Source organism: Rhinopithecus roxellana, chromosome 6 (genome assembly GCF_007565055.1).
Source record: "Rhinopithecus roxellana isolate Shanxi Qingling chromosome 6, ASM756505v1, whole genome shotgun sequence".
Lineage (NCBI taxonomy): Eukaryota > Metazoa > Chordata > Mammalia > Primates > Cercopithecidae > Rhinopithecus > Rhinopithecus roxellana.
Window position 1 is genome coordinate 14,895,571 of NC_044554.1, and position 956,128 is coordinate 15,851,698.

The following is a 956,128-nucleotide window of genomic DNA, read 5'->3' on the forward strand; positions in this document are numbered from 1 at the left end:
GACTTCCTCCCATTAGGAATGAGAGGCCTTCCACATTTGGTTTCAAGCTTGCACGAAAAATAGTTAACTCCAAGCTGTGCATTAAACCCCATTACACCCTGTTTTGTACTCAATGCCACTAATTTCCCACAACGACGTCAGGGGAAAAAAAACAAACCATCTTTTGACAACATTAGTCTTCTAAGTCCGCCTTCCACGTCCCTCTAAGGAACGCAGCTCCCGGTCGGTCTTCTTAGGCACTCAAGGTGTCTAAACTTGGGGCTTCCAGCCGGGAAAACTAAAGGTACGGGGTCCACGGGTCATTGGAGGCCCAAAGGACCCCCTTAACCCCTTCCACCCCTTCCCTATTCGCGCATCTCCAGGTTGTCTTCTTGGCCTTTGAGTGGAAAATGCCGCAGCCCGAAATCCTCACCAAGCAGTAGACTCCGCAAAGCCCCGGAGGGCACAAGACCAGCGAGAAGACGATGGTTCCGGCCGTGAGACTAGAGCGGCGGCGACGCTCGGCGTACGCGCTGTCGTCACTCCGCAGCGAGGCAGCACCGGCTCCTCCCACAACGCTGCGGGTCCGGTTTCCGGCGGGAGAGCGGGCCTTCAGACCCGGGAAAGGCTCCCGCTTGTGCTAGGGCTCTGTGGGTGGGCTGCACTGGCCACTGCGGGGTGACCGCCAGAATGCCCCACTTGGAAAACGTGGTGCTTTGTCGCGAGTCTCAAGTGTCCACCTTGCAGTCCTTGTTTGGAGAGGTATTGTAGTTAAACTGTCTTCCAGATCCTGGAGGCAGACGTTTCGGTAGTCTTGCGACCTATTCCTATATATATATATATATATATATTTTCGTGTTTGGATTGAGGACCAAAAGGCCGTTTTTACGTTAAATAGGGGTGTTGTGGTTCTGTACTGCACCTTCACCCACAATCTCTTCCGATTATTGAAGAGGAAACTGTCTAAGAAGGACCGGCCTGCACTACAGAACGTTGCCTAAGACGTGTTTGACACACGCCACACTTTTGAGAAGTTTGCCCACATTAGCTCCTAGAAGTTGCTTATCTTACCCCAGCCCAATGACATTTATGTAACAGATGTGTTTGCAGAGTGTTGTTTATTCAAATATAAGTTCACACGTTTCTGTGCGGTAGTTGGAGTGAGTCAAGTGTAGAGAGGTGGTTGCTTCCAAGGCCACTAAGGGGCAAAGCAGTTCTTCAGGTTTAAAAATTCACTGGCTTTTCCAGAATTGTAACAGTCCCGAAGAGGTCTACTGTAAACTTTTCTCCTTAACTGATAGTTCACAGGATGCCCTAGAGAGGAGTTTGTCTTCTCTGGATGAACATAGTTACATAGGGAGTCCTTTCAATAGACAGAAGGTAGCATTCACCAATTCAAAATTTAACCTGTGTTTGACTATTTTCTGGTGGTCTTTGATGTACTTTTTGATTCAGACTCATTAATCAGAATTGGAATTAATCAAACTTGGATCTTACCTGTGAAGAAAGTGAATGAGAATATAGGGTCATACTGTATATCCCCATCTTCTGGTTTGCTTTTCTAACTACAGTCATGCATTGCTGTCACTTAATGAGGGGGATATGTCCTGAGAAATGCATCGTTAGGCAATTTAATCCCTGTGAATATCATAAAGTGTATTTACACGAACCTAGATGGTGTAGCCTGCTATACACCTAGGCTGTATGGTGTATTCCTCCTAGGCTATAAACCTCTACAGCGGTGCAACTCTACTGAATACCGTAGGCAGTTGTAACACAGTGATAAGTCTGCATCTAAACGTATCTAAACATAGAAAAGGTACAGCAAAAATAGGGTATTATAATCTTATGAGACCACTGTTGTATATGTGGTCCATCTTTGAACACGTGACAGTACTTTCATCCAACTAGAAATACTGCATGGTAGTTTGAGGTGGCCTGTGAAGCATTAGTGGAAAAGTACTCCCCTTGTCTAAAGGGGCGCATTATTTAGGGAAGTTAGAGGTCAACAACTGCATCTTCAATTAATTTTCTATTTATAATGCTTTCAATGATAGTTATATTATTACTGGAGCATTTTCTTGATTATGTTCTCTGCATTTCATCTCTGGAACGCAGATCACTCCAACCAGAAATGCTCCTGCTGAAAAAGAACATTGGCAAATAGGGATGAGTAGTATTGACTTAGTGGTGGATCACAGAAGGGTTTTTGACCTTTGCTCTTAATGAAAATTATGTTTAACAATATTATCAGTTTTCTGCAAGGTGCTGTGCATGTGGGAAATACAAAGAACTAATAGGAAAGAAATATAAAAAATTGTTTCGTGTTTCTAAGAAGGCTCATTTATTTGTTCAATAAATATTTACTGAGCACCTTTTCTGTGGCAGGCACTAGCTTATTGCAGTTTACGTTAGCGAGATTTATAAAGGTGAAAGGTTAAATAACAGTGGAACAGTTCAATATAATTCTAGGTCACAATAGGAAAGATGTTATAAGGTATTATTAGTCAACAACATGTAATGGATAGCAGAGATACTCAGCAACATGCATTTAATTCTTGAGACAGAATTTTTTGCTTTTGTTTTTTGAGACAGAGTTTGGTTCTCTTTCCCAGGCTGGAGTGCAGTGGCATGATCTTGGCTCACTGCAGCCTCTGCCTCCCAGGCTCAAGCAATCCTCCCACCTCAGCCTCCGAATAGCTGGAACCACAGGTGTGTGCCACCAAGCCTGGCTATTTTTGTATTTTTCATAGAGATGGGGTTTCACTGTTTCACAGGCGGACTCCTAAACTCAAGTGATCTGCCTGCCTTGCCCTCCCAAAGTGTTGGGATCACAGGCGTGAGCCACCGCACCCTGCTGAGACAGAATTTTTGAGCCAGTTAATTTGTGTGATTGTTACATATAAACTTTAGAAAAGGGTTCATGTATTACATTACCTATTCATTTCCAGTAAATTTTTAGTTTATTTTTAGCAGTTGAGCTGCTTTTGCCATAGCTGTATGCCATTTAGAGTCTTTTTCCTGTGTAAATCTGACTTCCTGATTTGTCTTATAAAAGGAAATGTTTAACTTAGTGACTAGAATGTAATAAATGTTTGTGACTGTTGCTGTAATCGATGATAATTGAGACTCAACTTCCTCATGGAAATTGCATAATCCCATTTTCTTGTAATTATTTTTTTTTTTTTTAAAGTATTATTGAAAAATAGGCCGGGCGCAGTGGCTCACACCTGTAATCCCAGCACTTTGGGAGGCCGAGGCAGGTGGATCACAAGGTCAGGAGTTCGAGACCAGCCTGACCAAAATGGTGAAACCCCGTCGTAACTAAAAATACAAAAATTAGCTGGGCCCGGTGGCACGCGCCTGTAATCCCAGCTGCTCGGGAGGCTGAGGCAGGAGAATCACTTGAACCCAGGAGGCAGAGACTGAAGTGAGCCGAGATCGCACCATTGCACTCCAGCCTGGATGACAGAGTGAGACTCCATCTCAAAAAAAAAAAATAGTATTATTAAAAAACATCCAGTTTTCCTGTAATTATTTTAAAAATGTAATCCAGTTTTCCTATAATTATTTTAAAAATGTGATCCAATTCTCCTATAATTATTTTTAAAATATAGACTGTAATTTCCTCCAAAGTAGATAATGTCTTTTACTGATATTTGTACTTTTCAGTACTGCTTGGTTTTCAGCATTTAGTAGGTATCTAATGAAAGTGTTCATTTAAGTAATGAAGTATAAGTATTTGTAGTATTAACTAGACCAGAGAGACCATTGACAATGTTTACTTTTATCTAGCTGCTAACTTAATGTACTGCAGAAAGATCTTGTATGTATTTTAAAATAAATGCTATGCAGATTTTATTAGTGTTTTATGTGATCTGATGTATGCATTTATGCCAGCATTAGTGAGTGTGCGTAGTTCAGAAGTAGTCTGTAAGTTTTCCTAAGAATGAGGACCCTTGAAATCCCTTTTAATCTTTTGATTATATGTACTTAATTTCATAGCATTAAAATGTACAGTGAAGTTGTGGCATCCCAGGAGATAAGAGTCTTCAAGAAGGAGTAATATAAAAATGGAGTATGGACAAAATTATCCTTGAAAAATCTCTTAAATGTCCTGTAAAGTTGAAAATACAAGTTCGTATATGTAAACCTGTACAATAATAAAAAATATAAATATATAGTACATAATAAAGTATGCCAAATATGTTACAGAAATTTTAATTTCATAACAAAGTGCTTAGAGTTGAATTCAGGTAAGTTCAAAGTGTGTTGATGCATCCACAATATGCTTACTGTTAGGAATTTGGATCGAATATTTTACTTTTCCACATACAACTTTCTCACAAGTTGATAAGTGTTTATTTTCTATTTTGTGTGTGCAGCCTCATATTTGTCTTTGTTTTTTCTCCCCTTAGAGACATCATTTTAGCTTTCCATCCATTTTTATTTATGGACATACTGCCAGTGGAAAGACCTATGTAACACAAACGTTGTTGAAAACTTTAGAGGTAAGAATAAAAATATTAAGTATTTCTTTGCCATTCTTTAATGTATAATATTGGTACTGAAGATTGTGAATCTCCACAAATACAAAATTGAACATACCACCTTTACATTGCTCTTTTTCCCATATTATCTTTCCCATGAGTGATCTACTGTAATTGACACAGTTGTCCAAACTTGCACTTTCTTAACTGTTTCCTCATCTTCCCTCATTTAGTAAATCACATCAATAAACTTGATCTGTTGCTTCACATTCTTAAAATCATTTCTCCATCTACCTTTAATCCTAGCCACTGCTGCTAGGATTTACATTTACCATTGTTTTTTTCCACGTATTTCTGTAAGCCTCTTATTTGCAGTCTTCAACCAGCAGCCAGGCCTTGCAAATCTTAAGATCTTCAGGACAGTGTTCAAGTAATTTGCCCAATGTATAAGACCTTTCATGAGCTGAATTTATCTTTCATAACACAGTGGTTAAGTGGGCTGTAGAGTCTGGCAGACTCATGTTCCTTTTTGGATTCACCAGTTAGTGCTTTCTCCATCTGCAAAGTTGGCTCATAGTGACAACATCTGGGATTAAAAGAATTAAATGTTAGTACATGGAAAGTGCTTTCTGCAGTACATAGTGCGTAGTAAGCACTTAATAAAGGTTAGCTGCTATTATTGATGAGTATTGCCATACTCCCTTTCATATCCTAAACCAGAGATGGGCAGTCTTTTTCTTAAGGGGCAGATAAGTAACATTTTGTACTTGTGGACCATGTAGTTTCTGTCTCACCTACTTGACTCTGCTGTATTGTGAAAGCACCTATGGGCATTCTCTGTGTGAATGGGCATGACTGTGTTTCAGAGCAACAGTATGTACAAAAACAGGTGGCTAGCCCACAGGCTTTGGCTTACTAACCTCTAGCTCTAAGGATGTGTGTTTAGGATGGCATACTGAACTGTGTATAGTTCCTGCTCTCTTACTTTCAAGCCATGGCACATGCTGCTCCCCTACTTGAAATGGGTTTCCTGTACTCGCTCTTCCTGTTACTTGGCAGATGCTTATTTATTTTGCCAGGTTTTCTTCTACTTATATTCTGCAAGGTCTTTCCTGATCCTCTAGGCTGTATCAGATGCTCCCCTGTTTTGCAGCCTTAGCACCCTGTGCTTAATTCTGTCATAATATTTAGCCCTCTCAGCTATGATTTTTTGTTTGTTTCCCTGGCTTTAGATTATGAGTTTCTTGAAATTATCCCCAGCACCAAGCACACTACTTGGCACATACTAACTTGTGGATTTCAGCTTATTAACTTGTGGATTTCAGCTTTTTATCCCAAAGATCAGTCATGCATTTTAAAAACACATATGCCTGGGCTGTATACTAGACTTCAGAATATGAGTGTACAAGGTCTTGGTCCAGGCATTTGCATTTCAGAACCCGTTGAATGAAGTGCCCCCAAAATATGTGTTGAATAAAAGCAATAAAACCCAATAAGGAAGTTTTATATTTAAGAGCTGCATTCCATTTTTTTTTATCACATTGTAGTTTCTGCTGCTACTTAATCAGTGTAATATATGATTATTGTTACTACTTCTGATACAGGGACTCAGACAGGCACTTAGAATATGCTACCTTTAAAGGTCATGGATAGCACAAATGCCATAAGCGAGACACTATTCATAACAGAGATGTTGTGGACTCTTGTTCGTAAAGAAGTGAGAGTAAAGTGAGTTAGCAAATGCTGGTGAAACTGTCCCCAAGTAAGTTTAATGTGGCTTTAGTGACACTGTTATTCAGAGAAAGAAAAGCCTCCTTATTGGATAAAGTTTATAAAATCACTAAAAATAGTTACAAATTCCATTATTTCTGCCAAATGCCACAAGTTATCTTCCTCAGAATGAATCTGCTTTTGTGATCTTATTTTGAGGATAGACTGTATTTGTGAGCAAGTCTCGTTTGTGTCCTTATTATTTCTGGAGTTACCTCATTTTGATATTTTGATAGTTTTTTTAAATGAAGTGCTAGTTGTTTTTTTTTTGAAATGGAGTCTTGCTCTGTTGCCCAGATTGGAGTACAGTGGTATGATCACAGCTCATTGCAGCCGTGAATTCCTGGGCTCAAGTGATACTCCCACCTCAGCCTCCCAAGTAGCTGGGACTTACAGACGTACTCCAGCAGGCCTGTCTAATTTTTTTTATTTTTTAAAGACGGAGTCTCACTGTGTTTTCCAGGCTGATCTTGAACTCCTGGGGTCAAGTGATCCTCCCACCCCTCCTAAAGCACTGAGATTACAGGCAGGAGCAATATGCCTAGTAAAGAGCTAGTGCTTACAGTCCTCATAGGAGGATTGCTATGGTTTCTAACTCTTAAAATTCTTTTTTTTTTTTTGACTTAAGTTTATTCAAGGATATTATATTAAAGTTATAAGTGTGAAATTCCTATTAAGAATTTTAACATTCAAATATACTTAGATTTCTTTTTTTTTAAACGAAGACAGAGTCTCGCTATATTGCCCAGGCTAGTCTTGAACTCTTGACCTCAAAGCCTTGGGATTACAGACAGGAGCCACCATTCCTGGCTGATTTCTTTATAAGAATTCTTTATAGGAAAATACAAGTTTGCTTTGAATTTCCATAAGAAAGAAATGGCAAGCTGAAAGAAATAATTGAAGAGAGTTAATGAAGGGACAGTTTTATAAAGGTTGAGGACATTTTATGGGAATCACTAAGGGATGATGGTACACCAGGGCCTTTACCACCTCCAGGCCTGAAGGGACCATAGAAAGGAGCTGTTACTAGAACCCTACAAGAGGTGTAACCTTAGAAAAGGGGCTGTCCAACTTGATCTTTGGTAGAAGAGTATACACTGCCAAGCTGGGGCCGCTGAGGGGTCATGGTGGGAGTCAAGGAAATCAATATCCAAACTTCTCTCCCACCATTCTCCCTTAGTCTCCTGCTGGTTCTTTCCATTGGCGTCTCTATCCACAGCCAGAAAGTAAGAGAGTCTGGGTGATGTAATTCTGTAGCTGTCAGGCTCTTAGGGCATGGGGTGGGTTTGGTGGGATGTAGATTTAGAAAGGCAAATGGGCCGGGCGCGGTGGCTCAAGCCTGTAATCCCAGTACTTTGGGAGGCCGAGATGGGCGGATCACGAGGTCAGGAGATCAAGACCATCCTGGCTAACATGGTGAAACCCCGTCTCTACTAAAAATACAAAAAACTAGCCGGGCCACCTGGCGGGCGCCTGTAGTCCCAGCTACTCGGGAGGCTGAGGCAGGAGAATGGCGTGAACCCAGGAGGCGGAGCTTGCAGTGAGCTGAGATCTGGCTACTGCACTCCAGCCTGGGCGACAGAGCAAGACTCCGTCTCAAAAAAAAAAAAAAAAAAAAAGAAAGGCAAATGGAGAATATCAGCAGAGCCATTATTGTGTCTGTGTGTTTTCTTCTTTACTTATACGGTTTTGGTTTTCGTTTTCAGCTCCCACATGTCTTTGTGAATTGCGTTGAATGCTTTACCTTGAGGCTGCTTTTGGAACAAATTTTAAATAAATTGAATCATCTTAGTTCTTCAGAGGATGGATGTTCTACTGAAATAACCTGTGAAACTTTTAATGATTTTGTTCGCTTGTTCAAACAAGTAACCGCAGCTGAAAATCTCAAGGATCAGACTGTATATATTGTAAGTAATTTCATTTGATTAGATCATCTCTTATGTTGAAAACCAATAATTTATTAGATCAATTTTCATGTATTTGTTTTGAGTTTCATTATGTACAGTGCTCTGTGCCAGATGCTTTTGTATACAGAAATGTGTTAAACATATTCCTTATCCAAGGGAAGCTTCATTTAATAGAAAAGGTATGACACATACATGTGACTACATGTAGAATGTGATAAGTGATTGTCACCAGATGCAAAGTATTGACTGTGTATATCCAATACAGCTTCATGAGGTATTAGCATTTGAGACAGACCTAAATGAATCAGAGTATTCTAGGAAGAAATTGAAGTAGATGAATTTCAGATAGAATTATATAAGTAAACGCATGCAGCTAAAAATGGAGACCAGAGAATACCAAATAGTCTAGTTTTAGTGGGTTATAAAGTATGAAGAGAGAAAAAGAAGACTGGAAGATAGGTTGGGGCAAATCATGGAAGGTCTAGAAAACTATACTAAAGCACTTTATTTAATTTCTTAGGGAGTGGATAGGAGGTAGTGAAGACTTTAGAGCAACAAATATGCCTGATTACTCTGAAGACATGTTAAAATTATCATCTTTGGAATTGGATAAGAACTAACCAAGACTGGATAGTTCATAAAGGAAAGAGGTTAATTGGCTTACAGTTCAGCATGGCTGGGGAGGCCTCAGGAAACTTATAATCGACAGAAAGCAAAGGGGAAGCAAGGCATCTGCTTCACAAAGTGGGAGGAAGGAGAAGCTCCTTATAAAATCGTCAGATCTCATGATAACTCACTATCACAAGAACAGTATGGGGGAACCACCCCCATGATTCATTTACCTCCACCTGGTCTCTCCCTTGACACATGGGGATTATGGAGATTACAATTTAAGATGAGATTTGGATGGGGACACAAAGCCTGACCACACCATTCCACCCTTGGCCCCTCCCAAATCTCATGTCGGTTTCACATTTCAAAGCCAATTGTGCTGGGTAATTTATAAAGAAAAGACATTTATTTCTCACAGTTCTGGAGGTTAGGAAGTCAAAGGTTGAGGTCCCCGCATCTGGCAAGGTCCTTCTTGCTGCCTCCTCACATGGTGAAAGGTAGAAGTCCAAGAGAGGACGAGGGTGAGAGTAAGAGGTGGCAGAAGTCCCTTTTATAACAAAGCCATTCTTTCAATAACCCATTCCCTTGATAACAATATTAATTCATTGATGAGGACAGAGCCCTCGTGACTTAATCGTCTTTTATGGAGCTCCACTTCCCAATACTGCCGCACTGGGGATTAAGTTCCAACACATGAACTTTGGGGGACACAATCAAATCATGTCATTTTGTAAAGGCTTTGTAAATGCATTTCTTCTTCTTTTTTTTTAAAGGTTCTAGATAAAGCAGAGTATCTAAGAGATATGGAAGCAAATCTTTTGCCTGGATTTCTTAGATTACAAGAATTGGTACGTAATGTGAGAGAGTGCTTTTTCCCCACAACTTAATCAATGGATTGTGTTGTAAAATTTTTTCATTTTGCTATTTGATAGGTGAGAATTAGTATTTTAATATAATTGTAGTTTGCATTTCTCTTATCGGTAAAGCTCAGTATTTTTTTCATAGTAAAATCAGTTGGTGATTTCATAGCATTTATTCTTCAATTATTTTAGCTTTTCCTCTCTAATTATGAAGTTATTGCTTTCTATTAAAAGTTTTTAGATGTTTCTAGAATAAATGGCAGAGGGCCAGACTTTAAAATCTCAAAGATTTTAAAATTTTCTTTGCATTTCAAAATAAGGATAATCTAAAATAAGAATAGCATGGCTATTCTGGCTCATCTGGATTTCTATCTTATAACCTCAGTGTCAGAGTTTACTTTTGTATGTCAGTTTACTCTTGTGTTGGCTTCACAAAGTACAGTAAGTCCTCACTTAACATCTCAGTAGATTCTTGGAAACTGCAACTTTAAGTGAAACAGCCTACAGCAGGTTCTTCCTTACCTTCAGCATCATTTCATTATAACATTGTTGAGGAAAAAAACTGGTTTCATTATATGTTGCGCTTAACGTCAGTTTCCCAGAATCTATCAACAACATTAAGCGAAGGGTTACTAATTAATACTACTGTGATTGTCATGGCCCAATAAGAAAAGAACAGGGGCGGACTTACTAGGCATTTGCATCAGGTGAAAGCCAAATAATATCACAGATAAAACAGGGTTTTCTAATAGTTTGAATAAGGAAAATTGGTGAGAGAAATAGCTGTGGTTGTTTCCAGGTAGAACCATATTCACTGTACTCACAAAGGGAATAAAGATTTAGTTTGAGTGAAAGAATACTGTTCAATATATTCAGTTAATATTAATTTAAATTTTATTGGTTTTATGGTTTGTATTTATAAATTTATTTTGGTTTTATAATTTTATAAGTGCTTTGAGCATAAGCAGTTTATACCTACCTAATTTTATGTTTGTATGTGTTAAAGTATTAAGTAATATTATAATAAAGTAAATACTTGGGGAGAAGTGCTTAAAGCATATCTGCCTTTCAAAGTTAAATACATTATTCAAATTTGAGAATCTGCTAGAAGTTTAGAGAGGCCACTGAAATCATTGTGTGCCCAAGGCCGACTCCTGAAGTTTACTTTTAGTAATAGTTGAGGGAGGGGAGGTATAGAGAGGACAGGATGATAAGCGTAGCTATTGGTGGCCTATTCTGGAAGTTAACCTCACACAGTCTTGCTTTTCTTGGTTTCATTAACTCTTGACATTTTATTACTGAAACTCAAAACCTGTCTTCTTTGAGTAGATGTCTCCTATTTCCTTTCCTTTTATTTGTTTGTTTCATTTGTATTTGCGGGTTTTTGCATATGCATCCACTATTTCCTATTGCTTTGCTCTAGAACTCACCATCTGGTATCCAGAGTGCATTATTGTCTTCTTGCCTTTACAGTATAGATCACCCTATTTTTTCCTCCTTATGCCTAGTAATGGTAGTCATACATCCCTTCACAACAATTAGGACTTTTGACAATTTTTTAGTTTCAATTACAGAAATTGTTTGAAGAAAATTAAAAGATTTAGAGTAATCTCAGCTGAACTGGGAAAGAGAATTGTTTTGACATTTCTGGAACCATGCTTGATTTTTTAAAATGTATTTCATTTAAGAGAAATCTGGCAAAAGCATTTCTCTTTTTTTTATATTAAGTATTTAAGTAAAAGGAAGTTTAAAATATGATGAATATCATATATACTGAAAGTACTTATCAGATGAATAGATAAGAACATTACCAATTTAAAATCTTTCAGCTCTATAAATCCTCTTTTTAGCCTCTCAATGTATTTAAACTGATTTTATAAAATGCTTTTAGGTAATCATATTTTTATAGCAAAAACAATTCAGTAATTTGTTAGCAGGATTGTGATTAGGGTATGTTATTTTACCGCTATAGAAATAAATTCAGAGATTCTTAAAAAAATCAGACCCAATGTGATGGCTAATGCCTGTAATTTCAGCACTTTGAGAGGCTGAGGCAGGAAGATCACTTGAGTCCAGGAGTTCAAGACCAGCCTGGGTAACTTACAGAGACCCTGTCTTTACAAAAGATACAGAATTTAGTCAGGTATGGTGGCACATGTCCCAGCTACTTGAGAGGTATTGGAGGATCACTTATGCCTGGGAGGTTTAGGCCACAGTGAGCTGTGATTATGCCACTGCACTCCAGCTTGGGTGTGTGACAGTTTGCAAATGGATGAGCTCCTTGATTAGGTTTTCTAAATAAGGTTTATTAATGTGCAAATAATTTGTTATAGGTTAGAACTTTGGGGGATTTATTTGAAAGAAAAATCCAAATGGAAATACTGCTCTGATTAAGATTTTTAAATGCAAAGTTACTTTTATTTCTTTCTTTTACAGGCTGACAGAAATGTGACTGTTCTCTTTCTCAGTGAAATTGTTTGGGAAAAATTTCGTCCAAATACTGGATGCTTTGAGCCATTTGTCTTATATTTCCCTGATTACAGCATAGGTAAACCTTAAAACATTGTTTTGGCAAATGTTATGCAGGAGAATAGTTTTTGTTGTTTGAAAGATTAAACTAGCATATTCAAATGGGAATACTTTGATATTCAAAGTATTTTGATATTCAAAGTATTTGAATATCAAATGGGAATATCAAAGTATTACACTGTTAAGGTTTGCTGCCAATCTCAAATAAGATGTTTGTATTTCTGCACTTATAAAATTTACTTTGGAACTGTGAGAGATTATTGTATAATTACTAATTTTTTTTGGATGAGCAACTCTCATATTTGTGCTAATGTATCTTCATTTTTTTAGTCAATACATTAAGATGTATATGTAGTGTGATTATGACATCTGTACGAATAATCAGACTAGACTTGTAAAGCATATTAAGAGTGTGTTGAAATCTTCATTTACTGTATACTTGGGTTAGGTACCATGTTGCGCTTACATCTTTTGATTTTATAAATCTCATTTTCTTTACTGTAACTCATACGGTGCCAATTACTAGCCCTTGTGTTTCTTATTTTCTTGGGGACTGCATTTAATCTTAAATTTCATAGATCCTGATGCTTTTGGTCTTTGGAAGAACACAGTAGTTTTTTGTGTTGCTGAATAGCTTTGTGGATTAATACTGGGCTGTCATACAGAGATGATACTTGGGATTCAGAGATTATAACTATGAAGTATAAGATGATTAGCAGTCTATAAAAAAATAGCATTCCATGACCTTGGCCTCATTAACACTATCCCTCTGAACTAATCAGCTGTAAACATACATTAAGATTAACACATTTTTGTCTGTTTTCACCAGAACAGCAGTCAAATAACACCTTCCGTCTTAGCTAATTAGCTGAATTTTTTTTTTAAACAGCAACCCAAAATAGATGGAGTCCTTATTGTCATTGATTTCTCATCCATAAAAATCCCAAAATAAAGGGTAGGAGGAAAAGTGATAAAGGATTTTATTTAAAAAAAAAAAAAATTCTGTACCTATGTCAGCACTGTTCTTCATAGTTCAGTTTTTTTATGACCCATTTTAAGTGCTGAAAAACTATTTAGAATTTGAGAAAATTACTAAAAAAGTTGATTTTATACATTTCAGTCAAGTTGAATTAATAATGTAAGTCATTATAGAATTAAATTTTAAAAATTCTATAAATTTATAGATTTAAAAATTTACAAAGATACAAAGCAGCATAGATAGAGAGTTTGAGGACAAAAGTAAATAAAATGGTCTTAGTAATTTTAGTGAGTATAGGATAATAGACTTTTGCAAAGTATATAAAATGGAGCCAAGTTAAATTCTGATTATTAAATTTTAGGGCCTTTTTCCTATTCAGTTTTTTTTTTTTTTAAAGCAGAAACACTGTAGTCAGACAAAAAGCCATTCAGAAGGGGAACGTTAATAGATAAGTTGAAATTATGGTTAAGTGTGGAACCAGGGCAAAGAGATTATCTAAGTGGTTAGTGTTATCCTGTCATAATAACTTGAAACATATCATTTTCAGGAATATGGTGTCTGATTTTAAGGACAGCTGTCCTCTTAGCAGTTACGGCTAGGCGCCCAGTTTGGAAGTCTTGTTTTCTGGTCTTTACCTCGTGCAGACTACTCATCTTTTGGTGATGGATATTTTTTCTTTAGAGAGATTATAATGTACTTGATTAGGTTTTTGGTTTAGTTATTGTGTCAGTTTGGACAGATTAAGTTATGTTCTAATAACAATCTGAAATTTCAGTGATTACAGTTTCCTACTTAAGAACATTTGTACTGCTGTTGTCTTACATTTTACTTCTATATTTATTATAAAGCATGTAATACTATATTATAAACCTCAACTATTATTATAAACCTCATGTTAAATATTATTATTTTGGCTTTAAAAAACAGGACAAGAAAGAAAATAACTTTTATTGTTTATCCTGCTGGGGATTTGTTGAATTCTTAAGTTGTGGGTGTATAGTTTCATCAGCTTTGGAAAAATTTCAGACAGTATTTCTTCAAATATTTTGTCTGCCCCATCACCTTTACTTCTCTATCTTTTTTGTGTGGGATTGCATTATAGGTATGTTAGAGCACTTTATATTGTTTTACTGAAAGTCTGTTTATTTAAATTTTAAATCTTTGTGTGTGTGTGTGTTTTATTTGGGTTTTTTTTGTTTGTATGTTTGTATGTCTTTCAGTTCACTGGCTTTTTTTTTTTTTTTTACAAGTGTCTAGTGGGCAGCCAGTCTCATCCTGTAGAATTTTCATTACTGATCTCATTATGCTTTTGTTTTCTTTTATATCCTTGAGCATATGAGCATATTTATAACAGTTGTTTTAATTTTCTTGTTTACTAATTCAATTACCTCTTTTGTTTTGGGTTTGTTCCCTCTGACTAATTTTTCTCCATCTTGGGTATCCGTTATGCTTCTTCATGTGTCTAGTAATTTTTTATTGAATTATAGATATTGTGTTTTTTATTGTGTTTTGGACTTTTTTCTCATTAGCATATTTAATTACTTACAGATACAGTTGACTCTTTTAAGGCTGTTTTTAAACTTTTTTTGGAGAGATAATCCAGAGTAGCCATTATACCAGGGCTAATTTTAGCTCTACTTCTAAGACATAGTTTTTCTGGAATCTCTACTGAATGCCCTGTGTGTTTAGCATGGTCTCTGCCTTCTGACTAGTGGCAGCATGAAAAATTCACAGCCCTGTGTGAATTCTGGGAATTGACATATAGCTCTCCAATGATTGTTTTTTCCCTAAAAATTGTTCTTGCATGGCTTTATAGGGTTTTATCCTGTGCATACACAGATTGGTATTAAGCTAAGACTTGAGGGGAACCCCTGTACAGATTTCTGGAGCTCTTTTTTGGCACAGCTTCCTCCCCTCAGATACGCTGCCCTGCAAATTATAGCTATCTCAGCTCCCTCGGCTCTGGTCTCTCTCCTCAACTCAGTAGGATAAATGAACTCCTTTTGGAACTCTCCTTGCACCACAGTCTTAAAATTACCTCTTGTTAGAAAGCTTGGCTGATGGTAGGACTCACCTTATTTGTTTACCTTTTCTCAGGTATTACGGTCCGTTACTGCCATTTGTTTGATATTTGAAAATAGTTGTTTTCTATAGTGTGTCCAGTTTTTAATTGATTATTAGAGGAGGGTATTTCTGGATGCTCCTACTCCCTCACAACTGGAAGCAGAAGTCTCTCTGCAAGTTAGGAATGGCTTTTCTTTGCACATTAGCATATACTTGGACAGTGAAATTTTAAGACCCAAGGAGACCAACCAGTGGGTTTCTCCTACCCTTTATTTACTACCCGATGATACGCTGTTTTCAGCTTTCTGATATAGATGGGATTTTTTTTTTTCCATGAATTTGAATAGTCCTAGACTGTTAGAGCTGGCATGACTTGCTTATTATAGAATTATACTCAGAGAGTTTTGTCTGTAGTCTATAAACAAGTTGCTAGGTTACTTTTACAGCAACACAGTGAGGATTCCGATTCTTATAAGACTTTCATCAGGGCTGAAATGGGCCAGTGATAACGTCTAATCAACTTTCTTATGGGATACAGAGGGCTACCTGTGAGGAATACCCAGATAGAGATGTTCAGGGGGTACTTAGAAGTGCAATCTGAGCTGGAGACTCAAGTGTTTTCCAAATTTTCTTACCCATTCATTTATAGAAGTTTTTTCTTATTGGTTTTTTTTTTTTTTTTTTTGCTTGTTCATCTCTGTGATATTTATCTCTTCCCTCCATCTCTCTTTTCTTACATCCATCCAGTTATTTGGTAGGTTTTGTAGGTAGATATCTTTGTTTCTAAGTTTTTTGGTACCTTTTAGAAATTTTCAATATATTAGCTATTTCCCCATGCCTAGTTAAAAAATCTTAGTGACGTTGTATTTAAAGTTTGCTGTTAGAATGTAAAAGTACATAGACTCCAAAGGGAAGTTTTGGCTTTTATTTTTATTTTTTCAGCAGTTTTGAAATAAAGCAAATTCAGTAACAGTGTCTCATCTAGTATCCATTCAGGATAATATTCTAAGTATAAAACTAGACTTAGAAGTTTTTTTTTTTGTCAACTTCTGTGTTTAAATATTCCTTAATAGAGCTATTTCTAAACTTATGTTTATAAATTTTCAGATAGTTTATATTTTTTTTTTATCTTGTACCTGTGTCTAATTGATTCGCAGTCACAAAAGTGATTAAAATCAATGGTAAATGACCTTACTAAAAATACTAACTTACTGGGAACCTTAAACAAAAGGAAATTGACATGATTAGAATATCCTGGAAGAGTTTTTACCTGTAATTTTTGCAAAAAACTTGAGCCCTCTGAACTAGGTTTAAAGTTCTAGTCATATGCAAAGAGCTCTTAACTAAGAAGTCTAAGGAGACCATTGCACCAAGAAGTCAAAGGATCTTACGATAAGGAATGAATGTCTAATTGATTCCGGTATTATGACTGGGAAATTTTGAATAATATATAGTTGTTTCCCTTTAAATTTTACTGTGTTTCTAAAATATGATTATTTCCCGCAGGGTAAAGTATAAGGTTAGGACTCTTAACATGATATTTTATAAAGAGCCTGAGATATAACAGAAGTAGAGTAAAGATATCAAAGTTGTAGGGAGAAAACATGTTTTATAAAAGGGGGAATAACAAAGTAAGGACTAAGATCAGGTGATGATTATTGTAAAAAAATTAATTATTTTCATTTTACAAAACATGAGCATTTTCTAGTTTGTTGGCAGTTTATGTACTATCCCCTTTTTTTTTCCTAGTTGATTTACTTAATAGGAAGAAAAACTAGAATCTACAGTATTTTTTCCCTTATTACTGATTTTGCCGGTCATAAGGTTCTTGAGATTTTCTTCAGCTGTCATTGTTTTCTATTTGTCTTAATATTTAATAATTTTTTTTACCATCAGTTTCAAAATTTCGATTACATTTTCAGAATTATTTTTACTCAAAACACTTCTGACACCAAATGTGTGGGGTATTTTTGTTCACCCAACAGCAAATTCTTCAGTTCTCTAGATATCAAGTGGGTGTCCTAAAATTCAATTCACTTCTGACACTAACTACCAGAAGTTAGTGCAGACCTCACAAGTTAAGGACTTAGTCCTACAAGAATATTAGCACTTCAGACACCAGTCTAAGTCCCAGGTTTCTACCTGTACTCCTGAAGACTGGTTATAAATTGGGGTTTCACGTGACCCCCTCCTCAGGTTTGATAATTTGCTAGAATGGCTCACTGAACTCAAGAAAACAACTTTACTTATTCCGTTTATTATAAAGGGTACAAATGAACAGCCAGATGAGCAGGTACACAGGACAAGGACCAGTGGGGTCCCAAGCCTAGGAGCTTCTGTCCATGTGAGGCTGGGGTGTGCTACCCTCTCAGCATGTGGATATATTTACTATCCTGGAAACTCAGAACCTCATCATTTAGGATTTTTTATGGAGGTGCCATTATATAGTCATGATTTGATTAAATCGTTGGTCATTGGTCGTGGATTCGATCTTTAGCCCTTCTCCTTTTCCCAAGGACAGGAGGTGGGGCCTTGATATGGTTTGGCTTTGTGTCCCCACCCAGATCTCATCTTGAATTATAATCCCATAATCCCCACATGTCATGGAGGGACCTGGTGGAAGGTAATTGAATCATGGGGGCGGTTCCTCCATGCTGTTCTTAAGACACTGAGTTCTCATGAGAGCTGTTGGTTGTATAAGTGTCTGGCATTTCCCCTGCTGGCACTCATTCTCTCTCCTGCTGCACTGTTAAGAGTGCCTTCCACCATGATTATAAGTTTCCTGAGGCCTCCCCAGCCATGCAGAACTGTGAGTCAATTAAACCTCTTTTCTTTATAAATTACCCAGTCATGGATATTTCCTCATAGCAGTGTATGTGAGAATACAGGCCTCTAATCACTTGGTTGGTTCCTCTGACAACCAGTCCCCATCCTGAAGCTATCTAGGGGCCCACTGTATTAGTCCATTCTCACACTGCTATAAACATACCTGAGACTGGGTGATTTATAAATTTATAAAGAAAAGAGGTTTAATAGACTCACAGTCTGTGGGCTGTACAGGCTTCTGCTTCTGGGGAGGCCTCAGGAAACTTGCAGTCATGTTGGAAGGTGAAAGGGAAGCTAACACATCTTCATAAGATCAGCAGGAGAGAGAGCGTGAAGGGGGAATTGCTGCACACTTTGAGACAACCAGATCTCATGAGAACTCTTATCACAAGAACAGCGAGGGGGAAGTGGCTCCATGAGTCAGTCACCTCCTACCAGGCCCCTCCTCCAACACTGAAAATTTCAAATGAGATATGGGTGGGGACACAGAGCCAAACCATATCACCCATCAAGAAACACCTCATTAGTATAAATTGAGGTATGTTTTAAAAGGGCTTATTAGGAGTAACAAAAGATACTCCTCTTATCCTTCTCATTCAGGAAATTATGAGGGCTTTTAGAAGCTCTGTGCCAGGAACCGGGGTGAAGATCAAATACATATTTTTTATATCACAAATCACACTTTTCTATTCTAATATTGTAATAGTTTTATTATTCCTTAATTATGGCTGGGTTTGGTTTTTTTTTTAAATACCTTTGTTATAAAATGCTTGAAGATATGATTAGGGTACTGTGTTAATTAAGTTATTTTGTGTCCTGTGAACAGGGAACCTTCAAAAGATCCTGTCCCATGATCATCCTCCAGAGTATTCAGCTGATTTCTATGCTGCCTACATTAACATTCTTCTTGGAGTTTTCTACACTGTTTGTCGAGATTTGAAAGAGCTCAGACATCTGGTAAATGAATGTTTTGCTTGTATATATATGTGTGTGTGTGTGTGTGTGTATAAATATATGTGTATATATATCTTTTAATATTTTCCTTGTAGAAATGGTGTGAGATAGGTTAGAAACTGAAATTTTATTCTGGGAATTTGCATATGGCCTCTTGAGGCTAACATACCATAAGAAGGTAGATGTTTGTGGGTTAGTACAAACTTTGCTTGTTCTGATCAGAAAAATGTCATTCTCAGATCTTCTCACTCTTCCTTGTTTTTTCTCTAATTGCAGAAAATGCAGAACTCCATTAAAATCAAAATGAGGAATAACAGAAAACAGATGTAAAAATTTGAGTAGTTTTACAACTCTGTTAATATTTTGTAACAGATTTTGTTCAAGTTTTATGTATGCAATGATTGAGGTCTAGAATCTAGATGGATTTGAGTATGGTTGGAAGCTTTCATTGCAGGTCTTTCATTAACCAGTGACCCTGAGCTGGTGATCTTTGTATAGATGGTTCTTTTTAATTTTTTTTTAAACAATTAGAATAGCTGTTTATATATCATAGACAGTTTGAAAAATGCTGATGTTGAATTTTTCTTTGACCTTTTTTGTTTAATTGTGGGGATGGGAAAGGAAGGAGACAAGAATTTCTAGTTTCCCTTTTAGAAATCCTTAATTAATAATTAAGATCTTAGCTCCATTTAACAGAAAATAGTAATATATCTGAGGCTGGAAAACAGTCACTTTCAAAGTAACAGATTCTATGTCTGTTAACACATTTTCTTCACTTTGTTCTTTTTCTCTTTCTGCCCTGAGAAGTGTTACTTAGATTCAGTGTGTGTTTGAGACAGAACATAGAAGACAACTATTTAAAATTATACTCACATTTAGTATGTTCTTGAAAGTTTCAGATTTCAGGGTTCCTCTGATTTGCATGTAGATTTCAGATGTCTTCTCAGGAAAAAACAAAACGGTTTTTCCAGTTCCAGTTTATCACTAACATTCTTCTAGAAGTTGGATGTCTTGGGATCCCTGGCTTCTGAGGGAAATGATAACACAAGAGACAGAGAGGAGAGGGTCAGGAAAACGTACCTGGGTGAGATGAACTTAGGAGCAAATTATCCTCCTCTGTCTTCACTGGAAAGTAACTTGCAGTTACCACTGTTTAGCACTCAAATCCTGTGGGAATCTGTGCTGGCAGCTATTTCAAAGTAGATTATAAAATATAAGAAGAAAAAATTTAGGGAAAATATTTATGGGAAAATAAAATGTAAAGAGAGAAATATTTATTTAAATATAGTATTTTTAAAAGTTCTTTGGGTTTCACTGAGGAATGACTTTATTTAGGGTAAGGTTACAGCTTTCTTAAAAATCATATTCATAAATGTGAAGTATGGTTTAAGTCTTATACTACTATCGGTAATAATAAATACAGAAAAGGATCCTTAAACATTAGAGAAAAATAGCACAGTGTTCTTAAGTTTTCTCTATATATAGAACATAGAAAAATAAAGATACTCATTTTCCTTTTTTCTTCAGATGTATAGTGTTGTTTGTGTTTGTCTCAAAGTTTGTAAGTGGCATGTTTCTTGAAAGTTTATTAAATCACCTGAAAAATATTCTTTTCAGGGATCTTTTCTGGAAAGATGCTTTATGAACTGATATTTCTGTATTTCTTAGAGGCTAGTTCTATAGGTAGCTTAAGATAGGAGAAAATAAAGTACTACTTTGATATTCATTTAGGTTTGTTTTCTCTAACAAACCTTATGATACTGCCTTTTTAACTGTTATTCATAAATTCTTAAACATATTTTAGTGTTTCAACCAAAAAGAAAATCAATACAATTGCCCCTTAGTATACTTGGGGGATTGGTTCCAGGACCAGTCCCATGTATATCAAAATCTGAGCACACTCAAACCCTGCAATCAACTCTGCAGAACCTGAGTGTACAAAAGTTAGCCCTCCATATACATAGGTTTTGCATTCCCTGAATACTATGTTTTTGATCTGTGTTTGTGATCTGCATTTGGTTGAAAAAAAAAATCTGTGGACAAGTGGACCTTCATAGTTCAAACCTATGTTGTTCAAGGGTCAATTGTTTATTTTGATAAGCCAAATTGTGTACCAGTAGCTGTTAACATTATGACACTGTAGTGTTATTAAACTATGCTTAGATCTGAAAATCTAAAATCACAGTAAGGAAGTTTGGCTGAAGCGAATAATGTCTTCTTGATTCTTCTTCTCTACACTTAATATTAGCCAAATTTGGAAGATTTTTCTACTTTAAATAATTGTTTTTTATGAAGTAGAATAGGAAGAAATTAATGATTTGGTTCTTAGTTTTCTGTTACCTACTTACATGTTACATAGTTACACATTTATATATATCTTTTTTCTATGCCTCATTGAATAATTTGATATGAAATACTTGGGAACAAACATATATATATATATACACACACACACATATATATATTTTTTTAATAAATGGAAGCAGTATGTTTTTAACCAGTTTGCTTAAACGACTGTTCAGTAGAATTCCAATGCTGATTCATAGAAAACTAATAAGTAGTTATAATTAGTTAATTAGTACTCCTCAAACTTTAGAATACATAGAATTTCTAGAGAGATCGTTAGACATAGATTCCTGGGTCTCATCCTCAGAGATTCTGATTTGGTATGCCTGAGATGATGCCAAGAACTTGGATTTATAACAGTCTCAGGTAGTGCTGCCAATCCAAATATTTTGAGTCATACGAAACTCGATGATGTTTAATTGATGAGAATGTTCAGACATTAGAAAATAACAGTTAATTATTTGGGCTTGAGGTTTTTCATTATATGTTTTATGGTTCTGTATGACATAAATATAACCTAAAAGTACAAATTATGCTTTGTTACTGTAGGGAAATTCATATTTTTACCCTGCAGTTTTGGTAATTTGAATCTATAAAACAAACTAATAATAGATTCATGGGAAAAAAAGGCATACAAATTTATTTTTTAATTTTAATTTAATTTTATATTGAGTTCCAGGATACATGTGCAGGACGTGCATGTTTGTTACATAGGTAAAATGTGTGCCATGGTGGTTTGCTGCACCTATCAACCCCTCACCTAGGTATGAAGTCCTGCATACATTAGTTATTGCATACAAATTTATTAATATGCATATGGGCACAGGAGCCTTACACAAAATATAAGACTCAAAAGGTGGGGGGCAGAAATGGGGGCCAGCTGATTCAAATTTTTATACCATCCTGAGGCTACAGAAAGAAAATGGGCTTGGAGCATGGCATAACAGGTTATTGGAGGGAGAGGAGGAAAGACGTGGTTAGGGAAGGCACTCTTGTTGTGCAAATGAAACCTCATAGGTAGCAACTTCCAGAAAGAATAGATGGTAGCCTGTGCTAAGTTTCTCTGTCAGACCTTCAAAGGTGTCAGACCCTCAAATCTCTTTCTTGAGAGTTAGTCTTTCCTAGATCCAAGGTGGGGGATGATCAGAGAAAGCCTGCTTGTATCTGCTGTTTCCTTATTTCCTCTACAGATGCAATTCTCCCTCACAAAAAGGAGCTTTTCAGGGCTATTCTTGTGCTTGCAACCCTTCTGATTAGCCATATCAAAATATACCAAAGAAGTGTATTTTTGGTGAGACACTCCATTCTCCTAATTTTGTATACAGAGGCTAATGTATTAGGCAGAATTTAGCCAATTAAAGAATATTTTGTGTTGTGCTGTCATTATTGGTATTTTTGCTGTTTTGTTGTAGTAATAAGCTACAATTACATTTTTTTTAAAGAAAGAATCAGAGTCTTGCCATGTCCTCCAGGCTGGAGTGCAATGGCTGTTTACAGGCGCAGTCACAGCACACACTACAGTCTTGATCTCCTGGGCTCAAGTGATCCCCCTGCCTCAGCCTGAGTAGCTGGGATTACAGGCACATGCCACTGTGTATAATTACATTTGACTTGAGCAAATGTGTTTAAGTAAAATTTCCTGAATATTAATACAGATTTTACTTGAAAAATAAATGTCTAATTGTGATCAATCAGTGCTTTTTTCTTCCCTTTTTTTCTTTACTTACAGGCAGTACTTAATTTTCCTAAATATTGTGAACCTGTGGTTAAAGGAGAAGGTAACTGTGTAATTTTACTTATTAATATTTATTTTGAGAAAGGTTTTTACAAGATACAAATTACTGAAATTTTCTTCCCTTTGGGGTAGCAAGTGAACGTGATACTCGCAAACTGTGGAGAAATATTGAACCTCATTTGAAGAAAGCCATGCAGACTGTTTATCTCAGGGAAATATCAAGGTAATTTTCTATTTAGTATGCATACTATTTTTTATGTCTTTACTCAGGATATATACTCTCTCAACTGAAATAACAGACAGAGGGACTCTAAAAGAAAACGATACCTGTTTGAGAATTGGCATTGCGATGGGAAAGCACATGCTGTAGTAAACTCTGCATCTTCAGGGAGGTAAAGGAAGACAAGGTTTTTAAAGGAAGAATGAAGTGAATTACATAATTGTTTTGAGATAATTATTCTTCACTACAAGGATCTGTTACGGTTCAGAGCTGGACAGGCAGTTGCTGGGCAGATGTCCTCATGGAGGTATTTTTTTGTGTAAGATTGCATTAGCCTTTATACAAGGTTATGTTTTTTTTCTGTCTTTTGTAATAGTTCGTTTTATCAGGCATTATGGATGAGAAGCCTTCGTGGCCTTTCTTGGCTCTGTTTGTCAGGATTTTTAACGCGTGACTCCATTTTGATTCTGACAACTTTTACTTTTTCCCCTTTTAATCAAGATTTTTCTCCAAAAGCATTGCTGATCAGTCATCCTGTATTTAGGTTTTTATTGTCCCTTGGTGACAGAACGGACCTGTCCTGGGTTGTTGTCTGGTCACCCGTTGAAGGGAGTGAGTGGTAGCTAGGAGTCAGTGTCAGAACCCTTTTAGCCACAAGGGAGGTTTGAAGGGAGTGGCTAAGTCTACCTAGAGTCTGTTGTTAAGTTTAATTTTGTCTGTTCCGTAGGTGTTGGCTATCATTGCAAAGTGCTTGGGCCAGCATTGTTCTGTTAGGAGTTGTACTTCTGTAGAAATTGTTTTTTGAGACAGAGTTTCACTCTGTCGCCTAGGCTGGAGTGCAATGGCACAATCTTGGCTTACTGCAACCCCTGCCTCCCGGGTTCAAGCAAGTCTCCTGTCTCAGCCTCTTGAGTAGCTGGGATTACAGGCGTGTGCCACCATGCCTTACTAATTTTTGTTGTTTAGTAGAGACGGGGTTTCACCATGTTGGCCAGGCTGATCTCAAATTCCTGACCTCAGGTGATCCGCCTGCCTCGGCCTCCCAAAGTGCTGGCGTTACAGACATGAGCCACCGCACTTGGCCACTGCAGAAATTTGACAGGCAACAAGTACAAAGTTTACAAAAGAAAATACAAAGTAAAATGTATAGTAATAGGACAATCCTAGTTTGTATAGTGCTTTTGAACTGTGAACCTCGGCTTAAAGGGAACCTACTGAGTAAATCAGATGACCACAGGGAGTTAGTGAGACTTCTAACCATGTGGCCTCTTTTCTTATTTGGGTTATGTAGGTCTCAACTTTCCCAGAGGAATTTATTCAAGTACAGCTTGTGGTATTAGCAGTAACACAGACATTTTCTTTTTTTTTTTTTTTTTTTTTTTTTTGAGACGGAGTCTTGCTCTGTCGCCCGGGCTGGAGTGCAGTGGCCGGATCTCAGCTCACTGCAAGCTCCGCCTCCCGGGTTCACGCCATTCTCCTGCCTCAGCCTCCCGAGTAGCTGGGACTACAGGCGCCCGCCAGGTCGCCCGGCTAGTTTTTTGTATTTTTAGTAGAGACGGGGTTTCACCATGTTAGCCAGGATGGTCTTGATCTCCTGACCTCGTGATCCACCCGTCTCGGCCTCCCAAAGTGCTGGGATTACAGGCTTGAGCCACCGCGCCCGGCAACACAGACATTTTCTTATGTAACCAATAGATACAGATCAATTTTATCATCTAGTATCACATGACTGAGTTGAAATAAAGCAGAGTGAGCTACAATTGTATGAGGGTTATTGCCCAAGTTGCCCACTAGATGGACTAAAGAATCTTTTAGGTCAGGTTCTATTAACTTACCAGCAGTAGCTACTGATTGTGAAATTTCAGTTATACCATTATCCTATCAAATGAAAATGGTAGGCATTAAGAGAAGTAAGAGTCTCATTATGATGTGGAGTCTTGTTCTAATATCTTCGAAAAAACTGTTTCCACCATGAAACTGTCGACTTCTTATTCTGCTTTGTAGTTCGACTGTCTCTGGTTATGGCATTTAGTGGTTTTTTGACCCTTCTGTGTGGTCCACACATCAGGTACAAGGTTTGTTCCTTAAAATTCATCTAGCTTCAATGTATAAGGCTTCAGGAACAGAGTAGTTCCCCTTTTTGGCAATTTTATAGAAGAAAGTTGGATTGGGGGATCCTAGAAGAATTTAGAATCTAGTCTAGGCTACAGGTTGATTATAAAAACTCAAATACGATGCGTAAAGCTACAAACTAATAACAGGTGCATTATAGGTTTTTTTTTTTAAGAAACATAACCTTTTCTCTCTATATTGATCACATAGGTATCTCAGATTTTAAAACCTTTTGAGTCTAGGAAGTCAAACTAAGGTCAACTTAAGATTTTATTTAATATCTACAATCTTCAGGTTCTTGGGCCTGCCAGGAAGTGGCATTTTTTACTCACTCACTGTAAGACTGGGAATCCTTGAAACCAGGCAATTCTGTGCACATTTTCTAATGTGATATGACAGTCAAAGTCTTGGTAATATAACCAGTGTTTCCAGTTACATCGTGTTATAAAGAGAGAGCAAATTCTTATTGAACTTAGTAAATAAACTTATTTTCAAGGAGAAAAAAAATCCCCATGAATAGTTTTTGAATTTTAGAAGGATGAAATAGGGAGAAAAAGCAGATGCTTCACCTTGGTTCACAAAATATACTTTACTAAATTGCTAATTAGCAGTTTCCTAAAACTATACAGGTAGCTTAAGAGAGAAAATTTTCTCAAATCTAGAAAACAAAAACAAGCAAAAAACTGATAATGTTTCAAATAAAAATCATAAAAACATCCTCTTCAGTTATTCAGTCTCATGTAATTAATTTTTGTTCTGTTTGATCTTGATTAGCAGTTTCATGAACCCATCATTTCTTCATTAGAGTTCCGATAGATTTTTATTTAGTCCATTGATCTTTAAGTTACTAGAAACTTGTATTTAAGAGTACTTGTTAGAATCTTTTTTTATGAATCTGATTGCAAATGGTTTTAGATAAAAATCAGAACAATAACTGTAGGATGACAGAGACTTAAAATAGCCATGGTTAAAAATTTGATGAAAGTTTACCATAATCAGAAATTGACAGAGAAATTTGATTGTTTTTTGCAGCATACATATAATCACCACAATTATGACTTGATGGTATATTAGATCTCTAAGTTTTATATAATTTTAGAACAATGATATTCATCACATACCTATAAATATAACTAAAAGAAGATCCAGTATTATCATTTGGCAATGCTTCTTACACAATTTACAAAACAAATTTAATCATTTAATATCTTTACAATGTGAGAAATATGTCCTTTGAGGCTTTCCAGGGGCCTAGCTAGAAAATCCAAAAGTTAGTTCTAGGTCAAACATGTTTAATTTAGAATTTTGATATTGGGGAGGTCTATCAGATGCGAAAAGGTTTAAAACACCTGGTCAAAACAGGATCACAGGTCACTGTAAAATAATAGTCATTCATTTAACCAGAATGATAATCAAAGGACTTCAAAAGCAATATAGAAAGTTACTTGGATTTAAAAAATGTTAACCCTTTCAAAACTATTTTCCTAAGTAATAAAACATAAAAAGCTAGTAAGAACACAGAAAGTTATCTTGATAAAATGCAAAATATTTGTTTCTTGGGCCAGTTACCAAAAAAGTAGAGAAAAACCTCTTGCAGTGTGATTGTTTCTCCTTATGGGAAGCCCATTTAGATAACCTGGAAGTTGAACCCAGCAAAAACAGTATTTGATTTTAATCAGACCCAGGAAGAATGTGTGGTCAAGGTTGTGAGAACACACCATGAGTGTAAACAAGAAAACTAGTACCTTGAGCAGGGAAATACATGGCTTTTAGTAACAGCATGGGAACTTTCCTGGTTACATGGAATAATTCAGACACATTCAGAAAAACCAAGTGTACAGAATCAAGTTATACTGGAGGAAAACATTGCTTTTGTAGGCCATCAAGACAAACATTTTAGAATTAAGACTATAACAGCAGAGTTATAATCAGAGGAAAAAAGTTACAAGAGCTGATGAAAAAGTTAAAGGAGAGAGTTATCACCTCAGTCAAGATTAAAGGTGTACTTTTTCAAGGGGAGAAAGAGTTGAAAGCAGTGATATATGCAGTAAGATGCAGCAAACATTAAACTTCTGAGATATAAATCTGAGGAGCTTTAAGAGGAAAACTCTACCTTAAGAAATGAAATTACCATCCTAAGTGAAGAAGACAGCTTTACAAATGTGAAACTAGAAAATTAAATGAAGACTGTGAAACAGGAAAAAAAAAATTTTTTTTTCTAATGTAGTGGACCAAATTTTTAGTTTTGTATTGAGGATTGAGGGATATATTTATCTCAAACTTTAATCTTTGGAAAGACTTACAAATAATTCCCTTCTAATTACAGCCAACTTGATCATACACAAATTTAATAAATCTACCCTTCACAAACGTTATAATGATTTACATAAACTGTCCATGACATGCTTAGATCTTTAGTTATTTTCTTATACTTTTAAATAACTACATTTAGGACAAAATATTTACCACACAAAATTATTTCTCAAATTTACCCTTTTTTTTGACTGGGTGTGATGCTTCACACGTGTAATTCCAGCACTTTGGGAGGCCAAGGCAGGAGAATTGCTTGAGCACGGGAGTTCAAGACCAGCCTGGACAACATGGTGAGACCCTGTCTCTTAAAAAAAAAAAAAAAAAAAATTCACTTTAACCTTCTTTTACCTAAAATACATATTTATACCCTTAACTTTACACATCTGTGTCTCCTACTTACTGGTGCCTTTCTATCCTGTTTCTGTTTTCTTAAATTTACTTTTTAAAATAACCTTAAATAACCTTCAGAATTTAGACAAAATTATTCTTTTTTCTCAATAAAGAACACTTTTTTTTTGGCTTTTTAAGAATTCTCATTACAAACACATCTTACGTTTTGGGGTACACTTTGTGTACAGAATTATATATGTTAATTAGAATTGTTAAGGTAACTTTTAGTAACCTTATTAATAAATGGTGCTAGGAAATCTGGCTAGCTATATGCAGAAAAACAGAAACTAGACCCCTTCATTCACCTTATACAAAAATTAAGATGAAGTAAAGACTTAAATGTAGAACTCAAAACCATAGGCAATACCATTCAGACATAGGCGTTGGCAAAAGAAGAAAACCTAGGCAACACCATTCAGGACATAGATGTTGGCAGAGACTTCATGACTAAAACACCAAAACCAATTGCAACAAAAGCCAAAATTGACAAATGGATCTAATCAAACTAAAGAGCTTCTACATAGCAAGAGAAACTGTCATCAGAATGAACAAGCAACCTACGGAATGGGAGAAAATGTTTGCAAGCTACCCATCTCTCCAAGGTCTAATATCCAGAATCCACAAGGAACTTTAACAAACTTACAAGAAAAAAACAACCACATCAAAAAGTGGGTGAAGGATATGAACAGACACTTCTCAAAAGATGACATTTATGTGGCTAACATATGAAAAAAGCCCATGGCACATGTGTACCTGTGTAACAAACCTGCACGTTCTGCACATTTATCCTAGAACATAAAGTAAAATTTAAAAAAATAATTCTCATTAAAAACATATCTTATTTTGGGGGGTATACTTTGTGTACAGAATTATATATGTTAATTAGAATTGTTAAGGTTACTTTTAGTAACCTCAATTTCTAGTAAAAACCTAGGAAGCAAGAAACTGTCATATATCAGTTTTTTATAGATGAGAGCAATTTTATAATTTTATAAATATGTGTCTCTATAACCTTTTATGTGTAGTGATAGTCCCAAATATAGTCCTTTTATAGACATTAAGAAGCCAAGAGCAAACTTATGTTTAGTAATTTATATTTCAGTATTTTATCTTATTTGGAAGTGATTCAGACATTTAATGAGTGTTATTTAATTCAACTATTTATAAATGTTTGTGCCACCTACATTCATCTAATTTATTTATTTTTAACAATTGTAAGTAGATTTCTTATGAAAACTGAGGCATTAGGCAAGGCTAGTCATTAGTTCAGGCCATTTCCATGTTAATCATTTTTATAGCCTATGAATATCAGGTATTCACCTAAGTGAGAACCTTAAAGTTAAAGTTGTGGGTATTTTGCTGATTACTTTGGAGATACAGCTGTTTTTATTAAACCAACAATATTAAATTAGTCTTATTTATCAAAGAGTTACACAAACAAAGATTGTTCTGTTTTTAGGCTGAGTTTATAGTTTTGTACTTTTGTGTCAAACCCTTATACCTTATTAAAACCTCTTGTCTAGCGGAGACAAATATAAAACTACCTTGCCCATAAATTCCGGCAAAAATTTATGCTGACAGTTCTGAACACATTTCTATTTTTGTTTTATCAACAAGCTTAAAACCAGCTTGCTTATTTATTTTTATATTTTAAAAAGTATTGAACTACTGTACATAAAAAATAAAATCCTAAGCTCCCTAACCAACTAGATGGACTCCTGGGCGAAGGGGACCCCACAGAAACCTGAAAAACTCTATTCCTGGCCTTGAGGGAAAGGGAGGCTAGACACATCCATTATAGCCCCTCCCTTTTGGAGCTTAGGCACAACTGACCATCATTAACATTAAAGCAGAGAGATCATAAGAGTGACAAAACAGACTCTTTGTGTAAATAAGAAACTAAAGTCCAACTGGACTCTGATATAGAATCACATGACAAATAGCAGACAATAAAGGAAATCAAAGTATTTTACCCCAAAATATTTCTTTGACTTGTTTTGAAATGGCCCTGTAAAGCCTTCTTTAATGCAGCCAGGCTTTCCCTTTCTACGCCTTTCCTAGATAACTAGCTTATTTATTAAAGGTTCATTTAAGTCACATGTCATTTGGTTTAATTACTGTATATTTTAACAGTTTTCATTATTATTTAAGCCAATCTGAATAGAATTCCCTAAGGGATTTCTGGACAACTGTGCCAGATTTTACCATGTAGACACAACATACAACACAACACGTGTATATATGTATAAACACAAACACATATACACACCAGTTTGTAAAAAGATAGTTGGATCCAAACTGTATTTCTGATAAAATTGGGAATGACTAAACTTTATTTGTCCCAGTAGGCAATCTTATGAAGACTGTACCAACATTTTGGATAAAGCGGTTTCCATAGCAGTTTGATTTTTAAAAACACTTCTTTTTATCTTTTTTTCAGTTTCAGATGAGTTTAGTGTTACACATTCCAATGTTTTTATTTTTTAGATAGGACTAACTGAATTATATAAGAAAAAAATCTCCAAGTATCCTAGAATTAGTAACAAATCTATCTTTTGTTTATTGGTCTCATTTGCTTGACTAGTCGGTGCAGATGGGGAAGTGTTTTAGCGGGGTGTTTTGGTTGGTTTGTTTCAGCTTTTTCTAGTCGCTACATGGCAGACAAAGCCATTTTTATGCCAGACAGAGAAATGTTGTATTATTGCTCTGAGCTCAAGATTTTGACCTCTTTGATCTGAGAGCCTAACTCTTGTAAACATTTATCTCTTTTCTTTTAGAACTATCAACTCTTTAATTAACTGTTCCATCACTCAAAGCAATTGTTAGTAAGGCAAACCTGAATTTACATTTCCAGAAAATGTCTAGGTTGTCAGTTGCCATGGAGCTGATGTAATTTGTAAAACAATAATTTGAAAGCACTCTAAAACTTTTTCCCCCTTTGTTTCTATCTTGGCTTGAATGCCATAGCAGCAAGTTTGTCTGAATACCAGCAGAAAAAGTTATTAGATTCAAAGTAGACAGGAAAAAAACAGAAAGGTAGAGAAATTAGAATACTCTACATATTTTAATTCTTTCGTTGGTTGCAGTTTTTTAAATAAGTTTCAATAGTTCAAATAGTGGCTATTGTGCTCCAAATTTTCCTTGATGTCGTGGCAAATCCGTTTGGGCCTGCAGCAGCCTCAATTCTTTTCTTCCCAGAAGAAAGAATTCTACCAAGAAACATAAGGCAGAAGGAGAGACTGAGGCAAGTTTTAGAGCAGGAGTGCAAGTTTATTGTATAGCTTTAGAGCAGGAACAAAAGGAAGTACTCTTGTAAGAAAGCCAAGCAGGCGACTTGAAAGATAAGTGCCCCGTTGACCTTTAACTTAGAGTTTTATATGTTGGCTTACTTCTGGGTTCCTGCAACCCTTCTCTAATTCCTCCCTTGTGATGGGCTGTCCATGTGCACAGTGGCCTGCTAGCCCTTGGGAGGTGAGCATGTGCAGTGTGTTTACTGGCCTTGTACACATGCTCACTGGAGGTGTTCTTCCCTTACCAGTGGAATGTCCCTGGAAGGTCATATAGTAGTTAAACGCCTCTATTTTGCCTCGTACTGCACATACCTGAGCTTACCTACACAGCTCCTGAGATCTTACTGGAAAGCCGCTGATCACCAGTCTCAGGTGTTTCTATCTATTGGGAGACTGCCTTTGCATGGTACCAGCTGTGACCAATTATTAGAGATACAGTGTGACAATAGCCTGCCCATCACCCTAAGGTCGCCTGACATTCCTGATGGGGTAGGGGGAGCCTTCTCCTGTCCTGCTTATGCCTGACTAGCTACCCTCTGTAACAATTTGCCCATCAGTTAAAAAATATGCCCAAGAATAGTCCGTAATATAGCTGGCTGGAATCCCCAAAGGAAGATTGTTTTGGCATGCCTTTAGAATTTGAGGATCCCATTTTCTTTCTTACTAATCACTCAAAAACAAAGAAAATCCTATAAATCTTGTCAGGGAATATTAGGCATTTGGACCAGTGTTTGATGGTGGTGACCATCGTGGTGGCTTTTAATTAGCCATCTTGTGCCTACCATTTAGAATGTTTATTTTTGTGTCTTGTAGATTCTTAGAAGTAAGCAAGGGAAAAGAGCTAAATTATGTACAGATGTATGTTACCAAACCAAAATGAAACCAAGATAAGAGTAGTCACAAAAATTTTAAACCCAGGTATGCAGATTAAACAAAATACTAAATTAGGCATGCAGAACCAGAAGTGAATTCACCAGAAAAGACATACCTCACGAACACAAATTTTGTAGTAACCAGAGTATTCAAACCAGAAGGACACTTGTCCTTATTCCAGAAAGGGATTGCCAGAAAAAGCAAAAAGTTGTTATTATCCCAAGAGGATTGTAAGGCCCTTTATTAAGGTGGCCTTAATCAGATCCTGAATGAATTCAGGAGCTTCCATCAAAAAGCAGGAGGCTCACTAGGGCAGAAAAGGTGAGCCGCGGAAGCAGAAAGCTCAGAGGGCTCAAGTGAGTACTATTTACCAGTTCTAAGAATTGCTGAGTCCTTCTGAAGGTGATCTTGCTGCAGGTCCCACTTCTGACTCCAGAATATGTCAACCTAAATAACAGAGAGGGACTCTAAAAGAAAATGATTTATCTGTTTGAGAATGGGCATTGCAGTGGGAATGCACATGTTGTAGTAAACTCTGCATATTCAGGGAGGTAAAGGGAGACAAAGGTTTTTAAAGGAAGAATGAGAAGAATTACGTAATTGTTTTGAGATAATTATTCTTGGCTACAAGGATCAATAACAAAGGTGGTACCAGTTCAGAGTTTGACAGGCAGTTGCTGGGCAAACATCCTCACAGGATTTTTGTATAAGGTTATGATGGCCTTTGTGCAAGATTATGGTTTTTTTCAGTTTTTTGCAATAGTTGTTTTATTAAGCATTATCCATGAGAACCCTTTCTTCGTGGCCTTCCCCGGCTCTAGTTGTTGGGGGTTTTAGCACACGTGACTCCATTATGTTACACAATTTGTAAAAAACTTTTTTTTTTAAACCTGGAAAGCTATAGGAAAGTCAGTACTAGCTTTGCCATATTTATGCTAGATATTTGAATGATATAATGAAAATTTGATTATAAAATAAATAGATGAACCATTATAAATCAACATATTTCTGTTATTAAAATTTCTTAGTAGAGAAACAGCTCAGGGAGAGACATGGTGGCACATAGTGTGTGAGAAGAACGTGATTTTGACTTCCAGCTCAGCCATTGTCTGCCATATATGATCTTAACAAGTCCTAAGACCTCTAGGCCTTGGCTTCCTCCTGTAACAGTCCTTACAAGATTTAGATAATATATCTGAAAATTATTGTGAATATTAAAGTGTCTTATTAGATATTAGATTAAGCCTAGATTACAAATTAATATAGGAAACCTAAAAACATCAACACTATCTGCTTTTCTTTCTAGTCAATTTTTTTTTTACAGTTTTTCTCTCATGAATGCCTTATTCTATCACTAAATACTTTTCCTTAATAATTTTATTTGATTTCAGTTTAATTAGCTGATTAGCCTATAATTCAGGTAAAAATTTAATAGTTTCTTTCTTAATTAGCAGAATTACTACAAAGATACTATTATTCCTTTTCCCTTTTCAATAACAAAAATTCATTTAACGAGAGTTTTTGGAAATCATAGAATGGAAAAGCTTGTGATCTTCTAAATGTAGGAAAACTTGTTTGCTTGTTAAAATGATTCTTACATAATAATGAAAGGACTTCTAGTCCCATAGGATAATTGTGGACACTTTATTTCTGTCCACAATATCAATAAAGAGAGCCAACAGAACCACCCGTAACTCTTGCCTGCTGTATTAATAGGAGTTAGAGATTGCTGTATATATCAGTAGTGAAGTGATCAACTGAAACCAGCAGGGCCGGCTCTGGAGCTCATGCTGAAGTGAAAAGTCAAACAAAGACTGAAAAGAAAAGAGAAGATTGTTGGGACAGGGGATGGGTTGACTAGTAGGGGTGAAATAAAAATGAAATCGCTTGAAGAAAGAGAGTTCAACCCTGAGTTAGAAAGTATTGAACAGTTCTGAGGCTGGAAGGATTAGAGCACTGGCTACTGGAGAATCAAAGTGACATTTTTTTGTTTTTTGTTTTTTTGAGACAGGATTCCACTCTCTCGCCCAGACTGGAGTGCGGTGGCAAGATCACGGCTCATTGCAGCCTCAACCTCTCTAGGTCCAGGTGATCCTACCACCTCAGCCTCCTGAGTAGCTGGGACTATAGGCATGCGCTACCACACCTGTGTAATTTTTTGAATTTTTTTTTGTTTTAAGAGTATGTGGGACCAGAGTTAGCATGATAGTCTTGGGAAAGTACTGTTTTGAGGAGAGACAAGTAGTTGATTCAGAAGAGTGTGATACTCCTTTGAGAGATGGTAATGAAGGAAAAGAATGGAAAGAAAGGATAGAAATTAAAGATTCCTCTTGTCCCCCAAATAAAAAAGAAATTACAAAATCAGAAGCTAATCCCTCCTTTTCATAATAGCACCATATATTAAAGAAACTTGACTTCATTATTTTTCCAGATGGGAGCACTTTGGAATTAAGTAATCTTGCCACCCCACAGCCTTACCCCTGCATTCATAAAATCACCTGTTATTACCGACCAAGCCAAACATTAGGCATTTCAAAATGAAGAAAAGGACAACATGGAAAAGCCATGTAAAGGTGTTTAGGAAGAAACAGAAAACGTGAATAAAACAGTTTAGTGGATGAAAATTTTCCCGTTAACACCCAAAACAAAGCAGAGGAAGACTGCAATACGACACCTTGACTTGGTTTAGGTTTATTTAAAAAGCATTTTCAGGTATGGAAAGCACACTTTAATTTTGAAATTCAGTAACTTAGAATAAATGGACAAAGAACAGGGGGATGTGAAAGAAAAGTTGATCAAACTCAGGAGCAAAGTTCAGGCAATAGTAGTTATCTCAGAAATGAAAATGAAAAAATAAGATATCCAAAGGAAACTACATTCAACTGAGAATATAATAAGGGACATTGAGGAGAAGACTGAAAATAACCAAGAGAACAAAACTAAAAAAAGGAGGTCAAAATAATCAGGTAGGATGTGACAAATATGATAGACAAATAAAATTTAACATATACTTAATTGGAGTTCCTGAAGACAGAAAACAACGATGGATTGGAATTAAGATCTAAAATTGTAATCCAAGAAAACATTCCAGAAATAGAAGACCTAACTTTACACATCAAAACAGTTCATTTTCCCAATTAATCCAGAATGATCAATTCTGAAACTGTACTGGTATATTGTACTGTAATAAATTATCAGAAATTTAGTGATTTAAGACAACTTACTGTCTTACAGTTTTGTATATCAGAAATCTAAAAAGGGTCCACAGGGCTTTCCTTCTGGAGGCTCTCAAGGAGAATCTGTTTCTTTGCCTTTTCTAACTTCTAGAGGCTGCCTTCATTCCCTGGCTTGTGGTTCCATTCTCCATCTTCTAAGCTAGCAGCGTAGCATTTTCTCTTCTGTCTGACTTGTCTTCCTCTTAGAAGGATCCTTGTGACTATATTGGGCCTATCTGGATAATGCAGTGTAATGTCTATCTGAAGATCCTTAACTCAGTCACATCTGCTAAGTCCCTTTTACCCCATAAGAACGTATTCACACATTCTAGGGATTTGGACTTCGATATCTTTGGAGGCAGGGCCATTATTCAGCCTACTATAGAGACTTCTTGGAAAGCATTTAGACTTTAAAAATAACAGAAAAAAAATCTCTGAGCTTTCAGGAGAAAAAATATAAGTCACTTACAAAGGAAAGTCAGTCAGTGAAAAAGCAAGACAACGAATACATCAACAGTTTCAAGAAACTCAAGGAGAAAGGAAGTGTAAGCCCAATAATTTCATGTTCAGTCAACCTGTCATTCAACTATCAAGGCTAGAGAAAAACAAATATGGAAGAACTCAGAGAATACTACTCATAAGGCATTTCTTAGGACAACCTTGATGTGAAAGAGATGACTGGAGAAACAAAAGGATTGATAATGAACATTGAATTTAATTAAGTTTAGCTCCAAACTAAAATTAAGGTGGAAATAAGAGTAGAAGAATAGTATGTAAATATTATGTATTCTGACAAGGTAGGATTATTACAACTTTAAAAAAATGGGAAAAGAAGGAAAAGAGAAAGGGGAAAATAAAATAAACTTGTTGATTGCTATACCCGTAAGAGATGGGTATCAAAGAATACTTTTCAAAAGCTAAAACTACTGTTTTTAAAGTATACTCAAAGAAGGCCCACACTCATCCTTATCTCTTCCAACCTGTTCTTCATGCAGATTTTGGATATTTAATTGTTCAAATCTGGCATTATTTTTAAATTAGTCCTGTAAATTAGCTCATTTTTGAGAGTTCCGTGAGAGTTTTAGAGTTGGTGAGCACCTTTGCATCAAACTGCCTTATTTTTTTTATGAGTAAACAATTCATTTTTTTGAAGTCATGCAGTTGTAACTGTCCTAGGGCATTCTTTATTCATTATACTATAGTGTGTTGCCTTATAAAAATTTATCATGTCGTAATCACTTCATATTCTTAATAGTGTTTTGGTTGTTTAGCAGTTTTAATTGCAAGTAAGGCCAGGATGGGGCAATTAAAATACCTTGAACTCTGCAAGCATCCTACAAGGATTCGACTCGTAGCTCCAGTATTGACTGGCTAAATGTCCTTGGGTGACTTAACCTTTGAGCCTCAGTTTTCTGGTGTGATACCTGCTTTGAGGGATTCCTATAGAGTTTAGAAATAGTATATGACAATTGTATCTAATATGGTAACTAGAACATTGGGAGTTTTACTGAATGGTAGGTGGTAGTATTTATTGGTTTGTTGTTTGTTTGTTTGTTTGTTTGTTTGTTTGTTTTAAAGTCAGAGGCTCACGCTCACCCAGGCTGGAGTGCAGTGGCACAATCTCAGCTCACTGCAATGTCCACCTCCCAGGTTCAAGTGATTCTCGTGCCTCAGCCACCCAAGTAGCTGGGAATACAGGCATGCACCACCATATCCAGCTAATTTTTGTATTTTTAGTAGAGATGAGGTTTCAGCATGTTGCCTAGGCTGGACTTCAACTCCTGGCCTCATGTGATGCTCCTGCCTTGGACTTCCAAAGTGCTGGGATTACAGGCATGAACCACCACACCCGGCTTGGGTGAAGTTTTTTGATAGCTACAACAATGATCATAGTAAAAGAGATTATTAAATAGTTAATATCTAGATAATTGCTTTATAAATTTGTGCCGTTCTAATATATACATTAAATTATTTTGTATAGGTACAAACATGTTTATTGCATGTAAATATTTTTCTTTTCTATTTTGTTAATAAATAAAAACATTTAGTTTTTTAGGGCTCTGTTTTAAGTACAGCATATTGATTTTATATATTTTTAATTCATTTTTGCTCTTCAATTTTTTTTCAGTTCCCAATGGGAAAAGCTACAGAAAGATGACACAGATCCGGGGCAACTGAAAGGTATCAAAGGAAGTATTGAGACAGTTACTAGAGATACTTCTTTAGCGAATTATCAGGAGACTAAGTTAATACTAAAGAACATTTAGTCAGGAAACAATGTTATAAAAGAGAATTTACTTTTCAAGCTATAATGCTATTTTGATTAATGAATTTTCTTTAACTGAAATTCTAATTTAATGGGAGGAAATAAAGTTTGAATACCAGCTTTCTATTTTCTAAATATTGGATTATATCATGAAAATCAAGCAGTTTCTGTTGCTTTAAATGCTTTTATTAAAGCAATCTTATTATATGACGGTTTTATCTCATGTTTATATTTCATGAGTTTTGTGAAATAAAATGTAACTTTATGTTAATCGGTTTAGGGTATGCACTTTGGTGGTTATGTTTTGAAAGCTTTGTGCTTTTGTTTTCTTTAAGAAAACTGCTACTTTGGATTCATCCCAAATATTAAATAGAACTAATTTTATTTAAAAAATAAGCAAATATTGAAAATGTTATTTTTTTAAAAATGTCAGTGGCTGATGGTTAAAGAAAATGGTATGAAATAGTGATGTTAAGATGTTGCTTTGTGTTTTTTTGGTTGTTATATGCTCCAGATGCTTTACAAGTGACTTCTAGTTGTATGTTTTTAGGAAAAGGGATAGATACCAGAGTTAGAACAAATCTGTAGTCACTGATTTGCACTACTTTCTATCTGTTTGACCTTGAACCCAGCTCAGTTTTTCATTTGTAAAATGGGAAGAATATTTAGCATTGTTACTGCAAAGATTCAAAGTGATGCTTAGGTAAAGCACTTAACACAGTGTCTGACACATAGTAGATTTTCAGTAAATATCCGATTTCTTCCCTTCCCTTAAGAATCAGTGCTACTTGACTGACCTTACTGTTTTATTTATCCATTCATCAGTTATTTCCTAGGTGCAAGGCAGTATAGGAATACAAAAAGCATTAGACATAGCTCCTTCAACACATAGTTTTGTTTACTAAGGGGTATGATTTATGTACAGGTTAAGCATTCTGAATCCAAAACTTCCAAATAGAAAATGCTCCAAAAGTTTCTGAGTGCTGACGAGCTCAAAGGAAATGCTCGTTTTCTTTGATTTTTTAGAATTTAGGGATGTTCAACTGGTATATACAAGTATTCTAACATCTGAAAAAATCCAAAACACTTCTGGTCCCAGGCATTTCGGATAAAGTATACTCAACCTGTACAGTTAACTGTTAACATAAGGCATCACGTTATGTGGGAATACTCAGAGTAGGAATTCATAGTTAGAAATACGTTTTTCTATTGGTGTGGTAGGGGGACATCAGGGGTTTAAGGGAGAACGTGGCCTTGAAGGGAAGAACAAGTAGGATTTAGACTTCAGAATGAGAAGAATCAAGCAAAAATAATAGATTGAGTAAAGCCTGTCATTAATAATAATGTTAATCACCACCACGACCATCATTATCATGACACTTTTTAAGATAAGGAAATAGGTCATTTTGACTAGAGAATACCATATGGAAATCAAAAGTTAAGTGAGAAGAGATACTTAAAACCCAATGGTAGCCTGATAAGTACTTCATCAAAGTGTTTTGTTATATAGGCCTCTCAGCGCATACTCATGTGGAACTTCCATATTACTCTAAGTTCATTCTAATTGCTGCATACCTTGCTTCATACAATCCAGCAAGAACTGACAAGAGGTTTTTTCTTAAGGTAATAATAACATACTTCTTTTCACTTTATTTTTTAAGATCCCAGGAATATTTTGAAATTTCTTAACACCTGTAAATTTCTAAGGGGAAGAGATTAGAATAAGATTGCCAAATACATATTTAGGACTCATTCTTTAAAGGCTTTACATTAATGTCACAACCTGAAATTTGAGAAAAGGTAGGCAGTTTCATGGAAAAGAGAAAATCAGGTATACTTTAGGTAATAATTCAGATTTTAAAAATACATAGGGTTTTGTTTAAAGTATGGAGGATGTTCTAAAACTCTCACTATGGTGAATTATTATCCAGCACACTGAAGGAGCCTCTCCTGTACATTCATTAGTTAGAGAAATCCCAGTTTAGAGTTGTTGTTTTTTTTTTCTTCTTCACCCACTATGTTCTTGTCACTCTAGCCTTCTTCTTTCCTCAAAACATTCTAATCTCTTTCCTACCTTAAGGTCTTTGTCTGTATGTTCTGTCTTTCTGGAAAGCTTCTTCTCTACTCCTTATTCTTCAGGCTTCAGTTTAAATGTTGCCTTCTCAAAGCAGTTCTCCCTGTACAACCTATCTTAAAGTAGGTCCTCTTTATTGTTTCCTATGTTTGCTTTCTTCTTTGGGCTTACAACAATTTTTATTTATTTATTTATTTATTTATTTATTTATTTATTTATTTATTTGTCATGTCTTGTGCTACTCTTCAGAACTTTTATTTTTTATTTTTTCGAGACAGAGTCTCACTGTGTCACCTAGGCCTGAGTGCAGTGATGTGATCTCGGCTCACTACAGCCTCCGCCTCCCGGCTCAAGTGATTCTCGTGCCTCACCCTCCCAAGTAGCTGAGATTACAGGTGTGCGCCACCACACCTGGCTAAGTTTTATGTTTTTGGTAGAGACAGGGTTTTGCCATGTTGGCCAGGCAGGTCCCAAATTTCTGGCCTCAAGTCATCCTCCCACCCTGGCCTCCCAAAGTGCTAGGATTACAGGCGTGCGCCACTGTACCTGGCCCTCTTTAGTTTCTAGAGGGCAAGGACCACATCTGTTGTTTTCCCCCACTATTGAATCCTGAGTGCCTTACTAAAATGCTCTCTCCATCAGTGTTTATTATGTGAATTGTGCCTTACTAAAATGCTCTCTGTCAGCGTTTATTATGTGAATTGCCAGACTTGTTTATGGGATGAATAAAAATCCATATCTCTTTGGAAATTTCACTTTTATAGCAATGTATATGCTGTACTAAATCAATATAATAAGTTCTTTTAGGAAATGTCATTATTTTATTTTAGAAATTCTTTTTTTACATGCAAAAGTAATCTTACATCCAATCCAAGTCTAAATGAAATTGGCCTAAAATATGTTGAAGTCTAATATATATACAAGGTGATAAGAAGAATAAATATTTAAAAACCTAAGATATATAGATTAGTATTATGTATGCCATGTTTTGAATAAATAATGTTTCTGGTTTTGTGGAATACTATCTTTTCAACTTAAAATTTATTTTCCTTAATTGCAGCATCATGGAAAAATTAAGAAAACCAGCTTTCTAAAAAAACACGAAAAGGTATTTACATTTTAATTTCTCTAATGGAAGAAACTTAAGAAATGAAGATAATATAGAGAATAGATACATCTATAATTGTATTTGTCATTTGAATATAGGAACTTATTTGTGTTGATATGGTACCATTATACTGTAATGGTACAGTATATGTACTGGTTTTGTACATATACTGTACAAAACAGTATATGTACTGTTATGTTATGTTGAATACAGTGATTGAAGGCACATTTAAGTGAGCTGGTGCTGGAGATTAAAACTGAGTTGACAAAGTTTTTTTAGTGTCTTAGTAGATGAAGCAGTTTACCCTGGATTATTTAGTTAAATACAGCCAATTGAATACAGGCATTTTCCTCTTTTCTTTCCCCTTTGAAGCACCCACGACAATGACATTGAAGAAATAAAAAAGGTAAACTCATAAATACTAAGCAGATGAGAGATCCCCGGAAATTGGAATTGCATGGTAGGTAGATATTGAGGTGACCAAGCAGATTAGAGAAAACGCTAAAACCTAAGCCTCAAACTTAGCTGATTTGGCCTTAGGAATCTGGAAAAAGCTTAGGGATTAGAAGCACTAAGTACTTTTGAAGGTGGGGTCAGGTAAGGTTGAAACTGGTGAAAGCAACATTTAGACCATTCAGATCATTTCTTCCACTTTGTATATCCAAACCACTGTTGCTTCTCTTGTTGGAAGATGGAGAATTTTGAACTATAAACTCTGCACTATAGAAACTGCAAGTTTTGTTTCCCTTATTCCCCAAACCACTGTTGCTTCTCTTGTCGGAAGATGGAGAATTTTGAACTATAAACTCTGCAGTATAGAAACTGCAAATTTTGTTTCCCTTATTCTTAAAGGCAGTTTTGCTCAATTCCAGGACTTCCTGACTCCAGAGCCTATGATGATGTTTACCACTGTTCTTGAACTCCTACAACAGACAAATGGTTAACGTTTAGAATTTTTATTATTTATCTGTTTTTGAGACAGGGTCTCACTTTGTCACCCATGCTGCAGTGCAGTGGCATGATCATGGCTCACTGTAGCCTCAACCTCCTGGGCTTAAGTGATCCTCCTATCTCAGCCTCCCTAGTAGCTGGGACTACAGGCACACACCACCATGCCTGTAGAGAGAGGGTTTCATCCAAGACTCATCTAAGCCCAGGAGTTCGAGGCTGGTCTCAAATGATCCACTCCTCTCAGCCTTCCAAACTGCTGGGATTACAGGCATGAGCTACCATGTCTGACCTAATGTCTCGAATTTTTAAAGACTCATTACAAACCAATAAGAAAAAGACAAAAATTCAATAGCAACATGGATAAATGATACAATAAGGAACCTGAATGTCTAATAATCATGACATGATTATCAGCCTTATTCACTAATGAGAGAAAAAGTTAAAACAACAGTGAGATATTTCATTCTCTTGGTTTGACAAAACTAAAAATGTCTGTGATTTCAAGTGCTGGTGATAATGTAGAAGAGTGAGAGTCTGCCTATTCTGCAGGTTGACAATATCTACTGAAGTTAATATGTTAATATTAGGATAGACTGGTTATGCTTGTAGTAAAAGGCAAACCTCGGCCAGGCGCGGTGGCTCATGCCTGTATTCCCATCACTTTGGGAGGCCAAGGCGGGTGGATCATGAGATCAGGAGATCGAGACCATCCTGGCTAACATGGTGAAACCCCGTCCCTACTAAAAATACAAAAACAAAAATTAGCCGGGCATAATGGCGGGCGCCTGTAGTCCCAGCAGCTCGGGAGGCTGAGGTGGGAGAATGGCATGAACCTGTGAGGCGTAGCTTGCAGTGAGCTGAGATCACGCCACTGCACTCCAGCCTGGGCGACAGAGCGAGCCTCTGTCTCAAACAAACAAACAAAACCCCCAAACCCATGGTGGCTTTACACAACGGAAGTTTTTATGTTGCTTACAGCATAACTGAATGTGAATTGAGTGGCCCTCTTTCATCTTACAGTGATATGAAGTGAAACATTTTGGCTTCTGAAGTTGCCACTAAAGGGAAGGAAGGTGCAAGACCAGGCTTGGAAGTAGCTTACATCACTTCTATTCATATTTCATTGCCCCAGCAGAACCCAGTTACACGACCTCTATCTAACTGCATGAGAGACTGAGAAATGTAGTCTTCTTGTGTGTCAGAGAAGAAACATTGTTGGCAAACACTGACTCTGCCTCGTACTTTAATCCAGCAGTCATACTTAGAGAAACACACATGTGCACAAGGAGAAATGTACAAGATTATCAGTCACAGGATTATTTGTAATAATAATGAATCTTTTTAAGTAGTCGTAAAATGGAATTCTGTAAGGTAATTTAAAAATGAACTAGAGCTACATGTATCTATATGGATAAATCTCAGAAAGCAATTGGTAGAGAGGTATGTTCAAAATGATATCATTTATATAAAATTTTAAACCATGCAAACAATGCTGTGTATTGTTTGTGGATACATATGCAGTAGTATAAAACTTTCATGAGAATACATCAAATTCTAGATAGTGGAATTTTTCTAGAGAAGGATAGGGAGAATAGGATGGGAGAGGGTTCAAGGAAGCTTCAGCTTATTTGTAATGTGATCTAATGTTTTATTTCTCTGCATGTATTGCACAGTATATTTGATAAAATTGAGTGGTGAGTCCATTGGTATTCATTATATTCACTTCTGTACACTTTTATATATTTGAAGTATTTAATAACAAAAGCATACAAAATTTAAGACCTGGAAAATAATTTCTAACTGAGGTTAAAAACTTCATTGTATAATTCTGAGTAGGTATTCTTCTTTACATTCATTCTTCTTTTAAATAAATATTTACTCCCATGCATGTAAATGTCATTTCCAATTTTATTTGCCATTGCTAATATAAAGTACTTATTTGTGGCTGGGTGCACAGGCGCCCGCCTGTAATTCAAGCACTTTGGGAGGCCAAGGTGTGCGGATTACTTCAGGTCAGGAGTTCGAGACTAGCCTGTCCTACATGGCAAAACTAAAAATACAAAAGTTAGCCATGTGTGGTAGTGCATGCCTATAATCCCAGCTACTTGGGTGGCTGAGGTACGAGAATCACTTGAATCTGGGAGGTGGAGTTTGCAGTGAGCCAAGATCATGTCACTGTACTCTAGCCTGGGTGACAGAGTGAGGCTCTGTCTCAAAAAAGGAAATAAATATTTATTGGCTATTAAAATTATCTGCTAATAGAATGGAACTTGAGCATTGTCTCATTTCTGATAACATGAATTATACTATATGAGTTCATATACAAGTATGAACATTTTACAATCTTGAAAAATTTTTTTTAATTCTATATTGTTTTAGGCTAATAGCTCATTTGCTTTAAAAAGTATTTTATTAGTTTTCTAAGTTAAGCTACGACTTACTGTAATTGATCCTTTTAGAGCTACTAATGTTGAACAAATAAATTTTCCTGGCAGTGGTACAAAGAGGGATTGTGAGAAATAAGTAGTAAGCTCTAGTCTACGATTTAGGAATCTGGTTTGGTTATTATCTTGGATTTGGCGAAATCACTCAACACCTGGTTGGTTATAACAGCAAAATAAGAGGCATATTTAGGACTAGACTGGATGACTGTGAGTTCTTTAATTAATATTTGTTGATACTAAGTCAGAAATCTTGAGGAATATGTTAAAAGATAAATCATGGCTGAGTATGGTGGCTCAGGCCTGTAATTCTAGCACTTTGGGAGGCAAACGTGGGGAGGATTGCTTGAGGCCAGGAGTTTAAGACCAGTCTGGGCAACATAGTGAGACCCTGTCTTTACAAAATAATTTGTAAAAATGCCCAAACATTGTGGTGTGTGCCTAGAGTCCTAGCTACTCAAGAGGAGAGTCTAAGGTGGGAGGATGGCTTGAGCCCAGGAATTCAAGGCTGTAGTGAGCCATGATTGCGCTGCCACTGCTTTCCAGCCTGGGTGACAGTGGACCTTGTCTCTAAACAAAACAAACTTAAAAAAAGGATAAATCATGATCATATCAGGTAAACTTTTAACTTACAGATTGCAGGTTAGATTTGTTAGCATTTTTAGGGGAACTATAAAAAACATAAATACATTGTTACTGCCAGTTTTGTAGTATAGAAAGTGAGTGCTGTGGTATAAGAAGAAAATCCATGTTTTTGTTTTGTTTTTTATAGACGAGCAATCATCTCCTTGGACCAAAACCATTTCCACTAGACAGATTATTAGCAATATTATACAGTATCGTGGACAGCAGAGTTGCTCCAACAGCAAATATTTTTTCCCAGGTAAGCTTAATCATAGATTATTATCTGTCATCTTTGTGGGATTCTTCAGAAAGTAGAGTCGATAGAATTCCAGGTGTTCACAGTTTTGTTCCATGTATGTTATTGTTTTAACTATATAATGAACCATGTTTTTGGTAAGTAATTGAAAATTACGTCCATAGAATCTTTGGGGGTATCACTGTCACTAAATTTGCATATGTTTACAAGTATAACCTCATGGCAAATAATTTAATTTGGCTCTTTTTCAATAAAGGAATTTTTAAAATTAAATGATCATAATTATCTTGCTAGTTAAACAAGTGGCTTGATGACTAAGTTGATGAATTGTAATTTAATGAAAACAAAATTTAAAAAAATTTTTGTAAGAGAGTCATCTACAATGTCCTTCTTATTCCTCATCTATGTACTTTGCAGATAGATGTGCTTTTATTAAAAAATGCAATTTTCCAGAATAATTAAGTTCTCAGACTTTCACTAGGTGGCAGCAAAAGCATAAAAATAGAAAATATGACTTTTAAAAAAAACAAGTAGTTACGGTTTGTTTTTTAGTTGACATTTTAAGAAAAAACAATTTATTAAAATTATAATAGATTTCTTAAATGGTCCAGAAAAACAATGCTTAGCACATGGTACAAGTGGATAGAAGAAAAAGCAAAATGATGTAACTAGTATTTATTTAAAAGCAAAGTCATGTCAGATATTACAGTGAGCATTTTGTTTTCTCTATGCATTTTTAGGTTGAGAAATATGTAAATAATATTTACATTTTAATTCACTGAATAAATCTGGCACTAGAATAGCTGTCAGACTTTGTAATCTAATGTGTGCTGGTAACTTTTAATTTTTCATTTAGAGAAGAGTTTGAGTAACAAATATAGTCTCAATTTTCTTAACATTGAATTTAGATAGTTTTTATAAATGTCTGCATGTATAGAAAATTGTATCTGCATTTATTGTGTTCTTGAAGAAACTCAGTTCACTCAGTTACTAGGCTGCATAAATAGCTAGCTAGATAGGTTGATAGCTAGCTAGATAGGTAGGTAGATCACTAAAGCTGATAACTTTTTTAAAAAGTTACGGGGATTTTTCCCATATATATTTTTAAAAAGCTTGGTCTGAAATTGGTTTTTAATCAAACTTTACATTTTATTAATAGCTTTTTACATACAACATAGGAATTTTTTGTTTTGCGTTTACTGGTGCAGTAACTCCAGATTAGCAGGTATTTTGAATTATCAGGTCTTTATTATAAGCAATTGAGCCTTACATTAGGTCGGAGAGATTAAACAACTTTTGCAATATGATGCAATGAGTAAACCTTTGAGATGTAAAGCTTAGGGAAGTGAGACAGACAGTGCTTTTGAACAGAGCAGAAACATGTTTGCATCACATGTGATTGTACTTCTCAGGTGCCCACAAATTACCTGTGTGAGGGGCACAATGAAGGATAGTACATGTTTTTTCTTTCAATGAGCTTATAATTTATTCTAGGGCATTAAAATGTACACATAAAAATACTTTCTTAAGGCTGTAAATGAATGCTAGATAGTGCTCCTGAGGAGTTTAGAGCAGAAAGAGATCACTTCTAGATTGGGCAGGATGAAAGAATTCACAGAAGATGAAAAATGAGGCTTGGCTGTGGAGAATGAGTAGGAGTTTTTGTTTTTTAAATATTTCTAATTTACATTAGTGATACATGTTTATTACACAGAAATGTGTAAATGGGTAAATAGAGAAATAGTAGGTTATAATCAACTGATACCTTATTTCCAAAGGATAGAGTTTAGGTTAGAGATTCAGAAAGAAAGGTTAATATGATCCGAAGAAAGGTATCCGAAGAAAAGTACTTGAACTTATGAACTGTCACCCTGGTTTGGTTGGAATTCAATGGTGTTATATTGTAGTAGTAGTAATCATTGTAGTTGTGATTTTAGCAGTAGCAGTCATGGTAACACTACTGCCACCACATGTCACACCTTACTATTGGTACCTTACATATTGTACTTTACATTCATAGAGCATTTTCTGTTTTTAGAAATAAACTCTTCAGCAATTTTATCCTCTGGGGAAAAAATATAGCAATTAAAAACAATGGGAAGCTTCTGGTTTAGAGATTTACTAGCTGCTGTGAGCCTTTGACTGTGATGAACAATGTCAGCAGTCTTCGTGGTTATAGCAGTGTGAGTAATATTACGTAGTTAAGAAAACAACTTGGCCCAAAATGCATCTTTGTCTGTTAATGAAGTTAAATTTTTTTCAAACTTGACAATTGTAGTTGCTGTTTTTTTATTCTTTATCTCTTCTAATTAACATTTTGTAATCAAAACGATAAATTTGTATATTTAAAGTATTGTTATACATGAATTTAGGTTAATTTAATAGCAAGTCATTTAGGAACACGATCTTAGTTATTCTCATTGGGTATACAAAGAGTCCGGGAGTATGTAGGGATAGATGCAGCTAGTTCTAAGGAGTTGATCTTTACTTTTGCTTGGTCAGTAAAGTATCCAAGAAAATCTAATAACATAGGTATTGTGTTCAAGAACAAAATGTGGCAGGACTTTCATCCAAAGAGTATTTCTCCCACATGCCTTGTATTTTCTTCTTCCCATTGACTTCCAGTGACCTTTTCTATTTTTCTTCTTTCTCCTTTTATTCTTCTATCAAAATTATACTCTTAACCATGGGAATGGCAGTTTGTATTTAACCTACATACGCTTAATTTTTTAAGTGAAAAACGGAAACACATTTGTTTTGAAAGTGCTTATTTGGTACGAACACTAGATGGCAGTGTTTTGGCATTCTAGCTTTAAGATGAGCCAGGCAAACAGACCTTTTACCTGTTAATACTGTCTCTGACATCTAGAGAAATTTATTAACACACTGAGTCATTTGAATGGAAATAAAATTGCTGAAAAATGTAATTATAAACACGTATGTGTGTATTTACACTTTTATGAAAATGTAAATAAAATTGGCAGTGAATTATATTTTGTACCTGGAAGTAAATTGCTTTTTATTAGTTATAATGTGTCTATATGAGATGATCATGTATTATTTTTGTATTCACCTGTTTTAAGAATTTATTTTATAGTGATATGTTATTTTTATATCTGGATTTACTGCTTAAATAATAGTTTAAACTTCTTTCGTGTATAAATGGATCATGTATGATATAGACATTCAGAATTCTCCTGAAGCAAAAGTTTATTTCCATTGTATTTCATTTAAATCTAATCTATTCTAAAATAAAGTTATAAAAGTAGTAACTCAAGGACTCTTTAAAGTTTATTAAAATTCTGGTTGAGAATAATAAATTTATAATAGTACTAGCAGCAATATTGTAGTTGACATTATTCTGAATTTTTTTATTCTCTATTGAATTTTAAATAAAATTCTATTCATTAACACTTTAGTCTCCCAAGTAAAGAGAATGGTAGCACATTTAACATTTTATGTTAATGTTCAGATTTATTGAACTTAAATATGACTTAGAACTTTTTTTCAGATTATTATTTTAATCTTACCTGGTTTTTACCTTTAGTACAACTTTGCAGTCATTATCTTGGGTCATTTTTAAAATTTTCATTCCAATAAGATAAATGTAGCCTTTCTATATATGCCTGAACTTCATGGGTGACGAAGCATTAATTCTGGTATTTATTCTTTTCTCCTTTCCTTTCTGCTCTCATCATAAGATAGAATGGAATACATGCAGTAAGTGGGTAAAGTTTTTAGGTATTCTTTCTAAATTTTTAATTTGATCAGATACGGTTTTGAAGACCATTTGTCAGCTTTTAAAGAAATACTGTTGTCTTTTTTTCCAGAAATATATTAAAGCCAGGTTATGCTTTTTAATTTTATCTTTTTTTCTTAAAAGAAAAAACTATGGGAATTTCTGAATTATCTATTTCATTCTTTTTATAGTTCTATATCTTTTCTTACTCATTCTTACCTCCCCCACCCCAGTACTGTTGAGTTAGGTAAGAGCAATAGGAGTACAGTTCTTTAAGATTGTCAGAGATATCATTTATACCAAGAAACAGCTGAAAGATAAGAAAATGAGCATAGTTCTTTTTAAAAAACAGTTCTGTGTACCATATTGACAAGTTGCATTTTTCCATAATTAATACCTAATTTCTGAGTGGTTTCATACTTAGTTGTACATAATAAAAAATTTAGAGTTTTTTCAAATTTATTTTCATGTATAAGAACATAAACATTTCATAGCATAGTTTAATATACAAATATATATTTTTTCTGTTTGTACCTTCTCTGCTTATGAACTCATGTCATGATACTATGGATACACTTGGAGTTATTTGTTACATCAATTTAACTTTTTGGTCATGAATCAACAATCGTTTCTTACAGAGGTTTTATTTATTGTAATAGCATTTAGACAACCTTACTACTCATTTAGATGTTGTTTTATAAGATATATAGGATATGTCCAAACCAGTTGTTTTTCCCAAATGAATTTATCATCAATCAGAAAGCAGAATGATAATTTAGTTGTTTTATCTATGAAAATTTTTTTTGCAAATACTTCATCTGTAATTCACCACAACTGTAGGAAGATGTTTTTGCTATACTGTACTTGTTAAGGTAGCTAACGTTTTATTATGCCAAGAGTAGATTTTGGCATATTTCTTCAGATACAGGTAGATATGTGGTAAATTCATATAGTTTTCAGTTTTCTAAAGAGGAGATGTTGTTAATTTTTAATTCTAAAACATTTATAAATAAAAATATTTTAATCTAATTCACATTTGAAGTTCCAAGTCAGTATTTATTTTTTTTCCATGGTTGGCATTAAATGTATCTTTCTCTGCTTAAAATTTCATTTAACAAATATTTACTAAGTGTCTACTATGTTTCAGACATTGTCTTGGATAAAGAGAATACAGAAATGAAGATGTGTCTGTGGATTCCACAGCCCTTCATTTGTACTGGTACACCCACCAGATTCTATTTTATACGTTTAGAGTTAATGGTGTATATATGTATTTACTGTAAGGACATATATATGCTAGAGGAACTAATACTTAAATACTTAAAGTGAATGCTAATAAGTACTTAAAGTGAATAGTTTTTACTTAAGTAGTTCTTAATATTTGATAACTTAGATATTTAAGTGTCTTCTACTGAGTCATAACAAACCTGTTTGTTGAATATTTCTTTCTGACATGCCTTGAACTTAGTGTTTGAAGCAATGATTGTTTGATATTTATAACTAAATTTTGTTAATACCCAATTAAATTTAGTTATGACATTGGTGTCAGACAATCTCAAGACTTGGAACTTAAGTTATGGACAAGTAATCAATATATTGTATATGGTCTAGTATATACAGTCTGAGTAGCTTTTCTTAAAAAGTTACATGGCTATATTTGAAATATTCATAATGGAAAATTGTACTCATGTCCTTTTTTAATATACATTATTTCAAACTACTTTTATAGATTTTTAACCAAAAGCACTTTAAATAAATTTTATGAAGACTTTATCATTGTAAAATGTCTTTACCTTGAAAGTTAATTTGCATATTATATAACATTTTATTTATATTTCTACAAAAAGTAGCTATATTCATGAAACGCTAGTCAGATAACACTAGAAATCTAGTAGATAAAAATATCTAATCTATTTAGTAATCAGATGACAATTTGAATCTTATAAACATAAAGAGTAACATCCTAAAATCTAGCTGTAAGATATTTATATAAATTGATTTCAGTGTCGGCATTATCTTTATAGACATTAAATTTGGTGACTAAAAGTGACAGTTTTCCTTAAAATTCCATGGATACTTAAGTATGAGAAATGTGAAGAGCTCTTCCTTTGCAATTTCTCTGCGTTTCGTTTGTCCTGTACGAGCATTCCAGTTTCTGTAATATTTGACTGTAATACTTGATGTTATTAAGGTAAATTATGTAAATCATAGAAAATAGCTTGAATGCTAACATTTCCTAATAATCTTACTGTGTTTTTTTCTTAACAACAACTGAGATTGTGAAGCATTCCATTCCAAGGATGGTAAAGGAGCCTTACTTAATGCCTACTTCGCTGATGAATAGGTCAGCAGGGATGCTGTTTGATAGAGGCCGGCTCTTTTCTAGATGCTAAGAGCGTCACCGCCATGATGCTCAGTCTCCACTGGTGCGGTAAATGAGATTCTCAAACACTACTACCCCTGGTGTGGACATATTACTGTTCTGCCGTCAGACCACTCTGCATAGATGCCTACTTCGGGAGATTTTTTAAAAAACTGTTTTGGGATGTTTCATGTTTGCAAAGAGTAAAGTTAACCTATGATTTCTACTAGCTGTACTACTGTTGTAAGGAATACCAATATTAATTATTACCAAGGATACTAAAAAGCACAGCATATTTTATTTTACTGCCCAAGGATGAAAAGATTGTTTTTCTTGTTCTCATATGTAAAAGAACAGTGTTTTCCCCTGCTATTTTCTTATCTTCTCTAAATCTGCTGTTAAATTTCTTAGTGTAATCTCTTTGCCTTTGTGAAAGTATCAGTCCAGCAGTAGGCATTTTTACTGAACTCTAGAGAAATGAAACCAGTGCCTAAGGGTGACATGTAAAAAACTGCCTAAGGGGTTTAAAAATTTGCATAAATTATGCTTTCTACTTTTGTATAAAATAATACATTGGTACTTTATTTTTGTGGGTAATATTTTATAATTACCTTTCTCAAAGCTTAGTGTTACTTCCAATAAGTTTACTAAATGTATATCCTTTATTCACATTTTTGGGGGAAATATATTAAACCCCAATAAATTTTATTTAACTTGGCAGATTTTTAGCTGACAACACACAAAAAAGTTTGTATGGATATGTGTTTGCAAATGCATGTTTAAGACATTCCGTACTACTAATATATAGTGGCTGTATAGGCAAATTTGTGCATTAGATAGAACTTAACGACTAGATTGTTTAAATGAGAAGAGTTTTAATAGGAACAGATTAGGAGATAAATGATTTAGAAAAAAATCTTCATTATGGAAATGTGTGCTACTTTTAAAAATACTTCTGGCAGCACAATGGCTCATGCCTATAATCCTAGCACTTTGAGAGACTGGGGTAGGAGGATCATTTGCACCCAGGAGTTGGAGACCTTCCTGGGCAACATAGTGAGACCCTGTATCTACAATAAATAAATTAGCTGCGTGTGGTGGTGCGCGATTGTAATCCCAGCCACTCTAAAGGCTGAGGTGGGAGGATCACTTGAGTCAGGAGGTCAAGACTGCAGTGGGCTGATTGCACCACTGCACTCCAGCCTGGGTGATAGAGCAAGACTCCACCCCCCAAAAAAACAAAATCTATAGAAGATGATTAAAAGACATGTTGGGCCGGGCGCGGTGGCTCAAGCCTGTAATCCCAGCACTTTGGGAGGCCGAGACGGGTGGATCACGAGGTCAGGAGATCGAGACCATCCTGGCTAACACAGTGAAACCCCGTCTCTACTAAAAAATACAAAAAACTAGCCGGGCGAGGTGGCGGGCGCCTGTAGTCCCAGCTACTCGGGAGGCTGAGGCAGGAGAATGGTGTAAACCCGGGAGGCGGAGCTTGCAGTGAGCTGAGATCCGGCCACTGCACTCCAGCCTGGGCGGCAGAGCGAGACTCCATCTCAAAAAAAAAAAAAAAAAAAAAAAGACATGTTGGTGCTTAAAGAAGATTTCCAGTAAGAAATTGTCTTGATTCCTTGTCAGCACACAATGAATTGGAGATTTTGAAGCAGACTGGCCACACCTGCCCATCTGTAGACATACTGCAGTAGCTGGTGCTGCAGAGAAGTCTTTATCTTTTCTCCTTGAAAAATTAGGGTTCTTAGGCCCAGGTAGCCTTTAGAACCTGAGTGCTCCCTCACCTTTGGCCACTATGAATGGTGGTGGTTAATTGAATTCTTAGAATCAAAAGTAGTCATGCCTCCATAGTTAACAAGAAAGGGAACTAGGTTTACCCAGAGCTGTCTTATCTACTCCCTTGGGGTTAAATGCTGTGTGTATGTTGGTGGCTTTTGAAATACATATTTCTAGTGCTTATTCTCTGGTTCTCCATCCAAATTGCCAGCTGAACCTGAACTGTACCTGGATGACCCATATATGTCACACACTGGTGTGCCCCAAACCAAATCATTCCCTAAATCTTTCCCTGGGTTTTCAGCCTCACCTAGATTTCAAAACTAACCATTTATTAATTCATCCATTACTAAGCACCTACCATGTAGTATACACATTATTAGGTGCTAGAAAAACCAAGATAATACACAGTTTCTAGTTTTTAGTTTAGCTAAATGGAGAAATTGTCCATGAACCGTCTCGTTTTCTCCCCTTCATTTACTTGGTCAAGTCCAGTCTATTTTTCCTCCTAAATACAAATGTCTCTTAAATATATTCCTTTTCTTCCACCCTCACTGACATTACCTTAAATTGGTAGCTTCCTTATTAGGCAGTTGCACCAGCTTTCTATATGGTCTCCTTGTCACTAGGCACTTGCTGGTTCATCATCCATACAGTCATCAGCATAAATCTTGAAAAATAAATGTGGTCTTTCTTTTCTGGTTACACTTTTTGATGAGTTACATTATCTACAGAACCAAGTCTACATTCAGTAGTATTTATTGCAAGGTCCTTCATAATTTGGCCCCGATTTCTACCCCTTCCTTCATTCACCATATATACCATTCACAATAAGCTGTTTCCTCCCTGAAAACACACTCACTTTAAATTATATTGTTGCATATACTCTCCCCTTACAACTATCAAGCTCTCTTTTTACGCATCATGGTCCATCTCCCAAATGTCATTTCTCAATGAAGCTGCACTTTGCCTCCCTCCCTTTTAGTTCATTTTCTTCTCTATAATCAGATAATTATGTTTATGCATATTATAATACTAACATAGCAGTCATTTTATGTCATTTCCATTTGATGTGTTTGTCTCCAACTACCCTGATATTTGAGGGCATAGACGATGTCTGTTCATTTTTGTATCTCTTGCACAATGCCATCCATGAACATGAGAGTCATTCATTGAATAACCTCCCATTCTCCTTACATGTAGTTATGGTCTTTGTGGTTGCTAAAGATTTGCAGTCAGTTTGCATGCTAAAAAGTTCCAGAGATTAGAGGCTTTATCTTCAGTTGCTCTATGTATAAACATACATGCTACTTTTTGTTTATCTGAGCCTATTTGAAGACTAGCAAACCATTCTCCTTTTTTTTTGTTTTTTTTTTTGAAATGAAAAATCATGGTGGTGATTTAAAGTTGAACTGCTTTGATGATATTTGCCTATTTCTGCCCTGTGCTGCATTTACCACCTCTGCTTTGTGTGTGTAAAAATGTCAGTTGAGCTCTCTTGATATATGCCATGAACTGTCAAGTCTCCTGAATTCAGATCAAATGTGGTGCTTGTTGGGTTGTGTGGAACTCATACACTGACATTTCATGTGTTAAGTTCATTTATTTAAATAATTTAGTATGTTTCAGATTGTTAAGCTCCTCCAGGACAAGCAGGATAGGATATTTCATAAGTCAGTGGACATATAACAACCTGTGAACGTATAAAAATAATGAGCATGTTAAAAATTAATTACAATTGTAAATTGATTTTCTTTTGTTGGCAGAAAGAACAGTTTATTAGCCCAAGAACAGGTTCACACTGTTTTTACATCAAGCATTTCCAGCTGAAGCTTGTTAGTGGCTGCCTCTCAGATTAAGGAAAAAAAAATCCTCACTGTGGTACATGAACTCCTATTGTTATGACATAAATAATCAGCTCATCCCCTACACAGATGAGAACAAAGGACAAAATAGTACACAGAGCAAAGATTAAACAAATATCATATAACCCCATTTAAGATGTAAATCTACAAATATTGTACACAAAAAGAGATTTTCATTTTTCATTTTTCTTTGTGAATGCCTCAGTCACAACGTAAGACCTAGTCAAAGGAAAAGGAATATATACTGTGGCTTTTGAGTCAGATAGATTGATTATTTTAAGCTAAGGTGAAATAACATACGTTAAGCAGTGTCAGAATGCTGCTAATGTGTGAAAGCTAGGGAAGTACTATTCTCTTTGATAACAGGATGCTTCAGATTTTTAGGGGATTTGTTTAAACTGAGGAGGACAAAATAACAATTTTTATTTTGAGGAAAAACATCAGTGGAAAACATGACTAAAAACTTAGTAGTAAAACCACTGACTTTTAATACAATTTTTTAAAACCAAAAACAAAACTTTGTTCTGTATTTTCTAACATGAAATCTAAATCCTGACTTTGAAAAAGAGAACCCACTCCCTAAGCTCCTTTTTTATTCATTTGAGTTTTATTCATTTGACTTTGAGTTTGACAAAATGGACAAGAAAAGCAGCTGTGGAAAGCAGTATATAATCCCCTAAAATCTGAACATTACTGACAATAGAATATATCTTCATAGGGTGTAGAAACCCAGAAAGGGAGTTATAATTTTCCCACAAAATTTAAATTTACCTAAATAATTAAGATGACTTTGCTTGAAAATGATTCTAGGGTTTCAGAAAAGGACCTTTTCATTACCCTTGCTTTTAATGTATTTTAGTATTTTATGAGTTGTAGTTGTGAATGTTTTTGTAAAGAAACTGCTTTGGGATACCATCTTCAATGTAATCTAAAAATTTCTGAATTTAAGAGATCATGCTTTCCCCCAACCTTAAATTTACTTTTTTTTTTTTTTTTTTTTTGAGACAGAGTCTTACTCTGTTGCCCAGGTGGGAGTGCAGTGGCACAATCTGCTCACTACAACCTCTGTCTCCCAGGTTCAAGCGATTCTCCTGCTTCAGCCTCCCAAGTAGCTGGGACTACAGGCATGCACCACCACACCCAGCTAATTTTTGTATTTTTAATAGACCTGGGGTTTCACCATGTTGGCCAGGCTGGTCTTGAACTCCTGACCTCAAGTGATCCGCCTGCCTCGGCCTCCCCAAGTGCTAAGGTTACAGTTGTGAGCCACCGTCCTTGGGCAATATTTACTTTTTAAAAGTTAAACCTTAAAAACAGCAATTTAATGTTTAATGTAATGTATAATCTGACTTATGAAAAATTAACCTGTCGTTAGGTTAAATCAATTCCACATTAATGTTTCACTTTTGTGACATCAAACTTACACATCTAACAATTTTGTTCACAGTGTTGTTAATTGTTACTTCTCAAGGTTATTCTATATCCCTCTGGCAGGAAGTTTGCCTATACTGTATTGAGATACTTCTTTGTCCTTATTGCTACAATTTCATTTAAAGCTTTTTCTCTGTTTTACTTGCGTTGCCTGCTCTCCTGGGTTTCCTTCTTCTCCAGCATACTAATAGGTATCGCCTTCACTATAGAATGCAAGCTGGAGTTGTCATTTCCTTCTTCCATAAAGCTTTCCTAATCTCTTCCAACAAAATTATCTCTTTGTATTCTACAGCTCCTTGTTTGGGGTAGTATAAGGAATATGGGCTTTGGATTCAGATAGTATTCAAACCCAGTGCTGTTCTTAACCATTGTTAGCTTCGTGACCTTGAGCAATTTACTAACCTCTCTGAGGTGGTATCCTCATCTGGAAAAGAGAGATTTATTTATAGTAATCATGGGAGGATTTTTGTGAGAACTGAGGATGCACAATGTCTGTCATAGAGCCTGGATACAATAATAAATTCCAGTCCATATACCACTAATTACCATGGTCATTAATAGTACTAATTAGTTCCTATAGCTGTCTTTCCCTGACCCCTGCCCCTCAAGTTTTGTCCATATCCTCTGCTAGAACCTGAAGGAAGGAGTGAATGCCAAAATACATAGGTGTCGTTCTCAGGAATTTTGAAAAACAGCAGAAGAAAAGATAAAAGCACATAGACTCATACTGGGGTTCTTTATTCACAGTAGCAGTAGTCTTGGCAAACCATTTTCTTTTCTTTTTATTTATTTATTTATTTATTTATTTATTTATTTATTTTTTATACTTTAAGTTCTAGGGTACATGTGCATAACGTGCAGGTTTGTTACATATGTATACTTGCGCCATGTTGGTGTGCTGCACCCATCAACTCGTCAGCACCCATCAATTCATCATTTATATCATGTATAACTCCCAATGCAATCCCTCCCCCCTCCCCTCTCCCCATGATAGGCCCCAGTGTGTGATGTTCCCCTTCCCGAGTCCAAGTGATGTCATTGTTCAGTTCCCACCTATGAGTGAGAACATGCGGTGTTTGGTTTTCTCTTCTTGTGATAGTTTGCTAAGAATGATGGTTTCCAGCTGCATCCATGTCCCTACAAAGGACGCAAACTCATCCTTTTTTATGGCTGCATAATATTCCATGGTGTATATGTGCCACATTTTCTTAATCCAGTCTGTCACAGATGGACATTTGGGTTGATTCCAAGTCTTTGCTATTGTGAATAGTGCCGCAATAAACATACGTGTGCATGTGTCTTTATAGCAGCATGATTTATAATCCTTTGGGTATATACCCAGTAGTGGGATGGCTGGGTCATATGGTACATCTAGTTCTAGATCCTTGAGGAATCGCCATACTGTTTTCCATAATGGTTGAACTAGTTTACAATCCCACCAACAGTGTAAAAGTGTTCCTATTTCTCCACATCCTCTCCAGCACCTGTTGTTTCCTGACTTTTTAATGATTGCCATTCTAACTGGTGTGAGATGGTATCTCATTGTGGTTTTGATTTGCATTTCTCTGATGGCGAGTGATGATGAGCATTTTTTCACGTGTCTGTTGGCTGTATGAATGTCTTCTTTTGAGAAATGTCTGTTCATATCCTTTGCCCACTTTTTGATGGGGTTGTTTTTTTCTTGTATATTTGTTTGAGTTCTTTGTAGATTCTGGATATTAGCCCTTTGTCAGATGAGCAGATTGCAAAAATTTTCTCCCATTCTGTAGGTTGCCTGTTCACTCTGATGGTAGTTTCTTTTGCTGTGCAAAAGCTCATCGATGCAAAAATCCTCAATAAAATACTGGCAAACCGGATTCAGCAGCACATCAAAAAGCTTATCCACCATGATCAAGTGGGCTTCATCCCTGGGATGCAAGGCTGGTTCAACATTCGCAAATCAATAAACGTAATCCAGCATATAAACAGAACCAAAAACAAGAACCACATGATTATCTCGATAGATGCAGAAAAGGCTTTTGACAAAATTCAACAGCCTTTCATGCTAAAAACGCTCAGTAAATTCGGTATTGATGGAACGTACCTCAAAATAATAAGAGCTATTTATGACAAACCCACAGCTAATATCATACTGAATGGGCAAAAACTGGAAAAATTCCCTTTGAAAACTGGCACAAGACAGGGATGCCCTCTCTCACCACTCCTATTCAACATAGTGTTGGAAGTTCTGGCTAGGGCAATCAGGCAAGAGAAAGAAATCAAGGGTATTCAGTTAGGAAAAGAAGAAGTCAAATTGTCCCTGTTTGCAGATGACATGATTGTATATTTAGAAAATCCCATTGTCTCAGCCCAAAATCTCCTTAAGCTGATAAGCAACTTCAGCAAAGTCTCAGGATACAAAATTAATGTGCAAAAATCACAAGCATTCTTATACACCAGTAACAAACAGAGAGCCAAATCATGAATGAACTTCCCTTCACAATTGCTTCAAGGAGAATCAAATACCTAGGAATCCAACTTACAAGGGATGTAAAGGACCTCTTCAAGGAGAACTACAAACCACTGCTCAGTGAAATCAAAGAGGACACAAACAAATGGAAGAACATACCATGCTCATGGATAGGAAGAATATCGTGAAAATGGCCATACTGCCCAAGGTTATTTATAGATTCAATGCCATCCCCATCAAGCTACCAATGAGTTTCTTCACAGAATTGGAAAAAACTGCTTTAAAGTTCATATGGAACCAAAAAAGAGCCCGCATTGCCAAGACAATCCTAAGTCAAGAGGACAAAGCTGGAGGCGTCATGCTACCTGACTTCAAACTATACTACAAGGCTACAGTAACCAAAACAGCATGGTACTGGCACCAAAACAGAGCTATAGACCAATGGAACAGAACAGAGTCCTCAGAAATAATACCACACATCTACAGCTATCTGATCTTTGACAAACCTGAGAGAAACAAGAAATGGGGAAAGGATTCCCTATTTAATAAATGGTGCTGGGAAAATTGGCTAGCCATAAGTAGAAAGCTGAAACTGGATCCTTTCCTTACTCCTTATATGAAGATTAATTCAAGATGGATTAAAGACTTAAATGTTAGACCTAATACCATAAAAACCCTAGAAGAAAACCTAGGTAGTACCATTCAGGACATAGGCATGGGCAAGGACTTCATGTCTAAAACACCAAAAGCAACGGCAGCAAAAGCCAAAATTGACAAATGGGATCTAATTAAACTAAAGAGGCAAACCATTTTCTAATCATCAGCACCCAATGTGAAGTATTATTTTGGCTAAATGTTTTTAATATGTTAAGTATTCTTAAAACGAGTGCTTAATTTAAAATTTGTTGTTACAGCTCTAAAATGTTTTCTAGTAAACCTTTAGCACAACATGTGTGTTGTATTAATTTTCATTGGGACTTGTGGATTAAATATTTGGGAACATTCATTTGTGTGGGTGACTGACTAGGGACTGATAATGCCAATTGTCCTTTTATGATGTCTCTTTCCTCATCTGTTAAGTGAGGTATTGATCTCCAAAGTTTCAAGTCCTGATGGGCAAGCTCAGAATTTTATTGTGCAATTATTTTTATGTTGAAAATTTTATTTTTAATACATTTGAAGTGCAGTTGGCTTTTATAGCCCCAAAACAAATAAAAACAACTTTTATCATCAAAAAATATATAAAGTAAGAATTTGGAAAAATAGAACACTCAGGTTGGGATTTGTATAGTAATACTTTTGCTATAATCTTCCTTTGCTGTAGAGGAAGTAGTAAGTTTTACTAGTCACAGGTTGTGGCAACTTTGTAAGGACCCTTATGGACTCACAGCATGAAACCAGTAGCTACAAATCTTCCTTGAGTCTGAGCCCCAAGTCATAACTAATCATCTGCCTTTAAGTAGGAAAGATTTAAAAATCCTTACAAATAAGGGTTAAAAAGTGTTTTTATTTTTATAAGTAGATTTTTGTAGCTTCATAGCTACTTAAAACATTTTGAGATAAAATGTATTCTGACAGTTTACAAGGTATTTCTCAAAGTCGTCTATATTTTGAGTACGTTATTAGTGTTTTATTTTTTAACTAAGCTTTTTTGAGATAATTATGGATTCACACACAGTTGTAAAACATAATATATACTCTCTCTTCCTTTGTGTCCTTTACTGGTTCCCCACAATGGTAACATCTGGCAAAGCTATAGTAAAATATCACAACCAGGAAATTAACATTAATGCAATCTATGGAGCTCATTCAGATTTCCCTACTTCTATATGTATTCTTTTGTATCCATCTATATATATTTGGTTATAGGAAATTTTATCCTGTGTATAGTTTTGTTAATTCACCACCACAGTCAAGACTGGTTCCATTATCACAAGGATTCTCCGTGTTACTCATTGATGACCATACCTTCCTCTCTCCCTCGCCTTCCCCAGTTCCTGTTAACTGCTAATTGCTATCTCTAGAATTTTGTCATTTCAAGAATTTGTTTAAGCATAATCATATAGTATCTAATACTTGGGAATTAACTTTTTTGAGTCAGGATAATTCCTGAGATTCATCCCAATTTTTGCATGTATTAATAGTTCATTCCTTTTAATTACTGAGGAGTATTCTATGGTGTGGATGTACCACAGTTTGTTTAACCATTCACCTGTTGAAGGACATCTGGGTTCTTTCCCGTTTTTTGGCTACTACAATTAAAGCTGTTAGGAACATTTATGTACTGGTTTTTATGTGAACATGCAGTTCTCTGGGATAAATGCATAAATGCAATTGCAGGGTAATACGGTAATTGCCTGCTTAGTTTTATGTAGCATATGTGTTTTACCACTTGAAGTGAGGTATGGAAACCATACTACCATTCCTTTTACTTTCCACTTTTTCAGATACTGTCTTGCGTATCAGAAGGTGTTAAAATGTTTAATCAAATGTGATTTAGAAAACTCATGAGGAGATATTCTCTTGTATTTATCCAGAAATCTGCTGTTTCCACTGTTCGTTCTTTCACTTTTATTATTTTCTTTTGTTTAAAGAACTTCCTTTTGCTCTTCTTTGAAGATCAACTGCTAGTGACAAATTCTCTAGTTTTACCTAGTTCGAGCATGTCTTTATTTCCACTTTATTCATGAAGGATAGTTTTGCTAGATATAGAATTGCCAGTTCTTTCGTCAGGATTCCTCTTTAATCCAGGGGAGGAATGAGCCTACCTGGGTAGCCTTTTGTTGCTCAGTTATGAATTGGGAAGTGCTGGGCTTGGTTCACCTTTCGCTCTTGGGTGGGGAATTCTAAGACTCCCGCCCTCTATATTGTTTCTGTAGCCCTGGGGTCCGTAAGCAGTCCACCTACTTCTTTCTACCTTTCAGAGTCCTCTTTTGGTCGCCTCTTATATTATTTCCAGGATTTATAGTTGTACTTAGCAGGAAAGAATAACAAATATGAATCTATGCATCATCCTCTCTGGGTGGGAAATTCTTCTGTATTTATCTTTTTTCTAATCCTCTGTCTAGGCTGTTTGTTCATGTTTGTTCTTGAAATGTGTTCCATGGTAATTCAAAGCTCAATTGAACAAGAAGCCTTCTGTAAATTAGTGCTGAAGAAAGATTACAGAATGTTTTACCATTATTATTTACAGAGCTTATTTTCCAACAGAGATTAAATCCTTCTAAATCATTAATTTATTTACTGCAAAGTATTTTAATTCATTATTCCATGCTGGAACTAGAGACTTTGTGTAAATCACTCCCTGCATTCGGGGACCTAACAACAGGAATGACTGTTGTGTATCTCTTTTCTCTAAGTCACAGATGTGTCACTGAATAAAAAGGGTCAAAGTTAATATACATAGCCATAGAAGACTATGTTAACTCTTTTCTGCGTATCTTCCCATTCATTAAAATTGTCAGGCGTACTCTCATTATGGATTTCTACAAGTTTCCAAACTAAGAAGGCTATTTGTCTTATCTTGGCTTTCAGCAATATTTACTCTCCCCCAAAGACCCCTGTATCCCTTGGTTGCCCATCCTGTTCTGTGTCTTTTTCGTTTATAGTACAGGTCTCAGGCAGTTAGATGGGAAAGGGTCTGCCCCACCTCTCCCTTATTTATACATGTGCATTCATACACATGAAACTGAGACACCACGATGAATCTGAGTACTCACTGTCTAGAGACTTTTTGTCAGGTCCACGCTGACCATATCAGACTATGTAGGTATTAATACTAGCCTGGAGATTTGAGTTCATCATATTGTAATGAACATTTAAAGTGGAGCAAGGAAGTAAATAAATATTTTTTCTGCTCCTATTCATTATTTATTTATGAGACAGAGTCTCGTTCTGTTGCCCAGGGTGGAGTACAGTGGCATGATCTTGGCTCACTGCAACCTCCACCTCCCAAGTTCAAGCGATTCTCCTGCCTCAACCTCCTGAATAGCCGGGATTACAGGTACATGCCACCACGACCGGCTAATTTTTTGTATTTTTAGTAAACACAGGATTTTGCCCTGTTGGCCAGGCTGGTCTCGAACTCCTGAGCTCAGATAATCTGCCTGCCTCAGCCTCCCAGTGTGCTGGGATTACAGGTGTGAGCCACTGCGCCCAGCCTTATTTTTAAATGCACAGTACCTAGAGTAAGTCCTTAAGAGTTTCATGGATATGTGGTTGGAAATAAAAATGAGCTAATTTAAGGATTGGATAATAGAGAGGAAGGTGAATATTCTGCTATTTATGCGTGTATAGAAATAATTTTTAAAGTTTTATATGTATTTTTCCATAAGTTTTCATTTAGTAAGTTAATAAACTAATACGTTTGAGATTCAAAATGTTGACTCCACTAATTAATCTTTGTGCTTGATTTTGTTTTCAATTTTACTCTAGCAAAATTTTAATAAACTGGGAAAGTACCTTTAAATATTTGGTACATTTGTTCACTCCTTTTTATTATGATTATTATTATTTTTTTTTTTTTTTTGAGGCGGAGTCTCGCTCTGTCGCCCAGACTGGAGTGCAGTGGCCGGATCTCGGCTCACTGCAAGCTCCGCCTCCCGGGTTCACGCCATTCTCCTGCCTCAGCCTCCCGAGTAGCTGGGACTACAGGCGCCCGCCACCTCGCCCGGCTAGTTTTTTGTATTTCTTAGTAGAGACGGGGTTTCACCGTGTTAGCCAGGATGGTCTCGATCTCCTGACCTCGTGATCCGCCCGCCTCCGCCTCCCAAAGTGCTGGGATTACAGGCTTGAGCCACCGCGCCCGGCCTATTATTATTTTTTTACTTTTATTTTTGAGACAGAGTCTTGCTCTGTCACCCATGCTGGAGTGCAGTGGTGCTATTTCAGCTCACTGCAACCTCCACTCCCTGGGTTCAAGCAGTTCTTATGCCTCAACCTCCCAAGTAGCTGGGATTACAAGTGTGTGCCGCCATGCCTGGATAATTTTTGTATTTTTAGTAGAGATGGGGTTTCACCATGTTGACCAGGCTGATCTAAAACTCCTGGCCTCAAGTGATCGACCTGTCTCTGCCTCCACTTCCCAAAGTGCTGGGATTACAGGTGTGAGCCACTATGCCTGGCCTGTTCACTGCTTTATGTAATAGATATTCTCCTGAATATCTATTATTTGTATATTTGTATACAATTTATGTATATGAATATTTTTATGTTGAGTTTTTCAGTGATTTTCATATAATAAAGTCAACAAAAGACTGAAATGAGTTTTTTTAATGTGAAAAATCACATTCTAATTTAATTGCTTTTTTTAGGTTTAGTTCTTTTAATGTATTAGCTTTTCCTAAATTAGCCCTACCCATAAAAAAACTGATCAGTCATCTTATTAATATTGTGGAAGTGCCTTTTAGCTGCTACATCTTCAGCTGAAGTGATATTATATCCTTTGCACAATTTACATGATTAATTTAGCCATGGAATCCTGGTAGAACTGAAAGTGACTTCAAGGACCTGTTTGTTCCAACTTTCTGCCTTTAGACATTTGTTATAACTAATGTGCTAAAAGTAACAAACTGTAAGGCATCTGAAAATATTCTTAAGACCCTAACTTAACTATATTAAAGACAGATTTTTTGTTTTTCTTTGAAAAAATTGTGGAAAAAGTAATTTAGCATACAGTTTCAATTAAAGAATCTAAATATGTGAGTGTTTGAATTAACAAGAAAGTATCAGTTATGAGAAATATTATAAGGAAATGTCAGTGGCAAAGTACAAGGTAATTAATGTTTTCTTCTGTATTAAAAAAAGTACTAAGGAGAACTGCCTTTAATAATAGAGTTCAATGCATGATTTTTCAAATAGCTGTTACTAACCTAATTTAGCAAATGAATCCCTCACAGAAAAATAGAAAGGGTTGAAGTTAATATACTTAGCAATAGAAGACTGTGTTCACTCTTTACTACATATCTTCCTATTCATTAAAATTTCAGGTCTACTGTCTATTATAGATTTCTACCTGTTTCCAAACTGGGAAGGCTATGGAATTTGTCTTGTCTTGGGTTTTAGCAATACTTACTCTCCCCAGAAGACTTCTGGATCCCTTGGCTGTCCATCCTGTTCTGTGTCTCTTCTCTTCATAATAAAGGTCTCAAGCAGTTAATCTTGTAAGAGATATGAGCTCAGGGCCTGCATTTTATCAGTATTAAGTGAACCTTTCTTTAAACCTCATTTCATGTCTGTTTTGTCTGGTGTTTAACATATTTTCATCATTGTTCTTTTTATTAGAATTTGTGTGACATATCTCAGTTTTGTCCTTGACCTTTAACTTTCACATATGCTTCCATTTTATATGTGTCTTTTTTAAACAAAATGCAGTTTGATTTTTTCAGTCTTTTTATTTGAAGCATTTCGTTTACTTTTAATACAATTGCTAATATAATTTTGTTTCTGTTATCTTGTTTATGCCATTTGATGTACCTTATTTTTTTTTCTCCCATTCTGTAGATTGCCTTGTCATTTTATTGGTTGTTTCCTTTGCTGTGAAGAAGCTGTTAAGTTTGATGTAGTCTCATTTGTTTATTTTTGCTTTTGTTTCCTGTGCTTTTGGCAGCCTATCCAAAAAATCATTGCCAAGACTAATGTCAGGAAATTTTTTTCTCTATGTTTACTTTTAGGAATTTTATTGTTTCATGTCTTACATTTAAGTGTTTAGTCCATTTGAATTAATTTTTGTGTATGGTGTAAGATAAGAGTTCATTTTTATTTTTTGTGCCTGTGGATATCCAATATTTCCAATACCATTTATTGAAGAGACTATCCTTTTCCCATAGTATATTTTTGGTACCCTTGTTAAAGATTAATTGACCTTATATGTGTGGTTTTATTTCTGGACTTTCTGTTCTGTGGATCTGTGTGTCTGTTTTTATGCCATTGCCATACTGTTTTGATTACTCTAGTTTTATATTAATAATATACTTTGAAATCAGGAATTGTGATACCTCCAGCTGTGAAAAATGCCACTGGAATTTTGATGGGGATTGCATTGAATCTGTAGATTGCATTGGGTAGTATGGATATTTTAATAATAATAATTCTTCCAGTCCTTGAACACAGGTATCTTTTCACTTATTTGTGTCTTCTTGAATTTCTTTCATCAATTTTTTTAGTTTTTAGTGTATAAATAATTCACCTTCTTGATTAAATTTATTCTTACATATTTTATTCTTTTTGATGCTGTTGTAAATTAGATTTTTAAAAATTTTCTTTTTTGATAGTTCATTGTAAGTGTATAGACATGTTTGTTGATTTTTGTATTCTGCAATTTTACTGAAAGCATTTATTCTAACAGTTCTTGGTGCTCATTCATAGTTATAAATATTTAGAACATCCCTGTGTGGCTGAAAGATTATTATGATGATTTTTAGTTTTGAAAATTGAGGTCCACATTGTTTAACTGACCAGTCTGAAGTCTACTGCTAGCAAGTGGCAAAGATAGATCTTACTAACTTTGAATGTTTTTTTTCTCTGAAACTATGTTCTCTCTCTTCCGAAATTAGAAGATTAAGTATGGAATCCAAATGGGCCCAGTGGTGAGAGTGGGAGTGAGATAATTGGATGATCTTAATACCTTAAGTGACAGCCAGACAGCTTCACCTCTACAGTGGATGCAAACTTGTAGCATATACCAGATTTCTAAGTTAATGGGCAAAGAGTCTTGCATCTTAGTACTAGAGGCATACTATTGGGTTTATTCTATTGAATTCTCCCTCTATGACTATTTTGCAGATCATCCTAATTCTTATAGAACACACTCTTTTCAGGCAAGAGTATAATACATCTGTTAGATGTACACTCTCTTAGCTGTGATCACAGCTTAGGCATGTTTTTAAAAAGTTTTGGAGTTGGAGTTAGGAGATTTAAGTTCTAGTCAAGTGAGTTTCTGGCACCATCCAGTAATTATCACTTTGAGCAAGTTACTAAACATCTTAGTTTTAATGTTGGTTAAATTAACAATGTGAATCTAGCAGTCTTCTAATGCAGAGGTCAGCAAACCTTTTCAGTAAAGGAATACATAGTAAATATTTTAGACTTTGCAGGCTAAGAGGCAAAATGTAGGATATTATGTAGATACCTTAATAAGTAAGAGAAAAAACTCTTGTTACCCCACACCTCATTTGCCTGGGGTAAGTCATCCCACATGTTGGGCATGCTCTGTGCTCTGTCATCATCAACTGGAGACATTCTTGGAATAAAGCAAGAAGGGGCCTGGTGGGCATAACAGACAGGGTGGCCACCATGATCCTTTTCAGTCTATCACAGTGACACCCAGGTTCCTATGCACCCTTCTTTCCTCCCAGAGAACCTAGCTGCCTCAACAAATTTCAGAGGATTGCTAGTATGCAGATCACCTTCTGTGATCCCCCAAAAACAAAACAAAAAACTGGAAAAACTCTGTAAGTTGGAAATAAAGGAGGACTTCCAAACTAGCAGAAGAGCCAAAAAAGAAATCAAAATGGACATTCGAATTAAAAGGACTATAGAACTACTTACAAGGTAGTAAAAGTAAAAAGAGATAAGAAAATATAATTACAACAAAAGGTAAGAAAGGAATGAGAAAAAGGAAAGGAAGGACAAATAGGTCAATATAAAGGTAGAAAAAAAAGTTTAGAAAATCGTTAGCTATATTAAAAACAAATGGAGTCTGTGGTCCTAATGAAAGGTAAAAGTTGTCAGAGTGACTATAAAAACAAAATCCCACTATATGTTATTTACATGAGAACTGTTTTAAATTGAGAAAACATGAACCTTGAAAGCAGAATCATGAAAAGTAATGTAAGAAAAAGGCAGAGCACATAAAGGAATGCTAATATAGCTATATTAAGATTAGAAAAAAATACATCGTAAGCTAAGACATTACTGGAGAAAAAAAGGGTTATTATATTGAAAAGGTTTGTCAACAAAACGTAATTTTAAATCTGTATGTACGTTACCTAGTAACGTAGCTTAAAAAATACAAAGCAAAAAAAGATTCTGTGATAACGGAAGAATTTTAATACCTCTGTCAGTTTTGATCAGGCAGATTTTAAAAATGGTGTATGTAAGATTTAACCATACAAATAATGTCTATTACATATGTGTCTTGTGTAATAGACATATATGTAACAAAGCAATAGACATGTAACAAAGCACATAACAGTTGCAAAATACATATTCTTTTCAACACACACACAGAATATTTATAAAAGATATTTCAAGATGTAACCTAATTATTGATACTGAATTAGAAATTAAAGTCTTAGCCTTTTGAATTCAGAGCTTTGTATTTTGATGTATTAATATAAATTGCTTTTCCAGTTGAAATAATGTTTCATATTTACTGAATATAGGATTTTCTCTACATAAGATACTCTATATGAGATATTTATTATCTGTTCACCCTTGGATTTGTTAGTAAAGTAATCGCAGACTGAATCTGCATGACAATTTTCCCTTCAAAATGGTAATGGGAAATGTAGTATAGTAAGATGATCATGGATTCCTGAATTCTTGCTAAGCCAGTAGATCTGGAATATGGGGAAAGTTACTTAAGATCTCTAAAGCTCATCTATAAAAAAAAAAAAAAAGTATAATAATGTCCACCTTGTGGACATGAGGGTAATGAGGAATAACATGAGATAGTGTGTATAGAGTACTTAGTACCAAGCAAATTATTACTGCTATTAGTGTTTTTATTATTCATAGGATGTTTACTTAGCATCTGTAAAGTATTAGTCCCAAATTAAGTGACCATTTTAATTCCTAAGACTTATGATTAGGTATTACAGATAGCGTAACCTAAAACTCTTATTCATATTGCCACTGAACAGTTACAGGTAACTAAGTCTCCAAATGTTATCTTACTGCCATTGCTGGCTCTTTTTCCTGCTGGCCTATGGGAGATAAAAATAAGAAATTAGGAGAAGACAATGGGCGCTGAAAGAATTTCAGTTCTTGGATCAGCTTCCTTTCTTAGATTTCAGAGAACTTAATATTTTAGTTGGCCTTATGAATGTTAAGTGATTTTGTACTTTAATTTTGACCTATCAAAATGCACTTTTGCTTTCACTAATAATCCTTCTGATGTTTTCCTGAGTACATGATCAGCAGTAAGTTTTAAAGCAATGGTTGGGTGCAGTGGCTCACGTCTGTAATCTCAACACTTTGGAGGCTAGGTAGGTGCATCAGTTGAGCCCAGGAGCTCAAGAGCAGCCTGGGCAACATGGCAAAACCCCATGTCTACAAGTACAAAAAATTAGCTGGGTGTGGTGGCATGTGCCTATACTACCAGCTACTCAGGAGCCTGCTGTGGGAGGATCACTTGAGTCTGGGGAGGTTGAGGCTGCAGTGAGCCATGATTGTGCCACTGCAATCCAGCATGGATAATGGAGTGAGACCTTGCCTCAGAAAAAAAAAAAAAGAAAGAAAGAAAGAAAGTTTTAAACCAAGACTAAGCCCAGTTCTGAAGGATGTATTTCTTATCTTTTATCTAACCAGCTACCCAACTCTTAAAAAGGCCTAAATCCATATTATAATTGTTTTATTCCCAAAGGAGTATAGATTTTGTATTCTGAGTTATTTAGATAGAAATTCTGTAAAATGTTGAGAGAAGGAATGTGCTTTATTTGCAACTTTTAAAGGTTTGGCGGTCATGTGTCTGAGTCACTAATGAAACAAAGCTGTCTCTAGTAGAATTCTTAAGGACTGATTGTTTGAATCAGTTGTTAAACTAGGACTCTTGGTTGGGCTGAGTGCAGTGACTCACACCAGTAATCCCAGTGAAACAGGAAAAGTTCCCTTGTCTCCCTCACAGGGGTAGTGGCTCACCTCTTCAGTGTCCTGCTGCTCAAACCTCTAATGGGAGCATGCTCACGGACAGGTTGTGGAGCTCCGACCCCACGGCAGCATCTAGGGATGAATGCTTACAGCTCCTGAAGCCCCAGTAGGCGTGTGTTACAGTGTGCTTTTTTAGTTTTGCCATCTGTAGGTGGCTTGTGTTAGCTCAATTAGACCCTCTGCCGTATCGGAAGGAGAGAGGGCTTTCTGTATCCCGAGTTCTTGCCTTGGTGTACCGAAAAATCAGATCAAATGTGGGCTTGGAGAATGAGTGTGAGGTTTTATTGAATAGTGGAAGTAGCTCTCAGCAGATGGATGGGGAGACCGAAGCGGGATAGAGTGGGAAGGTGGTTTTCCCCTGAAGTCTAGCCGTTCTTGGCCAAACTCTGTGTCGTCTCACCGTAGATGGCCTGCTGGCATCTGCAGATGTCTGCCGGATATGTTCCTCTCGCTGTCCAGCCGCTTGTGTGTTCTTCCACTGGTGTATTCCTCTTAATGTCCAGCCGTGGCCAGGGTGGTCTTGGAAAATGTAACATTTAGGCACCAAAACTGAAATGCCAGTCCTTACCTAGGTCTGTGGGCACAGACTTGGGGGTGGAGCACTAGCCAGGGACCACGCCCTTCTCTACCCAGCACTTCCCTGCCTTCCCCTCCTGTATCACCGACCCTTTGGGAGGCCAAGGCAGGAGAATCACAAAGCCAGGAGTTCAAGACCAGCCAGGACAACACAGTGAGACCCTGTCTCTACAAAACAATAAAAAAATTAGGTGTGGTGGGCATGTGCCTGTAGTCCCAGCCACTTGGGAAGGCTGAGTTGAGAGGACCACTTGAGCCCAGGAATTTGAAACTCCAATGAACTGTGATCAAGCCATGGCACTGTAGCCTGGGTAACAGAGCGAGACCATATCTCTAAAAAAAACGAGGACTCTGACAACTAGTCCTAGTTGTCAGACTAGTAAACATGTACAAATTTGTGTTTACAGATTGCAAAGTAGTCATTTTCTTTGCAGATGTTTTTTGTGATTCAGTTATGTATCTTTATCAGACTGTAAGATGTTTCAGAAACAAAAGTATTACATAATCTTATTAAAACAGTTTCTTATAAAAATGTTCTCTTTTAGATTACCTCTCTAGTGACCCTTCAGCTGTTAACCCTGGTTGGCCATGACGATCAGCTTGATGGACCAAAATATAAATGCACAGTGTCTCTAGACTTCATCAGAGCTATTGCAAGGTAAAATGTCTTCAATTATGTAAATGAGATACTAAATATAAAAATTAGTGCTTTCCTAATGTAATGTCATTAGTCATGACATTTAAACATGAAAAAATCATGTATTTAAGTGCCAAGAATGAATAACTGCTACTATAGAATGAACTTTCTCAAATTTACAAATGACATATAATTGGGAGAAATAGCTAATATGTTAGAGAACAAACATCAAGATTCTGAAAGACCTTAATAGGCTGGAATAAATGATCCCATAGTAGCAAGGTAAGATTTAATGGACAGTTGGCTACAGAAAACTCTCTTGTATTGAAATAAGATGGGAGAAAGCTGACTTAAGTCCTAAATTTTTTAGCTGACTACAAGGCTTTAAAAATCCTGACTTAGGTAACACTGATAGAAATATAGTGTCTAGGTCAGGGGACATAATCATTCTATTGTGTGTTGTCACAGGCAGATCAAATCTGGTGTGCTGTGCTGTGTTTAGAGTTTTCAGAGAGACAAATGGATACATGCTGAAGGGGCACGAGGAGAGTGGTAGAATGAGGAATTGTGTCACGTCCCTGACTGAAGGACAGAGTGTGAGAGAAAAGCCTTAGGAAGGACATGTGAACTGTCTTAAGTATTTCAGGGGTCTGTCATGTGCAAAATGGATGAAACTAATTCTGAGTAATTCTAGAGTGTTAGAAATTCTGGGGAAGAAAGTATATTTGTCAAAATGAAAGCTGTCTAAAAATACAAGTTTCCTTACAAAGAGGTGTACTTAGTGTTATGGAAAATGTTCAAACCATTTATATGAATAAGTGACTTCATCATACAGTTGCAGCTGGATAACAATCTGTCAGGACTGTAATGGAAGAGGTGATGAGTGTGTAGACTGGCAGGTTGAACAGGGCATTCCATAGACAGTGTGTTCCTAATCTTTTTGAATATGAAGATTCCATTTTAGCATCCTTTAAAAATTAGTCATGAAAGTATTTACATATATTTCAAAATTAACAGTATATAGGCATGAGACATTATTTTTTTCAGCCTAAAACAGTGCTTGATAACAGTATAGATTTGCAGATCTCCTCTGATGATTAATTTTTTTTTTTTTTTTTTTTAACAAAAGTTTATTCTTAAATGTACAACAGCTCCAAGACAACACTTAATTCCAGCTTTAGGTGGCAAAAGATGTTATGGCAGGGAATATAGACGTTTAAATAAGGATGAAATAAAGGGTCACCATCTCCTCAGGTACAAGGAACAGCTTACTTTTTGCCAGATTTCTTAATTCCACCTGTGGCCAAGGGCCCCTTCCCTGCGGCCTTCGCTTTTAGCTCCTCGAGTTTCTTCTGCTCCTCTTTTTGTTTCTGCTTGAAAGCCTTATCTTCCTCGTCCATCTCCTTGGCCTGCTTCTTAGGCTGTTTCAGTGGCTTCTTCTTGCCACCTTCGCGGCCGGACATGGTGCCTGCCGCCCCTTCCCCAGACCCTGCCACCGGAAACGGCGCATCTTTCCCCCTCTGATGATTAATTTTACAGCTTCTTGAGATTCTGAAGTCCATAGGTTGGCAGCTTCTCCCTGAAGCCTCTTCTGAATTAAAAGTGCTCTGAAAAATAAATAAATAATAAATTAGTGAATGAATGGCCAGGTGTGGTGGCTCACACGTGTATTCCCAACAGTTTGGGAGGCTGAGGTGGGAGGATTGCTTGAGGCCGGAAGTTCAAGACGAGCCACAACGTAGTGAGACCCCCATCTACAAAAAAATGTTTTTGAGTTCTGTGATAATATGATGCAGGTATTTACCACATTTTTGTGGCATATAGGCTCTAAAACATGAAGTCAAGGGTTTTAATGTTTCATTTTAATAAAACCAGGCAAACTTTTACACAGAAAATTGAGCAGAAACTTATTTTTTAGTGTGTTAAGTATGATCACAAAGCAATTACTTCCTTTTAAAAAGCCATTATATTGGAACTTCTGTATCTAAGAGCCTCTATCCAAGGCATAAATTTGGAGGGAAGCCTATTTATTTCAAGGATTTTATTATTACTCTGAATGTGTTAGGTTGTGCCCCAACATAATCATATGCAAAACAGAAGTTTGTGGGTTCCTAATATAGTGAATCTCCATTGAATCAGACCTAATTTGATGTTCCTTTAGTGCAGAGCATCACAGTGATGGATGCTAAACACATCCAGAGACATGCACTTTCATTTACCACCTTGCAAGCAAGAACTTTAGACCTGGAATCTTGGCATGGAACTTGGGGACTCTGTAACTTTCTTTTGTTTTCTTTACTGTTCCCTACTTCCCATGGGCAATATCCGTAGAATGAGCACCCGCTCCTCCCCACACCTGCCCTCTTCCATTCTCTCATCCCTGTGTTTTGTACTTCTTTTCTGCTGACTTTACCTTTCATTCTTTCCCTCCCTCCCATGTGCCCCATTCTTCTAATAGTCTTCCTCATTGCCTTAGGTAAAACCTGATTCCTTCTTTGGGATGCTGCTTCCCCTGGACTTATCTCTAGTTGTAGCAATGTATTTTCTCAAACCCTAATCCCTCAGGGTTGGAGGTCATTTCAGTGCCATCCTTTCTGTTGCCACTTCCAGACTGTTACTGCCCCCAACTTCTTATAAAAATGTGGACTTCCTTGAGACCCATGCAACCTGGCTCTATTTCCCTATTCTCCTTAAGACTGATTTTTGTCTCCCCAGCCATTCCACTTCATGTGTTGAAATAATAGGGCACCTGGTATCCAGACTTCTTTTCTACCTGAATTTTTTTTTTTTTTCTTTTTTTAGATGGAGTTTCTGGCTCTGTCACCCAGGCTGGAGTACAGTGGTGCGATCTTGGCTCACTGCAACCTCTGCCTCCCAGGTTCAAGCGATTCTCCTGCTTCAGCCTCCCATGTGGCTGGGATCACAGGCACACACTACCATTCCTGGCTAATTTTTAGCAGAGACAGAGTTTCACCATGTTGGCCAGGCTGGTCTTGAACTCCTGACCTCAAGTTGATCTGCCTGCATCAGCTTCCCAAAATGCTGGGATTACAGGCATAAGCCACTGTGCCCAACCTCCACCTAAATTCTTGACTCTGTTTAAACCACAAATTCTAATGTCTGTGTTCATTCTGTTCAGTCTTCACTCTGTTTCACAGAACAAGGTTGAAACCATCAATTGAGAATTGAGCTACCTGTGCTGGTGGCCATCTTCTCTTACTTTCCTTTTTCAGCAGGATGGGTTTCCTCTTCCTAAGGTGGATTCTTCTACCTATGCTCTGAATTCCATCTCCTCCACTATCCGGGAACCTCTGTTAGTCTCGGCTGTTTGTCCTCTCAGTGGCACCTAACACTGTTGGCTACTCTGTCTTTCTTAAAACTCTCTTCTATTAGACATGATTCCACAGTATTCTGGTGTTCCTCTTTATTCTTTGGTTGTTTTTACTAACAAAGGTTATCTTTACCACCTGACCTTTAAATATAGCTGTTCCTTGAGGCTTGGCCCTAGGCTCTTTTCTCATATTACATTTTTTTCCCTAGGCAACTTGAGCCACACCCATGACTTCGACAATCATCTGTGTATTAATAATGTCCCTATTTTTAAAGACCAGATCTATTTTTTATAATATTCTTGACCTTTATTATTGTTTCCCAGCTATATTAATACATTTCCAAAACCGAACTTAGGAATTCTAACCTCTGCTTCAACCCGCCAACAAAAAGTGAAACATCTGGCTTTCCTCCAGTGTTTCTTATTTCAGTGATAAGCACTGCAGTCCGCTCTGTTGCCCAGGCCTGAAATTTGAGAGTCCTCCTTGACATCTTTCTCTCCCCAACTCGTAATATTCAACCATTTGGCCTATTGAGCTTACAAAGCCCCTCTTATTTGTCTCAATTTCATTCACTTGTTATCATGATACTTTTATCACTCTAGATCAAGCCACCATCATCTCTTCTCTAGCAGTCTAATTGATCTTCTGTCTACTCTTATCCTCTTATAATTTGTTATCCATGCTGTAGCCAGAATGATTTTATAAAAATTTAATGTCACCCTGCTCCTTAAAAAAATTTAGTAGTTTCCCATAGCTCTTGAGATAAATAACAGAATCTTTTAAGTAACTTACAAGGCCCAAATGATCTGGCTCCTACCTGTGCCTAGCCCCATCTAGCACATACACCTTCTTTCCTCAGTATCTGCACTTTAACCACTGTGGCTTTTTTCCATTTTTTATATTCACCATTCTGCTTCCCATCCTTGTATATACAGCATTTTCCAGTTTCTCTTCTCCTTCACCTAGCTAACTGCTACATAACCTTTAGATTTCAGTTTAAATGTCTGCTCCTTAAAGACACCTTCTCACAAATACCACAGCCACCATCATCATCCCCACCCCATACACCCCCCCCAACACACACACAATTTGGAAGTTCTCATTTTGTTCTTCATTATACTTAACAAGTTTTACTTAAATAATTGAATAATTAGAGTTCATCTTTCTTTCTAGAATATAAGCTCATAAGCTCAAAGCAGACTGTGTTTATGTCTATCACTGCCTTATCCTCAAACCTAGCACAGTGCTTTAAACTTAGTATGTACTAAATAAATATTGCATGTTTTCCTACAGTGATTAGCAGTAAAAATTCAGATGAAGGGAAACCATATGAATTTGTTTTGGGGGACAGCAAGAAGGAAGCTCAGAGACAGTCTCATTCCAAATCAAGGCTTGATGGGAGAGGAAGTCCTAAGGATAGTTACCAAAAAAAAGGAAGGTTGGCCTCATTCCAAACACCTGTGGCCCAAACAAATGAGATAAATGAGATAATAAGGATCACAGGATATAACCTAAATGTCTAAAATGGCAGTCAATCAATAGCATCATGTATTTTTATACAGTTACTGAAAATCACACTTTTGAAGGATAGTAACATGAGAAAATAACTCATGATGTGAGCTTCAGTGCATATAACAGTTCATATAAAGTTGTATATAAAGGAAAACTAGGAAACTATAAGGGAAGGGAGTAATGGTCAAAAGTCAATTGTCACCAAGAAATCAAGCAGAATTCTCTGATTTACTGATAAAGCAGTCATTTGTAGCTTTATCCAGAACACTTTCAGTAGTATGATGAAGTAGAAGTCATATTGTAGTACTTATGAGAAAGTAGATGTAGCAAAGAGAGAGAATGTTTTTCATTCATTTAACATTTGTTGTGTTGCCCATTATAAACAAAACACTGTGGTAGGCTTTGGGGAGATACAGCAACAAATATAACATAGCTATATCCTATTTTTTTTTTTTTTTTTTTTTTTTTGAGACGGAGTCTCGCTCTAGCCCGGGCTGGAGTGCAGTGGCCGGATCTCAGCTCACTGCAAGCTCCGCCTCCCGGGTTTACACCATTCTCCTGCCTCAGCCTCCGGAGTAGCTGGGACTACAGGCGCCCGCCACCTCGCCCGGCTAGTTTTTTGTATTTTTTAGTAGAGACGGGGTTTCACCGTGTTAGCCAGGATGGTCTCGATCTCCTGACCTCGTGATCCGCCCGTCTCGGCCTCCCAAAGTGCTGGGATTACAGGCTTGAGCCACCGCGCCCGGCCTATATCCTATTTTTATTAGCCTATATTCTAGGATGGATTTATTTATTTATTTATTTATTTATTTATTTGCTATAAAGGAGAGAGAGGATTTTTTTTTTTCCTTTTTTTTTTTTTTTTTTTTGAGACAGAATCTCACTCTGTCACCCAGGCTGGAGTGCAGTGGCATGATCTCCGCTCACTGCAACCTCTGCCTCCAAGGTTCAAGTGATTCTCCTGCCTCAGCCTCCTGAGTAGCTGGGATTACAGTTGCGTGCCACAACGCCCGGATAATTTTTGTATTTTTAGTAGAGATGGGGTTTTGCCATGTTGGCCAGGCTTGTCTCAAACCCCTGACCTCAGGTGATCCACCGGCTTCAGCCTTCCAAAGTGCTAGGTTTACAGACATCAGCCACTGTGTCTGGCCAAGAGAGAGGATTATAACTGCTAAAGGGGTTGTATGGTTGAGAGAGGGTTATTATTTATTTTTTAAAGATTTGAGCATATTTAAATGCTGACAGGAAAGAACAGATAGAGAAGGAGAGTTAATGATACAAAAGCAAGAAAGATTAATTTAAAGCACGCAATTACTGAAATGTTATATAAGCATGGGATTTAGAATTTGAGTTGCAAGAGCCCTGGATGAGAGAGCAGATCTTGCATTATAACAAGAGAAAAAGATGGATTCTGATGGAGCTGAATTTGGAGGTTTAGTGGCAAAAAGTTGAGGGAGTTCTGATCTGATGACTTCTATTTTCTCTGAGAAGGAGGAGACAAAATTGAGACTAAGGGGAGAAGTAATAGCAGTTTAGAGAAATCTGAAACATTTGAAATAGCTGCCATGGGGAATGGAAGAAACTGTTGAAAGGAAAGCAGTTTGTTGGGAGTGTTGAGGTTCTTGACCTTGAATTTACAATGGCACCAATCTGTGAGACTTGTGTTCTCCAACACCAATCCATATGCTAGAGACTGGGACAGCTAATAATTATAATTGAAATCACATCGTATTGGGGTTTTGCCAGGTAAGTTCAGTGGATTCCAGCAAGTAACCACGTGACCTGATGAATTATGGAGTTTAAGCTAGGAAGGCCAGGAAGGAAGTAAAGCCAGTCAGGGGCTAGTAGTTCAGTGCCTAGCACATAGATACTCAGTTAATGTTTGTAGATCAGGAAAAAATGAAAGCATTTGTGAACTGATTGTCCCAACATGTTCCAGATAGCAAAAAAGGAAGAAATTGGGGATCATAAGGTAGAATGTCTGAATTTATTTCTTTAGAAGTAGAGCATTTCTGAGTGTGATTATGAGAGTAGAAAAGGTTATTGGAGGTAAGAAATATATAGTGAAGTCACTAGGCTGACGCAGGACTTGGGTTGGAAAGGAAGACTGAACTGTATGCTAAATTACTCAGTGGCTAAGGGATAGCGACAGAGAGGGTGGGGATGGTGAGCAGAATGGTCTTAATCTCAGAGTAGCAGAGCTTTTTGCACAGGACACCAGCCCCACCTGACAGAACTGTCTGAGGGTACAGTAGAGAGTTAAACATTCATTGGAAGGAGCTGAAGAAAAGACTATGTCCTTTGCGGGGAGCCCAGTTTCAGTTAAGCCTGGAAGGGGAAAATTAACCATTCCTTGAAGAGATAGAGGATATAGAGACTACAGCGGAAAGGTTTAGACAGAGAAGCTGTAGGAAGCTGATTCTAGAAAGGGAACATAGAATTTGGAGATAGAGTATGAGAGACGGCAGATAACAGATGACTGAGAAGCTTACTAAATATTGTTCTTGGATTGTTCTTAATGTGAATGGTAGTTACACATTTTCAATTGTTTTTCTTCCACAGTCAGTGGGAAGGCACTATAAGATAAATTGAGGTTACAACTTAAAGTTTTATGGTCGCAAGTTGTCAGAAAAAAAAATGTAAAAAAAACTCAAACTCAAACTGCCCACAACAGTAAAAGGAAACAAAATAGTATCCTAAAAGAAAATATTTTAATGAATCAACAAAATGAAATAGAGGGATAAAGGCAAAATTAAATCCTTAAATATATGCCATATAATTAACTTGTATTAACGTATTCTAAATTCTGATTTAAGAATTACTCCTAGGGGCCGGGCGCGGTGGCTCAAGCCTGTAATCCCAGCACTTTGGGAGGCCGAGACAGGTGGATCACGAGGTCAGGAGATCAGCCATCCTGGCTAACACGGTGAAACCCCGTCTCTACTAAAAAATACACAAAATTAGCCGGGCGAAGTGGCGGGTGCCTGTAGTCCCAGCTACTCGGGAGGTTGAGGCAGGAGAATGGCATGAACCCGGGAGGCGGAGCTTGCAGTGAGCTGAGATCCGGCCACTGCACTCCAGCCTGGGCGACAGAGCGAGACTCCGTCTCAAAAAAAAAAAAAGAATTACTCCTAGGAAAATTGCCACCACACTATTTGTGTTTACTATATTTCTTTCCAGCTGGTTACTTGAGCAAATAATTCATTTATGTTCTGTGGAAGAATCTCCCATAGTATATTGAAAGTTATCCAAAGTTTAAAATTGTACTTACATGACTCTAATATACATCTGTGGCGATGGAAAGCCAGGGAACATCCATGCAAATCACGCAGTTCTCTTGTAAGTTATACCTTTCTTTAAAGAGGATTGTCTGTCTTCAAGTACTTTAAAGCACAAAGTTATCTTTGGGATGTGTGGCATATTTTTTTATGTTGCCCCTGTGCTTATTCTAACAAATTCTGCCATGTCTTAAAATAATATATGTGAGATCAAATGGCAAGTTACATATTTATATTGGGGGTGAAGGAATGGTAGAGGTAGTGACACATCTTGGGAAGTAAATGTTTCTTAAAGGAGTGATCTTATATTCAATTCCTGATTTATTTATTTTTTTAATCTAAAACTCTTACTATATGATTCAGTTTGCATGAATACTTACCACCGACAAGCACAGAAAGGGAATATAGTGAAAGTTTTATGAACATTTAAGTTGCTTAGTGTTTTTAAGTCACTCCATTCATTCTGTTAAATCTGTTCTATTATTACTTTTATTGTACAAACTATGCTAATGCTATAGTAACACAAATAGATTTCTCAAAAAATAGAGAAGTCCTGCAAACATCACAATATTTTCATTTGTTTGTGCTCTCTTCTAGTACTAGTCCATTAGACAAACATTTCTCTGCAGCCTTTACAACTTATTTGCAATTCTTTCTTCTCCCTTTCTCCCTTAATATTGCTGGTATATCTTCATATTGATCATTTTGTATGGCTGTATAATATTTCATCAAATAATGTATTGTAATTTATGGATTCTCCTAGTATTGGCATTTAAGTTGTTTTAATCTTACCTGCTTCAAAAATTTCATTTTCACCCAAGTCCAGGCAAAAAAAAAAAAAAAACAGCAACACAACATTAAGTCCATTTTACTGTATCAGTTTATGTTTATAACCTAAGACTCAAAGTCATTGTGGAGAAATGTGCCTGGAGAGATGTACAAATACCACTTGCCTTTTTTGTCCGTGGTTAAAAGTAGTCTATTCATTTCCTTTCTATGGTCCTCTAAATAAGATCTTTTCAATCAGTATCATGATTTTTTAAAAATCATGGGTTGGCCGGGCGCGGTGGCTCATGCTTGTAATCCCAGCACTTTGGGAGGCCAAGGCGCGGGCAGCACCTGAGGTCAGGAGTTCGAGACCAGCCTGGCCAACATGGTGAAACTCCATCTCTACTAAAACTACAAAAATTAGCCAGGCAGGTTGGCACATGCCTGTAGTTCCAGATACTTGGGAGGCTGAGGCAGGAGAATTGCTTGAACCAGGGAGGCGGAGGTTGCAGTGAGCCGAGATCACGCTACTGCACTCCAGCCTGGGCGACAGAGCAAGACTCCATCTCAAAAACAAACAAAAAAAAATCATGTGTCAAAAGTCCTTTGGTGCCCATAAATTTGGGTGTTTCTAGAGTTGAATGAAAGAAAAACATATAAAATAACATTATGATTTAATAACCACACTTTTTGCATCTTTATGCATAAGATTTTTTTTTAACTATTTTTAGTTCTACAGGATTGTTTGGCAGTATTTTTATACCATTTGGAAAGGCTTAGTATTCTTCAGAGAGACACTATTACAATGAAGCAAGGTATTCTTCAGTCCAATATTAGGTACCACAATAGCCATAGCATCTCTTTTTAGCTATTTTTAAATGTGTTTTCATAAGCAGTATCTATAGTTCCCCATTCCACATTTTGAAAAATATTTGGTATGTCAGTCATTTGCTTAGAAACTTTTTTAGAAAGTATATTGCAAAATGATAGACAAAAACATTAATTGATGATGGTTTAATAAATAAGAGCATGCAATTAGTGAATCTCTAAAAGGCTGTTCTCACATGGATGATTATTTTTGCAGAATTGAATACTTAAGGCTTTAATTTTATACTTATTGCTAGATCATTATATCCAATTATTTTGACCATTTATTCAAATAATAAACCTCCAAGTCTGAATATTTATAGTGAAGAATGAGTTTGGTGAAAGGAGAATAATTATATGTCTCTCTCTCTGCTATTTTATTCTGCCTGCCATGAGAGTACAAAAATATACATTCACATCGTCTGTTTGTTGTATCGTGTTCTTGGATCATACAGATTTAGTTACAATACACACACAGGTCAGCCAGCGTTAAAAGACTGAAAAGAATGAAAACTACAAATGAGGACAGATGAGCTATGCATTATGTAATGATAAAACAGGTGTCTCGGAAGATAAACAATGTTCAGAAGCAAAGAAGATTTAAATACTTTTGAATCTCTAATTACTTTATTCTGGATATTAGACAAAAAGCAAATAGCTTTCAAATGAAGTCTAAACTTTCTGTAGTACAATTGAAGTACAGAATGTTGAATAGCTCTAGCTTCGTTTACTTTTTTTTTGAGAAAGGCAAACTTTGTGCATGGCAAAAAACTTTAAAAAATTGTGTTCGTAATAACATTTTAAAGAATTAAGGTCAGTCCTACCAGGGTGCATTTAATAGTACTATAGGATTTTTAGCATTAGTCGTGAATTATTTTGCATGTGCTTTCCAGAATCATACAAAGCTGAGCAATCTAGGGGTGAGAATGCTAACATATTATCTGTTTTTGTTTTTAGGACGGTGAACTTTGACATAATAAAATACTTGTATGATTTCTTGTGAAAACAAGCTTCAAAGCCATATGGACACTGTGACAATGACTAAGCCAAGCTGTGTTCATCCAACTACTTAACTGGCCAAGGAGAGGAGTTCTTTGGCTCTACTGGATTTGTCCAAACAGGTGCTGGCCCAGCATGGAATCTGATGAAAATATTCTGATTGGTCTGGGTGGATGTGAGCAGAAGACTATTTACCAGGGACCCTGGAGTATTTGGAAGCAACGTGTTAATTATAAACAGCAGGGTTTGAGCACAATCTGTTCTACTCTTAATGATGTTATCTTAACACTGAAATTGCCTGAAACCCATTTACTTAGGACTACATTTTGCTCTGTGAACTATCCCCTGCGCTTTGAACGTGCCAGCAGCCCTTGTTTATATGCCCATTCTTTTCACTTCCTCTCCACAGGAGCCTCTGCAGTCGCTTGCCAAAGCAGATTTTCCTAAGGCCACTGTTTTAAAAGATCATAGTTGCAAAATATAATAAATACAAGCTTTTTAAAATCCAAGCTTGTATGTACTTATCTTTTCACTTGCTTTTCTCAAAAGGCAAGGTACTTTGATCAGAAACAGACCAACTTTCCCTCTTTCAGCCTACTTGATAACTGTGGTATGCTTGTATAAGGTTTATCTGGTCACTTTCTTAAAATTAGCTACCCAACCCAGTTTTTTTTTTTTTTTTTTTTTTTTTTAATCAGTATCATGATTTTATTTTCTTTCTTTCTCTTTTTTAAAATCACTGACCTTTAAGAGTTCCACAATATATTTCTTTCCTGTTGTATCACTTGTGAACTTTGGTTTTGATTTTCTTGTCCATATTTTTGAAGAAGTTTTCTTTTACCGTTTGAATACTTGAAAATTATTTTAAGCAGACTTAAAGTTCTTAATTATAAAGCCTAGTGTAAATTTCAGTGGCATTTTATTTCTTTTTTTGAAGAAAAATTCTCACAATAGGCACTTTTAGTGTAACTATCTGGTTCAAAGAAAGCAAATAGTTATCTACTATTTAGAGGTAATGAGTTAGGGAGAAAAGGAATGCAATTCCTTTCACCTTCCTACATAAATAAGACAGACTTTCTTGCCCAAAGATTGACATCCACAGCAAGTGATAGAGCATCCTCACTGTAAGTCTCTTGTCCCACAGAAAATGAAGTTTGTGTTTCACAAGATGTTTGGAGATGCCAGGATCAGGGAAAAGCCATGTGTAGTGTGGATTCTGGCTTAGTTTCCTGCATGTAGAAATCCATGTTACCAAGGTGTAGAAAACAATTTGGGTAGCTGATTGAAGGAAGAGCAACACGGCCTAGGATAGCTTTCAGCCCCTCATATTTTGTATCACAGATGCATGTCTGCTGTTCAGCCTGTCACAGGTAGAACAAGTCTGTATTTTAAGGGAAGAACTCTGGGATATCAGAGGAGGGGAGAAGTTATCAAATAGGAAACTAGGGAGAAGGATAGAAAGGAGGTGAAGTTTCCTGTAAGTGACTATGCATCCATCCTCACAGCTGGTCACCTGTCTCCTGCCCAGTGCATTTCCTCTCCTGTACTGCCCCAGCTTGTTACCAGCCCCAGATGTGGTTTCCCTGCATAACACCTGTAACCAGATTTTCCCTGCCCCTGACAGGGTCATCAGAACTTTCCTGTTTTGTAATTTACTTTCTAATGGCTTGCTAAATGACTCACTAGCTAATTTGATTAATTGATTTAAATGAATACTAACAGAGCTTAATATGGATGCTGGCATTTTAACAAGGGTCATCTGCAAGTAGAATTCTCTAATTGGAAGATATGAATCTCCAATTACAAGAGGGAATCCAATAATGAGAATTATGCTGGCCGGTAGGCCAGAAATTTCTGTTGAGAGGAGGCACTTAAATTATACTCAGCATCTACTCTACCTAGGTCTAAAAGTAATTTAGGTGGTAGCAGAAGAAAGTTACTAAGCTGTAGGTTTTTAGATTATACATGGGTGGTCCTCCATTTTATAAATGTCTTCTTTCAATTTCGGTGAGCCAGGTATACATAGGTGGAGATGTTACTCCCTCTTCCTTCTTTCTTTCAAGTCATTTTCTTTATTTATTTATTTATTTTTTTTTTTTTGAGAGGGAGTCTCGAGCTGTCGCCCAGGCTGGAGTGCGGTGGCGCGATCTCCGCTCACTTCAAGCTCTGCCTCCCAGGTTCACGCCATTCTCCTCCCTCAGCCTCCCTAGTAGCTGGGACTACAGGCGCCCGCCACCACGCCCGGCTAATTTTTTCTTTTTTTTGTATTTTTAGTAGAGACGGGGTTTCACCATGTTTGCCAGGATGGTCTTGATCTCCTGACCTCGTGATCCGCCTGCCTCAGCCTCCCAAAGTGCTGGCATTACAGGCGTGAGCCACCGCGCCCGGCCTTTTTTTTTTTTGAGACGGGGTCTCACTCTGTCGCCCAGGCTGGAGTGCGGTGGCGCGATCTCCGCTCACTGCAAGCTCTGCCTCCCTGGGTTCACGCCATTCTGCCTCAGCCTCACGAGTAGCTGGGACTACAGGCGCCCGCCACCTCACCCGGCTAATTTTTTGTATTTTTAGTAGAGACGGGGTTTCACTGTGTTAGCCAGGATGGTCTCGATCTCCTGTCAAGTCATTTTCAAGCCCATTTCAAGCTTTCATTAATGCAGCAATTCCTTTCAACAACTCTGGAAGGGATGCTGATCTACCAAGCCTCATTTCATTAGTCATAAAGTGGTCAAAGTCTGGATACCAAGATAGCAGTTGAGACTCCAGGCTCTGGAATCCTTGGATCAAATACCAGCTGTATTGCTACTGGGTGTCTGGCCTTAGGCAAGTTATTTAACCTATCTATGTGACTGTTCTCACCTGTACAATGGAAAGTAGAATTTACCTCATAGCATTTTTACAGGATTAAATAAATTAATATATCTAAGGCAGTAGTTTTCAACTAGGGAAATTTTGCCCACCAGCAAACATTTAGTAATTTCTGGAGACATTTTTGGTTGTCACAATTGGGTGTAGGGTGGGGAAGGGTAAAGGCCAGGGATGCTGCTAAATACAGTAGTCCCTGCTTATCCATGGTTTTGCTTTCCCTGAGTTTAGTTACCCTCTGTCATCCTCAGACTATGGTCTGAAAATATTAAATGGAAAATACCAGAAATAAACAGCTCATAAGTTTTAAACTGCATGCTTTTCTGAGTAGTGTGACAAACTCTCATGCTGTCCTGCCTAGGATGTGAATCATCCCTTTGCCCAGCCTGTCCATGCTGTCTATACCACCTGCCAGTGAGTTGCTCAGTAGTTGTCTAGGTTATCAGATTGACTCTTGCAGAGTACCTCAGTGCTTGCATTCAAGTAACTCTTATTTTACTTAATAATGGCCCCAAAGTGCAAGAGTAGTAATGCTGGCAATCTGGATATGTCAAAGAGAAGCTGTGAAGTGCTTCCTTTAAGTGAAAAAGTGTAAGTTCTCAATAAGGAAAGAAAAACATCATATGCTGAAGTTGCTAAGAATGTGGTAAGAATGAATCTCCGATCTGTGAAATTGTAAAGAAGAAAACAAAATCATGCTAGTTTTGCTGTTGTATCTCAAACTGCAAGAGTTGTGGCCACAGTGCATGATAAGTGCTTAGTCAAGATGGAAAAGGCAGATGTGAAGCAAAATGTGTTCAAATTATGGTAATCAGGTTCAGTGCTGTTAGAGGTTTTAGCCATCCACTGGAGGTCTTGGAACTTACTGCTCCTGTGGATAAAGGGGGACCACATCCCATAACAGAATAATCTGACCCTCAAATGTCGCTTGTGCAGAGGTTGAGAAACCCTGATCTAAGTAAGGTATCTGGCACAGAGTAATTGTTCAATAAAGCTATTATTATCCTGAAATGTGTATTTGTGACCTAGAAAGGAGGTAAACGAGGGAATGTGACATTCTTACTAGAAAGAGGCACATCCCCTTTTTACTGTAATCTTACCTCATACCTAGAAAAATTATTTCTTGTTTAAATTTTGGAGTTACTCAAATGGACACAGTACCTTGAATTTTAATTTTTAGAACTGAAGTGTTATCTACTGGGTTCTAATCTGTACACAGATTTCATTACTTACTTTTCAATATCCTGTGGGATAGGTCAAAGGTATAGCTGAGAATAATCAAGTAAGAGAGCAGGTGACTGAGGACTTAACATTTTTTGCCCTCAAGGTGTACTGGCTGAACAATTAGTGGTATACCTCCAATGGATATAGTTAACCAACAACTGATTAATGTAATTAAGATGGTCTGGAGCATGAAAAACTCAGACTGTAAAAAGCCTACTCAGTCTCTCCAAAGTATGCATCACTCTGCTTGCACATTCCAAAGAAAAGTCAGGGGCTAAGTCCAGGAATAACGCATCTCCTATCACATTAAGTACTCAATAAGTATCAAACATAGCAGATGAAATTCAGAAACTGTCTCATGTGTAATCAGAGCTGTAATAGTGTCCTCCATTGCTACCTGAAGTCTCACACTATTGTGTACCATAATTGTTTGCATTTTATGCCTTCAGCCATAGGCAGAGGCTTGGAGTTAATTTGACCAGAGGTTGATATTATTCAGCTTCATCTCCTACATTTAGAAAGCTTCATCTACTACAAAGTATGACTGCCTATCATGTGAATAGTTTAGATAATTTTGCATATAATTTCACTCTGCTGACACACGTTGCTTTCAGAAATGCTTAGTAGAGCTCAACAAAATCTTTCCTATAAAGACAACATTTCACTCAAGTTTGTCATTAAATGCCCTGAATACACAGTTAATGTTCATTTTCCAGCAGTGGCACACATTCATGAGACACAGTGTGAGAAGTAGAAATTTGGTAGAGCAGAGGAAATTATAATCAATTCATTCATAACTGCATGTTGATGCACAGTAATGATGGGAATTTTAGAAAGCATTCAACTGTTCAAGTAAATAGTCGTAGCTTTGGCATGATGGAAAGAGCATGGGTTTTAGAGGCATTGGAGATTTGCTTGGGTGTTAGATAAACCGTAATCCATTTCATTTTTCTTTCAAGGAGTTGAGGGTTTGATTTAATGGCAGTTTCCCTAAAAGTATTTAATTCAACAGATTCTAAATACTAGTTATGTGCCAGGCATTGTGTTAGGTGAATGGGATACATGACTTATACAGAATGAGAGATTTCTGGCCTGGATTATAGGTACTATCAGCATTGGTAGGGTCATTCTCTGAAACAGAAAATCTTGGGGGAGGGACTAGGTCTGTAGGGGTGGAGAAGATTATGAGTTCAGTTGCCATTAAAGTGGTTGTGAGAAATCCAAGTGGAAATGTGAAACAGGTAGTTGGATCTAGATTGGAGATAAGAGTTGCTGCAAGTGTAAATGTAGACATCACGAGGATAGAGATGGTTATTTGGTGATTTAGAGGTCTTAGTCCTTAAAGTGGTATCCATCACTTGGTGAGGGAGAAACCATGTTGAAGTGAGTTTAGGAAAATATATAGAAAGTGATCGTCACCATTGTTCTTCAAGAACTACAAGTTGTATTTTTTTTTTTTTTCAAATAACAGTTCTCCACTATTCATATAACCCTGATTCTCTTCAGCATGTGAAGTGGCAGTAGGAGACATGGCTAAATCTTATTTAGTATCTAGCTCAGGAAAGAAAAATCAAATCCTTTTACAGTCTTAGTTCTATGGAGAATGTTAGATTACATGGGCTTTCTATGTGCTCTCTCCACTTCCTCATGTCATGGTGACTAGGTTCTGAGGCCAGCATCCCAAGAGAAACAGCAGATGCTGCATGGCCTTTTCGAACCTAGCCTTTGAAGTCACAGAGCATCACTTTTGCACCATTCTGTTTGTTGAGGCAGTGATAAAGGCCTGCCTATACTTAAAAGGAAGAGAATTAGACCCACCTGATGTTAAAGAACTTGGAGACATGCTTTAAATCACCACACAGAACATAGAAGGCTGAAAACAATACTATGGGATGCAGATCTCAAAATCTGAATTAGTATGGCAGAGACTGCTGATTGTCCATGCCTATCCTTCCCCCAAGTATCTTACCTATCTGCTTCCAAAACACAGGAATTCTGACTGCAAGAAGGCCAATGTGATCAGAACACAGGAAACAAGGGTAATTGTGGTAGTAGATGGGATCAGAAGTGATGGGGGACCAGGTTGTGTGTGGCAGGTCATTGAAAGACTTTGGTTCTTATTCTGTGTGAGTTGAGAAGCACTGGAGATATTTAAGCAGAGGGGGTCAAATCATCTGCCTTAGATTTTGAAAAGGATTACTGAATACTATATTGAGAATAGGCTATAGGGAGTCAAAGGAGAAAGCAGGAAGATCAGCTAGAAGGCTATTAAAATAATACAGGTGAGAAATAATGGCACAGATAAGGGTATTAGCCGTGCAGGTGGTGAGAAGTTGTCAGATTCTGGATATAATTTGAAAGAAACTTATATAGGATCTGCTAATTAATTGAATATCAGTTGTGAAAGAAGAAAGTCAAGGATGACTTTGGGGTTTTTAACCTGATCATCTGGAAGGGTGGGGTTGACCCTAGGTGAGAGGAAGACTGGATGAAGACTGGGGTAAGAGGGATAGAATCAGGGCTTTGGGTATGGACAGAGCAAGTTGGAGATATCTATTAGGTATCTGCTATGGTTTGAATGTTTGTGTCCTTCAAAAATTCATATGTTGAAACTTAATCACCAATATAATAGTATTACATGAAGGTGGGGCCTTTCGGGGGTTATTAGGTCATGAAGGCTCTGCCCTCATGAGTGGATTAGTGACCTTGTAAAAGAAGTGTGAGGGAGCTCTTCACTCCTTTTTGCCCTTCCATTTCCTGTGCCATGTAAGGACACAACATTCATCCCTTTTGCTGCTTTGCCCTTCTGACCTTCTGCCATGTGAGGAAATAGTGTTCCTCCCCTGCAGTGGACACAGCAAGGCATCATCTTGGAAGCAGAGAGCAGCCCTCACCAGGCATTAGATCTGCTGGTGCCCTGATCTTGGACTTCCAAGCCTCCAGAACTGTGAGAAATAAATTTTTATTATTTATAAATTATCCAGTCTCAGGTATTTTGTTATAGCACCATGAATGCACTAACACTGTATCTAAATGGAGATACTCAAGGAGGCAGTTAGATAAGTCGAGTTCAAGATATAAACTTGAGGATTGTCAGTACCTAAATGGAACTATATAAGGGAGATCTGTGTGTGTGTGTGTGTGTGTGTGTGTGTGTGTGTGTGGCTAGCTCCTCTGGGTTACAAAACTCCACCTATTCACTGGAAAAAGCTGAGCTCCTGCACAAGTGCACTCAGCTCCTCTAGAAAGTGTACCTCCGTCCCTGGGGAGTCACTTCTAAACTGTTAGGACTCTGTGTTAGTCTTTTCTATGAAGAAGTAGGATTTATGATACAATTGAAGTTTTTTTTTAATACTAAAATTTCAAAAACCAAGTTACTAACTTGTATTACTAAAATTTCAAATGAGAGCCGGGCGCAGTGGCTCACACCTGTAATCCCAGCACTTTGGGAGGCCGAGGCGGGGGCAAATCACCTGAGGTCAGGAGTTCGAGACCAGCCTGGTCAACCTGGCAAAACCCCATCTCTACTAAAAATACAAAAAAATGAGCTGGGTGTGGTGGCGTGCACCTGTAATCCTAGCTACTTGGGAGTCTGAGGCAGGAGAATCACTTGAACCGCAGAGGTTGCAGTGAGCTAAGATTGCACCACTGTACTCCAACTTGACAGAGTCTCACTCTGTCACCCAAATAAATAAATAAAAATAATAAATGAAATTTCAAATGGCCCTTGCAATATTAAGATAAAGGAAAATGGCAGGAGAGAAGTGGGTGGGTCACAGATTTAGTTATATCAATATATACATGGCCAGCCCAGACAAAATTACTTCATAATACTTCACTTACAGATTAAATGTGCTAATTAAATTCCAAAAGCTTATTGTTTTAAAGTGTTTCTTATTACCAAGCATTGACTTTATCATTTCTGAAGTATAAAAAATATGCTGAGTTTATCCATTAAGTATAAAGATTCCCTCTAAGTAGATGTAAGTAGAGAATATTTGGTTATTAGTTCTTAACATTTTTTTTCCTGAAAATATCTGTATTTTGTGAGATTTTGCCATAATCATGATAAATTCATCATAGATCACACTCAGCAGAGTATGTGCTTCAAGTTATGGTTCCAGATTTTGGATTGATTTGCACTGATTCTCTTTCTTCATGTCCATTGTGGTCAGTGACATTCAGGAGGCTGAACAGAGTGAGACTGACAGGCCTATCTAATAATTAATACAATAAAAACCATAAGGCAAGATGGATGACTGGAAATCAAAGAAAGATAGCATATGAGCATTTACTTACCTGGGGCAGCACTAGGTGTTATATAGGCTGGTAAGAATTTAGCTAAAAAATGTTTGGTAGATTTGGTAACTACCAAATATTTGAGAATTAGACAATATGCTTCTAAATAGCCCATTGGCCAAAGAGGTTGCCTCAAGAAAAATTTAAAAGTACTTTGAACTAAATGAAAATGAGAATGGAACATATTAAAGTTTGTGAGAAGCTGCTAAACCAATGCTTAGTGGGAAATTTATAATATTAAATGCAAATATTAAGAAAAGAGAAAAATCTAAACTCAAGTTTCTCCCTTAAGAAACCAGAGAAAGAAGAGCAAATTAAATTTAAAACAAGTGGGAAGAAGGAAATAATATTCAAGTAGAAATTAATGAAATTAAAACAAAAACAGAGAAAATCAATAAAACCAAAAGCTGGTTATTCAAAAAGATCAATAAAATAGATAAATCTCTAGTCAGGCTAACCAAGAAAAAAGACACAAATTACCAATATTAGGAATGATAGAAAGGGCATAACCACTGACCCCACAGACATTAAAAGGATAAAAGGGAAGATTATAGACAATTCTATGATCATAAATTTCATAATTTAAGTCAAAAGAACCAATTCCTTATCAGGCACAAAAAGCACAAACCATATAAAAAACTGATAAGTTGTTCTTCATCAAAATTAGAATTTTTTTCTTCTTCAAAAGATACTGTTAAAAGACAAGCCACAGACTGGAAGAACATGTTGACAAAATACATAGGTCTGGTATCCACAATACGTAAAGAACTCACACAATTCAATAATAACCCATTACATTTTTGAGAAAATATTTCTAAAGATACCTTATCAAAGAAGATATAAAGATGGCAGATAAACACATGAAAAATATTCAACATCATTAATCAATATGAAAATGCAAATTAAAACCACAGTGAGATACCATTGCACACCTATTAGGATGGCTAAAGAAAGCAAACAAACAACAAACTGACACTATCAAGTTCTGACAAGGATGCAGAGCAACCAGAACTCTCTGAATGTTGATGTCAGCAGGGATGCCAAACGGCGCAGCCATTTTAGAAAAGAGTTGACCAGTTTCTTAAAAAGTTGAACATACAACTTACCATACAACTCAGCAGTTCTACTTTAAGGTTTATTTAAGAGAGATCAAAACAAAACAAAAAATGCACTTGAATGTTTATAGTGTTTTTTAACCGTAATAGCAAAAATCTGGAAATGACCCATCAGCTGGTAAACAGAAACTGGTACATTCATACAATGGAATATTACTAAGCAAAAAAAGAACAAACTACCAATACATGGATAAAACTAAAATGCATTATGCTAAGTGTAAAAAAGTCAGATTCGTGCTGTATTATTCCATTTTCTGACACTTTGGAAAAGGCAAAGCTATAGGGATAGAACACAGATCAGTTGTTGCCAAGTCCTAAGGATGGAAGATTGGATGGCAGAGTCACTAGGGAACTTTTTTGTGGGGATTGAGATGTTCTGTGTCTTGACTGTGGTGGAAATAAGTGACTGTGCATTTATCAAAATTCAGAGAACTGTGCATAAAAGCAGATGAATTGTATGTAAATTTTATCTCATACAACTAGATTTTTAAAGAAAGAGAGAATATGATACACTGATTCCAAGGAACACCATTTAAATATAAAGGCACAGATAAGCAGAAAGTGAAATGTTGGAAAGATATATCATGGAAACACTAACCAAATAAAAAGATAGGCTGGCTTTACTAATATCAAAGTAGATTTGCTTTAAGCCAAGCAATGAAAAAGGGACATTTCATAATGAATAAGGAAGGTAATTCTAAATCTACAATAATTGTTTGAGTTTGTAGTATCCTCTCAGCAACTCATAAAACAAGCGCACACACACACACATACACACACACACTCACACAAATCAGTAAATACAGAAGATTTAAACAACACATAACCTGACCTAACTGAAGTTTATAGGACATTATATTCAACAGTTGCAGAATGCACACTCCTTTCAAGTGCACCAGGAATATTGACTGAAATAGAACACAGTAAGTCTCACAAATTCTAAAGTATTGTGTGATGTATATTCTCTACCTGCTGCAGGATTAAACTAGGAAGCAATAATAGATAACTAGCAACCCCCAATTGTTTAATCAAAACCTTCTAAGTAACCTGTAGGTCAAAAAAAGAAATCACAATGGAAATTAGAAAATACTTTAAACTTTAATTAAAATACAACATAAAATTCAAGGGATTTGGCTAAAGTAGTGCTTAGAGAAAAATTGAGATCTTTAAATATATACAATTAAAAAGAAGATTTTAAATCAGTGATCTAAACTTTCATCTCAAGAAGCTGGCAAAGAACAGTGATTTAAGCCAAATAAGTAGAAAGACAAAATAAAAAGTAGAAATAAATAGAAAACAAATGGGAAATAGAGAAAAATCAACAGAAGACAAAGGGAGTCTTTGAAAATATTAAGAAAATTGATAAATGTCTAGCAAAGTAATAAAAAGAAGAAACACAAATCAGTAATATTAGAAATGAAAATGGGACAATACTATAGACTCCACATACCTCAAAAATAAAAGAAGAGCATATCATTAAAAATGCCAAGAAATTTGGCAACTTAAATGAGCTGAAGAAACTCTTTAAAAATCACTTTCCAAAACTGGCACAAGAATAACCAATATCTGTCGATCAAATCAATTTCTTTCTTTCTTTTTTTTTTTTTTACTACTGGTATTTATTGGTTTTTTTTTTATTATTATTATACTTTAAGTTCTAGGGTACATGTGCATAACGTGCAGGTTTGTTACATATACTTGTGCCATGTTGGTGTGCTGCACCCATCAACTCGTCAGCACCCATCAATTCGTCATTTATATCAGGTATAACTCCCAATGCAATCCCTCCCCTCCCCCCTCCCCATGATAGGCCCCGATGTGTGATGTTCCCCTTCCCGAGTCCAAGTGATGTCATTGTTCAGTTCCCACCTATGAGTGAGAACATGCGGTGTTTCGTTTTCTGTTCTTGTGATAGTTTGCTAAGAATGATGGTTTCCAGCTGCATCCATGTCCCTACAAAGGACGCAAACTCATCCTTTTTTATGGCTGCATAATATTCCATGGTGTATATGTGCCACATTTTCTTAATCCAGTCTGTCACAGATGGACATTTGGGTTGATTCCAAGTCTTTGCTATTGTGAATAGTGCCGCAATAAACATACGTGTGCATGTGTCTTTATAGCAGCATGATTTATAATCCTTTGGGTATGCAAATCAAAACCACAATGAGATACCATCTCACACCAGTTAGAATGGCAATCATTAAAGAGTCAGGAAACAACAGGTGCTGGAGAGGATGTGGAGAAATAGGAACACTTTTACACTGTTGGTGGGATTGTAAACTAGTTCAACCATTATGGAAAACAGTATGGCGATTCCTCAAGGATCTAGAACTAGATGTACCATATGACCCAGCCATCCCACTACTGGGTAGATCAAATCAATTTCATAAATAGTTCCTCCAACAAAGTACATTCCAAGATTAGACAGCTTCACTAGCATAGTCTACTAAACACTTAAGGAAAAAGTAATACCGACATTTCACAATAAGGCAAGAAAAATAAATGAAAGGCAGAAATATTAGAAATGAGGAGTAAAGTTATCTTTGTGTATGTAGAAAATCCAAAAGAATATACAAACAAAATATAAGAACCAATATTGTGTTTCCATATAGTAGCAACAAACCATTGGAAATTAAAAGTATTTATTTATTGGATCATAAAAATAAATAGAGGTACTTAAAGATATGCAATACCTTTACACTGTAAAAAAAATTACAAAATATTTCTGACAGATATTTTTAAATACTTAAATGAATGTTCATGGATTAGAAGACTCAATATTGTTATGTTAACTATTACCAGACTGATTTATCTTGTCAATGCCATCCCACTCAGAATCCCAGTAGGTTTTTTGTGGAAATCGACAAGCTGATTTGATAATTTGTGTGGAAAGTAAAGGAACTAAAATTGACAAAACAATTTTGAAAAAGGAAAACTAAATTGGAAGACTGACACTGCCTAATTTCAGAGCTTATTATAAAGCTATAGTAATCCAGATGGTGTAGTACTAATGTAAGAGTAAACATATAGATTAATGGAATGAAATAGTGTCCAGTAATAAGTCTACACATTTACAACCACCGGATTGATTACATAGGCACTAAAGCAATTTAATGGGGAAAGAATTATCTTTCAGTAAAGAACTCGAGCAAATCTTGACACCTCTCTCATACCATACACAAAAAAATAATTTTAGATTATTTTAGAGCTAAACAAGGAGGTAAATATTCTAGGGGAAGAAATGAGAGAAAGTATCTTTATAATCGATGTAGATAAAATTTTCTTTAAACAAGTACTAACTATAAAGGAAAGGAGTGATAAATTGGACAAAATTAAACTTAGGAAGTGCTATTTATCCAAGATATTAAGAGTGAAAAAGCAAGCCATAGACTGGGAGATAATTTTGCATTACATATATCTGACGAAGACCTACTATCCAGAATACTTAATGCCTATAATTAATAACAAAAAGTCAGCCCAATTTTTAAAATGGCCAAGAACTTTAAGAGACACATCATACAAAAGAATTTCTGAATGGATAATTAACATATGAAAAGATGCCCAACATTATTATTCATCAAGAAAAGGCAAATCAAAACCACAATGAGATAACACTACACACTCTCCAGAATAGCAAAAATTAAAATGCCAAATTGAGTGCAGCAATTGCAAGTCCTATACGTTGCTGATGGGAATGTAGTAAGCTATTTTAGGAAACTGGCAGTTTCCTTGAAAGATCAACTTATGCCTACCTCCTGATCCAGCAATTTCAGTCCTGGGTTATCCTTAAAAGTTACGAGTGTTTTTGCCCACCAAAAGATGTGTGCAAGAATGCTTCACAGTGGCACAAACTGGAATAAAGCAAATATTGATCAATAGAATAAAAATTGTGTGTTATAATGAAAACCAATACAACAATGTGTATAAATCTCACAGACATTATGTTGAGCGAAGTAGGCCAGAAACAGGAGAAACTAATCAATCCATGGTTATCCTAATAGTGGTTACCTCAAAGTGTGGTGGTAGTGGTGGCATTGCTAACTGAAAGGGGATATGATAGAGCTCTTTGGAGTGATGAAAATATTGTATATCTTGATCTGAGTGGTGGTTACACTGGTGTATATGAAAATTCAGTTGAGCTGTACACTTCAGATTTATGCAATTTATGCATTCCATTACATGGATTTTTTTTTTCATTTTTTTATTATACTTTAAGTTCTAGGGTACATGTGCATAATGTGCAGGTTTGTTACATATGTATATTTGTGCCATGTTGGTGTGCTGCACCCATCAACTCGTCAGCACCCATCAATTCATCATTTATATCATGTATAACTCCCCAATGCAATCCCTCCCCCCTCCCCTCTCCCCATGATAGGCCCCAGTGTGTGATGTTCCCCTTCCCGAGTCCAAGTGATGTCATTGTTCAGTTCCCACCTATGAGTGAGAACATGCGGTGTTTGGTTTTCTGTTCTTGTGATAGTTTGCTAAGAATGATGGTTTCCAGCTGCATCCATGTCCCTACAAAGGACGCAAACTCATCCTTTTTTATGGCTGCATAATATTCCATGGTGTATATGTGCCACATTTTCTTCACAGATGGACATTTGGGTTGATTCCAAGTCTTTGCTATTGTGAATAGTGCTGCAATAAACATACGTGTGCATGTGTCTTTGTAGTAGAATAATTTATAATCCTTTGGGTATATACCCAGTAGTGGGATGGCTGGGTCATATGGTACATCTAGTTCTAGATCCTTGAGGAATTGCCATACTGTTTTCCATAATGGTTGAACTAGTTTACAATCCCACCAACAGTGTAAAAGTGTTCCTATTTCTCCACATCCTCTCCAACAACTGTTGTTTCCTGATTTTTTAATGATTGCCATTCTAACTGGTGTGAGATGGTATCTCATTGTGGTTTTGATTTGCATTTCTCTGATGGCGAGTGATGATGAGCATTTTTTCACGTGTCTGTTGGCTGTATGAATGTCTTCTTTTGAGAAATGTCTGTTCATATCCTTTGCCCACTTTTTGATGGGGTTGTTTGTTTTTTTCTTGTATATTTGTTTGAGTTCTTTGTAGATTCTGGATATTAGCCCTTTGTCAGATGAGTAGATTGCAAAAATTTTCTCCCATTCTGTAGGTTGCCTGTTCACTCTGATGGTAGTTTCTTTTGCTGTGCAGAAGCTCTTTAGTTTAATTAGATCCCATTTGTCAATTTTGGCTTTTGCTGCCGTTGCTTTTGGTGTTTTAGACATGAAGTCCTTACCCATGCCTATGTCCTGAATGGTACTACCTAGATTTTCTTCTAGGGTTTTTATGGTATTAGGTCTAACATTTAAGTCTCTAATATCATCTCAGCCCAAAATCTCCTTAAGCTGATAAGCAACTTCAGCAAAGTCTCAGGATACAAAATTAATGTGCAAAAATCACAAGCATTCTTATACACCAGTAACAGACAACCAGAGAGCCAATTCAGGAATGAACTTCCATTCACAATTGCTTCAAAGAGAATAAAATACCTAGGAATCCAACTTACAAGGGATGTAAAGGACCTCTTCAAGGAGAACTACAAACCACTGCTCAGTGAAATCAAAGAGGACACAAACAAATGGAAGAACATACCATGCTCATGGATAGGAAGAATCAATATCGTGAAAATGGCCATACTGCCCAAGGTTATTTATAGATTCAATGCCATCCCCATCAAGCTACCAATGAGTTTCTTCACAGAATTGGAAAAAACTGCTTTAAAGTTCATATGGAACCAAAAAAGAGCCCACATTGCCAAGACAATCCTAAGTCAAGAGGACAAAGCTGGAGGCGTCACGCTACCTGACTTCAAACTATACTACAAGGCTACAGTAACCAAAACAGCATGGTACTGGTACCAAAACAGAGATATAGACCAATGGAACAGAACAGAGTCCTCAGAAATAATACCACACATCTACAGCCATCTGATCTTTGACAAACCTGAGAGAAACAAGAAATGGGGAAAGGATTCCCTATTTAATAAATGGTGCTGGGAAAATTGGCTAGCCATAAGTAGAAAGCTGAAACTGGATCCTTTCCTTACATGGATGTTTTTATACCTCAGAAACAAACCCTTCAAACGTAGCAGTGATTCTGTGCTCTAGATCCTATGTAACCTCCTCCATGAGTCAGTATCACTGGCTTAGCAGTAAAGGAAAAAATAATAATAATTTTCTTTTTTGAGACAGAATTCTGCTCTGTCACCCACGCTAGAGTACAGTGGTGCAATCTCAGCTCACTGCAACCTTTGCTCCTGGGTTCAAGTGATTTTCCTGCCTCAGCCTTCTGAGTAGCTGGGACTACAGGCACGTGCCACCATGACCGACTTTTTAAAAAAAATTATTATTATTATTATTATTATTATTATTATTTTATTTTTAGTAGAGACGGGGTTTCACCATGTTAGCCAGGATGGTCTCAATCTCCTGACATCATGATCCATCTGTCTAATAAATTGTTTTTAATGTAAAACAAAGGCAGAAACGGGGTAAAGGACACCCTAAATTTAAATTTTTCACTTTGAAAAATTCTGCTACATTTTCAACCGCCCTGCAAAGGATATACTATGCTTCCTTTTAATGAATGAGGAAATTGAAGTCTGGTAGGGTCTAAGGCTTAGCTAAGTAAGATGTGGAGCCAGGATTCGAAACCAAACCCTACTTTACCCCATTATATCACAAGTACAGTTTTGGTAAGGCCAGGTTAATCAGTGTATTGTCAATACTGTGTTCCTTAGAAACAACAGACATTCTAAGTTGAATCCAATATATATATATATATATATTTTTTTTTTTTTTTTTTTTTTTTTTTTTTTTTTGTAGAGACGGGGACTCACTTTGTCTGCACAGGCTGGTGTCAGACTCCTGGCCTCAAGTGATCCTCTTACCTCAGCCTTCCAGCTGGGATTACAGATATGAGCTGTTGAATCCTTGAGAGAAACTTTAGAATCCTAGTTAGTGGCAACGTAAACATCATGGACATAAACTCATTGTCTACCTTTGCCAAATGCATAGTCAGCATATTTGCATTATACATTAATCTAAGGGGCCCCAAGATGTTTGTCATAAGCAGCTGGTCTGCTTCTCATTTGAAGCCTTGCCCTTGATTAGTTCAGAGAGGGAGTACCATAAGGAATTTCATGTATGGAGAAGAGGCAAGCAGTACTGACAGGTTTAACCCAGGCCTGTGTCTTCTTTCCCACTGGAAATGTTCTTGGATTATGGTGAGGGGCCTTAGCTGAAGCTTGAAACCCGGCAACCAATCTCAGCTGGATTTTTAGTCTTCTAGTAAGTCATGAGCAGCCAGTGGGGACCCTGTGGGGTTCAGCTGTCATGGGAATCTGACTATTTCAAATGCTAACAGTGAGAGGAATAAAATGCATTGAGCATAACACACTACTTTAAAATCTATGACTTGTGATGCTGACAAAATGTAAGGACTTATTAAGAACACAGCAGGGTTTGAAAATTACTTCTGAAATATCATAACCTTATATCTGTAGATTCACAAACCTAAGGAACAAGAAAAATCACTAGATATCTATATTAAAAATTATCTGAAAAAGCCTCTCCCAAACTAATTCTTATAAATTATATAAGAAAAACTATATTGATTAACATATTAAACCCATAAAAGGCAGTTCAATAACAACACACTAAATGGTGAGGGAGAGCTCAGAGGAGGCTGAGGTTTAGGTTAGTACTCTCACATGACCTAGGTTTGTAAATACGCTTCATGGGATAAACAGTGCATTAATGACATTTAATCATTATCCTGGCTGCAAATCAAGCATCAGCACTAGTAATATTAAATTATAAATGGATATTATATGTATATATACATACATAATTAAGACAAAAAATATATAAAAATATTCAAGACAAAATTAAATTATAAATGGATAGAACAGAATATATATATGTAAATGTATACATAATCAAGACAAATGACAACCAAGATGAGCATTAAAAATCTAAAAAACGAAAACAAAGAAACAAACAGACAATGCTACTATCACAGAGTGTGTCTCTATCTGAGAGAGTGACTTACTTTAAGGATCATCCAGACAACTCCTTGATGAATTCAAGGATGTTGCTTATAGACAGTATCTTTATAACCAAGTTCTGTTGAATATTTATTTGTTGAATATAATATAAGAAGCCCCCACAAGACTGTAATTCCAAAATATCTGCTGGGTGATGGGGAACAGGTAATTGGCCTTACCATCCTACAGTGGCATGGTAGCTGTCTAAGAGGGTTATGCTTAGGGCAGGAGTCTGGGATTTTACGTCAAGGACATGTAATTGTTCCAGCTGATTCTATTCCTTCAGAATTTTCCTCCATCTATTCTCACATCAGGTGAAGAGGTGACTACATTTCTGGCTCGTTGTTTGATGAAGGATTTTTGAAATGAGAATGCTTACTTATAGTTGTCATTTATACCCACAGAAGCCAAAACAAGATACAGAATTTAAGCAATCAATTTCAGTGGAAAGTTAATGACTATTTGGAAAAATCAGTGTTATCTCCATCCTTGTTAGGTGACAAGGCCAGAAAACCATTTAACTTTATCAAACGAGTTCAGGCCTCATGATTTATTATTTTGTGTTGTTCAAGATTATGCCACCTAAGTTGGGCTTATGCCTATCACTGTCAATCATCTTTAAGATGATGGGTATCTCTGGAGCAATTCTGAACTAGAGACAAATTTGAGAGTCATCAGTTTATGGGTGGCATCTGAAGCCCTGACCATAGGTGAGATTCTACAAAAAGCAATGGTGAAAAGAGAGGAAGGCCAAGGTAGACACCAGGGATGTTTGGGTCATCAATGCCAAATAAGACAGTTTCAACTTCAGCAAAGTCTCAAGGTACAAAATCAATATACAAAAATCACTAGCATTCCTATACACCAACAGTCAAGCCCGACAGCCAAATCAGGAGTGCAATCCCATTCACAATTGCCACAAAAAGAATAAAATACCTAGGAATACAGCTAACCAGGGAGGTAAACGATCTCTACAAGGAAGACTACAAAACACTGCTCAGAGAAATTAGAGATGACACAAACAAATGGAGAAACATTCCATGTTCTTGGATAGGAATAATTAATGTTGTTAAAATGGCCACTGCCTAAAGCAATTAATAGATTCAATGCTATTCTTATTAAACTACCAGTGACATTCTTCACAGAACTATTATTAGAAAAAAAAAAAAAAACTATCTTAAAATTCATACAGACCCAAAAAAGAACCCTAACAGCCAAGGCAATCCTAAGCAAAAAGAACAAAGCCCAGAGGCATCACACTACCTGACTTCAAACTATACTATAGGGCTATTGTAACCAAAACATCATGGTAGTGGTACAAAAACAGACACAAAGACCAATGGAATAGAAGAGAGAGCCAAGAAATAAGGTCACACACCTACAACTATCTGATATTTGACAAAGCTGACAAAAACAAGCAATGGGCAAAGGACTCCCTATTCAATAAATGGTGCTGGGATAACTGGCTAGCCATGTGCAGAAGATGAACAGAAACTGGACCCCTTCCTTACATCATATACAAAAATCAACCCAAGATGGATTAAACTCTTAAATGCAAAACCCAAAACTATAAAAACCCTGGAAGTCAACCTAGACAATACCATTCTAGACATAGGACTTGGCAAAGATTTCATGACAAAGATGACAAAAGCAATCACAACAAAAGCAAAAATTGATCTAATTAAACTAAAGAGCTTCTGCACAGCAAAAGAAACTCTCAACAGAGTAAACAGACAACCCACAGAATGGGAGAAAAATTTTGTGAACAATGCATCTCACAGAGGTCTAATATCCAGCATTATAAGGAACTTAAACAAATTGACAAGAAAAAAACAACCCCATTAAGGTGGGCCAAGGACATGAACAGACACTTTTCAAAAGAAGATGTACATGGGGCCAACGAGCATATGAGAAAGCTCAATATCACTGATAATTAGATAAATGCAAATCAAAATCATGATGAGATGCCATCTCACACCAGTCAGAATGGCTATTATTAAAAGTCAGAAAATAATAGGCTGGGCACAGTGGCTCAAGCCTATAATCCCAGCACTTTGGGGGCCTGAGGCAGGAAGATCTCTTGAGCTCAGGAGTTTGAGACCAGCCTGGGTAACATGGTGAAACTCTGTCTCTACCAAAAATACAAAAAAATAAATAAATTTAGTCAGGCTTGGTGGTGTGCGCCTGTAGTCCCAGCTATTCAAGAGGCTGAGGTGGGAGGATTGCTTGAGCCTGAGAGGTAGAAGTTTCAGTGAGCCGAGATGCGAGCCGAGATGGGGCCACTGCACTCCGGCCTGGGCAACAAAGTGAGACCCTGTCTCAAACAAATAACAACAAAAAGTCAAAAAAATAACAGATGCTGGCAAGGTTGCAGAGAAAAAGGAATGCTTACACACTGTTAATGGGAGTGTAAATTAATTCAGCTATTGTGAAAAACAGTGTGGCAATTCCTTAAAGACCTGAAAACAGAAATACCATTTGACCCAGCAATCCCATTACTGGGTATATACCCAAAGGAATATAAATCATTCTATCATAAAGACATACGCATGTATGTTCACTGCAGCACTATTCACAATAGTAAAGACATGGAATCAACCTAAATGCCCATCAGTGGTAGACTGGATAAAGAAAATGTGGTACACATACACCAAGAGAAACTATGCAGCCATAAAAAAGAACAAGATCATGTCCTTTGCAGGGACATGGACGGAACTGCAGGCCATTATCCTTAGCAAACTAACACAGGGACAGAAAACCAAATACCGCGTATTATCACTTATAAGTGGTAGCTAAATGAGAACACATGGACACATAGAGGGAAGTAATACACACTGGGGCCTATTAGAGGGTGGGAGGAGATAGAGTATCAGGAAAAATAACTAGAAGGCACTAGGCTTAATACCTGGGTGACAAAATAATCTGTACAACAAACTCCCATGGCACAAGTTTACCTATATAACAAACCCGCACATGTACCTCTGAACTTGAAATAAAAACAACAAACAAGAGAGTTTCACTGGAAAGAGTATCAACTCTTTTAAATCACAATATTAATAAAGTAGATAAGGATACAAATGTTATCTATGGTACTTGACAATTAGCATAAGTGACTTGATTAAAAGCATTCCCATTGGAGTTTCAGTTAGGTAAAAGACAGACTGCAATGACTTGAAGGGTGAATCTCGGGTAAGAGAATAGGCAGTCAATGTTGGTTTCACTTTCCAGAATCTTGACTCAGAGAAGATCATTGTTATGGGTTGAATTGTGTCCCCCAAAAAGTCATATGTTGAAGTCCTAACACCCAGCACCTCAGAATGTGATCTTATTTTGAAATGGGGTCATTGCAGATATAATTAGTTAAGATGAGGTCATTAGGGTAGGCCCTAATCCAACATGACTTGCATCCTTATAAAAAGGGAAATTGAGATACTGATGTGCATTCAGGGAGAACACCACATGAACGTGAAGATGGCCATCTACAAGCCAAAGGGAGAGGACTGGAACAAGCTCTGCCTCAAACCCACAGAAAGAACTCACCCTGCTGACACCTGGATTTTGGACTTCCAGCCTCCAGAACTGTATGACAATAAATCTCTGTTGTTTAGGCCACCCAGTTTGTGGCACATTGTTATGGCATCCTTGGGAAACTAATACAGTAGTGTAGATGCTATATAGAAAAAATGCAGGGTTGAGGAAAGCTATTCTCTTCAAAGTGAGGGAAAATTGAAAGTGTTTTTATGCTTAAGAGAAAAGAACATAGAGGACAGATAAAGGACAATAGATGGGGCAAGATATGAAGGAGATGGGCTTTAGCAAGACATTTTGCAAACTCTTAGCAACCTGTGGTAAGAAATGCATTTTACAGCATGACTCAGTATACACGTGCATGCACATAATTCAAATAAAACTTCCCTTATCCTTACTACTTATAAGTAACAATAAAGTAAAAATGTGAACTAAATACCAAATATTATTTATTACTATTTAAATACTACTTAGAAAAATAACCTAATATAGACCATACAAAATCAAAACGAAAGATGAAAATGTTGGTTGTAATAAATTAGAGTTGTCAACAATGTTTTAACAGACAGTCCCAGAGGACAAGGCAGAGATGAGGTTTGGGCAGAAGAAAGGACCTTGTGTTTCACTGAAGAAGGCATTGAGGAAGGATGCCTGTGGGTGAAGCTAGGTTTATATGATGTAAAAAGCTGAGTGTTACCAGCTGCTGGGCATGTTCTCTGGATGAGGAGAGAAGGCCATCTGCTGGAAAGTGAGTGGAGAAGACAAGAGTAGACAAAAAAGTCTGAGAGGAGAATATGACAAAAATGTGTCATAGCTGTGGCTGGGAATAATAAAGGGAGCAAAAAACAAACAAACAAAAAAAGATACATGTCAACAAGTATGTGTTCTGGTTTCTCAGGAACTGTTGGCCAGAGAACTGTCATCCTATTGGGAAGAATCAGACCAGCCTTATGATTGCGGCCCTTGTCCGGTCTCTGGCCTCTTTCTGTTTTCCTCAGTCACAAATCCTTGGTTCCAAGCACTCTTGGCTTGACCCTACCTGCTCTAGGTTGTACCAGGCATAAATATGGGATTATGTCTCACTTTCCTTTTATGCCCCCATATAGCTAGAAAGTTGCTAGACGTCAAAACATACACGCTATCTGATTATCTTCCCCTAGAACCTATTTACTCAAAGTGAGGTTTATCACAGCATCAGCATCACCTGGGAGCTTGGGGTAAATGGAAAGCTCAGGGCCCACTCCAAACCTTCTGAATCAAAATCTGCATTTAACAAGATACACACCTGATTCAAAACATTAAAATTTAGGAAGCCCTGTCCTAGATCACTGGTTCTCAACCTTGACCACATATCAGAATTATCTGAAAATTTACAAGAAAATGATGTCCAGACTGAGTTAGAAGCTCTTGGAGTGGAGCTCAAGACTTGGAGTTCTACTGCGCAGCCTGAGCTGAATGCCTGTGCCCTACAATCTTGTTGCTCATAGTCGATTTAGTTATAAATGGTTGGCATAAATGTCCTCCAAGGTCTCTTATAACTAAATCGGTTATAGGATTTAGTTATGAGACCTTGATTGAGCTATCCAATGGGTGAATCTACACTCAGTCTGCTCAGGAGTTGACTAGGCATGGTCTGACTGCCTCATTCATAGTCACCCACCTACCTATATAATCCATTTCCCCTCTGGCCAGATCTATTACAAATTACATCTTCTATTGAACCACATGTTTTTCTCCCTTTAACCTGCACATGCTGATTCATATTCTATCCATATGGGATCATGCAAAAGTAATCTCTGCAACTGGGGTATTAATTTTGGAAATGCTCCTGATAGTTTTCCTCTCTTTCCTGGGACAGAGGAGGAAGATAACACTCAGAAAGTGGAAGATTATGATGTAGAGGAGTTTCTTGACTTCCTCTCCTATTATAAAAAGAGAATACATGGGGGTGGGGCAGGTGAGTTAATAGGGGGTGAGAATGGGTGCCATGGGGTTAGGTGGTGGTTGAGAAGGACAGAGGGGAAGTAAAAGGCAAGAAATCCAAGGTGGGTTTCTTAGTCCTTCCTCTCATCCTCTCAATTTCATGAAGGAAATCTTCAGGGGATGGTGGGGTATGAGTGAGAAACACATGGGGACTTTTCGGAAAATCCTAGAGTGGGAGGAGGGATTTCCTTCCTTTCTTCCTCCTCTCAGTCCTTCTCTTTCTCCCCCCCCACCCCTTCCTTTCTTTCACCAAAGCATAGCTTTATGTTTTGAAGAATTTCCAAGGACATAGCAAAGTGGTCAACACCTGTGAAAGAGCTGATCCACATGGGCTTCCTATAGGTAGGTTCAAAATGACAAGAAAACTGTCTGAGGGAGTGGGCACAAGTGTAGCCTTGCAGACTGTGCTCTCATTCCAGGATGTTATGGAGACAGCAGATGAGAGATGCACAGCTCCAAGGAGACCCAGCAATCTGTGGCAAATAGAGTGGCTGTTGAGCCTGGGGGCTTCAAGACTGAGAATGTAACAGGCACCACAAACTTCACAGGATATGAATGTCCGGTGAACAAAGACAAAGGTCATCTTTAGAGGACAGGGAGGACCCAGAGGACAGCAGAGGGACCAGAAAGGATATCAGACCTCCCCTCCTGGATGCCAGATTTACCTGTGAGCCCTCCCACTCAAATTTGCTAACTCCTGGCAGAAGGGCGAAGGGAGGTGTAAGGAAAATGGCTTCACTTTAGTCAGGAGTAGGCCAAGGCTGCCTTCCGGTGCTACATGATTCAGTGGGTTTGGGGTTTGGAGTTCAGGCGCACAACCCCTCATGTTACGTAATCACGCCATGTGAGGCCCATTAGATGATCACCCACGTGGGCTCGTGCTTGGCTTGAGCCACTATTGTCTGTAAAAGGTATAATTACCCTGCTAACACTATACATGTGGCTCACTTATGCCCAGGGAGAGTAAAGCCATGTCAAAACTGTGTACGATTCCTCAAGTGTCTTTCCAGCCACCCTCCACTCGCCCACCGACTCCCCTCGGACCTCAGTTAGAACCCTGACAGGAGGGAGATCATGCAAATTTGACCGAGGCTCAATTCTGAAACGGTTTTCCTCTCCCTAACCTTCAGCCAGAGTGAATCTTTCTAGCAAGGAGAATATTATTGCTATCATTTAAATGAAGAAGCCGACCCTCACAGCCAGGTGTGGTGGAGCTGGGTTTGTAACATAGCCATCTAAAGCTCATAGTCATAATATTTTACCTAGACTGGTGACCAAAGCAGTGGCACAGACACCAGGGACTAAGGTTGTGAGGGGTGGAAGAGCTCCAAGTTGCTGGTGGTGAATACAGATCTGCAGCAACCTCAATTCTTGCCTCCTCAGAAGAAAGAATTCGACTGAGGGGCGTAAGACAGAAGAAGAGATCGAGGTAAGTTTCAGAGCAGGAGTGGAAATTTATTAAAATATCTTGGAACAGTAAGAAAAGGAAGGGAAGGAAAGCAAAGAAAGTACAACTTGTAAGAGGGCAATGCAAGCAACTTTAAAAAACCAAGTGCGCAGCCTGACCTCTTGACTTGGGGTTTTATATGTTGGCATACTTCCGCGATCTTATTGGGAATCTGTGATCCAATTTCAGGCGTTTTCTTCTCATGTGGAGCCTGCCTTCCCCTGGTGCCGGCTGTGACCAATTATTACTTTTGAGAAGCAGTTAACAACCGCCTAACCATCACGTGATGGTCGCCCAACACTCCTCTCCTGCCCTGCTCATACCTGACTAGCTACCTACTGTAATGAGGCCAGTCAGAGAACAATTTGCTGAGCTGGAGGGCAGGCAAATGGGTAGCCATTACTCTGAGGTAGAGTCCCGAAATCCCTCCTACCTTTCCCAGTGGAACCAGGTATTTAAGCCCATGGGTCTTTGTAGTCAGATTGTCTACGTCCAAATCTCAACTCTACTGCTTACCATCTATGAGCAAAGTTACCTTTCTTATCAATTTCCCCTCTATTAAAAAAGAATAGGCTAGGTGTGGTGGCTCACACCTGTAATCCCAACACTTTGGAAGGCCGAGGCAGGAGGATTGCTTGAGCCCAGGAGTTTAAGACCAGCCTGGGCAACATGGTGAAATTCCATCTCTACAAGACATAAAAATATTATCCAGACATGATAGTGCACACTTGTAGTCCCAGCTACTTAGGAGGCTGAGGTGGGAGGATTGCTTGAGCCAGAAAGGTTGAGCCTGCAGTGAGCTGTGATCATGCCATTGCACACCCCCTGGGTGACAGAGTGAGACACTGTCTGAAAGAAACAAAGGAATAATAGCAGCCACCTTATGGAACTGCTTGAGGATTGAGTTATTACTCACAAAGTGCTTAGAATAGTGCATAGCAATAGTAAATAAATAACAAATGGTATCTATTTTCATTATCTAAGAACAGGAGGCTCAGATGAGTTTGAGGTTCTAGGTGATAAAAACAAAATGACAACAAAAACTTTCCTCAGTGCAAGGGAAGTTGATGCAGAGCGATGTTTTTCAACTTTGGCTTCATATTAGACTTACTTGGGAAACTTAAAAAAAACCCAAGCCCAAACTATACCCGGTCGAATTAAATGAGAATCTCTGAGACAGCAATATTTTAAAGCTTTCCAGGCAATTCCAACATACTGCCAATACTGAGAACCCCTGTGCAAAGGCTGACAGCCAGGCACCGGAGTGAGGGACCCAACCGGTGCACCTACTTTCCTAAGCTGCCCGTGGGCTTTAGTTTCGAATAGTTCTTTCCTTCTAGGCAATGCACCTGGTAGTGGCTTCATTCATTCCATATAGGTGTCCAGCGCCCACTGTGAGCAAAGCCCTGTGCTGAGCCTGGAGATACAGCACCAAATCAGACTCAGAACGTGTGCCCACAAGGCGCACACTCCAGCAGGAAAGAGGGCCACTGGACAGGCAGTAACGATCAATGGTGATGGGACTCAGGGAATGCCGGGAGCACGCTGAGTCTGTGAGAGCTGCCTTGACAGAGAGATAGTGCTGAGGGGGTGCCCAGCTCCTCTGCAGAAAACTGCTTGCTCCCTGGCACCTCCACAGGCTGCCCTAGGAAGGTTCCACCTCTGCCCAGACTCAGGATACACAGTGTAAAAACATTTCTGGGTTTATCAATGTATTAAATAAAAACAATTCATTATCAAATACAGGCTTTCCTTAAGTGGTACTTTTCTCCCTTGAGGAAACCCCTGGTCCCTATGATGGTAGGGTGAGAAGTGGCCTCTGCTTCTGTGGAGTTATTTGTTTATTTATTTATTTATTATTTGAAACAGGGTCTTGCTCTATTGCCCAGGCTGGAGTGCAATGGCATGATCTTGGCTCACTGCAACCTCTGCCTCCTGGGTTCAAGCGATTCTCTTACCTCAGCCTGCGTCCTGAGTAGCTGGGATTATAGGCACCCACCACCATGCCCAGCTAATTGTTTTTGTATTTTTTGTAAAGATGGAGTTTCATCATGTTGGTCAGGTTGGTCTCGAACTCCTGACCTCAAAGCAATCCACCCACCTCGACCTCCCAAAGTGCACGAGCCACCTTGCACAGCCTGTGGACACATTTAGAAAGGCGTAGAACATCCTCATTGTTTAAAGGGCAATCATGGACTTCAAAGTAGTGCTCCTTGAGGCTGCCCTAGGGCTCAAGTGGCCCAAAGAGAGAGGCCTCTGGCAGCTGAAGGGCAGTCAGGGAATATTACTCCACTACTGCTGCTGTAACAAATCACAACGCTAGTGGCTTAAAGCGATACACAGCTGTGATATTACAGCTCTGGAGGTAAGAAGTCTGGAATGGGTTTCACTGAGCTGAAGATCGATGTGTTGGTAGGCCTGAGTTCCTTCTGGAGGCTCTAGGGGAGATGGTTTCCTTGACTTTTCCAGCTTCTAGGAGCTGTCTGCATTCCCTGCTTTAGCCCCTTCCTTCATCTACAAACACAGGAGCATAGCGTCTTCAAATCCCTGTCTCTGGCCCCACTTCTGTTGTCTTCTGCCTCTTCTGCCTCTTCCTTTCCTTGTAAGAACCCTGTAATTACGTTGGGCCCACCAGGATAATCTCCCTATTTCAAAATACTTAATCACATCTGCAAAGTCGCTCTTGCCGTTCGTGGCAACACATTCACAGGTTTGGGAGAATAGGAGGTGGATGTTTTTGGGGGGGCTATTGTTATGCCTAACATGCAGACTCTCTTCTTTGTTAAGGAGAAAAGTAACTAGATTCTAATACATCCAAGTTCATCAGGCACCCACCTTGGCCAGGCTCTGTGCAGGGGATACATAAATGCATGAGACCCCATCCTTGGCTGTAGGTGCTTCCTCTAGTGAAGGAGATGGACCAGGATGCACACAGCCATGTTGTGTCGTGACCAAGGAAGTGCTGAGGGGGTTCAGGAAAGGAGAAGGCCATCCCCACTAGAGGTTCTGGGGAGGCTTGACTGCAGCTGGTTGGGATGAGTGCTGTGATAGAGGCACACAGGGTGGAGGAGTGGGAAGGCCTAGAAGAAACATGGTGACTTGTGATCTAGGCACTGAAGAACTGGTACGATTTAAAGGGAAAATGGTATGCAAAAACTGGAGGGGGCAAGAAACGCTTTCTTCTTCAGGAAGAGTGAGGGTCAGGTCTGGTTGGCAGAGGAGCCTCAGCTAACTGGGATTCCACTATTCATGTAGCAAGATAACTTTGTCCCCTGGTTTCGATCCTACTGTACTGTTAAAGGCTTCCCTCACTCGGCTCCAGGTTAAACTGTACTCATGGATCATTCCTGAATCCTCTCTTGGCTCCTTTTACTTTTGCATTAGTCTGTTCTCACGCTGCTAATAAATACATACCCGAGACTGGGGAATTTATAAAGGAAAAGGTTTAATAAACTCACGGTTCCCCATGGCTAGGGGAGGCCTCACAATGATGGCAGAGGGAGAAGGAGGAACAAAGGCACATCTTATGTGGCGGCAGGCAAGAGAGCATGTGCAGGGGACTGCCCTTTATAAAAGCATCAGATCTCATGAGACTTATTCACTATTACCAGAACAGCACGGGAAAAATCTCCCCCCATGAGTCAATTACCTCCCTAGAGGTCCCTCCCATGACACATGGGGATTCTGGGGGCTACAGTTCAAGATGAGGTTTGGGTGGGGACACAGCCCAACCATATCAACTCTCTTTTAATTTTCCCTGTTATTTCTTCTCTCATCTCCGCCCTCACTGTGCTGGAACTTGGTCTTGTAAAGCTCAAGTTGCTGGGATACTTCAGTCCCCATCTGTAGGTGAGAAGCACTTCTGCATTCAGGCATTCTGTTTTCTGGGTAACTGCCCCAGTCACTGTTAGCCCAGTATTTGGTAGAGACACTGGGTATTAACAAGTGAAAGGGGCTTATTCCCAGCTGTAACCAGACATAAGGAATTCAGGTAAGCCACCATTATATATTTATTAGCCCTTAAGTAAGTGTTGGTGCAGTGCTCCAGGTCCAACATTTCCAAGGAGTTGGCTTTTCAAATCAGCAGAATCAAAAAGAAATGGCCATGAAAGTAAAAAGGGGTGGCAAAGGAGCAAGAGAAAAAACCGGTTGTTAGGGATCTATATTTATAGTTTGTAGCAGTGTTGTCCAACATGGCAGCCACTAGCCACATGGATATTTAAACTTAAATAAATTGAAATTAAATTAAATTAAATTAGAAATTTAGTTCCTCAGTCTTGCCACAATTCAAGTCCTTGTGCAACCTGTGGCTAGCAGCTACCTGTTGGAGGGGTAATTTTAGTACATTTTCATCCTTGCATAGAGTTCTATGGAACAGCACTGATCGATAGCAATGCTCTAAACTCACCAATACCGTCTCATAAAACCCAGATTCCATCACAGCCAATCACCATGGCTTTCAAGAAGATGATGTCTGCTGAGGGTTTATGGGAGACCTGTGGAGGTGCTCCTGGCCTTTAACAGGTGGGGTCAGGAACTCTAGCTGTTACACAATGCTCAGAAGTCTCACACAATGAAAAATTGTCCTAGGTTCAGCAAGATGTTTGAAAGTCCTGTTAATTATGATCTGAGCCTAGATCCTAACTCCATTTTACACATAAACACAAATTTTTATAAGGTTTTACCACAAACTGAATTATCCCAGAATACAACATTTGAGTTGTTTCTATCATTTAATTATTACAAATGAAACTTCTATAAGCATCTCTATAAATAAATAAATAAAAGGGCCATTGGGAAATATTAGTTATCTAAAGGGGGCCTTGGTTTCATAGAGTTGGGAACCCTCATGAGGTCCTGCAAAGATGGGCTCTTGGCTCCTCCCTCACTTCCCTTCCTGCCACCTTCCACCTGCTCCCTGTGCTCCATCACACTGGTCTGCTCTTTCTCAAGCTCAGCAAACAGGCGTGGGCTTTGGTCCTTTGCCCTAGCTCTCTCCTGGTCTGGAACACTTTTCCTGGTGGCCCATTCCCTCCTTTCACTAAGATCTCAGTCCAAACATCAGAGAGGCCTTCCCTGATTCCCCTGACTGCAATGACATTGCTCTCTAGTCCTAAGTGTTTTATTTTTCCCCAGTCTTTCTCATTGTCCACCTATTCTGTATCTGACGAGTTGCTTATCTGTCCCCCTGGCTCACTCAGTGGCAGCTGGGACTTTGTCTTGTTCACCACTGTACCCAGTACAGCCATGGGGCTCAATAAATCACCCTTGCAGGAAGGAAGTAATATTGAATTTCTCAAAGCACTCAGGGCATTGTGAACACACACAGCTTGGGTAGGTTTAGGTTTTTTTTTTCTTTTTGAGACAGAGTCTCGGTCTGTTGTCCAGGCTGGAGTGCAGTGGCGCAATCTCGGCTCACACCACTGGGTTAATGCCATTCTCCTGCCTCAGCCTCCCGAGTAGCTGGGACTACAGGCTCCCGCCCCCATGCCCGGCTAATTTTTTTGTACTTTTAGTGGAGACGGGGTTTCACCATGTTAGCCAGGCTGGTCTTGATCTCCTGACCTTGTGATCTGCCCGCCTCGGCCTCCCAAAGTGCTGGGATTACAGGCGTGAGCTACCGCGCCTGGCCAGGATTTTTTTTTTTTTTTCTAAATTTGGGAAACCATTTTCTATATATTCAGAATGCATTCTAAAAATATGATTCCTACCACTATCAACTTTCCTTTTGTTAGACTAAACAACCCAATTTTTTGAGTTACTTGTTCTCCTTGGAATTTATCTCCAGTGAAGCTGCTAAAAAAGCTTTGAGTTTCCATACGTTGGGTCCCAATAACAGTTTGACAGTCTCCTTACTGCTTATAACTTGCAGTTCCCTACAGAGGCCTCCTCTTCACCACAGTCTCTGCCAAGTGGTTGTCATAGCATTAATTAAACTGGAAGAATAAAGGCATTGCATGTCATTTTCTATATTGGATGCCTTCATGTTACGGACATGTCTCCATGGAGAATCCTGTACATAAACTGAAAACAAATGCTTGGTAACATCACACATCCTCAGTCAGGATATTTTTCAGAGGAGAAATTATAACATGCTAAAATGTGAACTCTTTTTGCATGTATCATATTTTTAAAATATCTAGAGAAATATGAGTTTACTACTTTCTTATTTCCAAATTCTATTTCAACTTCCTCCCCCAAAACATTAAATGGTCACATCTTTTTTATGGATACAATTCTTCTTATTACTGTATCCAGGCAATAGACTCAACTGCTATGAGACAAGAGAAATACATTGTTCACTTCATTCATACATATTAATAAAATTCTAGATTTATTTTTAGATGTCCCCAGGTATTATACATACAAGCTGTATTAAGCTTGCTACATTTTAATAAATATGTTTCTTAGTAAGAGTGAATATAATAACATATAAAATAAAGAGAAGAAATAAGCAACTTTGGAAAGCTAAGGCTTTATCCTTACATTTCGAAGGTCAACTCACTGGGCTTCTGAAATACTAGAATTTGCAAGAATTCCAAAGGAAGGCTCTCGAGGTCTCCTCCAGAAAGACACTGTGGACAGCACAATTAGCAAAGTGCATAGGACAACCCTGTTAAATTGAGGGCATGAGAGGGCGGTATTGGCAGTCTGGTAAAGGGCACGATTGAAGCGTGAGCTCCAAAGTCAAGACTGGACATGCTCCTCAATGTGTTTCTCCAACTGTCATTACTCGCCCACCATGCCATATGAAAAGAAATTGAAAGTGTTCCAAATTTGTATAGCAGTTTGACAGAGTAGTTATATTACTACTGAACCTAATACACATACATTATATATTATCATTAATTATTTTTGTATGTGTATTTTTAAATTTTGGTTTTCTAGAAATTCATCATTATTGTAACATATAAAAGGCTTGCTTCATGGCAGATTGAATTTTTAAAATTTCTTCACCACAGATAATTTTATGAGTACTGGTCGAAATTGAGTTGAACTTTGTAAATAAATCAATTGCCGAGGAGCCCATTCTTTGCATACCTGAATTTAGAGCACATGAGTATAGATTGTCCTTGGTTTGTATATTAGACGCATCCTGAAAAATCTGAGGTATCAAGTTGGAGATCAGATTATTTTGAAGGTGTCTTTCTATCCTGGTTATGTGATTAATTTATTCATTTAATAAATATGTGTTGTTAAATGTTTCCAGTGATTAGAATAGACTAGTGAATAAAATAACAAAAATGGAGTTTACATTCTAGTGGAAGGGAACAAAGAACCAACAATAACCATAATGGAAAGTAAATCACACAAATGTACAGCAGTAAGTCAATGATGGAAATATAAAAGTTAGGAATATCAGAGTACCAGAGTTGGGGTGGTGTGTGTGTGTTGGGGGGGGGTTTGATGATTTAAAATACTGTGATAAAGGTAAGCCTCATTGCGACAGTTGAATAAAAGTTTAAAGATCAAGAGACATTAGTCACGTGGCTTTATGGAGGAAGGATGGTCCACGCTAAGAGGAGAACTGGTGCAAATGTCCTGGGGTAGTGTAGCTGAGAGGATGGGGGATCTGAGAGCAGTAAGGAGGTCAGTGGAGTAAAACAGAGTGGTCAAGGAGAGGTGAGAGATGAGGCCAGAGAGGGAATATGAGCTCAGATCTCATATTGTGAGGACTTAGATTTTTACTCTGAGTGAGCATAGGGCCTTGAATGCAGGAGTGGTGCTATTTAAAAGAATCACTGGACTGTTGTGTCTAGAATAGAGTATAGTGGGGGGCCTAGTTAGGAGGCTATTCCCAGTGAGAGATGATGATGGCAAGGTCTTGAGTGGTAGCAGGAGAGGTAGTGAGAAGTAGATGGAGTCCAGTCATATTTTCAAGGTAGAGCTAAGAGGATTTCCTTATGTAGCATATAAGAAAAAAAAAAAAGGAAATCAATTGTTTTGGCCTCACATCTTATTTTCTACTATAACTTCAAAGATGTTCTTCCTTGAAGAAACTTTTCCATCACATGTGAAAACTGCACTGAGGAGCCTGGATTTCAAATACTAGATTGTGGCCGCCTTTGGAATAGGCACTGTGTGTTTTCCCATGTCTAACTACAACACAAGGCATGGCTCCAGGTATAAATAAATACTTTATGGCATAAGGATATTGCACTTTCATTCACACACAAGATACACATGTAATTCTCTCATATATCCTTTAAGACACTAATCAGCAAATAACCTCAGCACCCTATCATCACTTACCCTCTATTAAATATCTCTATCAATATCTATAGGGTATTGATTTTTTTTTTTTTTTTTTTTTTTTTTGAGATGGAGTCTCACTCTGCTGGAGTGCAGTGGTGCGATCTCGGCTCACTGCAACCTCTGCCTCCCAGGTACAAGCCATTTTCCTGCCTTAGCCTCCTGAGTAGCTGGGATTACAGGTGTGCACCACCATGTCTGGCTAATTTTTGTATTTTTAGTAGAGATGGGGTTTCACCACGTTGGTTGGACTGGTCTCAAACTCCCAACCTCAGGTGATCCACCCGCCTCAGCCTCCCAAAGTGCTGGGATTACAAGGGTGAACCACCGCGACTGGCCAGGGTATTGCTTCTTATTCAATGGTTTTTACCTTAGAATGGGACTTGGATATTTGAGCTGCCATATTGGTTAAGTTGTTTTTTCTAATTTTATTGGAATTCTCAACTCAAAGAAGCACAAAGAACCTCTTTAGGAAGTTCCAGACATCATAAATCAAGCTTTCCTTGTATTTAACAATAAGCACCTTAGGTCTCTAAATGAACTTGCAGCCAGTCTATTATCCAGGACTTGGATACTGAGGTAGGATCATTGATCCTCACACAGAATCTACATGTTGAAGAGTTGATGGGATCAGTAGGCCTTTGATCTGGCACTCCATAAGATGTATTCATTCACATGCAAATTGGAGATTTAAACTTTTAGTTTCAACCATGCTTCTTGTGAAATCTGACCTCCAAAATGCTTTTTATCACAGAGCACTGACATTGGCAAACCCTGGCATTTTACACCAGAGGATCCTCTGGTTTTAAAATAGAATCATCTCCAAGAGCTATAAAGACACAACTTATGGAGAGAGCTGTGCCAAGCACCTGGATCTCACTGATTCCAGCTCACCACCTTTGAGGCCTGCGCTACCACCCCAAATGACAGACAGAATAGGCTTCAAGGTCCCCCAGCCAGTTGATGCAGCCAGGATTTAAACTCAGATTGTTTGATGCAAAGCTCTTGGATGTTCCCCATCTCACTACTCTGCCTCTTAATATTACATAACACTTGCCAAATGATGGTCACTTTCTGTCCCTTGAAACTCCAACATCCCCTTATGGAAAAATCCCATGAAAAGAGGTACTAGGGCTATGTCTTCCAATTTCTATAGTTTAGCCACCCTGGGCATTCATCTTGTCTGGATTGAACTTCAGCCAATGTATTTTCAGCCAAGTCTCCAATTTAGGCAGCCAATGGGTAAGATACAAAAACCACCCTGTCGGAATCAGATGAAAAAGAAATACAGGCTGGGGATTCTTGGCATAAGGATGAAACAAGATCCCTTGCTGGTGTTTTAAATGGTCTCCTGTTGACACTGAACAGAGAGCATCCCTCTGGCAGGGGACACAAGAGCAGCGTCTTCTCAGTGGACAGGAATCACCACAAACCACCTTTTGGGTTCTCAAAGAGAAAGATGGATTTGCTGGAGCCAAAGCAAAACAACAGAGCAAAACCACATCCACTCCACCTTGACATTTGAAATTGGATAGTACTTGGTAGTGGTACAAGGAGTACAAAAAATATTAAATCGGCGAAACTCAATTCTATTGACTGAAGGACTCAAAGTGGAACACCAAAAAGAATTGTTTGAAATGGTTTTGCTCGTCCTCTCTCTCCATCCTCCACCCACATCTATCCTTCCTTTTATCTGTTCTTTCCATCTGCTCAACCCTCGGCTGCCAGAAGTGCCATGGGCCCACTACTCATAAGAAAACTCAGTGGGTAGGCAAGTAGGTAGAGCCTGTGGGCAGCACAGGTGTAGAGGCTTAGAGCTCCTGTCTCTTCTCACCCTGGAAGCAAGGACTGGTCAGAAAGAAAGATCCAGGGCAGTTGTGGGAGGAGGATCTCCAGATTCTGATAGGAGGGAGACCAAGGAAGAGGGGAGAGGGAGGAAAATTGAGAGAAGAGAAAGGGACAGTAGAGAAGGTCAAGGGTGTGGAAAAACTAAAAAAGGAAGAATGAAAATGACCCAGAAAAAAGGAGGAAAAAAGAGGATCCCAGCAACAACCCAGGAAGGCCCTCCAGAATGATTTCGTCCAACCAATTCCATATCTTCCTATCCTTTATTCAAGTCCTTAGAGAACTTCAAGGCATATAATAGGTATCAGGGTGGGTGTCTCGGTAGTCTTTTCTATCCACCTTGTGAGCCCCTGTGGGACTGAGCCCTGTCTCCTCGAGCCCCACTGTCTTCCTTCGCAGAACCGCTAACACTTACCTGTCCCCATCTGTGTATATGTCGGGCATCCTGCTGGACTGAAACATTATCAAGGGTGGGGACCATATGTGTTAACTCTTTGTAGTCCCTTCCCTTAATATCATTCCTGCCTCATGGCAGATACTTAATAGATAATAAATTTTAAAACCTAAGGACCATAAAATACAAATCACTGGCCAGACACAAAAGAATACACCCTGTGTGACTGTGTGTACACAAAGTTCCAAAACAGGCAAAACTGTTCTGGGGACAGGAGTCAGAATTACTTTTGAGCAAGAGTAGTAAATGGGAGTGGCATGAGGGGGCCTCTGAGGAACTGTGATGTTCTTTTGCTTAGTATCTGGGAGGCCCTTTTCTTTGTATTTTCTTTGTGAAAATTATTGAGCAGTATGATTATGAATTGTGCTCTTTTCTGTATGTATACTATGTATGCTTTAACAAAAAGCTTACTGAAGAAAAATCAAATAATTAGCTACTTCAGACAGATAACCTATCAAAAGAAATTAAGGTAGATAAGAGATTCTAATTACACAGGGAGCTGCTGCTTCTTTGTTTCTTTTGCTGAGTATGAATAAAAATAGCTTGTAGGCCAGGTGCGGTGGCTGACGCCTGTAATCCCAGCACTTTGGGAGGCCAAGGCAGGCAGATCACAAGGTCAAGAGATTGAGACCATCCTGGCCAACGTGGTGAAACCCCATCTCTACTAAAAATACAAAAATTAGCTGGACGTGGTGGCACGTGCCTGTAGTCCCAGATATTTGGGGGGCTGAGGCAGGAGAATCGCTTGAACCCAGGAGGCAGAGGTTGCAGTGAGCAGATATCATGCCGTTGCACTCCAGCCTGGTGACAGGGTGAGACTCCATCTCAAAAAAAATAGCTTGTAAATTATGTGATAAGTCTTACTAGCTCTTTCTAAACATCATTACTCAGTAGTTGGCTGGGTGCAGTGGCTCATGCATGTAATCCCAGCACTTTGGGAGGCTAAGGCAGGAGGATGGCTTGAGCCTGGGAAATCAAGGCTGCATTGAGCTATGACTGTACCATTGCACTCCAGCCTAAGCAACAGAATGAGACCCTGTCTCAAACAAAACAAAACAAAACAAAACAACAAAAAACTCATTAGCATATCTTTTTTCACTGCTGGTCAATTGTTGATCCTTAACAGGTCAATGCATTTGTACATATGTACAAATCTAATTAAAGAAATCTGTAGAACTATATTCTAGATCACTGATTCCAAAAAATATGCCTACACTGGAGATAAGCAAAAAGACTTCTGCATCAGTAAGTGTTCGGGATGTCAGATGCTGAAAAGTGAATTGTGTCTCTGATTAATTGACTTTAATAATAATAATTTTATTCATATAGAGACCTTGCCAAGGCATTCAGGGAGCTGTAAAGCAAGCCATAATCCATGATTAAAGCATTATACAAGCAATATATAACAAGCCTCCCTCCTAAAGTAAAACAAAGGGAAGAAGAGATGGATGGGGCTGAGATACGAGGGTGCAGGAGAGGGCATGGGTTGTAGATTCAGTGTGGAGATGGTGATAAATGCTTCATTAGGGAAAGACGGGAGTTTCCTGGGATTGGCGAAGGAGTGTAATTTAATAGAGTTGCATTGAAATAGTGGTCTATGGGGAGGCGGTCCTAGCCCTGCAGAGACGTGTGCATTTCCTCCTCTCTGCGCCTGATGGTGGGAACACAGATAATAATCACATCTTTCCTGCCAGCTGCATCCTATCTATGAGAGAGATTTTTCATAACGATCCAAACAGCAGAAGTTAAGGAAATACTTCTAAATTATTCCTCACTTCTTGACATTGGCAAAAGACCTAGGTTGTTTGTTTGTTTGTTTTAATCAGCCCTTACGAAGTCCTGGAAAATATAAACATATATTTGAAAGTGACTATGAAAGTGTACCCAAGTATGAAAGTTTTGAACAAACAACAACAGAAGCTGAGGATTAGGTATCATTAGTCAGAACTTCTTTCCTCTGTAGACCCCTCCCCACCCTACCTGCACTCCTTCCCCCTTCCCCAGCACCCTACCTCCCCTACCATCCATCTGCTCTGCCAGCAAAATGACCTCTCTCCTTGCCATGGTTCCTTGGCTAGTCTTTTTATATTTTTATTTTCATTTACTATGACTTACAACCAATGTATGGACATTACCAAAAATCTAAAAAGCAGAGAAAAATGTAAAGAAGTGGAGAAAAATTATTTCTAATCACTCAATGGCAACTACTTTTGAGATTTCCTAAAATATTGCATTAATATGTGTGAGACATATATATATACACACACATATATATGTATATATATAAAATGTCTCCCTGACTATATACCAAAGTGTTTTCAGTGGTTATGTCTAGGGGGCAAAATATTAGTTGATTTTCACTTTTATTTTTATACCACTATATAATGTTAGAAAAAATATATATGGATATCTATTAATTAAAATCATGGGAAAAACAATAAAGCAAAAAGACCAAATAGGTTAATTCTCTTTTTGAGCTTTGTCCACCTGATATTAAAGTTATCTGGCCAATATTTTTAGGTGGAATCATATAATTAAGTATGGATTCCAAAAAGATAATATGGCAAATGCTGAAACAACATGTTTTGAACAGGAAGCTGATGATATACTTCTACTCCACTCTGAGTTACAGGTTTTTTATTTAGTTTGGGTGTCTGAGTAACAATAAAAGAAAGATTCATTGTAGAAAAAGGAAAAGCAATTAACAAAATTCACAAGTGGTGAGATGGAAGATTAAAAATAACGCAGCCTCACTAGCAAGGTCCGTATATGTACAGTCACACAGAAAGGCCATAACTACTAAAGGGACTTTTCCTCCAGCGAGAGCAGGGGCAGGGAATTCCCTATTGCTCAATTAATTTCACCTAATCCCTGGGTAAACCAAATAAAATCTTTATCTTATGCTGAGTTGATACAGTGGATAATATCTACCCAATAGAATTCTATGTTGTCTGCAATGAAATAAACTTAAAAAAAAAAAAAAAACCCTTCCTTTGTTTTGTGTTGTTCTTGTCTGTGTTGGCTATGTAATCATGTGCCTTTGTTTGATGAAAGCTGAAAAGATGTTCTGGCAGGGGAGGAAGGGGAGCCAGAGTTTACTGGGAATCCTTGGGCGATGAGTGATTGATTAGTGGGTGAGGAGTCAAGTGAGAGCTAGTGCCCAGGACTGAATAAAAGAGCTTCCATTATTCAGAGAGTGCTAGACAAGAATGGGGAGAGACTCCATGGAAGGCTGCCATGAGTCTAACAGAAAAGCAACTTTCTGGGAAAGAAAGCAGACATTAGGGTAAAGAAGGCAACTGTATTCTACCCACTGGGCAAAAAAAAAAAAAAAAAAAAAAAAAAAAAAAATTGGCATTAGGGAGGACGGAGGATAAAAAGACTGGAGAGAGAGAGACTGTAAACTGTTATATGCTATTTGTGTTTTGCTTTTGTGGGACTCTTTCTTTTTCAGTATTTGCCCTTCTCTTGATTGCTGATTACATAACCACCAATTTTATAGAATGTTATGTTGCAGAGGAGGATTTTTTTTAAAAAGCCTGTGACTGATACTACTATAGGATTGCTGTCTTATCTCTTTGCATAGTTGTATTTACCTGTGGTAGGTGGCATGTGAGATTATTACAGAAGAAGGAAAATAGAAAGGAATGCAAGGCTTAGAGGTTACTCAAAATGGGGTAGCATCTCATTCAAAGCTAGGGTTATCAGGGGACAAACTGAGATCCTATTCTTGCATTACTCTGGTGTGATAAGACTGTCTTTTCTCTGAACAATGTTGATCAAACTGCAGGTTGGGAACCATTATTGAGCTGTGACATCAGCAGCTAGGTAGATTACCCAGCATCTTTACAAAAGGAAAGAAATAGAATAGAAAATATCAGCATGCATGCATGTGGTAAGGGTGAATACTGTTTCATAAAACTTTTGTTGTTTGACATACCACACACACAAATACACACCTGTGTGTGTGTGTAGTGAGTTGCAAGGTAAAATGTATTTTTTATGTGGGCCATAATCAAAAACAGTTTCAAAGCTATTGTTTTGGAGTGCGTTCTTTAATAATACCAAATTACAAACTAAAAAAAACATAGAAGCCTTAAAATACCAATTATTTGCGAAAGTATACTATTGTAATAAAATTTCCACAAGGGTTTTGTGGCAAGGAGAGTCCAAGGAGAGGTTTGAGCTTTTTCAAATCAGACTAAACAAGGATATTCTCAGAAACACACCTAACTAGCAGATTAAATCTTTCAGTAACACCAATGATGGTGAATGTATCTGTGGGTAAATGGGTATTTAACTGAACGTGTTACTGTTTTTTTTTTTTTTTTTTTTTTTTTGAGACAGAGTCTCACTCTGTCGCCCAGGCTGGAGTGCAGTGGTGCAATCTCGGCTCACTGCAAACTCCGCCTCCCGGGTTCACGCCATTCTCCTGCCTCAGCCTCCTGAGTAGCTGGGACTACAGGTGCCCGCCACCACGCCCGGCCATTATTTTGTATTTTTAGTAGAGACGGGGTTTCACCGTGTTAGCCAGGATGGTCTCGATCTCCTGACCTCGTGATCCGCCTGCCTCGGCCTCCCAAAGTGCTGGGATTACAGGTGTGAGCCACAGCACCCAGCCAAATGTGTTACCTTTTAAAGAAAGCCCAAACATGTTAAATCTCCATGTGTTAAACTTTTGGTAATTTAGGATAATACATAGGAGGCTAGTGGGTCAGAGAATTCAAAATAATAGATAAGAAAAAAACATCACATATTCGTTTTGGAAAATGCTACTATTTTTTTTAGATTTATTCCGCTACTTATATTTCATATACAGTTATATTAAAAGGACTTTTCTTCCTGGACATAGATGCTCTGATGGTGTAGGAAGGTGGCTGATTCAGAAGAGAACCAAGTGCGCCAAAGTTGCCACCATGGAATTAAAATTTTCCTCATATAATCCATGAAGTGGCCATCTGATAAGACATTTTACAGCTGGCAAAATTCACATTTATGACGCATATATTTAAGTGTTATTTCCTTTATAGAATAGTGTTTGTCATAGAGAAAAATTTGTCTCTTCAATCTTGAGTCCTATTGAAGAAAAATTTGTCTTAGAAGTACCAAAACATTTTGTTAGGAAATGTTACACCTAAATCTGTCTTGTTGGAGAGTCAGTGGACAGATAGCATCATGTTTTGACATACATCATCAGCATGCTCATCCAAACTGATCCCCATATTCCCCAGCCAGGACCCTGGATGTATAATCAGTTGGCAGTGATCTTGATGTAGAAAAAATTATGTAAGTAACAATGTATTTTCACTATACTTTAACATACTTTTTATTTAATTTTTTATTTAATTATTTATTTGTTTATTTTTTGAGACGTCTTATTCTGTCGCTCAGGGTGGAGTGCAATGGGATCATGGCTCACTGCAACTTCTGCCTCCTGGGTTCAGGTGATTCTCCTGCCTCAGCCTCTGGAGTAGCTGGGATTACAGGCATGCACCACCACGCCCGGCTAATTTCTGTATTTTTAGTGGAGTCGGGGTTTCGCCATGTTGGCCAGGCTGGTCTTGAACTCCTGACCTCAAGTGGTCCCCCTGCCTCAAGCTCCCAAAGTGCTGGGATTACAGGCATGAGACACCACGAACAGCCTAAAATACTTTTTAAAATCTAAACATGAAATTCCAAAAAAAGAAAAAAGTGAGGCCTCAAGGAAGAGGAATTGGAGGTAAGCGATAAAGAGGCATTGAGGAGAAGAAAGAGCAGTAGGGGAAAAAAAAATCACTTGCAAGGGTTAGGCATGCAAACTCATAAGAGGAAGCACTGTGAGATATTTTTCTTTGACAGTATTACTAACTGAAATCCCAGGCAATCAGACTTCCATAAAGGGGCATTTGAAGAGCCTACCCCAACAGATTGAAGTGTGGTTGTTGCTTTTTGAATTCTCATTCACTGAAAATTCATCTTTCAATCTGTTCCTCACTTTCTTAGTGCTTAGAGCTATGTAGTACTCTTTTTAATAATTAGCAATCAGATTTCTGTAAAAGCAAAAAAACTCTTGCAAAATTATCTTTAGAAAAAGTTGCTGATTAGAGAGCACTGGTTCTTGCTAAGAGTGCTGTGGATTACTCTGCAGCATGCATCTTTATTCATGAACACCCTTTGAAATTCAGTTTTGCATGTATTTAATGTAATTTTTCTTCAAAATGAATGAAGTTATTTAAAAATGATAATAAATACCCCATATTTAGTCGTTTGGAACAATTAAAATAGTTAAAAGTGACTGTCCTTGAAAAACTCCTTCACTTAGAAAAGCTTATTGACTATTACCTAAAAGCCACTCTTTGTAAGTTAAAAAAAATATTAAACACAATCCCTATCAAAGTCTTAGCTATCTGTTTTGCAGGAATTGATAAGCTGATCTTAATATTCATATGGAAATACATGGAACACAGAATAGCAAAAACAATCTTAAAAAGAAGAGCAAAGTTGGAGAACACATACTTACCGATTTCAAAACTTACTGCAAAGCTACAGTAATTAAGACCAACATAAATATGGCATAAGTATAGACATATGGATCAGTGGAATAGAAATGAGATCCCAGAAATAAACCCATAGGTATATGGTCAGCTGATTCTGACAAGGGTGTCAAGACAATTCAATGGAGAAAGAATAATCTTTTCAGTAAGTGGTACTGGGATAACTGGGTATTTATGTGGAAAAAAATTAAGTTGGATCCCTACTTTACACCTTACACAAAAATTAATTCAAAGTTGACTATAGACCTAAATGTAACCGTTAAAACTGTAAAACTCTTAGAAGAAAACAGGAGTAAATTTCATGACCTTGGATTAGACAATTATTTTTTAGGCAATGACACCAAAAGAACAAATCACAAAAGAAAAAACAGGACTGAACTTCATCAAAATGTAAAACTTTTATGTTGTGTGTGTGTGTGCATGTGCCATATTTTCTTTCTTTTTTTAAATTATACTTTAAGTTTTGGGATACATGTGTGGAACGTGCAGGTTTGTAAAATAGGTATACACTTGCCATGGTGGTTTGCTGCACCCATCAACCCCTCATCTACATTAGGTATTTGTCCTAATGCTATCCCTCCCCTAGCCCCCCACGCCAACAGGCCCTGGTGTGTGATGTCCCCCTCCCTGTGTCCATGTGTTCTCACTGTTCAACTCCCACTTCTGAGTGAGAACGTGTGGTGTTTGGTTTTCTGTTCCTGTGTTAGTTTGCTGAGAATGATGGTTTCCAGCTGCATCCACATCCCTGCAAATGACATGAACTCATTCTTTTTTATGGCTGCACAGTATTCCATGATGTGTATGTGTCACATTTTCTTTATCCAGTCTATCATTGATGGGCATTTGGGTTGGTTTCAAGTCTTTGCTATTGTGAATAGTGCTGCAATAAACATATGTGTGCATGTGTCTTTATAGTAGAATGATTTATAATCCTTTGGGTATATACCCAGTAATGGGATTGCTGGGTCAAATGGTATTTCTAGCTCTAGATCCTTGAGGAATCACCACACTGTCTTCCACAATGGTTGAACTAATTTACACTCCTACCAACAGTGTAAAAGCATTCCCATTTCTCCACATCCTCTCCAGCATCTGTTGTTTCCTAACTGTTTAATGATCGCCATTCTAACTGGCATGAGATGGTATCTCATTGTGGTTTTTATCTGCATTTCTCTAATGACCAGTGATGATGAGCATTTTTTCATGTTTTTTGGCTGCATATACATCTTCTATTGAGAAATGTCTGTTCATATCCTTTGCCCACTTTTTGATGGGGTGTCTTTTTTCTCATAAATTTGTTTAAGTTCCTTGTAGATTCTGTATATTAGCCCTTTGTCAGATGGATAGATTGCAAATTTTTTTTCCCATTCTTCAGGTTGGCTGTTCACTCTGATGATAGTTTCTTTTGCTGTGCAGAAGCTCTTTAGTTTAATTAGATCCCATTTGTCAATTTTGACTTTTGTTGCCATTGCTTTTGCTGTTTTAGTCATGCAGGCTTTGCCCATGTCTATGTCTAGACGGCTTCAATAAAGTAAAAATACAACTCACAGAATGGGAGAAAATATTTGCAAATCATATATCCAATAAGGGTTTGATATCCAGAATATATAAAGAACCTTTATAACTCAACAATAAAAGACAACCTAATTTTATTTTATTATTATTTTTTAATATTGTGAAGTTCTTTTCAACTTTTAATTTCTTGGGCAGATGTGCAGGATGCACAGGTTTGTTACATAGGTAAACATGTGCCATAATGGTTTACTACACAGATCAACCCATCCCCTTGGTATTAAGCCCAGCATCCACCAGCTATTCTTCCTGATGCTCTCCCTCCTCCCATCCTTCCCCCTGACAAGCTCCCATGTGTGTTGTTCCCCCAATGTGTGCATGTGGTTTCATCATTCAGCTCCCACATGGAGTGTTTGGTTTGCTAAGGATAACAGCTTCCTGCTCCATCCATGTCCCTGAAAAGGACACGATCTCATTCCTTTTTATGGCTGCATAGTATTCCATAGTGTATATTTCTTTATCCAGTCTATCCTCGATGGGCATTTGGGTTGATTCCATTTCTTTGCTATTGTAAATCATGCGTTAATGAACATACACATGCATGTATCTTTATAATAGAATCATTTATATTCCTTTGGGCATATAGCCATTAATGGGATTGCTAAGTCAAATGGTATTTCTGCCTCTAGATCTTTGAGGAATCATTACACTATCTTCCACAATAGTTAAACTAATTTACACTCTCATCAACAGTGTAAAAGCATTCCTTTTTCTCCACAACCTTGCCAGCATCTGTTGTTTCTGGACTTTTTAATAATCACCATTCTGACTGTCATGAGATGCTGTCTCATTGTGGTTTTGATTTTCATTTCTCAGTTGATCAGTGATGTTGAGCTTTTTTTCACATATTTGTGGCTGCATGAATGTCTTCTTTTGAGAAGTGTCTCTTTATGTTCTTTGCCCACTTTTTAATGGGGTTATTTTTTTCTTGTACATTTTTTTAAGTTCCTTGTTGACTGTGGATATTAGGCCTTCATCAAATGAACAGATTGCAAAAATTTTCTCTCATTCATCTCATTGTCTGTTCACTCTGATGATAGTTTCTTTTTCTGTGCAGAAGCTCTTTCATTGAATTAGATCCCATTTGTCAATTTTTGCTTTTGATGTTTACATCATAAAATCTTTGCCCATGCCTATGTCCTGAATGTTATTATCTAGATTTTCTCCTAGGGATTTTACAGTTTTGGGTTTTACATTTAAGTCTTTAATTCATCTTGAGTTATTGTATAAGGTGTAAGAAAGTGGTCCAGTTTCAATTTTCTGCATATGGCTAGCAAGTTCTCCCAGCACCATTTATTAAATAGGAATTCCTTCCCCCTTTCTTGTTTTTGTCAGGTTTGTTGAAGATCAGATGGTTTTAGGTGTGCAGTCTTATTTCTGAGTCCTCTATTCTGTTCCATTCATCTATGTGTCAGTTTTTGTACCAGTACCATGCTGTTTTGTTTTCTGTAGCCTTATAGTATAGTTTGAAGCCAGGTAATATGACACCTCCAGCTTTGTTCTTTTTGCTTAGGATTGTCTTGGCTATTCGGGCTCTTTTTTGGAATTTTAAAATTGTTTCTTCTAATTCTGTGAAGAATGTCAGTGGTAGTTTAATGGGAATAGCATTGAACCTATAAATTACTTTGGGCAGTATGGCCATTTTCATGATATTGTTATCTATGAGTATGGAATGTTTTTCCATTTATGTCCTCTCTGATTTCACTTCCCTTGTTAGCTGTATTCCTAGGTATTTTATTCCTTTTGTAGTAATTGTAAATGTGAGTTCATTTATGACTTGGCTCTCTGCTTGCCTGTTGTTGGTGTAGAGGAATGCTAATGATTTTGTGTCTTGAGACTTTGCTAAAGTTGCTTAACAGCTTAAGAAGTTTTGGGGCTGAGATGATGGGATTTTCTAAGTCTAAAATCAAGGCAATCTCATTTTAAAATGAGCAAAGGATTTGAATAGACTTTCTCTAAAGAAACTATATAAATGGTCAATGAGTACATGAAACAATTCTCAGCTTCATTCATCATTAGGAAAATGCATGTCAAAACTATAATGAGATATTACTTTACACCATTATGATGGCAATAATAAAAAAGATACCATAACATGTGTTCATGAAGATATGAAGAAACTGTAACCCTCTCTTTTTTATGATTTCATTTGATTTTTATTTATTTTTAAAAATATTTCCATAGGTTTTTGGGAAAGAAGTGGTATTTGATTATATGAGTAAGTTCTTTAGTTGTTATTTGTGAGATTTTGGTGCACCCATAACCCGAGCAGTATACACTGAACCCAGATAAATTGGAACTGTCATACATTGCTGGTGGGTGTGTAAAATGATGCAGCCATTTGAAAAACCCTTTGCACTTCATTAAAATATTAAACATGGAGTTACCATATGTCCCAGAAATTTCACTTCTAGATATATGTATATTCAAGGTTGAAAACATGTGTCCACACAAAAATTTGTACATGAATGTTCATAGCAGTGGGATCAATTCAAATTTTCTGCCAACTAATGAATGGATAAAGAAAATTTGGCATAGCCATTAAATGGAATCTTATTCGGCCATAACAGAAATGGAGTGCTATTAGGTTGGTGCAAAAGTATTTGCACTTTTTGCCATTACCTTTAGTGGCAAAATACATTCTACAATATGGATGAACCTTGGAAACATTATGTTCAGTGACAGAAGCCAGACATAAAGGACATATTTGTATGGTTCCATTTATATGAAATGTACAGAATAAGCAAGTCCACAGAGATGGAAAGTAAATTAGTAATTGGCAGGGGCTGAGGGGAGGAGGGAATGAAGAGTGACTGCTAGTGAGTGGGTAAAGATGTCCTTGGGTGATGAAAATGTTCTGGAATTAGATAGTGGCCGTGGAGTATACTAACTCCAGTAAATTTTATACTTTGAAAGGGTGTCCATTACAGTATGTGAATTGTGTCTCAATTTAAACCAAAAAAAAAAAAGACCGTTGGAAGACAACTGAAGCAATTTAGATATGGATTAAATATTAGATGATGTTAGGGAATAAGCGCCAATTTTCTCATGGTAAAAATGAAATTATCAATATAGAAAAGTCATTTTTTTAATTGATGCATTCTGAAACATTTAGGGATAACATTTATGATATTTGCAACTTAATTACAAATGGTTCAGCAAAAAAGAAATATTTTAATAAATGTACAGGTAAAGCAAAGTTAGCAAAATATTGGCAAGAGTTCAGTTTAGGTGATAGGTACCTGGGTGTCTAATGTTCTTTTCTTTCAATTTTACTGCATTTGAAATTTTTCATTAAAAAAATTGGAGAAAAATATACAAACTATCACAAGAAGAGAAAACCAAACACCGCATGTTCTCACTCATAGGTGGGAACTGAACAATGAGGTCACTTGGACTCGGGAAGGGGAACATCACACACTGGGGTCTATCATGGGGAGGGGGGAGGGGGCAGGAGGGAGGGATTGCATTGGGGAGTTATACATGATATAAATGATGAATTGATGGGTGCTGACGAGTTGATGGGTGCAGCACACCAACATGGCATAAGTATACATATGTAACAAACCTGCACGTTATGCACATGTACCCTAGAACTTAAAGTATAATAAAAAAAAAAAAAAAAAAAAAAGAAAAGAAAAATCTAAAGTTTCATTATTTGTCTCATAGTGAATTCCTTCCTTATTTCCCTTATGGGTTGGTTGTGAGACTTAATTTGTAAAATGCTATACAGATGTTAATGATTACTATTTTAAAATTCTGCATTTCTAGGACTTGAAGCATCTCTCCCCAATACATTGTGAGAAATGCAAAACCATTATTTTAGGATGAATCAAATTTCTACCCTCATTCTTTTATTTTATAAATTTAAGACATGCTTTACTGCCCAATCTGAATCTTTTTAGAAAAATTTCAGGGCCACTTAGGATTAGATGATGAATTGTTGAGACCTATTATTTTGATAGCTAGCTTTGTTTTCCAAGCTTCTGGTGAAAAAATGCATCACAGCAGTCTTCGGAGATTAAGAAGAGAAACATCAGACTTAGCTAGAAATTCAGACCACGGGATTCTTGAGAGGAACAGCATGTAAGTATTAGACATCTTGTAAATAGGATTGATGGGCTTACTGAATCAGGAACTAGTGAGAATAGAGAGTTTATGTGAAGTATTGTATAGACAAACCTCCTTACCACTGATGAAGGGGCTCTCTCAGTGCTTTAGGCTGGTGGACTGTTTACCTGAACTCTGTCATCCTGCCAGTCCATCTATCCCTGGTAGCCTCCTTCTGGCTCATCCAACCACAAAGCTTTCTCCTGGAGGATGAAGCTTTGTGTCTCTGTGGAACGCTTATCAGTATGACAAAGAGAAGTTTTCAACAAAGGCGTTTTATCCCTTTCAAGGAGTAAAAAGGGCCTTATAGACTTTGTGATGTCCTGACAGCATCTGCAGTATCTGAAAACACAAACACACATCCATTCAGTGCTTCACCCATTTACCTATGCACTGACTGGTATTGCACATAAGCTGCGTGAGGACAAGAGTCCCATCTATCTTGTTCACCACTCTATCCTACCTGGCATCTTGCAGGTGCTCAATAAATACTGATGATTATTATTGAGTGCTACCTATGTATCATACCCTGTGTCAGGTATTGGGGTTACTAGGATGAATAAGACATGATCCCAGCATTTCAGGAACTTCCAAACTCTTGGGGAAAATAGCCATAAACAAATCATAATCCTTTAGTGCAAACTAAAGGATGTGTACTGGGTATTATGAGATCACAGATGAAGGGAGATTTAGGAAAACTTTTCACAGCCACAGTCCACAGCTATATTAGTACTTTCAGTGACAGCGAGAACAGTTTGTTTCATTGAAGAATTGCACTTCTCTAACAGGGTAATTGAGGCCCATATAACCAATGTCTACCCTCATGTGTACATGTTAGGTAGTTTTTTTTTTGTTTTTTGTTTTTTTTTTAAATTCCTGGAAGCCAGGAGTGGTGGCTCACGCCTGTAATCCCAACTGTTTGGGAGGCCAAGACAGGAGAATTGCTTGAGGCCAGGAGTTCAAGACGAGCCTGGGCAACACAGCAAGACTTCTTCTTTACCAAAAAGAAAAAAAAAAATCCTGGGAATGGCTTCTCCTTTGTGTCTGACATTAGCTTCTGATGGGGCTCTGATATCTTCTGAAGGAAGTCTTCTGTAATCAATCCTGCTCAGATTCAACTTTCACTTATATACACTGCCTCTATTTTATTCATTTGTACCATCAGACACATTGCTTTGTATTACTGTTGTTTTCTATGTTACAGGATTTTTCTTACTGTATTATCAAAGGACAAGGACAACTAGTTTTATTTCTATTTCATTTTGGTCTTCTTCCTTCACCACCTTCAAATAGAACATTGCCCCAAATAGTTACTCCATTATAGTTGATCAAATATGTTGGCTTATGACCTAACTAGGTGTTACCAACCTGTGGGGGAGAAAGGGGCTGTGATTTCCTCTTAACCACAAAATTCTTCCCAATTCCTCCTGTGGAATAGTTGAGGGCTTTCTGGTTCCCTTTGGGATTGGGTGACTGCGTAGTCCAGCAAAAGGCTGATGAGTCAGAGCCAGCACTGCAAAGCAGGATTTGGGACAACTTGGGTTTGTTCTAAGCTCCTGCCCTTGTCTCTCTTCCTGAGTTCTCTAATTCTGTTCTAATTCTCTCCATTTCTAAAATTTACTCGCGGGATAGGATCTGAAACTCATTCACAATAAGATACAAGAAACTGATAAGATTTAAGATGTCTTCCTTCCTTAGATTACTTGCAATTTAATAACCTAGGAAAGTCTTAAACTAAGGAGTGAAACCCACACCATGGAATTGCAGATACTATCCAGCACAAGCAGGAGCTATTTTCTGGCTAGCTTGGTTTCCTCACCCATCCCAGCACCCAATTTAATTTATGTCTAAACCCAGCATGCTCCCTGGAAGTCACCAGTTCACATCTGAAGTTGGCACTGGTTCTTGCCTTCTTGGTGACTGCTTGATATTTATGTGAAATGAAGTGGTAATTTCATTTCTGTTTCTTGCACCAAGATGCCCAATGCACAGACTTCATCTAACAAGTTTCTACTGATAATTAGCACTCTGTAGGAAATGAGACACAGGGGATTGAACAGCCCAGAGGAAGAAACCTCTCTCCCCTAAGTGTTTATTTATTTATTTTTTTAACAGAAAGTTGATACTTATTGTTCCTTTAGCAAGGAGGGCTGAGAGGAAAGACAGGAAAGACTTAATGTACAACTTTCCAACCTCTGCTGGAGATAAATTGGGTAAGCATTGGATTCCCCAGAATCTGATTTTCTGATTATCTCAAGAAAGCAGTTTATGAGTTTAACTTTAATTTAGAGATACCTTGCAAGGAGAACCAGGCAGCACAAGTGTCTTTCTGATTTACAGCTGCAATAGCCGAACCTACACGCATTTCGGATGATGGGATCATACACTGTCAACGTCTCTAGTATGAACTCTGTGTAGATCATTTACTGACTTTCCTGATAATAAAAACATCAGAATATGAATATATCTTTCTTTAGAAGCATAACAGAGACACACTTTTTTTTGCAGCTCTGTGGCTATGTAAGCCAAAATACTGTTTAACAGTCATTCATGATAACTGAGGCCACTATATGGGTTAATTTGGGTTCAGGTAATAAATGGAAATATTTAAAGGCAGAAAATGTAAAATATAGGTTAAAAGTACCCAATGCCATGGGAATAGTTCTTCAAAGTTTCTTTATGAGATATTAGTGTGTAAAGAAAATCCACATCTCAGAAGTTATTCAGTCATAATAACATGGCAACTTCCTTTGTTAATTTCTTCCAAATAATAGTAATAATTTACATACATATAGTATTGAGAGGTGACAACGTGTTAGCAGCCCTCGCGCTCGGTGCCTCCTCAGCCTTGGCGTCCACTCTGGTGGTGCTTGGGGAGCTCTTCAGCCCACCCCTGCACTGTGGGAGCCCCTCTCTGGGCTCGCCGAGTACGGAGCCAGTTCCCTCTGCTTGTGCGGAGGTGTGGAGGGAGAGGTGCGGGCTGGAACCAGGGCTGCGGGCAGCGCTCATGAGCCAGTGCGAATGCCAGGTTGGCCAGGCTCGGCAGGCCCCACACTCAGAGCAGCCAGCCAGCGGCCCCAGGCAGTGAGGGGCTTAGCACCCGGGTCAGCAGCTATGGAGGGTGTATCAGGTCCCCCAGCACTGCCGGCCTTCCCGCACGGCACTCGAATTCTCGCCAAGACTCATCCGCCTCCCGGCGGGCAGGCGTGGGGAACTGTAGCCCACCTTGCCTGAGGTTCCTCACTCAGGAACCTCCCTCTGTAGGTTTTTAAGAACAATTTTGGTCTTATGTACTTGGGATAGATTTGAGGAAGGCTAGGAGGATATGTGGTGTATATGAGAGGTTAGGGAACAAAAGGAAGGAGTGGAAGATGTTTGTGAGCTTACTATCAAGGCAGAGTTGGTTTGTTTCAGCTCTGCCATTGCTTGGAACCCCAGTTTCTTGTGAACTGGAGTCCTCACCTTGCCATGCAATCTCCATATAACTGGTTCCCTGCACATCTATTACCTGTATCAGTGGTGAATGCCGGTGTCCTACCATGTGAATAAATCAGTACTCCTAGACTCTTGCTGGGAATACCTCATCTCTGACATAAGAGCATCTTTTTTGTTAGGATCCCATCCTAGCAGTCTCATTTTAACTCACTCACCTCTTTAAAGACCTTGTTATAAAATATAGCTATTTCTTCTTGATAATTTTGGTTCTTTGTGTCTTCAGACATTAATCCCTTGTTGGTTTAAGGTCTTGCAAAAAACCTTTTCCAGTCTGTCGCCTCCTCTGTGGGAACTTGATTTATACCGTCCTTCATTAAACAGAAATATTTACTTCTGTTGTAATAAAATCTATCCATTTTCCTCTTACGGTTTTGGTTTCTTATGTTTCATTTCTGAAATTCAACCCCTAGTATTACAAAGATATTTTCATAAATTTTACAAGTGTCTTCTACATTTATTTTCTTAGCTTTATATTATTTAATTGGCTGTATGATTGTACCTCTCGTATTTAGATCTTTAACCAATTTGGAGCTTATAACCTCAGTTTTTAGATTAACATATTACTGCCCATAATAAAGACTCATTTCCTGGACTCTCTTACAGCTAGGTGAGGCCATTTTACTTAATTGTCATTTATTTGATATAAACAAAAGTATGCATAAAACCCTTGGGAAGATTCTTTTTTTTTGAAAGAAGCATAATCACAGCTTTATTCATGTGAATCTGGGGGATAAGGGAAAAGAAAATGCAATACAATACAAGTATAATTGTGCCACTCACAAGCTGAAGTTCTTTTCTGCTGGTTTTCCATTCCCATTGCTCAAGGATATGGCAGAGAAGGCCCCAGTGTGCATCTTGAACTTGGACACATGCACATTACCCTAGCTACATTGAACTTCTCAACATCCCCTAAATACTCCACACTTTTCTAATGACCACACCAGTGAATGTGCTGTTTCTTCCAACTAGCAGTTAATTTTTCTCTTTGTAGGTGAACTCTTACTCATACTTGAAGACAGAGCCTAACTATGACCTCCTGTATAGAGCCTTCCCTAACACACAGTGTCCTTTTCTGTGCCTACATCACCTACCAGACATTTACTACACTGAATTGTAATTACTGTTTGTGCCTGCATTCTTAACAACAACAATAATAGCTAACATTTCTGTGGCCAGGAAGTGGACCAAGAACTTTATTGTATTCATACTTCACAGCAACTCTCTGAAATATGTACTATGGTTATTCCTGGGAAGATTCTTTAAAATGGAGAATATAAGTTCCTCCTTCTCTCTCCTTGATTCTTTTTACTACCAACCTAGACTGCTGAAATAATGTCTGGAGTATCAGCAACCATCTTGGGCCATGGAAGGACCTTGAGGATGGGTGTTATATGCTGAGTGTGGCTGAGCAGAAAGATGGGAAGGATTTGATGACACTACAGAGTTACAATTCCAGCCCTAAATCCTACCTCTGTATTTCTCTTACAGGAGAGAGAAATAAGCTTCTCCCTTGTTTAAGCCATCACCACTTTTTTTTGTTAAATGTATATAAACCCAATTCTAATTAATATAGTTCAACATAGAGAGCATCCTTGTTTTTCTCTATGTAGTGAAATAACATCTACTAAATTATTCTTAAGCCATCACTTATTTTTCTGTATATATTCCAACTCCATCTACTAAATGATTCTTGCTTTTTTACTACTTATAATGGTATCACCATTGTGTATAGAGTTTTTATATATTCGTGGATTGATTGCTAGAATCTCTGTTCTGTTTTATTTGTGTTGCTCCTGCATCAGAAAATATAGGTAAAGTTTATCAAATGATTTTCCCCATTTATTAAAATTATCTCTTTTTTTCTCATTTAACCGTATCTGAAGTCAACTTATTTTTCTTCTTTTTGTGTGTGTATCAGTGGAAACTGAATCTGAGGTTAATTTAAACTGATTTGTTGGCAGAGCATGGTGGTTCACATCTATAATCCCAGCACTTTGGAAGGCTGAGACAGGGGGATCACCTGTGGCCAGGAGTTTGAGACCAGCCTGGCCAACATGGTGAAACCCTGCCTCTACTAAAAATACAGAAATTAGCCAGGCATGGTGGCCCATGCCTGTAGTTCCAGCTACTCAGGAGGCTGAGGCAGGAGAATCACTTGAACCTGGGAGGTGGAGGTTGCAGTGAGCCAAGATCAATCTACTGTACTCCAGCCTGGGTGACAGAGTGAGACTACATCTCATAAATAAATAAATAAATGTGTCTGTTGTAAACAATTTATTACTGGATTTTACCCCTAAATCCAATCTAAAAATCTGCAATTAATTTGCTCCATTTACATAGATTTCTGATTTACAAAAATTCTTTGTTGTTTCTTGTCTTCTATTGGATAGATTACAATTGTCTTCTTGTGTTTGAACATTAAAAATCTATTACTATTCTTGAATGATGGCTACTAGAGGCCAGAAAAGGTAATGGGGAGGTTAAAGAGGGGATGATAAGTGGGTACAAAAATACAGTTAGCTAGAAAAAATAAGATCTAGCATGCAGAAGCACAATAGGTAACTATAGTTAACAATAACTTACTGTATATTTCAAATTAGCTTTAAAAAGTAGAATTGGAATATTCTTAACACAAAGAAATAAATTCTTAAGGTGATGGATATCCAAATTCCTCTGATTTTATTATTGATATGGTTTGGCTGTGTCCCTACTCAAATCTCAACTTGAATTGTATCTCCCAGAATTCCCCCGTGTCACGGGAGGGACCCTGGGAGAGGTAATTGAATCATGGGGGCCGGTCTTTCCTGTGCTATTCTTGTGATAGTGAATAAGTCTCACGAGATCTGATGGGTTTTTCAGGGGCTTCTGCTTTTGCTTACTCCTAATTTTCTCTTGCTGCTGCCATGTAATAAGTGCCTTTCACCTCCTGCCGTGATTCTGAGGCCTCCCCAGCCATGTGGAATGGTAAATCCAATTAAACCTCTATTTCTTCTCAGTATCAGGTATGTCTTTATCAGCAGCATGAAAATGGAGTAATACAATTATTATACATTGTGTGTAGCAAAGTATCACATATACTCTATAAATATGTACAACTAAAATGTAGCCATGATTAAAAAATAAAAGACAATTACTATTCTCAAGATAGTTAATGCTAATTTATTAAATTCTCTTTTATGCTTATCTTTTATCCATCGATATCAAAGATAGTCAGAAACTATGGTTCCTCCCAAGGAAGTCAGGAAATTTAGCATATTGTCATCGCCTTCTCTTTGATACTTTCCCATGCACATCCCCACCATATGAGTGTCAGCTACCATTTTACTTCTGGATAATTATGGATATGGTTTTTTTGTTTGTCTTGGCCAAGGCAATCTAAACAAAATAAATCTTACTATATCTTTATTTATCCTTTCCATATTTTGTTGCCTCCTTTTGTACTAATTTCTCTTGTTGCTAGAATACATACTCAAAGTGTTTTGTGAAAGACAGTGTTGGTGTAGTAAACTTTCTGAGACATGTATACCTGATAATATTTTTATCTCATTACTTTTAAGTAATAGATTAGCTGATTATAAAATTCAAGGTTGAAAGTTGTTTTCTTTTGGTACTTTAAAAAGATTATATACGTGTCTTCTGTTCAGTTTTGCAGTTGAGAAATCTGATTTATTTTTTCTTTAATGTTTTACAATTTCACTTTAATGCATTTAGGGTGGGTTTTTTTTTTTCTCTGCTCTTTTTAGCACTGCGAATGCTGACTTTCTAGAGTTTGTGAGGTTTATTCAATTCTGGGAGACTCTTGATTATTATATCTTAAAATGTATTTTGTTTCTTTAGTTGTAATCTGCATCTGGGGCTTCCACCAGATAGATACTAACTTTTCTCCAATATTTCATTCTCTTCATCTTGTTATACTTTCCCAGCACCTTCTGGAGGAGTTCCTTGGCCTAATCTAGTTCATTAATTTGTTCTTTGACTGTATCTATTCTGCTGTTAAATCCATTTGTCGTGTTAATTTCCATGCCAAACGTCCTATTGGCTATTTTTCATCATTGCTTTTTTTCCACCTTGTGTTTCTGATATTCCTCCTTATCCCTAAATTTTCTGATTTATTTAAGTTTTTGTCTGTTTCTTTCATTTTGCTTATTTTTGGTGCAAGTTTTTCATTATTTGCTTTAATTTTATAGTGCTTGTGCTCATAAGACATCTAATTATTTGTTCCTTGATCATCAGCTAACTTGGTGTTCTGGAGATCTTCTGTTTACCCCTCCACATCCCCTCTCCATTCTTCCTACCCTGCTCAGTGCTCCTGGAGGCTGACCTGTACAAACAACATCAATAAACTCCCTTGCTCTCTGCCTTCCCATTGGATTCAGCCACTGGGGAGCCCCAGGAGGAGAATATTGGGAGAGAGGAATGTGAAGTCAAGGGTATTTATTCTCTCACTTCTCTCCTTATGCTGTCAGCTGTGTCCATGGTTAAAGATCAGAATTCCATCAACACAGACCTCTCCAAATGACTTCTTTCTTGTGATTCTGATAGTACTTACTTCCCTGTCCCCTTTCAGGCCTGTTACTAGCTTTAGATACTGTGATATGCTGATTGCCTAACTGTAAATAGTATTACTATTAAAATGGTCCCATGGTCTCCCCGGGATGATGACTAGTATGTTCAGTTAGTAATGTCTACCTGAAGAGAGGAACAAAAACTTCTTAGACCCTAGCTACTGCTTCTCCAAGTTAGTTAGGAGACACGGAGTGCTATACCAAGTGATTCGGGGGGACTGCCTTATGGTGGAGAGGCCCCTGTGTTAGAACACAAGATTAAGCTACCCCTGCATGCATTTTCTCTACCTTCAGAGTTTAGTCCCTCTTCCCAGGAATAGCTTGTATCCAACAATATTATCATTGCTCAAACTATAGGATAGTTTGAGGAGGAGCAAAATGCTCAGGTACCTGCTAGCCCATCTACACTTTCATTATTTGTTACTTACCTCTGCAGCTTTTGACACTCCTAGGATATTATCCTTCTGATCCTGTGATTATAGCAGAGAAGGTAGTAATCCTCCCAGGGCAATGCTGGGGAGACAAAATAACACAACTAAAAAATTATCTGCCAGCCTATCCTTATTTGTTGCTTTAGAGAGCTTCTCATTATCTACCCTACCCCAGAATCAACTACCTTCCATTTCTCAAAGAGTTTATCACAGTTTCTTAACTTTTAACATTTTCAGTGCCAGCTCTGAGATTTTCTTCAGCTTCTCTTAGGTTTGGTTTGGGGAAGAGAACCATAAATGGGATTCCTTGAACCTGTAATTGAACATGTTACTCAAATAGATACCTATCTTTTGGTTCACATTGATGTTAGTATTTACTAGAAACATAATTGCTTGCCAAGGGAAGCCTCCCACCTGCCATTGATTTCTGGGCTGATAATAAACAAGGTCAACCTACAGAGGTCATCCAATCTATTCCCCTAGAAAAGTCTGCACTGACACTGTCACAAAGGGACATATAGAAAATCTCTGCCTAAGGTGAGAAAGTATCCTATGCTTATTATATCTACTACTAATTTAATATTATAATGGAAGTTTTGATGCACCAACCAGGTCCCCCTTTAGGAGTGAAGGATTTACCTGTTGGGAGTGCTGCCAGCAGAGATCCTTCAGCTGTCAGCCCTTTTGGGAAATTGCCTTAGCTAAAGAGATATGAGAGGGTATTATTAATATTATTACTATTAATAAAAGGGCGGAACAAAGGAGGAAGAAAGGAGGAAATTAAACATAGTTTCTACTTTGGGGTAGCTTGAAGTCTTGTTAGGAAGACAATTCATAAATAAAAAGAAGTATAATTGAGAATACAAGACAATGTGTATTAAATCACAAGGATGGGCCAGGCAGCAGTTATGGTATTTTTGAGAATTTGGAGAAATATGCATGATATCTTTTTGGTCAAGATTAGTCATGGAAGATTCTACATGAAGGAAGTATTTGTAAAGGATCTTGAGGTTGGATGGAATTAGCCAGGATATATTGAAAATATGATTAATCTGGAGGTTTCTTAACTCTACCAGATGTCATCTATCCTATTGCAAATAAAATGGATATGTATTTGGGAGAATTCATCCATGCAACAACCAGTGGGAACAGTCAAATAATAGCTGAATACTATGTTTTTTTGTCTGTTTGTTTTTAGGATGGAGTTTCACTCTTGTTGCCTAGGCTGGAGTGCAATGGCGCGATCTTGGCTCACTGCAACCTCTGCCTCCCAGGTTTAAGCAATTCTCCTGCCTCAGCCTCCCAAGTAGCTGGGATTACATACATGCACCACCACACCCAGCTAATTTTTGTATTTTTTAAGTAGAGACAGGGTTTCACCATGTTGATCAAGCTGGTCTCGAACTCCTGACCTCAGGTGATCCACCCATCTTGGCCTCCCAAAGTGCTGGAATTACAGACATGAGCCACTGCACCCAGCCCTGAATACTATTTTTTAAATGCCTACTGATCTTTACCTATACTATGAGATAGATATTATTATTCCCAGCTTCCATATAAGAAAGGGAGGCACAGAATGGTTAAGTGACTTGCCCAAAATTACACAGCCAGTAGGTTCTTGTATTGGGTTCTAAAGCTGGGAAGTTGATCTAAAACCAGGGGCCAGAGCCTGTTCTGTTTCCAAGCAGGTACTGCTTTCCTCTGGGACACCAAGGGATGAAAATTGGGTTGAATTTGTTTATGAAACAATAGCTATGGATAGGCTACTATACTATGCCTCTGGGAAGAGGAGCTTATTTATCATTTCTCATATTTTTTACAAATGCAGTTTTTATAGCAGCTTGAGTTATATCCTGAGTAAAAGAAACAGGTGCTCATTAGACCTCCAGGCTGGTGTCTAACTTTTACTTTGCAGTTGCTGCAAGGGGTAGAGAAGATGAACAGCTCTAAGTGTTTGCTATGGAAACCTGGACATTATTTATATTCATGTAGAGTCCATTAATGCAAGTTTCTTTAACTTTGTGTTTATGAAATAGGCAAATGCTTCTGGGTGTAGAAGGGCAAAAGAGAAGAAAGTAGTATATCTTTAAAACAAAAAACAAAACCCAGAAGCAATAGAAAAACATCTCCTGCTCTTTCTTTTTATGGTAGTCTTTGAAGCACATGTGCACAGATTGCCTTAGCATCTTTAGTGAAAGTTAATAAAAGACATTTATTTTGGAGATGGGACAATATGTTAGCTGATGGCTGAACTATCTTGAGTTCTACCTTTGTGACTTTAATACACAGAGAATGTGTGGTATTGTGAGACTGAACAGAACTCATCCAGTTTGCACAGAGATAAATGAACTTTTACAAACACGGGGGCAGCTGTGTATTGATCCAAGGGATCCCTGAAGTCCCTGATTCGTTTTAATGACTTTTCTTTCGTTATGTGTCTACTACCATTCACTTGAGGGTAAACATGGGATCAAAGTTCTGACTCTCCCAGGATTAATAATTTCTTCTTTATCTGCATCAAATTCTTTGATACACCAAAACTTTCTTTTTCAGTTGAACTTTATGCTTAGATTTCAATCAATCATAGTAAATATTGACTTGAAAGGTCATTGCTTACCTGAGAGAAAAAGGTTATCATTAGAAAAAATCCAATTTGCCAAGTTTTCACTCTACTTCTTTCCATAAAAAAGGCTTATTTAAGAATATTATTAATTTGAGGGAAAAATGGCCAAAATTCTTTCATTGTTTTACTTTCTTATTTCAAAATATTTAGAAATAAGTATTTCCTGATTCTACATGTGTTTTTTAGTACAGTTGTTGTGAACATAGATTTTGGAGTCATGAAGACCTGAGCTGATTTGTGTCTCTGACACCTTTTCATTACCCAATCATTATTGTATATATTATTGTATATGCCTAAGGATTCATTGCCTTAACCATTTTATGCCTCCCTCCCTTATCTGGAAGTTGTCAATAATAATAATACCTGTCTCACGAGTTGTAAGGATGAGGAGGCATGAGTAGAAGCTGGCAAGATACCAATCTCTATGAAAGGAGATAATGACCTACCTTTTATGGTGGTTTGAGTTTCAAAAGATATAATCAATATGAACAATTTAGTTCAGTGCCTGGCACATAAGTGCTCAATAAACATTAGCTATGCTGTTGTAATATTCAAAAACCTATGCATGTATGCAAATTATGGTGTGTGTTTGCATAATCTAAAAACTCTGCTACAGATCACAGAATCCAGATGTGAGTAGGGTCAGCAGTTTTCTTAAAAGATCAGTGTATCTTTAAAATCCTTGGAGATGTCATTTGTATAGGGATATCAAACATTTTTTAAAAATTAAGCATGCTCAGGCCGGGTGTGGTGGCTCACGCCTGTAATCCCAGCACTTTGGCAGGCGGATCACAAGGTCAGGAGATTGAGACCATCCTGGCTAACACGGTGAAACCCTGTCTCTACTAAAAATACAAACATAAATGAGCCGGGCATGGTGGCAGGCACCTGTAGTCCCAGCTACTTGGAAGGCTGAGGCAGGAGAATGGTGTGAACCTGGCATGAGCCGAGTTTGCGCCACTGCACTCCAGTCTGGGCGACAGAACGAGACTCCATCTCAAAAAAGAAAAATTAAGCATGCTCACCAAGTCAGCTTGACTTTGTACTTTAAAATGTTGAATATATCTTCACTTTAAAATGTATATTCATAGTTTGTAATGCTCAATGTAATTAAAAATCATGTGTAAAAATAAGTAATAATTGAAATAATATATGCTAAATGAACATGCACGTGTGGGTGCATGTGTGCATATAAATGTGACCATCAGTACTGCAAATAGGGGATCAGAAGCTGTCAAGTAGTAGTGATGGCCTCTTTTTAGTTACAGGCAACTGGGAAAGTGCATTGCAGAATCACCTTTATACGTTTTTTGAAAATTCTGATGCCTGGGCCCCATCTAGGACTTGGTGAATCCAGATTTCCAGGAATGCAAATGGGATTCAGATAAAATATTTGTACTTTTTTGGAGACAGGATCTCACTCTGCTGCCCACACTGGAGTGCAGTGACCTGATCTGGCCTCACTGCAACCTCTGCCTCCCAGGCTCAAGTGATCCTCCCACTTCTGCCTCCTGAGTATCTGGGACTATAGGCACATGCCACCACACCTAGCTGATTTTTGTGTTTTTGGTGGAGAGAGGATTTCACCATGTTGACTAGGCTGGTCATAAACTCCTGAGCTCAAACGATCCGCCTGCCTTGGCCTCCCAAAGTGCTTCAAGCATGAGCCACTGCACCCGGCCAACAGACCCTGGTGTGTGATGTCCCCCTCCCTGTGTCCATGTGTTCTCACTGTTCAACTCCCACTTCTGAATGAGAACATGCAGTGTTTGGTTTTCTGTCCTTGTAATAGTTTGCTCAGAACGATGGTTTCCAGTTTCATCCATGTCCTTGCAAAGGACGTGAATTCATCCTTTTCTGTGGCTGCATAGTATTCTATGGTATATATGTGCCACATTTTCTTAATCCAATCTATCATTGATGGACATTTGGGTTGGTTCCAAGTCTTTGCTATTGTGAATAGTGCTGCAATAAACATACATGTGCATGTGTCTTTATAGTAGCATGATTTGTAATCCTTTGGGTATATACCCAGTAATAGAATTGCTAGGTCAAATGGTATTTCTAGTTCTAGATACTTGAGGAATGGACACACTGTCTTCCACAATGGTTAAACTAATTTACACCCATACCAACAGTGTAAAAGTGTTCCTATTTCTCCACATCCTCTCCAGCATCTGTTGTTTCCTGACTTTTTAGTGATCGCCATTCTAACTGGTGTGAGATGGTATCTCATTGTGGTTTTGATTAGCAATTCTCTGATGACCAGTGATGATGAGCTTCTTTTCATATGTTTGTTGGTCACATAAATCTCTTCTTTTGAGAATTGTCTGTTCATAACCTTGCCCACTTTTTGATAAGGTTGTTTGTTTTTTTCTTGTAACTTTAAGTTCTTTGTAGATTCCGGATATTAGCCCTTTGTCAGATGGGTAGATTGCAAAGATTTTCTTTCATTCTCTATGTTGCCTGTTTGCTCTGATGATAGTTTCTTTTGCTGTGCAGAAACTCTTTAGTTTAATTAGATCCCATTAGTCTATTTTGGCTTTTATTGCCATTGCTCTTGATATTTTAGTCATGAAGTCTTTGCCCATGCATATGTCCTGAATGGTATTGCCTAGGTTTTCTTCTAGGGTTTTTATGGTGTTAAGTCTTACATTTAAGTCTTCAATCCATCTTGAGTTAATTTTTGTATGAGGTGTAAGGAAGGGATCCAGTTTCAACTTTCTACATATGGCTGGCCAGTTTTCCCAACACCATTTATTAAATAGGGAATCCTTTCCCCATTGCTTGTTTTTGTCAGGTTTGTCAAAGATCAGTTGGTTGTAGATGTGTGGTGTTATTTCTGAGGCCTGCATTCTGTTCCATTGGTCTATAAATCTGTTTTGCTACCAGTACCAGGCTGTTTTGGTTACTGTAGCCTTGTAATACGGTTTGAAGTCAGGTAGTGTGATATCTCCAGCTTTGTTCTTTTTGCTTAGGAGTGTCTTGGCTATATGGGCTCTTTTTTGGTTCCATATGAACTTTAAAGTAGTTTATTTCCAATTCCATGAAAAAAGTCAGTGGTAGCTTGATGGGAATAGCATTGAATCTATAAATTACCTTGGGCAGTGTGGCCATTTTCACAATATTGATTCTTCCTATCCATGAGCATGGAATGTTCTTCCATTTGTTTGTGTCCTCTTTCATTTCATTGAGCAGTGGTTTGTAGTTCTCCTTGAAGAGGTTGTTCACATCTCTTATAAGTTGGATTCCTAGGTATTTTATTCTCTTTGTAGTAATTGTGAATAGGAGTTCACTCATGATTTGGCTCTATGTTTGTCTGTTATTGGTGTATAGGAATGCTTGTGACTTTTGCACATTGATTTTGTATCCTGAGGCTTTGCTGAAGTTGCTCATCAGCTTAAGGAGATTTTGGGCTGAGAAGATGGGGTTTTCTAAATATACAATCATGTCTTCTGCAAACAGAGACAATTCGACTTCCTCTTTTCCTAACTGAATACTCTTTATTTCCTCCTCTTGCCTGATTGCCCTGGCCAGATCTTCCAACTCTGTGTTGAATAGGAGTGGTGAGAGAGGGCATCCCTGTCTTGTGCTGGTTTTCAAAGGGAATGCTTTCAGGTTTGCCCACTCAGTATGATATTGGCTATGGGTTTGCCATAAATAGCTCTTATTATTTTGAGATACGTTCCATCAGTACCTACTTTATTGAGAGTTTTTAGCATGAAGGGCTGCTGAATTTTTTTGAAGGCCTTTTCTGCATCTATTGAGATAATCATGTGGTTTTTGTCATTGGTTCTGTTTATGCAATGGATTATGTTTATTGATTTACGTACGTTAAACCAGCCTTGCATCTGATGAAGCTGACTTGATTGTGGTGGATAAGCTTTTTGATGTGCTGCTGGATTCGTTTTGCCAGTATTTTATTGAGGATTTTTGCATCGATGTTCATCAGGGATATTGGCCTAAAAATCTCTTTTTATTGTGTCTTTACCAGGCTCTGGTATCAGGATAATGCTGTCCTCATAGTTAGGGAGGATTCCCTCTTTTTCTATTGATTGGAATAGTTTCAGAAGGAGAGGTACCTCTTTGTACCTCTGGTAGAATTCGGCTGTGAATCCATCTGGTCTTGGACTTTTTTTGGTTGGTAGGCTATTAATTATTGCCTCAATTTCAGAACCTGTTATTGGTCTATTCAGAGATTCAACTTCTTCCTGGTTTAGTCTTGGGAGGGTGTATGTGTCCAGGAATTTATCCATTTCTTCTAGATTTTTCAGTTGATTTGTGAGGGAGTGTTTGTAGTATTCTTTGATGGTAGTTTGTATTTCTGTGGGATTGGTGGTGATATCTCGTTTATCTTTTTTTATTGTGTCTATTTGATTCTTCTCTCTTTTCTTCTTTATTAGTCTTGCTAGTATTCTATCAATTTTGTTGATCTTTTTGAAAAAACAGCTCCTGGATTCACTGATTTTTTGAAGAGTGTTTTGTGTCTCTATTTCCTTCAGTTCTGCTCTGATTTTAGTTATTTCTTGCCTTCTGCTAGCTTTTGAATTTGTTTGTTCTTGCTTCTCTAGTTCTTTTAATTGTGATGTTAGGGTATCGATTTTAGATGTTTTCTGCTTTCTCTTGTGTGCATTTAGTGCTTCAAATTTCCTTCTACACACTGCTTTAAATGTGTCCCAAAGATTCTGGTATGTTGTGTTTTTGTTCTCATTGATTTCAAAGAACATGTTTATTTCTGCCTTCAATTCATTATTTACCCAGTAGTCACTCAGGAGCAGGTTGTTCAGTTTCCACGTAGTCGTGTGGTTTTGAGTGACTTTGTAATCCTGAGTTCTAATTTGATTACACTGTGCTCTGAGAGACAATTTGTTGTGATTTCTGTTCCTTTACTTTGCTGAGGAGTGTTTTACTTCCAATTATGTGGTCAATTTTAGAATAAGTGTGATGTGGTGCTGAGAAGAATGTATATTCTGTTGATTTGGTGTGTAGAGTTCTGTAGATGTCTGTTAGGTTCACTTGGTCCAGAGCTGAGTTCAAGTCCTGGATATCCTTGTTAACATTCAGTCTCGTTGATCTGTCTAATATTGACAATGGGGAATTAAAGTCTCCCATTAATAATATTGTGTGGGCGTGTAAGTCTCTTTGTAGGTCTCTAAGGACTTGCTTTATGAATCTAGGTGCTCCTGTATTGGGTGCATATCTATTTAGGATAATTAGCTCTTCTTAATGAATTGATCCCTTTACCATTACGTCGTAGCCTTTGTCTCTTTTGATCTTTGTTGGTTTAAAGTCTGTTTTTATCAGAGACTAGGATTGCAACCCAAGCTTTTTTTTGCTTTCCATTTGCTTGGTAGATCTTCCTGCATTCCTTTATTTTGAGCCTATGTGCATCTTTGCACTTGAGATGGGTCCTTGAATACAGCACACCGATGGGTCTTGACTATTCATCCAATTTGCCAGTTTGTGTCTTTTAATTGGAGCATTTAGCCCATTTACATTTAAGGTTAATATTGTTATGTGTGAATTTGATCCTGTCATTATGGTGTTCACTGGTTATTTTGCCCATTAATTGATGCAGCTTCTTTATAGCATCAATGGTCTTTATTATTTGGCATGTTTTTGCAGTGTCTGGTATCGGTTGTTCCTGTCTTTGTTTAGTGCTTCCTTCAGGAGCTCTTGTAAAGCAGGCCTGGTGGTGACAAAATCTCTCAGCATTTGCTTCTCTGTAAAGGATTTTATTTCTCCTTCACTTGTGAAGCTTAGTTTGACTGGATATGATATTCTGGGTTGAAAATTCTTTTCTTTAAGAATCTTGAGTATTGGCCCCCACTCTCTTCTGGCTTGTAAGGTTTCTGTTGAGAGATCCACTGTTCATCTGATGGGCTTCCCTTTGTGGGTAATCTGACCTTTCTCTCTGGCTGCCCTTAACATTTTTTCCTTCATTTCAAAGAATCTGACAATTATGTGTCTTGGGGTTGCTGTTCTCAAGGAGTATCTTTGTGGTGTTCTCTGTATTTCCTGATTTTGAATGTTGGCCTGCCTTGCTAGGTTAGGGAAGTTCTCCTGGATAATATCCTGAAGAGTGTTTTCTAACTTCGTTCCATTCTTCCTGTCACTTTCTGGTACACCAATCAAACGTATATTTGGTCTTTTCACATAGTCCCATATTTCTTGGAAACTTTATTCATTTCTTTTCATGCTTTTTTCTCTAATCTTGTCTTCTCACTTTATTTCATTAATTTGATCTTCAATCACGATATCTTTTCTTCCAGTTGATTGAATTGGCTATTGAAGCTTGTGCATGCCTCACAAAGTTCTCATGCCGTAGTTTTCAGCTCCATCAGGTTATTTAAGGGCTTCTCTACAGTGTTCATTCTAGTTAGCCATTTATCTAACCTTTTTTCAATGTTTTTGGCTTTCTTGTGATGAGTTAGAATATGCTTCTTTAGCTCGGCGAAGTTTGTTATTACCAACCTTCTGAAGCCTACTTCTGTCAACTCGTCAAACTCATTCTCCATCCAGTTTTGTTCCCTTGCTAGCGAGGAGCTGCGATCCTTTGGAGGAGAAGAGGCACTCTGTTTTTCGGAATTTTCAGCTTTTCTCCTCTGGCTTCTCCCCATCTTTGTGGTTTTATCTACCTTTGGTCTTTGATGACGGTGACCTACAGATAGGGTTTTGGTGTGGATGTCCTTTTTGTTGATGTTGATGCTATTCCTTTCTGTTTGTTAGTTTTCCTTCTAACAGTCAGGACCCTCAACTGCAGGTCTGTTGGAGTTTGCTGGAGGTCAACTCCAGACCCTGTTTGCCTGGGTATCACCAGCAGAGGCTGCAGAACAGCAAATATTGCTGCCCGATCCTTCATCTGGAAACTTCATCCCAGAGGGGCATCTGCCTGTTTGGGGTGTCTCCCAGTCAGGCTACATGGGGGTCAGGGACCTGCTTGAGGAGGCACTTCATTCTCAGAGCTTGAATTCCATGCTGAGAGAACCACTGCTGTCTTTAGGGCTGTCAGATATGGATGTTTAAGTCTGCAGAAACTGTCTGCTGCCTTTTTTTCTGCTATGCCCTGCCCCCAGAGGTGGAATCTAGAGAGGCAGTAGTCCTTGCTGAACTGCGGTGGGCTCAGCACAGTTCAAGCTTCCAGGCTGCTTTGTTTACACTGTGAGCTACTCAAGCTTCAGCAATGGCAGATGCCCCTCCCCGCATCAAGCTGCAGCAATGCATCTCAGACTGCTGCGCTAGCAGTGAGCAAGGTTCTGTGGGCGTGGGACCCACCGAGCCAGGCAGAGGAGGGTATCTCCTGGCTTGCTGGTTGGTAAGACTGTGGGAAAAGTGCAGTATTTGGTCAGACGTGTACCGTTTCTCCAGGTACAGTCTGTCACAGCTTCTATTGGCTAGGAAAGGGAAATCCCCCGACCCCTTGCATTTCCCAGGTGAGGTGATGCCCCGCCCTGCTTCAGCTCGCCTTCTGTGGGCTGCACCCATTGTCCAACCAGTCCCAGTGAGATGGAGCAGGTACCTCAGTTGGAAATGCAGAAATCACCCGTCTTCTGCGTTGATCTCACTGGGAGCTGCAGACCAGAGCTGTTCCTATTCGGCCATCTTGGAAGTAACTGCTCAGTTTTCCATTTCATATGGATATCCAAGTGACCAAGCACCATTTATTGCAAGACCATCTTCTCCCTTCTCTGCTATGCCACCCTTCACATGAATCAAATGTCTACATGTGTGTAGGTCTTTTGCTGGATCCTATTCTTTTCCATTTCTCTAGTAGTCTATCCTTGTGCCAATACCATCATCTTGATTATAATAGCTTTATAACACATACTGATATTCAGTAGTGTGACTCCTCTAAGTCTACTACTCTTTTTCTTCAAGATTATCTTAGGTCTTACTAGTCCTTTCTATTTCCATATAAACTTTAAAATCAGTTGGTCAACTGCTACCTTTTGGTGTCAGTTGCAATGAGTATGTTCTGGGAATTTTTTCATATTTCTTAAAATTTTTAATCTCTTATCATAATTCTAATATCCTCATATTATCCTTTTACTTATCAGAAGGACCTGTGGTAGTATCCCTTTTTCATTTCTATTTTTGGTTATTTGGGCCTTTTCTCTTTTGTTCAGTCATCAGTTATCCCAGAGTTTTATCAAGTTTACCAGTTTTGTTTTGTTTTGTTTTGTTTTGTTTTGCTTCTGAGACAGTCTTCTTTTGTCACCCAGGCTGGAGTGCAGTGGTGCCATCACAGTTCACTGTAGCCTTGACCTCACGGGCTCAAGCAATCTTCCCATCTCAGCCTCCTGAGTAGCTGGGACTACAGACATCTGCCACCTTGCTGGCTGCTTTACTTTTTGTAGAGAAGAGGTCTCATCATTTTGCACAGGTTGATCTCAAACTCCTGGGTTCAGGTGATCCTCCTGCTTCAGCCTCCCAAAGTGCTGGGATTACTGGTATGAGCCACTGTGCCTGGCGAATTTTAGTAGTCTTTTCAAAGAATCAACTTTGCCTTTGTTAATTCTCTTTTATGTTTCTTTTGAAAAACATGCTTCCCACTCTTACAGTTATTATTTCTCTGTTTCTAATTACTTTGGATTTCATTTGATTTTATTTTTGCAACTTTTTGAGGTAGATACTTAGATAATTGATTTCAAGCCCCTTTATTTTCTAATATATATGTTAAAGTCTATTTCTCTCTAAGCACTGCTTTAGTTTCATCACACAAGATGTATTATGTACTATTTTCATTATTAGTTCAAGCATATTCTATTTTCCATCATCATTTCTTCTGGGTCACATGAGTTATTTAGAAGTGTGTTGCTTCATTTCCAAATGTGAATTTTCTATTTTTTTATAGCTGTTGTTATTGATATTTAGCTCAATTCTACTGTAGTCAGAGAATATACTCTGTAATTTTAATCTTATGAAGTTTGTTAGAGTAACTTATGGATAGCATATGTTCAGTTTTGATAAATGGTGGTGCAGTTGTTAAGTGTTTGGCATATGACAATTAGGTCAAATGTGTTAATCACTGACTACTTCATGTCAGTTATTATTAATATTAGGATTTACCAGCTAGCATATCTGTGTCATTCTTTCAAAATTTCTATTTCTCTGCTGAAATTCTCTATTTTATTCTTTGAACATATTATTTTAAAGTTCATGTCTGTTACCTATCAAACAAAGTAACAAACATCTATCATATATTTTGTCACTTCGGTTTGTAGTTAAGTTATATTTTCTCGAATACCCAAATGTTTTTGATGGGATACCATGCACTGGATATGAAAAATGGAGAGGAAATTGAAGCTCTGGATAATCTTATCTTCTTTCAGAGAGAATTTTCTTTTACTTCTGGAAGTCAGCCTTGAGTTAAGACCTCCAGATTACCTTACAATTAGGAATTAAAATGATTTGAAATTGGATTTCAGTATCTGGGGAGGTTGGCATATTTTCAGTATACTCCCACTGTATATCCCTCTGGAATTCCAACTTCCCTTTAGACCTAGATTCCTCCTCTTTGCTAAGCCTTGAACTTTAGTTGTTGCCCGTAGATCTGTGTCTGCTAAAAATTCTGCTCTGCTTCTCATCTACTGCTTGTAAGAATGCCGTCTGTCTTCAAAGGATAGTGGCGACAAATGCTTGACTTGCCTTTGGGCTTTCATCTTCTCCCTAAGATATTTTCCCCACACATCCTAACTGCCTTGGTGTGAGTATGTGTTTGTCTTCCAGCTTTTCTAGTTCTCAGTGGGGAGTTTGCTCCAAACAACTAATTTTCCATGGCTAAAAAGCAGAACTCCTAGTCTTGAGATTTTTAACCTTACAGGGCAATTTCATCTTCTTATCAGAGTAATTGGTTCAATAGACACAGACCTATGCCTGAATTTTGACAATTTTGTGAACTAAAAAATGATTGTTGTTGTTTTACATCACCAAGTTTTAGAGTCGCTTGCTACACAGCTGTGTATAATTGATGCAGATTTTAGTGCTTGTGCCTGCTTTTGGTACTGCTGCCATAAGAAAAACCTAAGGCCGGACGTGGTGGCTCACGCCTGTAATCCCAGCACTTTGAGAAGCTGAGGCTGGCAGATCTCTTGAGCTCAGGTGTTTGAGACCAGCCTGGATAACATGGTAAAACCTCAGCTCTACAAAAAATACAAAATTAGCCAAGTGTGGTGCTATACACCTGTAGTTCCAGCTACTTGGGAGGCTGAGGTAGGACGATCACTTGAGCCCGGGAGATCGAGGCTGCAGTGAGCTCAGGTCATGCCACTGTATTCTAGCCTCTGGGTGGCAGAGTGAGACCTTGTCTTAAACACACACACACACACACACACACACACACACACACTACCACCACCACCACCATCATCAGCAACAACAACAACAAACCTAAAATGTATCATTGGCTTTGGGACCTAATGATTGGTGGAAGCTGGAAGAATACTAGTGAAAACCTAAAGAGCCTTGCAAATAATGTTAGTGGAAGCCTAAGAGGTCCCAAGGAAGGTATAAGTGCCTTAAGGAAAATGTTATTGAAAGCTGCAGGAAAAGGAACCCTTGTAGAGTAGCAGAATGTAAAAAATAGAAAGATATAATAAACTAATGATCTAGCTAAGGAAGTTTTCATGTAGAACATTGATGGTGCTACCTGGGATATTTTAGCTGCCTGTAGTAAAGTGGGAGAAGAGATGAACCAAAATCTTGTTGTAGGCAGAATTCTAAGATGGCCTCCACCATCTTAACCCCCTGGTATTGCACTCATCAATAGGTTATATGGAAAAAAAGAATTTTGCATGTAATTAGAATATAAAACATAATTAAAGCCACCTATCATTAACTTTGATTTAATCAAAAGGAGATTATCCTGGGGGGGCACTTTTCCCAATCAGGTGAACCCTTAAAAGGGACTGGTCCCATTTTGTGAAAAGATTTGAAGGGCCAGAGGGTCTATGAAGAGGATTGCATGACAAAGACCTGAGAGTGTCCTGTAAAAGCTGAAAGCAGCAAGAAATAGGAATCTTAGTTACACAGTCCAAAGAAATCATTTCTACCATCAACCTGAATGAGGGAGCTTGGAAGCAGATTTTTCCCCAGTTGAGCCTCCAGATGAGGCTGCAGCTGGCTGACACCTTGCTTTCAGCCTTATGAGATCCTGAACAGAAGATCCAGCTAAAGCATACTGGACTCCTGATCCATAGAAACTATGAGATAATACATTTATATTGCTTTAGGCTGTTAAATTTATGGTAATTGGTTACACAGAAATAGAAAGCTAACAAAGTAACTAATTTTCAAGCAAAAGTTATAGGAATTATAAAGAAGTGAGGTATGAGAATAAAACTATGTCTTGTCTCAATGTCTTAAAATTGGCAAAATATTCTTAAATTAAGAAATGGTTTTCAGACAAAGGTTAAATCCAGGATGGGCCTGTAAAATATTATGTTAAGACCTCAGAATAATTTAAGATGAGACCCCATAGATTCTTTTAAATAGACAAAAGTCCTTCTAAGGATCTTAAAGGTGTGCCTCACAACTTTTCTGTTAAGCAATGGGGCTTCTTAGAATTTTAAGGGATTATCACACAGCAGCTTCATAAGGACTCCAATGTTGAAGAGAGCTTATCTTAAAAGATTTGAAGTTGTAGCTTTCTTAAAAGTTCTTTTCTTGCCAGGCCTGGTGGCTCGTGTCTGTAATGCTAGCACTTTAGGAGGCCAATGCAGTAGGATTGCTTGATGTCAGGAGTTCAAGACCAGCCTGGGCAACATAGTGAGCCCCTGTCTCTACAAAACAATTTTTTAAAATTAGCTAGTCATAGTGAAGCAAGCCTGCAGTCCTAGCTACTTGGGAGGCTGAGGTAGGAGGATCATTTGAGTCTAGGAGTTCAAATTACAATGAGCCAGGATTGCACCACTGCACTCAAGCCTTGGTGATGGAATGAGATTGTGTCTCAAAAGAAATTCTTTTTTAGAAGGATTGAACCTTTATATGATTCACTGAGAATCCACAGAGTATTTAAGAGACTTATTTTGGTGGAAGCACTGTTAACTCAAACAAAGAACCATGAAGAGCAGAGCATCATTCCCAAGGAACAGCATTGGGCATTTATTAAGAAATTAATGATAGGTTCCTGGCTGTTTATCAGAATTGCTATGGACCAATGAATGCTGTGTGGCACCCTGCAAGTTTTCCCTCTTTTTTTAGCTTCAGCATTTGAGTCAACTTCCTGACTTCTGTTTCTTTCTCTCCCCTAGGATGACCAGTGACAAAACTAAGTCAAAACAGTTTATGTCTTTTTTTTTTTTTTTTTTTTTTTTTTTTTTTTTTTGAGACGGAGTCTCGCTCTGTCGCCCAGACTGGAGTGCAGTGGCCGGATCTCGGTTCACTGCAAGCTCCGCCTCCCGGGTTTATGCCATTCTCCTGCCTCAGCCTCCCGAGTAGCTGCGACTACAGGCGCCCGCCACCTTGCCCGGCTAGTTTTTTGTATTTTTAGTAGAGATGGGGTTTCACCGTGTTAGCCAGGATGGTCTCGATCTCCTGACCTCGTGATCCGCCCGTCTCGGCCTCCCAAAGTGCTGGGATTACAGGCTTGAGCCACCGCGCCCGGCCCAGTTTATGTCTTATATCAAAGCCCATTGGTCTCTGAAGGATTCATGTTGCTGTGGGGGTAAGAAATTTTTGACACAAGCATTTGTACTTTTGATCAGTTTCGTAACTTACGTGCCCTTGGGCTTCCATAGACGTCTCCAAATGCGAGGCGAGTGAGGAGGATGAGGAGGAGAAGAAGAGACTAACCAGCTGACTTTTTTTTTTTAACTTTAGTGTTCCCCATTCTCATCTCTGAGCACATGTATGTGAGAATGAGTATTTGCATGCATGCGTGTGCGTGCGTGTGTGTTTATTTGGATATTTTTCCCAGAGGGCATTGAAATAACTCTCTCCTACCCTCTCTTCCCCAAACTTATATGTCCTTCTCTCCACTAGAGCTTGGGCCCTTTGTGATCAAATCTACTTCTCTTGTTTAAAAGGACACAAAACAATATCAGAGAACTATTTTGTAAGGCACAGAGGCGTAGAAAGAGGGGAGGTGTTCCTATATCAATCATTACATGGACATATTTTACTAGTTCCGCCCTCAGCATGGCATCTCCATGGGCCAGCCACTTAGTATTAACCCTCAGACATTCTATATGTAGGCACTAAACTCACAGGATGTCCTCATTAGCGTAGGCCCAACCTCTGCGCAGATGCAGAGGAAAGGCGAGAAAAAGAAATCTGTTATTCAGCTACATTTCTCTCAGAGATAGTTCGTAGAGGAAAATGTGGGCTGGCTGACCAAAATGCATAGTTCCCTCTTCCAATTACCCCATCAATAGGTGTGCAATTTCTTGAAAGAATCAAAGAAGAGAGTTGTCTAAGATGTGCTGCATGAGTTTTTTTCCTTTCCTGAGGGAAAAACTGTTTGACTTCGGGTTTCACCACTTATAAATTATCAAGTCATTTCTCACTTATGGCATAAGTATCAGTCTGGTTGGTATATGCACCCACACATCAGCTGAGACTGAAGAAAGCTAAATTTACAAAACATTAAATCAAGAAGCATGTGTGAATGGGTAAACAGCGTGATGTCCCTTAACTTAATAAGGCCACAGCATTACTGTTTTGCAACTTTTGAAGTTTTTTCCCTCTAATTTTGTAGTGTTGCTGGAATCAAAATGAGTGAAAGTCCTTCTATCAGAAGAATAGAACAATGTACCTCAAAATAGAAAATGAGAAATTATTCCAGGGAGATAAAGCCATGATAATATCCAAAGTGCTGCAATCATTGCAAGATGCTATATTTACAGGAAAGAAAGAATAACTGCAGCTCATTTTCCTTGTTGGTTCTATTAATGAGAATCCATGGAATGGAACAGACAGGGCTGCCAGATGTCTCTCATGAAAATACCAGTCCTCCAGATGGGGAGTGGGGGAATATGTAGGAACAAAATAATAAAAATAGCATTTTCTCTCCCTTCCCATCCTAGGGCTCCCCAAAATTATGTCTCCAAACCTACGATGACAGATTGACAATTTTCTTTCATTAAGATATTTCCTTCTGTAGAGAAGTACCTGTCCCAATGCAGGATATCCTTTTAAAGTACTAAACAAATGTCATAAAAGGGTAGTCTGGAGTACTTGAACTAGATTACTCTCCAATGTCCAGCAGTTTTTTAAGGACAATGTACTAGAGGGAACCACGAACAGATGAGAGATGCTAACAAGTACTATGAATAGGAGGAAGCTATAGTCCTGAATAGTCCTGTATAAATGCAAAGAAGGATGATAGTGTCGAGACAGCCAGGCTGCTAGACAAAATGCAGAGGGCCTCTGGACTTGGAGTGGACAGGATTAGAATGTGGGAGAAAGAAGATGGAAAACACGACATTAATTGGAAGTGGAAGACATAAAACAAACTGCCGGAAGAGGATTAGGGCTGCTAGGTGGGTTCTGGCCTCTCTATTCATTCATCTGCCCAGCGTGTAGACCAACTCTCCATCACTTATTTATTTATTTTTTTATTTATTTATGAGAGAGAGAGAGAGAGAGAGAGAGAGAGAGAGAGAGAAGTCTTGCTCTGTCACCCAGGCTGGAGTGCAGTGGCGTGATCTCAGCTCACTGCAACCTCCGCCTCCCTGGTTCAAGCAGTTCTCTTGCCTCAACCTCCTGAGTAGCTGGGATTACAGGCACATGCCGCTACACCCAGCTAAATTTTTGTATTTTAGTAGACAGGGTTTCACCGTGTTACCCAGGCTAGTCTTGAACTTCTGAGCTCTGGCAATCTGCCTGCCTCAGCCTCTCAAAGTGCTGGGATTATAGGTGTGAGCCACCGTGCCCAGCCCCACTTATTCTTAAATAAATACTGTATGTCAACTCCCTCCATTTTTTCTACCATCATTACTACACATAAACATGCACCTTCCAGGTAGCTTTCTACACAAGGGTAAGAAGAAGTAAGAAAACATACTAACATATGCAATAGGAGAAAAATCAACATCTAATGCCTTAAAAAGGTAATCTACTCCACTTTAATATTTATTTATTTATTTATTTTTGAGACAGGATCTCACTCTGTTACCCTGTGTGTGATTGCAGTGGTACAATCACAGCTCACTGCAGCCTCAATCTCCTGGGCTCAGGTGATCCTCCCACCTCAGCCTCCAGAGTAGCTGAGACTACAGGCACATGCTACCATGCCCAGATAATTTTTTGTATTTTTTTTTTTTTTTTTTTTGGTAGAGATAGGGGTTTGTCATGTTGCCCAGCTGGTCTCAAACTTCGAGACTCAAGAGTCCACCCACATCATCCTCCCAAATTGCTGGGATTACAGGCATGAACCACCGCACCTGGGCTACTCCATTTTTACATGGAAATGGACAACAAATCAAATAGATAAAACCAGACTTATAAAATGGAAAGTCTAAAATGAAGAAAATAGCTGGTCTCCAATCAATATGAGATAATTTAGGAAAGACAAGAGAATGAGAATAAGAAAAGCAAAACTGGAATGTATGTATGTATGTATGTATGTTTTTAAATGCATGCAAATATCTCTGGAAGGATATGTAAGAAAATAATAAGATTGTCTCTAGGGCTATAAATTTGAGAGAGCTTACTTGTCACAATATACTTTTTAACCTGTTAAGTTTTGTCCCGGGGGTATATGTTACTATTTAAATTAATAAATATAATATATGTATAACTTAAGAACAGGGTACTATGAAAAAGGAACAGTCAGAGAACAAATAGCTCTTGGAAATTAAAAATATTATTGATGAAATAATAGAATGGTTGGTATAACAGAAAATATGCAAAGACAGAAAATCTCACTAGTTGAACTTCATTAAAAAAAAAGCAGAATAAAAGGATATTTTCAATGAAACAATAGAAGAAAATGCCCCAGTACTAAAGAGAGACCTAAGTCTTTAAATTAAAATTACTTTTCATTAACTCTTTTCTTCTCCTGTGTTAAAAGCTAACTGCATAAAACAATGTTGACCGGCTTATAACATGTAAAGATGTAATTTTTATGACAATAATAACAGCACAACGGAGGAAAGGATATGTATTGGGGAAAAGTTTCTATGTAATGTTGAAATCAAATTAGTATTAATTTGAACTAGATTTTAAATTAAGAATAAATTTGTTCACTAAATTTTGAGCAAAATCTATTTTAAAAATCCACGAATAGACATATCATTGCTAATTTCAGAATTCTAAGGATAGAGAAAAGATCCTAAATATTTTCATGGAAGAAAAAGACATCACCTTATAAAGGAATTAGAATTAAACTAGCATGAAGCAATGCTGTCAAAATTCCAAGGAACATAATTTTCAAGCTAGAATTCTATGCTCAGCTAAGTTATCAACCAACATTGATGGTAACATAAAGTCTCAGAAAAGTTACATGTAAAATATTCCTTCTGAGGACTTTTCTTCTAACAAAATAAGATAAAAAATAATACAGGAGAGTTGTAGGCTGCAATAAATGATGGTACTAACTCAGGTGCACACTATGAAGAAATTCCAAGAGGAGAATTCTCTAGTAAGCCTGGAAAAAGCAATTGGCTCAGATTAGGAAAGCAAGCCAGGGGGCTCCTATAAGAATGTATTTAAGAATTGGTTCCATGCAATAGACAAATAAGAAGATAAGAACAAATTATAAGCAATATAGTGAAAAAAATCATGGTTCTTTTCTTGGCCAAAAAAAAGGCAAAGAAAAACAAAAAACTCTGTAAGCAACTAATGAACTAAACCAACTACAATGTAGGAGTGATCATTAATAAATCTTTGACTCCCTTCACACCATTGATTTCACCACATTTTAACTCTCCATCACTCACCTCATATATCTCACTTTCTTCCAGTGTGCACTTCATAATCCATCACTCTCATAACTCCCTGTTCTATAACACCAACAGTTTCCTCCTCTGATTTACTAACGTGACCAAAAAATAAATAAAAAACAAGAACAACAACAAAAAAACAGGTTAAACTCAACTGTCTGCTTAGGTTCTGTTTGACATCACCAGCTATTCATGACTGAGGAAGTATCTGCAGCTTCAACTATGGGGCTCACTCTAAATATAGGACTACAAGTCCTATATTTGCTGAGTCCTATATATTACCTATATATGCTGAGGTACCCTCAGCACAGATTACCTATCCTATTTTACTTAATTTCTAGTCTCTCTCTCTCATCTAATTATTTTAAACTATTTAGTCCCCAAACCTCATGCAGTAATTTCTTATTCCTTACTCTTAGAGGATAACTGGCGCTATTGATCTATTGATACAGTAGATGCATTGCTCTACATATGAATCTCCCCATCATTACCACACTTGATTGAATCAGTATGAATCCCACTGCCATCTCTGACAAAACTTGCTGTGGTCTGGAGAAGCAGAGAAAGCTGGTCTGCAGAGAAAGAGAAGAATGAAAAAAGTGCACAAAGATGTCAAGACAAGAGGTGGAAAGAATCCAGCCAGTCTCATATTTCCTAGTTCCAGTTCTCTTCTAGGGTCCAATAGCTTTTTTGCTCTGAGTTTAATGAGACATTACTGCATCTTCATATGAAGTTCTTCTCATTTAGTTGCAGTCAACTAATACAGAGAATTTGAATACTTCCATTTTGGGACTTCCAAACTCTCTGCTAGGAAATTTCCTATAGTTAGGATGATGGATTTCTGGCCTAGGTTGGTCCACCCTCCAACCCATACCACATTCTGCACCGGGAGATAAAGGAGTCAAGCAAATGAAAATAAAAATATCAGCGTTATTGCTGATTAATGTTAAATTTGAGGGAGTAACTTAGGTGTGTGATAAGAGATAATTTCCTGATGCTGAATACCAGAATTTGACCAGCTTAACCACCCACCACAACAGGTAGCAGGGGAAAACTGTGACCTCCCCCTGCAGGAACATAACCTTTACCACTAAACTTACCTTGAGACTGAGAGCAGACCAAAGCACATGCAACCAGGCAAATGTCAAAGAGAAAAGAGCGGGAGGAGGGACTAGGCTATGTGGTCAAAGTCCCCGCTCCTAACGTCACTCACCAGATCAAAGAATCTTTTCCTGGGGATGAAGATGAAATGTAAGAGTCCAGGAGTGTTGTGCTAACGGCCTCTACAAGGACCAATATCTATGGAGAGAGAAATACTTAGTACCCTGCAGTTCCCTTAGAGCCTGCTGATTCCCTATTCATTGTTGTGTCCACCATGCCCATAGAGGCAGGAATCTCCTTTGGTCTTCCCTAATGCAGCAATAAACCTGACATTAGGGGAAAAAGGAAGACACACAGACATTTTGTTAATAATGGAAAAATATTTTGAGACATATTTTAAAATAGAGAATTCTTGCCTAGAGTTGGTATAGAAAGTTGACATATATTTCTGACCAAAACTTCTTGGTCATGTGTTGCTGAAGACAATTTCTTTTAATGAACTACAGGCAGTATTCTTAAATATACCACAGTCTTTTACAATCTTTACAATCCTGTAATCAATTCTGGGTCACCAAATGTAGCTTATGGCCAAGGACCTCTTACAAGCGATTGCTTCATTGTGCTTCACCTATTGTGGCTAAGATAATGTGACAGATGCCTCCTGGAATAACAATGAGATTTCCCCATAAAAGTCATTCTTCATGGACAGATCGCTCATGATAGAATCTTGTTAAAAGCTTGGGTTCTTCTGCCATTCTCTCATGGTCCTTCCATAGTGCATTTGATCCTAGGCAATTAATAATGCACTCTACCTGAAAAATGGATCAAGAAAGTATTTGACATTGAAGCTCTTGCAGGAGGGGTGGCTTGCCGTAGTCTGGGGATTCATTAGAACAAGTGGTCTGGGGTGTTGGAATTAGATGTTGTTATTCTAACCTAATATTAAGGCTAAAATAACCATAACTGAGCAGAAATCTTTATTTTATACATCCATCAACATGATTAAGGTGTAGTCTGATCTTTAGAAAAAAGCACCCAAGGAAACTTGTGACCAACATCACTTTTAATGTCAATGTAATAGTGTGAGTTAAAGAATTATTTTCCTTCTTTGATAAGAGAAAAACTTCTTTCCTGACGAGTCCAATTTGATAGTGAAAATGAGATTTGTTCTTAGTGGTGAGAAATCTCAGCACCATCTGATATTTGTGGCTGCATTATTCAGAGTAATTAATTGCAACAGACAACTCTGAAATCTCAGGGGCTTAACACAATAAAAGTTTATTTCTCACTCTCATCACAGCCCAATAGTGGCCAGGCAGACCTCCATCTTCTATGACATCTGGAACGCATGCTCTCCAAGGTTGCCCACACTGGGGAAGAGAGTGCTGGAGAAAATGTACCAGCTCCTACTTGCCTCATCCTGGAAGGGATGCATAAGAGACCATGGCCAAATCTAGTTATATGTTTCTAACCTAACTGAGAGGGGAATGGGACATACATAATGAAGGTGTAGGCTGATCTTTAGAAAATAAGTACCAAAAGAATGCTGTACTCAGCATAAATTTTAAAGGCACTACCATAGGGAGGGCACATGGGTATTTGGTAAGCACAGTCTGTCATCGTAGCTAAGCATAGCTCTCAGACCACACTTTAAATAGTGTTTATTTTAGTCAGGCAGCCTTAATGCATTCAGAATCCACATTTTGTATTCTTAAGTCTACAAACAGAGTAGGTGTTCGCACATCTAATTTAATATTCAGATATTGTGGAGTATACAATTTTTGCCTTTTGCTATAACTGTTATTAAAAGCTTATTTTCATGGATTGGATATTAATTTGTAATGAGTCCTTTAATTTCTGATAGTGACTGACTAGCACTATCAATTTTGCTTTAGTCAAAAGAGGTTGGAAGGCCATTGATAATGCTTCTTAAAAGATGATCCTGCAACATTATGTAAGAAATCTTTAATATTTCTGAGTTGAGACAAATGGTGTAGTTCAGCAGGAAAATAATCAGTGTGCATCAGACTGTTGATCTAATATGTGAATCATAAATCTCCAGACAATGAATGATGGTGCTTGTGAACATTTTCCCACAAGCTCATCAGATGTGTTTGTCATGGTACTGGAGAACCAAGTGGCAATTGGAGAACCTATTATGGCAATTGTGTATTACACAGGCACTGGAACCACAATACACACTATTAAATTGCTTTAGGATAGAAGCAAGCTTCTCAGCATAGGAACATCAAGAAGTGGCCTGTCATCAGACTGTTCCATTTGTTTTAGTCCTAAGGTTTGATGCTTGAGGTTGTACTCATTTTCTTACTAGTAGTACGTGAAGGTAGGATTTGTACTGAGTGTTGGTTCCTGATATTTTTAGGAAAGTCTCACTACTCTGTTATAAAAGACTTTGAGTTTGTTAAAAGAAAAAAGTAATGATAGATGAGCAGACCTTCAGCAAGACCGTTATTTTATTTAGTCTTTGGATTCTTTTAGACATATTCTAGCTGCTTCCATTTTATTTTCTAAGAAACCCAAAGACAACAAAACAACTAAAAGTGTTTTTCTACATTTAACCCTCCATATCCATGGATTCTGCATTCCTGGATTCAACCAACTTTAGATTGAAAATATTTGAGAAAATATTCCACAAAATTCTAAAAAACAAAACTAGGATTTGTTGCACGCTGAGTACCGCATTGAATACACACAAATGAAGTGACGTGTAGTTACTGTATTAGGTGTTATAAGTAATCTGAGAAATTTAAAGTATATAAGAGGATATGTGTATGTTATATGCAAGTACCATGCCATTTTATAGAAGGGACTTGAGCATCTACAGATTTCGGTATTCACTGGGTGGGGGGCAACAGGTTCCTGGAACCATTCTCCATAGATACCAAGGGATGATTGTATATATATTCAGAAAATAGAAACACATAGTTTAAACTTTTACTCCATTTTACACATGTTGTAGGTAATTAAAAGTATTTTGAATGTGAATTTCATACTGTGGCAGTTGAAAGGTTAGGGTACCATTAAACTTATATAAATTATCTGCAGGTCCAGGAGCTACTAATATGTTTGAGCTATGCCCACTGCTTCCAATTTTACCCTAGTTCATCACAAGTTGTAGCACAATATGTCTTCTCAGGAAGTCTATGAAAATGCTGCTACCTCTGAGGATGGGTACAGGATATGTGACTATTTAAGAAGAAGGAGTTTTAGAAAAAGACGGATGTTTTGACTTGGTTTTCCTCTCAGTGAATTCTCTTAAATTAACCAGTTTATAGATTTATGGATACAAATTTAATTTTTAATAAATTACACGTGCAAATTTTATTAATGAGAAAGTGAGGTGATTGAGGGAGGCGAGGTTAGCCACATGTAATGGACAAAGCAAGGACTTTTCATGTATATAATCTGTTTCTTAGGGAAGCAGAATATAGTGGTTAAACATGTTGATTTAGAATCAAATTTCCTGGGTTCAAATTCCATCTTAGCTACCTGCTAGCTATGTAACTTTATGTCTCTGAGCTTCAGTTTCCTTATCTATAAAGAGAATAAAATAATATCATGTTTGTGAGCATCAGCATTAGGCAAAACAATTAAAAATATATTATGTACCTCACAGAGTCATTGTGATGGATAATGAGATTGTGTCTATAAAGTATTTAGCCCATTTTCAAAATTAAGGTCATTTGCATGTGCTAACATGAGCTTAACCAGGTGCTGTCCGAGGTCCTGAGGTGAGCTCTGAGTCCTAGACCATATGACACAATCCAAGAAACCCAAACAGCTTGTACTGAGCGCTGTACAGGACACAGTCTAGCAAGCAGATAGTTTTCCATTCATTCAGCATATACATAGCCATTATTTTAACTAAATTAAATTTAGACCACTGACAAACTGCCTTACAAATGTTTTATGTTGGTATTAGCTACCACCAAAACAATTAACCACTTACATGGACAACTACTTTGACTTAGTTTGTACCCCCTCCCTCCATGAATTTTCTTAATTGACTAAACAATATCTTTTTGGATACGCCCAAATTTTAAAAACAAAATACATATGAGAATTTCATCATTAATGAGTTTGTCCTCTAATGATATAACTTTATTGAAGAACCAAATCGCCAACTGATCCATTACCTTTATTCCTATTTACCATTGGTATAGATCACTAGCATAGCTGTTAGGTACAAGACACACACAAACAGAACCTTTATTATTATAAAATACACAAAAGCACTTTAGAATTTCAAGATATAGCTGCCATAAGTTTCTTTTGGTGGTGTGGGAATTAGGGCAAAAATATAAAATCTAACAACACTGTGTAAAATTATTTACACCATCATCTTATGCTAATAAGTTTTATCTGCTACATTAAAAGTTAGGAAGATACAAAGTCAAGAGTTGAGCAGATCATGCTGAGGTCAGTAAACCAGAAAAAGGGATCCAAATAAGTCCTCAAATTAGGTAGTAGTGACTGAGGAATATGTAGCCAAAGTGTTGAGTTTAAGAATAAAATCTGGGGCCAGGCGCGGTGGCTCACTACTGTGATCCTAGCACTTTGGGAGGCTGAGGCAGGCAGATCATGAGGTCAGGAGATCCAGACCATCCTGGCTAACACGGTGAAACCCCGTCTCTACTAAAAATACAAAAAAATTAGCCGGGCGTGGTGGCGGGTGCCTATAGTCCCAGCTACTCAGGAGGCTGAGGCAGGAGGATGGCGTGAACCTGGGGGGCAGAGCCTGCAGTGAGCCAAGATCGCGCTACTACACTGCAGCCTGGGCAACAGAGTGAGACTCTATCTCAATTAAAAAAATAAATAAATAAAAAAGAAAATCTGGGCAATAGAGACACAGAAAGAATAATAAAAATGAAAAGCATAAAAGCCAGGGAATGGGCAAAAGAAGGGCACTCAGGGAGAACAGAAGAGAAGGAAGCTTACTCCTGGGTTTTTAAGCTCCCTTTGATGGAGCACACAAATAAGATGACTCCATATAAGGAGCCAAGGGTGAAACACGCTGAGTAACCTGCCAATCATTTAATCTCTCTGAACATGAGTTGTTCTCACATGCCTATAAGAATAATAAAGTGCAACTCATGTTAATACTAGAACCGTGAAATAACACATAAAGCACCTCATATTGTTTAGGACATAGTAGGTACTTGATACTCAACACTGGCTTCACATTTGAATCACAAAGGAATTCTTAGAACAAATGTTCTCTTTTAGGTTCGGGGTACATGTGCAGGTGTGTTACATAAGTAAATTGTGTGTCACGGGGGTTCGGTGTACAAATGATTTTACCATCCAGGTAATAAGCATAGTACCCAATAGGTAGTTTTTCGATCTTCACCCTCTTCCTTCCCTCCAACCTCAAGTAGGCCATGGTGTCTGTTGTTCCCTTCTTTGTGTCCATGTGTACTCAGTGTTTATCTCCTACTTATAAACGAGAACGTGTGGTATTTCACTTTCTCTTCCTGTGTTAGCTCACTTGGGATAATGGCCTTCAGCTCCATCCACATTGCTGCAAAGGGTATGATCTCATTCTCTTTTACGGCTGTGTAGTATTCCATGGTGTATATGTACCATATTTTGTTTAACTGGTCTGCTGTTGATGGGCATTTAGGCTGATTTCATGTCTTTGCCATTGTGAGTAGTGCTGTGATGAACATGTGTGTGCATGTGTCTCTATGGCAGAATGATTTATATTCCTTTGGCTATATACCTAATAAAGGCACTGCTGGGTCAAATGATAATTCTGCTTTGAGTTATGTGAGAAATCACCAAACTGCTTTCCACAATGGCTGAACTAATTTACATTCCCACCAGCAGTGTGTAAGCATTCTCTATAAGCATTCCCTTTTTTCCACAACCTCACCAGCATCTTTTATTTTTTGACTTTTTAATAACAGCATTCTGACTTGTGTGAGATGGTATCTCATCGTGGTTTTTATTCGCACTTCTGTAATGATTAGTGATATTGAGCATTTTTTTCATATGCTTGTTGGCCATGTGTATGCCTTCTTTTGAAGTGTCTGTTCATGTCTTTTGCTCCTTTTAATGGGGTTGTTTTTTGCCTGTTGATTCAAGTTCCTTATAGATTCTGGATGTTAGACCTTTGTTGGATGCATAGTTGACAAATATTTTCTCCCATTCTCTAGGTTGTCAAAACATATTTTTGCTGGGCTTCACATAGACCCAATTAAATAAAAACTTCTAGGAGGAATTCAGGAGTTGAATATAGTAAAATCTCTCCTGATACACATAATGTGCAGCCAGTGTTAAAACCCACTAAATTAGATCAATATCTAATGCCTTGTCTCCCTTTCCACTTCCCAAAATTAGAATCTGTTTAATCTCATCTGCACATGTACCCTGAACCTAATCTGTTTAATAGGCATCCCAACCATGTTATATTCATGTATTAACTTGAATTATGATTGGAATATGATTTCCAACAGATTGATATGCTGTCATCTGTTAAACTATGCTTAATAATTAAAATCTTCCTGATATATTATGTAGTATATAACATTTTTTACTCCTTGTCTACCTTTCTTATGTGAATATAAACTCCATAGGGTGAGGTATTGTCTCTTGCTCACCCCTTATTCCCAGAGCCTGGAACTGTGCATGGCATATACAAGACATTCAATACGTTTGTTGAATGAACAAACAAATGAACAACTTTGTAACCGAGAAGATGGCCACTTTCATATTGTAATTTTAAATGCTCTCTGCTTAAAATAATGTTGCCCCAATAAATCAATGTCTGCATCAAGTAAAATATGAATGATACAGAAACAGCTGGATTGGTTAAAGAAAACAAAATGTAAAAAGAAAAAGTATGAATGGAATTCATAATTGTATGCCAGCATATTAAATAATTTAAGTGAAACAGACAAATTCCTAGAAAAACACAAATTATCAAAAGTGACTCAAGAAGAATAAGAAAATCTGAAGAAGCATATAACAAGACATTGAATTAATAATTTTAAAACTTCCCACAAAGAAAATCCAAGGCCTAGATGGCTTCCCAGATCAATTCTACCAAACCTTTAAAAAAGAATTAACATCAACCTTTCACAAACTCTTCCACAAAGTAGGACAAGGCAATGTCCTAACTTATTCTATGAAGCCAGTATTATCCTAATAGCAAAACCAGACCATAAATTATGAAAAGAAAACTAAAGACCAGTAACTCTTAGAAATATAGATCTAAGAATCCTTAACAATTACTGGGAAATCAAATCCATGTAAAGATATTATACAATATGACCAAGTGGGATGCATCCCAGGAATACAAGCTAATTGTATTAGTCCATTCTCACACTGCTATAAAGATATTACCTCAGTCTACGTAATTTATAAAGGAAAGAGGTTTGACTCACAGTTCCACATGGCTGAGGAGGCCTCAGGAAACTTAACAATCATGGTGGAAGGCAAAGGGGAAGCAAAGCCATTTTTCACATGGTGGCAGGAGAGAGAAGTGCAAGCAGGGGAAATGCCAGACGCTTATAGAACCATCAAATCTTGTGAAAACTAACTGACTATCATGAGAATAGCTTGGGGGAACCGTCCCCATGATCCAATCACCCCCCAACCTGGTCCATCCCTCAACATGTGTGGATTATGGGGATTACAATTCAAGATGAGATTTGGGTGGGAACACATAGCCAAACCATATCACTGGTTAAATCTATAAAAATCAATTAATATAGTATACTATATTATAGACTAAAGAAGAAAAAGCGCATGATCATCCTAATGGATACAGAAACAGCATTTGACAAATTCCAGCACCTTTTCATGAAACATACACACGCATGCACACACACACACACACACCACATACACACATAACATTTCCACATACTAGGGGTTCAGTTGTACCAGCTGCTTTATGAGGCATTCCTTGCTTATACCGGTAAATAAATACATTCAGGGTGAAGATGAGCATGATACCAAATTGGAGGAATGGAAAGGAATGGATTCAGCGTTAATATCTTTACTGATAGAAAAACAAAAAATATTCAATAATTTTACAAATATGCCTAAATGCCAGCACTCTTTGATACACATCCCAGGGAAACCTAAAATGCTAAGGGTTCATGAGTCTGGCATGATTTGCTGCTCCAAATAGAATAAATCTCCTGAAATTTGCTACAGCCATCTAGTGGGAATTGTGCAACAATAAGACCTACAATCACTGAAACCTAAATTCCTCCCTGAAGAAAAGAAAGAAGGAAGGAAGAAAGGGAGGAAAAAAAGGAAGAAGTGCCCTCAGACTTCAGAATTTGCACAATTGCTCGTTCCCAAACTATTCAGACATTCCAAAGATTCAAGTATGTTGAAGAACCAAACTCATATCTAGTTTTATGTGAAAAAAAGGAACGCTTTATGGGGTAAAATGACTCCAGTGCTAAAACAATTTAGCATTAGAAAAGAGTAGGGTTTTTCACTGTTATTATTTTAATGCCCAGAAATATGCTTTGTTTGGAGTATATTGCAGGACAAATACGTCTTTCGAGTGTTAGATTTCCAGTGTCTGCATCTTTTCCCAGTCCCTTACCTGTGATTATATGAAACTTTTATGACTACTCGCAGAGAAAAACCAGAAACACAAAGTTGCAGGGGATGGCGGGGGGAAGCTCAGTAAATAACAAATCAGCAATTTAAGCTCAGCTGAGGAATTCAGCTCTCAGACCCCAGACTGCTGAAGAGGCTGGATTCAAGTGTCATTGACACTGGTGAGTCAGAAAGATGAGCGTTAAGCTCCCTCATGTCTTACCACTAGTGGCGCTAATCCTTCTTCAATGACTAACCAAATTATAGACTCTCACATCAATCGTTTAATGTATTTGACTGTTTCGTTACCTGCAAATTAATCTAACATTGCACCCCCTTTAAATACAATATTGCTAATAAAAATTATTAGAAAAGCAAATGACAGGTATAAATTGTGAGTTAAATTGCCTGTAATAAAGATGGCATATGGAGGATTGCTTTGATCTCCGTGTAACAACAATAACCGACATTTGTGGAGGGTTTTACTGTGTACCAGGAGTTGTTTCAAATACCTTTCTTTCTTAACCACTTATTTAATCCTTTTAGAAACCCCATGAGTTCAGTATTTCATCTATAAAATGCAGAGAATAATAATTCTACATCACAGAATTGGAACAATCCAGGCGTAGAGGAAGTATTCAATAATTGTTAGCTTTTATTATTCAGTTTACAATCTCCTACTTTTTGCTCCTTTAAAATTAAAGCAGTTGCTTTTCTTTGGTTTCCTGGCTCCTTGTTCCTTCTCCATAATGTCACAGATGTCACATATAGTCATATATACAGATTCTTCCCTTGCTTTAGAATATGATTTTTAAAACCTAGAAGTTTGAATGCATGTAGAACAACAAAGTGCATCCTTACTTGCTGTCTTCTCTCCTCTCCTATCTTTATATTCCCATTTTGCTGAGGTTTATGTTATGTTTACCTAAATAATAGTCCTGATATTTGAATTGTACATTTAAATTTACAAAGTATTTTACATGTGCTCTCTCTTTATAGCAGAGTGGTTGTTAGAGTTGAGCGTTAGAGTGAGTCGAGCTTTGGAGTGGTCTTTAGGCTTGAGTCTTGGCTCAGCGTTTTCTGGTTGTGAATTTGAAGTGATTTGCTGACCTCAGGCTAAGTTTTCTTATGTGTAACATGAAATTAATAAAAACATTTATCTTCTGGATTTATTTTTAGATGATGTAATACACAGAAAGGGTTTAGCATAGTCTCTAGCACAATGGAAAGTAAACATAGTAAGTGTTGGTGGAGATCGCCATTTGCAGTGATGGTAGTGGTTGACTTTCCAACACCTATTCCAGCCTGTAGAGTAAGTCCAAGCTAGTCACAGTTACACACTTCCCCTTATGGTAGCTAATTAAGGATTAGCAATGTTGCTCAGTTCTAGACAGTATGGCAGGAAGAGAAGTATTCTGGGGAGTTTCTCAGAAATGTTTTCTTACTCCTAAAACAGAGGTTTAAGAAAGGGCTGGTCCCTCTTCTTCCTTTGGACATTGCCATACCTGGATGTGATAGTGGAAACAGCTGAAGCTGCCTTGCTGCCAGGCTGTGGATAAAGCTGATACACAAAGGACCAAGGGGAGCTGGAACCCTGACCTGAGCTGCTGAGTTTGGAGCCACTCTACCTCTGGGCTCCCAGTTATATTTTCTTACTGTTTAAGCCACTCTAAATTGGAGTTTTCTCTCACTTGCAGCCAAAACACACTCTGATACAAAAGGTTGATAATTATAACAATCAGTACAGAATATAAGAAAGACTGACAGGGTTTTATATTTCTCTACAAATGAATTATTTAATACAAGTATTCACAAAGGAGATAATCAAGTCCACATAACCCATTTAAAACTGCCACATTCTAAGTTTTATGTGTGGCAAGTTGATTTCAGAATCTCTTGGGCTTCATATTTCAGCTAAATATGCTACAGAGAGAGGTGGGAAAAATATTATGATCCATGAGGCCTGGCTTGTATCTACTCTTGCCATATTCTGATAAAGCTGGGGTTGTCTTATAGGACTGTAGAAAGTGATGATCAACTAATGATTTTCAAGCACCCCTTTGACCTTTTTTATTATCATTCCCTTCTAGCGTTCTCATAAACATTTGCTTTGATCGCAGATGATCAAATACCCAACGTATTTTCAGGCAAGCAATCTGTCTCTGGTCCAAGAATATTTTATCAACATGATTTGTGTTTGATCTTACATTTAAGTTGATGTTTTAAAATAAAATGACCACTATTCATTAGACCAGATGATCTTTCTTTTGCTTTTCACAACCAGTACTGAAGATCTGTGCAAAACTTTTATGACCTTCCTTTTCTTAAGACAGTAGTCCTCAAATTTAGGGTGTGACACAATTTCCCATATAACTTGTTAAAACATAGATTGTTGGAAAACTTTCAGTTTGGAGTGATACCTTTAGAAATCTTGCATTTCTCAGATTTTCTGGTGATGTTCATGTTCTTTTTCCAAGGACCAGTGTCATAACACAACTTTCCAATCACCCTAATTTAACTGTAATACTTTGAGTGTTTAGAAGTGAATAAAGCCCACAATATGAAATATTCTCAGATTTTTCTTTTCTCATAAGTCAGCATGAAATTTATAATGACTTAGGTAGTAATTCACTTATTAAAAATACATATTATGTATATTTGAGACTTGTAAACTGATGTTAGGGTATGCTTATGGATAGTAAAATGAATACAATAGTGAAGCAAATTAATGTATCTATCATCTCACATAGTTTTGTGACAAGAGCAGACAAAATTTACTTATTTAACACAAATCCCTGATACAATTTTATTAACTATAATCCTCATATTGTACCTTAGCTCTCTTGGTTTGTTCAGTCTACATATCTTCTGCTTTGTATACTTTGACCTACATCTCCCATTTCCTCTCTCTCACCCTGCCCCTGGTAACTACTGTTTTATTCTTTACCTCTTTATATTTGACCACTTTCTTTTTAGATTGCACATATACGTGAGATACAATTTTTTAATTCTGTGTCTGGCTTATTTCATTTAGCATAACATCCTTCAGGTCCATCTATGTTGTGGCAAATGACAGGATCTCATGCTTTTATAAGACTTAATAATATTCCTGTGTGTGTGTGTGTGTGTGCGTGCGCGCGCACACGCGTGTGTCTTTTGTAAATCCTTAAAAATTTTGAGACAGGCTCTCAACTCTGTCACCCAAGCTGGAGTGCAGTAGTGTGATCACGGCTCACTGCAGCCTCAACCTCTTAGGTTCAAGTGATTCTCCCACCTCAGCCTTCTCAAGTAGCAGGAACTACAGATGCATGCCATCATGCCTGGCTAATTTTTTTAGTTTTTGTAGCAACAGGGTCTTGTTATATTGCCCAGGTTGGTCTCAAACCCTTGGGCTCAAGTGATCTTTCTGCCTTGGCCTCCCAAACTGCTGGGATTACAGGCCTGAGCCACCATACCAGGCCATATTTTAAATTTATTTAGGAACGTCTATACTGTTTTCTATAATGCCTGCACCAGTCTACATTGTCACCAACAGTATACTAGGGTTCCCTTTTCTCCACACACTTGCCAACATTTATCTCTTGTCTTTTTGATCACTGATTGTTGATTTGATTCTGGTTTTGTTTGTTTTTTTTCTTTTTTGAGGTGGAGTCTCCCTCTATTGCCCAGGATGGAGTACAGTGGCGCAATCTCAGCTCGCTGCAACCTCTGCCTCCTGAGTTCAAGCAATTCTCCTGCCTCAGCCTCCTGATTAGCTGGGACTACAGGCGTGCGCCACCATGCCTGGCTAGTGTTTTTGTATTTTTAGTAGAGATGGAGTTTCACCATATTGGCCAGGCTGACCTTGAGCTCCGGACCTCATGATCAGCCCACCTCAGCCTTCCAAAGTGCTGGGATTATAGGTGTGAGCCACCGTGCCAGGCCTTTGATGCTGTTTTTTATCTACAGCTAAGAAAAGCCTCTGACTTTAATATGGTTGTTCAAGGTTCTTTTTCTGCTCTTTTTTTTTTTTTTTTCTCTCTTATTGGTAATCTCACCAATGTTCACCATTTCCACTATGGCCTCTGCAAGGCTATCTCTGATATTCACGTTTCTATCCCTGACCTCCCTCCTAACCTCCATTCAGGCCACCTTTCTCCATAAGCAGGCCCTGCAGGAATCCTCAAACTTAGGATGTCAAAATACAATTCAGACTTCGCTCCCACTGTACCTATTGTTCTTGTGTACTTCTCTATTTTTCAAGTTCCCCTGCACCTTCACACTTTTTGGGCCTTCACTCAAAACACTCTCTCTGCCCTGAGAACCTCATGTTAGACTTTCCTTGCCTTCAAGGTCAGAACAGGTCTTTCCTCCTCAAGAAACATTCCAGTCAGGTGCAGTGGCTCACACCCAACACTGTGGGAGGCCAAAGTGGGAGTACTACTTAAGCCCAGGGGTTTGAGCCCAGGGGTTGCCCAAAGTGGGAAATATAGTGAGATCCCATCTCTACAAATTTTTTTTTTAATTAGCCAGGCATGGTGGCAAATGCCTGGGGTCCTAGTTATTCAGGAGGCTGAGATAGAAGGGTCCAGGAGATTGAGGCTGTAGTGAGCCATGATTACACCACTGCACCCCAGCCTGGACAACAGAGCAGGATCCCATCTCAAAAAAAAAAAAAAAAAAAAATACAACATTCCCAGTGGAAGGTATTTCCCGTCCTTCCATTCCTTTCTTATAGACCTTTTCGTGGTGTGTCATGATTGACATTATTTTTGTTTATATGTGTCTCTTCCTTCTGAACCCAAGAATGCACAAATGCACTGCAGGAGTTTCTAAACCATTTGAAACTATGCAAAATGTTGCCAGTATTTAAGTGCAGATTTCTAGACTACTGACTTCAACATCACCTGAGGAATTATATATGCATATTTAGAGCTAAAAATGCATATCCCTCGTGAGGCAGAGGCAGGAGAATCACTTGAACCCAGGAGGTGGAGGTTGCAGTGAGCTGAGATTGCGCCACTGCACTCCAACCTGGCAACAGAGCGAGACTCCATCTCGAAAAACAAAACAAAACAAAAAACCACCACCAACAAAAAACAAAATGCATATCCCAGGGCCCTATCACAGGCAACTGAATTCAAGTCTCTGGAGGAGGTGTGAAAGTTGTAGATAATAAGATGAAATTGCCTTTGACAGACCTAGACAACATAAGGCCAGAAACACATGAAGGGGAGTGGAGGCTCATGCTTTTACGTCCAAAATAAGAACTGTTTCCAAGGACTTTCAAAAACCTCCCCAAGAAACCCTTTTGCATCCTTCACATATCTCCTGCCTATGACAAGGTTTATCACTAGACATTCTTTAGGACTGCAGTAATTCAGATAAGATGCTTTCGAAAGAACACTTACCCAGTGACATTTTCACCAATGAACTGACAATGATTGTGGCTTTGAGCCTCTGGAACAAATGAACTCTGTTGTTTGCTGTCTCTTGGTTCTAATCCCACCTCTTAACACAAGCTATCAAGGACACAAGTATCAAATGTATATTTGAGAGCAATAACTGATATTGATTGAAACTAAAGCCCAGAATTAAAGTCTTTGTTCAGAGCCCAGAAAGAATGACAGACAGGTGAAAGATAATGTTTATTGAGTAATTATTCTGTGCTAGGCACACTTCTAAGCACTTTACAAATATTAACTCATTTAATCCTCACAACAACTCAATGACCAAAATGCTATTATTGGCAACATTTTAGGATAAGGAACCTGAGGCACACAGAAGTTGAGCAACTTCCCCAGTGTCACACAGCTGGCAGGTGGCGGGCTGGTATTGAAGTCTAAGTTGTACATTTCCAGCCCTTACATTTCACCTCTGCATTTTATACGTATCTAGGTTATTCTAATGCAGGCTAACCTCTGAGAACCACTGCCTTAGACTGTTAAGTAAAATAGGAGTGCAAATACCTGAGATCTAATCATCCTACTGTTATAGAACCAACAGGTTTATGTGTCCACTGTGCAGTAACAGACCAATGCACTGAGACAACAGGGATGCAACTGAGAAAGAGTTTAATGATTGCCAGGCACTAAGCCAGGGGATGGGAGGAGACCCTCGAATCTATTTCTGTGAGGAGTTCTGGGATAGGGTTTTTAAGGGGATCATGGAAGGTGAGGGGCTGGAAAATTGGGATTGTTGATTGGTCAAGGCAAAGGGGATGAAATCATCAAGATATGGAAACTGCTTTCTTTGGTGAATTGGCTCTCATGGAGTTCTTCAGACTAGCTGACTCAGTAGTTTCATCAGTGTACAGGACCTGAAGGTCCTAAAGAAATATCTCAAAGGGAAAACAACATTTCATAATGTTCAAGTTATCTATAGAGCAGTTAAGGGGAACTCTAATCTTGTAATAGGATCTACATGATTGTGAGGTAATAGGCACCAAACGACTATGAGGAAGTAGTCAGAGAGCAAGCTCACCTCATGATTAATGCTGAATGTGCTGCAAACTTGGTTTATTGCCATTTCTCCCTCTCTTCTTCCCTGATTAATTTTATAAAGTTTATAGGGATCATTTTAATACTGTGTGACCATGGGAAATCAATGAACCTGTATGGGCCTCAGTATACTTATCTGTAAGTTGGAGTTGGGATTCACACTTTTAATGGCTTGACTATAACCATAACTATTGACTTATTGGTTGTTGTGATGTCAGGCCTTTTTCCAAGCTTCCATCAACAATGCAAGTCAGGCTGGGTGTGGTGCCTCATGCCTGTAATCCCAGAAATTTGAGAGGCTGAAATGGGAGGATAACTTGAGCCCAGGAGTTTGAGACCAGCCTGGGCAACAAAGTGAGTCTCCATCTCTCAAATAAAGAAATAACACTGAAATAACAGGGAGCTTCCATGCTTATCCTTAAGCCTGTTCTTACTTCCTTGGAAGAGCTGAATGTTAAATATCCAGGACTTTTACAAACTGGCTATAAACCTTGGTAGCTTGATTCATAGAAAGGATGAAAAGGACCCTGACAAGCACTCTTGACAGGTTTCCAATAACTTTAGGATCCCATTATTTGGATTGAGTAAAAATTCCCAAAATTCTAATAAAGAGACTGACTGGCTTATAAAACTGCTAACCCAAGTGGGACAAGAATTAATTGAATACCAAGAAAATACTTTGCCAGATTTTCATGCTAAATCAGCTAGTACTAAAATTGTTTAGATGTGCATTTTTTTTTAATAAACTCCATGGTTCAAGTCAAATTACCTGTGATAACCCATCTAATGAGCAATGCTACGTACCTTAATTGGAGAACAAAGTTGGTATTTAACAGGATATAAGTCCATTGCTAAACATGGACCTATAAAGGGCCTGGACAGCCACCTGGTCCTTCCTAAGTCCTTAAGGCTTCCACTATTTAAAGTTCTGCATTCCATGACTCATCATGGAAGAGATAAAATAATCCTAAATAAATAAATATGTCGTGACTTTTCTAAATTTCTAAAATGTTTTATGAACAATGTTTGAATGGTTTGCCAAACCTATAATCCTGGGAAGATTATCAAAACTTCAGGTACATTTCTGTTACCTAATGGGCCATGTAAATATTTATAGAGGGATTTCATTCGATTGTCCTTTTCAGTGTATGCTTTCTGGTTGTATAAAAGCTTTCCCATGAAAGAGAGCTGTCATTATAAGGATAGCTAAAAGGTTGTTAGAAAACGTGTTTTTCTCATGGGACATTTTTGGAGAAATCCCTAATAATAGAGGTACTTGTCTCACTAGACAAGTTGTAAAATAGTTAAATAAGGTATTACAGATACAGTACCATTAGGTAAAGCTAACTTAATTGACTGGATTGTCTTATAACAATCAGATCTACTTCCAGTAGAAAACTGTGGAAGCAGTTCACCTCAACATGTTGGCTTCTATTAACCCCAGTTCTGGAGAGGTCTCTGAGATTTCCAGTTTACCTATTGTTCCTTGTGTGAGAGTAGGTACTTACTGTAAATCTTGCCCTTACTGTAAATCTGTAAAGATTTCTAGTTTAACTATTGTTCCTTGTGTAAGAGCAGGTACTTACTGTAAATCTTACTGTAAATGTTGCCCTGTAACAACCTTGATGTTATCTTACTTCAATTGTTCTACACATTTCTTCTGAATCACCCTTTCCCTATGGTATATAAGCCCTAGGTCTGGGGGGTAATGGCACAGGGATCCACCACCCTATCTCACCACTACCTGAGACACGATGTGGCTTCTGTTTGTAAGTGTCTATTAAATGTTTCTTTTTGAGAAACTGGATATGTCATCCTCTTTCTTTAGCCTCTCAGTTTCCTCAAACTTTGGGGAAGATTTGCATAAAACTGCCCACGATGAAACAAAAACATAACTTGACCCCTTGTGAAATAGTTCCTGGAAGGCCTATGCACCTAAAAATAGAGCCTCATGTATTTTCTGCTACTAAATTCTGATATGACTAAAGGCTTTAATGCACTATGCCAAATATGTTATTATGAAATATGCCAAGCTATATTTCCACCAGGCAAATAAAGCTTTTCATGGTCCACTGATTGAGAACAATCAAACCCTTCACAATTTAGAAGTTGGAGATTCTGAGAACATGAGAGAAAGACCACCCTTGCCACTCATACTTCAGCAAAACTATGGCCCCTTGGACCTTGGGTTCATAATCTCACAACTCAGAAGGGCCCCTCCAGACTCTTAGAACTGTATAGCCATTGGAGATGGTAAGGTAAAGCTAATCAGGGACATTTATCTCCAGAAGCAGACAGCATCCCAGACATAGACAGCTTTTTTTTCCAAGATCAGGGGTCAAGACCTCTGCTATCATGAGCCTCTTATCTCTCCATTTTTCCCCTGCTTATGCCTCTATGAAAAGTAGAAGTGAAAAAGAGTCTGTTATGTGCATTCATGAGGTATATTTTTACTTGTGAAGGATTCTGCAGCCAGATTTACACATGGACAATCTTATGCTTTGATAGATGGAAGATGAAGGGCAAATGTGAGGTATATTGTTGCTTCGTAATCAGTCATAAACAGAACATTGGTCTACTTCTCTTAACGTAGATCATAGGTTAAAGAGAATATTTCCAGGAGGCATTCACTATTCTGGAAGGGCATAATTTGTTAGGTCTCGTTCTTTCATGATTTGGAGTAAATGAGGCAATGATTAGAAATTTCTCTCTCATAGTAGGCTCTGTAGCAGATTCTACTGTAAAGGCTGTGGTTACACAACAGACTAAATTATCTTGCTAATGTGCTACATAATAGAATTGCTCTAGATTACCAACTGGCCAAACAGAGAAATATCTGTAGTTGTTGACACTTCTTGTACATGGAGGAATACAATGGATATTACAGAGATTCCATTGTAGGGGATTAATAAACAGGCTGCTTGGTTGAAATGAAGACTCTTCCTCTAGCTCATTATCTGATCTATTTGGTTTTAATTCATTTCATTCATGGGGACTCTAAGGAGGACACTCTAAACTCTTGGTATTATCCTCCTGATAGTCGTAATAGTGGTCTCCCTGGTGCGCTGAATTCTCTCAAAAGTTTTAAATGTTTACATGCAGCCATATCTAGACTGTTAAATGGTCTCTCTTCAACTGGACTGACAAAAACTCAAAGAAATGTATGAATGTGAAGATACTATAACCTATGAATGACATGCTGAGACTGGAAATCCAAAATGATGGTAACTGTGAGTTGTGCTAAGGCCCTAAGTTTTATTTACATTCTCACTGTATCAGTCCATTCTCATGCTGCTAATAAAGACATACCTAAGACTGGTAATTTATGAAGGAAAGAGGTTTAATTGACTCACAGTTCAGCATGGCTGGGGAGGCCTCAGGAAACTTACAATCATGGCAGAAGGCAAAGGGGAAGCAAACATGTCCTTCTTCACATGGTGGCAGGAAGGAGAAGTGCCAAGCAAAGGGGGAAAAGGCCCTTATAAAACCATCAGATCTCATGAGAACTCATTCACTATCATGAAAACAGCATGGGGGGAATCACCTCTATGATTCAATTACCTCAGACCAGGTCCTTTTCACAACACATGAGAATTTGGGAAACTACAATTTAAGATGAGATTTGGGTGGTGACACAGCCAAACCATATCACTCACCTAAGTGAGACTCTGATCAAAGTGTAAATTTTAAACAAAATTGTGAGAAGCCATTGTTTTGGACTGAGCTCAAACCCCAGGTCCCAACAGACCAGACCAAACAAAAATGGAGTAACTCAGGCTAAATGCAACATAAACAAACTGTAACTTTAAGGAAACAGATCCTAAAACAGACCAGGTTTTGTCTTTCTCCTGAGATTCCAGCAGAGAAAGGTCCCCCCTACTCTATCAGTTAAAAAATAATAGTAACCTGAAATCTTTGTCTCAATTGAGAGGTTGACCAATAGTGGAGAATTGTTAAGTTTAGCCTAAACCTGCCTGTTTACATATTTTACAGGTTTCTGTGTACACAGTGGACTGTAACCTAACTGGATGTGTAAACAGACTGTAACTCACTCTGCCAACCACTGAGTTTCAGTCAATCAAAGGCAGCTGACTGTTCAAAAAACTCAAACTGAGTTTAAATAAGGCAAATGTAGACCTGTAACCAGTCCCACTGTTTCTGCACCTCAGTTCCATTTTCTGTACATCACTTTCCTTTTCTGGCCCATAAATCTTCTTCCCTCATGTGGCAAGTGGGCAGGCCAGTGGGAGTGCAGACGCTTACCTCCACAAGGAAGCTGTAGGTCTTTTGTAGTCATTGTGTATTTCTTAAATATTTCGCCATTTTTAGTAGGTGTCTATCTTTTAAAAAAAACCACTTTTTTTAGTATCATACTCCAACCCCATTTCCCCATAAGACCTGTGTTTTATTGCACAGAGTAACTTTGCACAGAGCAGTGATTTTGGGGGACCAATATATCATGTTATAGCAAAACTTACTAATATCATTAAATGTCTCCCTCATAAGGCTAATGATTGAGTTCACATACACAAAAGACAGGATGAAACTTGGATGTAGTAAGTAATTAGTAGTGGCTATTTTTGTTCTAACTGAGGGAATTGAATTAGATAACAATTCTCCAAATATCTTCCAACTGCAGGATTTTGTGTATTCTCAAATCTAGGCCCCCTCATTATACATATGAGATGAGAGACTGGAGTCCTGCTAAAGGTCATACAACTAGTTAATGAGGAAATGAGAAAACACTGGCACCCAGGGCTCTTACTGTCTCTCCAAACCAGTGCCCATCAAACTAAAGGCAATAACCGAAAACTAATTGTAAAGTCATTCAATGTCTCTCAATTTCTAAAGTATACATTAAAGTTTCCTAGTTATGGTAAATTGTGTCAGATGGAAGGGACTCTAAGGCTCTTAGCTGCTTTGGCTGTATAGAAAGTTATAGCCAGAAGGCAGATGTCTAGCCTATTCAAATTTTACTCTGAGTTCCAAGCATCATTCCATCTTCGTGCCTGAAGGGAGAAAGGCATACAAAGGTAACATCCAATCGTTGGCAGATGAATGCCTAAGGGGCAAAGAGAAATTCATTTTTACTTCCCCCATGCCATTGTTATCTTTTCAATAGCAATTCCCTCAGCCCCCAACATTCATAACACTATGTCCATGGTTGGGTGGAGGGTTTTCTTTTCTTTCTGTGTTGCTAATGGTATACAAAGTATGCCTAGCTAAGGAATATGTTTTCCTTTGTGATGAGCGAGCCCCAAGAGCCACCGTCAACTAAACTGCTCCTAAACACTTTTAAAATCCTGATGTTTGTATTGGGCCAAGAATAAAATGATAAGTTATGGATTCTCCAAACATTGTAATTATTTTACACTTGGGCTATCATCCACTCTGTAAATGGTGCTGTAAATGGTGATGAGTTCTTATCTCATATTGCATACTTCCCAGCTTGCTAAGCTCTACAAAGACAACGAATTTTTTTAAGATGGTTTGAAAGGAATGATGGGTTAATTAATTCTACTCATTTGTGTCCCTTCTCTAGGGGAGGATAAGCCAATAACAATGAGGACATCCTGCTAAATTTGTGTTTTTGTTTTCCAGTCTGAATTATATTAAAATCATAGCAAGCTGGGTTTTTTTTTTTTTTGCAGCAGTGTTTTTCAAAGTGTGGTCCACAGACTCTGGGAGTCCTGAAGACCTTTCCAGAAGACCTGCAAGATCAAAACTGGATTATAAAAACATTAGGACATTATTTGCCTTTGTCTCAGTGTTGACATTTGCCTTGTAAGGGCAAAAGCAAACTGCTGGCCCCTTAGCACAAATTAAGGCAGTGGCACCAAATTGCACTAGTAGTCATTGTATTCCTCACCATCATGCATTTGCAGTTAAGCAAACAAACAAACAAAACCTAGTTTCACTTAAGAGTGTCCTTGGTAAAGCAATAACAATGATTAACTCTATGAAATCTCCACCTTTGAGAACATGTCATTACAATCTGTATGAGAAATGGGAAGTGCTCAGAAAGCACCAGAGGCCAGTGGTTGTTGCCTCAAGGTCAAGCAATAGTGCAAGTGTTTGAGTTGCAGGCTAAACTAGCTGCTTTTTTTTTTTTTTTTTTTTTTTTTAATGGAACACTTTTAATTTGAAAGAACAATGGACATATAAAATATGCCTTTTCAAACTTTCCAAACTTAACCAAGTAAGCCTGTCATAAGAAAAAAAACCCAACTATTAAATATTTGTTGCCAATGATAAAGTTCGAGCTTTCGAGTGAAAATCAGAATTTTTGAAAGTTTATATTTGTCACTATTAGCTTGACAACTTCTCAATATTTGATGCCTTTTTCAGGTAATAGTAAGGAGTATGAGTTTTAAAACATTGTATAGTGAAATATGCTAAAATGTGGAAGATCTGCTTACTTCAATGAAACATTATTTTCCAAATGACTAACATACAATGTTACAAAATCAAGAATAGGAAAAGATTATTAAAAATGGAAGCAAACCAATGAATTTTAATGTGACAGAATATGAAAAGTTAATCCACATGGTTTCAGATTCTACATTGTAATGAATCTTTAAGAAACTTGAATTTTGATGTAATATCAAAAAAGAATACTTCTTTTCCAACTATCTGTGTGAGGCCAGATTTCTTCATACACATTAGCCCAAACCAACAGATTACAACAGACTGAATGCAGAAGAAGATATGAGAATCCAGCTGCCTTCTAGTAAGCCAGACATTAAAGAGATTTGGAAAAATCTAAAATTATACCACTACATATTTTTTATCTTAGAAAATATTGTTATTTTATAACTAATGTGTTATTATATTAATGTGTAATAGGTTTCTTATTTTTATAAGTGTATAAATAAATTTTTTTATTTTTATTTTTTTTGAGATGGAGTCACTCTTGTCGCCCAGGCTGGAGTGCAGTGGCATGATCTCAGCTCACTGAAACCTCTGCCTCCCAGGTTCAAGCGATTCTCCTGTCTCAGCCTCCCGAGTAGCTGGGATCACAAGCACCTGCCACCACACCTGGCTAATTTTTTGTATTTTTAGTAGAGACGTGGTTTCCCCATGTTCGTTAGGCTGGTCTCAAACTCCTGACCTTGTGATCCACCTGCCTTGGCCTCCCAAAGTGCTGGGATTATATGCATGAGCCACCACGCCCAGCCATAAATATTTTTTAAACATCTCATTTAAAATTTTTATTACACTACCTATTGATAGACATGACCTACAAAAACAAAAACTTTTTCAGATCCTAGATAATTTTTTTAAAGTTTAACTGGTTCCTATAACCAAAAAGTTTGGGACTCACTGTCTTAGGGCTCTGAATTGGATTTGAAGATGTGGTTTTCAAAGTGTGATTCAGGGACAACCAGACTAAGGATTATTAAATGCAATATGTATAAAAAGGAATATTCCTGAATACCTTCCCACATTCCTGAAATGGACTCTAGCAGGTAAGGATAGGAAAACCTTCAATTCTGAAAAGCTTCTAAGTCATTCTGATGAACATACAGGATCCTGCCCTGGTCAAGGGTCCTGAACTCTATGTCCGGATTGGCTACAATTTACTAAAGACCTTGGGTGATTCTGTTAAGCCTCTTGGAACCTCAGTTTTCTACATAATACATTGGACAGGTGGGTTCACCCCAAAAAACTAATTCAGAGAGCCTCAGATAAAAGGCTTTAAAAACATCCCCCATGTTGCCATTTCTTAAATTACATGTGTTAAATGACTAAAGTCTATATTGTAAAGTGGTATCCTTAACTTTTAAAAATAGTTTTAAAAATAATATTTTAAAAGAGTTTTAAAAGTAATCTACTGATCTGTTATCCATCCATTTCAAAACCTCGCAGTGGTCATTTCTGTCATTAGTGCATATTAGCTGGGTTCTGAACCCAAAGTGCATTCCCTAAAAAACATTATTTGAAAAGAGAGACCAAAACAAACAAACAAACAAACAAACAAAAAACCATAAAGAAGATAAATGTGGACCACCAAGAAATTTATCAATAACAGCTATAAACTCAGATATAAAATGAATCTGAGGTGCCAAGGGCCCCTGAAAAACGAAAGCTTTTTAAAAGGAGCAATGATCTTCCCTGCCTGGGAGCTACGTGAGGAAAGAGATGTACAACCCTTTTAATGTTCTACTAAGCCCCAAAGTCCAAAGTTCCATTCCCTCACACCCTCTGAAGGCAAGGGCTGGCTCAGAGTTCCTAAAGCTCACTTGGAAGTGGGCCTTCAAGAGCTTTAAAAGTTAAAAGCAAAAACGTTAAACCTGAAACTTAATCTGTTGTTCACGCAAATATCCATTCAAACAAGGACAGCTATGGGCAGACTGCATCCTTTCTGCCCTTCCTGGGTAATGGTGGGGCTGTCACTTTCTATATTCACTTCCAATAACAGATCTAAGCTGTCCAGTATTAACTCTTACTAGGAGTCCACAGTACATCTTTCCTTTGAGCCCAAGATGCTGGTGTACCATTTTAAGACATTTTTTTCCCTAAGCTAGCAGCCCCTTAATTTCCTACTCTGTTAACAAGGAATGTGTTTCATGTGCATGGGTCACATTTACTGAATCTTTGTCAAATATTGAGCTCAGCAACACTCTCAATAACTCTATGAGGCAGGTATTATTTTGTATATTTAGGATGGGGAAACTGAGGCACAGAGGTTGAGTAATTTCCTGAGGACCACCCAGCTAGTAGGCAGTTGCACTTGGATTCAATCCTATGACTGTATGATTCCAGGACTCGAACTCTTAACAGCTACTCTATTCTTTTTCCTTTCCCAAAGAACTGACAGAATAACCATCCTGGGAGTGGAGGACGAAAAGAGAGGGAGCGCTTCAGTGAAGCCTTTAAAGCTCAATAATACTTCAGAGAGCCATTCTAATATTTAATCTCTAGATTCCATTTATATTTTAAACTTGATTTTTTTTTTGAAAAAAAAAATTTTTTTTCTTAAAGACAGAGTGTCACTAAGTTTCCCAGACTGGCTTTGAACTCCTGGGCTCAAGGGATCCTCCCACTTCAGCCTCCTGAGTAGCGGGGCCTGATTTGTTGCCCACTTTATTTGTGAATGACAGAAAAGCTAGCAATTTCAGGACGATGGCAATCAAAGGTTTCAGATTCATCCTCCTATCTTTTTTTTCTTTTCTGCTGTGTCCATTGGTCAGAATTCAGGGCAAGGTCATGGCTAGAGATTTTGTAGTATGGCCTAGAGCTATATAAAAACAACATTGACCTTTGAGCTGATTCTGGATTTGCTTTTTGTTCTACAGCACCATAGTAGCTCTTATAGACAATATCTAAAAATACTTTTTTTTGCATTGCACCTGAGAGGAGTGGAGGTTTGAAAAAGCATCTGTGTCTAAGGGAATCACATTTTTAGAACCATGGTAGAAACTATTGATGGATGTTCCAAACGTATGGCCTTTCTGATTCTTTTTATTCCCTCCTACCATCAAAATTCCAAGCCGAGACTGGAATTTTTTATTCCCTCCTACCACCAAAATTCCAAGCTAACTGTAGCTGTTGGCTACCCTCATCATTCTTTTCTGTGTGTGCTCTCCGGTTTTTTCCCCAATGGAGTCCTCTCCGATATCTTACACACTTAACGGCAGTATTTCTTTTTAGTCAAAAACTTACTTAAGACATTTGAGAGTTGTTATACGATCACTGATTTGAGTTGTACAGAGTGGATGTGCTGCAAAAATCTAAAGGTTGTTCGCTTGCATCAGATACTTATATTAAAGGATAAAGGTTTGCCTTTGTGCTGTGGCAAACGTGCTCAACAGCTTCTAGCTAAACTATTTCACAGTTGTAACTTAATTTTGTTTGTTTGATTGTTTGCTTATTTCCTTCCCTCCCTCCCTCCCTCCCTCCCTCCCTCCCTCCCTCCCTCTCTCTCTCTCTCTCTCTCTCTCTCTCTCTCTCTCTCTCTCTCTCTTTCTTTCTTTCTTTCTTTCTTTCTTTCTTTCTTTCTTTCTTTCTTTCTTTCTTTCTTTCTTTCTTTCTTTCTTTTTGACAGGGTCTTGCTCTGTCACCCAGGCTAGAGTGCAGTGGCGCAAACAGCTCACTGCAGCCTTGACCTCCCAGGCTCAAGTGATCCTCCAATTTCAGGCCCTAGGTAGCTACAGGCACACGCCACCACGCCTGGCTAATTTAAATATTTTTTTTTGTTGAAATTAGGTTTCCCCATGTTGACCAGGTTGGTCTCAAACTCCTGAGTTCAAGCGAGCCATCTGCCTCGGCTTCACAAAGTCCTGGGATTACAGGTGTGAGCCACCATGTTTGGCCTACTTAATTTTCTTACTAAAAATACTTATATGGTGATTTTGCATTTACTGCTATGTTTGATCTTCACAGCAATGCTGTTAGGTAAGCATTACTGACAACCCTTAGGATGTTAAAAAACTTTCTTGAAGTTATGCAGCAAATAAGCAGAGAAGCCAGGAGCTCTTTCCTTTCCAAAAGACTAATGTAAAATGTCAAATTTGCACTTAAGAAACATGCTGCTGTTATGGGATCTTTGGAGTGTCAATTTTCTGGCCAGAAACCTCTGTGGCTGGTGGTGCCTTTGCCCAAGTTTTGCTTGGGCCTGTGGGGTTTGTGTTTTGCCCACTTGGCCTGGCAGGCTGTGCTCGGCTCATGCTACTGGCCTGGGTCCCACGCCTGCCAAGGGCAAGTCAGACATGGAATGGTGAGGGGTGTGTGAGTGACCATGGAGTCTGGCCACTGTGCAGTCAGACATGCCACCTGCTGCAGCGGGGCAAGCAGCTCCAGGAGCCAGCACAAGTGCTGGCTCTCCACAAGGCTGTGGCTGAACCACATGCACTACAAGCAGCTTCCACAGCTGACACCAGGAAACATGGTGGCTCCTGGAAGCTTGGAGATGCCAGGAACTGCAGGACTCCAAAGAGGGAGGATTTGTAGCCCTGGCTCAGGGAGCACCCAGGTCTGGGATCCCCAAAGGGCCACAACTCTTCTTTCCCTCTCTTTGCCCGCAACATGGAGAGCAAGGGGCATGTCTCAGCCCTGTTTGTGTTAAAGCTATTTTAGCCTCACCATTCGGTGGGTCCCAAGTTCTTGTCCTACAACCAGGAAGAATAAGGTATGCAGACAAGTGGAGGGTGAGCAAGATGAAGAGAAGCTTTACAATAGCAATGCTATTGTAATAGAGAAGCAATGCAATAGCTCAGAGGAAACCCACAGAGGGCAGCTCCTTTCTGCAGCCAGGATGTCCTAATGAGGGCAGCTCCTCTCTGCAGGACAAGTTGTCCTAACAAGTGTTCAGCTATCAGCAGAGAGGAAGCCCTTGAGTGAGTGGCTCCTCTCTGCAGGCAGGTCATCCTGTCATCTCCCCATTGTCTCTCCGTCACCTCTGCAGCCCTCAGCAGAGATGAGTCCCTAGAGTGAGTTGCTCCTCTCTGCAGGTAGGTCATCCTGTCGTCTGCATTCCCAGCAGAGAAGAGGACTTAGAGTTGATTGGTCCTCCCTACAGCTGGCCATCCTGATACCGGCTCAGCTGTGGCTGAGCCCAGGGCTTTTATGGGCCCTGGAGGGGAAAAAGTGTACACTGATTGGTCTGTGGGTGGCCATGGATAGGCCCAGAAAAGGCACCACAAGTTCCCATTCAGGTCCGCAGGTCTGGCAGCCTGGCCCCCAGCCTTCAGGCCTTCCCTGGCCTGAAGGTGGGGCCTCACCAGGGACCAGCCCCCTTCTGCCTAGGAACCTGTCTGCCTCCTGCTGCCATTCATGGTGCCCAAACTGTAGGTGCCAAGGTTCACCTACAGGCCAGCACCAAGCTGCCCTCAGCCCCACCTCAGCTTCTCTCCTATGCCTGTCAGCACCCAAAGTCTGGAGGGGCCTGAGGCTGCAAGGGGCTGGCAGGTCAGCACTGCCCCAAGTATGTGCACACCTGGCCAGGCTGCAAGAGTACCCAGGCTCTACCCTGACTTTGCTCTGAGATCAGAGCAGGCATTGACAGCAGGGAGAAGCTAGGCAGTTGAAGCAGGCATTTCCAAACCTAGAAGGGCAGGGGGGCCTTCCTGGGTCCCCAAGAGGGCAGAGATGCCTGGGTCTACAGTTGTGGTTTGGGTGGCTGCAGCTGTGCCCAGGGGAGGGTGGGGCTCCTGCCTGCTCCATACAGCTGGAGGCCTGGGACTGTAGCCACAGTTTGGGCAGCTGCAGCTATGCCCAGGAGGGCAGGGCTCCCACCTGCTTCTAGGCCCTGAGAGCCCAGGGATGCCTGAATTTGCAGCCATGGGCTGGACAGCTGCAGTGGCACCCAGGAAGCTCCTGCCCCAACTCGGAAGGGGTGGGGTTCCCTCTTGTCCCCAGCTCCTGCTGGCTCCATGCAGCATACAGCCCCTGGTGTGCCTCCCTGCTGCAGCTGGCATGGTGGCAGTGGCCGCTCCGGATGGCCCATCACTGCCATTCAACAAACATTTACCATGCACCTCTTAAGTCCCAGATGAAGTTCTTAGCTCTGAAATCCCGTACTGAGACCTATAAATAAACTTTGATTATAACATATCCAATCAAAAGAAAATGAGACTTTAGAATATGTACTGAATATGTGTTTAAAGTTATCTAGAAAAACTTGCTATTTCATGAAGTGCTATTATAAATTATATATGTATATGGATAGTCACTGTCTATTTTTTTGGTCAATTGACCTTAAGCAATGCTGGTTTGTTTAGATGCTAAACTTTAGAGTATGATATGGATTTTAAAATATATTTCTTATGTCATTAATATATAAAAGAAAAAGGAACATTTAACTTTTCAAAATTAGAACCCAAGTGAGTTGAATCCTAAGTATACCTTATGAAAATCTGAAATATGGCTGTTCTGAAATGAGAGGCCTGTAGAATATTATCCACACATCTACATATAAAAATACCTTTCCAATATTTCTTGGTTGAATTACTATCCTTGGTCCAAGGACGATCAAGTTCTGATGTTTTATCTTCTGTATTTTGGTTGGAAGCAGAGCCATTTCACCAATTAACCTAGCAAAGACTCTGGAGTTACTGTAGAATTCTTTGCTTCCCATAGTTAATTGATTATAACTATACATTATCCCATCTACATCTCCATAATCAAGTATTTCGTACACACTTTGTCTGCCACCGCCCTCCCCCACCCACCTTGCTTTTAGATGACTGCAGTACCCTTTCTCAGGTCCTCCTACAGACTGTGGTCAATTCTGAATGCTAAGATTCTTATTAGAGCATTCTCTTCTCCAACAAGAGACAATACCAGGCCATGGGAAAAGATCAAGATCTGGAGTAAACAGACTTGGATTAAAATTCTTCTGCCCATCACTAGTTGTGTGATCATTGACAATTTACTTCTTTGATCCTCACCCATAGAAAGAAAATGATAATGATCATACTTACTTTGCTAGATTCTTGTGAAGATTAAATAAGATAAATATATAGGGCAGGCACAGTGGCTCATGCCTGTAATCTCAGAACTTTGGGAGGCTGAGGCGGGCGGATCACTTAAAGTCAGGAGTTCAAGCCCAGTCTGGCTAATATGGTGAAACCCTGTCTCTACTCAAAATATAAAAAAATTATCAGGGTGTGGTGGCGGGCACCTGTAGTCTCAGCTACTAGGGAAGCTGAGGCAAAAGAATTGTTTGAACTTGGGAGGTAGAGGTTGCAGTGAGCTGAGATCATGCCACTGCAGTACAGCCTGGGCAAGAGTTAGTCTAAATGAGTGAATGAATGAATGAATGAATGAAACATACAACATAGCATCTAGTACAGACATCCAACAAATGTTCATTTTATTCCTATATCTTTCATTAGGTTTCTTCTTCTCTGCTAATTCAGATTCCAACCTAAGTTATTGGTGAATTAGTCCCATGGTCTTCTGTTCAATCCTCCTATCCACCACTCTTCCCAGAGAGTCACCACTCTGCCTTCTTCCTTTGTCCACAGGAGCCTGCTTGTCTGGAATACCTTCCCTCACTCTCTTGCTCTTTCATTCAAATCCAGCTCAGGGTCTAACTCATCCAAGAATCTTACTGATTAACATGTTTACATGTTTATTAGCTTATCTTTCTACTGGGTTTAATGTTAACCATGCTGCTTTCTATGGAATGAATTCATAGAATGTGAAATACATACATAGAAATGACTGTTGCCTGTGTACCCATTCTATAGCCCCTAGCTGGCAATTGGTTGTTAAGGAAGATATGGTCATCAAATAAATAAACCGTTCTTGCTAACTCAAATCATCCCGTCACTAAAGTAATGGAACAGAAAGGCCCTATACTGAGATATTAATTAAACGAACAAATTATTATTTCTATGTGGCTGACACCAAGCAGCTGTGGTTTTAATTGATAAAAATACTTATTAGGATATATGGACAATAAATGATGTTTGACCCTTAAAGAAATAAACATCACCACAGAGAAGTGACCCCCACTACAACATGCAACATGCAAGCATTTCAGCCCATACAAGAAATCAGGGCACAGTTCAAAATGTTTTCTTGTAACATTCTTAGGAAAAGCTTTTATTGCTGGAAGATTTGTTGATAGCCTACTCAGTGTCCTATCCCCACTTTCCCCTCCAGACTGGAACTCTAATTTTATGCAGGAATCCACAAAGTGCAGCTCAATTGACTTAGGGGAAGGTGACGCCAGCTGCAGTTTCTGGGTTGGGCTCTGACTAGTCTACAGCAATCATTGTAATCTCATGTCTCTTGCTTGGATTGGTTAGGTAACATGGTTTAAACAATTAGCTCATGGAATTTTGTTGGCAATGGGGCCAATGATTAGCCAATCAGACTAAAGGAGTTTTATTGTATAATTGGTGGAGAAACTCATTTGTTGTCTGCTGGATATGAATGAGGAATAATGTACTTTCTCACTACTAGTAGTGATACTCCTAACTTCTGGGGAAAACTTGCAGGGAAAATGTCCACACTGTGGAAGGAAAGCAATGAGACAGAAAGATATGGGTCCTGGACTTCCTTGAGCTGCTAAATCAGCCACCCTGGAAGCTACACCAACATTGGACTTTTTATTATATGAGATAACACATTTTATGATGCTTAAGTCAGTTTTGAAACATTCTAATGGGTAACAGTACTGAAAATGGAAACAAATGAAAATCATAATGAATCTTTAAGATCTTGTTGATTTCCAAGCTTAAAGATATTATACAAGTAAACATTCTTGGATGCACACTTCCAAAGAATATTCTTCTCTCAGCCTGTGAGTGAAAGGGAACATGTCTATTCAGGTTCAAATTCCTATTTGGCTCTTTAGGTTTATATAGAAGACCTTCTTGTTATTGAAGGCCATGTGGAAGCCAAGATGTAATAGCTGAAATGAGGTATTTGACATCTTTGAGTTTATTGCCACAAACTTCTTTCCCCAATGCTTTGTTTCCCCTGCTTCAAAATACCCCCAAATAAAACCAGATCATCAGGGTTACTCTTACTGAGTTGATTGTTGGGGTGATGTCATCATTATATTTTCAGATACTTTTCTTTTTTCATAGGATGGTTGCCAAAGCCATCATTAATTTAATTAATTTGACACTGTCCTCCTTATATTCCTTTGCCCCGTGAGAAATAACTGTCTTCTAGTATGAAGATTAGTAATACTTGAGCAGTTTATTTTTAAAAATGAAGAACATTATAAAGTATGTTTCTCCATAAAGTATTTCCCCAAAAAGGAGACTAGAGTTATTCTCAAGAATACATAAATTTTGTGTTTTTATTTAAGTGATATTCTAGAAAACTAATATAAGCATATTTTTGATCATTTGCATTGTATAATTAAAACTGGTCCACAGTTTCACTAACTGAGTTCATGTTTGTGCTTCCAATAGAATTGATATCAAGTGATACTTCTTGATTTGTTGCCAGGTAAAAAGAAAAGAACACTGGTGGGCTTGATACATTGAGGATGTCTTCTCACCAAAGGAAGGCCAAACGGTATCTCAACAGGCCATGTGAACTAGGTGTCTCAGTAGTATAATTAGTGAAAAATGGAGGGAGAATTGAGTCCATCAAATTGTAGCATGCCAAACTTGAATGAACTTTCACCTTAGCACTCAATTCTATACTCAGTGCAAGCAGGACTTAGTTTCAAACAACACCATTTATTGTGTAAAATTAAGGTTGTTATCTTGCCTTGTTTTTGTAGTTTTGCTTATATGCAATCAAATTTATTTCATATAGGTGAATACATAAAAGCTATAAACCACCTAGAGTTTATATGTTGCTTAGCTAAGGACGCATTGAATAACATCTTATATGTTGATGCATGATCTTGGGCAAGTTATATAACTCTTTGTTTCTTGTCTTTCTAATCTACAAAAAGGACATAATAGAATTATCTACTTAATTAGATTTTGTGAAGATTAAATGATTTGGTGTGTGTAATGTATTGGGAAAAGTACCTGGAATTCGGCCGGGCGCGGTGGCTCAAGCCTGTAATCCCAGCACTTTGGGAGGCGAGGCGGGTGGATCACGAGGTCAGGAGATCGAGACCCTCCTGGCTAACACGGTGAAACCCCGTCTCTACTAAAAAAATACAAAAAACTAGCCGGGTGCGGTGGCGGGCGCTTGTAGTCCCAGCTACTCGGAGGCTGAGGCGGGAGAATGGCGTAAACCCGGGAGGCGGAGCTTGCAGTGAGCTGAGATCCGGACACTGCACTCCAGCCTGGGCGACAGAGCGAGACTCCGTCTCAAAAAAAAAAAAAAAAAAAGTACCTGGAATTCTAGTAAGCACTCTATTAGAGCTCTAATAATTACTTTATACTTTTACTTCTATAAAAAACAGAATAATTTAAGCCACCACTCAAGGTTCATCAGGGTTTTTTCCGATTCCAAAAATATGCTGGAGTTTGATGACTTCCTTTTCTCTGTCACTGCTAGAAAGCTTAGCATCAAATTCTGTGGCTCACCAAGAGCAAGAGCATGGCTATTATGTCTTCTTTGGCCTCCATTTATGTTTCTATCCATGTTTTTTCATCTATGCTCAAACTTAATTTATGAGGTTCTATTGCACTTTATGTGTCTCTTTAAGCTATCTTAAGTCCATTGCAGAACAGAAGGTGTGGTACATAAAAATCAATAAAAACACATATCCACTGTGTGAAAATAGGGAGTTTAATAGACAATAAGGCTCCCTGGGACATATTACCACATACAGGAAGGATCTCAGAACTCATTTCCTGGACTGTGCGATATTTTCTCAGGAGTAGGAGTGTAATATAATTGACCACTATTATCTTCTGTCTGTTCTATGAATGTTGCAAGTGTTTATTCCATTTCTGTAAAAAACCCTGATGTAGTATATTTTTTTCATTTTTTTAATAAAAACTTTCTCACAATGAGTTCATTTAGGAGACTCAATGTTTGTCTATTTTTTATTTATATTTCTAAGTTTTTGATGTTTTCTTTATTTTTCTTGAGAAGGAAATAAAATTTCTAGTACAAATGCTATGATTCAGGTCCAGAAGAACAGAATATTACTCATGATGACAGTTATATGATTTCCATTTCCTGATCTTTCTGCTCCATTTTCTGGGTCAGATTTCAACCTCAAACATTTTGTACTGAGATAAACGAATACCTCGTAGGAGATTTTTTGCTAACTATTATAGTTTGTTAGTTGAGATGAGAAATAACATGATTCATCAAGTGTTAAAATTTGCTACTTACAGTCTCTGGGGAAAAGTACCTATCAATGTATCCAGAACCATTTTGCTTTTAAAGTAATTATCACTTCATTTTAGGAGTTGAGATGGGAGAGAAAAAGGAAGTGATAACTCCACCTCTAAGTGTCATCTGTATCTGTAAGGACGATTATTCTCCAGTTAAAATTCTCTACTCAACCTGGCATTCAATTCTCATTTCACTGAATTTTTTCTTTCAACTGTTTTATTTGATGTGTGATTTATTAAGATAATGCAAAGAGAAAAACTGTATTTCAGGACCTCTAAATAATAACTTTTAAATATTTCTTTGTGCTCCCCCATATCCAGCCAGTTCTGATATTATAACATTGACTTATGCAAGTGATTTCTTCTTTCATTAATTATTGTAATTTCCACCTGCTGAAGTTGCCTATAGGCATTAGCAGCAGAATATTTATTTCTTAATATTACCATCTGTTGCTTTATGTGATCAATATCTACCTTCTACTGGTAACTTAAAGTCAGATAGCTATAAATGGCTCTTCATAGTATCTATCCTGGTGAAATACAATCTCCAACTTTAAGTGTCCTTGAGACTGATACACAACAAATAGGTTTGACAACAAAACCACAAATAGAGATTTGTAGTTCTTTCTGATCTGTGAATCAGCCTGATATAAAAAACGACCTGGAGAGAGGTGATATGAATAGTGTTAACAGACATATACAATACATTTACCAATCTCCACATTTCATTGATTATCATCCCAATATTAAATATGCCCTTCCCAGTTTCCATGAAATCCTGAGAGCAGAAGCTTTTAAGAACTGAAGTTCTGTATGTTTGACAAGAAATATTTGAAAACAATGTGAGTAGGCAGACCAACTTAGTAGGTCCCTATGGTGTGTTTTGAGGAGTTCCTCTCTAAATGGCCCTAATGATCTACTAGTAATAGACTGATTCTTCAGAGTTCAGAGTTGTTCATTAAAATTTAAATATTCCTTGAAAGGTGACATTAAGCTACTTTCAACCATTAGAATTAGTTTGCCAGATTTTAAACAATGAATAAATGTTCCCTGTGCAAAAAACAAATTCAAACAAGACAAAACAAAGGGGTATTAAGAGAAGTTTCATTCCCTTACTCATTCTCTAATTCCACTCCATTCTTGTGTATATTCCAGAAATTTTATTTGCATATCAAAGCACATTCTTGTATATTTTCCAGGAATTTTCTTTGCATATCAAAGCATTAAATTTCAGATTTTTTTTTTTCAAGTAGGACAATCTCTCTCTCTCTCTCTCTCTCTCTCTCTCTCTCTCTCTCTCTCTCTCTCTGTCTCTCTCTCCACTGCTTCCTCTCCACCTCTTGTCCATTTATCTGGAAAAGGACAATAGTCTCTACATTCTCCTCTATTTCACTCCCAAGGGAAACCAATATGAATGAAATTAATAGCCTTCCTCAGTGCTCCAATAAAAGCAAATAATATCTTTGATTTCTCTAAATGGGAAGATATTTTACACATTATTTGGTAATTGTCTTTTTGCTAAACAATATATGGACTCCTCCCAAAATAATATATATAAATCTTTATTTTTTAAGAGACAAGGTTTCGCTTTCTCATTCAGGCTGCAATGCAATGGTGCAATCATGGCTCACTCCAGCCTCCATCTCCTGGGCTCAAGCAGTCCTCCTACCTTAGCCTGCCGAGTAGCTAGTACTATAGACGTGCACAATCATGGCCAGCTAATTTTTAATTTTTTTGTAGAGACAGTGTCTCACTATGTCTCACTATCTTGCCCAGGCTGGTCTTGAACTCTTGGGCTCAGATGATCCTTCCACCTCAACTTCCCAAAGTGTTGTGATTACAGATGTTGACCCACTGTGCCCAGCCCTTCCTTTTTTCTTTTTAACAGCTATATAATATTCCTTAAAATTGACGCTGTAACAATGTAATACTTATTACAATGCTGTAATAAATATTCTTACATTGTAGTCTTACATTCTTGTGTTTTTACTTGGATAAGATAGATAGTCAAAAGTGAGATTGCTGAGTGAGAGAGTATATATACATACTGCATTTTCAGCCATATGGCCAGATTTTAAAAGTGTGACAATTCATCCTCATATTTCCACCAGCAACACCTGAATGTGATTGTTTCCTCACATCCTTGATAGCACTGGATTTTGTCATTCTTCATAATTTGCCTACTGCTTTTATTTGCATTTGCCCAGTAGCGTGAATTTTTTATGATTACTGGCCACTTGAATTTCCTGTTTTGTGAATTAATCATTCATCTCCTTCATCAGTGTTTCTATTGGTTGCTTGTCTTTCATTATTATTATTATTGTTATTATTATTATTATTAATTTATAGAATTTATTGTGTATTTGTGGTATAATTGGTGGTCTTATATATTGCAAATATATTTTCCAAGTCAATGAATGATGTGAGTGGCATCTTAGTGTAGTGCCCAGTTTCTACAGCCAGAATGTCTAGGTTCAGATTTTAGGTTTGTTATTTACTGGTGTGTGACCTGAGGCTGTAGATTTATCTTCTGAAATATGGAAATGAAAATCTTGCTTAGTTCATAGAATGGAATGAGGATTAAATGAATCAAATACGAAACATGTAGTATAGCGTTTGGTACAGAGTAGGTCAATATTTTTTGTTTACTAGTATTATTTGTATAATATATTTTGCTCTAAAAGCCTTTTAAATTGTCATATAGAATCTACATTTATTAGTTTATTTAATGGCTCCTGAGTTTCCTGTCTTGAGCATGAAGATTTCCTCTGCTCTAAAGTTACGCAAACCAAGAACATTTTTCTCCATGACTAGACATGTATTTGCTGTATTTGCATGATGTATTTTCTAATCTATTCCTTTATTTTTCTTTTTGAGATCGATTCTCACTATGTTCCCCAGGCTGGTCTTGAACTCCTAGGTTCAAGCAATCCTTCCACCTCAGCCTCAGTAGCTGGGATTATAGGCATGCATGCACCACCATGCCCATCTTGCATCACATATTAAACAAAACCTGCTTTCCTCTGTCATTTATCAGGATCCCATATAAACATAGTTTTTCTTTTACTCTCTATTTAATTCCACATTTTATTGTCTATTCCTTTTATTACAGTACATTGAAGTAGGTTTAATATCTAATAAGGCTAGCCCCATATAAAAATATTTTTTGAGTCTTCTTGGTTATTCTCAGATGCTTTCAGTTGACCTTTGAAATGTTACTCAACTCCAAAATATGTATATTTGAATTGAATAAAATTTACATGTTAATTTTGAAAGGGTAACATTTTATGATGTTAAAACTCCTCATTCACGATCAGGGTATACATTCAATTCACTCAAGTCTTGATTTATGTCTTTAGTATAATTTTATATTTCTGTCATGTATATTTTGTCATAATTATTGCTACTGTGAATATTTCTAATATGCTATGTTATTCTATTCTATTGGTTATTGCTAGTATAAAGAGAAACTAAATATTTTTGTACCTTACCTTAAATCCATTCTTTTTTTAGTATTGTTAATTTATTAAATTAGTCTCTTTGGATTTCTAAGTCTACACTCACATTCTGCAAAATAGAATAACTTTTTCATTTTTGAATATTTTCCAATATTTGTATGCATTATTTCATTTTTTTCTTTAGTGCATTAGCTCTAAAATGATGTTGAATGAGAATGTTGATGTTGACTTTCTGCCTTGTTCCTGATTTTAATAGAAATGACATTAGCATTTTACTGTTTATCTTGATGCTGGCTCTTTGGTGTGTGGCAAATAGTCTATTGTATTTTCTTTCTACTTCTATTTTATTTAGAGGTTTTAAAAACGATATATGGTGAATTTTTATAAATCCAATTTTGTATACTATTGTTATAGTCATAACAATATGCATTTTCACACTCAATTTGTTGGTGTAATGAATTATCTGAAAAGAATGTTTAACATTGTACTATCCTTGAATATCTAGAATAAACTCAAATTGTTGCTCTTTTCATTTATTGTTGGATTAGATTGGCAATATTTTATTTAAACTTTTCATCTATGTTGATAATGAAACCATTTATAAGTTTCTGGTTTGTACTATTGGGTTTTGTTAATCAGGTATTTCTAATTGTATAAAATGGAGATTAATGTATTTTCTATAAGTTAATGTACATTAAATAACATGAGTTATCAGTTTTTAAAGACTAGATATATCTGTAACACCACCTGGGCCTGTATCTTTTCTTCAAAGCATGACTTTAGTTATCTTCTATGATTATTGGCTTGTTTAGGTTTTATTCTGTTCTTAGGCTAATTTTGGTAATTTATATTTTGTTGGAAATTTACCACTTTCCTCTAGATTTTCAATTTTATATCCATAGAGTTGCATATACTTTTCAACAGAAATGTATTATCTCCTATATCTGTGGTTAAATCTCTCATTTTAAACATGTATATTTTTCTTCCTTTTCTTAATCAAGTTTTCTGAAAGAATCTGCTTTTGTTTCAGATTGCTTTTCAAATAGGAGTGAGTTGAAGCGGAAAAGGTGAGACACAGTCATACAGGGAACAAGTACAGAGAAAGACCCTGTGGTGACACGGGGATAGCTGCCTCTCAGCACTATCTCACAGTTTGCCTATAATTAGTATTTCAGGAGTTGATAAAGTCATTGCTTTCTAGCCATTAGATTGTCAAAAGTAGCTTGGCACAGTGCTGGGAGGCAAAGAGTTGTCAACTAATGTGACAAACTTAATAGATTGGAAGCTGCTGCCTGCTTCTTAGTGTTCTTTGAAACAATGTTTTTGACAGTAGATTTAGTTATCCAAACCGAGTTCAGGTTCTGGCCATTTACTACACATCCCTGGCACATTGTAGGCACTCAACTAATAACTATTTGAATGAACAAATTTCTACTGAGTGCTCTGAAACACCCAGTAACTATTTGAAAGAATGAATATCTATTGCATGCTCTTAAACTCACTGAGTGTCACTACATTAGTCTGTTCTCACATTGCTATAAAGAAACATCTGAGACTGGGTAATTTATAAGGAAAAGAGGTTTAATTGGCTCACGGTTCTGCAGGTGGTACAGGAAGCTTAGTGGCTTCTGCTTTTGCGGAGGCCTCAGGAAGCTTTAACTCCTGGCAGAGGCAAAGTGGGAGCAGGTGTCTTACATGGCAGGAGCAAGGGGTAGGGGGAGATGCTGCACACTTTTAAACAACTCATGAGAACTCACTATCAAAACAGCACCAAGGGGATGGTGCTAAACCATTTATGAGAAACCACCTTCATGATCTGATCACCTCCCTACCATGCCCTACATCCAACACTGGGGATTATAATTTGACATGAAATTTGAGCAAGGACATGGATCCAAACAGTATCTTCACCATCTGCATCTATAGAATGAAATGGTAACACCAACCACAGGAATTTATCATGAGGTTTAAATAAAAAGAGTGCTTGTATATGCAAATACTTTCTTAGTTATAAAACATTATGAAAATGTAAAACTTTTGGCCTGAAACTGTACTAGAATTAAATTCTTGGTCTGATAAGTCATCTACTTATATGTCACTTACTGTGTTTTTGTTTTCTTGACCCCTGCTTAATAGTTTATCATTCAATAATAACCAATTTACCAAATAGATTTCAACAGCAATGGATTGCTCATTGGGATATGGGGCAGCATATATGGTTTGCCTGGTTCATGGTAAAATGTGACCTCAGGGCTTTCTCAGGCCCTGAACTCCAACTTTGTGTATTTTTTTAAAAAATTAGTAATTAAACAAGATATCTGACCACAAAAACCATGCATTTGACCTACTTTAACATATTCTACTCTCATTTGAGCTCTGAAAATTTCATCTGCTGGGATAATAAGGAAAATTATTCCATTATCAAATATTTGAAATGTGATTTATTCCCTAAGTTCAGATTTCCCTGTTTGTATCTAATTTGGCCAAGAAAAAAAAATTACTATGGTTTCAAGCTATCCAAAAATTACTAGCAGTTGGATGTTTGAAATGACTGTAACAAAATAAATATCTCCAAGTCAACAAATCATGCCCTGTCATATCAATAGTAAGCATTGGATGATGTAATCACTAAGCCAGGACCTTCAAAATCTTGGAGGATTTCTATGTGATTTTCTCTCTTAGCTGTCCCAATCAAAATTAGCCATTTGTATCAAATATTAGCAAATGTCAAAATATGGCAGTTAAAAGAAACCCCATCTTACTTTTAAGATGTTAGACCTTAGCCTAGGTTCAGTTTATCCTTGAGCAGAAGCACTATTGTATTGAAGGTCATTTGGAGGTCAGCATTATTTTTCACCAGAAACACTCTTCACAGGCCTCTCTTAAGTTGGTAGTTGTCATTTTTCTCTCTTTTTTCTTTTCCTTTGACCTGGAAATCACAGGGCAGGCCATTGATGCCGAACCTTTATCAGGCTGCCTTAAAGCCATGACTCATTCTTAAATTTGGAGAAAGAGAGCTTAATGATTAACAGAATCAGGGAGAAGGACTATGGCAGAAGCCCATAGCTGAGTTCCCAGGAAGCGCTGTTTATTGACTTCTAAAGTTTGGGGTTTTGGAGTCAGCAAGCAAAGCTCCTGACCTCACATCACTCACCATCCTCTGTCACCCCTGGGTAAGGATCAGCCTGGCCACCCGGGTCAGAGAGCATGGATCCCTTAGACAGAGGGGTGTGTCGTACCCACTGTGGGATGCCCTGGCCCTGGGTTCTCTGACTGGGAAGCATTTCTCACCTCAACTCATGGGGAGCCTTCAGATTTCCCTATTCTTGGGGAAAATCCTCACTCAAGCACTTTAAATGACTCTTGGAAGAATAATGGGTCACCCACTGCAGGGGCTGGATTGTGTTTTCATGAAAGGGGAGTTAGGAAATCAACTCTTATATATATTGCATTTGATGGGCAATCTCAATTGCATGGATATTTAACTCAGAGTATTTCAGTGCAATATGTAAGAGTCATACACTATAGTATAAAATATAGGCACTTTGCCAGCTTTCTCAGCCTATGACCCCCAAAGGTGTCAAATCATGCCGAATAGTGAACACAATTATGAATACCTTTGACTGGAATTCTTTTACTGAAAAGGCAGTTAGTTGTTTACATTATTTCATGTACCTTAAAATAAGTATAAATTGTTATAAAATGAAAGGAGATTTTTGTGATCATCAATGTTTCAAAAAGGCTATTCAGAATAAACATGTACAAGTAAAACTTAAAAGTTGTAAACTAAACTGACCTTGCAGGTAGTAGTTCTGTGAACTAAACTAGCAGTTTTGCATGGAAGGAAGAACAATGTCATCGATAATTTTGTGGGTCTTATTTAAAAGAATTTATTTTTTTTAAAAAAGCCATTAACAAAATCTGCTTTATGCATGAGAAATCTAACCCTTTAAAACTTATAAAACTTGTGAGTGTTAAGATTTGTTTGCTCTCATTTGCTGCTTATGCTGCAAGTATTAGGGTAAAGTAATAGTAATGGTGATAATTGTAAGGGCTTCAATTTAGTCAAACTATCATTTGTATCATTTATATAATTCATAAAATTATATTTTAAAAATAATTATTATTATAATTCTTTAAAAGTGAGCATATAACCTATAGTTATTAGACTTATAAATTGGATCAGAACTATATTATTTGATTCTAGGCTTGTGGGTTATCATGAAACAAAACTCATAAGCCCTTTAGAATAATCAGAACCACTGAGGGTTAGCAGTGCATGCAAAGGACTGTGAATTTTGTTAGAGACACTTGATTACAATCCAGAAATCTAATGCTACAATCATACTGTTTGTACCACTCGATTATTTACAAAACTGGATGGATTTGAACACTTTTTAGTCATGGGTTCAAATTCATTTACATACCTTAATACTAAAGTTATAGTATTCACCTTGTTATAAACACCTTCTCTAGCATTTAAATGTAAAACTTGTGATATTTATCACTTATTGTATGAATTATATAAATGATAGAAAATTTGACTAAGTTGAGGCTTTAAAAATTATTATTACTTTTTGCATTAGTACCTGTAGCATTAGCACAAATGGGTGCAACCACGTCTTAACAGTGACCAGTTTTATAACTTTCAATGTGTTAGATTTTTCCATTACAAGTCAAATGTTGTCAATGGCCTTTTTCTTATGAAATCCTTTACTATTCATGAGCAAGGAAATTTTCATTAAATGATTAGGAAGAAAAGGCATATTATATTGAACTGGGTAATGCTGAAAAGTTTATGTCTTTAGCAGAATTGTTAGACCTGTTCCTGGCTTTGAGCAATATCCACATTATCGTCATTAACTGAAAAATAAAGACAAAACTATGCCATTGTGTCCACTATGTGAAAAATAAAATCTCGTAATATCATAGGCATGGAAGTTGCTTATCATTTCACATTTAGTGCTTTGTTTGAAACTGACCCATGACCCATTTGAGACCAAAGTTCATGCAATTGGCAAGTAATGGTTGCATTATTGTGTGGTTCCAACATGGGAAGTGCACAAAAAAGGGATTCATAGAGATAAAGTGTGTGGAATGAACAGATTCCCTCTGAGCTTTATAGACTTTCTAAAATTCAAATATGGAAAAGGAATGAGAGAAATACATTATTAAAGGTAGCCAGTTTTATTCTCCCCCAACTCCACCCCAAAATAAAAGTCCTGGGATTCCCAGTTCTTGAATATTTTCATGCCTCTCAGAGTGAGTTTCATGATCCAGGACCTGTGCATTTATTAAACATGACAGAACGTTTAGCAGTGGGATAGTGCTGTATTTCAGCTATGTAACGTGTTAAATAGGTCTTTATGTCTAGACTTCAACCCTAAATATGATCTACCATATTTGGAGGCCGGAGGAAAAGAAATTCAGATTTGGAGTGTTTCCTGGCACTTGCACATAGCCAAAACTACTTCCCTGCACACTTGTGTGCCACGCACAGGCCAGGCAGATGAGGAGAAAAGTCCAATGCTTGACAATGTAAAGTTGAAAGGGAGGCTTACCCTAGGAACAAGAACCACTTAGCGGTTCAGAATTTCTACCTCCTGCTTCAATGAATCAAGCAGGGTTTGCCTTCTTTCTTCAGCATCATTTTTCAAAGGGAAGAAAAGCTTCTTATAAGGCTTCTCAGGGAAAAAATGAGGGAGAAGGGCTGCCCAGAAAGATATTCAAAGTTAGGAGTTTGTCATTGGGGTCAGCATGGCTAGGAAGGGGCTCTATTTTAGGAAGTCAAAGCCTTTGGTTTAATTCACAGCTCTCCTACTTAGTAGAGACCTTGGGGAAGTCTCCTGTTTTCTTAATTCATGTTAAATTGGACCACAGCCACACCCATTTGCTTACATGTTGCTTCTGGCTGCTTTCATGATACAACTGTTGAGTAGTTGCAACGAAAACTGTGTGGCTTGTGCTATGGTTTGAATGTGTTTGACTCCTCTAAGTTTGTGTGTTGAAAGTCAAATCCCTGGTGCAACAGCGTTGGGAGATGGGGTCTAATGGGAAATGTTTAGGTTAGAATAATGCCATCATAAAAAAGGCTTGCAGGAGAAGTTTTGCTCTTTTCTGCTCTTCTGCCATGTCCAGAGGATGCAGCATTCAACGTGCCGTCTTGGAAGGAGCAACCAGACCCTCACCAGACACCAGATACTGGTGTCTTGGTTTTGAAATTCCCAGCCTCCAGAACTGTGAGAAATAAATTTCTGTTCTTTATAAGTTACTCAGTCTCAAGTGTTATGTTATAGCAGTGCAGAATGAACTCAGTCAGCTTGCGAAAGAAAAAATATTTATAATCTAATCTTTTATATAAAAAAGTTTGCCAACCCTAATCTAGACCAAATTTTAGGGTAGCAAACTGATTAAACTATTTGACACTATGATGTGGATGACTAATCTCTCCCATCTCCAAGAAGATTAACTTAGTAAAATGCTCTCAAGGCAAAATAAATTACAATTACATAAATAAAATCTCGGTGGGTGAGCAGATAGTTTTTAGCAGCTATCTTTCTCTAGGCCTACCAGAAAGTGCCTACCTTTTCAGGTACATACATACTCCATTTAAGCCTATTTTTAGTTAGCTCAACACACTGTGCTTACTTATGTCTCTGTTCACTCTGCTTGGGTTGTCCTTTCCATTCCTGCACCACTCCCATATACCTGGATAATTCCTACCTGTTCTTACAACTTAGCACAAATCTCATGTAAGCTATTCCCCAGTGAAGGCTTTTCAACACCTCTTCCAATCCATCCCAACATTTTTTCTTGCTTAATCTCAATTCTAAATACCATAATGTGTATTATTTATTTTACCAAAGTATTTATCACAATTTATTATAATTATCCATCTGTGTGTTTCCTCCATTAAATTATAAACTCTGAGAGCATGGACCATCTCTCTTTACTCTTACATTCCCTAGCACTGTGCTTGGCATATGGTAGGTTAATAGTATGCAGCGAACCAATATTTATTCATATCCCTGAGTCTAACCCCTAATAAGTAAAATTCTGGCTACCTATTTCAATGGCAGGAATGCCCATAAGCAGAGCATTTTCTCAGAAAATTTCCTTGAATACTGTGAAAATGGGTAGACATCCGTAATTGTGTCCTTATCTGTCATAGCAAACTGACTTTCAGAGCACTGCTAATAGGTATTGAATTTCCAGAAAATTTTTTGTGTTGAGAAAAGTCTTGAACAAGGTCATGTGCTCAGAAAGTATGAATTGTAGCTTTTGTAAGCTCAGGTGTGCCAAAGCATTGATAATATGGGCAGTATTTTCCCAAGACTGAAATATTTGTGAATAATTTTCCCATTATGTCAGTACTCAGCATTGAATCCAACAATATTAAACAAATCCTTCTTCTTTATTTAACTTTACTGGAAAGCTTTACAGAATTATACATTATTCATGTAGGACTTTATCATGGAAGTAACAAGCTGAGGACCCAAATAGGAAACACCATTAATACTATCAAGTTTTATAAAATGTGGGAGTCCTGGCCTCTATTTTACAATGTCCCAGACTTGGCTTGAAGTTAAAATCAACTTACCATGAATGTTACTTCTGAAAACAGCCTTGATCGGCACTCATTATTAAACATGAGAATGCATTCAGACGTATTGTCAGACGTCCTGCCGCTACCGGAGAACAATATGGCACAGGAGGGAACCTCCACTGCTAGGCAATAGAAGGACTTTTGAGTCTTCATCAGATGCAGTGGAAATTTGTTGTTTGTTCTGCTTAACATTCACTTTCTTTTCTTTTGGTATATTTTCTTTTGGTGACCCACCGCTTCCTCCCTCCACAGTCCACGTGGTTTTGGTGGGCCTGACTCTACACTTACTCACTCTAGGCGTTAGGAGACATGCTCCAGACTGGGCCCATCTGCATTTCCATCCTAGTGTCTGGTTCAAGGATAGCATATGACTCTTGGCCAGTTCTTTCATAATAAACTATACCTGGAATTGCCAAGGGCTCCCAAGTCGACAGGTCCTGCCTGAGAGTGATGTCTCTACAGGAAAGAGTGGAGCTAAGAGATGGAGGGAGTCCTAGCAGCATCATCTGAGTTATGCCAAATGGCTGAAAATTCCTTTGGACTTTTCAGTTATCTTAATAAATAAATACATTTTTAAAATTAATTTAATTTGAGTTAGGATCTTTATTGGTTACAACCAAACAGTTCTTTCAGCTCTAATCTATAAATAATACTGTAATGAAATTAAAAAATTAACTGGAAAAGATATCTAAGAAAAGTCCAAAGAGTTCAAATAATAGAAAAGTAAAATAAAATATAAAGAGAATTAGCATTAAATATCTCTAAAACTCTACTGAAGGTAGCTTCAAAAATTACACAAACTGCCTTGGGAATAATTCAACTCAACTTGGAACAATACATAACATAAAGTTATTGTATTTTTGCTTTTTAGTTTTTAATCATAATTTTGAGTATAACATTTTAGTCATTTTGGGCATTAATAATTTGAATGTTATAATTAATATTATATAAAGGTAATGCTTTTTATTAATTACATATTTTTAAAAGGATTAGTTCATTCTTTAAAAATATATTATGAAATATTTAATATAAATGAAACTATAATGGAAACATAAAATATACAAATCTAAAATAATATAACAAACACTTGCAAACTTATTGGTCTGTATAATAAATATATTATTGTAAGTAAAATTCCTAAATTCCTCCCTGGATAAATCCCTCTCTTTCCCTCCTAGAAGTAATCACTACCCTGAATTTGTGTTTATTATTCCCATGCATTTCTTCATACTTCACTATATATGTCTGAAAGCCTGAACAACAGTTAGTGTTATTTAGTGTGTTTCTAAGCTTTATGTAAGTGATATGAGTGTATATTTTCTTCTTCAACTTGCTTTTTAAGTCAAACATTACGTTTGCAAAATTCATTCATGTTGAAATTCATTTCATTCATTCATTTTTACAACATTTCAAGTTTTAACAGTTTGAGAACCTGGTTGGGGGTAAGGAAAAATCTATGAAATAGGATTTTCACTAAAATTTCACTAAAATTTAGCATTTTCTTCAATTATAAAATAAGCAACCAACTATAGTAATATGTGACTTTGTCACCAGTCGAAATTACAGACATTTCCGTGTTACATTATGGTTGATACAGAGATCTCAAAATACAGACTAAACTCATTATTACTTTGAGATTGTTTGTTGCTAATCTTGCTACTGCATTTTACTATTTAATGAGTTAATACAACACCATAGTACCATAATTATTTCAGTATGCTGACAATAATCATGCTAATCAACGTAATTTGTTTCTTTGTAATCCTATATATTTTATATAAAAGCATAAAAATTTTTTTTTTTTTTTTGAGACGGAGTCTCGCTCTGTCACCCAGGCTGGAGTGCAGTGGTGCGATCTCGGCTCACTGCAAGCTCCGCCTCCCGGGTTCTCGCCATTCTCCTGCTTTAGCCTCCTGAGTAACTGGGACTACAGGCGCCCGCCACCACGCCCGGCTAATCTTTTGTATTTTCAGTAGAGACGGGGTTTCACTGTGTTAGTGAGGATGATCTCGATCTCCTGACCTCGTGATCCGCCTGCCTCAGCCTCCTAAAGTGCTGGGATTACAGGTGTGAGCCACCGCGCTCAGCCTAGGCATCAAACATTTTTAAACATTATCCTGAGAAGAGCTTCATATACTTCATCAGACTGCCAGAGAGGTTCTTCACACAAACAAGGTTAAGCATGTTTGCTCCTATGCAATTCCACTAAAACTCCTAAGTATCTGCCCAAGATATATAAAAATGTATGCTCCTACAAAGACCTGCATGTGAATGTTCATGGCAGTATTATTTGTAATAGCCAGAAGTCTAGCTATACATGGAAATATCACTTTAGCAATAAAAAGGAACTATCTATTGATATATGCCTCAACACAGATGAACTTCAAAACATTATGCTAACGAAAGAAGCCAGATACAAAAGACCACAAATTTTATTCCATTTATAGGAAATGTCTAGAAAAGACAAATCCATAGAGACAGATAGTGAATTAGTGGTTTCTTGGTGATGGGAGTGGAGAAGATGGGATTAACTGAAAATTGACATGAGGGATCTCAAGTTTATTATCTCATGTAATATTGCACAATTTTGTACATTAATTAAATAATAAATTTGATAAACATAACACATTTTTGGTAATGAAAATGCTCTAAAATTGGGTTGTGGTAATATTGCACAACTTTATAAATTTATTAAAAATCACTGAATTCTACACTTCAAATAGCCAAAATTTATGATATTTAAATTAAACCATAATGCAGCTACTAAAAAACCAAGAATTTTTGTTCCATTGTATAACCAGATCATTTATTTATTTTCTGATGGATATTTATTAATAGCAATGTCACTATGAGTATTCTTGTGCATCGCCTTTTGCTCTCAACAGGCATGTCTTCGTGTTGTATAGCTAGAAGCAGAATCACTATCTTGCTTCTACTTCACTAAATATTGAAAAATTGTTTTCCACATGTTTGCAACAACTTATCTTCCACCAGCCATTTGTAAGAATTTTTGTTAATTCATAGCCTCACTAATACTTGGTAAGGTCAGACTTTTAACTTTTGACAATCTAATAGGTATGAAATGATACCTTGTTTTAATTTGCTTTGCAACATTTTTTCAACTGATATGAGACACTGGTGTTTCCCCTTCTGTGAATCAAGGCAAGACAGTGTAGTGCTGAGGTGCTGGTGGACTTCTGACTAGGTTTGAATTATGGCTTTACCACTTTCTAGAGGTTATGTAACATGGGAAAAGTATTAATTTTTTAATATATAACTTCATATATTTGCTTAAATTTATTCCTAAAGGCCATATTTTTGTTCTTGTGTTGCTTCTTTTAATTATTTTATATTTTTTCCTGTTTTCCATGTAGGTTATCATATCACTTGTAACATATACAGAGAAACTATGAGGGTGAATATGTGATTTACAAAAGCTAGTTGGATTTTTATTCACCAGAAAAAAATATCAGTTAAACTGAAGAACATCAAAGTCAAAGAGAAATTCTTTAAAGATCCAGAAAAAAGAATGATCCAGATTGCCTTCAAATGAGCAGCAGTTTAAATGAGGACTGACTTCTCAACAGCAACGATGAAAACCAATGTAACTATATCTTCAATAAACTGAAAGAAACAACTGCCAACTAAGAATTTAGTTTGTTCTTTTTCAACCTTTACATATTTTGTTTTTTTCTGTTCTTATTTTACTGTTTAGAATCAGGATATTAAATATAACACAATATTAAATAAAACTGGTGATAGAGGACATCCTTGCCTCATTCAAAATCTTAAAGGGAATGCTTTTAATGTTTTGCCAACAAGAATAATGTTTCTTCTGGAGCTTTTGTAAATATCCTTTATCAGATTAAAGTATCTCCTTTCAATTTTCATTTTTCTATGAGTTTATTATAAAAGGGTGCTGAATTCCAGTATCTGTTGAAATGATTAAAATTGTTTTTTCCTTTGTTAACACAGCAAATCATAGTAATAACTTTTCTAATGTTAAATTACTCTTTTAGTCATGAAATGAACCTAAAACTGCTATCCTGTATTACCGTTTTTACATTTTGCCGGATTTAGTTTACCAATAGGTTTGTTTAGGATTTGCAAATCTTTGTAAATGAGTGATTGAGTTTGGCCCATAATTTTCCATTCTTATATTACCCTGTCTGGGATTGGCAAGTGGAACACAGGATGATTTCATCTGTCACTCCTGGCCCTCAGTGAGCACCCTTCTGCAGTGCAAAACCCTAGATTCAATCTTTAGTAATAAGAGTTAAGTTAAACATCAGGTTCACTGCGTATGTCCATTTACGAGTGGACATGATGTTTAACTTAACTCTTATTACTAAAGATTGAAGCTAGTCAGAATGTTCCTCCCGAACACTCTAAGTCTGACTACACCATCCTCAATTTAAGAGCTTTGTTCTGGACTATGTTTTGTTCTGCGTTTTCATATATATTTCAGATATGTTTGTGGAATAGATCTGAAACATATATGCAACCACATATGAAATATATTCCACAACTTATCTTTTTATTCTGATATATATATAACATTTATTCATTACTATTACTACTCATTTTTATTACCATTATATTGCTCACAGTTTCTTCTTGTGTCTCAGACCTTTCTTCAATGTATATAAAATACTACATAATAAAAATTAAAAATAAGGCCAAGTACAGTGGCTCACGCCTGTAATTCCAGCGGTTTGGGAGGCCGAGGCAGGCAGACCACTTAAGCTCAGGAGTTTGAAACCAGGCTGGGCAACATGGTGAAACCCTGTCTCTACAAAAAATACAAAAATTAGCTGGGCTTGGTGTCCTGTGTCTGTAGTCCCAGCTACTCGGGAGGCTGAGGTAGGAGGATTGCTTGAGCCTGGGAGACGAAGGCTGCAGTGATCTGAGACTGTGCCACTGCACTCCAGCCTAAGAGACAGAGCAAGACCCTATCTCAAAAAAAATAAATAAAAACCCAACGGACAGGTTAAAATGGCAGCTTAGACACACTGGAAGGAAAGAATTAAAGAACTGAAAGGCAAATCTGAAGAAATTATCTCAAATGTGGCACAGAGAAATGAATAGATGGAAAATAAAACAGAGCAGTTAAAATATATGGAAAAGTGAGTGAGAAAGTATAGTTTACATCTAAGGAGAGTTCCAGAAGGTGAGACTAGACAGAATGTAGACAGGCAAATTTAAGAGTAATGCTTCACTCAACCACTCTAATCCTAGCAATCACTTCCTCCCTTTGATCTATTCACCAGGTCCTTCTATTCACCAAACTCGCCCAGAAAAGAGGCCACAGGCACCCTGGTAAAGCCATCTGCACAGATCAGCATCTTGGGCATAGTTCAGGGAGGAGAAGGATGGAGACTGGATCTGGGGAGGAGAGGGAAATGAAAGGTATTTGGTACACTATTTTCTTCTAAAAGTTTTGAAGCTTTGCTTTTCCCATTTAAAACTTTATTCTAACAATTGACTTTTGTCTGTAGTATAAGTAGAGTTTAATATTCAGAATACATAAACACCGATACGGTGTGGTCACAATCAATTGGGAACATTAGTCATGCCACTAGTCATAACTGATGCTGCTTATCAGTATCAGGTAAGATCAAACCTGGGCACACTGGCTGAATATTACATCTCAGAAGAGGTGGATGCAGGCTTTGTGGGACATGAGACTTAGATACAATCTAGAGGTCCTCTTTAAGAAAAATAATACATTATGTATAAAGGGGATTTTTTTAAGAGATAGAAAAATCACGACGAAGTAAAACATTTTAAAATCAAAGTAAAATATCACAAAATCCAGATAAATAGCATAATACTTTTATTAACTGCCTAATCCACTTATATAATATTTCTTTAGCTACATTTTTTTAGGTGCATATTCTTCAATAAACTGCTTCAGATGTCATAAACTTCTTGTGCTTTAAGGAGTCAACATAAATTTTGGGGGCTCTTAATAAATTCCTCCAGTCTGATTTGATATGAGCAAACTTGTCTGATGTCTTGTTAAAAGAGATTAAAAACAAAACAGTAAAAACATCCTCTACTCTTGCAATAGTCCAGAAAGGATTTGATAGTGGTTTGACCATTTAAAAAGCTGTTTTTCAAAATATCTTTCTGGGAAGCTCTTTTGTCCATTGCATGATTTCTTTGATTCTCTATAAATCTTAGTGGGCTCAATCACAATTTTGGAACTTTAAAAATAAACTCCTTAAATGATGTTGAGTGAAATTATCTATCCGAACAGGAAAAAATTGAAAGAGCATGGTGCGTCTCCAAGCCAACAAATTTATCAAACTGAAGCTGTTTAGACATTCATGCACGTTCTATTGATCAAATATATTATGTTTTTCTTCATCTTCATTTTCATCTTTATTTCTTGTTTAGAAGGGAACTGATTCACATAATTTTCTTTATTTTTTCTATTGTCATTTTTATCATCTATATTTTCTTGCCTATTTTAATTAGTTCCTTGTCTTCATGATATTGACCACAGGAGTTTTTGATTCCCATTGTTCTAGATGAGGTTGTTTTTGACATTTCAAAACTTTCCCCCGTATTATTTATTTAGATTTACATATTTTTCATTCCTTAGACTAATTATTCCTCATATTTGAAAATTGGTATAATCAGCAATTATGAAAAACCATAAAATTTTCTGAATTTAAGGCATCTCTAAAGCAGTGAAATGCGTATCATCAAATTACCCATACTAATATTCTATACATAGTTCTACTGAAGAATATACGGAGAGATTTATCACTGAAACACTTGTTTATTTAGGCCATTTCACTGCATTGGTAACAATTTTGTGTGCTGTTTTGTCTGGAGCCATCATATCATCAAAGCAAGTAAAATGCATTAGATACACTAAATATGTGATTCATTATATTTTATTACATAATCATTTAAAAATATAATTGTAAACACTGTGTTATTTCATCATTTATAACAGCAGAGATCTTATGTTTTGAAACATTAGAATTAGAAGAATTAGGATTAGAAGAATGTGTTCACAGATTAGCTTTCGGCTTCATACATTTCACACCTTGTTACCTCTCTACTGTCTACATATTTTTGGAGCCAGGTGTCCATAGGACACGTTCTAAGATACAACTATTCTGTACCTACATGTCATGATTCGAGGTAGGTCAGCATAGTACCAGTAGAAATATTCCTGGAAGTCATTCTTTGAATAACTCTGCAATCACAGAGTGACGGTAAACCACATAAAAATATCCAACTAAACTCAATTGCAGTGAATCTCCAACTTTTCTTTAGCCATATCTAAAAAAAAAAAATGCTCACAGTGACTCCAGTGACAGTCTACACAAAGAAAAGTGTGGTAGTGGAGGACTAGTTAGAATAGAAAAAGAAGATGATCTTAACGAATGTGTTGAAATATCTTACTTTTCAAATTTTAAAAAATATGGGCCAGGCATGGTGGCTCACACCTGTAATCCCAGCACTTTGGGAGGAAGAGGCAGGCAGATCACGAGGTCAGGAGTTCAAGACCATCCTGACCAACACGGTGAAATCCCATTGGTACTAAAAATGCAAAATTAACCGGATGTGGTGGCACACATCCCTGTAATCCCAGCTACTCAGGAGGCTGAGGCAGGAGAATCACTTGAACTCAGGAGGCAGAGGCTGCAGTGAGCCGAGATCACACCACTGCATTCCAGCCTGGATGACAGAGTGAGACGCCATCTCAACAAAAAACAAAAAACAAAACAAAAACAAAAACAAAAACATGTGAACCCAAGGCTTCTCTCAAGGCCTTAGAAAAGACTCATGAAACTGAAAGGCCCTATATTTCAGCCTACGGCCTTCATGGGAAGTGGAGGTCCAATTGGATTATTTTTCCTATGAAAAACCAATTGTCTCAGCACATTTATTGGGAAGTCAACTTTTTCTTCTTTTGATTTGCAGTGACAGCTGCCATATATTGCATTTCCATATAATTGGGAACCCATATTCATATGTATGCACTGCACATACTCACTACTCTGGCTTTCCCTTATAGCTGGTCCCTTTAAAAAATTTCCTGGTCTTTTTTTTTTAATTGATGTCCTTGAGCCATAAAACTTCCTGGTTTTTTAGCGATTTCCGTTTCTTTCTACAAGCCTGATGACACAAGAAGATTATGTTTTATGCTGAATCTAGTTGTTTCACGAGAAGAAGGCCTTCCAGAATATCTAATATACTATACTGTCAGATGCACATACTTCTTTCCTTGGAGTTTTAAATTTTAGGTATTATATTTCTTACTTTGAGAATGGCTGGTCATTTTTGATGGTCTGTTATTTTTAGTTCTATTTTTGGAATATTATGTTACTTTTCTAAATGTATTAAACATACATATCTTAGATAATAGAGTTATTTCAACATCTAAAGTCTTTGTGAGTCTGACTGTGGTTACCTCCTGTTTCTACCGACCCACTGTTTTCTGCTTTCTCACAGTATTAGTGATTTTTGATGGTAAACACAGTGTTCTGCAAATCTTCACCTGTTGTAGTTCTTTGAAACCTGATTTAAAGAAATCGTTTTTGTTTTGTTTTTATGGTCCATCCTAGAGGTGATTTGAATTTGGTTTTGCCAGGTGCCTGGGAACACTTTCAACCCAGAACCACTTTAAAATTAATTATTAGCTTGAGGTTTTTCAAATCAAACAGAAATGTGAATTTGTGTCACAACCTCCTGACAGGCAGACTGTGGTTTCAAATTTTAGTGAGAGAATTTCTGACCTTTTTTCTAGTTCACCTTTCATTGAGGGCAGAGCTATTTGGGGATGGATAATAGCTTTACGTATGGATTTCCTGGGACAGTACTTTGCATACTAACTCATAATCCATCATGGACAGATACTTTTGTAAAACTAAGGTCAGTATGAATTACTAGGGAAATGGAATGCTGCTTGGATACTACTGCTTATACAATAACTATGAAAGTTTTTAAACACTCTCCATTTCTGTACCTATCTTAACATGTACGGGCAACAGATAGTTTGGAGACCGATCTGCAAACCACACTTTGAGTAGCACCACCCTATCATTCTTCCCACCTTGAGCAGGCCCTGAGCTTTATCTCTGTTCCCAACCCCACATGTCCATCACAATGGAAATTCAAGTGTTACTGAAGTGGGCACATGTCTCAGAGTCCTGGGTGGATTACGTACTCCATTCTTTATCTCTGGATTCCTGCTGTCATTTCATTTTTTACCTCTAAGGATTTATCTTTATTTCTCATTAATTCATCAATGTGTTAAACGAGTTTCCACCATGATCCAACACTCCCTCTCTTAATTGAAATGTACACACGTTCACCAAATGCAAGAATGTATTTAACTGCATATTCATAGTTCCCTCAAACTGAAAATAGCCAAAATTTCCACTAACAAATAAGAAAGTTGTGATTTCCCCCCATATACTCTACAAGATACAAATGAACAAACTTTTGCTACCTATAGCAACTTGAATAATTTTTACAACCATGATTTGAGCCAAAGAAACCAGATATAAAGTCACATATATTGTATGATTCCACTTACATAAAGTTTGAAAACAGGCAAAAATAACCATCCTGAAGACATGTCATGTTTCGCTTGAAACTTTCTCCATGCCTTGAGGAATACAATGGCTCACTCAAAGTGGTCATAGAGACTTCTGTCTATATTCTTTGGACACTGCTTACATGAGGTGTTCCATTTTTGACAATGCATTGCACACCACACTTATGATTTGTTTATGGTTTTGTGCCTATTACTATACTTCATTAAAAAGTTTATTTAATACAAAATACTTTTTATCTACTAATTTATCTAACAGTAACAATTACCAAGCTGCAAAATCCTGAAAGTTGTGCGCCCTCTTCAACACATTTCTCTCCCTTTATCCCTATGCCCAGTCAGTCACTCTATCTATTACTCAGTCCTGTAGTACTGGCTCCTGAATACATCTCAGTTCCACTCTCTTCTCTCCATCTCCTTTGAAGACCATCACCTCTCACCTGAGCTACTTGCACTATGTCCTAATTCTCTCCCTGCATCTACTTTTCATTGCTCTCCAATCCACTCTCCCCCTTATAACCAAGATGATCTTCCAAATGTACAAATAGGACCATGGTATGTCTCTGCTTAAAATCCCTTCCATGCTTCACCATGTTTTCAGGAATAAGAAAAAACGACAAGAAATCTTCACTGTGGTAGACAACACCCTGTCCAGTCTGGCCACTGTTCATGCTAGTGCCTACTGATTGTACTTAGTGCACTGTAATACTGTGTATAGCCAATAACATTAAAATATTGTGTTGGATATTATTTAAACCCTGGAGAAAAAGTATTAGAAAATTTTTCCCCAACTTATTTTTGCTTTCTTCAACACTCTTTCCTTTACTCATTCAGATGTTACTTCCTGACCCAAGTCTCCCCATCACATTAATGTGATCTAGTCTCTGCCTGCTTCTCTGATCTCATCTCATACCCATACCACTCTTTCCCTTTCTTTCATTTTACTTATTTTATGATGATGATAATTTTTTAGAGACAGGGTCTCACTCTGTCGCCTAGGCTGGAGTACAGTCATGCAATCATAGTTCACTGCAGCCTTGAACTCCTGGGCTTAGGCAATCCTCCCACTTCAGCCTCCCAAGTAGCTGGGACTACAGGCATGCACCCCCATGCCTGGCTAATTTTAAAATCTTTTGTAGAAATAGGGTCTCGCTGTTTCTCAGGCCAGACTCAGACTCCTGGCCTCAAGTGATCCTCCTGCCTCAGTCTCCCAAAGGGCTGGGATTATAGGCATGAGCCACTGTGCCCAGCCTCACTCTTCCCTTTTCTTGCTACCTTTCCTAAGCCTTGAACATCTCAAGCATAGTCCTGCTTCAGGGCCTTTATATTATCTGATCTGTCCAGCTGGACTGCTCTTTCCCCCACAGGTTAACATGATGGACTCTTCCATATTAATGAAGTGTTAGCTCCAATTTCACTCTTTCAGAGAAGCTTTCCTTGACTCCCCAATCTACAGTAGCCTCCCTGCCCTAGACACTCTCTACCACATCAGCCGGTTTTATGTCTTCATAGCATTTACCAGTGTCAGAAATAATCTTGTTTATTGTATGAGTTTACTGGCTGTCCCCAACACTAGATTGTAGATGCCAAACGGGTGGGCACTCTATTAGCTTTATTCACTGAGTCCACTGCATTCAGCACTTTGGAACATAGGAGGTGTCTGATAAACATTGAATGAATGTGTTGGTGACTGGGCATTCATTCATCTGTTCAATGTAGAATGGTGCTGTCTAATAGGACTTTCTGCAGTAATGGGATAATCTGTAACTCTGTACTGTCCAGTACAGACAGTGCAGACTTACAGATTATCCCACTACTAGCCACATGTAGCTACTGGATACTGGAAATGTGGTTAATGTGACTGAAGAATTTATTTTTAAATTTAATTTAATTTAAATTTAAATAGCTACCTGGGGGCTAGGACTACCATTTCATTGAATAGTGCTGCTCTAGAGGACATAATTTAGGATGAGGGATCAGGAAAGGTCTCTCAGATGCAAAAATGTGTGAGAAAAGACTTGGAGCATGCGTTGCTATAGACAAGTAAGAAGTGAGGTGAGGGAGAGGAGGGTGGGAGATGTGTGGTTAGGCCACAGGAAACAGGAAGGGCATTCCAGACAGAAGCAGGGGCAGGGCAAATCCCAGGAAGTGGAGAAGCTTAAAAAAAGGAATTTTTAGTGTTGAGGAATCAGACTCTGTTTCAAAAATCTTACAATATAATGACTTTGTGTTGTCCCATAGTTTATCTCATCATGGCATTTTAATTTGGGGTGGCAATAAGTAACATGTTCTGGCAGGACATACGTAACAGAGCCAACCCTCTGATATCCCACCTTTCTCAGTGAAATTTCATTTGCAAAAGGCTTACTAATCTTTAGGGTCTGACTTTTTGTTTGTTTGGTTTTTGTTTTCTGCTTAGGAGCCTCAATTTTATCATACGGTACCGTGTCTTATGAGTAATAGATTTTATAAGTTTATTAGCTGCTAGAGGGTTTGCTCTTATGTGGCCTTTTATTACCATTTTAGAGTCTAACAAGTCAACTGATTTCAGTTTGTTCACCCTCTTCATATTTATATTTACATATTTTGATTTATAAACTTTGATTTTTACATAAGAATAGTAATTCACTTTCCCACATATACCAAAATGTTTAATGCTTCATCTCAAAAAATATCAATGCAAGGCAGACAGCGAGTGAATTCTTGCAACCATAAAATATAATTTAATGTTTTCTTTGTATTTCATTTGGATGAATCATCTCCCAATCATTTAAAAGCTACATATTTGATATATGTGTATATGTGTATATAGAGAGATATATAGCAGATATATATACACACACACAGCAAATATATGTATGAATTTAATTCCCATTGTGTTATGATTATTCAAATACTAGGCAATAATTTCCACTTATCAAGAAGTGGATTTACCTTTTTTTTTTTTTTTTTTTTTTTTTTTTTGAGGCAGAGTCTCACTCTGTCGCCGGGGCTGGAGTGCAGTGGCCGGATCTCAGCTCACTGCAAGCTCCGCCTCCCGGGTTTACTCCATTCTCCTGCCTCAGCCTCCGAGTAGCTGGGACTACAGGCGCCTGCCACTTCGCCCGGCTAGTTTTTGTATTTTTAGTAGAGACGGGGTTTCACCGTGTTAGCCAGGATGGTCTCGATCTCCCGACCTCGTGATCCGCCCGTCTCGGCCTCCCAAAGTGCTGGGATTACAGGCTTGAGCCACCGCGCCCGGCCAATTTACCTTTTAAGAATACTTAGTTTAATTCTTTTGGTAGACTACTTACTATTTCAAAGCTCTTTTAATTAAAAATAAATCTAGGCCGGGCGCGGTGGCTCAAGCCTGTAATCCCAGCACTTTGGGAGGCCGAGACGGGCGGATCACAAGGTCAGGAGATCGTAGACCATCCTGGCGAACACAGTGAAACCCCGTCTCTACTAAAAATACAAAAACTAGCTGGGCGAGGTGGCGGGAGGCTGAGGCAGGAGAATGGCGGGAACCCGGGAGGCGGAGCTTGCAGTGAGCTGAGATCCGGCCACTGCACTCCAGCCTGGGCGACAGAGCAAGACTCCGCCTCAAAAAAAAAAAAATAAATAAATAAAATAAAAAATAAAAAATAAATAAATAAATAAATAAATAAATCTCATTTTAAACTCCCTTTCCCACAAGCCGATTCATTTTCACCTGACATCACCTTTCGCTTTTTGCAGATGTTTTTGATGTAAACCATTTTTTCTGGAAAAGCACTTCTTTATTTTTCTATTAGTTCAGAAGGTTTTTGGATTTTGCAAACCAAATATTCTTGGAAATACTTATTGTGGCTCACTAAATACAAATGAGGTATAAAGGTTAGCACACAAATTGGGAAGCAGGAAGTTTTGCTATCTAACCTGGGTTTCCACTTTATTGTGTGATTTCAAGTAAGTTGCTCACTAAGAAGATGCTACTCTCAGTTCAATGGATTTTATATATGACTTAAGTATTTTTCTGATTTTCCAAAGGTTATTTAAAAGTTTTTAATGATGACTAGCTGAACTCGCCTAACCAAAAACAGTTTCAGAGATGAAACCAATATGAACTTGAGCCTCTATAAGGTATTCATGTTAGTCCTAAGGACTGCAGACTGGAGTGTACCAACGTCTTCTCCCCTCTTGACCAGCTCAACACCACTCAGGACATTATTTAAACAGTCTTGGTGCCTGTTATTGAACAACTGCAGGGCTGTAGCCAAGAATATGAGCTTGCTTCATGGCTAAGAGTATAAAAGTTATTCAAATGTAATAGCAAAGCAAAGTGGTAAAAATTAAGGAAGCACAATAAAGGGGAAGATTGAAAAATAAACTTGGTCACATAAATTGAATGTTAAGAAAGCCATGTCGAGAGATATGAGAAAGAATATTTCTTTGACAGTCACTACACAATAGAAAGAAGGGGACCTCCTGGGAACTGAGGACCTTATACGAATTAAGTTCCAATCATGTCCTGGACCAAGTATCAGCGCTTACTAAAGACAGTTTATTTAAGCAGCGACCTTGGCATCAAACATGGCTAGACTTGATTCCAAGCTTCTTTAACTTCTATGAATCTCAACTTTCTTCTCTTTAAAAATGAAGATAATTATACCTACTTTGCAGGCTAACATAAGGATTAAATGAGGTATTCTGACACTGGATAAAGAATAATTATCTTCCCATCCTTCTAACAACACCAACATGCATTCTTTTTTTTTTTTTTTTTTTTTTTTTTGAGACGGAGTGTTGCTCTGTCGCCCAGGCTGGAGTGCTGTAGCCGGATCTCAGCCTACTGCAAGCTCTGCCTCCCGGGTTTTAGGCCATTCTCCTGCCTCAGCCTCCCGAGTAGCTGGGACTACAGGCGCCCGCCACCTCGCCCGGCTAGTTTTTTTGTATTTTTTAGTAGAGACGGGGTTTCACCCTGTTAGCCAGGATGGTCTCGATCTCCAGACCTTGTGATCCGCCCGTCTCGGCCTCCCAAAGTGCTGGGATTACAGGCTTGAGCCACCGCGCCCGGCCTCCAACATGCATTCTTTAGAGGCGATTTGCAGTGGTTAAAGTGTCAGAATCAGATTGCCTGGGTTCAAGTTACAGCTCTTACTTACTAGCTGTGTGACCTTGGACAAGTTACTTAACCTCCCTGTGCTGTTTCATCATAGCAAAATGAAGCTATTAATGGTACTTTTCCCATAGTATTGTTATGAGGAATAAGGGAGTCAGTATGTATAGTACTTAGGACGGTGCTCAGTGCATAGTAACTAAACATTTTAAAAGTGTAAGCCAAAAGCATTAAATAGTTTTGGATTCTTTCTACAAGTGATTAATTTTGTCTTTGGCTATATTCACATGACTGGACAGGAAGGCAGTAACAGTCTTGTTAGCCGTGGGCGAGTATCTCCTAATTCTGTTTGGGGCAACACCACCTGCTCCAGCTAGGGCTGTCGACTGTGGCAGGGCAGTGCAGTACGAGAGCCTTTGAGGCCAGCCAGTCTTCCCTGCATCCAGCCTTTGTCACTGACTTTGGGCAAGTTATCAACATTTCTGAGTGCCTTCTCCGTTGTGAAGTAGGGATATTTTTTGCCTCTCCAGTTGGTGTTAGGATTAAAAAGGTAAAGTACCTCTAGCCCCACAGCCTGCACCCTGCAGAGCTACAGTGTAGCAATTGTTACATCATATACATACACAAACATATATGTATACATTGTATATTATTTATATGGCAGTTAAGCCTCTGGGGATTTTGAAGTAGGGAAATAAGAAGCCAGCTAGAAATGGGCCCTTTTTACCTGTCATTCGGTCTCGGTAAGAGGAAGAAAAACAATTTCTTCCTATTGCAACGAAGTGATTACAGAGGTCTCCCCTTACACCCTGATTTTCACCGCCCCTCGCCTCACAAACGCAGGCAAAGGCACCATCCCTTCCAATTTTATAATCTACTCATTTCTGTATGTGCGGGTTTATCTGGCTTGGTGGCAGGCCAAGGGTGGGTGGGGAGAGGCATTAAAACCTGGCAACCCCGCTCCCCCATCTCCGGATGCCGCAGGGCTCCTGCCAGCCGTCCTCGGTTAAAAACGTGCTTATGGATTATTTCACTTCCCTGCAGTTCATGTGCAGCCGCTCATTACCACCCGCTTCAATCGCCGCTGCCAGCATCTCCGTTTTTCCCTCCCCCGATTTCAGGGCCATTGGTCATAATCGACATTTAAAGGAAATAAACACTGATTTAAAAAATTACGACACCCATCTCCGCCTGAAGAGCCCAGTAGCAATGAACAACATAACAGTCCGGCGAAGAGCGCCTGTCGGATCTTAGCTCCGCCAGCCCTTCCTGCCTCACAATTCCCCGCAACCGAGCAGCACAAATCACCATTTCCAGGCACCACTCGAGGCTGCCAATTCCACTTTTTCTTAATCTCATTTTAAAATCCGCTACAGATGAGGCTCTGTCGCTGCCGCAAGGGGCCGGGAGGGGGCGGCGGGAGGGACAGGAGGCCTGGGTGGGAAGGGAGCGCGAGGGCCCCTAGCGGTTCGCGGCCTCGGGCGGATTCCCAGAACGAGTGCGGGCCGCCCGGACCGCCAGGCTGCGAGCCCCGAGGGGCGCGGGACGCAGCCGGCGCAGACAAAGAAGCCAGCGCCAACGGCCGTCTCCGCCGCCCCTCTCCTTCCCTCACGCATCCTCCCAGGAAAAACAGGGCACACTGACAGCCAAAGAGGTTGGCCTTCCCCTTCAGACAGCTGGGCGGGAGGTGCCCTCTCCGAGGCTTTGACGTCCCTCGCAGAAGAGTCGCGGGCTCAGCGGTCCTCGACAGCGTACCCCGTCCCGCTCCCCGGGGCGCGCCTCTCCCTGCCCTCCCGGGTGCGAAACGGGCGCTGGCCGGGGACTCCGGGGACGCGTGCGCCCCTCGCCGCGCGAGGTGCGGCCGAGCCAGCCCGAGAGGGCGGGGGGCGGGCGGGGCGGCGCGCGGGGGCGGGGGAGCGGCCGGGACACGTGTGGCGGCGGCGGGAGGGACGCGGCGCCCGGGGCTTTAAGAAGGTGTGGAGCGGGGCGGTCGCTTTCCCAGGCCTGGCCGAGGGGCGTCGCGCAGAGGCGGCGGCGGCGCACGGAGGCTGCGGACAACGCGCTCTCGGCTCCCGCAGCCCCGGCCCCGCGCTCCCGCGGCCCAAAGTAACTTTGGGAGCCGCCGTCCCCCGCGGAACTTCTCGGCGGGGGCCAGCTCCCAGGTGCCCTCCCGAGCCAGCTCCGCTCCCGTCCGCCTCCTTTTCGCCTTCTCTCCGCGTGGCTTCTCCGTCCCAGCGTCTCCAAAACTGAATGAGCGAGCGGCGCGTAGAGCGCGCGGCGGCGGCGGCGGCGGCATGGAGCGCAGTGGCTGGGCCTGGCGGACTTTCCTCCTAGCGCTGTTGCTGGGGGCGACGCAGAGGGCGCGCGCGGCGGCGGGCTATTACCCCCGCTTTTCGCCCTTCTTTTTCCTGTGCACCCACCACGGGGAGCTGGAAGGGGATGGGGAGCAGGGCGAGGTGCTCATTTCCCTGCACATTGCGGGCAACCCCACCTACTACGTTCCGGGACAAGAATACCATGGTAGGTACTGCAGCACCTCCGCGCTCGCCGCCGCCGGGTGCGCCCGCCAGCGCACCTTTATCATCCCTTTCCTTCTTCCAAGGGGCCCTGGAAACAAGAACCACGACAAACCTGGCCCCAGCGTTGCGCTCGGTCCAGGGAGCGAGAGTAAAGTTAGTGGAGAATGGAGTCGCGAGTTGGGATTCATTCTCCATGTCCCCACTCCCCGAACGTATTTCCTGGTAATGAGCTGGTGCTTGTGATAAACGCCTGAGAATTCTTGGGGTTCGGTGTCCTTCCCCCTCACTCCCCGTACTTACGCAGGTACTTTAAATGGAACCTGCGCATTTTGTTTCTTTAATCCTAGGACTTGAATTTCAGACCTTTGTCCTGCTCCCGGTCCCGCCAGATGGGTCCCCGGGGTGCTTTGGGGTTGTCGCTGGGCTTTGCGGGCAGGCTGGTGACAGACTGAAGCGCCCAGGTCCGTGACTGCCCCGCGCCGCTCGCCCCGAAAGTTCCCGTTGCTCACCAGCCAGGAGTCCCTGGCATTTCATTCAGTGTCAAACAGCCCTCCTGAAAGGAAGCGGCTGCTTCCAGCTCCCTATTATTTTGAAAGTGTGATTTAATATGTCAGTAACTGATGATTTTTCTGATTCCTGCCTTACTTCTACATGGTGCTTTTTGTTAGAATTATCTTTGTGATGTTTATTAATGACTTTGTTTTTTATCTGCACAGCTTTAATTTACAGGTACAGGCTGGAATCCCTTATAATTTAGAGGTATCTTTAAAAAAAAAAAAAAGAATCATTATGCAGCCCTGCATCAAAAATAAACATTATAGAAGAAATAAAATTCAGGTCCAATAAATATAGTATTATGTAGTGCATGTATTTTAAGCTGGTACATCGAGTATGTGGAAAAATAAAAGTCTCTTTTCTGTGTTTCTTCTGGGACTTCTGAACATTTCACTTCTATGGAGCTTTTAAGCAGCGACAGGCACTATTTAATTAGAATTTCAACCCCAAAATATTTATACCCAACCTAATAGAAACCATTGTCCAGTAGGCTCCTGTTAATAGTTTGTATCTGTAATAGGCTAACAATTATTGGCATGGCGGGAGATAATCTGTGGGGTGCTGGCACTAAAGATAGACAAGCATTTAAAAATTTTAAGAATCCTTAAGAGTTTCTGTTTTAAAAAAACCTTGATATCTATTCTAAAATATTTAGCCTAAATAAACGTCTCCTAGAGGTTTTAAACAGTGTTTTTACAACTTCCTTGTGGCATGGTGGCAGCCTTGTCTGTAAAGCAGGAGTTTAATTTGGTGGAATTTTAGAAATAATTTTGGAAAATTAATGTTCTGTAACTAGTCCCTTTTTAAATAAAAGTGCTTACTACCCCCTCTTCCCAAGAACAATCTTGTGCTTTTCTGAGGTAATGGGAATCTTTAAGTGGAAGGAGCAGCTACTGTGATGGCAACCAGACCTAACCCAAAGCCTAATTGACTGAGCCTGCTGCTCTGTGCGTCTCTTAGCAAAAGTTCTTGCCCAGTATTATCTCTCGGTGAGAACGGTGGGTAAGTGAGCGAGGCTGGTCTCAAAGGCGTAACTGTCAGGTTATGATGGAAGACCATGTGATGATACAAAGCTTTATTATTTTTTTCTGTTTTCCACATACTTTGGAAGGTCTTGATACCGAAAACTTAACTAAAAACACCAAAATATCGTACTCTCTTTGGTCTTGCTCCCTCGGTTACCAAATGCAAGTCACCTTAAGATTCATCATAATCACATATCTAAGTCTGAAAAGGAATGGATAATGTAGAGTAAGAATAAAGTGTAAATACTTCAAGTTGGATATTGCGGGGGAGAATCTCAATTTCCACCTCTTTTCCACCACCAGAAAAGGTAGAGAAATTGTATTAAGTTATGAAAGGTCAAAATATTGTAAGCTTTGAGAATTGTGTCAATTTTAAATTTCTGTTATCTATTTTATTAAACATTTAGATTTTGGAACTAGCTGTAGCTATAGGACTTAAAGTAAGAGGTTTTTTTTTGTAAAATGTTCTACAGGTAGAAGACATGTTTAGAAATGAAGTGGTGCTTATGTATGTCTCTTTTCCTTATAGGCTTTTGAAAATTAATTTTAAAAATTCAGACACACACACACACACACACACACACACACACCTTCTGTAAGAATTGAACTGCCAATAGGAAAACTTAATCTCATGTACTTTGTGGTTGGCCCATTTTGATATGTGACCAAAATGAAAGGTCTTTTGGCCAAGAAGTCTTCTTAAACTTATAAGAAATCTGTAAAATGTTAGTTTCAGACTGTATTTCTAACCTTCTAGATCCTTAAAGTGTAACAGTTATATCAGGACAAAATCAGTTACATTTATGATATACGTTGAAGTCACCATTTGAATGAACTGTGTTTGGGTGTAGAGCTGATAGTTGTGACTTTTTTTTTTTTTTACCTAAAAGAATGCATTGAGATAGAGGTGGTGTGCAGGTGTGCACAGTAGCACCTAACATAGAACATTTCTGTAGATCAGTCAGCTGCTCTCTGACACCGGGGTATGTGGTAGAGCTCAGAATGTAAAATGGGGTGGCAATCGCCAGTCTAGAATAAAAGTGGTTCACAATTATAGGTCCCTGTATGTGTCGTATTTAAATATATCTATGGAATATCTTTAACAAAAATAAAAAATATATAGTACTAAAAATCTGGAGCTTTCGAGTCTAACAGAATTGTCACAGATTTTTACATTAAGTAGTATATCCATCTATTTTCAGTACTGGCAACTCTATAAATAGTGCATGGTTACATCTGGTGTGTTCTCATCTCTCAATTAAATGTCATTTGGTATCTCTCTCATCTTCCTATATCTTTTAAATTCTGTTGTCTATGACTCTTTTGAAAGGGCATTATTAGTCACAGTGAACTGTGAGTATACCACAATGTAAAAGCTCAGCAAAAGGAGGTCTCATATACATCATGTTGAATTAGAAAGGTCCCAGCGTCAGAACATTTTTTTTTTTCTAGAATTTTCTTTTGCACAAATCCCAAGACATGGTCAGTTTCCCCAGTGTGTGTTTCAGGCACCAAACCTGGATTTTTTGTGTGTGTGTGTATGTGTGTAGAAAGTTGCAAATGATGGGGAAATAGGAAACAAGAATCTACATGGTTTAGTCAGGTAGCCATTTCTCTTTTCCAGCCATGCCCCATGATTCAGCACACCTTCTCCTAGGGACAAAGGCAGTATTGTGAAAAATGTGATGGTTGGATTGAAGTCTGCACCTTTCCTCACCTATGATCATTCTTATTCCTCACCCCCAACCTTCAGGTAGCTACCATCCGTTTTTGTTTGCCACTCTTCCCCTTGCCCCCCAATCAATTTATGGTGAATGTGACTTGTCAGTATTAAACTTTCCCACATTTTTGCTTATAGTTGTAGAAAGATGTCTTTCCCCTCTTTGCTTAAAGTAAGTTTAGCATCACTGAGCAACCAGATAATAGATTTGGGGATAGAAAGACTTGGATGCCCCTGTAATCATGTCAGTAAGGAACTGCCCCTCACAAGGTTGGCTTTACTCAGTCACCATCAAAAAGGAGAGGTCAGCCATTAGAAAACACTGTACATGAAAGCCAAGCATAAGTGAGTGAGTCTGCCCAAAATACTTGAGCTTTGGTGAGACAATGTACCTGAATTTCCAAATGGACTAGAATTTCTGTTATTATGGTAGCATAAGATGGGGGAAGTGTTCCATTAACAATGAGAAGTATGCTCTAAAATATCAACTGAGAGAAAAAAATTTGGCCTTCAGTAGAACTGAATTGGTGATGTGGCATGATGTTTTAAAAGGGGGATTTTGTTGTATTTTGTAAGTCTGGCATCACTACTGGTAATTTTTTCATGCTGTATATCCACTCCATGTTTTAAAAAAATTATATTGTGAGACAGACAGGAAAATCAATGTTCTATTCCTAAAACTAAACATTTACTTTAAGGAAAGGTATAATCAGGATAGAGTATTGAGGGCACTTTATTTTAACAATTTCCAGTATTACTGTTCAGGACACATATGTTCTGAAATTAACTGGTTGCTGTTTAGAAATTATTGTTCAAAGGAAGTGCAATTTAATGACCTTTCAAATACCAGATGATATTTATGTCAGACATAACTTTTGGAAATATATTCCAGATTTTCTTCCTTTCAAAGAAGTGATTTTATTATTTGAAGTAAATTGATTTGCTATTACTAAAGTAACTGCATTGCTGATGAGGTGATCGGTTATTTATCATTCATATGTCTCAGATTCTATAATCAGTGTATTTAAACTTTCAAAATCATTTGTCAAATGCAATTTATAAGTGAACTGAAGCTGTGTCCTGCTTATATAGGAATATGAAAATTGGGCATTTTTTAAGCATTTTGCTCTACTTGTCACATATTTATCTTACTCTCTACAATTTATTTCATACATGTTTTACTGATGTGGTTCAGACTGTTTCTTAAATCATAAATCTTGCTTCCTGTAATTTATATTCACTGTGAGTTTCAATTCCAATTTTAAACTAAAAATCAAGTCTTTAGAATTATAGTTCAAAATATTTCATTTTGCCAGAAATTCATACTTCATTCATTCTTACATTACTAGGAGTTATTTAATTATATTTCCTTCCAATTTGTGTGAATCTTTGTTTTAAACTATTAATTTTATTTGCATTGAAAATGTTAATGAATAAAATGGTAATGTTGTGTCATTGTAATAATATGAATATAGTTTTTACAGAACTGTCTTGGTCCAATAAATTTGACTTTTCATCTTTAAAAAGAGTGATATTTTACCAAGATTTTAAAGTCAGCGTTTTTGACTTTCAAATTTTCATAGATTGGTTTTATTCAAAAGAAAATATCTAAAAATCTATCTTTGATTTTTTTTTATCGCCTGGGAATTGGTCAACTTTATAGAATAAACTAGAAGCCTTACTCCATCAATTATTTAAAATTGGTTGCATAATAAGCCATAATTGTTTTTCTGATCATTTCAAGTGCTAGTTTGAAACTTATTATGTCTTTAATCTTCATATATAGTTGCTGATGCAATGACCCCTTTATTTCAAATAACCTTTACGTTTGAAAAACATAAATAAATTCAGTGACCAGTACTTTTTGAACATTTACATTTTAAAAGACACACACACACACACACACACACACACACACACACACACACACACAAATATGAAGTTCTTTGTGTCACATAGAAATAGAAAAACTGGATAGCCCTACACTCAGGAAAAAAAGGAAGGTGGAGTGCATCAGGTTGGAATGGGCAGGTTCACTATGGACAGAGAGAGGTGGTTTAGGCAATGCCTGAGTAATGACTTAATATATGTTAAAAGGGAAATTGACTTATCTAAATATTTTCATTTCAAAAACATTGGGGTGATTAATCTACCCCCTTTACCTGATTTTAGAGTCATTTAAAAAATAACTGCACTATATAGCATTTCAGTCTCAACAACTTTAAGCAAAAGCGTTTTAAAAGCACTATTTCAGATATTCGAATTGAATTTTCAGATATGAATATCTCATAATGACTGTTCAAACACAGGAATTGCATAGCTTTAAAAAATTATTGGCTCTCAGGACGTTCTGCATGAGATGATATGATCTCACTTTGGTGTCAATTGTGTGGCTCAGAGAGTAATTTTCACCACAGTCACCTGCCATGCACATCTCATTGAAGGCAGAGCTTCTGAAGGGTTGAATGCTGTGCCTATAGGTTAACCAATTATTTTAAAAATGTCTGCTTCTCTGAATCTATACCTATTTTTTTCTTTTTTATTCTATCCTCTCTAAGAACCAATTATAGCAAATGTATTTGAGTATGTGTGTGTGGTAAGGGGATCAGTACAAATGTAGAAATGTTGATTTGTGGTATAAGGCAGCCCTAAATCACTCAAAATAAAAAACAAAGCTAAGATAATTAGATAGCATTGAATCCCACTAAGAAATAGCTGTAGGGGTTCTGAGTTTTCAAAGTAAATGTTTAAAATGCAGGTTATCCTTTAATGCTGAATTTGCTTTCCTTAAAAACACACACACACACACACACACACACTTTATGTTGAAAACAAAATTAAATTTTATTACAGCTAGGCACAGTGGCACATGCTTGTGATCCTAGCTACTTTGGAGACTGAGGCAGGAGGATCACTTGAGCCCAGGATTTCAAGACCAGCCTGAGCAATAGAGTGAGACCCCGTTTAAAAAGAAAATTATTGATTAAAATATTCTTACATGATAGGAAGGGTGACATGTTACAGATAGCACCAATTATTGATGTCCATTGGTGCCCACAAAAAAAGTGACCTGAAAAGGAGTGACAGTAGACCTGTAAGTGCTATGGTCACCTGAGTCATCTGTCTCTGCCTTTCCCCTCTCCTTCCTGCTCTATCTCATCTTGTCTTCTTCCCTGTAAATTTTCTGTCTTTCCTCCTTTGCTTCCTTTGAAGCATGGTCCTTGCTTTCCCTCTCCTGTTCCTTTCTCCTTTCTGCTTCACAACTTTGTTCCTTTTCTTTTTAAATTCTTTCACTTTCTTCCCTTCAGGTTTCCCCCATTGCCATCTCTACACCTTTTTTCTCTTCTTACTGATAATAATATGAAGAAAATCAGTACATTTATTATCAACTGTTTAGGTCAGTCATAATTCTTGTATCAAGCTCTGAATTGCTGTGGTCCTCCCATAGAATTGCTTCATACTGCTGAATTACTTGGAGCTGCAAGGGAGCCATGGACGTGAGTATTTTTAACTGGATGCTGAAGATAGAACCGTGTTCATATCTTGCTCTGCCATTTATTAGCGGTATAATTCAGCAATATGAAGTGAAAATCTATTGATTAGGGTCTTTGGGAAGATTCTTTTTATTATTATTATTGAGACAGAGTCTCAGTGTTGCCCAGGCTGGAGTGCAGTGGCACCATTTCAGCTCACTGTAACCTCCACCTCCTGGGTTCAAGTGATTCTCATGCCTCAGCCTTCTGAATAGCTGAGACTACAGGTGGGCACCACTAGACCAGGTAATTTTTGTGTTTTTACTAGAGAGACTGTTTTGCCATATTGGCCAGGCTGGTCTTGAACTGCTGACCTCAGGTGGTCCACCCGCCTTGGCCTCCCAAAATGCTAGGATAACAGGCATGAGCCACTGCACCCAGTCAGAGTCTTTGGGAAGACTCTTGATAAAACTGATAAAGAATATTTTATAAAAGACTCAGCAGGCACTTACTTTTTGTCCTAACCTTGCCTATTCTAGCTCGGATACAACCAACTTGTGACCTTGAGGATAATGGCCACATGCCAGTGATGGTGGAACAGAACTTTAGAGGGAGCTGGGCCCTCATTTATATCCTCAGGCAGCTATGCCAGCCTTGAAATAATTACTGGAATTCTTGTATTGTGAGAAAAATTAAGTTGTTTCTGTTGCTTGTAGCTGAATGCAATCCTAATTAATATGTATTTCATCTAAACACACAGATGTCCTAGTTAACATTCGCTTTTAGATCAGTCATAATTCCTGTATCAAGCTCTGAATTGCTCTGGATCCTCTCATAGAGTTGCTTTTGGTAACCTTGATAAAACTGAGGTGTTTCCTAGGAAATTTTTGACAATGTATTTTCAAACTATCCCTTAGGGTATGCTACTTTTACAGGTGGCAACGATAGTGCATTTTATGTTAGCTCCTCTAATTATGCTTTGAGAAGGTAACCTGTGCCTGACCTCAATTTCTGGAGCTTCTTATATGCTGATAATTTATGCTTGTTAGTTTCCTTCACCTAACTTTATTTCCTGACACTCCTATCTCTCTAAAATGCAGTGTCACCATATGTAAATCCTGTTGACATTTAAAATATCTAGATGTGTGACATGGTTGTGAATGTGAGCTCTGCCCCAACCTTCACCTTGTTTGTCATATCTGGCTCAGCCTCTAGGACCATATCCAAGTTTGTCATTTCTTTTGCTTATTACATATTGACATAGGAAACAGACATCTGAGTCTTACCTTCAGGAACATGTAATCTCTTTGTTTAGGCCACCTTTGTTGTGAATGTTGAGATATGTTATGATCATAGTTCCAGTTCTTTTCACATTTCCTTTTCTTTCATAAACACTTCCTGTATTCTCATCCTGCAAATAGTGTTATATGCCCAGTGTGTGTGATGGAGGAATATGAGGAAATTAGTTGGTTCTAAGACCTTAGAAAAAGTGGATTTGCACTCCAATTTCAAGCACTAATATTACCTGAAAAAAAAGGCAACTTAAAGACTCCTGAATGAATGAATTATGACAGTAACAAATAGCAAACCCTAAAGTAGTACTTAATATGTGCCAGGTACTGAGGTAAATGCTTTACACATATTAATTCATGTAATTCTCACAAAATCCTCATGAGGAAGGTATTGCTATTCTTATTTTATGGATGCATAAACTGAGTCACAGAGAGGTTAGTGTTTTGTCCAAGATGGCAGAGCTGCTGCATAGTTCTCCAGAATCCATCCTTTTAGATAGTAGGCATTTATTTTTCAAAATGGTGGTTATTTCAGAAAAGGAAAAGGAAAATAGTGATAAATAATAAAAGTAATCTCAAAAATGAGAAAACAAAGAAAAGTAAAAGCTACTTTTATTATTTAAAATAAAGATTACAAAATCAAACCAGAAAGCTGATATCTATGCTAAACAAAGTTGGAATTTCGTTGTCGTAAGTCCATAATTCTTTGACCAGACATTGTCTCCCAGGTAAAGCACAAAGCAATCATCTAGTATACTGTTGGCCTGAAAGAGTTAACATGCCTTCAAAGTATAATGACACATAAAAATACAAAAGAAAGCAATTTACGACCTTTTAAATTTTATTTTTAATATTTTGATAATATAATTTTTATTAAGAAAAGAAAAATTTTTTGAGACAGAGTTTCTCTCTTGTTGCCCAGGCTGGAGTGCAATGGCGTGATCTTGCCTCAACGAAACCTCTGCCTCCCGATTCAAGCAAGTCTCCTTCCTCAGTCTCCTGAGTAGCTAGGATTATAGGCATGTGCCAACACGCCCAGCTAATTTTGTATTTTTAGTAGAAACGGGATTTCTCCATGTTGGCCAGGCTGGTCTCGAACTCCTGACCTCAAATGATCCACCCACCTCAGCTTCCCAAAGTGCTGGGATTACAGGCGTGAGCCCCCACGCCCAGCACTGCCAGGGATTTTATACTTAACCACCTGTAAGGGAATATGAAAGCCTCTTGGGCTCAAGTGATTCTCCCAACCTCAGCCTCCTAAGTAGCTGAGATTATAGGCACATGCCACTACACCCCACTAATTTTTGTATTTTTTATAGAGATGGGGTCTTACTGTGTTGCCCAGGCTGGTTTTGAACTCCTGGACTCAATCGATTTGCCACCTTGACCTCCTGAAGTGCTGGGACTACAGTGGTGAGCCACCATGCCCAGGCCAGGAGGTCGACCATTCTAATGCTTTCAGTGCTACCTTCATGCTGGTGACTCCCTAATGACTCCCTGACTGTCTTAGGCCCTCTGTGTCTTACTGCCCACCCAGTATCTCCTCTTAGATAGCTACTGGAGCTTCTTGTTTCCCCTCTCCCGACTCTCCTAAAGCATCTTCTTCTCTTGTCTCTCCAGCTGTGTTAAGGCCAACTCCGTTCCTACAATGGTTTAATCTCAAAATCTTTTTTCTCTAATGCTCCACATCAGTTCCATTCCTAAGTCCCGCTGGCTTTGCATTTGAAAACACCCAGAATTTGCCATTGCCACAGCCACTTCTCACCTGGATATTACAACAGGCTCCTACAACTTTCTTTGCGTTAGTGCTTGCTCACTCTCATGCTAGTCTGAAAACAGCAGCCTGGGTGCTCTGCTAAAAGCCAAGACAATGCCACTCCTCTGGTCTACACCTAAGATATCATATATTTCCCTCATTTGCCTGTAACAGCCCTGGTCTTTCTCTGTTTTCCCAGTATCCATCCACTTTAGCATTTTACCAACAGAAATAACAAAATCTGAATAGTAAATTATATAGCCATTCTGTCTATACCTTTAGTTGCTCCCAGTCTGTCTTTGAGAAAAAGATAAAATATTCAGCATGGCCTATAAAACCCTGTGGCACCTGCCTCTTTGGTTACTTTTCTGACGTAGCATTTTACCTCCTTCCTTTTATTCCTCCACTGAAACCATAGGACCTCTTTTTTGCTCTTCGAACACAGTAGGAGCTCAGACCTACCTCAGGACCGTTGCAGTGCTATTCCCTTGTCTAGCATGCCTTTCCCTAGATGGCCTCGTATGCCTGTCCTTTTCTGATTCAGATCCATACTGAAATGCCACCTTCTCCATGAGGTGTTCCCTGACCACACCATTTAAAACTGCTCCATTCTTCCCAGGACCCATATCCCCTTGACTGCTACATTTTTCTTCATTGCTGTTATCATCCCATCTGTATTCTGTTGTTTTACCTTGTTCCTTTTCTGTGCTCTATCAGTATAAATACCTTAAAACCTCATTAAAGCAGGTTTTGCTTGCTCCTGTATTGCCTGTTTTGCTTCTATTCCTAGTGCCTAGAACAGTGCCTGGCACACAACAGGTGCATAAACATTTTTATTTAATTTAATCAATCAGTGAGCAAAATTAGCATTTGGGATCCCTGTCTGATATGAGTTATAATTAAAATTGTTGTCTGAAAGTGGCAATGGCAAGATAATTAATCCAGAGGATCATCTATAAAGATGGGTTTTGAGTACAATTTCTAAATTTTGGCTTTGAACCTATGATAACAATGTTTGAAAAGAAAGTCTGAAAACCATGTTTCTACTTTCCCACCCTCCAAACTTACAAAATTCTCATATCTTTTGTGAGAATATGCAAAGCTATTCATAGCAGTCTGTTGGAATGAGTTTACTTTATGTTAGCATATCCAAAATAGTTCTCATAGCAATTAGTAACTACATTAATAGAAACTATAATAGATTTAAAGTTGTTATTCCCAGAAGTTTCTCTATGCTGTGCCATAAATAAATTTGAAACAATCTTGATGAATGGGTAGCTAGTTTGTATTTAAAATTTCCTTTGAATAGGAATAAATAGTGGGAAGGACAGAAACCAAAATCGTTTGGCTCCATACTCAACATATATGTAATAACCTTATAGAAAACACACAAAAATGGAAACTCAACAAATCTCCCCAAGGATTTTGTCTTCTAAGAGGAATTTACTTGGACAGTGATGAACATACAAAGGGAACAGCAGCTGAGAATTTTGCATCTTCATTAAGTTGCATATATTGATATCCTATAAGTTGAGAAGATCAGAGGCTCCAGACTTATGGAAATTACTATGAGTGTTTCCAGGACTTGTTAGTGAGAATCGCTCAAATCTTATAGGTAAGATGGAAATAAAATTCCACTCTATCCATAACATATTTAGATATTGTAATTTATGAGCCTTTGAAATCAGAGATGACTTAACTCTGAGGGATTTGTGGTAGTGGCTAGCACACAGGCTCAGGAAATGGGCTGGCTGAGTTCATTTCCAAGCTTTACACTTTTTAGTCATGTGATCTTGGACAAGTGATCTCACTTTTCTATGTCTCGGTTTCCTCTTCTGAAAAATAGTGATGATAGTACTCGTCACACAGGGTCGTTTTGAATCTTCAGTGAGTTATTGCATATGAAGAACAACATGATGCCTGTCACAGAGAATGTTAAGTACTATTTATTTGTTTATTTATTTATTTATTGGGATGGAGTCTCGCTCTGTTGCCCAGGCTGGAGTGCAGTGGCACCGTCGCGGCTCACCTCAACCTCCACCTTTTGGGTTCAAGCGATTATTGTGCCTCAGCCTCCCGAGTAGCTGGGATTACAGGCACCCACCACCGTACCTGGCTAATTTTTGTATTTTTAGTAGAGATAGGGTTTCACCATGTTGGCCAGGCTGGTCTCGAACTCCTAATCTCAGGTGATCTGCCCGCCTTGGCCTCCCAAAGTGCTGGGATTATAGGTGTGAGCCACCACACCTGGCTGAGTATTATTATTATTATGACATACTTTCTGTTATTTTTTCCTGTGATTAAAAAGGAATATATTTATTTAATCTATTTACAGTCTTAGGAATTGTCATCTTTTTAATCTTAACATGTGCTCTTTATATCGACATTTTTCAAAAACATAATTTTCATGGTCCACAATATTTTACTGTATGCTGTAGCATAACTTAAAAATCTATAAATATTTCACATTTTAGGTGTTTTCCTTTTGTTTTCAATGTTATAAACATTATGATGAATATTTTTGTACGTCTTTTAAATTTTGGCAAAATTCTTTCCCCCAAGTTGTGGTTTTATTTTTACTTTTTTCATGAATTTTTATATGCACGTTGTTTTAATACATTTATGAAAACAGATACATTTTTGTTTCTTTGTTTTCTTATATTACTTTTGTGCTGAGAGCATCTTTTCCTAATCATAGACAAGGTAAATATTTACATAAATATTTTTCTTATCTTATATTTTAAATTGTGGATTATAATAACTTGCATGCATTGTTAGTGGGCTGATCTCATTTGTTTATGTTTCTTTTCCTGTAGAGCAAAGGGTTCCCCTAGAACCACACAGACACTCTCTTATTACAGTAACTTCTGCCATTAACTGCCTTGTTCCAGCCACTGTTAGAAATGCTCTTGAAAAAGCTGTCCCATGCACCATATGGGTTGGATTATCACTACTGGCTGTGACAGTTGAGTGCAAATGCCAGATGCCTTTATTTAAACCTTCAAGGCACCTTTGCTCATTCAAAAAAATTCTGGAATTTTGCACAGAATTCTTTTTGGGATTATAATATTCTCTATTATGAAACAACTGGATCACAGTAACTGCTGACATCATGAATACACTCTTCCTGATGGTCCCTCTTTTTTGGTGTCAGTCATAACGTTTTTCTATCTAGTAGCGCACGCACGCACACACACATAATCATATATCCACATACATTAGCAGAGTGTGAAGCACCTATCTCTTTATGAAAGAAAATATTAATAAGCCAGAAGAGGAACACATATGAAATGCAAACTGTGTAGGTTTCTTGTTCTTTCTGATTTAGCTTTAAAGCTATTCCTGCTGCTCTCAGTTCTCGTCTCATCCTTTCTTGTAAGCCTCTGCCTGACAGTGATGCTGCATCTCATCATGGCATTCTATTTTCCTAAATCTAGTAATGTCAAACTTTAGGAGTCTTTGATGGATGATGGCCCCTGTATTCCAAACAGAAGTCAGATGGCCAGCGTCAGTCATTGTGATGGGGATCTGCCCATACTTCACGTGCACTCCATTCCTGTCAGTGCTTCTCAGTGGGACAGTGCCATCCACACCTATTTACTCTGTAATTCTAAGAAATACCATAGAATTTCTTGGGAAGATTCAGAATATTTAGTTATGAGATCCAGTGAAATCCTCTTTGATGTGGTTCTCAGGACCAAGCTCTTCCAGTGCAAGGGAGGAAACTAGTTTCTAAATCCAATCTCTTACTTGTAAGCAATCTGTGTTTTAATTTGCATACGTACATGCAGACATGAATGGAATCAAACTATACCTACCACAGTCAGCTTTTCTCACTCAGCTATATGTGTTCAACATCTTTCCATGCCAATAAGTACAGAGCTACACCTTTGTTTATTATTACAGTGTATGGATGCATGCAAACATACTCAGTTCCCTCTAATATTCAAGTTTTAGATTTTTTGATTTTTTTATTTGTGTCTATTTATTTATTTTTGACAGGGAGTCTCGGTCTGTTCCCCAGGCTGGAGTACAGAGGTGTGATCTGGGCTCACTGCAACCTCCACCTCCTGAGTTCGAGTGACTCTCCTGCCTCAGCCTCCCGAGTAGCTGAGATTACAGGGGCAGGCCACCATGCCCGGCTAATTTTTGTATTTTAGTAGAGATGGCGGTTTCACCATGTTTGTCAGGCTGGTCTCAAACTCCTGACCTCAAGTGATCCTCCCGCCTCAGCCTCCCAAAGTGCTGGGATTACAGGCGTCAGCATGCCCAGCCAAGATTTTTTTTGAAGTTTATGTTTATTGTTTATTCAGTGATGCTCAAATGTTTTCACAGTATCCATTCCTAGAACTGAAAGTTCCAGTTCAAAATTTATTATTAACACTACAGCTGTTGATACCTACTGTCAGATTGTCCTCCAAAAAGATAATATCGCTTTTCATTTTGTCAGGTAGCCTGTCTGCATACACACACTAAATGCTGGGTGATATAATTCTTTTTAATCTTTGATATATCTATAGGTTTAAAAACAGTATTTTATAATTGTTTTATTTTTACTTCTTTGATTACTAGAAAGGTTGAATAATTTTCTATCTCATTACTAATTTTGTGTATATCTGTGTATGAATTAGCTGTTAAATCCTTTACTTATTTTTAAAGTTTTCTCTTTTTCGTATTGATTTGAAAAACTGCTAATGTTAATAATTCCTTATAATATATATGACAGGTATTCCTCCTCCCACCCCCCCAGTTTGTCTTTTGTCTTTTAATTTTTGGGTAGTCAAATCTATCAGTTTTTTCCTTTGTATGGAATGAGCATGACAGGGTGTAATAGTACGATCTCTGGAATCCGAGATGCCTGGATTCTAATCCTGATTTGACTATCTTTCTTTTTTCTTTTTCTTTTTTTTTGAGATGGAGTCTCGCTTGTCGCCCAGGCTGGAGTACAGTGGCGCAATCTCTGCTCACTGCATCCTCCGCCTCCCAGGTTGCAGCGATTCTCTTGCTCAGCCTCCTGAGTAACTGGGATTACGGGCGTCCGCGACCACACCCGGCTAATTTTTGAACTTTTACCAGAGACAGGTTTTGCCATGTTGGACAGGCTGGTCTCAAACTCCTGACCTCAGGTGAGCCACCCACCTCAACTTCCCAAAGTGCTGGGATTACAGGCGTGAGCCACCACGCCTGTCTTGACTACTTTTTAAAACAAGAGTTGATTCACATTATCTGTAGTAGTAATATTCAGTGAAGACTGTGAACACTGAATTAGTGACTACAGAACCACTATTCCTGGAGGAAATATAGAGTTAGGTTCCTGTCACATTTTCATCAGTCCATCAGTACATAACTTTGTTTTATGTATGAGTCTGTTTAAAGACACCTTATTAACTATATATGTTTGGTTCATTAATGTTGAACTCATGACCAAAGGCAATGTAACTTATGCCTGAATGGATTGTCTTTGTAAGGCAAGTCACAATCTTCTTTTACTTAGGAACACTAGACAACCCTTCAGCACTATCCTTGGGAGCCATTTTAAACAGTGAAATCACCAAGGTGAGGTGCAAAAATAAAATAAATAAACAAATACATAAATAAATAAAAAGAAAAAGCACTAAATAAATAATGAGAGGCCAGGAGTGGTGGCTCATGCCTGTAATCCCAGCACTTTGGGAGGCCCAGGCAGATGGATTCACTTGAAGTCAGGAGTTTGAGACCAGCTTGGCCAACATGGTGAAACCCCGTCACTATTAAAAACACAAAAAGTAGCCCAGCATAGTGTTACGTGCCTGTAATCCCAACTACTCAGGAGGCTGAGGCAGGAGAAGCTCGTGAACCCTGGAGGTAGGGTTGCCATGAGCCAAGATCACACCACTGCACTTCAGGCTGGGTGACTGAGCCGGACTCCATCTCTAAAAAAAAAAAAAAAAGAAAAGAAAAAAGAAAAGAAAAAAAAAGAAATGGACAATACAGTATGAGATCTGAAAGAAGATGGCAGCCTTGTTTGACTTCAGCTATGGGGGTGCATATCCAATGACTCAAATTTTTTGCCACTCTGTGTGTACATGTTTTCAAATGACAGTGAGTATTGATATTGGACTTACAGATAAATTTGTAAATAAGGGATCTGTGAATAATGAGGATAGACTATATACACTGACATTAAAGTTACTTATCTGAGTCTTCTTTCTTTAAACGTACTCAACTTCGTTAAGTCCCTTATATGTAAAATGAAGAATTGCATGTCACATAGTAACACGATAATAAATGAGATATATGTTCAGTGCATAGTAAGCTGGTGAATGTTGGCTACTATTGTTGTGTAGTTTCTGCCTTCAGTATTATGCATGGAGAAACTTCCTGAATCCTCAGATTACAAAAACATTCTCGTATCCATTCTCCTACTACTTTAATAATGTTTGGTTTTTGCATTTAACTTTCGAATTCATTTGAAATGTATGGCTAAGAAAAGTGATACCTATTTAATTTATTTCCTAGATTTTCTGCCAGTTTTCCCAGTATAGTTTATTAACAGAAAATTTTCTCCTACTAATTCCTAAGTATTTTACACAGTGATCTTTTAAATTACATCTTCTAATTGGCCATTTCTGGCATATATGAATGTAATTGATTGCTGTATATTTTGTACCTAGACATATTATTGAACTCTCTAAATGTTTTTAAAAACAATGATTGGGGTTGATTTTCTTCCATTTTTAGGAAATATTTTTAAGGTATTTAAAATGAATAGGGCAGTACGGAGAAAAAGGCAGATTGTATACAAAACCAGAATGAGCCACAGAATTTAATTTTGCATCTTGCTGAATAAAATTTGTTTTCAGCAGTTCATAGGACATGAACTTTGCCATACTTATTGGAGGAGTTAAAAACCCCAGTTTATTAATCTTAAATGCTTTTTTTTTTTTTTGCAAATGCAAACCTCTCTGTTTTATGAGTGGGAAAACAAGGATAGTAGGAATACTCACACCAGATGCGGGCCTTTCTCTAAACCTTTGGGGAATTAACTCACTTATTATTAGGAGAGGCTTATGAGGTAGGTACTAGTATTATTCCTATTTTACATTTGAGATAATGAAGGCACAGAGAGGTAGTGAAACCTACAAAATGTCAAGTTAAATAGGTCATTTCTTTTTCATGATTCTGAAGTTTTAATTAAATCTGGTACTTACTGGCTTGTTATATTTCCATAAAACCATGACAATTCATATGCAATTCTTTTAAATGTCATGAAGTTTTATCCATAATTGTTTTTGTTGTTGTTAGGCAGAATGTCAATGGTAAATTTGACATCCTTTAGCATTTTTGGATGATCATTTAAAAATACATCTTCTCATGGGTTCTATTTTCATCTTTTCTAACTGGTTTAATAATCTAATGCCTCTTTTCTTTAGTTGCAAATGTGTTACAGAAATAGCTTCGTGAAAAGAATTTCTAGATGGTTGACTAGATTTGAATAAGGAAGTAGTAATATCCTTTGTCTTGTTGGAGCTCTCATTGAGGCTATCTAATTTCTTCGTTTTTACATTTACTTACCTTTTATAATTTCTTTCATCCTTTTAATTTCTTTTTTTCCTGTCCCCTTATTTCTCATAGGCCACCAGTTAGTCCTCAGTAGCAACGCATGGTGCCTGCAGACCTGATGTCAAACCAACTGATGAAAGGGCACTTGGTATTCCAGGCAGCATCTCTGAGATAATCTAATGTACTCTTCTTTAGTTCTCTTACTTCTGAGTTCACATTAAGCAGAATTTTAAGACATTCCTCTTACCTTCAGCCATGTTTGACAAGCCATGTGTGTGAAGATTGTATATATCATAAAGTAATGTTTAGCCTCCCATTGTATTTTTCTTGTTTGAGGGGAAGTTATTTATTTTCCTTTAAAATCAATACACATTTGTTGAGGGCCTACTTTGTAGAAAGTATTCTGTTTGATCAATGAAATAAAAGTTGAGGTTTTCCTGTCATCAAGTTTGAGAAATATATACATTGAGAAATATATAGTTTGAGAAATAGATACACTATATATTTAATATATATATTATATAAATAAACTATGAATGTATAGTTTGAGAAATATATACTTGAAAATCAAACCCAAAGGAAATTGTAAATACGAAATAATAAATGGTGTGACAGGAAAGTGGCCTGGGCCACATGAGTTAGTAGAGTGTAGACACAAGAGAAGCTTCAGATCTAGAGGAATCACAGATGGTTCCGGTATGGACCTTGAAGCTTGAAATTTTGACAGGAAAGGAGAGGGAAATGGTAGTTTAGGCCTGAGGGTGGCATAAGCTAAGGTGTACCTGTAGAGACTTGTGGGAAAAGTTGAGTGAACAGTGAGCAGAACAGCTCTGCTGGAGCTGAAGAACTGGTCTGGAGAATGGCAGGGGAGAAGGCTGATTTCAGGCAGGTTCTGTCTGACGGTGGAGCCTTGCTCACATGATAGAGGCATTCTCCTTTTGTCTGTGGGCAGCAGGGAGCCACTGAACATTTTCAGCTGGGGAACTGTGTCTTGAAAGCCTGTTTGCGGTTTCAAGCTGGGAAGCTGCCTGGAACCTAATTAAAGAAAAGGCCCGCTCCATCTGAGGATGACTGGTAGGTTCACTGCTCTAGGCTTGTCCTGGAAAGTGCAGACAACCACCTAAATCACTGCACTTCATCTTGGAAAGCCCCACAAGAAACTAAAACACTTTCAACATCAGGAGCCCCTTGATATTGAATGTGTTTTGGTTTCTTGTAGGGCTTTGTAAAATGGACTGGAGTTGTAGAGGCCTGAGGAAGGAGGATCCAATACAGGGTACTAGTGATGGGAGCGGAAGCAGGCTGGTAGAGTGGTTAAGAGCATAGACTTTGGAGTTGGTCTCCGTGGGTGAGAATCCTGCCTCTGCTACCACTAGCCCTTAGTTTTCTCGTCTGTAGCATAACCACACCCATATCTTAGTGCCTGTAACGGGCCTATTCTGTTAGTGGGCATATAGTAAATGCTCAATAAATGTCAGCTATTAATAGAACATTGGCAATGAGGACAGCCGCAAAGGACACAGGGAAGTTACACAGGAAGGAAGGGCAGAGCTTTGATTAGGTATAGGGGTGGAACAGAAAACGGTAGACTCATCAGTGACCCCAGCATCTGAATTGTTGAAGAAATGGTGGAAGCATTGGCAGTTTGGAGAAGTTTTGGGAAGATGTGTACGTTCCCGTGTGAAGTTGAGGATTCATTCAGTGTATAATTTTCCTTCAGGGGAAAGATGTATGAGTCACTCCAAGATATAACTAGTGTTCTAAAATGGGCAGCTTGCTTGGTTTGTTCATTCAATATCTGTTATTGGAAAATAAAGGAAGTTTGATAGCCTAGCTTCTGGTACATTTGTAGCTTCCAGTATTTGCTTCTGGTACATTTATGTCTAATCTGAACCAGTTAGCTCTACATTGTTAAACTGAATCACAATAGATTATTTTTCATATTTTATATCCTTATTATATGTTGTATGCAAAACATTCCATTACAGCTAGTCCTTGAATGATGTCATTTCTTCTAATGTCCTTTCGTTATAACGTTGATGAGAAAAGAAATCAATTCTGTACCTGGACCACCTCTGTGTGGAGTTTACATGTTCTTGGCATGTCTTCCGGGGTTTCCTCTGGGTATTCTGGTTTCTTCCCACATCTCAAAGATGTGCACATTAGGTTCATCCATGTATCTAATTGTTTCAGTCTGGGTGAGCGTGGTGTGTTTGAGTGAGCCCTGTGATGGGCTGACACCCTGTCCAGGGCTGGGTCCCACCTTGTACCCTGAGCTGCTGGAAACACTCTGGCCACCTGAGACCCAGACCTGGAAAAAGCGAGTAATTTTCTCACTTGTTTTTATTAATCTTTCTTAAATATATCTGTAATTCACATTTTGGTGTTTAATATTATAAGCATTTTTTCTTTATTGAGAAGTTTGGTGACTTTTTGTGACCAGAAATATGCCATAGGAACTTAAGTCTTGTTTTTATCAATTAGCCTGTAATAAAATTGGCTTTGTTATATTCATTCTGTTTAAAGACTCAGTTTCCAAGAATCTATCAATAATGTGAAGACTTACTATATTTAATTTTTCTTAATAAATTCTAAATCTGAGATTTTGATGTGGTAAACATATATATATAGTTATGAATAATTCAAGTGTTAGGAATAGGAAAAGAGCAAAGAATATTGGTTTAAATAAATTTTTACTTAATGAAATAAATGTTTACATAGTTTTAAATTTTAATTTTGGAGTATAAAGTCTTTTCCAAATGTTGACTACTATTCACACAAGTACTCTAGACTTTTATATGAAACAAAGGACTTCGCAGGGCTGGCAAAAAGAGAAAAGATCTGGGAGTTGGATTGATCCAACCAGGTAATCAGGGAAATATGCAAATAAATGTATTATTATTGCCTCTAGTGTCAAGGTTAACTTTCTATGCCCAAATGGATTATTTAGAATAGCGTCCAAGCCTTGAAGATACCAGGAGATGAACAACCAAAACATGTGACAGAGTCCTTAAAAAATATATAAAAATGATGGTTTCATTATATTGTTTCTATTCAAAGACATGATTTTATGAGTATAATGCTATAATATTCCATTTTATTTATTTAAACCGTCATTTTAAAAGGCCACTCTATAATGTGTTTTCTACCAAGTATGTTGATAAAATTGCTTAGGGCAACCATTTTCTTCTCGTGGACAAAGGCACTTCATTGGTTGTGACTTCTGAGTTACTTTCAGCATTTATTGTGATATATTAATTTATTACATTTATTTGATGCACTTTGTGCTAGGCAGCCTATGAATATATTTACAAGAGCTGTTTTAAAAATTTCTCTCATTTTGATTTAAAAATAGACGTTATAAGGCAGCAAGTTTGAAAAATCTTGGCCTCAAGGTCTATGCAAGAAATAAATGTTCTCTGACCACTAGTTTAAAAGGTACAGTTGGGTTTACATGAAAATGTGTCTTTAAAAACATTGCTATACATATTAAATTTTACCTTTTTATAGTGTTTTGCAGTTTTCAACATTGCTTCATATAAATGATTTATTCCTCACAATGATTCTGCGAGGTAGCATTATTATCCTTATTTTAGAGATCACAAAACAGAAGTTCAGAAAGAGTGGGTAACTTGTCCTAAGTTATACTCACTTCTAACTGGGGGAGCTGACATGCATGCACAGAACTCTGGCTTCAAGTCCCTGACTGTATTTGTGTGGGCACAGACATATCCAAGTGGTCTCACTCCGCAGTACTCTGCCAGTGGTCCCATTTTAGAGGACTTAATGAACTAAAGTATTTGACAATGTCTTGGGGACCGTAAAGTGATGACTACGCATAAACATGAGTGAACGACGAAGTTCAGTGCTTCATGTCAGTAACTTTATTTTTTTACTTTAAATTTTGGATTTGGAAGGAAATAAAAGTTTCTCATGCCTTTACCCAGGCCACAATTTAGGTGCAATTCTGTAAATAATTTATTTAGTGGACTCCCAAGAGTGACAGTTGTGGTCATTGTAGGTTGTGCCCTACCTGAGCCATCTGGACAGGTGGGATATTATTGCTCTAAGTGACATCATCCACTGGTGGTGGTTGGTGCTAGCTGGAAGACATCATTAAAATTCTATTCCTACAACATCCGGTCTAGAAGAGAGACGCTGCTTGATCCTCCAATTGTGTGTGATTCATCTTGTCCGGTCATTTTCAGACCACTATTAGGAAATTAATCATTTATATATTTAGATTGACATTGATCACAAAAGGAATGACTCACTCCAATTTCTTTTGCTTCTCTTTTGAGTAATATAATAAGGAAATCTACTAAAATACCCAGAACTAAGGAATTTATATCTAGATCTTAGTTATTATTACTATTATTATTATTTCTTTAGAGACAGGGTCTTGCTCTGTCACCCAGGCTGGAGTGCAATGTCGCAGTCATATCTCACTGCAGCCTCAACCTCCCCTGCTCAAGCAGTCCTCCTGCCTTAGCCTCTCACGTGACTAGGACTACAGGTGTGTGCCACCATGCCTAGCTGATTTTTTTTATTTTTGTAGAAATGGGGTCTCTCTGTGTTGTCCCGGCTGCCAAAGTCCTGGCCTCAAGCTGTCCTCTCGCCTCAACTTTCCAAAGTGTTGGGATTACAGACATGAGGCACCTAGCCCAGCCCTTTGTTATTAATAGTCAGAGTCCTCTATCTACAACTTGTGATATTAGTGTAACTTTGCATGGCAAATCACTTAACTATCTGCACTCTACTTTTCCTCATCTGAAAAGGGAGATACTGATATCCCCTTAACAAGGCTATTTTTTTCTTGTCTTTCTGATGAAGTATTTCAAACATAGAGAAAACAAAATGATTTAACACCTGTGCATTGCTATGCAGATATAACAAATATTAATATTTATCATAGTTTCTCAGATTTTTTAAAGAAATTTTTAAAAAAGATATAGTTAAAAACTTCTTTGTTACCCAACCCAGTGCTATTCTGACTACAGTCCCCCCCGTTAGATCTGCCTAGGTATGGGTGAAATCCTCAACCTAGCTCATATCCACAAGAATTATTTTGATAAATAACATAGATAATGTCTATGAAGACTCGTACCTAGAACATCTGAAGTGAACTTCATTAAACCTTTGTTTATCTTCTTATACATACATTGACAATTAAAATATTTTGTTTACTTACCTCAGAGAGTGACATGAGATCATGGATGTGAAAATACTTTGTAGTCAAGTGATACAGAAAATATACAGTAATATAGGATAATATCATGTAGGTTTAAGGTTTGTCTTATGATTGCAAGTGGTTGTCTAGAAAAGGCTTGTGTAGGAAGAAAGGACAAAGCGAAGACAGAGGAATGAGGAGGAGGAAGAGAAGAGAGACAGTAGTAAGCACCAATGAGAAAAAAAAAAAAAAAAAAAAGAAGGGGAAAGAGGAGAGAGAGAGAATCCTGTCTAAGGCTGCCTGGTTTCGAGGCTTTTCAGATTGTCTTATTGTTGCCATCACTGGCTTACATCTGTCTCCTATTCTTGATGTTTCCGTCTCTGGCACATCTAGCAAAGCCAGCTTTCTCAACCTTTCTCCAGTGTTTTCTCTGGCTTGGGGAACCATGTCCTTAGAGAGTGTAAGTAAAATTTTATATTACCTTATTTTTACCCTGTTTTCTCAGGCATATTCAAAATATTTCCTATCAGCTAAACTCATAATAGTTTTCTTAATTATGAAGCCATAAGTTTTTACTTTAACTTTTTTTAACCTTTCTGGTTAGATTGTCAGTTCAAAATGTGTTCTATAACATTCAGAAGAATTCTTTCTTGTCACGCTATGTTTTGGTAATGGCAGACTCCTGAATTCATTAGTCCATAATACACACACACACACACACACACACACACACACACACACACCCCTTTTGAATGGAAAATTCAACAGGTCCTCTCTAAAATGCCTTTCATCTTTGGGAGGTGTCCTCTGCTTTGTGTTTCTGTGCGCTGAAATCTACAGGTGAAGTGCCTTAGTGCAGCGACCTCGTGACAGACCACCTGTGTGTGGCACCTATTTCTGTCGGTGGAGTCGCCTCACTCATTCCTCTTGGTGGTAATTAGAAAGGCAATCAAAGAGCACAAAGAGCAAAGAGAGGGAAGGCCACAGGGAAAGATGGCAGTGATGCTGTGAAAAGAGAAAGGGAAGAGTGCAGCATTTCTGACGTGTTGCATGTATGGGGTTGAGAGGAATGTGTTCCAAGGAGAGAGTTCAAGGAATGCTGTCAGTGGTGAGGAGTGGAGGGAGTGGCTGTGCTGCTTAGTAGTTTAGGTAAAGGATGGCAGTGAGCAGGGAAGCGGATGAGTTCAGCACGGGGAACAGGGAAGTGTGTTTTGTTACAGGTGTTGAATATCGCTTTCTATCACCAGCTGTAGGTTGTTGACAGTACTAGGGGTTTAATAAAATGATCCAGAAGTGAAAAAGTGTGACCAAAAAAAAAAAAAAAAAGGAAAAGAAAAAGAAATACGGTCTTTCAGAAAGAAGAAGAGAACTTTGAGAAGACTTCTCCACCCCTCACCCCTAACACTTTTAAAACAAGAGCTTATTTTTATTTTGTGTTGGTGACGAGACACAAAGACCTTCCAATGGTGTTTGGGAAACTGAATTTAAAAGCTACTCTTACTAAAAGACAGCTAATACTTCATGCTTTCTACTCCCAGACAGCCTACTAAATATTTTATAGACATTATGTCAGGGAATTCTCACACCTGTTTGGAATGATACGCTTATACACTATTACAGGTGGAGAGAATGAAACGTGAAAAGAACTAAGTGACTTTCCCAAGGCCTTAGAGGTAATAAGAGGCAGAGCAGAATTCATACCCGCGAGGATGATTTCTAAAGCCTAGACTCACAATCCCAAGTTACCTGTGATGTCCTTGTCTTCTAAAGCAAAGCAAAATAACAACAGTGACAACAGCAGCAGGACGTTATGTTTGTATATGCTTTGCTCTTGAGCTTTCAAGAATACGCCATTTCTCCATTGTGCACGAGAAGATTACCTGGTGAGTGAATTACTCAATTCGTTTTTTTTAGTATTGTCTTGCCCATTTTCTTGTTTATTAGTGGCCAAAAAATATAAATGATTCAAAAATGGGGGGAAAAAACTAAATTCATCAGTCTTTTGATTTCTGAGCTTCATTTTACTTACTCTATAGGTAAAACAAAAATGGATCAAAATGTTTCTCAGATAGTCGACCATAACTTATAAAGTTCAGTCATGAATTCTTTAAAATTTAAAGTATACAAAAAACATGCAGTTTTTTGGGGAAAAAAGATGGGTTTTTCATTAGGACCTAGAAAAACGGGTGGAGAGTATCTTCTTAAAAATGTTTTCTCTCACAGTTGTCCTGGTTTACCTTAGTGAAGAATACAGGTACCTATAACAGGCATGTCGCCTGTTCTGTTTCTTGCACAAGCAACATTTTATACCTCTCTGTTCATTAGCACTTCGCTGACCAAACATATAGTCTGTAGTCATGTTTAAAGAAATTCATCTGCCCTAACAATTTATATATCCCTCTTGTGTGCACACATACCTTCAAAAAAACACCAGCTATCCATAAAAGTTTGCCCGAGCTTGTTAGTGATTTCCGAAGAGTAAAATTAGCTTTTATATGAGGAAAACACCTTAAAGCAGCATTCTTTATTGATTACGTTGGCTTTGCCATTTCTAGTTTATGCAGTATTTTTTTCTGTATATAAGGAAGGATTGGGAGGCAGGTCTGAGCGGAGAATTTGGTTATTCACAGGCATCCTCACAGCAACTAAACCCATGTACATACACAGGCGGGCACATATGTGCAAATCAATAAAATGTGTAAGTGTCTTTAATATAAACAATTTTTTTTCTTAGCATTTGCTCTAATCCTGCTTTGGGAACCATTCTGATTTAAAGAGAATTCTATCCATTCACTGATTTACTCATTTACTTGTCAAATATGCCAGATATTTTCTATTCTTCTGTTATAACCAAGATGAGGACAGTCAGAAAATAATAAGATAAAGAAAATACATAGTATGTTAGATGAGATAAATAAAATGAAGGAGGAAAAAAGCAGGGAAGGAGGATAGGGAATGTCAGAGATAGGGAGGTGGGAAGGAGACCCCCACGCCAAAGGTAACATGTGAATAAAGATTTGAGAGAGAGGAGAGAGTGAGCTTGCAGCTCACTGGAGCAAGAGTTTTGCAGCCAGAAGCAACCATAAACGTATAGGAAACTGCCTCTGTATTTCGGTCCCAGCAAGGATGGACAGTATGTCTGGAGGGGGACAGTATAGGAAGGTGAGAAAAGTAGGGGAAGGACAGAGCCGATAATGTAGAGTCTCATGAGCTTTTGAAAGGACTTGAGTGAAAGGGAACATTTTGAAGGGTTTTGAGCCAAGGGACGACATCATCTGATTTCTTCTTTTCAAAAAGATCATTCTGGCTACTGAATTGAGAATGAACTGCTGGAGAAATGGAGGGTAGTGGGGGCAGAGGGCAAGAATGGAAGCAGAAAGACCAGTTAGGAGGCTTTTGTAACACTATGGTTGGCAACTGTTGATGAGTTAGACTATGGTGATGTCAGATTTGAATTTGTTGACGGTGAGATGTGGTAAGATTTGGAGGGTCAGTGGGTGCAATGGCTCATGCCTGTATTCTCAACACTTTGGGAGGCTGAGGCAGGAGGATTGCTTGAGCCTAGGAGTTGGGAAACATAGTGGGACCCCATCACCGCAAAAATTGTTAAAAATTAGCCAAGTATGGTGGCACGTGCTGTAGTCCCAGCTACTGGGGAAACTGAGGCAGGAGGCTCCCTTGAGCTAGGGAGTTTTAAGCTGCAGTGAGCCGTGATCACACCACTGCGCTCCATCCTGAATGATGGAGTGAGACCCTGTCTCAAAGAGAGAGAGAGGAGTCAGGCTGGCTTTAAGAGTTCTGACTGGAGCAACTTGGGGAATGGAGTTGTCATTTACTTCAGTGGGAAAATCTGCACGGAGAGAAGTTTGGGGGGAATGTCAGAGATAGGAGCTGAGTTTCAAACATGTTAAGTTTGAGAGAACTGTTGGACACGTGATGATTTCTGGTAGGCAGGTGTTGAAAAGTCTGGAATTCTTGGGAAGGGTTAGGCTGGGATATAAATAGGGACATCACCTGCATGTAAATGGTTCAAAAGGGAATGAATGCTGCTAGAAGAAAGAGGAAGTCCATGCGAATTCATTAACTGATGGAGGAGGGAAAGGAGCAGTGTATGATTATGAAGAAATCAACCAGGCATGATGGCTCAAGCCCGTAATCTCAGCACTTTGGGAGGCTGAGGTGGGCGGATCACTTGAGGTCAGGAATTCGAGACCAGCCTGGCCAACATGGCAAAGCCCCATCTCTACTAAAAATACAAAAATTAGCCAGGTGTGGTGGCAGGTGCCTGTAATCCCAACTACTCAGGAGGCTGAGGCAGGAGAATTGCCTTGAACCTGGAAGGCAGAGGTTTCAGTGAAACGAGATCATGCGACTGCACTCCAGTCTGGGCAACAGAGTGAGACTGTCTCAGAAAACAAGAGGAAAAATTATTGGCCTGGGTGTTTGGAGGTTTGTGTGACTGAACAAATCTCTATCTTCAAACTTATTTTTCTTGTCTATAAAGTGGGAAAGGAAATAGCCACAGACCTCACTTTGTTGGCCTAGATGATCCCTATGGCTCTGGCTGTTTCTAAGATATAAAGTCTGATGTTTCTGAATTTTTTTTTTGCAGATTTTAGTTTGACAGTGAAGAAGCCAAAATACTTTAATCTCAATTCAGTAAGATTATTTCTGAGAGCCATTGCAGAATGAGTCACTTGTGTGTGGCTAATGACAGATACTGTTTCTCCCCTCTCCTTGCCCTTGTTCAAATGTAAGGTCAGACCAAAAGTATATCCACCCACTCCTACACACACACACACACACACACACACACACACACACACACACAGATATTCACTGAAATCAGAAACACACTGAGAGCTTCACAACAGAGATTTTGCCCTATGTGTTCTTTGGTGGGAGTGGGAGATGGTTGAGTGGCTAAGAGGACAGTGAGTCGTAGAAAACTACCTATGAAGCTGCTTCATTCGTGTTGGGTCAGAAGCACATGCCAGTACACTTGGATTCTCTTTAGACTTGAAGGAAATCAGTCACAAATCAGACCTTAACTCCTGTTTCAGGAATATCAGCCCATGGATCTTACTATCTTTCCTTACATAGGAAGCCATGTACCAAACTTACACAAGACTTAGTTTCAGAATGATGACTGTCACTGGGTCTTTTTTGTGACGGAAGAATGAATGCACTCCGTACATTGCCAGGGAAGGGCAATTTATTCTCAGGGGAGGGGATTATTCATTAAGTACTTAATCCATGTAGACACTTCTGGGTACTTCATGTGCATGATCCTGCTTTAGTTAATCCTTGTATGAACACAATGAGGTAGATACTATTCTGCCCATTGTATAGTTCAGGACTGAGGTGCAGGTAGTGTAAAGAGAGCCACATTTGAGAGAGGTGGGATCTGCCAAAGGGAGCCTGAAGGGGTCTGAGTCTGAAGCTGCACATTATCTCTGGTGTGTGCTGTTCTAGTGTTTCCAGTGCTTGTGAGACAACTGGGTAATATGTTATTATCCTTCAGACTATTACTAATGCTTTTGTAAATCTGCTATTAAGGTACATATTTTGCCTTCATGAGGATTTTTTGCAGATTTAATGTTCCCTCTCTGCCCCGCAGATGGGCGAGCATCGCTTAGCCAACAATCCAGGAATGACTCTGAAATCTAAAAAGCCTTATCTGAAAGTATGCCAATACATGTAAAATGAATACAGGTACGTTAAAAGAAAGGGGAGTGCAGAGGGCTTGGGCCACAAGGAGGATGAGTAGGCATCACCAGGTCCTGCTGTTGACTGTGAGTGAGTGCGTGTGAGCATTTGTGTGCATTTATGAGCATGTGTGTGTGTGACCAGGACAAGTCACTTCACCCTGTGCCTCAATTCACAAAAAAGCAAACCAGTCATCTCTGGTTTCTCTATATTACGAGATTGCCACGAAAGTGAAATTAGGCATGTGGCAGTGTTTTATGAAGTGTTATGCACATGTTAAAGGACTGTTGTTATGACTGAGTCAACTCCCTTAGAATTAGATAACTTTTTATTACAGTTCAGGGCTCTTACCTTTTCGGTTTTGAATCCCTGAGGTAATTACTGCAACTCCACTCATTTTCATTCAACAAACTGTATATAAAAAGAATAATTCGTTTTCCTTCATTTATTTTCTTCTGGAGTGTTGAGACAAGTTGAAAAAGTCTTCTTTTCACTTGAGACAAATTTTAGTGTAGCACTCTATCCTTTTTTCAACTCAAGGGAAATGAGTTCCATAAATATTTCCAATGAGAATGGCTTGATGGAGCGAAGGCAAATACCCCGGTGTCCCTCCAATTTTATCTGTGCAGCATGAGCCATTTCTCCTTCCCTGCACGCTGCCAGTTTTCTTTTCTGTGTTAGGGTAAAATTCTTAGTCGCCTGTTACCTGTGTCTGTGCTTCCAGTTCCATATATGAAGTGTTAATCTTCTCTTTGGCTTAGAGAATCCCAAGACACCAAAAATACCCATTTATCCCCTGCCTGCTTTTTTCTCTTTCATGGACCTCTTTGACGGTCCTTTCTAAGCACAACTTGTAAAGTTGCCAGGATAGTTCTCTTTTAACACTCCAGTGATTCCATTCTTTATTTTTGGTCCAGGACTACACTGCTTGCCATCTACAGCTTCATCCTTAGCATATCCACCTCCTTTTCAAGTCTACATTGAAATTTCAGCACTTCTAAGCCTTCTTAAATCCTTGCTAATAACCCCTTTTGGGAGAAGATGTAAACAAGATTTTTTAGTCTAATACACTTTTACATCTTCTCCTTTTAACCCAGGCTTCTATCCAAAGATTATAGTATATCAGTATGATTCCTAATTAAAAAGTTTTGAAAACTAGCCCACAGGAGAGATTTTCTCATTTTTTTTATTTTTCTCATTATTTTTTATTATATTCAGAAGTCATGCTATAAGGATATACTCTTCTGTTGTGCTGATTAGAACTCTCATTTCATGTCTGTTTCTAAAAATTTTGTTTGGGTTTATCCTGGTCTTTTCTTTACAGGAGATTGCTTCAGCAGTGTTGTTACTTTGTTTCTTTATTGAACACTTAACATTAAAATCAATTTTACTGTGGTTGCACATCTTTCAGGAAAGCTATTCATTTCAGGTAGTGGCTTTTCTAGAAGGAAGAGGGACTCTCTTGACTACCATCAGCATAGCGAGTAGAGCTCACCTTGCAACTGAACCTTTGAATATGCCGTAGTGACCACCTGGGGTTAGCACTTTATGGTCTATGAGCAATGTAGATAAAGCAGTAGCCAGGAGGGGAACTAACATGGGAAAACCCTGATACCTTTGAACACACATTAGATGCTGGATAAAATATGACAGAAATTTTCTAAGAAGTGCATAGTTGAGCTAAAACAAAATTACAGGAAATCTTTAGGTGCCAGGAAAGAGGATGAACCCAAAGAGATAGTGTTTACAAAGAATAGAAGCTACAGTGGCCCACAAGGCTATCCAGATCTGGTACATGCCTTAGGAGCTGAGAGTTTTAATGTCTGAATCAAGGCTTCAGGACCCCTAAACACAAAAGAACGATGGATCTGAGCTCTCAGGACAAGGTCTGTAGCTGGGATGGGCTTTTCCTGTCCCTGCATAATTACCAGAAAATCTCCGCCCCTCAGACTTGCTATTTGACATGGAAGTTTCTTGGAGAGAAATAGAAGCCAAAGTGTTTTACATGTAGATAGGGGCCTTACAGTGCATAGCTCACTGTCAGAATCCTGAGCCAGGAAAGTAAAACAACACTGTCCTGCATCTAATAGGAGTTTCAGGGTGCAGCAAAGAAGCCAAATATAATATTCAAAGGGATACTAGCAGATGATTTTCTAGAATTGGAGAAGGTTGTAAGTCCTGGTATTGAAAATACACACTGAACGTCATTGATAGGATTAATTTGGATGGTGTAGAATGACAAGGAATTGCCAGTTCATAACCATTTCTGAGCTGCTGGAGAAAATAACCTTAAGGTCTACTAGGACAATATTTTATTTTTACTCATTTTAATTTCTAGAGAAAGGAATTCAGTTACTGTTCATGGAAATACATTAAAACATCTCATAGGAATGCCATAGGGCCATAAGAGATTTTGAGCTGAGAAACATTTTGTATGTCATTGAATGGATTTTAGTTTATTAAATTGGGGTCCAGAAAAGCAGATTATTACTCAAGGTCTCATAGATAGGCATAGATGAGACTGGAACCCTGGCTTCTTGCCTTACAGTTATTTGTTTAAGGTTGATCTAAATATGCTATTGGAAAAATATAAGTAGTTCATTTCTGTTGGATCTACCTTTGAGATCTGAACACCAGACCTAAGCTGGTATCCTTTTCAGCTTTCAATGAACAAATGATCTGGCATGAGCTAAAACCAGTTTTAAAGCTAAGGATGGCCCTTGGCTTTCTCTTTAGCTAAAAAGGCTTTTATTTTATTTTTTAAAGTCTTGCTAATTGTATTTTCTGAGGCTTTAAAAATTACTAGTTTTTAAAAAAATTAGCATAAAAGATACATGGAAACTTTTACTTCTGTCATTGTGCTTTGAAATACAGAAGTTTAGTCTGTATCTAGATTAATAACTCATGATTTTTGTGTTGGCTTATCAGAATACAAAAATCAGTTCTTGCCTATCCAGATTTAAGCATTTTGATAACCTAATTATAATATCTCTTTATGACATATTAATTTTATGTCTAAATGTACTTATTGTAGATTCCATGCCAGAACTTGGTCTCGAGAGTATTTGGTAATTCTAATATCTCATGTGTATTTTGTTCTGTACCAGCATTGCTAAGACTTTAATTCAGACTTTAACTGGGAAATGATTGTCAGTGAATGTCCAGAAAGGATGAATTGAAGTCTTTTTTCCCAATAAAGGAAAATGGGAGTAAATAACTTATGTATATGTGTGTGCTCACACACACACACGCTCACACATACATCCTCATTTACACACACACACGCCCTCACAAACTCATGCCATTCTCTTCCAAAGTGTTTGGTTAGGTGTCTGTCACCATAGCATACTTGGCAACTGTACTTAGCAACTAGAAAAGACAGAAGCAGGATATGAATTACATGAAGCTGGTAAGTTTGTTTGTTTGTTTGTTTGTTTGTTTGTTTGTTTGTTTGTTTTGAAACAGAGTTTCACTCTGTTGCCCAGGATGGAGTGCAGTGGAGCGATCTCGGCTGGCTGCAGCCTCCGCCTCCCAGACTCATGTGATTCTGCTGCCCCAGCCTCTTGAGTAGCTGGGATTACAGACGCCTGCCACCATGGCCGGCTAATTTTTTTTGTATTTTTAGTAGAGACGGGGTTTTGCTTTGTTGGCCAGACTGGTCTCAAACTCTTGACCTTAAGTTATCCACCCACCTCTGCCTCCCAAAGTGGTAGGATTACAGGCATGAGCCTCCGTGCCTGGCATGTTTTTATTGTTGTTGTTGTTGTTTTTGAGATGGAGTCTTGCTCTGCTGCCCAGCCTGGAATGCAGTGGCGCTGTCTTGACTCATTGCGGCCTCTGCCTCCTGGATTCGGGGGATTCTTCTGCCTCAGTCTCCTAAGTAGTTGGGACTACAGGCGTGTGCCACCACGCCCAGCTAATTTTCTATTTTTGGTAGAGAAGGGGTTTCATCATGTTGGCAAGACTGGTCTCAAACTCCTAACCTCAGGTGATCCATCCGCCTCAGCCTCCCAAAGTGCTGGGATTACAGGTGTGAGCCACCACACCCAGTGGAGGCTGGTAAGTTTTGGTCATTTATTTTTACTGAAACAATTTTACTACAACTACTAGTTGAGATTACATTCCCATTTGGTATTTAAATTGGCATATTTAACATTCTTTATATAAAATTCTGTGTGTGTGTATGTCCCCCAACCAGTGCCCTAAAAATATCAGCACTGCCAAAATGTGATTTGTCAAGAGCACATTAGAACTGCTTTCAATGAAGCTACAAAGAAAACTGAATGTTGCAACTGATTGAATCACATTATCTGAGTTGTCCTGAGTCGTCTTGATGTTCTGTGGCAGAGAGTGCAGTAAGCTATGGATGGGGATCCAAAATCAAACAATAAAACAATAACCCTTCCACTTGTTATTGTGAGTTTCAGGTAGGGCAGTATTTTAACTTTTTCAGTCAACTGTTGGAAATAAATATGAGTTGAGGACACTTTCAAGGGTTTGTCTTCTGTGGGAAGACTTTTCTTGCCCTGATTTTTCCCCTGTGTTGCTGATCTTGGAGCAAATATCTCTTTAAAGTGAGCAGGAATCTTGGTGCTTGAATCTGCATGTGGGATGAGGAAGAGAACGAGAGAAACCAGACGCTGGTGGTTAGTCTCCACCATAAGGCACATTGGGAGGCGAATGCAGTAGTGGCTGTGAGATTATAGAGGAGTATAGCATCTAATGAGTGCATAGTGGGGAGAGGGGGAAACACCTTTTAATGAGGTCAGAGACTATTTCCATGTTAAAATACCATTTTCCTGGTTAGTAAAGATGGAATTAAAAACAGAAAGCAAAAGACATTTTATCAAAATATTTTTCATCCTCTGTGAGTGTTAGAGAGATGTATTTTTCAGCATCCTTTTGCTTAAACAATTTTAAATGTAATTTCCTGACCTTTTGAATATAAACAGCTAGTTTGGTGTTTTGAGTGCACATCTCCATAATGCAAAGACATGGGAAAGATACTACTTCTTCACGTCTCCATTTACTTCATACGGATTTATACATTTAAGGTCATTTGCAGTGACATATGTCAAGACCCCAGAGATTTTCTTTTAGTGTCAAGTTTACATCCAGGAAGAAAGAGAGAGAGAGACTGACTGACTGACTGTGTATGTGTGTGTGTGTGTTTAAGGTTTAAAGCAGGGTTTATAAAAATGCATCAGGAGACATAAATATTTCAGTTGGAAACTGGAAATGAAAGTTGTTAGCTCATAAGTAAATACCTAAAATACAGCATATTAGGATAAATTTAAGTAAAATTATTTAAAAAGTAATATTGCATAGTGTATCTACAATGTCAGGAATCATAGGGAGTTGTATGGAGCTAACATTCTGTCATTTTCCCATTTCCTGACTTGGTAGACTGAAGGATGACACAAAGAATCAGACTGAAGGTTCTCACTGATCCTTGGGCTCACCCATTTCCTGCCTTAAAGTTCACCAGATAATTAACAAAATCAAAACAAAATGGAATGACAGCAAAACCACTGGATACGTAAGCCCTAAAAAGCAATAAATATCAATAGCACCCAGACTAAATTATTTTATTGAGGACTAACTTGACAATGAAAAGATGTTTGACTACCCAAAATAAGAACTGATAACTGAATGTCTGAATATCAGTTCATCAGACTTTTTGATTTAAGGACTCAAAAGCCAAAGATGGTCCAGAGGGTCAGGTGCAGTGACTCACGCCTGTAATCCCAGCACTTTGGGAGGCCAAGATGGGTGGATCACCTGAGGTCAGGAGTTCGAGACCAGGCTGACCAACATGGCAAAACCCTGTGTCTACTAAAAATACAAAAATTAGCCAGGCATTGTGGTATGTGCCTGTAATCCCAACTTCTTGGGAGGTTGAGGCACAAGAATTGCTTGAACCTGGGAGGTGGAGATTGCAATGAGCCTAGATTGTGCCACTGCACTCCAGCCTGGGTGAAAGAATGAGACACCGTATTATAAAAACAAACAAACAAAAAAGGCTAGAAATGTGAGAGCTAAATCATATCAGCACAAAAGACATAATGAAAATGTTTTCATGGCAATGGGTGTTGGAAGATTTGGTTTAAAAAGTTCAGGCTAACTCAGCTGCACTGAGGGGTGGCATACTAGGGTGAAAGGAAGGTCTTAAAGCAGGATTCTGTAGAAAAAAGTAGAGATGAACATTCCTCCCACCCAGTCAAGTGTGCCTTGTTAGGATTATGATTTGGTGATATGTGCAATATCCAAACTAGTCATTCCATAATAATAAGACAATCATAGGATTTAAATTAAAGTAGTATTTATTTCCCTTCCAAAATATTGTATCTCTAGAATATTATTCCTTCCTATTTTGTTTCGATATAATTCAAAGACAGTATCTTGATATATATGTGATTTGTTTATGAATTTGTAAATGTATTCAACTATTAGCAGTTGGAAAACTGATAAAGCAGTTGGTGCAAGTGGTGTCAGATTTCTAGTGGATCTGATGGCTGGTAGATTTGAGAGGACTGGGGGACCCACTCATTTAAAAAACATGGTGAAACCCTGTCTCTACTAAAAATACAAAAAATTAGCTGGGTGTGGTGGCAGGCACCTGTAATCCCAATTACTCGGGAGGCTGAGATAGGGGAATCGCTTGAACCAGGGAGGCAGAGGTTGCAGTGAGCCGATGCTGTGCCACTGTGCCACTGCACTCCAGCCTGGGCGACAGAGCGAGACTTCGTCTCAAAAAACAAACAACAACGACATCGAAAAACAGCTGCAGTCATAGTGACAAAGCACTGGAGATTCTTTCTTTGCTGAACAACATTTCAATATTATTTATACAAATTTTATTTTCAGTAATGTTTCAGTAGTATCTTAACAAGGAAAAAGGAATAGATCATGGTATTATCCAACATTGGAAAGGAAATGTCTTCATCACAACTGTTCCTTAAAAGTCAAAATTGTTTATAAAATGTCTTTCAGTAAAAAAATTAAATTTAAAAGATTTAGAATTTTCTTCTGGTAGTAGAAGGCTAGAAAATACATGTAGATAACTCGATAAAATGATGTTAAAATCACCTAGTCATATTTGATTGATGCTTGAAATATTTGGTATTTATCTTAAGTTTCTATATTTGCATAAATGTGGGCACATGCTGAGGAACTACTTTAAACATATCTAGGTTTAGTGTTTTATATGCCTTTTTGGATAACTAAATTCATATTGCTGATTTTTTTTCATAATCTTAGTGTATCATGAATCAGTTTAGTAGTAGTTTTATATTTATACATTTCTTGAAATTTTATTTTAGAATATACAATCTCATTAAATTATAGTGTGTTAATTATTATAACTGTGACTATGTCTGTAGAAACTGTGCTGTGGTGTGAATGTTTATGTCCTCTCCAAATTCATGTGTTAAAATCCTGATCCCCAAAGTGATGGTACTAGGAGGTAGGGCCTTTGAGTCATGATTAGGTCATGAGTGTGGAACCTTCATGAAAGGATTAGTGCCTTTATAAAAGATACCCCAGAGAGCTAGCTAGCCCTTCCATCATGTGAGGACACAGCGAGAAGGCCCCATCTATAAACCAGGAAATAGGCCTTCACCAGGCACCAAAACTCTGGAACTTCCCAGCCCCCGGAACTGTGAAAAAGAAATTTATGTTGTTTGTAAGTTGCCCTGTTTGTGGCGTTTTATTATGGCAACCTGACAAAACTAAACAGACAACATGGTTTCCTTTAAGATATATGTGCTATAAGCTTGATATAAATTGCTTTCTTTGGCATTTTGACACAAATATAAATTCAGTCCACTGAACTTCTAGGCACAAACTATGCATCTTGTAATTAAATGTTGAGTATAGAGTATGTGAGAGGTGTAGAGTAGGAAGGAAACTGTTCTTTTTGAGTTTCCATTCTTGAGAAACCATACCAGTTAATTTTCTACCAATTATGAAAGGAAGGGTTGTAATCTAGGATATCATTATCTCTCTTCCTCACATTTGAACAGGCATCTTAGTTCCTGCTGCTATAATAAATTACTGTAGACTAGATGGCTTAAACAAAAATGTATTTCTCACAGTTCTGGAAACCGGGAAGCCCAAGATCAAGGTGCTGGCAGCTCTGGTGTCTGGTAGCTCTGGTGTCTGGTGACAGGGATTGGGGAGGTGTGGGGAAGAGAGAGAGAAAAAGGAAGCTCTCTTGTGTCCTCTTCCTATAAGAGCACTAATCTCATTTGTGAGAGCTCCTCCTTTATGACCTAATTACCTCCCAAAGTCCCCACCTCTAAATACCATCATGTTGGGGATTAGGGCTTTTTTTTTTTTTTTTTTTTTTTTTTTTTTTTTTTAAGTTCAAAGTTTTAATCCTAATTTGGATGGGGACTAGGATTTTAACATACAAATTTGGAGGTAGAGGCACAAACATTTAGTCCATAGCCACAGGCTGATCCAGATTTGGCTTTTGAACTTGATATGATCTTGGGGAAATTACTTTTCTCTCGGTAGAGATTTGTTATTGTAAATAATACTCTCCATTCTAGATTTTTCACACATACGTTTTTGAGAATTAAAACTTTTTAAACTAACTAAAAATGAGATGTGTGTGTGTATACACATATGTGTGTGTGTGTATGTATATATTTATGTATATGAGTTTTTTTTTGGGGGGGGACAATGTCTCATTCTGTCACCCAAGCTGGAATGCAGTGGTGCAATCAAGGGTCAAGGCTCATTGCAGTATTGTCTGCCCAGGCTCAGTTGATCCTCCAACCTTAGTCTCCCGAGTAGCTGGGACTACAGGCATGCACTACCACGCCTGGCTCATTTTTTGTGTTTTTGGTAGAGATGGGATTTTACCATATTGCCCAGGCTGGTCTCAAATTCCTGGGCGTAAGTGATCTGCCCACCCAGGCCTCACAGAATGCCAGGATTACAGACGTCAACCACATTGCCTGGCTTGAATTGTATATTTTAATTTATATAATTAAGCCTGATGTGAAATCCCCAAATCATTATTGTTGTTTGAGATGGAGTCTCACCCTGTTGCCAGGCTGGAGTGCAGTGGCACCATCTCAGCTCACTGCAACCTCCGCCTCACGGGTTCAAGCGATTCTCATGCCTCAGCTTCCCAAGTAGCTGGGACTACAGGTGTGCACCACCACGCCCAGCTAATTTTTGTATTTTTAGTAGAGACAGGGTTTCACCATGTTGGCCGGGATGGTCTCCATCTGTTGACCTCAGGTGATCCACCCAAAGTGCTGGGATTGCAGGTGTGAGTCACCACACTCGGCCTCAAATTATTTTTAAAAGATGAATTGAGATAGGATGAAAAATAGACATACGTAAGTATACTGGTTATATAATGAAAGAAGTATATGTGTGTGTGCATGTGTGTGTGTGTTCACCAGCACCTAGAATGTGATTCTGGTTATGAAAATGTAGCACAAGGCATCTAAACAAAATACAAGTAGGTATTAAATGTTTACAGATGTTTCACGTGTTGTATTGAATATTCTTATTGCATTAATGATTACAATGGTTATAGGCACTAACAGTACTCGACATCAATGTATTTGTAAATATGCTTGTTTGTGCCTTTGTTTATCTGTTCTGAATTTTCATTACTGAAACAAAAGTAGTGTTATTCATCTCATGAAAATGATTATGTTTTATACCTTTTTCTTTGTTATAGTTTTGCTATATATATAGACAGAAATGGGCTTATTTTAAAGAAGGCAAAACATCATTTCATACTAAAAATCTGTATCAGTGTGAAAAAGTTAGACATTTCAGAGGAACAAATGCCATTGCAGCTATAATTCTCCTAAGCATGATTGACATTGTAAGGGGTAATGTTTAATAATATAAGATAATTTCTCATATATGCACTAGAGTCAGATTGCAGCTGTATTGGGAAATATAATTTTTATGTTTTATGAATGGAATATTTCTGTTGTAACACACAACATTTTACTATATCACTGTATTCACTTGCTGGGACTGCTGTAACAAAGTACTACAAACTGGGTGGCTTAAATAACAGAAATTTATTGGTTCACAGCTCTAGAGGATAGAAGTCCGAAATCCCCAGAGGGATTTCTTCTAGAGCTGTGAGACAATAAATGAGGGAGTAATCTATTCCAGGCCTTTTTCCTTGGCTTGTAGATGGCTATCTTTTCCATATGTTTCTTCATATTGCATTCCTTTTATGCATGTCTGTCATTAGATCTAACATTTGTCTTTTTCTAGGGATATCAGTCTTACTGAATTAGGATCCACCCTAATGACCTCACTTTAATGTATTTACCTCTGTAAAGATCCTATCTCCAAATAACATCACATTCTGAGTATTGAGGATTAGGACTTAAGCATATGATTGCTTTGAAGGGAACCACAATTCAACCTGTAACAGTCACCACTGTTTTGTATCTGGTGCACAAAGGTACTTCCCTGCTAGGGTTAAAATAACTGAATATAATGTAAGGCATAATGAGTCACAGTTAATTTCCTTGAGACTTTTGAATGATGAGATATATGTAAGAATAAAGCATTATGGCTGTTGTTGAATTTTTAAATGCCAACATTAGTTTTAAGATGCCTGAAAGGACTCGGAATGGGTGAATTCATTTGGGGGGATATTATCCTGTTATTTCCACAGCTAGTGTTTAGAAGATTTACTAGACTAACATTCCAACACTAATACTTTGTACTGCCTAAAATGCCTTTAGCATACCACTTACATTTGTCTAGGGGAGTTCATGAAAACCAGATTTTTAGTAAGCTGCTACAAATCATTCATCATGGATGAAAGGCAATCACATTGCAAAAACACTTACTTCTGCTTATCATGAGTGTTTTTTATTATCTTTTTGCATCTGAGACAAATGTGTTGAGAATTTCATCAAAAGCTTAATGCATTACAATCATGTTCTTCTCCAACATACAGATCACTGTGGATTCCATAACCAGAATTCTAAGAAAGTATGTAGCAACTCTATTGTTATTCAGTTGTAAGAGACATAGTAAAGTGTAATAATTCCAAGAGACTGTAGAAGCACTAGCATTAAATATTAAACATTTAAATGAGGAAGTGCTGATTAATTCATAATATTCTGAGCAGTTCATGAATGTTTAATACTTATATCTTGCCTTGATTGGATATTATTTAACTGAAGCCATGGTCACTATAGAACTACTTAGTTACCATTTTAAATTGCAGACCCAGTTTACAAAATGATTCATTTTACTTTAGGTAAATACTAAATTGAACTTCTCACCTTTTTTTGGTTCAATGTTTCATAAACTATAGCAGAATGAAAAATTAAAGATTTATCTGTTAAACATTTTAAGCCATAATTATCTTAAAAAGTAGTAGTTGTTTGCATAGTTTTAATAAGTTTTAATAAGTAAAAGTACCTTACGATAACTTTACATTGATTTCAATATTTAGGTGTTCCACTATCATTAAGTAGATATTATTGAACACCTGTTATGTGCTCAGCACTGGGAGAACAGTAACAGTGAACAAGGAAAACACAGTCAATGCCTCATGAAGCTTTTTTGAGAGACTTTGAGAGATTTAGAGATTGAACAAATAATCACAGCCACGCATTGCTTAACAATGGGGATACATTCTGAGAAATGTGTCATTAGCAATTTTGTCATTTTGTGAACATCAGAGTGTACTGCACTTACAGACTTAGATGGTGTAGCCTACAAGACACCTAGGCTGTATAGTCTAGCCTTGTTGCTCCTAAGCCACAAACCTGCACAGAATATTACTGACTGAATACCAGAGGCAATGGTAACATAATGGTAAATATTTGTGTATCTAAACATATCTGAATGTAGGAAAGGTACAGTAAACATATTATCTTAGGGGATCATTGCCATATGTGATGTTCATCACTGGCCAAAATGTCTTTATATGGCTCATGATTATACTCAAATAATTATTTGATTACAACCTGGTAGGTGCTAAGCAGGAGGAGTGTCAGGTTTTGAGGAAATATATATATATATATATATATATATATATATATATATATATATATTTTTTTTTTTTTTTTTTTTTTTTTTTTTTTGAGACGGCGTCTCGCTCTGTCACCCAGGCTGGAGTGCAGTGGCCGGATCTCAGCTCATTGCAAGCTCCGCCTCCCGGGTTTACGCCATTCTCCTGCCTCAGCCTCCCGAGTAGCTGGGACTACAGGCGCCCGCCACCTCGCCCGGCTAGTTTTTTGTATTTTTTTAGTAGAGACGAGGTTTCACCGTGTTAGCCAGGATGGTCTCGATCTCCTGACCTCGTGATCCGCCCGTCTCGGCCTCCCAAAGTGCTGGGATTACAGGCTTGAGCCACCGCGCTCGGCCTTGAGGAAATATTTAATGGAGTTTGTAACCTGGTTGAGGGGATTAGGAAAACTGAGGAAAAGCAAGTATGATGTGGCTTGTTGGCCAGAGGAACAGCTAGAAGGAAGAGCATTCTCTGCAGGGGGGAACCATACGTGAAGGCCTGGAGGTTCATCTGTCTCTTTGGGAGGGGGTAAACTGAATCAGATTTGAAGGTCAAAATAATATTACAGTTGAGAACTTGTTTTCTTTACAGATTAGGATCAGCTGTTGGAAAGTGTCTGCGAGGTCTAGAGAATCAGGAGTGTAATCTCTGTAATAATGGATTATGAGTGTTCATGGTCAAGACTGATCCTAGGTAAGGGAATAAAATGACAGGATTTCTTTGACAGGGGTTGGGTTAGGTGAAGGTGTTTCTCACATTGGTCGATTTTGTCCTGCTGTTCTTTCCCCTTGTCAGTCTTTTGAGAGCTCCCTCTGAGAGCTCCCAGTATTTGCCATGTAATTCAGAGATTCTTGTTATTTGTAGCTTGTTTTCTCTTTCTGTGAGTTGTTTAACTCTTGTCGCAGTTTGTCTTGTAATTGTATTTTGCAAGTGGACTGGAGGCACTGCCAGGTAGAACTACAAGGAAGTCCATAGGTGTTTTTGTTGTTGTTGTTTTTAATAACATACCTGGAGACTGGGATTTTTTACTTCTCAGAGAGCAAGCATGACAGACTGTCCCTCCAAGGGCTTTGGTAAAGGGATTATGGGGTCGGGAAGGTACTGGTTAGCTCTGTCATCCCAAACCAAAACAGCCTGGAGCCATATCAAACACCCAAAGCTTAGCCAGTGTCAGAGTCTTCGGTGGATTCTTTACTCACATCCCAGTCTGCAAAACACCAGGGGTGAGTGGCTGAAGATCCCCATTTTTGGCTCCGCTTGCCACATTGGAAGCCAACCCAGCCATGACCTGGCAACCTACTGCTGTGCACCTGCTAGAATTTTGTCAGTCAGGGATTCATTTTCAAGAGACAGAGGCATAGCTATAGTACAGCTGGCTTCCTAAGTCCTTACTTACAAGATGGGCATCCTCTCCTTTTTCTTCTCAGCCCAGAATAACACCATCAAAGGAAGAAGTCAGAGGGCTCCTTAATGGTCCTGACGTAATCCAATGTAGTGTGTCCATTCCTGACTTATATCACCCTTCCTTGAACTGGACTTGGCTTCTCTGTCCCTTGGCAAAGGACCAAAGACAGTATGTCTTCCAAGGAGAACACAGTGTCAGAGTGTTCTTCCTCCTCTGGGCTTAGTAAAGTTAGAAATTTGGCCTGGGAGTCCCAGTCACTGTTCACCGACTGTCCTCCACACACCTAGTACTTCTCTGTAGAAAAAAAACCATAGTTTTTTCTTATGGTTTATTCTTATTCTTATGGTTTATTAATTAATTTATTGATCAATAAGAATTACTGCTACCACTACTATAGGGCCACTGGCCTAGTTTGCCACAGGTTTTTCTCCATTCCCCTGCAGTAAGGGTTTCTCAAGTTTCTGGAGACAGTAGGTTCATCTAGGAGTTCCAGCTGCTGTTTGATCTCCAGTCCTACTGTAGCCATCAAATCCCTAGAGGTCTGGCTTGGCTAGTGTGTGGTGCTGAAGCCTTAAACCAGTCCGACCAGGTTCATCATTATCTTGGCATCCATAAAGGACTCCAAATTTCAAAGGAACAGTTATCTATGGATGTTATGGGGAAACTAGTAATTTCCAATATATATATATATTTTTTGGGACAGAGTCTTGCTCCATTCCCCAAGCAGGAGTGCAGAGTGGCATAATCTCAGCTCACAGCAACCTCTGCCTCCTGGGTTCAAGTGATTCTCCTGCCTCAGCCTCCCAAGTAACTGGGATTACAGGCACCTGCCACCATACCCAGCTAATTTTTGTGTCTTTAGTAGAGACAGGGTTTCACCATGTTGGCCAGGCTGGTCTCAAAGTCCTGACCTCAAGTGATCCACCCACCTCTGCCTCCCAAAATGCTGGGATTATAGGCGGGACCCACCGCGCCCATGCTCATTACTTCTAAGTGGAGCTTTTTAGATTCAAGTTTTGAGAACTCACATAACACTTCTCTGGAGGGTATAGTTAGTCCTCAGGAGTCTATTCTCCCCAAATTTGCACATCAAATTTGAGTACAGCCTCAAGAAGGTCTCATTAAATTTCAGTGTTATGCCACTAAACATCATGGTTTCCCCTTCATTAAATCTCCTGCACAAAGCTTTACATGGTTATTCTAACAGGTTGGTGTCAGGATGTAAATGTGTTTCTGGGTCAGGGCAGCTGTCACAATTTTAATACCAGTGGTGTCCCATCTTATCTCCAACTCCAACACCCCTCTTATATCCACTATGCCCAAGGCTAAACTTGCCTTCTTTCTAGCAAGGGAGCAGCTTTTCTATTTTGAGAGAGAAAACTAGGTTTGCAATGATATGATTCTTATCACATCACATTATTTATTGTATTCAATTTAGAAGAAAGTCGTTGTCTTCAATAAATCCTTTCAATGTGCACTTATTTCTGGCCATGTCTGTACAGTGACACCAAAAAGTATAAATGATTCTTTGAGTTTTGATTCTTGAGACAATCCTGGTTGGTGTTTGTTTACTAAGAAACAAAGCAGTGGTTCTCCAACTTTAGCACCTTTAAGAATTTTTTTTTTTTTTTTTTTTTTTTGAGATGGAGTCTTCTCTGTTGCCCAGGCTGCAGTGTAGTGGTGCAATCTCGGCTCACTGCAACCTCCACCTCCTGGGTTCAAGCGATTCTCCTGCCTCAGCCCTCCTGAGTAGCGGGGATGACAGGCGCACACCACCACACCCAGCTACTTTTTGTGTTTTTAGTAGAGATGGGGTTTCATCATGTTGGCCAGGATGGTCTCAATCTCTTGACCTTGTGATCCTCCCGCCTCGGCCTCCCAAAGTGCTGGGATTACAGGAGTGACACCACACCCAGCCAAGAGTTCTTTGAATGCCTGTTAAACATGCAGATTCCCTGGGTCTTCTCTCTGCCACTCCCACATTCTGCCTGGAATTCTGCTTCTTAGATTTTTGGTAAGGGTTGAAAATGTGCATTACTAAGAAGTTCCCTAAGTGATTTCTTTAAAAGTGTTCTGTAGACCACACTTTGAGAATCACTGAGCTAGGAAATGTGTCTCTCATTATGCTAAGTAAATGAGCCAGACACAGAAAGACAAATACTCTATGATCTCATGTATATATGTACCCTAAAATATTCAAACTCATAGAAGCAGAGAATAGAATGGGGGTTGCCAAGGGATTGTCGGGGAGAGTGGAAGATGTTGGTTAATGGGTACAAAGTTCCAGTTAGACAGGATAAATGAATTCTGGAGATCTACTATACAGCATGGTGACTGTAACTAATAGTTATTGTATCCTTGAAAATTGCTGTTAGCAGATTTTAAATGTTCTCACCACAAAATTATAAGTATGCAAGGTGATTGATGTTAAAATACAAAAAACTAGCTGGGTGAGGTGGCGGGCGCCTGTAGTCCCAGCTACTAGGGAGGCTGAGACAGGAGAATGGCGTGAACCCGGGAGGCGGAGCTTGCAGTGAGCTGAGATCCGGCCACTGCACTCCAGCCTGGGCGACAGAGCAAGACTCCGTCTCAAAAAAAAAAAAAAAAAGTGTCTCTTAATAAGTGTTATAGGCATAAATTTAGTTTTTGCTTTATGAAAATGTATGGAGTGTGTAAAATACAGTAAATCAAATTGTATTTTAAGTCTTAAAACTATACTAATACTTAATATATTAGTAATTACATATAATTTATTATATAGTAAATATAATGATAATATAGTGTTTTGACATCATGATGTACATGTCAGCTTTATTTAAAGAGATACAGATGTCTTGCAAGTTCTCTCTGTTTGTCACAGTGGCCTAGTGTTCTGCAGATCCCTGAAACAGTCTGATGATGTTACCAGTTTACTCATAGCCTCATTTGTAACTTTTTAGTTTCAAAAAGTCACCAGCTCTTTGATTACCAGGGAAGTAGGGAACAAATGTTCATTGTTAAATGTTATGAGTTTATATATGCGTTTGGACTAGAATGTTGACACCAGTGATTTCTGGATGATGTTTCAAATAGTTTTATCTTTTTTCTAGAATGTTTAAAAATGTTTTCAAAATTTTAGAATGAGTAGACATTAAATTTATGATTAGAAAACATTTAACTTTATTTTAATACATGAAAAATAATTTTCATTTGACTAGGTATGTTGAAGATAGAGACTAATAAAATAAAATAGATATTCCGAATAAGAAATCAATTAGCTCTGGATGGGGGTTTTACTTGTGAGTTTGACCGAAGCGGGAGAAAGCCAGTCTGCTTTAAGAGGAAAGAAATGGTTTGTATTCTTCCAGGCCCTTCAAACAATCTTGACAACTGATACTTATCTTAATAAGTTCACTTATCTAAAAATGTTTTACCTACCACTTAAAGGAAACACAGGAGGATTTGGGATTTATGGTCAGAGTAAGTCTAGTAGAAACTTCAACACATCTTTCTCTTTTTCCAGCTGCATTAAAACCCTCCCAAGGTGACAGTTATGGAAGTCTGAGCTCTTCTGAGGGGATAGTATGTCTTAGAGAAATTGTACCAGTCTCGTGTCAACCTGATGGTGAGGGAGCAGGAGGGGAAGGTGAGGTGACCCCGGGGTAATAACATCCAGGGAGGAAGATCTGGGCCTTGAACATTTATTGAATAGAAGCTAACCTCAATTCATTCTCGACCTTTAGAATTAGAGGTTACTATTAATTTAGCAATGAAGTTTCCAGGCTTGGATGGAATCCAAAATGTCCTTCAAAATGTTAGAAAGTAGGCAAAAGCATAACAAAGTAAGGAAATAGTACTCACGGCTGATATCTCATAAGATTATTTCATTAACAAAATAACTGTGGAAACTTTTGGTTTCAGTTATCTCTTCTCTGAATCCATTGTCCAATCAATCACCCAGCCAGTCCACCACAAAGGGAAGCAATTTTATTGAATCTGGAAGCAAATTAAGGCAATTTGGTTCCTTTCAGGTTTCAGATGTGGTTATTTTATCAGGGATATGAGAGGTTTATGCCTCCAGGTGCTCCCAGGCCAGCCCTGGACTCTACTGGGTGCTGTAGGGAAAGGGCTTGGGGAGTCCACATAAGGGAGGGGTTATGGAAAGGATAGCAGCTGCTGCACAGCAGAGATCGTTGCAGGACAGGAGGTTGATGCTGTAGTACAGTATACTTTGTGTTTTCAGTGATTGCTTTTAGTAACCACATTCTTGACAAGAACTTAAGGCCCATTGTATGGTAGTTCTAAGGTTGTAATAACAAATCTGATAGTTTGAACACATAACTGTTGCATGTATTCAATTACTCGTAATAATGGACCAGACAGCCTTCTAAAAAAATTTGTATAAATCATTTAATTCCTGAATCACAGTAACCCGCTTTTACAGATAAGGAGAATGAAACTCAAAGAGGTCATGTAGCCCTAGGCAACCCGGCCAATAAGTAGTGAAGCTTGGTCTTGGAGCCCTTTTGCTTTCCACATGAGCCTTCCTCCAACTCCAGTAAATTACCAAGGCAAATACTGGGAAGAGTAAAATGATTTTCTGTTCATATTTCTTCCCATTTTTTTGGACTGGGTATATGTATAAAACATAAATCAACCATTAACAAATGGCTTCTTAATGTATATCATGGATATAGAAAAATAATAGATAACATACACGTACATATTGTTGAGTTTTTACGAACTAAACAGACCCATGTAACCTTCATCTAGTTCAACAAGCAGCACATGTATAAATATACTTTTAAACAAAATTGGATCCTACTATTACATAGAATTTGGTCTCCTACTTTTTCCACTTAACATTTTATTGTCAAATATTTACCACATTAGTACGTATCTCTCACAAACAAGCTTTTTAATGGCTACATGATAGATCCTCAGGTGATTGTACAATAATTTATATAACCATCCTTTGGACATTGAACATTTAGGCTGTTCCAGTTTTTCATTATTGTAAATGGCATTGTGGTATATAGTATTGAACATAAATCTCTGGCTGTGTGTTTTATTATTTCCTTGGGATATATATGTAGAAGTATAATTCCTAGATCAAGGAGCGTGAATATTTTAAAGGTCTTGATGTATATTGACAAAGTACACACAGAATGGTTATACCAATCCACCACTGTTCATGAATGCTCATATTCTAATGCTGGTTCATTTCATCATATGTGCATGGTGTGCATGTGTATATATGTGTGTGTGTTTGTGTCTGCCTGTATTTATCTTAGCCTTTTTAATAGGCAAAAATTTTTATCTGACTACTGTTTTGGATTTGCTTTCATTGTTAATGAGGTTAGTATATTTTTATATGTTCATTGGACATGTTGCTTTATTTTTCTATTTATTTTCTATCGAATCTCTACAAAGTTATTCCTTACTTATTTTCTTTAATTTGTTTGGAAGATAAAAGCTTATAAAACTTTATGGCCGGGCGCAGTGGCTTACACCTGTAATGCCAGAACTTTGGGAGGCTGAGGTGGACTGATCACCTGAGGTCAGGAGTTCAAGACCAGCCTGGCCAACATGGTGAAACCCTGTCTCTACTAAAAATACAGAAAAAATTAGCCAGGCATGGTGGCGGGTGCCTGTAATCCAAGCTACTTGGGAGGCTGAGGCACAAGAATCACTTGAACCCAAGAGGTGGAGGTTGCAGTGAGCCGAGACCACGGCATTGGACTGCAGCCTGGGCAACAAGAATGAAATTCTGTTTCAGAGAGAGAAAAAAAATAGCTTGTGAAACTTTAGGAGAATGTCTTTTTTAGCTCATAAAAATTTGTAAAGTAATGAAATAAGTTTTCCCTTCATGACCACCTTTTTCAAAGCATCTGTATAACTGTTTTGGAGAAAAATCATCTCCCAAAAGCTGCTCTAGATAGATCCAGGTGAAATTTGAGTCTTAATTGACATGTCTAATTGGCACACTGTTTCCTCACAGATGACTGTGGTCTTAATGTGGTGACTCATTTATTCAAGAGGGTCAGACCTCTATTCCTGTATCTGGAAAATAAATGATGATGTTGGAAGATACTATGTATTTGAATCAGTGAAACACAATATAATTAGATAATTCAGTTATTAGTAGAAATTTGCACATCCGTATTTATAATATTTCCTATTGGAGAATAGGATTGGACAAGGTTTTAGATCACTTTTTCACTTTTTGAGAAATACAATGTGAAATTTAAGGATTATAAGTAAAATAAAAATTATATCAAAGGTTTTATAGTTGGCTATTCAGTATATGAAAAAATTTTGATATTAAGGTTGTTTCTCAGTCTTTAGAGGTATATTATATTTTTAAAAATCTGTCTGGGAGACAAAATATAGGAAGCCTTAATAATTTCAGGAAGTAGGGTTTTTCTTTTTTCTTTTTTCTTTTTTTTGAGATGGAGTGCAATGGCACAATCTCGGCTCACTGCAACCCCTGCCTCCTGGGTTCAAGCGATTCTCCTTCCTTCCTCAGCCTCCTCAGTAGCTGGGATCACAGGCATGTGCCACCACACCTGGCTAATTTTTGTATTTTTAGTAGAGACAGGGTTTTACCTTGTTGGCCAGGCTGGTCTCGAACTCCTGACCTCAAGTGATCCGACCACCTTGGCCTCCCAAAGTGCTGGGATTACAGGCGTGAGCCACCGCACCCAGCCAGGAAACTAGGGTTTTTCTAAAGTGGCTTTTCCATGAAGGCAGTGGACTTTTAATAAAATAAAATTCATTCACAAAAGTGAAGGTTAGTGGGGATGGGGTGAAAGATCTGTGTTTCATTGTCAGATATATCTCCATTTGCCTCTGGTGTTTATCCTGAGCCTGGTTAGTGAGCAGAGGCTGCCAGGACTGGCAGATTGTGCTGTGTCTTGTGTTACACGAACAACTAACCTGCAGTTCTGAGCTTATTATGATGAGACCGTTTTAACATGTTTGTTTTAATTTCTATGTCAGAATTCTGATCTCCAAATGTCATAAACATTAAACTATTCTTTCCTCTTTTGTAAATAAATTTTCCAGAATATTCTCTGTTGTTGAGAGTACCTGGACATTAACTGAGTTTTACCTGTTATTCTTTGCTTTGCATTTTGATGTTAGCTAAATCCAGTTTTTCCCCATCATTTCATACATTTTTCTCACACAATAAAGACATACATGGTTTTCACAGTTAGACCTTCAAGATCATATCATCCTTTAGATCCTCAAATCCAAATGCCTTCCAAGGCCAACGATATCCATATAACCTTATCGGGGTAATACAATAGGAAGTGATAGTGACTACACAAACTAGAAAGTGTAAACCCAGCCTAAAGGCATCAGGTTTTAAAGTTTATTCAAACACTGTGCTGTCCCAACAAAACATGTCTGTGGGACACATTAGCTTGTAGGCTTCCAAACTGCAGTCTCTAGTCTTCTTATTTTAAAGATAAATTGATCTTTCTAGTGAAGTTAGTGTGAGAGGTGATTTGAGACCAAGTTTTCTTTCTTCTAATGAATTGATTAATTAAACATCTATTGTGTGCCCACTTCCGTCAGATATTTTCATATATTTATTTTATTTCTATATGCCTTCACTTACAAAAGCAAATTTAAGGCTAAGGACAATAAACACTAACAAATCCATAAGGAGGGTAAAATAAAGATGAAAAAGATATTTAAAACCACAGGGGAAAAAGAGCTTAAAATTTTCGAAGAAGCTCAAGGTGAACGTGGTAGCCAATCTTTTTTTAAAAGAACAAATAAAAGATTATCTAGAAGTATCTTATGCTGACTTTTGATAACATTCATTGGTTAACAGATATCCTTGGAAATAGTTCAAAGCAAATAATATAGTTGTAAACTGAATGAACACATAGAAAGTTGGGGAAGTCTTACCTGCTGTGACTACATAAGAAATAGAATTCTACCAGGAAGGTGTGCATACGTGTGTGTGTGTGTGTAGGAATTTCCCAGTAAAAGAAACAGCAGATAGATAGGTCCTATGTTGGGGTAGAGAAAAGGTAAATGTGGATAGAACAACGAGGGCATATATTGTTGAAGATGAGGCTGAACAGTAAGCAAGGATTGGTAGGCCATTGCTGAGGATTTTGTCTTATATCCAAGGAATAAATAGAAGGGAATGAGAGATTTTAACCTGGGGGTATGAATGAGGAAGAAGAGTCCCATGATCAAATTTACCTTTTGAAAAGACCACTGTGGCTGCTGTGTGAAGAGGCACACTAGAGTGAACACTGAATTGTTCACTAGAGTGAAATTGAAACACCAGTTAGAAGCCAGGCTGGGCACAGTGGCTCACTCCTGTAATCCCATCACTTTGGGAGGCTGAGACAGGCAGATCACTTGAGGTCAGGAGTTCAAGACCAGCCTGGCCAACATGGGGAAATGCCATCTCTACTAAAAATACATTAATTAGCTAGGCATAGTGGCGCACACCTGTTATCCCAGCTACTTGGGTGGCTGAGGCACGAGAATTGCTTGCACCCAGGAGGTAAAGGTTTCAGTGAGCTGAGATTTTGCACTACACTCCAGCCTGGGTGACAGAGTGAGACTCTATCTAAAAAAAAAAAAAAAAAAAAAAAAAAAAACGGCCATTGAAGCAAGTCATGCAAGATGAATAGGGAGGGAATAGAGGAGATAAACAGACTTGAGACTTGGACCAGTGTCAGATGTATTTAAGAGATAAAATTGGCAGTATTAGGATGGATATGGCTGAGGGTGGGAAGAGTGAGAGAGAGACTTGTTAAAGGTGATTGCAGAAGTTGGATTTTGCACCTGCTTGAACAGCTGTGCCCCACAGGGAGGTGAGGAATACTGGGAAAGGATCAAATTGGGAGTGGGGGAATAGAGGGTGTTTTTATGCCCCGTAAGGTCGGGGTACAGTCTTATTCACTGATGTCTCTGAACTCCAGAACAGTGCCTGGCACACAGTAGGTACTCAGTAAGTATGTTACGTAAATGAATTATGTATTCAGGTTTAGGCAAGTTGAATTTGAATGTCATTGAGACATCCAAGTGGTGATGTCAAGTACACGTCTGGTCTTACTGGTCTTACAGGGAGCTAAGCTGGAGCTTAAAGGAAGGAGATTTGGGATCCGTTGGCATGTAGATGGTATGTAAGATGCTGTAACTGCCTGGAAGTAGGAATATAATAGAAGTGGTAGAGGGCCTAGGACAGAGTCTTAAATAATACTGGCCTTTAGAGTTGGGAGGTATCAACCAATAAAAGACAAGAAGGAATTTCCAGTTATGCAGGAAAAAAAAAAAAATGAGGCTCATGGAAGCGAAGGGAAGAGAGTAGACTGGGACAGAGGAGTCAAGTAAGATGAGAACGAAAATGTCATTGAATTTAGTACCATGGAGGTCATTAGTGACCTTAGTGAGAGCTGTTCTAGTGGACCGTTTGAGATGGAAGCTTACTTTGGAATTGACTGAAAAATGAATGGGGGTTGAGGGAAGAAATGCAGCAGTATTTAGGCAAAACATATGCACATTTGATCACTTGTAAAACATGATTACAGACCAACTAAAACCCAGGAGATTCCAGAAACTGGAATGTACTTCAGCACAAATACTTGGGATACAGAAATTTCATTCACTTATTCACCAAACATTTACGGAGCACTTGGTTCCAGGTCTTGTGCTAAAGAAACATGTTAGTCTGATGGCTTTTCTTGTGTAGCCACAGTGATTGGAGATGTCTGTGGCTCTGTACTTAAGCTGCTAGTTGTTCTGTTTAAACGTCTAGGTAAGTATATAGGTTAAAGTGCTCTCCTGAGTGGGAGCCTTCCTAGTATGGTTCTGTCTTCAAAGACTGTGATTCTCACCTAGAGCAGATGAGGTGAACATTCTTCTCATACCATTCTGGAATCCCTTTTGCCTTTAGATTAATGGGAATCCTGCATCAGTGAAGTGCCCTTTGCTGCTGCTGCCAGCCATTCTGACTCCACAGCCAGTGAATAGGTGCTGCTTCCACCACCAGGTGGAATAACAGGAGCATATGCTGCCAATCAGCATGGTTGCCTAGCAACAGGAGGAGATGCTATTCATTGTCTATCAGTGTGGGGGCACAGTATGTTTTAGTTTAAGGTGCTTGATGAACACAATGATTACGTGGACCCTCCATATCAGCCTTGGAAGTTGTGATTCTGAGGCTGGGAAGCTGGACTATCTTTGAAAGCTAAATTTGGAAGTGAAAGGGGGATATAGGATATGATCATCTGGTTACATAGATAAGTACTGAAAAATAGGATTTGGGTTTCTGGCTATGGCTTAAGCTATAAGAATAATGGGCTCCTGGCAAAGGATAAAGTATATCTCATGAAACAAGAAATAATGTGTCTGGCAGGCATGCGATTCTCATTGAATATGAGGAAGTGGGAGACAAATGCCTCGATAATCTGAAAAAACAAAAAAGATTTTACAGAGGACACCAGGTATAAAGTAGAAAGAACCACAGTGGGAAAGATACCCAGAGTAAATATCAAATTTTTATACAAGACAGTACTCCTAGATATTATTGAGATTTGGAAGTGTCATGCAACATGGGTCACTTTGTGATCAACTGTCCTAAAAAGATTTGGGACAAATTCCACAGTGTCATGGTATGGATGTACAAATAGGCACTATTGAGAACACTTAAAGAACAAGAAGCAACAAAAACAAGGTATTTGGCTGCTTATCATCATCTCATGGAAAGGTGAGCAGGGATCAGGGTGCCACAGAACCCTTGGTGTGTGTCTGTGTTTTAGCGAAGGAACCCTCCCTTCCCCTATGGTTCTGTCTGTTTATTGAGAAAGTGGAAAACAACAACAACAAAAACAAAACAGTTTTGTCAGTGGGGAAATAGTCCGCATGGGGCCATGTGGTCAGAAACCTGAGTTGTCTGGAAAGTTAGCCCGTCCAGCCTCTGGAAACCTTGGGGCCCAGAGAGTGTTGCAAGCCCCACTGAGGGAGGAAGACCCCCATTCTTTGGGAGGCCGAACTTGAGTACATCATCTTCTGTTGCAAAATTGTGGACCCATCTCTAACTAGCTCTTAGGCAACCTGGGCTTGTCGACGGTTCTGCTTGTTGCCTCACAGGTAGGATAGAAGGCATGGTTGGAATACAGCATAGAAAGGCCTTCTTTCTTGACTGCCTGCCTGCCTTGCCTCCCTTTCCTCCCTCCCTTCCCTTCCCCACCCTCCCTTCTCTTCCCCTCCCTCCCTTCTCTTCCCCTCCCTCCCTCCCTCCCTCCCTCCCTCCCTTCCTTCCTTCCTTCCTTCGTTCCTTCGTTCCTTCGTTCCTTCGTTCCTTCCTCCCTCCCTTCCTTTCTCCTGGGCTCAAGTGATCCTCCTGCCTTGGCTTTCCAAAGTGCTGGCATTACAGGCATGAGTGACTATGCCAGGCCACAAGGGTACATTTTCAAAAAGAACACCTATTTTAGTGCCCTCTCATATTTGATTAGCTCATGAATGCCATTGGTTAAATTTTCAGGAATTTTGCAAGCCAGTCGTTAAATGGTAATTAGTAAACATTAAATTATACAATATTATAATTAAATTATCTCAAAAACAAAGGTAATGCATACTCAAAACTCATCACTTCCTAATTGTCTTACTTTTACTATTGTTTATGTGTCCTGTGTCTGTATGGGGAAAATACTCTGTGTGGGCTAACAGTATGCTGTTGTGTTGTCCTTCCCAGTTCAGTGTCCGGTGAGCTAGTCGGAAGCTTAGAATCCACCGTGGTGGGATTTGGTAGTATTTATAAAACACCATAAACCAGAGTGTCTTGCCCCAGAGGGGCAGTTGTTACACATTTGCCAGCATGCTCTCGCCCATAGCCCTTGAATCTTGCCATTTCATTGTGCTCCAGCCCAGCAGGTCTAGCATGTGTCTGTCTGCCAATGTCTGCATCCGTGTGCCAGAGGGCTTTCTGTGGAAGGTAACTTTCCTCTTGCCCATGTGCACTGCTACATAGGAATTAACTGTCCCCAGAAGCTGCCATCACCTTGACCTTTGAGTAAGATAGTTTTGAAGCAATGGTTTTGCACCATTTCCGAAAGTTTTACCTGAAGAAGCTTGCTTTTGCATCTAGATTAATGGGAATCCTACGTCAGTGAAGTGCCCTTTGCTGCTGCTTCCAGCCATTCTGACTCCAGAGCCAATGAGTAGGTGCTGCTTCCACCGCCAGGTGGAATAACAGGGGCATGTGCTGCCAATCAGCATGGTTGCCTAGCAACCTTTTTAAAAAACTTTTAAGTTCAGGGGTACACGTGCAGGTTTGTTATATAGGTAAACTTGTGTCATGGAGGTTTGTTGTACAGATTATTTCGTCACCCAGGTGCTAAGCCCAGTACTCAGTAGTTGTTTTTTTCTGTTCCTCTCCTTCGTCCCACCCACCACCCTCAAGTAGACCCCAGTGTCTGTTGTTCCCATCTTTGTGTTCATGTGATCTCATCACTTAGTTCCCGCTTATAAGTGAAAACACACAGTATTTGGTTTTCTGTTCCTGTATTAGTTTGCTAAGGATAATAGCCTCCAGTTCCATTCATGTTCCTGCAAAGGACCTGATCTCATTCTTTTTTATGACTGTGTAGTATTTCATGGTGTATATGTACCATATTTTCTTTATCCACTATACCATTGATGGACATTTAGGTTAACTCCATGTCTTTGCTATTGTGAATAGTGCTTCAGTGAACATATGTGTGCAGGTGTCTTTATGGTAGAATGATTTATATTCCTTTGGGTATATACTCAGTAGTGGGATTGCTGGGTTGAATGGTAGTTCTGTTTTTAGCTCTTTGAGGAATTGACACATTGCTTTCTACAATGGTTGAACTAATTTATGCTCCCACCAACAGTGTATTGTGTCCTTTTTATTGACTGCCCTTTCTGGCCTGTTTCACTTCTTTTGCTTCTGTTCTGGTGTTCCCTCCACCTCCAGGTCTACTTCTGAGTGAGTTGTATACAAAGGGAGGAGTACAATGCTGCCTGGGCAGTGGAAGCATATTGGAGAACATTTGGGTAGGACTAAGGGAAGAGGCAGAAATATGACATCCTGTGCGAATTGACATTAAATCAGCCAGATGGCAGATGTGGATGGTGATTTTCTAATAGCTATCACAAAATTGGCAGGAAAGCAAGATAGAAGAGTCATAAGGGATTTCAACTGTATTTACCTAATTTAAATTCAAATTCTAATAGCAGTGCATATCTGCTTTAAAAACACTTGCTAATAACCTATTTAGGGACTATGCTCAGTGGTGTGAGGATGCAATGAGGAATCACACAGCCCTAGGTTCCAAGGCACTTACAACTTACCAAGGGATATCAGATGTGTACACAACTATTTTGAGGTAGAATGTGGTAAGCTTCACAGAGCTGAGAGTGGTTGTCACTCTTGAGAGGGAGAATGAAGTCTCAAATGCAGGGGGAGCTTCGTAGAGGGGCTGACATTTAGACAAAGCGTTGGTAAGTTGGGAGGATTTCAACCGGAAGAGATGGAGAGGAAGAGGATTCTAGGTGGAAAGGATGGTGAGAACAAAGGCCTGAAACTGGGATAACAATCCTTGTATTCACATATTGGACACATAGGGGTGTTCTAGAGCGTGGGGTCAGAGGAAAGCCTAGAATGGCAGGTGAGGGGCACGATGGGGAGGCTTGGATGGAATTCTGGGGGATTCTTGGCACCTGCCTAATAAAATTTAAGGATGCCCTGAAACTATATGAGGGATCTGATCCCCTGGCCAGAGGTTCCAAAAGGGAATTTTATAAAACTCAGGAAGGACAGCAGTCTCTGAAAAGTCAATCCTAATTATATATCGTAACTTGTTATAATGAGGAGTAAAGGGGAGAAAGTCCTGATCGGCTTGGATTTCAAAAGTCATTTTAAAAGAACAGAAGGAGACACACACACACACACACACACACACACACACACACACACACACCCCCAAGAAGCATAACTTGAAGAATGCTTTTGAGAAGTCCAAGCCTTCAAGGAAATGAAACATGAAGAAAAGCGATGAATAGAGATGTGTTATGGGACTGGGCATGGTGGCTCATGCCTGTAATCCCAGTACTTTGGGGAGGCCAAGATAGGAGGATTTCTTGAGCCCAGGAGTTAGAGACCAGCCTGGGCAACATGTCAATACCTTATCTATACTGAAAAATTTTAAAAATTAGTTGGTCATGGTGGTGTGCACCTGTAGTCCCAGCGACTCAAGAGGATGAGGAGGGAAGATCACTTGGCCCAGGAATTTGAGGCTGTGGTGATCCTTGATCGTGCCACTACCCTCCAGTCCAGGCAACAGAGTGAGACCCTGTCAAAAAATAAAGAAATGCATTATAGGCTGAACTGTCCGACCCCGCCTTCCCCCTCCCCCGGCCCCGCCCCGCCCTGCCCCGCCACAACCCCCCGCCATTCATATATTGAAGTCCTAATCCCTGGTAACTCATAATATGATTATATTTGGAGATAAAATTTATTAAGAGCTAATTAAATTAAAATGAGGTCATTGGGATGGCCCTAATCCAATATGACTGGTGTCATTAGAAGAAATGTGGGTACAGACATGCGCAGATAGAGGAAAGGCCATGCGGGGTCACAGTGAGAAGGTGGCCGTCTGCTAAGCGATGAGGGAGGCTTCAGGAAAAGCAAACCTGTGAACACGTTGCTCTCAGATATCCAGCCTCCAGAACTGTGGAAAAATAAATGTCTGTTGTTTACACCACCCCGTCTGTGGTATTTTGTTATGGCAACCCTAGCAAACTAGTAGACTTGCCATGAGGTGAGCAATATATGAGGCCTCTGTCTTAGGGCAAATAAGACAGATAATGATCCTCATTATTTGCAAGTTCCTTCTTTGTGATTTCATCTATTGACTAAAATTTATTTGTGACCTCAAAATCAACACTTGTGGCACTTTGACAGTCATTTGCAGACACGTGCAGAGCAGTGAAAACTTGAGTTGCCAGACGTGCTGAAGTCAAATGCTCTGCCTTCTTGCCTCAGCTCTCCTACTGTAAACAAGTGCTCTTTCATAGGCTGGAGTGCATCTTTCAAATTTTTGTTGGTGATTTCACTGTTTAAAATGGCCCCGAGGAGGGGAGGTACCAAAGTGCTGAAGGTAGTGATGTGCCTTATAGAGAAAATATGGGTGTTAGATAGCTTGCTTCAGGCATGAGTTATGTTACTGTTGGCCATGAGTTCACTGTTATAATGAATAAATATATGTTAAATAAGGTTGTCTTGAAACAGAAACACACATAAACCAAAACTATGTATGATCAGTTGATGAAAATGTGACCAAAGCCTCACAGGACCCTAACTCTGTATGTCTCCTAGGAGAAATGGTTCAGTATTTGCTACTTCGGTGTTTGCCGTGACTTTGGTGGTGGGAAAGTCTAGCTATTCAAATTCTGTTTTGACCTTCTTCACCAAGAAGGGTATTGCAAATGAAAAATTTAGAAGACAAGTGCTTTTTAGATAAGAGTTGAAGCTCAAGGTGGGTGAAGTAGTAATGAGATGACCTAGACACTGGCAGTGAGCTCAGTGCTTCAGCCATTATGCTGAAAAAGTTATACAAGATCACTGACCACTATTTCTGCTTCATGGGTCAGATAAGTACTACAGTGAAGACTCCAGCAGCAACCAGACGCCATTTAACTTGATGTTGGTTCATTGGTAAATTCAAGAAATTCTGATGACCTAAAGGCAGTCAGAATAGAGCAGGTTGCAACAAGATATGCTGACCTAACCTCATCTCTTCACCTCCAATTATTTTTTGGATTGAATTATTATAATATATGTAATGTTGGCTAACTGTTCTTTCAACATATACCTGCCAAATTCAGAAAATATTTAGTTACTTTTCTTTGTTATCAGTTCAGCCAGAATATATAGTGGCCTTGTTTGCCAAGAACATCACCACAGGGCTGTGACATTGCTCTTTAGTGCTCACCCAAAATCCCCTACAATGTTGGCTCATCATCCTCCTGCTGGATTGGTTTCAGTCCTTGTCAGTTAGAGAAAATTCTCTGGCATACATGAGGTCTCTAAGAACAGGTGTCCCATTACATCCTCATCTTGTTAAACATCATTTACACTAGGAGGAAACTGCAGTATAATAAAAGGCAAAATGGCTTCTTACTGTAGTGGAATTCATAATGTAGCCTCAATTCAATTCAATTATAATTTTTCATCCATGGATAGCCTTCGTTGGAAATTCTGTTTCTCAAGAGCTGTGGATTTGCAGCTTTTTATATCACTGTAGTTGGTCTACCCCAGGACCACTCACACAAAATGCACCTAGATGGACATTGTTAAATACACTGATTCCTGGGCTTTATCCCAATAATACAGAAACAGAATCCCTTTGGGAACTGGGAGTCTGAATTTTATAAAGCTTCTCAGGTGATTGAAAGTTTTGGTTATAAAAGTAAAATGACCTTTGGGGGAATTTCATTGGCTAATAGTTCTAACAAATATTTGTTATTTGACTAAAAAGTAATAATTGTATTGATCAAATTGGCACTTACAGAATTTGAGCCCAGCACACCATCGGTGTTTAATAGGTATTTTAATTGATATTGGAAATTGTTTAGAACTTATATCTTAAGCATTTCTGTATACGGATAATTGTGAGCAAGATAAATGTTTATATAAATATATCTATATTTTAGTTTGCTTTTCATCCAACTATGGTTTTCTATGCCATGTCACCAAGTTAAGAATTTAGATCAGTTTTCTAAAATAAAAAAAATCAACAAATCCAAACTAAGTATGTGCTAAGCGTAGATTAAGATTTAGTTAGAAATTGTATACCAGAACATGAGGAATATTAAAGCCAGCAAAGCATACTTAGTCCTTTGCAAAGTCCTTTCATTTAAACACTCTTTAGATAACTAATCACTTAACTTTTTCCTAAACTCCTAGGCCTCAAGACATCTCCTGATAATTATTCACACCTGGAGTTTTTCTCCATCCTTATCCTTGGAAAAATTGTCTTATAACTATATTGAAAACACAAGTTTATACTTAACCACAAAGATACTTTGTTATTTTAAGAAATTTTAAGACTCATTGTACTAAGTGCCATCCCGTAAAATAAAAAGCATTTTCCGTTTTACCCATAGGAGAAATATTATTTATAATTACAATTTAATGTTACATAAATTAGTTGTGCATTTATTTCTTCTTTTATACTTTCCCAAATAACTATCAGATGCCATCTATCAATGTAAATGTCATTTACATGATATCCTTATTTGGTAATTATTTTAATCTGAAAATCTTAGAATTCAGTTGTAGCATATTAGAGCATCTATCTGTGCTAGTACCTGAATGTCATTTATTTAACATTATTTTGTGAATTTAGCATTTATTTTGTGAATTTCAGTGTCAGCAATAATAATTTTAGATATTATGAATTGGATTTTGAAATGTGGAATAGAGATTCTTCTAAAAGGAACAGGAACAATAAAAATGTTATTTTTATAAACATACAGATGGTTCATCATTATGTTCTCAGTATCAAGAGTGGCACTTTATAAATATTTGCTTAATAGATGAATAAAGGGAGCAATACACACATAGTCTCACACCCATAGGGTCTGATTATAAAATAAGTGATAGTTTTAAAATTTGTCTTATATAAATTAGTAGTAGAATTTTATAGTTAGTTTAATCATGTGTATGTCATGTGTAATATACTCAGCATATATTTAAATGAATATTTTAGGACACTTGCTTATGATTACTTTTAGTATATTGAAATGAACATATGGAAGTACTAAAAGAGAATACTGTGGAAAAACTTGTTTAAAAAACTTAGGCCCGGTGCGGTGGCTCACGCCTGTAATCCCAGCACTTTAGGAGGCCGAGGCAGGTGGATCATGAGGTCAGGAGATTGAAATCATCCTGGCTAACACAGTGAAAACCCGTCTCTATTGAAAATACAAAAAAATTAGCCAGATGTGGTAGCTCATGCCTGTAATCCCAGCTACTCGGGAAACTGAAGCAGGAGAATGGCTTGAACCTGGGAGGGGGAGCTTGCAGTGAGCTGAGATCGCGCCATTGCACTCCAGCCTGGGCGACAGAGAGAGACTCTGTCTCAAAAAAAAAAAAAAAAAAAAAAAAAAAAAGATATTTTAGAGCTGCATTTGGTTTAACTATGTGTATTAGGAATTCTATCAATTATTAATGTTGATCTAGATATTTTACTAACATAACATATATGACATACACACGAGTATCATCAAAGTCACTCTTGGCATGTTCTTGCACAAGCACAATGTTGTTGCAAACATGAAAATATTTAAGAATTTTGTAATGGCATATTTTCAATATGTTGAACTACAATCAAAAGCTGCCCGGGTGCGGTGACTCACGCCTGTAATCCTAGCACTTTTGGGAGGCTGAAGTGGGTGGATCACAAGGTCAAGAGATCAAGACCATCCTGGTCAACATGGTGAAACCCCGTCTCTACTGAAAATACAAAAATTGGCTTGGTGGCACGCGCCTGTAGTCCTAGCTGCTTGGGAGGCTGAGGCAGGAGAATTCGCTTGAACCTGGGAGGCAGAGGTTGCAGTCGAGATTGTGCCACTGCACTCCAACCTGGAGACAGAGTGAGACTCCGTCTCAAAAAAAAGAGGGGGGCATATATTTTATGTTTTAAACTATTTGGGGCACTATTAGGAGTTACTTCATTATTTGTTACATGAGTTCAAATTTTCTTTAGTTACCTTTGGTCAAAACAACATAAAAAAAAAAAAACATAATAGAAACAGAAAATTTAGAAACCCTTTTTATTGTATAAAAGCTTACACACCTGATGATTTTGGGGGAGAAAAATCACACATGTATTTGTTCTCTAGGCATCTGTGTATTTTATTGTAATGTATTCGCCTGTGTATGTGCTTATAAGAATTACTAGGCTTGTTTTTCTCAACCTAGAGAATTATCCATGCCTCAAAAGAAAAACATTATTAAAACTTCTTGTAGAGATTTGGAGTAATAAATCTCCCAAAATGATTTCTTCTAAGATTAATCTTTGCTTAAATTTTACAAAGATATGTTGAGTTATAGACAAGATAGTTTTTCCTTTAAAAAAGCAAGAACAAAAGGATAAAAATTGCTGAAAACCTGAACACCACATTCCTATTCACATCCCTTTAATAATTTATTGAGTGCAGGGCCAACAATATGAAATTTTCATGGATGAGTATTATCCAGCCTCATATAGAGGTAACGTGAAAAATAAGGTCAGAGATAAATGACAAATACCAGTTCCTCTTGTCTATGGTTCTCTAAATTGTAATAAAGTGTCATTTATAAAGAAAAAAATTTAGGGTTCTGTAATAGAAACTAATTATCATTATTTGTAGAATTTTTTAAAAATTCAGAATTAAATTATAAAAGCCAAAAGTGGATGATAAAATGAAATTATTCCTACTTTAGGTGCGGTTGGGGCTAAAAATTGGTAGAGAATTGTAAAATTATATTTTTATTCTTTATCGTTAATATTACTATTTAGGAATTTTTATTTAGGCTAGATTGGACAGTCTTCGGAGATTTCAAAAATACTCTTCAGGACCTCATTCCAGGTGCTTTATTCTGACATATGTCTCCAAGTCTAGGGAAGGGATCATCTGAATAAGATGTGAGATTTTTACTCCAAGGTTAATATTTTTAGAAATTCTGAGTGAGCGCGTGTGTGTGTATGTGTGTGTGCATGTATGTCAGAGAGTGCTTGTAGGGTGGGTTGGGGTTTGGAACATAAAGAAGAGGAAAGGCAATGTAGAGGGATGGAGTAGGAGAGATTTATATTCACCAAGTGCGCTCATTTAAACTTACTTCCAAAGCGCTTAATTTTAAAATGATAAATTCACAAACACATTTGACTGCACCCGTTTTATCTCCCAAGAACTTGAAGAAAAAAAAATCTGAGTGGATCTCCTTTTATTACTGGTGGTGCCGGAAGATAAGACTTAGGCTATGTGTGGTTCATCTGAATCTCTGAATTGGTAATAAGTATATCATAATAGCGTTCCACAGAGATGCTGTACCCCTCCTTTAGCCAGCAAAGAGCATTTTTCAGACACTGGAAGGTATTTTCATCTGTCATTAAGTTTTGCATGTGATGGGTCTCCTGCACCTGCTAGAATTCCTGGATCATGCTCAGTTTTTCCTCTCCTTGCAGGTGGAGACAAAGGTGGAGAGCATTTGCAGGGCATTCTCTGCTTGCTTTCAGAGGTGGGCTGATCCAGGGCTCTTTGACCTTATTATTTTGATCTTAAGCTTAGTCCTTTATCACACTGCGGTTAGTCCTCCCTGGAGGCCACTCCTCCTCCTTCCTTTTCCCCCCAAGGAACAGCACAGATCCATATAAAATGAAAAAGAGGAGTAATAATAATGGTAACAAATGACTGTAATAATAATTGGTACAGCAGACATCAGGTTAAGTACATTCCACAGAACAGCCTGCTGGGGATACGCCAGGAGACTATACCCGTGTACCCAGAGCATGGAAGCACTGCCTTCCAGGAAAAGATCAAGCTCCTGCCATCCTCTTGGGCATAACACAAGAGAGATAGAGGCTGCTCTACTTACTGCAGTCCATTCAGGTTGGGGAACATGACCTCCATGTCCATGTAACTAGCACCTTTCATATGCTAGTTAAGGCACATGACTTAGCCCTCTCCCCTCTTTGTTTCAGCTTTAATGGGTAAAAGGGGTACAATTATAGTAATTATCACATAGGATATTGAAAAGATTAAATAATACCTATAAAAGATTTAGAACAGTACCTGGCATGTAGTGCTCAAATATTGTTTAGCTGTTATTGTTAAGGAGGTATCTATTAAATCTGAGGGTGAAGAGCTCTTAGAGATGATCTAGTCAGCTATCTAAGCCTTATGGAAGTAGGGAAGGGTGGCTGTGGTACATTTAGCAATGTTCCCCTAGAGATGGACAGAAGACTATACTGGGTGGGCAGCCAGCTCCTTCCTCATCGTGCTCCTTATCATTAGTTGTTGGAATAGATAGGTAAGGTAGGAACAATCTCCCTCTACCTCACAAAGGGCTGACTGGAGTCCATTTGTTCCTGGAATAAACTGAGTTTGTTATCCTGATCTAATTAGTTAAGATCCATTTTCATTTCTATGGATTGATGTCCTCACTCAGTGAATCTTGACTTCCAGTCATTTCTTTTGCATATTTATTGGGATGATTTTTTTCTTTGCTATTGTTAGTTTGGGAATGCTATTATTGAAATACCTGACTTAATTTTTGAAATCCACACAAAACCATGTCAAAATGGAGTTAATATATGTAATGAGAAGTAGTGCAAGTGTCATGTTCTTCTGGAGGTTTGGAATGGAAATTATAATGTATTTTTTTATGGTCTCTATTTGGTGCCCAGAGCTAGTGGCACTTTAAGGAAGAATCAGTAGTTGAACATACAGTGTTGATGAAATTTTGCAGCAAATATGCTGTTTATTTCATTTTCAGAGAAAGATATTTGTTCCTTAGACTATTTAATTTGTTCTGTATTCAAAAAGCAAACAAATTTCTCTTCATAAGGCAAAATGCGATGATGTTTTATATTGACAATATTAGATTCTGCTGGCATTTTTCATCTTCAGAATATACAAAATCAAGAAATGGAAACTTTGCAATCGGTGCATCATCACTAATGCTTATGTACCTAATTTCAATTTTTTTGCAATTTGCTATCCTCTGATGCTTGTCGTTCTGAAAAAAAAAAAATATGGGAACATCATTTTGAGTATTACTTAATATATTTCTTTTCTGCACATATTAAAGATCTTTTGTATAAAGTGGTAATGGAATATCCTGGAAATGATCAAAATTTAATGGACCGTAGAGCTTTTGTAGACCAGAAGCTTTAGAATGAAATGCAAACAGCATTAAATGTCTAAATTTATTTTCTTTTAGACTTTCATTTACAGTGATTTTCTGCAAGAATGGTATTAGGGTCTTGTGGGGAATGTTTAATAGAAGCTATAATAGATAATAACTGACTCTGTAATTACTCATTTCAAGACAGAGGTACTCTTTGAGACACTGATAAGAATTGAATTGTGTCACTACATCATGTTTTCATTCTGCTGTCACACCCCAGCAATCCATATTCATGGTCTCCCGGTGCTAAGCTCATTGCCAATTTAACACAGATGTGGAAGAGATATTTGTAACCTGCTCAGCCTTTTGATCCCTTACATTTTATTTGAGGAAATGGCAGAGTAACTTAAGAGTGAGGATAATAGTGTAAAGTCTTAGTGACAAAAATTATCAGATTAATTTGGTATGTACATTTATATGTATCTATATATTCACATACAAAATACAGATATGCAGAAGAAAAGCTATTATGGTTAAATGTAAAATCCAACTAAAATTTTCCTAGACCTACCCGGTTTTTGAGTACTATAATTGAATACTGCATTATTTTTTACTTTTTGTTTACTTTTCAGAGGAAACTTATTTTTCATGTATCTCTAAGAATAACAATGGTCCAGTTTTTACTGCTGAAGTTAGATTTTATGATTTTGGTTACACTGGCTACATTATACTCTCAATTTTATTTTATTCTTATATGTTATTTTATGTTATAATAAATGTTTCTATGTGGTTGAATTCAACAAAAGTTGAGCTTCTCCCTTGAGCCAAACTCTGGGGAAAGTAGTGTGTGAATGAGCTCTGGGGTCACTGAGGAGGGAGAGGTGACTTTCCTCAGGAGGTCAGAACAGACTGCATGAGAGAGATGGCACTGAATACCTTAACAAAAGGTAACCTGGCGAGGGGTCATTCTAGGTGAGAGCAGAGGCCAGGAGGCAGAGAAGTACATAACATGTTCTGGTTTAACTGTTTAATCCAGTTAACATCTTTTAATCAGATGTTTTCAGCTGAAATGGAGAAATTTGACTGGTGGGACTGGTTATGGCCACAACCCAAAGGCCTTTGAAACCACATTGAAGATTTAGGGTTTTAATCTACAGACGTTAGGAAGCTAGAGATGTTTATTGAACAAGGGAATTATGTGATCTAAGATGCATTTGCTTTCTAATTCTGGGTAATAATATATATGCTTTATTTCCCCCTTAAAATGGACTGGCAAGTTCAGAATTCTATTTGAAATCTATAATATTGATATTTTCCTCTGTAATAAAGTAGCCGGTTCTATTGACACTTTAATGCAAAACTATGAAAGACATAAAAATTGACTCCAAGAGGGAAAAAGTCCCTTGGGAAAGAATTTTACAAATTTGACTATAAAAGTTTGTAAAGCCATGAATGGAGACTGATTATATAGGAGAATGGATTGTTTAAATAGGTGTTTACCTATTTAAGCTCATTAGATTATTATTTAATGATTTTATGTAAACCTTTGGTGTCTGATATGGATAACTTGTGGGTCCTATCCCATAGTGGTGATCTATTTTAATTTGTATAAAATAGCTAGAATTGACAGGATGTCAGATGGAGTTTATAAACATTTTTGTCAAGGGAGAACTATTTCTAAATATCTCTGCCTGTCCAGTTAATAAAACCCAAATTACAGTGCTAACACAAGTCTTGGCTCATAGAAGTTATTTAGTTTTTTGTCTCAATCAGTCATACACCTTGCTTCAATCTTTAAGTATGAATGCATTACGTACCTTCTAGTACATTTTACTGTTTGGCTTAATTTGCTCATTGGAAGTGCATTTACCACAAATTTCTTCTCCTCCCCACCAACTTTTTAATATAAATATTTTCTAAAATGAAAGTTAAAAGACTAGTACAACAGGTGGGCATGGTGGCTCATGCCTGTAATCCCAGCATTTTGGGAGGCTGAGGCAGGTGGATCACTTGAGGCCAGGAGTTCAAGACCAGCCTGGTCAACATGGTAAAACCCCATCTCTACTAAAAATACATTAATTAGCCACGCATAGTGGCACACCCCTATAGTCACAGATACCCAGGAGGCTGAGGCACAAGAATGGCTTGAACCCAGGAGGTAGAGGTTGCAGTGAGCTGAGATTGTGCCACTGCACTCCAGCCTGGGCAAGAGAGCGAGACTCTGTCTCAAACAAAAAAACCAAAGGCTAGTACAACAAACATCTGTATACCCACTACCTAGACTTGGTAATTGTTCATAGTACATAATAAACTAATTTGAAAGTGAATTAACATGGAAAATATTTGTTCCCCATTTTAACATCAATTAGAGCATTTGACTGATAATCTTGGAAAGGGCATGAAGGATTTGCTTTTTAACATGTCTGAGTTACATATCAAACACATGTAGCCCAATAGTTATTTTTCTTAAAAGCAGTTCGAATATAAAAAATTTGTCCAATTATCCCCATCCTAATATACCCAAATTTATATCTCTTAACTACAACTTCTACTTATGCAAGTGTATTTTATCAATACTTTTAAAGGAAACATTTTAAGGTGACAGTCGCTATGGAACATTTTAAACTGTGCAGCTTGGAACCATAACATTCTGAATCGGAGTATCAGAAAATTGCAAAAATATCTGTAGTGGGAATTAGTGTGTTTTACGTTCTTCAAATGAATATATCTAGATCTACACACATGGATAATCCTATGATTCATGGAGAGCTTGTTAATTTTAAATAGTAGCAGTTTTATCTCTGTCTTTAATCAGCTTCATCAATGGGCCAAATTGTTGACCATGAAAGTTGTAAGTTTCCTTCTAGTTCATATACATATTAAAATAATTTTACATTCACAAGTGTAAACCTCAGTTTTCAAAATCATGTACCATATTATTTCTGTGCATGGTAAATTTTCCCTTTAACTTACCATAAATCATTTTTCTGCTTTCAAGAACCATTCCAGTTGCCTGGATGGCATCAGGTTGTGGATGTAAGTTATGAGTTAAGACTAGAGAAGCTAAAATAGTGCTTGAAAAGTGAGTCCAGTGAAATTAGAGGAAACAAAGTCAAGTCAGGGCACAGAGGAAAGATTAGAGCTGGTGCACGTACGGAGTCACATAGCTTGATAGAAAGGAATCAGGAAGACACCAAAGGGAGAAGTTGGGGGGGAGAGGGCCTCGTGACAACCGAAAACTGCAGGGGCCGGTGTCACAGGAAACTGGAAGATTAACCCAGGGCTGCAAGTAGAGATAAGTGGAAGCATTTCGGTGAAAGGGAAAGAAAGGGAGTGGAGAGAAGGGTGTTCCTGACATAGTTTCAAAGTCGAAGTTCCTTGGTGTGAAGTTTTCAGTATGCTCCTTTATACTGCTCATGGGTTCACTACCAGTGTTGCAGTCAGTGAAAACGTGGGCTGCAGACATTCTGAAATGGTCTGCATGCTAACAGAGAATCTACACTGTGTCCAGTGGTCTTCACATACAGAGATTGGACCCATTATCTTCCTGAATAAGTGGAAGCCTGGTGACCAGAAAGATATGCCTTAAATCCCATAAGAGTCTGGGCAACATTTCCTCCTCTTTCTTAAAAAAAAGACCGATTACCAGTTCACGTATGGATTATGCATCACATCTGCTTAAACGAGGAAAAGGAATGCTTATTCTGCTGTCAAAAGAGTAGCATTTTTCCAAAGGCAAATATCATTTTTTCCTTAAAAAATTCTGAACTCTAGCAAGCAGATTATAAGCAATTCATTTCAAACAAGTATTTTTTTTCTTTAGATGATTTGTGTAAGCATACAGCATCTGATAAAATTTATGCATAGTTATGCCTTTTAAAAAATGTCTTTGGCTGGTCTTTTAGTCAGTTTCTCTCTGCATTGATCTGTCTTGCACTCTGGAAAGCATTTTACTTATTTAAATAGCCAGGTTTTCTCTGTCTTCTTTTTTTCCATGTGGCTTTTCCAAGTGGGGCTCATCTGATTCATAACATACTTTTCCTCTGGAAACAAGCTAAAGATAAAATAAGCTTATACTACTTATATGAATTTATATGAATAAATTATTCATTAATAATTCACTAAATATTGAGCACTGAAGAGTACCATAAATTATTCTAGAGACTTGAGATAGATCAGTGAATGAAATACTTGAGATGCCTGCCTTAATGGAGTTTGACCATGGTTACTTTGCCACTTTGGGATCTGAGGGGAGCAAAGAAGAAACAGGAAATGTCCACATAGACAGCATCAAAACATTTTAGATGGTATCACATGGTCCTGAGCCAGGTTCTTAATGGCTCTGTTGTACACATTCTTCTTTTGTATGCTGGAAATAATAATAGTACCCCTCTTATAGGTATGTTTTGACAATTAAATGGGATAATATATGTAAACTACTTACCTGAGTGCCCAGCTGAGTGATTGACTTGCCAGCACTAAAAAATATTAGCTATTATTTCTTATTAAAGGATGAGATGGTGATTTATTCCAATCCCCCATACCATTATGGTAGTAGCATGATGTCAGGCTATTCTATTGATATGTGTCTTGTTTTACACTTTATAATGTGGATGTTTCAGACCATTTAGCTCTGTTCACCAGATTTTCTGGAGTTTAATTTAAACATGCTTATTAAAGTTAATGTGACTCTGGTCATTCTCCTTATTGCCACCAAGAATGATGACAACCTTGTACTGTGCAGTACCTAAATAATGTTATTACCTTCCCTTGGCTGCTTCCTACAAATGGCATCATCTCAATCTTAAAAAACCTATGCAGGAGAAAATGTTATGTCAAGCAGGAAATTATGATGAGTTTTTAGGGTGGTGAGCAAGATACAATTTGAAGAAGCCAAGCCTGAATAGCATACATATACATTTAATTTGATCCTTTTCTTCCCAGCAATGTCCTGATTTTATGGTTATGAAACCACTCCTCTTCCAGACTTTGTTCTAAAACTTAAAGCATGCAGTGATCTTCCTTTCTTTTTCACAAGAGGAAAAAGTCTGGCTGTCTTCATGCAAATTAGTCTGCTTTTGTTGGAAAACTTCAGGGAACTCATCTATGAAATGTGGACTCACAATAAGAAATGTGGTTCATCTTACTGTTCTTCTTTCAGCCGATGTACAGTTGTTTCCCACAGTATGAAATACTTGGAAAAAAAAAAAAAAGCATTTTATCATAATGCCAGAACTCCAGCAATGCCTTTGACTCTTTCACCGCCTTCAGGCGTGGTAGTGGAGGTGGGGAAACCATCTATTCAATATTACATTATTTTCAGATGATTGTTCACATAGGAAATGTGTAAATGAATGCAGAAAGGTAGGACTGATGTTCTAAATTTAGGACCAGCAATTGTAGACACTGGAGTTCCGAGCTTCTTTACACTCTGCTGTAATTTCTCATACAAAAAATACCAACTAGGAATAGTATAAAAACAATTGGTTAATGAGTAAAGATTGTTTTGACAGTGTCTAACACTTCAGAAATATATTGTGTTATTCTGACTGTATTGAGTTTTTTTTCTTTCTTACATTTCAGTGACAATTTCAACAAGCACCTTCTTTGATGGCTTGCTGGTGACAGGACTGTACACATCTACAAGTGTCCAGGCATCACAGAGCATTGGAGGTTCCAGTGCTTTTGGATTTGGTAAGCTATTCTGACAAAAAAAAAAAACCCAGAAAATTGGGGGTATTTTATACAGTCATAGGTCTTATGTTTTAAAGTGTCTGTTTTTAACAGTGTTAGACCTTTATTACTTCCAAGAAAATAATCTGAAGTGTTTTGTTTTTGCATGTGTTTGCCTGAAGTTGGGTGAATTGAAATAAGTCATGTAAATGTGCAGCTAACCTTGATCTTGGTGTGATGAACTTTCTATCATTCTCACCCTCCACTGCCACAATTGTACTTGGTCCTCTGGGGTTCATGTAAATTTCCATATTCTATTACATAGGTTGCTGGAATTTGCTCTGATGCCCATGCAGTCATTCAGTAATCTGTTCTCATAAACAGTTCTTAAAATATTGTGGTTAGTGCAAAGTGTCATGTTAAATCTGACAAGCGAACGTTGTATAAAGCAGAAGATAGCAATATTTGATAAAATTATTGAGTTTTATGAGTATTCATAGAAGAATCCTGTTTAATATTTAAAATATTTGAATGTCCTTAAATCAGAGACCTGGCAGGTTACTTATGTAGAGAAACAGAAGATCATGTGATGTCCATTAATCTCAGAGGAGTCTCAATTTAGGAATCTCTAGTTTACCCATAATGCTGTTAAACATACCAGGCTGGGATTAAGTAGATCCTTCACAGCATCAAAAATTCAAACTTAATGTATCAGTTTATGTAGGTTATGAAATCACTGATCTTACTCCGAAATTGGAAGACTACACAGAACTTTGTCCATAGATGTGAGAAGGATAGAATTGCATTGTCAGACGCAAAGTTATGTGTTCAACATTTTATTTTTTTCTGTGATGTTTATCAAACAAATAATTTTCTACCTCCTTCTGATATATGAAGTGTCGAGTCCCAGCAGTAGCCCTGCCCAGGTGACTCATCGGCTGATGTCAGAGCAACAATGTTGATGCTGCATTGTCACTGCTTGCCCAAGATGAGGTCCACAGCCCACAGCTTAAGGAAACCGCGAAGTCATTCCGTCATCATTTTAAATGATTTCACATTGAGAATTTGCTCTATTTTAAAAAGATCCCAGGTTAGATTTCACAGTCTGTTGGTAACTACTTCTAAGGTCCAAACCTCAGGGGAAAAATGTCCTCTTAGGTCTACAAATTCCACTTAATTAGTCCCATCCTTTTTCTGCTCTGCAGAGAGAAGGGTCAGGTCATAGTCTCATATATATATGTAATATATATAATATCTGTAATGTACATAATATATATGTACTATATCTGTAATGCATATAATATATGTAATATGTATATAATATATGTAACATATATCATATATAACATATAACACATATAACATGTTACATATATAACATATAACATATATGTTATATAAAGTATAAGTGCATAAGTATATACTATATTATGTGTATTTTATATATTATATATAAAATATAAGTGCATAAGTATATACTATCTGTTTTGTTACAGCAGGACTCATAAGTAGAGTTGTCAGATTAAGTAAGTAAAAATACCAGACACTTTGTTAAAATTGAATTTTAGGTAAACAAATACTTTTTTAGTATAAGTATGCAATATTTGGAATAAGACCTTCTGGGCTGCAGCCTAGCCCAATTAAATCAAAACCTCTGGGGGTGAGGGCGTGGGCACTGGTAAATTTTAAAGCTCTCCTGGTGATTCTAATGTTTATCCAGGATTGAGAAGTACTGTACTGGATCAGTGCCCAGTCCAGCCATCAGCATCACCTGGAAAGTAGTAACTGCAGGGTTCTAGACCTCACTTCAGACACAGTGAAACAGAAACTCCAGAGGTGGGATCCTGTGATCATTTTTTGAAATAAACACTCTAGGTGATGTCGACCCTTGTTAAAGTGTGAGGACTTCTATTCTAGTGGAAAGACAGATGTTGATTAAATGATTGTGTAAATATGCCATAGCAAACCTTGCTAGGGGCTGACAAAGAAGTATACTGAGTGCTGGGAAAGGGTATGACAGAGAAACTAGATCCAGTCTTGAGTAAAGTGTGGTGTAATTTGGAAAGGTGTTCCTGAGGAAATGGTATTTGAGTGGAGTATGAAGCAGTAGAGATTATTGACTGAAGGTCTGTGGATGGTGGGGCACAGCATACCCAAAGGAAGGAACAGCAGGTGCAAAGGCCACAGGTGGGAAGAGGCTGGTTATGTTCTAGGAACTGAAAGAAAACCTTGGAGTGGCTGGACCTGGAATCAAGAGGAAAGGGGATACAGCTAGGTAGGAGACCAGAGCCAGACCATTCAGGATATTGTAAATTTGGGACCTTTATCCTAAGTGAAAGGAAAGGTGTTGAGGGTTTTAGGCTGAGGAGTTACTCCACCAACCTTTCATTTTAAAGAGATCACTCTGAGGTCATTATGGAGAACAAACTGTAGAGCCCAGTAGTGGGTTCAGAAAGATTGTTCTGTGGTTAAAGATTCTGATAGGGCAAGGCGTGTAAGGTGTCCAAGGTACGGGCTGGGATGGGCAACAAGAAGGAGTCAGATGTAGGGGGATAAGAGTTGAGGCTTTGAATCACATTGGCCTGCTTGTAGATCCAGTATTCATCTCTTATTAGTTGTTTGCCTCAGCCAAGTCGTTTAACCTCTCTAAGCTTAATTTTCTCATATATGAAATGATAATAAGGTTACCTTCTTCATAAGATGGTGGATAGCCCTGATAATTAAAGGAGGAAGTGATTTATGTAAAGCCATTAGCACATAAAAAACACTCAATAAAATTAGCTTTTCCAAATTATAATCTTGGCAACTGAAGCAGACACTTTCCTTAGTCCAGGGCTTATAAACACGTCCTGTGGGGGGCAAAAAAAACCCAAAAAAACAAAAAACAGTTCTGAAATGTAATTAATCTGGGATATGTAGGTTGAGATGATTTGAGGACACTTGGCTGAATTAAGGAACTATCATTTGTCAGTGTGGGAGCTTTACATAAGGAAAATCATTAAATATCATTCATAAGTGTGTTGTAAGCACATTTTGAAAGAACATGTAAAATGCATATATCATATTGCCTCAGATTTTAGCTAGTAAGGCAAACGAACTAAGAATAAAATTGTTACAAATTATTTAAGAAACTTGGTCTTCAAGACATTTCCTGTGGTAACTTTGAAAGCTGTAAAAAGTCAGTTTGTACTTGACATTAAAATGTATTTTGATGAGCCTAAATTGCACCTTGCCTTCCTCTCACAGCCAACCGTGTATCATTGGCTTAATGGTCCAAAGAAGCGTCTGAGCTTGGGCAGAGCCCATCGGTGACTTCCATAGCTCAGGTCTTACACTAGATCCTTTGCATTTTTGTAGGATATGTGTTTTATATAGATGTATAGATAGGTGAGATCTTTTATTAAGTTCTGATAATATCCAAATAATTTTATGTGTGTTTATGTGACAGTAGTAAATAACTTTACAAATAAAATTTAATAATATGCCTGGATATTATATAACAAAGTTAATTTTCATGAATAATGTTTAGAATGGAAAGCAGGAGTTAAAATGTCTTTTTAAATAAAATGGTCACTTTTGAAAAAAAGCACTTAATTTTTTGGATATTTGATCTAAGTTTAACATATTCTTTGCAAGTTGAAAACAAAATTAAAGATTTGATCTGATTAGGGTGCAGGTAGGAAAGTAGAGGACACTTATAGAAGGTATAATTTCTAAATATTGCTGCTTTTTGGTAGTTAGTAGTTATGGTAGTATCAGGCTAAAGTAATGTGGCATTTTTTGACCTAGAACAAAAGAGTTATTGAATACATAATCTATCATTAGTCTCTGACTTTTTTGATGGAATGTTAAGCAAATGTGGTTAATTTGGCATTTCCCCAACATATCATAGGATTAATGTGCAATATGTTTAACTAGCTGTGACAAATAAGGCAAAGTAAAGCATTTAGTTGAGTCTAAATAGGTACTGTTGAAAGTTTTTTTTTTCCTATTTGTAGTAGTTATTTTAATTGTACTAATTACACTAAAGTTACAGCTACTCTTCTTTGAATATAAAATGTGTGTGTGACTAGCCAAAATGTCCATAATTATACTTAAGATATTGCTGTAGAAATGTAATTCCACTAACATTCCATACAGCTTTTTATGCAAAGCCAGAATTCTTTAGCATGCATGCCTCACTGACCAAAAATAGACAAATGCCTAATAGCCAGAAATACGTTAAGACAATAGCTATGCAAAAGATGACTGTAAGCCAGCAATGCCTGATTTGAAATACCTCATTTTACTTGTCAATATAAGAAAACATGCTGCCCTTGGGAAGTGTGATGTTTAATTATGGATATCTCTTTGTGCATCCCAGAAAAAAAAAATGCTTCTCTCTTGTCTTTGGCTTTGAATTCCAGCTCAATCATGTAAATCTTCAGGGCTCATTGTGGTCGCTCAATGAAGGGTTATTTGAATATCCTTTCATACAAAATTGTTCCTTTTCCAGGGCTGAAATGCATTTACTCAAGATTTAGAATTCTGGTTCTAAAAGCTAGAGATTTCACCCAATTTTTGATATTCTGGCTCTGAAACCTGAGAATCAGATTTACAAGTCTGATGAATGCAGCCAAATTTCAAATTGTTAGACCTTCCATAAATTAAGGTCTTTATACTTCCTAGATAATCTTGCTTAGCTAATACATCAGCCATTACAGCACTTTTTTACTTAAACTCTTGTAATTTTCTATGTGTTTCATTTATTTATTCTGTAGTAATTAGGAAACCTAGATCTAATCATTTAAGTTAAAAAATGCTTAAAAGCCTGGGCGCGGTGGCTCATGCCTGTAATCCCAGCACTTTGGGAGGCCGAGGGAGGGGTGGATCGTAAGGTCAGGAATTCGAGACCAGCCTGGCCAACATAGTGAAACCCCATTTCTACTAAAAATACAAAAAATTAGCCAGGAATGGTGGCAGGCACCTGTAATCCCAGCTACTTGGGAGGCTGAGTCAGGAGAACTGCTTGAACCTGGCAGGTGGAGGTTGCAGTGAGCCAAGATTACGCCATTGCACTCCAGCCTGTGCAACAGTGCAAGACTCTGTCTCAAAAAAAAAAAAAAAAAAAAAAAGAAAAAAACTTTAAAATGACAAAATTTGATTAAATCCAAGTTGTGGGGGAATGTAGTGAACAGGTATAGGAATTTTTTTCTTTGTAATTTTTTTCTCTTAAACATTCAGTTATTCATGTCATATTTTTAATGGAGATTAAACAATTAACATAAAACTAGTATTTTCAACACTATCTTTCAAACACAGTATTAGAAATTTTTAACTTCATTATCTGATTATTTTCAATGTGATTTGACACCTTAGGTAGATAGGAGTATAATTATAAAATAAATTATTTAAATATATATTATATATAATAGATATGTGTGTGTGTGTGTGTGTGTATATATATATATATATATAGTTTGTTTGTTTGTTTGTTTTTGAGACAAAGTCTTGCTTTGTTACCCAGACTGGAGTGCAGTAGTGCAATCTCAGCTCACTATAACCTCCACCTCCCAGGTTCAAACAATTCTCCTGCCTCAGCCTCCCGAGTGAATTATTTACATATTTTAAGAAAAACTTCAAACTTTAGCAAATCTTATATTAGTCACTAGTTAATAAAAATTACACTTCATTAGTAATTTTAGATTTTATGTTAATGTTTCATTGCCAGGATGAAGTTTTTACTATTTTGTTTTATTTTCCACTGAAAATAGAAATGCAGGGTCTATATATGATAACTTTTCATTATCCTTCATGTTAAGACTAAGTAGAACCTATTACAAATTTACTAATTATCATCAAGATCTTTACTCCCCAGGGCATTAGCAGCAGTTGAATCTTAGGTGTCTTGTCTGTGTGACTATGAGACATATATTATGAATGCATGAACTTATTTAGGGCTTAATATTCATGAAGAGGGACAGCCATTCACAATTTCATTAAATAGAGTATTGTATAAGTAGTGGTACTTATTTACTAGCCTAAATTAAGCTAATATTTTACTTAGAATAACCTGGCTAAATTTATTTTGTCTGCCTCTTTACAAAGAAACACAGAAGTAAATGCAATTTAAGCATACTTGAGGAATTCAAAGGCACAGTCTTTTATTGGGTATGGTAAATGATCTGTAATTAACAAGAAGACTTCAGATTAATTAAACAAATTACTCTAGCTAATGGTACAAAGAGCAGAGCTGACAAGAGATGAAATTGCCATTAATTTGTCCTTTTAATAAGATATTAACTTAAATTTGGTCTTTATTCATTCCATTTGAGTATTCCATTCTTACCTTCATTAAGAAATAGTTTTATCTAGTTTATATTTGACATATGATAAATAATTCAGGGATATTTCCCAACTTCCAAATAGCTAACTTGAAAAGAATCACTTATTAAAATAGTGAGCATGACAAATATAAAGCTATTGAATTAATTAACCAATAAATTGTTAAAGCAGATGTTCAAGGGCATGAGACTTGAGCCAAGGTGGAGGAATTAGTAGAGAAAGTCAGTTCAACGCAGTGGTTCAGTACATGAATTCTAGAGTTAGGCAGCTCAGGTTCCATGCCTGGCCCTGCTTCTTGCTAACTTGGGCAACATACTTACCTCCGTGTCTGCATTTGTAAACCAAGAATAACCATGGTGCCCAGTTCATAAAGTTGTTGGATGCATTAAATGAGATTATCAGTTCAAATACCTAGTATATATTATCTGCTCTAAAAATAGGTATTTAAAGACTCAGAATGAAGTAAGAATCCTTTCTCTGAGAAAGGCAATAGAATGAGAAGATTGTTGCAGTGGCAGGGGTTTGAGAAGTTCACTTTAATTTTGGGGAGCTGCACTCAGTTTCTTACCCACAGAATTTAGAGCTGGAATGGACCTCCCCTAGAGCCTGGCTCAGCGCCCATCCCCAGTGTATATTTAAGGAAGCAATGCTTGGGAAGGTCAGTGATGATTATTGCAGGAGATAGTGTAAGTGTGAGGATAAAACCAGGTGTTCACCTCATGTTCTCACTCATAAGTGGGAGTTGAACAATGAGAACACATGGACACAGGGAGAGGAACATCACACACTGGGGCTTGTTGCGGGGGTAAGGGGGCAAGGTGAAGGAGAGCATTAGTACAATACCTAATGCATGCGTGGTTTAAAACCTAAATGACGGGTTGATAGGTGCAGCAAACCACCATGGCACACGTATACCTATGTAACAAATCTGCATGTTCTGTATTCCAGAACTTAAAATTTAAAAATAAAATAAAAATTTTTTATAAAAAGAATAAAACCAGGCTTTCTGGCATCTTATCCAGTTCTCAGATATTCTTTTATATTTTTTAGTAGAGACGGGGTTTCACCGTGTTAGCCAAGATGGTCTTGATCTCCTGACCTTGTGATCCACCTGTCTCGGCTTCCCAAAGTGCTGGGATTACAGGCTTGAGCCACCGCACCCAGCCCAGATATTCTTTTAAAGCTATAATTTATATACTATAAAATTTACCATTTTAAAGACTGTATTTCAGTGATTTGCAGTATATTCACAAGATTGTACAACTAACATCACTAATTCCAGAAAGTTATTATCACCTCCAAAAGAAGCCCTGTACCCATTAGCAGTCACTCTCTTCTCCCCTCAGCCCCTAGGCGACCACCAGTCTGGGTGCTTAGGGGTTTGGATTACAGGCATGAGCCACTGCACCTGGCTGTGCCTGGCTTTTTTTTACTTAACATGTTTTCAAGGTTTATCCTGGCATAACATGTATCACTGCTTCATTTCTTTTTATAGATGAATAATTTTCCATTGTATGGATATGTCTTATTTTGTTTAGTGGATGAATATTCAGCAGTTACCAGATTCTTAAAAAGAATTAGGGCTGTGTAAATAGGAAAAAAAAGTTTAAGGAGGATACAAAGCAGTAGGATCACCACATTCCTTAGATATTCATCCGTGGCTCAAAACCTCTAAAGATTAAAATTGCTTAGCCTGTTCTGTGGTTCAGATGTGAAAATAGTTATGCTGAGAAATCAAGACAGATTTCTCCTTTGCCCTCCTTTTCTGCCGCTCAGGAGAGATAGGCCGCTGTATCATGTTTTTACCCTAACCTTTTGGCCTTAGTTTAAACCATAAGATATAAAAGCCAAGCTTAAGTCAAATATACTAGCACAGGAGTTAGGAACTGAGACATGTCAATTCTAGTCTAACTCTATGAGCGGAATCCAAGGAACATGTAAACATTCAGATGCTATGGGCAGCCATGCTCCATCATGGCTCAGAGGAATCATGAGCAGAGAGAGCAGAGAGAGAGTCAGAATGCTGCCTGAGGTACCAGAGCTTTCCAGGCTCTTCTTTTAGGCTTGCTTTTCATCAGGCTCAGGTATTTGGGGGTTCTAAGAAACAATAAACATAGCTAACGTTATCAAGCACTGGCTATCTGCCAGGTGTGTTGCAGATATTAACTCTTTTGATCCTAAAAACATATTCTACAATTCTCCTTATTTTATGGCTAAGGAACCCAAGGCACAAAGAGTGTAAGTAACTTGCTCCAGGTTATGCTTGCTTAGGGAGTTGCAGAGCTGTAATTCAGACTGAGCCCTGTAGCCTCTCATTAAACTCCCCTTGCAGCCCAAGCCAGCTTGACTTGATTTTTATTATCACCTAAAGACCCTTGACTGAGAAAAGGCCCTCTCTGCTCTAACCCTGCTGTCCTTTCTCACACCTCTTGTCAGCCTCTTTTCCAGACACCTACTCCCACCACATAAGCACATATACCCCCTTGCACCAATTAAAATAACCCCCACACAGCTTCAAAATTCCAGCTGTTTTAAACCGCTACTGCCCTTGCTTGTGGCCCTTGGAATTCTTTCTGGCTCTGTCTCCGGGGCAAACCCTCTACCATCTTTTAGGGCCCTCTTCCCTACTCACCTCCTCTATTAAAACTTTAGAACCCTTCCCCTCTGCTCCTCCCTTCCCCTAACTCCGTGGAACTCTCCACTCCCTCCTCTGTGCTTCTCTGTCTTCTCGGACCTCCATCAGTCACCTCTAACAAGCTACCAAATTTGCTTGTTTAAAAACCTTTAAACCTCTTTGAAGACAGAGATAACCTGGTCATCTTCACTCCCATGGCACATTACAAGTGCTCAATAAATATTTACTGGATGAATAAACCAATAACAATCTTCGAGGATTCTAAGGTATTTGAGCTGCTCTTAGTAAATGCATGTGTCTACACAAGTGTTTGGGTATAGACTGGGCCAAGTGGGGTGGCGGATTGGGAGGGGAATATTACTGTCTTTAAGTTGAGGATATTTCTAAATCTATATATGTCCATATATGTGTACACATCTGTACATGCATTTAAAACTCTACAAATATATGTTAATCTTATGAAAAGAGATCATGGGGAAATTGATCATCCTGGCTACCGCTTTGTCCATTTCTGTCCTGGAGGTGGCAGACAGCAATATTTGCAGGTAGGACAGTGATTAAGTATCTTCTGTAGAATTAAGAAAATAGAGGGCAGGAAGCAGTGGCTCATGCCTGTAATCCCAGCACTTTGGGAGGGTGAGGTGGGTGGAACACTTGTGGTCAGGAGTTCGAGACTAGCCTGGCCAATATGGCGAAACCCTGTCTCTACTAAAAATATAAAAATTAACCAGGTGTGGTGGCACATGTCTGTAGTCCCAGCTACTCAGGAGGCTGAGACAGGAGAATCAACTGAACCAGGGAGGCGTAGGTTGCAGTGAGCAGAGATTGCACCACTGCACTCCAGTCTGGGTGACAAAGCAAGACTCTCTCTCAAAAAAAAAAAAAAAAAAGAAAAGAAAGAAAGAACTTCAAGGGATTGCCCAGTCCAACCTCATATCTTACAGCATATTGGTGTCTTAATGATACATTATTAAGTTCTTATTTCATCTCTTTCCAGTTTTTATTTCATCTTCTTTCCAGAAATGTCTATAATTTCTTGGTAATATATTCTAATGTTATGTCAATTGAAATGATTAAGGAAGATTCCCTTGTATGAAGGTGCAATCCCTTGCTTTAACTTCAGCACCTTTCTCATATAATTTCTCATAAAATTGAAAAGGATAAGTGTTTGTTAAAAAGTGATTAAGTCACTTGTTTTCTTTCCTTTAGGCAAACAAAAACACATATTCCACATGAGACTCATCCGTTTCCTAACTCCTTAATAAAATTTTCATGTCAGTTTTCTCTGGACACTTCACAGATCATAGAAAGAGGAATTTAGTCCTGATAAGATATGTAAAGTCAAGAAACAGTAGATGCTGCTGAGGCTGTGGAGAAATAGGAACGCTTTTACACTGTTGGTGGGAAAGTAAATTGGTTCAACCATTGTGGAAGACAGTGTGGCAATTCCTCAAGGATCTAGAACCAGAAATACCTTTTGACCCAACAATCCCATTACTGGATATATACCCAAAGGGATATAAATCATTCTATGAAGACACATGCACACGTATGTTTATTGCAGCACTATGTACGATAGCAAAGTCATGGAACCAGCCCAAAAGCCCATCAATGATAGACTAGGTAAAGAAAATGTGGTACATACACACCATGGAATACTGTGCAGCCATAAAAAGGAATGAGATCATGTCCTTTGCAGGGACATGGATGAAGCTGGAAGCCATTATCCTCAGCAAACTAACACAGGAATAGAAAACCAAACACTGCATGTTCTCACTGATAAGTGGGAGTTGAACAAATGAGAACACATGAACACAGGGAGGGGAACAACACACATCTGGGGCCTGTTGGGGGTGGGGAGTGAAGGTAGGGAGAGCATTAGGACAAATAGCTAATGTACGTGGAGCTTAAAACCTAGATGACAGGTTGATAGGTGCAGCAAACCACTGTGGCACATATATACCTATGTAACAAACCTGCACATTCTGCACGTGTATCCCGGAACTTTAAAAAAAAAAAAAAAGATATGTACCCAGAAACCATTGTAGATACTTTAAAAACGTATCCCTAAGTACGAGCAGTTCTTCTAGTTCCTTTCTCTTATATCTGTTCAAATGAATATGCTCAGAATCATACAGAAAATTGAGATGTATGTAAATCATATATAGGAAACATGTATAATCGTATCAAAAACAAAAAGGAAATGTACACTTTTGAGCAGATTCTGATAGAAGTTGCCACTAAGCTTTATAAGTTATGATTTTTGAAAATATTGTTGTAATTTTGCCTGTTAGTGTTAAAAATGTATTTGTGAAATGTTTCTTCTGTCTTGGCAAAGTGTAACCTTATTTCTCTTATTAAAGCAGACATTTGCCCTGATGACTGAGAGAGAACAAACAGGAACACAGCAGGAGGTGATTACATGGGATACGTTCTCATGTGCCAAAGTTTAAGAATTCTGAAACATAAGTTTCTGTAAATGAAGCCTTATCCCTCACCAGATAAAAACAGAATCAGGAATACTTTTCTCTTTCTTAAATACGAACTGAAAAAACAACAACAAAAACCGCTTAGGAATCATGGGTCTTTGCTGATAAGAAATGTTGTTTTCTAGGAGACTGGCGTTTTTCTGAGTATGCCAGACTGTTCATTTTAACAGGAGACAGGATCGAAGTATATGCTTCAGGGAATAAACTTCAAAGGTTGCCTCTGACCTCGCAGTCATTTTATTTGTAGTGTGGTTTACTCTTGAGGTTTGAGGTTTTCCAGCCCTTTTTTGGGGTTTCCAGATAATGATGAATGAGTTCCATGTTGACACTCATTGACTTATAGATACTCTTGGATAAAGTTGACTTTTCCTGGCAGTTAAATCCAAGGAAAACTTAAAATAATTTTATAATGTTATTACTTCCCAGACATGATTCTGATAATTATTATCATTGAGATATTTTTTAAAGTAGTAAAAGTGAATTCTTGGCATGTCCTAGAAAATAGTTATTGATACAACATATGAATTTGAAAGTAGATGTAGGAGTCCAATAAAGACACTTCACCAAATGCAAGCTCTGTTTCCACTTCTGTCTTCTGTTTTGTAGTTTGTTTTCAACCCTCCGATGCTGAGTTTTGCATTTAGCATAATAGGCGTGTAGGCTGTTCTCTGAGGCAAGCACACAACTAAATTACTGTTTTCAGGACTCTGAATGTCTGAATGGAAAGATGCTTGTTAGCGTAGGAGTTGCCATTTTGGAAAACAGAATAGCAAAAATTGTTAATATTTTGGTGAAAATTCAGATTGAGCTCTTCTGCTTTTCTTCCTACATGTTTTCCTACATCAGAACCACGTTGTTGTTATTATAAAGTTAATTATGTTATTTCTGGTTCTCTTTCTGAAAAGTTCCTCTCCACTTGAACTCTTGTAAATAGCAAATTAAAAGTAAAATATAGCTATTAAAAATCATATTCTGGAAAGATGTTTTGCTTATGGTTTAATAGTTTTCTTTTAAAGATAATTATTTGATTATGAGAAGATTCTTTTTTAACCTTTTAACTTATATGATTTGATAGCATTTCAATAATAACAAAAACAGAGAAATCTGTTACTAATAAGAGAAGAACTCAACTGGGATTTGGATTTCTTTTTCTGGAGAGTAGGACAAACGACTAGCTCTAGAGTAATTATGAGGCTGATGAAGTTTGTCCCTAGCCTCTCTGTTTCTTCTTCTTATCCCTTTTTCAGCAAGGAGCTGATGTCAGCCATGTCTTAGAATGAATTTTAAAATATTGTGTTAATAGCCAGCTTTCCCCACACTGTGCTGTTACAAACGTAACTGCTGTGTGATATATTAATAAGTCTCACATGGAAAAAGAGTATTGCAATATAAAAAAGCTTGGAATGTTCTGGTTAAACAAAGTTAAAAAGTAGTGTGTTTTTCTTTTGAGACACAAATCACATACGAAAAATTTAGCATTTTGTATACAATTCAGTGGTTCTTAGTATATTCACTATGTTATGCAACCATCACCACTAATTTGAAAAGATTTTTACCACTACAGAAAAAAAATCCTGTATCTATTAGCAATCAGTCCCAAATTCCCCCACCTCTCATCCCCAGGCGACCACTGATCTTTCTGTCTCTGGACTTGCCTATTCTGGACATTTCATATAAATGGAAACATATAACATGTGACCTTTTGTGACTAGCTTCTTTCGCTTACGTGTTTTCAAAGTTTATCCATATTGAAGCACGTGTTAGTACTTTATTCTTTTTTTTTTTTTTTTTTTTTTTGAGACGGAGTCTCACTCTGTCACCCAGGCTGGAGTGCAGTGGGCGGATCTCAGCTCACTGCAAGCTCCGCCTCCCGGGTTTATGCCATTCTCCTGCCTCAGCCTGCTGGGTAGCTGGGACTACAGGCACCCGCCACCTCGCCTGGCTAGTTTTTTTTTGTATTTTTTAGTAGAGACGGGGTTTCACCATGTTAGCCAGGATGGTCTCGATCTCCTGACCTCGTGATCCGCCCGTCTCGGCCTCCCACAGTGCTGGGATTACAGGCTTGAGCCACCGCACCCGGCCAGTACTTTATTCTTATTGTGAACAAATAATATTCCATAGTATGGATATTCCATATTTTATATCCATTCAATCTATTGATGGAAATTTGGATTGTTTCCACTTTTGTCTATTATAAATAATGTTGCCATGAATCTTTGTGTCACATTTTTGTGTGAATATTTGAAATTTTCTTGAGTATATACCTGGGTGTAGAATTGCTAGGTCTTTTAATTTTTTGAGGAACTGCCAAACTGCTTCATGTAGCAACTGTACCATTTTACATTCTCACTAGCAATGTATGAGAGGTTCAGTTTCTTCACATCCTTCCCAACACTTGCTTTTTTGTTTTGTTTTGTTTTGTTTATTTATAGCCAACTTCATAGACGTGAAGTGGTATCTCATTGTGGTTTCATTTTCAATTCCCTAATAATTAATGACACTGAGCGTATTTTCATGTGCTTATTGGCCATTGTGTATCTTCTTTGGAGAAATGTCCATTCAAGTCTTTTTCCAATTTTTAAATTAGGTTATCAGTCTTTTTGTTGTTGAGTTGTAACAGTATACACAGTGTGAATTTTTAAGAATACCATATGATAAGCATTCTTTCAAAAATCTATGTTAACATGGAGTTCTTTTCTCCCCCCAAAGAACATCTATTTACATCTTTGCCCATGCCCACATCCTGAATGGTATTGCCCAAGTTTTCTTCTAGGATTTTTATGGTCCTCAGTCTTACATTTAAGTTTTTGATCCATCTTGAGTTGATTTTTGTATAAGGTGTAAGGAAGGGGTCCAGTTTCAGTTTTCTGCATATGGCTAGCCAGTTTTCCCAACAACATTTATTAAACAGGAAATCTTTTCCCCAGCTTTCTTCTTCTTAACCAGGATTGTCTTGGCTATGCGGGGTCTGTTTTTCTTCCATATGAACTTTAAAGTAGTTTATTTCCAATTCTTTGAAGAAAGTCAATGGTAGCTTGATGGGGATAACATTGAATCTATAAATTACTTTGTGCAGTATGGTCATTTTCATGATACTGATTCTTCCTATCCATGAACATGGAGTGTTATTCCATTGTTTGTGTCCTCTCTTATTTCATTGAGCAGAGGTTGTAGTTCTCCTTGAAGAGGTCCTTCACATCCCTTCTAAGTTGTATTTCTAGATATTTTATTCTCTTAGTAGCAATCGTGAATGGGAGTTCACTCATGATTTGGCTCTCTGTCTGTTATTGATGTATAGGAATGCTTCTGGTGTTTGCACATTGATTTTGTATCCTGAGACTTTGCTGAAGTTGCTAATCAGCTTAAGGAGATTTTGGGCTAAAACAATGGGGTTTTCTAAATATACAATCATGTCATCTGCAAACAGAGACAATTTGACTTCCTTTCTTCCTATTTGAATACCTTTTCTTTCTTTTGCCTGATTGCCCTGGCCAGAACTTCCAATACTGTGTTGAATAGGAGTGGTGAAAGAGGCATCCTTGTCTTGTGCCTGTTTTCAAAGGGAATGCTTCCAGCTTTTGCCCATTCAGTATGATATTGGCTGTGGGTCCGTCATAAATAGCTCTTATTATTTGGAGATATGTTCCGTCAATGCCTAGTTTATTGAGAGTTTTTAGCATGAAGGGGTGTTGAATTTTGTTGAAGGCCTTTTCTGCATCTATTGAGATAATCATGTGGTTTTTGCCATTGATTCTGTTTATGTGATGGATTACGTTTATTAATTTGCGTATGTTGAACCAGCCTTGGATCCCAGGAATGAAGCCAACTTGATCATGGTGGATAATCTTTTTGATGTGCTGCTGGATTTGGTTTGCCAGTATTTTATTGAGGATTTTTGCATTGATGTTCATCAGGGATATTGGGCTGAAATTTTCTTTTTTTGTTGTGTCTCTGCCAGATTTTGGTATTAGGATGATGCTGGCCTCATAAAATGAGTTGGGGAGGAGTCCTTCTTTTTCTATTGTTTGTAATAGTTTCAGAAGGAATGGTATCAGCTCCTCTTTGTACCTCTGGTAGAATTCATCTGTGAATGCTTCTGGTCCTGTACTTTTTTTCATTGGTAGACTATTACTGCCTCAATTTCAGAACTTGTTTTTGGTTTATTCAGCAATTCTACTTCTTCCTGGTTTAGACTTGGGAGGGTGTATATGTCCAGGAAATTTATCCATTTCTTCCAGATTTTCCAGTTGACTTGAGTACAGGTGTTTATAGTATTCTCTGATGGTAGTTTGTATTTCTGTGGGATCAGTGGTGATATCCCCTTTATCATTTTTTTATTGTGTTTATTCAATTCTTCTCTCTTTTCTTCTTTATTAGTCTGGCTAGTGGTCTATCTATTTTAGAACTAGTTTTGTATGGGACAGTTCGGGAAGCACCGTTTTAAAGAATAATCCATCGTAACTAAGTTGATTTATTTAAATATCTGGACTATAAGGATGGCTTAATTTTAAAACATCTAATACTTTTCTCCTCTACTTTCTAATTTTCTGACAGTGAAGAAGAGCTGCTTGTGTAATTTAAAAATGCTAATTTTTAAAAATTAAAAGGATGAACAAACATTTTGCTCTATCTGTAAAGGGGCCTTTAGCTTTTAAACAACCAATTTCCTAGTAGAAAAGTCTCAAAAACCCAGATCATTTACAAAGAAATATAAATGTTCAATATATGTGAGCAAAATATTCAACTTACTACTAATAAAAAATGCTTAATTACAACAGTATGAGACACTGTTAACTTTGGCAAAGATGTTTAAAATTATGCACACTCAATCCTGGCACCAGTGCTTAAAATAGATATTTATTGTTGATTTTAGTGTATATTGGTTTAGTTGTCTAGAAAGCAATTTGATACTATATAAACAGAGCCATTAAAAATGTTAATATAAGTTATTTTGCTCTGGGGAATCTTTTATAAATTTTTATAAATGGAAAAACAAAGAGTTTGATGTATGTCATTGTTCATCAAAACACTATGACAGGAAAATTTTGAAAAATTTCTAAATGCCCAGTAATAGGGAAATGATTAAATAAGTTATATTAAGAGGAAGGACTAGTATACTGTCATTAAAATAATATTTTTAAATAATATTTAATGGTAGGGCAAAATGATTACTGCAAAATTGAAATAAAGATAGAGAGTTTAGAAACTTACCTTCCTTCCTCAAATACCTACACACCCATATCGACACTCACTTACTTAAGAAACTGTTATTTGACATGGTCAGTACTAGCATTGAGTCAGCTCAAATAAATTGGTTAGACATGCTCATTGTTTGTTTTCTATGAATAATTAACTAAACTCTAGTTTTAATTAGTTTGTTAAAAAGCGATCAATCCAATGGGGAGGAAGTAGGCTAGGGAGAGAGTGACTGGAAGTACTTATGTGGGTCTTATGTGGGTACTTATGTGGGTAGGCTAGGGAGAGAGTGACTGGAAGTACTTATTAAATAGGATGACTGGGTCATAAATTTGTCAGTTTTCAGATGTCAGCTGAGAATTGTTCTTTAAATATGGACCCACAGATTGGAGTTTCACTAGGATTCTGTTACACAAGCCGTGTTTCTGGTTCTGGTTTCTTTAAAGTGGAGCAAGAAAAAGAACCAGACTTGTGAAGGAGTCTGTGTGCAGAATTCTAGATTCTTATGGCTTTTATTTTGCAATCTTTAACAGGTGCCTTTTCCACCATAATTTAAAAATAAGATTTCTTTAGCTTATTTTTGTCAAGTCTTTCCAAACCATTCCAGCTAGCTTTGTATATAAACAACTCTCTCTCTTAGGAATATTCATTTTTCATCGGTTTAACTAATGTTTAATGAAGTAATATTAGGAGAATAACAGGTTCAAATGTAATAAACAAATATAGGGGCACACACCACATAAATACACATGTGAGCACACACCAGGTAAGCACACTGGTAGAAGCACAGAAGACAAACTCCCAAGCAGCAGCACCTGCTCTCCTATGTTCAAAGCTGATGTCACCAAGTAAATTGGTGAAAGGAATGCTGTCAACTTTGGTGAAAGAAATTGCTGTTTCAGCAGTTATATTTACATGGTTTTATATTGCTTGTCGACACTCAGCTAATGAACTGATTATATTTTTAAAAGTAATTGATATAGTTTGGCTCTATGTCTCCACCCATATCTCACTTTGAATTGTAGTAATCCCCATGTGTTGTGGGAGGGACCCAGTGGGAGGTAGTTTAATTATGGGGGTGGGTTTTTTCTATGCTGTTCTTGTGATAGTGAATAAATCTCATGAGATCTGATGGTTTTATAAAGGGGAGTTCCCCTACACAATCTTTCTTGCCTGCTGCCGTGTAAGACATGCCTTTGCTCCTCCTTCACCTTCTGCCATGATTGTGAGGCCTCCCCAGCCACATGGAACTATGAGTCCTTAAACCTCTTTATAAATTACCCAGTCTCAGGTGTGTCTTTATTAGCAGCATGAGAACAGACTAATACAGTAATTTAATATGTATTTAATTGAAGTCGTATCAGTCTATTGTTCAACATTTTATTATGAAAAATTTCAAACGTACATCAAAGTTGAAAGAATTTTACAGCAAATGCCGTGTTTGTAAAGTTTGTATACAATGATATGCATACATCGTAAGGATACATGAGATGAGATTTAATAAATGTACACACCTGTGTAACCCAAGCCCTTCCCTATCGTTACCCTAACCTCAGAAGTGCCCTCGTGTCTCTCCTCTGTCACCTCTCAGCCCACCACCCAGAGGCAATCTCTGTTTTGATTTTGTTCAACCATAGATTAGTTTTGCCTTTTCTAGAACTTTATGTAAATGCAGCCCTTCAGTATGGACTTTTTTGGCCAATTTCTTTCACTCAGTAGTTTGTTCTGTTTTATTGTTGAGTAGTATGTTTATGTTTGTTCTTCCATTCTCCTGTTGTTGGACACCTCAGTTGTTAGTAGTTTTGGGTTATGATGCATACAGCTGCTATGAACATTCCTGTACAAGTCTCTTTGTGAATATGTGTTTTCACTTTTATCGGGCAAATACCTAGTAGTGGCATTGCTGGGTTTTGTTTTGTAAGAAACTACCAGACTTTTTTTCCAAAATAGTGTGCCTTTTAACACTCTAACCAACACAGTATGAGAGTTGCAATTGCTCTGTGTCTTCAGCATTCGGTGATGTCAGTGTTTCTAATTTTAGCCATGTTGGTAGGTGTGTAGTGTTATCTCACTGTGGTTTTAATTTGCATTTCCCAGGTGACTGTTGATATTGAGCATTTTTCCTGTACTTAATGGCCACTTTGTCAAGGGTCTGTTCAAATCTTACAGCCATTTTAAAAAATTGAGTTGTCTTTTTATTACTGAGTAATAATAGTTTTTAATAGATCCTGTGTATCAGTCCTCTATCAGATATATGTTTTGTGAATATATTTTCCCATTCATGGCGTGCCTATTCTTTTTTCTCCATGTTGCCTTAAGATGAATAGTTTATTTTGATAAATTCTAATTTATCATTTTTTTCTTTTATGGTAATTGCTTTCTGTATGCTGTCTAGCAAGCCATTGCCTGCCTCAATACAATTTTTTCAATGTATGCTCCAGGTGATAGAGCCCAGCTATTAAAAAGTAGTTATTTTTCAATCTCACAACCTTTGGGTGAGTTCCAAAGTAGATACTAGAGTTGATGTACAATGTTTCTAAAAGTTTCTTTTTAAGCAGTGCCTGCCTGTTTAAAAAAAAAAAAAAAAATCAGGACCATTTTCATGATGTAGCATCATCTTTACACTTAAAAGTTTTTTATTCTGCATGTATAAGTTTCTGACTTCAATGTACCACTTTATAAATGACTGAAATTGCTTCAGACCCCTGGATTATACTGTGATAAGCCAAATGGGCTTCCGGACACTCCCTTCTCACCAGAGCCACATGCGAGAAACCAAACAGATGGTAAACTAGGCAGAAATGACCCTCGGCATTCTCATTAGAGCAGTTGGGGAAATTTTAATGGGCCCCCATTTTCCTCGTGTGGTATCTAATACCCTTTGAACTACCACTTTTTTTCCTGTTACAAGTCAACAACTGCCATGTATATTTTAATAAGGATTATCAAACACAATTTGCCCAGAAGATGTACAGCCCTCTAATGCTAATTAGCCAAGTTTAAATAATCACTGAGTTCTGGGATAATTGGAAAGAAACACTGTTTTTCTTGCCAGTGCATAATTACTAATTAACAGGAAGATAAAATATCCGTGTAACAGTCATATCTAAAAGAATCTGTTAACAGTTAATTAACTGACGAGTTGGTGCCAAGTTGATTTTAGTCAAGAAAGTTTACAGATGAAGTTCTCCTGTCAAATAAAAAAATAAATATACACATTATGTGTAAAGATGACATGGCTGAGCCAGAGCAGAACATGAGCAGGGTAAGTATATATGATTTTGGCTCTGCATTAGAGTGCTTAAGGCAGAGGTCAGGTCATTACATTAAAGACATAGTGTTACTTTGACTTTCCGTATTAAGCGCACCAACTGCGGGTTGCTTCTCTGCTGCTTACATACAAAATTTGAGGCTTCAGAATTTGCTTTTCTCTTGATCCTAATAATTGCATGGGCTTTCTCAGCCTTAATATTTCCTCATGAAATTGGGCCACAGCTGCCTCTGCGTTTTTCTACATATTAGAGTTAGGACTTGAGTGCTTGAAATGGGTAACTAGAGATCCACAAACAAGAAAATAAAAACTTGACTTCCCATTTTCTTTGTTTTTGTTAATGCAGGAATTACCGTTATGTCATTCTTTGAAACTATTTGAAAACACATACATTAAACCATTTTTAAAAGTTAACAGTTTTAGTAAAAAATAGCGTGCTTTTAAATCTGTTTTGAATTTTTTTATTTAAACTAATGAGGGAGTGGGTACTGTCAAGCATTTAATACGCACTGCTTGAGGTTTAAGTGTTTTGAAATTGCATTTGTTTGGGTAGTCTTTTAGTCACTGGGCAAAGCCTAAAACTTCAATTATTTATGATGCATACTGTTTATTAAAACTATTTCTGCAAAATCTTTACTGCAATGAAGAGTATACTATAGGTCAAAGATCTTGTAGAACTTAGAAAAGTTTTATAAATAACAAAATGCTGAATTATTCGAAAGATAGGGAGGTGGTAGAACGTGGTAAAACTATGGTTTCATAGATTGGTGGATATGAAGAATGGTGTTGCTAGTTTCTCTTGAAATAAAAGAAAATGCATGAGGAAGACTTTGTAGCAGTAACATTTTAATAGTTGTACATGCATATTAAACACACTGAAAATTTTGGAAGTTATTGGAGCAGGAATTTTAATAAGTTATAATTTATTCTCTTATATTCAATGTTCAGCTATGCCTGAGAGTAGTTTCTCTTCAAGGAATACAGGAAGGAGAATCAGTGCTGTGTGATTGTTTTGCTTATGTATTAGTCTGCTCTTATGATGGGGAATCACTTAACCAAGATACTGATTCATTATACATATTATCTTAATGATCCTCAACCTTTGGGAGCTATGTGCTATTCTGCAGTTAATGTTTAAACATGTCATGACAAACGTAAGTATTGTTTCTTGAATTTTTTTTGGTATGTGAGGGTGTACTTGTATGTCTTTGGTTGCAAAGAAAATGTCTATTCTTTGCTCTGGACTATGGTATTAAAAGAAGTTTGAAAAGCACTCATTGCTTTAAGAGGTCTCTCCAACACTATGTGGTTGCTTAAGTGTGTTTGGATTTATGTTCGGATATCTATATATGCATTAGATCTTTGGCATGTAAAATTTACATTTGTACTTTCAGTGACTAGTAAGCCTCCTAAGGGAAGGTCATGCATTACCTTATTTGGCTAAGGCAACATTGGAAAGATACACATTTTAAGACTTAATGAGGCCGGGCGTGGTGGCTCACACCTGTAATCCCAGCACTTTGGGAGGCCGAGGCGGGCAGATCACGAGGTCAGGAGATTGAGGCTAACATTGTGGAAACCCCATGTCTACTAAAAAATACAAAAAATTTAGCTGGGCGGGATGGCGGGCGCCTGTAGTCCCAGCTACTCAGGAGGCTGAGGCAGGAGAATGGTGTGAACTGGGGAGGTGGAGTTTGCAGCGAGCTGAGATCGTGCCACTGCGCTCCAGCCTGGGTGACAGAGCAAGACTCCGTCTCAAAAAAAAAAAAAAACAGACTTACTGAACTCTCAATATTCATATTCAAATGCAGTTTTGTGTTTTTCTAATAGTTCTCATGCAATAAGGAAGTGACAAGAACTTTATTTCCTTGTGAAAATTACCGTAAAAAGGAGATCAAGAGCTGGAGACAGACATGGAGGGAAAGAGACAAGTCCTAGCCTGGATACACACATTCTTGGGCTTTTAACTTCATGAGTCCCACCTGAGAGTTCTGCATCCTGTATAGGAATTTCTCGGGGGTCTGGCTCTCCCTAGCTGAGTGCTGGCATCCCTATGTTCCATCTTCATGTGGAGTCACCTGTGAACACAGCTTTTGGGAGCAGAAAAAAGAAACTAATTTCTTTCTCTTCTCTCTGTGCAGTATCTTTTTCTCCTCTACCCATGAACTTGGGCTGTACAGAGAATTCCTTTTGGTCTCCCTTCAAGACCCTTTCTACATGATCAGTCACAGAAGCCTGTCAGACCCCTCCCTTCTCTTTCACAATTTCTGTGTGGGGCTCAGAACTAAAGACCCCTTTGACTAAGCCATCCGTTTTCCTGTTAAATATGTGAATAGAGATTAGTGAGTGATCACAGGTATATTCTGAATGATGTTACTTCCTATATGCATACAGGAATTTTTTACAGTGATCCTCGTTTCACAGTGATAGTATGAGTCTCTACTGGAAATTTTATTTTAAAGTATACCACAAAAGTATATCTTAGGCCAGGCGCGGTGGCTCACACCTGTAATCCCAGCACTTTGGGAGACCGAGGCGGGCAGATCATGAGGTCAGGAGATTGAGATCATCCTGGCTAACATGGTGAAACCCTGTCTCTACTAAAAATACAAAAAAACTAGCCGGGCGAGGTGGCCGACGCCTGTGGTTTCAGCTACTTGGGAGGCTGAGGCAGGAGAATGGCGTGAACCCGGGAGGCAGAGCTTGCAGTGAGCTGAGATCAAGCCACTGCACTCCAGCCTGGGTGACAGAGCGAGATTCCATCTCAAAAAAATAAAAATAAAAATAAAAAAATAAAATCAAAAGTCTATTTTAAAGTATTTTTTGAATTATTGAATAAGGGTTTTACGCTCCCTATTCATAACTGTTCTTTCAAATATTTGGGAAATATCATGAGTTCCAGAGTATTAAATACTACAAATGTGTTAGCTCCATATAAAATCTCTGAAGACTCCAAAATAAATCTGAACAGAAATTGGTTGTGACCTTATAAAAAGTTACCCATATTCCCTAATGCACATCCAGAAAATGGATCTATTTCCCCATGACTGTGGTAAGAATTGTATAAAATCACAGAGGAAAAAAGTACTAACGTGAAACACGTGCTCTTCATAAATGTTTTTAATATTCCCTTTCACCCTTTAAATGTGTTAGGAAATTAGTAGGTGCTGTCACATATGCGTGTAAAATTTCAATGGTGTAAACAGTAGAATTCTGTCCTCACTTGTGTATGAGCCCATCATGGGTGCTTTTGGTCAGCATGGAAGGCTTCTCTCCACATAGTCATTCAGTTCCTGAATGACAGAGGCTCTTCTGTCTCCATAATGCTTCCAAGGTCACCTTGTATATCAATTTCCAGCTGATTAAAGAAGGAAAGCAGAGAAAAGAAGGTATGACTGCTTCTTGACTGTCTTGGCTCAGAATAATACATCATTTGGAAGATGATTTAAAAATAGTTCTATGGCTTTGTCTGAATACATTGAAGTAGGGGAAGGATATGCTGAAAAACACAGTGCTAGATGGGACAGTTGCTTCCCAGCAATAATTCCGTTCTGTGCCTCTGACACATTCTTTGTCTTACCCTACATACGATGTTCTTCCTTCCTCTTGTTCATTCTGTTCTTGGAGGTTGAAGAAAGGGTGTCTAGAGTGCATTGGACATGAACTGGTTAGAAAAAAAAACTGAGGCTTGAGGGTATTAGGAATGGAATTTAAGAGAAGTAAATAAATCAGAGAGGTCAATGTGGTCATATAGGTGATACGATTTTTATTGAAAAAAAATGAATAATGAATAGATAGTAACATGGGATAAAGTGGTAAGAACTGGAAGAAGAGGAGCATGTGGGGAGATCCAGGATGTGGGAAGTTGAAACTTCACAGGTGCAACAATTCCAAGTGAGGAAAAGGCCCAGCATGTCCTTTGAAGTGTTGCTGAGGTGGAGTGGAGGAGAAGGGAACTAGCACAAATTTGCCAAAAAGCTGGTAGTAAAAGCTGCAGCAGGAGTCACCCATTTAAGCATTGAACATGCTCACTATTATAGTAGGGGTTATGCTAGACAGGAGAATACTGAGCCTGATATACAGTCATTGTGCACTCATTGGAGATGGGCCTCCTGCTTCACAGGAGACATTAATTACCATAGCCAGCACAATAAGATGAGAATCACCATCCTGACCAGAACATTTGTATGATATGCTGTAATTTACAAACCAATTTCATGCATATAATCCCAGTTAATATAAGCCCTGAAGTGTCTAATTTGAACAGTGTTGTTTTTAAGATAGAAGAGTTTATTCTAGCTCAAGCAGAACGGATGAGGAAGACATTTTAGAGAAAATGATGACCCAGCTAGATGTCAGTTGTTAAGGTCTTATCTAGCAAATAAACACTTTGATGGAATTCTGCTTTCTTTTTGTTTTTGTTTTGTTTTGTTTTGTTGAGACAGAGTCTTGCTCTGTTGCCCAGGCTGGAGTGTAGTGGTGTGATCTCTGCTCACTGCAACCTCTGCCTCCCGGATTCAAGCAATTCTCCTCCCTCAACCTCCTGAGGGATTACAGCATGGTGAACAACCATGCCCAGCTAATTTTTGTATTTTTAGTAGAGACGGGGTTTCACCATGTTGGCCAGGCTGGTCTCGAACTCCTGACCTCATGATCCACCCCCCGCTCCCCCCCCGGCCTCCCAAAGTGCTGGGATTCCAGGCGTGAGTCACCGCGCCTGGCCAATGGAATTCCACTTTCAATTGCTGCTACCCACTTTGTGATTCAGAGACAGGACAGGACTCGAGTCATATCATGTCCTGGTGCTTATATAGGAGGCTTGACTGCTTAAATGCTATAAGGCCCTGATGTCCTCCTTAATTGAGTATCATAGTGCAGCAGTCCCCAGCCTTTTTGGCACTAGGGATTGGTTTCTTGGAAGACGATTTTTCCGCAGACATTGGGGGTGGGGATGGTTTGGGGATGAATCAAGCACATTACATATTGTTCGATTCTCATAAGGAGGATGCAGCCTAGATCCCTTGCATGCGCAGTTCACAGTAGGGTTTGTGCTTCTGTGAGAATCTAATGCTGCTGCTGATCTGACAGGAGGCAGAGCTCAGGCTGCTCACCTTACCTCCTGCTGTGTGGCCTGGTTCCTAGTGGGCCAGGGACCACTACCCCTCCGTGGCCCTGCGGTTAGGGATCCCTGTTATAGTGTGAATCCCAACGACAATCTTCTACAGTCTGATGGACACATTGTGCCAGAGCTGCAATGAGAAGAATTGACAGTCTTGCTTAACTGGAAAGAAAAACCTTTAAAAAGAAGTTCAGAGTGCCTATGCACATCCAAGACATAGGTATAACTGCAGTATCAATGGTGAAGACCCATAAGACCTAGAAGAAGAAAACCAGAGACGTAGTGATGAGCAGACTGCAAAAGTGTTTGCCATAGGTGCCGTGGACGGGCTAGAGTGAAGTCAAAGAAATGTGAGAGAGGAGGAGTGCATTAGCAAAAAGGTCACGGAACTGAAAAAAGAATTCATTTGGCGGTAACTATTTGGCCAGAGTTCAGAAAACTCCACACTTAAAGTGGCAGCTAAATCAGAATTGGAAAGGTCTCATTTTTAGCTGGCTTAAAGTCTGTGTTGTGCTACCTGCTTGGAGGAGGTTGGGAAAATGTTTCTAGTGCCTGGTTTTATGCTAGGATTTTAGGGTTGGTGCTTTTAATAGTGTCTTATTTTCCTCTAACAAGGGAGTGTTTGAGTCTTTGTAGATGACTGTAGAAAACTTATTGTTTGATAGAACCTTCCTCAATATTTACAGTGTCAAACCCCTTTGTAGTTTCAGTGTCTCTGCCTGCCTGCCCCGCCCCCCTTTCTCAATCTGTCAGGTGGAAAGAATAAGATAATGCTGGAAAATATGTAGTATCTCTGGGGAGGGGGTGCCTCTGACTCCATCTAAGCCGTTTCTATCTACAGTGACTGAAAAGTGAAAAGGTTTCCCTCCGGTAGCCTTACACTAGGCTCACTAAACACTCTTGACTCTCAGAAGTATAAAATTGTACATGGCTTTTCACACTTTCCATGAGTTATGCACTTAAACTCATAAGTTACACATTAAGTTCTTGGTAGCATTCCCAAAAGAGAAACAAGGGTGGCCGACCTTTTGTCCTCTGTTGTCAGAGCTCCTAATGGGTAGAATTGGCTAACTTCTTGCCATGAACATTCCCATGTAGCTCAGGAGCGGACCGCAAAGCTGATCACCTCCTAAAGGTGTGTTATCAGAAAAGCAAGAGTGTTTTAGTTACATGACATGAAGTATAGATTGTTTTCATATTCTAAAGCAGTCTGGGATCTTAGGGTTTAGGATAGTTAAAAGATGGTGTAAATGGTCTCTCTGCTCCTGACACCATCACCCTTGATAAGTATAAGTTTCTGTAATTGGCTATTTTGGCCTCTGCATTTCCTCTTGTCAGAAACAGAGCTGGTTGACAAGGGTCAGAACAAGGAGCTGCAGTGCTTGAGTCCTCAGCATGTTGAGGTCATGAGTTGGGGTCAGTGATCAGCAGGCCAAGTGAGAATGTCAGAACCCTCCTGGGATCTGAGAACCAGAAAGCCAGGATGATAAGGGTGGGTCAGCAGGAGTCATCCGGAGATGTAGTGCATGTGGTTGGGATCAGGAAACGGAGTGCTGCCTTGCAGTGTTGTGTAGTTTTTGCTTTAAGCCTCCTGGCAAGTGGGGCTGAAATCTGGCTCATATTGTGCTTGCCAAGTCTCGTGCTTTGGTGCAGACCTGTGTCTGTTAGGAGAATACACTCATGGATTACCAAGCTGTGGCATCATGGGGCTTCCTTGATAGAGAGAGGGGTATCTTTATACTTTCTACGAAGACCAAGGACAGGCAAGTAGTGGCTCTGCCAGGGAGTCTTCTTTACTAGATTTTGAGGCCATCTCTTTAGCAAAGTGCTAAATAAATGGTCCTTAGAAACCTTGTTAAATGATTAGATGGGATTAGGTGGTGCCAAAAGTTGTTTATAAGCGTACTATCATCTGGGAAATATAAACTCTAAAGTAGTTTCTGATTCAGCTTTTGGAATTTCCTGTGGCTCTCAGTGGCCAATCTCAGGTTCTTGGTCCAAGCCCCATCTGTGGGAAGAGGCTAACAAAGATGTCTGGTGAGGTGGGGAGAGCAACAGCAGCTTCTTGTGATTCCTCTCTAGGTATCTCTATACCTTCACTTCATAAATACTTTTGATTTCAGGTTCTCGAGTGATATTTTTTTTCTTACAAGAGCTGGTATAAAAGAGCTCAGGTCCAGATGTCAATTTGGGAGACCAGGATATTTTATTTAGGGGAAAGAGCATTTGTGTAAATTTTTTAGACCAACTGGAGGATGAGTTAGAACTCTCATGTTGTCCAGGGATATCTGGAAGCAATAGAGAACCCCTACAGGGCAGGGTAAGGCAGTGAAAATGCTGGCAGTCTGAGGCTAGTTACTGTTTTTTCACTAACTTCTATCACAAAAGGAGCACAGTTGATCCATGTCACAGACAGTTTTTCCCTGAAACTCTCTGGGTTAGTTCTATCCTAGTTATTTTGCCGTTTTATGACTGTATGTAATGAGAGAAGAACATATTCTTCCTAGAACTCTTCTGAAAATGTCAAAGGTAAGGAAATGGAAGAACTTTCCCAGTTCTGGTGCTTCTTCATTAAATCCAACTACCCATCTTCCTTTCCACTGAGACACCCATGTACACACCAAAACACTTTAACTAGGGGAAAGACAGAGCACCTCCTCCCCATCTGACATTTCTTGTATTCTCTTCTTGTCTAGACTGTGTTGATCTCATGTCTGACCACAGAAATATCTTACTCATATAACATCCAGTTCCTAGTTCTCTCATCCAATCTGCCATAGCCAGAGTGGACTGCAAGTCATGATCATGCTACACCCCCAACTCATTTTCTTTTGAATTTTTATTGCACAGGAGACCCAATCCTCAGTTTGCACTTTGGATGTCCCTTATATAATTTCCCTTTCAGTTGCCAATATTTGAGTTAGTATCCTCCCATCCATGCAAACCTCCCTCTCTTCTGCAACTCATCTTTTGGTTTGGTCTTGTGTGTTGTATGAGGAGCAGACACCTCCATTCTGCATCCTTTCAGGTGTAATGACTAGGGTCTGTTAACCAAGACCCTCCCAAGACCTATCATTAGGTAGATAACTAATCCTCACTTCCATGTAACTGTTAATCAGCCAACACCAAGATTGGTGTAAATTGTGAGGCTGTCTGGGGTGTCAAATATTGGAGTTGAAGAGGAAGTAGTTTCTAAATCCCCCCAAACTCTATTTCAGCTCTTTAGCAGCCACCTTGTGTTAGGCGGATATGCTTCTTCCTTGGCAATTAAATTGCCAAAATTGTCCAAGGATGAGAACAAGCAGAGTCTTTGGAGTAACTATTCTGTTAATTAATAAAGACCTCGCAATAGTAATCTGGATATAAACATTTGCATGAAACAGGAAATCACCTTGTGCTGGTTTTTATATTGTCTTTTTTATAGTTTTATTTGTATATTATCCTGCTACATGTATTTATCTGTTCCTCTTCTTAGTTTCATCTTGGCCACTTTATATCTTCACTAGGTTGCTAGCAAGTGAGTTCAAGGGTAGTGGCTGCCTAAAAGTATACACTCCGTAGCACCTATTATGAAGACAGATACAGTGTGAATATAGAATTATCATTGGCAATGAGATACATTCTTACAATCGCTGGAAAATATGACATTTCATTAGGGATTGATAAATTTAGGTGACCTTAATTGTTATCACAATTGTTAGTTCACAAACAGTTATCTTTATCTCATATCTGTTTTTTAGATAAGTTTATAACATTATGGGATATACTTAATTAGAATTACTTTTTTTTCTGTTCTGAATATCAAGATGACTTTCATGTTCACATAAAGCAAATAATTCACCATTGCTTAAAATCAAGATGTGCATTAATTTGTACATGAAAGATAATCCCTTGATTGAAAAAGGCTAATTGGGGTTACCTTTTGTTAGTACAGAATCACAAAATAGCTTTGATAGATTTTAGCATATGGATAAATCCCTTCTCCAAACTTCCCATGATGAAGAATATCTTTCAGTTGGATATCCTTTAAAGAATTTGATGCACAAAGAAAAAAAATCTTATCGGGCATAAAATGTTTGTCCATTTCCTTTTGATATGAATAATGAGTTCTCTATCCTATTAACAAAGGTTAAACTTATGTATACCAAAGAGATGGGGTTCCAATGTAGCTTTTTTTCCCTTTCCTTTTTGCCTATTTCATTTTGGCTTTAAGAATAACAAAAACAAGTTTAAATTGCTTCCTCAGTGGAGTCATGATCTATCACCTACTCTAATGGCACTGTTCATAAACACAACTCATAAAATAATAGTCTCTAATATTTAGTCACTTCACGTAGTTTTTAAGATTTATTTACTTTCACCCTTACAAATAATATAGCTTCTTTTTGAAAGAGAAAAATGGTCATTAATCACCATTTCTTCTTTTTCTTTTTTTAAAAAGCATACTTAGCCTGACATTAAATGTTTAAGTTATAAAAGCACTTTAGGTTGGACACTTCATTACTTGGAAATGTAAGTATCTCAATGCAGCATTTTAATTGTTAGACATTTAAAACTTGTAAGGCATTTAGAAAGCTATTAGAGTAATGGGGTAATGAGGGTATGAACTACGATGGAGCAGGAGGATTTCTTTTTTTAAATACTTTAAGTTCTGGGATACATGTGCAGAATGTGTAAGTTTGTTACATAGGTATACATGTGCCATGGTGGTTTACTGCAGTCATCAACCCGTCATCTATATTAGGTATTTCTCCTAATGCTATCCCTCTCCCAGCCCTCCACCCCACAACAGGCCCTGGTGTGTGATGTTTCCTTCCCTGTGTCCATGTGTTCTCATTGTTCAACTCCCACTTATGAGTGAGAATATGCGGTGTTTGGTTTTCTGTTCTTGTGTTAGTTTGCTGAGAATGATGGTTTCCAGCTTCATCCATGCCCCTGCAAAGGACATGAACTCATCCTTTTTTATGGCTGCATAGTATTCCATGGTGTATATGTGCCACATTTTCTTTATCCAGTCTGTCATTGATGGGCATTTGGGTTGGTTCCAAGTCTTTGCTATTGTGAACAATGCTGCAATAAACATATGTGTGCATGTGTCTTTATAGTAGAATGATTTATAATCCTTTGTGTATATACCAAATGATGGGATTGGTGGATTAAATGGTTTTTCTGGTTCTAGATCCCTGAGGAATCATCACACTGTCTTCCACAATGGTTGAACTAATTTACACTCCCACCAACAGTGTAAAAGTGTTCTTATTCCTCCACATCCTCTCCAATATCTGTTGTTTCCTGACTTTTTTTTTTTTTTTTTTTTTTTTTGAGGCGGAGTCTTGCTCTGTCGCCCGGACTGGAGTGCAGTGGCCAGATCTCAGCTCACTGCAAGCTCCGCCTCCCGAGTTTACGCCATTCTCCTGCCTCAGCCTCCCGAGTAGCTGGGACTACAGGCGCCCGCCACTTCGCCCGGCTAGTTTTTTTTTGTATTTTTAGTAGAGACGGGGTTTCACCGTGTTAGCCAGGATGGTCTCGATCTCCTGACCTCGTGATCCGCCCGTCTCGGCCTCCCAAATTTCCTGACTTTTTAATGATCCCCATTCTAACTGGTGTGAGATGGCATCTCATTGTGGTTTTGATTTGCATTTTTCTAATGACCAGTGATGATGAGCTTTTTTCATGTTTCATAAATGTCTTCTTTTGAGAAGTGTCTGTTCATATCCTTTGCCCACTTTTTGATGAGGTTGTTTGTTTTTTTCTTGTAAATTTGTTTAAGTTCTTTGTAGATTCTGGATATTAGCCCTTTGTCAGATGGATAGATTGCAAAAATTTTCTCCCATTCTGTAGGTTGCCTGTTCGCTCTGATGATAGTTTCTTTTGGTGTACAGAAGCTCTTTCGTTTAATTAGAACCCATTTGTCAGTTTTGCCTTTTGTTGCCATTGCTTTTGGTGTTTTAGTCATGAGGTCTTTGCCCAAGCCTATGTCCTTAATGGTATTGCCTAAGTTTTCTTCTACGGGTTTTATGGTTTTAGGTCTTGCATTTAAATCTTTAATCCATCTTGAGCTAATTTTTGTATAAGGTGTAAGGAAGGGGTCCAGTTTCAGTTTTTTGCACATAGCTGGCCAGTTTTTCCAACGACATTTATTAAATAGTGAATCCTTTCCCCATTTCTTGTTTTTGTCAGGTTTGTCAAAGATCAGATGGTTGTAGATGTGTGGCGTTATTTCTGAGGCCTCTGTTAAGTTCCATTGGTCTGTATATCTGTTTTGGTATTAGTACCATGCTGTTTTTGTTACTGTAGCCTTGTAATGTGGTTTGAAGTCAGGCAGTATCATACCTCCAGCATCGTTCTTTTTCCTTAGGATTGTCTTGGCTATATGGGTTCTTTTTTGTTCCATATGAAATTTAAAATAGTTTTTCCTAATTCTGTGAAGAAAGTCAATGGCAGCTTGTTGGGAATAGCATTGGATCTATAAATTACTTTGGCAGTATGATCATTTTCATGATATTGATTCTTCATATCCAATAATATGGAGTGTTAATCCACTTGTTTGTGTCCTCTTTTATTTCCTTGAGCAGTGGTTTATAGTTCTCCTTGAAAAGGTCCTTCACATCCCTTGTAAGTTGTATTCCTAGGTATTTTATTCTCTTTGTAGCAATTGTGAATGGGAGTTCACTCATGATTTTACTCTCTGTTTGTCTGTTATTGGTGTATAGGAATGCTTGTGATTTTTGCACACTGATTTTGTTTGCTGAGACTTCGCTGAAGTTGCTAATCAGCTTAAGGAGATTTTGGGCTGAGTCAATGGAGTTTTCTAAATATACAATCAGGTCATCTGCAAACAGACAATTTGACTTCATCTTTTCCTATTTGAATACCCTTTATTTCTTTCTCTTGCCCAATTGCCCTAGCCAGAACTTCCAATACTATGCTGAATAGGAGTGGTGAGAGAGGGCATCCTTGTCTTGTGCCAGTTTTCAAAGGGAATGCTTCTAGCTTTTGCCCATTCAGTATGATATTGGCTGTGGGTTTGTCATAAATAGCTCTTATTATTTTGAGATATGTTCCATCAGTACCTAGTTTATTTAGTGTTTTTAGAATAAAGGGTGTTAAATTTTATCACAGACCTTTTCTGCATCTATTGAGATAATCATGTGGTTTTTGTCATTGGTTCTGTTTATGTGATGGATTACGTTTATTGACTGGGATATGTTGAACCAGCCTTACATCACAGGGATGAAGCCGACTTGATCATGGTGGATAATCTTTTTGATGTGCTGCTGGATTTGGTTTGCCAATATTTTATTGAGGATTTTCACATCAATGTTCATCAGGGATATTGGCCTGAAATTTTCTTTTTTTGTTATGTCTCTGCCAGGTTTTGGTATCAGGATGAAGCTGGCCTCATACAGGGAGTTAGGGAGGAGTCCCTGTTTTTCATCTGTTTGGAATAGTTTTGGAAGGAGTGGTACCAGCTCCTCATTGTACCTCTGGTAGAATTCGGCTGTGAATCCGTCTGGTCCTGGGCTTTTTTTGGTTGGTAGGCTAATTAATTACTGCCTCAATTTCAGAACCTGTTTTTGGTCTATTCAGGAATTTGACTTCTCCCTGGTTTAGTCTTGGGAGGGTGTATGTGTCCAGGAATTTATCCATTTCTTCTAGATGTTCTAGTTTATTTGTGTAGAGGTGTTCATAGTTTTCTCTGATTTGTATTTCTGTGGGATCAGTGGTTGATCTCTCCTTTATCATTTTTTATTGTGTCTATTTGATTCTTTTATCTTTATTATTCTGGTTAACAGTTTATCTATTTTGATAATCTTTTCAAAAAACCAGCAGGTAGGAATATTTTTAAAGGACAGGTTAAAAACAAAAAAAGAAAAAGTTACCGACCCAAATTGGTGGGAGCGAGAGCCTGGATATATTGATAGGGAGATAAATAATTATCTCAGTCAAAGATAACTGAGATTTAGAGAATGAAGAGTAATAGTAATATAGCCAGAATGATCAAATAGGCCCTGGTTTGAGGATTTGTAAAAGTTGAATTTTGAGGTTAAGGAACAGGGACACACTTAAGAACAAATATGTATAGGAAACAGAAGTGAGACTGTAGTTATAATAGAGATCACAGCTAGAGATTTAGATTGGAAAGTTGCTCCAGAAACAGCAGCTTACATAGCATTAGTTATTTTAATTATTTCTCCTTTTCTCTCATTTTATTGGCTTCCCTGTGCTTTGGTTCGGAGAATCATTTAATTAAAATAAGGTAAAAAGAATACATTTAGGGAACTTTGGTTGATGGACTGGCTTGTTCATTGGTTAGTTGATTCATTGGTTGGTTGACTGACTGATTGATTGATTCATTCATTCATTGGCACTTCATGAACCAGGAGATGCATTGGTTTTAATACAATATTCAATGAAACATGATTCTGCCTTTTAGGAGCTTAAAATCCAGTGGGCTTGGGGGTGTTTTGTATATCCATTGCTGCCTGGTAAACCACCCAAAACCTTGTTGCTTAAAACAATAACATTTATTCATCCATGATGTTTTAATTTGGTCAGGGCTTCATGAGTTAGCTTGTCTCTGTTCCATGAGGCATCTGCTGAGGGTGGAACATCCAAGATGACGTTACTTTTTCACTTGCAAATCTGGTGTCTCTGCTGGAATGGCTGGAGCATAAGGTGATGCTTGAGCTGAGTTTTGAAGGACAAATACAGAGGACAAGTGAAGGGAGGATAAAGAACTTAACAAAAAGAAGTATCATCTGGAAGGCTGACAAACAGGATACAACATGATGCATTCAGGGAACTGGAAGTAGGTCAATGACATAAAGGGGCAGGGAGAAGGGGGACAGAAATAAAAATACGTTATTAATTATAGGAACTGAGTCTACAGAACCAAGCAGGGGTCAGATCACAAAGAGCTAAAGCTCTTTCTGTCTCTGATGATGACGCCAACAGTTAAGAATGTGGAGGAAGAGGAATTTATAGGAAATCAGAAGTGGCAGGCATAGTAAGGTAGGAAAGAAAATCAGGAGAGAGGGTTATCACTGAAATCAAAGGAAGAGTTTTCTAAGAAGGATAACGTGACCAATGGGGTCAAATGCTCTAATGACATAAAGAAAGATGAGGAATGGAAAGTGTTCATTGTATTTAGCAAAAAGAAGTGGTGCTCAGTAGCCTTGTTAAGATCAGATTTTGTAGAAGCAGAAGCCAGATTACAATGGATTGATCACTTAATAGGTAGTAGGGAATTGAAAGAAAGGGAAAAGAGAGCAGTAGTTAGAGTAAGATGAAGGTGGAGAGAGTTGGTTTGTTTGCTTCAGATAAAAGAGTCCTTGGCATGCTTTAATATTATGTTGATAGTAACTGATAAATGGTAAGAAATAGTCTGGATGTGGTGGCTTCCACCTATAACTCCAGCACTTGGAGGCTGAGGTGGGTGAATTGTTTGAGCTCAGGAGTTCAAGACCAGCCTGGACAACATGGTAAAACCCCATCTCTACAAAAACTAGAAAAAATTAGCTGTGCATAGTGGCACATGCCTGTAGTCCCAGCTACTTGGGAAGCTGAGGTGGGAGGATTGCTTGAGCCCAGAAAGTTGAGGCGGCAGTGAGCTGTGATTGTGCCACGGCCGCTGCACTCCAGCCTGAGTGACAGAGGTAGACTCTGTCTAAATAGAAGAAATACATTATTAAGTGCTTATTAGGCCTTTGGATGAGGAAACTGAAACTCAGAGAAGTTAAGCATCTTGTTCCAGGCTGTGCAGCTAAGAAGAAAAGGAGCAGGAATTTGAACCTTGGTCCCCCTTGTCAGAGCTCGTGCTCTTAACCACTATACACAATGATGACGATGATGACAAAGGAGGGACTCTTCCACTGAATTTAGACAAATGAACTGGACATTGAATTTATACAACCTATAATTATTGGTGCCTTAGTTTTCTCACATTTGAAATAGCAGCTTTATAATGGTAATGACTCATGATCTACGTCACAGATGAGCTAAAAATAAAATAATAGCAAAAATAGCTTTAAAAAGATGTGAAGTTTTTGCATTTATAAAATTCTATTCTATGTTTTAAACCTTTTTTCAAGTTATAAATAAAAGCTACTAATAAATTACACCAAGAATGTGTAAGCTTTTTAGTCATGCTTTGCCACCTTTCTGCTTGTGGTGGTGGATGTTAACATCACCTGCTTCTTAAATCAGCCATCTGTTTTAGTCTGGAAGTAACAGAGATGAAGAACAAGTGGGCTACTGTTGGGAAGAATGATGGTGTTTTTGTACTTTTTCATTCCAGAAAAGGGGGAATGTCTTATTTAACCACACATTAAGCCTAGCTTGTGGAAAATGCTTATAAGCAGTTTTTGTGATATTTTAATAAACATTGCAATGATATGTAGGTGAGAAAAATGGCTCAAGGGAAAGGAAATTAATGATGGCTGGGAAGAAGCCAGCTGCATGATTATACATGTGCAAGATCAATTTTTAGAAAAATGTTTTTATTTTTCCTACCGGTACTTTAGTTGTCACATATTAAAAAATTAAAATATATCCAAAAGAAAATTGGCCTGTGGGAAAGATAGCAGTCAAGGTTATCCAGACATTAGAAAATACTGAGTTATCCCACCCACTCCCAGCACCTGTGAGAAACTGCAAAATGATGAAAATGCGTATGTTGCAGACTGGGCCATCTGTTCTAGCTACCACTGGCCTGGTCAGTGTTTGGAATGGAGACACCTGTCAGATCTATTCACATGTTGCAGGAAGCCTAGTTGTTGGTGTTTTGGCAGGTTGTTCTCTCCTCTGAATAAATGTGAAACAAATGTTTTGGCATTAGGAAGACTGAATATTCCCTCCAGTGGAATATGAAAGTGTGGTTTGGTTCCCTCACTGTGGTAGGCAGTCCCATAGCACTCCATTCCAACACCAGAACATTAAAAACAGAGATGTTCTTTCTACCCTTGATAACTCCAGTTATCTCTGCCTGACTTGTAAAACATAAGAGGAAGGAACAGTAGCAGTATGATTAAGGTAGCTAATACGTGTTTCAGGTATTGTGTTAAGCACTTTGTGTGTATTCGCTCAATTATTCTATTAAAAATACTTTGAAAGAGATATAATCTGTGTAAAAATTAAAGCTAGGAGAGTTTGAGTTACCTACCCAAAATCATACAGGTGATTAACTGAGATTAGAATCTGGACCTCTCCAACTGCACAGCTCAGCCTCTTAACCATAAAGTTATACTCCTTTTCATGTCTGAAGAGGATGTAGTTAACAATAGTTAACACATAGCTTGAAATTCAAGATAGCTTAGACATGTCTGTTACCCTTTGCATTGATAAGCATTAGGGTCCAGCCTGAGATTCACTTTGTTAGTAAAAGCCTGAGTTATGACTTCACTCTAAGTCTAGTGTTTGAAGATTGACCACGATTAGAACCAAACTCTGATTATCTGCCTGCTTGTCAGGAAATAGGTAAATAATAGAAAATCAATGTGGGTTAGGTCTGTAGTCAGAAACATATATTCTGTTGGAGGCAAACATTTGGACAGATATTTTTAAAAGGACTTTGGGAATCTACCTTACTTGAAGACAGGGAAAGAAATTAGACATGATTTCTTTACTGAATTCTAGTGTTTTGATATTCTGCCCCCCATCCTGGGTACAAATGATTGTGTAATTTTTGATCTATCTGTTGGAGCTAACTTTTTTGAGGAAGGAATTTTTGTCATCCGTTCACTCCCATCGATGTGCCAGAACCTGCACTGCTGAAGCCCCATTTGCATAGCTGTAGTCAGCGCCCCAGGTGAGGTCTCTAGTGAACACCTACTCTTGCTTCTAGAGCAGGCAGTGACTCCTCCATCACATTACTGGATGAGCCACTTCTCAGGAACAGTTCTGAGATATGTATACCTAGAAGTTGGGAGAAGGAGATAAACACCAATAATTGATAAGTATCCCACAATTTGATAAGTATTTATCAAAGTAGACACCAAAGATACAATGTTGACTAAATCACAATGGTAACTTGAGAGTAAAGTGGCTGTGCAAAGGTCAGGGTAAGAACAAATCCTACATTAGGAGGATAGAAGAGGGGCAGAGTTTCTTCTCAGCTAAGCCATAAAGGATGCTTAATTGTGGGTGTGAAATTGATGGATCAGGTAAGAGAGTGGTGTTTTAGAAAGAGGGACCAGGCGGAGTACAGTGGCTCACGCCTGTAATCCCAGCACTTTGGGAGGCCAAGGCGGGCGGATCACCTGAGATCAGGAGTTCGAGACCAGCCAGGCCAACATGGCAAAACCCTATCTCTACTAAAAATAGAAAATATTACCTGGCCATGTTGGTGCATGCCTGTAATCCCAGCTATTTGGGAGGCTGAGGCAGGAAAATTCCTTGAGCTCAGGAGGCAGAGGTTGCAGTGAGCCGAGATTGTACCACTTCACTCCAGTTGGGGTACAGAGCAAGACCCTGTCAAAAAAAAAAAAAAAAGAGAGAGAGAAGGAAGAAGAAGGAGGAAGGAATAAGGAAGGGCCTGGAGGCAGGAGAGAGTACTGCAGTTTGAATAACTGGAAGGAGTTTAGGATGGCTGGAGAAGAGATGGAAGATGGAATCCTGATAAAAAAGCTAGAGTCAGACTTTGAAGGGTCTTATGGGTTATACTAGGGAGTTGGACTTGATATTTTAGCAGGGAATTCGTATGATGAATTTGCACTTTAAAAAAATCACTCTGGGCTTTGGAGAATTGAGTCGAGAAGGTCAGGAATGGAGAAGGGAGACTCAGCAGTAATCCAGGAAAGCAATAAGAGCTGAGCCAAGGTGGTGGCAGAGGGAATGGAGAGACGTGTGTATACTTAAGAAATATTAGAGAAGTAAAATCTGCAATTTTGGAAGCTGGAGTTGAATGAAAGTAAAGGGTCAAAAGTAACGCTCAGATTTCTGACTTGAGTATAAAGTGATGATCTTCACTCTGGCAGGGAGCACATCATAAGCAAATAAATTGAGGCAAACATCTTGGGATATTCAAATGGAAGTGTCCAATATGCAACTGTAAGGAGCTCAGAGGAGGTTTGTGGCTTGAGATATAAACTTGGAAATGAATTGTTTTTCACAGATGACAAGTGAAGCCATAGGAGTAGATGAGATCACCCTGTAGGGGAAAAGGAGAAGAGAGGTGTGTGTTAAATTCTGAGGTGTACCAATATTTATGGGAGAGGCAGAACAGGAATTTGCAAACAGCCCTACGAGACAAGTAAGAGGTAGAAGACACTGGGTGAGGGCATAGAGGAATATCCCAGAGGCTGGGGAAGAGAGCATTTCCAGAAGGAGTGAGGGAGTGAGGAGGTCAAAGCTATGGAGAAATCAAGTGAAGTAAAGCCTGAAAAATGTCCATAGGGCTTAGCAACATAGAGGCTGTTAGTGACCTTGAGTTAGATGTTCTCTACTGAGAAAGCAATAAATGAAAGTAACTGACTTAAAGAAATTTAAGCCTGAAGTAGTGCTTTTTAACCAAGGGTTTTTCTTTCTTTCTTTTTTTTTTTAAAGCAGACGTTTTATCATGTGATCTGATAGTATTTTTATATTTTGAATCAGAATTTTTAAGTTAGCATTAAGCATCACGTAGCATATTTCTGAAAAGAGCTCTCATTATCAAACTTTTCAGATGGAGATTGGTAAGTCACATGTTCACACAGTGCAAATAAAATCAACCATGCATCAGGCTTTACCCTATTAATGCTCAGTGTAATTATAATATAAAGTATTACTAATGTCAATAGAAGAAACAAGAGCAATAAAAGCTTAATGATAGTAATAACTTACATTTGATAGTATTTTGTGCTTTATATATTTAAGCATGAACAAAAGTGCATAGACCAATAAATACTTTTGGAGGGACAGGAGGTAACTGTGATTGAGGAAAATAGTGATTTATATTTGTGTGTGTGTTCAGAGCTTTCAATGATATGATAAACCCCCAAATTAATGCTCCATATCTTTATCTTGTGTGAGCCTCCCCTTGTGTATGGCCTTTCACAGATACGTGTGTTTAGAGGATGAAGCTAATGTGTTTACACGTGTAAAAAAGATACATTCTAATATTTCATCTTAATTGAATCCCTTAATGCCTTTCTTTTCATCTTTCTGTACAAGTTAATCCTTAAAAAAGTATCAGTAATGACCAACTGTTAGAGAAAGTGAAATACAGAAACTAGAATTCGTAGCCCCTTAGGAGTACATAATCAAACAAAGAAATCTCCACCCTGCAACAAGAGCATAGTGGTTACTTGGGAATTCCTGTTGTTATGTTGTCTTTAGAATGCTTTCTCAAGAATGCTTGCAGGGAAGTGGCTTTTATGTGATGTTGCATTGACTCTTGGGGGTTGTCTCTCACATGTGCTTAAAATATGAATTATGCCCTAAGCCTCTTGAATCTCTTCAGAATCATCTTACTGCAAGGAAATTTCGTTCTCTTGAATCGTTTCAGAATCATCTTTCTCCAAGGAAATTTCATTTAGCAGGTCCCAAGGTGATTTCCATTCATCAGTTATGAAAGAGAGATTCAGGGTTTTGAGTTTTAACTGGTTGCGATCTTTGACACTTCCAGACTATGCCTGAAAAAAATTCCCTAAGTCTTATGTATATTTTCTTTTGCCGTGGTCATTTAAGAAGTAAGTCATAGGTTCATATCCACTTAGTAGTTTTAAAAAGGCATTTTAAGTTTGCTTAGATTACAGTTGATATTTAGCATCTTTGTGGTATAACACATTAAATATCTGATAAGTATAGTGCCAACCTATATATAATGTTTGACAAGTATTTCAAAAATGTAAGATGTTTGGAATTTGGAATTTGTTAGTCAAAAATATATTCATATACTATAGATAGAATGTAAGTAATAAGTGATCATGTGAATAATTAGCATTATATCTCATTGGTTTACTTTGCCTAATAGTAAAATGAATGGAGTATTTCTAATATAGACCCTAGTATTTAAAATCTCTGGCAGGTCTCCAGAAATAAAGAAATCTTGAAATATACCAGTGAGCAAAGCAGGATTGCCCTCTCTTCCAAAGATGAACTGATACCATGATAGTGAAATAGTGATTGCCAAAATGTTGTTTTGCTCTTCCATTCTCCTCCTCTGTCTCATACTAGTCTCTTCATACTTTGTATCTGAGGCCTAAAATAAAAATATATCCTCCCAAGAGTTCTCTGTGACCCTTTACTGTTGTCAGCATTTAATGGACTAGCTTGCTCACTGCTGCTTCTCCACTCCTGCCCTCCATGGTCTGCAGTGGGCCAGTAAACAAGCAAGTCACTGAGGCAAAGTGGTCATGCTTCCTCTGAAGCTACATACCTAAAATTCCATGACTGTCCTATTATTAATATGGCAAACGTAGCCTCTTGCTTTGTTCTTGGTAGTTAAATATTTTGTGATCCACGTGTCACTTTAGTGTTTATATCACTGAAAACAGTATGATAAGTAGTAAAATATAAATTTGGTTGCTATTATTTATTTGCAATCTGTCACTCCCCACTTATGAACAACTACTTACAATATAAAAATAATTACAAAAGGTAGTTCTTAAAGAATGAAAAGTGATATAACACCATAATCAGTCTTAAAACTGGACCAAATAGTTTGGGTTTTTCCTTACTGGACAACAGGCAGTGTAACAGGAAAGGCGAGTTTCATAATCACCCCTGTTTTCTGCCTGAGACAGTTTCCTAACTGCAGAGCAGTGAGCAGGAGTCCAGAAAAAGCACAGTGGTCCTGCTGAGGTGAAGAGGCAGAGATCACAATTCAAGGCAGGTGAATTGTCAGGAATCTGTGGAGCTAGGCACCCAGGAGGGAGCTGCTCAGCAAGAGGACTGCAGAAGTCTTTGTGGATGGATATTGCTCATGAGTTCTTGGTTCAGGGCAAAGCTGCACACATGTAGGAAGAGACCACGTGATGCTTTCCAGGCAATGGCTGCTACAGGATTGAGAACAAAATAGAGAGACTAGGGGGTGAGTAGGAGTGGAGGATGTTGAAGGTCTAGCCTTGCCAAAGTGAAGAGATTATATTAATACTTTGAAAACACTCTGGGCATCTAGCTGAGATACCAGAAGGCCAGAAGGGTCATGCTCTGGCAATAAGGACATGACTAAGAGTAAGACCTCCTCTAGAATTACCAGTACTTGATAGAGATCCTCAAGGATGATTGAGCTTGGATGCTGAATCTTGCCACGTTAGAGGGACCTAGGAAATTCACTGGGCATTCTAGAGATCCATCCTAGCAAAGATTTTATAAAGCAGAGCTCACACAAGTTTAAGCTGAGTAGCCAGTAGTTGAACTGCCTGCTAGTAAGTAATCCAAACTCTTCAGAAAAAAAAAACAACCCAAAACCAGATTCTCTACATTGTATCATTAGTAATATGTATGTGAAAATAAACAGGAAAGCGGGACCCATCAGCAAGAAAAAAGCATTCAATAGAAACCAGTCCTGAGATGGCCCAGATGTTGAATGTAACAAAGACTTTAAAGATGTTGTTGTACACAGGTACAAAGAACTAAATCAATCTATGTTCAAAGCACACAAAAAAAATCATGGTCTGAGTTTAGCATATATAGAGAATCTTAGGAGAAAAATAAACCATAATAAAAAACCAAACTGAAATTCTAGACCGGCATGAATGAAGAGTTCATTGGATGATCTTAAAAGCATGTAAGGATGGCAGAAGAAAGAATCAGTGTACTTGACAGGTCAATAGGAATTACTCAATCTACAGACTAAATGGGACAGAGTTTGAAGAAAGACTTCAGGGATCTGTGGGAAAATATGAAATGGTCCAAAATATGAAGAACAGGACTTCTAGAAACAGAGAATGAAAGTTGGACATACAGATATTTGAAAAAATAATGGTTAAAAATGTCTCAAATTGTTGAGAAACATTAATTTGCAAATTCAAGAAGCTCAGCAAATGCCATGCAGTGTTTTTTCACAAAGAAATTCATAATTCGGCACACTGTAGCCAATTAGAAATCAAAGCTAAAGATAAAATATTTAAAGCAGCAAGAGGAAGAAAGATAACTTACACATAAATAAAAGTGCTTATTTCTTATCAGAAACAATGGAATCCAGGACACTTAGTGACACTATGAAATTGCTAAAGGAAAATAAAACTGTTAGTCCAGAACACTATATGCATCATAAATATCCTAATATCCTAAAAATAAAAATTACAAAGATATTTTTGAATAAGCGAAAGCTGAAATAATTCCTTGTCATTAGATTTGTACAATAGGGGATTCTAAACATTATTTCAGATAAAGGGACATAATAGGTAAAATCCTAGATCTATATGAAGTAAAAAAAAGTATAAAGAAGAGCACTGGAAATGGTATAAAAGTGGGTGAATATTAAATGTAGTGGGTTTTTAATCCTTATAATTTCCTAAAAGGAAGAAAAACAACATTAAAATGTGGGGCTTAATATGCCTGTTTATTGTATCACTTCACACTTGACCCTGTAGACATCGTTCTTCACACTTTCAAATTCTTACTTTATAGCTTGAAACTCCCCATCCTACACTTCACAAAATTTGTAAGATTGCCACTTGTCCCAACTGTTTCTGCACAGAGGGGACAAATAAGCAACGAACTTAAACCTAACCATATTGATAATTACACTAAATATAGATAAACACTTCAATTAAAAGTCATGTATTTTTAAACTGGATATAAAAACCAAGATTCACGTGTATCTTGTCACAAGAAGTACATTTTAATTAGAAAAAAAAAACAAATACATTGAAAGCGAAAATATATACTGTGCAAACATTATGTATAAAACCTTTATTTGGCTATATTAATATGAAACAAAATGTCAAGACAAAGGTTATTACAAAAGATAAAGAGGAACGTTTCATGAATATAAAAGGCATGATTCAGTAAAAAGTGATCCTAAATAACATATATATGTACTGTTTAACAGTCTCAGAATTCATAAAGTGAAGTGTTTGAAAGACCTAAGAGAGAAGTAGCCAAAGCCAAGATCATAGCTGGAGATTTTAAATTAACTCTGAGTTCCATAGCATACCAGGCAGAAAAAAAGGAAAGATTACTATTGTTGTTTAGTCCTGTCTGATTAGTGGAGGGTGATCTGGATGGACAGACTTTCCCTAGCACTAAATTCTGGGAGAGACTTATGGCACAAAGAATTAAACTAAGGACAATTTCTTAGTAGATGAAGATTCTGAAATGATGTAGAAACAATTTTCATGTGGAGTTTCTCATTTTACATTTTCTATACAATAAAATTTAACAAAATATGTTCATTTCTATATGGAGGTAGGTTTAAAAAACACTATTTTGCCTTTTAAATTGACTTATCTTAACACAGTCATAGAGTTTGGGAAGCCTAAAAATATTAACGTGACCCTGGGAAGCTTTCCTTGGATATCAGATGGTTCAACCAGATGTTTAGCTTGCTGGGTTTGAGGCAGAATTTCCAAATTGGTTCCCAGTATCCTATTTTACTGATTAAGAAGAGATCCACGTGTTTTAGGTTGCAGAGATGCAGGTGGCACTTCATTGTGAAAATCCAGGAGCTCTCTGTATTTGTGTCCATATGGAGTACCATCCACTTATGCATGGAGGTGGCCTTAGGGGTGCCTTTGGGAAGGGCCAAATTTCCTCTCAAAATAGAGCTTTGAATTTTGTCAAGCACTTGGACAGAGCAGGAGGGCACTTGGCGCCAGGAGGAAAAAAGACTTTGAAAAGGGAGGTGGGAGGACACAGTGGATGGATTTGGCTGACTTCATAGCGTTGCCTGGGGTCTGCTCTGGTTTGGAATATGAATTAGGCAGTTTGTGATTGGTACACATTGTTTTACCACAGAAAAAATCAGCCTTTTTTTTTCTCTCTTACTATTCTGTAAAATGAAATAAAGAGTATATCCATTTGTATGATTACTAAACATCATAGCCTCCTGCAGTCAAGGAGAGATTAAATTTCAGGATGGCACAGAGGAAAATGTGCTAAATCAGGAACAACACCAAGATTTTTTAAATGGCATATTTAAAGGTAAGAATTCTAACTCCCAAATTGATTTGGCTTTATTTCAATGGAAGGAATACTGATTTTTCTTCTAGGAAATATTTTTAGATTTTCCCACTTAAATTTTTATTCTTTTCTTATATAAGTTTAATAGTTGCATAGGAAACTCCACAGTTTTGATCCAGTACATTGAAAATGGTTTGTAATGTATATTCCAAAACAAAAAGTAGCACGAGTCTTCTATGACTTCATATTTTTGTGCCCCAAGGGCAGATAACCTGTATTTTTTTTTATTTTTATTTTTTAGTAAGGCAGTATAATGAACTAATCTTTCTCTTAGGGATTGACATTTTGGGGAACTATTATCAAATTGGGAAATATAAATGGTCTGGTTTATTGAGTTTCTCTTTTTAAATGAAGGTACTGCTTCATGGTTTGACTGCACACTGCACAGGGATAACAGCACATAAATAATATTTATTTTGTAACAAGATCCACACAGAAATGTTTAGTTAAATTGCTTCAGGTAAATATTAACTGTCGCTTATTCAGCTGTTGCAGAACTCATGTAACATCTATTCAGTGATGATTGTGAGATAGAAGTAATCTAATTTCAGTCTTAACAGTTCCCATTTTTGGTCAGTGTTACTTAATTTTAAACAATACAACTACATTTTACATATCTCCTGGTGTTTAATCCATGAAATGTATTGATCTGTTAGGGCAGTAAATAGGATAGCTAATGATTCCTTGTCTAATTACTTAATAAACAAAGCACTGTCTAATTCTGTGTCTCTACAGTGTGTATGTCGGGGTAGGAGCAGGCTATGTAGCCATAATAGAGAGCAGACAGGATGATCCACTGGATGATGTAAAGAAAACATTAGAACTTCTACCTATGTATTATTTATTATTTCATCCTTTGAGGATTTCTAATTTGGGGTATGTTTATAATGCACATAACGGTACAGTAATTAGTGCATTATTTTGTAAAATAAAGACATACATCTTGGGATACATGTCATAAAAATATTTCTGATAGGGATGCCTATCAGAAATATAGGCGTTCTAATTATAACACCTATTCTTTTGATTTAAATTACAAAAATAAGAAAAATAACCATTTAGTTATTTATTTTGATTACCTAAATTATTTACTGGGGTCCAAATGATGTCAGGAGTACAATCACAATTATCTAGTTTTCAGAAGATGTAATTAACTATACAGTTAAAAAATTGGGTTACCAAAGCTATATCCATCCTTAAAGAGAAGCCAGCTCATGCTTGCTGTCAAACATACCCCAAATCAAGTCCTAAAACTGCACCTTAGCTTGGTTTGGGGGAACCAGAAAGGCAAAGCAAATCTGTTTTGATATGTTTTTTTCAACTTTAACCTGGGTTTTTGTTGTTGTATTAAAGCTGTAGTGCTCTTTTATATATGGTGAAATCATCTTCATTCCTTGCTTAGTAATAGACTGGGAAGTTTCCAGGACTAGTTCAAAGACATAAACTGATATTTTAAAATAATAATTCTTGCTTTTGTTATGGCTGTCAGTTTACAAAATATTTTAACTGGCATTATCCCATTTGATCCATGTAACATACTGTCAATAAAATATTAGTAATGATCTCATTTTGCAGATAAACTGAAATCAAGTGGTTGGGTACGTTGATCAAGCTTCCATGGCTTTCAAATGTCAGATTTAGGTGTATATCAAAGTACCTTAACTCTAAGTTCATGGTTTCCCACACTCTGCCTTTCACAATAAACTGTTTCCGTACTGTGTTGAATAGAAGTAGTGACAGTGGGCATCCTTACCTTTTTCCTGATCTTAGAGCAAAAGCTTTCTGGTTTTCACCATTGAGTATGATGTTAGTTGTGGGCTTTTTATATATTGCCTGTATTGTATTGAGGTAAATTCCTTCTGTACATAGTTTTTTGAGAGTTTTTATCATGAAAGAATTTTGAATTTTGTCGTGCTTTTTCTGCATCTATTGTGATGATTATGTGATTTTCATCATTCATTCAGTTAATGTGGTATATCACATCAGTTGATTTGTGTTTGTTGGAACTATCCTTGCCACCCCAAAATAAATCCCACTTGATCATGGTATATGATCCTATATGAGCTGTTGAATTTTGTTTCTTAGCATTTTGTTTCAGCATCTTGTTTTAGGATTGTTGCATTTATGTTCATTAGGGATATTGGCCTGTAGTTTTCTTTTAGTGTAATACTTTTTCGTCTGGCTTTGGTATCGAGGTAATGCTGGCCTCATAAAATGAGTTTGGAAATATCCCTTCTTCTTCAATTTGTTGCAAGAATTTAAGAAAGATTGATATTACTTCTTTTTTAAGTGTTTGGTAGAATTCACCAGTGAATCCATCTGGTCCTGTGATTTTCTTTGTTGTGAAATTTTTTTATGACTCCCTGAACTTTCTTTTCATTATTGATCTGTTCAAATTTCCCATTTTTTCATGATTCAATCATGGTAGCTTGTATGTTTCTAAGTATTTCTTTTTCTTTTCTTTTCTTTTCTTTTTTTTTTTTTTTTTTTTTTTTTTTGAGGCAGAGTTTCCTCTTGTTGGCCAGTTAGGAGTGCAATGGTGTGACCTCGGCTCATTGCCACCTCTGCCTCCCAGGTTCAACAAACAATTCTTCTGCCTCAGCCTCCCCAGTAGCTGGGATTACAGGCGCCTGCCACCATGCCTGGCTAATTTTTGTATTTTTATTAGAGACGGGATTTCACAGAATTTCTTTCTTTTGGGTTACTCAGTTTGTTGGTGTATAATTGTTCATAATAGTCTCTTACTCGTTTCATTTCTGTGGCATCAATTGTAGTGACTCCTTTTTCATTTCCAGTTTTTTTTTTTTTTTTTTTTTGGTCTTCTCTTTTTCTTAGTCTGGCTAAGGGTTTGTTCATTTTACTTAGTTTTAAAAGCCAAACTCAGTTTTGTGGATTTTTTTTCTATTGTTTTTCTATTCTCTATTTCTGCTCCAATCTTTATTTTCTACATTCTGCTAACTTTAGGCTTAGTTTGCCCTTTTTCTAGTTCCTTAAAGTATAAAGTTAGGTTGCTTATTTAAGGAAATCCTGTCATTTGTGACAACACAGATGAACCTGGAGGACATCATGCAAAGTGAGATGAACCAGTCACAGAAGGACAAATACTGCATGAATTCACTTCCATGTGGGATCTAAAAATGTCAGACTCACAGAAGCAGAGAATAGAATGGTGGTTGCCAGGGGCTAGGAGGAGGGGGAAATAGGGGTTGCTGTTCAACAGGTATAAAGTTTTAGTTATATAAGGTGAGTAAGTTCTAGAGGTCTGCTGCATAGCATTGTACAACCTATAGTTAAAAGAACTGCACTGGGCACTTACAATTTTGTTAAAGAGGGTGGATCTCATGTTAAATGTTCTTACTGCAATAAAAAACACACTTTTTATTAACTTTCTTATGATACCACATACGTATGGGTCTGAGATGACCCTAGCCTTGTGAACTTGGGCTAGTCACTTAAAGTTGCATTATAGATGTGTTTAAGTTATGAGATTTCAGTTACGGTTGAGAGAGACAGAAGAGCAAAAAGTAAATGATGTGAGTGATCCTACCCACCTGCTCATCTAGAGAGCACACATTTCTGAGTGAAGTTGAAAAGCAAGATGTGAATCCACTGTTCCTTCAGTCTGTCTGAGTTCTCGCATGGCTCCAGTAGTGTGAGCATCCCCAGGCTGGGTGTAACTGTATTGTTTAAAGTTTATTGTTTAAAGTCCATTTGTTTTGTGCAGCATGTCATCTTCCTGAAAGCCTGCTACCTAAGTTGGTGCTCAGCCAACAAAACAGTGATTTCTTCCAGTGTTGTAAAACTTAGAGGATTTTTTTCTAAAAAAAAAAAAAAAAAAAAAGATTACAAAGGATTTATCTCATGTGAAATTTAAGATGTGATTCCATCATACGGTCTTGGAGTGAAACTTCCTCATCTGTAGAATGGGGCTAATAATGTCCATTTTACTAATCTCAGAGGAGATTCAGGTTAGGAAATGTCCTGAATGCACCTGGGGTCCTTTGAATGCCCTCTCTTTAAGCCCCATTCCAAAGCTTTTTATAAAACTCTTCCTCAAAGCTCCAAGGGTTAGTGTCTTATGAAGATGTGGTTAAGAAAACTGATGTGAGCTGTTTAAAAAAACTACTCCCATCGCAGGGATATAGGATTTTTGGAATAGCAGCCTGGGCCTTGGAGACCTGCATTCCAGTTCCTGCTCTCTCACTAATGACCTCTGTGTCCTTGGACAGATCACTTCACGTTTCTGGGCCTTAATTTCCTTACCTGTAAAAGGTGGAAATTAGGTCAGATGCTTCCAGGGCCCTTTCCAGCTCTAACATTCTATGATTCTTTCATATGGAGCACGTGTCAAAATTGTCTTTTAGTTAGATACTATAATGATTATAATTATTCCTCTTGCTGTTATGCTTCATGTCTTTCTTAGATTCGTAAGCATCTTGACACTTTCACTCAAAATGATCCACCTCTTTTTTTCAGAATTGCCAAGCTGATCATTGCTGGTGGCCCACATTGCTGCTTATTCTTTTCAGTCTCTCTTGCTGAGCTTTATTGTCTTAGTAGCAGATGACTGAGTTCTTAAAGCTTTTCTTCCGTTTACCCTCTTGGTGTTTGGCCTGTTTCAGCACTCTAGCTGCCTAGCCTGTTGGACATTCTGACCCACAGTAGCTGTTGAGATGAACTTGAATAGATGGTCACTCTTCAGTATGTGGCTCTCCCTAAGTAATCCTTACATTCTTCTACTGGGAGAAGAGCCATGTCCATTCTCTGATTTCCTGCCTATTTTGCAACAAATCAAATGTTTTTTCCACCTTTAGACCATCTACTCCTATCACCCAACTGCTGAAAGACAGTGTCCTGGCTGCCAATGGATATCCAAGGCTTAAATTTCTGTTCTTTCTCAGCTTTATATTTCAATATGTTTGACTTTAGAGGAGGAGTTTGTGGCATGAAATATTTTTTTTTATTTCAGTAGAAATGTAATGAAGGCCCATCATGTGACATGCACTGGAGATACGAGTGGGAACCATCAATTAGGGAATCTGAAAGGTGAAAACACTAGAAGGGAAATGGGGAAAAAATAAGACAAAGAGGCATGAGAGTGAAGGGAACAGAGAGACAGTGGTGGGAAAAGCATGAGGTGAGAGGGAGCCAGAGAGGGAGAAAGATTGAGAAGATGCGTGGATAGATGGATGGATGGATGGATGGATGGATGGATGGATGGATGGATGGATAGATGGATAGAAGATAAGATAGATAGATAAACAAAAGCATAAATGGAGGAGACCAGTTCCATAGACTAGGCCATCCATAGGATGGCCAATACCAAAATTACAAATTAATTTCCAGCTACAACTGCCTTTTATCCACCTGAAGACTATGAACATCTATCGACTGCAATCACATACTAATACTCTGACAATGCTGCAATATTTCAAATTTACTGGCAGCCATGCACTTTCAGATCCATATACTGAAATGTCAGCCTTTCTGTACTACCTGATAATCTTAGCTTTTTCCTTCTTTAATTAGAAAATTTTTACTTGTTTTATTTCACTCTCCTCAGATTTCCTACATCTTGACCTTATCCAAGAGAGTTTGGAGTTATGACCACAGTGAACTGTAGCTGATGGGCAGCCACCAAATTCATTCATAAGCCCTCCACTGGCAAAGCTTCACCTTATTTTTGCATACTTCCATGTTTTTATTTTTAATTTCTTCCTCTCTTGTGCTTATTTTTAGCTTACATCCTCAAGAGACCAAAACGAAAAAATAAACCCTGTAGTTGATCTTACATTGCCTTAAAATTATCATCATGCCTCCCAGCTTTCCTTCATCACCAAACTTTACGTAAAAATACTGAGTAATTTCACTTCCTCTTCTTCTTCACTACTTCATACCTTCTTATAAAGCTTTCTTTTGTCCATCATACTATTGATTTTACTTGCATAAAAGTCAACAGTGACATTCTTTGAGCCAAATCCAATGACCTGTTTTTAATTTCTCACCTTTCTGGGTCTCTTAGCAATATGTGACACTGTTGACAACTTCCTGTATGTGGAACATCTCTTTTTGCTTTGGAATGTAAATGGGTTTTTCCTGTTGATGAGCAGGGGTTTCCCTGATTCAAAATGGCCGGCCTTACTGCAGCAACTATATATTACCTAGCATATAGTCAGGCAGCATGCCACTCTCTAAAATACACCTATTACTGAGACATCTAAAACTTACCTATTTCCAAATACTGTGTTTCGTAGCATAGGCTCTGCCAACCTTTAGGCTTGTTAAAGTCCCACCTCTTCCATTCCCATCCCTGGACTGATAATAATGCAATAATTTGTAGTATGTTGCATTCTTTCCTAGTTTTGAACCCCAAGAGCCTATTAGTATACCAGGGATTTGAGACAATTATTTTTTTAAAAATACTTGAATAATATTTGTAGCTGCTTGAGATAAGATTTCCCAGAGAATTGAAAGTGTAGTTTAACACCAACTTCTAGGAATCTTAGTACCTTTAATCATAATAACTGTGTATATCAGAAAAAAGAAACTATTATTTTAAAAGTCCCTCCTCACTTTACGCATGGAGAAGAGAATACATCCTACTCTGTCATTACTTTAGCATTGATTAATTAGCATTTATCTTCTGTCTTGTGCTTTAATATTGTTTGTCCTCAACTAGGATATTAGATGTTTGTTATTGTTTGTTATTTTTGTTATATTTGTTGTTTTTGCATTTTATATACATATTCCTGTTATTAAATTTTATAATGCTAAAAACATGGTAGAGGTATCCTCAAGGTGTCATGAACTTTTCATAGCAAAGGTATGTTAATTTCTTGGAGGAAGTTAACCAGAAGTTAACAAGTCATTTATCTTTTTAATAATGATGATGATGATAATACATTGCTGTTTTAGTTTTTATAGAACTCTTTATAATATTTTTGTTTGGTTTAGAATTATATTGGGGCCAGGTGTGGTGGCTCATGCCTGTAATCCCAGTACTTTGAGAGGCCAAGACAGGTGGATCTTGGGAAGAGATTGTGTACAATCAGCTTTCTCTAGCCAGTATAAGCCAGGTCTGCCATACTGCCGCTGCTATTTCACAGAGTTGCAATGAGGATTTTTTAAAAATCCAAGTTGTATACTAAGCATCAATAAATGTAGTTCTAATTTTATTCTTATTTTTAGCCTAATGAAACTAACTCCTCACTTGAGAGAGTTCTTCAACAAGTCCTCATTACACATTTTTCTGCATCTAAACATTCAGGTTTCAGTACTATCAAAGGACCAATAAAGCAGTGTGATCTCATTTACTGCCTTATTCCATATAATAATTGGCTTGCTATGTATTATAATTAAAACAAAAACTGAATACCTTAATCCCTTAGGGAATATAGTAGTGTTAACATATTTGCCTTACAGAATTCATGATATGATGAATATTAAGTGTTTTGAGAGTTGAATATAAAGTTATTTTGGATTTTTGTTTTGTTTTGTCATCATTAATTACTAACTTCTATTGACAGAAACATCTGGGAATATTAAGAATTTCCACTGATAGTTGTGATATAATGAACAATGTATGACTGATTTAATTTATTGTGGCTAAGCTTGCGTGTTTAACGCCAATAAAAGAAGTAATTGTACTACACGCCTTTAGAGGATGGAGCTTAGCGGTTTACTTACATAGGGTTGATATTTTGTTTATGGGGACTTGAAGATTGTTAATTGTCATTGTGAACAGTTTTTTAATGAAGTCATCTTGCTGTCTTATGTTGGATATCTTCTTTTATCTGTGTAATCTCAGTGATGGCCAAACAAATGTTGAAACCTTTCTTACTATGTTCTATGCTCCACTTACATTTTTTAAAACTTGCTAAAGATTTGATATAAAAACACAGTTAGGCTTGGAACTCTAGATTTTGTGAAGAAAAGTTCAAGTGCCATAAAGTTGTTTCACCATGGGGAATGCAATGAAATTGGATATAGTGTGTGCCATGTTTTTAAAAAGCCAATTAATATTCTATTTATATTATCTTTAATCAAATCTTCATAAAATTAATTATGAAGCATTTGGCCGGGCATAGTGGCTCACGCCTGTAATCCTAGCACTTTGGGAGGTCAAGGTGGGCGGATCATGAGGTCAGGAGATTGAGACCATCCTGGCTAACATGGTGAAACCCTGTCTCTACTAAAAATACAAAAAATTAGCCGGGCGTGGTGGCGGGCACCTGTAGTCCCAGCTACTCAGGAGACTGAGGCAGGATAATCACTTGAACCTGGGAGGCGGAGGTTGCAGTGAGATGAGATCGCACCACTGCACTCCAGCCTGGGTGACAGAGCAAGACTCTGTCCCAAAATAATATATATATATATATATATATATATATATATATATATATATATATATATGAAACCTTTGAAGACTCCAAATATGCCAGGTATTATGGTGACACTGAAGTGTCCATTCTTTGACTAGTATTAATATTAGAATTCTGCACACACTTGAGAAATTCCCAAAACATACCTATTTTTCTCATTAAAGCTAATCTGATAATTTATGTATTATTCTCTACTTATTTCTCCCCACTCACCTGACCCGTTTATTTTCACCACTTCAGTTTTAAAGTGAAAAGAAGCATGTATTTTCTACATTCACCAATGACTGTTCACAGTCATGAAGAGCTGAAAATATGGAATTGAGGTCTTTTACCTCCAGTCTTCTTCATTCTCTGTTCTCTAGGCAAGCCTGTGCTTGCATCTTCATGAAGTGTAGTAAAATGTACAGGAGTTTTTTGTTGTTGTTGTTCCTTTAGGCTAGTATTCATTTCTAAGGCCAGCTAGATATAAAAGACTAACTCACTGGTAAATAAAATTTGTATCACATTGTCCACATTTGCTGTAATGAAAAATGAAAGCTGTTAGAGCACCACTACTACACCAGGAAAGTGTCTTTGCATTTCGTGTGTTCAAGCCTGAGTAATCAAGGTGATGAAATAGGGATGTACAGTAAAGGATACGCTAATGACAGTGTTGGTGCAGGTCAGAAAGGAAAGGCTCATGTAAATAGGCTAAATATTATATACTATATTGTTTTAATGATGTTTAGGATTCATAATTATATCTTCCAACTGCAAAAAAACAAAGCCTCTAGTAGTTCCATGAAAATTATCTTATTTCTAAATGTTTCTAACTCCTAGCCCCCATTGCAATCCATCAGAGTGTTTGGCTTGATTACCCAAATGTTATAATATTGTATTTGTTAATAATACAACTACCATGTCAAAGGTGAACAGACAGTATATTGAATTATAGTAGCTAACATTTACTGAGCACTTACTATGTGCCAGGTACTATACTAAGAATTTTGCTTATACTGACTTATTTAACACTCCCAGTGATTCTAAAAACCAGGTATTGTTATGATCCCATTTTGTAGATGAGGAAACAGAAGCCTAGAGAGTTTAAGAAACCTGACCAAGGCCACACAGCTAGAAAGTGGTAGAGGCAGGATTTGAGCACAGGCTGCCAAGTGCCAGCCCTGTTGTACTTAACCATTACACTACACTGCGTCCTGTAGAGATTATTGAAGAACAGACTAGACACTATATACATATATACATTTTTTCAGATGCCATAGTTAACTTCTGGTGACATAGAAGTGGATTTGAAGATTAAAAAAAAAATCACGGAAGAGGGTAGTTTTATAAAACATTGCTATGTTGTAAATAGGATTAAAAAAAAAAAAGCAGTGAAGTTACAGCTAGAGAGAAATGTAGAAAATTAACTAAAACCCTCTACAAAGCCTTAAAGATGTGGCTTTTTCCCCCCAATTCCTTCCCTGCTGACTTATTTTCCTGGAGTAGAACAACTGATTAGCGTGTTTTATTTCTGTTGTTCATGCCAAGCTTGTTTACCCCGACTGGATTTGCCTGATTGGTGGTGTTTAGTGCAGTGCTTGGCGGTCCTCTAAGGAGCACTTAGATGTCGGCTGTAAATCATCTGCTCAGCCTCCCTGACTGTGAGCTCCATACCTCCCACCTGGTGCACTGGGCACAAGCATCCACACTCTCACCATATGCAGGCAGATTCATGCTCAGCCTCTGGGGGCAACACTGCAAATTAGAAGGTGAATTCGCAGCTCTCTGGGCAGGCCCTTACGTGTGCAAATCCTGTTCCTTGTAATTGGAATTGTGTTTGCAAATCCCTCTACACCCAGGTGAGGTTGTATTACATCCCTGGATGTTGGATGGAGAAGAAAACACAATCTGCTTAAAAGAGGGCAATTCAACTCCCTCCAAAAACTGTACAGTATGGTGAGCTTTTTGCAACCACAGCCTTTCAAGGAATGTGATTGCAATCACAATACTGCAATGGTGCTCTCCTCGTTTCTTAAAAACATTCATAAAATTTATATTCAATGATAGCTTAGAGGTCTTTCCTAGCTATGCAGTGAGTCTTCAGAAAGAGATCTTGATGTTGCCTCTAGTGACATATTTCTAAGAAACTACATTGTTACAATACAAACTAATCTCTGCTTGGCATGTGAGTAGATGATATAAGCAGACAATAACATACGTTGCAAGAGAGGGGTAATGTAGTTAATTGAGTTGGCAAGTAACCAACTAGGATAGTTTTTACTAATAACTTTTGCTAGGTACAGTTACTTCCTCCTATTTGAAAGCCTTTAAATGACACATTTAATGATCATTATATTGTAAATGTTTATATGTTCTTTCAGAGTTTACCTTAGCCAGTGATTTTCAATATTTATTTTTTAAAGTATGGGTGATGATAGGTTAGAACAGGAAAATATTCAAATTAAAAGTACCTAAATAGACAAATATATAATTATGCATGCATGATAAAAAAACATTTGCTAATAGAAGAATCTAGTAAAAAATATTTGGCCGCCAAATACAAAGTTCCAGCTAAATGGGAGGAGGAGTAAGTGTCCTGCAGCACAGTTGAGTGAATATGGTTAACCATAATTTAGTGTATATTTTCAAAAAGCTAGAAGAAGGGATTTTCAATGTTTTGCAATGTGTTTGCAACACAAATAAATGATAAATGTTTAAGGTGATGGATATGTGAATTACCCCGATTAGGTCACTACACATTGTATATATGTATCGAAATATCACTCTGTATCCCATAAATATACACAATTATTATGTGTCACTAAAATAAAGGAAAAATTCATTATTTTTGAAAGTTAATGCTTATGTAGATTCACCAACCTGTTTGCTATTATCGATTCATCTGTTGTAGTCCTTGCTGAAGCACATATTTTAGAGGTTGTTTCAGTCTTGGTGAGAAAATGACTTTAGTCACCATTACTCATAAATGATTGTTTGGTTAGGTAAAACACTGAGATGATGTTTATCTTCCCTGGTACTTTAAAGTCACGATTGAATTATATTCTGAACTTTTTTTGTTTCTGACCAAATGTAGGCTGCTAATCTAGCTGTCGTCTCTTTGCTGGCAGTCTTTCTTCTTTTTTCTGATTGCTTTTTTAAAGTATTTTTATTGAGGTATAACATGCATATAATAAAGTGCATAAAATCTTGAAAAAATTGGCTACAATTGCTTTAGAAACTTCATCAGGTCAGGGATGAGTTAAATGTGAGTTATTTGTGTTGCAAACACATTTCAAAACATTGAAAATCCCTTCTTCTAGCTTTTTGAAAATATACACTAAATTATGGTTAACCATATTCACTCAACTGTGCTACAGGACACTTATTCCTCCCACTTAGCTGTAACTTTGGATATGGTAGTCATTTTTTACTGGGTTCCTCTATTAGTAAACTTTTTTTTTATCATGCATGTATAATTACATCTTTGTCTATTTACTGGGATTACAGGCATCCCATATATAATTTATGAATTATATAATAAACTCATGTTCAGACATTTTGTATATTATGAGATATAAATTTGACATTAAAATTTAAAAATTCTCATTTTATTTGCAACTATAGATAGAGGTATATAAATGAATTTTTAAAAAAGTTATTTGCGATTGTTTGCTGAGAATGATGTTCTTTTCAGTTAGAAACTGTAGGTGAAATAATTCCAAATTTAAAAATAAATTTGTTTCTCTTGAATAATACAAACTGGAAATGATGTCAGGTTTGCCAATAATATAAGAAGCAATGTATGATTACAAATTCACATTAAAGATAATATCTTCTACATAAAGCCTAAAAGAAGCCATATGGTAGAAATATAATCATTCAGATTGATGCTTGGAATGATAGAATTTGAATGAAAAAGCAATATCGAAGGGTTCACAACATCACCTGTGATTTATTATAAATAAATGAAAGCTACAGGGGAGAAACAAAATTAAATTTACCTTTTAACAAATAACCCGAATTTTTAAGAATCTTTTCTTTGTGATCTTTCAAGTGAATGTGTATTGAAATAATCTCAATATCATTTTTTAGTCAATCCAATGTGCTCTAATTTCAAGTTAATAGATTATAGCAATTTTTAGAGAGCTACAGTTTGTCTGTTTTCCCCCCAATCTATTTTAAATATGAGGGAACTTCAGAATTCCTGAGACTACATTTATAACCATTTAGCCTCAAGGGGTATGAAACAATCAGTTTTCTGATCCAAATTACTCAAAAATTATTGCCTCAGTGGAGTGTGAATTTTAATAAAACTTAAATGAAAGTAGTAGTATACATCATGTGAAAAGTAATTCTTCCTGTGATTTGTCTTTTTAAAAAGTATTGTTATTTCTCTTGTCTAGGTGCTATTGGAATTAGAAAAACTGCAAACATGATGAAATATATTTTATCATCAGAATTAATTAACTGTTGATGTTTTCTTATGGTATATAATCTGCTACGAATATATAATAAAGTTCTTGAAATAATTGTAATGTGATACACATTTGAACTCTTTTTGGTATTATATGTGATTTAATGTTATTTAATGTATTCCATTTAAAAACAAACAAAAAAAAACAAAGGTGAGTTACTGAATGAAGTTTCTTTGCCAGAAAAAAAAGTCATTGATTTTGTCAGTCATTAAGGACATAGATAGAAATTTAGGGCTCCTAAAACGTTTTAGCCATATAGTAATAGTCAACATTTACATAGTACTTTCTATGTGCTAGCCACTTTACATACATTGATTATGTAACCCAGTGAAGTGTTGTCTTCTATATTTCACATGTGAGAAAAGGGAAGCATAGAGAGTTTACATATAATTTACCAAGGACATAGCTAGTATGTGACAGAAATGGATGTGAACACAGGTAATTTGGCTCCACGATCTTTGTTCTTGACTACTACTATACACCTTGTATTCATTACAGTTTTTCTCTGACTGTTGGGAAAAAAATAGTTTGTTCTGTTTGAGGGTATGAAATATGGAGAAGAGAAAAACAGACTTAGAAGTCTATTCATTTGTTTAGCAATTGGGTGATGATCTTCAGAATCACTAAGACCAAAACACTTCTCCAAAAACTTATAATTTAGTAAAGTAAGTAGAAGTAAATGGACTGTGATAAGTGTTATATTCAAAGGGTGTATTACTCAGGTAAGTCCTGTCTTGCTGTGGTAGCAAATTAACTCCCAAACCTCAGTTTAACTCAGCAATCTTACATAGTTGTCCTTTATACAGGGACTCAGCAGCCTAACTATTTCCTTGTTGTAGCTGTGCCATCTCAGCATGTGGCCTCTATTATCATCAAGACAAAGGAATAAAGAACACGGAGGGCTCGTGTTTTCTATTCCATGTTTCAACTAGGGAATAGTGTACTTCATTTCTGCTAATATCCGATTGATTAATGCCTACTTGAACTGCAAAGGAGCTGGATAATGTGTAGGAGCATACAGCTAATTGGTGAGCAATAAATGCCGTGACCAAGAGGTATGTATGTCGCCTGGAAAAGAATGCAGGTTGGGCAATAATTAGTTAGGACCCTACAGGAAGTTGACTGAAGAGTGGCAGAAAAAGCATTGATAGGGGCTGGTGAAGGTAATTGAGGAACTGCAAACAGTAAGTTTCTGGGCACCCCACAAGAAGAAGCTGTAGCAAAGACTTCAGTACCACGGAGAGCTCCTTCCATTTACTTTGCTTCCTTGCATATAACGTAAATTGTTTTTCTGTTTTGGGGGGATTTATTTTTCCATAAATTATTGGGGTACAGGTGGTATTTTGTTACATGAGTAAGTTCTTTAGTGGTGATTTGTGAGATTTTGGTGCACCCATCACCTGGCAGTATACATTGCATCATATTTGTAGTCTTTTATCCCTTACCCCCCCAATTCTTCCCCCCAAGGCCCCAAAGTCCATTGCATCATTCTTTTGCCTTTGCATCCTCATAGTTTAGCTCCCGTATATCAGTGAAAACATACGATGTTTGGTTTTTCCATTCCTGAGTTATTTCATTTAGAATAATAGTCTCCAACCTCACCCAGGTCACTGCAAATGCTGTTGGTTCATTCTTTATTATGGCTGTGTAGTACTCCATCATATATACATGTACATCACCGTTGCTTTATCCACTTGTTGATGGGCATTTGGGTTGGTTTCACGATTTTGCAATTATGAATTGTTCTGCAATAAATATGCCTGTGCAAGTATCTTTTTTGAATAATGACTTCTTTTCCTCTGGTAGATTGGGATTGCTGGATCAAATGGCAGTTCTGCTTTTAGTTCCTTAAGGAATCTCTGTACTGTTTTCCATAGTGGCTGTACTAGTTTACATTCCCACCAGCAGTGTAGAAGTGTTCCCTGTACACTGCATCCATGACCCCATCTACTGTGTTTTGATTTTTTATGGCCATTCTTGCAGGAGTAAGGTGGTATCACATTGTGGTTTTGATTTGCTTTTCCGTGATCATTAGTGATGTTGAGCATTTTTTCATGTTTGCTGGCCATTTGTATATCTTCTTTTGAGAAATGCCTCCCAGCTGCGAAAGAAAGGGGCGTTGGTTCTTCCCCCATCTATGAAGTCTGCATGCCTGATTCATGCCCTCCCCTGAGTTCTGGCCAGGAGGCTTCTCGCCCCATTCAAATTGTTACAAAGTTCAGCTAGAGAATTCCTTCTCCCTGTGGAATTTGACCTTCTGCTCCTCTGGCCACCCTCTTGATGGATCCCTGTGGTGCCAGGCAGAAATGGGCCACCTGGCAACCCAGCAAGCTCCTAGGGCTTTTCTGCTACTTCCCCTACCCCTGTATTTCACTCAGCTTGGCATTTTAACTTGACTCAGCTCTAGGCAAAGTTGGAAACTTCTCCCGCAAACAGACTTTCAGCTTCTCCATTGGGGGCATATGTTAGGGAGTGGAGGGTCTCCCTTTCCCACTTCCACAGTTGGGTCACTCACAGTATTTGGGGTTTCTCCTGGGTCGTGCAGGAGCAGTCTGCTTCCTTCAGAGTGTCTGTGGGTCCTGTATATAAATTGTAATGTCTTTTCAACAACAGTTTATTCCATTGACATTTGTTATGAACCTATAATGTATTTTGTGGATAGAAAAAGTCATAACACATAACCATCATTGGGAAGATAAAACTCTCTCTAATGCAGTTGATATGTTCAATGATAGAACCATTCACTTGGTATTATGAGATTATGCAGATGTTCCTAACATTAATCTTGGGTACAGAAAGGAGTTGCATAGGAAAATTTCTTGAAAGAGATGATTTATGATTTCATACATTTTATTAAGTGATAAGTAGGAGTTTTGCCAAAACAGAGAGAAAGAAGATAGTTTTGGTCAGGAGTTGAAAAACTTTTTCTGTAAATGGCCAGATAGTAAATATTTTAGGCTTTTCAGGTTATATGTGGTAGGTCTCTGTTGCATATTCTTTGTGTTTTACAAATTTTTAAGATATAAAACCATCTTCACCTCAAGGGTTGTAAAATATAGGTTGTGGCCCAGGTTTGATGTGTGGTCCATAGTTTGCTGACCCCAGTTCTATGCAGAGAGAGCAGTAGCAAAAAGAGAGATGTGTACTTACAACTATATAAAGTCTCGTCTTGACAGAGTATGAAGTTTGAAGAAAGGTATGATAGATAAGCCCAGAGATGTAGGTAGGGAATACTCAGGGTGTCACATTGAGGAAATTTAGACCTACATCTATAAATATGAGTATCAGTAGAATGGTAAAATCGTATTTGCATTTTAGAAAGATAGCTGCATTGGGAGTTTCCCTGAGGAAACAAAACTGAATTCAGAGACCAATTAGGAAGCTGTTGGCAGTGGTCAAAAAGGAGGTAATGAAAGCCTGAATTAACGCAATGGTGAGAAGGATAGGCAAGAGAAGACTCTGTTGAAAAAAATCTTAAGATATCATAAGAAAGACTTGGTAATTGGTTGACTGGAGTGGGGAAAGGAATCAATAATGACTCCTTGTTGATTGATTGAGTGGGAAAAGTAGTCAATAATTACTCCCAGACATGATAGCATTGCTTTGACTGAGATTATAAATATTATGCAAACTCATTAATGTTCATTATTTAGCAGGAACTGTGATTGTTAGAAGAATCTGACATTTAGTCCATAATCCTGTCATCTGGGGTCAGACAGCACTGTCACATCTTCTGACATGATGTGACCCTGTCACACCTGGCAGTCTGTGGGAAGTCTGTTAGGCTGTCCCAGGTAGGGTATGGGGAACTTCTGCTGCTGTTCATCAAGTAGATTGACTGTGATAAATAATATCTTTCCCATTGCGGAATGCTCATTCAAGGTAAGAGGTAAGGTATGCAAAGTATAGGTTCATGGAAATAGTCCTAAAGACAATAATTTTTTAAAACTATCAGTTATTTTAGCTACTTTTGGATCAAGAAGTCCAAAATTTTGTAGATTTTGAACTTGCCCCCTATAGGCATGTACCATCCATGATTGCCCAACATTTTTATATAGTTTCCCACATTGTGAATATAGTCTTCCCAAAATACAATTCCCATAGTTCCTTCCTTTCTGGGGTGAAAGCGTGTCACCTAGTTTACACCTATCAGACTCAGCCTCATGAGACTGGATATCGAAGAGTGCCTGGGGACCAAGAATGCCAGTGTGACCTGGGGACCCAGTATGGCGAGATCAGTATTCTATCAAGTGAAGATTCTTATTTTGGAGGAATAGCTGAGGTGACAGCTCTGTTGATTTGGGGGGAAGAAGCTGTTGTATTTATGTTGGACCTGTCCCATGGTGGGGTGGACATGACCCTTTGCTGGGCAATGCCCAAGTTTACTTCTCCAGGCCTCCCAGAAAAGCTATATATCTTAAAATCCCTTCAATTAGGTTATATTCTATGCTTTCCAACTGAAAATGTCAATAGCCGTACCCTGGGCTTCGATTCATTAAATGTTGAAGTTTTATTTGTAGAATTAAAAAATATATCTCAGTCCTCTGTTTCTCCTGCACTCGAACAAAATCTCCATTTAAATAGGTAAATGATCTGGAGATCACCCACGCTGAGCATGAAACCCCAGTAGAAATGATGAACAAGAGGCATGGTAGTCCTTGTCTAACTCCAGAAAGCCTCTGTATGTAGAAACAGGATCTGATTATTTTAACTGTACCTCCAGATTGGCTGACCTAAAAGAATTATACCTAGCAATGTTATATCTAAATAACCTGTGACTGCTGCAATATACAGACAGCTCCAGGTAGAAATGTTTTATCAAATATTTTATTTATTTTTATTTTTATTTTTTTTGGCTAAATGAAACTAACGGCAACATGCTAGCTGCCTGTCCAGAACCATATTCTGCCTTAACACCTGGTTCCTGCTCCTGTGACCTGCTCTCCTGTGTGTTTAATTCACAACCCAACTTCCAGTTTAGGAGTCAGATTTTACACAAATGCAGGCCACAGAAACTCAAAGAAGAGGAGGCTTTAGAGATACAAATACATGCCATATAGGAGACTAAAAAGAGCCTCAACAAGGCTTTCTTTAACACAAAACAAAAATAAACTATCACCAGGTCCTAAAAACTACCTCCAAAATTCTCAAGCCTGTCTCTTCTCTCTCCTCTCTGCCAAAGAAATGCCCAATTTGACCTATCGGTCAGTTACATGATACATCTTTTTTTGTTATTATACTTTAAGTTATGGGGTACATGTGCAGAATGTGCAGATTTGTTACATAGGTGTACACATGCATTGGTGGTTTGCTGCACCCATCAACCCATCATCTACATTAGGTATTTCTCCTAATGCTATCCCTCCCCTAGCCTCCCACCCCCGGCAGGCCCTGGTGTGTGATGTTCCCCTCCCTGTGTCTGTGTGTTCTCATTGTTCAACTCTCACTTATGAGTGAGAACATGCAGTGCTTAGTTTTCTGTTCTTGTGTTAGTTTGCTCAGAATGATGGTTTCCAGCTTCATCCATATCCCTGCAAAGGACATGAACTCATCCTTTTATGGCTGCATAGTATTCCAGGTATATATGTGCCACATTTTCTTTATCCAGTCTATCATTGATGGGCATTTGGGTTGGTTCCAAGTGTTTGCTATTGTGAACAGTGCCACAATAAACATACGTGTGCGTGTGTCTTTATAGTAGAATGATTTATAATCCTTTGGGTATATACCCAGTGATGGGATTGCTGAGTCAAATGGTATTTCTGGTTCTAGATCTTTGAGGAATTGCCACACTGTCTTCCACAATGTTTGAACTAATTTACACTCCCACCAACGGTGTAAAAGCATTCCTATTTCTCCACATCCTCTCCAGATTCTATTGTTTCCTCCCTCTTTAATGATCGCCATTCTAACTGGCATGAGATGGCGTCGCACTGTGGCTTTGATATGCATTTCTCTAATGACCAGTGATGATGAGCTTTTATTCGTATGTTTGTTGGCCACATAAATGTCTTCTTTTGAGAAGTGTCTGTTCATACTCTTTGTCCACTTGTTGATGGGGTTGTATTTTTCTTGTAAATTTAAGTTCCTTGTAGATTCTATGTATTAGCCCTTTGTCAGATGGATAGATTGCAAACATTTTCTCCCATTCTGTGGGTTGTCTGTTCACTCTAATGATAGTTTCTTTTGCTGTGCAGAAGCTCTTTAGTTTGATTAGATCCCATTTGTCAATTTTGGCTGTTGTTGCCATTGCTTTTGGTGTTTTAGTCTTGTAGTCCTTGCCCATGCCTATGTCCTGAATGGTATTGCCTAAGTTTTCTTCTAGAATTCTTATGGTTTTAGGTCTTATGTTTAAGTCTTTAATCCATCTTGAGTTAATTTTTGTATAAAGTGTAAAGAAGGGGTCCAGTTTCAGTTTTCTGTGTATGGCTAGCCAGTTTTCCCAACACCATTTATTAAGTAGGGAATCACTTCCCCATTGCTTGTTTTTGTCATGTTTGTCAAAGATCAGATGGTTGTAGATGTGTGGCATTATTTCTGAGGCCTCTGTTCTGTTCCATTGGTCTGTATGTTTGTTTTGGTACTAGTACCATGCTGTTTTGGTTACTGTAGCCTTGTAGTATAGTTTGAAGTCAGGTAGTGTGATGCCTCCAGCTTCGTTCTTTTTGCTTAGGATTGTCTTAGCTATACAGGGTCTTTTTTGGTTCCATATGAAATTTAAAGTAGTTTTTTTCTAATTCTGTGAAGAAAGTCAATGGTAGCTTAATGGGAATAGCTTTGAATCTATAAATTACTTCAGGCAGTTTGGCCATTTTCATGATATTGATTCTTTTGTATACATGAGCATGGAATGTTTGGGCAGTATGGCTATTTTCACGATACTGATTCTTTCTATCCATGAGCATAGAATGTTTTTCCATTTTTTTGTGTCCTCTCTTATTTTGTTGAGCAATCGTTTGTAGTTCTCCTTGAAGAGGTCCTTCACATCCCTTGTAAGTTGTATTCCTAGGTATTTTATTCTCTTTGTAGCAATTGTGAATGAGAGTTAACTCACGATTTGGCTGTTAGTCTATTACTGGTGTATAGGAATGCTTGTGATTTTTACACATTTGTTTTGTATCCTGAGACTTTAATGATATTATATCATTAAAAAAATTACATGGGAAAAATTAGGAGAATGTCTAAAAAGGCTTTTTAGATGGATGATGTTGAAAAACAGATTGAGAACACTGTCATCAACTAAATGGGTGACAGATCACTTTGCAGATATGACAGCAGCCAGTATGGGCTACAGTGGTCAACCACAATGTTGAGAGTGAGCCGGGTGCCGTGGCTTATGCCTGTAATCCGAGCACTTTGGGAGGCCGAGGTGGGTGAATCACTTGAGGTTAGGAGTTCGAGACCCACCTGGCCAATATGGCGAAATGCTGTCTTTTCTAAAAATACAAAAACTAGCCAGGCGTGGTGACGCATGCCTGTAATTCAGTTGACTGAGGCCTGAGAATCACTTGAAACCAGGAGGCAGAGGTTACAGTGAGCCAAGATCATACCACTGCACTCCAGCCTGGGTGACTCCACCTCAAAAAAATAAAAAATAAAAAATAAAAAATAAATAAATAAATAAATAAATAAATAAAACAGTTCTACCCGGAGCTGTTTCTGTATGGCAGCAGTCACAGGTTATTTAGACAAAACATTGCTATGGATAATTCTTTTAGGTTAGCCAGTCTGGATGTAGAGTTAAAATAATCAGATCCTGTTTCTACATGCAGAGGGTTTTCTGGAGTTAGACAAGGGTTACCATGCCTCTTGTTCATTCCTTTGGCTGGGGTTTCATGCTCAGCATGAGTGATCTTCAGCTCCTTTACCTATTTAAATGAACATTTTGTCTGAGTGCAGTAGAAACAGAGAAGGACTGAGATACATTCTTTAATTCTGCAAATAAAATTTCAACATTTAATGAATATTATCCTAATTACTTTATATGTAATTTAGCATTTAATCCTCACAATATGAATTATTTTACTTAATCATTCCCACAGTTCTATTGAGTAGATCTTATTATCTATATATAACAAAATAATGATCCTGGGACTTAGAGAGTTTAAGTAACTTGTTCAAGATCACACCACTAAAAATTGACAGGGCTGAATCCCTTGTGACTATTAGTCACTGAAGTCACTAGTGACATGGACAACTTAACTCCTTTAAGCTTCTATAAAACAAGAATAAGAATAACACTTCTCAGGGTTTTTCATGAAAAAATTTGTTAATATTTGTAAAACACTCAGAACTTTGCCTGCATCATTAAATGCTTAGCAAATGTTAGCTGTTATTAGTTTGTCCAGAATCTTCTCTCTTTCTCTGTTTTTTGAGTATTAGGGTAGGCAGAAATCTGAACCATGGTGCTAAGTAGTAATTTTGGTATTGTAGTACACTTCCTAGATAGGTCAACTGGGCATTTCTTTGGCATGATGAGAGAGAAGAGACAGGCTTGAGAATTTTGGAGGTAGCTTTTAGGACCTGGTGATAGTTCATTTTTGTTTTGTTTTAAAGAAAACCTTGTTGAGGCTCTTGTTAGTCTCCTCTGTGGCTTGGATTTGTATCTCTAAAGCCTCCTCTTCTTTGAGTTTCTGTGGCCTGCATATGTGTAAAATCTGACTCCTAAACTGGAAGTTGGGTTGTGAATTAAACACACAGGAGAGCAGGTCACAGGAGCAGGCACCAGGTGGTGAGGCAGAATATAGTTCTGGACAGGTAGCCAGCATGTTGCCATTACTTTGAGGAGAGGCTGGGGGCAGGCAGTGGGAAGTGATTATCTACCACCATGCAGCTGTTAAGCAGGGAGGGAGAGTATTCAGTGTTAGAAGAGAAGACAGCAGAGATAAGCTTTGGACCAGCAGATCAGAGAGCTTCCATTACAGATAGGCAGGGCAGAGTCTCCACAGCTCTTTGAAAAGGATGCTATATTGTCAAACTCACTGGTCACACAGACCCAAGTATAACTTTGGAGAACAGCGTTTGACTTAGAAATGTCTCACTCATTTCTATATCTAACTCAGAGATGTGTCTGAAGACAAAGGGTAAATAATAAGTGATGAAAAATTTAGGCATTTGGAGAAAAAGACAGAGAGCCTAAGCTTGTGTCTTATAGGAAGGGGTTTCTTCCTGTTCATTCTCAGATGGTTTGCATTCTATAATTGGATTTGGACAGGGTTTCTAATGGATCAGGAATGTGTCTTCCCAGAACTAAGGTACTACTATTTAGTAATGTGGGGAGGAAGCCAGCAGACAGCGTAGTGGAACCTGTGTGCAGATGCCACTCACTAGTCCTATTATCCTTGGGAAGTCACTTAAATCTGCTGAGTCTTACGGGCATAGTGATGTGTGCCTGTAATTCCAGCTACTCAGGAGGCTGAGGTGGGAGCATTGTTTGAGCCTGGAAAGTGAGGCTGCTGTGAGCTGTGATCATACCAGTGCATCCCAGCCTAGGTGACAGAGCAAGACCCTGTCTCTTAAAAAAAATTTCCTGAGTCTTGGTTCCTTTATCTTTAAAATGGGAATAATAATAATAGCCAACATGTACAACACTGTGTGCCATAGACTCATTTACTCTTCACAGCTACTCTATTATTGTCATCCTCGTTTTCCTGGAAAGGAAACTGAGGAACAGAATGATAGAGTAACCTGCCCAAGATTCCACAACTCCTTGGCAGTGAGCAAGGATCTAAACATAGGCAGACAAGGTATCTATGCTCTCAACTTTTCCCCTCGCCTGCCTCTCTAAACCTGGCACAGAGAGGCATTCAGTAAATGGTACTTCTGGGAGAGGAATGGGGAGGCAACTTCAAGACCTCTCATCTTTTAAGTGCACTGAGCAAGGAAAGAATCAAGTTGACTTAGAATTGGCTCTATTTATAGAGCTAACTAGAGGTGTGAAAATCGCGTAGGTTCTCTTCCATTTCTAACTTGTGTCCATAGATACACAATTCCAGAATGACTTTTAAAAGATTTTAGTGCTTTTTGGCTTCTTAAACTTAAATCTGAAAACAAATACCTTCAAATCAGCAGACAGCAGAAGGTATTTTGAAATACCTTCAAAAAGCAGACTTGCTTTGAAAAGTAAACATACACAGTGTATATGTGTGAGTGTGTGTGCACGTACTATTCAATATCTTGTAGCATTACTCTACTTCAGAGCTATTGTTTTCATACCTATTTTCATCAGGCTGGTACTTCACAGATAAGCTGCAATAAGGGTTTTTTTAAGAGAATTCTATGATTACTTTTCAGCATATGAAATCGTGTTTGGCTTTGTGGAAATGTCTGGGTACACTGATCTAGCAAAGAAAGCAAATAATAGATAAGCCAAATTTTGTAAGTAGACAGTTATTCATATTTGAATTAACAGATTAAAGAATGATAAAAAAGAATTCTATAATTCATTTTTTCTTTTTCATTTACAATATAACACTAACTTTCCAAACTAGAGTTTCAGAACAGTCTGTGTGTGTGTGTTTTTTTTTTTTTTTATTAACTGATGGAAGCCTCTAGATATCCCTTTTAAAGAAAGAGCAAATGATGAAAAGGAAAGGAAGTGAAAATCATCTTAAATATTTGTGCCATTCTTAGCTTACACTTCTTATGTAGACATAAAGTAATAACTTTGCTAAACTTCCTGATGAAACATTGTACCAAGTTTTCTGAAAGTGTTTGAAATAATGAAACATTTATTTTACAATTGTATCATTTTTATGTATGAGGTTATATTTTTCACATAAAAAATCATAATTTTAATGTACTTGCCCTTTGTTTGGTGATACCCTATCCACAGATGTCTTCATTCTTGAAACCCATGAAAAATAGACCAGGACTTGTTATACCCACTTTAACACTAACCATGGCAAATTATACACTAAAGAGATTTGAGTAATCCACATCTTTCATCTCTGAAATATAGAATTGACCCAACATGAATGTGTAATTTTATCAATAGGTTGCTTACTTTTGGTAATAAAATATTCAGTGTGTTTCTTGGAAGCAAGTAGCCTACACTTTTATGAACATACGTACATTTTATTGTAGAGATGGGGGATCATAGAACTTCTAGTTATGGTTTTGAAGACCCAAAGTATGCACATTTAAAGCACAGAGAAGTATTCCTGGGGGAAAATGGGGTTCACACAAGGTTTAGTCACAAACTTAAAATAACTGAAGACTTGTCAAAGAAAATGACATCCCGGAAGGCACAGAAATATATGTCACTGTCTTAAAAGAGAGTGTGGGGGCAACTTTAAAATAATTAAAGACATTGTGAGTCAAATCTTGCTGAAATATAATGTGGATAAAGGATACTCTGCTATTGATTCCTATCCTTCAACCACAACTTTGATAAAGAAGACAAATATTTGATATTTGTTATCTAGATACCCATGGTTTGTAGGACAATGAATTTAAAACCCCATACTTCGTTAAAGGAATCATGGCTTTACAGAGTGGTATTGGTTGTTGGTACAGAGATTACAGCAAAATTATGATTCTATTTTTAACATATTTGTACACAATATGCAAAAGAAAAACGTTTTGTAACAATAGATGCTTTAAAGTCTTACTGAAAATAAAAAAGTTGTCAATTTTGTAGAACTCCAGAGTTTGAAGGATAAACTCCACTTTCTTTGCCCAAAGCTACATCAGGAGAGCCACGTTTGACTTGTTTACTTTCTCTCAATTCTCTTGAAAAAGTATAGCCTCTTTCTCTGGGGCAGAAGTTTCATATGAACATTTTTTGCATAAGTTTACATATAATCAAAGCAATGAAAATAAAATCATTATTATAAGTACACTATACACACATATACATTATATGTACATATCTCTTTGATAAAAAGTGTAGTTAAATTATTGTGTTATAGATCCTGTTTTCCCTTTTCCAAATAATAATAAAAATTCAATATAGATCCTATTATTCAGCATGCAGCAGGGAAAGCTGCATGTAAATTTAAATTTATTATCAAATTCAAAATTTTAGTTGTCCCAAGAATGGTTTCCAACTTACATATATTATTTAGGTGGTATATGTCTGTCATGGTACAAAAGGCATTAAAAAGATCACCATGGTGGATGCAGTAAATTGTGTTTCATAGAACATGAGAAGCTGATTCTGAGTTCTCTCATTCTCCTAGTTCTCAATTTATATATGCACCCTTGCTCACTATCTCTGCCTTTGTGTAATGTTCTCCCATTTTTCTTGTATTCATTTAAATTGTACTCAGATTACAATGAGGACCCCTAAATGAAAGGGATCTTAGTGATAATGACCAGCATTTTAGAGATGTCAGAATGAAGCTTGAGAGGGGGTGCCCTGAGAGAGATCATATAGTAGTGTGTGACAGAACTGAGGTAACCACCTCTGGATTATACTCTGCTGCTTTGTGTAAATAAAAACAAATATGGGAAATCTTAGCTTTTTCTTTAAGACTCAGTTCCAATCTCACACTCCAATAGGAGCCATATCTGACTAAGGGCACTGACTGGAATCCAGGCTACTTTGTACACTTGCTAAACGAACATAAACAGATTCTTTTATCTCCATGTATTGGTCCATTCTGATACTGCTGTAAAAAAAACCACCTGAGACTGGGTAATTTATAAAGAAAATAGGTTTAATTGGCTCACGGTTCTATAAACTGTGCAGGCTTCTCCTGGGGAGGCCTTGGGAAACTTACAATCATGGTGGACGGTGAAGGGGAAACAAGTACATCATCATATGGCCAGCAGGAGAGAGAGAGGGAGAAGTGTTACACACTTTGAAACAACCAGATCTCGTGAGAACTCAAGATCACAAGAACAGCAAGGGGGAAATCCACCTCCATGATACAGTCACCTCCCACCAGGTTTGTCCCCCAACACTGGGAATTATAATTAAACATGACATTACAGTACCAAACCATATCACCCCATTTTATCAGTGTCTTAATTAGTAAAATGGAGAATATAACACTCCTACCTCATAGGGTATGAAGGGCCTTAAGTAAGTTAATATTTTTGAAGCACTTAGAGTAGTGCCAGGTCATAGTAAGTGCCTAATAAGCATTAGTTGTCATTGTTATAATTGTCCTTATTAATAACTTTTCACTCTTATTTTGTGTTTTTATCAATACCACCCAAGTAGCACTTGCTTCTTTTCTAGCTGCTTTATTTAAGATGTTAATTTATTCCAGTTTTCTCATCCCAGCTCAAGTCATATCAGGGCAAGGACTATGTTCTCTATTTCTTTTATATACCTCCATAGAACCTAACACAATGTTTGATGCAAAGTAGGAATTCTGTAAATAATTTCTGTCCTGCTGCTTGATTTTAGATAAATCGACTTCTAATAGTTGCAACTCTGGCCGATGTTTACATGTTCTCAAAGAAAGTGCCAATTACAATGTGTTGCAATATAATATGCCAGTGTTCTATGTTTAAAAAAAAAAATGCAAAGACCATTGTACAGTCATAGTGTTTGAAGTTGCATAGAAAGGTCCAGAGAATACATGTGTGGGATGGTTTTAGGATTAGTGAGTGAGAGGATAGGTTATTTTGTGTTACTACCAGAGACATTATGTAAGATATTGTTGGCTGTTTTCAAACTGCACATTGATACCATCATGATATGAATAGTCCTGAATTCTACACATTTTACTAAGGCACACTTTTAACACAAATTATTGGCTAGACATCAGAATTGCTTGGTGAGCTTTAAAAAAATCTCAATACCCACACCATACTTCAAAACAGTTAACTCAGAATCTCTGGGTAACAGTATTTATTAAATCTCTTCTCCTGGTGCCACTGGGCAGCCAACTGGGAGAACTATGCTAGAATGTTAGATTGCAAGAATATCCTTCTATGGCATATTCACCCAAGGTAGGGCATTAAGGTAGCAACTTATAAAATTGTCAAGCAATATGTGGCCTAGACATTGACTCATTTTCAAAGAGGGGTTTTGAGAAATCAGGAGGCATTTGAGCATAAGTCCTGTTACTAAGGCTCTATAATGCTGAAACCTTATTTTGTTTGATTTGTTTCCCTTCCCACAGGACTGTGGCTAGGACTTTGTTTTCCTTTTTGGCCAGGCAGACTCCTGTAGACTTGTCATTTTCCATACACTGGATCCCTGCTTTATGCCTGACCGGAGGGGAGTGGCCGCTCCTGAGTCACATTATTGAGTCTCCTTGGGCACTCTGTGATTTTCCTGGGACTCTCCTATTCTCCCGAACGTTGTGATTTCTCTGGCTTGATGATTTTTGCCTCAGGATTCAGCTTAAAAACGTAGTCTTGCATGGGAAAAAGAACATTTGGATACGTCAAAACATAGATTTGTTTTTCTGTATTTTAGACCAGTTATGACCTATGCTGAACAACTTTATATATTCTATTGCATTTAGTTAATGTGAAATGTGTGTTATAATTTCTATCGTCTTTTTTTCAGTCCTGCTCCTGAATAAATAATTCGTATTATAAGTTGTATTTATTCCTAAATTACTTCTTCTTTTCTTTGTTACAGTCTTTACCCTTTCTGTGTATTCAGAAAATATTTCTTGAGAATCTGTGGTATGTCAGACACTGTGGCAGGCACTTGGGATATAAAGATTAAAGGCAGTATCCCTCATGGACAACTTGGGGAGATGGTCAAGGGCTGTGATAAAGGGATGTATGAACTGCTTTGATGCCACAGAGGGAGGAAACCTATCCAAACATGGGGCAGGGGCAGTGAGTGGGCAGCAAGTGCGCAGTGAGAGAGGGAGGGGCAGTGAGGAAAGTCTTTGAGGAGTGGGCCATGTCAGATTGTATCATTAGGCCTAGCATAGTAAGTGACTCCTCTCAATGTTTGGTGTTAAAGGCTACATTGAGCCTTGCCTTGAACAGCACATAGAAGTTAGCCTAGTAGAGAAGAAGGATGGGTGGAAGGAGAGCAAAAGTCTGGGGCCTGTTGTGTTGAAAGCAGAGCATGTTCTTAGAGGTATGAGCAAGGGTGGCTCAGCCACTAGTGCTTGAGAGTGATGGCATTGCTGGTTCACAAAGGATAGCAAGTGTGTACAGGCAGAGCAAGTGGGGGTCAGATTGTCCCACACCTTCTAACTGATGCTAGGAAGTTAGTATTTCTCTAGAATCTGATGGGAACCATTTAAGGAGATGTCACGGGGATTGACATGGTCATGTATGTCTTTCAGAGAAATCATTTTAGTGGAACATGGGAGTGAGACAGGACAGAGAAACCTGTGAAGAGCGACATGATATGCCAGGGGAAGAATGGTGGGAACCTAGGACCATTTAGGGAAAAGTCAAATCCTTGCTTTGTACCACACAACAAAATAACATTCAGAAACATTAAAGATGTCAATATGAAAATAAAATAGTAGAAAGAAAACATAGGAGAATATTTTTTAAATCTTGGGGGTTGAGGAATCCTTTCAAAGGAATGCAAGAGACCAAAGGCCAGAATATAACAAAAATGAATGTTTGACTATGTGTAAGGTACTAGATGCTAGAGGAGTGTGGATTAGTAGACCTGCTTTGTGCTTTTAAGGGGCTTACGAAGTAAACAAAGTTAGAAAACAGAACATTCCAAATGCCTTGGGCTAAGTGCTGTGTTGGAGTTAAGTAAAAGATTCAGTGGGGATCTATAAGAGCAGTTACCTGGGTTTGCTTGGAAGTGGACAGGAGAGGCTTGAAAAAGCAGAAAGTGAGCCACATCTTCATGTAGGATCTGTCAGGTGTTTGAGAGCAGTTAAGGAAAGAGAGCATTTTAGGTAGAGGGTACAGCTTGTACGAAGATAGAGGAGGGTTCATTTGGTATTTTGGGTGTGCAAAGTGCGAGAGGACGACGGGGAAGACATGGGGGTGGGAAGTGCTGAAGCTGAGGCTGGAGAAGGCAGTGAGAGGCAAATTCAGAGTCTTAATTATTCAGAGTCTTACTGATGGCCAGTGCCATTGATAGAGCTTTCTGTGATGATGGGCATGTTCTATTCTGTGCTGTCCAGTGTGGCAGCCATGAACCACATGTGCTATTGAGCATGTGGAATGTGGCTAGTGCAATTGAAGAACTGACTTTTTAATTGTATCAAATTTTAATTAATTTAAATAATCACTGTGGCTAGCAGCTACCATATAAGACAGTGCAGCTATAAACAATACGGAGTTGGCCAGGCGCAGTGGCTAACGCCTGTAATCCTAACATTTTGGGAGACCAGGGTGGGTGGATCACTTGAAGTCAGGAGTTCAAAACCAGCCTGGTCAACATGGTGAAACCCCGTCTCTACTAAAAATACAAAAAGAATTAGCCGGCTGTGGCAGCAGGCGCCTGTAATCCCAGCTACTCGGGAGGCTGAAGCAGGAGAATCGCTTGAACCCGGGAGGCGGAGATTGCAGGTTGCAGTGAGCCAAGGTCACACACACCATTGCACTCTAGCCTGGGTGACAGAGGGAGACTCCGTTGTTTAAAAAAAAAAAAAAAAAAAAAAAAAAAAAAAAAAAAAAAAAGGGTCGTTGAGAGTTTTTTAAAGGGAATATTAACAGTGTGAACAAGTTTATATTTTAGAAAGATCACTCTGGTAGGCAGGAAGAAAATCAACATTTGTGAGAGCCCACTGCTTCCAGATAGGATACTAGGTGCTGTCATACGTATTGGGTCATTTACTACTTACAGCAACTTTAAGGTATGGAAGGCATGGTATTTCCATTTTACAGACAAGAAAACTGGGTCTCAAAGATTTGTCCAAGGTCACAAAGCCAGTAAATGAAAGAAATTTAAAATTTAACTTCCCATTTCTGGCAAAGCTTTTAGTAATTTTTTTAAATAATAAACTTATTTTTTAGAGAAGCTTTAGGTTCACAGCAAAATTGAATAAAAAGCACAGAGTTGCCATACACCCACTATCCCTGCACACAAAAAAATCTGCCCTACTGTCAACATCCTGCCTCAGAATGTGGTACTTTTGGTACAATCAATGAACCTACATCGTCACGTCATTATTGCTCAAAGTCCATAGTTTACAGTAGGGTTCACTCTTGGTGTGTACATTCTATGCATTTGGACACATTTATAATGACACATATCCACCATTACAGTATCATACAGAGTCGTTTTGTTCCCTTAAGAATCCTCTGTGCCCTTTCTGTTCATCCTGCCTACCTCCCTCTTCAACTCCTGGCAACCCCTGATCTTTTTACTGTTTCCATAGTTTTACCTTTTCCATAATGTCATACAGTTGGAATTACACACTATGTAGCCTTTTCAGATTGGATTCTTTCACTTGGGTAATAAGCATAGTAAATTTCCTTTATGTTTTTGCATGGCTTCATAGATCATTTCTTTTTAGTGCTGAATAACATTCCATTGTCTAGATGTACCACATTATCCATTCACCAACTGAAGGACATCTTGGTTGCTTCCAACTTTTGGCAATTATGAATAAAGCTGCTATAAACATCCGTGTACAGGTTTTTGTCAGACATATGTTTTCAGTTCACTTGGATAAGTACCAACAAGTACAACTGCTACATCATATGGTAAAAATATGTCTAGTTTTGTAAAAATACTGTCAAACTGTCTTCCAAAGGGGCTGTACCATTTTGCATTCCCACCAGCAATGAATGAGACTTTCTGTTGCTCTGCATCCTCACCAGTATTTGGTATTGTCAGTATTCCGTATTTGGGACATTCTAATATGAGTGTAGTGGTATCTCATTATTGTCTTATTTGCAGTTCTGTAATGACATATGATCCTGAATATCTTTTCATATGATTATTTGTCATCTGTGTATCATTTTTGGTGGGGTGACTGTTTAGGTCTTTTGGCCATTTTTTAATTTGGTTGTTTGTTTTTTAATTGTTGAGTTATTTATTACTATTTTATATCTGAGATACACCTAAGATAATCACCTTATTAAAAAAAGAAAAGCATCCCCTGATAGCTCAGCTTGGAGCTGACCTGCTCACAGCTAGGCCACGATGTTCTCATTTTGAACATGAACAATTCACAGAACATCAACATTACACAAGACCACTTTACAACTGTGATGTTACAAGGCAAAATCAAGACCACCCTGTAACATACCTGAACACAGACAAGACTAAGAACGTGAAGCAAACCACAAAAGTGACCAACATCCCCCTCCATGCACATAGGACTGCTGTTGCTTTTCTGCTAGTCACAGATTTAGCCTCACCCCATTCCTCATGCCTCTGAGATTAAAACAACAACAACACACTAAGATACTCGGTGAAAAGATTGCCTCTACTTTGTGATAGCCCCAAATCCAGAGGCAAAGGACCTTTTCTTGAAACCTCCCAAATAGGACTAGGGAGTTTTCCAGGCAAACCTGATCAACCTGCCCTCTGAAATAACCTAACACAAGCCTAAATATTTTAACAAGCCTCTCCTGACATCCTTTTACTGAGATGCCTCCCACCTCCCTATGCCATTTGGTCTCTCTTGCTGCAGACAGTTCCAATAAACCTAACCTTGTTCAACTGCAGGTTGGTCCTGTTGGTTTTTGGTGATAGGCAAAGACCAATCAACAAAATCAAAGCAAAGCAAATACTATAGCAATGATTCCAGCAGGTCACTCCTTTAACAATAATATTTTAAATGATGAATTTCCCTGTAGCAATAAAAAGTGAAAAATTACATAACTTATTAGCAAGCCAAATAGCATAGAACCTTAACATGAAAGAAAAATATTCAGAAAATACTGTGATGCCGTGATAGGCAGATCTTTGTTTTGTTGTCTTTGTAACAACTCTCCTTCCTTTCTCTCAGGGATCATGTCTGACCACCAGTTTGGTAACCAGTTCATGTGCAGTGTGGTGGCCTCTCACGTGAGTCACCTGCCCACAACCAACCTCAGCTTCATCTGGATTGCTCCACCTGCGGGCACAGGCTGTGTTAATTTCATGTGAGTACCCAAAGTGTCTGCAATACATACAGGAGGCAAATACTTAGGACTTCTCATGGGATTACATATAGAGTAACTATTTAAGTGTTTTATTTTGACAGATTTAACCTTAATTAAAATCACTAATTTTGTCAAAAAAGGTAAAAACTTTTTTAAAAAGTAAATTTAGCAGTTTATTTTTGCATATTTATGTGTACCTCCAAAAGTCTAAATTGGATTTTAGCTGACAAAAGTACGCAATAAAGTAAAAGTAAGTGAATTGGTGGGACGGGAGGTTAGGGGACATGGGGAACAGGGAGAAATTGTTCAAAGGGTACCAAGTTTCAGTTAGGAGAAGTAAATTTGGAGATCTGCACAGCATGGTGACTATAGTTAATGTATTGCATATCTCAAAATTGCTAAAAGAGATTTTAAACATTCACATCACAAAAAAATGATATGTGAGGTAATGGATATGTTAATTTGCTTGATTTAATCATCACAAATGTAAACATATATGAAAACATCACATTGTGCTCCGTAAATATATGCAATAAATATTATCAATTTTTAAAAGACAAAAATAATCAAATAAATCAGGGCAATTGGAAAATGAATGTTCAGAAAATATGGTGAAAATGGGTTACAAAATGCTATAAGGCCTCACCTACCTTTTGGAAAAAGACCACAAATTTAGCTTTGAGCTTTCTGGCCACTAGTGCCAAGAGGAAAATGGGATCATTTAGGGAATTCGTAGTGGCCAGAAGTCAGGTACTCTATAGGAACCTAACAGCTCTCCCAGGTGCTTTCATTTAGAGGAAACTAGAGGAGGTTTTGAGCAGTGTTCTCAAGAGAATCCTTAGGTAAACACTATACTATGGTTCCAAGGCTGTGACTGTGACATCTCTTGATATAGACTATACTCCTAACCCCTATCCCTACCCCACAGTCACCATGCCTCATCCTTCTTATTCGGGGTTCCTTTTTCCCCCCATAGCATTTTTAAACTTCTAATACATGATATCCTTCACTTATTTAGTTACTAACATTGTTTCTCATTTGTCACTTCCTACTAAAATGCAATCCCGTTGAAGGCAAGAATTTTTTGTCTGTTTTTTGTTTTTTTGTTGTTGTTGTTTTCTTCACTGATTTGTCCCAACTGTCTAGAACAGTCCCTGGCACATAGTCAGCCCTCACTAAATATTTGTCAAATAGATGAGTAAGCCAATGGTGTAAAGTCAAAGGCAGTTCAGAAACAGCTGTTCTATGGGCAGTCAAGCAAAGTAGAGCTAGAAGGCATCTTGAATGGTTTTCTGTTCAGGCTTTCTGCTCAGACAAAATCCCGTAAAACCTGTGTACTCTAAAATTTACCACTGTCTTTTCTTTCCTCTTGATGACGAACAGTTCAGTGTCTGGGGTTTCTATGGGTCAGACATCACTGAAATACATACTCTTTCTGCCTATCCTCTGAGTTACCCAAGCTGCCAACATCAGACTCATCTCACATAACTGGTTGATATTTAAACCCATCATTTTCTCCCTCAGAAAGTTTTTTATAAGTGAACCTTTTCCTTCCAGTACATTTTGCTAAGATGATTGCAGTAGCTTCGTAACTTGTCTGCCTGCTCACCTCTAGCCCATTTTTCCTTCAGTATATCCTGCATATTGTTGTCCAGTTAATCTTCTGAAAGTACAGCCTTGATTACTCAAAATTTGGCTAAGTCTAAAACTCCTTTCTGAAGACCAAACCTTTGGCATAGGTTTGAAGGCTCTTCCAATGTCTTTGTTTATTATCTTCTCTCTTATCTCCCTTGACACAAACCTCCTGGTGGAGCCCGAACTGGCAGGCCTTCCTACAGTTCCCTACAGATTCTATAACTTTCTTTCTCCATGCCTTTTCCTTGGCCTGGAATGCTTTTCAGTCTCAACCTCAATTGTTAAAATCTTACCTATTCTTAAAGACCCGTGTTAAATTCCAACTCTTCTGTAAAACTTGCCAAGGTATCAACAACAACATTGATGTGTATAGTCACATTTTGCTTATAACTCTATTGTAGTGCCAATTATATTTTACTATATAGTTGTTTGAATTAAGTTATTGTCTTATGTTAGATTGGACAGGGACAAATTCGTATTTCTTTTTGATTCTCCATTAGTTGCTACAGTGTCTTTTATATAAGTTGTCAAGGAAAATTCCCCTTGAATTATATGATGGTCAATGTTGTCATTACCTTTAACTTAATAGTGATCACTGACTCTTTTGGTATGCTTTCTCGTACGCATATTGGCACTTGCAAGGATGAATTGAATTCTTGCCATGCATAACTTCTTAATGTAAAATAAAAGTTGCTGTTTTGAAAGACAAAACACAAAGTGTATCTATATCAGCAATAAAGAACTGCCTACTTCCAAACAGATATGTTTTTAATTGAATCTGTTTAAGATTGATATTTGTTAGCTTATGATCTCACTACTTTTGAGATATAAAACTCTATTTTCTTCTGAGAAATAATTTAGATATTTTAAGTCTTAAATTCAAACAATGTTTTCTTAGCAGTTAGTTGGAAAAATACAGTTTAGTCAGAGTTTTTACTGACTAAAAAAGTTTACACATCCTCACCCATATCTCTCAGTATAATTTTGATGATACAGTTTGCACTTTTTAACATTCTTGACAAATGGTTAAGTCCTTTTTATCATAAGCCATGATAATGTTGAAAGCTACATGGAGTAGCTGCTTCCTTTGTGGGCAAGATGATTTTGTTGATCTCTTCCTACTCAGTTTGTGAGAGAGTACAGGAGAAGTTAAAATTGAACATGGGCCACTGAAGCAATTTATTTGAAATTTTCTGAACTAAATTTTTGTAATTTTTTACCTTTATTCTTTACCATAATATTTATTACATATTCAGTAGAGCTATATATAAGAGTTAGTATCTGTAATTAGCAAGTGCCCAGGAATCCTTGAAGAGGACTGCTAATATTCAATGTTAATTTTAAATATTAAACTGAAAAAAAACACACAAAGCCTCTGGCATTTGAAGGTAAATATACCATGATTCTCTTTTCTGATTAACCTCAAAAATTAAGGCTTTTACTTTTTAAGATAAGAAAGATTGTTTCTTAGAAATTAAACTTTAGCCATGCTTATATGATTTTGTAGTATGTTCTGTATGACTTTTTGATGTTATTAGTTAACTCATACCATTATTTAATTTTCCACACGCTTGTTTTCTTTTACTAACTGAAGTTTAAGATCAGGGACTGTGTGTAATATTTTTATATACCTAATAGTTTCTAGTGCTGAACTATAGACCAATAGAATGCTCTTAATAAATATTTGTTAGTAGCTAATAATGATATTGTATTTCATTGATTATAAGATACAATATTGTATTTCATTGATTATAAGATACATTTTGGCATCTCTGAAGTAGGGTTGTATTTTACATTTGATGGCATCCTACAATTATAATTGGCAGTGTTTATTTTTTAACGTCGTACAATTCATGGTGCGTTGTACTGGAAGAAACCCAGAAATGAACATTTATCATTTACCATTTACATGGTCTTTCTAATGCTGGCAGTTGAATTGACACTACAGTCAATTCTGCAATCTCATTTTAGTACAGCCAATGTATGATGCAAACTCTGTGATTTTTGAAACCCTAGTTACCTATTTAAAATCCTTTTTTTAAAATCCCATAGTAAGAATTAGGAAGCTTTTGAACTGAAATTCAAGATGATTATATAATGTGCTGTGTGTGCCTTTCCCAGTGAAGAGTAAGAGGCGTGTTGTCTGAATAAACTGTGTTTTACTGGTAAACCACTTAGCCACATAGTCATTTGGGCTGTCTGTTTATGGCCTTTCTTGTTAAAAATAATCAAGTGAGAGACACAGAGGAGTGGATGATTTCAGGATAAAGTGATGGCTATACTGGTACAAATGTAGAAAAATGACCAAAATTATTTTATCATTACTTTTATGACACCTGTTGATAAAATTTATATTTGAAGTATTAATTTTAATTCAAGATTTGCTGGGTATTCAGATCCTGTAGCAGTATAATTTGTTTTCACTTTTATATCTGATTATAGTCTTTAGTGACTAGTAAGTCTCAAGTTAAAAGAGGCAGTTAATCATCCAGACTTCTTGGATATCAGTCCCCTATCCCCAAGTCCCAAGGGGTTTGGGGAAGGGAAAGAAGAAGAAGGAGGAGGAAGAGGGGAGAGGAGGAAAGAGAGAAGGAAAAAAAGAAGAAAGAAAGTCAATCTCCAAACTATCTAACCCTAAAAATTAGCAAGAAACTACCAGGGAAAGGGGGTTGTAAAATAACAACTATAACATTAATAATATTTTTGAAAATTTACAGTGTGCCAGCCACTATTCTATTTACCTCTTTTAATCCATTTAATTCTCAGTGATTCTGTAAAGTCAGTACTATTATTATCTCAGTCTGCAGATGAGGAAACTGAAGGACAGAGATGTTAAATCACTGGCCTAAGGTAACTCACCTAGTGAGTGACACAGCCTGGATTCAAAGGCAGTCTGGTTTCAAAGCAGGTGATTTTGCTACTTCACTCCATTTGCCTTTATAATGATCACTTGTCTATTTTATCATGGTAAAATACAATAGTCATACAATGAAAATTAAATAAGAGTTTACAGTATGGTATCGGAATCTCTCTAAGTTTTCCAGGTGACCCACATGTGTTTCCTATCTACTTTTGAAATCTATCTCTGTGTGAATATAGGAATATTATTGAATTCATTCAAATAATGAGAGGTGCCACTTTAAAATTCTGAAATATGAAGAACATGGGTTTGATATTGTTATGTATGATATGTGGATATTGATCATATCCTATCCTTCATCGCAAGGGGATTTCATATGGGGAATGTGTGAATTACACGCAAAATTCATCACAATTAGGTTTAGGTTTAACTGTCTAGACAGAGATACTAGCATAATATTAGGATTAAAATGGAACATAAAAGAAGATCAGATTTGTGCCTAAATTAGTGATGATTTAATCTTATGTGAACTTTCTCAAAACTGAAAACAGAATAAACCAAGCAGTATTCTATTTAAGATACTGAGCATGGACAAATAATGAACTTAGGTCAGCAAAGAGGAATATTAAGAAGATCATATTTGAACATTTGATATGTTAAAGGAAGTATCTCCTAGAGGGATGGTTTTCTTAAAATATGCTAAACAAGAAGGCAAAAAAAAATCATTTAAAAAATTGAAGACACTAGCACTTTCTGAACACCTGCCAGGCTCAAAATAATAATACAGATGCAGAGATTCGAAGTGCTGCCTTGAGTGTATCTCAGATGCCTTTAATTTTTGATGAGAGCCATTCAAGACTGTCTGGAGAATTCTTGAGAAAATATAGTGTGGTTGCCCATTTATTTCCATTCATCAGACGGACACATCACAGATGTATTTGCCTTGTTACTTAAACATTTGAAATAAGATCAGGGATTCCCCCATGGGTGTGTTTATTGGAAGTGTATTCATACCTATGGATAAAGATGCCAACAATGGATGCATACAAATGTTCTTTTACTTTCTAGATTATACATAGCTTACTGCATGTGTACATAGCTTACTGCAAAAATCAATTACCTCCCATTTAAGTCTGAAATGATTGTACCTATGCACTGAGATAAAACTGGATATGCTGTTTTCTAAAGGGGAAATTTCATCTTTCTTTTAAATCATGTCTTTTTTTTTTTTTTTTTTTTCCTGACGCTCTGGTTTTCTGTTTTTAAGAGGACATCTCCCAACTTGAGACAATTTCAGTGCTGCTCAAAAATATACCTCTATATGACAAGATAAAAAAATATTGTCTAGCCTTAAAGGTAAATAACTAGGATCCTAACTGATAGTTCTTACTTCCTCATAGGCCCCTGTTTTTCATCACATTTAAATAGCCAGTTAGGCATGAACATGGAGAAAGTCTAAGTTCAGGGACTAATGTGTGTTCTTATGTGTCAACACTTTGGCAAATGGTCAAATGCTTGAGGTCAGAATGCTTCCTAGGGATTTAGTTTTTAATTTTAGGAAGTATGGTTGAGATAAAATATGTCAATACATCTCCAAGAGGGCTTGAAAAAATTATTTTTGTTATATTAATTGTACAACATATCTATTTTAAGACATTCAGTGAGCAAAGCTATTCCCTTCATTTTCCCCCCTCTTTTCTCCTTTCCTGTCTCCTCCTCCTTCCAAGAAGTCATGGTATAAACAGCACAGGTTATATTAGGGGAATCTTCTGGCATCTCCGCAGGATGCTGCTTTGCATCAAAATCATAAGACCATCAGAGAAATGGAACTGCTTTACCGTGGGAAAATCTTCTATTCCAGTAATAAAATATTTTTTAACGAGGGTCCAAAGATGTACCTGTTTCTATGGAATTTTATGCTGCAGCAAATAGTTGTGTTAGCAGATTTGCTATTCTTCCTTTTTTAATCTCTGCTTTTTTATTTTTTAGAGAAAAATGTTAGTTTTTTCCTGATGTTGAGCCCAGAAGCAAAAGAAATAAAAATAAAAAGCTATAGCAAAACAACCTGTTCCTTTCTTTTCCTCTCATGTAATGTAATGGTGTGAGAACTTATGGAGATCACTCAAGTAAATGGGCTGAACTTGGTATCCGCAAGATGTTCCTTATTACAAGGCTTTGTGGTTAAGGTGGGATTACTATTGTACTTGGCACTTCTTACTTGAAACCACATAGGACATTTGTGAAAGCAAAAAGACCAAAGTCAGTAAATCTAAAATTTTTATCTGTTATAATTATTAAACATTCTCTAAATCTAGTAGAAATTTTTAAAATGAGGTGTGGGCAGAGATTTGGGTTATTTCCCTATTATTAGAATTGATTAAACCAGTTTTAGAAATGTGAAATTTCATTTTTCCAGACTGCCTACACAGTCAAAAACATTGATGACAAAGACGTCTGAGAAACAGGTGAATACATTTTTCCCATGGCAGCAAGAACGCTGTGGTTTGCCAGTATAGTTATTTGGATACTAGCAACAGCATATTATTAAACTCTATTTTTAGTAAAGTCTCTGTATACTAAGGCCTTATTACAAATGTGAAATAAAACTGATTGCTTCTTTCAGATAAGAAATTTTTAAAGAACTTTTGTCCTCTGTGACCTATTTAGATATATAGATATGTATGTGTGTATACACACGCGCGCGCGCACACACACACACACACACACACACACACACATTGTTTTAGTCTGTTTTGTGCTTCTGTAACAGAATACCTGAGACAGGATCATTTATGAACAATAGAAGATTTTTGGCTCTTGGTTCTGGAGACTAGGAAGTTCCAGATTAAGGGGCTGCATCTGGTGAGGGACTTCTTCCTGTGTCATAACGTGGTGGAAGGCATCACATGGCAGAAACTGAACATGCCTGAAAGAAGAAAGGGGCCCATCTCATCCTTTTATCAGGAGCCCACTCCTGAGGTACCTACTCTACTCCTGCAATAATGGCATTAATCCATTCATGATGGCAGAGCTGTCATGACCTAATCACTTCTTAAAGGTCCTGCCTCTCAACACTGTTGCATTGGGGATTACGTTTCCAACACACGAACTTTGAGGTACACATTTAAACCATAGCACACACATAAGCACACACACATACACACATTCTAAAATTTGTTTAGCACCATACTTTCTAACGTGATAGCTATAAGCCACGTGTGGCTATTTAAGTTTGATTTCATTAAAATTAAATTAAAAATTCAGTTCCTCAGTTGTACCAGCCATATTTTGAGTTCTCAGTAGCCACATATGGCTAGTGACTATTTTATTGGACAGCACAAATATAGAACATTTCCATTATTACAGAAAGTTCTGTTGTATCGCATAAGATTAGATAATCTGTTGAGTTATCTTTTCCACAAATATTACCGTGACATTTACGGAAATTAACCATGCAATTCAAAGGACACATAGAAGGAAGAAAGCAAAACTAAGTTTTTTGCCATTGTTATGTGAACTTGAACCATCATAACTTATAAACTCACCAAGTAAGATGGCAAGGGCTGTTTACCTAATTGTTCATTTTAGTTTTATTTGCCAGTGCAACAGTTTCTATGGTTTTTTATTTTATGGGCAATGGTAGCCAAATATGACAAGTGAGTTATCATCCCTTACAGTGCCCAGGACTTAGTGCTGCTCTTTAGCTGTCTTGGGCTAATGCATTTCCTCTGCCTGCCCCTGTGCCTGGATCTCAGTCACTGCTTTCCCCTTGCTGATCTTCCACTTCCCTGCTACAAGGTTTTAGATTCTGCATCTTTTCAAATGTGCCCTTATGCATGAAAACTTACTGTCATGTACCTAATATTAAAAAATAGCTAGTCTGGAAGACTAATTATTAATATGAAAATGAACATTAATGGAATTTGAAACTCTATTTTATGATAATGATGGTAATAATAGTAATAATAATAAAAAAAGAAACTTTAATTATTGAGTACTGGTATACCAGGCAGCCTACTAAGTTCCTTTACTCTCCTAGAACCACCTGTTATTGAAGGAAGAGCTTCAAGAACTCACAAAGACAGGTGTGTTTTGATCTAAAACGTGTTCTTTAAACCGCCATCCTATACTACCACTTTGTATTGCTTTTAAAAATTAGTATTTATGAAGATAGTATAGCAATGAGAGATGCTTAGAATATCAAGTGACATAAACAAAATATTTGTTTCTGTGGTACAATTTCAAACACATAAAAATATATTCATAGAGGATTTCTGGCATCATGGAAGATTGAATTGGCATAGCAGAAATGCTTCCCACTGAAATAAAATAGCAACTGTAGCTAAAATGAAGCAAATACACACACACACACACACACACACACACACACACAGTGTTTTGAAAGAAAGTGAAAACACTGGTTTCAAGAAGAAAGGAGAGATATCAAAGCTGGGTCAAGAAATAGGAACTGACATTGTGGTGGCCTACACATCTCTTAAACCTGATTTAGGTCCTAGATCTGGAGTTTTAACCTAGGTGCGGCCTGGAGCTATTGTCAGGAGCCTCTTAAAAGACAGCAGGAGATAAGAAAGGAGAGGGAGCTGGAACTGGGCCCACTGATTGAAGCCTGACTGGGAAAACAGCAAAGAATTTTGTCATCTGAGTGGAGCCTTTGGTCAAGATAAGGTACTTATAAGAAGATAAAACCCTCAACATGTGGAATCTAGCTTTACATTAGTAATCTGTGCAGAACTCTAAGTGAAGAAATTAACAACTAATGGAAGTTTTAGAAGGAGAGAATAAAAATAGTAAGACACATTTGAAGAGATAATGGCAGAAAATTTTCTAGAACTAAGGAAGATGTGTGTGTTTTCTATGTAAGCCAGATAAAATAAATTAGTACTGATACAGGTCATGATAAGCCTTCAGTATATCAAAGACAGAAAACATCAAAGGTGACAAAATAGAAAAGACAGATTACCTATAAATTTAATCTGACAGTGGTCTCATCAGCAACAAGAGATGCCAGAAGACAATGGAACAATATCATCAAAGTGAATTGTCCTCCTAGAATTCTGTACCTAGGTAAAGTATCAGTTAGGTGTGAAAACAAAACACGATATCAAACTGTACAAAAAAGTACACTTTGATATTTTTACCGCACATAGCCCATGTTAAAGCAAATTTTTAAAGGATGTCCTTCAGTAAAAACAAACCCAGAAGGAAAGTGTGGGATATAAGAAATTGTAGTGTGATACAATAATTAATAGTGAGTAAAGAAATTAGTAAGAACATTAGAAACTCTCAGCATTTTACATGCAAATAAATTTATGTATAACATATATACCAATAATTATTTTAGGATAGAATTTAAAGGCAACATATAACTAAAATATATGAAGCAACATTAATGTATACTTTGGAGGAAAAAGGAAATCAGTATTAAAGTTTTCTAATGTCATCAAATTATTTTGCAGGAAGGTTATGGGCTCAGTTGGTTGTTAAAAATATAAATGTAAAGAACAGAAATAAAATTGTAACTTCAAAAATAGGGAGATGAAGGGCAAAGGATTAAAGAACAGTTAGTTAAAACATCAGAATAAAGGAAAAGGGCAAATTAAAAAATCATAGACGTATAAAGCATAATATAACAAATAATTTTAAGTAAATTATCAATTACAATAAATATAAACAGATTAAATTCACCAGGCAAAACACTGTGACTTTCAGAATACAATTACAAAAATACAGCAATATGCTGTTTCTGAAAGATGAAACTAAACACAATGGCACAAAAGCACTGAAAGTACAGAGATGGAAAAAAACATACCAGGCCAGTGCTAACCAAAGGTAGGCTAGTGTTACTATAGTAATAACAGACAAAATAAGTAAAAAATTATTAGGGATAAAAGGGCAATTACCTAAGAACGAAATAACCCGCGTGTGGACTAAGCTGAAGGAAACATACAAAATTGAAACCTGTCTTTCAGGTGGCAGAATACTCAGTACGTATCTCTAGTATTTCAATTGCAGGTAGTATTATGAAAATATTTGGGCAAAGTAATTCCTTAAACATTAGTTGTTGAATGGATGAGTGAATACATGCTTACGTGAGTGGAAAAATGCACGAATATGCCAGAAGATTATGTTATAGAATTAGAGTTTATACTCTGCCATTTCTACCTTTAGGCATGCACTGGTGACAGCTAGCTTTATATTACAGTATCTGAGGTGCTCTGAAAATACCAATTTGGTAATTTAACAGAATTTTATCAATAATTTGAATTTTTGATTTGCAGTTGATTTTCTTTACTAATTTAAATGACATTGCATACATTCCTCTTCTAAATATTATGAAGGTTTAAACGTGCTAGAGTATAAATATTATTAAATTAGATTTTTATGGTTTGTGAATGCTATTTAGACTAATATAAAATTTAAAAGGTTAATATTAATAATATTTTTAAATTGATGGCATGAATTCATGTAAAACTTTGTTTACACGAATCACAAAGTTAAAAGAAAAACAATTCGAGGAAATAAAAAAATGCAAGCCACGTCTTTTCTGGAATTATAAGATAACCTATTTAAAATTAAATCAGTGCATATTGATGTTTTATTTAGCACTGAGAAATATTAAATAAAATTATTATTTCCATCTGTATTTTAGCACCTCACAATATTAAAGTGAGGTTTTGGTTATCCACATTGACGAGTTCAAAGCTGGAAACAAAAATGTGTTAGTCAAATCTCCTGCATGTATTTCCACTATTAGTATTTATAGAAGGGATTACGAATAGCATGAGCATATTCGTTATCCGGGCTGACATATATTTCAAAGAGCAATGTCCTAAATTTTACAGGAAAGATAAACAGCGAAAAGCCGTCTAATTAAAAATGTACACTGTAGTTGCAAAGGAGCAAAGATGGTAGGTCCCTTAATCAACCCCTGGTTTTAACCTAAGTAAATATATTGAAAGTGTGGCTGTAAAGCTAAGCCATATAAGCCTTTCTTCTAAATCTGCCTGCAGGCATTAATGCTCAGATTTGAGATGGCATCCTTATTTGCTAAGTGCAAAGATGGTTACAAAAGAGCTTTTCTCACTTTGAGGATAAAAGCTAAAGTATTCTTTAATTTTGGTTACCGCCTGGCTCATCTCAGCACCATAATAGTTATTGGCTCAAAACCAAAAAGTAGCAATACAGTACTTACATGTCTGTGGATCAAAATTAGATGAAAAATTGCTGTTTCTCATCTCCAAAGCTATTTGCTGCACATTTTATAACCCTCAAGATGCCTTTTGTAATATGTGATAGCAGAGCCAACTGCAGCATCTGCCTGGAAAGAGATTACTTTAATTATGGACTCAACGTCCTATTTTCTGCAAGTGATCCCCAGAGACAGGCTTCCTGCCGAAGGAGAGGTGCAAGGATACACATTAAAGCCTACACATCAACCACGAAGAGGTGGATAAAGTCAGACAAGGACACCCATAAACCTCCTTCATTTTCCTAGTCTGTAATGTGATGGAAGAGTCTATAGTGATAGGTTTTTAATTATTGTAGCATCTGTTGTTATGGACTTTTGATGGTAAGGGCAAGATGAGCTTGTAAAATAGCAAAACCTTAGACAAATCTACAGAGAAAATGTTATATTTTAAAAGTTCGGTATTGTTTAAATTACTCTTGATATGACTTTTTTTTTTTTTACAAATAAGTAAAACACTAAAAAATAAATGAATAAAAATTTTTTTAGAGGTTTGATAAACATGCTTTAAAGTTTTCCTTTCAAAATTAAATGTGTGTGTGTGTGTGCGTGCGCGCTTTTTTCAGTTACTTGCTATAATATTATTAGAAAATGAAGCTAAGTGGTTTTCTTGTCAACCTCAGTTCTGAATAACACATCAAGTGCCTCATTATTAAGAATACATTTGCCATTCAGTATAATAGAGCTGCTCATAATGAATTTCATTTAGAATCAAGGTGGATGTCTTGTATATTTCCATGGAAATTCTTTATAATTTAACACTGATTTAACATTATGAATGGACACTTAAAGCAAATTGTTACCTTGTTCTTATTAATTACAGAAGCAGACTCCTTGATTAATAGGTTATTTTTTTCTTAAGAATGAGTGTTTTTCTTTTTAAAAGCATAGCACATACTCACATAGGATATTTGGGATGTCATCTAATTTCTCAGAAATTATAAACATATTTTGCATTTTTAGAAGATGGAGGATTATTGAAAAGTAATCATGGGAATTAATTTTAAACTTCAAAAGAGGAATTTAAGGGATTTGACATGGAATGAATTTGTGTGTGGGAAGGAAAGATGGAACAGAAAAATGTACCTTACAATCACGTTAGGTGAAAACATCAGGTCTTTTAAGTATCATGCCAACTATGGCATTGATTATTTTCTGGTGTTAAAATGAAATGCTATTACTACTTTTATAATTTTATAAATAAATCCAGATAAATTTATCTGAGGGAATTTTAAATGGTATTATTTAGCCCTAAGATATTAAATGAAATATCTGATATTTTTCAGACTTCCTTATTTATAATAAATGCCACATTGGATAAATTTTTAAAGATATGCTGAAATGGATAGTTTTATAGAGATTTTTATATTGCATATTTTGTAAATGAACAATTAAATCTATATTCATACATCACCAGAACTTATAAATAGGAGCAAGGGTTTAGTGTTCATTTCTGTTTAAAGATCTTGGATATTAAGAATTAAAGCAGTAATTGTGGACTTAGGGAAAATAGAAACTTATTAAAAGAAACTGAAAGCATGAATAACTGCTCTAAGGCATCAGTGAAAGGATTTCTGATTTTTATTCTGATCAGTGATTTTTAATTCTGATCAGTGAAAATAATTCCTGATTTTTAAATACTATATTTTGCTTTTCAAATATTTCATTATTTCATTTGAATATTTCAAATATTTCAAATATTTCATTATTTGAAAAGCAAAATAAATATTTCATTCTATGTATTTCAGATTTGTTCTACAATCAGATATCTCATACAAATATATAGTAAGGGAGGATTTTTAAATGGCTCATTTGGAGCATGAGGAGATGACCTCTCCAAAGATCAAAGGGAATCAGAGACTTCTCTTGAAGAGTATTTATTCTGTAACTTCAATTCCATATTGTACTTCGGTAACTCCCAACCAAGCTTTTCTTTAAAAAGTTAAGTTGTTTAATCCAAGGGTTGTGATATCTGGAATATATACTTACCCCACTACCAACTGTTTCAGACATTGTATCTTTCTGAGTTTTGTTTTTGTTGTTTTTTGTGTAAAAGTATTGAGTTAATTTTTTTTTGTCTTTCTGTATTTCACATTTGGGTTAGAAAGCAAAATGTCTTAGTTTAGACTTATAATTTAAAAGAATTTCAGTAAATAAATATATGTCATAAACAGAGTTGATTTTAATATTTAAACTTGACAGTACAACTTATTTTAAAATGAGTTTTAATTTTACCTTCTGATTATGAAAGCAATGCCTATATATATAAAATACAGCTAAGCAAATATTTATGTATGTATAGAGATGCACAGTTACACTGACACCTGCACATATGCACACACATATGCATATCTCCACTATCCCAGAAATAAGAACAATATGTATCTTGGGGTATATTTCTCTAGATATGTGTGTGTGTTGAATTTTAGTTTTTACAAGCTTGAGCTTCTCTTATACATTTTATTCTCTAACCTAGCTTTAAAAAAAATAACATTATATTATGTATGTTTCCCAATAAATAAATAAGTGTGTTTTCAATTTTAGTTTTTACAAACTTGGTGTTCTATTATACATTCTATTTTCTAACCTAGCTTGAAAAAAACCCTAACATTACATTACATTATGAGTGTTTCCCCAATAAATATGCATCTACAACATCATCTGGCTCAACTTCTAGGTGGATGTATTATAATATATTTATGATCATTCTCTTATTTCTGGACATTTTGCTTGTTTCCAATATTCACTATTGTACAGCTTTGTGAAGAACAACCTTGTAACTAATGCTCTTTTCATTATGAAAGTATGTTATTTTTATGTTAAGGTTAACTATGAAGTCACCCTGATAAAATGGAAAAGCTCAGACGTATGCATAAAACTGTATATGATTTTTGTATCAAGGCCAGTATCACAAAGACTAATAGTAGTTAACTTTTCAACTTTTAACAGTAAGAGTGTTGTATAATAATGTTTCATAATTACTCGTAAGTTAAGATAATGCCAGGTTCCTATCACTATTCTAATTACTCAGTCATCACATTAATTAAGAAAACATTGTCTCTCATTTTGCAATATTTTCTGTTTCATTGTTGAATTTCAATAAATGCCTTTTAAATGTTTATTTTGTAAGGCACACTAATTCAATCGAAAAGCAACACATTTTGTCTCTTTTCCAAAGTTCCCTGGAATGCATAGCCTTGCAACTAACTAGTGTTAATTAATAATGAGTAAACCTCTTAGTCTGATCCTTTTATTTTAAAAAAATCTTTTGTTATTTTTAACTGTATACTTTGAATATAAAATTCCCACTTTTTCTTTTGTAAGGTAACATAAGAGAACATAAGTTAGTGGAATCACTAGTGTGATTGATAGGTGATTGTGCCTGCATATTGATCTTTTTTTAAAAAGTGAGACTTGGCTTTGTTGTATTATGTAAATTCACTTTTTTTTTTCTTTATTTTTGAGATGGAGTCTTACTCTGTCACCCAGGCTGGAGTACAGTGGTGCGATCTCAGCTCACTGCAACCTCTGCCTCCCAGTTTAAGCAATTCTCCTGCCTCAGCCTCCCAAAAAGCTGGGACTACAGGCACACACCACCACACCTCGTTAGTTTTTGTATTTTTAGTAGAAACGCGGTTTCATCTTGTTGGCCAGGCTGGCCTCAGACTCCTGACCTCAGGTGATCTGCCCGCCTCAGCCTCCTAAAGTGCTGGGATTACAGGCGTGAGCCACCGCACCTTTTATTCTATAGTCTATTTAGTCTTCACTGAGAAAGTAAAATTTTAAAATAAATATAAGCATTTCACAAAGGAAATCCTACAGATGTCTTCTTTGGCATCATGGTTTCTTGTACAAACATAAATGTGAGCATGATTAATATTAACAATTTTTACCATTTAGGAGAGCCTTTAAAGTCCTTTTCACCTGAGTAAAAGTCTTTTCACCTCCATCTCTGCTTTTGCTAAATTAAAAGCGAGCATTATCTCAAATAGAGAGGTCCTGGCCACATATTTAGATCCTTGTCCTCCTCTTTTGGGTATCTGCCTGTCCTTGGTCTCAATTCATGGATTATAAATCACCTAGAAGTGAGGATTTACAGTGAAATATTCAAGTTTATGGGGGACACAAAACTGTTCCAGAGAGTGAAATGCTGACTTGATGTGAATAAATTGTGATCCTGTATACATGAGTAAGCAGAAGAGTGGAAAACAGAATCAATATGTGGACAAACATAAAGAAATATAAGCAAGGGGCTGAGTGTGGTGGGTCATGCTTGTAATCTCAGCACTTTGGGAGGCCGAAGCGGGCAGATCACTTGAGGTGAGGAGTTCAAGACCAGTCTGGCCAGTATGGTGAAATCCCGTCTCTACTAAAAACACAAAAATCAGTCAGGCATGGTGGTGCATGCTTGTAGTCCCAGCTTTTTGGGAGGCTGCGGCAGGAGAATCGCTTGAACCTGGGAGGTGGAGGTTGCAGTGAGCCAAGATCGCATCATTGCACTCCAGCCTGGGCATCACAACAAGACTCCGTCTCAAGGAAAAAAAAGAAATATTAAGCAAGGAAAAATAATCTGAGCTGTTTTACAAAATGGTGGTCTGTGAGTTAGCAGTTCTATTCCAAGAGGAAGACTCAAGGAGCAATTATGGGATGTATCTTCAAGAAATCAGTGTCATTGTAGCTTACATGATCCCCAAGTTTGGAGAAGCCTCTCAAGGCCCACTGAAAGGAGAATAGAGAATGTTGGTCTTACAGATCCCTGGAATTATGGTTGCAATGTTAGATAAAATTATTTTCATGTAGAACCTATGTTATATCAATCCTGTAGGAAGGCGTTAGTTATGTGTGTGTGTGTGTGTGTGTGTGTTTCTGGAGAAAGATGGTTCTGGATAACCACTGTAAATCTCATTGTTTTCTTTTGGGAGATACTGTGTGCATATTGATCTTTTTGTATTTTTATGAAAAATAAAATATTTACATTAAAATTTTTTTAATGTAATGAAACATCCTTTTTTTTTGAGATGGAGTCTAACTGTGTTGCTCAGACTGGAGTGCAGTGGCACGATCTCGGCTCACTGCAGCCTCTGCCTCCTTGGTTCAAGGGATTCTCCTGCTCCAGCCTCCTGAGTAGGTGGGATTACAGGTGCGTGCCGGCATGCCCAGCCAATTTTTGTGTGTTTAGTAGGGCTGGGGTTTCACCATGTTGGCCAGGCTGGCCTTGAACTCCTGACCTCAAATGATCCACCCACCTTGGCCTAGGATGATAGACGTGAGCCACGGCACCCAGCCAGTGAAACCTATCTTGAAAGCTATATTCCTCTTTTGCTAATTTGACATTAAGAAAATGAAGATAAAACTCTAAAGCAATTGGAAGTGCCTTTTTTTTTTTTTTCTATTTTAGAGGACTTGACATATGACAGTTTAACTTACTAGATATCTTACATGATTGAACCTAAAAAATAAGTGTTTTAATGAAAGATGTAGTCAGGGATTTAAGTATCAAAAACCCTTGAAATACATTTTTGTTGATTCAAATCCATTTACGCAGAGCTTTTCAGCACAGCAATGCTGGGTGGGAATGGACACAGTCTTGGACAATTCATGTCTACAAGAAATGTTGCATTCTCATGGAGATTTTCAGAGTAACATACCTCAGTGTGTCAATTTTAAAAAGTCTTTAGGGGATAGACATTTGTCTTAAAAAGGGTCTACCAAAACTGTTATTACAGCACTTTAGTACACCTCTGCCAGATCACAAGAATTACTTTCCACAGCTCATAATGCTAATCTGTAAGTAGAAGTTCTATTTTTAAATATAAAATTGTCAAAATGTCCAATAACAGTATTTGATGGAGAAGTATGAATCACTGGCAAATCAAGTGTTGAAATTAATAAAATTGCAGGAAACATAATGATACTCATCTTTTTAAATTTTCATAGATAATTCTGTTTCTTGTATCAAGTCACACGGTTTTAAATCTGAGGAAGATTACATCCTAAAGATGTCCACCGACCTACTTGTCTTAGAAGCCTCATCAATGAGCAAAGATTTATTTTATTTGCCTGGAAAGTATAAAATGTTGATTCATTATGTGTTAAACCTTACAAGTTTAAATTTTAAACAGCATGTGACTATATGGCTGATAGCCGAATGTCTCAAATGTTTAAAGATGGAAAAAAATTCCATAGCAAAATTGACTCAAGAAATAGCTCTATGATAGCTTATTACAATACTTGTCTGCATTTCTACAAATTCAATCACTTCCATGAACAAATATTTTCAGTATATAAAGTTGCTTGAATGACAGTTGAACAGCTGAAAGCTGACAATGGAAAATTATACAGCAAAGACTCAACATATTTTTGTATTGTCTTAAGATTGCCCATGTTTCTGTACCTTCTTCCATCCCTAATTGACTTTGCAACTGTCCCTTCCTCTGGACAAAGATGCATAAATTAGCTTGGATAATACTATCTTTTTAGAAGCATTGCTAAATAGACGTATTGACAAGAGCAAAGTTTTCTTGGCCTAGCACAATTTCAAGTTCTAATGGTAGCTAGATAGGCCTAAACTCTCACTTTAAAAATGAGGAAACTGAGGCCCAGAGAGGGGTGAGCTCTATGTCACAGAGCTACATGGTGACAGCCCACAGTAGAACCCAAGGTTTCTACTTCCCTGTTCATCACACCATGATGAACCTTCACTCCATGATTCTCTGGGCCCTCAGACGGCATTGCAGGCTGAGCTTGACCCTTCTGCTCTCCATCTGTTCCATCATATATTAATAATGTGGCCAAGGAAGCGAAGCATAGCACTTGAAGAGCACAACACTGATCCTTGAATACTGATGAAGATGGGGAGGTTTCATTTGGATTTATTGATGTATATGAACCGTGACCTTATATTCTTGGTTTTCTGGAACAGGCTTACTTGCAGATAACTATATTCTTTCCAATAAAGACATTTGTTAAGTATATAGCACTAACTAGAATTCAATCTTTAATCATAAGTGAATCAGAATAAACTTCCAAATCAGAAAAAATCTGTCAGGTGATCCATCTTTCGTCTTTCGTTTTCTTTAAACATATGTGACTCTCTAAATGTCTTCTCTGTGTTGCCATCCACTCTGTTAGGCTCATTGCCTCATTCTTCTAGTTTAGTCTTCACAACAGTGTTAAGAATAAGCAGTGTTATTATGCCCATTTTGCAGTTGGGAAATCAGAGGTGCTTGACATGTTTAAATAGTTTTCTCCTGACACAGATAGTTGATAGAGTAATAAGTGCAGGATTCCAGCTCAGGCTTATCCTGAGTTGATTCAGGCCCTTAACCAATGCTCTTCCTATGACCACACAAAGTTGATTACCACTATATGTAAAGGTAAAGAAAGAAAATGAGAAAAGAAACTCTGAAAAATACTGTCATCTGGGGTCCATGTATATGGAAATAGGTTAATAAATTAATTAATATGTACTGAGTTGAGTTTTTAGGAAAACTTCTGGGGGAAAAAGAAAAGAAAAACTTTAAATAAGAGAAAGAAGATATGGTCTTGTGATTCATTTAAGGAGTCAGAATGGCATGTTACACTAGAACAGTAGAGAAAAAGAAGACAAAAAAAAAAAAAACAGAAAAGTCTTCAAGCTTTCCTCTTTTTCTTGTAGATCTTCCTGATGCAATATTACTTGTGCTCCATGTTTAAGATTTTCTTGCTGTGCTCATGGCATAAAATTCAGTTTTCTGGATTCATCTGGAAATTTTCCTTATGTAGAAAGTTCAGTCGTTCGGTTATGTCCAAATAAGCATTATTGTATGTACATATATATGTATGTACAAAAATTATAAATATTCTAAAATTATATTCTCTCCTTAAGTATAAGACGAAAGTAGTCAGATTGACTCATTAAAGTTCTTTTTTTTTTTTTTTTTTTTTTTTTTTTTTTTTTTTTTTTTTTTTTTTTTTTTGAGACAGAGTCTCGCTCTGTCGCCCGGGCTGGAGTACAGTGGCCGGATCTCAGCTCACTGCAAGCTCCGCCTCCCAGGTTTACGCCATTCTCCTGCCTCAGCCTCCCTAGACTCATTAAAGTTCTGACGTGATTGGCTTCTCTGCTTCAGCTTCTCCATCTGAAGATAAAGTTACTCTTATTTAGCATTTTCCTAATTTATTTCAGAGAAAAGTTCATGAAGAATTGCTTAAGTGTATGCCACCTTGATACTCCTGGGTGTTAGGAACTATAAGTACACAAAGCACCGTCACTTGGCAATAACTTTTCTCATTTCCCATGCAGTGTTACTGAGAAACTTCAAATTGACAAGGATGTGGGTGTTACCACATAATGGAGGTGGGAGAGAGACTAGCCAGAGGATCATAAAAGGCAATTGGCCAAGTATTGATATGTGGAAAGAGAAAGGGTTTCCAGTGACCTTCTAGGGAAACAAATGTAGTATCTACATTGACATCCTCATCATTGACCTAAAACAGAGGGAAAAGAGCAAGCTAATGAAGTTCTCAGATGATACTAAATGGAGAGATGTTTGTTGCAAAACACCAATGAAGAATAAGACAAAATTTAAAAGGTGTCTGGAGATTGTTAGAGACAGGAAATAACTAGGAAAAAATTGAGCTTAAACATTCAAGCAAATGTATCTAGAGAGGGAGCAATTTTAAACACTGATATAAGATAAGCAAGAATTAGAATGCAGTAATGACAAAAGAGGCCTAAGGTGATATTAGGCAGAAAATTAGATATAAGCTTGAAATGGAATATAGTTAAAACGCTACTGTATTTAGTCTTCTTGTATTGACATTCTGCATAGTGGATCAGATAAACACTCTTTGCTGGTGAGAGCTCATTTGGAGTTACTTGATTACAGATTAATTCAGGGAAGACTTAAATCTGAAAGTAGTAAGAAAAAGAAAAGATTGGCCTTTGTCATATGTGTGCAAATATACTACAGACCAGGGAAATCCAGTGCTAGCCAGCTATAAACTGCAATAGAAGACTCTTCTTCCCTCAAAATATCTCCCTTACCTGTCTGAACAAGTACATGAGGTTCTTATCTTTAGAGTCACCACTTTCATTTAACTTGCTATTCTAACATTTCCATTCAATTGCCCACTGATCGCCTGGGAAGAATAACTCTGGAAATGAATTTGTTTGAAAAACTTCAGCAGCAATGTGGCAGAAAGCAGGATTCTGAGTTGAGGGGGCAGGACAGCTCAATGTGTGACATACACTCTGTGCACAAGGTCAGAAGGGCAAGAAGGGGCCAGATAATGAAGTCCTGGACAGTTTTAGGGACTCAGTTTCTGAGGGTCTGGGGAGAATGGACGCTTAGGGGAGTGCTGACTAGAAGGTGGATGACTGGGGAAGTCACCCTAAGGAGTGAAAGTAAAAGTCACCTAGCAGGTTAGTGAAAGTCATCTGGGTTAGTGAAAGTCACCTGAAAGCAAATGTTTTCTCATCCACATAAGAAAACAGTGACTCTGGCCACATCTCTCTGTTTTTACAGATCCTATGGATGCAACAAGGCAAAGCCATTTGAATAACTAGCATCATTCTCACCAGCTTATTCTTTACAGAAATGCTATTAGCTTATCCAAGGGCTTTATGCCAATACCATTATATCATTCATTTGATAGATTCATAATTTGGGCTCTGAAAAAAGCTGGTTTGGATTTAATACCTGACATGTATTTACTTCCGGATGAAAGGAAGTTTTGGGGGTTGATTTTAAAAATCAGTGTTGGTGTATGTTTGCCAAGGGAAATCCGTAAGGAATTAATTGTGCTCAATGAATTTTTGCCCTTCTAAAATTGTTTTAACACCAAACATTGCCTGTTTCTAACATTGTACCAGAGGCATTTCTTTACAATCTGGTACATATGTAGTTTGAGCTTCTTAGCATAACTTATGATGAATTAATGACTTGTTATTTATTGCTTAGCCACTCTGCAGAAGTGATTTATGGGCCCGTGCTATGCACTGGTGGTTACTTTGCAGTCTCTGTGCAGGCTATCTCATCAATATCATTAAATGAATTCACAGTGACACAGCTCTGCAACTGTAGTTTTTGATATGAGGGATAACTGAACATAAATCAGGACTTATGTTTAATTCATAAGATGTACCAATCTCTCATGTGGGTGTGAGTTAGGTTACAGATGTCACAAATGTGTTTTACAGTACCTCTTGTGATTAAACCCAGGCTCTTCCACATGACTTTATGCACCAGGTAAAAATAATAGGTTGTTCTACACTATGCCATTTTTCAGATACAGGGAATTTATTTTTATTTAGGCAGATTGGCTTCTATTGTTGCCCCACAAGCAGCATATATTTTAGAAAGTAACACTGAGAGAGGTATAATGAACAAACAGCTACTTCATTTGTAATTTTCATATATGATTTAACTAGTTAAATATGAATCAATAATTATTTTTAAAAATACCTTTTGCATAAAGTTTTTTAAAATAAATACCATTAATGCCAAATCAAAATAGTTTTTATTTTAAGCCTTAACATTTATTTTCAGTAGTAACTTTCAAAGTGCTTAAGTAACTATGGGAGAATGGACCTGATTATCTTTCCTTGTTATTCCAATCCAAGCAAAAACATAGTACAGCTTAATATGCAGCAAGGAAAGTCAGTTCCTTTCTTGTTTGGAAGCAAGCAACTATACAGAAAAAGAGAAATCAAGATATAATTATATGCTAATTTCTTTGAAAAGGAAGAGAAAGTTAACTCTCCTAGTGTCAGTAGAATTTTTCTGGCATTGTTATCATTGCTACAATGACCGGTATTTATTCTTTGAACAAACACTGTGCACATGCACTGTAATCCATGCAGAAGAGGCAAGTTTTTTTTTTTTTTTTTTTTTTTTCTTTTTCCTGGAGGGAAGGGTAATCTGCCTCCAGCAGTGCTGCAATCATAAGTGCTAAGATAATAGCGAGATTGCCAGGTTGGCGCGCCTTGTCACTGGCCGGCTGTGTAGTCCTGTGATCGGCTCTGCTGACTGTCACGAAGAAAGAATGTGACATATTTCTGCCAAAGAAAATAATTTCAACATATGCAAGAAACTGACACAAATGTCTTCTCCTCCTTCCTCTGGTTCCAGTTGATTAGACCTAGCTTTAGGTCGTGATGATTGTTAAGACCTAGTTATTTGGGCCTTGCACTGAAAAGAAGATGGATGACCTATTGCTTTCAAGGCCCGAGTGACAAAAGGATGAGAGGAAATGACATTACTTAGTAGCTTAATAAGTAATTGATTTCATAACGCTTGGGGCAAGGGGCAGAGTAAATGCACGCATGAGAGCAGAGGACGCCCCGGGCATGTCAGCAGAAGGGAAAGAAAGTAAATGTACAAGTATTAGTGAGTGGGTGCCTTGGAGGGGAAAAATTACTATAGAAGGGCAATGGTGCCGGGCGCGGTGGCTCAAGCCTGTAATCCCAGCACTTTGGGAGGCCGAGACGGGCGGATCACGAGGTCAGGAGATCGAGACCATCCTGGCTAACACTGTGAAACCCCGTCTCTACTAAAACATACAAAAAAAAACTAGCCGGGCGAGGTGGCGGGCGCCTGTAGTCCCAGCTACTCGGGAGGCTGAGGCAGGAGAATGGCGTAAACCCGGGAGGCAGAGCTTGCAGTGAGCTGAGATCCGGCCACTGCACTCCAGCCCTGGCGACAGAGTGAGACTCCGTCTCAAAAAAAAAAAAAAAAAAAGAAGGGCAATGGTAACAGTAAGATAATTGAAGTAGTTCCTTTGGTTTGAATTGGGAGATTAATTAAAAGTGGGGAATTTATTAAAAGTAGAGATTTTCTGTAAACAGTATCAGCCAGGAAGTCTACTTTCTGGAATTTGTATAACTTAGGAATAGGTTCCACTGTACACAAGAGAAAACCTGAGTTTTAGTGGCTTAAAAAATATAAGTCTCACCCAAGAAGTCATAAAAGTCACACTTCCCCTGTTATGTGTGTCTCTGATGGTCACAGCAGGGATCCTCTTTTTAGCTGATTGTTTCTAAATTTTCCTCAGTATATCTAAATAACATGCTTGTTTTGCCAATTCTTGTTTTTTCTAGTTTAGACATTGTCTGTTAACTTTCTACAAATGACAATTCGATTGTCATGTTAATGATCTACAATGCCAATTATGTAAGTACCATTCACAGCCCAGCCGGGTCATATACTGCACTGTCATTTCTTTTCCTTTCCAAACCCAAGTTTTTTATTTTCCTAGAATTGGTAATTGCCTTGCTTTTCACTTGCTTTGTTTTCTAAGCATTTATACCTCCCCTAATTGTATAAAACTTCTCTCAACACATTCAAACCCACTACAGTTTCCATCAGTTTAAACCTCTTGAATAACTCTCCTGGAGGTGGCTGGCTGCTCTCGAGGCCTGTAGCACAGGTGGTACCCTGGGGGTTTCCCTCTGTCTCTCCCGCTGCTTTGGACCTCCAGTTGCCTTTGTTTTATATCTTTCTCTTTTTTCTACTACCTGCACCCTCACCCCACTTTTGTTACCACTGTCGTTATTTGGAGAAAATCCTCTAGTACCTTGCTGAGTTGACAGAAACATTTTTTGAGACTTTGTTGGTCTGAATATGTTTTAGTTCTACCCTCTTGAATGATAGGTTGATTGTGTATAGAACTTTAAGTTGGAAATGTGTCCCTTAGAATTGGAAGGCAATGCTCCTCAGAATTATAATGCACTGCCTTCTAACTTTCAGTGTGGCTTGAGAAGCCCAAGGCCATTCTCATTCTTCACCCTTTCTAGGGAAGAAACTTTTGTTTCTTTAGGCTTGTTTGGGGTATTCCTTTTGATCTCAGAAACCTGGAAATTCTTGATGATGTACATTTTATGATTCTGTTTTTACCATTGGGCTGGAAACTCAGTGGGCCTTTCCATCTGCAAACTCATGTTTTTGAGGACCAGGAAATTTTATTGCTTTATATCATTGAAGATTTACCCTGTTTCTGTTTCAGTTTTCTCTTTTCTCTATTTTTTTCTGGAATGCCTCCAACATAACATTAAACATTCTGGACAGATCTTCCAATTTTCTTTTTTTTTTTTTTCTCCTATTTCTACCTCTTTTTCCTTGTACTTTCTGAGTAATTTCTTCAGTTATATTTTCCAAATCTTCAATTGGTCTTTCAGCTCTGCCATAATATTTCAAATTTCCAAGATACTTTTTTCCTTGTGAATATTTCTATTTTTATAGAAATATTTTAACTTCTATAAAATATTTTTCTTTGTATCACTGTATATTCTCTATTTTCTTTAATTTGTATTTTTTTCCTTGCTGTTTGTATTGATCTCTTTCATAATACAGATTTTCCTAAAACTAGCGATTCTTGGCCTGTAAGTTCTGTGCCAGGGAGAGCGGGAGTAGAAGAAAGGTTTTTGATGGTTATCTTTATTGTTGGTTGATCTGACTTGGCTGATTACCTGGAGAGTCTCATGTTTTAGTATCTTCAGATTTTTCTCTTAGGCCAAAATTTTTAAAACAGACTTTCCAATCTCTTGAAGAAGGATGTATACCTAATTTCCAGCCTTATGAAATCCAAGAGGAGGAAGAAAGCTGGGGATCTCATTCACATCTAAACTTTTACTTATCTCTGTTCTCAGAAGCGTGTCCCACCCTCAGTTGTGCCTAGTGTCTCTGGAGAATAAACTTCCAGTCTTCTGCTGGTGGGATGAGGGCCTGTTATGGGGCTGCATAGAATTGCAGAGAGGAGCTCTTTGGTTCAACTGGATAAAGAAAATGTGGTACATATACACTATGAAATAGTACGTAGCCATAAAAAAGTATGAAATCATGCCCTTCACAGCAACATGGATGCAGCTGGAGCTCCTTATCCTAAGCAAACTAATGCAGAACAGAAAACTAAACACCACATGTTCTCACTTACAAGTGGGAGCTAAATACCGAATACACATAGGCACAAAGACGGGAGCAGTAGACACTGGGGACTTCTTGAGAGGGGAGGGTGGAAGGGGAGCCTGAGTTGGCAGGCTACCTATCAGGAACTATGCTCACTACCTTGGTGATGGGATCATTGGTACACCAAGCCTCAGTGATATGCAATTTACCCATCTGACAAACCTGCACATGTATACCCTGAACCTAAACTAAAAGTTGAAAAATAATAAAATACCAACAAAAAGCTTCACGAATAGACTCAGCAAATTGTCTCTGTTTTCATCCTAACTTCAAAAAGTATCCAGTGCCACTAATTTCTGAGCCTCTTTCCAGTTACTCTGCTGCTGGTTTAGGATTCAGTGTTTTAGTGTGTGTTAGGTTAGTTGCAACTCATCTATTGGCTTTCCAGTTTCTCACATTTTGTTATTGTTGTCATCTCTCTTGTCTTCTTGGCTCTTTGGGTGTATGCTTTTAAAAACTTTACTGTATTCTAGCAGGTTTCAGGAAGAAATGGAAACTAGTGTTGTATTCAATCCACATCTTTAAAACCTGGCATACTCTCAGTTGCCATTTAAAACTCAGCTCCAGTACCTTCTCTCAGTCTCCCCATTCAGATTAGGATCTTCCTGGGCAGCCATTGCACTTACCACGTTCCACTGTAATTGTCATTTCATGTGTCTCTCTACCTTAGTCTGTAAAGCCATTGACTTGAAGAAGTATATTATTCCTCTTCCTAGTTCCAGTGCTTGCGTGGAGCGTGTAACACTAGGTGTCAGGAAGAACTTGTTGAATGATTAAGTGTGGATATTAGGATAGGAAGGAAGAGGCTCTTTTCCTGGCTTCATCTATCTTGAAAGGATTATACTGACTCTAATGGATTTAGTTGTAGTAGTACTTGATTTTTAAGGCCAAGAGGAAGATAAATTGATTTTTTAAAAAGAGATAATAATTAACTTTTCAGATTCTCTTGACTCAAGTCACTGTTTTTCTTCTTTCTTAGAATGTAGGAGAGATAAATCATATTTTTCCATAAGAAAGTGCTTATGGCCAGGCACAGTGGCTCACGCCTGTAATCCCAGCACTTTGGGAAGCCGAGGCGGGTGGATCACTTGATGCCAGGAGATCAAGACCAGCCTGGCCAACATGGAAAAACCCTTTGTCTACTAAAAATACAAAAATTAACCCGGTGTGGTGGCAGGCGCCTGTAATCTCAGCTACTTTGGAGGCTGAGGCAGAAGAATTGCTTGAACCCAGGAGGTGGAGGTTGCAGTGAGCTGAGATCATGCCATTGCACTCCAGTCTGGGTGACAGAGTGAGACTCTGTCTTAAAAAAGAAAAAAAAAAAAAAAAAAAAAAAGAAAGAAAGAAAAGAAAAGAAAGAAAGTGCTTGCAGGGAGTTCTATTCCCCCTCAGTAGCAAGGATAATGATTATTTTCACAACTGGACTAAGCTGAAGTCCCTCTACCCAATAATTATAGATAGGTATTACAGTTATCTGATGTTTAACTCAGATGTTAGTGAAATGTTTGGCTCTTTTTCGCTTCTTGAATACATATGGTAGTATTATGCCCTTGTCACCTGAAAAATTAAGCATGACTATTTTAGATTTCTCTAAAAATGCATACTATATTTTCCTTACCAACACATAGAGCATTTTTTCCAAGGTGGGTAAAAACTCCTTGCAGTTGTAAAACCTCGACTTGCCTTACTTATCCACTCAAAATTCAGGTTTTCTTCCACATATTTTCTCTTTTGTGTGAAAAAAAAAATTCCATGGACCGTGGTGAGTCAGTGCTCCTTCCCCATGGAATAACTGTTAAGAAAGGCTCTTGGGATGGCAATCACTGTCTTCTCTAGCCCCTCCTTGTTATTCAGCATTCTTCTAGACTCCTCTGTGTCTGTATTCTGCATGTCCCTTAAGTAAAAGCCAACAATTTGGCTTATACTTCATTTTAAAAATGACGAAGGGACCAGTTATAGCACATTTTGATAAGTTAAAAGAGCCTGTGACTCAGCAAAATGTGAACAATCTTGCACATCTCCAAGATTAAGTGAGCACCAGGCCAAGGCTAAGAGAAGAATCTTCAGATTATAATCCAGTCAGAAGGAAATTGGCTGGAGGATTCAGGAGAATTTGGGAGGGGGTGGACCCACTCATGTCTCTGATGCACACTTTGGCATGTTGTTTTAAATATTTAGACCAGAGGACTAGAACATCGAAAATAGAGTTCAAATTTTAATGACAATTTTACAAATCTGAAAGTTGGCAACACATATAGTTGTCAGTTACATGATTTTATGCATGGATGTACCACACATATGTACTCATTTGACGTGCACGTTCATATATCTAAAGTTGGTTAGAAAGACTTTTAGGAAGTTAGATTTTAATTCTTTACATGTATTGAGTCTTTTACTGTTTACAAAGCACTTTCACATCTGTTGCCTTATTTGGTACTCACAGTAGCAACCTGTGAGATAGGCAAGCCAACTATCATTCCCATTTCACAGATGAAGAATCTGGTGCTTAGACAGGTTATACTATTCACCCAAGTTCACTCAGCCAGATTGTTAGTGGCAAAATCAAGAGCAGAATCTAGTTTTCTTTTGAACTGCTTCTCAGCACTGAGTTCTTTTTTTTTTCTGTTCAACCTGAGGAATATATATTATATATCTGATTATATATAATTCATATTTAATAGATATTAGATACCCGATTAGGTATTAAATTATTTCGTGAAAGGCAAGTCCCTGCTAGACCTCCTGATGAGCAACAATTGCAAGTTACTCATCCATGATAATTTGTTTACTTCCTCACATTAAAACTATGTTGGCTGGATGTGATATCTAGCAAAAGAAAAATGGAGAGAAAATTCATCACAAAAAGCCACTCCTCACTGAATAATGTGGGCAAGCTGTTGTCTAACCTATTTTTGCAACTAATATTTAAGATTCAGGAGTTTGATTTGTTACAAGAAGCAACCTATTACCATTTTCTACATTATTTCTTAGTGATAACATGCATTAGTTTATTAGCTATGTCTAAAAGATCTTGTTTCTTTTTCCTTATAAATAATTTGTGGATACCCAGCCACTGCAGAATCAGATTTGGTGTTACTACGCATTATTTATGACCATATTTCTTTAAACATATTCTAACCTGGAAGCTGTGTGTAGATTTTACATTTACATAGCTAATATATGCATTGTCGCTGCCACACAGTGAGAAATGCTTACCTGACAGGCTGTGACCTGCATAGTATAACAGGCATTATTCCTAATTTGTCAGACATTCAGAGCATAAATGATGGGTTTCTTTTCATGCCACTATTTAGTGCCATTTTATTTAAAATAGAAAAAATTTCCAGCAACTTCAGACAAAATTTGGGATTTATCCTCATTAATACTTTGGCTTTGTTATCAATCATGCAGGTATGTTAGACATAATTTAGAATAATTCTTATATGTACTTCAAATAACCTTATTTTTAACCCCAAACTGAATCAACTTTTATAAAATTTTCAATAAACAAATATAAGACAGAAAGATTAAAATATGAATAATTTTAAAATATTGCAATGGTAGGAATTTTTTTCCCTCTGCAAGATGAGGAAATGCATGGATGTGATAAAGACTCTGTCTCTCTGAGCAGTACTGAAGGTGAAGCTAATTACATGATGGAGATTTTCTTTCCAGTGACATGTCATTTGAAGATCTTAAATACAGAACTCAAAGATTCTTAGTGGTTTTTATGGCCTTGAGATATTTTTAGGTGCATTTTCCACCCTTTATAAAAATTTCCACCTTTAAAAATATCTAGTGAACCCCAATTTCTAAAGCATTTCCTGCATCTGTTGCTAGGAGAGGAGCAGAGGAAAAATGACAGGCTCCTAAGATCTGTAACCTTGCCAGTTGCTGTTATCCTGGAAATGTAGTAGTCAAGGTTGTCATCAAGTCTTACAATGATCTTCACCCATTATAATTTGCAGAGTGCCTGAAAAACTGTATAAGCCTCTAAGTTCCTTCTACCTTTAGAAACTGAATATCTAACTTCAATCTCTAAGAAATTTGATAACAAGGTTTACTGGGTATTTATCCCCCATAGAGTATAGCATAAAGTCTTAGAAAGTGCCAAAGAGTATTTATTTAATCAACCATTGCACGACTAGGTAGTTGTGGAGTTAGTGTCATAATTTGTGATTATCACTCCAGCCAGGTGTCTTTTATTGAATGTTGTGTTAATTGTCCAATCTCTGACTTCTTAAAGTTTATTATATAAGGAAACAACGCTGAGTATATTCAAGATATCTAGCATATGAATAAACATTAAGCAAAGTCAATGAATTAAGAGTTAAGATGTACTTAAAATCACTAGATATATAAAGGTGTTTTAATCATCACTGTGAGTACATTAGTGTGAACAAAAGATTAATGTCTTTAGTGAAATGGCAGGTGAAAAAGCAGCAATTGTAAATGCGTTTATAAAGTAAGTTTGAGTAGGAATAAAGATGGTGTATTTTAGTGTTGCAATCATTAAACTGGACAGGGTTTTAGGGGAAAAAAGGAGCTTATTCTTGGCCCACAAAACAGACTCAACACTCTGGTTTTCATGTATCTATGTGAGTGATTCTATTTTGACCCAAATTTAAATTCACTTTGAAATAGGGCCTAGGAATGTTCATCCTACATACTGATTGGAGAAATGAAAATAATATTATGGTGTTATATTACTTTGTAAAACAAATGCTATTGATTTACTTCATGTTAAAAAGTTGCCGGCATTCTTAAAGCAGTTTTATGTTGTGGTGGTGATTAGGAGGTTTTGTTTTTTTGTTTCAGCCAGTAATACAAACATTGCAGGAATTCTTATATCTACATTTTATGTGAAAGGTACACTTTTTAAATCCCTTCTTGGATATTTCAGATGTAGTTTATATATCTATCCCGAAAGCCAATCTGTGCCTTTAAATGAAGCCCATACTCTGATTTCATAAGGAGACTTGCAATTATATTGGTACTTTGAAGTCTAGTTTATTTTCTTAGGGATTTAATGCACAGTGTTAATATTATCTTTTGCTACTAAACAAGATGCTTCTCAAAATTTCACATTTGGGTATCTTGAATTTGTGTGACTTCTACAGCAATTTTGTATTTAAATTACTTTAAATTCTGGTGAATCTTGGTCTAAAAGTAAATCTAACATATAAAAACCCAAGTCCACCAAAAAAGGCCAATTAGGGCATTGTGATTTGTTTTACAGTACTAGTCCTTTTAACTGTGTACTTAATATTTAAATGTCCTACTACAGCTTTTCAGTAACATACGTATCACATCGTATGAAGCAAGTATCAGTTGACTTTGATTTATTTAGTCATGTTTTAATTCTACTTTGGCATTGAAAATGATAAACTTCAGCACTTGATCATTTTTCTTTTTCCCTCCAAAAAGTTTGGCAAGACCCTGTGACTAAATTTTGAGGACTATAAGATTGTTTCCCTTATTTTCTCCTGAATTTGTGAAACTTAGTGATCTTTCATCTTGCTCTTACTTTAGTTCTCTTATTTTCATGTGCAAACAACTTTATGACCAAGAGGAAAGCTGGTCATTAATTGTTTCTCATTAATTCAGCAATTCAAGAAATATATACTGACACTTAACTATCTGCCACAAATTATGCCAAGCCCCAGAAATATGTAAATACGTACCAGTGCATTAGTAAACAAGTAGCAGTGGTCCCTGCCCTCACAGAACTTATATTACTACTACTGCTACTGCTAGTACTACTAATTACTACTATATTAAGTCAAAATTAATATTGTGGCTAACACATACTGAGAACATATTATACGCCAGGATATGTGTTTTGTGTGGATAAATTCTTTAAACCTTCACCATTAACCTATGAGGTGGGTACTATCATTAATGGAACACAGAGAGGTTAAGTCACTTATTCTTTTTTTTTATATATACTTTAAGTTCTAGGATACATGCGCACAACGTGCAGGCTTGTTACATAGGTATATATGTGCCCTGCTGGCCAGCTGCATCCACCAACCCGTCATTTACATTAGGTATTTCTCCCAATGCTATCCCTTCCCCCATCCCCCACCCCATGACAGGCCCTGGTGCATAATGTTCCCCACCCTGTGTCCAAGTGTTCTCATTGTTCAATTCCCACCTATGAGTGAGAATATGCATTGTTTAGTTTTCTGTCCTTGTGATAGTTTGCTGAGAATGATGGTTTCCATTTTCATCCACGTCCCTGGAAAGGACATGAACTCATCCTTTTTTATGGCTGCATAGTATTCCATGGTATATATGTGCCACATTTTCTTAATCCAGTCTATCATTGATGGACATTTGGTTGGTTCCAAGTCTTTGCTATTGTGAATAGTGCCACAATAAACATACGTGTGCATGTGTCTTTATAGTAGCATGATTTATATTACTTCAGGTGTATACTCAGTAATAGGATGGCTGGGTCAAATAGTATTTCTAGCTCTAGATCCTTGAGGAATCGTCACACTGTCTTCCACAATGGTTGAACTAGTTTACACTCCCACCAAGAGTGTAATAGCATTCCTATTTCTCTACATCCTCTCCAGCATCTGTTGTTTCCTGACTTTTTAATGATCGCTATTCTAACTGGTATAAGATGGTATCTCATTGTGGTTTTGATTTGCATTTCTCTGATGACCAGTGTTGATGAGCATTTTTTCATGTGTCTGTTGGCTGCATAAATGTCTTCTTTTGAGAAGTGTCTGTTCATATCCTTTGCCCACTTTTTGATGGGTTGTTTTTTTCTTGTAAATTTGTTTAAGTTCTTTGTAGATTCTGGATATTAGCCCTTTGTCAAATGGGTAGATTGCAAAAATTTTCTCCCATTCTGTAGGTTGTGTGTTCACTCTGATGGTAGTTTCTTTTGCTGTGCAGAAGCTCTTTAGTTTAATTAGATCCCATTTGTCTATTTTGGCTGTTGTTGCCATTGTTTTTGGCGTTTTAGTCATGAAGTCCTTGCCCATGCCTATGTCCTGAATGGTATCGCCTAGGTTTACTTCTAGGGTTTTTATGGTTTTAGGTCTTACATTTAAGTCTTTAATCCATCTTGAATTAATTTTTGTATAAGATGTAAGGAAGGGATCCAGTTTCAGCTTTCTGCATATGACTAGCCGGTTTTCCCAGCACCATTGATTAAATAGGTAATCCTTTCCCCATTTCTTGTTTTTGTCAGATTTGTCAAAGATCAGATGGTTGTAGATGTGTGGTGTTACTTCTGAGGTATTTTATTCTCTTTGTAGCAATTGTGAATGGGAGTTTACTCGTGATTTGGCTCTCTGTTGTTGGTATGTAGGAATGCTTGTGATTTTTGCACATTTGTATCCTGAGACTTTGCTGACATTGCTTATCAGCTTAAGGAGTTTTTGGGCTGAGACACTGGGGTTTTCTAAACATACAACCATGTCATCTGCAAACAGGGACAATTTTACTTCCTCTCTTCCTATTTGAATACCCTTTATTTCTTTCTCTTGCCTGATTGCCCTGGCCAGAGCTTCCAACACTATGTTGAATAGGAGTGGTAAGAGAGAGCATCCCTGTCTTATGCCAGTTTTCAAAGGGAATGCTTCCAGTTTTTGCCCATTCAGTATGATTTTGGCTGTGGGTTTGTCATAAATAGCTCTTATTATTTGAGATACGTTCCATCAGTACCTAGTTTATTGAGAGTTTTTAGCATGAATGGCTATTGAATTTTGTCAAAGCCCTTTTCTGCAACTATTGAGATAATCATGTGGTTTTTGTCGATTCTTTAAACCTTCACCATTACCCTTTGAGGTGGGTACTATCATTAGTGGGGCACAGAGAGGTTAAGTCACTTATTAATGTGCTTTGCCTCAGTAAGTGCTGAAATCAGATTCAGACTCAGATTCTAGGGCCTATGCTCTTCACTGCTTTGCTATACACAGATGGAACACTTAATTATAACTGTGGCAAATGACATGAAGGAAGAGTCAAAGTTACAGTGAGCAGCTGGAATAAGAAATTTGATTTAGTTGGGGGATTTAGTTTACTTTGGGAAAGGTCTGTCTGAGGAAGACATTTAAGATGAGACCACATCTTGGGATGACTAAGGGATGACTAGGAATTGGCCAGGAAAGAGAATTCCCCCAAACATAATTGGACAGCACATGCACATGTTCTGAGGTAGGAGATGGTTAGGTTAGAGGAACTTAAAGCATGCACTGGGCTGTGAGTGTGAGAAGGACAAAGGAATACTGATAAGAGAGTAACGTGGGTTACAGAAGCCCTGGTCTCTTCCCACAGGGGCACAATTTGTTGAGCAGTGCAACTTTGCCATGGTTCTCATTGTAGTAGCATCCTATATAACTAGACCTAGTCATATAAAAATGCAGACTAGGGTTAGATAATGCATTATTTGATACCATCTTTATCATAGCTATGTGATTTCCTGTGTGTTTCCTACTCAAGATTGAGGATGCCTGGAAGTACAAAGTATTGGAATGTCTAAATTAGTTACTTAATATAATTTTGGCACCATTTCAATTCAATATTACTAGTAAGATTGTAAGTCCATGAATATTCTTATTGCAAATTGCAGTTTTGTCACTAGGTGTGGCTCTCATGGCAACCCATGACATGTGAGAAGCAAAAAGAAAAGAGGGGGTAGGTCTGAAACCAGTGCTTCAGAAACTGATGCTACATGAGGGAATGGCTATAGGCCCTGGGCAAAGACCACGGGACACTGATACTTGGGTTTCCCTTGGTTGGAGCCCAGTGACAGAAAATTTTGGTAGCTGACACAGAAGCAGGAGGAAGGCTGGTTTGGAGCTAAAGCTCTAGCTGTGGGTGACCATGGTGTAAACTTGAGAACACAAAAACATTTGTTCATTGCTTTCTCTCCTGTACCCAAACTAGAGCCTGGCATTATAACCTACTTCTAAGGAAGTATGCACCTAGATAGAAGCCTTAAGCACTGAGATAGCATGGAAGCGGGCAAAGGAGTGCCCTAGAGATGTCTTCGTGGGAAAAGGGTCCTAGGTCTGCCTGGCAGAGGAGATTTATAGAGAACAACATGGGTGCTGAGGAATGATGACTGGCCCCTAAGATCCTATATCTGAGAAGTCAGGTAAATTCCAAACCTTACTGGATAACAGGTCAAACCATTATATTCTTCTTCCTGCCTTTATAACTGGTTTAGCTTCACCTTTTGAGTGGCAGGCATGATTACCTGCCAAGCAGATATTCATGGGGATTAGCTCATTGAGTCTTCCCAACGATAACAAGTAGGCCTCATTATTGCCTGTGTTTTACAGATGAATAAATGGAGGCCTAGAGATATTACTTAATTTGCCAAAGATCTTAATACTATGGAGTGTTGTAGCTAAGATTTGAACTTAGATTTGACTGCAGAGTTCTTGTTCTTAATCACAATACCTTTCTCCTTCTTAAAATATATATTTGTCTTCAAGTTGCTATCAGAAGAAGAGTGTAGCTAGTAAGGGCTCACAATGAAGTATATGCAGTAACAGAACTGCTCCACAATTTATTCTGCAAAGGCAGTGAGTAGTGCTGTCCAGGGCTGGGCAGTCGGAAATGTCTTCACATGGAACTAACTCCCAAGAGTGCAGAGCAGGGAAAGCCTGAAGAAGCAAAATGTTGGCTGACCAAAGGCACAAATCACAGTGCATGCAGAATCCACTACAAAGATTTTAATCCATGACTTATTACCATAATTAATGATTTGTTGTTTTCTCTCAAATGAAAATGAGTTTGTCAGATGTAGTGATTGAGGAAACTAATTACACATAGCTGCACAGGGCCAGCCCCAGGCAAAATTGAATGTCTTTTGGCTTTGATTTGTTACCTCCTTTCTTGGCAGCATTTCTTTCCCTTCACAATCCCTTTATATACACCACATGCCCCGGATTTTCACGCTGCCCTTATCTCTCCTTCCAGAAGAAAATTGATGTAATAAACGAGTTCATAATAGGGTTGCTTGGTAATTTAATAAATTACACTGCCTGGAAATTTTTGTATTTACAAAAGGGATCTCACTAACTGTGATATGGTATCTCGGATTGAATATTGGAGGGATAAAGGATGTTATCAGAAAAAAAAAAAAAAAAAAAAAAAAAAAAAACCTGGTAAAATCCGAATGTTAATTTCTTAAGGACAAATGAACCATGGTTATGTAAGAAGTTAACAGTAGGGAAAGTTAGGTGAAAGGTATTTGTGAACTCTCTTGTTCCATCTTGGCATTGTTCTATCTTAGCAACTTTTCCATCAGTCTAAAATGATTCCTGGTCAGTCACAGTGGCTCACACCTGTAATCCCAGCACTTTGGGAGGCCTTGCCAGGTGGATCACCTGAGTTCGGGAGTTCGAGACCAGCCTGGCCAACATGGTGAAACCCCGTCTCTACTAAAAAAAGTACAAATATCAGCTGGGCATGGTGGTGGGCACCTGTAATCCCAGCTACTCAGGAGGCTGAGGCAGGAGAATCACTTGAACCCAGGAGGCAGAGGTTGCAGTGAGCCAAGATAGCACCATTGCACTCCAGCCTGGGTGACAACAGCGACACTATCTCAGAAAAATAAAATAATTATAATGATTCCCAAATAAAACATTTAAAGGAGTAAAAGAAACTTACGGAGAGATCAATTAATATTCTAAAAAACAAATCTCTAAGTAAGAAATTTTAGGCAGGCAGGTCTTACCACAGAAGTATATAAGGATGCTTCCATAGTTATGTATCCTTACTTTCTTTTTTTTTTTTTTTTTTTTTTTTTGGTGAGACGGAGTCTAGCTCTGTTGCCTGGGGGGGCTGGAGTGCAGCGGGGCAATCTTGGTTCACTGCAACCTCCGCCTCCCAGGTTCAAGCGATTCTTCTGCCTCAACCCCCCAAGTAGCTAGGATTATGGCCCTTTGCCTGCCTAATTTTTGTATTTTTAGTTGAGACAGGTTTTTGGCATGTTGGCCAGGCTGGTCTCAAACTCCTGGCCTCAAGTGATCTGCCTGTCATGGCCTCTCAAAGTACTGCGATTATAGTCATTAGCCACCACGCCCAGCCTGTATCCATTTACTTTCTACAGACTCTAAGTTTCTTGAATATTTCTCTCTTTGCTTAATTTTGGATGCTATGAGTTGTATCCAGGGACAGAAGACTATACCTATTCTTCTCACTACAATAAATGATACTGAAAGACAAAATCCAAACCACAAATTCAAACTGCAAAACAAGAAGTACAGACATTTTTCCTCTCTGGGAAGGATGATAGATTCCAGAAATTTGAATTAGGCAAACATTAATTGATGTGCTAGGAGATGAGTAATTAAGAACAACTAAGGTCACAAAATTACTATTGTTTTAAAGTATCAGAAAAATAACAAAATCATTTGAGTTTTCAAATATTCACATAATGTTTCTTCTTTGTGTAATGGTAATATGGAAATCAGTATTCTGTATGACCTAATTTAAAGGAATAAGTGCTTGAGTACATACACTCAGTTCAGTGTTCCAAAATAATTTACTGCATATAACTTCAGGGATATTTAAATTATATAAAGTGTTTAAAAACATGATTTCCCTGTTGAAATAGGTAGACCGACTAGTTGGCACTGTGTCAGATGAGAGACAATAGAAGCTTGTTTATTATTTATACAAATTGACTGGTTTGGCAGTTGCCACAGCAATGAGCTGTAGTTCATTTTCTGAACTACAGAAAAATGAAAATGTGATTTCTTTAGCACTATACAAAAATGGAGTATTTACAGAAAGGCAGAGAATGACATTACAAGAGCCCCAGCTGTGTCAAAATGGTCTTCCTTGTTGCTACATTATCCAGAATGTAATCCAAATAGTGTGTGTTTACTGGGGCAAAATTGTAATGATGGGCCATTATTTTCCTGCTGTTAGTAAGGGGACTGTGCTTTGTAATTCCAAAGGAATTTAAAATGTTCATTTTCCATGATTTACTTTTCACTTTTGACTATACCTTTAACCTGCCTTTGTTTGCAATAACAAAGTAGTGAAGTTCCTGAAATTAGATGGTTTGTTCATGTCTTCCCAGCAAATGGAAAAATAAACTCATAAAGCATAGGACTCCACTCTAAAATACCTAATTTTTTGGTTAGTTGATTCAGTCTCTTTTGCTCTGTTAGGAAGTTGTTGGCTTTTCTGTTACGGTTTTGGCTTTGAACTTTCATGTTTATACCTTATATTTTTGTCCACTCCCGATTATCCACACTGGTTTTCCTGTAACAATGTTTTGTTCACTTCCAGCAAAGACCTTTTAAACAAAAACACTATACATTTTAACTTTCCCAAGCCTAAGGGCTGTGTTAGTCAAACAGTAAATTCACAGAAAATGTGAGTCAGATGAGACAACTTTCTAAAGCCAATACTTAGCTTGAGCCTGTGAGGATCATTTATATAGATATCTACTGCAGAGTGTATGTTTGTCAGATCTTTCTTTTCTCTTTTGCCCAAAGCAATGCAGGAAGCTGGTTATGATTGTTCCATACAAATGGACTTCAATAGATAATACTAGTTGGCATTAGGGGATATTATACATAATTAAACTCCTAGACTTCAATAGAAAATACCAGTTGGCATTAAGGGATATCATAGAAAGTTAAACTCCTAGACATGAGCCAAATTTGAAATATTTATCATAGTGTAAGTGTCAAAATGCATATGATATTCAGTATGGTAAACATGATGTTTTGTGTAAATAGTGAAATTTTGATATGGACTGAGTTCTTACAAACCTATACACCAGGGGTTCTGAACTAGCTGTGATTTTACCCATGCTCCCAAGGGACATTTGATAATGTCTGGAGACATTTTTTGTTGTCATACCTAGCATCTAGTGGTGCTAGGGGCACTGCTAAATAATCTACAATGCATAGGAAAGCCCCCCTACAGCAAAGAATGATCCAATATAAATAAATGTCCAGTAGTGCTGAGGTTGAGAAACTCTGCCTGTTCACCAGTTTGTAAATGACTTTACCAGAGACAACTCCAAAAATGCATCATTTCATGTGGTGTCCTTTTTGACTCGTGGGAGAATCCTACTTCACTGAAAAATTACTATTTCTGCCTGTTGTTGTTGTTGTTGTTGTTGTTGTTGTTGTTGTTGCAACTTAGATATGCACGTGATATGCATCTACCAAGGAAAGTGAAAAATCAAAGGGGACTGGAAGATAATCCACTGCCAGGCCAAGAGGATAAATTTTAATCCTTACCAAAGGGTCTTTGGTTGGGGAAAGAAGGAATAAAACAACTTGCTGATAGTGATGGTTGTGACAGGAATGGAAGATGTTACTTCGAGGAAGCATGAAATATGTCCGACTCATAGGGGGATGTTTAACAGTTTGTCTGTTCAGACTAGTAGTTTTCGAGCCTGGCTACAGTTGGAATCATGTGTGCCTGAACCCTGAGCCCAGAGATTCTAAATTAAGTGGTCAAGGTTGGAGCCTGGCAATGTGTATATTTTTAAATTTGTCTGTTTCTAGAATCTCTAGTCTAGATAGTTTAGTATCAGTATTTTAAATACCCTTAAAAAAATTATCTACAAAATTAAAGACTATTACTTCTATTTATGGCCAGGCACTGTGACTCATGCTTGTAATCCCAGCACTTTGGGAAGCTGAGGCAGGTGGATCACTGGAGGCCAGAAGTTCAAGACTAGCCTGGCCAACATGGTGAAACCCCATCTCTACTAAAAGTACAAAAATTAGCCAGGCATATGGGTGTGCACCTGTAGTTCCAGCTACTCTGGAGGCTGAGGCACGAGAATCACTTGTACCTGAGAGGCAGAGGCTGCAGTGAGCCGAGATTGTGCCATTGCACTTTAGCCTGGATGACAAAGCGAGACTCTGCCTCAAATAAAGAAACAGCATTCTGTTTAGCAAAATGTTCACTTGTCCTACCCATGACAACCACTGTCACTCTGACTGTCCTTTCCCATCTCTTGTTCCATTTGCTTTCCTTGAAAATGCACCTGCTAGGGTCACTGTCTGTTTTTCACTAGCTTTTAAAGTTTCTTATTAGACTTGTGCTGGAACTTTTACTATTCTAAAATTGGATTTACTAGTGACAGAGCTGGTGATGATCACCAGGAATATCACCTGGATGCTTAGCAACATGGCAATGCTGGAATTTTCATGAAACACTGAGGAGAGTCAGTCTAATTAGGGTTCTATGTAGACTTAAGGGAGTATATTTCTAGGTGAGGAGGGCACAGAATAAAATCAGCTGTAATCCAGACAACATTTGCAGCATTCATTTTGATTACTTCAATTCTTTAATTTATCAAAACGTACACATGACTGCTTTGGAATATACTTGTAAGAGTTGTAGATTTGCCTGAGTGGGGCCAAAGGGCTTTGCTATAAATATGCTAGATAATTTAAAGGGACTTTCAATTAATCATTACATCAATAATTTAATGTGTTTTCTTTCATCTAAATGTGTCCTGAGGCAGGTAAAAGAAGAACTACTTATACATTGCAAAAGAAAAATTATTCTCTCCCTGGGCTCAAAGTTGCATGCAATATATAGAAATTCAACTTTGATTTAATTGAAATTTGGTTGCAATTTGAGGCTTTATAGTTTCATTGGGCCACCTATTGCATTCTTTTTAATGAAGCATTAAAGGATAGCAGTCTTTAAAAAATACTAATTTAGTTTTGTTCTTTGCATGTTTCAACCAACAAAAACATCTTTTGTCCATTATAATATCAGTCTCAAAAAACAGTTGACCCTAAAACACACCAGACTGTCCCCAGTATTATTATGCTTCCATCTCCTATTAGCTTACCTACAGCCTTCCAGAATATACTTCCATTTTATTTTTTAATAACAGTTTTATTGCGATATAATTCACTTACCATAAAATTTATTCCTTTTAAGTATACAATTAGGTGACTTTTAGTATATCCGCAGTTTCACAATTATAAAAAAAATTTATAACATTTTTATTACCCCCAAAAGACACCCTGCACCCATTAGCTGTCAGTTTACATTTCCCCATCTCCCCATCCCCCGGAAACCACTGATCTATGTTCTGTCTTTGGAATTGCCTGTTCTGGACATTTCATGCAAATGGAATCATATAATATATAGGCTTCTCGGACTAGATATTTTTCACTTTGCATATTTTCAAGGTTTATTGATACTGTAGCATGAATCATACTTCATTTCCATTTATGGTTGAATAATATTCCGTTGTATGGATATATACCACATTTTATTTAGCCAATCATCTGTGGACAGACATTTAGGTTGTTTCCACTTTTGCCTATTACTAATAATGCTTCTGAGAACATTTGTGTATACATTTTTTTTCTCTGTGAACATGTGTTCACGTGTTTCTTGTGTATACAACTGCAAGTGGAATTGCTGGGTCACACAGTAACTCAATGTTTAACATTCTGAGGCATTGCCAAACTGTTTTCCAAAGTGGCTGTACCATTTTTATTCCCACTAGCAATATTTGAGGATTACAATTTCTCCACTTCCTTGCCAACACTTATTATTGTCTGTCTTTTTTTATTCTACCTTGTGGGAGTAGAATCGTATTTCATTTCATTGCATTTCCCTAATACTAATGATGTTGAGTATCTTTTCATGTGCTTATTGACTATTTGTATTTTTTTCTTTGGATAAATGTCTATTCAAATTCTTTGCCCATTTTTAAATTGAGTTACTCATTTTTTATTGAGTTGTAAAGAGTTCTTCACATATACTGGATACTATTTCTTTATCAGATATATGATTTGCAAACATTTTCTCCCATTCTGTGGGTCTTTTTTTTTTTTTTTTAACTTTTTAAATGGTATCCTTTGTGGCACAAAGGTTTTAATTTTGATAAAGTTCTGTTCATCTCTTTTTTCTTTGGCCTTTTTTTGCATTCACCAAATGAATGCTGAGGATTTAAGAAACTATTGCCAAGTATCAGGTCATGAAGATTTATCCCTATGTTTTCTTTCAAGAGTTTTACAGTATTCGTTATATTACACTTAAATCTATGATTCATTTTGTTAATTTTTGTATATAGTGTGAGGTAGGGTTCCAACCTCATTCTTTTGCATGTGGATATCCAGTTGACTGAACATTATTTGTTTTAAAGACTTCTTTCTTCATGGAATTATCCTGACTGTCAAAAATTAACCATAAATGTAAAAGTTTACTACTGGACTCTCAATTCTGTTCTTTTGATCTATACATCTGTTTTTATGGCAGTATCACATTGTCTTGATTATGGTAACTTTGTAGTAAATTATGAAATGAGGAAGTGCAAGTCCTCCAGCTTTCTTCTTTTTCATGATTATTTTGACTCTTCTGAGCCCCTTGCATTTACATTTTAGAATTAGCTATCAATTTCTGGAAAATACCCAGCTGAGATTTTGAGAGGTATCACACTGAATCTATAGATCCATTTGGGTAGTATTGCCATCTTAATAATTCATCTTCTAAGTCATGAACATAAGATGTTTTCCATTTATTTAGATCTTTTTTTCAACGGTGTTTAGTAGTTATGTACAAGTCTTACACTTTTTTGGCAAATTTATGACTAAGTGCCTTATTCTTTTCGATGAGTTTATAAATGGAATTGTTTTCTTTCTGTCTTTTTTTGTTTTTGTTTTTGAGACAGAGCCTTGCTCTGTTGCCCAGGCTAAAGTGCAGTGGCACGATCTCAGCTCACTGTAACCTCCACCTCCCAGATGCAAGCAATTCTTCTGCCTCAACCTCACGAGTAGCTGGGACTTCAGGCACACACCACCATGCCTGGCTGATTTTTGTATTTTTAGTAGAGACAGAGTTTCACCATATTGGCCAGGCTGGTCTCAAACTCCTGACCTCGTGATCCACCCACTTCGGCCTCCCAAAGTCCTGGCATTGCAGGCATGAGCCACTGCGCCTGGCCTATTTTCTTCTTAAAAGGACACCAGTCCTGTGACCAGGGCACTACCCTCATGATCTCATCAGCCTCCCAAAGACCCCGTCTCCAAACTCTATCACCTTGGGAGTTAAGGTATTGACATATGAATTTGGAGGGGGGAGGGTGGGACACAAACATGAAGTTCATAAGAAAAGCATTAAGTGCTTACGCCCATATTTTGACTACCCCAGACCTGGAAATACATCTTAAAATGCAAGAGATATGGTGAAAGGTTTATACACTTCATTATTTAAAATTATAGAGAAGTAAACTTTCAATAACAATAGAATAAAGAAACTGATACAGCTATCCAGTGGAATTTTTTTATTATTATTATGATTTAAGTTCTGGGATACATGTGCAGAATGTGCAGGTTTGTTACATAGGTATACTTGTGCCATGGTGGTTTGCTGCACTCATCAACCCATCATCTACATTAGGTATTTCTCCTAATGTTATCCCTCCCCTTGTCCCCACCCCCCAACAGGTTTTCTTACGTTTAAATCTTTAATTCATCTTCAGTGAACTTTTGTATAAGGTGTAAGGAAGGGGTCCAGTTTCAGTTTTCTGCATATGGCTAGGCAGTTTTCCCAGCACCATTTTTGAAATAGAGAATCCTTTCCCCATTGCTTGTTTTTGTCAGGTTTGTCAAAGAAAAGATGGTTGTATTTGTGTGGTGTTACTTCTGAGGCCTCTGTTCTGTTCCATTGGTCTGTATATCTGTTTTGGTACCAGTACCCTGCGGTTTTGGTTACCATAGCCTTGTAGTATAGTTTGAAGTCAGGTAGCGTAACCCTTCCAGCTTTGTTATTTTTACTTAGGATTGTCTTGGCTATACTGGCTCTTTTTTAGTTCCATATGAAATTTAAGGTAGTTTTTTCTTCTAATTCTATGAAGAAAGTCAATAGTAACTTCATGGGGATAGCATTGAATCTATAAATTACTTTGTGCAATATGACTATTTTCATGATATTGATTCTTCATATCCATAAGCATGGAATGATTTTCCATTTGTTTGTGTCCTCTCTTATTTCCTTGAGCAGTAGTTTGTAGTTCTCCTTGAAGAGGTCCTTCACATCTCTTTTAAGTTGTATTCCTAGGTATGTTATTCTATTTGTAGCAATTGTGAATGGGGGTTTGCTCATGATTTGGCTCTCTGTTTGTCTATTATTGGTTTATAGGAATGCTTGTGATTTCTGCACATTGACTTTGTATCCTGAGGCTTTCCTGGAGTTACTTATCAGCTTAAAGAGATTTTGGGCTAAGACAATGGGGTTTTCTAAATGTACAATCATGCCATCTGCAAACAGAGACAATTTGACTTCCTCTCTTCCTATTTGAATACTTTATTTCTTTCTCTTGCCTGATTGCCCTGGCCAGAACTTCCAATACTGTGTTGAATAGGAGTGGTGAGAGAAGGCATCCTTGTCTTGTGCCTGTTTTCAAAGGGAATACTTCCAGTTGTTGCCCATTCAGTATGATACTGACTGTGGGTTTGTTATAAATAGCTCTTATTATTTTGAGATATGTTCCATCAATACCTAGTTTATTGAGTGTTTTTAGCATGAAGCAGTGTTAAATTTTGTCAAAGGCCTTTTCTGCATCTATTGAGATAACCATGTGGTTTTTGTCATTGGTTCTGTTTATGTGATGGATTATGTTTATTGATTGGCATATGTTGAACCAGCCTTGCATCCCAGGGATGAAGCCAACTTGATCATGGTGGATAAGCTTTTTTGATGTGCAGCTGGATTCAGTTTGCCAGTATTTTATTGAGTATTTTCACATCAGTGTTCATCAGGGATATTGGCCTGAAATTTTCTTTTTTGTTGTGTCTCAGCCAGGTTTTGGTATTAGGATAATGCTGGCCTCATAAAAAGAGTTGGGAGGATTCCCTCTTTTTCTATTGTTTGGAATAGTTTCAGAAGGAATAGTACCAGCTCCTCTTTGTACCTCCGGTAGAATTCAGCTGTGAATCCATCTGGTCCTGGACTTTTTTTGGTTGGTAGGCTATTATTTACTGCCTCAATTTCAGAACTTGTTATTGGTTTATTCGGGGATTTGACTTGTTCTTGGTTTAGACTTGGGATGCTGTATATGTCTAGGAATTCATCCATTTCTTCTAGATTTTCTTCTAGAAAATCTAGATGGTAGTTGATCTTTCTGTGGGATCAGTGGTGATATCCCCTGTGTCATTTTTATTGTGTCTATTTAATTCTTCTCTTTTTTTTTCTTTTTCTTATTAGTCTGTCTAGTGGTCTATCTATTTTGTTAATCTTTTCAGAAAGCCAATTCCTGGATTCATTAATTTTTTTGAAGGGTTTTTCATGTCTCTATCTCCTTCAGTTCTGCTCTGATCTTAGTTATTTCTTGTCTTCTGCTAGCTTTTGATTTTGTTTGCTCTTGCTTTACTAGTTCTTTTAATTGTGATGTTAGGGTGCTGATTTTAGATCTTTCTTACTTTCTCCTGTGGGCATTTAGTGCTATGAATTTCCTTCTAAACACTGCTTTTGCTGTGTCCCAGAGATTCTGATATGTTGTATCTTTGTTCTCATTGGTTTCAAAGAACTTATTTGTGCCTTAATTTCATTATTTGCCCGGTAGTCATTCAGGAGCAGGTTGTTCAGTTTCCATGTAGTTGTGAGGTTTTGAGTGAGTTTCTTAATCCTGAGTTCTACTTTGATTGTACTGTGGTCTGAGAGACTGTTTGTTGTGATTTCTGTTCTTTTGCATTTGCTGAGGAGTGTTTTACTTCCAATTATATGGTAACTTTTAGAATAAGTGCTATGTGGTGCTGAGAAGAATGTATATTCTGTCGATTTGGGGTGGAGAGTTCTGTAGATGTCTATTAGGTCTGCTTAGTTCAGAATTGGGTTCAAGTCCTGCATGTCCTTGTAAATTTTCTGTCTTGTTGATCTGTCTAATGTTGACAGTGGGGTGTTAAAGTCTCCCACTATTATTGTGTGGGAGTCTAAGTCTCTTTGTAGATCTCTAAGAACTTGCCTTATGAATCTGGGTGCTCCTGTATTGGGTGCATATATATTTAGGATACTTAGCTCTTCTTGTTGCATTGATCCCTTTACCACTATATAATGCCCTTCTTTGTCTTTTTTGATCTCTGTTGGTTTAAAGTTTTTGTCTTGTTTCAGCAGAGACTAGGATAGCAACCCTTGCTTTTTTTGATTTCCATTTTTTTGTGTAAATCTTTCTCCATCCCTTTATTTTGAGCCTACGTGTGTCTAATACAGCACACTGATGGGTTCACCTTTAAAAATCTTGTCTGAAAAGTATTTAATGACATGGCAACTATTTATAATAAATATTAAATATAAACAAATAGAAAACAGCTGTTTAAGGAAGCAGTTTTCTAAACAACTTTATATTAATATTAAAAACTACAGGGTATATGATTTACTAAAATATGAATAGTGATTATCTCTCCTTAGCATGAATATGAGTAATTTTATTTTCTCATTAATACTTTTATGTATGTAAAATTTTTCATCGTACAAGTTACCTTTATAATGGAAAAAAGTTTTGTAATATTGTATGCCCTAGTAGAGGCTTGCTTTACAACTTATTTCCTTCAAAGCAACACTTGTATATACTTTGGCAGGATTTCTTTGCAGGAGTACACCATTATTGTCCTAATTTGTTATGATTAATTAACTAGGATTTCTAACCTAGTTTCTAACTAGGAGCTTTCATTGACTTCGTAATAGTCAAAAAAAATTTTGGAGTTTACAGTCTTGCCTTTTTTTCCTTTTAAGATCAAAAACAGCTTTTGATCTTAAATCCTATAGAACATGCTCCTTTAATTCCCTTTCAGTTTTTTGCTCTATTCTGAAGTGACCAGCCAGACATCATCATCATAATTCCTTATATTTTCCACAGTATTTTCACAGCGTTGATCTCATTTGGTTTTCCTCACAGTCCTGCAAATAAATAGCACATTTCTGGTCCTATCTCAGAGAATTACCACTCATATGAGATCATCATAAATCATTGAGCTGTGGTGCAAACCCACATCCTCTGATTCCAGATCTGCTGTTTGAACCTTAAAATTATTCAGTCCATTCAGTTTATTTTATAAATTAAGAAAGTAAGACACACAGAAGTTAAGTGACACGGTATAAATCATGGAGGTAATGAATGCCCATCCTAGAACAAAACGCCCCTTCTTCTATTGTGGAAACTAGTACTCTTTCTTTGAGTCCAATTAAAGGTGATACCTGAATACTTTGCATACATCTTTCAGCAAATTTACAGACTCTAATTCATATCTAATTAAGCAGAAAAGATTATTTCGTACTAGGATTTTCTTTGGAATTAACATGGCATTTTTTCAGTTTTATTCTTGCCTTGCCTAAGAATGCCTCTGATACAAGTGACCATAGGCTTACTTAATTAAAAGGTGTTTAAAACAGCAGAGTCTCTCAAATAATTTTAATGATTTTAAAAGGTGGTATGGAAAGCGTTTTTATTTTAGCGTTTTAGAAGGCATTTCTGGAATACAGTTGGTTTAAGGAAACTCTGGAATATGTTAAATGATGAAATGTGTTGTGATAATAAAGCAAATACATCAGCTTATTTACTTTTACTGTTCTTGCTGTTAACTGATTTCCAAGATAAATCTTACAACAATGTTTGTCTTGACTATTATTATCATCTAATCATCTTTTTCATAGTGTTTCTTATGCAATAACTTGCTGGTTACTTTTTAAAGCATTTAACATTCTGTATCAAGTATAACATACATTAATCATTCACCCATTTCACAAATATTTACTGCATGGGTGCTTTATGTCAATTATCAAGTAAAATATTAAAAAAGAAATAGACCAAAATCCCTGTGCCTAGGGTACACATAACATAACAAAGAAAAGAATATTTGCTGAGTTTATATCATTTGCCAACAGGACCAAGGTAAGAAATGTGAGCACCTAAAGCAGGCTGACAATTAACACCCCGTCAGATTCATAATTCATAATGGTTTGTTGAATGATTATTAGCAGAGGCAGAGAGAACATCATCTTTTTATTAAGAAAACTTGTGTATCCTTTTTGCTGTTGTTCATAATCAAGGATCCATTAGTTGTGAACCAGGAAAAATCAGGAAATTCCTGATAAAACCCAAATAAAGCCATTTTAAATTTAAACAATAAAAAGTCACTCACTCTTGGTAGACAGCACTGCTGCATTCAGTTTTAGTAATGTAGATTGCTTCACATGCTTACACCAGATCACTGTTAGCTGGGCTGCTCTGAGGATTTCACCCATTACTGATGTAGGTGAGGGCTGTTGAGGAATTTTTCAATCTGCATTTCTCATTTGGCTTAACTCATAAAGTTATTTTCTCCTGAAATAAATTACATATTCCTGGAAATTAAAGTTAATCCTAAATGTGAGTTGGGAACTTTTGACACATTTGACACCTTATTGGTGATCCTTCTTGATACATAAATCAGTCCAATCAACTTCCCCTTACTTTAAAACTTTGTGATAATCCTGAGAAATTTGTCACTTCTTATTTTTACTAGACGAGCCATTCTTCTGCATAGGCACAAAATAAAATGTGGTTTAATCTGCTATCTTCCCTCCCCAGATTCACTTCGTTGGTGATTTACAAGAGATATATAACTCTGCCAATGATAAATGTCTGCTTCTCTTTGGTATTACATATCCTGCAACTACCAAGTGTTTTTCACCAAAATTATTACTCTTTATTTCAATGCAAAATCATTTAGTGATGTTACTAAAAACACTTTAAGTAAAAGAATTCACACTACATGTGACTGAATACATACAATACCATGGACGAACAAATATTGTCAGATGAACGTAAACCCTTCATCCATCTCCATTTCAGGAGTTTGCTGAGTCACTTTGGAAGAAAGCTAAGTTACTATTAACCATTCATTGATTTGCCATACTTAAAAGATTTCATCTGTATGTTCCTTCTCTTGCTAATAAAAAGTATACTTTGATCACAAATCAAGGTTAAACCATCTATTTGGTAGCCTTCAAGGACACATAGACTTTGTGATTACTGGATAATGAACATTAATACTGAAATTTGTTGTTTTCAAGGAGATAAAGTATTTATACATTTGACAGAAAAAAAAATTCTGTGGCTTAGGAATAAAAGATGTAACTGTAAAAACAATTAGGGCAGTAAAGCTTTGAATAGCAAAAGCATTGTGAAAACATACACCATCCTTTGCTTATTTTGCAATGACTTTGCCATAGTTGAAGTTGAGAGTTTAACAAAAATAATTACTCCTTGAAGTTATTCATTTCTCTTTTTTATGGGTTTTGAAGCATTTGAGTTTTTTTCTTATTTTTGATAAACATCAATATATATCCCCAAATTAGAATGCACTGTAAGTTTTATGCTTTTTAATCCCACCACTTTGAGAGGGCAAGGTGGGAGGATTGTTTGAACCCAGGAGTTGAAGATTAACCCGGGCAACATAGCGAGACCTTGTCTCAAAAAAAAAGAAAAAAAAAAGAGAGAAAAGAAAGTACTGTAATTTGCTGATATAAAGGGGTAAGAATTTTAAAGGGAAAATTGATTCCTTTGAAGATCAAATTTACCAAACTCAGATCAACTCTTTTTCCCTCATATTCCACATATTTAGTTACCTTTCCTGAAGGGTGGCTTGGCACAGGCATACTGAATTACACAAGACTAACTTCAGATTGCTGATTAACGAATGCTCTTCCAGCTGTAAAATTGACAAGTCACTAACATACCAGACCTCATTGACAAAGCAGTAGAAAATGGTGGAAAAAGTAGCCCACCCCTGGAGGTAAAGTGCATTGTCGTAGGTTTAAAAATGAACCAAATGGTATGATTCTTTATGTTAATCTATGAGCAAATTGATTCATGAAATCAAGAAATAGTAATATACTTGGGAATTTAGGCATTATAGCAACTATATTAAAATACTTTTGTATTCCTTCTTTGTAAACTGGATGTCAATACATGGTAAGCAAATTATGGATTGAAAAATATAAATCAAATATAAATATAAATCAAAAATATAAATAGCTCTGATTCCTTCATATATTCAAATCATTATGTTCGATGCCTTATGAGGGATAATTTCTTTTTAGCTACTGATTCCTATTCCAGAAGCTTGAAATCTGTTTAGGTTGAGAGACTTTAAGTATCTTAAGAGTGAATATCAATTTATTGAAGTAATAGGTATTATTTCAAGTTATCCCTGTCCTCAGATAGGGAGTCTGTTGCCTAGAGTGATTAAAGAAGTTGCCCCAAGTCATTAAGCTCATAAGTGGCACCTGTGTTCTGTCACTGGTCTTTCTCCTTGCAGAGACTATACCTTAGCACTGCACGGCAGCACAATGCACGCTTAATTCTTTTATTTTTATTTTTTTTGTTTGTTTGTTTGTTTTTGTTTTTGAGACGGAGTCTCGCTCTGTCGCCCAGGCTGGAGTGCAGTGGCCGGATCTCGGCTCACTGCAAGCTCCGCCTCCCGGGTTCACGCCATTCTCCTGCCTCAGCCTCCCGAGTAGCTGGGACTACAGGCGCCCGCCACCTCGCCTGGCTAGTTTTTTGTATTTCTTAGTAGAGACGGGGTTTCACCGTGTTAGCCAGGATGGTCTCGATTTCCTGACCTCGTGATCCGCCCACCTCGGCCTCCCCAGAGTGCTGAGATTACAGGCATGAGCCACCGCCCCCGGCCCGCACGGTTAATTCTTAAATGCTTTGGGTATGTCCTGGCGCAGTGGCGCACGCCTGTAATCCCAGCACTTTTGGAGGCCGAGGCGGGCGGATCACGAGGTCAGGAGATCTAGACCATCCTGGCTAACACGATGAAATCCTGTCTCTACTAAAAAAAATACAAAATATTACTAAAAAAAAATACAAAAAATTAGCCGGACGTGTTGGCGGGCGCCCGTACTCCCAACTACTCAGGAGGCTGAGTCTCAGGAGAATGGCGACAACCCGGGAGGCTGAGCTTGCAGTCAGCCGAGATCGCGCCACTGCACCCCAGTCTGGGCGACAGAGCAAGACTCCGTCACAAAAAAAAAAAAAAAACAAACAAACAAAAAAACAAAAACAAAAAAAAAAAAACCTTTGAGCATACAGTTAGTTACTCTGTTGTTTAGTTAAGATGAAAATATCACAGGCTTTTTAAAAATCATAACAAATGCTTTTTCAAGCACTGAATATGATGATCATAATGAACTTTCTTCATTTTGGAGAATCTATAGAGCTTTTAAAATGATAAGTAATAACAGTCCAAAGGGATTTTAAAATTACTTAGTTAATAGGGGCTCTTGTTGGCAAGTTAGCCTTAGAGATCTATGCGTCTCCCAAGAAGAAGAAAAGTGCTTATTAGAAACGTGTTTAAGAAACTTGGTGTACTTTCCAAAACAGTGAACAATGAGGATATTTTCTGAACTCTTATGAAAAAATATTTCTAGTTATGTAAAATTAAGTGCAAATAGTACCAACATAGTTAATAACACCATCGGTGTGATGGACCTTCCCCCAGAGAGAGCTGTAAATTACATAAAATAACAATTCTGGAAATGAATCAGGCTCGTCACCATATACCATAGCTCTCTGTATTCTTATTTAAAAATATATTGTGTGTGACAAATTGGAGGACCTGGTGGAATCTAAAAAAGTTGGTCTTATAGCAGTAGAGAGTAGAGAGTAGAATGGGGATTACCAGGGGCTGGGTGGTTTGGGGAGTGGTTGAGGAGATGTTGGTCAAAAGATACAAAATTTCAGTTAGACAGGAGGGATAAGTTCAAGATAACTCTTACACAAGATGGTGACTATAGTATTGAACTCTTGAAAGTGCTAAGAGAGTGGATGTGGATCTCACCACCAAAAGGATAACTATAGGAGGTAACACATATGTTAATTAGCTAGATTTAATACACAGCTTTACATACAGTTTTATCTGTCAATGTAATTTTAAAAATTGGAGGACGTGACCTCTAGAGACTTAATTCTGAGTTACTGTGCTTTTAGCAATTTTGGAATATATAATATATATTTATATAGTAGAATATATATATTTCCATAGAAGATTTGAAATAAATGCTGTGATTCTGGGTAAACCACCATGAATTATTTGACAGCTCTAAATATGTTCAAATAGGCTTCCCATATTGACATTAATCACACCCTGAGGAGAGCAGTGTAGACAGCTCATGGGATAAAGCAAGGGAGACTTTGTTACTGCTGGTCACTTGGGCTTCTGCTCTTTCTTTTCCCCAAGATAAGATGCCAATATGCAGACCTTTAAAAATACTAACCATGCATCTCCTATAGGGTAGGATCGTTTTAGATTAAAATGATATCTGAGAGTTCTAAGGGTTTGGAAAGAAAATGGTGCAAATGATGTTTATCTGTCAGCACACATGTGTGTGTTGGGTATCCACGTATGTTCCAGGGTTTGGGCAGCAGCATGGCTGAGAACATCATCCAGTAATCTTATGGCTGTAGCATACAGGAAGATGCAAGCGGTCTTCATTAGAAGAAATATGACAAAGAGTAGAAAGGGGACTACAGTAAGCTGATAGAAGTCTAGGGGCTCCATCAATGGTACACTGGATAAAGAAAACGTGGTACATATATACCATGGAATACTATGCAGCCATAAAAAAGAATGAGATCAGGTCCTTTGCAGGGATATGGATGGAGCTGGAGGCCATTATCCTTAGCAAACTAACCCAGGAACAGAAAATCAAATACCAAATGTTCTCACGGATAGGTGGGAGCTAAATGATGAGAACACATGGGCACATAGAGAGGAACAACACACACTGGGGCCTATTGGAGGGTGGAGGGTGGGAGTAGGGAGAAGATCAGGAAAAATAACTAATGGGTACTAGGCTTAATACCTGGGTGATGAAGTAATCTGTACAACAAACCCCAATGACACAAGTTTACCTGTGTAACAAACCTGCACATGTACTCCTGAACTTAAAATAAATGTTAAAACATTTTTTTAAAAAAGATTAATTGAAACCTATAAAATGGAAGGAAGTTTAAAATTGAACAAATACTATACTAGGTGAAGAATGAATACATATGCAAATAAACATTTAATGTATCTTGTCTTAGATTTTATATTAAATAATAAAAAGTTGAAAAGAATTTGAGGGGCTCACAAAACACTGCAGGAGAAGGGGTCGAGAGAGAGAAATGGTATTTTCAAAGACAAATTGCAAGGAGTTGCTGGCCAAGAGGCCAGAGTTCCAATGGAAATGACAAGAAGTTTGTCCAAAAGGAGGTTAACTAAAACAGCTTTCGTCTGAAGGGTTGGAGTAGAGATCACAAGTCAGAGAAGACAATTTTTTAAAGATCAGGCCCTGGGCTGGGCGTGGTCACTCACACCTGTAATCCCAGCACTTTGGGAAGCTGAGGCGGGCAGATCTCAATCAAGAGATCGAGACCATCCTGGTCAACATGGTGAAATCCCGTTTCTACTAAAAATACAAAAATTAGCTGGGCATGGTGGCATGCACCTGTAGTCCCAGCTACTCAGGAGGCTGAGGCAGGAGAATCGTTTGAACCCAGGAGGCGGAGGTTGCAGTGAGCCAGGATCGCAACATTGCACTCTAGCTTGGTGACGGAGAAAGACTCCATCTCAACAGAAAGAAAGAAAGAAACAAGAAAATTGGGCCCTGAAAACAGGCTCTTCCTCTGAAAAGAGACTGAAAACTACCATCATATTTTTGAACCAGGTTAATGAAATATTGCTGTAATGCTTAAAAGCAAAGACTCTACACTCAAACTGCCTGGGTTTTAATCCTGGCTTTACCACCAGTTGTGTGACATTTGTAAATCATGCAATAGTTCTGTGTCCCAGAAAAATGGATAAGAATATCTACTTTGTAGGGCCGTTGACAGGAATAATTGAGTTAATTTATGTAAAGCCCTACAACAGTGCCTAGGGGTAAATTTCAATTCATAATAGTTGTTAGAATAACAGTAGGTATATATACCAGCCACTGTTATTATTACTACTTCTACTTTTCCCAAGCAGGGTACCTCAGATAATGGCATTGAGCACATGGTATGCTGTGCTTCTCAAGCCAGCTTTTATTTGCTGAGCCCTTTCTTTAAACAAAATTAAATAATTAGAACATATAAAGCCTAGACAGTTTGGTTGAATTGGCTGGTGCCTGGAACACTGGCTGTTGCCCCTCCTTCTCTTGACTGTCATGGAGACCCCTAAGACATCACTGTGGAACACATCTGGAAAACTGCTGATGCAAGGAAAAGGATCCAAGGCCTCGAATCAAAGACCTGAAATCAGATCTTATCTGCCATTAATGGGCTGTGTAACCTCCAGTAGGTTAATATCCTCCCTGGCCTCATATTCCTGATCCATATACTGTAAGAATTACACCAGTTTAGTGGTTTTCAAACTCTGCTCCCTTAAACCCTAAGAGTTCCAGAGAAGCACAACAGCAAGATTTGGGAAACAGGTAGTGTGGAGCCCCACAACTTCAAAAGCTGGGGCTCCTCTGTTTTAGTCATTCGAATTCTGTATTTCTTTGAAGAATGAGTACCACTGCTAAAGACGTTTTGACTAGCTGATCTTCAAGGTTCCTGCAGGTTCAGTTACTCTATCATTATTCTTTAGAAATTTATGAGATGTATTTATTGAACCAAAGTAGCAGAAGTAAGAATATTAATGAAGGCAACAAATAATAAATCTGAGGAAACTGAGTAATGGGGAAAACAGTGTGGACTCCTCATGAGATGCTGTAAAGTGACTAAGAGATGTTGGTATATCTGATATTTAGAGAAAAGGTGAAACCTCTGTTACCTGAATCTTATTTTGATAATTTGGCTGATCGTGATCATGGGAGCATAGGCTGGCACAATGACAACTAGGCTTGTGGACCAAGAAGAAATATTATGATAGGAATATTATATACTTACAACCAGAAGACAACTAAAACAAACAATTATTTAAACACTGCATGTCGTAGGACTTTTCTTGCTGGTTAGTGATTTCAGAAAACGTGTCCCTTCCAAAGCAAATGTCACACTAAAATTCTACGTTGGTGATCACTGTGTTATTAGAAGTGTATGTAAACTCAGACACTTTTGGCTTGATGGGTTTGAACAGTGTATTCAAGTAAAAAAGTTACGGTGTTCCCTCTGGTCATAAAATCTGTACTGATTAGTGAGCCTCTAGGCCATGTTTATGGCTTGGATTGGCCCTATGTTTAGTTCTCCTCATTTTCAGCTTACTGAAAGCAAAGGAAAACCTATAAACATATGTGAATATATAAAAAGAATGGTAGCATCTGTTTATGTGTAATTTTGATAATGATTAATATGCAACAACAAGGGCTGATACCCCTTATAGGCTTCACATATGGTGTGAGTTGAAGGCCACCCAATGATTTTTCTCTCCAATTATATCTCCCTTCCACCATTCAAAACACTCACTATTGTGCCATTGTATGTGTGTGTGTGCACATGCACGTGTGCGTGTGTGTGTGTGAAGGTATAATACTTTCACTGCTGAAATATGTTAGCTTGAAGTGATATCACCCATTAACACTTCAACATGGATTAATTTATCAGATTACTTTCAGAGAGTTGGTTCCAGGGGTATTGACACTGGGGTCTACTTACAATTCAGTCAGGATGGAATTCAGAAAGGTCTGCAGAAGGGAGGGGAAATATGCATCCACACATGGGCCAGAGTGAGGAATGTTGGGAGCCAGGAAGCCCTACTGGGCCCAGCAAACGACAAGATGTTGACCAAAGGAAGGGTGCACATATCAAGGGGGAATACATAGCCTAAACTTGGTCCTGTCGTGAGCTAGTACAGTGCCTTGTACATAATCCATCTTCAGCAGATGATAGTTAAATTATTTTTGCCCTAGGATGCTTTTGGCTAAAACTAAAGTTAAGATTTCATGTTAATTATTTTGTTATTTAAAAAGGTTTTGTATATGGCTTATTTTCTAAAATCAAGTTTCTTAAAGAGACATGATTTTCTGTTTTAAATTTAACACATTTTGCGCCAGCAAGATTCTTTTTAAGGGAAAACCCTTCATATATAAAGCATAATTATTCCTTCAATAGGACATTTTTTTATTATAGCCATTGAATAACACATCTGCTGCAAGGATGTTATTTTTTTTTCATCAATCCATGTGCACAGCTCTGATTAGAAGAGGTAAAAGATACACATTGCCTTCAAATAGTGAATCTCCTTCATATGGTTTTATTTTGTTATGACAGATTTTATTATGAAAGCTTTGAATAGCCCTCTTTTTAAGAAAATACTTTTTAAAAATGTAATTCTCTGTCTCTATATGTTACAGTGACTATTGATTTCAGAAAAAAAGTACCTTAAGAGCATCTTTCTCCAGTATTAATATCAGTATTGCTCCACAAAACATTTTATATCAAGGTCTCCTAAAGAAGAAATTTTAATAAGCCTCCTCTCCATCCTTTTTATTCTATAGGCTTTATTCACATCCGCTGATTTCAGAACAAGCTCACAACTGTTACAATATCTTTATATAGTAAAACCTGAAGACAGTCCTCAACCCAGGTGTCTTGGTTTAAGCTTTCACGCCATTGTTATTTATATCACTGTTCTGATGTACTCATTAAAAATATCACATCCACACAATAAAGTTTAAGAATAAGCTTTTTAAAAAAGTTTTAAAAATACATTTTCACCAGACATATTCCAAGATTTGAATTAACCCTTTCCTGTTTGTTTCCAGGGCTACAGCAACACACCGGGGCCAGGTTATTTTCAAAGATGCTTTAGCCCAGCAGTTGTGTGAACAAGGAGGTAAGAGTCGTATTTGATTTGTTTGTGTTACGTCCAAACTATTCATGATAGGTCCTATGTTCCATACCAAGTAAGCATTTCATTATGATGACTTAATCATAATGCTTTAAAAATTTAAGTATTGACCCTTCATATCACTAATACTTATTTATTTAGTAATTACTAACAAAGATCTATAGACTTCTGAAGATACTAAGTGTGAGCAAAAGAAAATTTATTTTCAGAATTTTTTTCTAATGAATTACCTTTAGTTATTCTGGAAGTACAAATCTTAGTCGTAATTGTTAAATTCCACAGAATGTGCTTGCTTAATTTACCACTTAAATGTCTTGTCAGCTTTGTTGAAAATGTTTCTGATTATTGCTTTTAACATTTGATCATATTATACATGATTTTGTGTACAGTATCTATGGGTCTGTTTCAACTGTGTGCACTATTAATTTCAGACTTGTGTGGCTAGACATTGTATCAATTTAGATTAAATTTTACATACTGTCAGATGTGTATGACCGGGATGCACACACATGCACACACAAACACAACACAATGAAAAAGTTAAAGCCAGGATCCACCCTCCAATGCTCATTTGTTCCCCCTGTCCCTTGAGTTTCCACCCTACCTTATGTTTCCATTATAGCATTTACCACTTCATAGAGAATTTTTCTCTGAAAAGGGGTGGGTGTTGCCCTAGACAGACTGAGCTTCTCAGGTATGGGGACAATGCCTTAAGGGGCTTTGGTTCCCCAGATGCTGACGTAGAGCTTACCATTTAAGTCATTCTAAAAATCTTCATAGATTGAATACAAGTTTGTCTCAGCCGTACATACATTCCTTGATTTCAGCATCTTGATAATGAAAACATTTGATGTCGGTCTTGGTAAATGTCATGCCATTTTCATTGTTTATTGTAAGTATAGTATTAATTTTTGTTTAAAATGACATTTGGGGGGAATTTGTTAACTTTTAGAATTATATTAATGAATTTAAAGGAAATTTTTATTAATTATCTCTCTGCTAAAGAATATCTGATGGGCTTTGGAGAGAAATGAGGAAAAATTATGTTGGTTTTTGAGATACCTAAGAAAATACCATATATTATTATATATATCACAATATGACTTTATCTAAGTAACATGTTGCTTAATGATTATTAATGGCAAAATCCTGATTGTTTACACACATAGTCCTTGAATTATAAAACTTCATTCTAGTTATAGTTTCAAACATACTATCAGTATTCCTGGGTTTCACAGATTTTTATCCTGTGACTTTTGAGAATACAGATACTAAATTGTGCCTTTGTAGGTAGGCTCGAGAATTCGATCATAATACAAATCTTCTTCCAGACTATGAAATTGCTCACATTATTGAAAACATAGAATACCACATAGCAGTGAGCATTAATATCCTGGAAAATTTATAGTGTCAGAAAAAGAAATGTCTAATTTTATTAACACTTACCATTGTCTACAAACTAATTTCTTTTAAGCCTTAAATTTTTTAGTCTTTTCTATTATAAATGAATTATTGGGGTTGGGAGGAGGCAAATTATTCTTTTCATTTAAAATGAAAAGAAAAAGCCAAGAAAAACCAATGGGAAAACCCTCTAAACCAGTGAGGAAAAGAAAAATGCCTTCTATAATAGTATTACACATGGGCATGATTTAAGCGATGGTAGATGTGCATGTTATTAAAAATGCTGTACAGCCCAGGACCAGAAGAAAAACACTGAGCTTTTCAATAGCATCTAACTCATTGAAATTATATCAATCTATCCAAGATAAAGTGAAAAATAATGCTAACAAGAGTGCAAGAGTGATGGCTTTCTACTGTCAGGAAATAATAAGGAAAATAATTAGTGCTATAAACTATATATTTATTCTGGCCTTATCTATTTTTAATTAAAACATTAATTGTCTCCTCAAATAAAGTAACATTTTATCATGTAATCATTTTTATATATTGGATATGGAATATCTAATATATTTATTAGAGGAAAAACAATTGCAGTCACCATACATCACAGCACCATGCCTTTCCATTTTAACATGCTCAGTATATTTGTTGATTTTAATTAAACAATTCAAGCAAAGTGAACTTTTTCCTGTGGATCCTGAGGATATCTGTTATTACAAGACTGTACTGCTTGCTAAACATATTGAAAAAGTAAAAGGATTAGAAAATGTACTCGTTATGTCTTAGAGAGTCTGTAATCTTAATCCCTTTTCTTATAAAACATTAGTTGAAACTCTTTTTTACTTTTTCTTTTTCTTTTTTTTTTTTTTTTTTATTTTTGAGACAAAGTCTCGCTCTGTCACCCAGGCTGGAGTGCAGCAATGCAATCTTGGCTAACCACAACCTCCGCCTCCCGGGTTCAAGCAATTCTCCTGCCTCAGCCTCCTGAGGAGCTGGGATTACAGGTGCATGCCACTGCACCTGGCTAATTTTTGTATTTTTAGTAGAGACAGGGTTTCACAATGTTGGCCAGGCTAGTCTGGAACTCCTGACCTCAGGTAATCCGCCAGCCTCAGCCTCCCAAAGTGCTAGAATTACAAACATGAGCCACCACGCCCGGCTAAAAGTCATTATTCTGCAAAAGTGTATACAACACCCGCAAGACCTCTGTCCTACCTAACAGTGCTAAATATGGAATGAAAGTGAAAACGACCCATTTCTTGTTCTTGAGGAACTCACAGGCTAAGATAAAAATGACAGATCTATAGATCACAGAGGTAGCTAAGTTTGCTTGAAGGTGTTAGGAAAGGCATCCCAGGAAGTCAGACCTGAATGGCCAGTGATGTTTAAGAATAAAGGAGAGGAGGCCAGGCGCAGTGGCTCATGCCTGTAATCCCAGCACTTTGGGAGGCTGAGGCAGGCAGATCACTTGAAGTCAGGAGTTTGAGACCAGTCTGGCCAACATGGTGAAACCCTGTCTCTACTAAAAATACAAAAATTAGCTGGGCGTGGTGGCACAGGCCTGTAATCCCAGCTACTTGGGAGGCTGAGGTAGGAGAATGGCTTGAACCTGGGAGGCGGAGGTTGCAGTGAGCCAATATTGTACCACTATACTCCAGCCTGAGTGACAGTGAGACTCTGTCTCAAAAAAAAAAAAAAAAAAAAAAAGGAGAGGAGAACCATCTATCTCCTCCTTCCCATTCTCACTGACCCACTTTATATCAGGGCCCAGCAGTGCCTCCTTTGGAAACTGCCAAATATCCTCCTTCATGATTTTTCTGCTCTTATTTTCATGGTGCCTTTACAGAGCTGCTATAATGAGCTTTCTAAAATGGAAATATGCTTCTTTCATTTGCCTGCTTAAAACCCTTCACTCTCTCAATTGGAAGCAATAGTTTATCTTCATAGTAAAATTCCTACTGCTTATCACACATGGAAGGAAAATCCCTTACAGTCTGGCTTCAGTTTGTCTCTCCTACCTCATTTCTTGTCATCCTCTCATTTTTACCTTAAAACTCCCTGAATGCACCTCACTGTATCATCCTGGTGCTATCTGCACCCTATACTCTCCCAGTTTTCTTTGCCTGGGCTATCCTTTTACGTTCTTTTGTTCTGTCTAACTCGGGCTGTCAGACCCTGCTTACGGTATTACTCCCTCCCTCTGGAGAAAATATCTCTGATTCCCTCCCTCTTCCCCTCAAGCTGGTCTAGACAGCCCTCATATATAACTCTCTACAGAATTCTCAAGGCACGTTAAATAGGAACACTGTCAACACTGTTATGTGCAGACACCACTCCAAGCACTCTACAAACTCATGTAATCTTCACTGCAACCCTCTGAAAAAGAAACTATTATTATCTACACTTTGAAGATGAGGAAACAAAGGCACAGGGAGAGCAACTACTTGTGCATGCATTCATTCATTTGACAACTGTTTATTGCATGTTGTCATAAGAACATCATCACAATGCCTTGTCTGCCACGAGATACATGCTCCTTGAGGGTAAGGGCTGTGCTTTTTTCGTATGGAATCGCTAAAGCTTCTCACAATATCTGATGCACAGTATGTACCTCATAAAGGTTTGTCAAATGAATGAGCAAACAATTAAACTACAATAGTCTGATAGATAAGAAAGAGGAGGCTAGCCAGTAATTCATTACAGCTAAACCATGAGACCTGGAAAGGTAAGTGGAAAAGATCATGCAGGGCCTTCTGTTAATGCTCAGGGACTTAGGCATTCTGCAGGCTATGGGAAGGAAGCAGGAGAATGATAGAACAAGTAAAGAAAACCTAATGGGGGTTGGGGGTGGAATGTGTTGCAGAGTTGTTGACAGATTAAAGGCAGATGATGGACAGCAGACAAGGGAAGACAGATTATTGTGAAACGAGAACTAAATGCTGGGCAGTTTAAAGTTGAGGCTTTGAAAAAACATGATCATTATACATTATATGTATTACTGTGATTAGATCTTGGAGGCCAGAAAGAAGGGGGTATGTTAGAGAGACCTAGAGAAGGTATGGGGGTATGGGTGAGGACGGGGAGGAAATCTGGGGCTACTCTGTCACTTCTGGCCTTGGTGACTGGGTGGACATTGATGCCAGGAACAGAGAAGAAATGAAGAAAATGTTAGAGGTGTTTGGAAGAAAAGATAATCAATTGCACTTCCACATGTTGGCTGTGAGGGAGTTGCAGAGTTCTCCAGCAGCCTGCTGAGAAGGGGGCCTGTCACTGGCTGGAGCAGCCAGGGAGATTTGAAAGCCATCAGCCTATTGATGCTGGGGAGGCAATGCATTCATTAGGGAGATGATTGGAGCAGGGAGAAAGCAGCCAAGTGAGGAAGACCAGTGACTGAGCAGGGGTGGGAAGAAGAGGGAATTCTGGAGAAGAGGCAAGCCTTTGAGGTGAGGGGAACTGAGGGAACAAATCTGAACATGGTAGAGATACCTAACAAGGACAAACAGAGGATGGAGGATAGAAAAGGACATTCAGATTTTACAATCAGAAGGTGACTGGCAATTTGGGCTGGACATGGTGGCTCACACCTGTAATCCCAGCACTTTGGGAGGCCGAGGCGGGCAGATCACCTGCGGTCAGGAGTTTGAGACCAACCTGGCCAACATAGTGAAACCTTACCTCTACTAAAAATACAAAAAAAAAAAAAAAAAAAAAAAAGCCAGCTGTGGTGGCAAGGGCCTGTAGTCCCAGCTACTCAAGAGGCTGAACACAAGAGAATCGCTTGAACCTGGGAGGCGGAGCTTGCAGTGAGCCTAGATTGCACCACTACACTCCAGCCTGGGCAACACAGCAAGACTCCACCTCAAAAAAAAAACAAAAAAAAAGTAGGCGATTGGCAATTTGGCTGAAAATGAGGGTGGTTTTAGGTGAGGTGAGACCACCTGAGGCAGCTTTGTAGCACAGAAAGCTTCTTGCTCAATCTTTGAAGTCAAGCGGTCAAGGGAAGATAGATTACTGTGACATGAGAAATAAATCCTGGGCAGTTTAAAATTGAGGCTTTGAAAAAATACCACTTTACATTGTGTATGTGTGTGTGTATATATATATATATATATATATAGATAGAGAGAGAGAGAGAGAGAGAGAGAGAGCGCGAGCGAGCTGTGGATCCAAGGAATATGTACCATTATTATTTGTCCATTAAAAAAATTTTTTTTAAATGAGGAAGGAGAGAGGTAGGCACCCAGAGAGGAAAGGAATATAGATTTTCTCTCTCTCCAGATCACAGTGTGTTTATTATAGGCTTCCAGTGCCTTGCAGCCAAACACCACCAAGAACACACCTAGTTGAAGTTGAATAGGTTAAACAGGTTGGTTTAGTGCTTGTTGCAGTGTGGGAGAAGGCAAACCATGGGGGAACCATGGGGCATCTCAAGAAGAGGATGTTACAAAAGGAATTGTTATTATAGGATTTGGGTTGGGCAGGGCACGGTGGCTCATGCCTGTAATACCAACACTTTGGAAGGCCAAGGCAGGTGGATCACAAGGTCAGGAGATTAAGACCATCCTGGCTAACACAGTGAAACCCCATCTCTACTAAAAATACAAAAAAATTAGCTGGACGTGATGGCACACGCCTATAGTCCCAGCTACTCAGGAGGCTGAGGCGGGAGAATCACTTGAACCCAGGAGGTGGAGATAGCAGTGAGCTGAAATCATGTCACTGCATTCCGGCCTAGGTGACGGAGTGAGATTCTGTCTAAAAAATAAAAATAAAAAAATTAAATTAAAAAGATTTGGGCTATCTTTGGTGATTAAGGTAGGGTTTAAGAAAGTGGAGCTTTGCTCTGGATTCGATGCTGTCTGGAAGTGGGAACAATTCTGTGGTTAGGTATCTCAATAAATCTACCATAAGGGCAGACTAGAGCACGGCTACTGCTATAATTGATAAAGAAGCAGCAGTCGCTCCTACCAGCCAGGAGAGAGGGTACTTGGCACCTTTGTGACTTGGACAGTGCTAAAGTTGTGTCTGTTGAGACAAGATTAAGAAATAAATGTGTCTCTATCTTGATTCATCATGGTCACAGAGTAGCCTTGTCTGAAGCTGATGTTCTGTGAAATAGTTTATGTTCAATAGGAGGACACCAGGGCCCACCAGGGATTGCCAGACCAGGTTCTGGATGTCAGAGGCTACTTTTTTCTTAATTGAGGCTGAGGAGAGAATGCTAGTGGGCATGATTTACTTTTGGATTTTAGCCTTTACGAGGGCTTTGAAATCATAGAGAAGTGGATTGTCTTATTTGCGCTGCTATAACAGAGTGCCACAGACTCGGTAATTGATCAGGAAAAGAAATTTATTTTATCACAGTTCCAAAGGCTGGGAAGTTCAAAATCAAGGTGCTGGCAGGTTTGGTTGTCTGGTGAAGGCGGCTTTAAGCTTCTAAGATGGTGCTTTGATGATGTATCCTCCTAAGAGGAGGAATGCCGTGTCCTCACGTGGTGGAAGGCAAAGGGGCAAGCCAGTTGGGCGTGAAGCCTTCTTTATAACGACCTTAATCCCATTCACATGGGGAGTAACCCTTATGACCTAATCACAGCTTAAAGGCCCACCTCTTACTACTGTCACGTAGGCAACACCTGAATTTTGGAGGGGACACATTCAAATCACAGCGTGGATTCAGGCTTTACTTGTATGACTTTACTTTCCAGAGTCCCTGGCGCAAAGCACAGATTCAGTACGTCATAAAGGGAAGGGATTTTGCTGAAGCAAAATTTTATTCAAGGTTGGTTTGTATGAAATAAAAAGCATAAGTAGATCCGTGGGGTAAAATTATGAATGTTTAATTTTTAAAAAATGTATCTCTATTTTGTAATTTGTTTACAGTGAACTTACATTATTTGTATTATAAAGAAATAGCACACATTTCCTCCAAAAAGTGTACATACGGGGTTAGACTTAGGAAGGAGGAGGGACGAGTCTGCGTGGCAAGGGGAATAAATCCCTTCTCAAGAATCGAAGGAAAATTCTGAATTACAACTCCCATGTCTCCTCCTATATGATGACTTGCCTGACTCCCTTAACATGCTCTGTTTCTGTTGTGTCATAATTATTTGTTTAAACACTCATTTCCCCCAACTGAGAGCTTTTTGAGGGCAGGAACCGTGATTTAACTTTTTGTTTTTTTTAATGTTTGATCATGCTTGGCGTGAAACATAGACTCAATAAATGTTTGCTGAATGATGAACTTAAACATTTTACAATTGAAAAATCACTGTCCTTACTGAAAAATCTTTAACCCTGAGTGTTTGCTATGGACCATGATGAGGCAGTGTGGCTGCTGCTAGCAATGTTCCTCACACTGATGTCTGGTTGTAAAATACATGTACCAGCATATTAAAAATTATTGAAAATTGTTCATGGATTTTCATGTAAGCTGTAAGGAGTCCCCTTAATGTTCTTGGAACATAGAACAGGTTTAGAGATTTTTTAAATATATCTCTGAGGTTCCAAGTAATCGTAAACACATCCCCATCTGAGTTCTGCTGTCATGTCATGGTGCAGACAAGGAGCTAGAGTTTTTCCATCTTTAGTCTGGGGTGCAGGGTTGGCTGGGCTGTATACCCTCAGTTGTTTTGAAAGTAAAAGATGCTTAGGTTAATTCACTAGCTATAAAACAAAAAAAACCTGAAATTATTCAATACTTAGTACTAAACAAAAATTACTTAATGCTTACCATGTGCCAGACTCTGTTCTAGGCTAGGTCTTGGAATATGCCAATAAACAGAGCAAAGATCTCTGCTGCCATGAAGCCTACATTGCAGTGAAGAGGAGACAGACAGTAAATGTGAGACATAAGAAATGACTAAATGTGGTACCATGTTAGAAGGTGGCAGGTGTTGTAGGGGGAAGTAGACCACTGAAATATAGCAGGTAAAGAGCGTACAGTTGGGTGGAGGGGAAAGAGGCTGATTGCAATTTGGCAGGTAAGGCAGGTAGACTCACTGAGAAGGAGACATTAGAGCAAAGATCAAGAAGGGGATAAAGGAGTTAGCCAAGTGACTATCTGGGGAATTGTCTGAAATGTCAGTAAGTGATTTTAAAGATAAACATCGTGGTGTTTTTTGAAGTACTGTTAGAGAGGACCAAAACAAAGAATAGAGACAATATCAGAATAGACCAAAAACTTGAAAGGAACTAGGAGAAATCAGTTTCTTTGCAGAAATTATCGCTGAACTACCTAAAAAGAGCTGCAGACCTAATATGTCTCTCTCTGAACCACATGAGTACTATTGAAAATGTTAATGTGAGTGTGGTATATATAGACTTAGGATGAGGACTAGTATTTGAATTTATGCTGTGATCATGTAACTATAGGTTCCTTATCTGTGGATTAGTGATGTAGCTAAGCAAGTTAACTTGACAAAATATACAGTACTTATGAGTGGCAGGCCTAGAATTCCAGTCTCTGGACTCACAGCCTAATGTTGGTTTGATTATGCCAAGCAGATTCTTAAAGTTAAAAAAAAAATTAAACATTAAAAACCCTCAGGAACCACATCCCTAATAAACAAGATTGTTGCTACTGCCTAAATTCCCTGAAAACCTTGGAAAGAACACATATACTCTTTGGTGCCCTAAATCTACACAGTTAAGGAAAAAGTGATGTGAGCGCATCAGTATTACTGCCACTGGTCCAGCAGCATGCACACATCACATTGAAGATGGAGCAGGGAAAATAATCGTGTGTGTGTATATTCATTGGCCTGTGGGCTTCTTGGCATACCCTCTTCAAACACACACATTGATTATTTAGCAAGACCAGATGGCAGGCTTAGTGGCCTGACAGCAGTCATGCCCTGTAGTGCCCCCAAAGGGCGCGTGCCATTTATAAACCACCCTGGAATTCTCTGTTGTTGTGTTGATGGAAGTGGCTATAAAGGCAAACGTTTTATGTCAGGAGGAAAGAGGTCAGGCTTACAGCTGGCGCAGAAAACCTTGACTGCTTTCTGCCAGGCTCAGCAGTTTTTCAGCTGTTCATCACTCTCAGAACAGTGAGTGGTAGAAAGTGTGGCTATGCTCTCTAAGGGCCCTTGGATCATGGTGGTAGGCAGCATATATGCTTCATCCCAAATGCAAACTCTTTGCAATTTTTAAATCATTTGTATTAAGGATTGGTGAAAGTTTAAACTGTGAGATGGAGAGGGGAAGAGGAGAGTTTAACAAGCAAGTCCATAAAGTGAATGGGGTGTTTAACCTCCTTTGATATTTTTTAGCACTTTAAGTATAACTTTGTACCCAAATATTGTAAAAATTGTAGATCAGATCTACCAAAATCTTCTCTTGGCTATCCTTGGTTATTCAACAGTTTATATTACTAAATATTTTTCCAATACCCTGAAATGCAAAGTCTTTATTAATTCAGACTTGTTTCTCTCTCATTGTTAGAATTGGGTTTTAACATATGTACTTTAATTGCTGAAAAGAAAAATAAATACTGATGTATTTCACTTGAATGTGCCCAGTGTTAAGCATTTGCTAGTCGAAGACATCTGTGCTCCCCTTGGCTATTTTGTAGCTTATATTTCATTTTAGTGGTTACGGCTCCTGTTCATGACATCCCTAGGCTTTGTGATTTATAAACAAAGAGAACTGAATTAACAGGATCAGGGAAAACCATCCAGAAACCCCCGATCTTGCTTCAAGGTCTTACAAACTACCCAACAAAGCGAGAAACTAAAGCCCTCCTGGGGCTATGGCAGGCAGAAAGTATCCCTAAGTGATCTGAAGACAAGCATATTAAGGGGAATGACAAAGAGCTGATTCACATGACCATAGTAAAATTTCTTGCTAGTGACTCTGGGGGTGGGTCTGATTATTCTTTTGATTTCCTAAAGAATGGTGTTTTGGACTGGTGCTGTTTATCCCAAGGTGATTGAACATAGATTTAAACAGCCTTCTTTTCAGTTCTGAGGGCTATATACATTTCCACTTGACAGCTTTATCTAGTCCAAAGTCAAAATTCCTAGATTTATGCCCAAGAAGAATTTTGCATTGAGTTATTTTGGGTGCCCATGGAAGAATTCTTTCTACACATGCTGCTGTATAACCTGCTTGATTCCTCCATATTTTGAAGGACAAAGACCAAATTTGGATCTATACAATCACTTGGGGAGGGAGAGCAAAGCTGTTACAAACATACATAACTCATAATTTTGTTTGGCTTGTGAAATATTATTTTATGCAATTTATTAATCCAACGTTATTTTTAATGTACATGTGAAAATTCAGTTGTTTCATGTAAAAATTAATGTAGAATTTTTTATAATCAAGTTTTTAAGAGTTGGAGTTCATTGGTATTAATAGATATTGTGCTGTATCCCCAGTGGGCATATGTGAAACACTGTACTAGACCCAAGGGGAGGTGTGTGGCAACATAAGGCAGTCTCCCATTCCATTGCTAAGAAGCTTATAGTACAGATTTACTAATGCAAACCCAGAAGAGAAGGACCAAAACTCATTTGCAGAAAAATATAAACTTAGTGGAATGGTGTTCCTCTCATCTCCTTTGAGGCCTTGCTCCAATAATTGTGCTTTCTCTTTCTCATAGCTTCAGTGTCTTCCTCTTCAGTGGCCACCTCCTCCTCTGTGCTTAAATATGCTGAAGCCACTGCTACTTTCACAAATATTTCATCCTGAATTTCCACTACCCCCAGCCCTGTTTCCTTCTTACACTCCAGCTTCTTGAAAGAGCAGTGATGTCGCCAGGCTTTCCTCCTAACCCTGCCGTCTGGCCTCTACCGCCAGCACTCCCTGGAAACCATCATCCTCAAGGTCACCGATAACCCACTAGGGTGCCAACTAATCCAGAGGACTCGGATCCTCACCCTACCTGACTTCTCTTTTCTTTCTCAGTTTCCATAATGAGTTGTTCTTCTTCCCACATCACACATTCTGGGGTTGGGCTTCTTTTTGCAATTTTTTTTTTTTTTTTTTTTTTTTTTTTTTTGAGAGGATTCTCACTCTGTCGCCAGGCTGGAGTGCAGTGGTGTGATCTCGGCTCACTGCAAACTCTGCCTCCCAGGTTCAAGCAACTTTCCTGCCTCAGCCTCCCGGGTAGTTGGGACTACAGGCGCCCACCTACACACCCAGCAGATTTTTGTATTTTTAGTAGAGATGGGGTTTCACCATGTTGGCCAGGATGGTCTCAATCTCTTGACCTTGTGATCCACTCGCCTCAGCCTCCCAAAGTGCTGGGATTACAGGCCTGAGCCACCACGCTCAGCCTTCTTTTTGTGCTTTTATATTGTCCCTGTTGAACTTACTCACACCTATAATTTTCATCTCCCTAACTCTCCACTTGCTTGATGCTTATACAAAGAGTCAAGAAGGTAAAATGATGGCGAGCATAAAATTTGCAGTCACCTGCATACTCTTGAGTTCGAATTTCTGCTCTGGCACTTTCTAGCCATGTAATCATTCTGAGTCTCAATTCTCTCATCTGTAGAAAAGAGAAAGGGATAGTATCAAATTTTTTGACCATTTCATACCATTCCTAAGAACTGGTACAATATTCTGTGCCCAGAAGGAACACCATAAGATTGTGAGGATTATGTCGTGATGAAGTGCATAGCATAGTGGCTAGCACATACTCTGTAGATATTAGCTCCCACTACTATTACTGGACACTACATTTGGGTGTCATTTAGGTACCGTGAACTGAATATATTCTAAACTGAACTTTCCTTCCCCCCAAATCTGTACCCCTCTGTTGCAGTTCTGTTTAGCATCTTCATAATCACCCCAGTCACTAAACAGAGCTCTAGGTAACACATTTCTTTGCTCATTCCTTTTTGTCATCCATGCCTATACCTGGTGTGTCTAAGGCCAATTTACATAATATCTCTTCAACCAACACTTTTCTTTCCATGCCTACTGCCATTTTTTTTTATTCAGGCCTTTCACACATTGATCAAAATGCTCCTGGCCTCAAACCCTATAACTGCCCTCTATTTCCCCCCAGTTTAGCCTGGCTTTCAGGACTTCCCTGATCTGTCCCACCTCTCTCTCTCTCCAACCTCATCTCCACATCCATCACCCTCACCTGACACCAGCCCCTCTATTTCAGTTGGAATAAGTACTTCCTTCATCAGAGATGCCATCCTGACCCTATCACTGTAGCTCATGTATGCCAACTCCTTTCCCCAGTGTACCTTCCTCAATACCTCCTCTGCTGTCTAACTGATGAAGTTGTGCTCATCCTTAAAGATCCAGCTCAAGTCTCTCCTCCTGTATCATCTTTATTTAGGTATTGTACACTCTTTTTCACTGATGAACTTTACTAGGAGTAGCTTAACAAAACTCAGAGTTGGATAGATGGTATTTGAGATGATGTTTGCTTTATTGCTCAGGGTCCTCTATGAGAAACTACAGAAGAAACTTCTATACAGTCTGTGTACCTGCAATAACTGTCCTTCTCCTGAACAATATGTGTTCTTTAAAGTTATGAACTCTTCTGTTTCTGTAACTTTATGGCTTGAGAACCAAATTGAAGTCCTGAGGGGCATGTATCTTGCATACATATCTCAACACGACATGTATTATTTTTCTTTGATTTCCCCCCCTTTATTGTCTTGTTCAGCTGTCTGCCTTTTTTGTAAGCTCCCTTAAATCTATCTTAGAGCAAGACAGATTGTACGGTTCATCCTTAGATATGTAAAGGAAAGTGAAAAGAAATATGAAGAAAAGTAAAGGAAGAAGATGACATATGTACAAGCAATAAGGAAGAAAAGGAACAGAGGAGATGATTAAAATTTTCTAACAACAATGGTTTTAGTAATATTGCTTGCTGATCTTATCAGAACCCATTCAACTAGCATTTTTGGAACTGCCATGTATGAGACATTGTGCTCAGCACTGGGAATGCAGAGATATTCAAGATAGAGTCTCTCTACTCACAGGAATTTGCAGTTTGATCAACTCTAATAGCTACTATCGCCCTTAGGATTATGACTGAGATAAAGAGAAGAAACTTTTCCCCAAAAGGGACCCTTTCCTCACCCATGGGAAATTAACTATTGTAGTTAAGAGTATCAACTAAGCTTCTATGTACTTGAGGTACTAAGCAAAGTACTTCAACATGTGGGTGGGTTAAATGACTAGAAGTTTATTTCTTAGTCATAAACCAGTTTGAGGATGGGTGGTCTAGGGCTGGCAGAGTGGTTCTGCTGTGTACAGCATGTAGCTTCCATATCTAGGAGCCAAGCTGGCTGCTCCAGCACTCACCACCTCCTACAGCAAGGAGGGGAAAGGGCCAAGGAAGCATCCCCATTCCTTTAGGGCATCACCCAGCCCTGAAAGTGACCTTAGTCACTTCTGCTCACCCCATATGGGCAGAACTTAATTCCTTTGTCACAGGAAGCTATAGGGGAGGCTGAGAAATAAAGAAGTAAAAGAAGAATAGACATTGGTAAATCTCTAGCAATTTCTGCTGATGTTAGCAACAAGGTTTCTTCCTTCTCCTCCACTTCTTCCTCCTCCTTCTTCCTGTTTTGAGCCTTATGATTTTCTTTCCAACCTCTAAATGTTACTTAAAAGCCATACATTCTCAGGGTTTGGGTCAATTTATACCTGCAATTTCTCACATCTGCTCCATCTATGAACTTCATCTCTTCAAGTTCTCAAAGGTCTAGGATTTTTTTAAAAGTTGCTACACAGCAACAATTTTTTAAAAATTAAAGTTTGGCCAGGCATGGTGGCTCACGCCTGTAATCCCAGCACTTTGGGAGGTGAGGTGGGTGGATTGCTTGAGTCCAAGAGTTCAAGACCAGCCTGGGCAATGTGGTAAGATCTTATCTCTACCCCAAAAAAAATTTACTGGTCTTGGTGCTGCATGCCTGTAGTCCCAGCTTCTTGGGAGGCTGAGGCGGGAGGATCGTTTAAACCCAGGAGGTCGAGATTGCAGTGAGCCACGATGTGCCACTACACTCTAGCCTGGCCAACAGAGCAAGACACTCTCTCAAAATATAAATAAATATAAAAATAAAAATGTACCAACAATTCAAATGATACTGTTTTGCATTCTGATTTTTCACTTAAAACTTTTATTTATATCATAAGCAAATTTTTGAAAAATGTATGGATATCTCCCCAGAAAAGGTGGGGACATGAGCATGGTAAGACAATGAGCCATAATTTTTAATGTTTAAGGCCCCGTTATTTACAACTCCTATTGGAATCTTATCTGAAAGAGTTCTGTATCTCCCAGTTGCAGGTTATAAAGATACATTTTCATTTTGCTCCTATTTCATTTATTTTAGAATATGGAAGATGATAAATTGTTATGAGACACAAGTTGAGGTGGAAAATCAGAAAGAGAAGGAAGAGAAAAATAATCCCTAATATTGCTGGTTCTGTGTATAATTTAGCTGTCTCTGAATATTAAGTAATCTTTTATATTGATCATAAGTATGTTCCTGAACACAGGGAGAACTGTTTTCACTCTAAATTTATAACATTTTTGGAAGCTTAATTATCATACTTGAAGGTCAAATGGTGCTATATTGCAATAAAATACAAAAAGTAATAAAGAAATTATTCCTGGGGAGATGAAAGTCTAGGTTCATAGCTCATTAAATGCTGACTTCAGAGCCCATGTCTAATTTGTCATATTTAGCTTTGGAAGTTTAATACATTTGAATTTCAAATTAGGTGAGGAGATACCTGAGGCAAAACTACCTAGGGCCTTTGAATTCTAAAATGATTCAGGAGATATAGTCCCCGTAACATAATACCTGTATTTGGAAGAATTGCTTGCCATCTATATATAATGCTTGTCTGACCCAAAGGCTTTTTTTTTTTTTTTTAAGTAATCAATAATATTACCTCAAAGCTCATTTACCACCTCCTCAATTCATTTTTAGGCATCTTTTCATTTTTCTGCTCCACATATTTACATCTCCATTCTTTGCACTGAGTAATTTGTTCAACAAGTTGGCTGAAATTTATTAGTACTACTATAATTTGGAGTCAGATGATTACTTTAAAATTTCCATTCAAAATAAGTCAGTTGAAAGAAAAAAAAACACATCTGTCAAGAAAATAACCTTTGGGGGAATTAAACACAACCTCATTCTTTCTAATATGCCTACTTTAGGCTGCTGTGATCTATGAGATTCTGGCAGGTTCAACTTTTGAAAGAGCATATGCACAGAAATGCTTCTTAAGAAATGAAGCTTTTTTTTTTTTTTAACTTTTAGTGTGTATTTTGTCTCCTGGACAAATTGAATTGATGACGGGAGGAATTTAGGCTTCAATTTAATATTGAGATACCATCTAAGGATCCACGTTTATAATATTTATTTTGAAAGGCCCAATAGTTTAAGCTATTAAAATGTTATTAAGAAAAGTATGACTGTGAGCACCAATAACCAAATGTAGTCACAGAAGCTAATGTGGAGATATTTGCTGCCTGCTTTAGTTTACAGAAATGTTCTAACTTTCATTTCTGTCTGCAAAGCTTAGCTGATGCTAATGCAAGAGAAACTGTCATAAAGATAAGCCACTCATTATAATCTGTGAGATGCGCTAAATAATTGGAGGTAATTTTGGAGACAAAAATATATTTAGTAAATTAAAGTAATGTTCACAAAGTAAGTCTGTCTAATGACAAGCAATACATTAGTTGCACTTTAAATTTTAAAAAGTGAGTAAAAAGTGGTTCTTCTCATACTTCGATGAAGGCCAGATTAATTCACACTGAATGAAAATAGTGAGTTTTTAAAAATAATTTTTCACCTTTCCCAAAGATATTCCTTGGGAAAAGACCTACAACTCTTCTGACTAGAACTGTCTCCAACACAGAGACATGTTAACATATATGAACTAAGAGTTTTCCATCATTTATTCAAAAAAGTATCTGCATGCACTTTTTCTGCTTTCATTTTAAGTGAAAAAATAACCTTGTTTAAAGAGACCAAGAAGCATGTTATTCCTTTGAAACTTTTGGTACTGAATTTACTTGCTTTCATGTTAGGCTCAATCAAGCCTTGTGATGTGAATTGCTTATCTTATGAACTGGGTCTTTCCATGGCTGTTCCATGTAATAATCGTTCACCCTCACTATTTTTTGAATAATTATCTTTGTCAAATCTGCACTAGTACAGAGTTATTGTGTTCATTCAAGACAGTTCCAGTCTTTTTCTTTTGCTAACTTATGGTGATAAATCATTTCAAGAACAGTACAGTTGAATTTTTAAGAAAAGAAGTTCTATAAGCAATCTATTTTTTTCAAACTTTGAAGTACCTTCCAAAAACAATGATTGTTTACTTTTATTCTTAACATGTTTAAACTTATTAATTTTAAAAATCTATTTTTGTCTTCTTTGCATAGTCTGTGAAATCTTAGTAAAATACATATGTAATCTTCAGGTCACTTAATAGTACTCAAGCATCTAGGAAAATGCTCGGCTAAGGAAAGACTTAGAATGTTGCTGAAGCATATCATTGATGATCTAAATCTTTGTATTTTTCCAAAACATCATCTGGATAGGCCCCACTGGAGAGAGAATTTGGAGGACAAATAACTTTTAAATGGCACTATCACAAACATCAAAAAGAATCTGGAAAAGAAATCATAAGTACACATTTATGAGTGGTTTTGACCTCATAAGAACATTTATTTACTTATCTAGTATGAAAAAATTGTATTATGCTGAAAACTTTAAAGTTTCATTTTTTCCTCATTTAACTGCTCTGCTCTCAAGAGGGATTTGACTTATGAAATTAAGTAGATTCTCATTTATCAATACTTTCCTAGTAAAAATTGCTACCAATTTGTATTGATAGTTTTAAAGAAGTTTGGCTTTTTCAACTAAAAACAAGTCAAAGTAGGCTAGGCTTTCATTCTGAATCCCTCGCTGGAAAAAAAGCTTTTAGAAAACCTGGTGATTTTAATGAGATTCTATTGTAATTCCTCCATTCTGTTGGCTTGCTTTTACTTGTTTTTTAGGCAAAGTAGAACCTTCATTTTAACTTACCTGTGTAACATTTTATATTTTATCTGTGGTTTTAAGTAAGTTAATTCAGTCCAAGGACATTTGGCTTACTCTTTAAGTTATCATGATATATCTAAAGTCAATTTTAAACTGAATTTCCAATTCAGTCTAGTTACCTGAACTTGATCAAGCTTTACAAAGGATATAGTTTCTGTAATGTTTGTGAATTTCAATGGCATTGTATTTCTGGATAAAGATTACAGAGATGTATGGTTATTCTGAATGAGATTTAAAGTTCGTTGAAACACAAATACATTCACATGCAATTTATAACAGGGAAGTCTTAACAGAATTAGATATTCCTAGATTCATCCCAGCTGAATGTTCATTCCTAGTTGAGCATCCTACCTTATAGAAAAAATATTCACTTCTGAAAAAATGTAGGAATTCAGTTTGATTTATACAAACACTTGATTCCTTATTAAATCATTTATCTTTCCATAAGTTCCTTCCAGCCTCTACATACAGTTTCATGGGTCTCACCAATGAAACTAAAATAAGACCATATTATGAAGCTTCCCCACAGTGATCTCTCTGGGTACAGAACAACTCCAGCCTATGTTCCTCTCTCTTCAATTCAGTGTCCTCTGACAAATAGCACCATCCCTAGTGCATCTTCCTCTGTGCATACCTTTGGTCGTCTGACCTGATCTTCTTATCACTACCACAGAAATACCTGGAAGAAACTGCGATATCTTTTATACTTCTGTTAAAGGTGTATTCCATCCTATTCTTTCTCTAAAACCAAAACCTACTTCTTTAAGAACATTTCTGTTGTCTCTCATCCTCAGAAACCAAAACTCCCTAGTTTAAGCCATTTGACAATTTTATGTCATTGCTAGATTTTAATCATGCAATTTTAGATTCAAAGGAGCTGAGAAACTGGACAAGATGCAAGGTGGGGTAGGGCATTCTAGGGTCCTGAGAGAGGCAGAAAATCAGTAACAGACCAATAAAATGTTGAGATAAAAACATACGAGTGATCTAGAAAAATTCAATGATTCAATCTAGAGTTAGTTCAATGGCAGAGGAACAGGAAAGGTAGGCTTGGAGATTGCCATTGGGTAAGCACTTGGACAGTTGACAAATGAGGACCTGTCTAGCAAGCACGCATTTTACATTTAATAAAGGAAAGAGTAAAGGCCTTTATGCCAAGTTCACATAATATAAGAACTTAATAATTCACTCATAGTCACTGGTATGAAGCAAGGCAGGTACTATCCAAATGGGAGTATACTAAATAATGTTGAACTATATCATTCTTCCTCAGGCTACTTTAATTTTTCTGTGGTGCATTTACCTCAGTAAAAGTAAAAAGATGGTGAACTTCCTACAGGCTTAGAAAATTTGTTTAGACTACGTAAAACTAGATTGATATGGTCACTTATTGAGAAATGATTAAAATAAACTTCCAGGCGCAGTACTTCACTAGCTTTGGCCCATTTTTAAACTACATATGTGTGAATCTTTCTCAAGAAAATTTGTACTTTTCCTTCATTAAGTTTTGCATACTAAACATGTTTCTGTTTTTGAGGAAATAATGTTTAGTTATCTCAGAGAGTGGACATTTTTGTTAAAATATATTAAAACAAATCTTTCTAACTAGTGATTTACAATATGATGTAAATTTGTTGAGTTAAATTAAATCCAGGTAAATACTGACTGGGTGTTGAAGCTCCCAGACCACTTATAATAAAGGCTTTTGGACAATGTTATGTGTCTCTTCTGTCATTTTTTAAAGGTTTGGATCTTCAATTATTTTCTGAAATGTCATAAAATATATTACAACTAAGAAGTAGCTTTCAAATCAATTTATTATTTATTGAGACACTATTACCAGCTTTGGCTGATATCTTGGGTGGACATATTTTCTGCCTTTGAGGAGCCTATTTCTTCTTCAGAGCAAAGATAAGTACTTAACACAGAGAACAGTTCAGCATGCTATAAAAATAAGCAGTGGATTGTGTTGTTTAAACCAGTGAATTTTAAATCTGGCTTTCCATCAGAATCAGTCAAGGAGGTTTTAAAAAATACAACTTCCGAGCCTCCACCCTCAGAGATTCTGACTCAGTGGGTCTTTCTAAAATGTGATGTAGGTGTTTCAGTAAAAGCTCCCACGTGCCCAAATAATTTAGCAAAGGTAGATGTCCATTTGAATAAACAATTTAAAGTAAAGCATTTTATAACTTATTCCCTTTATTGGGTTGAGGCCTTAATCACTAAAGTCATTTAATGTAAAGCAGGCAACAGTATGTCTGCAGATATTTTGTTATATATATCTAACCACTGTATTGCATGGTAAATATTTCTAATTAATAATTGTCATAACTTTCCTACATTTAATTTAACCAATTTATTTCAAAACCTGTGAAATAATTTGAAGTTCCATATTGTGTAGACAGGTGTTTTTCCTTTCTTCTTAACACTTTATAACATGAATACAGAGAATCCCTTTTGCAATATAGCTAACATTAGGCATGGTAAACTATCATATCTTAAGAAACAAAACAAAAAAAAACCCTTTGGTCCTCATCTCCATATAAGATCTCATTTCTCACCTTTGCAGCTAACCTTCTAGAAAGAGCGGTTTGCACAGTAGTTGAGTCTAGACTCTGAGGCCAAAATCCCTGAGTTCATCTATAGACACTCCTTAGCGCAGTGCCTTACTAGCAGGATGTTCTTCATAGATACCAGCTTTATTAAGATTATTTTGGCCTCTCCTTCAACTCTCTTAGCTCTTAAAACTCTTTCTTTTTCTTATTTCCTTAATGGAATGCACTTTTACTCAGTCACCTTTGCTAGCTCGTCTTCTTCCACCTGTCCGTTAAATATACATTTGACTCCACATTTCACTTCTTTCTTTTTATTATCTATTTAGAGACAGGGTCTCACTCTGTTGCTTAGGCTGGAGTGTGATGGTGCATTTTTAGCTCACTGCATCCTCAAAGTCCTGGCCTCAGGTGATCCTCCTGCCTCAGCCTCCTGAGTAGCTAGGACTACAGGCTGCACCACCATGCCCAACTAATTTTTAATGTTTTTTTGTAGAGACGAGGTATCTTACTATATTGCCCAGGCTGATCTTGAACTCTTGGCTGCAAGTAATCCTCTTGCCTCAGCCTCCCAAAGTTCTGGGACTATAGGCATTAGCTGCTGCTCTCAGCTTCACTTCTCTCTTTATACCTTATGTTCTCTCTGATGACTGGGTCTTCCTTTTGTAACTCCACCCCTCCTGCTTGATAATGACTTCCTAATTGATATACAGTACAAACGTCCCTCCTAGCTGTAGTTCAGCACTGTGTAATAGAAGTATAATGTAAGCCCCATGTGCAGTTTTAAATATTCTAGTAGCTACATCTAAAAACCGGAAAGAAATAGATGAAATTAATTTAATAATGTATTTTATTAACAATATGTAAAATATGAAACATTTTGATATAATGTGGTCAATTTAAAACTACTAATGAGATATTTTACATTTTTTGGACTAAATCTCCAAAATCTAGTATGTACCTTGCACTTATAGCACATCTTAAGCAATATTGGGCTTGTATTAAGAGTTCATAAAATTGACAATTGAAAAGTAGATCCACATACCCAAGTGTTTCTTACCTGCTTAAAGATCTTCCAGTAACTGAATTGAGTATCAAAAAATCATTTTCCTTTAGTGTCCAGGTCCACCTTTACAAATGTTTTCATTTTTATTAGAAGAGCTGATTTACCTTTAATACAAAAACATCAGTTTCAAAACTATATCCAAGTATTATTCTTGTGTCAGCATAGTATTATTAACATGGGATTCACAGAAATATTGCATAAATTGAAAAGCAAGTCTAAAATAATTAACATCAACAAGGCATTCTTCAAATTTTATTGTAAGTTTTTGCAGACAATTTAGAAGATACTGGAAATTACAGTTAAAATCTTCTGGAGACACAGTTCACATTAGGAAATTCGTGTGTAAAGCCATTATTAATTTGTATTTTCAAAGTTTCAATTTCAACATAAATGTTCCTCCTTTTCCAGCTAGTTTGCAAATAAACCCTTGTTTTCCTTGAAGCTTCAGATTTGGCTCGTTCATATGCACTGTGATACTAGTGAGAGACTGCATATCATTGTGCCAGGGTTTTGTTATTCATTATTGATTAATTGGCAAGTATTCCTTTTGTTTCAAGAAAATCTTTAATTAGAGTTAATGATTCAGTGAATTTTTGTGAAACTCTTCTCTGATTTAACCAATAAGTGTTGGCACAAAATGTAAGATCATTAAATTTATTGTCTTCTATTTTTTCAAGAGTTCTAGAAACTCTTAAAAAGATGAAAAAGTCTGTAGCCATTTGATTTGCTTAATGTGACCTAAGTTTTGTAACTGTGTTGTGACTGTTTATTACTGGATTTTGCTTTCATTCCTGATCAGTTGTCTTTCTTCTTTCCTCTCTTGATTCAGCTCCAACAGAGGCCACTGTGCACCCACATCTAGGTAAGTGTTTAAGACTCTGATATCATTAACCTTAGTACCTGATCTACTTGTTTGGCTCTTCTGGCTATGTGAGCAGATGTTATAGAGGCGAGGAAGCTGCCTTTTCTGGTCGTTGATCATTCACTGAAATTAGACTTGGATACAGATTATACTTGAATACAGAGCCTCCTTGAGGAAATGTTCATGTTGCCCAGCTGGGGGCTCATGCAGGAACTTTCGCACCTTTTGGTACCCTCAGCCCTGAGATCCTATTGAGTATAAGCTTTTGCATTCTAATGCTGAATTTTCCCCAGAGTCCCTTATAATACTAGATGCCCATCATAAATATTAGAGCATAGAGCTAGTGGGTAAGAAGCCATGAATATGGAAGAATTGAAGTCATTTAGGATTTGAGATCTGTACCAAACGAATGTTAAAAATTAGTCGGTGTGGTGGCGTGCATCTGGGGTCCTAGGTACTTTGGGGGCTGACATGGGAGGATCATTTAAACCAGGATTTCAAGGCTGCAGTGAGCTATGATTGAGACACTCCTCCAACCTGGGCAGCAGAGCAAGATCCTGTTTCTTTAAAAAAAAATTGAAATGAGACTGTTTAAATAAATATCTCCTTCTTAAAATGGCACCATGGATTTTTCATACTGTCATGCTCTTAGTGGCCCACAGTTCTTAAGGCAGGGTGTGAATTGGTTAGTATCACAGATTCTTGAACCAAACTATCTGGGTTTATCTCACTTTTACCACTTGCTGGCCACATAATATTGAGCAAGTTACTTAACCTCTCTGTGCCTCAGTTTTCTCATCTGCAAAGTAGAATTAAGCATAGTACCTACCTCACAGGGTTGATATAAGGATTAAATGATTTTGTGTTCATAAAGTGTATGGTAAATAGTATAGTGGTGTTTGGAAGTAAATCAATACACAAACAGACATCCAGTGAGGCTTACCCAATGCCTTTGTAAATAAAAAAGTCTCTAGAAAGCAAGTGATCTTTAAGCATTAATTTTCTCATTTGTGTCAGTGAAGACTTATTTTAAAAGCAATTTCCTACACTATAGTATTTAATAAGAATAAAAAGAAATCATCCTAGCTGGTTGCAGCCTTTTCAAATGTCTCTCACTGTGGGACTTTCCAGGTAGGTCAGTTATTTGTCTCTTGGGCTTTTCCTTTCAACCTATAAACCCAATTAATTTATTTTTCTCTTTGGAAAATCTGCCTTGAGAAGCTCTACTTTTATGTAATGCTACAGCTTGGGGCTCGTCTTACTTGGCAGACAAACCCAAGTGCTTAGAAGCATGCCTTCTGGCAGCCAAGACAGGCTGGTGACCCGCAGTGGCCCAGCCGAGTCTCGTCCAGATTGGGTATCTGAGAGAGCTGTACCCTGTAGGCATCTGAGGCACTGCCTGTCATCGCTCAGAGGAATCATTAAATCACTCCATGCACAGAATACATCACAGCATTCTCTCCAGTGTATATCCATATTCTCCCTGTTCTCATGCCTAGGGCTTCGAGTCTGAGCATCCAGTCCTCTCAGTACATGCTGATTCACTGGTTTCCATGACTTCATTATGTGCTTGCCTGCTGGCATACCTGGTATAAAGGAGGCAAGGACTGTCATGGGTGGGGATGTCACCAAAGAGAATGTGAAATTATGATTCCTGATATTGGGAAGTGATTTTAATCACCCAGTGAGTTCAGAGAATTACATTTGAGTGAGCCTAAAAAACAAAGTGTCACATTTAAAAGAAAAAGTTATGAGAGATTTTTGTTAATCAGATAATATTATTTTAATTTTTCCAAAAGACAGTCTGTTAGCTAGTTCAAACAAAATTGTCAAGACTCAAAGAAGTTATAGATAGTAGCTGAAACCAACTTCCTAAGCAAACCATGAATCAGATGAGAGCATTGTTAAAGTACTAAATTAATTTTTATAACATGAATAGAAATAATTATCATTTCCCACACAACCTTTAAAATGAGCACACTTACATTGTAACTGGCCATGAAAGTGATTTTACTTATTCATCATCTATTCAGTGAAAATATGAACTCTACAGTTGGTGAAAATATTGCGCTTGACATGCCCAAAGTTCTTCTAGAACTTCAAAATAGGTATTCAATATATCTCAAATGTGTAGTGATAATATATTTAAAACCATGTATGGCTTCCTGGCATTCCTCCTGACTTCTAAATTGATTTTATTTAGGAATTTTACTTATTCATATAGATAAATTCTCTTTTGCAGTTCTGAAAGAGAAAAAAAGTTAACAAATTTAAAAACATTGAATAAAAGATAAGTGAATATAAGGAAGGAGAGAAAGCAAGCCAGGGCAAGAAGGATAGTGGGAAAGGGAAGAAAAAATGGATCAGTAGCTTACAGCAATTTTAGCTGACAATAAATAGCCAGAATGTTCTATGCAATTCCATGCTTTAAAGTGAGTTAGACACTGACACTGTCTGGGCAGTCTCTTGGAAGCCATGGATGAGTATATGTTGAAATATGGGTATATTAGTTCATTCTCATGCTGCTAATAAAGACATACCCAAGACTGGGTAATTAATAAGGGAAAGAGGTTTAATTGACTCACAATTCAGCATGGCTGGGAAGGCCTTAGGAAACTTAGAATTATGGCAGAAGGGGAAGCAAACACGTCCTTCTTCACATGGTGGCAGCAAGAAGTGCCGAGCAAAAGAGGGAAATGTCCCTTATAAAACCATCAAATCTCAGCCGGGCATGGTGGCTCAAGCCTGTAACCCCAGCACTTTGGGAGGCTGAGGCGAGTGGATCACCTGAGGTCAGGAGTTCAAGACCCAGCCTGACCAACATGGCGAAACCCCGTCACTACTAAAAATATAAAAATTAGCCAGGTGTGGTAGTGGATACCTGTAATCCCAGCTACTCGGGAGGCTGAAACAGGAGAATTGCTTAAACCCAGGAGGTGAAGGTTGCAGTGAGCCGAGATCGAGATCGTGCCACTGCACTCCAGCCTGGGCAACAGAGCGAGACTCTGACTCAAAACACAAACAAAAACAAAAACCATCAAATCTTGTGAGAACTCACTCTCACGAGAGCAGCATGAGAGTAACTGCCCCCATGATTCTGTTACCTCCCACCGGGTCCCTTCTACGATACATGGGGATTATGGGAACTACAATTCAAGATGAAATTTGGGTAGGGACACAGCCAAGCCATACTGATGGAAGACAAGTCCCGTATAGCCTCTCCTTGTAGGTTGGTGCTGAATTTGGCCTTCCTGCCTCCCCTGCCTAGTGGCAGCTTCATAGGTTTCCTTTTGGGGTCTTTGGTTTTCCCAACTTCTAGGTTTCTAAACTGCAGAGCTTTTTACCCTTGTCCCTTAGTAGTTTGAGGGACAAAGCAAATATAATCAACTGCTCATTTAAAATTTAGTTTTAAAATACATTATTCTTCATAAATACAGCATGTTGACACTTGTGTTTAGCAAAATATACTGTTGTAGTATATTTCTTTCCTAAATACTTCCTTTTTCTTTTAGCTGAAATACAGAGCGACAGCATTATCCTGCGAGATGACTTTGACTCCTACCACCAACTGCAATTAAATCCAAATATATGGTAAGTTACAGAAACATTCCTCACTTTGGTTTGCTTAATGCAACAAATGATGCTGACTGCTCCCTTAAGGAGCAGTTACTTAAAATTAAATTGATCTTTAGTGCTAAGGTATCAGTGAGACTTGTTAAGCTATAGAATTGGGCTTAATGTAGACGGCATATAATGTCTATTATTTGACTTCTCTAAGAACTGAATCCAGGAGCTCCTCAAAGCCATGGGTGTGGTTAGATATTTTTTTCAGTTTTGCAGTATCCTTACATAGAAAATATTATGCTATTATATGTCTAATAATTTCATTTATTCCTAGCAAAGAAGGGAAATGGTTTATCTGAAATGACAAATGATTTGAGTCATACTTCCAAATAATTTCTAAATTGTTAGGTCAACTCATTATGTATCCTCCAGTCTCTCCTGGAAAAGCTGTTTAAGTGTAACTCTGTGGGATTTTTGAGGGCAAATAAATAATGAACCAAAACTCACTCATTAAAAACTTGTCTAATACATAAATGGATGCCTGAATTTGTTGGTAATTTGTTGCATTTTTGCTGACTTTGAAGAAATAGATCTGTTGACCCAGAGTTACAATGAAAATCAGTCTGCATCATTTGGAACAATATCTGAATTTGGATTTTCTGTTATACTAAATGCTTTTTGTTTGGACAAAAGAGTTCAAGATAAATTAGAAACTCTAATGTAAACTAAGTTCAAGCAATATAATAAGGCTAAAAAGAAAATAATCATTTCATCCTTGAATGTCAGCATATGATATTCATTTCTTATTTTCACTTTTTAACAAATACTTAGCGATAATCATTTTATTTTTATAGTAATTAATAAGAGGTATGATTCTCTCAAGTAATGTACGGTTTAGTAGAGAAGACACTAAGACCGCATCTTTAAAAAGCTTGTAGGACAGGATAGAAATCCTTCAATGTGACCGAGGGGAACAGACAACATACTAGAGGAATTCCAAATGAAGGAGAGATGACTCTGGTGGGAGTTTATTGGAGAAAGTTGCCTTTGACCTGGGAGTTGAAGTCAACATATAGGTAGAGTGTTGAGGCTTCAATATTACACAAGAAACTTTTATTTCTTTTCTAGAAAGAAATATAGATCTAGATAGTATAAATATAGAAAAAAATATTATCAGGCTAGCCAGAAAGTCTAGTCATAAAGTCTTACAGTTTATATGCCACTTAAAGAAACAGTTTGTCAATAGAACTCTGCTTCCCTAAATATAAATTTTCTTAAAACAAATTGAAAATCTTTATTAATAAGAAGCCAAAAAAAAAAAAAAAAAAAAACACCTTTCTAAGTACCACTTTACCCAGGGAAAGTTTTTTACTTCTGACATTTTGCTTTTTTATATTCCATTAATATAGATGTTATCATATGATTTGTTTCTTTCAGGGCAAATTCATTTGTGTCAAGCTAATTCATTTTCTTCAGTGAGTTTTCTTGACAAATACAAAATGTGACTATTATGTGGTGCAAATTCTGTTGTGTTTTAAATCAATAACATGTGATTGATTTTTCTTCACCCATTTTCATGACTGATCTGATAGATGCTTTCTTGACCAAAGTTATGGATTTTATGTCTCTTTTACTTAAGCTATGGTTTTTCCAACCTTTTTAAAAAAAGTTTTTTCCTACTTTTTAAAACAATTCTTTTTTATCTTTAAAAGCCAAGTCCTTCTGTATTTTATCAGATATGCTTCAGAGTAATTTTACTTTATCCCTTATTGCCCACAGTCTCCTTCATTTAGCCTCTTTAAGATACAAAAAAAAAAAAAAAAAAAAAAAAAAAAAAAAAAAAAAAAAAAAACTGTGTGAGTAGGGAACGGTGAAACTGTCATTATTTGAGAGATGACTGTTCTGTTAAACAAAAGGCGGCAGAGGCCTTGATGTCAGACTACCCTGGTTTGACTCTTGACCACGCCACTTGCCAAATGAAAACCTTGAGAAAAGCAAAAAGCTGCTTCACATCTGTGAGCTGTTTCTGTGCAGTAAAAGCAGGCAAATACCGTGCTTGCAGCATTGTGTTAATGTTTCAGTATGAAGAGGTCTAGTGTATTGTAGGTGCTCAATACACGTCAGTTTCCTCTCTCCCTTCCTCTCTTTCCCTCCTTCCCTGTCTTTTTCCTTCCCTTTCTCTCTCTTTCCTCTCTTCCTCTCCCTTTCCCTTTCCTCCCTCTTCTTTCTCTCTCCTACTTTTACTTCCCCTCACCCTCCTTTTCTTCCTTCTTCCCTCCCATCCTCCTTTTCTTTCTCTTGTGATGTATTCGTACATTGGACTGTTTGTCTCTTCTAAGCCCAGACATGATGAAAACATTGTTATTATTAAAATAATTTTAAGCTAATTTATTTAACTGAGTCCCCAAGTCTTCCTTTCCCTGCATTTTCATAAAAAACAAATGCCAAATTAAATATATTTATATTATAAAATCTATGGAATATATATAGATCAAAATAGCATTACAGCAGAATCATAAAGGAGGGAAAAACACAGTGTTAGATCTCTTGAACCCCTTAGAAGCCAATGTAAACATCCTAAAGTCAGAAACAAGCATCTAGTAAAATCAGACATCCCCATGAAATATTTCCAATAAACTAACAAAGCCCTACTTTGTTTTGGAACCTGATAGGCAGTTTTAACTCTCCCAAAGCTTCTTGCTACATGTTTTGTCACATGAGTTTTGTCCCTTATAACATTGTCTTTGATTCTCTTTACCCCAGAAAAGAATCAGAAACCCAGTGCAGCTTTGTAACAGTATGGAAAATAGAATCCTTGTGGCCAACACGGTCCCTATGCCACTGCCACACACCACCAGATAGAAGCAAAGTGCCTGGGTATGCTGCATTTAGCCAAATTCCCATAATCAATACACCACCGAATAATTTCCCTCAAAAGAAAAACTGTGCTACTTATAAGAACATATTTCTCCCATGGGATTCTCAAAGCTTTATATGAATTATTTACTCTGTACTTCTTACTGTTAAGCAAAAGAGAAATTAAGAAACTAGCTATGTCTGTACAGTCTTAGAGAGGTAGGTCAGTTTAAAAGTTAAAACGCTCACAATGTATTTACGTCCATTAACTTTACCTAATAAATTCAACTTTTAATTCTATTTCACATAACTCTTTAATATTCAAGTGTATCTCATGTATTGTATATAAAAAATGAAGAACATAAAATGATATTATTATGAATGAAGGTAGCAGGTAAGTGACTCTTTCAAGTTTTTTATGGCAGTTGGAATAGAAATAAGAAACTTTTTATGTCAACTCAATATTGAATGTACTATCTGTTCAGTTTGAATATTTGAAATTGTTTAAAAATATAAAAATTTATGTGGTTAAAAGTTCAAATAATCCAAAAATATAAGCAGTAAAAATAAGCCTCCTTCCCACACTAGACCTATATTCTTTCTCCAGGGTCAACAACTTGGTTAATAGTTTCTGTGAGTCCTTCTGGAAGTTGTTTATGCTTATACAAGTGTAGCAGTTATGCATTCTGTCCAGAAACTTGAGTATCAGAGAAATAAAACTTTCTTTATTCTTCCATAACCCAACCTAATTTCTTTATATTCTCCTCCTCCTGCCATGTTGGTGGAAACTTAATTTCAGTCAACTCTGGCTTGTCATCTTCTTTTTTTTTTTTTTTTTTTTTTTTTTGGTTTTTGAGCTTAATGTCAGGTGTCTTATTACTGCAAAGGCAGAAGATAGAATGAGGATGCACCTCTGGTCACCAGCCATCTATCCGTTCCTGCAGATATCCACTGAATCTTGTGTTATCTCATCTAGTCTGGTGACTAGTCCACACAGCCTGGCTTTGTCCCTGTCCTCACCACTGTTACCGAGCAGTGGTTCTGTTTTGAGCCCAGCCTGAGGGCATGGAGACTGTTCTGCTGTTCCCAGTCCTGGGCCATGGGCATCTTTTCTGTGCTGTACTCTGGTGTGCAATTGTGCGACTCTGGTCCTTCTGCCTCCCTCAGATGCAGAGCATAGATTCCTTCTACTCTTTGCCTCCTAGATCTCTCTGGGGCTCTGCTAGGGAAGTGGCCCTGCATATCCCCACTCCCCCAGTGGCTTCTGATTGACTTGTTTGAATGAGAGATGAGAAGTAAAGTTTTAAGGGAAGAGAGTAACAAAATCCCTTCATGTGAATATAATGGCAGCTCAGTCTTGATGAGAATGAAGCTTCTACACTTTACCCTGAACCACAAGCAGCTATACCTCTGGAGCTCAACACGAATTGCATCAATTCCAATGTGCCATTGAACCCAAGAGGGTGAGGGAGAGCACAAATGAATGAATACCACTTTACCAGTGCTGTTAGCATGTGTGTTCAATGTGTCTGCACTACTGATGAAAGAGGGCATCAATAGTGCCTTTGTCATACAGCAACAACCCTCCAAAACCTCCCCCAACAAAGTGGGAAGAAAAACCTCATATAACTAAATTCAGGAGAATGTAAGGGACCACAAATACATTTTATTTTATTAACACTTTACTTATGCAGCTACTATTGAACATCGACTACATATACATAGATTCTTTATGAATTAATTTATTGCATTGTAATAATAACACTGCCAGTATTTTATGTGAATGGGGAAAATCTGGATTTTTTGAAAAATAAATATACCTAAGAACCAAAAACTAGAACCATCCCAGATGTTCATCAACCGGAGGATGGATACACAGTGATATGTCCACACAATTGAATACTATTAACATTCAGCAATAAAAAGGAATGAATTATTGACAGTTGCAACGACATAGATGAATCTCAAAAATTTTATGTTGAATGAAAAGATGCCACTCCAGGTGCAATGGCTCTCGCCTATAATCCCAGCACTTTAGGAGGCTGAGGCGGGTGGATCACGATGTCAAGAGATCGAGACCATCCTGGCCAATGTGGTGAAACCCCGTCTCTATCACGGGGAGGGAGGAGGGGTGAGGAATTGCATTGGGAGTTATACCTGATGTAAATGACGAGTTGATGGGTGCTGACGAGTTGATGGGCACAGCACACCAACATGGCACAAGTATACATATGTAACAAACCTGCACGTTATGCACATGTACCCTAGAACTTAAAGTATAATTTAAATAAATAAATAAATAAATATACAAAAATAAAAATACAAAAATTAGCTGGGCATGGTGGCGTGCACCCATAGTGCTACTCAGGAGGCTGAGGCAGAAGAATCACTTGAACCCGGAAGGTGAAGGTTGCAGTGAGCCGAGATCACGCCACTGCACTCCAGCCTGGTGACAGAGACTCTGTCTCAAAAAAAAAAAAAAGGAGAGATGCCAGACCCAAGCATTCTATGAAATCCAGATTAGGCAAAATTAACACGATAGAAATAAGATCAGTAGTTGTTTCAGGGACAGAGAGTTGAGTGGGAAAGGGCATGAGGCACCTCTCTGGGGTGATGATTATGTTGTATATCGTGAGGGGATGTGGATTACATAGATGGATGCATTTTCAGAACTTGAGATCTGTGTATTGCACTGTGTGTAAATTCTCCTCAGTAAAAATTTCAATAATAAGAAGAAAGGCAATGAAAAAAATAAGACATAGGAGATATTTCTGATTCATAACTTGAGACAGAGAAAGAGAGACTGCAAAGGAACTAAAACATGAATGGATTCTAGTTTTCTCAAGAAGTGTTTTACCCTCTAAGCAATTACAAAGTCAGAGAGGATCTGTGTTTTACTTAAGTTATCCCTTTAATGCTTATTTTCTGAAGATCACAGAAGGCATCCAGACTCTAATATCACCAGGCTCTGATGTTCTAGTGGGAAATGTAGAACTATTAAAAAACACAATGATAAATGGCAACTAGATGACAACAGATGTTTCCCCTCCAGCACAATGATAGAACAATAATAATAGCAGAGCTGCCCTACTCAACAGAGATCAGGGAAGAACAGGAGTTACTCCTCAGAAATAGCATCTTAGATACTGGGTTGTGATGCCAACAGAGATGTGAAACATCAAGAAAGTTACAAATAAAGTTGTCTCAGATCCTGTGGTACAAGAAGACCTCCATCAGGTGGATAATGATACAGAAAGGCCCACAGTTTACAACAAAGGAAGCTAAGGCCAGTGGTTGGCATTGCATTGGATTGCTAGAATCAAGAAAAGACTAGAACATTTCCATTTTCATATATAAATGACAATATTACAGGACCAGGGAAATAGCAATCACAGACTCTGCCACATCTGGTATTCTCTTGAAAATACCAATTTTTTGGAGCAATTAATATGAAATCAGGAAAAAGACTGGTGATTTGGCTTACTAACATTCCTTTGAGAAAAATAATTGTCTGAACAACGAGTATAAAAATACTGAGATTTCAAGATGATTTCCAATTATTCTAACTGGAGCTTTATTTAATAATAGCTTAGCCCATAAACGAAAATAAGTCAAGCAAGCAGTAAAACCACTTTATAGTTCATTAGTATCTTGGACAACCCCCATGCCATAAATAATAAAAAACAAAGAGGACTCCTCCATTTAGTAGCCAAGTGTGAGAACCACAATATAAGTGGAGTTTCTAGGTAATCAGAAAGAAGTTAGACTGATGAACAAACAAGGGAGAAATAAATTGGATAATAAAAGTATCTCCACTGTGCTCAGTATCCAACATGCCCATGGGCAGTGAGCCGGAAAGACAGTGCTGGTGAAAGGGAGCATAAACCTTTCATTTTCTCAAGAGCAAGTGGCTACAGGAAATGGTGAATAGATGAAAAAAAATCAAACACAATAAATATTTTCTCTGATGACGTACCCTTGCCAGAACCTCTAGTGTATCTGTGCATTTTCAGGTTATGGAATTATAATTTAATATTTGGAGTTTAATGGTTCACTATTTTGATCATGTGTGAATCTCTGCTTTTTCTCTAACCTGCTCCCTCTTGATTTCTTCACCACTTTCTAGTCTCTCTTACTTTTTCTTCTCTTTTGTTAATAACCTTTTTATCTTATTACAAAACTCTCCTCTAACTTTCCTCGCTAGCTTCCTCCCCCTCATTTCCCTCTTTTTCTATCATGATGTAATTGCTCCGGGGAAAAGTTTCATCTACAATAGAAAGGTTAACCAGGGGGTGTCCAACTAATAAAATAAGGTGTGAATCTAGAGGTTTATTACTTCTTTGTTTAATTTCTGGTTTAGGTGACAAAAACAAGAGCTCACTCAAAGGAATTAAATGTCAAGTACATTTGAAACAAGTAAGAAAATATTTCTTCAAGCAGCATGTAGTGCAATTTACCATAGTAGGAGGTCAGAATATTGTGTGCAGTAGTAAGATTTTAGAGGTGTTATTTTTAACCTAAATAACGTTTGTCATTCGCACCTGTTAACGAAGAAGAGATCAATTTTTTAACTCCCTAGTGAAATAAGAGTTATCTTACCTTCCTCAGTGAAAAGTAATGAGAAAGAATGAGCTATAAATGGAGTTTGTCATTTTCACATTTACAGCATGTGTTAGCTCCTTAGAAAAAAAGACATGACATAGTTGAAGGTAATATTATTCTCAGTCTTATATAATGAACTTTCCTTGCTGCTTCTCTAAAAAGATTCCACATTAACAAAGGGAATAGGATTTTTTTATTTTTTATTATACTTCAAGTTCTAGGGTACATGTGCATAACGTGCAGGTTTGTTACATATGTATACTTGTGCCATGTTGGTGTGCTGCACCCATCAACACGTCAGCACCCATCAATTCATCATTTATATCATGTATAACTCCCCAATGCAATCCCTCCCCCCTCCCCCCTCCCCATAGTAGGCCCCAGTGTGTGATGTTCCCCTTCTCGAGTCCAAGTGATCTCATTGTTCAGTTCCCACCTATGAGTGAGAACATGCGGTGTTTGGTTTTCTCTTCTTGTGATAGTTTGCCAAGAATGATGGTTTCCAGCTGCATCCATGTCCCTACAAAGGACGCAAACTCATCCTTTTTTATGGCTGCATAGTATTCCATGGTGTATATGTGCCACATTTTCTTAATCCATTCTTAATCCAAGCTTTTTGATGTGCTGCTGAATCCGGTTTGCCAGTATTTTATTGAGGATTTTTGCATCAATGTTCATCAGGGATATTGGTCTAAAATTCTCTTTTTTTGTTGTGTCTCTGCCAGGCTTTGGTATCAGGATGATGTTGGCCTCATAAAATGAGTTAGGGAGGATTCCCTCTTTTTCTATTGATTGGAATAGTTTCAGAAGGAATGGTACCAGCTCCTCCTTGTACCTCTGGTAGAATTCAACTGTGAATCCATCTGGTCCTGGACTTTTTTTGGTGGGTAGGCTATTGATTGTTGCCTCAATTTCAGAGCCTGCTATTGGTCTATTCAGGGATTCAACTTCTTCCTGGTTTAGTCTTGGGAGAGTGTAAGTGTCCAGGAAATTATCCATTTCTTCTAGATTTTCTGGTTGATTTGCGTAGAGGTGTTTATAGTATTCTCTGATGGTAGTTTGTATTTCTGTGGGGTCGGTAGTGATATCCCCTTTATCATTTTTTATTGCATCTATTTGATTCCTCTCTCTTTTCTTCTTTATTAGTCTTGCTAGCGGTCTGTCAATTTTGTTGATCTTTTCAAAAAACCAACTCCTGGATTCATTGATTTTTTGGAGGGTTTTTTGTGTCTCTATCTCCTTCAGTTCTGCTCTGATCTTAGTCATTTCTTGCCTTCTGCTAGCTTTTGAATGTGTTTGCTCTTGCCTCTCTAGTTCTTTTAATTGTGATGTTAGAGTGTCAATTTTAGATCTTTCCAGCTTTCTCTTGTGGGCATTTAGTGCTATAAATTTCCCTCTATACACTGCTTTAAATGTGTCCCAGAGATTCTGGTATGTTGTATCTTTGTTCTCATTGATTTCAAAGAACATCTTTATTTCTGCTTTCATTTCGTTATGAACCCAGTAGTCATTCAGGAGCAGGTTGTTCAGTTTCCATGTAGTTGAGCAGTTTTGATTGAGTTTCTTAGTCCTGAGTTCTAGTTTGATTGCACTGTGGTCTGAGAGACAGTTTGTTATAATTTCTGTTCTTGTACATTTGCTGAGGAGTGCTTTACTTCCAATTATGTGGTCAATTTTGGAATAAGTGCGATGTGGTGCTGAGAAGAATGTATATTCTGTTGATTTGGGGTGGAGAGTTCTATAGATGTCTATTAGGTCCGCTTGGTGCAGAGATGAGTTCAATTCCTGGATATCCTTGTTAACTTTCTGTCTCGTTGATCTGTCTAATGTTGACAGTGAAGTGTTGAAGTCTCCCATTATTATTGTATGGGAGTCTAAGTCTCTTTGTAAGTCTCTAAGGACTTGCTTTATGAATCTGGGTGCTCCTGTATTGGGTGCATATATATTTAGGATAGTTAGTTCTTCCTGTTGAATTGATCCCTTTACCATTATGTAATGGCCTTCTTTGTCTCTTTTGATCTTTGATGGTTTAAAGTCTGTTTTATCAGAGACTAGGATTGCAACCCCTGCTTTTTTTTCTTTCTCCATTTGCTTGGTAGATCTTCCTCCATCCCTTTATTCTGAGCCTATGTATGTCTCTGCATGTGAGATGGGTCTCCTGAATACAGCAGACTGATGGGTCTTGACTCTTTATCCAGTTTGCCAGTCTGTGTCTTTTAATTGGAGCATTTAGTCCATTAACATTTAAGGTTAATATTGTTATGTGTGAACTTGATCCTGCCATTATGATATTAACTGGTTATTTTGCTCGTTAGTTGATGCAGTTTCTTCCTAGCCTCGATGGTCTTTACATTTTGGCATGTTTTTGCAATGGCTGGTACCGGTTGTTCCTTTCCATGTTTAGGGCTTCCTTCAGGGTCTCTTGTAAGGCAGGCCTGGTGGCAACAAAATCTCTAAGCATTTGCTTATCTGTAAAGGATTGTATTTCTCCTTCACTGATGAAACTTAGTTTGGCTGGATATGAAATTCTGGGTTGAAAATTCTTTTCTTTAAGAACGTTGAATATTGGCCCCCACTCTCTTCTGGCTTGTAGAGTTTCTGCCGAGAGATCTGCTGTTAGTCTGATGAGCTTCCCTTTGTGGGTAACCCGACCTTTCTCTCTGGCTGCCCTTAAGATTTTTTTCCTTCATTTCAACTTTGGTGAATCTGGCAATTATGTGTCTTGGAGTTGCTCTTCTGGAGGAGTATCTTTGTGGCGTTCTCTGTATTTCCTGAATTTGAATGTTGGCCTGCCCTACTAGGTTGGGGAAGTTCTCCTGGATGATATCCTGAAGAGTGTTTTCCAACTTGGTTCCATTTTCCCCCTCATTTTCAGGCACCCCAATCAGACGTAGATTTGGTCTTTTTACATAATCCCATACTTCTTGCAGGCTTTGTTCATTTCTTTTTCTTCTTTTTTCTTTTGGTTTCTCTTCTCGCTTCATTTCATTCATTTGATCCTCAATTGCTGATACTCTTTCTTCCAGTTGATCAAGTCGGTTACTGAAGCTTGTGCATTTGTCACGTATTTCTCGTGTCATGGTTTTCATCTCTGTCATTTCGTTTATGACCTTCTCTGCATTAATTAGTCTAGCTGTCAATTCTTCCACTCTTTTTTCAAGATTTTTAGTTTCTTTGCGCTGAGTACGTAATTCCTCCTTTAGCTCTGAGAAGTTTGATGGACTGAAGCCTTCTTCTCTCATCTCGTCAAAGTCATTCTCTGACCAGCTTTGATCCGTTGCTGGCGATGGGCTGCGCTCCTTTGCAGGGGGAGATGCGCTCTTATTTTTTGAATTTCCAGCTTTTCTACCCTGCTTCTTCCCCATCTTTGTGGTTTTATCTGTCTCTGGTCTTTGATGATGGTGACGTACTGATGGGGTTTTGGTATAGGTGTTCTTCCTGTTTGATAGTTTTCCTTCTGACAGTCAGGACCCTCAGCTATAGGTCTGTTGGAGATTGCATTGAGGTCCACTCCAGACCCTGTTTGCCTGGGTATCAGCAGCAGAGGTTGCAGAAGATAGAATATTGCTGAACAGCGAGTGTGCCTGTCTGATTGTTAATTTGGAAGCTTCCTCTCAGGGGTGTACTCCACCCTGTGAGGTGTGGGGTGTCAGACTGCCCCTAGTGGGGGATGTCTCCCATTGAGGCTACTCAGGGGTCAGGGACCCACTTGAGCAGGCAGTCTGTCCGTTCTCAGATCTCAACCTCCGTGTTGGGAGATCCACTGCTCTCTTCAAAGCTGTCAGACAGAGTCGGTCTCGTCTGCACAGGCCTCTGCTGCTTCCCCTGTTGTTGTTTAGCTGTGCCCTGTCCCCAGAGGTGGAGTCTACAGAGACAGGCAGGTTTCCTTGAGCTGCTGTGAGCTCCACCCAGTTCGAGCTTCCCAGCGGCTTTGTTTACCTACTTAAGCCTCAGCAATGGCGTGAGCCCCTCCCCCAGCCTCACTGCTGCCTTGTGGTTAGATCACCACAGACTGCTGTGTTAGCAATGAGGGAGGCTCCGTGGGCGTGGGACCCTCCCGGCCAGGTGAGGGATATATTCTCCTGGTGTGCCCGTTTGCTTAAAGCGCGGTATTGGAGTGGGAGTTACCCGATTTTCCAGGTGTTGTGTGTCTCAGTTCCCCTGGCTAGGAAAAGGGATTCCCTTCCCCCTTGCGCTTCCCAGGTGAGGCGATGCCTCGCCCTGCTTCAGCTCTCGCTGGTCCGGCTGCAGCAGCTGACCAGCACCGATTGTCCGGCTCTCCCAGTGAGATGACCCCAGTACCTCAGTTGAAAATGCAGAAATCACCGGTCTTCTGTGTCGCTCACGCTGGGAGTTGGAGACTGGCGCTGTTCCTATTCGGCCATCTTGCTCCGCCCAGGAATAGGATTTTTTAAAAAAAAATAAGCTTGATCTTTCATTTCTTGAAAATGGTCATGTAAATTACTTAGAAGTATAATGTTTTATTATAAAACATTATCTATATTGTAAAATGTCGTCAGAAGTTGAGTATTTGGTTGTTGAGGTTCGAATGGAAGGTACAAAGAGTTCTGGTGTCTCAGAATAAGTCAGCTGACAGCCCAGCTACCAAATGGCCGGCAAGATCTCATTTACTTTGATGAATTCATCAGTCCTTGATCTGGCCTTGCTTTGCAAGTTCATACCTCAGATTCTTGTTAGCACGGGCAGTGTGATCTGTACTTGGGGTTGCAGACACATTATCTTTGGGTCAGGAAATTACAAGAAACTTTTCTTTTCCTTTTTCAGTTTTAAAGAACCTTTAAATAATCAGAACAAAAGTTAAAATTATCCAAATATCTCCATTCGGAAATGCTGGTGAACGTGGCTCAGAAATGCAGGCTTATAGAATGTCAGATTGCTTCTGGTGGAGCTGATCATCAGACACTGACCCCTTCAGTGGCAATACATTATGGAGAGATAATATGATGTCCTTGGTGTTGAGGACAAATTACATGTATCTCAAATGAGAATTTGATGATAACTGATTGTCAGTGAGTTTCTAGGTGATTAACTTGCTTCAGCAGAGTACCTGACTACAGGCTGAGTGATTTCACTATGATCTAAAAAGAATGAGTCATGCCATTAGACTGCTCTTGAGAAAACAATATTTCAGTTATTTATTTACTGTTATCAGGATGATGTCACTACCAACAATTCATAAATCTCTGGTTGTGCAAAGGAGCTCAATTTTCTCATTCATCCTCCTCCTCTTTCCTGCATCCTGAGAGCCCGTCTGAGTCACTGCTCTGTGGGGACCCCAGACTACGGGGACATTTCACCTCATCTTCTTCTGTGCCCGATGAATGGTGGTTGAGCATATTTTCTTGCCTAATAATTTAAAAATCAGGATTAAAAAGCCCAGTTATATCTTCAGAAGTATACTCTCTACTGTTCAAAGGTATCATCACATGTAATTCTTTGTCCCTTGAAAAAAACAGTCACCTGAATAATAAATAGCAAAAACTAGAGAACTAATACCAAAATAACAAGCTTGCAATTTGCCAAGGAACTTGTTACAGTGGAAGACAAAACCTGGGTTCAAAGCATTTGTTTTTCTTTTATGTTTATGGTTTGATCCTAGTGTTTTTGGTCAGCAAGTACCAGTCTTTATATTTACTGATTCTTTTATAATTTTGTTAGTGAAAAAAGAGATAGTGTACATATGAAATAGATTGTGATGAATTATCTAAGAATATATATAGCCAAAGGGGTACTGAATTTGATTGTCATGTACTTCAGTCCAGTGAATTCACTCTTAATGTTTTTTATGAAGTAGTCAATTCATCTCTCTACTTTTTATACTTTTTTATCAGCAAAAAAACTATCGTATAAATGAAAAAACAGTTTTTAAGAAAAGTTATTGTAAATGTTCAAAATAAATGTTCACAGTAAAAATGACAAACATTCCTTGAAATGCACATTGTTTTTATAGAATTGGAATTTTTCCCTCACTAGCTGCATGAGGCAGAGTGGGGACAATACTGGACAAGGAATCAGGCAACCTGAATTCTAGTCCTGTTTCATCGTCGTAAGGGAGTGGTGAGATGCGGTGATATTTCAAGTTCTCTCTCACTTGATGATCTGTAAACTCAAGTAATAGATAAGCTTCATGTGGAACCTAAGCATGTGATAAATTGGTTCAGAGAAGGTTTAATAAGTTCAAGCTTTCAAAGGTTTTTGAGGATTGCTAGTATTTCCCTTAAAATGTCTTTTTATCATATTGTTCATGGCAAAATATATTTTTGAGGTGGACAATCCATATGATACGCCAAGGTATCTGGCAGATTCTTATGTTCTGTTTTTCATATTGGGGAAAATAAAAGGGGAAAAGTATTCTTAGATTAGAGAAACATTTAGTATTACTTTTACTATTAGGCAGAGAAGCAATTCATTTATAATCCTTAGGCTGGGAGGTCACATTCCTTTTCAAATTGAACAACAGAAGTCTATTTAACTGGGATTATTGAAAACTTCCTTCTTCCCACAAATCTCTGAAGAGTATGTTACCTAACTTTACAAAGCCCAACATTTTCCTGAGAAAATGAGAAAGTAGAAAACATTTAATTGTGAGGTTACAGATTTGCATGTCAGCAATAAACAACAGCAGTTTTTGTTTTTGTTTTTATTTTTGTTTTACACTGAGCCTAAAGAAAATTGAACCACTCATTATCCAGCAAATCAAATCCTAGTTCTTAGGAACTCATAGAACTTTTCCATAAAGGAAGAGTAGAATTTCAGATTACTTGTGGTCTTCACAGAGAAAATTTTGGGGGTTAAATACCTCACTCCACTCAACCAAGTTAAATTGTTAGACACAGAGGCATTCTGAGAAAGTGAGGAGGGTAGGACTGAAAGAGCAGTTATGCATTTAAGTATTGTTTCAAATTCTGGGGTGAGCCAGGAATTATTTTTCTTGGAATTTGAATGTTTATTTATATCCATAGGTTTTTAAAATTCACCTCATCTTTCTGGCAGGGGTCACTATTCTCTTCTTGGAAGCCATGACCACCAGTTGCCCTCTGTACTGTCTTGCCTGGTCTCCATCAGGATCATTGTGTTCATCATGAAATTATGATTTATCTTTCCTTTTATCATAGTGGTATTCATATGTGTAGTTGTACAATAGTTAACTTTATTGGTAGAAAAAATATTAGGAAGATCACCTTAATGGGCAGCACAGATTAGTTAAGAATATGCATAGAAAGGAACCCCACCACCAATAATCATGGAGAAGTAAATGGAGATACACTTGGATTGATACACACTGAAGGATTATGATGATGGTTAGAGCTTTCCAGAAACCAGACCACGGGCAATCTGGTTGTTCCCCAGGGATTCATTCTTGGACCTTTTCTCTTTTTACTTTGTATATCCTCCCTTATCCCCAGGCCCCTAAAGATAAGCACTCCCATGATTTCAACTAGATCCTAAACTGTCCTATCAGTCCCAATCGCCTTTCTCTGAAAGTTCAGCTGATCATCTCCAATTCTGAGTGTAACCAGAAAGCAGGCAGTTTCCAAGCCCTCTAATTCTCTAGAGTTGTGTTGTCCAACATGGTAGACGCTAGTCACGAACGGCTGTGGAGCACTTGAAATGTGGCTAGTCTGAATTGAGATGTGCTGTAAGTATAGAATATACCCCACAATTTGAAGACAGTATTTAAAAATGTAAACAGTGTAATTAATAATTTTTATATTACTTACATGTGAACATATAATTTGAATATATTGAGTTAAATGAAACACTTTGTTAAAATTAATTCATTTCTTTTTAATGCAGCCATTAGAAGTGGAAAATGACAAATGTGGCTTACATTAGGTTTTTATAGAGCAGTAGAGGGTGTCCACTTTGCTCCATCTCACCTTATTTCAAGGCACCATTGTATCTTACTTGAGTTACATTAGCCCCCAGTCTTGTCTACCTCCAGCCCATAATTTGCTATAGTAATTTTTCTAAAAGGGATTTGCCACATGACTTTGGAAACAAAATAATTAGTTCTGCAATTGACTAGCTGTGTAACCTTGGACAGTAATTTAATATTTCTAAATCTCAGTTCTAGCATTGTCTAAGTGGAGATAAAAAATGGAGAGGATTTTGTATCAATTAATTGAGGCATTATTTGTAGAGCTTCTATCAGCACCTATCACATGGTAAACAGCGCATGAAGCCTTTGTGAGCTGGTTACCACTTTCTAGCCACATCCTTTGCTGCCTTTCTGCATGGATCAACGTGGTTCCAGTCATACTGACCCACTGAACTAATAGTCCAGCTGTGTGTCATAATATCTGCATTCCATGTGTCCTATCACACACTCATCTTTCTTTCTTGCTTGAGTAACTCCTATTTCTCATTCAGGACCAGTTCTGGGACCATCTCCTTTGGACGCTTTCTCTTACTTCCCCAGTCTCTACATTAGGTACTATCGCAACCAGTGTATGCTCCTGTTATGAGTGAAGAGCAATGACAGGTGTCACGGCTGTTGGAGGTAGCAAGTTCTAGGTCCAGATTACAAATTCTAGGTTCAAATTGCAGCTTCACGACCATGTGACCTTGAGCAAATGCCTAACTTCTCTGTAGCTAAATCTTCTCCTTAGTAAAATAAGACACTGATAACTGTCTTAGAGAGTAAGAGGCATTTGAGTATCTGATACGTCATAGAATGCAATAAATAGCTATCATTGCATTGACACCCTCTATTGTAACTGTTTGTTTACTTCTCTGCCTTTCCATTTGAAATGTAAGCTCCTGGAAGAAAAGACAAGTGTTTCTTTGGTCCTTGTATCACTAAAGCTTAGTGCAGTGCTTGTGAGCCCTCAACCTAAGTTTGTTAAAATCAAGAATGAATTAATAAATGATGGATGAATAAATAACACCATTGGCATCTAAGAGAGGGTTGAATTTGACCTCCTAGAGGGATGGACATTCAGGGTAAATTAAAATAATTTATGTTGACAAACCCAATCAGACTGTGAGAAATTCAAGTAAAGGACATTTAAAAGACCTTGGCAGAAATCTGACAGATTTGTCCCATCAGTCCTTGGTGAAGCCATTGTTTCTGGAGGTAGCAGCCACACAGTGGGTAATATCTGATCATTATAAATCTTTTAGTTTCTTCAGCAGGATTACCAATGCCTTTTTCCATTTATTATAAATTTGTGGAGATATAAAGCACAATGAAGAAGAGAAGGGTCTAGAGGATTGTTGAGTTCAATGGGAAGAATAGCTGTATCTGTTTTCTTTTCTCTTGTGTTTTTATTGTTTGTTTGTTTGTTTTTAACCCCTGCTATTCTACTACGTAGAAGTGATTCTCCAAAGACATCAAACATCTGTTATCTAAGTACTGGTTCTCTAATTCCAGGCTGTAGACCATTACTTTTATACAGTTATCCAGTTTCTAGCTGAATTCTGTTTAAGCAAAACTATGGAAGGAGGGGGCCTATAATACATATATTATATATAGATATTTTCTTGATATATAGTTGATTTGGAAACTGCTGAGCAATATTTATAGACAAAATAATTGCTATAGAAGTTTAAGCAACAGGCCTCAAATTTCACATCAACAATGACACTTTTAGTTCAGAGTCACTGGAGACAAATTGCAGATAGCCATTGTGAGGTTTGAACATTCTTTTACTTTTTCTCCATCAAACTTGATGTTTCTCTTAAGCCATTTCACAATGACTTGGAGGCCAAATAATCTTCATCTCTCACTAAAGTAAGAAGCCTACTATAAATTTTGTGCTACTTCACTGTACTTTTATCACAATCACAAGAATTAGAAAAGTAGTAAGAAGTCATTCGCATAATACAGTCTCTATGGAAAAAAAAACCCTCATGTAAGGTTCTGGAGTAGATGAAAATGGTGGAAATCCATGAGAAATTCTTAGCAATAATAATAGCTAACACTTACATCATGCTTACTATGTGCCAGGCACTATTCTAAGTTATTTAGACCTCAGACCTTTAAAGTGGTTATATTTATGAAGTTGTGTTATATTCATTTATTCATTCAACAAATATTTCAGGAATACAATGTGCTCAAAAGGACCATGCCCTAATGAACAAGAGACAGGTTTATTGTCCTTACGAAGCTACTGTTGTGTCTCTTCTAATGTCTTGCTTCACAGTAACCAAGGGAAGATTTGAATCTCCTAAGAATTGTGATGCTATGAGATACTAACATTTCAAATTCTGTATCAAATTTGTTTATGTTTTTTCTAAAATACGTTGAAAACACTTGGCACTGTTGATCTTTTGTGTGGGAACATGGCTCAAAAGATTAGAATAATAACATTTAATCAATGTGGTAAACATAGAGGAAGAACTTTGATTTCTTTGCCAAATTTTGACGTGCAGTGTTTCTGCCTCCTGGCTTTATGGGCTCCTTTCACACTTTTGTCTTCTTCCTCTTTGGATGGGTGTTCTACTCCTTTTCTCTAAAATTAACAAACGGCTGAAAGGGCATAATACAATAATCTCCTAAATAAACGGCATAGTGCCCTTTCTGCAATGTTTGGCACCTGGAATGTGAAAGTCTTAGAAAATGTTCTTTCTGCATGAAATACAGCTCTCATGTGGTTTGAGGTTCAGACAGGGGAAACATAGCTCTTTCTTTCTACATGTTAGGAATGTAATGATTGTAGGTTGAAATGTCACAATGCAGAAAATTGTAAATGTTACTGTAAATATACAAGGTCAAATCCAGAATACACATACCTTGTGTATTCAATCTCTACTAGATAGAGATATGAATAAATTCATTTTTGAGATCCTGTCCTAAGATTTTAATAACCACTTCATTTTACAGTAATAAAGATAGGAGCTAATTAGGTTATTTGCAAAGTTAGCATAATAGCTCAGTATCCAAAATTTGCTTGAATTAGAATTTGTGTGTATATCATACTAATACATGGATTAAATACAATCTGATTTCATTGTTTTTAGCATGGTGGAATGTATACATGCAGATTTGTCTGAGGACAGTCATTTTAAACATTTACACTAACCATAACTCCAAAGAAAAATGTTTAAAATGCATAAAACACCTTTTAATTTCAGAGATACAAGTTTTTATGTAAGTGGATATTACTCTCCTTATTTTTAATACTTGCAAATGTCATTGTATTGGGCAGGTATATATTATATAATTATTGATTATAATATCATCTTTCATTAAGTACCTGCTGTGACATTGGTTCTGTACTCTGAGTTTTATATATAATCTCTCATTTCATCCTCACAATAACTATGTGGGATTTAGGTCAGTATTGTTATCCTCGTTTACAGGTGAGGGAACTGAAACTTTGGAAGGTTAAGTAACTTGCCCACCACTGTAAGTAACTGAAAGAATTGAGATTTAAGTTCAAGTCTTTCTGGTTTCAGATCTTCTTAACCTTATTATAGTACAAAATACCCCTGCTTTCCTCGAAATGGTGATTTGAGCTGAGTAGCAATAACTATTACATCTCTTCTTACCTGAGCAGTAAGCCACATGTGCTACTTAGTTCTCAGACTGGGAATGTGTTCTGTGTTCCTGCAGGGTTGAATGTAACAACTGTGAGACTGGAGAACAGTGTGGTGCGATTATGCATGGCAATGCTGTCACCTTCTGTGAACCATATGGTCCACGAGAACTGGTAAGTATGTGCTATTTATGTACACTATTCCATTATAGTATTTACTGAGCTTTTTGCCAACAAAAGTTTTTCTTACGCTCTTAAAGTTCAGATGAAAATTCAAATATGATTTATGAGTCCTATTACAAATATCTTAAAATTGGAAGGGGTGATTCTATGGCCTGTTTTCAGATGTAAAAATAAGTAATTCAATGATAAAATTGTCAGCATCAATGGATCTCATTAAACATGGAGCATCACTATGATTAGATGGCTTTTTAAAAATATGAGTATTTGCTATAATATAAATAATAAACAGTTTATGACCTTCTAAGTTCTCCTATAAAGCCATGCTCTTAAAATTGTCCTTATTTTCTCCTTGCAAGTCAAAACTGTTAGATGTTCAGTTTTATCACGTTATTTTAAAACTTTGGTTCATAGCCACAGAAGAACCTGATGGATTTTTCTTTAAGTGAAAGAGCACCCTGAATAAACCAGTTTTAAAAAATTTTTGATTCATGTCAAATTACTTAGAAGCAGATTATTTTCCTTTACTTTAGATTGATTAGTAGCTTTTGCTTGCCAAATCATATGTAAAATGAAACATGAACATTCAAAAAGGAAAGAAGTGAAACTACTAGCCATCAGCATGCAGCTAATGAGCCTTATTTGTTGTTGTTGTTAACTTGGTAATTCTTTCTGGCATGAAGACTACTTTCATTTTACCTTCTTGAAAAACAATATAAAAGCACTTGTTATGTTATATCCTGTCTCGATTCCTTTGTCCCTAATACTCTTCTTGTACTATCTCTTATGCTTTACTTTTCTGCTTTGCAGCTTGGCTTTAATGCTTGTTCTTTTATTTCCCATATCTTCCTTTTCAGAGGGCTTCTGGTAATAGGTTGTATTTTTCACCCTTCTGTCACAATTGTGTTTAAAAATCATTAACTTTCAAAGTTGTCAAAAGATTGACTTCCAATGTAAATTGTTGGTGGGGCGGGTGCCAAGATGGGCAATTAAAAGAAGATTTAGTTATGAAAATGTGAAAGCCAATTAATTGTTGTAAGATGGTTCTTATTTTATGCTGCTTAAATACCCCTTTCATGCCAACAGATACATTTAATTTATTAAAGATACAAGCTTCAGAGCATTGATGAATTGAGGAGTTTTTAGTTGAAATTACAACACAAACAATTAATTGGATGCAAATTAAAATAATAGGTGCTCATAATTCAAGCCTCACAAGTGCTATAATATTCCTGCAGAGAAGTATGACTCTGGTGGTGAAGTTTTTCTTGAAAAAATAGATTTGCTAGTACATTTTAGATAATATACCATGACAGAATTAATTATCTATAAACCTTACCAAATTTAATTTTTTTACTGTAGTTAATTGAGCTTAGACTAAATGCCTGTTTTAGAAGGTGTCTCATTTAGTAATATTCCTGGAAATGCTTGGCAAGTTATTTTTGTTGCCACCGGTTAATAGGAAATAAAAATATCTAAGAATATAATGCCAAAATTCATATTTTCATAGCATAAAACTGAAGTATTATTTAATCCTTTGTATGTTTAGTCCTGATTGTTTCACTATATCTCTGTTTATTTAGCATTAGAGTTGACATATTCAGTGGGCTAATTTTGAATTGTGTTTTATAATTAATGTAGGATTAGCCTTTCAACTAAAAAGGAAAATATTCAAAATAATTATCTTCATCTAGGAAATAAGAAAGCATGTAGTTTTTATATTTCCATTGTAAGCATTTTCCTAAGATGAATTTGTATGGTGAGATTCAAAGGGAGTAAAATAAAACAGATTGAGAATGATGGAGATGATGTCCACATTTTATACTAACTTCTAATTTTTCATAATTTTTATACTGTATTGGTGTCCCCAAAGCAAAAATATGTATTGTACCCAAGTTGTGTTTATAGAAGACAGATCAATCAAATGAAAAGTGAGGAATTCAATTTTCAGTTAACATTATATTCAATATTTACTAAAATCCAAACATTTGCATGGTACTTTATGACTGAATCCAGTCAAAATTGTTGTGCATGAGAACTAATGAACGTTATCAGCCCCCAAACATCACTTTTTAAACAGTATGCCTTCTTATTTTTCATAAAACCCATTTTTCCTGAAGTTGTAAGAAAAAGAACCACAAACAAAGAACCTTAGTAGGCTAATGCTTTATCTTTTAAAATGCTAAAAAGAGGATCTCCATTTTTGTGAATGTAGTTAAAAAACCATTTCATATCAGGAGAAGTTAGTCAGTGAGAGGTGGCAGCAACTATTACCTGGACATAGCACAAGTTTTTGTTCCTTTTACTGCTATGCCATGCACCCCTCACTGGGTTTTATTTAACCCAGTGAAGTCTCTGTATTTCAGGTGGTGACACTGAACTTTATTCATTTTGTTAGCATAAAATAAAGATATAAAGGAATTCATTTATTCACTCCTTTAAAGGAAAAATATGCTCTCAGAATTTAAAATGAAATGAGTTGTGTTACCCTCCATTTTAAAAAAAGAAATTATTTACTAAATTATTACTATTATGTTTTAAGACAGGGCTTCACTCTGGCACCCAGGCTGGTGTCCAGGTGTGCCATCATGGCTCACTGCACCCCTGACCTACCGGGTTCAGCTGATCCTCTGACCTCATCCTCCCACTCAGACTCCTGCCTCAGCCTTCCGCCTCCTGCCTCAGCCTCCCAAGGAGCTGGGACTACAGGCATGCACCACCATACCCAGCTAATTTTTTTTAATTGTTTGCAGAGATGAGGTCTCCCTATGTTGCCTAGGCTGTCTTGGACTCCTGGGCTTAAGCAATCCTACTGCCTTGGCTTCCTAAAGTGTTGTGATTACAGACAGGAGCCTCCGGGCCAGGCCTATTTACTGAATTATTCTCACATATTTGGAAATGCATTTTAATTACAAGGGTGAGTTTGGACTAAAACAATATCAAACCCAATAAAAAATTTTAGAGAAAAAGTGCAGAATGAACAGCTTTGGCCTACAGTGATTTCTTCTGATTCATTTAGTTATCATACTAATTTCCTGTAGTTTTGAGTATATTTAATAATTTAAGAGAGACTTGGTAAAAAAAAAAGTTATGTCTCAGACAGTCATAGTTAACCATATTATTTACCAAAAGCTCTTTAAAGGCAACTTTTGTTTCAGAATGTCAAATATAAAGGCTTAATAACTCACATTTGAACTCAAGATTAATAATTTGTAATACCCAATTATAAATACAGGTATAATTTGTTATTTATAATACTCAAGTATAAATATAGGTGAATAGATTTCAGAATACATTTCATAGGCAGTGCTTCTTTTTTTTTCCCCTTATCTTTCCTGTTCTTTCTTGTAGCTGATATTTTACTAATAAAATAAATGGGTAAAGGTAAAGAAATGAGTCAACCAGTCCTAAGCTTCCCTGGTGAAAAAAATTAGAATCAGTGACTAATCAAAGTCTAGGTTCACCCTCAGTTAGCACACATAATTTGAAATTTGGCGATATTTCACACAACTTGCTGTTCGCTAGCAGAGGTCACAGCTGTGGAACTTGATCAAGTAGGTGACACAAGCATCATTTATTATACCATCAGGATAAGTAAGACTCTTCAGTACATTTAATGCACTAGCAGTAGCTTTATAGCCATGTATTTAAAGCACATGTTCAGTCACCTCTCCAAGTCATGATATAGATATTTTGATATTCACATGCATCCGATCTTTTAATATTCACATCTCAACGGAATTCCAACAGAACAAGAGGCTTGCTCACTCATTTCCTACGGCTGTTCGTGAATTGTATTGCACTTGACCCTTCTGCAGTTGTGAAGTCTATCCTATAAGGGGTAACAAAGTGCAGGGATATGTCTAAAGATGTTATTAAGACGTATAAGAAGCCAAGTACAACAGAGACTCTGTCTCAGAAAAAACAAAACAACAAAAAGAAAAGAAGCAAAAGTAAGACAACCTACTGCCTCTGCCACAGTGAAGAGTTACCCGCTTTCTATTGCATAGGGTGGAGTCATTGAAATGTCCTATATTGTAGTGTACAGAGTTTCAAAACCCAGCAAAATGAGAACCTGAATTCTCGTCTCATTTGAGCCGGTATGTGTCAAAGTTACTGCTCTGACCCATGAAAGGGTCAGATAAAAAAAATGTTAAAGGATAAAAAAAAATGTTAAAATTAAAGAAGCACCATTCTTCTTTCAGAAGGGGGAAATTTTGCTTAAGCATGCTTCTTCATGAAACTAAGGAAAAGTAGCAGAAACTTGTCAGAAGACTATTTCTAGGTCCAAAATTATATTTCTTTTCTTCATTTTTTGGTTAACAGTTTTATTGAGAAATAATCCACAGATTCTACATTTTTTAAAGTGTACAGTTCAAGGCTTCTGGTTTATTTACAAAGTTATGGAACCATTATTACAATCAATTTTAGAGCATTTTATCACACCCCTCCACAAAGAGAGCCTATGACCTTTAGCTATTGTAGTTCTATTTCTTTTTCAAAATAATTTTATTCTGCTTATTTGTTCTTAATTTATCTCCCAATTTTTGTTTGGTAGCCTTTTTGCTACATTCTCTTTGGGTCACAGATCTGTTGATATGGTAGGATGGAGGGGAGATGGTGGAATGAGTGGAGAGGAGCCTTGTTAAATGCCTTCACAAGATAACCTGCTGGATTCCGTTAAAAACAGTTTATGAAAAGACATTGAGAAATATGCTATCCATCCCCAAGTCCGGATTTCACTTATTTATTCCCCACAGGGGAACAAGAAACAGATCTGTGTTTGGACACACTGATAAAATGAACTAACAACTGGATAAATGCAACTTCTGTTAATGGATTTCCTCTTTCCTCTTTTTACTCTTCCCCTCCCCGTACCCCTCCCAGCATCTTTCTCCTCTTTCTCCTATCTTGTCTTACTTTTATGTATTCTTTTTCTCTAGATTACCACAGGCCTTAATACAACAACAGCTTCTGTCCTCCAATTTTCCATTGGTAAGTGTTTTTAGCAGTTATAATGATTTAACTTGGAAATGTTTGCTTTAAACATGGTGTGCAATCAGGATTGTAATGCCAGATGCTTTCAGATTTAGAGAATGGTAAGTCTTAGTTTTGCAGTAAATAATCTACAACATTTTTAAAGTGAAATAAATATTTTTAAATGTTACATTCTGTTCTCACTTATCTCCAGCAGGGAGTGGTGTTAAAAATACTGCAGATAATTCAATAAATCTTAAGATGATTTACATATGTATTTTGCATACATTGGCTTATTCTATTACATCAGGATTACCTTCCTGGTTGTGTTTTGCTCAGATTAAGATTGAACTATGTTCTATTTCCTGAGGTCTGACTAACTGGTGGTGAGAGAGATAATTACTGGTAACTGGAAGAAACCAATTAAGGCTTCATGTTTGACATGAATAATCTGTTAAATTCAAACATAGATAATGAAAATAATGACTGTGTCTGGCAGTGTTTCTTTTAAGTGCTTTTGTTTTAGAGCTAAAAGTTCCTACCCAAAGCATTCAGTAAAATAGGGTGCCTTTTGATCGAGTGTTTGCAGTTTTGCTGTCTATTCTATTACTTTACATTGTATTTTTCAAGGGTATGTATTTATAAGTAACTGGTATACATTTACAAAGGAAATGTTCTAGGGGAAGAAAGATGCTGTCTTTTAATGGGGCTAGGTCCCATAAGAGTGAAACCCCCTCCTGGTCATTCCCTCTGGCATGAGAATTGCAGATGTCCAGCAGCTATGCTCAGAACAGCATCCTCCAGTCGCTTCCATATCTTAGAAGGTCCACCATTAGCGAAAGGACTGTTTCCCTCAGGAGCCCTCTATTCCAAATGGCAAGCCAGTGTTCTACAGCCAGGAGCCCACTGTGGTTGATTGTGCTGAAGAACAGTTTTCTTTAAGTCATGTATTTGTCACTTTTTCATCAGAGTGCCTTGTTTCAGCCTGTGTAGCAGGTACTATATGAAATCACCTGGTTACATTTTGGGTTTTCTTCTCCAATTGACAGTATTACCTACAACAATTTACAGGCAGTTCAGAAGTCCGTGTATGCTAAGCATTAGGAAAAACAAAAATAATAGTTTTTTGATGAAAGAGTTTTCTTTGACTTATTAACAAGTGTATCCTAACTCTTCTGTAGCAAACACATAATGGTTTTATAATCAAAAGAATATTTTATTTTTAAAGAGTTGTGGTGCTACAAAAATAATTTTTTTAACTGTAGCATTACAGGCAACTTAGAGCCTCTTAATCAGAATAAATGTGTTTAGATTAATTATGCTGTTAATATATAAAAAAAGCTGAATAATGGTTAATAATGTATCAATATTCTGAGTACTTGTTCTTTCTGAGTAACAGAATTGGGGAATGAGAGAGAGAGAGAGAGTAAGGAAAAAATGAAGGAAGGGTGGAAGGAGGAAGGAAAGAGGGAGGAAGGAAATGAGAAAAAGAGATCTCAAGTTTATAACTAAAAATACATTTACAAATCTTTTCAGGTGGCAGTTTTAGAATCAAAAGTGAAATTTTAACATATCCTAGGAATGAAATGGAACATATTTAGTAAAAGAAATTGTAATTTATTGTTTATAAACTTCATTGGTGAATTTACTTACTACATTTTGAGAGTAAAAAATTGTGGGAAACCAAGAAGAGTTAGGATGGGAAAGAAACAATGTAGCAAACCATCTGTTGTATGGTATGTGGTGGTATGTGGTGAATACAGTATAGTGGGCAGAACTTTCCAGAAATGTTTTAGTGTATCTCATTATCATTTGTTTATAAGGATGTTTATGAGGTATGAGGGTGTGACATCATTCTGTTTACTTGAGTGATACGAGGGCCAGATTGAGGAACACTCACAAATTCTAGAAATGCCATAATTGTGTGTATCCATAGTAATCAGATACCAAAATAGAAATTAAAATGAATCCAACCAATCCAATAGCAACCATCATAGCCATTTTATTTATACTCAGTTCAAAAATTATATTAAGATTATGTTATAAAAAAAACTATATGTTAACAATTCAACATTTACATTTCCTTGTGTACTATGGAATTCTCCAAATCTATACTAATAATATGGTTGCATATGTTCAGTTAGTTTTAGTTCACTCCTTAGGAAGTACTTTAGGATATTAAATGTTAAATGTTCACTGTGTAACACAATGATTCAAAAAGTTTTCTAGGGAATTCCATTATTATTTATGACCTAAGTGATCAATTATGTTCATAATTGAGCATATATCCACAATTGGAGAAATTATTGTGTTGATACTTTCATATTGCTCTTGTAAACGTTTTCAGTTGCATAACAAATGTTATCCAAAAGACTCCCAAGTTCCTCATACAAAAACTGCTTGAATTATTAAGGGATATCTGAAATAAATTCCATCATGTCAATGTTTAGCAGCAACGCTCTCTCAGTTCTTTCAAATACACACAATATATACATATATTACATTATATATGTGTACATACATGTGTATATCTGATGTGTTTATATAATGTATATTATACATGTGTATATAGATTGTGTACATGTATATATACACATATACACACTCATACACATATATACATAAATGTAAGGCTGTCTTAACCAAATGATTTTAAAAGTTAAAGAATCCTGAAAATGCATTTCTGCAAGATGAAATTTATCATGTTATCCATAGCTAAATCATCTTGGAAAGTGTCCTAAAATATTCTTAGAACTCTTCATTTTTCCATTCCAATGAAAGATCTTGTATCCATTTCTGTGCTGAGGCATAGATTTGCTACCATTCTCACTTGATTCATTAGATTCAACTTGTGGAATTTATAGTTGTAGCCTTAGGGGCATTTATCCGCTTCCTTTAGGGAAGAAAAATTTGAGATAACGCCCTTGCAAAATGTTATCCTACAGATGCCTCCGAACTCTGCTTTCTCAGGCAGGGTTGAGGGTCCAAAGAAAATGCCAGTAGCACTTCGTATCCATCATTCACTTAACAAAATTTCACTGAATATTTGTTATGTGCTCAGTATTTGCTTGAGCAGGCTTTAACTCTGGGAAAACAAAGTAAGTGAGAAAACAGAACACATTTAACAAGGCACTGGGCACATACAGAGCATGAAATCTCTAGAAAGTGGCATTGTTGTAAACAGGGTGGGTCTGTATATAGGTCCCCAGGGTGGCAGTGCCTAATGAGGTCCTTTAGGAAGGCTTCTTAGGAAGGAGAATCCCTGTCAACAACCTGAGTCACTTGAAAGGACAGAGAAAGGTTTTTCAGGTGATGAGGCAGAATGAACACAGGCAAGGCATTGGAGGGGAACATGCGTACCCTCCTGGAGCAGAGGAACTGGGCCTGGTAGCTATGAGCAGTGTCAGATAAAGCTGCATCTATCTGAACACTAATCTGTATCAGCTCAGGGCTTCAACTTATTTAATAGAGAGATAAATGTTAAATTGAGGTTTATACTCATTTAATTTAGCCTTTTAAAAGTAAAATAATGTTGTTCTTTAGCTATTTAATAGAGGTCTGCAAAAGAACCTCTTTCTGTCTTGAGCAATAGAGAAATAGAATAAAATTAATTCTTCAGAAAAATTATTTGGGTAGTTGTGTTAGGGGTGACTTTGTCATTTCCTTGATAGAGATCTGCATTGAGTCACTCTAAAAGAATTTACTAAGTAATATGCTTGTTCAGTTTAGCTTACCTCTTACATCAGATTAATAGGATTCATTAGCCAAACAAAGAATAAAGGTAAAGCATTTAGAAACACGCCATGAAGAATAAATAGTTTGGCTTGCCAGACAAATCTATCTTGTCCATCACAGTATCCTCGGTCACTGGCCCAGGGACTCATAATAAATAGATGTTCATAAATATTTCTTGCCTGAGTGACAAGTAACCATTACAAAGACATCTATAATAGTATGTTACCAAGTGTTAAATTGATGTGATGCAGACATTTCATGCTAAAAGCGGGTTTGGGGGAGATGATCTGAGGACCACAGTCAATGGAAAAGATTACCCAGAAAGAAACTGAGAATTATCAGTCAACTATGCTTTAAGTGAAACAAGTAGACAGAAATATATATGCATGTGTTTATCAGTATGTAATTACTGAGCTAACTAGAATCTGTTATTTGTTCATGATTTATAGGATTAGTACCTTTTCTCTTGAGTTTTACTCATGGATGTCCTAAACATTCGGGTTTTATTTTCATACGTGTGTTTAATTTTTTTTTTTTTCTGCTTTGTTTTTGTTTTTATCATTTCAAGACAGAAGGAAGTCGTTAAATCATAAATGCTTTGTATTTACATATTAAGATGTACAAATGTTCTTAGGCCTGAATTATTCTCCTTCTGTACCGTACGTGCTACGGAGTCTCAGAGATGAATGAGAGCCACTCTGTTTACACGAGCGTATTTTGAAAAATAAAAACTGGAAATTATAAAAGCTGAAAATACTCTTAGCTGAATTGGAATATTGCTTTGTGAAAGAAAAGAGATCTGGTATTATTTTTTCTTTAATAGATGTAAAGGATAAAATGTCACTTGTAAAAGGTATTATATTTCACTTAGCATAAGAAAAGCAGTTGATTTTTCCCTTGAGCCTAATTCATAAACATCTTAATTACTCAGAACTTGATTCAGTAGAGAAATTCTCTCTTAACTCTTTTAGAACAGGTAATTCAAGAGGAGGAGAAATCGATTCCTCCATATCTTGGTATGAATTATTGCTCATTTCCTCCACGAACTTACTGAAATATATGTAAAATTAGATTCTCATTTTTTTTTTTCGAGAATCACTCTCCCTGGTGAGTGAGACCTTGAGGAACTTATTATGGAATAGTGAACACCTCTTCTGAAACATGGACACTTCTAAGTATGAGACTAACAAAATCTTTGGTGACCTGAGCCCAAAACAAAAATAAATAAAACATTAGAAAATTTTAATGGCAAAAATAATACATATGTTTTATAAGGTTAAATACATGTTTTATTTAGGGGTGAGATTATTGGATATAAAATATATTCAACTAAGATTTAAGATTTGATTTCCAGATCTTCAAATATCTATATTAAAACAAAAAATGAAATATTTATATATGGAATACCTCTATGTTAACTAAAATTTGGTAAGTAAAGGAGTGAAACTGATTATGATGCAGGGTATCCTGCTTTGTCATCCCAGAGGTGACCTTTTTAGGAAATGTTTATTTTTAAAAATGAGTTTAAATGAAATATATATAACATGTATTTATATATAATATTTATAAATATATATATTTCAAATCCACCTCACCCCAAACTCTTAAGCCCTAGCTTAAGTAATAAAAGAGAATATTCTGAAATCCTATAAAATACCACTAAGCTCAAAGTTCTGGCAAAGATTGTTGAGATTAATTATAAGTGTTATTTAATTATTAGAACTGATAATTAAATATTTTTATATGAATTAAAATATACAATTTGACGTAAGTATTTTCCCCTTTCTCTTTTGAGATATTCAATTTGTCATTCATCTGATGAGGCTTAGAAAAATAAATGTCAGTGATTCATTCATAAATCTGTGCTGTTAACATTTTGAGGGGACTGTTCTAGTAGAAGGAATACAGCAGTGAACTACAGGATGAGAAGAAATTCATTATTGATGTAGACCAAATGGTCTCTCAAACACCACTCCTCCATGAAAACTCATCCCGTTGCCCCAGCCTGATATCTTTGAAACTCCACCTCCTCTGAATTTATTTTATGACAGGTACTTCATTCTGCTTTGATAGATACACTGACCATTTCTGCACATTCACTTTCACCTTTTCTAACTTAAATATTCCTTGAGGGCTAAGGAACATACAAGCGTCCCTTTCTGTATGTAGGACAGAATTTGGCTCACACCTAGAACTAAAAAAAAAAAATGTAACTAAATTGAATTCCTAGGTTAGTTTAGGGATTTCATACTGTTCCACATTGGTGCGGAATACTATCCTCATTCTTGACTTCGGAAGCAAGGGAGTATGCTAAATGAAATCCATGGGCATTGTTAGAATTTAGTCTGAGCCTGCAGTTTCCAGTTTCTTGTCAATTAACCAGGGACTCATCTGTCAAAGAGAAGATCTTTAGGATCTTTAGAATGTTTATTATATGTATCATAATGTACTTATGTTCACTGTAGAGAAAGCAAAGCCTAAGACGCTACCCCAATCTTTGAGAAGTTTATTATCAAATAGAAGGGAGGGGTGGGGGGAGAGTCCACATGGGAGAAGAAAACAAGTATGGCAGTAAACATTGCTGATTAACAGACGCAGACTATAGAGGAGAATGACAGTGTGATTTGTTGGAAAGTCCAGGAAAGAGGGAGGGCTGGAGGGAGGACTTCATTATTTGGGAAAGAGATAGACAAGAGCAGTTATGGTACCACCAGAGGGTCAGGCGTCACAGTGCGGGTTAGGGATATGGCACCCTGTAGGAAGAACAAGACGCAGGAGCCCTGCTAAGAAGTGGGGACCAAGGTCAGAGCCAGACAACAACAATGATACTAATGCTGTCTCCAGATTGCCATGAGTGGAGGAGAGGAGATACTTAACGCTTGCTGCCCAGGGTGGGGATTACTCCTCCTAGAAAATGGGCCAGGCATGAGCATCCGGGCGTAGTTTACATGGGCCCTGGGGAAAGGAGGACGGCCTGGCAGGGAACCTGGCAAAGCCAGACACATTTCTCTTCCTTGTGTTTCATGCAACATGGTAAGAGTTCTCTACTGTGGGCCTGGGAGAAAACTTGCAGGGGTTGGGCACTTGGAAGTGGTTGGAACGTGGCTTGGCATTCCATAAACTGGGAGAGAATGGATCCCTGTCTCCATTATGGTAGGAGTACCAGTGATAATGAAGAAATATAAATATTTTGGAAGTGAGGGAAGAGGGATAGGACTGGAAGGGAGAAAAGCACAAGCAGGGAGGAGGACAGCTGTTCATTTTATATCCTGTGGTCATTGTCCATCTGCCACGAACTGGAAGAAGTCCCCTAATGAGGTTTGGGAAATTCAGCCAGGAAAGTGACTAAGGGACAAAATATTAAGTACAATAAATCATGCACTGTCACATTTAGCCAGAAAGAAAGGTTTGTAAGTCTGATAGTCAAAACAGAGATTATTACTAGTAGCCTCATTTTAAACATAAATATAAAACAGAAAGTGGAAGACAGTTGCTTTTCAAACCTGATTCTTTTTCTATATTTTATGAGAAAAAGACTTTCAAGTATAAAAGAAGCATGTTTTTAGTTCACGTATAGAATATTTTTGAAGATTTTTATTGATTTTATTCTTCTACTTTATTTGACCTCTCTTAATCCTTATTATCAGTTTTTAGATGCTTAGAATGAAAATTTTGCTTGTATATAATGTTCCCCCCATACAACAATGTCCTTGAAATATGTTTTCTCACTTAATAAATGCTGAATTCCCCCATGGGTATTTTTGGTGGGCAAAACAAAGGTATAGACATAAACTCTAGACTTCCCTATCCAAATTCCCTAGCCCAAATTAATTGATAATTTGGGCTGACCAAAAACTTTGGATATTCATTTCTCTAAATTTATAATTTCTATTCATAAAATAATTATCTTAATTTTGATTATCATAATTTACCAAAATTAAATTTGTTTGCTCTGTCAAGAACAGTTCTTGACAGATCCAAGAGTAATTAGAGGATTTCTGTTCATGCAGAATGGAACTATTCTTAATTAAAGTAATATCTGTGGGCTTCTTTCAGTCACAATTGTCATCCCTGTCATTTGGGACTGAGAAGCCCCAGGACACTTCCCGCCTGGGCTGCCACAAAGCATTATCCGATACAGTAACCATTTTTTCCTGCCCTGCTTCTTACCCATGAATCAAACTGCTGCCCTTTTGGCTAAGGCCCCTGAACTTCAACAAAGCGTGAGTTGCCTCTATGTGCAGGCATAGGCAAGGCAAATCGAGCCTGTATTTCATGAGAGCCAGAAGCTGCTCTGCATGGTGGGATGTGCACACACTGTCAGGCATGGGGGACAGCAGCTGAGTGCATACCAACCAGGCAGATCACTGACTCAACCGCATTCCCTATGTAGCCATTTCTCATGCATTTATTTTACCTGTGATCAGAGAACTGGTAAAATAGCACGCTTAGAACCAAATTCTCATCTTCCCAGTAGATTTTCCCTCCTGCCTTGAACTCTGTTTTCCAAAGTACCCTGTGGATATATGATGTACAGTAAGGTAATAAGAGTAATAAAAACAATTTGCTTTGAATATTATCAAGCAAAAAGCTAGCTACTAGAAAATAAACACTTATATTTTTATAAAATTTAAAAATTATTGGAACAAATTTATGTAGATAGTCATATTATCAAACAAAATGCTCAGATATATAAAATGTTATATAGTGTAGGTTTTTGTACTAGGAGAAGAATAAAACAATGAAAACTAAAATATATATATATATATAAAATACCAGCCATCCTGGAAATTACAGCATTACATGCTTAAAACAGGGAGTCATATATTAGATACTGTTCATGAGTTAGTACTCCTAGACTTGCCATGTCATCAAGATGTTGCTCTACTTAAGAGTAGAATATTTTGATACCATGGGCCAAGAGAGCTAGTATTTTTAAGGATTTTCTGGCAGATGGTAAAGAAGGAAATTAAAATCTAAGTATGATATAATCATTTTTCTACAGTGCTGTTCATAGAACTATCAAACTATTGATAATCTGGGTAATAATGGTCTCATTTGGGACAGAGTTATTTGAAAAAGAATTGCAAAGTAGCAAAAAAGCTTTTATTGTATTTCTTAATTTTGTGTGGGGGGGGGGTAGAGTAAGTGTATTTTCTGCCTAGTGAATAATACCTCAAAATTCACCCTTAGCTTCAAAAAAAAGGGGTAAATGCCAGAACTACTTATGTTACTCATCACGTTTTTCATATTTCAATGTAGAATGAGGCAAGTCTGTTTCTTGAATGCCCTAGCCTACAGAAACATGTAATATCCCCTGAGAGTAACAGTTTCTAGCTGTGTAAAAGCTCCCTAAAGTTTGCCCATTCATCTCTTTCTCTTTCCACTCACTGCAACCTCCAGTTAATGGTCCCGATCTCCTTTTATCTATCTAGAAAAGATGAAAGGATGCGCTGATCCTGCTAAGAGTTGTTCTAGTTTGTGGCAGGAGTTCTGAGTAGCCAGATTGCATCCATTCTATAACTTTATGATCTTTCTATATCAAATGCTGTTGTTTACATGCATCTCCTAGAGCTGTGCTTGTCTCTGAGGTCTGAGTTTTGAGTAATGGCAGTGGCAGCACTCGTGCTGCAGGAATCCTCAATAGGGTTCTGTCCAGACACTCCTCAAGCCTTCAGTATTTATGGGTCCCACTGTGCTATCTAGAGGCATGATTTCTGGCAGTGATTTTCCCCATCTATAAATTCTGTGAGATCAGTTCTCTCCTTCTGTGGCTCTGTGCTGCATTTGAAAAGGCAGCTCATTTTTAAGGCAGAGCTTTGGGGAAAGAGGCTGCTCCCAGCAACCACTACCAATCCCCAAGATAACAGTAGCTTCTTCTATTGCATTCTACTGTGATTTACTTTGAAAAGTCCTGGGATTGGTGGGGAATGATATAACCAAATAAAAAAATCTACCCAAAACTACCCAGGCCTTGAGAGACTAAACACCAATTGATTGATCCTTCTATAAAAGTAAAACAAAATAGATGTAATTCTTGAAGATACAGGCTCACAATCCCTAATCTGCAATTTCGTATTACAAAAAATATGGAAATATCACAAGCCAGTTTTTAAAAAATGTATGTGATGGCAAAGTTTGACATGACCTGAATTCATTTGGCAGCAAGACCTGTGTTGAAAGGATTTAAAGCTATTTATGATCATTATTTCTGTTACTTATGTGAATTATCATGCATTTCACTGCAGAAGTATTAATGTGTTGGAATATAGAGTGCTGCTCTAGGCATGGCATATGCACCATATTGCCTTTTTGAAATCTATAAGTTAATTAAGTTATTTGAATTACAGAATTCATTTAACTTCAAGGGGTTATGGACCTATATGGCTATTATTCCAAGGAAGGAAGTAACTCTTTAATTTTCAGTAGGAGTTACTAATACTTGTATTTTTAAGTGGCTTTGATTTTATATCAAATCAAGCTATTCTTTATATTGTTTGTTATTATGCTAACTACTCGAGGGATGGAAAGAAAAAACAAAGTTTATTTGTGAATTTTGGAAACTTCCTGGCTCTTCGTATATTATGTGTATATTGTGGTAAATAGGCTACTGCACAATGAGCAGAATTTTTATGTACTTAATATGCATTGCATTTGATTAGTACATAATTGCTGCAGATTCATGTGCTTGTGTATTCTTGAGATTATAAACTCTAAAAGCTCTTTAGGATTCTCCAGGCCGGCATAGCACAGAAACATTCCAGTTAGCAAGCCTTGGAAATTACAGGTTCTCTCCGGTTTCTGAGTCCCTGAGGTTTAATGAGGTTTATGAGGGTCAGTGTAGGTTTCATTTTGACAACACAGTCAAAAATGAATGGCAGGTCAGGTGTGGTGGCTCACACCTGTAATCCCAGCACTTTGAGAGGCCAAGGCAGGCGGATCATTTGAGCCCAGGAGTTTGAGACCAGCCTGGGCAACATGGTGAAACCTTGTCTCTACAAAAAATGCAAAAAAATTAGCCAGGAGTGGTGGCGGGTGCCTGTAATCCCAGCTACTTAAGAGGCTGATGCGAGAAGATGCCTTGAATGCCGGAAGTTGAGCCTGCAATGAGCTGTGATCACACCACTGCACTCCAGCCTGGGCAACAGAGCAAGACCCTGCCTTTAAAAAAATGGCATTTTTGTGTGTGTAAACATTGCTTAGAAGTCATTTCATCAATGCTAATCTAGTTGTACTGTGATTCACTTCCATATATAAATATTTTAATTGAGTCAAACCTGCCTTAAGAGAAGAAAAGAATTTCAAAAATTTCAAATTCTTATTGTCTTTATTCTTGTCCTGTCATTAAATACATTTGATTGTGCCATGCTAAGCAAAGTGGAAAATGAACTTTGTAGTCTGGATTGCCTTGCTCTGGGACCTGTGATTTAAGACATTTTTGAAATGTAGGAATGTAGCGCAGTACAAGCTCTGTACAGAGGTGGGTCTGAGTTGTGTAGATCCACCTTTGAAGCTTAAACAACTTGAGTGAGGGTTAGGGTCTCTCTCTAAGGAAAAAAATACAAAATTACACATTCCAAATTAGGTACAAATGTGAAAATTTATTAAGAATGCAAAAAGAAGTAAAAACAAATTACAAATTGTTCAAAATTGACTGTATCGCAAACATCACAAAATCAAGAAATACAACATTTTTGTTAACTGCCTGAAATGTTCTATAGTACTTTTTTCCTTGTATCTTTTTTTTTTTGAGACGGAGTCTCGCTCTGTTGCCAGGCTAGAGTACAGTGGCACACTCTTGGCTCACTGCATCTGCTTCCTGCAGTGAAGGAATTTCACTTTGAAATTGAGCGATTCTCCTGCCTCAGCCTCCTGAGTAGCTGGGACTACAGGTGCGGGCCACCACGCCTAGCTAATTTTTGTATTTTTAGTTGAGACGGGGTTTCACCGTGTTGGCCAGGATGGTCTTGATTTCTTGACCTCATGATCCGCCAGCCTCAGCCTCCCAAAGGGCTGGGATTACAGGCGTGAGCCACCACGCCTGGCCGGCCGTGTACTCTTAAATCGCCTTTTCCTATGACAACAATTTTGTAATATTTTCTGGAAATAATAGAAAGGGTATTCTGCCTCTAGCTTGTTAGCTCAGAGTTGGTGCTTAATATTTGCCTTTGCAACTCCTTACTGATCATGTCATTTAGATTTTTAGAATCGTTATAGAATTGGAAAACCTCTCTCTTATTTATATTTCAGGACATTTCAACTTCCCTTGTGCAGCAACTAATCTTAGCTGCTCTCTGAATTGACGTCACTCATTAAATAGTGTATCATCATTATCCTTGAGTCATGATGCTGGATGTATCAGCACAGTGGGCATAGGAGTTCCTGGAAGCTGTTTTTATAGTGAGAATGACATGACTAGACTACAAAATGGAAAGTAAACCACATAACTATATCACACTAACCCAAGATAAATGTATTTCCACAATCTTAACCAACTGCAAGTGTTATAAAACATGGCCATCAGACTATATTGCTAGAGCTTCTCCCAGGACCTTAGATAGTGCTGACCAAAGTGAGGGCCATGAAGCCAAAGCTTCATCAGCTTCGTGGTAAATCCTCTTTTGTCTATGACAAACATGTTGGAATTGAACATTACACTTAGATTTGTTGCACTGATAATATACGTTCACATTCCGACATTCGTCTTATTGACACTTCCTTCCTCCTTTCTTACTCCCACTGCAAGTTGCCTCAACTTTCCCTTTCAAATTCTGATTACATCTTATCTTCCCTTTATTTCATGTTCTATTGCTTTTGCCTTGTCGTATAGGGACCATAGAGATTTCTATATACTGCTATAGCTACTGTTCTGATTCTCAATAAGAAATAATCATTAATGCAAAGTAATATTTTTTATTTAATGTAGATATTTTAAGCCATGGATTTTTTTTATATATTTGGAATATTCTGCAGCATATACATATCACTTTATGACTCATATATACTGACAAACAATTTTTTTTTTACAATTTTGGTAAGTTTTCTTTTTTTTTAATTATACTTTGTGTTCTAGGGTACATGTGCACAACGTGCAGGTTTGTTACATATGTATACATGTGCCATGTTGGTGTGCTGCACCCATTAACTCGTCATTTACATTAGATGTATCTCCTAATGCTATCCCTCCCCCTCCCCCCACCCCACGACAGGCCCCAGTGTGTGATGTTCCCCTTTCTGTGTCCAAGTGTTCTCATTGTTCAACTCCCACCTATGAGTGAGAACATGCAGTGTTTGGTTTTCCACTCTTGGGATAGTTTGCTGAGAATGATGGTTTCCAGCTGCATCCATGTCCCTGCAAAGGACATGAACTCATCCTTTTTTATGGCTGCATAGTATACAGATAGTACACACATGGTGTATATGTGCCACATTTTCTTAATCCAGTCTGGCAAACAATTTTTACTGTTGGTATAAACAAGTAGAGGGAAAAGAGCACTGATTTGGGAGTCAAGCCATATAGTCCTTTCTCTGCCAGTTGAACTCCCCACATAACCATGGGTAGTGGTAGAGGCTGCCTGGGCCCCTCACAAGTAAGCACATTCATCTTTGTGATCTCTTAAATGTCTTACCACTGTGGTCCTAAGTCCTAGAACTGGGTAACAACAATGAGCCATGAGTTAAGCAGGAATTTAGTTTGGCTGAAAACATGGTTATTATGTTTTCTGTTTCAATTAAGGCAGCCCTTACAAGAAATATTAAAGCAGTCACCATATCTTTAACCAACTGTAGTTAATTTATACTTGTAGCTTATTTTGTCACCAGGGAAAGATATTAAACAGAGGAACAGAAATGTAGCATTGGCAGAACTATGTGATGTTGTTACCCAGATAATACTTGGTGCCAGCCTGAGATGCTGCCCTTCTGGCTCTTCCTAGAAGAGCATCAGTGTTTGTAGTAGTGGACAGGGGTTGTAAATCACCTCATCTCCCTATCCTGCTGAAAATAGGTACTACAGAAAAGTTAATAATAATGATAGTATTATTGTATTTCCAAAAGACACTCTTCCTGGAGTTTAACTGACGAGTCTCAGAAGGGCTTTATTGCCTTCATTCATTCAAGTGTTCATTGAGCTCCTCTTCTGTGTGAAGCAGCTCTCAAGGCACTTAGAATTTGTGAAACAAAATCTTTGCTCTGGAGGGGCCAACATTCTGGTGAGAAGAGGCAACCATCAAATAAATGAACATGTCAGGGAGTAATAAATGCAATGAAAAATTAAATCAGAGGTCAATGAGTGATGGGGTTAGCATTTTATTACAGGTGGCCAGGGTAAGGCATCTGAGGGGTGTAACCATTAAACAGAGGCCCGAATCGTGTAAGAGAGCTAACCGAGCAGAAGGACTAGCCAGCATCAAGAGTCATACCCACTGGTGTTTGGGTGGCCACAGCAGCCCTTATGGAAATGTCAGTACTAAATGATGTTTTACTTCTTAAGTGAGAAGGGCTAGTTAGAGGGTCTGTTTTTCCTACTTTTTTTTCTGAATGACAGCTGAGGTTAAAAGAAATGAGTCTGAATCACAAGACAGCAACTAGGCTTTTGAGTTCACATATACTTCTAACATAAGGGATACTTTTAATAGTTGGTGATTATTGATGAACTAATTGATGAATTGATTGATTAATTCATCATCTTGGCCTGGCTTCCTATGACAAAAGTGGGAAGTTACTTGTCTATTTTTTCTAAATGATACTAGGGACAGTAGTATTTTAAATAGAACCAGAGTAAAAGTAGATACCTATTTCAGTTGTAGTTTTCGATTAGGTAAAGTAGTGCCTAGATCAGACCAAGTTTACAATAAAATATTTGTTAGAATTATACTGATGAATCTCTCCAACATTAAAAGGTAGCAACTGTTTAGAAATATCTGTCATTCTTTTTATTCCTTCGTTTTTAAATAACAAATACTGGGTACTGTTTTACACTGGTAAATATTATTTCTTTATGGTAAAATTGTAACTTTAGAAATAGTTTTTTGTTTGTTTTGCTTATCTGAGAGGTCAAATTTTTGTAAAAAAGAAATAGATTTGCGGTCGGGTGTGGTGTCTCATGCCTGTAATCCCAACACTTTGATAGGCTGAGGCAGGCGGATCACAAGGTCAAGAGATCGAGACCGTCCTGGCCAACATGGTGAAACCCTGTCTCTACTAAAAATACAAAAATCAGCTGAACGTCGTAGCACCCGCCTGTAGTTCTAGCTCCTTGGGAGGCTGAGGCAGGAGAATTGCTTGAACCCATGAAGCGGAAATTGCAGTGAGCCAAGATCACGCCATTGCACTGCAGCCTGATGACAGAGTAAGACTCCATCTCAAAAAAAAAAAAAAAGAACTAGATTTGCAAGCCATCACGGAATGTGTTATTTAGGAAGCAAATATTAATTACATGCATATCTTAAATTTATGATTGCAATATTATATCAGGTTAATACTTTTCACATAATTGAGTTGGAAAATGCTGGGATATTAGTTTTCTTAGAATGTAACATTTTTAGCTCTCTTTATAGTGCCTTCCCATAGTTTTTTTTTTTTTTTTTTAAGCAAATACATAATAAAGAAATTCTTTAGAAGGTTAATTTTTGTGTATTTCTTTTGAGCGCCCAGTTAGGAAGTTCTCACGTTGACCTGGGTGAACGATGATCTAAGGAGGTGGTGGTGAAGGGAAAAAACGGGTATAAATTTAATAAATATGTAGGGCTGGGTATGGTGGCTCACACTTGTAGTCCCAACTACTTGGAAGGCTGGAGTGAGAGAATATCTTGAGCCCAGGAATTTGAGGCTACACGAACTCTGATCCCACCACTGCACTCTAGCCTGTGCAACATAGTGAGACCCCTGTCCATAAACAGATGAGCAAAAGGAGGGTCTACAGGTTTGGGTGACAGGCTATGAGGGCAGGGAAAGGAGAGGAATGGTCAAGGATGTGCAGAGAAGTGATGCCCAAGTACACATGGTATTTCTTCTTGGTTCAGTTTTTCTGTAATCTTCTACCATGGTAAAACCTGAGAGAGAGTTGAGATGATGACTAGCAGCGGGGTTAAAGGCTCAGTCCTTTTGGTTTTTCTCTCTTTATCAAAAACAAGACCATTATGGCCTTAAGTCATGAGCCTGAGTAGAAGCAACAGGACATAAACCCGTCCTAATACATTCATGTACCCTGTGAAAATGTAGCACTATTGAAAAAAAGAAGAAGAAGAAGAAGAAAGAGTGTTTTGTACACCAGGAGAAGTATAGTGAAGTAGTCGAAAGCATGGATTTATATCTACTCCATTCTGAATCTCATTTGTTAGTAGGTGTCCTTGGGTGAAATTTTTAACCTCTTTACCTTCGTTTCCTTACTTGTAAGGTAGAAATGTCTATAGCAGGGCCTATCTGTTCATAACCCTATAATTGTTCTCTTGAGTTGCTGGAAATTTTTTTGGATGGGTACTATTAAAATTCTAACTAATCAGATTTTCTGGTTTCTTTGGATGCTTGGAACTGCACAATTAAATTTTTAACTCCACTCTAGCAACTGTATAGACCTTACGAAGTGTACCACTTTTCCTAATCTGTCTTACTAGCCTACTCTCAGAGCAGCTCCTTTTTTTTTTCAACAAGTAAAAGGAGATTCTTCTCTTTCCCTACTAGTATATTTGCCAGTGATGCTAACAAATAGATGGGCTACTCAGTTAGGTCTCAGTTTTCATATTGTTATTGAATTAATAGCATGTCCAGTAAAGAGTAGGGGAATAGCCAAAAGTGAAAGAAACTATAGAGGAAAAGTGTATTGTAAGTTCTTTAGTAAGTAGTAGTTGAATTTAATATTTAGTCCATGAACAAATATGATCAGGCATTACCTCCTTTTTCTGGGATAAATGAATTTTAAAAATAAATTTTAGAAATATTCAATCATAGCTAAACTTTATTAAATAGTATGCACCAGTAACTATTTTCTAGGTACTTTTCTTGTGTTAACGCCTTAATTTTTACAACAGTTCTGTGAAGCAGTTGCTGTCATTTTTCACATTTTACAAGTGCGGAAGTTAGGACACAGAAAGAGTAAGTGACTTGCCCAAGGCCACACAACTTAAGACGTGTCAAAGGTCACACATCTTAGAAGTGTCAAAGCTCAGATTGCAACCCTGGCAGCCTGTCTCCTCTATCCATTCTCCTAACCCTACACATACTGCCTCTCTGGAAGATATGTTATATCAGAGGCAATTTTACTCTAAAAAGTGGAGTACAGAATTATATAGAATTGTGAGTAGTGCTAATAAGCATTGAATTCATTATCATGTAGGCTTCTCTCAAATAAGAAAAATTAAGTATGATCTGTTAAAGGCTAGGTGATACATTATAAGATACACCTACCATCAGATTTTTCTCGTTACTTCATCATATTACAAATTAGAGAACCATTTTTCTATAAGGTTACAATTTTATTATATTTCTTCCTAAACACCAATTTAGGTTTTTTGGTTTGTTTGTTTGTATTTGGGGTGGTGTCATTCAAAATGAAGAGACACACAGAATATTTGGTTACTGGAAAATCAATACTTTTGATTTTGACTTACTAAGATTAATATGCCCATTTAAGAGGTAAGAATGAAGTATGTGAGGTGATGGATGTGTTAATTGGCTGATCTAATCATTCTGGAATGTATACATATAACAGCACACTGTACCCCATAAATCTGTGCAATTATTATAAATTAAAAATTAAATTAATAAAAAATATTTGAGAGTAAGAGGAAAAGGGCCACAAAGGAGACTCAGAAGCAATGGCCAGTGAAGCAGGAGAAAAATCAAGAGGGTGGTGGAAGTGTAGAGAAGAGAACATCCCAGAAATATCAGATCAGCCTTGACAAATCCTGCTGCAAAGTCACATAACCTGAATTTGGGAAAGCAATCTGTTGATTTGGCAGCATGAACTCCCCAGTGACCTGGGGACTAGCCAAGAGGGGTATCAACGGAGTATTTGAGAGTAGAAGCCTGGATGGAGTGGGGAAAAGAAAATAGATTGTGAGAAAGTGGAGGCAATCACTGGACGGCCAACCCCTTGGAGAAGTTTTGCCCGAAAAGGGAGCAAAAGTAGGAAGGGAAGGAGCAGAAGGTGGGGGCATAACATCGAGAAAGTTTTTTGTTTTTTTTTTTTAAGATGGAAGATGAGTTGTATATTGTTAGATGTTTGTAAGATAATAGACATTATCCAGGAAATTCATTGGGAGAAATTGATGATGCAGGAGGAAGAGTGGAGGACTCTTAAGAAGCAAGGCAAGGTGGGATCTAAATAGACCACATGAGGAAGTTAACCTTTGATTATAGCAGAAATATTTCATCCACCGTAAGAGGAGGATGGCAGAAAACACTGGTAGGATGGTACGTGTGGATGAGGGCATTATAATCTGTGTTCCTATGTTTTGTAATTACATGTTTTACATTGTTAACCTAGTAAGAATGAACTTACACATAGGATTTTACATTAAAATGCTAGAAAAGTTTTAAAAGCCAGAATTTTTATATTTAACTTGATCATACAAAGGAAGTTATTAAAATGACAAATTCATAGGCACAATTGATAACAATTTGCCTTATATTTTATGGGGTTGAGTAAACAATATGATAGTGTGACAGTTGCTATGACTGTAGGTTTATCTTTATCATTCACCAATTTATTTGTCAACTTAAAATCAAGAATTGATAACCAAGACCACTGGAACCATTTACCTTTCACAAAAAAAAAATCCTTCCTTCCCCCAAACTGGGGGCATAGAAGTATTCTGTGTGCATCAGTGTGTGAGGTTCTCAGACTGTGTGGGGACCTCAGTAAATTCATGATGTTTGCTAATTTTATTTATGACTACCAAACCTTAGAAACCCTTAGTCACTTTTACCCTTGTTGAGGGTAAAAATGAAGTATATGGGCTTTGCTCATTTGCCTGAAAGTACAAAAGAAAGTGCTGCATTTGTAGACCATTTAAGTTCATCAGTTCCTCTCAGACCACACCTTGATAGCCATGATTCTCCATTACCTTTCCTCCTTCAACAACTCCTTAAATTCTTAAAAAATTGCTGCCTCAGAGTGAGGGATTACATTGGAAGTGACCTGAAGGAGGAAAATGAACAGGCAAGTAAGATGATATTTTGCATTTGACATTTGAAATTGTCCTTCCTTTCTGGTTTTAAATTTCAACTTTGGCAATAAATATCTCTGATTTAAGAGAGGAAATAAAGAAGTGCCTGTTACAGGTGCTGCCTGCTTAGCATTGCCTCCTCACTCCCTAAGAAGGTACCTTAAGGGGTGTTACAGTGTCTGGGCACAGGGAGCCAGGAGTGACATTAAGCACCTGGATACATGACAAAGGGATGAGCAATGACTAACTCTTTCCTCCTCTCACCCCAGACAGAGTCAAGCAGCCATTTCAATCTAGGCAAGAACAAAACATATTCTGCTGACCAAAGTCCATGGGACAGTGGGATTGCAATTTGGAGGGTTTGTGTGAAGAAAAAACTTACCCAGTTATACATACAGCAACACCGGGCGGGAGTAGGGAATCATTTATCATTGGCCTGGTATGTTTGGAAGGGTAATCTGGTGAGAGTGGCCTCTGAGTGAGGCAGATTTCCAAAGCTGAGGGCTCTCTTGGGAAGTGCTCCTTCCAGCTGGTACCTTCCACCTCAGTTCCTCTGGCATGGGCAGTGCCTCTCCACTGGCTGACCACTCATACCCTGAGCCCCAATCATGGTCTTACAGTTGTCCACCCCTCTGTTGGAATCTCTTTGCCTTTTTGGTCATCTTTTTATATATGAAGGCTTCAAGATAACCCTGGGCTAGTTCTGTTTCTCAGGGTACACATTTGATCTGTAGGAACTGTGCACCTTTACCCCACTGGGGATGGAAGTGCAGCTTTTCCCTCAAAGGACTGAGGAATTGTTATAAGCACAGAGGTAACACGATTCCGCTGACTTGCAGAAAGAGCGCTGGCAACACTAGCTGGGTGAGAACCGGTGAGGCTGGGACAGGGAGACTAACTATTCACTATCACTATTGCAGAGATCTGGCAAGAGCCAGGGAGAGTCCCTTGACATAGCAAGGAAGAGATGCATTCAACAAAAACTAATGTTTTAGATATAAGAAAATGTTACTGAATGGCTGAGGAAAAGTGAGTCATCTGCTGGGTGCCTTTTTATTTTCTAGATGCATAAAAAAGTTAACCTCATGACACTGAGATGGTGGCATAAGAAAATAGACAAGAGAAGTCATATTTGTCATCAAGGCTATATTTTGACACATTTTTTATTTTTGTGTGTATCAGCTTTCCTTCTCTTTCTTAATTTGTAAACAATTCGCAAGAAATTGCATTCTGTAAGGAACATTTTTGGTTATCATTTGTTGAATGCTTTCCTTTTGCAGAGACTTGCCTTATACATTTGCTTTTAAGTAGTTTATGGTGTGTAAGACATAAAGGAAGCACACGAGTAACATTTAAATTCTTGAGGCTAATTTGAACTTTCCTTCAAAATCACAGATTCTCTGCTAGACCTCATTCTTGTTTGTATTGAAGTTTGTCCTACATAATCCTTCCTGTCACCATTTCCAGTCGCACAGTTTGATATTTATTTTAAGCACCTGCTCATGAAAAGTAGAATTTTAGCAACAATTAAAGTAGCATAAGGAGGGTTTCCATTTGAGATCAGTGCTGCTCGGTAGCTTTCCTTTGAATATCCTTTTCTTTCATGCTTTTTCACTTACGTTTTGGCTGTGAGAATAAATCTAGGAAAACTGCTGTTTGGCCTTTTAGTACACTGCCAGTTCTGGCAATTACAAACTAACTGGTTTTGTACTAAACGCCACTGAGATAAAATAAATGAGTCTGATTAAAGCTTGGAACCCCTGAGCACTACAAATGTAAAATTTTCAACAGAAGCCATTTGCTGAAACTGAGGCTCCTCTAGCAGATGGGTGAAAGTTAAACATAAATCGCACTATTTTTTTTTCTTTTGGTTCAGTCGTTTTAAAGATAGTATAAAAATTTGTGCTACATCCATTACAATACTCTTCTGGCAAATGTTTCAGGGCTGTTTTGGGCATTCTGAGAGCTTTGAAATTGGAGTCGTGCTATGCTTTATTATATGAATTCATTCAACATGTGGAAACAGATTCTTATCAGCTTAAAAATTTTCTTTGGTGCTAGTGTTTCCACTATTGAAAATAATCATGATAAATAATCACCAAATATTCACAAAGGGACATAATCTGTATTTGAAATCTGTAATGCTGGGCTATGGGAGAGTAATACAAATCACATCCGTAATAGGACTCATTCATTTAGTATTTGAGTTTTCTTTACAGTATTTTAGTTTCTCATGTACTGTCTCATCATTTAGATAATACACACACACAAAAAGAATGGTGTTTTTATTCTTCAGTGGAATGACTTATGTACCATTTAATGTAATCACTCCTAATTGATATTAACTTGCAAGAACCATGATGACCTTATTAGCCATCCCATAATACTTAGTTATTTCTTGGCATAGCACTAAGTATTTATTTTACAATTTAATTTAGTAGTTCATGTATCTCTAAAGAAATCTCCAATTTTTATTTATTTATTTATTTATTTATTTATTTTTATTTATTTATCTCCTTTTTTTCTGGTTCCTAAGATTATTTATCAAATGATAGTTACCAGAAGAGATCACAGGAAATTTCAGCATCGTTAGAAGAATGGGGAAGTTACCAGACAAATATCTAATAGTTTAAAGGTTATCTAAAATATTTATCAGAAAAGATAATATGTATTTGCCTCATTTTTTAACCTTGAAATTTATTGTTATTGCTATTTACAGGATCAGGTTCATGTCGCTTTAGTTATTCAGACCCCAGCATCATCGTGTTATATGCCAAGAATAACTCTGCGGACTGGATTCAGCTAGAGAAAATTAGGTTTGTTGTAATTTAAAGTATTTTCTTAAATTCTGACATAGATGGAATTCTACTCTCCTATATGCCTTTAATCTAGCACCAACTTTTTCTTTAGGGTGAAAAGGACTCTGGTTGTTAATTATGTTGAATTCTATGGATGCGCATATTATGACCGACCCTGTTCGGAGAAGATATTATTAAAAGTGTCATTTTCCATTCAGAACTTCCTCCTGTCAGCAGTACTTATAACAAATTATGTTTGGTAAAAGTAAATTTGCGATCATAGCTTTTATGCTAACATTCTCCACAAAATAATATCACCACCCATTGCTCTAGGTGGCCTAACTCCGGCCTGCCTTATGGTCTGGAAGTACATCAGATGACTACTTAAATCCCTTCCAGTCTGTGATGATACTGAGTTAATAGCCACAGGGCCCTTCATCTAATCTCCAGTTCTGTCACATCCTTTCTAACTTCCCTAAGGCCAGTTCTAAAATTCTATTGTCATAATTGTGATGTGACTTGTAATTACATATTACATTTTCTTTATTAAAAAATATCCCTCAATAAGAAAATAAGGTAGGATGCTTGAGGATGAAGAAATTCGTTCATGTGAAAAAGATTTGGCTAGATTAGCAAAACTCAAATTATGTTTGCCACTACTGAAGAGTTTAAACCGTGAAATAAAATTCTAAATGGATACTTAATTTTAGGTATAAGATATTTAAAGGAAAAAAATAGCTTAAACTTTTATAAAGTGATTATTATGATTGGGTTAGCTCTTAAGTTAGCATAACCTAAGTGGAATATTTTCTTATCAGTTTTGTGACAGCTTTCTTTTTTTCTACCAGCTATTCTCTTTATTATAGTTCCATATTAAAAGAACTATTATTTAGGGTAGTAGAATAAATATTAGGCTGTCAGTATAATACTAAGCCAGTTTGTCTAAAGTTTCTTTGGTAGTGGTGTTTAAAAATAATAATAATAAAAACTTTACAAATCTTTAGTCTAACCAAAAACCGAGAAAAGTGTTTCTAACTCATGGATTTTAATACATTGTCTCTCTCTGTGTCAGGACAAAATATAATGTATGGGCACCTGATACAAACTGAGCGCTGACATACTGTGACAATTTTATAACAGAACATTTTGCTATTCTTTGTAATTTCTAGTAGTTATGAAAATGCATTCATATTAAATATTTCTATAAATGGCTTTAAACAAAGAAGCATAAATATTGAAAATTTACCTGTATTTCCATTTTTCCATTTTTTTCTCTTTCTAGTATGCTATATATCATAGTTTAAGTAAATTATGGTACATATTTCTTGCTGGAAAACAGCTACAAGTTTTTGATATGATGAACAATGAAACTACATATTTACTTAGAACATATAAAGATTGTGTTCAGCGGAACCCATCTATTTTTCACTAAATGGTACTTTAAGTTTTAGGCCATGTACCAAACCAATGCAAATTTCCCTTACCATTGGAGGTTAGAGTGAAAGTGCTCCTAATCACTACCTAAATATATTCTCTTCATCAACTTCAATTCTTTGGGAAGTTAAAAGCATAGTCATCATGAAATATTTTAAAAGAAAAGGGAATTGATTACCCCCAAAGGTAAGGTACACCATCTATAACTATGGTGACAATTTTACAGATATATATGTGCTTCATTGGTGAGTGAGAAATATGGCTCTTCTCTAGTCCTTTCAAAACTGATTTATGACAAGCCCAGGGTACCGCTAGTTTGCATTTTAGTACCACTTTTAATCTTAGCAAAGGCAATCATTTTTACTACAGCAGGTTTCTACTTTGGTGGAAGAAAATGTTTAATAAAAATATTATATTATATAGCAGAAGGATCTAGATTCTAGTAGAGGTAATATAGAAAATCATGTTATATCATGTTTTTAAGGATGATCTATATGAAATGGTGAGGTATTATAAGTGAGAGCATTTAATTATGGCAAATCTCACATTTGATACAGACTAAACATATGAAAACATATCTGGTTAGTAGAAATAAAAATAATTTAGATTGATTATTAAACATATTGCACACAGTGGTTTCTAATAGGTGAATAATTTCAAAGTAAGAATCAACATTAAGATCACAGCTTTGCCAGGCACGGTGGCTCACGCTTGCAGTCCCATCACTTTGGGAAGCTGAGGCAGAAGGGATCACTTGAGCCCAGGAGTTTGAGACCAGCCTGGGCAACATAGCAAGACCTATTTCGATAAAAATAAAAATAAAAATTAGCTGGGTCTGGTGATGGATGCCTGTAGTCCTAGCTACTCAAGGAGGGAGGATCACTTGAGCCAGGAGTTCAAGATGACAGTGATCTGTGATAGCACCACTGCTCTCCAGCCTGTACAACAGACCAAGACCCTGTTTCAAAAAAAAAAAAAAAATCACCCTTTTATACTTTTTCTCCTTATTATTGAGTAACCTGTTTTAGATTGTATGTTTGCCATGTGCAAAAAATTGTGCTGGATATACTTTGTGATTTGTAATTTTTTTACATAAGCCATAAGAGTATGTGCCATTTTCTCTTTAATTTTTCCCTTACTGACTTACTTGAGCATACTTAGTGCCTGACTTGTGTTCCATGTAAACCTTTTGTAGGTATTTATTACTTGAACTGTCATCATTCCATATGAAAATCTTAATAGTCAGCAAATATTAAAAGATTTAAGGGCTACGAGATTGTGGGTATTTTATCGGTAATAAATATAACATTCTTGAGATCATGAAACTACAACCTTAAGAAACAAAATTCATCTCTAAGAAAGAAAAAGTCAACATTGCTGAACTTCCCATCTCTCTCTATGTTCCAGAGCCCCTTCCAATGTCAGCACAATCATCCATATCCTCTACCTTCCTGAGGATGCCAAAGGGGAGAATGTCCAGTTTCAGTGGAAGCAGGAAAATCTTCATGTAGGTGAAGTGTATGAAGCCTGCTGGGCCTTAGATAACATCCTGATCATCAATTCAGCTCACAGACAAGTCATTTTAGAAGATAGTCTCGACCCAGTGGACACAGGCAACTGGCTTTTCTTCCCAGGAGCTACAGTTAAGGTTAGAGCTCTTTTTGGTTTGGGGGTTGTTTTAATCCTTCATCTCCTTTCTAAAAGTGAAGCTCAATAAACCAAATTGTATAAAGATAACGATTTTACCAAAACAACTATTAAAAGAATAGATAATATACTTAAATAGATAATTATTTAAAAATGTGGCTATTTCAGATAATATACTTATTTATCTTACCGGACCTTTTAAGGATGGAGAGTCATTGGTATAAAACATTCACTTATTCATTCATTTAACAAGTATTTTTGAGAACTCACTGTGCCATGTACTGGACTGAACCCAGAGAATATAACCACAAAAAGTCAGATGTGTCTCTTCCTATTGTGTGGATGTCAGTTTAGTTGGGGGGAGTTAAATATGTCAACATGCAAATACGAAACAGCCTAATGGTTATGATTTGCTGGGAAAGTTCAGAGTATTGAGAAAGTACAATATAACAGTACCAAATGCAGACTTGGGGGTTACAAAGGCAGGGTAGGAGAAAAGGGACTCCAAGTAGAGACTCAACAGTACTTTAGAGTTGACCAGGTAGGAGGAATCATGTATCTAGATTTATAAATCAGATACATTAAGGCTGGGTTGTGGGCTGTGTGTGTCCCTCCTCCTCCCCAGGATTCATACATTGAAATCCTAACTCCATTACAATGGTATTAGAGGTGGGACCTTGGGAGGTAATTAAGTGACAAGGGTACAGACACTCCAGAAGCACATTGAGAACCAGAAAGTGGCCCTTATTGAACACCAAATCTTCCAGTGCCTTGGTCTTGGACTTCCCAGCCCCCAGAACTATAAGAAATATTTGTTGTTTAAGCCACCCAGTCATAGTACTCTGTTATAGCAGCCCAAACTAAGGCTGGAAGGTGAGAGCACAAAGTAAAAGTCTTAGGCAAAATTCAGAATAGTTGTCTAATACATTTTAAGTTGAGACTTGTGATAGAAAAGTCTGAAGACATGGCCAGTGACAAGACCTTGAAGATCTTGCAAGAGTCTGTAGAGTTTGAATTTTTATCTTGAAGGTGATAGAGAGCCACTGAGGTGCTTTAAACAGGAGCCAATCATATTTGTTTTTGAAATATCCCTTTGAGGATAGAAGACGGAATGGAAGGAAGAAAGAGTGCATCCAGAGAAACCAAATAGGAGGCTTCTTATAGTAGTTCAATGGGAGATCATATTGGCCAGAATTAGGAGTGAGAGGATGGAAAAATGTGGCTATTTCAGTTTTTAGGACAGGGAACAGAAAAGGTTGGGGACATATTGAGAAGATGAAAGAATGTTAGATGTCAGGGACAAGGTGTAGGCAACTGGGTAGACAGGTGCCATTCATTGAAAAGGAAACATAGTGAAGAAGCAGTTTTGCTAGAAGTTGGTGAGTCCCTTTGGACATATCAATTTTGATTATCTTGAGGGAAAACAAGAAGAATGATTTGATGGGAGGGTAGATATTTGGGTGAGAAGCTCAGAGAAAGATCCAAATTTGGCAATCATTAGGCTTATGAATGGGAATTGAAATCATGGGCTTGCCTGCCCGGAGAGTGCATGGAATATGAAATTGCACTTGGGTGATATGAAAATGCCATGAGACCCTCAACTGTATCCTCTCAAGTTTCTAACATATGAAAATAAAATACAAACACAGCTTGGAGAATTTTTTAAAATGTGTCTCACAGCTACAGAACATCCCGAGCTAGAAAGGGGTGAGGATCACAAGAAAAGTAGCAAGTAGAATAGAAAGATCAAGAATGCTCACCTCCTTTTAATAATAGAGTTGAGCACCAGAAAAACTATTACAAATTATTTGGTGAACCCTCAACACAGGAACTCTCCTGATGCAAATGACTTCTTGCTTAACAAGTCAAACCCTAGTCATGTTGCTTTGATTTGAAAGTATACTAATTGACGTTAAGAACAGGCATTCTCTTTGCTCAATACAAGCAGTAAACCATATGGAAATTTATTCTGACAGAATCTGAAGTCATGGCTCCTTAAAGAGCCATGGATTTCTTTTGTATGAGTCTAGAAAAAAACATTTGTCAGAATAGCCTATGTCATATCCCACTACCACTTGATTAAAAGAGGAATTTCTGCTGTCATTGTTCAACATTGGCAAGCAGATGCAAAAACCCAGGAGACCTCAGGGCCTGGGATTCACATTTTGCCATGATGATCATTTATCATTTGGTCTGAGTACCCTTTATGGCATAAATGTACTTTCTGTTTCATTTTACAAGCCATTACACTAATCTAATTAGCTATTCGGTTTCTCATTGCATGTATTTGGTACCACCCATGATAAAAATGCATGAAGTGTGGTTTTGCTTTGGTAGTAATTTTGATTATATTACAACTTTATATGGAATATGCTTTGCTTTGTGGTCCCTCATCCTACTCATAAGCTTTCCAATCACACGTTTGAGACTTGCCAAGTGACCTATGTCTATTAAGGAAAAAAAATCATTGTAGTAATGATTTATAACATTATCTTTGATGTGGCTATTGGATAGAAATTTTTCTCTGATGTTTCTTTTTAAAACTTCAAATAAATGCATTAATAAAATCTAAGAATTTGTCATTTTAATTCATTTACATGACTGCCCTTTTTTTTGGTTTCACCATCTGAGAATGAAAGAATTGCTTTTGCCAAGTGATTTAGAATTCTAGAAATAAAAATTGTTTCTTTAGACTATATGCAACTTCTTTGTCAAATATTGTTTCTTTACTTGACGGCCTCTGAGGTGAAAGCTAAATACAGCAAATTAGAAAGCATATCTCAGTGTTCCTATTGGTCACAAGGTGTGTTTTAAGCATTGCTTTATTTTGGACTTTTAGTTTTTAGAGTTGTATTATTTGTTCAACCTACTCATTAAATGTTTCCAAGATGGCCAGGCACAGAGGCTCATGCTTGTAATCCCAGCATTTTGGGAGGCCAAAGTGGAAAGATCACTGGAGGCCAGAAGTTTAAGACTTGCCTGGACAACATAGAGAGACCCTGTCTCTACAAAAAAAAAAAAAAATTAGCCAGGCGTGGTGGTGCACACCTGTAGTCCCAGCTATGCCAGAGGCTGAGATGGGACCATTGCTTGAGCCCAGGAGTTCAAGGTGCAGTGAGCTATGATCTGAAAAAAAACAAAAAAAAATTCCAAGGTGTTTCCATCTTGATTATCTCAAAGAGCACATCTAACAGCAATGCTTAATTACAAAATGGAGCTATTTATGAAAAAATTTCCAAGCACAGTTAGGATTACCTTTGATCAAGTAATGAAAGCTACTTTTATTGAACACTTACTCTTCTAGGCACTCACTATTCCAGACGCACACACACATCATCATCATCGTCGTCGTTATCATCATCATCATCATCATCATCATCATCTCATTTAACTGGATCCTCATAAACCTTTAAAGAAGATGCTGTATTAGTCCCATTTTTCTATGTGTAAAGTGGAGCATAGAGGGTGTTAAATACCTTGTCCAAAATACATCTCTCACCAGTAGCAGGATAAGGACTCAAATCCAGGAACTGACTTTAGAACTCTTGCTCTCAGTTGCCACATAGCTTTGCTCTCACAAGTAGTGACTAACTGACATGTTTCTTGATTGTCTTGTGTTTCTTCCCAACATATACCTGTTAAATTATCTGCATGTTTTCTCCGCCATCACTCTCTGGCTGTAGGTTAAAAGATTCATGTTTTTCTCATGTCTCTTGATCTTGCTCCAGCTTTGTTTCATGCGTACCACCTGTTCCTTCCTCCAGAAGACTGATTTTGTTGTACGTTACAGTTTAACAAGTGCATCCCAAGCACTGTTTGCTTCCCTTTCTTCCACATCGTAACAGCTGATTTTGTTTTCAGAATTCTAGTCACTGGCTCATCTTAGGCACTGATGGGCAACCTATTGTGTATTTAAGGAGGAATAAGTATTAAAATATTTCCTTTATGAAGGCAGGGGGTGTTTTCAGTAATCTACAGAGGAGGTGAAATAGAGTAGGGGCCTTGGAACAATAAAGAAAGAGAAATCAACAGTCTAATGTAGCCAACTGCCTGGCAAGATGTTGGAACCAAGGATCATCCAAAGGGATGCCACTGGCAAAAACTCTAGCATCATTCCTTAACACATACTACATTATGCTGCCTCCGTGCTTAAGACCTTTGATGACTTCCTATGTAGGCCTAGAGGATACAAGCCAAAATCCCTCACTTATAATTCAAGGCCCTTTCCAATTTTCATCCAGCCTAATTTTCTTTTCCTTTTTTTTTTTTTTTTTAATCTTTTTTCATCCTTTATTTTTCTTTTAATTTTCCTGGATTTTGTTATATTTCTTTTATATATGCATACTTTAAGTTCTGGGATACATGTGCAGAACATGCAGGTTTGTTACATAAGTGTATGTGTGCCATCGTGGTTTGCTGCACCTATCAACCCGTCATCTAGCTTCTAAGCCCCACACGCATTAGGTATTTCTCCTAATGCTCTCCCTCCCCTTGCTCCCCAACCCCCTGACAGGCTCCAGTGTGTGATGTTCCCCTCCCTGTGTCCATGTGTTCTCATTGTTCAACTCCCACTTATGAGTGAGAACATGTGGTGTTTGGTTTTCTGTTCCTGTGTTAGTTTGCTGAGAATGATGGCTTCCAACTTCATCCATGTCCCTGCAAAGGACATGAACTCATTCGTTTTATGGCTGCATAGTATTCTATGGTGTATATGTGCCACATTTTCTGTATCCAGTCTATCAATGATGGGCATTTGGGTTGGTTCCAGGTCTTTACTATTGTAATTAGTCATCCAGCATAATTTTCATCCTCATCTCCTGATCCACTGTGCTCCAGCGTCACAAATACAGCCAACTCAGAAATTGTTACTTGCATTCCTTTAGGTGTGGTTTTCCACATGTCTTTATTCCATTCCTAGTAATTCCCCTCCATCCTTAGGGGCTCAGTTCAAATGCCATTGTCTCTGGGAAGTTTTGCATAGCTAATATCTCCCTCCTCTTTGTGCTAGTGAAACCATTAAGTTTAACAAACAGGACTTGTCAGGATGGAGACAGGTGACAGAAAAAAAATGCCACTCTTTTTCCACTGGTCATTCAAATTTGCTGTGGCAGCTCCTTTATCCCTGCCCTCTTTGCATTAAACTGGGATAGCTCCTAAGACTGCGGATAGACCAAAAGAGTCATCTAGTTACTTTAGTCTCTCAGATAGCTCAGTTCACTATCAATATGATCAGTTAATGATGATAATGCAAGCTCCAGATTTCATCCACAGCTGCTCACCTCCAGCATTGGAGGTGGGGACAGTAATCAGCTCCTTCTCCCTCCTCACTCACCACCCCCAATCCTAACTAGTTTCAGATTCTTAACCCTCCAGGGTTGGATCTGGAAGAAGAAGACAAGGCAAGAGGCATGTATTATTGTGAGCTGGCATTGATTCCAGGGCCTGGCAAGTGATCAAAACTGGCTTTCTATTGAATCTACCAGTAGGTTCTCTGGAAATCCTCCCACTCTTCACCAAAGCTAGGGCTCACTCACCCCAGCATCTCTCACGCAGGTCATGCATGCTTCCTCTCTTAGCATTGCACCTCTGGCTAATGAATACAACATTTTTGTGCTGAGGGCTCCTTGCCCCTTCATAATCCCACTGGGGCAGGATCTTAGACAGCCTAGAAAAGCTGGAAAAAATATCAAGAGGATCTAATTTATAAGACAGGAAGATTAATTTTTAATTCAGTGATGACTTAAAGACACTGCAAATGTTATGAAAGAGACTGGATATAACACAATTGTTAAAACTGGTCTGGGTTCAAATCTTGGCTTAACCATTTGTTAGCCATGTGGTCTTGGGTTGTTGCAGGAAGTCAGGGACCCCTAACTGAGGGACCAGCTGAAGCCATGGCAGAAGAACAAATTGTGAAGATTTCATGGACATTTATTAGTTCCCCAAATTAATACTTTTGTGATTTCTTATGCCTGTCTTTGCTGTAATCTCTGAACATAAATTGTGAGGATTTCATGGATACTTATCACTTCCCCAGTGAGTATCCTTGTGATTTCCTATGCCTGTCTTTACTTTGGTCTCTTGATCCTGTCATCTTCTTTGTAAGCTGAGGAGGATGAATGTCGCCTCAGGACCCTGTGATTGTGTCAACTGCACAAATTGTTTGTAGAGCATGTGTGTTTGAACAATATGAAATCTGGGCATCTTTAAAAAAGAAGAGGATAACAGTGATGTTCAGGGAACAAGAGAAGTAACTTTGAACTGGCCACCAGTGAGCCGGACGGAAACAGAGCTATATTCCTCCTCTTTCATAAGCAAATAGGAGAAATATTGCTGAATTCTTTTTCTCAGCAAGGAACATCTGTGAGAAAGAGAATGTGCCCTGAAGGTAGGCCTATAGACGGCCCCTTTTTAAGGCGTCCCATCTTTTATGGTCAAAGCCGATGGGATGAAATAAGCCCCGGTCTCCTATAGTGCTCCCAGGCTTATCAGGTGGACAAAAATTCCCACCTAATAAATTATGGTCAGACGGGTTGTCTGCTCTCAAACCCTGTTTCCTAATAAGATGTTATCAATGACAATACGTGCCTGAAACTTCATTAGCAATTTCAATTTCACCTCATCTGGTGATCCTGTGATCTCGCCCTGCCTCCATTTGGTTTGTGATATTGTATTACCTTGTGAAGTATGTGATCTCTGTGACCCACACCCTATTCGTGCACTCCCTCCCCTTTTGAAAATCGCTAATAAAAACTTGCTGGTTTTACGGCTATGGGGGCATCACGGATCCTGCCGACATGTGATGTCTCCCCTGGACACCCAGCTTTAAATTTCTCTCTCTTGTGCTCTTTCCCTTTATTTCTCAAACCAGCCTAGACACTTAGGAAATAGAAAAGAACCCGTGTTAAACATCAGGAGCAGGTTCTCCTGATGTTGGGTAAGCTATTTAACTTCTCAGTGTCCTTGCCTATAACAGGAATAAAAATAGCATTTGCCTCATGTTGTCATGACTCAATAAGAAAATATTAAATAATAAATACTGTTAAAGTATAGTAGTTTTATTAACTACAAATGATTTTTTGTTTTTATTTTTTAGTTTTTATTTCTATTTTTTGAGACAGAGTCTTCCTCTGTCACCCAGACTGGTATGCAATGGCATGATCTCGTCTCACTGCAGCCTCCACCTCCCAGATTCAAGTGATTCTCATGCCTCGGCCTCCTGAGTAGTTGGGACTACAGGCGTGCGCCACCACACCCGGCTATGTTTTGTACTTTTAGTAAAGATGGGGTTTCTCCATGTTAGCCAGGCTGGTCTTGAACTTCTGACCTCAAGTGATTCACCTGCCTTGGCCTCTTAAAGTGCTGGGATTACAGGCATGAGCCACTGCTCCTGGCCTACGAATGACTTTTTTAATGCTACTGTCAATAAAACAAGTGAATACACAGAGTAGTGAGTATGTGAACTCTCCACTGCTGATCTTAAAAATAATGTTGACAGTGGCAGGTCAAATAGGAAAGATAAAAATAAACCATTGTCATTCATAGTACATTTTACTCTTGTCTTCTTTAGATATTTCTGTTTTTGGCGGGGGGAATATCTAAACCATTTCATCCTAGCCTATTCTTGTTTATCTCAGGTAGGGAAGAATGATATAGGACCAAATATGGTAATTAGCTTCAGGACTTTATATGATTTGCAGAATTGCAATTACAGTTCACCAGTTTAAATCGGCCCTAGGTTCGTAGAAGGCTTTACCATCTGTTGACGTTTTTTAGTAATTAATATGAAGTAGATGTATAACACTATCAGCTTTTAATGTAGAACCTGGCCTTATATTTGTTGTGCTTTTTGAATTGGGGTTGGAAAGCTGAGGAGGACTGTAAATGGTTACAGAATTAATCTATTCTTCTATGTCACCATCTGTTTCTCCTCCTTTCTTTTTCCAAGTCCATGGCCTTGCCTGATTCATCTTGCAGTGTTTTTACAGAGAACTTCCCATGTGGAGGAAAAGGTGTACCACATTCCTATCCTTCTTCTAATTACCATCATAATTTTTTATTTCCCACAAATCCCTAAGCAGCCCTTTGTTCACTACCAAGGAGGTAGGGCTTTAAATACCAATAAATATAGTGCTACAAGTTCAAAAGCTCCCCAGAACCCCACCCTCATTAGTAATCTCCCAGAGTAAGCAGCTCATGCACTCAGCAAAGGAAGGTGCCTGAAACTCACTCAGTATCAAATCACCTGTCGCAATTGTTGTTAACGATGACTTTGCCCTCTTTCACAGAATATTGTATCTTTCTTTGTATTTGTGTACATGATTTCCAGAATAATCAAGTATATTTTTCCAGCTGCTCCTATTCTAAAGATAAGGGATACACTGTATCAGCTCATCATCTGCAGTTACTAGAATAGCTATTCCTGCCAGGCAGTGCCTCTGTCACGTGGCTGTGGGTGTTTGTTCTACATTTAAGAACGAAAGGCACATTCTTCCTACCCATAGTGGGGGAATGATTAATCTCAAGGAACATCTGGTGCACCAGCTCTGTGAGAATGGTCTTGGTTTTGCCGTCAAGGATTAAAAGATATGAACTGATTTTTTTTCACTCCTTCCATTTACAGCATACAGTAACAAGATTCAGCATATCACCTTGAGCAGAATTCTCATATCCAGGAATGATACTTGCAGTGGCATGAGCACTACATAGATACTGGATAGTAATGAATAATAATAACAATAAATAGTAGTAACCATAGTTATGATAAATAATAGTAATAATAATGATAGTAAAGTATTGATAGCATTTCATGAATGCTTTGTAGATGCCAGCACCATGAGGAAGATCTTGCCATACAGTTTTATATCTAGAGTAGATGGACATTGTGTGTCTGTAAAAACCCTGGATGCTCAGTGCTTAATTTTCCTTAGTCACTCTTGAAACATCTGGGCAAGTCCATCAAAGTCATCTCTTCCCAACCTCTCAAATACACATCCTGCAATCTGAGAATATTCTTAATTTTAAGTTGAAAGAAAAACATTAGATGTAAGTTTTCAGAGGGTCAGCCTGGAGCTGCTGCAGCTGCCTGCTTTCTACAAGTTATCAGTCTCCACAAGTTTCCACAAGTATGCAGCCCACCAAGAGCTGCAAAGGTCAGTGAAGCGCGTCGCAGAGAACCCAGGAACAATTGATTTGGAAAGAGCTGTGAGCAGGGCTTTTTGTTTTTATTTATTTATTTATTTATTTTTGTTCTGTTTTCCTCATCCTTTAATAATACCCCATGAAGCAGTATTTCTGAATGGATCAATATGCCGTGGAAGTGGATACTGGTCTGGCAGCTGCTGCATTTTGTTTGTTTATGCTCATCTTTGGTGGCAGCCAAAATTTTTATTTTGAAAGCATGAATCATCCTTGAACACTTGGTGTGTGTGTGTGTGTGTGTGTGTGTGTGTGTGTGTGTGTATGTTTTCAAAAGAGAAAAAAGGAGTGCTTTGCTCACTCACAGTTAATAAATGTTTGTATCTGCTCAGCTATCCTGGTTACCCTCAGCTTGCAAAGGCATAAATCACTGGTTTCTGTCAACTCTGGAAATGACCTACAGATTAAATGCAGATCACGGTGAGATAGGTGCTTTCCACATATTTTTTTATTTTTAAGAAATCTTCCCACTCTGATGGCTGTGCCTGCACCTGCTAATCTTTTTCTATTTATTACCCTAGTTCATTGTGTGGATAGCAAAGAATTCCAGATTACCCTTTCTACACATTTATGTCAACTTGTTTTAAGAAGTAAATCAGCACTAAATGATTATTCTGTTATGAAGATTTGTCCTTTAGAATAGGCTGTGATTTGATCACGTGTATTTAAAAGAAGTTTTATTTTTAAAAAAGTAATTTGTTAAATTTTGCAAACTAATATCAAGGATTTGGAGTAACTAAGCTACTGAATTTAGAAGGGTCATATCTTAATGTTTCCTCTACTACTACTTTGAATTTGACTGCCTCGCCATTATTACCTTTACTATTGATAAATATCCAATAATAAAGACAATCTTTCTAGTTTAACAAACATCAAAAGGCCCTAATGAAGATGACAGACATTAGGTAAATCAACGACCAATTAAGGGGAAGCATTAAGTCTGAACACAAGAGTCTATTAATTTTCTGTTGTTCTTGTACCTTATGCATTTGCCAAATTCATTGTCCCAGTGGATACTAGGCAAGTCTCCAGTCCTGAATAAGAGCTGAATCTTTTATTCTGGGCTTCTGCTGTCACCCATCTAGTACTGTTGTCACAATTGCTGAACCATCAATGGAGAAAAAAGGTCGTTATATCAAATTATGAAAAAATAATAATTTGTCTGAAAAATTTAGCCTTAACACGAGGTAAGGCTAATGAAAAAAATCTAAGACAAATGGTGAAAGGGAAGATCACACTCAAGGTAGAATTCACCTTTAAACCTACTTTTTTGGAGTATAACCCCCTGGCACAGCAATACTATCATACCTAATTCATCTTCCAAGCAATGTTCGATTGGGCACCTCAGAAAAAGGTTTCAGCAATTCATTTGATGGTTTTATGTTCTGACAATATACAGGACAAATAAGAGAAAATCAGATTTACTTTTCAGAAATGTGCTTTGCATTATCACTGTACTGGAAACCATCTAGTGTGTAACTTGAGGGATTTGAGTGGTGGCTTTCTGATGAGGATAAACCTGAGCTCAGTTAGACTTGTGGCTAGTCCATGTTCCCATGTCTTTTTTCATTAAGAATCAGAATGTTAACTGTGGTTTTCTGGCCAGATTCCAGCATGGTTAATTGCATGCTGTCTACCTAAATTCCCTTTGCTTGGGATGTTCTTCACTTTGGATCATATTGCTCTTATTGTCATGTTTCCCCCAAGAGGTGGGTACATGATATTGTAGAATGAGCCAGAATATAATTTGTTAAGCTAATAAGAGTACTTTGGGGATGAAGGGTTAAATGTAAGTAGTGTGCTTTTCACAATTCCCCCCAATGAGGCCTATTTGTACAGTAATTAATGTGGAATAACATTAGTGAAACATGGAAATGAGCCAGATCACCATGACAAGAGTGGCAATAGCACAGAAACAACTAATTTTGATAATTTATACAGAAAATAAACATTTAAACAAATATGCAGAAGCTCCCTGCCTAATGCATCTTTTGCCTTATTTATTTATTTGGTCCGAAACTGACACATTCAATCACTAATTGAGTTAACACAATATTCAGTAGGTGAAATTTATTCCAAATGAATGATAAAAACAGTTACAGTTTCTGTCATCTTTGTACCTAGCATGGCACCTAGAACAATAGCTTGCATAGTGACATTCATTTGTTAAAGTAAGGTTTGTTAATGAATGAAGATGGGGGCAAAAAAAAAAAAAAATCAGGAGGGAAATAGTGTTTACAGATTTCCTAAGATGCAGCAATCTTTAGGCATGTTCTCTGCAGTATTTTATCTAATACTCACAATTATCCCCATTTCACAGATGAAAAAACAGAGGCTCGGAGATGCCAAATGACTTCCCCAAGATCAAACAGCTTTAACTTTCAAAGCCAGTTCTATTTTACTATAAAACCCAACCACTCCATGTTATCTTGCAGCCTCCCATGCTGTGCCTGGCATCTTTGCCCTTAATTTGAGGAGGCAAGTCTGAAAACCTCTAACACTGTGAAAGTCAAGTTGATCCCCAAAGACAAGGTTAACAACAGCCCTATGGAATTTTACATTGTTATCTGCCTCTCATTACTCCAATTCAAATCTGTCACTATTGCCGTTTTAGAGTTGTCATAATTATTGCCAAGTGATTATATACTTGTCATAAAATATACCGTAAATTGAATCTTTAAAAATTGTAGTACAAAGTAGTTCAAATGTGTTTAATGAATCCAGAAATTAATGAGAAAAAACACTCTTTAGGCTCCCTAAAATTGACTCACCATGGTTGAATCTATTGTGTTGACTAGAGAAAATGTACTTCAGCCCTCCTGCACCTGCACTGTATTTATAGCCGAGTTTCCAGTTTTTTAACTGGCATTAAATTACCTAGAAATTGAATGTGTGGAAAATGATAGAAATTTATTTTGCCTCATGAGAGAAATCATTCTCTTTCTGTTTTAATTTTTCTTTTAATGTAGCATGAAAGTCTATACCTTTAAAGTCTGTTAGACTGGGATGTAGGAAATGTATTATTTCTATATGATAATGGGTATAGCATAGTAAAAGACTTGAAATACACAATAATACATAGACTATAAATTAGTCAGTTTCCAACGGTTCTAGCACACATCTCACTTTAATACAGAAATTCCTATACCAATATATTTCATTTCCAGCCAGACAGTGGCCAATTTATGACTCTGCCAACAATGCCATTTTAATTAATTTTATTCATCTTATTTCTCTTTCCTCTGTTCCTCATATCTCATCTGTTTGCATTGCCTAGATTTTAATTAAAAAACCTCTCCTCTCTAAGGAGCAATCTGAAGTGGCAAAAATAATCACTTAAAATATTACAGTCATTAAAAAATTGGCTGTGGTGGAAGCCATGCATTTTCAATTTTCCTACAAATGATGTTTTAGCTTCCTTTTAAAGCGCACTTTGTATTTGAATTGTCTGCCACCAGCCAGCTTGGCTATCAAAAATGGTCTTCCAGCTGGGTGGGCTGAGTGACAACTCCTTAATGGAGGAAATGGATGGCTCTCTGCTCATGTGGAGGAGAAGGCATACCAGGCAGATTTCATTCCATCTGCCACCAGCTCTCTGCAAGCTGGCATTGCCCAAATGCCCAATATCCTCATTCCAACAAAAAGGATATCGTCAAAAAATAAATGGTAAGGCTACAGATGCCTGAAAGAATCATCAGGGTCATTAGACCCCAGGGAGATCATATTAAGAGGTGCCTCGGTGTTCATCTTTGATGAAAACCTAATAAAACAATGGTGGAGGCAAATGTAAGCACTTTTACAAGTACAGAGGTGAAGTGATTAACATTTTCAGCAGAGTATAGGGAGTAACCTTAGAAAACTACTATCCTGAATTGTGGCCAAGGACTTGTTATATTGAGGAATTTGCACTGATGTTTCCTGTTGATGATTTTCTGAATGACAAATTCTTGTCACTTAGTTACACTGCGTTCTGCTTGTCAAGTAAAGGAAATCCATTTAGTAGCAAAGTAGGAAAATATTTTTGATTGACAAAGAGAAACACGTAAGAGCCATACTTAAGGGACTTTAGAAATCGGTAATCTGCTAGTACTTAGAAGTATAAAGTGTATGTCATTGATCAAGGCTAAACAATGAAACAAGTACAAACAATTATAATTATATAATAATGTACATTAGAAGTGCTAGAAATAGAAATAAAAATTTAGAGCCAGCTGCAGAATTTATACCTTTATTTCACCCTGAATAGATGCTTAGTTGCTTGATGTATATTCACTGTATGTCAATCAAAAGCTGTGGCTCAGGAAGTCACATGTGATTTAGAATCATCTGCTAAAGAAAACCTGGTAGATTTTCATGATGCTCAAAATAAAATAGTCCTGATTTCCAAAAATTCTTGTTTTTTTCATATCAAGAGCTCATATGTCTTACAAAGTTACACATTTAATTGGTTTTGAAGTTGTTTAGAGTTTAATTGTTATTGCATACAAATGATAGGAGTTCAAATAGATGTTGAACAAAAATAGCTGGGTATTAAAATTGAGACCAATTTTTAAAAATTCTTTTCATACTTTCAATGATTTTTAACATAGTAGATCGATGTTATACAATGCAAACTTATCTGTAAGAAAAGTGGCATCAGACATCTTGCATTAAGTTTTCCTGTTTTAGGAATATTTGGTAATCTGCCAAAATTTGGAGGAGGCTTTTAAAGTTATAATTAATGATTCAGTCTGCCCTGAAGATGAATGAATGTTTGCAGTATTTTTGCCTGTTGTATTGTGGGACATAGTCTATGCATGTCACTAAAGGTTTTAAGTTGATCTGAAGAATTTTAATGACTATTCTGATGAAAAGTAGTTAAAAATAGACTGAAATGCTCTTCTATTTTTCCATCATGTTTGCTAGGCATATGGAATATAATAGCATATTTTTGGAAAAATATATATATTTAGAAATAATGATTATTTTGTAGCACTTAGAAGTTTCAGAATGCATCTCCTCATATATTATTTGTGCCACTAACAACACCTCTAGCAAATAGATATTATTGATTCCATTCTGCAACCTGAGAAACTGAGGCCTAGAGGGGTTAAATGGCTTCTGCAAAAACATGGAGCCATTAAATAGAGAAAATGTATTTCAACACATTTCTAATTCCAATCCTCAAACTCTTTGAGGGATTTCAGTCCTTATCATCTTAATTGTTTTTGGTTTCCAATTTTTATTCTTTTCCAATCTTATTTTCTTCAATTAATGTAGGTGCTAAATTTACTTGAGTTAGATTCTAGGAGAAAGCTCAAGCAATGCCTAACCAAGGAAGCCGTGGATTCCCATTCAGAGCCAGAAATGGCGATAGAAAACAAGCAAGGCCCAGGGACGCTATCTCAGTCTGAATGCATTCAGGCATAAATGTGTAGTTTGGAGAGCATCTAGGAAGTAGGCTAATTCCAAGACACCAAGCCCACTGTGACCAATCCTAAAACAGAATTAACATGAAATTCTAGCTTGTCTTGTAATTGATTTAGGCATTCTGTGAATGAGAACCCTAATCTGGCACCCCACCCTGGATAAGGCTCCAAAATACAGGGCCTATGATTATCAACTCCGAAAATGGAGACTCAGTACACCGATTGCTCTCAGATAGCTCAGAAATTCACTGGTTTCACAAAGACCATCCCCAGTTTTACAGGCGAAGTATACTATGGGCTCATATATCCTTAAAAGAGCATTTTATCACTGCAAACCTTGAGAACACTGGGTTCTATTCAGAATGGCAGAGGCAAAAATCATATCTTGGTCTCCTTAGCATGGTGGGGAGCAGAGCAAGCCATCTGCAGCTGTGTGGGTTCTCTGCGTCTCCAGACCCTGTTGCCTAGAGAGTGACAGTCCCATCTTGCTAAGAGACAGGGAACATCCAGCCATCTCCCACTGAGGGATGGCTGCTTCCTTTGGGTGTGTCACAGCCTTTCTTTGGTAATATATCACTCTATTAAGACTCTAAAGAAGAGAATATTCAAAGAGCAATACTTCACCCCCCTCCACACCCAAAAGTCGTTTATTATGATTTTCAAATATTGTGTATCATACATAATTTTATATACTGTTTTATAGAATTGGCAGCATAGTAGGTTTATTTGCACCAACATCACCAAAAACACATGAGCAGTGTATCATGCCATGATGTTATGATGACTATGACGTCACTAGGTGATAGAAATTTTTCACCTCCATTATAATAGTATAGGATCACTATTGTATATGCGGTCTGTCATTTACTGAAACATTGTTATGTGGTACATGACTGTATGTGTCTTAGAAAATCATGTTATATATCTTAGGCATACACAATAAATTTATCTTTTTTAAAAAAAATAATTACCTTAAAATGTATTTCCATGTCATTCACTCATTCATTTGTTGAACTATTTAACAAATATTTTTTAATGCCTGCTATATGCCAGGCACTGTGCTAAGACCTGGAATATAACAAGAAACAAAATGGACATTGTCCCTGCCCTACGGAACTCACAGTCCCTGGGCTTGACTGATAGGTTTTGTCCAATTGGTTTTTTTTTTCATCTGTTTCATTTTAAGAGTATATAAAACTTAAAAGAATGTTTGATATTTCATATATAACATTTCTCTTTATATTTCTCCTTTTTATTGTTTTAGCTTCCCATGACCAGCCCCAAGCATTTCTCTGTATATGACTTATTACCAAAAAATGTTAATGCAAACTTATAATAATTTTTTAAAGTAAATAACATTTACTACCTCCAGAGTTTGATCTTGCCTTTATTCTCTTCAAGCTGAAAAAAAATGTCATTAGAAGAAGTATCACAAGAAATATATTTTCTTTATTTTTTTATGTGTTCTTTTGGGGATTAACAAAGTTTGTAGTTTCCCAGTTCCTCATTTGGGACTGCATGCACTTTTTAGGTCTGCTCAGAAACTTTTACTCAGAAACTGGTTGAGAATATGTGATTATATCTGGGTTTACTTTGACCTTTTCTGCATTGCATATTTAGATTAGCTGGCTGTTCTACTCATATTCCATTTACAGATAAATTGTGAAAGACTTGAATGGCAAGTAAGAAATATATGGAATATTGAAAAGGTCAATGCTATTTAGCCCATAACCACAGAATTTAAAATACATGACAAGTCATTATCAAATTTAATTCCCACAACAAGGACAGTGGTAAAGATGGGAAATTATTCCAATTAAAATATTCTTGTTTCATATTGAAGACAGAGATGGCAAAACTCAAATGCCCTCTTGACTCCTTTTTTATAAGAACTTAGTAAGTTAGAAAGAATTTGTAATTGAATTAAATAAGGCAAAAAGAGGTAACAAGCTCTTTTGATTTGAGAGTCCATCATAGAGGAACTAATATAATAACTTTTCTAAAAACTCTAATTATACATGAGTAAGACAAATACAGCTACAAAACCAATTCAACAGCCACCCCATGCTTTCTTTTCATCTACAGCATAGCTGTCAGTCAGATGGGAACTCCATTTATTTCCATGGAAATGAAGGCAGTGAGTTCAATTTTGCCACCACCCGGGATGTAGATCTTTCCACAGAAGATATTCAAGAGCAATGGTCAGAAGAATTTGAGAGCCAGCCTACAGGGTAAGTAATTGCTATCTACCATGCTGTGTACGTAGCACTTACATTTATTCTACTGGACATGTTTTAAATGCATGTTGTTAAATGGCAAAAGCATACTTAGATCAATACTGATGATTCTTATCGCAGATAAGCCAAAAGGGGTGTACTTACCCTAAAGATTCTAAGTTTATAATTAACTATTTTTTGCATATTAAAAATGTGTGATTGCAAATGCTTTTAACTTCACTTGACTCACTTGTATCTCATTTTAGTTTATTCAGCTTTTACTGGGAGAAAGGTTTTTCCCAATGTTTATATAGAATACAAAATCCTCCCACTACTATTATATTGAGATTTTCATTTGTCTTCCTGGGGTCTGAGATTTATAGATACTGCTACCTGATTTTCATTGGAATGTGGTTTTGATCTATAAAAATTGTTTAGGGGATAAAATTTGTCTTTGAGAGATTTATAAAGGAGGAATTTAGGACTGAGGTTGAAACAGAGGAGACCTGAAGCAGTGAGCATCCTTTGATGGTAGTGCTTTCTTGCTGTTCTGAGCTGTGTGCCGCCTTCTGGGTCCTAAGTCCCTAATATATATCCTACTAATTGGCAGCACTTTCAGAAGTTCAAGTTGAAAAGAAACATTAATAAGATTAGAGACTCAACCCATAAGGTGGTATGAATTGGAGGCAAATTTATGTTTTCTAACACTATGATAAGGATGAATGAAATTAACATAAAATATAATTTTATAATGAATATGAAATAGCAATAATTTATTGACTGAGAAACTTTTCCAGAATACAACATTTGAGTTATAGTCATGTCACTCTGATCTCAACAGATTAAATCAAAACTGATTAAACTTCGAAGTCCCTGAGTGGCAAGATGGCTAGTATTGCCCTTTTGGGCTGCCTGCTGTGCCTTGCCCAAGAACTTCTTTCAGACCCAGTAAGACTCTTCCATTCTCTCTCCCAGAAGGGCCTGTCTTTTTTAGCTTGTTGTATCCTCAAAGCTTATCTATGAAAGAACACAAAAATTCTTACCCTCAGCCTGAGCCACACCGCCACTGTGACCCTTTGCTGCCACAATGGGGTCTTTCACTGTCAAATGCTGAATTTCTACTGCAGTTGACCCAGCCCTGCTCTTCCCTGCCTCAGGGAAGTGACTCAGGTCCAGCCTGTGGCACAGCAGTCTAAGCCTCTGCAGAAGCCTGAGACTCTGAATGACTTCACCCACTCAGGGCCTATTGACCTCTGCAGGCCCAGCACCAAGGCTCAGTCCTTTAGCCCACAGGGCCTTTTCTGACTTTCCTGACACCCTGAAGCTCCATGTGCAGTACAGCTCCAATGTCTCCTTGAGACACCAGAAACCAGTTTCTCATTTTAGCCTCTAGGATCTCCCCAGGGTCAGGCTGGGGAGATCCTAGAGGAAAAAAAAAACCAGTGGTTTCTGGTCCTTCTAGCTCTTGTAAGAACAGTCCGCTCCCCTCCCAGATCAAAGAGCTTTGGTGGAGTCCAGAGCTTTGACAGTGCACAGAAGTCTTTCTACCTATCTTCTGGAGATAAAGGATCACCAGCACATCACTTCTTTCTGACTGCTGATAAAAAAAAAAAAAAAAAAAAAAGACCAATTCAACTCCCTTTCCTGATTATGGAGCTTGATCACAGATGAGGGGATCCAAATGTTGAGGCACAAGAGACTCATTTACTCCCACGCTTTCATCTCTCCACACTAATTCCATCCATATATCAGGGATAAATCACCCCCTTCAGGGAGTCCCAGAGCCCCTGGGGACTCAGAGGATTCCCCAGTGTTACCAGCCCCCATCCCATTAAAGCAGAACTAAAGAAATGCATTTCCTCTCCAGGAGTACCATTCTAATTCACACATAAATACCAATCTGTCTCTCCCCTCTCCTCCCTCTCCTTCTCACCCTCCACCTCTCTCCTTCTCTGTGTGTGCCTGTATCTTCCAAGAAAAATCAATATTTTAAATGTAACTTGCTATTATTGTTTGAAGGGGAAATAAAATTTATTTTTACCTATGACCTTCATACTGGCTGTTCTCTCTCCCAAAATGCCCGCCATCTTCTTAGCTTATTCTGTTAGCAAAGCCTGTCTATAAAAGGACACAATAAATACCTTAGTAAAAGAATGAATAGTCCATTCAACTCTCTATGAGTAACACTTGTGGAGACTTGGTACAAAAACATGGAAAACCCCTTCATGAAGTAAGCTAAGAAAGGAATTGACTTGATATTAGAAGAAACCAAGCATAGTTTAGAAGATTAATATACTAGTCCAGAAACATAGCTGGCAAAAATTATATATTCCAATTAACAGATCACACATTCTGCTTTCCTACAGCACAAATAATGTAAGAGAATTTTTGGCTACAACTAAATCATTCCCCCAAACAACAACAAAAAAAGAACTAAAACTGTTTATGACTGAAAAAAGAGCTGAAGTCAATATGGACACAGAGGAACATCGGAGGAAATTCCATTAACCAAATGATTCAGGTGGTTTTAAGTATGCTCTTTGGCCATTTCTCAGGACTGAAGATTGACCAAGGTTTTGGTCACAGTGAAGAAGCTGGTACTTCCAGGCCCTGACATTTGTCGGCAGGTTTCTGTTCCAATAAGATATAATCATGTGTTTGAGAAAAGCACCTGTGCCACTCTCATTGCTCTGCAATTAATTTATCTAAATTCTAAAAGTGGCGTAATTCTTCTAGCAACTACACCTTGGGTTTATTTGTGGCTTTTGGCCAGGACGTCAGGCCACACCACCCGAATTAGTTCATTCATGCTGTCATCTGGTGACCCAGCTATGAAGTTGGCATTATGTTATAAAGGTATAAAAGGATAATAAGAAGACCTAGTATTTTCTGCGTTTTGGGTGATGATAAAAATGATAATTTAATCCATGGTGTTTTGTGTGCTTGTATGTGTTGTGGGGTGGGGGGCGGGGGCCTGCACTCCCACCTGGTCCCAAATGTTACTTTATTGGTCCAGGAAAGAATGCTGATATAATAATTTTTAGTCACAGATTCAATTTTTTTTAAAGTCACAAAATAAAATTAATGTGAAGCATTTTTACCTAGGGTAAGAGCTGACACAGGAAAACAGATTAATAATTTGGTAGCGAAATTCTTGATGTGTTCTGTTTTCTCTGCTCAGTTTATCGAATATTTGTCTCATTCTTCTTTCATCCACCACCACCTACACAAACAATTTATCATGGTAAGCTCATCTGCTAAAATAGACAGAAAACATAGTTGGCAATCCTCACTCATTCAAGGGTGGCCAGTTGAATTGACTGAATTCTACTGCTTTGAGTTCACTTTTTTAAGAAATAAAAAATTATTAATGTGAATATAATGCTTTCACTCTTTAACAAGGTTTTTCTTCCATAAGAATCATGAGAGAGAAAAAAGAGTATGCAGTCCTCTCTAATAACGTTTCCAAAAGACTTAATATGAATGGCAGGGAAGAAAAGAGAGCCAGTAAGCCAGTAAGCCATTATGGCTTTTTTGGGAAACCAGTTTCCTAATTATCCATATTTTCCCACCATTTGAATTAAAGTATTTTATCTCAGATCAGAAGGACGCAAGAGCCGTTTGCCTTTCACATCACTTAGCTGTCCGAAATCCAATGTTGATAGGTTTATTTTTTTTAAGTGGGATTTTAAAGTTGTGTTTTCCTTTTTTCTAGAGAAGACACATCTGTTAGTTCAGGCAGGGAGAAACTTGAATAGACACACTGATAATTTATGTGAGTCTTTCTGAACTTTGGCTTAACCTTACAAGCATGTCATTGAATTAGCAGCTACCACATCTCACTTAGCTGAGGCTATCTTTAGGTGGAAGGCGGCTTTGTAGAACACTGCACGTGGAATTTGTATATTTGCCTTTCATCCCAAACGTAAACATTATATGCTTTTACTATTCAAACACCTTTTTAAAAAAATCTGTTTTACTGCTGTTACCACAATATTTGTGCAAAAGAGAAACTCCACAAATGTAATGACTATTAAAAGCTGGAATCAAGACAGTATATTCTAATCTTGCCAACCTGCCCCAAATCCTTGGAAGTGACAGAAAATGAGCAAACGAGTCTATAATGACACTAAAAAACAAGAAAGTGACCCGTAGTTGGACCAGAGAGAGGAGGTATCTGATGGAAGGAGGGAGACAATATCCCAGAACACATACTGAATGAGACACTACAAAATGCGTCTCAGTATTGCTCCAGGTCATGGATGCTGCACACAGGAATCAGGGTGAGGCTATAAGGACTGCTAAGTAGGTGAACCCCTCACTACACCTACTTCTTTCTTTTCTTTTTCTTTTTCTTTTTTTATGTTTTTTGAGACAGATTCTCACCATGTCGCCCAGGCTGGAGTGCAGTGGTGCCATCTCAACTCACTGCAACCTCCGCCTCCTGGGTTTAAGTGATTGTCGTGTCTCGGCCTCCCCAATAGATTAGATTACAGGCACGCACCACCACATCCAGCGAATTTTCTGTACTTTTGGTAGAGACAGGATTTCACTATATTGGCCAGGCTGGTCTCAAACTCCTGAACTCAAGTGATCTGCCCGCCTGCCTGCCTTGGCCTCCCAAAGTTCTGGTATTACAGGCATGAGCCACCATGCCTGGCCCTCACTACACCCACTTCTGAGCAGAGACTTATGCCCCCAGGACCAAGCAATGAATATGGACACGTGGAACGGAGAAGCAGGGCACGGTGCCCCCATGGGAATCCTCACCCAGGGGCACATCTGCTCCCAGTCAGTGGGCATTTTTCCGCCAAAACTAAGAGAGAATAGCAGATATGAATTTAAGCAAATAATCTAAATCACCAAATCTAAGGAAAACCACCTCCATGTAAAAAAATAAATAAAAATAAAGCATTAAACTAAAGAACTAGGAACCAAGTAAGTAAAAGGAAGTAACGGATTAAACCAATGGAGATTGTATAAGAAGTATAATTAATATCCTCAGCAGGATAAGGGCGTATACTGTATTTGTGAAATTAGAACAAATTTTATGAGGAAGAAACAATTAGAGATGTGAGAAATGGCAATATATGATTGGTGAAACAAGTTTAATGGATTTTTTTTTCCTGAGTATCAGTATAGGCAGAGCTGAATAACAAATTAGTGAGCTGGAAATTTGAGTCTTGAAATGTTTTTTCATTACAGAAAAAGAGATATTAAGATATTAATAGATAAGTGGCACTTCCAACGTTAGAAATAGTAGGAATTAAAGAAGAAGCCAGAAGGAATACATGGAATGAAATATTCAAATAAATAATTGGAAAAAGTTCCCAAGATTAAAAAAAGGAGAAGAAGAAGGAGGAGGAAGAAGAGGAAGAGGGGTAGGGAAGAGGAGGAGGAGAAAGGTATAGTGGCCATGAATGAAAATGTTTAGCAAGATGAATGGAAAAGTACCCAGTCCTAGATAATCAGGGAGAAATTTTAGAACACCAATAAAAGAAAATTCTAAAGCTTCTAGGTAAGATTTATTGTACTTTCCTTGGTAGCATTAAGCATTTTTTCAAAGGAAGCAGTTATCTTGAAGTTCTGAAAATTATTTGAGTTGTAAAATTCCTTCTCCAGCCAAATATCATGTATTAGGAAAAAATAAAAGCTGTTATAGACACACAGGATTCAGAAAGTTTACCACCCTCTCTGAAAGAATTACTGCAAGGATACATTCCTGGAAACTAATCCAAGAGGAAGATGAGATATTCAAGAAAGAGTAGTAAACAAGTAAAAAAGTAAAACTTGTAGTTCAGTCTAAATAAGTATGGATTATTTGAAAACTTTAACAAAAACTTGAAATTAAAACCCAAAAGATTGCAACATGAGAAGTATAGAAGGTGGCTGGCAGGAAGGCAAGCAGAAAAAGGAAATAAAATATTGCACATGTTCTTAACGTGTTTAGAATGAAACTGTAGATCTTGGTTAACTCTTAATAGAAAACTTTCAATAAATATAGATATGTGTGTTAAAAAATAGATAAGCCAGATAGAAGTTATATAACTTCTAACGCATTAGGTTAACATTAGAACAAAGAAGACATAGTTCAGTAATGTTAGGAAAGTGGAAAAAATAAACAATAAAATACAGGGCAAATAGAAAATAGAAAACAATTGGTCAGGAGCCAATTCAAACATATCAGTAATGTGATAAATTAGAGTGAGTTATATTCACTTATTAAATGAGATTCTCACAGTAACTTTTGAAAAATAAGCTGTACGTTTGACCTTACGAGAGACTTAAACTATAATAACAAAAGAAATTCAAAGTTAAAGAGGAACTAATTTACCAGGCACATGTAACAGAAGCAGCAGGGAGGCGTATTACAATACGATAGAATTCAAGTTTGAGCATTAAAAGGGCGAAAAATGAGTGTTTCATGTATCAATACGTGTAGAGCACTTTGCCTACAGCATGGTGCATAATAAACAAGTTAAATATTAGTTATTATTCAAAACATAATCACTGTCAGTAATATGATCTGGCCAAAGTGGTGCTCAAAAGAAAATTATACTGATATTAATTAATTAATGAGATATAAAAGGTTAAACACAAAGTTGAATAGCCAATGAAACCTAAATCATTCTCTAAGCAAGAAATATATCATTGGGAAAAACCAATATTAATTAAAATGATGATTGGATATGTTTAAAAACCACGCAAGTGCTAAAACGGATCAAAGTAAACTTGTTGCAGGCTATTAAAAGAGATGTATTACTTCCTCCTTTTTCTGATTTTCTTTGGACCTAGGTGTTAATATTGCTTCCTTTTTAAGCTAATTGTTTTTATAGTTTAAATATAAAAACAGTAATTTTTCAAATGACAAGTATATAAGTTCTCTGTGCCAAAGTTGTTCTGCAGCTCCGTCATAGAAGTCTTGAGCCCTTCTTTAATTTATAGCACATTTCCATGCCATCTTGGCTCTTGGCACTGCCATACTTGAGTTGCTTAATAGGCCCCCAGCCCCAAAGTAGCTGTCCATGTGAGCATCCAGAATGCAGCAACTGGCTCCCTGTCCTTGTTCCCAAGAGAGAGAACCAATGAATCTAACATATAACCAGGAAAAAACAAATTTGCATATAGAGCAACAAGAACAATCTCTATTGTAGCCCTTTTGATGTAAGTTGACACTTTCATTAAAAATAGGCTGAAATTTTTTTAGAGCTCTTCAGAACGGTTTAAGCATCTTATTTTCCACAAATTATACCCTCTTAAACTAAAATTTAGTGGAAAGTGTTCTAAATCAGAGGTAACAATTCATCCTATCCATCTGGAATATTTTCATCAACCTATCCATCTGGATAGGATGAATTGTTACCTCTGGTTTAGAACACTTTCCTATCCAGACGAATCGTTACCTCTTATTTCGAATACTTTCACAAAATGCTCATAATGTTATAGAGGGATTTTATGTAAGCTTACAATTCAAGGTACATGAATTGAAGGTAATTTGGCCATCTGAGTTAACATTATATTAAGTGGGTTTTTACAGTCATGTTCACTTTTATTAAAGCAAAACTTAACCATTTAAATAACATAAATAATAAATTTAGGAGCCCAGATAGATTGTAGCTAAAATCTTAAACAGTGCCAAAGACCTACAGGTAGATAAAGTGTAGACAGTTTATCTTTTGCTAAATATATCCTTGATTAAAGATTGTTTGAGCAATAACTCTTTGCATGCTGTACTGCAACTTCATCTAAGGTTATTTATTAATTATAGCAAGAAAAAAGTAAAAACACTCATTATAATTTAGAAGTTCATTTGAATTGCCACTTTGACTTATTTTAAAATGAAAACAGCACTACATTTTACAGGAGGAGAAAAGGAAACCAACATTTATTGAGACTCTGTGATGTCCCAGGCAATACATCATTTTCTCTAAACAGTCTCCAGTCTGGGTTATATTACTGTCTTATTAATGAGAAAGCTGGGTGCTTTCTAACCGTTCTGAAACCTAATATTCTTTATTAGTGTTGTTCCAATGAGAGTGTAAATAAACATGATGCATGTCATAAAAACCTAAAACAAAATTAAATTCGAGAGGAGCCAATTGAAGAGAAGAATCTTTGAAATGTAATGCATTCAGGGAAGCCTTCAAATTGAGCTCATCCCTTTACCTTCACCTAAGCTGTTATGCTAGAGGGAAAACCTATAAATGCAATGAAGGTGGAGAAGGCTTCAGTCAAACTATACATCTTGCTAGACTTCAGAGGACTCATACTGGAGATAAACCTCATGAATATAAATGAATGTGGAAGGTCTTTACCTATGACACATCCCTTATTAAAGAGCAGAGCATTCATCCCAAATATAGACCTTATAAATGTAATGAACTTTTTCCACCTCAGAGAATTTATATGAGATTTTTTTAAACCTTATGAATTTGGTCAATATAGGATCTTATAGCCAGGCTTTATTCTGGATCTTAGTTCATACTTAAAGTTACCAACTTTAGGTGTTTTAATATGTTCTGGATAATATAATTTAAAAATTCATAGAAAATATGAAATGTTCCATTACTTTTACTGCCTTTTATGCTAATATTAGTAGGGAAAAGGTCTGACTAAGATATTAGATCTCTAATTCCTATGTTCATATTCTTAATATTTTCATCAACCTATATTGAGATAATTTAAATTTTCACTGTGAATTATAATTCATATAAACTGAATACCTGACTTTTTCCTGGAAATTATTTGCTTATTGCAAAGAAAATGAGCAAAGTAAAAGTCCAAAATCTCCCCACCATGCTAATTCCCATTCTTCACTGTTGAACTGTTGGCATCTATTCATTCAGAAATTTTTCTATAATGATACCAAAAAAAAACCCAGAAAACACTAGAATCACACTTTGCATATACACTTCAACTTGATTTTTCAAAACTTAACATATTATGAAAGTCCCTTCTAGTCAATAAATATAGATCTTCATTATTTCACAAATGCCAGTTAATCTAACTGAACCCCTCTGTTGACAGACGAAGAATATTGTAGTAAACATTCTTGTGTGCTTTAAAATATTTCTGAAAGGTAAGTTCCTAAAAGGAAAACTAAATAATCAGATGTGTATGCACACATATACATACATATGTACATATATAATTTCAGTTTTGTTAGTTATTGCCAAGCTACCCTGCCAAGAATACATACCATTCTTAAAAGTATTGAAGTATGAGCTGGTTAAAATATAATTAATCCTAGTTACAAAGAATTCCAAAACACCTGATAGAGAAGACCATCAGCTTTCCAGCTAAGACACCTCTTTAAATTATTTTTTGCGTACAAAAATATTACTCTTTTAGTGACAGAAAAAACAGAACGCCTTATTTTAAAAATATAAATTAAGTATTTATTGTGATCTTGCTATCTCTAAGGAACAGAGTTGCCTTAAAGCATTTTATTGATCAGAAAACTTTTTCTGTGCTCCAACTTCACCTCACTCTATTTGTAGTAAATAATAGATAGCACTGTATTTATAATAAATAAGGTAAGGGTTTTTTAATTTTAGAATTAATCATAAAAGAATAAATATAAATTGCTGCATTGTAGAGAGCTCTCTCCCTCAGGCAGACATTCCTTCAAATGCACTTCACATAGAACTGCATTTCCTTAGGGAAAGCATAATTTAAACCACAGAGAAGTAACGTACCTTTGGAGGGAAATTGCCATGCCGTCCGAGTTATTGACAAACCTATGGAGCTCCTCAAATAACCACTACTGGTCTCAAAGATTTGGTTATAATTTTACTTCATGTAATTATTATATTTGGAGAGAGTCAGGGACAATATAATTTTTGTACAATGTAATTTTTATATATTTGGAGAGAGTCAGGGACAATATAATTTTTACAAGGTCACAACTTTGTGACTTTGTAAATTGGGACTTTGAAGTCTGGGGAGTAAAGACTCTACCTGAAGTCCCCTGGTAGTTGATAGAGCTCTGGGATCTCCTTAAGGATACTTTGCCTCCAACCATGTTTTGGCCAGTGTTTATACAAATTCCTGAAAGAGTGGGCTTGTGCTATAACAGGCTCCTCCTGAATTTTTAATAAATGCAAAGTAAGTTATTCAAAGCAACAAGACTTTTGCAAAACATAAATCTTGTAAAAATTCAGTAAAGCAGATTTATCTCTGCCTTTTTCTCTTCAAAGTAGACTAAACTTCCCATTTCACTTGATTATAAATATTTGGATTTCTAAAGGAAGTAACTTCACTTTTGTTATCTTCCAACAGTTAGAATGGGAGAAATAAAGACTAATTGAGAAAAAAAGATGGATATGTAAGATTTAAATAAAGATTGAAAGTTATTATATGGTCTGAATCATATCACACAATGTTATGGTAGAAGTGATAGTAACTCATTTAAGTGAATCTAGAAAAGTTTTTCGTTTACAACAGATAGAAGAAAAAGACTACTAATCTCATTTCTCATTTAAATAGAAGGTTCTTTTAGTCCATGAAAATTCTTTTTCAATTTAATTTTTTACTTTAAAAATACTGTAAAGCAGATAGATGTCAAAAAGGAGTCATCATCTGCATCATTTATAACCTTAACTTGCTTTGTGGATCAGTAGGCTGAGTGGTTTAATTGGGATAAATGGAGCAAGCAAAAGACCAATGAACCAGTGTGAAATTTTCATGTATGCGTCAAGAGAGGCTTCTGGTTAATTTGCAAATGATGCAATACTATTAAGAGCTATTTCAAAAAGTTATTATTCCATTTGCTTGCTCCTTGAATGATTGATGTAACCTGTTAAGATTTTTTATAAAGAATTTTCTAATATTTTTATCCCAAATCTGTTATAAACTGGGATGGTTCAACATAATCATCCTGGTATACATAATATCCTTTTTACAACTGTAACTATGAAAATCACAGCAAATCAAGAAAGAAAAGATCTAAATTTTAGAGCTGAACAGGTGGTTGGCCTTAGGCAAGCCACTTACCCTTGTGTGTCCCAGTTTCTTCCAAAAGTAGACCAGTTAATTGTGTGCATAACAAAGGCCAAATTAGATATGGCCAAAAATAAATACTAAAGATAAAATCGGTTTTAAAATATCAAATATTTCAACTTTTTTAAATATTAAACACACGATCAAAATATCAAACTTCTCTCATAAATTATACAAAGTATACAATTATATATATATAATGATATGTGATACATTTTATTTTAATTGAGACAGAGTCTCATTCTGTCACCCAGGCTGGAGTGCAGTGGTGCAATCTCAGCTCACTGCAACCTCCACCTCTTGTGTTCAAGCCATCCTCATGCCTCAGCCTCCCGAACAGCTGGGATTGTAAGTGTGCACCACCATGCCCAGCTAATTTTTATATTTTTAGTAGAGACGGGTTTTCGCCATGTTGACCAGGCTGAACTTGAACTCCTGTCCTCAAGTGATCTGCCCACCTTGGCCTCCCAAAGTGGTGGGATTACAGGCATGAGCCACCATTCCCAGCCTATAATGTATTTTAAAATAATTCACATATCTCCTTTGATATCTGTTGCCAAATGTGTGATATTATAAATATATGCTATTTGTTTGATGTTCCTAAAAATTATTTCCCTGGATGGTCTTTGCTTTGAAAATAGAATTAAGTAATTCTAAAGTGAGTATACATGATAAACTTTGTGCAAGGAATATATATACATGTTTTCAAAAACTAGAATGATTAAACATTTTACCTAGAATAGCTGTAATTCTGTTTGCATATAATGATTTCCAACAAAGTTTGGCCGCTTAATGAAATTTGATGAAACTGCTGTCCATATAGTGAGAACTGAGCCTGTGGCTTAAATACATTGCTTAGAGACACTTCGATATATAAGCTTTGGATGAAGAAATTATGGCTAATAAATATTATATTTATTTTCCTGATAAGAAACATATCTTCATACCTTAGGATAATTATTAATATTCAGTAACTAACAATTGTTTTTGATTTATAAAATTGCTTTTTATATAATAAAGTCACCAAGGATATTTAGAAACAAAAATAATTAACCAGACTACATTTAAAAATCGATTATTTAACATCTTAAAATAACTTGAACCTACTCTAAAAGAGAAGCTTGCTGATTTGAAAGATGACATCGTCCTTTAATTTGTTAACACTCCTGATGACAGAATTAAGTGAGAGCCTAAAATGAACTAATTAGCTTACCTCTTTTAGTTCCCCATCATTGCTAATAGTAATCAGCCAGCTGAAAATTTGAAACTGAAAACAAGGCTGTCTGAGCTCATGCAATTCCTTTTCCTCTGCAAACCCATAGAAATGTTGGATCAAGTATGATCATTTTCTTCAATATGTAGCCCTAGGATAGGGGAGGAAATGAGCAGATACCTAAAACAAAGGGAAATTAAAAACCTGATTAATAAGCGTTTAGATGAAACTTAGGCAGTTCAGGATGGACTGACATATGTAATCTGAGGCTGAAGATTAGAGTTAAAAATACTCACACAGGATCTTTGGCAGATGACAGATAGAACTGATATTCTTGTATAAATATGGAACCCTGAAGAGCTCCTTCTCCATGAAGAAGTAATTAAGATAACAGCTTCTCCCATTGATTCAAGAGTGAAAAAGCCCCCAGAAGAATGGAAACTCCAAACAAATGTGAAATTCACATTCATTCCACCCAGGTGGTGGGAAAATTCTAAACTGAGGAATTAATGTAAAAAGAAATTCGGACCAGGGAACCTCCAAGATGCTCACAAATGCAAATGCAAAACCCCTTTGTAAAAATATTTCTTCTACACAAAGTGTGTAAAATTGATGCTGGAAATAAATCCACTGAAGATGAGCTCACAACAAGAATTATGATCTATGTGATTTTATGATTCACCAAAAAGGACATTTATCAGATACGACAAACAGAAGAATAAGTGCATTCCAATTGAGATAAGAGAGATATGAGATAAATATGATTAAATGATTTAAAAGATTTTTTTTAATCTAAGTCATTTTGAAAGAAGAGGATACTATGAGAAAAGAACATGTAGATGGTAAAAAGAATCAAAGAAGTGGGGCACAGTGGCTGACACCTGCAATCCCAACACTTTGAGAGGCCAACATCGGCAGATTGCTTGAACCCAGGAGTTTGAAACCAGCTTGGCAACATGACAAAACACCATCTCTAAAAGGAAAAATACAAAAATTAACTTGGCATGGTGGCGCCTCCTTGTAGTCTCAGCTACTGTGAGGAGAGCCTGAGGTGGGCGGGTTGCTTGAGCCCAAGACGTTAAGGCCACCATGAGCCATGATTGCACAGCTGCACTCCAGCCTGAACAGCAGAGCAAGACCACTTCTCAACAAAATCAATCAATCAATAAAAATAAAAAAATCAAAGAAAACATTTTTTTTTTTTTTTTATTATACTTTAAGTTCTAGGGTACATGTGCATAACGTGCAGGTTTGTTACATATGTATACTTATGCCATGTTGGTGTGCTGCACCCATCAACTCGTCAGCACCCATCAATTCATCATTTATATCATGTATAACTCCCCAATGCAATCCCTCCCTCCTCCCCCCTCCCCCCTCCCCATGATAGACCCCAGTGTGTGATGTTCCCCTTCCCGAGTCCAAGTGATCTCATTGTTCAGTTCCCACCTATGAGTGAGAACGTGCGGTGTTTGGTTTTCTCTTCTTGTGATAGTTTGCTAAGAATGATGGTTTCCAGCTGCATCCATGTCCCTACAAAGGACGCAAACTCATCCTTTTTTATGGCTGCATAGTATTCCATGGTGTATATGTGCCACATTTTCTTAATCCAGTCTGTCACAGATGGACATTTGGGTTGATTCCAAGTCTTTGCTATTGTGAATAGTGCCGCAATAAACATACGTGTGCATGTGTCTTTGTAGTAGACTAATTTATAATCCTTTGGGTATATACCCAGTAGTGGGATGGCTGGGTCATATGGTACATCTAGTTCTAGATCCTTGAGGAATTGCCATACTGTTTTCCATAATGGTTGAACTAGTTTACAATCCCACCAACAGTGTAAAAGTGTTCCTATTTCTCCACATCCTCTCCAACACCTGTTGTTTCCTGACTTCTTAATGATTGCCATTCTAACTGGTGTGAGATGGTATCTCATTGTGGTTTTGATTTGCATTTCTCTGATGGCCAGTGATGATGAGCATTTTTTCATGTGTCTGTTGGCTGTATGAATATCTTCTTTTGAGAAATGTCTGTTCATATCCTTTCCCCACTTTTTGATGGGGTTGTTTGTTTTTTTCTCGTATATTTGTTTGAGTTCTTTGTAGATTCTGGATATTAGCCCTTTGTCAGATGAGTAGGTTGCAAAAATTTTCTCCCATTCTGTAGGTTGCCTGTTCACTCTGATGGTAGTTTCTTTTGCTGTGCAAAAGCTCTTTAGTTTAATTAGATCCCATTTGTCAATTTTGGCTTTTGCTGCCGTTGCTTTTGGTGTTTTAGACATGAAGTCCTTGCCCATGCCTATGTCCTGAATGGTACTACCTAGATTTTCTTCTAGGGTTTTTATGGTATTAGGTCTAACATTTAAGTCTCTAATCCATCTTGAATTAATCTTCGTATAAGGGGTAAGGAAAGGATCCAGTTTCAGCTTTCTACTTATGGCTAGCCAATTTTCCCAGCACCATGTATTAAATAGGGAATCCTTTCCCCATTTCTTGTTTCTCTCAGGTTTGTCAAAGATCAGATGGCTGTAGATGTGCGGTATTATTTCTGAGGACTCTGTTCTGTTCCATTGGTCTATATCTCTGTTTTGGTACCAGTACCATGCTGTTTTGGTTACTGTAGCCTTGTAGTATAGTTTGAAGTCAGGTAGCGTGACGCCTCCAGCTTTGTCCTTTTGACTTAGGATTGTCTTGGCAATGCGGGCTCTTTTTTGGTTCCATATGAACTTTAAAGCAGTTTTTTCCAATTCTGTGAAGAAACTCATTGGTAGCTTGATGGGGATGGCATTGAATCTATAAATAACCTTGGGGAGTATGGCCATTTTCACGATATCGATTCTTCCTATCCATGAGCATGGTATGTTCTTCCATTTGTTTGTGTCCTCTTTGATTTCACTGAGCAGTGGTTTGTAGTTCTCCTTGAAGAGGTCCTTTACATCCCTTGTAAGCTGGATTCCTAGGTATTTTATTCTCTTTGAAGCAATTGTGAATGGAAGTTCATTCCTGATTTGGCTCTCTGCTTGTCTGTTGCTGGTGTATAAGAATGCTTGTGATTTTTGCACATTAATTTTGTATCCTGAGACTTTGCTGAAGTTGCTTATCAGCTTAAGGAGATTTTGGGTTGAGACGATGGGGTTTTCTAAATATACAATCATGTCATCTGCAAACAGGGACAATTTGACTTCTTCTTTTCCTAACTGGATACCCTTGATTTCTTTCTCTTGCCTGATTGCCCTAGCCAGAACTTCCAACACTATGTTGAATAGGAGTGGTGAGAGAGGGCATCCCTGTCTTGTGCCAGTTTTCAAAGGGAATTTTTCCAGTTTTTGCCCATTCAGTATGATATTAGCTGTGGGTTTGTCATAAATAGCTCTTATTATTTTGAGGTACGTTCCATCAATACCGAATTTATTGAGCGTTTTTAGCATGAAGGGCTGTTGAATTTTGTCAAAAGCCTTTTCTGCATCTATTGAGATAATCATGTGGTTCTTGTCTTTGGTTCTGTTTATATGCTGGATTACGTTTATTGATTTGCGAATGTTGAACCAGCCTTGCATCCCAGGGATGAAGCCCACTTGATCATGGTGGATAAGCTTTTTGATGTGCTGCTGAATCCGGTTTGCCAGTATTTTATTGAGGATTTTTGCATCAATGTTCATCAGGGATATTGGTCTAAAATTCTCTTTTTTTGTTGTGTCTCTGCCAGGCTTTGGTATCAGGATGATGTTGGCCTCATAAAATGAGTTAGGGAGGATTCCCTCTTTTTCTATTGATTGGAATAGTTTCAGAAGGAATGGTACCAGCTCCTCCTTGTACCTCTGGTAGAATTCAGCTGTGAATCCATCTGGTCCTGGACTTTTTTTGGTGGGTAGGCTATTAATTGTTGCCTCAATTTCAGAGCCTGCTATTGGTCTATTCAGGGATTCAACTTCTTCCTGGTTTAGCCTTGGGAGAGTGTAAGTGTCCAGGAAATTATCCATTTCTTCTAGATTTTCTAGTTGATTTGCGTAGAGGTGTTTATAGTATTCTCTGATGGTAGTTTGTATTTCTGTGGGGTCGGTGGTGATATCCCCTTTATCATTTTTTATTGCATCGATTTGATTCCTCTCTCTTTTTTTCTTTATTAGCCTTGCTAGCGGTCTGTCAATTTTGTTGATCTTTTCAAAAAACCAACTCCTGGATTCATTGATTTTTTGGAGGGTTTTTTGTGTCTCTATCTCCTTCAGTTCTGCTCTGATCTTAGTTATTTCTTGCCTTCTGCTAGCTTTTGAATGTGATTGCTCTTGCCTCTCTAGTTCTTTTAATTGTGATGTTAGAGTGTCAATTTTAGATCTTTCCTGTTTTCTCTTGTGGGCATTTAGTGCTATAAATTTCCCTCTACACACTGCTTTAAATGTGTCCCAGAGATTCTGGTATGTTGTATCTTTGTTCTCATTGGTTTCAAAGAACATCTTTATTTCCGCTTTCATTTCGTTATGTACCCAGTAGTCATTCAGGAGCAGGTTGTTCAGTTTCCATGTAGTTGAGCGGTTTTGATTGAGTTTCTTAGTCCTGAGTTCTAGTTTGATTGCACTGTGGTCTGAGAGACAGTTTGTTATAATTTCTGTTCTTTTACATTTGCTGAGGAGTACTTTACTTCCAATTATGTGGTCAATTTTGGAATAAGTGCGATGTGGTGCTGAGAAGAATGTATATTCTGTTGATTTGGGGTGGAGAGTTCTATAGATGTCTATTAGGTCCGCTTGGTGCAGAGATGAGTTCAATTCCTGGATATCCTTGTTAACTTTCTGTCTCGTTGATCTGTCTAATGTTGACAGCGGAGTGTTGAAGTCTCCCATTATTATTGTATGGGAGTCTAAGTCTCTTTGTAAGTCTCTAAGGACTTGCTTTATGAATCTGGGTGCTCCTTTATTGGGTGCATATATATTTAGGAGAGTTAGCTCTTCCTGTTGAATTGATCCCTTTACCATTATGTAATGGCCTTCTTTGTCTCTTTTGATCTTTGATGGTTTAAAGTCTGTTTTATCAGAGACTAGGATTGCAACCCCTGCTTTTTTTTGTTCTCCATTTGCTTGGTAGATCTTCCTCCATCCCTTTATTTTGAGCCTATGTATGTCTCTGCATGTGAGATGGGTCTCCTGAATACAGCAGACTGATGGGTCTTGACTCTTTATCCAGTTTGCCAGTCTGTGTCTTTTAATTGGAGCATTTAGTCCATTAACATTTAAGGTTAATATTGTTATGTGTGAACTTGATCCTGCCATTATGATATTAACTGGTTATTTTGCTCGTTAGTTGATGCAGTTTCTTCCTAGCCTCGATGGTCTTTACATTTTGCCATGTTTTTGCGATGGCTGGTACCGGTTGTTCCTTTCCATGTTTAGGGCTTCCTTCAGGGTCTCTTGTAAGGCAGGCCTGGTGGTGACAAAATCTCTAAGCATTTGCTTATCTGTAAAGGATTTTATTTCTCCTTCACTTATGAAACTTAGTTTGGCTGGATATGAAATTCTGGGTTTAAAATTCTTTTCTTTAAGAACGTTGAATATTGGCCCCCACTCTCTTCTGGCTTGTAGAGTTTCTGCCGAGAGATCTGCTGTTAGTCTGATGGGCTTCCCTTTGTGGGTGACCCGACCTTTCTCTCTGGCTGCCCTTAAGATTTTTTCCTTCATTTCAACTTTGGTGAATCTGGCAATTATGTGTCTTGGAGTTGCTCTTCTGGAGGAGTATCTTTGTGGCGTTCTCTGTATTTCCTGAATTTGAATGTTGGCCTGCCCTACTAGGTTGGGGAAGTTCTCCTGGATGATATCCTGAAGAGTGTTTTCCAACTTGGTTCCATTTTCCCCCTCACTTTCAGGCACCCCAATCAGACGTAGATTTGGTCTTTTTACGTAATCCCATACTTCTTGCAGGCTTTGCTCATTTCTTTTTCTTCTTTTTTCTTTTGGTTTCTCTTCTCGCTTCATTTCATTCATTTGATCTTCAATCGCTGATACTCTTTCTTCCAGTTGATCGAGTCGGTTACTGAAGCTTGTGCATTTGTCACGTATTTCTCGTGTCATGGTTTTCATCTCTGTCATTTCGTTTATGATCTTCTCTGCATTAATGAGTCTAGCTGTCAATTCTTCCACTCTTTTTTCAAGATTTTTAGTTTCTTTGCGCTGGGTACGTAATTCCTCCTTTAGCTCTGATAAGTTTGATGGACTGAAGCCTTCTTCTCTCCTCTCGTCCAAGTCATTCTCTGACCAGCTTTGATCCGTTGCTGGTGATGGGCTGCGCTCCTTTGCAGGGGGAGATGCGCTCTTATTTTTTGAATTTCCAGCTTTTCTGCCCTGCTTCTTCCCCATCTTTGTGGTTTTATCTGTCTCTGGTCTTTGATGGTGGTGACGAACTGATGGGGTTTTGGTATAGGTGTCCTTCCTGTTTGATAGTTTTCCTTCTGACAGTCAGAAGGACTCTCTGTTGGTCTGTTGGAGATTGCTTGAGGTCCACTCCAGACCCTGTTTGCCTGGGTATCAGCAGCAGAAGTTGCCGAAGATAGAATATTGCTGAACAGCGAGTGTACCTGTCTGATTCTTCCTTTGGAAGTGTCCTCTCAGGGGTGTACTCCACCCTGTGAGGTGTGGGGTGTCAGACTGCCCCTAGTGGGGGATTTCTCCCAGCTAGGCTACTCAGGGGTCAGGGACACACCTGAGCAGGCAGTCTGTCCGTTCTCAGATCTCAACCTCCGCTTTGGGAGATCCGCGGCTCTCCCCAAAGCTGTCAGACAGAGTCGTTCGCGTCTGCACCGGCTCCCGCTACTTCCCCTGTTGGTCTTCAGCTGTGCGCTGTCCCCAGAGGTGGAGACTACAGAGACAGGCAGGCTTCCTTGAGCTGCTGTGAGCTCCACCCAGTTCGAGCTTCCCAGCGGCTTTGTTTACCTACTTAAGCCTCAGCAATGGCGGGCGCCCCTCCCCCAGCCTCGCTGCTGCCTTGCCGATAGATCGCGGCAGACTGCTGTGTTAGCAGTGAGGGAGGCTTCGTGGGCGTGGGACCCTCCCGGCCAGGTGTGGGATATATTCTCCTGGAACGCCTGTATGCTTACAGCGCAGTATTGGGGTGGGAGTTACCCGATTTTCCAGGTGTTGTGTGTCTCAGTTCCCCTGGCTAGGAAAACGGATCCCCTTCCCCCTTGCGCTTCCAGGTGAGGTGATGCCTCGCCCTGCTTCAGCTCTCGCTGGTCAGGCTGCAGCAGCTGACCAGCACCGATTGTCCGGCACTCCCTAGTGAGATGACCCCAGTACCTCAGTTGAAAATGCAGAAATCACCGGTCTTCTGTGTCGCTCGCGCTGGGAGTTGGAGACTGGAGCTGTTCCTATTCGGCCATCTTGCTCCGCCCCCCAGAAAACATTTAAAAATGAAAAATACAGTGATAGAAATTACATGTTAACTATGAAGGTAAAAATAGAAACAACTGAAGAGAGAATTAGTATGTTGAAATAGAGACAGATCTGAGAAAAAAACATATTGCAATATAAAAAGAAAGATTAATGAGAGAATGAGAGACATGGAGAATACAATATGACATTTCAATACAGGTCCCATAGAATTTCCAGAAATAATATAGAATGAATAGAGGATAGTTAATATTTGAAAAGAGTGACTTACATTTTTCCAGACCTGATTAAAGGTTTGGATCCCCAAACTGACAAGGTACACCAAGTTTCCATAGAATAAATAAAATAAACCTACACCTACATACACTGCAGGAAAATTTTAGAATACCAAAGACAAAAATGCAACCAGAGAGAAAGACAGATTATTTACAAAGGAGCAACAATTCAATAGATAGCTTCTTATCGGTAACTAAAGAGACATCGGATTCTTGTCAAGATCCAAGTAGGGTTTTTAATATAACTCAACAAAGTGATTCTAACATTCATTAGGAAAAGTTAACAAGGACAAGAGTAGGCAAGACAATTATGAAGAAGTGAAAGGTGTGGCTGAGGGACAGAGGGAGCTCAGCTATCAAGAGCTATTTTACATATACAGATAACATATATATGTGTACACATAGCATATGTATGATATTTAAATTGGTTTGGGCACGGAGATAGACGTATAGACTAATGGAGGAAAAGAGAGAGACAAGTTAATTGTAGAAACAGACTCACGTTTATAGTGGATTGTTATGTGACAGAAGTGGCATTACTAATAATTAGGGCCAACGATTAACGGTTCTGGAATAAATGGCTATCTATATAGAAAAAACCGTATTGGATCTCAAACTCATTCTTTACCTCAAATCAATTTCAGATTCATTAAAACCACATAAATGTGAAAAGCAAAGCTTTAAAACTTTTAGAAGAAAATATAGACGAATATCTCTCTGATTTCAGGGTAAGGGAGAATTGGATAAAAAAGGCACAAAGCATAGAGAAAAGATAGATAAATTCTACTATATTAAAATTAAAACTCATCTATACATCCAACGACACATAAAGTGAAAAAAGTACAACACATATAGCCAAGAAAAGAGTACTACCTGGAATATATAAAGAATTCAAATCATAAAAAAATGAGAGAAAGAAAAAAGCGATCCTAATACAAAATGGACATAAATAGGCAACTCAGATAAGAGTAACCCCAACTGGCCAATAAACATGAAAATATATTTAGCCTCACTACTAATCATGTAAAATTTCATACTCATCTAATAGGCCAGATTTTTAAAACTTGGCAAAACGAAGTGATGGCAAGCTTGTGGGGACATAGGAACCTTGTACCCTCCTGGTGCAAACATAAATTTATCCAACCATTTTGAAGAGCAGTAATGAAGTACCACATTGCCCAGCAACTCCACTTCCAGATATATGCTCTACCAGCCTTTCTTAGCAGAGATTCCTTTGTGCTAACCCCAGAACACAGAAAATTATCGCACTACGTCCTTAATTCTCCTAAAGCAGGTGCACCTGCAATTCTAGATACAAAGGAGAAAAAGCAATTCATTAATATAATGGGTGCCTTGGGGTATTAGGACTCATTTCTCTCACAGACACCAGTTAAGAAGGGCTGATAGGGTAACTCCCACATGCATATGTAAACATACAAGGACCTTTATATAGCCTTGTTAATAATAACAAAAAAGATAGAAATGACCTAAATGTCTGTCAAAAGTTTATGGTCATTCCCCCAAACACCAGTTTATGACTTCTGTTATAGCCAACATGTATTGCAGGGTTTTTGTTTGCGTAGTTTCAGAGTCCTCTTGAATGTAATGTGCTGTAAACACCTTTTCGCCTAACCATGGAGCTGTCTTTGACCTTCTACTTTGTTTTCACTTCTCACTGACACAGCTGGGACTTGTGTGGCAACAGATGGGTCCGCCTTGAAAAGGCGAGGGAAGAGGAATCAGACAGACTGGTAGTAAGGGTGGAGAAAGAGTATGAGTAAGGGAAGAGGCAGTTGTGGGCAGAGAGGCCAAATCTCTATATAAGACCATTCATCTAGGCCTGTGAAACTTTAAAAGAGATCTAAACCTGAAAACTTTGGGCATTTAAAGTGTGTGCCTAGAACCTAGACTAACAGAGAAGCTAAAGACCAGGTGGTCATTGCAGGGCTTGGATCTAGACAGGCAGATGCTGTAGGAAATATCTAAGGGAAAGAAGAGGCTGAACCATCAGAGCTATGATTGTAAGGTGATGCAGTGCCAAAGCCTGACAGCAATAGTAGCAGTAGGCATTGAGTATAGATACAAGGGGACTTTGAGTGGAAGTGGTGGTCAGACCTGCCTGATGTGTGGTCAGGAGCAGAAGACGGTGCTTTCCAATGTGCCAGTTGGAAAGGCTGCTTTCCAATGTGCCAATTGGAAAGGCTGCTTTCCAATTTGTGCCAATTTGTGCTAATGGCATGAATTGTCTCAGAGGATAGGGCAAAGATGTGGCTAGAGACAGCAAAGGAAAGTGAGGACGGGATACAGTTAGGGCACTCTACAAGTTTCATTTATTTTCTGAAGATGGAATCCCTTAATCCCGCCATCACTCAACAAGAGTTATTGAGGATCTGCTGGGTGTTGAACACTGAGCTAGGGTCTAAGGACACAAAAATAAGATGCAGATCCTGTCTTAGAAGCTGACATATCAGGGATAAAGAAAGGAATGTAAAGAAACGATGGTAGTGTACTGTGAGAAATGAGATCACAAAGGAAGAATCTAACTGAGTCTGAGATGGAGTGTGGGGCTGGGTAGGAGGAGCCAGGAAGTTTGGGAAAGACTGTTCAGAAAGGTGTTTGATATTTCAAGGACATCTTGAAGAATGACCTTGAGTTTGTTTGATAGACAATGAGTTAAGGTTCAGAGGGCTGACAGAGAATGTTTTAGTGACTTTGAATTCACATTATATGGCAAAAGAGTTTGGGTACAAGGCAGAAGAGACATGGTACAAGGCAAGAGATTGGGCTAGAAATGTGTTCTTGGACCAGGCCGAGAAGGACTGCGTATTCTGCATAAGGAACCTGGAATTTGTCCCGATAGCAATGTGGAAGCCCCTGAAAGACTTTAAACAAAGGAGAGATGTAATCATATATGCAGTTTAGAAATATCACTGAGTGTCTACTAAATAGAGTCTGAACTCCCCTCTTTCCAGACTCTCCATGGATTCTTTCCACTGTACTATTCAAATGTATTTTTTTCCTCTTCCGCAACACACATCCTCTACCAAGGTCTACTGATGTCTGCACTGTTAATAGTGTCAAGGTCATTCCCATTTCTTTCTTTTTTTTCTTTCTTTTTTTTTTTTTTTTGAGACAGAGTCTCACTGTGTTGTTCAGGCTGGAGTGCAGTGACACGATATGGGCTCACTGCAACCTTTGCCTCCTGGGTTCATGCCATTCTGCAGCCTCAGCCTCCTAAGTAGCTGGGACTAGAGGCACGCACCACCACACCCAGCTAATTTTTTTGTATTTTTAGTAGAGACGGGGTTTCACCGTGTTAGCCAGGATGGTCTCGATCTCCTGACTTCGTGATCTGCCTGCCTCAGCTTCCCAAAGTGCTGGGATTACAGGCGTGAGCCACCGTGCCTGCGGGTCATTCCCATTTCTTAGCCTATACTCGTGTGATTTCATCAACACGTTATGCGACTGTGGTAAGAGCATAGGCTCTGGAGTCAGACTGCATGGATTTGAATACTGTCCTCTTCCTTTGCTAGTCATTCTTTTTTGTTTGTTTGTTTGTTTGTTTTTTGTTTTTTTTTGTTTGTTTGTTTGTTTTTGTTTTTTTTTTTTTTTTTTTGAGACGGAGTCTTGCTCTGTCTCCCAGGCTGGAGTGCAGTGGCCGGATCTCAGCTCACTGCAAGCTCCTCCTCCCGGGTTTACGCCATTCTCTCGCCTCAGCCTCCCAAGTAGCTGGGACTACAGGCGCCCGCCACATCGCCCGGCTAAGTTTTTGTATTTCTTTAGTAGAGACGGGGTTTCACCGTGTTAGCCAGGATGGTCTCGATCTCCTGACCTCGTGATCCGCCCGTCTCGGCCTCCCAAAGTGCTGGGATTACAGGCTTGAGCCACCGCGCCCGGCCGTGCTAGTCATTCTTAACCTCTCTTCATCTCAGTTTCTTCATCTAAAATTGGGGTAGTAATGGTGACTATCTCATAGGGTCACTGTGAGAATTAAATGACTTTAATGTGTAAAGGACCTAGAAAAGGATCTGGCCAGGTAGTTGACACTCAATAAAAGCCAGCTATTTTTATTCTCTTCTACATATCCAATTACCTATTTGATGAGAGCCGGTTTAAATCCCATCTCCTTTTTTGAAAACTTGCTAGACTTTTGCCAATTCTTATGACTTTTCATTCTATTACTATTTTCAATATGTAAAACATCATGTAAGTATTTATATTATGAGTCTGTCTTTTATAATTCACTGTTTCCTTAGTTCATTGATTTCCCAACTCAATTGTAAGTACTTTAAGAATAAAAAGTGTATCAGTCTGGAGCATGGCTCTGATCACAAGTAGACACACCGTATACAATATTGATTAAATTCATCCCTCTACAGGAAAACTATAACTGTGAATGTAATGTGTTTAAAGGTTATTCACTACCTAAAAATTTGTGTTTAAAGTTTATTCATTACTTAAATAAAGTGCCATATCTTTATTTCAGAATTATTCATTACGAAGTAAGTGTCCCTCACTAAAAACAAAATGTTATGCTTTATAAAGATTTGACTTAATATTCTAACTCTAACTCTTAAATCCTTTTTTTTTTTTTTTTTTTTCAGATGGGATGTCTTGGGAGCTGTCATTGGTACGGAATGTGGAACAATAGAATCAGGCTTATCAATGGTCTTCCTCAAAGATGGAGAGAGGAAATTATGCACCCCATATATGGACACTACTGGTTACGGGAACCTGAGGTTTTACTTTGTGATGGGTAGGTACATTTTGCACAAGCTTTGTTCACCCTGGGGTAGATCCTAGGCCAGCACCTTTTCCTGAGGAAGTAAGGTTGTTTGTTGTCAACTACATAAAATGAACATTCATGAAATATGAGCTCTGCAGACAGAGCAGAAGCCCGTGGTACTCACCCATGTATCCGGCTAGCCCCACTGGAGCCAGCTGTGGCTTGCCATGGTGAGGCCTTAAGAAAAAATGCTGTAATACCTTCCTTCTACCTCTCCCTCTATGGTTATAGCTGAAAAGACAATGAGAGAAAAGCTAAAAGCAATTTCTTTTTCCTAGCTTCCCCCAAAAATAGTCATCAAGGTGAGCCTTTGTTTTCATGAATATCTCATCATTGTATAACTCTTTTGTAGTAGGAAGCTGAGAAATTTAGGTTAATACTTTAATAATACTCTCTATTTTCTAATATGTTTGCAAACACATTAAGAAAAAAATGTGTTCGTAAGTTATAGTTTTCTTCAAAGTATTGTAGAGCAAATATAGTTGGAAAATTACCCAAAAAGGAGTTAGAAGGTTGAACTTTGTGACCTCCAAAGTTAATCCTTTTAGTCAACAAGAGCCACAGTTACATATTCTCTCACTGATGTCATTCCAGAAATGTGAGTAGATGTCACATGCCTTCTTTGTTGAGTGACTGGAAAAGCACAGGCAACATCTGGAAGTGAAACAGGAAATAAACACTGTCTACCTTTGAACTTACTAGCGAAGATGTCAGTTCATCAGGACAAACAGATCTCCTGAGTCTCACTTCAGCAGTGGCGATTTATTTCTTTCGTATTCCTCACTTCACCTTTTTGATAGTCATACAGCTCAGGGTTGCATGGGAAACCTCAGATTGTATCCTGTTCTCAAGTATATTACCTATGTGATGCTAACTCATTTTCCATAATGATCTGTTTGATAACAGAGAAATTGTGCATATAAAATAAAGTAATGTAATCTCACATTTAAGGATAACCTCGCCTTCACTCTGAACTGGTTTGTATATTTAAAGGCCCAGAGCTCATTTTCTTTACATAATTAGAATTCAAACTGGCTCTCATTTTATCAAAAGGGATTCCTGGAAAACCTTAAGCCCTCCTCCAAAAAAGTTGTAATAAACATTTAGTGTGCCAGCGTCATTTAAGTTTTTTCCCTCTTGCCCATTTTTGACACGATATATTTCATACTGCAGTTTGATTTTATTATAATAAATTAGCCATATTTGGTGATTTATATGAGACTAACTCATCATTACATAAGTTCCTTTATATAATTGTCATATTTATATAAGAGATTAAGTAATCTTTAATTTTTCCTGGAACAAAGCATATTATTAATCAAGGAATTAAAACAGTATTGACTATGATGGGGAATTGATTTGAATGAGCCCAAAGAAGTACATTATCCCAAGTAAAAGCCTCTTCATTCAATTAAAACAGTAAGGAATGCCTATTGAATATAGAGCCTTGAGCTAGGATATATAGAGAATACAAATAGGGAGAATAATGTCACCTAAATCACAGAGTTGCTGGTCAAATGAGTTAATGTATGAAAAGCACTCAAAACAGTGCCAAATAAATATTTAGACTCAGTATATCTTTGTTGTTATTGATATAAAAATTAATCAGAGTTCTCACTCACAAGTACCATGTGACTATAAGGTAGAATGCAGTGTGCTGTAATGGAATGAAATGCTATGGGAGTATAACAGAAGCTGTTATTGCAGTGGAGGGATTAGGGTAAAGCTTCATGAAGGAGATGGCATTTGAACTCACCCCTGAAGGATGGACATGATTTAAATTTAAGGAAGAGAATTCCAAGCTAAGCCATTATGAAAAAAAGGCACAAGAATAAAGGTATGTGATATGTTTGGGGCTGGATTATTTTCGCAGTATAAATAAGTGGAAGAATGTAAGATGGAACTAGAAAAGCAAATTGGAGCCAGAGTAGTGATTTTCTTTAATTCCTACTAAGGAGTTTGGATTTTCTTTCTCTAGGTAGTATGGAGCTATCAGAAAATTCCTGTTAGTTCAGTATTACATCACCTGTGTTTTAGAAAGGTAATTCTAGCCCAAATATGATGAAAGATTGAAATAATCGGAAATTAAAGGGCAAGAGATCAGTTAGGGTAGGGTTGCTAGATTTAGAAAAGAAATATATGTATAAGAGAGTAAGTGTGGAATAGAATATTTTGATGTTACTTATGTTAAGATCAAGTTTCTGGAATACCATAGGAAGGGAGAAATTCTATTCAGGATATGAATCAGATTTGAAAATCATGCATATGCGGGTGATAACTGGAACCACTAGAACTGCTGTGTTCTCCCAGGCAGAAGGTATATGACAAACAATTCTTAGGGAGAACCCTCATCTCTAGGTATAGGTAGAGGGGAAAATAGTAGTAAAGCAGACTGAGAAAGAACATAAACAGAGGTGGGCAGAAGGTGTCATTGGAGCCTAAAGGAGGAAGGAAGAAAGTAGTTCAGGGTGGGATGGCAGGGAGATGATCAGCAGTATAAGGAATGTCACAGAGAGAGAGATCAACCAGCATAAAGGCTGAGAAGCCACCAGTGACTTTGGAGAGAGTTTTCCCAATGGTGTGGTGCCTGGAAAGCCAAATACATGGAGTTAAAAATAAAAATATGTCCCTGAAAGAGGAGGACTGCTACTTCAAGAGTTTTATCAGTAGAGAGAAGAAAATAAATGGTGGCTGGATCTTGAAGAAACAGCAGCACCCAGGAAAGGTGTTTTTAGGATAGAACAGATGGATAGGATAGGGTAGGGTGGCATAGGGTAGAGTAAGAATAGGGTAGGTTATGGTAGGATGGGATGTGGTAGGATAGGGTAGGATAGGGTAGGATAGATAGGATAGAACTGGACCTACAGAAAAGACTAAAATTTTGTTGGTTGATGAGAAATAAAGACATATGGAAAGAGATTTAAGATGAGATAGTTATAAGTAGCCCCTCACTAAATACAGTACCTTAGGAAAATCAGACTGATTGTTAATCTGGACTCAATCACACTCTCTCCCTCTCAGGCCCTGACTATATGTTCTGCCCTTGGTTCATATCAGTCTGCTGTGAGCACATTTCTGGAAAATTTGCTCAACTTTCCAAGTTCAATTCAAGATCTATTTCCTTTATTCATATATTCACGTATTTAACACCGATTCATTGAGGACAAGTATAGAGCACTGTTCTTAGAACCAGAATGCAGTGAATTAGACAAAAAATAACCTAATAGACATCAACTCATTCATGTATTTGTTTATTGTTCCTCAACAAATATTTACTAGGCATCTGCTATATGCCCAGCTCTTTTAGCTCACATTGTACCCTTTTCTCTGCATTTTTACTGCAATTAGGGCAGCACAACACAGTTTACTGCCAATTATTATTCTTTTAAAATGACTGAAAACAATATTTAAAATATTTTAAGCCAGACTGCCCTGTTCATTTTTATTGAAATCTTCCTGCACCTTAATTTCTGTACAAGATGCCTCTGAGTCACACCTTTCCACAAGGTGCCAAAGGCTATGAAGCTGAAGAAGAATCCAGATCTCCCTGTCGAAGCTGCTGTCATTGACACTTCACAGAACTATAAATTGCTCCCGGAAGAATCTTTCAGATAAAATCTGTCATCATTTTAAAGTCTTGGCTCCTTTAGGACTTTTTTCTTCTGCCGTTCTGGGCTGGGTGTGGCTCTCACGTGTGTTTCAGTTATCTCTGAAGGGCAGACGCAGTTCATGAACTGTTCTTAAGAGAGCAGAGAGAAGTTACAGAAAACGGATTAATGAAATTAGAGAACACTGATAGTTCAGTGTCTGTGTCATTAGGTATGGTGCACTAAACCCACACTGCCTGTGATTATTCACCATTTTTGTCCTTTTTTGGTAAATCCTTAATATATCATTATAAATATCCCATTTTATTTATATATATATGTATATAGCTTCAATTTAAAAGTTTTGCTTTCTAATATGAATTTCATTTTCATGTGGATCTTTTCTCCAGAGACCATCAATTAGAACGGCTTTAGTAGCTGTATTTATCATAACACTGAAGTATGTAAGGAAATGCTTGAATATATGATATAAATGTCAAAATCATAAGATTTTTCTCTACAGGTTGTTGAACAGTAAACATTATTAGGATGAGATATACCTTGTCACCATACCTGACTTCTCCATTCTCAGTTCAAATTACCTAATCCAGTAAATATTTATATGCCAAATTACATGTGCCTAACATATGTAGCATGCCAGATTTCAATGCTTTGCAAAAACCATCCTCCAAGACTTACCTATTGAGTGGTAGTAAAGGTTTGAAGTCAAACAGAATAACATTAAAGACATGCTTTACTTTGGGACTATAGGCACATTATATAACCTTTCTTGGCCTCCGTTTCACTCTCAGCAAAGTGAATCTATATTAATTCTTACCTGAAAATGTTGTTAGGGGATGAAAAGAGATAATGGTTGTACTTGATTTTACATGGTGCATGGTTCTTAGTAAGTACCTAATGAAAAGTAGACATTTTCACCCTTACGTTATCATTAATAATACTCAAGGAGTCTGGCTCCAAAAGAAACCCTGATCCAGACGGTACCAACCACCATTTGCAATATCAACTCTTTGTCAAAACAAAAACCCACAGATTTCCTTGGGAATAAACAAAATTATTGGGCAGTTTTCTCACAAATGACTCAAATATAAAATCAGTGTGTCGTGAGCTGGAACATTCGATCTACCTGTAAAACCTTTCAGATCAAATAGAGAGGTCAGTTTCCCGTGGCTTCATCCTGTAACTCACTGCTATCCCATAAACTGAGCTGTTCTAGGAACACACCAATGGGATGAGAATGTGTACTAAACTCTCTCCTTCCCTGGCTCAGCTAGAAACTCTCGTAACAGGCTTACCCCCAGATTCCTACAGCCTTCTCCAGTTTGTCATAAAGGGCTTAGTTTTCAGTCAGACACTAGCTTTTCTGCCATCAAGCCAGCTTCCTAGGTTGCTTCCAACTCATGTATACTTAGATACGCCAAATAATTTTAGAATTCACCTAGAAGAATTTAGTTAAGAATGTTTGTACAACGTAATTCCAATAGTGTATTTTCAAAGTCAAATATAAATCATCTGTTATTTAAATTATTAATTTAGATCATCAAAAGTTGTTGCATTTTGGAAGATGAAATAAGATGTGTCATATAAAGAATACACCTGGCCAATCAGAATGGGCCTCATAGGTGACCTTAATGAGGTTACTGCAGTCAACTGTACAGGTCTCAGGTTTATAGATTCAGAAAATGAGTTTTCTTAGTTACTCCAGAGCTGACATATTGGAGACCAACTCATGCTCTAAGCTCAGAGGAGACTTATGAACAAATCATAATTCTCATCAATAGACTATGGAAATTTAACTGCTAAACATGAGGGAATAATCAATGTTTATGGGATCAAAAAAGATATATATCACCCAGTAATTTTAATGGCAGCAGTTCCAGAGCCATGATAGCCTGATGCATCCTGTTCCACTGTGGGGGGACATTTTGCAAATGAATCCCCAAGATTTGCCTTGGTCATTAAGGACTTCTCTATTCCTACCCAGTGTATGGACTTTCTATGGAAGTCTTGCCCTCTGATATCTGCTTTTGTCTAATATTCCTTCTATTGTTAATGAAGTTTCTTGTACTAATTCAGTTCTAACTTTCCCGCTTAATATCACATATCAGTCATTTATCCCCAGGATCAGACCCAATTGCTCAGTTTGAGTTTGACCCAGACATTTACAAACAATTGACACTTTCTTCTTAGTTTATTTAATATCAGATGCTGAGTCTCAGCCATTATTTGTGTATTTTACTAAATTAACTCTCAGAGGGTAGTTTTATTCTAGAATACTGATGTTGTTTTACTGTCGTCAGAGAGTATTAGCAACAGCAGTTGCCTGTAGATAAAAATTAACATTGATGGTAGTTGATTTAGGAACTGAAGAAATTTTTTAGAAAGATAATAATAAAAGAAAAAGAAGTTAGTGTTATAAATGTGAGGACTTAAGCATAGAATATTTGCTAGGAAATACATGTACATCCCCATTGTCCTGCTGTTTTGGTTGGTACGATCACGAAGGCTAATGGTGGATTAAGAGAGGCTTCTAGTTAGACATGTCATCCTTTAATATTCAGGTCGTGCAGACAGTTGATAGAAGCAAGCAGTAGCGAGAATTATTGACTGGGGCTGGGTGTGGTGGCTCATGCCTACAATCTCAATGCTTTAAAAGACAAAGGTAGGAGGATTTCTTGAGTCCAGGAGTTCAAGACTAGCCTGTGTAACATAGGGAGACCCCATCTCTACAAAATAAAGTATTTTAAAAAGAATTATTAATGGAATGCAGTCATGAAAATAATGGGTTCAAAGACATACATGTACCCCTGGCTCTTCCACTAGTTAGTTACATGATCTTAGCTTCAAGTACCTGCTCTGTCATTCAATGCCATCATCAGGGTGATCGTAGTTGCTCTTCAGCTTCAATGGCATATTGTTTTTCGTGACTATAGAGTAATAGAGAACAAAACACTCTATGTACCTTCTAACAATCAAATGAGATACCAAATATAAAAATGAAAAATGTAAAACGAATTGCATTTAAAATACAAATAATATGCTAAAATATTAAAGATACTATGTGCAACAGTTTAACTAACACTACTTCAGAATTCCTTGATGCAAGAAGTCGTCACCCTTGTTTTAAAACCATAGCCAATAGGTTCTGAACTTTGGTCATAAAAACCTCAAATTAAAGAAATAACAGTTTATTAAAAAGCAGAGCACATCTTTTTAATGTGGGTTAGAACATGGACATGTAGTTGCTGCTCAAAGTAGACAATTATTTGAGTAATCTCATGAAGCAAATAGCTACTTTGGCCTTCACAAATGTCAAGTCTTTGATGTTTAGCAAGGCCTACTTGAACTATCGTTATAATTTATTTCCTTGAGTTTGTTTACCTTTGTTTAGGGTTATTCTTAAGTGACATCTGGGTACTATAATGATTTTTTATTCTGAAATTTATCACTATATTTGATATGTTTATGGATGCTAGTTGGTACTAGCAACTTAAAATTTTTGTTTTGTGCAGGAGGAATTTGTGACCCTGGAAATTCTCATGAAAATGACATAATCCTGTATGCAAAAATTGAAGGAAGAAAAGAGCACATAGCACTGGATACCCTTTCCTATTCCTCATATAAGGTACACATGCCAGTCTGTGTGGCAAATAGACCACCTCAGACCACCTTGGACAAGCCCAGGTCAAAACTACAAAGACTACTCCAGACACAGAAGATACATCCCTGTTCTGGCAGGCCAGAGGTCGCCAGGTTTCTTTAAAAGTGAAATGGACATTTTATCATTCATATTTTTTCCTGATACAAATGAAAAATGAGTTATCAGGAAGGAAGAGTGAATTACAGTCCATCAGAGACAGTAAGGCAGAACCCGATACTCTGACAGTTATTCTTGTCCCCAAGAAAGCCCTAAATGTAGCTCTAATTATGCCCCCTCACACACTTGCTGTCAGTCATAATGAGTATTTGTCCAGCATTTTGAGATCTCCTAGGTAGAAGACAGTGTAGAAGCACAGGTTATTATTATCTTTCCTTTTTTCTTTGCTAGTTAGAGTTACCGATTTGAGGTTGGCCTTTTTTCTTTACCCTTTGGATATAGAACAGGTGTTAGCTCTGGTTATTTGCAAACATCTTCAAAATTATGTGAGATACTCATCATAAGTTGTAAAATTATTTTTTGTAAAAGTAGATTTGTTTGTGCCTAAGCCACACTCGCATACTCATTATTCGTTAGCCTTTTCTTCGCACTGATGGTACCCTAAGTAGTTTTAAAAGCTTAAACACAGCTAACATCTAACATCTCAGGGTTTAAGTTAAAAAGACAAAACAAACATCAAGGTTAAAATGGGAAACAACCAGAGTGAATATCCAGCACATTCCATGTGCAAGGGTAACCCAAGTTATACCATTTGGGATTTCATAAAGGACTATGTTTCCAGCAGTGGCAAGGTAGAACTACACCTGCCCTGGTCATCTTCATGCCTCATATCAAGTCAGCTTTGTGAGTTATAATGCATTGACTCATTGGCTCTTTTGTCCTGTTTTCACAATACTAGTTTGGAAAGCCCTTAGCATGATACCAATCCACTTTCAAAGAGGACTGATGATAAAGTATAAATGTCAAGTTGCCTTTGTCTTGTGCTAATTAAATAAAATGGATGCACATGCTTAGATAACTCTTAAAGCCCTTATATCAGTTTATCTTCAGGCAGGGAGAGCCTGATGAAACACACACAGAGGCCCCCACCTCGTGCACAGGAGGAATTCTGAGTCACTAAATTGAATGCTCCTTGAGGATAGCATCTTCTTCATGAAATAACAAATGCAACACAAAGGACATTTCCTGGTGCTTAATAAATGGCAGTTACGTACATGGTGTTTACTAGGTCAAATCTAGGAGAATTTACATGGATTAGCATAGAAAGGATTATGAGTGATTCTGGTCTCCTTTGTTTGAAAGGTTCCATCTTTGGTTTCTGTGGTCATCAATCCTGAACTTCAGACTCCTGCTACCAAATTTTGTCTCAGGCAAAAGAACCATCAAGGACATAATAGGAATGTCTGGGCTGTAGACTTTTTCCATGTCTTGCCTGTTCTCCCTTCTACAATGTCTCACATGATACAGTTTTCCATCAATCTGGGATGTGGAACACATCAGCCTGGTAACAGGTAGGAAGCCCTTTTTTGTAAGTGTACGAAACTAAAAATGAGCTTGCAGTTTTGACTATTAAATAAGAGGTAGTTTCTAAGTAGAGTTTTAACTGGATTTTAAGTTAAAATACTCATTGATGAAATAACACTCTTTTCCCAAAAGAAAAGTTCTTCAATTAATATGAGAAGTATGATTGGATAGATTTCAAGTAGGAATGCCTTCATTCTAAGAGCTTGATCTTACGTGTCAGAGGTGTTTGCATGTGCTGTGGCAACCATCCATTACAACAGATTGCTAAGACAGAAAAAAAAAAAGCAACTGAAAAAAAGCTTGACCTCCTGTCGGCTAGTGACCCCCTAATAATAAGCATGGAAATCAATTAGCGCTTTAAGAACTACGACTTCTCAGTTTCACTTGCCCAAGTGTTGCTAGTATTTTTTCTAAGAATTTTGTCAGTGTCACATTCACAGGATGAAGTGACAGTGTGAGACATGGTAATTGCCTTGCCACCTATCAAACTCAGGAGCGCAAACTCAAGTTACCATTTGTTGTCTTTAAAACACAGTTTGTTTATAGCAGTAATTTAACTGATTGCCCTTTGAAAGCTGGTCAGACTTTAGTGAAAGACAAAACAATCATCTAGGAAACAGCATCTTTAAAAAATTTTACACTGTTTTTACAGATGTTTAATGTACTTAACCAGAGTTGAAAATTTCATTTTTTTGTTGTTGTTGTTATTTTACCCTCCCCCATCTTTTGTGTGTGCTTGTTCTGGTTTTATTAGTGTCAGCTTGGAGTTTTCTACCAACCATGGACGTTCCTGGTCCCTCCTTCACACTGAATGCTTACCTGAGATCTGTGCTGGACCCCACCTCCCCCACAGCACTGTCTACTCCTCTGAAAACTACAGTGGGTGAGTACATTCTCTCTGAGATATTGAAATACTTGAATCCATGTTGCAGAATAAAAATCAATGAGTAATCCTGAAATTAGCATTTTTGTCATAATAGGTAAGAAACCTAACCTCTTTAAAAGTGGTCTTGAAAAAAAAAAGAAAGAAAGAAAAAGAAAGATAGTATCTTTGGTAAATTGGATGCAAGATTAAAATTGCAATTTGTGAGGCCATTCATTCTTTATGTACTTGACTTATATTTTGAATTGCATGAACTTAAATTCTATATGGCAGTTCTGTGGTTATTGCCAAAAGATTTATTGCCACAGTACTTATAGAGAAATGCAGCATAGAAAAAATGGAAGAAAGTTAAGTTTTGAAATTGGACCTGGATTCCATTCTGTGTAACAATATTTACTCTGCCTGACTTTCCCCTTTTTTCTGCATAATTAAGGATATACTATATCTCATTGGGGGCTATTAGGAGAATTAAAGATGATTATATAAAATACTTGCCACATGACAGAATAAGCATTATGAGAATAGTAAAAATATTTACAAGAATGGCAAAATTAAGTTGGGAATTATTTTCTTTGTTATCCCCTTTTAAATGTGTGTAGGGCTGTGGGAGAGCAAAAAATAAAAGTAATTGATGCTAATTAGCAGTACATCTCTGCACAGATGCCTAGCATAAGATAATATCTAAGGTCTGAGTACTGATGGAAAAATTTCTTAAAAGAATATATAAAAACTAAATATCGCTCACTATTAAGAACAAATTGACTAGGTACGATGACTAACACCTGTAATCCCAGCACTTTAGGAGACCAAGGTAAGGGAATTTCTTGAGGTCAGAAGTTTGAGACCAGTGTGGGCAACATAGTGTGAGACCCTGTCTCTACAGAAATAAAAATTTAAAAATTAAAAATTACCTGGGTGTGGTAGTATGCTTCTGTAGTCCTACCTACTCAGGAGGCTGAGGCAGGAGCATAGCTTGAGCCCAGGATTTTGAGGCTGCAGTGAGCTATGATTGTGCCACTGTACTCCAGCCTGGACAACACAGCAAGACCCCATCTCTAACAATAAATTAAAACTTAAAAATCTTTTAAAATAATATAAAATAACAAATCCATTACTCTGGCATGCTGTGGATGTTTTTACAAGTTGTATGTCTGTTTTAAAGATATAAACAAATTCCACAAGTGAATTTAAAGAGTTTATTGGTAAACTTTAGTGCTTTTCTAAACACACAGAAACTAGAGCATGAAAAGCATGTAAAATACATTCAAAAGACATGAACATAGTTGTGAAGATGGTTTTGTGCTAAATTTCTTGCAGGTGGAACCGAATAACAATTCCCCTTCCTAACGCAGCACTAACCCGGAGCACCAGGATTCGCTGGAGACAAACAGGACCAATCCTTGGAAACATGTGGGCAATTGATAATGGTTAGTGTTTATGCCTGTCATAATCACATGCCATTGATGTAGAGTCTTCCTGTGCTTTTGTTTGTCAGCACAGACTTAATCACATTTCTAAGTCATGGTCTTGCAATTCATTAAACACCCTTTCTTCCATTTCTCCTTTGCATTCTGTTAGAAGCCCAGGGATGTGCAATCAGGAAGAAAAAAAAAGAAAAGCCAATGGAGTCAGCAGTATTAGATGCTAGAATGTTTCAACATACATAAATAAAAAATGCATAAAACCTTGAAACTGAAATTCACAGTTGATGACAAGGGATATCCTAACATTTTCTTTGAATGTTGTATACAAAATTAACATAAATACTTACCATACTGCATGTATTAAAATAAGACCCATTCTTCTCTTAGTAACTACCACAACATCTGGAATGCTTTTCTTTTATATGCAGACAACACACAGAAGGAAACATCATCTCTAAAAAAACTAGTGAAACTTTTACCTCCTTTTCAGAAAATAGTATAGAAAGAAAACTTGGATATATACCTTTTTTAAATGTTTTATCTTTCTTTCATTTTCAAGTGAATTTTTGGAATTTTGCATCATTTTAAAGGCGATACCACTTATGACAATGACAGAAGATATTTTAAGCTCTCAGGTTGCATGTCTGTACATTTCTTATACTTGTTATTAGTCACCAACTCTTTGGTTTTTGTCTTTCTTTTTATGGATTCAGTGGATACAAATGTAGTTTTGTATATGAGTATATTGCATAGTGGTGAAGTCTGGACTTTTAGTGTAACTATCACCCAAATAGAATACAAGGTAATTTCTCATCCCTCGCCCCCCTTCTGCCCTCCCACCTTTCTGAGTCTCCAGTGCCTATTATTCTACTGTCTATGTCCATGTGTACACATTATTTAGCTCCCACTTATAAGTGAGAGCATGTGGTCTACAACTTTCTAAGTATATCACTTAGGATAATGGCCTCCAATTCCAGCTATGTTGCAGCAAAAGACACGATTTCATTCTTTTTCATGGCTGAGTAGTATTCCATGGTGTGTTTGTGTGTGTAACATATTCTTTGATCACCCATTAATGGACATTTGCGTGGATTCCATGACTTTGCTATTATGAAAGTGCTGCAATAAACATACAAGTGCAGATTTCCCTTTAATATATTGATTTCTTTTTCTTTGGGTAGATACTCAGTAGTGAGGTTGCTGGATCAGATGGTAGTTCTAGTTTTCATTCTTTGAGAGATCTCTATTCTGTTTTCCAAAGGTTTTCCTAATTTAAATTCCCACCAACAGTGTATAAGAGTTTCCTTTTCCCCCACATCCTCACCAGTATCTGTTATTTTTTTACTTTTTAAGGATACCCATTCTGATTGGTGTAAGATGGTATCTCATTGTGATTTTAATGTGCGTTTTTCTGATAATTAGTGATGTTTAGCACTTCTATATGCCTGTTGGCCATGTATTTGTATGTCTTCTTTTGTAAACTGTTTGCTCATGTCCTTTACCAACTTTTTAATGGAACTGTATGTTTTTTCTTGTCAAGGTGTTTGAGTTCACTGTTAATTCTGGATATTAGTCCCTTCTCAGATGCATAGTTTGCAGATATTTTCTCCCAATCTGTAAGTTGTCAGTTCACTCTGTTCATTATTTCTTTTACTGTGCAGAAACTTTGGGCTTAATTAAAGCCCATTTGTCTTTTTGTTTTTGTTGTCTGTGCTAAGATATTAGTCATTAATTCTTTGCCTAGGCCAGTGTTCAGAAGAGTTTTTCCTAGATTTTCTTTATTAATCCATTCTTGCACTGCTGTAAAGAACTACCTGAGATTGGGTCATTTATAAAGAAAAGTGGTTTAATTGTCTCACAGTTACATGGGCTGTACAGGAAGCATGGCTAGGAGATCTCAGGAAACTTACAATCATGGCAGAAGGACAAAGGGAAGCAGGCACGTTTTACGTGGCCAGAGTAGAAGAGAGAGTGAAGCGTGAGGTGCTACACACTTTTAACCAAACAAATCTTGTGAGAACTCACTATCACAAGATCAGCAAGGGGGAAATCCACCTCCATGATCTAGTCATCTCTGACCAGGCCCCCCTCCAATATTGGGAGCTACAGTTTGACATGAGATTTGGGCAGGGACACAAATCCAAACCGTATCAGTTTTCTTCTAGGATTTTTATAGTTTCATATCTTACATTTAAATATTTATTCCATCATGAGTTAATTTTTGTATATGGTAAGAGGTATTGGTCCAGTTTCATTCTTCTGCAATTTGCCATCCAATTTTCCCAGCACCATTTATTGAATAGGGTGTTCTTTCCCTAGTGTATGTTTTTTTTGAAGATTGTTGAAGATCAGTTGGCTGTCTGTAGGTGGCATTATTCTGGGCTCTCTATTCTGTTTCATTGGTGTATGTGTCTATATTTATACCAGTACCATGCAGTTTTGGTTACTATAGCCTTGTAGTATAATTTGAAGTGAGGTAATATGATGCCTCCAGCTTTGTTCTTTTTGCTTAGGATTGCTTTGGCTATTCACTTTCCTTTGGTTCCATATGAGTTTTAGGATTGTTTTTCCTAATTCTGTGAAAAATGACATTGGTATTCTGATAGGAATTGCATTGAAGCTGTAGATTGCTTTGGGCAGTGTGATCATTTTAATGATATTGATTCTTCTAATCCATGAGTATAGGATGTTTCTCCATTTGTTTTTATCCTACAGTTTTTTTTCATCAGTGTTTCATAGTTTCTCTTGTAAAAATCATTCACCTCCTTGGGTAAAAGTATTCCTAGGTATTTTGTTTGTAGCTATTGTAAATGGGATTGATGTCCTGATTTTATCCTCCATTTATTATCGATATATAGAAATGTTCCTGATTTTTGTACGTTGATTTTATATCCTGAATCTTTACTGAAGTCATTTGTCAAATCTAGGAGTCTTTGAGAGAAGTTTTTAGGATTTTTTAGGTATAAGATCATATCATAACCAGAGATAATTCGACTTTATATTTTTAAATTTGTGTGCCTTTTATTTCTTTCTCTTGCCTGATTGCTCTAGATAGTACTTGCAGTACTATACTGAATAGGAGTGGTGAAAGTGGGAATCCTTATCCTGTTCCAGTTCTTAGAGGGAATGCTTTGACTTTTTCCCCATTCCATATGATGTTGGCTTTGGGTTTGTTATATACAGCTTTTATTATTTTGAAGTATGTTCCGTCTACACCTAGTTTGTTGAGAGCTTTTATCACGAAAGGATACTGAATTTTATCAAATGCTTTTCTGTATCTATTAAGATCATTTATGCTTTTTGTTTTTAATTCTGTTTATGTGGTGAATCAAATTTATTGATTTGCATATGTTGAGCCATCCTTGCATCCCTGGAATGAAACCCACTTGATCATGTTGTATTATCTTTTAGATGTGCTGTTGGATTCAGTTTGCTAATATTTTGTTAAGGAATTTTGCATCTGTGTTCATGAGGGATATTGGTCTGCAGTTTTTCTTTTTCGTTGTGTCCTTGCCTGGCTTTGGTTTGGGTTTATATTGACTTCATAGAATGAGTCACGAAGGATTCCCTCCTCCTCGGTTTTTGGAACAGTTTTAGCAGGATTGGTACCAGTTCTTCTTTGTGCATCTTGTAGAATTCAGCTGTGAATCAGTCTTGTCCCGAGAGCTTTTATTTGTTGGGAGATTTTTTATTACTGATTCAGTGTCACTACTTGTTATTGGTCTGTTCCGGATTTCTATTTCTTCCTAATTCAATCTTAGGAGGAGGTATGTCTCCAGGAATTTATCCATTTTCTGTAGATTTTCTGGTTTGTGCACATAAAGATGTTTATAGTAAACACTGATTATCTTCTGTATTTCGGTGGTATCAGTTGTAATGTCTCCTTTTTCATTTTTTATTCTGCTTATTTGAATAGTCTCTCTTTTCTTGTTTAATCCAGCTAGTGATTGATCAACTTGGTTCATATTTTAAAAGAACAACGTTTCATATGATTGATCCTTTGAATTTTTTTTTTTTTTTTTTTTGGTCTTTATTTCTTTTAGTTCTGCTCTGGTCTTCGTTATTTGTTTCCTTCTGATAGCTTTGGATTTGGTTTATTCTTGTTTTTCTAGTTCCTTGAGGTGCAATATTATGTTGTTGATTTGTGATCTATTTTTATGTAGGAATTTAAGATTATAGCCTTCTCTCTTAGCACTGCTTTTGCTGTATCTTAGAAGCTTTGTTATGTTATGTCTCTATTTTCACTCATTTCAAAAAATTTTTTAATTTCTGTGTTCATTTTGTCATTAACTCAAAGATCATTCAGTAGCAGGTTGTTTGATTTTCATGTATTTGTGTAGTATAAGATTTCCCTCAGAATTAATTTCTAGTTTTATTCTACTGTCATTTGAGAAGGTATTTGATATGATTTTGATTTTTTAAAAATTTATTGAGACTTGTGTTGTGGCCTAACATATGGCCTATCCTGGAGAATCTTTCATGCACTCATGAGAAAAATGTATATTCTGTGGTTGTTTAGTAGACTGTTCTGTAAATGTTTGTTAGGTTCATTTGTCCTAAAGTCCAATTTAAGTCCAGTGTCTCTTTGTTGAATTTCTGTCTCAGTGATCTGTATGGGACTGTCAGTGTCATGTTGAAGTCTCTTACTACTATTGTATATATTGCACCCCATCTATTTTCTTAGGTCTAGTAGTGTTTGTTCTATGAATCTGTATGTTCCAGTGTTGGGTGCATATATATTTAGGACTGCTACTATATCTTCTTGTTGAATTGATCCTTTTATCATTTTATAATAACTTTGTCTTCATTTTTATTGTTGTTGATTTAAAGTCTGTTTTATCTTACATAAGTATAGCTGCTTCTGTTCATTTTTGGTTTCTGTTAGTTTGGAATATCTTTTTCCATCCCTTTATCTTTAGTCTATAAGTGTCTTTACCAGTTAGGTGGGGTTTTTTTAAGCAGTGTTTGTGTATGGTTGGATTGTGTTTTTTATTCCATTCTGCCAATCTGTGTCTTTTAAATGGAGCATTTAATGCATTTCTGTTCAAGAACTATATTGACATGTGGGTTTTTGTTCCTGTTATAATGTTAATTGTTATCTTGTTGCTTTGCAGCCTCATTTGTGTAATTGTTTTATAAGACCTGTAAGCTTTATACTGTCATTTGTTTTTATGATGGTGAGTATTGATCTTTAATTTCTATGTTTAGACCTCCCTTAACAATTCTTGTAGGATTGGTCTAGTGGTAATGAATTCCCTTAGCATTTGCTTGTCTGGGAAAGACTTTCTTCTTCGTTTATGAAGCTAAATTCTAATGGAATACAGAATTCATGGTTAACAGTTTTTTTCTTTAGAAACCTAAAAATGGGATCCCAATCTCTTCTGGCTTATAAGGTTTCTATTAAGAATTCCACTGTTAGTCTGATGGAATTTTCTTTACAGATAATTAGACATTTTTCTCATGCTAACCTTAAGATTTTTTCTTTCATGCTGTCTCCAGATAGTCTGATGACTATATAACTTGGTGACGTCCTTACGATGTATTTTTCTGGAGTTCTGTCAGCCTCTTGTATCTGGATGTCTAAATCTTTAGCAAGACTTTAGGGATGTTTTCCTCAATTACTTCCTCAAACAGACTTTCCAGAGTTTTTGCTTTTCTTCTCCCTCAGTAATAATTTTGACTCATAGGTTAGGACACTTTACGTAATCTCTTATTTCTCAAAGTTTTTGTTCATTTTTAAAATTCTTGTTCTTTCTTTCAGTCTGTGTTAACTTGAAAAACCTGTATTCAAGCTCTGGGATTATTTCTTCTGCTTGGTCTAGTCTATTGTTAAAACTTTCAACCATATTTTGTAATTCCTTTTTGTTTGGGATTTGGGTTTTCTTAAAAAAAATACTTATTTCTTTGATAAATTTGTCATTCATATCCTGAATTGATTGTCTGATGTTTTTGTATTGGCTTTTACCTTTCTCTTGGATCTCACTGAGATTCTTTAACATTAATATTTTGAATTCTTTATCTGGTATTTCAAGGATTTCATTTTGATTAGGATCTATTTTAGAGCATTAGTATAATTTTTTAACACTCTGTCTTTGCATGCTTCCAGAATTGTTCTGCTGCTTCCTTCTCAAGATACTGTCTCTTATTTTTTTTAATTTACTTTCGTTTGGATGGAATTTTTTTCTCTTGAGGATGTAACTATAATGTATGCTGTGTAGGATCATTTGGCCTTGGTTCTTGGAGCATTCAGTGGCAAAGACTGTCTATGTGTTCACTGGCTATATATATCCTTAGTGTAGTGGCTTTATCAAATGCTGATTGTAGTAGTGATGTACTGGGTATGAAGAGGCAATAATTTTCAACCTACTCTTTTTAAATGTTTTTGGTAGTCAGCCATGGCACGTGCCTGTATTCCCAGCTACTCAGGAAGCAGAAGCAAAAGGATCACTTGATTTCAGGAGTTTGTGGCTACTGTGTACTATCATCTCATCTATGAATAACTACTATACTCCAGGACAACATAGCAAGATCTCATCTCCCCAAAGACCATGGAAGCTGAGAGTCCAAAGAAGGAGGCTGACAAATTCAGTTTCTTAGGAAGACACACTTAATAAAGACTTACAAACAGAAGCTGTAGTTTTGGGAAGCCATGAGATAAGATGATGAATCCCTGCCTGATTGTTTGGTTTCTTATTTTAATTACAGGTAGACTAATAGCGTTCCTATTTTCAGAGAGCATATAAGTTGGCTGAAGGCTTATACTACAAGTAAGTAGAAAGGGAGAAAGAGAGGAGAAGGGACAAAATGTCAATAGCTAAGCAAATTTAGCATAGCCACTGATTTGAGGTCAATTTTATAAAATGGAAAAAATGTACACCCTTGTTTAATGTTGATTTTCCATGTCTTAATCACATCTCTGTTATTTTTTAATAATTTAGACATTGAGAAACAACTAATTCTTGAAACTAGAGAAAAACTTTAGAAAAGATAATTTGCTGATGAACCAATGTGAATTATTTCCCAATATGTATCCAAAAAACAGACCAATGGAAGGCCCACCCTCAAAGACCATATGAGTTAAATGGATATAAACATAGTTAATTTGCAAAAACATCTAAAATGAAGGGGTTAAAATGGAGTTTCTTCATTGGTAGAACATTTTGCATGGCATTTTAGGTATTGCACCTGTTCATTAGCTCTAGGGAGTAGGCATTTGCGTCTAGATAGCAGGATATGAGTGACTTTTTCTTGCTGTCACACTTTTTAAGGATTCTATAATGAACCTTTATTACTTTGATAATTATCAAAGTGGTTTAGAAATGAATAATGAAAAAGTATGTGAGAAAATTAAGAGTGCAATGAAGCACATGTAAGCCTATGAAAAGAATGTTTCAATTTCCTAAAGAAGGCTGTTACAACACAATTTTAGTTCAGAAAGTGTTCACTACACATCCCCTGAGTTCCCATGCTTTGAGTGGAATCATGCTTTGAGTAGAATGGGAAAGGGCAAAGATATATGGAATGCACATGGTTAGCAAGGTAGGCTGAATGCAAAACCTGGTACAGAATCTCTTTAATTCTGTTATCATTCTATGTGAGTTTTTCACAGAAACAGGACCCACCTTTTGGCTTCTTTTACAAGGGAAGAAGAGGACACATACTCCCTCCCAAGAGAAATGTGTGCTTACTTGCCAAAAAAAAAAAAAAAAAAAAAAAAAAAAAAAAAAAAAACCCTGAAATCTCTCCCATTTCACTATGTAGTTCCAGAATTATGTCACAGAAAAAAAATAGAGAAAAATAGATCAATGTCATAATTCTGTTAGATATGTTCTTCCTTCATGGCAGAGTCAACTTCTGCTAGTGTGTAAAGAAATTACTTTGGAAATTACCCTAAAAATCTTAGCTAAATGAAAAGTCCTAAAGCAAAGTACATTTCTTATCATTTTTAATATTTTTTCAACTTGACTATATTACTGATAATAGTGAAGAAAGCTATTCTATCCTATTCACACTCTTAGGAAACAAGAAGCCTGTTATGAGTCCTAATGGCTTCATCATTAGTGGGAAGGGATGACAATAAAATTCTTAATTGCAACTTTTTTCATTGACTTGGAATGTCTTAATTTATCGTTGAATTTTTTATGATGGAGGTTTTTTGAACTATGACATGGGTACCCTATTTCTTAGAGCATATCTTCAGCCATAAAATCAAGTGTGCTAGGAAAACAATCCGTATGCTTTTCCAGGCTGAAGAAGAATGGAGCCAGCCCCTTTCTTGTTCCTTGGTGCACAGTGGAGCACATCAAAACAACAGGACAAGAGGGTGTCAAGGAATACTTGACCTCAGTATGGTGCTGATTGTAACCATATAGTGCTGGGTACCTTGCTAAGCATAATATGTTTCTTTACTTATTTCCTCCAAGAAATATTATTATCCCACTTTAAGGAGTAGGAATATTGAGGCTTAGACAGGATAAATTACTTATCAGAGTTTTCTGAGTGAAGCCAGAATTTGAAGCCCGGATTATGTGACACCTGAAACCAATACCTTTAATAACTCAGCCTGCTATCTAATCTCTTCCTAAACCAGCAGTTTCCATCACCAAGAGCTTTCCATTGGCCTGCAATGCATTGAATTTGAATTACTCCACCTGTTGATTGGCAGGTATTAAGTGCTTATAGGAGCATAGGCTACAGGAAAGTTTATTTTACAATAAAATTATTTAAATACTTTGAAATGACTACAGGACAGAAAAAAATGATAACGGGTTATAAATTTGCTTATGCCGAAAACACTGAATACACGAGGTTTTATTACATCTTGAATTTCTCATTAGTTTAATACCACTTTTGCACCATTTGGTATATTATTAATTTTGCTGATTAACAAAATAATGAATATATTTAAATGTATTGGAGTCTGAGTATCTCAGAACCTACCATTCAACAATCAGTACCCTTTTTCTCAGCATTCCAAAGATTCAAATTTAGGTTTGTAACATCCTATTATCAGCCAAGCCCAGCATTTAGGGAAAAAAATCTGCATGATGGAGGAAACTTTAGGCTCAACAACAGATTCTTAACTCCTCATTTCCAGGAAAGGTAGATTAATATTTAGAAATATATGTAATAGTCATCCACAGTGTTATAGATTTTTCCCCTAATAGGAATGAAAATTATGGCATGATTTCTCCATATTGTGATATGTCAGATTGGTCCTTTGTAAATTCTTTTTTTCTACCTAAAGAATATAAACTTTGTAGAATGTTCAAGGCAGAAGCACAAATATCGTCTAATAGAATCTATTGAGGAATTCATAAGCTCCTATCTTCTTTGATATGAAATGTTAAAATCTTAAAAGGATTATCTGTGTAACTTGTAACCGTTTCAGCAGCTTTGTAACTAAGCACTTACCTTATCACACAGCACTCCATATGTCACCCTGAATTCCTGCACACAACATACACACAAGGGGCCATATTGCATGGATATTGCTTCACAAAATTGTACTGGTAGTGTTCTGTGTTTTTGTAATTATGTTCTCTTTCTCCCCCACAGTTTATATTGGCCCATCATGTCTCAAATTCTGTTCTGGCAGAGGACAGTGCACTAGACATGGCTGCAAGTAAGCATCTTAAAATAATACTTACGCTTCTCCTTTTTGATGTGTAATTTACATATTGAAGTCACAAGTCATTTAATAACCTTTTTTAGGATTGGGGGTCCTTTAAGACAAAAAAAATGGATATTTCTAATAGAATTTAAGTGTAATTCAAATGAATTTTTAAGCGAAAATTAATACATTTTATGTTAGGCTAAATTGTGCACAAATTTAGCATTCCTCATGTGAATTTGTGAACAAATTGGAATTCCTCACAGCTTGATGGCTGCTTTTCCTGCCTGTAGTTGCATCCCTTTCCATAAACTTGTTTGGGTGTTCATGAGTCACATTGTAATTCCCAGCGTGCTTTGTAAATAATTATAAAAATCAGTAATGACCCATAGATCCAATGCTAAAGGAAACTGGACTGGGCCAAATTTAGCAGATTTGATAAGCAAATTCATCATCTTTAAATATAACTTAAGAATCTTGTTTACTTTTGAAAATCATTTGGGTCTTTAATAAATTATAAAGTATTTTACAAAATAATGCTGTTGAATATGAAGTCTGAAATTAGACATTAATAATGTAATATCTAATTACACCAGTGAATTATTTTATGTTTACACCAAAAAATGGATATTTACATTTATTATGTCATTCTTATATTAATATTTAATTATAAAATATTCTGGGAATTCCTGAAACCACAGGCAATCTGTTATAAAGATAAGTTTTCAACAGCTGATCATCTAGTGTACTTTTTCTTGTCCCTCCAACAAAAAGAGTAATTAATCAATTAGTTAATTTGTTAATGAGTAGAGAACTCATAAAAGGGCTTTGAACCTGATCATTTAGAAATTGCAGGCTGGGCACGGTGGCTCATGCCTGTAATCCCAGCACTTTGGGAGGTTGAGGTGGGTGGATCACTTGAGGTCAGGAGTTCGAGACCAGCCTGGCCAACATGGTGAGACCCCCCCCCCCACATCTCTACTAAAAATACAAAAATTAGCCGGGCGTGGTGGCATGCATCTGTAATCCCAGCTACTAGGGAGGCTGAGGCAGGAGAATCACTTGAACCTGGGAGGCAAAGGTCGCAGTGAGCCAAGATCGCGTCACTGCCCTCCAGCCTGGGCAACAGAGTGAGACTCCATCTCAAAAAGAAAAAAAAGAAATTGCATGTATGAGCCAAGCACTTGTTGACATTGAGATTAGTGTGGCTTTTTAACTTTCTAACTATATTTCAGTGATTTTAATTAACAAAGACATCACTCTGCCCAACGGAAATTTTTTATACAGTATGTGAAGAATTGAAAAATTTCCATCTATGTTTCAAAACTGAATATGCATCCTTGTGTTCTCATAAAACTACCAACTCCCACCCCAAAACACTACTCATTAGATCTGTGAAACATTGGCTGATGTTTTCCTCAGGTTGTTATGTGCATCTATTATCCATAACCAGACCATCTTCTTAGTGTATTTCAAATAAAATTAACATGAGGCCAGATAGCTTTGCAATTCCTGATGTTGTCCCGAAAAGCTTTGGGAAAAAAAAAATTATCTAAAATGACAACTGCTTTTATTTTCAAAAAATAGAAAGTGGTATTTCTAAAAAGACCTATCTATAATTATAGTAGTTATACTTCAGACTTCATTTTATATGTATCCTATTCCTCTTAGAATTAAGTGGTTTTATTAAGGCTACCATCTATGCCACCCATGGTAGATACAAACAGAAATCTAAATGGTGGCTTTATGCTTTTGAACATTGTTCTTTTTTGACACCATACATTATTCTGAATAGTCATAGTCTTTTCCTCCTTCTGAAGTTTTACAGAATATTTTCACCATCTGGAACTTTAGTGTTTTTCCCTATTTCTAACAATGTTTTATGTAATACTCATTGGCTTTGTCCACTTACAGTTGGACTAAAAGTTTGACTACTACCTTCTTTTCCAGCAATATGTACCTTATTGAGTTTGAGCAAAATTGCACAGAAATTTATATGTAATACCACTTCCTTTAAACAAACCATTGAATCTGGAACCTTTGCAACTTTGTATTTTTCTCTCCTCTTTACTCTGCCTCTCCCCCATTTTACTGCTATTTGCTATCAAGATTCTACCCTCTCATGTTCCCTCTAACACTTTCTGGCCTGTGTACAATCCCAGGCCTGGTTCTCTAAATGGACAGTCTACTAACCTGATAAGCCCAACCCTGTTAGAGATGCTAATGAGGAAAGAGAGCATTAGAACCCTTTCTTCACAAGTGTCATCCATGTAGCTTAACAGTGGGGTCTTTTTCTTGACATTACAGGGTGACTCTACTGCTAAATTTAAGCGTGTGTAGATGCATCAGTAGGAGACATACTGGGAGTCAAGAGAGCCTCATGTCATACTCAAAATCACCAACGTGGGTGACCCTGTTGTTTTGCTGAGAAACAAAGACTACAAAGTTTTTTGTTTTTTAAAAAAGTTATTTTTAAAAAACTATCAGCATTATTTCTCAATTGAATGACCTTTGATTAAAAGTAGACTTTTAAAATGACTAAATGGAAAGTGACTCCAATGTGAGTCATCTCTAAATGAGCACCAGTTTCTCCCAGTCACTTGTCCTGAGAAGACACATTTAAGATACACAAAAATGTAAATTGTCCTGAAATACACTCTGGAATAGATAGTCTTGTTAAGGAAAACTAATTCCAATTCATGACTGTGGTAAAACACACTCAGTTTCCTGACTTTAAAAAGTGTTCAGTTTAGCTGATTTTAAACATTCTTTTTTGGGAACAACTTGGCTATTCAGTCTAAGTCCATTAGACAACATGTGAAAGAAGGCTCATCCAGTAAATATTGACTTTCCTTTCATCCCCTTATTGATGCTGCTTAAGATACTTGGCCGGGCGCGGTGGCTCAAGCCTGTAATCCCAGCACTTTGGGAGGCCGAGGCGGGTGGATCACAAGGTCAGGAGATCGAGACCATCCTGGCTAACACCGTGAAACCCCGTCTCTACTAAAAAATACAAAAAACTAGCCGGGCGAGGTGGCGGGCGCCTGTAGTCCCAGCTACTTGGGAGGCTGAGGCAGGAGAATGGCGTGAACCCAGGAGGCGGAGCTTGCAGTGAGCTGAGATCTGGCCAGTGCACTCCAGCTTGGGTGACAGAGCGAGACTCCGTCTCAAAAAAAAAAAAAAAAAAAAAAAAAAAAAAAAAAAAATACCAAGACAACCTTCAGACTTCATGATACAGTAGTTCTTAGCATTTTAGGCTCCAAATTATTTGGTGATCTGATAAAACCTTTGAACCTTCTCCCTAGAAAATCCAATATACATAAAAGTGGGCATTTGATTTCAGCATATTTTTACATTCCATGGATCCCTGAAAGGCCAGCATAGACCCGAGTCTCAGTAGTACTGCCAAAGAAGTATACTGAGTCATGCCATAGTATCACTTCGTTGGTACATTTGCTTTGTAAAGGTTTGTTTCAGACTTCAGCAAGCTTTGAATGCTCCCATGAGAATCCCCCACTCAAAAAGATACCAATTGAGCAACCTTATAAATGTAGTGAAAAGGAAATAGCACAGTAAAAACAAAGAATTTGAAACTATTTCATGACGAATAATCTCCTTAAAACATAGATGTTTCCATTGCTGATTCATCTCTGATGAGGTTTTCTCACTGGTAGAAGACTTGGGTCACTCCTATATATTCTAGTCAGCTAATATAGATACAGCACATTCTCACATAGAAGCAAGCAGGTTGTTGGGGAGTAGGGAAAGGTTTATTTTTCTTGAAGTGCCACTAATTTGGGAGAGTCCACTGAGAGGCAACACAGTGCTGCTAAGGATGTCTATCTAGGTCAAGGGTGTACATATTCCCTTTATACATTTGAAATAGTTAAAGATAGATTCATTTTCCAATAGTTTCTAAATATTTAATTCCTATCACAAGCATAACATGTATTTTAACATTTATTCTTAGAAAAAAATTTATTCTGGGTACCTTTTTAGAAGTGCTTTATGCTGTTTCTTTTATAAATGTAATGAATATTATGAATAAAATTATATACATAAACCTTTTACATATATTTTAAGTTGGAAATGTGTGTGAACATAGATGTATTTTAGATAAACTGCTGGTACTGGTTGAAGGTGAGTGCTGAATTGCTGTTTTAATTGTAGGCTTTTTATGACAGGGCTGCGCAAAGACTGTATTTGTCTGGAATATTTACAGTCCTTATCAAATCTTCAGATTCAGTAGTCTCCAAAGACTAATGAGCCTCATTTACCATTCAATGAAATCCTAGCCTCTGGACTTCCTCCTCCCCAAAGTAGATTCGAGAATCTCCAAAACAGCCAACAGTTTAAGATTTAATTTCACCATATTTCTTTCAGGTGTGACCCTGGATTTTCTGGCCCAGCTTGTGAGATGGCATCCCAGACATTCCCAATGTTTATTTCTGAAAGCTTTGGCAGTTCTAGGCTCTCCTCTTACCATAACTTTTACTCTATCCGTGGTGCTGAAGTCAGCTTTGGTTGTGGTGTCTTGGCCAGCGGTAAGGCCCTGGTTTTCAACAAAGATGGGCGGCGTCAGCTAATTACATCCTTCCTTGACAGCTCACAATCCAGGTGAGTGAAGGCAGGGGAGAATACATACAAAAGCCAGATACTAATGTTGAATTTAGTTATATGATCCATTTTTATTTCTTATATTTTTTCTGATAGACATCTTCTCATTTTTAACCAGGGTTGTAGGGAGCTTACAGTTTATTGACAGCTAACTTGCCCTAGCTTTTAGTAAATTAGGAGGCTCACCAATGACTTGGATATTAATTACTGACTAGGTTTTTTAAAATATGAAATGTTAGCATCAAAACTATGTTCTTAAGCCAAGAGCTAGTTAATTATTTATGTAGTTTTATTTATTTGACAGCTTGCAGAGGCTGATTAGATTTACTCTACAACTTCCCTTCCCCCAGTGTCTAATAAATAATGCAGTAAAGAAGTGATTGGCATTTTAAGTGTATGTATACAAGTACATAGTATACAAATGTGCATAAACATCCAGTTATATTTTTATGGATCTATCTGTATATAAAATATGTATATCGACATGTACATGAATATCTACACATATTCATACATCCCACAATGAAATTACTTACATTTTATAAAAGAGGGATGAGTAGAAACATTTAATTTGGGAGTAGTTCACTTAAATCAATTTGAAATTCCTTAAAGACCAAAATGAACATTATGATTAAAAATGTTTATGCATACACTAATTATAGACAATTTGTGTCTAGGTTTCTCCAGTTCACACTGAGACTGGGGAGCAAATCTGTTCTGAGCACATGCAGAGCCCCTGACCAGCCTGGTGAAGGAGTGCTGTTGCATTATTCTTATGATAATGGGATAACTTGGAAACTCCTGGAGCACTATTCATATCTCAGCTATCATGAGCCCAGGTATGTTGGAAAGCATTTGGAAAAATGGTTGTAGAGTGATATCTCTCTCCTGGGGAAATCATAATTCAAATGGTATAAAATTCTAGATATTTTTCCATTGACAGATGGCGGACAAAGATTGATGTGTCTTGCAACGAAAAACTACCAAGCCGACCCATTTGTTTATCCCACTGACTTCTGATCATTTGAAGGAATTTATTGTCATATTTTTAAATGTGCATCTAAGGGAAATATTTCGATGCTTGTAAAAGAGAAAAGTAGGCTGGGCGTGGTAGCTCATGCCTGTAATCCCAGCAGTTTGGGAGGCCGAGGCAGGCGGATCACAAGGTCAGGAGATTGAGACCATCCTGGTCAATATGGTGAAACCCTGTCTCTACTAAAAACACGAAAAAAAGCTGGGTGTGGTGGCGCGCAGCTGTAGTCCCAGCTACTCAGGAGGCTAAGGCAGGAGAATTGCTTGAACCCGGCAGGCAGAGATTGCAGTGAGCTGAGACTGCATCATTGCACTCCAGCCTGGCAACAGAGCGAGACTCCGTCTCAAAAAAAAAGAGAGAGAAAAGTAATTAACACTATTACACAGGATTTTAATATGGCACTAAATTATAATTGCTGTTGATAAATACTAGTGATATATTTTAATATGTTGTAATAAATTATATGATATAATATATATCATATAACCAATATGTTATTAAGATTTACATGTAATATAATTAAGTAATGAATAAAAAGAAATTTTTTAGCATGTATAGTCTCTCTGGCAAAAATGGGATGTTAGGGTTTATTTAAAGCCCTTTCTTCAGACCATTTCTATTTTTCTTTAGTGTATAGATTTCATCATATATAGTATCAGTTGTCAGATTTAGGTCTTACTTGAAGCTGGGCTATCTTTCAATGTTGGCAGAATAGTAACACAATTAATGGTACAATTTCAGGTGTGTCTGAAAGATCCTTTCCCTTCCTAAACACTTACTGAGCTACTCACTGAAATTCCTTTAAAAATATCAAGGGATTAAGGTTTAAAGTTAAAATTCCATCAGAGTAGTTGATACTGTGGCTTACATTCACAGTCACATATAAATGGACTAATATTCCATTTCACTTCCTGGAAGTATATTTTAATCATGAGGAGATGAGAAAGAGAAAGCTTTGGACACGGAAGTTTGCATTGGCACCCTGGAAAAAAGACAGGGTTAAGGAAAGTAAGTGGGGGGACTGAGGATATGTTTTATATATTTTACAGTTTTGCCTAGAACTGCCCCTATATTTAAGTATTTGCAAATAGATGAGAACTTTTATTTTCATAGAAAATGAAGTAGCATGTAACAGATAATGATTAATATCTATTATAACTTATAAATGTTATACATTCTAAAATTTTAAAGATGCACCGTGTTCAGTATTTTCCCTGTATAGGTAAAAATCTAGTGCTAAACTCAACTTTCTTGCTAAGTGGAGACACATGAATCCTAAAGAAACGTTTCATAGACTCACATAGTAACCATTAAAAGAAAATTAAACAAAAATCAAGGTAATGATGATGAAAGCATGAAGAAAATATCACAATCCTAAGTTGGCCTAAAGCACAATTTTTTCTAACAAAGATGGACAGCTGCAAAATTCAGTAATCAATCTATATCATGAAATTTAATTAATCTTTGTTGATATGAAAAATAATTACACATTTAATATGCTATTGCAAAGGCGCATTTAATCTTGCCTGCCATTTGACAGCAACATTTTTCTTCTGAGAATCAAGGTGGCTTTTCAGTATTAGATAAGTGCATGGCTTGAAAGATTAAGATCAAAGTGGAGATTTTTTAAAAGGAGAACGTGGTAATCGTAGCAAAAACACCTTAATTTTCTGTGTGTGTGTATATATATCTATATATATATCTATATCTGTATCTCTGTCCATGAAATTCTTCCTCCCGCCCCCTCTCTCTTACAAATATTAATAAAAGGTGACATGGCAGAAGGGAATTTGATATATTCTAGATACCAAATTATATTTTATATGATAAATAATACAAACCATGTAAATTCTTCATAAGAAAGTATCTTGATGCCTTTAGCCATTTGCTATATTTCCTTCAGTATAAATTGCTGCCTGTAATTGCTGTGAATTCCATACTGTTTCTTCATGCCATGGTTGTTCAGAAATGAAGTGTGATTCATAAATTAGACGTGCTAGTTGGCTAACCACTATTACTCTTTGACTGTTTTAAATAATTTGCTTGCCTATGATTCATTCAGTAAATAAAAGAACTCTATCTGCTTGTTATTAATAAAAATTTAATATATCTAAGTTAGTCTTTTAATTCCAACTGACTAGAATGTCTTGTGAACTAATTGGTATTTTTCTTAATGTAAAATTATGTATCACTGGTGAGACTAAAATTATTCTAGCTTTTCTTCTTAATTATAGGGCTTGTTTTTACTCTAAGATTATTATGAAGTCTAATCTTAGTTTCTTTTTATGTCTTGATTATTATATGTGATCTCCTCTTTGTTCTGTCATGTCATCCAATTCCATAGTGTATATCATTGTAAAACATTTTTTAAACAATTTGATCTTTATATTTGATCTCCTCTTTGTTTCTGTGTATCACCCAATTCAATAGTACATATTACTATAAAACATTAAAAAAATAAATCTATGAGGTTAGGACCTACAAACAAAAGGAAGATTGAGGTAGAAAGTTGACTTAAGTCTCTGTGTTCTCCTCTAGGAATATTCTGATCAGACAGTTCCACAGCTATTCTAACCAGCCACTATAATTTGCAAAGAGTGGTAAAATCATCAGGAACTCCTCTTACACCCAAAGATACGATGTAGAAGTTAAGAACAAGGCTTTAGAGCCAAGTTCCCCAGATCCAAATCCTGGCATTAGCACTTATAGTCTGCTTAACCTTAAAGGGATTATTTAACCTCCTTGTGCCTCTGTACTCACATCTCTATCAGGCATATACTGATAATACATACTATGCAGCAAAAATTTGTTGAGTCCTTATTATGTGCCAGATACTGCTCTAGGTACTAAGGCATAATAGTGAAAACCAGACAAAAAAGTTTCTCACCCTTGCCGTAAGAATAGCATTATTCTAATTTCACAGATGAAGCTGCTGAGACACATAGAAGCCAAGTGCTTTATCTACAGTTGCGAAATCATTAACCATTAGGTGTCAGAGTGGTAACACTGGCCCAAGAGTCTGATTGCAGACCCATAGTCTTAACACCTCTGCCATGAAAATATTGGTCACTTCATTCACTACTATCACATTCATATACACTATTTTCCTTAAAAGTTGCCTGGGAAATTCTAGTTTCCAGTTGTTATGTTAAAAAATAATATTTATTTTCATCAGAGAGAATATTAACTGCTTTTATAATTATTAATATGAAGAAAAGTTATGTTTTAATAACTGCTAAACAAATTATTAAATCAATGACTGATATTTTCATTGTTAAACCAGTTTAAATATAGTTTATTTAGTTTCTTTCTATATATTATGTATTTTTATAAATATATGCATTTATTTAATAAACAGATTTGAAAAAACGAAAATTAGTAAAATACTTAATTTAACAAAACCTGACTCTTCTAATAAATTTACACTGATGAAAAATTTTATAGATTTTAGAAAGTATGTAAAACTCATAAATGTATTATAGCTATGTATTTTTAGTTTAAGAACTGTTTTTAGGGCCGGGCCCTAAAAACACCTGTAATCCCAGTACTTTGGGAGGCCGAGGCAGGTGGATCACGAGGTCAGGAGATCGATGCCATCCTGGCTAACACAGTGAAACCCTGTCTCTACTAAAAATACAAAAATTAGCGGGATGTGGTGGCATGCGCCTGTAGTCCCAGCTATCAGGAGGCTGAGGCAGGAGAATCACTTGAACGTGGGAGGCAGAGGTTGCAGTGAGCTGAGATCGCACCATTGCACTCCAGCCTGGGCGACAGCACAAGACTCCGTCAAAAAAAAAAAAAAAAGATGTTTTTAAAGTTTTATTTCTGTATTTGCATATGGATTTTCCTTTATTTAGAAAATATGTTTTCTTCTGTTGCAACAAGTCCTACCAGTTCTGTACCGTTTGTATAATCAATGGTGATAGTCATGTTAGTCTACCCCAAATATCCATGTACAAATTATTTAAAGGAAAACTAGGTAATTATTTTTTAAATAACTTTCAATATGTAAAACAGCACATTCCCAAGAGGTGGTTTAGCATGTTTCTTCACACAATAAAAATATGAAAGCCAATCCAATTTCTCAGTAAATTCAACCTTAGATGTTGAAGTTTTAAAATAATTCCTTTCTAAGTAATTCAACTAGTCACTTGACTTAGGAAGTTTTTATTTGCTCATTAGTTTAAAAAAAAAAAAAAAACTCAGCCCTTCCAGTGTGTCTTTACTGCAAGCACCTTTCCTGGTGTTTAATTGTACTTTGACGGTGACAAATGTTCCCTTTGCCATTTACTTCACATCTCACCTGTGTATGGATGCGAGCAGCATGGTACTGTGATTTATAGAGCTTTCAAGTAGATGTCATTGCAGTGGCAATTAATATATGGTTCCTGCTGCTGTGTACAATAATTGCTCCTGGAAATTAGATATTATTCTTAATTTTCTTCCCCATTTGTCAGATACAGGTTTATTGTCATAGCTGCCATGACACAGCAGATGACCTCACACACTATGATAAACTCATGGGAATGAGGAAGTATCCTGGTTCCAAACAGCCAAAACTGTAATATGTGTAACAAGCTGCCCAAGATCCTTTACCAGACTGTGATGAATACTGTCACTTAGACCACCATGTTTATTGAGAGCTTTTGCAAAAGCAGATGAGTGAAAGCAAAGTTACATTTTGGGGGGGGGGGGGGGGGGGGGGGTGTGGAAGACTTTGTTGGAAACAGACAGGAAACTGGACATCTCAAAGAAACATGTTTATAATCATGGGAGAACTATTTTTTAATGCTATACTTCAGGGGAAAATCTATCCCACTATAAATATTTGTGTTTTAAGATGACAAAACAATCTGAATTTTGACCTCCCTTTTTTTTTTCTCTAGAATAATCTCTGTAGAACTACCAGATGATGCAAGGCAGTTTGGAATTCAGTTCAGGTGGTGGCAGCCGTATCATTCTTCCCAGGGAGAAGATGTATGGGCTATTGATGAGATTATCATGACGTCTGTACTTTTCAATAGCATTAGTCTTGACTTTACCAATCTTGTGGAGGTCACTCAGTCTCTGGGATTCTACCTTGGAAATGTTCAGCCATACTGTGGCCACGACTGGACCCTTTGGTAAGGATTTCATTGTTGTTGTTGTTACAGTTTGCACTAGGAATTAGAACATGAGGATGATCTTCCTGATCTACTTGAAAACAGAAGTACTGTTTTCAAGTCGTTACAAGTATGTCTACACAAGCCTACTTGTATGTCTGCAAGTAAAATGTCTTGGGAAAGGGACCGAAAACAAAATACTGATAGATTTAAATAAATGTAAAATTTTATGGCCGGGCATGGTGGCTCACGCCTGTAATCCTAGCACTTTGGAAGGTCAAGGCAGGTGGATCATGAAGTCAGGAGATCGAGACCATCCTGGCTAACAAGGTGAAACCTCGTCTCTACTAAAAATACAAAAATTAGCCAGGTGTGGTGGTGGGCGCCTGTAGTCCCAGCTACTCGGGAGGCTGAGGCAGGGGAATGGCGTGAACCTGGGAGGTGGGGCTTGCAGTGAGCCGAGATCGCGCCACTGCACTCCAGCCTGGGCGACAGAGCAAGACAACGTCTCAAAAAAAAACATTACCATATTTATTAATCTCAAATGTTCATTTCCCACAGTTACATATTTAAAAAACAAACAAACAAAAAAACCTCTTCAAAAAGTGTTAGTAATTACAGTGACTTCCATATTCTCCCTCAGAGGCCCATGGGGTTCATAGTGAAACATGAAGTCACTCTAGTGACTATTTTAATAAAATTTATCATGAGTCACTCTGTTTTCATGCTCTCTTATATAAGGCCCCAGAAGTATTTTTAGCCATGATTGGTTAACTAACATCTCCTTTTTAATCCATGTTATCAAACACTATTGGACCAGTGACTCATATAGTTAATGCCAGTGGGGTTTCAAAATTGTGGGATAGCCTAATTAAGGTACCCTTCATTTTTAGATTTTTCCTCCTGGGGTCATGTGCAAATTTAATTATACAACAAACAGTAAATAATTTAAAGGTGATTAGTACTTCATGTACATCAGTAGGATAATACAGCAGTGTTAACTAGGGGCAGGAGCTGGCTGCTTTACATAGGAAACTCCCAAGTGGCTTCTCGGAGGAGGCTGCCTTTGTGTAGTTCACATGGTGGATATAACACATTCAACTGATTGGAAAGTGGGAGAACATGAAAGCTCCAGCCACATGAAGATCTGCAGGAAGAGAAATGCAACTACAGGAAACTTTGCGGTGCACACAGGTCCCCCAGGCGAGAGTGACCATGACATGTTCAAGGACCAGGAAGGAGGCCAGTTGTCCTGGAGACCAGGTAGTGAGGTAGTGAGTGTCAAGGAAACCAAGAGATGTACAGAGGCCAGTTCTTTTAGGGTCTTCTAGGCCCAGAGATCCTGGACTTAAACTCAGTCCTGTATGATTCCAAAACCCACAACCTCCACCACTGTGTATACTGCCCCTCTCTAGGTTCCATTAGAACTGGAAATATGATTGAAGAATCATTTTCTAAGAGATTTTTATTTTGTATTGAGTCATGGTCAGACCAATTTAATTCCTTCAGATGAATCTCACTGAAAGCTATTCACCACTGTTGCCTCCAGAGAGCATATCATAAATGACCCATCAGTGACCTTATCATAATTAGAGGTAAATTTTACACACTATTGCGCAGAAAATTACCTTCGATGGGACTTGTGCATGTATAGTTAGATCTCACACACAGCAGGCTCAAATTCTAGCGTCAAAATGACAGCTAATGGAATGGAAATACAGCTGGTCACTTTCGCTGCAAGCACTGTCAAACTGGATAGAATGAAATTTCTAAACTTCTATAAGACAAAGTAGGAAGGTGGTTTTTGGGGGGTTTTTGTTTTGTTTTGTTTTTTTGAGACAGAGTTTTGTTCTTGTCACCCAGGCTGGAGTGCAATGGCGCAATCTCAGGTCACTGCAACCTCTGCCTCCCGGGCTCAAGAGACACATTTTCTATTTGGTAGACTCAGATGCTTGTTTATACAGATGTTCTTTCTTAGTCCCAGAGACTTTAAAGAAAATAAAGGAATAAAGCAAATAAGGTGTAAAGATGTAGAACAAAATGAGATTTCTTAGAATTTCATGCTTCTGAAAATTTAAATTGACCTGAATTTACAGTAATTCAAACTGATCATGTACCATAAACGCTATTGTTCAAGTTTGTGTAGAAGAGTTTTTTCCTAACACTTTTAATGTAACAAAGAGTCATATCATGAATGCAAGTCCTGTATCATGTTTACTTTCATAAATAGTTAACATCTGCTCAGATAAATGCAAAAGTTGCTGAGCATTTTAATTTGACACTTGCATTGAATGCATGATAACAGCAGTTTAATTTCTGTGCTTTGATCAAAACCCTAAGAACAATATCCTTTCACACAAGTCTGATGAATATTCTTAACCCACCACCGCTTTAATTGGTGGAGATACGTTTACTTTGTGAAAGTACAATCACAGTAATTATGGAAAAACCATAAGAAAACATAAATAATTGTACAATCCCCATGGGCACCTTGAGCAGCCCCATAGGAGTTTTATTAACAACTACATGTGAGCAATCGATTTGACTTTCTGATCTTCTCTGAAACGAAAAGGAGTTGTCTTGGTTATGAAACAACAGAGAGTATACCCTGGCGGTGATAATGAGACTACAGAAACACATTAACCACTTTAATAAGGACATGAAAAATGCTTGCTTCTCATTAAAATGAAACAACATGGAAGATCTCAAACTGTTCCTATTTTCTTAGCCAGTGAGTCAGAATAAAACCCCTTTTAGTGACATTGTTTTCTCTCTGCCACTGCTAAGGAATACATTGCCCAAGATTTAATGTGAATTCACCTTGGGGATGTTTTTCAGAAACACTTGTTACAGTATTAAAATTTAAGTGATGACATCGACCAACTATTTATTATAATCTCATAGTCCTAAAACAAGCTGTCATTTTGTAAATGTAAAACCTTTGGAGCATGTTGTCTTATGAAGTAAAAATTATTTAAACATATTCAAGTATGCGGTCTCTGCCCTTTAATGACCTTGTTTCTCTCAAGAGAAATTTTGAAATATATATGTGGTCTTACGAATGGCTGGTGTTAAATTAATTATTGTTGGTTTTTCTCAGCTGTGAGTTCTTTTGGTTCTCATTTTCTAGCTCATGACTTTCCATGAGCGTAGATTGTCGTTACTCAGAGTGTTCTTCAGGGAAAACTTGGACAATTGCTTTTTCATTAGAAGAACTACAGTCAATATGCTATAAATCACTTTCCAGCATGTCATCCTAGAGCACTTTTTTCCAGTGGAGAAACGAATTGCTTTTAGTTCTTCGAATACTTTCTTCCATACATAGTATCTGAACTCAGAACTTCTGTCTCCTTTAGGTTCTAATATTCTTTAAAACCTCTTACATATATTTTAAGATCACTAAGGGAAAAATTCTAATTGAAGTTTATTATATTGCATCTAGTGCTATTAGTGATAACACCAAGGGAACATTAACATTTCTCTAGTTTGTTAGATGAACATAGCATTCATCTAATAAACCAGCTAGATACAACAGGTGGGAAGGACATTGCTGTCGTATTAAATATAGAGTTTGGGTTTTAAAATGTGTACAGTTAAGGGCAGGCACAGTGGCTCATGCCTGTAATCCCAGCACTTTGGGAGGCCGAGGCAGGCAGATCACCTGAGGCCAGGAATTCAAAGACCAGCCTGGCCAACACGGTGAAACCCCACATCTACTGAAAATACACAAACTAGCAGAGTGTGGTGGCACATGCCTGTAATCCCAGCTATTTGGCAGGTTGAGGCACAAGAATCGCTTGAACCCAGGAGGCAGAGGTTGCAGTGAGCTGAGATCATGCCACTGCTCTCCATGATCTCACTGGGTGACAGAGCAAGACTGTGTCTCTAAATAAATACATAAGTATACAATTGAGAGAGAATAGTTGTTGTAGCATTTAGAATTGGCGATTGTTTTTAGGAAATACGGTGTGGTACAAACATAGGCTTTGAGGTCATAGGCCTGAGTTCAAATTCTCACACTGCCACTTAGAAACTTGTAAAACTAAAGCCAGATAATTTTAACTAAGGAGGAATTTTGAGTATATATTTTGATGTAGCTGCTTTAGGAAGTTTACATCAAAGCAACTTTATCAAAAGAGGAAATAACTGAGTTTTGTTAGTAATGTACAACAGACATCCCTGACTTCTAGCTCCACCCAGAACTTCTACCCTTTCATCCCATCTTTGTCTTTCATTCCATTCACGAGCTAGTGCCATCCCTAACCTTTACTCCGACTCTAACCACTGCCCTATACAGCCTCACTCCATTGCCAGCCCCTAATAATGAACTGTTAGTTGGGCATAGAGTGAGAACACCAGTCTTGCACATTCTTTTGTAATTTCCAGAAGGTGACGTATTTTGATGATTTCTTTTTTAAATTACCAAACCTTTTCCCATATCAAAACAGTAACATCAAAAGTCCACATATTCAAGGAAATTTGTTTAGCCTCTTTGAGCCTGAGCTTTTCTTTTCTTTTTCTTTGCACCTTATTTTTTTTAATTTTTTTCTTTATTTCTTCTAAAAAAAGGGGGATACATGTGAGCCTGAAGTTTTCATCTGTAAAATGGGAGCAATGATACTTACTCCCAAAATTGTCATAAAGATTAAGTGAGATGTTAGATAGCAAATACCTACCATGAGCCTGCTGTTTCCATTTCCTTCACTGTCTCGTTGAAAGAAAGAAAACTGGTATCTATAAGATCCACATAATGAGCAACGTTTTTGAATTTTGAAAGCTAACAAACATTATTTTGCCTGAGCAATACAAAAGAGCATTCTCTGAAATTTAAAGAGATCAAAATAGAAATGTTAAGAGCTTTATTGTATAAACTAGGTTTGGTTGAGGGAGAAGGTTGGAGGGTTGTGCAACGGAAAGCTCGTAGTGGGTGTACTTATTTTTGCCAGTACTTTCCTATCTAAATGCCAATCACCATCACTACACAGATGGATTACATTCTAGGGATGCTGAATATGTTATCATAGAAAGTATTTTGTGAATGGTGAGTGATTAGGTTACTGGGAAATCCCAGACCTGAAGGATCCTAAAAGCCTGTTTATCTCATAATGTAACTTAAACACAGTTCATTTGCAATAAAAAGGTAGAAAAAAGTGCTATGGCTCTACTAATAATTAAAGCAAAAATTAAGATAAGAAAAGCTATAGTTTTTGTTTATCATTAATGGTGCTTGAGGAACAGCAGATGTAACTAAAATATTCAAAGATAGACGAGACCTGTAGAAATGTTCAAAGGGCCTCTTGGGTACTTTCATGGGCATGAAAGACAGAAGGTACTTGTTCCTTATGTCTAATTTTATTTTTTTTAATTAAAGCTTTCTTTTTTTTTTTTTTTTAAACACAAGTAAATCACTGGTACTAGTCATCTGTTGGTCATTTTTTAGAGAGAGAAATTTCCTGAAGTAAGTAGGGAAAGTACAAAGAAAGTAAAAGAGCAACATGAAAAAAGTGAAATCAGCTGTGATTTACAAAAGGCATGAGGAGGCCAGGCGCAGTGGCTCACACCTGTCATACCAATGGGAGGCCGAGGCGGGTGGATCACCTGAGGTCAGGAGTTCGAGACCAGCCTGGCCAACCTGTTGATACCCCGTCTCTACTAAAAATACAAAAAATTAGCCGGGCATGGTGGTGGATGCCTATAATCCCAGCTACTTGGGAGGCTGAGGCAGAAGAATCACTTGAACCTGGGAGACGGAGGTTGCAGTGAGCCAATATCGTGCCATTGCACTCCAGCCTAGGCAGCAAGAGTGAAACTCCGACTTAAAAAAAAGGCGGGGGGGCATGAGGAAAAAAGGGTCACATTGAGTGGTATGTGATGATGTGATGGGAGGATCTTTGAAACCTGATGTTCCACAACCAGCCCCAGGTGGCATGATCAGCCTGAGAGAGTAGGAAGCTAGAGGTGTAAAATGAAGAGAACAGTTGCAGTGTGGGTGGCCCAAGTCAAAGGGAATTGACAAATGTGACATGTTCAGGACATTTTAAAAGTGTGTTCATATTTCATGGGATATTTATGAGCATAGACAAGCAAAAATTATTTGTTTGTATATTTTATGAGAAGCAGCAGTCACCCAGGCAAAAATCCCAGATTAAAAAGGATCCCAAAAGCCTGTTTATCTCATAAGTTAAATACAGTTCATTTGTCATAAGAGCTAGAGAACAGTACCATGGCTTATTAACAATTAACCAGTACCTTAGTGTTATATTATTATATAATAATGTGACAGAACTGAATGATGGGTGAAATTTCAAGTTATACAAGATGGGCTATTTGTTAACATACATGTAGGTTATAAGGACCATCAGGAATCCACAATAATGTGTAGTAATGGGTAACTCAAAGAGTTTGCCAAAATGACCTGAGAATGACCATCAGAGCTCATGCTACATAAACCTGCCCCTGTAGGGACATTCAGGCCCACAGGAGGATCTGCACACAGTGAGCAAGCATTGTACCACACATTTTAAAATGAGGTCTGCCTCTCCTTCTGCTACCTTTTGGTTAATTTATTGAAATAGGAGTATGTGTTTAAAGAGGTTTGAATCAGAATCTTAACTACATGCAGATCTTTATTCCTTTGGACCAATCTTGGGAAACTAGTCACTGTTTGCCTGATACTAATTGTAAGGATTGTGTTGTTGGTAAACATGGGTGAAGGGGGAGTCAGATTAGTGCTTAAATGGAATATTAGATAGCTCTATTCCTTGGTTCACAAGGAAAAAAATTGCTGACAATCCTTTATAAAAGGAATCAACCTAAAGAATAACAGCCTAGTAAATTTTGTTAGGATTTTCCTTTCACGAAATATCAACCTGTAGCTTATACAGAAATTTTGTCTGTTTAAATAGTTTGTTAGCAAGCTTAGAGTATTCTTGAAATTGTCTCTTACAAAGACTATTAAAAAGAGCAGTAAATCAACTAATATTGTACTGCTGAAGGAAATCAGTCCGGGTGAGATGGCTCCCAGGAGCCACCTCAACGACCATTTCACAGTAAATGATTGTCTAGGAAGCTTAGCAGATAGATAGGTAAATACATTGAATGACAAATGGAAAAGTCACTTCCTATTACTGTCAACAGCTGTGAAGAGTATTCTCAGTACTGAAGACTTTTGGTCCCTCTATAAAATTGCCAACATAATAGAATAGATTTATAAGTGACTTTCTAAGCTAGAGCCTATTTATTTAGCTTTTCCCCAATGAGGATTTCATTACCTGAAGTTTTTCATTTATTGATAGACTAATTTATACATTCAGCTATTTATTGATTGATTTACAGGCACTATTTGTACTAAAAGTGTAGCAATTAGTGTTGGAGACAAAGATAGAAAGGCCCTTTGCTTGTGAACCTTACATTCTAGAGGGAAATAACAAGTACTCAAATTCATAATCATATTCCAGACAGTGATAAGTGCTGTTAGGGTAAGAGAAATGGGGTTTTATGTGGCAGAAGTGGAGAGTGGAGCTATTTTAGGTAAGAGGGTTGGGGAAGACCCCTTGGGAGGCATTAGAGTCTAGAATGATGAAAGAGACAACTATGTAAAAGTATGGAAAAAGAGCTGTGCAGGCAGAGGGAACAGCAAGGGCAGAGGCCCTGAGGCAGCCAAGAAACTAGATTGTATAGCTTCATAGAACAAGATAAAGAAGCTGGATTTTACTCTAGTGTTACAGGAATCCAGCAAATAATCTGGAGCAGGGGAGTGATGTAATCTTCCTTATGTTTAAAAAATATTTGTGATTGCATTGTGGAGAATAGGGGTAGAGGATAATAGAAGGAGCAGTAGAAGGAGCTCAGCTAGGATGCTAGTAATGTCATCTTCATGTGCTTAGGATAGGATGGTGGCAGTGGATGAATGGACTATTTGAAGATATATATTAGAGGATGTATTAATGATCAGGACCTGCCTAAGGGGTGGATTTAACGACTATATTCTAAAACTTACGCCATGTTGATGTCCACGGGGTTAATTTTTAAGTCATGTATTTCTCCAAAGTTAAGAGTTCTCTTTTTTTTTTTTTTTTTTTTTTTTTTTTTTTTTTTTTTTTTTTTGAGATGGAGTCTTGCTCTGTCGCCCAGGCTGGAGTGCAGTGGCCGGATCTCAGCTCACTGCAAGCTCCGCCTCCCGGGTTCACGCTATTCTCCTGCCTCAGCCTCCGGAGTAGCTGGGACTACAGGCGCCCGCCACCTCGCCCGGCTAGTTTTTTGTATTTTTTAGTAGAGACGGGGTTTCACCGTCTTAGCCAGGATGGTCTCGATCTCCTGACCTCGTGATCCGCCCGTCTCGGCCTCCCAAAGTGCTGGGATTACAGGCTTGAGTCACCGCGCCCGGCCAAGAGTTCTCTAAAAATCTTGTTTTGGACTAAATAGCTGAGTGAGGTTTCAGAAATAAGGAAACAGACCACTAAACAAATTAACAGCAAGAAAAGTCTGCATTTGATGGTTTACATTTGTGCTTCTTTCTGGTTTGTTGGAACACATTTAGCAGTCTGAGACAATTATTTTTATTTTTGTTTTTATTTTTCTGAGACAGAGTCTCGCTCTTTTGCCCAGGCTGGAGTGCAGTGGCACAATCTCAGCTCACTACAACCTCTGCCTCCCAGGTTCAAGCAATTCTCGTGCCTTAGCCACCTGAGTAGCTGGGATTACAGGCGCCTGCCACCACGCATGGCTTATTTTTGTATTTTTAGTAGAGACACAGTTTCGCCATGTTGCCCAAGGTGGTCTCAAACTCCTGGCCTCAAGTGATCCACCTGCCTCTGCCTCCCAAAGTGCTCAGATTACAGGCATGAGCCACCGCACCCAGCCTAGTCTGAGACAGTTATTTTCTATGGACAGTGGTTCACAAAATCTCCTTGACAGGCCCTGGTTGAGCCATGTGGGTCAGCCTCTGCAGCCTCCTTCCCTGCCTTGCTGCCTTTCACTCAGTCTACTCCAGTCACACTGCACTTCCTTCTCTCTGCACCAACAAGCCAAGCAAGCTCTGTCCTCTCCCAGCAACTTTGTATGAGCTGTGCCTCTGCCTAAGAACCTTTTCCATTACTTCTTTTGGGCACAGTGCTTGCAGCCTCCAAGCTTTACAGGAGACTGGGAAAAGTCCAAGGGCTGCAAAAATGTGTATCATCTCAAAACTATGACAAGAAACTCACCAAAATAAAATGAATACATTTTAATTAAATGTCTACAAAATACTACATTAGGCTAACTTCATTAATTGCTAAATTTAATATTCATAAAATTTCAAGATGGAAATAATTTTTTGGTCCAATTCCTTAGTATGCTGAGAAATCACAGCCAAAAGTGTATTAAATGCATTACTAGTAGCCAAATGAAATTTAAAGGCAATGTTACAAAATCCGTTTGGGTACTTTTTGCAGCCCAAAATATTTATATTTAATGTGAGACATAGGTGCATTTTAATATGTTTTCTATGAAGTGAGATGAAATTTCCAAAATTAAAACTATCAAGATCCTCAAAAGTCTTAAAATGGCTCTGCTTGAGTATGCTCTAAATAAGACACTTGGTTGCACATAGTTGGAAGGAAAAAGAAAGATAATTTCAAAGATTCCTCATGTATTTTCTCTCTCCCCTCCATGCTAAATGTTTTCAGCCAGGGCATCAGACCTGACTACATCAACCAGTGTGTTCTGTTCTAAGAGGGAGTGATGTTCAAGGAAATAGAGGAGACAGAAAAGAACTGAGAGAGACAGGAGTGTGTTGAAAGGGCAAATCCTAATGATAAGTGGTATAAATGTGGATCAGGTTAGGCCAGGCACGGTGGCTTACGCCTGTAATCCCAGCACTTTGGGAGGCTGAGGTGGGCCGATCACTTGAGGTCAAGAGTTCAAGACCAGCCTGGCCAACATGATGAAACCTTATCTCTACTAAAAATACAAAAATTAGCTGGGTGTGGTGGTGCACATCTGTAATCCCAGCTACTCGGGAGGCTGAGGCAGGAGAATCACTTGAACCTAGGAGGCGGAGGTTGCAGTGAGCCGAGATCATGCCCCTGTTACTCCAGCCTGGGCGACAGAGTGAGACTCCATCTCAAAAAAAAAAAAAAAAAAAAAAAAAGGTGGATCATGTGAGTTCTCTTCAACCTAAATTGAATCTGGAGATAATGTGGATGCAACATAAGAAAAACAGGAGTCAGGGAGTTCGTCATAGCCTGAGATCGGAGATGAATTGAAGTTGTGTTAGTCCATTCTCACGTTGCTAATGAAGACATACCTGAGACTGGGCAATTTATAAAGAAAAAGAGGTTTAATGGACTCAGAGTTCCACGTGGCTGAGGAGGCCTCACAATCATGGCAGAAGGCAAAAGGCATGTCTTACATGGCGGCAGACGAGAGAAAATGAGAGTCAAGCGAAAGAGGTTTCCCCTTACAAAATCATCAGTTCTCATGAGACTTACTTACTACCATGAGAACAGTATGGGTGAACCCACTCCCATCATTCAGTTATCTCCCACTGGGTCCCTCCCACAACACGTAGGAATTATGGGCACCACAGTGCATGATGAGATTTTGGTGGGGCACAGCCAAACCATATCAGAAGTTGAGGACAGAAACAGGAGAAGCTGGAAACAGCAAAGGCTCTTCTCATCACCCTCATCCCCACATCTCTCTCTCTCTCTCTCTCTCTCTCTCTCTCTCTCTCTCTCTCTCTCTCTCTCTCTCTCTCTCTCTCTCTCTCTCTCTCTCTCTCTCTCTCTCTCTCTCTCTCTCTCTCTCCTGACAAAAGACTGGCAGGCACCATGAGAGCAGTGAGAATCGGTTCTTCCCTGGGTGCATGGTCTCCTGCAGTCGGCCCCTCTCTGACCTTTGGTCTCCCTTATTCTCTGGGGGACACAGCCCACGTTGTGCTTTGCATTGACTCCCCCACCAGTGGGCACCTAGCAGAGGTTTGCTTTTTCATCCACAGATTGCTCCAGCTGATGTGCATTTTCTAAAAAATGCCGTGAGGTGGGCACAATGAAGACTTATCAACAGAAACTTGACAGAAATCTTTGAAACCATGATCTCACCAACAAATTTCTATAAACTTTAAAACTATATATTTGTTAAAGTTTTTGGAATTAGTTGCTGGCATCTGGAAGGTTGGGTAAATTGGCCTAGTTCCACAGGAGACACAGGCGAGTGGCTGGGCTGAAAATGGAATCTGGACTTCAACAGAAGGGGTGTAGGAGCTGCTCTCTGAGGCTTCTGAAAGAATCTCCCATCCCACAGCAGCACCACTGCAAGTCCACATAGCCTGGTTAGAAAGAGGAGACAGCGTTCTTTTGTGGTCATCATGGCCATTGCGTACAGACAACCTGAACCTCACAGTGGACACATTCCCCCCATTTCTATCTCCTATGAAGTTAGCTGATCCTTGAGAGTAAACGGCCACTAAGCACCCAATTTGATGCTGAGTTTTCATTGGATAGCATCTTTCTGTAAATGCTGAATTTTTGTTTGTTTGTTTGTTTTGTTTTTTGTTTTTTGTTTTTTTTTTTTTTTTTTTTGAGACACAGTCTCACTCTGTCACCCAGGCTGGAGTGCAGTGGCATGATCTCGGCTCACTGCAAGCTACACCTCCTGCATTCATGCCATTCTCCTGCCTCAGCCTCCCGAGTAGCTGGGACTACAGGTGCCCACCACCACGCCTGGCTAATTTTGTCTTTTTGTATTTTTAGTAGAGACTGGGTTTCACCATGTTAGCCAGGATGGTCTTGATCTCCTGACCTCATGATCTGCCCACCTTGGCCTCCCAAAGTGCTGGGATTACAGATGTAAGCCACTGCGCCCGGCCAATCCAAATACTTAATTAACAGCAGCCAAGAAACTCAACTTATGCTTTTTACTGAAGAGTTTATCTAGCTTAAAGTAAGATTCTAGCCCTGAATTGAAGAACTATGTATAAATTTCCAAACTGAGAGAATGGGAATGGGAATGAAAAAGCTGAAGAATATACACTGTGAACTTTAAATAGGAAAGGTAAAGATAAGCAAAACAACACAGGTGCTAGGGGCAAAAAGTAGAAAAAGAGCCTGAAACAGATGCTGAGAAGCACATGTATTCCAAAAGATTTTTGATTCCTGACATAACCCAAAAATCTTATCTAGATAAATAAGAAGTTGTCTATCCACTTAGAAATCCATAAAGACATTTTAAATGAAGTATTGGGTAAATACATGCCAAAATGCATTGGTAGAGAGATTTCAAATTTGTCTGGAGCTGTAGCTTCTGCCTTTTCTAGGCAGAAGGAGAGGCTAGAGACCAGTAACAGGTGATGCTATCAGAGGGAGAGGCCCATGGGAAGGCAAAATCAGTGTTTCCACACATTGAATATCGTAGAATGGGGACCATCATGCAAAACCTGTTCAAATTACAAATGGAAAATTACGACCACAGTAACTTAGAGTGTTATTTTAATTTTCTGCTCTAGTGCTTGATGGATCAAGCAAACAAAAAATAAGTGAGAGCATAGACAAATTAAGAAGGTAATTGTCTTAGTTCATTTGTGTTCCTATAAAGGAATACCCGAGGCTGGGTAATTTGTAAAAAAAAGAGGTTTATTTGGCTCACAGTTCTGCAGACTGTACAAGAAGTACAGTGCCAACGTTTGCCTCTGGTAAGGGATTCAGGCTGCTTCCACTCATGGCAGAAGGAGAAGGGGAGCCAGTGGGTACAGAGATGACATGAAGACAAAGGAAGCAGGAGAGAGTCAGAGAGGTATCAGGCTGTTTCTAAGAACCAGCTCTCAGGGAAACTAAGAAAGCAAGAACTCACTCATTACCTCAAGGACAGTACCAAGCCATCATGAAAGATCCACCACCATGGCCCAAACATCTCCCATTAGGCCCCATCTTCGGCATTAGGGAACAAATTTCAAAATGAGATTTGGAGGGACAAACATCCAAACTATAGCAGTAATTAACAGGCAAGATTTAGTTTATGTACATGTATACATGTACATGTATATGCATGTACATATACATGTACATGTATACATATATGTGTATACATGTATATGTGTGTAGCCAATAAACATGAATAGCTTCTAAATTTGTTTAGTAATCAAAAAATGTAGATTAAGAGAGTGTAGGCATAAAGTGGCCAAAATAAAAAGTGTCATCAAAGTTCAGTATTGACAAGTAGTAAGAATTGGCACCTCAGTCATTGTTGATGTTCTTGGTAAATGTAACTTGGTGCAATCTTTTTGGAGGGCAGCTTGACAATAAGTGTCAACTTTTTAAGTGTGCATTTGCTTTAACGAAGCAATCTGCTTTTAGGAATTTAACCCAAAGAAATAATTGGACAAGTGCACAAAGATATACAAGGATGTATATTATAGAAGCATTGCTTATAGTAGTAAACAAGTGAAAACCACCTCCCCAAATTTTTATAATTGAAGATTGGCTTGATTCATTAAAAATCAAAATGTCTCACCATATTTTTTCAATATAGAAAGATGGCAATGAAATGTTGTACAAAGGAATAAAGCAGATGTACTATGATTTCATAATTTTTTTAAAAAAAGAAAAGCAATGTGTGCGTACACATGAGAAAAACTGTCTGGAAGTGTTTTTACCAAAAAACTGTACATTTTGTGATCATCTTTAGAAGGTGGAATTGCACATTTTTACCTTTTAAAAAATGCTGCTTTTATATTATCAGATTGTTTTTTCCAATAAGTGTACAATTTCTATAATCCACTAAAATAATATGGTTATTTGTTTTGAAATGTAATATCATAGAAATAACAAGTGAGTTAAAATGCTGCTTTTAAGCCCATGACATCTACAATTTTATCTAATCTAGTAAACATTTCTTCGGTGGTTACAAGAACATAACCAATAAAAGAATGATATCAGAGAGGCTTAGATTCATTCACCTCTTCTTCAGATGAATAGAACTTCTGAATGGTATCAAAACAAAAACAACATTGTATGGCTCTTCTGTTTTTCTAGAAATGAGCTCTGCAGAGCTGTTTTTTCTGTGGGACGCTTGAAAATAATAGAATGTTGCTTAGGTTTCTAAGAAATGTACATATGGATGCATTCGCTTCTCTTATGGCACATGAATAGTGAGATTTCATCCATACTGACTTATATACTAAACTGCTCTTAAAGAGATGGGCTCCATTGTGAAAAATGGCTCAGTTCCCTAGGTAGCTTGGCTGTTTGACATGAATTTGCTTTTAAAGAACTTTGTGGCTCAAGTATTCTCCCACTTACTTTGGCTATGTGTGTCTGCCTTTCATATAAAAGAGGCTTTTTTCTGGAGATGGGAAAGAGGCTCTGGGAAAATGCAGAAACTGATTTACTTAAGTGAAGATAACCTCAAAACCTTGTCGGTATTCATTACAGCATTTAAGTAACTATAGTTTTGTTAAACTTCCCTACTCCCCCGTTGAGAGACCTCACTCACATGCTCATTTTATTTAACAAACATTCCTTGGGAGCCTTTGAGAGGCAGGATATAGTAGAAAGGACTTCAAAGGAGAACCCAGAAGGCCTAGTTTCTAGCTTTTTAGTACCTGTGTGACCCTGAGACCAGCAACTCAGCTTCTCCATTTTCCTTCTCCATAACACAATGTTAAGGATCCCTGTTGGTCTCCCAGAGGGTCTTGACTCAAAGGTCAAGTGAGATAATCCAGCTGTTAGAAAATCATGATGTCCAAAACAATGTGCTTCTGTGAGTTGTAGGCAAGGTTCTGAGGGCTTTAGGGGCTGCAGAGATGAATAAGATATGATCCCTCCCTGTGGACAGGCTTCTGACCTGATCAAAAACAGATCCTCAGCAATACATGAGATTCAGCAAGGGAGGGTGAAGCAAAGGAGCTGTAGTATGGACTAAGCAGAGAACTATGGAGACTCAAATTCCACTAGGCTCTTATCCATTTGGCCAGTGTCATAGCCTACTAGCCTTCTTGGAGGTGGGAATAAAGAGGGCTAGAAAGATAATCCTGTCCTAAGTGGAGTTATCCCCATTCTCTCATTAAATCTTGCAATTAGATGCAGGAGCTTTATTTTTGAGGCACCCTTGCAAGTCAATATAAATAAAGCTAAGCCTCCTGATTTGCAGTGCCTTCTCTCTCCAGAATTTCTCCCCAAAACGCTGATGTGGGCTGTTCTTTTCTGTGCCTATGACTGTAACAGAAAAGAAGTTCAGCTTCATGTTTGCCTTTATAAATGTATCTTGATTTAGACAAGCAGCGAAGAGGAGCAGTTTTGTAAGTTAAAGAATCAGTCTGTGAAATGCATAGTCTGTGGATCAAAAACAGACTATCACTGCCAGTCTTGAATAAACCAGAAATTTAATCAAGTGGACTAATACTACGAATGGTCTGGAGTTTAAGGTGCTTTTCTGTGTTATTTTGCTTCAGAGTAAGGCATCAGGAAAGATATCATATAGTACCAGGAAGTATGACAGATGTTATCACTTAGAAATGCGTTCAGCTCTAGATTACAACAAACACAACAAGAAAAGACTGACCATGACATAAATGAAAGTAAAGAGGCTTAGCTGTCATTTGTAACAAGCAGTCCTAGAATAGGCAGTCCTGAGCTTGTGAGTACCTTAAGAAGGCCATTGGGGACCCAGGTTCTCTCACTTTTCTGTTCTGCTATCTCAGCAGAGAGGTCTTTATCTAATAATGTTCCATTATTGTCACAAAATGGCTGCTGCCCCCCAGAGAGGAAAGATGACCATAGGAGCAACAGGGAAAAGGATGTGGCAGCCAATTCCATTGATTCCCTTTTAAAACACTTATAATGAAAGCCAAATGCATAAATTCACCTTCCACCTTTTACTTACATCTCATTGGTGAGAACCCATTGCTGGACGCATGCCACCCCTAGACCAATCACTGGATAATGGCTAAAAGGAAGAGGCTGTGACTGGCAGCTGGATCAGCCCACACCAAAGCATTTGCAATAGGAAATAGGAAACACCAAATAACTCTAGGCGCCTATTCTACCAGTTGAACAGATACAGTTGCTAAGCAAAAAATTTGTTATGATTGTTTAACTGCCTTAATTTCGCTTATTTAACCTATTATTTTACGTAATTTTTATCTTGTTTCTCTCTTGGTGTCTTGGCACCTTTAAAATCTGTTATCAGGTATTCCAAAATAGCTCACAGCGCACACGACTCTCCTCAGCATTGAATACTTCCTCTCTTCAGCCAATTTCATAGTTACATTTGTAATTATGCAAACATTAGATGCAGGCAATATTTGTAAAACACAGCATTTCCTTCTGTTTCTGTATAGAATTGTGAGGACACAAAACCATCTCAGAAGGGAGAAATTTACAAGATGCTGATGGTAAAAATAATCTTGAGTTATTTCAGAAATGGTCAGGTGGGGAAATACTGTTCATGGCGTAAGTGAGAAAGCATTGTTGGCTCTGTCATTTGCAGACCCTTCAGCCCATGTACTACCAGGCACTATTAGGCTTTCTCCCCAGATGCCCAGGAAACTGGTGTATCTTTAAAGCAAACAATTGAAGCCTAGTTGGCTGCCTCTAATTATCTTCCTCATAAAGGATACTAGAGAGACATTTCACCCTTGAAGCTAAAAGCAATGCCTGTTTCTTACAGAAATAAGAATTTGGGATTTCTTTTGCCTACTTAAAAGACCCTAGGAGTAATATAGGCAAGTGTATGCCTCTATGGCTTACTACTATTTTTATTCTGTGTTGATTTCTTTTATTTTTTCCAATATTGCTAAAAATTGCATTCTACAGCTTGATATTTTCCAGATTGCATCCTGTGGATCCAAACACATAACAGCAATCATGGTTTTATATTTTTAACATCAGAGTATCATTGCATAGTAACTGAAAGTTAGTGATTTGTAAATTCACTATAAACAAAACAAAAATAAAAGAATTACTCCAAAATGCAGTATTTTTTCTCTCCCAATCTTAGAGTAATAGGAAGATAAAGATATAGTGTATTGGTTAAGAAGCTTTACAATCAGGCAAAGCTGATTTCTCATTGAGTATCCCATTTGCTAGCCCCATTTTCTCATCTGTTAAAAAGAAATAATTATTCCTACTAAACAGAGTGACTGAAAGATGAAACTAAGGAAAGTAATGTGGGTATTGTGTCTTAGGACATGGCCTAGATTGCACAAATGGTAGACATCTTTAACAACAATGATAAACAAGTTGTGGCATTTGCTATCTCTTAACTGGATTTGCAAGACTAGCAGTATTGAATATAATGTTTCCCTTTCTTTTATTGACCATTCAACTAAAGCAGAGAATGGGGCTTTTCCATTTTTTTCCTCTCTTCATTGTCCAATTGCAAAACCTTAGTTTTAAAACTGTTAGTTAAACAGTAATTATTCTGTTGGGGAAAGCTGCTTGTATTTTATAACCTTGAGTTTAAGTCCATGGTAATCCTCTATGTGGACAATATTCTGTCATTAAATAACATCTTAATCTCTGCAAGAAGCAAGTCAGAATAGTTATCCTTATTTGGCTGATTTAGCAAAAGGTAATTAAGAAAATGTATTAAATATCTCAGCGATTTCACAGAGTATTGCCTTAGCCTTTTTGTCCACATCAGCTATGCCTTCTGACTAACAGGTTTACTGTTGACTAACAGATTTACTAACAATGGTACTGAAACTGCTTCAGAATAGCAGAAACAAGTACTATGATGGACAAACCTTAGTGCGATTGACCCTGGTAATATTTACATTGACTCATGTAACTACAATATAATGTGTCTATATTTTAATCTTCTCTGATAGATTACAAACTCCTGAGTAGTTTTCTCTTAAAAATTAATTTGCCTGCCTTCAAACAGTTTGCAATTATGTAGTTCTCAATTGGGACCCAGTAAGATGTGAATTTTACTGATTTGAGACACAACCATTAAAACTATATTATGATGTTTTCAGTACTTAACCCATGAGTATTAAAGGCCATTTGAAAAATAAGGAAAACAAAAAGAAAATTATAAATCGCAAATTTCCTGCCACCAAACACAGCTACCAAAAACATTCTGGTGAATTTCCTTCATGCATAATTTTATGGCTTTTTAAGACTTATTTCATCATATACATTTTAATATGATTGTATTATCTATAAATATTTGAAAGATGGATAATGTTCTTTCAAGTGCTCTACCATTTTACTTAGGCCTTCCATTTTGACATTGACATTGTTACCAATTACTATTAGCAGTAATCCTGTAATACTTTTCGTATTTTATAAAACTGTCTCTAAATTTAAAATTATTTTCTCAGGATAGATTTCAAGAAGTGAGATTAATGAGTCAAAAGGTTTAGACTTGCCAGGCGCGGTGGCTCATGCCTGTAATCCCAGCACTTTGGGAGGCTGAGGTGGGCGGATCACGAGGTCAAGAGATTGAGACCATCCTGGCTAACAGGGAAACCCCGTCTCTACTAAAAATACAAAAAATTAGCTGGCCGTGGTGGCGGGCACCTGTATTCCCAGCTACTGGGGAGGCTGAGGCAGGAGAATGGCATGAACCCAGGAGGCGGAGCTTGCAGTGAGCCAAGATCACACCGCTGCACTCCAGCCTGGGCTGCAGAGCGAGACTCCATCTCAAAAAAAAAAAAAAAAAAAAAAAAAAGGTTTATACTCATGAGCAATATATGAGTGGGTACCCAATTTTAGGTACATTTGAAAACTACAGATATTAACTTTTTAAAAAAGTTTCATCTTTGAAAGCTTGTTTCCAATTGCATTTATTAGATTTACTGAAATCCATTCTAGAATTTGGCAAGGTTTAGATAAGTAAAATGAAATTATTTTGGTATATAGTGTGAAGTGAAGAGTTTAATTTTTCTCTAATACGTTGTGTTTAGAATTTTCTGATTTCCATCTCTGTCTCTTTCAGTTTTACGGGAGATTCTAAACTTGCCTCAAGTATGCGCTATGTGGAAACACAGTCAATGCAGATAGGAGCATTCTATATGATTCAGTTCAGTTTGGTGATGGGATGTGGCCAGAAATATACCCCACACATGGACAACCAGGTGAAGCTGGAGTACTCAACCAACCATGGCCTTACCTGGCACCTCGTCCAAGAAGTAAGTCTAGTTTCCCTAAACCTTATGACAGGTAACCTTCTGCCTTTTACCTAGCAAGCCAAAAAAAAAAAAATTGCAGTTCTAGAAGTTTAGGTTTGGTTGAAAAGAAACAGTGTTATTTAATATTTGTAACTTAGAATTAACATAAAGTCAGCAAAGAATTACAAAAATGCCACATTCTTCACGACAGATATTAAAGAGTAATTGGAAATAATAAAAAAAAAAAGAAAATAACTTCCAAAACTGGCTACCCTCAAATGATGTTTTCAGTATTATTTTCTCTAACCCTCTTTCTTTATAAATGTGTCCCTTTCTTTTTTCCCTGTAAGTTGTCTTTATCTGTCTCTACCTGTAGATAGACCATATTAAGAATGTGGTATCTCTTGTCTTTAGAAAAAAAGAAGAAATATATGTATCTTGGAATAAAATTCATATATATCTTAGCAATCTGCCATTGCAATAAATGAATAAATATCATAATGAATAAACTAATTTTTACCAAATCCCAATGTTATGATAACAGGCCTAAAAACAGCATCCTAATCCATGTCTGTTTGTACGTGCGAGTATTGGGAAATATTCAATTTCATTATGCACCTCATTTGAAATTATTACTTAAATAATTTTAAGACTTTCTATGAAGTTTTAGCTTCATGGAAAGAAAAATCATGGATTGTTTCCATATCACAAATAGTTAAGATTATGACATTAGATTTCTCTAAGGTCTTTTTCACTTACTGTGGGTGAGTAGACATATTTCATCTGAGGAAAACAGAAGCTGGATTTGATTTGTGCCTAACTTTCTTTCAGGAATGTCTTCCCAGTATGCCAAGTTGTCAGGAATTTACATCGGCAAGTATTTACCATGCCAGTGAGTTCACACAGTGGAGAAGAGTCATAGTGCTTCTTCCACAGAAAACTTGGTGAGATGACATCTTTAGATATGGCTGTCACTTTAACTTTGACTATCCCTTTTGATTCAGTTCTATCTCTATTGATTCAAGTATGACTTGAATATGAAGGCAAGTTAAGCACAATGGCAAGATGTTTATTCTTTTTATTTCATTATCAAAAGACCAAAACCTTTCTTTTCTATGAATGATATTTGAAAAAGAGTGCTAGTGACAATAGGAAAATGTGGTTTCCAAACTGTCCTAGCCTTCTCTGACCTTCCTACTTGCCCCCAGCGTTTTCCTTTTATGGGAGAACTCAATGAATCGGTTACTTTCGGTTTGACGTAGAGAAAGGAATGTAGGAATCTAGAAGTTCGAGTAATTTGGATTGCAAAGCTGTTTTCTCATTGCAAAGCCTTACTTTTGTGTATCAAAAGCTTAATATACACCCTTTCTCTATTCATGTTTTTTCAGTAGCACTAAAAATTATCCCCCAGGAAACAGAGGCCTCACTCAGTAAACTAGGAAGAAAGTTAAACATTTGATAGTGTGAAAGAAAAAAGCACAATAGTTTTTTCCCAAATATTACACTGTTTTGTGTTAGATTGATCACTCAAAAAAATATAATATTTGAGGAAAAAATTAAACAATTCCTGGTTCAGGATGAACTCACCCAAAGAAAAAGCCTTACACTAGAAATTAGAAGGCCTGAATTCTCAGTATAGCTCTACCAATGATTAATTAATCACATGATCTTAACCATTCACAACTTCAAGGTCAGGTCCCTGCAAATACAATGAAAAGGTTTAATTACATGATCTTACAGGTCCCCCCAGTCCTGTAGTTCTAAGATTCTGTAATTTGTGCACAAGAAAAAATAAAAGAGGCAAGTATTATATTATTCTGTAGTATCTGACTAACAATCACTCTTTTGTAAAAAGAAAATTACTAAATAAACCCTATCAGATTACTTTATATAAAAGTTAGACTCTACACGAAAACAATTGGTTAGATACCAACCTAGAGTTATTTTTACGCCTTTAGTTGAAGATTGAATTCCTGCATTATGTAAAAATGCCTTTTTGAATATTTTGAAGGATGCATTATTTATGTCAGTTGGAATAAAATGCTTAAATTTTGATTTCCACAGATTTTTCTGTTTCCAACTGTGAGCCATTTCCTAGATACTCTACTAATGCTTTGTATAACAAGTTACTACTTTCTCTAGCATTCTACTTTTCTGTGTCTGCTGCTGGGAATATAATCAAGACTTTTATCTAATTTCAATGGTATTCCAAGCATGTATGTCAAATTTATGCAAAACAACACTTCAAACAATTGAAATACTGGTCATACTCAAAGCAGAGCTACTGAGGGTTATTTTTTTCACTATTTTACAATTAAGTATATTTCCCTCATATAAAAATTGTTGTTTTTTACTCATTGACATGTGAAGCACACTTTCAAAATTATGATGGTAAGATAATATTGATAGTGTTTTTTTTGTTTTTTTTTGTTTTTTTTTTTTTGAGACAGAGTCTTGCTCTGTCACCCAGGCTGGAGTGCAGTGGCACGACCTTGGCTCATTGCAGCCTTCGCTTCCTGGGTTCAAATGATTCTCCTGGCCGGGCTCGGTGGCTCAAGCCTGTAATCCCAGCACTTTGGGAGGCCGAGACGGGCGGAGCACGAGGTCAGGAGATCGAGACCATCCTGGCTAATACGGTGAAACCCCGTCTCTACTAAAAATTACAAAAAAACTAGCCGGGCGAGGTGGCGGGCGCCTGTAGTCCCAGCTACTCGGGAGGCTGAGGCAGGAGAATGGCGTAAACCCGGGGGGCGGAGCTTGCAGTGAGCTGAGATCCGGCCACTGCACTCCAGCCTGGGCGACAGAGCGAGACTCCGTCTCAAAAAAAAAAAAAAAAAAAAAAAAAAATGATTCTCCTGCCTCAGCCTCCCAAGTAACTGGGACTACAGGTATGCCCCACCACATCCAGCTAATTTTTGCATTTTTAGTGGAGATGGGGTTTTGTCATGTTGGCCAGGCTGGTCTTAAACTCCTGACCTCAGGTGATCTGCCCGTCTTGGCCTCCCAAAATGCTGAAATTACAGGCATGAGCCACTGCGCCTGGCCTAATAGTATATTTTAGAGATGTCTTTTTGTCCCTAGAAACATTATGAACTATTGTTCTTATTTAATGTAGCTTAGGCAAATTCAGAAAGTGTTTTCCTAATTAGAAAAGCCTTCACAGGTTCTGTGACACTCAAATTGTGTGCTGCATTATTTTCTAGCTCAAAAGATAGCACCACTGAGTTGGAACTTTTAGTATAGTCAGAAAAGGTTAATTATCATCAGTGTTAAATAGACACTGAAAGGAAATATATTAACCCATAAGCGTTTAAGTTCCATGGAGTACCTGGCACATAGTAGTTGTGCTTATTGGACATCAGGGAATTAAATAGAATTTTAACTTGATGAGACTCAATGTGCTAAAGAGATATTGTATTATAAAGTATCTCTTTTAATAAATAGTTAAGATTATGATGTTAGATATCACTAAAATTTTCTACTAAATTATTCCCCTGACCATTTACCTTTAAGTATATGTAACAAGTAATTTAATTCTGCTTTTCCAAATTTCCTTCAAAGCCCTGGGGAAAAAAGTGAAAATATTTTTTAAAAACAAATAACCCAGCAGGATATTTATCTTAACATTCCTACTGACTAATATTTAAACTAAACATTATTGCTATATTTCAAAAAAAAACCCGTATTCTACTAGTTATTGTCATTGTTTTTGGATCTATGATGCTTAAAAACTCTGCCATAAAAATAAAGTATATTTGCTTTCCTTGGAAGTCTTGATAACTTTATTTATTTTGATAATTTTAAAACTTTGCAAATAGCAGGTTTTCTCAAGCATTGGGGAAAGGGAATGCAGTTTGCAACAGTAATCTTTTTTTGGTCAATCTTTGTTCTGCCATTTTGATTTAAACATATGCAATTATAAATTGAATTCATAAAAGCAAATGTGGTCCCTGCATTATCAAATATCTGTTAACTTTGGAAAGCGTGCTAGATAGGGCAACTTAGAATGGAAATACTGAATGTATACACCTGCTTAGAGAAATTATATTGTGTATGAACAATTTGTTACTCAATGAAAATTAATTTTGTTTTTATGAGAGACACTTACATAAGAACAGAGCCTAATGAGACCCAAACAGCTGTCAGTCGCTGACTTCATAAACAAATCAACACCTAATGAGTGAATGAGTTTCAGAATAATTGGGTAAATGTAATTACAGGAACTCTGAAGATGGAAAATACAATTTAGTCAGCCTTCATTTACCTTGATTCCTCAGGTAACCTAACTATGAAGAGACAATTCAATACTGTTTCATTTCAGTCTTCAAGTTATATGGGAAGGAAAAATCAAATAAAGGAGTCAAGTTTTGTTGCTTTGGGGAATCCGGAGAGTTTGGATTTTAAATGCAAGTCAGCTTCATTTCATGACCCACACAGCAGTAGTCTGCTTTCAGACTCAATTCAAAGTCGACGAGATTTTCTTCCTGAGACTCCTTAGTTTTGAAAGGGAGAGAAAGAAAAAATTGGCAATTTAAATATTTGTATTGAGGGAGAGACATAGAAATGATGCCGCTGCAGATCAGCAGCGTTGCACCTTGTCTTCTCACATGTGACAGCTGGAGATGGCTCACACAACTAATTTTTTTTTCTCAATAAAACTGAAGCCAATATTCAATCTCTTCTTCCTGCCTTTTCTCTTAATTAACATTAGCATCTTAAACTGTGGATTGTTGTTTTAAATGGAATTGTCCCTTTGAAGCTTTGTATCCTAAGGAAATAATATCTTTTTTAAAAGTTCATAAGATGCATGTAAGGATTAATTTACTTAGGAAAGCAATTTAGAATGTGTCTGCGTATGACTGTTTAGAAGCATAAGCTATGTAACCTAAGACAAGTTTCTGAAACCCTTCCGTATGCCCATTTTCACATTTGGAAGTAAAAAAATCTCAAATTAGTGGGTGCCATGGGTTTTTATAGGCATGTAACTGTAAAGAAAATAAATTGTCACTTGGTCAACAGACCAGCAGAGGAATCATTATATTTGAGAGCTGGAAGGGATCTTAGAAATTAGTTTGCCCAAACCTTTTATTTGAGAGGTGAGGAACTACAAACCCCTGAGGGCTTACATTTCTCACTAAAGGTCACACAACTGCTAAGTTGCAGAACCAGGGTCCTGGGGGCCTACAGAAGAGTCATAAACAGGCTGCCCTTTACTGACCTGTTCATCCACTCACTGACTTACTCTCTTAGCAAACTTTTTTGGAACCCCTACTTTATTCAGTTCCTGTGCCAACTGTGGAGACTAAAGATATCCCTATGCCCAAAGAGCTCACAGTCTAGTCACCCATGGCCATGGACTTGACTCAGATTAAAATCTATCTTAAAAGAGTAAAGTCAGCTTTCCTTTTCAGGATGACAAGGTGCGTAAGTCTTCTATTCCGTAGCGCTCTCTGCTCTAAGATAATGCATCTACTTTTATAGTAGGCTTGTCTAAAAACCATTTCTTAGTGGGACTATGAAAATTGTGATGGCTGTTTGCTTACAAATATAAGCTGATTACCATAGAGGAGGTGGTGCATCTGTCCCACCGTATGTTCCATGACAAGCATTGATAGGCAGCAATCCTGTGTCTACTGGATGCACCTTGGTGAATCCCAGTATTATCCTACTGGGAATGAAAATACAACCTATTAGTCACAGATCATTGGTAAAATAAACAATAAAGGCTTAGTCTGAATTTTAACTGTCTGTTATGTACTTAGGGAGTACTTAATATGTGGGTAATTGATGCAATAGACTTTAATGGATCATTCAGATCATTAAGATCAAGGGTATCTGCATATAGTGTGCTTGGGAAATGTTCCTTCAGTGGAACTGAGCATACACAATAATTTTGCAAATCATTTTTTGTTTCTTTGTTTCATTTAGCCCTTTGACCAAAAGAACAAACCACAGACCCCTGAAAATTCCTACAGGTGAAAAATATGCTATAATTTTAAAGGAATGTTTTATAGCAGTCAATGAATAGACAGACACCTTCTTGACATTACTTTCAAAATATCCACTTCTCTGGACTTTATATTTCATTGTAATGAACTAAGGTCCCAAGTGTTTCTGTCTGTGTAATGAACTGTTTAATTTTCATCCCCACTAAGATCAGTTTATCCATGAAACTCAGGCAAGTTAGTGTTTCAGAACTATGAGTAGAATTTAGCATCCAGATATTCTTCTTTGTAATATAGTACATAGTGGTATGTCTCCTCAACCCCAAAACAATACTGCCAAACAAAACTTGTGTTTTATATTACGAACTAGCTGAAAGTGTTCTAATAACTTCTGTATTTATTGTAAGAAATTATATTACTCTAAGGTTAAACATCTTACATTTTTGTCTATAAAAGATAGGCTAAGTTGGCAGTGCACAGTGGCTCACACCTGTAATCTCAGCACTTTGGGAGGCTGAGGAGGGTGTATTATCTGAGGTCAGGAGTTCAAGACCAGCCTGGCCAACATGTTGAAACCCTGTCTCTACTAAAAATACAGAAATTAGTGGGTATGGTGATGTGTGCCTGTAATCCCAGCGACTTGGGAAGCTGAGGCAAGAGAATGGCTTGAACCTGGGAAGCAGAGGTTGCAGTGAGCCCGAGATTGCACCATTGCAATCCAGCCTGGGCAAATAAAAAAAAAAGATAGGCTCAATTTAGCAGTTTAGTAGATGTCTTTATTTTTTAATATTCTTTCTTAGTACTTTTTCTAGCAACAAATCTGTGCAACCAACAAAATCTGATACTGTGTTTTTCTTTAAAACGGCTCAAATTAAGATGGAATTGCATCCAATAGACAGATTTCTCTTTAACTTTCTTTCATGATAGAATTGTTGCATCGGATAATAATTGAGTGGAAATTAAAGCAAAATGATGCCAGCTAAGCTCAAGTTCCAGAAAGTTAGTTAGCTGAAAGATTTTGGACTCTGTCATTCTTTGCCAATGTCACTGCTGAAAGGTTGAAACACTGTTTTTGTTATACTATACCTTGTTTCTAGGTCCAGTGCCACCCGCTTCCGTTGGAGCCAGAGCTATTACACAGCTCAAGACGAGTGGGCTTTGGACAGCATTTACATTGGGCAACAGTGCCCCAACATGTGCAGTGGGCATGGCTCATGTGATCATGGCGTATGCAGGTACGTGCACCAGAAAGCGCGATGAGGTCCATGCTTCTCAAGATTTGTGGCTGGAGGGTACTACAGCAGTTGTCATCAGAGTGATATGGATAGACCGATAAATAATGAAATAGCCAAAAGAAACAAGTCCTCCTTTCTGTTCTTATTTTAGATGTAAAAGAGATGGTCACATTAAAAATAAGTATGAAACCATATATTCTTCAAACTCTAACCTCAAGACAAGGCCTCAGGGGCTTCAATGTCAGAGTTTATTTAAAGAGCCTTGCCATTGTTTCCCTTTTCACCCACTGAGAATCTTAGAGCACTAGTCAAACCCTGCTGCATGCCCTGTTATACCACTTCACCAGTTCAAGGTTGTATACGTGGGGAGATGGTGATTGTTGCTAATGAGGACAGAGGAACACCCTTGAATACCTAAAGACTCTAAAAAAGGCATAGTTTAATCAGAAAAAGGAACTCTAAAATGTGGCCAGAGTTACATGTTGGTTGAGCAGACTGACATTTACATGTGGCTTTTTAAGGCTATAGGGAAATCCCACTATCCCCCCTGCAGACCAACACACACTCACATAAGCGCACACACCAATGTCCTTTTTCATAAGTACTTGATGCCCAAATTCTACCTTTATAGCATTATTTCTTTTAAGAAAAGATTATATCAGTTTTAAGGGGAGTTTGAAAAACTGAGGGTTGTTACTACCACATACCCAGATTAACACTGTAGGGAAAAATCTAGTGTGAATGGTAAGACCTGAGCAAAAGTAAGACATGGGAAATGGTTGAGGTCAGGGGACATTGCATTGGCAGGTGGGCCTGTAACTTGCCTACTCAGCCCTGCTCTCTCATAGGTGTGACCAGGGATATCAAGGCACTGAATGCCACCCGGAAGCTGCCCTTCCTTCAACAATTATGTCAGATTTTGAGAACCAGAATGGCTGGGAGTCTGACTGGCAAGAAGTTATTGGGGGAGAAATTGTAAAACCAGAACAAGGGTGTGGTGTCATCTCTTCTGGATCATCTCTGTACTTCAGCAAGGTATGACCAACAGTTGGGATGAGTCATCGGGGCAATGGCTAGTTTAATATGAGACTCTGAACTCCAAATGTACAAATATGAAATGGTTTTATTGTTCCCCATGTTCCCTCCTTTTGACTGGGCTCTGTCAGATTCCTATTCCTTAGCTACCTCTTGGGAAATTCTTGTTTTTATTATTGTTATTATTGTTTTTGGTTACTAAACAATCAGGTTCAGCCAGTTTAAAACTTCTACCCTCCTGTACTTGATGTAAATACCATTTCTTTCCTTTCCTCCATTTCCAGCCAGGCTTGTGTGTTGAGGAAGTTTGAGTAGGGAAGGCTCTTGGTCTCTTCTCACCCTGGCCTATGGAGGGTGTGTCAGTGTGAGGCCTGGAGGCGAGGAGGGGATGAGCTTAGAGGTTAAGGGCAGCAACTCTGGAGCCAGATGGCCTGGTTCTATCCAGTTTGACCACTTTATGATTCTGTGATTTTTTTTAATTGTGTAAGTTCTGGGGTACATGTGCAGAACGTGCAGGTTTGTTACATAGGTATACACGTGCCATGGTGGTTTGCTGCACCCATCAACTCATCATCTACATTAGGTATTTCTCCTAATGCTATTCCTCCCCTAGCCCCCCACTCCCTGACTGGCCCCAGTGTGTGATGTTCCCCTCCCTATGTCCATGTGTTCTCATTGTTCAACTCCCACTTATGAGTGAGAACATGTGGTGTTTGGTTTTCTGTTCTTGTGTTAGTTTGCTAAGAATAATGGCTTCCAGCTTCATCCATATCCCTGCAAAGGACATAAGCTCATCCTTTTTTATGGCTGCATAGTTTTCTATGGCATACATGTGCCACATTTTCTTTATCCAGTCTATCATTGGTGGGCATTTGGGTTGGTTCCAAGTCCTTGCTATTGTGAACAGTGCCGCAGTAAACATACCTGTGCATGTGTCTTTACAGTAGAATGATGTATAATCCTTTGGGTATATACCCAGTAAAGGGATTGCTGGGTCAAATGGTATTTGATCTAGTGATTTTTGAAGCACATTATTTAACCTCCTGGTGATTTAGCTTCCCCATCTCTAAAGCAGGGATATGGAATATCTACCTCATGAGGATTAGTATGTAGATTAAGTGAGTTAATATTGGTAAATCATGTAGAACAGTTCATAACATATAAGAAGTACTTCTGTATGTATTTATTAAATCTGTCAATCCGTTAATTTTAGGAAAATGACTGGAAGAAGGAGGAATAGTGGTGAGAGTGGGGGTATGCAGAGCTGTTTTTAGAGAACTGACCAGCTGTCTGGGGTGGGTAGACATCTCAGGTCCTATTCTGGCTTGGTTTGGTGGCTGCTGGTGGCGTCTGCTGATGTGGGACTCTGTATGAAAGTTTTTCTTGCAGTAGTCAGCTTCCCCAGTGGTAGCACCAAATTAGGCATGCAAATTACTAGAAACCAACTAAGGACTGAGGTGCCAACCAGAATCACTAAAATTGATACTTTTGGAATACCCCAAACTGTGTCACTTGGTTAGGAATGGGAGAGGGGTATAACCACCTCTCTCTCCTCCCTCACTTCAGTCTAGGCAGGACATTCTTTTTCTCTTTTCCAATCCATATCCTTATATAGTCTTGAAAGGGACTAAAAAGAGAACAGGTCTGGTATCCAGCCTGAGCAACATGTCTAACCCTAATCTTTAGAATGTGGAGTGTGTAATATCACTTCTTTCAAGCAGGTAATATAGCCACCAAGTCTGAAGCAATTGGAGGTGTCCCACTTCACTTCGTGTAACAAGTAGACAGGTGTTAGTGATATGCTACAGGGCTGATAGGTTGCAGAATCTGTTTGGGCAGAAATCCAAGATGTGTTAATTTATGCAAATCCAAAAATAGCTGCAGGTTTTGTTTTAATGCAGGTGAAGAACAAAGAAACATCAAGTAAACAAGATAGAGGATTATAGAAAATCAGGGAAGGAGTCCATTTAGCAGTATTTCCTATCCATTGATGTGGAAGGTCCTCCCCTGATGATTATTGTTAAAGATAATAGTCACTCAATTATCAAAATGCATTGCACATATCTGAATCCCCTGTATAATTGTTCAGAAATGGAAAGGTTGTGCTTCCTGTAGGCATCAGTTTTAAAGTAAGAGTGTAAATCTTTTACCAATATATACTCAGACACCCCAGTGAGTGCGTGCGCGCGCGCACACACACACACACACATTTTAACATGTAAAGGGTTATATATCAATATTTCTTCCACTTAATTCAAGATGATCTCTGAAGTCAGACTATCTGGGCTCCAAAACTTATTGATTGGTTCACTTTGCAAAGTTATAACAACTCTCTGTATCTCAGGTTTCTTGACTTAAAAGTGGATATAGAGAGGAGTAAGTGAGTTGGTGCAAGTAAAGAGTAAAGAATAGTGTTGGGAACACAGAAACAGATCATATGTGTTAGGTATCATAGTTGAATTTTATGAGAATAAATTCCAAATTTGTCTTATTGAATATTTTCACATTTATGCCCTGCAACTAACTAAAAATCATTTCAAAAGTAAAATTCTCTGCCCCTTCCAATTCAGCTTTCTCCCTAAATTTTTGTCAAAATATCCCTGGGTTATATTTTACTTTTTCTGTTGATTCATTCAAAACTGTTTTGAATTCTGAGTAAGAGGAACTATCTTAACTTTAAAAAGGGATAACTTTGGTTTATGGGAAGGAAAACACAAGGAGGGCTTAAATGGGACTGGTGCAAGAGAGACCTGGAACCAGTAACTCTGAAGCTCACAGAACTTTCCCCTTAAGAGTAGACCCAATTTGAAAGAGTAGACCCGATTTGCAGGCCAGCTGTCACATGAGAATGGAACCATAGCCACAGGGCTTTCCAACCAGCTCTGTAGAAAAACACAGGGAAGGCTCCTGGCGGCCATTCACAGTGTCCTGGGAGGAATGATGTGCTATGATTATATAGCCAGATTCATGCACTCACTTGTTTGGTGGCAAGGTGGATACACTGTCTGGCAGCCCCCACCAGTAAGCATGTTGAAGTGAAGGGGCAGCAACCCAAAGGAAGAGTTCCTTAGACCATTTTCCCACCAGCCTAGATCATATTATTTAAAACTTATCTCCAGCCAGATGTGGTGGTTCACACCTGTCATTCTAGCACTTTGTGAGGCTGAGGTGGAGTATCATTTGAGGCTAGGAGTTTAAGAGCATCCCAAGCAACATGGCAAGAGCCTGTCTCTAAAATAAGACAATAAAATTAGCTGGGCATAGTGGGGCCTGCCTGTACTCCAAACTAGGAATGAGGGGATGAGGCAGAAGGATCGCTTGAGCCTAGGCATTTGAGGTTGTGGTGAGCTATGATCACACCATTATACTCCAGCCTGGGCAACAAGAGCACAACCCTGTCTCAAATAAATAAATAATACATGCATACATACATACTTCCATTCTTTCCCTAGCTGATCACAAATATTCAAGATGGTCTCTAATACTCCTCCCCTAACTACATAGCTTATATTTGTTTTCTAGGCATGAGCCCTTTGCTCCAGCTATGAAGCTCTTCTCGCCATCCAAGGTTTTGCCACTGCCTACCATTTTGCCTTTTATCTTCTCTGCATTCACATAAAATTTTTGGTGTTCTGTTCAAATCCCCCTGCCTCCCTGAAGCTTTCTGGAGCTCTGGCAAACTGTACTTCTCTCTTTTCTTAGAATTCCTCTCTGATTTTTACATATAAATGTCATATTTTAATTTTCATCCTCACAATTACAAGCAGAATGTGAAGTCCCACGACTGAGCCAAACTCTGGCTAAGGTGTGCAGCTCAGAAATGCACATCATGCACTAGATATTTACAAATCAATACATACTCTTGAGACTAAATAAGTTGGAACATTAAGTGATCATATGACTACATGGGGTTTGACTAGAAATCAGGACTGGGTCTGCAGCCCTCGGTTGCCATTTCTGTCTCTGCAGAAAGTCCATGAATCCGTTCATGTTTGTTTTTATAACACACGATGTTCTGCCTGCTATAATTGTTGAAGAAAGACTGAATAAATGAATGAAAAACAGTAAGAAAATTGGGAAACAATAAAAGATTCCAAAGAAATGGTTATTTTCAAGTAAATAGAATTGCTTTCTAGTGACATTTTGATTAATTTCAAAAGACTTTAATGGAAAGCAAATGGTGATTAGTCAAGAAGTGTTTTGGAGGCTTTGTTATAAAGGTTCTAGATTCTGAAAGCTTACCTCTTAAAACTTGTTTTATTTTAGCTAAACCCTTAAAGCAGTAAATCACTTTAACCTAGAATCTGGGGGGAAATTGGAGGCGATTTTCCATATACCAGGAATGGTACAATATTACTACTCCAATACATATGCACACACACACATTAGATGTGTATATGTGTTTACACATATACAGATAAATACATTGATCACAGCATAACAGAAAAACTGCAAAGCATATGTTACATCGAATTCTGAATTCTGGCAAAAACTGTGCCATGAGCCATTTCCCTTTTCTTTTTTCTTCCTTTAAAACACTATTCAGCATCTCAGGTCACCAAACAAAAGAAAATTATTTGTGCTATTCTCTAGGAAAAAACACTTCCAGTGCCAAACTAAGCATTTGTGTGGTATTTTTCCATCATTTACAAAAATGCCACAGAACATTCTTTGAAAACCTCTGTAGACTGACACCATCGTCTCCTGGAAAAACAACACTACTCTGAGTTTCACAGTAGAGCAATCATTCCAACCAACTAATTGTGATAATTGGATTTTATAATTCCCCTCACCTTAGATCTTTATCCTTCTGGCTCATTTCCACATGCCAGGTTTCTCATAGGAGTTTGCTGGATTGGAATTAACCTGCTAGGTTCTATAGTTTTTCTTCCAAAAATCATTCTTCCTTCATGATCCTGAGGCTTGAAAATGCTAGGATCTCTGAGGTGTTCTCACTTAAAATATTTCAAATCAGCAACAGGAAAAATTAAAAGGCACATATAACAACTGAAAAATGCATATAACTTACAAGATTTCCTCAAATACATACCTAAAATTGAGATTTCCAAAGAATGAGTTTCTGTCTCTGAATTAACTTCAGTTCTCATTTTGCTAGCATCCTTGTTTATTTTGAAAACTCTTAATTGGCTTCAGACCTATTGGTAGCAGTATAGTCTTTTAATTAACCCCAGGTATTTCCCCTGTGACTTCTAATAACAGAAACCCTTTCTTAATTAACTTAGTGGATTAGAGTAGAGTTTAAATCCTAAGTGTGAGAGCCATTTTTCTCTAATACTATGTATATTATCTCAGGTTTTCTTCCCGACTTTTAATTGAACTTCCTGGGAGCGCTCAGAGACCAGCTGGGAGAAATCCATGGATGAGCTTTGGAAGAGTCTGTTTAGGTGGAAGACTCTCATAAGCAAACCTTTCTTCAGCCCCATTAGCTGAAATCATTTTGAACAATAGAAACAATGACAAACCTTGCTAATTTCTGTCTGACACGTCACCACAGGACTGTGACCTTCAGGGGACTTACTAAGCAAAGGAAGCAAATTAGTGGATTTCAGGAAATTTGTAGCACTTTTAAGACACAGAGACCATTTAGTGGTTGCAAAAATTTATTTAAATGATCTCTCCTAACCTCTGTTTATGAGAGAGAAGGGAGGGAGACTAGGATCCTGAGAGATTCAATTCAAGTCCTCTTTATTTTCTTTTTTGAGACAAAGTCTCACTCTGTCACCCAAGCTGGGGTGCAGTGGCCTGGTTTCAGCTCACTGTAACCTCCATCTCCCAGGTTTAAGCAATTCTCCTGCGTCAGCCTCCTGAATAGCTGAGATTACAGGCGCGTGCCACCATGCCTGGCTAATTTTTATATTTTTAGTAAAGACGTGGTTTCGCCATGTTGGCCAGGCTGGTCTCAAACTCCTGACCTCAGGTGATCCGCTCACCTCCTCCCAAAGTTCTGGGATTATAGGCATGAGCCACCGCACCCAGCCTCAAGTACCCTTTCTTTTTGTCAAGAAGCTTCTGCCTTGCCTGGTCTACTTTAATTCCTACAGGACTGGAGGGTCAGGGGCATATCTCTGAGAGGATGTTCCGTCTGGAAGGCATGCTGTGTACCAGCAAGTTCCATGCAACATGTTATTTCATCTAATTGTCACAACACCATATGAGGAAGGTATAATTATCCATATTGTACCTTTGAGGAAAATAAAAGCTCAGAAAGGTCACACAGCTAGTGATCAGTATGAATAATGGGCTAAGACTCAAACCCATCTCCTGCAGATTTCAAATAGATCGTGTCTCATCTCTATTGTTCTACCTAGAGGAAATGGGCAAAGTAAGGATTCAGAGTGTTTTCATTAAAATTTTTAAAAACTTTTTAGTACTGTTTGGTGTAATTAGCAGTTCCCAAGGGTCTCTCATAACCCAGCCTGGGAATCAGTAATGTAGACATTAAGCAAAGATATCCAGCAACAGTTACCATAGTTGAATCAGAAACAACTAAATGGCATGCCTCCCCTCTCTCCACAATAAGTGGGGACAAGACCATTTCCACATAATGCTAAGATGTCCAGGTGAATTTGAAACTGAAACAACAAAATGCCAAAGAACTCCCAGATTATTGAATTTGATTTTTCTTCTTTTCTGAAAGGCTGGGAAAAGACAGTTGGTGAGTTGGGACCTGGATACTTCTTGGGTGGACTTTGTCCAGTTCTACATCCAGATAGGTGGAGAGAGTGCTTCATGCAACAAGCCCGACAGCAGAGAGGAGGGCGTCCTCCTTCAGTACAGCAACAATGGGGGCATCCAGTGGCACCTGCTAGCAGAGATGTACTTTTCAGACTTCAGCAAACCCAGGTAACTACCCACCTGATGAGCCTCCCAGTAGTTTCCAGGAATGGTAAAGGTTAAATCATTGTTGGTATGTTTCCAAAATGTTAACTGTTGTAAAAATAGACAAACCCATAAATATTTAACATGAATGATAGCCCAGTATATAAAGATTTTATTTCACTTAAGTGACTGGACAGAAAGCATTTGTATTCATGTTTGAATTTTTAAAGATTTTTTAAAACTTGTGACTAGAAGATAAGCAAGATAAGTAACCACTGTTTACTCAAAGAAACCGTGAAATATGGGGATGTTCCGTGCTCATTTTCCCATTTGCAGGCTTGTTTGATTATTTTTAATGTACACACAAAGTATGCTTAGCTCTTAGATTTAACAGTAAGGTGGATTTTTTTGTTAAAATTTTTCACATGGCTGCACCCAGGGCTATCCCTAAACAGTGTATGAGTAAGTAAGTGCGTAGAGCTCAGATTTCCTAAACATTTTGCCCTGGCCTATCCCTGTCTTAATTTTGATGTATGGGGAATATATGTAATAAAACGTCTTAGGCAATGACTGTTGAAGAGTTTGGGGAAATAACTTATGTTTAATAGTAATACCTGTACCAGGCAATGCATTTATATGTATTTAAATTTAGTTCTTTTACAATTATGTATTATTTTGAAATTCTGTATTTATATTTTATATAAGTATTACTAAAGTCTATTCAATGATATTATTTTAGAATACTCCTTTTTATAATCTCTGTGTTTTCATTGTAACAAAAAAATAATTTTTTATATGTTGACTACTATTAAGTTTTAACATATGGATCTTGTCCCTGTTTTCATTTTACAAATGAGCCTTGTTGATTGAAAAAAATTATCTAAGAATATATAAACCCAATTCTTACAGATTGAATATATCTTAAACATATTACTTAAAACATACTATTTTGTAGATTTAAAGTTCATAAGTTTGACATTTTAAAGTATTAGGTCATTTAAAGGTGACATAACTTTCCGTGATAAAACATAAGTAGACATGCAAACAGACCAACAGAAAGCATTTCTTCTAAGGGATTTAGGGGAGACAGAGAAACCAGAAAAGAGGCAACTGGATGAAACAAGAGATACAACAGGAATGGTGGGTGAGAGACGAAGACTTGTGAGATTCTCCTAGATGCAGTATAGTAGAGAGAGAATTGATAATGGTGCCAAACTGGCTTAAACAATGATTTTAAATAACTCAAATTATTTTTTCCAAGTAATATGTCAACCTGAAATTATTGAGAGTTCAGTAAGATGACCAGGTAACTTTATAGGTAAATAAAAAGGTAATGGCGTCCTCAAATTGCAGAACTGCATGTCTTTGTCATGAAAAATTATATACACAAAATCATCTTAAAAAATAATTTTACTAACATGAGAATGTGCTTATGATGTAATGTTAAGTTATAAAATGTAGATCACCAAATTATACATATAATGCCTTGCCTATATAAAAGATTACAAGCTGTGATGAGATACATCAAAATGTTAGAAGAAACCATCCCTATGTAGTAGATTATGGGCGAGTTATATTTCATTTTTAGTGCATTTCTATGTTTTCCCACAATGAGAAAGAATGCCTTTGAAGAAAATGTTAAATGTTGTCTTCATGTAATAATATTCAACAATTTTATCTTGGTATTTCTTTAAAAAGTTATGACCATCAAACAATACAGTTCAACGAATCAAACTCAGTTGAAATATTCTCCCTCTTCTCCAAAAGATACAATTCCAAATGAAATAAACATGACCAGGACTAAACCTGCCTGCAAGGTTAAACCTCAAGTCTGATATGTCCAAACTTACAAGCTTTTGAAAAATATTGAGATCAAACCAAACAAAACTTTCTCTTGTTGTTACCCTTGTTGTTTTAGTAGCTGCAAACACACACACACACACACACACACACACACACACACACACACACACACACACACACACAGCTTTTCTTTTCCCAACCATAAATGATCTACTTTTATTCAGATTTGTCTATCTGGAGCTTCCAGCTGCTGCCAAGACCCCTTGCACCAGGTTCCGCTGGTGGCAGCCCGTGTTCTCGGGAGAGGACTATGACCAGTGGGCAGTCGATGACATCATCATTCTGTCCGAGAAGCAGAAGCAGATCATCCCAGTTATCAATCCAACTTTACCTCAGGTATCCTCCTATGTCTGAACTTCAGAAGCAGATCATCCCAGTTATCAATCCAACTTTACCTCAGGTATCCTCCTATGTCTGAACTGCAGAAGCAGATCATCCCAGTTATCAATCCAACTTTACCTCAGGTATCCTCCTATGTCTGAACTCCAGGAAGACAGATCGTTATAAAAGTGAATGGCATAACGAACTCATTTCCTTAAGGATTTAGTGCTTGACACTGAATGTATAATATAAGTTGAAGGGCTTGTACTTAATTTTTTGTTACCTCTCTATGCTACCACTTCACAGATAATTTAGATGTAAAAAAGACTGAGGTCTGGTTAAATCATCAAGCAAAATTGTTAATGTGTTTATAAAATGATTAGATACACAGTGGTAAAATACTTCCAGTTGTTGAATCATCAGGAGAAAAAGTTAATAGCTGTAAAAAGACATGGAGATTCTTCTGTGTTTTCCTAGAAATGCAAGTGGTACATGGCCCAGCATGTCATGAAGTGAAAATTCCTTTCTTGTTTTCAAAGCTATCAAATTGCCTTTTTGTGTTATTTGTATTGTTTCTATTAGAACTTTTATGAGAAGCCAGCTTTTGATTATCCTATGAATCAGATGAGTGTGTGGTTGATGTTGGCTAATGAAGGAATGGTTAAAAATGAAACCTTCTGTGCTGCCACACCATCAGCAATGATATTTGGAAAATCAGATGGAGATCGATTTGCAGTAACTCGAGATTTGACCCTGAAGCCTGGATATGTGCTACAGTTCAAGGTATTTATGCACAAGCTTCTTCCCAGAGCAAGTTAAGGAGTAAAACATCTTCCAGATGTATTCGTGGAACTCACAGAGAACAAACATTTTTCATATTCTATTAAAGAAGGGACTCACCTGTACAAAAGCTCAACAGTGTTAGAATTGCAAAGCTTTTCAGCTCCACTCATAAGGAAAGCAGCTTACTAGTTTTTAAGGAGTCCCAAAAGTTGTGGGTATACCATTTCTTTAGGTATTCAAGGAACTCTGCCAGAATTAAAAATAACATTGACTTTTAGGACTTCAGTCTGATAGTGACTTAATGAATCTCAAGCTTCTAAACGATAATGGATAAGTTGTCCTTTTCATCTTACTAGTGGTATTTGAACTTACAAGATATTTTATGCTTTTGCTGTATTATTTTCAAACAAATTATCTTACTCCAGTCATCACTGTTCTCTTAAAGGCTTCTTGTTTTTCAGCTCTGTGATAACATATCAACATGTATAGCAAGTATTTACTTTGACAAGGTCTTGTTTCAGAACCCTAATCAAAATTTCATTGTGTTTATAATAAAATCCCATAGGTGACTTCTGGGGTTGGAAGTAATGCAGTTTTAATGAGCTAGCACAACTACATGGTCCTTACATAATGGCAGGATGCAGATGCTAAATAATTTACAAATGGAATTATTAAAGAGATCAGATGTTTATAGGCAGCTCTTCAAATATAATTTTCACAGGTCTGTAAGCAAGGAAGTTAGTCATAAATAATATGATTAGTAAAATGTTATCCTTGTTTAGATTCTGATGTTAAACTATCATGGAAAAATATCAATAACAATATATGATCTATATTCATTTGCTGATAATACCTAAAGTAGTAACAAAATAACGTTAATAGCAAATATATTTCCAGAATACTATGCTGTTTCTCATCTGACACCTTTTCTATTTAATCACAAACCATGGTTGTGTAGGTATTAAAGTCTGCAAGGTAATATTCTGAAATTTTAAAAATCTAAATGTAAAAAATAGTGTTAAATATTTCAAGCCCTTAAACAATGATCAGGAATGCAAACTGCTTAAGAAAAATCTTAATTCTCTACCATTTGACCCAGCAATCCCATTATTGGGTATATACCCAAAGAAGTGTAAATCATTCTACCATAAAGACACATGCATGTGTATGTTCATCAAAGCACTACTAGCAATAGCAAAGACATGGATTCAACCTAAATGCTCATCTGTGGTAGACTGGATAAAGAAAATGTGGTACATATACACCATGGAACACTACACAGCTATAAAAAAAAGGATGAAATCATGACCTTTATAGCAATATGAGTGGAGCTGGAGGCCATTATCCTAGGCAAACTAATGAAGGAACAGAAAAACAGATACCACGTGTTCTCACTTGTAAGTGGGAGCTAAACAATGAGAACACATGGGCACATAGGGGAGCAACAGACACTGGGGCCTACTTGAGGATGAAAAGTAGGAGAAGGGAGAGGATCAAAAAACTACCTATTGGGTAGTATGTTTATTACCTGGGTGACAACATAATCGGTACAGCAAACTCCTGAGGCACACGGTTTATCTATATAGCAAACCTGCACATGTACCCATGAACCTAAAATAAAAGCTAATTTTTAAAATCTTAATTTTCATATCACACAAGCAGAAAGCTATTAATTTGTGGTTATTTAATAAGAATAGAATACAGATCATTCAGGGATTGATAGTTAGTGTATGTTTGAAACCTGCCTATAAGAATTTTGGGTGCCATTTGTACAAAAATACACAGGGCTGGTATATTTTTTGTGACTACTTGCTGTGTGATAAACACTAGCTAGTCCTGGGACTATAGAAATGAAAAATGTGACCCCACATGAATACCTATGTAACAAACCTGCATGTTCCACACATGTATCCCAGAACTTAAAGTAAAATTTAACCAAAAAAAAGAAAAAGAAAAATATGACCTTAGCTTTCAAGGAACTAGAGAATGAGGCCGAAAAGTGAACAGTCACAATAAAGTCACAAGAATGCTGCAGTATAAGTTGGCTCTAGATGCTATAAGAATACTCTGCATAGTGCCTAACATGTTTCAGGCACTCAAAAAATGTCTGTTAGTTGAATAAATGGATGGATGGTTGAATGGATGGATGGGTGGGTGGAAAGATGGATGGGAGTAAAGGAAGGAAAGGAAGGGGAAGGGAGGAAGGGTGGATTGATGGATGAGTTCCAATTGGAAGTCTCTGGAAATACAGAGACTTACCCAGCTGAAGAATGGAGGGGCAGAAATTCCAGTTAGAGACAATAAAATGAGCAAATACATGAAAATACACCGAAGTGCAAATGAGAAAAGGGGCAAGTCTAACTTTGAGGACTGTGGAGTATGTGCAGCAGAGATGAGAGATAAAGTTGATCCTGGTGGGCATTATATTCTACATTAAGTCACTTGAACATTATCCCAAGAGCATTGAGTCATGAAAGATTTTTAGCCCGTTGAATGCCAGAATCAGACCTGTGTTTTAGAAGAATCATTCAACCACAGTATGGATGTTGACCCAATAGAAGAGGAAACCAGAGTCAGCAAGTACATTCATTCCTTCATTCAGCAAATACTTATAAAGTCTCTATAATTCTGTTCACATTTCTGGGTTATGGAAATAAATACAGAGAGTATGAAATAGGGTAATGGAGGATGATTACCATTTTATAAAAGGTTGTCAGGTTGGTTGACTTCACTAATAAAATGACACTCTTAAGCCACAACCTATAGAAAGTAAAGGAGTGAGTCATGCAGTTATGTGGAAAAGATCATTCCAGGCACAGACAACAAAAAGGACCAACATCTTGAAGTAGGAATGTTCTGGAAACCACAAGTATGCCATTGTGACCATAGCAGAGAAAGTGAGCAAGGGTGGGACAGATGAAAAAAGTAAGGTCAAACTTTGACTTCTGTTCAGAATAAAATAGCTAGCAGAAAGGTGACACATTCTGATTTAGGCTTTTAAAGAATCATTGCTCTGGTAACTGTGCAGGGTCAAGGGCAGAAACATTAGCAGCTATCCAGTGATCCAAGTAAGAGATTATGGGAGATAGGACCTGTGAAAGAGGCAGAGAGAAATGATCAGATTTTTAAATATATATATATATATATATATATATATTTTTTTTTTTTTTTTTTTTTTTTTTTTTTTTGAGACGGAGTCTCGCTCTGTCGCCCAGGCTGGAGTGCAGTGTCCGGATCTCAGCTCACTGCAAGCTCCGCCCCCCGGGTTTACGCCATTCTCCTGCCTCAGCCTCCCGAGTAGCTGGGACTACAGGCGCCCGCCACTTCGCCCGGCTAGTTTTTGTATTTTTAGTAGAGACGGGGTTTCACTGTGTTAGCCAGGATGGTCTCGATCTCCTGACCTCGTGATCCGCCCGTCTCGGCCTCCCAAAGTGCTGGGATTACAGGCTTGAGCCACCGCGCCCGGCCTTTAAATATATTTTGAGTAAAGTAAGGATGCTAGAGCTGTAATCGAAGTCAGAAATGAGAAGGCCAGTTGAGGCATAACATGCGTTATAAAGATAAATGAGTATAAAGATGTTAAAGTGATATAATCAGTAGATTTGGGTGACTGTTGAGTAATAGAATGGAGTCTAGAATTATTCTCTTATTTCTGGTTCTGGCTGCTGAACTACAGAAAAATGAGGATTTGCTTTAGGAGAGCGGTTGAAGAGAACTGGCTTGGACATAGTGGAGTTACGGGTGCTGATGGGCTGCTGAAGTGGAAATGAAAAGGAAGTGGTAATGTATATTTGTCCAGAAAGCAGGAGAGAGGTCATATCTGTTATTCAGACTACAGGCATTCAGAAGAAACATGAGGTTATGATTGTGAATGAGATTAAGAAGCATGCATACAGTAAAATGATAAAGTCAAGATTGAATCACAGAAAACACCAACACTTAAAAGGCAGGCTAGATGGTCAATAAAAAAGAAATGGTTAACAATGTTAAAAGCAGAAGAAGAATCAAGTAAAAGAAGGGTTAAATTTTCCCATTGCATTTTGTGAGATAGACAGTTTCCTTGGTAATTTCACTGGGGCAGCAGCAGCAAAAGTCAGATTGCAATGGATTTTAAAATGTTGAGTAAAGAGGTCTACACAGTGAATACGGCTTTTCTCTCAATTTGTTTAGCTGTGTAGTTAGAGGGAGACCAAAAATCAGGGAGAATTTTTATGTTCTTTTGTTTTATTTTTAAAGGTAGGAGAGACTTAAACGTATGTATCTGATCCATAGAAGGTACACAAATATTTGTTGAAGGTATGCCTAAATCCTGAATGGAAAGTTTAAGATAAATTATATGTTTAATACAACTGAGAGTATGTCTACACTACCGTATTACCTGATTTCTAAAGCACAAACTTGTCACAGAACTTAAAGTTCCAACAACTTGTATATGTTAGAAACAACAGCAATCATGGCAAACTTAAGACAAAAAGTTAACTAGGCGTGCCCAATGTGGCTGCTTTCACCACATACCAGCCAAAGGCCTTTGTTACTATTGAGTAATGCAGTAAAAGGAATTTGTGTTAGAAGAGTTTAATCATGCATCTGAGAGGGTTAAGTCTTTAATTATATTCTTGATGTTTTACTATATAAACTTGGATAAATTGTGCACAATAAAATTTCTAACCAAATTATAAATTCTCTGAGAGGTGCTTTCTAGCTCTGAGTATGGAAATAAAGAAGATACTAAATCTTCTCTTTAAAAACTAGATAAAGCTACCTTACAGTCATCAGGATTAACTGATTGACCTCTTGAGCTATGGCTCAATATTATTAGCCCATGACTCTACCTTTATATCATCCTTTTTTTTTTTGTCATATCATGTTCTTTTCATTCCTGATTTCAATTTTCCTTCTAAAACTCAGACTATTCTTATTTAGTAAAGTCTTATACAACAAAATTTGTGGCTCCAGCCAACAAATGAAATAAGATGTGAATAGGCCATTCATATAAGATGGCATGTAATTAAATGAACATGAGAAAAAACTTTGACATTTGTAATTATGAAAAATGTAATAAAATTCATTTACACATTTATTTGGAAATAAACTGTCTTAAACTATAATACTCAATACCTAAACTGATTCATTTGGACTCAACCAATACAAAATGAACACATATAACTAGAAAATTTTAAGTGTTTCTACATTTTGACTCATTAATGCTACTCTCAGGAATTTATCTGGTGATGACAAATCAACCAAAGAAGAAAGGTATATTCTCTGCAATGCTATGTATAACAGAATGTGGAAGAAAGCTCTAGATGTGTAATAACTTCAACTATATGACCAATATATAGATTCCCTATAAAGATCAGTAGAGAAAATAGAAAAGTAAGGACAGTTATAGGCCAGTGGGATTTAGTTGTATTTTTACAGTTTTTTAAATGTTATTAATCCTATGATGACAGTCCTCCCTAAAGGTACACCAAACAGTAACAGGTTCATTTCTGGATTGTGTTGCTTATTGATGCTGTGATAAACACTTAGCTCTTTCATCTAAGTTGACAATGATTTTATTTTATTTATTTTTATTTATTTTATTTATTTACTTATTTATTTATTTATTTGAGATGGAGTCTTGCTCTGTCACCCAGGCTGGAGTGCAGTGGTGTGATCATGGCTCACTGCAACCTCCGCCTCCCGGGTTCAAGCAATTCTCTGCCTCAGGCTCCCGAGTAGCTGGAGTTACAGGTGTTTGCCACCACGCCCAGCTAATTTTTGTATTTTTAGTAGAGACAGGGTTTCACCATTTTGACCATGCTAGTCTTGAACTCCTGACCTCATGATCCGTTGGCCTCAGCCTCCCAAAGTGCTGGGATTACAAGCATGAGCCACCGTGCCCGGCCAGTTGACGCTGATCTTTAATGAGCTTTGGCAAGGAAACAGAAGAAGGACGCGCGTTCCACTGAAACCTTCCTGTACTGAAGAAGACAGCTGCTTCTCCATCTTATGGTTTCCTCTGTTTGTACCCTCTGAGGAGGGAGAAAAAAGCAGTTTCTTGGCATATCTTTTGTCTGGGACTCAAGAACCACTGACACTGTGCTTCTCTCTTCTCTCCTATAATCCCAAGAAATCCACAAAATGAGTCCAGCTTTCTAGTAAAAAGTACCTATTGTTTGCTTAAACAAAGAATTCCAGAATCTATTGAAGGGTCTTGGTTGGGACTGAGCTCACAATTGCTGTCATTGTAAATTCAATGCAGACCCTTTGGGAGGCACCCTGGATGCTGTAGCACCTAATTTGTTGAGTGATGACTTAGAACCAAAATCTTGTATAATTCTTGTCCTTCCTTTTAACAGCTAAACATAGGGTGTGCCAATCAATTCAGCAATACTGCTCCAGTTCTTCTTCAGTACTCTCATGATGCTGGTATGTCCTGGTTTCTGGTGAAAGAAGGCTGTTACCCAGCTTCTGCAGGCAAAGGATGTGAAGGAAACTCCAGAGAACTAACTGAGCCCACCATGTATCACGCAGGGGACTTTGAAGAATGGACAAGAATCACCATTGTTATTCCAAGGTCTCTTGCATCCAGGTAAAGTAATCATTCTTAATGGGTTTGGGCCATTAAGAAAGACACAATCCCAAATGCTATAACCCTAAATGTTGAAATCCTAAAAGATCAAAATCTTGAAAATACAATTCTGGAAAAAATAAAATTAAAAATAATTTTTAAAACATTTATATTTTAAAAGGGGATTTGAGAAACGTAAAAACATGACAGAACACTTCATAGGCCATTTTACACAAAACTTATTTTTGCAAGCATAAACATTCAGATATACTAAAGACTGCTGCATTGGTTTAACATTTATGAGCAGACAAAATGTATACATAGAGAAATAGGTTAAAAAGCAAAATGTATAAATGTATATCACTATGGTTGGTGATTGTTTGCACTCAGCTGTATAAATGTGGCCATCTGAAATACAGACAATTTAACTCTTTTGATGAGATTGACCAAAAACCTCAGTGGGTTACCACTGCATATGCAGTCACCAAAAAGCTGAGACCTGAAGAAATTTATCTTTCACAAAAGCAGATGTATGAAAAAGATGTCTCTCCCTTTATTGAGTAAGTTTTTCAGCATTTTTAGGTACACTCACAGTGTTTACACACAACATCAACATTGCACTTTTGTGAAGTCAAATTTGCAAAAAAAATTCATAAAACAAATTATGACTCTCTGAAAGTCCTTACACAATTTTCACATCCCATATTGGAAGTGATGTGAAGATAGAGCACATCAAATAGATAGCATAGCAAATTGGCGCAGTGTGGGAGGGGCAGAAGTCCTATGACTGGATAATTTGGCGGGGGAGATTTCCTGTATTTTTGGAGGTTTCTTGTATTGTTTTCACTTCTATGATCTTCAAAACACTCACTACACTTATATTTGGAGAGTAGTTGTGGTCTACAAAGTTTGTAGGGATATGCTGTCTGAAAATCTGGTTATTGCTAAGCCATTGCAATTAAGCAATTTTCTGCTTTCATAGCACCAATAATAACTAGCTTTTACACTTTTGTATGTTTCATTTGCCAGAGTATATGTGAAATATTATTACATGTACATAATGCATACTGATTATGTCAGGATATTTATGGTGTCCATCACTTGAGTACAGTATACTTTTGTTAAGTATAGTCACCCTTCTCTGCTATCAAGCATTGAATTTATTCCTTCTATCTTACTGTATGTTTGTACCCTTTAAACCATTTCTTTTCATCCTCCTTGCTCCCTCCCTTGGTACCCTTCCTAGTCTCTGTTATCTGTCTTTCCACTCTCTACCTCCATGTATGAAAAACATGTGATCTAATATTTAGCTCCCACATATAACTGAGAAGATGCAATATTTGTCTTTTTGACCCTGGCTTATTTCACGTGAAATAATGGCCTCCGGTTCCATCCATGTTGCTGCAAATGACATGTTTTCATTCTTCTCTATGGCCAAATAGTATTTCATTGTGTATATCCATTCATCTGTTGATTAACATTTAGGTTGATTCCATATCTTAGCTATTGTGAACAGTTCTGCAATAAACATGAAAGTGTAGGTATCCCTTTGATATATTGATTTATTTTTCTTTGGGAAGACACCCAGTAGTAGGATTACTGGATCACATGGTAATTTTATTTTTAGTTTTTTGAGAAATCTCCATACTGTTTTCCACAGTGGCTGTACTAATTTACATTCCCACCAACAGTGTATAAGAGTTCCCTTTTCTTCATATCCTCACCAACATCTGTTGGTTTGTTGTCTTTTGAATAATAACCACTGTGACTGGGATAAGACAATATTTTATTATGGTTTTGATTTGCATTTCTCTGGTGATTAGCGATGTTGACATTTTTTCATATACCTTTTCACATTTGTATGTCTTCTTTTGAGGAATGTCTATTCGTGGCCTTTGCCCACCTTTTAATTTTATTTATTTATTTATGTTGCTGTTGTTTGAGTTCTTTGTATACTCTATTCCTATTATATTGGTCCCCTGTTGGATGAAAAGTTGCAAATATTTTTCCCATCCCATAAGTTGTCTCTTCACTCTGTAGATTATTTATTTTATTGTGCAGAAGCTATTTTTAGTTTAACAAAGTCTCGTGTGTCTGTTTTTGTTTTTGTTGGCTGTGCTTTTGAGGTCTTAGTCATAAATTCTTTCTAGACCAATATCCAGGAGAGTTTTCCATAGGTTTTCTTCTAGAATTTTTGTAGTTTGGGGCCTTATGTTTAAGTCTTTAATCCATTTTGAGTTGATTTTTGCATATAGTGAGAGATATGGGTCCTGTTTCATTCTTCTGCATGTGGCTATTCAATTTTCGCAGCACCATTTATTGCAGAGGGTGTCCTTTCCCCAGTGTAAGTTCTTGTCAGTTTTGTCAAAGATTACTTAGCTGTAAATCTGGGGCTTTATTTCTGGATTCTCTATTCTGTTCCATTGGTCTATGTGTCTATCTTTATACCAGTATCATAGTGTTTTGCTTGTTATTGCTTTGTAGCATAATTTGAAGTCAGGTAAGGTGATGTCTCTTGCATCCTTCTTTTTGTTTAGGATTGCTTTGGCTCTTCAGACTCTTTTTTGATTCTATATGAATTTTAGGGTTGTTTTTTCTAATTCTGTGAAAAATGGCGTTGGTAATTTGATAGGAGTTATGTTGCATCTGTAGATTGCTTTGGGCATTGTGGTCATTTTAACCATATTGATTCTTCCAATCCATGAGCATGAGATTTTTTCCATTTGTTTTTGTGATCTACAGTTTCTTCTATCTACAGTGTTTTCTGGTTTTCCTTGTAGAGATGATTCATCTCCTTGGTTAAATGTATTCCTAGGTACTTATTTTATTTTGGAGATTGTCAATGGGATTGAATTCTTGATTTGGTACTCAGCTTCAATGTTATTGGTATATAGAAATGCTCTGATTTTTGTACATTGATTTTCCATCCTTAAAATTTACTGAAGTTACTTTTCAAGTCTAGGAATTTTTTGAAAGAGTCCTTAGGGTTTTCTAGGTATAAGATCATGTCATCAGTGAACAGAAATAATTTGATTTCCTTTTTCTCAATTTGGATGCTTTTTATTTCTTTCTCTCGCTTGACTGCTTTAGCTAAGACTTCTAGTACTGTGTTGAACAGGAGTGGTGAGAGTGAGCATCCTTGTATTGTCCCAGTTCTTGGGAGGAATGATTTTACCTTTTCCCCATTCAGTGTAATGTTGGCTATGGGTTTGTCATATATGGCTTTTATTATTTTGAGGTGTGTTGCTTTAATGCCCAGATTGTTGAGGGTTTATATCGTATCAACATCATGAATGGATGTTGGATTTTACCTAATGCTCTTTCTGCATTTATTGAAATGATAATATGTTTTTTGTTTTTAATTCTGTTTATGTGGTGAATGACATTTACTGATTTAGGTATGTTGAACTATCCTTATATCCATGGAATAAACTCATTCAATCATGATGTATATCTTTTCGATGTGCTGTTATTTTCAGTTTGCTAATATCTTCTTGAGGATTTTTGTGTCTGTGTTCATCAGGGATACTAGCCTGTTTTGTTTTTTGGTTGTGCCCTTGCCTAATTTTGGTATCAGGGTGATTCTGGTTTTGTAGATTGAGTTAGGAAAGAATCCTCTCCCATCAATTTTTTGAATAGTTTTAGTAAGATTGGTACCAGCTCTGCTTTGTACATCTGGTAAAATTTACTTGTGAATCCATCTTGTACTGGGGTTTTGTTGTTGTTGTTGTTGTTGTTTTGTTGGAAGACTTTTTATTACGCTTTAAAATCATACTTATCATTGGTATGTTCAGAATTTCTATTTCTTCCTAGTTAATGCTTGGGAGGTTGTATGTTTCCAGGAACTTAACTGTTTTCTCTAGGTTTTCTAGTTTGTGTGCATAGAGATGTTCGTAGTAGTCTCCAATTACCTTTTTTATTTCTCTGGTATCAGGTGTAATGTCACCTTTATTAACATTTCTGATAGTGCTTATTTGAATCTTCTCTCTTTTATCTTACGTAATCTAGCAGTCTATCAACTTTGTTATCTTTTCAGAGAACCAACTTATCATCTCATTGATCCTTTGTATTATTTTTCTTGGTTTCAGTTTCATTTAATTCTGCTCTGATCTTTGTTATTTCTTTTCTTCTGGTAGCTTTGGGTTTGTTTTGTCTTCATTTTTCTACTTCCTTGAGGTGCAATTTTAAGTTGTTAATTTATAGTCTTTCTATCTTTTTTTATATATGCATTTAAAGCTATAAATTTTCCTGTTAGCACTGCTTTTGCTGTATCTCAGAGGTTTTGATATATTGTGTCCCTATTTTCATTTGTTTCAAAAAAAATTTTTATTTCTGCCTTAATTTCATCACTTACCCAAAGATCATTCAGGAACCAGTTGTTTAGTTTCCATGTAATTTATATACTTTTGAGATTTCCTCTTGGTGTTGATATCTAATTGTATTCTGCCATAATCTAAGAAGATACTTAGTATAATTTAGATTTTTAAAAATTTATTGAGACTTGCTTTGTGGCCTAGCATATGGACTGTTTTTGAGAATGTTCCGTGTGCAGAAGTGAAGCAGCATGTTCTGTGGTTGTTGGGTATCATGTTCTTTAAATGTCTGTTATGTCCATTTGGCCTAGAGTTCAGTTTTAAAAATCCAGAGGTTCTTTGTTCATTTTCTGCCTCTGTGATCTATCTAGTGCTGTCAATGGGGTGTTAAAGCTACCAATATTATTATGTTGCTATCTGTCTCTATTCTTAGGCCTAGCAGTATTTATTTTATGAATGTGGGTGTTGCATGGTTGGGTACATATATTTAGGATGGTTGTGTCTTCTTGTTGAATTGAACTCTTTACCATTATATAATGCCCTTTTCAGTCTTTTTAAACTTTTGTTGAATTACAGTCTGTTTTATCTTACATGAGTATAGCTACTCTTACTCATTTTTTTTTCCATTTGTGTGGTATATCTTTTTCCACTCCTTTATGTTGAGTCTGTAGGTGTCTTTACCCATTAAGTGGGTCTGTTGTAGGCAACAAATAATTGGATCTATGTTTTCTTATCCAATCTGCCAGTCTATACCTTCTTAGTTGAGCATTTAGCCCATTACATTCAAGGCTAATACTGATATGTGCAGTTCTGTGCCTTTTGGTGCACTGCACAGTCCTTTCCCTAGGGAGCAATACTCCCTGTAGGATAGAGAATTGGGGACCTTGTAGTACCTTTGGGTCCAGCCAGTCCTGCTCCACTGCAGCCTTCCAAGTGGACACTGGGAATGTCAGCAAGAACTCCTAGGATGTGGAGATATGGAGGCTGTTACCAAGGGCAAGATGCAGTCCTATGGCAGCAGCACTCCCCAAATGGCTCCCTGCTGCAGCTGTTCAGGTCTCAGGAGTGAAGCATGAGTGACCCAGCATGAGTTCCCTATCTGGTGCATTGCCTTCACGGGGTCTCCAAATCACCACCCATGATAGTGTCAGAGTTTATGTGAGTAGTGACGCTCTCCCACAGCTCGTATTGCAGCAGTCTGTGGCAGAGGTGTGGACTGCTGAAGCTCTTTCCCCATAGTTCCAAGCCCCACTAGGTTCCTGGCCAATCTCAGCCATGCTGGCTACCTGTTTCCTTCTCCTTTTGTGCCTCAGGTGTTTCCTGTGAGTTCTCTATTAGTCTTTAGTATTCTCTCCTAGATTCAGGGTATGGTTATCTACTCATAATTTTGGTTCTTCCTTGTGGAAAGGATGAGTGTCTGATATCTCTGGTCAGCCATCTTGAACTGGAATCTTCTAAACTTTTATCTTTCACTATTAAGTCACCTCATACACTTAACTTGTCACAGCCTTTTTGTGAGGAAACAAATTTGCAGATCTCTTTCATTGTATTGTAAGGAATACAGTAAGAATGAGTGATATTTGGCTTCCCCAGTATCAAATCTGAATTAGTTAGGGTTCTCCAGAGAGACAGCATCAATAGGATATGTATGTATATAGATACATGAGAGGGGATTTTTTTTTAGAGGAAATTGGTTCACACGATTATGGTGGCTAACTAGTTCCATGATAGACACCTGCAAGCTGGAGACCCTGAGATGTCACTAGCATGGCTCAGTCTAAGCCCAAAGGCCTCAAAACCAGGGAAGCCAATGGTGTAATTCTCAGAGAGAGGCTGGAAGCGTCAGGCCCCAGGGAGCCTCTGATGTAAGCTCTGGAGTCCAAAGGCTGGCAAACCTGAAGTTCTGATGATCAGGGAAACAGAAGAAAAGTCTGTCCTAGATCTCAGAGAGGTACCAATTTGCCTTCTGTATGTGCTTTCTCTTCACCTTCTGGCTAATTGCATGGTGCCACCAACTCTGAGGGCAGATCTTTCCCACCTAGTCCACTCAGACTCACCCTCACAGACACGCCCCAAATAATGCTGCACCAGGTTTCCAGGTTTTCTTTAACCCAGTCTAGTTGACCCCTGAAATTAACTCCACAGTCCATCTCTTGTCAACTCGGCACCCATATGCATCTCTTTAAACCATACTTATTTTTCAAATAAAGACAAGGTAATAGTTCCCCTGAACATGATACAACTAACATGATGTGACAATCCTGCATGATCCCATCCCCAGAATTAAGCTTTCAGAACTTCAACATTTGGGATTTTCATCTTTTGGAATTGTGATTTGGGGTATTTTTGATGTTAGAAATTTTAGGTTTTAGGGATTTTCATCATTCAGGATTTCAACTCTAGGGATTATGGTGTTCATGATTGTGTCTTTTGGGTTTGTGATCAGCCTACATTCTTATGTGCTGTGGCTGCAGTTTATGGGGAACATTTATGTATCTCAATTACCTCAATAACTTAAAAGAATTTATATAGTCTAGCTACACCTATCCAAGTTGAAGTAGTGACTACTGAGGAAAAGGGCCCTGGGACAAAATTTCCAAAATGTCTGTGTGTGTGGCATGGGGCAGGGGGTGCACACAAGCACGTGCATGCACATGCTTGTAAGACACATTTACTTATCTATTCAGCAAATATTTATTGAGCATCTATGTGTGCGTGTACAAAAGTGGTGTTCTGGACACTGAGAGTACAGCAGTGAACAAAATGTATTGAAGGCTAAAAGAGTTACAAGACATTATTATATCAGACTTTCACTACACATAGATTGTTAATGATTTAATGCCTCCTTACATACACATAGACAAGTTGAGATATCTTACAATATAAATGATCCATTTAAATGATTATTAAAATAAATAATAAAACAATAAATTAAAAATCAGTTAATGGAAAGAATGAAATCAATGGACTGAGAACATGAAGTGAATTAGCTTCAGGAAAGGGGCAACAAATTTAACTCTTGGCTTCCTGGCAGCTCAGACAAAGAGAGAAAATATAGGCTCATTTAGTTCCCATTGTTGAGTAATAAAAAGGAAAGCAGACACATTCTGATTTTTTTAAAGGTGTGCTTTTTTTTAGGCTTGGTATTTCAGAATAAATTTATAGCATGTATGCTTGTACTAGACAGAAGAGGTAACGCAGAGATCAGTATTTTTAACTGTATCATTTTACAAAAGATAAACATTTTTTAAGTAGGCACTTCTTAATTGAATTCTAGAAAACAACATTAATTGTCACTCATGATAACATTAATCGTGACTTAGTCAAGGCATTTCTGTTCAGAACTGAGGTGATATAATAAGTCTATTTGCACTGCTTCTGATGACATAGCATACGGTTTATATACTCATTATTGCCATTCAACAATATTTCCAGCTTTCTTTCTCCCTAAGATTATACTTTCCCCATAGCCTGTAAAGTTTGGCATGTCTAAATGAAATGAGAATGAAAATGAGACATATGGCTTTAAGAGCCCATGTACACTTTGCCATCTTCCCTGCTCTGTGGAAGCTTGTATTGAGATGAATCTTATATCTCAATGAGTGTCTACAATAAGCAGACACCCTTGCTGACCTACACTGGACATATAAAATAAGCAAGAAATAAACTTTTTCTAGGTTAAACCATAGAGATTGAGAGTTGTTTGTTGCCACAACATAACCTATCTCATTCTGACTTATATGGTGAAAGCTTAACAATCTATAGACATGCCTTATTCATAAAGTTCTTGGAGGCCATTCTGTTTGTGGCATCATTCACCTAATTTAGCACCAGTTTACTGTGCATCATCTGGCAAGATAAGCTGGTTGTGATCTCTGCCTCCTTGTTACTTATATGTGCATACCTCAAAAAATTACACAACAGCCCTTGGTAGGCAAACTTCCTGGATAGGAAAGGAATTTGTTTGGTCAAGGATGTGCAAGTTTCTGTGCTGATCTGCTAAACTTTGAAACACAATCTTTAAACACCAGCTGTCTCAAGAAAGTTTGTCAATCAGTGGTTCCAACTCATAAGTAATTTATTTGTCCTTATATGCTAGTGTTCTTTGTAGTTTATCAAAATGATACGCAAATGCCTTCAAAATGTGTTGTGTAGGTGGCAGAGTTGATGAATTTACCACCTTTCATGAAATTAAGAATTTAACTTGCCATATGCTTTAGTTAGGATACAGACCCAGCTACTATGACAGAGAAACACACAAACACAAATGATTAACACATTTTCAAAAATATAGAAGTTCATTCTTTCTCATATGCTGGTCCAAAAGTGAGCAGTTCACAGTTGACAAGTTGGCTCTGCCATCCTGAACATGTGACTTCCATCTCTGGATCCAAGGCAACTGTTCCAGACCTTACCATCGCTTAACCAGCGGAAGGAAAACAGAGTCAGGGATAAACAGATAAATTACTTCTTACAAGAAAAATCCAAGATGGCCGAATAGGAACAGCTCCAATCTACAGCCCCCAGCATGAGTGATGCAGAAGACAGATGATTTCTGCACTTCCAACTAAGGTACTGGGTTCGTCTCACAGGGGCTTGTCGGACAGCGAGAGCAGGACAGTGGGTGCAGCCCACCAAGCATGAGCCGAAGCAGGGCAAGGCATCGCCTCACCCAGGAAGCGCAAGGGGTCAGGGAATTCCCTATCCTAGCCAAGGGAAGCTGTGACAGATGGCACCTGGAAAATTGGGTCACTCCCACCGTAATACTGTACTTTTCCAATGGTCTTAGCAAACAGCACACCAGGAGATTATATCCCACACGTGATTCAGAGGGTCCCACACCCACAGAGCCTTGCTCATTGCTAGCACAGCAGTCTGAGATCGAACTGCAAGGTGGCAGCGAGGCTGGGGGAGGGGCACCCGCTATTGCTGAGGCTTGAGTAGTGAACAAAGCAGCCAGGAAGCTCGAACTGGGTGGAGCCCACCACAGCTCAAGGAGCCCTGCCTACCTCTGTAGACTCGACCTCTGGGGACAGGGCATAGCCAAACAAAAGGCAGCAGAAACCTCTGCAGATGTAAATGTCCCTTTCTGACAGCTTTGAAGAGAAGTAGTGATTCTCCCAGCATGGAGTTTGAGATCTGAGAATGGACAGACTGCCTTCTCAAGTGGGTCCCTGACTGCTGAGTAGCCTAACTGGGAGACACCCCCTACTAGGGGCAGACTGACACCTCACACAGCCGGGTACCCCTCTGAGATGAAGCTTCCAGAGGAACAATCAGGCAGCAACATTTGCTGTTCAACAATGTTGACTCTTCTGCAGCCTCTGCTACTGATACCCAGGCAAACAGGGTCTGGAGTGGACCTCCAGCAAACTCCAGCAGACCTGCAGCTGAGGGTCCTGATTGTTAGAAGGAAAACTAACAAACATAAAGGACATCCACACCAAAACCCCATCCGTACATCACCATCATCAAAGACCAAAGGTAGATAAAACCACAAAAATGGGGAAAAAACAGAGCAGAAAAGCTGAAAATTCTAAAAATCAGAGTGCCTCTCCCCCTCCAAAGGAACACAGCTCCTTGCCAGCAATGGAACAAAGCTGGACGGAGAATGACTTTGACGACTTGAGAGAAGAAGGTTTCAGACAGTCAAACTTCTCCAAGCTAAAGGAGGAAGTTCTAACACATCACAAAGAAGCTAAACACCTTGAAAAAAGATTAGATGAATGACTAACTAGAATAACCAGTGTAGAAAGGTCCTTAAATGACCTGATGGAGCTGAAAACTATGGCATGAGAACTACATGATGAATGCACAAGCTTCAGTAGCTAATTCGATCAGCTGGAAGAAAGGGTATCAGTGTTTGAAGATCAAATAAATGAAATGAAGCAAGAGAGAAGTTTAGAGAAAAAAGAGTAAAAAGAAATGAACAAAGCCTCCCAGAAATATGGGACTATGTGAAAAGACCAAATCTATGTCTGATTGGTGTACCTGAAAGTGATGGGGAGAATGGAACCAAGTTGGAAAACACTCTGCAGGTTATTATCCAGGAGAACTTCCCCAACCTAGCAATGCAGGCCAACATTCAAATTCAGGAAATACAGAGAATGCCACAAAGAAACTCCTTGAGAAGAGCAACTCCAAGACACTCAATTGTCAGATTCACCAAAGTTGAAATGAAGGAAAAAATCTTAAGGGCAGCCAGAGAGAAAGGTTTGGTTACCCACAAAGGGAAGCCCATCAGACTAACAGCAGATCTCTCGGCAGAAACTCTACAAGCCAGAAGAGAATGGGGGCCAATATTCAACATTCTTAAAGAAAAGAATTTTCAACCCAGAATTTCATATCCAGCCAAACTAAGTTTCATAAGTGAAGGAGACATAAAATCCATTATATACAAGCAAATGCTGAGAGATTTTATCACCACCAGGCCTGCCCTACAAGAGATCCTGAAGGAACCACTAAACATGGAAAGATACAACCGGTACCAACTACTCTAAAAACATGCCAAAATGTAAAGACCATCAATGCTAGGAGGAGACTGCATCAACTAAAGAGCAAAATAACCAGCTAACATCATAATGAGAGGATCAAATTCATATATAACAGTATTAACCTTAAATGTAAATGGGCTAAATACTCCAATTAAAATACACAGACTGGCAAATTGGATAAAGAGTCAAGACCCATCAGTATTCTGTATTCAGGAGACCCATCTCACATGCAGAGACACACATAGACTCAAAATAAAGGGACGCAGGAAGATATACCAAGCAAATGGAAAACAAAAAAAGGCAGGGGTTGCAATCCTAGTCTCTGATAAAAACAGACTTTAAACCAACAAAGATCAAAAGAGACAAAGAAGGCCATTACATAATGGTAAATGGATCAATTCAACAAGAAGAGCTAACTATCCTAAATATATATGCACCCAATACAGGAGCACCCAGATTCACAAAGCAAGTCCTTAGAGACCTATGAAGAGACTTAGACTCCCACATAATAATAATAGGAAACTTTAGCACCCCACTGTCAACATTAGACAGATCAATGAGACAAAATTAACAAGGATATCCAGGAATTGAACTCAGCTCTGCACCAACCAGACCTAATAGACATCTACAGAACTCTCCACCCCAAATCAACAGAATATACATTCTTCTCAGCATCACATCACACTTATTCTAAAATTGACCACATAGTTGGAAGTAAAGCACTCCTCAGCAAATGTAAAAGAACAGAAATTATAACAAACTGTCTCTCAGACCACAGTGCAATCAAACTAGAACTCAGGATTAAGAAACTCACTCAAAACCGCTCAACTACATGGAAACTGAGCAACCTGCTCCTGAATGACTACTGGATAGGTAACAAAATGAAGGCAGAAATAAAGATGTTCTTTGAAACCAATGAGAACAAAGGCACAACATACCAGAATCTCTGGGACACATTTGAAGCAGTGTGTAGAGGGAAATTTATAGCACTAAATGCCCACAAGAGAAAGCAGGAAAGATCAAAAATCAACACCCTAACATCACAATTAAAAGAACCAGAGAAGCAAGAACAAACAAATTCAAAAGCTAGCAGAAGGCAAGAAATAACTAAGATCAGAGCAGAACTGAAGGAGATAGAGACACAAAAAACCCTTCAAAAAATCAGTGAACCCAGGAGCTGGTTTTTTGAAAAGATCAACAAAATTGATAGACCGCTAGCAAGTCTAATAAGAAAAGAGAGAAGAATCAAATAGATGCAATAAGAAATGATAAAGGAGATATCACCACTGACCCCACAGAAATAAAAACTATCATCAGAGAATACTATAAACACCTCTACGCAAATCAACTAGAAAATCTAGAAAAAATGGATAGATTCCTGGACACATACACCCTCGCAAGACTAAACCAGGAAGAAGTTGAATCTCTGAAAAGACCAATAACGGGCTCTGAAATTGAGGCAATAATTAATAGCCTACCAATCAAAAAAAAGTCCAGGACCAGATGGATTCACAGCCAAATTCTACCAGAGGTACAAGGAGGAACTGGTATCATTCCTTCTGAAACTGTTTCTATCAATAGAAAAAGAGGGAATCCTCCCTAACTCATTTTATGAGGCCAGCATCATCCTGATAGCAAAACCTGGCAGAGACACAACAAAAAAAGAGAATTTTAGACCAATATCCCTGATGAACATCGATGCAAAAATCCTCAATAAAATACTGGCAAACCGAATCCAGTAGCACATCAAAAAGCTTATCCACCATGATCAAGTGGGCTTCATCCCTGGGATGCAAGGCTGGTTCAACATATGCAAATCAATAAACGTAATCCAGCATATAAACAGAACCAAAGACAAAAACCACATGATTATCTCAATAGATGCAGAAAAGGCCTTTGACAAAATTCAACAGCCCTTCATGCTAAAAACTCTCAATAAATTAGGTATTGATAGGACATATCTCACAATAATAAGAGCTACTTATGACAAACCTATGTCATACTGAATGGACAAAAACTGGAAGCATTCTCTTTGAAAACTGGCACAAGACAAGGATGCCCTCTCTCACCACTCCTATTCAACATAGTGTTGGAAGTTCTGGCCAGGGCAAAGGCAAGAGAAAGAAGTAAAGGGTGTTCAATTAGGAAAAGAAGAAGTCAAATTGTCCCTGTTTGCAGATGACATGATTGTATATTTAGAAAACCCCATCGTCTCAGCCCAAAATCTCCTTAAGCTGATAAGCAACTTCAGCAAAGCCTCAGGATACAAAATCAGCATGCAAAAATCACAAGCATTCTTATACACCAATAACAGACAGAGAGCCAAATCATGAGTGAACTCCCATTCACAGTTGCTTCAAAGGGAATAAAATACCTGGGAATCCAACTTACAAGGGATGCGAAGGACCTCTTCAAGGAGAAATACAAACAACTGCCTAACAAAATAAAAGAGGACACAAACAAATGGAAGAACATTCCATGCTCATGGAGAGGAAGAATCAATATCGTGAAAATGGCTGTACTGCCCAAGGGAATTTATAGATTCAGTGCCATCCCCATCAAGCTACCAATGACTTTCTTCATGGAATTGGAAAAAACTACTTTAAAGTTCATATGGAACCAAAGCCTGCATTGCCAAGTCAATCCTAAGCCAAAAGGACAAAGCTGGAGGCATCATGCTACCTGACTTCAAACTATACTACAAGGCTACAGTAACCAAAACAGCATGGTACTGGTACCAAAACAGAGATATAGACCAATGGAACAGAACAGAGCCCTCAGAAATAATGCCACACATCTACAACCATCTGATATTTGACAAACCTGACAAAAACAAGAAATGGGGAAAGGATTCCCTATTTAATCAATGGTGCTGCAAAAACTGGCTAGCCATATGTAGAAAGCTGAAGCTGGATTGTTTGCTTACACCTTATGTAAAAATTAATTCAAGATGGATTAGAGACTTAAATGTTAGACCTAAAACCATAAAAACCCTAGAAGAAAACCTAGGCAATACCATTCAGGACATAGGCATGGGCAAGGACTTCATGTCTAAAACACCAAAAGCAATGGCAACAAAAGCCAAAATTGACAAATGGGATCTAATTAAAGAGCTTCTGCACAACAAAAGAAAATACCATCAGAGTGAACAGGCAACCTACAGAATGGGAGAAAATTTTTGCAATCTACTCATCTGACAAAGGGCTAATATCCAGAATCTACAAAGAACTTAAATTTACAAGGAAAAAACAACCCCATCAAAAAGTGGGCAAAGGATATGAACAGACATTTCTCAAAAGAAGACATTTATGCAGCCAACAGACAAATGAAAAAATGCTCATCATCACTGGTCATCAGAGAAATGCAAGTCAAAACTGCAATGAGATACCATCTCACAACAGTTAGAATAGCGATTATTAAAAAGTCAGGAAACAGCAGGTGCTGGAGAGGATGTGGAGAAGTAGGAACACTTTTACACTGTTGGTGGGACTAGAAACTAGTTCAACCATTGTGGAAGACAGTGTGGCGATTCCTCAAGGATCTAGAACTAGAAATACCATTTGACCCAGCCATCCCGTTACTAGGTATATACCCAAAGGATTATAAATCATGCTGCTACAAAGACACATGCACATGTATGTTTATTGCGACACTATTCACAATAGCAAAGACTTGGAACCAACCGAAATATCCATCAATGATAGACTGGATTAAGAAAATGTGGCACATACACACCATGGAATACTATGCAGCCATAAAAAAGGATGAGTTCATATCCTTTGTAGGGACATGGATGCAGCTGGAAACCATCATTCTCAGCAAACTATCGCAAGGACAGAAAACCAAACACTGCACGTTCTCACTCATAGGTGGGAATTGAACAATGAGAACACTTGGACACAGGAAGGGGAACATCACACACTGGGGCCTGCCGTGGAGTGGTGGGGAGGGGGGAGGGATAGCATTAGGAGATATACCTAATGTAAATGACAAGTTAATGAGTGCAGCACACCAATATGGCACATGTATACATATGTAACAAACCTGCACATTGTGCACATGTACCCTAGAATTTAAAGTATAATAGAAAATAAAATAAAATAAATTAATTAATTAAAGAAAAATCCTCCTTACTTTTTGTTTAGATTCCTCAATAGAGCCTAGGATTATATTTGTATCATTACCTATTGCTGTGCAACACACTTCTCCAAAATTTAAGAGCTCAAAATGATAATGATTTGTTATCTCTCATGGTTTTGTGGGGTTGGCTGGGCAGTTCTTCTGCTGGTCTTCCTGGGCTCCATCATCTGGCTGCACTCAGTTGATAAGTTGGTAGGAGTCTGGGTCAGCTGGACCTTTATCTCCATGTTGTCTTCATCTCAGTATTTTTCAGTTAGGTGGGCTCTAGCATTCCAAGAGAGGAAAAGTAACTGCAAAGCCTCATCTCATTTGCCACATCTTTTTGGTCAAAACAAGTCACAAAGCCAGTCTAGATTTAAAAGGTGGCTAAAGAGACTTCCTTTTTTAATAAGAAGTGCATTAAAGTTGCACTGCAGAGGAGCATATACAAAAGGAAGTGTGATTAAGTGGGAGACATTATTGTAACTATATACCATGGTCTGTTTTAGGCCCATTAATTCACATCTCTTCCACTTGAAAAATGCATTCACTGTCCTCCCAAGACTCCCCAAATTCTCATCCCATCACAGCACCAGACACCAAGTCCCTCGCTGTATTATCTCCATCAGGTTGGGACGTGAATGTGGGTCCTTGATCTCTAGACCTGTAAAGACAGGTAATCTACTTTACCCTTACCGAACATAAAATGGTGAGACAATGGCAGGATAACCACAATAGACATTCCCACTCAAAAGTAATAATAATAATAATGGAAAAGGAAGGAATGGGAAGCATATAGCAGTCACTGGCCCTCAGAAATTCCAAATGCAGCAAGAGACTTGTTACTAGGACTCCCTCCTCTAAGAACAATGTCCAGGACAAGAACGTTCCAGTGATTAAGACAGGTCTATTCCCTGATAGTGGTTCCTTCATCCACTGTTCTTCTTAGCTCTTGATTGTACTCTCCAGGTTTCACCCCTTGAGAACATCTTTATTTTTCCATAAGAACATATCTGTGTTTGCAGCTACATAGCTATGTCATCCTGCTTCCTGCCCATCTCCAACTGTGCAGCCCTTATACTCCTCACCTCCAGTACTGCCTTCCTCCCTCCATACTTTCCAAAACTGTGGTCCAACTGCAGCTCTTCCAGATAGATTGGTGTAATGTGCCATGAAGTTGGAGAACATCAAGTGGCACATCATTGCTACAATGATACAATGAGGAGCCAAGGAATACAAATCTTGTTTCATTTCCCTGAAGCCCAATAATGAATTTACAGCTGAAGGAGGACGGGAAGGCATAAGAATGACACAGTGGACTTTGGGGACTCAGAGGGAGAAGTTTGGGAGGAAGGTGAGGGATAAATGGCTACAGTGTACACTGCTCAGGTGATGGGTACACTATAATAAAACCTCAGAAATCACTAAAGAACCATGTAACTAAAAACCACCTGTCCCCCAAAAAACTATGGAAATAAAAAAAAATTAAGTAATAAAATATATAGCTGAATCTGAAACTGAGGTGTGTTGTTTGGTGAAATAACCCAGTTGGTAAAGCCACATATGAGAAGTAAGAGCAGATTGTCCTTAGCATCACAAAATGAGCCAGTATTTTGAGGCTCCCAATGTATCAATATTTTCTTAGACCTCAGCTTTTGGAAGACAAAATATTCATCATTAGAATCCAGCATCATGGTTAATTTGGATACCATCCAGCTTGCTGGCTGATGGCATTTGTGATGAAGAGCCCTCAACTAAAGAACAGTAAATATGTTTCTACTTTACCCCAAGTAAATGAGCTGTTGTTGCTCCTTCTGCAATATGTTAAACTCAGATATCTCCAAATGCGGTGTTGGAAAACTGAGAATTCTAAGTGTTAAAATTGTTAAAATTCGGAGCTGTTTTGCCATGAGGCAAACATGCTTATAATAGTTACAAGAAAATTGCTCTTTCAGAAATAAGTCTAAGCTGATTTTCTCAAAGGAGCCATTTGTGCTCATATTAATTCACTGGGCTCTTGCCTACAGAAAACACATTGGTGATGGTGAAAATATGTTGGTATACCTCTCACAACTCTCAGAGACATCCCCATCCAGGCAGTATGCTATGTAGCCTGCTCTAGGTATCCTATGTAGAGTACAAAAAGTGGCTGTCTCTGGGCAGGACTAGAAAAAAAGTTGCTTAGTATTCTGCAGAATACCCTGCATTTCTACACAGGACAAGCAGAAACCTTCCTAATTTGAGAGGCAGATGCAACATCACATTGAATTGTGTGGTAATGGAAGGGTACGGTTGTAGAAATTGATTCACTCAGGCATCTTCCAACCAAAAATGAAAATTGGGGAAGGAAACAAAGAGAAAGATTGATATCTTCTTCTTTTTCCTTATCTGGGACATGCGAAACAAAAGGGGATGCTTTTTGAATACAATAGGCAAATCACACTATGATGTACTTTTTTTTTTTTTTTTTTTTTGAGATGGAGTCTTACTCTGTCGCCAAGACTGGAGTGCAGTGGTACGATCTTGGCTCACTGAAACCTCCACCTCCTAGGTTCAAGTGATTCTCCCACCTCAGCCTCCTGAGTAGCTGGAATTACAGGCGTGTGCCACCACACCCAACTAATTTTTGTGTTTTTAGTAGAGATGGGGTTTCACCATGTTGGCCAGGCTGGTCTCGAACTCGTAACCTCAAGTGATCCACCTAGGTCTCCCAAAACACTGGGATTACAAGTGTGAGCCGCTGCACCTGGCCTATGATCTATTTCTAATAAAATTACATAAGATTAAACTCTTTCTCTCAATCATTACTTCCTCTAAATTATTTCTAGACCTTCCTATCAAGCCAAGACCTCTATTAGATACTCTTATCTATGTCCTTCTTAATGGTTGTCAGAGTTGCACAGGTGCATTTATTTGTGTGGGTGTTTGATTAAGTGTGTCTCCTCACTTAACTGTGGGCTACATGAAGGCAGGAACCACGTCTGGGTTTTGCTCCTCATAGTATTACTAGCATTAGTACTGTGCCTAGCGTGCTGTAGATGCTTTCTAAATGTTAACTGAATGAAGGGATGTTGAATAAGGAATAAAGACCAGCAGTAGGTGTTAGCTATAATGAAGACAGCTTCCTTTTTCATATTTTTCCAAAATGTATCCAGTGCTACTTAAGAAATCATTGTTCCGCATTCTGTGTCTCCTTGAAAAGGCAAGAATAGAACATGTGCACAAATACATTAGTAGTCACAATTGCAAGGCTGTATCTCCTCTACTTTAAAAGTATAGAATTGAGACATACTTACTAACTTAACTTTAGCCTACTTATTTCCTTCCTTCTTCTGATGGTCGCTCAGTGACTAGTTTTTATAATAAATTCTTTACCAGTTCTTCCGCCTATTCCAGAAACCCTGAGGTTGCTAAATCACTTGTGTTCAATCCCAAGATTTTGCCACTGAGAAGAGAACAGAGTGGCCACAGACATCAGGAACCAGGCATAACTTGGAGAAATGGAAATGAAGCAAGCGTGCTGAGGTCATGGCCAGTGAAATCTTTATTGCTTTGAGTTGCACCTTTCAACAAAAAACAAACTAGCAAAGATTGAAAGAAGGGAAAAAGGAACCATCTCTTGCCCTTTCACTCTGAAATACAGTCTTCTATCTAGGACTTGCAGCTATGATTCACCACGTTCCGGACTCGCCCTATTAACCAAATGATTAGTCTTTTGGTGTTTTTCTTTTTTAAATCTAAATAAGCGTTCCTTAGTACTGAGCTCCTGGGGTCTTTTACCTTCTCAAACATGTAACAGTGCATTCTGCTTCTTGGGTCTATAGGAGCCTTAGGACCTATAACTGCAAACAAGGATACCTCCTCACTCTGGCCAAATTGGAACTTGATTCTTTTATAATAAAATCTGTAAGAGCCCAAGAATCAGAGACAGGTCAAAGGATTTCACTTGTCCTTCATTCAGTATCAAATTGCCAAAACTTTTTCTAAAATTCTACCTAAACTTAGGATTCTTCAACCCTCTGAATGCTTCTGGGCCCAAATCCGAGCTGGTTTCTTCCATGAAATGGGGCAACTGATGGGGAGATGCCCTCATCTTGCCCAGGTGAAAGAGCCTGGGGTGGGGGAAAGAAGTTTTCCTTTCTCTTTCATTACTTCCCTTACCACAGATGCTGTGGATCCATGTTTCTCTGGGTTCTATCATAGCAACATAAAAAAGAAGAAGCAAGCATGACTTCTAATCCAAGAGGGCTTGTATTAGGGAATTGGCATGTTTTCCTCATTTATCACAGACATGCAATCTATCTTTTGGAAGAGGCATAGAGGCCTTAACACTTTCCTTAAGAGTAGTTGACAAATGCTGGTGTTCATTATTTCCCTTTACTTCCTTCAAGAGGACAGATACCTTCAGAGGCTGAATAATTTTACAGCTCCAAGGGAAGGAATTTTCCCAAGGTCCGTGACACTAAGACAACTGTACCGTTTTTTTTTTTTTTTTTTTTTTTTTGCTTTTGCTTTGTTTTTCTAAACTTCTTTAATTCAATTCTTTTTACCTTAAAAAGAATAAGACCAATATATTTCAAATTAGCTCCAAAGGAAATATATTTATATGTTTACCTTCCTCTTGCACTGAAACTGGGGCTTGGGGCTTATGTTACTAGGCAATTATCTCGAAAATTTTTAAACCTAATAAACAACATTACTAGTTACAGTTTATAAAGTTGCCATGAGTAGGTAACTTAAAATAATGAAGGGGGGAAAAAAGCCAAGGTTATGGTTCAGTGCTGCCAAATTTCCAAAGCCACTTGAAGAGCCAAAAAGAAATCCATTCTGATCTTGCCATGTTATCCTCACAATAATAGAGGGGAGAGGGAGCCGTCTTCATCTATGGTTTTAACAGTCTTCATTAATCTTTAAGATTATTTATCCTTGTGTACTAAGAAGCTGGATTAACTCAAAAGTCTATAAATATTGGCAGCAAAATAAATTGGAATGTAGATATACTAATACATTTTCATCCTTTGATTATAGCGGAACTGAGAAGGAAGAGATAGTTCCCTGGTATGAAATCACAGGAGTGTGCGTGTGTGTGTGTGTGTGTGTGTGTGTGTGTGTGTGTTTCCATATGTTGGAAAAGAAAAGATGTATTTTAAAAATTGGAAAGCAATTGGGACAAATTTTAGTTTGGCAACCTCAAAACTATTGTTCTAGGAGATGAAGAACTGGGCAGTAGCCCGGCCCACTAGTGTTCCAGGGTTTTGAAGTACTGGGACCAGGTCCTTCTTTTGTTCATTGGCAGTTAAAACTGGCATTTGTGATTTAAAGATGAGAGATGAAGAGGAAGGGAGGGAAGGCACAGGTGAATAGAGCTGTTAGTACAAACTTAACTCTTCCCTGCCTGAAGCATGTCGACAGCAAATAGCCAGAGTTCCCTTATCTGTCCTAAGAAAGAGATTGTTTCAAACGTTCCCAAACAGGCTCTTCTGCAGATATCCATAAACTGAGCGTGATAGCAGGGTGAAGTATTAATTAAGTAAAATAATGGAATATCTTTCTGGATTTTATTACTAAAAGAGCAGAAGGTGAGAAAATGTTCAAACATTTATGCTGAAAAAGAAATCAATCTGGGCATGGTGGCTCACACCTGTAATTCCAGTACTTTGGGAGGCTGAGGTGGGCGGATCACATAAAGCCAGGAATTTGCCAGGAGTTTGAGACCAGCCTGGCCAACATGGTGAAACCTCATCTCTACTAAAAATACAAAAATTGGCTGGGCATGGTGGCGTATGCCTATAATCTCAGCTACTGTGGAAGCTGAAGCATGAGAATTTTTTTTTTTTTTTTTTTTTTTTTTTTTGAGACAGAGTCTCACTCTGTCACCCAGGCTGGAGTGCAGTGGCACGATCCCAGCTCACTGCATCCTCTGCCTCCCCAGTTCAAGCAATTCTCCTGCCTCAGCCTCCCAAGTAGCTGGGACTACAAGCACGTGCCACCACATCCGGCTACATTTTGTATTTTTAGTAGAGACAGGGTTAGCCAGGATGGTCTCAATCTCCTGACCTTGTGATCTGCCCACCTCGGCCTCCCAAAGAGAATCTCTTGAACCTGAAAGGCGGAGGTTGCAGTGAGCCAAGATCACCCTACTGCATTCCGGCCTGGGTGACAGAGCAAGATGCTATCTCAAAAAAAAAAAAAAAAAAAAAGGTCTGAGAGAGAGAGAGACACCTTATGAAGGTTAAGTGCAGTCAAGCAGACATGACTTTGAAATAAATATTAAGTCTCTGTTGAATTTTTCTATATTCCAGTGCTTTGATATGAGATGTTAGTATAAGAAACAGGTGTGTTGTTTTTCCCAACAGCAAGACCAGATTCCGATGGATCCAGGAGAGCAACTCACAGAAAAACGTGCCTCCATTTGGTTTAGATGGAGTGTACATATCCGAGCCTTGTCCCAGTTACTGCAGTGGCCATGGGGACTGCATTTCAGGAGTGTGTTTCTGTGACCTGGGGTATACTGGTAAGGCTAAATACATGTGTCTGAGGGTTTTATTGTAAAATAGTCATCTCTAGTTGCTGTGTTTCATGCTGTTCTCCCAAAGAAAGAAATTCTGAATTTATTCTTCTTTAAGTCTAGGAATTGTAGGAATTCGCAACCCAGGCACATGAGATGCTAGGATATTTTGTAGTTTTGAGCTGCCCCAGAAAGGAAACATGCTAATACAAATTTCATTTCCTAAAGAGGATTTATTATTCATAGCAGTAATAATTCATATTGCTTGAGATCCTACTTCATGCCAGACATCGAGGTTCTTTTTATTTCATCCCCTTTAATTCTAACAATAACTCTGTCATAGTACCGTAAGCTCTATTTATATTTAGGGAAACTGAGGCACAGTAACTGGGAGTTGCTGGAGCTGAGTATCAAACCCTGGCAGTCATTCTCCAAAACCCAAACTGAAGCTCTTAACTACACGCTGCATGGCTACGTGGCCTCTGTGAGCCCACTGTGTCGCTATCTATAGGAAATGTAATTTTACACATTTAAAATAAAAATGCATCTTATGATAAACCCAAGTCTGCCAAAAGAGTACTTTATGAGAAAAGTATCTCTGACAACAGTGACCTTTGGATGTTGCTATAAGCAAAAATGAAAAGAGCTGAGATTAAAGAGTAAAATTGGAGAAAATATTATAAGCTTCAAAATCTTTTTTTTTTTTTAATTTTTCCTGGAGACAACTTCAAAAGGCTTCTTCCCAGCTTTTCAGTATTCCAGCCTTCATCTGGCACATGACCAAAGACAAACATATGTTGTTGCAGGCCTTCTATGGAGAGTGCTGTCCCTCACAGTTTCAAGGGTTTTTCTTTTAATTTGAGACTGACTGCCCCTATTGATCCTAGAATAGGACAACAAATGAGCAGATTTTATTGTGAATGAAATCTGTTGCTCAGTTTACACAAATCCTAAGCAGCAGGAACTGTGAAAAGGTATGGTTCCCAATGTCTGTCTCTATCAAAAAATAAAAACTTAGAGAGGCAGAATAGTGTTTTGGATGATGGTAGTGATGGCTGTCTTTCAGACCGACAGTTATGAGATACAAATTTTCATGTGGCCTCTCTCCCCAGTGTTAATCCATATGGACATTCTTCCTTTGCCCATGTGTTGAATAAACCTTCTCATGTTTGATGATTCCAACAAAGCATCTCTCCTCTCTATTTTTTTTCTGAAGCGGCACAAGGAACTTGTGTGTCAAATGTCCCCAATCACAATGAGATGTTCGATAGGTTTGAGGGGAAGCTCAGCCCTCTGTGGTACAAGATAACAGGCGCCCAGGTTGGAACTGGCTGTGGAACACTTAACGATGGCAAGTCTCTGTACTTCAACGGCCCTGGGAAAAGGGAAGCCAGGACGGTCCCTCTGGACACCAGGAACATCAGGTAAGAAGTATTAACTAGTACGCTTTTTCACAAACATATTATTTACCACACGATGTGGTCTAACGTAAAACATTCTGCTCTGTTACTGAGAATTTATACAATAATGTTTCTGTATATAGATTATGATATGTAAAAATGAAGATGACTTTAGCTTTGCAATAAAATAGGTGGTTTCTACAAAAACCATGCCGCAATTCATGAATCCATGTGTGGTCATCACCAAGGCCTGTGTGTCTACGGTATGCCAGCTTGATTTTCTAAAGTTTGATATTATTATGAAAACCGTTTGGTATTATTATTAGCATGTGCTGTGTGAAACAAAGATTTTTCCAACCTTACATTCTATGTCCGAAAATGATGCATCCTCGTTTATCTGAGTTGATTTGTATTCACTTATTGAAAATGGTGCCCAGAAATATTAAATGCCTACACTGACACCTACTGGTAAAATAAAGAACTGTTTGGTTTTTAAGATCAAAGGAAATAATAGTACACCTAAAATAAAACTGCTTTTTAAAAGAGCAATTAAATTATTTGAGAAGTGGAACAAAAGAAATAGAAAAAAAATGTTTAAAATTTTTAGATCTCCTCACAAAACTGGGGTCCTGTGTCATATTTTTTCTGCCTTCAATTTCCATCCCTTTCCATCTGCATTGTTCTCTCAGAGGTGTGCCTGTCAAGCAGGTACTCTCTGTCGGTCGCTATGGACTGAGGCATAATTTACATCATACTGACTGAAGGCCAGCTGTGAAAAATTTAGCCAAGTGAGTCTAAATCAGCAACTGACAGGTAATTATCTGACTCTAAACAAATAATGGTATTCAACTTCTTAAGTTAGATTTTTCCTCATCTCGGCTGGATGCGGTGGCTCACATCTGTAATCCCAGCACCTGGGGAGACTGAGGCAGGTGGATCACTTGAGGTCAGGAGTTCAAGCCTAGCTCCTGGCCAACATGGCAAAACCCTGTCTCTACTGAAAATACAAAACTTAGCCGGGTGTGGTGGTGCATGCCTGTAGTTCCAGCTATTCAGGAGGCTGAGGCAGGAGGATTACTTGGGCCAAAAAGGCAGAGGTTGAAGTGAGTTGAGATCGTGTCACTGCACGCCAGCCTGAGTGACAAATGTCTAATGTAGATGATGGGTTGATGGATGCAGCAAACCACCATGGCATGTGTATACCTATGTAACAAACCTACACTTTCTGCACATGTATCACAGAACGTAAAGTATAATAAAAAGAAAAATCTTCATCTTGAGTTTCCAATGATAGTGTTAACTAGATTTAAGGAATTTCAATTTCCATTTTAGTAATTCCATTACATTATAACAGACTGTCACAATGAAGTGATATTCAACAGTTTCCTTTTGTTTAGATCATTATTACAGAATAAAATGAATGGTCATATTAATTAACTTTTTCTAAATGGTTACCGAATTAGCTTACTATAATTTATGTATTTTCTGCTTGTCATATGCCCTTTGAGTTTGAAAGTAGTACTTAATAATTACAGGAGGTTTTTTTCCTAAAGTATCAAAATGCAAATGGTTAAAACTCTTCTGAACTCTTATTTGTAAGTAAACTGAAGTTTTTATTCCCCAGACTCGTTCAATTTTATATACAAATTGGAAGCAAAACTTCAGGTATTACCTGCATCAAACCAAGAACTAGAAATGAAGGTAAGCTGCTATATTTCCTTGGAAATTACAGTTACTATTGGCAGATTAGTCCTTTTTCCTCCCAAAGTTTGGCCAGAATTTTGCAAACTGATACCCTGAATCATTCCTTCTCTTCTCTTCTGCTTTGTAGAATCGGCAGCTGCACAGAGCCATGATCCCTAAGATTTCTTATACAGATCCTTAGGCCTGAAATATATCATGTCTGTTCTGGGTGTAGGCAGAATCAAAGTGGCATTTGTTTTAGGAAACCCTATTGGTCTATACTATCCATAGGGAGGCACAAAAAAAATCCTAAAACAATATCAGAGACTTACATTTGGCACGGAAGCTAGAGAATTGTTTGCACAGGGCATTACTGAATGCAGATCAAAGTCTAGTTCTGCCCATGAACTTATATTCTGGGCAGACCAGAATCCTTGTGTAGGAGGAGCAGTTCTTGGCAATAATAAATGTTATCTTTTACTGAGACTTATTATATGCAAGACACTATTCCATGCGTTTTACTGGTGTTAATTCATTTTATCTCCAGCCTACGCTTTTGCCATAAATAATATAATTAGTTCTATTTGCAGATGTAGAAACTGAGGCACAGAAAGGTCAAGTAACCTGCCCATGATCGTGCACTAAATAAGTGGATGAGCAGGGATTCAAAGCACTCACGCTGGCTCCAGAATTTATGCCATAACCATCATACTATACTGCTTCTCTCCTTGTGCCGAACTCCACCCTCCCTAGGCACTCATACCATCTTCAGCCTCAAATGATTCAGTTCTGAAAGAAATGCAAAGGCTTGAAGCATAGGTGGCCTCTAGGAGCTCTACAGATATGATGTAATTCCTTAGGGGACCTTGAATGTGAACTGACTCCTTGCACAAAATTCATAGGTTTCTCAGATGTCTCCTCCACCAAACCGTGGTCTCAGCAACATGTGAAGAGTTTGCACCTTCTAAGTTTGTTAATATCTCAGTATGACTGTGTAAAACACATTGGCTTAAACGGTACCTTTTAGTCAGTAGAGCTACCAGCAGCTGTGTTCATCAGCTCTCCATTTCCTTGGCCATCTTATCACTAACTGAAAGCTTTAATAACTTTTATTGAATATCTCAGCACTTTTAGTCTAGTAATTATCCAAGTCATCTATTTACTGAAGCAGTATAGAAAGTTTTATAGACCATTTTTGCATTCCCTAATCTCCTCAATAAATATTTATTAAGAATCTGTTCTAAGCCAGACATTGTTCTAGGTGCTTTTGTTGATACAGTATCACCAAAAGACAGATATGTCCATCATTATGAGATAGGTTATGCTGCAATAATAAATACACCTCTAAATACCAGTGGGCTAAAATAAAATGATTTCTTCCCTGTGCTACATTTTCTTCATGGGTCACCCGAGGTCCTCATTCCAGCACCTAGAATAGTGAGGTGGCTGCCGCATAGATTCTGGATGTTGCCAGCCATGTGGCAGAGGGAAAGAGAAAGTGTAGTGAAGGGGAAAAGAAGCATAAACCTACCATGCACTAGAGGGTGAAGAACCAGTGGAGCACTAATGACCACCTAAGGGTAAATCCCTGTCCTCAGGGGAACTTACATTCTAGCGAGAAGACTCAGGTAGTAAGCAATCAAGAAAGGAAATAAGCAAGAAAATGTTAGATTGTAAGGGTTAGACAGAAACAAATAGCCTGGTGAGGTGGAAAGTAAACTTATGCAGTGGGAGGTGCTGATTTAGACTCAAAAATAGTTTGGGTGGGGGCTCACCAAGGAAGTGACATTTGATACATTGAAATATAAGGGAAATTTTTGTGTATAACCCTTCTGAAAATTACAAATCCATACCCTTATTTATGTATGACCTAAAAAAAAAATCCTAAGCAAGTTAGAATAGAAAGCATCTGCTTATCGTATAATAGACAGGAGTCTTTGCTCTGTATTGACCTTCTGTTTACAAGTGCTATTTTCTGCCCTGCGATGCACATTGCCCTCAGTATCCTTTTAGTAACAAGCAACTTTTTCTCAGCTAGTCTTGAGCCACTTTCATAAACTCAGTGCCGGCCATATAATTCACATCCCATGGGCATTTCTTAGCCTTTTATTGAAAACTGGTTGTTAAAATGTAAATCTGCTTAAATCCTTGAACAAATCTCTTCCAGTGATGAAAGTAGAGATTCTTTACTTACTCAAGTTGAAGCATCAATTTACATATTTGGAATTAAAATCAAAATTATGCTATTTTCAGTAAGACTGGGCAGAACGCAGATGGAGCTGCTGTTTAAAAAGAGAAGTGTTTCACATGCCTTAAACACTCGGTAGATGAGTTAAAGGGCCTGGTTTATTCAGATGTACAGTGTGTTAGATGACCTGGCTAATGAGGTTCAGCAAGTGATATGAGATATGTATATTGCTGTTTCCCTTTCTTGCATTCCTCGACCCTCTCATTCTTATCTGGGAGGCTCTCCTTCTTTGTCCTTTGGAACTGGGGCCCTCATCTCTTTACACCTTGTCTCATCTCTTTAGGCCTGAAGGTGTATGTGACACTCCTTAAAAAGCTAATGAGGAGGAAGGCAGGAACCAAATGAAGTATGAACCTCCTGAGCCATGTTTCTTATAATTTAATGTGCACCTGAGTCATTTGGGAGGCTTGTTAAAATGCAAATTTAGATTTAGTAGGATTGGAGTGGTATGCTACATAACAAATTATCCCAAAACTAAGTAGCTTAAGACATCAAATATTTGTTATCTTACAGTTTCTGTGAGTCAGGAATTTGGGAGCAGCTTAGCTAATTGGTGCTGCCCAGGGTCTCTGGTGAGGTTGCAGTCAAGACAAAAGGCAGGAGGGGTGAAGTCACTGGAAAACTTAGCCAGGGCTAGGTGATCTACTTCCAAGATGGCTCACTTACATGGCTGTTGGCAAAAGTCTTTAGTTCTTCTCTGCTGTTGGCAAGAGGTTTCAGTTTCTCACCCTGTAGACCTGTCCATAGGCTGCTTGAATGTCCTTACTAAATGTAGGCTGGCTTTCCCCAGAGCAAGAGATCTGAGAGGGAGCAAAGAATAAATGGCAGTGCCTTTTATGACTGTTTCCAAAGTTACACACCATTACTTCCACCATATTCTATGCATTAGAAGCAAGTTACTAAGACTATCCACACTCAAAGGGAGGAGAATTAAGCTCCACTTTTTGAAGGGAGGAGTGTCAAAGAATGTGTGGACATATTTTTTAAACCATCACAGGTTATAAAACCTATTCCAGGGTGATGCAGGTGCTGGTCTCAGACCATACTTTGAGTCGAAGGCACTATAAAGGACTAGCCAGTGACAGTTTATCTCATGATGCTTCATTTCTAGTATTATCTACCTTCTGATTAGGTCACCCCAAAATAACTAAGTAATCTCAGTCTCAGTCTCTCTCTCATCTTGTAAACTTAAACCATATTAATACAAGTTAGTAACCACAAGAAAACCTGAATTGTGATGTGTCTGCACCCTCAGACATCCAACATCACACTAAAAAGCCCATAGGACATATCTTGAGCAACATCGGAATTTGGAGACTGGAGCTTATGCCACACATTCCTCAACTTGACTAGAATAAAGACAAACAGCCTTGCTTCCATTTTCTTCATGAACTTTGGTGTGACTGTCCCTTTCCCAACACGTGGGTCTCACCTTAGTCAACAGAACCTGTAACCCTCATCCCCACGCCTGTATACAGCATGCTTTCTCCCCAAAGAGTTCTGTTATGTGAACAGATTTTCATCCTCTCCTTCAGTCTGATGAGTTCTTTTATTTTAAATACAGTAGGTTTGGTTATCTTGAGATTTCTGATTTTAGCATATTGGTCATTTTTGTTCCTGGCATCATCCTTTGTCAGATGTAGTGGCAATAATTCCACGTGCAATTAATTAGCCATAAACAGCATTCTTTTAGCACTACACTTTATTGTAATATTTTTGACACTAAAATAATTATCCAACATGATAAAGGGTTGAGGAAATTCTTGTTAGTCAAGAATAGAGAAATAGAAAGGTTCTATATAGCAAAAAAAAATTATAATTTTCCAAAAGAGTAAGAATTTGCCGAGTGCAATGACTCATGCCTTTAATCTCAGCACTTCGGGAGGCTGAGGCAGGCAGATCGCATGATCCCAGGATTTTGAGACCAGCCTGGGCAACATGGCAAAACCCCGTCTCTACAAAAAGTACAAAACCTAACCAAGCGGGGTGGCACACACCTGTAGTCCCAGCTGCTTGGGAGGCTAAGGTGGGAGGATCACTTGAGCCCAGAGAGGCAGAGGTTGCAGTGAGCTGTAATCATGCCACTGCACTCCAGCCTGGGTGACAGAGTGAGACCCTGTCTCAAAAAGTAATAATAATAATGAAAATAACAACTTTACTGAGCATAATTTCTATGAATACTCAAAAAGTGGTTCAGTATCCCTAGTCGTAATTATGAATATGCAGTGCCAGTCTTAGAAAAATTATGGAATAGGCAATTAGATCAATACCCTCTACCACTCTATCCCCTCCTACCAAAGAGGGGGTATAAAGGCTGGCACAGTCTTATTCTTAATACGGGCACTGATTTCTACCTAGTTATACACACACACACGTGTACACAATTGATTCCCACAATTTCATCCTTAGCAACTTTTTCCTTTCATTCAACATTACGCTTTCTCTGCACCCTCTTTTAGAAGGGACATGAGGTCCCTTACACGTTCATGTGCAGTTCCCTGGATCATATCACCCTAGTGACAGTGGAGGGGCATGGATGACTGGGACAAGAAAAGGGGAAAAGGTAACACAGAGAAACAAAAGTCAGACTAACGTTGGAGAGGCGTGAACCTTTCTGCTTTGCCACTTAATAATTTGGTTTCACTTAGGCTTCACTGACCAAGGTCTGACAAAGTGTGAAGTGCGATTAAAGGGATCTTTCTGCTTAATAGAATTTCAGACCAGTTAGTGCCTACTGCTCTGTGCTTCGGCAACAAAGAGCTACTTGATTTTTTGCCAGGGAGATTGAGATATTTCTTCTGAATATGTAATAATGATATGAGATTTTGTAATGTTCAGAACAGAATCTAAAATTCAAATACATGATCTATAGTGGGTTTTTATGTTCCCCTTACCAACTTACTCATCACTCATACAAAGCTGAGTAGTCTTATAAGAGCTTATGTATTTTTTCCTTCATTTCCTGGGAGTCAGTGCATTAGAAACTGTCAAAAAATTGATGAGCTTTCGGGTCCACTAATTCATTCCTTGGAAGTTACACGAATATGCCCTCTTATTCTAGGAGACACAATTTGAGGTTGCTGCAGTCTCACCATTTAAGAAATACTGTTCCTTCCCTCTAGGAAAGTGTCCAAGTAACTGGATTTATGTCTTTTAACTCAGGGCTTATTGTTCAGTATTCAAATGACAATGGGATACTCTGGCATTTGCTTCGAGAGTTGGACTTCATGTCCTTCCTGGAACCACAGATCATTTCCATTGACCTGCCACAGGAGGCGAAGACACCTGCAACAGCGTTTCGATGGTGGCAGCCGCAACATGGTAACTTACTGCTCACTCCAGCTTTCTGGTAGCTTTTAGGTCATGCAGCATCCATACCCACCTTGCACTGTGTGTTTCTTAATTTGCTCTCAGTTTCTAGACAATTTGATTTAAAATCACCGTCATGAAGATATTCATATTGCTATGTAACAAACCTTCTCTAACTGCCTTTGTTCATCTGATTGCAGGGAAGCATTCAGCCCAGTGGGCTTTGGATGATGTTCTTATAGGAATGAATGACAGCTCTCAAACTGGATTTCAAGACAAATTTGATGGCTCCATAGATTTGCAAGCCAACTGGTATCGAATCCAAGGAGGTCAAGTTGATATTGACTGTCTCTCCATGGATACTGCTCTGATATTCACTGAAAACATAGGTATAGATTATCACTAAATAAAAGGAGAATATTTGATTAACTAGAGGACTAAATTAACTAAAACTCAGGAGGAAACTTTCTAATGCAAAACTGTGCCTAATTACCCATGCTGAGGGTGGCTCTCAGGGAAAAAAAGGAAGTTTTATTGTCCTAAGACAACTTGGTGATCCTAGTGATGGTTTTTGTTGGAACTGTCTTTCACAGAACGTGAATGATATGAGTAAGGTTTCTTAAAAGAAGAGCAAAAAAAAATCGATGAGAAGACATTCCTATGTTTCATACCTTGTAGACTTAAGACTCTATGTTTAAAAAAAGATAGATGTTTGAAGTGATAGATATCCCAATTACCCTGACTTGATCATTGCATATTGTATAAATGTATCAAAATGTCACATGTAACCACAAAAATATATACAACTGTAATATATCAGTATTTTAAAGATACTATGTTAGCCCTTTCCAAGGTGGTAATGCTTTTCAAATTAGCAGCCTTCCATATTTCGAAATCTGTGGTAACCAAATAAAAACAGAAAACATAAGAAGAAAAGTCAAAGCACATATGGGGCATTAAAGATACACCGTGATTTTTGTTTGCTACTGAAAATGTTTATTATAAAGCATAAACACCAAATAAGAAAATGACACACATGTATGCTATCATTGACATTTTTTTTTTTTTTTTCAGGAAAACCTCGTTATGCTGAGACCTGGGATTTTCATGTGTCAGCATCTACCTTTCTGCAGTTTGAAATGAGCATGGGCTGTAGCAAGCCTTTCAGCAGCTCCCACAGCGTACAGCTCCAGTATTCTCTGAACAATGGCAAGGACTGGCATCTTGTCACTGAAGAGTGTGTTCCTCCAACCATTGGCTGTCTGCACTACACGGAAAGTTCAATTTACACCTCGGAAAGATTCCAGAATTGGAAGCGGATCACTGTCTACCTTCCACTCTCCACCATGTGAGAATTGTCATTTGGCTACATATCAGAACGCTGGGTGCCTGTCACTTAATTTGAAAATAATTGTGATTCTGCCTAGGTATTCTATTATTCTTTCATGATAATTATGCATGGAAATGCCAGGAAGAAAAAAGTGCAGGGTGCTTTGCGTTGCAAGTTTTAAATGTGGCTAGAGAGCACCAAAAGTTTTACAAGGCTGAACTTTTCTGTTTTTTGCTAAAATAAAGGCTGCCCACCAGATTCCATTTTTAAACTTGTAAAAATAAGTCTCTGCCCGTAAACCAGACTGATACTTATTCACACTAAGCAGTATGTGAAATTACCACATATTGGAGAGTATCCTTAGTTTTTTTTTCATCTCAGTACCACAATATGAACAAAAGGTTGGTTCCTTTGGAATGCTCATATTATTTTGCATCTGTCTTCCCCTCCCCGGCATTTCAGATCACATTCAAGAGTTGTGCTGACTTACAGCAGGCTCCCACTTTTGTGGCGTAGGCATTTGGATCATTGGAGGATGTTTCTAGGAACTAACGGGTACTATGGTGACTGATTACCTCCTGGGACTGCACCCCCCAAGATCTTTTCCTCTCCCTTCCTGTGCTCTGTTCTGAATGGCAGGTTGCATTTCCCAGCCTCCTACATCTGCTGTCAGACACTGGCAGGAGAAAGGAGGGGAGAAATAAGGGATAAATCAGGGTGTTCCTCCCCGTTGTTTCTGCCTCAACTGCATCTTGGCCAACTTCTGTGGCTCTAGCTCCCCTGGGTGGCCCTCCAGGTGACCCTGGTCCCTGGGCACCAGCAGCAACACTTCCTCCCTGTGTCCCTCCAGTCTTAGACTCATAGTAAGTGACCTCCTGACTTTGCTAAACTCTGGTTTCCTCACTGCTTCTACTGGCTTCTCTGCTCTGCCACTTTCTATACATCCAATTCCTTGCATTAATTTCTTTCTGTGTTAAGAATTTATAGTGGTTTCTGTTTTCCTGGTGCAAACCTGATCCAGACATTTACAACCAAGTGGCAAGGGAAAATTCAGGAAGCCAAAACATTTTAGTATTTAGCCTAAAATAGTTTCCTATGACTGCTAAAGCTTTAAATAGTGCTTACTTGTAGCTCATTTACTCATTTTTTTTTTAATTCAACAAACACTTACTGAATATCTACAGTTTTTAAGCACTCTGGTACTAAATGAATAAGCTGATGCCGGGATCCAAATATATTAAAGTCATGCATCACTTAACGATGGTGATACATCTGAGAAATGCATTGTTAGGCAATTCCATTGTTGTGTGAACATCATAGAGTGAACTTACATAAACCTTCATAGTTTAGCCCATTACACACCTATGCTGTATGATCTAGCCTATTGCTCCTCAGCTACAAAGCTCTACAGCATTTTACTATACTAAATACTGTAAGCAATTGTAACATAATTCCAAGTATTTATATATCTAAACATGGGAAAGGTACAATAAAAATATGGTATAAAAGATTAAAAACTGGTACACTTGTATAGGGTATTTCCCATAAACAGAGCTTACAGGACTGGAAGTTGCTCTGGGTGAGTCAGTGAGTGAGTGGTGAGTGAATGTGAAGGCCTAGAATATTACTGTACACTACTATGGACTTCATAAACACTATGCACTTAGGGTCCACTAAATTTAAAAACAGAATATTTTTCTTTCTTCAATAATAAATTCACCTTACTATAACTTTTTCATTTTATAAACTTTTTAAAAACTTTTAGACTCCTTTGTGATAATACTTAGCTTAAAACACAAGCACATTGTACATCTGTACAAAAATGTTTTCTTTCTATCTTTATTCTATAAGCTTTTAATATTTTGAGAACTTTAACATTTAAAACTTCTTTCTTAAAAACTAAGACACAAAAACACACATTATTAGCCTTGGCATACACAAGGTCAGAATCATCAAGATGTCAATCGACAATAAGAATTTTTTTCAGCTCCATTATAATCTTATGAGACCACTGTCATAAACACAGTCCATCATCAACAGAAACGTCGTTACACAGCACATCACTGTATTTAGGATAACAAACCTCTAAGCAGCTATTTATGCTATAATATGATACCAGAGGAAGTACTCAGAGATATTATCGAAACACAGGAGGATACTACCTAACTCATTTGGGGAGAACTGGAGGGAGCTTTCTAAAGGAGTTGATGTCTCAGCTGACTCTGAGTAGGGCTTATCCAGGAGAAGAGGGGAGCGAGAGGGCATTTGTCCTGGCGTAAGCCAAAACAAAATCCAGGAAGCCAGAAAAAGCATGAGTGGATGGGGAAATTCAAGTGTTCAGTGTTGCCAGAATATAATTGTGAGGTAAGAAGTAGGAGGTCTAGAGCCAGAAAAGAGGGCAGACAATGGAGGAGCCATGTATGTCATCATAAATAGTTTGGTCTTGACAGTGCACGTGTTGGGGAACCACTGATGGGTGTTAAACAGTGGTGCTGTGATGAGGTTTCCATGTTAAAGCCACCATGCCGACAGCTGTGTCACATCCTTGGAGAACTTGTGTAGGAGAAACAGTACTACTTAGAATGGTGCTGCTGAAATTCTACTTCAAGTAGACTGTGTTCCACGTTCCACATAATAGACAAACACACTTCTATGCAAACTTTTCCTAAGTCAGGGACTGTTACTGTTGTTTGGTAAGTCTGCATCTCTTTCTGGATAAAGCAGTCTTGTGACCCAAGATACTCCAAGTCACAGACTGCAAATAAATAGAAAATATGAGAATGCATCACTCATTCTAGACCTCAGCTTTAGAAAGCCAGAACCTCGAGAACCAAAGCAGAGTGCAGAAGTATCAAGGGCTTCCATTTACTCTCAGAAACGATTCCGGGACAGTAAAGTAGAGACCTCCCTGCCAGAATTTTGTCAGACTCCAAGTTTTCCTCATATTTATCACCTTCAGTCCCTCCCAGTACTGAATAGCAATAAGAGTCTGAAAGCAAAAACTAAAATTCTGCATGTATTTCAAAAACAAAACAAGTGGATATTTCAAAATAACTTTTCCATTTCACACATGTGTTTGTAGACTCTTACATGAGAAAAAAAAAAGTGAAATATATAAACAACATGCTTTCTACTCTCCTATTGATAAGTCAAGAGAAAACAGCATTTCCTACTACTTAGTAGGAAGATAAAGTGCGTCAAGGAAGAGACAACTGGACTCTGGAGGAAGGCACTTTGAAGAGAAAAGGGAATTAAAATAAATGTCCTTGTGTTTTCAAGGTTGCTCGTCAAACCAATGGTGTGTTTTCTTTGGTTAGTTCTCCCAGGACCCGGTTCAGATGGATTCAGGCCAACTACACTGTGGGGGCTGATTCCTGGGCGATTGATAATGTTGTACTGGCCTCAGGGTGCCCTTGGATGTGCTCAGGACGAGGGATTTGTGATGCTGGACACTGTGTGTAAGTTAATAAAACTGGCAGTTTCTTTCTTTGCAACACAAAAATAAATATGGCTCTTTGAACTCGTGACAAATGTCTTTTCTCCACTCCCTCTCTTTCCTAGGTGTGACCGGGGCTTTGGTGGACCCTATTGTGTTCCTGTTGTTCCTCTGCCCTCGATTCTTAAAGACGATTTCAATGGGAACTTGCATCCTGACCTTTGGCCTGAAGTGTATGGTGCAGAGAGGGGGAATCTGAATGGTGAAACCATCAAATCTGGCACATCTCTAATTTTCAAAGGGGTCAGATACAGATAAGATTCTCCTTCCCAACATTACTACTAACACTGTCTTCGTCAGTCACTGCTCAACACAAATGCATTTCTGAATCTCTTCAAATGACATAATATTTAATACATAGTTATTGACTTTTAGCCCAAACCCTGTTTCCTCTTCTGAGTGCAATCACTTTTTCATGATCACTTGGGCATAAACTTTTTCCTCTGCTTTGGTGATCAGACCTTCCTTACTTCCTGCTGGAATTATATACATAAATTTATATGTATATAGTTTTTAGAATGTAAATTTCCATAATCTAAGATTTAATGTTACTAAATATTTAACTTGGAATATTTTCTGAATGACTTTATGAACGGTCTGTAGTTTTTCTTTTGTCTTTTTTTCTGCCCATAGAACCATTTGGTGACTTTAAGAAAACCAAATATTTGGCCGGGCGTGGTGGCTCACACCTGTAATCCCAGCACTTTGGGAGGCCAAGGTGGGCAGATCACGAGGTCAGGAGATGGAGACCATCCTGGCGAACACGGTGAAACCCCGTCTCTACTAAAAATACAAAAAATTAGCCGGACGTGGTGATGGGCACCTGTAGTCCCAACTACTCGGGAGGCTGAGGCAGGAGAATGGCGTGAACCCGGGAGGTGGAGGTTACAGTGAGCCAACGTTGCACCACTGCACTCTAGCCTGGGTGACAGAGTGAGACTCCGTCTCAAAAAAAAAAAAAAAGAAAAGAAAAGAAAAGAAAACCAAATATTTAAGTCAAGTAAAATAGCATTCTCAAACATCTTCTTGTATTTCAACCTAGATGTTCGGTTAGAGAGATGTTAAGCAATTGTGTGACACTCTGTGCTAAGCTGGCACATCTTCATATGTGAATACATGCCACACCCATCTCTCTCAGCGTGGGGAAATTGGCTAACCTAGGTGTGCAAATGAAATATTTGACAAAAACCTGCATGGGTTTCTGTACAACCCTAATGATTAACATCTAACACCTAGAAAATTAGATACCCTGGAACTTTTTCAATTATAGTTAATAGATGCCAGTTATCATCCTTGTGTGAATCCAAATTCTTCTCAAGTTTTGGATGAGAAAGAAAGCAATGCATAGTGCCTGAGAAAGATTTACAAGTCCCTGAGAGTTTTGAGGGACTGAAGAAATTGAGGTGGAACATTCAGAGTGGAGACTCCTGGTTTTGGGGGCAGCGGGGTTTGTTTTGTTTTGTCTTAACTAAGATGTTAGTTCTCGTTACCACTAGCTCACATCTGACCCATTTGAACCAGCTGACAAGACTAAAAAGCAGAAGTCCTATAACTTTTTGTGATTGACAGATATTTATCTGATAAATTTTTAAGTGGTAGAATTAACCTAGTCTTTTGATCCTCTAAACAAGAAAGATGCATAGTGTTTTGTATTTTCCCTTTAGCCATCCAAATGCAAGAGCAGCCAAGCATTCTATGTGTTAGACATATTATCTATCAGCTCTGCAAGATGTAGAGAGGACTCAGCGTGTGCCATTCAGTAGGTTGCAGTTTGACCTAGAAAGTCATTCTTTCGCGAAAAAGGATATGATAGTCTCTTTTTAATGTTTACAGATTCAGGAATACTATCTACTATTAAAATAGCTTGTTTGTTACAAAAGAATTTCTCACATTTAGCACAAATGGATCAGAACCTGAAAAAGGATGAGAAAAGAAACACATCTGTGTGAACTAGAATATATGTGGCAGCAGAGTTTGACAGTTCTGCTGTATAAATATCAATACAAAATGCTAACCTATAAACAAATATTGCAACTATAAAAGAAAGATACTTTCAGTTTACAAATCATGCCCACTTTCAATAAAATTGCTCCTACAAAATACAGTGTAAAATAGGTCCCTTTATGAGTGGCTTGTATTGACGCATGGGAACAATTTTATACTTGCATTCCATAATCAAGGGGAAAGAGTAATCGTATTTCTATATTACAGTGTTAGCAAGGGATATTTATTACCTGAATCTATCAACTATCTACCTCAAAGCTTTTTCATTACAATCTGAAGAAGGGATCTTTCCTCTGAACCTCAACTTCCGCATAGCATTGAGCTCTAAAAGAATCCAACACTTAGCCAGGCACAGTGGTGCACATCTCTAGTCCCAGCTACAGTGGGGGCTGAGGTGGGAGGATCATTTGAGGCCAGGAGTTCGAGTCTCTAGGGAGCTATGATAACATTTATAAATAGCCACTGGGAAAGAGAGCAAGACTCTATCTCTTAAAAAAAAAAAAAAAAAATCCAAGGCTTTATGCAAGTGTATAAGGAAGAGGGTAAAGACATTAAGACATGAAGAAATGAAGAAGACGCATGGGTTAGGTATCATGGACTCAGCAGAGCAGTGAATTACTAGGCATAAAAAAAAACAAAGACTAGAAATATAAGGCTTTTACATGGCAACCTGTTCTGGAAGTATGAATCTGTGCTTTGTGAAGTTATGAGATAGGTTAAATGCAGTTGCTTTTTCATTACAACGTCAAATAATTTTCAAATTCTACATTTGGCATTATCTGGATATTTTTCTCCCCAAACCAAAAGATAGTTTAATAAAGAAAACACTGGTATCTTATAAAGGATACACATTTTAGAATCTGACATATCTGGGTTCAAATCCTACCATCACCACTTACAAACTATGTAATCTTGAGAAAGTTACTTTCCCTCCCTGAGTTTTAGTTTGCTTATCTGCAGCATGAAAATAACATTTTTCTCTTAGTAGTGCTAGGTGCTTTAAATGAGTAAAGTGTCTATCTTAGCACCCAGCGTGTATAGGCACTCAACATATGGTTGCTATTGTGGAATTTGCTCTGCTTACATTTTTTTCAGCTATTGAGCAATGTGATCTATAATATATATGATGAAGAAGAGGAAAAATGTTCTCTTTTAGCTAAAATTACATTTGGCATTTGTTAGTTGATGAGAAATCAGTTGACAGTGTCCACTTATTATCACACAGCCATACATCCGTAGAGTCACGTCATTCAGAAGTTGCAGCTGAAAAACTAAAAGACCTGTTTGGACCTTATGCTATTTGCATAGTGAAATTCTGTTTTACTGGCTGTCACTGCAATCCTATGTACCCATGAAGAAAAGAACCTTTCAAGTTGTCAATCCTAGGCAACGAGAAATAGTTAAATTAGCAGAAAAAATTATGAAAGCTAATGTGGTCTGTTTCCTTGTTCATTGACTTCTCTGCATGAGTGCTTACAGCCTGAGCATCAGGCCTTGCCTTAGTTATGCCGTATTTAACTTGACCCACTCGGGGGTGGTGGTGTGTCTGCCTGAATGAGAGCCCCTGGGGCTATCAGAGTGAGCAAAGGAGTAGTAAGTTCCTAAGACTCCTTGGAACCCTGAGAAAGTTACCTATTAGTTCCCATCTTCCAGCGGGAGCACTTGGCACGTTTTCCATCTGCTTCCTCGTTACTCCTCTCGTAACATGCTGTGATCAAAGGAGTCTATTTTTTAAAAAGGCCTGTAGATATGTAATGCTATCATTTTTGCACCGCTTTTTAGAAGAGTCACAGAAAAGTATGATTTAGAGTTGAGACAATGAAACTGTGTCATTCAGGCACAGGATATGAAAGCCATTTAGAGAGGGGAAACAAGGATCATCCCATATTTCCTTTTAAACTAGGCAAAATTTGCTTCTTGATCATGATATGCATTTATTACTTGGCTAATGCAAGTTAGGTGTATAAAATCAAAGGGACACAATTTTGCAAGTGAAAAAAAATGTTGCTTAACATACATGTTTTTATTTTCAGGAAGGAATAAGGATGCTTATTTCAAGAGATCTGGATTGTACAAATACGATGTATGTCCAGTTTTCACTTAGATTTATAGCAAAAGGTAAGTATGAATTCATTATTTTCCTTCAAGAGAATTCTCCCCTGTACAATTCCTTTTCCACAAAGAAATCACAGATTTAAGGCCCATAAGTTTTGTTATATGGAAGAGCTAACATATATTGGTATACATAAAGGTTTACAAGTGTTTTTCTTTAATGTAAGTTTATCTTAATATAAGGGGGGAATATTGATTTTAAATAATTTCAGATAGCTGTAATCCTATTAGTTCTATGGTAGTTAAATTTATCATCATGTCCTTGAGTCTTTCCACCACTACTTTCTAACTAAAAGAAATCTAAAATTTAAAATGTTTAACTTGTGAAAAATGTGGTTTTTCTTTTACAGATATGAATCCAAAAAAAGCCTATTCTTAGTCATTCTGACTTTTCATATTAACTAAATAATTTTCTTGAACAAATTGATGGTAGATATAATACATATTCAAGTAGTTTTTCTTGAAATGTATATGTATAAAAACATTTATATCCTGAGATTTAAATGTTTGACCCTTTGTAAAATCGTGATGCCTGTAGAATCAAAATGTTTTGATGTAATGTTTCCTAAATACAGAAAGATGTCTGTGCATATCTCAGAGAGAAAGAGAGGTATTATTGTGTGCACATCCAAGGTTTGGTGTGTATTTTGAGATATACAGAAAGCCCAACCTGTCATCCCCTTAAGTTGCTTCTGAAGCATTTGGACTATAAAGCCTCCAAGTAAAATAAGTTCACGTATGCATTGATGCCTAAAGATTCAGCTAAGAATATACCATTTCCCCATTTTTATCACAATATGTTTTATACCTGTGTTATCTTCTTCCTAGGTACCCCAGAGAGATCTCACTCTATTCTATTACAATTCTCCATCAATGGAGGAATCACTTGGCACCTGATGGATGAATTTTACTTTCCTCAAACAACCAATATACTTTTCATCAATGTTCCCTTGCCATACACTGCCCAAACCAATGCTACAAGATTCAGACTCTGGCAACCTTATAATAATGGTAAAAATGCATGTGTTCTCCTGTGATCAGAACTGACAGTGGCATGTTAACACATTTGTTTCTAAGGTGGGGAGGTAGTGTTTGTGAACTGAGCAGCTTAACTGTCGACAGCACACACATGGTACATGCTTCACTTTTGACAAGTGTATTAGTCTGTTTTCATGCTGCTGATAAAGACATACCCAGATTGGGAAGAAAAAGAGGTTTAATTGGACTTACAGTTCCACATGGCTGGGGAGGCCTCAGAATCATGGTGGGAGGTGAAAGGCATGTCTTACATGGTGGCAGCAAGAGAAAATAAGGAAGATGCAAAAGCGGAAACCCCTGATAAACCCATCAGATCTCATCAGACTTACTTGCTACCATGAGAACATTATGGAGGAAACTGCTCTCATGATTCAAATTATCTCCCACTTGGTCCCTTCCACAATACATGAGAATTATGGGAGTACAATTCAAAATGAGATTTGGGTGGGGACACAGAGCCAAACCATATCAACAATTCTCAATAAATATTTAAATATTTAACATATATATGTATATATAATCTCTTCCTATTTGACTGTAGGTTCTCCTGTTATTGTAAATATAGCTGAATTCTGTTACAGAGCTAAAGCTTTTTAAAAACAATCCAGCATTATCATTAGGCACTCATCAATTGTAATGACATTTTTGTTGCCTTTATTTGGGAATACATAGTTCTTCTGAGTGTGGGAATACATAGTTCTTCTGAGTGTGGCATTTCATTAGTGAAATAGAACACTATTGCAAAATGCCGTGGTGAAGTGAGAGGGACTTAGACCAAGCAGATAGTGCCATAGATAAAATATTCTTATCACATACACTTGCTTCAGTGATAAGTTAAAGTGAATGTATAATTTAATAGCATTTCAAATGGTTACAGAAAATTATTCTACAAATTGGTAATGTTTTATTGCTTCCTATATTTCTATTAACTGTGGATTATAAAGGACCAGACTTTACCAAGTCATGCATATAATCTCCTAAATAAATATGGAGATGCCACATTAAGCAGCAGATTCTTTGCAGAGGTAACACAAAAATGGAAAAGGCAAAGGTTCTCCCATCTCTAAAATTTAACCTATTTCATTAACAATTAATAAGTTAAAAATAAAACATAAAACAAAATTTTTAATTTATTGTGAGACATATACATACATCTTGTCACTGAATAAAAGTCCAAAAAAGGAATGTGCCAGGTGTGGTGGCTCACAACTGTAATCCCAACACTTAGGGAGGCCGAGGCAGGTGGATCATCTGAGGTCAGGAGTTCGAGACCAGCCTGGCCAACATGGTGAAACCCCATCTGTACAAAAATACAAAAAAAATAGCTGGGTGTGGTGGCACACACCTGTAATCCCAACTACTCGGGAGTCTGTGGCAGGAGAATCACTTGAACCCGGGAGGCAGAGGTTGGAGTGAGCCAGATGGCACCACTGTACTCCAGCCTGGGTGACAGAGGGATTGCTGGCTTCATACTATGTTTGAAATGCTCACCTAATTTTTTTTTTCATTAATTCCACCAACCACTTTCTAAACAAGAAGAGGAAAGAATGCGACTAAAATTAGAACACTGATAGGATTAGAGATAGAGACCTGTGATTTCATTCAAAGCATCAGGTTTGTTCTACAGGCTCCTATTTACAGTTCCTTTTTTAAAATGTTCTGTAAGAATTGTACTAAAGTAGAGATCAGTGAAGAAGCAACCTAGGGAATCTTGACGTTTCTGCTTGGCATGGACTTATCACCTTGTTTCAAGGTCAGTCCAAACAGTGCTTTACAAAAGCAGTCTGGCTTTTACCCTTCTTATCTACTCTATAACATATTCCTTAAACACCTGGTCTAAATCACTGAATCAAATCCTATAGCAGTAAAAAGAGTGATTTCCCTCGTTTCCCATATATTCCCACAGTATCTCCAAATCAACATAGAAGACTTGAAAAACATTAAGAAAACATGGAGTATTATTGATCAGAGAATATGTTTCTTCTTTGTTAAATAAACAAATAAATACAATTGTGTATCAGGGCATTCTTTTAATGGCCATAGTCCTTCAGCCTGACTCAAGTATGGGTTGACCCTAAAAAGTCATGAATTGCTCCCTGAATAGACTGGTTAGTGTACCTTAGTTCTAAGTCCACTAACTGACCACCCATTCTCACAGATAGCATGTCTCACAGATTCCCCTAAACCACTAAAATACAACTCAAAACCCACTCTTGCCAGGGGAGGGTTCATAGCACTGCTATTATTTGAAGGACAGCATGCTTTCACGTACATGATATACAAAGCATTATCACAGCTTTCTGAAATTAACAAGGCAGTTCCACGCTACATCAATTTAATATGGTTGCAAGCTTAATTTTTTGGTTTTTTTTTTTTTTTTTTTTTTTGAGACAGCATCTTGCTCTGCTGCCCAGGCTGGAGTGCAGTGGCGAGATCTTGGCTCACTGCAACTTCCACCTCCCAGGCTCAACCGTCCTCCCCCACAGCCTCCTGAGTAGCTGGGACTACAGGCACGCACTGCCACACCCAGCTAATTTGTTGTTTATTTGTTTGTTTTTTTGTGGAGACAGGGTTTTGCCATATTGCCCAGGCTCAGGCAATCCGCCCACCTTGGGCTCCCAAAGTGCTGGGATTACAGGCGTGAGCCACTGCACCTGGCCAGTTTTAATCACTGACAATATACTGTTATGTAGTTTATGGGTTTTTTTCCCCCCTAGAAAGCATATGGATTTGGCAGGTGGGTGGTTTGTGTGGTTCTTTTTTGAGACATGGTCTTGCTCTGTTGCCCAGGCTGGAGTGCCGTGGCATGGTCACAGCTCACTATAACCTCAAACTCCTGGACCCAAGCAGTCCTCCCACCTCAGCCTCTTGAGTAGCTGGGACTACAGGCATGTGCAACCACACCTGGCTAATTTTTTTTATTTTTTGCAGAGATGAGCCCTTACTATGTTGCCCAGGCTGGTCTTGAACTCCTGGGCTCAAAAAATCCTCCTGTAGAAGGCATATGTTTAACTTACTGTTACTGAGTTGCTTTTGTCCTTTGCTTTCTTTCAATGGGCAAAAGTGTTCATTTGATTTTCATCACTGGAAAAACTTGCTTTATCCAAAAATGCCTTAGGTAAGAAAGAAGAAATCTGGATTGTTGATGACTTCATTATCGATGGAAATAATTTAAACAACCCCGTCATGCTCCTGGATACGTTTGACTTTGGGCCCAGAGAAGACAATTGGTTTTTCTATCCTGGTGGTAACATTGGTCTTTATTGTCCGTATTCTTCAAAGGGGGCACCGTAAGTATTTAAGAATCTAAACATAAAACCACTCTTGTATACAAATCATGATGAACTTTCGCCTAAATAGGTTCCTGGTTGTTTTCCTGTGTAACAGGGAAGAAGATTCAGCTATGGTGTTTGTTTCCAATGAAGTTGGTGAGCATTCCATTACCACCCGTGACCTCAATGTGAATGAGAACACCATCATACAATTTGAGGTACTTGACTTTGTTCTAGAATAAATGCTTTAAATTTTATATTAAATGGCCGGGCTCGGTGGCTCACGCCTGTAATCCCAGCACTTTGGGAGGCCGAGGTGGGCGGATCATGAGGTCAGGAAATCGAGATCATCCTGGCTAACACGGTGAAACCCCGTCTCTACTAAAAATACAAAAAATTAGCCGGGCGTGGTGGTGGGTGCCTGTAGTCCCAGCTACTCGGAGGCTGAGGCAGGAGAATGGCGTGAACCCGGGAGGCAGAGCTTGCAGTCAGCCGAGATCGCGCCACTGCACTCCAGCCTGGGCCCAAAGTGAGACTCCGTCTCAAAAAAAAAAAAAAAAATTATATTGAACAAAACCTAGGAAAGAGGAGGAAAATCTCAGCTAATTTCATGCATTATGACCTCCCATTTTTGTGTAAGGATGTAAGAGGTTTTGGCATCATCATTTACTTTTATTTACAGAGTCAATTGTCATACTAAGGTTTATTTCTGAATTCTTATCCTTTATGACGTAGTTTCCCCACCTGCTACGATGGGAAGTTGAAATAAATTATTTTAAACATTATAAAAATGAAAAGGCTCATACTATTATTGTATTATAGTTCCACACTTTTTATGTGAAACTTAAAATTTCTTAGGGACCAGGTCAATGTAACTATAGTCTGTGCCATGCTAGTATATTTATATAATATTTATCATGATGTTATTAATTTTACAGATAATACTACACTGTTTTATAATTTCAAATATATTTGCTCTGTGTATTTTATTAATATTTATGCACTCCTTATATTTGTCAAGAGAGCAAATTAATAATTAATATAAAAGTATTTACATATTTCAAAAGCTTAGATAAAATCAGCAGAACCAAAGGTACATTATACCAGTGTTTTAGAATATTAACTTTTCAGAATATTTTTTCCATAGTTGATAAAAGATGACATCATTAGCCCATTTAAGAGTTCCATTATCAGCCAGGCGTGATGGCTCCCACCTGTAATCCCAGGACTTTGGGAGGCCAAGGTGGGCAGATCATGAGGTCAGGAGTTCAAGACCAGCCTGACCAACATGGTGAAACCCCGTCTCTACTAAAAAATACAAAAATTAGCCGGGTGTGGTGGTGCACACCTGTAATCCCAGCTACTCAGGAGGCTGAGGCAGGGGCATTGCTTGAACCCGGGAGGTGAAGGTTGCAGTGAGCCGAGATTGCGCCACTACACTCCAGCCTGGGTGACAAATGAGACTCCATCTCCAAAAAAAAAAAAGAATTCAGGTAGAAACAAGTGCCTATAGTCGAAAGTTTATCAAATGTCAATACTTTACTCATTAGAAGGTAAAAGGTATGTAAGTTCACATACCTACACACACATAATATGTATAGTATATGTTTATTGATATATAACTATAGATGGTTATATGTAACTATATATATCAATAACTGGTTGCTATGCTTTGATGGCATGATAGTAAGAAAATGTTAATCTCCACTGGAAAGGGGAAAATTTTTATAGAAAGAATTGCATGCATTTATTTAATTTAATGCACTTGAAAGCATGGAAAAAGGAAGGGAGTGGTTGTTTCCCTAATGGCTAAAAAGGTCTTGACATAAAGACAGAATACACTGGTGGATACCAGGGCAGGGAGGGTAAGGATGTGGGAAGAAGTAGGTGAAAGGAGACAAGCTTGCAGTTATGTAGGATGAATAAGTCTAGAGATCCAATGTACAGCATGAAGACCATAGTTAATTATATAATATCGTATGCTGAAAACGTGTTAAGAGAATAGATTTTAGGTGCTCTTACCACACACACAAAAGGTAACTATGGAAGGTGATAGGTTAATTTGCTTGGCTGTAGTAATTATTTCACTTTGTATATTATATCAAAACAGTATGGGTATACCTTAAGTATATATAATTTTAAAAAGATCTTTCCCTGTGCCAGGGAAATGATGACAATGATTGTATTCTCTTTTGGTATCAAATATGCATTGAAGATTCATGTGTAAAACTCTTGGGATTATTTGGAAGGTGTCACAAGAAGGAAAATAGAAGGTATCCTACCTAGTAGATGGGACAGGGGAAGCTAACGGGGTTAGGGAAACAGTCTTTTCACTATGATGTGCTTGGATTGGCTAGGAAAATGGGCCAAAGGTAAAATTTGGAATTGTCCCAGCCTCTGCCTTATCCACTTCCTGCTTTTTATAAAATGAAGGGAAATAAATTTTTCATGAGGCCCTTTGAGATTCTTTATGAAAAATTATAATTTAAAGGTAATATACAATATGACTCAGTTAGGCAAAACATAATTTTATAGTGTTAAATATTTCAACAAGACAGTTCCCAGGAAAATGGACCCTAGAAAATAATGAAGTGGTAAATCATTTCAAGGCTTGTTGCTCTGAGGTAATTTGTATCGTTTTTTCTTCATCCCAAGATCAATGTCGGCTGCTCGACTGATAGCTCATCCGCAGATCCAGTGAGACTGGAATTTTCAAGGGACTTCGGGGCGACCTGGCACCTGCTGCTGCCCCTCTGCTACCACAGCAGCAGCCACGTCAGCTCCTTATGCTCCACGGAGCACCACCCCAGCAGCACCTACTATGCGGGAACCATGCAGGGCTGGAGGAGGGAGGTCGTGCACTTTGGGAAGCTGCACCTTTGTGGGTAAGGACCTGCTGCTTGCCACCACATTTGTTCCTCCTTTGACAGTTTATTCCTGAAGTCGTCATTCACTTGCCACTTTATCACGGGGAAATTTCTACCTGACATTTCTTCCTCAGTTCTCCAGGAAGCAGATCAGTGGCTATTTAAAATGTAGGACACTGAGCTGACATAACTACTAATTTCTAGTTTGAAGGTAGATTTTAACAGCACACCGTGGGCTGCACCCTGTAGTGGGGTTCATATCTTTGTGAATGTCTCTTAGATCAGTTAGAACGCAACAAAAATAGGGTTTTCCCCTAATACTATGACGTTCCTCTGCCTACTCCCACCTCACAATATAAATGCAGCTAGAATATTACGACTTCCAAACATCTGCCTATGTGTCTCATGCAGGGAGAGTGTACGTAGGGAGCATAGAAGCCAACAGAATATTCCTGGTGTCTCATTAAAAAAAAAAGAAAAGAAAAGAAAAGAAAAAAAGTTAGCACATTGCCCCCAGGCATCTCTACTTTTCCAACCTCTCTGAGCATTCTTGTTACATATATTTGACTCTTCTGCTGAAAAGCGACTTAGAGATAAAGGACTTCACCCCCAATAGAAATGAAATGAAAAGTATGTTTCAAAAAATAAAACTAATAATAAAAGTGAACAAAGAGAGGAAGTCAACAAAGCAGTCTGCCTCCAAATTTCTGTCTTTTCTCTCAGAATAAAGAAAGTTTTCTTTCAGAGTATGTCAAAAAAGAAGAAAGTACTAATATCATACTTTCAAGATGGAAATAGATTTATATTCCTGATGTGAAACTGAGCATAATTAGAAGTCTTGAGTCTTCAAACAAGACTACTAATACCTAGTACTTTTCCAAAAGGGTGAAAGTGAATTTTTTAAAGTCTGCATCTCTTTGAACATAAATCTATCCACTCCTTATTATATCATCAGCATAACTGTTATAAATTGATTGCTAAGGACTTTAATATTTTGGGTTGTTGAATATATCATTTACTAATCCTTGTGATTATGCCGGGATATGATTCTAATAGGAAATCCAACTATCTTTTTAAAAACAAGCATTACTAAGCAAAATGTCTTCAAAGTTCTTTAGAACTGATAGCCAGAGGAGGCAAAGAGTGTCTCTGGAGATTATAGGAATAGATGGAGCTAATGACACAGCCAGCACAACCAGAAAGCTACCATTGGTTGTGGGGAGCTTATCTTTAGAAGAATCTGACAGGGGAAAATAAGCCAGGAAAAAGTTTTTATTCAAAATGGTTGTATTACTTAAGATCGTATGTTGCAAGAAATATAAAGAGGCTTACCAAAAAGGTGAAAGAACTTATTGGACAGATAGTGGGGAATTTCATGCACTTCGCTCAGAGAGTGTGGGGGACTTAGCAACAGAAGTTTATGATCCTTGTTTTTATGGTGCTCACTTTAACATCACTCGGCAAACCAGAGCTTTCATTGCCTGGAGCTCTTAATTCCAAATTTCCAAATCTGAACCTATCAGCTGTAGCCTGAAAGCCAAGTGTTCCAAGAGAAGCATAGCTGTTGAAAGACCATGCCTATGAGCAGGACAGGCAAGGGAAAGGCCTAGATAGCTTAGGCACTGCTGTGGTCTGAATTTTTGTTGAAATTCACATGTCTCAACTCATTCCCCTGAAGGTAATGGAATAAGGAGATGGGGCATTTTAGGGGGCGATTAGTTCATGAAAGTGGAGCCCTCATGATTGGCATCAGTGCCCTTATAAAAGAGACCCCAGTAGACTGCCTTGCCTCTTCCACCATGTGAGGACCCAGCAGGAAGGCACCATCCATAAACCACAAGTGAGCCCTCAGCAGACACTGATGTGCTGGCTCCTTGATCTTGGACTTCCCAGCCTCCAGAAGTGTGAGAAATAAATTTCTGTTATTTATAAGCCACCCGATTTATGGTATTTTGTTAACAGCAGCCTGAATGGAGTAAGACAGGCTTCTAGATACAGAGCAGTCTGCCGAACTCCTCACAGTATTATGGAAAAACACGAGGTTTTCTGTTTAATGGACCTCTAATTTCCTCCAATTATCCAGCTAAGAATTAGATTAAATAGAAAACCACCCTAAAGGTAGATTGTAGGTTATGATTTTAGGTTGTTTTGCCAACTGAGACTTGCTTCAGCAAGTTCCCACGTTGAAAAATCCCATCTAAAGGTGTATGAAATAAGATGGCAAAGATCCGCCAGTCAGAGGCACTGAGTGAAGATGCTCATGCCAGGGGAGTGCTCCAGCATCACAGAGACCACCTCGCTCAGTGCTGGTAATGCCCACTGTGCTGTGCTTCCACGTAAGGCATGACAATATAATTTGGAAATATGAACAAGAGAATTGCAGACATCTATATTTTCACCCACTGGTACAAAGCCACTTAACAAAACACAATACTATAATAGTGTACAGAATCTAGACTGTCACATTATTTGCATTCCATGTCATTTTTATTTCTATGAAAAGAAAGTAAATGTATCAAGGAGGCATGCATGCCTGTTTTCAGAATGGTATAAACCCACCTTTCAAACTGCCTTCAACCATTTCTGTGAGGAGAAAACTTTGCCTTAGGGTGTTGTCTAGTCCTTGTTTCAGGAAAAGAATTAGCAGTCTTCTTAAAACCCATGCAGGCATGAATGGCTGGAAGGCAAAAGTTAAATTTTCTCCAACTCAGTGAACCATCCATTGATTGGTATTCAACATGGTACATAGTAATGGCACAAGTGCTGGATGCTAAAAATAAAAAAAAAATAAAAAAAATAAAAAAATATATATATATATACACACACACAAAAATCCATGTTTAAAATTTTTTTCTGTGCATTTGTTGGACACTAGATACACACAAAAAGTGTATTAAATGTTCTCAGGTGCAAAATAGTCAAATTTTGTTACCTCTACATATATAGTCCATTTACATGCAAAGAATAACTATGAGCTTTCATCTAATTTTATTCGTATCACCTTGGTGTCCTTTTAGAGTCCTTTTGTCTTTAAAAGTTCCTAATTGTTTTTGCTTTATGCAGCTTCATAATGAGTCAACCAGAACCCCTATTTAATGAAAGCAATGTTGTGTGCTTGAAATTTTAAGTTTATGTTTAAAAAACAGATCCTTTTGAATACGACTGGCTTAGGAGAACAGATGTTGACATTCACCAAGGAGGGTGGCAGTGAGAAATTTTCAAAATAAGATTTCAGCAGAAGGGAACCACAGTGAAACCAGACCCTTCAGTCCATTTATCATAGTGCTTGCAGTTTCTGTGTCAAGGCAGGTGAACAATAATAAATATCCAACAAGGTGGTTCATTTGTATTCAGAACATTTGAATAAATAAGTTCATAAACATCCTTGTAGGCTTTTGTTCAAAGGAAAACTCCAGCCATTTCCCTCAGCTCAGCAGTCTGAAAGTTCAAAAGGTAAGAAATGCTTCTTGCCAAGATTAAACTCTGACAAGTATTTGAAAATAAAGTTTAGTTATGGACTGGCATTTTGGAGGCAGCTTAATATAGTTGGAGTTTGGGACTGGGTGTGGTGGCTCACACCTGTAATCCCAGAACTTTGAGAGGCCAAGGCGGCCAGATCACTTGAGGTCGGAAGTTTGAGACCAGCCTGGCTAACATGGTGAAACCTCGTTTCTGCTAAAAATACAAAAAGTAGCCAGGCGTGGTGACGGGTGCCTGTAATACCAGCTATTCGGGAGGCTGAGGCAGAAGAATTGCTTGAACCCTGGAGGTGGAGGTTGCAGTGAGCCGAGATCATGCCGCTGCACTCCAGCTTGGGCGACAGAGCAAGATGAAACAATGAAATTAGGGTTAAATGTATGTAGGAACTTTAATCTGTCTGCTTTACTATCCACTAAATTTTAGGAGCCTAACAAACGTATTTTTCCCCCACTACCCATCCTTAACCCTGGTATTTAACTTCTAATTTCTGTTTCTCAAACAGAAAACTATTCAGAATTTAGTTGCTATGATAACTGAAAATTGAGACGATTCACAGGGCACAAAAATAAATGCACATGTCATCTCTGAATCCTGCTACTCTAAAATAAATCTGTCTTCTTTGAACGGAGTTTTATACATGATGAAATACATTAAAATATTTCTGGACAGCTGCCTAAATATGTAGATTATTTCTAAGGAGCTAACTTATCATCAGCAACATGATAGGACAATTCAAAAGGAAAATTATTTTGGACTTAAAAAGAAGTTAAGAAATAAAAGAATCTAAAAATACATCAGATTTTGCCACTTTTTATCTTTAAAAACAATATTTTTGGGCTGTTTCTGATCAGATAAAATCCAAAAAAACCTTAGTTTGGCTCATAAGGACTTTCACAACACATGATGTACAACAAAAGGTTTACTGAGCAGGTGCTACGCGTGAACACTATATGGTTGCCTTAAAAAGGTACAAAAAAAGAAAGAGACATGGACATTGGCCTCTACGAGCTCACAGCCAGTAGAGGAAATAGACACACTTTTAAATAACTCCAGCTGTGATAACTATAATAATGGAAATTCCATTAAAAATATGAAAGAGAAAGTAAGATAGAAAAATGTAAAAGATTAGTCATTTACCATGAGGTCCGTCAATTTCACTACCCTTCTACCTAAAAGAATTGAAAACATGTATTTTAGCAATTACCTGTACACAAATATTCATAGCATCACTATTCACAATAGCCAAAAAAATGGAAACAACCAAATGTCCACCAACTAATGAATGGGTAAATAAAGCTAGTATATCCATACAATGGAATATTGTTCAGTAATAAAAGGCATGAAATTCTGATACTTGCTACACCATGAATGAACTTGAAAACATTACGCTAAGTGAATGAAGCCAGACACAAAAGGTCATATATTCTATCTTTCCATTTATATGAAATATCCAGAATAGGTAAATCCATAGAGACAGAAATGATTGGTGGTTGTCAGTTGTCAGGGAGGGAGAGATGGGAAAAACTGTTTAACAGGTATGGGGTTTCCTTTTGGGGTGATAAAAATGTCTTGAAGCTACAAAGAGGTGATGGTTGGACAACACTATCAATGTGCTAAATGCCACTGATGTGTACACTTTAAATGGTTAATGGTTAATTTTATGTTGTGTGAATTTTACCTGTTTTTTTTTTTTTTAAAGATTAGTTATACAGAGTGTATTAAACAGACAGTAGGGGCCGGGTGTGATGGCTTACACTTGTAATCCCAGCACTTTGGGAGGTTGAAGTAGGTGGATCGCCTGAGGTCAGGAGTTGGAGAACAGCCTGGCCAACATGGTGAAACCCCATCTATACTAAAAATACAAAAATTAGCCAGGTGTAGTGGCGGGCACCTGTAATCCCAGCCACTCAGGAGGCTGAAGCAGGAGAATCGCTTGAACCCAGGAGATGGAGGTTGCAGTGAGCCAAGATCGCACCACTGCACTCCAGCCTGGGTGACAGAGTGAGACTCTGTCTCAAAAAAAAAAAAAAAAAAAAAAAAGAAGATAGTAGGGATGGAGAAATCTTCACCAAGGAGGTCAATATTGAAAAAGATGGGAAGATTAAGTGAAATGTTGACATTCTGATAGGACTGGGAAAAGCTTACAAGAAACAAGAACTTTACTGGAAAAATCCTGGAGATTGAGGAATGGAGTTTTGTTCCTGAAACGGCAAATGTTTCCTATTTCTTGGGTGTTGAGCATAGGTAGAAGCTTCCCATTGTCCATTGATCAGATGTGCTTACTTTGAAGGTATATTGTTCTGTCGATTAGCTTTTGAAAGACTTGTACCTCTTTTCCAGATCTGTCCGTTTCAGATGGTACCAGGGATTTTACCCTGCTGGCTCTCAGCCAGTGACATGGGCCATTGATAATGTCTACATCGGTCCCCAATGTGAGGAGATGTGTAATGGACAGGGGAGCTGTATCAATGGAACCAAATGTATATGTGACCCTGGCTACTCAGGTCCAACCTGTAAAATAAGCACCAAAAATCCTGATTTTCTCAAAGATGATTTCGAAGGTAGTGTTTTCTTACAAATTCTATGTAGTCTTGTGAAAGAACTTATACGTTAAACACAATTTTTGGTAGATAACTAATACTGCATTAAGTTTAATTCTAATATCTCATTATTATTTCAATTGTGAACATCCAAGAATTCATTTAGTTCTGAATTTATAGGGTTCCATTTTGAAAGCAATGGTCAGTGAGTGAAATACTGATACATGCTACAAGATCTTTATTGAGAAAAACTAAGGCTGTGTTCACCATTTTTTCTACCACATGTCATTTCTGACTAGTGACAATTTTAGAAAATGTCTATAGAGAGTTAATCTTGGATGAAAGTGTTTCCAGAAATATAAGTTCCTGTTATTGCTTTACCACAAACTGCTTAAATAGCCTCTCATCACTTTCCGTAGTTTAGTTTTACAGCTAGAATTCAGTATCATTATGTATGAAGACAGTGTTACAACATAGTAAAATGCATGTAATGTAATGATTAGAAAAAAGCATTTAAATTATATATGCACTTTTATCAAACTGTGGAAAAAAATCTCCATAAAAGAAAGTCTTAAATATAACAGCTATCTATATTAGGGTAATGGGATTAGAAGATTTTCTTTTGGCCTGGTGCAGTGGCTCACGCCTGTAATCCCAGCACTTTGGGAGGCTGAGATGGGTGGATCACGAGGTCAGGAATTCAAGACCAGCCTGGACAACATGGTGAAACCCCATCTCTACTAAAAATACAAAAAAGCCGGGCGGGCTGGTGGGCACTTGTAATCCCAGCTACTTGGGAGGTGATTCGCTTGAACCTGAGAGGCAGAGTGCAGTGAGCCAAGATCGCACCACTGCACTCTAGCCTGGGTGACAGAGCGAGACTCCATCTCAAAAAACAAACAAAAAAAAAAGATTTTCTTTCTTTTTGCTGAGTTTTTGTAAAATTGTTATATTTATGGTTTTACAATACATTTTAAAACTAGATCTAAGTATACCCATACAGTGGAACATCACTCAGCCATAAAAACAAATGAAACACCGATACATGCCACAACATAGATGAAACTCAAAAACGTGTTAAATGAAAGAAGCCAGACACAAAAGGCCACATATTATATCAATCTGTCTTTATGAAATATTCAGAATAAGTTAATTCATAAAGACAGAAAGCAGATTAGCATTTGCCAGGGCTGGAGGAGGGGGAAATGAGGGGACAGAGACAGTTTAATGGGCACAGGGTTTCCTTTCAGTCTCATGAAAAAGTTCCGGAACTAGGTAGTAGTGATGACTGCACAACAGAGTGTATCAACTAAATGCCACTGAACTGTTTACTTTGAAATGGTTAAATTGGTAAATCTTATGTGATGTGTATTTTACCACAATGAAAAAATAAACTAAATTGGAGTATCTGAACAGATTTAAGAGCTGGTTTTTAAAGATGTTATTTTATATTATTTTAATTTATTAATTAATTTATTTATTTATTGAGATGGAGTTTTGATCTGTCACCCAGACTGGAGTGAAGTGGCTCAATCTCAGCTCACTGCAACCTCCACCTCCCGGGTTCAAGCGATTCTCCTGCCTCAGCTTCCTGAGTAGCTGAGATTACAGGCGCCCGCCACCACACCTAGCTAATTTTTGTAGTTTTAGTAGAGACAGGGTTTTGCCATGTTGGCCGGACTGGTCTCGAACCCCTGACCTCAGGTGATCCACCCACCTCAGCCTCCCAAAGTGCTGTGATTACAGGTGTGAGCCACTGCGCCCAGCTATAAAGACGTTATTTAATAGGCAATAATAAATGGCATTGAAATCTCTCCCATTAAAGCTGTTTTTTAAAATATTTTATTGTCCCTGCCTGATACTATCTTTACATTAGAAAGGACACAGTAGAGAGGCTGGTGGAAAGGCCACACAAGTCCCCAATTTCCTTATGGCCTGAACCACTCTCTGACTAACCAGTGTCCTTTTCTTCAGTGTGAATAAGCAGAAAGGAGGGATCCATCTAGCTGGACCATAGATACGCAAGAAAATACCCCCTCGTCCTATCACAAGTATCGTTAAAGTATACCAGCCAAGGCTAAACAATTCAAGCTAAAATGTTGAAAAGGCCTCTTATCCCAAAACATGACTTTAATATTTATGACTTCGTATTTTGAAACCACATAATGCGTTTACCATACTCCTTTTAAAAATACAATACAACTCACTATAGTTGGGGTCATAGGTAAACCATATTTTCCAATTTTTTCAGGTCAGCTAGAATCTGATAGATTCTTATTAATGAGTGGTGGGAAACCATCTCGAAAGTGTGGAATCCTTTCTAGTGGAAACAACCTCTTTTTCAATGAAGATGGCTTGCGCATGTTGATGACACGAGACCTGGATTTATCACATGCAAGGTAATCATTTTTAGATGCTGTTGAAAAAAACCACATCGTAATGTATAATAGCAGAACACAATCAAATCAGAAAGAAGCAGAGAGATTTCAAGGACAAGGCCTTCCATTAGAAATACTGAACTTCTCTCTTTATCAAAGCTTTCAGGAAGACACAATTTATATAATTTCTATTCTAAATTTGAGAGAGATTATTCAAAACTTAATCAGAAAGGAAACATACCTAAACAGGCAAAAGTTAACATCTGGTATTTTATAAGATTGAAATTAGGAAGTAACAATGTTTAATTTACTTTAACTTCAACGAAATATTGTGAGTTTATCTTTCTATATAACATACTTTTCATTAGCACTTGCACTATGTAGAAATTATTTACACTTATACCATGCTTAGTAGAAAGGTTAGTTGAAATGCAATATATCTTCAAATTATTCACGATTAATTTTATCTCCACTAGCAATTTAAGTTAAAAACATTTGAAGGGACAGCCTTATTCTTTATAAGCATCTTTCCAATGATTCACTCACACATTCTAAGCAGTCATTTTCTAAATTGAACACAGTCACTCAGAAACAAACATTTTAAACTGGCTCAGAGGATTATGTCCTGTCAAGATGTGTATCCCTTGATCATTTGATGAGCCAAAAACTTAACAAGGAAGATAAGAAAGATGGTTTAACATGTGTAAAATGGAACCCTGACCTGATTTTGCAAGTGAACAAAGAAACTATGTTTTTGTCTTTTGAAATATTTCAGAGTATCTTACAATACATCTTAACATTTTTACGCCTTCTCTTTCCTAAATGTTTCGTTTATTGATTATAAATTTGACCACACTTCATAGAAAATACAGTTCTGCGAGATAATTATACAGTTACAAAAACAATATTTTATCATTATCCCACTTCAGTGCATATAGTTTAATTTGATGTTCCTTATTTCAGATTTTTATTAGCAGCTGACTTCTCTAATTTAGAAATTATTAGGTGTTCCCAAATAAGTAAGTCTCTCATGGTTTATCTATTACTAAGTTAATATAAGGGTTTTCTCAATACAAGTAGACAATATACTAAAAGTATTTCTCTGTAAATGATTATTGTTTTTACAAATGTAAACGTCACTAGACACTAACCATGTATGTTTTCATTAATCCAATGTTAAAAGCTCCATTATTTAGCTCATCTCAGTAGCATGCTGTGTAGGATTTGCATATATTGAACTGAATATGCTCCACGTAAAATCCCAATTTTTTCAGGGTCAAAAGATAAATGAATGGGGTGGGGAAGGGAACTCATGAGGAATGAATGTACCATTTTATATATGGTACTGATAATATTTTTATTATACATCTTAATATATTTGCTATGTCCAGCATGCATACATTAGTGGGTATGTGTGTTGGGTTACACATGAAATTTATTCTGCATTACCAGCTAGCATCATGGCCAGACCAGAAAGCAGCAGCTTGCCTGCCAAAGATAACATGTGAGCTAGTTTTCATTGGCACCCCAGCTGGTTGCTGCCACTCTGTCCACCTCCCTGCCAGCTGGGAACGCTGCCACTGGCCGGCTGCCACCATTCTCAGTGGCCAGTATCATCCATCCCCAGACCCAGCAACAGTCAGAGCCTGGCACAGCCACCACCACCACCACCCCACACTCATGCTCCTTGCCCCAGCACAAAAGAGAGAAAAGAGGCCCAGGCTTGACGTACCACGTCCAAAAGATGCCTGGCCTTTCACAAAGAGGTGCTACAACCGGTGAATTTAAATGTGCCTCCCAAAGCCAGTAACATGAGATCTGAAAAACAACTGGTGAAATCTTAGGAGAGATAATCTGCCAGTTATGTGGCATAAACTACATTAATTACATTCTTCCAGTTCCAACGTTTAAGGAGTAAAACTTACCTTAAGTAGATGACAACACACACTCCCACACTCAAACTGCCTTTACACCCCTCCCATCTTTCTATAGCAGAGCCTAAGGGTGCGGGGAGTGCTCAGGTCCCTCAGGCTCCTCTCTGAGGAGAGTCGCTAGACAAATACGGGTGCAGAATTGCCTTTTTTCAGACTTCACATTTAATTAACTCCCTTTCCAATTAAAAAGGGAAATCAGACTTTGAAGTGATTGCTTTGGACACTCATTAAATCGCCATATTTATCGAGGCCATTTGTTCCCCTGCATTACCCCATGTGCTTGTCTGTTGTTAGGCATGTAGATTTCTTGTGGAAGTGAAAGTCTTCAGTAACGTTTACAAATGTCAGATTTGTGCAGTTCTTCATGAGACTGGGATGTGGTAAAGGCGTTCCTGACCCCAGGAGCCAACCCGTGCTCCTACAGTATTCTCTCAACGGTGGCCTCTCGTGGAGTCTTCTTCAGGAGTTCCTTTTCAGCAATTCCAGCAATGTGGGCAGGTACATTGCCCTGGAGATACCTTTGAAAGCCCGTTCTGGTTCTACTCGCCTTCGCTGGTGGCAACCGTCTGAGAATGGGCACTTCTACAGCCCCTGGGTTATCGATCAGGTCAGTCCCTTCAGGAGTAACTATTTTAATTGTTGTCACTTGAGCTGAATGTCGCCTTAGAAGGCATTTAGTTCAACCTGCTTGCTCAGTAGATGAAACCCAGAACTGACAGTTGAGTGACTTGCCCAAGGGCACACAGCTAGATTAGATATGGCATTTAGCTTCCTTTCATTCTCTATTCCTTCAGTTGCCTAAGGTTATAAAAATAAACGACACAACAGAAGGACTAGGTCCTGCTCATAGAGGATTCTGCCATATGGATAGAGGGACTTTATCAAGTGTGATACAAGGTTATAATTCTCTGAAAAGGAAAATGTGCAAATTAGCATTGGTGCCACATGCAGTAGTTCCCAAATCCTCTTTCCTAGCCTTTGAGGAAAAAAAATGAACCAGTCTCCCCCACATCCTTATAGACTGCTCCAAAGGATCTTTATACATAATAAAATGTGTATCAAATAGAACTCAAAGAACCTGTTAACAAACCGTAGTGTTCATGCAAAGAATTGGAACTGAAATGCCTTAGGGTACAATTGTCCTTAAATAGAAATTTTACATGGAAAATAATCACACATAAGCCAAATTTTGCTTCCCAGCTTGGATGCATGTCGTTTCCAAAGGCACAGTTTAGCCAACGTAGGCTGTGAATGGTTTTGTCGATCCTCTGATTTGTTTTCTGTAGCTTCTTGCCAGATGGGCAAGCAGACATAAACAAGAGCATTCTGAAAGGCCCTCACATTCTGCTGGCCGTCCAGTGCCAGTTCTGAGCAGGCTGACAGATCAAAACAAACAAACGAACGAAAAAGACAGAACTTTCCATTTCTTAAAACTAAATGGAAAATGTGTGGTTTTTTAAAAATACATTTCAGATTCTTATTGGAGGGAATATTTCTGGTAATACAGTCTTGGAAGATGATTTCACAACCCTTGATAGTAGGAAATGGCTGCTTCACCCAGGAGGCACCAAGATGCCTGTGTGTGGCTCTACTGGTGATGCCCTGGTCTTCATTGAAAAGGCCAGCACCCGTTACGTGGTCAGCACAGACATTGCCGTGAATGAGGATTCCTTCCTACAGATAGACTTCGCTGCCTCCTGCTCAGTCACAGACTCTTGTTATGGTGAGTATGCCGTCTCCAGATAGAGGGACAGGCATGTGTGCATGAGCTTCTGTGGCTGCCTCTGTCATAGGACTACTCTGCCTCTCTGAGTTCTGTAAGTAAAACACAAGTGCACTTTGAGTCAAACCACACTGTATTCTTGAATATACTGCATGTATTAATAAATTGAGTTTTAAAAGTTAATTTTTGAAAGCAACAGAATGTGAGCTTATTTTTTAAGCATACATATGTGAAGACTTCTTTTATAAAGTAAATAACCTAAATAATAATAATTTGTAAATCTGTAAGTTTTTTAGTATCAGACTTGTAGAATAAAGGATACACTTGCAGTATTTTTCCAATAAGGGCTCTCATCAATCACATAGAGAATTCCAGGAATCAGAAATATGATTTATTTATATATATATGACTTATTAATATATATATTCACAGATTTAAATTCTTGGGGCATTAGATTAAACCAGTTATTGTCTCCTCTCCATATCCCCCCAAATGATGACATTTTGTTGTTCCCATTTTGCCTATATTTTTTGCCATCGTGGATCACAGCACATTCCAGGCCACCCTCACTGTGACTAATTTGCACCCCCTAGAATGAGTATGTGCATGTGTACACTCACACATACCATGCATTCACACTCACAGACCCATCTTAGGAGAGAAAAGCTGGCATCATTGTACACTTGAACTCTTTATCTGAACTTACAGACCTGTCAGGATTCTGGGTCTCCTGGTCTTTCACATCCCCATATAACTCTTCTTCCAGCAGACACAAACTAGAATGTTCACAAGGGCCTCGTTCAGTTTTAGATTCTGGGTAGCAGGGAGGCAGAAATTTGAGGAATTTGGTTATTTTCAAGGTCCTGCAGAATTCACAATTTTTAATATTCTCATTAGTCTGAATGTAATAGACATACTTTAGGAGGAATGCCAGAGATACTCTTCCTGCCTCAGACACAGTCAGTCAAGATTAGATTAGTCAGTGGGGATGGAACTTGGAAAAGAGAAGACAGAAAAGTAGAAGGTGCACACCTTGTCTTCAGTAGGTACAGAGAGCCCAGTAAATCAAGTGTTCCATGGAATAGTGCTGATACAAAATGTAATGAGAACTCAAAGGAGCAAGAGATGACCAATGGTTGGCCAGTCTAAGAAGTTAGGGAACATTTCACGAAGGAGCTAAGTATTAAGTGGACCTTGATGGTTGAAGTAGATTTTAAAGGTAGACGGAGAAGAAAGGACCCCCAAACTAGGCTGGAAGCAGAAGCAAAGAAGCAGATGTGGGGTTCTTCTAAAACTGACAGCAGACCAGCCTCAACAGGTCTGGTCTGCATCTAGTGGAGAAGAGCACAGTGTGGTGATTTTGAAAACAGTCTAGACTCTTACTCCCTTCTTCACATAGAAAGTAGAGGAGAGCCCAAATAAGTAAGTTATCACATGGTCAATCTGCAGCAGCATCAACCAGGACCAAAATTTTGCCCTCGTAAGCCCAGTCACACGTACTTTCTATACAAGCCGGTGCAACCTCCTGAGAGAGGAAATGAATGATATTATGAAAGAGTAAAGTGGCTGAGTGGAGTTGGAAACAAATTAAGAAGAGCCTTAAAAGGCAGACATGGGGATTTGTGCTTGGTAAGGTCAAGAACAGGAGAGCACAAGTGCAGAGGGGTGACATGATGTGTTTCACGAAGATTAGCTCCAGAGCCAATGAAGGTGGGTAGAGAAGAATTCCAGTAAAGAAACCACAGTGGTCATCTCTGTAGGAAGCAATGTGGACTTGCACTATGTGGCATGAAGAGACATGGAATGGATAAAGTTGATAAGAGATAATGCAAAAAAAAAAAAAGCAGCAGATACCAGGACTGAGTTGAACATAGAGGGTAAAGGGTAAAGGAGACAGAAGAGTAAAATTTCTAAAATAACTTCTAAATTGTGTTTTTTCTTAACAACCTCTGATACCAATGGCTAAAATCACTTCTAAATTTTGGACCCAGAAAACCAGTGTAAAAGTATTGCCAGTGATAAAATGTGGTAGTTAAGAGGAGATGTTTGTTAATGAGGGAAAATGGTGAGTTTTTCTTAATTCAAGTGAAAGGACTTCTAAGTGAAGATATCCTTTAGTGAAGATGACACACAGTATAGAAAGCTGGAACTGTGTCTATACTGCTCATCACAGCACACCCAGCATCCAGCACAGTGCCAGGCTCAGTAGACACAAACTCTATTTCGAGATGTAAAACCAGGAAATTTTGGGCACAGAGGTGATCACTGAATCAAGAGTGTACTTGTAGAATAGATGGCCAGAAACAGGGTCTAGAAGAATGCCCATAGCTGGGCAACTTAGCAAAGGAGTCAGAATAAAAGACAGGAGACTCAGAATAATGTCCCTCAAAAGAAAAGAACATTTCAAGAATCAGGGAGTAATCAATAATGTCCAATGCTATTAGGAGGCAAGCACCATGAAGACTGAGACCAGGCCATTGTATTTACCTGGAAACCTCAGGGCGGTGTGTGGTCTCACACTGGCTGCATGGGAGAATCACCTGGGAAGCTTTAAAGCTCCTGACGCCTTGGCCATGCCCCAAAAGACTTCAATCAGAATCTCTGGTAGGGAGACTCAGGAATCAGTCGTTTCTAAAGGTATCCAGGTGATTTCAGTGTGTAGCCAAGACTGAGAACCACAGCCTTCAGAAGGGAGGTGGGGACTGAGGCAGCTCATAAAGTGAATAGGGAGAGAGAAATATAAGACGGGGGTATGGGCTGAATGTTCCAGAAGAAAAAGAAATAAATATCTTTCCTTAGGCCCACAACCTGATGGCATGCATTAGCACATATTCCATGGCCTTCAACTTGCTCCTTAAACCCCTCAGATTTCCATATTTTATTTATATTCTATAACACAGCAGAACAAGATATATAAGCAAAAGTTTATAATTTCTAAGAAGTTTCACCCATACCAGGGGCAAAATTGACATTAGTTGTTCAGGATTCCTATAAAATGGTCAAAATTTGAGAAGTCTGCTCAATGTATTAACTGTTTGAACACTAATTATTAAAATATATAATATGTTCCTTATTTGTATGCTAACCATTAGATAAACTATATTAATTTATAAGTATTATACTATATTAAGTTATATACCATTTAAATGATGTTTGTGATGTATATTCTATCACTATAATATTACAAATATATCATAGCAATTATATGCAGCTACTCAAATACTATAACTGTATATGAAGCAATACTTTTGTCACGATGATTGTTCCAAAAGCTTCTCATTCTAAGATGTGATTCAGGAAAATTTATGTTTCATTTGATCATATCCCCTTAAAAGTTATTTCAACATGGAAATTTAAAAATAATAACTAGTAATATACAGAGAGAAAAACTAGGAAGCATTTCAAAGTAGGAAATATAAATATAGGGAAAAAATCAAACTGACATTTGAATGAAAGTTAAACATACAGAAATATGATAAGCAAGTATGGTTCCTGGTTCTGCAGATATATGTTTGTATCCAAAATAATGTTTCCTGTTTCAGCGATTGAATTGGAATACTCAGTGGATCTTGGATTGTCATGGCACCCATTGGTAAGGGACTGTCTGCCTACCAATGTGGAATGCAGTCGCTATCATCTGCAGCGGATCCTGGTGTCAGACACTTTCAACAAGTGGACCAGAATTACTCTGCCTCTCCCTCCTTATACCAGGTATGGATGCTTCTACATGTTCGCCACATGCTTCTACGTATAGTGAGCCCAAATGTGATAAAATTTGGCATGTCAAGTTTAATGAGATATGTGAGGGTTTTGTTACTTGCTAAGGGTATTGCCATGTATGAATTATTAAGGCCGTCTTAATGAGTAAAACAGAAACCAGTTTTTATCATGACATTATTCCATGTTTTCCCAAAAGCCAGGCCTTAACTGACTTTTAACTCTAATATTTTTAAAGAATGAACTACAAAAGAAAACAGTGGCTGCATCACTTCGCTTCTCCAACTTAATTCAGAGATGCCCAGACAAGTCATTTAAAATAGGCCCACTGGATCCAGAATAGACTTAAACGGGGTCTGTTTTCTGCTAGTGAGGCTGCTGTAAATACAGGAGTGAGTGATGTCATATAAATGAAGGTAGCAAATAAATGTACATTAAAATTATGTCTGCTTTTAAAATTTTATTTTGGACATTATCTTAAGAATTATCTGAAGTATTCTTTTATGTGAAAAATATAAAAGAAGTGTTTCATTCCTGTCTCTATGGAAAGGGATCAGGGCTTAACAAAATTGCCTGGTACGGAAGGATCACTTGAGACCAGGAGTTCAAGGCCAGCCAGGGAAACACAGCAAGACTCCATTTCTACAAAAAATTTAAAAAATTAGCCAGGCATGGTGGTGTATACCTGTAGTCCCAGCCACTCAGGAGGCTGAGGCAGAAGGATAACTAAAGCCCAGGAGTTTGACAGTGCAGTAAGCTATGATCATGCCACTGCACTCCAGCTTGGGTGACAGAGCCAGACCCTGTCTCAATAAAAAAAAAAATTAAAATTAAATAAAAATAAAATTGCCTAGTAAATTCTGATAAAGAAGTTAAATCTAAATTATCTGTGCATTTCCACCCCTGTTTGAGTAAAGCAGAGAATTAACTTTGCCTAGTGGAATAGTGTTACATGACACTCTCTTTCACCATCTAAACTAGGTGCTAATTATAGGAAAGCTTTAACATCTTGATAGAAAATTGTATTTCCTCCAAGACAATGGTTTTCAGTTGCTGCATTAAGAAAGAAGCAAAGCGGCCGGGCGCGGTGGCTCAAGCCTGTAATCCCAGCACTTTGGGAGGCCGAGACGGGCGAATCACGAGGTCAGGAGATCGACACCATCCTGGCTAACACGGTGAAACCCCGTCTCTACTAAAAAAATACAAAAAACTAGCCGGACGAGGTGGCGGGCGCCTGTAGTCCCAGCTACTGGGGAGGCTGAGGCAGGAGAATGGCGTAAACCCGGGAGGCGGAGCTTGCAGTGAGCTGAGATCCGGCCCCTGCACTCCAGTCCCGGCGACAGAGTGAGACTCCGTCTCAAAAAAAAAAAAAAAAAGAAAGAAGCAAAGCAACCAATCCAGTGTGGGGAACGGGAGTTATAGTTTGGGCTCACTATTGTTTTGTCATCCCACAAATGAAGAATGAATAAATTTTCCTAGCAAATGACCATAAAATTCAACCATTCATCTAGGGCATAACTTTTCTTAGAATTATCATAAATGTGATGGTTTCAGTTACTAACAGCCTAGGGCTGCTTTACAATTGCTGGCTCAGAGGTACGAGACTATATTAACTGTCAGCAGAGTTGCCAAGTTTAAATGAGATACGTGAGATTTTGTTGCTCATTAAAGGTGTTGCCATGCATGAATTATTAAAGTGATCTTAATAAGTAAAATAGAAAAAAACTCCATTAAGGCAACAGTCTTTTAAGTCTTTATGAATTCTGTGAATTATTACACAGCTACTCAGTCACATTTTGCAAATAAGCGACATTCTAAGATTTACTCCAGCTAGTCATTATGCCCTTGAGTCTTTTACTCAAGAAAAGTAATTATTTCTCATCTTTTAATCTATCTTTTAATTGTCTTTTGTACATACTCACAAGAATTTTGACCCTTTCAAATGTTATTTGAAAATTCGGATGAGCATCCATTTCCCCCTGTTCTGTACTGAAAATAAGCAGTTTGTTTATTATATTACCCTCAAGGCTCATGTACACTTGTCTTGAAGGTGACACTGCCTTGTAACAAGGCCCTTTGGGTAATTCAAAAAGAAATGTGCATGGAGGGAGCCCAGGCCAGACTCACTTCTCTGCCATATGCCAAAGATCATTAGAACAATATGCCAGTCTCAGAGTTACTTGTTTCAAACATGAGTAAACATATCTATACTACATCTACTTTTACATCCAGTTATTTGGTAAATATGGTGTTTCCTTGTTTTAAGTTAAAGTTACTGTCTCTGTTACTTGGAAATGTGTTGAACTGTCAATGTTTATGTGGTCCAGCAGGCCAGAATTGAGTATTTCAGTTTGTAGCTCTTCGCTATAAAAAAACATGATGCTGGCAACTTAAAGGCATGTGCTCAGTAAGGGTTAGGAATGACTGTGACCATGTCACAACTGCAACCTTGTCTACTCAACACATGACCATAAGGCTAGGATCCCAGTATTGCTGGCACAGTAGTAATGAGTGCCAGCTGAGGTTGGCTGGTCACAAATTGACGTCAAACCATTCACCAAACTAAAATGGTCACTAGTCATCAGTAGCAATTATTCAGTCACTCTTTAAACAAATATTTTTTAACTGTTTAATTATGTGCTAGGCCTATGAGGGAGCTGAACTGATCCCTGACTTAAGGAGCTTTTAATTTGGTAGGAGAGGAGTATTGGCCATAAATCACCAATAATCACAGGAGTAAATATAAATTCAACTGTGATAAGTGATGGAAAACAGGTACATGATGCCTAAGTTTCTATACTGGAGGGTGATGTGACCTGTCAAGAAAGCCAAGGAATGCTTTCTTGAGAAAAGGATACTTGAGGTAAGATATGAAGGATGAATGTAAGTTAACTAGGTAAAGTGTAAGGGTAGGAGTGTTCCAAACAAGGACAGTAGCCAATTGTAGGAGGGGGCAGATGTATTTGAGATGTTGAATATATGGCTCAGATAAAGAGAGGAGCAAGGTGAGATATGAGATGGTGTCAGACCATGAAGACCATTGTAGGTTGTATTAAAGATTTGGAGGTTCATTACAGGAACACTTAAACGCCTGTTTAAGTGTTTGGCAATAGGGGAGACATGAACAGATTTGCATTCAGAAAAGCTTATTCTTTTTATTTCCAGCTTTTAAGTTCAAGGGTACATGTGCAGTGTGTGCAGATTTGTTACATAGGTAAACATGTGCCATGGTGGTTTGCTGCACAGGTCATCCACTCACTTAGGTACTAAGCCCACCATCCGTTAGCTATTCTTCCTGATGTTTTCCCTCCTCCCACCCCCGACTTTCCAACAAGTCCCAGTGTGTGTTGTCCCCCCCTCATGTGTCCATGTGTTCTCATTGTTCAGCTCCCACTTGTGGAAGTTAGAACATGTGGTATTTGGTTTTCTGTTCCTGCATTAGTTTGCTGAGGATAATGGCTTCCAGCTCCACTCACATCCCTGCAAAGGACATGATCTCATTCCTTTTTATGGCTGCATAGTATTCCATGGTGTATATGTACCACATTTTCTTTATCCAGTCTATCATTGATGGGCTATTAGGTTGATTCCATGTCTTTGTTGTCGTGAATACTGCTGCAATGAACATATGTGTGTGTCCATAATAGAATGATTTATGTTCCTTTGGGTATATATCCAGTAATGGGATTGCTAGGTCGAATGCTATTTCTGCCTCTAGGTCTTTGAGGAATCGCCACACTGTCTTCCACGTGATTGAACTAATTTACACTCCCATCAACAGGGTAAAAGCATTCCTTTTCCTCCACAACTTCGCCAGCATCTGTTGGGTTTTTTTTTTTTAAACTCTCATAGTAGCCACAGAAAAGCCCATTCTAAACAGAAAACAAATAGGAGAGGATAAGAGTAGATGTAAAGAGGCTCTTGCAGAAATAAGAAATGCCGATGGTACAGGCAGTAGACATGAAGAGAAGTGGAGAAAGTCAAGAGACATGGGAGGCAATGAAACTGACCAAGCTGGGTCGTGAAACTGACGTGGGAGCTTGAGGGAAAGGGCAGTGCTGAAGATGACTCCCTGGTCTCTGAGTTGCAAAACTGAAGGGATGCTGCTGCTCCTCACTAGGAAGGGAACAGTGAAACTAAACACAAGATACTTCACACACTGCTCCAGACATTGCTATGTTAAAACCTAAATAATTGAAGTAGATGGATTCATAGTTTCTATTCCTTGCCATACACATTAGTTAAGTTAGATCTTCGTGAAAGAAGAAGATTTATAAATAAATGAACAAAAAGCATTGTAGTATAGTGGGGGGGGGGGGGGAGATCTGCCTTTTCACCCCTATGAGCTTTTAAGCAAGTTACTTTGTGTTCTAAACTTCAGTTTTTTCATCTGAAAAATGGAGATCCTTTTTACCATACGAAAATCTCATAAATGTGCATGGAAGTGTTGAGAACATTGTCGAGATTTATTAAAAATGAAAATTATTTCACTTTTATGAGTTAACCACATAATCACACCTGTTAACCATAACACAGGTTTATTATCAGACTTCAACCTCAGACTAAGAAGTTTTCCTAAGTCACAGCTGACTCTTGAATGACAGTGAGCCCATGATAATGGATAGGGCACCATCTTAAATTCTTGCGCTGGAGGAAGTTACAACCTATTTAAGGAAAATTAGACATATACTCGAGAAACAACTGAAAAATAATACCTGCTGTATATAATTTAATGCTTCACTGAGGAATGGGCTAGAAATGCTGCAGGTATCAAGAAATGGGAGATGATATTGAATGCCAGAATTCGAGTGTTTCATGGAAGAGATGGGGCCTGGCCTTGAAGGATGGCTAGGAATTAGGTGGGTAAATGAAAAGACCACTCTAAATCAGGGGAACAATGTGGACAGTGCAAGGACACATAGGTATGGGCCTGGGGGAAGCACATGAGTTGCCGATTCAAGCAGAGGGCTCATATCTGGAAGCTATGACAAGATGCTGGTTCGTAGAGTTGGGTTAACTTACAGCAATCATTGGAGCAAGGCAAAGTTAAGATTTGTAGGCAAAATGAACTGTTGTGGGTTTGAGCTGAAAATATTCTTCCAAGAAAAAAACTGGGACAACAGACAGATTCACATAAGAGGAGGTGGCAACGGTGTTGTGACAATAACTTCTAAGTGAGGTAACAAGTCTGGGCTACAGCTGAAGGAATGAGGCAGATATGACAGAACATTTCAAAGAAAGAATTGATTAAAACCCAGCCACTAATTTCTCCTTCTCCATTACACACATCAAGAGATGACTCTAGAGTTTGAAGCCTAGTAAAATAGTGAGAAGATGTGGGGAGCAAGCTAAAGTTGATTCCAGGAGGGACAGTATGGCAAATTTAGTCAAATGATGCTGGATTACATGTGATGGCTGGAGGTACAAATGAAAATGTCCATTTGACAGAGACATGAAGATCGGAGCCCAAGAGAAGATAATGAACTTCGGAGGCATAAACATAGAGTGACAGGCAATGCTGTAAAACTGCACCTGCCTCCATAAGAGAGTGTTTAAAAAGAGCGGGGGGGGGGGGGCTCGTAAATTTGATAGCAGAAGGAGCAGAAATGGCCAGCAAGGGGGCTAAGAGGATTCAGGCAGAGAGAAGATTCAGAATAACATGGTATCCAGAAGCCAGGTGAGAGGAGATTAACAAGCAGGAAAATATGGCCTTCAATGACATAAACTGTAGAGAGTAGTGAATTAAAAAGTTTCACAAAAGCTTTACTGGATTTTTCAATTTGTGAGAATGAGTGACCTTCGAAAGAACAGTTTCAGTAAGATACTGGAAATAAATACAGCTTGTCTGGTGCCAGAGCCCATGGGCTTAACCACTATATTAGTACTATCTCTTCATTGCTTGCCTAAGAGAGATGGTCCGAGGAGAAACAGGAAGGCAGGAATGCCAGGAGTTCTTGAGAGAGACTGAAAAGGAAGAGAGGAAGATGCCAACATCAGTTTCATAGCCCCTAATCTGAATCTGCCTCCTCCTCCTTACTAACCCCAGACCTAAAAATAACAGGTGGCTCAAATAGCATGGGTTCTTGAATATCACCTTAGACCCAGGGTGAGTCAGTGGAAGGGCAGGTAACCCAAATCCACCAAGAAAGGGAGGGGAGTGGCCACTGAAAGGCTCGGGTGTGACTTGGCTATTTTAAGTCACAGTTTGAAGATGTTCTATTCCCTTCTACTAGCCCTAATGACCTAGCTGATAGCACCTTCTTTAAAGATTAACTACACTTTGGAAGTCCAGGTGGTTTTAGCCACAGCATGGAAGCTGCAGGAAGTTCTAAGGAAAGGTGCTGTGCACAAAAAAGGGCAACATTGTGAAAGGATTGGGGGAAAGAGATGGGGAGGGGAGGCTATAACACTTTCAGGTAAACAAATTTAGAGAGGTTTTTTTGGGTTTTTTTTGTTTTGTTTTGTTTTGTTTTTTGTTTTAAATGGAGTCTTGCTCTGTCACCAGGCTGGAGTGCAATGGCACGATCTCAGCTCACTGCAAGCTCCACCTCCCAGGTTCAAGTGATTCTCCTGCCTCAGCCTCCCGAGTAGCTGGGACTACAGGCACATGCTACGACGCCCAGCTAATTTTCATATTTTTAGTAGAGACAGGGTTTCACCATGTTGGCCAGGATGGTCTCGATCTCTTGACCTTGTGATCCACCCACCTTGGCGTTCCAAAGTGCTGGGATTACAGGCATGAGCCACTGCGCCAGGCCATATTCTTTACTTTAACAAAGCGTATTGGCTGGGTGCAGTGGCTCACGCCTAGAATCCCAACACTTTGGGAGGTTGAGGCAGGTGGATCACCTGAGGTCATGAATTCGAGACCAGCCTGGCCAACATGGTGAAACCCCATCTCTACTAAAAATACAAAAATTAGCTGGGCGCGGTGGTGCATGCCTGCAGTCCCAGCTACTTGGGAGGCTGAGGCACAAGAATCGCTTGAACCTGGGAGGCAGAGATTGCAGTGAGCTGAGATCGTGCCATTGTACTCCAGCCTGCATGACAGAGCAAGATGAGACCCTGTCTCAAAAAAATAAAATAAAAAATAAAGTGTACAATTCAATGTTTTTTAGTCATTACTAAATAAAAAAAATAAAATAAAAAAACCACAGGGTTGTTGAAACCATCACCATAGTATAATTTTAGAATATTTTGTCCCTGCTAAAAGAAATCCTATACTTAATAGCAGTCACTCCCCATCCCTCACCCAGCCCTAGGCAACCACTAAGCTATGTTCTTATTTGCCTGTTCTGGACAGTTCATAGAAATGGAATTATACAATATGTGTTTGTTTTACAATTGGCTTCCTTCGCTTAGCATCAAAGTGTAGTGTGATATATTGTGGAATGTACCAGCTCCTCATTCCTCCTTACAGCCGATTAACATTCCATTTTATGAATATGCCACATTTTATCTATCTGTTCATCACTTGATAGGCTCTTTGGTTTCTTCCACCTTTTATGCTGCTGTGAACCTTTCTGTGCAAATTTTATGTGGATGTAAATGATACCTAGAGGTGGAATTGCTGGTAATTATGTTCAACATTTTGAGAAACTGACAACCTTTTATCCACAACAGCTGTACTCTTTTACCTTCCCACCAGCAATGCAGAGGATTCTAATTTCCCATATCCTTACCAGCACTTGTTATTGTCTTTTTGACTGTTGCCATCTTCATGGGTGTGAGGTTGTATCTCATTGTGGTTCTCATTGACATTTCCCTAAAGGCTAATGATGGTGGGCTTCTTATCCTGTGCTTATTGGCCATTTATATATCTTCTTTGGAATATTCTTCAACTTTGTCAAAGAAGATAGGCTAATACAAAGAAATAGGCTAGTGGAGGAAATTTTATGCAAAACATAAAGGAAGGGTCTTGGCTTGCAAGGCAAATAGACACACATTTTGAAATGGGCTGACATCACAGAGTCAGTTGCTCAAACACACAGGGCCAGGGGCTTCAGCTCCGAAGCTGACACAGAAGTCAAAACACATATAGCTGCAACACATACAGCCTCCCATAGCTTAACAACTGTTGATATTTACGGGTAATGATAAGGGTAGGATGATTTTGTGGAGGTTGCAGTGGAGTTTTGAAAGATTTACTTAATGAGAATACAAAGTAATCATGAACCAAGAGATCCTGCCTTGTTTCAGTTTTGTTAGTGAATCAGTGTGAGACTTAGGTCACTGGGCGTCATCATTGTCTTTGGTAGAATGGCATTGTTAGGCTAGATTTTCTAGGCTTAAATATTTTATGTATCTCTTTCGAAGTAAAAGATATTTCAGGGAAGGAAGAAGAGGTTTAAAACATTGTGTTCCTTTCAAAGGGCTTTTTCTCATGATGATGATGACAGTGAGGACTTCATAGAGTCATGCTGAAGAAAAGAGCAAACATGAAGACTCTGTAATGTGTAGTGAAATCTGTTAAAAGTTGCAGAGGTAGTGTAGAGAGAGATACCTGGGACACCAGTGAGAGGAACTATACTATTAACACTAATATTTTAACTACTTAGCAATGGATATCTATTAAACAAAACTGATGTAACACTTACTACATACTGTAGATGGGGAAGAAATGGTGTAACTCCACAAAAGAAGCAAGAGGAGAGAGTTCAAGGATATGGAAAAATGAAAGATCTTCTCTGGGGCCATTTTTCCCCCAACTCCAAGAAGTAGCAGCTGATGGTGGCCATCATTCTAAAGATAAATGATAACACCTGCCAAGGAACTCCACCAAGACACTCGTAGGTCTTGGTAAACAAGAACTAATTAATTTTCACAATACCCTTGTGAGGCAGAAGGTAGCATCTTCCCAGTTTTACTGACAGGGAAGCGTCAGCACATAAACATAAGTGATGTGGCCCATTCACACAGTGGAGCTGTGACAGGGCTGGGAATAAGAAGTCCTGGCAATTCAACTTCCAAACTCTCATTTTTAACTTATATTCCAGTTCTTAGTGAAAATGTTTCCTCTTCTTACAAATTAATATCGGATAGTATGTGTATCCTTGTTTGATGGGTACATAATTACTAGGTGTAGTTATTCCTAAGAATATGAAATCATCACATCTGAGAAGGAGCCTTAAAAATCATCTCATTTAACTCCCTTATTATACATGTTTAGTTACTCACCGTGGACATAGAACCTACTAGTGCCAGAGTACAAATGAAAGCCCTCACTTATCTTTACTCCTAAGGGGCCAGCTCCCATGTTAGTACATTTCTTATGTAGTTTCTTACTGTTTCCTTTTCTTTGAAATGCCAGAGAGTTGCACAAATTGAAAATGTCAGCGTTGGAAGTCCCCATAAATGCTGTCAACTCCAACGTATCTGGCTCTTAAATCTTCCGTACAGTTTCTCTAAGTGGTTGCCCACATTGTGATTAAACACAGCCAACGCTCAGAAAGCAACCACCTGCTAGGAAACCCATGCCACCTCTCAGCTGTGGGAAAGCTGTCTGCCCCCTTTAACAGCCATCAAATCACCACCCCTCCCCAGCTGACACCAGGCCCTGCCCATCTACCCTACAGGGTATCTTTTGTAGGGTGTTTTGATCTTCCTGGGCATCTTTATTACTATGAACTGAATAGTCTTTCAGCAAATGTTTATGAAGCTCCATCTGTAGGTGCCACCAATAATAAAATGATAAATAAGGAAAACAATCTAACAGGAAATTACATATGAATAGGCACTTTTAAGACAAGGTGACGAGGGCTTTGGTGAAGTATGTGTAAGATATTAGAGGAACAAAGAAAGTTTATTACTTACCTACTATCTATAAGCACTGAGGATACAAAACAGTATTCCCCTAAGGGATACAGAGATATTCTCTGCCCTTCAGAAGCTTATAGTCTAAAATAAAAAAAAAAAAAAAAAATATATATATATATATATATATATATATATAAATATTGATGCCAAGTAATTATGTTCTATGGAAATATGGTATTCCACTATGTTAAATATAAGTTGCTGCTGCAGATAAACAGACATAGCTATAAATAAATTTAGATAAATTTAGTCATTAAAAATAATTTATCAGCAAAACCACTGAGTTGCACAACTTGCGGGCGTCGGTGCATTTCCACATTGCTTACTGTGAGAATGGAAGCCCCTGGATACCAACTTCCTGGGCCTTTCGAACACCTACTAAGCTCTAGGTGCTGTACATGAAGTCTATGATGGTGAGCAAAAAGGAATCAACCCTTCCCTGTTCCTTGTAACTTACCGTTCAAGGAAGAGACAGACATGTATCAAATACGTATGCAAATAAATGTATAACTGTAATTGTGACAAATACTATAAGAGGAAAACAACAGTTTGCTATGAAAGAGAATAGCATGGAAGAAACATCATTTTAAAGGGGGTCAGGAAGAAAACTTCTCTGTGAGGACCTGACATTTCTGACACCCGAAGGACACACAGAAGTTAACCAGGCAGAAAGAGAGGAAAGGAGGGAGAGGCAGAGAGAGAGAGAGAGACAGAGACAGAGGAAAAGAGAACATGCAGGCAGAAAGGTGGGAATGAGTTTGGTGCGCTTTGGGACCTGAGGGGAGAAACAGTACTCCAGACACGAGTGATCATGATGAGGAAGGGAAGCAGAGGCCCAAGTTCAGGCAGATCTCAGGCAGGACCTTGTGGGCCAAGGAGAGGACTGGGGGTTTTGGTAAATGCAGTAGAAAGTGACAGGAGTTTTTTAGGCAGAGATCACTCTGCTGGGGGAACATGCAGAAGCTGGGGAGCAAGCAAAATTATGGAGAAACCGGTTTGTAGAGACGTTCAACAGACATGTATCGGACTGACCTCTTTATTTCAGAGTGAAGATTTTAGTCCTAGTCTGTTTCTTCTCCATTTTCTAAACTTCATAGAAATATTTTCATTTGGAAAATGCAAACACATTCCTGTTGTTTGGTCTTTTGTCCTGCCTTAAACAGATATTCCTCAGTCAAATGATTAATGGTCTCTTAATGACAGAACACATATGGATCAATAAACACAAATGGTTTCCTCTATAAGTCTTTTCATGTTCAATGCACTTGAGCCTGAGGCATTGCTTGGATTTGACTGCCATCTAGTGCCTCTGAAAACACGTGTTTTTGTATTTCTGAGCAAGACACTCCCCAGAACTGTGTGAATGAGCAAATATATTTCTGCCTCTGGAATGGGAGAACCTCTGTTTTAGCTTTACTTATATCGCTTTTATATCGATGCAAAGTAAGTCTGGTCTCATTTATTATGCTCTCTCTTTTCTCTGTACAATGTTCTCTGTCCAATTAGGAAGCAAGTGGGAAGCCGAAATCCAGCCCATGTGCTGTTCCCAAACCAAATGCAGAGGGGTTGCAGCTGCTCGGGGATAGTCATCTTTTCTGATTTTGCACTTACAAGTTAGCAGCAGTTCTGGTGTCACTCCACAGTACTTCCCACACGAAATCCAAGGCTCATGGCTCCCCTGAGGCTTCCAGTTTTAGGATTCGTTTTTGTTTCTGACTGTCGGTTCTTTACAAGGTTCAGAAAGATCACTGGGCCAAAATGTATGATCAGGCTATCAGTTTGGTTGGTTTGGTTTGACTATAAACAATGTTTTGTATAGAAGATTGTAATAATGGCCAGCCAGGCACAGTGGCTCATGCCTGTAATCCCAACACTTTGGGAGACTGAGGTGGGCGGACCACTTTAGGTCAGGAGTTCAAGACCAGCCTGGCCAACATGGTGAAACCCTGTCTCTACTAAAATACAAAAATTAACTGGGTATTGTGGTGCACACCTATAATTCCAGCTACTCAGGAGGCTGAGGCAGGAGAATTGCTTGAACCCGGGAGGCGAAGGCTACAGTGAGCTGAGATGGCACCACTGCGTTCCAGCCCAGGCAACAGAGCAAGACTCCATCTCAAAAAAAAAAAAACAAAAACAAAAACAAAAATTGTAATAATGAATGTTCTTTTCAGAAAAGGAGTAGGAATGTACATGCTTTTGTGTTACACTTCATGCACTTGTTCAAACATACTGGAACACATTTTCTTTTCCACAGCATCCTTCATTAAAATTCTCATCTTCTTCAAAGGTCCCAAGCCACTCGTTTTCGTTGGCATCAACCAGCTCCCTTTGACAAGCAGCAGACGTGGGCAATAGATAATGTCTATATCGGGGATGGCTGCATAGACATGTGCAGTGGCCATGGGAGATGCATCCAGGGACACTGCGTGTAAGTCGATTTTTTTTCTTCCTTCTGTTGAAAGCTCCTGATTCACATTCCATCTAGGAGATTTTTCTGTAACTGGTTTTTGAATCACTCCCATGCTTCCTTAAGTTATACATTTTTTTCTGAAATATGATCTTGAGCTAACAGTGAAGTTGATGGATACTGTATCTTCATTCTTGCTTAGGGATTAGGAACTGAACAATAGCTATCTTGTCAGGAGATGGATGAATTATAATTAACTATATTTTATTTCCTTCTGTGTTTCTGCAATACACTTGAGCCTTGAAAATAACATTAGAAAAGGTTCAGGAGTTCAGTAAGTTCTGGCCAAAACTAATACATCATAAGTATTTTTCTCACTTAGGTTTGAATATATGTAAGGATATGCATTTGTTGTTGTTTATTTATATTGCTGTGTTGTTTGCCTAAGAAAGTATGTAGATGTCTGGTCAATTTACCAGAGGTACTTGATGGACAGGCCTATTATATTACTGTTAGAGAACCTCAGCATATTTGGAATAATTTAAATGAAGGGGTGTGTGTGTGTGTGTGTATGTAAAGCGTAGAGACCCATGGTGTGTGGGCCTCTATGCTTTATTTTTGAGATTATCCTGTTTAATGGGGAAGTATGAATGAAGATGCTTTCCCCATACACCTGGAAAGTCTATTTTTGGCTAATGATTTTAGCCCATACCCAGGACGACCCTTGAGACCCCTGAGCCTCCTAGTCCTATATTCATGTTCCCTTCCACCCTAAACAGGGAAGTCAGTCTTTTGGTAAGAAGTGACAGTTATTGTCCAAAGTATCTTCTGCTGTTAGAACCATAGCCCCTTGGATTCCTAAGTGGCTCAAAGCCTCTGTTAAAAAGACCAATTTCGTAAAGTATTAGGACCTACCAGTTTACTTTGGCAGCTCCCATTGTTTATCAGCCATTCAGAGCTCTGTGATATAAGAGATGGGCCTTTAGTAGTACTCTTCGAAGTTGCTTCTTTCTCTCCACCTGTAATGCTGAATCACTACCTTAGGAAATGTTAGAGTTAGTTAATTCATAGATTATTTGTAACCTAAAGCACAGTTAAGGAGAGCAGGTGAATTCTGGCAAGCTCTCCGAAAATCAGTAACTTTTCATCATCTTGGACTAGGAAAAGAGTAGTCTTCACTAATTTGAGAACAAGCTTGCAGGGGCTTTGTCTGATGTTGACTTTTCCTCTCTCCTGCTCTGCACCCAGCTGTGATGAACAGTGGGGTGGCCTGTACTGTGATGACCCCGAGACCTCTCTTCCAACCCAACTCAAAGACAATTTCAATCGAGCTCCATCCAATCAGAACTGGCTGACTGTGAATGGAGGGAAATTGAGTACAGTGTGTGGAGCTGTGGCGTCGGGAATGGCTCTCCATTTCAGTGGGGTGAGTGTTTGGCTGCTGGTTATTCATTTCTGCTCCTCTTAAGTTCCTTCCAAATAGCTGACTCTCTTCTGAAGTTTAATGGGTAAACCAAGATGCAGAGTTAGTTATCTTAAATGTACAACCCTGATCTGAACTTGCAACTTTATACAAATCTTTATACTGTAAAGATAACTTTATACTATACTTTATACTAAATAATCAGAAAATAAATATAGTATAACTTTATGCTATGCTTTATACTAAAGAATCAGAAAATACTAATCATTCCCAGGATTTTTCTACCACAAATCAGTTGAGATAATTTAATTATTCAGGGTAGTGTCAGCACAGGGCATATTTAAGTACACATTATAAAAGAATGTGAGTGAATGTTCGTCTTGGAAAAGAGCACTTGGGCAATCTTCCATGTGCATGGAGCCCTTTTAATTGACAACTCTTGAGCTTGCAACAGATTTTGCATTTAAGGAGCCAAAAATCTGGAAAATGAGCTGCAATGGTTCCTGAATTTATTAACAACAATGAATCATTTTTATAGATTATCCAGGAAAGAATAATTATTAGACATTACTAGACATTTGTAGGCGTAGCATATTATCTTGTGAGTGACAGCAGCAAGGTTCGAAACTTTGAGAAATTTTATAGTCACTCTACTTTTCTGCCAAAGGCATTTCTGTTTAAAATACAATTTCTTTCATACCATGATTAGATAGACAATTAGTGTTTTAAAATAACAAATATACTGCCAGCTCTTTATTTCCTTAGCATGCCCTACCTTAGAGTTTACATTTGTGCCAATGAAGTGTATTATTTATATTCAACATTTTAGCTCGAGTAACAAGACGACATATAGCATATAGGCTTTTTATAATCATCAACACTGACAAAGAACGCAGTGTTCAGGATACTTTTTCTCACTTAGAACTAAAAGTAGTTTTTCACATATGTTCAACTAAAAAAAATCCACATATCAACATTAAGAAATTAATACAGATGCCATTAAATTATGTTAAATTTAAAACATTACAATAATTAGAGATTATCTCTATAATTATAAAATTTCCAGATGTGGCTATTTTTAAATTTCATATTAAAATAGTCATCTACTTACAGGCACAGTGGCTCACGCCTGTAATCCCAACACTTTGGGAGGCCGAGGTGGGCAGATCACCTGAGGTCAGGAGTTCAAGACCAGCCTGGCCAACACTGTGAAACCCCATCTCCATTAAAAATACAAAAATCAGCCGGGTATGGTAGCACATATCTGTGGTCCCAGCTACTTGGGAGGCTGAGGCAAGAGAATCACTTGAACCCAGGAGATGGAGGTTGCAGTGAACCAAGATTGCACCACTATACTCCAGCCAGACTCCGTCTCAAAAAATTAAATAACAATAATAATAAAATAGTCATCTCAGCATGCTATTTTCTTAGTGGTTGATTCATTTTTAAAAATCTAATAAATGTCTGAAAATAACTAGAGATAGTTTAATAAAAATAAAGGACAGTTATCTTAGTTCCAGCTCTCATCTTGCTTATGAAAAATAAAAAACAGCCAAGACAACTTGGAAATGTGTCCTGGGCTGCAGTACTCAACCTTGGCGCAAATAAACTTTCATATTAAAAAAGGAAAAATAAAAAGAGAAAATCATCTTGGAATACGTTGTTCTCTGTAAATAAGTCTTGAATGCTGAAATTTCAAAGTTCAGCAAACATGTGCTGGGTACCTACTGTGTACTAGGCAAAATACTAAGAGCCAGCATAGTAAGAAACAGGGTAAGAAAATCAGTGCTACAATACTATGTGGTTTGTATTACAAAGTAAATATTAAAAGAAAGGAAATACCAGCACTTTGGGAGGCCGAGGCAGGCAGATCATTTGAGCCCAGGAGTTCAAGACCAGCCTGGACAACATGACGAAACCCTGTCTCTACAAAAAATTAGCTAGACATGGAGGCATGCACCTGTAGTCCCAGCCACCTGGGAGGCTGAGGTGGGAGGATCGCTAGAACCCAGAAGGTCAAGGCTGCAGTGAGCTGTGATGGTGCCACTGCACTCCAGCCTAGGTGACAAAGCAAGACCCTGTCTCAAAAAAAAAAAAAAAAAAAAAAATCCATAGAAAATCTGTAACCTGCAACTGAGATTCCTTATCACTGTTTTTTTGTTTTGTTTTGTTTTTTTCATTTTACTTCTTTTTCTTAGGGTTGTAGTCGATTATTAGTCACTGTGGATCTAAACCTCACTAATGCTGAGTTCATCCAATTTTACTTCATGTATGGGTGCCTGATTACACCAAACAACCGTAACCAAGGTGTTCTCTTGGAATATTCTGTCAATGGAGGCATTACCTGGAACCTGCTCATGGAGATTTTCTATGACCAGTACAGTAAGCCCGGGTTTGTATTTGATTTAATATCTAATAACGAGTACGTTGAGCAAAGATTGCTACCAGCAATCAATCACAGGAGACTGAGGGGGACCTCAGACTTATGCCTCAGTAGAGGATGCCTCTGAGACTGAAATGAAGAAGGGTTTCTGAGCTGGATAAATAGCTGGTTTGGGTTTTTAAGAACAACTAGTTTTCACATCCCAGAATAAAATGAAATATTCTACCACAATGTCAATGGTGAATAAACCCAGTGGAAAAACCCACAGAAATTAACTAGTATATTATAATTAATTTCAGCAATGCTTTGGGAAAATGGAAACAGAAAAATAAATATTTATTTATAATTTTTATAAATAAATATAAATATTTATTTATTTTTCACTCCGTTTTTAGAGAATTTTGGACTGGAAAGCAAAGAAACCCAATAAAATGTAAATATCCTTAAGAAGCCTAGAGATTATTTTTAAACTCCTTACTTAAAATCCTTGACTAAACACAACGTATGGGTCATTTAAAAAAATTATTGAAGGGCCAAATGCAATGAATATGACCAATTAGAAATGTCAAAGACTTGTTAAGAAGGAAAATAGCATATTCAGTAAAGTAGGAGGAGGACGAGGGTAAGAAAAGAGAAGAGAGAAAGAATGAGAAAGAGACAGAGAAAGGCAGGGTCCAAGGGGAGGCCGAAGAGAAGAGGAAATAAATAGAACCCAGACAGGAAACACATGCTGGGCATGGTGTCTCACACCTGTAATCCCAGAACTTTGGGAAGCCAAGGCAGGAGGATCACTTGAAGCCAGGAGTTCAAGACCAGCCTGGGCAGCAAAGCAAGACACCTTTCCCAAAAAGAAAAAAAAAAATTTCCTGGGTGTGGTGGCATGTGCCTATAGTCCCAGCCACTCAGGAGGCTGAGGCAGGAGGATTGCTTGAGCCTAGGAGTTTGAGGCTGCAGTAAGCTATGATTGTGGCACTACACTCTAGCCTGGGTGACAGAGTAAGACCCCCATCTTTAAAAAAAAAAAAAAAAGAAAGAAACATAATCCTTTAATGCATGGCAAGCCAGATATGGGCTAAAATTTGAGTAAAATAAAAAGAATCTTATAAATGATCATTTAAATTCAATATATCAGTTAAGAATAGGTTCAGCTATCAATGGCAGGAAACACAAAATAACAAGTTTTTCTCTCTCTCCTATGTAAATTACATCCCAAAAAAAAAACTACTCCAGGACTGCTATAGTGGCTCCACAAGCAGCAGTGACCCAGGTTCCTCCTGTCTTATTGTTCTGCCCCACTCAGCATGTGAATTTCATCTCGTGGTCCAAAAGGGCCACTAGCTCCCCAACTTTACAGTCTATAGGAAGGAGGTTGAGGCGAGAAGGGTGTGCTCTCTCTTCAAGGACATTTCCTAACAGCTGCACATACTTCCTTTTATATTCCATTAGCTATAGAGTTTAGCCACATAGCCACCCTCAGATGCAAGGAAGGCTGGACATGCTGTCTTTATTCTGGGCAACCAGTCACCTGGATAAAAAGACAGGCTCCTATTAGGAAGGAAGAAAGGGAGAATGGCCATTGAGGAAATACCAGTAGTTTTTGCCACAAGCAAAAACTTTTAAATCTTCCACTTGCATTAAAGTTGGACGCCAATAAAGGAATCCAACTAGAAGCTAAGTGGTACAGAGTACCCTGTGCTCAACTATTAGTAGGAGATAACAGACAAGCCAAGTAAACTGCTTTCTTCATCTTGATGGAGGAATTTATAAAAACCTCAAGTATGAGTTCCTGAACACTTAAGCAGCATAACATACAAGGAGAAGAGAGTTATGTTTCTGTAGGGTAAAAACATAACTGTCTAATCTACTTTAGTTCTCTGAAGGGGAAACAAATTGAGGTAGGAACAGTGGTCATAATTTATTTAGACTTTCAAGTAGCCTTAGGTAAATTTCCATTCCAGAGACTTTTAAAATGTGGTCAAAGATTTATCAGAGAAAATAAAAACTAATTTAGAAATAGGAAAGAAAAACTAGAGGTAAAAGATAATTGCTCTGGGTGAAGAAGTGGGATTGTGTATCCCCTCCAGAAACTGACAGATTTTGGATAGTATGTAATTAAACATGCCAAACCAATAGAGGTAAATTTTAGGAACATCTCACAAGATAAGCATACCAAAAAAGAAAAAAAAAGGTGCAGGGGAGGACAAATGAGCTTCAAAATTGACAAAAATGAGGAAATAGACTTTGGAAAAGACTCTGCCTAAAGGGTGATGTCTCCCAGATGCCAGTACCCGCACAGGTGAGGGTCTAAGTTTCATACTTTCTAGTCTACACTGTTCTTCCTTAAGACTAAGATCTATTGAGCTATCATGGCCCAAAGGGTGCATAGAATGATGGCATAATAGAAAAAAGTATTTAAAATTCAAGTTGTAGAAATCCAACTAAAAGCATCCTACCTGTGAATGAATCTTGGTTGGCCTCCATCTGGAGTACTACCTACTGTTCTGGCCACTGTACCTCAAGGAAGACAGAAAAAAAAAGGAAGGAAAAATAAAATCAACAAAGATATACTGTATAAACAAAACTAATATAATGAAACCTCCTTAATGTGAAAGGCAAGAATTAAAACAACTGTCACTGCAGCCCTCAGTTTAAAGGGCTTCGTGGGATGAACTTGGACTGGTTGCCTTGCCTTGGAACTTTGCAAACACTAAGAGGTATCCCTTGAGGTTAAAGGGAGGTAGATTAGCAAAGATTAAAAAAAAAAATGATACTGGCTGGGCATGGTGGCTCATGCCTGTAATCCCAGCACTTTGGGAGGCCGAGTTGGGTCAATCACCTGAGGTCAGGAGTTCGAAACCAGCCTGGCCAACATGGTGAAACCCCGTCTCTACTAAAAATACAAAAATTAGCCAGGCGTGGTGGCATGTGCGCCTGTAACCCCAGCTACTCGGGAGGCTGAGGCAGGAGAATTGCTTGAACCCAGGAGGCAGAGGTTGCAGTGAGCCGAGATTGCACCATTGCACTCCAGCCTGGGCAACAGAGTGAGATCTCTGTCTCAGGGGGAAATAAAAAAAAGATACTTTGTGAGAAGGATGGCAAATCTAAGGACGTTATCTTCCCTCACAGATTTTATGAGTTATGAATATAAATCAAGAGGTTGATATTCAAGAGGTTTCCTGTGTAATTGTGATTAAGGGGCATTTTAGACCTCATTTCTAGCTAATTCAGTTTCCTGTTGGAGCATGGAGCCACATTTTTCCATGTCTGTCCCTGATGAGACAGGGATAGATAGCATGCTGGGCCTGCTAGCCCATGGTTCTCACATGACTCTTTCTATGAATATATAGAATTTTAAATATTTTCAACAAAGCATATAAACAACGTCAGTGTCTGCACCATAGACAACTGATAATGGACCTAGTACCCTCAGGCTGACAGCCCAAATGTTCTCCCACAATCCAGTGTCCATACCCCAAGTCACTTGCCAGCACTCATGGAAACAGTAAAAACAAGGTGCCAGGGAAGGAAGCAGAAGAAGCCAAACACTAGGTAACAGAAAAAAGTCAGCATTTTGGCTTATGTCTACCAAAGTGTGTATACTCTAGGCCTACAGATACCAACCAGGTATGCAAAAAACTCTGCAGTCCATCTAAAGCCTGCCCACAGACAGAACCAATTGGTAGTTCCAGGATACTTGAATCTGTTCACATTCTATTTCCCTCAATTTAGTGACTACTGAGACTTCATAAAATTAAGCCAGTTAATTGCGGTTTTTGAAAATTATTTTAGCTAATGTCCCTCCCTCACCCACCATGTGACATATAGTATCTTATGGCTGGTTGTAAATCTTTTACTCACAGGAGATATTTGACAAGGGTTCTTTCCCACACCCTTCCCCATCATTTTCCTATAGATTTGTGAATATCCTTCTCCCTCCTGATGCTAAAGAGATTGCCACTCGCTTCCGCTGGTGGCAGCCAAGACATGACGGCCTGGATCAGAACGACTGGGCCATTGACAATGTCCTCATCTCAGGCTCTGCTGACCAAAGGACCGTTATGCTGGACACCTTCAGCAGCGCCCCAGTGCCCCAGCACGAGCGCTCCCCTGCAGATGCCGGCCCTGTTGGGAGGATTGCCTTTGACATGTTTATGGAAGACAAAACTTCAGGTAAATTATGCACAGTGCTAAATAAAAAGCCCAGTGGAAATGCAGTGGTTTGGATTTGGGTCTTTTCAAAAGAGCAAAGTGTAGAACCTTTTCAGATGTTCCAGTGTGCAGAAACACTGAAAAGGGTGTCATCCTTTTGTTCCTCTCAGCTTTCCTGGTTGGCATTTTAACTAAATCTTTTCTTTCATTCAAGCCAGCTAGTGTGTTTTTATATATAGCAATCTATAATTTTATTAACAGGATGATTTTCTTTTCTTAGAAAATTTTCAGTGTTTCCTGTTTTCTATTTTGGGTAGAAAGCCAAAGATTTCTACCCAAATCTTCTACCCAACAAATGACATTTCCCAGTCATTTGTTTTAATATCTGAAGACAAGTATTTTGTTTTGCTACAGGGCAGATACATTTGTAATGGCATTTCATGTCTTAGGTCATGTCCCAGGTCTTGCTTGTTACCCTTCATTCCCCATAGGGGTTTTCAATGATACTGGTGAAGCAGGAAGGACCTCTTTCTACTCCTCTCTTTTTTTTTTAAAGACACTTTCATTATTTTGCCTAGGCTGGAGTGCAATGGCACAATCCCGGCTCACTGCAACCTCTGCCTCCCAGGTGCAAGCAATTCTCCTGCCTCAGCCTCCAGACTAGCTGGGATTACAGGCATGCGCCACCATGCCCAGCTAATTTTGTAATTTTTGTAGAGATAGTGTTTCACCACGTTGGCGAGGCTGGTCTCGAACTCCCAGCCTCAGGTGATCTGGCCATCTCGGCCTCCCAAAGTGCTGAGATTACAGGTGTGAGCCACCACGCCCGGCCTATCCTCTCATTTTTAATGTTTTCATTTCATGACACTATTCTGGTCATCTTTATAAAAAGTGGTGTCTTGTATTAAGTACGTATCTTTGCCATGCCATGTATTTGGTTATACTACATGAAACATGGTATCTTCAGATAAAGCAGTGATATTCATTATGTATCTCATACTAACATGTATCTAAACAGTAAAGATAGATATACTATTATGACAGTATTGATTCAGACGGTGGAACTCTGTCACACCCAGCTCAGCCCCTAGCATCTTGCATGGAAAGGACAGTCACTTTAACAATAATAAGACTGATAAGAATCTTCCAGAGGAACAGCATGTCCTGGAAAAAAATCAAAACTTGAGGAATTTAAAAATTTTTAATTTTAGTTAATATTTTATTGTAAAAGTATACATGTTCAAAATGTGAAACTGAGAAAATACATAAAATCATAAGGATGAAAATAAAAATCACTCAGGGGATAACCATTGTCAATATTTTGGCATATATTCTTAGAGAACTTTTTTGAGTGCATTTACATAAACATATTTTTAACAAAATTATAGTCTTAAATTATATATGTCATAGCTTTTTTTTTATAATTAAATCCTTCTCACTTTCTCATATCCTTAGATATCTTTGAATATAAAATTTTAGTAGCTATATACTCAATAATACTGAATATTTAGGTTAATTTCACTAATTCATTAGTACATCATGTGGCATAACATAACAGCAAATATTTACTTTGAAACACTCTTGTTTTTAAAAAAAAAAGAAAAAAAAACTTGTAAACAGAAAAAGCTTAAAATGTCCTTCACCACTACTAAGTGTCATATTCTCTTAAGAAGGTATTGAAATTTGCTTACATAGATCTAGTTCAGAACATTGCTTCATTACTCATTTATTTTTTCCTGTATAATGGTTTACATAAATGAGTTTACAATCAGAATAGTTCAAACACTGCTTCCATATGAATAAAAGCACAGATTATTCAAGTACCTAAAATGCTGATTTGATTTTATGTTTAATTAGCGATATACAATTGAAGAAACAAATTTTCTAGCTCCTGTCTGTCTTGCAAAAATGAAGTTCCTAGAAACTAACGTGTACATACAGAAGTAGTTACTAATACTGCAGGAGACACAGGTGAGTTAGTTGAGCAATGCAAGCCCTCTTTCATCAAGATTGCAGAGTTCTAGCATAAAATGAAGTATGTACCCCAGAATAAACTAGCTCAGAATATTCTTATTGGAATTCAAATTTCTGTGCACTTTGACTCTTGAGTCCTGTATCTGTGATGTAGGACTAAATGTGGCTCCAAATCCCTCACAGTAGAAAAATAGATAATGGCATTGCAATCACTATTTGAATCCCAGAGATAAGCTGCTTGTTGTGCAGGCATATATGCTCAGACAAAATCAAAAAGACACAATATGGGTGAAGGCTGAATTATAGTTATTTGGTCTTTTCTCTGGATCCTCTGAGGCATCAACTATGCTGCTTCCACAGTGGCTCCAAGCCTCCAGGCTGCACCTGTTCAGCTTCCCTGGAAATACTGGGACTAGCCAGAAAACTTTTAGAAAAGAATTGGACCTATAAAATCAAAGCATGTTGTGAATGAGATGCAACATATATTATGGATATGTTTAATTTCTAACTTTTCTGGGATAAAATTAATGTAAAATCACCTCTTCCAGAAGAGAAAAGGAACTGTGAGGGTTGTGGAGGAAGGGGTTGAGAGAGAGAGAGAGGATCAACACATAAGATGTACTCTGCATTAATCAATTCATAGTCTTACTACTTAGGTTTTCTTTAGACTCTTCCAAATCTATTCCTTCAGTAGTATTTTGCTGAGTACATTTCCTCAAAGTGTTAACTGTTAATCAGGTTTAGGAGTCAAGACTTATTAAAAGAAATATTTATCCAGAATACTTGAATATCCATACCTAAATAATCAAATATTAAGAACATTACGAAGGTAAATTTATAACAGTATTATCTTGGAATCCTAATTTCTTAAACAATCTCTTTAATAATATTTTATTTTACTTTTGACCGAATTATATACAGCTTCACATTTTAGGACTTAAAATTAGCCTTTATAACAAGTTTGTTATAAACTCATTTGTTATAAACTCATTTCTTAAACTCAAAAATCATTTGTTTATCTAATTAAATACGGTGGTTGCCAGGATCTGGGGAAAGGGGAAATGAGGAATACTTTTTCAATAGCTATAAAGTTTCTGTCATGCAAAAGAAATAAGTTCTAGAGATCTGTTGTACGACATAGTGTCTATGGTTGACAGGATGATATTGTGCACTGAAAATATGTTAAGAGGGTATGTCTCTTGTCAGGTGTTCTAAACAGCAACCCCCCAACAACAAAAACACACACACACAAAAGAATACAAGGAAATTTTTGGAAGTGATGGATCAATTTTGTACCCTGCTTATGGTGACAGTATCATAGGGTGTGCATATTTCCAAAGTCATCAAGATGTATATTTCATTTTTTAAAACAAATTTTTTAGAGACAGGGTCTCACTCTGCTGCCCAGGCTGGAGTGCAGTGACACAATCACAAATTACTGCAGCCTTAAACTCCTGGACTCAAGCAGCCTCCTGAGTAGCTGAGACTATGGGCGTGAACTGCCACACCAGCTAATTTTTTTTTTTAGCAGTCAGGATCTTGCTATGTTGCCCAGGCTGGCCTTAAGCGATCCTCCCACTTCAGCATTTCAAAGTGCTGGCATTACGGGCATGAGCCACCATACCCAGCCAAGATGTATATTTTAAATGTGTGTAATTTTTGTATATCAATTATATCTTGATAAAGCTATAAAAAAATTTATTACAAGCTTTTTAGTTACCCAGATAATACTTTCAGAATTTGAGTAGAAGTAGTGAACTCTCTTCCCTATCCTGTTATTAAAATTATCTCTCCTTTATATGCTACCTAAAAAGCTAAATATCTGTCAAAAAATTAGTTATTTCCTTTTGATTTTCATTTACAATGCATACAATATACTTTTTTTCATGTGCAGAGTAGTATCTATGGTGTTGTGTGTACTAATATCAGACAAAGGGCCATATATCTCAATCCTCCTAGTATTTACATTCCTGAAACAATGTGTTTACGTTAATGTTTTGTCTATAGAGTATATACAACATGAGCAGTTTCTACTTAAAATAATTCTATGTATTGCTTAAAGTGAACATTTGCTCAAAGTATTTTTGTCACAGATTTGTCATAAAATTTTGTTTTCTGTTTTAAGTGAATGAGCACTGGCTATTCCATGATGATTGCACAGTAGAGAGATTCTGTGAGTCCCCTGATGGTGTGATGCTCTGTGGCAGTCATGACGGACGGGAGGTATATGCAGTGACCCACGACCTGACTCCCACTGAAGGCTGGATTATGCAATTCAAGGTGAAATGTTACGATCTTGGCTATATAAACAACCATACATTAGCAATATAACAAATCAAAAATATCAGAGAAAAGATCTCACATTTCATTGACTCAGTATATACTTTGAAAAGCAACATTTACTATTAAAGTAATATACAACTCAACTATATATTGCTTAATGATTAAAAGTATTTTATTTCTGAACTATTTCAAGTTGAAACTTTTTAAAATCTTTTTTATTATACTCTCAGGTTTGTTACGTAGGTATACATGTGGCATGGTGGTTTGCTGCACATCAAACCATCATCTACATTAGGTATTTCTCCTAATGCTATCCCTCCCCCACTCCGACAGGCACCGGTGTGTGATGTTCCCCTCCCTGTATCCGAGTACTTTCGTTGTTCAACTCCCACCTATGAGAACATGCGGTGTTTGGTTTTCTGTTCTAGTATTAGTTTGCTGAGAATGATGGTTTCCAGCTTCATCCATGTCCCTACAAAGACATGAACTCATCTTTTTTATGGTTGCATAGTATTCCATGGTGTATATGTGCCACATTTTCTTTATCCAGTCTGTCATTGATGGGCATTTGAGTTGGTTCCAAGTCTTTGCTATTGTGAAGAGTGCTGCAATAAACATACATGTGCATGTGTCTTTATAGTAGAATGATTTGTAATCCTTTGGGTATATACTCAGTAATGGGATGGCTGGGTCAAATGGTATTTCCGGTTCTAGATCCTTGAGGAATCACCACACTGTCTTCCACAATGATTGCACTAATTTACACTCCCACCAACAGTGTAAAAGCGTTCCCATTTCTCCACAGCCTCTCTAGCATCTGTTGTTTCCTGACTTTTTTTTTTTTTATTGAAACTATAGTGATGTTTTATTTCTAACAAATATTTTGAATAACAATGAGACTACTTTTAAAGGAAAACACATACGTGCTGGAATACATGGACAGAATATATTTTCTTTCAATCCACATAAAATTTTACATAGTCAATTTAATTTTTTTAAAAAGAGAAAACGATCAAGATAACTAAAGCACTTACTTACTTTACATTAATAGATTGTTTAATGATTTTCTATACTTGCAAAGGATCTAAATAGTTATTTATAAAACTTAATGGATTAGAAATATGTGTTAGATGAGATCATTACATATTCTTTGTGCCATAAAAATTTTAAAACTGTGTTTTAACTTGGAGGTTCAGATTTTAATCGGCTTTTTTTTTACTTTTTAAATGTTTTAATTGATATATAATGGATAAACATTTTGGGGGCACATGTGATAATTTCACACATTCCTATACTCAAATCAGAGTACTGGGATATTTATTACTTTAAATACTTTTCTTTACACTAAAAATATCAAATTATTCTCTCCTAGCTCTTTTGAAATGTACAATTAATTTTTTTTTAATTATACTTTAAGTTCTAGGGTACATGTGCATAACGTGCAGGTTTGTTACATATGTATACTTATGCCATGTTGGTGTGCTGCACCCACCAACTCGTCAGCACCCATCAATTCATCATTTATATCATGTATAACTCCCCAATGCAATCCCTCCCTCCTCCCCCCTCCCCATGATAGGCCCCAGTGTGTGATGATCCCCTTCCCGAGTCCAAGTGATCTCATTGTTCAGTTCCCACCTATGAGTGAGAACATGCGGTGTTTGGTTTTCTCTTCTTGTGATAATTTGCTAAGAATGATGGTTTCCAGCTGCATCCATGTCCCTACAAAGGACCCAAACTCATCCTTTTTTATGGCTGCATAGTATTCCATGGTGTATATGTGCCACATTTTCTTAATCCAGTCTGTCACAGATGGACATTTGGGTTGATTCCAAGTCTTTGCTATTGTGAATAGTGCTGCAATAAACATACGTGTGCATGTGTCTTTGTAGTAGAATAATTTATAATCCTTTGGGTATATACCCAGTAGTGGGATGGCTGGGTCATATGGTACATCTAGTTCTAGATCCTTGAGGAATTGCCATACTGTTTTCCATAATGGTTGAACTAGTTTACAATCCCACCAACAGTGTAAAAGCGTTCCTATTTCTCCACATCCTCTCCAACACCTGTTGTTTCCTGACTTCTTAATGATTGCCATTCTAACTGGTGTGAGATGGTATCTCATTGTGGTTTTGATTTGCATTTCTCTGATGGCGAGTGATGATGAGCATTTTTTCATGTGTCTGTTGGCTGTATGAATGTCTTCTTTTGAGAAATGTCTGTTCATATCCTTTGCCCACTTTTTGATGGGGTTGTTTGCTTTTTTCTTGTATATTTGTTTGAGTTCTTTGTAGATTCTGGATATTAGCCCTTTGTCAGATGAGTAGGTTGCAAAAATTTTCTCCCATTCTGTAGGTTGCCTGTTCACTCTGATGGTAGTTTCTTTTGCTGTGCAAAAGCTCTTTAGTTTAATTAGATCCCATTTGTCAATTTTGGCTTTTGCTGATGTTGCTTTTGGTGTTTTAGACATGAAGTCCTTGCCCATGCCTATGTCCTGAATGGTACTACCTAGATTTTCTTCTAGGGTTTTTATGGTATTAGGTCTAACATTTAAGTCTCTAATCCATCTTGAATTAATCTTCGTATAAGGGGTAAGGAAAGGATCCAGTTTCAGCTTTCTACTTATGGCTAGCCAATTTTCCCAGCACCATTTATTAAATAGGGAATCCTTTCCCCATTTCTTGTTTCTCTCAGGTTTGTCAAAGATCAGATGGCTGTAGATGTGTGGTATTATTTCTGAGGACTCTGTTCTGTTCCATTGGTCTATAGCTCTGTTTTGGTACCAGTACCATGCTGTTTTGGTTACTGTAGCCTTGTAGTATAGTTTGAAGTCAGGTAGCGTGACGCCTCCAGCTTTGTCCTTTTGACTTAGGATTGTCTTGGCAATGCGGGCTCTTTTTTGGTTCCATATGAACTTTAAAGCAGTTTTTTCCAATTCTGTGAAGAAACTCATTGGTAGCTTGATGGGGATGGCATTGAATCTATAAATAACCTTGGGCAGTATGGCCATTTTCACAATATTGATTCTTCCTATCCATGAGCATGGTATGTTCTTCCATTTGTTTGTGTCCTCTTTGATTTCACTGAGCAGTGGTTTGTAGTTCTCCTTGAAGAGGTCCTTTACATCCCTTGTAAGTTGGATTCCTAGGTATTTTATTCTCTTTGAAGCAATTGTGAATGGAAGTTCATTCCTGATTTGGCTCTCTGCTTGTCTGTTACTGGTGTATAAGAATGCTTGTGATTTTTGAACATTAATTTTGTATCCTGAGACTTTGCTGAAGTTGCTTATCAGCTTAAGGAGATTTTGGGCTGAGACGATGGGGTTTTCTAAATATACAATCATGTCATCTGCAAACAGGGACAATTTGACTTCTTCTTTTCCTAACTGGATACCCTTGATTTCTTTCTCTTGCCTGATTGCCCTAGTCAGAACTTCCAACACTATGTTGAATAGGAGTGGTGAGAGAGGGCATCCCTGTCTTGTGCCAGTTTTCAAAGGGAATTTTTCCAGTTTTTGCCCATTCAGAATGATATTAGCTGTGGGTTTGTCATAAATAGCTCTCCTGACTTTTTAATGATCGTCATTCTAAGTGGCATGAGCTGTTATCTCAATGTGGTTTTGATTTGCATTTCTCCGAAGACCAGTGATGATGAGCATTTTTTCATATGTTTGTTGGCCACATAAATGTCTTCTTTTGTGAATTGTCTGTTCATATCCTTCGACCACTTTTTGATGGGGTTGTTTTTTTCTTGTAAATTTCTTTAAGGTCTTTGTAGATTCTGGATATTAGCCCTTTGTCAAATGGATAGATTGCAAATTTTTCTCCCATTCTGTAGGTTGCCTGTTCACTCTGATAATAGTTTATTTTGCTGTGCAGAATCTCTTTAGTTTAACTGGATCCCGTTTGTAAATTTTGGCTTTTGTTGCCATTGCTTTTGGTGTTTAGTCTTGAAGTCTTTGCCCATACTTATGTCCTGAATGCCATTGCCTAGGTTTTCTTCTAGGGTTTTTATGGTTTTAGGTCTTAACATTTAAGTCTTTTTTTTTTTTTTTTTTTTTTTTTTTTTTTTGAGGCGGAGTCTCGCTCTGTCGCCCGGACTGGAGTGCAGTGGCCAGATATCAGCTCACTGCAAGCTTCGCCTCCCGGGTTTACGCCATTCTCCTGCCTCAGCCTCCCGAGTAGCTGGGACTACAGGCGCCCGCCACCTCGCCCGGCTAGTTTTTGTATTTTTAGTAGAGACGGGGTTTCACCGTGTTAGCCAGGATGGTCTCGATCTCCTGACCTCGTGATCCGCCCGTCTTGGCCTCCCAAAGTGCTGGGATTACAGGCTTGAGCCACCGCGCCCGGCCAACATTTAAGTCTTAACATTAAGTCTTGAGTTAGTTTTTGTATAAGGTGTAAGGAAGGGATCCAGATTCAGCTTTTTGCTTATGGCTAGCCAGTTTTCCCAACACCACTTATTAAATAGGGAATCCTTTCCCCATTGCATTTGTCAGGTTTGTCAAAGATCAGTTGGTTGTAGATGTGTGGTGTTATTTCTGAGGCCTCCATTCTGTTCCATTGGTCTGTATATCTGTTTTGGTACCAGTACCATGTTGTTTTTGTTACTGTTGCCTTATAGTATAGTTTGAAGTCAGGCAGCATGATGCCTCCAGCTTTGTTCTTTTTGCTTAGGATTGTCTTGGCTATGTGGGCTCTTTTTTGGTTCCATATGAAATTTAAAGTAGTTTTTCCAATTCTGTGAAGAAAGTCAATGGTAGCTTGATGGGGATAGCACTGAATCTATAAATTACTTTGGGTAGTATGGCCATTTTCACAATACTGGTTCTTCCTAACTATGAGCATGGAATGTTTTTCCCTTTGTTTGCGTCCTCTCTTATTTCGTTGAGCAGTGGTTTGTAGTTCTCCTTGAAGAGGTCCTTCACATCCCTTGTAAGTTGGATTCCTAGGTATTTGATTCTCTTTGTAGCAATTGTGAATGGGAATTCACTCATGAATTGGCTGTTTGTTATTGGTTTATAGGAATGCTTGTGATTTTTGTACATTAATTTTGTATCCTGAGACTTTGCTGAAGTTGCTTATCAGCTTAAGGAGATTTGGGACTGAGATAATGGGGTTTTCTAAATATACAATCATGTCATCTGCAAACAGAGACAATTTGACTTCCTCTTTTCCTAATTGAATACCCTTTATTTCTTTCTCTTGCTTGATTGCCCTGGCCAGAACGTCCAATACTGTGTTGAATAAGAGAGACAGGTGAGAGAGGGCATCCTTATCTTGTGCCTGTTTTCAAAGGGAATGCTTCCAGCTTTTGCCCATTCAGTATGATATTGGCTGTATTGTTTGTCATAAATAGCTCTTATTATTTCGAGACACATTCCATCAATACCTAGTTACTGAGTTTTTAACATGAAGGGCTACTGAATTTTGTCAAAGGCCTTTTCTGCATCTATTGAGATAATATTGGGATTTTTGTCATTGTTTCTGTTTATGTGATGGATTACATTTATTGACTTGTGTATTGAACCAGCCTCGCATCCCAGGGATGAAGCCAACTTGATCTTGGTGGATACACTTTTTGATGTGCTGTTGGATTTGGTTTGCCAGTATTTTATTGAGGATTTTCGCATCGATATTCATCAGGAATACTGGCCTGGAATTTTCTCTTTTTTTGTGGTGTCTCTGCCAGGTTTTGGTAGCAGGATGATGCTGGCCTCATAAATTGAGTTGGGGGGATTCCCTCTTTTTTCTATTGTTTGGGATAGTTTCAGAAGGAATGGTACCAGCTCCTCTTTGTACCTCTAGAATTCGGCTGTGAATCCATCTGGTCCTGGGCTTTTTTTGGTTGGTAGGCTATTAGTTATTGCCTCAATTTCAGAACTTGTTATTGGTCTATTCAGGGATTCGACTTCTTCCTGGTTTTGTCTTGGAAGGGTGTATGTGTCCAGGAATTTATCCATTTCTTCTAGATTTTCTAGTTTATTTGCATAGAGGTGTTGATAGTATTCTCTGATGGTAGTTTGTATTTCTGTGGGATCAGTGGTGATATCCCCTTATCATTTTTTATTGCATCTATTTGAGCCTTCTCTTTTTTCTTCTTTATTAGTCTCACTAGTGGTCTATTTTGTTGATCTTTTCAAAAAACCAGTTCCTGGATTCATTCATTTTTTTGAAGGGCTTTTCATGTCTCTATCTCCTTCAGTTCTGCTCCAATCTTAGTTATTTCTTGTTTTCTGCTAGCTTTTGAATTTGTTTGTTCTTGCTTCTCTGGTTCTTTTAATTGTGATGTGAGGGTGTTGATTTTCGATCTTTCCTGCTTTCTCTTGTGGGCATTTAGTGCTATCAATTTCCCTCTACACACTGCTTTAAATGTGTCCCAGAGATTCTGGTATGTTGTGTCTTTATTCTCATTGGTTTCAAAGAACATCTTTATTTCTGCCTTCATTTCGTTATGTACCCAGTAGTCATTCAGGAGCAGGTTGTTCAGTTTCCATGTAGTCGTGTGGTTTTGAGTGAGTTTCTTAATCCTGAGTTCTAATTTGATTGCACTGTGGTCTGAGAGACAGTTTGTTATGATTTCCGTTCTTTTACATTTGCTGAGGGGTGCTTTACTTCCAACTATGTGGTGTGATATGGTGCTGAGAAGAATGTACATTCTGTTGATTTGAGGTGGAGAGAGCTGTAGATGTCTATTAGGTCTGCTTGGTCCAGAGGTGAGTTCAAGTCCTGGATATCCTTGTTAATTTTTTGTCTCGTTGATTCTCGTTGATCTAATATTGACAGTGGGGTATTAAAATCTTCCACTATTAATGTGTGGAAGTCTAAGTCTCTTTGTAGGTCTCTAAGAAGTTGCTTTATTAATCTGGGTCCTCCTGTATTGGGTGCATATATATTTAGGATAGCTAGCTCTTCTTGTTGCGTTGATCCCTTTACCATTATGTAATGCCGGTCTTTGTCTCTTTTGAACTTTGTTGGTTTAAAGTCTGTTTTACCAGAGACTAGGATTGCAGCCCCTTCTTTTTTGTGCTTTCTGTTTGCTTGGTAAATATTCCTCCATCCCTTTATTTTGAGCCTATGTATGTCTTTGCACGTGAGATGGGTCTTGACTCTTCATCCAATTTGCTAGCCTGTGACTTTTAACTGGGGCATTTAGTCCATTTACATTTAAGTTTAATATTGTTATGTGTGAATTTGATCCTGTCATTATGATGCAAAATGGTTATTTTGCCCGTTAGTTGATGCAGTTTATCCATAGCATCAGTGATCTTCACAATTTGGTATGTTTTTGCAGTGGCTGGTACTGGTTGTTCCTTTCCATGTAAGTCTTCCTTCAGGAGCTCTTGTAAGGCAGGCCTGGTGGTGACAAAATCTCTCAGCATTTGCTTGTCTGTTCAATATTTTATTTCTCCTTCGCTTATGAAGCTTAGTTTGGCTGGATGTCTAATTCTGAGTTGAAAATTCTTTTCTTTATGAATGTTGAATATTGGCCTCAACTCTCTTCTGGCTTGTAGAGTTTCTGCAGAGAGATCCACTCTTAGTATGATGGGCTTCCCTTTGTGGATAACCTGACCTTTCTCTCTGTCTGCCCTTAACATTTTTTCCTTCATTTCAACCTTGGTGAATCTGACGATTGTGTCTTGGGGTTGCTCTTCTTGAGGAATATCTTTGTGGTGTTCTCTATATTTCCTGAATTTGAATGTTGGCCTGTCTTGCTAGGTTGGGGAAGTTCTCCTGGATAATATCCTGAAGAGTGTTTTCCAACTTGGTTCCATTCTCCCCGTCACTTTCAGATACACCAATCAAATGTAGATTTGGTCTTTTCACATAGTCCCATATTTCTTGGAGGCTTTGTTTGTTTCTTTTCACTCTTTTTTCTCTAATGTTGTCTTCTCGCTTTATTGATTTGATCTTCAGTCTCTGATATTCTTTTTTCCACTTGATCAATTTGGCTACTGATACTTGTGTATGCTTCACGAAGTTCTTGTGCTGTGTTTTTCAGTACCATCAGGTCATTTATGTTCTTCTCTAAACTGGTTATTCTAGTTAGCAATTCATCTAACCTTTTTTCAAGGTTTTTAGCTTCCTTGCATTGGGTTAGAACATGCTCCTTTAGCTTGGAGGAGGTTGTTATTACCTACCTTCTGAAGCCTACTTCTGTCAATTCACCAAACTCATTCTCCATCCCATTTTGTTCCCTTACTGTCGAGGAGTTGTGATCCTTTGGAGGAGAAGAGACATTCTGGCTTTTGGAATTTTCAGCCTTTTTGTGCTGGTTTCTCCCCATCTTCGTGGATTTATCTACCTTTGGTCTTTGATGCTGGTGACCTTTGGATGAGGTTTATGAGTGGACCTCCTTTTTGCTGGTATTGATACTATTCCTTTCTGTTTGTTAGTTTTCCTTTTGACAGTCAGGCCCCTCTGCTGGAGTTTGCTGGAGGTCCATTTCAGACCCTGTTTGCCTGGGTATCACCAACAGAGGCTACAGAACAGCGAAGATTGCTGCCTGTTCCTTCCTCTGGAAGCTTCATCCCAGAGGGGCACCGCCAGATGTCAGCGGAGTTGTCCCATATGAGGTGTCTGTCAGCCCTTACTGGGAGGGGTCTCCCAATCAGGATACACAGGAGTCAGGGTTTCACTTGAGGAGGCAGTCTGTCCCTTATCAGAGCTCAAATGCTGTGCTGGGAGAACCGCTGCTCTCTTCAGAGCTGTCAGGCAGGGATGTTTAAGTCTACTTGAGCTGTACCCACAGCACCCCTTCCCCTAGGAGCTCTGTCCCAGGGAGATGGAGGTTTTATCTGTAAGTCCCTGACTGGGGGCTGCTGCCTTTTTCTCAGAGATGCCCTGCCCAGAGAGGAAGAATCTAGAGAGGCAATTGGCCTTGCTGAGCTATGGTGGGCTGCACCCAGTTCAAACTTCTGGGTGACTTTGTTTACATGGTGAAGGGAAAACCGCCTACTCAAGCCTCAGTAATGGTGGATGCCCCTCCCCCCACCAAGCTTGAGCATCCCAGTTTGACCTCAGACTGCTGTGCTAACAGTGAGAATTTCAAGTCAGTGAATCTTACCTTGCTGGGCTCCGTGGGGGTGGAACTCACCAAGCCAGGCACTGGAGGGAATCTCCTGGTCTGCCAGTTGCAAAGACTGTAGGAAAAGCGCAGTATCTGGGTCGGAGTCCACTGTTCCTCCTGGTACAGTCACTCACGGCTTCCCTTGGCTAAGAAAGGGAAATTCCCTGACCCCTTGCAGTTCCTGGGTGGGGCAACACCCCACCCTGCTTCAGTTAGCCCTCTGTGGGCTGCACCCACTGTCCAACCAGTCCCAATGAGAAGAATCGGGTACCTCATTTGGAAATGTCAAAATCACCCACCTTCTGCATTGATCCTGCTGGGAGCTGCAGACGGGAGCTATTCCTATTCGGCCATCTTGCCAGCTCTCTCTCAAATTGAAACTTTTATAAGAGTAAATGTGTTCCTGCTCGGGATGAAATACTGATAAAAATATCAACAATAAAAATGTAGGATACTGATTATAACTCCCTGAGTTAAATCATTATGACTTAGGCAATTTGTATCATCAAGAGAACATTAAAGCTATAATGGTTATTTCTACTTTTTTCTTCCTCTTACCCATCTCTCCATAAATACAAACTATAACTTAGAAATTTAGGTTAAATAAGACCTTTTTTTCTGAGACAGAGTCTCACTCTGTTGCCCAGGCTGGAGTGCAGTGGCACAATCTTGGCTCACTGCAATCTCCGCCTCCCGGGTTCAGGCAATTCTCCTGCCTCAGGCTCCTGAGTAGCTGGGATTACAGGTGCACACCACCATGCCCGGCTAATTTTTTATTTTTAGTAGAGACAGGGTTTCACCATGTTGGTCAGGCTGGTCTCGAACTCCTGACCTCGTGATCCGCCCGCCTCGGCCTCCCAAAGTGCTGGGATTACAGGCATGAGTCATGGCCACCAGCCTCTACTTTTTCTTTTTTTCCCACAAGAACATTTGGATGTTTCTGGAGAAAAAAAAAAAAAAAACAAAGGCATGATTAGCATTAATGTCAACATCAACTCTGGCTAATATTTAGGCCAAGATTTTATGTGAACCAATTTATTCTGTCTACCTAAATCCCACTGTAATAACAGCAGTGTCACATCATGGCTATCACCATTAATGAAGGGTACTGTGCCTTGTTTAAACTACCTTCAGTTATTATTTCATCTTACTTGTAGTTGAAAGTGTTGTATTAAGAGTCATAAATTATACAACAAAATAGTAAAATTGGTAAAGCTGTTAGCAGTCCTTCTTGGTTAAGTATTCTGCCAAACAGAAGTGCCAGACCATTAGCACAACTGTTTGTAGGAGTGAGCCCAGGCCTTCCAAGGCATTCAGCCAGCATGGCAGAAGCATGGGGTCTAAGTTTCTCTCCAAACCCCCTACACAATATATTTGGCACTTTCTATAATTTGTCACCTGGGGCAATCATTTCTCTGTCCGTTAGCAGAATAATGAATCTGAAAATACAAGATGAATGTGGTAAAGTGCGTATCAAGTGATCAGCAGCTTTTTTGCTGCCAAGTCCTTGGAGAAGAATCATATAGTTTTAATACCTTGATCTTGCTTTTCTGTTTATTAGATCTCTGTTGGATGTAAGGTGTCTGAAAAAATTGCCCAGAATCAAATTCATGTGCAGTATTCTACTGACTTCGGTGTGAGCTGGAATTATCTGGTCCCTCAGTGCTTGCCTGCTGACCCAAAATGCTCTGGAAGTGTTTCTCAGCCATCTGTATTCTTTCCAACTAAAGGGTGGAAAAGGATCACCTACCCACTTCCTGAAAGCTTAGTGGGAAAGTAAGTAGAAAACCAAAACAAAGCTTGGTTCCAAGCATCCAGAAGCCCATTAGGTACACTGTTGTCAAGCCTGAAATTATGTGTATTTGTGGGAAAAGTGCTTTCTTTCTCCCTAACTCTAAATGTTCTTTAATTGGTGACTTTCATCATAACTTCCATGATGAGCTAACTTCAGACCTCAATTTGTAATCCTCAGACTTGGCAAAATGGGCTTTCACAGACTCTTCTATTTTCCATACCTCAAATGGGAACAGAGCAATAATTTCATCTGGGCTTGGAGCCAGATGAAAAGGTGTACCCTGCCTTCTCAACCTTGTAGACTGTGGACCGCTGTGCACTATATACTTTCCACATTATTGCCTTATCATTCCATGATAGACAGAGCCAGGAGCAAATCCTAACTCATCATGCTATTTCTACCAGTGTGACTTACAGGATCCATTTTCCTCTTACCAAAGCATTATGTTCTGATCCTGCAGTGAGAGGTAATCAGCCAGGACCAGTGATGAGCACAGGTGATTACACCTTGCTCTGCAAAGTCTGTGGATATATTAATTTAAGGCAATTCCAAAAGATTTATCTTCTACTTTAAAAGTAGGGGGAAAGACACACAAAAGAAAATAACAGGTGCACCTCAACTGTATTAATCAGATAGTCTGACTAAACAAATCTTCTTGTGAAACATACAGAGCCTTTGAATAAAGTGCTTACACACAGATTTCCCAGTGTCCCATAGATATTATTACCACTCATGGTTTTCTGGAATGTATCTAAAGAGCTTATTCAATTAACATACTAAGAAACTAAATCAGGATGCTTTCAGCTGCAAGGAACAGAAAACCCAATTCAAACCAGCTCAAAATTTGTTGTATCTATAATGAATGAATCCAAAGATAAATGAACTCTAGGGTTGGTTGATTTGTAAGTGGAACGGTGTCTTCAGGGACACTGTTCTTCCTTATTCTCTTAAGAGAATGTCTGCTGTCCACAGCACTGGTGCCATACTCTGCTCTCTCAGGCTGGTTTTGCTATTGAACGTGAGATGGCAGCCAGAGAACTGGGGCAGGATGCTTCCGTACTTATGTCCAGTGAGAAAGAAAGATAGTTGCTTTTTGTTCTGAGACAGCCAGAACAAGCACCACCTTGCATCCCATTGGTACCAATTAGCCACTCAATAGTTAGGAAAGTGATATTACAATGATCATTTCATGGATTATCTGGGGCGAAATGGATGCTGGGGAACCACCATGATGTCTATCATAGACTCATTTTCCCCTCCCATTCTCTCTCTTTTTGTAATAATGAGGTATAATTTACATTCGGTAAAATACATACATCTTATTCAGATCAATGAGTTTTTACTGTTGTGTAACCCATGTAACCACCACATAAAACAAGGTACAGAACATTTATATCACCCCAGAAAGTTCCTTCATGTACTTTGGACTCTTTACACCAAAACAGTATGGCATATTTTAATATAAGGATAATTATGAGGCTTGTTTTTTCCCCCAGAAGACAGAGAAGAACAAAGATGAAATTAAAATCTCAGAGAAAATGTCCTTTAATATAAGCCTTTCAAAATTGTTTTGTAATTAGCACAGTTACTCTGAGAATATTGATTGTCTTCAGGGAATTCAGAAAACACTGCCTCCCAACCGCCCGAGGGCTGTGTGTATGCTGACAAGGCTCTTGTCAAAGGTGTCACTCACGTTCTGTACAATTTCAGGAATGAAATTAGTGAATCTAAATTGCATCATGACCACAGAACTCCAGTTCAGAAGAAACCTGAGTTATGAAAGTTACAGATTTGTATATTTAAATATTTCTGTTTCTTGACACAGAGATTCCACTGATTTTAACTTTGTTGTGCAAGTTTGCCCCGATATTCTGAAATTTAAATAAAACCAGCTTGAAAGTTCCATTACTAGAAAGATAAAAGTGCTCAGAAAACATTTTTTATTAACCTGTTTCATCTAGTAAGAGTGTCTTAAATGTTTTTTCTCTTGAGTACTGAATACACATACAGGACAATGGACCTAAATAAAGTTAACTTTTGTTTTTCACTCGTTTGCTTTTGCATTGTCAATAGTCCAGTAAGGTTTAGGTTCTATCAGAAGTACTCAGACATGCAGTGGGCAATCGATAATTTCTACCTGGGCCCTGGATGCTTGGACAACTGCAGGGGCCATGGAGATTGCTTAAGGGAACAGTGCATCTGTGATCCGGGATACTCAGGGCCAAACTGCTACTTGACCCACACTCTGAAGGTAAGGGTAAAGCCCTGGACAGAAGCATTACTCACATCATGGGCCATGCCTAGGAATCAACTTATATATGAGACATAATCTATAACAATGTCCTTTGGGTCCCCCAGGAAATAAAATCATTTGAATAGAAACTTTAAAAATGCTTCCTAAGTACAAGAATATTAGGATCAAGTTCTAGTACAGTTTATCCAATTCATAAAATGAGCCAGACTGTACGGATTACAAATGATAAACACTCTGGGCTTTTTTTCTTTTTTTCTTAAGCAGACTCTTTATAAAGTCAATATTAAGCCTTTTTTACTTCACTTGTTCAACTGATGCACTATTTGAAGGAGGATATTATTGTTATTGTTATGAAATAAAGCAGATAATATACATTATCACAAAAGACCAAATTTTCAAAAAGGCCTAAACAGTACCTGAATTTTTGTTTAGAAAATTCTATGTTCTGATTTGTTGACTGCTGAAATGGGGTTGTGTATTAAGAATGGAGAGGTCATTTTTGCAAGCTTTAGCTCTTACATCATTATTTAATATGCAAAGCAAATAGTTACCCAACACAGTTGCCATATATGTACTCTAATTCTGTGAATAAACATAGTGCATTTGTCATTACAATAATAGATAAATGACTAGGCTAAAAAAAGCAAAATTCCTAGTGATTGAAATCCAACATATGAAAGGCAACAATGTAAACCAAATCTGTTCTGTCATTTGTGTTTGTTCTAATACTTCAACTATGGAATTGAACATTTTTTAAATAAAATTGGAACAATGCTCATTTGTGTCTGAAGATGTAAGTACATTATTAACAAATGAGGTTACCACAGGGAAAACATAGCTTTATATACCACAGATAATTAATAAACTTTTGAAAATCTAATTTCTTTCATGAGCACTCAAATTTTATTAGTATTCCTCAGTTGGATAAGAAATTGTACAAATCTATAAAATTATAAATCCTGATTAAAATCTTCTAATGATAGTTTACATGGTTAACCATGCATTTCTTCTGACACTTGTTTTCTTACAAACCTTCAGTTATAAAACGTATTCATTTGCTATCCATTAATGAGATGTAGTCAGACTGACATTTGACTGTATGTCTTTAACTATAGAATTATCTTCTAAGTTTGAGAAAAAGAAACTGTTTAAATCATTTAACTACACAGTAAGATAGAACGCTCCTTAAATGAAAAAATATAGGTTTTTCTGTATACAGCTATTGCAACTGCAACTAGAACAAATTGCCTTTATGATATCTTTTCATCATTTTAAACAAGAAAAAATGTGTCTCTACCTAATACAAATCTGTATTATGGATAAAATGAAAGTACTGTGGACAGAATGAATGGGGAAATTAAGACCTTGACTGTGAGGAGATAAGTACATTTTACATAAAATGTAGCCATGAACCTTTATACTTTGTACACTCTCTGAAAAATAGATTTCCTGGTTGTCAATCATTCTTAGTTAAAAGGATAAACTGGAGACCCAGGGAAAAAATATTTTATTCTAGATTTTGAGTACTTGTCGCCCTACCACTTGGCCCTGATAAACAGGTGAAACATCTTTCAACCTGCCTTCTAAGGTTTACTTTCTTTTGACTTTATATAGAGAGATTTGATTTCAAGTGTCCCTGCCTAACCATATAGACCTTCAGGGTTCACTCTGTGCTAGAGGCTGAAGGATATTGGCTGCCTTAGGCAGTCTCCAAAGTGAGGGCACACACACCAGGACAATCCATTGGGGAATGTTGGGGGGAAAGTGCTGGATTGCATGTTTATATTTTATCTTATTGCTTTCAAATTTACTTTTTTTTGGCATGTTTCATAATACATTACAATAATACTTTTATATACTATATAAACAAATATACATATTTGGGGGTATATGCTTAAATAACTTTTTACAAATAGAAGTGTTACTATAATATGGCCAGGCATGGTGGCTCACACCTGTAATTGCAGCACTCTGGGAGACGGAGGTGGGCAGATCACTTGAGGTCAGGAGTTCGAGACCAGCCTAGCCAACATGGTGAAACCCCCTCTTTACTGAAAATACAAAAAATAGCCAGGTGTGGTGACACACACCTGTAATCCCAGCTACTCAGGAGGCTGAGGCATGAGAATCGCTTGAACCCGGGAGGCAGAGGCTGCAATGAGCCAAAATTGTGCCACTGCACTCCAACCCAAGTGACAGAGCAAGACCATCTCAAAAAAAAAAAAAAATGATATAGTCAACTTTACAATTATTTTAAATTTCAATTATTAAACATTATTTGGGCAGTTTAAATGATTTTCAATATATGACAGAAAAGAACATTGTGGAAATAGCCTGTTGTTTTTTTGAACATCTTTGAAAAGCATTTGAAATCAGCTCTATTTTTTTTAAGTCCAAGATGTCACTCTGTATTTTCTTAAATATTCCATAGTTATCCGAAGTTGTTTTTTTGACTACATCTGGCTTATGTTTTTTCCAGACTTTCCTGAAGGAACGCTTTGACAGTGAAGAAATCAAACCTGACTTATGGATGTCCTTAGAAGGTGGAAGTACTTGCACTGAGTGTGGAATTCTTGCTGAGGACACTGCACTCTATTTTGGGGGATCTACTGTGAGACAAGCAATTACACAAGATTTGGATCTTCGAGGTGCAAAGTAAGTCAATTTTTTGTTATTTCTATTGCAACATAGAAAATTGGTCCCAAAGCAAGGAACACTTGTATGGAAGAAATTATCCAGGACTTGAGTAGAGTATTTGTTCTAATGAATTATTCTGATGGATAAAATGTGCTTGCATTCAGGTTCCTGCAATACTGGGGGCGCATTGGGAGTGAGAACAACATGACCTCTTGCCATCGTCCCATCTGCCGGAAGGAAGGCGTGCTGTTGGACTACTCTACCGATGGAGGCACGTGTCAGGGGTGAAAACCACACCTTGGAGCAGATTCCCAAATTCCATCCAGCACCCTCAGAAAAGTCTCTACAAAGCTTTGCTGACTTCACAGTTTCAATTGTGAAACTCACAAAGAAAAAGCTACAGATTTTGTTTGTATTACATGTACCGTACAAGTGACTTCTGTGTTATGCAAAAAGGGGACAAGAGAGAAATCACATTAAAAAATAAAGTCCAAACTTTATGAATAAACAACCTCTATGCTTTACTGAAGCTTGAGTGATACAATTAAGAAATACATTTTGTATGGTTTCCAAGTAAAAGATCATTTTCAAAACTTTCAAGTATTTTTAAAAGCTTATGTGTAAACATGTAATAAATGCTATAGAGAATCTATAGAAATCTTCAAAAATTGTGAAAAAAATAGACTGATTTTGTGAGTTTGTCACAGAATATTTTAAAAGAATTCTGTTTTATTTTGAAGTAGCTAAAATGAGACCAGTAATACCATGATGTCTTTAGAAAAATCTACTTTAGCCGATAGATATCATTCTTAATAACTAGCTGATTAACAGATGACCCTGAAGTATTTTAAGGTATTTGAAGGATGTTTTCTTAAGTAACTAAACATCCCACCTGCAATCTTATCAAGCAAGAAGAGATAAACTTTATACCAGTCCAAATAATTACAAATTGCATAAAATTACAATAACTATTTTAATACTGAAAGCTATTGCCTAGAAACATGTAAAACATAGGTATATCTCATTATTTGTGAGAAATAAGAATTTAGAACTAAATTTTAAAAGCAAAACGTAACTAATTTTTACTTCAGTGTTTTTATTTTGGCCAACTCTTTCGAAATATCCTTCCCCTCATATCATTAGCCTCATACAGAAACAGTATTTATAAGTAGTGAATACCTAACATCAAAGTCAGCAAAATCAGTTGTCATTTGCTGGTTGAAAATTTCTTTGGGAAGTGCACAGTATCTGAAGTATACTGGTGGTTTATCAGGAGGCAGGAGATTCTAGATATATTGCTATGTTGGTATATTTGTTGTTATAGGAATTACCTGGACTTTGCTCCATGAGATGGATTACCAGAAATACATTTCTGTTAGACATGACTACATACTTCTTCCTGAAGATGCCCTTACCAACACAACTCGACTTCGTTGGTGGCAGCCTTTTGTGATCAGCAATGGAATTGTGGTCTCTGGGGTGGAGCGTGCTCAGTGGGCACTGGACAATATTTTGATTGGTGGAGCAGAAATCAATCCAAGCCAATTGGTGGATACTTTTGATGATGGTAAGAAACAAGACATTGAACAATTTTCTTTCCTGTGAGCCATTTTTCTGCTTATGTCTTCAGATACATTAGCACATGAAAAGCATTTATAAGATTGCCTAGCCCATACTCCTGCTCAACAAATGTTAGCTGTTATTTTGCCCAATGGTTTATAAATCTTCAAAGTTGGCTGCCTGTTGAAATGTCCACTAAGAATTCAATAAATCCTGTTAAAGGCACAATGTCTGGCTTTAAATATAATTTGAAATTTCAATACCCCCAAATAATTTTAGTTTCTTTAGTAATTAATGTGTCACAGAAATACTTAATGCACTGGCTGATGAAGTGTATCAGGAACTTTTCAGTGCTAAGTTACCTAGACTAGCAATTACATTTTAAAAGTACAGTAATCATTCTACTACCATTTAATAGTCTTGTCTAAGTTTGATTTCTCATGTTGGATTTATGCATTATCCCAGTTAAATAAAATAAAAATCCTAAAGTGTAAGCAGAAAGCTAGTAGAGCATAAAAATTTAAGGAATTCAACAATAAATCAATCAGTTCAAGAGAATAATACGCCATATTGCTTCCAACTTTCCTCAAGAGAATAACATGCCATATTGCTTCCAATTTTCCTTAACAGAAGGCACTTCCCATGAAGAAAACTGGAGTTTTTACCCTAATGCTGTAAGAACAGCAGGATTTTGTGGCAATCCATCCTTCCACCTCTACTGGCCAAATAAAAAGAAGGACAAGACTCACAATGCTCTATCCTCCCGAGAACTCATTATACAGCCAGGATACATGATGCAGTTTAAAGTAAGGAAAAGTGACTCTTTAAAGCAGAAAGTAGCATTGCATTTGGGGCCCGGGGGAGAGTGTTTATTCAGACAACTTTAAGGAAATGACTGATACTATTCATTAAAAGAGACTTTATCTTATGAATAAAAGAGGTCATCTTTTGCAAAGACCTTTATTCAAGTATGATTTTTTTGAGGATAGATGAAATCCCTGAAAATGTTGGGACATAGCAAGAAATGTAACTATTGGGCTGGTGCAAAAGTAATTGCAGGCCGAGTGCAGTGGCTCACGCCTATAATACCAGCACTTTGGGAGGCTGGGGCGGGAGGATCACTTGAGGCTAAGAGGCCAGGAGCTCCAGAGTAGCCTGGCCAACACGGCAAAACCTTGCCTCTACAAAAAAAAATAAAATAAAATAAAATAAAATTAGCTGGTAATGGAGTACACACCTGTAATCCCAGCTACTCGGGAGGCTGAGAATAATAATCGCTGAAACCTGAGAGGCAGAGGTTGCAGTGAACCGAGATCATACCACTGCACTCTGGGTGACAGAACGAGACTGTGTCTCCAAAAAAAAAAAAAAGAATTACTTTTAATGCCATTCATTTTAATGGCAAAAACTGCAATTACTTTTACACCAACTGAATATATTCCATCTTCTATATGTAATCTGGATTTAGTCTCCCTAACCTTGTAAATTAAAAGCTCAAATAGGAAACTGCCTACTTCTAGCTCTCTGTAACACTATCTCCTTTTTATGTTGCACAATTCTCGCTCTCTCCCTTCCCTTCCTCTCTCTATCATCTCTCTCTCTCTCCTCGCCTCTCTCTGCCTCTTTCTCTTACTCCATGCCTATTATGTGCATTGAGCCATTTTTTCTCCATCTATTTTTTTTCAGTATATCTTTCTGTTTTCTTGTGTCTCTGACTTCATATGCCTATACAACATTAGTCTTGTTGGAACTTCCTAAATCCTCAAAAAATTAAAGAGAACTCTCAAATACTCTAAACTGAATACTTAATTCAGATAGGATGAAAATGAAGACATAAATAATTAATAGACACTCAGAGAAGGGCAAAGCAATATCAATTTATATATCTCTATTGCAAACACCTGTAATCCCAGCACTTTGGGAGGCCGAGGAGGAAGGATCTCTAAGGCCAAGAGTTCAAGACCAGCCTGGGAAACATAGCAAGACCCCTGTCTCTACAAAAAAAAAAAAAAAAAAAAAAAAATTAGCTGGGCATGGTGGCATGTACCTGTAGTCCTAGCTGCTCAGGAAGCTAGGCACAAGAATCACTCGAGCCCAGGGGTTGGAGGTTACAGTGAGCTATGATCCCACCACTGCACTCCAGCTAGGGCAACAGAACAAGACCCTATCCCACACACACACACACACACACACAAAGCCATTACAGAAATGCATTGTATTACTAGGTCATTTTAAAGATATCAGTTATTCTAATACCCTTTTTTGATATACTACAATGACAGTTAATAGTAAAAATCTTTATTAGCAGAAATAAAAATGTATTTGCTTTTTGCCTCAGCTCTATGTTAAACTCCTCTTCAGAGACTGGAGGGTAAGGCAAGCTCCCCAAATGCTACCACTCCTTCAGGACTAGTCTTAACTTAGTGATATGAAGAAGTGTTATACTTCCTCTGCCTCTAAGCCGTGTTCCTTAAGAGTGAAGATTTTCCCTCTACCAGGTTCACATTGTGGCCCAGATCAAAGGCATTATATTTGAGTTGACTGGAGCCTCCTCTTTTGTTACTTCTGTAACAGAAGTCACTGCACTGAAGAGACTGGGTCTCTCTTTATCTAACCAAGGCAATTTCTTTAGGAAAAAAAGAAAGTTTATCCTCAAAAATTCAGTAAAGTATCACTAAAACTACATACTTGAAAGTCACCAGAGTCTTACTTACCCAATGTCAACAGCTTTTGCATATCCCCATCTTCCCTTTCCTCTCTACACCATTTGACACTGTTATTCTTGCCCTCTTCAACCTGTGGCATCATCATTCCCCTAAGCTTCTGGGTTCTCTGCTGGTTCTCCTTTTACCTCTTTGATATCTACTGTCTTCTTATGGCTTTTCTCCCCTTAGCCCTCTAAATGTCAGCATTTCTCAGTATGTATCAACTTTCTTCTCTCTCCATAGACCTTCTCACCATCAGGAATTGTATCCAATCATCTAGCTTCAAGAATCATATCTTGAAGAGCAAATTTCAAATCTGCATATCCAACCCTAACAATTAATTCAATATTTGTAATAGCCCCTACACATCTACACCGTTGCACATTGGCACCTCAACTGAATGTGTCTAACGGTGCACTTAATATCTTCCCTCACCATACCAACTCCTCTTTCTGATTTTCCTGTTTCTGTCGATGGCACCACCATTCACCTAGTAACCAGCTTGAAATGTTCAACTACGCTTTGATTTTTCACTTTTCATATCTAATCAGTGACTGCATCCTTTGAATTCTACTTTCCAGTGTTCCTGGTATCCATCCAATCTTCTCTGTTTGCACTATCACCACCTCTGGTCTGGCCCTAACTAAATCAATAATTGACTAAGTACTCTTTTCACTTCCAATCTCTCTCCACTCCTATGTGTCTCTGACATCACAGTCAGATTGATCTTTATAAAGCATATCTCTAAGCAGCACATCATTCCACTGCTCAGAAACCTTTAATGACTCTCCATCACTTACCAAATTAAGGTCAAACACCTTAGGCTACAGCTTCTGGTCTGCCAAATTCAACCAATCATTCTAACCTCATCTCTGAATATATCATATACGCTATACTTGGACCAAAACATGCTATATGCTGTGCTCTGGATGTGCCACCACGATTCCCTACTTTGTCTTCACTCACACTTTCTTTCACCTAAATATCTTTTTCCTATTTCTACCCCTCACACTCTTCCCAGTCTTCAGGGGCAGCTTGCATGTACCCTATCTGATTATTTTCTAATCCATTTAATCAAATACTATCTCCTTTGAAGCACCACAGCATTATATGCGTCTTTTATGATTCCCACTATCATTTTGCTTCTTATTCTCTCTCTGAATTTAGAGTTGTTTTATTCATGACTGTATGGCCTGAAATTTTTAGCACTAACCTTCCCTAGTTATCAGTGCTGAAATAGGACTTGATTAAATAGATGACTAGGACTTAAATTTGAATCACCAAATTTTTAAAGCATTTATGTATTACTGATTCAAACACTTAATTGCATATAATATGGAAAGCTTTCATTCATACAGAAATACAGAAAACCCCAAGAACAAATATTAAGTAATTAAAATTGTCGATTTTAATTCTAAATAAAAATTTAATAGTCACAATCAAGAAAGTTAGGCTATCAATGAAAATGTTTTGAATCAGTGATACTTTCAGTTTCTGTCTTTAAATTCGGCTAATGTTACTTTCTTTTTGGCCAATTTATCTTACCCAGATTTGTGATTAATGCATTATACTAATTTAGTAAATAGAAATGTAATTTTTAAAACCTTAATTTTCATCTCCATGCAAAATTGAGCATCTATAACAGAACCCAAAAGAATGTATTCTTGGTATCCCAGCAGGCTGCTCTGTAAAAGCTTCTCTGAATATTACCTGTCAGAGTAATAAATGGTGGGATGGGATTTTTAATTAATGGGATTCAATATCATCTAATCTTACCTGTATATTGATCGTTTGTTTGTTTTAGATTGTGGTGGGTTGTGAAGCCACTTCTTGTGGTGACCTTCATTCTGTAATGTTGGAATACACTAAGGATGCAAGGTTTGTGAAATAATTTTTAACATTATCTCCAAACTTAAATACCCAATCCAAACGGTTGTCGTGTGTGTGTGTGTGAGTGAGAGAGAGAGAGTTTTGCTCTTGTTGCCCAGACTGGAGTGCAGCGGCGGGATCTCAGCTCACCGCAACCTCTGCCTCCTCGGTTCAAGTGATTCTCCTGCCTCAGCCTCCTGAGTAGGTGGGATTACAGACATATGCCACCACACCCAGCTAATTTTGTATTTTTAGAAGAGACAGGGTTTCTCCATGTTGGTCGGGCTGGTCTTGAACTCCTGACCTCAGGTGATCTGCCTGCCCCGGCCTCCCAGAGTGCTGGGAATTACAGGTTAAGGCAGTTGCTTACAGAGGAATAACCTTATATCTTAAAAGTGGCAGTTCATGCATATTTTTATATAAATTTCACTTGTACAAAATGTATACATGTTATTTTCAAAATTTCCCTTCAAACAAAAAAAAATCCATTTTCATACAAGGCTGCCACCAAGAAACTTTATATTTTAAATTTTATCAAAATAAGCAAAGCACTACATTTGTCCTCAGAGTGGAACTCTCTTATTCATGTTACTGATTTTCAGCTACCTCTAACGAAAACTTTAATCAATGAATGATCTGAATATGCGTCAGCCAGAGTTACCTCTTCTAAAGCATATTAGCAATATTGAATAAAAGTCTGACAGTTCAGTTACCTTATTAGGGTTAATAACCCTCCCACTATCACTTTTAAACACTAATTACATTAAGTTTGAGGAGACGGACAATTTTGTCAGTCAACTCCAGGTATATTTCTAGTATCAATGTCAGTAGGAAGAATCCACCAGAATTCATTGCTATGCATGCTATTATTTTATTCTCTTGTCCGTGTGCTTTTAAAGTCAGAATATTTCTGAAAATATTTTAATTATTTTTATAATCTGTAATTATAAATGTATATAGAAAACAGGAAACTCATATACAAATATTTTAATTTAACCTGACCACAAAGCATTACCTTCACATTAGACAGATTATATGTTTCTCTTACAATTTATCTAACAAAGCCTTCTGGTTTCTGCAGATCAGATTCCTGGCAGCTTGTACAGACCCAGTGCCTTCCTTCCTCTTCTAACAGCATTGGCTGCTCCCCTTTCCAGTTCCATGAAGCCACCATCTACAACTCTGTCAACAGCTCAAGCTGGAAAAGAATTACCATCCAGTTGCCTGACCATGTCTCCTCCAGGTAGGTTGCAAATTAAGGTAAACTGTGAAATTATCTGGCCTTTCTATAGAGTTCATGCAGTGAGCTAAAAACAACTGACAGTGTGAGCCAGAGCTTTACATGCAGCCCTGGTGCCCTCTTCCATCTTCTTTCCCTCCTCTCACCAACCCATGCCTCCAAATGGCAACTGCATGTCCCAGGAGGAAATTGGGGTTTGTCTGTAAATGATTCAGAGATCTCAGATTTCCTTTGACTTAATACCATAGTATGTACCAAACTCAGTCATAGGCCCTGGATGACAGACCCCAATCCAAGACTGGCATTGGCACCAGTTTTGCCCCAGTGTTCTGCCCTCCCAAAGGCTGCGCTTCTCATCCAGATACAAATACCAGTTAGGTGTGTAGGGCTGACAGGTTACACAGAGCTTCAGGATAAATACAATGGAGTGCAATCTTCCTAGAGCAGATTTGGTTTACTCAAAGATTTGGAAAATGATATACCTTTATAGGAAAAATGAACACAGGTTTATTATGGACTAGAATAGGAAATTCACATGAAATTTTCAGAGAAGATACAAGCTTCCAGAATGGCATTTTGGGTTATACTCCCAGAGTGTGAGAAATACAAGTTCTCTCACCTCTGCCAGCAGGGTGCTTCAGGAAGACATTTGGGAAGCCCTTTTCTCATAAATAGTCCCCTCTCCCAGAGGCTAGAGGCAGGACGCAGCCATGGAAGTAACAACCTACTGAACCCCTTCTGCTCTCTATGGTTCTTTCAGTGCGACACAGTTCCGCTGGATCCAGAAGGGAGAAGAAACTGAGAAGCAAAGCTGGGCAATTGACCACGTGTATATTGGAGAGGCTTGCCCCAAGCTCTGCAGTGGGCACGGATACTGCACGACTGGCGCCATCTGCATCTGTGATGAGAGCTTCCAAGGTCTGAATCCCAGGCTGTCAACTTTGATACAGGAGACCATGAGGTTCTCCTCATCTTAACACGTATACCAAAGTCCACTAGGAAATGGATAGAAATTCCAGCCTGAGGGATCTGAGATTCATGACACACTCCTTGGTCACTCCTTATTTAACTTTGGGACAAATTATTAAGCATAGCCTTATGCAATATTCCTGAAGGTATTTTTTTAAATATAGAATTGAAATCTACCCCAGACATTCTATAAATACAAATTTATAAGCATATAAATCCAGATATGGTAAATCAGGATATGGTATAGTACCTCACATTCTCTTTCATATAACTCCCTGCCCCCACCCACATCCCCAATACTTAATTTCCACCTCTGGGCCTCCCTCCTTCCTGGCCTAGCTGCCCGTGCCTACATACTTGACCACTATCCCTCCTTCCTCAGCCTCTTCCAGCAGCAGCTGCCACTGTTCTAAGATGTAGCTGACAACTCAAGATGTTATGGTTTCCAGGTCACTGTGATACTGACACACACACACACACACACCCCTTTATGACTCAAAGAAATACATTTCACTCCTTGAGTTTCTAGAGGCTGAGTATATATCCAGGGCAGAGAGTATCTATTCAACCCCTCACATGACAGGAAATTGCTCTGTTGGTCTGTTAGAAGGTCTGCAGGCCTGTTTTCCTTTGAGCCAATGTTTCCAACAGGTTTCAGCCTCTATCATTACAAAGTTCACTTTCCATAGTTAACATTCTGTATCCTCATAGCTTAATACTTGGCCGATAGCAGTGCTAATAAATCTTCTTTGAATGAATCCTTACACTGTCTTATGCTTTACTATTTACATAGTATACACCAACTTATTCTTCAGTCGCTTATAATCTATGATATCCCCATCAGTTATCTGTGGTTAATATAATTATTCCCATGCTACAGGCAAAGAAACTGAGACTCAGGGAGGCTAAGTGACCTGCCTAAGGTCACACAGCTAGCAAATATCAGAAAGACCACCACTCAAGGTGTTCTTTCCAATCAGCCTTGCTGTCTCTCATGGCTGAGAGATTTATCCAAGGAGGAGCAGAGTTACACAGTTTCCCCCAGATATGCAATGTAAGAATCCATGTATTTGAATTCTGGAGTCGGATCTATTTAGATTTCTTGGTTGATGTTTCCTTGCATCAAAATCAAATGGATATGATTAATGTAGACTGCTGCACATCTCTGATGTTAGAAATTACTTAGCCATCTCCTTTCTCTGCTGGTGTCATTGTCACTGAGACCAGCTGGGTCTGTCACTATATTATTAGCTGGAGAATTTTAACTCTAGGCAAATGAGTGAATCAAATGTCTCACAAGAAGTCCTAGATGTCTGGAATTTGCCCTCTCCCCTGAACCTTAATTTTAAACTATTAAGGACATGTAGAAAAAATGTACTGTTTAAATCAATGGGAAATGCAAGCACATACACATTTGCTAATATAATATTACTTAAATGTCAGTAATTCAGTTCAGTGGTCTCTGAGAAACACTGCCAGTTTTATTATTATTTATTTATCCCAGCTTCATTACTGAGTATCTTTTTTGTTTTTTTTGTTTGTTTGTTTGGTTTTTTTTTTTTTGAGATGGAGTTTTCACTCTTGTTGCCCAGGCTGGAGTGCAGTGGCATGATCTCAGCTCACTGCAACTTCCACCTCCTGGGTTCAAGTGATTCTCTTGCCTCAGCCTCCTGAGTAGCTGGGATTACAGGCACATGCCACCATGCCCAACTCATTTTTTTTTTTTTTTTTTTTGTATTTTTAGTAGAGATGGGGTGGTTCATCATGTTGGCCAGGCTGAACTCGAACCCCTGACCTCAGGTGATCTTCCCACTTCAGTCTCCCAAAGTGCTGGAATTACAGGCATGAGCCACTGAGCCCCGCCCATTACTATCTTATATGTGCTAAATATTGTTTTAGATGCTGGAATCCAACGAGTTAAAATATAGACTCTACTCTTAAGAATCATCAAGTATATATTAACCTGTATTTTCTGCTACAAATCATGCTAGGAAAAAAGAAATTAGATAGGCCTCTTATACCAGGGTGAGAGTTCCCTACTGAGACCCACCACTGGTAAACATTCAAGGCCCAGCCAGATGCTGTGGTATTTAAACAACAGTTTTACACAGCAAATACGGACATGAGCACTACATATTTCAGTTAACACTGACTCAAAGAAAATTGGATTTTTTTTCCAACAATATAAGCCAATAATTGCCAAAACAAAACATTTACTTCTGGGAGTCTGTATCTACTTAGTATTTTGCCATTTTTTTTTTTTTTTTTTTTTTTTTTTTTTTTTTTTTTTTACTGTAAGAACATTCAATTATTTATTTATTTATTTATTTATTTATTTATTTATTTATTTATTTATTTATTTTAGTTTTGCTGGATTTTGTTATGTTTCCTTTTTTTCCCCTAAGTTCTGGGATACATGTGCAGAACTTGCAGGTTTGTTACATAGGTATACATGTGCCAGGATGGTTTGCTGCACCCACCAACCCATCATTTACATGAGGTATTTCTCCCAATGCTATCCTTCCCCTTGCCTCCCATCCCCCAACAGGCCCTGGTGTGTGATGTTCCCCTCCCTGTGTCCATGTGTTCTCATTGTTCAACTCCCACCTATGAATGAGAACATGCGGTGTTTGGTTTTCTGTTCTTGTGTTAGTTTGCTGAGAATGATGATTTCCAGCTTCATCCATGTCCCTGCAAAGGACATGATCTCATCCTTTTTTATGGCTGTATAGTATTCCATGGTATATATGTGCCACATTTTCTTTACCCAGTCTAACATTGATGGGCATTTGGGTTGGTTCCAAGTCTTTGCTGTTGTGAATAGTGCTGCAATAAACATACATGTGCATGTATCCTTAGAGTAGAATGACTTATAATCCTTTGGGTGTATACTCGGTAATGGGATTGCTGGGTCAAATGGTATTTCTAGTTCTACATCCTTGAAGAATCACCACACTGTCTTCTACAATGGTTGAACTAATTTACACTCCCACCAACAGTGTAAAATTGTTCCTATTTCTCCACATCCTCTCCAGCATCTGTTGTTTCCTGACTTTTTAATGATCACCATTCTAACTGGCATGAGATGGTACCTCATTGTAGTTTTGATTTGCATTTCTCTAATGACCAGTGATGATGAGCTTTTTTTCATATGTTTGTTGGCCGCATAAATGTCTTCTTTTGAGAAGTATCTCTTCATATTCTTCACCCACTTTTTGATGGGACTGTTTGGCTGTGTTTTTTTGTTTGTTTGTTTTTTGTTTTTGTAAAGTTGTTTAAGTTCCTTGTATTTTGCCATTCTTACAATAACAACGACTTAAACCTGAACTTGAATACTTGTTCTTAATCTTGAATAACTCTGGTTGATCCAGTTAATTTCTGTGACTATTCCTTGTCCTCTAGGTGATGATTGCTCTGTTTTCAGTCACGACCTTCCCAGTTATATTAAAGATAATTTTGAGTCCGCAAGAGTCACCGAGGCAAACTGGGAGACCATTCAAGGTGGAGTCATAGGAAGTGGCTGTGGGCAGCTGGCCCCCTACGCCCATGGAGACTCACTGTACTTTAATGGCTGTCAGATCAGGCAAGCAGCTACCAAGCCTCTGGATCTCACTCGAGCGAGGTACCCAAACATCCATATTGTAGTCCAGACATAGAATTAGTCAGTGAAAACCTATCATTTGAATTTGGGACAAGGAAGCATATATGTTTCACAACTCAGAATTATGCTTCTCTTAAGTTTATTAGAGAATTGCTTTGTATTTCTTCATCCACAGTGGCTGAGCGGTGGTAATGTAGGCATAAGCCCGGAGAAATGGCCAAATATTTTTTAAAAATGGTTAGGGATAAACTACATAGATAATTTAATGTTGAGCACAGGCAAACATATAAATGTGTATGTGAAGTAAATTTGTAGCAATGCAAACATATGCCTATATTTAGCACACGTAAGTACAATAAATAGAAATGGAGGAGGAATGGATGGATGGATAAGATCTTTAAAGATTTATGTGCTATAGTTGCTGAGGGTTAATGCAGAGTAGAGTGGGCAGAGACCTTGCAAATGGACTAGGGAAGTGACTGACAAAGACATAAGGAGGACTGAATTTCCTTCCCTATCTGCCCTTCCCAGCTTTGGCTTCCTTATCCACAGTAAACACAGCTTTTTGTCTATATAATTCAAGAAAAGAGTCCAAGGCTTAAAAAAGGTTGCTAGATATTATTGTAGAGTATTTCTTGAATGCTGAAAAGTGTTCAGTAGCTTTGAGAATATGTGTTTGATTAATGGGAAGATAGTTTACTTAAAACCTTTCACTTTGGAAAATATAATATTAGTGTTGTATTTTCACAGGCAGAAAGGCAGGTTTGGGGGCCCTTAATATGATAAACAATGAAAATAAAATTAATTCCTGTATGGTAACCATGATATGATAAAAGTTGCATCTACCATCTTCCTTTTTTTTTTTTTTTTTTGCCTACCAAAAAGATATACTTAATCTAGAGATAACCTGGTGTTTTCTGTGATACTACCATATATAGCTGCAACTAGGTGCATAGTAAGCAATGGCACACTATGTTTTAAATTAGTTTATGCATTTATACGTTTCTAAATCTAGCTCTTTATTCCACCACCTACTTTAAATTAGGTACTCTGTTAATCATGAGGAATCTTATGAGGATTTATTTCCCATGCCTAAAAGCTCTATCTAGGGCAAGGATGACAATGAAAAGCAAAATGTCATGTTGAACAGAATAGCAGACATGGTTCAGAACCTGCACATCCTAACTCAGTTTTCCCTCAGCTCTGATCTCCAGACAGCCTTTCCCAAAATAGTCATAATAATTTACCCCCATCCAGATGTGTTCAGCTTAGAGTTATGTGTAAAAAGAATGCAGCATAAATATTGTGGTTGTATTCCATGTCCTCAGCTGTCTGTTTGGACCACATTACCTTTCAGAGAATAGAAGATGTTTTCAATGAAATACTCTAACAAGATTTCCAACATCATGAAAAGAGGGCACATCTTTGAAAGTCAAAAATACTTTCTTTGTATAGGAAGTCAGGCTTCTGAGGTCTTCACATGTATAATATAGAAGACAATATGAATAAATTTTGTTACTAACAGTGATGTAGTCATAAGACTGGCTGCTTCACAGATGTGAGGGTGATCTGGCTGCGACATCTGTCACTCCGTTGATCACCAGGGTTGATTCAGCTGATCTGGCTAGCTAGGCAGGTGTCCCCTTCCTCCCTCACCACTCCATGTGCATCCCTCCCAAAGCTGCATGCTGGGTGAAGAGGATGACCATCCCCAATAGAGGAGGACCAGTCTTTGGTCAAGGGTATACAAGTAACTGTGCTCCCTTGCTAGAACCTCCAAACAAGCTCTCAAGACTGGCTGCTTCTGGTTCTACTATATTATGAACTTGGAAATTATGGACTTTAGAAATAAGAAAAGACTAAGGAAGTATAACTCCTTTAATACTTCCTGAATTTAAAGATGATTTCCCAGCCGGGCACAGTGGCTTACACCTGTAATCCCGGCACTTTGGGAGGCCAAGGTGGGTGGACTGCCTGAGGTCAGGAGTTCGAGACCAGCCTGGACAATATGTTGAAACCCCATCTCTACTAAAAATACAAAAATTAGCCAGGTGTGGTGGTGCGCACCTGTTATCTCAGCTACTAGGGAGGCTGAGGCAAGAGATTCACTTGAACCCAGGAGGCAGAGGTTGCAGTGAGTCAAGATCACACCACTGCACTCCAGCCTGAGTGCAGACAAAGTAAGATTCCATCTCAAAAAATAAATAAATAAAAATGAAGATGGTTTCCCTGTGTTTTTCAGCAAAATCATGTTTGTCTTGCAAATTGGGAGCACGTCGCAGACGGACAGCTGCAACAGTGACCTGAGTGGCCCCCACACTGTGGACAAGGCGGTGCTGCTGCAGTACAGTGTCAACAACGGGATCACCTGGCACGTCATCGCCCAGCACCAGCCAAAGGACTTCACACAAGCTCAGAGAGTGTCTTACAATGTCCCCCTGTAAGTGGCTCAAATGGAAAGACATGGTCTCATGCACAATCCCTTTGTGAATCCCTGGGAATCACAATGCCACAAAACTAGGTGGTGGCAGAACCAAGACTAACCCAGATCTCCAAAGTGGTGTTACTATTTTTGATTAGGACAAGAAAGGCACAAATTAAAATAAGGAATAGGGACAAGAGGGAATAGACAATAATAACTAAATGCAAGGGCAGTTTTTGCCTATTTCCCTTGCTTTAACCAGTTTTTCTAGTCTTAGAAAACATTTATTTTCTGCTGGCATGCTAGTTTGAAATTTTACTGAGGTTAAGTAGTCATGTCAGTTTTGCTTTGCATTGTAAGCCCAGCTTCTAGCACAGTGTCTGTCACACAGAAAGCACTCCATGCTTTGACTAAATATCTTCGGATATTAATGGAACAAGTGAAAGGAGGGAGAGAGATGGAAAAGTTTTACAAGTCCTTGAGTAGCCAATAAAATTTGACGCTGCTCAGAATACTATGACTTAAGCAAATCTGAATTCCATGCACAACATTTTGTTGATTTAGATTAGCCTATTATAATATTTGACATCTAGAAGTCAAATACCAAAAAGTTCTGCTTCCTAATGTATAATCTCTTTGTCCCTCTGTCTGTGACCCAGGGAGGCACGGATGAAAGGAGTCTTACTGCGCTGGTGGCAACCACGCCACAACGGAACAGGTCATGATCAGTGGGCTTTGGACCATGTGGAGGTCGTCCTGTGAGTATCTGATACATGGCATACATGTCCATTTCAGGAAGGTCTGAAATTCCTTTGATGTGGCATGCTCCTTAATTCAGTAAGAACCGTTTTTTATGAGAAGCCCCCACAGGAGCACTTTGGCTTATACTCTTTTGCAAATGCAAGCTATAGCTCAAGTCATCGGTGAAATAGCAAAGCCCCGAATGAAAGTACCTTAGAAAACCTCCATAAGCACAACATTGATTTAAGGATTGACAATATTGGTTAAATTGGATAAAACAAAGTCTCCAGGTAAATGGGAAACCATGTCTTAAGGCAGATTTGGGTTGCCTTATAAAATGAAATGACATCCTTGAAGAGGAAGGATCTGTAGTGGGCAGTGTCTGAAGTGTTACTAACTAATGTGCCCAATTACAGACATTCTCCATTTAATGATGTGGGGGTTGCAACTAGAACAAAGAATTTGTGATTTCAGATTCCTCCTGACCAATCCCAGCACCTAACAAGTTAAAGGTGTTTTTCCCTCTTTATATAATAAAGCTGTCACCACTCTACCTGGCTGGGTTGACTGTTCCCTCACAGAGAGATGACTTGCTTTTTCTCTAACGATCTAGTTCCTGTAGAACTGGAATGCTTATGTCTCGACGGGTTCGGACTGATGGCTCCAAGTGGTTGGCAAGGAGAGGCGAATCTTCTCGGTAGATAGGTTCAAATGTTCATTCTGTTTACCAAATCCAAAATGAAATCAGTCCCTTGGCTGATTTCAGTCATTTTGCAAGTAAATTTAAGTGATTAATTGGTAGGAAAACTACCAGATTTGTTTTCGTTCAGTCATAGCCATGAGCTGAATTTTTCAGTCTTGAGCTAGCCCTCGTCTTAGTTTTCACTGAGGCACCTGCTTGCATGGCATCCATATCAACCCCCAAATCCAAGAGCAACCTGGTCCCCACACTAGCCTCCTGTGCGCGCTGCTGCTTTTGGACAACTTGCTGGGCTCTGCCTCCATAAGACAAAGTTGAAGTTTAAAGTAACAGTCCAGACTCATTTGAATCTAAATATGAGGCTGATGTTTTACTTAGATACTGATTTCCTCAGACTACATTATTCCAGCAGAATAAAATAGCCTGGGCCCTGAAATGAATCTATGTACAGTAAGGCCATAGAGAGATGTCTACATAGACCAAAATTCAACCCTAGAACCATTTTGCCCTGGCTATTTGCCTTTCAGGACAGCACTTCTCAATCTGTTTGAACGTCAAAATCACTTGGGAAGCTTTTGAAAACATCAACAAATGTCCCAATGCCCAGGCCCATCCCTTTGGATGAGGCTTTAAATTGATCTGCAGTGGGAACTGGACATCATTCTTGTTTTAAAAGCAGCTCAGGTGATTCTAATCAACTGGTAGAGAATAAAATTAGAGTCAATAACCACTTCTTATCTTTCAAGTGGCTTGCCAATACAATTTGCATTAATGGGGCTCCCTGTGCCTGACAAAGCATTACCAACTCCTATGGAAACTTCAAAACCTGACAGTCCTCAAAAGACAGCAGGATACTAATCCTGCCCTTGAGTAAACACAATAATTTTTAACGTATCACACATTTGAGTAGATATTTTCATCCTGCCCAATCAATCAATTGCACTCATCTATTTTGGATTTCAGAGACATATCATCACTAGTAATTTCCTCACTTGTACTAAGATTAAAAAGCAGGGGCGAGGGGTTCAGAGGTGCCGATATACCAGCCAGTGTAAAAGCAACCCCTTCACATATTGGAAACAGAACTCTATTCCTTGCTCCCTATCAACCTGCTGCCTCAGAGGTTCTCAGAGCACCGGCAGGAAGCCTCAGCACACAGCACCCAAGGAATCTCCCAGGTCACTTGGTGTTGGAATTAATGCTTACAAGCAACTACCAGCATCAAGCTCCGTATTTTAAACACTTTGAAGAATTTGTCATCTACCAGGCTCATATCCTTATAAGTCTGTTCTTATCCTGCATTATTATCTCAAACTCTCAGAGCACTAAAACATTTTGAATGAGACAAGAGCATTGTTACATTTGCATGGTGTTGTATGCTTTGAATTTTATTCCAAGTCTTCTTTCAGGAATAACTTAAAAATTATAACTTTATATATACCATCACATGCTTTTATGTATATATCATTTCAAAAGCAAAAGCAGTCTCTTTAATGACATTTCAAATATTTGTTAAAGGAATTCCTTTATTTTCCTTCTTTTTGAAGAAAAGAAATATCTCACAAAGCTGAGTTCAATAAATGAGTTGTTTCAAAAAATATATAAGATGTTATATTTCCAGAACTATGTTTTTGATGTTTTGCTCTGATCTTATAGTTTAACATTTCTATATCACTCTACCCTTTCAAAGCACTTCTTTTCAAAAGAGCCACAAACAGTTTTAAGGCATTCATTCATTAATATGCAATGAGTAGCTCTACAAAATAATTACTTCAATTCATTCATTCATGTGATGAGCTCAAAATAAACAAGTTCCAGATAATTCAAAAAATTAAATACAATTTTCCAGAGTGTCTTTCAATCACATGAGGCACAAAGAAGCTAGAGCCAAAGTTCATGTCATGATCACAAATATTCCTAATTATAACTTTGCTCCAAAGGATGTATATTTAGAAATAGGTGGAATACTTCCATAAACCCCTACTAACTGAAAGCATTCTCTTAATTAACTGCACTTTTGTATCAGAACACTTGATTATTTGAACTAGCAATGTTAACTCCTCAAGCATGGCGGGGAGAGGAGCAGACTGAGGCTTGTATCTTAAGAGATACAAACCCTACCTAACTGTATGTTACAAACAGGGCTACTGATATGTTTTTGCAACTAATGGTTGGGGCATACATTTCACTTAGGAATTTTTAGAAATGTACTTCTTTTTTTAGGAGAAGGTGGGCTTTAATCTAACTTTATTACCATAGTTTCGCTTTTGTGCATGTGCACCAAGGACACATGCTAAAAACCCCTAGAAAGAAAAATTATGGTCATGCATGGTATCTTATATTGAGTTTAACCTCAGTACTGCCCATATTAACCAAGAAAACACAAGTTTAATGAGAACAAATTTAGCACTTTCGACAATATTTCAGGATTTAAGTGTATCCTAAATGAACAAGATTTATAGTATCTTTTTAATTAAATGGTTTAATTCTAAAATACTACATGTGGAAGGATTTGAGTTTCATAAATATGGACATACAGAATGACAAGCCCCACACCAAAAAAATGAAAACCTTCCTTTTAGCATTTAACAAGCAGTCTCTTAAGCTTGTTTGAGAGTGTAATCTTCCCACTCTCATATTTTCCAATAAAATCTGCACATGAAAAGCATTTCACGATGATTAGCCCCTGCTAATCTGCCATATAATAGATGAACCGAATTGACAGATATTTTTCCAGCCTCACTAGCTTACAAAAAGTCCTCATTCCATAAAGTCTGAATGATGTGGCATAACACGATCATTGACAATCAAGTGTCAGAAAAATAATATCTCTGAATTCATTAGCTAGCATAGAATATTTATTTTTCAGTATATGTTTATGAATACATTGGGCAGATCCCTCACAAGATCCATGCTGGTGAGGTTCTTCTTAGGATAAAAGAGAATTTGTTGTCTTAACCATTTTTGTTGGGGACTCATACTTCTATCCTAAGAATCTCCCTCACCCAACTCGCATTTCATTCACACATCACATTTCCTGCGTACGTGTCTAAGTCACACCTGTCATGTGTATAATAAAGTGGGCCAATTTTTGCATGTGTACCTTGAAAGCAAACTGCTCAGTAAAAAGTTAGCCTTCGTGAATGAATTGACTAAAAAGTGAATTATTACCACATTTACGGAGAACTGCAAACGTTACGTTGCTAACTATAGTCTTAAAAGCATTTATCAGATTTTAAAATGAGTTCCATCGTGACCATCCCCTCATGCTATTCATTATCAAGATACTGTCACATTTTTGGCACAAATGATTTATGGAGATGAGCATATTACATTTGTTGCAAAGCATATTTGTCCTTTATTAAATTTGATTGTGTTATCTGACATAGAAGACTTCTGTATTTTTTAAAGCCCATTCCTTAATATATTCAGGAATTAGTATTTCCTACAATGTAAAATAATTGAAAATCAGATAATAAAATTAGTAGTTATTAAGCTATTAATATTTATAATTTATATGCAACATTTATGCCAAATGTAGTACTACAGCTACATGTATCTTAACATACGGTTATAAGCAAATATTGCATGTTGCATTACATAGAAAAGTATATGTATATATTGGGTATAGAAGAATAAGAAATAACTTCTTTAATTTTTATTTTCAAAAGAGATGAAAAATCCTATATTGCGTCTAAACCTGATCAGACTTTTATGACTAATCACAGTGCTGCATGCATTGAAAGGCATTTTTTAACTTGTGTTATATTTCATTATTTGCTGTCATTGGTTTTCCACTAGAGTAAGGTAAGTCCTCCTTACTAAATCTGGGGAACTGTTTACTAATAAATAGTTTCATCAGTGTCACCAAACTTAACTGAGAAGTTTTGTAAAACACCTTTGCAACTTAAAAAAAAAAAAAAAACTATGAAAACAGTAATAAATGATACTGGTACATACTGGAACATTTGAAACTTATATCCATGTAAATTCAGAGCCAGTCAAATTGAGATAAGTCCCTAATATATGCAATATTGGGCACAACAGCATAGACCAGAGTGCTAGTCAGCATTTTGTCACTGGGCAACAGATTTGACTTAGATTCTCCTCTGTGCTTGACACTGTATTGGGTGCCCTTGAAGTGCTCACAGTTGACACATTTGTTATGAGGGACAGGGGAAAATAGAAATGTGTGCAAAAGATTTAGGGACTCTGATTACATGTAATGTCTTTTGAAAGACCTACTATGTTGAAGATGCATGAGGGTCCCTTGACTTACCAATTCTCCTCTAAGTTAATAACTGAATTGGCAGACGGAGTAGATGTGTTCATAATACTTACGAGTTCTAGATCTTGTCCTTAGGTAAGACTGGCCACTTTTAATATATACTTATATTTGTCCTCTGAGATACTTTAAAACTTAAGAAGGCAAAATGGTTATAATTTGTTGAACATCTATATATAGTGCTAGAAGTTTTCATTTCATCCTTACAGCTCCTGAGGTGCACATTATTTGATATTATTCTCATCCCCATTTAGCGGAGAAAAGAAATATGAAATCTTCAGTATGTGTGAGATACTTGTGCCTGCACTTATTTGTGTGTAGCCTTCCTGAAAATGCATGGCCTTTAAGTCAAATGTGTGGCATCCTCTATGCAGGCAAGTTTCAGTGATAGTTTGAATGGCAGCTTCCCATCTAACACTCACCAATATTTCTAAGATATGTTGAACAGTCCACTGGATTCTTATGTCTGCATTCATATAAATCATTATTCTACCACATGTTTTGATAAATTACTGACAAGTAGAAATGACTATATTTCTATGAGCTCAAGTTAGTATCAATTCTCTATCTCCTCCATTTCCTTTAGAATCTATTAAAAAATCAATTGAATTGTTTTCATAATAATAAATGAGCTAAGATTGTGTGTCTCCTTTGAAGAGTAACAGTTCAAAAGAGCACAGAGTCACTACTTACTCAAAGATCTTGCAATGGCCATATTTCCTATGCAGAAACAAGGAAACATTTTATAATTCTATATGCCATCTAAGTCCCTAAACTCCCTTGGCAATAATGGAAATTTACATTATCATTTCCAAGAAGCCTTTCTTGTTCATTCTCCCTTCTTTCAATGACTTACTTATAATGGGAGGATTTTTAAATGGACCTAGTTCTATCCACAACCAAAGCAAATTGATATGTCAAGTGATGTGCTTTGGCATAGCTGATGTGCTTTGGGATGAACATTACCTCTTTTTATTGAACTGAAAATAAAAATCACTTTCTCTGGTAATTGCAGTGAATAAATAAATCTTTAAAAGTTCATTGCACTTATTATTTCAGTTATAAGGTTATCTATAGCTGTACATCTAAATGTATCAAAAACAAAAAATAGGCTCACAGATATACTGCACACCAAAAAATGAGTAAATATAAGATAAACTTGTTAAAAATTCCCCTAATGCCCATGCTGTTAGACATTTTAGAAGATACAATAACTGTGTAGGAACCATGTCAATTTATTAAGTGGTCTTAGAGGCAGACAGCATTTTAGTATAGCTCGCCATAGTGCCATGATTTTGAAAGTCTCATAAACTGGAAATATCCACTTCATTAGATTCCAACCTAACTGACTCAAAAGATTTTTATATTTCACATACCAAATTACCAGCTAGTTTCCAGGATGCTTTGATAGTGGGGTTTTTTTTTTTTTTTTTTTTTTGAGACGTAGTCTCGCCGTGTTGCCCCAGGCTGGAGTGCAGTGGCACAATCTCAGCTCACTACAACCTCTTCCTCCCAGGTTGAAGCAATTCTCCTGCCTCAGCCTCCCAAGTATGTGGGACTACAGAGGCGTGCCACAACACCCAGCTAATTTTTTTGTATTTTTAGTAGAGATGGGGTTTCACTGTGTTAGCTGGATTGCCTTCATCTCCTGACCTCGTGATCCACCTGCCTCAGCCTCCACCTCCCAAAGTGCTGGGATTACAGGCATGAGTCACCGCACCAGGCCGCCATTTTTAATGTGACTGTATAAACACTAGGCATCTATAGCAAGTCCATTACTATATGTATATCAACATTCTCAGGGATCAAAAGATATGATACTGATGCATAAACTTACTCAAAATTAAAGAGCACCCAGGCCAGGCACAGTGGCCATGCTGGTAATCCCAGCACTTAGGGAGGCCGAGGCAACAGAATCACTTGAGGCCAGGAGTTTGAGACCAGCCTGGCCAACACAGCAAGACCCTATCTCTACCAAAAAAATTAAAAAATATATATTTAAAATCTTAAGAAAAAATGTTATTTAAAAAAGAACATCCAGTGACTCAAATTGTCCCCTAAATTGGTTGTAAGCTTCCACCTTGGAGTAGTTTTTAGGGCACTAAAGATCTGCAACCTGCTACTATTTATTTTCTCACCTACAAAGATAGAGACTTTCAATCAGCTCCATAATAAGTAAATAATTATATGGAGACGTTGCTTTAAAGCTGTTAAGTAAGCACATCAAGTTTTGTTAAAACTAAATGTTATTTTGTTCCCATATATTAAGGTAACTTTCATGTCAATCTAGGTTGCATTGAGATAACAAAATATCTTGAGTGTTCTAAGTTTATCTGTTTTTGATGTAAAATATTTTAACTATTTTAAATTCTCTTTGAGTACCTTATACCTTTAAACGTGTTTTAACAGAATAATTTTCATTGCTTTAACTTTGCAATTATTCCTTATAGTTAAAGAGTAATGATTTACCACAGGAATCCAATCAGTAAGTCACCATAAGTTCAACAAACATGCCTTGACCACACACGCATGGGTCAGGCAGGAGGCTCAGTGATATGGTGCGGCGGTGGGGGGAGTTGGGGGAGTTGGGGAACTGGCCTCCATACCAACAAAAGTTTAGTTGTGGGGAGCCAAGATATGAACACAAACTCCTTCAAAGCAGGATATGAGCACTCTGAGAGTTCAAAGTAGAAAAAAAAAGTTCACTTATGGAGGGAGTAAACAATAAAGAAAATGTAATACTTGAACATGTAGAATCTAGGAAGTGATGTTGACACACGTAGAATCTAGGAAGTGATGTTGACAGCTGGCCAATGAAGCAGGTAGAAAGGACTCAAGGCATTTGAGTAGAGCGGTTTGTATAGGAATGTAGAAAAAGAAAGGGCAGAATAAGATTAAGCATGAAGAGGACTTGAAATGTCTGTTTAAGTTGGCTTAGCTGTTGCTCCATAGATAAGAGGATTCTGCATGGTTTTGGGCAAAGTGAAGCCAGTGTTTGAGGAAAAGTTTACTGAATCTGGTGTGCAAAATCAATTGCATGTATGTGTAGGAAGGTATATATGCACATGTATACAATTATGCATTCAGTTATACTTTCTTAGTATTTCAGGGGTTTCCTTTCAGTGTTTTTTTTTTTTTTTTTTTTTTTTTTCATAAAAGGAAAAAACTTAAGGAGGCTAGTTCAGGGGGCCACTATAATAGCTCAGGAAAAGAACTATAAGGTGACCGAGGATGCTGGTAGTAAGACAGCAAGTGCCAGTCCCAAGATTTTGTGAATAAAGGAGCAACAGGATAATTTTTCTTGACACTTGATTAGTTCAGTACATTAATTCCTTGGGTTTTTTTTTTTTTTTTTTTTTTTTTTTTTTTTGTAACTCAATTTTACACTGGCAGCAGTTAGTACTTATAGCAGCTAATAAATGGATAAATTTGTGTCACTGAACTATGACACTGAAACTAATCAACTTAGTTGACACATGTAATATTGTCACATGGAGGGGATAGGAGGGGGAGGATAGTAAATCTGCCTAAAGACAAAACTTGATTTTTTAAAATATTTTTCTCTACAATGTCTTCAGGATATATTGTTTCCATTTTATTGTTTCTAGCATTTTTATATTATTGAAATCTAGGAGGGGATGTTATTAGTACCTTTTTTATTTTATAAAATATGTATCAATTTGACATCTATCAGTATTTTAGCACCAGTGCTATTGCTTTTTGATTATACATATTTGATGAAATTCAATTTATGTCTTTTCTTTTGAGATGTTTTATTATAAATTTTCTTTTCTATAAAATTATAAAAATATAAATTTTATCAACCTATAAAATTATCTTGTTTTAAAGTTTATATTTTACAAGTGCTACTATAATATACCTAACTATAATATCTATTATACTAGGTAAAACATCATTTTACACCTTACCAGCATATTGATGATTGATAATGCAGATTATACTGCTCAGGACCAAATTACCCTTTCCCTGTCTCTTACCCTAACTCAATTTCATGTCATATCGATCTTTATGTTGGAATCACATCACATGACATTATGTGTATTTTGTGTTTTCATGGAATTAGGGAGAAAAGGCTTTGGGACCATGAGGAAACTCAGTGAATTTGGAAAATACTGATAGGCTCACTCTCATAAACCACATATTGATGCCACATATGTACATACTGTCACTCAGGTCAGAGTGTGAGAATATGATCCTTTCAGTGATGTTATAGCTCACGATCCTTTTTAAAGGACCATGCCAAAACATTAATAGCTATCACTACTAGTATTGTACAGTTTCCTACAGGATCCTGAAATCCATCTTCAGCATTTTTATCAGCTTCACATACAGCATGTATGTATAAATGTGTGTATGTACATATGTGGGGGGATATATACATACATATTTACAATTATACATTTGGTTACACTTTCTTAGTATTTTATGAACTCTTCTCAGTGGAGTGTCTCTTTCCTGAGGCCATGTTTATAAAATATAACCCAGATGCTTATGGTTTGAGGAAGACGAGAATCCAACATTCTGAGAAAAACTGACCTCCTTATTTTGTTCCATGAGACTACATGAACTAGTGTTTCTTTTGTTGTTGTTTTTTAAGCTTTAAATGAGAATGTTTGCTAAAGGAACCAAATTATTTTTCCTCCTTGTTAAAGATATATTTAAATAAGGCAATGGGTATAGTGTACACTTCTCAAATGAAATGTACCCAAGTAAGGATTTTCAGGAAGCATTCAAGAATAAAATAAAATTCAAAACAGTTTCAGTTTGCTATGAATCAAGAGAATTTGGCATATTTTCTGGTTCAGAGCTCACTCATGAAAAGACAGGGATTTCTTCACGGCCAGAGGCAGTGAGCATAGGTCCCAGCCTTCGGTTCCTCTGACCCTGGATGGTCATGTGAGCTTGACCTATTAACCCTGAACATTTTCAAATAAATATCAGAGTAACTTAGGACCTAGAATAGATTGCACGTTCAATGATGGGACTTACATGCTCTTTCTCCTTTCCCTCCCTGCCTCTATCCTGTTTGATTTTAACAGCACTCGCAAACAAAATTACATGATGAATTTTTCACGACAACATGGGCTCAGGCACTTCTACAACAGAAGACGAAGGTCACTTAGGCGATACCCATGAAGAATCAAAAAGTTTATTTTTTTTCTTCCAACATGTGATGTGTTGCTCTCCATTCTTTTACATCTCGCACTGCATCTGATATCAGGAAATATCCGTGAAGGACTTGGTGATTACCTGAAAGCCCTTCTCAAGACCGAGTGTACACCACTTTCCCACACTGTGAACTAATGACAAGTGACTTATTTGCTCATAAGTAAATGTCTTCATGTTGATGTGTCTGTGAAAGTTGTGATCTGTCATAATATCGGTTACAGTGGCAGTATTGACAATAAGAAACACTTTAACAGAAAAATGAAGTTTAAGCACAAAAAAATTAAGAGATTTTATGTTTAAAATGGCATTTAGCACAATATTTAACATTCTTGGTCACAAAGCTATTTAAGTGGACTGTATTTCAGCTATGTCTCATGTTTTATATGATTAAATTATCATTGTTTGTCCTTTATGTATTCTATTCTACAATATAACACATTGAAACTGTATTTACTTGTTATGTTGTAATATTTTGCTGCTGAATTTGGGGCTACTTATATTCTGCAGAAAATTAATTAAAATGCCTATTCAAGAAGATAGTGGTAAAGATATTGTATCTCCTTTAATATACTCCTTAAAAATGTATGTTGGTTTAGCGTTGTTTTGTGGATAAGAAAAATGCTTGACCCTGAAATATTTTCTACTTTAAATTGTGGACGAAGACCCTATCTCCCACAAATAAGTTCCCATTTCCTTGCCTAAAGATTTTTTTAAGTGTTCTGTGGCTGATTTACTAACAGTAACTGCCATTTTGTGTCTGTGATAACAGAGTGATTTGTAAAACAGTGGTTGTTTTTTCATTGTGTTTTCTTCATGGATTGTTTTCTCTGCGGGTCATATTCATGCCTTCTGATGAAGTTGTACCAACACCAGCAACATTATAATGGCCCTGTAGGTCTGAACGCTATTTGTGTAACTGAAAGGTTGCACTCTAGGGAGAACCAAGCTAAAAGCCCATGCTTAAATAAAAATTATGTCCAAAAGCCACTGAAGTTCATTGGTCTTCATTCATTTTTAATTAAATTTTATGTAAGATTTGTAAGCCTGGTCAGTTTGGAAATTATGATGTCAAATATTTGCACCAGTTTTTTGTTTCATCATTGATAATAGCAATTATGAAGCCACACTTTCAATTTAGCCATTTTTCTCTTATTCACCTTTTTCTGCTAATTACTCTGTAATTACACTAAGAAAAGTCAATAGATAGGCCGGGCGCGGTGGCTCAAGCCTGTAATCCCAGCACTTTGGGAGGCCGAGACGGGCGGATCACGAGGTCAGGAGATCGAGACCATCCTGGCTAATATGGTGAAACCCCGTCTCTACTAAAAAAATACAAAAAAACTAGCCGGGCGAGGTGGTGGGTGCCTGTAGTCCCAGCTACTCGGGAGGCTGAGGCAGGAGAATGGCATAAACCCGGGAGGCGGAGCTTGCAGTGAGCTGAGATCCGGCCACTGCACTCCAGCCTGGGTGACAGAGTGAGACTCCGTCTCAAAAAAAAAAAAAAAAAAAAAAAAGAAAAGAAAAGTCAATAGATAATTCCAATAGTGACTTCACTCCTGAGAATTTTGTTACTGCTAACGCTTGTCTGATCATAAGCACTCATGTGTTCATTGAGTAAATATTTATTGAGTGTTTGCTATGGTCCAGGCACTGTGCTAAGTGTTGAGGATAAAATGATGATTGAAACATTTTCCCTTCTTGATTTTAACATCTACAAAATAAAAAGTATGTTAATATCTTTTTTTTTTTTTTTTTTTTACTTTCAAGAGGAGGAAAAAATAAGAAAAAAATGTTAAAACTAGAGTTTTCAGCAATGGCAAACTTTCTCAATACTTTTGACCCCTCTAATGCTGAGCCTAAATACTCCTACAGTGAATGAATTATTATTTTAAAGAACAAATACACCCACTGGAGAACAGCACCTTTTAAAACACTTAAATGTGAAAGAAATAACTGATTTCAGAAGATTCTTCCTACCATGGCCCACTTTAGTCATTTTATGTATGCAATCCTTCATCAAATATCTATTAAGGGATACCATGTGCCAAGCACAGGCAAGGGCACTAGAGATGGATTAGTGAACAAAAGGAGACACCATCGCTGTACTAAGGAAAGTCACAGTTAGTAGAGGAAGAAGGTATTTACTAATAATCACACAAATAAACGGATAACTGGGTAAATACCTCATTAAGCACTAAATATTCTTTTGATAATCATCTATTAAACATCTACTATACTGATGTACATTATTTGGGAATGAAACATGGTTCTCTTTCTCAATGTATAGTCTAGACCGAAACTCAGAAATACCAACTAATACATACAATACTAAGAAGGTGCTGCCATAGACATGTATTTTGGGTCTAATGGGCACATGTAAACATCCAGACTGGGCAACATAATGAGACCCTGTCTCTACAAAAAAAAAAAAAAAACTGAAAATTAGCTGGGCGTGGTGGCATGCACTGTAGTCCTAGGTACTCAGGAGGCTGAGGTGGGAGGATCTGGCCTCAACCAAGCCCAGAAGGTAGAGGATGCAGTAAGCTGTGATCACACCACTGCATTCCAGCCTGGGCGAGAGAGCAAGATCTTGTCCCAAAGAAAAGTAAGAAATAAAAAATTTGCAAGTGATATCATACTTAGTGGTGAAAAACTGGATGCTTTCTTTAATTGAAGAACAAAACAAGGTATTTCCTTTTACCGCTTCTATTCAACATTGTACTAAAGAGTCTAGCCAGAGCAATAAAGTTAGAAGAAGAAAAGGCATCCAGATTCAAAAGTAACACGTCAGACTCTTTTTTGGAAAACAATATGATTATGTGCATAGAAAAACCCACAGAATCTATGAAAAACTACTAGAACTAATAATTGGGCTTTCTAAGATTACAGGATACAGAATCAATATACAAAGATCAATTGTTCTTCATTGTTGATGGGAATGTAAATTAGTAAAGTCATTACGAAAAATGGTATAAAAGTTCCTCAAAAAACTAAAAATAGTACTATCATATGACCAAGAATACCACTTCTAGGTATATATCGAAAGGAACTAAAAGCAGTATGTCAAAGGGATATCTGCACTCCCATGTTCATTGTAGCACTATTCACTCAATAGCCAAGAGATGGAATCAACCTAAGTGTCCATCAATGGATGAATGGATAAAGAAAACGTGGGCCTGGGCGCGGTGGCTCATGCCTGTAATCCCAGTACTTTGGAGGCCTAGGTGGGCAGATCGCTTGAGGCCAAGAGTTTGAGACCAACCTGGTCAACATAGTGAAACCTTGTCTCTACTAAAACTACAAAAATTTGCCAGGCATGATGGCATGGGCCTGTGATCCCACCTACTCATGAGGCTGAGGTGCAAGAATCACTTGAATCCAGGAGGTGGAGGTTGCCTTGAACCAAGATGGCACCACTACACTCCAGCCTAAGTGACAGAGCTAGCCTCTGTTCCCCGTCTCCCTCCCCGCTAAAAAAAGAAAATGTGGTAAGTATACACAATTGAACACCATTTAACCTTAAAAATGAAGGAAATCTTGCCACTTGTGACAGCTTTTGGATGAATCTAGAGAACATTATGCTAAGTGAAATAAGCCAGGCACAGAAAGACAAACACTGCATGATCTCACTTATATGTGAAACCTAATAAAGCTGAACTCCTACAAGTCGAAAGTAGATCAATGGTTACCAAAGGCTGGGGCTGGGTATGGGGTGGGGAGGGAGGGAATGCAGAGTTGTTGATCAAAGGATACAAAATTTCAAATAGACAAGAAGAATAAGTTTTGAGATCTGTTACACAGCAAAGTGACTATAGTCAAAAATAATTTATTGTATATTTCAAAACAATTAACAGTAAATTTCCAATGTCTTACTATGAAAAATGATAGTTGAGGTGTAGGATATGTTAATTAGCTTGATTTAATCCTGCCACATTGTATACATATATCAAAACACTGTACCCCATAAATGTGTACAACTATGATTTGTCAAAAGATCAATTGCAACTTTGTGCAATGGCAATATCATAGCCAGTGGGATTTATCCAAAGCACAATTATTGCTTGTTGAAAAGATCATTGTATTTCTATATACTAGCAATGAACAAACGTTTTTTAAAACTCTTCTTAAACATTTATTAATTTATATTAAGTGTGAGCCAAACGTGCACTTTAGGAGGCTGAGACAGGAGGATAGCTTGAGCCCAAGACTTTGAGACCAACCTGGGAAACATAGCAAAACCCCATCTTTACTAAAACTACAAAAAATTAGCCAGGCATGGTGACAGCACACGCCTATAGTCCCATCTACTCAGGAGGCTGACGTGGGAGAATCACCTGAGCCTGGGAAGCGAGGCTGCAGTAAGCAGAGATTGTGCCACTGCATTCCAGCCTGGGTGATGAGAGTGAGACCCTCCCTTAAAAAAAAAAAAAAAGTTTTAAAAATTCGTGATAGTGGTCACCTCAGGTAGGGGAATAAGATCAGAGAGGTGTATGCAGAAGATCTCAGCTCTATTAAAATGTTTTATTCCTTTTATAAAAAGTCAGAATAGAATAATGTTAAGGTTTAAATGAATTGTGTACATACAAAATTGTTTATTGTATGTTCTCTATTCTTACATGAAGATCTAAATACGGCAAAAAATAAGGAGAATGTATCAAGCCGATTCAGTGGAAAGACATATTCTAAAAATAAAAGTACGTGCAAAAACGCAAAGTCAGGAACTAGCTTGGCTCCTCAGGGGAGATGCAGAGCATTGGATTGGAGGGGCTTAGAAGAAACAGCCTAAAAAGATGGGATGAGGCTGGTGTTGCAGGAGTGAGAGATGGGGAGTACTTTCTCATACTAACAAAATTCAGCTTTAATCAGGAGTCATTCACTGGGAAGTTATTGGAGGGTTTTAAGCAGACGACTTTTGGTCAGCTAAGGCGTAGAGAATGGCTGGAGGGAGTGAAGAAGAGAAGCTGGGGGACTAGAATTTATAGATAGTCCTGAGATAACAGTTAAGGAATATTTTTAAATTGTCTGACAAGAATTTTACTAAGGATTCATACTTCTCCAGAGTAACTACAAACTGCTCACCTACAAAATATAGTAATAAAGACAAAAAGTAACTATGTATGTATGTATTGTTCAGAAAAAAAAAAAAAAATCAGCTGTTATTAAAAGAATTCCAGTTCAGAGGTGAGAGGGTTTTTCACAATTACTGTTTCTTCCATGTAGTCCTTTGGGTGTTTATTATAAATAAATGGGTACAGTTGGTTTTTTTTTTTTTAATAATCCACCATGGTTGTAAACTGATGCTGCCTTTATAGACATGGGAGACCATGCAATGACAATGGGAGTGTCTGCCACTCTCCAGTGGCCCTACTACCATATTCCAGTGCTTGGATCTCCCGTCCCAGAATTCATGCCAGTGCAGCCGAGAAGAAGATAATGTCTGGAAAATATAACTTTTTATGGAGAGAGTACTGGTAGAATAATATATGGAGATATATAAGTGAATAATAAAAAGGCACAGAAATGTGTGTAAGAAATATTGCCTCATAAACCTACAAACAGTAAACTCATATCAAAGTTTTTACAATACCCCCTTAATGTTACTAACCATAGAAAGCAGACATAATGAGACAAGTCAGACATTTTTTCAACACCTCTACAATCACCTTAACAGAAACTAAACAGCTCCCTTAAAGGCCAAAGAAGAAATTCAGTCACTATTAATTCTAACACAATTTCTTTCATATCGACACTTCAAGTTGGTTCTTTGCTCTGCCTCTGAATTTCCTAACTATAACAAAATACTTATTTTTCTAACACCTTCTATGTGTGGAGCTTGATAAAATACCAGAGAAGGAAAGCTGTCTTTTGGCCTCTCTACCTAAGACACACCCTGACATGGTTTGGCTGTGCCCCTACCCAAATCTCATCTTGAATTGTAACTCCCACAATTCCCACGTGTTGTGGGAGGACCTAGTGGGAGGCAACTGAATCATGGGGGCAGGTCTTTCCCATGCTATTCTTGTGACAGTGAATATGTCTCTTGAGATTTGATGTAAAAGGGGATCCTGCACAAGCTCTCTTCTCTTGTCTGTCATCATGTGAGACTGCCTTTCACCTTCCACCATGATTGTGAGGCCTCCCCAGCCACATGGAACTGTAAGTCCAATAAATCACTTTCTTTTCTAAATTGCCCAGTCTCAGGTATATCTTTATCAGCAGCACAAAAATGGACTAATACACACCTTCATGCAGCCAGAACTCTGTTCAAATTCCCACACCATGAAAACCAGCTTTCATCCCCAGTCCTCCATATTAACTAACTCTCATAATGGAAAGAGAAAAGGTAGGCATTTACTTACAGTGGTAGGCATTTACACATCTCACAAAAATTGTTAATGATGACATAATAATATAACTGTAATTTTTCCCTGAGGGATTTATATTTTAGCAAGTAGTGTTAAACTTCCAGAACTGTTTCAAGATCCAAAATAATGAGTTTTTAATGGAGAAACTTTAGGTATTTAGGTAATTGAGGTGGGTATTTAGGTAACTGAGGTGGGTATTTAGGTCATTGAGGTGGGTATTTTAGCAAAATAGTTTGTCAATCACCATGGCAACTGAAGTCTTCTATTTGGATGGATCAGACACTGAGTTGCTAGTCCCGTGACACAGGTTCCAGGGCCCACCTTCCTGTAAGACTTTGACCTACAGGTTAGTCCACTAGATCTCTTTCAAACTCAGTGCACACAAACGCTCAGCATTTGATAATTTAAATACCTCCTATGGCACATCTGCCCTGCCCTGCTCATGCTGGCCTGGTAGGCGAGCCTCTAAAACCAGGAAAATAGACCTGATTCTCAGCTGAAAGAGATATTAAGGAGCTGCCTAAGCCAGAGATAATGTGTTAGTTACACCTATTCCTTGGGTGACACTCTCTTCCCAAGTCATTATTACCTCCCATGCTGCTTGGGATTGGGGCAGATTCAGGTTTTGGTGGGCTATTAACTTATATAATTTGGTAGAATCTCTGTAAGGAAAAAAAAAAAAAACTTCAATATGAGAAATATAAAATTAGGTACAAAAGTGAATATTTAAAATGAGAAAAGAAATCGCAACATGTTACAAATTTATAAATATTGAAAAATTGACAAATTTCATAAATACTATCTGGAACTGCCAGACTTCATCAAGAAGAAATGGACCAGTAACCAAGATGTCTGGTAGGCCAAGGTGGGCAAATCACTTGAGGTCAGGAGTTTGAGAGCAGCTTGGCCAACATGGTAAAACCCCGTCTATACTAGAAAAAAAATAAGAAAAAAAAGAAAGAGGCCGGGCGCGGTGGCTCAAGCCTGTAATCCCAGCACTTTGGGAGGCCGAGACGGGCGGATCACGAGGTCAGGAGATCGAGACCATCCTGGCTAACACGGTGAAACCCCATCTCTACTAAAAATACAAAAACTAGCCGGGCGAGGTGGCGGGCGCCTGTAGTCCCAGCTACTCGGGAGGCTGAGGCAGGAGAATGGCGTAAACCCGGGAGGCGGAGCTTGCAGTGAGCTGAGATCTGGCCATTGCACTCCAGTCCGGGCGACAGAGCGAGACTCCGCCTCAAAAAAAAAAAAAAAAAAGAAAGAAATTAACCCAGCACTGTGGTGGGCGCCTGTAGTCCCAGCTACTCGGAAGGCTGAGGCATGAGAATTGCATGAACCCGGGAGGCGGAGGTTGCAGTGAGCCAAGATTGCATCACTGCACTCCAGCTTGGAAGCTGGGTGACAGAGGGAAGCCCTGTCTCAAAAAGAAAAAAGAAAAAGAAACCAAAGAACCAAAGATGTCATCCAATATACATATAAAATACGTAACTTTACACAACCAATGAACTCCCTGTTACTTATTTGAAGAACTAATAACCAGAAGTTTCTGAATTTGAAAGGATCTATAAATCTACAGATCTAAAAAGCTCAGCAAACTTCAATCAGGATAAACACAAAGAAACCTTTTTAAAATTTGGCTTCCCTGGAGGAGGCACCACTTTCTAATCCTCTAGTGATGGCCTTGCCCTTTCCTTCTTCTGGTTTTCTGCTTCCTGTTCTGTTTATATTTTCTCAGTCTACTTGTTGATAATAATTACCAGAGTAGCCAACATTTGGTCCCCTGCTGCATCCATTCTGGTCCTTTCCAATCCATTTTGCAAGCAGTGATGTGGTGGATCTTTTCAAACTGCAAATACGATCATGTCATCTCCTCTTCAACCTCTTCAAAGAGTTCACATTGACCGGGCACAGTGGGTCACGCCTGAAATCTCAGCACTTTGGGAGGCTGGGGCAGGCAAATCACCTGAGGTCAGGAGTTTGAGACCAGCCTGGCCAATATGGTGAAACCCCGTCTCTACTAAAAATACAAAAATTAGCTGGGCATGGTGGCAGGTGCCTGTAATCCCAGTTACTCGGGAGGCTGAGGCAGGAGAATCACTTGAACCTGGAAGGCAGAGTTTGCAGTGAGCAGAGAACCGGCCCTGCCTTCCTCTCCAGCTATATCTTATGCCACTCTACCCTTTGTGCTCCATCCACCTGAGCCTTCTTCAGGCTTGTTTCTGTCTTTCCAATGTGCCATGCCACTTGCACTTACAGAGCGTTTGCAGGTGCTGGCTCCTCACCCTACCTCCACCCCTTTATCTAATTGACTCCTAATATTTGACATCCCACCCTTTCCTGATCTGGATAGAGTTTTTTCATTTAAATGTGCTCATACTTCTGGATTTTTTTTTTTTTTTTTTTTTTTTTTTTTTTGCCTTTAGAGCATTTATCCAAGTTGGTAGTTACAGTCTTATCAGTGTGATTATCTAACCAAACTCTGGCCTCTCCTCTGCTGTTAGTCTGTAAATTCCATGTGAGCAACTTACCCGTGCAGTCTCAATGCCTGCCACATGGTATTTGAAAAATTAATGGTTATTAAAATAATAAATGAATCCATAAGTATTTACAAAAAAAATTTATATTATGCTATTTATTAGCTTTACATCCTTTGGCAAGTCAGTTAACATTAGCCTGTCTGTCTGTAATACGAGAGGAATAGTAGCCACTCATGAAACTATTATAAGAAGTAAAAATATATGTGAGTCTCTTAAAAAATAAGCAGTTCTATCAGCAAAAACAATGCTTTCCAGACAAAATACAAATGAGAAATTGAGAGTATATTTGTAACATATATCACAGATAAAGAGCAAATATTCCTAATATAGAAAACTATTTTAAGTTGAAGGTAAAAATCGACCAAAAATTATATTGAAAAATGAGCAAAAGATATGAATAGATAATTCAGGAAAATCATACAAAAAATGGCCCTTCAACATACGAAAGGTGTGCAACATCACTCATTTTAACAGAAGTATAAAGTAAGCCTCACTGAGATACCACTTCTAATCCATCAAATTGGCAAAATTCAAAAGCTTGACGATACAAGCTTGGAAAGGCTGTGAAACATAGGCCTTCTCATACCTTGCTGGTAGGAATGCAAAATGACATAAGCCCTAAGGAGAGGATTATGGCAATAGCTAAGAAAACTACATATGTATTTACATCTTGACCCACCAAACACTTGATCCCACTTCTAGGAATTTATCCTAAAGATACACCTCCAAAAATATGAAAATGTACATGCACAAAGTTATTAATTGCAGCATCATTTGTAACCACAAAATATTGTAAGCTACATAACTAGCCAAACATAGCAGAGTATTTCAACACACTATGGTACCTACATGCAACATACTACTGTGTAGCTATTAAAAAAAAAAAGGAGGACGATCTCTGATGTAATGTGGAGTGATTTCCATAGATACTGGTAAGTGGAAAGAACTAAGTGTAAAATAATATATGAAGAATGCCATCTTTTGTGTAAGAAAGAAGGGGAGGCTGGGCGCAGTGGCTCACACCTGTAATCCCAGCACTTTAGGAGGCTGAGGAGGGAGGATCGCTTGAGCCCAGGAATTAAAGGCTGCAGTGAGCCATAATTGTGCCACTGCACTCCAATCTGGGTGACAGAGAGAGACTTCTGTCTCAAAAAAAGAAAAGGAAGGAGGTGGCTGACAAGATGGCCACATAGGAACAGCTCCAGTCTATAGCTCCCAGCGATATCAACGCAAAAGGCAGGTGATTTCTGCATTTCCAACTGAGGCACCTGGCTCATCTCATTGGGACTGGTTAGATAGTGGGTGTAGCCCATGGAGGGTAAGCCAAAGCAGGGTGGGGTGTTGCCTCACCCTGGAAGGGCAAGGGGTCAGGGAACTCCCGCTCCTAGCCAAGGGAAGCCATGAGGGACTGTGCCGTGAGGAACGGTGCACTCCGGCCCAGATACTACGCTTTTCCCATAGTCTTCTTAACCCACAGACTAAGAGATTCCCTCAGGTGCCTATGCCACCAGGGCCCTGGGTTTCAAGCACAAAACTGGGTGGCCATTTAGGCAGACACCAAGCTAGCCGCAGTTTTTTTTTCATACCTCAGTGGCACCTGGAACGCCAGTGAGACAGAACCGTTCACTCCCCTGGAAAGGGGGCTGAAGCCAGGGAGCCAAGTGGTCTAGCTCAGCGGATTCCACCCCCACGGAGCCCAGCAAGCTAAGATCCACTGGCTTGAAATTCTCACTGCCAGCACAGCAGTCTGAGGTTAAACTGGGACACTCGAGATTGGTGGGGGAAGGAGCGTTCCACCATTACTGAGGCTTCAGTAGATGGTTTTCCCCTGACAGTGTAAACAAAGCCAACAGGAACTTCGAACTAGGCAGAGACCACCAAAGCTCAGCAAAGCCACTGTAGCCAGACTGCCTCTCGAGATTCCTCCTATCTGGGCAGGGCATCTCTGAAAAAAAGGCAGCAGCCCCAGTCAGGAGCTTATAGATAAAACCCCCATCTCCCAGGGACAGAGCACTTGGGGGAAGGGGCAGCTGTGGGCACACCTTCAGAATACTTAAACATCCCTGCCTGCCAGCTCTGAAGAGAGCAGTTAATCTCCCAACACAGCACTCGAGCTCTGCTAAGGGACAGACTGCCTCCTCAAGTGGGTCCCTGACCCATGCCTCCTGACTGGGAGACACTTCCCAGCAGGGGTCAACAGACACCTCATAAAGGAGGGCTCCAGTTGGCCTCTCGCGGGTGCCCCTCTGGGACGAAGCTTCCAGAGGAAGCAACAGGCAGCAATCTTTGCTGTTCTGAAGCCTCCGATGGTGATACCCAGGCAAACATGGTCTGGAGTGGGCCTCCAGGAAACTCCAACAGACCTGCAGCTGAGGGGCCTGTTAGAAGAAAAACTAACAAACAGAAAGGAATAGCATCAGCATCAACAAAAAAAGATGTCCACTCACAGACCCCATCCAAAGGTCACCAACATCAAAGACCAAAGGTAGATAAATCCACGGAGATGAGGAAAAAAACAACCCAAAAAGGCTGAAAATTCCAAAAGCCAGAATGCCTCTTCTCTTCCAAAGGATCACAACTTCTCACTAGCAAGGGAACAAAACTGGACGGAGAATGAGTTTGACGAATTGACAGAAGTAGGCTTCAGAAGGTGGGTAATAACAAACTCCTCCCAAGCTAAAGGAACATGTTCTAACCTACTGCAAGGAAGCTAAGAACCTTAAAAAATGTTAGAGGGATTGCTAACTAGAATAACCCATTTAGAGACAAACATAAATGACCTGATGGAGCTGAAAAATGCAGCACGAGAACTTTGTGAAGCATACACAAGTATCAATAGCCAAATAGATCAAGCGGAGGAAAGGATATCAGAGGTTGAAGATCAACTTAATGAAATAAAGTGTGAAGACAAGATTAGAGAAAAAAGAAAGAAAAGGAATGAACAAAGCCTCCAAAAAATATGGAAATATGTAAAAAGACCAAACCTACATTTGATTAGTGTACTTGAAAGTGAGGGGGAGAAAAGAACCAAATTGGAAAACATTCTTCAGGATATTACACAGGAAAACTTCCCCACCCTAGCAAGACAGGCCAACATTCAAATTCAGGAAATACAGAGACCACCACAAAGATACTCCTCAAGAAGAGCAACCCCAACATATATAATTGTCACATTCACCAAGGTTGAAATGAAGGAAAAAACGTTAAGGGTAACCAGAGAGAAAGGTCGGGTTTTCCGCAAAGGGAAGCCCATCAGACTAACAGTGGATCTGTCTTCAGAATCCCTATAAGCCAGAAAAGAGTGGGGTACAATGTTCAACATTCTTAAAGAATTTTCAACCCAGAATTTCATATCCAGCCCAATTAAGCTTCAAATGAAGGAGAAATAAAATCCTTTACAGACAAGCAAATGCTGAGAGAGTTTATCACTACCAGGCCTGCCTTACAAGAGCTCCAGAACAAAGCACTAAACATGGAAAGGAAAAACTGGTACCAGCCACTGCAAAAACATACCAAACTGTAAAGACCATGACACTATGAAGAAACTGCATCAACTAACAGGCAAAATAACCAGCTAGCAACATAATGACAGGAGCAAATTCACACGTAACAATATTAACCTTAAATGTAAATTGGCTAAATGCCCCAATTAAAAGACAGACTGGCAAATTGGATTAAGAGTCAAGACCCTTTGGTGTGCTGTATTCAGAAGACCCATCTCACCAGCAAAGACACACACAGGCTCAAAATAAAGGGATGGAGGAATATTTACCAAACAAATGGAAAGCAAAAAAAAAAAAAAAGGTTGAAATACTAGGCTCTGATAAAACAGACTTTAAACCAACAAAGATCAAAAGAGACAAAGAAGGCCATTATATAATGGCAAAGGGATCAATTTAACAAGAGACTTAGCTATCCTAAATATGTATGCACCCAATACAGGAACACCCAGATTCATAAAGCAAGTTCTTAGAGACCTAGAAAGAGACTTAGGCTCCCACACAATAATAGTGGGAGACTTTAACACCCCACTGTCAATATTAGACATATCAATGAGACAGAAAATTAACAAGGATAACCAGGACTTGAACTCAGCTCTGGACCAAGCCGACCTAATAGACATCTACAGAACTCTCCACCCCAAATCAAAAGAATATACATTCTTTTTAGCACCACATCACACATCTTCTAAAATTGGCCACAAAATTAGAAGTAAAACACTCCTCAGCAAATGCAAAAGAATGGAAATTATTACAAGCAGTCTCTCGACCACAGTGCACACAAATTAGAAGCCAGGATTAAGAAACTCACTCAAAACTGCACAACCACATGCAAACTGAAAAACCTGCTCCTGAATGACTACTGGTAAATAATGAAATTAAGGCACGAATAAATAAGTTCTTTGAAACCAATGAGAACAAAGACACAACGTACCAGAATCTCTGGGACACAGCTAAAGCAGTGTTTTGCAGGAAACTTATAGCACTAAATGCCCACAACAGAAAGCAGGAAAGATATAAAATCGACACCCTAACATCACAATTAAAAGAACTAGGGAAGCAAGAGCAACTGAATTCAAAAGCTAGCAGAAGGCAAGAAATAACTACGATCAGAACAGAACTGAAGGAGATACAGACACAAAAAAAAAACTCTTTTAAAAAAATTAATGAATACAGGAATTGGTTTTTTGAAAAGATCAACAAAATAGACTACTAGCCAGACTAATAAAGAAGAAAAGAGAGAAGAATCAAATAGACACAAAAAGAAATGATAAAGGGGATATCACCACTGATTCCCGAAGAAATACAAACTACCATCAGAGAATACTATAAAAACCTCTATGCAAATAAACTAGAAAATCTAAAATAAATGGAAAAATTCCTGGACACATACACCCTCCCAAGACAAAAACCAGGAAGAAGTCAAATCCCTGAATAGACCAATAAAAAGTTCTGAAATTGAGGCAGTAATAGCCTATCAACCAAAAAAAAGTCCAGGATCAGATGGATTCACAGCCGAATTCTACCAGAGGTACAAAGAGGAGCTGGTACCATTCCCGCTGAAACTATTCCAAACAACAGTAAAAGAGGGAATCCTCCCAACTTATTTTATGAGGCCAGCATCATCCTGATATCAAAACCTGGCAGAGACACAACCAAAAAAAGAAAAGTTCAGGCCAATATCCCTGATGAACATAAAGGCAAAAATCCTCAATAAAATACCAGCAGACCGAATCCAGCAACATATCAAAAAGTTTACCCACCACGATCAAGTCGGCTTCATCCCTGGGATGCAAAGCTGGTTCGACATACACAAATCAATAAATATAATCTATCACAGAAACAGAACCAATGACAAAAACAACATAATTATCTCAATAAATGCAGAAAAGACTTTCAATAAAATTCAACAGCTCTTCATGCCAAAAACACTCAATAAACTAGGTATTGATGGAACATATCTCAAAATAATCAGAGCTATTTATGACAAACCCATAGCCAATATCATCCTGAATGGTCAAAAGCTGGAAGCATTCCCTTTGAAAACTAGCACAAGACAAGGATGCCCTCTCTCACCACTCCTATTCAGCATAGTATTGGAAGTTCTGGCCAGGGCAATCAGGTAAGAGAAAGAAATAAAGGGTATTCAATTAGGAAAAGAGGAAGTCAAATTGTCTGTTTGCAGATGACATGATTGTCTATTTAGAAAACCCCATTGTCTCAGCCCCAAATCTCCTTAAGCTGATAAGCAACTTCAGCAAATCTCAAGATACAAAATCAATGTGCAAAAATCACAAGCATTCCTGTACACCAATAATAGAGAGCCAAATCATGAGCAAACTCCCATTCACAATTGTTACAAAGAGAATAAAATACCTAGGAATCCAACTTACAAAGGATATGAAGGACCTTTTCAAGGAGAACTACAAACCACTGCTCAACGAAATAAGAGAGGACCACAAACAAATGGAAAAACATTCCATGCTCATGGATAGGAAGAATCAATATCGTGAAAATGGCCAAACTGCCCAAAGTAATTTACAGATTCAATGCTATCCCCATCAAGCTACCATTAACTTTCTTCACAGAATTAGAAAAAACTACTTTAAATTTCATATGGAACCAAAAAAGAGATCATAGAGCCAAGACAATCCTAAGCCAAAAGAAAAACAACTGCAGGCATCATGCCACTTGACTTCAAACTATACAAGGCTACATTAACCAAAACAGCATGGTACTGGTACCAAAACAAATATATAGACCAATGGAACAGAACAGAAGCCTCCGACATAACACCACAATCTACAACCATCTGATCTTTGACAAACCTGACAAAAGCAAGCAATGTGGAAAGGATTCCCTATTTAACAAACGGTGTTGGGAAAACTGGCTAGACATATGCAGAAAACTGAAACTGGACCCCTTCCTTACGCCATATACAAAAATTAACTCAAGATGAATTAAAGACTTAAATGTAAAACCTAAAACCATAAAAACCCTAGAAGAAAACCTAGGCAATATCATTCACGACATTGGCATGGGCAAAGACTTCATGACTGAAACACCAAAAGCAATGGCAACAAAAGTCAAAATTGAGGGGAATTCCAAGATGGCTGAATAGGAACAGCTCCAGTCTGCAGCTCCCAGCAAGATCGACACAGAGGACAGGTGATTTCTGCATTTCCAACTGAGGAACCTGGTTCATCACATTGAGACTGGTTAGACAGTGGGTGCAGCCCATGGAGGGAGAGCAGAAGCAAGGCGGGGGCATCGCCTTACCCAGGAGACATGAGGGGTCAAGTATTTCCCTTTCCTAGCCAAGGGAAGCTGTGAGAGAGGGAAAAATGCTACACTCCTGCCCAAATACTGCGATTTTCCCATGGTCTTCGCAACCAGAAGACCAGAAGATTCTCTCCGGTGCCTAGCTCAGCGGGTCCCACACCCACAGAACCCAACAAGCTAAGATCCATTGGTTTGAAATTCTCGCTGCTAGCACAGCAGTCTGAGATCGACCTAGGATGCTGGAGCTTGGTGGGGGGAAGGGCATCTGCCACTGCTGAAGCTTGAGTAGGTGGTTTTATGCCCACAGTATAAACAAAGCTGCCAGGAAGCTCAAACTGGGCAAAGCTCACCACAGCTCAGCAAGGCCGACTGCCTCTCTAGATTCCACCTCTGTGGGCAGGGCATATCTAAACAAAAGGCAGCAGCCCCAACCAGGGACTTATAGTTAAAACCTTCATCTCCCTGGGACAGAGCACCTGGGGAAAGGGGCAGCTGCTAGCACAGCTTCAGCAGACTTAAACATCCCTGCCTGACAGCTCGCGAGAGAGCAGTAGATCTCCCAGCACCATGTTCGAGCTCTGATAATGGACAGACTGCCTCCTCAAGTGGGCCCCTGACCCCATGCAGCCTAACTGGGAGTCATCTCCCAGTAGGGGCCTACATACACCTCATACAGGAGAAGTGTGGCAGCCATCTGGTGGGTGTCTCTCTGGGACGAAGCTTCCAAAGAAAGGATCAGGCAGCAATCTTTGCTGCTCCATAGACTCCGCTGGTGATACCCAGGCAAACACGGTCTGGAGTAGACCTCCAGCAAACTCCAACAGGCCTGCAGCTGAGGGACCTGTTAGAAGGAAAACTAACAGAAAGGAATAGCATCAACATCAACAAAAAGGACACCCACACCAAAACCCCATATGTAGGTCATCAACATCAAAGACCCAAGGTAGATAAAATCACAAAGATGGGGAGAAATCAGAGCAGAAAGGCTGAAAATTCTAAAAACCAGAGCACCTCTTCTCCTCCAAAGGATCACAACTCCTCACCAGCCAGGGAACAAAACTGGATGGAGAATGAGTTTGATGAATTGACAGAAGTAGGTTTCAGAAGGTAGGTAAGAACAAACTCCTCCGAGCTAAAGGAGCATGTTCTAACCCATCACAAGGAAGCTAAAAACCTTGAGAAAAGGTGAGAGGAATAGCTAACTAGAATAACCAGTGTAGAGAAGAAAATAAATAACCTGATAGAGCTGAAAAACACAGCATGAGAACTTCATGAAGCATACACGAGCTTCAGTAGCCAAATGGATCAAGCGGAAGAAAGGATATCAGTGATTAAAGTTCAAGTCAATGAAATAAAGCGAGAAGGCAAGATTAGAGAAAAAAGAGTGAAAAGAAACAAAGCCTCCATGAAACATGGGACTAACTGAAAAGACCAAATCTATGTTTGAATGGTGTACCTGAAAGTGACTCAAAGAACGGAACCAAATTAGAAAACACTCTGCAGGGTATTATCCAGAAGAACTTCCCCAACCTAGCAAGACAGGCCAACATTCAAATTCAGGAAATACAGAGAATACCACAAAGAAATTCCTCGAGAAGAGCAACCCCAAGACACATAATTGTCAAATTTACCAAGGTTGAAGTGAAGGAAAAAATGTTAAGGGCAGCCAGGGAGAAATGTCGGGTTACCCACAAAGGGAAGCCCATCAGACTAACAGCGGATCTCTCTGCAGACACCCTGCAAGCCCAAAGAGAGTGGGCACCAATGTTCAACATTCTTAAAAAATCTTCAACCCAGAATTTCAAATGCAGCAAATTTCATATCACTTCATAAATGAAGGAGAAATAAAACCCTTTACAGACAAGCAAATGCTGAGAGATTTTGTCACCACCAGGCCTGCCTTACAAGAGCTCCTGAACAAAGCACTAAACATGGAAAGGAACAACCGGTACCAGCCACTGCAAAAACATGCCAAATTGTAAAGACCACTGACGCTATGAAGAAACTGCATAAACTGATGGGCAAAACAATCAGCTAGCATCATAATGATAGGATCAAATTCACACAGAACAATATTAACCTAAATGTAAAGGGGCTAAATGCTCCAATTAAAAGACACAGACTAGCAAATTGGATAAAGAGTCAAGATCCATCAGTGTGCTATTCAGCAGACCCATCTCATGTACAAAGACACACATAGGCTCAAAATAAAGGGATGCAGGAAGATCTACCAAGCAAATGGAAAGCAAAAAAAAAAAAAAAAAAAAAGCAGGGTTGCCATCCTAGTCTCCTAGTCTCTGATAAAACAGACTTTAAACCAACAAAGATCCAAAGAGACAAAGAAGGCCATTATATAATGGCAAAGGGACCAATTCAACAAGAAAAGCTAACTATCCTAAATATATATGTACCCAATACAGGAGCACCCAGATTCATAAAGCAAGTTCTTAGAGACCTAGAAAGAGACTTAGACTACACACAACAACAATGGGAGACTTTAACACCCTACTATCAATATTAGACAGATCAGCAAGACAAAGTTATCAAGGATAGCCAGGACTTGAACTCAGCTGTGGACCAAGCAGACCTAATAGACATCTATAAAATTCTCTACCCCAAATCAACAGAATATACATTCTTCTCAGCACCACATCACACATATTCTAAAATTGACCACATAATTGGAAATAAAATACTCCTCAGCAAATGTAAAAAAAAAACAGAAATTACAAACTGTCTCTCAGACCACAGTGCACTCAAATTAGAACACAGGATTAAGAAACTTACTCAAGGACCAGGCACGGTGGCTCACGCCTGTAATCCCAACACTCTGGGAGGCCGAGGCGGGCGAATCATGAGGTCAGGAGATCGAAACCATCCTGGCGAACACTGTGAAACCCCGTCTCTACTAAAAATACAAAAAAATTAGCTGGGCATGGTGGTGGGCACCTGTAGTCCCAGCTACTCAGGAGGCTGAGGCAGGAGAATGGTGTGAACCCAGGGGGCGGAGACTCTGTCTCAAAAAAAAAAAAAAAAACTCACTCAAAACCACACAACTACATGGAAACTGACAAACCTGCTCCTGAATGACTACTGGCTAAATAACAAAATTAAGACACAACTAAATAAGTTCTTTGAAACCAAATGAGAACAAAGACACAACGTACCAGAATCTCTGGGACACATTAAAGCAGTGTGTAGAGGGAAATTTATAGCACTACATGCCCACAGGAGAAAGCAGGAAAGATGTAAAATCGGCACCCTAACATCACAATTAAAAGAACTAGAGAAGCAAGAGCAAACAAATTCAAAAGCTAGAACACAAGAAATTACAAAGATCAGAGCAGAACTGAAGGAGATAAAGACACAAAAAACCCTTCAAAAAAAAAAAAAAAAATCAATGAATCCAGGAGCTGGTTTTTTAAAAAGATCAACAAAATAGACCACTAGCAAGCCTAATAAAGAAAACAGAGAAGAATCAAATAGATACAATAAAAAATGATAAAGGGGATATAACCATTGATTCCCACAGAAATACAAACTACCATCAGAGAATACTATAAACACCTCTATGCAAATAAATTCAAAAATCTAGTAAAAATGGATAAATTCCTGGACATACACACCCTACCAAGACTACACCAAGAAGAAGGTGAATCTCTGAATAGGCAAATAACAGTTTCTGAAATTGAGGCAGTAATAACCTACCAACCAAAAACAGTCCAGGACCAGATGAATTCACAGGCGAATTCTACCAGAGGTATGAAGAGGAGCTGATACCATACCTTCTGAAACTACTGCAAACAATAGAAAATGGCCATACTGCCCAAAGTAATTTATACATTCAATGCTATCCCCATCAAGCTACCATTGACTTTCTTCACAGAATTAGAAAAAACTACTTTAAATTTCATATGGAACCAAAAAAGAGCCCACATAGCCAAGACAATCCTAAGCAAAAAGAACAAAGCTGCAGGCATCATGCTACCTGACTTCAAACTATACTACAAGGTTAAAGTAACAAAAACAGCATGGTACTGGTACCAAAACAGACATATAGACCAGCGGAACAGAACAGAGGCCTCAGAAATAACATCACACATCTACAACCATCTGATCTTTGACAGACCTGACAAAAACAAGCAACTGGGAAAGAATTCCCTATTTAATAAATGGTGCTGGGAAACTGGCCAGCCATATGTAGAAAGCTGAAACTGGATCCTTCCCTCACACCTCATACAAAAATTAACTGAAGAAAGATTAAAAACTTAAATCTTATACCTAAAACCATAAAAACCCTAGAAGAGAACCTAGGTAATATCATTCAAGACATAGGCATCGGTAAAGACTTCATAACTAAAACACCAAAAGCAATGACAACAAAAGCCAAAATAGACCAATGGGATCTAACTAAAGAGCTTCTGCACAGCCAAAAAAAAAAAAAAAAAAAAAACTATCGGTGGAGTGAAAAAGCAACCTACAGAATGGGAGAAAATTTTTACAACCTATTTATCTGACAAAGGGCTAATATCCAGAATCTACAAAGAACTTAAATTTACAAGAAAAAAAAAAAACATCAAAAAGTGGGCAAAGGATATGAACACTTTTCAAAAGAAGACATTTATGCAGCCAACAGACATATGAAAAAATACTCATCACTGGTCATTACAGAAATGCAAATCAAAATCACAATGAGATACCATCTCAAGCCAGTTAGAATGGCAATCATTAAAAAGTCGGGAAACAACAGATGCTGGAGAGGATGTGGAGAAACAGGAACACTTTTACACTCTTGGTGAAACTGTAAACCAGTTCAACCATTGTGGAAGACAGTGTGGCGATTACTCAAGGATCTAGAACTAGAAATATCATTTGACCCAGCAATCCCCTTACTGGGTATATACCCAAAGGATTATAAATCACGCTACTATAAAGTCACATGCATACGTATGTTTACTGTAGCACTATTCACAATAGCAAAGTCTTGGAACCAACCCAAATGTCCATCAATAATAGATTGGCTAAACAAAATGTAGCACATATACATCATGGAATACTATGCAGCTATAAAAAAGGATGACTTCATGTCCTTTGCAGGGACATGAAGGAAGCTGGAAACCATCATTCTCAGCAAACTATCACAAGGATAGAAAACCAAACACTGCATGTTTTCACTCATAAGTGGGAGCTGAACGATGAGAACACATGGACACAGTGGGGAAACCATCACACACCAGGGTCTGTGGGTGGGGGGGTGGGGGGGTGGGGGAGGGATAGCATTATGAGAAATACCTAATGTAAACAACAAGTTGATGGGTGCAGCAAACCAACATGGCACATGTATACCTAGGTAACAAACCTGCACGTTGTGCACATGTACCCCAGAACTTAAAGTATAATTTTTTAAAAAAAAAGCCAAAATTGACAAATGGGATCTAATTAAAGAGCTTCTGCACAGCAAAAGAAACAATCATCACAGTGAACAGGCAACCTACAAAGTGGGAGAAAATTTCTGCAATCTATCCATCTAACAAGGGTTAATATACAAAATCTACAAAGAACTTAAATTTACAAGAAAACGAACAACCCCATCAAAAAGTGGACAAAGGATATGAACAGACACTTTTCAAAAGAAGACATTTATACAGCCAACAAACATGGAAAAAAGTTCATCATCACTGGTCACTAGAGAAATGCAAATGAAAACCACAATGAGATACCATTTCACACCAGTTAGAATGATGGTCATTAAAAAGTCAGGAAACAACAGATGCTGGAGATGTGGAGAAATAGGAACACTTTTACACTGCTGGTGGGAGTGTAAATTAGTTCAACCATTGTGGAAGACAGTGTGGCGATTCCTCAAGGATCTAGAACCAGAAATACCATTTGACCCAGCAATCCCATTACTGGTTATACACCCAAAGGATTATAAATCATTCTACTCTAAAGACATATGCACACATATGTTTATTGTGGCACTACTCACAATAGCAAAGACTTGGAACCAACCCAAATGCCCATCAATGATAGACTGGATAAAGAAAATGTGGCACATATATACCATGGAATACTATACAGCCACATAAAAGGATGATTTCATGTCCTTTGCAGGGACATGGATGAAGCTGGAAACCATCATTCTCAGCAAACTAACACAGGAACAGAAAAATCAAACACCACATGTTCTCACTCATAGGTGGGAGTTGAACAATGAAAACACATGGACACGGGAGGGGAACATCACACACCGGGGCCTGTCAGGAGTGTGGGTGCTAGGGGAGGGATAACATTAGGAGAAACACCTAATATAGATGACGGGTTTATGGGTGCAGCAAACCACCATGGCACATGTATACCTACGTAACGAACCTGCACATTCTGTACATGTATCCCAGAACTTAAGTATAATAAAAAAAAAGGATGGAAGGAAGGAAAAGAAGGAAGGTAGGCAGGCAGGCAGAGAGGAAGGCAGGCAAGAACACGTAACAAATATCTGTGTGGCTTTACAAAAACACAGGAAGAATAGATGAGAAGTAATGACGTTGTTTACTCACACAGGATTGGGTAGAATGGATGGAACAAAAGAGGGAAGACAATTCTCTGAGTATACGTTTTCAGATCTTTTAATTTTTTTTTCTTTTATCAGCTTTTAAGTTCTGGAGTATATGTGCAGATTTATTACACAGGTAAACGTGTGTCATGGTGGTTTGCTGCACAGGTCAACCCATCACCTAGGTATTAAGCCCAGCATCCACTAGCTATTCTTCCTAATGCTCTCCCTAATATTCTAATACCAAAGAAATGAAATTAAGCCAGCAAGGATGGGAAGTGGGTAGAGGGTGGGGAAGACTCATATTAAAAGTAAAGTCATCTCTAAATTAGAAATAATAGCAGTATCTATACAAGTAAATACATGTAAAGTGCTCAGAACAGTGCCTACTATATGTAAACACTGAACAGGTATTAACAACATTGCTGTTATTGTGTTAGTGTATTAGGTACCTGGTGCTACCAGCAAAGGCAGTTTATCATCCAGCTGTCTCCAGTGTTGCTACTCAAAGTTTGGTCCTCCAGCAGCCTATCAGGATCACCCAGGGGCCTGTTAGAAATGCGTATCTCAGCCCCTACCGCAGACCTACTGAATCAGAATCGGCATTTTTAACGGTATCCACAGGTGATTCCTATGCACATTATAGTGTAAGAAGTACTGGGCTACAGACATGTATGTATAATTTCATAGGATGGCAAAGGCCAAGTGGCAAATGAAGGACACCAGAAATGCGCGTCCCAGGAGCCCAACTCCTCTCTAGTAACTTATGCTGTTAAGATTTGTTTAGAGATATTCAAAAGCGTGGAGAAAAGCAAATTTGGTTTCCTCAGCCAGGGACGTGGAGAGTGGTCTGGTGCCCTTGAAGAGATCGCCCTCGTGTGGAGTAGGGAGGGAATCTCTAGCCCTTCCTCCCGGTTGAAGGACCGCACCAGCGCTCTAAGCCGAAGGCCTGGCCTGGGTTCTGGAGGTGGGGTCTCCTTGTCAGAAGCCTCTGGAGCCTGCAGGCGTGCATTTCAGCTTTAAGACCAAAGACCTTGTCCATCACGTGTCACTACAGTGTGCACGCGCAGAAATGCACAAAGCAAAAAACAGATGCTCTTAATGAACCAACTATAATCCTTGCTAAGACACAAAGCCAGAGGGAAGTGTGTATTTGAAATCATTTTCTACCCTTCACCCTCTTGAATCCCAGCACTCTGGCTGCGGCGCTCTCTTGTATCCCAGTTTTTAGAAGCCAAACAAGCTATTTCCTAATTTGTTTTTTAAAAGACGGAGTCTCGCTTTGTTGCCAGGCTGGTCTCAAACTCCTGGGCTCAAGCGATTCTCCCACCTTGGGGTAACATGTTACATTATTCTACTTAATAAAAAGCAAACGTTGTCTTGTAAATTCTAACTTAAATGCCCGGAAAATAACCTATCATGCATTGCCTTGTTGTGCAATAGTCAATATTTGCAAACAAAGTGTTAACCAAAGGCAGTTCATTAAAACTTTTTGAAAAAAACAAAAACAAAAAATCTCACACTTACATTGTCCTAAGGATTTCCTAAGTTTTCGAATGTTCCTGTATGAATCCGAGTCTCTATAATTACTGTAATTGAAAAGATAAGTCAGGGTTTTCTTTTGGTTCTTTTTTTTTTCCATTTTAAAATCATAAAACGCAATGTTTTCCACTTGAACGCTATACCTTGAGTATTGTGCTTGCTTCAGCCTCGAGCCTCTACTGACGTTCCACCTCAAAGCGACAGGAATGCCACCTGGAGAAACTCCTGGGCGGTAGGGGAAGAAAGCCGGTCTCATCAGGGTCCTTTTGCGGGGCTTGACGACCAAGGTGTTAAATTCCAAGCACCTTTTGGAAAGTTCTAGGTGCTTGGGAAGAGGCCCCTAGGGGGCAGGGATGCCCGCGCCCCACAGCGGAGTGTGTCTGCCGGGCCTGGCCTTGGCGGGGCGGGGCGGGGCGGGCTTGTGTTACCCGGAGGCGCGGGGCGCGGCCACCACTGCCCGCGGCGCCTCCTCCTAGAGCCGCACCTGGAGGCAGCGCGAGCGTCGAAGAGGCAGCGGCTGGGGAGCGCGGCGGGGCGGCTCCGCCCAGGGCAGCCCGGGCTGGTGAGTGCGCGCGGGGCCAGGGGTCGCGGTCCCTCGGGAGGTGGCTGAGCTGAGGCCCGCGGGCCCACCCGAGGAGGGGTCCTCGCTGTCACCGCCTCTGCCCCTCTCTCCCGGGCTCCATGCCGCGCCCTTTCCCTAAACGAACAGACGACAGGGCTGACCTGCCCGCACTCTGCTGGTCTCTACGCCGAGAAGGAGAAAGTCTCACGAAGCGCTTTCCTTTGCAATCCCCGTCCCCTCGCCCTCTGCAGCTGCACACAGCATTTTTACTTCACATTTGTCTCCTCGAATCCCTTCGGCGCTAATCCAGCCCTTTGCCGTTTCCAGTTTGGTTTTCATCTTTTTCCCGCGCGCCCTGGCTCTGCTCCGAAACACCCTCCTCTTGCCCTACGGTGGCCGGCACCAGACTCCTTGGGTCTGGCCTGATTTGTGTCCAAACCGAATTACACAAAACCAGGCCCGCAGTTCTGCCTCTGGCCCTCTCTCCGGAGACCGGCCGTGCCTCGTCCTGTGCCGGGCCGGGCTTGCCCGGCTTTGGCCTCCCGGAGCTCCCAGGGAGCGAGGCTGTGGTCCCGAGACTGGGCCCTCCGCTCAGTGCCGGGCAAGGCTCGAACCCCGGGTCTCCTACTTCTCCGCTCACGAAGGGACTGCTCTGAGCCTAACAGCCCTAAAATTTGGTATTGGCCCCCTGCGGGGAAATCCCCTTCTCCCTACTAATCAGGCATCGCGGCAGCTGCTCTGCCATCGTAGAGGTTCTGACACGCTGGACTCTCGAAGCTCGCGGCAGTGTTTATTTTTAAGAGAGATTTAGTTGATCTGGAACCAATTGACTTGGTTAACTGCCTCATCTAGAGCGCACCTGGGCCGGGCCCAGGCGGGAAAGCGTGCTGGATGTTCTCAATGAGCTCCGAGACCTACAGAAGAAACAGCTGCAAGGATCCGATCTGCTAGCTGTGAAGAAAGCCTCCGATACGCTGTAGGGTGGGCAAAATTCTTTTCCTAGCTTGGATGAGTAATGTGGATTCTAGAATTTAAACAACATTCATGGAGACTCTTAAAACAAAAAAATGGCAACCTTTTGCTGGGACTGACTGAGATTTAGCTTTTTCCTATCTGAAAAGTAACAATGTGCACTAGATACAAATGTATTGTCTAAAGTGTAGGAATCTACAGCATAGAAATGCAGGGGAATTCGGAGTATGCAATAGGAAATATCAACCTTTTTGAAAATGAAATTTAAAATGTGTTTTTGTCAGGCATTCCTTCTAATTACTGTAGTATTGCTTTGTATCAGAAGACTTTCAGGCAGAGGACAGGAGGGAGGAGAGAGAAATTCAAACTAATTTGCATTAGAAAGAAAGGGCGAGGAATTCCTAGGTAAGGTTGCTATAGCTCATATCTTAAGTGCACTGTTGGAAAGCTTTCTAGTCTATTAGGTAACACCTGAAGCCCCAATTCTCTTACATAGCATTTCTTTTTTTTCTCTCTTTAACTACTCTGAAACTGTACAGAGTTACACGTTCCTCATTAATTTATGAGCGAAACCAAAAGAATTGACTCAATCCAACAAGTATTTGAGCGCCTTTCGAGTAGAGGCACTTTGCTAAGAACAGAAGAAAGGAAGACTAAGGAAGTTTCTAACAATCAGTGGATTGTCTTGTGAGGTGTAGATGCAGGTGTGGACTGCCTATTTAATTGACAATCAAAATCAGTTGAGTTTTCATCACATTCTAAATATCATGTGTTGCCCCCGGTATCTTAATTTTTCTACCATTGCAGGTAGTCTGCATTTTAGTAACCCAAGTGAAACAGTTTTTGAGGGAAATCATGATAAATAAGAAGTACATCCATATTCCCAGGTGTTCCCATTATCATTAGATTAATAAAGTTAAAATCAAGAAAAATGAGATGATGATTTTCCTTTCTTTTGATTTCAAACTAGTGAAATCTTGCACAAAAGAAGACACAGCATGAATAAATTTAATAATTTTGTGCCTCAAAGTATGTTTTATGTAAGTCCATTCTTTTGGAGGATAGATCCAATTTCATGAACTCTTAATCCTTTTGAAGGCTAGTTCCAGGACCAACTTCATAAAATGTTTTATTGTAGGTACCAACAACTGTCAACATCAGTATCTTCTCCCCACCTTCACCCTTGAAAACAATTGTATTCTAGAGGACTATGAAGGAGGGGACAGGTCTGTTTCAAAATCTGGAGAACACTAGGGACTTTATCCCCCCCAAAATAAAAAAGCACACCCATTCAAAATCTTGTACACCTTTCAGAGGATTCCTGGTGCCCAGGTTGTGAGAGCTTGCTTCAGAACGGGTCAGCGAATTAGTCAGAGGGTAGGTAGGTGGAGGGAAAGGGAAGTGAAGCAAGATGTGGGTAAATTCACAAACTGAGTGGATATGACTTAATTTACTTTCAAATGGAATAAGTACATGGCCCCTTGAGTAAGTATTCTGTGAGTGGGAAGGAATAATTGTATTATTTGTAAAAGACTAAAGACAGATTGGCCTAATTTTTTAATTGATCAAGAGCAAGTCTTATCTTGAACATTATGAGTCTCTCATTTTTCTACTTTTCTTGCTCTTTTCAAGGCAAGTGCTCTAGGAGGATTTGGTCCCAGTACTGATGATGCCCCATTCGGGACACAATCTCTCATATGCAAACTTGTAGTCATGAATTGCTACATATGGGAATGGTTGAGTTCAAAAATTGAAATATATCTTTTTCACACCCTAGCAGTTCACCCTTAGGAAGAAGATATGATTATATATAATTAGCCTATCCCATGTAAGCCCCTCTGATAGCAGTAGCTGTGCCTTGGAAGGGAGTAGGTTGATATTAGGAATGAAAGGACAGCATTAAGAAATATTTTAGACATAGCTTCTTTCAAAAAAACAAACCAGCAACTGCTGAATTAACTTACTTTTCTTATTCTATATATAGGGCCAAGGAGCGAGCTCTCCCTTCTCCAGCTCTCAGCCCCAGTGATCAAGGTTTCAGTGAACTTCACTGGAGCTCCCAGCGGGGGATCTTGTCCCCTGTCCTGACTTTTGTGCTGCACATTGGATCTGGGTAAGTAGACGGCCTCCTCGAACTAGTAAATTGGAGAGTGGGTCAGAGGTAGTGATGGATTTTATCCGGATCAAAGGATTCCTCAAAATTTTCAGAGGTCTGAATCAGACACCACTACTTGGAAGAAAACTGTAAGAGAGAATACCAGAACCATCACACCTTACACTTACCTTTTAACTTGGATTAGGATCAGCCTAAGATATCCTTAGCTATCAACCAGCTTTGACTTACCATATTCTTGAGTGGCAACTAGGTGGTGGGCCAACAACCCTAGAATGTCCTTGAAAGATGCTTATTGGATTTGTAAATTAATGGAGATCATGGTTTTAAGCCAAGCTCTGCCACTAACCAGGCATATGGTCTTGGGCAAGTCACATGTCAGTTAAATTCTTTGGACCTTAATTTTTCTATGTATAAAATGAGGGAGTTATATGGCATCAGTGGTTCTCAGCAACTAATGTATAATTAATCAGATTTACTTTGAGGATAAAGTCCTTAGTGTTCCCTAGATTTTGAAAAAGACCTGTCCCCTCCCTCATGGTCCTCCAGAATACAAATGTTTTCAATAGTGAAAGTGTGGGCCAGGCTCAGTGGCTCACACCTGTGCTCCCAGCACTTTGGGAAGCTGAGACGGGAGTACCATTTGAGGCCAGGAGTTCAAGACCAGCTTAGCCGACATAGCAAAACCCTGTCTCTACTTAAAATACAAAAATTAGCCAGGCATGGTGGCGCATGCCTGTAATCCCAGCTACTGGAAGGCTGAGGCAGAAGAATCAAACCCAGGAGGTGGAGGTTGCAATGAACCGAGATTGCGCCACTACACTCCAGCATGGGCAACAAGAGCAAGACTCTGTCTCAAAGAGAAAAAGAAGAGTGATGAAGGTGGGGAGAAGATAATGGACTGGCATAGGCCCAGGCATCTTTATTTTTTAAAAGTCCCCCCAGCAAATACTAATATCCAGTCAGGATTGAGAAAAGCAGGCCCACAAAGTCCCTGGTAAACATAGCCTGGCCCAGCATTGCGCCTCCTCAGTGGTAATCAAACCTAAACATGCCTTTCTCAGAAGCAGTCCATATCAAGCCATTTCAGGTTATTCAGGGGAGCTGCTGTGCCTGCTCACCTTTTTGATATTCCCACAATGCTTTGCTGACTTTGCAGCACCCAGTAGTTTTTGACAGTCTGAATTAGGTGTAACTCTGCCTATCTAGGATGATCAACTGTTCCTAAAGGTCCCCAGAGACGATAACATCTCTGCTCTGGGTATCCATGCCAGTGTTTAATAACCTCTTGAAATTTTCTCCTTGAAGTGATCTGTGACTTGTTGAGGTGGGGAAGAAAGGTGTCAGCAGGGGATAAGCATGATCACCTTGATCGTCGCTGAAATGTGAGCTTCAGTGTCCAAACTGAGATAAAAAATGATCCTCACACCTTCTCAAGTAGTTGAAGACTATTGAGTTACCAGGGAGAGGAGAAAAAGAGCACATTGTTTACCTTAATTATTTCTTGGGACCTAATCATGTTGCCATTACACTGTAAATTCTGTAGATTTTCACACTTGGAAAATTCTTCTAGAGTTAGGACTTACTAAATTGTAATCCATGAAACGTATTTGTTTACCCTACTCTTCTTTTAATCTCCTAATACTCTTCATATCCCAAAGACAAAAAACTGTATGATATGTGACTGTCAGATCAGCAAGAGAGACAGACATCAGTTGACCAAAAATGGAAAGGCATTAAGGAGGAAAAACTGACAAAGGTAAGAAGTACGTGGGTTACCAGGAGCTACACTTAATTTCTCTCTTTTCTTTCTCGATTAGTCTTATCTCTGCTATAAGCCTGTTCTCAACTTGCTAAAATGCAGGCAGATTACCATATCCCACCTGCTCTGTTGGGAGCAAGCCTCCCAAAATCTGGCCATAAACTGGCCCCAAAACTGGCCATAAACAAAATCTCTGCAGCACTGTGACATGTTCATAATGGCCCTAACGCCCAAGCTTGAAGGTTGTGGGAATGAGGGCAAGGAACACCTGGCCCGCCCAGGGTGGAAAACCACTTAAAGGCATTCTTAAGACACAAAAAATAGCATGAGCAATCTGTGTCTTAAGGGCATGTTCCTGCTGCGGCTAACTAGCCCAACCTATTCCTTTAATTCGACCCAACCCTTCGTTTCCCATAAGGGATACTTTTAGTTAATTTAATATCTATAGAAACAATGATAATGACTGGTTTGCTTTTAATAAATACATGGGTAAATCTCTGTTCGGGGCTCTCAGCTCTGAAGGCTGTGAGACCCCTGATTTCCCACTTCACACCTCTATATTTCTGTGTGTGTCTTTAATTCCTCTAGCGCCGCTGGATTAGGGTCTTCCCAACCAAGCTCGTCTCGGCATGCTCCGTGTTGACAAATGTGGGCTTGTGGCCCTTGATTCCCGCATGTTCCCTGCAGCCTTCCATACACAGTGCATGCAGTGCTGTCTCCAGGGGTGAACTGGCAGCCTGGACACACTTGGTCTAATCCAGCTTTGGCCAATCCCAGGGCCTGACTTAATTCTAAACCATAGCTTAGGTTGGAGCATATTTTATTTTTTCCTGGAGTGGAAAGCTATTGGCAGTAAAGTTCTTTACCTCTGTATCTCAGAGGAGTGGCCTTTACCTGATGTCAAAAATCCAATGCAGACCTGCAAAACCAGCTCAGCTCCCACCTCTCCAGCCACCTAGAGCTGGTTGTACTCATTGCCAGTAAAAAACAAACAAAACAAAACAAAATTCTAGGATTGGAGTCGTTTTATATGTTCATTGCTGATCGTTGTTCCCAAAGATTTAGTAGTATTGGACACATGTTTTGTTGTTTCATAATTTATTCCTGACCTACTTCTTAAAATGAATTAAAGTAGGAAGAAATATACCAGGAAAAGGTAGATTTGTCATAATTTCAACTCTACTGGAAACTTAATTATTACTAAACTCAATGGCCCATTTATGTGTTTATAAATAAAACTTTATCCTCCCGTACATCTAGTTTCTTAAGATAATAAGAATAGGGTCGTGCTAGTCCTTAGGATTATCATTAGTTTGCTTTTTAAATCTTTACTTCCAAAAAGCAACGCAGTTTTGCAAAATAATTAGAAATGGTAAAATTTCTTAGCCAGTCCCTGTTTATTGAACACTTTTAACAACATCCTCAAAGGTAACAAGGGTTTTCATTGCTTCCTTTCTTGCATTTTTCTTTCCTTCCTTTCTTCCTAGAGTCACTCATTATCCAACAAATATCTAATGAGTTCCCCCATGCCCCTGACTTCATGTAGGTTACATTCTTATGAAGAAGGGAAGGGAGACAGAAAATAAAGAAGTAAACCATCATGTAGGTTAGATAGTGTTAAGTACTATGGAGAAAAATACAGCTCATAAAAACATGAGACTGTCTGGGAGTAGAGCATCCTGGCCAGTGCAAAGGCCCTGAGGCAGACATGTGCTTGGCATGTTCATAAAACAGCAAGGAGGCCATGTGCGGTGGCTCATGTCTATAATCCCAGCAATTTTGGGAGGCAAAGGCAGGCGGATTGCTTGAGGCCAGGAGTTCGAGACCAGCCTGACCAACATGGTGAAATCCCATCTCAACTAAAAACACAAAAATTAGCTGGGCGTGGTTGCACACGCCTGTAATCCCACCTACTCGGGAGGCTGAGGTGCCAGAATCACTTGAGCCCAGGAAGCAGATGTTGCAGTGAGCTGTGATTGCACCATTGCACTCCACCCTGGGCAACAGAGCAAGACTGTGTCTCGAAACAAACAAACAAACAACAGTAACAGACAGCAAGGAAGTCCATGTGGCTGGAGCAGAGTGACAAGGCGGGAAGGCAAAGAAAATGACCCCAGCAAAGAAAGGAGCAGTGGACAAGAGTTTGAGAGGGTGCTAAAGATCATACAGGACCCATTTTCAGTGGGATACTTGTAAGGTGATGTGAAGATGGGGTTTCTTACTGTTTAGTTGAAACAGCAGCAGCCTATGTTCTCTTTCTTCCTTGTTATACCTCCTGGATAGTCCCCCTGGCTTTCTCTTCCTCTCCAAATTGGGTTTCAACTATCAGTGGGGAGCAAACCTGAAGTCGTTTAAGGCATCTCATGAGGAAACTGGATTTTAATAGAGCAATGGCTTTAAATTTGTAAGGAAAAATGATTTTGAACTTAGAATCCTATTGTCAGTAACGTATCAAGTGTGAGAGTGAAATGAAGACATTTTCAGACATTCAAAGACTCAGGCCGTTTACTTCTGAGTACCTTTTCTAAAGCAGTTGCCTGAGGATATGCTCCAGCAAAATGAGAGTATAAAGCAAGGAGGAGGAAGATATGGAATTAGAAAGAGTGGAGCTAATCCACAATTCCAATGAAATAAATTGTAGGTTGACAGATGTTCACCAGGCTTAGAAAAAACTTAATACAAATTAGGGCAGATAGTGAGCTCAAGAAGAATGACTTTAGAAGAATTAAGTAAATTTCCTTTTATAGATAGAAGTAGCAATGAACAATATTTGCATGGTTATAGAAATAATAGGAATTCGGCCGGGCACAGTGGCTCACGCCTGTAATCCCAGCACTTTGGGAGGCCGAGGTGGGCGGATCACGAGGTCAGGAGATCGAGACCATCCTGGCTAACATGGTGAAACCCCGTCTCTACTAAAAATACAAAAAATTAGCGGGGCGTGGTGGCGGGCGCCTGTAGTCCCAGCCACTCGGGAGGCTAAGGTAGGAGAATGGCGTGAACCTGGGAAGTGGAGTTTGCAGTGAGCCAAGATTGTGCCACTGCACTCCAGTCTGGGCAACAGAGCAAAACTCCGTCTCAGAAAAAAAAATAATAATAAATAATAGGAATTCTTCCTGGTCCAAGTGCAGTGGTATTTACAACGAATTGATCACAACCAGTTACTGATTTCTTTGTTCCTTCTACATTCCCACTGCTTTACTTGACTAGCCTGAAAAAATGATGATGAGGATGAGGATGATGATGATGATGATGTTGGGACTTCTAGCAACATAGAGGGCTAAGCTGACTCATTCAGATCTTCCTCTAGGACAAACACACACAAAAAAAGGATAAAACACAACAGATGTTCAAATAACCTTGAAATAAAGACTGTCAGAAGGATGCAGAGAAAAATGTTTAAAAAAGAACAATAATAATAAGAAATCTCACACACAGCCCGAACCATAGGAGTTTTTCTGTGGGATATAGACCCTGGAGTATTGAATGATGAGGTTGTATCATTCAAACTTTAAAAGAAAATTTGGCTTCAGGCCCACAGGAGACCAGGACCATGGAACTGAAACACTAGATAAACCTGGAGCTCTAAAGACCTGTCTAGTCCATTAATAGAGTATTAGGCAAAGTCTAACCACTACTTAGGGAAACAAGGAAGTCTTGTAGGCCTTGAGTGAAAGTTAAAGAAAATCACCCTTGAACAATCAGAACCCTGGGCCAGTGCCTCATTCAGAAATTGGGTTCAAAATTATACTTCCTGTATGATTCAGAAGCCTCAAACCATATTAAATAAACACCAACAGTAGTGAAAAAGTCCAGGACCCACTAAAACCGCCAGAACCCTGGCAGAGTAGACATGAAAGCTTCTAAAGACACATCACAACTTAAGTGTACATGAAACATCCACAGAACCACTCCTCCCCTTTTACAATTAAATATGAGCTCACAATTTTAAAAACCTACAAATCACTGCAAGGGAGTGTCAGCAAACAGAACAAGCAGAAGAATCAGATCCCCAAGAATTTAAAACAATGGAAATAGATGAACAAGATCACAAATGTGTTAAAAATTATTAAAAGAATAAAGAGAATTGAAAACAAGGAAAAATGGAACACTATGAAATTAGAACAAGCTGATTTCAAAAAGTATAGAAATGAAAAATATAGACATTAAATTTTTTAAAAAACATAATGTCCTACTTAAACAACGTATTAGAGCCAAAAGTAGATTATTACACTGGAAGCTAAATCTGAGAAGACTATCTGTAATCAACCCAATGAGATAAAAAGCTGGAAAATATAAGAGGTTAAAGCACACAGTGACATGAGAAGCTCCAACAAATGTCTAATAGAAATTCCAGAAGGAGAGAGAAAAGGGAGAATACATTGGTATATATTGGTTTTATAGGTAAAGGAATTAAAAATAGTAATACAATTTAGCAAAAATATAAGTGAGTAAGGAGACTTAAACGTTAATATTTCAGCTGGGTGCAGTGGTTCACGCCTGTAATCCCGGCACTTTGGGAGGCCAAAGTGGGTGGATCACTTGAGCTCAGGAGTTTGAGACCAGCCTAGGCAACATGGTGAAACCCCATCTCTACAAAAAATACAAAAATTAGATGGGTGTGGTGGCATCCACCTGTAGTCTTAGCTACTCAAGAGGTTGAGACACAACAATCTATTGAACCCAGGAAGTGGAAGTTGCAGTGAACCGAGTTCATGCCACTGCACTCCAGCCTGGGTGACAGAGCCAGACCCTGTCTCAAAAAAAAAGTTAATTTTTCATGGTAAGCATTCATGAATAATGTCTAAACTTGATAAGTAAAAAGAACAGCCATATAATTTTATTACTTAGAGCAGTAGTTCTCGATTCCAGAAAAGATTGGGAAATGTATCCTGTGGATGGAGAATGCTACTAGCATTTAATGTCAAGAACAGAGATGCTAAATGCACAAAACAATCCCAAACAAATCCCACCTGAAATACCAGTTTCCTTTTCTGAGAATTGCTGATTTAGAGTTAATAATAAACTCACCAGAAGAATTAATATCAAAAATGATTCTAAGAAAATGGTGGCTGGCTACAGTGGCTCACACCTGTAATCCCAGCACTTTGGGAAGCCAAGGTGGGAGGATCACTGAAGCCCATGAGTTCAAGATCTGCCTGGGCACCGTAATGAGAGCCTTTCTCTATGAAGAAAAATTTTAAAACTAGCCAGCTGTGGTGGCACATGCTTGTGATCCCAGTTACTCAAGAGGCTGAGGCAAGAGAACAGCTCGAGTGCAGGAGGTTGAGGCTGCAGTGAGCCATGATCACACCACAGCACTCCAGCCTGGGTGACAGAGTGAGACCTGTCTCAGGAAAAAAAAAAAAAGAGAAAGGGGAGAGAGAGAGACAGGCAGAGAGAGATGGAGAGAGGGGGAGAGAGAGAGAGAGACAGAAAGAGAGAGAGAGAGAGAGAAAGAAAGGGAGAGAAAGAGAAAAAGAGAGAAAGAAAATGGTTGCTTCAGGAAATAGAACTCGAGTTGGGAAGAATGGGATGGAAAACTATTGTTTTTCATTATTAGTTCTTTCATAATACTTGCAGGTTTATCATGTGTATATTATTTTGGCTAAAGGTTATTACTTTAGAAAAAGAAATAACTAGTCAACCAGTAGATTCTCCTTTCATTTTTGCTAAACTAGAGAACTTTTTTCTATTAAAGTATCTGTCATTCAAACCTAAGCACCACTTTGAATTACTGAGCTTTTTACCTCAAAGAAAATTCTAAGGGCATATCTTGTGAGCATTAAAGATCTTTCAAGCGTTTCTAGCTGGAAAATAAATCTTGCTATTTATTAACTTATGGAGTCACAGCAAATTAGTGCTGGAAGGGATTCAACTTATTTAGTGGTATGGAATAATTTTTCCATGGCAGAGTGATTTTGAGCAGTAGTTTTGTATAGGCCAAAGGAGGACTGGGATACAGTCAAATAGCAAAAGCCCATGGCTGCAAATTGGAACCTGCATCCTGCCTTTTATGGACTTTAAAGATCTAATCCTACTTGACCTCTCCAGTTTTATTTCCTGTAACCACCCAAAGCACGATTTCTACCAGTACCTTTGGTATTCCATGAACATGTCCTATTAGCATTTACCTTTTCACATCTGTGTGCAAAATCACGTGCCTGCCTTTTTGTCTTCTATCCATTATTTGAGAGCCACTTCAAATTTAGTATCCTCTCCACAGCCATCCTCTGGAACAGCAGGCAGAAGCCAGGACCTGTGGTTACCCTACTTAGATCAAGTAACTCGCCAGATGTCCCACCATAGTGGCAGAACCAGGACTTGAATTGAGGTCTATGTGATTCCACAGCCTGTACTCCTGGCTACCATTTACAGATAAGGAAATTAGGATACGGAAAGCTTATATATCTTTCAAAAAAACATGCAGCTCTAAAGTGCCAGTTCTGGCTGGGTGTGTTGGCTCATGCCTGTTAATCCCAGCACTTTGGGAGGCCAAGGCAGGCGGCTTAGTTGAGGTCAGGAGTTTGAGACTAGCCTGGCCAACATGGTGAAACTCCGTCTCTACTTAAAATTAAAAAAAATTAGCCAGGTATGGTGGCATACACCTGTAGTTCCAGCTACTTGAGAGGCTGAGGCAGGAGAATCGCTTGAATCCAGGAGGCGAAGGTTGCAGTGAGCCGAGATTGCACCATTGCACTTTAGCCTGTGAAACTCCATTTCAAAAAAAACAAAGAAGTGCCAGTTCCAGCCTTCAAACACAGTCCTCCTGAACCCTAAGCTATGCATAAGGTGTTGCCTCTATGGATATTAATGTGTAAGAGCCCTTTGGTAGAGGAATTTAAAGGGAGATGATAAGTATTGTTTTTGCCATTGAAAGTAATGGCAAAAACCACAATCACTTTTGCACCAACCTAATATAAAAGAAGAGGGAAAGTATGGGCACAGCACAAGACTACATGCTATGGCAACCTTGGCCCCTGCCACTCACTCAAGATCATTCAACCAACATATGTCTGGGAGACGGCTGCATGCCAGGCTGTGTACTTGATGCTCAGAAAGAACAGTCCTGCCCTCATCGAGCTTACAGTCTACATTCAAAACCAGCTTGCATAGGTCTTAGGGCCTTTTGCTCTTTCTACATATTGAGCCACTATAATTAATCAATGATAGTTAATAAGGGAAAACAGATAGGTAATATATTCTGGTTATACTAACAGTCCAAAAAGTAATAAGAATAGAAAACAGCTTTTTCAAATTCCTTTTAGGAAAGGCTGATACAGTCATAAGTGAAAATATGTTTTTTCTGGGTTCTAATTCATCACACTTTTGCTATTTGCTGTGTACATTATAGAAAAGTTCACATCCTGTTGCTCAGGGCAATGTTGAAAAAATTCATAATAAAATTTATTCTTGTTGTTTATATTGAGGCCCATAGAGAAGTCATGTGAAAGATACAGTAAGCTTGGGCATGTGCTTGCATATTTGGGATTAAAAAGTTAATATATGCATTATTAAAGTTATAAATGTGTAAATTATTTTGAGTAGATGGATGAATGTCCTTACTCTCTTCTGATACCTCCAGTTCACAGAGAAAAATACTATTTCAAAACTTAAAGAAAAGCATTACTTTACTGATGATGGCTCTTAGTTTCAGACAGCTGAATCCATTCTAGCTAGTTTAAGCACCAAGAGATTTAATTGGCATTTTGAAACTTGCCAAATACTGTTCCCAGAATGTTGTCACTGGAAACGTTTAAAGATAAGGAAACATAGAAGCAGAGAATAGTATAGTTGTTTCCAGGGACTGGGAGGAGAGAAAAATGGGGGAAATTAATCAACGGAAATCAAGTAAAAATTATGCAAGATGAAGAAATCCTAGAGATCTACTGTACAGCATAGTACCTGTAGTTGACCACCCACTGCTGTACACTTAAAAATGCACTAACAGGCCGGGCACAGTGGTTTACACCTGTAATCCAGTACTTCGGGAGACCAAGGCAGATGGATCACTTGAGGTCAAGAGTTCGAGACCAGCCTGGCCAACATGGTGAAACTCCATCTTTAGTAAAAATATTATACAAAAATCAGCCTGGCATAATGGCATACAGCTGTAGTCCCAGCTACTCAGGAGAATGAGGCAGGAGAATCGCTTGAACCTGGGAGGTGGAGGTTGCAGTAAGCCAAGATGGTGCCACTGCACTATAGACCTGCAACAGAGAAGGTCTCTGTTTCAAAATTTTTTTTTTAAAAATTCTGACAGTAGATCTTGTGTTCTTATCACAAAATAATAATAATACATATCGAGACCATCCTGGCTAACACGGCGAAACCCCGTCTCTACTAAAAAATACAAAAAACTAGCCGGGCGAGTTGGTGGGCGCCTGTAGTCCCAGCTACTCGGGAGGCTGAGGCAGGAGAATGGCATAAACCCGGGAGGCGGAGCTTGCAGTGAGCTGAGATCCGGCCACTGCGCTCCAGCCTGGGCGACAGAGCGAGTCTCCGTCTCAAAAAAATAATAATAATATAATAATAATAATGATAATAATACATAAAGAGAAAAGCAAACTTTTGGAGGTGATGGATATATTTATGGCATACATTCCTCCAAACTCATCAATTTGTGTACACTAAGTATATACAGCTTTTTGTATGTCAGTCATCTCTCAATAAAGTGGTTTAAAAGTTAATAAAGATGAGGAAACTAAGACTCAGAGGCAAATTATTTTGGTATGTTAATTCAGCAAGCATTTTTCAGCCCTAAGTACCAATCACTGTACAGAAATTAGTAGTATTGCGTTTCTCCTTTCATGAGGCTCACAATCTATTTTCCCAATAGGTTGTGCATCAGTCTCACTCCATGAGCTTTAAAAAAATACAGATCCTAGAATTACTAAATTAGAATCTCTAGAGGGGGCCGGGCATAGTGGCTCATGCCTGTAATCCCAGCACTTTGGGAGGCTGAGGTGGGCAGATGATCTGAGGTCAAGAGTTCGAAACCAGCCTGGCCAATATGGTGAAACCCCATCTCTACTAAAAACACAGAAATTACTCAGCCATGGTGGTGGGCGTCTGTAATCCCAGTTACTTGGGAAGCTGAGGCAGGAGAATCGCTTGAACCCAGGAGGCAGAGGTTGCAGTGAGCCGAGATCGTGCCACTGCACTCCAGCCTGGGCGACAGAGTGAGACTCCATCTCAAAAGAAAAAAAAAAAAGAAAGAATCTCTAGAAGGCCTGGAAATTGTGGTTTTCATCTCCCCAGGTGATTGTGACATGCCACCACAGCATAGAAAACACTGGTGTAGTTAACCCTGCCATAACAATGTAGAACAACTGAGACACTTGAGGTGCTGAACCAGGGCTCTACCCTGATCGTGACCTCCAATTCAGAGCATCCGCCACAAAACCAGTGAATCTTCATTATTGGCATGCAGCTGATTTTGGCTCTTAGTCTGAAGTTTAAAATGTTGTTACCATTTTGTTACATTTTTTATTTATAAATATTTATCATGGCAATATTTTGTAAGTATCAGAGATGCCCTTTAAAGACTACTTTGAATAGGAGGCAGGATTTGTGTTTTGCGAATATTTTTTGATAAGCCTCTTACCCCCAAGTGACTGTAGATGGATCCATTTTCTCATCTACAAAATGAGGGAGTTAGATTTAGATTTTAAAATCTGTGATGAGGCCAGGCGCGGTGGTTCACACCTGTAATTCCAGCACTTTGGGAAGCCAAGGTGGGCAAATCACCTGAGGGTCAGGAGTTCGAGAACAGCCTGGCCAACAAGGGGAAACCCCATCTCTACCAAAAAAACACAAAAATTAGTTGGGCGTAATGGTTCACATCTGTTATCCCAGCTACTTGGGAGGCTGAGGCAGGAAAATCGCTTGAACCCGGGAGGCAGAGGTTGCAGTGAGCCAAGATCACGCCACTACACTCCAGCGTGGGCAACAGAGTGAGACTCCGTCTCAAAAAAAAAAAAAAAAAAAAAGGCCAGGCACGGTGGCTCACCCCTGTAATCCCAGCACTTTGGGAGGCCGAGACGGGCGGATCACGAGGTCAGGAGATCGAGACCATCCTGGTTAACACAGTGAAACCCCGTATCTACTAAAAATACAAAAAAAAAAAAAAAAAATTAGCCGGGCATAGTGGTCGGCACCTGTAGTCCCAGCTACGTGGGAGGCTGAGGCAGGAGAATGGTGTGAACCCGGGAGGCGAAGCTTGCAGTGAGTCGAGATCGCGCCATCGCACTACAGCCTGGGCGATGAGCAAGACTCCGTCCCCAAAAAAAAAAAAAAAAAAAAAAAAAAAAAAAAAAAAAAACTATGATGAAAAATGTTCTACATTACCTTAAATTTCCTCCCTTCATAGCTGTGGGGAAATGGACCTTGAAGCTCTAGGTCAATTTGCTTTGCTATCATTAGTATTTTGTGTTTGAGAACCTGCCAGAAGATGTGTCCATTTAGGTGATCTTAGTAAGTGACTTTTCTCATGTAAGGATTTGTGTACTTTTACAATTTGGTGATTTATAATTTCAATCAGCACACTGGAAACTCTTTATCTGTCGTATAAGAGTCTGGTTATTTGATCTCCTAGTGTTGGTTCCTTGGTTACTTTGCCTCTCTGCCTCTGATAAGATGGTTATTGATAGCCTTCGAGGCTTTAATTATTTAATCGTTGTTGATGCAAATAAAAATTCCCCCAAAAGGACAGCCTTTCATCATATCTTCTTCTCCTTTCCTTTCCCAGTTGAAATGTCCTTGAACTACAACCAGCTCTCTCAAAAAGGACATAGATTATAGCCAGGGTGCCAGTATCTCAAAAATATTTGAGAAGTCGTCTCTTCTCTGTGTCTCTTACTAACCCACAGAAAGTTAAGGTTGCCAGATTTAGCAAAGAAAAATACAAGATACCCAGGTAAAGTTGAGACAAACAAAGAATATTTTTAATATAATTATATCCCATGCAATATTTGAGACATACTTATACTAAAAGGTTGTTTCTTGGCCGGGCGCAGTGGCTCACGCCTGTAATCCCAGCACTTTGGGAGGCCGAGGCGGGCGGATCAGGAGGTCAGGAGATTGAGACCATCCTGGCTAACACAGTGAAACCCCGTCTCTACTGAAAAAAAAAATACAAAAAATTAGCCGGGTGTGGTGGCGGGCGCCTGTAGTCCCAGCTACTCGGGAGGCTGAGGCAGGAGAATGGCGTGAACCTGGGAGGCGGAGCTTGTAGTGAGCCGAGATCGCACCACTGCACTCCAGCCTGGGCGACATAGCGAGACTCCGTCTCAAAAAAAAAAAAAAAAAAAAAAAAAAGGTTGTTTCTTGATTATCTAACATGCAAATTTAACTGAGCCTCCTCCTACTCTGGCAGCCCTACAGATAGTGCATATCTTAATGCTTTAGAAAATCCATCTAATGTTTTGAGATCTCAATTTGTTTGAGATTTGCTCCTATTTGAAACCCACAAGGAAATGGTTGTGACAATTAAGACTGCATTTGCCTGAAGTATAGTGGATGTTACACTGCCCACCTCCACACAACTCTCTTTTGTTGTGAGAATATATGCATAGAAACAAGACTTTGCTTGAGAAACCTAAACCAAATAGTACTCCTTTGTAATTTGTATTATTTTGCAGACACAGATAAGTAAAGATAGTGCTATGATGCATTGCGCAGAATGTATTTGCACCCTATTTAGTTTTTTTTCTTTTTGTTTGTTTGGGCAGTGGGCATATGGATGGGTGGGTGAGGGTGTTTGTTTTGCCATTGCCTGAGTCAGTGATTTTGAACCTTAGCTGTACAATAGAATCACCTGAGAGCTTCTTAAGCTCTCAATCCCTGTCTGCTTTGCAGACCAATTAAACCAGAATCCCTGGAAATAGAGTCAGGCATCAGTATTTAAAACTGCCCAGGTGACTCCAAGGGCATTGGTTCTCAGCCATGGCTGAGAACCAATGCCCTAAATGAAAATGGCAGATTTGAAAAAGCTCTTTTTACCACTAAATTATGTCCTTATTTTAATCCTCTTCCAAACTCATTTCTTGTACTTTTCAGTTAGCATATTATGGCAATTACATTTATTATTTTGTATTATATCTTCTATATATGATGTATAATATCATAAAGCTTACTTTAAAAATGATTTCATGTGGCTTTAATCATGTCACTGATTCAGTATTAGTTTCTTAACATCTGTAATTGGCTTTCATTTTCAAATATTTCTTTGTGGTTTTTCTTACGTATTTTTCATATGTATTTCTCTCTCTGTCTCTCTCAGATTCTAAGCCAGTGGTTCTCAACTTGAACTGCTTATTAGAACCATCTTAGGATGCTATAAAGAAGTGCCCAAGCCTGCCTCCTGGAGGCCGTGCTATAATTGGTCTGGTGTGGAGCCTAAGCATTAGTGTTTTGTAAAAGTACCTGAAGAAGTTCTGGGTTTAGCCAGAGTTGAAAGTCAGTGTTTTCAATATGTCAAGTACCTATCTAGCTGATCAACTGCATATCCTGGGGAACTTTTAATACATAAATATAATTGCTCTGCTTAATGAAATAGAAGAAATTTTGAGGTTCTGGGAGAAGGAGAAATAAGGGGGTGGTAAGTGACCACCCTCTTGTCTTTATACTCTCAGATTCATGGGTGTCACGAGGAATTCCTGATGTTGGGGATAGCCAAAGGACTCTTAAGACTAAAGATAGAGATGCCTTGTATTTTGAGTGTTTTCTCTGCTATGCTTCAGTGTAAACCATTCTGTTGCCCTGAAATCTCCAGAAAAGGTTGCCACATACATGGGTAAGGGACACATGCTTACACCCACAAGTAGTGAATACCCATTGTTCGGGCCTCACCCAATGGAAATCCTAACTGAACTAAGGACAAAAGAAAACTAAGAAGATGATGTCTACAAAGAATAATAGTAAAAGTTTAAAGCAGACGTAATCTATAAGATGAAAGATTAGACAGGAAGCATGGCATGCATTATCAATAATCATAACATACCCATTCAAAGATTTCATTCACCCCTTTCCAGACCACTGTGATGATTGGCCACATTTGGTCACCACTGCCTTGTAGGTGATAAAACATCCCTAGACATGGTCATCATAATTCACCCAGTCGACAGCTGAGCAAACTCCTGTGGAGTAACAGGAAAATCAATGGTAAAACTGAGTTTCTGCAGCATGAGAAAAACCAGAGTCTGATTCTTATTAAACCTTCCTCAGGTCTACCTGTTCCTTTTCTCTTTGAGTGGCCACATAAAGGAAGAAATTACCTTTCTGAACTAGGACAAAAGAAAACTAAGAAGATGATGTCTACAAAGAATAATAGTAAAAGTTTAAAGCAGACGTAATCTATAAGATGAAAGATTAGAGAGGAAGCATGGCATGCATTATCAATAATCATAACATACCCATTCAAAGATTTCATTCACCCTCCAGTTACTGAGCACCTCCTAGGATACAAGTACTGAGATAGGTCCTGGGAATTCAGGGTATGATATTGTCTCAAGGAATTTACAGTTTAGAAGAGGAGATTAATGTTTCTATTAGAATAGAAGAATGGAAGAGTATACAAAGTAACATGCATAGGCCTATTTCATAAAGGATTATAAGTGAGGGGAGACTTCACAGAGAAGCAGAAGACAGAACAAGGGTTTGGAAGATAGAATGATTAGGCTGTGGGGAAAATGGAAGGAGTGAAGGGAAAGAAACAACATCTCTTACTAGAATGAATTGAAACTCTAGATGGGCACAGAGGCTTAAAGCAGCATGGTATGCTGCCTGGATGACAAATGGTTTTATAACGATGTCATGTAAAAGGAGTTAGGGCAGATGGAAGCCAGTGGTAGGGTTTGTGATGTGTCAAACTCCATTCATACATCATCCCAGTCATTCTTGTATTTTGATGAGTTCCTAGAGTGGCCCTAAAGAGCTGGATGAGAGGTGGCCAACCCACCTTGCTAGTCTGAAACAAAAAACGTATAATCTTTTTTTCTTGGGTTCTGCAACATTCTCGTTCTCCAGATTTACCATTTCTTAGTTCGTATGAGCTGCTATAACAAAATGCCACAGACAGAAATTTATAAACAATAGAAATTTATTTCTCACAGTTCTGGAGTCTGGGAAGTCCAAGAATAAGGCACCAGCTGGTAAGGGCCAGGAGTCTCTGCTTCCAAGATGTTGTCTTATTGCATCATCCTCTGGAGAGGAGGAACGCTGTATCCTCACATGGCGGAAGGGACAGAAGGGATGAAAGGGGGTGAACTCCCTCTGCTAAGTCTTTTTATAACTTAATCCCATTCGTGAGGACTCTGGAGCCCACATGATCAATCAGTTCCTAAGGACCACACCTCATAATACTCTTGTATTGGGGGTTAAGTTTCAACTTGAATTTGAGAGAGACAAAAACAGTCAAACCGTTAACATTTTAATATCATCCATAATGGTACTTGGTTGCATTTGCTGCCATAATTTCTTTTTCTTATAGGCTCTTGAATTTTCAACCTCTTTTGGACATAGGTATTTATTTTGCATAATATTTTGTGGTAGATCATACACAACCCTGATTTCAATTTGTTTTGTTTTGTTTGAGATGGAGTTTCACTCTCGTTGTCCAGGCTAGAGTACACTGGTGCAGTCTCAGCTCACTGCATCCTCTGCCTCCCAGGTTCAAGTGATTTTCCTGTCTCAGTCTCCCAAGTATCTGGGATTACAGGCATGTGCCACCACTCTCAGCTAATTTTTTTTTTTTTTTTCAGTAGAGGCAGGTTTTCTCCATGTTGGCCAGGCTGGTCTTGAACTCCTGACCTCAGGTGATCCACCCACCTCGGCCTCCCAAAGTGCTGGGATTACAGGTGTGAGCTACCATGCCCAGGCTTGATTTAAATTTGAATGTGATTTTATTTTGATGAAAACCTGAGTTTTCACTGTGAAGGAGTTGTATTGACCAACATTAATAGCCCTCACAATTCCACAGTCACCACACAAGCACTTAACCATGCATTCACGTTAACCTCTGCCTGCTCTGCCATTAACTTCCTTCAATTGGGAACACTGGCTTTAGTTGTTGTGGTTTTAATATTTTATTATGAGGTATGTAGTTGGAATGTACAGACAAGTACAATCATGTAACAAGCACCAGTTTACTTACTAAGCAGCATAATAAAATCTTCACATTTTGCTGTCTTTGTGCCAGTTCTTTTTCTACAAACTAAAACATTGCAGATACAGTTAGTAGAAGCCCTCTACTATCCCTTCTTAGTCTCATTTCCCTCTCTCTAGAGGTAACACCAACCTGATCTCAGTGTTTATTGTTGTCAAGAGTGGTTTTATACTTTTCCTACAAATATATGTAATAACATATACTATTATTTTATGTTTTTAAACTTTAAATAATTGAATCCTCTCAGTATTCATCTGTGCCTTACATTTTTATTGAAAATTGTCTCTGAGATTTAATGATGACACATATAGATGTAGTGTGTTTCTTCTAATTACTGTATAGAATTAAATTTATGAATATACCAAAACGTATTTTTTACTGCATACAAGTAGACATTTAGATTTTTTCCGATATTTCACTGTTATAAGGCTGCAGAAAACATTCTTGTACACATCTCCATATGCACAAATATGTTGTATTTTTATTCTTTAATCATTTATTTTACTCATATAAGTAGTATCACTATGTAGCAATGAAAAAAACTATCAGTCATTCTAATAATCAAAAACATGACAATGTAATCAACTTCAAAACAATATTAGAATAGTATGCTGATGTTTTAACTTATTGCCTTTCACAAAGGTCATCAGCAACTTCCCTCAAACAGACATATAAGCCTCAGCTCTGAATCATAAAAAACTTAAAGAGTAATCAACTGTAAATATAGAATAGGAAGGGAGGCTAATATAGCTTTAAGAAACATTGAGTCAATTTAAGGACTGATCGTACTCTTTTTTTCTGTTTCCTTGACATATAGCTGGTCAAAATTGACCTGATTTGCAATTCCTCTTATATGGAGCTAGAGGCAGCTGACTGTAGTATTTAGCCATTGCACTTAATATGAGCTTTTGTTAAAAGTACACACATTAACCATTTATTGCCCTGGGAGGGAATAAGTCACTTTTTTTTTTTTTTATTGATTTTGATTTCATTAATTACTGCCTCGTATATACAGATCAATCTGTTAGGTCCTCTGGGGTGTCCAAAGAAAGCCTCAGAAGAGCTTGGAACACCACAAAGAAGAGATGCTTAGGAAAAGTCATCAGTAGGATTTTGGCATGTAAAATGGATTTTTTCTTTTTTCCCCAGTAACACTCAGGAAATGCTTGTCTCCTGCTATTAATGAATGATTTCAGAGTACTATGGATCATGCTGAAGAAAATGAAATCCCTGCAGCAACCCAGAGGTACTATGTGGAAAGGCCTATCTTTAGTCATCCGGTCCTCCAGGAAAGACTACACACTAAGGACAAGGTTCCAGATTCCATTGCGGATAAGCTGAAACAGGCATTCACGTATGTTGCATTTTAACCTGTTTCTGTTATTGTATCATTTAGTTATGAGAGGCACAAGGTCAAATGTGCAAAGAAAATCTGTTTGGTGAAGTGGAGAAAAAAATGAATGCTGAGCCATCATGGTTTGCAAAGCTGTTCACGAGGTTCAATCAGTGTTAGATATCTGTACACAGGCTTCATCATGAATTTCACCATATTTACTGAATTTCTACTACGCCTTTTGTCTGTATAAATATTAACATAACCAGCACGCTTTCTAATTCTCCACCCACCTTCAAAATACCTTTTGTGTCCCAGGAATATTCCAGCCACTCTCTTTTTTTCCCCACCCATGACTCCTACCCTGTCTGGCAACGTCCTGAATCACCAATTGGAAATTTTTCCAGATTGCTCCTGGGAATAAGGAATGGAAAGTGCTTTGGTTTGAATTCTACAGAGATGTTTCTCATTTATAACTTAATCTCTGTCTGTCTTTGTCCTTCCAGATGTACTCCTAAAAAAATAAGAAATATCATTTATATGTTCCTACCCATAACTAAATGGCTGCCAGCATACAAATTCAAGGAATATGTGTTGGGTGACTTGGTCTCAGGCATAAGCACAGGGGTGCTTCAGCTTCCTCAAGGTTAGTAGATCTTTCTTTCCCCCCTTGCTGTCCTCAAACAAATGCTTGACCTTCTGTTTATTTCATCATGATTGCAAATTTGTAATTTTTATCATATCTTTCTAGTAACCTTTACCTGTCTAAAGGTATTCCTCAGAAGCATGTAGTCCTTAAACCTGTAATCTCAGCACTTTGGAAGGCCAAGGTGGGAGGATCACTTGAGATTGGGAATTGGAGACCAGCCTGGACAACAAAGTGAGACACTGTCTCTACCTTTGAAAAAACAAACAAAAACAAAAAACACAGCTGGGCATGCCTGTAGTCTCAGCTACTTGAGAGGCTAACACAAGAGGATCATTTGAGCCCTGAAGTTCAAGGCTGTGAGGAGCTCTGATCGTACTACTTCACTCCAGCCTGGGAGACAGAGTGAGACCCGTCTCCAAAAAAAAGCTCCAGGGATATTAATAGTAGAAAATGGTGATACTGTTTTGCAGATCAGTACACTGGTTGGGCATTATCTTGCCACTTGCTAAGTCAGTCACTCAAGAAACATTTTGTTGTTATGGTTGTTGTGAAGGTTTGTGGCTTCTGAGTCCATATTGTAATTACAAGGGACTATGATATGCTAAATTCCTGTAGTATATTGCAGCAACTCTGTGATTTTATATGTCATATAAGAACTTAAGAAAATATTCATTAACTTATTCATTAATTTATTCATGTATTCTAAAAGTACATGTTTATTAGGCACCTACCTGGCTCACTGTCCTCATGGAGCTCACTAACCATCCAATCAAGGCATGAGATGCTAAGCAGAAAAAAGCACATAGAAAAATTTTAATTATAATGATAAGCACAATGAAGGAAAAGATAAGGTATTGTGAAATAAAAATAGTGGATCTAGGGCTGGCTGTGGTGGCTCACGCCTATAATCCCAGCACTTCGGAAGGCTAAGGTGGGTGGATCACCTGAGGTAAGGAGTTCAAGATCAGTCTGGCCAACATGGTGAAACCCCATCTATACTAAAAATATAAAAATTATATGTGCATGGTGGCATGTGCCTATAGTCTCAGCTACTCAGGAGGCTGAGGCAGGAGAATCGCTTGAACCTGGGAGGTAGAGGTTGTAGTAAGCTGAGATCGTGCTACTATATTCCAGCCTGGGCAACAGAGCAAGATTCCATTGGAAAAAAAAAAAAGAATAGTGGATCCAGGAAATGAGGTTTGAGCTGAGACCTGACTCAGGTCAAGAATAAGAGAAAATGCATTTCAGGCAGAAGGAATAGCATGTGTGAAGGCACTGAGCAGGAAAAGAATTGGGTGTGGGACAAAGAATGAATGGAAAAGCATTGTTCTAGGAGTGTGAGGGAGCAGGGGGCAGTGGCAGGTGAGGTGGGCACAGGCAGGCCTGCAGAGTCTTCTTAGGCCATTTTTGGGTTTCATTCTGAGTGCAGTGAAAAGCTATCAGCATTACTTTTTATTTAGGTTTTCTTTGTGCATAAGTCTTATCACACTGCTAATAAAAACATACCTAAGACTTGGCAATTTATAAAGAAAAAGGTTTAATGAACTCAGAGTTCCATGTGGCTGGGGAGGCCTCACAATCATGGCAGAGGGCAAATGAGCAAAGTCACATCTTACATGGTGGCAGGCAAGAGAGAGCTTGTGTAGGGAACTGCCCTTTATAAAATCATCAGGTCTCGTGAGACTTACTACCATGAGAACGACATGGGAAAGACCCACTCCCATGATTCAGTTACCTCCCACTAGGTCCCTCTCACAACACATGGGAATTACGGGAGCTACAATTCAAGATGAGATTTGGGTAGGGACACAGCCAAACCATATCACTCTGTAAGAGGTCACTGAAGACTGCCATGGGGGGAATGGATTTGGGTAGTGGGAGGAGCACCAGAATGGATGTGAGGAGACCAGGTAGAGGTGACAGCAGCTCACGGTAGGCAAAGGTGATATTGGCTTGAACAGCTCTAGGTCAGCTGGCCAAAAATCAATTCCCTTGTAGCCAGTTTCCAAAAAACTGTCAAAAAAAAATCACTTCCCCTAATGAGCAATTGGCTTTGTTTTTAATTTTCCGAGTGACTGATTTACCATATTTATTAAATCTATTATACAAAATCTTGCAGATTTGGGACAGATTCCCACAATCATTTTGGTGCCATCACCCCAAGAATAGATAAAGGGACAGATTCAAAGGCAGAGGCAAGGGCAGGGTGAGAAGCAGATAAGGGCTCAGTATCCAAAACAGGAAGTAGAAGTCAAACTGACATTCAGTCAAGCTGGACTGATGGAGCTGCAGGAATGTCTGCCAACAACCACGCAAGCTCACACTCGAAGAACTCCTCAGGATTCTGCCTGGTTGAATTTTCACCGTCATTCTGCAAACTTACTTCAACCAGCTGACCTTCTTCCATCTTGAACTAGAATGGTGGCTGTAAGAATGGAAAGAATTGGAAAGACATATATGTTGTAGGTGAGATCAGCAAAACTGGCTGTTGGATTAACTTAGAAAGAAGGAGGAGGGCGTGTCAACAATAACTTTAAGACAACTGGGCTTATGGGTTGGATGTGTGGGGATGGTGAAGAAGAGGGATGGTCAAGAATGACTTCCAGGTTGCGGTTTCAAACACCTGAGGGATGGAGGTGTCAATTGCAGACATAATAAAGATGACAGGACTGGGTATGGTGGCTCATGCCTGTAATCCCAACACTGGGAGGCCGAGGTGGGTGGATAACCTGAGGTCAGGGGTTCAAGACTGACCAACATAGTGAAACCCCCATCTCTACTAAAAATACAAAATAAGTCAGGCATAGTGGCACACACCTGTAGTCCCAGCTACTTGGGAGGCTGAGGCAGGAGAATCGCTTGAACCTGGGAGACGGAGGTTGCAGTGAGCTGAGATGGTGCCAGTGCACTCCAGCCTGGGTGTCAAGAGCAAAACTCCATCTCAAAACATAAAAAATAATAAAAAAGATGACAGGAAAAGGATTGAAGAGTAAATCTGATTATGTTAAATTTGAGATGCTTGTGAGATAGACAAGTAGATATTTCATGTTTGTATTTAATATATGATGAGCCCAAAAGAGAGGTAGGGGCTAGAGATATCAACTGTGGAATCTTTGACCTATAGAAAGCATTTAAACCATGGCAATAGACCACAGCACCTAGGGAGAGAATGTGGAGTGAAAAGAGAAGGGAGCTAAGATCAAGCTCTGTCCAACATTAAAGACCAAATACAGAAGGAGGAAACAGCAGAAGAGATAGAAAAGTATCTGGAAAGGAAAACTAGGAGTGTACATTATTACAGAAAGGAAGAAATTATTTCAAATCAGGGAATGATTCAGTAGGTGGAACACTGCTGAGAGACACAGATCATCCCATAATCAAATTTGCATTGGAAAGGTACTTTTCTGCTCATTATTAATGAAGGAAGATAAGTATGAAAAACAATATAGCAAAGATAGAGATCTAAAAGGAAGTAAATACGTTTCTTGTGATTGATAAATAATTTAAATTACAAAAAAATTTTGTGTTAAGCATGTCAGAGTGAAAGTATGCTCTTATCTCTAATTGTCTTAAAAATTCCTCTAAAATGACAATGAAAGGGGAAATGGTATAAACTAGCAAGGAGGAAGAACATGAGAGAGGAGACACAGTGGAACAGGAGAAATGTATATATGGCAAGCAGATGGACAAGTGGCAGCTGAATCATTAGAGTAGAGAAGCTTAAATGTAGGTACGTACATTTACACTGGGAAATTGGAGGCTCCAAGTATTGTGAAAGCTGTAAGTCAGGCAGATGGCTAAAAGCAAGGGAACTGGTTCAAAATCTTTGCAATCAGTAGCATCGATACACTCAGGTCCCCACACCTACATGATGCAGTGGATGGTAGGATAAAAATACCAAGAGATGTCAGGAAAGTTAACTAAAAGTCTGCACACTGAACTGTGAGTCAACAAAGGCTGTTCCCTTGCTCTACTTTGCTTCAAAGTGCCTGCAAAAAATCTTATAGCCCAAAGCAGATGGTGACTTATAAAAGACCCATAGTGACAAATGGAGGTCCCCCAGTAAAGATGCTGGCTGGCCACCCAGTTGTCCTACAGTAAGGCCCATCAGTAAACAGAGAGCCCATACACATGAAGCTTCAAGAAAGAGACCAAATCATTCAAAAAAAAATTCATAAGGAACAGAAATAACAGGGCAAAATAAAAAACTTTATAGTATCCTAACAAAAACACATTGAGTCTCTGAAACAAAAACAGCATTCAGAGAACAAGAAAGAGCTCATAGAAATTAAAAAAGAGCATTCAGAGAACAAGAAAGAGCTCATAGAAATTAAAAATGTGATAGCTGGAATAAATATTTAGTCAGAGTTGGAAGACAAAGTAGAGGAAATCTCCTGGAAGTAGAAGAAAAAGACAGTAAGAGAGAAAACATAAGACGACCAGAGGATCAAGCCTGATGTCCCATCATACATCTAATAGGACTTCCAGAAAGAAAGAAGAGAGTAAACAGAAGGAAGAAATGATCAAAGAGTAATCCCCAGGACTGAAATACATGTGTTTTCAGACTGAGAGGAATCATAAAATACCCAGCAGAATAAATGAAAAATAAAACAAGGCACACCATAGTAAAATATAGAATACCAGGAATCAATAGAGGATCTCAAACTAGAAAGAAAAAAAGTCACATAATGAAAAGCTGAAAAGGTAAACATAATGGAAAATTAAGTTTGCATCTAAAATGGATAAATTGAGAAATCATGATACAAACATATTTAGAATAGTGTTTCTCAACCTCATGCCATTTACCTGTTTGTTTTTGGGGGCCTGTCTTGTGCAGTGTAGGGGGTTTAGCAGTACCCCTGGCCTTCACCCACTAGATGCCAGTAATACTCCCACCCCCTCCCCCATCATCATAATCAAAAATGTCTCCAGACATCCCCAAATGTCTCCTGCCAGAAGTGGGGGTGGGGGAGGGCTCTCCTTTGAGAATGCTGATTTAGGAAAATGGAGATAAATAGAGAAAAACAGCTACACGAGTTGGAAGTCATTGGCTCTGAGGAGCAAAACCTGGAGGAAGAGGGGTAAGCAGAAAAGAGCTGGCTTTTCCAGAGAGCCTTTGCTGCTTGGCTTTTTAAATCGTATGCATGCATTTCTTTGCTAGAAATAAATATTTTTTAACAACATTCAAGTGACCGTGTTATTATACATGAAGTTAGGAAGCTTTCCCAACTCTTCTTTTGCTAAAGCTGTCTCCTCCACAGCGTAACAGTGCATTAAATGAGTTTTTTAGTTGTTCCAGAAATTTGGCTGGGCCCCCAAAGCTGAGAACAAAGAGTGCTTATTGCCTATACATTTGGAAGAGGGATGCCAGTCAATCTATCCCAAACTATGTATGAATGACCCAGGCTCTCTTGAGTGTGTCACTTTTAACAGAATATATGAGGGAACGAGAAGACTGATTTGGAATGAGAATTTTCCAGGGAGAGGTTAAAACCCTATCCATTTCCCCTCCACCTGCAGTCAAGTAAGGAAGGACTGCAAGAAAGCTACTCAAAGCGCTGAGCAGCACCCCCTGGAGTTTGTGGAGACTGCTACCTAATTCTTGCATGAAAAAGTCCAGCTGCTCTAAAAAAGAAAGTTTTTAAAAAACTTTCAAGTGAACCTGCATGTGGATGTTTATAGCAGCTTTATTCATAATTACCAAACCTTGGAAGCAATCAAGATGGCCTTCAGTAGATGAATGGGTAAACTGTGGTACATCCAAACAATGAAATATTCAGTATTAAAAAGGAATGAGCTATCAAGCCATGAAAAGACATAAAGGAACTTTAAATGCATATTACTTCATGAAAGAAGCCAACCTGATGTAGCTTAATACTGTATGATCCCAATTGAACGACATTCTAAAGAAGGCCAAACTGGCCAGGCACAGTGACTCATGCCTGTAATCCCAGCACTTTGGGAGGCTGAGGTGGGCACATTGCCTGAGCCTAGGAGTTCAAGACCAGCCTGGAAAACATGGGGAAACTCTGTCTCTACAGAAATTAGCCAAGTGTGATGGTGCACACCTGTAGTCTCAACTACTAGGGAGGCTGAGGTGGGAAGATTGCTTGAGGCTGGGAGGTTGTGGCTGCAGTGAGCCGTGAACATGCCCCTGCACACCAGCCTGGGTGACAGAGCAAGACTGTCTTTGAAAAGACAGTAAAAAGATCATTAGTTTCCAGGGGATGGGGGGAGGGAAGGATGAATAGGCCACAGAGAATTTCTAACCAGTGAAACTACTTTATATCATACTATCGTGGTGGCTACCTGTCATTGTACATTTGCATAGACTGTACCACACCAAGAGTAAACCTAATGTAAACTGTGGACTTTGGGTGATAATGATAGGTCAGTGTGGGTTCATCACTCGTAACAGATGTGCCACTCTGGAGGGGGATGTTGATAGTGGGGAAGGCTGTGCATACATAAGGGCAGGGGATATATGGAAAACCTCTGTATCTTTTGCTCAATTTGCTGTGAACCTAAACTGCTCTAAAAAGTCTATTTAAAAAAAAAAATGTGTCAAGGATGATGTGAACTGCCTAGGACAGCAGAGTGAGGGAAAGAATCCTCCAGAGGGTGTGACCTGCACTTCCAAAGTTTCTTGGGAGTTAAATGCCAAGCTTTCCCATTGGATAACTGAGCATCCTGGAAGGTAACGAGGCTTGGCTCATTTGATAGGTACCTGCCCAAGAAGACTGCCTACAAGATGAGCATACGCCAGCCGAAATTACCTGGAAAGCCGTACCTTCTGATAAGAGTTGGAGGGAGGATATCTAAGAGTCAGGAGGAAGGAGCATTACATAGTTAGGGCATAGTAACTGGGAGTCCTTCATTGCAAAGGGGTCTCCAGAGAACCCACAAAATCACCCCATTGGAGAAAGAGCTCGCATTTGTACATCAATACCAAATTACAGTGGCACCCACTAAGATAAGACTTTTTTCTGCTTTTATCTAATTTGTGAAAGAATAAAGCAGAAAAAAAAATCACCCACTGGCAAAAAGGAGATGACAGTGGAAACTGTCTCATCCTGGACTCTATCAGCACCAAGGTAAGATGATGTGCAGGATTGGGGTAGGGTAGGTTGCAGCTTAAATTAAGATGGGCTTCACTCGTTCATCAGAAATAAAGAACCAAGAGAAAAACACATGTAACCCCTCTGTCTTCTAATGATCTCCCATTTCTGTTCGGTTTTTAATCCCACAGGCTTAGCGTTTGCAATGCTGGCAGCTGTGCCTCCGATATTTGGCCTGTACTCTTCATTTTATCCCGTTATCATGTATTGTTTTTTTGGAACCTCCAGACACATATCAATAGGTAAAAGCTTATACTTGATGTTCTACTACCTTCCCTTGTGTATTTCCGGCCTTTGCAGTGTGCCAAAGAAATAGCATGGTCGTTATTAAAAATTGTCTTTATAATAACTTTTGTTACTGCATACACGACAGGTGCTTTAAAAACCTACACTCGGCCAGGCGTGGTGGCTCACCCCTGTAATCCCTGCACTCTAGGAGGCCGAGGCGGGCAGATTGCCTGAGGTCAGAAGTTTGAGACCAGCCAGACCAACATGGTGAAACCTCATCTCTTTGTAAAAATATAAAAATTAGCCAGGCTTGGTGACGGGTGCCTGTAATCCCAGATGCTCGGGAGGCTGAGGCAGGAGAATTGCCTCAACCCAGGAGGCGGAGGTTGCAGTGAGCTGAGATCGCACCGCTGCACTCCAGCCTGGGCAACAGAACAAGACTCCATCTCAAAAAAAAACTACATGCCTCCCAAGATTTCTAGAACTTACAACTGTCTTATAATCTTGGAATAATAAAAAAGACAATTTTCTTGTGTAAAAGGGCAATTGTTGAAATCTGTGAAATGAGATAAATGCTTAATTTCATAATGTAATTTGCCAGCATCTGGTTTTTATTTTTATACTAATGGTAGTAATTCAAGTTCCTAATCGCTATTCATGTATTTCATTTTTGTCATATTTGGGGCTCTGAATTGTACATATTATCAGTTTATCAGAAGCATATGGATTTCATAATAGTCCTGGTATTGCATAAGGCTACACCTACCACACACACACTTTCCAGATATCTACTGTTTGGTAACAAATACCCTCAAAATGTAGCAGCTTTACAACAACAATCGTGTTTGTATCTTCCATAGTGCCTGCAGGTCAGGACTTGGGAAGGACTGGTCTGGGTAATTCTTCCTCTCTCCCTTTTTCCTCCCTCCCTTCCCTCTTCCCTGCCTTCCTTTCTGCATGCAGTGCCAGGAATTCTCCACTTGGCCTAGTTGGAGCTTTCTTACACATGGTGACTCGGCTTCAGCAGAAGGTGGAAGTTGCAGCCCTTTTATTACCAAGCCTTGGAAGTCACACAGCTTCACTTCTGCTGCATTGTTTTGTTTACTAACAAGTCAAAGCCAACCCAGATTCAAGGAGAAATTAGACTCCACCTCTTGATGGGGAAATGTCAAGAAGAGTAGGTGGATGGAAGATATTGCTATGTCTATTTTTGGAAAATACATTCTGCATGCACACACACATGGTTACTCACACACCAGAGGCAGGACACTAAAGAAGGGAGCGTAGCCTTCTTTCAAGCATGACTTCTTGACCTCAACTTTATCTCTTGGTGTACTGGCAAAAACCCTATCAAATACTCTGAATTAGATAGTGTCCTTGAACCCTGAACAGGGATCTTCATGCTTCATTATTTCAGGTCCTTTTGCTGTTATTAGCCTGATGATTGGTGGTGTGGCTGTTCGATTAGTACCAGATGATATAGTCATTCCAGGAGGAGTAAATGCAACCAATGGCACAGAGGCCAGAGATGCCTTGAGAGTGAAAGTCGCTATGTCTGTGACCTTACTTTCAGGAATCATTCAGGTAAGGCTCAAAGATGGGGAAATGGACTGTCTCATTTGTTAACCTAACAAGTATCTACTGAGAGCTCTTAGCTGGTCTTCCTAACGGTGGGTGGCGTCTGCCAGAGAAACCCCAAAGCTCCGGGAGTAACTGCAGACCAACTGCATGCCTTATTCACAACTATGAGTGACCAGCAAGCAAGCTTCAGGTGGATGCTTTAAAGATCCCAAAAGCAAGACAAGTTTGACACAGCAGGATTGATTAGTGCTGGGAGAGGATATTCCTCTCTACTTGGAGGGAACAGCCAATGATCATGATCATGCACTTTAGTCTACATGATGAAGCATGCCCCCAGCTCCATGAGAGACAGGGAAGGCATTAGTGTGGCCAGTGCACTGTGGGGCACCAAGCCACTCCAGACCTTCCACTGTTTTCTGTATAACCAGTGATTGATTTGTTAGCTACTTACCCACTTCATGTACAAGTTTGCAGTGTTAGAAAATGGTCCAGAGGCTGGGCACAGTGGCTCACACCTTTAATCCCAGCACTTTGGAAGGCTGAGGCAGGTGGATCACAAGGTCAGGAGTTCAAGACCAGCCTGGCCAACATAGTGAAACCCCGTCTCTACTAAAAATACAAAAATTAGCTGGGTGTGGTGGCGTGCACCTGTAGTCCCAGCTACTCAGGAGCCTGAGGCAGGAGAATCACTTGAACCCGGGAGGTGGAGGTTGCAGTGAGCCGAGACCGTGCCACTGCCTGGGTGACACAGCGAGACTCCATCTCAAAAAAAAAAAAAAGAAAATGGTCAAGAAAGAACTTGTATATTTGCTGTGGGTCTTAACTTCCTGACCTATCATGTGATTCATTTGTTTCTTTGTCATTAAAAAAAATAGTTTTGCCTAGGTGTCTGTAGGTTTGGATTTGTGGCCATATATCTCACAGAGCCTCTGGTCCGAGGGTTTACCACTGCAGCAGCTGTGCATGTCTTCACCTCCATGTTAAAATATCTGTTTGGAGTTAAAACAAAGCGGTACAGTGGAATCTTTTCAGTGGTGTATGTAAGTAAGCAACTCCCTGACGTTCTGGTACTTGTTTTTTCTTCTTTATTTCCCCCACTTCTCTTCTGTATCTCTTTTTACTTTCAAGACTCATTTTTCTTTTTCTCCAGTAATTTCCATAAAAAAGGAAAAATTCATTTATTCTAAGGTTTTCTGAAAAGAGTGTTACAAAGAAGACTAAACCTTAAAATCTCTATTATTAATATGTGATACTGCCCACTTCACAAGGAATTTTTCGCTAGGTCTTTATTTGGTGACTGCACCATCACTCTAATTAGGTGAAGAGAGAGCTTTTTCTTACAACCAAATCATGGTCTTTTTGGAAACTAACAAATAATTTAAAGGCATGCGGGGAGAACATCTCTCTCTCTCAAAAACTGCTAATTCAGGCTGGGTGCGTGGCTCACGCCTGTAATCCTAGCACTTTGGGAGGCCGAGATGGGCAGATCACGAGGTCAGGAGATCGAGACCATCCTGGCTAACACGGCGAAACCCCATCACTACTATAAATACAAAAAAATTTGCTGGTGTTATGGCAGGCGCCTGTGGTCCCAGCTACTCAGGAGGCTGAGGCAGGAGAATGGCATGAACCTAAGAGGCGGAGCTTGTAGTGAGCAGAGATCATGCCACTGCACTCCATCCTGGGCAACAGAGTGAGACTCCGTCTCAATTCAAACTGGCCAAAAAAATAAGGCTGTAAAAGATTTAACTAACATAAATCTTTTAGTTACATATACCCCTTACCAAACTCAGAGAAAATATAAATTATTTGCAAGCACTTAAGGAACAATGGTACTAAATGATCATGTTGAAATTGATCATGTGAAACTGATCACCAATTCTAAAAATTCAATGTTTTTCACACAGTGCAATACAATTAAAAATCAAAAACTAAACATAGCTTTAAAACTCCCACATATTTAGAAACCAAAAAACATTTCTAAATGACCCATGAATAAAGAGAGAATTAGGAAATAATTGGAATTAATTGATAGAAGTACTACATATCAAAACCTCTGAGATGCTGTTAAAGCTATCCTTGGAAAGAGAGGCCTGTAGTCTTTGTAGGTATTTATGTGCTAGGCACTGGGTGCCAAGATGCAGCTGTGAGCTGAAAAGATACAGGCCTTTCCCTCTAGAACTTTCAGTCCAGTGGGAAGATAGTAAACCTTTAATTGCATACATGTGTAATCAATTACAATTTGTGTTGCATGCTATGAAGAAGTTCCAGCTGCTCTGAAAGTTAAATAGGGAGACTGAGATTAGGGGTCTAGAAAAGGCACTTTGAGGAAGTGACATTTAGATTGAGTCATTGACTGGTTAAAATGGAATCAGACTTTAGGAATATTCTCTAAATAACAAAATTCTTAGTCTCCCGTAATAGCTGTTACCGTACTTCTTACTCTGAGACTTCTCGAAATGCCTTGTCACAAAGGAAATAAACATGCTGAGTACTCTAGGCATTGATAGGAAAGGGTGCATGGCCTGGGCTGAGCAGGAAGTCTACTTTATTGGGTTTCAAATGAGAACTGACTATATTTGAGGTGCCCAGTTGGTAACCCTGGGATATAATTAAGTGGATTTCTTCTCTAATTCTCCTGGGTTCCTTTCCCAGACATCAGCACTCTTGACTTCAAAGTCCTGCTAACAATACTTTCTCCTTCTTTGAGCTCCTAAAGGCTTTTCTATGTGTTTACCTTTGGAGTACTTTGCTATCAACCCTTAATTCTTTCCAAGTGCTCAGGACTCAGCTTCAGGGTTCCTTTTTTGAATTTTATAATATTACATTGAGACATCAGCATATGAGAAGAATAGTTGTTTGATAGGAATAACTATAAGGCTGGGTGCAGTGGCTCACACCTGTAATCCCAGCACTTTGGGAGGCCGAGGCGGGCAGATGACTTGAGGTCAGGAGTTCGAGACCAGCCTGACCAACATGTTGAAGCCCCGTGTCTACTAAAAATACAAAATTAACTGGGCATGGCAGCAGGCACTGATAATCCCAGCTACTCAGGAGGCTGAGGCAGGAGAATCGCTTGAACCTGGGAGGCAGAGGTTGCAGTGAGCCAAGATCATGCCACTGCACTCCAGCCTGGGCAGCAGAGCAAGACTGTGTCTCCAAAAAAAAAAAAAAAAAAAAAGGAATAACAACTATTTTTAAAAAAAGAGTAACAACTATAAAGTTGTAGACTGGGTAAAAATACTTCCTAATTGGTGGAAGCTACAAAGAGAGATTTCAGCCTGAGAACTTTTAACTAGAAATACCCAGTGGAATGGCTGATGTGAATTAGTGCACTAGACAGTCTCTGTCTCTCTCAGGGGCAATTTTCTTGATGTAAACATCCAGCGTTCACTGTGTTACAGAGTACAGTTGCTGTGTTGCAGAATGTTAAAAACCTCAACGTGTGTTCCCTAGGCGTCGGGCTGATGGTTTTTGGTTTGCTGTTGGGTGGCAAGGAGTTTAATGAGAGATTTAAAGAGAAATTGCCGGCGCCTATTCCTTTAGAGTTCTTTGCGGTAAGTCACCTTGGGTCAATGACCTATTCAGCTTCTACGACTGCATTTACTTATTTCTGTAAGGGATTTTGAAGTGGATGAAAGGAATTTTTTGCTCTCAATTCTGCCAAAAGAAGGTTACAATTTGTCAAAGAAATTTGACAAATTCATTGACAAGAAAGTAAAGAGAAAAAGCCTTAAAACATAGACACAGATGATTTTTAAAATTATATGTAAGACTATACATGAAAATTTTAACAATTATAAGTGATGGGGTTATGGAAGATTTTATCCTCAAATTTTTGTTGGCTAATTCTTTTGTAATGAGCACATATTACTTTAGTAACCTAAAAAAATCCATTTCCGTTTTGTCAAAGCAAAGGTTCCCAAACTTTCTCTATCCCTTGACACTCCTAAGCCAAAAGAAATACCTCACAGTTCCATTTATTAAGTAGTTAGTTCCAAACACTTTAATAATACTGATTATTAACAACTTCATAGTTGTTTTTAAAAATATGCACATAGGCCGGGCGCGGTGGCTCAAGCCTGTAATCCCAGCACTTTGGGAGGCCGAGACGGGCGGATCACGAGGTCAGGAGATCGAGACCATCCTGGCTAACACGGTGAAACCCCGTCTCTACTAAAAAATACAAAAAACTAGCCGGGCGACGAGGCGGGCGCCTGTAGTCCCAGCTACTCGGGAGGCTGAGACAGGAGAATGGCGTGAACCCGGGAGGCGGAGCTTGCAGTGAGCTGAGAGCCGGCCACTGCACTCCAGCCTGGGCGGCAGAGCAAGACTCCGTCTCAAAAAAAAAAAAAAAAAAAAAAAAAAATATGCACATAAATTGAAATAAAAATATTATTTTAAGTAACCACAATTATTTAATCATGGAATGCATATGCCTGATGGGAACTGCATAGATCCTCAAATCTCAGAATCAAAAAGGGCACTGCTACCCTCATTTCCTGTTCACATGAATATGTATGTGGTTCCTGCTTTTTCATCACAGCAACCACTGAACACCCAGCTTTGCAAAGATACGGCATTATTGAAAGGAACACTGTTCAAACTGTGAACTACTGCCAACTAGAAGCTTGCACAGTGCCCAATAGGTGTCACTGTTTCACTGGGGACCTTTTAATATCCAAAGTGTCCCGTAGAGTGCCCTTGGCATCCTGGGACTTGTTTGCACATGTGTGGGAGCTACAAGGAGAAGAAATGAAGAATAGGCTGGGTGTGGTGGCTCCACACCTGTAATCCCAGCACTTTGGGAGGCCAAGGCAGGCAGATCACCTGAGGCCAGGAGTTCGAGGCCAGCCTGGCCATCATGGTGAAACCCTGTCTCTACTAAAAATACAAAAAATTAGCCAGGTGTGGTGAAATGCATCTGTAAACCCAGCTACTTGGGAGACTGAGGCATGAGAATTGCTTGAACCTGGGAGGCAGAGGTTGCAGTGAGCCAAGATTGCACCTCGCACTCCAGCCTGGGTGACAGAGCAAGATTCTGTCTCAAAAGAAATGAAGAGTACGTTTGGGGGTAAAGGGCTGGCAAGATGGCCAAATAGGAACAATTCTGGTCTGCAGTTCCCAGTGAGATCAACACAGAAGGCAGGTGATTTCTGCATTTCCAACTGAGGTACCTGGCTCACCTCATTGGGACTGGTTAGACAATGGGTGCAGCCCACGGAGGGCAAAATGAAGCAGGGTGGGGCATCAACTCACCCAGGAAGCGCAAGGGGTCAGGGAACTCCCTCACTTAGCCAAGGGAAGCTGTGAGGGACTGTGCTGTGAGGAACAGTGCATTCTGGCCCAGACACTATGCTTTTCTCATGGTCCTCACAATGCACAGACTAGGAGATTCCCCTGGGTGCCTACACCACCAAGATTCCCTTGGATTTCAAGTACAAAACTGGGCAGCTGTTTAGGCAGACACTGAACTAGCTGCAGGAGTTTTTTTTCATACCCCAGTGGTGCCTGGAACACCAGTGAGACAGAACCGTTCACTCCCCTGAAAGGGGGGCTAAAGCCAGGGAGCCAAGTGGTCTAGCTCCAGCGGATCCCACCCCCACAGAGCCCAGAAAGCTAAGCTCCATTGGCTTGAAATTCTCGCTGCCAGCACAGCAGTCTGAAGTCAACCTGGGATGCTCAAACTTGGTAGGGGGAGGGGCACCTGCCATTACTGAGGCTTGAGTAGGCGGGTTTTCCCCTCACAGTGTAAACAAAGCCACCTGGAAGGTCCAACTGGGCGGATCCCACCATAGCTCAGCAAAGCTGCTGTAGCCAGACTGCTTCTCTAGGTTCCTCCTCTCTGGACAGGGCATCTCTGAAAGAAAGGCAGCAGCCACAGTCAGGGGCTTATAGGTAAAACTCCCATCTCCCTGGGACAGAGACCCTGGGGGAAGGGGCAGCTGTGGTCGCAGCTTCAGCAAACTTAAACATTCCTATCTGCCAGCTCTGAAGAGAGCACCAGATCTCCCAGCACAGCATTCGAGCTCTGCTAAGGGACAGACTGCCTTTTCAAGTGGGTCCCTGACCCCCGTAACTCCTGACTGGGAGACACCTCCCAGTAGGGGCCAAAGACACCTCATACAGGAGACCTCTGGCTAGCATCTGGCGGGTGCCCCTCTGGGACAAAACTTTTGGAGGAAGGAACAGGCAGCAATCTTTGCTGTTCTGAGCCTTCGCTGGTGATACCCAGGCAAACAGGGTCTGGAGTGGACCTCATCAAACTCCAGCACACCTGCAGCAGCGGAGCCTGTCAGAAGGAAAACTAACAAACAGAAAGGAATAGCATCAACATCAACAAAAAGGACGTCCAGACACAGAAACCCCATCGGAAGGTCACCAACAGCAAAGACCAAAGGCAGATAAATCCATGAAGATGAGGAACAACCAGTGCAAAAAACTGAAAATTCCAAAAGCCAGAACGCCTCTTCTTCTTCAAAGGATCACGACTCCTCGCCAGCAAGGGAACAAAACTGGATGGAGAATGAGTTTGATGAATGCATAGAAGTAGGCTTCAGAAGGTGGGTAATAACAAACTTCTCTGAGCTAAGGGAACATATTTTAACCCAATGGAAGGAAGCTAAGAACCTTGAAAAAAGGTTAGAGGAATTGCTAACTAGAATAACCAGTTTAGAGAAGAACATAAATGACCTGATGGAGCTGAAAAACACAGCACAAGAATTTCGTGAAGCATACACAAGTATCAATAGCCAAATCAATCAAGCAGAAGAAAGGGTATCAGAGATTGAAGATCAACTTAATGAAATAAAGCTTGAAGACAAGATTAGAGGGAAAAAAAAGAATGAAAAGGAATGAACAAAGCCTCCAAGAAATATGGGAATATGTGAAAAGACCAAACCTACGTTTGATTGTTGTGCCTGAAAGTGACGGGGTGAATGGAACCAAGTTGGAAAACACTCTTCAGGACATTATCCAGGAGAACTTCCCCAACCTAGCAAGACAGGCCAACATTCAAATTCAGGAAATACAGAGAACATCACAAAGATGCTCCTCGGGAAGAGCAACCCCAAGACACATAATCATCAGATTCACCAAAGTTGAAATGAAGAAAAAAATGTTAAGGGCAGCCAGAGAGAAAGGTCAGGTTACCCACAAAGGGAAACCCATCAGACTAACATCAGATCTCTCTGCAGAAACCCTATAAACCAGAAGAGAGTGGAGGCCAAAGTTCAACATTTGTAAAGAAAAGAGTTTTCAACCCAGAATTTCATATCCAGCCAAACTAAGCTTCATAAGCAAAGGAGAAATAAAATCTTTCACAGACAAGCAAATGCTGAGAGATTTTGTCACCACCAGGCCTGCCTTACAAGAGCTCCTGAGGAAGCACTAAATATGGAAAGGAAAAACCGGTACCAGCCACTGCAAAAACATACCAAAATGTAAAAATCATCGATACTGTGAAGAAACTGCATCAACTAATGGGCAAAATAACCAGCTAGCATCATAATGACAAGATCAAATTCACACGTAACAATTTTTTTTTTTTGAAACAAAGTCTTGCTCTTGTCCCCCAGGGTGAAGTGCAATGGCACTATCTCGGTTCACTGCAACCTCCACTTCCAGGGTTCAAGCAATTCTCCTGCCTCAGCCTCCTGAGTAGCTGGGATTACAGGTGCCTGCCACCACGCCTGGCTAATTTTTATATTGTTAGTAGAGATGGGGTTTCACCATGTTGGCCACGCTGGTCTCGAACTCCTGACCTCAGGTGATCAGCCTGCCTCAGCCTCCCAAAGTGCTAGGATTGCAGGCATGAGTCACCACACCTGGCCCACATGTAACAATGTTAACCTTAAATGTAAACGGGCTAAATGCCCCAATTGAAAGACACAGACTGGCAAATTGGATAAAGAGTCAAAACCCATCAGTGTGCTGTATTCAGGAGACTCATCTTGTGTACAAAGACACACATAGGCTCAAAATAAAGGGATGGAGGAAGATTTACCAAACAAATGAAAAGCAAAAAAAAAAAAAAAAAAAAACCAGAAGGTTGCAATTCTAGTCTCTGATAAAACAGACTTTAAACCAACAAAAGATCAAAAAAAGACAAAGAAGGGCATTACATAATGATAAAGAGATCAATGTGGCAAGAAGAGCTAACTATCCTAAATATATATGCACCCAATACAGGAGCACCCAGATTCATGAAGCAAGTCCTTAGAGACCTACAAAGAGACTTAGACTCCCACACAATAATACTGGGAGACTTGAACACCCCACTGTCAATATTAGACAGGTCAGTGACACAGAAAATTAACAACCATATTCAGGACTTGAACTCAGCTCTGGACCAAGCAAACTTAATAGATATCTACAGAACTCTGCACCCCAAATCAACAGAATATACATTCTTCTCAGCACCACATCACACTTGTTCTAATATTGACCTCATAATTGGAAGTAAAACACTCCTCAGGAAATGCAAAAGAACAGAAATCATAACAAACAGTCTCTCAGACCACAGTGCAGTCAAATTAGAACTCACGATTAAGAAACTCACTCAAAACTGCACAACTACATGGAAACTGAAAAACCTGCTCCTGAATGACTACTGGGTAAATAACAGTATTAAGGCAGAAATAAATAAGTTATTTGAAACCAATGAGAACAAAGACACAACATACCAGAATCTCTGGGACACAGCTAACGCAGCAGTTAGAGGGAAATTTATAGCACTAAATGCCCACAGGAGAAAGTGGGAAAATCTAAAATCGACACCCTAACATCACAATTTAAATAACTAGAGAAGCAAGAGCAAACAAATCCAAAAGCTAGCAGAAGACAAGTGATAACTAAGAGCAGAACTGAAGGAGATAGAGACAAGAAAAACCCTTCAAAAAAATCAGTGAATCCAGGAGCTGGTTTTCTGAAAAGATTAACAAAATAGATAGACCATTAGCCAGACTAATAAAGAAGAAAAGACAGAAGAATCAAATAGACACAATAAAAAATGAGAAAGGGGATATCACCACTGATCCCACAGAAATACAAACTACTGGTCGGGCACAGTGGCTCACGCCTGTAATCCCAGCACTTTGGGAGACTGAGGCAGGCGAATCACAAGGTCAAGAGATCAAGACCATATTGGCCAACATGGAGAAACCCCCTCTGTATTAAAAATTTTAAAAATTAGCTGGACATGGTGTCCCACGCCTGTAGTCCCAGTTACTCGGGAGGTTGAGGCAGGAGAATCACTTGACCTGGGAGGCAGAAGTTGCAGTGAGCCAAGATCAAACGACTGCACTCCAGCCTGGGCAACTGAGCGAGAATGAGACTCTGCCTCAACAACAACAACAAAAAAAACTACCATCAGAGAATACTATAAACATCTCTATGTAAATTAAGTAGAAAATCTAGAAGAAATGGATAAATTCCTGGACACATACACCCTCCCAAGACTAAACCAGAAAGAAGTTGAATCCCTGAATAGACCAATAACAAGTTCTGAAATTGAGGCAGCAATTAATAGCCTACCAACCAAAAAAAAAAAGTCCAGGACCAGGCGAATTCACAGCCGAATTCTACCAGAGGTACAAAGAGGAACTGGTACCATTCCTTCTGAAACTACTCCAAACAATAGAAAAAGAGGGAATCCTCCCTAACTCATTTTATGAGGCCAGCATCATCCTGATACCAACACCTGGCAGAGACACAACAACAAAAAGAAAATTTCAGGCCAACATCCCTGATGAACATCGATGCAAAAATCCTCAAAAAAATACTGGCAAACTGAATCCAGGAGCACATTAAAAAGCTTATCCACCATGATCAAGTCAGGTTCATCACTGGGATGCAAAGCTGGTTCAACATACACAAATCAATAAACATAGCCCATCACATAAACAAAACAAACCACGATTATCTCAATAGATGCAGAAAAGGCCTTCGAGAAAATTCAAAAACTAAAAACTCTCAAATGAGGTATTGATGGAACATATCAAAATAATAAAAACTATTTACAACAAACCCACAGCCAATATTATACTGAATAGACAAAAACTGGAAGCATTCCCTTTGAAAACCAGCATGAGATGAGGATGCCCTCTCTCACTACTCCTATTCAACATACTATTGGAACTTCTGGCCAGGGCAATCAGGCAAGAGAAAGAAATAAAGGGTATTCAAATAGGAAGAGAGGAAGTCAAATTGTCTCTGTTTGCAGGTGACATGATTGTATATTTAGAAAACCCCATCATCTCAGCCCAAAGCCTCCTTAAGCTGATAAGCAACTTCAGCAAAGTCTCAGGATACAAAATCAATGTGCAAAAATCACAAGTATTCGTATACACCAAAAATAAACAGCCAAATCGTGAGTGAACTCCCATTCACAATTGCTACAAACAGAATAAAATACCTAGGAATCCAACTTACAAGGGATGTGAAGGACCTCTTCAAGGAGGACTACAAATCAGAGAGGACACAAACAAATGGAAAAACATTCCATGCTAATGGATAGGAAGAATCAATATCGTGAAAATGGTCATACTGCCCAAAGTAATTTATACATTCAATACTATCCCCATCAAGCTACCATTGACTTTCTTCACAGAATTAGAAAACACTACTTTAAATTTCGTATGGGACCAAAAAAAGGCCCACATAGCCAAGACAATCCTAAGCAAAAAGAACAAAGCTGGAGGCATCACGCTACCTGACTTCAAACCATACTACAAGTCTACAGTAACCAAAACAGCATGGTACTGGTACCAAAACAGATATATAGACCTGTGGAACAGAACAGAGGCCTCAGAAATAACGCCACACATCTACAACCATCTGATCTTTGACAGACCTGACAAAAACAAGCAATGGGGAAATGATTCCCTATTTAGTAAATGGTGTTGGGAAAACTGACCAGCCATATGCAGAAAACTGAAACTGAACCCCTTTCTTACACCTTATACAAAAATTAACTCAAGATGGATTAAAGACTTAAACGTTAAGACCTACAACCATAAAAACCCTGGAAGAAAACCTAGACAGTACCATTCAGGACATTGGCATGGGCAAAGACTTCATGACTAAAACAAAAAAAGTAATGGCAGCAAAAGCCAAAATTGACAAATGGAATCTAATTAAACTAAAGAGCTTCTGCACAGCAAAAGAAGCTATCAGCAGAGTGAACAGGCAGCCTACAGAATGGGAGAAAATTTTTGCAATCTGTCCGTCTGACAAAGGGCTAATATCCAGAATCTACAAGGAACTTAAACAAATTTACAAGAAAGAAATAACCCCATCAAAAAGTGGGCAAAGGATATGAATAGACACTTTTCAAAAGAAGACATTTATGCAACCAACAAACATAAAAAAAACTCATCATCACTGGTCATTAGAGAAATGTGAATCAAAACCATAGTGGGATACCATCTTATGCCCGTTAGAATGGTGGTCATTAAAAAATCAGGAAACAAGGCCGGGCTCGGTGGCTCAAGCCTGTAATCCCAGCACTTTGGGAGGCCGAGACGGGCGGATCACGAGGTCAGGAGATCGAGACCATCCTGGCTAACACGGCGAAACCCCGTCTCTACTAAAAAATGCAAAAAACTAGCCGGGCGAGGTGGCGGGCGCCTGTGGTCCCAGCTACTCCGGAGGCTGAGGCAGGAGAATGGCGTAAACCCGGGAAGCAGGGCTTGCAGTGAGCTGAGATCAGGCCACTGCACTCCAGCCTGGGCGACAGAGCAAGACTCCGTCTCAAAAAAAAAAAAGTCAGGAAACAACAGATGCTGGAGAGGGTGTGGAGAAATAGGAATGCTTTTACGCTGTTGGTGGGAGTGTAAATTAGTTCAACCGTTGTGGAAGACAGTCTGGCGATTCCTCAAGGATTTAGAACTAGAAATACCATTTGACCCAGCAATCCCATTACTGGATATATACCCAAAGGATTATAAATCATTCTATAAAGACGCATCCACATGTGTTTATTGTAGCACTATTCACAATAGCAAAGACTTGGAACCAACCCAAATGCCCATCAATGATAGACTGAATAAAGAAAATGTGGCACATATATACCATGGAATACTATGCAGCCATAAAAAAGGATGAGTTGCTGTCCTTCATAGGGACATGGATGAAGCTGGAAACCATCATTCTCAGCAAACTAACACGGGAACAGAAAACCAAACACCTCATGTTCTCACTCGCAAGTGGGAGTTGAACAACGAGAACACATGGACACAAGGAGGGGAACATCACGCACTAGAGCCTGTCCATGGGTGGGGGGCATGAGGAGGGATTGCATTAGGAGAAATACCTAATGTAGATGATGGGTTGATGGGTGCAGCAAACCACCATGGCACGTGTATACCTATGTAACAGACCTGCACGTTCTGCACATGTATCCCAGAACTTAAAGTATAACAAAATAAAAAATTTAAAAATGTAAAAAAATGAAGAGTATAGGTGTCTGATCCAAATTATAGCAAAAAGTTCTAGCTATGAAAACAACTGGCTGGTGTAGCTTGCAAGGAAGCCAATACCTTCAAACTTTTTCTTTTTTTCAGTCTTGTCTATATGGCATTAGTACCTTTTAACAAGCAAAACAAAACAAAATATATCTCTAACAGTTTCAAAACCTCTTCTCTCACTGGGGCTAGGCATAGAGTTCCCGTTTTGACTTGGAGTACAGCAAAAGGTTCTGAGCACCCTTGCGAGGGAAAGAAGTCAGGCAAGCCTCAATTATGAAGTAAATGACACAGCTTGCCTCTCCTGCTTCGGGTTACTAAATCTGTTTCCTAGATTCCCTTTAAAGACTTTTCCATGCTTCCCAGGGTAATGGTTTCCCAGAATTCTAGAAAGTTTAGGGACAGCATCTGTATGACTCCCTCTAAGTGTCAAATTTATTTTTTATTATAAAAATATTTTTTGAGTTTTGCATTCAATTTTATAATACATCTATTTGTGTTGATAAGAAAACAATGGTTTAAATTACTTACCACTGTATAAAATTAAAGCTCCAGGAGCTTAAGCCATATATATTGTGTAGATTTAAATATTCGAGGCACTCCCCTAGTTAGAGATGCACAAAAAATGCAATTAAGGGTGATGAAAATAATTGTCTTCAACAGAAAAGGATCCTTCCATCAAAAGAGCCAGAATCCCCCATGCCCCTGGTCTCCCAGGCTGCTGTTTCTGATAATAAGCTTACCTTATTATTTGTTTCCTGCAGTGGCCCTCCTCAGGAGGGACTGGCTTCCTTCTCTGGCCAGCTCTGATTTCTTCTCTGTTGGGTAACTCTCTCAGAAAGCTCTATAGGCAATAATTCCTGAGCAAATTGCTATCTCACCTTTTGTTATGTTTCTCTTGTAACTCATTAGGGATTATACTTTACACCCCAAGTAAATCTATGCCCTGCCAATCCAGGATGGCCTTATGTACCGTGACCATCTGTTTGATATACAGTTCTACCCTGACTTTGTAGCTGAAATGGGAGGAGACAGCTATGGGTTGCTGCTGGGGCCCTATCGCCACACTTGGGGCTGCTGTCCTGGAAACAGGATCACCAGGAGGATTCTAAATCCAGATGTACATTTTGTAATCATACAGTGTCATTTTACCACCCTCAAAGTACAGAGTTAAATGTCCTTTATTTATAACGTTGTGGCCAGAGACTCATTTCACCACCCTAAAGGTAAGGTCAACATTTAAAAGGCTTTATGACCTTTTTCTGTTGCAGTCAACTAGCCAGACACCTCAGTGTAGAAAAGGACAAAGCATGAGGAAAATTCCAGGTCATAAACTGTAGAGTTCATTTTAATTATGTAGGGTGGGTCATTAAGAGAAGTTAGAATTGTTGAAGCTAATGGTAATTCTTTTTAAATCTGAATGTTAAAAGTGAGAATAGATTTGACTTGACTAACATATTTGAAGCTGATTTTTGCAGTATTTGAACATTCATCTCTAAAGGTGCATTTGGATTTGTGTCTTTTTAGGTGGTAATGGGAACTGGCATTTCAGCTGGGTTTAACTTGAAAGAATCATACAATGTGGATGTCGTTGGAACACTTCCTCTAGGGTAGGAAAGTAGTTTTAAGTAACCATGTGACTGAAATAATCAATGGATCTATTGCCTCTAACTCTTACTTTAGTACTCTTGCAATGAAAAGTAATCATTGGGTGCATTTTATTTTTAGTATTATTGTAGTAAAAAACACATAACAAAATTTTGTCTAAACCTTTTTTTTTTTTTTTTTTTTTTTGAGACGATATCTCGCTCTGTCACCCAGGCTGTAGTGCAATGGCACTGTCTCGGCTCACTGCAACCTCCGTCTCCCGGGTTGAAGCGATTCTCCTGCCTCAGCTTCCCAAGTAGCTGGGATTACAGGCGTGTGCTATCACACCCAGCTAATTGTTTTTTTTTAGACGAAGTCTCATTCTGTCACCCAGGCTGGAGTGCAGTGGCGCGATCTCAGTTCGCTGCAAGCTCCACCTCCTGGGTTCACGCCATTCTCCTGCCTCAGCCTCCCCAGTAGCTGGACCTATAGGCTCCCGCCACCACGCCCAGCTAATTTTTTGTATTTTTAATAGAGACGGAGTTTCACCATGTTAGCCAGGATGGTCTCAATCTCCTGATCTCGTGATATGCCCGCCTCAGCCTCCCAAGTGCTGGGATTATAGGCGTGAGCCACCGCGCCCGGGTAATTTTTGTATTTTTATTAGAGACGGGGTTTCTCCATGTTGGCCAGGCTGGTCTCAAACTGCTGACCTCAGATGATCCGCCCACCTCAGCTGCCCAAAGTGCTGGGATTACAGGTGTGAGCCACTGCGCCCAGCTTTTTTTTTTTTTTTTTTTTTTGAGACTGAGTCTCACTCTGTTGCCCAGGCTAGAGTGCAATGGCACAATCTCGGCTCACTGCAACCTCTGCCTCCAGGGTTCAAGTGATTCTCCTGCCTCAGCCTCCTCAGTATCTGGAATTACAGGTGTATGCCACCACACACGACTAATTTTTGTATTTTTAGTAGAGACAGGGTTTCACCATGTTGGCCAGGCTGGTCTCGAACTCCTGACCTCAAGTGATCCACTCAGCTCAGCCTCCCAAAGTGCTGGGATTATAGGCATGAGCCACCGTGCCCAGCCAATCTTAATCAATTTTAAGTGTACATTTTAGTAGTGTTAAATATATTCCCATTATTGTAAAACAGATCTCCAGAACTTTTTCACCTTGCAAATCTATAACTCTGTACCCCTTAAACAAGAACTTCCTCTTTTCTTCTTCCCCCAGCCCCTACTAACCACCATTCATCTTTCTGTTTTTATGAATTTGACTTCTCTAGATCCCTCATGTAAGTGGAATCATACAGCATTTGTCTTTTTGTGACTGGCTTATTTCAGTTAGCATAGTGTCTTCAGAGTTTGTCGATATTGTAGCATATGACAGTATTTTCTTCCCTTTTTAAGGCTGAATAATATTCCATTGTGGATATATACTGTATTTTATTTCTCCGTGCATCCATTGATGAGCATGTGGGTTGCCTTTACCTTTTGGCTATTGTGAATATTCCTGCTGTGGATATGGGTGTGCAAATACGTCTTTGAGACCTTTCTTTCAGTTCTTTTGGGTATATACCTGTAAGTGGGATTGCTGGATCTGTTTTTACTTTCTTGAGAGCCTTTCATACTGTTTCCCATAGCAGTTATACCATGTTACAATCCCACCAATAGTGGCAAGTGGTTTTCTGTTTTCTTTTGTTTTCCTAAATTGAATAGTTTTAAAAATCTCTCCTTGAGTGACATAGGATTTAAGAGCAAAACAACCTAAATCCTAGCCTGCCGCATACTAGCTGTGTGACACTTATCTTCTCAAAGCCTCATTTCCTCACCTGCCAGGTGGGCGTGGTAATTAGTGCTTATCTCAAGGGCAGTTGTGAGAACTACAGGAGATAATGCATGGAAGGCAGTGAGCGAACACCTGAACACACAGCATTCAAGTCATGTTAATTACTTATTAGTAATGGGTTCTAAGACTGTTATTTCAATGAGTTTTTAGTTTCTAATCATGTTACTTCTTTGCTTCATCTTTATTATCTAACTGTACATTTTAAAAACATATTGGCCGGGCATAGTGGTAGACGCCTGTAATCCCAGCACTTTAGGAGGCCAAGGCAGGCGAATCACGAGGTCAGGAGTTCCAGAACAGCCTGGCAAACAGGGTGAAACCCCGTCTCTAGTAAAAATACAAAAATTAGCTGGGTGTGGTGGCAGGCGCCCCTAGCTACTTGGGAGGCTGAGCAGGAGAATCACTTGAAACCAGAAGGCAGAGGTTGCAGTGAGCCAAGATCACGCATGCCATGGCACTCTAGCCTGGACAACAAGAGTGAAACAGCATCTCAAAAAGAAAAAAAAAAAAAAAAATATATATATATATATATATCTACTTGTCATTATAATTTTTACTTAATACCTTCCTTCTCCTATTGCATTGTACTCAAACATACTGCTTCCCTTCTATATGTGACAGCTTAACTTTAAAAAAAAAAAAAAAAGACTACATTTCTGGAAATTGGCTACCCAGAAACCTTATCTTTCTGGAACATTGCCCAAAACCAAGTAGGTAACAAATACCTACCTACCTATCTACATACAATCATACCATTTCAGTTACCTGTGAGTCTTATTGCTCCACTGATAACAGACTACCCCAAAACAGTGACTTAAAACAGCCGCCATTAATTTGCTCATAATTATTTAGTCTAGGTTAGGCTCAGTTGGGTGGTTCTTTGGCAGGTCTCACTTGGGGTTTTTTATGCATCTGCAGATGTCTGCAGGTGTGACTAGTGTTGGAGGATCCAAGAGGGCTTCACTCACATGTCTGACACTTAAGCTGGAGTGACTGGAACAGGTGAGGGCTGGCTGGCATCTTCTCTACAAGTGGTATCTTCAGCAGCATTGCCAGACCTCTTTACATGGGGGCTCAGAGCAACAGGAAAGAAAAGCAGAGAATTTACCAGGCCTCTTAAGGCACTCATACAGCATTACTTCCACCACATTCTGTTGCTCAAAGCAAATCATGAGGCCAGCCCAGATATAGCTGGAGGGGAAACAGATTCCACATCTAGATTGGGGGAGTGTCATGCACATGTAATTACGTATGGGAGGAATGGAAGCAAACTACCACACTTCTATGTACACATACATACACATATAAATGCATCTCCTATAGACAAGCAGGTTCTTCGTGGTTTTGTCATACTTGGTAGATGAGCAGTGCATTTTGCAGTGCCCAGAAAGTGACAGTTGACTATTAAAGATCCCAATCATAGCACTGTATCCTGTTTTCTTGTTTGTTTGTTTACTTTCCTTAACTCATTCCAAAATATGTCCTTTTCTTATATTCTTATTCCCTTAGGCCCAAACCTGCTCCTAGGCCTTCCCTCTTAGTTCATGCCTGTGCAGCAAAGAGCAGGGAAGGACAACAGATTTTATAGTCAGACCCCCCAGGTTTGACTCCCTGCTCCATTTTGGGAAAATCACTTAACGTCTGTCAAAATCCATTTATTCACCTATAAATTGGGATAATAGTGGAACCTATGTAATGGGAGTGCTGTGAGGAAAAATGAGACGACTTATGTAAAGTATGTAGCAGGTAAACTCACCTTAATAGACACTAGGTTCCTTTCCCTTTCTTCCTCTCTTTCCTTACTCCATGACGTGAAACATCCCTTCTGTCACTGCGCTATGACATAGTAAGAGAAATAGCTGTAGACACTAGGTTCCTTTCCCTTTCTTCCTCTCTTTCCTTACTCCATGACGTGAAACATCCCTTCTGTCACTGCGCTATGACATAGTAAGAGAAATAGCTGTAGCCAAGCAGGTTCTTCATGGTTTTGTTGTACTTGGTAGATGAGCTGCTTGTCCTTGTATAAGTTGCTGAACCCCACTATGCCTCATTTTCTTCATCTGTAAAATTATAATGGTGCCTAGTTCACCGGGCCATTGAAAATAATTAAATGGGCCGGGCACGGTGGCTCAAGCCTGTAATCCCAGCACTTTGGGAGGCCGAGACCATCCTGGCTAATACGGTGAAACCCTGTCTCTACTTAAAAATACAAAAAACTAGCTGGGCGACGAGGCGGGCGCCTGTAGTCCCAGCTACTCGGGAGGCTGAGGCAGGAGAATGGCGTAAACCCGGGAGGTGGAGCTTGCAGTGAGCTGAGATCCGGCCACTGCACTCTAGCCTGGGTGGCAGAGCAAGACTCCGTCTCAAGAAAAAAAAAAAAAAAAAAAAAAAAAGAAAGAAAATAATTAAATGAGCACAGAACCTGGCAAAGAGAAGGCACGTAATGAATGCTTGTTATTGTAATAATTATAATTATTAGTATCAGTTAAGTTATTGCTATTATTGTTTAGCCCAATGCCTTGAATTGGAGCAGAATGTCTGAAAATCCCTATTGCCCCTTCCCCCATAACATTCTAGGGAATCCCTATTCTGTTTCTTTAGGATAAGGATCCCAGACTACAAGTATGTACCACAAAAACTGGGTTCTCCATTGTGGGATTCCAGGAGTCATACTTTTGTCTCCTCCAAATTCAAAAGATTCCTAGGTGACACCCAAGGAGTATAGTCTTCTGCTGCTTCCTTCCCGTGTTACAAACTCAGCTAATTGGTTAGAAAAAAAAAAAAAGGAAGAGGTAGCAGATTCAGAGTCCTTACATCAGATGACAAGGGGGAGAAGTATGGGGTGCCTAGCATTGCCAGGACATTAATTTTCCTCTAAGGTAGCCCTTAGACTATGCTCCTCCCCATGCTAGGACTTGGGTTCAGATGCCTGGTGGCATCTGAGCACATTGCTGACCCTCTCTTCTTCCTGCTTTCTGTGTCTTACTTACACTTGCCATTAGGGTGCCATGAGGTATGAGGTTACTCCTTTTATAAATAAAACGGCATCTGATGTCTTCTGATAACCCATCCAGGTAGAAAGCTGCACTCTGCAGTTTGACCCTGAAAAGATCCTCTCTGTGTCAAGGAGGGCCCTCCTTTTTGCTAACCAGAGCAAATAATTACCCAAACATTGATCACCTCATTTGCAGATAATGCCCCCCTAAAATGCTTCCCTGCAGTCGCAGGGTTTTTTTCTTTGCCTTGTGGTCACAACACAAGTTAAAATCAGCTTGACTTTTCAGGCTGCTACCTCCAGCCAATCCGGACACCAGCCTCTTCCACCTTGTGTACGTAGATGCCATTGCCATAGCCATCGTTGGATTTTCAGTGACCATCTCCATGGCCAAGACCTTAGCAAATAAACATGGCTACCAGGTTGACGGCAATCAGGTAAAGATAATCAGTTTCCTGCAGATGTTTCATAGCAGTGTAATCACCAACGTCGGTTGTGGAAGGCACAAGAACTAATCTATCTTGGTAGAAAAACTTTTTTTACTAGGTGATTGATGTATCTGAAGCATGTATTTATTCAACCTGTAATGTTATCCCTATTCTTAAAGCTCACAGCTTAGAATTAAATGTTTTTCCAGGGCATTTTTGCTCCCCAGGAAGGCTTATCTTTGTTCATTAAACGTTGGGTATATGAATCATCACTAACTCCACAATATTCTCTTTGTCACCTACTTTATAACACAGCCATAGATGAGGTATTTAATCCAAACACTGTGACCTATAATGTTGATGTAACAATGTCTATTTCAATACCTTATGTATTCTAAGGAGAAACTAGATGCTCCACATTCATCTGAGATGCAGTTGTCAAACTAGAAATACCCAAAGTAAACCTAAGAGCAGGACTCGCCCCAGGAAGACACTGGCATGTATTCATTGGTGAGCAATAGCCCAGGCATTAAAAAGATGCCAAGAGTCCTATACAACAGTAACTTTCTCTTCAGCAATAAAAATAGTTTATCCCTTTTTGTGCAGTTTTCTTCTTAAGCATTAAGAAGATTTTGTAGAGGATGTGTTTGGAAAGAAGGAGGCTAAGCAGGGAGGCCCAGCATTTATCTCTGACAAAATAAAAATTCAGTGTTTCTTCCCCCCCACTATAAAATATGCCATAATTCCTATTTTGAACTCATGCTAAACAAATTCTTACATCTGAAGGGAAAATGAAGAGATAGACTGTAGTGCTGACAATGTGTATTAAATGGGCTATTATGCTTTTTTTCCTGAAGAATGACCTATCTCTTTTTTGTTTTGTTTCTACATGGAAAAGGAGCTCATTGCCCTGGGACTGTGCAATTCCATTGGCTCACTCTTCCAGACCTTTTCAATTTCATGCTCCTTGTCTCGAAGCCTTGTTCAGGAGGGAACTGGTGGGAAGACACAGGTGTGTACATAACAGGCCTCTAAGACCTGGTGATATGGGTGGTAATTAAATTTTAATCTTTTGATTATATTCTGAACCCAAACAAAGCTACTCTGCCTGCAGATCCATGCTCCAGTGAGCTGTATAGTGAATCAGAGAAAGGCATGATTGGTTGAAGTGAATCACAAGGAACTGAATCTATAGGAAAGAGGTATATTCTCCAGTTAAATTGGAAAGTTATGCAACGCTCGGCTAACAGTAAACCTCAAAGTTCAGACATGGGATGTTGTTCATGAAAGCCTGAGACTGAGTGTGGGCAGTATGCCAGCACCATCCAGTAGAACTTTCCACAGTGATGGAAATGTTCAATATCTGCACTGTCCAATATGGCAGCCACTAGCAACATATGGCTCTTGAGCACTTGAAATGTGGTTAGTTTGACCAAGACCTGACTTTTAATTTTTAAAAATGTAAATGGCCGGCAGGGTGCAGTGGCTCACGCATGTAATCCCAGCACTTTGGGAGGCCTAGGCGGGCGGATCACGAGGTCAGGAGATCGAGACCATCCTGGCCAATATGGTGAAACCCCGTCTCTACTAAAAATACAAAAATCAGCTGGGCATGATGGTGGGCGCCTGTAGTCCCAGCTACTCGGAAGGCTGAGACAGGAGAATCGCTTGAACCCGGGAGGCAGAGGTTGCAGTGAGCCGAGGTTGCACCACTACACTCCCTCCTGGCAACAGAGTGATACTCTGTCTCAAAAAAAAAAAAAAAAAAAAATGAAATGACTACATGTGGCTACTGGCTCCCATATTGGACAACAGACACTTATCTGAACTCTTCTGGTGGCCCTTGTGGGTCTCAGATTGACACCAGACATCTTTCCCCCACCTCTGGAAAGGGCATTTTAATTAGGATATTTCAGCATTTCAGCTTCCATTTAAAAGCCATAAGAAGAACCAAAACTTCAGAGAGGGAGTGGGATGGAGCTATAAGTATGTAGTGGTTTAGCTGACTTATTTGAATGCTTATTTTCTTGATCTTCCCATAGTAATTATCAAAAGAATAAAACCAACTTACGCCCTGCCTCTTATTCAAGTCTCCTAAAAGCCCCTTCCGTGTGTCTTCTCTCATTCAGCTTGCAGGTTGTTTGGCCTCATTAATGATTCTGCTGGTCATATTAGCAACTGGATTCCTCTTTGAATCATTGCCCCAGGTGTGTATAATGTGGACTTGGGTGGAGTTTTTTTATGTGTAGAGATTTTGCTATTTTATTTGTTTATGTTTTTATGGCTATATTAGGGTTATTTACTGTAACCCTCACAGGATGGCATGAGAAAGGGCCAAGGCTAGGACCACAATCCTGCTCTGTAACCTACTTACAGCTGCCTGCAGGACCTGGGGAAAGCCATCTTAACTCCTCTGATTCTCAGTTTCCTTATCTGCAACGTCAGAGTTTGGACTGCTGATACGTGCAGTTTTCTTGAACGTCCCTTCTCTCTTTGACCTTCTATGACCTTATACTTTCATAAAAAAATCTGAGATGGCCTACACTCATGATGATACATTTAATCTAGTAGAGATCAGAAACCATATAGAGTAGAGAAGATCATAATGTAGAAAGACCATAGGTGAAATAATTCCTTGAGTACCAAGTTTAGTTCTGAACCTCTTGGCCACCATGCAGGTTTGCTATTAGGATATCAGACTGATTTCCGGCCGGGTGCGGTGGTTCACACCTGCAATTGGCATTTTGAGAGGCCGAGGCGGGCGGATCACCTGCAGTTAGGAGTTCAAGACCATCCTGGCCAATATGGTGAAACCCTGTCTCTACTAGAAATACAAAAATTAACTGAGTGTGGTGGCATGTGCTTGTAGTCTCAGCTACTCTACTCAGAAGGCTGAGGCAGGAGAATTGTTTGAACCTGGGAGGCAGAGGTTGCAGTGAGCCAAGATTGCACTACTGCACTCCAGCCTGGGTGACAGAGCAAGACTTCATCTCAAAAAAAAAAAAAAAGACTGATTTTCCAAGGTCCCTTTTAGCTAACCAGGTCCTGAAAATCCAGGTGTCCATGGCTTCAAAGCTACCATCAGTGCCATATAGGAAGTGAGTAGGGAGAAGACATGGGGAGGACAGCAGGAGGACAGTGAGGAACCAGCAAAGGGCACTCTGTGGACCCAAGAGGAGAGGCATGGGGGATGTGCTCTGTTTCAGGCTGTGCTGTCCGCCATTGTGATTGTCAACCTGAAAGGAATGTTTATGCAGTTCTCAGATCTCCCCTTTTTCTGGAGAACCAGCAAAATAGAGCTGGTAAGTAACAAAGGTGATGGCTGTTAATATGTCATAGAGCAAATATGATTATGCTAAGAAAAATGTGAGAAAGATAAGTTAATGCAGTTGTTATGTGCAGTATCCAGTTAGGCAAGGTAAAAGTAGCATGAGTATGTGCACAGTTAGTTGCGTGTTTACCTCTTGTGGGATGTTTAATTAACATGGTTCTTCATCGAGCCTTCTGTCTTTTGCTTAGACCATCTGGCTTACCACTTTTGTGTCCTCCTTGTTCCTGGGATTGGACTATGGTTTGATCACCGCTGTGATCATTGCTCTGCTGACTGTGATTTACAGAACACAGAGGTGAGTGCCCAGATTTGAATGGGTGTGAATATCCCGGCAGAGATTACAATGTTGACTTTAAGTGTAGACCAAAGTTTAAGTTGGTAAAAGTGGAGCCCTTTGATGATTTCTAGTTAGTGTGAGAGGGAGCTGTAACACTCATGTAGCCTGTTGACTAAATGAACAAAATGCGAATTAAAAAATTCCATATAATTTTGCCAAATGCTCTACTGTGTCACAATTTATGCTCCCATCAATTGTTATGTTAAAAGAGCCTAATTTCCATCATTGTTTCTGCCATTCCCAGTCTAGTGCTATGCAGGTTTATTTACCCTCTTGCAATTTGTTTTGGCACCAGGTACTGATACCTGGCATAGGTTTCAATGACATGAAGCAAACTCTGACACCAAGTTATCATATGCAGTCCTTCCATTGTCCTTTCCTCCATCCTGAACCACTATCCCCTGTTATCTCTTCTCCCTAGTAGGAAGCTGAGCCCACTAGGCAAAGTATAAAATAACTTTTGAAGAAATATGGTTGGGCACAGTGGCTCATGCCTGTAATCCCAGCACTTTCGGAAGCCAAGGCAGGCAGAACACTTGAGGTCAGGAGTTCAAAACCAGCCTGACCAACATGGTAAAACCCCATCTCCACTAAAAATACAAAAAAATTAGCCAGGTGTGGTGGTGTGCACCTGAAATACCAGCTACTTGGGAGATTGAGGCAGGAGAATTTCTTGAACCCAGGAGGTGGAGGTTGCAGTGAGCCAAGATTGAGACACTGCACTCCAGCCTGGGCAACATAGCAAGACTCTTTATGGGCTGGGCGTGGTGTCTCACACCTGTAATCCCAATTCCAGCACTTTGGAAGGCTGAGGTGGGAGGATCACTTGAGGCCAGGACCAGCCTGGCCAACATAGCAAAACTCTGTCTCTACCAAAAAACAAAAACAAAAACTTTTTATGATAAATCACCATAAAGGTGAAAAGGAAACATTGTCATAGAAATAGCCTGGACTGGCCAGGTGCAGTGGCTTTTGCCTGGAATCCCAGCACCTTAGTGGGCAGATTATGAGGCCAGCAGTTTGAGACCATCCTGGCCAACATGGTGAAACCCCAGCTCTACTAAAAATACAAAAAATTAGCTGGGTGTGGTGGCGTGCACCTGTAATCTCAGCTACTTGGGAGGCTGAGGCAGGAGAATCGCTTGAATCCGGAAGGCAGAGGTTGCAGTGAGTTGAGTTCGTGCCATTGCACTCCATCCTGGGCAACAAGAGCAAAACTCCATCTCAAAAAAAGTTTAAAAATAAAATAGAAATAGCCTGGACTTTAGTCAGGTCCTGGCAGCACCTCTGTGAGCTCTATGATTTTGTATACCTCTCAGAGCCTGTTTCTGCATCTGTAAAATGGGACTAATACTTTCTACCTTGTATAGTTACAATAAGGTTTAAATGACAAGGCCTACAAACAGCCAGCACAGTGCCTGAGAAGTGCCACACACTCTCCCAATGCTAGTGCCCTTCCTGCTTTCACACAGGGAAATGAAAATGAAGCTAGTGTGTTTTGCCTGTGGTTGCAAATCACATGAAATCTTCAAGTTGTGACTGTGGTGTGTTGAAAGGGCACTTTATGAGGATGTTGACCCCTTATCTGCAGGATGTCAGGATGCTCCCTACCCTCAAGGGTAGGAAATGAGCTCTTTCATCTTCACAAATGACATAACAGAAAAATGTTAAGAATATGTGGGATTCTAAACTCAAGATAAGAATTTAACTACTTTTAATAACAAGTTCCAATACTGTTGCCCATATTTATCTAAAAGAAGTGTTTCCCATTTTTATAAAGAACATTATTAGTATATATAAGAGTTCTTTATCTCAGAACTTTGGTGAACATTATGGTTTTAAAATATCTGTAACTTTTGGCCAAGTGTGGTGTCTCACTCCTGTAATCCCAGGACTTTGGGAGGCTGAGACAGGCAGATCAGTTGAAGTCAGGAGTTCAAGACCAACTTAGGCAACATGGCAAACCCTCATCTCTACTAAAATTACAAAAGTCAGCCAGGCATGGTGGCGGGCGCTGCAGTTTGGGCTGGGCACAGTGGCTGACACCTGTAATCCAAGCACTTTGGGAGACTGAGGCAGGTGGATCATTTGAAGTCAGGTGTTCAAAACCAGCCTGGCCAACATGGTGAAACCCCGTCTCTACTAAAAATACAAAAAAAAATAGCTGGGTGTGTTGGCGCACACCTGTAATCCCAGCTATTGAAGAGGCTGAGGCAGGAGAATCGCTTAAACCTGAGAGACTGAGGTTGCAGTGAGCCAAGATCACACCACTACACTCCAGCCTGGATGTGAAAGAGTAAGAGCCCATCTCAAAAAAAAAATAAAAAAGCTCCAATTTGGGCAACCTGGTAAAACCCCATCCATACCAAAAGTACAAAATATTAACCGGGCATGGTGGTGCACACTGTGGTCCCAGCTACTTGGAGGGCTGAGGTGGAAGGATCACTTGAGCCTGGGGGGCAGAGGTTGCAGTGGCAGGTGTACTGGGGAGGCTGAGGCGGGAGAATGGTGTGAACCCAGGAGGCAGAGCTTGCAGTGAGCCGAGATTGTGCCACTGCACTCCAGCCTGGGCGACAGAGCAAGAGTCTGCCTCAACAACAACAACAACAATAAAAAGAGAGACAAATCACATCGTTCTGCAGATAGTTCCTGAACTCGGGCACTTGCAAGTGTTATAAATGTGACAGAGGTTCAGCTTCTGCCCCCCAAAGCTTACAATTTGGTTAGCATTATAAAATTTAAAAAATTGTAATTTCACTAAATAGATACTTGTTGAGGCCTATTATATTCCCAGGGAGATGCTAGACTCTAGGGACAGTGCAGTATATAAGATATGGTCCTTCCCCTCAAAGGTTGCATTGTCCTAAGGATGACAAACACGTTATCATGATGATGGTGTTAAAAAGGACAATGAAGTAAGAATGGCACAAATTATTATAATTACTTATGTGCCTGGCTTTGTGCAAAGATCAATGCTTTATGTCGTTTCATATAATCTTATAACCCAATGACAATCAGCAACCCTGTTTCACAGATGTGGATGCTGAAGTCTAGAATGATTGGGTAACTTGCCCAAGATCACAGTACGTGGTGAGGCAATGACTCAGATGTGAGTTTTTACAAATCCAGAAGCTGACTCAATCAGCATTTTTTTTTTTTTAAGACAAAATCATGCTCTGTCGCCCAGGCTGGAGTGCAGTGCTGTGATCTCAGCTCACTGCAACCTCCACCTCCCGAGTTCAAGCAGTTCTCTGCCTCTGCCTCTGCCTCATCCTCTTGAGTAGCTGGGATTACAGGCACCTGCCACCATGCCCAGCTAATTTTTTGTAATTTTTGTAGACAGGGTTCCACCATCTTGGCCAGGCTGGTCTTGAACTCCTGACCTCGTGATCCACCTGCCTCAGCCTCCCAAAGTGCTGGAATTACAGGCATGAGCCACCGCTCCTGGCCTCAATCAGCATTTTATAATCCGTCTTCAAAAAAATTAAAATATAGGCCAAACACAGTGGCTCATCTCATGCCCCTAATCCTAGCAATTTGGGAGGCCAAGGCAGGAGGATTGCTTGAGGCCAGGAGTTTGAGACCCGCCTGGACAACATAATGCGACCCTGCCTCTACCAAAAAAAAAAAAATTATTTTTTATGTTATTATTTTTAGAGACAGAGTTTTACTTTGCCACATGGGCTGCAGTGCAGTTGCACGGTCACAGCTCACTGCCACCTTGAATTCCTGGGCTCAAGGGATCCTCCCATCTCAGCCTCCCATGATGGGCACACACCATCACACCTGGCTAATTTTTAAATTTTTTGTAGAGATGGGGTCTCACCATCATGCTCAGGCTGGTCTTGAACTCCTGGGTTCAAGTGTTCCTCCCACCTCAGCCTCCCAAAGTGCTGGGATTACAGGTGTCAGACTTTGCACCCAACCTACAAAATTTTTTCTTTAATTTGCAAGGTGTAGTGGTGCACACCTATAGTCCCAGCTACTCAGGAGGCTGAGGCACAAGGATCACTGGAGCCTAGGAGTTCAATGCTACAGTGAGCCATGATCAGGCCACTGCATTCCAGCGTGGGCCACAGAACAAGATCCCATCTCTAAAAAAGAAATAAGCAAATAATAAAACAAAAGTAAATTTTTAAAGACTTAGAATACACAGAAGTGCCTCAACAGGTGTAAGCAAGGTACAGTGTGATAAGCATAAGAAATGCCAAATAAAACGCCATGGGATTTCATTAAAAGAGACTTTCTTGCTCTTGATGTCATTAGGGAAGTAGTGAGGACTTGGCCTTCATTGGGAGCGATAGTATTGCAGAAATGGTGTGCCAGGGCACTGCAGATCATCAGGAAGGCCTGTTCATCTTCTACATTTGAAATCCTCATCCTTTGAGGCCCAGTCAGAGACCTCAACTTCCCCTGTGTACCCACAGCAACACTCTGATCCTTCCCCAGCACTTTGCATGTGTCCATCTCAGCTAGTTGTGTACTTGTGATCCATGTGCCCATCCCCTGCTCTGCCTCCCCTGCGGCACTGGATTGCAACACATGGACAGCACTTTGAGTCTCTTAGAGGTTTTCTCATAATCGCAAACTCAGCTGAGAGCCTTGGCTCCTTATCTACAGTATCAGTCCTCAGAACCATATTTGTCCACAGATATCACTAGACTGTGAGCATCTTGTCTGTAAAAGTGATGTTCCTGGAGTCTAGTACCAGGCACATCATTTGTGTTCTCTGAATGCTTATGGAGGGAATCTATACAGCAAAACAGCTAACACTTGTGTGGTATATTCTGATTTACTAAGTACTTTGACATTCATGTTAAGAAGCACCAGGACATAGTAGCAAAACTGTGGAATGTCAAATCAAAGACCTTGAGCCATATTCTGGCTCTGCCAAGCTTTCTCACCTTGAACAACTCACTTAACCCCACTGAGCCTCAGTTGCTCATTTACATGATGGCAGGATTGTTAATAATGTTAACTATTATTATAATATTATTAATAGTGCCCAGTAGCATTGTTCAAAGGATATAATAACAGGTGTTCAAGATGTATCTGTCATTATTACAGTATCTAATTTGAGCCAGATGGTCCTACAAAGAGTTAGGAATTAGGGGTGGGCACAGTGGCTCATGTCTGTCTGTAATCCTGACACTTTGGGAGGCCGAGGTGGGTAGATGACTTGAGGTCAGGAGTTCGAGACCAGCCTGGCCAACATGATGAAACCTCGTCTCTATTAAAAATACAAAAATTAGCTGGGCGTGGTGGTGCACACTTGTAATCCCAACTACTTGGTAGGCTGAGTCAGGAGAATTGCTTGAACCCAGGAGGTAGAAGTTGCAGTAAGCCAAGATTGCACCACTGCACTCCAGTCTGGGCAACAGCAACAGAATAAGACTCTGCCTCAAAAACAAAAAAAAAGAAAGGAATTAGGACTCTCAAAAAATAATGTTTAAAATCCATTCAGACTAAATTAAGAAAACTTCTATGCTAATTTGAGATTTTCATTTTCTCCCCATGCCCTCAATTGACTACTCCCCTACCATGAGTCAGTGATTCTTGCTAATAACAAGCAAAAATTCCCTCTCCTACTTTAGAGTTAGAGCAGAAGGACAGTTCTGTCTACTGAGTGGCATGAGGAGAACTTGTGTTACATATATCCCTGGCATAACTTGAACTCTACGAAATTCAGTGTTGCCTCCACCTTTAAATGCCTGAGTCTTTTGTCCTGACCAGATCATATTTGTGGTATGGTGTTGCAGGGAGGGGAGGTATAGGGTGTGTGATATGCATTGTGTATGTGGTGTAAGGTATACATGATGTGTGTGTGTGTGTGATGTTATATGTGAGGTGTATGTGATACTTGTATAAGTGCGTGATGTGTATGTATGTGTATTGTGTGTGTGTATGCATGTGTGTGGTGTGTATTGTGTCTCGCATGAAGGTTGTATATGCAGGTGTGTATGTATGTGGGATGAAGGTTGTATATGCAGGTGTGTATGTGTGTGTGTATGTGGGTGTGTGTGTGCGTGGTATGAAGGGTATGTGGTGTGTGTATTGTGTATGGTATTGTGTGTGGCATGTAGTGTGGGGGGTATGTATGCATGTGTGTGCATGTATGTGTATTGTCTGTGTAGTGTGTGCATGTGTGTGGTGTGTATGCATGTATGTGTGTGGTGTGCGTATTATATATTGCATGTGTGGTATGTATGCATGTGTGTGTGTATATGTATGTAGGGGTGTGTGTGGTGTGAGGTATATAGTATGTGTGTATTGTGTATGGTATTGTGTGTGCCATGTAGTATGTGTGTGTTTTGTATGCATATGTGGATGTGTATGCATGGTATATGGTGTGATTGTGTATACTGTGTATGTGTGGTGTGTGTGTATTGTGTGTCTTTGTGTGTGGTGTGTATGCATTATGTGTAAGTATTTGTATTGTGCATGTGTGTGTGGTGTGTATGCATTGTGTGTATGTATGTGTGTAGTGTATATACATTATGTATAGATGTGCATATTGTGTATGTGTGGTATGTGGAGTGTGTATACATTGTGTATTGTGTATGTGTGTGGGAGCATGTGTGTGGTATGAGGTGTATGTGGTATGTGTGTATTGCACATGTATGGTATGTATGTGCATGGTGTGTATGCATGTGGGGTGTGTGCATTGTGTAGTATATATATGGTGTGTATGACGTGTATATGTGTAGTATATTATGTGTATATTGTGTGTGACATGAAGTATGTATGTATGGTGTGTGTACATTGTATGTGTGTATATGCATGTGGGGGGTATTGTGTATTATACATGTGGTATGTATGCATGTGTGTATGTATATGTGTGGTATATCATGTAATTGTGTATTCTGTATGTGTGGTGTGTGTTTATTGTGTGTATATGTGTGTGTGGTATGTATGCATTGTAAGTGTGTGTATTGTGTATGTGTGTGGTGTGTGAGGTAGGTATTGGGATGTGTATGTGTAGTATGAGATGTACATGGTGTGTGCGTATCATGTGTGGTATGTATGTGTGTGGCATGTGATGTGTATGTGGTGTGAGGTGTGTGGGGTGTGTTAGGCTTGGAATGGCACTGGGGACGTAATATGTAAGGATCAAGCATTTCCAAATGCACTAGCAAACCCCAACCTGACATAAACATACACAACCTCCTGTTGAAATCACACGCTGTGCCTCAACACAATGGTATTTAACACTCTCTGTCTTCAGTCCGAGCTACAAAGTCCTTGGACAGCTTCCTGAAACGGATGTGTATATTGATATAGGCGCATATGAGGAGGTAGGACCTTTTTCTATCATTTAAAAAGGTTGTAAGCATGTGATGTGCTTGGCTAAGCTGTTTTTACTGTTTTTAGCCAGGACAAAAAGTAGGGATAAGGTGGGAGACATAGTGGTCAAAGTCTGAGCTTTGATCTACTGTATGGATTCAAGTTTATAATTTATACTCTGCATTAACTACTCAATTTCCAATATTTATTTTTCCTCATTTTTTAATGGGAATAAGTATATATTGTGGAAATTAAAGTATATATTTATACGGTATTGAAACTGAAAGGATGGTTTGTGTATGCATGGTTTTTTTCTGATGAATGTAAACCAATGGTAAAATAATTTTAACCATGTAAAATGTAGATGGTGGGGCTGTGGAATTCTCCCACTTCATTTTAATGGTTAAAATTATGGCTTCAGATTTCCTTGATTTTGAATGTTCTTTTCTTCTGTGGAATCTCAAAAAGATTTTTACAAAATCTTTTAAAACTAGTTTTGTCTGTCTGTCTTGTCTTACACTTGGGAAGAAATTCTCAGACTCACTCTAAGGTATTAAAAAATGAGGTAACAAAAATCACTCTAAGGTAAAGGTGTTAGAATTGCTATTTTTTTCCTCGATCCAGAGAATTATATGCAGGATTACTTGTTTCCAGCCTGCCTCCCAGAGTTCCACGAGGGTTCTTGATAAAATATTCACTCAGTTTCACTTGTGTCCATTTAGGATCCTTCCTGCGTCTGTGAATCAAAGCAGTGTAAACCTCTGTTCATTTTATTTGCCTGCCTCTCACAGTCTGGGCAGCAGCCTTCCATCTCCTGTCCATTTTCTTTTCTGTTTTTGAGTATTTTTCAGTTTCTTCTTTGTGTTTAATGGTAAAAGTAAAACAAAGACTGACTTTTAAAACAAATGGAAAGATGTGCATGTTTAAAAGGTCTCTGTCAGTTCTCTTCAGAGCATGAGTAGATAAGAGTGACTTTTTTTTTCTTTTTTTATCTGTGTGTGTGTGTGTGTGTGTGTGTGTGTGTGTGTGTGTGCTAGAGTGACACTGTTTTAGCTAAGCCCTGAAAAGTAGACCTTAGCAACTTCTCCATTCATTTTCTATTTGGAGTAGGGAGGCTATGCAGTTTTCATTCTGAAATATTTCCATGTGTTAAATTCAGCAATATTTTACTCTTCAGGTGAAAGAAATTCCTGGAATAAAAATATTTCAAATAAATGCACCAATTTACTATGCAAATAGTGACTTGTATAGCAATGCATTAAAACGAAAGGTGAGTCTTGAGAAATTATTTCTGAGGATGGGATTTGTGGGTTGACAGGGATATAAGGATCACTAGAATACCCTTGTATATACTATTTCATTTTCGCTTTGTTTCTGTCTTTTATTGTAGTAAAAGATACGTAACATAAAATGCACTATTTTAAACATTTTCAAAATATACAGTCCAGTGGGTGGTGGCATTAAGTACATAAACATTGTGCAGCCGTCACCATTGTTCATTCTCTCTTATCATATATATATATATATAACTTTTCAAAAAAAATTTAAGAAAAAGTGAGAAAATAATTTCAGGTTTCTTACTCTTGGGATCATATAGATTCCTATGGTCATGTTTAGAACTCAACCCTACACCACCCAGTATATAGGAAAACCTCCCTATCAACCCACAGAGTCTCTTAAATATAACAACCTGACAGATCTGAGCCTGATAAAGACTGCTCTAAAAATTATCTTTTTTTTTTTTTTTTTTTTTTTTTTTTTTTTTTTTTTTTTTTTGAGACGGAGTCTGGCTCTGTCGCCCAGGCTGGAGTGCAGTGGCCAGATCTCAGCTCACTGCAAGCTCCGCCTCCCAGGTTCACGCCATTCTCCTGCCTCCGCCTCCCAAGTAGCTGGGACTACAGGCGCCCGCCTCGTCGCCCGGCTAGTTTTTTGTGTTCTTTAGTAGAGACGGGGTTTCACCGTATTAGCCAGGATGGTCTCGATCTCCTGACCTTGTGATCCGCCCGTCTCGGCCTCCCAAAGTGCTGGGATTACAGGCTTGAGCCACCGCGCCCGGCCAAAATTATCTTTAATACTTTAGTTTCTGGTTGTCTTGAATAACGACTGAGAATAAGAAAGGCTACTAATGCCTCTGAGGGAAAAGCAGTGCAAGGGTTGGGGTGATAACCTGACACAGAAAGCTGTTAAATGGGGAGATTTGAAAGGGAGTGGCATTGGGGTGGGTCTCGGAGCGCCATGAAGTGATTTTGCTTATGTTGCTCTGCTGTGAAGACTGGAGTGAACCCAGCAGTCATCATGGGAGCAAGGAGAAAGGCCATGCGGAAGTATGCTAAGGAAGTCGGAAATGCAAATATGGCCAACGCGACTGTTGTCAAAGCGGTGAGTGGTCTTTTCATTGAAATGTTCCCTTCTGTCTTGTTCTTCAGTGCCCTCCATCTTTACTCATGACTCAAGTTTAAACACAGTACGAAGTTACTAAAAGAGGAAGGTTTAGAAACCACCCAAGTATCCTCTATATTTTATAGGCACCTGATAAGGTCAGTTATGAGGATGTTTCTGAAAAAAGTAGGGAAAACATCATTTTAAAAAATAAAAATGAGGCAGTACCTTAACAGATTTTACCATTAGCACTTTGTCGTAGATTTATTCAGCTGATAGTTTAAAAAGCTCAAAGGCTGGCTTTTGCTGTTCAGGCATGCTAATGTGTGACCCGTCGTACTAAAGTTAATGGAACTATTTTAGAAGTTAGCGGCAAATGGATAGATAACTGAGGAGAGTGGATTTTGTTGGACAAGAAAAAAAAAAGAGGAGAAGGAAAAAGAGAAAATAAATTGAGTTAAAATGGAAAGTTATACATACATCCTTTTTTTGTTCAGTTACAAGGCTGGAATATGACAAATATTTTACAAGGGGTCTGGTAGAGTCAGTAGCTTAAGAATACAAGAGTGGATTTTCCATTATAAATCTTTCTCACAACCAGAAATGTGAGTTGTTCATAGAATTCTGATTTGGTTTAATTTTTGACACAGGATGCAGAAGTAGATGGAGAAGATGCTACCAAGCTGGAAGAAGAGGATGGTGAAGTAAAATATCCCCCAATAGTGATCAAAAGCACATTTCCTGAAGAAATGCAAAGATTTATGCCCCCAGGGGATAACATCCACACTGTCATTTTGGATTTCACTCAAGTCAATTTTATTGATTCTGTTGGAGTGAAAACTCTGGCAGGGGTAAGCATCCTCTTGAACGAGTCATTTAACACCTCTATGTCCAATGTCATACTATCAGCAAAATCAGGGAGGTGGACTAGGCTTTCTTCTTAACTCTTAAAATTCTCTTCTGTTGCCGTTTATCACCTTTTGATTATGGAAAATTTCAAAAATATATAGAAGTAAAGATTTTAGTATATTGAACCCCCACGAACTATCACTCAGTTTCAACAATTATCAACTTATGGTCAATCTGGTTTCCTTTATAGCTGAAATCCACTTTCTCTTCTTTTATTTTGAAACATGTCCCAGTAATAACATCATCTGTAAATATTTTAATATCTATTGCTATAAGAAGATTCGTTTTAGAAAACATTGCTGTAATATGCTGGGCTACTAGGGAGGCTGAAGCAGGAGGATTGCTGAGCTCAGGAGTTCAAGACCAGCATGAGTAAAATAGTGGGATGCTGTCTCTTAAAAAAAATTGTTTATAATTTTAAAATTATAATATTTTTAAGTTAATATAATAGTTTTATTATACTTAAGTAAAATTTAACAGTATTTTTGCTACCCCTTATTATCACTGCCCACATAAAAAGCAAAAGAAATACAAAATTATTTTTAATTGATTAGCTCAAAATACATCATTATTGAAGCACAGTAGCTCAAGTGAATGAATTAGAGTGTCTTCTATCACTGGAAAACAATGGTAAAAAGAGACTTTCATCTGGCACAGAGTAAAGAGAAACTAAACTTTATTTCAACATTATTACAGATTGTAAAAGAATATGGAGACGTTGGTATATATGTATACTTGGCAGGATGCAGTGGTGAGTATACCTCTAAGATGGGGTGAAGTTTAAAATTTCAGTTTTTTTTCTCTTATTTAAACAATTGCACTTGGAAATGTCCTGAATTTTAATTATTTTACAAAAATGAAAATTATTCCTCTGAAAAATCACTCTAAAGCCAGCTTTGAAATTAGCCACATGGAGGCATTCATATTACAAGTTACTTGTGACAACCTCATGAACTGGAGTTGGATGAAAGGAGCCAAGAAGCCATCGTTTATTATAGTATTAATGGCTGCTATAAATATAGTAATTATAATATATACATTACTACAGTAACAATTATCTAATGGCTGCCATAAACAGTTACATATAATCATTCAAGTTGCTTGTTTGTCCAATGGTTTGGGAATACTTTGCCTGCTATTTTTGTTTTATATTATATTTTGGTTAAAACAGTGCTTGAGGCCAGGTGTGGTGGCTCACACCTGTAATACCAGCACTTTGGGAGGCCAAGGCAGGTAGATTGCCTGAGCCTAGGAGTTCAAGACCAGCCTAGGCAACATGGCGAAACCCCATCTACTAAAAATATAAAAGTTAGCCAGACATGGTGGTGCATGCCTGTGATCCCAGCTACTCGGGAGGCTGATGTGGGAGGGTGTCTCGAGTCTGGGAGGCAGAAGTTGCAGTGAGCCAACATCACGCCACTACACTCCAGCCTGGGCAAAGGAATGAGAACTTGTTTCCAAAAAAAAAAAAAAGAAAAAGAATTTTTAAAAAAGGAGCCAGGCATGGTGGCTCACACCTATAATCCCAGCACTTTGGGAGGCTGAGGCCGGTGGATCACCTGAGGTCAGAAGATCGAGACCATCCTGGCTAATACAGTGAAACTCCGTCTCTACTAAAAATACAAAATATTAGCCAAGCTTGGTGGCACATGCCTTTAGTCCCAGCTACTTGGAAGACTGAGGCAGGAGAATCACTTGAACCTGGGAGGCGGAGGTTGCAGTGAGCCGAGATCACGTCACTGCCCTCCAGCCTGGGTGACGAGTAAGACGCTGTCTCATAAAAAGGAAAAAAAAAAAGTAAAACAGTGCCTGAGGCTGGGTGTGGTGGTCATGCCTATAATCCCAACACTTGGGAGGCCAAGGTAGGAGGATCACTTGAGCCTAGGAGTTCAAGACCAGCCTGAGCAACATAGTGAGAGCCCATCTTTATTTAAAAGAAAAAAAAATTAATAGTAGAAAAAGTGCTTGAAAATGAAATCTGCATAAAGGTTCCAGTTATCGCCTGTAAGATTACCAAAAATCAAAAATAAATGACAACATGCTCCATAGGCATATGGTGGGAAAACAGGCTTTCTCAGACTTTACTGATGGTAGCACAAAATGCAACAGTCCCTATGGAGGGCAGACTGATATTAGCTTTCAAAATAATAAGTGCATTTACCTTTCGACACAGAAAATCCAGCAATATGCTGCATATGTTCAAAGTGACACATGTATGTTGTTGATCATCACAGCATTGTTATAAAACAAAAGAAAAAACTCAAGTACCAAACAAAAAGGACTAGTTAAATAAACTGGGTACATCTATACAACAGATATGTAGTGGTAAAAAATTAAGCAAAAAGGGTTCAGAATTATATATATATGTTATAATTATAACATTAATATATATATTTCCCACTTTTCTTGTCCCCAAAACAGCTTTATATATATATGTATGTGTATATATATGTGTGTGTATGTATGTGTATATTTATATATGTTTATATTTATATGTGTGTGTGTGTATATATATATATTTCCCATTTTTCTTATCCCCAAATATATAAAATATGCTGTTTTGGGGATAAGAAAAGTGAGAAATAACAATACGTATTTATTTATATTTAAATAGAGAAATCCTGGAAGAACACACAAGAAAGTAGTTTCCTGGGATTGCGGATATGATGGGTGGAGACAGGAATTGGAGTGAAACTTTTCCTATAGCATTTTAATATTTAAACTATATGTGCTTGAACCCAGGAGGTGGAGGTTGCAGTGAGCTGAGATTATACCACTGCACTACAGCCTGGGTGACAGAGTGAGACTCTGTCTCAAAAAAAAAAAAAAAGCACTATATGGAAGTGTTACCTTTTTTTAGTTGTTGAAGACTGATACCCAGAGTATGGACTAATTTTCTTTTCTTCTTTTAATAGCACAAGTTGTGAATGACCTCACTCGGAATCGATTTTTTGAAAATCCTGCCCTGTGGGAGCTGCTGTTCCACAGCATTCATGATGCGGTTTTAGGCAGCCAACGAAGAGAGGCACTTGCGGAACAGGAAGCCTCGGCTCCCCCTCCCCAGGAGGACTTGGAGCCCAATGCCACTCCTGCCACTCCTGAGGCATAGATGAGGACCTCACCCTAGGATGGGGTTATAAGCCTCTTGTGAAGTTCATAATTTACACGTTTTAGATACTAGACACTAGATTTTTTTTTTTCTGAGGGTAAATACTAGTAGTCGAGGCTTGATTTGGAGGGTGAATGACGCCTAGCAAGATGTATCGTACTTGTGTTTTTTTAATTGAATATTTCAAAGATAAATTGGCCTGTTGCCTGCATTTATTATGGAGAGGCATTTCTGCTACATTTTAGTATTATCTTTGTAAGCTAAGCACTGAAAAATGTATTTCAGTTAAGTACTTTTAACCTATGAATAGGATATGCTGTCGCCAGATAAGTAGTGGTTCTTTGCTTTTCTACTTGTTGGTCTATAGACTGTCTATAATTAGTTATCTAACAGAAGAAAGAAACTGCAATTTTCTAGAAGTTCTTGTTTTAAAATAACCTTTTATTTATTATAGAAGCAATATAAATGCATTGAGGACATTTTTGAAAAAATAGACAAACAAAAATAAGAAGATAAAACATTATATTTCTACCAGAGATTACCACTGTTAACATCTTAATGTCCTTCCAGATCTTTTTCCATGCATATACATTTACATTTTTAACCAAAGTAAGACCACATCTATAGTGTTTTATAACCGATTTTTCTTTAATCAATAATCTCCACTTTCTCATTCCAGCACATTTTTTTGCCTTAGACCATATTTAAATTTTCCCAGTTGTCCCCAAATTTGCAGTTGATTTGTGCAAACTGATACTCATTCTATGACCTTACATTGCAACTGGTCATGTCCTTTAAAGTCCCTTACATCTATTTTAATCTAGCACAGTTCCTTTTTTATGACGTTAACTTGTTAGAGACTGGGGCAGCTGTCCTGTAGAGTCCTGTCTTGTGAATTTGCCTAGTTCCTTTTTCATGGTGTTAACTTATTTTTGTGTTGCCTTTACTACCTGCAATCTGAAAGTTATGTCTAAAGCCTTTATAGATTCAAATTAAAGCATTTTGTGCTAGATTATATCATAGATAAGATACATGCTTCATATCGCATCACTTCAGAAAACACGTAATATCTAATTGATCTACCATTAACTAATCTAGTGATCTAAGCTAGATGAGTGGATCAGCATGAGTCTGATCCTCCGGTTAGATTTTCCCCTTTGTGACTACAGACTTATCTGTGTGGTGTTCCTTTGGCATTGAATGAATGTCCAGTCCCCCATTAGCCATTTACCAGGAGTTTTAACATTGGGTGGTAATTCTTTGCTAAATCATTAACTTTGTTAAGGTTTGTGAGTAGGTTGTCTAGTTCTTTCATTTCTTCTGCCTTTATTAGTTGATTGTTCTATGTGAACTACAGCTTTCCCTTCTCCACTTGAGCTATTGGTCATCCTTACCCACCTACAGTTCTACTAGCAGGGCAGGTTGAATGCTTTATTATTTTCATTTAATTATGAACTGCAAAGTAAATAACTGGTTTATTAGATGGTGACAAAGTAATGGGTTTTTTTTAGATTTCCCTTTTCTGGTGTGATGGTGGTCTTGTGAATATTGAAAGTTTTAATGGGTTTCAATCCATTATGTTCTTTTTGATGCTCAAAGTGTCACGACTGTGGCCAGTATAAGTCCTTAAAAGCTTTGTTATTGTTGCTAATCACGAAGTAGCATTAAAGACCATGTTTTTAAGAAAACTAACCCCCAGGTGTAACTTAAATCTTCCTTAGAAGTTCGTAACAGCTATCAGCTCATTATACATCAAACTCAATGTTCAGCCTAGGAGTAAGCATAATGCTCATCATACTCATTCCACAGAAACATGGAATGTCAAAGGTTGGAGGAGGATACCTTTAAACCAATTTGTCACTTTCAGTTGTTTGTAACTATCAGCTCACTATAAATCAAAGCATAGGTATTAGCCAACCTGTCTAAAGCCTCCTCTGCTAAGAGTGCCTGCTGATAGTGAGTTTGTTTTTTCTTTAATATGTTGTCTTATTGACATCTTGTTATAGTTTTCATGAATAAGATACTGCCAGGAGAAAGTAGTCAGATCCCAGTGGAATTGTTAGCATGGCCCACTTGCAACCAAACCCTGTGTATGTGTTCATGTTAACTCGTATCAGGTTTCTCACTGTCTTTACTAATTAAATTCAAAATAAACTCCTCCTTTTAATCAAAACTTTAGCTAATTCTAGAGTGGAATTTAGATTTGCTTAGTTATTTCCTTTGCAGTCATCACATGAGATCAGATACATCTGCATTCTGATACAGACTGCCTTCTGAAAGAGCATGTAGTTGTAGAACTTCAGCTTACACTAGAAACTTTTGTAAAAGAGCCCATATCATTTCAGCCATTTAAGTAGAATTTAAGGATTTTAAACTATGTTAAAATACTTTGGCCAGGCGCAGTGGCTCACGCCTGTAATCCCAATACTTCGGGAGGTCGAGGCGGGCAGATCACGAGGTCAGGAGTTTGAGACCAGCCTGGCCATCATGGTGAAACCCTGTCTCTATTAAAAAATACAAAAGTGAGCTGGGCATGGTGGTGCACACCTGTAGTCCCAGCTACTTGGGAGGCTGAGGCAGGAGAATGGCTTGAACCCAGGAAGCGGAGGTTGCAGTGAGCTGAGATCGCACCACTGTACTCCAGCCTAGGTGTCAGAGCCAGACTCCGTCTCAAAAAAAAAAAAAAAAAAAAAATTCATTGCACATTCTTTAGCACCAGCCTTCCACTTAGCAGATACCGTGCTTGATAGATTGAAAGTAGTGCACAGGCTGGGCGCCGTGGCTCACACCTGTAATCCAGCACTTTGGGAAGCCGAGGTGGGCGGATCATGAGGTCAGGAGATCGAGACCATCCTGACTAACACGGTGAAACCCCATCTCTATTAAAAATACAAAAAAATTAGCCGGGCGTGGTGGCGGGTGCCTGTAGTCCCAGCTACTCGGGAGACTGAGGCGGGAGAATGGCATGAACCCAGGAGGCGGAGCTTGCAGTGGGCAGAGATCGTGCCACTGCACTCTAGCCTGGGCAACAAGAGCAAGACTCCGTCTCAAAAAAAAAAAAAAAAGAAAAAGAAAGTAGTGTACAAAAAAAGGTATTTGTCTGTTACACATTTGTATTTAGCTTTACTGTTAAACTTTTAAACTGTTTTGAATAGAATTGTTATGTATATTAAAAGCACCAAGTCTTAAGGAGGGAAATATATTTTTGTTTTATCATTTTGCCTAGCATCTGAGAACGAGTGCATTTCAAAATACATTTCATCCGTATGTAAATATGTCAGAATGTTTTACTTAGAATTATTTCATACAGTGAAAATTTCCTGACCTTTTTTTTCTTACAGGCTTGTCTCTGCCTTTCAAGCAAATAATATATAAGCCCACCTGTTCTTTCTGGGCCTTAATAGCTGCTACTGTATCTTCTATGTTTTTTCCACCCTGATTCAAATTCAGGTTCATATGGTCCCATCAAAATGGGTATAATCTACATAATCTAAGGACTAGCCTTATTTTATGGCAATATATGGGAAAGCACTGTTTTGAAGAAGGTCCCATAAAGAAAAGTCCTTTGACCTTCTCAAATCCTGTGCGGTATGACAGTGGTTGATCTCTGTCTCATGAATCAATGGAATATGTTTGAAAACGTTTGTGAAACAGGGCCCAGAAAATTCCAATCTATGTCTTAGACACTGACTCTGTATAAGTATATGGCAGCTGATAATGGGATCCCAATTGCCAATCTCATCTTCAGTGGAACCTGAGAAACTGTTAAGGGTATGGATCCTCTTCAAGCCCTGGAATAGCTCATCTTGTAGTTCGCAGGCAACATCTAAAACATCCACTCCGTGTGGTTTGATCCTGTGTCCTTACCTGTTTAGCAGAGAAAGAGTACCAGCTTCTGAGTGTACACTTCTTGAGAAAATGAGCCTGCTCTCTTGTGTGGATGAAGAAAAGAGGGTAGCAAACCCAGTGAATCTGTCCTGGAGTGGGTGGGTGTTTTTTTGTGTGTGTTGGGGGGTGGGGGTATGCCCTTGTGTGGGGATGAGGGAGGGAAGAGTATGTGGTGGGGAAGGCTCTATTATGTCTGCCCCTTTAAAGATAGTAAATCAATTTAAATTCTAAAATCAAACAGAACTTCCTCGGTGTGAGCCTGTATGCTTTACTGAGTGCAAAAAATGCTATTGGTCCTTTTTAGTGCACCTCACCCTTCAGGAGTGCCTTTAGGATTCAGGATGTTTGGATTCTTACTGTTCTGAATGCTCATAAAAGTTTGAGAACTGTGAAAGTATTATGGAATTCTTCAAACCAAAATGCAGGTAATGGTTTTGAAGCCCCTCCAATCCCAACAACACAATGGTAAAAGCTAGCACTACACCAGGTAACATGCCTGCTTAGTGACTTGGATTTTATCAAGTTTGAGCATCTTAAAACTCCACCTGGCCTTTGAGAAAGGTGTACCAGGCTTTTCATTGTACTGGTATATTGCATTTCACTTTACCTAACAGATAAACCTCAGAAGCATCACGAAAATTGAGTTTTTTAATAAACCTAATCACATTTTAATGTTGTTTTTAAAACGGGATTCTACAATATATATTTCTAAAGTCATAAATCCTTTGTATTCTAACTTAGCACCCTGACACATATATATATGTGTGTGTGCATCTACACACGTATATAGACACATCTATTTTAGGTGGAAGAAGTCATTGGTAAAAGTCTGTTTCATCTTTTTAAGTAGGGTACAAACATGCTGACCTAGACAATGTTGATGCTACCTGCATAAATATGCCTTGACAGAAAAACACCCAAATTTTTCAAATAGTTGATTTTTTATTTGATGTGTAGCCAATTAGATTTTCCTTATGGACTTAAATTAATTATCACGATAGTCGCTCTGTGTCGTTAAAACAGAGTGTGCTCAACACTATCTAATTTGAGTTGTCTTTAATTGGTATATATGAGCATGTGGCCATGACAAAGTGGAAAGACTTGAGAGTGTGTTCTAAATGCATACATTTATTTAATCAAAACATTCAAAAACATACATCTTCAGTCATTTTCTTGAGTATATTTTATTGTAAGCATAACCTGAAAATAGTTTGCTCTATTTAATTCCTCAAGAAAGACTAGAGCAGGGTTTAAAAAGATGAATTTTTCTGATCAAGTTCATAAAAATGAAAAATCAAGAATATTGGTTGGATTTTATAAAGGGCTTTAATTTCTTGAAAACTTTCATAATTTTCCATATTTCAGTGCAACACAGCATTTTCTATGTTGTCAACTTTTTCTATTGTAAATTTAAAATGTGTCCAACTTTATTTTGCAACGTATTTATGAATATTGAACTTCAATAAAAATATTCATTATTGTGCTTTAGTCTTGGCATTGGGGGAAGGGGTAATTGTGGTAGAAGATAGGATTTGGTGGTGGTTACACAGGAGATAATTTTTAAAAGATCTGTTGAGGATTCTAATATAACCTTTATTTTTAAAATACCTCACTGTAGACCAGAAGCCTAACAGACATTTTACCAAAATTTCAAACTAATTTGTAAAATGAAAGTAATCACTTTTCTGTATGAAGCCAATTCTGGATTTTCTAAATTAGATCATATGTACACACATTTTTTTTTTGTCTTTTTTACTACTCTTTCACCTCTGGCTGAACATTTTTCTTTCTGCTTTATTGTATTACTTTACTGCTCATTAAAATCACTAATTCTTCCTGATTAATTTGAAATCAAATTGCAATGCAAAACATATACATCCAATGTTTCTCCTACTTTAAAAAAGATTTGGCCAAAGCTTTTATTATTCAACATGGTGGTGGGAAACTATCATAATGCATGTGGTCATAAGCCTAAGTGAGCTACTTTGATGCGGGACAGAAGAGGATAATAGGAGCATAGGTAATGGAGCCGACAAACTTGGACCAGAAACCCAGCTTTGCCACTACAAGTAAGTAGGAAAGTTTGTGAATCCATTAGATGAAGATCCATTTGATAATCTTCCTCAATGGACAGATGGGAGGATACAATGAGAATTTCTATGTAGAGCACCCAGCCAGCATATGCCTAGGATATAAGCCGTCTAAGCAAGCACTTTGTTTGCTGTGAAACCCTTAAATGGGAGTAGGTCAAAAAAACAGTCAAAATACATTCTAACAAGCTTTTCTGTCTAATAACATTAGAGATCACCTTTTATTAAAAGAAGAGATATGGAAACATACAATTTTGAAGCCATTTATTTGTTTATGAAGTGGTTATTAACAAGTCTATGTAAGGTTAGGATTCCAATCTAAAGTTTTCACCTGAAAGCCTTCAGGGTTCAGTTGTATGTCATGTAACGAGGAGTAGCACTGAATTTGGCATAAGACTTAATGACCTTATTTACAGCTTCCAAGAAATCCTTCTCGGTAGCGATTTTTCGCCGTGCTCTGATGGCAAACATACCAGCTTCTGTGCAGACGCTTCTAATCTCAGCACCTTTCAAACAAAAAGAAAATAAACAGGCTTAATTAAAGCAGCCTGAGCAGACAGACCAGCAAATATAAGCAAGAACTTTCTACTTACCAGTGCTATTTGGACACAGTCGTGCTAACAATTCAAATCTGATATCTCTTTCAACACTCATTGAACGAGCGTGAATCTTAAATATGTGGGTCCGACCCTAAAAATGAGAGAATTGACAAATACGAAAATGCAAAAAACATCACAGGAAGAAAAAACTTCAAAAATCCCTTTCCTAAAATGAAATGATTTTCTTACCTCTAGATCGGGCAGGCTAAATTCAATTTTTCTATCCAATCTCCCTGGCCTCATCAATGCTGGATCCAAAGTATCAGGTCTGTTAGTAGCCATCAGCACTTTAATATTACCTCGAGGATCAAAACCATCAAGCTGATTGATCAGTTCCAACATTGTTCTCTGCACTTCATTGTCACCTCCAGCACCATCATCAAACCGAGCCCCTGAGAAGACGAAAGATAAGCTCTTCAAGTCCACTCAGAGTAGCACTATGCATGACTTGAAAGTACCATAAATCTCAGCTCAAATCATGCCCTCTGGAATAAGTGCACATCCCACTTTGAAGCAAATCCTGTAAGAACAGCCTGCTTTATACAAAACTAATCAGAAAGTGAACCTTTGCTTTCAAAGGTATTCATCACAGATTTACTTAACATTTTTTAAACTGCATATGGGGCAGTTTTATATTTTCAAAGTCTACCACATTTATTACTTAATTTGAACCTCTCAAAACCTCAAGAAGTACACAAGGCAAGAATTATTCCCTTTAGAAGATAAGAAAACTGAGGCTAAGAGATTAGTCAAAATAACTTGTCCTCAGGAGTTCGAGACCAGCCTGGCCAACATGGTGAAACTACGTCTCTACTAAAAATACAAAAATTAGCCAGGCATGGTGGCAGGTATCTGTAATCCCAGCTACTCGGGAGGCTGAGACATGAGAATGGCTTGAACGAGGAGGCAGAGGTTGCCGTGAACCAAGGTTGCGCCACTGAACTCCAGCCTGACCAACAGAGTGAGACTGTGTCTTTAAAAAAAAAAAAAAAAAAAAAAGTCTACATTTCATGGCTAATACTGTATTTCCTGTGCACTAAGAAAAACCACCACCAATTAAATTATGCCCCAGTGCTTTCTTATGACATTAGATGATACTTCTCAATTTAGGAGTTGTTTAAAGTGTGGAAATAGGTGTTGTATGAATGAAATCAGATATAGGTTGAGCATCCCATATTTGCAAATATGCAAAATCCAAAGTGCTTCAAAATTTGAAACTCTTGAGCCCCAACATGATATTCAAAGGCAATACTCATTGGAGCATTTTAGATTTCAGGTTTTCATATTTGGGATACTCAATCAGTATAATGCAAGTACTCCAAAAGCCAAAATACCTAAATTCCAAAACACTTCTATTCTCAAACATTTCAGCTAAGGGATATTCAACCCATTGCACAAAAATAAAGGCTCTGAAAAATGGCAATGGTATATAATGTTTCTTCTTGCCTTTATAGTTTAGCACTACTACTTATTAGATCTGTGGTGCCAATGTTTCAGAGCTCATAGAAGAGTTATTGTTAAAATTCTGTATAAGAATTAACATATCACTTTAGAGTTTTCATGAAACCGAATCCTAAAGCAGTTCTCTTAACATATCATTCTCACCTCCAATAGCATCAATTTCATCAAAGAAGATAAGGCAGGCTTTTTTTGTTCTGGCCATTTCAAAGAGTTCACGAACCATTCGAGCCCCCTAACAAGAAAAATGATTTATTAATTCAAAATTGATTTTAAAATATTTTAAAGTAAATAAAAAGTTACACTTCAAACTTTTCAATATATATTTTTAACAGTATTCTCATTCATTATTACCTAAACTTTTTTTATTTTTTTGTTTTTTTTGAGATAGAGTCTTCTCTGTCGCCCAGGCTGGAGTGCAGTGGTGCGATCTCAGCTCACTGCATCCTCTGCCTGGGTTCAAGCGATTCTCCTACCTCAGCCTCCCGGGTAGCTGGAATTACAGGCATGTGCTACCAAGCCCAGATAATTTTTGTATTTTTAGTAGAGACAGGGTTTCAGCATCTTGGCCAGGCTGGTCTTGAACTCCTGACCTCATGATCTACCCGTCTCAGCCTCCCAAAGTGCTGAGATTACAGGCGTGAGCCACCATGCCCAGCTGTTTTTATTTTATTTTATTGTTTATTTTTTGAGACAGAGTTTCGCTCTTGTTGCCCAGGCTGATGTGCAATGCCACAGTCTTGGCTCACTGCAACCTTCGCCTTCTGGGTTCAAGCGATTCTCGTGCCTCAGCCTCCCGAGAAGCTGGGATTACAGGCACGCACCACCACACCCAGCTTTTTCTATTTTTAGTGGAGATGGGGTTTCTCCATGTTGGTCAGGCTGGTTTTGAAATCCTGACCTTAAGTGATCTGCCCGCCTCTGCCTCCCAAAGTGCTGGGATTACAGGCGTAAGCCACTGCGCCCAGCCTACCTAAACTTTTTTTTAAAAGACTGAAGTTTGCTCCCCAGTCCACCAAATTAATCATGCTAGCCTTAAAATATTAAGTGATTTGCATGATTCTGTATCGATTACATAGCAATAGGTTTCGGATCTGACGAGGTCAAATTAATAGTTAAATAAAGGAACCATTCTAATCAGTAAAACTTGAGTAAATAAAGCATCTGATCTATCACTTGGAATTCCTGATCACTGAATTTGACTTTAAATTTTAATTAGGGAATAAAAGGATACCTCAACTCATGCAGCTCCGTATCTAATTCTTATTGTAAATATACGAATCAACAGGTTTCAGATACAATATGTATAGCCCTAGACTTATTCTCTAAATATATATATATGGATATGGATGTCTACAAACATACAGACAACCTATGCTCTCACTTTCTCATTAGGACTGAAAACACTGCCCCTGAAGTAAAAGTATACTTTTGAATTCACTTACCAGGCATTTCCATAGAAAAGCCACATCTGTAGAAAATGTCATCCTTCTGAGGAGGGGCATACTGGTTAAAATTTTAAGTGGTTGCCTATTTCCAAATGATCACAAAGGCAGCTTCTAAACTACTAATTACAATCAAGAAGTTTCAGGTCTCAGGCCGGGTGTGGTGGCTCATGCCTATACTCCCAGCACTCTGGGAGGCCAATGCAGATGGATCGCTTGAGCCCTGGGCCGCATGGCAAAACCCCACTCTACAAAAAATAGAAAAATTGGCTGGGCGTGGTGTCATGTAGCCATGGTCTCAGCTACCTGAGAGGCTGAGATGGGAGGATCACCTAAGCCCAGAGAGGTAGAGGCTGCAGTGAGCTGAGATCACAACACTGCACTCCAGCCTGAGCAACACAATGAGACTGTCTCAAAAAAAGAAAACAGAAATTTCAGGTCTGGATCCCTCAATGCAGAAGTGCCATTTTTAATTTCATTCATACTGTAAAATCTTTCACAGGGCTATATATTCTTTGACTATGATAAATTTACTTTACCTCACCGACGTATTTCTGTACAAGCTCAGATCCAATAACTCGAATGAAGCACGCATCAGTCCGATTAGCGACTGCCCGCGCACAGAGTGTCTTGCCTGTACCGGGTGGACCAAAGAGCAACACGCCCTTGGGAGGCTCAATGCCAAGGTTTACAAACCTCTCTGGCTGTGAAAGAGACACAATTTTCACATTTACCACTTCTGTATAACAAAAATCAGACTACTGCCACATCAACAAAGTGCTTTTATGTTTAGTCTTTTATCCTGAAAACCATACTTTAATATTTAAATCAAAATTATTAAGTCCACAATCTACATACTTGGACTAAGTAAGAAATTTTACTTACTCTAAGACGTAAGTTCTAAACGGGACTCACATCAATACATAAGACTGAATGGCTTTTAAAAAGCACTTCTATTATCCAATCTTAAAATATTTTCCTAATTTTAAAAAATTGTGTTTAAGGAACACAATTATCTGGTATTCAATATCCTAGTTTTCCATTATCCTCCCAAGTTTAACCTGCTTCAACTTAAGCCCCTTTCTTCTCGATGTCTTTTGAAGAACCAGTTTCTTCTATAATAGCCTGTAACATATTTAACATATTGCTAAAGGTTACACTGAGCCTCCTCTGTCACTGTAAACAGCAGATCTTTCTTTTTTAAATATACTTGACCATTCAATCCTTTTTGCTTGCTCTCCCCTAGAATTTACCAACTCTCCACACCTCCTCTCTCCACCCTCTCAAAAAAATTCTCATTAGGGAAAATATAAAAGCCATCTAATATACAAGCAATTTTAGTGCTCAATACACAAAAATTTATACAAAGAAATTTAAATACAACACTCAGCTACTTACATGAAGTAAGGGGGTTTCAACTACTTCTCGCAGTTTCTCAATCTGTTCCTTACAGCCACCAACATCACTGTATGTGACATCAGGTTTCTCTTCCACCTAAGAGAGGGACAGAAATGTACAACATACAGTCACAGGCCTTTTGGATACTGTCCAAATTCAGTAGAATAGACCTAATACCTTAAAAGAAAAATCAAACTCACAAGTGAGAATCTTAATAAAAATTGAATACATTGCCCAGTGCCCTGGTACTACTTGCTGTATTACTTATTATGATACTAATGAATGAAAGACAAACTAGTAAAATAAAGACAGGTGAGACTCTGTCTCAAAAAAAAAAAACAAAAATGCTGCCAGGCTCAGTGGCTCACGCCTGGAATCCCAACACTTTGGGAGGCTGAGGCAGGCTGAACACTTGAGGTCATGAGTTCGAAACCAGTCTGGCCAACGTGGTGAAACACCATCTCTACTAAAAAGACAAAAATTAGCCAGGCATGGTGGTGGGCGCCTGTAATCCCAGCTACTCGGGAGGCTGAGGCAGGAGAATGGCTTCAACCCGGGAGGCAGAGGGTGCAGTGGGCCAAGATCGCACGACTGTACTCCAGCCTAGATGACGAGAGTGAAACTCCGTCTCAAAAAACAACAACAAGGCCGGGCGCGGTGGCTCAAGCCTGTAATCCCAGCACTTTGGGAGGCCGAGACGGGCGGATCACGAGGTCAGGAGATCGAGACCATCCTGGCTAACACGGTGAAACCCCGTCTCTACTAAAAATACAAAAACTAGCCGGGCGAGGTGGCGGGCGCCTGTAGTCCCAGCTACTCGGGAGGCTGAGGCAGGAGAATGGCGTAAACCCGGGAGGCGGAGCTTGCAGTGAGCTGAGATCTGGCCACTGCACTCCAGTCCGGGCGACAGAGCGAGACTCCGCCTCAAAAAAAAAAAAAAAAAAAAAAAAAAAAAAAAACAACAACAACAACAAAAAGACATAGCCTTCCTTTTCCCTCCCATAGTTTCTTACCTGCATCATGGTAACCGTTGGGTCAATCTTAGGAGGCAGTGGAATGTGAATTTGATATTTATTTCTGTCCACACTAAGGAAGTAAAAAAGACAGTCACTAATACATTCTTTAAGCTTTCAAAGTGCTTTTATGTTTAGTCTTTTATCCCCAAAACCATACTTTAAGAAAACAAGAGAGAGACAGAATCCCTAAGGTTATATAAAGAGAAATAAAGAGAGCATGAAACCTGAGGATACTAAATTATATGTCTAATGTGGCAAACAAGAATTACAGAGAAATACAAAAATAGCCTGTGGAGTGCGCACATAGGTAGAGTTAAAAGTAAGGTAAAGAATGCTTTGGCTTAGCCAGGCGTGGTGGGATGCACCTGTAGTCCCAGCTACTGGGTAGGCTGAGGCTGAAGCATCACTTGAGCCCAGGAGGTCAAGGCTAAAAAAGAACGCTTTGTCCTAACAGCAACCAAATCCTTGAGGAGGGAGGGGAGATTTTTTTTTTAATTTACTGAGTGAATTGTTATGTATTCTATAGACATTAACACACTTGGCATCATAATTATCCTAAAGCAAGTAGTCCCCCAACCTATACCATGTTACCGTAAATAGACTGATAACCTCAACTCTGAAATTTGAAGCCATTCATAAGAAACAACAGTGGGAGTAGGGGAGTCAGGGAAGCTGATGGGATGTTAGAAAGCAGATGCAGAAGAAAGAATGTTCAACTATAGTACATTACTAGATCATCCCTTGGTATTCCAGGGAACGCAGTTCATTTATTCACTGCAAAGCCAAGGATGTGAATGTGAGGCAGCATCCTTAGTGAAAGAAAAGTATTTATTGTAAATAGAAATCTTACCCCACTCTCATCCCTTCTTCAATGTCAGTAGGTGCCACTTGATCACTAAGGTCCACCACAAACTTGGCAAACTGCTTTACGTTGATAATGTATTTTGGGTCCTCCGAATCAGCATTGATTATCTTTGTACACCTAACACAGCAAAAAGCTTGATTAGAATAAGGAACCTAAGCCACTAGTAATGAATTCAACCAACTAGATTCTATCCTGAGTGTGCAATATATAGGTATAAACTAGAACTACAGAAACTGGGACGTTGTTAAAGATCCTTTTCTATACTCAACTCCAAAGGTCCATTCGACTTTAGCCAAGCCATAAATTTTCAAATACATTCTCCTGGAAAATTAAACCCAAATATCTCATCATTAAGAAGTTATCTGGTTTCTTGATTTCCATAATTTATATTCCTTTATTATTAGTGATGCTCCTGTATATCTTAAGTTGCTCTCGTTTTTATTTTCCCTATAAAAAGATGGTCTTGTCTTACACCAAATTCAGTAATAAATGGGTTTTCATTCTTTTCCTGAGTTTATACTTTAAATCCGTTTTTCTTTTTATTTTCTTTCCCTCTCTCTTTTTTTTTTTTTTTTTTTTTGAGAAGGAGTTTCACTCCAGTTGCCCAGGCTGGAGCGCAATGGCGCGATCTTGGCTCACTGCAACCTCCGCCTCCTGGATTCAAGCAATTCTCCTGCCTCAGCCTCCTGAGTAGCTGGGATTACAGGCAACTGCCACCATGCCTGGCTAATTTTTTTTTAAATTTTTAGTACAGACGGGGTTTCACCATGTTAGCCAGGATGGTCTCGATCTCCTGACCTCGTGATCCGCCCGCCTCGGCCTCCCAAGTGCTTTTTTGAGACAGAGTTTCACTCTTGTTGCCCAGGCTGGAGCGCGATGGCATGATCTTGGCTCACTGCAACCTCCACCTCCTTAGTTCAAGCAATTCTCCTGCCTCAGCCTCCCAAGTAGCTGGGATTACAGGCATGCGCCACCATGCCTGGCTAATTTTGTAATTTTTTTTTTAAGTAGAGATGGGGTTCCTCTCAAACTCCCAAGGTCAGGCTGATCTCAAACTCCCAACCTCAGGTGATCTGCCCGCCTCAGCCTCCCAAAGTGCTGGGATTACAGGCGTGAGCCACTGTACCCAGCCTTTAAATCCATTTTTATTGTTTTTGCTACATTTTTTCTTTTTTTAACTGAAGCAGTAGAAGCTTTTTTTTTTTTTTTTTTTTTTTTTTGGAGACAGAGTCTTGCTCTGTAGCCTAGGCTGGAGTGCAGTGGCATGATCTCGGCTCACTGCACCCTCAGCCTCCCAGGTTCAAGCAGTTCTCCTGCCTCAGCCTCCCAAGTAGCTGGGATTACAGGAATGCACCAGCACGCCCGGCTAATTGTTTTGTATTTTTAGTAGATATAGGGTTTCACCATCAGGCTGGTTTCAAATTCCTGACCTCAAGTGATCCACCTGCCTCGGCCTCCCAAAGTGCTGGGATTACAAGCATGAGCCACTGCACCCAGCCAGTAGAAGCTATTTTAAACTTAATTATATTCATTTCCATATGGCCTGGTAAAAATGAATTTATAATGCCACATACATCACAGTATAAAAGTCAACTGCCCTTCCCCTTCTATAGTATCTATCTACTAAAGAAAAACAAAAACAAAAAACAGAAATAACATTAGAAAGCTGCTACATAAGCAAGAATTACAGAGAAATACAAAAATAGCCTGTGGAGTGCACACATAGGTAGAGTTAAAAGTAAGGTAAAGAATGCTTTGGCTTAGCCAGGCATGGTAGGATGCACCTGTAGTCCCAGTTACTGGGGAGGCTGAGGCTGGAGCATCACTTGAGCCCGGGAGGTCAAGGCTGAAAAAGAATGCCTTGTCCTGACAGCCTAATTGTGTGAAGGACTCTGTTTTCTGTTACCAACCACGTTTGCTAGGGAAGAAGAATTATGCCTATTCTCTACCAAAAAAAGAAGAGGCTGACCAAAAATCCTGAAAGGAATAACAAGAACAACAAACAGCAATAATACCAAACCCTGGGGAGAGGAAGAATCTGATTTCCACAGGTGACACATTACATTATTTTAAATGTCTAGTTATCACCAAAAAGTTATGAGATACAAAACATTGTGAGATGCATTTTCCCTTATGTATGACATTATGGCTCATACATAAGGCGGAAAAAAGCAGTCAATAGAAATCATCCCTTAGGAAGCCTCGATGTTGGTGTTTAAATTAAACAAAACTTTTTTTTTTTTTTTTTTTTTTTTTTGAGACGGAGTCTCACTGTTGCCCAGGCTGCAGGGCAGTGGTGCGATCTTGTCTCACTGTAACTTCCGCCTCCCAGGTTCAAGCAATTATCCCGTGTCAGCCTCCTAAGTGTCTGGGATTACAGGCGCCTGCCACCACGCCCAGCTAATATTTTTATATTTTTAGTAGAGACAGGGTTCACCATGTTGGCCAGGCTGGTCTCGAACTACTGACCTCAAGTGATCCACCTGCCTCAGTCTCCCAAAGTGCTGGGATTACAGGCATGAGCCACTGTGCCCAAACAAAAACCTTAAATCAGTATAAGAAATATTTTCAAAAAGCTAAAGGAAACCATACTTAAAGACTTAATAAGAATGATGAGAAGAATGTCTCACCAAATAGTGAATACAGATAGAGAAATTAGACTGGAATATTATTTGGCCATAAAAAAAAAAAGTTCCAGCCATTTTTGAATATGGATGAACCTTGAAATATGCTAAGTGAAGGAAGCCATATACTATATGATTCCATTTAGATGATATGTCCAGGATAGTCAAATTCATAGACACAGAAAGTAGATTAATGGTCACCAGGGGCTGGGAAGAGAGGGGAATGAAGACTGCTAATGGGTATCAGGTTTGTTTTTGGGGTAACAAAAATATTCTATTCTGGAATTAGTGATGATCAGTGCACAATTTTCTAGATATCCTAAAAATCACTAAAGTGTACACTTTAAAAGAGTGAACCTCATGGTATGTGAATTTTATATCAATAAGATTGTTATTTAAAAATTCATAAGCTGGCCGGGCAAGGTGGCTCACACCTGTAATCCCAGCACTTTGGGAGGTTGAGGTGGGCAGATGGCTTGAGCCTAGGAGTTCAAGACCAGCCGAGGAAACATGGCAAGACCCTGTCTCTACTAAAAATAAAAATTAAAAAAAGCCAGGCATGGGGTGGTGTGCACCTGTGGTCCCAGCCACTTAGGAGGCTGAGGTGGGAGCCCAGGAAGCAGAGGGTGCAGCGAGCTGAGATCATGTTACTGCACTCCAGCCTTGGTAACAAAGTGAGACCTTTTCTTAAAAGAAAAAAAAAATTCACAAGCTAAAAATTACACATACACAAATTGTATCAAGAGTTTTAAGCAAAGAGTATGAGACTAAAATCAATAGAAACTTTTTCAAAATAATCTTTGCTTTCTTTTTTTTTTTTTTTTTTTTGAGACGGAGTCTCGCACTATTGCCCAGACTGGAATACAGTGGCCAGATCTCAGCTCACTGCAAGCTCTGCCTCCCAGGTTTATGCCATTCTCCTGCCTCAGCCTCCCGAACAGCTGGGACTACAGGCGCCCGCCACCTCGCCCGGCTAGTTTTTTGTATTTTTTAGTAGAGACGGGGTTTCACTGTGTTAGCCAGGATGGTCTCGATCTCCTGACCTAGTGATCCGCCCGCCTCGGCCTCCCAAAGTGCTGGGATTACAGGCTTGAGCCACTGCACCCGGCCAATCTTTGCTTTCTTTAAGGCCTGGGATCTTGTAGGAGTGTGGGGCTCTTTAGCTAGTCTGTCTGTTATGAAAAATCTATATGAAAAGTTTCCCTCTAACTGCTTTACGGAAAAAAAAAATTCCCCTCATACGAACTAGAGAAACGTACCTAAATTTTTTATTTTCCCATAGGGAGATGAGAACATATTACAACCATGATATAAGAGCAGAACATTCAACACACACACAAAAATGAAAGAATAAAGATGAGATCCTTGAAATCAAAAACCTGAGTTTTTTTACCTAAGAAATTAAAAACCTGAGTTTTTTACCTGAGAAATTAAAAACCTACGAGAAGAAAAATGGGAGGAAAAAAACATCAACAGAAGAATTCAAAGATAAAGAAAAGCTCATAGAAAGTAAAGTAAAAAGGCAAAACCAAGGAAACAGGAAAGAAAGAGTAGCATATTAGAGGAGCAATCCTGGAGGCCCCATATCCAAATAAGAGAATTCAGGAATAAAGGTCCAAGGAAATGGAAGGAAAGAAATTAACAAATAGTTTCAAGAAGATTTGCCTTACTAAAGGATAAGAGAGCCCAGCACAATGGATGAAAACAGACCAACACCAAGGCACATCACCATGAAATTTCAAAAAGAGAACAAGAGAAGACTAAAATTTTCAGAGAAAAAATAGGCCACATATACAGGACTGAGGATCAGAATGGCTTCAGAGTGACATTGGGAGGCAAAGGACAACAGAACGACGCCTTCAAAATTTTGAAGAGAAAAGAACTTGATACTCGGCTAAGATACTTTCAGACATATGCAGTCTCAAAATACTACCTCCCAACTGACCCTTTTCCAGGAAGCTACCAGAGGATGTATTAGACCTAAATAAAGGTATAAGGAAACCAAGGAAGAAAGACGAACGGTACACAAGCAACAGGAGAGAGGCAAAGGGAAATCTCCACGGTAGAGAAGTCAGACGATTGTCATTAAACAGGCATAAAGGACAACTGGTCCAAACCAAAGCAGGTCAGGAAGTGCTGGGAAAAACTTAAGGAAAATGAAACCGAGAGAACACCAGATGCAACTGAGGTATAACTGAGAGAAAACTAACATCTAATGCATCTAAAGAGCATCTTAGACAATCAAGAGAAAGTGGGAGGTTGAGTTCATAACATATGCACAGAAAACCAGGCAAATGAAGAAACAAAACATTAAAACAACAACAACCAAAATAAGTGGTACAAGAAAGGAAAAGCAATCACAGCTTACCACTTGGCTCTTTGTGAATAGTATTTACATAGCCATAATCATATAAACACTGAATACTGATCTAACCAAAATTATAACAGAATTACACCGGAAGGATGTTGGGATAGGAAGGGTGTGCCTTCAACATGAAGGCAGAGGAAACAAAACAAAATCCTCATCTTCCATGGTGGGAAGCCAAAAGATAATACCTAAAACTAAAAACTCAAGAAGTAGGAATCTACAATACACAAGATATAGCAATATCCATTAGAACCATGAAGGCGAAAACCAAAATAATCAGCTAAAAAAGGTGAAAATGAGTGTCTGTAGGGAAGAGAAATTGGGAAATACAGTTGTTATTATTTAACTATTTAACTCTTTTCTTTATTTTTTTTTTTTGAGATGGAGTCTCACTCTGTCGCCCAGGCTAAAGTGCAGTGGCACAATCTCGGCTCACTGCAATCTCCGCCTCCTAGGTTCAAGCAATTCTCCTGCCTCAGTCTCTCCAGTAGCTGGGATTACAAGCGCCCACCACACCCAGTTAATTTTTGTATTTTTAGTAGAGACAGGGTCTCACCATGTTGGCCAGGCCAGTCTCAAACTCCTGACCTCAAGTCATCTGCCTGCCTGGGCCTCCCAAAGTGCTGGGGTTACAGGCATGAGCTGCAGTGCCCAGCCTGAACCATTTAACCCTTCAAAAACCATAATAAAACTAAAAAAATGAATAAATAAATAAATAAAAGGGAGAAAAGATGGAAATTGGGAGGTAGGAAGGGTGAGTAGATGGGAAAGAAAAATAATCTTTAGCTTTTAGGAACTAAAAATAAAAACACAATTTTTAAAAGGATCATAAACAGAGAATATCTTTATAGCCTTGAATTGGGCTAGGCTTTTCTAAGCAACATTAACACCCAAAAGGTATAATGGAAATATTGGTATATTTTATCTCCTAAAAATGTAAAACATTAGTACAACAAAAGGTACCAAGAAGTTAAAAGTGACTAGGGAAAAATACTTGTAGCATACTTAAGAAAAGATAATATGTACAATATATGAACTGTTTCTAAAATTAACAAGAAACTACCCAAGAACAAAACATGAGTAGTCAAAGAAATACAGAGGTTTAGTAAACACAAGAAGTAGCTATCACACTAGTAATCAGCACAGTACAAATTAAAATTATTTTCCCTCAAATGACAAAAGTGTAAAAACTGAAAACTGCATATCTTACATTGATCAGACAAATGGACATTTGCCTCAAAGCCTCTCGGTAAAAGTATAAACTGGTCAAAGCAATTGTCACAGGATTTCAAAACTGTAATATCTTCGACCCCTAGAATTCCACTTGTAGTAAGCTAGCCTACAGAAATATATGCACATACACTAAGAAACATTTAACATGAATGTTCACTACAGTGCTGTGTATAATAGAAATTGTTATAGCCTAACATCTACACATTATGCAATTTTTTAAAAACATGAGAAAGTAAGTGTACCTATATTAAAGACACAGATTCCCAAAACATGTAGTTATGTCTAAAAAACAAAAAAAAAATCAGGATATGTTTCTTGCATGCAAATACACATAGGAAGATACACAGAAAGAGGATTAGGAGGGCCAAACTATTTTAGTACTTATGTTTGAGGAAAGGGCAACAGGAAAGCAAGTAGGAGAAAGGAGTTTTTCACATCTTGCTCTACATCTTTTTGTATCATTTAAATCTTTTAAATGAATACGCCTTCATGTATTTTTGAATAATTGTTTAAGGCATAAAATTTTAACCCCAGTTTTGTAGAAAGCTTTATTTACTTGGAATTTGGAATAAAAATCCTTTATGAACTATTATATTATCCCCGAGACTCTAGCATTAAGTGCTTGAAAATACAGACAAAGGTAAGTTGCCACAGAGCACCCATGCATACCTGGCAACCTGTAAAGGCTGTTCACTCTGGAGTGTCTGCTTATCTGCAGCCAAATCCCAGAGTGCTGGTGGGGCCAGGCCAGTGTCAGATTCTTTAATACCTACATAGAGAAAGATGACAAAATTTACTAAAATGTAATGCATCACCCTAAAATAAGCTTTCTGAATCTCGGCCCTACTGACATTTTGCACTGAATCCTTCATTGCAAGGATCGTTGTGTGCATTACAGGCTGTTTAGTAGCATCCCTGGCTTCTCACCACTGGATGCCAGCAGCACCACCCTCTCTCAAAGTCATGACAATCAAGAATGTCTTGAGACATTGCCCAGTGTCCTCCGGGAGTGGGTGGGGGTGTGGCAAAATCACCCCAGCTGAAAACTACTACCCTGCCCTAAAGTAATTGTCAAGCCAAAAATATAATGCCACATTTGATATTTTTGTGTAGGTCAAATGTAAAACTTCATCATTCAAGTTCCCCCAAAAAATGTTTCCAACTTCCAGGAAAGAGCCCAATTACTTCAAGCAAAACTATGCTGTGGATCTTATTTTTATCCAAAAAAGTTTTTCGACTTATTAACTGAAGGTTACTGAACTGGGTTTTGAACAATAGAAACATTACTGGCTTAGAAGATGGTATTGTTTCTTATTTCTTAACTGCATAAGCATTAAACCTGGTTGTAAAAAGCAGTGAAAGATATGGTTAAATGAGATCAAATTTCTTAACAGAAAGGAAGAATAACGATTTTTTAAAATCTGTAATCATAAAGGAGTAAAATCTGTAGTTAAACTCTTTTGATATTATTAGCACATTAAATTTAAAGGAAGGAAATGGGAATTTAAAAATACATACCAGTGAGCTCATTAATTTTCTTGAGAAGTTGCTGAATGTCATCTTCAACTTGCTTGATCTGCCTAGAGTAAGTGCTCTGACCCTAGGTGATGAAGGTCAGTTTAGTTAGAATATCAGGATATCAACAATTTATTAAACTATAGGCAAAAATTATTTTTAAGTTACAATTTCAATAGCTATCATTATCCCAAAGCTTGTGAAGTAGAGAGGTGTTCCTGAGCCAATATTTCTCCCTAAATACACAATCCACTATTATGCAAGATAACAAACGAAAATCATGGCCGGGCACGGTGGCTCACGCCTATAATCCCTGCACTTCGGGAGGCTGAGGCGGGTGGATAACCTGAGGTCAAGAATTCAAGACCAGCCTGGCCAACATGATGAAACCCCATCTCTACTAAAAATACTAAAAAGTAGCCAGGCACAGTGGTGGGCGCTCGTAATCCCAGTTACTCAGGAGGCTGAGGCAGGAGAATCCCTTGAACCTGGGAGGTGGACGTTGCAGTGAGCCAAGATCGCGCCACTGCACTCCAGCCTGGGTGACAAGAGCGAAACTCTGTCTCAAAAAAAAAAAAAAAAAAAATTGTGTGAAATTATACAAAACTATTTACTGACTTCTATGCATTAAAACTTCATTTCCAACTAATTCAGTAATACTTGTTAAACACAGTGAACACGTGTAAATTATTTTAAGTGTCTTTCAATATAGCATCACATTTTAATCATGAATAGGATTAAAATAATACATAAACTGAGACATGCCAAATACTTACTCTGATCTATTCTATAAACTTCAGGTAGGTAACTTCATTTAGTGAAAATTACAATGAGCTGCCAAACATTCTCTTCTAAGTATTTTGTTTCTTTTTATTTTTTGTTTGGTTTTTTAATTTTTGGTTTCTTAACTTCTTCTAATTATTTTGGAAGGACAATACCAAAACAGTTTTTATTTCAACATAAAACATCTATAGTTTGTAGACACTGAAAGGACTTACATAAGTTTTTAGCAAGGCAATATCACCCTCATCCAGAGCTGAAAGAAGAGAGACAATACATGAGATTCAAAAAGAAACTATAATTAACATTTTTTAAAAAATAAACAAAAAGAAAAAAAAGAAACTAGAGCTGATCAACTTTTCTGTTCGATTCAAATTGTTTTAATTGAGGGCCAAAACTCAAGCAAGATTATGATGATATAAATTCAATCAAATAGTTCCTGGACTTAAGTAATGTTTATCTAACTGGGAGGAAGACAGATTTTTAAAAGTACATAATATACATGATTACCTATTTTAAATAGTATATATGTAAAACACATCCATTAAGGATCTTGGTTAAATTATACCATATTCATACAATGAAATACAACACAGGCTGGGTGTGGTGGCTTATGCCTGTAATCCCAGTACTTCGGGAGGCCGAGGCGGGCATATCACCTGAGGTCAGGAGTTTGACACCAGCCTGGCCAACCTGGCGAAACCCCGTCTCTACCAAAAATACAAAAATTGGCCTGGCATGGTGGCACATGCCTGTAGTCCCAGCTACTCGGGAGGCTGAAGCGGGAGAATTGCTTGAACCCAGGAGGCGGAGGTTGCAGTGAGCCCCAATCACATCACTGCACTCCAGCCTGGGTGACCAAGAGACACTCCGTCTCAAAAAGAAAAAGGAGATCCAATGCAGCAATTTAAAATGATAACAGAACACAGACATAGAAAGCAATCCAACAAATGCTCTTCAGTGAATCACGTAGGTTTAAAAAAAAGCATATAATGTGCATATATTTTGTTTTTATATAAAAATCACTTAAAACACATGTGGAGAGTAACCTGAAACGGTGTTCTACGGTGGTTACCTGGGATTTCAAGTGATTTACAGTTAATCTTTTCTATTCACGAATTCTGCATTCCTGAATTTGCTTAGTTGCTCAAATTTATTTGTAATCCCCAAATCAGTACTCATGTGCTTTCATAGTCATTTGCAAATAGGCAGAGTGGTAAAAAATTTAAGTTCACAACTAAGAACAAGTCACTCTAACTTCTTGTTTCAGCTTTCATATAAAGATGACCAGAAGATAGAGATGGTAGGGGAAATGTAATATAATCCAAGCAGTTCAGGCTCTGGGGCCAGGTGGACCGGGTTTGAATGCCAGCTCTGGCATCTGTTAGTGGGGTGACCTCAGCCAAGTCACTTAACACTTCTGAACTTTGTTTTCTCTTTTGCGAAATAAAGAAAAAAAGAATCTACCAGGATGAGTTGTTTTTAGGATTTAAGATTATAATCGGCTGGTTGCTGTGGCTCACACTTGTAATCTCAGGCTGAGGCAGACAGATTGCTTGAGTCCAAGCGTTCAAGACCAGCCTGGGCCACATGGCAAAACCGTGTCTCTACAAAAAATACAAAAATTAGCTGGGCGTGGTGGTGTGTACATGTAGTCCCAGCTACTGTGGGGGCTGAGGCAGGAGGATCGCTTGAGCCCAGGAAGTGACAGCTACAGCAAGCTGAGATCGTGCCACCGCACTTCTGCCTAGGTAACAAAGTGAGACCCTGTCTCAAAAAAAAAAAAAAAAAAAAGGATTATAATCTATGTGAGATGTATATATATATATTTCTCCTAGGAGCAAGTATTCAGTACTTCCTAATTCACGGTTCACAGCAACTGTATAGAACGTATCTATCATGAAAAACAAGAACCAATCATACGATCATACATATTTTAAGGAAAAAAATGGCAGGCCTTTTTTTTTATTTAAACTAGGTATGAGTAGAGGTAGGAAAAAGCATGCTTAGTAATAGCAGCTAGACCAGGTAAGCTGAAACACTGTATACACATTAGGCAGTAATAGGAAATTAAGTAGATGGAGGTTTGGGGCTCTAGTGAGGTGGACCATAAATTCCAGAATGAGGTAATCAGGGTCACTACAGCTGACATTATAGGAAATGTGCCTTAGAAAGAAATAGTTAGCCAAGATATGAAGAACAGATTGGAGTGAGGCCACTCAGAAGTCATAAGAACCTAAATAAAAATGGTAGCAATGAAAAGAGAAAGGAACAGTTGGATTAAAAAAAAAACCCTCAAGAGGTAGAATCTACAGCACATGGCAAATGACTAAATGTGAGAAGCTGAGGAGAGAGGATCAAACATGATGCCCACGCTTCGGACCTAGGTACTACACAATAGATGTCACAATAGAAAGTGGTTGGCAGGGAGATACGAAGTTCAGTTTTAATTTTCTTAAGTTTGTGGTACTGTTACCAGAGCAGAAAAGAGTTAACATAGCATGCATAATTGCTATCCTTTGAAAGGCCTGCTTATAATGTTGGTTCTTGGCTCTTGTCTGAGAACAACGATTTCAGAGGGTTCCTACCATTCCCAGAACTGAAAAAGGTGGTTCACTGTGCTTAAAATGTTTATACAAACTATAGGGTTTATGCAGAACATTTATCTTCCTTCAGGGAGTCTAGAATTTTGGTATGTGCTAAACAGAGATGCCTACATTACCACCCCATAATAAAAACCCTTGGTGCCAAATCTCTAACAAGCTACCCTGGTTAGCAACATTTTACACAAATTGTCACTACCTGTTGCTGGGGGAATTAAGTGCATCCTGTGTGGCTCCACTGGAAGAGGACCCTTGGAAGCTTGTGCCTGGTTTCTCCTGGACTTGGCCCCATGTGTCTTTTCTCTTTTCTCATTTTGCTTTGTATCCTTTCACTAAAATACACCATAGCCATGAGGATGACCACATGCTGAGTCTTGTGAATGCTCTTAGCATATTACTGAGCCTGAGAGTAGGCGTGGAGACTATCCAACACGCCAGCATATCCTGATGCGCATTCTAAAAGGCGGAGAGAAATCTGGCTCTAGAGGTCAGATGCTAGCTTGAGGTTAAAAAGATTGACTAAGGAAGCATATAGACTCCAAGACCAGAATGGATGAAATTAACAGAAACAAAACTTTAGAGAAACTACGTGAGGACACAATGAAGGAAAGAAAAGAAGCAGGAGGATAAACGGGAAGGTTCAGCAAGAGAAACCAAGATAGGCTCAAAGGCTCAACAATGTCAAAAACACAAGGATTGGGATTGAGAAATACTAAAGATCTGGGAATTAAGAAACTATTGATCAGTTTCAATAGATTTATAGAGATAGAAACTAAAGTGCAAGAAGTTTAAAAATAAAATAAGAGCCTGGCATGGTAGCTCACCCTTGAAATGCCAGTATTTTGGGTGGCCAAGGTGGGAGGATCACTTGAGCTCAGGAGTTTGAAACCAGCCTAGGCAACATAACAAGACCCTGTCTCTACAAAAAAAAGAAAATTGTTTAAATTAGCATGGCATGGTGGTGCACACCTATTGTCCCAACTACTAGGGAGGCTGAGGCAGGAGAATGGTTTTAGCCTGGGAATTCCCAGCCTGCAGTGAACTATGATTGTGCCACTGCACTCCAGCCTGAGCGACAGTGCAAGACTGTCTCTAAAAATAAATAAATAAGTAGTAAAGAAATGTACTGTGGGCGAATAGTAATAGCTGCTATAAATTGAGATGACCACTGTATGAGACACCGTGATTAGAGATATATATTGATATTATCTAATTCTATATAAACCTGTGAAGTAAATACAATTATTTCTACATAACAGATAAGAACAACAGTTTCACAGAATTTATTAGACAAAACTCAAAGCCAAAATTCAAACCTAGGTCTTTCTAACTCCCAGGCCTGTCCTTTCTGCCACTTTTAGGCAGTGAAAGAAAAAAAAGAAAATGACTTGTAACTTCAGAGAGCAGGAAGATTTTCTCAACTATGTTTTTAAGATAAAATGGATATTAGCATGTTTACAAGAACAAAAGGGAAAAATTCCATAGGACAACAAATAGAAGAGGTAGTGACTGAAGAAACAAAAGTTCCAGAGGAGGAAGGCATAAGATCAAAAACAGAGACGGGAAGGCTGCACATAACAAAAAGTGATACCACTTCCTCTAAGGCAGTATTAAAACAGAAAATGGAAAATGTCAGAGAAGTTAAGAGAACTCTTAAGTGGATTCTCAGTCTTCTCAGGAGAGAAAAAAGTCATCAGTCATGAAGAAAGAGACTGAACTGAGGACCTGAAAAACTTGTAAGTTTTGAAAGAACCACTCAAAGTGAGTCAATAGGAGATTCACAAAAACTTAACTGCAATTAGGACCAAGTTGAGATCTGAAAGCTTAAATTGAAAGTAACTTAATCAGGCCAGGCGCCATGGCTCACGCCTATAATCCCAGCACTCTGGGAGGCCAAGGCGGGCGATCACCTATGGTCAGGAGTTCGAGACCAGCCTGGCCAACATGGTGAAACCCCATCTCTGCTAAAAATGCAAAAATTAGCTGGGCGTGGTGGGGGTGCCTGTAATCCCAGCTACTTGGGAGTCTGACGCAGGAGAATCACTTGAACCCAGGAGGCAGAGCTAAGATCACACCTCTGCACTCCAGTCTGGGGAACAAGAGCAAGACTCCATCTCAAAAAAAAAAAAAGGCAGGGGGATATGTATGAATAAACGCACAAGATCCTATATACATGTTAGTCATAACTGTATCCAAGGAATAAATGCGTTAATATTTTTACAGAATAACAAACCCAGAGAAACACACAGATCACTGGGCACAGATCAAATGATAAACCTCTGTGTCTAACTTTTCCAATAAATACTGAGTATCTCTGACATTTTCAGTGTCCTAAAATATTTTTAAAAGAAACAGCAGAATGAGATGAATGTAGAAAGGAAATGCTTTCTTTTGGGGGAGGGTGTAAATGGAACAGGGTGCTAGGAAAAGATGAAGTTAAGAAAGGGAAAAGAAAGAAGAAACACAAGAAATACCAAAAGAACATTTAAAACTAGCTTAAGGAACAAAAGGAGAAACAGCATAAAGATTAGATTACAAACGGGACTACTGGGAAGAAGTTATATCCAAAAATGGTGTGCGTATCTCATGCACTGTAAGTTAAAGTATCAACTGGTAAAATCTCCATGGAGAGTAATTTGGCACTTACAAAATCTGAACTCCATTTCTAGAATTTATCCTACAATTTGCATTTGTGCACTTGGTAAAAGTTACATAAACAAGATTATTCATTTTTTTAAATGTTTATTTTATGTACAAAGAACTATCATGGTTTTTCATTGGGTAGATGCCTTGGATAATCCTTCGAAGGAAGATTATTTAGTCCAACTTAATGAAAGCAATATCCTTCGCATACTGAGGAAAACACTGGCGGCACATATTGAGGCACATCAGACCGTGCCGGTTTGAACAGACACGACAAGAGCTTGAACCCTGGCCGAACTTTCGCGGGTGGCTCCAGTACAGCTGCTGGTGACCCATCTTGCTCTCAAGAGTGCAACGAGGTAAAAGGTATTCAATGTTTTATAACAGCAACAAATTGGAAAAATCTAAATGTTCATCAATAATAGTTAAATACATTATTGCATACCCATAAAACGGGATACTATGCAGATGCAGAGAAAGTGACTACATGATAGGAAATTATCTCTTATATTAAAATTGTTTAAAATCGAGATGTTGAAGTATGTACAGCATGCTACATTTCTGTAAAAAAAAAAAAAAGGATTATATAAGCGGACTTGCTTCTATATGTATAGAGTATGTCTAGAAAGATATGCAAAATGGCAACTTTAGTTGCCTCTGTGGAGAAGTTGGTGGCTGGGGCCAAGGATGCGAGGCTTTTCAAATGTATCTTTTCTGCCTCTTGAATTGTGAACCCTGTGGATGTATTATCTGGTCAAATAATTTTTTTTAAGAAAATTATGTCTCAGAGTTATAGCTACACAGTGATAGCTCCCAGCTGTCCCAGGGGGAAGGAGGAGAATAGGAAAGAGGATCAGGTGACCCAGCACCGCCAAGCAGAACTTTTCAAGGCCTGTTAGGCCAACCAGAGTGCGTGACTTCTTCAAGACCCGACAGCTGAGAATGAATAAAAATGTCCATCAGCAGATGAACACAGAACTTGTAGGGATAAGGGAGACTGAGAAGGCAGGCAAGTTAATCCGGCCGGCGCAGACTAAATTACTAGGGGCACAAAAGGGCCAGAGCACAGAGCCAGGAGCGGGAATCCAGCTCCTCTCCTGTGCCAAGGCAGCTCCGCTCCAGTCCCGCCCCAGCTCCGAGCTCCTGCCCATGTCAACTGACCTCGGATGGGCTTGTCGTCCTTCTCATCCTCTTTGGTCTTCCGCTGATCGGCACCAAGGTAATCCGGCATTTTAGCAGCTCCAAATGCCTCCTCTTCTTAATGATTACACAGCACCTTCCTTTCTTCCGGTGGTGTCTTCCCTTTCCCTTCCCCACCGGAAGTATATTGGGCTCAGGCGGGCCCCTTTACCCAGTGCTAGAGAGTCCGGAGAGAACGCTGGGGGAAACGCTATGGCATGCTGGTTTTTGGACTGATTACCTGTGAAAAGGAAACTACAGTGTTTGTAAAACGCGTGGCATATTAGACACAATAAGTAGTGGCCACATCTACAAACATAGTGAAGGTAATCTATTTCTGGTAAAGAGTGAATATCCAGAATATTTGAAGAACTCCTATCCTACCACCCAAGAAAACAACCTAGTTTTTTAAATGAGCAAATAACCTTAATAAACATTGCTCCAAAGAAGATATACAAATGGATAACATCACTGTTAAGGAAATGCAAATCAAAACCACAGTTGGATGCCACCACACACCCATTAAGATAGCTATTATTAAAAACAAGCAAAAACAAAACAGGAAATAAGTGTCGGAAAGGGTGACCCTTGGTTCCAGCAGACCCTTGCGTGTGCTGCTGGATAAAATGAAATCCTGGTGCACTGTTGATGTAAATGTAAAATGATAAAATGGTGCAACTGCTGTGGGAAGCAGTATGATGATTCCTCGGGAAATTAAAAATAGAATTACCATGCCATCTGGCAATTCGACTTCCGGATATGTATCCAAAACAATTGAAAACAGGATCTCAAAGAGGTATTTGTGCATCCATGTTCATAAGCAGCATCAGTCACCACACCCATAAGGTGGAAGCAACCCAAGTGTCCATCTACGTATGAATGGACAAACAAAACGTGATGAGCGCGTGCGCACACACACACACAGGTATTATTCAGCCTTAAAAAGGAATGGAATTCTAGTATAAGCTACAGCACACATGAACCTTGAGAACATTATGCTAAGAAAATAAGCCAGTCACAAAAAAGACAAATACTATGTGATTCCACAAATATGAAGTACCTAGAGGTGTCAGATTCCTAAAGACAAAGTAGAAGAATGGTTTCCAGTGGAGAGTTTTCTCCACTGGTATAGAGTTTCAGTTTGGTTTGTTTGTTTGTTTGTTTTTCGAGACGGAATTTTGCTCTTGTTGCCCAGGCTGGAGTGCAGTGGCTAAATCTTGGCTCACCGCAACCTCCGCCTCCCGGGTTCAAGCAATTCTCCTGCCTCAGTCTCCCGAGTAGCTGGGATTACAGGCATGCGCCACCACGCTCAGCTAATTTTATATTTTTAGTAGAGACAGGGGTTCTCCATGTTAGTCAGGCTGGTCTCGAACTCCCAACTTCAGGTGATCCGCCCACCTCGGCCTCCCAAAGTGCTGGGATTACAGGCATGAGCCACCATGCCCGGCAGAGTTTCAGTTTTGTAAGATTAAATGGGTATAGAGTTTCAGTTTTGTAAGATAAAAATAGTTCTGTAGGGTAGTTGCACAATAATGTGGATGTACTTAACATTACTGTACACTTAAAAATGGTGAAGATCGTAAATTTCATGTTATGTGTATTTTAGAACAATTTTTTAAAAAAACAAAACCCCCGGCCGGGCACGGTGGCTCACTCCTATAATCCCAGCACTTTGGGAGGCCGAAGCCGGCGGATCACGAGGTCAGCAGTTGGAGACCCGCCTGGCCTACATGGCTAAACCCCGTCTCTACTAAAAATACAAAAATTAGCTGGGCGTGGTGGCACGCACCTGTAGTCCCAGCTACTCGGGAGGCTGAGGCAAGAGAATCGCTTGAACCTGGGAAGCGGAGATTGAAGGGAGCCGAGATCGCGCCACTGCACTCCAGCTTGGGAGACAGAGCAAGCCTCCGTCTCACAAAACAAAACAAAACAAAACACTCTATGATCTTAGAGTTAATGGTAAAACTGAACGGGAGGAAATGTGAGGAAAAACGTATGTTAATATGGCGAAAGTGGAGTCAGGTTACTTTGCACCTTGGAGCATGTTTTAACAGTGGTTGCATTAATAGGGATCAGGAAGAGGTTTGGGGGCAGAAGATTAGTTCAATTTTTTTTTTTTTTTAAGACAGGGTCTCACTGTTATCCAGGCTGGAGTGCAATGGTGAGATCTCGGCTCAGTGCAACCTCCACCTCCCGGTCTCAGCGATCTTCCCACCTCAGCCTCCCTTAGTTCAATTTTTGAAATGTCAATTTTGAAGTGACAATTTTATAATGCAGCAGATATACAGGTCAATTAAATGTATTTAATTGGCCTGGAACGGTGACTCACGCCTCTAATCCCAGAGTTTTGGGACACTGAGGCGGGACGATCCCTTGAGGCCAGGAGTTCAAGACCACCTTAGGCAACATAGTGAGACCCTGTCTTTCTCCCTCTCTCTCTCTCTCTCTATATATATATATATATTTAAAAACTTGTTTAATTGTGAAAATATAATGAAATTAGTAAATTAGAAGATAATTTATTCATAGTAAATTTATTTATAGTAAATTAGAAGATAAATTAGAAGATAGTAAATTATCTTGTAATTTACTAATTTCTGGTGGTCCTTGCTGAAGAATGGCACATGAAGTTTATTTTATTGAACGTGTTTCAGATACTCTGTTGGGGGTGAGCCTTTACCCACAGTTTTTTGTTTTTCTAGTTTTTGCTTTTAACTACAGTCTTAGAAGGAAGCTTATAGTAAGAATACAATTGATTTTATTACACATTAAACAAGTCCCAGAGTCCTCTGATTGGGAATATCTTGAATGAAAACTTCATTCCATTAGAACACGGTAAAATATTGCTGGCCTTGGAATACAATCTAACACCAGAGAGAAGTTTCTTCTCCAAGTGAGTATTAAAATATATAATGCAGGTAAATCAGTAATAGCACGACAAATATTAGCTGCTATTATCATCATCAAGTTAAACACAATGTATCACAAATACACGTACGTAGTTCTCCAAAAACATTTTTTTTTTTTTTTTTGAGACGGAGTCTTGCTCTGTCGCCCAAACTGGAGTGCAGTGGCCAGATCTCGGCTCACTGCAAGCTCCGGCTTTCGGGTTCACGCCATTCTCCTGCCTCAGCCTCCCGAGTAGCTGGGACTACAGGCGCCCGCCACCTCGCCCAGCTAGTTTTTTGTATTTTTTAGTAGAGACGGGGTTTCACCAGGTTAGCCAGGATGGTCTCGATCTCCTGACCTTGTGATTCGCCCGTCTCGGCCTCCCAAAGTGCTGGGATTACAGGCTTGAGCCACCGCGCCCGGCCCTCCGCAAATTTTTATACTAGTCGTCGATACTGGTTCACACAGTTATTTTCATTTTTTACTTAAAAGTGTAGCGTTCCTGGGAAAATCACTGATTAGGTTCAGATTAATATATAAAGCAGTAAGAACTTAAAAATAAAGATAATATAAAAAGAGCTGCTTTTAAAGGTTATGTTCTATGTATTGCACAGGGACGTGGAATATAATCGTTTTCATAGGAAAACTGACGCGCCTAGGAACCATTCTCTCGTGCGACTTGGTCTCCAGCCGGATCTCAGTCAGTGTGGAACTAGGTTGCCGCACACGTTGGCGGGGGTGGGAGGGTGTCAGACTGGACTCCGTACCACGAAAGATCCATCCCGGAAGTGCTTACTGGTCGTCTCCATGCGCCGGTTCCTGGGCGTCGTAGAGCCAAGGCGCGAGTCTCGGACTGAGAGGTAGAGCTGGGGAGACCGTAAGCGCCCTCCGCCCGGGACGTGAACCGCTGCTCCCACCGGGCTAGACCCGGCGTCATCATGCTGCTCCTGCCAAGCCCCGCGGACGGCCGGGGCACCGCCATCACCCACGCTTTGACCTCTGGTAAGTGCCCACCCATCCCCGGTTCCTTCCCACCTCAGCCGCCCCTGCCTCAGTCCTCCGCCTTGGCAACCCTGGGCTCTCTCTACCCTTGACCCTGGCGACTAGCCCCGGGGCCGTGTGGAGCCGTAATGGGTGTGTTTTTGCTCCGTGTTGTAAAGTAATCCTACCCTAGATTAGAAGGAAGGAGGGTGAGGGGTGCCTTCCTTTTGCTCCTACCGTTGCTTCCTCCTCTCGCCGCTGCTGACTCATGGATTGGGCTGAACATTTCGGGACCGAACCCCTCAATACCCCAGAAAGATTCACATAAGCCTCTCTTTGCCTACGGCGGAAAGACTACGCGCAGCGAGCACCCCACGTGCCTGGGGTCGTACAAAGCTTTGCTGCTGGCGTTCTCCCTCTCTACGTTAGTTGCGGCCTTATTTTTTAAATGTCACAACTCAGACACCGCTCCTCATATTCGGTGTTAAAAGACTGTGGTGCTGAAAAGATCCGCGTAGATTTTGAAAGGCAGTTATTACAAGTGAAACTTGTCCTGCTGCTGTAGGTTTTAGATTTATGGCCCAGTACAGTCATGAGTATTGTAAACTTAAAGAGTCTCCAGTTCCAGTCATCTACAGTAATTCCCATAGCCAGGTACATAGGCGTTTGTTGAATGTGATTTTGAACATTACCCATGGCACGTGTTGCATTTGTGTGTCTCCGTGTGCCTCTTACAACTAGAGGAAAAGCCTTAAAAGGCAGTGTTCTTAAAAGCCACACACACCCGTGGTGTTTTAATCCTCTCCTGTGTAAGGTGGAGGAAATCTTAAACTAAATTTTTCAGGGCTTTTCCTTTTTCGAATTGCTAATATACACATGTACAGTGATTTACCGCCACTTCCGAGGAATAGATGATACCTTTACTACAAGTTTTTAATTTCAGAGAGTTTTTATGGTCTCATTCAAGCTTCCTAGGAACTGAATGAGATAAATAGGTATTGTTCCCATTTTATAGGTGAAGACATCCTGATTCATTTCAGGCCACATAGCCACTGTCAGACCTAGTCTGAAACCCAGAGTGTCTGGTTTCAGATTGAGAGCTTGTTCCGCTACAGCTTAGCTGCATTAGTAAATCCCCATTTGCTGCTTGGAAAATTGTTTTCATTACAAATTCTTGTTAGTGAATCCTTAAAATTTTTAAGAGCTATAGTTCAAGATTTTAATAAGTAAGATGGTTTGAGTTGGCTGGGTACGGTAGCTCACGCCTATAATCCCAGCACTTTGGGAGGCCGAGGTGGGTGGATCACCTGAGGTCAGGAATTTGAGACCAGCCTGGCAAACATGGCGAAACCCTGTCTCTACTAAAAATACAAAAAAGTAACTGGGCATGGTGGCGGGCGCCTATAATCCCAGCAGTTTGGGAGGCTGAGGGAGAAGAATCTCTTGAACTTGGGAGGCAGAGGTTGCAGTGAGCCAAGATTGTGCCATTGCACTCCAGCCTGGGCAACAAGAGCAAAACTCCATCTCAAAAAAAAGATAGTTTGAGTTGTTTTTAGATTTTTTATTTTTGGTGAGGCTAGCTCTTCGTGACAATTTATCACTGTTTATTACTTTATTAAAATTATTTGTCTGGGTGCAGTGGCTCACGCCTGTAATCCAAACACTTTGAGATGCCAAGGCGGGCGGATCGCCTGAGGTCAGGAGTTCGAGACCAGCCTGACCAACATGGAGAAACCCCATCTCTACTAAAAATACAAAATTAGCGGGGCATGGTGGTGCATGCCTGTAATCCCAGCTACTCAGGAGGCTGAGGCACGGGAATCACTTGAACCCAGGAGGTGGAGGTTGCATTGAGCTGAGATCTCGCCATTGCACTCCAGCCTGGGCAGTAAGAGCAAAACTCCATCTCAAAAAAAAAAGTAAAAAGATAAATAAATAAAATAATTCGTCTAAAAGTCAAGCAGTTTGCAACATTTCTTCCTGTTCCTCAGCTTACTCTCATATCGCGAGAGAAGTACTGATTTATTGTTGACATTACTGAATTTTTTTATGTTGTCAGATAACTGGAAGAGGTTGATTAAATACTCTTTAATATTAGGAAAGGATAATTTCTTGTTAACCCTCATGTAAACTGGATGACTGCAATTATTTTCTTAGTTGGTGGTTTTAAAAGTATATTCTTGTATCACTGTTTTGATTTTATTTCCTGAAAAAGTTAATTGCCTTGAAACAGATTTATTCCATGCAATACATTGAAGCCTCTCTTAACACTTTCAATCACAGCCTCTACACTTTGTCGAGTTGAACCTGTGGGAAGATGGTTTGAAGCTTTTGTTAAGAGGAGAAACAGAAATGCTTCTGCCTCTTTTCAGGAACTGGAGGATAAGAAAGAGTTATCTGAGGAATCAGAAGATGAAGAATTGCAGTTGGAAGAGTTTGCCATGCTGAAAACACTTGATCCCAAAGACTGGAAGGTATTTAATATCTGAATATTTTGTTCAGTCAGATGCTTTGTTAGACATAGACAATTTTCTTAGTTTTCCATTAATAAACCGTGTTTTAAGATGGTTCAGCAAGATGACTATAATTTAGCATCTGTTTATTACTAAGTCTTGAGTGGGTTAGCACTAGCCATGAGATACTGTCTCTGCTGGAGAAATCCAGGAAGAGTTCACAGAAAAGATAATGTTTGCACTGGTCTTAAAAGGACAGGCGGCAGTTAGTGAAGCAGAGAAATGAGAGAAGTATTCTGGGCCGAAGGAGTAAGATATACAAAGACACAAAGGAGTAAAAAAATATGTAGTGCCTCTTGAGGGATTGATGAGTCGTATAGGGTATATGCAGTATGGTGGTGAGAAATCTAGTGCCCTTAAAATCTTTTGGACTCTAGACTAAACTCTGTTGTGTCCTTTTTACACCATGCTAAGGAAGGAATTAAAATTTATTTTGGGGACAGTAAGATGCCATCAAAAGTTTCTTAGCTAATTTTAGAAAAGTAATTCCCTTGGCAGTACAAAAAATTGCTTGAAAGGGGGCAAGGGACTGGAGGGGAAGTGAATAGTTTACTGTTATAGGGCTAGTGCACTAAGGCAGACCTGTGACTGAATCCTTGAACTTACTGTGTGGCTGGGTTTTGAGGAAGAAGGGTCAGATTTCCTTTTTTTGGAGGTAGAATTGATAGGCTTTGGTGACCCTGGCTGTGTGGCACCAGAGAAGGGGAAGTATTCAGAGGTCCTCCCCAGCATTAGGGCTTGAGTGACCTGCTAGAGTGTGAGGTCAGTAACCAATGCTGGGATGAGGATAAGAATGTTTGTGGGAGGTGCCATTTGTGTCCAGGTTTGGCTATGTGAAGACTGAGGTTTGGTACCATAGTGGTGAAGCTGTCTAGTAGATGGTTAGAAATTGGTCTATGACTCCAAAAAGAGGTTAGAGCCAAAGACTTTTTGAAGTCATTGGCACATAGTGGTAGTTGCTGTGGGGAATTGAATGACATCAGCAAGGGACAAAAGTATAAATAAACAGATAATGCTTTAGTAGCTACTTGTATAGTAGCTAAATGTGTATGCTGTGGAATTGGAGTGCCTGAATTCAAATCTGGTTCTGCCATTTGGTGCACTTGGACCTTGGGAAAGTTCCCAGACATGTGTGTACTTCATTTCCCTTGTTGCTACAGTGAGATTGTTAACAGCTCAGAGGTTTATCTTGAGGATTAACAAAAGGATGCTTATAAAGCACTTAAGTTAGTACTTGCCACATGATAAATGCCAAACAAATAATGGATAAAAAGAGTTCTATGTCATTGGTTGTTTAGAGGACTAAATGAGCTAAGGCATATGTATAAAACACTTAGAAAAGTAAGCACTCAGAAAGTGTTAGCTGATTCTCCCACCACCTCATCCATTAAAAAAAAAGAGACTGAACATTGAGGAGCATGGATATTTCCAGGGTAGGAAGAGGAGGAAAAACAGCAGAAGATACTAAGAACGGTAACAGAAGTAGAAAGAAAACAAGGAAAAAGACACTTTGTTATTTGAAAAAGACTTCCTAAACATCAGGCACCCTATTCTTCCAGAAACTAAGGGAGGAGCAAGAGGGAAAAAGAGGCAGGGTGTGGTGGCTCACGCCTATAATCCCAGCACTTTCGGAGACTGAGTCGGGCAGATCACCCAAGGTCAGGAGTTCAAGACCAGTCTGACCAACGTGGTGAAACCCCATCTCTACTAAAAATACAAAATTAGCTAGGCATGGTGGCGCATGCCTGTAATCCCAGCTACTTGGTAGGCTGAGGCAGGAGAATCACTTCAACCCAGGAGGTGGAGGTTGCGATGAGCCGAGATCACACAATTGCACTCCTTCCTGGGCAACAAGAGCAAAACTCTGTCTCAAAAAATAAAAAGGGAAAAAGAGTCACCTGTGTCACTGCTTCAGAAAAAGGTCAGTCACATAACATGAAAAATTATTTTAAAAAACATTGTACCGGACATGGTGACACATGCTTGTAATCCCAGCTACTCAGGAGGCTGAAACAGGAGAATCGCTTGAACCTGGGAGGTGGAGGTTGCTGTGAGCGGAGATCGTGCCACTGCACTCCAGCCTGGGCAACAAGAGCAAAACTCCATCTCAAAAAAAAAAAAAAAAAAATTGGATTTAACAAACTACTTCAGTGCTCTCATTCAAAGCAGGTTGAGTAAAATGATTGGGAAGGCAAGAGATTACAGTGGATGAGGAGTGATTAGGAAGAGATGAAGTAGGACCAAAGTGTAAATACTCTTTCAAAGCTGCGTAGTAAAGAAAATGAGAGAAGATAGTAACTTGAGAAGAAGGCAGAGTCAGGAAAAGACAGAACTGGGGAGTGTCGAGATCTATAAGAGGGAGAAGGTCTTTGGTATAGAAAGAAGTAGATTGTATCAGAGTAAGGTAGCAGGGTTCATTCACTTGTTCGGTTTCTTTTCATTCATCAAATATGGATCAAGCACCGTGTCAGATACTGTTCTAGGTGCTGAGGATACTGTACTGAACAAGACAGTATTACTGCTTCCACATAGCTTATATTCCAGTGACACAGTAAGCAAAACAAGAACATGTAGCTATAAGTGCCATAGGATGACCATAAGCTATCAACAGGTGCTAAGAGAAAAAAGGGGTCTTTGGTCAAGTAGGTTTGGAAAATGCTAGGTTTTCCAGGTTTCTGTTTATTTTTTAAATCTAATTACAGGACTTCTCAGAGCCTTTCTTAGGCTTTTGTGCCTATAAATCATCAAGGAAGCTATATAATAGTCCACATTTACCCTTTTTTAAATTTATATTTTCTTTTATTTTATTTTTTTGATACAGAGTCTCACTCTGTTGCCCAGGGTGGAGTGCAGTGGCATGGTATCGACTCACTGCAACCTCCGCCTCCCAGGTTCAAGCAATTCTCCTGCCTCAGCGTCCCAAGTAGCTGGGATTACAGGCAGGCACCACCACGCCCAGCTAATTTTTTGTATTTTTGGTAGAGACAGGATTTCACCATGTTAGCCAGGCTGGTCTCAAACTCCTGACCTCATGATCCACCCACCTCAGCCTCCCAAAGCACTGGGATTACAGGCATGAACTAGCACACCCTGCCTTTTTTTTAAAGACAGGGTCTTGGCCCGGTGCGGTGGCTCACACCTGTAATCCCTTGACCCTTTGGGAGGCCAAGGCAGGTAGATCACCTGAGGTCAGGAGTTCGAGACCAGCCTGACCAACAAGGTGAAACCCTGTCTCTACTAAAAATACAAAAATTAGCCAGGCATGGTGGTGTGCACCTGTAACCCTGGCAACTTGGGAGGCTGAGGCAGGATAATTGCTTGAACCCGGGAGACAGAGGTTGCAGTGAGCCAAAATGGCATCATTGCACTCCAGCCTGGGCAACAGAGCAAGACTCTGTCTCAAAAAAGTAAAATCTTAAAATCATTAAAAAAAAAAAAAAGAAAAAAAGACAGGGTCTTGCTCTGTCACCTATCCTGGAGTGCAGTGGCATCATCACAGCTCACTGCAGCCTCTACTTACCAGATTCAAGCAATCCTCCTACTTCTGACTCCTGAGTAGCTGGAACTACAGGTGCACACCACCACACCCAGCTAATTTTTTAAAATTTTTTTGTGGAGACAGGAATCTTGCTTTGTTGCCCAGGCTGGCCTCATATTCCTGGGCTCAAGCAATCCTCCACCTGGGCCTCCCAAAGTGCTGGGATTACAGGCTTTAACCATGGCACCCAGCCTAATCCACATTTCTCAACCTTACATGACCATAGAACCTGTTTTATACAGAACCTTTTACCAGACACCTGATGAAATGTCACTTTGGGAAATGCTATATTAAGGTACCAGAACACAAGGGATGGAATATATTGGCTCCATTTCAAATTTGACTCCCTTTTGTGTTTTTATCAGAACCAAGATCATTATGCAGTTCTTGGACTTGGCCATGTGAGATACAAGGCTACACAGAGACAGATCAAAGCAGCTCGTAAGTACTTAGTTATTTTGAAATAATCACATATCTGTTATAGGAACACCCTATGCTTTAAGTACTTAGTTATTTTGAAATAATCACATATCTGGTATAGGAACACCCTATGCTTTTTAAAAGATACACAGTATCATAGTCTGCAGCTGTAACTACATTTAACAGCATGTGTTATATTGTCATAACAAGCAAAAAACCATGTCTCCCTTGCCTTCAGAATCAGAAGAAAGCAATCCATTTTACATGTAGACTTTCCCATTAGGGATAAGAAATTAGGATGGGTGTGTGTGTGTGGATACAGAATATTCTCCCAATGGCAAGCTTTTAAAAAATAATACTTCGCCTCTCTTTAGAAGTATGGCCAGCTGTACTTAGTGGATACTGCCTTTTTCTTTGTTTTTTTTTTTTAGGTTATTTTGTAACCTTAGGTCACACCTTTATAGATATCACCCTGTCTTCTGTCCAAGAAAGTTGTCTGATGTTTTATTGTTGTTTTCATTGACAAGGTTAAAATTTGGCATGGGACAGGGTAATGTTGGGACCCCAGTCTTCATATGCCTTATAAAACACCATCCCTTAATGCTCCTAAATGTCCTATGCCTTGCAATCCTGTGGACATAATTTCTTATACACGTGATCAGTTCAACTAATAAAGTTTAGTGAAAGAGGTAAGAGATGAAGGTGATCAGTTTTCTATCTTAGGAGAATGGGAATATTCTGCCCTCCACTCTAGAGAATGGGTATTGAGGTCAGAGAGGGTAAGATTGTGGCCACATGGAAAAGGAGTAGGGAGTCAGGGCCTGTCAAGAAGAGGAGGCATTATACTTGAAGGAAGATGACTGAATAAGAACGCCTATGCTAAAAATTATTAGTCAATACTTAGTATAGTAGATGAACTCAAAATCGTCCCCATTACATTTAGGAAAATCAAAGGAAATATTTTTTAACAAAGTGAAGGAATTTATCAGATTATTTTAAACCAGATTTGTTTAAAGGCTGGCGTGATTCTAGACAAAGCATATGCTAATGCATGTGAATAGTTATTCCAGTATACATAAATGCCAGAAAAATCCATTTGCCACATACAAGTGTTTGTAAAGTTTTACTATATGAAAGAATAGCATTGGCCAGGCGTGGTGGCTCACGGCTATAATTCCAGCACTTTGGGAGGCCGAGATGGGTGATCACCTGAGGTCAGGAGTACGAGACCAGCCTGGAAAACGTGGTGAAACCCTGTCTCTACTAAAAGTACAAAAAAATTAGCTGGGCATGGTGGCAGGCACCTGTAATTCCAGCTACTTGTGAGACTGAGGCAGGAGAATCGCTTGAACCCAGGAGGTGGAGGTTGCAGTGAGCCGAGGTCACGCCATCGCACTCCAGCCTGGGCAACAAGAGCGAGATTGTTTCCAAAAAAAAAATGAATAGCATAAAAAGACCAAATATGTCTCAATACAGATAAATTTGTTAATTAGAATTGATATATAACTGTGAAAATAGTTTGTGTTTTAAGGTGAAATAATTCTTTGTTTCTCAGAAGATTAAAAATGTGAAATAAATTGCAAAAGAAACATTCATTTGCTTCTGTTAAATTCACTCTTTTTTTTTTGAGACAGAATTTCGCACTTGTTGCCCAGGCTGGAGTGCAATGGGGTGATCTCGGCTCTCTGCAACCTCCATCTCCTGGGTTGAAGCGATTCTCCTGCCTCAGCCTCCTGAGTAGCTGGGATTACAGGCATGTGCCACCACGCCTGCTAATTTTGTATTTTTTGTAGGGGCAGGATTTCACCATGTGGGTCAGGCTGGTCTCGAACTCCCGACCTCAAGTGATCCACCCACGTCGGCCTCTCAGAGTGCTGGGATTACAGGCGTGAGCCACAGCACCCATCCTACATCCACTCTTTTTATTGGCCTTGTAGAAATAGATTTTTAGCCAGGCATAGTAGCTCACACCTGTAATCCCAACACTTTGGAAGGCCAAGGCAGGCGGATTACTTGAGGCTGGAGTTCAATACCAGCCTGGCCAGCGTGGCGAAACCCCATCTGTACTAAAAATACAAAAATCAGCCAGGTGCGGTGGTGCATGCGTGTAAGCCCAACTACTTGGGAGGCTGAGACATGAGAATCGTTTGAACCTGGGAGGCAGAAGTTGCAGTGAACTGAAATTGTACCACTGTAGTCCAACCTGAGCAACAGAGTGAGACTCTGTCTCATTAAAAACGAAAAGAAAAGAAATACAGCTTTTGAATATGTATTCTCTAGCCAAAAGTTTTGTAGCACCAGTGCAGAGATTGTTAACAATAAGGGTAATTATAACTTACTCTCTACCACCCTTGCGGAATATTCCATCAGTCTTTATTCAGAAAGAAGCTGTCATTCTTGCACCTCTGTCACTATAAAACACAGTTGCTACTCCCTGCTTTCTGAAAATCTATCTAAAAGTTAAAATGCAAAGTTACTGTTTGCAAATCTGTAATTATTAGCACAAACAAACCTAATGAAAATGTAAGTCTGGTACTATTTGAGGGCCTTTGAGTGCTTGCTTCATATTACAAGCAAAGTTATTTTTGTTGAGTATATTTTGAATGTCAGTAATGAAAATAAGTGTGAAGTAGGAGCCGGCTGTGCTGGCTCACGCCTGTAATCCTAGCACTTTGGGAGGCTGAGGCAGGTGGATCACCTGAGGTCAGGCGTTCGAGACCAGCCTGGCCAACATGGCGAAACCCGGTCTCTACTAAAAATACAAAAATATTAGCTGGGAGTAGTGGCGGGTGCCTGTAGTCGCAGCTACTCGTGAGGCTGAGGCAGGAGAATGGCGTGAACCCAGGAGTTGGAGCTTGCAGGGAGCCGAGATAATGCCACTGCACCTCAGAAACTGGAAATCACCCAAATGTTTAATAACATGGAAATAGATAAGCAAACTGCTATATATTTTGGTGCGGTGTAATACTAATCAGCAATTTTTAAAAGAACAAATTGCCAGTACACAGAAAAACATGGATGAATTTCAAACCATGAGTAAAAGAAGCCAGACACAGACATACTGTAAGTTACATCTACTTGAAGCTCAAGAACGTACAAAAGTGGTGACAGGCATCAGAAAATGGTGCCAGAGGATGGGAGCCCAGTGGAAAAGGGTACAAGGGAACTTTTTGGATGATGGAAATGGCCTGTGTTTTCTTTTGGGTAGCGGTTACATGAGTGTATATGATTGTCAAAACTCACTGAACTTAATGAATTCTTAAAATCTGGGCATTTATTTTATGTAAATTTTATCTCAGTTGAATCAGATAGATATGATTAAACAAACCAAAAATACCAGTCACTTGGGAAATTAAATATATTCTTTTGAGCCTAGACAAAAATAAAAATTAGGCAACAGATTTCTTTTTTTCCACAAAATTAAGATTACTGCTTTACCAAAACTTAAGGACTGGCAGCTAGAGCTGTACTTTAAGTAAATTCATTGCCTTAACCTATTCTGTTACTTTTTTCAAAAGAGGGAAAAAAGATAAGGTGGAAATTCAATTCAGATGTTTAAAAGAATAGCAGAAAGGAAGATGCAGGAAGAAAATAAATAAGACAATATCCCAAAATGGGTTTTATAAGAAGAATAAACAAATACAAGTTGAGCATCCCTAATCCACAAATCCAAAGTCCAAAATGCTCCAAATTGTGAGTGCCAGTATGACACTTCAAAGGAAATGCTCACTGGAGGATTTTCGATTTTCAGATTTGGAATGGATGCTCACCCAGTAAGTACAATGCAGATATTCCAAAATCTAAAATTTGAAATCCCAAACGCTTTTGGTCCCAAGCATTTCAGAGACAGGATACTCACAACGTAGTGAAATACACAAAGAGTTAATCATGGTGGCTCATGCCTGTGATCCCAGCATTTGGAAGGCTGAGGTGGGCGGATTGCTTGAGCTCTGTAGTTCAAGACCAGGCTGGACAACATGGCAAAACCCCATTTCTACAAAAAATACAAAAATTAGCTGGGCATAGTGGTGCGTGCCCATGCTGCTCAGAAGGCTGAGATAGAGCTTGAGCCCAGGAGGTGAAGAAGCCCATGCAGTGAGCCATGATCACACCACTGCACTCCACCCTGGACAGTAGTAAGACCCTGTCCCCCTGCCCTCCCCAAAAAAAAGAAACAAAAAAAGGATGCAAACATTAAAGTTACCGAAGGATTTACTCCTAAAAACAATTTTTAGGCCCAGATCATTTTTCAGGTGAATTGTTTCAAGTGTTAAAGAATCAAAAATTCTAATACTGAATATAAACTTGATTTTTTATTTTGTAATTGGAGAATCAGTTAATCATAAACTGTTTTGGAATAATTCATTTTGTTAAGTTGTAAAGTTTAATGTAATCTGAGTATGCAAAACCTAGCAGAGAGCTCAAAAAATCCTACAAACAATTCCTATTAATATAATGAAAAAAAAAACCCAGTTAAAATGTTAAAATAATAGCAAATTCAAGAAAAGGGAATTTTTGTACACTGTTGGTAGGAATGTAAATTAGCATAGCCACTATAGAAAATCGTATGGAAATTTCTCAAAAAATTAAAAATAGAATTACCATATAGCCCAGCAGTCCCACTACTGGATATTTATCCAAAGAAAAAGAAAACAGTATGTCAAAGGGTTACTTGCACTCCTATGTTTTTATTGCAGCTCTGTTTATAATAACAAAGATAAGGAATCCACCTAAGTGTCCATCAGCAGACTAATGGATAAAGAAAATGTATATGTACACAATGGGATACCACTCAGCCATAAAAAAGAATGAAATCATGTCTGCAGCAATATAGATGGAACTGGAGGTCATTATGTTGAGTGAAATAAAATAGGCACAGGAAGGCAAATATTACATGTTCTCACTTTTGAGAACAGTGGGAGCTTAAAAAGTTGATCTCATGGAGGTAGTAGATAGAATGATAGATACCAGAGGCTGGGAAGGGTGTTGGGGGGAGAGGGATAAATAGAGGTTGGTCAATGGACACAAACATACAGTTAGAAGGAATAAGTCCCAGTGTTCTGTAGCAGAGTAGGGTGACAATAGTTAACAATAATGTATTGTATATTTCAAAATAGCTAGAAGAGAGAACTTGAAATGTTCATAATACATAGAAATAATAAACACTCAAGTTGATGGATACCCAAATACCCTGACTTGATCATTATATGGTTTATGCATGCATCATGAATTATGCACAAAATGAGGCCAGGTGCAGTGGCTCATGCCTGTAATCCCAGCACTTTGGGAGGCCAAGCTGGGCAGATCATGAGGTCAAGAGTTCGAGACCAAGCCTGGCCAACATGGTGAAACCCTGTCTCTACTAAAAATACAAAAATTAGCTGAGTGTGGTGGCAGGTGCCTGTAATCCCAGATACTTCGGAGGCTGAGACAGGAGAATCGCTTGAACCCAGGAGGCGGAGGTTGCAGTGAGCCGAGATTGTGCCATTGTGCTCCAGCCTGGCCAACAGAGTGAGACTCAATCTCAAAAAAAAAAAAAAAAATGGATTTTGTTCTTGTATTATGAACAAAATATCACATGTACCCCGTCAGTGGGTACAGATACTTGTATTATGAAAAAATAGTGACCAGGTGTGGTGGCGCAGGCCTGTAATTCTAGCACTTTGGGAGGCCATGGTGGGAGGATCACTTGAGCCCAGGAGTTCAAGACCAGCCTGGCCAACATGGCGAAACCCCTTCCCTACAAAAAATTTTAAAAGTTAGCAAGGCATGGTGGAACGCACCTGTAATCCCAGCCACTTGAGAGGCTGAGGTGGGAGGATCACCTGAGCCTGGGAGGTTAAGGCTGCAGTGAGCCAAGATCGTGCCTCTGTGCTCTAGCCTGGGCAACAGAGTGAGACCCTGTCTCAGAATAAAATAAAATAAAATAACAAATGCAATTTAACAGTATACTAAAAGAATAATAGTGTTCATGAACACAGAGTTTCTCTCAGGTATCCAACTTAGGAAGTATATTAATATAGCAGAATTATAGCTCAGATAATATTAAATCTATGTGATTTCCTAAGTAGGTAGTGAAAACACATACCACAATTTAACACCCATTCCTTTTTGATAAGAATTTTGAAAAGAAATGTAATTAATTCCCTACTTTGATAACTGTTTCAGGCCCACAGCTAGCAAACTTTTAGCTATGTGGCATTAATGCTGTTACCTAAAATCCAGGGGTGAAGCAGCCTGCATTTTATTTTTTATGCTCTTTTGGGAGTTTGGGTTAGTGAGTTAAGTTATTAAATAAGAGACAACTGTTGGAAAAAAGGAAATAAATACATTTGTAGATAATATAGGATCTGCCTAGAAAAGCAAAAGAGAGGCCAGGCGCGGTGGCTCAAGCCTGTAATCCCAGCACTTTGGGAGGCCGAGACGGGCGGATCACTAGGTCAGGAGATCAAGACCATCCTGGCTAACAAGGTGAAACCCCGTCTCTACTAAAAAAATACAAAAAATTAGCCGGGCGAGGTGGTGGGCGTCTGTGGTCCCAGCTACTCGTCTGTGGTCCCAGCTACTCGGGAGGCTGAGGCAGGAGAATGGCGTGAACCCGGGAGGCGGAGCTTGCAGTGAGCTGAGATCCGGCCACTGCACTCCAGCCTGGGCGACAGAGCGAGACTCCATCTCAAAAAAAAAAAAGAAAAGAAAAGAAAAAGAGAGTTAAGGGACTAGATGCAAGAAAAATAAGCAAAAATTACAGTTTTTGTAAGTTACCATCAAATATATAAGAAAGCTGTGGTCATTGTAAAGATAACCCCAGGGCAACAATAAGTAACCAAAACAAGCCCTTGTAAAATTTACTATTATAAAGATAGTATCACAAATCAGTGGAATAGGGAAGGATTATTAAATCACAGTAAGATTTTGAAAAATGACAAGTTTAGATACTTTCTTGGCTATATTAAAATTCCAAAAAGATTTAAAAATTTCTTCAATCTAACTGTAGGAAATATTAATGAAACTAGAACAATTATAAGTACTGGAAGATATTATAAAATAAATGATCAGTAAATGTAAATAAAAATGACTAAGTTTTTTTTAAAACATAAGTGTTAACAAAACAGTTGGGAAAAAATTAGCAATAAACATAGTGAATTAGGAGAGGCAGCATTCAAACACAGGCTGAGGAGTCACGCTGTCTGGATTAGAGCCCGACTTGGCTGGAAATTTGAGCAAGTTGCAGTGGTAGTGGCTACATAACATCTCTGTGCCTCGTTTTCCTCATCTATAAAATGGAGACAGTAATAGTACTTTCTTCCTAGGATCATGGAGAATATTAACTGGTAGACAGGCCTGGCACATGTCAGCTGCTCCGTAGATGTTAACAGCTAGCCATTATTTATTGTAAAGTGACACACAGAGTCAGAAGAAAAACTGAGACAGCCCCTCCTTTTTCCCGTTAAAGGATGAAAAACAAAAAAATTGTTGACCACCAGTGATAATCACAAATTTTAAATAATTATACCTACTGTGGCTGAGGCTGTGGTGAAAGAATATTCACATAGGAGTATGAAATAGTATGCCTTTTGGAAAATAACTTGTTCCATTTCGATTCACGAAGTTCACTTCTTTGATTATATCCTAAGAAAGAATCCTAAATAAGGAAAAATACTTATATTTAAAATTATTCAAGTTGGCATTATTTATTATAATGCAAAATTGGAAATGGCCCAAGTGTCCAACAGTAGAGAAATGCCTAAATTACAACAAATCTACTTGTAATACTGTATTAAGCAGTCATTTGAAATAAAAATTTGAAGAGTTTACAAGGAAAAAACCATGGAAAATGCAAATGCCATAATGTGAAGTTGAAAAAAGCAGAATATAAATTAGCACATATGATTACACCTGAATTTTTTTGTTCTTCTTTTTCTTTTTGAGACAGAGTCTCACTCACCCAGGCTGGAATGCAGTGGCGCCATCTCAGCTCACTGCAACCTCCACCTCGTGGGTTGAAGCGATTCTTACGTCTGAGCCACCGGAGTAGCTGGGACCACAGGCATGCACCACCACACCCATCTAGTTTTTGTATTTTTAGTAGAAACCAGGTTTTGCCATATTGGCCAGGCTGGTCTTGAACTCCTGACCTCAAGTGATCCTCCCAGCTCGGCCTCCCAAAGTGCTGGGATTACAAGCATGAGCCACCATGCCCAGCCTACACCTGAATTTTTAAAAGCACATGCTTAAGAAAACAAAAATATCTATGCAGAAATACACCAAAATGTTAACAGTCACTGTCGTTGGCTAGGGGCACTTTGGCTAGTTCTTAAAATAATTATTTCAAGCCAGGCGCAGTTTCTGACACCTGTAATCCCAGCACTTTTGGAGGCTGGTGGGGGGGTGGATCACCTGAGGTCAGGAGTTCAAGACCAGCCTGGCCAACATAGTGAAACCTTGTTTCTACTAAAAATACAAAAAATTAGCTGAGCATGGTGGGGGCACCCGTAACCCCAGCTACTCGGGAGGCTGAGGCAGGAGAATCGCTTCAACCCGGGAGGCGGAGGTTACAGTGAACTGAGATCACGCCATTATACTCCAGCCTGGGCAACAAGAGCAAAACTCCATCTCAGAAAAAAATAATAATAAATCACTTTATAATTTTCACATTGAATAATCATATATTTTACTGCGGGAGAAAAGATTCTAATATTAGCCTTATGATTTTAGAAATGGTCTGCATGTAGCTCATTTTTATCTTTAGTTTTGGTGCTTAAAGTGACAAATTATCTCAATCTGACTGGTTTTGTAGATAAAGCAATGGTTTTAAAACATCACCCAGACAAACGGAAAGCAGCTGGTGAACCAATAAAAGAAGGAGATAATGACTACTTCACTTGCATAACTAAAGGTAAGAAAATGCTTTAGAGTCAGGAATTTCTAATAGTAATTGTTGTTTATTAATTGCTGGGATTGGGTTTCTTATGCATACTGTAGTTCATTCAGCTATCCTTTGACATTTTAAAACATTTCAGTTATATCAAGTTATTTCTAATCATCACCCCAGAGCCTCACTACACAAAGTGAGGTTTCCCCAGCCAGCAGCATCAGCAACACCTGGCAGCTTTTATTAGAAATGCAGTCTCAGGCCCTGCCCCAAACCTACTGATTAAAATCTGCATTTTAACAGGATCCCCAGGTGATTCTTATCAGAAGCTCATCCTACAGTTAATTCATGTAAGTGTTCTATTTAATGATGAGAATACTAAGATTTTTTTTTTTTTCATTTCAGATGCTTTATGGGACTAAACTGTTCCTCAGATGTTTTGCTAGCCTAGTTTAAATCAAGAAGTTGATTATATGCTAGTACAGACCCTACAGTTACTTATTGCTATTTACATACACATGACTAAGCAAATTAATATAGGTTGCCACCATTTCTAAATGTTTCCTTAAATGTGATTTTACATTTTGATGCTAATTTTTAAACAGTTGTATGCACACCGTTCAAATTTACTCTTTGCCAGCTCTCTTACACAGTGCTCCAGAAGCCTAAGATCCTTCGATCTTTTACAACCTTGGGATCTAACAGTTAACTTACTAGCTATTTCTTTTTCCCCAGAGTCATCTGTTCTCTTGAAGGGTGGGTGATACTGTTTTGTCACTTGTCTACTAGAAAAATAAAGAAGGAGTTAAGTCCAGTTAGATCTAGTAGTGCTAAAGCTGTTGTTACCTAAATTAAATCCTCCCCAACCTGCAAACAAAATTTTCAAATATGAAAATTAATGACTTTTATGTTTTAAGGAGGGAAATACTTGTTTTCTTGAAGAAAAAAATAGGTAAAGTTATGGTGATATGATCTTAACAATTTTTTTCTCAGCTTATGAAATGTTATCTGATCCAGTGAAAAGACGAGCATTTAACAGTGTAGATCCTACTTTTGATAACTCAGTTCCTTCTAAAAGTGAAGCAAAGGATAATTTCTTCGAAGTGTTTTCCCCAGTGTTTGAAAGGAATTCCAGGTGAGTTAAGGCATCCCTTTTGATCGTAGTGCCCTGTTGGCTTGTTTCTTGTAGTCTTCCAGGTTTCTGTTTTTTCCCTCTGATAATGGTTTCATTTATAGATTATTTCCACTGTCTCTTCCTCCTCCTCCTCCTCCTCCTCTGCAATATTGAGCCCTTCTGGTGAACTTATTCTCATTTATATTGCTTTCTGAACAGAAGTTCTACATTTCCATAGTAAAATTTCTGTTCAATTTATGGGAGGTTTCTCTTTTAAATTTACTTGGGCTGGGCACAGTGGCTCACACGTGTAATCCCAGCACTTTGGAAGGCCGAGGTAGACGGATCACCTGGGAGCAGGAGTTCAAGACCAGCCTGGCCAACATGGTGAAACCCCGTCTCTACTAAAATACAAAAATTAGCCGGCCGTGGAGGTGTACGCCTGTAATCCCAGCTCCTTGGGAGGCTGAGACAGGTGTTTCACTTGAACCCAGGAGACGGTGGTTGCAGTGAGCCGAGATCGTGCCAATACACTCCAACCTGGGCGGCTGAGACTCCATCTCAACAACAACAACAACAAAAAAAAATTTACTTTGAGAGAAATAACAGTATCTGACTTTTATAGTGTGATTCTTACACTTAGGTGACAGTAATTTTCCATTCTTTGATTTCCTCTTTATGAATGGGTATACTACTCTGACTCATTGTCAGTTGAGAAAAGCTTTTGTTCTTTATTTGATCATCTGATTATCATAAGGCTTCTTTGACAAAACATTATTTATGATTAAAGCATACATATTTTATTTCATTAAAGTTTGTTTTAAAATAGTGTGTACCAATATTATTTTACATCTTTTTTTTCCATCTGCATTGGCAGGTTCCCTTAAAGCACATCTTAGCTGCACATTGGAATTACCTGGAGAACAGGAAGAACTCCTGATGCCTGTGTTCCCCCTGGAAAGATTCTGATTTATTGGTTTGAATTCCCATGGGGATTTTTAAGGCTCCCAGGTGATTCTACCGTGCAGCCAAATTTGAGAACCACTTCGGTTAGCGGTTTGGCGCCGCCTAGTATTTCCGCCATCTTATCTCCCTTGGATTTCACGTTTATTTTTTATTTTTGTTTTTGTTTTTTTCTTTGTTTATTTTGAGACAGGGTCTTGCTCTGTTGCCAAGGCTGGAGTGCAGTGGCACGATCTTGGCTCACCGCAACCTCTGCCTCCCAGGTTCAAGCAATTCTCCTGCCTCAGCCCCCTGAGTAGCTGAGATTATAGGAATCTGCCACCACTAATTTGTCTATTTTTAGTAGAGACAGGGTTTCACTGTATTGGCCAGACTGGTCTCAAACTCCTGACCTCAGGTGATCCACTGGCCTCAGCCTCCCAAAGTGCTGGGATTACAGGCGTGAGCCACAGCGCCTGGCCACATTTATTTTATAACAGTGCTGAGGTGGTAAAAAGGAGTAGTATATTTTTCTGTGTAATGATTTCACAGAGTAGAAAACATGGATCAGTAGCAGCCACAGGATCCTTTTCAGCAGTGATCGATGAAGTGCTGAGCCAAGAAATCTGGCTCTAAGGGGAAGGTGGTGGTGGTGATGGGGTAGAAATTACTTCCCTCTGTGAATATTTAAATTAATATTTTTAAAGGGCTAGGCCTACAGATTGTTGTTGTGCTGCCTATTTAGGGACAGGAGCTTGGCAAAAGGAGCTAGCTGCCATTTTTCCTAGCCTGACTAGCAGCTGCTATGGCATTGTACTTTATAGAACTGAAGGTAACCTGTGATTAGAAGGCTGTCCCGTGTTTCTCTCCTCACCCCAGTCTTTGTCTGGCCTCACTTTTCACACGCCTGTGTTGTTTCATACCCCACTGCTGACCTTCCAGCTCCATCTTTGAGTTATAGAGTTTGTAGGGAAGGGAAATCAGAGGGATTAGTTAAAACTATTGTTTTTAATAAATTAAGTTGTTTGTTGAACTTTTGTACATAATTTTTGAAGAATGTTAAGAATATTTCCTTTAATATTTCAGATGGTCAAATAAAAAAAATGTTCCTAAACTTGGTGATATGAATTCATCATTTGAAGATGTAGATATATTTTATTCTTTCTGGTAAGTGAATATACTGTTGGTATGATGCTGTCATCTTTTAAAAAGAAAAGTATTCAATAAGTACTTGATTGTTTATAAATTAATTGAGATGGGCAAATTGCAGAACCTTCACTGAACAAAAGCACTCTGTTACCTTTGTGATATTTAGGCTTTTAAGATTTTCAGCCTGTTTTCTATTAATGAGATTTCTAGGTATCAAGCACACAATGGTAGTAAAACATGAAAATTGGGGAGTCATTTGAATAAAAATAAGTACATTTTTATTTAGTTACTACTAAAAGTACTTGAGTTCATGAGGAAGGAGACAGTGCTATTTGTCTCTGTAACTACTTCACTAATTTTTAATAAACATAATAGTGGCCATTTTATGTGTGCTACATTTTCTCATCAAATGCCTAGTAAATACAAAAACAAAATCATGTAGAACAAAAATAACAAGATTTAGTTCTATCAGTTGTAATTGCCTTTACCTTCAGAGGATACAAACTGGATATGAGATAACCACTACTAGGGTTACCTTCAGACTTGACAGACTGGCAAAACTGAAAGGCAAGGAAAATTTAAAAATAAGTCTTGGTCAAGCAAAAAACCTAACAAAGAAGAGACAGCAGGGAAGTGTGGTTTTGATTATGGAGTGATGTGTGCATTTTAGATTTTCATACCAAATGCAATGTCATTAAAAAAGAAGAAAGACTTGACCTTAGTTTAATGCTAGAAGAAAAGAAAGGTATCCATTAAAACAAATTCATCCACTTGCATTAAAAGGAATTTTTTTTCATTTGTTCTTTCTTGATTGTATATTATTTCTGTCTATATTAGGTATAATTTTGATTCTTGGAGAGAATTTTCTTATTTAGATGAAGAAGAAAAAGAAAAAGCGGAATGGTATGTATGCAAATCATTAATAATGGAAGGTATTTATTTGGTTCTCTGGTATTTGTGATGATGTAAAACTATGTCACATAAATTTTCTTTCAAATTTTTCTCTTTGTACATCTTTTTTAAACAATTTTTTAATATTTTGAAATCCTTTCTCACAAGTTAAACAAGGTGGGCCCAGATCAATAATTGGTTAGGATATGCTTAAGAAATTGCCAAGCAATATAACGTCAGCACAGTTCGGCAAAATCTTTTTCTTCTGGTTGCTTAACCTAGGTTTTATTAGGTTTTGTTTGTTTGTTTGTTTGTTTTTTGTATGTGTGCAGAAATGCTTTTGACATGAATGTCCAAAAAATAACCAGAATTAATATTAAATAGAACCACTGTTTAGTCCAGGCCTGCTGACTCATGCCTGTAATCCTAGCACTTTGGGAGGCTGAGGCAGGTGGATCACCTGAGGTCAGGAGTTTGAGACCAGCCTGGCCAACATGGCGAAACCCTGTCTCTACTAAAAGTACAAAAATTAGCCAGGCGTGGTGACAGGTACCTGTAATTCCAACTACTCCGGAGGCTAAGGCAGGAGACTCAGTTGAACCCGGGAGGCGGGGGTTGCAGTGAGCCGAAAACATGCCATTGCACTCCAGCATGGGGGACAAGAGCAAAAGTGCGTCTCAAAAAAGAAAAAGTCATTGTTTAATGTTAATAATGACGCAGCATTTTAACCTTCTAGGATGTTATTTGCATATTAATATTTTATAAAATATTACATTTTCCAGTCACAGTATCTATAAGCAGTAGTTTGTTTCCAATATTTTGTTTTATAGTCGTGATGAGAGGAGATGGATTGAAAAGCAGAACAGAGCAACAAGAGCACAAAGAAAAAAAGAAGAAATGAACAGAATAAGAACATTAGTTGGTAAGTATAATTGATTTTTTTTTAAGTCCCCTAAATGTTAGAAATTCAAAATGAGATCAACTTTTTCTTTTGGTAGACAATGCATATAGCTGTGATCCAAGGATAAAAAAGTTCAAGGAAGAAGAAAAAGCCAAGAAAGAAGCAGAAAAGAAAGCAAAAGCAGAAGCTAAACGGAAGGAGCAAGAAGCTAAAGAAAAAGTAAGACAACATTTAATGAAGGTGGACTTTAAATGTTTATGAAATCTTTAGATTATAAATCATGCTGCTATAAAGACACATGCACACTTACGTTTATTGCGGCACTATTCACAATAGCAAAGACTTGGAACCAACCCAAATGTCCATCAATGACAGACTGGATTAAGAAAATGTGGCACATATACACCGTGAAATACTATGCAGCCATAAAAAAGGATGAGTTCATGTCCTTTGTAGGGACATGGATGCAGCTGGAAACCATCATTCTCAGCAAACTATCGCAAGAACAGAAAACCAAACACCGCATGTTCTCACCCATAGGTGGGAATTGAACAATGAGAACACTTGGACACAGGAAGGGGAACATCACACACCAGGGCCTGTTGGGTGGGTGGAGGGGGAAAGGATAGCATTAGGAGATATACCTAATGTAAATGACGAGTTAATGGGTGCAGCCACCAACATGGCACATGTATACATATGTAACAAACCTGCATGTTGTGCACATGTACCCTAGAACTTAAAGTATAATAAAAAATTTTAAAAATATATCTTTATTCTTCACATCTATTTTTTTAAAAAACTGTAATTTGAAAGCAGAGAATTGGGTGCTACTGTGAATTAATCATGACAAGTTGGTATAATTGAGAGAGATCTTCCTTACCAGCAAGTTTTTATTGAGCAAAAAAATGGTGTCATAAGTTCCTTTAATATTATGTTTATTTCTAACGTCAATTTTACATTTTCTAATAAATGTCTATAGATCTTTACCAGGTGCCTTTCCCAGTTCATCCTTCAGTTTTCAATAAGTTTATGTTGCCTTTTTTCCTAATATAATTTATTAGAAGTTTAAATTTTAAAACATATAAGGCATTTAGGAATTTTACTTTATTAAAATGATTTTACTCCCTTTTTTTAAAGCAAAGGCAAGCTGAATTAGAAGCTGCTCGGTTAGCTAAGGAGAAAGAAGAGGAAGAAGTTAGACAGCAAGCATTGTTGGCAAAGAAGGAAAAAGATCTCCAGAAAAAAGCCATTAAAAAGGAAAGGCAAAAACTTCGAAACTCATGCAAGGTATGTCAGACTGAACGAACACTAGGCACAAGTAAATCAAGTTGCTGATTAAGCAAAAAATAGTTGTCTTTTTCTTTTTTTTTTTTTTAGACGGAGTCTTACTCTGTTGCCCAGACTGGAGTGCAGTGGCGTGATCTTGGCTCACTGCAACCTCCCCTTCCGAGGTTCCAGCAATTCTCCCACCTCGGCTTCCAAGTAGCTGGGATCACAGGCGCATGCCACCACGCCCCGCTAATTTTTTGTATTTTTAGTAGAGACAAGAGTTTCGCCATGTTAGCCAAGCTGGTCTCGTACTGCTGACCTCAAGTGATCTCCCCACCTCAGCCTCCCGAAGTGCTGGGACTACAGGCATGAGCCACTGCGCCTGACCAAAATATTTCTTGAAAAAAAAAAAAAATTATTGTTTATTTATTTATTTATTTGAGATGGCGTCTCGCACTGTCACCTGGCTGGAGTGCAATGGCACGATTTCGGCTCACTGCAACCTCCGCCTCCTGGGTTCAAGCAACTCTCCTGCCTCAGCCCCCTGAGTAGATGGGATTACAGGCGCCTGCCACCATGCCCAGCTAATTTTTTGTATTTTTAGTTGAGATGGGGTTTCACTGTGTTGGCCAGGCTGGTCTTGAACTCCTAACCTCGTGATCCACCCATCTCAGCCTCCCAAAGTGTTGGCATTACAGGCTAGAGCCACCTGCACCCAGCCAAAAGAACAATTTTTAATTAAGCTGTTGCTGTTGTTGTTGTTGTTGTTGTTGTTGTTGTTGTTGAGGCAGGGTCTCACTCAGTCACCCAGGCTGGAGTGCAGTGGTGCCATCTCGGCTCACTGCAACCTCCACCTCCCCAGTTCAAGCCATTCTCATGCCTTGGCCACCCAAGTAGCTGGGATTACAGGTGCACAGCACTACTCCTAGCTAATTTTTGTATTTTTAGTAGAGAGGGGTTTCGTCACGTTGGCCAGGCTGGTCTCGAACTTTTGGCCTCAAGTGATCCACCCACCTTGGACTCCCAAAATGCTAGAATTATAGGCATGAGCCACTGCACTTATCCAAGCATAAATGTATTTCTTTACTATACAATTATAACTAAACGAGTCTGGTCGTGGTGGCTCATGACTCTGTCTCAAAATATATATATATATATATATTCTGAAACTGTGTCTATATTCATATCTTCAGTTATCTCAGCCATGTCTTTTTTTTTTTTTTTTTTTTTGGAGCTGGAGTCTCGCTCTGTCACCCAGGCTGGAGTGCAGTAGCGTGAGCTCGGGTCACTGCAAGCTCCGCCTCCCGGGTTCAAGCGATTCTTCTGCTTCAGCCTCCTGAGTAGCTGAGACTACAGGCACCTGCCACCATGCCTGGCCAATTTGTATTTTTAGTCAAGACAGGGTTTCACCGTATTGGCCAGGCTGGTGTAAAACTCCTGACCCCATGATCCACCCACCTTGACCTCCCAAAGTGCTGGGATTATAGGCATGATCCACCACACCCAGCCTCAGCAATGTCTTTTTGTAGTTGGTGTATTCAAATTAGGACCCAAATAAGGTCAATACAATACAAATACTTCAGTTGTTGTGTCTCCTGGTTGTTCTTAAGACCCTCTAGTTCTGTAACACCGCTGTATCACCACTTCTCTCCACCTCACACCATTGCCACTGATTTGTTGGAGAAACCAGATCATTTTTCTGAGAAGGTGCCACAATTTGGTTTTAGTTTGTTGCTTCCTATTGGTGTAAAATTAATTTTTATCTTAGAAAGGTTTTTTAGTAGTTTTAACTTGTTTTTAAAGTTATAAAAGCTTTCAATTTTATCTAAAACGGTATCATTTGAGTGAGTACTGGCAGTTTTCATTCAAATACAGTTTCCACTAGAAAATATTTACCAAAAACCCCCAAAAGTTTTGAAGTATAATTTTGACCAAGAGCTAATTCTTACATTTTAAGCTAGTAAAGTCACAGGACAGTACTGTTCCTTACTAAACAACATTGAATGAATAAACTGGTGGAATTCCAAGCTGTAATAGAGATTGCCACACAAAGAATATTGTGTACTATACCATTGTCCATTGTAGTTGAATCTAGCAAGTATGTAAATGCGTAATATGTATAGAAAAATTATCTTTTATGTGACTATCTAGAAGGCTGTAGACATGTATGGTCTAATATATGCTATCCTAAATCTTCAGATAATAATACAATTGAAATTAACCTGCCCCATCAGCTGACATTGAAAGAGGCTTAATAAAAATACAAGCACTTGTTGTTTCTTTAGGCATTTTAATAAGGAAAAAGAAAATCCAAATTTGAAAACATATATATTTTTCTCAGATTCCACTGTATAGAAGATTGTTTTCAGAAGGATGCAGTGTATCAAAGTGGTAAAGAACATGGGCTCAGGGCAAGCCACCTGGGTTTGAGGCTATTCTCTGCTTACCTCTTACTAGCTGTGGGACCCTCAGGAGATTACCTCAACACTTTTGTGCCTCACTTTCCTCACCTCTACTATAGTTGAAATGATACCTAGTCACAGAGTTGTGAAGATTAAATGAGATAATTCACATGTAGTGCTTGGCACATTCAGCATATAATGAGAACTCAGTAAGAACCTTAAAAAGGCCAATTAGGAAATAAAGCTTGAATAGTTCTTAGAGATTATGTATAAATAAGAGTAAAAGTTGTGACATTTGGTAACTTTGTTTTCTTGCTCCTTTCTCACGTAATTTATTCATTCAGAGTAAATGCTTATCAGATTATCGTAAATCCATATCTGATGAGCGTTCACTATGTACCAAGCAGTTGTAATTGATGTGAATGTAATGATTGCACAGTTCTTTCAAGGAGTCTACTGATTAGTGATGAAAAGTAAACAAGCTATTGCAACACTTCAAGGTAGGTATTAGGATGAGAAAGTACCAAAAAGGTAGTCAAGGAAGGCATTCTGCATCTAGTAGGATTTAGCCAGGTGAAGCAGTATGTACACAGGATTAAGGATAAGACAGAGTATTGAGAATGCAGAGATCCAGAGAAATGAGATTTAATGAACCAGGGGCACCTGAGGAGGTAAGGAGGAACCCGGTCTTAAAGGGCTTTATACGTCTTGCTAAAGAGCTTAATCCGATCCTGAGTTGGTTTTGGTCAGGGTGCTGAGAAGACTAGAGGCAGAGAGACCAATTTAGGAGTCTTTTGCCACAATCCAGGTGAGAGAGTATTGTGGCCTGAACTCAGAGATGGTAGGGATGGAAAAAGGTAGATGAAATGGAGAGAGATTCAGGAAGCAGATTAGGCTATTGCCTGTTGGGATTGATTGTATGTTGGAGGTAACAGGAGGAGTGAGATCTTTATATGCCTTGGTTTATTGCATGGAATACTGGATGGATGATGCTAGTAGCATTCAGGGAAGTAGAAAACAAAGGAGGAGGAAAAGACTTGGCAAAAATGATTTCAGTTTAGGGTGTGTCGAGCTTGTTGGGACACTCAAATGGAGATAACTTGGCACATGATTGAGTGTGTAAGTTCAAGAACAGGATTATTACAGACTCTTCCACATCTTGATAGCACTAGAAACTCTGCAGATATACAAGATCACCCTGGGAGAGGGTATAGAATGAGGAGAGTGGAGGCTGGGACTCTGGCAAAACACCAGTACATAAGGTACTGATAGAGGAAAAGAAGCCTGAGAAGGAGTGACCAGGCAGGTAGGAAGAAAATCAGTAGTGCTTTTGGAAGCCTAGGGAAGAGTGAATGGTAATAGAAGCACTGGAACCTTAGTGAGAGGCAGATTGCATGGATTGAGGAAGCAAGGAGAAGTGAGGAATGGGGAGACATAAGTCTCAACAGCAGCTTAAAGCATGGCAAGTACTTGCCAGTTACTTCTTGTGCATCATGCTGTTCCATTCCGAGCATAGTCTTTAGTTAATTGAAATTTTTGCTAATACCTCTTGTTCCTTAGCATACTATATCATCTTTTTAATTTCACATTTAAAATTTCCCGTAGATTTTACAGTTCAGCACACATTGCTATAGGCCGCCAAACAAAGGGATTTTGAGTCATCATACAGAATTTCTTGATCCTTAAGTGATTCTAAGGAATCATTCTTTTTATAACATCCCTAGGCATTCTTTTTTCTGTTTTGCTTCTCCTTAGTATGTACCTCCAACTTGGTATATAATGCCTTTTATTGGTAGGTGATCAGGGAGAGAGCCCTGGGAGGTACCGTGGAAGTACAGCTGGGGATGGGCAGAAGGCCATTATGTATGTTCACATCAGGAACTCCTGAGAGCTCATGCTTTGTAATTATGTTGATGGATGTATTTTTGAGTGTCAGTAGATATAAGATAATTTTTGTATTTGTGCTTTTAGACCTGGAATCATTTTTCTGATAATGAGGCAGAGCGGGTTAAAATGATGGAAGAAGTGGAAAAACTTTGTGATCGGCTTGAACTGGCAAGGTATACCTATGGAACTGCTATTGAAGTCTTCACTTGAGCTTAGGATAAAGTTTCATTTCTTTTTTTTTTTTTTCTTTAGCTTACAGTGCTTGAATGAAACACTCACATCTTGCACAAAAGAAGTAGGAAAGGCTGCTTTGGAAAAACAGGTAATAGAACACATCACTCCTACCTATATGTAGCATTTAATTCTGCTTTTACCTGTTTCTTTACCTAATATATAAGTCACCAAGTACAAACAGTATCTGATTTCTCTGTTTGTTTTTTTGTTGTTGTTTGTTGTTGTTTTGTGTGTTTCTTTTTTGCTTTGAGATGGAGTCTCGCTATGTCGCCCAGGCTGGAGTGCAGTGGCACAATCTCAGCTCACTACAACCTCTGCTTCCTGGGTTCAAGTGATTCTCCTGCCTCAGCCTCCTGAGTAGCTGGGATTACAGGCACACAACACCACACCCGGCTAATTTTTGTATTTTTAGTAGAGACGGGGTTTCACCATGTTGGTCAGGCTGGTCTTGAATTCTTGACATCATGATCCGCCTGTGTTAGCCTCTCAAAGTGTTGGGATTACAGGTGTGAGCCACCACGCCCAGCCTGTTTTTTGTTTTTGAGATGGGGGTCTCTCTCTGTCATCCAGGTTGGAGTGCAGCTGGGGTTACAGGTGTGTGCCACCATGCCCGGCTGATTTTTGTATTTTTACTAAAGACAGGGTTTCGCTGTGTTGGCCAGGCTGGTCTCGACCTCCTGACCTCAGGTGATTCATCCGCATCGGCCTCCCAAAGGATTATAGGCATGAGCCACCACGCCCAGCCTGTGTTTTGTTTATGTAGTAAGTGCTGTTGTTGATTTAAGTTGGATTTAATGTGTATAGTTTTTACCATGCTTAGTGTTTGAATTGTGGTATCTATCACAATCATAGCTTTTGCAAAATCATCATTAGAAGAAAATAATTGTTTTGATTATTCCTTGAGTATTTTCATAGGGTAATAACATTTAGAACCAAAAGAGATCTTTGTTCTGTCTAGTCTATACCTTTTATTTTACATATAAGAAAACAGGCCCAGAAATTCAATTCAGTTCAACAAGTATTAGTACCTACTATATATAACACTACACCTAGGTTCTTTTGGAGAAATGCCTAATGCTATTGCACCACAAAGGACTTAGGCTGAGAAGAACCTTAAGGACCAAAAGATGGAGAGCCCATAGTAAATGCTGTGTAGGATAGGAAGGGCCACAAGTTTTAGTGGCCAGGGAAGGCTCGGTGTAGAGTTTGAACCAGCCTGAAAGGAAGGATGGAGTTAAAATGAAGTTCAGAAGAATACCACAAACTATAAAATAGAAATAGAAGTATAAAGTATGGTTCAACCTGGGCAACATGAACAAAATCTCTACCAAAAATACAAAAATTAACTGGCATGGTGTCATGTCCCAGCTTCTCAGGAGGCTCAGGTTAGAGGATTACCCGAACCTGGGAGGCCACAGCTCCAGTGAGCTATGATCACATTGGTGCACTCCAGCATGGGCAACAGAGCGAGACTTTGTCCCAAAAGACAGACCAAAAAAAAAAAAAAAAAAAAAAGGTAGAACATTATGGGGAAAAGGAGTGGAAAACAAAATCAGTTAGGAAAAGTAGAACCAATTATCAGGTTTTTAATACCTTGTTGACTAGTTTCCATTACTGCAAATCTTTGATTAACAGAAGGTTCAACATTGTACTACTAATCTGACGTTTGTGGATAAGGTGCATCAGATAGATGTGACTAGTTGTAAGAATCTTACTGTAAGAACCTGCACTATGAGCTGGGCATGGTAGCTCATGCCTGTAATCCTAGCACTTTGGGAGGCCAAGGCAGGCAGATCCCCTGAGGTCAGGAGTTCAAGCATAGCCTGGCCAACATAGGGAAACCCCATCTCTACTAAAAATAGAAAAATTAGTTGGGCATGGTGGCAGGCACCTGTAATCTCAGCTACTTGGGAGGCTGAGGCAGGAGAATCACTTGAACCTGGGAGGCGGAAGTTGCAGTGAGCCGGTATCACGCCACTGCACTCCAGCCTGGGCGATAGAGTAAGACTCCATCTAAAAAAAAAAAAAAAAAAAGAACCTACACTATGAATGCAATGATGGGAATCAAAAAACTTTTCAAAGTTAGCATTATTGGGACTTTACTGATTCTAAGGAATTGAAGGGGAGAAATGAGCCAAAGATGACTCTAAGATAGCAGCTGACAGAACAAGGCAAATAAAAGTTTTCTTTTTTTACTTCTGCATGTTTGAAGGTAGACTAGAAGGAACAATGTAAATGGTACAACTTCAAAATAAAACAGGCCATTTTGCTATGCCTTTACCTTTTGTAGAGAATAAATGAGATTGTCTGCAGAAAGGGTGAATATGAGTTTAGAGAGAGGTTTGAAATGGCCTTGTGGATGAATAACTCAGTGAACCACAGACTTGTCAATTAGTGTCCAAGGCTAATGGAAGACACGTGACGTGAGTACTGGGAAGATCAGGCAGGCTGTGGGCAGTTCTTGGTCCCTCAGGCAGACCTATGCAGACTGGAAGCCAGAGCAGGAAAAGCGAGAATGAAAAGCTGGTGCTTGTTTTTGGGTTGGCCTCGGAGAGGAGTATGGAGTCAGAGTGAGAATGACATTGAGAGTTGAGGATCAGAAAGCCCTAGCCAGGAAGAGAGTGTAGAATAGCAATATACTTTTAAGTCCCTGACTTATGATATTTGTGCAGATAGAAGAAATAAATGAGCAAATCAGAAAAGAGAAAGAAGCAGCTGAGGCTCGTATGCGACAAGCATCTAAGAACACAGAAAAATCAACTGGTGGAGGTGGAAATGGAAGTAAAAATTGGTCAGAAGATGATCTACAATTACTAATTAAAGCTGTGAATCTGTTCCCTGCTGGAACAAATTCAAGGTACTGGTTTTAATGAAACTTTTCTTCAACTCACACTGGAGCCTGGAAATAATGTAGACAGACTCCAAATAGCAGCACTTGTTGTCACAGAAACTTGCAGAGATAAATTCTGTGCCACAGCAGAAAAGTGTGAAAAGGTACATTTTGAAGCTGTCAGTCTTACCCATTACACCAGTACACATGCACATACACGTATGACAAAATGCTTCAGTTAGGAAATTGAAGATCATGAGACAAATCTTGACTTATGTTGGCCTACTCTGTCATGGCTTGTGCTGGGGATTAGGTTTTCTGTAGTTTTTCTTTTACAGTCTTGCTGTTTCTTCCCACCTCAAGCTGGAGCTTGAGTTTAACTCCAAGAAAGCCCTAGGGACCCAGCATCCCTAATTCTACAGATGAAACTGAGGCTGTTTTCAGAATGATTGATCTTCTGAAGAAATATGTTAAACTGGCAGTATACACAAATAAGTGGTTTTATTTATGTTGATTTGTACACAGACTATGTAAGATGTATAGACTTAAAACCAAGATTATATAGTTGATTTCAGCATATGAAAAGCAGAAACCCTAATCCAGGCAACAGGAATTTATAATGGCAGCATCATTAGACTACCAATTTGAGCTCATTCTATACTATAACTTTTCTGCAGTAAAAATCTAATGGTATTGTTTTGTTTTTCCTTAATACTATTAAATTATATTATTGGTATAATATATCCTATCAGATGGGAAGTTATTGCTAATTACATGAACATACATTCTTCCTCTGGAGTCAAAAGAACTGCCAAAGATGTTATTGGCAAAGCAAAGAGTCTCCAAAAACTTGGTGAGTTTTGAGAAGTCCATTTGTTACTTTAAACACCTGATTTTAAAATAACTTATGCAATTTAATGAAAGATTAAATGAGATGATGTTAAGTATTAAAAGTTTTTCATTTCTCAGACCCTCATCAAAAAGATGACATAAATAAAAAGGCATTTGATAAGTTTAAAAAAGAACATGGAGTGGTACCTCAAGCAGACAGCGCAGCACCTTCAGAACGATTTGAAGGTAAATTTTGCTTTTCTAAAAGTAGAAAATGCTAGCCATGTATCTGTGCTGCTTGGATATACAAGACTTAGGGTCTGTGTTCAGAATGATAGGGAAATAAAATGTTTGGCAGACTGGAAGCTGTAAGCAAACATTTCCAGGGCAAAGATTTACTTCACCTCACCATTAAAAATGGAGAACTGCAGTTCTTCCATTTCAGATGCCATTAGAGAAGGGGGCTGTTTGTTTTGCTTACCAGGTTTTACAAATCAGTGTTAGAGGATATTATTGGGACAAAAGAATAGTATTTTCTCGGGATAATTACTCGATTTTGAGAAATGTACTGTAATTATGTAAGAAAATGTCCTTATGTTTAAGGAAAAACACACAGAAAGTGTTTAGGAATAAAGAGGCATCATGTCTGTAACTTATGGTTCAGAGCAAAGTATGTCTGTACATATAGAGAAACATGAAGATGTTCACATTTGGGGAATATAGGCAGAGTATACAATTCTTTCTACTCCTCTAAAATTATTTCAAAATATAGTTAAAAATTGTTAGGTTCAAAACCAGCCTGGGAAACATAGTAAGCCTCTCAAAAAAAAAAAAAACCTGTTAGGGTTTGATATTATCTTGGGTGTTCTAATTTGATTACCCTAGACCAGTGCTTTTCATATTACAAATCATGACCCATCACTGGGTCATGAAGTCAATTTAGTGTGTCTTAAATAGAAAATTAGTGAGCGTGACACCCATTATATAGGTGGGTATACTGTAATGAAACTCTTGTTCATGTGTGTCTTCGTGTCTGGGGATGTGATATAAATTTTTTTCTTGCTATGAGTTTGAAAGCAGTTTATGTGAAAGAAGTTCTTTCACTTGATGTTCTGTGAGCCACCAATCCTTTCTTTTTTATTTTTTATTTTTTTTTGAGACGGAGTTTCACTCTGTCGCCCAGGCTGGAGTGCAGTGGCCGGATCTCAGCTCACTGCAAGCTCCGCCTCCCGGGTTCACGCCATTCTCCTGCCTCAGCCTCCCGAGTAGCTGGGACTACAGGCGCCCGCCACCTCGCCCGGCTAGTTTTTTGTATTTTTTAGTAGAGACGGGGTTTCACCGTGTTAGCCAGGATGGTCTCGATCTCCTGACCTCGTGATCCGCCCGTCTCGGCCTCCCAAAGTGCTGGGATTACAGGCTTGAGCCACCGCGCCCGGCCCACCAATCCTTTCTTAAACTAATCGCAGAAAGATGCTTTTGGATTAATAGACTTGACTATACATGATAAGCTGTTTCTTTCTTCTAAGAGTCCCGGTTTTACCTATATTCTTAATCTTGTTTATTATCCTAAAATTTCAACTTAAAGATATGAGACTTAGTGCTATATAGGGGAGGAAGATCACTGTTTGCAAAAATCAGGGGTGACTTGTTTGGCTGAGTTAGGCATTATTTCAGTTCTTTTAATAAAGGTAAGTAACAAGGCAGGGTTTCAGAACACCTGAAGGACACTTCTAAAGGGGTTTATTCTCCTGTGCCTTTATCTCCACAGAATACCATACAACAGGTATTAGCACACTAGTCTCAGCTCTTAGGGGACTTGTTTCCATGTTGGAGGGAGGTAGGCCCTGATACTTGTCCAGTCTGCTGTGAGGAGAGGTGACCCTGTGAAGGCAAGAGTGACTGACAGTAGTCCTTTGTCTTTTAGCATCTTTGCCTCTTTTATGGAAATGGGAAGGCTCCTTCCTCTTCAGTTGTACCATTAAACCTGGCACCATTTTTTGAATAGTGATTTCTCATAGGAATTTTGCAACAGTACATTTAATTTATTTTGGTACTGTGAAGTAACTGGAAAACAGCAGGAAATACTACCATGTCACTTCCATCTTTTTTTCCAAGAGAGGATATAAAATCTATGGTATTTAGGGCTTTAAACCAATACAAGGAAATTCAACAAAAGACTTCCTAGAACTTAAAAGTTACCTTCAAAAAAGCTGCTTATGCACCTTAGGTACCTTCAAATATTATACAGATTCTCTGCTTTGTTTTGAATAGGTGGTGGGGTTTTGTTTGTTTGTTTCCTTCTTTAATTGGGAAGGAACTGTGGTTTCTAGGCTTAACTTTGTGACAGATCTCACAGGACGCAGTTTCAAGTAGTAGGCTACTGGTAATATTAGGTCTGTGTTGTCACTGCATAGTCTGAAATAACTAAATTGCCAGAAGTCCATTGACTTAACCAAATCAGCTCTCTACCACTTAACGTTCTCCTTTTACCTACACAAGTGGACTGTGTAATACTTAACATCCTTAAGAAATACATTTGTTTCTGACACACATCTTAGATGTTTTCTGAAATATTAAAGGTTTAGTTGAAGAACCACAATAGCAGTTATTGGAAGTGTTCAGCATTGGCTCCCAAGATTTTAGCAGATGTGAAGAGAACACCACACTACAACACAGTCTAATCTCAGCTTGCCTCTTAGGCACTGGTACCTTGGGCACTTGGCTTAATTTTGCTAGGTTTGTCTCCTTCAGTGTAAAACAAAAATGGTTTCCAGGGTTTCTGTCCAGCAAAAGTTTAACTGTGAGGAAGCTCTTTTACCTATCCTGTAAGGAAGTAGATTTATCAGAACTCTCAATGAATTGTGGTTGTGTTTTTGAGCCCAAGAGTCCAACAGTACTATAAATTTAAATATGGCTTTTTTCCAGTCTAGTGGGTATATTACATTGATTTGTAAGAGATAAACAGTACCAGGCAGATCTTTACTCTTGTGTTTTAAAAAGCCTTTGAGATTTTATTTTCTGGGGTGTGAGTCATCTAAAGTTTTTTCTCTTACTAACACTCAGAGGGATATATGTATCTCTCATCTCTACAAGTTTATTTCAAAATGACACATCCCAGATTGAAATGGGCACTTAGCGGACACTTGTGGACCACAAGACTTGTCTGGGAACATGTTCTGAACAAGACAGTTTTCAAATAAAAATTTTTCTTAAACAGGTCCATATACGGACTTCACCCCTTGGACAACAGAAGAACAGAAGCTTTTGGAACAAGCTTTGAAAACATACCCAGTAAATACACCTGAAAGATGGGAAAAAATAGCAGAAGTGGTGCCTGGCAGGACAAAGAAGGACTGCATGAAACGATACAAGGTTGCAGACTTAAGAGTTTATAGATTGTTGTATTTTAAATTTAACGTGGGTTATATAAGCTCACATTTTGTCTATTAAGTGGTTAATGGGGCCAATATTATTAGGAATAAATGAGCAACCTTAGAGACTTTCTAGGCCTTGGCAGGCAGTGAAAAAGGTATACTTCGTACTGTCTTAGTTGTTTGAATTCTTTATACCAAACACTAGATTAAAATGTCTGTTTTTAAATTCTGACAACTTCCTTTCTTCCTTCCTAGGAACTTGTCGAGATGGTAAAAGCAAAGAAAGCTGCTCAAGAACAAGTGCTGAATGCAAGTAGAGCCAAGAAATGACTTGATGACAATCTTTGTTGTATGTGCATTTTTATAATAAAACTGAAAATACTGTAAACATTTTCATTCTTAAAATTATACTTATGGTGGTAATTTGAAAGTATGCTGCTTCCAGTATAATTTCTCAGAGAACAAAGATTGACCATTAATACAAAACAACCTTCAGAGGGGTAGTCTTTTTATCCTTTGAAAGTATGATACAGTACTTCATTCAAATTTCCAAATGTATATACATGTTTTCATTCAAATGTATATACATGTTCATTTTTTTTTCTAGATCTGTTTTATAAATACATGTGTTCAAACAACCTTGATAACGAGCATTTTAATCACGAAGCCAACACATGTTACTGCAAATCTGTTTAAAATCTGGTAGTTGCTCAATGGGACCTAAGGATTAAAAAGAAGACAGTTAATTAAAAGTACTTGGCCAACTTTTTGCATAGAAGAAAAGAAGCCAGGCTTACCAACAGCAGCAATAGCTGGACTCCTATTATAAATATATTTGGTACATACTTCTCGAATTGTCTCAGCATTCACAGCCTGAAATATGGAAGATACGGTCATTCAGCTTTTTGTAGTAAAGACAACTTCTATACCTGGAACTTTTTAAAACTAAAGCAAGATGAAAGATAAATATTCTCAGCTTTTGTAACAAGGATCTTTTTACACAGGACCCAGTAGTAACTCAGGACTACTTACATCAATTCTTGCTTCAAGCTCAGGGATGGGAATCCTCCTATTATAGCATAACATTTGCCTACCAATATCTTCACAAATTGGAGTTGAACCTGTTTAAAGAGAAGGAAAAATTAAGTATTGGAATATAGATCAACCATATGAAAATAGAAGCTATGTCTTATATTTTTACCATCAAGCTGCAACAACATGTTTGTTTTCAGAAGATTTTTGGCTCGTGCGACTTCACTTTCGGTGACACTTGTACAGAGTCGCATCCTAAAAAACATTTGGAAAAATAGTATTATTAAGCAGTTGGAAAATGCTGTATTTCATGAGTTAATGACCTAAGAATGATGATGCCATATTCTACACATAACATACAGGTGATTATGATTTAATTCCAATCTAAGCAAAAGCTAAAATGATTATTTTCCCCAAAATTAATTTCTCAAAAATGATACATAAACATGTCTAATTACTCATTAGCACACAAAGGTGTAATACAAATGGGCTGATGACATTTTCAGAAATGCTATAAGCATCTTGACACTTCATGAGTCCCCATCTGTTGGGGTCTGATATGCTATGAGTTAAGTCAGTGGGTCATTCATTGGTTTTTAAAAACAATGAGTCTTAAACCTACTTTTTAACTTAATAATTACATCCTAGTTGACTAGATTTAGAAAGATGTAAGCCAATTTAAGAATAGTGGAGGAAAGGAACCAGAGCTAAATGTTTTCCAAGAAGCTGTGAGCCTTTCTGCCCATCTACTGACTCAATATACTTTGATTGTTTTCTTTTAGCAGTGGCAACTTCAGATTTACTTTCCCTTCAACCAGATTACTTTCAGAGATATTTTCCAAACAACTTCTAGTTGGCTTTTAAACTTTTAGGATCATCTTTCTGAATTAACCTGCTTCTGAAAGATTAAAACTTTCAGCCGGGTAAAACTTACACGCTGGGATTCATGCGTGTAATCCCAGCACTTTGGGAGGCTGAGGAGGGTGGATCACCTGAGGTCAGGAGTTCAGGACCAGCCTGGCCAACATGGGTGAAACCCTGTCTCTACTAAAAATACAAAAAATTAGCCGGGCATGGTGGTACACCTGTAATCCCAGCTACTCGGGAGACTGAAGTGGGAGAATTGCTTGAACCTATAAGGCAGAGGCTGCAGTGAGCCGAGGTAGTGCAACTACACTCCAGCCTGGCAACAGAGCAAGACCCCATCTCAAAAAAAAAAAAAAAAAGTCCTATAGTATAAATCAGCTTCACATCTTGAGACTTAGGAAAAAACATCTGCAACCTTTAAAAACATGGCAGCTACTGTTTATCTAGGTCTCTTAATTAAAAGGTAAAATTGCCATAAATCACCATGAAGTATAAAGAAAAAACTAGTCTAAAATGAATTAAAGGCAAAATTTAAATTACTTAAATTCTCACCATTCCTTCTGAACAACATGTAGCATGTCTGCAACAGTGGCTGGTTCACAAACCATATACAGTCCCCATAATCCTGTATCTGTGTAGGAAGTGTTGAAAGACTGAAAGCTATGGCAAAGATTGCCATGACAAGTGAGCTGGGCCAGCTTGCTAGATAAATTCTGTAAGGGAAAAAAAAAATTCCAAGAGAATTTTAAGTACACATGTCCAAAATACAGAAAGAAAAATGGAGTGTGTAGAAAATAGTGAATATCCTTAAAGACAAGTTTCCTAGTTTTATTCAACATCTCAGTAGTACAGTTAAAATTCAGTATGACCAACAATTGTGCTTATTATCTCATCCAGTGCACCCCCTGGAGAAATTCATGTTATAAAAGCAATGAATCCTTATAATTAATGTAGTAGCTATACCTACTTATAAAACTAGACTGCTATTATCAACCCAATTTTTAGGGCTCTTCGTTACATACACTTAGATTCAAAGTTATATTGCATACAAAGCTTAAGATATTTAGATGAAATGTATTTTGGAGAAATCTATGAGTAAAGACAAATCTATACCATGTGTTTTGCAATAATTCCAACTTACAAAAAAGTTGCAAAAACAGTACAGAGAATTCCCTTTATCCAAATTCCCTGTTATTTTACCATTCAACTGTTACTGAGTTTTAGATGTGATGCTTCTTGCCCCAAGTACTTTAGTATGTACTTGTGAAAAACAAGGAAATTAATTTTCTTATATCACCTCGGTATAGCTCCTCAGTATCTGTGGAGAACTGGTTCCCAGATCCCTGTGGATACCAAAATCCACAGATGCTAGAGCCCTCATGTACTATGGTGTATCTAGTATTTGCATATAAGCACATTCTCCTGTATACTTTACATCATCTCTAAATACCCAATCCATGTGAATGCTATGTACATAGTTGTTATACTATATGGGAAGTGACCAAAAAAAAGTGCATACATATTTAGTACAGATGAAACCATCCATTTGTCCCCCAAAATTTTCCACCTATGGTTGGTTGAATCCATGGATATGGAACCCACAGATACAGAGGGCCTACTGACCATTAAAATTAGGATATTAACATTGATATAGTACTTCTAGCTAATTTTTCTGTCCTTATTCAAATTTTGCCACTAATAAACTTTGTGGCAAAGAAAAAAAATTTTTTTTTTCTGGCCCACAGGCAAACCAGGATCAGTTTATATAATTCACAGTACAAGGCTCTATTTTGCCACTTCAAAAAAGGATTCTTACAAAGAACTTGTATTTAAGAAAACATGATAATCTTCCATCTGTCATGGAAAATTTATTTTAAAATCACTTACCATTCCTCCTCCAAAAGAGCGATCCCAGTTGCCAATCAGCGTGTTTGCAACCATGAGACAGATTGTATCTGGATGTGCCCAACCAACAGCTTCAACAGCTATTGCAAGGTGCGCCAAAGGCATCTTGTCATCCCTCACACGAATCTAGTTCAGATAAAGCAGGAGGACCTCTAGTTACGATTAACATTATATAACATGCTTATTAACAAGAAAAAATCACCAGTCCCATTAATTGCAAGGTTAAAATGCACACTGGGACTCTCTCTTGATTTTTTAACTATCAGGCCTCATTACATTGTATAGTTTAGCCTAGAAGAATTTCATGGGTTAAGGAAAAATTACTTTCCCCAATGCATTTTACTATAGACGGCCACCACGTGGTTTACCAGGTCAAAAAGGGTTGCATCATTTCACTCGTAGAAATTAATCCTTTGTGTTTGTCAATCTGAATTTTTCTTTTTATTTTTTTGAGACTCTGTCACCCAGGCTGGAGTGCAGTGGCGCCATCTCAGCTAACTGCAACCTCTGCCTCCCTAATAGCTGGATTACCAGCATGCACCACCACCACACCCAGCTAATTGTTGTATTTTTAGTAGAGACGGAGTTTCACCATGTTAGTGAAGCTGGTCTCAAAATCCTAACCTCAAGTGACACACTTGCCTCAGCCTCTCCAAGTGCTGGGATTACAGGCATGAGCCATTGCACCCAGCCTCAATCTGAACTTTTCTATCGAAATGTCGTATTGACGTTACAGGTTTATTTCTGTACTGCCAATGCTACAGTTCCAGGCAGCTGCCAATATCAGGGCATTTTCCAGATACTACGTTGAGCATCATTCTTAACATGGCAAACTAAGCCCCTAAAGAGGCTTAAAGCTAGTTGATAACTAGTAGATTCTCTGCAAGTTCTGGCTCTAACAGTTACTACCCCCTCCCAAAACATACTGTGGGCAAAACTAAGCCAAGAGTAAACCTGAAGTGAAACTCAAAATATGGGGTTTAAAAGATTACTTCCAGATATTACAATATATAAATGCACAGTACCAAAGAAAAAGCACAAAAAGACCAAATTATAAACTGCTCTTAAAACTTTGCTTCCTTTCAGACTAGAATGGAGAAATTTAAAAACAAAACAAAAAAAACCTTGCTTCCTCAGGAAAGAAAAACAGGTGGGTAAACAATACAGAAGAGGAAGGAATCTAAGCAAATGAGTACATCCTCTTCCCTTTTTCTGTATTTCAGTGTAAGCCTTTTACTTATTCCATTTTATTCCTACTGGAAATATGTACATTTTGTTTACTTATGTGTAAATACAACACAAGGAATCCAAAAGGCTAAATACTAGCTGGGAGGCTTGCCCTACCTCACTTCCTGTGAATGTGCAGGGAGGCAGAGCTGGTATTTCTCCTTTGTGTGTGCATAAAGAGTCACCAAAATGAAACTTTGCTAAGTCAAGCAGTTCATCATGGGAAACACCTAAATTGAAAGAAAATATTTTCACATGTATCTAGCAGCAATATAGTTTACAATAGTCCCTAGGTGGTATAATGTGATGTACATTACACATGAACTATCTACACTCACTAAAAGCCATTATTTAAGAGTAAGCTCACATAGCACACCTATTTCCTTGGCATTGCAAAGCTTGAGGTTGCACAGCTTTCTCATTTTGTAGAGCAAATGACAGTTTTCATCAACAGACCAATGGATTCACAGCTAAGAATAAGACAACTTGAAAACTCCACTTTTTACAAAATCATGTTCTATTAAATTATAACAATTTCTGGGATCCAAACTAGCAAAAAAAAAGAGCCAATTTTCCAATTTGCAAAAAAAAAAAATATATTTTTTTTAGTGGAAAATACAAATATGAGCTCTATCTGATTTTTAAAAAGCTGGAACTGGGCATGGTGGCTCATGCCTATAATCCCAGTACTTTAGGAGGCTGAGGTGGGAGGATCATTTGAGTTCAGGAGTTCAAGACCAGCCTGGACATAGCAAGAACATAGTAAGACTCCTGTCTCAATAAAATAAATTTTAAAAGCCGGGTGCCATGACTCACACCTGTAATCCTAGCACTTTGGGAAGCCAAGGTGGGCAGGTCACTTGAGATCAGGAGTTCAAGACCAGCCTGGCCAATATGGTAAAACCCCACCTCTACTAAAAATACAAAAACTAGCTGGGCATGGTAGCAGGCACCTGTAATAATCCCAGCTATTCAGGAGGCTGAGGCAGGAGAATTGCTTGAACCCAGGAGACAGAGGTTGCAGTGAGCTGAGATCACATCACTGTACTCCAACTTGGGTGACAGAGCAAGACTCTGTGTCTAAAATAAATAAAATTAAATAAATAAAAGAAAGCTGGATACACAGATATACTTTATTCTCTGTGCTCTCCTATCAGAACTCAGGAACAGGGCCCGGGGCGGTGGCTCATGCCCATAATCCCAGCGCTTTGGGAAGCCGCGGCAGGCGGACCACCTGAGGTCGGAGGTAGACCAGCCTGACCAACATGGAGAAACCCCATCTCTACTAAAACAAAATTAGTCAGGTGTAGTGATGCATGCCTGTAATCCCAGCTGCTCGGGAGGCTAAAGCAGGAGAATCGCTTGAATCCGGGAGGCGGGGTTTGCAGTGAGCCAAGATGATGCCATTGCACTCCAGCCTGGGCAACAAGAGCGAAACTCCGTCTCAAAAAAAATAAAACTCAGGAACAAAATAGTGTCATCTAAATTATTTCTGAATACCATTAATAGGTATCCAAATGCAAAAACTTAGGAATTTCTTAGACTCTATATCTCTTACTATCTGAACTTGAGACCCAAATTAAGATTCTTTAACTTAGTTTATAATTAAAATGTTAAATTATAATTTTATAATAAATGAAGCTAGGATAAAAAAAAACTATTTGGCAAATAAAAGCTATACATCCTGCAGATTAACCTAGAAGAGCTAAATGGTAGCCAAGGCATAATTCAGAGGTCAGCAGAAACTTAAAACTGGCCTATTTAATTGAATTTAAGATGCAATCATTTATAAGGCACATCACTTATATAGTATTTAAAATGAGTACTAATTAATCTATAAGCCATTAAACTAAGGATATCTCAACTTTGTCAAAATGAACCCATAAACCAAAGTAAAACAAAAACTCATTTTGTCCATATGCCACCCACAATGGCAGAGAGGTTCCAGAAAGCTTTGTTATTGAGGACCCATCTAACAAGTCTCGTCCCATTTCCAAGACAGTTTCAAACACTTAAGCCCAAGTCTTGCAAGAGCCAATTTAGAAACAATGTTACTTAAGAGAATTTCAGAGTGCACTTCCTGCCATGTACAATGAAAGTAACATGATTTTTAGCTAGGCACTACAATGAATAATATGTTTGATATTTAATGTTTTCATCTTCTTCATTACCCCCCAGGTAATTAGCTCAGAAATCAATCCAGAGCGACTAGAATTTTTAAACTACAATTTCTAAAAAGAGAAAAATTTACAACATGAAACAACACTTCACTTTGCTCTAATATTAAAAAATACAAAGAAATGAAAACTGGAGACCAGGTGCAGTGGCTCACGCCTGTAAACCCCAAGCTTTGGGAGGCCAAGGTGGAAGGATCACTTGAGCTCAAGAGTTTGAAACCAGCCTGGGCAACATAGTTAAGCATCCATCTCTACTTCCATAAATATATTTTAAAAAGGAAAAAAAACTGGAAACCAATTAAAATGTACTGTTGCCTAGATTCAGACTGCCAGGAAATCTGGCAATATCTGCTGTGAATTTTTTTTTTTTTCATTCACTGGCTTCAAACATGACCTCAAGGAAACCTTCTAAAGTCACCTGCATGTTTGGATTCCCATTCAACATTCTTATGACTCCCTATGTCCTTCTCCTTCCCAAAAATTAGATCTATTAAATGAATAATTGAACAAATCAAAGAATGAACATACCCATTCCATGCTTGAACAAGGACGAAGTTGGTTCTCAGGAGATAATTTAAAATCTCAAGAAATTCTCAAAGTACAGAATGCTATCCTCCGACTCGCTCCCAGTTCACTCCTTTGCCCTTTTCTTGCACATTCTACTATGTACACTTATGTATTGAACAGTTCATTAAGTCTTTCTAGAAATAAAACCTACTTTTTTTTTTTTTTTTTTGAGACAGTCTTACTATGTCGCCCAGGCTGGAGTACAGTGGCATGATCTTGGCTCACTGTAACCTCCGCCTCCCGGGTTCAAGTGATTCTCCTACCTCAGCCTCCTGAGTAGCTGGGACTACAGGCGCCCGCCACCACGCCCGGCTAATTTTTCTATTTTTAGTATAGACAGGGTTTCACCATATTGATCCGCCCGCCTCGGCCTCCCAAAGTGCTGGAGTGAGCCACCATGCCCAGCCTAAATGAAACCTACTTTAAAAAAAATAGAGGGAAAGTCTGGTTCCAGTGCTCCACATTCCCCTTACACAGTATCAAATACAGTTACTTGCTATGTAAATGAAAATTCTTAGGCTATCTCCCAACAGGATCAAACTAATAAGCATACCACTCCAACAACTGTGTTTAAAACATTTGTAGAAATTTAAATTGACTAACCTCCAGCAGCAGCAAGCACTATTCTTGGTCCCTTATAATGTGTGGTTATATAATCCACTAAGTCCTTACGACTTATAGATCTGTAAATGAAGTAAAACCATTTTTAAAGGAAACCAAAAAAAAAAAAAAAAAAAAAAAAACAGATCTTCACATAATATACCTGAAATCAAATTGGACCATAACCGTATCCTAAAATGCAGGCAGAAATAGGATATAGACAATACATCAAAGAACTTCGACTTTTTTACATCAAGGAAAAAAGATTTGACACCATTACTGGTTTACTCCGAAGTACCTATGAACTCACATGCTTGGGAGCTAAGTGGGACCAAAATGTAGCTAACTACAATTTCACTTAGATTACCAGGAGGAAAATGACTTTTTGAAACATACTTTTTGAAAGTTTGTAAATGTTAATTTTCAAAATTCATAAATTCCCTTACCCACCAAGAAATTCTGAGAGTTATACCTACTTGATATTTTCTGTTGGTCCCAAAATTGTCCGTCCAAGTGCAGTATTTTGATAAGCTGTGGCATGAAGATAATCAAAAACAACTTCTTGTAAATTGGTTTCAACTTCCTGCATCTCTCTAAGGATTACTCCACGCTCACGTTCAATCTCTGCTTCTCCCAATGTGCTGTTTTGTATTATATCAGCAAGAATTTCTACAGCTAATTGAAAATAAAATATAAGAAAAAGCACCAGCAATCTTAACTTTCACTATTAAAATCTATTAAACCAAAATCAGAAATCATGACACTGACCCATCACTCAATACTAAATGATGAGCCTGGGAGAAAAACATCAGATATACTTAACAGGACAAAATTAAAATTTAACATATAAACCCCTATAGTACAAAAGATTTTCCTTGGGGAAAAACTATAAACTTGCCATCACCTTGTAATGACTCTACCTACTTCAAAAATGCTATGGAAATCTGCATATTAATATAGACTGTTCTATATGAAAATTACAAAGTTATATATATTAATCTGAAAATACCTAGCTAGGAATATACTGAGGGTTCACATCACCCAAGTATTTACTATGCAAGTTCCCACAGCAATGAAAGTGCTATGTTAAGAAGTAAAGAACTGACCAGGCATGGTGGCTAACGCCTATATAATCCCAGCACTTTGGGAGGCTAAGATGGGCTTCAGCCCAGGAGTTCGAGACGAACCTGAGCAACATGCCAAAATCCTGTCTCTACAAAAAATACAAAAATTAGCTGGGTGTGGTGGCATGTGCCTGTAGTCCCTGCTACCCGGGAGGCTGACATGGGAGGATGGCTTGAGCCCGGGAGGCAAAGGGTGCAGTGAGCTGCGATTGCACCACTGCACTCCCGCCTGGGCAACAGAGAAAAGAATCCTTATGATCTAAAATATGCCTCAAATGAATCACAGAATTGTATGTTCTCAAACCCGAATTTGCAAAAAGCGAAAAGTGAAGTGGAACATGTCATATTAGGCCATTAAGCAATTTTATCAGAAAAAGTGCATACGTCTCCAAAACAAAACTGTACTTCATTCTTGAAGTATTAGTACATAGTTGCAATCATAAATCTAAATTTCATTAATACAATTAATGTTATAAAATAAACTTACAATCTTAAGTTTCTTTTTTTCCCCTAAGAGACAAGGTCTCATTATGCTGCCCAGACTGGACTCAAATTCCTGGGCTCAAACAATCCTCCTGCCTCAGCTTCCTCCAAGTAGCCAGGACTAAAGGCATGCACTACCGTGTCTGGTTTAGGTTTCATTTCTTACTCTACTATAAACTTTTGTTCCTTGTTTTAATTCAGTTCACTTTAAGGGGCACTGTCTCAGAACTGATTATGTCCAAATACTAAGAACATGACAAAACAGACTATTATAGCAAGCTGTGGCTGAGATCATGACCAAAAGGAAAAAATTATGTGTAAAACCAAATAAAACCCATCTGTCCAGATGAGAGAACCAGAGTCTAGTAAAATGGGTGAGAAAGAGCCCATAGACAAATGGAAGGACAAGAATTCTGTGAGAAAATGCTGTTATGTGGGATTGGTGGTCTACACTGGTAGTTTCCAAAGGCAGGGAGGGGGGCTCCTATTTCCCAGTCTGTTTTAATCTGAATCTCTTTTTTTAAATGTATAGATATGTTAGTATAGTAGCACATGTATTTAACTTACAAGTATACATACATTAAGGATATATGATCAACTTTCTTAACAATAAGTGATCATCATGTACAAGTATGTTTATTGCGGCACTATTCACAATAGCAAAGACTTGGAACCAACCCAAATGTCCATCAATGACAGACTGGATTAAGAAAATGCAGCACATATACACCATGGAATACTATGCAGCCATAAAAAAGGATGAGTTCATGTCCTTTGTAGGGACATGGATGAAGCTAGAAACCATCATTCTGAGCAAACTATTGCAAGGACAGAAAACCAAACACCACATGTTCTCACTTATAGGTGGGAACTGAACAACGAGAACACTTGGATACAAGGTGGGAACATCACACACACCAGGGCCTGTCGTGGGGTGGTGGGAGCGGCGAGGGATAGCATTAGGAGATACACCTAATGTAAATGACGAGTTAATGAGTACAGCACACCAACATGGCACATGTACACATATGTAACAAACCTGCACGTTGTGCACATGTACCCTAGAACTTAAAGTATAATAATAATTTAAAAAAATAAATAAGTGATCATAAAAACCTGGAGACCATTATCTAAATGTCTAATTATTACCTCATATACCAGGCTTCACCCAGGGTGAAGGGTGAAAAACCCCAAGTAAATCCCCAAAGTTGGAGCTGCTTCAGAGAGCACTTCCATTTTGTATTCCTCAGGGAAAGCCCCTCTGCTTTTCCACTCCCACTAGCAGAGGCTCTATCCTTTCCAGCTAAATGCCAAGAGAAAAGGGAAAAAAGTCTTTTAACTTCACCCTTACTTTTTCTGTTTCTCCTTTTTGCCTTCCCTGTTCTGTGTAAATAAAGGAAGGAACTAGGCTGGAATGAACAACTGTTTAAAGAAGCTTGGCCTAGCCCTATGTTCTTGGTCCCTAATTAGTCCTGGGACAAAAATTGTCTCATTGGTTTTGTTATTCAAACCAACACACCCTCCATAGTTGCTGTCATTTTTGTTTTAATGCAAAAGTTAGGATATCATATTAAGTATTTTAGTTATTTACAAGTGATAGGTTTCTTATTTTATTGTTTTGACAAAGCAAATGAATCTGGTAAGAAGACATGCACTTGAGTCCACAGTAAGCCACCTGATAGCTATGCAGTCCTGGGCAAGTCAAAGTCTGGGCTTCAATTTCCACAAATGCAAGGTAGAAACACCTATGCAGATCAAATGGATAATATATACACAAAAGTACTTGTGTAAAGTGCCATTTAAACATTATTAATGAAAGCCTATTAGGAATCCAAAACTGCAAAGTAGTAACTACAACTACAGAAGGACCTTAAAGGTTAATAATTTCACTAATGGCTGTGCACAGTGGCTCACGCCTATAATCCCAGCACTCTGGGAGGCCAAGGCGGGTGGGTCACTTGAGGTCGGGAGTTTAACACCAGCCTGGCCAACATGGCAAAACCCATCTCTACTGAAAATACAAAAACTAGCCAGCCATGGTGGCAGGAGCCTATAATCCCAGCTACTCAGGAGGCTGAGGCAGGAGAATCACTTGAACCCAGAATCCAGGAGGCAGAGGTTGCAGTGAGACCAGATCGCACCACTGCACTCCAGCTTGCGTGACAGATCGAGACTCTCTCTCTAAAAAAAAAAATTATAATTTTACCAATTAGCTCTAAAACTGCTAAATTTTGTTGTTAATTCTTCCACTAGGAAAATGTTTTGTGTAATAACTTTTAAAAGAGTCAGAACAGTCTACAAATATGGTAACTAACAAACTGCTGTCCTCTTAAAATATTTTATTTCCACCAAATAATCTCTATTTTATTGCTACATATTAATAAAAACAATCATCCATAATCTTACTATCTGTCATATTTAGAAAAAAAATAAGATCAGCTGTACCCTCACCCAGAATTCAGTTTCGTTTTTTCACATTTCTGGGACTTACTCTTTTACAACAGACATAATAAAAAGTACTAAATAATTTCTGATTCTCATGAAAATTATATTATCTGCTGTATAAATAATAACAATACCTCTTGGCAAGTCTTTAGAGAATGCTTTGGCATAGTATACAGTCTGCTCTCTGGAGGTATAGGCATTGAGATGAGCACCCATATTTTCAATCTCAAGTTCCAGATCTAACTGGGATCTCTTTTTGGTGCCCTTGAAATAAAAGAGGAAAAATAAATTATGCAACCTCCGTTTATCCTTCATCTATTCTAAACACTTCAGATAATGAATACAGAGGACAATAAGTTTCATGCAGAGTCAAATTTGGTTTCTAAAGTACATCAGGTAGGGTACGATGGCTCACACCTGTCACCGCAGCACTTTGGGAAGCTGAGGCAGGCTGACTGAGCCCAGGAGATTGAGACCAACCTGGCCAACACATGGCAAAACTCCATCTCTACCAAAAAATAAAATAAAATAAAATACATACACACACACACACACACACACACACACATACATATAAATAAATTATCCGGGTGTGGTGGCATGCACCTACAGTCCCAGCTACTCCAGAAGTAGATGTGGGAGGATGACTTGAGCCTAGGAGGTGGAGGTTGCAGTAAGCAGACTGTGTCACCACACTCCAACCTAGGCAACAGAACCAGATCCTGTCTCAAAACAAATTAAATTAAAAAAAAAAGGTACATCAGGCTTCAGAAATGGTATACATTCAGATGACTCCTGCATCCCAAAAGAAAGTTTTCATTTCAACTTTACAAAGCAATTATCAGTACTTATTTTAGATACTGTCCTGGAAAAAAAAACATAAAACATATTATACTACTAAAAGAGCTCTCCCTGCCTCTAAAGAAAGACACTTTGTGCTTACTATCTCTTAAAGAGAGTGCATCTTTGTAAAGTCTTACAACTTGCCTTGAAAGCCATATGCTCCAGAAAGTGTGCTGTTCCATTATTCTTCTCATTTTCATATCTACTTCCAGCATCAATCCAGAGTCCAACCTTAATGCAATCAAAGAACAATTAAATAAATCCATTTTATTTATTTGAGGTTGCGGGGAACAGTCTCCTTCCTTTTTCTGACAAGTGCTTTCTGGTCTTAACACTAAGATTTTCTTGATCTGAGTGAATTAATAGTTCATCCCTATGAACCATGAGATTTAAAAATTTTGATCAGGATACTGCTGGGTGCTACAAGTATCTACCTGCCACCCTCACTGAGTATTCTTTGCCCAACTCATTAATCCAGCCAATTAATAACTGTAGTATCAAGAACATCAGAGACTGTCAGAAAACTTTGGTTGAAATCCTGGCTCTGTCACGTATTAGCTGAGCGACCTGAACAAAACCATTTAACTTCTGTCACTTCCTTAACTATAAAACAGGTGTGAGGACGCCCACTACAAAGAATTGCTTTTTAGCAAATAAGACATCAGTAAAAACACCTGGCAGAGTAGCCCTGCAAATAGACCTCTTCCATTATTATCAATACTACTAACAATAAATAATCAATAATAAGCTACAAGAACAAGATGCAGACAAGGCAACAGGATACATATGCACCCTGTAACTAAGTATCAATGGAACAAAAGGTTCACAACTCAAGGAAATCTGTCAAGGCAAAATAACTGCCACCCTTTTTGAACCACCAGCCAACAAAGAAACTAAAGACTAAAATCAACAATTTGCTACGCTAAATGAAGGGTCACTTAGAGAAGGTTGCCTGAGTCACTTACTGTGCATGTTGAGAGCCCAGAGTCTTCTGAAGCCACTCTGAGTCCGCTTTCTAAACATGTTACTCTTGTTTCAGGAACATTCAGAACAACTTGGGTAGCAGCCTGTGTACTTCGTAATCTGTTCTCTCCAAAATATAATGACTGGTTGGGGGTAGGAAGTGGAAGAGACAAAGCAAAACACATTACTAATCTGATATTAAAAAAAGAAGAATCTTTCTTCTTCAATTTTGGTTCCACTGGGATCTCTGCCTGGCCTAGAAACATGTGTCACCAGCCACTGTCCTAGAGCCAGCAACGTGATTATAAACATGCCCTTCCCTCAGGGAAGATGAGCAGTTATTATCATTACCCAGAGAGAAATTGACTTTATTTCACTACCTCTCCTAGAAATGTTTTATATTCATTATGGAGAAAACAAGCAGGGAAAAAAAAAGGAGAGAAAAGATGTAAAACTACCTACACACAAGACAGAACTGACACTCGGGTTTTCATTGTTCAAGAAAAGCAACAGGGTTTGGAAATGGTTTTTTTAAAAAAAAAAAAAGAGGCTAGGAAGATGGGCCGGACGTTCAAAACGCAACTGACTGGCTTGTCGGCCAGGAACTATTCGTCTTCCAGCAGTTTTTCTTTGCCCTTATTAAAAAGTCTCACATCTCTTTGCTGAAAGTCAGAGGCTCGCTCATGAGAAAAATGCAAATACATACAAAATTTTACTTCAGCGATGTACAGGTTAGCGAGAAGCCCAGATGAGGACGAAGTTCAGTCTTAGGCTAAAACAGAACTCTGGAGCGGTAACCATTTCACTTTTTAGTTTTCCCCAATTTGCAAGCACTACGTTTTTAGTGGTCAAACATGCACTCCTCAGTAGCTGGCGGGAGGAGCCGAAAACCAGGGTCATCCCACACGTCACTAGCAGGTCTCCTGGCGGGTAGCCACAAGCCAGCCACCCCGGCCAGTTCAGCAGCCCCAGGCCGCCTGGCGCCCAGTGGGTCCGGGTCGAGGAGGCCCTGCCCGACCCCGCTGTTCGAATCTGCGGCGCCGACTTTCAGGTGCGCTGCGCCGGGTGCCGCGAAAGAGGCCAGAGCCGGCCCGACTGGGTCTGGCCCCAGGCAGCGCCCAGACAAGCAGGGGGAAGCTCACCCGTCCCGCAGCGCCGCGGATCAGGAGACTCTCGCTGAAACCCCAGAGCCGCCGCCGCGCCGCGGGTAACAACATAACTCGAACCGCCGCAGCCGCCATTTCTGCTGGAAAGGAGGCGGAGGATGGAGGATATGCTTCCGGGGTCGCGACCCGAGGTCCCAGAGCGGGAAGGCGGCCTCCACCTTGTGGCCATGATGGGAATGACACTCCTCGAAGCTGTCGTGAAAGGAATCAGGGCCCGACCATGATGCTGAGCGGTCCTTACCAAATGAATTGGGGAGTCTGTAGAAGCCCCTGTATCATCAGTTATTTTATCGATGGCCTACTAACTGCAAGGCACAAATGCGGTGGAATGAAAGATAATCTGATGTAATATATCTCACTGGTGGATGGAACTGATTGAAAACAGTGGAATAATATCCACAAGTCACTGCCATTAAAGGAAAAGTCTACTGGGAGAGACAGATGCAGTGAGGGGAGGAAAAGATGTATCCATGTTGACCCCTATTCACTCTTCGAACCTCTACAGTATGGCTTATCCCATTCCATAGAAATTGCCCTTGGTAAGGTCACTAATTGCTAAAAGTTGGACACTTTACAGACTTACGTTACAGTCCTGTTGAAGGATTTGACATTGTTGGCTTCTTTGAAATTCTCTTTTCTCAATATATTCTAGAGCTCCACCTCCTCGTAGTTCCCTCTGCACCTTCTTGGACTCCTCCTTATTCATATATATATATATATATATATATATATATACACTTTTTTTTTTTTTTTTTGAGACGGAGTCTCGCTCTGTCGCCCAGGCTGGAGTGCAGTGGCCCGATCTCAGCTCACTGCAAGCTCCGCCTCCCAGGTTCACGCCATTCTCCTGCCTCAGCCTCCCGAGTAGCTGGGACTACAGGCGCCCGCCACCTCGCCCTGCTAGTTTTTTGTATTTTTTAGTAGAGACGGGGTTTCACAGTGTAGACCAGGATGGTCTCGATCTCCTGACCTCGTGATCCACCCGTCTCGGCCTCCCAAAGTGCTGGGATTACAGGCTTGAGCCACCGCGCCCGGCCAACTTTTTTTTTTTTTTTTTTTTTTTTTTTTTTTTTTTTTTTTTTTGAGACGGAGTTTCACTCTTGTTGCGCAGGCTGGAGTGCAATGGTGCAATCTCGGCTCACTGCAACCTGTGCCTCCCGGGTTCAAGCAATTCTCCTGCCTGCCTCAGCCTCCCAAGTAGCTGGGATTACAGATGTGCGCCACCACGCCTGGCTAATTTTGTATTTTTGGTAGAGATGGGGTTTCACCATATTGGTCAGGCTGATTTCGAACTCCTAACCTCAGGTGATCCGTCCACCTCGGCCTCCCAAAGTGCTAGGATTACAGGTGTGAGCCACTGCTCCCAGCCCACAGATCTCTCAAGGAACTAAACATTGCAAATGCTTTTCTAACTCAGGTAGGTGCTATTGTGCTCATTTTGCAATTAAGACACTGAAGTCAAATAACTTGCCCCAGGTTACCCTGCTAGTAATAGGTAAACTCCAAAGACTGTGCTGTGAAACACTACATTTTGCCCTAAAAGTTGGTGTTTGCCAGGACTCTAGGCCTCTTCGACTGAATATTCTCCCTCTGGGCTTTTCCCTCCACTTCAGGACCTGTCTGCCCAACCCAGGGCTTTCTCTTGAGCTCCAGGCCCACTTAACCATCAACTACTAGGAAACTACACTTGAATATCCCATTGGAACCTCAATATCAACTTGTCCAAAAGGGAATTCGCTGTGGCCCCTGAATCTCGTCCCATATTTGCAATGCTAAACAGCCAATCATACCTCCATTCACCCAAAAATTCAAACCACCCGAAAGCTCCTCTCTTTTTCCATCTTCCACATTCAACTGATACACCCCTTTCCTGCCCCTTCAATCTACTCCAGGTCCATTGTCAGTTTTTTCACATTACTACTTAGAAATGCAACTAAGGCAGTCCCATTGTGAAGAATCCACCAGGGGGCCCTTGGTCACAATAAGGTAAAGGGTCCTTAGCATGGCAGGTGGGGCCCTTCATGATCCGACTCCCATTTATCTTTCCAGACTCATCTCCCTCCACCTACCCGGCTGCTATGATTCACAGTTTCAGCCCACGAGACTCATAATGTAATGTAATAAAGGACGACCAAAGTTATTCCCTCATGTTTCTAAAACAAACGTGTGTTAACCGTAAATAAATACAAACATGGATACATATATACAAAAACATTTAGGTATAATCACAGGAAACACCTAGGAAGTTTTAGCAAGAACTTGTATTCAATTCTAATATACATTGTATTAATTTATTAGTCATTATTTATAGTCAATATCTTAGAACATAAAGCCTACAGAAATTAAGTGCACCAGAGTAGAACCAGAAATCAAAGTACTTTGACTACTGCCAAAATAGCCCTACACCCACAACAATATCCATTACTTTTTTTTTTTTTTTTTTTTTGAGACAGAGTTTCACTCTTGCTGCCCAGGCTGGAGTGCAGTGAGTGGCACAATCTCACCTCACTGCAACCTGTGCCTCCAGGGTTCTAGCAATTACCCTGCTTCAGCCTCCTGAGTAGCTGGCATTACAGGCGCCCACGACCACACCCAGCTAATTTTTGTATTTTTAGTAGAGACGGGGTTTCACCAAGTTGACCAGGCTGGTCTTGAACTCCTGACCTCAAGTGATCCGCCCGCCTCAGCCTCCCAAAGTCCTGGGATTACAGGCGTGAGCCACTGTGCCTGGCCTATTTTAAATAATTTCTTAACTGACTGGATTTTATTGGCAAACAGCCGTTGCTATTTTGTTGTTTGGAAATTTTCATCACGGATGTCATGTTCCTTTAATTCTTTCATGTTTGAGGATGTCTGCTTTTATCTTTATACTTGAATGACATTTTTGTCTGGACTTTATATTGCTGGGTCACAGTTTCATTTTCTCAGAATTTTATAAACATTACTCCATTATGTTCTTGAATTAAATGTTTTGGAGAAGTCTGAGGCTAGCCAGATTTTTTTTCTTTTTTTACCACCCTTAAATGTGACCTGTTTCATCTGCCAAAAAACCTAAAAAATTGTTTTATTCTTGAAGTTCAATAACTTAACTAGGCTAAATCTTAATGTTGAGTAATTTTTGTGTCGTGATTTTTATTACAATTTTCAAAAACATAATATGTTTTCATTCTGCATGTTCACTTCTTCCTTCATTTTAGAGAAAGTCTCTTTGAATATATCTTCTGGCATTCCATTCAGTATGTTATCTTTTCAAGGACTACAGCTCTTCTTATGCTGAATGACGTTGTCTGTCCTTCATATTTATTAGCATCTCTCTAACTTCTTAAGGCTTTGTCATTTTCCCCTAATTTTTTTGTGATTATCTCAAGACAGAAGTAGGCCTACACAAACATGCCCTACTAATTTCTGGCAAAGGTGCAGAAGCAATTCAATAGATTGCTTTGAAAGAATAGCCTTTCAACAAATGCTGCTAGAACAATTAGATGTTCATATCCACTGCTCCCTGCTCCCCAGTGAACCTGAACCTCACACTTTATACAAAAATTAACTCAAAATGAATCATGGATGCAAATATGTGACATAAAACTATAAAACTTTTAGAAAAAACACATAGGATGAAATATTTGTGATATCAGGATAGACAAGGAGTTTTTAGACCTGATATCAAAAATATAATCCTTAAAACAAGATTAAGGCCAGGCGCAGTGGCTCACACCTGTAATCCCAGCACTTTGGGAGGCCAAGGTGGGCAGATCACCTGAGGTCAAGAGATCGAGACTATCCTGGCCAACATGGTGAAACCCCGTCTCTACTAAAAATACAAAAATTAGCTGGGCATGGTGGCACATGCCTGTAGTCCCAGCTACTCGAGAGGCTGAGGCAAAAGAATCGCTTGAACCTGGGAGGCAGAGGTTGCAGTGAGCCGAGATCGTGCCACTGCACTCCAACCTAATAACAGAGCAAGACTCCATCTCAAAAAAAACAAGATTAAAAGCTTTTGCTCTAAAAAAGATGCTATTAAGAGGATGAAAAGACAAACTACAGACTGGGAGAAAATATTTGCAAACCACATATTCAACAAAGGACCTGTGTCTAAATTATGCCAAAAAAACCTCTCAAAAACAGTGAAAAAAAAAAATGGGCAAAAGACATGAACAGACATTTCACTGAAGAAGAAATACAGATGGCAGATAAGCACATGAAAAGATGTTCAATATCATCAATCATTACAAAATGCAAATTAAAATGATGAGATATCACTACACACATAGCAGAATGGCTCAAGTGAAAAACAGCAATAACACCACATGCTGGCAAGGCTGTAGAAAAACAAGATCACTCATACATTACTAGTGGGAATATAAAATTCCAGAGTAGCACAGCCACTTATTAGACAACCCAGTAATTGAACTCCTGGCCATTTATCCCAGAAAGATGAAAACTGAAGTTCACACAAAAACATCTACATGTATATTCATAACAGCTTTACTTGTGATAGCCAAAAATTGAAAATAATGCAAATATCCTTCAACAGGTGAATGGTTAAACAAACTGTGGTACATTTTTACCATGGAATACTACTCAGTTCTCAAAAGGAATGAACTACTGATAAATGCAACAACTTGAATGGGCCTTAAGGGAATTATGACAATACCAAAAGGTTGTATACTATATGATTCCATTTATATAACATTCCTGAAATGACAGAATTATAGAGATGGAGAATAGACTAGTGATCCCCAAGGGTTGGATTGGGGAGGGGAGAAGGGCAGGGACAAGAGGGAGATGAGTATGGCTATGAAAGGGTGGCATAAGAGGTTCTTGAAACGATGGGACCATTCTCTATCTCAACTGTGCTTCTGGTTACACGAATGTACACATGATAAAATTGCATAGCGTTAAATACACACAAATGAATGCACATAAAACTGGTAAAATATAAATAAGTTCAGTGTATTGTATCAACATCAGTTTCCTGGTTGTAATATTGTTTCTATTCATGCAATATGTTATCACTGGGGCAAACTGGATGAAAAGCATATGAGATCTCTCTGGATTATTTCTTACAACTGCAGGTGGACCTACAATTATCTCAAAATAAAAGATTTAATTAAAAGAAAAAAACGAGGTTACATTTCCAAAACCTTTTTCTTTTTATGGGAAGGGGACAGTGGGAGAATACTGCTTTCTATCTGTTGACCATTATGTATTATAGTCATGCATTCAAGTACACACACACACACACACATCACAAGGGCTCTTACACAAATTGAAATAGGAAAGAATCTCAGAATTGTTCATCTGGCCATAACTAATAACATAACAAAGGGAACTTCAGATGAATTGGAGCAAAAAAATCTTTGCATGTTTCATAAAGAGTTTCTGATCCAGCCTTTTCCACAATGGTTGCTGGTGATGAGGGAGCGATTAGTGTGCTATGAGATGTGTAATGTGACAGTTTGAGTGGCTCCCTGAGTCTCGCTGTGGTGCTGGCAGCCTTTGTGCACAGTCTGGTGTCATTGAAGTGCTTCAGCTTTATTCCTTTTTGTCTCCTGCCTCTTAATGGAGGTTACACTGAGTAGGAAGCAGTCCCTGAGTTGAATGTATAATCACCATGGGAACTGAGACTACAGTTAATCTCTGGGAATGTGGCCTATGGTCCCCATATGCCTTTTGTCAAAATCCTTCTTGTGCACTGTTTTTTTCTTTTCTTTTCTTTTCTTTTTTTTTGAGATGGGGTCTCACTCTGTTACCCAGGCTGGAGTGCAGTGGCATGATCACAGCTCACTGCAACCTCCACTTCCCGGGTTCAAGCGATCCTCCCACCTCAGTAGCTGGGAGTGCAGGTGTGCACCACCACACCTGGTTGATCTTTTGTATTTTTTGTAGAAACAGGGTTTTGCCATGTTGCGCAGGCTGGTCTCAAACTTCTGGACTCAACCGATCCACACGCCTCGGCCTCCCAAAGTGCTGGGATTACAGGTGTGAGACATTGCACCTGACCTTCTTGTGCACTTTTTAATGTTCTGAATGTTTCTGAGTTTCAGTGAGTGTATATGCCCCTCCCGCATGTGTATATGCGTTATTGGCTAGCCAATTTGTCCCTGAGGACAGAAGCAGAAGAAAATATGAGCACTTTATGCAAACAACTTCACATCCTTCAAGCTTCTGCTTTGTGCCTATTAGGAACCAACTATTATATAATCAAGGAATTCTTTAAAACTCCCACTTATCCCCATGCAAGCCACTATATCTCTTTATAGGAAACTAAGCCCAGCCTGTATGATACCAGTGAAACCTGATTTTTTATCTTCGTCAACTTCATTTCTCCACGGTCTATGATGATTCCAAATTGTGAGGCTCTTTCTGTGCTCACTGATCTTTCTGGCATGGTTGAATCATGAATTGCTTCCTCATTTTGTTCTCCAGAATTCATCTCTTTCATGCTCCTGGATTGACACTGGATTGATGTGTACTGAGAGTTTCTGCCCCGACTTCCATTCACTCCACAAACCTTCCTGGAGATTCTGTGTATCTGTTGTGGAGACCAGCAGGACCTTCTCGACAAATGTCTTGCTCTAGATGTCTCCAGGGGTACCTTTAGCAAGAGGCTTGGTAAGGTGGAACTGGGGGAAAGGGAACAGAGTCCAGATTCTAATTGCATGACGGAAAGCTTTAATAAAGATCTCAACACAAATTTTCAAGAATACCAAATCGCTTGGGTCCCAAAATGCTATTATTGAGATGAGTATAAGATTCTTAACAGAAGTAAACTGAACTTATTTCCAACATCTGCTCAGTTGTCTGGTATCTGAAAAAATAATAGGAGATTCAGAAAATGCAGGGATGGTTATTTTCCAATTAAGTAACCTAGAGCATTGTTTTAGTATTGACTTCCAGGGAGAAAAGCTAGTCTACTCAGGTCTATTATCTATCTGCCTGGATCACCTTTATGCATCTTCCCCCTTTCACTCCTGACTGATTTCACCAGTTTTGGGTGGAGAGCTCTTATCTTACGGTAGAAATTTAATGGTAAAAGTATTTTTTTTAAATTCCCACCAAATCTATAGGGTGGCATGAAACTCTTCTATTATTGATCTCTTTTCAGTTTTAGTTTGTGATAGGCAGAACTCTAAGATGTCCCCCCAACAATCCAAGCCCCTTTATAATCCCCTCCCTATGGAATCTCATTCCTATGATTAGGTTACACTATACGGCAAAGGTGAAGGGATTTTTCAGATGTCAGCAAAGCTCCTAATCAATTGACTTTAATTTAATCAACTAGCAGGTTATCCTGGGTGGACTTACCTAATCAGGTGAACCTTTGTTAGAGGAGCTAGAGGTAAGAGATCCTCCCTGCTGGCCTTAAAGAAGCAAGCCACCGAGAGTTCTACAGCTGCCAGGAAATGAATTCTTCCAACAGCTTTGTGAACTTTGAAGAGGACCCCAAACCTTAGATAAGACCCCAGCCCAGGCCGGGCGCGGTGGCTCAAGCCTGTAATCCCAGCACTTTGGGAGGCCGAGACGGGCGGATCACGAGGTCAGGAGATCGAGACCATCCTGGCTAACACGGTGAAACCCCGTCTCTACTAAAAATACAAAAACTAGCCGGGCGAGGTGGCGGGCGCCTGTAGTCCCAGCTACTCGGGAGGCTGAGGCAGGAGAATGGCGTAAACCCGGGAGGCGGAGCTTGCAGTGAGCTGAGATCGGGCCACTGCACTCCAGCCCGGGCGACAGAGCGAGACTCCGCCTCAAAAAAAAAAAAAAAAAAAAAAAAAAAAAAAAAAAAAAAAAAAAAAAAAGACCCCAGCCCTGGCTGATGCATTGAGTGTAGCTTTGTGAGACCCTGAGCAAAGGACCCATTCTCGGACTCTTGACCCATGAAAGCTGTGCAATAATAAAAGTATTGCTGTAAGCCACTAGGCTCATGTTAATTTATAATGCAGCAATATAGACAAATACCCCATTTAATCTCCAAAAGTGGCTGGGCGCAGTGGCTCATGCCTTCAATCCCAGCACTTTGGGAACCTGGGGGGGGTGGATCACTTAAGGCCAGGAGTTCAAGACTAGCCTGGTCAACATGGTGAAACCCCCATCTCTACTAAAAATACAAAAAAATTAGCCGGATGTGGTGGCACGCACCCGTAATCCCAGCCACTCGGGAGGCTGAAGCATGAGAATCACTTGAACCTAGGAGACAGAAGTTGCAGTGAGCTGAGATCGCACTACGCACTACTGCACTCCAGCCTAGGCAACAGTGCGAGACTCCATCTCAAAGTCCGGAAATGCGGCAGGCTGTTGCAGAGTGGCTGTTCTGGGAAATGCGGCAGGCTGTTGCAGAGTGGCTGTTCTGGGAAATGCGGCAGGCTGTTGCAGAGTGGCTGTTCTGGGAAATGCGGCAGGCTGTTGCAGAGTGGCTGTTCTGGGAAATGCGGCAGGCTGTTGCAGAGTGGCTGTTCTGGGAAATGCGGCAGGCTGTTGCAGAGTGGCTGTTCTGTTACCTTGCTTTTATGATCAGTCTCTTTCAATATGCCCTACCAACGACACAGGGATAGACAGAAAAGAAAAAAAAAACCACTTAATATCAAGTTCTAAGTATATATTGTGCATATCAAAGGAGTATAAATAGAACCATTTCCTGCCAAAAATATAAGTTTTTCCCATCTAAGGCATCTCCTGACCTCGTGATCCACCCGCCTCAGCCTCCCAAAGTGCTGAGATTACAGGCATGAGCCACCGCATCCGGCCTCAAAATAATCTTGACCTGCTTTTCCTATACCTCACAATTTTTTAGCCCTGCTGATTTTTTTGTTTGTTTTTCTTCACCTTTGCACATGTTGTTCTCTGAGCCTGGAATACTCCTCTTTGCCTACCCCCTACTCATCCTTCAAATCTTAGCTCAAAATAACTTCTACAGAGAAGCCTCTGCACATACTCTGTAGCACATGCTCCTAATGGCCCATCTACACTATGTGTACCCAGTTAGTGCCCCTCAACCAGGGCAGGTGTGGCTGCTGTGAGCCACTGACATTTGCACACTTGCACCTTTCTTCAGAGCAGAGACTTTGATTGATGGGAACTGCCTGGCTGAAAGATTCCTGGAAGTTTCTTCTAAAGTGGCTCTTCTGAGCCAATTATCGACAGATGTCGGGTAAAACCATTCAGCCCCCTTGTGTTTGAGTGGATAGACTTGGCCCTGCAATTCCTGCTCCCTGTGGGGTCAGGCTGAGTCTAGAGTTCTCTTGAAACCACAACATTGCTCACATTCTTCTCCTGCCCCATCCTGCTGCCCTCACTCCCTTACAAGTTTCTCCGGAGAGCATGCCCTTCATGAATCACTGCATGAAAATGCCCACCTCAGATTCTGCTTCTAGAAAACCTACCTTACGACATCCCCAATAGAAATGACATTCTTCGGCCTGGCACGGTGGCTCACGCCTGTAATCCCAGCCCTTTGAAAGGCCGAGGCACGCGGATCACAAGGTCAGGAGATTGAGACCATCCTGGTTAACACCGTGAAATCCTGTCTCTACTAAAAATAGAAAAAAAAATTTAGCTGGGCATGGTGGCAGGCGTCTGTAGTCCCTGCTACTCAGGAGGATGAGGCAGGAGAATCGCTTGAATCTGGGAGGCAGAGGTTGCAGTGAGCCAAGACTGTGCCACTGCACTCCAGCCTGGGTGACAGAATGAGACTCTGTCTCAAAAAAAAAAAAGATATTCCTCATTATTGTCTCATATACGCCCTCATACGCCCTCTTTTCCTTTATTGTACTTTTCAAAAATAGCAATTTTATATCTGTTTGTGGATTTATTCATTTTTACTGTTTGCCTATTAGCCATGAGGTTGATGAACTGTGAGTTCTGTGAAGGTGGAGACCACACCTGTTTCATCTTCCCTTGCGTGCCCAGTATCAGCGGGAAGCTCAGAAGTCATTGAACGGGTGAATGAATGTGTGAGTTTGGTGTCTTTCTTCAAGATGAGTATGGCTTGCATGGAGCTTAGATAGGTCTCAAAGCCCCAGCCAGCTAGGGCACGGTGGCTCATGCCTGTAATCTTAGCACTTTGGGAGGCCAAGGTGGGCAAATCACTTGAGGTCAGGAGTTCAAGACCAGCCTGGCCAACATGGTGAAACCCCACCTCTACTAAAAATACAAAAAATTAGCCAGGCGTGGTGGCATGCACCTGTAGTCCCAGCTACTCGGGAGGCTGAGGCAGGAGAATTGCTTGAACCCAGGAGATGGAGGTTGCAGTTAGCCAAGATCATGCCACTGCACTCCAGCCTGGGCAACAGAGTGAGACTCTGTCTTGAAATAAATAAATAAACAAAAAAGCCTGGCCAAGGTTTAGCCTTCTAATAGTACTCCCTGCGTCCCTGTGGCTCCTATTCACCGGGACCAAGCTAGGAATCTCTTCTCCCAGAAAGCAAGAAATACACTCAGCACTAACAATCATGATTTCTGTGATTCTAATCAATTCATACGTCTGTATTCTATAAAGATTTTACAATAGTATGAGCCCTTTTGCCTCTTTGTTCATTCATATTGGGATCTATATAACCCCTACTAGGTACAGGCACTGTTTTACTTGCTCTTGCTATAACACTGAACACCAGACAGGACCCCTACTGCCATGAAACTCAGCATCTACTGGGGAGTGGCAGTCACTGACAAAGAAGCAAACATAACAGGTAATGATGAGTGCTATGAGGAAAAGTAAAGAAGAATAAAGGATGCAGACACTCTGTTAGACAGAGGGGGCAGGAAAAGCCTCTTTCACTACAAGTCATTTGAGTTTAATGCTGCATTATAACACAATATATAGTCACAGGATAATAATATAGTAAGTACACTATATTTCTTTATGCATTTCTAAGTGAAGACACTTAGAAAACAAGGTTTCATGAGCTTACTCTTTCTTCCTAAGTAGATACAGAGGGGAGGAGAACACAGTTATGGCCCAGTGGTGGTATTTGTCTATTCACCTTATAGTGATGAGAAAACCAAAGTTCAGGGGCATAAGCCTGCTCGCCCAACACATAAAATAAGTAAAAGTTTGAGCTGTGAACCTAATCGAGGACTTTCTGACTCTAAAACCCATTTATTTTCTCCTATTATATTTTACTCCCTTAAGCTACTACTACTACTCTTACTTGAGTAAATATTTATACTAAATATGGGCTAAATATTTATAAGTAAGTTTTAATACCTAAGCTCCTGTGCTTGAATAAATGTCCATAACTAGACATAAACTTTAAAGTTCTGTTGGTCTATATGAAACATTGTTAGTCTATGGTATTCTACTGAACATCAATATAATGTGTTGAACACGGATCTCGCCACGAATACAGGAAGTTCATTGGAGATGATATTTTGTTTTGTTTTTGTGTTTTTCTGGTTTTGGTTGCTAATTGATGACTTAATAAGTCAGGGCTTATAAGTTTAATGATCTGTCTTGTTTGTTTGTTTTGTAGAGACTAGGTCTCATGATGCTGCCCAGGCTGGTCTGGAAATCCTGGGCTCATGCGATCCTCCTGCCTTGGCCTCCCAAAGTGCTGGGATTATAGGTGCGAGCCACCACGCCCAGCCTCGACAGTCTGTTTTGTGTCTGGGAAAGAGTCATTATTAGTTATTTATTTACTTTTAAAATGTCAAGTTTATTTTATGCTTTATTGTTCTTAAAGCACATTCACATATATTATCTAGGTTTCTTTATATATCCATGTATTCATGAGATAGAAAAAACAAGTATCAACATCTCCATTTTGTAGATATGGAAATCAGAGCTCTAAGTGCTTGCCCAAGTTTATATAATTAGTAAGGGAGAAATCCAAGATGAGAAACTAAAGTTGTGTCTCTAAATCCAACGATGCTTCACTATCCACTCTCTTTCAGTCGGAGGAGCAAAAGCTATAAGCCCTGGAAGATAGGGGGTTTGTTCAGGGATGAGACGTTCCCTACTCCAACCACTTCTGAGTCAGAGTCTGGTCTGGTGGCCAGGGGGTGTGGGTTGGACGAGATCTGTGGATCTCATCTTGTGCCCCTCGGAAAAGTAATGTTGTGTTAACAATGTGCCCTGCCCCGAGGCCTGTTTCCCAATCCAGATATTAAGCTAATGGATAAAATGTTTCTCCAGGAACTCTATTCTGAACCATGTCAAAATGCATGAACCCAGAGTAAGCAAGTCTTGGTAGCTTAATGTTTTAAAATATTACCAAATGTTACTAGGAAACTATCTTTTGTTTGTTGTCAATTTGTATCAATTGGATTTCCTGCTGGACCAATTGTTCCCGGTTCATCTGATGCAATTAAATGTATTGGTGTCTCCAGTCTCACATCCTTAAACCCATCCTGATCCCAAGAGTTTACAGTAACTTTTCATTCTCTTCGGGATAAAACTACAACTCTTTTTTTTTTTTTTTTTTTTTTTTTTTGGAGACAGAGTCTTGCTCTGTTGCTCAGGCTGGAGTGTAGTGGCACGATCTCAGCTCATTGCAACCTCCACCTCCCAAGTTCAAGCAATTCACCTGCCTTAGCTTTCCAAGTAGCTGGGATTACAGGCATGAGCCACTGCGTCCAGTCAAAACTCAAATTCTCTATCAGGGTCCATCAGGTTCCCATAACCTGGCCTTGTCAGCTTCCTGCCCCATCTCTGGTCACTCTCCATTTGGTTTTTTTGGGGGACTCTAGTCGTGCACAGCCTCTTATACTCCAAGGTACACCCCTCCACAGCTTCAGCCTCTTTGCCTTTGCTCAAACCATCTCTGCTAGCTCAGGGCTCTTCTTTTCTTGCCAAGCTCTGCTCTTCCTTTGAGATTCAGTTTTGGCAGCACATTCACCAGAAGGCCTAGGCTGACCCCAACGCCAAGCTACAGATCCCTCCTGTGGGCTCCTGTATGCCCTGTGCCGTTACCATATTGTGTTGATTTTTGAATTTTCATTCATTTATTTGTAATTCATAATACATTCATGTGGTTCAAAATTAAAAAGGCTCAAGAGAGTAAATGATAGTGTACTTTCTTTTTACCCTGTCCCCTGGCCAGCTTTTTCCCTTACACAGAGGCAACCAACATTACCACTTACGTAAGAATCCTTCCAGAGATTGACCAGAATATCTCACAAATTCATGTGTACATCCTAAAATTCTTAGATTTGCCTGCCTGCCTGCCTTCCTTCCTTCCTTCCTTCCTTCTTTCCTTCCTTCATTTCCTTTTTTCCTTCCTTCCTTTTACACGAATGTATCATACCATTAAAAAACATGCAGCTCTTGTTTTTTAAAACAATATACCTCAGAGAGAATTCCATAACATGGGACCATCGTAAAGATCTTCTTCATTTTAAATATACAATTATATAGGATTCCACTGAATTGATGCCCCATTCTTTGTTTAACCAATCCCCAATTGACGGTCAATTAGTTTATTTCTAATTTCTTGCTATCAAAGGCAACGCTACAAGAGATGGCTGCACACATGCATCAGTTTGTACATGCCACATTATGTTGAAATGCTCTTCTTACCAGACTATCTCTTGGCTTAGGCTATTGGTTACCCTGAGACAAGAAATGATGCTTTATGCACCTCCCAATTCACCTGCCTCTAGGAGGGCCTAGCATGTAGTAGGCAGGCAGTTAAAGTTGGTTAGACTGAAGGTGTTGTGTAGGAATCAGCTGATCTTCACGTGCTTTGCCACCCGAACAGGTCTGAGAATCACTAGACACGTGGCCCTTTAAAGGTTTGCTCTGATTATTCTGTTTGCCTTCCTGCTCCCCTAACTCATTCCCTGTCCCTCTGTAACCTGATCTGTGCTCCAGATGAGCTGAGCCTTACTGACAGTGTAGTCTAGGTTCCCTGTTTCCAGCTTCCCTTGGGGTTTATCCAGTGGGAGGCACTCACAGGGGATGGAGGGCAGAAGCCAGAGACTGAGGTACTTCTTCCTGTTTCTTCCCTGCCTCAGGGGCTATGTCTTCCTCTGCATAGGATGACAGTTCCCTCAGCTCCAGGTCTCACAGTGCTCACAACACTGTTTCCTGCCCTTCCCTTCAGGGCCAGGATAGTGACAGCCACCCTGTTAATCCTGGGTGTTTCCTTAACCCCTTGTGAATATGCCTTACCATGCCCACATCCCTGTAAATGATCTCGTCAGCTCCAGTTAAACTCTTCGTATGCGATTCTGTTTTCTGCCAGGACCCTCATAGATATAGGAATGTGGTGCAGTGGCTCACGCCTGTAATCCCACCACTTTGGGAGGCCAAGGCAGGCGGATCACGAGTTCAGGAGTTCGAGACCAGCCTGGCCAACATAGTGAAACCCCGTCTCTACCAAAAAATACAAAAAAAAAAAAAAAAAAAAAAAACTTAGCGGAGTGTGGTGGCAGGTGCCTGTAATCCTAGCTACTAAGGAGGCTGAGGCAGGAGAATCGCTTGAACCTGGGAGGCAGAGGTTGCAGTGAGCCGAGATCACACCACTGCACACCAGCCCAGGTGAGAGTGCAAGACTCCGTCTCAAAAAAAAAAAAATATATATATATATATATATATATATATAACAATAGCCTCTGAACCAGAGATTCTATTTAAATATTGGTAAGGATGCATTTTGAAATATAATAAAAGCTAGCGACACAGACAGTCAAACTATAACGATCCCCCAAAGCTTTTTTTTTTTTTTTTTTTTTTTTTTTTTTGAGAAGGAGTCTCGCTCTGTCACCCAGGCTGGAGTGCAGTGGCCAGATCTCAGCTCACTGCAAGCTCCGCCTCCCGGGTTCACGCCATTCTCCTGCCTCAGCCTCCCCAGTAGCTGGGACTACAGGCGCCCGCCACCTCGCCCGGCTAGTTTTTGTATTTTTTAGTAGAGACGGGGTTTCACCGTGTTGGCCAGGATGGTGTCGATCTCCTGACCTTGTGATCCGCCCGTCTCGGCCTCCCAAAGTGCTGGGATTACAGGCTTGAGCCACCGCGCCCGGCAGATCCCCCAAAGCTAATAAAAGGTGTTGGAAAGACAACCTAAAAATCCCCCTTGTTCCGCGGTAACCACTTTGCCAGCACCAGTATTTATGATTCAGCCTGAAAAATGCGGCACAAGGTTTAGAAAGTATTTCAATAGCTTCTGCCTAGAGGTTCTTTACCTCATTGAGGCAGCAGATAGAAACTGAAAAGACAGAACAAACAAGTAAGACCATAAAGGTTTTGTGGGAATTAAGCAGTGTTCTGCATTATACATTCCTTATAGAGTATATAGTGTTTTCAATGTGTGCATTTCTTGCATAGCTGTTCATTAGTGGGCTGTAAATTTTTTTTTTTAATGTCTATTGGTTGCCCCCCAACCGATTAAGTTGAAAATAGTGTTTGTTCCCTCCCCATGATTAATCGCTGAGTAACAGCCTGAAGAATCTTCAGGGCATTGAGATTGATTCTTTGTACTTGTGAGTTGTAAGGAAATCTGGTTTAAATTAAAACATAATGGCTGCAGATTGCAAGTTGTTCCCGTCATTAGTAAAGCTGCTTTTGAAGTTGGTGATCAGGATTTTCCTTCAGGGAGGATCAGGCTGCAATGTCTGTGCACACAGTTTTTGCTTCTAGACATTAACCACTAAGAATATTAAAAGACATATAAAAAGTAGGCCTGTCACTTTGTCTCAAATCATTCAGCTTCTAACATAAGCAGAACCTTTCTCAGGCATAAAAAGAGAGTTTGAATGATTCATAAAATTCTTTCTCCACATTAAATATAAAGAGATGAGGGGAATGACAAAGCAAAATGTTTCTTTAATTAGCAGTAAATAAACAGAAATTCCTTTGGGAAATATATGCCATATACATGTACATATGTGTATATGCACACACATACATATACACACAGGGAAAGTAAATGCTTTCTCATCTACAACTCTACCTAGAAATCTTTCTTTAAAACCAGTATTCATAAAGTATTAAATTTAATAACATGTTTATTTTACTTGTTTTTAGATAATTTACTTGGGCTTACCTCACATAAAATCTTATGTATGTATCTGTATTTCTCTTTTAAAATATTTCTTTTTTTCTTTTTTTTGAGATGGAGTCTCGCTCTGTCACCCAGACTGGAGTGCAGTGGCACAATCTTGGCTCATTGCAACCTCTGCCTCCCAGCACTTTGGGAGGTCGAGGCAGGCCTCCCAACCTCAGCCTCCTGAGTAGCTGAGATGATAGGCGACTGTCACCATGCCCCGCTAATTTTTGTATTTTTAGTAGAGATGGGGTTTTGCCATCTTGGCCAGGCTGATCTCGAACTCCTGAGCTCAGGTGATCCACCTGCCTTGGCCTGCCAAAGTGCTGGGACTACAGGTGTGAGTCACCTTGTCTAGCCTAAAAATATTTCATTTAGAATGGCATTGACACAGCAGTAACAGAATGCCTTTAGTTTTAACTAAGTAGGGATGCTGCATTCATGCATTTGATTAATGTACTATTTTCTGGTTGATTAGAGAGATGACAATAAGAAAAATATGCCAGTTGTTATGGTTTTATTATTACTATTATTTTGAGATAGGGTCTTGGTCTTTTGCCCAGATTAGACAGAGTGGAGTACAATGGCACAATCATGGCTCATTGCTGCTTTGGTCTCTCTGGCTCAAGCAATCCTCGTACCTCAGGCTCCCAAGTAGCTGGGACTACAGGCACGTGCCACCATGTGCAACTAATTTTTTTATTTTTAGTAGAGGCAAGGTCTTGCTATGTTGCCCAGGCTGGTCTTGAACTCCTGAGCACAAGTCATCCTCCAGCCTCGGCCTCCCAAAGTTCTGGGATTATAGGCACAAGCTATCATGCTCAGCCATGTTATGGTTTTAAACCTCATAATGGTCATTTGCTCATTTTTTACAGTTGTGTTTTGATTCCCATAACACCTTACTATGTTGAGCTCCATCAAAGTGCATATGATCAACTTACTGCAAAGAGGTAGGATAATATGACTGTGTTTCTACGGAAAGCTAGGCCCAATTTATTATCATTATTGTATATCAAACTGATGTTATTATTGTATATACAACAAGAATTTATCTTAGTTTTGGCTGCTATACCAAAATTACCATATATTGGATGACTTAAACCCTGGTCCATGGCCTGTTAGGAGCCGGGTCACACGGCAGGAGGTGAGTGGCAGGCAAGTGAGCATTACTGCCTGAGCTTCGTCTCCTGAGACATCAGCAGCAGCATTAGATTCTCATAGGAGCATGAACCCTATTGTGAACTGCACAAGGGATCTAGGTTGAGTGTCTCTTATGGGAATCTAACCAATGCCTGATGATGCAAGTTGAAAGTTTCATTCCAAACCATCCCCCTTTCCCCCCCATATTCCATGGAAAAAAACTGTCTTCCACAAAACTGGTCCTTGGTGCCAAAAAAGTTGGGTGCCACTGTCTTAAACAACATTTCTTTCCCACCGTTCTGGAGGCTGGGAGATCCAAGATCAAGGTGTTGGCAGATCCAGTGTCTGGTGAGGGCCCACTTACTGGTTTGTAGACAGCTCTTTGTGTTGTATCCACACAACGAGGATGGAAGCTAGCTTTCTCCTGTGTCTTCTTAAAACAGTGCTAATCCTGTGATGAGGGCTGTACCCTCACAACCTCATCTAAACCTAATTACCTCTCAAAGGCCCCTTCTTCAAACACCATCACGTTGGGAATTAGGACTACAGCATGTGAATGACACAAACATTCAGTCCATAGCATCATTACTCAGTTTATACAGGAGTTTACAGTTTTGATGAAACCTTTCTATCCCAGTCCTTATAATTAGTCTGATGATAAAGCTAATATTATCACTACTCTCTTACAGATGAGGAAATCGAGGCTCTGAGAAGTTAATAAACCTCCTAAGATCACATAGCTTGTAAGAAATCAAGGTGTGTCCCAGCATGGTGGCTCATGCCTGTAATCTCAGCACTTTGGGAAGCCAAGGCAGGCGAATCACTTGGGCCCAGGAGTTTGAGATCAACCTGGGCAACATGGGGAAACCCATCTCTACTAAAAATAAAAAAAATTAGCTGTGCTAATTAGATGTGGTGGTGTGCATCTATAATCCCAGCTACCCAGGAGGCTGAGGTGGGAGGATCACCTGAGTCTGGGAGGTAGAGGTTGAAATGAGCTGAGATGGTACCATTGCACTTCAGCCTGGGTGACAGAGGGAGACTCTGTCTTTTAAGAAAAGAAAAAAAGAAAGAAATCAAGGTGAGATGCTGAAAAGAACCTAGGGCTCTGACCAAATTCTGTGTTTTATTGACTCCACTATCCTAAGACATTATTTCACAAGATGACTGCCTAAGGAATTTCATTCCCACAAATTTGGCCTTGAATCTGGTGATACTGAAGGCATGAGTTCATTTAACACAATGAGGAAAAATGTGTTCAGGAAGGCTATCCACAAGATATCATTCTTGTTCCATCTTAAAGAATCAATATAGGCCGGGCGCGGTGGCTCAAGCCTGTAATCCCAGCACTTTGGGAGGCCGAGACGGGTGGATCACGAGGTCAGGAGATCGAGACCATCCTGGCTAACACGGTGAAACCCCGTCTCTACTAAAAAAAAAATACAAAAAACTAGCCGGGCGAGGTGGCAGGCGCCTGTAGTCCCAGCCACTCGGGAGGCTGAGGCAGGAGAATGGCGTAAACCCGGGAGGCGGAGCTTGCAGTGAGCTGAGATTCGGCCACTGCACTCCAGCCTGGGCGACAGAGCGAGACTCCGTCTCAAAAAAAAAAAAAAAAAAAAAAAAAAAAAAGAATCAATATAGAAGCAGGTGAAGTCCGTACATAGCACCACTTAGTGGGGCCTGGCATTCTGGTCCTTAAAAAAAGAAAAAAGAATATTACCATTTGAATAACTAACACCATTTTCAGTAATTTTTTTTTTTTTTTTTTTTTTTTAAGACAGAGTTTTGCTCTTGTTGCCCAGACTGGGGTGCAATGGCATGATCTTGGCTCACTGCAACCTCCGCCTCCCGGGTTCAAGCAATTCTCCTGCTTCAGCCTCCCAAGTAGACGGCATTACAGGCATGTACCACCATACCTGGCTAATTTTTTGTATTTTTAGTAGAGACAGGGTTTCACGATGTTGGCCAGCCTGGTCTTGAACTCCTGACCTCAGGTGATCCACCTGCCTCGGCCTCCCAAAGTGCTAGGATTATAGGCATGAGCCACTGCACCCAGCATCATTTTCAGTAACATTTAAGTGGTCTTTATTAGGTAGACTATACACTTCTATCCTCCTTCATTGAATTAGCTGAATAATCCTCTTAAGAATTCTTTGAGGAAGATATTATTGGCCCCATTTTACAGATGAACGCAAAACAACACCCCAGCCAAGTAAAAATAAGAAAGCATTGTCTTTATGGATGAACCCTCAAAGTGAGAATCTGCAGAACTCTGAGCTTTGGAGGGTAAGAAAAATTTCAAGATAACAAGCAGTAAGGATCTCCCACCCCCACATAAGAAAGAATAGAGACAATTTTTCTCCAAATACTTGCTAGAACCAGCAGAAATACACCTTGATGGTAAAATGGTCGCTGTCTGCAGTCTGTGATTCAACTGTATGATCTGGATTCAACCAATCAGGAAACCTATTACACTATGGACCATTTGTGGATTTGGCTCTAAGAGCCTGTATCATCTCTATTCCCTGAGGCTCCATCCCAGAGTTGAACCCTTCTCTGTTAGATCAACATCCTATTCTCTGTTGGACAGTGAAGTCAGCCCAGTGCTTACTCTGTCTCAGAGACTGTGTTTTCTCTTAATGTTATTCTTATTCTTATGATCACATAGTAATTCAAATGGATGACTTATTTTTTAAAACAGCAGCTGGTGCACTTCCTAGTAAAGACTGGTTTAGTTGGCCAGGCCTGGTGGCTCATGCCTGTAAAACCAGCACTTTGGGAGGCCAAGGCAGGTGGATCACTTGAGGTTAGGAGATTGAGATCAGCCTGGCCAACATGGTGAAACCCTGTCTCCACTAAAAAAAAATATAAAAATTAGCCAGGCATGGTGATGGGCACCTGTAGGTGATCCCACCTACTTGGGAGGCTGAGGCAGGAGAATTGCTTGAACCTGGGAGGCGGAGGTTTCAGTGAGCTGAGATCGTACCACTACAGTCCAGCCTGGGTGACAGAGTGAGACTCTTGTCTCACAGAAAAATTTAAAAAAAAAAAAACAAGACTGATTTAGTCATCCATTTACTCACTTACCTTTTGGGTGCCTGCCTTGTGCCAGGAGCCATGCCAGACCTTAGGTGTCCAGAATGTTGACATGGAGCCTGTTGTCACGAGCTCATACTCTAGTCAGGGAGGCAGATAGGAATTTGGCCTATTCAGGGAGGTCAGGAAAGTCTCCTCTGAGAAAATGTCCTCTGAGCCAAGAAAGGAGAATTATTGTAGGCAGCAATGTAGGCAGAGGGTGCAGCAGAGGCTGTCAGGAGGGAGGAGGAGGATGAAGTCATGGAAGCCAGTGGGTGCAACCAGAAATGGGCCGACAGGGTTTGGTGGGCCAGATAAGGAGCTTAGTCATCATCTTAAGAGGTGACAGACCCAAATTGTGTTGTACACGGGAACTCTGGCTGTTGTACATAGATGATGGATGGAAGGATGCCAGAGTGAGTGCTGGTAGACTAGTGAGATAATGACTGCAATAGTCTGTAGAAGCATAATCTAGTCCAGAAGATGCTGATTTTAAACTGTAGTGTTAGAAAGTTTGTCTCAGAACTGTCTTCCACTACAGCTTATTTTCTAGTCACTGCTGTTTCCTTCCTTCGTTCCCTCCTTCCTTCCTTCCTTTTTTTTTATTTTATTTTTTTTTATGGAGTTTTGCTCTTGTTGCCCAGGCTGGAGTGCAATGGCGTAATCTTGGCTCACCGCAACCTCTGCCTCCCAGGTTCAAGTGATTCTTCTGCCTCAGCCTCCCAAGTACATGAGGCATGAGCCACCACGACCGGCTAATTTTGTATTTTTAGTAGCGACAGGGTTTCTCCATGTTGGTTAGGCTGGTCTCGAACTCCTGACCTCAGATGATCAGCCTGCCTCAACCTCCCAATGTGTTGGGATTACAGTCGTGAGCCACTGCTCCCGGCCTTTTTTTTTTTCTTTTTAGAGATAGAGGGTCTCACTATGTTACCCAGGCTGGTCTTGAACTCCCAGGCTCAAATAATCGTCCTGCCTCAGCTGCCTGAATAGCTGGGACCTGTAGGTGCCTGTCACCGCACATGGCCCTTTCATTATTTCCCTCTTCATTCAGACTTTTTCGCTTAGTCACTGTTGCTCAGTGTCACCCACAGCAGGGCCTGCTATAAAAATAGGTTGAATGCATTAAGGAATAAAGAAATGGACAAAAGATTAGTCATTGTACCAGCACTCTGCTTGTGAGAGAAAATGTTACACTTTGGAGCAGCGCCATATGCAAATAACTAATACTTTTTATTGGTTTGTTTTTGTTTTTGAGACGGAATCTTGCTCTGTCGCCCAGGCTGGAGTGCAGTGGCACGATCTCAGCTCTCTGCAACCTCCACTTCCTGGGCTCAAGCGATTATCCTGCCTCAGCCTCCTGAGTAGCTGGAACTACAGGCATGCACCACCACACCTGGCTAATTTTTGTACTGATGTTTTTGAAATTAATGTCTTAAATGTAACATGCTAACAGTGGCCCTCTAAGTCATGGGATTCCAGGTGACCACTGTTTCCTTCTTTGTGCACAAAGAAGACTGTGTTGGGTAAGAGCACATGCTCTAAACAGGCTGCCTGGCTTGAATCTGCTTTTTCCTTACCAGCCTACCTGGCAGGGCTGTTGGGAAAATTAAATAGGTTCATACATATTGTAGCACTTAGTACAGTAGCTGGCACACAAAGTGCTCAGTAAGTGGTCATCATTATTTTTATTACTTTTTGTTTTCTAATAAAAATATTATTATTATATGCAAACAAAGTTATTTTTCAACTAAAAGCATGATCGGTATTAAAATGTTAGCAGTGGTTGGGTGTGCTGGCTTGCGCCGGTAATCCCAGCACTTTGGGGCTAAGGTGGGAAAATCACTTGAGCACAGGAGTTTGAGACCAGCCTGGGCAACACAGTGAGACCTCATGTCTACAAACGATAAAAAATAAAATTGCCAAGCAGGGCAGGCGTGGTGGCTCATGCCTGATCCCAGCACTTTAGAAGCCCGAGGTGGGTGGATCACGAGGTCAAGAGTTCAAGACCAGCCTGACCAACATCGTGAACCCTGTCTCTACTAAAAATACAAACATTAGCCAGGCATGGCAGCAGGCGCCTGTAGTCCTAGCTACTCAGGAGGCTGAGGCAGGAGAATTGCTTGAACCTGGGAGGCGGAGGTTGCAGTGAGCCAAGATTGCACCATCGCACTCCAGCCCTGGCAACAGTGCTAGACTCTGTTTCAAAAAAAAAAAAAATTGCCAGGTATGTTAGTACATGCCTGTAGTTCCAGTTACTCAGGAGGCTGAGGCAGAAGAATCGCTTAAGCCCTGGAGGTCGAGGCCGCCGTGAGCCGTGATCATGCCACTGCACTCTAGCCTGGGCAATAGAGCGAGACGAAACTCTGTCTCAAAAAAAAAAAAAAGTTAGCAATACTTACCTCTGGATGCTGGAATAGACGGTAATTTTACTGCTTCTTTATACTTTAATGTATTTTTGTAAGTTTCCAGAGTAAACATGCATTTTTTTTACCATATAAAATGTTTTTAATTGTCTTCTTCCTAATTTGGATGACTGTCACCGGGCAGGTGGAAGAGTTAGAAAACAACAACACATGGTGCTGAAAATGTCCCCAGACACCCTGTCAGGAAGAAAGGATGGCTGAGCCGAGTATCTTACTGGATCTGAGTTGGGCTTACCTCCAGCACAATGTTGACAAAACAGTACCAATGATGCCTACTTCTTATTACTTTTTAGCTCCCAAACATAGTCAACAACAAGCTGGCAGCTGTGTTTTTTTTTTTTTTTTTTTGAGAATTGGCAATATTACAACACTAATCTACAAACTAAATTGAAACTTTGTCTTTAGCGAACTGTTAAATGCTGAGAGCAGCTGAACTCTCCAGCTCTTTAATATATGAACATTCCAGATTAATTTAAAGCAATGACTCGCCTGCAACCCACAGCACTTTAACCCTGTCATTTGCAGCCTCCATTACCATTTACAAGCTCCCCAGATCAAAATTTAACCATTTTATACACCTCAAAGTGACCCTCAATTAAAGGCTTCAGAGAGTAGTTTTATTACTCTGATACTACTTCCAATATAAATAGGCAGGAGGAATAAATAGCATGCAGGAATTAGACCTGAAACTGGGTTGATACAGGTATTCAGAAGGCAGTACTGGGAGAAAGGTGCAGTCAGAGAGACAGAACACACTATTCAAACCAGGTGAGGGAAGATCTAACTCAAAGTAACTAAGATATCCCAACTGGTGGAGGACAAGACCTGGAAATCCAGAGCAGGAGATCCTTGTAAATCCAGGCAGTGCAACCAGAGAGGCTTGTTAGCAGGTGGCAGGACAGCAGTAATGGGCTGACCTAATGAGCAGGATTGTTGTCCTTGATCTTTTTTGTAGGGGTTGGAAAGTTTGACAAGAGGGTTGCAAAGAGAGAGACTCAGTACTGTGCAAGCACCAACACTCAGACCCATGGATACAGGGCAGAGGTCCAGTTCTCAAAGCAGAAGCAGGTGGGCAGGAAAACCAGCAACCTGCATGAGTGGACATGAGTTCAGCAGGCCTAAACACTGGCCCCGGGCTGAGCCATCTGGTGGAGAGTGGGGCCTGGAGTGGGTGTAAGGTGGCATCAGACTTGGCAGGGATGAAGAATTAAGTAGTTGGAGACTAGATAGAATCTGACATTGATAAAAATAGCAACTGCTCACTGAGCACCTACTATGTGTTAGAATAAAGTGAGTTAGAATGTTGCATTCATCGTCACTAAACTTACAAAACCCCTACAAGGTAGGTGATATAGTTTGGCTCTGTGTTCCCACTCATATCGAATTGTAATCCCCAGGTGTCGAGGGAGGTTCCTGGTGGGAGGTGATTAGATCATGGGGGCAGTTTCTCTCATGCTGTTCTTGTGATAATGAGTTCTCATGAGATCTGATGGTTTTATAAAGCAGTTTTCCTTGCTCTTGCTGGCTGTCTCTCGCTTGCCATCATGTAAGACGTGCCGACTTACCCTTGGATTGTAAGTTTCCTGAGGCTTCCCCAGTCATGCGGAACTGTGAGTCAATTAAACCTCTTTTCTTTATGAATACCTAGTCTTGGATATGTCTTCATAGCAGTGTGAAAATGGACTAATACAGTAGGTATTATCATTTCCATTTTATAAATGAGGAAACTGGGACTCAGAGAGGATAAATAATAGCTCAGGTCATAGAGTTCAGAAGAGACAAGTTGAGGTCCACCTGACTCTAAACTCGTGATCTTTCTACTAATCCATAAACACATTTACTCCTTACTGTATATAAGCCCAGTGGATTCTAAATGTTTTTGCTCTTAGAGGCAATGCCATGTAAGTAACATATAATTCATGTTAAAACGGTAACACTTTATTCATGGAAAATTAAGCTCAAGCCTCAAGCTGGTAGTATCAATAACATATATCTGTAATTCCATACTGTAGGTGACAGGGAAGTCTGTCATTACTTTAAGAAGGAGTGAACAATCCTGGCCAGGTGTGGTGGCTCATGCCCATAATCCCAGCACTTTGGGAGGCTGAGGTGAGTAGATTGCTTGAGGCCAGGAGTTCGAGACCAGCCTGGTCAACATAAAGAAACCCCATCGCTACTAAAAATACAAAAATTAGCCAGACATGGTGGCACATGCCTGTAATCCCAGCTACTCAGGAGGCTGAGGCAGAAGAATTGCTTGAACTCAGAAGGCAGAGTTGCAGTGAGCTGAGATTGTGCCACTGCACTCCAGCCTGGGCGACAGAATGAGACTGTGTCTCCAAAAAAGAAAAGAAAAGAAAAGAAAAGAAAAGAAAAGAAAAGAACAGAAAAGAAAAAGGCATAAACATTCCTGAAGTGACAGGAACTGGTAGGAGCTTTGACATTCTTGCTGGCCATTTTGCTAACTCTGTAGAGATCTTACAAGTTAACATCAGCTGGTAGCCATTGAAGCTTTATTATACAAAATTAGAGTCGTTTTAAAACAAAAACTAAATATTGTATGTTGAGGCAAATTGTCAATAGGCACAGGAATCCTGGTGGGAGGGTGTGAGATCATGGGCTTCTAAGAAGCACCCTGGGACAAAGCCCCATTCTTCCCAAGCAAAACCAGCAGTGTCATTGCCAACTCCCCTGGCCAAAAAGTACAAAGTACAGACATGAGAGGGGAAGTGTCTTTACCATTTGCAATCCCAAATTCCAGGATCTTGGTTTCAAAACTATATGACTATCTCACCATAACCATATTCAATGTGATGAGAGAAATGAAGCAGGGAGGGAACAGACTGAGCCTAAGGGATTGAGACCAGCAGGTGCGAATCTGTGGTCTGATGAAACCAGATTTACTGACTCCAACAGAGGAGAGAAAGAGGCATCTTTGGGTCCCCTCTGAAGGATGCTGAGGATGCCAGAAGGGAAGTGGGGATCAGCTGTGCAGTGGGTGCTGTTTCTTTCTTTATTTCTTTCTTTTTTTTTTGAGATGGAGTCTTGCATTGTCAACCAGGCTGGAGTGCAGACACGCGATCTCAGTTCACTGCAGCCTCCGCCTCTCAGGTTCAATCAATTCTCCTGCCTCAGCCTCCTGAGTAGGTGGGATTGCAGGTGTGCACCACCACACCCAGCTATTTTTTTTTTTTTTTTGTACTTTTAGTAGAGATGGGGTTTCACCATATTGACCAGGCTGGTCTGTAACTCCTGGCCTCGTGATTCGCCAGACTTGGCCTCCCAAAGTGCTGGTATTACAGGCGTGAGCCTCCACGCCTGGGCAGTGGGTGTTGTTTCTACAGTGGGTTTATGAGAAGTGGGGGTAGTCCAGGGGCTGGGTGCTGCCATGAGGTGAGGGTGGCCTAGCATTTAGGATCCCCAGTGAAAGATGGGAATTATAACATGGATTAGAAGCATCACTGGAAAGAAAGTAATAGTCACTCAAAGAGGGGGACATTACGGTATTTTACAGCTGCTGCAAGACCCTGGGACAGACAACGCTTCCTGATAGCTGTGTGGCTGGCTTTATCTTTCTTTGTCCTCTTCTTCCCAGACTGACTCACAGCATGGCTGCCTTGTTCTTCTGTTCAAGCTGATTTTTCATCTTTCAGTTTTGGTCCGTTCAAGCTGATTTTTCATCTTTCACTTTTGGAAACCGAAGGGGTGAGGTCATCTGAGGAGGAAAGCTGGGAGATTGCCTTTTGTCCTCCAGAGGGCACTCTGACCAGCTGTGAAATCTCTATCTTCCTGTCATCATCTTTGGCAGCTTTAGCCCCACCCTCTGAAGCAATGTTTGTGTCATAACCCCAATGAGAACACTGAAAGTATGCTTACAAATGACAAAAAGGTGGAGGGATAGAACCTTCCAGATGACTGGACAATTTGTGAAACCTAAGTTCCCACCAGGCCCAAATGCCTTGAAGAAAACAGCTCCAGCTAGTGCCTTCTGATGCTACCGTATTCCCACCTCTGTTAAAACCAGATGGTCTCTCCCACCGCCAACACACCTCCCATATTTAAAACTCAACCAGCCTTCTAGTGCACTGCAAATAAAAGCCAAACTTCCTGACGATTGGGCCCTGCCTACCTCTCCAACTGGTTTCTGCTATTCTCCCCATTCCTCCTGAGGTTCACCACTCTGGCTTTTCTGTTTCCTAATACCGACCTCATTCCTGCACCCAAGTTTTTGCCACAATGTGCTGGAATGCGGGTACAAAGATTTTGACCAGAGTAACTCCTTTGCTCATCCTTTGGGTCCCAGTTTAAATTTTATGTTTTCAAAGAGACCGTTCCTGTCAACCCTATTAGTTCTCTTCTCTCCAGCCTGGTCTCTCCATTTCTTGCCTTATTTTTTACCTAATGGCATTTATCATTGAATTATTATTGTCATTATTATTACTTTTTTTTTTTTTTTGAGACAGAGTCTCGCTCTGTCACCCAGGCTGGAGTGCAATGGTGCGATCTCAACTCACTGCAAGCTCTGCCTCCTGGGTTCAAGTGATTCTCCTGACTCAGCCTCTCGAGTAGCTGGGATTACAGGCATGTGCCACCATGCCTGGCTAATTTTTGTATTGTTAGTAGAGATGGGGTTTCACGACGTTGGTCAAGCTAGTCTCAAACTCCTGACCTCATGGTCTGCCTGCCTTGGCCTCCCAGAGTGCTGGGATTACAGGCATGAGCCACTATGCCCAGCCTTATTTTTAAACCTGTTTATTGGCCGGGTGTGGTGGCTCACACCTGTAATCCCAGCACTTTGGGAGGCTGAGGCTTGCGGATCATGAGGTCAGGAGATCGAGACCATCCTGGCAAACATGGTGAAACCCCATCTCTACTAAAAATACAAAAAATTAGCCGGGCGTGGTGGCAGGCGCCTGTAGTCTCAGCTACTCGGGAAGCTGAGGCTAGAGAATGGCATGAACCCGGGAGGTGGAGCTTGCCTGGGCGACAGAGTGAGATTCCATCTCAAAAAAAAGAAAAAAAAAAAAAAAAAAAACTTGTTTATCGTCTTTCTTTCCCATTAGAATAAGTAATCTCTGAACAGAGGGTCAGAGTCTGTATCACCAGCACTATAACAACGTCTGGCACACAACGGGTGCTCAATTCACATCTGTTGAATTAATGAATGAATATATTTTTGTCAAGTGACCCTATTGTGTTGGCCACATCCAAGGGGACCAGGAATTGCTATTTTAGTCCAAATCATCTATTAGGCTAGTCATGGCAGAAAAGTAGCCTTGGAGTGGTCTGCACGAAAAATCTGCCCAACAGTGTGCTACAGATTGTAACTATCACATTTGTATTAATCAAATTCATATTAAGGGCATTTTGAATCTAAAATATAAGGGAAGGCAGTAGAAGTAAATAGCTGCACAGGGAGCAATAGAAGCAGGGTTAATGGAAAAGCAGATAGAGAGGGGAACAAATACAAATGTAGGACCTAAAAAATGGGGGTGTCGCCAGTATTTGAACTAGCTCTCAGTTACTAAAGATGTTTGGGCCAGTTTGGGGTTACCAAAGATGTTTAGAGCTATACCTGTATCCCAACTGCTAAACATTTGTCCAGCTTTCTGTGAGGTCCTTCCCTTTTATATCTTTCAGTAAAAACAGATTTTTTTTTTTTCCCCATATGAATGAATACCTTATGGAGAAAAAATTGGTACCTAAAATGCCCTCAAAAGGCTAGGATGGCTGGGCGCGGTGGCTCACGCCTGCAATCCCAGCACTTCAGGAGGCCGAGGCCAGTGGATCACCTAAGGTCAGGAGTTGAGACTGGCCGGGCCAATGTGGCGACACCCCATCTCTACTGAAAATACAAAAATTGGCCGGCCTCCTGGCGCATGCCTGTAATCCCAGCTGCCCTGGAGGCTGAGGCAGGAGAATTGCTTGAACACAGGAGGTGGAGGTTTCAGTGAGCTGAGATTGTGCCACTGCACTCCAGCCTGGGTGACAGAACAAGGCTCTGTCTCCAAAAACAAAAAAAAAAAAAAAAAAAAAGAGGCTAGGATGATGGACCTAATGTACTACATTAAGATTTCATAGGTATGAAAGCTCTCCATTTATGTCTAAATAATCAACTGTACCAAAATGAGATTAGTGGAAGACAGGACTAAACAACCTAAAAGCAATTTTTTCCCATAACTGCAAGTTCAGTTTATATAAGCAAATCAATAGTACGGTGACTAAAAAAAGTAAGTCAATCTTAGGTGACTTTTGTAAAACTATAGTGTCCTATCTGGGAAAAGACATCCTCCCTGTCCATTCTGCACATCCAGCTGCACATGAAATGGTATTCAGCTCTTTCAGAGAAATTTTATGGGCAAGGCCCCAGGCTGAGTCTGTTTGTTTTACCTCTGGAATTCAGATAGGTATGTATGTGTCTAGCTGGCTGACAGACAAATGAGCCTCATGGGAGAGAAAGTGGAAAAGAATAGGCAGCTAAACGTGGCCCAGTTACAAAGCCTTAATTGTTGACGGAAGGAGTTATCCGGGCATATGTTTTGCTTGTCACTGAAACTTATCTCTTGACTAAGACAACAATCCCCCACCCCAACACCCACACTCCACGCACAAATTTACACCTGATTCTTAGATGATGTAAGTAAAACTACTAAAACAGCAATTTCGCCAAAACTCTTCAGGACTTTGGGGGCCTTGGGGTTTCTAAGCAACATGTCCTTGGTACTTGTAGAAAATAATTAACCATGTGGGAATACGAGTGGTTTTCCGGCTTTGCCACAGAACTCTGACCCATCTTGGGCTCTGGTGCATCAGTAATGGTACCCAGAGGCAGCAGAAGTGCCTGATGCAGGCCACAGAGCTGCAGGGAGTGGTGATGCTGGCAGGCAGAGCTGGAACAAGAGGCCAGCTGCCCACACTGGGAGCACTGGGAGCTTCCCTTGCAGATTGTGATGAACTCTGACATATCCAGAAATACAAAAAAGGGTCTGAAAACACCAGCAAATGAATAGTAATTCAAAGACATTTGAGCTTGGAAAACAGAAAACAAGGAAAAATATGAGAGATGTCAGCTAAACAGTTAAACTGTTTGGGAATAATTGGGAAGTGGAAAGAAAAAGTGGAAAGAACATTTGTAAAGTGCCTGGTCTTCATTCATTTGTTCAACACTAAGCCAAAGGCTTCCACATTTCTTATCTCATTTGATTCCCATAGACGTAATTCCTTCCATTTTTTATTTTTATTTATTTATTTATTTTGGATGGAGTCTTACTCTGTCGCCCAGGCTGGAGTACAGTGGCACGATCTTGGCTAACTGCAACCTCTGCCTCCCAGGTTCATGCAATTCTCCTGCCTCAGCCTCCCGAGTAGCTGGGGCTACAGGCATGTGCCAACACGCCTGGCTGATTTTTTTGTATTTTTTAGTAGAGACGGAGTTTCACCATGTAGCCCAGGCTGGTTGTCAACTCCTGAGCTCAGGCAGTCTGCCCGCCTCGGCCTCCCAAAGTGCTGGGATTACAGGCATGAGCCACCGTGCCAGGCCATTCCTTTCATTTTCACAAATGAGAAAACTGAGGCTTGGAGAGTTTGAAGAATGTGGCTGATGTAATGTAGACAATAGGTGGCTGAGATGGGAATTGTGGCATACATTTAGCCACATGCTGCTACATGTTTAGCTACCAGCTGTCTGGGGAAAAAGAAGCCCTGGTTTGTAGTGTTTGCTGATTTCTGTGGTGTAAATACTTTTATTAAGGTCGGTTTCAAGCTCCCAAAGTGGCATCATTAAACACAGTGCTAGGAAGAGATGCACATAAACAGCTCTTCCAAGTCAGTATGAGCCAACTCCAGTATACTGCCTTACTGACCCCCAAGTCCATACTCTCCATCCCATCATGTTTCTTCTCAGGCTCAGACTTAGTCTCCATAGAGCAGAGGATGCAATAGTTAATGCCTGGGATTATATAAAAAATAGAATAGGGCCAGGCACGGTGGCTCACACCTGTAATCCTAGCACTCTGAGAGGCTGAGGCGGGTGGATCACTTGAGGTCAGGAGTTCAAGACTGGCCTGGGCAACATGATGAAACTCCATCTCTACTAAAAATACAAAAATTAGCCAGGCGTGGTGGCACACACCTGTAGTCCCAGCTACTCATGAGGCTGAGGCAGGAGAATCGCTGGAAGGTGGAGATTGCAGTCAGCCAAGGTCGTGCCACTTCACTCCAGCCTGGGTGACAAAGTGGAACTCCATCTCAAAAAAAAAAAAAAAAAAAAAAAAAGAATAGGCTATCCTGAAGTGGCTGGCTTCCAATCCTAGCTGAGAGACTGCCAGGTAAGAAGTTGCAAAAGAAGACAATTCATAGATCAGATGAGAATTTTCAGCATTCCAAGCCTTGCTGCACATCAGAATCACCTGGAAAACTTACTAAAATACAGATACGAAGAGTACAGCATAGAAGTTGAAGTGCAGACTGGAGTCAGACAGCTTATGTTCAAATCTGGACCTGCCCTGACTGGTGATGTGACCTTGGGTGAGTTCCTTAATCTATCTGTGCCTCAGTTGCCTTATTGATAGATGATAATGATGACGATAATCATATTTACCTCACAGGATTTCTGGGCAGGTTAAATGAGTGAACGTTCGTAAAATGCTTAGAACAGAGTTTGGCCGATAGTCAATACTATGTAAGCATTAGCTGTTATTATTGTTGTTATTACTGAGACTTCCTCTGAACTTAGGCCCATCTGTCTGTATTTTGAGCAAACTTCTCAAGTAATTTTTATGCAACCAGATGGGCTTACCCAAAGACATATGCAGAAACCATTGAAGTCTATGATTTTTGCTCTTTGGAGAGTTGAGCAGCTTCTTGTAGGAACCAAGACCAACTGAAGAGGGAATCTCAGAACAATCCTTGAGAATCTGAGACATTCTGTAAGTTCACTGTAGTTGCCTTGGAAAACCTTTCACAAGTCTTTATACTTCCATAGAAACATCAGCTTACAGGACACCATATACCCCTTATAAAGCAAAATAAGGAATAAATAAAACTGAATCCACAAAATTTCATCTTAATGATGGCACAGAACATGAGTAGGGGTCATAGGTTAATTTGAATTTCTACAGAGCATTATCATTTCTGCTAATTTTCCCCTAATGTACATTTACATGTACATTATAAGCCTATATTTCACTTGGCCCAGTTGGATATAGGGAGTCCTTAGGCCTCTAGCTTTGCTCTCTCTCTAACTTCAAGAACTAAAATAGAGGCCAGGCCCAGTGGCTCATGCCTGTAACCCCAGCCCTTCGGGAGGCCAAGGCAGGAGGATGGCTTGAGGCCAGGAATTTGATACCAGCCTGGGAAACATAGCAAGATAGCAAGACTCTACAAATTTTTTTTTTTTTTTTTTTTTGAGATGGAGTCTCGCTCTGTCACCCAGGCTGGAGTGCAGTGGAGCGATTCACGCCATTTTCCTGCCTCAGCCTCCCCAGTAGCTGGGACTACAGGCACCCGCCACCACACCCAGCTAATTTTGTGTATTTTTAGTAGAGACAGGCTTTCACGGTGTTAGCCAGGATGGTCTAGATCTCCTGACCTTGTGATCTGCCCACCTTGGCCTCCCAAAGTGCTGGGATTACAGGCGTGAGTCACCTTGCCCGGCCTACAAACGTTTTTTAAAAATTTAAAAACTCTATTAAATATTTTAAAAATAGCTGGGCATGGTGGTGCATGCCTGTAGTCCCAGCTACTTGGCAGGCTGATGTGGGAGGACCTGTGACCCCAGGAGTTCGAGGCTGCAGCGGGCTATGATTGCAACACTGCTCTCCAGCCTGAGTGACAGAGTAAGACTCCATCTGAAAAATAAATAAATAAATAAATAAAATAGAGACTAATTTGTTTTATAAGTGATTTAACCACCAGTCCTTGAGGCTGAAGAAACTCTGAACACACGTAATACACAACTCTGTCCACCAAGATGTAAATATATGTTACCTTGGACTGCCAAGATGGTGGTCCTTTGTGCATTAGTCTGCTAAAGCTGCAGTAATAAAATACCGTAAACTGTGTGGCATAAACCACAGAAATTTATTTTCTCATAGTTCTAGAGATCAGGGTGCTAGCATGGTCAGTTTCTGGTGATGACTCTTCCTTGCTCTGCGACTGCTGACTTCCCACTGTCCTCACATGCCAGGCAGGGAGAGTTAGAGCGGGGAAATCTCTCTCTCTGTATCTTTTTCTCTTTTCTCTCTCTTTTTTTTTTAAGACAGAGTCTTGCTCTGTTGCCCAGGCTGGAGTGCAGTGACATGATCTCAGCTCACTGCAAACTCCGCCTCCCACGTTCAAGTGATTCTCCAGCCTTAGCCTCTAGAATTGTTGAGACTACAGATGCCTGCTACCGTGCTGGCTAATTTTTGTATTTTTAGTAGAGACTGGGTTTTACCACGTTGACCAGGCTGGTCTCGAACTCCTGACCTCAGGTGATCCACCTGCCTTGGCCTCCCAAAGTGCTGGGATTACAGGTGTGAGCCACCGTGCCCAGACTCTTTCTCTCTTTTATAAGGCCACAGTCCTATGGGATTAAAGCCCCACACTCATGACCTCATTTAACCTTAGTTATCTCCTGAAGACTCTTTCTCCAAATATAGTCACATTGGGGGATAGAGCTTTAACACAGGAATTGAGGGGAACATAATTCAGTCCATAGCACTTGGTTTCCAAGGGAAATTTTGACTTTGGAAGTAAGGGTTACATTCAAAAATTTCTCCCCACAGGCTATGGTTAATTGCTCAATGGCATTTCTTTGGCAATTTAATGTCACATTAGACTTGTGGAAAGCAAGAAAGAAGATCGAATCTCTCCATCCAATAGGCATAAACCCGAGTCCTACCTCCACATCCCACTAACCTTAAGGAAAAAGCTAATTACCTCCGTAAATCTCAGCTTCCCCATCTATAAAAAGGGTGTAATAATGTTTAGTGCCTGAATTTGTTATGAGGATTCAATGAGAATTGTAAAGCACTTAGCATAGTGTCTGGCACATGGAAAATATACAGTAAGTGGTACCTTAAAAAATAAGCCGAATCTCAAATGTAAAATTCTAAACCAACACAGATATATAGTATAGAACAGGAAAGGAGCACAGTTAACTACATCATGAGGAGTGATGCAGGATCAAAGACACACCGTAAATTAACATCAGTCTATATATTGCAAAAAGTATGATTTCATAGGTTTTCTAGGTGTGTGAAATTGACAGCCTCATTTCCACTGAAAGAGGTTTTCAGCGTAGGTTTGTCCTTTGTACTTTGGATCAAGATAAAGGGACTATATATCTGGAGTACTTGAGGGGTAGAGGGAGGGTACTTTTTATGACTAAGAAGGAAAACTAAATGTAGATACTTTTATGAGTTGTTACTCTGAATGGTCGATAAGGACAGAGTTGTTAAACAGCTACTATTAAATCCTAAAGTTGTCAGCCTCTGCCTAGAGCCATGCAAGGATGCAGAGCTGACAAATCGTGTGTGGCTGCTTGCCATCCACCCCAGTTAAGAGCTTCTAATCAGCAGATTGCTGTGTGAGGTAGCACATACTGTTAACTCCACTTAGAAACTGACTTTGAAGCAAGGTCAAGAGAGATGCTAAATTGCATGTGTAATGAGCATCAGAGGATAGCCTCAAATTGAATCATCACAAAAATCAGCCTCGTCTTTTTCTCCAAGACTCTGAATGTCTTGCTGAACCATGAATTTCCTGTTGCCTTGTCCTTTACCTCTATCCCTCCCCACTTCCCATCCCTGCCCACCCCCAAGTAAGCTCTTCAGAATTCAGGGAATAGTCATTCATCTCTTTATTCAGTTCATAGATAGGAGTGTCTGTGCCAAGCAGAGAAGTAGGTACTAGTTGTATAAATATGGATCATAGAGTATTTGCATATGCATATTTGCATTCACATTCTGATTTGGGAAACAGAAATGGAAACAAATAGTCACAATGTAATTTGATAACTGTCAGGCCCCTGAGCCCAAGTTAAGCCATCATATGCCCTGTGACCTGCAAGTGTACATCCAGATGGCCTGAAGCAACTGAAGATCCACAAAAGAGCCGAGAGCGGTGGCTCACACTTGTAATCCCAGCACTTTGGGAGGCCGAGGTGGGTGGATCATGAGGTCAGGAGATCGAGACCATCCTGGTTAACACGGTGAAACCCTGTCTCTACTAAAAACACAAAAAATTAGTTGGGCGAGGTGGCGGGCGCCTGTAGACCCCGCTACTCAGGAGCTAACTAATGATAATCCCACCACCCTTTGCTGACTCTCTTTTCGGACTCAGCCTGCCTGCACCCAGGTGAAATAAACAGCCTTATTGCTCACACAAAGCCTGTTTGGTGGTCTCTTCACATGGACGCATGTGACAACAACTACTTTACAATTCTACAAAAGCACCAAGGCAGAGATGACCATTCTGCTTCGGGAAGGTGGGACAGCTTCTCAAAGGTGATAATTCTTTATTTGAGTGTTGAGGGATGTAAAGGCCAGGAATAAAACCCAATCAGAAGAAAAAACATGTACATAAGCTCAGATGTGCATGCAGTTGACATATAGGCTTCATGGTGAACAGGGAGGCTGAGGAGAGACTGTGATAGCAATAACATGTAAACATGAAATTCAAAGGTAAAATGTTTTGCCACAGCTCTAGCTCAATCTAGAGATCACAGTATGGAGTTGAGATCTATAGTCCTGTGCCTACTTATTAATGTTATATTAATTTGACAAATATTTTATGTATCATTATCAGACTTCAAAGATTGCTTAAAGGAAACTGTGTTAGCTTTCTGTTGCTGCTGAAACAAATTACCATCAACTTGGTGATTTAAAACAACACAACAGTTCTGATTGCAGACCAAAATCTGAAATCTGCTTCACTGGGCTACAGTCAAGGTAGTCAGCAGGACTGGTTCCTTCTAGAAGCTCTCGGGGAGGATCTGTTCCTTGCCTGTTCCAGCTTCTAGAGGCTGCTCGCATGCGTTGGCTCTGATGTCTGTGCTGTTGTCACATTGCCCCTTTCCCCCTTTGACCCTCTTGCCTCCCTCTTTTAAGAACCCTTGTGATTACATTTAGGTCCCAGGTCCATCTGGATAATCCAGGCTAATCTCTCCATCTCAAGGTTTTTAATCACTCTGCAAAATCTCTTTTGCAATATAAGGCAGCATTCACAGATTCTGGGGATTAGGAAGTGGATATTTGGTTGTTGGTGGTGATGGGGATTATTCGGTTTGCTACAGAGAACAATATTTTCAGTCTCTGTTAGTGAAAAAACCACACTCATGCAGAGTGCTTTTTTCCTATTTTTTTCTCTCAACAACAGTAACAATCAACACAGAAGACTTCTGTGACCCCAAAGTATGTGAAGAATTCTCTCCACCAACTAGCAAGCAATCAATTCTGTACAGACATCAGCTGCAATCCAATTCTGGATTATGTCTACCTGGAAATAGAGTCAGATCCCACAGATTGAAAGCTCAGTCCCCAAGACTGCCCACCAACTTCAGACACCAGTCACAAGTTCAGGTATGCAGAATGTCTGACCAACCAGCTTCAAGTTGGGGTTCCCACGACCTGCTCTTTGGGTTTGATTAGTTTACTACAGTGGCTCACAGAACTCAGGAAAACACGTTTACTGGTTTATTATAAAGGATATTACAAAGGACACAGATGAAGAGATGAATAGGGTGAAGTATGGGAGAAGAGGCGTGGAGCTTCCATGAACTCCCTGGACTCATCACCCTCCAGGGACCTCCATGTGTTCAGCTATCCAGAAGCTCTCCAAACCCTGTCCTCTTAGGCCTTCTATGGAGACTTCAGTGGATAGGCATGATTGTCAAATGTAATTGGACAAAAAAAGGAAAGATCCAGGCCAGGCGCAGTGGTTCATGCCTGTAATCCTAGCACTTTGGGAAGCTGAGATGGGCGGATCACCTGAGGTCAGGAGTTTGAGACCAGCCTGACCAACATGGAGAAACCCCATCTCTATAAAAATACAAAATTAGCCGGGTGCATGGTGCATGCCTGTAGTCCCAGCTGCTTGGGTGGCTGAGGCAGGAGAATTGCTTGAACCCTGGAGGCGGAGGTTGTGGTGAGCTGAGATCGCACCATTGCACTCTAACCTGGGCAACAAAAGCAAAACTCCATCTCAAAAAAAAAAAAAAAAAAGAATGGTCTAACAATCATAGACTGGGTGGGGAAACTCAGCAAATCCTGTCTGTTTAGGTTCTTCTGGGCTCTTCTGCGTGGCATTCCTTCCTGCAGGGTATCAGGCAGGACCGTTTCCGAAATGAGGGTCTTCTGACCTACAATCAGATTGAAGTCCTGCCTTGGTTAGGCGGAAGGAGGGTAGGAGGAGATCAGAGAGAGAGATTCTGTTCTCTGAGGCCTAAAGCACCCCAACATGATAACAAGGGCTATGGGAGTTATGAGCCAAGAGCTCTGTGTGTGTGTGTGTGTGTGTGTACACACACAGAATGCTGGGCAGAAGAAGAGCTCAGAAAAATCTAAACAGAGAGGATTTGCTGGGTCTCCCCACTTAGTCTATGATCATTCTTTTTTGTCCAATTACATTTGACAGCCATGCCTATAATAAAATAATATCACAGTCCCCACATTGGAAGCAGGTAGCAGATATACACCTGTTTGTGGTTGGGGACTTGGGAATTCAATTGTAAATTGTAAGTGCTGGGACAAGTAGCCCTCATTAATTATTCAATCTGTGGAGAATCAGATATACCTGAGGGGTTTGGTGCATTCTTTGCAAGGAAGAAAGCAATAGTCTATTCTTCCTCTGTTCATAATAAATGCCATTCTAGTTGAATTAACACTGCGCTGGAAATGTATTTGGCAATTTTAAATGATTTGGAGGGCTCCTTCTAAAATTTATTGTTTTCTTCTTTCTTTTTCTTTCTTTCTTTCTTTCTTTTTTTTTTTGAGACAGCGTCTCTTGTTGTCCAGGTTGCAGTACAGTGGTACCATCTCAGCTCACTGCAACCTCCGCCTCCCAGGCTCTAATGATCCTCCCACATTAGCCTCTTGAGTTGCAGGGACTACAGGTGCACACTACCATCCCTGGTTAGTTTTTGTATTTTTTGTAGAGACAGGGTTTTGCCATGTTGCCCAGTCTGGTCTCAAACTCCTGGACTCAAGTGAAACAGCCACCTCGGCCTCCCAAAGTGCTGGGATTACAGGTTTGAGCCACAGTGCCTGGCCTCCTTCTAAAATTTGTGTTAACTGATCACCGATGGCAGAGTCACATGATTGAGCATTGGAAGTGAACTTTTTTGATGTATAAACACATGAGGTTCAGTTTCTGACTCTGGATTGGCTGTGTGTACAATTCAGAACATGCTAAAGTCTCAGAGCAGAACTCCTTTAGAGCCAGGTAAGAGGACCCCTGCTCCAAGGCCTGCCCTTGAGAACCTACTCTGGCCTCCTTTCGCTGTGCCTCTCCCTACGTGTGCCAAGGGGACAGGCGCACTTGGAGTCCAAGCTCCTTCTCCAACCACTCTTCAGGTATCCAGGAATTTGGGGTCTTGTTCAGAAGGTTCCAAGTCTGCTTTCAGGGCCTGTACCAACATGTTTCCCAGGTCCATCCTACTAAGGTCAGGAGGCAACACTGCTGTGTATACCCCTAGGCCTAGGGATGGCCAAGGGGCAGCTCTTTGTTGGGGATAAATGGTGCTATGGTCTGAATGTTTGTGTCCCCCAAATTCATATGTTGAAATCTTAACCTAACAGAGGATGGTATCAGGAGGTAGGGTCTTTGAAAGGTGACTGGGGATTAATGCCCTTATAAAAACAGCCTGCAAAAGCTCCCTTGTGCCTTCCACCATTTGAGGATACAGTGAGAAGTATTCATCTATGAACCAGAAAGTGACCCTTCTCCAGACACTGAACCAGCCAGTTAGTGCCTTGATCTTGGACTTCCCAGCCTCTAGAACTGTGAAGGAAAAAAAATCCCCATTGTTGGTAAACCACCCAGTTTATCGTATTTTGTTGTAGCATCCTGAACAGACTGAGACAGGCTGAACTTAGACAATGGGAAGGGTCTACATGGATATGTTCCAGGCTGCCACTGAACAGGACAACGCCTTGAAGACACAAATTCTGAAGAGTCTGAGAACTCAGTCTATCCTTATGAAGGTGTATCTGTCAAGGTAGGAGGACCAAATATCTTGCACTTAACAGTTGTTCAGCCTGCTTTATTCCCTTTAAATAACTAGACATGTGGCATGTGGGCTCAGTACTCTTATCCCGGGTCCTGTACATGTGAGTGGCAAGCCTGGCCACAGCTACACTCACTGCCACAAATAGCAACAATTGTCAGAGGTGGCCACATCCAACCAAACAGCACAAGCAAATCACCATAATGGGAAGGAATTGAGTCGAGGTTCTTTGGGCAGTAGGCTGAATCTAAAAAGAAGACCAATTAATCTCTCAAATCATGAGGACAGCAATAGCTATCTGAGGGCCTCAACATTCATGAAATAGTTTATTTGCTTAGCTAGGGTGAGGAGGATAAACAAGATTTAATGCCTTCAACATTAACAGTCAGTCTTCAGTGTTTAGATTTTGAAAAATGTCTGGTTCTTTTTTCTAAGTTCCAATCCTACGATAACTATGTAATTCAGCAACATGGGAATGCTAGAAAAAATCTAAGAGAACAAAACAATGAGTGATTTTTCCTAAGTGGCATCTTTCCATGAAGATTCACACAAATCATATTTTTGAATGACTTAGGTATAGATGGGATCCTTTCTCAATGGAGAAAACCAGGGTGGGTTTTCTCAAAATTCTCCTGGTTGATTTAGCAATGAATTTATCTGGATAAGCTAATTAACAAAGATTAAAACTGAAGTCTAATCATTTATTTATTTATCTCAGAGACAGGGTCTCATTCTTTTGCTCAGGCTGGAGTGCTGTGGCATGATCAGAGCTCACTGTAACCTTAAACTCCTGGGCTCAAGCGATTCTCCTGCTTCAGCCTTCCGAGTAGCTGGTGTGCACTACCACGCCTGGCTAATGGTTTTGTGTTGTTTTGTTTTTGTTTTAGAGACAGGGTCTTGCTATGTTGCTCAGGCTGGTCTCAAACTCTGGCCTCAAGCCATCCTCCTTTCTCGGCCTCCCAAAGGGTTGGATTACAGGTGTAAGCCACCACATCCAGCCTGAAAGTCTAATAATTCTTTTTTTTTTTTTTTTTGAGGCAGAGTCTCACTCTGTTGCCGGGGCTGGAGTGCAGTGGCCGGATCTCAGCTCACTGCAAGCTCTGCCTCCCGGGTTTACGCCATTCTCCTGCCTCAGCCTCCCGAGTAGCTGGGACTACAGGCGCCCGCCACTTCGCCCGGCTAGTTTTTTTTTTGTATTTTTAGTAGAGACGGGGTTTCACCGTGTTAGCCAGGATGGTCTCGATCTCCTGACCTCGTGATCCACCCGTCTCGGCCTCCCAAAGTGCTGGGATTACAGGCTTGAGCCACCGCGCCCGGCCTAGTCTAATAATTCTTAATCATAAAATACGTATTGGCTACTGTAGTTCCTCTTTTACTAATTTCTTGTCTGTTTTTATTTTAAAAATACATCTAAACATTCATCGTTGTGAGGAAAAGTAGCACACTCACTTACTTGTATTATCTTAGTGCTGGGTACTCACATGTTCTTGGAGGCACAGAATTTTTCAAGTTGGAATAGATCATAAAGATGATGGACTAATCCCTTCACTTTTGAAGCTCTCCCCTGTATTTTTGTGGATATTAATACATATGGAAAATAGCATTTCTAAAAAGCTATAATTTATATTTTTTAAATCACCAAACTAATCAGCATTAGTTATCAAGTTTAACTACCTGGGGCTTAGATTTTATATTTTGAAGATCATATTCTGAGTCTTTTAGATTAAAAAAAAAAAGAAAAAGAAAAAGAAAGAAATTGGCCAATTATTAGTAAGATAAATATTACTTTTCTCACAATGGAAATACTATAGTATCTGCCTAGCCTGTATTTTCCAGTTTCTGATAAATTCTAGATGAAATTCAAACTGTGGTGTCACAATGAGAGTATGTGAAACTACTCTTAAGAAGCAAAGGAGTTTAATTTTTAGTTATTTTCTTGTGTCACTGTCTCCCACAGTTGCGAATACTATTCTCTAATGTGGAGACCTATACTGGTCTCCAGTTTTTTTTTTTTGAGATGGAGTTTCACTCTTGTTGCCCAGCCTGGAGTGCAATGGCGGATCTCGGCTCACTGCAACCTTCACCTCCCGGGTTCAAGTGATTCTCCCACCTCAGCCTCCTGAGTAGCCGGGATTACAAGCATGTGCCACCATGCCCGGTTAATTTTTGCATTTTTAGTAGAGACGGAGTTTCTCCATGTTGGTCAGGCTGGTCTCGAGCTCCTGACCTCAGGTGATCTGCCTGTCTTGGCTTCCCAAAGTCCTAGAATTACAGGCGTGAGCCACCGCGCCCAGCCTTAATGTATTGTATTTTTCAAAATTGCTAAAAGAATAGGTTTTTAATGTCCTACCAAAAAAAAAAAATGATAAGTTGGTGAGGTGATGGGTAAGTTAATGAGCTTTTGAATCATTCTACAATGTATACATAGACCAAAACCTCACATTGTGCCCCATAAATATATAGTTCCCAATTATTATTTGTCAAGTAAAAATAAATTAATGAAAAAAAGAATTTTCTTACCTATTAACTCTGCTTTAAAATACGAAGAGAAAGTTTGGGAAACTTTTTCTTTCTTTCTTTTTTTTTTTTTTTTTGAGACGGAGTCTCGCTCTGCCCCCAGGCTGGAGTGCAGTGGCGCCCATTCGGCTCACTGCAAGCTCCGCCTCCCGGGTTCACGCCATTCTCCTGCCTCAGCCTCCCGAGTAGCTGGGACTACAGGCACCCGCCACTACGCCCGGCTAATTTTTTTGTATTTTTAGTAGAGATGGGGTTTCACTGTGCTAGCCAGGATGGTCTCGATCTCCTGACCTCGTGATCCGCCCACCTCGGCCTCCCAAACTGCTGGGATTACAGGCTTGAGCCACCGCGCCCGGCCAACTTTTTCTTAAATATCCCTTTCCTTCAGGGAGAACACTAAAAACACTGATAATACAACCTTGTTCTGAGTTCTGGACTCTGTACTTTATCTTTTCTTTTTCTGCCCTGCTAGATACTAGGAGATTGGGGGGAAAAGTGCTTTTACACAGGGCTCAATAAACTTTTTCTGTAAAGGGTTAGATAGTAAATATTTTAGGCAGGACGGGTCATATGTCTCTGTTGCAACTACTCAGCTCTGCTGTTGTAGTGCAAAAGCCATCAATATGTAATTGAATGGGTGTGGTTGTGGGCCAAAAAACTGGGATTTTAAGTAATTTTCAGGTGTCACAATATATTATTTTTCTTTTGTTTTTTTCTTCCGAATCATTTAAAACTATAAAAGCCATTCTTAGCTCACAGACCAAGACAACTGATGGTAAACTTAAAACTATGAAAACACATGGCAACCTGGGCGCGGTGGCTCACTTCTGTAACCCCAGCACTTTGGGAGACCGAGGCGGGCGGATCACCAGGTCAGGAGTTCGAGAACAGCCTGACCAACATGGTGAAACCCCATCTCTACTAACCATCTCTACTAAAAATGCAAAAATTAGCTGGGCGTGGTGGTGCGCGCCTATAATCCCCGCTGCTCGGGAGGCTGAGGCAGGAGAATTGCTTGAACCAGGGAGGCAGAGGTTGTAGTGAGCAGAGACAGCGCCACTGCACTCCAGCCTGGGCGATAGAGGGAGACTCCCTCTCAAAAAAAAAAAAAAAAAAAAGAAGTACATTGGTTCGATCTGCAAAGGTGGGACAACTTGAGGCAAAAACAGGAAGACTCCAAGCTTCTTTCAGGTCACAGATAGGTAAGAAACAAATGACTACATTCTTTTGAGTTTCTGATTAGCCTTTCCAAAGGAGGCACTCAGATACTCATTTATCTCATGAGCAGAGAGATAACTTTGAATAGAATGGGAAGCAAGTTTGCCCTAAGCAGTTCTCAACTTGAATTTTCACTTTAGCTTAGTGAGTTTGGGGACCCAAGATGTTTTGCTTTCACATATACATTTCTCCAAGGATGATATGGAGTCAAATGGCCAACAAGCAAATTAAAAGATGCTCAACATCATGAGTAATCACAGAAATGCAAATCAAAATCACAATGAGATATCACCTCACAACTATTGTGATTTTTACTGAAAAAACAAACAAACAAACAAACAAAAAACCCAGAAAATAAGTGTTGATGAGGATCAGGAAGACACTGGAAGCCTTGTGCACTATTGGTAGGACTGCAAAAGGGTGCAACTTCTGTGGAAAACAATACAGAAGTTTCTCAAAAACTTAAAAATAGAGGTACCATATGATCCAGCAATCCCACTTCTGGGAATATATCCAAAAGAATTGACAGCCGGAAGTCAAAGAGATTTTTGCACACCCATGTTCAAAACAGCACTATTCATAATAACCAAGAAGTGGAGGCAACCCAAATATCCATTGATGAATGAATGGATAAACAAAATGTGTTAAAATAACATACAATGGAATATTATTCAGCCTTAAAAGGGAAGGAAATCCGGTCACATGCTACAACATGGAAGAACCTTGAGGACATTATGCTAAGCAAAATAAGCCAGTCACAAAAAGGCAAAAATGGTATGATTGCACTTATATGAGGTCTCTGAAGTAGTCAAATTCATAGAAACAGAAAGATGAATGGTAGCTACCAGAGGCTGAGGGGCTGGTGGGGAAGGGGAGGTCATTGTTTAATAGGTGCAGAATTTCAGATTTGCAAGATGAAAAAGGTCCAGAGATTCAAACTGTTTCACAACAATATGAATATACTTAACACTACTGAACCGTACATTTAGAAATGGTTAAGACAGTAAATTTTATGTTACGTGTTTTTTGCCACAATAAAAAAAAGCATTGCTATAATATGAATGTTGAGGACTTTGTGTTCTGAAAAATAAATAGTTTGAATTAAACAAACAGGCACCAGATCAGATTTGGCCCTCCTAGTTTGCTGACCCATGGTCTAACATACTCCTACGACCCCTGTAACCTGCACTGTTCCTTCATATATTTTTCCCCAAAACCTTTTTATAGAGTAACAGAATGTTACAACTGCAAGTAGACATAGAGACTTAGGGTCATTTTGGGGTGTATGGGGACTGGGGAATTGGGAGGGGTATTTTCCAAGGTCAGAGAGGTAGTAAACAGCAGAGCAGTTAAATTACTGTCCAGGCCAAGTGCAGTGGTTCACGCCTGTAAAATCCCAGCGCTTTGGGAGGCCAAGGTGGGCAGATTGCCTGAGATCAGGAGTTCGAGACCAGTCTGGCCAACATGGTGAAACCCTGTCTCTACTAAGAATACAAAAAAAAGGCCGGGCGCGGTGGCTCAAGCCTGTAATCCCAGCACTTTGGGAGGCTGAGGCGGGCGGATCACGAGGTCAGAAGATCGAGACCATCCTGGCTAACATGGTGAAACCCTGTCTCTACTAAAAAATACAAAAAACTAGCCGGGCGAGGTGGCGGGCGCCTGTAGTCCCAGCTACTCGGGAGGCTGAGGCAGGAGAATGGCGTAAGCCCGGGAGGCGGAGCTTGCAGTGAGCTGAGATCTGGCCACTGCACTCCAGTCCGGGCCACAGAGCGAGACTCCGTCTCACAAAAAAAAAAAATTAGCCGGGCGTGGTGGCATGCGCCTGTAATACTTGGGAGGCTGAGGCAGGGGAATTGCCTCAGGGAGGTGGATGTTGCAGTGAGCTGAGATCGCACCACTGCACTCCAGCCTGGGTGACAGAGCGAGACTCCATCTCAAGGAAAAAAAAAAAAAGAATTTAGCTGCCCAAGATCATCTATTGCTATTTGTAGTTATCTATAGATTCTTAATGATCAGGAAAACAATTTTTAATTTGACTGGGAGTGAATGCAGCATTTAGCTGTGTTCAACCTGAAATAATGAAAAGGGTCAGAATCGTGTTCTAAAGAGTTTATTCAAGCGAAAAGCTGGTTAATAGCCATTCCAGCTCACGCAGACTCCACAGAAATGGGGTCAGTGCTCTGAAGTTAAAAGTAAGTTCTTGCTTTTATAGGAAGAAGACAAAGAAATTTAACAGGATTACAAGATTTTCTATACAAGGCTGGTTTGAGAATTACAACACATTAATTCATTTGTTTTCTTTTCCATACAGCTTGTTTTCTTTATAGAGG

General features: G+C 38.5%; 7 protein-coding genes and 1 pseudogene across 13 annotated transcripts; 4 read left to right on the forward strand and 4 right to left on the reverse strand.

Moving 5' to 3' along the window:
• The first annotated feature begins 533 nt into the window (after nt 1–533).
• On the forward strand, nt 534–82,162 carry ORC5 (origin recognition complex subunit 5). The gene is made up of 14 exons (XM_010380472.1): nt 534–741; nt 4,398–4,490; nt 7,946–8,146; nt 9,532–9,606; nt 12,055–12,166; nt 18,843–18,973; nt 23,046–23,094; nt 23,184–23,274; nt 37,593–37,645; nt 39,241–39,353; nt 40,865–40,912; nt 45,077–45,187; nt 70,806–70,918; nt 81,612–82,162. Exons 1-14 carry the CDS (start codon nt 670–672, stop codon nt 81,655–81,657), a joined length of 1,308 nt encoding a protein of 435 aa, XP_010378774.1. The 5' UTR covers nt 534–669; the 3' UTR covers nt 81,658–82,162.
• LOC115898355 (translation machinery-associated protein 7) lies at nt 72,020–72,402 on the reverse strand. Its single transcript, XM_030933141.1, has one exon. The coding sequence runs from the start codon at nt 72,358–72,360 to the stop codon at nt 72,166–72,168; it is 195 nt and encodes a 64-aa protein (XP_030789001.1). The 5' UTR covers nt 72,361–72,402; the 3' UTR covers nt 72,020–72,165.
• Nucleotides 82,163–218,571: 136,409 nt separating the features above from the next.
• Nucleotides 218,572–740,142, forward strand: RELN (reelin). The gene is made up of 64 exons (XM_030933242.1): nt 218,572–219,087; nt 288,219–288,329; nt 364,094–364,229; nt 420,631–420,701; nt 442,611–442,643; nt 446,156–446,234; nt 465,247–465,343; nt 470,293–470,344; nt 491,948–492,044; nt 494,868–495,108; nt 511,799–511,944; nt 536,398–536,549; nt 543,700–543,812; nt 545,148–545,356; nt 546,124–546,252; nt 547,570–547,679; nt 557,235–557,301; nt 561,673–561,906; nt 562,584–562,745; nt 567,826–568,062; nt 586,963–587,155; nt 587,966–588,078; nt 594,177–594,314; nt 595,163–595,349; nt 602,008–602,213; nt 604,217–604,388; nt 604,956–605,156; nt 611,501–611,733; nt 632,995–633,152; nt 634,363–634,570; nt 636,171–636,247; nt 641,640–641,798; nt 641,987–642,175; nt 642,861–643,134; nt 646,434–646,574; nt 646,678–646,855; nt 650,650–650,734; nt 651,557–651,739; nt 654,885–655,056; nt 655,154–655,256; nt 657,694–657,923; nt 663,726–663,946; nt 666,177–666,324; nt 668,586–668,844; nt 669,711–669,960; nt 673,503–673,671; nt 685,784–685,924; nt 687,152–687,329; nt 689,525–689,718; nt 693,623–693,879; nt 697,958–698,112; nt 708,749–708,963; nt 711,056–711,233; nt 713,716–713,891; nt 714,038–714,144; nt 715,198–715,440; nt 716,064–716,239; nt 719,943–720,016; nt 721,089–721,250; nt 722,008–722,165; nt 725,619–725,838; nt 728,060–728,257; nt 728,899–728,997; nt 739,026–740,142. The coding sequence occupies exons 1-64, from the start codon at nt 218,862–218,864 to the stop codon at nt 739,120–739,122; spliced, it is 10,377 nt and encodes a 3,458-aa protein (XP_030789102.1). The 5' UTR covers nt 218,572–218,861; the 3' UTR covers nt 739,123–740,142.
• A 23,247-nt stretch (nt 740,143–763,389) lies between these two features.
• SLC26A5 (solute carrier family 26 member 5) lies at nt 763,390–853,835 on the forward strand. 3 transcript variants are annotated; one of them, XM_010377624.2, is made up of 20 exons: nt 763,390–763,499; nt 766,456–766,584; nt 784,662–784,866; nt 785,352–785,491; nt 792,744–792,854; nt 794,258–794,424; nt 795,297–795,461; nt 797,826–797,978; nt 808,413–808,495; nt 813,602–813,749; nt 814,639–814,752; nt 815,870–815,947; nt 816,947–817,042; nt 817,260–817,366; nt 824,634–824,703; nt 825,870–825,962; nt 826,964–827,071; nt 827,722–827,922; nt 828,677–828,731; nt 830,896–831,283. In XM_010377624.2, the coding sequence occupies exons 3-20, from the start codon at nt 784,715–784,717 to the stop codon at nt 831,087–831,089; spliced, it is 2,235 nt and encodes a 744-aa protein (XP_010375926.1). In that variant the 5' UTR covers nt 763,390–763,499; nt 766,456–766,584; nt 784,662–784,714; the 3' UTR covers nt 831,090–831,283. The 3 variants fall into 3 exon arrangements, 2 of the variants coding, with proteins under 2 accessions (XP_010375926.1, XP_010375927.1); XM_010377625.2 differs by lacking the exon at nt 816,947–817,042; XR_004057842.1 differs by lacking the exons at nt 816,947–817,042; nt 824,634–824,703; nt 830,896–831,283 and adding an exon at nt 853,639–853,835.
• PSMC2 (proteasome 26S subunit, ATPase 2) lies at nt 836,727–859,043 on the reverse strand. The gene is made up of 12 exons (XM_010377626.2): nt 858,776–859,043; nt 852,587–852,624; nt 851,592–851,673; nt 850,743–850,842; nt 843,834–843,965; nt 842,981–843,053; nt 841,968–842,063; nt 841,109–841,273; nt 839,272–839,359; nt 837,856–838,058; nt 837,661–837,757; nt 836,727–837,573 (listed from the first exon to the last, which is right to left on the reverse strand). Exons 1-12 carry the CDS (start codon nt 858,843–858,845, stop codon nt 837,416–837,418), a joined length of 1,302 nt encoding a protein of 433 aa, XP_010375928.1. The 5' UTR covers nt 858,846–859,043; the 3' UTR covers nt 836,727–837,415.
• Nucleotides 857,745–858,101, reverse strand: LOC115898128 (annotated as a pseudogene).
• Nucleotides 859,044–862,370: 3,327 nt separating the features above from the next.
• DNAJC2 (DnaJ heat shock protein family (Hsp40) member C2) lies at nt 862,371–896,471 on the forward strand. 4 transcript variants are annotated; one of them, XM_030931828.1, is made up of 18 exons: nt 862,371–862,684; nt 864,947–865,137; nt 869,080–869,155; nt 877,932–878,030; nt 878,310–878,356; nt 879,000–879,141; nt 881,149–881,229; nt 882,049–882,114; nt 882,933–883,024; nt 883,101–883,222; nt 884,144–884,293; nt 888,649–888,737; nt 888,817–888,886; nt 891,471–891,655; nt 892,381–892,481; nt 892,598–892,705; nt 895,677–895,831; nt 896,089–896,471. In XM_030931828.1, exons 6-18 carry the CDS (start codon nt 879,008–879,010, stop codon nt 896,161–896,163), a joined length of 1,428 nt encoding a protein of 475 aa, XP_030787688.1. In that variant the 5' UTR covers nt 862,371–862,684; nt 864,947–865,137; nt 869,080–869,155; nt 877,932–878,030; nt 878,310–878,356; nt 879,000–879,007; the 3' UTR covers nt 896,164–896,471. The 4 variants fall into 4 exon arrangements, with proteins under 4 accessions (XP_030787688.1, XP_030787687.1, XP_010375932.1 ...); XM_030931829.1 differs by having other exon boundaries at nt 862,430–862,684; nt 865,036–865,137; nt 896,089–896,241; XM_030931827.1 differs by lacking the exon at nt 878,310–878,356 and having other exon boundaries at nt 865,036–865,137.
• PMPCB (peptidase, mitochondrial processing beta subunit) lies at nt 894,191–911,339 on the reverse strand. Of its 2 annotated transcripts, XM_010377629.2 has the most exons (13): nt 911,209–911,339; nt 910,069–910,209; nt 909,248–909,334; nt 908,395–908,524; nt 904,685–904,883; nt 904,212–904,291; nt 900,982–901,094; nt 899,620–899,763; nt 898,285–898,445; nt 897,035–897,120; nt 896,866–896,954; nt 896,631–896,706; nt 896,325–896,553 (listed from the first exon to the last, which is right to left on the reverse strand). In XM_010377629.2, exons 1-13 carry the CDS (start codon nt 911,305–911,307, stop codon nt 896,489–896,491), a joined length of 1,470 nt encoding a protein of 489 aa, XP_010375931.1. In that variant the 5' UTR covers nt 911,308–911,339; the 3' UTR covers nt 896,325–896,488. The 2 variants fall into 2 exon arrangements, with proteins under 2 accessions (XP_010375930.1, XP_010375931.1); XM_010377628.2 differs by having other exon boundaries at nt 894,191–896,706.
• Between the last annotated feature and the right edge of the window lie 44,789 nt (nt 911,340–956,128).

Excerpts from the sequence above, each read along its gene's own strand:
- ORC5 (XM_010380472.1), top strand. The coding sequence starts at position 670 with ATGCCCCACTTGGAAAACGTGGTGCTTTGTCGCGAGTCTCAAGTGTCC. Across the intron at positions 8,147-9,531 it reads AGGATCAGACTGTATATATT|GTTCTAGATAAAGCAGAGTA; the intron begins GTAAGTAATTTC and ends TTTTTTTTAAAG. Across the intron at positions 23,095-23,183 it reads ACCTGTGGTTAAAGGAGAAG|CAAGTGAACGTGATACTCGC; the intron begins GTAACTGTGTAA and ends CCTTTGGGGTAG.
- PMPCB (XM_010377628.2), bottom strand. The coding sequence starts at position 911,307 with ATGGCGGCTGCGGCGGTTCGAGTTATGTTGTTACCCGCGGCGCGGCGG. Across the intron at positions 909,335-910,068 it reads CTGGGCTCTCAACATGCACA|GTTGGACTCTGGATTGATGC; the intron begins GTAAGTGACTCA and ends GATTGCATTAAG. Across the intron at positions 898,446-899,619 it reads GCTCTTTTGGAGGAGGAATG|AATTTATCTAGCAAGCTGGC; the intron begins GTAAGTGATTTT and ends TTTCCCTTACAG.
- RELN (XM_030933242.1), top strand. The coding sequence starts at position 218,862 with ATGGAGCGCAGTGGCTGGGCCTGGCGGACTTTCCTCCTAGCGCTGTTG. Across the intron at positions 673,672-685,783 it reads CCTCTCCCTCCTTATACCAG|GTCCCAAGCCACTCGTTTTC; the intron begins GTATGGATGCTT and ends TCTTCTTCAAAG. Across the intron at positions 716,240-719,942 it reads GATACATGATGCAGTTTAAA|ATTGTGGTGGGTTGTGAAGC; the intron begins GTAAGGAAAAGT and ends TGTTTGTTTTAG.
- SLC26A5 (XM_010377624.2), top strand. The coding sequence starts at position 784,715 with ATGGATCATGCTGAAGAAAATGAAATCCCTGCAGCAACCCAGAGGTAC. Across the intron at positions 797,979-808,412 it reads TTCCTTTAGAGTTCTTTGCG|GTGGTAATGGGAACTGGCAT; the intron begins GTAAGTCACCTT and ends GTGTCTTTTTAG. Across the intron at positions 827,072-827,721 it reads ACGCGACTGTTGTCAAAGCG|GATGCAGAAGTAGATGGAGA; the intron begins GTGAGTGGTCTT and ends TTTTTGACACAG.
- DNAJC2 (XM_010377630.2), top strand. The coding sequence starts at position 862,621 with ATGCTGCTCCTGCCAAGCCCCGCGGACGGCCGGGGCACCGCCATCACC. Across the intron at positions 883,025-883,100 it reads CAGAATAAGAACATTAGTTG|ACAATGCATATAGCTGTGAT; the intron begins GTAAGTATAATT and ends TTCTTTTGGTAG. Across the intron at positions 888,738-888,816 it reads GATCGGCTTGAACTGGCAAG|CTTACAGTGCTTGAATGAAA; the intron begins GTATACCTATGG and ends TTTTTTCTTTAG.
- PSMC2 (XM_010377626.2), bottom strand. The coding sequence starts at position 858,845 with ATGCCGGATTACCTTGGTGCCGATCAGCGGAAGACCAAAGAGGATGAG. Across the intron at positions 850,843-851,591 it reads GAAAATTAATGAGCTCACTG|GTATTAAAGAATCTGACACT; the intron begins GTATGTATTTTT and ends TTCTCTATGTAG. Across the intron at positions 843,054-843,833 it reads GAAGAAGGGATGAGAGTGGG|TGTGGACAGAAATAAATATC; the intron begins GTAAGATTTCTA and ends TTACTTCCTTAG.
- LOC115898355 (XM_030933141.1), bottom strand. The coding sequence starts at position 72,360 with ATGTCCGGCCGCGAAGGTGGCAAGAAGAAGCCACTGAAACAGCCTAAG.